The sequence below is a fragment of the Canis lupus genome, chromosome 19 (assembly GCF_011100685.1).
Source record: "Canis lupus familiaris isolate Mischka breed German Shepherd chromosome 19, alternate assembly UU_Cfam_GSD_1.0, whole genome shotgun sequence".
In the NCBI taxonomy this organism is placed as follows: Eukaryota; Metazoa; Chordata; class Mammalia; order Carnivora; family Canidae; genus Canis; species Canis lupus.
Window position 1 is genome coordinate 3,058,208 of NC_049240.1, and position 1,151,666 is coordinate 4,209,873.

General features: G+C 43.2%; 11 protein-coding genes, 12 long non-coding RNA genes, 1 other non-coding gene and 1 pseudogene across 44 annotated transcripts; 12 read left to right on the plus strand and 13 right to left on the minus strand.

Annotated features, from left to right (window-relative positions):
- The first annotated feature begins 253 nt into the window (after positions 1 to 253).
- On the plus strand, positions 254 to 52,043 carry MGAT4D (MGAT4 family member D). Of its 4 annotated transcripts, XM_038564581.1 has the most exons (13): positions 254 to 347; positions 12,855 to 13,013; positions 15,354 to 15,491; positions 21,104 to 21,237; positions 23,959 to 24,005; positions 30,446 to 30,559; positions 32,281 to 32,356; positions 33,889 to 34,003; positions 36,562 to 36,692; positions 41,683 to 41,790; positions 43,058 to 43,225; positions 49,053 to 49,168; positions 51,690 to 52,043. In XM_038564581.1, exons 1-11 carry the CDS (start codon positions 254 to 256, stop codon positions 43,070 to 43,072), a joined length of 1,131 nt encoding a protein of 376 aa, XP_038420509.1. In that variant the 3' UTR covers positions 43,073 to 43,225; positions 49,053 to 49,168; positions 51,690 to 52,043. The 4 variants fall into 4 exon arrangements, with proteins under 4 accessions (XP_038420509.1, XP_038420508.1, XP_038420510.1 ...); XM_038564580.1 differs by lacking the exon at positions 49,053 to 49,168; XM_038564582.1 differs by lacking the exons at positions 254 to 347; positions 49,053 to 49,168 and adding an exon at positions 714 to 869.
- Positions 41,526 to 58,715, minus strand: LOC119864430. Of its 2 annotated transcripts, none has more exons than XR_005373869.1 (4): positions 58,646 to 58,715; positions 57,469 to 57,600; positions 52,874 to 52,955; positions 41,526 to 41,767 (listed from the first exon to the last, which is right to left on the minus strand). It is a non-coding gene; the product is annotated as an uncharacterized LOC119864430 (long non-coding RNA). The 2 variants fall into 2 exon arrangements; XR_005373868.1 differs by lacking the exon at positions 58,646 to 58,715 and adding an exon at positions 57,837 to 57,964.
- A 16,527-nt stretch (positions 58,716 to 75,242) lies between these two features.
- Positions 75,243 to 106,502, plus strand: CLGN (calmegin). Its single transcript, NM_001313774.1, has 14 exons — positions 75,243 to 75,400; positions 77,499 to 77,572; positions 78,238 to 78,296; positions 82,172 to 82,313; positions 86,409 to 86,490; positions 88,017 to 88,209; positions 91,231 to 91,420; positions 98,230 to 98,343; positions 98,515 to 98,665; positions 100,688 to 100,903; positions 102,109 to 102,234; positions 102,459 to 102,618; positions 103,626 to 103,726; positions 105,956 to 106,502. The coding sequence occupies exons 1-14, from the start codon at positions 75,257 to 75,259 to the stop codon at positions 106,034 to 106,036; spliced, it is 1,833 nt and encodes a 610-aa protein (NP_001300703.1). The 5' UTR covers positions 75,243 to 75,256; the 3' UTR covers positions 106,037 to 106,502.
- A 5,799-nt stretch (positions 106,503 to 112,301) lies between these two features.
- SCOC (short coiled-coil protein) lies at positions 112,302 to 154,669 on the minus strand. Of its 7 annotated transcripts, none has more exons than XM_038564586.1 (4): positions 154,582 to 154,669; positions 115,981 to 116,052; positions 115,557 to 115,637; positions 112,302 to 113,906 (listed from the first exon to the last, which is right to left on the minus strand). In XM_038564586.1, the coding sequence occupies exons 1-4, from the start codon at positions 154,649 to 154,651 to the stop codon at positions 113,764 to 113,766; spliced, it is 366 nt and encodes a 121-aa protein (XP_038420514.1). In that variant the 5' UTR covers positions 154,652 to 154,669; the 3' UTR covers positions 112,302 to 113,763. The 7 variants fall into 7 exon arrangements, with proteins under 7 accessions (XP_038420514.1, XP_038420513.1, XP_038420515.1 ...); XM_038564585.1 differs by having other exon boundaries at positions 115,557 to 115,640; XM_038564587.1 differs by lacking the exon at positions 154,582 to 154,669 and adding an exon at positions 122,087 to 122,239 and having other exon boundaries at positions 115,557 to 115,640.
- On the plus strand, positions 122,265 to 315,542 carry MAML3. The gene is made up of 31 exons (XR_005373867.1): positions 122,265 to 122,513; positions 123,480 to 123,536; positions 131,199 to 131,239; positions 160,422 to 160,503; positions 183,250 to 184,540; positions 189,298 to 189,482; positions 190,355 to 190,468; positions 192,404 to 192,566; positions 198,820 to 198,919; positions 199,876 to 200,318; positions 203,697 to 203,783; positions 204,285 to 204,422; positions 205,518 to 205,584; positions 206,056 to 206,194; positions 211,385 to 211,545; positions 212,345 to 212,491; positions 213,294 to 214,674; positions 219,686 to 219,773; positions 220,051 to 220,163; positions 224,507 to 224,647; positions 245,771 to 245,856; positions 250,190 to 250,265; positions 252,332 to 252,357; positions 253,717 to 254,001; positions 255,729 to 255,838; positions 300,942 to 301,004; positions 306,957 to 307,054; positions 312,524 to 312,654; positions 312,790 to 314,137; positions 314,702 to 314,724; positions 314,957 to 315,542. It is a non-coding gene; the product is annotated as a mastermind like transcriptional coactivator 3 (transcript).
- LOC111091089 lies at positions 213,248 to 219,172 on the minus strand. Of its 2 annotated transcripts, XR_005373876.1 has the most exons (3): positions 218,711 to 219,172; positions 217,644 to 217,743; positions 213,248 to 213,949 (listed from the first exon to the last, which is right to left on the minus strand). It is a non-coding gene; the product is annotated as an uncharacterized LOC111091089 (long non-coding RNA). The 2 variants fall into 2 exon arrangements; XR_005373875.1 differs by having other exon boundaries at positions 213,248 to 217,743.
- A 261-nt stretch (positions 315,543 to 315,803) lies between the features above and the next one.
- On the minus strand, positions 315,804 to 319,798 carry LOC119864429. Of its 2 annotated transcripts, none has more exons than XR_005373866.1 (2): positions 317,372 to 317,505; positions 315,804 to 316,323 (listed from the first exon to the last, which is right to left on the minus strand). XR_005373866.1 is itself a non-coding variant. In XM_038564584.1 (2 exons), exons 1-2 carry the CDS (start codon positions 319,495 to 319,497, stop codon positions 316,047 to 316,049), a joined length of 657 nt encoding a protein of 218 aa, XP_038420512.1. In that variant the 5' UTR covers positions 319,498 to 319,798; the 3' UTR covers positions 315,804 to 316,046. The 2 variants fall into 2 exon arrangements, 1 of the variants encoding a protein (XP_038420512.1); XM_038564584.1 differs by lacking the exon at positions 317,372 to 317,505 and adding an exon at positions 319,118 to 319,798.
- LOC119863905 (mastermind like transcriptional coactivator 3) lies at positions 315,838 to 723,632 on the plus strand. The gene is made up of 5 exons (XM_038564579.1): positions 315,838 to 317,251; positions 551,493 to 552,992; positions 712,383 to 712,688; positions 716,394 to 716,478; positions 720,521 to 723,632. The coding sequence occupies exons 1-5, from the start codon at positions 316,781 to 316,783 to the stop codon at positions 721,507 to 721,509; spliced, it is 3,351 nt and encodes a 1,116-aa protein (XP_038420507.1). The 5' UTR covers positions 315,838 to 316,780; the 3' UTR covers positions 721,510 to 723,632.
- LOC102154967 lies at positions 482,776 to 508,449 on the minus strand. Its single transcript, XR_005373870.1, has 3 exons — positions 508,239 to 508,449; positions 505,094 to 505,173; positions 482,776 to 483,168 (listed from the first exon to the last, which is right to left on the minus strand). It is a non-coding gene; the product is annotated as an uncharacterized LOC102154967 (long non-coding RNA).
- On the minus strand, positions 513,267 to 523,226 carry LOC111091091. The gene is made up of 3 exons (XR_005373878.1): positions 522,997 to 523,226; positions 520,456 to 521,063; positions 513,267 to 519,773 (listed from the first exon to the last, which is right to left on the minus strand). It is a non-coding gene; the product is annotated as an uncharacterized LOC111091091 (long non-coding RNA).
- On the plus strand, positions 524,813 to 526,714 carry LOC119864432. The gene is made up of 3 exons (XR_005373879.1): positions 524,813 to 524,919; positions 525,996 to 526,130; positions 526,269 to 526,714. It is a non-coding gene; the product is annotated as an uncharacterized LOC119864432 (long non-coding RNA).
- On the minus strand, positions 620,132 to 624,940 carry LOC111091090. The gene is made up of 3 exons (XR_005373877.1): positions 623,989 to 624,940; positions 621,163 to 621,293; positions 620,132 to 620,726 (listed from the first exon to the last, which is right to left on the minus strand). It is a non-coding gene; the product is annotated as an uncharacterized LOC111091090 (long non-coding RNA).
- Positions 700,201 to 706,104, minus strand: LOC111091087. 3 transcript variants are annotated; one of them, XR_005373873.1, is made up of 4 exons: positions 703,107 to 706,104; positions 702,397 to 702,476; positions 701,537 to 701,646; positions 700,201 to 701,328 (listed from the first exon to the last, which is right to left on the minus strand). It is a non-coding gene; the product is annotated as an uncharacterized LOC111091087 (long non-coding RNA). The 3 variants fall into 3 exon arrangements; XR_005373872.1 differs by having other exon boundaries at positions 701,537 to 702,476; XR_005373871.1 differs by having other exon boundaries at positions 701,537 to 706,104.
- On the minus strand, positions 711,030 to 727,301 carry LOC111091088. Its single transcript, XR_005373874.1, has 3 exons — positions 726,792 to 727,301; positions 715,142 to 715,354; positions 711,030 to 713,029 (listed from the first exon to the last, which is right to left on the minus strand). It is a non-coding gene; the product is annotated as an uncharacterized LOC111091088 (long non-coding RNA).
- Positions 727,302 to 735,051: 7,750 nt separating this feature from the next.
- MGST2 (microsomal glutathione S-transferase 2) lies at positions 735,052 to 756,061 on the minus strand. 2 transcript variants are annotated; one of them, XM_038564508.1, is made up of 5 exons: positions 755,921 to 756,061; positions 751,250 to 751,349; positions 738,601 to 738,671; positions 735,837 to 735,918; positions 735,052 to 735,388 (listed from the first exon to the last, which is right to left on the minus strand). In XM_038564508.1, exons 1-5 carry the CDS (start codon positions 755,976 to 755,978, stop codon positions 735,259 to 735,261), a joined length of 441 nt encoding a protein of 146 aa, XP_038420436.1. In that variant the 5' UTR covers positions 755,979 to 756,061; the 3' UTR covers positions 735,052 to 735,258. The 2 variants fall into 2 exon arrangements, with proteins under 2 accessions (XP_038420436.1, XP_038420437.1); XM_038564509.1 differs by lacking the exon at positions 755,921 to 756,061 and adding an exon at positions 754,901 to 755,019.
- Positions 756,062 to 848,955: 92,894 nt separating this feature from the next.
- On the plus strand, positions 848,956 to 899,272 carry SETD7 (SET domain containing 7, histone lysine methyltransferase). Its single transcript, XM_038564594.1, has 8 exons — positions 848,956 to 849,113; positions 857,322 to 857,451; positions 871,594 to 871,795; positions 875,766 to 875,955; positions 882,461 to 882,542; positions 885,185 to 885,302; positions 889,198 to 889,355; positions 893,686 to 899,272. The coding sequence occupies exons 1-8, from the start codon at positions 849,074 to 849,076 to the stop codon at positions 893,864 to 893,866; spliced, it is 1,101 nt and encodes a 366-aa protein (XP_038420522.1). The 5' UTR covers positions 848,956 to 849,073; the 3' UTR covers positions 893,867 to 899,272.
- Positions 899,273 to 912,446: 13,174 nt separating this feature from the next.
- LOC119877274 lies at positions 912,447 to 918,354 on the plus strand. The gene is made up of 3 exons (XR_005373880.1): positions 912,447 to 912,953; positions 913,104 to 913,178; positions 917,547 to 918,354. It is a non-coding gene; the product is annotated as an uncharacterized LOC119877274 (long non-coding RNA).
- A 9,365-nt stretch (positions 918,355 to 927,719) lies between these two features.
- On the minus strand, positions 927,720 to 944,371 carry RAB33B (RAB33B, member RAS oncogene family). The gene is made up of 2 exons (XM_038564595.1): positions 944,063 to 944,371; positions 927,720 to 930,503 (listed from the first exon to the last, which is right to left on the minus strand). Exons 1-2 carry the CDS (start codon positions 944,297 to 944,299, stop codon positions 930,063 to 930,065), a joined length of 678 nt encoding a protein of 225 aa, XP_038420523.1. The 5' UTR covers positions 944,300 to 944,371; the 3' UTR covers positions 927,720 to 930,062.
- A 665-nt stretch (positions 944,372 to 945,036) lies between these two features.
- On the plus strand, positions 945,037 to 978,864 carry LOC111091093. Its single transcript, XR_005373884.1, has 3 exons — positions 945,037 to 945,421; positions 978,295 to 978,408; positions 978,531 to 978,864. It is a non-coding gene; the product is annotated as an uncharacterized LOC111091093 (long non-coding RNA).
- NAA15 (N-alpha-acetyltransferase 15, NatA auxiliary subunit) lies at positions 978,168 to 1,062,034 on the minus strand. Of its 4 annotated transcripts, none has more exons than XM_038564598.1 (20): positions 1,061,704 to 1,062,034; positions 1,030,721 to 1,030,805; positions 1,028,332 to 1,028,436; positions 1,024,733 to 1,024,890; positions 1,023,604 to 1,023,738; positions 1,022,275 to 1,022,428; positions 1,018,185 to 1,018,304; positions 1,016,760 to 1,016,855; positions 1,016,503 to 1,016,609; positions 1,014,134 to 1,014,206; positions 1,011,360 to 1,011,529; positions 1,009,232 to 1,009,384; positions 1,008,570 to 1,008,698; positions 1,007,241 to 1,007,454; positions 998,622 to 998,815; positions 994,051 to 994,159; positions 991,088 to 991,186; positions 985,044 to 985,187; positions 983,634 to 983,731; positions 978,168 to 981,695 (listed from the first exon to the last, which is right to left on the minus strand). In XM_038564598.1, the coding sequence occupies exons 1-20, from the start codon at positions 1,061,755 to 1,061,757 to the stop codon at positions 981,495 to 981,497; spliced, it is 2,598 nt and encodes an 865-aa protein (XP_038420526.1). In that variant the 5' UTR covers positions 1,061,758 to 1,062,034; the 3' UTR covers positions 978,168 to 981,494. The 4 variants fall into 4 exon arrangements, 3 of the variants coding, with proteins under 3 accessions (XP_038420526.1, XP_038420525.1, XP_038420527.1); XM_038564597.1 differs by having other exon boundaries at positions 985,044 to 985,190; XM_038564599.1 differs by lacking the exon at positions 1,061,704 to 1,062,034 and adding an exon at positions 1,037,013 to 1,037,164 and having other exon boundaries at positions 985,044 to 985,190.
- LOC102155242 lies at positions 1,060,909 to 1,068,056 on the plus strand. 2 transcript variants are annotated; one of them, XR_005373883.1, is made up of 3 exons: positions 1,060,909 to 1,061,108; positions 1,064,726 to 1,064,831; positions 1,065,977 to 1,068,056. It is a non-coding gene; the product is annotated as an uncharacterized LOC102155242 (long non-coding RNA). The 2 variants fall into 2 exon arrangements; XR_005373882.1 differs by lacking the exon at positions 1,060,909 to 1,061,108 and adding an exon at positions 1,062,217 to 1,062,539 and having other exon boundaries at positions 1,065,977 to 1,068,055.
- Positions 1,068,057 to 1,068,338: 282 nt separating this feature from the next.
- NDUFC1 (NADH:ubiquinone oxidoreductase subunit C1) lies at positions 1,068,339 to 1,073,379 on the plus strand. The gene is made up of 4 exons (XM_038564600.1): positions 1,068,339 to 1,068,468; positions 1,068,830 to 1,068,933; positions 1,071,277 to 1,071,356; positions 1,073,046 to 1,073,379. The coding sequence occupies exons 1-3, from the start codon at positions 1,068,384 to 1,068,386 to the stop codon at positions 1,071,334 to 1,071,336; spliced, it is 249 nt and encodes an 82-aa protein (XP_038420528.1). The 5' UTR covers positions 1,068,339 to 1,068,383; the 3' UTR covers positions 1,071,337 to 1,071,356; positions 1,073,046 to 1,073,379.
- Positions 1,073,380 to 1,082,715: 9,336 nt separating this feature from the next.
- On the plus strand, positions 1,082,716 to 1,094,511 carry MGARP (mitochondria localized glutamic acid rich protein). 2 transcript variants are annotated; one of them, XM_038564601.1, is made up of 4 exons: positions 1,082,716 to 1,082,845; positions 1,086,833 to 1,086,936; positions 1,091,351 to 1,091,444; positions 1,093,701 to 1,094,511. In XM_038564601.1, the coding sequence occupies exons 1-4, from the start codon at positions 1,082,764 to 1,082,766 to the stop codon at positions 1,094,102 to 1,094,104; spliced, it is 684 nt and encodes a 227-aa protein (XP_038420529.1). In that variant the 5' UTR covers positions 1,082,716 to 1,082,763; the 3' UTR covers positions 1,094,105 to 1,094,511. The 2 variants fall into 2 exon arrangements, with proteins under 2 accessions (XP_038420529.1, XP_038420530.1); XM_038564602.1 differs by lacking the exon at positions 1,082,716 to 1,082,845 and adding an exon at positions 1,083,032 to 1,083,055.
- A 7,913-nt stretch (positions 1,094,512 to 1,102,424) lies between these two features.
- Positions 1,102,425 to 1,102,554, minus strand: LOC119864526 (annotated as a pseudogene).
- A 4,216-nt stretch (positions 1,102,555 to 1,106,770) lies between these two features.
- LOC119864433 lies at positions 1,106,771 to 1,116,852 on the plus strand. The gene is made up of 3 exons (XR_005373885.1): positions 1,106,771 to 1,107,608; positions 1,109,107 to 1,109,285; positions 1,115,020 to 1,116,852. It is a non-coding gene; the product is annotated as an uncharacterized LOC119864433 (long non-coding RNA).
- Positions 1,116,853 to 1,151,666: the final 34,814 nt, after the last annotated feature.

Here is a 1,151,666-nt window from a genome sequence, read left to right on the forward strand (position 1 = left end):
GCGCGCGTGCAGGGGCGCAGGGGGCGGGGTGCGGGGGGCGCGTGTAGGGGCACAGGGGTCGGGGCGCGCGTGCGGGGGCGCAGGGGGCGGGGTGCGGGGGCGCGTGTAGGGGCACAGGGGTCGGGGCGCGCGTGCGGGGGCGCGGGGGCGCGGGGGCGCAGGCGCGGCGCGCGCTGGTGGCGGGCTGCCTGCTGGGGGCGCTGGGGGTCGCGTGGGGTCGCGGCGCTGGGGGCTGCGCGCAGCAGGCGACTGCATGAGGCCCAAGCGCGGGAACGTGCTGGTCGCGCTGGCCGCCGTCATGCTCTTCAGCTTCTCCTGCTTCTGCATCTCCAGGCTGACCCAGACCAGTAAGCCGCGGGACGCCCCCCCCTCCCCCGGCCGCCTCCCGGGGCTCCGGGCAGGGGCGCAGGGGCGGGGGCCGGCGCCGTCGCCCGCGCTCGTGGAGGGGCCAGAGGCAGCGCCCACGCCGTGGCCCGGCGGGCGGTTGGGCCGTAACGGGCGCCCCAGGAGCTCGCCCCCCCCACCCCGGGGCTGTGCCGCGCGGGGCCCCCGGAGCGCGTGCCGGGCCGTCGCCTGCCGTCGTTTGCAGCCACGTGACGGTCCGGCCCGAGCTCGGCTGGCGAGGCCGGGCCCCCTCCGTGCCCCACGGGCGTACCGAGCCGTGGCAGGGCCCCGCCTGGCCCCCGCGTGGCCCCCGCGTGGCTTGGGCGCGGCCCGCACGGCCGAGCTGGGGGCGCGTTGGCGCAGCGCGTGGGGCCGCGACCCGCTCCCCTGGAGCACCCCAGGCCTGACTTCCCTGTGTTCTGAGGGTTCCCGGTTTAGCAGAGAAAAGTAGAGCTTGCCGGGGACGTTTGAACTTTAGAGAAACCGTGAGTAAGCTTTTAGGGTAAAGGTGGCACAAAGATGTATTTATATTACAACATGTGTTGTCTCTCAAATTCAAATTTAACTAGATTTCCTTTTTTTTTTTTTTTTTTTGCTTCCAGCTCTACTTTCCCAACCTCAGCTGTAACGTTTTAGGGTCCAAGTACTTGGATTTTGAATTTGAGCTCAGGAATCCCATAAGTCTATTAAGCCACGGCCTTTTGAGATTGCCACTAGGCTGTTTTAGGCCACATTTTCATTCTAATTAAACACATATATGACCCAGGGTTCAACAAAGCAACCTTGGTGGTAGTGTCAAGGATCAAGTTTGGAAGTGGCTTTCGTCCTCTTAATTAATACTAAATTTTGTCTTGCATACATAATATCGACATTCTACTCCGTTTGTTTCAAAGGTTTGGGAATGCATATTGACTTATCTGATTTGTACTATTGATATCTGATCATTTAATACACTTTTCCTCTTCTTCGTTTTCCATAAGGAACATTATCCCAATGCGTTTTTATGTATTTTAGGACCGTGAACAATTAGCACTTTTATAACAAAAAATAAATCGTTACTTGTAATTAGAAAGTAAAGTATAAACTCCCTCTTAGAGTAATTTTGGAAGGCAGTTTCCATTGGTAACCTTAGAAGGCATTTTAATATAGCTAATATTTGTTACATGTTATAAACTGTGAACTTTGTATTATGACCCAGAGAAAGAAGTTTAGTCCCTCAAGGCACTTCTATTCCCATCATTCATATGTTAAGATTCAGAATATGAGCTACTATTTTTGAAAATGCACCACTCTTAGAAGAGCAGATGAAACAGGTTTCTCGTGTTTTATGTTTATGTTTCTGTGTAACCTAGCTCTAAAACAGTTACAAAATCAGTCCTAGTACAAAACCAATCCTGAGATGTTCTTATGTCAACAAAAGAAAACAGACTTTATTTAGTTTTGGAAGCAGCAATTTTTTTTTTTTTTTTTTGGAAGCAGCAATTTTTATAAGACACCAAAGATAATCCCAATGGTTTTTAAAATTTAATCCACAGTTGTAATTCTTATCGATGAAACTTGGGAATATTCATTATAAAGATAGCCAGGGAGTGCCTGGGTGGCTCTGTTGGTTAAATGTCCAGCTCTTGATCTCAGGTCGGGTTTGATTTCAGGGTAGTGGGTTCAAGCCACACACTGGGCTCTATGCTGGGCATGGAGTCTACTTATATATATAAAAAAAAAAGTTGGTCACAACCTAGTGCTTTATTCTTTCCCCTTTTAAGTTTTTATGTGCATATAACCTTTTGTTTGTTTCTCTATGCTCATAGTATTAACAATTCATTAATTTGCTCAATAAATATGTAAACTCCATGAAGAGAAGAATTTTTTTTTCTGTCTTTACCTGTTTTGTTCACTGCTGTGTACCCAGCATCAGGAAAAATGCCTGGTGTATAATAGGTATGTTAAGTATTTGATGAATGGTTGAATAAATGAGTGAATTAATGAATTCAACAAATACTTCCTCATGTTGTAGGAACTAGGCAACAAAATATTTTTTTTTGTACAAAATATTTTTAAGCTCCCACTTTCAAGGAGTTTATATTCTCATTAAGGGAAGAAAACAACAAACAGGAATGATACTGCTCTATGATGTCAGATATTGACAGGGGAGAGAAAGTGCTGTTTTAGATAGGGTGGTTAAGGAAAGTCATATTAATGCTTATTCCTGAGTGAATGAAGTAGGGGAGACTGTTGTGTGGATATGTGGGGGAAGAGTTTTCCAGGCAATGAGAAAAGCAGGTGCAAAGGGCCTATAGTGTGATCAGCTTGATATGTCTGAGAAACAGCTAAGGCTCTAACGTGAGCAAGAAGTGTAGACGGTAAGATTATGGAGACCATAGTGAGAACTATGACTTTTATTCTGAGTAATAGGAAGCCATATACATGGAAACATGGTCAACACCACTAATCATCAGGGAACCACAAATCAAAACCCAAGGAGATATCACCTCATTACCTCTTAGAATGGCTATTTTTATTTCATTTTTTTAAAAAGATTTTATTTATTTATTCATGAGAAACACAGAGAGAGAGAGGCAGAGACACAGGCAGAGGGAGAAGCAGGCCCCATGCAGGGAGCCCAACGTGGGACTTGATCCTGGGTCTCCAGGATCAGGCCCTGGGCTGATGGCGGCACTAAACTGCTGAGCCACCCGGGCTGCCCTAGAATGGCTATTTTTTTTTTTAAGATTTTATTTATTCATTCATAGAGACACAGAGAGAGAGAAGCGCAGAGACACAGAGGGAGAAGCAGGCTCCACTCAGGAAGCCCGACGTGGGACCCCATCCCGGGTCTCCAGGATCACACCCCAGGCTGCAGGCGGCGCCAAACCGCTGAGCCACCCAGGCTGCCCTAGAATGGCTATTTTTAAAAAGAGAAGAAATAAGGGAGTGTTGGTGAGGATGTGGAGAAAAAAATCCTTCACACTTGGTGGGCATGTAAATTGGTGCAGCCACTGGAAAACAGCATGGAGATTCCTCAAAAAATTAAAGATGCTACTGCTCATCTAACCCAGCAATTCCATTTTTGGGCATTTATATAAGAAAATGAAAACACTAGCTTGAAAAGGTATCTGTACTCCCATGTTTATTGCAGCATTATTTGTGATAGCCAAGCTACAGAAGCAACCTAAGAGTTCTTCAATGGATGAATGGATAAAGAAGTTATATATATTCTATTATCATGAACTATTATTCTTTCAATAGCAGGTGTAGCTCTGAGTCAGCAGAGTCCAGGATGCAAGTGTGAGCCATTCTAGACAATAATGGAAATGTCTTGTGGAATTTAAAACATAGCTACAAAAAAATTAAAAAAATAAAAAATATAACAAAAAACATATCTACAACAACAACGTATAACAATTATAAGATAAAATAAAAGAGGGGTAAATGTAGTTAAATGGTACTAAACTTGTAGCACTGTTGAAAAGTGAGAATGTGAGAATTTGTATTAGACTGTAATAAGTCAAGGTTCACACTGAAATCTCTAATCTATTAAAATGATAGTAAAATAATGCATAACAATATCACTCATTATAGTTAATGCTTCAAAAAGAAGAATTTTGGCTGGATATAAAAACAAAACCAAACTTGATGATATTTACAAGAGATACATTTAAATTTTAAAGATAGAGAAATGGGCAGGGTGATCCTGCAGACCCGGGATCGGGTCCCGTGTTGGGCTTCCTGCATGGAGCCTGCTTCTCCCTCTGCCTGTGTCTCTGCCTCTCTCTCTTTCCATGTCTCTCATGAATAAATAAATAAAATCTTAAAAAAAAATAAAGATAGAGAAATGTTCGAAGATGGATGAAGAAGTATATACCAGCAACCTGAACCAAAAAGGAAGTTGGTAGGGCTATATTAATATCAGCAAAATAGACTCCAAGGCCAAGTGCAACATAAATGCTGAGTAAACAGGGAGGAACTTTATTAGCAATCAAAGAAATGCAAATAGCATCTCATACCATTCAGATTTTTTTAATTTAAGAGATAAGACATTTGGTAAGGATATGGAAGTGCAGGAATTTGCACACACTCCTCTTGCCAGTGGGGAGTAGATGCTCAATCATTTTCATTATGTGATGTGCATTTCCTGTGTCCTAGCAATTCTCCTGCAAGTCAAGACTGAAACGGGTATGCAGCCTTACCCGGTGGTTCATGGCCAGTTCCTCTTGTCACCGATCAATACCCCATGCCATGTAGATTGTTCACTATTTAAAATAACATCCCTATCACCAGATATATCCAAGGCAAACTCTTGAACGTATTGACCTGGAAGATTCTTGGTAGCACTTTTATAGTTGTTCATCAAAACAGTAGAAGAGCTAAATGTGTTGTTCAGTGGAACAATTAACAGGAGTGGAAATGAATGGCCTAGAGTTGACTTACCCGTATGGAAGGGTTGCCAAAATGTAAGTTAAGCAAAAGAAGCAAGTACAGAAGAATACATACAAGTATTACTTTATTTATTAATAGCTAGAAACAAATGTGAGTCAGCTTGCACAAGTGGTAAAACTTGAGAGAAAAGCAATGGATGATTAATACAAAATTCAGACTTCTGCTTACCTGAGAGTGAGGAGGAAGGGGAACATGATCTTGGAAGGAAATAGATGGAATATTTAAGACTAAGGTAGTAGTGGGTACATGGATGTTCGTACTTGTTATCGTCTTTCAAACTAGCTTATATATGCTTTGCGATGTCTGAAATATTTCATCATAAAACCTAATGAGGGACCACTCAAAGGGCGTTCAGAGGGCATGGTTCGTAGTGTGATTTGATTATTGCAGAGCATGCGTGGAGTGGAGAAATCCAAAATATATTTCACCTTGTTAGCTTCATCAATCACCTCCCCAAATAGTGGTTCTTTGGAACAAATGGGTACAAATAAATGAAGAATAAATTTGAAGTGGTCTGCCAATACTTCATGCCGTTCATTCCTCTTTCTTTTTACACCCCCCCCCCACCCCCCAGTAAATACTTGCTTTCCCCTGAGTACACCAAAGCATTTCAAACTTACACATTTATGTTATTGTCTTAGTTTGAAATGCCCTTCGCTATATGGCAACATTCTGTACACTCTTCAAGTTCTCAAATATTCCCTCTTCTCTGAAACGTTTCCTCCCTTCCCCACCCCTCCGTCACTCCTCAGTCCTTACTAGTTAAGCATCTCTGCCTCTCTTTGCCTGTGGCACTTGAGGATAACTCCATTTTCACAATTACATTAATTGGTTGTTTAAATACATGCTCCTTTCTCCATCTGTCGTCAGGTAACTTAGAGCAGGAACCTGACTTTATCCGTGTTTGTTTACCTGTCACGTAGCTCAGGGAATAACACACGCTAAGTTTCAAATAGCAGAAAGCACCCTGGGATGCTTCTCATTGCTGGAGAGGCTTAGTGAATAAAATAGGGTGGAAGAGTCTGGTCATGGCCATGTCGGACAGGATCTTGTATACTAAGGCAAGGAGTTTGGACTTAATTCAGTGAGCATTCAGGGAACCATTTAAAGTCTTTGAGCAAAAAAATAAAAAATAAAAAAAAAATCTTTGAGCAGTGTTTCCAGAAGATTAATTGTGGGTTGGAGGTGAGAGACTAATTAAGAGGCAGTTATAATAGTGCAGCTAGAGGCAGTAATGACCTGAACTAGGGTAAAGCCAATGACGAGAGAGATAAAACAATTAAAGAGATCTATAACAGTGCTTAACATGTATACCAATCACCTGTGAATCTTATTAGAGTAGGTCTGGGGTAAGGCCTGAGATACTGTATTTCTGTCCTTCTCCCCTCCCCCCCCCTTTTTTTTTGAGGGAGAGAAAGAGATAAAGCACATGGGCAACCAAGCAAGCAAGTGGGGGGAGGAGCAGAGGGGGGGAGAGAGAGAATCTCAAGCAGGCGCTATGCTCAGTGTGGAACCCAACAAGGGGCTGGATCTCAACCCTCGATCATGATGACCTGAGTTGAAATCAAGAGTCGACACTTAACAGATTAAGCCACTCAGGCATCCCAAGAGATGCTACATTTCTGACGGACTCAGCTGGTGCCAAGAACCTGCTGTCCCCTATCTAGGTGACTGTCCAGTGCTGAAATATACTTAGTACAACAGAGAAAATGAATTTTAAATTTTCTTTTATTTTGACTGATTTAAAGACTGAAGCAGTGCAAAATATTTCTCCACTAAGCAAAATTTTATTGTTTTGGTAAGACTGCATTTCACTGTTACTATTAAAATTGAGCATGTGAATTAAGATGTATAAAATATACACAAGACTTAGCAGACATAGTACAAAAATAATGTAAACTATTCCCTTAGTTATTTTCTATGTTGGTTACATGTTAAGCCATTTCAGATATATTGAATTACATTAAATACATTCTTTACAATTACTTTGCCTTTTTTACCTTTTTGAAATGTGGCTACTAGAAAATTTAAAATTACGAATGTGCCTTACATTTTATTTCTGCTGGATAGTAGTGCCTTGGACTCTTGCTGTGAGAAGTAAAGCGACACTTAGGACCTCACTTGACCCCTTTCTTATGGGCAGAAGTTACATTGGCCCATCACACACATGGACTGGTATTTGTTTTCACAATTTCACCACAGTTAACTCAAAACAACAAATTATTGTTTATTTCAAATCTTTGCAACATAGTTTTATAACATTTCACCCTCATGAAATACCTGAGTGAATATGCAAGTGATGTAAATATCTTAAATAGAATATTATTGAATAGAATCATTAAGTAAAAATATATAAAAAGCAGATCTAAGACTAGGGAATATATCCTTTAAGTTTTTTGCATGGTTGTTTCTGCAAATACTACTTCCTCTAGAGAAAACTCTTTTCATGTTACCAAATTGATCCCTCAGGAACTGACTTAACACTGTGGAAACTTAGATGTGTTACATCAGCCGTGATTTATCAGCTTCAAATACAGGATTCAATTTGCAGGAGAATATTACCCTAGGAGCCCCAATAACATAGGGCTGGCTATACTGGTTAAGCTGTGTCTGCTTCTAAAGTTTGTCCACATCTTCAAATAGTTAGCTATTTTATAAATCTCCGAGATTTATCTGGGATCATTGCAGTTCTTTTGATTAAAGCACAATTCAGTTTAAAAATCACTTGGAACCCTAGGTGACTCAGTCAGTTAAGCATCTGACTCTTGGTTTCAGCTCAGGTCATGGTCTCGGGGTCATGAGATTGAAACAAGCATCCAGCTCTGTGCTGGATGTGGAGCCTGCTTGGAATTCTCTCTCTGCCTCTTAAAAAAAGAAAAAAAAAAAAAAAAAAGGTGTACCCATGTCCTGTCTCTAAGCCCTGTCCTCCAGCTTTCTCCTGAACCCTCTCCAGCTAGGCTTTCACTTCACTGCTCCACGGACCCACTGTCATCAAGGCCACCGGGGACTGCATGTTGCCATCTCACGTCCACACCCTGCCCTCATCCTCCTTGTCCTCTTCAACAGCCCTTGAGAGTTGATGCCTTTCATCTCCTGGATCCATTTTTCTCACTTGGTTTCCAGGACTTGACACACGGGTCTGAGTTTCCTCCTGCCTCACCGGCTAATTCGTCTTAGCTTTGTTACTGACTTCCTCTCACTTGTTCAACTTAGAACATGGGGTGCCCCAGGATTTAGCCCTTGGGCCTGGTCTCTCCTCTACTCATCCTCATTCTGCTAGTGATCTGCATCTAAACACAGACAGGTCTCTCCGAATGTCTATGGCCAGGCCAGGCCCATCCTCCTGCCGGACTCACACATGGGGCTGCCTGCCTACTGAGATGTGTGTTAAGCATCTCAAATTTAATATGTCTCAAACTCTACTTCTAACATTCACACCAAAACTTGTTTCCTTCATCTTCTCCACCTTAGTAAATGGTTATTCCTTTCTTCTAGTTGCTCACATTGTCTCTTTTGCCTACATTCATTGTCAGCAAATCCTATCCTCTTTATCTTCAAACTATATCCAGAATTAAACGATGCCTCACCACTTATGCCACCAACAATCTTTTCTAAGCCACAGACATCTGCTTCCTGATCCCCGACTTAGTTTCCCCAACTCTGTTTTTCACACAGCAGATAGAAAGATCCTGTTCTGATAAGTCGGATTATGTGACTGCGCTTATGGACTTCACTGGCTCCCCACTTTGCTTAAAGTAAAAGCTCAAGTCCTTACAAAGGGGGCTTTGTAATTTCATCACCTACTACTCCTCCTGTCACTCATTTTGCTTCAGCTACACTGGTCTCCATGCTGTTTCTGGAGATAATGGGCACGCTCCTGTCTCCGGGCTTTTGCACGTGCTCTTTTCTCTACATCAGGTTACCTGCAGCATTCCTTCTTTCGCTTTTCGCGATTCTTCTGATCGCCCTGTTTACAGTTAAAACCTCCCTGCACCATCAACACTCTGTATCCTTTTTTCCCTATTGTATTTTCTTGTACTTACCATCTTCTATTAAAACGTATAATTCAGTTATTTATTTATTTATTTATTTATTTTTTTCCATCCAGTAGGAGGTACATTCCAAGGGGGCCAGGAGTTCCTTCTGTTTTGTGCATTGTCATATCCCCAGAACATGTAGCAGTATTAAGTTTAATAAATAATTGTTGAATGAGGGAATGAATTGAGTGGCCAGGCAACTGTTCTGGCTAGGGAGATGTAGAGCTCCTGAGAAGAGCACCCCTTTTCAAAGAAAAACTCGGGCTTTGCTTGGAATTGTAAATAAATTCTGAATACTCCTTCATAGCATTTCGGGAACAAACCAAAAATTGCCTTTATTCTTGACATCCCCTTGTCTATGAAGAACAAATGGTTGGTGATCTCTCTGCTATGGCCATGTCTTTCCATCTGCAGAGAATATGCAAAATTCCTAGTATTGCACTGTGAGGGAGGTGATGACCAACACAAATTGCCAACCGGTACATTGATAGGTCCTGGAGACCAACCTGTTGTTGCTTTAGCTGGACTGATTCTAGGGCCCAAATTAGGAGGCCTTCACGAGGCTGCTGAGAAGAAATTAGTTCAAAGTAGCAAGTTCCTCCATCTTTTCCTTACAGAGTGATTTATATGTATAGATTACACTGTGGCTTGGATGTAGCAGTGCCTTTTCACTCTTGTCTGGCCTTTCCCTGGAGGTGGATTGAGAGAGGAAACCATATATCTTGTGCCACCACCCACTCACTAGTGAAGACCACAGATGCAGAGTCTTGGGTTCTGCTGGCTGTATCCTAACAAGCTGAGGACTTGTGTATGGATGGTGCACAACACTCACTGCGAGAGAGGGCGGGGATCCTTTATAATTATGGAATTCTCTGTAATGATTAGCCAGCCAGTTGGGTCTTTCTCTAAAGCTCCACTGCCCTGTTTCAGCAAGCCCAACTCCATTAAAACCCAAATCTACTTGTTTGTGTGTGTACCCCATTAATGGGAGCCCCCATTGGCAGGACACTCCATATAATACGAAATTGTTGCATTCGAGACAGTCAGTGACACATATCTGGAGATGGAGGGTGTTATGACAGACCCTAGAGATGGAGGGAGGCCACCAAGGGAGGAGCGGAGCAGTGGAACTCCCTCCAACCCAAGGGGGGGAGCCAGAACGTCTTGTTAGAGGGCAGTAAAGCAGCAGGTTTACTTTACTCTGTTGTAGCTTGGGATGGATGATCCATTGAGGCTTGGCAGAAAAATATTAGGATATTACAGTTTATTAGTTGCTTTCTATCTTCAGTAAGGTAGCTCAGGGAAGACACAAGTTTTGTTCCAAGCTGGCTTATCTGAAAGGTGAATGGAACCAGCAAGATGGGTGGGTGTACAGCGCTGTCCAGAGGGGCCAAGTCTGCCCATGGCCAGGGATTCAAGACCCCTGGGAACCAGACACTTAGGCACCCTGCTGGATCTCAAACGCTGAACCCTCTGCTGGAGGCTAAGGCTGGCGTGAGCCAAGGCAGGGAGGAAGGACACAGCAGGAGATGAGACTGGGACAGTTTTTATCCCTACATTTTCTTGCTCCATTTTATAAGTGAATCTCACTTTTGCTCTCAAATCTGTAGCACCAGCCCTATCTCTCCCTCGAACTTCAGAGTCCTATAGCCACATGTTTGCCACATATTGAGATGCCTAATAAGCAACAGCACTGCTCCTTTTCCTGTTTTCCCGGTTCAGACGGAAGAAATCTCTAGTCGTGTAGAAACCTAGCAGGGATCCTAGTCTCCTCTCTCTCAGTCAGTTCAAAGTCTTCCCAATAAAAGCTCTTAGATATTGTTCACATTATCTCCTATTTCCTAATCCTTTCTGCCCTGCTTTATTCTTTTATCATCTGTCACAGGAAACTACTATCACTACAGGTTCCTAACTGGTGGTTTCTCTGACTTTGGTTTGGCCTTCCTGAATGTTCTATATGGCCACCAGAAGGATCTTTCTAAAACACATGTTGCGCCTCATAGTCTTGAGCTGTGTTTCTCAATTGAAATGCTTCTTCCCATGACAGCCAGTGATGCTATTCCAAATATATAAAATCACCTGGAAAAAAACTGGGAGGAGGGCAGGAGATGATTCTGTTATCTTATATCAAATACATTTTAGCTAGGCTAATTGTGGTGATCATTTCGCAGTATAGACAAATATCAAAGGCATTACGTGGCACCCCTGAAACTAATGTTCTACATCAACTGTACCTCAATTAGAAAATAAGTAAATGAAAATCAATTAACCAAAAACCAAAATGAAACAAATATGTACTGTAGAATGGGGCTACAAAATCTGCAAACATTGTAAAGAAACTTCACAGAAATTTCATGACTGTGGAGGGCTATTTCAAGTTATGCCTCCACCCATATCCCTTTTATTCAAATATACCGTCTTTAGGTTTTTTTTTTTTTTTTAGAAGAAAGCTCTAAGAAACACAGGTGTACTAGGGTCATGTTCCACCTCTTTATCATAGCTTATCAAAAAGATCAGCAGAGAGTGAAATAATTGGAGAAGGACAAACATTATATGGTCTCATTCATTTGGGGAATATAAAAAATAGTGACAGGGAATAAAGGGGAAAGGAGAAAAAATGAGTGGGAAATATCAGAAAGGGAGACAACACGAGAGACTCCTAACTCTGGAAAACAAACTAGGGGTGGGGGAAGGGGAGGTGGGCAAGTGGTGGGGGTGACTGGGTGACAGTCACTGAGGGGGGCACTTGATAGGATGAGCACTGGGTGTTATTCTATATGTTGGCAAATTTAACACCAATACAAAAATAAATTTATATATATAAAAAAAAAGATCAGCAGAACCAGGTTCCTCTTTTAACCTCTGAATTTCTCCGTGTTGTCCCTGAAATACTGCATAGCCTCTAGGTGTGTAGTGACCATGTTTTTGAATGCCTCCTTGCTTTCCCAGCAGTGCTCCAAATAGAACCCCTGCCCTTGCTTCCCTGGACTGCCCGACCCCCACTCCCTGCAGGGTCTCCTCAGGCAGCCTGGCCTCCAGATCCTCCTCTGACTTCCTGCCCTGATCCTCGCCCAGGGGATCCCCTCTTGGGGGGACCCAGTGCCCTACGTGCATTGAAACTGTCTCTAGAAGCCAGGGCTTGAAATGCTGCTTTATTGTACCTGTATTTCCTTCATGGGGAAATCTTTCCTTTCGTTCTCCGAGAAGGACCATCTTCATTGCTAAATGAATAAAAAGTAGCCCACTGATAAATAATATTTATCAGACATTTGTCAAAGCATTTTTTTTATGTGGTCTGCCATGTGGCTTACGTGCATTATCATATCATTTCTTCCCAACTCGGGCAAGGATTTCTGTATATCCATTTATACATGAAGGAACAGAGGCTAATGAATTTTAAATAGCTTGTCCAAAGTCACACAAACACGAAGTGGTGAAACTGGGTTTCAGTTATACATGATTTAACACCAGATCCGCTGTAACTTTTAAAAAGGATATCCTGTAATTTATTTAGCCTATTTCCACCATCCAGCATTTAGGTTGTTTCTGATTTTCTTACAATGATAAATAATGCTGCCTGTGTTAGACATCCCGAGAGCCAAATCTGTGTATATATTTCTGGTTATTTTCTTCAGATCAATTCTTAAAAGTGAATTTTGGGGTTCCATTGATTTTTTTCCCTCTAATTAGGAATCTTATATGTGCACAAAATGGAAATTTGGAAAATAGAAAAAGCACAAAGTAATAAAGCAAAAACCATTTAGAATAATGCCGCCTTCCAGAGAGTACGATATTAACAGCTCACTCTTTCTCTAGACTCTTTTGTGTGTCATACATTTATATTTATATATAAGCCATGTACGTGTATATGCACATATATAGTTCTATGTGTAGCTACATTGAAGCATAGATTTTACTTTTTTTGTTGTATATTATAGAAAATTGTGTGATACTCTTGCTACATAATAAATATATACACGTATGTTTTCTTTGCAGGTAATCAATTAATTAATTGTAGAAACCATATTTTGGAGTTTAAGGAAAAAATGCTACTTTTAAAAAACAAGACTGAAAGAAATCGCCAAGAGCTGATCAAAGCCTTGAGTAAAATAAAGTACGAAATGACACAGAGAAAAAATACGTCAGTAAACTTAGGTTTGTGTTGCTTTTGTTTTTATGTGTGTTGGTTTGTTTGTTGGTTTTGTGCTTTGTGTTTGGGAATTTAGATTTTGCACTTTCTGATTTTAGGACACTTCTTCCCAACAAATATAACTAAATTAGTACTTGTTCTTTTATCGTGAGAGATACAAACATCAGGTAAGAGATAACACTAATAAACTTCCTCTCCTCTGTAGCTCGGAAATGGTCTTCCTATGTTTCCTGTATGAATTGCACCACCATCGTGACCCATCCCATAGATGCAGCCAGAACCCTGTGGGTCACCCTGACTCCCCCTCCCTCCTCTTGCATAGTTCCATTTCAGCCAATAAGAATCCTGTTGATTCTCGATCTGTGTATCTCACAAATCTGTCCACGTTTTCCCATCACCGTCTCTGCTACTCTAGTCAGGCAGCCTTCATTCTTCATCTGAATCACTGCTAACATACTTCTCTGTTTTCTCTCTCTTTCTCCAGACTTGTCCTCCCCTATCTGGTTCCACCGTAGCCAAAGCGAAGCCTCACTGTCCTGTGCATCATCCTGCAGTGGCTCCTGTTTCTCTAGCATAGCAAGTCCTATCTCTGTCGCCCCTTTTGTAGTCATGTAGTCCTCACTCTTAATCCCTTGCAACCACCAATCGGTTCTCTGTTCTTACAGTTTTCCCTTTCCCAGATGCCATACAGATGGAATCATATGGTGTGTAAAGCTTGGAGACTGATTCTTTCACTTAGCAAAGATTCATCGAAGTTGTTATGTGACCAATTTTTTTGTTGTCTTTCTATTACTGAGTAACATTTCATTGTATGGGTGTACAGTGGATAGTTTATCCTTTTACGAATTGAAGGACATTTTTTTTTGGCAATTACAAGTACATGTTGCTATAAACATTCATGTACAGGTTTTTTGTATGAAGAGAATTTTCATATATATGTATATATATCTTGAATACATATTGGATGGATATGTGATTTGGAAATGTTTTCTCCCAGTCTGTGGCTAGTCTTTTCATTCCCCTTATGGTGTCCCTCAGAAAGCAAACATTTTTAATTGTGAAGTCTAGTTTATCAATTTTTCTTTCTATACATTGTGTTTTTGGTGTTATCTTTAAGAGCACTCTAGGTTCCATGGGTTCATGAAGATTTTATGTGTTTGTTTTTAATTTTATAGTTTTAGGTTTTACATTTGAGTCTATGAAACGTTCTTTTTTTTTTTAATTTTTTTTAAGATTTTATTTATTTATTCATGAGAAACACAGAGATGTGAGAAAGAGAGACAGACACAGGCAGAGGGAGAAGCAGGCTCCATGCAGGGAGCCCGATGTGGGACTTGATCCTGGGACTCCAGGATCACGCCCTGGGCCGAAGGCAGGGGCCAAACCGCTAAGCCATCCAGGGATCCCCGAGTCTATGAAACGTTTGAGTTGATTTTTTTAAAAAAGATTTTATTTATTTATTCATGAGAGACACAGAGAGAGTCAGAGACACAGGCAGAAGGAGAAGCAGGTTCCATGCAGGGAGCCCAATGTGGGACTCGATCCTGGGTCTCCAGGATCACACCCTGGGCCAAAAACAGGTGCTAAACCATTGAGCCACTCCGGCTGCACTTTTTTTTTTTTTTTTTTTTTTTATGAGTTGATTTTTATAAACGGTGTGAAGTACAGGTCAAGATTCAATCTTTCTCAAGTGAGTGGCCAAGTATTCTAGTACCATTTCTCAAAAAAGCTGTCCTTTCTGCATTGAATTGCCTTTGCACCTTTTCCAAAAATCAATTAACAGTAGCTGTGTGGCTATATTTATGGATTCTCTGTTCTGTTCCATTGGTCTGTGTATCTTTTTTAAATGTAATACCACACTGACCACACTGTCTGGATTGTTGTGTTATGTATTATGAATTAAATAAATGGGGTGTGAGTCTTCTAATTTTGTTCTTTTTCAAAATTGTAGAGGTATATTCAAATGAATGGTACACGTGGAGTTATTAAATGTTGAGCTACGTAACAAAGTTGTTAGAGATACAAACTTTAGTGTGCTATTAATCAAAAGAGCAGAGCAGATCATTTATACTGTGTTTCAGTATACTTCATTTGGAACTGACAGTTCTATTAGTCTCTGGTTAGGTAGCTCCTAGTGCTAGACTTAACTATGATGTTTTAAATAAGTATGAATAAGATCTGAGCTATATTTTGTAGCAGTATGATTTTAGTAATTCACATTTAGTTGTATTTCTATTATATATTGAATACTAAACCTGTTCATCTCATTGTGAAACATTGTGCCAAAGAGAGAAAAATCCCTATGGCCATGAACTTAGAAACACTATTTTTTTTCTCTCTTTTAGTTGAGAAGAAAGTGAATACATTGGGTAAGAATGAAACCGTGTCTGATACGTTTGAAATCCTAAAGTTCTTTTTTCCTCATCTAAGGAAAGTAGGCAGGATTTATCCTGATGTAATCTTTGGCAAAAAGAGAACAGGCGGTAAGCAAACTTAGAATTAGAAAATCAAATATAGATATTTTGATCTTTGAGGACATGCTTTTAAGTTGTGTCGTTTGTTTTTTAATAAATTTATTTTTTATTGGTGTTCAATTTGCCAACATATAGCATAACACCCAGTGCTCATCCCATCAAGTGCCCCCCTCAGTGCCCGTCACCAAGTCACCCCCACCCCCCACCCTCCTCCCCTTCCGCCACCCCTAGTTCGTTTCCCAGAGTCAGGAGTCTCTCACGTTCTGTCTCCCTTTCTGATATTTCCCACTCATTTTTTTCTCCTTTCCCCCTTATTCCCTGTCACTATTTTTTATATTCCCCAAGTGAATGAGACCATATAATGTTTGTTCTTCTCCGATTGACTTATTTCACTCAGCATCATGCCCTCCAGTTCCATCCACGTCGAAGCAAATGGTGGGTGTTTGTCATTTCTAATGGCTGAATAATATTCTACTGTATACATAAACCACATTTGTTTGTTTAAGTAGGCTCCATGCCCAGCGTGGGGCTCTAACTCACAATCCTGAGATCAAAAGTTGAATGCTCCACCAACTGAGCCCTCCAGGCGCCCCTTAAGTTTTTTTGAACGTTTCTCTAATTATTATTATGCATGATTTTAGGCTTTAAAATGTAACCCATTAATATAATACTCTGATATATAGATCTCCAGCCTCTGTGGCATTAATTTTTGGACTGCCAGAAATCAGTACTGACCTGACAGGAAAAAAATAGTTCAATAAATATTTAGAGACTTAAATTCGAATTCAATTTTAATACAGATGTTTTGAAAAGAAGTCATTTTAAGTCACATATGCATTTGGCTTATATTAAGCATCTGCTGAGTACCTGGCAACTCTTGTCTCCTTGGTTTTGATAAACTCATTTTTACCCGGTTGTCTTCTTATTTCCTCATCTTTCTGGGGACCAAGGTCAGCAAAAGCTTTACAGAAGAGGTGATTTTGAGCTAATCCTTAAATAATGAATTTGACTCCAGCAGGTATGAAAGAAGAGACAAAGCATTTAAGTTAGAAACAGGGATATTAGGGAAGTCTCAGAATGCTTGCCATTCTCACAAGCCTTATTTATTCTAATGCGTGAGTCACTCTAGGCCAGTGGCAGCAAACTACAGCCCCCAAGCCAAATCTGCTCTTTTACAATAAGATTTTGTTGAACTCTAGTCAGTGCTCATTGTTACTTCTCTGTGACTGTTCCCACACCACAGCAGAGCTGAGTAGTTGCAGCAGAGACTGTATGGCCCAAAAGACAAAAATGTTTACTATCTGGTCCTTTACAGAAAAGTCTTACTGACCTCTGACTGATGTAGGTAGTTCCTTGAGAATAAGGAGTGTTGTTCCATAGCACGTGCCTCTGCCAAGCCCACTGTGTTGGGACAGGGGTGCCATGTGGCATTGTTTAACATCTGAATTCTCACTGTGTTCTGTATACTGAGTTACTGTGTTTTCTTTTTTTAAATGTTTTCTTTCATTGTCTCATTTGACCCTCACAACACAATACAGCAGGACCTTCAATTATCTCTATTTTATGCCTAAGAAAATTGAGGTTTAGAGATACCAGGGTACATCTTGAGATCACACTAGGGACTTTAACTGTGTCAGATTCCCTCTTCAGAGTATTTTGAATGTGGCACGTGTATGTACGTAGACATGCATATGTGTGTGAATGTATGAGAAAGTGTGTGCTACACAAAGGTTATAGGGAACAGGAGGAGGCGATGAAAGACATAGGGGGAAAAAAACCCAGTACATAGAAACTATAAAATACTAGATACTAAGAATAAGCATAGCCTTAAGTAAACATCAGCAAAGATAAGCAGAAGCCCATGTCAGAAAGGATGGAGGGAGAGGTGTTTATAATTGGGAAGAACAGAACTCTTTGTATGGGGGTTTGGGGTGTTGAGGTAACCTAGTTAGCAGAACTGTGTTAAATCCTGAATAATTTTCTAATTCCCCAACTATTTCTTGATTTCCAACCATGCTGTATATATTGATCCTCCTTTTGAGGCCCCTTTGGTGGATTTTCATAGGTTCTTGGGAGGACCAGCTTGCATATAAACCTTCATTACCAAAGGCCATTTAAATGGAGATTCTTTTTCTTAGTAACTAAAAGACCATAAGACATAAAACACTTGTAAAAGCACTGAAGCCTGTAGCAAGGCCTCCTGGGGAAGCTGTCATCAGGCTTCTTTATTTTAGATTCTGAGTATATCTCAATTTCTTCTCTCTACCCTCTTGTAACTTCTTTTTGAGCTTTCATTTCTTCCCCAGTGTATTGAAATAGACTTGTAAATTGACTACGGTTAATCCGTTCTTCATACCCTCCTCAGAGCTTGTACTAAAATGTGTAACGTCATGCTCAACTCTTGCTTAAAATCCTTTAGAAGATCCTCAGTGCATATAGGATGAAGTTAGCTCCTTAACATGGAGTGTGCACAGTAGATTTTATCTTTCAAATCTCAATTTTTGCCATTTCCTCTCCATTTCAGCAACCCTAGAACCCTTACAATCCCTATGAATAAGCCAAGCAATAGCACATGCGTTCAATGAACACACCACCTCCTATCAACCACGATTAACTTGTCATGTAAGTCCCTTACTCAATAGGACTTTTCAGCTCAGTTGGCAACTTCTTTGTGCAGTCCTCCATGTCCTCAAGTAACCAGCTTCTCTCAGGTCCTAGGCCTTGGGGAAGAGCAATGGATAAGCCGTGGCCTTCATCCTCCTACAGACACGTGAGAAAGCAGTTACAGTGTAAAGTGACCAGTGCTGTGACAAGGGAAATACGAGGTGGAACAAGTAATCCATACTTGCAGAATTAGGGAAGACTTTCTGGACGAAGTGCTGTTCACCTGAGTCAACCTTCATGACTTAGGTGAACAGAATTGGAATAGACTAAGTAGGGAAAAAAGCGGGTGATGGATAGTGGAAAAAAGTAGAGGATGTTCATCCAGGTAGAGGAAAAGAAATAGGAAAGGTCTAACAGCAAGAGGACCCAGGCAAAAAGTGTGGCATGTGTGCACAATTGGGGCTAGAAGTTATTAGCAGTATAACATGGGGCAGAGGCCAAATAATAAAGGGACTTGGCCATTCGCTTATTCACCCCAAATTTATTCCAATTATTATGTTTTCTAATAACATTTTTTTTTATTAGATGATAAATGCTATGTGGATGAACTAAGAGTATACAGCTGGTCCACCCAACCTAGTTTAGAAAGAATGAATAATAGAATTAGCACAAAGAAGCTGAAAAAGAGCGTTCCAGGCAGAGAAGGGATGATGTGTGCAAAGGCCTAGAGATGAGAGAGTCCTGTTTGGTCAATCTGAGAAGCTGAAAGATACTAAGTAAGACTGACTTAGAGAGAGAATAATTGAAACAAAATGTAGGTCGGGACTAGGTCATTAAAAGCCTTGTAAATGTTTGTAAACAGCATTTCTTACCCTAAGGCATTGGAAGTCACTTCAGGAATTGCATTTTATTTATTTTTAAAAAATATTTTATTTATTTATTCCTGAAAGAGAGAGAGGGAGGCAGAGACACAGGCAGAGGGAGCAGCAGGCTCCATGCAGGGAGCCTGATGTGAGACTCGATCCCAGGTCTCCAGGATCACACCCTGGGCTGAAGGCGGCGCTAAACCACTGAGCCACCCGGGCTGCCCTAGGAATTGCATTTTAGAGTGGATCCCAAAGTTTGAAACTTGATTCCTGCCTCACGCTATCCATAAAAATCAATTCCAGGTGGACTGTAGATCTAAATATAAAAGGCAAACAATGGGATCCTTGGGTGGCGCAGGGGTTTGGCGCCTGCCTTTGGCCTGGGGCGCGATCCTGGAGACCCGGGATCGAATTCCACATCGGGCTCCCAGTGCATGGAGCCTGCTTCTCCCTCTGCTTGTGTCTCTGCCTCTCTCTCTCTCTCTCTGTGTGACTATCATAAAAAATAAAATAAAATAAAATAAAATAAAATAAAATAAAATAAATAAAAGGCAAACAATAAAGCATCCAGACACTATTCAAGAGAATGTCGTTATGACCTGAAGATACAGATTTCTCAACAGGAATCAAAACACTAATTTTATGTAAAGGAGGAGATGGATAAATTGTACTCTATTGAAATTAAGAATTTCTTGGGGTGCCTCGGTGGCTCAGTCAGTTAAGCCTCTGCCTTCAGTTCAGGTTAGGAGTTCAGGGTCCTGGGATTGAGTCCTGCATTGGGCTCCTTGCTCAGTGGGGAGCTTGCTTCTCCCTCTCCTGCTTCCCCTTCCCCCTGCTTGTGCTGTGTCTCTATCAAATAAATAAAATCTTTTAAACAAATTAAGAATTTTTTAAAAATGATTTTATTTATTTATTTGAGAGTGAGCAAGAGAGAGAAAGAGCACAAGCAGGGGTGAGGGGTAGAGGGAGAAGCAGACTCCCCCACTAAGCAGAGAGCCCCATGTGGGGCTCCATCCCAACCCAGAGATCATGATCTGAGCCGGAGGCAGGTGCTTAACCGACTGAGCCACCCAGGTACCCTGACAAAGAATTTCTGTTCATCAAGAGGTAAACATTGAAAAGGGAACCCAGAGTGGGAGATATTTGTAAGACACGTAACTAACAAAGCGTTCGTATTCAGAATCTATAAAGAGCATTAATAAATAAGAAAAATCCAGACAACTCAATAAACAGGTAAGAGCTTAAACAAGGATTTCACAAAAGAATGTCCAAAGACCAATAAACATATGAAAATATGTTCGAACTCAATAGTAATCAGGGAAATAACTAATTCTTACTGTTCTCACTGAAGTTCAATAGTTTTTTGTTACATTTAAATGCTTCTCAGTCTTGTATACCAGAGCCCTGATTGTTTTGACAAATTTTTGCTACTTTTATTATTGCTTTTTTAGGGAGAAGAATTTCTGAGTTCCCTACTTAGCCATTCTAGAAGTTCTTATGCCCATCTTGAAGGTGGGGAAATTGAGGCTGGAGAGGCTGTGTATCTTGCCCAAGTTCATACATCCAGGATTGGTGTTGAGTTTGGGCAAACTTTACTGATATAATCTTAGTATCTATATAGGATGACATGAGATCTGTTCTCCCATTGTTCCAGTCAATATTGAGCAATGAAAATAACTTAGGATCATGGATTCATTCCATCAAATCACTTGGAAATTACTTCATGCATTTTTTTTCACAGATGAAAATATATGATAGTATTTTCTGTTTTGAGCTCCAGCATCTCCTTAGGAACAGAAGTAGAGAATCTGCCAATGTGTGACATTTTGTACCCAAGTTAAGTAAAAGCTAAAATAAATGGAGAGTGGTTAGTTTTATTTTTCACTACACTGAAACCCTCCAACATGAGAACATCCTGGAGTCTACTGAATGCATTTACTAACAGTCCACTACAAATTGGAATTTGCTCAAGCAGAAAATGAACTTAGTGATAAAAATTAATAGTAGTTGGGTACTTTTTATAATATAGTTTCAGACACTCTTTATGACCAAAGAATTAACCCAAACATAGTAATAAGCATAGATATTAATGATGAATTATATTTTTTCTCTGTGGCTTGAAATGATGATTCCATGCTCCTATGTCTGCAGTCTCTTTTGCACTGGGTATTTCCACTGTTAACAGAGGGAATCAAAGTTACCTGAGTCAAACACTGAATTCTGTTGTCTCCAGGATGTCTCCTTCAGAAGAGAAGGACTCTGTGGTGATTGTCTCTGTCGCAGATGTACGTATGAAAAATAAGTGGCTCTCCTCATGCCCAACCTGTGGTCTCCAAATACCCTTCCTTGATGGTAATCACTGTATCGTTTTGGATTTTTTTCCTTAAATTTAAAAAAGCAATTCATAGATGCCTTTTTTGGATAGCAGACAATGTATTCAGTACTAATTTGGCACCACTGAGAAGGAATTAAATACATCAGTCTAAAAAGAAAATATAGTGGTTCCATGTGGAGAAATAAGATTATGTTGTTAAATATATTACCAGGAGCCCTGCATACTATATGATACAGAACTTATATTTACAAACAGAACATTAAAATTAAAATTGAAACTGGAGTAATAAAACTTGCCAGCCCAATAAAAGGTAAGTATATGAACCGAGATAATTTATATTAACTTAAGTAACAATAACCGTCATGAATATTGAGGAACTCCTTTCTATGTGTGAAGGATTGTAGACAATTTTTATATACATTATTTGTGGCTCACATTACATCCTTGTAAAGTAGGTGTAGCTATCCTGATTTTACAGGTGAAGAAACTGGAGCTTATAGAAAGTAAGTTGCCCAGTAATTAATACATCAGATTCAAATCTATGTCTAATGGCACTCAAATTTTCTATCTTCTAACGCCATGTGAAAGCTTATATAAAGCACTGTATAAATATTAAAATCATAAAGCCTTTTGGAGAAGGAGTTTGGCAACTTGTATTAGATTTAAAATGTGTATATCCTTTATATCAGAAACCTCAATTCTGGGAAGTTATCCTAGGGAGATAATCAGGCAAGAATTCCAAAATAATAAAAAATTGACGGAATGTACGGTAGTTGAGAACACTTACACTGGATCTGGATTGCCAAGGTTCAAATGCCTTGGCTGGTTCAAAAGTCATTTTTTGGCTTGTGAACTTGAACAAGTTCCATAATTTTTCTATGCTTCACTTTTTTTCTTTGCAAAACAGTGATAATAATATCATCTATGTCATAGGGTTGTTTTGTTAATTAAATTAGCTATTTAAAGTATTTAGAATGAAGTAATTATTTCAAGGATTTTCAGTGCACTGTGCTTTTTAAAAGCATAATATTGGAAACCACCAAAAATGTGTATCAATAAGAAGCTGATTAAATCCTTATGTCTACATTGCAGTAATCTGCAGTGCAATTGTAACCATGGAAAAGAGAATGAATAGCTATGTATATTTACTGACATAAAATTATATCCATATCATATTGTTGAGTGGGAAAACATTGCAGAACATCACATCTAACATAATATTATCTACGTAAAATGTGATAGAAGGAAGGAGGTAAAAAATATACAGAGAAAATATATAAAGAAAAAAGAAAATGAGCAAATCTTGGAATAATGGTCTCCAAAATATAAATAATGGTTATCTCTGGATTGAAGGGATCTTTATTGTCCTTTCTATATTCTTTTCTCTATTTGAATTTTCTATAATAAACATGTCTTTGGATGCAGAAAAAACTCAAAAAACAAAAACAAGCAATAGAATAATTAAGAGGAAAATATAAATAAAAGATTAATCTAATAAATAAATTAAACATTCTGTCCAAGTTTAATTTCTTAATATTGAAAGCGTATACATAATCTCCAAATGTTTTGTCACATTTCTGTACATTAAATATTACAATCTTTATTTCTTTGCTGCTGACACAGTGCACATGTACCTAAAATGTTTAGGCGAGTAATAAAATATTAAGGACAAATGTTAAAATGGAATGTATAATGCTTACGAAGTGTAACTTTAGTATTAGGTTTAAAATACAAAATATTTCAGTGTAACAAATAGCTGGTGATTCAATTGATGGCTGTCTCAAAAACCTTAGGTACTGTCATAGAGTTATCTGCATACATCATGATAGATATTTTAAAATAATCTGACTATATACTTTTAGAGTACTCAGATTTGACAATAGAACTGTCATTATTCAAAAATTTTCAGAATTTTGTATTAGGAATGCTTGGGGCCCTGAGGCAATGTTGTGTGAAGGCTATCAATTTTGTAAAAAAAAAAAAATCTGAGAATGTACTATCAAAAGCTATTTACATAGGAATCTTTTCATCTGATATAGCACAGAATTTGATAAAGAGTAGGCACACAAGGTTTGCTGATTGAAGAAAATTTGGGAAATAGGCTGAGTAATACTGTCTGGAAAGCTGGTATAATTTTGAGTACTTTTATTATACTATCATAAAATGAAGACATTTTCAAAAAGAGCAGTTCTTAGACAAAACTGTTTTAGATACATAGGTTTTTGCATGCTAATTTTTATTTTATTTTAAAGATTTTATTTTTTTATTCATGATAGACACAGAGAGAGAGAGACATAGGCAAAGGGAGAAGCAGGCTCCCTGTGGGGAGCCCAATGTGGGACTAGATCCCAGGACCCCAGGATCATGCCCTGAGCCAAAAGCAGATGCTCAACGGTTGAGCCACAGAGGCACCCTGCATGCTAATTTTTAAGTGTTAAATAATGTATAGTGATACTTTGTACTGTGACAAAGGAAGAATGAAATCTTTTCAGTACTGAAGTCAGATCTTTTAGACACATGGATATTTTAAATTCTTTTATAGAGGGTGAAAAAATAAAAAATTAGGACACGATAACATTCCATATATAAACTAGATTTACGTGTAGCAACCATACAGTAGCGAAACTATTAAGCATGCTTTATTTCAGTGAAATACTTTTCTCATTTTTAGAGAAATGAAGATTATTTAAAATATGTTGTGGACATGATTACAAAAAGGTAAGTACTGTCTGATAAGTTTAAAAATAGCTCTTCTTTCATTTTTCTATTTTTTTTCTGCCCAGTTACATTACTTTATTAGTGATCATATCCATTTTGATGAGTGTAGCTGTATAGAAAGAACTACTGAGATCTGCAGGTAGTTCTAAGCTGTAATCAACTATAGCTTATGATTTTTCCCCAATTTTGCAGGTCGTCTGCTTAATAAAATCCACCTTTTTCATGTTATTATCATTGTATCTATTCTCCATGAAATCCACTTCCTCTGACAGAAGCCTGCTAGATTATTTTTAAAGCATTTTTGTGTACCTTACTGTATGAAGTGACGTTCTCCACTTCTGTTTACAATCTCCTGCTGGATGTAACCCTGGAGATGCAAGCACATGATGATGAACCAACATTGTTAGTTATCAAGCAAGATGCTGTGGAATGGACCCAGCCTTTCAGATCTTTATGTTCCAGTGGGTAATACACTTGGTAAAAACCAATCACAACAGGGACGCTGGTGTTTTGTATTGGTATAGGGAGGGCAGTGGAAAACACGTAGAGGAGGAAGCATTTCACTCTGCCTGCAAGATAAGAAGAAGGTAATAATTGAGCTGAGTGTGAAGGTGTAAGAGGATACTCTTAAAGCAGATAAAAGGAGAAAGGGAATGCTTGGCAAATAGGATTGCTTGAGAAGGCAGAAAGGCCTAAAAGGAGCATGCTAGATTTATGGAAAAAGAAGTATATCCTGGAGTGTGGATATTTGAGATTAAGGAAGGAGTATGAGTAGGAGTTAATTAAGACAGGCTGGCATAAGGTCATGAAGAGCCTTCGGGAATATGCTAAGGATCATGCACTTGATGCTACAGACCTGGGTTGCAAGCATGGCCTTCAAGCTGAATCTGGCCAACAGACCAGACCATTTGGCTTCACTAGCAAAGTGTTTTGTTTCCTTACCAAACAGCTCAAGGGGAGGAGGCAAAGTTATTTTAGTCAAAAGAATTCCAGCTAATAACTGTAGAAAGAAATGTATCAGAAAATCACCGTTTTGAAACAGTTGGTTCAGGCAGGTCATTAAGTGACTTGTGGCTGGAGAACTTTAGGAGGAAGGCCTACCTGCCAGCATCCAAACAGGAAAACCCCTTGGTAGTTGAGATGGAGGGAATTCAAAGGATTGGTCAAAAAAAGTGTTTACAGGGGTTGAGAGAACAAAAGAGAAGAAAGGAAATGGGAGAAGCCTAAAGGGAGATGGCTTACAGCTCAAGGTCTGACGGTGGCTGCGCCCTGCTGCTGTGCTACCCACGGGGGGCTCTGTCGCAGGGCCACCCCCGTGGACTCCACTCCTGGGGGGCCTTCACCGAGCCCCAAGGTAGGAAGAACAGCCTCTCTTGCGCCCCTCCGCAGGTGGAACCCAGCAGGATCCAGCTAGCGAGGGCCCGGGGTTGGCGTGCAGACCCCCTGCCGCTGCGATACCGGCAGAGCACAAGTGTGAGACCAAGCTGAGAGCAGGCAGGCAAGCCCGAGGGGGGCTCAGGTGCCCCCAGCTCAACCCCAGGTCAGCCTCAGTGTCCCTGGATGCCAGACAGACGTTTGGGTCTTCTGATGTGTAGCCAGCGAAATACACTGAAATCACAGCGGGGCATTATTGCCCACCACCCTCCAATATACAATGTAACACAACACAAGACAGAACAGGCTTTTTAAAATGTTTGTGAGTTTCAGAGGTAGAATTCAGTGATTCATCTGTTGCATGTAACACCCAGTGCTCATCAGATCAAGAGCCCTCCCTGGTGCTGGTCACCCAGGGACCCCATCCCCTAGCAACATCCCTTCCAGCAACCTTAGAGTTGTGGTTCCTAGAGTTAGGCTCTCATGGTTTGCCTCCCTCTCTGTTTCTTCTTCTTTTTCCTTCCCTTACCCCATATTCATCTGTTTTGGTTTTTTTTTTAAGATTTTTTGTTTCCTCATGAAAGAACCAGAGAGAGAGGCAGAGACACAGGCAGAGGGAGAAGCAGGCTCCCTGTGGAAAGCCAGATGGAGGACTCGATCCCAGGACCCCGGGGTCACGCCCTGGGCCAAAGGCAGATGCTCAACTGCTGAGCTACCCAGGCATTACCCCCGCCCCCAACCTTTTTAAAAAAGATTTTATCTTTTTGTTTCTTAAATTCCACATATGAGTGAAATCATATGTTCAAGACTGAATGACCTTTAATCTAAAGTCCAGTTTAGAGTGTACACAGTGATTAGAGGAAGCAGTCTGTAGTAACCACTAGGATTCAGGACACTGTAGAATACAGTTGATCCAGTTCTTTTCAAAAAGATAGTTGAGGGGAAAAAAAAAAAAGAAAAGCTGAAATAACTGGTCTGGAAAATAAATTTTAAAAAGAACCCAGAGATAACAGTTTATAATAAGAGGATCTTATGTGGTTACTTATTTGAACACCATCCCCCACCCCACCTTTACCCATTCACCTGTTAGATACTTTTTAGGGTACTGAGGATATTTGAATATCAGCTGAATATTATGTGATATTAAATAGCTATTCTTAGTCTTATAAGGTGTGATAATGGCATGTAGTTGTGTAAATAAATGTCCTTTTTGATTTGACACTGAAGAATTAAAGGGTGAGAAATGATACCTAGGATTTGTTTTAAAATACTTCAACACCAAAAAGGGGGCTGTATGGATGAAACAAACATAGTAAAAATGAATGGTTGAAATCAGGTGATTTGGGATTCATCGTAGTCCCACTTTTCAGTGTGTGTGAGGTAATTTTCAAAATAAAAATTTAAAGAATTGAATTAGACTGTTCTCAACAACCTCGACTGATGGGGAGAGGTGTTAAATCAGAGCAGCCTAAGGGTGTTTGGGGAGGTCTGGAAATGGGAGCACCAGGAGTGTTTTTTTTTTTTTATTTTTTATTTATTGATGATAGTCACACAGAGAGAGAGAGAGGCAGAGACACAGACAGAGAAGCAGGCTCCATGCACCGGGAGCCCGAAATGGGTTCCAGGTCTCCAGATCGCGCCCTGGGCCAAAGGCAGGCGCCAAACCGCTGCGCCACCCAGGGATCCCCAGGAGTGGTTTTATATGTGCCCTCATCCCCCGGGGAGGAAGCTGATGGACAAGGTCTAGGGGGAGTTGGATGCAAGATACACATGGAAGGATTTAGACAGGACTAAGCTAAGATAAAGGGGGTAAAGATAAGAACAGGTGAAGGAGCAGAAAAACATGATTAGTCTGAGAAAGAGGGTGAAATGAAAGCATTCCCTCCTTAAAGGTTTTTTTTTTCCTCTGTGAAAGAAAGCTGATGTGCTGAGAATGAGGATTTTATTAGCAGTGAACTTGAACTTGAGAGTGGTGGTGAAGCCTGAGAGGAGTAGATGATGTTATGGAAGGAGATAGAACTGGGCAAGATCAACTAAAACATCCTTGTCTGTCCGTTTTACCCAAAAAAGTTTCCCCAGGAAAAAAAGTTGCCTCATACTTGAATCCTTAAAGTGTTCTCATATTCCAAGACTCCTTCTCTTGGTTGCTTTATTCTGCATAATAGACCACTGTTTGGAGAAGACACATTAGCCTGAAATGACTTAAGTCTATGCTGGTTTGGTGTCCTTATAAGGGAGTCTTAACAACCGGTTACAAAGCAGGCAGAGGTTTATAAACAATTCCTGGAGATATGTTTGCATACTTGCAAATTTTTTGAAGATGACTTTCAAAAAGTATTATCGTATGTGGTTACTTGTGAGGACCACAGTAAAAATACTTCTTGATGTAGATAGATACTTGTGTTTTCTATGAAATGTGCAAAGACAATGTCACTAAGAATTTTAGTTAGACTTGATGATCATATGTTAGATGATTCAAAAAGAGATTCTCATGGTGATAAGAATGTTAATGTTAACGCAGGATAAAGAGTTGGAATAAAATTGTTTTATTTTTTTGTGAGAATAGAGTAAAACTAATTTTTAAATAGATATTATAGAATACGCAATTTAAATGAGATTGTTAATATAGATTCATAACTTTTCATTTATATACCTAAATTTTATATATTTAATTTAGCCAAGACCCTTTTTCTAGGTCTTCTCATTGGGGTTAAGAGAGATTGCTCTGTATTTTATTGATCCTACATTTGAGGCTATATAGTAATTGTCAAAGGACCAACTAAGGTTATGTATGACCTTATATGAAGTTGTATATAACTGTGTACTTTATATAATATGATAAAGCTGTAAAGTTTCCACATTTTTATAACTATAAGGTAAAATCATTTATAATGGCAACGATGTACAGTTTATACTATTTCTCTAGTCATTGGCAACTAACAGGCCTGGTATCATTGTCTCAATGACTTTTGATGCTATCCATAACCTAACAAGCTAGAAAAGATTTGAAGAATCCTAGAAAGGTGTCACCACACAGAATTTCAAAAGTCTTGCTTAAGACAGACTAAATAAAGCTGAGCCTGGGATCTTCCTCTTTATCTATAATGGGAGATTATACCATCAAGATAGAAATTACTTGTAACTTGACTTTTGTTGCTTTGGGACTTTGTATGAAATTTTCTAGAGGACAAAATTTACTTAGAAGCATCTGCAATCCAAACTTTCTGATGATTGTATATACCGCAACTTAATGTTATTTTTGCTTGTCTCTGCTATTCTGAGTTGCTGTATGAAGTTATGCAATTTCATTTTTTAAAATGTAGATATTATGTTACTAACCCCAAATCAACTAGAATTCCTCAGTCTTTTCTTCCATACCAACATTTTCTGCTCCTCAAGGAACATACTAAAATGAGCTTTTGGAAAACTTTCCACTTGATATACCATAAAATATGAGGAGCCAATAAGACTTTCATGCTCCCCATGTACACTTCCCCCCTAAATAAATAAACAAACAAACAAACAAACAAATAACCAGGAAATCTTCCACTGGTGCATAGAGCCTGAGAAGAATAGAACAATTCTTTTTCTGCAAGGGTAGTAGTGCTATTCCAGTTTTACAGATGAAGAACCTGAAGGTCAGAGAAGGTAAATGACTTGCTTAAAGTTTGTCAGTGAAGTAAGCAAAGTTGGTAGAGACCCTTTTCTGGGTCTAAACCCTACCTGCTCTCTAGCGGGTAGCTACTGCTTCCCCAGGCTCATGACACATCCAAATGATGAAACATTTGGAAATCATTTAAAAAGCAAATGAAAGGAGCATAATTGTCCACATTCCAATGGCACAGGGAGGCAACACAGCCGCATGTTCTCCTGTCTGTAGGTGACCTAACAACAGAGTCACAGGGATTGGGCACCAACAGACTTTGAAAGGAACAGTGAGACGATGATATGCATTTGTCATTTATGTAGTGATTTGTGAGCTGAAGAGCCCGAAGCAAGTTTGTACTGTATGGGCTTGTTAACGGTTAATACAGTAGGATGAGCCAAATTCGAACAGTGTGGTTGAGGGAGACATGTCATTTAACTAAGACATGGTAACTGGGGTTCCCATAGTGGAATTGCGCAAAGTGGGGGCTGCCTATTTTGCACGTAATTGAGATTGTGCATATAAAACTCCCATCTTGCGTTTTCACTATTAGCACAGAACAAACATTTTCTTGAGGTTTTAACATTTTAATAAATATTCTAATGCCTAAGTTTTAATCCCATTTAAAGTCATAATATCTATCTCCAAAGGAAAACCGTTTAAAATGCTCTACTTGGTATGCCCCATCCTTTACCTCGATGGCACAAGATGTATATTACAGCTTTTGTGAACAATATTTTGTGCATTTTAATGATGTCCTAGTTGGTCTATAAATATTAACTTTTAAAAATAAAGATTCAAAAAGCATACATAATCATCCAGTGAATTTTGGACAAGAGTCGCACTGAATCCTTGCTTGCTATGAGGAGTCTATAGCTTCAGCAAACACAATACTAGTCAGTAGGACTCTTACTACTCTAAACAATGCACTTTATTTTCATTTTTTTAAAAGATTTTAGTTCATTCATGAGAGACAGAGAGGCAGAGACATGGGCTTTGAGAGAGGCAGGCTCCCTGTGGGGGGGCCCAATGCACCTCAACCACTGAGCCACCCAGGCATCCCAAAACTATGCACTTTGAAAAATCATCTAATGTTTTATGCTAATTCATTAGTTCCATTATTTTGAATCTTTTAGAGTACCTATCTAATTGTAAACTTGCAAAAAATTAAATGCCTGTAATTTTTATGAGACTAAATTTATATTGTATATTTTAACTTTTTGTTATGTTGCTCACTAATTTATAAAAGAAATACTTTAGCTAAAAAGTATTAGTTTCATAATGTGGATATCGTGTATCAACGTGAGAAAATTCAAATAAAAATATTATGTGGACAGGCATGAGGACATTCTTTTGAAGTATTTGCTATTTTGGTAAATCAAAAATTGAGTTGCAAGCTTCCATTTACTTCTGTTTACAGATTCAAAAGGCAACTTAAGTCTGGATCCTTAGAAGTCATTTCAATACCTGCCTTTTTTTATCCAAACATATTACCTCTCACACAGTCAACTGAGGACTCGGGAAAATTAGAGAGGTATGACATATTGCCTTAAATAACCTCATCCATTGTAATGTTGGAACCAGCCTCTAATAGATCCCATTTCAAACACAGCCAGCTCCTACTAGCTTGCAAGAGCTGACTGTGCGCATTACTTCCCAATCTGCATTCAGCGACATCAAGTTGGTAGCATGAAATCAGCCCTGGTAGGAGCATTTACACCATGGAAATGGGCAAAAGCTAAAAATCGTGGCTCACCCCCACCCCATTATGGGAAGAATGAGTTGTTAAACATTTATCAACAGCACACCATTGATTATCTATGTTCACGTTTTCAGCCAATAATTAACAAGGGCATAAGGATGGGAGAAAGAAAGCGTGGGGTTATAAATTATTACATGTACATTCTAGTTACAACTTTTTTTCTGTTTGCTGGTAATGCTAGACAGGTAATGTAGCCTTTGTATTCTTAGCTTCCTCACCTTTCCAGTGTGCATGATAAAATCTACTTTATACATTTGGAAAAGTCATTGTAAGAATAAAATATGATCGTGTTTATGAAAGAATTTTGAAGAATTAAAGGTCTATACGTGTATATAGGATCACTCTTGTTTGATTATAAATGTATCATAAGAAATGTAATAGTTTGGTTTCTCAGAACTTTAAATAGAGTAAAAGGAATGTCAAAATTAAGAAAAAAATCCGATCCCAGGAAACTTGTGAGCTTTTGTTTTGTTTTACAATAATAAATGGCATGTCAGAGTTTGGACATCTCTTAAGGGTTTTGTTTTTGCTTTGAATTAAGTAGTCGGTTCTTAGATCGCAGGGAGACATTCTAGATCCTGTTTTTTCTTTCTGCTCTTTCTGTCTCTATCATATAGAGACATCTCATCATTTCTGTCTCTATCATAATTTCTTCTTTTGTAAAAAATCTCTGCCTCATCCTTCTCATCCGCATTCCTCTGCCTTCGACTTAGTTCAGGCCATTCATGATCTATTTTCCCTAAACCTCGCCTAATCTGGCCTCTCTTCTAATTCATTCTCCGTAGGGTAACCAAGAAGAATCCCTTCTCATAGGAAATCAGGTCCAACTTTCTTCATGATCTGGTCTTTATACCCACCTTACCATCGTCAGATTTTTCCATCCACTCCTGGTGCTCTGGATCTAAGGTGGCACATGCTCCCACACATTTCATGCCTTTGCAATTCCAGTCCTCTCACTGAATGCCCGGCTTCCTGAGCCACCCGCCCCATCTTATTTTACATCATCATTGCCAGTGTCTCTATATAGCAGTTCTTTCATTGTTCTGATTTTATAATTTTTCTGTCTTTTCATACTGGATTATGAAACCCAGAAGGGCAGACCTGCATCGTGTCTTGCTCTTTGTATCTTCGGGAACTGGGCTAATACTTAGCTTAGTAATAGATTAGAATAATTTAGTTTCTTCTTTCTTTTATTTGAACAAGACCTAAGATTAGAAAGAGTATTAACTTTACTACACAGATCAAAATTTAACTGACCAAAATGTAAAATAAATAGATTGTGCTTATCCTAGTTTAGTGATGGCAGATATGGTACACTGGGTAAAGATGGGAAACACTGTAATATAACTTCTGAGCATAACATATTCAATTTTACTTACTGTAGATAGTACTCTATATTAGTAAAGGGTAAAAAATTGATTACTGAAATGTGCTTATAAATAAGAATTACATAATAATGACAAATATTAACAGATTTTATTACTTATCTTTAGTTGGCGCATCAAACAAGTACTGGATTTTTGTTTTTTGATGTTGTATGCCCAACCCAAGGCTATGTATTATTTACAGGTAAGACCATGGTGTGTGTGTGTGTGTGTGTGTGTGTGTGTGTGTGTGTGTGTGATTTAAAGTGGAGGTATGTTCTCCTTCCCTTTTGGTTCCTTCCTTCCTCATTATATTCCTCCTCCTTACTTTTTATTCAGAAAATAGAAAATAATCGCTATATCAAAGTTCCAAAAAAAAGTTTAAGGTTGATTTTTTTAAAAAAAGATTTTGTTTATTCACTTGACACACAGAGAGAGAGAGAGAGCGCGCACAAGCAGGGGAGCTGGAGAGGGAGAAGCAGACTCCCCGCTGAGCAGGGAGCCCAACATGGGGCTTGGTCCCAGGCCCCCGGGATCATGACCTGAGCTGCAGGCAGATGCTTAACCGACTGAGCCACCTGGGCGTCCCAGAGTTGATTTTATACAAGTCTTCTTGCTGGGTTTACTATTAACAGAGGAGATTATAGTTACCTGAAGCAAACTGAAAAGAAATTCTCAAATTAGAAAAAATAGAAATTGTACTTCCTACATTTCTCTTCCCACAGACTTATTACATTAAGTAGACCTATTTGAACACATCTTAGATGTCAGTGTGTCTGCCTACCTTGGCTCGCATTGTATGTTCTTCCCAGTTCTACAGTGCCTCACTGTATTTCTGAAATAAATCAATTATATATCACTGGTACTCCCTGAATTGTGGCACTGTTAAACAATAGGGTTATGTTTCCCAGCAGTGAGTCTGTGCCTTACTGCATGTGACAATGTGCAGTTGTAAGAGGAGTTTGTAAGATACCATTGGAGAAGAGAGAATGTTACAAAGTCCTGAAGCAGGATTCTCTCTTTTACTGGCAGAAAAAAGAAATCCCTTTTGATTCCTAGCTAGCGGAATGTAACAGAAACACGAGATCCAGCCAGTGTGTTCTTCCCAATTTGAAAAAGCGTCAATTCTTTTTTGTGCTTAGAGACTTTCACGTTTTTGTGAGTCGTTTAGGATGGCCTCTTAGTGCATAGATTACACATAACATATATGAAATTAAAAAAGAAAATTCTAATTTCCCCTTTCCCCTCTCTTATTATGGAGAACTATTTTTAGGCTTGCCTGCACCATCATTCTACAGAACTAGTTGTGGATGACAATGCCAATTCCCCCTTTGTCATCTCTATGCCAGCCACATTTCCTGGCAAGAGGACATGGCACCTGTCATCTCAAACATAAACCTGCGTGGCCTTAAATTAGAAACTGCAGTATTTGTAAGGATGAAAATGGATTCAAATAACTTTTTTTCAGTGAGGAGTTAGATTGAAAAAAAACAAAGGAGTTAGATTGAGTGTTCCATATTAGTGTTTAGGAAACAAACATCATCTCTGGTCTTAGAACCTGAAAGTGAAAACCAATTAACAGTAAATACCCTGAGTGACTTGAACTAAAAATAAAATTAACCTCATAAAAAGATTTTCTTCAATGTATCCTATTGAAAGTATTTTCAATTCTCAAGCTAATACAACTTATTCAATGGAAGTATCAAAGGTACTAATGACCTTTTGGGTTTTTTCCAGCTAGAAGATGATATCATAGCTAAAAAGATGTACTTTACGAAAATCACAGATTTTGTGCATAATGGTACTTCAAATAATTGGTTTTATATTGAGTTTTCAATTCTTGGATTCATAGGTAAGCAACATATCTATTTTTTAGCACACGATAATCTTAAAATAACTTACCAGTTTGTTACTAAATGAAAAGGAATAACATGATTTCTATAAAAGATAATACTAATTTAATAATAAGATCAAATTCAAGTATCTGAATTTCAGAAAATGTATTTTTAAACCAATTTTTCCTAGATGGGAAATATAAATGAGCAGGTTGACATATATGTTATAAAAACATAAGAAAGCTACCACTTGCTAAATGCTCGCTGGGAGTCTGGTGCAATGTGTTATTAGCTCAGTGATGAAGGTGTATTTATTTTATATGGAAAAATATTCTGTTTAAAGAATTGAAGTTATAGAGAAAGGAATTCTAACTTAGAACTACCCTACTCTAAATTTCCTATAATTTCCAGTATGCCAAAGCTGACACACTTAGAAAAGTATAAAAATATATGAGTCAGACCCACCATGGAAAAGTTTCTAAAATTGTGCCCATGATGTGATTTTTTAAAAATGTCTTCTATAGACTTTCTTTTTTTCTTCCTTCCAGCCTTTCCACCCTTCCTTCTATACTTGTCCTTTTATTTGAATCCTGAGGCAGCAGGCTGAATGACCATACTTATTTCACGGTGCATGTCAACTCTTGCTTCATGTGGAAGCCCTCTCTTATTTTATCCTTTTGTTTTATGCCCAGTCCATACTCCCACTTCCTCCTGCCCCTCAATAGGTTTGCACTCTACTATGTTCAAAGAATACACAGAAATATGCATGTATCTGTGTCACATACTTGGTGTTTATCATGTTTGTAACTTTAAAGTTTACATAAACGGTGATGTGATAAGCCTATTCATACCCCTTATGCTTCTGTCCTCAAAACTAGATTTTAAAACTGCCAACATGTCGACTTATGTCCTTTTAGTTTATTGTTTCTTACTGCTGTTGCTTAAGTCCTACGTAATAATCCATTTGATTTATCCATGATCAGAGCGGTTGACCTTGATTGTTTCCAACTCTTTGCTGTCACAAAGAAATGAAGGGACATGTATATCCTGGAAGCAGGATCACTGAGGGTGAATATAGCAGTGTCTCTACATGGTGCCAGATTGCTTTGCAGATTGTACAATTTATACTCCCTTGAGCAGCGTCTGAGTTCCTTCTTTTCCTTTTGCTTGACAACATTTGCATTTGATGCTATCCATGACTTTTTTTTTTTTTTTTTTTTTTTTTTTTTGGCCACTGGGAGTAATGTAAAGCATTTCTCTGAATGCTAGGGAAATCTGTTATTCATATACTTACTTGACATCTTCTTTTCCATACTTTCTGTCAAGTGTTGTAGAATCCAATTTTAAGACTCCAGAGGTTTTCCTTAGCCTTGCTTTAAATAAGAAGAGAAATTGTAGCTAAAGTAATACCTGATAAGCTTGAAGAGGAAGTCATTTTGTTGATACGTTACTTTGTGAACTATAAATTCCTTTTTCTCTTTCTTAACAAAGTCAGGTAGTAAAAGGATAGAGGATATTCATGTTCTGATCACAAGACCACATTGACAGGTGAAGTCTTACTAGAGCTTAGGTTTACAAGGGCTTTGTGTTTTGTGGTTATAATAATAACCATTTTTTTTCACTCAATATTACCAAAACTATGAGTTTGCTAAACACAATTTTATAACAGACTGATAGCAGATGAGGAAAACACAAATACTGAATCATCTGTTTCCATCATTAAATCACTTGTTTTGGTCACTACATAAATGGGTGCCAAAAAGTTAGAATACAGCCATATATTTGATTACATAACCCATACAGACTCAGCCCCTGGTGGATAAAATGAAACATGCTTACTTCATACTATCGTGTTTATTAAATGATTAGACGTATTTTATACTATTTACTTTAAACTGACCATTTACCTTACTCTTAGACCTTCAACTTCATTTAAATTAATTTTAAAATTAAAGATGCAGTATGTTAGGAAAAAAGCAACTGGGCCTAATGAAATATATTACTTTAAAATATAGCAAATCCTTAAGAATCACAAATATAAAACAAAACTCACATAAAATGATGCTCAAATATTGAAATAATACTGTATTTTAATCAAAATTAAGTACTAAACATAAAAAATCTGGTAGATTGATAAAGTTCTACTAAAGTCAAGTTATAAATCAGTTTATGCAAAATTAAGTAAAAGATTATACCTCCTATGCTTTTCATCCTATTTATATATCTTTTTTATTACAATGTATTTATCTTTCATGTGACTTGGAAAATTGATCTCATTGGTCATGAGAAAGTTGATTTCCTGAGAGTAGTCACTATCCTAAACCTGCCTTACCTTTTCTTGCCCAGAAGTGGTAATCCTTAATACTTAGGCAGATATAGTATTTTGTTTCATTATCCTTCAACTTCACTAGTACTTTAAGCCTTATTTATTTTGAAGGAATATGATGTATTTAATTTTTAATGATTTTTTTGGTCCTTGCTCATGTTAATAGAATGAACAACTATAAGTGTTATTTTATGATATGTAGTGTAAACACTCAAGAGTTATTTGGATTTGTTTACTTTTTCTCCATAGGAAAGCTGTTTAAATCTGAGGACTTAACTGACTTTGTACGTTTTTTTTTAATGTTCTACAAAGATAAACCCATAGATTTGCTCTTGGGGGACATTTTTCAGGTAAAGATGTGTGACCCAGGAGAAACTCCTGTGAGTATTTCTTTACTTTGTAAATGTAATTCCCTAAAATTTGTTTACCTCACTAATCCTCCCTATACCTCACTAATACCTCACTAATCCTGATGAGTGCATTAATGTTTTTAACTTCTGGTATCCAGAATTTTTACAGAAACTTATACTTACTAAATGAAGTAATGAGAGGCCATAAGTTAGTGAAAAGCAGAAAAAGGGGGACAAAACAAATAATAAAATGATGGATATAAATCTAAATATGCCACTATTTACATCAAATATAAATGACCAAAATATACCAATTAAGAGCTATTTCATCAGAATGGATTAAAAAACACTATGCAGTTACTTGCTGTCTATACTCAGTTCAAATATAATAATATTCATAAGGAAAGGTGAAGGTTAAAAGGAAAAGGTGAAAAAAGAAAAACTATGAAGACACTAATCAAAGAAAATCTGTAGTAGCTAAATTAATATCAAGTAGACTTTGGTGCAAAAAAATAAAAAATTTGACCAGGGATCAAGAAAGATACTATATACTGATAAAAGGGTCGAATCATCAGAAACATATAACAATCCTGAAAGTGTATGCATCTAACGACAAAGCCTCAAAATACATGAAGCAAAAGGTGACAGAACTAAAGAGAGAAATAGATTAGTCTACAATTATACTTGGAAACTTCAACACTCCTCTCTCAGTAAGCAACAGAACTGGTGAGTAGAAAACCAGCAAAGAAATAAAAGAATTGAACAACACCATTTACCATTTGGATTTAATTTCTGTTTTAAAAACACTATGTCCAACCACAGTAGAAAACACATTATTTTGAAATACACATAGAACATTCACCAAAATAGACATATCTTGTATCATAAAACAGAGCTTAACACATTTAAGATGAAATCACACACACACAAAAATGAAACTAAAATCTGACAGACAACAATGAAGTAAAATTAAGAAACTAACAAGCACTTGTAATTTAAATGGTATACTCCTGATAAGCCATGAGTAAAAAAGGAAGTCTCTAAAGGAAATTAGAAAATACTTTGAATTGAATGAAATGATAATACAACCTATCAAAATTTGTGGGATGCAGCCAAAGCACTGCTTATGGAGAAATTTATCCTAGAAGAAATCATTATCTTAGAAGAAAAGAAAGATCTCACATAAATAATCTCAGCTTCCACCTTAAGTCACTAGAAAAAGAAGACCCAAATAAACCCAAATCAAGCAGAAGAAAGGGAATAATAGCTATGAAAGCAGAAAGAAAGAAAATTGAGAACATAAAAGCAGTAGAGAAAATTAATGAAGCCAAACTCTGGTTCTTTGAAAAGAGCAAGAAAACTGATAAATTTCTAAGAGTGACAAAGAAAACCCCAAAACATAAATCATCAATATTAAAATTAAGAGAGAATGTCATGACACTTAGGTATGTGTGTGTGTGTGTATGTGTGTGTAAATATAACAAAATATATAGGTTATCTGTATGCTGAAATCTTAAAAATGCTGATGAGAGAAATAGACATACCATGATCGTGATTGTAAATAGTAAGTAGACAAATGCTTCCTAAAATGATCTATTGATTTAGCATAATTCCAATCAAAATCCCAGCAAGATTTGCTATGGTAGATACAGACAAGCTAATTCTAAAATTTTTAAGAAAGGGCAAAGGAACTATTTTAGCTAAAATGATTTGAAAAAGAAGAAAAAAAGTTGGAGGCATCACACTATTCAATTTCAAATCTTATGATAAAGCTACAGTAAGCAGGACACACATTTATACGTAAGGAAGTAAACAAATAGACCCATGGAACAAAACAGTTCAGAAATAGGTCCACAAAATATGGCCAATTGATATTTGACAAAGGAGCATATGCAATTCAATGGAGAAAGAATAGTCTTCTCAACAAATGTGTATTGGGGGAGCTGAGTGTGTGAGTGTGTGTATATGTATATATACTCACCCATATATATCTATATATATCTCTATATGATATATACTATACATCCATATATATCTCTATACATATATATCTATATGATCTTAACGTAAACATCACAGTTGATACGAACATTTCAAAACAGATAATCTGTCTAAATATAAAACATAAACTATAAAACTTTTAGAAGAAAGTGTGGAAAAACATCTTCAGGATCCAGGACCAGGAGAAGAGTTTTTAGACATGACACTAAAATCATGATCCATTTTTTTAAATTGCTAAATTGGATTTCATCCAAATTAAAATCTTTTGTACTATAAATTTTACTGTTAGAGTAAAAGACACCACAGACTAGGAGGAAATATTTGTAAATTCCATATAAACAAGGATTTGTATTCAGAATATATATAAAACTCAAAATTTAACAACAGGAAAACAACCCAATTAAAAAGTAGGCACAAGACTTCAATAGACACTACACCAAGGTATTTTCTTCTTTACTGCAATAAGTAATGAACTCAGCTTTTCTTTATCAACAGGTTATTTGAGGGATTTGGGGAAGCCAGAATTTGATAATACCATCTCATTGGTACTTCCTACTACTAGCTTAGCAAATGTAAGCATATTTCCTAAATTTTAATTCCTCAACTAATTTTATCTGACTTTAGTTTCAGATTAACTCTAGATTATTTAGTTTACAGTTTTAAAAACAATCGTTTAATATAATATTTTACTACATGTTAGTACTGAATAGAAATGCATTTAAGTAAGTAAGTAAATGCATTTAAGTAAGTCTGCTATTTAAAAAATAAAACAAAAAGAAAAAAAAAAAATAAAAAATAAAAAATAAAACAAAAAGGCAACCTACTGAATGGGAGAAGATATTTACAAATAATATACCTCTGATAAGGGGTTAATATCCTAAATATATGAAGAATTTATACAACTCAACACTAAAAAAGCAAGCCAATGAAAAAATGGTCAGATAACCTGAATAGACGTTTTTCCAAAGAAGCCATTTGGATGGCCAACAGATACATGAAAAGATGCTCAACATGAGTCATCATCAGAAAATGCAAAGCAGAACCGTAATGAAATAGTACTTCACACTGGTCAGAATGGCCAAAATAAAAAAATCACAGGAAATAACAAGTATTGGCAAGGGTGTGGAGAACAAGGAACCCTCGGGCACTGTTGGTGGGAATGCAAACTGGTGCAACTACTGTGGAATATAATATGGAGGTTCCTTAAAAAATTAAAAATGGAATTACCATATGATCCAGTAATTCCACACTGGATATTTACCCAAAGAAAATGAAATACTAATTGGAAAAGGTATACGTACCCCACGTTTTTATAGTGTTATTTACAATAGCCAAATTATGGAAGCAGCCCAAGAGTCCATTAATAGATGAATGGATAAAGAAGATGTGGTGTGTAAACACAACGGAATATCATTCAGCCACAAAAAAGAATGAAATATGCGCATTTGCAACAACATGGATGGAGCTAGAGAGTATAATGCTAAGTGAAAAAAATCAGAGAAAGACACATACAATATGATTTCACTCATAGGCCCAATCTAAGAAACAAAACAAATGAGCAAAGGAAAAAAAAAAAGACAAACCAAGAAATAGACTCTTTCTTTGTGGGGGAGGCCAGAGGGCAAGGGAGACTCTTAAGCAGGCTCCACACCTACTGCAGAGCCTGACATCACAACCTGAGATCATGCCCTGAGCTGAAATCAAGAGTGAGACACTTAACCGGTTGAGCCATCCAGCTGCCCCAAGAAATAGACTCAACGATAGAGAACAAAGCAGAGGTTACCAAAAGGATGTGGGTGGGGGAGTGGGTGAAATAGGGGAGGAGAATGAAGAATACACTTTTCATGATGAGCACTGGGTAACGTACAGAATTGATGAATCACCACATTGTACACCTGAAACTTATGTAACTCTGCATGTTAACCATACTGGAATAAAAATTAGAGAATATGGGATGCCTGGGTGGCCCAGTCAGGGAAGCGTCTGACTCTTGATTCTGGCTCAGGTCATGATCTCAGGGTCGTGAGATCCAGCCCCTCATCTGGGTCTGTGCTCAGCAGGGAGTCAGTTTAAGATTATGTCTCTTCAAAAAAAAAAAAATTATATCTCTTCCTTGCCTTCCACCCCTCCCCCTGGGGTGCTTGCTCTCTCTCTCTCTCTCTCAAATAAATGAATCTTTTAAAAATTATTGAGTATATAAATTTGAGATGCATTTTTATGAACTTTCTACATATACAGTATACAAAATCATTCTCAACACTCATAGTAGTTTCAGATATTTGCTTCAATAGGATTGCTGTCACAGGTCATCTTTCTTATTTTTATTTTTAATTTTTATTTATTTTTATTTTTTATTAAAGATTTTATTTATTCATTTATTCATGAGAGGCACACAGAGAGAGAGCCAGGGAAACAAGCAGGCTCCTCTCAGGGAGCCTGATGCAGGACTTGATCCCAGGACCCTGGGATCATGTCCTAAGACCAAGGCAAATGCTCAACCTCTGAGCCCCCCAGGTGTCCCTTATTTTTATTTTTAATGAGATTAATCAAATATTTTTCCATAAAGTATAATATTGGTTCTTTGTTTTAATCATATGTTTTTTTCCTACTTAAGAAGAAACTCAGGAGGGTGTACCTCAATGTAGCAATTAATGACTATAGAAAGAGAAAGAACAATGTAGTCTGAAAGAAATGGATAAAAAATACAAAAGATTTCATCTATGTCATTGAAATAAAAAGAAGGGAACAGAAAATGATAGCTGGTACAACAGTAGAAAATACATGCTTTAACTGAAACCTTTTTGTATCTCAACTTGTATTTTATTATACTTATGAAGAAAAAGCTAAAAAATAAAAATAAAATTTAAAAAGCTAAGAAAGTTTTATTTAATTTTTAAATATTAAAACAGAATTCTGACATAAAACAATATAACCCAAAATTCTGCCATCCATATATGCAATAAAAAGGGAGTATATTTGGCTTATTACGGAAGATTGTTGTTTCTCTTATTTTTCCCAGGAAAAATGTGCAGAACGAAATAAGCACATTCGTATTCGATATAAACCTTCTCTTTTCCAGCATGTGGGTATACAGTCATCATTCCCTGGAAGAGAACAATATTCCAAAGTAAGATTTTGAAATGTAACTTGAGTAATATACAATGTCTCATGAACTTGTAAAGTAGTGTTTAGAAAAGGGATGAAAATACGAGACTGTAAAATATGGTTGTTTAAACATAATTCATCTTATGGTAACTATATGTTGTGAAGAGCCATCATCTTTTCGAGACCCAAGTGATCTGTCATGGAGAGAAAAATCCAGCCTACGTAAACTTCTTTGCCTTACTGTTACAGCTGTATGATTCAAGTAATGACTACAAATGTGTTTTAAAAATCATGATAGAATTCACTATTTTAGTTTAATATTTAGAGTTATAGAGGAATATTTCTAAATAAAATGCCCCTGTTGTAGAATTTAAGTGTATCAGCATTCTTTTTTTTCAGATCACTATTTGCCATGTCAAGAAAAATTCGGTATTGTTTGATTTTTAATCATTCTTTAATTTTCCATCATTTTTGGAAGCAATGTTATTTGTAATTGACTTAGCCTCTTGGTACGGTAGAAAAAGCAGAGACTTTAGAGTCAAAACAACTAGTTTTTAGTTATGGTAAGAGCGGTTTAAATTAGGTGAGCCTTAAGATGTTTCCTACCTTTGAAAGAGTCTCCCTTTTTAGTTTCTTCATACAAAAAAACAGATGATTGCCTTACTCTTTTGTCAGTTGAAATGAGAGACACTTACATACACGTACTCCCATCATTTCATTCATTATTTATGACCTGCCCTCTTTCCACCTTTTCTACTCCTTATCTCTGTGTATTTGTTGTACTGCACTTCTTGGAACACTGCCTGAAAAATAGCATGAATTCAGTAAATTTAGCTATTAGCAATTAGGCAAAGTGAAATTCTAGATTAAAAGTGTTCATTAAGCAAAACAAGTGCCAGGAATAATGAAAATTTAACTGTTATGAATCTTGATGCAGAAAATAACACCATGAAAATACATAAAACATAGTCGCAGGTGATGCAGAAAGAAATTGATCAATACCATTCTATTTGTTGGTGCTATTATAGTGGGACTCTTTTCTTCCATTATACTATTTGCTGAATAAGGTATTTTAACCTTACCTTTGTAAATTCACAACCTACTAAGTAGAAAATTTAATCACTCATATTTCATATTATAATATAGCCTTTTCCCTTTTTATACCTCACCCAATGTAAAATAGAAATAAATAACAATTTAATGACATGTCAAAGGTAGTTGTACATTTTAAAAATTTATATTATTTTGTTACAATTATTTAATTATATTATTTTTAAAATTTCTTACAGGATATTTATTATTAGGAGTCTTATAATTCAAACACCTTCTTTCAAAATGATCGGCATCATTCTTTGGAAACAATGGCATAATAAGGATTAGTCTTAGTTCTCAATTTTCTTCATAGTGGATAAGAGACTTTATCATATACAAAAATTTAAACCTTTGACAATATAGTGGTAAGTATAAAAATTGATATATAGTAAATTATCAGATACTCGTTAGTTTTATTTTATATATTTTGTGTCTTTTAAAAGTCTATACAGATAACTTTTTGATATACTAATATTTTGTCTTAGAAGAGTGAATAAGTGTTTTTTCCTTTTTTATCTTATACTTGTAGACATACAATGAATTTGGAGACAATACATCTGAGTTGGAAGCCTCATTCTTTCTTTCTTTTTTTTAGATTTTATTTATTTATTTGAGAGACCGAGAGCATGAGCAAGGGGAGGGGGAGGAGGAAAGGTAGAGGTAGAAGCAGACTCTCTGCTGAGCAGGGAGCCCAATGTGGGACTCGATCCCAGGACCCCAGGATCATGATCTAAGCCAAAGGCAGACACTTAACCCACTGAGCCACCCAGGTGCCCCTGAAGCCTCATTTTTATCAATAGATGCAACAATATGGATGAATCTCTAAAATTACTTTATGCTAAATGAAAAAAGCCATGATGCCAAAGACTATATACTATACGATTCAATTTGTATGGAGTGTTAGAAAAGCCAGATCCTGATACCTCATTTATGATTTTAATTTGCATTTCTTTAATGACCAATGATGTTGAGCATATTTTCATATGCTAGGTGCTAGTTGTGTGTGTATCTATATATATAAAATATAGATCCTTATGAAATATGGATTTAATGAAATGTATGTATATATTTTGTGAAATGTCTTAAGTATTGGTCCATTTAAAAAATTGGGTTGTTCACCTGTTTGTTTTTTTGAATTGTTATAGTTCCATATAGTCTGACCACAAGTCTCAGTTTATGGCTTGCTTTTTCACTTTCTTAATAATGCCTTTTAATGAACAAAAGATTTTAACTTTGATAGAGTGCACTCCACCCAAGCCTTCACTCTGTCCATATAGTTATGTGACTGGTTTGCTCAGTATTCAATAATGTTATAATGAGAGTATAAATGCTGTTTACACTTAAGCTACAAAGTATGTTCTATTCTTCTTTTATTATACGACTTTTTTTAGTTTTAAATCAGCTTTTTTTTATGTACTTACCACTAATTCACCCTCAGATTCCCTGTGAATTATCCAAATCTGTTCTCGGTGTATTCAAACATTTTAAAAACCGTGGATGAATGCTGAATATTTTTCAAATGCTTATCTGCATTTCCTAATGCCGCTTCCTAATCTTGAAAAATATTTCTCCTGCAACCGGACAGTTCTAGCAGATATTTTAGGAACCAGGGGGTTGATTTTCCCATTTTCTGTATCCCAAATCTGCAACATACTTGGTCTACTTATTTGTTTTAGTAAACCACACCCCTCAGTAATTTCTTGAGAAAGATCATATGGGAGGTAAATTCTTGGAGAACTAAAACATCTTAAAATGACTGCAATCTATCAGACTTAATCATTAGGGTGGCTAGGCAAAGAATTCTGAATTCTGATTTTTGAAGGTATTCACGAGTGTAACCAGTGAAAAGTAGTGAAAGCCATTCTGATTCCTGTTTCTTGGTATAGGACCCATTTCCCCCTCCGTCAGCCTTTAAAATTTTTATCGTATTTAGAATTCTACAATTTCATGATGGTATGTGTCTATTTTTATCAATTGTTCTTAATATTTGGTAGGGCTTTTTAATCTGAAAACTCATGTTTCAATTCTGGAAAATACAAATTACTTTGCTGATACATTTTCTGCTCTATTTTCTATGTTATTTTTAAGGAACTCCAAAATGGGGGGGGGGGAGGCAGTTTTCATTGATTGGTTGGTTTTTGTCTTTACTATTATAGCTTTAATGTCTAAGGACCCCTTTTGTGCTCCTACTGTTATCATCCCCTTTTATAACACTTGGTTCTTGTTTTATGTTTGAAATGGTTCCACTTAACCCTCTCAGGATTTTAATAGTTGGTTTGTTTTTTTTTAAGATTTTTAAAAAATTTCTTCTTCCTGCAGTTTCTATTTCCTCTGAGTTCTCTTGTTGTTGGTCACTGTTGCTAAGGGCTTCATCATGTATGTAGTGGTCAGAGATTGTTCAGGTGGAGAAAGCGGGTTGGAGCCTCCGAGCACATGGCTGAACCTGCGCGTTCCACTGTAGGGCAGGAGTGGCTCAGCTCTTTCCCTAAGGAATTAGCCGGGTTAGTGCCTGGGTCTTGCTGCATGGGCCAGTCAGATTGCTGGAGAGTCTGGGAGCCAGGTGGGCAAAGATAGCTGGGCCTTTCAGTATTCACTTTGTCAGTATTTACTTATGTGTCCCGTTGTTGTTTTAAAGATTTGTGTGTTTGTTTGTTTATGGGGCGGGGGGGGCGGGTGGGCTGAGGCAGAGGGAGATCGAGAACTTCAAGCAGACTCCCTGCCAAGTGCAGAGCCCAACGAGGGGAGGGGGGCCAGATCTCACGTCTTGAAATCCTGACTCTGAGGTCACGACCTGAGCCTAAGTCAAGAGTCAGAGGCTTAATGGGCTGAGCCACCTGGGTGCCCCTATTTGGCCTACTTAGCATTCTTGTCCCTCCCCTGGTTTGAGTCTAGATACCACATGTTTGCCTTTTCTGAGAATTACCCTTCAACAGTGAAGGAAAGCTAATCACTTGGCTCCATGGGGTGGGAGAGGATCTTTAGAGCTTTACCCACTGCCAAGACTTGGAGCCATCCTCATGGTTTGCCCCCTTCCCCTCGTTTGTAGCTGTGGGGGGCTTTCTGCGCTGCAGACTGTGCTCCCTGCTTCCCAGCAGCTTCAGACAGCGCCCTCAGACCTCCGACTGGTCCATTGTCTGCTCTCCCGTTCCAGCTGTAAGATCTTGGGTCTTTAACCTGCCCTTATGGCCAAGTCATTTCTAGAAAGTAAAGAGTTGTGTCTGATCCGCCGTCCTTATGGGGCCTGCTGCTGTTTCCTTCCCGAGCTTTTACTTTCCAGCCCGTTTGCTTTTTAACCTACAAAAACAAATTTTAATTACCAGGACTTTCCGTTGATTCTTTTGATGCACACAGTAGCCTTGCTACCTTTCGGAGAAAGTTCCTTATGCCCAGGCATTAGTCCCCAGGGCCTGTGTCATCCCCCATTGGAACTGCTCCCCGAACCCGTCGTTGCCGTCCTCCTCACTCCCTGCTTCCCGGGGCGAACCTGGGGCGCCCCCCCTCAGAATGCCCTTCCCCACCAAGGGCCCGTGTCGGTTACATCAGCAGGGACACCCCGGCAGAGCTGCAAGAGGCGCCCGAGAGGGCGCAGGCCCCGCTGTGGGCAGGAGGCCGGGCTCAGCACTGGCGCTCCCCTGGCTCGCAGGGTCCTGGAAATGGCCCACGGCCCTGCTGAAGGCTTCCAGAGGTGGCCTCCTGACCTCTGACCCCCCCCCCCCCCCAGCAGTTGGGTTCGAGCCGCAGGCAGTGCATTTCTTTATTCAGACTCAAACCTCAGGGGCCGTGGGCCTCCTCGCCTGACCTCTGGCCTCTACTGTCCACGGTTTCCTGTGGCCTTCCTCCAGGACCTGGGGGTGTGGGGCCATCTGCTGCTCACGGTGTACAGAAGCTCCTCTTCCGAGTGGGGGCGACCCCAGTCTTGAGGGGTATCGACTCCATCTCCACCAAGGCTCCAGCACCTCTGGCTTTGGGTCAGTCCTGAGGGCCGGGCCCACCGCCTCCCCAGCTGGCTCTCCTGTGTTTCTGGAACTTGAATTCTTCCCCTGCTAATCAAGTTGCATCTGCTTTCCATCTAACGCTCCCTGTGCATGGTTTATGTGCATGGAAGGGTGTTCGTGCAGGGTTACCTTCTGACGCTTCAGCAGGAAAAGAGGCACAGAACACAGTCAGGAGCGTGCGTTATCTATACACATACCACTCCGCGGACACGTGGGTGCATTTCCATAAAGATGACCTGTGTTCTGTGCGTTTCAATTAGACCTGCATCAGGCTAAAAGGTTTTTTCTTTTTTCTTTTCTTTCTTTCTTTTTTTTTTTAATGGGACTGAGATCAGCAAAAGTTTGAAGAAGGTAGCTCGGCTGGCCAATTTCCCAGGAGCCTTTATCCGTCATGCTCTCAGCCCCCTGTCTTTCTCTTCTACTAGCTCCTTTCAGGACGTCTCCCTTCTTTCCTGCAAGAACAAGAAGACTGCCAGCACCTCGTGGTTTCCCTCCCATGGTAGGGATTGGAGACGCCTTTAGCACCCTGCGCTGCAACCACGTGGCTTTATCAAAAACAACTTCAGGGGCAGCCCCGGTGGTGCAGCAGTTTAGCGCCGCCTGCAGCCCGGGGTGTGATCCTGGAGACCCAGGATCGAGTCCCACATCGGGCCCTGCATGGAGCCTGCTTCTCCCTCTGCCTGTGTCTCTGCCTCTCTCTTCGCTCTCTCAGAATGAATAAATAAATCTTTTTTTAAAAAAAGAAAAAAAAAACAACTTCAGGGAACCAAGGAACCGTCCGTTTGCTAAGTTTGCTAAGACTGTTAGATATTTAAAATTGGATGTTTCCAAACTGATGAAAGAGCTGCAGAATGGATTACTACCCCTTTCATTTTCCAAAGGGTGTATTTCAAAATGGAATAGAATTCAACCGTACAAGCTTTTTAGCCTTGTATGTATTCTTCAAGCAATATGCACATACCTGGCGAAGAATCAATAAAAAGAGGTGCTCACAGTAAGAGGAAGCAACCGCCTGCACTTCCCCAGCCTTGTCTCACTCGCCAGAGGCAATGGCACTTCATCATTTCTGGTTTGCATGCCCCTGGTAGTTTCCTTCATATTGCTACGTAATATGCTTCTGCTGCTAATTTTTATTTATCTGCATGATTTTTCCTGCAGTATAGATGGGTATTTAGCTCAGATGCTTACTCATTTTATTATGTCTTAGTCAGTTTGGGCTGCTATGACAAAAAAGAACACAGACCAGGTGGCTGTTTAGGAAAGAAATTTATTTCTCACAGTTTTAGACGTTGGAAGTCCAAGATCAGGGTGCCAGCGTGGGGCTTTGGGTGAGAGCCCACTCCCTGGTTTGTAGACTGTTGTCTCCTGACTACATCCTCACACGGCCAGGAGTAGACAAATCTCTAGTCTCTTTATCCCCCTATAAAGGCATTAAACTCATTCACGAACGTTCCACCCTCGGGACCTAATTATCTCCCAAAGGCCCCATTTCCAAATACACTGAGGATTTAAGACTTCAACGTATGACTTTGAGGAAGGAGACACAAATAGCCGATAGCATATCATGACTATTTTGCTCCTTTCTTTTGTAACTACTCTTTTCTGAAAGAATAATCAAATCTTAAATTTATGGAATTGATCTTCTATATGTCATAGCTCTTATCTACTGTCACCTGTTTTTCTACGTACTAGGTGGGTTCCTTGACTAACTTTCCTCACAAATGTTTCATTTTTATTGTTCCTTTTTTCCTACCCTGTACTCATTTTGCGGATACAATTTTCCTAAAATCTCAAGAGTATTAATTAGATCTTCTCGTGAAACATTTTTAAAGTTCTCTTCTGTATTTTGAATGAGCTGGGTTTTTCCTGTGACCAGATCACTCTGCTTGTCTATTTTGATCCGTCTCTGTCAGGTTGTACGCTTTCGTCAAATATTCAGCGAGTCTCGGTTGTCTGGTGACAATGAGTAATTTATTTCCTCTCCTTCCTCTTTCCTCCCCTGACACTGCATTTGTCTTCATATTCCTTCATAAAATTGAAAGGAATGAGATTTCCTGAGAGTCTTTGGTACATGGGTAGGATGTGTTGGCCTACACACTTTGCTTTAGAGTATGCGGGGGCCTGGGTTGTGATTGTTTTGTGTTTTTTTTTTGTTTTTTTTTTTTTGCTGTTGTTTTGTTTTGTTTTGTTTTCCCAGTGATTTGAGAGAAGGGGCAACAACATAACCAAAATGCAGAGAGCTTTGTTCTGGGGCATTAGTTCCCACACTGCCTGCGGTGGCTCCATCCAGGTGGCACATTCGGCTTTCCTCAGGTAAGGCTATGTGTGTGAGTGGCCCAGGGCTTGAAGGCCTTCCTGTGGGGTGCTCCTGACACAGACCCCCTTCCTTCTCCAGGGTCAGCCCTAGTTTGGCTCCTGTCTTTCATCAAACTTGCCACCTCCATTCCAGCCCTGTCCCCGGTGCTGAGGTCACAGATTCCTCGGCTCTGCTGTCAGTCCCCACTTTTCCATCAGATTTATGTCTTTTGTTTATTTGATTAAACGTCTCCTCAGCTGAGAGCCCCCTCCATGCTTTACGTAGTCTGGAGTTACATCTTTCCTTTCCTGTGCATTTATGATCATTTCAGTGGGGCCTAGCTGTCCACCACCTAGAACCAGTTTAGATATGACATTTCAACTTTTTTCAACTTTTCATTTTATTAAGTAAAATAAAATCTACACTCATGACCCCAGCAAGATAAATGTCACTCTCCTTTCTTTTTTTATTTATTTATGATAGTCACACACAGAGAGAGAGGGGCAGAGACATAGGCAGAGGGAGAAACAGGCTCCATGCACCAGGAGCCCGACGTGGGATTTGATCCCGGGTCTCCAGGATCGTGCCCTGGGCCAAAGGCAGGCGCCAAACCGCTGCGCCACCCAGGGATCCCTCACTCTCCCTTCTTTAACCCGGTCCAACATAGCAGCATGAGTATTGCTACACTTTCCTAAATTAAGTCTTTAAAATATTTTTTATGTAAAATTTGTGCCTTTTTTAAATAAATTTTTTATTGGTGTTCAATTTACCAACATATAGAATAACACCCAGTGCTCATCCCGTCAAGTGCCCCCCTCAGTGCCCGCCACCCAGTCACCCCCCCCCCCCCCCGCCCACCTCCCTTTCCACCACCCCTTGTTCGTTTCCCAGAGTTAGGAGTCTTTCATGTTCTATCTCCCTTTCTGAAATTTGTGCCTTAAACAGTTTATGCTACTCATAAAACTTTTTAAAACATAAGATAAATTTTCTAGAGCTCATTATGGAGAAAAATAGTTTGGTTTATTTCTATTCATCTAGCTTGTAGGTCAAAATGATAATAAATGAAAAATTTGTCTTAGTGATAAATTAGTTGAGTTTTAAGTTTTTAAAAATTTTGACTATTTCATAAGTTTAAGTGTTCTTTTATCATCTCATGTTCTATACCTATAATGAACATAAAATAAATTTCTTTTAGAAACAAATACTTCTGTACAAATAACTTCTGAAAACTCAAATAAGATACTTAAAACTCAAATAAGATAGTTACATTTTGTGGAACCTGGGTGGCTCAGTCAGTTAAATGTCCGACTCTTGGCTTCGGCTCAGGTCATGATCTCAGGGTCGTGGGATCCCCCCCGCCCCCACATCGGGCTCCTCACTCAGTGCAGAATCAGTTTGGGATTCCCTCTCCCTCTGCCCCTCCTCCTGCTCTCTCTTTCTCTTTCTCTAAAATAAATAAATCTTTTTTTAAAAAAAGATACTTTAAAGTTTTTCTGTTGATAAGCAAGAAAATAGTATGTTTCTATAAATTTGCTACTGCTTCATTCTACATGAAAAGTTAACTTTTGTTTTACTGCAGTTACTGGGCAACAGGGCAAAATGTTTCTGTGTGCTGGAAGTAGGGTTACCAGGTAAAATACAGGATACCCACTCAACCTTGAATTTAAACACAGACTTTTTTTTTTTTTTTTTTGTATGTATGACCCATTTGTTTTATTGCTGTTGCAAAATCTGGTAAGCCTACTGGAGGTGATGAAGTAGATGAATATTTCCCATCAAAATGCTTTAACTGAATTATTTGAGTTTATGCGTTTGACTTTCATTAAAGAATGATGTACGGCATATTTGCATTTCCTTCAAAACTGTTATTTCAAGTTTTATGTTTCTTTTCTATGTAAAGGTATATGTGACAGCTTTCTCTTAGAAGTTGGAGCTAGAAAAAAAAATGTTCTTTCCCAAAGAATTGTCATAATTCCTTTTGCCTATTGTGGGTATTTTTGTTCCCTTTGACTGACAAGAAATTCAAAACTAATTTCATATGAAATGTAGTACACAGATTATCTTTTATTCACAGCAAAATTTCTCCAGTTCTAATTTTATAATAAGTCTCTGATTTTCTTTCATATGTTAGTGTTAAAAGATTATGTTTTTACTTTGTTATCCTAAATATTTTCAATATTTATTTAATTTAAAATTTAAAAAATAAAAGTAAAGTGAATGTTTAAAAATATCCATACCTTATTTATAACAGTTAGTTGGCTTTAATGATAATCCAACAATATAGATTTTCCAGGTATCCCAGTGATGGAAGTCCAGTTTCAATAATTTTAACACCATGACTGTATTAAAACTGATATTGTCTAATACATCTTAAGAATCAAATCTTTTGCCAATGTAAAATTATCTTCTCTATAAGGGAAAAGTGTGGTCAAAAGGACATAGTAAGGAAAGAATATTGTCAAAAATGTTCATGAAAATAATTACATCCTTGTGAATTAGTTATTTCTAGATGTTACAGATTTCTTGTTTTTATTTCAGAAAATATGAAGAATAATAAGTGTAACAAGAAAAAAACTCTGTAATACCTTGAAACCTCAGATAACCTTACTTGCTCATGGCATCTTTCAGAAATTATAATAATGAAAATGCATAATTGTATAGAAGAGGAGAAAATAGAACTACTAGGCTTGGAAGTATTAAACTACCTCTTATGTCAAGAAAAATTAGAATGTTTATTTATGATGTTTGTACCACTACTATTACAATTTAATTTAAAAATAGTAAAGGCAAGTAAGTTTTTGAAAATTAAGAAATGTATTTTGTTAAAAAAAAAAAAAGAAATGTATTTTGTTGACTTGGATAGTGATGCTACCACATAATCTCAATAAATAACTACAAGTTTAGAAACTTGCCATTGTCATGAACAGGTTCTGTGTCAATTAGTATAGGTTCTTATCCATTTTGTTAGGATATCTGAAGAAATAGAAGGCACAATTTAAGCAAGCCTGAGTCTGGCAGTGCCACAGTATCTTCTTGTCTTTTAAATAAATGCATTTGAAACTAAAAACTTACCCCTAAGTGCCATTTGAGCTGATTACCAACCTCTTGATATTTAAATATTCTGATAGCATTCAGTTCTAAAGATTTTATAATTTCTCGTATTATTACCTTCTTAGCTCATGGGTTATTTGGGAGTGTGTTCTCTTTTTTTTTTTTTTTTTCAAATATATTGGGTTTTGCCATCTTTTACTATTGATTTCTCAATTATACTATTGTTAGCGAATTTTATCTGTGCGATAAGATTTGAGAATTGTTATGAATTCTTAGGTTTCATATGAATCTGAAAAGAATGTATAGTCTCTGTACACTCCCTTTAAAATATGTTGCATTCATTTGTTTTTTTAATAAGTGTTTTATGCCTTTAAAATGTCTTCTTAAAATATTCCTATTTAGTGGGTAAAGGATTCTCTTATATCAGGCTTTTTAATTTACTTCTTCAAGTTTTTAAAATTCTTACTAATTTTTGTCTGCTTGCTTGATCTGTTAGTTTCTTATAGGAGTCTATTACCCATTGTCCATTCTTCTTGTTACTCTATTGAATTTTACTTTATTTATTTTGTGAAATAAGAGATTTTTTCTTCTGATTCCTCAATAAAATATGAAAATTGTACTTTATACTGCTGTATTATCTATCCTTGAGGGCCAAAACTTTACATACTTACCTTCGTCTGAACTGCATTACATACCAACATACAAGAAGAATATGAAAGCTGAACTGTTCAAATGTGTCCATCTCATTCTGCCCTTTTAGAAGAGAAGCAGCAATATGTCAAGTATATTTCAGTAAAGCGGCTGGTGGGGGACATCACGTTACATGTATGTTACAAAAATTTTTAATTTGACTTAAATTTTGGGCCAAAGTACCCTGAGAGTAGCAGACGATAGAAGGAAAGAGAGAGAGAGAGAGAGAGAGAAAGAGAGAGAGAGGTTGAAGAGCGACCTTAAAGATTCAACCCAATAGCTGCGTCCTTAATGAAATAATTCCAGGACAGAGAGTTGGATGGTCAGCACAAAGCATTTCCAGAAAACGTTCATAGTGCAGCCAGGACAGATGCCCCCAGTTTCCATCCCCATCCCTGCTACCCAAATGCTGACATTTGTTTCACTCACCACCCATGGTGTCTGGTCTGAGGTGTATGAGGAAGGGGCAGTTTGGAGAACCCCTGACACCCATCTGGGATATAGCACAGCAAAAATGCTTATTGCTTGGTTTGGGCATTTGTTTATAGCATTCATGGTGATTTTGCTGTTTCAAATCACTTTCCTGGGAATCCCTGGGTGGCTCAGTGGTTTAGCGCCTGCCTTTGATGCAGGGCCTGATCCTGGAGTCCCGGGATCGAGTCCCACGTTGGGCTCCCTGCATGGAGCCTGCTTCTCCCTCTGCCTGTGTCTCTGCCTCTATCTCTCTCTGTCTCTCATGAATAAATAAATAATAAAAATCTTTAAAAAAATCACTTTCCTTTGAGCATATACACAAAGGCATGTGATGTATTTATGCCCCTGGCTCAATATAGCAGATGAGTTTGGAGAAATCATATTCAGACAAGATTCTAATGAAAAAAAAATTTTCCGTTGAACACTGTGTTTGAAGTAAATAGAAGCTCTGCAAACTTTGGAGACATGATAGGTGAAATTCTCTCAGGTATTGAGATAAGCTACCAACAACTGCACCATCAAAGTATAAATAGAAACATGGTGATATTACTGATGTTAGTAGTAATAGCAAATGTGACAACACTCTTGGTTGGAAGAGCAAATTAACCTTGTATATTTTTATATGGACCTTCCACTCTGTGGCAGGTTCACAGCCCATTGTGAACAAAGAATGGGAGCTAAATCTGGGCAGGCATTTTTCCCATCAAAACCATCATCTGACTTTTTCCCCCCTTTCTTTACCTTTCCCCCCAATTACATTTTTAGATGCTATGTTATTTTTTTTTAAAGATTTATTTATTTATTTATGATAGAGAGAGAGAGAGGCAGAGACACAGGAGGAGGGAGAAGCAGGCTCCATGCCGGGAGCCTGACGTGGGACTCGATCCCGGGACTCCAGGATCAAGCCCTGGGCCAAAGGCAGGTGCTAAATCGCTGAGCCACCCAGGGATCCCCAATGCTATGTTATTAATAGCCAGTCATAGACAATGAATCCCCATTGACAGTATACGTCAATATACTGTCAGTATACAAACTTCCAATGAGGAAGTTTATGTAAGGGGTTTTTGTTTTGCTGATACTAGTTTTCTTTCTAAAAGTCCAGGTAAGGGGCAGCCCAGGTGGCTCAGCGATTTAGTGCCGCCTTCAGCCCGGGGCCTGATCCTGGAGACCCGGGATTGAGTCCCACGTCAGGTTGCCTGCATGGAGCCTGCTTCTGCCTCTGCCTGTGTCTCTGCCTCTCTCTGTGTGTGTCTCTCGTGAATAAATAAATCTTTAAAAAAAAAATAAAAGTCCAGGTAAAATGAGGATTTCTTGGGAGAATTTAGTTTACCGAAATTGATGTGAATAGAGACAAAGTATAAATCAATGAATTTTCATAGAAGAAATAGAACTAATTATGGAGACATAGGGACAAAGAGACAGCAGGTACAGATGATTGCACAAGGGAACCTAACTGAACTTTGAGAAATCGGAGAGTCCCAATGTTTTAAAATTGTTTCAGGAGTGCAAGAATCTGGGTAGGATTCTTGGTAATAGGCTTAAGGAGAAAAATCGTATGATTACAGATGCTGAAAGGGCCTTTGAAAAATGCAACACCTATTTTTAACTATTTTCTATAAGAATATTAAAGGGGCGCCTGGGTGGCTCAGCAGTTGAGTGTCTGCCTTTGGCCCAGGGAGTGATCCCAGGGTCCCGGATTGAGGCCCACATCAGGCCTTGCAGGGATAGAGTCCCACATCGGGTTCTTTGCAGGGAGCCTGCTTCTCCCTCGGCCTGTGTCTCTGCCTCTCTCTCTGTGTGTCTCTCATGAGTGAATAAATAAAATCTTTTAAAAAATATTAAAATTGCAATGAATGGATGCTTTCTCAACACAAAATTATGGGCCAGATGAAATTCACATATGAAAAATATATGTACTAAAAATTCTTTATATGAAATTAGATTCTCATTGGTTGTCCTATATTTTAACTTGCTAAGTATGACAATGATAGACACAGTGCATGTACCTCAATCCTAAAAATGTCTTTTTATTTAACGGGGAAACGCAAGGCATTTTTACTAGCCTTTCTAGGCTATTATTAGCATTTCTACTAATAGGGCAAATGATCCCCACTATCTCTAGGACTGTTAGGTTGTTCTGGCAATGTTAGCCAAAACAACTGTAGGCACAAGAGTTGGAAAATAAAAAGTAAAGTTCTATTTAAAGATAGCATGATACTCTAAGTGGAAAAAATCATGGGACTTAATCACAAATCTAAATAATTCAGCAAGATATCAGAATATAAATTTAACATCCAGAAATGAATAAGTTCTTAAAAGTGATCATAAACCCTTAGAATATGTGATGAATGAGAAAACCTCTAATAGCAGTGAAAAACATATTTAGGAATAAACCTAAGAAAAAATGTACAAAAGCAGGAGACTTTTAGAAGTGATAGTCCATCTTTTGATTGTGGAAGTGGTTTCAGAAGTGTGTACACTTGTCAAAACTCATCAGATTGTAAACTTTAAATGAATGATGTTTACTGTATGTAAATCTCAGTGATCTGGAGATAAACGTGCAAAACTATACAAAGAAAGCTATAAAACACTCCTAAAGTTCCAAGAGACTCAAGCAATTTCTTTCTTCTTGGATAGGACATCTCATCAAAATGTTCTTTTTAAGTTGACTTACAATTTTATTGTGATCCTGATAAATATGCCAACAATCTGAAACTTGGCATATTGATGTTAAAGTTCATATGGGAAAAAAAAAACATTCAGAAATGTCTAGAAAAGCTCTGAAGGAAGAGCCAGAAGGGAATCTAGGGGAACCAGATGCTAAAATATTTTTCAAAGCCTCTATTATTAAAACAGTGTGGTACTTTGTACTAGCACTTGAGTAGACAAATCAATGAAATAGAATAGAAAGTCCAGAAATAGGCTCAACCACATATGGTTATTTAGTAAATGATAAAAGCAGTATCTTAAATCAGTGGGCAAAGAGATGCTCTGATAAATGACATTGGGACAACTGGATGGACATTTGGAGAAATACAAGATTCACGTGCTCTACGAAAATAAACTTCAAGTGAATCAGAAATAAATTTATACAAGCATTAAAAGAAAATATGGGTGAATCTCTCTACAACCTGGGAGTTGGAAAAGGTATTTTAACTATGACTCAAAATCTGGATGCAATAAAAAGGAAGAACTTGCCCTTATATATAAAAATGTATCCAGCCTCACAAGTAAAAACTAAAACTACAATGAGATATCAAAAACTGCCCCATCATCAGGTTGACAAAAATTCAAAACCTAGCCAGTGGATTCCGTTTGGGTGAAGTTATATAGCAACAGACATTCTCATATACTGTCAATGGGGATACAAAATGATAGGACTCCTATGGAGGGGATTTGGTGGTATGTGAGGCAACTACATAGCATTTAAAACCACAGTGAGGGGGGCCTAGGTGGCTCTGCGGGTTGAGCAACAGACTTTTTTTTTTTTTAATTTCTTTTTATTGGAGTTCAATTTACCAAAATATAGCATAACACCCAGACTCTTGATTTCAGCTTAGGTCCTGATCTCAGGGTCTTAAGATCCAGCTCTGCCTGGGGCTCTGCACTCAGCGGGGAGTCTGCCTGAGACTCTCTCTCTCTCTCTCTCTCTCCCCCTTCCCCTGTTCACATTGTCTCTCTCTCAAATAGATAAATCTTTAAAAATAAAAATAAAACTACAGTGAGACATCAGCAGGGAGTCGGCCTGAGACTGTCTCTCTCTCTCCCCCTTCCCCTGCTTGCATTGTCTCTCAAATAGATAAATCTTTAAAAATAAAAATAAAACTACAGTGAGGCATCATCGATTGACCTCTGGAAAGACCTAGACTGACCTGGTACCAAGCAATGGTGAAAATGTAGCAGAACTGGAGCTCTCCTACGTTACTGGTGGGAGCATAAAAACAGCCACTTTGGAAAACAGCTCAGCACCTTCTCAGAGTCCAACCCATGCCTACCATATACATCGCAGCCATTCAAATCCAGTCAAGATTTACTATCAAAGATTGGTGAAAGCTACATGGTAAACTGGATGGGGGCAAAGAAGCTTGTGATTCAATCTCACCTCTATGCTATACTTTTATGTTCGGTGTGTGGTTTGTTAAAAGTACAGGCTCCGAGAGGGACACACCTGGATTCGAACCCTGTTTGTCAATCCAAGGCTCGAGCAAATGAGGATCTTCATTCAGTTCCTTGCCTGGGGGGTTGTGACGGTTAAACGAAATAATGAATGTCAAGCCCCTGGAGTACGGTGAGCACAATAAATGTCACCGATTCTTATTAAGAGCATTTCGGAAAGGAGAATGCATTTGTTATGCTGACACTTAATCCGTATTTATCACCCCCCCCTTCCAATGGGAAGGCTCCCTGCGGAGCGCAGGGACCTGGCATCCCTGGACATCCAGGGCTCTAGGGAAGGCCTGGGGTACTAACTGGACGCTGTTGGGGGGGGGGTCTGTAAAGCTCCATCCCCTTGGGAGCCCGGGGTCGGGCGACAGGTGCTCCTCGGGGGGCAAAGCCTGGGGTCCTGAGGGCCCGCCCCCTGCCAGGGGGCCCGCGCCTGCCGCCGTTTGCCCGGGGGGGGGGGGGGGCGGGGGCGGGGCGGGAGGAGCGGCCCCGCGGCGGTTGGGCCCCCGCTGCAGGTGCACCCCGCGCGCCTCCCGCCGCCGCTCCCCGCCTGGGCCGCACGCGCATGCGCGGTTGGCAGTCGCTGCTGGGCGGCCGCCGGCGGGATTGGCCTGGGGCGAGCGGGACCGGGTGGCAGCGCCTCGGACATCGGAGCTGCCGCTGCCGAACACGGGCCCGCAACACAGGTGCGTGGGGCCGGGGCCGCCTCCCCGCCGCCCCCTGCGCTCGTGCCGGGGTGCCGAGTCGGGAGTCCGGGCGGGGGCTCCGGGCCGCTCCCCTGGCCTCGGCGACCGCGGGGCCCCGCAGGGGGAGTCAGGCTCCGGGATGGAGGCGCCCGGGCGCGGGGCTTGGCGGCTCTCCGCGGGGGGGAAGCCCGCGCCGGGCGGCCGAGCTGGTGCCGCGCTGGGTCCCGCGTCCACCTGCCGCGTCCACCTGCCGCGTCCACCCGCCGCGTCCACCTGCCCCGTCCACCTGCCGCGTCCACCCGCCGCGTCCACCTGCCCCGTCCACCTGCTGCGTTCACCTAAGGCGTCCACCTGCCGCGCGCACCTGCCCCGTCCACCTTCCCCGTCCACCCGCCGCGTGCACCTGCCCCGTCCACCTGCCCCATCTACCTGCCGCTTCCACATGCGGCGTCCGCCTGCCCCGTCCACCTGCCGCGCGCACCTGCCCCGTCCACCTAAGGCGTCCACCTGCCGCGTGCACCTGCCGCGTCCACATGCGGCGTCCACCTGCCCCGTCCACCTGCCGCATGCACCTGCCGCGCGCACCTGCCCCGTCCACCTAAGGCGTCCACCTGCCGCGTGCACCTGCCGCGTCCACATGCGGCGTCCACCTGCCCCGTCCACCTGCCGCGTGCACCTGCCGCGTCCACCTGCGGCGCCGCGCCGACCGCCGTTACCCCAGCGGTTACCATTTCAGCCCCGTTCCAAGCTCGAGCCCCGGGGCGCGCTCCCGAGGGGTGTAGGGCCGGCCGGGGCGTGCGAGGGCGCCGCTCCCTCCACGCGCCACTTTGCACAAAAATGTGAGCAAGCCCCCAAAGGCTCCGGGCACGCAGTCCGCGCCTCCGTAAGGGCGGAGAGCCCCCAGGGAGGAGGGAGCGGGAGCGCTGGGTGGAGTCCAGCCGCGCCCTAATTACTCAGCTCATTATCGCCTAAAGCCTGTTTACCATCAATCGGACACTTTAGCCGATTTTATTTATAGCCTCGCCCAAGCAACCGGGAGGCATTTGCTTGAGATTTTTATTTATTTATTTATTTATTTATTTATTTATTTATTTATTTATTTATTTATTTATTTAACTTGCTTAAGATTTTAAAAGCGAGTGGCAACAAAGTTCAGAAGGGGGAGAGAGAAAAGTGGCCCTAGGAAAATGTCTCAGATTAGAAAAAGAATTGTTTTGAAACTTTTTGATGCATGAAAGCCATCAAAACCCTGATCTGGCCTTAAGATTTTGCTTGCTTTAAAATTTTTTACCTTACTCTAGGCCATTTAAGTCACTGCAGGTAGCCTTCCTTTGGTAACTGCAAAGTGGCCTATTTTCACTGTACAGTTTCGCCCTCACATCTAGTTGGTTTGATCTTCCATTTATTTAGACCAATCCCCAAAGCCTTAGAACAAGATCATCTAGATTATCTAGTTGGTAAAGTTAATTACTGTGTATGAGTGACCTAAGTATGTTGATGGATCTCCAGAAATTGAGCAGCGTTCTAAGTTAGCCTTACTGCTTTCCAGTGCCTAGTAAGTTTTAGTGCTCTTAATTCGAAAACTAGAATTGTCCATTTTCATGGAGTTTTAAATCCCCTATTTTAACCCTTTCACTTGGCAAATGAAGAACAAAACAAGCCCGAGGCAGTTTTAACCTCCTGCCTTTTTAATATTAGAGCTAGGAGCTTGGTGTGATGGTGCCAAGGTCAGTGTACTTTCTGTTGTATCATTCTGTAGTTGAGTTCCTCCTGAAGCTGCAGGACAACGAAAACTCTAAAAATTATGCTTTTCAAAGACATCTTTTGAAGCATGCCAGTGTTGGATGAGTCCTCCTCAGTCAGCCTCTGAGACTGAACAGTAGAAAGGCATCACAGTTAGAAGACATAGTGTACAGAAAAGTATTCATGTATTAACGTAGGTGAGTGTGGCAGAGGGTGAAAGGAATGAATCTTACAAGGACGGAATTTATCCTGAGAACTACAGAGAAGTATTGCCTTTAGCTCAGGTTGTGATCTCACGGTCCTCCATCCCACGATGGAGCCCAACAGAGCCTGCTTCTCCCTCATCCTCTGCCCTCCCACCTGCTCATGCTCTCTCTCTCTCTCTCTTACTTTCAAATAAATGAATAAAATCTTAAAAAAAAAATAAGAAAACATGCTAGGGAGAAGGTGGAAGATAGATTTAGAGATTGGCAAGACTGAAAGTCAAGAGGCAAAGCGAGAGTTTGCTAATCCACTCCAGAAAGGATAGGTTCCTAAGTAAGGCTGTGGCTTGGGGATAGAACAAGACATTTAAGAGATACTCAAATGCGTTTGGCTACCAGTGACACAGGGGATCAGTGAGAAACAATCATCTTAAGATAATGGCAAAGTAACTGAACTGATTTGGGTGACTGGAGGTAGTTAATGGAGTAAGAGCATTCAGAAGATAGAGAAGCAGGGTTGGGCAGAAAGACTGTGTTCAGATTAGCAGAATTTTGGGACAACCTTGAAGATATATAGTGATTTGAGTGAAATCAGTGAAAGGAGTGACTTTTGAGCTGCGGATAAGATCTGGGAGTCCCTGGCTAGCTTTTATAGGTAGAAGCCAAGAGTATATGTAGTGTAAGAAAAGGGCCTGGGGCCAGAACCCGAAGGAATAGCAACATTTAGAGAATATTGGAGAGAAAGTGCCTGTGAACAAGGCAGAGAAAAGGAAAAGAATCAAGAATCAGGAATGACAAGAAAACCAGAGGAGGAGATGGTTCCAGGAAGCAGGCTGTCCGGAGGGGCAGTAGGCAATAGAGTTGAAAAATGTTATTGCGCTTACCAACAAAGACTTGGTGTGTAGCAACAGTTTCAAAGAAGCTGTAATCAAGGAACTTGGGAAAGATAAAAGTATTCATTGCCATTGCTGCCATAACTAGTTACCACAAACGTAGCATCTTAAAGCAATATGAATTTTCCCACAGTAATTTTCCCACAGAATTTTCCTGTAGGTAGAAGTCTGAGCCAGGTTTCACTGAGCTAGCATCAAGGTATTGGTCAGCGAGCTACCTATCATTCCTTCCTAGAAGCTCTGGGGGAAAGTCTGGCTCATTCAGTTGGTGGCAGATTTCACTTTCTTGTAGTTGTAGAACTGAGGTTCCTGTTTCCTTGCTGACTGTTGTCAGCTGAGGGTTGTTTTCAGCCTCTGGAGCCACTCACCTTCCTTGGCCCATGGCTCCCTTCCTCCATCTTCAAAGTCCCTCTGGCGGGTGGAGTCCTTCTCACTCTTCAGATCTCTTCTACCCGTCTCTCCCGACTTCCTCTTCTACTTTTAAGGGCCCATGTAACTGGGCCCATCTGGATAATCCAGGAGACTCCCCCTATTTTAGAGTCAGCTAATCACCAACCTAAATTCCATCCTGAAAGCCCTTTATGCTATGTGAGCTAACATTCACAACACCCAAGGATTAGGGTGTGAACATCTTTGGGGGGGGTCATTATTCTATCTACTGTAGGAAATTAGAAGTATTAACAGTTAATGAAAACATTCTAGCTTTTGTTAAGGAGAGGAGATAGCTAGAAACATTTATATTGTCTAGTATGTGATAATTTTTGTTCCAATAGTAAGCCATTTATCTTAAATATCCTGAAATTTATGTAAGCAATTTATAAAATTTTATTTTATTATTATTTGTTTATTTATTTATTTATTTATTTATTTATTTATTTATTTATTCATGAGAGACACACACAGAGAGAGAGAGAGAGAGGCAGAGACACAGAGGAGAAGCAGGCTCCATGCAGGGATCCCAACGTGGGACTCGATCCTGGATCTCCAGGATCAGGCCCTGGGCTGAAGGCAGTGCTAGACTGCTGAGCCACATGGGCTGCCCGCAATCTATAAAATTTTAAAGGATCATAGTAATGTAAGGAATTAGCATGAAGTTGTTGGCTTTTATATTTTTATATAGCCTTGAACTGCTTTAAAGTCTTTGCTAGAAAGATTTTAAAAGCCATTTTTAAAAAAGATTTCATTTATTCATGAGAGACACAGAGAGAGAGGCAGAGACACAGGCAGAGGGAGAAGCAGGCTCCATGCAAGGAGCCCGATGTGGGCCAAACACAGAGACTCAACCACTGAGCCACACAGGCACCCCAATTTTAAAAGCCATTTAAACTAAATATAAGTGCATCAATCATAGTTTGGATACATATAAAAATATGGCTTTTCAAATATAAAAGCTACAGAAAATGGACTGTATGTCTGAAGGATGGAATATAAAATATTTAATCTTATATTTTATAGATCTAGAACTTTAATCCTTTTTGGCAAGGATTAAATTAGTAAGCAGTCTAACCCTAGAGCCCAATAAAGGGAATGTATCATGTGAAACTAGACTCAACTTTGAGTCTTGTCCCTTCTACTTAGTAGTATTCTGTGTTCTTGAGTAAGAAAACACTTTCTTAGCATAAGCGAGTGAAGCATAATACCTCCACCAAAGAGGGCTGCAGAGATTGGAATTAACGCGTTTGAAAAATACTGTGTTCTCACAACAGCACGTGCTCTCTCCTACCACTCTTCCCCCTTCAGTTCCTTCCTCATATGCTGCTTCCTTTGTCCTTGGCTTAGGGAAATCACTCCTTTATCTTTAATAAAATTAAAATATTTTAAGATGATTTTATTTATTTATTTATTTATTTATTTATTTATTTATTTATTTATTTAGAGAGTGCATGCGAGCAGGGGGAGGGGAAAAGGGAGAGGGAGATTCTTTTTTTAAGTTTCTTTTATTTATTTATTGTATATTTTTTATTGGAGTTCAATTTGCCAACATATAGCATAACACCCAGTGCTCATCCCATCAAGTGCCCCCCTCAGTGCCCGTCACCCAGTCACCCCCACTGCCTGCCCACCTCCCCTTCCACCACCCCTAGTTGGGTTTCCCAGAGTCCTAGTTGGTTTCCCAGAGTCAGGAGTCTCTCATGTGCTGTCTCCCTCTCTGATATTTCCCACTCATTTTCTCTCCTTTCCCCTTTATTCCCTTTCACTATTTTTTATATTCCTCAAATGAATGAGACCATATAATGTTTGTCCTTCTCAGATTGACTTATTTCACTCAGCGTAATACGGAGAGGGAGATTCTTAAGCAGACTCCCCACTGGACATGGAGGCCCCCCTGCCCCCCGCTTGATCTCACAATCCTGAGATTATGACCTGAGCCGAAATCAGGGAGCCCGGTGCTTACCCACCTGGGCCACCCAGGCTCCCCTGCATCACACTTTAACTTTCTTTTTTTTTTTTTTTTTTAATTTATGATAGTCACAGAGAGAGAGAGAGAGAGAGAGGCAGAGACACAGGCAGAGGGAGAAGCAGGCTCCATGCACCTGCAGCCCGATGTGGGATTCGATCCCGGGTCTCCAGGATCGCGCCCTGGGCCAAAGGCAGGCGCCAAACCGCGGCGCCACCCAGGGATCCCCACACTTCAACTTTCTTAAGGAGGATTCCTCTGACCTCTCCCCCTACCATGTAAATTCAGTTCCTCAACTACCAATTCTTAGAACTTACTTCCTTTTATATCACTTACTGTGGTTTACATGTAATACCTGGGTTCTTTGTTCAATGTCTGCTTTCCATCCTAGACCATAAGCTCTTTGAGATCGAGGACTATGTGTGTTTTGCTAATGACTGTAAATTCAGTGTCTGACATAATTCCGGACACATAACTGGCAATCAGAAATATTTGTTAAATGAATTTGTGAATGATGAATGTTATTATATACTGGCTGACCTCCCCTGAATTTCTGGACACATCAGCCATCGCAACATTAATAAAACTCTGGTGCAGCTCATTCTGAAGGATGCTGGTTTCTTTTGTGGAAAATAGCTGCATTTCACATGGAGTCTTGTAGCATCTTTGGAAGAAGGCCGCCTTCTGAGAGGCCAGTTTCCTGCCTCTCCATCTCATCTGTGATCCTTCAGAGATCCATGTAGCACATGGAGAATTCCAAGAATGCTCTCTAATTTTGGTGAGAATTTGTCCCATTTTATTTTTGTGATATGGTAACACAAAATCTTTTAATATGATTTTTCTGTTTATTATCTTTTCTAGTAAATTATAAATTGGGTTGTTAGAATGAAGTCTGTCTGTAGCAAGATTCTGAAATAACTCATAGTAAGAGATGCCTCTTCTTAGATATAGAGTAGAATTTAAAAATATGATTAATTAATTAAAAAATAAAAATATGATTAATTTTCCCATATTAAATTAGATAATAAAATGCAAACTTTTGGATCAGTATCTCTTTCCTCTATAGAAATGCTTTAATTGTGTTAGTTTTACCAGTGTTCTAACAAACTTTAAAGGGCCAGTGTTAGAAATATTTATATAACAACTATTTTTCTCTCTTGACAATAGTTACAGACATCTATTACATAAGGATTTAGCCCATAAATTTTTCTAGCAGTTAATTCTAAAAAAGGATTTTTCTCTTTGCGGATCTTGTAGACTTTTGTAGACAATGAAAACTCCCTCATTTTATTTCTGGCTTTCCTCTAATTTCATGGAAACCCTTTTGCTAAATTTATTGCTGCAGTACTGCCTCGACAACAAAGTCATTCTAGTCGGTTGCTTAGTAACATCTATTTCCCTCCCCTACCTGACCTTTTTTCCCTCTCAGGCATTCATTCATTCATTCATTCATTCATTCATTCATTCATTCATTCTGTAAACGTGTATCTGTTCCTATTCATCATGTGCTGGCACTCTTGGATAGTGTGAATATAGAAATGAGAAGGAGTTCCAGTCCTCAGCAGGCTTATATTTTTGTCTGTTTTGTGTCTTACATGATGCCTCAAGCTATATTTTGGAAGTGTGCCAAGGTAGTGTAAATCCTAAATACATAAGAAAGTATATCATTATAATGTTCACATAAACATTATTTTGAAAATGACCTTAGTATATAACTCAAATGATATTTTTATATCCAGGATTTCAGCTCTGTTTCTTCCAGTTATCTCAGAACTTTAGTAGTTTGTCACTTATTAGGATCAGATCCAGGCTTCTTGGAATGTTTTATAGTACTGCACTGTCTGAACTGCCAGAAAGTTGTATTTTCTATTATTTCTATCTCTTGCATTTCTATTATTCTATTGTATTTTCTATTATTTCTGCTGGTATGGTTCTTTTTCTACTTTTCGCTATATTGCTTGAGGTGTTTTCATTGTTTCTAGGTTTTTCTGATTAAAAAAAAAACCCAGTATTAGTCAAAAGTATGTATTAGTTAAGATAATGCTCAAATAGAAAATAAAAATATCCTGGAGACCTAAGATAATTTCTGGTTGCTGCCATTCTGGAAGAGTGGGTGGTTCTGGTAGTTAATTGTGTGTATCAACCTGACTGAACCACAAGGTGCCCAGATACTTAGACATTTTTCTGGGTGTGTACGTGAGGGTGTTTTGGGATGAGATTAGCATTTGACTGATAGGCTGAGTAAAGCAGACTGCCCTCCCTAGTGTGGGTAGCCTTCATCCAACAGCTGAAAGCCTGAATTGAACACAAAGGCTGACCCTCCAGCAAGGAAGAGGGATTCCTCCTGCCTGGCTGGAGGAGCTGGGATTTCTGTCTTTTTCCATCTTGGGACTCAGAGCTGAAGCATTGGCTGTGTTTGGGTTTTGTGTCTGCTGGCTTTCAGACTGGAACCTAAACCATTGGCTTCCCTGGCTCTCAGGCCTTCAGACTACACCTACGTCATTGGCTTTTCTGGGTCTCACCTAACTCCAAGGAAAATATAGTCCAGTCACATTTGCTGGAAAAAGAGAAGAAAGCTTGGTGATCACAGCCAGTAATCTCTCTCTCACACTTGACAACAACTATTAGGTTTTCTGTGATTGTCTTTTCTTCTAGTGCTCCAGCTACCTTTGATGTAGAAGTGAGCATTACTTCAATACCAGTAAATGAGCTGCACTTTATAATTTGTGACTGTGGGCTCACAGTGGAGATTGAATAGGGCTTTTAGGTGATGCTGGTGAAAACTCTTGGAGGTTCAACAGGCTGCTTGGTCTTGGTTTCAAATATTAGCAAGAGTAGTATCTCATACTTAGCCAGAGTCACTTATGCTTTAATCTGTTATTGCATCAGACCAGAAGGAGTACAGAGAACATACACGAGCTCAAAGACACAGAAAAATGGATGTGCTTCTCTAGTGCCTCCCTTCTTCCTCAGGAAGGTGCAAATGATGTTTGGTGATTTCAGCTATCTGTATGGAGTAAGGAATGCAGGGGAAGCTTAGAATCCTGGACCTGCTAGCTTTTCTATGTTTGTAAACAGGGAAAGGGGTAGCATTAGCATTAAATGCTGTACCTTATACTATATAAACAATTGCTTGCTGCACTAAACTTGGGTAACTTAGGACAACCATTAAAATCAATAAGGACACAGAAGACTTGAACAACACTATATACCAATTGGACCTAATAGACCTACATAGAACAATCCATCTATCAACAAGGAAAAATTAATACCAGTCGATTGAAATAAATATTAATATCAGTCTTCCTCCCAACTCTTCCAAAAAAACTGAAGAGGAAGGAATACTTTCAAACTCATTCTATGAGGGCAGTATTACCCATATCTCAAAGCCTGGCAAACACTGCAGGAAAAGTACAGACCAATATCCCTGATGAATATTGATTCAAATACATTACTTTTTTTAGTGCATATGGAATATTTTGTAGGATAAACCATGTTAGGCCCAAAACCAAATCTTTTTTTTTTTTAAGATTTTATTTTTATTTTTTTATTCTGGAGAGGCACAGAGAGAGAGGCAGAGACATAGGCAAAGAGAGAAGCAGGCTCCATGCAGGGAGCCCAATGTGGGACTCGATCCGGGACCCCAGGATCATGCTCTGGGCTGAAGGCAAACACTTAACTGCTGAGCCACCCAGGCATCCCGCAAACCCAAATCTTAATAAACTGAAATTTTACATAGTATTTTTTCCAATAATAATGTAATGAAATGAGACATCAGTAGCAGAAGGAAAACGGGAAAATCCATAAACATGTGGAAATTAAACACTCTTAAGTAACCAAAAGGCAAAAAAAAAAAAAAAAAAAAAGGAAATCATAAGGAAATTGGAAAATATCTTGAGGTAAATGAAAACAGAAATCCAACATCCCAAAACTTATGGGATACAGTGAAAATTTTCTTAATAGGGAAACGTTTGGCTGTTGATGTTTACAATAAAAAAAATCTCAAATTTACAACTTAAATTTACACCTTAAGGAACTAGAAAAACTAAAGCTAGCAGAAGGAAGAAAATAATAATGATTAGATGAGAGATAAACGGAATAGAGAGTAGATAAACAATAGATAAAATCATTGAAACATAGAGTTTTTTGAAAAAATCAACAAAATTAACCTTTAGCTACGTTGAATAAGAAAAGAAAGAAGACTCAACTAAAATCAGAAGTGAAAGACTGGACATTTCACCTAATTCTATAGATGTATAAAAGACTGTAAGAGAATACTCTGAACAATTATATGCCAACAACTGGATAATCTAGATGAAATAGATGAATTCCTAGAAGATACAATTTATTAAGACTAAATCATGATGAAACAGAAAATCTGAACAGGCCTATATATAGTAAGGAGATTGACTCAGTAATCAAAAACCTGCCAAGTAAAAGCCCAGGAGCATATAGCTTGACTAGTAAAGTCTATCAAACATTGAAAGAAAAATTAATACCAATCCTCCTCTAATTCTTTTGAATAATTAAAGAGGAAGAAAAACTTCCAAACTTATTCTGTAAGGGTAGTGTTATCCTGATATCAAAGCCAGACAAAGAAACTACAAGAAAACTATGGACCAATATCCCTGATGAATATTGGTGCAAAAATCCTTTTTTTTTTTTTTTTATTTATGATAGTCACAGAGAGAGAGAGAGAGGCAGAGACACAGGCAGAGGGAGAAGCAGGCTCCATGCACCGGGAGCCCATGTGGGATCCGATCTTGGGTCTCCAGGATCGCGCCCTGGGTCAAAGGCAGGCGCCAAATTGCTGTGCCACCCAGGGATCCCTGGTGCAAAAATCCTTAACAAAATACTAGCAAATAGAATTCTGCAGCACATTAAAAAGATTATACACCAGAGCATGTAGGTGCTTCAGTCGGTTAAGCATCTAACTCTTAATTTCGGCTCAGGTCATGATCTCAGGGTTGTGAGATTGAGCCCTGCGTTGGGCTCCATGCTCAGTGGGGAGTCTGCTTGAGCTTTTCTCTCTACCTCTCCTCTGCCTTCCCCTCTACTTGCATGTTCTCTCACTCTCTTTCTAAAATAAATAAATCTTTAAAAAAATAAATAAATCTTAAAAAATAAAAATAAAAATAAAAAATAAAATAAATAAATCTTTTAAAAAAGATTGTATGCCATGAACAAGTGGGAGTTATGATAAAAGACATTTGACAGGGATCCCTGGGTGGCGCAGCGGTTTGGCGCCTGCCTTTGGCCCAGGGCGCGATCCTGGAGACCCGGGATCGAATCCCACGTCGGGCTCCCAGTGCATGGAGCCTGCTTCTCCCTCTGCCTGTGTCTCTGCCTCTCTCTCTCTCACTGTGTGCCTATCATAAAAAAAAAAAAAAAAGACATTTGACAAACTATGAACATAAAGAAACTACCTCAACATAATAAAGGCTGTACGTGAAAAGCCGACAACTAATACCATACTCAATGGTGAAAGACCAAAAACTTTTCCTCTAAGAACTAGAACAAAGTAAGTATGCTTGTTTTTATCACTTCTATTCAACATAGTATTGGAAGTCCTAGCAGGAGCAATTAGGCAAAAAAAAAAAAAAAAAAAAAAAGAAAATTTAAAAGGAAGAAATTTATTCATAGATAACATGATCTTCTATGTAAAAAAAAAAAAAAAAAAAAAAACCCTAAAGACTCTACCAAAAAACATGTTAGAACTAATAAAGGAATGATGGTTTCCAGGGGCTTGAGGGAGGGAGAATGAGAAAGCTGTGGTTTAATGATACAGAGTTTTAGTTTTACAAGATGGAAAGAGTTCTGGAGGTTGGTTGTACAACAGTGTAAATGTACTTAGCACTACTGAATTGAATGGTTAAAATTGGTTTAAGTGGTAACTTTTGTGTATTTTACCACAATTAAAAAATGTCTTTAACTGCATAATTTATTTACTTGTGTTTTGTAGTATTATCTCACTGTCAGCCCTCTCAAAGCTCCAGTGCAGGCCTGGACATATTTTGCCCCTTCCTTTAAGAAACGATATGTCACAAACCTCACAAGCTTGTTTGGAGCTTGATGACGTATTGGTACCATAGCGTGATGATGTTCAAGTGAGACTGTGACCTTTGTGGCTTAATTCTTAGTTGTCAGCTGGTGCATCACTGAACAGTAAATAGAGCACTCAAGAATTAAGCAGAAACTAAAAAAAAAAAAAAAGAAAGAATTAAGCAGAAACTATTAGGTCTGCTTTTCTTTTTTAAAAGGAATAAATAGCCTCAGTTACCTTGAAGTACATCATTTTTAAATGGAGACTATTATCTGTAGAACCATATTGCCTGCAGGATGGTTTGTGACCAATAGGAATTTATTTTTAACTATTTCACTTCTGTAAGGTAATATGGTCATTTCTGGGTAAATATCTTAATAGCTTAATACTAATAATCTAAATTTGAGAAATTTAGATTATTTTAGATTATAGATTACAATTATTAATTGTAATTAGATTACAATTATTTAATTATTGTAATTAGATTACAATAATCTAAATTTGAAAATTTAGATTAAATTGAAGTAAATTTAGAGGTTCAAAAGTATATGCTGTTACCATATTTGTAATTTCTTTCCATTGCTTTATCAAAATCATTTAATAATGCAGTGGGATAAGATTAAAATAAGAGGTAGCATGGTATGTTGATGTACATTCTAGATTCTGTCTTCCAACCCATGTGACTTTGACCAAGTTTTAAATCTGTTTTAGTGTCTAGGTTGGAAGTAATAATGCCTATCCTATTCGTGTCCTGGGCCGCAGAGATCAATTTAGCTCATTCTTTTATGCAAATGCATGATCATAGTCATAGAACTTTAGAGACAAGACAGACTTTTAAGATGAAAGGTTTTCTAGACTTTTTTTTTTCCTGAAGCTTTGTCAACTATTTATTCCTGAAGGAAAGTTAGGAAGAATTGTAATACAGAAAATAGAATGGGGTTGCTCTGGCTGAAGAATAGGATTCCAGAGACAGCACTGTGTGCTTCATTTCCCTTTAACTTTCCCAGCAGCTCAATACACCAGAACAAAGCACTTAGAATATATTTTTCCAACAAATTAATTATTAAGAAGGTAAAGTGTGTGTTCATTTTGAAGGGGAAGATATGGATCACAGTGATATTAATGGTCATTATTGCTGCTATTATGCACTTCTGTTTTACTTAAATGTTACTGATAGCGAGTCAAGCAAAACACTTTATTACATTATGGAAATAGTGGGACTCTTTTAAAACTTGAGAACCAAAGCTTTTAGAATCATTAACAATTCATAAACAATTTGCATATGCACTTATTCCTGTGCCAATAAGTAAAAATATTTAAATAAACCTAACTATGGTTATTGAGTCAAAAAGATCTCCTTAAATTTACTTTCTACCTCGGAGCACCTGGTAGGCTCAGTGGTTGAACATCTGCCTTTGGCTCAGGTCATGATCCCGGGATCGGGGGATCGAGTCCCACGTCGGGCTCCCTGCAGGGAGCCTGCTTCTCCCTCTGCCTGTGTCTCTGCTTCTCTCTGTGTGCCTCTCATGAATAAATAAAATTTCTTAAAAAATTATTTCCTATGTCAGTTACACCTCTTACTTATGATTCAGGAAACTCAAACTCTTCTAGCACATAACAGCATACATCATTTTTTATGTTGTCCATAAAGAGGGTTGTATTAATATACTTTTTAATATAGAATATTCTTATTATGGGTAATTGGTGTTTTATTTATTTATGAGAGACACAGAGAGAAGCAGAGACACAGGCAGAAGGAGAAGCATGCTCCTTGCAGGGAGCCGGATATGGGACTCGATCCCCGGACCAGGATCACACCCTGAGCTGAAGGCAGACGTTCAACCGCTGAGCCACTCAGGCATCCGAAAACATGCGTTTTTCAAAGTAAATTTTAGTGTTACATAGTCAGTGTTCCGTAGAAGAAATCAAGGCTAACTGGCCCACATATTCACATAAACTTTTGATCTCATTAGGGAGGGTTCTAATCGCAGATCAATGGAAACAGGAACTGGTTCTTTGAAAAGACAACAAAATTGATAAACCTCTAGCAAGATTTGTTTAAAAAAGAGAGAGAGAGAGAGAGAGAGAGAGAGAGGACCCAAATAAACAAAATTACCAACGAAAGAGGAAAGATAACAACTGACATCACAGAAATATAAACAATTAAGAGTATTATGAAAACCTATACAGTTTTTTGTCCAACAAATTGGACAACTTAGAAGAAATGGATAAATTCCTAGATATGTGTAACCTACCAAAACTAAAGCAGGAAGAAATAAAAAATATGAACAGACCAATCACCAGCAATGAAATGGAATCAGTAAAAGAAACTCTCAACAAACCCAAGTTATAGGCCCAGATGGCTTCACAGATAAATTCTGCTGAACACTGAAAAAAGAGTTAATACGTATTCTTTTCAAATTACTTCAAAAAATACAACAGTAAGGAAAACTTCCAAATTCATTCTATGAGGCCAGTATCCTGATGCCAAAACCAGATAAAAACATCACCAAAAAAGAAAACTACAGGCCAATATCTCATGAATATAGATGTAAAAATCCTCAGCAAAATATTAGCAAACTGAATCCAACAATATATTTAAAAAATCATATACTGCAATTGAATGGGGTTTATTCCCAGATTGCAAGCTTTAATAATCATAAAACAATCAACATGATACATCACATCAATAAGAGAAAGTATTGAAACAATATGATCGTTTCAGTATATGTGGAAAAAACATCTGAAGAAGCACAACATCCATTCATGGTAAAAAAAAAAAATGGTCTAGAGGGAATATATCTCAAAACAATCAAAGCCTTATATGAAAACCCCCTGCTGACACAATACTCAATGATGAAAAATTGAGAGCTTCCCCCTAAGGTCAGGAACAAGACCAGGATATCCACTCTCACCACTTTTATTCCAACATACTACTGGACGTTCTAGCCACAGCAATTAGATGACATAAAGAAATAAAAGTCATCCAAATTGGTAAGGAAGAAGTAAAATTAACTATTTGCAGATGACATGATATTATATATAGAAAACTCTATAAAGACTCCACCAAAAAACTACTAGAATTGATAAATGAATTCAGTAAAGTTGCAGGACACAAAATCAATGTATAGAAATCTGCTGCATTCATATATGCTAATAATGAAGCAGCAGAAAGTGAAACTAAGGATACCATGCCATTTACAATTGTACCCAAAACAATAGAATATCTATGAATAAATGTAACCAAAGAGGTGAAAGGCCTGTACTTTGAAAACTGTAAAACACTGATGAAAGAAATTCAAGACAACACTAGGGAACAGAAAGACATTTCCATGCTCATGGATTAGAAGAAAAAATGTTGTTAAAATGTCTATTTCACCCAAAGCAATCTACACATTTATGCAATCCTTACTGAAATACCAACAACAGTTTTCACAGAACTAGAACAAACAGTCCTAAAATTTGTATGGAATCACAAAGGACCTTGAATAGCCAAAGCAATCTTAAAAGAGAAAAACAAAACTGGAGGCATCACAATTCCAGACTTCAAGTTATATTACAAAGTAGTAGTAATTAAAACAGTATGGTACTGGCATAGGAATAGACACATAGATAATGAAACAGAATAGAAAACTCAGAAATAAACCCACAATTCTATGGTCAATTAATCCTCGATGAAGGAGGAATGAATATACAATGAAAAAGTGTTTTCAACAAATGGTGTTGGAGAAACTAGACTGCTACATGCAAAAGAATGAAATTGGACCACCTTTCTTTCACCACATGCATAAATAAACTCAAAATGGATTAAAGACCTAAATGTGCAACCTGAAGCCATAAAAATTCTTGAAGAGAGCACAGACAGTAATCTGACACTGGCCACAGCAACGCTTTTCTAAGTATGTGTCCGAGGCAAGGGAAATAAAAGCAAAAATAAGATATTGGGATGACATAAAAATAAAACATTTCTCCATAGTGAAGGAAACAATCAACAAAACTAAGTGAAAACCTATGGAATGAGAGAAGATATTTGCAAATGGCAAACTGATAAAGGGTTAGTATCCAAAATATATGAAGAACTGATACAACTCAACACCCAAAAACCAAATAGTCCATTAAAAATGGGGAAAAGATTTGAACAGACATTTCTCCAAAGAAGACATACAGATGGCCAACAAATATGAAAAGATACTATCACTCATCATCAGGGAAATGCAAATCAAAATTGCAATGAGATATCACCTCACACCTGTCAGAATGGCTAAAATCAAAATACAAACACAAATGTTGATAAGGATGTGGAGAAAAAATAACCTTCTTGCACTGTTGGTGGGAATGCAAATTGATGCAGCCGTTGTAGAAAACAGTATGGGAGTTCCTCAAAAAATTAAAATAGAACTACCCTATAATCTAGGAATTGCACTACTGGGTATTTACCCCCAAAATACAAAACCACTGATTCAAGGGGTATATGTACCCCTATGTTTGTTGCAGCATTATTTATAATAGTCAAACCAAGGAAACAGCCCAAGTGTCCATTGATGGATGAATGGATATAGTTGTGGAGTTGTGGTGTACGTAGACAATGGAGTATTTCTCAGCCATAACAAAGGAACAAAAATTTTGCCATTTGCAACAACACAGAACTAGGGAGTATTATGCTGAGCAAAATAAATCAGAGAAACACAAATACCATGAGATCTCACTCATATGTGGAATTTTAAGAAACAAAGGGAAAAAAAAAGAGACCAAGAAGCAGATTCTTAACTTGAATTTTAACATGTTAGTGGAAATAGAGCAAAACATAATTATACAAATCATATATTTCTGCCAAGGGGCAGCCAAATTATATTTGGTTTCTACTCAAGTAATACTATAATGGGGAAAAGACATTTTGCAGTATTTAAATGGGGAAAGTTTGATTATTGAGTCTTCAAAGTATTATGTTAAATGTAAAAGAACATTATTTAATACAGTCAACCTGATAAGTCTCATATTTATTTGTTTTTTTTTGTTTTGTTTGTTTTTTTTTTTAAGCTGGGATTTGATTCAGGAAAAGACTGTCACATTAAATTGTGATAAAATTATTTTTCTTTAGTTTTTTTGTGCTTATATGTAATATACTTTGGTTTAATAATTATGAAACTCTATGTTTGTTTATATATATTTAAGCAAGATTGTAATAAAAAATAAACATTTGAGAATCATGATGCTCATTTCTTTTTTTTAAAGGGTCCACATATTATTTGAGTTTGATAATCACTGTTGATATCTTTAGGTGTTATGTGGCTCTTGTTTTTTTTAAGGATTTTATTTATGTATTTATTTATGTATTTATTTATTTATTTATTTATTTATTTATTTATTTATTTATGAAAGAGACCATGCACAGGGGCAGAGGGAGAGGGAGAGGGACAAGCAGACTCCTTGCTGGGCAGAGTGGTATGTGGGGCTGGATCTCATGACCTGAGCCCAAACCAAGAGTCAACCACCTAACTGACTGAGCCACCCAGGTGCCCCTTGGCTCTTTGTTTTTAGAGGCAGGTAGGTAGCTCTAGAATCTGTGTCCTGTGGGATTTGAAGTTTGTATTTTTATTTGTTCAAGGTATAATTTAAATAATTTTGTTAATGAGTCATTTTAAAGGCCATCCTGGAATAGAGGAGGTATTAAAGAGAAAGTATTTCTTTGTTAAGTGTACATACATATTTTTCACAACTTTTATTTTCACTGATAAATTTTTAACTTCACAGGTAATCAGTATGCATTTCCAAAGCTTTTGGCTATGTCTGGGACTTCTGTTCATCTCAGTTAATGCAGAATTTATGGATGATGATGTTGAGATGGAAGATTTTGATGAAAATTCAGAAGAGATTGATGTTAATGAAGGTGAACTCCCCTCAGAGGTATGGTTACTGAGAAATGAGTTGTAAGTTCTTTCTTTTCAGGATACCGAGGACAGTGACCTCTTAAGATTCATTTCAGTTCTAATAGTATTCATTTTCTAAACAAATAGAAAAACACTGTTTTGTTTTGTTTTGTTTTGTTTTGTTTTGGCTAGTTCTTGCTGTGTTTTATTTATTTTATTTTTTTATTTTTTATTTTTTTCCTGCTGTGTTTTAGAGTGCCCATGTATTACAGAAATGTATGCATTGCACCTAGCACAGTTTTATTGCTAAGTAAATATGGGGAAGGTTTTTACTGTAATAATAGGAATTTGTCCTTGCCTGAAGAGGACTGAAGACTTGTGTCTAAGAGAAAGGTTTTCAACCTTATTTCTGACACTGCTAGTCTTCTTCAGATAGAAGATCATATAATTTACAGTTCTTCCTAGAAGTAAAGTTAAGTAGGTTTTCTTACTCCTCTAAGGAAAGGAAATGTCAACTAGGAGGAGGAATCAGAAAGGGAGGTGATCATGCAGGGGGCCTATAATAAGGCTCATCTGTGTTTCTGGTTCAGCGTCGTTAAGATGTGTTTTGAGGCGGTGACTAATGGGAGTCTGAAAAACCTTGCAGAGATTTTTGTACATCCTGACAATCCAGAAGAACTTTTACATCGAGGAGTCGTCCTAGGTAATCTGGGGACAATCAGGAAGTTTTTCAGAAATCTTTTTGAGGGTAAGGACGCCAGTGGCCGCTTAAGGGGCCGAGGGCCATAGCCTTGAGCTGGTACAGACTTCTTGGCCTCACTTACCATGAGAGCTTTTTATTTGCAGATGAAAGGTGTTGTTTAGCTGTTTAAGGTCAATATTCTGCTTCTTGTTAAATTTTGAACTCCGTAAGGGCGTTTCTTTTAAAGACCCAGCTATGCCATCTAGAGAGAGTAAGGAATCAAAGCCCTGATGATGGACTTAGGTACAGTCCCTGCAAGGGTCTCTGGAGGTTAATACTTCAAAGGAGTTAGGAGATACCTACCACTCTAACTGCATTTGGTGACATTTGAGAAAAAAAACGATGGGACGTGGAACCTTGACCTTGTCAGTAATTACATACAATTATGTTTGATTATTGATGTCTACCCCCCCTTAGACAAGAAATGTACTATCAGGTTAGGGTAGGGGTAGTGAATAAAAAAAGCACTTCATCCTTTTCCCTAAAGGCTGAGAAAAGAAATCTCATAGTCACACAGATTGAATCACAGAGATTGATTCAGAAAGGACCCAACTTGATCTGTTACTTTAGGCAGAATTTATTCATTCATCATCAATTCAAATTATCTTTTGATAATTTGTCAAATAATCTTTATAGTCTTTTAAATTGTTTTGGTGGTATGTTCTTTATGGCATAGTGGTTAAGTGTATGAGCTTTGAAGCCAGACAGCTGGAGTCCCATCATGTCCTGTAACCATTTAACTGCACAACAGTTGATATAATATGCGTGCAATGATAGTATTTTGCTCTCAGAAGTCTTATGAGGATTAAAAGAACCACCGTATCACTAGCACCAATTTAATTACCACCATCATAACACTTATAGGGCACTTGAAACTGTGCTTTGCAGATCTTTCTCTATTGAATCTTTTTCTTTTCTGGGTTCCTCATCTCTCAAAAGGTATCCTGCTCCTCTAACCTGTAACAGTAAAATGTAACAGCTAATCTTAAACCAGTCTATATGCTTGGCTAAGTTTTTCATCTTATATGTGTTGGATCATGGTATTTCCTGTTTCTAATGATTTATATTTCCAAAGATTGTCACCTGTTAGGACCCTTTCAAGGCGATGTCAGCTGTGTCATGAGGCCTCCTCTGGTAGAATTTTTTCCCATCCCTCCTGTATTAGAAGGAATCAGTGTATTCTCTGTTTGCGCTTACAGTTTTTTTTTCTGTCATCGTATCCTGATATTCTCCTGTATGTTAGTGCAAAAGGATATGAAGTTTTGAGGCCATGTCATTTTTTATCTATTTACCTATATGTGCATTACAAACTAGGTTCTTAACTAGTGAGATTATTTAATGAAAATATTTGCGAAGATGATTAACTTTAGATTTTAAAAACTCTATTTTCTAGATTAATTATAAGACACCTCAGCCTATGGGAGAAGTATATTTTACAGAAACTTTTGATAGTGGAAGGTTGGCTGGGTGAGTATTCATTCAATTCTCTTGATTTGTTTTCTTTGATTTAATTAGCTTTTTTGAAGTTTTTGGCTATGGGCCTATGAAAATTGCCTCTTCTACAGAACTATAAAAAATGTTAAAGTACTTTATTTGACAGTGTAAACCAGTACCTTAACACATTTTTGTTGTTGAGAGAAATGTTTAACTTGAAGTCATTTATATAAAGAAAATAATACAAATGAATTATGAGAATAGTAAAAATTTATGACATTTCTTCATTCCTAAAGACAGATATTATGAATCTGATTTCAAATGACATTCAAATTACTGTTCCATTCTAAATATTGGTAAAAAAAATAAATGTTACTATTTATTGATTATTATTTACCAGACACTGCCCCAAGGGGATAGGTAAATACTATCTTTATCTTCATTTTACAGGTGAGGAAACTGAGGCTTAATATATCTTAAATATGATCATACAACTAGTAGATTGTGGATTCCAAACATGATTTAACTGTAGCCTTGCAAGATTCTGTATGGGCATCTTTGTGCAGCCTCTAAGCATTTATTTTTTAATGAGAAGTGACTATTGGGTAGTCTTTTGTTATATTTCCAATATTCATTGTGTCTATAAATTGCTGGTTTTATTTTTAATGATACATATTTGCTTCCATCTTTATTTACAGGTGGGTCTTATCAAAAGCAAAGAAAGATGATACAGATGCAGAGATTTCCATATATGATGGTAAAATATTTATTTAAACTTTCGAGAAAACCAGTACGAGTCCAGAGTTTGCTAGCTTTTGAGATTATATTTCTCTTCAATATATGTAGTCCGGGGCCCCATTTTGCTTCACAGCAGAATGTTCAGTCCTTTGTCTCCTTTCTGATATTTCTGGAAGTCTCTGGGCGATCCATGCTTAAGCCACCATCGGGTTTCCTAACTCGGAAGAATTGAATTTTCATTCCACTGCAGTTAGTCACTACATGTCCAGCAGCAGTATTTCTTTCCCTGGCTCCCGCTGTTCTCTGTTGTTTCATCTCAAGCATGGGCACACTTATATCAAGTTGTAACTGAGGGCAAGATTGTCCTAGCCAGAGCAGAATAGAGGGTAATTTATGAGAGCTACAAGAAATGTGGCTGCTCCTGGAGCTCGGATCTCAGGGCCTTACATCCACTACTATTAGGTCTCTGCTAGGGTTATCTTGAGGGTTAACCATAGAAAGAAAGGTCCTGTATGCAAGAGTCATCTTTTCTTCCCCAAGAGGACTTTTTGGAGTATGAAGGAAGAATTTCTTTCTCTTTGTAGTCTAAAATCAGCCTCCTCCTTGGTTGTATCCTAAAGCAAGATCAGCTTCTTCTCAAGGTGCCTGATCATGGGAATTCCCACTCTCAGAGGACCTCATGCCAATAAGGATGTGACCTCACACGCAGACGCCAACTGGCTGTTACATGAGAACAATAACAAGAACAGTACATGAGATAATAGCATGTGTAGGATGTCACCTATTGACTTCCTTTTCATAGTTTATTTTAGTGTGAGATGAAGATTGTACCTGCATGTCTCCCTTTGCAGTGTTCTCCATCCCAGCACTTCCTTTGGGTTTGTATGTGCTTATATTCTCCATAAAGAGCCCTACCATACACGGATCAAGCAATATTGCATTTAGTCTAAATCCATTTAGAGAAAAGAATAATTTTACTCAAAGAAGCAGGATGTCTGCAGAGATGGAATGCAACCTAAAATATACCCACGGAAATGCACATTATTAAACAGAATGTTTGGCTTAAAACATCTGTGTTTAGGGATGCCGGGAATGGCTCAGTCAGAAGAGAATGCGACCCTTGATCTCAGGGTTGTGCATTCGAGTCCCACACTGGGTGTAGAGGTAACTGAAGCAAAACAAAACAAAACAAAATATTTGAGTAGATATCTGTTTCACATTTGTATTTTAGAAGAATCCATTGAGTTTCCTAAAATTAAGCTGTGGTCTATCTTACAAGTGAGTTTAAATATCTATTTCTTGCTGGACAAAAGTGGCTTTTAATGTTTAAATGAGTTTTTTCTCCAGTTCAAAATTAAAAATTGAACAAGCAAGCAAAAAATCAAACTTATCATCCAGATTTGGTCTATAGTCTCATTAAACAAATATCCATGAAAATAATTTTCTCACAAGTTAGATTTAGTGTAGTTTCTGAATGGCTTTTGTCAATGTCTTGAAAGCAACTTCAGAAAATATGGAATCTGTTAAAGTTTTAGATCCTGAAAATGGTATTTTGGGTATTTATAGTAGTAGCATTGTTTACAAAGTGGTAGGTTGAGGTTAATAATATTAGATTCTTTTGCAGGAGTATTATTCATGGTAGTTAATGGCAGCTTCTTCAGGTGCCACCTGAATAAAGCTCATTCTGAACTTTTCAGGAGAAAGCACACCTATGAAACATGAAACATGCTGGGATATAGAGTTTGCATTTGGAATAAACTCACATTTTCCAGATTGAGTTATTAATAAGGGTATAAATATTGAATAAATACCAGTTATTTAAGTAACCAATTTTCAGGATGTAAAACCATGTGAAATCCTTTTAAAATTGTTATTTTCACCAGAATTGGGATTCCTGGGTGGCTTAGTTGGTTAAGCATCTGACTTGGTTTCTGCTAAGGTCATAATCTCAGGGTCATGGGATGGCTGTGCACTCAGCATGGTGTCTGCTTGGGATTCTCTCTCTCCCTCTGCCCCTTCCCCCACCGACACGCTCTCTTTCTCTCTCTCTCTCTCTTTCTTTTAAAATAAATAAATAAATAAATGAAATCTTAAAAAATTTTTTCTATTTGTACTAGAACTTCTATTCACTGATTGCCTAGAATTTGGCTATGTGATCATTTAATAGAAAGTTATTGATTATTTGGAATTGGGGAAAACCTCTTGTCATTGAGCAATAATTTCCCTGTCACAAGTTTTCTAAAAGTGCTAGATGGTGCCTTTTGCATAGCTGATAAATATATGTGTATAATTGCAAGAAAAAAAGACAAGATAGTTTTAAAAATTCTTTAAATATTCTGAAGATCCTGAAGATAAAGTTATTATTTCCTAAAAGAATACCTTTTGTTTTGCTGAAACCACAGGTTAGTAGTGATAATACAATTTATTATCAATGTGAGAGAAAAAATATCAAATGAACTCAACTTTCTTAGAGAAGTATAGTATAACCAAATTAGGGAGAGAAAAAGGAATAGAAACCTATGAACTTTTAAAAATGCATTTTATAAAGCCCAATAAATTCTGCACAGTGATAGACCAAAAAATACTTTCTGGCTCAGGACTGTTGAGGTTCTTACACTGTTGGTTTTTTGTTTTGTTTTTAGGACGGAAAAAAAGTAATATAAAGAGCAGTAGTGATTCATAAGTGCCTGTCAATATTTGAAGTTGGTATAATACTGGAAAATAGCTAGTTTTTGCTAATTTGATTGTCCTTGGAAAAGGCAATACCTATAATTCTCAAAACTAGAATATTTTATACAAATTAATATGATTTGGTTATTTTCTGTTCTAAAAAAGGAAAAGTCCAACACACAACTTTTGGGCTACAGGCAGCCCGTTGAACTTTACAAGATTTGTAGCCCATTATCTAATTTCAGGAGCTTTCTGATTTAAAACATGGAAAATCCCAGCCCAGAGAGGAGCTAACCAAACTTTACCATATTACAGCTACGTGCTTATCCAGTGCTTGCTACTTTCTTGGCCACAAGTTCTGAGGGCTAATTGGCCTAGCCTGAGAAGAGTGACCTTAACTGGTGTTCATTAGGCATACGGTTTTCAAAATGCCCAGAATAACTTTTTTAAATTTATTTTTTATTATTTTAAGTTTTGTTTAAAATAAATTTTAACATAGAGGCTCAGACTTAACATACATAGGGGCATAGACTTAACATAGGGGCTCAGACTTAACAACCTTAAGATCAAGAGTCACATGCTCTTTCAGCTGAGCCACCCAGGTACCCCTAAATCCCTACAGTAACTTTGGCAAAGTAAGAAAAGTAGCTGATGAGTACCATATATTTCAAAATAAATCACTTGTTGCAAACTGTTTTATTTTGTGTTAAGGATGCTCTTTATCTTATCTGTAATTTAAAAATATCTCATTCTGTTTTATTTTAAAGATTTTATTTATTTGTTCACGAGAGACACAGAGAGGCAGAGACCCAGGCAGAGGGAGAAGCACCCTCCATGCAGGGAGCCCCATGCAGGACTCAATCCCGGGACCCCCGGGGTCACGCCCTGAGCCAAAGGCAGATGCTCAACCACTGAGCCACCCAGGGTCCCCTAAAATATCTCATTTTAAAAATACAGTGTTGATACATCCATGCGACAGACCACGTTTTGTAATTTCATGGTTTGAAAAGGCAGAGAAATATAGTCCAATTTTAGTTAAGAAAATGGAACCACTCTGATAGGAGCCAAAAAGAGCAGACATGCATACAGTTGCAGATATTATTTCTTGTTTTAAAACTTTATTTTTCCCAAATTAGCCTTCATGAAAAAATTGGTCACTGCTGGTCAGTAATTTGTAGGGCAGTGTTTTGAGTTTTAGTTTAATTGCTTTGCTTTATATTTTAGGAAGATGGGAAATAGAAGAATTGAAAGAAAACCGAGTGCCTGGTGACAGAGGGCTGGTACTGAAATCTAGAGCAAAGCATCATGCAATAGCTGCTGTATTAGCAAAACCCTTCATTTTTGCTGACAAACCCTTGATCGTTCAGTAAGTTGTATTGTGTTTTTCAGTACTTTTTCTGAAATTTGTATTAGTTTTATATATTTTGGCTTCTGATTATAGCTATGATGGTTATAAAATGGGCATAAAAATCCAGATTTCGATTTCAATTTCACTTACCTAAATATACAATGCGTGTATACACCTAGATCCTCTGAGGATTTGAGGGAACAGCAGGTTAATTTAAAAATTATGTAATATATACTGTTATATAAAAAATTCTGCCACCATAGGCTGCATAATACAACAATCACTGTTTTTATTTTAACTCTTTTCTTAAAACTACTTGCTCTGCAGATATTAACTTCAGTAAATTCAGACTAGAACCGGAAATGTTACTGTTAAACCAGTTATAAGATTCAGAGGAAACAAATTTCTCTTAGAAAGAATACGTATATGTAGATCAGTATCTTCCAAGCATAGAGCCCTTTTATTTTTTTACTTTTTAAAATTTAAATTCAATTTAATTAACACGTAGTGTATTATTAGTTTCAGAGGTAATTTAGAGATTCGAAGTCGCATAGAACACCCGGTGCTCATCCTATCAGAGGGCACACGTTTTCAGAGACAGTCCTTCTCTCCCCTCCCCCACAACGTGACATAAACTGGCTTTATGATGATGTTGCTTATATGTGTACTGTCATAAAATCAGGTATAAATTCCTCAAGATTCACCTATATAAAATGGGTATAAAACAAAATAAATCTATACAAATCGAATTACAAAGCTGATAAAATTCATATTAAAAACAAAGAAAAGAAAACACATAAATGTTATTTTCTCCCTTATGTTAGAAGATTTGGCTGTCCAAAGTTAAGTACAACACAAAAAAATATCATTACCCATAAAGTATATCACTCTAGAACCCCTTCTTTTTTGTTGTTAATATGTTAAACATGTTCCTGCATAGTATAACTAGAATGCCATTTTGTATTTTAGAATTTTTTGGAAATATGGCATTTGGTATAATTGGCTTAATTTTTCTGTTGTGTTGTTTGGCTTTAGTTGCACTCTCATGTCCATAAATCTAAAATTTTAAATGTCAAAAATTATATGACTATTATTTTAACAAAAATATTTTTATAGGTACTTACTGGAACTAATATTTGAGCTTGATATTATTTGTCATTATTCAGGGTTTGGTTTTTCTTTTTTCTTGGAAGTTTGAAAGTAATCTTATTCTTTTGAAACTTAGTTGAATATAAGATCACTTTCTATTTTGACTGTGGCTTAAATGAAAGGGTAAAGAAGAGTAATAGCATAATATTTTGAGTGAAATGAATCACATTTAGTACTTGTGAAATTACTGAGTAATTGTGAAATTATATCTTGAAAAAAAGAAGAGGATGGCCAAGAAAAATTGAATGGCAGTCTTTGATATGCTTAAAAAATAACTCAAAGAAGGAGAGTGAATGTCTTAATGTTGATAAAATGAAATGGGATAAATAGATTTTAAATTAATAAAAATACTATGAATTCATAATATAACTTTGCTCTAAAGCTGCTTTTCTCAAATGGTGTATGTGTTAATATGCATTATGGGATCACGTAAGTTTCAGAAATGAAGAGTGTCCTATCTGCAGGTCTAGGGAAGCGTATTTGCTTGCGCTTTAAAGAGTTGGAGAAGTTCTGCGTGCAAAAACCTGTTTCTGACTTCAGTACTGTGTTTTCCAGACGTATCTGACCACAGAACTTTCCCCCTAACCATAATTACTGCCTCCTAGGACAGTATGGGGAATGATGCTCTGACTCAAAATAAGAGTGCCACATCCTCTTACACGTCCTCCTTTTCCCTGTGACTAATAACACACATTTCACTGATCTCTAATCTGTGAATCATTTATACTGGGCACAAGTTAATGATTTGAAAACTCTGAAAGTTTGCAGTGTTAAGAAATAGACACAATAATTGGATCTAGGCATATTACAACCACAAAGCTATGTTTATATTTAGAGACACAGTTTACAAAATTATCTTTTTCAGTTCTTAACGTTTTCACAGAACACTTTGTCCTTAGATCACCTATAATAAAACTATCTTTTTATTTTATTTTACCTAAAATAATTAACATTTACTGTTAATTGCCCCTATGCACCATTTCTTTTACTTTATAGTCTTTTTTTTTTAAAGATTATATTTATTTATTCATGAGAGACACAGAGAGAGAAGCAGAGACACAGGCGGAGGGAGAAGCAGGCTCCATGCAGGGAGCCCGATGCTGGACTGATCCCAGGACCCCGGGGTCACGCCCTGGGCCTAAGGCAGGTGCTAAACCGCTGAGCCCCCCAAGGGTCCCACTTTATAGTCTCTAAGAACATGTTCCATGAGAAAAAAAATTCTTTGTCGCTGCCTAGAATAAAAATAGTGACAAGGCTTTGAGGAAAACAAACTGTCCTTTATTTAAAAAGTAGAGAAGAACAAACCCTTTCTTCTGATCATAATAGCAGCTAACATTTTGGGCATCCATCCAGCGCCACGTGTGGCATTATCATTTAAGCATCACAATCTTTTGAGGTCCTCAAGCTGGAGTAACTTGCCCTACCCTAGGTGTTGCTAGAGTAAGTGGCGGAATTAAGAATAAACCTCAGGTCTCTGGCTCCACAGTACATGCTTGTAATCACCGCTTGTAGGCTTCTTGAGAAGCAGAGGAGAAAGTGGGGGAAAAGATCACCCCATAATCTGGCAATGCAGACAATCACTTAAAATTTTACCGTATTTCCTTTGTTCTTTTCAGTGCAAAATATATACACTAATTAGGTTCAAACTGTCAAGAGTTCTGTATGCTATTTTTTGTTTGTTTATTTTTACTTTTGTATCACTGAAGTTTTTTAGAGACATTTTTAACTGCAGCCCTTCCTTAAAATTAGCACTGGTTCCCTGTGCTCCGGGTATTATGCTGAGTGAAGTAAGTCAGTCGGAGAGGGACAAACATTATATGTTCTCATTCATTTGGGGAATATAAATAATAGTGAAAGGGAAAATAAGGGAAGGGAGAAGAAATGTGTGGGAAATATCAGAAAGGGAGACAGAACGTAAAGACTGCTAACTCTGGGAAACGAACTAGGGGTGGTAGAAGGGGAGGAGGGCGGGGGGTGGGAGTGAATGGGTGACGGGCACTGGGGGTTATTCTGTATGTTAGTAAATTGAACACCAATAAAAAAAAATAAATTAATAAAAAAAAATAAAAAATAAATAAAATTTATTCTTACAAAAAAAAAAAAATTAGCACTGTTTCCTGTTGCTTCTCTGGTTTTCATTTCTTTCTTTTAATTCACCAAACCAAGTAAACAACCATTTTGGTTCTTACTGGTTTTCACCCTGAGGGCTCTTTCATTGATTATTTCACATGTAATTCATCAGTTTACCAAAAATTTCTCCCAGATACTGCTTCCAATATCTACTGCCTAAACAAGACTATTTCCTTTAAAAACACAAAACAACAAAAAAATCTTTTGCTGAAAATCACAGCGTTGTAAATCCATGAAAAGGCTCTCACATCAGCTTACTCTTTCAGTTGTTTTTCTGTATTTCCTGACTGCTAAGGTCTGAAAATAGTCCAGGTTATTGATTGAGATCATGAAATTTATTTGCTGGAGGTACTTAATTAAATGTACAAGTTATTTAATATGGTTTAGATGTAGTTGAACTAAAATACAAATTAGTGAACTGGATGTATCTATCAGAAATTTCTTAGAAATCTGTTACTATAGCTATGGTCCTCATCATTTTTGTTTTTTTTTTTATAAAGAAATATGCATAGTGTATACTTTATCTAAATTTGAAATTTCCTATTATATTTTTAAAGTATCTTATTCTTAATTCAGCAGTTTTGATGGAAAAAATATTTCAATGAGTTGGTTGGCTTTTCTATAGTTGATGGCAATCATTCTATTTTTAATATTTTAAGGATGTGCATAGAAAAACATTTCAGCTTATTCCCTACATGTTGTTAGATATGCTTTGTGAGAGCTTTCTGGTAATGTAAAAACATTTATGTTAAATGAATTGAGAGTAATACATAGATTTTGAAGAGCAATTAGCAATTATTTATCAGCAGTATGATTCTTTTTCCCTTCATTTAGATATGAAGTAAATTTTCAAGATGGTATTGATTGTGGAGGTGCATACATTAAACTCCTAGCAGACACTGATGGTTTGAATCTGGTATGATATTTTAATGTTTAAGAAAACCTTATTAAAGTTAATATTTTTAAGGAGTAATTAAGAAAACTGAAATTTCTGTTATCAACTGAAATAAAAAAGAACCTTAAAAATCTTTAACCAGGGTGACTTTGTATAACTTTAAGAGTGTGCCTTTAAGTTTCATTCGTAGCTATGTTACTTGATGGCATTGGTTTTGTTTTGTTTTTTTTTTGTTTTTTTGTTTTTTATGGCATTGGTTTTATAATCTTTAGCAACATAATAAAATTTGCCCTATAATACAGTAAAAAAATACCATGGTGCTTATAAATGTCATTGAGAGATCAGTTAGTTATTATTATTATTATTATTATTATTATTATTATATTTATTTTTTTTTACAAATTAAGAATCAAAAGTTTGGCTCAGATAAGTAAAATAACAGAGCAAAGCAGTAAAATGAAATGGCCAAAGAACCTAATAAAAAAGGTGGGCCGGTTCAGGAGTTGGCAGTCCACAAAAAAATAACCGGGTTAGAAATGTTTTCATAATGAAGCAAGTGTATTGGGTTGGAGACATTTCTTGTCGCATTCTTCTGCAGGGCGGGGGGCTGTGTCGGGGCTTCTGCGTAACAGAATAAGGAAAATGGAACACCGGTGACATATTTGTCAGAATGCAGGGCCATGGCTAGGCTGTAAAAACATGGATTAGAGAATCCATGTTACTATTATTAAAATTAGTTAAAGGGGAGGCCAGTGAATGTTGCAGTGTAGGTTGAAGCTCTTGTTTTGGGCACTGTCAGGGGACTATGACTCAAAGGTATAATGGCATAATAAATGCTCAGCATTTTTCTAAGCATTTTATCTGATTAACTCAGTTAATCCTCAGAGAAACCTTATAAGGTAGGTACAACTATTACTTCCATATATGAGAAGTAATGGGAACAGGACAACAAAAGCTAAGAAAGTTACTCAGGGCCACATACAACTGGCTAAGTGGCAGGGGTAGGATTTGAACCCCAGTATCTGACAACATATCCTATGCTTTTAACTAATAGACCAGGCCAAATAAAGAGAAACTACTAGTAGTAAAACAGGGAGCGTGTCTCTGTGTCTGTTTTTGTGTCTGAATCTCTCTTCACTCTGTGCTCAGGAAGGTCGTTTCCTGGTGTTTTCTTGAAAAACAGTAATGGGTAATTATTGTAGTCTTAAGGTCATAAGTATGCTTTCCTCTATGCTTAATTTTCTTAACAAAATATTAATAGTACAGAGTTACATAAAGTAATTAAAGCTTATTATGATGTTGCTAGGGTGGTTTCAGCTTCTCCTACATTTTCAGGAAGGAAGGAGCATGTGTATTTTTAAAAAAAATCTGTTTTTGAAGTAAAAATGGTCTTTTCTCTACATCCTTTATTGTCATTTGTGTCAAATAATGCTTTGGTGGATTAGCATTTAATACATTTTTATGACCTCTACTCAATTGGATACAATAGGAAGATTCATTAAATTCTCTAATTCTGGACTAATCCCAACACTCATCTCTCTTTTAAGGAAAACTTTTATGATAAAACATCCTATACCATTATGTTTGGACCAGATAAATGTGGAGAAGATTATAAACTTCATTTCATCTTCAGACACAAACATCCTAAAACTGGAGTTTTTGAAGAGAAACATGCCAAACCTCCAGATGTAGACCTTAAAAAGTTCTTTACAGACAGGAAGACTCATCTTTATACCCTTGGTATATCCTTTTAATTAATTCATTAACTCAAAAATATTTACTGACTACTGACATTTTCATGGCAGGTGCTTTGGGAGAAACCAACATGGATCCTACCCTTAAGGAGCTTCTCTTTTCAAGATAATTATAATGCTTATAGTGTAGGTAGAAAGTAAAGTGCCGTATGAGAGGTGCAGATGAGGTGAGAGTTCAAAAGCAATGTTACTTCCAGTTTGGAGACTCGGAGAAAACTTAGTAAAGGAGATTATATATGAATTAGTCCTAAAGTGTGGATAGAACATGGAAAATAAGAGAAGAAAAGGATGTTTCAGGTGCTGTGACACTAGTGGTGCCGTAAGAACAGGAAACTGGAAAATAAGGTGAAAGAGGAAGGTCCTCGATGCCAAGTGAAGAAGCTTAGACTTTATAGACCGTTGTGATTACGGTTCAGTCCTACCTCATGGTTGTTGTGGCACAGATATTTAAACTTTGAAAGAGAAAGCATTGAGCAACGATTATGTCCCCATACCCAGCTTTACTTTAGGAAATAGGAGTTTCCATAGACATTAAGGGGAAGGAACATTACAAGGGCTTGTTTCTCCTCTTACCAAGTGCGTATGGTTGTGGAACTTTGATGTTTCCATGATTGTTTAAAATCCTAGCACGTCGGAACCTGACTAGACAACTCTATCCAGGACTAAGGTATTTTATTTATTTATTTATTTATTTATTTATTTATTTATTTATTTATTTATTTATTTATTTATTTTTTGGTATTTTAGTTTCCTTTCCAAAGACTACAGTTGTAGAAACATTCATAACATTCATGTCATCTGCCAAGGCAATGACCAATTTTATTTTTAATGTCAGCATTGATACCCAAGAGCTTTTTTTTTTTTTTTTTTTTTTTTTTTGAAATTAGAAAACAGGAACTGGATGTTTTGGGCCACATAAGCTGTAGAAGTAATGAGAAATTGTAACTAGAACAGAAGAAATGAATCTCATTAGACTTTGTACAAACTTGGTGAAAAGCAACTTGGTGTAATATATCAAAGGCCGTAAGTTTATGTGTTTAGAAACCACAATTCCGTTTTCAGGAATTTATCCACAGAAAATAACCCAGAAGAAACAAAATGCACTATGTGTGAAAATATACTGCAAATTTAAAGCAGCTCGAATCCTACAGTGGGAATTTTACGTACGAGAATAATAACTGGAAGTATTTAGCAACAGGGGAAAATGTTTATAATTTTAAAATGTTAAAAGAAAATGAGATTCAAAGTGGAGGTACATCATCATAGTGGCCATTAGGCAATTTATACAAACAGAAAGACCAGGAAAAAAAAGGATTAATTGTCATTAGTTACCTGACACATAGCACGTACTTAGTTTAGAGTCATCATGTGAGGTGAGAAGTTTCTATTTTACCTTAACTTAGGGTAAGTAACTTGCTCTAAGAAGTAAAAGTAACTGGTAAGACTGGACTTGAAATTCAAATCTGACTCTTAAACATTTTTTTCTTACTACTTTACACAAAAACTTTGTTGTATTAGGATTATGGAATGACTTTTGAAACAATTTTCCATATTACTATTATGTTTTTATAACATCATTTTGTAGTTGTTTTAAGAACCTTACGGAGTACCTTTAAGGGCTTTATACTCCAATGCCTTTCATTGCAAATTCATGTAAAATATTTAATAACAGTTTTAGACAAAGATGGCTTTTTCACATATGAATACTTGTCAGATGCTTTTTTGTTTTAAGTAATTTTTTAAGAATTTCAGTTGCAGAATCTATTCACATTCTTTTCAAGATTTTTCTTGCGAAATGCCTTTTTTTGAATTAGGAAAAATCTAATACTTTTTTACATTTGAGATCTTACTCTTAGCTCTGCTTAAACCTTGACTTTTTCCTTTGTGTATAGTATAGTTTTATACTCTCGGCTATAATAGAAGAGGAAATATTGAAGGAAAAAGGGAAGGGAGAGAACATTGAGTGTGTTTGTGTCATTTGCGTTTGAGTATAAATTGCAGTATTAATTCCGAGATAAGTAATTTGGGGTTGTAACTAAAACCTCTGGAAATTGGTCTTGCCTCACAACTATTCCTTCAGGAAGCGGTAGCCCACTTACTAATTAAGTTAGGATGGCCCTGACATTCATTGACAGCTCCACTGCCTTAGTTTACTGAAAGGAAATCCTAGGTATCTGTTTTCATCTACCATCCTTTCCAAAGACACAGAGTTTATTAGTGACCCCATCTCCCAAATTTACAGGAAGAGGAGAGACCTTTTATTTTGTCATTACAATAGAAAAGGGGGTTCTTTATGAAACTTTTGGCTTGAGTACTTTTAGAGAGTTAGAACTCACCTCCGAACAAACGTGAGTGTGAGCTTGAATATTTTCAGTCAGCCTTAAGATACACTACAGTGTATGAATCATTGAATTTGAAGTGTCAATGAACTTTAAAACTTTCTAGGAAATGGTAGTAATGTATCAATGTGAATTTTCTGATTTTGGTAACTAGATTGGCGTTACGTAGGAAAATGTCCTCGTATGTAGAAAATATACATTAAAGCATTCCAGGATGATGTATATGAGGTCAGTAACTTACTCTCAAGTGGTTCTTGAAAAAAGCTCCTTACAGTGCACTTGGTGACTTTTGAAGTTTGAGATGGTTTCAAAAAAGTTATTTTGAAATGCTGAAGAAGATTGGGTTGCATTCTGTAATTACACAAAAGTGAAGTTGACTGGTTGTGTGAGTGCCAAACTGACTTAGCTATTGGCTATTCTTTACTTGAGAAGTAATGGAGGATTTTATTAAATTATTATTACTTAAGACAAAATTTTATCTTTGGTTTTAGAAAACATTATACCTGGTGATCTCAGGATGTTTTGATTGAATATATTGTAATTCCTCTATTTCTGGTTGAGAAAAATATTTACCCATGGAATTTAGGGTAATTTTATTATTTAGAAGATGGTCTTGAAAATGTCAGTCATTCTGATAAGTGTAATAATATATTTAAATTGGTCTTTAGTGATGAATCCAGATGACACATTTGAAGTACTAATTGATCAAGTAGTTGTAAACCAAGGAAGCCTCCTAGAAGATGTGGTTCCTCCTATCAATCCTCCCAAAGAAATTGAAGACCCCAGTGATAAAAAGCCTGATGAATGGGATGAAAGAGCAAAAATCCCTGATCCTTCTGCTGTCAAACCAGAAGACTGGTAAGCGAAGAATTCAGTAGCAAAGCATTAGCTGGTGTAATTCAGTAATGAGATACTGCATATAAGCGAAGTTTACAACCAGTGAAGCATACTCTTTTAAACATCAAAATTATATATTTTGACTATTTGGGGTGAAGTATTTTTCTACGATCGATTTTGTTGGGGCATCTGGGTGGCTCAGTTGGTTAAACATCTGCCCGACTCTAGATTTCGGCTCAGGTCATGATCTCAGGGTTGAGATCAATCTCAGGGTCGTTGGGCTCTGCACTGGGCATGGAGCCTGCTAAAGACTCTCTCTCTCCCTCTACCCTTATACACCAGCCCCCCCAAAAAAACAAAATAGCTTTTGTATATCCTTACCTTTTAATGATCTTAATTTTCATTTTAATTAATATTTTAATTTTGTTGTCTTTTTCAATATTTTTTATGTTTCTAATGCTGAGGATAGGGAGGATTCCGTGAATCTACAATACCAACACTTTAATTTTAATTCCTAGTTTGATCTTTATCATGTATTCTGTATGAAATATATAGTCTTTTCAGTTAATGATTACTGGCCTTAAAATAGCCATATGTTCAAGATCGTGTACAACTATATAGGACTCACTCATACTAGATTGTGTAGCTGAGTATTTGTGTTGTTTTCATTCTACAGGAATAGGAGTTTTTTTTTTTCCTTAAATGTACTCAGTTCCTGAGTTCCCATAGCTTTGAGCTCAGATGGCAAGAGATACCATTTTTGTTCACCCTGGCTCATCCTAACTCACTCAGTTCCTAGGGGTCGGGAAACTGGGAGTGGCTAGCTGACTGGTTCTGGCTCAGGCTCTCTCCTGAGGTTGGACTCAGGCATTCATCTGAAGGTTTGACTCTAGCTGCTGGAGGATCCGCTTCACTTTTTAGCTGGCTTATGTGGCTGTTGTCACGAAGTTTCAGTGCCTCGCCAGGTGGCCTCTCCTTCTGGTTCCCCCGAAGGGAGAGAGAAAGTGCAACCACAGAAATTATAATGTCTTTTATAACCTATCTCTGAAGTGACCTGTCCTCACTTGAGCACCTCAGCTGATTCTGTTTGTCACATTTCGGACTAACCTGCCTGGTACATTTGGGAGGGGACTACACAAAGGTATAGATAGTAAGTATGATCTTATTTTTTATTATTTTAGAGGGGAAAGGGGCAGAGGGAGAGGGGGAAAGAGAATCTTAAGCAGGATCCACGCTCCATCTCACAAGCCTGAAGTCATGACCTGAGCCAGAATCAAGAGTTGGACATTTAACTGAGCCACCCAGGTGCCCCACTCACTGTGATTTTAAAAAGTTCTGTTCTTAGTTTAATGAGTTTTGTGTTTTTTTTCCATAATTGGGTGTTGGATTTATAAAGTGCTTTTGTATAGCTGTTGAGATGACCATGTGGGTTTTCTCTTTTATTTTTTTAGTATAGTGTATTATGGTGATTGATTTTCAATATTAGGCTAACGTTGCAGCAGTCCTCGTTGTCAGCAAATATTGACCTTTTTATATTTCCTGGATTCTAATTGCATGTCAGATTTATCAAAATATAATTTTCATGTAGGTTAATTCATTTATTTTAGATATACAGTTCCATGTGTATTGACAGACATGGACAGTGATGTAACTACTACCACAATTGTGATATGGAATATTTCCATCACCCCCAAAAGGTCCCTTGTATTTGTAATCAGTTCCTTCCACCCTTATCTCCTGTAACCAATGATCTGATTTCTGTCTTTTAGAGCTTTGCCTTTTCCAGAATATCCTATAAAATGGAATCATATGGTATATAGCTTTTGTTTCTGGTTTCTTTCACTTAGAATAATACTTTTTGAAATTCATCCATAGTTTTGCTTATATCAGTAGTTAGTTTTGTTTTAGGGATTTGTAGAGATTGCAGAGATTTATTTGTAGAGATTTATTTTATTTGTTCAGTCACACATTGATGGAAATTTTGGTTGTTTCCAGTTTGGGGCAATTATGAATAAAGCTGTTATAAATGTGGACAGGGCTTTGTGTGAACATAATTTTTCCTTTTTCTTGGGTAAATACCTAGGAGCTGAGACTGTAGTCCTCTAAAAGCTTAACTAGGAATGGAACCACTTTCAGTCCACTCAAGCAGGTTTTGGCAAGGTTCTGTTTCTCAAGGGACTGAATTGTCATTGTTGGACTGAGAGCCTCAATTCCTTGCTGGATGTTAGCCAGAGTCCTCCCTTGGTTCCTTGCCAATCTAGGTCTCTCCATAGAGTAGCTCACAATATGATAGGCTCCCTTCAAGGAAGCAAAACCGAGTGAAGAGAGGGTGCAGAGAAGATGAAAGTCACAATCCATACTGGGTTAACAGTGTCCTCCAAAAATCCGTATCTACCCAGAACTTATGATTATGACTTTATTTGGAATTAGGGTCTTTGCAGATGTAATCAAGTTAAGATGAGGTCATACTGAATTAGGATGGGCCCTAAATCCAATATGGTTGGTGTTGTTAGAAGAAGAGGGAAATTTGGACAGGTACACACAGGGAGACCACCGTGTGACAACTAAGGCAGAAATTAAAGTGATGCATCAACAAGCCAGGGAATGCCAAGTGTTGCCAGCAGACACTAGGAGCTAAGGAGGAGCAAAGAAGGTTCCTCCCTGAGAGCCTTCAGGGAGAACATGGTCCTATCAAAAATCTGGATTTTGGACTTCTAGTCTCCAGAGTTCTCAGATAATAAACCTCTGTCATTTTCAGGCTGCAGTTTGTAGTACTTTGTTACAGCAGCCTCAGGACACTAATATTTGGTCTTTTATTACTTAATCTTGGAGGTAACATCCCATCGGTAATTTCTGTTCATCAGTAGCGAGTTCTTAGATCCAACCCACACTCCAGGAGAGGAACACACATGGGCATGAGGACTGGGAGGCAGGGATCGTTGGAAACTATTCCAGAAGCCCCCTGCCTCAGTCCTGGCCCATACCCATTCCTGATTGCAGCCTGTCCAAGAGCCTGAGCAGAGGACCCAGTAAGGGAGGTACCCAGAATCAGACACTTCAGTAATAAACATTATTTTTAAGCCCCTAAATTTTGGGGTTATATAGCAATAGGCAATTGGTGCAGGTATGTCCTCTCACTCTGAGGATTGTTCTAATTTTCTTAATAGAGAACAAAGTTTTAAATTTTTATGAAGTTCACTTTGTCAAGATTTGTCTTTGGTGATTCATGACTTTAGTGTCTTACCTAGGAAATCTTTGCCCAAATGAGTGTTACAGAGATTCGTGCTTTTTTTTCTAGACAAATAATTTGGAGTAAAACTCTGTTCTAGGTTAATTGTATGTAGTGTGAGATCTAAATCAAGATCAATTTTTTAAAAAATATGGATGTCTAATTGTTTCAACACCTCTTGTCATCATTAATATCTGTAATGATCTATACTGATGACTCCTCTTTCATTTCTAGTATGGTAATTTGTGTTTTTTTCTTGATGTGTCTAACTAGAGATTTATCAATTTTATTCATTTTTTGAAGAATTGGCTTTTGTCTTAGTTTTTCCCCTCTATTGACTTTTTAAATACTTGTTTTTTTCTTCTTACTTTGAAGCAAATAACTGCTTCTTTTTTTTTTAGCCTTATTAAATTAGAAAATCTCTTTCAGTAGAAGTAGCTATAAACTTTCTCTAAACACTGCTTTAACTATGTTTCACAAATGTATGTCACCTACAAGAACATTCAGGTCATACTGTTTTCTAATTTCACTAGTGATTTTTTTTCTTTGATTCATGTGTTTTTAAATGTGTTGCTTTGGTGGCAATTATTTATGGATTCCCCAGAAGTTTAATTACTTTGATTTTCATTTTGACTCCCAATTTTTAATTCTATTGTCAGAAAGTTTACAAATGTCAACTATGTCATGTGGTTGATATATTTATAGGTTTTCAGTCTGTTCCCTTACTGAGAGAAGAATATTAAAATCTTTAACTATGATGGTAGATTTGTCTATATCTTTTGAATTCTGTTAGTTTTTGCTTCATGTATTTTGAAGGTCTGTTACTCCATCTTTTTGCAGTATTTCATGTGAGGAACTAAACACTTTATTATTATAGAATAATATCCTTCTTTATAAACTCTTGTAATATTTTGTCTTGATGTCTGTTTTAGTCTCATACTAAGTCAACAGTCCTGCTTTCTTTTAAATCATGTTTCCATTGAATATTATTTTCCATTGTTTACCTGTAAGCTATATATACCTTTATTTTTAAACTGATTTGCTAGTAGGCAACCTATATGTGGAGCTTGTCTTTTAAGTGGAGTGTTTTAAACCATCTACATTTAATGTAATTATTAATATGGTTGGATATAAATTATGCTTATTTTCTTTTCTTACTACTTGTTTTCTGTTTGTCCCATATATTCTGTGGTCCTTTATAAGGTATTTTTTTCCCTAAATTCTTTTAGATTGAGTTATTTTGTTTTCTTTTATTTTAGTCTCCTATTTTTTCTTTTCTCTTGGCATATTACCTTTTCCTCTGTGGTTTACTGTTTTAGTGTTGCTGTAAGTTTTATGATATTCATCTTTAACTTATTTCAGTCTACTGTCATCATACCACTTTACATCTAAGTTAATCTTATAAGGGCCTTATATTTTCCTCTTTCATGCTGCTATCATACACTTACTTCTATCTATACTATGAAGGCCACATATATTTATTTTGCAGTCAGTGTCTTTTGATCAGACAATTATTAGGGGAAAAGTTCTTTTATTTACCCTCATAGTTATCATTTCTGGTACTCTTCTGTAGATACACATTTTCATCTGTTATTATTTTCCTTCTGCCTAGTAAACTTCCCAACATATTGTGACATATGTCTGCTGTCATTGAATCCTCTCAACTTTTAATTATCTGAAACTTTATTTTACCTTAATTTTGGAAGGCTGTTTTTACTATTGAATTGCAGGTTGATAGTTATTTTATTTTTTAATTTATTCATGAGAGACACAGAGAGAGAGAGGCAGAGACACAGGCAGAGGGAGAAGCAGGCTCCAAGCAGGGAGCTCCATGTGGGACTCCATCCCAGTCTCCAGGATCACACCCTGGGCTGAAGGCGGAGCTAAACCGCTGAGCCACCCAGGCTGCCCCATAGTTATTTTAAAACCATAATTTCTTGCGTTGTCTTGAGGAAGCTTGAATTGTTTCTGATAAGTCAGTTGTTATTCTCATCCTTTTTCTCCTTTACCTAATATGTAATTTTTTCCTGTTTGGTTTTAAGATTTATTATTACTGATTTTCAACAGTTTGGTTTTGTGTATATGTGTTTGCTTTGGTTTACTTTGCTTCTGAGCTTTTTGGCATATAGCTGTATAGTTTGTATCAAATTTGGGTAATATTTGGCCATTATTTCTTTAAATATTTATATGTGTCTCCCCTTTCTTTGGAACATCATGTAAAATGTATGTTTACATTTACATGATGTCACAGGTTACTGAGGATCTATTCATTTTTAAAAAGATTTTATTTGTTGGGGGGGCAGGAGCAGGATGAGGAGGGGCAGAGGGAAAGCAGACTTCCTGCTGAGCAGGGAGCCTGATGAGAGGCTCAAGGCTAAGTCCCAGGACTCTGGGATCATGACCTGAGCCAAAAGCAGACTTTAACTGATTGAGCCACCCACACACCCCTGTTCATTTTTTAAACCAATTTTTTTTCTCTCTGCTTCATTTTGGAAAATGTCTACTCCTATTTCAAATTCTTACTTGTTTGTAAACATTGGGGTTACTACGTACTCAGAAATAAGAGTGTTGCTTCTGGATAACCAAAAGTGTTTACTTGTTAACTCTCTTGTAGATAAAGAGAGATTCTGATTAGTGATAAAAATGTCTTTGCCTTCAAGCAAATAGTATAATAGGGAAACAACCTTTATAAGGTAGGAAGAACAGTATAGTTTTTTAAAAAACTAATAAAAAGTCACTTATTAATGCATAACTTTCATGAATTCACTTTCAGAAAAGGGTAGGACTACAATCCTTCATGTGGATTGTCTTACATTGCTTCATATTTGTTTACCCATAAAAAGTAAGGCTGAGAAAGAAGATTGCCCTTAAATAAGAGAAATGGGTTATGATAACCTTTTTCCAATTGGTGATACCTGTTAGAATTTGTTTTATAAACTGCTAAAAGAAATGTTCCCTTAAAATTTTAAACTCTAATAGTTACTCTGAACCCTGACAGACTTAAGATAACATTGATATCAGGCAAGTACAAGTCTTTAGTTACAGGGAGTTGATTATTTGAGTTTATCTTACTTAGGTTTGTTTGAAAAATCATACTGTAACCTCTTGTTTAAAATTTTTACTTTTCTATAAAGATGAAAATTATCATTAGGAGTTCTATTCAGTACTTAATATGATTATTTTTATATATTTTAGAATTTGTTTTCTAAGTGTTTTTAAATGAAAATACTAAATTACGGGACACCTGGGTGACTCAGTGGTTGAGTGTCTGCCTTTGTCTGAGGTTGTGATCCTGCAGTCCTAGGATCAAGTTCCACATCAGACTCCCCACGAGGAGTCTGCTTCTCCCTATGCCTGTGTCTCTGCTTCTCTCTCTGTGTGTCTCTCATGAATAAATAAATAAAAAAATTTAAAACAAATTATAAAAAATAAAAAGTGACAAGTTAGCAGAAGATTTTGGCGAATGAGAGATGGGGGAAGTAGCAGGCACAAAAGACAGAAGGGTAGGAAATACCGGTTGAATATCTTCTGAATTTTGTAACATATGTATTTTTAAACTTTTTGAATAATTAATACTTGGCACAAAATACTCTATTTCCAGGGATGAAAGTGAACCTGCCCAAATAGAAGATTTAAGTGTTGTTAAACCTGATGGCTGGCTTGATGATGAACCAAAATTTATTCCAGATCCAAATGCTGAAAAACCTGATGACTGGTAAATATTCTTCATCTTCAAATGTCAATTTCTTTCTTGCTTTGTGCTACTAGTTCATGTGACTTACAGGAGAGACTTGAAGCTACTATACTTGAGGTCACTATAAATGCATAGATACACATTTTCGTCTGTAAAGCTTTTATGTTGAATTTTTTCCCCTACTTTCCTAAGGAATGAAGACATGGATGGAGAATGGGAGGCACCTCGTATTTCTAATCCAGCATGTCGAATTGGGTGTGGTGAGTGGTCACCTCCCATGATAGATAATCCCAAATACAAAGGAGTATGGAGACCTCCAATGATAGATAATCCTAACTACCAGGTAATAACCACTTCTTCCAATTCCACAGTCAAGTTTAAAATGCTGTGATATTTCTATTCTGTATCTAGTTGTTATTAATGTCATGTTGGGAGACGCCTGGGTGGCACAGTCGGTTAAGCCTTTGGCTAAGTTGTGATTCCAGGGTCCTGGGATTGGCTCCAGCTTCCTGTTCAGTGGGTTGTCTGCTTTTCCCTATCACTCCGTCAATACCCCGCTTGTCCTCTCTCTTAAATAAATAAATAAATAAATAAATAAATAAATAAATAAATAAATAAAATATTTTTAAAAATAATGTTAACTTTTAGAAATTTGATTTGTAATAGTATGCATTAACTATTTAAGAAGTCAAAGAAAATAGACTCCAACTAATTTATATTTAAAAAGTAAAGTATTCTTGGGGCACCTGGCTGGCTCAGTCCATAGAGTATGTGACTTTTGATTTCTGCCTCATGAGTGCAGGCCCCATGGTGGGCATAGAATTTACTTTTAAAAAATTTTTAAGTATTCTTTATGTGATTTTCTGGGGGAATAATATTAAGAACTAAAGATCAGTGACTTCATACTATATTTTTCCCTGGTAACTGATGATCACTCTTATTCTATTTTAGAATTAGACATAAGAAATGAGTTCTGATCAGAAGACCTCATGTTGTACATTTTAGTAATTAATGCCTGTATTTAATTAATATGCTCCTTACTTTCTGGTGCTGTTAAACTATAGATTTTTTAAAATATGAATTAGATATCTTTTGATTGTACCTAGATTTTTGGGTAGAAATATCCATGTTGTCCATTTAACCCTGTAGTTTTATTTAATTACTCATTGATATTTTCTAATATTTATTATATGGATGCAGTGACATATTCCAATTTGTTTACTGTTTTTTTTTTCATAGCATTTATCACATAATATTTATTTTGGTAACTTCTTTGTTGAATCTCTGCCTCCCTCATTGCTTTAGATTTAATAATAGAGGGTCCATGTCTTTCTTGACTGTGCCATTCTGTCCCTAGCATCTGGCACTGTGCCTGGCACAGAATAGATACATATGATGGCGGAGTGAATGAGTAATCATATTGTTGAATTTTTTTGATTTGGTTAAGTTTAATCATTTAAAATCTAGTGGAACTTTTATGTTGAGGTTTTTTTTTTTTTCTGAGGCTCAACCATGTCTGATCATTGATGCCCATGGTGAGTATATGATAAGAGGAGTGGCTTCACATCTGCCTCCGGCTCAGGTCAGGATCCTGGAGGTCTGCGATAGAGTCTCACATCCACCTGCTTTCCTGCTCAATGAGAAGTCTGCTTCTCCCTCTCCCTCTGCCCCTACCCCTGCTTGTGCTCTCTCTCAAACAAATAATTTTTTTAAAGGTACTTTATAAAAAAATTAAAATAAGTGTCTTCATATTTACCATACCGTGATCTCTCTGATTTGGGCAATTTTAATGACTTCTTGCCTTGGATAACTTCACTAAACGTAAAAAAAACTTATCTAAAAATAGTATCAGTTACTAGTGAAATTTAATTACCCAAGTTTCTGTGTGTTGTGTGTTGGATTTTCACTTTGCCTTTTTTTGCAGTTTCAGGTCAGTTTTATTCATAGGGAACATTGTGTACAGAATGAGAAGAAACAAATATTTATTTCCAATAAGTTGCTAATGAATTCTTGTCAGCTAATGTTTTCTTTTTTCTCCAATTAGTACTGCTGATTTCATTCAACAGTATTTTTTTCTTTTTAGGAGAGAGAGTGTGCATGCTGGGGTGGGGGAGGGGGGAGAGAGGCAGGGGAGGGGCAGAGAGAGAGGGAGAGAGAGAACCCCAAACAGGCTCCACATCCAGCTTGGATCCTGACATGGGGCTGATCTCACAACCCTGCAACCGTTAGCTGAGCTGAAATCAAGAGTTGGACACTTCACTGACTGGGCCACCCAGGTGTCCCATCAACAGCAATGGCTTCTTGAATAGCATTTATAATGAGATTATTTTATTTGAAAATGTCTTTAAATTATGTTTTCTTCTAGGGAATCTGGAGTCCTCGAAAAATCCCGAATCCAGATTATTTTGAAGATGATCATCCATTTCTTCTGACTTCTTTCCGTGCTCTTGGTTTAGAGCTTTGGTCTATGACCTCTAATATTTACTTTGATAATTTTATTATCTGCTCGGAAAAGGAAACAGCAGATCGCTGGGCTGCAGATGGGTGGGGAGTGAAGATACTGGTAGCAAATGCTAACGAGGTACAGTATTTATCATAGAGTAGTCACAGGACTTGGTCCTGATTATAGGTTATACAAATGACCCTTTAAAGGTAAATGAATATGTAGTCATTACTACATGTACTTAAATAAATTTGTCGGTAAAATATTTAGCCTTATTATGATGCAAGTTCATCATGAACTATATACATATGTGTATGTCTTCATTAAATTATGATAGCATAATGGGATTTAATTGCCTACTTGCTGTTTATAAGGATACTACTTAATATCCTGATCACCTTGTCAATTCAAGGCCGAAGTGTAATAGTAATCTAAATAGTATTCTTTATGAATTTTAACTACTTTTCACTTAGAGGAGTACAGAGAATTTTAAAATTTATTATTATTATGTTCAGTGCTTTTTTACTCAAATCTTAACACTATTTACAAATATTTCAACACAATGCACCTTGGAGAATATATCTTTAAAACCAATTACCATAAGAAAAAATACCTTACATTTGGTATCTTTGGACAAACGCCATCAATAGAGTAGGTAAAGAGGTTTTCATATGGAAACTTTTTAAATTAAAACATTTAATCATTTTAGATTTTAAGAGAAAAAGTTTCCTCACTGAAGGTTGCGTGTGAAATTTGTTAATGAAAAGGAAAACACCATAATTCCCAGGTTGATCTTATTAATAAGTTCTTTAAAAGTACAGAATGAATTATCAGAGCATTGTATACATCTAAATGAAGGAGTAGTTCTATCCTTAAGCTTACTAAAAAATAAAATTATAATTCTTGCTGGTAGGTTAGTGATTTCTACCTATGTAGTAACTTATCTTCTACTACAAAATCTCAAACAGTGATACATACTAATAGAGTTTAAACTGTACAGTATGTTGGGACGCCTGGGTGGCTCCGCAGTTGGGCTGAGGGCGTGATCCTGAAGTACCAGATGGAGTCCTGGGATTGAGTCCGCATTGCGCTCCCCATGGGGAGCTGCTTCTCCCTCTACCCGTGTCTCTGCCTCTCTCTCTGTTTCTCATGAATAAATAAATAAAATCTTTAAAAAAGAAATAAACTGTACAGAGTATAAGATGGGAAAATATTTTTAGCCTACAAGTTCATCACTCCTTAATAAACACCTGTGTAAACTAAGTTGGCTTTTTTACAGGCTGTATTTCCTAGTGAATGTTTATAAAATCTGAATTTTATTTTTATGCTTATTTCTTCTATAGCCTGGTATATTTAAACAGTTAATGGCAGCTGCTGAAGAGCGCCCATGGCTTTGGCTCATTTATTTTGTGACAGCAGGGCTTCCAATAGCATTAATTGCTTCATTTTGTTGGCCAAGAAAAGTCAAGGTAAAGAAATGGAATTTTCTTCAATATAAAATAAATGTCATAGTGTTTAGGAGTTCTGTTGAGCAAGTGATCCTTTAAAGCAATAAGCTAAATGTCCTCTAGGTTTTTACTGCTGAGTCACTGTATTTGATACCAGTTGTTGAAAAAAAAAAAAAAAAAACCAAACCCTTTTAAAAAATAAAGCTTTGCTTTTACTAAAAATAGCTTATGTTAAACTACCACAGAAAAAATATGAAGATTCAGAGTATAAAAAGACTGACATATGCAAGCCACAAACAAAGGGAGCACTAGAGCAAGAAGTGAAGGAAAAGAAAGCTGCCCTGGAGAAACCAGTAGACTTGGAAGAAGAAAAAAAGCAAAGTGATGGTGAAACTGTTGAAAAAGGTAGGATAATGATAGTTATAATGGGGACAAAGGTAGGATAGTGTAATAGTGAGTTATAATGGGGACCCTTGTTCATGAAAAGAGCAGAGTATTTGGTAAACAGTAGCCATTACACTTGCTTATTGTCAAATATATACCATCTGAATCCCCATGAATCCGTGACTTCGGCAAGGAGGCGTGAGTAATGCCCCCCGCCTGGGTGTTGTACCCTGAGCAGCCATCCTGCTTACAGTTCTTGTTTTCTAGGAAGAGTTTTAAGAGCAAGTATGAGTCCCATGTGTTGTAGCTGTTTGCCCGGACTTTTCTTGCCGCCAAGAATGTAGGTGAGATGGGAAGTACAGACAGCACAGCCTCTAGGAGAAGAATAGGTTTAAGGCAGGTTAATTGTGGCCATAAAATCAACACCAAGTCCTTTAGTGACTGTTTATTCATCAGTTTATCTTATCAAATGAATAATTTAATGGCTCAAAAGAACTGCTAATCATATGTCTCCTTCCCACCTTATACTAAACTCCTAAACATGTTAGAACTGAAGAAGTGAGGTTTTTGGTGGGTCTTGCACTCATCTAGGTAGAAGTAAAACTGTTGATGTTTGCCAGGTGTCCCAAGCCAAGCTCCAGATTGAGTCCTTACAACTGAAATTATGTTTTAAGCACTGTTTTTAACTTCATAGTTGATGAAACAGTTGACTTAAAAATCATACTCTGAAAAAAAATCTGGACATATGTTTGTGTCCATATATATGCACATACATACATACATGCTTTTTGCATTACATGTAGACTGAATACTTAATAATTTCTTAAACTTGTCTCTTCCCTCAAACATAATGATTCATTTACAAAATGTTATAAAATAATACTTGCAATTAATTTTTTAGAAATTTCTAGTGATAGAAATTGCTTTTAAATATTGGAATTTAAATAAATCTTCCTTATCCTATATATACTTCTCAGTAGCAAAATTTTAATGCAAGTCTTTGCCTGTAACAAAAATCTGTATTCTAGAAGAGGAAGCTGAACCTGAGGAAAAGAGTGAAGAAGAAATTGAAATCATAGAAGGACAAGAAGAAGGTAATAAATCAAATAAGTCTGGATCAGAGGATGAGGTAAGCAGCTCTTTAACAGAAAATACGCTAGATTTTATGTACAATTATCCATGAAAATTTATTTTTTTTTTCATGAAAAATTATTTTAATCAAAACAGTTTGGTTATAGAGAATTTTTTTCAAGGCCATACAGTGCAAGTATTGGCCATATTTCTCCCAAGTTTTCGTAGGATCCTCCATATTGTTTTTAAAATGCATCCATAAAGAAGGCGAGGGCAGCCCGGGTGGCTCAATGGTTTAGCGCTGCCTTCAGCCCAGGGCCTGATCCTGGAGACCCGGGATCGAGTCCGGCGTCAGGCTCCCTGCATGGAGCCTGCTTCTCCCTCTGCCTGTGTCTCTAGCCTCTCTTTCTCTGTGTCTCATAAATAAATGAAATCTTTAAAAAAAAGAAAAAAGGCAAGAAAATACTGTAATTTTTATCATCTTAATACCTAATGGGAAACAGCATAAAGTAAGCCAGGGGTTTACAAAATACAGAGAGCTGCATCTGTAAAAAATTATGACTGTATCATAAAAATACTCTCTTGAAAATTATAATAAACAGACCACTTGAATATTTAAAAGGTAATTCTGTTTATTATAAGATGATTTTCTCTATACCTATTATAAAAACATTCTCATGGTCTGAATAATTCATTGTCACATTTTGTAATATTTCATTCATTGGGTAGTTGATTACTATCTGCCTGATCTGGTGTTTTTTTTTTTTTTTTCTCAAATCTTTAATAAACTAGTTTTCCCATTAACTTAATATGTCTACGCCTTCCTGCATCCTGATATATGATAGAACTTTCCACAGTGCCCGTTTTTTAGTCTGTTATTACAGAATCAGAAACCATCCAGGATGTGTTTCAGACCCAGAGCTTTCTCCTTTTGCACAGGAGAAACCTATCAAAGGCCCGTTCTATCTGCTAACCGTCAGGGGCTACATCACCCCACCGCGGTCACCATCCTCGTCACCCTTCTTACTCAGTGCTAGGTTAGGGTAAGAGCACAGTTTTGCCTGTGCTCCTGTACGTGATGACATAATTTTTTTGTTTTATCTGTTTGAAGAAATCTCTCAAATTTTTATTGTTGTTGTTTGTTTTCTAAAGCTTATTCAGTATATGTACTTGGTTACTGGTCTTAATTGCTTTGTGAGTTTTTAAAGGGGTTTTGGGGGAACATTAGTCTGAATGTCCATAGTAGAGGAAGCTGAGTGAAGATGATTTCCAGGACAGAGTTGTTTTTTTTTTTTTTTTTTTTTTTTTTTTTTATGACAGTCACAGAGAGAGAGAGAGAGAGGCAGAGACATAGGCAGAGGGAGAAGCAGGCTCCATGCACCGGGAGCCTGACGTGGGATTTGATCCCGGGTCTCCAGGATCGCGCCCTGGGCCAAAGGCAGGCGCCAAACCGCTGCGCCACCCAGGGATCCCTGGGACAGAGTTTTTAAACAGTCATTGTTTCACCTGTCACTCTTAATAATAATACTTGCAGTTTTGATACTGATTGATATTGATTGCAATTTTGAAAACTTGCAGTATTCATTTGAATATGTAGCTATATTTTGCTTCACAAAATATTTTGTGTACCTTTAAAAACATCTTAATTCTTTGTCTTTTAATCTTCTTATATGTTAGGGAGTTAAATAAGCCAACTTTTGTATAGTATGACCTTGAAAAATAATAAAAACTATCTGTAAAATACCATACAATACCTTCATTATTTCATTTTGTTACACAAGTTTAACTTATGTACGAGTGCTTATTGGATAAGGAAAGAAAAAACCCAAACTAAAAACGTGATGTTTCCTTTCCCCTCTCCTAATTTTTTCAAAGTACCATGTGCCAGAAGTTCTGAAAAAGTCTCTGCAAATCTAGCTCAGCAGTTCATTACTTATAGAACTATCACGATGAAGTTAGTGTTTAAGATCCCACAGTGAAAAGATCATCTAGCCCTGAATTAACCAGATTAAATTCTAAATGATAAAATCATGAATTCAGTTGTTAGTAGTATTCCCTGTCAGGGACATATTTGATAAGCAGAGTTATTCTGAAAATGTAATCATGCCAAAAGGTGAGCAAAATAAAACACACTAATTTATGTATAACACTTTTGATCAGCTTCATGCATTAAAGACCACATGTATGGTAGCATTTGTTAGAACTTGTATTTTAGAGGATAAGAAATCTGTTATTTACTATTTATCCATTGTATGAAAACAAGTATTTGCACAATTCTTTCTTCTAGATGAAGGAAGCGGATGAGAGCACAGGATCTGGAGATGGGCCAGTGAAGTCAGTGCGCAAAAGAAGAGTACGAAAGGAATAAACTATATTCAAGTATTTTTAATTCCTGAGCGAGATATTTGGCATTCTAAAATCAGTGTGCCAGAGCTGAACTTGAGTCAGTCTGCACATGTTTCTAATATCTAGCAATGTTATTCTTTCAGACACTTATTTTAGTCTTTCTTTTCAGGAAAAAAAAAACTTTCAAGTTACCTGGTCTTTGGATTTAGAGTAAAAAAGAGGGGCATGTTACGTATCAGATTTAAGAGACTAATACCATTAGAAGTTACCAAGTTTTAATAGTTGGAGAAAGTTTTGGTTTGTACAGAGAAAAATAATATGCAGCAGCTTTGCTGCTGTTGGAAAATCAGTTATTGGAATTTCCCCTTAAACAGCTATACAACAATATTACTGGTAGTTCTATAATAAAAATGAGAGTGTGTTCTGTTGTACAGAGCTAACTGCAATAAAGTTTCTGTATGGTTGTTTGATTCTATCAACAATTGAAAGAGTTGTATGTGTCCCCATTTGCTTAGTTGTGTCAAATTATAGTTATGACCTATTGTTCACTTAAATTATAGATTTCTTTAAAGAGGTGCTTTGTTGACAAGTCAGCAAAACAGAAATGTCTACGTGTCATTCATAGAATCACTGGTTAATAGTGCAGCATATTTTACATTTTAATTCAAAGATAATAGGTTCATCACAATATAATGGTGTACAGATACTTTTTAAGCTTTTATAATTGCTTTATGCCAGAAAGGCTTACCCTACACTCAGAAGATTGCTTATGCATACGTTGTTCCTGAAAGTAAAATTTAGATATTTTTTCTTCTTTAAGTTATACCCTCTTAATAGGTAAAGTATCGAGGGGGAAGCTTTAAATTATTTTCTCTTTCCTGGTCATTAAGAGATTCTAATAGCTAAGCCATCAATCATCATGCTTTGTATTTTTTATCTTGCTTTTTCCCTGACAAATTCAAATCTATTCTTAGCTTCAAAGCTGCCTCTCAGGTAGATAGTAGATATTTCTCCTCTTTTTTAAAGTAGTTACCAGAAATCACAGAACTACATTATAATGGAGTTGTGTCATTCCATTTAAAATATTTTAAGAACTTTTTATATTTGGGTAACAGGCTAGACCCTTTGGAAGGGGATCTGAATCTTTGAGACCATGGAACTACTTTGATACTATCTAGGGAACTTTACACCAACTACTGGGTAATATTTTGGATTTCTTTGTGTGCATATACCCTCCATCCTTGGGCAGGCTCCAGCTCCGTTCCCATACAGCCTGCTGCCTAGCAGTACAGTTAGAGCCTATGTATAAGGAAAATGAGTCTCGCGCTTCTCTTTTTACTTAAGTTAAACCAAACCGCCAGTAATACTATTCTCTCCTTATTTCAGAGAGTGAATTGAAAATAAGTGCTTTATTCTCATTGTTGTGTACCGACTTTCATAAATTGGTGGTGGAAAATCTTAATAGTTAGCCATATTTTATGTTTATTTAATACTAACTGAACTTTACACATCTTGCAAAGGCTCCCTTTCTTGCTTTGTATTTGGAACATCCAAATGAGCTAGGCATATTGAGTGATTCTAGAGGAGACTGTTTCTGAAGGTAAACTACTTCAAGAGATAAATCCTTAATTTTATGGAAACCTTTTTGCTTGACAAGTGTCTTGTATGTGAACATTTTTTTCCTATAGATTTATTAAAGGTTTTTTTCTTTCTTGGTTGCAGATTCATTTTACTTTTAGTGTTTGGTTAAACTCCATGAGCCTGCAGTGGTAAAATCTGAGCAACCTGTTTTGCCAGCGCACTGCTACTTCCTGTGGATGGAGCCTCTGTGGATGTATCACGGCTGATAGGTTTAACCAAAACGTAAACTTTTATTTATATAAGTACATATGCTAGATCCATGTAGTAGACAAAGCACAGTCTTCTTAATAACAAGATGGCTTTTTCCTTTTACCACCCTATTCTGTTTAAAATGACTTAATTTTTATCCTTTTCTCTAATAAAGGAGAAATATAAATGTATTTTGCTTTTCTTTATTTTAGTTGGCCTTTTTAGGGGCTTTTTAACTTGACCAGGCTAATGTAGCTTCCGTTTTCTTCAATATCTTTTTAAGATAGGCTTGCTTCCATTCCTCGTTTCTCTAGGAATACCCATATTACTAGAATTAGTAGCCTTTTTGAAGTGTCAGGCCATGTTTTTGAGATACAGGATGGAACTGCTTAGACCTCATAATTAACCACTAGCAGTGAGTTTATTGTATCTTAGAAATTTAGAACATTAATCCAAAAAATAGTTTTGTATTCGACAAAACCTATTCAGAATAGTTAAGACATAAATATATTACACTTTAGGCGTGTACAGTTTTTCATTCTCTTTGATCATGACTACATATTGACGTGGCAGGAATTAGGGATGCATATCACATAGCTACTATCCGGTAACTACTTCAGTCTCTGATGTAAATGAGTGATAACATTTCTACTTAAGTTTTAACAATCTCATCCTAAGTTTTAGCTCTCATGCATTCCCATATATGATGTCCGTGAAGAGTTTTGGAAATAAAATCTTTAATCTGGCATGTCAGAGGACGTAGGCTGATGAGAGGAAATGTATCTTAGAGTGCAGTTGGAGTTTTTCTCTGGAAATCCAAATGCATGCAAGAGTAATGGTAGTTTTAGAGAAGGTGGGCAAACGGATTATTGGATCTTTTAACCCCTAGCGTAGTATTTTACCACATAGTTGGATTTTGTTAATGAACACAATTTTACATTCTTTGTAAAATTTGGGAATATTCTCAAGTTTTAATAACGTAAACACTTGGTAAGCCATCTATAAATAATATATAAAACCTAAAACGAGGTAAATACATTATACCAGTGTTTCTACTGCATTACTTTACTTTTGTCCTCACTCCTCACATCCATCTCCATTATAAGGGAAATTAGATCCATCTCCATTATAAGGGAAATTAGATCCTAAGGCCAACAACATAAGTTCTTGTTATGGTAAATTTGTGTTTCAACACCTTGAAATCTCTGATTTAAGAGAAATAAACTGTAGTTGTTTTGCAGACAGAGTAGCTAAGAGGCTGTAAAGTCATTCTTTCTACCAATTCTTAAATTTGAATGTAATCACATTTTCTGTTCTTTCGTGATTTACAAATGGTCTTAACTGAAGTCATCTCTTGGTCTTAGCTGGTAATTGATTATTTCAGTGCTGGAGAAGTGTCTACGGACAACCACTAGAGGGTGTTAACTCCAGACAGGGAGAAACTTCCTGGGCAAAGTGAAGAAAGATTTTACTTTCTTCAGAATTAAGATGGTTTTGTTGACCACAAAGTTAGTTTTGAATTCTGTTTTCTATTCTATCGTCTCGTTTTTCTTTTGGAAAAAGGGCAAGATCAAAGGGAAGAGTGACGGACAGGAATAGAAATGTGACATTATCAACTGGTAGGGGTTACATGCTTAGATGATTTTGGTTATTTTTCTGCACAAATTTTTGTTGCAAAAATCAAAAAGTCTGTGAAAAGTTGCAGGGTTTTCATGTTTGACACCAAAATTCATTTGGCAGCCAAACCTGACCTCTCTGCCGGGCCTTTATCGTACCTAGTATTAAATTCATATATTTGCTACGGAAATGTTAATGTATTTGATTATAGGTGCTTCTCCAAATCTTGTTCGTAATACTTTGTGTAATCTGAAAAATTCTAAATTTTGAAACATCTGGTCCCAAGAACTCCAGATGAGGGATTATGATCTATAGTTAACTTGCTATAAATAAAGTCCAAAGGGTACATAAAGAGGACAAATTCTGGATGGAATGCTATTGAGGGGAGTCCTACTGGGGAAGAGGTGGTTTAGGAGAGAAGTGTGCTGGTTTTCCTGCCAGTCATCATTCCACCAGCATTTAGTGCTACAAGTATTAAAGAAAAAATTGATCCTGACCCTTGTTAAACAGTGAGGAAGACTTATTCTACTACAGGAGGTGCCCAAGACCGTTGCAAGAGGGCAGAGGTACTTGGATCAACTCCAAAGACAGCAAAGACAACTGGGGATTTAAAGTCAGTTAGCAAAATCCAGGGAGAGGAAAATTACTAAGAGGAGGAGACATCAAGGGTAAAGGGATGCTTGCTAAACTGTTTTCACCCTGGCAAACCAGGGTGATCAGATGCTGAGAGTGAGGGGCGGGGGTGGGGGTTATTTCTAAAGTGACTTAGCAGCGTTCTTTCGAAAACTGGCATAGGCCAGAGAGAGGGCCTATGATGAGGTCCAGGCTAAAAGGCTCAGAAGAGCCTGGTTGAAGTTTGGTCTCGGAGAGAGTCTATGTCAGATGCAGTCCCTGTGCATACAGCTTACCCTCTATATTTCTTTTCTTCTTGCCCCTTCTTTTTGGTAAGATTTTATTCATTCATTCATGAGAGGCGGAGACACAGGCAGAGGGCAAAGCAGGCTGCCTGCGGGGAGCCCCACGTGGGACTCGATCCCGGGACCCGGGGTCAGTCCCTGAACCTAAGGCAGACACTCAACTGCTGAGCCACCGAGGCACCCCACTGTCTATATTCCTAATACAGAAATTGATAGCCTGAAGTGAGATGAAGGAAAACAAAATGTATATATAGCACGGGTTTACCATTCACATGACAAGCAGGTGGGACTTGTATTTCAGGTCACATTTTGTCACCCACTGAGTTGATAGCTCTATGGGTAGCAGTTGGAAAAGTCAGAATGAAATGAATTGCCTGGTCCTTGATGTTTTTAGCAAGACATAACATGAAAGAAGTGGGCAGTCTCCCAAGCAGAGAGGAATAGAGAAACATCAGCTATTAGGAACTCCAAAGGATGAGAAGAGCCAAGTGCTTTTGTACCCTGAATAATAATAATAAAAAAAGTCTGATTGTCTTCTTTTTGAAGTGTGGGAGGCTGAGAGGGAAGCCCAGAAAGTCCTCTTTGCCCCTCATTAAGCCAAAGGGATCCACCCCCTGCAGTGATGAGCTGGGTGTAGCGTTCCCAGTGCAGTCTTCCTTTCAGTTGGTCTCAAGGTAGCCTCCACTGAAGAGAGGCAGGGTTCTGGGACAAGGAAAGCACACTTGGAGAATTTGGTCTAGAAAAGTGCTCTGCTCGATTGTGATTCCTAACAAGTGGAACTAGAAACATAGAGAACTTTTGAGGGAATTTTACTGCTCAAGAAATGTGAGCTTGGCCCTAAAACAATGGGCACCAAGCTCATGCCAGCAATAAGTGCACTGTTTCCACAACTCCCATACAAGGCACACTCCCAGCCCCTACTTCAGACAGAGCCGTGGAGAGAAGTGGTAAGAGTAACTTTGCAGAGTGGAAGCCACTGAGGGTAACAAGGGAGTCCCTTGCCAGGGAGCAGAATCAGGGTCTGATCAAGGTACTTGTAGCTTCACCTTCGGGGACAGACTCTACTCAGGGTTTCCCAGCAATATCCTACAGTTGATTTGAATCCTTGAATCAATACATGTTTCCCTTTATTCCATTTTCCAAGTTAAGAGTTTTTATTTGGGGTTCCTGTCCTCACCACCTCATTATAAATGGGCAGAGGAGAGGGTGAGACCAAATAACTTGCACATCAGTTTAGAAGTTGTCAGACTATTAGAAGCCACATCTATAACTGATGGACCTTGTCGGAGATCCTGGATTTTGAGTTGAATCACTAACTGGTTAAGAAGGGGTTGAGTATGTTGTGTGTGGGGGAAGGTTGTGCACAGAAGCTCATTAGCTCATTTGGCTTCCAGCCAAAGACTCTAGATGTGACTAAGTCTCTGTACCATTGGAATGTAAGAAGAACCTATGTACCATTTCCGGGGGGCCTGACCCTTACAACTTTGTATGTGTCCCATGCAGTTTCTCTGAAAATGAGAGATCAGAGTGCTTTGGAGGCCATGGTTGAAGATGGCAGGGCTATCCTCAGCTCATGTCCCTGAATCATTATGGGGAATAAAGCCTGCTAGTTTGCAATGCTTAACCTCAGACCCGTTAGTTCGGAGAGAAACTTATTATTAGTGTATCTCTTGTTACAGGAGCTTAGCCTAATCTAAAAATTACAACCACCTTTCCCCTGGCAATCTTGGATATTTTTCTGAATTTTTATTTTAAAATTTATGTAAAATACCCCATAACATTTGTTTAATAAGAATATTTCCCTACACATACAGTAACTGGTATTTAAATAAGATATGCTACTTCCCCTGTGGCTTTGAACCACCCCAGATACACCACTACACCATTATACATGCCGCAGTTACTGTATTAACACACACACAATCTCTGAAACAGCTTTTTATTAAACAGCAAAGCAAAATTGCAACACAATTTTAAATGTTTGTAAATTAGGTCACAAAGGGATGCAAAATATTTGCAGTATAACTATTATATTCCTACAGCTAAAGTCATTCATTGAATCTTACACCAATACAAACATATTATTCCATGATTAAAAGTAGCCCAAATCTAACAACCAAAACTATATTAGTGGACGTCTTTACCTAGTTAATATTTTAACATTATTTCCGATACTAATTTCTTACCAAATGGAATCTACAAACTAAATTCTTACAAACTGTCAAAGGGTGACTAAAACTCTGCAAACCAAGCAGTTAGGTTTACAGAAAATTCTGGGATAAGTAGTGAGATTAAAATACTGAGAAAATATCAATTAGTATACATGTAAAACTCCATTTTATTATTCATGATTCTGATACCAAAACACTCTTCTAAAGGGATTTTGCAAAAGTTGATCTGCTGGGTGCTACAAATAAATGTTAAGACTAAACTCTGTAACTGTTCTCTTCTACATGTGGTTGACATAAGGTTATTCACATTTAATCTACCTTCGTGTGTGTGTGTGTGTGTGTGTGTGTGTGTGTGTATCACCCAAAATATCTAGTCTGTGCCAGAGATCACACAAATCTGGAGTAAAAACATTTGGAGTTGGTTACTACTGTTTGCCAAGTATCTTCCCATCCTATTAATGTTTTTCTCAAAATACTCTATTCCAAACGTATAACCAGAGCTCATTTTTTCAGATACCAAGTGGGGTTATTTTGTGCAAAAGTTAAGTTTTTAACCAAACCTTCCCAATTTGATAATTCAGTTGCAAAGAAAAGTCTTCATACTTATAGCCTCTGTTTTCAACTGATGAAAGAAAAATCAACAATCCTATCTATTACTATGACAAACCCTAACTGAGAAAGTATCTTATTTTAGTTAAGTTTCAACAATTCAAGCTCAGGTTACTCTCACAGATGATTAACTATTACCTTTACAAATGTGAAACCAATTTTTTCCTTAGAGGAAGGGAAATGAGAAGGAAGAAGCAAATGGAGAAGAGGCACAACATGGTGGGCAGGGTACATAAAGCTGTGCGTTCAGTACATGATTTTGGTCACTTTTCACAACACGGTGGTTCTTGTATCTCTTATGCTTATAATAAAAGATAGTGCTAAACCTATAAATCAAATTTGATAAAACATTCATTTTCAAGTTTCATAAATATATGCATTTCTAATTATAAAGTCTCTACAATACATTTGCACATTTTCATAGACTAACATATTATACACAAACTCATGGAAGTCTTCTGTTATGCTCTTAATTTTGCCTATATCTGACATCTTCATAAATATTCAATTAAGCCACAAACAAAAGTACTATAACTTTTTAAATCCAAGTTTTAAAGAAAAAAAGATCAGCAGCAATTCCATGAAATAGAAGGGATGTCAATCCCTTACTTTCTTTTGCTTTTTGTGTCAGTTGTTTGAAAAACACTAGAAGCGGACATGAGGTTTTCTATATATTGTCCAAGAACTTGGTTTTCTGATTTTAGCTTCAGATTTTCTTCCTTAACCGCATCTACTCTTGCGGAGAGGTCTGTATTTAAAAACAAAAAAAGCCCATTATCAATAAAATGATGGCAATGACTTCATATTATAAAATAAAGATTCATTCTTAAAAGAAAAAAATCTTTAAATTTTGTTTTTAAATTCATGCAACTTTAGAAATTAAGGCAAACAAAGTAAACAGTGCAAATCAATGACTAAAATTCTTAAAAAGAGATTTCACATTAGGCTAAATGTTATTCTTGGTAAATAGCATCTATGTTGAGTAATTTCTTAAAATTGTGATTTCTATACAGACTTGGTTTTTAAAATGTGAATTTTGATTCACATCTTATCAACATAGAAATAAAACTGCATCTTTGTTAGAAATGCTTTAGAAAATGTGGTAGGCAAACATACAACTCGAATTATACACTGGATATAGAAAGTTTCCAAGCAATTGAACATTTTGTATTTTTACATTAGCAAGAAATTCAAAAGACACAGCTCTTAATGATCAAGTAAAACATTACCTCCATTCATTCACTGAACAGCTAAGTACTGCGTACCCTCTAGGAGCCAGGCACGGTTCTAGAGGCAATAGTAACAAAAGCCCTTGCCCTCACAGAGCTTACATTCTAATGTACATGTAGGCACGGTGCATCTAGGGGGCACCAACCAAGTAGGGGTCAGGAGAAAAAAAGGATAAAAATCAGAGGAAGCAAAAGGGAAGTTGCTCTATTATACAGTATAGTCAGCAATAGCTATAGCTATTTTGGTAAAGGAACTGACCAGAAATCTAAAGGAAGTGAGGGAATGAGCCACATAGAATGCAAACACCTAAGGGAAAGACATTCAGAGAACAGCAACCACTAAGACCCTGAGTAGAAGCTTGCTGAAAGAATAGTAAGGAGATCCGTGTCTGAGGTAGGATGTATGAGGCAGAGAGTGTGACATGACTGACTCTGAAAGACTTCCAGAGAGTAACCTGGCTTTTATTAACTGTGAAATGGGAAGCCAGTGAAATGACATGATCTGCTCACTCTGCTATTAAAGGAAAAAAACCCCACAACCTCTTAATTTTATTAAAATTCCGATGTTTCAGTGGTAGTATTTTGTGCAAGACATTTAGGAAATGAAAAAACTCATATCAATTCACTTTTAATCTCTGAAGCTAACATACTCCTTTAAAGTATAAACTTTAGTATAAGCTTTATTTTTTTTTAAAGATTTTATTTATTCATGAGGGACACAGAGAGAGAGGCAGAGACATAGGCAGAGGGAGAAGCAGGTCCATGCAGGGAGCCCAATATGGGACTCGATCCCAGACCCTGCTATCACACCCTGAACTGAAGGCAGGACGCTCAACCGCTGAGCCACCCAGGCGTGCCAGTATAAGCTTTATTAAAGTGGACTCAGTAATAACACAGTGCAGGGGCTTAAGAGAGACTCTCATGTAATAAATAGCATTACATTAAACCCAGAGGATGCATAAGAACTCTATTTGACTTTCTTATTGAAGCACATCTGTTCTTTACAATCATTAGCCAAAGCTGCAGGCAGGAGGGAAAAGAAACTATTGATATAGACCTGAAGTTTTATACTTTTAAAAACTGGGGGCACACTAACAAAATTTAGCAAAATAAATGCTTACCATTTCAGCTAATTAGATATTCAAGAAAACTACAAAATGGAAACTAACCTTCAAGTGTGTGTTGCAGTTCCAACACTTGGTTAATAAGTCGTGTTTTTTCCTCCAGTTCCACCTGATTTTCAGCATCAACTGCTGTAATACAAAGGTTCAGATTTACTATTAACATTAGGTACCATTTGTGTCCTGTAGCACTTAAAGATATGCAAAATATTTTGCATTCATTATCTTACTTGACTTAAGAGCCCAACAAAGGAAAAAGTTAGATGCCCACAAGGCAGATAAGGACACCAAGGTGGAAGATAAGTTGTTTTGCCATTACCAATCCTTTCTAGAACTAGTTAAGATATAAATAAGTATATTAGTCAAATTCAAGCTTTCTAAATATTGCTTCTCTGTTCTTTCCATTGCTTAATTAAGCCAAAAGCATCCGCAAAACCAGGAATACACAAAAAAAGGAAAATAAAGAACATACCATCCATGTCGGCATTCATCATCTCGGGTAACAAGCTTTTGGGCCTTGGATACAAAATCCTTGATGAATGGTCTGCAATAAGACAGAGTTAGAAAGACACATATACAGCAATAAAATATCACTGTACATTTATTAAAAGTTTTAAATGGAAATAATGATCAATGCTAGCAAAGTTATGGAACAAATAAAATATTAGACACAAATTTTAAATATGTATCTTCTCTGAAAGCAGTATAGTAACAAACTAGATTCATAAAAACATTTAAATATTTTTTACTAAGCAATTTTGCTCTTGGAAATTTAGCCTAAGGAAAATCACAAAGAAGGAAAAAAATTAGATACATAAAATCTTCAACTTTATTTACAACCCACTAAATTGGAAACAACATGGACTGTCCAGAGTCTGGTTAATTACCGTAGTTTCTATTCAAGTGGCTACTAAAAATAATTAGGATGACTATAATAACATGGAAGAATGTTTACAAAATTGTGTATTCACTGAGGTAAATTATGTAAAGTACACATAAATACAAATAAAGAACAACAAAATTAAAACAGCTCTTATGTTAAGGATGATGACAGGGATGAAGACCAGTCTCTTTAAAAATATTTTTCATAAAAAAAAAAAATATTTTTCATTATTAAAGTTTTACTTTACATATACTATTTAATACTTTTTAATTGATAAAGTTCAAGAGAAAAATACTAGTTATCTGAAACACTAATATGGGATAAATGAAAAATACCAACTTGTTTCCTAGTTATGGTTACAACAGATTAATTGGGATGTGAATAAGAATATCAATATGAACATTTTATTGTTTCTATAAAAGATTCCAAAATATTGGGGCACCTGGTTGGCTAACTTGGTAAATGTCCAACTCTTGATTTTGGCAGAGGTCATGATCTCAGGGTGGTGAGATCGAGCCTGATGTCAGGCTCCACACTTAGCACAGAGTCTGGTTAAGACTCTCTCTACCTCTCCTTCTCCCTCTCCCCCCTCACCTATAGGTACAATCTCTCAAAAAAAAAAAAAAGTTTCCAAAATATTAAAGCATAAAATTCCTGTGAAACACATTCTGCTCTATAGCTAACATTCATTTCATAGTCAGTGTGCTCAACATTTTATTTAAGTAAACCAGACAGATTTGGTAAAGCAATCTAATCTACTCACTGAAGCAATTTAGACCTGTTAATATTGTTACTTTCTACAAATTACTTACGGAGTACCTACTATACCAAGGCATTCTTACGCTTCTATATGCTAACTGGCAGAACCCAGACATACTGAACAAGGATACCTACATTCTAGAACTCGAATCACAAGAGTTATCAGTGTACTGAATATTCTCTCACAGTTAATAAAACTGACACTTCAGACACTGGCATGAACATGGAGATAAAATGCTTAGTGTACGAATGTACAAACTCTTTGAAATAAGAGATCACTTGTTTGTCTAAAGAAGCAAGACATTAAACATCCTTTACATGGCATTATTAAAGAACTAGCTACAAATGGTATAAAATTGACAATGTTTAATACATCTACTCTGAGTCTTCTAGAATCTATTTATCTAGCACTAGAGCCGCTCTTCCTCACACTGTTTTCACATGGTTTTAATTCTCAGCTTCTTTGTACTTCAGAGAAAGTTTATATGTATATTACATATTGTGTATATATTACATATGTATAATGCAGATGTAATATATATAATGTGTACATATTGTATCACATATATGTGTGAACTTTCTCTGAAGTACAAAAAACCTGAGAAAACCACGTGAAAAAGATGTAATACCGGGCTCCCTGCATGGAGCCTGCTTCTCCCTCTGCCTGTGTCTCTGCCTCTCTCTGTCTCTCATGAATAAATAAATAAAATCTTTAAAAAATATATAACTACATATATATTACATATTGTATGTTATAAACATATATTAATACGTAATATATATTAGTATATCTACAAACCCAAGTAGACTGATTACTAAAGACCTTTTCAAAAATTCTTCATATTATTCAACTTACTATATTTGGAGATCACAGTCAAAAATTATCCCTCTCCATTCAATCAACAACATATCTCTTTATAATTGAAGAGGAAGAGTGTTAGCAGTGAAAACTTTATTTGGCACTTGCCAGAGAAAAGAGCACTTTTCCTTTTTTTTATAATAAATTTATTTTTTATTGGTGTTCAATTTGCCAACATACAGAATAACACCCAGTGCTCATCCCGTCAAGTGCCCCCCTCAGTGCCCGTCACCCAGTCACCCCCACCCCCCGCCCTCCTCCCCTTCCACCACCCCTAGTTCATTTCCCAGAGTTAGGAGTCTTTATGCTCTGTCTCCCTTTCTGATATTTCCCACACATTTCTTCTCCCTTCCCTTATATTCCCTTTCACTATTATTTATATTCCCCAAATGAATGAGAACATATAATGTTTGTCCTTCTCCAATTGACTTACTTCACAAAGCATAATACCCTCCAGTTCCATCCACGTTGAAGCAAATGGTGGGTATTTTATCATTTCTAATGGCTGAGGAATATTCCATTGTATACATAAAGCACTTTTCCTACCAACCACTGACCTGGCTAACACAGGTCTGGGATGGATGACATAGGCAACAGCCAAAAACAAAAGCGATCTTAGGAGGACTCAGCAACAGTAGTCTGCAGCTTGGCTATTTCGCCTGCTAAATAATGTACAAAAAGTGCTTCAAATTTCTAATATTTAGTGCTTTTAAGAATACAAGCTAAAACAAAATTTTCACAACAGCTGAAAAAAGCTATACACAAGCCAAAGCAATCGTACGATCAAAGCAACTGACTTTGAAATCAGGTTTAGTATACGGATGTGGTGTACTCTTTTGCCTATGTTTCAGTCTAACACTGAAACCCAAAAGTCTTCTACAAAAGCAAAGTGTTCCAAATTGATCAGTGTAATAATGAAGCCAGTTTCTGAAATTTGGCCACGTGTAACCCAAACCATAGAAAATCTTTGTATGGTTTATCAATAGTCTGATTTCATCTGAAAAAGTGAAAGAAAAAAAGGCTGAAAAATGGAGAAGGGGCTTATTAGAGGGAAAATGAAGCTTAAAAATATACACACTGAAGACGGGGGGTGGAAACAAGGGCACAAAAGCCTGGCTGGCACAAGAACAGTGCTATAGGATACACAACACAACCCAAGAGAATACTATTCACATCAAAGCCTGTGTAAGATTGCACCCTAAGGATTGTACAGTGCACAATCTGCCCAACACTATGTGGCTACCCTGTGCAAAGGGTATTTCATGACTCTCTAATAAAGCAGACAAGAGCATAGCCAGCTGCTTCTGTACAACAACAAAAAGATGAGTAGCAATTTTCTCTTATTCTGATACGATTAAACAGGCTGGCCTCAAAATGCTATTCTTGTCTATATTCAAGGTCTTCCAGGAAATTTAGACTAATAAACTGATTTATGTATATATAAGATCAGAAGGTTCATTGAGCTCTTTATATCAAAGTATTTTAGCCACAGATTTTATTTTCTTTTAAAATAAGATCAATCCTCAAACCTCACAATGCCTACATTCGTACAGTACTATGTCATAATATGCACTTAATACCAGATGGAGTTTTTCAGGTATAAAACCTTTTTTTCAGTCTATAGTTGCTATTGTATCAATCCAATTTCATGTGAAATTTGCTTTCAAGAGTTCACTTTTTGGGTCCCTGAGTGGCTCAGTCAGTTAAGTGTCCGACTCTTGATCTCAGGGGCTTGACTTGGAGCTCAGCATGGAGCCTACTTAATTAAAATAATGAGCTCATTTTCAATTCCTTCTGTTCCTGGACATAAATGCAAAGCCGATGTGAAAAGAAAATCCAGACCAAAGTCTCTCAAGTGTGAGAACATTGAGTGTGGGATATTAAGGCTGATCTCTTTATCCTAAAGCTGTAAATGGATATGGCCATCGCTCTGTCAATTCTGACCTAAGCCTAGGTAGGATCTCAAACCTTCCTCAAAAATCACAGTAAGTCTTGGGGCCTATCTTCATCTAGCCTTGGTCAGTAGAAGAAAATCTAGAATTATTCTGATAATTTAAGTCCAGAACACAAAAGGTATGGAGAGAACAAGGGTTAGGAAGTGTGAAAAACATCAGGATGGACCCATTTTCCATGCTAACACACCTGTGACCAAAGACTACTGTTTTATCAAAATAAATCTTTACCAGCAGCCCGTATAGCTCACCGGTTTAGCACCGCCTTCAGCCCAGGGCGTGATCCTGGAGACCCGAGATCAAGTCCCATGTCGGGCTCCCTGCATGGAGCCTGCTTCTCCCTCTGCCTGTGTCTCTGCCTCTCTCTCTCTCCTCTGTTTCTCATGAATAAATAAATAAAATCTTTTTAAAAAATAAAATAAACCTTTACCTTCCCTTCTAGTACCCTGAATAGTACCACTGTTAAGAAGCAGGTTCAAAACACAATAATTAAGGACTAAATGTATATTACCTGGATTTAAATCCTAGCTCTGCTGTTTATAAGCTCTGGAACCCTGAGCAAGGTTAACACCTCGGCCTCAGTTTACTCATCTGTAAAATGAGGGTAAGAGTATGTACCTCATAATTTCGTTGCAAGAATTCAATGAGCTGATCTATAGAACGTGCTTGCAATGGTACCTCATGCGTAGAAGGTATTCAATAACGTTAGCTAGTATCTTCTCTACCTTTTGGCTCTAACTCAGGCCACAAAAATCATCTGATCTAGCTGCCCACCTTACAAATAAACAAACTGAGGCCCAAGATCGCAATGGCTTACCCAAAGTCACAGAAGTAGTCACCGGCCAGGCCAGGACTACCCAGGCTAGTTTTCCCACCGCACCACCACACCTAAGATTTTGAGACTGTTTCCTGACATCCATCCAACCTCAACCAACCAACTTTTCTGCATCTAAAACTGATTTTCACGTCACCCACTTACTGGTGAACGAGTAAGGCGACTAAAATAATGTCATTGTTCATTAATATGCTAAATGCTTCACGATACTACTAACTCATCAAATCAGCAGAAGGGCACTGTAATTTATATTTGTGGATACCGCCCCTCAGAGGGGCTATGCACCTGCCTTAGGCTTCACAGCCAATGGTCTCTACCAAGATGCTGCAGGCAGGTCTAACCATGAAGTCTGTGAAGTCCCTGGTTTTTGGTGGTGGTGGTGGTTTTTTTTTTTTTTTTTTTCTCCGTTGTATGATGCAAATGCAGCCCTCATCTAAAAATCGCCAAATTATTTTTTCCCGCCATCTTTGACGTTAAATTCCCTTGATGTTTCACTAAGCGACTTGAAAGTGAATTTCGTCCCATTCACAGCTGCAGCAACTTCCGACGTGGGTGTGTCCGTGCAGGCCTGTTCAAGTTCTCAATTACTGTGGTTGCATGAATCCAGTTTCATGGCCTGGGGCCAGTGAGGACTGGAACAGGGGGGAGGCCAGATCCCCAGAGCACGGCGAGGATCGTGGTGGGTTCAACCCCCGAGGACGGGCACAGCCCTGGGCGCTGTGGGGGCCAGGCCCACGCTGCTGGGACCGCGGCGCAGCAGGTCCCTAACATGCTTACGTCATAGGAGTGGAATGGATACATTGTATAACTGAAGTCCAGCCTTTCGGAGACGCAGCCTCTTGTCTCCTTTTCCAACCGTTAACTCCCCAAAACTTGCTGGGCGGGACCCTTGGGGGAAGCCCCGGTGGAACCTAAGCTGGGGGCTCCGTCCAGTCCCCACCCCCGCCCCGGGGCGCCCGCTCCTCCCACCTGCCCGGCTCCCGGCAGAGCAGCCACCGACATCCCGCCCAGACCCCCCTCCGCAGGCCCGGTGCAGCGCGGGAGGAGGCGGGAGAAGGCGCGGAAGGCCCGCCTCGGGGACGCGGGCAGCCCCTCCCCGAAGGCACCCCCGGCCCAGAATGGGAGGATGGGGAGGCGGCTGCGCAGGGGGCTGCAGGGAGGCAGGCCTCAGCATCCCCCATGCCCAGGCCCTCGGCCGCTGCTCCCGGGTCCCCCGTGCGCCGGGCCGCGTCCAGCCCACCCCGCCCTCCACGCCCTCGCGCTTCCACTCGCCCGGGGCCAGGCGCTCACCTGCCGTCGGATGAGCCGCGAGCGGGAGGGAACCTGGAGGACCGCTCAGGCCCGGACGCCTGGACCAACTGGCGCCGGCAGCTCCGCCCCCCTGAGCCTACGGAGCATGCGCCGAGACCGGAGCCCCGCCCCGTCCCTCCCCGTCCCGCCCCGTCGCCCACCAATCCCCACTCGAGAAGGCACGCCTGCGCACTAGCGGCACGACGCCCCAATCGTCCTTTGTCAAAGCCCAAGGATCCGCCTCCCGCCCTAACAAAAGGACGTGGGCGTCCAATCAGGAGGGACGCTGCTGTGGGCGGGGCCGGGGGAGCGGCAGCCAATGACAGTGCAGGAGCGCAGCTGGGCGTGAGAGAGCCGGTCCCGTGGGAGCCGCGAGACGCGGGTTAGAGACCCAGCGCGGAGAGCTCTGGCCGCTGTCCGGAGGGAGGTTGGTAAAACCGAGCGCTGAGGGGGAGGGGACTCATGCGAATTGAAGAAAAGGGCACTTGCGGACACAGTAAAGAGAGCTGGTACAGGACCGTGCTACCTCAATTCTAAAAGCACATTTTTTCCCTATTTTTTAACTTCCCAAATCGCAAAGTCCCTAAGTACACCCCCTAGTGCATTGTTGCCCTTCACCTCCTTTCCAAACGATTATTATTAGGTCCATAATGCAGTTGACCATTTTTTAAAAAAGATTTTATTTATTTATTCATGAGACACAGAGAGAGAGAGGCAGAGACACAGGCGGAGGGAGAAGCAGGCTCCCTGCAGGGAGCCCGACGCGGGATTCGATTCCAGGACCCCGGGGTCACGCCCTGGGCTGAAGGCGGTGCTAAACCGCTGAGCCCCCCGGGCCGCCCTAATAATGCTTTAGGATTGAGAAAATATCCTAACAGGACTTCGGTGTGTAGCTCTTTCGCCCACCTTATCTCATTTTGATTCTCACGGCTGCCCACGTAACGGGAACGGAAGCTTAGGAATTATGTCGGGCTCAAGGCCGTAAACGCCGCGTGAGATGCTGCGGCCAGGCTTTGGGATGTCATGCAATCCGGCTTGATGGTGTTCATTGATGCCTAGCACTTGACAGGAAGCAGCCTCCTGCTTGTGTTTTATATTTGTCGAGTGCAGGATAGTAATACTGTATCATTTTGGCTTCAGCACGTTCTCCTGAGTTGTGGACAAGAGCCTGTGTCTCCCTGTTTCTTGATTTTTCACTTCTGGTTCCATTTGGTGACCTACTGCCTTAATCCATAATATATATCCTTAATCCAATATATCCTTAATTCAATATATATATATCCTTAATCCAATGCATATTAATATATATTATATATATTAATATATTATTATATATATTATTAAATATATCTTCAATCCTATGTATATATATATTCCTTCTCTTTTTTTTTAGTTCAACTTTGTTTTACTAAGAATGAGAATGCATCTAGATATTTTTGCTTCACATCTGGTAAAGTACAATTCCACTTAAGCTTATTTTCCTCTTTTTCAACTACTTATTAACAAAGTCAACCATAAAGCAATTCTCGTTAAAAAGAGCTGTAAGTGTGTCAGGGCTTTTCAGAACACAAAGGTTTGTTCCAGAAAACTGGAATATTTATAGTAATGAACCTAACTGCTGATCTCATATAAAAACACAGCAGCAAACCCAAATGATGGAACAGCTGCTGGAGCAGATTCACTAAGTGACGGAGGACAAGTCACTGTGGGGCTTTCTAATGGAGTTGTGGTAGCTGGTTTTTACACTAATGATGTGAATCTGCTCAAACTTTGTTATTCCTTCAAAAGCGTCCACCTGTCACCACTCCGATGTCTGCAAGAATTAGTGTGGAAGAGAATGCTACTGTTACTGAATCTTCCATTCAGTATTTGAGAACTAGACTTTTGGCGGGAACTCTGACACGTAACTTGAGAAACTATACTAGAATGCAATACAGGACCTAAATAAACGGAAAATTAAAAAGAAAGGTCCGGTGTCTATCCAGTAGTGTCAGAAAGGGAAACTAGAGAGAATGGCTGTGAGCTGTTCTCGAAGAATAATAACTGATAGTTTTTCAGGATTGTGGAATATTTGAACGCTCAGATTCAAGATGCACTTATTCTTGAGCAGGTTTAAAGAGTTCCTGATCAAACTGTAGAGTACCAAAGACTAAGAACTATTAAAAGGGACTTCTTTTGTCGTTGTTGCTAGAGAAGGCTTTTTAAAAAGTAGAATAAAATATATATAACGTAAAACATTTACCATCTTAACTATTTTAAAGTGTACGGTTCAATATATTTGCGTTGCCATGCAACCAATCTCCATGACACTTTTCATCTTGCAAAACTGAGACTCTATACCCATTAAAAAACAGCTCCTCATTTATCTCTCTCCCCAGGACCTGGCAACTGCCATTCTTTCTGTTTCTACAGATATGATTACATTAGGTACCATATGTATGTGGAATTTCCTACAGTATTTATCTTTTGGTGACTGACTTCACTTAGTGTGACATCCTGAAGGTAATTCACACTGCAGCATGTGTCTGAATTTCCTTCCTCCCTTTTTTTTAAAAAAAGATTTTATTTATTTATTGATGAGAGAGACAGAGAGAGAGAGAGAGAGAGAGAGGCAGAGACCCAGGCAGAGGGAGAAGCAGGCTCCATGCAGGGAACCCGATGCGAGACCCGATCCCACGACCCCAGGGTCACACCCTGGGCTGAAGGCGGTGCTAAACCGCTGAGCCACCCAGGCTGCCCATTTCCTTCTTTTTTAAGGCTGAATAACATTCCATTGTATGTATATATCACATTCATCTGTCGGTGGACACTTGGGTTGCTTCCGACTTTTAGCTATTGTGAATGCTACTGTGAACATGAGCTGTGCAAATAGCTCTTTGAGACCCTGTCTTCAATTCTTTTGGGTATATATCCAGAAGCAGAATTACTGGATCTTATGGTGACTTCTATTTTAAAAGCAACTTTTTAAAATGTGGTAATGACACAAGAAGAAACAAAAATAATTCAGAGAATACCTGTACCTAGAAGTTGGTATGCAATAAGGGTGTCTGATAAGAAATAAGTGTTGGTCAGCCATCAGAAATGACAAATACCCACCATTTGCTTCAACATGGATGGAACTGCAGGGTATTATGCTGAGTGAAATGAGTCAATCGGAGAAGGACAAACATTATATGTTCTCATTCATTTGGGGAATATAAATAATAGTGAAAGGGAATATAAGGGAAGGGAGAAGAAATGGGTAGGAAATATCAGAAAGGGAGACAGAACATAAAGACTTCTAACTCTGGGAAATGAACTAGGGGTGGTGGAAGGGGAGGAGGGTCGGGGGTGGGGGTGGATGGGTGACGGGCACTGAGGGGGCCACTTGACGGGATGAGCACTGAGTGTTATTCTGTATGTTGGCAAGTTGAACACCAATAAAAATTAATTATTTAAAAAAAAGAAATAAGTGTTGGCGAGATTGTGGGGAAGAACTATTCATGACCATTGAAACTATAAATGGTACAATAACTTTGTTGTTGCTGTGGGAAAGAAACAGAGAGGGAGAGAGAGAATCCCAAGCAGACTCCATGCCTAGTGCTGAGCCCAGCATGGGGCTTGATCCCACAACCTTCAGTACATGACCTGAGTTGAAATCAAGAGTCAGGCCTTAACCAACTGAGCCACCCAGGTGCCCTGGTACAATAACTTTGTTAATTGGCTATAGACAAGACAAATTAGGGGCATCTGGGTGGCTTAGTGGTTGAGCATTCGCCTTTGGCTCAGGTCGTGACCCCGGAGTCCTGGGATCGAGTCCCACATTGGGGTCCCTACAGGGAACCTGCATCTCCCTCTCCCTGTGTGTCTGCCTTTCTTTCTGTGTCTCTCATGAATAAATAAATAAAATCTTAAAAAAAAGAAAAAGACAAATTATGGTGGTTCTAGTTAGACTATCCATATAAAAAATGAAATTGGATTCTGACCCCCACCACAAATAAAACTCAATTCCAAATGAAGTAAATGTGGAACAAAAACCCTCTAAACTTTTAGAAAACAGATGTATTTATGACATAATCATAAGGGAGAAGTTGTTAAACCAGACAAAAGAGTATCATTTGTTATCCAAAAAGATTAAATTGATTGTTTTATAAACAGAAGAGATATAAGTTTTCTTTCTTTTAAATTTTTTAATTTATTTATGATAGTCACAGAGAGAGAGAGAGAGAGAGAGGCAGAGACATAGGCAGAGGGAGAAGCAGACTCCATGCACCGGGAGCCCGATGTGGGATTCGATCTTGGGTCTCCAGGATCGTGCCCTGGGCCAAAGGCAGGCGCCAAACTGCTGCGCCACCCAGGGATCCCAGATATAAGTTTTCTAAACAGAAGGGAAGACAATTTTAATCAAGTGAAAAACCACAGACTGGGAGAATATAGTTAAGCTCTGAAAATATAAAGAATTCTGACAGTTTAAATAAAACCTTATTCATATAACACAAATAAGCAACTCACAGAAGACGAGTATTGAATAACCAGAAAGATTTTTTTAAATGTGTACTTCACTAGTAATCAGGGAAATTCATATTAAAACCAGATAATGGCATCAGTTTATTTAAAAAGATTCAAAATCCAAATAGTGCTATAAAGTAGTACTGAAGCAAAAACTGATAACTGAAATAAGAAACCTCAGGGAGCCTGCTTCTCCCTCTGCCTATGTCTCTGCCTCTCTCTGTGTGTCTCTCATGAATAAATAAATAAAATCTTTAAAAAAAAATAAAAGAGACTAGCCCACAGTGCATTTGGAAAGTTCATCACTCCTTTCTCTGTATATTTGTAAAATAAATATACAGAAAATTATTAAGGATACAGACCTCAGGTCCCAAGCTTGGCTTGCACATTAGAATCACCTGGGAATCCTTAAGACTTCTAAATAACAGGCCAAACCCCAAACTCATTAAATCACAATCTCTAGGGGTGGAATACAGGCATTAATATTTTTGGAAGATACAAAGATGATTTCAACAGAGTGCAGGCAAATTTGGGAACTGTTGATATAGAAGATTCTATCAACCAATATGACCTAATTGACATTTATAGAAAATTCCACCCAATACTTAGAACATACCTTTTTTCAAATGTACATGGAATATTCAAGAAAATGGATCATATTCTCTGTCATGAAACAAACCTCAACAAATTTAAAATGGTGAAATCATAGAAAATATTTTCTCTGCCCACAAGGGAATTAAATTAGAAATTAATAACAAAGATATTTGTAAAATATTGGGAAATTAAGTAATTATTTAAATTCTATACAAACTCAAGAAAATAAAATAGGAAAGAACACATTCCAACTCATTTTATAAGAATACTGTTACTTTGATTCCAAAACCAGACAAAGACATTAAAAGATATGAAACTGAACATAGACACAAAAGTCCTTTAGGAAGTCAAATCCAACAATTGCTCCGAGACAAGAGCCTGGCTTCATGAGTTTCATTTTTCTCACAGATTATGGCCTAAAGCTGATTCTAAAATTCATATGGAAAAACAAATGATCCAGAATAACACTTTTGAACAGAACCACAAAGTTAGAGGACTTATACTCCCTTATTTCAAGTCTTATTATAAAGCTAAGGCAATAAAATAAATGGAATATTGTTATAGACACAAAGATAAATGAAACAATAGAATCTGGGAATAAACCCACACCTAATATGGTCAATTGATTTTCACAATGGTACCAAGGTATTTTCATGAGAAAGGATATATTTTTTTTTCAATAAATGGTCCTGGAACAATTGCCTATCAGTATGGAGAAAGACTGAACCTCAACCCCTACCTTATGGCATACCCAAAAATGTTCATTCAAATTGGATCATAAACTGAAACATAAAAGCTAGAATTCTAGAAAATAGCCAAAGGAAAAAAATCTTCATCCCTTTGGTGTTGGCAACATTTTTTGAGAAAGGTCACAAAAAAAAAAAGCCTATAAAAAATAATTAATTGAACTTTATAAAAATTAAAAATTAAAAAACAACAAACACATAGGATCTTTGAAAGGCACCATTGAGAAAATGAAAAGACAATTTATACACTGGGAAAAATAGTCATAATATGTTATCTAAAAAAGGACTTGGATTTAGAATATTTAAGAACTCTTTCAGTAATAAAAAAAGTATTCAAATAAAATAATGGAATGCTAGTTGGCAGTAAAAAGTAACAAACTACCAATATGAATGAATCTAAAGTATATTCTGACTGAAGATAGACAGAAAATGTACAGACTTTATGATTTTATTTATATAAAATTCTAGAGCAGACAAAACTTATCTATTGTGATAGTCGGATCATTGGTTGCTTGGGGTTGAGGACAGAGAGTTGACTACAGAGGGGCGTGAGGGTACTACCTTCTGTTGTAGTGGAAATGTTCTATAATATTTTTATTGGTAAGGTGGTTACACAGTATATACAACTGTCAAAAGTAATTTTCTGTAACTTAAATTGTTTGTATTTGATTCTATATTATTTTTCCTCAGTGAAACTTAATTTTTTTTAATGAGAAGACTACCATGATTTCTTTAGAGTTTGAAGTATGCTAAATATGATACATGAGTTATTTTACTCAGTCCTCAAACAATCCAGTGATGCAGGTATTGTCAATCCCATTTTGCAGATAGGGAAATTACGGCTCAGAGTGTCTTGTCCAATGTCATACAGCTGATGATAGGTTGAATCCAAACCTACGTTTTTTATCTGTAAACTATGTATCATAAAACCTACTTTATTGAATTGTTATTAGGATCACTAGAATTAAGTAAAAATAAAGCACTGCAAAGACTTTCCAAATTGAAGTGATTTTGAAACCATGTTCCAAAGACGGTGTAGGTTAGAACTTGCAGCCTCTACTTAACCAACTCAAATTCCCACAAAACAAAAATATTAACATTCTCCATAGGACTTAAACCAGACCCAGGGTCTCATAATGTAATGATTATGATTGGATCCACAATTATTCAGCTCATGAAGAACCATGAAAATCTCAATTCACATGAGTTTCACAATCAACAGATGCCAATACTAAGATGGCACAAATGTTGGAACTATCCAGAAAAGATTTTAAGCAGCTTTTAAAAGATACTTGAATGAGCAATCATTAAAAATCCTGAAACAGGGATCCCTGGGTGGCGCAGCGGTTTGGTGCCTGCCTTTGGCCCGGGGCGCTATCCTGGAGACCTGGGATCGAATCCCACGTCGGGCTCCCGGTGCATGGAGCCTGCTTCTCCCTCTGCCTATGTCTCTGCCTCTCTCTCTCTCTCTCTGTGACTATCATAAATAAATAAAAAAAAATTTTAAAAAATCCTGAAACAGAAGTTATAATTAAGAGTATAAGCAACATAATAGAAGGTACAAATAAGAACCAGATGGAAACTTTATAACTGAAAAATAAGGTAACTGAACTGTAAAACTGCAAGGATCAGTGGTAGGGTGAAGATGAAAGAGGAGAGAGTTGGTGAACTTGAGGAAACCTCAGTAGAAATTAACAGGGAGAAATGATGGGAACAACCAACCAACCAACCAACGAACCTCAGGAATGAGAGACAACAAAAGAGATGCCTTTTTGTGTCACCGGAGGCCCAAAAGGAAAGGAGAGTATGGCTCTGAAAAATACTTGAAAAAAAATGATTTTCCAAATTTCACAAAAGACAATTTTACAAGGGGAGGGCGTGGTGAGGAAAATGTCTCAAAGACTCTGGGGGGTGGGGTATAATGAAAAAGACTGTTGAGCAACACTGATCTAGAGCACCAACATCACTAACATCACAGAGAGAACCTACTAAACAGCATTTATTTCCTAATGGAAGAAGAATGTACCACCGCCTATGAAATAGTCTTGCCAACTACAAAACAAAACAAAACAAAACAAAACAAAAATTGCAACCTGACCTGATCAAGCCCATAAAGTAGCAATTTAACCAGAAATAGAGAGGGCAGAGAGATGTTAAATCTACCACCTGGACAAAGTTAGCAAAATGTGGCTATGGAAAACAAAAACAATAAAAAACAACAACAACAAATTACACTGGAGGAAAAAGAATGGAAAGAAATCTGTAGATAAGACACTTAAAATACATATTTTTAAAAACAGACAAAAAAAACCTGTCGTTTATTTTGGATGCTAAAGCCATTTAAAAGATGCATGAAAAGTACTGCCATTAACTAGAATGTAATTATTTTAGAGTATTCATAACCTTTTTTAAAGATTCTGCAGCCAAACTTATATCTTGTAGGATAATTTAGGCTTTAAAGGAAGGCTTTACACAAACTATTTCAAGAAATGTAACATACCAAAGATAACCATAAAGTTAGAGAGCAACATATCAGAGAATGTTCCAAGTTTGATCGGACAGTGTTGCTGATAATGAAGATCTGCCCTTAAATATAGAAAAAGAAAATCCTTGAAATAACAAAAATGTGACCAAAAAGAACAGTACACCCAAGTGGGTATAAAAAGGGAGTTGAAATTTTAGCAAAATAGGATGTGAACATTCATGAAGTTATACATTTATTTTTATACGGTGTTCCATATTTGCATTATATTCTTCAATTAAAAAACTGTTTAAAAATAGCAATAAAAATTCCCTTCTTCTGAATGAGGCAAACATACACATACAAACAGAAACTACTTAAATTGCACAGAAATATTTGATTATAAATGAATGTTATCTGGGATATGCATATATTAATATTATAAACCATCTAAATGAAATTAAAATACTCCTCATAGAGAATGGAGAACTCCAAAGTGAACACTATTGTTGCAAGGCAATGTATTATGTGAGGAAGAAATGATAAATAGTAGAGAACTTCAAGATCATTTTGATGTTCCAGACTGACATAGTCTCATCATGAACATGAAACTTCTAACTTGTCTTAAGTAATTAGAGAGTTCTAAACATGCTGTGGGTATTTTAAAGTGAAATATGCTAAATGGAGGCATTTTGATAACTTTCAAGTGTAACCAGGTGTGTTCCCTGATACTTTAAGCTCATTAATTTGCAAAATGTGTTTCATCTCATTCCTAAATAAGAACTCACATTTTCCTTTTTACTTATTTTTTTTCCCTTGAAAGGTTATTGAATTCATTGGAGAATGAATGCTGTCCTAAATTTGGTGAGTAGAGAATACACTGTACTTATTGAAAATTGTTTGCAAAACTAGACTTAATAGTATACCATACTGGGGCACCTAGGTGGCTCATGGATCAGGTCATGATCTCAGGGTCATGGGATCCAGCGCCACATCAGGCTCTGTGTTCAGTGCAGAGTCTGCTTGTCCCTTTGCCTCTGCTCCTCTTCTCTCCCTCTGTCTCTCTCAAATAAATAAAATCTTTTTTAGGAGAACCTGGGTGACTCAGTGGCCGAGCGTCTGCCTTTGGCTTAGGTGGTGATCCCGGGGTCCTGGTATCAAATTCCACATTAGGCTCCCATAGGGGAGCCTTCTCCCTGCCTCTCCTTCTACCTATGTCTCTGCCTCTCTCTCTCTCTCTCTCTCTCTCTCTCTCTGTGTCTCTCATGAATAAATAAAATCTTTAAAAAAAATAGTATACCATACTGCTATTTGGTCAATTACCTTGTTCATGTAATTTTCTCAAGCTTGTAACTTCTTGATAATAACCAATAGTTGGCCTTTTTGATCAGTTATTTTCATTCATTGGTTTAATAGAGAAAAAGTAAGAAATTACCAGTGTTATTTTTATAGAGTTTTTCAAATGAGAATTCAGAAGGACTTCAAGGTCTTCATGGAATCAAGCTTTCAACTTTATGGCAAAAGTGAAAGTAATTGGGAATGATTATACAGTCTTGATGCTTATTTTTCTCTTCACAAAGTAATGTTTAATTATTTTCCTAAAGATGGGTGCTTATATCTCTGGCTGTACAAGATTAGCTTTTAAAAATTGTTACATACTTTATTGTAATTGAAAAATATGAATAATACAACCAACCCTCAACTTGCAGATGTCATTGCCTAGAACGAAGCCAAGTTAAAAAATGATGTTAATTATGGGGTGTCTGGGGTGGCTCAATCAGCTAAGGCCATGATCTCAGCTAAGGCCGTGATCTCAGCTCAGGCCTTGATCTCAGCGTTGTGAATACAAGTCCTTTATTGGGCTCCACGCTGGGTGTGGAGCCTACTTAAAAATAAATTAAGAAAAAAAGATGTCATTTGAGTGGTTAATTTAATGTGGCAAAAAAGTGTGATGCAAATGACTGGCTTGGAAAACCTGATCTACCAGCATTACAACAAGCATTGGCTTGAAGAAGAAGAAGCCTGGGTTCCAGCTCTGGCTCAACCTATATTCATCTGTTCAGTTCTTCATATATTAACCAGTTGAAAAGTTTATTTCAGTGTTCATTATGAGCTAGATACTATAGAATATCCAAATATTTGAAATTGACTGTGGGTGATGAGTCACTTTACTATAGACTCAAATGAGGGATTGTAAGAAAGTTCCTTCTGCTTCTCTAATACCACATAAAATACCACTGAATTTATCAAGTAACGATAAAGTGAGCGATAACAGACAGTGCCCATATTTAAGAGTCAATCTGTGATGGTTTGATTGTGTCTGACCATTGAGCCCTTAGTAACAAGCCTGCCATAAGTTCTGAAAGCTTTCTCCAGTGATTTATTTTGGGGTCACTCCATTCCAGCTTCTATGATTTTCGGTTTCTGTGGTTCTCTGTACAGAAATCTACCATTATCAATCATTTCGGCTGGTCGCATGTTCCACTAAATCTTTATGAAACAATCTGCTTTAAAATCAACACTAACCATTGGGCTCTGGGAACACAAAGGGGATTCTGTTTAATAGGACACAGTGCTTCTTTGAAGGGCACAGGAGTCAGGATAATAGTGAAAGTGATGTTTTGTATAAGAATGCAAGTGAGTTGCTAGCAATGCTCTAAAATGCCAGAGTGCTGATGGATTTTCTCCCAATATACAAGCATAATCCTCCTCGTTTTTTTGTTCTTCTAGTAACTGCTTACACTAAAAATAACCAACTTGGGAGAGCTCCTCTGTCAGGCTTTAGGATTTTACATTACTTATCAGGTAACAAGTTAGCTTGTTATGTACTGGTGAATGCTGGAAGGAGGAAGGAGATGCCTGGTCAGAGTCCAAGGACTCTATTATGCATAGCTCCCCAGCAGCATGAGCTTCATGCCAATGTGCTTCTGTTCTCTATGTCCCCAAGTCCTGCAGTAGAGAGGCTGAGGGCCCAGATAGGTGCTTGCACGCGCAGTGGGTTACGGCAGGGGGAGGAATGCTGAGCTCAGGAATCTATCACTTTGCAGCTAGTGGAAGCAAGCTTGCTCTTTAACCAGGGAGAGGCATGACCTCAACCCTTAACGTTGCTTCTGCAGGGGCACCCGGGTGGCTCAGTGGTGGAGCATCTGCCTTCAGCTCAGGGCGTGATCCCGGGGTTCTGGGATCGTGTCCCACATCCACTCCCCGTAGGGAGCTGCTTCTCCCTCTGCCTGTGTCTCTGCCTCTCTCTGTGTGTCTCTCATGAATAAATAAATAAAATCTCTAAAAGAAAAAAAACAGTTGCTCTCTACAAACACACTCCAAGAAATGGTCTAGGTAAAGACCTTGTGCTCTTGACATACCAGCATGTATTGTCACTCAGGGCTCATTATGGACTGCTTCTCCCCCCAAGACTTCTAACTTGAATAATCTTTAGTTCTGTGACAAACTCCCCATTTTTCTTCCTCCTTCCTTATACAATTACTTCAGGGAAATACTACAAAATGTCTCATAAAGTGATAGTGGGATGTCCATAAGTCAAAATAGAAGAGAACTACAGTAGCCGGGATGGAAGAAGCACCAGTAGGAAAGTCAGTGGCACAATTACAGGAGTGTTTTTAAGATAAATCAAGTCGTGTTTTATAGTTATTTTAGAGTCCTACCCTTCTTTTTCACTGTTTCACCACACTTTGCAACAGTCAGAAGGAAGGATTTGAAAATAATGCTTAAAATGAATAATTTTCAGAATAGTAATATTAATCACAGCAAAAGCAGATAAAAGTGTCCTTGGTTTGAAGCAGAGACATGTCCAGGCTCCTCTTTTCTTCTTTTCTAGTGAAGGCAGAAAACAGGAGCAAGCCTTGCTGCTAAGGGTTGACGGTTTTGCTTGTGTCCCTGCTCAGAAGCAGCTTCTGTGTCTGGTCTAAAGTCTGGTGACAACTAATTTAAATCAGTTCAGAACCCCCTAAAACTGTGTAAGAAACAGGTCCTCCAATTATGGAAAGAGCCCAGAATGCCCTGTGACTCATCCTTGATGATAGAATTGTGGGTTTTAGTTTCTCTATATACGACAGGAAGTGAATTATAAGAAAATATGTAGATTTCCTTTTGGGAGAAAACTGATATGGCCATCAGAGGTGTTCTGGAGTTCATCCCTCTAACAGAAGTGCCCTTCAGAGGTGCTCTCTCTGGATCTTTATGTTTCAAAGCATTAATTTCACTTAGAGCATTGTTTCTCCCATCCAAAGAGTTTTCTGTTGAAATGAATTTTAGTATTTTTGTCTAACAAGCATCACCAGCCACAACCCAACTCAGCATTTTAGCATTTCTTGCAAGTATCTCTGTGGTTCAGTTTTGGATTTGATGTAAAAGGTGTATAATCTACTCCAAGCATCACCTCATAAAAGCCACTGACTCTTCTTGTGCCACAAGTGGCCATCCACAGGAATGGGAATTATAGTGCTTCTCCTAAAGGTCTGTTGGAAAGATGAAGTTAAAATAGCTGAGGGAAATTTGCCCGGCATCGTGGTCTATAAGAACTAATTGTATCCAAAACCTCCGATATCCAATTCCTTAAATTCCTTGAGGGCACCAGTTGATCCAACCGATTGTGACCTCATCACAACATATGCCTCTGACAACTGTCAGGAGATATTCAGAATAAACCTAAAGACACCAGGAATGTCATTTGGTCGCCATCCATAGGGAACCGCTAGTGTCCTGATTGCCTGTATTTGCTTGGAGATGGTACATTAGTGACCTCTAGTGGCAAAATTGATTCAAGATAAGTTTCTACTTCAACAGAAAATTTTACTTCGTTATCTAGAAAACCCAAAAGCCTCCACCCCAAGATTGCTAGAACTCATACAGCAATTTGGCAGCATGGCAGGATACAAAATCAATGCCCAGAAATCAGTGGCATTTCTATACACTAACAATGAGACTGAAGAAAGAGAAATTAAGGAGTCAATCCCATTTACAATTGCACCCAAAAGCATAAGATACCTAGGAATAAACCTAACCAAAGAGGTAAAGGATCTATACCCTCAAAACTATAGAACACTTCTGAAAGAAATTGAGGAAGACACAAAGAGATGGAAAAATATTCCATGCTCATGGATTGGCAGAATTAATATTGTGAAAATGTCAATGTTACCCAGGGCAATGTACATGTTAAATGCAATCCCTATCAAAATACCATGGACTTTCTTCGGAGAGTTAGAACAAATTATTTTAAGGTTTGTGTGGAATCAGGAAAGACCCCGAATAGCCAGGAGAATTTTAAAAAAGAAAACCATATCTGGGGGCATCACAATGCAAGATTTCAGGTTGTACTACAAAGCTGTGGTCATCAAGACAGTGTGGTCCTGGCACAAAAACAGACACATAGATCAATGGAACAGAATAGAGAACCCAGAAGTGGACCCTCAACTCTATGGTCAACTAATATTCGATAAAGGAGGAAAGACTATCCACTGGAAGAAAGACAGTCTCTTCAATAAATGGTGCTGGGAAAATTGGACATCCACATGAAGAAGAATGAAACTAGATTACTTATCAATCCTGTTTTCCCTTCATTTAGTAACATTTTCTACTTGTAAAATAACCTTAATTCTGCACAGTGATTTGTATCTATTCATACCCAAATATTACTTTTGCATTTCATAGAATCACAGAACTTTTGAGCTGTAAGAATTCTCAAAGGGATGTATTGGTTTTATTTCACCATGTGCCAAAAATGAATCCCAGGGAAATGAAGTGACTTGCCTGAAGTCTTACCGCAGAGGTGGGACTAAAAGTCTGATCAGTCTAAGGATCTTTTCAAACTTTAGAAAACGCAACCCCCCCCCCCCCATTCTGACATCTGACCTCAGGAACATGAGAGACTCCCATGGGAGAACTACCCAGCTAGGCCCTTCTGAATCTCTGAAACATAAAAATGGTGAGCAAAATAAAGTGAATGTTGCTTTACAACACTAAGTTTTTGGGTATGTTACACAGCAGTGATAATCAGAACACAGAGTTTATTTAGGAATTTTTTCGGGTCCTATAAAAAATACCAGTTGAACAAGGCAAAGTGACATGTGCTTCTCAAATACTCATGGAATCACAGTTGATCTATTAGCAGGCAGTAATAACAGCCATAAGAAATCAAAGAACTCTTGGTCTAAATGAATATTCTAATTGATGGAAATTTAAGTTCTCCTCCCTTCATTAGACTTCAGATTTTAAATATGTAAATTTTGAAAATATGGACCAAAAGGAGGACATGTGTTCCGTATCCTATAAAAATCTATGAAGTCCTATGAAAATAAGTCATTGTCAATTGAAAAGTATATTTTGAGCTCCTAATGTTAATCACTTAAGAGAATATAGAAGTCTCTCAAAGAGTTTATTATCTATTTGTTAAGATACATAGAACCCACGTTAGATAGAAGCAGTGTAAAATAGGATGGTACTAAGCATGATAGAATTTTTTTTAAAGATTTATTTATTTATTCATGATAGACACATTGAGAGAGAGGTGGAGACACAGGCAGAGGGAGAAGCAGGCTTCATGCAGGGAGCCCGACGTGGGACTCGATCCCGGGACTCCAGGATCGCACCCTGGGCCAAAGGCAGGCGCTAAACTGTTGAGCCACCCAGGGATCCCCAGCATGATAGAATTTTGAAGAGAAGAGAGAGCTGTTGGGCTGGGTTAGGAACACATAGGACAGGGATCCCTGGGTGGCGCAGCGGTTTGGCGCCTGCCTTTGGCCCAGGGCGCGATCCTGGAGACCCCGGATCGAATCCCACATCAGGCTCCCGGTGCATGGAGCCTGCTTCTCCCTCTGCCTATGTCTCTGCCTCTCTCTCTCTCTCTCTATGTGACTATCATAAATAAATAAAATAAAAAAAAATAAAGATTTAAAAAAAAAAAAAAGGAACAAATAGGATATGTTGGGGGCATATGAAGACATTTTTTGGCTGGTATATCTTTTATTCTTCCAACTGTAAATTTCCTGAAAGTTAGTGCTTTTGCCTTAATTTCTACCTGCCCCATAATGGGGATCCAGTATAACATATCAAATTAATGGTTGAATGATATGTGCTTAGAAATAGTGGGAAATAAGGTGGATATCAAGAGTTTGAACCAACGAGAAGTAATAGATGAAAGAGTAAATGAGGAATGAGGGGCACCTGGGTGGTTCAGTAGGTTAAGTAGCTGCCTTTGGCTCAGATCAGAGTCCTGATCGGGCTCCCTGCTCAGCGGGGAGCCTGCTTCTCCCTCTCTTCCCTGTTCTGCTCCTGCTCTCTTACAGTCTCTGTCGCTCTTTCTCTTTCTCAAATAAATAAAAATATTTCAAAAAAAGAAATAGTGAATGAATGATTCAGCTGAAGAGGGTATGGAAAGCCAAGCAGGAATTTGATAAAATAGATTCCTAAGGTGGTAAGTGACATGCTTTCTAGAAAGATTTGTATAGATGTAGTAGGCAGGAGGGATTTGGTAGGGAGAGACCTTAGCAGGAAGAGTACATAATAACCATAATAGCAAACATTTATTGACGTCTACCTATTTGTAAGGTGCTGAATTGAGCACTGAAAAGAACTCATTCAATCCTCACCATAATCCTGTGAGATGGATACTACGATTCTGTTTATTTTGCACATGAGCAAACTAAGATGCTGACATCCTAGATGCTAAGTCATCTGACTGTATTAGACTGTTGTAGTAATTCAGGGTGAGAGGTAGAGGCAGTAGAAATGGAGAAGAGGAAACATTACCAAAAACCATTTTAAAAAAAGTAAAAGCAGGGGGGACCCCTGGGTGGCTCAGCGGTTTGGCGCCTGCCTTTGGCCCAGGGCGCGATCCTTGATCCCGGGATCAAGTCCCACGTCGGGCTTCCTGCATGGAGCCTGCTTCTCCCTCTGCCTGTGTCTCTGCCTCTCTCTCTCTATGTCTATCATGAATAAATAGATAAAATCTTAAAAAAAATAAAATAAAAGCAGGATGTGTTAACGATTAAATCAACAAATAATGGTGAGGGAAGGGTCAAAGAGGACTATGGTTTTTAGCCTCGGGTTCTAGAAAAATGATAGTACTTTATTGCAACTCTACCCTGTGGATGGGTTAGCCTCCAGTGCCTCCAGTGCGTTTTAACCTAAGGTTCTGAGAGAGAATTAAGCCCTCCTAAGTTACCCACTGTAGGAAATAAATGGTCTCCTTGCATCTAGAGAGGTACTAGTTATATGCCATCCTTGGGAGTGTTGAAAAAGTAGTCACAAATCCTTTTCTGTGTTCCATGGTTCATTTCCCGGTTAAGAAAGGCTGTAATTATTTAGCAGAATATTTTTTGGAAAACTGTGAAACATTCACTTAGCCTATTCACTCTTGTCCTTCGCTGGTCTAGTAGATAACCTCAAAACTGTGTAACTTTGACCAGGAAAGTACTCTTCCAAAGTTCTACCTTTATTAAGTAATTTCCTAGCTCTGAGCTCTCAGACCATTTATGCCCCCAGCTGATTGAATTTAATTGTTTTGCTTTTCTGTTTGTTTTCTCTGTAAAGAACTTTCTTGGAAAGATTTTTCTCTTCCATCAGTAACTTTATCTTCATAAAATGATGACTCCAGAATCTCGACCTTGTTGGTTGGTCACACTGTACCACTATGTAGACAGCCCAGAGCTTACAGGGCTCTGCAGGTCTTGCCTGAAGTGCTGAGTGCTTTCCCTCTCTGCACCCCCACCACGTCTTGGGGTTGGTACCCCTTCCTCTGCCTTGTAATCTGCTGAGGTTGGGAAGGGTTTACCTCATAATGACATTTCACTGGGGAGTCCTGGGCATTGACCAGAACATCTGCAAACTCCTTTAGAGGTCATTCACCAACCTGATGGAGCAAGATTTCTATAGCCTCCCAACCACAAGTCATTCAGCTTCCATATCTTTAGTTTTTTAAAGATTTTACTTTTAAGTAATCTCCACACCCAGTGTGGGGCTTGAACTCACAACCCTGCAACTGTATGCTCTACCGACTAAGCCAAACAGGTGTCCCTATATCTTTAAATATTTTAACTTAATGGAATTTTCTGAAGGAGATTGTTAGGACTGAGGTGGTGACAGAAAAAGAAAAATAACTGTTCTTTCAGGTAGAACTATAAAGAATGTGGGTGGATTTTAGCTAATTACAATACAAAGTTCGTATTTTAAGCTTATTTTTTGCATATTGGGAGTGAGAATTTTGAGTGCTTCAAAAATAATTTACTTAGGAATATTAATTTAAGGGAATTTCCATGATATATCACACATATTTTTTTACTATATTTCTAAATAGATTTTCTTTTTATAAAAAACCATATAAGAACATTGTACCATCTAGTGTCATCTATAATAATAGATCACATTCATTCAGCTTTTGCTAGGTGCCACACACTTTCACAAGAACCATCTTATGTAGTTCTTACAAAATGTTTTATGAGATACACACTTGCTGTCTCAATGCTCTGGATGAAGAAGCCAAAGTTAGAGAGCTTGAAGAATTTGCCCCGAGTTGCCACTGCTAGCTGAGCCAGGATTTGATTCCAGAGACTTCAACTGCAGAGTTTGGGGACTAATCCTTACTCAGTGCTGCCTAAAGAAAAGGCATTTTCACTCCACACAAGACTAACAAGAGAAAACAAACAAACCTTAGTGGCAGTGTTTGCCTACGAGCAGTTAAAGACTTAGCAGCAATGATTATTAACTATTGCAAATTATAAGTGCTTACGCCTAAATTTACCTGAGCCACAGACTTCCTTTCCTTGTACTTAAAGTAATAAAACTAAAACTTTTCAAAAAGAATTATTCAACTCAGATTAGGGAAGTGTTGTGTCATCTCCAAACCCTTAAGCCAACAACCAATAGGGAGTGTAGTCAATGTCAGAATGAGAGGAACAAAACGTGCAAAGGTCAGCTCATGAGATCAAGATGGAAAATAAAAGGAGGACCTAGCACCTCTTGGGAGAAAAAGAAGATGGGATGGAGGATAGAACAAGATGTGGAAGGAAGAAACGAGGCCACAGAGCACAATCAAGAAAGGATAAAAAGCAAGGTAAAGACAAAGAACAGAGTGGATAAGAAAAATTGTGGAGGGAATGAGGAAAAAGGAAAAAAAAGAGAAGATATGTGGTATAATGAATTTAAGATGCTACTATGGGGGTGCCTGGGTGACTTAGTTGACTAGGCGTCGGCCTTTGGCTCGGGTCATAATCCTGGTGTCCTGTCTGCCCCAGATCCCCTGCTCAGCGGGGTGTCTGCTTCTCCTTTTCCCTCTGAACCTCCCCTCTGCTCAGGCTCTCAATCTTTCTTTCTTTCTCTCTCTCTCTCTAATGAATAAATTAAAAAATTATTTTTTAGAAAAAGAGGCTACTACAAATTGATTTTTAGTACTGTTGAAAATGAGACCAAATGTGAGGAAGTGTTTTTCTTAAAACAAATGTAGGAAGAAGATTATGAAAAGTAGTGTAATGAAATGACAAAGACAGCTAGCTTTGGTCTGTATCTCTTTGTGACACTTTGTAAGGATGTTATATCTGATACGTAGAAGTTAAAACCATAATCCTAACCCGAGTCCTGAATTTGAGATCCATATGAAATACCAGTATTTGGTTTATAATGATCCCATCTCCTGAGAGAAATAAAGGTTCACTTAAAGAAGTTAAGACTGACACCTTTGGGGATCCCAGACACATGATAATAGGAACAAGTGCTGTCTATACCCAGTGGCCATTCACTTCAGCAAGAGTGCAGCTTGAAGCTCAAACCAGATGCACTGAAGTTACAGCCCAAATTGAGTGCCTGGTACATCATAGGCTCTATTGAGTATTTGTTAAATGGATGAATAAATAAAGGAGTATTCAGTTTTTGCTTGCTGGCCATCCTTCCCTGTCTCTCTTTTCATATACTAAGAATTATAACCCACTCAATAAATTAGGACATTGAGTCTATTTTCATATAAATAATTAAATACTTTGATGTGAAAGGAAATACTTCATAGTCTCAACATACAGAGAAGCAATAAAGTGAATATAAGTGAGAATTTTAATAGCCCAGGGTGGTAGGAATAGAATATATGTGTACTTGGCTTAAATACTACATATAGGGACGCCTGGGTGGCTGGGCGGTTGAGCGTCTGCCTTCAGTTCAGGGCGTGATCCCGGGGTTCCAGGCTCTTTGTGGGGGAGTCTGCTTTTCCCTCTGCCTGTGTCTCTGCCTCTCTCTCTGTGTCTCTCATGAATACATACATCCATACATACATACACACATACACACATACTACATATAAGAGATTTCAAAATACTATGTAGCTCTTCTTCTTTTCCTTCTCTAAGCATATACTGAGGATTGTAACCCATGTAGTAAATTAGGAAACCATGAGTTTACTTTGATATAAATAGATGACGGATGGATGGATGGATGGATGGATGGATGGATGGATGGATAGATAGATAGATAGTTTGATATGAAATGGGATATTTTCATAGTCTCAAAATATCTCACCCCAAAATACTAATTGATTACTAACAGACAAAGGAGTAAGATACCACCATAATGAAAGGATCAAAGTTAACCTCACTTATAAAAGTGTGAAATTATGTACCACCTGATAGGATGCAGTGAGAAGGACACAGCATCACTTCTGCAATATTCTTGCCAAACTTACTGATCTCGAGGAATATTTTACAAAATAACTGCCCTAATCTTTAAAAATATCGAGGTCATGAGAGTCAAGTAAAGGTTGAGGTTGTTCCAGACCGAAGGAGACTAACGCGACATGATGACTAAATGCAATTCATGATTCTGTCCTGGATACTTTTGCTGTAACGGATGTTATCAAGGCAACTGGTGACACAGATTCTCTTTGAAGATTGGGTGGCAGTAATGTACAAATGTCATTTTCCTGTTTTTGTTCTCTGTGTTGTGATTATGAAGGAGAGAGCTTCTGTTCATAAGAAGCACACGCTAAGGCATCCAAGGGTGGCCGAGCACTGGGTTGGCAAACTGACTCTCAAATAAGTTAGGAGAAAAGAATCCATTTTAGGGTACTTGCAAATTTTCTGTAGTTGAGATTGTTTCAATATAGAAAATCAAAATAAGATATGACTGTGCTGAAGGGTGGCATTTATAATTTATATCTTATCTCCCCTGCTCTTATGTACCTGTGTGTGTCGTATGCCCTGTGTGGCCTCTTAAGTTTGCCACTCTGCATATTTTTTTTCTAAGACAGCTTTCTGTGCACATCACTAAAAATGCAAAAGTCAGTTAGTGATGTTTTGATAGATGCCCCTAATCCTAGCATTGGTAACTTCACATGCCTCTCAAGATGAGCACTCAATGTTAGGATTAATATCTTACTTCCATACACTAGGAAAACTCTTCAAGATAATCTTATTGTTAAAGAAGAAATTATTGCATAAATATAACATGAAAATGTAACAATAACCTATAATCCCTTCTCGCTAATAAATACACTTTTCTGAGTTCTCTTCCCATTCTAGTCTATATACATAAATTACCTTTACATGGCGGTAATCACAACACAGATAAAATTTTATATTCTCCCTTTCTTGTCTACACATACTCCAATATTGTCAGAGAGCCTCTGGGGCTCTTCTTGCCCTCTGATTCTATGATTACATTTTTGAAACACTGACCTCATAATATAACTAGGGGACCACATTTCATTATTCAATAGCTGCAGCATGGGCACCTTATTGCTTCCACCTAGGTCAGTATGATGTGGTTATGCTCTCTATCTAGTAACTTCTATCCAGATAGATAATGTTGTCATTTGACAAAGGCTTTGAAGTCCCTGAAACCTGGGCTGGAATGCCAGCTCTGCTTTGTACAAGTTATTAACCCTTTCTGAGCCCCACTTTTCAATTTGAAAAGTAGGGATAATATTGATCGCATGGTATTTTTGAGGATTGAATGAGATAACGAATGTGGAGTTCTTGGCATAGTACCTGGTACGTATTCAGCTCTTAATAGATATTTGTTATCATTGTTGATCTAGGAAATACATGACTAGTTCGTAAAATGTGGGCTTACTTCAGGTATTTAATTTTGTAACTCTCTGAGTTTTAGGGAATGGTGGGTTATTTTTTAGATGGTACCAAGTATCCCAAGAGCTAACTAGGATTTCTTAAGTAACCAACTAATTTTCTAAGCATCACCAGAATTGAGAACCTATAGAAAAACTAGAGTGACAGCTGATTAATCCTCTTTCTCTGACACCTGCTTTGGTTTTACTGTATCCACCCTCCCCCCCAAAAAAGAAGTTAAATAAATAAAACAGAACCCTTAAAAGATGTAATTGTTGGAACATGACAGAAATATTACATATGCAGTTTGCTTATGAAAAGTGATCAGTTAGCTATGGATTTGCCTAATTCTTTCACAGTCAAATGATTACAGACTGTGGAAAAAGGATAATGTCCCAACTTACAAAATGGGCCAATAAAGGAGCTACTATTTATGTTAATACACAGTCTGCAAAAAACTATTCTTTGAGAAATCCCTTGAAATAGAAGCTTTCCCTGGGCACTTCTGTGCTTGGGGGTCACAGTATGTAACAGAGAAACCTTGGTTGAGAAATCTAGTGTTTAGGGGCCAACAGTCACTGCGAAGTGTGACTGAGTCTCTCAAATAATACATCAATTACATTTTATTTACAGAAATTCTGTTTTTTTAAACCATTTTAGAGCAGAAAGGACAGGATTCCGCTGTGTAAGTTGAGGAACACTATAATAGCACATAGCTGAAGCTGTTTAAAATTCTAAAATTAAAAAAAAGATAAACTATTGAAAAATCTTCTGAATATTTTTATAAACGAAGCTTTCTAAAGAGTTATCATGACCTTAGAAAAGCCCACTAACCTCTCCATTAAGAAGGAAAATGAAAGCAGAATTTCACATGGACGAACAAATAATAGCAGTCTTTTGTCCACGGGGAAAAGATAGTAAAGATTCTCAGGAGGGATAAAAAAAGAAGACTGTGTTTTAAAATGCAAGCTTTTTCAAACAGCTTTTACTAACATCATGCTACCAGCCATGGGAGAACCACGCATGTGCACAGCCAAGTACTCTGAGCCAAAGTCATTAAGCTGACAATGACATGTGTGTGTGGAGAAACAAGGGAACAATGATTAAATGGGGAAGAAAGCCAGCGAGGGCTGAAAAGAAGCGGTTGTTGGCCACGTGCAACCCAGGAAGGCTGGTGGAGGGAAGACCCAGGTCACTGGGAGAGAAAGAAAGCACGGGGAGGCTCACTGTTCTCTTGAACCATTCATGTGGGCTGCCACTGAGTCCCTTCCCTCCCCAATGTCGGGGATTGAAAATGAATGCTGATGTCTGTCTGTGCAAGCAAAAACGTCTTTCTAGAACAATTTTCACAGTAACTCCGGTTCTGTGACGGACGTACATGTTATTTCCAGTAGGGTCCACTTATCGCTTTTGGATTATTGAAAATTTTTATTCCTAGGGTGGAGGAGTTCAATGGAAGCTGATTCATATGGTTTGTCCTAGTTTTTTAGAGTTATCCTCCCTCTCTATACACTTCATATCTCTTTGAGCATTCAAAGAATTGCTTGAGGAAACTCCAAGGGTCTTTGAGGCAACCAGGCCATGACCCTCAAATTCTGAACAAGGCAGGCAGGCAGGAGACCTGTGAGAAGAAGTATGTCCAAAGCTGATCCAACCCAACTGGAGCCTTGGTGAAAGAAAGGTCCCAGTGTTGGAAAACAGCTACCTAGCCCCCTTCTCCGTGGGAGAAAGACCAGGGAAAAGTCAGCATCTCACTGGATCATGAGCTCAGGTAAATACAATTCACTACTGATTTTTTTTTTTTAGATCACCTGCAGATTTGTCTTTAGAAAGAAAATTAGCACAATTATGAAGGATTTCTTGCCTTTTTTTTTTTTGATGTTAATCTAACGAAGAAGAAAAAAACACATTGCTGATGCAAAGCAACTGATGGGTGGTTTTGTCTTTTAAAGGAAGAGTCAAAATATTAATACTTATCCTTTGATGAGAAAATGAGAGAACGCTCAAGATTCCTGAAAACATTTAGATACTGTCCTAACACTCTATTTCTTAAGCTTGTTTATTAAAACTAGTTTTTGCATTATGCTAGATAATTTATTTCAGTTAAGTGGGTTTCCTCTGATTGAAGATTTTTCACGGACAGAGCACTTACAATTTCTAGCAATACATTAGTGACCCCAGAGCCATGCCACTCTCAGAAGCTACTGAGAAGCAGAGTTAATCTCCTTTTTTTTTTCATCGAATCTCTTATACTAAGTCTCTAAGGCATTTTGCTGGGCCAGAGGAGGTATTCCTAATGCCACCGTCCATATTATCTTCAGCTTACAGGAACAGATATTTCGCTCAATCAGTGTCATTATCTATACTTATATGGATCCCACATGCCAATTAAGATTTGCTGAAACTTTCTGCCATTGCTGGTGCAGCAAATACACTTGTTCAATTCTTTTACAAAATCATTTCCACCGTGCTAGAGATGATCTTTTATTTTTTTGACATCCCTAAAGATGTCTGAATAATCTTTTCAATTAATATTCATGGCCTGACTTATTGGAGAGGGTAAGCAGAGATGACGTAGGGAAAGCTTCCCTCTTCCTGACCGGCACACATGCAGACCCTTGCCACATCCTTGTGTACTTATTCAATGATTTCTCTACTCCTGGACTCTCATCCACACACTATCCTTCCAAGAGGTCCAGTGTAACTGGCAAAGCCATCACCATCAGCACAGCAGACACTCAGGAGCCTGGTGCTAGCTGCAAACACCAGCTCCATTCACCATCAGAAAAGAAAGGCCGGCTCCCTTTTCATGGACAGCACTCCTGCTATGGCTCAGTGTGTCTCCCAGCTGGATAGCCACAAGTCTGTTTCCTTCTTTAGCTGTATTATAATGGAGGGTGAGATGAAAAGGAATACAGGCCCTTGATACCTTTTACTTGGAGTGCTAACTAATGCAGGGCCTCGTGTCTGATCTTCTGCTTGGCTGAGGGGATGGCAGATGGCCTTGTGAAAGCTTTTCAAACCCAGGCTGCTTTCAGCCGGGCATGAGGAGGGTATTGTTACATTTTCCATATAGTGGTAGGAAGCAGCACCGAATAAAAGCACACAACAATTGTGCCACTTCTCTGGGAGGCTTATTACAACCTTACAATGAGGGCTAATTGGCTGATGCCAAAAGCAGACGCAGAAGCAGCTTTGAATATTATTCAGGAGAGGTTTTGGAGAGCAGAGTCAGGAAGGAGGCCGAAGCATCACGGAGAGCAGTGACGGGAAGAACAGTGGAGGGAAGACACGAGGGCCAGGACGAAGAGGAAACAGAGGAGCTGTATTATTTTTATCAGGAAAAAACCCCTCATGCTCCTGTTTACAGTTCATTCACATCCACCTCCTCCCTCTTCCATAAGCCTCCTTATCAGGAGGATGTCAACAGGCAGTCCTGGCTCACAGAGCAGCGTCCACAGGATGCTGCTGTTACCATGACAACCGATGTGGCCAAATCTTGGAGCCTTTAAAGAAACTTTTGTGTGGCTCCTTGAAGGGGGCAGAGGACGAACTAAAATGTACTGTGCACTTACTGTGGGCCGGGCTAGTTCAAGAAGCTTCCTTTATTCTTTAATCTTCAAAACGATTCTGAGACATATTCTTACGATCACTTTGAACTGAGGAAACTGAGGCTCAGGGATGTTAAATAACTTGCTTAGAGTCTCACAGATTCAGATCCAGGCATTTCTGACCCCAAAGTTCTAGCCCTTCCCACTATACCACCCTGAGCTAATTCTTCAAGCAGCCAGGTCCTGTCTTCTACCCGGCAGGTCATATAGTAGGTGCTCAAGAAATGGCTTTTTGAAAGCACCACTAAACTGATCCATGAAGGAAGATAAGAAATAAGCTGTAAAAAGTATAAATAACTTCGGAGAGCTGACCCTAGGAGATGATTTTCAGCTAGGGACTGGCCTGCCTAACTGGCCCTCACCCCAGTATACACACAGACTCAGAATTCTTTGGCAAAAATGTATTGTCTATTTTATTTTATTTTTAAAAAATATTTTATTTATTCATGAAAGACACAGAGAGAGAGGCAGAGACACAGGTAGGGGGAGAAGCAGGCTCCATGCAGGGAGCCCGATGTGGGACTCGATCCTGGGACTCCAGGATCACGCCCTGGGCCGAAGGCAGGTGCCAAACCACTGAGCCACCCAGGGATTCCCGTATTGTCTATTTTATACCAGACACTGTGAGGTTCTGGAAGCACAGACATTTAAAAACCCAGGCTGTGTTGTGTAGCAGCTCACATTCTATTGGAGAGGACACATATACATGAAGTACAATATGCTGTGGAAAAATATCGGTAGAGATAAGCTTGGGGTTCTCAAGAAGGAGAAAGGAAACCTAACTCAGCCTGGGAAGGCCAAAGAAGGCTTCCTGGAAGAGGCAATGCCTCAGCGGGTTCTTAAAGGATGAATAGGAATTAGCTAGGCAAAGAGAGGATGAGTGATATTATTCCAGGCAAAGAGAACAGCATAAACAAAGTCCAGGGGCATGAAATAGAGTGTGAGTGGCACATGATTTCCTACTGAGCCCAAACCACGTGACAGGAAATGGTACTGAAGAGAAAGCTAGAGCCAAGCAGAGGGAAACTTTAAATGCCATGCTAAGAGTCTTGGACTTCGTCCAGCAGGGGATGCAACACATTGATTGTTCTCTGCAGGGAGAGGGAGTGATATGGTCAATGTGGAGGATTGATTTGAAGGGATAAGAATTGAAATAGGAAGAACAGTTGGGAGGTTGATGCTGTGGTTTATGTGGGAGATAATGAAGGCATTGTTGAGGGAAGTGGTGGCAGGGATAGAGAAAGAAAGCCAGATTTATTTGAGAAACAGTTTCAAGGTCAAGTGATTGACTGGATTGTGAGCAATGAGAATGGAATGATGACATATGAATTTCCAGCTTAAGGAACTAGGTGGATAATGGGACCATTCATTAAAATTGTGAATCAGAAATGGGAGCAGATTTAGGGGTCAGGGTAGGCAAAGATAAGTTCCTTTGACACGTGGAACATATCTAGTTGCCTAGCAAGCAGTTGGATTATGAAACAAACTCAGAAGAGAGCTAAAGACAATTAATATAAGGAATAAAGATTCAAGACCAGATGTCTGAAAATAGTTTTACTGTGGTCACATCTGTCCTGCAGAAGTGTTTTGTTTGGACCTCTGTGATATCGTTTCTAAAATTAGAATTAGGTAAAAACCATGGAAAAATAAGGAAATTGCACACACACAAATCTTTATGTCTGATGTCTCTTGACAATTCTGCTTCTTTGCATTCTTTTTCTTTCATGGCAACAGTCAGCTAGAAGTGGGAAACAGCTCTGCATTCTGGGCAGGCCATGTGCTCTCCAGGGAGCCTGAGCCTTCACCTGCCTGGACTCCTGGCCCTGAGGCTCAGCACTGGTTACCATTTTCCCAGCACAATTGTTCTGTTGTCTTTCTTACAGTAGAGTTAAGAGCAAAGTAAACTTTTCTTCTTCTTTTATCTCAATCAAAAGTAATAAATGAAATCTAGTCTAAGACGACTATGTGTTTCAAGATAAATAGTGATAAGGAATGAAGAATATTCTTATATGTTTGATATGCAAAGAAAGCATGTCTTTCTTGAAAGAATTACAGTTGAGATACCATTATGAAACAAATTTTATTATGAACAGTATCTGCTTTATTTAGAAGATGCATGATGACTTTCCATTTGTTTACATCCTTAATTTCTTTCATCAGCGTTTTGTAGTTGTCAGCAGTTAAAATGTCCATACTACCCAAAGTAATCCACAGATTCAGTGCAATCCCTATCAAGATTCCAAAGGCATTTTTTACAAAGATAGAAAAAAATAATTCTAAAATTTTTATGAAACCACGAAAGACCCCACATAGCCAAAACAGTCTTAGAGAAAATAAAAAGAATGAAGCTAGAGGCATGGTACTTCCTGATTTCAGTGTAGTAAAAATGTATTACAAAGTTATAGTAATTAAAACAGTATGGTACTTGCACAAAGACAGACATATAAACCAATGGAACAGAATAGAGAGCCCAGAAATAAAGCCATGCATATATTGCCCTCTGATCTTTAACAGGGGTGCCAGGAATATACAACGGAGAAAAAAGATAGTCTTTTCAATAAATGATGTTGGGAAAACTAAACTTCAACATGTAAAAGAATAAAATTTAACCCTTACATTACACCATTTGCTATGGTGTATCAACTCAAAATGGATTGAAGACTTAAATGTAAGACCAGAAGCTGTAAAACTTATAGAAGAAGGTATAGGGAAGAAGCTTCATGATATAGATTGTGGCAGTAATTTTATGGATATGGCACCAAAAGCACAGACAGCAAAAGCAAAAAATAGACAAATAAGACTACATCAAACTAAAAACCTCCTGCACAGTAAACAATAGAATAAAAAGGCAGCCTACAGAATGGGAGAAGATATTGGCCAATTATAGATCTGATAAAGAGTGAACTTCCAAAATATATAAGGAATTCCCACACTCAATAACCAAACCCAATAATAACCCAATGAAAAATGGGCAAAGGACTTGAACAGACATTTCATCAAAAAAGATGTAGAGATGGCCAACAGATGTGTAAAAAGATGCTCAATGTGACTAATCATCAGGGGAATGCAAATCAAAACTGTAATGATTGGACAGCTATCATTGAAAAAAAAAGACAAGTGTTGGTGGGGATGTGAAGAAATTGGTACCCTTTTACTCTATTGGTGGGAAAGTAAAATTGTACAGCTGCTGTGGAAAACAGTATGGAGTTTCCTCAAAAAGTTAAAAATAGGTGCAACTGTCTGCCTCAGTAAAGCACGCAGCTCTTGATCTCAGGGTCTATGCCCACTGGGCATAGAGATTACTTTTAAAAAGTTAAAAACAAAAATACCATATGATCCAGCCACTGTACTTCTGGATATTTATCCAAAAGAATTGAAATCAGGACCTTGAAAAGATATGAGCACTCTCACATTCATTGCTGCATTATTCACAAGAGTCAAGATGTGGAAACAGCTTAAATGTGCATCAGCAGATGAATGGATAAACAGAAAATGTGTATATATATGCAGTGGAATATTATTCAGCCTTTAAAAAGAAAGAAATCCCACAATATGCCAGAGCATGAATGAACCATGTGGACGTTATACTAAGTGAAATAAGCCAGTCCTTCTGTGACTGAAATACTGTATGATTCCATTTATATGAGGCATCTAAGACTCATAGAAGCAAAGAATAGAATGGTGGTTGCAGGGGTGTCTGGGGAGAAGGGAGAAGGAGCAGCTGCTAATCAGCGGGTTTAGAATGTCAGTTATGTAAGATGAGTAAGTCTAGAGATCTGATGTATAATGTTGTGCCCATAGTTAACAATACTGTATTGTGCACTTATAAATCTGTTAAGAAGGTGTATTTCATATTTAGTGTTCTTACCACATTAAAAGAAAAAAAAGATGCACAATGAGAAAGCCAATAAACTGAAAAAAGAATTGAAATTTCAATAGCTTTTTAAAGAAATTGAAATAAATGATGATATACCATGAATCATTGCCTGGCCCTAAAGGCGTTTGAATTTGCAACCTGTATTGTATTGTCACTGGTATATGGCCTAGATGGGAGGATGGAACTAGGAGGCATGGATGAGATCATCCAGGGAATGTGTCTAGAGAGAGAAGAAAACTAGGTCAAGGACAGAAGTTTGGGGAAACACTTGAGGAAACAGATTCCCAAAGGAGCCTGATTAAGGATGAGAGAGGTTGAAGGGGAACCTGAGAAGTGTAATAGCATCAAATCCAGGGGAGCCGAAACATGAGAAGGAAGGAAGCAAGGGAGGGAGGGTGGGAGGAAGGAAGGAAGGAAGGGAGGGAGAGACTATCAAGTGTCTCTGTTCTGTGTTGTATGCCTCCAACCCGGAAGGGAGGCCCGCCCAGCTACAGACAGTACAGCTTAGACCAGACATCCCCAAGCTACCTTGGTTCACAATACCCTTGAGTATAAGTGGTTTTTTTTTTTTTTCACAGTGCTCCAAGGCCAAGAGAAATACCAAACAAGTTCCATGTATTAAGTATTTAGGTCCAAACATGTTAAGTATTTATGTCCTTAAAACTTAATAACCGTTTGAAAAAATACTATACCTAAAAGAAATTTTTAATCTATTTTTTTTATGTCATTCTTAACCACAATGACTCACTTATGGGATGTATGCCTCTGTTGGGCACTGTAAAACTTCACCAACCTTCTCAAACTGACACTCTCATTAACTGATCTACATTGATTTTTATACAGAACTTGCTTTTTATCACAGCAACTACAGTAAACCCGGCATGGAAAGAGAGGTCATTGGAAAAAATGTAGCTCTAGCTCATGTGAAATTGTGAACAGTCTCTAGCGGGCCATGCTCACAATGTCTGCTAGAGGTTGGTGTGCCCCATAGAACCCCCTATAGGTTTGCTGTGGTGCCCTGAGACACCTTGGCACAGAGTCTGGGAACTATGGGGTTAGACAATAGGAGCTGGTCTAGAATCCTGTCATTTATAACTGTGTTTCTATGGAGTCGTTTGGTCTGAAATCCATGTGACTAACCTACAAATGAATTTATGGAGTCTTGACTGGTTTCTGATTTGAGTAACTGCTACCCGCTAGTTGTCAGAGCTTTATACTAACTTGGGAAGTAGGATTACCTAAATAAATCCAAAGTTCAGTGCCTTCAGTGCTCTCCCCAAACCAGCCTTTCCCCAGAGTTTGCAAATATATTCTTCTCCTTTCTCTTGCCTTCCTCTGATTAGAAAAGAAACAGGGGAAAGGGGTGGGGAGGGAGTGAAAGGAGACAGTGACTGTCTAAAGCGGCCAAGGTGGGACTCAGCACCAGGGCACCTGAGACCTGACTATATACTCAAAGACCCTGCATGAGAAGCTCCGTTATCTAGCAGCTAGCAGCTCCATTCAAATAGCACATGAGGCTAGCCAGCGTGCACCTTGGGCAAGTCACCTAGCCTCTCTGGGCCTCTTTATGTGTGTGTGTGTGTGTGTGTGTGTGTGTGTGTGTGTGTGTGTGTGTGGCCTGTAGCAATACAAATATCATAATATATATTGAAAGAAGACTGAGAAATTGGATTAAACTTTTCCTAATATAAGCAATACCCTTCTAATGCTTTGCTCCTGTACAGACTCCATGATTTGAATGATGTCTGCTAAACCAGGTGCATTTATTTCAGAATAATTTGTTTCCCTGTTTTTATTTATCAAAGACCAAGGAACCCCTTATTAACAAAAGCAAACCACAGGGTTACCGCATCAAATTGATAAAATTATCTCCAGAAGCCAAAAACAACGCGGTGCTTCAGTGCATTTTTGTCACAAGCATATGAACAATTTGTATTTGACATCTTGAAACCGTGAAGCAGCACAGATGAGCACTCATGGCTCAGCCCACCGCCGGGTACCATGCTGGACCATCCCACCCCTTAAGGCCCTTTGCCCTCCACGATGCGGCCTCCTCTAACCAAGGAGGGGGGGGCAGCAAGAGGGAGCAAGGAGACACTGGCCCTGCCCTCCTGCGGCCACCATTCATGGCCAGCCTGGTGGTCCTGCTTACCCTGCCCCAGGGCGCTCAGGCTCAGCAGGCAACTCCCCAGGGTCCCTCTCCAAACCTTTGCCAGCAGAGGAGGGACACTTCAACCCCCGCCCCCCTTGCCCTCATCTGCCTTTGTCTGCGCTGCCAGCATGGGGGTGGCCGAAGCTGAGACCTGGAAGGCCCGAGGGCTGGATGAAAGAACCGTTTCACAAAGTCTCATTTCCCTGCCACAGCCCCGTCCCTGCTTTCAGGCCCAGCCCACGCTACCATCTAGAAAGAATCGTGGATTGCAGTGATTTTAGAGCAGGCAAGCACTCTGTATGAACTGCACCCACCCACAGCATATACGGCTCCCCACGCATAGCCTTCTCACTCATCGTGCCTTCTAGAAGCTAAGAGACAGGTTTCCCTTGGTCTTTGTTTCCTTCCCTGCCTTCTGCAGCCTGTCATTTGCTCCAACACCCCGGCGGGAGCATGTTAAGGCCAGCGGTGTCCCGTTTCTTCAACAGCCCGCGTACCTTGTACCTTGCCTCTCCTCATAAAGGCTGAAAATGCTCCTCTTTGATTTCCAAAGCCCCCAGCATGTTTATGCGGTGCCAGGAGGGGAAGCTTAGCTCTGGCTGGCTGGCTGGCGGTTTGTGCTAATTGTCTGGCTGCACTTTAGAAAGAGGCTTTTTGAATCTGAGCATTTAGGGAGAAAGTGGAGAAGCGTGGCTGTATGAAAGAGCAATTGATGTTAAATATTCATGCTCTGCTCTCTGTTAATCAAAATCAGTAACCCCCATTGCTTAGCTTCTGTCTTGCTGGCTTCTTACTATGATTGTGCTAAAGAAACTTGGATACAAAACAATGCCAACAACACACACACACACACACACACATACACACACCCCAAGATGTGGGTGCTTATGGGTTTGAAGTGTTTCCAGTTAACATTGTGCAACTCAGCATTGTCTGATTTCTCTGGGATGTTGAATGAGCCATAGTTATCCCTTCCATCAGCATTTTAGAACCACTATCCTCCCCTTTTTTGCTTCTCTCGTGTTGAATTCACCAAACTTTGCCCTTGCTTAAAATCAAGGCATTTTTTGGAAATAATTCTTAAAGTCAATCACAGTAAATCCTAGTTTATTTTTCGGAGATGATCAAATTATTTTACAAAATAGAGAAGAAATTGACTGTAATTCAACAAAAAATGGTGATAACATAGGTTGTTTTGGTTAACAACTTTAAGGTTATATTTCCTGGGCTTTTAGGAAATAAACATTTTATATTTTTGCTTGCTGATTTATTTCAAAAGAAGATGTAATACAACCACAGAAACTTTCCAAATAATCACTTAACTTAAAAGGAAAAGAAAAATAGCTCTTAAAGAAAAATTTTTTGTTTTATTTTGGTAGCTATATTTTTTTAAGTTTTCGATAATGAGCGTGTTTTAGCATTATAATAAAAATAATAAGTTATATGTTTTTTAAAAACTGAGCAGTAGCTGGATTTTATGTTTCAGAATTCATCAAGCTCTTCCTTACCTATGTCATCTGTAAGAGGAATGCTGGTGAATGTGTTGTCCTCCTCTTCCTCTTTGCTGGACCCGTCCATCTTGTTCACTTTTCTGGCCTGTTAGAAAAATGAGGACAGGGGAAACGACTGTTCTCCATGTGATCGCCCGTGTTAAATCATTAATAAGTGAGCGTCCACGCTCATTTTTTTATCTGATCCTTGCACTGGCCCCTTTCTTCCTGCTTTCCACCTGAGAGGTTCTTACCTGAACAGTGCAGTCCTAACCCGGAAATAGAGACCCAAGTTAAAGAGTTATAATCCTTTACCTGGAGCTGTTGAGCTAGCGTTACTGCTGTACCCTGGCCAAAAGCCAAACCTTACCTTCAGTCCAGTGACAGTTTGCTTGAGCTGAATTGCCCAGGAACATTGCCCAAAAGGCGCTAGAATGAGGCTGGGGGAAGAGATTAAATTTTATGTGGTTAGCATATTTTTGGGACACCAACCATAAATTTGTCAAGGATTTTGGTCGGTGACCTAGCAGCAGGACTCGGTCACAGAGCCTCAGTTTCCTGTCCTATATGATGACAAATCTTTTATAAGAATTAAGAGTGAGTAACATTCACTTGATAAACGTCAACCACAGTAATGATCACAAATCATCAGACGTATGCGAGGAAGTAAAATTCTCTATGTAGTGAGCTCATCAGTGCCCTCTCATATTACTGTGTTTGTACCTGACCCTATGAAGGCTTATTAAAATGATAGATCTCCTTTCTCTATCCTGGAGGAATCCAAGGGAGAGGATGGTAGCCTTGCCAGCCCTTAGGCCGATAGCCCTTTGTTAGAGGAGGAAGCATTCTTTTATAACTATTTTTCTTGGTCATCTCATCCATAGTCAGATATGTAGACAAACCCAAAACTATCTTAGAATGTCATGTCATCGCTCTTTCGGGTGGGGGGAGGGGAATAAATCAGCAAGTTTGATGAAGAATTTTAAGCAGATATCAAAATTGACTTACTACATAATAAGTTCTACCTTAAGTGCTTTGATACATAGGATTTTTTTTTTATTCACCTGAGTTCATTGTTACTATATCAAGCAAAATGGATGTGAGCTGTTGGAAATCCTGAATGTTAAAAATTAAATTCGCTAGAATAGAATTCCCTCTAATTTTCTAATGACAGTCTATAAATATTGAGTGCCTGTTCTATACAAGCTAGGGACTTTGGAGGGTTCAAAGTAACGGATGGTTATTGCTGTTAATAGGCTTATAAAAGAGCTCAAAGGCAAGAGTTCTGGAGGTTTATAAAAGGGAAAGAGTATGTCTGGCTAGCAGATCTTGAAAGGCTAGAGGCAGTGACATTTGAGATGCATGATCAATGACAAGTGGAATCCAATAGGCAAAAATGGCCACTGGTAAGCACTTTCTCAGTGAAGGAACATGGACAAAGACTCAGAGATGGGAAAAAAGTAAGCACATATGGGAACCAAGAGTGGAGGATGTACATAGCTAAGGCATAGGAGATAAGGATGAATATGGGGTAAGGCCATATCTAAGAGAGCGTTGAATGCCAGACTGTGTCCAGTCCTCTAAGAATTGGACACTTACATGGGATTAAAAGGGTGAGAAAAAATAGAGAAAGAGCAAAGGAAAGGCTGGGAGAGCCATCAGACAATGATGCAAGACTAACCCAGTGAGGAGAAACCAGGAGGGAAGGCCTAGCTTATCTTTCACGTTAAGGAAGTGTCAACAAGGTTGTCAAAGAATACTATAGTCAAAGCTGATCATAAGGGCAGTCCTGTGTCTCCTAGGACATTCCTGCAAGCACTTGCTCTTAACCTCTATATTAACTACTCCTAATAAAATTATTAGGCAGAGGATGGAAGAGAAGAATTAATTAACCTGGTAAAAGAATTTAGAAATCAAAGGGCACATTTGATTAAATTGCATATTTGGGTTTTATTTTATTTTATTTTATTGGGTTTTATTTTTATTATTCATGGCCAATTGTGCATTTTGCTAGAATTAGCCTATGTTCTTTGCCTTCTTTCGGATTATCTTTTTTTTTTTTTTTAAAAAAGGTCATTTGTTATGAAATATCTATCCTAATGGACAGGGGAATGAAAAGAGATAAAACTCAAGTCCATCAGCATTGCTACTATCTCCATAGTCTTTGGGCAATAGTTATGATGGAATGTTCACTTTTAACTGGAGTGCAGAATTACCTATGGGTTGGGCGCACCTGAGTGGCTCAGGGCACGATCCTGGAGTCTCAGGATCAAGTCTCACTTCAGGCTCCCGGCATGGAGCCTGCTTCTCCCTCTGTGTCTCTGCCTCTCTCTCTCTTTGTGTCTCTCATGAATAAATAAAATCTTTTTTAAAAAAAGAATTATCTATGGCCTGAAATTATCAATAGTGAATATTTCCCCCTATGTTTTCTCCTAATAGTTTTATTGTTTTGGCTCTCATATTTAAGTCATTGAACCATTTTCAGTATCATTTTTCTATGTGGAGTAAGGTAGGGATGCAGCTTCACTTCTTTGTATTTGGATATTTAGTTATCCCAACACCATTTGTTGAAGAGAACATTTTTTCCCTCATTGGATGGTTTTGGGATCTTTGTCAAAAATCAATTGGTTAAAAAAAAAAATCAATCGGTCATAGATGTTTGGGGTTAGTGTTGGAATCTCAGTTCTGTTCCATTGGTTTATATGTCTATCCTTATGTCAGTACTGCACTGCTTTGATTACTGTGGCTTTGTGGTAAGCTTTGAAATCAGGAAGTATGAGTACTCCAACTTTGTTTTTAAATAATGTTTTGACTATTTGGGGTCCCTTGAAATTTCAGATGAATTTGAAGATTGACATGGATCTGGCAATGTATTCCTGGATTTGACAGCAAAAACATGAGCAACGAATTAAAAATAACTTGGACTTCATAAAAATGTAAATAGTATGTACATCAAAGGACATTATCAGAATGTGGGAAGGCTATCTACAGAATGGGATAAAATACTTACAAATTGCATATTTGATAAGACTTCAATTTCTAGAATATATAAAGAACTCTTATGATTCAACAACAAAAAGAAAACCTAATTTTTAAAATGAGTGAAGAACATGAACAGATATTTCTCCAAAGAAGATATGTAAATAGCAAATAAACACATGAAAATATGTTAAATTTTATTGGTCATTAAGAAAATGCAAATCAAAACCACAGTGAGAGGGCAGCCCCGGTGGCACAGCGGTTTGGCGCCGCCTGCAGCCTAGGGCATGATCCTGGAGACCCGGGATCGAGTCCCACATCGGGCTCCCTGCATGGAGCCTGCTTCTCCCTCTGCCTGTGTCTCTGCCTCTCTCTCTCTCTGTGTCTCTATGAATAAATAAATTTTAAAAAATCTTTTTTTAAAAAAACCACAGTGAGATACCACCTCACACCTACTAGGATGGCATTAATAAAAACAACAATAACAAAACTGGAACCTAATGGCAAGGATATGGAGAAATAAGAACTTTCATTCATTGCTGGTGGGAATGTACAATGATGCAGCCACAGTGGAAAATATCTTGGCAATTCCTCAAAAAACTAAACATAGAATTATCATATAACCCAGAGATTCCACTCCTGTGGTATATACCCAAAAGTTATAAAAAATATATGTCCACACAGAAAGTTATATATATGAATGCTTATAGTAGCATTATACATAGAAGCCAAAAGGTGGAAACAACCCAAATGTCTGTCAGTGGATGAATGGATAAACATATTGTGATATACAAATACAATGAGATATTATTAATCAAAAAGCAGGATCACAGTGCTAATACATGCTATGACTGAAATGAATCTTGAAAACATGTTAAGTAAAAGAAGCTAGACACAAAGAGTAATATATTTATATGATTCCTTTTATGTGATATATTCAGAATAGGAAAGTCTATAGAGGCAGAAAACGTGGGATGGGGGAAGGAGGAAATGTGGAGTGATTATTTAATGAGTATGGGTATTTTGGGGATGTCTGGGTGGCTCAGTGGTTAAGTGTCTGCCTTTGAGTATGGGTATTTTTCTGGGATGATGAAAAGTTTGAAACTAGAGAGAGGTGGTGCTTGAACCATATTGGGAACACATTAAATGCTGCTGAACTGTATACTTTATAATGGTTAATTGCTTATTATATGAATCTTGCCTCAATTTAAAAAAAGAAAGATTGAGAAAACTCAATTAGGAAAAAAATTATCCATGGTTTGTCCATCTATAATGTGAATGAGAGAACTGAGTTAAGTACCCCAAATCATAACATACTTTACAATTTCAAATTCAACAGAAGACTAGTCTACAATCTATCATAGAATTAATAGGGTTAGAATAAACCTTGTATCCTATCTACCACATCTCACAAAATTGATAAGGCTAGAAAAGTTAAGGGCACAAATCTTTATTATAATAGCCTACCCTAAAACAGGATTCAAAAGATAAACACTAAAGCAAATATGGGTATGGGACAAATCATCTTCTCTCATTTTTTTAAGTGGGGAGTGTGAGATATAAATGCATGTGTGTATGCACATTAATGGGTTTGGGGGGTAACAGAGCTGAAGAAAGTATAAAATGAAGAGAATTCATTAATCAGGATTCTCACTGCCTTTGTCATAATCTCAAAATATCAATATCAATAACGAAGCACATCAGAAGCTAGTACCTACTACTGGCTTTCTCAGAGCTTTTTAAAAGCAATAGCTCGGGAAACATCTCTCTGGGCCCTGAGTACCAATTATGCCATCTGAAGTATATGTAATCAGAGTCCTGGAGAGAAACTGGCATCTTTAAAGAAGGTGCTAAGCATTCCTTTGCTGTATAAAAGGTTCTCTTTCTTTAGGAGTAATTTCACATGAGACTATTTGGATATTTTTGACAAATTAGTGCAAATTGGATTAATTCAGCCCATTAGCTACAAAGGGGTTTGTGAGGCAGAATTTTATTTTCATTATATATAGTTGATAATAATAGCTAGTATTTATTGAGCGATTATACTCAGTGACAGTCTAAGAGTTTTACCAGGAGGCATCTCATTATTCCTCACAACAACCCTATAAGGAAGCGGAAACGTGTGGACAAGATCATTTGCCCAAGACCCACAGTCAGGAAGTAGCTGAGCCAGGATTCATACTCGGGGAGTCCAGGTCTAAAGCCCATTCCAACCACACTGGTGCGTGGCCTTTAAAATGCATAAGCATTAAAATATCCTATCTGATTCATACTGTATTTTTACCTCTACATGTTCATTTCAAAGATAAAGATCAAACACTAAAATACATAAGAAAGGAAATATTAGGAGATTTTAGATTTGTGTTTTTCTTTAGGCTACTATAAATCAGACTAGCTATTAGTGTGGGCCTTTTTTTTTTTTTAATAGAAGCTTTTCGTTAATTATACCCTGTTTTAAATGAGTTTGTCTTTTGGCTTTCACAAGTATATTTAAAATATATGTCATTTAGATCAGATATTCAATTTCAAACATACTTGAATATGCTAACAGCTCACATCAAGAAATTTTTACATATAACAACTGGTTTTGGCGGTTGAGTGATAAATAGAAACAATTCCTGACTTCACTGATGGATATTCCCTCAGAAAACATCAGCCTGGATTCTTCAGCATCTGCAATAATGTACCATGACATTCATAATACATGCATTTTAGGTGAGCGTATAACATGTATGCAAATCCTGATTACATAGAATTTGATGGCACGTGGTTAAAAGAAACAAACGTGTAATAAATATAATGCTTTGTGATTCAACACAAGGCCAAAAAGGGTCAAGTAATGTTAGTTAACAGCTTCTGTTTTGCCCAATTGCCTTTAGACGATCTACTCATGCAGCATAAAGATGGCAGATTTCACTCCAATATTCATCAAACGTTATGTGGACTCGTTGTACTTCAAGGGTAAATACTGCATCTCTTTAAATGCCTTTGGTGATGCCCAATCCTGCTTGGGCAACCCAGGAAAATTTAAGGAAATTTTAACACATTTTATTTTATATATTGTATGTAACTTTCAGTCAGAATAAAAACTGCCTAGATTTATTCAACATTCATTCAATAAATATTTATTTTTTATTTATTTATTTATTTATTTTGAAGATTTTATTTATTTATTCATTCATGAGACACACACAGAGAGGCAGAGACATAGGCAGAAGGAGAAGCAGGCTCCATATAGGGGGCCGGATGTGGGACTCGATCCCAGGACCCCAGGATCATACCCTGAGCCAAAGGCAGGTGCTCAACCACTGAGCCACCGAGGCACCCTCAACAAATATTTATTGAACACTTACTATGTGCTAAGCATTTTCCTAGGCACTGGCAGATATAGCAATGAATGAAACAAAATACTTTCTATCATAGAGCTTATATTCTTGGTGGGAAGACAGTGATCAAACACACACACATATACATATACAAATGTATATACTGCTTGTATGTACAAATACATATACCCAGACACATATCCATACAATGAAGAGAGGTGTTAGGAAGTGCTAGGAAAGAAAATAATGCAAGGTAAGGGAGATAGAGAATGATAGGAGTGTGGTATTATTTAATATAGTGTGTTAGAGAAGACCTATCTGTTAAGATGATATTTGAGCAGATACTAGAGTTGAGGGAACATCTGAAGGAAGAGCATTCCTGACAGACCAGCAAGTACCAAGACCTGGAGATGGAAGCAGGTTTGACATATTCAAAGAAGGTGCACAAAGCACAGTGAGGCTTGAGCAATAACCAAAAATACAGCAGGGGGCTATCCATGTAGAGCTTTGGGATCTGTGACCCAAGGTTCATTGACCATGTACAGTCTTCAAGTTTCTTGGGTTTCACTCTCTGAAGTGAGACACATTATGACCTAGAGGAGACACGATCTCTCTTAGGTTCACTTAGAATCACTCTGATCATAGTAAAGAATGTTGGGGAGGGGAAGAAGGGCAGAACCAGGGAAGTGAATTAGAAGACTGTTGTGATAATCCAGGCCAAGAGGTGGTGCTGATTTAGACCTGAGCAATAGCTGTGGAGGTGGTAATAAAGTAGTCCAGTGTTGGACATATTTCAAACTGGGAACCAACAGCATTTGCTGGTGTGAGGAGTGAGAGAAAGAGATGAACCAAGAATCACTCCAAGGTTTTTGGCATAAGCAACCAAAAAAGCAAAAAAGGAGGTATCATTTGTTCAGGAAGAAAGACTGTGAGAGAAGCACATAGTAAGGGGAGAAAATTAAGGGTTTGCTTTGGGGCATGTCAATTCAAGATGCCTTTAAACATCCAGATAGAGATGTTGAGTAGGCAACTGAATAGGAGTGTGAAGTTCAGGGCAGAGGCTGGGGTGATAGAACTTGGGAGTTGTTCATGATGAATGGTGTGTAACACTGTAGGCCAGGTAAGATCACTTAGGCAGTGGTGTAGACAGAGCAGAGGAAAGAATGATTCGTGAATGTCAACCCTTAGAAATCAGGAATATGAGGAGTAATCCATGCAGGGGCTGAGAAAGAACAGCCAGCGTGGAAGGAGGAGAAGCTGAAGAGCTATGTCCTGGAAGCCAAATGAGAGATTGTTCTCTAAGAATAGAGTGATCAACAGAGTTAAGAGCTGTTGTCAGGTCAAATAAGCTAAGTCAGGAATGATCGCATATAAGATGTTTAACGGAATGCCTGGTTTCAGTTTCCTCCTACAAAAATTTTCAACCAACGAGAAAAATTCATGGCTACAAAAATAAGAAGATGAGGAGAGATCAGGAAATGGAAATTATAAAGAAAAAGACAAATTGGAAAATATGAGCAAGACCTGTCCAGCAGGGCAGGTTGCAGCCAAGGAGAACAGGATGGAAAATGTTCATTTCCATAGCCCAGTAGTGAATCCAGAATTCCTTTATAGCAAGAACTCAAGGTCAGCATTTGATTGGAAGGGGGCAGTTGCCACTTGTCTTGGAACTGCATTTTACATGATATTAGGAAAACATCATTGTCCTTATCAAAGCATCATCTAGGGCCACCATTGCCCAGACCTGAGACTGCAAATGTGCCCATGTACCTGTCCCAGTACAGAGCTGTCTGGTAGGGTGTGTGGGCCCTGAAATCTATCCCATGCTCTGCTGGAAAAACCATGCCCTGGACCTCACAGGTCTAATTTGCATATATGCTAATGATAGCCCAACATCAATGCAATGGAAACTGCTTTTTCATCTCCAAGAGGCGCAAACTATAAATTCCTGTATTAAGAAGAAAAATTGTCAAAACTCATTTCTCATTTCTGAAGATTCTTCATAATCCATAACGTGTTTTTCAAAGATGAGCTATCCTGACACTCACACACCCTTATCCTTAATAGGCATTTATTAACGTTAATGCCTCCAAAGTTAATTGCCTCTTATTATTAGATGTCTACATCTGAGGAGAGAAATAAAGCCATGAATGAAATCCAACTTCAGTAAAATTTCACATGCTTTCCTAGGAACTAAGAAATTCATACTTGCATGTATTGAAACTCTGCAGTCCTTGTCTGAAAAGCTTGATTGGTGGTTTGCTAAGGTCAGTATGTTATTATTCCGGCTGTGCTGGCTCCCTCTGGTGGATAGATGACATGAACATTAATTTTGGGTGCTTGTAACAAAAAGCTCCGGTGTATTGAAGCCCTGAGGGCTTGTCTATTCAAAGTGAGTTCTAGGAGATTTCCCATGATTATATGCTGTGTATACACAGGATGCCTTTGGGAGCAGTAGGTTCCGAGGTACCAAGGGAAGGACACTCAGGGTAGCAGTGGTGATCTTGTAAACAAGTATCAGGTGGGATTGCTACCGATGGGCTTTTTAAAAGTTTGTTTTAAGGCATAACATATATATATATATATGTAGTAAAGTTGCAAATTAGAAAATTACAGATATGTAATATACATCCAACATCGAGACCAAAACATTTCTAGCACCTTACGATAAGGTTTTTAAAAAATTGGTTTGCTTCTGTAGCATTCAGGTCTATTTTGCAGCAGAGGAAACAAACTCTAGGTGCAGATTCTGACAGTAGCCTACCCAAAGGCACTTTGAGGAATAATTTGTTAAATGCATCGAGATGAAAATATGTTGGGTACAGAGTTGACTCTGAAGTAGCACACAGATCTTAGTACCCTCCACCCCAAAGCGGAAGTTGTTCATCTCTGTCCTTTAGCTTGGTTGCCATCTCTTTGCTCTCTCTCACGAATGATTTTCCCATTCGATTCTCCGTCTTCAGTTCAAACACCTTAATGGAATGTTGTATGGTCAGACCTGTGGATACAGAGAAGACGAAGCTGTGGTCTCTGTCCTCCAAGAACTCATAGAATGGGAGGAAATGGGTGATGCCAATCCAGTGTGTTACGTGTGACAGTAATACTAGCTGACGTTTATGGAGTACGTCCGGATATCAAGCTTTTCTCTCAAGACATTACCTACATCTCATTTGAACCTCGTCACTATTACCATTACTTTACTGATGAAGTGATGAAAGCACAGAGAGGCTGGTGATTTGCCCAAGGACGACATAGCTGGTATGTGTGGCTGCCAGGACGTGGTGCCATCACCTACATGTGCATCCGTTTCCCTGCTGCTGTTTCTCAAGCGTGGTGTTGGAGGCACACGAGGGAAGGAAGGGAGCAGGGAAATCTTTGAGTGTCCTGTCTGTTGGGCTCTCCAACCAGGAGTCACGCAAAGCACTACAGGAAAATATGCCAATCATTGTCCCCCTCTGACACAGCCCTCATCCAGCCCCCAGCTCCCTATCTTACAGACTTGAGCAAAAACTGGCTGCATCATTGTAAAAATTCAAAGGCATGTTTACTTTTCATATGAAATACATCAAAAATTACTCCAGTGCACACGTGGCTATCCATTGTTATGACATGAATTTCTCCAAATCACAGGTAATCAGAACCAGGTGTCAGACAATTTTTGTAGATTTCTATTTAAATTGACGCGCTATGTTATTGAGTTATCACCATCTACGAGTGATTTTTTTTTCAGTCTTGAAAGCACAGTAGAAAGCATTATTGGAAAAAAAAAAGAAAGAAAGAAAAAGAAAAAAAAAAGCATTATTGTAACCTTAGGGAATTCCAAATAGTTCAAAACAGATCAGTGTAGTGGTGCAAGAGTTTGAAATCCCACCTGAAGGTGGTGTTTGCATCTTCCTCCTGTCAGAATTTTCTAAAGCAGATAAAGACTTCTTACAAAGATAGCTGAGCCTCTCCCCTCCCCCCATAATCGCCAACACAGTCTTTTCTCCTCAAACACAGACAGATTATGTCCATCTGCATCACTGTGATGTCTTCACACTTAGGCTCCTCAGACAACAAGGACCAAGTGTAACTTACATGGAATTTTATTTATCACAGACTAGGTACATATGGGAATAGAATCATTATAACAGGGTCTAGTAGCAGTTATCGTTGTGTTAACATGGGAAGTGGGTCCCAATCTCTTTTAGGCTATCTTATATGACATTAAAGTATTCTATAAAAAATGAGGTTTGTGTAACTGAAGAGAAAATAGTGGAGGAACATTGAGTAGTCTCTACAGTCGTCCAGCCTGCGCACCTCAAAAGACCCAACCACATTGTGGGCAGTGATTGGGTTTCGCCAATTTGCTGTTACTAGATTGAGCTTTATTGGGGTTACAGTTTGCTGTTACAGTTTCATAGCTGCCTAAGAACCATAAGCATAAAAATCACATATTTGGATGTTTATACATATTCTTAAAACAAGTGATAAAAGATGTCAACAGTATGAGTGGACAACCGATGAGAAATTTTTCTTTTAAAAGGGGGGTCTTGTATATTCTCCGTGTGAGAAATACTGTACTGTAACCCTAAGGCCTACAGAGGGAGACAAACACAGGCCTTGCTCTTTGGAGTTTACATTAACACAGCATTCCTCACAGTGGACGAGAGTGAAAAGGTCATACAGCAACTTTTTTTGAAGTCATGATACTACATTTATTGGTGTTTGGTTTTGTTTGTTGTGTTTTTTTTTTAACTCTCTGACACTCTTTAAAAGTTGCTATTCAGCAAATAGGGTTTTTTTTTTTTCTGTATTTTTTTTCTGTATTTCCTATTGGGATCTCCCTGACATCTTGGTTGATTTTTTTTCAATGTTATGCAGTAAAATTCATTTTTTTGTAGCGCACAGTTTTATGGGGTTTGACAAATGTATCTGTCACCCCAATACCGTATAGAGCATTTCACCACTATAAAAATTACTTGGTGTGGCCCCCTTGTAGAAGATCTCTCCCTATTCCCCCAACCTCTGGCAACCACTGACCTGTTTTCTATCCCTGCAGATGTGCCTTTTCCAAAATTTTATAAAGATACAGTCATATCAGATGTAGCCTTTGGGGTCTGATTTCTTTCACCTACAGAATTCATTTAAGATTCAAACATGTTATTGTGTGTGAATCAATGGCTCATTCATTTTTATTGCTGAGTAATAATCCATTGTATGGATATCAAGTTAATTTACCCATTGCCCTGTTGAAGTATATCTTGGTTGTTTCCAGTTTGGGATGACTATGAATGAAGTTGTGATCAATATTCCAATGTGTTTCAACTCATTTGGAATTGAAATATCTAGTAGTAGAATTTCCGGGTCATGTTGGAAGTATATACTTACCTTGATGAAAAATAACCAAACTGTCTTCCAATATGGTTGTACTGTTGTTTTCCATTCTCACCTGCAATGAATGAGTGTTCCTGTTGTTCTACCTCTTTACCAGAATTTGGTACTGTCAGGGTTTTTTCACTTTAACAAATCTAATAAAGGGACACCTGGGTGGCTCAGCGGTTGAGCATTTGCCTTTGGCTCAGGGCGTAATCCTGTAGTCCTAGGATCGAGTTCCACATCGAGTCCCACATCGAGTCCCACATCGGGCTCCCTGCATGGAGCCTGCTTCTCCCTCTGTGTCTCTGCTTCTCTCTGTGTCTCTCAGGAATAAATGAATGAAATCTTAAAAAAAAAAAATTCTAATAAGTTTGCAGCGCTATCACAACATGGTTTTCATTTACATTTTCTTGGTAACAAATGATGTTGAGCATCTCTCATTTTCCATTAATATCTTCTTGGTGAAATATGTGCTCATCTCTTTTGCTATTTAAAAAATGGGTTGTTTGTTTTCCTATTGTTGAGTTTTAAGATGTTATCAATTCTGTATACAAGTTTTTGTCAGATATGTGATTCGTAAATATTTTTTTCCCAGAATGTGCCTTTGGCAGAGCCAAGATTTCAGTTTCAATAAAGTCCAATTCATCAGTTTTTTGTTTTGTAGATTGTGCTTTTAGAATTGTATCTAAAAACTCATTGCCAAACTCCAGGTCATTCAAACTTTGTGCCAGGTTTTCTTTTAGACATTTACAGTTTTACATTCAGGTATATGATCTATCTTTAGTTAAATTTTCTTCAAGATGTGAAATATACGTAGAGGGTTTTTGTTTGTTTTATTCTGTTTTGTTTTTTATATGTATGTCCAGTTGTTTCAGCATCAGTTGTTGAAAGGATTCTCGAATGTCCATTGCATTGCCCTGACACTTTTGTGCAAAATCAGTCGTCTGTATTTCTCTGGGTCCATGTGTGATTTCTCTATTGTGTTCCATTGTTCTATGCATGAATCCATTAGTCAATACAATACTCTCTTGACTATTAGAGCTTTATAGTAAGTCTTAAAATCCCATAGTGTGAGTCCTCCCACTTTTTCAGAGTTGTTTTGGCTATTCTAAGCCCTTTGCCTTTCCATCTAAATTATAGAATTGGTTTGTCATTATCTATAAACAACCTACTGGGACTTTTATTGAGTTTGCATTGAATCTGTAAGATCAACTTGGGGAGAAATGACCTCTTAATAATGTTGATGCTTCCAAACCCCGAACACCGTATATTTCTCAATATATTTTCTTTAATATATTTCATCAGTATAGTTTTTAGCATCCTTTCTACATCTTTTGTTAAGTGCATACTTAGGTACTTAACTTTTTTGTTACAATTGTATTGATCTCGTTTCTTAATATCACATTCTAATTATTCATTGCCAGAAGATAGGAATATGATTGACTTTTGTGTATTGACCTTTTAAAACTTACTCGTTTCAGGAGTGTTTTTTAGATCTTGGGAATTATCTACATTGACAACCATCTTGTCTTCAAATAAAGGCAATCTTATCTTTTTCCTTTCAAATCCATATGCCTTTTATTTCTTTTTCTTAGCTTATTTCACTGGCTATAACTTCCAGTATGATGTTGAATAAGTAGAGTGAGAATGGATTCCTTGTCTTATTCCTAAACTAGGAGGAAAAGCATTCAATATTTTACCCTTAAGTATAGTGTTGGCTGAAGGTTTTTAATAGATTTCCTATATAAGTTTAAGAAAGTTCCTTTCTATTCTTAATTTGTTGAGTTTTTTCATGCATGGATATTAAATTTTGTTTTTGCTTCTACTGAATAGAGATAGATAGATGATGATAGATAGATAGATAGATAGATAGATAGATAGATAGATAGATGGATGATAGGTAGTTAGATAGATATGGTTGTTAACATGGTAAATTATATTGATTTTTTTTTAAATTTGAACCAACCTTGTATCTTTGTAATTATTGTATTCCTAGGGTCTGGGATAAATCTCAATGGGTCATGTATTATCTTTTTTATATATATCACGAGATTCAGTTTGCTAATTTGTTGAAATTTTTTGACTTTATATTTGTGATCTATCTTGGTTTATAGTTTTCTTGCAATATACACTCTGGTTTGGGTCTTAAACTAATGCTGACTTCATAAAATGAACTGGGAAATATTCCTTTCTCTTCTGTATTCTGAAAGATATGGTGTATAATTGTCATCATTTCTTTCTTACGTGTTTTATAGAATTCACTAGTGAAATCATTTGGGTTTTCTTTTTGGAAGTTTTAAACTACAAATTCAATTTCTTTAATAGATGTGGGACTACTTGGTTTAAGTATTTATTCTTGAGTGAATCTTGGGCCTTGCAAGGAATTGGTCCATCTTACCTAAGCTGATGAATTTATGAACATGGACTTGTTTGTAGTATTCCCTTATATATTTTAATACCTATGCGATCAGTTCATTCCTGATACTGGTAAATTGTGTCTTTCTCTTTTTGAGGGGAAACTGGACCAGAGGCTTACTGATTTTATGACTTTATCAGAGAATCAGCTTTTGGTTTTCTGTGTTCAATTTCATTGTTCTCTGGTCTATATTATTTTCTTATTCCCTTTTTTCATCTGCTTGCTTTAGACTTAATTTCGCTTCCTTTAATGTCTTAAGATGGGAGAATACATTGCTGAGTTCAGGTCTTTCTATTGCTCTTTTCTAGTATAAGCATTTAAATATAAATTTCCACTTAAAAATGCTTTAATTGCATCCTACAAATTTTTAATATATATTTTTTTCTTTTATTTCAAAATACTTTAAATTTCCCTAAAGGCTTAATCTTTGACTCATGCATTATTTAGACATGTATTGCTTAATTTCCAAATATTTGGATATTTACCAGATATCTTGATATTATTATCTATTATTATCAATTCCATAAGGTTTGAGATTATACTTCATATTTTTCATTTTTTTAAATTGTGAAAGTTTTTTTATGGCTAAGAATATTCTCTGTGCACTTGAGAAGAATTTGTATTTTGCTGCTGATTTAGTGCTCTATAAATGTCAAGTGGGACAAGTTAGTTGATGGCGTTGCTCTGCTGATTTTCTTTCTACTGATTTTCTGCCTACTTCTATCAATTTTTGAGAGGTGTTGAAGTCTCCATCTAAAATTGTAGATCTGTCTATTTCATTTAAGGTCTGCCTATTTTTGCCTCATGTGTTTTGAAGTTTGTTGTTGGGTGCATACACATTCAAGATTATTATATTTTCTTGGATAATTGACTTCTTTTTCTTTTTTTTATTTATTTTTATTTATTTTTTATTTTTTTTAAATTTTTTTTTTTTTTTTTTATTTATGATAGTCACAGATTGAGAGAGAGAGGCAGAGACACAGGCAGAGGGAGAAGCAGGCTCCATGCACCGGGAGCCTGATGTGGGATTTGATCCTAGGTCTCCAGGATCGCGCCCTGGGCCAAAGGCAGGCGCCAAACCGCTGCGCCACCCAGGGATCCCTGACTTCTTTTTCATAATGTAATATCATCTTTTATCTCTGATAATATTCCTTGTTGTGTAGTCTGCTTTGTCTAAAATTAATGCAAATACTTTGTTAGTGTTTGTGTGATGTATCTTTCTCCATCCTTTTATTTTTAAACTAAATAAGCCTTTTTATTTAAAGTGGTCTCTCATAGACTGCATAAAGTTGAATCCAGGTGTTTTTTTTTTTTAAATTTAATTCTGATCATTTCTGTCTTTTTAACTTGTGTGTTTAGACTGTTCACATTAAAGATGATTATTGATATGATTGGATTAAAATCTGCCATCTTACTGGCAGTTTTTTTGTTTCACTTGTTATTTATTTCTTTTTATCTTCTCTGTCTTCTCTGGATTTAATTCAACCTTTAAAAACTTTTTTAATGGTTGCCCTAGGCTATATAATAAAATTTTACAAAATCTGAATCCATCTTCAAATAATACTGTCTTGATACCCATGTAGTTCAAAAACTCTAAGTTTATTTCCAGTTCTTCTCTCCCTCTCACGTGCCATTGTTCTCATAATTTTACTTTTACATATGCTATAAATATACAACTTGTTAATACTATTGCTTTAAATAGTTATTTGTTAGAGCACTTAAAATAAGACAAAAATGATTTTGTAAGCCCTTCATGTATTCCATTTCTGATACTCTTTATTTCTTGGTGCAGATCTAATATTTTGATGTATGTCATTTTTTCCTACCTTGAAGAATGGCTTTCAATATTTCTGATAAGGTGGGTCTGCTGCTTATCGGTAGGTCCTTACATTTTTGTTTCTCTCACAAAGCCTTTATTGATGTCTAGTATAGAAATATACTTTAGGACATTTCTCCTGAATGTAGAATTCTGAATTGACATTTTTTTCCTCCTTCATCACATTGAAGATATCATTCTATTTTATAGTTTTTTACAAGAAGTCTGCTGTAATTCTTATCTTTATTCCTCTATAGGTAATGTCTTTTTCCTTCTGGCTTCTGTCGAGATTTTCTTTGTCTTTTAATATGTCTTAGAGTTTTTGTTTGGTTATTTTATTTGTTTTGTTTTCATATTTTTCTGGGGGATCTCTAAACCTCTTGGATCTGAGGTCTGGTGTTTGCTACTAATTTAGAAAATTCTCAGCCATTATTTCTTGAATATTTTTTACGTCCATTCTCTCTTTTTCTTCCTTCAAGATTCTAAATTATGTATATGTTAGACTGTCTGATATTGTCCCATACCTCTGAAACCTTGGTCTATTTTCCAAGTTTTTTCTCCTTGTGTTTCAGTTTGGGTACATTTTATTGATGTATATTCAACTTCATTGATTCTTTCCTTGACTATGTCAAGTCTACTAATGAGCCTCTCAAAGATAATCTTCATCTCTGTTACTGTGTTTTTGATTTCTAGCTTTGCATTTGATTTTTTTTACCATTTCTATCTCTTTACTAAAATTATCTGTGCATCTTATTTACTTTTCCCATTAGAATCTTTAACATATGAATCATAGTAATCTTAAATTCCTTGTCTGATAAATTCAACATATGTCTGATTCTGGTTCTGTTGATTGCCTTATCTTTCCATACTATGTTTTTTCCTGCCCTTTTGTATGCTGTGTACTTTTTTTTTGTTGAAAGGTGAACATACAGTATATGACAATAGATACTAAAACAACATTTTTTATGCTCAGAGAGGAGCAAGATTTTCCTTTTGCTAGGCCTTTGCTATGAGAGTTTGGGATATTCATTTAGGCTGATTCTCAGAGAAGGTCTGTACCTTGTAGCTGTCTCAGCTATGTTACACACTGCAACTCTTACTAGCATGGTGGTAGTGGATGAGGAAGTGTTGACCTCTTTTGTTCTCATGAAGCCTTGGTCTTAGACAGACACTGGAAACCTGGGTCTCAGGTGTTCCTGCCCCTTCTCCAGCTGTAGTGCTGGCCTAGTAATTATTCTTGCCCCTCCCCCAGTGAAGAAACTTCTTTCCCCTCCTATTCTCCTCTTCTAGCTAGAGTCAGTTTCTACCGATACTCTCACAGTCTATACCATGATCCTCTTCCTGCTGCAGATTAAGGGTTTTGGGGCGAGAACATAAAGATGTATCAGGGTGATACTTGGGCAGTGGACAACGGCTGCTGTTCTCCTTCCCCAGCTGGCACCTTACAGGACATTTTCTTAGGATTTTCCCTGTGAGCACCTGGTGTTCCCAGAGGAAAAATCTGCAGGAGGGCATTAAGCATCCTATGTCTGCAGCCCCCTGGGGCTTCGCACTCTCATGCTAGCCCACACTTGGCCTTTAGCAATTCTTTAAACATTTCTAGTTTAATCTTCTTATCAGCTTTTATGGGATTCGACAGCATCTGTCTCAAGTAAGCAAATGCTTGAATCCTGTTTCTTCCTGTAAGCCTTTTTCTTTTTCTCCATTTTAAGTTAGTTATTTGCCTGCAATATTCGTTCTCTTAGGTATAAGAAAAGTTGTTAATTTGAAGCTTATTCGGTTTTTTCTTCTTATTGTAAGGGTAGGAACAATGCTTTTGTTCAGCTCTTAAATCTCTGACTCTAACCACAACCGTTAGTCATGTTTTAATTTAACATTCTAGGGGTGCCTGGCTGGCTCAGTCAGTAGACCAACTCTGGATCTCAGGGTTGTGAGTTCGAGTTCTATGTTGGGTACAGAGATCACTTAAAAATAAAATTTAAAAAAATTTTAAAAATTGAATTTAGAATTCTAAAAACTAAAAGAGGAAGGAAAACTTGCAAAATAGTTCTATGAGGCCAGTATCACTGATTCCAAAACCAGATAAAGACACCACACACAAAAAAGAGAGAACTACAGGCCAATTATCTCTCATGAATATAAATGCAAAAATCCTCAACAAAATATTAGCACAATCAAACCCAAAGATACATTAAAAAAATACACCACATTTAAGTGGGATTTATTCTCAGGATGTAGGGGTTTTTCAATATTCACAAAACAGTCAGCATGATATGTCACATCAATAAGAGAAAGAATAAAAACCATATGATCCTTTCAATAGATGCAGACAAGTACAACATCCATTCATGATAAAACCCTCTGCAAAGTAGGTCTTCAGGGAACATATCTCAAATATAATAAAGGCCTTATATGAAAAACCCATAGCCAACACAGTACTCGATGGTAGAAAAACTAAGAGCTTTCCTGCTAAGGCCAGGAACAAAATAAGATGTCCACTCTCACCAATTTTTATTCCACATAGTATTAGAAGTCCTAGCCATAGCAATTGGGCAACATAAAGAAATAAAAGGCACCCAAATCGGTAAAACTCTCACTATTTGCAGATGACATAATATTATATATTGAAAACCCTAAAGACTCCACAAAAAACTCCTAGAACTGATAAATGAATTTAGTGAAGTTGGAGGACACAAAATCAGAGTATGGCAATCTGTTGCATTCCTATATGCTAATAATGAAGCAGCAGAAAGTAAAATTAAGAAAATAATCCCATTTACAATTGCACCAAAGACAATAAATATCTAGGAATAAACTTAACCAAAAAGGTGAAAAACCTGTACTTCGAAAACTATAAAACACTGATGAAAGAAATTCAAGACAACACAAGGGAACAGAAAGACATTTCCATGCTCATGGATTGGAAGAACAAATGTTGTTAAAATGTCTATACAGACTTAATGCAATTCCTATCAAATACCAATAGCATTTTTTACAGAACCAGAAAAAAATAATCCTAAAATTTATATGAAATCACAAAGGACCTTGACTAGCCAAAGCAATCTTGAAAAAGAAAAACAAAACTGGAGGTATCACAATTCCACACTTCACATTATATTACAAAGCGGTCATAATTAAAGCAGTATGGTATTGGTCTAAAAATAGATACATAAATCAATGGAATAGAATAGAAAACCCAGATACAAACCCACAGTTTTATGGTCAATTAATCCTCAACAAACGAGGAATGAATTTACAATGCAAAAAAGACAGTCTCTAACAAATAGTGTTGGGAAAACTGGACAGCCACATGAGAAGAATGAAACTGGACCACCTTTCTTTTACCATACACAAAAATAAACTCAGAATGGATTAAAGACCTAAATGTGTGACCTGAAACCATAAAAATCCTTGAAGAGGACTCAGGCAGTAATCTGTCTGACATTGGCCATGGCAACACTTTTCTAGATATGTCTCCTGAGGCAAAGGAAACAAAAGCAAAAACAAACTTTTGGGACTACATCAAAATAAAAAGTGAAGGAAACTTTTCTGCTCAGTGAAGGAAATAATCAACAAAACTAAAAGGAAACCTACTGAATGGGAGAAGATATTTATTTGCAAATGGCATCCAAAATATATAAAGAACTGATATAACTCAACCCCCACAAAACAAATAGTCCAAATTAAAAATGGGAAGACATGAACAGACATTTCTCCAAAGAAGACATACAGATTTCAACAAACACATGAAAAGATGCTCAGTATCACTCATCATCAAGGAAATGCAAATCAAAAATACCATGATATATTAGCTCACACTTGTCAGAATGGCTAAAAAAAAAAAAAAAAAAAAAAAAAAAACCACAAACAAGTGTTGACAAGTCTGTGGAGAAAAAGAAACCCTCTTGCACTGTTGGTAGGAATGCAAACTGGTACAGCCATTATGGAAAACAATATGAAGCTTCCTCAAAAAATTAAAAATAGAACTACCCTATGATCCAGTTAACCACACTACTGGATATTTACCCAAAAATACAAAAACCCTAATTCAAGGGATAGCTGTATCCCTATGTTTATTGCAGCATTATTTACAATAGCCAAAATATAGAAGCAATCCACATCCATCGATAGATGAATGGGTAAAGAAGATGTGTTATATACATGGAATATTATTCAGCCACAAAGAAGAATGATATCTTGCCATTTGTAATGACATGGTTGGAGCTAGAGAGTATTCTGCTAAGTGAAATAAGTCAAAGAAAGACAAATACTGTATGATATCACTCATATGTGAAATTTAAGAAACAAAACAAACAAGCAAAGGGAAAAAGAGAAGAAGAGACAAACCAAAAAACAGATTCTTAATTATAGAGAACAAACTGATGGTTACCAGAGGAGAGAGGGTTACGGGAATGGGTGAAATAGGTGATGGGGATTAAGAACTACACTTATGATGAAAAATAAATTTAAATGTCATCAGCATTAACTTGATTTTAAAAGTTTTAGAGGAGGGGAACCTGGGTGGCTCAGTGGTTGAGCGTCTTCCTTTGGCTCAGGTTGCGATCCCGGAGCCCCGGGATAGAATCCCATATCGGGCTCCTTGCATGGAGCCTGCTTCTCCCGTCTCTGCCTCTCTCTACCTCTCTCTGTATCTCTCATAAATAAGTAAATAAAATCTTAATTAATACATAAATAAAAAGAAAAGTTTTGGAAGATTTTTATAACCTAAAGACATCTTTCTGGGAATATTTGGAAACTAGAACTGGGAATCACCAGTGAAGAGAGTATAAAAATGTGATGGAATATTTTGGGTTGCTTAGTTGCATCTCTATATATTTTTTCTTTTTTTCTGTATGTTTCTATTACTCAAACTTGGAGCTCAAATGCCTCAAGGTTGGGAGATTGGTGGTAGTAGTGGGGGGAGTCATGTGGTGGGATAGAAAGGAGAAGTAACTTCCAAGGATTTATGGGTTTTGTTACCAGAGTCCTGAGCCTGTAGTAGAATTTAGAAGGTTTGCAGGGAAAGAAGAGCATTAAGGTTTATAAGAAGCAAAGAGGATTAACAAAAGGACAGATTAGAGAGTAGTTCCTGACTAGGACTGGAGATCAAGGAACATCTGGAATAGAACTGGAACAGGAGCTACAGGAACCTGTGGAGGAAGAGCTACCTAGGCAGACAAGTCCCCTCAACTACCTCACAAAAGATTCCCCTGTCTTAGGTGTGACTTGGAAGCATAGAGTGGCACCAGTCCTGAAAAGCCCTTAGGACCAAAAACAATGGAAATCTTAGTGGAAACTTGTGGGACAGATGACAAATACCAGAGTTCTCTACCTCCATCCATAACTTCATACAGCAGAATATGCTAGACACCCTACATGATCTTGAGGGAAGGGGGTGGACTCAGTAATCATAGAGATTATATTTTCGCACAAGTTTGGGGAGATTGGAGTTCAAAGTCAATATAGTACACTTCTAGAAAATAGAGATTTAATATTGTTTGCACATCTTAATTTGTAGACTGAGAATCATGCCTGCTATTAAAGGATTCAGTTCCCAGGGAACTGGTTACCATTCTGTTTTGTTGAAAATGTTTTGGATTCTAGTAACTAAAGATTTGTTTTCCACTCAGGTGCATCTGAGGGCTTCAAAGTGCCTCCAATTCTGATGATTCCTTCTAGGGTGAGGTGGGGTAGGGTGTAGAGCCTGCCCAGAAAGCCACTTTGAATAAATCCCCCAGGTGTTCTGACAACCACTCCTCCCCCACAGTAGCTCCCCTTGCCTAGCACTTGGCTGAGAATCCCTGTTTTCCTCTCCTGGTTTTTGTGCATTTTGTTTTCAATTAAGACACTGAAACAAAGGCACAATTTGACTCTTTTAAGTGGGAGATATGTTCCTAGAAAGGTTCACATAAAAGCAAACCTGTTTCTGGGAAAACACAGAGTGCTATATGCATAAATTGAAATGGTTGCCGTTATTTGCATTACAAACAACTAAAGAATATTTGTTGGAGAGGAGGTGGGGGGGGTTGGGGGTAATTGGGTGTTGGGCATTAAGGAGGGCACTTGATGTGATAAGCACCAAGGAGTGTTAGATGCAACCGATGAATCACTAAATTCTACCCCTGAGACTAATAATACACTATATGTTAACTGAATTTAAATAATAAATAATTTTTAAGGAATATTTGTGACTCTGTAGCCAGGAGAGAAAAAAAAAATCCGTGGATTTCCTCCTCGGGAAGTGGCTATTGACTTGGGAAACTGTCCTCCTTCTGACCCTGCCTCCTACCGAGGTTGTAAGAGGGATTCTATGAAACACAAATAGGCATCTGCATGAAAATGTCCCCAAAGTGAACAATTGAGACAGTTACCGCAGTTCTCTCTGTTTCGTTCTTTGGACTGAGGAGCTGGTGCTGGTGTATGGATGAGAGGTCCTTGACATCACCACAGCAGAGACAGGTGTTCCTAGCTGGTGCTCCTGCCGGTGAGACCACGGCTCGCTGGGCCTGAGCGTTGAGGGGATAGTGCATTTTGTCTGACGTTTTCCAGAGCTGCTGTCAGATGCCCTTGTGGAGAAACACAATTAAGAGACCTGATGGTGGGACTCATTTTCTTAGTTTGGGCAATGTTTCACCACCACAAAAGGCTCCCAGTAGCCTGGTATCTTGAAGCTGCTGCACATGTGGTGCCTGTTTCTGATGTCTAATACAATCATGTTACCGCACTTCGGCTCTCCCCTGGTGGGGAGAAAGGCCTGAGACCAGGAATCTCTTGGAAGCTGAAGCAAAAAGCAAGAAGCAGGTAAAGTAGAAACTTCTAAAAATCTAGGTTAAAGTGTTCAAAGAGCATGCAGACAGAAGGTTATCCCTTGTGATTTATCAGTGGAGCACAGAAAATCAGCGAAATTTTACCAGCCAGTGTGGGTGTCACTGTAGACACACTGAGAGGGCCTGTTTGCTGCCCAAGAGGCTGGGTGTGGGCTACTACTTAGACCTGCTAATGAGAGACATTACTGGAAACTGAAGATGTCCAGAGACAGGATGAAATACATTTTTTAAAGATTTTATTTATTTATTCATGAGAGACACAGAAACACAGGCAGAGACACAGGCAGAGGGAGAAGCAGGCTCCATGCAGGGAGCCCGACGCGGGACTCGATCCGGGGACCCGGGGATCACGCTCTGAGCCAAAGGCAGACACTCCACCGCTGAGCCCCCTGGGCGTCCCAGGATGAAATATTTTTGAGAGTTTGTTCCTATTACAGCACATTGGCTAGAGGCTCAAGCTCTGGAAGTGACACTGAGTTTGAATCCCAGTTTTGCCACTTCCTCGTTATGTGACCTCCGGTTAGTTGTGAAGATACACAAAGGCCTACTGTGAGGATCAGATTAGGTAATGGAGTGCAGAACCTGGGGAGGCACGCAGTGAATGTCAGATATTGTTAACCAGGCTCTCCCCCTTCTAAAATATTGAAGCTACAGCCTACTACTCTGTACCATTACTCAAAGGTCACTTCCCCCTAGAAAAGGAATGTCTGTTGACATCCAGGGGAAGATTTGCATTTTTATTATTTCACTCACTGAGAAGAGAGACTGTCACATCCTTTAGGTGATCCTTGGGGTCCAAGAACCAGGTAATTTACACAGGAGTCCCAGCCTACTACAGGGACACCGACTTGCCAGCTAACGCTCCGATTCTTGATAGCAAGTATGATCCAGTGTTTGATTCTCTTGGGTTCAAGGGACTCAGACTTACTTGGTGGTAGGGGGTTATTGTGAGAATAGACGGGATAGCAAAAAAAATGGCAAGGAACCAACTCAGCAGCCATATAACCATGCCTCCTGGAGAACTGGAGGGACATTCATGGATACAGAGTCGCAGGTCCCAGTGGCCCTTCTGGCCCTGGTCATCTCATTGTCTTCTGAGACCAACTTCTGATTGCTCCTGACCCTGGCGACTCCATCGAGGTTCCCTGTCAACTTCTACACTTGTTGCTCTTGCTTCCCTGTCCCCTTGAGATTCATACACAGGAGAGAATCGGCCCGGGATATTTTGTTATCCTCTGATATATAGGTCTTCTATTATGGGGCTGAGTTCTCACTCATGGAAAGCACTAGAATCCCAAAAATACATATAGAATGGGACCCAATTCTTTCATGAAAGGATGACTTACTGCTTTTTCCTTGGCTTTACTTTATAAATTAGTAAGAGTCTTAAATTTAATGGTCGCATCTCCCAGGATACTAGCTTAGGCACTTGGACCTGAGAAGCCTATTTCTTAGGTGCAGATGGAAGATTTGCAATAAAACAGATGAATTTTCTGTTCTTACTCTCCACATTAGCTCATATGCTAAGTTTAAAATCCACATTTCCAGTTTGGTAACTTTTTGCTTGCAGGGGAAACTTCAGGTTAGTGACTATTTATTTGTTCAAGTAGAAATGCAATAATTTATGACAAATACATTGAATGACATGAGGATCTCCTGGCATGAAGAGATGGAGGAAGGACTCATCGGGAGGTACTCTAAGGAGACTGTCACCTGGGCATGCCAGCTGGAAGGGAGGAATAGAACCTAAATTTATTACATCACCTTTACTTAGTTAATATAACATGTCATCTCAGTTTTACAGAGAATCCATATGAAGGCTGATACAACATCCAAATGAATTTCTTTCTTGGTAGTTCTATAGGTTGCAAAATGTCTAGATGGTATAATGACCAGTACCTTGAATTAAAAAAGTCATCAGCAAAAAACCATTCAGCTCAGGGATGCCTGCCTGGGTGGCTCAGTGGTTGAGCGTCTGCCTTCGTCTCAGGGCTCAGGATGTGATCCCGGGGTTCTGAGATTGAGTCCCACATTGGGCTCCCCATAGCGAGCTGCTTCTCTCTATGTCTCTCCCTCTCTCTGTGTCTCTCATGAATAAATAAATAAAATCTTTAAGAAAATTCAGCTCTGTGGTAATAACAACTACAAGTTTATGGGATCAAACAACAAAAATCCCTAGATTTAAGGACAATTTTACTCCAAACTACTAGTTAAATATATAATTATGTAATCACGTATGTAAATCTGGGTCTCCTTTTACTTTCAGTGCCCCTAGTTCAAACATAAATGGTATTTTTAGTTCCTGTTTTTCCTTTTTACCAAGCTTGATCAGTGGACGAGAAAGTCTTATCAATCATCTACTTGTTGGAAAGCATGGAGCTTTGAACCACATAGCTCATTTCAAAATTAGAAATGCCCCCACTTAGGGGCCCATGTCAAGACTTTCAGGAGGCAGTTGTCACTACATCTTAGGTCTGACATGTGTCTGGATAAAAGCAGCTAAGAAATGTTCCTTGAGATGCTCTGGGTGGGGAAAGTGATAAAAATGGTATTTCTGTTTTTCAGCAAGCAAATTCCCATTTGTATTTGCTAGAAAGCGATATACCTGTTTCTCACTAAAATATTCATTCTAAAATATTTATAAAACGATTATTTTAAAAGCAAAGCACTTTTTTTTTTCATTGACACATTCTAAAGATGCATCCTGATGGGATATTTTTGGTGATAGAAAAATATTTTATTACTACTACTGCTGATCACTAACATTTATTGAGGGCTTATTACTTGCCAGGCATTATTCTAAGATCATTACACAATTCTCTCATTCCCACAATGATAAGAGATATTGTTCTAATTTCCCAGACAAGGAATCTTTTCTTAGGAAAAAAAGAGTTTACTAGCCCACAGTCTTATGGTTGAGGTGCAGAAAGGATAAATTCAAGTTGCGATCCTGAGCCAACCACTCAAGCCTAGCAACTGTGTTGCTACCAACACAGGTCCAGGTTCACCGGAAGGAGAGGGGAGTTTCATAGGCTGTAAGTTGGATCATGGAGCATGTCTTCATCCTCACCCCTGATATCATCCTAGGAACTTACCTGGGATGGTCCTAGCATTCCACTTGGCTTTAGACTCACTCATGGTGAATGATTGGGAAATGTTAATTGCATGATATAGATTAACTCATTATAAGGGAATGAGTTAATGTGCTCCCTCCCTAGGGGTATGTATGAAATAGGCAGTTGAATATTAGTTTAATTGAATTGAATGCAGATATTATGGTTTCACAAGTGCTACTGAGAAACAATGGCAGAAATCAGACAAATGAAGATTTTAAGAATATGTTTTATGAAAGATAGATCTGGATCGAAGAGTAGAACTTCATTGTGGTCACAGTCGGACTCCTCAGTCCGACTCTGAGGGCTAGCTCTGTAGAACATAGATGTAGAGCAAAAGAGCTGCATCTACTGTGTCCCTCCATTGGAACAAAGTGAGAGCTAGGTCTTTAGAGCTGGCCTTAGGAGCAAGTGAGCTCTGACCCCTTCCTGACTGCCATGCATGGGGCAGGAAGTAAGCAAAAACTCCCATCCTCTGACAAGGAAATCCAAAAAAAGAAAGAGAAAGAAAAGGCTGAGTTTCTTGCTCGTCCTTCTGACTTCACCAAGCAGGTAAGGTACTACTTGGCCCTCAGGGGAGAGTAAACAGGGTGAGAGAGGGGTTGTGGCCACTTCCCAACACTTTCAAAGGGGTGAAAATTCCCATCATTTGGTCCATGGCCAGATTCCTAGAAGGAAGAAGAAGGAAGGATTCCCTCAAATGGCAGAAATTATGTTGAATGCTCTGAGCATGCTGGTTGCTGCTTTGGCAGTGAGTTCCTATTCAGGTAAAACAGGAACACAGGTCTATTGCACATAGAGTGAAGGTTCCTGAATGGTTTATTGTTCTCTGGGATTGATTTAAGGTTTGACCATAACCTCATGAAATAGGAGCTATGAATCCAGCTGGCAGCAGTTAGGTAGCTGGGAATGCACCCACCATGGCATCCTAAAATCATTTCTGTCAAGGGGAAAAGCTGGCTATTTTCCATGTCTGAGAAGCAGCAGAAGCCTATTTAAAATAAGGATGCATCATATTGAGGGAGTCTTTGATTAATACTATATTATTTGCAGAACTTTAGGAATTCAATAATGGAGGAACCCAACCAAGAACAACTCGTTGCACATCAATTTGACTTGATATTTCATGTAGCAAGGATGAACGTATAAGAATTTATAGCCATTCCTCTCCTCATGTTTTAAGGACAATTATTGTCTTAGTAGCTCAGTTCATGTGCCTCTGGTGTGCTAGTCAGGAAAGCGGGTAGAAAGTAGAATTGGGAGAAAGTGAAAAGAAATAACTTGATCCACGTAGAAAAAGTCATAGAACCACCTAAGAGAGGAAAGAAAACATTCAAGATCCAAGAAGGATTGCAAGAGAGGGGGAAGGAGGGAGTGACAGGAGAGGCAGCTTGGGCTAGAGATTTTACAAGAGAGGAAGAGAGAAATTTGAGTAGCTTCTCTGACCTGTGAGATTTGGGGGAGAACAGAATGGAGAAGGTGACTTGCAGCAAGTTTTCAATAGGCACTTCTGAGTAACTCTCTCTTATATCAAAAAAGGCTTTGATAAAGATCTTTGTCTTTCTTCAAGATTTTAAAGATTGGATATATTTTTCTCTTGGAAAGATCTTTGTATTTCTTCAAGATTTTAAAGATTGGTTATATTTTTCTCTTGGTATTATGAGGCAACAGACTTTAAGGAATGGCAAAGAAGCCCAGATTTATTTAGATCTGTTTTTTTTTTTAAATATTTTATTTATTTACTTGAGAGAGCGAGCGAGCACATGTGTGCATGGGGGAAGGACAGAGGGGGAGGGAGAGGGAGAGCAAAAGACTCTCAAGCAGATTCCATGCTGAGCATGGAGCCTGATGTGGGACTCAATCCTGAGATCATGACCTAAACCAAAACCAAGAATCGGAGGCTTAACCAACTATACCACCCATAAGACTCTGGATTTTTCCATTTGGATATTTCTAGACTGAGTCATCCTGTGGACACTGGTGCTGAGATTGTTCACAAAGTGTAAAGTGGTAATTGTTGAAAAGATGTGCCTAGGAGGTGGCCAGACTACACAGTAGAACGTGACAATGGCTCAAGCACAGAGTGGTGACAGGGATATATTAGCAGGTGGCCCTTGGCATAAGCCAGAGATCTGACCTACAATGACCTTTCTAGTTACTCTTCACCAACACGCTTCTCAACACCTGTCAATGGGCTTCCTTGGACAAAACTTGTGGATGGTCTTCAGCATATCATCTTTGGGTCTTCTATTTTGAATGATGTTTGCTGGAGAATGGCCTGCAGGTGAGTTGAGGCTCCAGCTGCTGGGTAGAGGGTCATAGAAAGTCACTGCACTGGCATCCAGAAGTGCTGCACTTCAGGGTCAGCCTTAGTGCTGGATGACTCTACTTGCTTGGCTTCAGTTTCCTTCTCTATGAGACAACAGTCTTAGGTGGACAATATCAGTGATCCCTTTCAGCTATAACATTTCATGATAACTTTCCAGGTCCTTATTCCTTACTGCAGCTGTTAGTACCAATTTTTCCTGCCCCAGAGGCCTGACCAGCTCCCCTTCCCCAGCCAGGTATTCATTCTGCTCACATTGTACCTCTCCCAATCAGACCTAACTGGGAGTGAGCAAGGACAGCAGGGCCACGGCTGGAGCACAAAGGCTGTATGCTCTTGTACTGTAAGCTCTCAACCTGCTGGAGGAGGGAGAGGGTGTCTCCTCAGTGACCCAGGCACTCTGGGGAATCACAACCCCTACTTGCACACACATGATTGAGACAGTAGAGCCTGTCTCTGGGGCTCAGACAGCTTGCATAGCAGGAGGAGGCAGCTTTGGTTTTTTTTTTTTTTTTTTCTTTACAGATGCTTCTCAGAGCCAGTAAAACAGCAACTGGATAAATATAGGAAGATGACGCACCAACTCTGAGTGGATGTGCACGCATGAGCATGCATGCACAAACAAGCCTACAAGCTGTGGACTACCACGTGGCCCTCAGCCTCCAGGAATTGACATTCAGGCTCCCAGAGCCAGAAACTCTGAACGGAATGTGACGTCATCAAAGAAGCCTGGCAGGAGGATGAGATGAGGCCACGAGCACAGTCATCCCCTTGGCTCCTTGGAGCATTCTCAGCAGTCGCCCTCAGTCGTCCCTGGCTATATATAGCCCTGCTTACTGCTGTGCACATGGCATCTTTCTCAATGAAATACCAGAAGTCCTTCCAGACTCCGTGAAAGCATCAGCTAAGTGGCATTTGAAAGTTTTTGAAAATGAGTGGGGGAAACAGAGTAGGTGTTTTGCTCATTGTGAAAGGCAAACGCTGATTTGGAAGGTTTCGAGGTAGGGAACATGGGCCAAACCCAGTACAGCCAGTTTTTAATTACCAGCACAATTAGCAGCCTGGCTTAACAACAAGCCTATTTTGTCGAGCTCTGTTTAAGAATCAGCGAATTGCAGCAATAGTACCAAACAGATGAACAATGCAGTGATCATATCCCACTCTTGAAAATCGGTGTGCTGCCTATACAGTCCTGGGTTGCCACCAACAAGCATCTGACTCCCTCTTCCTGGCCCTGACTAAGTTGGCATAGGGCAGGGATCATGTCTTATGAGGCCATCTGCCCTGTGGTTGATCAATCCATATTAAGTGAATTCTACTAAATGAATGTGATGTACATCAACATTAACTTCTGGGGATAAAACAAAACAGAGTCTGTCTTCATATCATCCCTAGTTGTGACCATTATTTGAAATTTGGACTCTTTAATGTAAAAGCACATGATCCCTAAAGGTTAATCAGAAGCATCTCCTTGGGGACAGGATTTCTACGGGAGACCCAGTGTCTAAGAGCCTCCATTGGGCCTTGGAATGCTTTTGTGTGAGCCCCCTTGGTAAAACTTGTATATACTTTAATCTTTTAATCAAATCAGGCCAAAGAGACTCAGACAAGTCAAGAATGCTCCTCTGAGGCCTCTGAGGAACAACAGAGTCCCAGAAATGACATCAGCAGACCTTTGTAAGGAACCAGAGACTGGAGGGTTCTAGGCCTTAAGACTTCGCCTGTGGAATTGAGTCAGAGGAGCAGAAACCATAGTCTTCAATCAGTTTCTGCTCAGCTTTCACTGAGCCTGCAGCCCTCTCATTGGAGCAGACAGGTATTGGCTGATTCTTGTCCAAAGCTAACCAGGGCGGTCATGGTGGAACGAAGCTCAGGCTCCGAGAGACCTCAGCAACTTCCCAGCTAAGCTACGATTCTGATTTCAGCTCTTCTACTATAGGTCGGGTGGTGGACCAAGTAGTGTTAATTGCAGTCTCTAATAAGATTTTGTCCCTAAATACTGCCTCACTGGATGCTTAATTCCACCAGTTTAAGTCCATTTGCGTGTGAGAGGCATTGCTTCCCTGTGAGAGTCATCTGCAAATACTGTACTGATCATCAAGGGGATACCTGTTGTTCCCTACCCTTCCACTACTGATATCAACAAGTATCCAAATTGTATTTTCTAGGTTTCCTTACCAACTGGCTTCCACTTAGGTTAGGCCCAAGGGAGGTCTTAGCAGGAAGTCAGAGGGCGGGGGGGGGAGAAGTGGAACTCCCACCCCTCTCTCAGCCTCAGGTGGTATCTTTCCTGTCTGCGTTTCCTCTGTGCTCCCAGCTCCTACCAGGCAGCTCGACCATGGCTCCGTGTCCTCCAGGCTCTTCTCCCTTGGTTTCTGCAGCTCTAGCTGTTACTAATCGTGGCCTCACCAGCTCCTGTTAGCTCTTCACTTCTTCCAACCTATTTGTGGCTAGTTCCCCTATCGATTCCCTTTCATGAACTACCTGACTTGGGCTCTGGTTTTCTTGTCTTGACTCTGACTAATTCAGAGGGTAAATGTATAAACATATTATAAATAAGCTTAATTATCTTTTTTCCTACAAGACCTACAGTAGCTGGGAAGTCCTAGACAGCTCAAAACAGAAGGGCTCAAAGGGAAAAAGGGTGAAAAAATTTCCCCAGGTCTTGTCTACCCTACCAAGGGCCACTCCGACTCTAGTGTCGTGTGGGAAAACCACAACCTAGCAGCCTCCTTCCGCCATCCTGACTCGTTACTCTCAGATTTTACACCACGGATTCTCTGCCCTAGCTGAGATCTGTTGGTTGGCATCCACGATTCGTGAGCTCCCAACCTCACACTTTTGCACATCCATCCTCCTCTGCTAGAAGTACCTCTCTCTTCCTCGCTTCTCTGTCTATATGGCTCTTCTTCCTTTGCAACCCTGCCTAAAGCCTGAGGCCTGAGCACTTGGTTACTGTGACGGTCCTTCCACAAGTTATAGATGCACTCTGAGCTCTAATGCTCTTGCACTCTTTTGTTTTTGTCAGAAATCTTATAGTTTTAATTACACACGTTTTCCTATTTGACTGATAGAATTTTCCAGTCTATGCAGTTACAAGACCATGTCTACTGTTTCTTCTGCTGCCTGTTTCTACGCCTCCCTCAGCCTCGCCAGTCCCTGGCAATTATAACATTTAGCATTGCTCTGGTGTGTTCAACAAATATTGATGTGCTGCCTAAACAAATTCCCTCAGCTAGGAAGATAGCCTTATATCTATTTGTCAGGACAGCATGCTTTTTTGCTTTTTGTGGGTGCAGTGCTGGTCTTGGAAAACTTCAGATCTGTTCTCTCTTTGACAGACCATCCCCAGTAGAATCCAGTCTCCAGGCACGAGGTTTGCTCAGTCATTATTTTTATTTCTCCCTGGGCCTTGCGTGTTTAAACTACATTTGCAATGCAGTTGTTCCCCGCCCCCCCTCCCCACCCAGCCCAAACTCCTGAAGGGAATTCTTGCTGATGGCATCTGTGGCAGAGACGAGCTCATGCCTGAAGGGATAAATTATTTATGGTGAATGGTGCCCTAATGGATTGCGTGATCGATAATGCTTATAATAGTACAGCAGTAGACAAATCACAGAAAGGCTAGAACACGCATCTACATCATTCTGAGAAGATGGGGCCCACTAGACAGCAAGAAGCAAACAGGGGTGCTCATGACATCAACCTCAAGCAGTTCTGGATAAGGAGCAAAGTGCAGCTTTTTTTTTTTTTTTTTTAAAGGGACAGATGAGCTTATAATCATATACTCATGGGGCTCAGTATACCGAAATGCTCCACCAGGATCCACTCACCAGAGACTGGCCTTACTTCTCTAATCTAGGAAAGAGTCTCCCCAGATTTCTAAAAAGCTGAATTTCTCCGTGTCTTGGTATATGGCCTGCCTGCAAGTAACGAAGACATTAGTATCTGTTGCTGAGTGTTAATTGCTTTGCTGTAGGGCTTAGCTCCAGTTCCTAAGCAACATCCAATATCTCAACAGGCCTCTTTGTGCAGACATGATCCCAAGTTTAAACTTTCTCAGGACTGCTCTTTTTGCCTGCTGGAACGCTCTACTGGGATCTCCAACTGCAATTTCAAACTCAACATGTCCAGAACCAGTGGCATTATCTCTCCTTTACCTCCTACCTGCTGCCTCAGCCCTTAGCACACACCCACCACAACCACCCCCCAAATCCCTGTCTTTTCTCTTTATCTACTGACATCCTATCAGTGGCACCAGCATCTTGTGGCTCCCCATGCCATACTCTTCCCTTTCAAGGGCCAGCTCAACCACCACTCCTTTCTTGAGGCCTCCTCTCAAATCTGAATCCTCCTGGTACTTGGGTTTCTCCCATAGCACCCATCGCTTTCTAGCTGATTTTTTATGAATATATATGTGTACAAACATCATCTCTCAAACTAGTGTGAGCCCCTTTAGAGTATGGACAATACCTTAATCATCTTTGAATGTCCTAGAGACTAGCACTATGATAGACTCATAGTTACAGTTTGTTGGATAAATGATTGAAGAACAGAGGTGTCTGTGGCTCAGTCAGTTAAGCTCTGCCTTCGGCTCAGGTCATATGAATCTGGCTGAGCAGGGAGCCTGCTTCTTCCTCTCCCTCTGCGGCTCCCCCTGCTTGTGCTTGCTCGCTTTCTCTGTCAAGTAAATAAATAAAATCTTTTAAAAAATTAGATTGAAGAACAGATTGACAAGCAGGCCTTGGTAGTGACACAGGCAATGCTTGCTTTCTTTATTGCCTGTACTCCTAAAGTGTACAACAGTGGGAAGGGATTAAGTCACATCAGGGGAATTCTAGGCAAAAGGTCTCCAGACTCTATTTCAGTAGACAGCTCATTTCTTCTTTCCTGGATTCTAGAAGGCATTTCAGAAAGACAGTAAACAATTTTCCACAGCTCCAGTTGACCTCAGGAACTCAGGAGACAATACTGCAGAAAGAAGACAGGAACCTAGGCTCTTCTGGGCTAGTTTGGGTGTGAAGAAGCGACATCAGGTATTTCTAAGCCTCCAGAAGTCTCCAAAGGAGAGACATGTATCAGAATTTAAACCAGAAGCAATGAAAAGGGTTGAAGGTCACCACAGTTAGTGGCTTCTCTAGTCACTCATGTGCTCTAATAATAAAGCAGGACCACAGGGCCTGAGGTTTCACTTCCAACATTCACATAGCCTTTGTCTCATTTTTTTTAATTCATAGGGGTGTCTTGGTAGACACAGTATAGAGGGATCAGAAAGACAAAATTGTTTTTATATAAAATTATATGAGTTACTATCCAGTAGGACATTAACTAGATGGTGCAATCCACGGTGCAAATCCTAGGTGTAACTCTCAAGATAAAACCTCTGTATAATCTCAAAAGAAGGCTTACCCTTCAAACTCTCGGAGAGGGGCAGTAATGGGTTTGCAGGCAGTTTTCCAGTCTAGGTTTCAGTACACACATCTCATTGAGTTCCAACATGTGTGGTAAAATCTCTTCTTGTTACGAGGTGCTGTAAGGCTCAATTCTTGCAGTGAGAACTTTAATTTTGTATTTTCTCACTTGGGTGCAATTAAGTTTTCAAACATAAAATTGAGCTAATGTCATCTTTGAGCATTTCATTTAGTCTTTTTTTTCTTATAAAGGAAACTACCCTTGAATATATTTGGCTGTGTGATTGCACAGTCAAATAAGGACGTATTTAAATATTCAACTGGGTAACTGCATCTACAGTCTACCTGCAGTACTAGCTCCCAGTGCTATATGTGGATAGGAACACCTACCTTCATAACGTCTCTTGATGTTCACTTTGGTTTCTTGTGAATGACATAAGCATTACTTAGCTGATTTATTTCCCCTTCTAATCTTAGCAAATCACCTGATTTTCATTGAGGACGATATCCATTCTGGAGATACTGTTCAGGATGACTTCAGGACTAGAAATAGTATCTGGCTTATTTTTAGTGCATTTTACCTAAGGCCTTTACATATGAATGGGAAAATGAAAACACTTGGATAGTCAACCAACTTTACGCAGTCTTACATTGGTTCAGTGCCCATGCCAGAATTCAAATTTATAATTCCTGATTATTCTCTTAATTCCTCCAATTATTTAAAAACAATCTCAAAGCACTGTATTTCCTCAATACCTTTCAGCAACAAGATTCTTCTTTCCTGTGTGATTTATCTCCTGGTCCATAGTACTGTTCAACAATAAATCATTGATGAGGGCATGAAAAAATGGGGAAAAAAAAAGAAATGACAAAGACTTCCTTGACCTTCTGTGGTCAGGACATGCGATGACCTTATCTCAGAGTTTTATAATCTGAAAAAACTTAGCTGATCCAAACAATTGCTTTAGAAATCAAAAGCTTATTTCGTGTACATCTTGCAATTAGGCTTTTTTTGGAAACACAGATCCTCGAGAGAAAAATGATTATGTGGTTCCATGGCAGGTTGACAGTATATGAGAAAACATGTACCTATATTACCAGAGCTCCACTATAACTGTTTGTAACCTCACAACTGAGACCCAGGATCTCATTTGATTTTCAGAGCTGGACAGAATAGGGCAAAGATCTTTCCAGAAGAAAATTCTGAGGATCCTGACCTCACTCCGACAGGAAACGGTGTTGGTGACAGAGTTCTGGGAGGTACTCAGAATGAATCTCTCTGGAGCCAACATCCAGCACAACTGCCGTCTCTGAGGAAAGCTATGATTATGAGCTTGACCTGCTCTGGTAAATAAAAGGGTTATGAGATTGTATGTAGCAGTGAAGAGTTGGTTGGATTGAATATTTTTGAAGCCTATCAGTATAGAAATGTCAGAGGGAAGATACTCTCAAATTTCATATAATCCAACCCTGCTGACTTTGTGGAGATGAAGATGGATTATTAAGGAGAGAATCCTAAGCAGACTCCCTGCCCAGTGTAGAGCTGGACGTGACCTGATCCCACAATCCTGACGTCAGGACTTGAGCCGAAACCAGGAGTTAGAAGCTCAACCAACTGAGCTACCCAGGTGCCCTGAAGATGGATTATCTTTTAGCTGAAAGGCCCTAGGAAGGAGATTTTAATACCTTATGTTTTAGAACCTACTAGAAGGAAAAAGGAAAGAACAACAGAGTTCTGTGTACTATACATTCTTTATCAGATACAGTAATCCTCCTCACCTAGGACTTCATTCTCCATCCGCAGTTCCTCTATTGGGTGATGATGGCCCTTCTCCCTGGACCATAACCTAAATATCCTTACTGTTTTTTTGGTAAGGTTGGCTAAGATGTCCTTTCCTCAGGCCCCAGTTTTTTTGTGGTGTGTGTAATGTAAGAAGATGGCTGCCTAAACCAACCGGCTCCTCAAGCTTGATCCATTGATAAAAATGTCACTGCCATTAAGGAGGTGCCAGCCCTCTGTTCTGAGGTGGTGGCTTGTTCCAGAAGAAGGCTGCCTTACCTATATACATGATGCATTTGAGGGCAGGAAGTGAAGAATATCTCATTTGAAAATACCAAGTTAATCCATTTCCTTAAAGCCACTTAGACACTAAAAAGCAAAAGCACAATTCCCAGGAGCACTGTTGGCATTTTTCTGCCTCAGAATGATTCCCTTTCAGTCAACAGGCGAATACTTTATAGGGCCCAGGCTTGGCTAACAGCACAGGAGAGACCAAAACCTCTTCCATCAGAGCCCTCCTGGCACGCAGACAGTCCTCCACCCAGGCTCCGAGGTAGGTCTTAATTCTTTCCCCACCCCCCATGCCCAGCATAGCTACCAGGCTTTCTCTTCAGTGCCATGCTGAGCCTCTGCCAACATCCAGTGACGAGGCTGACATTGATTAGTGCTGATTATCCATGTGCTGTGCTTTCTGAGCTGGGGCAGGGTGCTGCCAAGCACCTGGAAGAAAAGCCCACTTCTGACTGCTATTGCCTCTACTTCCTGAAGAAACCTGTACAGTGGCAGCGAGTGTGCAGATGCAGGCTCTAATGTGCCTACCCACTGTCTCAAGGAAGGCGGGTGGAGATGAGGAAGCCAGAGCAGGAGGAAGGGAGGGAGGGAGGTCAGATAGAACTATCATGCCTCTCTGACACTCCAGCTCTCTTTGTATATGAAACAGTTCTGGCTCTTTTTTTTTTTTTTTTTCTTTTAAACAGTTCTGGCTCTTGGCTAACAAGGCTTTTAGTCCCAGGGAGCATTTTGCAGGCACAGAGTTTTGCTCACAAATATGGCGGAGAAGCTATGATGGGCTCACCAACCCCATTGCCTTTTTCTCCTGGATCCACAGCTCGATGACATTTCCCATCCTTCTGCAATTAAATGGAACCTAATGTGTGTGATGAGTTCCAGCCAGTGAAAAATAAGAGGAAGTAACATGTAGTACCTCCAAGGCAGGCCAATAAAGACCTCCTGCACAATCCTGCATGCCCCCTCGTGCCCATTAGTGGGCTCAGTGTCACCCAGGATAAGTTTGGGAGCTGTGCATAAAGGCAGAGGTTAGGTCCCCACATGACTCTGGGGAACAATGGACTGTGGAGTGAAAAGTCACCTTCACTGTGCTAAGGTCTGGAGACCTAGAAATTGTTGTTACAGCAGCTGGCTATACTTACCCTGGCTAATAAGATCATCTTCCACACCAGCCCTAAAAATGAGTGGCTGCTGCTCTAAATTTTTTATAATAGAAATAAAGTCTCCCAACTAAGAGATCTTAAAGAAGGCAAATGACGTTGTAATTCTAAGCGTGGTCTTAGTCTTAGTCTTTAGTCTTAGAATTCATTTGTATCCAATACCACTCAGGGTAAGTAAATTCTATGGTAACACTTTGATATTTCTAATTGAATCACAGATTTAAGCTATAGGAATATTTGTTGATATAGAGTCTGGTCAATACTCTATTTAGCTTCTAACTTTAAGAAATTCCCCCTGGCATCTGAGGCATTCCTTGAAAGGGAAAAATGAGAAAAGAAAAAAAAAAAAAAAAAAAAAAAGGAAAAGTGTGGGGGCAATTATGAACTGACTTCTTTTTTCCCATAAATTCATGTGACTTCTGAGTCCATATTTAACATTACATTTATGTGTATAAGTTTTTTTGCTGGCAAAGCCTATGCTTTATAATACTGTATATCTCTCATAGGGGCTAGCACAGTATTTTACAATTTGGTGAATATTTTAAAATAAAATCAGTCTGTCCTCCTTTTTCTTGCATTCCTTGGACTTTCCCTGTCTTTAGTCATTTTGCATGTTTGGCCTCAAGAAAAAGATACCAGTGGAAATTAGAGAAAAATAACTGATTAACTATGGAGAGGAAGAAGTTAGGAAAAAGCCCCAAGGACTAGAGGCTGGTAGGTCCCTGAGAAACATTCATTTGCCCCCTTTCCAGGGTTCAGCCTGGTGCAGGACTGGGGAGGAAGGACAGATGCCGTCTTTCCCCACTTTGGTTCGTTTTGCCTCAAGAAGGAAGGGACCTGCATTCCAGGTTCCCAGCTAGAGCCTAGGAACAGCATGACCCCACAAAATAATGCTGTTCTCATGCCCCAACAAGGTGTGGGACACTGGTAGGATTATGTTACTGGTAAAAAAAAAAAAAAATGGGGAACGATTTTGCACAGCCTCTTGGAGATTTCTGATTTTTTTTTTTTTTTTTTTTTTTTTTTGTATGGCAACACAGTGAACACCCATATGCCCAAGAGGTCCTGCAAGTAGCCAAGAGAGAGCTGGATGTGAAAGAGTCTCATGGTCAGGCACAAGGGATGAGTCAGCAGCCACCTGGTGAACCAGTAACTGAAGAGCAGATGGCAAGGTGGACACCTCGGGGGAGGCCAGCATGGATGGTGAGTGATCCTGAGGACCAGATGTCCCCTCCAATACGTGGCACTGTGGAAGTCTCCAAAATTTAGATGCAATCCAGGGGAAAGTGGAAGGGGAAAAGCCAGATTAATTGAAATTAAATTCCTGCAGCCCCAGAGGAATGGAGGCTTGAAAAGAAAAGAAAAAGGGAAACAAAACATGTTTCTGACACATGTAAATATGTGCAAGGAAATTGATACCTATTACACATGTGAACCAAGAAACAGGTTTCTACTGACTTTCAAGGAGAGGCAAACAGATATAACTAGTGTTGTGATTTCAGAAACAATGACAGCCTCATTTTCTCCCTTCTGTGCTTGATTGTGAATTTCCACCATTATAATGTTTGTCCCCCCTTGGATTTAGAAATGTCCTCTTAAAACACACATGCTATTGAGAGATGTTCACCTCACTAGTCGTTTAGCCCTTAATGTGCATCAGTTGATCCTCTGTTTTTCTGGCAGCAGAGCACAAGCAAGGACTGTTGCCTAGATAAGAGAAGGAGGGAGAAGGGGGGTGAGGGATGGATGGAGAGGAAGGAGCAGGGCTGTGGGAGGGCAGGAGAGAATGAGTGGATCAAGGGGCAAAATGTGCAAAAAAAAAAAAAAAAAGAGAGTGATACTTCGGAATACAAACTCCGCCTACCTCATAGTGTTGGAGAGGAGCAGCCCTAAGGATAGAGCTACCTGTGTGCTCCTGCAGACCTCCCTGCTCCTCCCGCTGGCTGCCCTGCCCGGGGAGGAGTGGCACGTTCTGGGTTCATCTCTGTCGCCATGTGGGCAGTGGCAGCAGATACTCAGAGCAGCGCTCCTGGAGCCACCAGGCCTCATTCCCTCTGCGTAGCCCCCAGAACCTCACGCACGAGTGAATCCACGAAGCCTGACAGTACACCTGCAAGACGGGGCCTATTAAATCAATTAAGCATTGATAAATACGGTTTCGGTAGAGAGATGGTGCTCCTCGCAGGTAGGAAATAGGTTTCCGGAAAGTGCCAGGGCCTGTGAAATAATGCCTTTCTCTCGAGGAGTTAAATCAGCCTTTTGTGTGATGAGGCTGCAGCAGGGACAGAGCATATAAAACAGGTGTTTGCTGTGACAGGAATCTGAAAAGTTAAGCCAGGGGAGAAACAGGTAAATACAAGCCAATGTAAGGCCTAAATCCCCCAGCAAGGCCAGTGACAGGGAGAGTCACTCGGTGCCTCAGAAAGATACTGTCAAGAAGGAAGAAAACAACGCCCGGTCCTTTGTGTACAAGGATAGTGAATTATTCGTTGTTTTCTCCCCTCATCATGACCTTGTGATATTGAGCAGCCTCCCTTCAGACAATCAGCGTCGACATCAGCTACATGCTTGGATCAATAGACATTTCATAGGATGTTGAGAAACTGTGTTCTCAGAGGCAAAGCAGGCATCCTGAGTACCTTGTCAGCCTGCCGTGTCACCTGCTTTGCTGAGAGATTAGGATGTGGAAATGGGTCAGCGTCCTTCAGTGGCATCGGCGGAGAGAGGCTTTTCAGGGATGAGCCGGTCTGCGGGTTATTTTCCACTAACCCAGGCACGTGGCCATTCATTAAATCTGGAAATAAATCATGCACAGGGCCCCGGGGGAACTGTATTTGTTTTGCATGGTTCTAATTCAGCACATCCAGCTAGAAGAGAAGAGCCACTCCACCCTTCCCAGTTCTGAGAAAATAAATTGTGGCTGATTTTCAGCCTTTCTGCCTTGAGAGATTGCCCATTGCTGGTTTGGGATTCCCGAACAGCGTTTCTCAAAAAGAACATGCTCATTAAACCCATTTTGGATTGGATCCTGGGGAATATTGATGCCGGTGGGGGCTGTGAAGAGCCCCCCGTAATGAGCGTGCCACAGTAGGATGGGGGTTCACACCTAGGCAGGTGGAGCTCCCGTGCCGGGGTTTGTACCACATGCCCAGAGTGGTGAGTCTGAAATGTGCATTGTCTAAGAATCACCCAGGAAATTTGTTTTAATACATATTCCTGGGCTCAGATCCCAGAGATACTGGTTAAACAGGTCTGTGCTGGAGACCCAGGAATCCACATCTTTGTAAGCTCTTCAGGTGCTTTTCCTTGTAGGTGGTCTTGTGACCACACTTTGCACCAAGCCCAGCCAGCAGGCAGCGCAACGTGGAGGCCTGAGCAGTGTCGCCTCTCATCTTGGGTTCAACTTTCTCTCCCTGCTGTTAGTGCTGACTCTCAGCCCTTGGCCTTAGGATCCTTCCTGCCTGGATTTATTCTGCTACTCTATTGCCAGATCCCACTTGGCCAGCCCAACCCTGACCACTGACTCCTTCTGGAGAGCATGAGTCTGTGTGGCTTCAACCCCAGTGTGGCAGCGTGTGGCAGATGTCATGTTCACATGGGGTGGTGGTGATAGAGCTTCAGTGATTTTTTTTTTCATGGTCCCAGCCACTAAGGTCACTTTTTCCTACTATTTTATTCCTTACCTGCCAGTCAGAGGTACCAGATATAGGCTCCTACAAACTCCCACTCAGTGGAAACCTAAAGGGGAGGGATCCCCATCATTATATTATAAGCATTTTCTTCAAGGAAGGAAATATACTACTAAAATCTCCCAATTATCTGCACTAATGAAGAAAACCATAGCACAGATAATCCAATTATTTTTTACTTTGAAATTAATCGCATGGTTTCTTGACAGCGATATGCTTCCTAACTGTGCCTTGTTTTTACTGGTGTATGGCTGATATTTCCTAAGCCATATGCCAGCTGATTGCGTGGTGAGATGGGACTGTGTGGGATGGCTGGGGGAAGTTAGTATTAAATTTGATTTCAGATTTATTATCATAACTGCATTTGTGCACATTGTGCAAGCTCTCAAGACACAGGGCCCAGACATTTGGACACCGAAAACCTTGGACAGCAAATAATTGTAAGAGCCAGAACATGGCCCGCTAGCTAGCTGTGTCCAGATCAGCAGAAAAGGAAGCAAATGTGATACCAGAGTTGGTATGGATGGCACCACCATTTCTGTACATCTATAGGACAGCACTGTTGACATTTCAGGTCATGGGGTTTGGCCTGGGATGACTTTGTATGGTGCCTTCCAACCTTGAAATTCCATGAAACTAGAACTGCAAACCCAGTGCTCAGAGGTGGGTCTAGTGATGAGGGTGACCCCTAACATAATCTCCACCAGCCCGAGAAACAACACAGCCACTAAAATTTCCTGCTGTCAGAATTTGGACTCATTTCCTCCAAGTTTTTCAACAGGAGAATTCAGTCAGTTGGTCAGCCAATTATCGTGTACCCAGATGAACTCTCCAGGGCCCAGGGCCCTTCTTGGAAATGGGCTGGGTAATTAGGTAATTAGATGGAGAATTGCATTCACGCAAGCAGGGAACTTTTATGCTCATGCACACACCAAAGCAATATTAGCTTGTGAATCACTTAGTTTTCATGTTGGCATCAAGTGCTTCCATAGCAGGTAAGGTGAGAACTGCTTGGGCAGGTTACCGCCCCCTCCTTAGTACCTTTCCTTGGACGCCACCTTATTCTCCTATTTATTAATGGAGAGAATCACTGGAAGTTGGAGTGAGGTGGGCATTCCAAGTGGTGTGACCTTGCCTAATACACACGTGCAGTATGTCTGAGACTGCCTCCCTCACCCTTACGTGGTGTTTTGGAAGCCATGGTAGTTACCACACCTGCCAGCGTGCGTTGTAGATTCCAGTTACAGGTGCCTCTGTTTTAAGTATTTTGGACCCTAAAGAGTCTTTAACTTCATCCCAGCTTGACCAAAGGAGTAGAAAGTTATGATTGAATGGGGAAAGCTAAGTTAGGAGCTGGTTCCCAGGAACCCTCACCCTACTTGCATGGATAGCTTCTCCTTACTTTTTGAAGAGTGCCCAGAGGCTGTCTGTGCTTTGCTCTCCTCTTGGTAGCCATCCCCATCAAGCCCACAGGAGGATGGTTATCCCATAATGGCGGCCATGAAGGCACATCATTCAGTTCTGCCGTGGAAGCCCTAGCTGATTGACGGCCTCTAGCTCCTGCACCTTGGGATCCACTGGATTTCTAGGCTGCTCCCAATCGATGACAGAGAATAATGGGGTTACTAAACCAGTCCATTCCTCCTAAATGCAGAATTGTCTAATGAGCAACCCTGGCTCAGGACCTTCCCATTGACCTGGCCAAGATTAACTTAGAACCCCTACTGGGGTCAATAGCTCTTCCTATTCAGCTCTTCCTTCCCTGTCTTCTTTCATGGATGTCAGAACTGCATTGAGTCTAAAGACTCTTCTTGCTTACTGTTCCCCTTTTATTCTTTATAATTGTTTACTCCAACAAGTCCGTTCCATATCTGATCCTATGTGGGTGTCCGCTGCTTGAAAGACAGAGGAGACACCAGGAGTGGTCTGAGTAAGCTGTTGTTAAGATGGGTTTTGCAACTGAGTTGCTTGCAATGTGGCTGACCAGGAGGGCCTCCTCCTGGGTGGTGGTATGTGGGACATAGATACTCCCTGGCAGAAGGTGGCAACTCAGTTATTGAAGATTTCATGTGTGGTTGCCTGGGAAGACGACATCCTGTCTTCCCAGGATCTTCCCATCTCCTGGTGAAGGAGAATGCCCTTGCCTGTGCAATGATTAAGATATTTGAAAGATATGTGGGGGAACGTGGCCTACACGGACGGTAGAATTTACTGGTTGCTACTAAGTTGTACCTGCGGCCTCCAGGGGAATAATAAGAAACCGAGTACAGTTAAATACAGATAAAAGCTAAGTGTGGTAGCCACAGGGCTTTATTGGTAGTTTATAAAGAAGCTTTCTTTCATCTCATGCGGTGGAAGAGCAGACACAATTGAGGAGCAAATACAGAATCTGATTTAGGATTGCAAAGCCTCAGTGATGTGTAAATGCTCAGCTCAGACAGATCTGTTGTAGGATGAAGGCTCTGGTCGGGAAAGCATGAGATCTTAAAAACTGAGACAGGGACATCTTGGTGGATATTCCTAAGAATTTGATTCCTCAGGTCCCTCCTAATGCTCAGTGCTGCCAGAGTAAAAGCTAGTATTTTTGTAATTCAGAAAGATACAGAGGCTTCTTTTCTCGGCAAGGAATTAGGTGTGCCCCCCCACCCCCCAGGAACTCTTCCATCTTTTATTCTGGCTACTACACCAGAAACAAAGATTAAATTTCAGCATAATTCAGCTGAGGATATATTGGTTTTGATAAGGAAAGATAGATACCGTATCTCAAAGAGCTGTGAGGTTTAGCTAGCATGAACCAGCAGGAGCCAGAGGAGTACCCCTGGAATTGAGACTTTGAGCATGCTTGTTCAAAATGGTTGAATGTAAGATTGGGGGCAAAAGGATGGTTAGCTAATGAGGGTGCTGATTGATACCACCAATCAGAAGACAGCATGAATGGAGGAGCAGTGGCAGAGTGCACTCCAATGAAAAGTTGTCACCATTTGCTTTATTTCCTGGACCTGTGAAGATTTTCAGATCTCGATCCCATTGACTAAAAAAGTGGCCATATCACCAGGCCCGAACACCATGGCAAGTATATATCATGAGGATTCCCCTAGTTCTTTCCAAAAGGGACCTACATACACTGTAGAAAGGAAAATACTCAAATATTTTGAGGCTATCAGATACAGGTCTGGGTTGACATTGATGCCTGGAGACCTGAAGTGTTATCCCAGTCCTCTGTTAGAGTTAGAGCTCACAGGGCCAAGAAATAAAGTAAGTCCAGGCTAAAGCTTGACTTTTAGCCAGGGTGTCCTCTGGGTAGTCTGTGGATCCAACCAATATCCCTGAGTAACACTGAATACACTTGGCTTTTGCTGTAACTTGCACATTGGATCCTTGGCATACTGGGGATGAGCAATCCCAGAGGGGAAGGCCAAATGGAAGCCTCTGAAATTGCCCTCAGTCCTTACCCAAATCTCCAACTAAGATGGTAAATCAAAAGCAATATCATTTTCTAGGAGTGGAGATTTGTGCCCTTTAAAGACTTAAAGCATATAGGGTGGTAGTCCCCAACATATCTGTGTTGAATTTGGGTCCTTGAGAATGGTTATTGTCTATTGTGAACTTGGCCAAGTAGTAATCCTGATAAAGCTGCTGCGCCACAGGATTTCATTGATAGAGCAGACTAACATAGTTCAGGTATATGGTACATACCCTCTGATTTGGTGACTAAGAAACAACTTTGTTCTCAGGCGTTTTTTACTCCCCCCTCTGTCACAACACAGTCCCTGGAGCTCTGGACCATGCAACCTGGACATTCTGCAGAACATTACATTGATCTATTATACTGATGACATCATGCTGATCAGGCAAGATAAGCAAGAGGTTGGTATATACTGACGGCCTTGGGGAGAAGATGCATACATTGAGATATATGTAGAATCAGGGAGCTGCTACTGCAGTGAAGTCTCTAGGGGTCTAGGATATCCCCGCTAAAGTAAAAGACAAATGTCTTGCATCCTTATTCCAGAAAAAGAAAGCCTAGCACCTGATAGCTCTCTTTGGCCTCTAAAATAGCACATTCCAACTTGGGGATACTGTTCCAGTTCATATATCAGATGACACAGAGGACTGCCAGTTTTCAGTGGAGCCTTGAGTGGAAATGGGTTCTAAAGAAGTTCCAGGCTTCCCTGCCATGTGGGCCATATGATCCAACAGACCCTATGGTGTTGAAAGTGTTAATGTACTTTCAAAAGATATAGTATGGAATCTATGGCAAATCCCATTGTGAAAACAAAAATGCAGGTCTCTGGGATTCTAGAAGAAGGCCATGTTACCTACAGCAAAATTGTATGTCTTTTGGGAAAGCTCCTGGCATAATTTGGGGCATGTTTCTGATGGAAAGCTAGAATTAACCCATGGAGTATCACATGACTATGCCAGGTTCTCCATTGTGATCTGGGTTCTGTTGGAACTGCCAAGTCGTGAAGTCAGATAGGCTTAGAAATAATCTGTTGTAAGATGGAAATGGGTGGAACCAGAAGCATAAGGAAGTTGCATGAGTAGGAAGCCCACGTCCCTTTGTCACCCACCAGGGTTTCACTGGTGCCTATCCCAAGCTCTCACGTGTCGCCAAAGGAGTGTTCCATATGAGCAGTTAGAGGAGGAGAGAGAAAGTCCAATCTTGTTTAGGATGGGTCACCTTGTCAAGAACAGGTTATCCTGCCATAGTTGTATTGCAGCTGGCAGAAGGTGTAAAGTCAGAGACCAAGAACTTTACTACTGAGCACAATAACAGTAGCAAGGGTATCAGTGTTTGGGGTTGTTTGTTTGTTTTGCAGTAGTTTCCCGAGTTCCAATTCCTATAAAGTGAAGTAAAGAACGCCAAGTGACACCTGCACATGTAGTAGGTTGCATTATAGAAGAGAAACTTTGAACTTACAAAACCCAAATCTTCTATGATGGACTATAAGCATGACTGCTTTTCGTTCTGGAGGAAGACACTCTCTCTGTTTTCCAAGGCCATCTACTATGTAAGCATCCTGGAAAAGATGATCTGAAAAAAAGGAAGTCAGTGCCTCTCCTTGCAAACATGCAGAAATAAGAGTCCCATGGAGAATTGTCTCTTGCATGGCTCAATATGGGATGCGAGCCAGAAATGAACAGCGACTATATTTTACAGCCATATTCGGGGGAGTAACCTTGAAATACAGTGGAGGAGAAAAAGCTTCCCAATGGGGAGAGAAATGAACATTGCCCCAGATCATCCATTTTGTGACCTGAGGTGAGAATATACAGCTGACCTATGAACAATGCAGGGATCAGGGGCCCTGAACCCTAGTGCATTTGAAAATCCCATGTAACTTTTGACTCCCCCTCGACACAATTACTAATAGCCTATTATTGATCAGAAGCTTTAGCAATAACACACAGTTGATTAATACGTTTTATATCTTGTATTATATACTGTATCATTACAATAAAGTCAGCTAGAGAAAAGATGTTATTAAGTAAATCATAAGGAAGAGTCCTGTACCGTATCAAAAAAAATATCCACCTACAAGTAGACCTGCACAGTCCAAACTAGTGTTGTTCAAGGGTCGACTGTACAGAGACTCCTGGGGTAGCCAGAGCCTGGGAGTGAAAGAACTGGAAGATTGGTGAGCAGTCTTTGGGTAGAGGCATGTGGATGGACATAGGGTGTGGAGCATTAAGTGTCAAGATTGTTGTATCGCACTTTAATACACACTAAAAAAGCACTGTCACAGAAGAGGTACTGAATAACCAAGTAGACAGTATGACTCGGCCAGGTGGCGTTACGCATTCTTTGTCATCGGCTGTTGCGGAACTGGCATGATGGCCACAATCAAGGAGTGGCCACGAGGACAGAGACGGAGACCATGGATGGACACAGCAGTACTGGCTTCCATTTAATGAGGCTGGCCTAGATACTGCCTTTGGAATGCCCAGCATGTCGGCAACGAAGATCAATATTGAGGCCATGACGTGGCCCTCCTCAAGGAGCCCAGTGGGCCATTTGGTAGCCAGTCTCTACATTGGGAAGGATTTTTGAAGGATCTCCCATCTTTGAAGGATTAGCGGCTCCACTTCACAGGGATAGATACCATTCTCAACAGGAGTTTGTCTTTCCTGCCCACAGAGCCTCAGTCAGCACACCATCCAGGGGCTTGCAGCATGTTTCATCCACAGTCCCAGAATCCCTAACAACGTAGCATCCAACAGAAGACTCACTTCATGGTGGAGAAAATAAGGGAGTGGACCCATGGGATCCCTCACTGTGTCACATCCCTCATCATCCAGAGTCTGCCGGTCCCAGTCACTTACTGCCTCAGTTATGCGGCCTGTCCCTGCCAATCTGAGCTCTGTGGGTTTAGTATCCTGGTCCCCAGGGAGGCACATTCTTGCAAGGGGACACAGCGAGGTACATCCTGTATGTACTTGCTATGTGTGTTTATGGAATGTGTGAAAGGTAACGGCGTGTGTTATGTGTGTGTGGTGTATGGTCAGGTGTGTGGCATGTGTGTGTATGTGTGGTATGTGTATGCAGAGGGGGGCTTGTATGTGAGTATCATGTGTGCTATGTGTAGGTGGATGTGTGTATATGTACACATGTGGTATGTGTTATGCTTAAGTACTATATGGGTGGTATGGATGGTGCATGTGTGTCCATGTCTGTGATATGGACATGTGTGATGTGTGTGGGCGGATTTCTCTGCGTGTGTGGTGTGCATTTAAGGCATATATATATGTTGTGTATATGTAATATGTGGGTATATGTGTACTGCGTGGGAATGTGTTTTTATGTGTGTGGGGTGGGTACATCCATGTGTTATGTGTGGGGTGTTTGGTGTGTGCATGTATGTACATGTGTGCTGTGAGTGTGGTGTGTATTGTGGTATGTGGTATATGTGTGTTTGCATGTTGTACATGTCTATATGCATATAGTGTTGCATAATTATGGGAGTAGCATGTGTATGGACATGAGGTGTATGTGATATAGTGTGGGGGGGTGTAGGTGATTTGTGCACATGCATATAGCCTATGTGTATAGTACGTGTACAAATACGTGCTGTGTGTGGTATATGTGCTTGAGTATAGTGTGGGTTGGTGTGTATGTATGTAAGTGATGTAGATGGATATGTGTATATGTGCCATGTGTGTTATGTGTAGTATGTGTGTGTGTTTGGTATATGTGTATACATGTGTGTAATGTGTGGCACGTGGTATGTGCAAGTGTGTGCAATAAGTGGTGTGTGTATGTGTCTGCAACCTGTATGTGGTCGGTACACGTGTGATGTGTGTATACGTACGTGGTATAGGCAAAGCGTATGTGTGTCGGGTATGTGTGCATGTGTGAGGTATGCATCTGTACACACACATTTAGTGCATGCAAGCCCGTGAGATGCATGGTGTGTGTGTGGTCTGCATATGTGTGCGTGTGTGTAGAGTGCCCGTGTGGTGTGTGGCCCTCCACGTGGGCGGTAAGCCCTTTGCAGGAGTAGCTAGCGCCTCCTCCCCCCGCTTCCAGAGGCCCTACCCGTCACTCGGCCAGGTCTCGAGAGCATCACTGGCTGATGAGAGGCCGTTTCCCCAGGAGCTCGGGCCTGCGACTCCCGCCGTCGTCGTCCTTAACAACCGGGCCCCAGCCACCGCCCCCCGCGTGCCTCACAGCGCCCAGCGCAGGGCTGCGAACTAACCAACCGTGATATTGGCCGTCATGCTCGTGTGCTCAACGCGCCCGTGAGCGTGTGCTAGGAGGGGGCGGGCGCACCACTGCACGCGCACCCGATGTGGGCTCCGCACGGCGCTGCGTTCTTACCGGGCAGGCTGGCTCATTAGCGGGAAACGGTCTATAATTCCATGTTACATCGCCTTTTGGCTCCGTTTTGTCTTTGCAGACCCAGATCTCATCCATCGGAAGCTGCATATGGCTCATTAGGACAGAGTGCGGGAGGGGCGACAGCAGGGCCCTCAGGCCGGATGCCCTCGGCCCATCCTTCCCTCTGTCTCTTTTTCAGCCTTTCCAGTGTTTTCCTTTCTTGCTTTAGGCTTCTCCCACCCGCTCAGTGAAAACCGGGCACCTGTAATAACAACCACTTAGCAAGTGCCCGCTCCGTGCCAGGGACAGTTGCACGATCCTCGTGACGGCCCAGAAGAGCATCCTCACCACGTGGATAAGGATGCTAATTCCCAGTCCTTAGATCTGGGAATCTAATTCCCAGATGCGGAAACTGAGTCTTCCCTACCCAGCCTTCACTACGGGGGACACGCTGCCTTCCCCTCTGAAGTTCGGAAATGTGGAAAAGCCTCACTTCCATATGATTTCTCTTGTTATCTCCCTAAGCCAAACCACACATATTGAAATCTAGGGACACCCACAAAGTGCCCTGGCTCTTGGCAGCCCTGAGCAAGAAGGCAATGACCAAGAGCTCCCTTCCTGCGGGCTCCGGGCCTAGCGCGTCTTGCCCTCTGCCGATCCCCTACAGCGGTAAGCCGTGCCCTGCATCTGATAAGGACGTTGTTTCCATTTAGTTCAGTTCAGTCACCCGGGGCTTTCAGAGAGCTAGCTGTGACGGGTGTGCTCTGCCACGGTGCCCCTCCCATCATCTAAATTGGCTCTTCTCTCCTTTGGCTCCTTAAGAAAAACCCGTTCCTGGTGGCAAGGATGCGTCTGCTGCAGGGACGTAGGAGATGGATCTAGCACAGCATCTATGAACACAGCTCTGGGGTACGACCGCCGAGGTTCCAATCCCATGTGCACCCTATATAAACGTTGAGATGTGCCAGTTCGCTTCGATTCTAGAAGCCTCAGTTTCCCCGTGGTTGGAGGAAAATAATGAGCGCAGAGCTTGCGACACGACGTCTATGTAGCACACAGTGAAAGTTCAAGATGTTAACTGTTATCATTAGTCTTCGGTTGGAATGAATAGAAGGCTCTGTTAAATTTGCATGATTGTATTTTTACACTGAGCCATTAATGATGCATCCATTTAGTTTTCTACTCTGAAAGAACATAGATTTGATTAATTACAACAAGAATTTAAAGTATTTCCATTATTCAGAAATAACCTACAGGGTCTAAGCTTGTCCCTTCCTTCCTTCCTTCTTTCCCAGTTGTTTCTTTTCTTTTCTTTTCTTTTCTTTTTTTAAGACAGAGAGAGAGAGAGACAGACAGGTAAATAACAATTACATAGTCAGATTCACTGGCTCTTCTTCTCCTTGGTAACAGCCTGAGGCTTAACCTTGATTAAGCAACATCGCATCCGATCCAAGTTCTCTCCACCTTCCACCCAGCCTCTGCTCCCCCTGGGGGACCAAACCTGCCCGGGACCCTCCACTCCTGCTTAGCCTCAGGATATTGCCAAGGGTAAGCGTCATTAAAATTTTCTTTTAAAAATCAAACAGTTGTCTACCTCCTTGAAGTTGGGCTGTTTTTGTCTATTTTGCGGGGACAGTTCTGCCGCTTAGAAAATGCATGACCGTGTTAAGTTGTCCCGAAATGCATTTTAGGAGAAGGGTCCTGAAGCCAGACCATGCCCGTGATTTCCCAGCCCAGTGGCCCCGAGATGCTTTCCGCGTGCCCTTCCAACGAGCACAAGTACAGCAAAATCTCTTGATAAAACAAAATCGGAGTAATAGGTGGAGTTTTTTTGGTGCTTCCTGTGACTCAAAGCAAACCTATTTCTAGATTGTAAAGTATGAAAAGAGAGATCAGATTGATATTGAGGAAAATCGAACGTTGGTAAATGAGTTGCTTTCATGTGGTCTCTCAGATTCTCTGTCTCACTGTCTGTCCATCTCACGCACACACGCACACACACCCTTTAAAGGGTAACTGTTTCCTGCACATCATACTTATGTTAATCTCAATTCAACGTAGTGGCACCGAAGGCATTAGGGGGCAGTCATTCTCACTCACAAAGCTTCAGATTCCACTAAATTATTAAAGCTGGACGTAGACTTCTAATTCTGTGCCCAGACCTCCTCACTAACAGAGTGATCTCCTTGTGATGGGGGAGGATATGTTCGATGCTAAATTTCCTGCGAATTTTCAAGACAGCGTTGAGTCTTGAGAACTCTGAGTTACGGGCATCCTGTGTGTGTTGGTATACCTTTCTTTGATTAAAAATGGGATAAATCAATGAGAGAGTCCTTTTACCCAAGGCCACGTTCCTTTCACACGAAGGTCATGGATGCACTAATTGGATGAAATATAAATCGTGTTTCTTTCCACATTCAGTTTTAGATCCTGACCTGTTTTGTGTCAAGAAATCACAGGCAGCCCATCCTGTGCCATCAAGGTTGGCTCGATTCACAGATGATTTCCTTAAATCATAGAATGATATTAAATGCAATTCCAAAATAAAGAATAGAAAGTTCAAAGGCACATTTTTTAAAAAGCTTATAGTGCTGTAGAAAAGGCAATGGGAACCTTGACTCCATTTGCTTCCCTGTTTCATAGAGATTTTGAGGGCAGCGGAAAAATACAGCTCCTACTGATAACACCTGTCATGTCCTCCCTGGGAAAGGTAATGTGGAAGAAATTCCCTCATTTTGATCATTTAAGCCGTTGGCTTCTCCTTGCTTTAGGATTCTTTGGTCTCGTTTCTAATTTCTATTAAGCTTAGAAATTTGGGCTTTCACTAAACGGGCAGATCCCATTTATATTTTTCCTGTTAAGTATTGATTTTGAAGGTTTTGAAGAAAACCATCCCAGGATAGATCTCATTCAAAATGTACATTTCTAAACTTAAAAATAAAACGGGCATACTCACAGGGCAAGGAAACACACACACCTGCTTCCTGAACACTGGGTGCGGTCTGGTAGGCACGAACAGGTGTCGGCTTCTTCTGTCTGCAGCCTCCCATCTCCCAAAACGCAGGTGCCCCCAAATAGGGTTACCAGGTCAAACATAGGATGCCCGATTAAATGTGAATTTTAGATAATTTTTAAGGATAAGTGTAATCTCAAATATTGCTTATACTTTTTCACTTACCAGCTGGTGACCCTACCCCAAAAGGCTTTATAAACAGATGCATCACTGTGGTCCTGGGGCATCACAGCCTGACAGACTGATCATCCCACAGACTCAAGAGTGGAGTCATTAAATCACCCTCTCATTTTACAGGTGATCAGAGGTCAGTGAGGTAAAAACCATTCTCTAAGAACTTAGAGCTACTTGCCTCTGTCTCCTTGGGCAGTGCCACTCTCTCAAGGGAGCATGCCTCTCTCCACCAACCCTTGAGAGGTTGGACTCTGACTGTAGGCGTAGCACATGGGCAGGTGAACCCCATCCCTCCATGCTTCTGTCTACTAAAGCAGTAGAGACACGGCACAAGTCAATTCTCTCACCTCCCAGAGAGGTAGGGAGGCAGGGCAGGAAAGGCGAATTATAAGGAACAAAGCACAGATTAACATCTCAATAAATTATCCTACCACTTAGGTTTCACATGTCCATCAGGTTTTTTTTTTCTTTTTTTTTTTTTTAATTTATTTATGATAGGTCACACAGAGAGAGAGAGAGAGGAGAGAGGCAGAGACACAGGCAGAGAGAGAAGCAGGCTCCATGCACCGGGAGCCCCATGTGGGATTCGATCCCGGGTCTCCAGGATCGCGCCCTGGGCCAAAGGCAGGCGCCAAACCGCTGCACCACCCAGGGATCCCACCATCAGGTTTTCTTAAAGTGAGGGCACACTCATGTTAGTAATCTGTGATGCCTGTGGTTGGTTATGGATTCTTCCCCTGGAGACCTTTCCACATCAGATAGAAAACCATTTGTCTTTGTTAGGCAATGTTGCAGCTCTACCTAGAGACCCAGAGGGGGATGAGTTTAAATGACTCCCCCAGAACTCTTCTGAACCTTGGAATCTATGAAAATTTAAACAACTAATATTATAGTGTTCAAACCGAAGACCAGAATGAATGCAAAAGTAGTTCGGTGTTATGATAGAGCTTCAGTATTACTCGAGGCTTTACAGAATCAAGGAAAATCCCCGTAAAGGCCATGGGAATGCCCTGGTTGCTTTCCTGCAGCATCATAAGGAGGGCACAGTGCATTGGGTTGATGATGATTAAGGATGCTATTTATATGTATATAGGACACTCAATTTCCTTACCATTTGCAAGGGATACATTTTAGAGAGCTCTCAAGACAAGAAAACGCGCTGTTCACCATAGAACAAGGATGACGATGTTGGAGATGAGACCCGCAGTTTCTCAGAGACTTTCCAGTTGCCCAAGGGGCTTGACCTCCAATCTGCCCATTTCCCGTTTGTCGTGCTCTTCCCTAAGTAAGCTGATTGGGGGAGCCGGGAGTGGGTTCAAGTGAAGCTTCTCACAGTCCCTTGGCTCTAAGTTGGAGACATGGGGAAGGCCATCTGGTCCTCAGCCCTAGCTGACTGGACAAAGGGCTGATGAGGCAAAGGCAAGTTCTCTGTGACCCAGGGTGACAAAGATGGGCTAAAAAGCAGGAGACAGGGCATCTGGGGGGCTCGGGGATTGAGCACCTGCCTTCGGCCCAGGGTATGACCCCGGATCCCGGGATCAAGTTCCACGTCAGGCTCCCTGCATGGAGCCCACTTCTCCCTCTGCCTGTGTCTCTGCCTCTCTCTGTGTGTCTCTCATGAATAAATAAATAAAATCTTAAAAATTTAAAAAGCAGGAGATACAGCACTGCCTATAGAAGCTTCCATATAACTCAAATAACCAACACTTGAAGCCGTGAATATTGTAGTTGAAATTGTTTCACAAATTTGGGGGCAGCAAAAGGCTACAGAGCTTAACCTACTTTAACCTGTTCACTTAACCCATGAAGAAATGAGAAACTCATTATCAGAAATATTTTTTCGTTCTTTATTGTTAGGGGAAAACCCTTCTTGCCCATAGGTAAGGAAGGAGAATCATTAGCCTAACACTCCTGGCTGCCCCCTCCCTCCTTTTACTTTGCCCCAGGAAGAAAGAGGGATTTAATGCAATCAGACTTTGGAAGGAGAAGCTGGTTAAGTGCCAGAGAGCCTCTTCCTCCTCTCTTTCTTGGGAACAAGTTGTCTCCTGGAAGCCTGTTCTGCTCTCCTCCTTCAGGGAAGGCACTTCCTTGTAGGGAGGGAACAAGATGGTCTGCTTAGGTACAGGGCTGTTGAGTGAGTTTGTTTAGCTCTGGTGTTCAACATTCTCAAATCTGACCTCAGTAAGGGCTGCTGGGATGTCTTTCCCGGGGACGTGCACTCTGAAGGAATAAGAGGATTTAACTAAGTGGAGAGTGGAAGAGACAGGATGTTCTTGGTAGAGACAACATGTGCAAAGGCCCTGTGGTCGGAGGAAACATGGCAGTTGTACTGGATGAAGGCCTTACTGAAGTACAGAGAGATGGGGAAAGACTAGTGCATGAAAGATGGAAAGGACATGGGGCCAAACTCCACAGGGTCTTCAGGACCATGTTAAGGATCTTGGTCTTCCACCTCAAAGTACTTCATACCCAAGTAAGGATTTAAGAATGAGGACGGGGGCAGAAGGAGGATGACATGATCATATATGCAAATGAACATTGATTCTGTCTGTATTGCGAAGAACAGATGGTGTGGGTGTGTGGAGTGCATACAGGAGAGAAATCACTTGCCTGGTTGCCCAGGCAAGAAACGATGACCATGAGGACCAGAGTTAGGTCAGGGAGTGAAGATGGTTTTTACTTGAAAGTCAATTTTCCTGGCATAAAAGGGAATCACACCCTTAGCTAGCCAGAGTTCACATAGACATTTCAAAAGAAGCAAAAATAAAACCATAGAATTATATAAATCATGTCCGTTGTGTGTCGAAGTTCAAAATCCACTATTGCAAAAGTTTGCTTTTGCTAAATGTTTTGTCACTTTCGACAAAAACAAAAAGGTGGGTTTTTTTTTTTAATTTTTTAAATTTGTTTTACCTTTTCCCTCTCCTTAGCCAGCAAATCTTTAATCATGTAAGTTACATCCAGGATAATTCTCATCTGACTGTTTCCGTAGAAACAAGCATGTGTCCTCTGTGGCGTTGGTTGTATTTAAGTGGCTAATACAGAAATCCATGGCCATCACAGTCTCTGGTTATGTCTCTACTGTTTTGTTTTGTTTCAGGCTTTGTTTTTATTCTGCTTTTCTACTAAAATGGGAAAATAATAATCTCTTTGTCTAAAAACATCCCTTCGTAAATATTCTTCAAAAGCTCATAAGCTACTTGGAGTGAAACTATTTCCCTCCTTTTTCCACCAAAAGCACAAAGATAAGTTATTCCTTGATGAAATTATTGACTATACATCCCACATGACTTCCTTCAATAGCAAGTAAATATTCCCTCAATAACCATGGATGTGGAATGGAATAAATATGGAACGGTGTGGAGAATATGAAAATTCGTAGAGATTTAATAAAAGATTTCCGAGAGGATCTAAGGAGGCTGGTCTTAGACAATCGGGACTGGTGGACTCCCAGCAGTGCCCCTGCTGCACTCTAGGGGGGTGTGGCCTCCGCCGGAATGTGCCCGGCTCACCTGATTCTTGCTTAGCCAAAAAGTCATAGACTCGAATCTCTGTTGAGCCCTGTCTCTTTATGCTCTCACTCTTTTAAAGATTTTTTTTTTAAATATTCACATGAGAGGGAGAGCACACACACACACACACACACACACACACACACACACACAAGCAGGGGGAGAGGCAGAGGGAGAGGGAGAAGCAGACGCCCCGGCTGAGCGCTGAGCAAGGAGCCCAGTGAGGCTCTGGGTCCTAGGACTTCTGGATCATGACCTGAGCGGACGGCAGACACTTAACCATCTGAGCCACCCGGGTGCCCCTCTTTTTGCTTTCAACAGAGAACCCCCACTCTCAGAAATGAAATTTCCCAGTTTACCTTAAAAATCTTACTCATTTGGGGCATGTGGGTGGTTCAGTCCCTAAAGCGGCTGCCTTCAACTCATGATCCCAGATCCGGGGATGGAGTCTCTCATCAGGCTCCCTGTTTGATGGGCAGGCAGCCTGCTTCTTCTCCACTGCTTGTGCTCTCTTGTGCTCCTGCTCTCTCTCTCTTCTGTCTTTCAATATTCTTTTTTTTTTTTTTTAAAGATTTTATTTATTCATGAGAGACACATGCAGGGAGGGAGCCTGCTGTGGGACTTGATCCCGGGACTCCAGGATCAAGCCCTGGGCAGAAGGCAGGGGCTAAACCGCTGAACCACCCAGGGATTCCCTCTTCTGTCTTTCAAATAAATAAAGACTTTAATGGGCAGCCTGGGTGGCTCAGTGGTTAAGCGTCTGCCTTCAGCCCAGGGTGTCCTGGAGACCCGGAATCGAGTCCTCTGTTAGGCTCCCTGCATGGAGCCTGCTTCTCCCTCTGCCTATGTCTCTGCCTCTCTCTCTCTCTCTCTCTCTCTCTCTGTCTCTCATGAAGAAATAAATAAAATCTTTAAAAATAAATAAAGTCTTTAAAAAAATAAAATCATACTCATTTTGAGTGGGAGAATAACAATACAGTAGAGAAATAACAATACATTTAAATGTTAAATTCTGAAGAGCCTGAATTTTATTTTATTTTTTATTTTTATTTAAATTCTAGTTCGTTAACATCTAGTGCAAGATTGGTTTCAGGAACAGAATTCTGTGATAAAATTCCATGATTCATCACTTACATACAACACCCAGTGCTCATCACAACGGGTGCCCTCCTCAATCCCTATCACCCATTGAACCCATCCTCCCCGCGACCTCGTCCCATCAACCCTCGGTTTGTTCTCTATCATTGAGTCTCCTGTAGTCTGTTTCCCTAAAGCCTGAATTTTAGACTTAATCTTCAGGAAACTTTTTTAAAAGTCACTTTCAAATATACAGAAATTCAAGTGGAGTTTGCAAAAGTGGTCCTCAAAAGACTTCAACCAGGAGAGAGAATAATTACTAGCATTTATGTTGTTGGTATGTGTGTGACTCTAACTGGACTGCCCAACTGTCCTGGTTTGCTCGGGGTGCAAGAGGGATTCCCAGACATGGAACTTTTTGTTTTAAAACCAGGACAGTTAGGGGGAAACTGAGATAAGTTGTCCACCCTCCCTAATAGATAGGGTTCATTAATTTTCTGAAGTTTAAGCATCAATCAATCACTGGGTATTCACTGAATGCTTACATCTGCCCAGTACTCTCCCCACTGGGCACGGTGAGATCAGAAGGAACAGGAGTCAGGAGGTCCTTCCCTTCCCTGAAGTTCTGTGGCCCCTTCATTGCTTCCTAGGAGTTTATTGATTTTATTTATTTATTTATTTATTTATTTATTTATTTATTTATTTATATTTATTTATTTATTTTTGCTTCCTAGGAGTTTATGATGTCATTTTCCTAAAACACTCAATGACTGCTTCCTAAACAGAACTTGTCAGGCACTATGGTTGGCACTTGGGGTGCCCAGATGAATGAGAAGCTGAGTCCGGTGTCAAGGAGCTAACTCTTTTGCGGAGAAGACAGATAAAATACAACTTGGTGAGTGCTGTGTATTATAGGGCTCTGGCAAACTCCTGATCACATACCACATAGCAGGACACAGCTCACTCCAGCTGCAGATGTGCCCAGACAACAGTGGTTGCATGTGCTGCGTGTGGTATGCAAATAGCTTCTAGACTCTAGGTAATAGATGCTATAATTGTTCAGAGGAGAGAAAGATTCTCTTGACAGAGTGATCATTCCTATGTGTATAGAGGAAGACCTTACTGAAAAGATAGGATTTAAGGCAACCTTGAGAAAATTTTAATATAGGTGAGTAAAGACAGAAGGGGCTCTTGCACAGACCCATCGTACTAGTATGTTATGAACCAAAGTTTGTGGTTTATCTAGTTCTGTACACTTGAGGTGCAAAAACTACACCACCACCACCACCACCACCACCAAAAGATTAATAGGCAGAGATGATAATACAGAGGTGGAAATTTAGACTAGAGTCAAGAAAGTTTAATTAACACGTGGTGTCAGATGGACTTAACCAAAGAATCTCACAAAGAAGATAAGGTTGAGAAAACAGGATAAGGTCAGGTGCTAAAGGTTTGTAAATTGCTGAGAAGTTTGGAATTCCTTCTATAGACACTGGGGAGCCAGGGAAGGCTTCTGGGAAGGGAAGCGCTATGGTGAAAGTTTTATTTTAAGAAGCTTAGCCTGGCAAAAGTGATCACCCAGGCCTTCCACAAATTAGAAAAGATTCGGAGTTCCTGATTAAAAACCAAGGGAGTCTTAGCATGTGTGGGAAGGAATATCAAATAAAGTTTTCCCTTTTCATTGCAAAATGCAGCTGTTGGCTGGAGGGAGGGAGAAGCTCTTGGCATCTCCCTAAGGGTCGGAAAGGTGATGCACCTGCAGAAGGAGAAACTGGGGTCTCCCCTACGGAGAGATTCATGGCGGCCACGAACAAACCTTTCCACACACTAAGAGCCATCTGGTAAGTGGGGGAGGCTGTCTACAAAGAGGGAGCCAGGGGACAAAATCTTCCAGTTGCACATTAAAGACCACCAGGAAAATGGTTACTCCTTTATGTATCTGGACAGGATTAAACTAGAGAGAGAAAGCTTCTGTGTCATCCCACATCATAGGCCCTTTCAAATTCCTTTCTCATAGTCTATTTCCATCTCTTAATTTTACCTGCACAAAATATAATCATGCCTGCTTGTAATTACTTATGCATACATGAATACTAGTAAGTTAAACTTGTTCATCTATTTACATAGACAGTGTGATGCATAGTAGCTTAGGAATTGCTTCTTTTCCCTGTGATTTTAAATGTGCAACGAGTTTCTTTCTAAAACACATATTTGCAGATGTCACTTTAAACACTATTTTCTGAGATTATATTTTCCATAGAAAACAGATGTCTGCAATTATCCCTTTTTTGACCTCTGAGACTTATCAAAGTCAAATAGGTAATCATCCAATCAGACGGGCTATCATTATCAGAAGAAAAGTAATTATAATCTGAATATGTTTGAACATGATTATTATAAGCTTTAAACTGTTACACTTTTGATTGGGGCAGAATTGGAAGACATTATCACTTCATAATTCAAATGATGTAACTTCACTTGTTTTTGTCATTTAGAATCTGGAGAGCTAAATTTATTTAACAATATAATTCTTTAAACATGAACAAATTATGCAATAATCTCTTTAAAACCATGAGAATGCTTCTCAAAATCTTGACAGTAAAATTAGGGGATTTTTTTTTTTTTTTTTTTTTTTTTAACTAGAGCAAATCAGAGCTCGGCACTGAGCCCATCAGAGTGGGAAGCTTGAGGCAGACAGTGTTCTTTTGACAGACATTTTGTGATCTGCTTGGTTCTGTTAAAGAGACCTGCTCCCTTTCTGCCCGCCTCTGGAGGCCCACCCATTGTTGGGCCCAAGTTAAAGGAGATCTCGGCCAAATACAGACATTGATTAGTGAGACAAGAAAGGAGAAAAGGTATACAAGGAAAAAAAATTTTTCCCAAGAAGGTATGTAAGTAGAAGGAGCGAATTAAAGTCAAAATCTGAACTGAGAATTTTGAAAAGTACTTAAGGACTTGGGCCGGAGGTGGGGTGGGGGTAGGGGGCATTGAAGACCTAATGTTTGCTACATCTGGAGCAAGACCGCTTTTCCCATTGAAAATAATTTTATAAAAATCTGGCAACACAGTCCTTGTGTCCAGACACTTGATTAGGTGTTTGCTTAACTTGCTGGGATGCCCTGATTTTTCTCCTCCACCGTTTCCAAGGTCTGTGCTTTCCAGCCGGTGCACCGGCCTTAGGAAGGAGGCGTGACGGCAGGGCGCCTGGGCTGTTCCTGGGGCCTGAGTCCACAGTGAGTTGGTAGATGTGTGTGAGCGAGGAGACGCAGAGCCCTGTCAGAGAATTCTTGTGGCCCAGCCTGCGGGTTAGAAATAGTCACAGACAGGAGCCTTTGGAGGATTTGAAAGGCACTTAATGGTTATTTTGTCATGACCACACCATTTCTTAGGATGCCTATTTAAGAGCAGCCATTCAACTCATAATTCTAGTTCAGCAGAGCAAGACCAGAGGGTTTTGCTTCTCCCCAAACACCGCAGAACTTTGGTAAAAATCAAGTCAGGACCTCATATCGTTCCAACCTCCTTATTAAAAGTACCCCTTTCTTGTTATTTCTTCTTGACGTCTGCCCTTCCCCTACCTCTAGCATGTGTATGTGTCCACTCATTCATTCCAGAAAGACTCACTGAGTCCCTAACGTGGGCCAAGCACTCTGGATATGGCAATGAGCAAAATAGGCAAATATCTCGGCCCAGCTGGAGCTTGCATTCTGGCTAAATTCTTGCTAAGGCCTTCTGCGGAAATGTCAATTGGAAACGAAGGTATTGATGGAGTTGTCAAGGACTGAGGGTAGCATTCCCTTTGTCACCCAGGGAATCAGTACCCCTGGGGGGTGGCCCCAGCAATGGTGTGCACTATGACACTCGCCCGGCGGCGTGAGAGCGATGACGGAGGGCACCCCTGCCTCCAGGGAGGGACCTTGATCTTTGCAGGTTCCTCTTGGGATTTCACCACCTGGACAGGTGCCCATTCGTTCTGTACCTCTCCACCGCCCGGCTGGACAGAAGTCTCCTCTGCTCTGCCCGGGTGAGCTCCCTACTTTGTTCGTCCCTCAACAGCAGAGATCCTGTTTTATTAATGTGACTAATGATCTGTCGTCCAGCACAGTGCCTGGCGCAGCATCAGCTCTCAGAAACCTCTAAGTAAATGAATGGCGGTCCGCTCCCCTTCCCAAGGCCTTTGACGCTCGTTTAGTCTCAGTGGAAAGGGCTTTCTTTGTGCAGTCCCTGTTGGTCACCCATTCCCAGCCCAGCTGAAGATTTTGCAACATGTCAAAGTAGAAATTTCCAGCTTGATTCTTACTCTAAATTTCATGGAGCCCAGGCATTGGAATTATGGCACTGCTTTTCAATGGGGATTTTTTTGTGTGTGTCGATATTTAGTTCATCATGTTGAATATTTTGTGCTTCCGTGCACTGCTTCTGATGGATTTAGCTTATTAAAGTGGGTGGCATCCAGCTGCAGCCCCCTTTTCTTCTTTTTCCTTCTAATCTACTTTCAAGTAACCAAAGCAGCCTATTAACACTTGGTGTTTTCATCAGACCTTGCACACTCCTAGGAGCCTTTGAGCCTGTGATCACATCATTTCCCATCTTTTCAGAATATTCTTTCTCCACAGTTTTGCCTAGCTTCGTTTTCTCCAACTTTCAAGACCCTCCAGCAAGCATAATGGTACTAGCAGTCTGAATGACATATTTTCTACAAAGCCTTTTTGACCGCTATAGGCCATCTCTTCTCCTCATTGCTTCGTGTAATTATTTCATGTAGAAATTTTTCAACATCCTCCTCTGCTGTGTCAGGTATCTTTTTATATAGTTATAGATGCTCACACGTGTGCTCAACCAGCTAGATGAACAGCAGTATAGCACACAGGTAACAGCACGGTTGGAGGGGTACATAGACCTAAGTTTCAACATGGGTCCTCCCCTTGGGGAAGAGATGACTTATGACAGGTTACCTCTGTGCACTTCGGCTTTGCTATCTATAAAATAGGGCAACTGTGCCTGCCTGTATCAAGCACTCCTTCGTATGCTGATGCCTTGACATCGGGGGCCTTGCTGACTTCCAGGAGACTGCCCCCTCTCAGGGCTAGTCAATTCCTAGAGTTGGCAAGGGACTAGCCTGCAAGCATCCTTCTCATGTGTGAGCCAACCAATCCAAAGCCCGTACCCCTAACCACCTCTTTTATTGGGGTCTCATATTCTGACCATTAGCCCATGCCCTAATCTCCCCAGAGCAACTAGGAACAGTCCTTTGGCCCCAGAGCCCACTAAAATGATCCAAACCAGCTAGTCCTATCCCCACTTACCATGCCTCACCTTTTCCTTTGCACAGAAGCCAAAATAAAGGCTCTTAACCTCTATTTCCCCTGCTCCCTCTGCCTCCTTACTGACCCTGGTACTCTGCTTTGTGGCCTCCCCATGATGTAGCACACCACCTCCTGTTTCTAGGGAACTCTGAATAAAAACTTCTTTCTTTGTGACAGCCATTTCCATGTCTACCTGTCTTACCATACCCATTCAAAATCAATTCTGGGTCTATTTTCAAACACTACCTCATAGGGTTAAAGTCATGGTTCTCATGTGGAGGCGATTTCTGACTCCCAGAGGACATATGGCAGTGTCTAGTGACATTTTTAGTTATCACAACTGGGGAGAGAGGCGTTACTGGCCTTAGTGGGTAGGGGCCTGGATGCTGTCAAACATCAAACATCCTACAATGCACAGGTCAACCACAGCAAGAATTCTCTTGCCCCAAACGTCAGTCCTGGCAAGAGTGAGAAACCCAGGGTTCGGTGAGGATTCAATGAGGTCAAGTAAGTCAAGTGTGTACTTCAGGTGACTCTCAGACTGTCACGTGCCCTGGAATCACCTGGCGGGTTTACTAAACTACCTATTGCTGGGCCCACTCCCAGAGTTTCTGGTTCAATAAGTCTGGGGTAGGACCTGAGGATTTACATTTCTAAGCAATTCCAAGATGATGCGGACACTGATCTTTCAGTACCGACTTTGAGAATTATTAGCCTAATTCATAGCAATCACTCGATAAATGATATCCCATAATTATTATTTTATCAGATCCTGTAGGTCAGAAACAGGCGCCTGTGCTTCATATCCTGCACATCACTGGGGCTTGCACCAGGCAGTCATTAAAGATGCTGATGACTGTTTGACACCGAAGCACTACTAAGTGGCAAACAGTACTTACTAAGATACATCTGGGACTAGATTAGAAACTTGTCTAGGTAGGAGTATATTCTAGTTAGCTATTGCTGCAAAACAAGTTGCCCCCAAATTTAGTGCCTTTGAATAACAACCATTTTGTTATATTTCATGATTTTGTGAGTCAGGAATTTGCACAGGGCTCAGCAGGTTGGCCTGTTACATGAGACATTGATTGAAGCTCCTCGAAGAGGTACTGGCCAAGAGGTCAATGTATGCACGCATCTGACACCTTGCTGGCGTGGCTTGAAGGGGGGGTCCCCGCTGGGACTGCCAACTAGAGATTCATGTTTTTAAACTGCCCTGTGATATTTGGTTGCAGCCCTGTTTCTAGTGAAGGGAGTAGAAGACATAAGCAAATGACCCTAGGACTTCATGATTGTACTCTGTTGTTCTCTGAACTTTGGATGTTACGCCCTCTCTCCAAATACATCACTGCAAGCCAGGCAGCTTCCCAACTACTGTCTTCATCTTATGACTGCAAGTTGGAATAAGTATCCATATACCTGTCAGAATTGCCTAGTGCAGTAAAACCCACAATGAAATGCCCTTCCCTGTTGCAGGTTCATTACACAGCATGAAAAATCATATCCCCCAAGGACACAGTCCCACATGGCCTTTCTCTCTCCCACTGCAGTCCACGGTGGCCCATGATGCACGGATGCTCTGTCCTCATCCCCAGCATGGTGACCGGGTCCTGTACAACCAGAGCCAAACGTAACACTTCCATCCTCTGAATGATGCCTTCTGTCGTGTCTCCAGGGCTATACTTACCTCCTCTGAGGTCCTGGGCTCTCTGACCGGCTCAGCGTGTCAGCAGGAGCTCAATGATGACCTCAGCAGCAGCCAAGCAGTATTCTGGTTGCCTTATTCTCTGTGATTATCCAAAAGGGAAAACAAAAAAAGTCATTTAAAAATGCAGCTTGTGCTCTTCCAGTACAACAAAGGATCTCCTGGAAATCTTTTCTTTTTTAAATGACATTATAATGTATGCTTTGTTTTGTTTTCATCACTTTTATCATCATTTCTTAGCAGAGGCCCAAGTGACTTGGCTGGGGTAAGAGGGGGAAATTATAATGATTCATTTGTATACATTTGTCCTAGTGGGAATTTGATGTGGTGGAAATATTATCAGAATATTAAATTAGAGGCACTCAACATTATTCTCTGTTCTGTCTGAAACCAGACTCAAGATACAAACAGATGAGGCCCAAGGATGCCATGGTAATTCAGTAATTCATGAGCCTCCATCAGAGCACCTTGGTTCTTTCTAAACGGAGTTGACTTAAGTTTTCTCCCGCTGCTGGTATCCTTGGTGCGGTGAAGTTTTTAGCTAGCCCCTCTTCCTCACTCAATTCCTCTCTTAAAGTCCCTCCTAAAGGCAACAGCTGATGTGGTTCTGGAGAGGCAGGCACACACCTAGCTGTCCTGAACACCAGGTGCTTGCCAACAAATCTCTTCCAGCAAGGTGTTCCCCAGCTGGTTCTTAGCAGCTCTCAACCCGAATCAGAGCTGACCAGCTCCTGAGACCAGTGTAGGAGTCAGGATCCAACTAGAAAACAGGAACCACTGGGGAATTTGAAACAGAAGGGCTTTGATGTGGGGATTGATTACACGAGGATGGGAGAGCCTAGAGGCCAGCTGGGGGGCAGCGAGGAATCCAGAGACTGGACGCTGGCATTGCCACAAGGCAGAGGGAAGAGGGGAGGGAGTTCGGAGCTCAGGGCATTGTCACGGGCTAGAGGCTGGCACCGTAGTGGACCAGAGATGCTGAGCAGCTGCAAAGAGGAAGGGGAAGACATTCCTGTCTCTCTCTCTCCTTCTCCTCACCCTCCACTCACCTGTCAGTGCTTCCCATCCTCCAGTCTTGGAAAAGCAACAGGCAGAGGTCAGGCCTTTTGATTCAGAACAGGGTAAGGAAAGACCAAGAAATAGACCCAAGAGAAACGGCCAGGAAAACGTGCCCTGCAGTAACCCTGTGAAACTATTTCCACTCGGCTCTATGTGGTGTCTCCAGCACCCTGCACCATCCATCCTCCAGCCAAGGTCACTGTCAGCTGCTTGAAGGTCCCAGCCACTGATATCTATTCTGACTGTGTTGATGCAACCTTGTCCAGGAACAAAGAGCCTTTCTCAGCAAGTCCCCAATCTGGTCGGGTCTCTACTTTCGGTCGGCGGCTCCTCCAGCCTCCCTGGTCCCCGAGGGCTTCTTCTCCTTGCTTACATGTTTGCTGTCTCCTAGCTCACTCTTGTTCCCACTGACTCTTGAGCATCTTTGCCAATTTGATTGTGTCAAAGATCCATTTTTGTAAACTGATCCCTAGGTCCAGTGAGTGTGGTCTGGTTTGGTGTCAAATAATCCTCTTGTTCACTATAGAAATATATATTATTATTATTATTTCTCTCCTTCAGCAGAAGGTGGCATTTTGCTCTCATGATGGACCCAATTCAAGGGAAAAGGGGGTTAGATTTCACTTGTTTGCAGAAGAGCTTGTGGGATGGGAGGTATTTTTGTGGCCAACCTTGGAAATACAACGAGCCCTAGGCAGAGACTTAGTAGATCTCCTCAATCCTAATTAATAGTTTTTCTCAAAGATTTCCTCCCTCCTTCCGACTCTTCCTCCCTCCCTCCCTTTTTATTTTCTTATTATACCTAGAGACGGGAAAAGTTAATCTTTGGGAAATAGTCCATCTCTGCATAGAGCTTGATCACAGAATACACTTTGAAATATTTATAATGGCTCTTTATTTTTTCCTGATTTCAATAGACTAGACTCAAACTCCCTCACCACTAACATATCCTAATATATTAATAGAAAGAAAAGTTATCAGGACCCACTCTCAGAAGACTGACTCCACTTGCCATCTTCCCCATGGCTGTCTGGCCACACAACCGTTTTCAAGGTACGATTAGCGCATTCTCCACCATAGAGTTCTCCTGCAGGTGCTCCTCTTTCTCTTTGCCCATGTCAGGGAGTACACAGATCCACTCCCTCCCCTATGACACGCCTTCCAGTGATCAAGTCAGAGATAGCACCTCTGAATTGGTTTGATTAGGCCTACTCAGCAGGATCTGGGACTGTGGACCAGGTGGGGAGATAGCGCTTGACAAATCAAGAGGCACCATAGTGGAAGGGGGTCCTCCAGTCCTTCCTGCTGGCCAAACTTGCTCTTTCCACAGGGAAGGGGGACAGAAAGCCCAGGAAGAGGACTTCTGGAGTGATCCAGCTCCCAGAGTGAGAAAGTAGAGAAAAGTTACATGTGGAGAAGAAAAGATGGCCTTTCCTCTTGAAGGTATGCATTCTACAGAAACTTGACAGATGAGCCCATACTAATCATGAAGGCAAGAAGACAGCACGGGTCGGCAATGCTCCCAACTGTTCTGACCACCAAACAAGCATCAAGTACCTAGCTGAGAGAGGACAGGGGTAATTTAGACCAAGTGGAATGCCCTCTATTTGGGTTCTGATTTCCTTGTCTCTGGGAAGTACAACAGTTGTGCTGAGCTTGGCTCTCCAGACCTGCAGGTTTCAAACCTATCAGAGCTAGCACCTCTTTATTATAACTACTGGTTTATAATTCCCCCTTTAATATCCGGAAGAAAATAACGTAACTCTTCACACTTCAAAAAGATAGCAATACCGATAGAAGAGCACAACGCTATAATATAAGAAGGGGCATTTCAGTGGGTGAACGCTCAGCCACCGTGCGCTATGGCTTTGGAAGCTGCAATCAAGTTATGAGGCCTCACTGATGTGGAGAGATCCCAGCAGCGGAATAATTACAAAGGCAGCCCATACAGGTGGCTGTTTCTCCATCCGCGATGGGGTTTTTCTGAGACGATGAACAGCTCTTGACATTTCTCTGAACAAAGCAGAGTGTAATCATCTTGATTTATATGGTTGTATAAAATTCAGTGTGTGCTAAAACAATGCAAAAAGACCTCGTGTAAATTTAAAAAAACAAGTGAAGTTCTAAGTTCCCATACTGTGAGTCAGGTTTTTCATATATGAAACTACCCTGTAGAATGCTCAAAAGTCACGTGGGATGCAAGAAAATGTTATTGTTGTTGGCCTCTGCCTGCTAAATGGCAGTAGTCCCTCCTACCTTGTAACAGCTCCCCAAAGCCCCCCCAGATTTCCAAAATGCCCTCGAGAGCATTGAAAATCATGCTCTGAAGTGTTAATCAGCGAGCCTTGTGAGTGTGTCCTAAAGTCTAGGAAGGGTCCTAAGAAGCTTATATGTAAGACGTTTTTGGCTCAATTATTTCCTTATCACGCTCGAGGAAACTGAGGCTCCGAGAGGCTACCTAACTTCCCAAGGTCACAGAACAAGGGTGCCCATGGGGGTGGAGGCTCCACTGAAGCCATCCCGGCCCGCATGAGCCATTAGCACCCTCTCTCTTGATTTGCGTCTTCATCTGTGAGACTTGTTTTTCCAACCTGCTTCCTACTGACAGGTCTAGGCTCTGACAACATGAGAAAGGCCTCCGGACGGGCAGAGAAAGCTGTTTGCCCCCCTCCCCCCGCCCTGTTTGTCTCCCCGAGGGGCCCTCCGCGGCCCTTGGCAGTGCAGTGGGAGCTCAGGCCTCCCTTCCCCCCCAGATCCTTCCTGATCTTGCTTTTCATCTGCGGGTCGCTGACCTATTTCATCCATTCTTGGGCTATGATAGCTAAACCAAGCAAAAGAGGCATAATTTACTGCCTTCCCTCTGCTTTTCCAATTATCCCATTTGAGCCTCACTAATTTTCTCTTCACCTCTCCTCACCTCACGGAGCTCTTCCGTTTGCTCTATCAGACCACTGGGTACAGTGATGATAACCTGCTTTTACTCCCAGAGTCACCTCAAACAAAGGCCCGCTTGGCCGAGTGGGGTGTTTCCGAAGCGAGGAGCTCCCCTCTCACCCAGCTGCTCAGCGTGTGGCTCGGGAGTTCCTGAGAGCACATCCAGAGTGCAGAGTGCCCTGCTCAGCGCCAACCACACCCCCCTCCAGCGCCCCAGCTCGGCCCTGGCACATTCTGGCTGGCTTCCGGGAGCTCGGACACCCGCTCTGCAACACTGATGCTCCTAAATTCAGTTGTGGAAGACGAGGGGTCATTTTCCGCAGGGGAACCTGATGTCGAGAAAGTAAACTTGAGTGTCAAGGTCTTTGAAGATCTACTGGTTACTCTGGCAAGGATCCCCGCCAGGACCTCCTCTGAGGACAGCATCCAGCTGCATGGGATCTTCTGAACCCACACATTCAAAGAGGATTATGCACATGGCATTAATTTGCATGTGCCTCTAACAGTGACTTGAAGGGAGTTCTCAAATCAACGCTTAGGTGTTGTTCCCTACTGGCTTTCCCCCCACTTTCCCCTGCTCCTATCACTTGGCTACCTCTGCTACCCAACACTCCTTATCGGAAATAAAGAGAGAGGAGGCTATAAAAAGACAAGAAAGGAGATAAAACCAAAAGCAAAGCCCATGAGGACTGTGGGGCAGATTTTTGGAGATCACAGTTTTAACCCAAAGGCCAAAGATAAGGGGTCTGCGACATCTAGCGTTTGGGACCCTGAGAATAAACCCAGCCTTCTAAAAAGCACATAATCCCAGTCACATCACAGTCAGAATACATGATAGTTTTTTCCTCAGTCATTAAGACATATCGGTGCCATGAGAAAGAGATCTTGTTCTCTTCTTTACTCCATGTTTCCTTCCTTCCAATTTCTCCTGAGTAAAATAAGCACAAAAGTATTCGTCTGATACTAAAACATCTCCCCCTCACAGACTTCGTGGAGAAATTGGCCAGGCTGCATGAAAATATTTTAGGCTCATCCCCCGAGAAAAGCAAGGATTAAAAACCAAATGTATTTTATTAGTTATATGAGTAAATACAATATTTTAACTCACCTTTTAGATTTTACAAGTTCAGCTTCTCAGTGATTACCATGCTGTGTAATAAGAAAATATGGTATGTCTGACACATATCTCTGATGTTTCAATTCCCCTTTTCCTGCCTGCAATACTCTTGGCAATAAAGCCCAGTCTTGTAGTTCCATATGCCGCTAATGCGTCTTGCCTCTACCTCTCTCCGTGCACCGGGCACACGTTTTCTAACCAGCCACTGGCTGTCTTCTCCAGGAGGCCCCTACACACCTCCAGGCTGACACCTACAGACCTGGACTTGCCTCTCCTAGGCATGACCCACTCACTCCCCATCCCTCCCATTCTCCCCGTTTTCTCAATCCCAATCCTGCCGGAAGGAACCCCCATGGTATATGTACTTATATTTGACTTTGCGGCACAGTATTTCTGCACACAATGTGTCTCTATACTAGAGGTGAGTTTTTCAGAGTAGGACCTGTGCTTGATTCATCTTTATATTCCTTACATCACTTAGCAAGTGCCTTACATGTTGGAATACTCACTAAATATTCATTTCCTGAACGGAATGAACACTCAGCCTTTAGTGCTGGTGGCAGGGAAATCAAAGGGCCCCAAATGAATGGAGAAGAACTATAACACTCTTATGGCAAAGTCTAGGGCAGGGAGAAGGAGGAACAATGTCCTTTCCAAATGTCTTACAGAGTGCTAGTCATCCTAAATGTTTAATAAGGCATGGTTGATTGAATGACTAATAATGCTCATCCCCTTTGGAAAGTAGTTGGAGTGGTGGGGTGACAGCATTTTCTTTTCATTTGCCCTAGAGGCACAAAGTCAGGAGCAGGGGAGGGGACATATTATATATACTTTCTGGCTAGTGTCATGCACAGTGGACCCCAAGTGCCTGCCCCTGCTGAACTGCCACAGACACATATAATGTCTCCCAACTTCAGATGAAAGGTGGTAGGTCAGCGCCATCCCTACCACAGTGGTTCATTTTCCTACTCACTACGCTACGAGCTTCCTCAGAACGAGGATCCACCTTCTTTATTACTTAATTCATCCATCTTTAGAATATGATGCCTGGCACATTGGTGCTCAATAAATATGTGTGGAACAGCAAATGTTTCTTGGAGCTTAATATTCATGAGGTTAACAATACTCCTAGAAGGACGCTCAGTTATTAAGAAAAACTATTAATCAGTTGTTTTGTAAGGTTTGCGGAAAATGGTCCGGGAATTAACAGGCCTAAACTATTTTTCTTTAAATATTAAATCAGAGTAGTCTCCTTCTTTCCCAGTGTGTTCTCCAGACCACTGGATCAGAATGATCAGATCCATGTGCCCCCCACTCCCAAATGACTAAATGTTATTTTGGGGGGTAAGCATGGGAAGCTAAATTTTAAACATGCACTGTAGGAGTTTAGGCAAACTAAACCTGCAGAGCACTGGCCTAGCATGACAGGTTCAAGAACTGTCTGTCACAGGGAGAGGCAGTGTAGCTCGGAAACTTGACTATGGAACGGAGCCAAGGCTTTCCGTCTCTGGGGTCTTGAAGCATAGGACAGATCTGTTTCTGTCTCAGATGGCATAGAGCCAGGAAATTGGGCAGGATGGCCTCACAAGATTCATTCTGGTTATGTACGTAATCCTTTGAAAAGCACATCCTCTGTCATCCCCTCAAATTCGACATGCGCGTGAACAAAACTCTGGACGTGTCCTTTCTGTGCTGGTAGATGAACACAGCTTGACTCATTTGCTTTCCTTTTCAGTTGTTCGCTCTTCTATGCAGTAAATCCAACATTCTAGAATGCCTGCATAATGCAAGACGTGGGCAAGATACTTCTGAAGAAACTTGGACTACAAATCAACCGTGTGTGAGGAATTCCACTACCGGGGACCTGCTAGGGGAGGTAAGCACATGACAACTAGGGAACAATTCAAAACATGACAAGGAAAGTCAAGAGAAGGTGTTTGATGCCTACGTGGAATTAATCATGCAAGCAGCATCTCAGGATGTTCTGAGGAGAGCGATCGTTTCGAGCTGGGGGTCCATTTGAGCCTCCTTTCTAAGACAGGGGAAGATTTGGAAAAGCAGGAAGGAAAAGGAAAGGTGTGTCCAGGAATGATTGTGGCACGGGCACATTTTAGATGAGGAGGTTGTGGAGGTTAATCGAGAAAGGTGGGGAGTGGATGAGCAAGTTGGAGACCTGTTTGGGGGTGGGGGGCAGTTCTAATGCCATAGCAAGAGAATTTGAGACATTGTCCTGTAGGGCAGTTGGAGGATTGGGAGTCAGTGGAGTTTGGGGAAAGTGGTGTTTTAACAAGATTAATCAGGTGGCAGTTTTAGGATGATGTTTAAAGAGAAAAGAGGTGAAGTAGATAGAGCCGTCTGAATGTGATTATAATGGACCAGACATGAGGTTAAGAGGACTTTGACCAGGGTTCGAGTAGGAATGAAAAGAAAGAAACAAGAGTGAGAGATATTGTGAAGTAAAGAAAGGAGGAAAGAACTCAGAACCAATGGGAAATGGGGTTTCAAGGGAGAAAGAGAAATCAAAATAGAGCATCCATTTTCATCTTGTAAGTATTGATCCCTGGTCGGCTGTATGCAACCTTTTGGAGAAAAAGGTGTTTCCTCGTGTCTGAACCTTGCCAGTGCATTTTTCCATTGACTTACATCAGCTTCAGCATAAGCCAGTCTGCGCATTTCCAGGCATTTCCCTATTGCATTCTAATGTAATAATGTAATTCAGAGACGTGTCCAGTCCCACTTGTTGAGGACAAACAGAGTCTGGCAAAAACCAGGCCATTGTATCAGTTGTCAGCCATGTCTTGGCACATCTACCCTTCAGTGCAGGTACTCTGGGTCAGATGTAAGGAAGTCACTAGCGAAGCACTATAGGTCGATGATGGAGAGACACCTAGACGGTAGCTAGCTAGCTTACTAGGAGGATTGTGATTAGGAAGAAATGGTCAGTCCATATGATCCATCGTTTCCAAAAACCAAACCTAAAGTATAGTTTCCACACTGGGCTTGCTTCCTAAGAGGAAAATACAAGCTCTTCTTGAGGCTAGCTGAATTACTCAGAAAGAGAAGAGAAAGCAGACCCCGAAACTCTGGTGAGAGAGCCGTGCTCCAACTCAGACATCATCGAAAGGCCGCTTCCGCTTCTACAGTGAATGAATGTCTGACCGAGTTTGAAAATAAGGAACTTGGACTAATGAGCTCAGCTGAGAGCATGGTTGGCATGACATTGGCCTTGTGTTCCAGAGAGAAGAGTCAGTGCCTCAGTTAGGGATGACAGCCTGAGTAGATGGATCGTCTTGTTCGGGGAGATGCAGAAAACATCCTAACTGAACCCTCAGTCAAAAATTAGGTGTGTGATGGAGAAGGGATGGAGGTGTCTCCTGGATGGTTGGCAACAGAAGCTGGCGTCAGGGAGAACCACAGAAGGCTGCAGAAACTGATCGATGAGGATGTACTTCTGGAAAGGTAGAAAGAGCATGTCCCCCAGATCACCTCCAACAGACCCCTGTGTGGTGGGGGGGAGTGGCAGGCTGACAGGGGAGCAGCGTGACCACCTCTGTGAGGGAGAAGCAGCAGTCGGTAGTAGAGAGGAGAGGCCGACTGGCTGAGGACCTCATTCCTGCCTGGGATTCAAGTTTCTATGAGCTGGTGGCCAATTCTGCCTGGGGAACGTTTCCGGCCTGGGAAAGCAGAAGCTGAACTGGGAAGTCATGACGCCATAGCCAGAGGTACAAGATGGCAATGCTACATGGATTCTTCTGGAAGCTCTAGGGTCTTGCAGGGCAGAAGGCTGTCACGTGGTGACAGGATAGAAATGCTAACGATGAGGATGCTGGCAAATGCTTACCAAGGGCTTATTATGTGCCGGCCACTGTGCAAGCTCTTTACACATTCTGTTGCTTTAAATCCTCATAATGAACTTAAGAGGCATGATTATTAGCCCCAAATGAGGAGCCTGAGGCTCAGAGAGGTTAAGTGACTTGTTTATATGGATAGCCCAGGTTCCTCACCACTGCCAGATACCTCAGATGACTCTCCGCCCCCCACCCCCCATCCCTCTATTATTTTTTTGGTCTGGAAATGACATTCAGGGAAGAACAGAGGCACACAGTATCAGACTCTCCGGCAGGTTACAGGCCTCTCCTGTAAGTGTTTACACTCCCCAACAGAGGCCTCGAACAAAGCCGACGCTCAGCGGAGTGAAAATCTTGTCTTCCAGACAACATCTCGATGCAGGCAAAGGGGAAAAAAAAAACATTTGCTAAGCTTTAGATGTAGCCGTTGTCCCCATCAAGAGGCAAGAGCATCTCCGTAATGATGAAAAGCACTATAATTTTAACCTTGTTATTGGACTAAGCACAATTTACGCTAGCGATGGAAGAAAAAGAAAAGATTTATGAGATGTAAGATAGAAAGATAAACTCTTGTCCCTTAGCGGCTATTAGAAACATTGCCAAAATACCATAAATGTGTGAAAGATGACATGATTATTTTTGCATTTCCACTGGGCATTTCCTACATTGCAAGAATTTACAGGGACAGAAGTCCCCAGTACAGATGGTAGAGCTGGAGGGGAAGGGAGGCCGAGCGAGCAGCCACATGCCCAGCTCCTCCTCCTCCGAGGCCCCAGTGGCCAAGGCCCAGTCGGGGACGGCTGTTTCATCGGGACGCGGCATCAGATGCTGGTCCTCCACAAGATCTGGAGCTCGGGAGAGCAGCTGGGGCAGTGAGGGAGGCGCCGGGAGAGGAGAGCGAGCTGATGTTCATCAGCCTGCCCCACAAAGCACATAAACAGAAGCTTCCAAGAAGTTAGGGCCACCAGCCTGGCCCCAAGGAGCCACGGAAGGTTTCTTTTTAAAAGAGAAAGGAAATAGTCACCGGAATGTGGTTTAATTGAAACCAGCTTGAAATTGGTCTTGCAGCTGGCCAGCCTGGACCGGTTGTCCTCGAAGGGGCATCATGGACACTCACATCCGAAGGCCTGGTCACAGCAAGGGAGTCATGACCTCGGCTGCCGGGTCAGGTCCAAGGTGCGGACTGTGTAGGGCCTGGGGTTAAATCAGGTAACGGGTCCAGCTGCCAGCCTCGTGAGCAGGAGATAAATTTGGACATCGACCTCTGGAGAAACTTCTAGCAGGCTTGGTTTTAGGAAGATAGGGCGCCAACTATGGGCAAAATTGGGGTTTCAAGATTTGCTCATCTTGAGCGGCATCAATCATTTCTTCAGTCCGGGGCTGGAATAGAGAAGCCAGTGGACCGCTTTAGGGTTCCACTTTCCACAAACTGGGTGTCCTTTCAATCAGTCCCTACCTCTCCGATACAGACGGTAAGAGAAGGAGTTACAGAACACCCGCAAACCGCCTGAGGTGCCCCAAAGAGAGATGCCACGTGCATGGGTGACACAGTCTTGTGAATACTTGTGCATCTAGTGATGTGCAGGCCTTTCACGGGCAGAAATGAGGGCCACGTGCCAGGAGTACTGGCTTGAGTCATGGTGACTTCTGTACCTAGCCGAGGGAGTACTTGGGTTGCTGTATTCCATATTTAAATTTAGGCTGCAAATGGAAAAACAGTTTTTACAACTCTAAATGCACTTTCTACTACACAGAATGGTGACTGGAGCAAAAGCAAAAATAGCTGCTCACACCATGCTCTGAGAAATTCTAAATCTGAAAATGATCATTTTTATTTGCATGCTACCAAATAAGGACATGGGGGAAGCAGTGAGTCACCAACGTTCTAGCACTTACCAGATTCCAGCATGCCGCGAGGGTATTCTTTAAAATGAGAGCTGGACAGTCTAAAATTTACATGAAGCTTTACCCCAGATGCGTAACCGCTGAGTCCTGAAAAATGGGCCGGATCACAACTTTGCCAAACAGTGATGCTAAGTGCTCCGATGACTTCAGTACTTTCAAAACCTCGGATATATGGGAATAACACTTCACATCTGAAGGGTACCTTAGACTTTTAAAGTATTTTCACCTACATCATCTCATTTGATCACATTTGAGTCTCACAAAGTCCTCAAGGCAAGGTGTTTGTAAGTGTGTGGTTGTCATATTAAAATATCATTGAACCAGTGGGGCTTTTTGTAGAGCCAGGATGAATCACAGCGGGTAAGGAAAAAAGGAACAAACAAATGAAGACTAGGGGATTTGGAGATCTAAGCTCCCTGTTAACATTTCACGAGGCCCCTGTATAAACCCGAGTTCTTAAAGTGCCAAAACCCAGCAGAAAGGTTTAGGAATTGCTTGCAAGCCGAGTGTGTTGTCTTCTTCCTCTGTGCTTTTTATAAGACAGTTTAAAGAGAGTTAGGGAATCTTCTGGCCCTTTGTTTTGAAACTTCCTCTGCTTGTTGTCTACTTGTCTGCAGACTGTGAGATTGGTCTATTTGCTTTAAACAGACTGAACAACCTTTAAAATAAGCAGACTTCTGTGACGGGCTGCCTTATTTTGGATGTGCAAAGATGTTTACTGAGCTTCTCATCTCAGACTTGATTCTTCTCTCATTGTGACACAGTTAAGGGTTTAACGGGGAGCACCGTCTGTTGTAGCATGTTTTAGAAGGTGGAAAAAGAAAAAATGTCTCTGTTCTACAGCGTGATCAGCTATCTGCATCTCTCCAAGGATTTTTTTCATGAACCTCAGAAGGAAATCTGTATTATTCAGGTTCCCAGGGGCAAACCACTCTTGCCAAGAGACCACTGAGCAGTTTTCAAAGACAGAAAGCACTTCTTGTGTTCCCAGGAACCAGGTTAGCCCTGGGGACTCAAGGACAGAGACCCAGGAAGAGCATTTTCTGGAGAGTTTTGGATAATTACAATAGGTTTTACATACGGACTTACATCAAAATAGTGAAATAAATAAATTGAAAATGATATCCGCATTGACCCCCCCCCCCCCCCGCCCTGCTTCATTGCACAGAGAGACAGGGGTAAAGAGGGGGAGTGAAAGAGACTGCCACCAAGCAGGAATGCTTCTGTCCATCCCCCCACCACCCCCCAGGCTTATCACCCACCTTGGTGCAACACAGCTCACTGTGTATGGGCTTCTCCTGCGGAAAGGAGGCCATGAGGGTGAGCAAGCCAGGGGGTGCTGGGCATCAAGGACATGCAGCGGCAGGTCACAATAGAAACCAGGGTTCAGGATAGAAAGGTTCTGGTGCTGCTTCCACCTCAGATTATTTGTGAGACTTTGGTCCAGGCATTCTCTCTCACTCATCTGTAAAACCAGAGGTTGGACCGAGTGTCCCCAAGCTTCCTAAAAGCTCCTAAAAATTGGGATCATCTTGGTAAGGACCGTGTACTGAGGTTGGGAGGCAAAGCATAGTCTTCCCTGTTGGCTGTAAAAGAATAGAGCTGGGAGGTGCTGTGAAAATCCTCCGCAAGGAAGCCTTGTGATGGGTGGGAAAGCCGTAAGGAAGGTAGGGTTGTGTGCAGTGTGTGCCCTGGGGGGGTCTGCGGGCGGCGGAGGGGACCCAGGCCTCAAGCAGCAGGTCGGGCCGGGGCCTGGGGCTGTGCCCTCTCCCCTCGACCCGCTCCCGCTCCTGCTCCGCATGCTCCTGTGGCACCTTGCGCGCACAATTAAATGTCAGCCCCAGAAAACACTTCCCTTGGCTTTGTTGTTCCAGAACGGGCTTCTTTTGTCCTCAATATAATGGATATGCAGAAACAATGATAGAACAGAGATTTTTTTTTTCCAAAGCGATGACAAACACACTGCCGCTTCCTCCCTCCCTCCTTCCTCCTTATCCCCACCCCCCAAAATAAATCATTGTTCCAAAAAAAAAAAAATTCCATTGTCTATTGTCCGCGGAGATGAAGCTCTGCCGAGGACCGGCTCCGGGGGTTCGCCCGGCCCTGAGCGGCCGGCAGGGGGCGCACGAAGGCAGCGCAGACGGGTTGCGCGGGCTCCAGGGGCGGGGCGGGCCGGGCCGGGCCGATCGGGGGCGGGGGGGAGGGGAGGAGCGGGGGTCCCGCCGCCCCCGCCCCCCCCGGCCCGGGCTAATTGCTGATGCTCCTCTGGGACTCGGGGCGGGGAGGGGCGGGGAGGGGCGGGCGGCGCGGGCGGGGAGCGAGGGGGGAATCCGGTTCCAAAGACACAAAGACTACGGGGGCTCGCGGCCCGGAGCAGCCCCCCCGGCCCTGGCTCCCGCCCCCGGCCCTGGCTCCCGCCCTCGGGGCGGACCCACCCCTGCGAGGAACTCGGGCCCTGGGCGCGGAGCCCCCGCGCCGCTGTCGCTCGCTGAAGCACCCAGCTCGGTGCCCCCCACCCCGGCCTCGGAGCCCCAGCAACCCCCCGCCCCTCCCCGACCTCGGAGCCCCCCCGCGCCCCCACCCCGACCTCGGAGCCCCGGCCTCGGAACCCCAGCATCCCCCTCCCGGCCTCAGAGCCCAGCCGCCCCCCCACCTCTGGCCTCGGAGCCCCAGCACCCCCCATCCCCTACCCCCCCTGCCTCGGAGCCCGGCACCCCCTCCTCGGAGTTCCAGCACCCCTTCCCCCCTCGGAGTCCCAGCACCCCCTCCCCCCCTCGGAACCCCAGCACCCCCTCCCCGGCCTCGGAGCCCCAGCACCCCCATACCCCCTCGGAGCCCCAGCACCCGCCCCCCCCGAGCCCCAGCACCGCCCCCCCCCCTTGGAGCCCTCCACCTGCAGCCCCCCCCCCCCCCCCCGCGGCCGCCTTTGCCTGGGGGAGCACCCTGGGGGCCTGGGGGCGGGAGGCTCCAGTGGCCCAGGCCCTCCCACGAGGAGCCTGTTTGGTGCTGGGCCTCGAGGCCACGATGGCCCCAGAGGCGCTGGGCCCTGGGCTGGGAGCGGGAGCGGGAGCGTGGAGCCTGGGCTCCGGGGCCTGCGGTGCTCCCCAGCCCTCCTGTCCTAGCCCCGCTGCCTGCCGCAGGAATACTTACCTCACAGGAATGCTGTGAGGTTTACAAGTGGTGCTTAGCTTGGGGGGGCCGGTTCGGCAACTATTACTATGAACGGCCTGAGCCTCCCTGGAGGGGGGGTGCACACTCTAACCCCTGAGTGGGACCCGCATCCCTGCTGCCCCGACTGGAGAAGGGCTGGAGGAGAGGGGGAAGCTCCAGCCACCCCCCACCCAAGGCCGTGGCCGTGGGCCTCGGCCCCAGCCTCCTCCTGGCCGGGCTGGGCTGTGGCCACTTGCCAGGGTCCTGGCCTTCCTCTCCCTGGACATGCCCTGGGCTTGGGGAGGGGGACTCACCCAGGTGAGAATCCTGGACCCTCACCTGCCAGCTGGGAAACTGGGCAGGTCATTTAGGGTCCCTGAGATTGTTTGCTCTTCTCTAAAACGGTGGTCTGATTGCGACCTCCCGGGGTTCCTGGGAAGACTGACGGAGGTGAGGTGCACACACCGCCTAGCGGGGCTGATCTCTTCAGTGAATTCAGAATTTCCCATCTTACAGTTGGAAGCTAGGTTAGATCGTCCTGCAGAAGATCATGGAGGTTCACTGGAATTTGCACGGCCAGCCACCGAAGGAGCCCGGCAACGGCCAACAGTTAGCTTCTCTACTCCCACCTGAGTCAGCAAGGCTTGTTTCCCCTCCAGACAAAGAGCAGAAATCCAGTGAGGGCGCGTCCTCCCCAGAGCCTCACAGGTATCATTCAGACACTTAAATAGGCCTGTGACCTTCTGGGGCCAGCAGACGCCCATTTGGGAGCAACACTCCAGCTGGAAGGTTCTCTAGAGGAGGGTCTTGCTTTAGGGTTGCATTCTAGGCCGTGGTGTGTGCCTGGCTAACCGGTGTCTTGGTGACTCATTAGCACTGCCCACACGTGCGCGGCTACCAAGGCAGAGCGCGGCAGCCAGGGTGTGGCGCGGAGCCACCACCTGCCTAAGGCAGGCAGGAGGTCAGGAGCTGTTGACCCTGCTCTGAAAGGACGCTCGGGCATCCCCACGAGCGTCGGATTCGTGGAGCTCCTGGGGGAAGCTCAGGCAATGCGTGGACCGATTCCTTAGGGCAGTGGCAGGGCCAATAAGCAGCTGTGGGCACCAGCTTCCAAAATGGCCCCCGAGCCTTGCCTCCTGGTTATCATGTCCTGGTGTCATCTCCTCCCATATTAAACAGGGCTGACTTGTGCAACCCAAGTGAATGTTACAAAATGACAGTGTGTGACTTCCAAGGCTAGCACAGAAAGCACATTGTGACTTCTACTTTGCTCTCTCTTGTATCACGCACTGTGGGGAAGGCTGGCCTCTGTGTGCTGACAATACTCAAGCAGCTCTATGGGGGCCCCACACACCAAGGAGCCCGCTTCCTGCCATCAGCCGGCAGCAGCTTGGCAGCCGTGGAAGGGCATCATCCTGCATGAAGTGGATCCTCGAACCCCAGTCAAGCCTTCAGATGACTGCAGCTCTGGCTACCATCTTGGCCACATGAGAGACCCTGAACCAAAACCACACAGTCAAGCTATCCCTGAATTCCTGACTCAGGAAAACAGTGTGAGATAAACAAACAAGACTGTTTAGGCTTACGCAAAGGGCAGAGGTGCTGTAGGAGGTGTATCAGTGGTGACTAATTTAGCAACATTCCAGAGAACCATTGGGTTTCCAGAGGCTACAGTGGGGGGTACAGTGAGGCTCCCGCCCCCCCTCACTTCTGCGAGTATAGTTCCGTATACATGTCGGAGTCTAAAAGCCCCTCACTGACCTCATCTGAAGGCCCTGCCTCCAGAGCATGTGGGGGAAAAGCTCAAGCTCGAGTCTCCTAGCAGGACTGAGTTAATAGCAGCCCCAACCTTCGTTTTTGAAAGGGGTTGTGGGTAGGACATTCCCTCCCCTGCCCGCACCTCCTTCCCCCAGCCGGGTCTGGCACTTGGCCCAGGTATAAAATTGCCAGCGCTGTCACTGCTCTTTGGTCTGATTATGAGTGTGTCTGTTCTGATGCGCTGGTTGCAGCGTGTTGTGGGGGAAATGTGGGCACAGAAAAGGAAGCTGGGGCAGATCTCTGGGGCATCCTGTTGTAAGCCTGTAGGTGTGGGGGGGGGGCAGGTTACCATGTCCCGAAGGGCGTGGAAGTGGGCTACTTCATGGATCGGCTATGGAAGTTACGGTGCTCAGCTCATTTTGCTCCTTCCTGAAGTCCCCCTGGCCATTTCCAGACAGAAACGTGTGGCGGAGGCCATGCCCCTGAGAGTGGCCGGGTCACTCCTGGGCAGCAACTTGGTCCAGCACTCATGGTCCAGGAATGTCCTGTTTAATGGAAGTGGAGTGATTAAAAATGATAATCCTATGAAATACTCTTGAGGTGACCAAGTGCGACTTGAAATCCTGTTCTTTCATGAAATATCTGCCAATGAGTATAGTTAACTCATGATTTTGTTAAGTCTGAGCAAATCTAAAATCTCCGACGGGCGTCTCTTCCACTCAGTGTTCTGGGGCTGTTCTGCACAAACCCTTCTGCTCCCTAGATCTAGGGCCCTCACAGAGTTGGCTGGTCAGGAAACCTCCACCTCTCGCAAACCATCCAGATCCTCTAAAAATCCATTCCTTATTTTTGATGTGATTCTAAGTTTCAGTTTTTTATTTTTTTCAGAAAGTTTTATTTCTGCTATATTTTTAGATTCAAAAGTATTTATTTAAGGTGAACAAATGATACGGCATACACGACTGCTTGGAACTGCTTTTAATTGAGAACAAAAAAGGAATACCTAGGACAAGAATATGCAATTACCACACTTATTGTTTCCAGTGAATTTTTGTCAAGTTTGTTTATCTTATTGTTAATGTGATGATACAGCAATCCTTGGAAAAAGAATAACATTTGCGTTAAAGAACAAATCTAGATAAAAATGGAAAACAGAGCTAGCCACAACCCACAAGGCCTTCTTTGGGAAGAACTCTTCAAGAAAAACCATCTCATGCTTCATAGGAGAATATGGTGCTGTCATTCTTCCCTTTATAGTGCCAGAGTGTTCCTGAACAAAGGCCTCAAGGCATTATCAACTCGTCATCTATTTTTTGATGTGATTTCTATTTTCAGGGCCCTGCTTTCCTCCCTCTTTGTTCCTGATGCATCTGGTCACTGGTGCCTTCTACTTTGGTCCTATCATATTTAATGTGACCCGCCCCCATGAGTCAGATGGGCAGGGACATTGTCCACCCACGGGACCAGAGGAAGCCCTCAAGGATCCACCCACTCCGGTCAGACGAGCTGGAGGTATGTGGAGTCTGAAGGCTGATAAGGTTGTTCCAAGTGAACTGGACAGGAACCGGTGGGCTCTCAGTATCATCCAGGCTCTCAGTATCATCCTGGGTATTGTTTTAACAAACAACCAAAACAGAACACAACACTATTTTTTTTTCTTTTGCTGGGCTTTCTGATGGTATGGTACACAAGTCCCAGTGTGTAACCTAATCAAAAATAGCAATTATGTAGTGCTTAGAAATTTACATAGCTCAACCAATCTTACAGGGTAAGGAAAAGAAGAAACTGAGGGTATTTATGTCTCACTGACAAATGATAGAGTGTCTCTAAGCAGGTCTGCTAGCTCAAAAAATTCTGCGGCTTAGATTCTAGAAATAATTTTAATCTGCTTTTAATATTTATTCATTCAGTCACACATTTGCTTAAATGTGTAACAATTGCTTAAATGTCTATTATACACTAAGCCCAGGTATATGTTAATGAATACAACAGACCTGGATTTCTCCTTAGAGTCTACCAAGCAGTCAACCCACAGACAATGCTAGGTACACTCACAACTGCGTACGTTCTGGGGGAAAATTTAGATGGACTCAAAGATGGAGAATAACATGGTGTGCCTGCACAGATGAAGGATTAATAATGACTTTTCTGAGAAGAAAACACTTAAATCAACATCTGAACAATAAATTGTACCACACACTCACTCTAGCCATGTGCTGCTATTCCAGGAAAACACACACACACACACACACACACACACACACACACACAGTGTGGGCAAAGACCCTGAGAAGAAAAAAGTCTGATGTGTTTAAAGAGTAGAGCATTCTGGATATAGAAATTTGCAGACTAGAGAACATGCTAAATCATAGCCTGTCAGGTTTTGATTGGGTAATTTAGTCTGGCCACCGGACCAGTTTCTAAATCCCCTTCACAATACTCCCTCTAAATAGCCAATCACCTCATGCTTTTGAGTCTCTCCACAAGAGAGAATGTACTATGTCTTGGAGTAGCCATGCCAGTTTAGGTTAAAAATATGAATTTGTTCCAACTAGGAAGCTGGAACTGGAATCATGAATTGTAGTCACGGGCCTGCACCTGAGGAAATTTTCAAGTTGAAGTGCAAGAAGCTACTTAGATAGCTCTATTTACCTTTCTTTATTATGTGGAGTGCCAAGGACATACAGCAGGATTTCAAGTTCATCGTTCTTTTCTAGAAGAAAAAAAATATGAGAATAATAAGACCGCACTTGTGAACTCCCCACACTTTTCTATTGTAGCAAAATTCATGTCAGTATCTTAGCAAACCAACGATTGCACAATAAAGTCAGTTGTACCCTTGAAAGACAGCTGTGTGTTTGGGCTGTAGTGGTGAGGTGGGAGTGACTTTCCTGTGGTGTTTGTGGTACATCATGTAGAGGAAGTGCACGTATCCACCAATTTTACAAAAGTCTTTGATAATGTGAGTTGACTTACACGTGGCCTGTTATTGATCTGACTACAGAAACTCAATGGGATTCCATAAATATATGGAAGATCTATTTGAAGATATTCCCCACCGCCAGTCTACACCACTAATAGTTTGAGCCCGGGTGGAGTGTTTGTTCAAGGGTACATCAAGAAACCTAAGTTTCAAGGTCTTAGGGAGGTACTTCCAACTTGACAACTCACAGGCTACTCCCTCTGAAAGCCATTTATGAAGTGATATGGTGGCCGCTGAGGTACCCCCCTTGAAACCATCTTCAGAGGATTTTGGACCATATCGCAGAATTATAATACTGCTAAGAGTGTGAAAAGTCAACAAGCTGACCAAGATTAAATGCTAACTCATGCAATGAAGCCCCGTTGGTAGTCACAAGAATTTCACCCATAAAAGAGAAAACCTCCATTGGATATTGCTTCTCAGATGGCAGTAATGCTCTAAAAGTATCAAAGAAATAGAAAAATAAGCCAAAAAAAAATTTCAAGCTATCTTAATGAGGCTGGGCAGGTGGAGTACGGTGTCCATGTAGCACTTAGTTCTAGACCAGACTAAAAGACATCTACAGACAAGTGCCACAAATATCACGGCCAGCTTCTTGAGCCAGCTCCTGAGGGTTGCCTACTAGACCTGCTTCATATTAAAGGATAAGAGGTTCACCAAAGTGCCTGAAATGCAACCACCTCACCAGGATTGAAGGTGTCTTTCCTGGGCCAACCGAATGTCAAAAAAGGAATGTCAACAGCATGCTCTTGGTGAGTTGAGGTGGGACCCCTCCAAGGAGGCCAAAGGACTCCTTTCAAAATCTGCTCAAGCATGACTTTCGTGATGACTTCTAGTGATGATGGCTTGGCCAAGAAAGCAACAGACCTTGCTGTCCAACTCTAAGGTGAAATGGAGCTGAATCTTCCAAGCAGAGGCATCTGACAGCTGGCTGCAGGAGAGAGGCCATCTAGAAAGAGCAACTGGCCCTGCAAACAGAGATTGGAATTGCAAGCCGTAGGTTAGTCCCGGCCTTTTATGTATGTTACTTATGAGAACAATGCCTGGCACATAGTAGTAGGTGCTCAATAAATGTCAGCTGTATGATCAGTCTATAAGGCTCACCATAGGAAACTGGAGTTCATGTTCCAGCTTGACATTAACTGGTCTATGTTCTAATTCTGCCAGTTACTACTGAGCATGAAGGGCAAATGATTAAGAATGTTTAGTACCAGTTCTTTCCTGTCTCAGATGCAAATGATAGTACTTCATGGATTTTCTGGAGATTAATAAAATAGGCATAAAACACCAACTATCATGCCTCGTATACTGTTGGCGCTCAATGAATTGTAGTTATTATTATTTATTAGTCCCTGATGGCCTAGGGTCTAGCAGAGCTGTCCGATAGAAGTTTCCCATATCATAGCCACTAGGCACTTGTGGCTATTCAGCACTTGGAAGGGTGGCCAGTGCAACTGCAGAACGAAATTTTTGACTCAATTTAATTTTTTTAAAGATTTTATTTATTTGAGAGAGAGCAACAAAGATAGTGACAGAGGTATGGAGAGAGAACACAAGCAGGGAGGAAAGGGAGAAGCAGGCTCCCTGAGGAGCAGTGAGGCCGATGCAGGCTCGATTCCAGAACCCTGGGATCAGGACCTGAACCAAAAGCCCACTGAGCCACTCAGGTGCCCCTAATTTCACTCAATCTTAATTATACTATCTAGTTATGGCTTGGGGCTAATGTGTTGAACAGTGCAGACTGCGTTGTTCCGGCCTCACTCTGTCCTCTCCACATCCTGTCTGTGTTCACGTCATGTCCACTTGTTGCCCGTGAGTATCTCTGCCAGGGGTTGGACAGGAGCGAAGCGAGGATGTAGAATGCGATTTTGGCAGGTCGGTCTGGTGGCCCGAGAGAAAGAAGAAAAGCCAGTGACTCTGTGGGGACTGTTTCATTCTTAGCTCTGCCTCCTGTTCTTGGGCAAGTCACGTAAGCTCGCCTCGTGAAGGAGAGCTTTGAGGAGAGCTTTGATACTGATGGGATTCAAAGGTCCCACCCTTCACATGATCACAAAGGGAGAACATAAGAAAGGCTACACAGTCTTAGATGACTTTTTAGGTACTATGGCTTGCACTCAGCTCTAGTAGGTATCCCGTAACTTACAGGTACCGTATGTAAGTGTTGGTATACAAACTAATATATGTGAGTAGACCGAGGTGAAAAAGACATCGAGGCCAGGAAAAGAGAAATTGACCTCAGGACAAAGAAAAAGGGCTTAATGAAAAAGAACAAGTGTCCTGTGGGAGCAGAGTGCTCCCACCCCGTCCCTATGCAGATGTGTGGCCTTGCGAAGGTGCAGGTGGGGAGAGTTGGACTGGTGAAGACTTTGCATAATAAACCCATTATATGGCTACAAAGTGGAAAGGAAATTCCGTCAAACGGATCTCCTAGAATCTGCCCTGCGTAGAAAGAGCACAGGACAAGGAGCCTAGAGGCCCATGTTGCTTCTCTGGACCTGTGGCTAACCTGCTGGGTGACCCGTCCTTAATTTGGCTAACTTCTCGGGGCCACAATTTAATCAGTGTGCAGTGAATTCATTAGGTTCCCTATAAACTTGGAAAATCTGTGATTATGCTTAGAGCCCTAGAAATTTTAAACATGCTTTTCTTTGCCAGGAGCCAAAAGACTGGGCAATTAACAGCAGCTGAACCAAGTAACAACCCCCGCTACACACACACACACGTACACATGTATTTTTTCATCTGCTGAAGGGCGAGGCCATGCCCCATTGGATATGACCCTTCCGTCCCTGTCTGAAGCAACTTATGAACCATGGTCATGAGATCCCCTTAGTTATAAGCATAATTCTGATTGATTAGCCTTGACAATACCCAAAGTGCTTTCTAGACGTTTAAAGAGAGAGAGCAAAGTAATTCCTTGGACTGTCAGGGCCGTGGTGATGGGATGTGTGTGTGTGTGTGTGTGTGTGTGTGAAGGCAAAGTGAGAAACCTTACCATCTGCTTCTATAAATGGTGAAATAGAGTATACGCCATTGGCATTTGGGACGAGCTGGTTATTAGTAGGAGAAAACTAGTGGCAAAAGAAAACCATCCAGGGTAACTGAATTTATTCATCTATTTGACTTGAAGTCATCTTTTCTCCACCATTTTTACAGTCTCAAAGTCCACGACTTGTTTTGAAACTCAGCCCCTCCTCCCCTGCGTCTCCCAAGGCTGCTTGCTCGGTGATAAATAGCTCCCTGTGCCCTCTGGGCTCTCTCCCCCGTTCCTGCTCACATTCCTCTGTCTCCGTGTCCTTTCTTTCCAGAGAGTAGGGTGGGAATCTCTACTCAACAGTGCCCTTGTCTGGACCCTGTACCCCACCCCAGGAAGGAGTGGTTTTAGAGAACGCTTGGGGAGTGATTCCTGTAGACACACACGCACACACACACACACACACACACGCGCACACACACACACACACACACCTTTTTCAGACCAGAAGTCCCCTGGAGGCAGTTCTGGCTGCACTTTGAACCTTAATAACTTCAGGATGAAAGTGAAGAGGCCGTAAGGCAGGCCAAGTCCACTCTCCATATTAAGTCCTGCTGCTTCTCCACTTTGCCGAGTCCTTTGGCACCCAGGTTGGTGACAATAGACATGCCAACAATCTTCCCTGTGGTTTCTCCTTCCTGGTGGCAGCCTGTCCCACTGACCTCCCTGGTCAGGAGAGGATCCTGCTTTGTTGGGGCCCTTACAACTACATTTATGGCTCTTTTATTAGGTTGGCAGGTGCTTTCAGTGAGGGTGTAAAGAAGCAGCTCGATTTGCATGTAGTTCAATACAGGAAACAAGGAAGTGGAAAAACATATCCACCACAGTCTTTTTCTGCTAAAAGGTTGCAAAATTCTTCAGGCACCATTGAGAGGAAGGCTCCTTCCTGCTTCAAGCCTGGATTTCTGGTACATTAAGGCTTAGCGGGGTTTTCTAGATCATGGAAACTTCTGTTGGTAGGGAAAGGGGCCTAGAGAAAAAGTTTAAATAACATGCCCAAAAGATCACACATTGCAAAGCTAGTTAGAAAAGCCCCAGGACTAAAGACTGGATGAACCAATTTCCCCAGATTTCACCTCTCTTTCTCATTCTCTCTCTGTCTCTCTCCCTCTCCCCCTTGATCATCTTCAAAAGGGACCTTTTTTGGTGGGACTAGGGAAAAAAAAAACAGTTAATCTCTGAAAGACACAAAGAAGATTGGCAACCAGTTTTCAAGCTTCCCTTTTTTTCCTTCAAGATATTCAGTATTCTGACTTTGCCCAGGAAATAGAGAAGAAAAAAAAAAGAGAGAGAGAGAGAGAGAATCGGGTATCTTTAAAAACAAAACAAAGCAAATAAAGAATAGTGCTTTTGAAAGAAAAGTGTGTGTGTGTGTGTGTGTGTGTGTGTGTGTGTGTGTGTGTAGGACCAGGGCCATATATCTTTTGGGAGAAAGCTAAATAAAAATGTAAGTGGCCTTCCCATTAAGTGGAACATATAGATGGACACCTTCTTAGCCTATTCCAGTCCTTAAAAACCTTAACAGTGACAGCGGGGGCGGGGGGGGTGCAGATAGTTCACTCCACTGGAGGCCTTGGGTCTCTGCTTTGCCCTATATTCTTTGAGACCATCCCATTTCCTCTGGGCTTCTCTTGGCTCTCCCCCAGCCCTTGCCAAGTCGGCTCTCTTCCATTATTAGTCATTCTAATAAACACTTCTAATAAACACAAACCCTATAAACCAATCCAGGATGCTACTTTTGGCTCTCACGCTGCCTTTAGAAAAGACCGATCCTTGCATTAACTTCGTCATCTGTCCTGGAGAAACCCAGCTGCGATCTCTAACATACTCTGTTGCAAGCTGCAATATAATGGACATATTTAGTGTACATTCTCTTGTTAAATGGAATCTGCATTCCTAAGTGAACTAAAAATGCTTAATTATTAATAAGTCCCCCAGGGATTGGTGACATTTGGGATGATTTTATCATGCTGTAGATATTTAACAACATAATATGTATGGTGGTGTCTAATCCAACCCTTTCATTTAAAAGAACATTCCCTTCCAATTCGTTTCCACTCATGTGCCATGTAGATTGTTAGTCCCTGACCATCCAGCCCCAGGTGGAGGAAGAGGAAAGCTCCTGAGGAGTAAGATGGGATTGGAGCTGGGGTTTCAGTGCAGGGAGGGCCAGGAAGAGGCAGCAAAGAGCTGGAATTGGCGTGGGGTGGAACTGTAAACCAGCTGTTTTCCTTCAGGTGGAGGCAAGGGCTGCAAGAGACAAAAGTTTCTGGAAAGATCATAGGAGTAGGTGATCACAGGAGTAGGCGATCACAGGAGTAGGTGCCAGGCTTCCAATTCTGCACCAGTTTGCTGTGCAACTCTGAGCAAATCACTTAACAGCTCAGAAATGGAGTTTTTTTCGTTTATCTGAAAGGGATCATTACGCATTCCTTAAGCACCCGGCTGAATTGCATGCACAACGTAGGAAACAACTCCCAACAGTTAAAACACTTTACATGGGATCCCTGGGTGGCGCAGTGGTTTGGCACCTGCCTTTGGCCCAGGGCGTGATCCTGGAGACCCAGGATCGAATCCCATGTTGGGCTCCCGGTGCATGGAGCCTGCTTCTCCCTCTGCCTATATCTCTGCCCCCCTCTCTCTCTCTCTCTCACTATCATAAATAAGTAAAAATTAAAAAAAAAAACACTTTACAAGGAATATATTCAAAGATGGGGAAGAAGGAAATAGCATTTCCATACCAAGCACTCTCTATGTCCTGGGAGTTGTGCTTTCATAAACATGAAGTCACTTAGTCTTAGCAAAAAAAAAAAGAAAAAAAGAAAAACCCAGTTCTGAGATTGGCATGATCTCTTCATCGCAGCAGAGGAAACTGGGGAGGAGAGCTTTTACCTCAAGCTCTTCCCTGCAAAGCTAGTGGGTGGCCGAGCCAGGCTGAATGAAACCCTGAAAGAGTAAAGGTAAGTGTTGGAGTAGGCAATATGTAAAAAGAAACTGGGTCCCAATGTTAAGTCTCAAATAAAAATGTTCCTCCAAAAATAAAATAAATAAGTAAATAAAATAAAATAATAAAATAAAATAAAATAAAATAAAACAAAACAAAATAAAATAAAAATGTTCCGTCACCCCGAGCAGTTGGTGGACCGATCCGCGATGATCCGCGTTATCACGACACGTGAACGTTAACGTGCAATTTTCACATTTTGTCACCAGTCCAGGGTACGTTCCGGGGGCCCTGTGCTAGGGCTGGAGGTCCCGACGTGTGACGGCCGGGCTGACGGGCGGCAAGGAGCTTCCCGGGCGTCGCTCGCCTGTTCCTTGCCCGTCACCGTGACAGCCGCGTCTGCTGGGGTTTCCGTCCCCCGCCCTCCTGCTCGGGGCTCGGGGCTCGGGGCTCGGGGCTCGGGGCTCTGCCCGGGGCGGCCGAGGGCCGCTCGCACACGGACGCTTGCGCGCTGCCCGCCGACCGGGGAGCCGGTTAGCCGGGCGGGCCTGGGAGTGAAGTGCTCGACGGCCGTTTCCGCGAGAGCCGAGAGCCGCGGTGGAGCCGGTTTGGGCGAGGAGCCCGGGGCCAGAGCGTCGCCTGCTCCCTCGGCGACCTTGGCTCACCGCCTTGTGCTTCGGCTGCTCCATGTGTTGGTGGAGAGGGTCGACGCGCTGCCTTCCTCTCAGGGTCACGCGTCCTTGGGAAGCGCCGGGTCGCCGCAAGGGGCCCGGGACACTCCTGCTTCCCTTCATGGGGTAAAGCCCCAGCCCGGGGTCTAAACGTCACAGGAAAGATTTTTTTTTTTTTAATGAAAAGATGATCCTAGGCCCTGAGAAGCGACATTTCCTTCCTGGCACGGTGGTCCGCGAAGGCCCCTCCCGGGCCGGGCCTGGGTTTTCACTGAAGTAGGTGTGAGCACGCGCGGCCGCCGCTTCCGCCGCTTCCGCCGCTTCCGCCGCGTCACTCTCCCCCGCGAAACGCGTTTCCACGCTGAGGAGAAACCCGAGAAGCGGCCTTGGGGTGCCGGGTCCACGCGGGGTGGGGCAGCCGCGGAAACGCCCGGCGGCCCGCGGTCACCCAGGGCTGCGCTCTGCCCGTGTCGGTCGCCCTCGTGTCTCTCCGTCCCCGCGGGCAACGGCCGAGGGCGCCACCCGCAGCCTCCGGGAGCCGGGCCCCTCCGGCCATTCTCGGCCCACGCCCTCGGACGTCCGCCTGCTCCTGCTCCGTCGGCTTCTTCGTCGCTGGCGGCCCCGCAAGGCCGCGGGGCCCGCGTCACGGGGTCCCGGGAGCTGCCCGCGCCGGGCGGGCGGGCGGAGGCCCCAACGCCGAGGCCCCGACGCCGCCACCTGCTGCTCGGCCGCGTCGCCCGGAGCGGGAGGGACGGAGGGAGGCCCAGGGTCGGGGAGCAGCGGCCACCACCCCACGGGCCCACGCGAGCAGGCGGGCCGCGCCGAGGACGCCCGGCGACGAGAGCCCCGCGGACCGCGAGGCGGGGACACGAGGAGCGGCCCTGGGGCCGCGGCCGGCGGGACTGCTCGCCCCCCGCCTCCGCGCGCCGCGCCGGCCGAAGCCTCAGGCCTCCCCGGGTGGGCCTGCCGGGCGCGGCCCCTTTGCCGCCGCCATAGGGGCCCGCGGCCTACCTGCCACGCGGCGCCGGGCCTACCTCACCTGAGGCGGCTCCGGGCTCCCCCCCCCGAGGCGGCACCGGGCCTCCCCGCAGGCAGCGCCGGGCCTTCTCCCCCCCACCCCCCCGCAGCGCCGGGCCTGCCCCCCTGAGGCGGCGCCAGCCCCCCCCGCCCCCGGGCTGGGCCCAGCACCTGCACCCGCCCCCTGCGGGACCCCGGCGCAGCAGTAGGCCGGCAGGGCGGGGGCGGCCGCAGGTGCCCAGGTGCACAGGTGCACAGGCGGCGGCTTCCTGCCGGGCACAGACACCGGGGCTGCGGCGCAGGACGGGGCGGCGGGCCTCTGGGAGCCTCGAGGCCGACAAGGGCTGCCCCGCCTCCTTCCAAGGCCGTGGGCGCTTCCTTCCAGGGCCGGGGGTCCCGGACCTCGGGGGTCCTCGTCCGCAGCGCCCAGCCCGCAGCCGCCGGTCCTTAGGCGCCGCCGCGGCCCAGGGAGGCCCGAGGCCCAGGGAGGGCCCGAGGGAACAATGGAGCCCGGAGCCGCGGCCGCCGAGGGGGAGCGGGCCAGGGGCCGGGGGAGGCGGAGTCAAGGGCCGCGGCGGCCGGTGGGCATGGAGGGCGGGGCCTGCGCCCCGGGGTGCCCTGCCCTCCGCGCGCTCCGCCCGCACCCCTACCTGCACCTGCTGCACAGCGCGGGGAGCAGCGCCGGCCGCCACCTGCCCTCGCCGCCCACCTGCCCTCGCGGCCCACCTGCCCTCGCAGCCCACCTACCCTCGGTGCGCCCCACCCGCGCCCCTACCTGCACCTGCTGCACAGCGCGGGGAGCAGCGCCGGCTGCCACCCGCCCTCGCCGCCCACCTGCCCTCTGCCGCAGCCCGGCCGCAGCTGGCCACGGGGTGGGATGAGAGAGTCCACGCCGGAAAAGGCCCATCTGCCTTGACCACAAAGTCCTTCAGCAGCCGCCGAGCCTTTCGGTGCCGCCCTGATGCTGCTCCAGGTGGGAAAGCAAAAAAAAAAAAAAAAAAAAAAGAGCCAACCTTGCAGGATGAATTGTGGCTTAATTAACAAGTTCTTTTTTCCTGTTTTGGAGAAAAACGTATTAATGTCTAGTCTTTCATCCTTTCCGGCGCGTCTTCAGTGTTTTCTAATTAGAACGTGGCGAGAAGACGATCGCGGAGGAAGGGGCTGGAACGGGCTTCCCCAGGACTCAGGCCAGCAGGGGCCTTCTCCACCCACGCACACAAGGCCGTCCTGCCCCCCCCCCCCCCAGGGAGGCCACCTGCGTCACCCATGTGGCTTGGAGTTCCCAGCAAAAGTTTCCGGATCCCCAGTTTTTACCACCCCAGGGCACAAGGTCAAGGCCCCAAATCAGACAAGGGGACAGGCCTGAAGTTCCCGTGGCCTCTCGAGGCCTCCTCTCTGCTGTTGCACCAGCTGCTGATTTATGTCACTCTGAAAGGGCGAGTGTCCTCCCTGGTATTGGGCAGCCTTGACGTGTAAAAGTGACAGCCACGCACAATGACACTTATCGGCTTGGGCTGGCAAATGAGGAGGCAATGCCATTACCTTTCCCCCTTGTCCGTTGCCGACCACAGATTACTTGAAATGTCATCCATCAGTAGGCGGGAGCCAGGAAGTGCCAGCCTGTGTGCGGGCCGGCAGCCGTGTTGCCTAATGATTAATGAAGATAAATGATGACACTATCGTTTTCAGGTCTGATTGCTAGGATCTCCTTATTACCTGGGTGGAGCCATTACGTCGACAGGTCGAAAGGATTTTTTTTCCCCAGGAGGATGCAGGTAGGCAATGGTTTGTCTTCCCACTCTCCTCCTTCCTCCACCCGAAGTCCTAGAGTTCCCACTCATGCACATAACATGCAGCGTTTGTTCCTAGAACTACATTGTTCAATACAAATATAGACACTTACCCTTTAGAACACTTAAAATTGATGAAAATCAAAACTGAAAATTCAGCTCTTCAGTCATTCTGGAATTATCTCAAGTGCTCAGCAGCCACGTGTAGCTAGGGGCCCCCACGTTGGATGGCACAGAATTACGAACGTTTCCATCACTGCAGACGCTTCTATCAGACACCTGGTCCTTCTCCTCGACAGCATCTACTTGCTCTCGTATCCCAGGACTTCTGTTCCTTTCAGGATCCTCTACTGATAATTTTTATAAAACATGAAACTTTTTTTTTCTTTAGCCACAACTTAAATCAAGCGATCTGCTTCCTTTCGGCTCCTTAGGGAGAGCTCCCCGGCCACCTGGCTGGTAAGAACTTATAGTTAGTTGAACAGGGTGCGGCATCAGAGACGTTGAAAGGACAGCAGCCCGCCGGATTAGTTTCAGGCAGTCTGACCCTAACCTATTCCTTTAGATAATTTGCCTAGACAGCTCTGTTTTGGGCAAGACTTTATTTTAAGCAATCTCTACACCTAACGTGGGGCTTGAACTCACAAGCCTGAGATCAGGAGTGGCAGGTCCCACCCACTGAGCCAGCCAGGCACCCCCCTCCCCCCAGACAGTTCTTAATCAGAGCCAGGGGAACTACTATGACACTAAGTAGTGAGTCAAGAAAGATACCAGGGCATCTCCATAAAAATTTGCACGATAAATAGAGAGTAATAGGTCCTTTAGAACTACAGGGTACACTACACTCCGAATTCCCGCAGTGAGGCTTTGAAGTTGGGCAGAGATGCGCAGAGCAATGAAGCACTTTGATGCTGCGGGAAGCACCTTCAAAGCTTCCAGGGGGAGAGATTACAACAACTACCTGTAACCAATTGTTCAGGTCCTTTGTGTGTGTGTGTTGGTGGGGGCAGGGACTGGACCACACAAAAATTAAATAAATAAACCAAAAGCCACACTGCAAGCACTGTCGCCAAGCTAACTATGGTCAAAGAAAAACAAAGAACAGGGTTTTAAACACTTTTGCTGGAAAACAAGGCATCGTACTAAAACTTTTATTCATTTATTTATTTTATGTTCCAGTTTAAGATAAAACCTTGCTGGCAGGTGGTACATATTTTCAATGTATGACATTTATCATTTCATGTTCCTTTTTATAAAATTTCCAAATCTGCCTTATTCTCATCTTTCCTAGGAATCAGATCCACTGTGTATCTTATTAATAAGTCAGACAACGTGAATACAAACTTTATCCAGAGCGTCTCACAATTTAATTTACGGTGAAAGCATCCAGAGTTCAAGCTCTGTGACCACGTTATTATTCACAAATTCTTATGAACTTACATTCCGCCCTATTGTGGAGAGGGTATCGATGGGCAGCGGAGCATTCCTGGGAGGAGGTAAACAGGATATTACCAAAGTGGCTTTCCTGGTCCAGGCTGCCTTCCCATCAGGCAGCTGTTATGTGTTATAGCCACAAACCTCCACTCTCAACTGGCCCGATTTTCCCATTTTTCAAGGAGAAAGGGTGAGCTTGGCCTTGTTTGAAAGTGAAAGCTAAAACAGGGAAAGAAGTAGGAAAAGACAAGACTGGTCAAATCCAGCTTGAATGGGGCACCCGGGTGGCTCAGTGGTTGAGCGTCTCCCTGCAGCTCAGGGCGTGACCCCAGGGTCCTGGGATCGAGTCCCACGTGGGGCTCCCTGCAGGGAGCCTGCTTCTCCCTCGGCCTGTGTCTCCATCTCTCTCTCTCTCTCTGTGTCTCATGAATAGGTAAATAAAAAATCTTTAAAAAAGAAATCCAGTGTGGAAAGTTTCCAAGGTCGGAGTCAGAAACCATTTGGGGTAAGAGACCCTAGCCCTTCCCTTTCTGGCACTCTGGGGTAGGAAGTTGGGGTGCGGCTGGAAAAATGCCTTGTTGAATGCTCCCGGTGGAGCATTTCCCAAAATCATGCGGGCCAGTCTCCTAATCAGGGAGGTGAGAGGGTCCGACGGGAGGGACCAGCCTGCAAACCAGCAAAACCTGGTCCCTTTTCGGCCTTTTTCCCCACTCCTGGGGCTGCAGACTGTGTCTTTGGGGGAAGCAGCCCTGGCCCCAAGCAGGACCTTGGTCAGTCAGTAGACCTCCCGGACAGCCGAAGGCCCTGGAACCTCTGGCTGCAGCCATCAGTCCTCTTAGACCAGACGGGTCCGGCCTGTGTCATCGGGGAGTGGGGCAGGGGGAGCGGGGCCCACCACCGCTTGGGTCAGAGAGCAGGCGAGAGGGGGCCACATGGCACCCCGATCCTCAACGAATGAATTCCCTGGAAACGACGCTCCTTCATAATGAAGCTGGCTGTTCTCTTTTTCTTTAAGTCTTCATAAATCATAGGCAGCAGTGTTGGCATGAGTCATATGGCTCGACAGCAAAGCTCCTGCTAAGCCCCGCAGCTGCATGGGACAAAAATACCTCAGTGAATAGAGTGTGTTTGTCCTGCACGGTTTATGGCATAAATAAGAAATCAGCAAAGATGTAGGGGTTCCCCAGCCTCTCATTTTGGAGTCTCATCACCCCTGGCTGCCTCCTCTGCCCCTGCAGCTGCCTTGGGTCAACCCAGCTCCCCACCTCCTTGTCTTTGCGAGGGCAGACCAAGTGTGGGGCCGGCATTTTCAGATCCTGATGGTCCTATTCATTGATAAGGGGCACTCAGAGTCGAGGCGGAGCCTCAACCAGGTAAATGTGCTTGGTCTTTGTTTTAAGATTTTATTTATTTATTCCTGAGAGCCACATAGAGAGAGAGGCAGAGACACAGGCAGAGGGAGAAGCAGGCTCCACACGGGGAGCCCGACGGAGGACTCGATCCCGGGACCCCAGGGGTCACGCCCTGGGCTGAAGGCAGATGCTCAACCACTGAGTCACCCAGGCATCCCCATGTGCTTGGTCTTTGAATTCTAATGGGATAATGAAGGACCCTCCCTTTTATAGAAGGCCTTGCAGATAGATGGGGCAATAATGTGGAACAAGTGAAATCATGGACGTGTGACTCCAACCCTGAGCTTGCCCTCGGTGGGTCTGGGGGCTCTTGAGGGGGTTGGAGGTACCATCTCTTTTCTCCAGATATTCTGTGTCCTTGCAGGAACCTGCCCAAGGGGGCTCTGCTCCAGCTCCTCGAGGCTGATCCTGAGGCTGCTGGGGTGGCCCAGTTAGGCTGAGTCCATGCCACTGGGCAGGCTTCTCCTGCAAATCTTGTCCCCCACCTCTATACCTCCACACAGATGAGTCCTCGGAGTCCCACCCCCTCGTACTCCTCTCTCCCTGGCTTAGAACTTCCATAATCTTGTTTTCTGGCAGCCTACTCAATATCATTTTGGTTAATATTTAGTAATTTCATACCATACCCACTTCTTCTGTGTCCTCTTTGGATGGGTCCTTATGACTTCTGTGTTACTTCTTCATCAGATAATGAAATTTCCGACCCTAAAATGTGCTGGGGGGATGCATTTGCCTCATTAATGGAGGTATTCCCGTGTATGTGGGTCATTTCATGTCTGTTAGGTGGTGTGTCTCATTTACCTTCAGATTAGGGTATCGTTTAATATGTATTTAGGGCTTTGGTTTTAAGAGATGTATTTTTTTAATTAAATACATATTTTGAGTCCTGACATCTGACATGTTTTGCTTATATGTAAAATGTATATATAATTTGCCTAAGTTCAGTGAAGTATAAAATACACTAATGAATGATAGTAAATCATTTTGCCCAGATAAACTTCTATTTATTTGTGGCTAGACTAGAAGCAAGCTGAGACTTTTCCAACATTCCAAATACGATTGCTTTTGGATTTGCTTCCCCAAATACACAGGATAAGTTCCTGTCTGATTTAGTGATGCTTTAGAACAAGTTTCTAGCCACACTTCTGCTCTGAGGCTTTAGGTGTGGAGAAACAAGAAAAGTAGGACACAAGACATTTTCAGCAATCATTTCTCTTTGAACTATCTGTTGACTCCCCTTCCTGATGTGGAGAGAGAGAATGGACGCCAATGTCAGAGCGAACTAGATTTGAATCTATTAGTCTATGACCTGAACAAGTTGCTTATCCCTCCCAAACCTCACTTTTCTCATCTTTAAAAAGTGCGTGATAACACATATTTCCTGGGTTGGTTGTAAAATGAAATTGCTTAGCCCAGTATCTATCTACGGTGGTATTTAATGAATGTCTACTCTTTTCCTACTTCTCTCTTAGATGCTAGTATCAGATATGCCATATTTAGAAGATAATATGAGGAAGTATTTTAGTCTTGTCTCCATCATCATGTAAGGTAAGTAAGCCAAATTATCAATTAGAATGTGGCATCTAGAAAGTTCTATTGGTCTCATATTATGGATGTCAAATCCTCAGCCACTACTCCAAGGCTCTTTTGATCGGCAAATGGTCGTATGCAATTAGTCCTACGAGAAAATTGGCAATGAAAGTCCCAGGCTGTAGGCTGGGGGAGGACCATGAGAGGTGTGCACCTGCCTCCACTACCAGTTCCGTACTCTGGAGGCCACAGAGTGTTGTCTGCACCCAACCCACACATCCACCAAATTTCTGCTAAAGAACCAATGGTAAAGATTCATTCCTTTTGTTTGACAGCTTTTCGGTGAAAAACACACAACTTAGGCTAGGCTTTTTTTAAAGAATGATAATTTATGGGTCTGCAAGTTTTTAAACTTGCAAGTTTAAAAAGGTGACACTGATTTCAAATACATCTGGAGGACATGTTCACCCACCAAACCAGGCTCTGTGGGTGGGCCAGACAATCATTTCTTTTGTTAGACTTGAGTCACCAGCAGCCTACCCCTGGAACAAAGGGTAGAGCCAGTCCTGCCTGCACTACCTCGACAGAGAGGAAGTTTGGGGAGCTCTGCCACAATAAAAAGATTGTTTTCTGGGCACATAAATACAGTAGATGTTGCCTACAAGAGACTATCATGGGAGTTTAACATATGAGTTCAGGTTGTCAGCCGGTGTGTCAGTGAGGGTCTAGTTAGGAGACAGAAACCATAGGCTGGCTGTGCAAGTGTTGGGGCAAACTCAGTAGTGGATTCCCTCACTGCTGTGGGAAAGAACTGCTTCTGCTGAGTGAAGAAGTGGGCCTGCAGGGGTGGTGCTCTTGGCATTGACAGCAGCCAATCAAGCCAATAAAGAGCAAAGGCAAAGGAGTTAGTCCCTTCTACTCCAGCCTTGAAGGCTCCCTGTGGTGCTCTTGATTTTCAGAGCCTAACATGGAGCTGCTTGAAAAGGAAAAGTGTAGGTTATGGAGTCCCAGCTCCAGCATCAGAAAGCCAAAAATTTGAGGGTGGATGTGGAGCTGAGAGACAATGACTTCCTACCTGGGTGGTGATCACACTTCATCATGCATTGTTTGCTTCCTTGAAGGTTAGTGGACAGAAAGTGTATTAAGCCGTGGAATTTTGGAAGTTTGGATGGCATTGAATAAAGCAGAGAGTTGAATCATAATTCTACTCTACCTTCAAAGTTCCTTATTTCTCGGGCAGAGCAGACCTGAGATCAGGGAGGCTATACTAGGTGTGATCACAAAATAAAGGGGTGGCATTTCATCAACTTGAGTTATTCCTTCCAGTGTCCGCTGTACAAGTAGGTCAAGCTTTTTCTTTTCTACTGTGGCTCTAGGTAGTCAATGTCTTGATAATTACTGAGCCGTGTTGATCAAAGTGCAGCTGAAAATTTCCCAATGACTAAGCATAAACAACCTTGCCAGGGGAAGGAACCAGTGTGTTTACACAAAATGTTTGTCTTTCCTAAGATAAGGTTCTTCTCTTGGTCAAATGTCTCAATAACTCTGTCACTTGGAATTAGCTCTTGAAACCCTGAAGTTTCAGGCAAATTGAATTTCTCTGTAGTTATTCTTCCCATATTAGTAGGACCATTTTGGTCATACCAGGTTGTGTGTGTGTGTTTAATAAGGCCGGGTGGAAAGCACATATTCTGTGTAAGCAATAAAAGCCAGAACATCAAGTACAATTCGCTGAACTTTAGTAGAACAGTTATTAAGCAACAACTTTGCTCTAACAAATTGTGAAGTCTCAACTTTTCAAAGAAAAAGAAGACAAGCTCTCCAGCACTACTAACCCATGATTCCATTTTTGTCTTATTGTTAGCAAAAGGCTGCCATCGGAACTAATTTTATGTCTGTTAATAAGTGAGTAATAAATAACAATTGTTCCAAATATGAGTAAACTTTCAGGGAAAAATTATAGATATGGAAATCTGTCATCATAAGTGACTTTGAGCATGATGAAAATGATAAAAAAAAATACTCTAATTTATTTCACCTGAGTGTTTTATAGTTTTCAAGATGTTTCCACATCTATCTTCCAGCTGAGTCCTCCCAGGAACTGTGTGAGGTAGGTAAGATTTACCCATCAACTTTTCAGATTAAATAAAAAACAAAAACAAGTGAGGCTCAGAGAGGCTCAGGCAGCTTGCTCAAGCTGTAAATGGGGTGGGGGGTCGCTGAGGTTAGAAACCAGGTTGTCTGAGTTCCTCCGTGGCCCCCTTTTCACTGCTGCTGCTCTAGCGAATTCTGTGGTCAGCTTCCATAAAATGTATGCAATTAAAACTCATTGTTGCCACTTGCTAGCTTCCTACACGTACAATGTAGTCACATCTATGTTTTTAGATGCTTCCTCTGAAGTGTGACCTACAGGTAGTTGGGAAGCAAGGTTTGGAATTTGCGAAGGAGGAGGAGGAAGAAGAGGAAGAGAAGGAGAGGAGGAGGAAGGAGGAGAAGGAGAAGAGGAAGAAGGGGAAGAGGAACAAGGAGAAGAAGGGGAAGAAGGAAAAGAGGAGGAAGGAGAAGAAGGGGAAGAGGAAGAAGAAGAAGAAGAAGAAAAAGAAGGAGAAGAAGGAGAAGAAGGAGAAGAAGGGGAAGAGGGAGAGGGAGAAGAAGGGGAAGAGGGAGAAGGAGAAGGAGAAGAGGAGGAAGGAGAAGAAGGGGAAGAAGGGGGAGAGGAAGAAGAAGAAGAAGAAGAAGACGACGAAGGAGAAGAAGGGGAAGAGGAGGAAGAGGAGGAAGGAGGAGAGAGGGAAGAGGAGTAAGGAGAAGAGAGGGAAGAGGAGGAAGGAAGAGAAGGGGAAGAGGATGAAGGAGAAGAAGGGGAAGAGGTAGTCCTCAGAGAGGAAGAGAGGAAGGAAAGAGGGAAAGGTGAAGGAAGAAGGGGAAGAGGAAGAAGGAGAAGGGGAAGAGGAAGAAGGAGAAGAAGAGAAGGGGAAGAAGATAAAGGAGAAGAGAGGAAAGAGTATGAAGGAGGAGAAGGGGAAGAGGAGGAAGGAGAAGGAGAAGGGGAAGAGGAAGAAGGAGAAGAAGAGAAGGGGAAGAGGATAAAGGAGAAGAGGGGGAAGAGGAAGGAGGAAGGAGGAGAAGGGGAAGAGGATGAAGGAGAAGAAGAGGATGAAGGGGGAAGAGGAAGAAGGGGAAGAGGAAGAAGGAGAAGAAGAGAAGGGGAAGAGGATAAAGGAGAAGAGGGGGAAGAGGATGAAGGAGAAGAAGGGGAAGAGGAGGAAGGAGAAGAAGGGGAAGAGGAAGAAGGAGAAGAAGAGAAGGGGAAGAGGATAAAGGAGAAGAGGGGGAAGAGGAGGAAGAAGGAGAGGGGGAAGAGGAGGAAGGCCGGCGACATTTATTGGTCCTTCCTACTCCCCAATGCCCCTTCCTCGAAGCCCCGACAACTATCCTGAGCGTCTATTTCTTTCCCCTCCTCCTACAGGTCGGTGAGGGAGGCCCGTTGGCTTTCCCGAGTCCCTGAGCCAATGAACTCCAGGGCCGAGGGTCCATCGACCGAGGTCCACGGAGCTGCGGCCCAGGGCGGGGAGGCTAGGGGAGGCCGGGGGAGGCCCGGAGCCTCAGGCCCCACAGCCGGCGATCCTGGCCAGGACCCCCTTCTCGTGCTTCCTCTGCCAACGAAGAACGACGGTGTCTAGACCGCCTTGGTGGCCCGACCCTCCGCTTCGCCTCCTCGTCAGCCGAGCCCTGGGGACAGACCCTTGGTCAGGTAAGTGGCCCTTCCCTTTCCTTTAGCACCTAGAATGGGAGATGGCACGCAAATTCCCATCACTACCTAATTAACTAGGGTGGATAACATTTTTCATATTACAGGCCTGAAGGCAGAAACCAAAATTCAGTTCTGGCGCAGATTGATAGTGTTATTTTGAAATGCTCATGCACACTACAGCATATTTCCCAGCAAATAGGTTGGTTGTTCCCACTAGCTTTGTGTCATCTTCAAAACAAACCAGAGGCATTAATCCATATTATGGACTTGGAACTTTCTTTTTTCTGCTGAAAGCCTAACTTATTTTCAAATTATAAAACTTAAAAGTGCCTGAAACCACAAAACGTTTTTTTTTTTTTTTTGGCACTCATAACTGAAAAAGAGCTGAAATTTTCCCCCCAAGATTTTTATAAAGAATTTGCTCTTAGACTGATGCTTGTTAACTGGAGTTCTTTTTTTTTTTTTTCTCCTGACCAACTTTTAATTTCCTGAGAATTGAGGCTTATGCTAGAGCATACGAGGAGGCACTAACAAATCCTAATCTGGGATAATGAGCTCGAGGGGTAAATGAGTACATGGCTACTACCAGAAGGTAATAATGTCCACTGAATTTTTTTTTCCTTCCCAATTAAGTATAGATGAGATTATCTGAACAGGGAGCAGTATTCCTTTAGTAATTGTGCTAGACTAGCAGTCTAAATTTATTTTACTTAATATTCTTTTTAATAACAATGTCTATTAAAGACATCTGTTGAACGTCCATAATGCTTATTTCATGGATAGACAGCATAAGAGCGTGCTTTAAGAATTCTGTTTTCAGTTTAATGTTATGGGCTGTTAAGGAGAAGGTTTATGTGTGTAACATTATGAGTTGGAATTTGACCCAAATTGAAATCAGGCCCAAGAATTTACTTATCCATAATATTATGAAGGGCTTTTTAAAACATTAAAAAGTTTAACTAAACAAGAATATTAGTATAATTTTATGTTTTACCTGCAGTTCTCAAGGCCATTCAAAACACTTCCTAATCACCAGATTTCAAATTCATGTTAGCGTCTCTTTCTCGTACTACAAGGCTCTTAAAAATCAGTGATTTTATTACATCAGGTCAGTATTTTAACTGCGAGAGAAAGAGATATATATTTGGCGAGTGGTTTGACTGTGGATGAAAAAAGAAAAAAAATTCCCATATGTCATGCATCCTTTGTTAGGATCTTAGGTGCCAGCTGAGCCGTGGGGATGGTGGTGGAATGGCGAGGCACCGGGGTTTCAGCCCAGGCTTGGCCTGGACGGAAGCCACCATACTAGTGCCATTGCCAAGTAGAAATGAATCACCCTACCCATTGGCTAGGCTTAGCATCCCTGTAATTTCATTTTAAAACCTCAATGATCAAGATTAAAAGAAAGCAATAAAACATATCACATTTTTACTCGTGCAGTTTGAAGAGCCCCCCATGCTCCATGTCTGTAGCCTTGACACTTCTTTTGGCATTGCTATTAGTGACACAAGGAGTAATTCACCACTGTCAGGGAATTTGGCTGTTTCATCACCTACACGAGAGACCTGCATAACTCCGTGGTGATTGCTGTCCAAATGAATTATGTGGCTCCTTCATGTACTTTTTGATTGAACAGTGATAACTCAGATAATACATTATCCCGTGCCCCTCTCTGAGAGGAACCTGCCTTTTTTTTTTCTTTTCTTTTTTTTTTTTTTTTTTAACAGAGCAGTGAAAGAAGACTTCATAGAGGCATTTAAAGTGACATCACCATGCCAATCCCAACTTACTACAACCGGCGAGAAGCAACTGCTAGACCAGATTAAATACGACGAAGGTAAATCTTGGTGACAACTCTTTCAGCTGTTTAAAGCTGGTGCTAATCGTTCATTGAGCTCCTGGAAAAGAGCAGATGAAGCAATGCCCAAAGTGTAGCCAATAAAATTTATTTTATAATCTCATATTCATACCTGCCAGGGGGGATCCTTTGGCTTTGGCATTTATCTACCCATCCGTCCATCCATCCATCCATTCATTATTCATTCATTCAACACATATTACTGCATGCTCACTAGATGCTCACTAACTAGACGCTAGTGATTCAGCAGTAAGCCAAACAGATGTGGCATTGCTTTCCTAGGGTTTACAGTCTGTTGAAAAGACATAAATTAAGTATTTACAAGTGTGATGAATATTAGGAAGAAGACATGCAGGATACTCTGGAAGCTTGTCACAGGAGAACCTAACTCAGTCAGAAAGACTTCCTAAAAGAAATGATGGTTTAGCTGAGCCCAAAGGATGAGAGACTGGAGAGGGAGCCCCTTGGGCAGAGGAACAGCAGGTGCCAAGCCCCACAGATAGGCAGCAGGTGCTGGGCACAGGTGAGAACCTGAGACCTCCGTAATGGGCAGAGCGTAGGTGAGGAGAGGGACACTGGTACAAGATGAGGCTTATTGATGGCCCCAGATGAGCCATAAACAAGTTAGGAGGGAAAAAAAAAGTTATATCAATAAGATTTTATTATAGTATGATTCTAGAAGCATGGCGAATCTTTTAAAATTGTTTTATTATGTATATAGTATATACCGAATGTGTGTATATATATATAATATATATATACTATAGATACTGTATGTGTGTATATACATATATGCTGATCTATATTGTTTAAATAACTATATTCTTATTAAACTATTGCTATTTAAATTAAGTTTAGCGGCGCCTGGGTGGCTCAGTTAGTTAAGCCTTCAAAATCTTGATTTTGGCTCAGGTCATGATCTTCCGGTCCTGGGATCAATCCCAGGATTGGGCTCTGGACTTAGCAGGGAGTCTGCTGGAGAGTCTCTCTCCCTCTCCCTCTACCCCTCCTCACCCCTGCTCACTTGTGCGTGCACTCTCTCTCTCTCAAATAAATAAATCTTAAAAAAATAAAATAAGTTTAAATATTTTTAAAAATATCTTATTTATTTGAAAGAGAGAATGTAAGTGGGGTGGGGGGTGGATGAGGGGCAGAGAGTGAGGGAGAAGCAGACTCCCTGCTGAGCAGGGAGCCTGATGCGGGGCTCAATCCCAAGACCCTGGGATCATGACCTGAGTTGAAGGCAGACACTCAACTGACTGAGCTGCTCAGGCACCCCAATAAACTAAGTTTAAAAGAAAATAATAAAATGCTCATGCTTGCACCCACCATCCCACTTAAGGAATATATCTCTGTACCTTTTAAGATACCCTTTATACCCTCCCCAACATATTACCACTCCTACACTTTTATTTCTAATTTTACTACAGAAGTACATATCACTAGGCAGTTATTGGTGTGCATGTATCCCTGAATTTTATATAGATGGAATTGTATTCTGTGTACTTTTTTGAGACTTTCTTTTTTGCACAAAACATACTGAGATTCACCTATGTTGATGTGCAAACATTTATTTTTTCTGGCAGCGAAATAGATCTCAACTTCTAGCTAAACTTCAGTTCAACAAATTTTGAAAATCTAGAGGCAACTCTCAAGTTCCTCTTTATTCACTTGTATCTCTGACCTTCCTCACTTATCTTTATACTAAGTCCCAGTGGAGCAGATAGCAAACAAAAAAATTGCCAATACCTGTTATTTGCAAAAGGCTTTGTATCGATGGCATACAAACCATTGAATTGACTCCTCAAATTTCCAGTTTGACAAGTGAGAGAGCCGAGGTCTAGAGACATTAGGTGACTCTCGGAGGAGTCCCTTTGTGTGACAGAGGCACAAAATGCTGTGTTTTCCTCTCTGCTCCGCATCATCAAGTTTTGGGCCATGGGACGTGAGGCCAAGAGGGGACTAAAGGCTTCAATGATTTGAAAACTTTGTGAACAGCTTTCCTGTCATTTCACCATCTCACTTTACCCTCTGGGTGTAAGCACAAAGACAAACACATTCCGGTTTAATCCCCAGGTCTGCAAGTTACCCTTGCTTCTGGCCTTCTACAGCTTGAGAGGGAAGCGGCGCCACAAGCTGCCCCATCATCCCTGTGGAATGATGCCCTCCTCTCCGTGACTTGGTGGCACAGGGGTGTTGGGAGTCGATGAAACTGCCGCACGAGCCTGGCACTCTAAAGCCTTCAGAATACTTTTTCACAATCTTTATTGTCATTTCTTTCTCAAAACGCAGCGGCCTTGGGTCTGCAGTGAACCTGGACTTGGCAGGAGTTAAACCACTATTTAGGAAGGCAAGGCTGTCAGGAGCAAAGTCCTCATTGGAACAAAGATCTTCTTATTCCAATCCCATCTGCTTCTCTGTCCTAGCATGCTCTGTCTACACCGGAGAGTATTTTCATGCATGGCCTTGTCTGAGATTAGGTTCAGATTGTTTCTGAGGTCCAGAATCGAAGCGGCCCCCCAGCGCATCTATGACCAGAAACAATTTGCAGTGCCTTCTTCTGTGCAGACGGTGAACTTCCCAGGCTAGGTCTGCAGCTCCTGGGCTGGGTTACACCTGTACAAAGTCTTAGGGGCCTCAGAGGTGATGCGAAACATCGAGTACCGGGGTCCTGCTTGCACCCTAACTTCCAAATCTCACTCTTCTGCCCGTTTCTTATATTTTGAAAAAATTTTATCTATAAAACAAACCACTTTAAAAAATGTACAGGCCTTATGGCCTTATCTTACATAAATGAATGCCCTCTGAGGCTTTACCCCGCAAGAGCTCATGGACCTCTATCCTTCCTCCCAGGATTGTTAACGTGTCTGCAGCACAGGCCCTGGGATCCACAGCAGTCCCTTGGCGTTTGAAGAGTTTAGATCCACTGTTTGAAGTACTCCAGAGAGACCCTGGAACCCTTGACTTATACTGATTTGTAGTGTAGCTGAGACAAATTTGATTAAAGTGAGCTGCGAGGTTGAAGAGGGGACACCCAGATACTTGAGTTGCTGAATGAACCTTGCTAACGGCTCGTGGTCTGAACCTTGGAGCAGTTTCACTCACCCCCCATCTCTATTCTCAACATAATTATGGGAGCTGTTATATACTAAAGTGGTATTTACTGATTTGGGAGTTTACAAAAGTCTTGGGTATCCTTCTCGGATAGCAGGTCTGCACTAGCCATCCACAACATTCTCTGAATGGAAAACATAGGGTACAGTATGTGTATCATGTAGATAGAACTACCATGAGATATGGACTACTCAGATGAAGTTGTCTTTACTTGATATGATTAGAAGAGTGGTTCCCACCTAGGGTTAATGTTTGCTTCTTGGGGACTTTGGACAAGACCTAGCGACATTTTTGGTTGTTCACTGGCTAGAAGAGGTGTATGGGGTGGGCCTCTACTGGGCAGAGGCCAGACGTGCTGCTAATCATCCTACAACACTGAGGCAGCTCTCAACAACAAATAATCATCCAGTACAAAATGTCAACAGTGCCAAGGTTGAGAAACCCAGAATTAGAGTGAGATTTTCTCTGTTGTTTCCAAATGTTATGGCATTTTCATAATATGTATATTATTACATAGTGTCACTGCGTTTAGGTTTTTTTTTTTTTTTTTCCTTCTAGTAAGGTTTGTCATCCTAAAAGCAAGTTGTGTCATCCTTACTTTCTGGAGAATTTCTTTTATGATTTAAGTCATGTCCTCAGCTTTCATCAAGGACCGAGCAACCAAAAGCATATGCAAACCCTCTGCATTTTCAGTACATCTACTGTTGAGGACAGAGTTCACGATGCTACTTAATTCATCTTATTTAAAACTGTTTCCAAAATAAATTTTTCTTAGGTGTCAAGGCCAGAAACCAGTCATCTTTCTTGGTGAACTGTTATCTTTTACTTTTTTGGCAATAAGTACAGTATATTTCTCCACTTAGCTGTTAATTTAACTTGGTGCTGAGTTTTCTCCTTCCATCGTCCTCCTCTGCTCACCCTCTTTCTTTTCAACGTTCCTGTCTTCTTATGTCTTGTTCATTTTTCTATCTGAACTTAAGATGGTACCTTTTTTTAAAAAAAGATTTGTTATTTGAGCGAGAGAACGCGCATGTATGAGTGGGGGGAGGGGCAGAGGGAGCGAGGTGGGGAGGGGCGGGGGGAGCAGGAAGGAGGGAGAGAGCATCTCAAGCAGACTGGGCACAGAGCCTGACCTGGAGCTCGATCACTTGACTCTGAGATCATGATCTGAGCGGCAACCAAGAGCCAGACGCTCAACAGACTGAGCCATCCAAGCGCCCCTTAGATTTTGAATTAACTAGCTTAAAAATGTCCCTTCCTCTTTTCTCCATTTCCTTCTTTCCTATTAATTCTTTGTCCCCCCGCCCCTGACCCCAGTCCTTTTCTTAATGGTTTCTATTCCATATCTTATCTCTTTCACAATTTTAAATGTAGCTAATTTCTTGCCTCCTTCAGATTGTTGCATGATCTCATGTCCCTATTTAGATGCTTCTGCTGACTCTCTTTTCTCACAGTGGATCGTTGCTTAGTGTGATTTGTCGTTTTTGTATGTGAGTTTATGCAGCGGAGATTGTTGTTTGCTTTTTGTTGTTGGAATCCCATGCATCTTTCTTAGTTGAGGGATAAGTATTTATATAATATTTTTGAAAGTAGTTAGTAAGTTAAAAATACACATATATGCTATATTTCATGGTAAAAATTAATATAATAGAGATATGAAAAATTGTTTGAATTTCATTACATCATCATGTAACTAGAAACGGGATGAACTTGCTGTCATATAGCTGGGTGTTATTAAATACGAGCATGTCGGGGATCCCCGGGTGGCTCAGCAGTTTAACGCCTGCCTTCAGCCCAGGGCCTGATCCTGGAGTCCCGGGTTCAAGTCCTGCATTGGGCTCCCTGCATGGAGCCTGCTTCTCCCTCTGCCTGTGTCTGTGCCTCTATCTCTCTCTCTCTCTGTGTCTCTCATGAGTGAATAAATAAAAAATCTTAAAAAATAAAAATAAATAAATACAAACATGTTGGATGCTACAACTAAAGATGAGTCTATGACTTTTTAAAAAGTCCTGTCCTGGAAGTAGCCTCCATTCACTGGTCTTCATATCCCTGTGGCAAGTCTTCCCAATGGCCACACCTGAATGCAAAAGAAGCTATAGTTTTTGGCTAGGCAGCTGCTTCTTTGCTTTGAGGGAAGGATGGGTTTCAGGGCTTAGCTAGCCTTCCCTGCCACAGTGGGCCTGTGTGAAGGCCGTTCTCCTGTGTCCTCTTGCCTTATCTCCTCATGATGGAGCCTCTAATGTGCCATGGTATCTCCCCATCACAGCCCTCAGCCCACGTTCAGTGCTTCTCTAAAGATGGCATTGGGGCTTGGGAGAAAGACCTGCACGCCGCAGTGCAGGCGATCCTGGTAACCGTGGATCATCAGTACCTAAGGGGCGTCTGGCTAGAGTAGGTGCTCATGGATACTGGTGAATAAAGATGAATGATTAAATACCCACATATGTCTCTCTATCCCTTTTCCCACCTAAGAAAAAATAGAGTATCTTTCTGCTCCTCTCACCTGCTTCTAGCCTTTGTATCTCCTTGGATACCACAGACACTACCTCCAATGATCTCCCCTTCATCATTCCATCCTACTGTGCTCTCATTTCCATTGCATTCCACTCCTCCTGTCTCCTCCTCTGGAGCAACCCTTGGTCAGTTTGCTACGCTCATCAGCGTCCCTATGCTGTTCCTTTCATGGGTGCCTCCTTTATTTCACCTTAATGATACTTAATAAATTATCAATAACTATATTACAGAACCACCTGCAAATGTCAGGTGATTGATTTAGGTTGAATCTCAAGAAGTCTTCAGTGGAAAAAACTGTATTTGACTCCTCCCATCACTGGATGATCCTTCTGCCTGACAGGACAGAGCAGGTCGAGCCAGGCAACTTGGAGGGGTAACACGCTTCCAGCTCTCCAGCTCCCCAAGGCAGCTCACTTGCATTCCATGCGCTATCTCCTGCCACTATCCCGGCCTCTGACCTCTGTATGCAGCCCGCCTGCTACAGAGCAGGGGCTAGCCATTTCTAAAAGTCTCTTCTTGTTTCTTCTGGTTCTATAAAACCCCTCTTAGCACAGCCCACCCCCCTATTATAAGAACTAAGGCCAGGTGGCTGCTAGCTGCCCTGTGTTCTGACATCTCCAGAGTACATTATATAGGACCCACAAATCCAATTCCAACTACTTGAAGCAAAAAGGAAAATTTTGGGGAAGAGTACTTGGAACCCCTTGATAGCCAAGCAAGAAATCCCAGCAGAAATATGTATCTATAGGGTATCTATCTCTCCTCCTTATTTCCATTGGCATATCTGTGACATTTCCACCATGCTGCAAACCGAAGTCCAGTGCTCCCTGGTCCACTGCTCCTGCTTTATCCTCGTGAGCTCATCTAAACCTAATTAATAACTTCCAAAGGTCCCACTTCCAAATACCATGCTACTGGGGATTAAGTCCTCAGCATATGAATTGGGTAGGGACACAAACATTCACAAATATCCATTACATTTGGGCAGCTGGGTGGCTCAGTTGGTTAAGCCTCCCGCTCTTGATTTCAGCTCAGGTCATGATCTCAGGATTGTAAGATCGAGCCCTGCATTGGGTTCCACACTGGGTACGAAGCCTGCTTGGGATTCTCTCCCTCTTCCTTTTTCCCTCCCCCACTCTCTCTCTTTCAAATAAATAAATAAAATATTTTTTAAAATCATTGACAACCATGAGAATGCATCCCGCAGTTAAATAACTGCAGAGAGCATGAGTGACCAAAAGTTCCAGCTGCTGCCCTTCTGGAACCACCATTAAGCTTGCACCAAGACCAAAGCTGTGGGCCCCCAACTCATAACTGAGCATGACAGGGTACTACTGAAGGCCCACTCTTTCTAGAAGCAGGATTCCTCCAATAGATGACTTTGGTTCAAAGATTCCCCATGGGCCTGGCTAAGACTTTCCCTGAACTTGCTGCAGTTCCAGGCTCCTCCTACCCAACAACCCTTCTTTTCTTTGTCCTCCCTATCACAGATGTCAAACCTGCAACTGGTGGCTCTCCTCACTCCCTCTTGCTCCCTCTGCCTTTATCCTCCACAGGCAATTCCCCCAATAAATCTCTTGCATGTTTAATCCCATCTAGGCTTCCATTTCTCAGCAGACATAAACCAAAACATTCCATAAACTATGTAGGATGCTGGATGCTGGGATGGAGAGTCATGTGGTGGTGATGATGGGGTGATGGTGACCACATAAGACAGTCGGAAGATGCATCGGTGAGATTGATCCTGAACTCCAAGAAGTGACTGTGGGGTTGGGGTGTTAAGTTAGGGAAAGGTGAGAACCATGCAGGGAGCCAATGGGACGGCATTCTGACATGGGGAAACCAGAAAGGCCCGAGGGCATGGGTGAGGGAAAATGGGAAGAACAAGACTGAGAGATCCACAAAGATCAGCTCCTGTGGGGTTTTGTCGAGCACCTGGAAAGGATGGTCAACTAGACACAAGGACAAAGCAATCTCACGCACACAAACAACACAGTGATGCAGAGCTTACAATTGGAGTGGCAGCTCCTTCCGGTGCTAATTTATTCGCTCATCCATCCATTGGTCCATTCGTCTTGAAGTTTTGGTTTTCCAAAACAGAGAACTGCCTTCCTTCCATTCATATCAGGCGCTTAAAGCAAACATTTGTTTATAGAGAATTATGAAATTCTAGGGTCTGGATGAGATCAGATTGTCTGCTCGGATGAGATCAGATTGTCAAGCGTTATCACACCAACCAAACTCAAAAGAGGTGGATATCTACACCAAAATATAGATATAAAGGCCAAAGTATTGGTTAACCAGAGTATTCTTGCTCCATAGCAGAGTCTACCCCAGGGAGTTAAAATTTAATCCCAAGGTTGTTTTTCTCAACATTCATCTCCTAGCAGATGAAGGCTGTCTCATTTCCCCTAATAGCCTCTTCCCCAGGTTCCACGCAGATCATACCCACACTTCCGTTAACATGTTCTTCCTTCGGACGGAGCGCAATGCAGTTGATTACATTAAAGCTCTCCTGGTGATCATCTCATTACCATCATGCTTCCCTGAGCTTACCCTTCAGGTTATTGTGAACGAATCTGAGGTGTTCCTTTAACTTTCCAATCGCCCGTTTATTGTGAAAATTACTATAAATAATAACAATTAGTAGTAGCAAATAATAATGATTATAGATGTCTTATAATTCTTGTTTATTATTAGCTAAGCCCTCTAGATAAATTATTTCATTAAAGGCTCAAAACTACTCTGGGAAGGAGACATTATGACCCTCATCTTACAGAAAAGGGAGATAAGTAATTTGTTATTGCAACTTCCAAGCCCATCCTTGATCTCTTCCATTCTGTTATTTCTGTGCCCTTTTCCTTTTTTAAACAAGTTTAATTCCAGTATAATTAACATACAGTGTTATATTAGTTTCAGGCGTACAAAATAGTGATTCTACAAGTCTATGCATTATTCAGTGCTCACCAGGATAAGCGTACTCTCAGGGCCCTTCGCCTGCTTCACCCATCCTCCACCGGCCTCCCTTCTGCTAACTACCAGTTTGTTCTCTATAGTTAAGAGTCTGGTTTTTGGTTTGTCTATTTTTCTCTCTGTTCGTTTGTTTCTTAAATTCCACATAGGAGTCCAATCATATGGTATTTGTCTTCCCTGACTGACTTATTTCGTTGAGCATAAGACTCTCTAGCTCCATCCATGTTGTTGCAAATGGCAAGCTCTCATTCTTTTTATGGCTGAATAAGATTCCGATGTACTCCATCTTCCTGATCCGTTCATTCATCTACCAATGGGCACTTGGGTTGCTTTCACAATTTGGCTATTGTAAATAAGGCTACAATAAACATAGGGGTGCATGTATATTTTTTGAAGTCCTGTTTTCATTTTCTTTGGGTAAATACCTAGTAGTGGAATTACTGGATCCTATGGTAATTCTATTTTTAGTTCTGCGCCCTTCTCTTTCTCCTTTTCTCCCTTGCCCTCTTTTTCCTCTGTAATTTATTAAAAATTATACATGCAACATATAGAAATGTTTTTTGACCTACAGAAGGGAATAAAGTGAAAAGTAACAATTCCCTTCTCATCCATTCTCACTTCCTAACCCCAGTTCTGGCACACCCAGTTTCCTATTGAAAATAAATAACTCATTGAGGTTTTTTTTTTTTTTAAATAAATCCCACCATATTCTACACATACACACACACACACTTTTAAATTTGTGTACCTATCCTCAAAAAAAAAAAAAAACCCAGCAACTATACTATGCATAGCTGAGTGTCTTGAACATTGTCCCATGTAACCCTTTGCTGATGTATTTCATTCTTTTAAGTTGATTCATCTAGACACCACTCTGTGCCACTGATCTGTCTATTGGGGTCCCAGAATCAAAAGTATTTTTTTTAGTTACTAAAGATGCATTGTAATATGATAGAATTATTCTTCCCCTTCATTTTTAGAATTTTCTTGATGATTGTCACTTCTTTTCTTTCAAAATGATTTCATACACTTTTCACTTTGCAAGTTCAAAACAGTAACAGGATGGAAGAAGAAAGCCTACTTATCTTTTGATGGTATTGTATTAAGATGGTAGATGAATTTGGGAATGGTTCACTTATTTTTAGAGAGAAAGCAAGCATGTGCTCAAATAGGGGGTGGGGGAGGAAGGGCAGAGGGAGAGGCAGAGAGAGAATCCTAAGAAGCCTCCACACCCAGCACAGAGCCCCACAGGGGGCTCGACCTCACAACCCTGAGATCCTGACCTGAGCAGAAATCTCTGAGTTGGACACGTAACCAGCTGAGCCACCCAGGCACTCCACGGATAATTCACACCTTTGTACTATTTAGTCTTGCTATCCTAAAACAAAACGTGCACAGTTTAGCCAGGAAAACATTTTTAAAAACCAGTAATGCAGTGTACTAAGTGTTAACATAACACATGTGCAGGGTAGTACGGGTGTGTGGAGAAGCAGAGAAGATGCACCTGACCCAGCTTTGTGGCTGATTTCTGGATTCAAATCCATGCCCCGTGATGAGCTTGGTCTTCTGGAGCTACCTGCATGTGCTTAATTTACCTTCCTCCTGCCTGTTGAAGGAAACGTTCAGGTCTCTTAAGACTTCTCTCAAATAAACATCACTGATTTCATAAATAACAATTTTCCAGACTTCGCATCCCTTCCCTTTTTCTCGTAGACGTCAACCTCCTAAATTGTGGTGCCCAGGTTTAATGCAGTAGACCCTTGCCATGTGGGGAGTTGTATTTGCAGTCTAGAATTTATTTGAAGTTCTGTGACATGCTTTTCTTGAGGCACAAATTGGAATCACACAGGCTTCGGGGGAGGAGTATATTCATTTATCATCCATGCATTCATTCAACAAATACTTAGTTGACGTTTGTGCAGGAATAATCCCTGAGAGAGTGGAGCTGGTTTGCAGTCCTCTGCCCATGAGCCCAGCCCTGCGGCTCTCTCCTGGGAAGCGTGCACGCCTCTCATGGGGGAATCGGGCGAGGACTCTAAGTGAGGGGCACCGCGACACGAGTGTCCTGTTTTGCACCCCACACTTCTTTTTCTTTTTCATAGTTCTGTTGAGTTATAACTGAGGTGCAGTACCCTACACATTTTTAATTGTATGGTCTTTTTTTAGAGTTTACTTATTTATTTATTCATGAGAGACACACAGAGAGAGAGGCAGGGACACAGGCAGAGGGAGAAACAGGCTCCCTGGAGGGAGCCGATGCGGGCTTCGAACCCTGGACCCAGGGGTCACGCCCTGAGCTGGAGGCCGACGCTCAACCGCTGACCCACCTGAATTAGGCGCCCCTTAATTGTCTAATTCGATTAGCTTTCACATATGTATAAATCCACTAAATCTTCACAATCAAAATAATGAACGTATCCATCATTCCCAAAAGCTTCCTCGTGCCCCTTGGTGGTCCCCTCTCCCCATCTCACCCTCCAGCTCATCCCCAGGCAACCCCCAATCTGCTGTCACTAAGCCCTTTTGGGTTAGTGTGTGGCTTCCAGAATTTTACACACATGCAGTCAAATGTACTCACTCATTGTCTTGTGTCTGGCCTTTTGCATTTGGCATAATTATTTTGGGATTCATTCGTGTTACTGTGCGCATCACCAGTTAGCTCTCTACTGCTGAATAGGGCTCCACGGTGTAGCTAGAGCGCGTTTCCTTTGTCCTTCATCTGTTGATGGCCATGTGGCTTGATGCCCAGTACAGCTCCTGTGAACAGTCGAGTGTGACTCTTAGTGTGGGCACACCGTTCATTCCTATCGAGCAAGAATCTAGGAGGGGAAGGGGCGAGTCCTATGATGCGTATATGTTCACCCTTTTAAGAAACTGCCAAATTGTTTTCATTTTACAGCACCAGCACCAGTGAGGATGGCAGTGGTTCCTTTCTTTTAAATGCTCTTAACAGTTGAGCCAGTACTTTTAGACTCTTCCATGCACACATGTAATTTTTATTGAGATATGATTGACATATACCATTACATTAGTTTTTCGTGTACAACATAATGATGCAGTATTTATATAAATTTCAAAATGATCCCCACAATAAGTCCAGTTAGCATTTATTACCACACATATCACATATTTTTGTTCCTGTGATGAGATCTTTTAAGATCTACTCTCCCAGCAGCTTTCAAATATAATACGGTATTAACTACAGGCAGCACACTGTACATTATCCCCATGACTTATCTATTTTATAAATATTTTTGGGAGCTTGTACCTTTTGACAGTTTTCACCCATTTTGCTCACCACCCCCTGCTTCTAGCAACCACCAATCTATTGTCTGTATCTGTATATTTAGTTTTTTGTTTTTTATTTATTTTTATATTCCACATACAAGAGAAATGATAGAGTATTTGTCTCTGTCTGATTTATCTCACTTAGCATACCACCTTACAGGGCCATTCGTGCTGCAAATGGCAAGGTATTCTTTTACAGTGATTCTTTTTTTTTTTGTTTTTTAAAGATTTTATTTATTTATTCATGAGAGACACAGAGAGGCAGAGACACAGGCAGAGGGAGAAGCAGGCTTGATGCAGGGAGCCCGACATGAGACTCGATCCCAGGGTCCCCGGGGTCAGGATCTGAGCCAAAGGCAGATGCTCAACCACTGAGCCACCCAGGTGTCCCTACAATGATTCTTTATCAACAGTTATTCTTTATTACCTCAAACACTTCATATCATCAGTCTTTTTAATTTTAGCCATTCTAGTGCATGTGTATTGAGTAACTTAATATATTTTTAATATGCATTTCACCCAAAGTAACGATAGTGAGTTTATTTGCCATCCCTCAATCTTTTTTGAAAAATATCCATTCAAATCTTTGCCCTCTTTTTATTGGGTTGCTTTTCTTTTTATTATGAGTTGTAAAGTTCTTTTACATATTCCAAATACAAGTCCTTTCTTGGATATATGCCTTGCAAATATTTTCTCCAAGTCTGTGGCTTGCTCTTTAATTTTCATAACAAGTTTTATTTATTTATTTTTTTAATTCTTTTTTCATAACAAGTTTTAAATTTCAGTGAAGCCTAACTTGTTTGTTTTTATCTTTTATACTTTGTACATTTTCTGTCCTATTTAATCAATACCTCACTAATCCAACTAAGATTTTCTCCTATTTGGTCTAGAGAGTCTATGGTTTTAGCTCTTATGCCTGTGTCCATCACCCATTTTAAGTTAATTGTTGGATATGGTGTGAGGAAATGGTTCAATTCCTTCCTTCCCTCCCCAAGTGTTTCTTCTTTTCTTTTCCTTTCTTTCTCCCTTCCTTTCTCTTTCTCTTTCTCTTTCTCTTTCTCTTTTCTTTCTTTCTTTCTTTCCTTTCTTTCTTTCTTTCTTTCTTTCTTTCTTTCTTTCTTTCTTTCTTTCTCTTTCTTTCTTTCTTTTCGTCTTTCTTTCTTTCATCTTTTTTCTTTCTCCTTCTTTCCTATTTTTTTCTTCACGTATGGTTATCCAATTGTTCCATCACCATTTGTTGAAAAAGTTGCCTTTCTCTATTAAATTGCCTCGCACACTTGTCAAAACTCAAATGCCCATTGTGTGTTTATTTCTGACCTATATACTTTTTAATACTTATACCACAGTATTTTAATTATGAGAGCTTTACAATGACACTTAAAATGATACAGCCTAAGTCCTTCAAATTTGTTATTTTTCAAAATTGTTTTGATTATTCTAGGTCTTTTGCATTTTTGGATCAGTTTCAGAACCAGGTTGCCAATTTATATATATATTTTTGAAAGCTTGCTGGGATTTAACTTAGATTGCATTAAATTTAGATTATTTGGGGGTAATATCTGTCTTAATAATACTGAATCTTTCAATCCATGCACATAGTATGTTTCTCCTTTCATTAAGTCTTTAATTTCTTTCAGCAATATTTTATAGTTTTCGGAGTACAGGTCTTGCACACCTATTGCCAAATTTCTTTCAGTGTGTCCTATTTTTACACTCTTGTAAATGATACCATTTTCCAAACTTCCAATTGTTTGTTGCTAGTACCTATGAAAATGCAATTGATTTTTAAATCAATATTGTATCTTAAAACCTTGCTAAGAGTTTAAAAATTATTTCTTTTTTAAAGATTTTATTTAAGTTCAAGTTAGTTAACATATAGTGTATTATTCGTTTCAGCGATAGAATTTAGTGATTCATCCCTTGCATAAAACACCCAGTGCTCATCACAGCAAGTGTCCTCTGTAATGCCCATCACCCAATTACCCTATCCACCCACCTCCTCTTCCCCAAGCAACCCTCAGTTTGTTCCCTATACTTTAGAGTCTCTTATGGTTTTCCCCACTCTCTGTTTTTATCTTATTTTATTTTTCCCTCCCTTCCCCATGTTCATCTGTTTTGTTTCTTAAATTTCACATGAGTGAAATCATATGGTTTTTAATTATTTCTAAGGATTTTCCACATAGATAATCAGGTTGTAGGCAAATAAAGATAGTTTTACTTCTTCCTACCCAATCTGCCTATTTCACTGGTTAGTACTTCCAACACAATCCTGAGTAGAAGGGGTAAGAGCAGACATTGTTGTCTTATTCCTGATCCTGGAGGAAAGCAATCCATTTTTCACCGTAAAACGTGAATTTACCTGTAGGTTCTTTGTAAATGCCTCTTATCAGATTGAAAATATTTGCTGGAAAAAAAAAGAAAAAATTTGCTGAGAATTTTTTTTAGAAATGAATTCTGTCAAATGTTTTTATGAATCTATAGAGGTGAACGTATGGTCTTGTTTGAAGTCTTTCTTTCCTTCTTTCTTTCCTCCTGTCAACGTGGTGAATTACATTAATTTTTGTATGTTAAAGCAACCTTGCATTCCTAGGATAGACTCCACTTGTCTATGATGTATTACCCTGTTCTATGTATTACTGGATTCAGTTTGCTAAAAATTTTATTTGGAATTTCAGAGTCTGTTTTCATGTGGGGTGTTTGTGTATGGTTTTCCTTTACTATAATATATTTGTCTGTTTTGATATCAAGGTAACACTGGAATCAAAAAATGAGTCGAGAACTCCATTTTCTGGAGAAAATTGTGTTTAGTATTAATTCTTCTTTAAATATTTGGTAGATTCACCAATGAAATTACCTAAGCCTGGAGGGTGTGTGTGTGTGTGTGTGTGTGTGTGTGTGTGTGAGAGAGAGAGAGAGAGAGAGAGAGATAGAGAGAGAGAAGGCTTTAAACTGTCCATTCAATTTCTCTAGTCTAATGTTAATTTTACCCCCAATACCCTTTGAGTATCTATCTGATGCCTCATGTGCTGAGGTTTCCCCACTCTAGGTGTTGGGAGCATGAAATATTCCCAGACTGTGTGATTCCCCACAAATTGCTACCTCTGCCCTCTGAGAGGTCCTTCTAGTCTCAGGTTATTTCTCACTCACATGCACCAATTGGCATTTAGCTGATGACTTCTGGGACTCTCTCTCTCTCTCTCTCTCTCTCTCTCTCTCTCCCTCTCTCTGTGAAGCTCTCTTCTTTCTGATGCACTGACCCCTAAATGTAAGTTACTTGACCTCCTTCATATCTCCCAACTCTATCTTCTCAATTTAGGGAGATGGCCAGCCTTTGCCTGGGTTCCCCCTCCCTGTCCTGCAGCCTGCAAATTCTGTCCGGGCAGTACACCAGGAAACCATAGAGGTCAGCTGTTTGTTTCCTTCTCTCAGTGATCACTTTCCTGTGCCGCTTGTTGTCCAATGTCCAGAAAAATTAGTTTTACACATTTTTGTTCAGAGCTTTTGTTATTTGAAGTGGGAAGATAAATCTGGTTTTTGGTTAATTCATCCTGGCCAGAAGCATCAATCCCTTATGTATTTCTATTAGTATAGAATAAGATTACTTTGGCCCCCTTTTAAAAGTCAAGTTCTTACTGAGCTTGCCATCTATCACAACCCATAGGTTTTTCATTTCTAACATTCAAATTTGTAGAAAGTAAGCCCTTTCTGATCATATACAATTGACTGATGAACTTAAAGTCAGCTCTCACATTTACTCTGTTAAATTTCTTCACATTGGGTCAGCCCTGGTGGCCCAGAGGTTTAGTGCTGCCTGTAGCCTGGGGTGTGATCCTGGAGACCTGGGATCAGGTCCCATGTCAGGCTCCCTGCATGGAGCCTGCTTTTCCCTCTGCCTGTGTCTCTGTCTCTCTCTCTCTCTCTGTCTCTCTCTCTCTCTCTCTCTGTGTCTCCCATGAATAAATAAATAAAATCTTTAAAAAAATAAATTTCTTCACATTGATTTTGGTCCTTAGGTCTTCCTGAATCTTGTGTCTACCATCCATTCTACTGTCTTTCTCATTATGAAATGAATATTTATCAGTACCAATTATGTGCCTGGCATTATTTTAGTTGATACAGAGGATACAGACACAGTTCTTATTCTCATGGAATGGACAGTTTTGCAGTGGGAGGAATACACAATAAACAGATAAAAACAGATACACAACTTAATTATTCCAAGTAGTGGTACATGCTATAAAGAACTGAATGCTCTAGGCACAGAATAACCAGGGTAGGGGGCTGGCTGCCTTAGCTTAGGTTTTCTGGGAAATTCTTTGCTATGGGTCCTTGTTTGCAAACAATAAAAGACAACTCTGCTTAACTTAAGCAGAGAATACATTTTGGGCAAGAATCTCAGGTAGCTAATAGCATTGATACATAGGCTGCAGACCTCAGCTTCAACAGGACCTACAGCAGGTAAAACACAACCAAGATAAAATCACATAGCAGTCGGCACACTAGCCCCACAATAGCCACCCCGCCAGTGTCCAGAGCACTGTCACTGGACAACCATCACTGTGGTGAACGCCACCAACCTTAGCTACTGCCAGCATTCTCCTGGACTCTCCATGACATCAGAGCTGCTGTGAAAACTACAACCGCCCCTGCCCCCAGGCATCACCATTGTCTTGAGATTTGAAACCCAGAGTGGAGAACAAACTAGTTGCATTTGAGTCATGTGCCCTCATCTTCGTTTCCACAGGCAGGGAAAGAATATCTGACCCTCAGGAACTTCCATGGTGGGAGCCAGGAACCTTCAGTTGCTGAGTAGGTAACAGACAATATCTCTACAGCTTCTTTGAAAAAGTGACACTTGAAGCAGTATCTAAATAATGAGAAAAGGCAGACATATGAAGTTCTGAAGAAGATAGGGGTGCCTGGGTGGCTCAATGAGTTAAGCATCTGACTCTTGATTTCAACTCAGGTCATGATTTCAGGGTTGTGAGATACGGCTCCGTGCTCAGTGGGGAGTCTGCTGGACATCCTGCTCTGCCCCTATCTCTTATATAGTAAATAAACAAAACTTTAAAAGGAAAAGATCTGAAGAAAACACATTTTAGACCAAGAGAACAGCAGGAATAAAGACTAAATGGGGTAAACTTGGTGTTTGTGAGGGATATAAAATCTCTGGATGGCTGGAGCATAGTAGACAGGGGAAAAGAAACAGCAGACAAGATCCAAGTGGTATCAGAGGCCTGCCATGTCCGATCTTAAAGATTATGGAAAGAAATTTGCATAGTATTTTTATTCCATGAGGCAACCATTGGAGGATTGAAGGGTTATAGGCAAGAAAGTGATATGACCCTTGTTTGTGGTATCCACTTAAAATTTAGAAATATATACATATATATTTTTTTATTTAGATTGAAAAAATTTTATAGCAACCTTAAAGAATTTTAGGAAAAATAATTATTGATACTCTTTTCATTTCTGCCTATTCTCTTCAAATGTTGCCCAGATGCATATCTAGTTTTATATATCTGCTCATTGTACCTATATGTTTACATTGTATTCTTTTTACTGAATATTATATACTACACATTGTCCAACTCTAGGGATAATGCAGCATCGCGAATTTGTCTTCACAAACATCCTTTAGGTTGAACATTAGGAAGGAGATTACAGCGTCACAAGATAGAAAATTTTATTTAAAATGCAATACGTATTGTCACTGAGGTTTCTGAAAGAGTTGCATTGATTTATAACGCTACTGAAGTCCACAGGTATATTAGTTCCACCAGTTATATAACTGCTGAATTTGCAGCCGTAATATTATCCAGGCTGTTCTCATTTTCATTTCTTCGATAACGAGTGCCACCCAAGCTCAGCGAGGCCACAGGAAAGCAGTGGGTGGGGCAGGAGGAAGAAGTGAGAGAGGAGGCATCGTTTCTCTGGCCCAGCCTCCACCTCTAGGGTTGTGAAATCACAGCCTGACCTACACTCTGTCCCTTCCCTGGGATTCCTGGCGTGTCTTGCCGGTGGTATCTCCTTTGCTGTGGTTCCCACTGGTGGTGGCTTCAGGGTCGGCTCCGTGCCTCAGTGCATGGGTCTTCGTGCCCTCCTCCCCCTCTAGATGGCCCATATGTCCTCGCCGTCTGGACGTAGGTGGCTGTTCCCTGCCTCCCTGCTTCTAGTGCTAAGTTACTGAAATGAGGGAATTGCCACCGTCCCCACAGCTACCATGTTTGCTGCAAATCTCCATTTTCTTACAGAGATTCAGTCATTCACTCATGTAACAACTAATTATTGATAGTGTATCAGTCAAAATCTCAGCAGTAAACAGGTGGCATCTTCAAACTGGGTAACTGAGAAGAGTTTGATAAAAGGAGTATTTGCAAATATGGGCAGGAGTTCAGGAAGCCAAGAAGGGCAAGAAATAGATCCTGCTGCCACCTAAAGGGTCAAGAGGAGAGAGTGGTTACAGAAAGCTTGATGGAAAGGAGCTGTGCCTGGAGAGGGATGAAGGCAATCTCTAGCAAACCAGCAAGGAGGACATCGGGGAAATATGTGCCCCAGTTTCAGCCTCCTCCTTCCCCCTGGCCATAGCCTCCATTGGTTGAATCTGATCAGAGGCCATAAAGCAAAAGAGCCTCTTTAATGGAGTCAGGAGTTGGAGGACACAGCGGCAGCATCATTGCTCATGGAGATAAAACTCCTGGGATGAATGTCCTGAACTTCCGATGACAACTGACATACACAGGAATACAGGCCATGCTAGGGTTGGCCTGGGTGTCTTCAAGCAAACGAGGGCACTGAGGCTGCCAGTGTTTGGAGGGGATGGAGGGAGGAGTGATGGCCTTGTCCGGAGTGGGCCAAGTTCTTGTGCCATCCCTTAACTCTTTGCAATGAGATGTCTGGAGAGGGGCAGTGTTTTCCTGAACACAAGAGATCCGAGGGCTACTTAGACTCACGGCACTGTGTCCCCTCACCCCATGGCCTCCCACCACCCACTCACTGTCTCTCCATCAAGAACGCGCGTGCCACTTATTGGATAACTAGCCAAGTACTGACTGGTTCAGGGTGCTAGGAATACGGGGATGCATGTATGATTCTTTCCCCCAGGAGGCTTCCAATCAGATGTAGGAAGATCTGGCTATACGGAAGCACATAATTAGAACTCAAAGTAACAAGCACGGCGAGAGAAATACACGGAGGACACTATGGGGGCAGGCGGGATGTCAGGGACTGCACCCTGGGGAGGGATCATGTCTCCTATTGTCAGGGATTCTCTGCTGAGTGCCTACTGGTGAACATGATACTCCGAGATCCTCTGGAGGCCCCCGCTGCTCTGCAAAGTGTGAACTTCCAGCCTGTGGATGCGCCTTTAAATGCATTGGGTGTTTCTCTTTTGATGAATTACTGCTTCTATTCAGATTTTTTCTTATAAATTTAAATCCAGCTTTTTAGGTATTATAGATATTATTCTGTTATATTTGATGCAAATCTTTTTCACAGCCTGATTTTTTCCCCCTTTAACGCGGGTGATGTTGTTTTGCATCGTATGGGTATTTTTAAAGTTTACTTATTCAAACCTGTCATTTGCCAGTCGTTCTGTTTAGACTGTTTATGTTTCCTTATAGCTGAGAACATGATCATTCCTCTGCAGATCTATAAACATTTTATTCTATTTTCTACCAGACTTTCATATAATTCTGAATTATTTAACACTTCCAATCTACTTGAGAATGGTTTTGCATGTCCTTTAACATATGGGCAAGAAATTAATTTTCATCTCAAATGTTTTAATGTTTTCTATATTATCATTCAACTTACTGATAAAGCTTTAGGGAAGTCCAGAGCCAAGTCTGCCACCGAAATCATTAGAAGTGCCCTTTGGGACTTACACTAATCCATTAATCAATACCCTTGATGATTCTCCTGTAAATCAGCCACTCAGTATGTGTATTTTGCGCAGTAATCGTTTTATTCCTGCCATAGATGATAAGTTTCATGAAGGCAGAGATCACTCACACCATCTCCACCACCTAACAAAATACCTTACACATTGTTTACTTGGCACCATGAACATTTGTGGAATGAATAAGTTTTTTAAAAGAGAAAGAATCAAATCCACCCACTGGTTTCATATTCACCTTCCTATAAGTCCACAAGGAAACCATGAAAGGCTATCTGACTTCTATCATTTCCTGGACACACTAATCTTATCAAAAGAGAAAATTAGGTTAGGCTCAATGTATCCCTAGTGGATGCACTCTGACTTGCGCGGCCCTCTTGTCTGAGTGCACATGAAACATTTGCTTAAAAATCCTTTCTAGAACCTTGTCTAAAATCATCAGCAAGCCTTTAGATTTCCAGAATCCATTCTCACCTTGCCCTCACCCCTTTTTGAGCATGAGAACAGGGATCATGTCTTACTTGGCTTGGTTTCCTTTTGGCTGAGCAGCATTCTGAAAAATAAAAAGTAGTTGCTTGGTGAGTGTTTCATAAACGAATGAATGAAAAATAATGGGTTATTATCCACTAAAATCTCTTGGACAGCTTAAATGAAATTATTCAAATAAACATGTAATGTTGGGTAATGCACACCAACAAATCAGCTCTGTTCTGTGCTTCTTCTGGATGTAATGTAGAGGCAGCTTTGAAAGTGCTTACTGCCTTAGATGCGATTCACAGAGAAGCAAAAAAAAAAAAAAAAAAAAAAAAAAAAAGAGCTAGTCCCTGAAGGGAGTTCTGGGAAAAGTGCTTCCTGGTCAATGTGGCAATCTTCAAGTTTAGGTCCTTTGAGCAAGATGTGACCCAGGCTGGGTAATGTTTGCAGAGATATGGCTTCACTTCCAATTTGCCATTGTTTTAAGGACTTCTTGTTTTATTTCTTTGCCAATAAAAAAAAAAGAAAGAAAGAAAGCAAAGTCGTGTGTGTCACAGCTTCTTCTCAGGTCTGACCCCTGGGACAAGAGTCCAAGTTGAATCACTAGTCTTTGGGTGTGCAGCTAAGAATATTTTTTAAACAAAATGGAATGTATTAGTAAATCGTCTGCCTTTAATCTTTAACTTAATTATTAAAGTTATTGTCCATGGATGGTGTTTAGTACCATTTGTCATAAAGCAGAATCAAGCTAATGTTACCGAAGGTCATGCAGGAAGTCCTCCAGGTTAACAAAGCATCAATATTAAATTGGAATGAGTACATCTGTACTGGAGAGTCTGACCAGCAAGTGCCAGATCTAAGGAGAGGAGTGACTGCAAGGCCAAGGCTGTTCTGTAACGATGTGCGCTAACCAAGGTGACCAGTCCCCTCAGTGGGCCCGGAGACTCACTGGCCCAGGTGAAGAGACATGGGCACTCAGAGCAACCCTTCCACTCTGCAGATGACCAGCAGCAGGGGCCACGAGAGGGTCCTGCTTGCTCACTGGCTCTCTCCAAACCTCCCGTAGGGCCGCTACAAAAACAGGGGGCCACGGGCTGTAGTTTGCTGCCAGAGATGCCCTACACTCTCCACCTTTTTGAAGACTGTTTCTTGATCCTCTTCTGGCTGACACCTGGCTCTCCCTGAGGCCATGTCAGGTGGGCTGGTGGGTATTTACTCCTTATGCTACAGAGCCAGAGATGGAACAGGTGTTCTCCATGTTCCACTTTGTTGCTTGGAGCCTGTGCTCCCTCTAAAAAACAGTCCACTTTGAACCTCACTCATCACTTAGTTCCAGCTCTCCACCTCCCCTCGCTCCTTGAAGATCTTAGCAGCCAATTCACGGTCAGGGTCTTCAAGGTAAGTCCAGTTATTACTCATGTGATTTCAATAACCAGATATTCTTTCCAGTATCCTGGCCTTTTGGCTCCTTCATCTCCTTTCTCCAATGGTTTCGTCCTCCCTTCGATCTCTGCTACTCACTTCTATAGTCATACCTTTGACACTGTCATTATTAATAATTGCAGTGCACCCAAATTAATTTCAGACGTCTTACTTTCTTACCCCCACCTATTAGCTTTTGAGGTTTTTTTTCCCCTTCTGGTATCCCAACACAATCTTTTTTTTTTTTTTATCACCAGGACTTTAATTGTATTAAAGTTGCTTTTATCACCTTTCGCTTTTCCACTGCCTTGATGTCCTCTTTCCCTCCCTTCTCCATCCTGTTAAAATTTGAGGGCATATCTTTAAAATCATCCATTTGCATATATACTTGACTCCCCTGCCCTTCTCTCCCTTGTCCTGGCTTGACTAAACCAAAACTCTAGTTAAATTTCAAGTCTGCCTACTGGTTGCTTGGACCCTCATAGCATGGCCAGACTAACGCCCAAACATTCTGACTGATTTCACTTTAAACTCATTGTCAATCGCCTCAAGTGGGCCTTGAGATTGCCTGATACACATCCTGGTTCCCTCACTTTATGTTCTTAGGCAGCCAGTTCATGTCTTCTATCTGTTTAAACCTCCAGCATCTCCTCTCCCATCTTTGCCCTCGGCTGATAGTGTTCCTATGTCACTGAGAAAATAGAAGTGATTCTCCCAACACTATGTCCAGCCATCACCTGCCCGTGCCCATATAGTCTGCCTTCGGATCCCATCCTCTTTGACCTACCCAAGGACATTTACTCAGCATTGTCCCGTTTTTCCTTGAGCACCATCAATTGTCCCCTCTCTACTGGATAATTCTCATTAGCGTACAAGCATGTTGTTATTTTCACATTTCAAACAAACAAACCAACAAACTTCTCTCAGACTCCACTGTATCCCATTTACCTCTTTCCCTTGACAGCAAAACTTAAGAATCGGCTATTTTGCACTGTATGCAGTTTCTCTTCTCCCATTCTCCCTTAAGCTCACGCCAGTCAGGCTTTCCTTACCACCACTGCACCAAAGCTGCCCTTATCAAGTCACCAATGACTCCACACTACTCAGGTCCAAGGGGCAGTGCTTGGTCCTCATCTAATTGGTCTATCAGCATCTTTTCTATCTATGTGTGCCTGGAGAGTCCACAGGACACCACGTGTCTGAAGTATGGAATGGGGTTCTGATTTTATGAAATTAAATTCGTGGAATATGAACAAACCCATATATAAGAATGTGTCGTGTAGCTACTCACCCATCTGCCTTCCCTGAGTTAACGATGATTTATGACAGAGCAGTAGTAAGGAATGTTAATTGGCTTCGTTTTAGTATACTTGGATTTCTTGCCAGGACTGTGAATTGATAGGGGGAAAGCTTTAAGGAACACTGAAATTGTTGTTTTCCAACGGAAACAGCTCTTCCATTCTTCCGTCTCTTCCAGTATTGAGAACCACAGGATAGTGTTAGACTTAGAGTGTTCTTACAGAACAACCATCCAACTTTTCATTTGATAGAGAAAGTCCAGAAAGGCTAAATGACCTTCCCCAGAGTCTCACAGGCAATTAGCGACCCATTTGAAATGAAACTTCCCTCCAGTTCAATAACATTTCTATCACACTTGCTGCCTATCTGCTTCCTACAGTTCTCTCAATGTCCACATTTTGTAGTGATACTGTCCATTCACCTTCTAAGGAATCCTTTTATTTTCCTGGGCTGTGCAGGGTCTTTAAGTCTGGCATCCTTTCCAACACACTTGCAGCTGATAGGTTTTCTAACAGTTCTTTCAATGTGTCTGCTCCGTACTGATACATTTCATTCACTGTGCAGGAGTCCTATTGTGCTCCTGGATGGTTTGGGATCTTTGGTCCCATCAACGAACATACTTCATTTGTTGGGGCTAAATCTGACAGTGGCTTTGATTTGTTGCTTTGCCCTCAAGTTGTAAGAGAGATATGTTTGGCACAATCCCAGAGTGCATTCCAGGGCCAAATAGAACTCAGAGATGTTCTGGATTGTGCAACCATTCCTAACATAAAATCCTAGACTGGCTGCTTGTCCAGCCCCTCCTCAAATGCACTTTCAGTGCTCCTGATTCCTCACCGTAGGGAGCCCTCTGGCCTCTGAGCAACTTGACTTTGTGACGGGCTCCTGAGCTGGCTGAGTTGTTTTGCAACTAAGTTGTTTTTGTCTTTATGTGTACAGTCCGGAAGATGGAAGGAGAAGGGAGACCGTTCCCCTCCCCAAACACACAATAACAGACCTTTTAGGACATCAAGAGGCAAGGACACCTCAGTGAGATAAGCTAGTTCAAAAGAAACCTTGCTGAGCACTATTACCAAACCCAAAGGAGGACTGTGTCCATGTAAGGAGGGCTCTGAATAGCAGCCATAGAGACAACTAACACTTACCTTGTGCCAAATACTATTCTAGACTCTTTATATGTTTTACATTATATGAATTACATTTTATCGTCATAACTCTATAAATTAGGTACCCCTGTGTCTGGGATACCTGAGGCACACAGAGATTAGGTAGCTGCCAAGTTCACACAGCTAATACAATGGTAGGACAAGATCTGAACCGGGCCCTGCCTCCCTTAACCACTCTATATGCTGGCTTTCTGGAAGCCACAAATAGGAGAACTAGTGTCCACGCTTGGCAGAGCTGGATGAGGACCTGGGGACAAACTGTTTCCCTCTGACCCTACTGGCCAGGCCATCCCTTCAGTGAAGAAGACATCCTCAAGACATCTCAATGAAGGAGCAGTTCTTAACAACATCCATTTTTCTGAATCTCCATCTTTAAATGAACTTTAAGAATATAATGTGGCATCTCACGCAGCTCCTCCTACAAAGGGGGAATGCCCAGGAACCGTGGGCACTCTAGCTTTTCGCTCAGACTCTGCAGGTTTTGGTTCCCGTGCATGTGACAGCTCCTCTGAATTCACCCTGTGGACGCTGACAGATCAGATGCAAGGCTCAGAGCCAGAGGCCCCGATGTAGCGAGAACCATCCTGGGCAGATCCAGGCGCTGATCTCTCTGGAAGCTGCAGACATCTTGGCATCACAAGCCTTTTCCTTTGAAGCTTCAACTGTTCTATCTGCCTTGTTAGATTGGTGGCTTCTTGGTGGAAACTACCATGCTTTAGACGTCTTGATAATCTCAAGACGCTGGAATGTCATTGCCCTGCCCACATCCTTGGGACGTTTGAGTGTTCTTCGGCCAGCTTCCAGCTGTCAGGACTGCATCTCTGTGCTGAGCCGCCCCCCCTCCCCCAAGAATAGCAGAAGACACAGGGCAGGCTGGAAGTGCCTGGTAATGAATCTACGCCCCTCCCAGGCATCTTCCACCAATGAGTCTTGGGAATAGGTGTATAAATATCCCAATGTTCTCCTCCCTCAGCGGGGATAAGGCGGAGGTCCCACATCACACCATTTTCCTGCAGGATTAAGTCTCAGTCACCCACACTGGTGTCAGGCCTAATGACACACCCTTGTTGGCTGCTTCCCAGTCCCTATCTCACTTCCTCTGGAGCATCCCAGGTCCTGGAATCTGTGTTTCAGGTTCTGCTGTGGTGGAAACCCAAAATAAGATGAGGGGCAAAGGCACTAATGGTTACAAGAATGCCCCTCGTGGCCGGCATCATGCTAGGATTGTCGTAGGTGCGACCCTATTCACTGCTCTCCGCAGCCCTGGGATGCAGGAGCTCTTTCGTGGATGCGAAACCTGCAGTGTTCACAGTCACGGAGCTGCACAGTGTGCCAGCCAGACACAGAACACACACCATTCTTTTAGGCCCCATGGCCATCCTGTTTCCATCCGACCCTGTGGCTCAGTCCAGGAATAAAGACTCGGAAAGGTGTGAAATCCGTATGTTGATATTTCTGGAATAGCCTCTGATGATTTGCCGTCTATTACCTATTCCGTGGCTATATCAGCAACAAGAAAACAGGCAGCAACGTAAGCAAGTGTTTTCAAAATACCCTTTTCTCCCCTGTTGTGTCTCCTCATGGAGACTGAGATGCGCCAGAACGACGCTGGGGCAGGCCTGACGCAGTAAGAGGCTGGCCTGTGACACTCTTCACCCACCAGCTGAAGACACAGACACAGAGGCAAGAAGGGAAGGAAGCAGCTGAGGTGTAAAGACCAGCGCCCACACCCACATACCTGGCTCCGTTCCCACAAAAGTGTTTCAAAGCTGTGATGTAGACATAGCCTGAGAACTCCACATGGAAAGACTGCTCAGTGAAGGTTCGGGGTCTTCTCGTGTTTGGCAAATAAGTGGCCAGATTTCTATTTTTTTGTAGCTTCCCAGGGAAACTAGGAAACTATGCACACACACACACACCCAGTACCTCTTCTGGGGCAGTCCACCGGCCTTTACTGCACATACATAGACTATCAACTTGGTAACACGTTCTTGTTCTGAAAAAGTTGAGTCTAACAACAGAATTTACCAACCTAATTCTTCAGTCAAACGAACCGCCCCCGCTCTCCACTGTCATGCTTCCCCCGGATCTCAGCACGCAGTGACCCCCTTGATCACGCAAGGACAGGACATTGCCGGTTCTGCGAACTCCCTAGTGATAATTTAGTAAGCGCCTGGCTTCTAGACAGGCCTCGACTCTGAAAGTAAGACAAGTGGGGTTGAACGGGGGCCTCCATCCAGATCACCTATGAAGACCCTCCCTCTTGATATGATGAGATAGATTGTCTGTTAGGGAGTAATTGTCCTATAGCCACTATTGATTAAACGCTGAGAAACATGCTTAGGTTGCATTTGCTGTCAGCCCAACTAGTGATGGCTCATGTCTTCCTATAAATTCTTCTTTTCCAGCTGGGCTTTTTTGTGGTTTAGTATTAAAATAGACACTTCCTAATTAGACAGATCTCTGTCATGAGGATCAATCTGAGAACTTCTGTGGTATTTTCATATTAGATATCTCTTCACAAATCAGCCCTGTGCTCTCCAGCTTTTCTAAATCATAACTCATTGAATAGCTCCTTAAGCAGGCAACAGCCACATAACTAGTAATTAGTGTCCTGTCAGCTGATATCAGCAGCATTAGTTTTTTGCTGCTGACATCAGCAAGTCCATCATATATTTAAAGCTATAGCTACTCATAATTGTGACGAATCCATTCGAAATACCCAATTAATAAGAAGATTTTTTTTAAAGAAATCCATGTTTGGATGAAAGTATATAAAACAAATTAAAATAAGAATTATAAGCCAGATTTCAGCACGAAAACAAGTCTGTAAGAGCCCACAGTCCTAGACAGTCTTCCAGGCTCTGGCACAGACATCTATCATAAATCCACAAACAAGTCAGCTCCTTTCTGATTAGAGGATGGAGTTGTTTGGTCAAGGTTATAGAGAACATCTGTTTTAATGACAGAAGTCAGTAGAAGAGCAGCACTTTGAGCCCCTCCATATTTTTTTTATTCGCTGATTGCTCAGTAAAGAGTGATCTTTTTTTCAAATGTTTTTTTTTTATTAAAACTAAGGCAAAATAGTGATTTTTTTCAAAAATTTTTTTATTAAAACTAAGGCAAAATAAGTAGTTGACTCTCATTCTGAAGGAAGAGAAATACCAAGGGAAGGAAGCTTGCATGCATTTGAAAAACTCAAAAACTGAAATTTCATAATATTAACATTATCTCAACAATAGCTGTATGTATAGATTTCAAAGGAGTTACAAATTAACATGCCCCAAATACAGACTGGGAAAGATAGAATCGTTCTGAAAAATTAAATATGAAGAAAAATACCTATTTTGTTTAAAGGCTATTTTATGCCTAGGAAAGAATCCAGGATATAATGATTTTCTTTAAGAAACATACGTCTGTTATTTAACTTCTTCTATTCCCCCAAAATACTATCAAAGTGACATCTATTTTTAGACTTTGTTCTGAGGATTTGCACCAAATTGATGATTGCTACACCTGCAAAGCCTTACCTATCAAATTGAGTTAGCATGAACCAGATCGCAATTGCAACTAAACTTATCAACCTCCAGGAAACTCAGCCTGCTGCCACCAAAATACAAGAGCTAAGATTTAATAAAAGAATCCTGAACAGGTAACATTTTTCTATCTCCCCAATTTAAGGCAGTGTTTGTTCATCATATAGAAATGGCAAATATGCATGTTGGAAATTCAGAAAACAAATAGTCCAGGAAGCATTTTATGCATCATTTAAAATTATATTTAAACAGTTCCCAGGCTGTAAATTAAAGAAAGGAGAAATTATGTGCCTAAGCTTTCATAAATGTCATATACCAAATTCATAGAAATTAATAAATACAAATCAAATACAATTTATCTTTTTTTTTCATTAAATAAAACAGTAATTCACTAAGTCCAAATGAGAGTTACAGACACTAACACATTATCAGAGGGACAACGACACTGTATTACTAGAAATGTTAGTAACACATTAGATGTGCTGCTCAAATGAACAGGAATAAATTAGAAATAGCATGTCTATTTTATGTCATGTTGATCATTTTTCTTCCTTGTTTAATCCACCCCTTTTTTCTTATAGTTTAACCCTTCTCCTGGGGCAACGAGTGCTACCCATTCATGTCACAAACCAGCTCAGGACTATGCTATGGCTACGAAACCTGGGGCAATGGATAATAGGAATATTTACATTCTTGGGCAAGATCGAGGAATAAAATAGTGATCCTTTGCTAGCCTTTTTTTGTTTGTTGACCTGTACAGACTTCTAACCCTGCTGACAGTTTTGAAAAGAGAGTCTGGCCAAGGGGGGGCAGTCTATAATGGTCTTTGTAATGACCTGCGGCGGACTGTTCCCGGGGACCTCTATGCAGTCCATGGGCTAGCACCAACCGGGGGCACAGTGACATGAGGTGCTGGGATGACGAAGGCCCAGAGGTGTATAGGCTATTTCTTTGTTAAAGATCACCGTTTTTTTTCAGGTCATTAAATTTATGTTTGTTATAATTTAGAAAATACAGAAATAGATTTAAATGTAAAAAATCACTGATCATTAACCACTCAGAAATAACCACTGTTAAATTTTGGCGTGTTTCCTCCTAGTCTTTAAAATACGTGTATGACAAAATTTGAAGGATATCTTATATCCTGCTTTTATTTGTGCGCATGTTTCATCTTGTTTGGCATTCCTCAAACACGTCCTTTTTACTGGCTACTCAGTATTTTATGTACTGTTACACAGAATATGCGTGTGACTCAGTATTATATGTACGGTTTTCTATCGAGTGATCCCCTATTGTTGGACATCTAGGTTGTTTCCAATTCTTTAACACTCTACATGCTGCTATAACAAAAACAGCCTTGCTTGTATGTTCTTGTGTGTATCTTCGATTATTTCCTCAGGATAACTCCCTATTAGGGGAATGCTATTGTTACATATTGCCAAATCACTTTTCGAAAAATGTTATAATGATTCACATGGCTAACATCAGAGATTTAGGGTAAAATTTATTTACAGCTTTGCTGGCACTCAGTATTATACACTGAAAAAAAAAAAGAAAATTTAAATAAAATTGGTATTTCTGGGGATACCTGGGTGGCTCACATGGTTAAGCATCTGCCTTCAGGTCAGGTCATGATTTCCAAGTCCTGAGAACAAGCCCCACACTGGGCTCCCTGCTCAGCACGGAGTCTGCTTCTCCTCCCTCTGCTTCTTCCCCTGCTTATGCTCTCTCTGTCTCTGTCTCTGTCAAATGTATAAATTAAAAATCTTTAAAAAATAAATAAATAAAATAAAACTGAGTTTTCTTCTTCATTTTAATTTGCAGTTCCATAGTAGATGAATTCTGAAGCATTATTTCAATAGTTTTATCGTATTTATAGAAATGCACATGATGATTAAGAGAGAAAAATTGCAGATATCTACCTAGATATAACCATAGACAATCATTTAAAATTCTTTAACATTTCTGATATATATATATAAACATTATATACATATGAAATTATAACCTTTTTCATTCAACAAAATATTTAGTCCTCATCCCATGTCATATAAATATAAAACATTTTATATATTTGCATAGTAGTTCATTTTATACTACATTTATTTAACTAGTTCCCTATTCAGGGCATTTGGGCAATTTTGAAAAAACTGAGTCTTCTATTTTTTTCTTGATTTTAAAATATCTTAAAATTTAAATATTTAAAATAAAATATTCAAGCATCCAGGAAAGTACAAAGAATAGTATAATGAACACTTCTATGTCTAGCACTGAGTTTTAACAAATCCCAACATTTTATTTTTTACCAACATTCTCCTAAATGAAAAGCAAAACACCAACCTTTTCTTAAATGAAATAAAACAATATAAATATGGTTAAAGCTTCCTGTATACCCTTTTCCAATCATATCACTTTTATTCCTTCCCTGAAGAAAAATTGTTGTATGGTATTCCCAATGAATGGTTTTAAAATGGATTATATCCGTTATTACATGGTGTACAACAGAAACAACATATAGCCTCCTTTTTGTTGTTGTTGTTCTTAAACTTTTAAATAAATATTATTGTACTCTATATATTCTCTAGCTTACTTTTTTCAGCATTCTGTTTTTTTAATCTTTATCCACATTGAAACATGGAGCTTTAGGTCATTAATTTTCATAGCTGCACAGTATTTCACTACATGACTGTATTTGACAATTTATACAGTTGCTCTTATATATTGAAGGTTATTTAGGTGTTTTCCAATATTTTTCTACTACAAATAATGCAGCAATAAATTTCTTATACATTACTCCTTGTGTAAGAGTTCTTTCTGTTAAAGAATATTTCCTAGAAATGGAATTACTGGATGGTAAAATATAAGCATCTTAACTTTGCTATTCACATTGTCCGCCCAGGTTGTTTTTGTACCCCTGACAGTAGCACAGGAGAGTCTCTGTTAGAGTCAGACTTCTTATTCTTTCCAATTCAATAGGTACAAAATGGTATCTCATTTTTATTTTCACAATCCTGATTTTTAGTAAGGTTGAACATCTTCTTATATACTTAATGATCATTCAGTTTTCTTCTGAAAATTGCCCAGTTTTATCTTTTGCCCATTTGTCCATTGGATTGCTTATCTTACTAATTCTTCATAAATTTAATACATGGCAAATATCTTCTAGTCAATAGTTTGTCTTTTTTACATCTGTTGGGGTTTTGTTGTTATTGTTGTGTGATTATTCTTGCTCTTGCTGTTAAATTTTATAATTTTTTATTTTTAAAAATATTTTATTTATTTATTTGAGAGAGAGAGAGAGAAAGAGCACAAGCAGGGGGGAGTGGCAGACAGAGATGGAGAGAAGCAGATTCCCCACTGAGCAGGGAGCCCAATGTGCTGGGGGGCTGGATCCCAGGACCCCAGGATCATGACCTGAGCTGAAGACAGACACTTAACTGATGGAACCACCCAGGCACCCATTGATGTTAGATTTTAAAATTAAGATGTCATCACATAGATCAATATTTCTTAATGGTTTGGGACCTTATGTCTTATCTAACAAATCCTTCCCTACATTGATTTGTTAAAATAAAACTTTATATCTTTAAAAATTTTGCTTTTCATGTCTAACACTGCAATTCATCAGAATTTTGTGTGTATGTGGTGTGAGGTAGGAGGCATTTCTTTCTCATACAAATTACGTTCGCATGACTTATCAAATAATGACATTGATTTGTGATGCAACCTTTTTTCCACAGTCCAATCTCTGGGTGCTTATATTTTGTTTCATCAGTTTGTCTCTCCTTGCCCTGAAGTTACCCTATCTTAAATATACCTTTCTGATATTAAGTCAGAATTCTCCCCTTTTGTTGTTTAAAATTTTATTTTGGCTCATTTTTGCCCTCTACTTTCTCAAATAAATTTTAGGATTATCTTGTCAAGTTCTGTGAAAAACTCTACTGTAGTTTTCATTAGAGCTGTATTTACTTTTTAGGTGAATTTGGAAGAAATTGACTTACTATATTGTCTTCTTATCCACGATCTTAGAATTTCACTGTTTTTTTCATGTCTTCTTTCATGTTCTTCAACATGAAATTTACAATTTTGTAAATTGTAAATCCAAATTGTCTTCTACACCTTTGTTATGCTTATTCTAAGTACTTACAGTTTTTATCAATCTTATAAGTGATCTTGTTTATCATACTTTCAAACTGATTATTACGTACAGCAATGCTGTAGAGCTGTATTTTCATCTCATATCTAATGTATTCGGCATAGGCCAGATTCCTTTTTTAGGTTGAATTTTTATATTGTCTGGATACTTTTTACACTTCTTTTCATAGGCATTCATGGAGTTTACCTATGAAGACACTTCTGTCTCTTCCTTTCCAGTTCTTATTCCTCTAATCATTATTGCCATCTTATTGACTGTTAAGCAGTAGGATAATACCAGATACCTTATACATTTTTTTTCCTTAAAGTTCTAAAACTGCATAGTTAAGAAAAGGATTTCTATTGTTTTTTATATTTGGCACCCATTATGAGGTTTATTAAACCTTTCGTTTAACACATTTTTATTCAGATCTTACTCTGTGCCAGGAAGTTTTCTAAGTGATGGGAATAGAGTGGTAAATATGACGAAGTTTTCCATGGAGCTTATAAGATAGATAGATGATAGATAGATAGATAGATAGATAGATAGATAGATAGATAGATATTTATCTGCACATGTGTACACACATTTTTTCAGGGATTGATACATAATTTAAAGAAAAGTAGAGTGGTCGGGAAACGCTATTTTAGAGAGTGCATTCAGAGAAGCCCTATCTGGGAAATTAGCATGAAGGCAGAGAACTGGATAAGCCAGGTAGGTTACATGTTGCAGGTTCTGAGATAGAAATCAGTACGCAGATCATGTATTAGGAAGTGCCCTTGGCACCAAAACCTGTGGGAGTGAGACAAAGTGAGGAAGAGTGGGTAGAGAGAGAAGTTGAATTGCAGTGCAGATCTAACAACAGCCTTGTCCATTTTGATAGGGAGCTGGAGGGTTGCAAAAACCCCATTCAGGGGCTGGAATAAGTGGGAGTAGGAAGACTTGGCCTTTGTACCCTTGCAAGGCTCAGGCATTAGATATGGCTTTCCCAGGAAATAGCATGACCACGAACAAGGTGGTTTCTTTGGGTAAGGCTAAAGAGGGCATCCACTGCAGGCTGTTCACTGAGATTCTAGACGGTGAGATAATAAAACCCTTTAAAGGGATCTAGTTGAGCATCACAGGTCATGCGAAGGGCTGGAAGAAAGGCAGTCTACACAGGGGGCAATACAAGAAATGCTAAATAGGCATGAGCCTAGTATGTCCAAGAAGCAGATGAAGAGCAATGCGACTAGAAGGACGCAAACAGGAAGAGCAGTAGGAGCTAGGTCACTGAGGCAGAATTGTCAGGCCACATAGGTGATGGCAAGAAGTTTGGAATTTATTCTGAGTACTTATAGAAGACTCAGGGGAGTCATAAGAAGGGACGTGATTTGAATTAAATTAAATTTCAGGAAGTTCTTTCTGGCTGCTGTTAGCAGAATTGACTGTAGGGCAACAAGAATGGAAGCTGAGCGATTATGCTGCTTGGCCTGTGTTGGTCGCTGTGAAGGTGGTGAGAATTGGTTGGATTAAAGATATGTTTGAAGATAAAACCAACAAGATTTAATGATGGGTTGGACGTGAGGTGGAGGAAAGACAGCAGTTAAAGATGACCGTACATATCTGGCCTGAGCAACTGGTGAAACGGTGTTGCCTTTGCAGAGTAAGAAAGGTTCTAACTAGGAAAAGTTTGAATGTTGGTGGGGGAAGAAGGGAAACCAAGAGCTCTGCTTTGGACAAGTTAGGTTTGAGATAGTTATTTTACATTCAGTGAAGATGTCAATGCAGGGAGGGGTTGGAGCTGGATATGCCTTTGGATGTTATCAGTGCACGTGTAGTGTTTAAGGTCACTCAGGATGGCAAGTATAAAGAGAGGAGGGAAAACAAAGAGGATGGAAGGCTGAACTCCAGGGAACTTAAACATTTACATATCAGAAAGATATGGCGGCACCAACAAATAAGATTGACAGTGGATGACCGCTGATCTAGGTGGAAAAACCGGAGGAGTATAGTCATAGTGGCCAAAAGAAGAAACTATTGCAAGAAAGAAAGAGAGACCCTCGGTGTCAAAAGCTGCTAAGAGACTAAAATAACCAATTTCCATTAAATTTGGCAGTGAAGTGGTGAAAGTCTTCACCATGGTCTGATTTAGTTGGGTTGAGGATAAAATATTAGGTGAAGAAGTGGAAGCAGTGAGTCTAGAAATAAGATTTAAGGAATTCCCTTCTATTAATAATTTTTGAAAGTTTTTTAAAACCTTAAAATTTTATTTTATCCCAACATATATTTTTGCATTTGTTGAGAATGATTTTTCTCTTACAATCTGACGATGCTGATAAGCCTTTACTTATTGTATGATGTTGAAACATCCTTGCATGATGGGAAAACTCCATTTAATTATAATGTATCATTTATATAGATACATACAGATAAGTATGTTGAATTCATTTTCTTAGGAATTTCCTATCATGTTCATAAAAAAGATATGATTGTTTTATGATTTTCCTTTCCTTATGCTATCCTTCTCTAGCTTTAGTTTCAAAGTAACACTTGCTTCATAAAATAAATGGGGTAACTTTTCCATCTTTAAGCTATCTAACTTACATAATACTAGGATATCTGCTTAATTCTTATAAAACTTTCTGTGTCCAGGGTCTTTGGAGATTAGGAGGTTAGGAGGGTATAGAAAATATTTGACTTGCAGACCTCATTGTTTTAATGGTTACTGGTTTACTGTTATTTTGTTTTTTTGTTTTTTTTTCTAGAGTTAATTTTAGGAGGTCAGTCTTTTCTTATTTGCTCTCAGATCTTTTCTTTGCTTTCCTGCTGCAAACTACATTTCTGAGAGTTCCTATCCAATTAGCTAGTTTGGGTCAATATTAAGCATTGGCAGAAGACTGGTGGGTAGGAGGAAGGGAGAAGCCTACCCATTTTGCCTGTCTCCTCTTGGTCTCAAGTGGTGGCTGTCTCTTCTGGAGCTCAAGCTTCCATGGTCTGTTCCCTTTCAGCCCCTGCCACAAATCCAGCTCCCATCACTGACCTCATTCATACAGTGCATTAGTGCCAGTTTCCCCCTTGATCCCTCCAGCCCTAGTGGTGGTAACAGTTTCCTGATAGTACTAATCTTAGGGTTGTCTCACCACCTGATGTTTCACTTTGAAGTTCTCCTATTGTAACAAATCTCCTGTATTAAATTCTCTCATCAGACTACCTGGAGAGGCTTTGCTTTCATGACGTGGACCATGATTGACCTGGATAGTTTATATTTTTCTGAAAAATCGTGTACTTCATTTGGGTTTTCCAGATTATTGACATACATATGAAAAATCATTGGTTTAATATTTAAGATACTAAGAATCTCTACCCCATCCATAGTTATGTCCTCTTTTTCATTCCCAATATTGTTTATTTGTGCCCCCCTCTCCCCCGCCATCTCTCCCTATCTCTCTCTCATTCTGTCCCTCTGTCACGTGTGCACACATACACACTTACTCAAGTCTTGCTAAAGAGCAGACTGCCCCAGAAAATATATCCAAATGGAGGAGGGCACTATACTGTGTATACTGAATTAATGTACAAAAATTATCACTGGAAAGATGAGAAATAAAATAACATTGGTTGTTTTTCAGAGGGAAATTGGATGGTTGTTTAAAAGACATGAAAAGAAAGCTTTTAATTAAAAACATAGCAGTTCATACATTTTGAATTTTGAACCATGTGAATGATCCCCCAATTCAAAGAATTAGATTTAAATAGTTTAAAAGAGCAGATTTTGGGTTTTCTTGCTTTCTCTTATTTCTTTATTTTCTATTTTGTTAATTTCAGCTTTATTATTATTATTTCCTACCTTTCACTCTATCCAGGTTTATGCTTGTTATTCTGGCTCAATTATTTTCAGTGTTCTTATCTTCTTAATAACTGAATTTAAGGCTAAATTTATCTTTAAGTACCATTTTAGCCTATCTCAGTTTTTGACAGGTGGCAATTTCATAGTGTTTATTTCTAAATATTTTATTATTTCCACTATGATTTCCTACATAATCATTGGATATTTAAATGTATCTTTAATATTCCAAACATATGTGCTTTTCAGATTTTCCTTTTCCTGTTTGTTTCTAATTTAAATGTACCATGACCAGAGACTGTGGTCTAGATGGCAACTTTACTTTAAAACTTATAACCTCAGGCAGCCCCAGTGGCTTAGCAGTTTAGCGCTGCCTTCAGCCCAGGGTGTGATCCTGGAGACCCGGGATCGAGTCCCACGTCAGGCTCCCAGCATGGAGCCTGCTTCTCTCTCTCTGTATCTCAAATAAATAAATAAATAAATAAATAAATAAATAAATAAATAAACTTATAACTTCGCTTGTACAGTTCATTTTGTACAAGTTCCACCAGTGCTTGATTAAAGTGTACTTTCTATTACTTGGATGTGGGATGTGTGTGTGTGCACCCATATTAGCTCAAACTTGGTAACTCTATTGTTCAAAATTTTATTTCCTTGTAATTTTCTTCTGATTAATTAGTTTTGATATAAGTATGTTAGAATACACACCATATTTTGCAAAATTGCCTTTATAATTATCAGTCTTTCTTTGCTGATGTCAAGATTATGTTGTTATTTGCAGAGAAGTTGATGAAAATTATGTATTCTTGGTGGATTGGTACTTATGTAGTATATCATTTTTATCATTATTAATGCTTATATTCTAGTTTTTCTAATATTAAAAAAAATCTCTAACATCTGGTGTGTATGTGTGTATTTACCTGGCATATCTAGTTCTATTCTTTGTTTTCAAATTTTCAGAATCTTTTTAAGCTTTGTATTTTGAACCAAGCACAGAACTTAACTTTTTAAAAATACAATATGTTGAATGAAAGAAATAAAAAAAGTCTATTTTCAGATAACATGATTGTATAGCTAGAAAATCCAAAGGAATCTATTTACCACCACCACCACCACCAACAACAACAACAACAAAACCTCCTCATAAGTGAGTTCAGCAAGTAAAAGGACATAAGATCAACATGCCCATATCAATTGCATTTCTATATATTAACAGCAAACCAGTAGAAATTGAATTTTTTAAAAACAGAATACTATCTACAAATGTTCCAAAGAATATAAATATTTAAGTATAAATCCAATAAAAATGTATAGAATCTGTGTGATAAAAATACAAAAAGATGATCTGAATAAATGAAGAGATATACTGTGTTCATGGATTGAAAGGCTCAACACAATACAGATGTCAATTTTGCCAAGTTTAAAGTGATTCCTATAAGAATACCCGCAAAATTTTTTGTAGACATAATTAAGATTACCTAAAACTTCTGTGAAATAAAAAAGGAACTAGAATAGCTAAAACAATTCTGGGGAGTGGAAAAAAGAAGAAAGTAGGAGTAATTAGCTTACCCAATTTCAAGACTTATATGGCTACAGTAATCAAACCTGTATGTGATGAGTGGAGGGATAGACACGTAGATCCATGAGACAGAATAGAGAAACCTTAAAGAAATCCACAAAAATAGACTCAACTTATTGTTGAAAAAGGTGCAAAAACTTGAATCTATAAAGGGAGAAGCTGTTAATTTGGACTTCATCAAAATTAAAAACTTTTGCACTGGGAAGGGCTCTTAAGAGGATGAAAAGACAAATTCCAACCTGGAGAAAATATTTGCAAAACATATATCTGACAAATGACTTGTATCTAGAAAATATAAAGAATTCTAAGTAGAACAGTAAATAAACAAATAATAAAATTAGGAAATGGGCCAAAGACATGCCCACACACTTCACCAAACAGAACATATAGATGGCAAGTAAGCACATAAAATGATAGGCAACTTCATTATTCCTTAGGGAAATGTACATTAAAATGACAAGATATCACTACATACCTACCTGAATGGATTAAATTAAAAATAATGACAACATAAAATGCTGCAAGAATGCAGAGAAACTGGATCGCTCATACATTGCTTGTAGGAATGTTAAATAGTACATCCACTCAGGAAAATTGTTTGGCATTTAAAAAAATTGAACATGTACTTATCATATGATTTAGCGACTTGAATGAATGGAAACTTATGTTCATACAGAAACTTGTACATGAATGTTAATAGCAGTGTTATTCATAATTGCCCCAAATTGGAGACTATCCAATTGTCCTTCAAAGACTGAATGGATAAATTGTGGTATATCTATGCCAAGGAAGAATACTCACCAAGAAAAGGAAAGAAATTTTGACAAACATAATAACCTGGATGAAACCCAAGAGAATAACGATGGATAAGAAAAAAAATGTTCCATACTGAATGATTCCATTTATACAACACTGTTGAAACAACAAAATTAAAGAGATAGAGAAAAGATTAGTGGTTGCCAGGGGTTAGGGATGGGTGGGAGAGGAAGTGGGTGTGGCTTTAAAGGGGTAGCAGGAGGGAGCCCTAGATAATGAAACAGTTTTCCATGTTGATTGTGGTGGTAGCTGCAGCTCTCAATGTGCAGGCAATTTTTCCGGAAATCTTTTGCACTTTGTAATCAAAAAAGCAAAATAATGACAACCTGAAAACGGAGAATGTTGTTACTACTACAAAGTACATTTTCCACACAAGATGCAGAAATCTGTGTTCTTGGAGTTAATCATCACATGGAATCTAAGGTTCTCATCAATGAGAATTACATTTTAATTTCATATTCATACAGCACATGGACAATTAAAGTTATTCTTTCTAGCTCAGTGTGTTAAATACCGGATGCCATCTGCATTAATATATTAAAAAATTCATTCAACTTTGAAGAAGTACGTAGACATTTGGCCTTTTAACAACAAGATTTCATATACTGTTGTTTAGAAAATCATTCTGGAAAGCAATCCTATCTAAAAATTTAGGTGAAAGAAAGTTTAAAGACTGCTACAAGTTTTCCCTTTGACATAGTCTAGAGTACAATTAGGAAAAGCTCTATTCTAAAATAATTGCTCTCTAATTAAAGAAACAGTTGGAAAGGATTTCTTACTTTAAGTCCTTTCCTGAAATATAAGTTTTTATAAATATCCATCTGTCAGGTTTTAATTTCCCTTATCATTATGGTTATGTAAACACAAGTCTCAATTTTAAATATGGGTTTTTAAATTAGAAATGCAAGATACATCCCTTGAATGTTCTCAATGTATCATTGACTAAAATAATACTAATCTGTAGGAGGCAGATAGGAAACTTGGATAATAAGTTTTCTTGGCTAATTTTTAAAAATACAGTAGATTGGTAAGTTCCTTTGGTATGCAAATTTCATTTCACAATCATTTATTATGATTAGTGATATATTTGAATATGTCTTTACTACTGTCTTTTTGTTTCTTTTTACCATTCTTTTCCTTATCATAATTTTCCTTCTTTTCTTGCTTTCTGCTGAGTTGATAAATGCCTTTATTCCATTTTTAATTTTCTTTGCTGATCCTGAAGCTGTAAATTACCATTCTATCCTTGTAGTTACCCTTATATTTTTAACCTATGTAACTATAAGTTTTTATAGAAAGTTTTAAATTATTATTTATTACCATTCTCCTAAACACATTGAGAGTCTTAGCATGATTTAGACATAGAACTCTTGATATTATTATTATATAGAGTTTTAGTTTTTTCTTTTTTTAATCACAAAAGGTTTATTATTATAGTCAATGGTTAATTAAAACATACCCACTTATTTTCTCAACTTCTTTGCTTATTATTATTTCTTTCTCCAATGTCTCCCTAGCCTGCCTGATTCAAATCCTGATTCTTACTAGCTATAGGATTTTAATCTTTCTGTATCTCAGTTTCCTCATTGTGAAATGAGCTTTTAAAATATATATCTACCTCATAGGGTTATTGTGAGGATTAAAAGTAGCTGGTGTATGAAAAGTGTTAGCTATTGTTATAATATTATTATTAGGCTCATTTCTTTATTTTCAAGTTAATTCTGCAGTGGGTCTATGAGGCATAAACTTTCTATGAGTGAAGTATCTATTTTGTCATTCTTTTGCATGATAGATTAGGTCCAGTGTGAGAATTTAGCTAGATAGGAAATTATTTTCCTTTGATGATTTGAATCGTTATTTCATCTATCAATGCTGATAAGGAGATTGCTGCCTGCCTAATTATCCTTTTTTATAGGTAACATGTCTTTTTTCTCTGGTAGCTTTTAGGATTGTCCTATTTGCCCTTGATGTTTTACAGGTTCGCTACAATGTGAACCATTTATTTTTCTTTATGTTGCTTAGAATTTGTTGTGAACTTTTAGTTCAAGGATAGGTGTTCAATTGTGGAAAATTCTCAACCATTGCCTCTCCAAATATTGTTTCTCTGTCTTTCTCTTTCATCTGTTTTTTCCCTGGAACTCCTATAGATTTATTTTGGAGACTCTCCATCTATTATTCATGACTCAACTTCTCTTTCATAGTTTTTGTCTTCTTATGCTGCATTTGGTGTGAATTCCCCAGCACTATTTCCAATTCTATCCTTGGTTGACTTCAGTCTTGACTTTATCCCATCTATTAAGATTTTTAATTTTAAAGGATGTATATTTTTCTAAAATTTCTAATCAGTTCTTTTTCATATCTTCTTATACTTAAGGATGTTCATTTTTAATTGATTCCTATAGCTACTCAACTATGTAAGTATCCAGTCATGTGTGGAGGTAAGGAAAATTCAGGACTGTGGCCAGTTAAATATTCAAGAGGGTAATGTCTTACATTTATTCTACCTTATTTAGTTATAATTTTCATAAGTTGAGTGCCTATTTTATGTAAAAATAATTCATTTGCAGTGATGAAGATTTTTTAAAATGTCTTATCTTCTGTTTAGCACCCTACTTCATCAAGCTCAGGGAATCAACCATCTATCTGCATCAAATATAGTCACACTGCAACACACATTCCAAGAAAAATCACACTGAGGTAACAGACATGCAAAAATATAGTCACTTATTCCTTCTCAGGCAGTGCAACAGATCCAGGTTAATTTGCTTGGCTCATGGAGGACGGTAATTAAGAACTCAATGGAGATTACAGAGTCCAAGATAGCAGAAGAGTAGGAGCACTTAGTTTTGTCTGGTCCCAGGAATTTAGCCTAGATAGTTATCAAATCATTCTGAACACCTGCGAACTCAACCGGAGATCTAAGAAAAGAATAGCTGCCACTCTACAAATAGAAAAGCGATGACTTTCTGTAGGAATGATAAGACAGAAAAATTCACCTCAAAAAAGAGAACAAGAGGCAGTGCTTGTTGCCATTATATCCTAATCAGTATGGATATAAGTAAGATATCAGAACTAGAGTTCAGAATAACAATTATAAAGATACTAGCTGGGCTTGAAAAAAGCATAAAAGACACTAGAAAATCCCTTTCTGGAGAAATAAAAGAACTAAAGTCTAATCAAATAAAAATAAAAAAGACTATGAATAAGATGCAATAAAAATGGAGGCTCTAACTGCTGGATAAATGAAGCAGAAGAGAGAATTAGTGATATAGAAGACAAAATGATGGAGAATAAAGAAGCTGAGAAAAAGAGATAAACAACTAGATTATAGATATAAACTATAATCTAGATATAAACTAGATTATAAACTAGATTATGAGGGGAGAATTCAAGAAAGAAGTGTTATTATAAAGTGAAACAGTATTAGAATAGTTGAGATCCTAGAAGAAGAGGAAGAAGAGAGAGAAGGGCAGGAGGTACACTGCCCTCTACACTCTAGCAGAGAATTTCCCTAATCTGGGGAAGGAAGCAGGCAATGAAGTCCAAGAGGCACAGAATACACATTCTTCTCGAGTCCACATGGAACATTCTCTGGAATAGATCACATACTGGGTCCCAAATAAGGTCTCAACCAGTACCAAAAGATTGGGATCACTCCCTGCATATTTTTAGACCACAATGCTTTGAAGCTGGAATTCAATCATAAGAGGAAATTTGGAAGGAACTCAAACACTTGGAGGCTAAAGAGCATCCTACTAAAGAATGAATGGGTCAACCAGGAAATTAAAGAAGAATTAAAAAAATTTCATGGAAACAAATGAAAATGAAAATACAACTGTTCAAAACTTTTGGGATGCAGCAAAGGTGGTCCTAACAGGAACGTATACAAGCCTTTCTCAAGAAACAAGAAAGTTCTCAAATATACAACTTAACCTTACACCTAAAGGAGCTAGGGAAAGAACAGCAAATAAAGCCTAAATCCAGCAGGAGAAGAGAATTAATAAAGACTAAAGTAGAAACCAATGAAATAGAAACCCAAAGAACAGTAGAACAGATCAATGAAACTAGGAGCTGGTTCTTTGAAAGAATTAATAAGATTGATAAACCCCTGGCCAGACTTATCAAAACAAAAAGAGAGAGGACCCAAATAAATAAAATCATAAATGAAAGACAAGAGATCGCAACCGACACTGAAGAAACACAATTATAAGAACATATTATGAGCAACTATATGCAACAAATTAGATGATCTGGAAGAAACGGGTGCATTCCTAGAGACGTATAAACTACCAAAACTGAAACAGAAAACCTGAACAGACCCATAACCAGCAAGGAAATTGAAGAATTAATACTTATTCTTCTGAAGCTCTTTCAAAAAATAAAAGTGGAAGGAAAGCTTCCAAAACTAATTCTATGAGGTCAGCATTACCTTGATCCCAAAACTAAAGACCCCACCAAAGAGGAGAATTACAGACCAATATCCCTAATGAACATGGATGCAAAAATTCTCACCAAGATACTAGCCAATAGGATACAACAGTACATTAAAAGGATTATTCACCACGACCAAGTGGGATTTATTCCTGGGCTGCAAGGGTGGTTCAACATCTGCAACTCAATCAACATGATATACTACATGAATAAAAAGACAAGAATTATATGATCCTCCCAATAGATACAGAAAAAGCACTTGACAAAGTACAGCATCCTTTCTTTTTTTTTTAATTTTTATTTATTTATGATAGTCACAGAGAGAGAGAGAGGCAGAGACACAGGCAGAGGGAGAAGCAGGCTCCATGCACCGGGAGCCCGACGTGGGATTCGATCCCGGGTCTCCAGGATCGCGCCCTGGGCCAAAGGCAGGCGCTAAACCGCTGCGCCACCCAGGGCATCCTTTCTTGATTAAAATTTTTCACAGTGTAGGGATAGAGGGAACATATCTCAATATCATAAAAGCCATCTATAAAAAGCCCACAGCGAATATCATTGTCAATGGGGAAAAACAGCTTTTCCCCTAAGGTCAAGAACATGACAGGGGCATCCACGCTCAACCACTGTTGTTCAACGTAGTACTAGAAGTCGTAGCCTCAGCAGTCAGACAATAAAAAGAAATAAAAGGCATCTGAATTGGCAAAGAAGTAAAATCTCACTCTTCACAGATGACATGATACTCTTTGTGGAAAACTCAAAAGACTCCACCCCGAAATTGCTAGAACTCATACAGGAATTCGGCGATGTGGCAGGATATAAAATCAATACACAGAAATCAGTTGCATTTCTATACACAAAAATAGACTCAAAATGGATGAAAAACCTACATGTGAGACAGGAATCCATCAAAATCCTAGAGAAGAACACAGGCAGCAACCTCTGTGACCATGGCCACAGCAACTTTTGCATGATCTGTCTCCAAAGGCAAGGGAAACAAAGGCAAAAATTAACTTTTGAGACTTATCAAAATAAAAAGCTTTTAGACAGCAAAGCAAACAGTCGATAAAAGCAAAATACAGCCTACAGAATGGGAGAAGACACTTGCAATAATCTTTTCAGATAAAGGGCTGGTATCCAAAACCTATAAAAAACTTATCAAACTCAACACTCCCCCCCAAAAAAAAAAAATCCAATCAAGAAATGAGCAGAAGACATGAACAGACATTTCTCCAAAGACATACATATGGCCAACAGACACATGAAAAAATACTCAACATCACTCAGCATCAGGGAAATGCAAATCAAAACCACAATGAGATATCACCTCACACCTGTCAGAATGGCTAAAATTAATGTCAGGAAATGACAGATGTTGGCGAGGATGCAGAGAAAGAGGAACCCTCTCAACACTGTTGGTGAGAATGCACGCTGGTGCGGCCACTCTGGAAAATAGTACAGAGGTTCCTCAAGAAGTTGAAAATAGAGCTGCCCTACCAGCGACCAATTGTACTACAAGGGATTTACCCCAAAAATACAAATGTAGTGACCTGAAGGGGCACCTGCACCCCAATGTTTATAACAGCAATGTCCACAATAGCCAAATTATGGAAAGAGCCCAGTTGTCCATCGACAGATGAATGGATAAAGAAGATGTGGTACATGTATACAATAGAATACTACTCAGCCATGAAAAAAAATGGCTTGCCATTTGCAACAATGTGGATGGAACTAGAGGGTATTATGTAAAGTGAAATAAGTCAATCAGAGAAGGACAATTATCATATGGTCTCATTCATATGTGGTATTTAAGAAATAAAACAGGATTATAGGGGAAGAAGAAAAAATAAAACAAGATGGAATTAGAAAGGAAGAGAAACCATTAAGAGACTCTTAATCATAGGAAACAAAACAGCGTGTTGGGGAGGAAGGGGGTTGCAGGATTGGGTAACTGGGTAACAGAGTCATTAAGGAGGGCACATGATGTAATGAGCATGGGGTGTTATACAAGACTGACGAATCACTGACCTCTACCTCTGAAACTAATAATACACTGTATGTTAATTATTAGAATTTAAATTAAAAAATTTAAAAATAAATTTAAAAAATATATATACATATGAGATTACAGTAAAAAATGGTAAGACTTTTATTTTTTAAAGATTTTATTTATTTATTCATGAGAGACACACAGAGAGAGGCAGAGACACAAGCAGAGGGAGAAGCAGGCTCCCTGTGGGGAGTCCCATGTGGGACTTGATCCTGGGACCCTGGTATCATACCCTGAGCCAAAGGCAGATGCGCAACCACTAAGCCACCAGGGTGCCCCAAGATAAGACTTTTAAATTAAGTAATGACATTAATAATCCTACTTTATGAAAATGGGTTATGTGATAGATGTTATATCAACTAAAAAATGTTTACATTTTTAAAGTAAATGAATTTGAGGGCTCTTTTATTTAAAAGTTTACTAGAGAAAATATGTCTATTTATTCAAAATTCTATGAATAAATGATTCATTGCAATATTAAAAAGAAACAGAAAAGAGCTCAATGGATTCAGAATACTACTGGCTTAGCCACAGCTCTAACAAGCTGTCTCCAACCTCCCTTCAGAAAACACCTCAGACTCATTCTTCTGTGCAAGGAGCCCGACTTGCAGAGTCCAAAGGAATGCTGGTAAGCATTTTCCTCACCAGGAGGATGTTAGCACCAGAACATTTACTCAGTGATCCCTTTCAATCTGCAAAATATATAGCCAATTGTCCTGGAGGAGCTCTTTTGTTTTCAAAGGGTGAAATGGTTTTAAGCTAGGACATTTTGTTAATTCTGTTTCATTGGGAGCTCAGACTCAATGTGTCCCTTTTATCTCAAAGGCTCCCAAAGTCCTCAAAAAGTTATGTGCCAGGCGATAACTTGTCATCTGAAGACCGGCCCCCTCTGAAGTGCGGGTCTGAATTGAGTCTCAAATCTAATATTGATTGTAACTCAAAAGCACCATGGGATTGGTTAGAGTCACTGCACAACCAACAAAGAAAGCCTTAGTTTCCAACTTTTTGTACACGGGATTAGGTCTATCAGCACTTGCACATTCAATAGGTTTTATTTTTTATTTATTTTTTCTTTTTTTTTCAATAGGTTTTAAATGCTCAATATTATTCACACATTTCTCAAGAAAATGTATGCAGCTATTATATATCTTTATGCTTGAAAATGTATGAATTTTATTCCTGTAGCCCTTATTACTGTCTTATTGTCTGCGGATTACAACTTGAAATGCAAGAGCCCCTGTGCTCCTCTGTTCCTTAATAGGTCCCTGTGTCCTCACGTTCGGTTCCATGGACCACGGGGGGATAGATTTCTTGATTAGCTTTATTTATGGGCAAGTGTAGAATCTTAGAGTTGGAGATGATATAGACAATACCTTTCTTTTTTAAAAAAAAAATTATTTATTTATTTATTTATTTATTTATTTATTTATTTGAGGCAGCACGAGCAGCGGCAAAGGCAGAGGGAGAAGGGGAGAGATAATCCTCAAGCCGACTCCCCACTGAGTGTGGAGCCCAACTGGGGGCTTGATTGCAGGACACTGAGATAATGACCTGCGCTGAAATCCAGAGTCAGATATGCAACCAGCTAAGCCACCCAGGTGCCCCGGATAATTGTTTTCTGATACAGATAGGTAAACACCAAAATACCAATGAAGTCAAGATCAAACAGTTCATTAGTGTCAGGCCTAGGATTAGAATTTATGGTTTTAAGTTCCTGGTCTAATGTCCACGAAAGCAGAAGAGCCTGTAAATAAATATGAATATTTAGTCCATTCAGAAACCACCTGAGATATCCCTTATACTTTGTAATGAGTTTTTTAGTAGTATAAGAATTGTTACTTCTGACATGTTATAAGCAAAATCAACAATCTCATGGAACCATTATGAGGTACTTAAGAACTTGGTTTTGAGGGCTCTGCAAAGTAAAGGAAGATAGCCAAAGGAGCTCTCTGCAAATGGGCAGTTTTCCCAGATAACCCCAGAAGGAGAAAAGAATGAATGAATTAATGAATCAGAGTTCTTTTAATAGTCACATTATGATGTCTAACTGTGAGTGTAAGGCCCTATGACTTCATCACAAAATTTAGCATTCTGGTTGAAAATGTGGACTGAACGTGCACGCTTTTAAGACACTAAAATTTGAACAACATCTTGTCACTAACGAGAAACTGAGTCTAGTGGGAAAACTTAGGGAAACTTTAAATTCATCGTACATACAAAACCTTTTTAAAATCACAAGGATTTTACAGGTCCACTCTCACCATCACAGGTAGCATATTTCCGAATGCTTGGGGTGTATCGGGTAACCTCATTTTATCCCTCAAATAAACTAATTGTGCGGTAGATCTGATTATCAACATTGCCTCCATTTTATAGACAAACAGATTTAGACAAGTTATGTAACTTGCTGGGGATCATGTAACCAGGAGCAGCAGGGCTGGGATTTGTACCCAAGTCTGACTATACAGCTTAGCTCCAAGTCACTACGATATGTAAGCTCCACTTGATTCCAAATGGGGACGAAGGCTCATGAAAGGAGGTATTTCTATATGTCCAGTGCCCAGAACTGTGCCTGACACCTAATGGTGCTTGTAAATATTTGTTGAATACACACGTGAAGAAGTTTACAAGGGTAAAAAGGACTGTGTGCCTCTTCAAATGGGCTGGTGATGCTCCTACCAACTTAACCATGTATGTGTAACCCGAAAAAGGTTTTCAAGCAAGCCTTTGCTGTTACCTTGTTAGTTTCTACCAAATTGCTTCAAAGCTGCCACAGTGTGAACTGCAGGGGAGTCCCCTGAGCTTTTCACTGTGTGTTTACTCTCTGCTGTGCTGTTTCGCTGTGAACTGGTGACATACTATATGGTGGGAAACATTTTTTTTTTTTTATCCTTGAAGAATACATTTAGGGGATAGTCTTTTTCATCCTTGCTTGCTTCTTCAGTGTCTCTTAATGCATTTGCAGGAAGTATGTTCTGAAGGGGAGACCCTGGCAGTTGAGTGTGGTCTCTGGAGCCTGGCCTGGGCCAGAATCCAGGTTCCACACCTTATCAGCACGTGACTTTAGTAAAGTCATTCCTGCCTCACTTTCTCATTCAGAAAATGCTCTGAGCCCCCGAGGACTGTTGTGAGAACTAAAGGAGTTAATTTATGTAAGAAGCATGGCATAGCGCCCGATATATAGTATGTGACCAATAACTGTTAACCGTAACCACATCGAAAGTATTTTGTTTCGTTCAATGTATAGAAAGAAATTTAATTAATCAGCAAACAGGTATTGAGTCGCCCTTGCATGCCAGCCTCTGCTCCATGTGCAGAGGATACCAAAGTAAGGCAGCCGTCTGCTTTCATGGGCTTCATGTTCTAGGAGGAGTCTCAGAGGATAAAATAAGATGCACTGTACATTGGCTGGTGAAACATGCCTCAAAGAAGAGTAAGAGGACGTAGGGAGGTGGAGAAGATTATTTCATACGAGGCGGCAGAGAAGGTCTGAGGGACACACTGGATAGCTAGGAAGAGTATTTCAACAGAGTGAAGTCCTGAAGAAGAAGAAGGAAGAAAGAAAGAAAAAGAAAGAGAAAAAATAGGCAAGGAGGCAAGGAAGCAGTGACCTGGGGGTGGCCGATGACAGAGCCAGTAAGGCAGCAGGGGCAGCCAGGTTGTGCAGAGGCCCCGAGGAGGACAGCAGACTTTACCCTGAATCAGATGGGAACCGTTAGTGGGTTTTGAGCAGAGGCTGGACGTGATCTGACCTGTTGGGAAGGGGCACCATCGTGGCTTCTGTGCAGACAGTCGACTTTAAAGAGGCAGGGCCGGAAGCAGGAAGACCGGGAAGGATGCAACGGCATTGGGCCAGATGAGAGATGATGGAAGTTTAGGCCACGATGGTATAGGAGGCACGATAAGCAGCAGTCAGGTTCAGGTTCTGGGTGTGTTGGAAAGGCAGCGCTGACATGGTTTACCTTGAATGGACCTTCAGTGTGAAAGAAAGGAGAGTCAAGGATGACCCCAAGGTTCTTCTTCTTGACGTACTAGTAAACTCATTTAACCATTTTTTTCTTTTACAGGGAAAGGAAGAATGTATTTGTCAGGGAACTCCAGAGAAACAGAATCAATAGGATGTATATAAACATAGAGAAAGAAATCTGTTATGAGGAGTTGGCTCACATGATTATGAGGCTGATAAGCCTCAGGATCCGCAGGGCAAATTGGCCAACTGTGGGCTCAGAAGAGCTGATGATGTAGTTTCAGTCCCAAGGCCAGCAGCTCAGGACCCGGGAAGGGCTAATGTATTTCAATTCAAATGTGAAGGCAGGGAAAGAAATCCAATGTTCTGGCATGAAGGCAGGAGGGATTCTCTCTTACTTATAGGGGGCCCAGCCTTTTTGTCCTATTCGGGTCTTTAGCTGATTGGATGAGGTCCACCCACCTTGAGGACCATAATCTGCTTTTCTGTCTATTGATTTAAATGTTAATGGCATCCAGATGGATGCACCTGGGTGGCTCAGTGGGTTAAGCCTCTACCTTCAGCTCAGGTCATGATCGCAGGGTCCTGGGACAGAGTCCTGCATTGTGCTCCCTGCTTAGTGGGGAATCTACTTCTCCCCCTCCCTCTGCCCCTCAACCCCTGCCCCTGTGCATGCTCTCTTCTCTCTCAAATAAATAAAATCATTTTAAAATGTTAATTGTATCCAAAAACACTCTCAAAGAAACACTTCGAGTGATATTTAGTCAAATATCCGGACACCCCATGGCCCAGTCAAGTTGACATACAAAATTAACCACTCTAGAGGAGGAGCAGATTTGTAGAGGAGAACAGGAGTTTTGCTTTGAACGTGGTAAGTTAGAAATAGTCAGTGGACCTCAAAAAGAGAGATATGGGTCAACAATTGGGTATAGAGACCAGTGTCCTTGAGATACTGTATTTTTCTTTTCCCTTGTACATCCCATACATAATCCTGATATGAAATTTCTTGTGTTAACATCGACTTTGACTCTGTCCTAGTTATTAAGATTAAACTGCTAATTTACTGACCCAGCTATACGAGAAAACTTATTCCTTAACATATAATGGCTTCTTAGTTTTTTGAAACTTCACCTTTCCTGGTTCATCCTTCTGGATGCTCTCTTCTCATCTGTCCACCTGGAAAATACCTTTTTGAAGATTCATGAGATGGTATAACCTTCTCCCTGAATCTTCCTGAATTGTTTAGGCAAAGTTTAAACAATAGATGCTCCCATTCACACTTCTCTTCAGATTCTCCCTCCTTTCCTTTCTTCCTTTCTCAATTTTTCTTTTTTGTAGAAAATAGAAAGTTTTCTTTTTCTCTCTCTAGTATATACATTTACAATTAAAGCAATAAAGAAAATAAATGATGGGAAAAAAGCATGTAAAATCCCGGGGTAATAATGTTTAGGTTTCAGAGTTTGCTAGATTTGCTTACCCCAAATTACATACTTTTTAAAAATAAGAATGTTTTTGTAACTTGTTTCATAACCTGCTTTTTATAATCAACAATATGTCATGACCATCTTTTAATGTCAATCAATTAGCTACGTATGACTCATTTTAACAGTTGCTTATTTGAGTGTATGGATATAATATACTTAATTTATCGCATCTCCCAATGAGAGTTTCAGTTGTTTTCACTTATTTTTATCTAGAATAAATAATGCAATGATTCATATGTAGCTTTACATGAGCCTTTTTCATGATTGCATATATCTCATTATTTGGATATAATATTATTTATTCAACCGGCCCTAACTGATGGATGTGTCGATCACACCACACAGACACACACACACAGTTGAGAGAATGGAAGGAAGGAGGGAAGGAAAGAAGGAAAATGTAGGAGAAGGGAGAATTATTGGCTCACATAATTGGAAGTTCCAGGGTATCCTGGCTCTAGACCCAACTGGATCCAGGACAGAAATGGTGCCATGAGAACTATGTCCATTTCTTGGCTCTGCTTTCTTCTCAGTTGGCTTTATTTTCAGACTGTGTCCCTATTATATCAAAGCTGGCCCCAGGCAGCTCCAAGTTTATATTGTCCTTGACTTCCAAGATCTCTGAAGGAGAAACTGTTCCTTTTCTGGTAATTCCAGCAAAATTCCCAGAGAAAGCTTTAACTGGACCAGCCTTGGTCACATGACCATCTTTGAATCACTGTTATCAAGAGGAAGGTGACCTGGGTGACCAACCTGCCCCTGGAGCCAGGAGAAGAGTTTGGTCTCCCCTTCCCTCTGCAAACTTCATGGGCTGAGAATGTAGGTAGGAGGGTTTGGAAGAGGTATAGGTGTTCTGTTACCAGATGACACAGGTATGGTAATCGAGAAGGCCAAAACAACAATGCAATACTTCGGGTGGATTAACAGAGTTAAAAAAAAAATAGTGCTTTTTGTGGAGAAAAAAAGTTTTTAATGACTATAAGTCTATATAACATCAACCTGCAAAATGTCCATGGTTGGAACTTTATTTTAACCAACAGATGCCACACTGTTTCTATTTTAAGGTTGGGTAGACTCCTGCCCCTTGCCAATCAGCCTTGTCTTCTTGTCTTTTTGCAACATCTGTCAGTTACTCATCCATGGATGGTGAGCGGAATTGGATCAGTGAACTTCCACTGTCCCCGGCAGACATTACTTCATCCAGGTCTGTTCCTTATGGCAGCTGAGGTATTACAGACTTTTTTTTTTTTTACTTATCCCATGCTGAAGATTTTCTTTAACAGAGAGTTGGCAGGAGGGGACACAGAGGCAATGAAGGGCATTGTAGCCAAAGCTGAGATCTTTGTTTTGAATCTCATGGGAGATTATTAGGTAACTAATACACTGATCCCCAAGTTGTCACATTTTGCATTTGATTATTTTCTGGTCTCACCAAAGGCCTGCATATAATCTGAGGCAAGACTATTCCAAAGCATATGAATGACCTGGGTAGGTTAATCATTTGGAGCCTTTGAAATCACTTTATTTGGCATTTAGGAGAAACAGAGTTAGCAGAAAAGCTTCCATCACCAGTAGCTGTCTCCCCTCCACTGTCCAAAACTTGCATGACGCCCCACTCAGTAGGACAAAAACCTGGTGACACCAAGACACACCCTTGTTAGCACGCAGATTATCAACTGTCTACCTTTGCATGACTCTGGGGTCTCGTAAACTCCACCCCACCACTATTCCAGGCCGATAATCCTAGTGTTCCTTCTGAGCATGCATAACACTACCCAGTTGGAGTTCTAGAAAAACAGTTTTCTCCATCTCGTTGCAAACTTAGTTGGGGCCGTTCTTAAACCTGCCCGGCTGGGAGGAATGTATAGAAATTTGATGAAGCTGACATTTAGCAAGTGGATCATTAAACTTTGGAGCCAAAGTTAACTGATTCTGAGCCAACGTGACCTGGGGTTTAGTGACACTGAGAAGAGAATGAAATGATAGTATGTATGGATTAGAGGGTGTGGGTTGGCTGGGGGAGGGAGGGAGAGTTTGCCAGCAAAAATAAGATGAAACACAGAACTATTTTCAAATTCTTTTTAGCTGTGGAACCCTTTATTCAAAGGAAATTTTACTCCAAGTTGGAAAGGAAGGCAGTTGGGTTAAAGAGTGGCCAAGACCCAATCATTCCTCCCCCAACCATACAGCAGCAGCCCCTGAGGCCCTCTGGGGAATTCTCAGGGCTCAACATGGCTTAAAAACTGCTGACCTGAACTGTCTACTAGAGTAACAGTGAAGAATGTAGTTTGCTCAGAGACAAACTGATGCTGCCTAGGCTCTGTTCCAATGTTAAAAAGGGAGCACGGCTGAGGAACAGACAAGATGAAGCCATTAAACAGGTAGCTTTGTGCAATTTTCCATCAGACAATGAAAGTGAGGCTTTGTGTTCTTCAACTCTTCTACCTTATTGTCGCCTACCATTTGGATGGCATGGAGAGGATGGGAAACTTCTCCTTAATACCAGGTGTAACTCCAACTAAGCCTAGGTTAACAGTTTTTTCCAGTCCCCTTCTCACTAGTTTTGTTTTAACTGTGACAAATCTTTTCCTAACCCTCCCTCAAGCTCCGGTCAATCAAGAGCTGACGATACTCCTCTCATGTCAGCCTGTTGTGTGATTTACATTTCCTGTAGCTCCCTTGGAGAGGAAAATGTTTCTGTTCAAATATGCATCCCTTGCACCTATCACAGGACTTGCCAATAGTCAATAAATATTTGCTGAATGGATGACAAGAGTAGAGACAGGGCTACAAGCCCCATAGAACAGCAAGAAAACGACTCAAGGGGCTTCTGGACAGGGGCGTAAGACAGGGGCTTGAGGGCTGATTTGAATACAAGTTATATAAACTCTTTAAGACTTCATTTTCTCAATCATAAAATTGGAGTCTTCACCATAATATGGTGAAGTTACATTGTACTCAGGCACGAGGTGCAATTATCTTAAGACATTATCCATGAAGTAAAATAAGTATACATGATTTGGTACAGCCCTCTACTGACTCTCAGCTACTCTAAAATAGTTCCCTTCACTGTTTCTTTTTTTAGTGCAGATGAAGTAGCTGTCACACATACACACACACACACACACACACACACACACACAATGAGAGCATATAGTTGAATTCCTGTTAAAGGCACATTTTGGCCAACTCTGGTTTACATACCTTCTAGAGTTGCTGAGATTAGGCTGGTGAACGTATGAAAAAAGCCTGGCCTAGTCCCTGACACACAGCCATGGGTGTAGGATTAATGTGAGCCCTTTCCCCTGGCACCCTGACAGCAGGGTGCAGTGAGAGGATCTGTGAGAGGCTGGATCGACTCTCATCTGCCTTCCGCCCCTGAGCTTCTTCAAGCCGATTTATAAACTACCTCAAACCCCAAAGAAACAGCATCTTGAAAAATAGATCACATCATACTTTGATTTTCTTATATTGCATCCAAATGGTTCTTACAAAACGGCAGCACAGTATTTCTCTCCTCTGGGACAATAATTCAGGACTGGTCACGACTCCCTTTCCAATTTTGTAACTTTGGTGAATTGTGAATTGTTTGCTCTTTCCCAAACACTCACTCCTCAAACACTGCTACGGAGCTCTGTCCTAGCCAGGCTCTGGGCTAGGGCCAAAGACCAACAGAACACAAGTGAGAGGTAAACAAGTAAAGGGACAGTTATTAGTACAATGTGCTCAGGTAAGTGCCAAGATGGGGCAACGGTCACAATTTGCAGAACACCGAGGGACTGGCTAACCTAGAACGGGGGCTGAGGAAGCAAGGGGGAAAGACAGCTTTCTGGAAGAAAGGCTCCTGAGCTGAGTCCCTCCTCAACTACAACAACATGCCTCTGCTAAAGTGAGATCTAGGTAAAACACAGTAATTTTAGTCTCATAGAAAGGACCTTAGGAACCTATTTCCATGTCATGCTCCTTCAATAACCTGTGCTCTGGGGTCAGAAGGTCTGGGTTTGAATTCAGACTCTGCTACCTTTAATCTGTGGGGATTAGTTTGGGGAAAGTTAAGTTCTCTGTGCTTCAGTTTCTTCACTAATGAAGTGGGGAAAATAATCGAACCTGAAAGAGAGCCGGGTTTCTTTTCCTTTTTCTTAAAGATTTTATTCATTTATTTGACAGAGAGAGAGAGAGCAGATGTGGGGAGTGGCAGGCAGAGGGGAGAGAGAAGGAGGCTCCCCACTGAGCAGAGAGCCTGGCATGGGGCTTGATCCCAGTATCCTGGGATCATGATCTGAGCCAAAGGCAGGTACCTAACCGACTGAGCCACCCATGGGCTCCAAGAGCCAGTTTTCAATAAATGCTGACCATTAAAATTATATCCTATGCTCTTGCTGATCACCAACAAATGCTTACAAGAAAGTACAATTATTCAGCTCTTTATTTGTTAAATAATTGTTTCTAAAGTTAATAGCTTTTCTGCTGATAAGCCTTCAATAAATAAAAGATTTTTATCAACATTTCCCCTAATTTCAAAAGTCTTCAATATCTTACATGGAAGCCAGACCTTGTTCAAGATGGATGCCTTATATAAAATTATTTAGCACTGAGAGTAGAGGTAGATGTGCAACGCAATGAAAGGGTCTTAAAAATTTTGTCTGCTTGTCTGAACAAGCAGATGTGGACTGATGGTTTTTTTTTTCTTATTCCTGATATTAACATGAATGTCTGTCTTTAATAGGTATAAAATCTGACCTAAGTTAATAATTATAAATGTAGGACTTTTTTAAAAAAAGATTTTATTTATTTATTCATGAGAGACACAGAGAGAGAGGGAGAGGCAGAGACACAGACAGAGAAGGACTTTATTCAAGAATACTTTGTGAACTAGTAATTCTCTAGTAGAGACAAGCTAATCATGGCAGTGGTTCTCAAGAAGAGGAAGGGTAGAAAAGGTGTGCAGAGGTAGTTAAGTCTATTATGTGGTTGATTACTCCCAGAGGCATGTTCTCTCTCCTAATAACCATAAAACTATTATATACATATATATATTAAAATACATGAATAAGAAAATAAACCCTATTAATTCATATTCCTCTCAAAAGTTGTGACATGGTCTAGAGATTAGTAAACACTTTCTTTCTTAATACAAAGTGAGAATGAATAATGTACAAGGTCTTGCTAGAAATATCTAAATACCTAAGGAAACGTACTTTGACACACCCCTAGCCCATGGGGTATGTCTCCTATATACAATTGGTTTAGTAGGTAGAAGGAGCTTATTAAAATAACTCCAAGAGGCCAGTAATTGTTGGACTAGACAAAGCACGTGCTTCAAAAGTAATGAAACTCTATATCTTTTAAGCTATTACATAATTAAGATTTTCAGTTAAATACAGCTGACCTTTCCCCCTAATAAGGAGGTTTATTATATGGAGATAGATATTTTTTTTTTTTTTGGAGATAGATATTAATATAGCACACTTGAAGTGCTAATGCTGAGAAAGGCTGGTCAAATCCACCCTCCTGGGATTTGTGCCTTTGTCTTGCTACTTCCTGACTGCTCCAAGGTCAGAGCGCAACACAGGGGGTAACACTGGGGAAAGGCCTTGAGCCCTGGGTGCTAGGGATGGGGCAGAGCAGATGGTAAAGGGAGTGCATCTTTGTCAGAGGCTGCCTGCCCAGGCAATCTTTGTGAACTTAAGTGGATTTGGAACTGTCTTCGATTTTTGCTCTCTCCTACTCGGAGCTTTCTCCAATATGTTTCATTTTGTGGCCTATAACAGGATTTGGGCATTACTAGGTTAAACACAGCTGAACATGTTTTGCTGCAAGATTTCTTGCGGCCTTCAGTGTGGTCATGAATCTTCGACAGAGACAGTACCATCTCCTAAACTTACTCGGCTCAGGAGCCTTTCTGGTGAAACATTTTATAGAACCAGTTTCTTCAGAAACACAGAAAATGCTATATGAACACATCTGTTGCATTGCCAAAGTAAAAAGCGTGAATCAGCTTTAATCCTTTCAATGGGAGCATTGTTGCAGGGATATCATCTACACTTCTGGATGGCCTTGCACAACCTGGATCCCGCTGCCCTCCCCAGCCTCAGCCTCGTTTCTCAGCACATCCTCCCACCCCCACACTCCTGTGAATGAACCACTGGAGGATTTGCTGGAACAGCCTTGCTCTAGCTGTCTCCTAGCTCCTCACTGCATACTGCACCCACCAACCTTTGCGCGGCTTTCTCCTGCCGGGTGTTTGGAGTGAGTTCTGGGGAAGCCTTTTTAGAGCCCCATGTATGCACTTGAAGTCTCCTTGATGTGTTCTCATACCCGCTTCATATTAGTTCTACCACTGCATCTACTGCTCTGAGTCTAGTTGGTCATCACTGAGGTTGGGGTTGGGCTCTCGAGTGCTGTGCTGTATTAACAGCGCTTAACACAGGCTCTTGGCACACAGAAGGCCAAAGCTGTATTTGTGAAATTGTGAAATATGATAGCTCTTGCTAGATGGTTGATGGCACACTCACTGCTGCTAGTAACTCAGGACCACCAGGGCCCACTCCGTGGGTAAAGGTTTGCTTACCTTTAGATGCGCAGCAGAGTACTCTTATGGTGTAGTGATAAAGAGTCCTATGATCCACATAAATAGGGAAGCAGAAGTGGCACCTAAGCTGGAGTTTCTACCCAATGACCTCTTTTTTGACACAGGAACACTGGGTCCTATCAGATGGACACAGAAGGATGATGCATCGTTGGCCTAAAGAAAAGGGAATCTGGTTCAACTCCTTAGAACTGCCAACTTTGGCTCAGAGCCAGAGCCTCAGGACAACTTGGTACAGGTACTTATTCATTACGTTCTTTTTTTTTTTTTTTTTGGCCTTCGAAGAGATATCATCAAAGTCTGGGGAGGCAGCCACATAATTTCTTTCTTTCTCATTACTGCTATGGCATCTCAGATTTCTTTGCTATTCTAGACCAACAGCACTGATGATGTGTCCATAGCTCCCATCTAGAAGTTTTTCTACATAGCAGGCTGAAAGAAAAGATAAAGGTGGTTCTGCTATCGGAGAGTATGGTAGGGAAAAGGAGCTAATATGGCTTCCCCAGGACTTGGACTTCTCTAGGACTTTCATGGAGTTCTTTGGGATGGTGACCAACAAGGCTGGCAGCCTCGTGGGAGTATATCACGAGAGTCTAGAAGTAGCCAGTATGAAAGCTTCTGTCTCTTCTAAGGTCACTGGAGCAGATTAAGATCTCTAATTCAGCATGACTTGACTCTGTTGCTCAAGATGCAAGTCTCATTCACTTCCTGCTTCTTTCTTCTAATCAGCCAGCACAATTAGGATGGGGTTTCTGACCTCAAATATGTCACAGTTCCACTGCACAGGTCAGTTTTCTTAAAGACTCTTCCCCTGTTTCCCAGTACACAACTTGACAGTCCTTTCTGTCCCTACATTTTGGTCTTGGCGCTTGTGGCTGCCATTCCCACCATCCTGATGAGATGAAAGGCGGGTGCCTCTGTGTGTGTGTGTGCACACGCACGTGAACATACACCCATGAGGAGTCGGCCTTTCTTTTTTGTATGGTCCACTCATGCACCAAAGTAGCAAACTATGCTGTAGTTGTGCAAGAATAGCTCCATTTGTCATTGGGGAACTCTAGGGTAAAGCCACAAAATGTGCTCCTCCACCTGTTGGCCCTCAAAGGGAAGGATGCAAATTCTTGTGTATTTTTGGTTTCCCTTCATGATAGGAGAGGTAAAGAGCCGGACAGGAATGCATTTTGCTGCTATGTTGTCCTCTTTTTTTTTTTTTTTTTTTTTTTTCAGAATTGCCAAATTCTCAATAAAAAATTAAATTCTGAGCCACAGGAAAGAGCTAGCTTTAGAACTCAGGTTTCAAAACTGAAGACCCAGTACTCAAGACCCTGTAAATCAAACTATAGTCTTTTATGGTTGATGCACATGCTTGGAGGGAGAAGGAATAAGAATTAAAGCATAGTGAAGAGAGATTAGCGTGAATGCAGAGTCATAGCTTCCTCTCTGCAGTGAAGCCATGTGTTTCCTGAATTAATAGAGATATTATTTAGTTAACATGTGAAGAAGACAAAGACTACTTTGTGATGTCTTTTTCTTACAATTTTCTGTGTTTTTAGAATCTGAATTGATTTCTCGCTATAGAATTAATTCAGTAAAATTTTGTAACAGACTTCAAGGAGGGGCAGTTACGACACAGAAAGTTGCACGTTAACTAAGTAGTCTTCTGAAATAGTACAGCAGCGTCAATGAAAGAGACTCTCTCACGTTGGTTTCACTACTTAAAGGTAATCTCACAGCACATTAATCAATATCTTGCTGCCCGCTTTACCATATAATCCAGGGATATTAAAGATATAGTTTACCATATAGGCCTGATTAATTGAAGAAAAATATAGCTTCTTATTGCTGACATTATGAGGTTAGAAATAGCATCCTATGCTAATCTGCAATGCCAAGAAATGAAGATGGTTTAAATCAGATCTCATGACTAATGCATGAGATCCAAAGTTCTTTTATTCCTGGCTATTTTAGAAAACTGGGGTGTATTTTTACCCTAAAAACTAATTCTATAAGATTTACTGAGATAATACAAAATGCCTTATTATTAATAGCCCACAATCAAGATTTTGTACTACCCTTGATCACAGAAATGCTGTTTCTCCATTTAAAATTTTTTTTTAATTATGTGTATACGATTAGGTAAGTCCAGGTTCAAGGATATTATATTTGATCCTTAGTTTTGTTTTGTTTTTAATATTCAGTAACTGGAAAGATAAAGGAAAGTTGAGATTGCTTTCTATGGTAGTTATTCAATTTTAATTGTACTTACTGTGCTTTCATTTACGCAGAAAGAAATATATCTAGCAATAAGGTAAGCCTGTTATTTTTGCTTGTTTTTGTTTTGGTCATGACAAACTGTGAAATGCTGTGTTTTTCCTATAGTTCTAGTCCATGAAATCTGCAATCTTTCCACTTGATTTACGAAGGACCCTTAATTACTGCTGTCATTAGCACCTAGCGTTCAAAACAGTCTGTTAAAATGTACTGTAAGTCTCACCTCCAAGTCCCTGCTTGCTTTATCTTAATTTTTTTTTCCTTTCCAGGGCTAAGTAAAACAATAATTGCCTCAATGACAACAATCATGAACAGCGAACCGCATCACAAACCCCCAAGTTGTCTGGGGTTGCCTGTTTCTTTTTGTTCAGAATCAGGCACTGGTGTGTTCAGACCGGCTCGGGGAGGAGGGGTGGTGTGTGTGTGTGTGTGTGTGTGTGTGTGTGTTGGGGTGGGGGGGAGTTTGAACAAGTGTCCATACGCAGGAGCCCTCCGGCTGGCTGGCGAAGGACTCTAACTACCTTGGACTCCAGTCGCTCTGTGTCTGCCCTTGTGTTGCCACTCGGGGTAGGGACGACACGCAGCTGCTGCGAGGCCCCGCTGCTGCCGCCGCTGCTGCCGCCTGGCCGTGCACGGTTCTACGAGGAGGATGCACGAAGGAGGTCCAACAGCAGCTCGGGCTTTTGCAGGGCTTTGCAGGGCTTTGCAGGGTACCTCGCTCGCAACGAGGAACCCCAGGCGGGCGCGTTCACGAGGCCATCCGCGCACACACGCGTGCACACACACACACACACACAGGTCAAAAGTTGATCCTCCCCCCCCCCGCTCCATCCCCCCGCCTGCTCGGAATCTCTTCTCTCTCTCTCTCTCTCTCTCTCTCTCTCTCTCTCTCTCTCTCTCTCTCTCGGGGCTCCGGCAGCTCTGCTTCCCGTCCGAGGAGCCGCGCGGCCGGCGGGGGGCGTGGAGGGGCGGGGAGGGCGAGGCGGGGCGCGGAGGGCGGGGGCCTGCCCGGTGCGCCGCGCGCCCGCTCCCGCCGCGGAGAGAGTCCGGGCCGGGTTTTGCGCCGCGTCCCCGGGCTCGTCTCCCGGCCTCCAGCCGCCGCCGCCGCTGCCGTGTTTACTGAGCTCGCGCGTCCTGATATCACTCCGCTGGCATGGAGGAGGAGGAGGAGGTGGAGGAGCGCGAGGAGGAGGAGGAGGCGGCGGCGGCGGCGGCGAGCCGTGGATCATTGTGATGGTGGCGGCGGCGGCGGCGGCGGCAGCGGCAGCCCGGCCGGGCGTCAGGGGCTGCTCTCCGCGCGGCGTCTTGCAGGGGAGCTCAGCGATGGACGCGTGCAGTCGCCCGGGGCCGTCCCTGTGTTTACGCGCCCCAGCCCGAGGACTCGGGATCTAGGTTCCTGCGAAATGCAACTGAGCAGCCAAAGTACTTTGAGAACACGGGGCGGCATAAACACCAAAACTTTTTTGTGGAAGGAAAATGCAATAAGCAAGCTTGCCGCGGTCCGAGGCGGGGTGGAGTGAGTGCGTGTCGCGCGTGTCCGCACCGGAGGCATATGCTTGTGTGTGTGTCCATGGGGTGCATTTTGTCGGCACGTAGGGAGAAAAAGGCTTGCCAGCCACCGGAAACCTCCTGGAACCTATTAGAAAATAATGGATTATAAAAAGAAAGCAGGAGACGAGCGGATCTCCCCTTGAGTTGCAACCCGATTTTTGCTGCCGGCTCAGTTTGTTGCGATTCTTTTTGTTGATAGGTGTCTGATGGTATTCTGATAACACCCCCTTCTCTCCCTCCTTTTTTTTCTTTTCCCCCTCGAGCTTTACAGTTTAAAAAAAAAAAGGAAACAACAACAACAACAACAAAAAAACCCACCCCCCTCAAATCTTTTCTCTCCACCCCCCCCCCGCCATCCCCGCTCTTTTTTTTTTTTTTTTTTTTCCTCCCCGTCGGGATTGCTGTTTCCATCCATGTGCTTGCGTCTCCCCCGCGTTCCACTTAAACTATTTTAATTCTTGGACCCAAGGAGGAGGCTGATAGGGGGGTGGATTTAAAAAAAAAAAAAAAGTTCTTCCAAAATAGTGTGCCCGGGGAGCAGGATGGGGGATTTCGCAGCCCCCGCCGCTGCCGCGAATGGCAGTAGTATTTGCATCAACAGTAGCCTGAGCGGCGGCCTCGGCGGGGCCGGGATCGGCGTGAATAATACTCCCAATAGTACTCCCGCCGCTCCGAGCAGCAACCACCCCGCGGCCGGCGGCGGCTCCGGGGGCCCCGGCGGTCCCGGCGGCGGCTCGGCGGCCGTGCCCAAGCACAGCACCGTGGTGGAGCGGCTCCGCCAGCGCATCGAGGGCTGCCGGCGGCACCACGTCAACTGCGAGAACAGGTACCAGCAGGCTCAGGTGGAGCAGCTGGAGCTGGAGCGCCGGGACACCGTGAGCCTGTACCAGCGGACCCTGGAGCAGAGGGCCAAGAAGTCGGGCGCCGGCGCGGGCAAGCAGCCGCTCCAGAGCAAACCCCAGCAAGATGCGGAGGCGGCCTCGGCGGAGCAGAGGAACCACACGCTGATCATGGTGAGGGCGCACCGGGCGCGCGGGGGGCGCGGAGCTCCGCACGGGGCAGCGGCGGGGGGCTGCACGGGGCTGCGCGGGGACACCCAACTTTCCCGGGCGGGGAGCCGCGGTCGCCGCTACCTGTCCGTGTGTCGGGGTTGTCAGACTCGGGGACCAGGGGGCGACAGGGCGCGAGCCGGTCACGACCGCGAGGGGCGGAGGGAGTCCGGAGGAGCGGCGGCCGAGGCGCAGGAAAAGTTTCCCCCCACCCCACCCCCCCTTTCCCTTTCTTAGACGCCGATTTGCGGGCGAGCGAACCCGGAGTTGGAAGCTCGCTCCTCCTCTCCCGCCGGCGCTCCCCACCCCGCGCCGCCTCGCCTCGCCTTCCCAGACCCGTCCCCCTTCGCCCACCCCTCGGGGCCGCCGCGCCAGGTCGGGGCCGCGGGGGGAGCGCAGGCCCCGCGCGCCCCCCGCGGGCTGGGAAAGTCTGGGAGTTTTGTGAATGAACTTTGCAGTGGGTGAGACGCGCGCGCAGGGGCGGGGGCGCGCGGGGGGCGCGGGGGTCCGGGGCGCGCCCGGCAGGTGGAGCGGCCTGGGCCGGCCCCGCGCCCCCGCCCACTCGGCAGGCCGGACCCCGCGCCCAGGGCAGTGGAAGGCGGCCGGCCGCCGAAAGCGGCTTAAATGGCTGGGTGGGTGGGTGCGCGGCGGAGGCGCAGCCAATGGCCTCGGCGCTCGGGGAGGAAGGGGCAGTTCCCCTCGCAGCCCGGGGAGGGAGGGGGGAGGGGGACGATCCTTTCTCTTATCTCCGCTCGCCGCGTCTCCGGCTTTGGGGGCGGGGGGCGCAGTGCGCGGCCTCCCCCACCGCGGGCTCGGGCTGCCCGGGCGCAGCGCTGCTCCGTCCCCAGCGCGCCCCCCGCCCCCCAGCGGCGCGCAGCCCGGCCCGGGGTCCTCGGCGTTCGCCGGGCGCTCGGTGACAAAGAGCCGGCGGAGGAGGAGGGGGAGGAGGGACGGGGAGGAGGGACGGGGAGGAGGGGAGGCCGCGGCGCTCGCCCGCCCCCACCCCGCCCACCCCGCCCACCCCGCACGTGAAGAGGAACAATTTGTTTATCTTGGGCTCTGAGCGTCCTCGCCTCCTCGCGGTCCCGCCGGCGGCACCTTCCCTCCGCCCCCCGCCCTCCCGGGCGCGCGGCCGCAGGGGTGGGGGGAGCGGGCGGCGCTTTGTCCGCGGGCGGCGCGGCGGTGGCCCGGGGGGCGCCCGGCTGGGGGGGGCGGAGGCGCTGCGCCCCGGGGCCCTGCCCCCCACCCCCGCGCGCCCCCCGATCCCGCCCCGAGCGCGAAGCACAGGCGGGCTCCGGCGGAGGAAGGCGGGCGAGGCGGGGAGGGGGGTCCCGGCGCACGGACCCCGCGTCGCCCCGGCGTGGGGGGGCCGGCCCTGCTCCCGCGCCCCCTCCCCGGCTCCCGCCCCCGGGGGGTTCGCTCGACGACCCCGGGGCCGCGGCGGGATCGTGCCCGCGCGCTCCCCGCCCTGTGCCCGTGCGCCCTGGCCGCGCGCGCTGCGTCAAAACAGGCGGCCCTGCTCCTCCCGCCCCTCCTCTTCCTCCTCCTCCTCCTCCTCTTCTCCGCCAGGCTCCACACCTCCGGGCCGCGCAGTGTCCCCCGACCTCCGGGGTGCAGCCCCGCGGCCCGTGTGCCCCCGCCGGCCCGGCCCGGCCAGGTCGGAACAAAAGCCGGGGCCCTTCCCTGGAGCGCGGGCGCCTGCGGCCGGGGGCGCGGCCGCAAAGTTTTCGCGCCCCGCGTGGGTGACCTCGGGGCGCCCCGCGGGCTCGGGAGGGGGCGGGGCGGGGGCCGCCCCCCGCAGGTGGAGGGCGCTGGGGAGCCTGACGTTACCTGGACGCAGGTAGCCCGCCGGGCCAGAGCGCCCCTCTGCAGAGGCGCAGGCCGCGCTGGCCTAAGTGGAGGCGCCCCAGGCTGTGGCTCCGAGTGGGTCCCGGCCCAGCAAGTGAACAGCACACTTGGAGAACGATTGCCTGAAAAATAGCAATTTTGTGACAATGAGTTAGCGCACTGATTACGCCGATGGAAGGCCAGGCCAGGTACGGAGCGGGAGCGCGTTCCAGCTTCCACTTGTGTTTCGCGCGCACACACACCTCCCGTTGCCGTCGGTGGGAACTACGGGTGACGGGTGTGATGAAAATAAACGGACTTCGCCCTAAAGCCAAGAGTTGCACGGGAATTCTGCGTGCCACAAACAGGGAAGAAGATCGCATCGTTCTCCACAAGCTATTTTTCCCTTAAAAATAAGTACTTGAAATATTCACGTTGGTTCCTGAAACGAGAGGGCCTTCCTTCACTTAGCCCGTGTAGGAGATCACATCTTGGAAGCAGGAGTTAGTTGCAAAGATAACGTGGACCTTGTTTCCTTGCATTGGCTGCTGGGTCATGGTTGGGGCACAGAACAACTCCATTGGGTTGTAGGATTGGGCTATCTGGGAATCCCTAAAGAAAAGCAATAATCAGGCAGAGCCACACAATAATGGTGACGATAAAAATAAAGACGAATAGGATTCTTTTCTGTTTTATGGCTATTGTTTACCTTCTTGGGGCCAGTGTGTCCAAAGTACTAAATATTGATTCGTCCTTTTTCTGTCTGGTTTGGGTTAAGAAGGCGGTCTAATCAGTTCTGTGCGCCTTTGGATTCCTTTTCTTTTCTTTTTTCTTTTCTTTTCTTTTCTTTTCTTTTCTTTTCTTTTCTTTTCTTTTCTAAGATTTTATTTATTTATTCATGATAGAGAGAGAGAGAGAGGCAGAGACACAGGCAGAGGGAGAAACAGGCTCCATGCCAGGAGCCTGACGCAGGACTCGATCCCAGGACTCCAGGATCATGTCCTGGGCCAAAGGCAAGCGCTAAACCGCTGAGCCGCCCAGGGATCCCCTGAATTTCTTTTCTTACCTAATTTACAAGCATAGGCACGAATGACAGCAAACAAGCAAACAAGAAGTAGGGCGGGTGAAGTAAAATAGAAATCTTCCCTGGTTCTAGGCTGCTGGAAGAAGCCTGGGTTCTGTGTGGATTCCTAGTGGCCCTCTTAAGAGAGCCGGGAGCTTAAAAAGGCCCGGGTTTGAAGCTGTAGTACCTCCCCTGAAAAAAGGTACTTTCTGGACATGTAGTGGGTCAGATGACCCTTTACCCACCCCCTACCCCCAACAGACTTGCACTTTGTTCACCAAGAAGAGATTGCCTCTCAAAGAACTGTTGGTGAGAACTCTTGATTTCACCTCTTAGACAGTCTCAGTTGAAGGGGTGTCTTTTCCTAAAATATTTTTTATTACTTGTGGCAACGAGAGGCATTGTTCATTCTCAGCACGCGGAACTGGAGGCCTGGCTGAAATGCTAAGGTAAACTCCAGCGGACAACGTCGTTTTCAAGGCAAGCTTAGGTGGACTTGACAGAGGCACGCCAGGAAGCGGGGCATTGAGGTCTTCAGAACCTCAAGATGGTGGCCGCCTGGTTTGACCTGGTTCAGGCCTGCGTTTTCGTGACCTTTTCACTCTCTCAGCGCCATCCTGACTTGCAGAGTGTGCCTAACTTACACAGAGTTTACAGACTGCATGAATCTGTGTGGTTCTTGCTCTCAAGAGTTTTATCACGTAAAAATTCAATTGATAATAAACTTATTAATTACTTGAGTATTGGAGAGAACAGCAAGCTGGCCAAAATTTTCTCATCCATTCCTGGAACAGATCCAGGGAATGTCAACATACCAGTTCAGGGCTAACCCTCCTTATAAATGAATCTGGTTTCCCATTTCTTATCCTGTTGAAGGTAAATTACTGGCTCTGTATCCAGGTTTTTTGGCAGGCTTATAATGTCAAACCATTTCTAAATCTTTCGTAGGAGCCTTTTCATTGGCTTGCCTTGTTCTAGTGCTATCCTGGGCGATAGGATTGACAGTTGCTTCTTGAAAAAGCCTTCCATAGCCTGCACAGGGTATGCCTTAGGTTCGTGAAAAACTTTCTGGAATTTCATTTCTCTGTGCTTTACAAGTGTTGTCTTCTAATTCTTAAAAAGCGTTTCTTTTAAAAGCTCCAATACATGTTTAATTATTTATGTTCTTCGGTGGTGGTGCATTTTATTTAGTACTGAGCAGCTAGAGATCAGAAAAGTAGAAGCACATTTAGCTAATCATTAATCATAATCTACAAAATGCTCTTCAGGCTGAGTTCCTTCCCAGGGAAAGCTTGAGTTTTCAGGCAGGTAGTATATTCGATACTTTCCATCCCGACTCTTTAGAATTATAAGGGCAAGTTTTTAGAATCTTTGTAGGTTTGGGCTACCTGATACGAGGAAAGCAAACAGTCCAGGTGTATATAGTCTACAGACATTTTTATAAGAAGAGAGGTGAGAATCTTAAACATTAAAAGCGAGGTATATAGAGTTATTTTATAAATATCTGAGACCAGTGGCCACCTGTTAATTAAAGAGGTTTCCTACATTGGCAAATTGAACTCCAATAAAAAAAAAAAAATTAAAGAAATTAGAGGTTTCCTGACCTTGCTCTTCCATTGGTTGAGATTGGGCGGAGGGGTCGCCCTCTTTCTCATAGGAGTGCTGGCTGCCACACCAGGAATCTAGTATAATAAATCATTTTGCACATCACATAGTAGTTCTCGGACAGATTTAAGTACTTACGGGTTACTTAATGCCGTGGAATTTTATTTGTGATTCACGTTCTGTGTTTGTTAATTAACAGTCCTATGTTCCGAAGCTTAGGCTGGCTAAATTCCATCATCTTTTCCACATGACTCATCATAGACAACTGTGAAATCAATCGAACATCAAAACTCATAAAGAGGAAACTGTTTAAAACTCGGTCCCACGATTTTTATAATATCTGCCTTTTAACTCTCCCCAATAGCTTTGCGCTTTTTCACTCTTATTAATCGGAGGCTGTTTATTCAGTTTTCAGGCCCTGTAGCTGCTTGCTCTGTTTTTCCTTTCCCTCCTGCTGCCGACCTTTTGGTCTTCTCACTGACCTTTAGCACCTTTGCCAAAGAGTGGGAAGAAGCAATAAGAAGAGAAATTTAATTTCAGGGCTTCCTCCTCCCATAACTAATGAAACTATTGGGGAAGATGCCAGTTATTTTGGATTCATTGTGGATATGATATTGTATACAATTTACTTGTCATTGGCACAGATAATGGAGGATACGCTGAATTTTAAATTTTTCATTCATTCATTCATTCATTCAACGGTATCGCTGCATAGTCCATAGTGCTTCGTACAAGTCCAAATGCTAAATCACACTCTTGCTTCCAAGACCGAGTATATTCTCTGTAGGGTTTTCAGTATTATTCTAGCTAGGTTTAAAGGGATACCCAGTTTTTATTTGTTTTTTTTTTTTTAATCAGCATTAGGCTTGATGCCAGTGATTCTCAACAGCTTCAGGCTGCGTTATGTCCCCTTCTCATGATATTTTATTTTATTTTATTTTTTTCTCATGATATTTTAAATAAAATAATATGCCTTACTTTCCTTTTGTTTCAAACTAAGTTGGCATTGGTTTCTGCTTTGTTTTTGTTTTTTAACAAAGCCGATTTACAGATGACTGCTCCAAAGTTGTAGGATCCCCTAAATTAACTTTCATTAAAAATACAGCATGCTTTTCAGACAGACACATTCCAGAAATTCATTATTCATGTTTGTGAGTTGGAAATGTAGCTCCTGGAAAATCAGCTATCATTGAGAACTGATTAATTCTCCTAACTTCAAAACAAAACAAAAAACTTTTGTTTAAACCTAGGAAAATCTAAAGAACTAAACAAATAAGGTTGGATAAAATTACTCAGAGGATGGAGTTGTGAGCCAGCTGTATAGTAAATACTTAAAGATCATAGAGTTTCATTCAATGGATCAGAGAAGGGGCACCCCCCCCCTCCTTGAGTCTACCTGGCTGTTCCATCTGTTAGACAATTGAGGAGCTTTTGAGTTGTGGATAAGCAGCTCCTTTTGGGAAAGAAGCGCAGCGTTCCCTTAGGGCCACATACACACGTGCATGAAGAAAGGAAATTACTCCTATGGTTCGGGGTTTTTTTAAGGCAAGCTGTGCATACTATTCTTGGGGGAATTTAATAAAAATCTCCAAAGGCTTGCGGTACTTCCTCTGACAAAAGGAAAGTGATTCCTTAAGGAGTAGTTTAGACACTTCTTTTTAATTATATTGGACCTCCCATTGGTTGGAATGACCTTTCTGGGAAAGTAGAATCTTTTAAAATACAAATAACTAACATTCATCCTCCTTAGCAATGAATGGCTTAACCACTGTAGAAAACGGAAGTGAGATATTTAATTTTTTTGAGTAACCACCTCCAGAATTTCCTTTACCGTTCCTTAAGTCTCCATCCTGTTGGGTAGCCCCTGGTTGTGTCAGGTGTCATGTTGTGGACTCTGCAGCCCTCAGCTGTGTAATCATGTACTTGGACCTGTGAAGACGCTATTAGGATACATTACTGCACATCTCTTCTCCCCTCTCACAATATCTTTCATCACCTCCAGAAAACTCATGTCTGGGCAGAGGCTCCTTTCCCTTCAAAGGAAAAGGCTGAAGTGCTGTGAGTCTGTTTGTGCAGATTCAGCCTGGGTTGTAACCCTGACTCAAAAGGATTGCCTGGCTCTAAAAGACAAGCTCTGCTAGTGCCCTTTATTCTCACAGTGGTTGGTTATTTTTCTTTCTTTGATTGTTTGTTAGATGCTGAAAGCAGCTCAGTGATTGAGAGTGAATCTAAAGGGACTGGTACCCAGGAGAGGGCTTTAAGGAACTTGTATTAAGGTAGGAGAGGCAAAAGGGGATGGAGATTTTGGAGGCCTCATCTGGAATGGATGGCAAGCGGGAGAAACAAGAGAAATGATCGTTTTGCTCATTTGTGGCAAACGGTGTCCTGGCGTCTTGGGAGCTTACAGAGGTAAAGTGTGCTTTTAGTCTCAACCTTCAGACCTTATGAAAACTCAAATACATGTTTTGCGGGAGTTGATGGCAGTAGTGTTTGTATATGGAAAAAAATCATATTCCTAGAATATTTTCATGCTTTCTGAATTATTGCTACTGCCATTGGATGGATTTATTACTCTAGGATTCCTTAAAATCAGTGATTTTCAATCGGTGGAGATTTTGCTCCCATCCGCCCCCCGGGAACATTTGGCGATGTCGGGAGACATTTTTGGTCGTCACAACGGGAGGGATGCTACTCCTGTTCCAGTGGGCAGAAGCCAGGAGTAAGGCTAAAAGCTTACGGTGTGTCCGTAGTGCCTGTTCCAGGTTGTCAGTGTTGCTGCTGTTGAGAAACCCTGCTTTAATAAGGAGCTCCCCCAGGATGGGGAAAACACACAATGTGGCTGTGCCCACAGCTTTTCAAAACCACTCTTGCTACTGAAGGAGCAGAGAAAGGAGGAGGTGTAGCCCAGGGTACCCTGGAAGGAGGTAAAGGGCCTCTGTGCCGCATATCCGCTCTGGGCACGTGGCCATCTGCCTTTTCACTTGGTCTGTCCGTCTGTCTGCTGCTGTCTCCTTGCCTCGCAGAAGGTCAACAGTAATCCCTTGTTTTTACCTCACCGAGTGACTGTTAGGCCTAAATGAATGAATATATATATATATATATATATATATATATATATATATTACTCATATATACTCATATATATATGAGTCCCAGAAACTCTGGGACACTACACAAATGCTAGGCCTATTTTTATGAATTATTGGCCTATCACTTAATTGGTTGCCTCCTGCCCAAGTGCAGACTTAAAGTTGATTGGCTGGAGGCTTCTTTCACTCACAAATAAGCCAACTTCGGACGACTAGGTTTTGAGCAACTGCTGCATATTGGACCTGATTTCTAGGCACTGGGCATATCCTGGTGAAAGGGGCATCCTTGTTCTCACTGGACGCACCCTGCAGGGCATGCGTTCACGGTTCAGACTAGCTGTATGAAATGGTTTTGCAGTTTTATGAGAGCATGTTGATGGAAGTAATTAATAAACTAACATTTCGGAAAATCCTAGAGTGCTAAATGCTTTGTATCTTCTTGCAAGCTTTCTGTAGCTATGGTTTTCTTGCATTGTTTTCTATTAATTTATTTCATTATTTTTCAAATGAAATCTCTTTGTGTAGGGAGTGGGTTCATTGGTGTGGTGGAGAGTAAGAGTAAGGTTATTAAAAATGAGGCAGATGATCATCTTTCCCCCTCCCTTTTTTTAACTAGGTGACACTTGTAGCACCACGATCACGGCTTGACATCAAGCTTTTAGAGGAAATTAGACAAAGAAGGGAACATTTAGAAAGAAGCAGGCAGGAAGGTGCAAGGACTTGAAACCATATCATACAAAAAACAGTTGGAAGACCTGGAGGTGTTTAGTCTGACTTAGAGGGTATGATTGCTTTCTTAAAATATTTGAAGGGCTGTCAAGTGAAGAAAGGATTAGATGTGCTCTTTATGGCCTCAAGGGGATAAAGTTAGGATCAGTGGTTGGCGGTTATTAGGAGCCAGGTTTGGTTTAATACTTAAAAAAACAATTATATGAAAATTAAACCTGTTCACAGATGAGATGGGCTGTCTTGATGAGTAAAAATGCTCCAGCAAAAGTTGTTCAGTTGGTTAAGTGTTGGAGAAGGGGTTATGACATCTTTTTTTTTTTTAAGATTTATTTACTTGAGAGAGAGAAAGAAGAGGGAGAGCATGGTGGGGAGGGGCAGAGGGGGAGGCAGAGAGAGAATCTTAAGCAGATGCCACACTGAGCGTGGAGCCTGACATGGGGCTGGATCTCATGACCCTGAGATCATGGCCTGAGCTGAAATCAAGAGTTGGGCACTTAACTGACCTTGCCACCCAGACACCCAATGACATCTGGTTTTTTTTTTTTTTTTTTTTTTTTTTAAGATTTTATTTATTTGTTTGACAGAGAGAGCGCAAGCCCACGGAGGCAGAGCATCAGGCAGAGGGAGAGGGAGAAGCAGGCTTCCCAGTGATCAGGGAACCTGACATGGGGATCGATCCCAGGACCCTGGGATCATGACCTGAGCCAAAGGCAGACGCTTAACTTACTGAACCACCCAGGCACCTCCTTAAATTATGACACTTGTAAACAATATAGAAATAAAATACTAGTTAGTGAGGACAGAGATTTTGTGTCTTTATTCATCTTCATGTCATCGTGACTAGAAAAAGCCCTACCTGCACACAGGAGGACCTCAAAATATTTGTCGAATGAATTGCTAAATGCAGGTAGTTTAAGAAGGGGCTTGATTCTTCTCCTCCATGTTACCCGCCCCCCAGAAGTTACTATGGTTCATAATATCTCTCTCCAGACCTTCTATTCCTCACATATATACTATATATTGTACATCATCACATGTTAGCTTTTTCCTACATAAATGGAATCGTACATATGGTTCTGAGATTCACTCTTTCCATATGATATATTTTGGAGATCTGTCCAAGTCATGACATACAGATACTCAATTGATTCTTTTTAACTGTTATATAGCATTCCATAATATAAATGTTCCATCATTTAGTAAACGATCCTCTATCGATGGACATTGTTGTCATTTCTTCTGCCAATTAAACGTTACAGCAATGAACATCCTTATTCATGTATTCCTTGTACATATGTGAGCATTTCTGTAGCACAGATTTGGATTTCTTTCTATATATGTAATATGTATAAACAGAAAAGATTGACCAAAAAAAATCTCTTAATCTAATATGGTTTAATATAGCACCTGAATCTTATTATAACCCATTTTAGAGCAAATGATAATTGTGTTTCCTTAAAAATACAGCTTCAAAAAAAAAAAAAAAACCATAACAGTGTCAACTCTAGTCACTGGTGTTGGTCTTTGCAGTCTAGGGTGAACACTGTTAGTTTTTAGAGGTTGTGTATCTGGCGACACAGCTTACAGGAATGACTTTCCTTCTTTTCATCTGGTCCTCAAGAGGAAGTTCGTAGGAGTCTGGTTAATCGGTACCTGCTCACGCTGTGAAAGTGGGAAATTCACTTTCTTGAACAAGATTATAGTTCTTTTTACCTTTCCTGAGCTTTGTGTTTCACAGACCTGTGTGGCTTTGTTTGTAAAATGTGTGTCAGTTGGTGATAGAGTGGCTGGGGTGGCAGTGGGTGCAAGTTTGAGTGGTCGTAAAAACCTCAGGCCTGTGAGTTGCCACTTCCCACAGGTTAAATTACCCTGACTAATCCAGTCATCTGTGTAACATGGTAATAACAACCTGCTGACCTGGCCAACTGTAGAAAATGCATCAAAATGGACTTGCCTCGACAGTCACCTTATAGCATTTGTTTAGACAGTGAGCAGTCCTATCCGTTTTCATTATACGTGTGTGCTGAAATGGTCTGAAGACTGCCCTTCATGGCGTTCTTGGTCATTTTGATTTACCTCTGGCATAGCGGCCGCCCTATGCCGAGATGCTCATAACTATGGTCTGTGTTTCTACGTAGCTGGAATGGTTGGGCTCCAGATTCTGTGCTCTCGGCGACATCACCCGGCCTTCACCTGCCTGATGTGTTCCTTCTTGAAGAGGTTGTGTGAGCAGCTGGGATTTAGAAATAACCATGCTCTGCCAAGGAACAGTCCTCACTTACTTGACTTTCCTGTGGGTTATAGGATCAGTGTGAGCAGGAGCCAAAATGAAGATACGTGGTCTCCCATGGAGCGCTGGTCCTTGCCTGGCCCCGCTATCTTATAATAGGGTCCTCACTTTGCTGTGTCTTGGCCTCATCTGCCTCTGGCCTCCTTTCCCCATCTTTTTTTTTTTTTTTTTTTTTATCACCACCTCATGTTTCACCTTTGTCACAGTGGCAGTAGGGCCTGAAGTCTGTGCAGGATGTAGGTGGCAATTATTCGAACCACAGAAATAAACCCAGGGGAGGAATGTAAGTTGACTGGGCACCTAAACTCTGTAGGTCATTCTCTACCAAGTGATTCTGATAAACTAGGCATTGTTTCAAGTTATGACGTACGTGTTGATTAGCAGCAACCATTTTCTGCCATTTAGCCGAGCCACCTAGCATCTTCACGAGAACCCCCCACGCCCCCACACACACATCCACACAAAACCCGTGGCCAGCTAAGGTAATGCATCCGTGTGCTCGGTGCAGACTTTAGGGAAGGGGGCTTCGGCCTAAGACAGCTAGACAGCTTCTGTTTCAACAGCTTAAATCACTAGAGTTGGTCATGTTTGTAAACTAAGAATCTTTCTTTTTTTTTTTTTTTTTAATGATAGATTTATTATCTCATTTGTGGGTCACATCTGGGCACTGGCTGGTCGGGTCCTCTGGTCAGGATTTCATCAGGCCGAAATCAAGGTGTTGGCTGGGCTACAGTGAGCCCACCTGAGGCCTGTGTTGTTCCTTGGTTGTTCACAGGATTCAGTTTCTTGTGAAACATCCTACAACGGATGGAGGTCCTCAGCACCAAGAAGCCATCAGTACCAAGAAGGCTATCCACTGTCCCTACCACGTGGTCTTCTCCCCAACGGTCTGCTTGTTTAAGAGCAAATGAAAAATGTCCTGGAAGCCAGACAACGTGATTTGTATGAAATGCTCCAAAATCAAAATATTGGCAACTCTACAGTTGCCCAAAAGACCAAACACCAAGTGCAGTAGGCAAAATTCTAAGGTGGTCCCTAAGATTACCACATCTGATATATATGCTCCATATAATGCCTGCCCGACCTTGAGAGTGTGCTGTGAATGAATGAATGAGTGAATGTGATTGGGTGTCACTCCCCTCATTGAGTTACATGACATGAAGGTGAAGAGATTTTGCAGATGTAATGGAGGTCTTGAAGCTCCTAATTTTCGAACCGAGCCGACCAATATGACAAACTTACGAGTTCCTTACTGTTGCCGCTCTGGTCATACGATGAAATTTCAACCTTTGACTTTCGCTGCCGACAGTCAAGCCTAGTTTTGCTAATCGTCTGTCCCCCTGAAGAGTGTCATCATGCATTTTTTTGTGTGTGTTTGCTTCTGAATGCTCCTGAATGTTTCCTTCATTTCTGGCAGTAGAATGTTTTCTTTCAGGGATGACTTTCACCTGTGCACAAGGTGAACAACAACTGCCTTGCATTTTCCATAAAGTAGAACCTGTACCTCTGTATTGATTGCAGACAGGTAAATGGTTGCATGTTTTGAATATTTGTTATTTCATAGCCATCTGATTCTATTATTAGATAAAACCTGTTTTCCAAAGGCCATTGAGATCACAGCTATGTTGTAATAAACTTCTAATTTCTTTCTTTTTTTTTTAAACTTCTAATTTCTAATTCCTTTGGAAAGCATTTTCTTATTTCCGGTTGAAAGAGTCCAGAGATGATTTGTAATAGGAAAGAAACGACTGCAATTCAGTCTTACCTTATTGTAGAGTTGTTGTTGTGTGTGTGTGTGTGTGTGTGTGTGTTTAAACATATCTTACAGAAAATATTTCAGGCCTTTTGAGCTTTATTTGTTTTTTAAAGAGAGTTCAGCAACTGTGGATATAAAATCGTAAATAGGAGTGTCAGGGGTCAGCATTCACATATTAATGCAGAGAAATGTGACATATCAGAGCCCCACAAACTCTTCTGGATGCTAAGGAAAAGGAAAAGAGCTAAAACTCTTGTAATAGTTTATTCTTGGGTTTTAGCTTCAGAATGGCTAAGTGGTAATGATGCCAGAGTTCCCAGCGGGGGTAAAACATACATTCCCTTTGCCCGTTCCCATCGTCCATCCGCCAGGGCTCCCATTGTCCCAGTTGTAATCCACTGTGGTATTTCAGTCCCTCCTCTCTCCCCTCCTGTCCAGCCCCTAGAAAAGTGTGTGGCTGCAGCTGAGGGATGCCTTTGCAAAGCTCGCAGGTGCTGTTTATCTTTAATCACTGAAGGTATTTCCTCACAGTGGAGTGTGGACCTTAGCACCTCGTGGATTGCAACATGCCCTCCCCGCTGCCACTCACATCCTGGGGAGGTTCTCTGATGTTTGGTAAACAGAGGTGGTTTATAGAGAGAAGCAACTTTCTCAGTTGAGATGTTGTTGTGGCTAAACGGTTGAGAGCGTATCTTGCAGTTTAAGAATTCCTAAAGGGTTTGCAGCTGCTATGGGATTTTTAAAAAAACACGTTCATTTTCTTCAGTGAAGTATGGAAACAATGATTTTTAGATTTGGGTTTCGTGCTGCCAAGTTCTCGGGACCTGTTGAAGGAATATCTGAGCAAACTCGTGTGTTGTGGCTGTAAATAACCATACTCAGTGCGGTTGGCAGGTTGTCCGAGTTAGAGTGGAATGCACCTGGAGCCCAGGATGAACTAGGGATGTGCGTAGTGGCAACGTCGAGGGTGACAAAGTAGGATAAACTGGTACTTTGAGGATGGGGGAGCTGTCTGGCACTTAGGCTGTTGAGGTTCAGACGGGCTGTTGCTTTTTCAGTGTTCAGTCCTGGGTGAAAAGGATTGATAGGAGTCATTCAGGAGCCTTTTATTTAAGTTGTGGTCTCAGATTGGAATGGGAACACTCAGAAAGGCGCAGCAGTAGTTCCGAGTAAGGGCGCTCAGTGTGCTTGTGAGTAGTGTGTCCTGTGTTTTTTATTCCCTTCTCCGAGGCACAGGTTGTCTGTACTCCTGGTTTGGTAGACTTTGTGTTTATATGTGGTCTGGAATGTCAAGGAACCGCAAACCTGAGAATTTTGCTTCCCTCTTTACCCTAAAGTGAGGGTGTAGGGGTTTCTGGTGTTAGCTCGGGAGGTGGGGACAACCCTGTGTGGGAGAGGCCAGGAGGACTGCCCGGCTTTGGTATCTCCATCTGCACTTCCCAATGCCATTCTCATTACTTTATTAACAAAGACTGGATACTTCGAATAATTATTTACATCTGTCTTTTCCTTCACAGTGTAATGCACACTTCACTTGTTTTCTTCAACTTTTCATAATGTATGTGTTTATGATACACTGAAGAGCCATAAATTCGAGGAGAGAGGTAATTAGCTTTGACAGACTTAACGAAAATGAGACTGTTACGAAGAAGCAGCAAGAGGGTTGCTTCAGAAAAGGATTCCATTTCTGGGTTTAAGGGAAATTATCCAGGTCAGAAATTCTGCAGTGTTAAAATTCATAGCCATTTGGGTGGCACAGGTTATAGGAGGAAGTGGGTGATTTTGTGATCCCTAAAAAATTTCAATATTTTTCATAATTTAAACATCTTTTTTTTGATTCTTAAAAGAGTTTTTAAATGGAGATATTCAAGACATTGTGTAATAGAACGGGAGGCGGAAACAGCTCAGCCACGCGTGTTAAGATTTCACGTGGCTTGCACGCCCTTTTCCTTCAGTCTCTTGGCGTGAGTGTGGATTGTTATTGAGGAGCCTTTGTTTAATAGCTATCTTACCTTAGAGGATAGTTTTCCTTTCACTTTGGTGGCGCATGTATTCAGGGAAGCCTTCAAGAAACATGGCTCATTTAGCATTAACTTGACTTCGTGGTCCATCCTGCCCCTCCCAATTTGGGGATCCTTTGTGAAGGGGACAATTAAATTGTCTCAACATCTATAAGGAAGAAGATTAACCCTGGGTTAGGTTAAGTTATTCCTAGTATTGTACATTATTTCCTATTTTGTGGATTCAAAAGAAAACTTGAAGACAGAGTGTGATCATGAGAGTAACACAGAAGGGGAGGAGGGGAAAATTCCTGTCCTTGGAGGCAAGCGAGTCTCCGATACTGCCATTATGTCAGTGGCTCTTCCTCCCTAGGCCAGGTCAGGCTCTCATCTCATCCGTAAGGGAGGCCATGACGAGCCGGGGGGGGGGGGGGGGGGGGGGCAGGGGTAAGAGGATCTATCTTGAACGCTCTTCGCTATGCTGCCCTAATGCTCCTAAGAAAGAAGGGGCTTTTTAGGGGGATGTCCACTGAGCCAGAAAAGGCTTAGACGGTTCCCTGTCAAGTCTACAGTAGGAGTTCTGTTTGGTTACTGTCAGCTCTCAGCAGCGGGGTCTCTAAGCATTGACTAGAGTCTTGCTTGATGGAGGGCTCCAAGGGAAAGAATGGGGAGAGCCGAAAGGTCTGGATTTCCCCATAAATTGAACCCAGTGTCACTGGGAATCGCGGTGAGGAGTTCCTTTAAAATGTCCAGCTTTTCTGCTCTCCTCACTCAGGAGCTGTTCCTGCTTCCCCCACCCCCTCCATTCCTATGTCTTTTGTTCCATGAATAAATATTATGTGGTTTGGTGCTCATTACTCTTTGATATGAAAAAAGGCAATTCATTAGGTTGAAGGAGGAGGGGGAGGGAGACACCATTTTTCACCCAGTGCATCAAGCGCAGTTACACTGATTTGAATTCCCAGAAAAGTAATAAAACAGTGAAAATAATGATAAAACAGCTCATGGGCTGACAGCTGTGCAGCACCCGGGAACACTGAAGACAGGCCCCAGTGTTGCAGCAGGACAATATTGTGGAGCATATGGTGCCATTGCAAGCCAGTTGTTGAACTCGGTGGCCGCCTTTTGTTCGGGGGACTCTCCCAGCATTGGGTCTGTGGTCGCTCTTCAGAAACTTCTAGTCTCATTGGCAGGAGGGCCCTTGGCACCATGCCAGCCTTGCCGTACGGCGGCTGACTCAGGCCATGCGGAAAAGCTCGTGCTTGGAGAGCATTCACGCCTCCTTACTTTGGTCACTAATCAAATCATTTGTTCAGCGAGGATAAATTAGGATCTTTTTCCATAGCGGCCCAGTGGCTACATTGCGAAAGGAAAATTTTCTACAGGAATGCCAATTAATTATTAGGTGCGTTAATTCACTGGCGCTCAGTTCTTCGTGGGAGAGTGAGCAGTGTTGTGTTTTGTTTTGGGGCTTTTCAGATGCACTTTGCCCAGGACCCCTTCATTCTTCAGGCTAGAATCGCAGAGGCCTGGGAGTCTGTTATGGGGCCAGTGGTACTGCGAGGAGGGAGAGAGAGTACCCGTCTATCTAGTTTTTACAAGACAGTGCTAAAATAGGCCCTTTGCTTAGCATGGGTCTATTTTTTAAATGTGTGAAGCTGGCATGTGTGTGCGCATAAAAAGACTAATTAACTCCACTTTCCTCTGGAGGGGTCTCCTCGGCTGCCCTGTTCATGCGCTCCACGTTGGCCGGAGTGGCGCCATCATCTTCAATCCTTTATGACTTCAGCCTCTGTGTAGTCATGGTCATCCATCCTGGTTCCCTTGCTCTTGACTCGGAGGTGTAGGGAAAGATCCAGAAGGGCTCTACAGTCCTGGGAGGGTGGTTCCTGCAAACATAGCAGAAGGCGATCCTCAGAGAGAATCACACTCCATGAGGAAGGGCTGTAGCCTGTGCTATTGTGCTCCGTGCATGAGAATATTTTTATTTCAGGAGCTAAAAGGAGGAAACCGATGGTGTTGATACTCTGATTGAAGAGCACCAAATGTCACTATATTCTTGGTCTCTGCGGGACCTTTTCTTTTTTTGCAGGCCGCACTTAGGTAGTATTCCGACGTTGGGATGAGTAGATTTCTTTTTCTCACGAGCAAATGTCATTACAAGGCCAAATCTCCTGGAAAAAACATACATATGTATGTATATGTATATTTATTTCTGTGATGTTCCACTAATCACTAATCAGAGATTATATTTCAACACTGGTGCTCTGCTGGGGGAACTGATATTTTTTCAGGCCTTAGTTTTACATCTTGATCACAGGCCTTGAAAAAAATGTTTAAGTGGAGGGAAATAGAAGTGCCACGAGTCTGCTTTAAGTGGATGATATGTGCTTGCTGTAGCATTCAGGGGTTGGGAAAGTTTCTGCATGTGCCCTGGATCCGATTCGGTGCATCCAGAGGAACGATTAGGGTCCCGTTCTCTGTTTTACTCGCCCGGCTGGTTGTAGGAGCGACTTCACTGTTGACCAGGCTTTCAACCTTCCCTTGACCGCGTGTTTACACAAATCAGTCAGGGGAGAAGTATTTCTGTTTTTACTTTCCTGAGTTAGAGGAGCAATATTTACCTTCCCTCCCTTTAAGAAATGGAAGCAAAAAGATAATGACTGAAAAAGATCTACATTTGACGCTTTTGTAGCCTTGCCCTGAGCACTAGGGACCAACTACAATCACTCCTGGAGGTTTTACTACAACTGTCACAACCTGCCCTGAGGGAAAGTAGGTACAGAGAGCAGAAGGAATGGTTGAGAATCAGAAAGAGGGCTAGGAGGGAAAGTTGGAGAAAGGGAAAGGTGAGGGGAAGAAATCAGACATTTCTGGGTGTTAAGGATAGGTGAAAGTTTGCATAGATGAAGTATCCTTATTTCTATTAAATTTGTAAATATCTTTATAGCTGTTTTATTGTTGCATGGTAATATTAGATGTTCTAATCATGCCGCATGTTTATGGGATAAGTGGAGCTATAGTGAGACCCAACTCACTTGGTAAGACACCAGAAAAGTAGGCGGCACAGCACAAGCAGGACCAGGCTGCTGCGTATGTTCCATCTTTGGTGAAGCTTTTTCAGTTGGATGAAAATCCAGCTGTGTTGTTTTGCAAACTATTAGGAAATACGATCTTCAGGGGTTACGGGGACAGTTCAATTAAAAAAAAAAACTTGCCCCCTAATGTGATTTGTATTATAATTATTTAATACCTAAAGGACTCTTGTAATTGAATTTTAGGGTGCTTCATTTATATTCTAGCTGGCAAGAGTTAGAAATACTATCACTTTGTGGTCCTCTAATCGCTGTCCCAAACATCCACAAAATGCCCTGTGATTCAATTATAAGTATCTTCTGGGGACCGTGTAATTATATACTGTCTAGTTATCATTATGAAGCACCAGGGGACGAAGAGCCAATCAGGTGGCTTCCGTGGCTGGTGGTTCATAACCTTGCAGATGATGGCACAAAGTGCTTTGGGTAACCACACCAGCTTTATAAGGGGGTCCTGATCAAGTTTTAGGGGCAGAAAAGGGTTACATGCTAATTTTTAAGTTACACAAGTAGGGGTTTGAAGTCAACGCTTATTGATAGAATCATCTTGAACAACTGACTGATGTATTTTTTTTTTCTTTTTCTGACTGATGTATTGAGAGTAAATGACACATGGCAGCCTTGAGATGGAGACCAGAGGCCCCACACCTTAGAGTAGAAGAAGGGAGGAGGGTGCTCCTGTGTGTGTGAAGTCATGCCCTAGTAAAAATAAAATCAAATAAAGAATAACACAAGACAATATGCCACCTCTAGGAAATAATTACTGGATGTGGATACCCAGTAATCTTTGAATTAAAGAATGGAGAATAAATGTTTTCACGGATGCTTGTGCAAGATCAGGAGCCTTTCTCCTGCTCCTCCCAGGGACACCACAGAGCATTTACTTGCAGACTTTGCCTTCTTCCAGAACTCTTTAAAGTGGTCGCCAACTCTCAACAGCAATTGCTTCTGAGTAGTGTTCAAACAACCCTGACACGAGTCCCTTGGTATATCATTATCTAGTCTCATATTTAACCTTTTTCTAATAGCCTCCCCAAAGTCCAGAGTTTTCAGCAAGCGCCAGAGGAAGTTATAAAAGGTGTTTTTCCCCCCTCTTGGCTGCGCAGCTGTGAGAAGCATAGTTATCTGGACATCGTCTTTATTTTATTTTTTTCTTTTTTTGTCCTACGAGAGACCAGGTAGATGTGGAAAGTAAAGTGACTTGTTGTTGAGATAGGCCAAACTTTGTGGCAAGTGTCAATACATCAGTGAGAACTTCTCTTTTCTCAGTTTTTCCTGAGGCTTGTGCCTGATTAACTCTATTCTTCGAGGAAAGGGGGGCAAGGGAGTACACGCGTTCATAGAGTGTGTGCCCCTCCTCCGGTTCTCTGTTCTGGGCCTGGTACTAGTGAAGCACATGTGCCGGGGAGAGATCAGCTGCAGGATGCAGAGCTGCGGGCAGGCCTGAGAAGAGGGATGATGGTTTTACCTGTCTCAGCCCCACCTTGGCACCTCCTCACGGTGAGCAAGCACGTTTGCTCAGCTGCTGTGCGGCCTCGGGACCACTGTGCCTGTAGAGGCGTGTTACTGTCTTAGTCCGAGAAGCAGATGGAAGAGATGGCATCTCTGATGGCTTGACATGGAAATCGGAGGCCATGCATGTGAATTTAGGAGAGTGGGGAACACCCACAAGGTTTCCCTCCGACAGGAAGCCAGACACCCGTGACCCAAAGAGCCTTGGCCTCCACTGGTTCGCAGCCTGTGGCCTGGTGTTGGGGCAGTGAGCTGCTGTGGGTGCTCTGGCCCTCCTGTCACTGCTAGTGGAGGCGGGTGACATGGGCCAAGGAGACGGGAGCTGGAAGGAAGAAGAAGGGAACGAATGAAGTGAATCAAGGTATGGACCACTGGGCGATATTTGGATGTGGACTCTTCACTACTTACAGTTGATTTTTAAAGAGTGAGAGGAAGGGTTTGTCCACTTTTCTCGGAGATGGCTTGTGGCAATTTCATTCTGACTTTCCCTCCTGTCATGTTACCTACTGAGGCATCTTTGTGGTTCTGCTCCAATTCTGAGCAGCCTTCTTCACGCCAAACCTACCTACCTTTCTTTCTTCCTCTCCTCTCCTCTCCTCTCCTCTCCTCTCCTCTCCTCTCCTCTCCTCTCCTCAGGACGACGATCAGCTCACTCAGAGAAGGAGCCCTCAGGCCGACTTCCTCTCGGCTTATTGTTTTCGTTCTTTTTGTCGTGGTTCGGGGCGTTCCTTCTTTGCTTTCCTTTCTCTTTTCTTTTTTTTCTCTTTTCTCTCTTCTCTTCTCTTCTCTTCTCTTCTCTTCTCTTCTCTTCTCTTCTCTTCTCTTCTCTTTTCTTTTCTTTTCTTTTCTTTTCTTTTCTTTTTTCTTTTCTTTCTTTCCTGTTTTCCACACCAAATCTTTCTTAAGCAGAAGCGGGTTCTGTGACATAAGTGAGGCCACCCCTTGAGGGATCTGCTTCCTCTAATCCCTGACTTAGGGAATCCTATTCTTCCCCCCCATGGAGGCTCCACCTGGTGCTCTCTGGGCGTGGTGCACAAGTCAGTACTCCAGCCTCTGGCTCCGGTGCAGGCCCTGGTTGTCTTCTGGCCTATTCTGTGGGTCTCCCAGGCTAAATCAATGCCACACCAGTAACTTTCTCTGGATGACTGTATAATCTGTGTTCGCAGATGGACATTCTGATTATCAATATGACAAACGCACTCTCAGTCATTTCTGTCTTTGGTTCTCATCCTCACGATTGGGATGCAGTTTGGTCTAATTATTATTATTATTTTTAAAAATTCTATTTATTTATTTATGAGACAGAGAGAGAGAGAGAGGCAGAGACACAGACACAGGCAGAGGGAAAAGCAGGCTCCATGCAGGGAGCCCGATGTGGGACTCGATCCCGGGTCCCCGGGGTCACACCCTGAGCTGAAGGCAGACACTCAACCACTGAGCCACCCAGGGCCCCCTCAGGGCTAGCGTCTTAAATGTGGCTAGAAAAACCAACTTTTTTTCTGGTTGGTTGGAGCCACTTTTGTCTTTGAGTTGGCATGCCTCCATCTGCTATCCAATAGTGAAACCAAGGCAATGCTTTATATACCTTTTCTTATGATTTGTAAGTAAAACCCTTCCTTCGATAAGGCCAGATAGTATCCCAGGGATTTTAATCAGTTTTTAAAAATCATACAAACTTCAGTTTATAGGGCCTTTGTAACAGGTATGTGTAGGTGACCCTCAAGACTATTTTTTAGAGTCTCAATTTCCTACTAGTAGACTCGCTGAACATAATACTACACCACTTGTAGTTGATTTTCTTTTTCAGAAATATGTGCTTGGTTATATAAAATTGTGAGAATGAGTAACGGGCCAGTTTATAGGACTCATAATCTATGTGCAAATGATATGGACATAGTTTGTAAATATAGATATTGTTTTTTCAGTTCTAAGAATGGTTAGCTTTATAGTAGGCTTACTGGCACATTTTCTAAGTAAAGAATTTCATAAGTTGGAATGCTGGGATTATCTCATTAAAGCAGGATAAATAACAAGAAACTTTTCAGATGTAGTACACTAGCTAGCATGTTCTTGTGTATGTAGCAATTTTTTTTCTGTCCCCTGTGTCCACCCTCTTTGGGCAAGCATATTTTCTCTCCCGTTCTCTCTGAGTGGTTTTGACAAGCATATGGAATGACAGAAGAAGGCCTCAGAATCCAGTCAACTTCAGATTATTTTGCTAACAACTTATGTTCTTTTATGACTCCGAGGTGAAAGATAAAAACCACTCCAATCAAATTAAAGGACTAGGGAACTGAACTTGGTGGCATTTAATGTTCACTTTTGGCCTGGGGACTACATAGGGGATTCAACTGCTCTGATGCCCCGATGCTCTTCTTGTCCTGGGCCACGGTTAAAGCAAACCCGACCCCAAAACAACAAAAACAACTTACCTGGTTGGCTCTATGTTTGCAGATAAAAGATTTTTTTTCTAAGTTAACTTTTTTGCATCTCTCCCTGTGTCTGTGCCTTAGCTGATGCCTACTTGGACTGCTTGTTGGTGTTGTGGCCGCCTCTATAGATGCATTAGGATGGTAACACATGTTAGGATGCTTGCACTGTGAAAGACCACTCAGGTTTTGGCTCTTTTAGTTGCTGTGCTGATTGGCCCCCAGCCTGAAAACTCTTGTTCTCCTTTCCTTTCTATTTGTTTCCGCTCTTCCACAGACAAAACTCAGCCTGTCTTTCCAGGGGGCTAGGGGCAATTAGTAAGAAGCATAAACCTACCCTTTCTTTTGCCTCCACCTTTTGAAAAATGTATACTGCAGTCACAATCAGTTTTACCTGAATTTGATGAAAAATAGTTTTCTTATTCAGAGAAAGAAGGCGTGGGTCAGAGTTGGGGTGTATGTGTTTAGAAATTTGGTTGAATTTGTTTTTACCTCAGAATAGGACAGTGTGCTTCTAAGCTGTTCATTTATATGGCATCTTTATGGCTTTCAGAATTTGCCATGGCCTGGAAGGGGGGGCTCCTGTGATCCTACTGATATAAAAAGTAGTAACAGCTCACATTTCCTGAGTGCCAGACACTGTTTTAACTGCTTTATGTGTTATCAGCTCTTTCAGTTTCCATAACCATCCTAGGAGGCTGTTAAAATTATTGTTTCCATTTAAAAGACGAGGCTACTGAGTCCCAGAGAGGTCAGATCACATGCCAAGGTTAATGAGTGTAGAACAGGGATTCAAATCCAGACAATATTGCTCCAGAGTATGTGTGACTAACTACTGTGTCTAATTGCTTCTCAGGCTTGGTCCTGGATTTAGGGCTTTGGAAGACTGTTTACCTGTGTTGGTGGAGCATGGTTGGAGCATGGTTGATGGGAGATCTTAAAGATCCACACCCAGATGCTGCTTCTTACCATTTTTTTCCCTTGACTGGCTCTCACCACTCTGCCCTGCCCTTAAGGACAGGGTGACATTTCTGGGTTGCTGGGGGCCAACTCTGAGTTGCCTGGATCCTGCATGTGGCCTGATGGCCATGGTTGTTCCAAAATGTACTGTCTACTTCCTTCAATTTGTTCCTCCCTCAGTTTGCCAGAGTCAAAACCTTTTGAAAGCTTTGGGCACAGATCTCGAGGACCAGTGCAAGCTGCCTTTGGAGCTGTGCATGGTGAGAGCCCACGTGTATGAGCCCTTTTTTGAACAGCACAGAGAAAGCTTCCCAAGAGTGCCAGGTCCTCAAGGTTGGGAGGAGGCCTCTGTTCTGTAGATCCAGTTGCCTGAGGTGAGCGGACATTACCTAACAGAAACCAACTAGTGGTCAGAGTCGGACGCTCCATAAAGGTTGGAATTTGGTCTCGTTCTCTGCTGTCTTCCGAGCCTGAAATAGTGCTTTGTATATTGTAGGTGCTCAATATATATCTGTGGGTTCAATTTGAGAGCCAAGTGTGGCTGTCCCTTGGCACAAATTTTCCTCTGCAAGTTCCATACTTCCCCTTATGTGAACCCCAGAGTCCTCTCATCCATGAATTTATCTAAATCCTTCTGGAACCTGCAAATGTTTTTGGCTTCTGCACCTCCTGCGGTGATGTGTTCTCTATTTTTATGAAGAAGTGATCTTGCCCCTTCTTATGTGTCGTAAAGCCCCCTTCATAAACAAAGGCGGGAGGAGAAGTTTGGAGCAGACCAGAGGGGAGTATGGAGAAATGAGGGAGCAGAAGAAAGGGCACACAAGAGAAGGGGCCCACCGAGGAGGAGAGGAGCTGTCAGTCTGATCCCTTAGGTCTTGGTGTGCTGGCGATGCTGTCTATGAGGCAGTGGCATTGGTTCTGTAATTTCGTGAGGTAATTTAGGAAGTCTTTATTTGGTGGGAGCAGTGGCTCAAAGGTTTGATGACACAGTGGGTTCTTTTGACCTTTCACTCATGGTCAGCTCTTGATACACGCATACAATTTTAGGAACTAAGTGAAATATGTATGGAGTGTTGGCTTGTATTCTGGTGAATGGTGTCCTTAATATTAAATCTCTGTGCCTTTAGTAAAGTTATTTGATATCTGGGCCTCTGTTTCCTTATCTGTAAAGCAGAGGTAATGGTAGTTATATTCTCATAGTGCTAATGTGAGAACTGAGAGGTCTAATTTGTGTAGAAGTCTGAGAGAAAGTCTGCATACACGATAAGCATTCTATAAATATCAGCTGTTATTATTAGCACATCACCAAGATGCCCACTATTGTGCCTTGTGATGGCAGGCTTAGCAGGTAGCCTACGTGTTTTATCCAAAAACAAAAAACAAAAAACAAAAAAACCCCCAACAAAACCAATAGTGCACACTCTAAGTGTGCAGTTGCTGTTGTAAGGAGATGTTGAGCTTGTGCTGGCTCTCTTGTACTTCTTGTATGGAAAACATTTGACATGTGTGAACCCCGTTGCAGTGACTTTCAATGTGAGTCCGGATTCCTTCAATACTTTCTACTGATGCCATTCATTTTGGACTTGCCATATGTTGTCTTCCATTATTTATCATTGACCATTCACATGGCACCTTAACGAGCCAGATGCTGGGCTAAACACTGAAGTGACAACTGTAACTGGACCACCACACCTGCCTTGGAGGAGCCTGAAAAAAGTTTGGGTGGATGAAAGATGGAAGTGGGGAACATGGGGCACAAGTGGGGAATTATGAGTTGTTTAGTGTTGAAACAGAAGGATCAGGGCAGAAAGTGGTGGGGGCAAGAGGCTGGTAAGATGGGCAGGTATTAGGAGTTGTGGACCTCATATGCCACGCTCAAGAGCTTAAACCCTATGATATAAGTGAAGAAAAGCCATCAAAGGGTTGTAAAATAAGGAAGTAATGTGGTCTGTAGACTTTAGGTGAAACACTCTGTTGGCCATATGAAAGATGGATTTGGGACAAGGATTGGAGGCAGGGAGGTCAGGTAGGAGATTGCTGAATACTCCAGCAAGAGATATTGAAGAGCTTGAAGTAAGTGGTCGGTACAGATGGAGATATGAGATCATTTTCAAAAAATGGAAGCAATTCATTGAGTAGACGGGGATGATTAAGAGAAATCAGAGATAACTTCCAGGTTTCTGGCTTGGGTGGTGGCTTCATTATCCAATATAAGAAATGTCTGAGGTTCTGGAGGGAAGGTGATCAGTTCATCTTTTGGACATGAACAGTTTAATAGGATTATGGCCCATCCTGAAAGGATGTCCAAAAATTATTTGCATATATAGACCTAGAATTTAGCTCAGGGGTCCTGAGTTGTAGGTATAGACATTGAAACTTCAGAGTTGGATGAAGTTGGTGAAAGGTATATAGCATGAAAAGAGAACAAAGGCAAGAGCTTCAGAAGACAATACTCAGTGTATTTTTGGCATGGGGAGAGCCTTAAGAGGAGTTGAAGAAGGAATAGTCCAATTGGTGAGGAATACCAGGAGAGTGGAATATTAAAGATTTAAGAGAGAGTAGCCAGTAGTGTCACATGCAGCAAGGTAGGGAGCAGACAGTGCCCTGGGATTTGGTCCCTGGAAGCTCCTGGCTTTTTGTCAAAGTAGTTGCAGTGGGAGGGTGTGCATAGAGGTGGTGAATGAGAAGTGTGGAGAGGAGAGGCTGGCTTGACTGGAAAAAACAGCATTCATAGAGAGGTAGGGAGGTGGCTAGGAGGAGGTCTCACATTCAAGAAAAGGGGCTCTTACAAGTAGTTTGATAAGCTTCTTGGAGGTAGAGATGTGAGTATTTGTGATTATGTAGTTGTTTTTACAATTCCTATTACAGTCTACTACTGTGATTATTATTTTTGAAGAGGGTCCATTACATTAAATTACGGTGTTGCCTCTTTAAGATTTGTACATTCTTCTCTACATGGGAGTGATATGGTCAGTTGGTTTTCCTTATATATATGTGTGTGATATAATATGGATTCTTGGAAAAGGAGAAGAGGAGAGGAATAAGGCCACGTGATCACCAATACATTTTTCGTGGTGAATTCTTTATTGTTTCTAAATATATACATTTTAATAGCCCTTACTTTTTAAAATACATGATCTTTTTATTGGGTATTTATCAGTTAAATATATTAATATTAATTTCTGTTCTAATAGGAGTCAGAGTGTTTTTTAATAGAATCTGTACGGACTGAATGAACATCAAAACCTCAGGATATTGAAAAATAAGCTTAAGTTGGGCTTCATTAAAAAACTGAAGTCATTGCCCAGTTTCTTTAATGAAAGAACATTAGAGAATAGTTAATTTCTATAAATTATTTCTTTTGGAGGAATCTGCGTCTTGTTCCTTACAGACTCTGATTTTTTTACATTGGATATAGGGCATCTGTTGAGTGGGTATCCACCTGGTAAGACTTGCTTTGGTGGGAGTTTCAGATGCTGGACCCATTACTCTGTTCAGCATCCCAGTCATGGAACTCAGGATGCCCAAGGCTCTGCTGCTGTACCACGTGCTTTCCTGGGGTAGGGACAAGGCATAAGCTGTCCCCGGAAGGACTGAAACAGGGTCAAGTTAAGACTCATCAGAGTTGGAAATAGGCTTGGTAGCCATGTAAGTCCAAACACTAAATCCACCTTCCCTGGTGGTTCTGCCTGGGCTTCTGTGTTGTGATAGCTTTTGGCTTCTGTTCTTTCATCTCGAAGGGATAACCTGTGTAGGATCCCTAGGCTCTTGAGAGAGCCTTTGTAATGATTTCTACCTCTTTCCAAATTAAGAGAGACTTGGAATGTTGGAGTGTTTTTCCCTCCTAGAGACTGTCCCACCAGACCCAGTGATTGTGGTCGAAGGAGGGCATCCCTGCAGGAGAGGCAGTGTGCTGCACCTGTGTGGCCAACATGGTTTGGTCTCGGTGCCTTCAGGGGCTAATCAAGAAGGTAGTGTCATGGGAATTTTGTCAGAGTAGCTATCATTTTTTCGCTCTCCATTCATGGGTGTCAAGATGCTGACACACAACACGGCAAGTAGGCACAGCAGTGGATGAAGACCCGGTGTTCAGGAAGCCTCAAGGAAACTCTGGATAAAAAAGGCAGATTGCAGGATTGTTAAAAACCTCAGAGGAGAGGGTCAAGGTAGAGCTTGCTGGAAGGAAAAGCATTTTGCCTACTCAAGTTGGAAGTTTGAAAAGAGTGAAAACCAGTTAAGTGGTCATTTGTAAGTGCTTGAAAGTTTTCGAGGCTAATCTGGCTTGGTGTTCCCCCCAAAAAAACTGGAGTAAAATGTAGGGAATAGCATTTCAAATCTTACTCACTTTGTGGTTCGTAGTAAAAAGTGACACAATGAGCTGTTTTTTTTTTTTTTTTTTTGTCTTGAGGCTGAATGAAAAAGACCACTTGCTCTACCCCAGAAACCTCACAAAGATTCTTTTTCCTGTCCTTCTCCCCTACTTTTTAAAAAATTTGTGAGTTCTCTCTCACCTCTCCATTTTCATTTCGTAAAAGAAATCAACCGTCTTTTAAAGATGTTGCCCCAGAAAATTAAATTTAAAAAATGTTTTAAAAGATTTTATTTATTTATTCATGAGGCAGAGAGAGAGAGAGAGAGAGAAAGAGAGACAGAGGGAGAAGCAGGTTCCCCGCAGGGAGCCTGATGCAGGACTCGATCCCGGGACCCTGGGGTCATGCCCTGAGCCGAAGGCAGATGCTCAACCACTAAGCCGCCTGGGTGCCCCGAATTAAATTTTTTTTTGACTCTTTAAATGCTTCATCTCATTCAGATCTAATGGTGGGGAGTAATGGAGGACATCAAGCATGATTCTTCTGGTGAGGTGTGCTGTACTGTGCTTTTTTTCTGTCACCGGAAAGGGGATTCTTCTGAATGGATCAGACTTAGGAGCCAGAACACAGTCAACCTAATAAAAGTTACAGTTGAGAACAAGAGAGGGGGGTGGTGATACATGAAAATACATTTAATAAGTTCACCTACCTGGACATCTTAGAATGATCAAGTTCTCCACTTTAAAAAAACATCTAGTGTAAGTAACATATACTGTTATATTAGTTTCAGGTGTACAATATAGTGATTCACCAATTCCATATAGTACTCTGTGCTCATCAAGATAAGCATATTCTTAATCACCTTCACCTACTTCACCCATCACCCCCCTCCCCCAACTCCCCTTTGGTAACCATCTGTTCTCCATAGTTAAGAGTTTGTTTTATGGTTTGTCTCATTCTTTTTACTTTGTACATTTGTTTTTTTCTTAAATTCCACGTACGAATGAAATCATATGGTATTTGTATTTCTCTGGCTTATTTCACTTAGCATTATACCCTCTAGATCCCTTCTCCATCCATGTTGTTGCAAATGGCAAGATGTCATTCTTTTTTATGGCTGAATAATGTTCCATTGTATATATATCACAGTTCTTTATCCATTCATCTATTGATGGAGACTTGGGCTGCTTCCAAAGTTTTGCTATTATAAATAATTCTGCTATGAACATTGGGGTGCATATATGCCTTCAAATTAGTGTTTTTGTATTCTTTGGGTAGATACTCAGTAATATGATTGCTGGATCATAGGGTACTTCTTAATTGTTTGAGGAACCTCCATACTGTCTTCTATAGTGTCTTCCAGAACCACTTTGCATTCTCACCAACAGTAATTTCTCATCTATTTAAAACAATTTTTAAAATGCATCTTAGTAAAAAAATTACTCGTAACTCCACTATTCAGAGGGGACATGTTATGGAACTGAGGTATAACTTTTCATATCTTATTTTATTCTCTGTGTGTAGACATATATGTACCCTTACTCTTTCCAAATCTCCAATCCCTTATAATTAATTTCATAGTTTATTTTGTATGCATATTTGTAAGCCAGATTAAACCCTTTTCGGGGACAAGATGGGACTAAATAAATATGGAGTCACAATGTATGTGGTATAAAAGTAAATACGATCCAAATTGTGCTGCTTCTTTTCTAATTGTAGCTATCTCTTTAAAAAAGCCGTAGAGTTTTCTTGACCTGGGAAAAAGTTTGAAATGCACAAAATTCTATTTCTGTCTTATTATGATATCACGAACATATTGGTTTAGTAGAGAATGAGAAGAATGGAGGATGAGATAGTAAGAAAAGTATTTCAGGAAAGCTCAGATCTTATCAGTAGGATCAAAACTCTAAGTACTTGAAGTACTTGCAGATATTTACTTAATATTTAGTTAAATATTGCTGTGCTTTATTCTAGAAATGGTGATACTTTTCAGCTTTACAAAATGGCTTTACTAAATGGATTGAAGGTTGATTATTCCTGTCATTGGAGTGCTTTTCTTTAGATTAGATAAGTAGTTTGCCTCAGTACCCTTCAAATAAATAATAATAAATAATAATAATAAATATCTCTAGTATATTTTCAATTTTCTTTAGGTGTTTAAAACTTGACCCAGATGACACTTTGAGGGAACAAAGTCAATTAATTAATTAAAGTCTCTCTGTAAAACTTCTTTTTTTTTTTTGCTTTACCAGATTGGGTTTCTGTGAACACAAATAAATCAGTGGTTAATGTATAAAAATAGAGCCTTTCCCCTCACCCGACACCTCTTTTTTCCTTTCAATAAAGTGGTCTACTTATGATCGCTAGCCAAAGAATATTTCTAATTGATTTCAGGAGGACATTGGAACTTATTTACTATTGAAATCAAGGCAAAAACATGTTATGTTGTAAAGTGGACCAGATTTCTAAAGCTTCAGAGTTTGAGTTTGACAATAAGGAGTCTTTAGCATTTGAAATTTTACCTGGGCCATGGTGAGTCCCAGTGAAACATTAATATTTGAACCTCGTTGGCCCAACTAGAGGCAGACAAATCTCCCTGCTTCAGAGACCACTGTGTAAATAAAACAAACAAAAGAAGCCAAGAAATTGAGTCTGAGCTCCTCATAGTTTATGAGTCCAAATGAAAATGACTTTTCCTTTTGATGTTTCTCTCTACAGCATATCCAGAGGCAGAATTTTCCATAAAACTGCTCTTCTGTAAACTTAGAAAAAAGCAGACTATATTAAAAGCTTAATATTAAGTCTGCCTCTTAGTCTGGGTGCAGCATTTTTAGCCCAAAAGATTTGCTTTGATACCGGAAGTACATTTTCCCTAAAACCAATGTATTTTTTTTTTTTTAAGTAATAGTTCAAGCTCACCACGATGTTATCCATTCCTAAGGAAGCTGTTGAGTTGCAAAATGAATGTTACTATGATTCTTTAGCTCTGGGAACAAGAGGTGAGGACACCTTTTCTGTTGGTAATTTTAAAAGAACAGGTAATAACATAATTCATATGTTTCTCCATGAGAAAAAAAAAGATTAAGGAGAAATAGTAGATTTTGGCTGTGACCAGGCTTTATAGGGGAACAGATTAATTCTAATGGACCAACTATTTCTCAAATTAGAACTTTGGGGAAAGAATTATATGCAACAAAATGCAAAAGATTAATGTGGAAGCAGGATGCCTAAGGATTGGGTACTCTTAAATATTAATCTACATTAGATACTTTTACAGTTTCCTGTTATCGATAAGGAAATAGAGAAACAAGAAGGATATCAGTTTAACCAAAGGTTTCATTAATTTTCCTTTGGTTAATAACTACTTTTATAAGACATCATCTAGCTTGGATGTGCAGCTTTCTATATAAGGTATGGGTAGTAACCTGTAATTTAGTACTCCTCGTTACTCATTAGGAGAGGCACTCAGATTCAGAAGGTAGGCGTCACACTTTGGTTAGCTTTTAACCCCAGGAGACAGACTTGATTGTGATTGGAAGTCTCTTTTCAAGCCCATGGTAATTATTAATTTGCTTCTCCAGAAGAGCTAGTAGTAGTTGACGAAACGGAGAGATTTAGAGATATTTGACCACAGAGCAGTGCCTGTCTACAAATGCGTAAATATTGTACATCCGAAAGTGTTTCTTCAGAGGGTACTATTGAAAAATTCTGCAATGGTTGTATTTAGGTTTACTTAGTGAACCACCAGTTCATACCTATAACTGGATTGTGAAGTTTGAGAAAGGTGAAAAAAATATATCTCAGGAGGTATCAAAGTAGTTGAATTAAATGGGTCTCTATCTAATATAAGTCTTAATTGCTGAATCTAGGTTCCCCTCATGTCATCTGAAATGCAAACTTTTTTTTTTTTAATTTAAGTAATCTCTACTCCCATCATAGGTCTTGCACTCATGACCCTGAGATCAAGAGTCACGTGCCAGCCAGGTGCCTCTCGTATCACCTGAAATGAGTAGACAGACGGTTATAGTGCCATCTCTAGCGTATGTTCTAAACTTGTTGATTGCAGTAACATCTTTTAAAATAGTCTCTAAAACACGTTATGTAGTGGAAAACTAAGTAGGTTTTCCTATCAAGTGAGACTGGAGCTGAGGACAAGATCTTGAGGTTGATTTTATCAGGTTGAATTTTGGAAACACCCTTGTACCACGCCTACCTTCTGCCTTGAATTCTGTGGGAAGATGCTGTCATAGACGTTGAGTTTTAGAATGTATATTGAAACTGCCTTTAACTGCAGCTGCTGCTAACTACCATTCCTCTAGCTGACAAGCCTACGTTGATTTCCAAATTCCTTCCCCCAAAATAATTTGGTTGGTTTGGATGACTACATTTAGAATGTGGGAGCCTGTGTCCTTCCCCTGTGGGCCATCAGCGGCCTTGGCAGGAGGGAGTGAATCCAGTCAATCTGAATCACTTGATCAGAAGTGGCTCTTGTGTATGTTATTTTTGCAGCTGAAGAGAGTTCTTTCTTCCCCTGCTATAGCTTGTTCAATTCCAGCGGGCTATAAGGTAAATATTGACCAGAGGAATGAATCAGAACTGTCCAAGATATTTTCAATGTTATACACTTGTATTTTATTAGGAACTCATTTTCAAAAAAAAAAAAAAAAGGAATTCATTTTCACACTGGAATGTAGATGCTCCACAATGATAGTCAAGGTTAATGGTTCCATTACCAGATCCTTGTATATATTATTAATTACTGTTATTATTCAGACACTATAATAAGCATTTTCCACTTATTAACTCATTTAATCTTCAAAACAACCAATGGAGAAGCAGTATTTACAGGTGAAGAAACTGAGGCACAGAAGGGCTAAGTGACATGGTCAAGGTCATACAACTAGTAAGTGATAGAGCTGTGGTTTGAACTCAGGAAGTCTAGTTCCAGAGTCTGTGCTCATGACTATTAGCTCTTAAAAAACTGAACACAGTTTTTTCTTTTTTTCCACAGGAAAAACCCTAAAATATTTTGTCTTGTGGGTTGTAGCTGATTATCAGAGAGAAAGTACTTTGTGCCAAAGGTCTCTCTGTAGTATCTGAAGAAGCGCCTGTTGTAGATGCCATGATTCTCATTTTAGAACATTCTAAAAAGTGAATTTAGTGTGTTCTTTAAGGGCTTTATTTCTTTTGTGTATTTGCACATATTATTAGGTATGGTTATCTGTGAGAAGCCTTAAAAACATGTACATAGAAGCTACCGTGAGAATTACTAGGTAAAATTATTTTTAATCTGAACTGTTGACCTCTGATATTGTCTGATGTACTTAGGGAACCTGTTTGGCTCCTTTGATAATCTCAGGCTTTTGTAACTTTATTAAGGATATAGCTATAATTTAGAAACTTCTAATTTGTATTTTAATGAAACCTGGGAAGGTGGCATCAGATGAGACCAGTTTCTCTATTCTCTACTTATGATCTTGATGTATTTTATGGTTTTTTAAAGAAACTGTTTTACAAAGGATTTCTGATTTGGAATATCTTGCTTTGTTACTGATGGATTATTTGAATATTTTCTTAAGGAAATAAGTATTCTCTAAACTTTTTAAGTTCTATATTTAGGATATGCTTAAAAACATAAAATTGCTTTCAAATTTCACTTTCTTTTCAGAGATTAGATTTTTATGTAGTCAGCAGCCTTAGGTAAAAGTGTAAATTTAGAAATTTTCTCTATTAGAAGTATCTTTTAAAAGTCTTATTTGAGAGAGAATAATGAGTGTTTAAGAAAACATGAGGGAACTATTTAGATCAACATAATTAGGAACCCCAAATATTTGTTTATTTTGTTTAATTTGTTTTTTTAAATAGGCTCTATGCCCAGTGTGGGGCTTGAACTAACAACCTCAGGATCAGGAGTCACATGCTTTAGCAACTGAGCCAGCCAGGCACCCCATGCTTTTAGGTTATAGTAAATAAGATATAAAACAATAGCCTTCCTCATAATTAGGATTTTCTTGTATTAAGACCCTAAAAATCACCACAAATCACATCAAGGATAAAAGAGGAGACAAATCTGCATTTTGAGAACAAAAAGGAGAACTTTTTTTATTCTGCTGAGGAAGAGGAAAGACAAAGTCTGGAACCAGGCATGTTCTGCAAGCTAGAGATCCTGCTGAGTTGAGGTGCCTCGGTTATTAGTCAGAGCACCCAGAACCCACATTGCAGAAGGTGATTTCAGGAGCTGTCTCTCTGTCGGTGGGTAAAGTGCCTTATGCTTTTCAAAAGTCTCGTCTGGGAGGGGAGATGTAAATCCAAAGTGCTAATTCTTTGTCATCAATATCAATCCCATGATACTCTTTTTTTTTTTTTTTTTTTACAAGATAAGCGTTACTGATTCCATTTGGTTGACTTCCTTCAAACCTGCGGCAGTTTCAGTTGGTGAAACATGATTCACTTCCTGCCCCGTAGGGTATAAACCAGCTCTAATGGTTTAGTCTGGAAGTGGCCACAGCCATCGAGGGTAGAGGGAATGACAACTTGTGAAGCAGTGGGGTTGGCACCTGGGGTTAAAGCATCAGTTTCTAGGCAGACTTAGGGAATTGAATCCTGAAGGCATCCAAGGGGCAGTTGACTCCACATGTGTTTTCTTTTGTGTTTGTTGGTCTCCCTGTCTTTGTACTTAAGCAGAGTAGACACCCTCTTGATTTCTGACGACTGGCAATTGTCCTGAACATGCAAGAGTAACGTGTGTGTATGTGTGTGTGTGTAGTGTGTGTGTGTGTGTGTGTGTGTGTGTGTCTTCCCCAAGAGACCACATGAACAGCACTTAAGGGCCAGTTATGAGGAAGGAGCTCCATGAATCTTAAAGTACAAAAGGGCTGTCTCTGGAGACCCTGGATATAGAAGGGAGTTGTTTGAAACACATGAAAAAAATTAAAAATTCATAATATAGAATATAGTATGACTTGATTAATTTGATCTCAGATGTCCAGAATTTGTGGTAATTGCAATTTGGCTTTTAACTTTATTTTATTTTATTTATTTTTTTTAAATAGTTATTTATTTATTTATGATAGTCACAGAGAGAGAGAGAGAGGCAGAGACACAGGCAGAGGGAGAAGCAGGCTCCATGCACCAAGAGCCCGACGTGGGATTCGATCCCGGGTCCCCAGGATCGCGCCCTGGGCCAAAGGCAGGCGCCAAACCGCTGTGCCACCCAGGGATCCCGGCTTTTAACTTTATATGAAAGAGGTCAGTAAACAAATCACAGGGTAAGTAAAACAAGAGTAGGGAAGGATATTTAACCTTTTAAATAAACTGGGGATGCCTGGGTGGCTCAGCCGGTTAAACATGGGACTCTTGATTTCAGTTCAGATCATGATCTTGGGGTTCTGGCATGGAGTCCTGTGTGGGGCTCCGCTCTCAGCTGGGAGTCTGCTGAAGATTCTCTCCCTCTGCTGTCCCACCTCCCCCATTTCGTGTGCCCATATGCACTTTCTTTAAAATAGATGAATAAATCTTTAAAACTGAACTAAAACTGCATTTATTTTTTTTGAATAGGGGACAATAAAATAGTTGCAAATAAAATCTTAAAAGGACATATATTTAGCAAATATTTGTTGTTTGTACAGTTGTACTTATTTGGAAATAATTCCTACTCTTAAGTCTACTTTTCACTTGTCCGTGTCACTTTACATTCAATTAGTGTGAATTAGTAGATATTTTCTATATTTAGATTGACATCTGAATTTCCTGTGATTTTGTGGGGGAAACCCTAACTTTAAGAAGGATGATTTTTGTATTATAAAAGAAGAATTTTAATTTCTTAAAGTCTCCACGATGTTATTCATTTAATGGCAAGATTTCCCCAAACAAATGTTTGGTTATTTGTATTCAGTTTTTCAGAAACATTTCAGTTGCATAAATTGAATGCACTTTGTGCTTTTTATGTATCAGTTTCCAGTTTCGAATCAAGGACTATACAGTATATGTCCAGGATCATCAAGAAATGAACTCATGCAACTGTCCTTAAGTCTTGCTGTTGTTCTTGCTTCTGAATATCGCTGCAGAGCTGTGGTCCCTTGAAGGAGACCCTGGTGTTGGTCTTTGGTGCTCATTGACTTGTGTTATGTAAACATTTATGGATTCATGTGCAGGCCCAAGTAAAAATTATACGGTATTTTGTAGCTTTGCACACTTCACTTGTTTATGGATTGTTTATTGAGGGCATTTCTTTTCTAGTCATAGTTTTATTTTAAAAGTGAAAATTTAGAGTGAAAGCATTTGTGTTAATTAAGAGTGAACACTTGAGTTTCAGGGAAAGGAAAAAGTTGTACTTTAAGACTTAAAAATAAAATGTATTGTTATGAGCTATGAATAACTCTAAAGTAGTGCTAACTCATGTGGAAATCTTTGTAGAATAAAATCCTTGGGTAGAAAGGTAAATGGACTGAAAACAAATTATTTTACATATCTTTATAGGACAAATGTTTAACAAAATTTCAGCAGCATAATTAATACGCTGCAATGAAATGAGACGTCATGAGTCTTGTCCTGTGGAATGTTATGGCTCCATAGGACATAAGTTTAGGGAGTTTTTGTTTAAATAGGACAGTTTGTTTATGGGTTATATAAAGTAACAGTTTAGTTTCACTGTTAAAAATCTAGTGCAAAAAAAATTGAGATAACTGGAAATTTTAACACTAACTGAATTATTTGATATTAAGGAATTATCATTAAATCTTTTTTAGGGCAGCCCTGGTGGCGCAGCGGTTTAGCGCCGCCTGCAGCCCAGGGCGTGATCCGGAGACCCTGGATTGAGTCCCACATCAGGCTCTCTGCATGGAGCCTGCTTCTCCCTCTGCCTGTGTCTCTGCACCCCGCCCCCCCCCCCCCGCATCTCTATGAATAAATAAATAAAATCTTAAAAAAAAATAAATATTGTTTAGATGTGATGTGGTGTTATGGTTATGTTTTTTTGTTTGTTTTTTAAAGGCAGTTTGTTCAAACTGCCTAACATTCTAAAAGAATGTTTAGAGGTACATTCTGAAGAACTTACAGATGTGATATGGTGACTGGGATTTGCTTTGATATCATATGGAAAGGGAATTGGGTATCTTAGTCCATCTGGGCTGCTATGACAGATTATCACAGCCTAGTGGCTTATAAACAGACATTTATTGCTCACAGGTCTGGAGGCTGGCAGTCTGAGAACAGGGTGCCAGGATGGTCGAATGAGAGGCCTCTTCTGGGTCACGGACTTCTTCTTGTAGCCTCACATGGCAGGAAAGGCTAAGGATCTCTCTGGGACCTCTTTGATAAGGCACTAACCCGCATTCATCTTAAGCAGCTCCCGAAGGCACTATCCACTAATGCCATCACCTTTGGGGATTAGATTTCGATGTGAATTTGGGGGTGGGGGCACAAATATTCAGACCCTAATATTGAGTATGAAGTATGGTGAAGCAGGAAATTATAGCCTTGGATTAAAGTTGGGCAACGGGGATTCATTATATTATTTGGAGTATGTCAGTATGTTTGAAATTTTCAATAGTTTTAAAAAAAGGAAAAAGACACACATATATATACAGAACACTTATACCATAGAAATACACTGATATTTCATCAAAGATAGTCAAGTGAGGGTTTCAAGGAAAAGAGGGGCCTAAAAATATCAGTGGTTTGATTACATTGTAATTATATATAGATATATACAGCTACCTGCGTGATTTTAAAACCGAATAGTGGTGTAGTTTTATTTTAACTAAGATAAGCCTCCTCTTAGGTGAAAGGAAAAGGAGCACTTGGAGTTTGGGCAGCAGTCTTCAACAAATATATGTTCAAAGCCCCTCTGGGCCAGGTACTGTAGAAGTTGCTGGAAATTCAAAGACCGTGGATATAGGCATCGTACTAATGTAGCCGGTGAGATTTCTACACGTCATTCCTCGGAATAATGTGATACGGGCTCTAATACACTTATAAGAAACTGTTACAGGAACAGAGGGTGGAATGATTTCGTTATGTTTTGTAGGGCATGGGGAGAAGGTTAGGAACATGTAAGGGAAGACCATGTAGGTCCAAGGGAAGGCCTTTGACCTAGGCCTTGGAGGATGAGTAGGGAGGGCTTTTCTAAGGCAGAGAAGGTGGGAAAGCCATCGCAGGCATAGGAAGCAACCGGATCAATAGCACGAAGATGGGAAAACGGGTCCAGCCAATGGCAATAGGTTTAGTGAATGTGAAAAACATGTGTAAAATGGGGGTGGATGCAGTGGAGGGCGAGGCTGATACAAGACCATAAAAATCAGATCCAAAAATGTGAGTCCTTCCCCTTCCCCCAAGCCTGGAGAGCAGCATGACTCGTTAGCCTGAATCTTAAACTCCATCTGTGACTTTGATTTGAGGGGTTCTAGGTATCCTAGCCGCATTGTCACTTCACTTGGGCAGATGGACTGGCATTTGTGTGCAGATGGAGTTTGCTAACAGACGGCCAACAAGACTCTCCATCCTCTGCCAGACAGGTTGCTCCCATGCTTTACAGGAATTCTGGTTGCTTTCTTGCTTGATGTTGAGGGATAACGGGTGGGATTGGAAGCCCATCTTGTAAGTAAGTCTTCAATACTATTTCCTGGAGTCTCTGATTCTCTCAGACCAGTGGAGGGCTGTCGGGCTGACCTCACTGAAGAATTATTTCCCTAATGTTAGACCTTAGGGTCCATGTCAGGAAGCTGGCATTGCTTTGGTGCAGAGGTGGATTTTTACCAGGAAGCCAGTGAAGCTTCTCTCACTTACCCAAGTGAAGGTCACTTGCACAGCCCTTTACAGAATTTTTTTTTTTTCCTTTACAGAATTTTGAGAGGGCTCCACCCGCCCCCAGATTTTCATAGAGTCATGCTTTATTTTATATTAGTAATTTTATTTTTAAAGAATTAAATGTCATGAGCTTCAGGCCCCCACAGAACCCGAAACTGCCCTGAGCATCTTATAGAAAGTTCTTTGTTTTAGTTTTTCTCTCTGGAAAGAACAGATAACAATATTCTCTCCCTCACAGATCAGTCACAGATTACTAAGCAATTCTATGTAAAATGGGCCCAGAAGCTATTTTCTGAGAAAGTGAAATGTGATAAATAATTTGGTACCAACAAAGGTATCCTTCCCTGCCTCCTTGAGGCTCCCTGAGTAGACTCAGCTAGTCCTGCAAAGAATCTTTGTTGTCTGACTCTGCCCTGAGCAGACTGGCTGGCATGTTATCCCTTGTCTCCATCATCCTGCAGTATTGCTTTGGAACTCTGATCTCCGTGTTCTCACTTTTCTCACCTGAAGCTGCCCCATGGCTTTCATAGCCCGACTGTGTATGACCCGTGCAAAGTCAGTTCTGATGTCCGTGCAAATGAGCACATGACAAAGGTGCACTAGGCCACTTTCTCCACGTTGACCAGAGGTGTCTCCATTTGATGTTGAACAGACTGATGCTTCTTTTAACTTATTTATATCATGGTCTTGGAAACCATCAGGTCAACATTTTACCTTTAAATGTGTAGAGGCTGACTTGGAGAAACAGCTGCTTCCTGAGATGGGATAGGAAAAGAACAGCATGGTCAGCATCTTGTTGAGCCAAAAGGTAGGTGGAATGGTCAAAGAATTGTAAGGACTGAGGAGCCTGCTTGATGGGCTCCTACTGGTCATATTGGGAGAGTCTGGTGGTCAAAATAAACCTAGTAATGGATTATAACCAATATAGTAAAATAAATGACCCATACATAAATAAATAAATGGGGGTGGGAAGGAAGCAAAAGCTCTAACTTAGAAGGCCCACTAATAAATATGAAAGGAACAATGGAATTACAAAATCATCACTATATACTAAGTGTGGTATGTGATATTTTTATGAGGAATAGGATATATCAATAGTCTTGAAGTATCTCTCCACAAGTTACTTATTAATTACAAAGGCAATGTAGTAACTTTATCTTAGAGAAATCCAGGGGATTTCATTTTAACCAAATAATCCTAGTTAATATTGACAATATAGAGACAAACCAACAGCAGTGCCTCTTGATAGGATGCGGGCAGGACACAGAATTATTTCTGTGTTATCCTGAAAAAGAATTCCTCGAATCTATCGTGAGGAAGCATGAGACAAACTGAGCATCATTCTATAAGGGACTGTGCCCATAATCTTCAAAAACGTCAAGATCAAGAAGACAAAGAATTGCTAAGGAGGGCAAGGCGAGGCCTGGGACTTCAGAAATGGACAAGTTGAAGGTTGGGGGGAGAGCAAATACTTCACTCTTTGTGTTGATTGTGGAAGCTTCTGTTTTTTTCTCATGAGAAGGTTTCTGGGTTCTTCAAGTGAGGCGGGGATAGTAGAGAAGATCTTTTTAAATGAAGATTACAGCAGACACTACAGAAGACTCTTACAAGCTGGATCTCCAACCACAGCGGGGGCATCACAGATAGGAAATTTGCTGATAGCAACTTGAATTTTCCAGCTCTGTTCTATCAAGACCTTTATATTTATCTAGCCCTTACTATCTGCATGATGTTTTTCAAGTTCCACTGAAGGGGAGGGGGACAAAGCAGGACGATTAGATGAAATCCACAAACGTTCACGTGAAAACATTTCATCTGTGTGTTACAAGAGGACAAAATCGATTGGGATGTTCTGGTCATGGGTTGGCCATTTTGACTAGAGATTACTCAACATCCATCAACATCCATGTGTTTAGATTTATATCTCTGGTGCCCTATAGAGTGATGCAAACTATGCCTCGACCTCAGTGTCATCTCCTACTTCTTTTTGTGGCCTGCTCTGAGGATGCAAATGAACAGTGAACCGAAGGGTAGTCAAGAGAAAGATAGAAAGCTCTGTGCACCAACCACCAAATAATTAAAGGGGTTGTGTTAGGACGTTGGCTAATCAGGCTTTCCATGTTTGTTGTATAAGGTACATAATATACGCTGTAGGTAATGCTAGTTCATAACTGTAATGTTGTGACAGCTGGGTAAATGTTTTATGGCTGTGGCTTTTTAGGGTTTAGCCTAAACAAAACATTTCAGGCTCATTCTGACAGGCATACACATAAAATCTAAGAATTAATTTTTTATACTTAAAATTACATAACTTATGTCCTTTTCTGGATTGGTATTTATCCCATCCTAGGAAATTCCTCATTTTCTCTTAATAGGACTATTATATGTGAACCATGGAGGTAGGTACCACTTCATGTAGCCTTCTTGGTAGTTGATGAGTGGGTGGTGGGTGCGATTTTATTTCTGTGAAAATGACTGAAGGTTAGAAAGGTGGAGCAGTCTTACCAAGAGTTGAGCTGCCTGCATGTGAAGGGTGGGCTTCTCTGCCCTTCTGTCTGGTTTTGCTGTTGGTGGTTTGCTTTTCAAGTCCATATGACTTTAGGCTTTGCCTTTGCATTTAATTACTCTTTTCTGTAAGTACGTTTCTCCACGAGGCTCCGCAGAAGTATCTGCTGGCCAGAGTTCACTTGCATAGTATATGAATGAGACTTTTCTCAAAGGAAGTGTCATGCCCACCCCCAAGAATATGCAGTCCTGAATCCAAACCGCAGTCAGTCAAGCATCCATTTTTGTCTTTGGAATGTGGAGGGGGAGGTTGGAGAGTGCTGGGATACACGACTGGAGAAGAGTCCACGTGGCGGGTCTCTGCCTCCTTCTGCCCCCCACCCTTGGGAGCTTGGTGCTGTCGAGTGGCATGTCGCTGTGACTGCTGCGGAGTACAGGAGGGGGCTCCTGATACTCGGGCAGGGGCTGTGGTGCCAGTAACGACCTGCTTGAGAATAGGCTGAAACTGGGAAATTTGACTAATTTTCCTTACCCAAATTAGAACAAAATCTTAAAGACGATAATCAGTGAACTGGAGCCGTTTGCGTTGTATCCCTCCTGTTGGCTGGAGCGTTCCTTGGCTGCAAAGGGACAGTTCACGCGCAGTCAGCTACATTTATACCAGTCACAGCCTCCTCTTTCTCCCACCCACCCCGCCTCTTTCCACTTAAGGTTTCTTTTAGTTTTTTGCAAAGCAGCCATGTGAGAGGAATAAAATAATTTTGAAGAGCATTATATGGTGGGAATTTTGACAATGAGTGGAAGATGGTAATTACTCTCTTCCATTAGACTCAGTGGCTTTGGACAGATAAGCTGTATTGAAACGTGTGACCAGGGCATGGGATCATGGATTGTCTTTCACTGTTGTCATGGCGACAGTGATGCAGGTGGCCTATAACTGCCGGGCTGTCAGATCTTATACATCAAACTGGTGCTAAGTGAAAATATGTTAGAGGCATTGGGGAAAAAATTGCCAGCAGTGTTTATAGGATCAGCTGGAGAAAAGCTAGCCTAGTTGAAGAAAAGATTTCCATTAAAAGCCCTAGGTGATTCTGAAGAAGTCGGAGTTTTTACTTTTTATTAATAAGATGAAAGTGGACTATTAAAAGGGAAAAAAATGATTTCTGGATGTTGCACTGCTGTCTGCGTACACATAATTAACATGGTGCCTTTCTGCTTCCCCCTTGAGCTAATGTGATAATATAGTGGCTTCCGAAGAGGCCACGAGACACCGCGAGGCCTGGGAGCTTTGCTTGGGGCCTAGGGAACCAGCTCTGTACACTGCCAGGGGTTTGCGTCCTTCTTTTTCCAGAGAGTGCTACTGAATTTTGGGTAGTAAGAAGTGGTAAGAAATCATCATGGATCTCTAACATAGCACTTTAAGTATTCCGTAGGGAATGGAGTTATACCCAGTTATGCATATTGGACTAAGCGTGTTTGGGTGTCGGAGGATCTCTTCAAATCTGGAGAGGTTCCTCTTTGTCAACAGCAGTTACCGCACTTCCCTTTTCCTCTTTTCTTTTTCTCTCCTCTTTCCTCATCGTCTTCCGTCTCTCCTTAAAAATGTATGCATGCCTTGCACTGGAACCCTCAAATGCTAAGCAGGGAGTCTGATGTGTGTTTGTGTGGTGTAGGGGTATAAGTGTGCTGCCTGTGTCAAGAAGTTGCAGCTAGCATTATCGTTGTCTTTAGTCCTACGATCTTGGTAGGTAGAAAGAAGAAAAATCACGTATGTTTCCATTTCCATGTTATATTTGAGGAAAAGGAGGTACCATGAAATTTAAAAAGAAGTGTCCCTGGGCAGGAGAACCTGTGTCTGGGTGAGTGAAGCAGCACGGATGAGGCAGTGGGTGGTTCCTGGTAGGCCTCTGTGTCAGGTGCACGGCCCCAGCTTCTGACGGTTTACTTGGGATATTGTCTTTGGCATGTTCTTCAGTATTGAAGTCTTGAGTTAGTAAGAGTAGGTGAAATGAGCTTTATATACCGTTGGTATGTAATGATCAGCTACAGTATTATGGACTCTGTTTCATCTACACAGATGTGTTGGGAATGTCCTAACCGGCAGGTGTATTTCCTTGTACTGGTATTCCCAAGGAGGCAGCTCTGTGGGGGCACCTGGCTGGCGTAGTCCGCAAGGCATAAAACTCCTTATTTTTTAAGCCCTTATTTATTTATTCATGAGAGACAGAGAGAGAGAGGCCCAGGCAGAGGGAGAAGCAGGCTCCATGCAGGGAGCCTGATGTATTACTCGATCCAGGGACCCCGGGGTCACGCCCTAGGCCAAAGGCAGATGCTCAGCCACTGAGCCACCCAGGTGCCCCCATAGAGCATACAACTCTTGATCTGGGTTTGACTCTTGATCTGGTGAGTTTGAGACCCACTCTGGGTGTAGAGTTTACTTTAAAAAGAAAAACCTGAAAACCCCCAAAGCAAAAAGAAGTAGCTCTAATGGTTGTTGGGCACCTAGTATGTACGAGGTAATGAGATTATTTAATCCTCACATCAATATTGAAAAATAGATGTCATTATTATTTTACAGATAAGCACACTGACAGAAACCAAGATTCAAATGTCTGGCTCCAGACTCTAGGTATCTTTTTTTTTTTTTCCCCCACGATGTGGTTTCAGGAGACGTACAAGACCACCTTGGCCTTCAAGGAGCTCACAGTTTCATCGGAGACCCAGGGAAGCATTTTAATAATTACAATACAATTTGTTAAGTGCTGTAATAGACATGTGCATCAGGGAGTACAGTGTGGGTGCAGGGGGCATCCAGCTCCCAAGAGGAGCTCATGATGGAGCTGGTTATTAAGGGATGAATAGATCATTTGAAGGTAGATGAAGGGGAAAGGGAATTCCAGGTTGAGGGAATGATCTGAGTAAAGGCACAAAAGAGTGAGACGGTGGCACATTCTGCAATGGCAGGCACATGCGCAGTAGGTTGAGTTAGCTGAGGGACGGGATGAAGGAAAGGTGCACAAAGTGATTCTCTAGAGTCCAGTCAGCAAGGAGAGCCAAGTATATCTTTTGTTATGTATATGATTCACTGTTCAAAGATTGTGGTGAATGGTTGTTGCCTTTTAAGTTCTTATAAGCTAGAGGTTGTTGACTTGCATGATAGTTCCCTCTGGATTTTGTTCTATTTTGTTTAATTTGTATTTTTCTCTCAGTGCCTTGTCTCTTCTCAGGGTATAGTTGCACCCACTCTGCCATTGTCTTTTCCTTTATCGTTCTGGTGGAAGGCTCTCTTCTTTACCTAAGAAAGCATTTTCCAATCCATAGTCTGTGAGGCTCTAAATAAAAGAAGATATTCGGCAGAACAGGCCAAGAATCTGGTCACCCATCAGTCCCGGAAAAATAATTTGAATAATTCAGATGAAGAAGATTTGTACCTTTTCTAAAAGACTTAGTGGTGATGGTTCTCCAGCTCTTAAGCCCCAAGTTGCTGATTGAAAACTAGACTCAGCTTTAGTCTCTGTGCTAACTGCTGACCAATATATTTTCATCACGTAGTTTATACACATAATGGAGATTTTAGTGCTCCACTCAGTAGTGTTCACAAATTCCTGCATTTTGTTTTCTTGTTTGCATAGACATCCACCTTTTTAATAAACTCCTTGTTTAATAGATTTCTATTTATTTATTATTTATTTATTTATTTATTTATTTATTTATTTATTTTTTTAAATTAAAAAAAATTTGTTTAATAGATTTCATTCTAGAAATTCATTGCAGGATTTTTGCTAAGCCTTGTTTATTTTAGATTAAAAAAAAAGAATCATTCTCAAGCTGTGATTATTTGTCAGTGCTTTACAGATGGCCCAGCTGATTACAATACCAATATTATTAAGAAGAGTTAAGCGTTAAGACCGTAACAAGTGATGAAATGGAGTGCTGATGTGCATCAGTCCCCGGGCCACACTACAATAGTTTGTTAGTATAAGATTTCAAATCCTGCTACTTTACAGGTATTTGGAAATACTGATTTTTGTTTTGTTTTATTGTGGACAAAGAAGCCAGAGTCCGAGGTCCCAGTTGTATAAGGAAGATTGTTCTTGACTTCCACAGCTTACTCATCTGTGGATGCATGCATGCACACATCAATGCATACTTCTGTTGGATCGGTATGTCTAAGACTAGTGCATGTTGCAATTTAACACGTATATTATGGAAGGAAATGTACTCTGGAGAGCTGTAAATCCATTGACCAAAACTAGGCCTTATGACAGTAAGGAGCAATTGGAAGAAAAAGAATATTTCTATGCCAGGACTGAATAGAAGAATTAGTTGGGAATGTCTAATCAAAGAGAAAGATTTCTGAAAACAACAGGAAATGGAAAATTAATTTGAGCCTCCTCTTCTCCAATCTTGCTACAGGTCTCAGGAGGGTTTCTGTTTTTTTCTAAGAAAAGTCAGTTTTTACAAAGAAATATCCTGAAATAAAGATGACAAGTGTTTTCTTCATTTGAGGATGACTGTCCCTAGTGGTATAGCATAATGCAGAGTGATGGGATTATTAGTAAGAACTCTTAAAAGTAGGATTGGGAGCACTGAGGTAGAAAAAAATGCTAGCTCATTTAAAGTCTTTTTTGAATTTGGAAAACTATAGCCACTTCATACTCAGTTATATTTTTAAGGACAGAAATGTTCTTCTGCTAAAAAAAAAAAAAAAAAAAAAAAAAAAAGAAAGAAATGTTCTCCTGCTTATTTCATTAGGTGCTTACCTATTAGGAGCTCAGGATTTTGGCATCAATGTACCAGTATCTCCATCACTTACTGTGTTGATGTGTCCTGGATGTGTTGACCAGACTGAAAGAGGGGGTCATTTTTTCCCCCTCCATGTTTCCCACAAGCAACTTCTCAGAGTTATATGCTCACTTATTAATTTGTCAATTAAGCTTTTTAAACAGGCAGCTATTATATTTTATCAATACTAGCCTTTGTAAATAAGAAAAATGGATATGATCTAACTTGGAAATACCCTGCGGGGAATAATCCTGTTTTGTCAGACAGGCGCACGGCTGACCAGTTGAGCTTTTTTATGTTTCATTCCTAGTATTCATCCACAAGGTAGTAGGAGGCTCTATAGGGGCCTTGACGCTTACGTGCACTTAGTTGAGTTCTGAAAAAGCAGAGCAGGAGATGTAGACTTGATGAGAATTTGAAATGCAATGTGAGGCTAAGGCCATGATAACGCAGTCATATATGAAACCTCTAGATCCACCACTGGTTACATCTAGTATCATGATTATTTTGATTACCATTTTAAAGGGCTTTTTCTCAAGTTACAAATGAAATACTTCATCCAGAAATGTGAATTTGCAGAAAAGGATTTTATTTTACGCGTTGTGTTTTTGTGTGTGCGATAGGACACAAAAAAGGCCTAAGGAAGTTACATGCTGGTGGTGGTGGCTTTGCAGATAGTGGAGGGTTTTATGCAGTCCTGGAGCTTCAGGGCAAGGATCCTGGAACATGTTCCTGCTTAGGAGGCGATCTTGGTAGAAATATCAGAGTTATCTTTTACTCCTTACATAAGCAGTCTGGATCCTCTATACCGACTCAGTTTAGAGAGAAAGTCTTAAAAAAAAAAAAAAGGCTTTGTATTAATATCTAGAATGGACAGATACACATGAAAATATATATGTAATCTTAAATCCCTGGGTTGGTTAAAAAAAGAGAAAGTTTTATTTATTTATTTATTTATTTATTTATTTATAAATATTTTATTTATTCATTCATGAGAGATACACAGAGAGAGAGGCAGAGACACAGGCAGAGGGAGAAGCAGGCTCCATGCAGGGAGCCCGACATGGGACCCCATCCTGGGACCCCAGGATCACACCCTGTGGCCGAAGCCACACCCTGGTGGCTAAGCTGCTGAGCCACCCAGGGTTCCCCCCAAAAAGAAAATTTTATAAAGATGCCTTATTTTTCTTATTTAAGTTTCTGTATTATTGGGTTTTAGTACCAAATGAGTATCTCTGTTCAAGACCAGAGGTTACTGACGTGATGTGTGCAACAGTACTTACTGTCCCTTTATTGGGAGAAAAAGAGTAGAGAAATATTATTGTTTGAGTCATTTCCTGACCAGTAGGATGGGCGCCGACCTGTGAAGCAGAATTTGGTTTCTGCTGTGGTCAAACTGAGAGTGAGATTTTCATGTGAATGATGTAGTGGCCAGCAGCACTGAGGATGAGCAGAATTCTTACTTCATCAGCCATGGCTGAGGGTTAGCGAGTAAGTCTTGACCATCCTATAGCTCCAGGTGAGCGATGCTGCGAGGACAGGTAATGGGCAACCCAGATTTTATGTCCTTCCAAATTACATCAGTCCTGCTCTGTCTCGTATTTGTTACAGAATGACTCACATAGAAAACCATTTTGATTTTCCATATATTTTTAAAACAATACTTCAGCATGTCTTAATGCTTTGTATAAAGTTGTACCTCCAAGATGCTGGTCTAATTTTGTATGAAATCAGAATTTCAGATGAAAGGCTAATGCGCAAAGAACCTCAGCTCTCCCTCAGAACCAAAACAAACACATACATAAACAGCAACAATAAAAGAGTTCCAATTAAGATTTTTCAGAACACAAATACCCATTTAAATGCACCTAACAATTCTCTGCTAGCAGCCACTTTAAATTATTGTTCTTTTTAAAAGGAAAATCCAATATAGTTGAAAGCTTGTGCTTTATAAATATAAGATGCTTCCTTGCATTATCTGAGAGAAAAAGAAAAGCTTGTATTGCTTTTTTGGATTTAACATTTTTAGCTAATCAGTAAATCTTTATTAATTGCATTTATGAACTGTATAGCACTGCAAGAGGGGCCTTGAAATTTTTTGGTTGCAAAATGTGATAAAAAAATTAAGTCATATATTATTTTGTAATTTTGCAAAAAGCATGTCACAGGGTTGTGCCCTGCCAATAGCTTCTAGTAGAGCAAGCACTGGTCCCTAAGACCATCCTCACCATTTGAGAGGATGGCGGAGTTGCCTGCTGTTACAACAAAGCCGGCATCATGGGGGTGGGGAGAGGACTCTGGCCATGGAAGAGTAATTTGGGTGTGAGCTACATTTCCTGCCTTTTTAAAAGTCAGTTTTCCTGGATTTTGTACTTTTTGCATTTCAGCTTCCCTTTTGTCCTTTATGTCCATACTCTGGCTTTTGTTCCCTTAACTTTGTGCAACGGGTAATTACACAAGGCCGTTTTCTGTGGACACAGAATGCAGTGGAGGTGGAATGGTGAAGCACCACAGACAGCAATTGGGTGGATCATATAAGAAGTAACAGGGAGTAACAGGGAGTCAGGATGCACACCCTGGCTCCACCACTGACGAGGTCTGTGTTTTGGGGGAGATGTTATGGACTGAACTATATCCTCCCAAATTCATAAGTTGAAGCCCTAACTCCCAACATGGCTGTATTTGGAGATCGCACTTTTAGGAAGATAATTAAGGTTAAATGAGGCTTAAGGGTCAGACCCCCAATCCAGTGTAACTGGTGTCCCTATAAGAAGACAAAGAGTCATCAGGAAAGTCTGTGCAGAGAAAAGGCAACATGAGGACACAGTGAGAAGGTGGCCGTGTGCAAGCACAGTAAAGAGGCCTTTGGAGAAACTGGACCTGCCGACACCTTGATTTTTGACTTCCAGTCTCCAGAACTGTGAGAAATAAATTTTTGTTGTTTAAACCACCCAGTTTGTGGTATTTTGTTATGACAAACAATATTTGTTTTATATATATATATATGTATATATATATATATATCCTAGACATATATAGGAAAGTTACAGAATCGCTCCAGGACTGTCCACTTCCCCACCTAAATGTAAGTTGGAATCAGAAGTCTTTGCTGTATCATAGGGTTGTTGTATGAGAAATGACATAACGCAATCAGCATAGGACCTCAGTAGATGCCATTTCATATATGGGAGAATTGATACCTAGAAGAATCGGCTGGTGCCTGGTTTTCCTTTTTTCTTTCCTTTTTTTCTTTTTGAGATTTTATGTATGTATTTATTTATTTTAGAGAGCGAGCAAGCGAGTGAGTGAGCTTGAGCAGGGGGAGGGGCAATGGGAGAGGGAGAGACTCTCAAGCAGATTCCACTCTCAGCACAAGCTGGGAGTGGAGCTCAGTCTCACAACTGTGAGATGATGACCTGAATTGAAATCAAGAGTCCGGGGGATCCCTGGGTGGCTCAGCGGTTTGGCGCCTGCCTTTGGCCCAGGGCGCTATCCTGGAGTCCCGGGATCGAGTCCTGCGTCAGGCTCTGGGCATGGAGCCTGCTTCTCCCTCCTCCTGTGTCTCTGCCTCTCTCTGTCTCTCTCTCTCTATGTCTATCATAAATAAATAAATCTTTAAAAAAAAATCGAAGCTCAACCAACTAAGCCATCCAGGTGCCCCCAGACTAGTGCTTGTTTTCCAATAGCCCATGCTTTTTGCTGAGTACTGAGCATCACAAAAGACAACACAAACCATTACACATGTAAGTTTTGAGTATCCCACCACATTTTGCCTGGCTGATGTTTTGTAGAAGACAAAACAAAAAAAAAAAAAAAAAAAAAAAAGCATAGGTAATTTTTTTTCTAGTTCCAACACCTCTTATATCTCCTTCAAGAGTTGAGGAGTGCCTGTGTGGCACAGGTGACTAAGCATCCGCCTCTTGGTTTCAGCTCAGGTTGTGATCTCAGGGTTGTGAGATCAAGTCCCAAGTGGGCTTCATGCTCAGTGTGGAGTCTGCTTGAGATTCTTTCTCCCTCTTTCTGCTCCTCCTGCTTGAGTTCTCTCTAAAATAAATAAATACATCTTAAAAAAAAAAAAAAGTTAGTTGAATTCATCATACATTTTAGTGTTGTTTTGTTTGCTCCATCTTAAAGACAATGAAAGGGGAATCTGATAAGTTTAAACAAATGCTCAACTGACCCAGTACATGGAGTTGCATATACTAAATCAGGCTGTTTTATACTAGAATCACATATATCTGCAAAACAGTGAAATTACCTTGAGTTTCCCTAGCATTGTTTGTCTGAGGAACTGAAGATATTTTCAGTCTAAAACCTCACTTCTAACTTACCCTGCTCTACGAGGTATCAGATATGATCTATGATTCTTCTCACTTGATAGCTAGACAGATGAAGGCACAAAGATTTTCTCGTCATATGTACAAGAGGTGTGGGGGGTAGAAGACTGGAATGGAGTCTCTTGGCTTCGGGTACAGTGTTCAACCAGCTTGTGTTTTGTGTTATCTGTTAGCTACATCTGTCCAAATATTAGTGACAAGTTTGTTTTTTTCCTAAATGGAAAGAAGAGAATTTAGGTTCTGTGCCTGCAGGTCTTCTAATACAATGCTCCTTACTAAACTGGCATTCAATAAATCAAATAAATAGTATTGAGCACCTGCTATGGGCCAGACCTTGTGGAATAAAAGTATAGTACAAGACATGGGAACTGCCCTCAGGTTCTGATCATCTAGTTGAGATGAGAGACCCACCAGGCTCTAGGACAGTTGGGGTTGTGGCACATATGTATAATGTGTAATGCACGTTTCTTTAAGATAAGTTCAGTTTCCCCTAACTATTCTGTTACAAATAAGTATTTCCCTCTCTTAATAAAGCATTCTATTGGGGATCCCTGGGTGGCGCAGCGGTTTGGCGCCTGCCTTTGGCCCAGGGCGCGATCCTGGAGACCCGGGATCGAATCCCACATCGGGCTCCCGGTGCATGGAGCCTGCTTCTCCCTCTGCCTACTATGTCTCTGCCTCTCTCTCTCTCTCTCTCTCTCTCTCTCTCTCGCTGTGACTATCATAAATAAATAAAAATTGAAAAAAAAAAATAAAGCATTCTATTAAGTAGGCTAGGATGCTGAGCCAAAAGTGCCTAAGATAGTGATCTGGGTACCTATAGCTGCTAGCAAAGCACATCAAAACTTGGTGGCTTAAAACAACCACTGTTTACTTATTTCTGTGATTTTGTTGATCGTGATTTCAAGCGGGGCTTTGCTAGGTGATTCTTCTATTCTATAGCATTAACTCTCCTCACTCAGTGGTATTCACTCAATGGTTGGTATGGCTCGAAGGGGCCAATATGGCTTCACTCACCTGCCTGGCATCTTGGCAAGGATGCTTGGAAGGCTGATCTCTCCTGGGTCCTTCTGCCTTTCCATATAGACCCAGGGCCCCTCCATGAGATATCTCCACTAAGGTAATCAGATTTCTTATAGGGAGGGTGCTCAAGGTTCCAAGAGACCAAGGCCAAAGCTGTTATTCATATTAAACGCTAGACTTGGAAATGGCATAATGTTACTCTGTTGTTCAAAAATGGTTATAGGCAGCTCATATTCAAGAGGAAGGAAATAGACTCCCCTTTCAGTGGAAGAAGGATCAAAGGATTTAGAGCCATCTTTAATCCACCACAGATGGCATACACCTCTGTGGGTTGCTGAGTATTTTTTTTTTAATTTGAATACACCCCAGGCTTCATTTCCAGTGCACTTTAGTTTTCTCTTATCAGAATTTGAAGTATCTCGGAATATCTTGCCCCATTTTTACCTTTTGGTTCTGTTCTTCTTCATGTAAAGAATAATAAAACTTGAAAATCAAAAATGGATAAAATTTGGCTTCTATCATGGAGGAACTGACAATCCAGTGGAGAAGGACTGGGATGGATACGGATAACTGAGAACACAAAGCTTAAGTAATAAAATTGAGCAAGGTATCAGTGGATCATGAATGGAACACTGAGTCAGCTGGAGACGCTGGGGAGAGTTTTAAGGGGAAGTGGCATTTGAGCTGAGCCTTGAGGAGGACAGTGGTCTCTACAGATGGGAGGGGGAGGAGTGGGGATGGCATCCTGGAGGAGGTGCAGAGAGAGTCAATGCACCAGAGCAGATGGTGTGCTCTGCAAACAATGCTGGGAGCCTGGAACATGGGGGCTGCGGTTGTTCAGGGGTCAGAGGTGGGGTGGTCATAGGAGGCACGGCTGAACAGATGGGTTGGGGACGTGTGGACTTTGCTCTGAATGCAGATTTGTTCAGAATGTAATTGCCATAGAAGGATTTGTGGCGGAGGAGTGCCACGATCAAATTTCCCATTCTGACTGCTGTTTCTAATAGCAGGTTTGGATGGATGGGGGGAATTGCAGATGAGAGGCCAAGAAGCCAGCGAGAGGACGGCTGTTGAGGAGAGCAGTCACTGGGCAATAGAATGGAAGGAAGGAAAAGGTGTTGAGAGTGATGCGTTGGGGGGGGGGGGAGGCACAACACCTTTTTCTGACGTACTCTGTTTATATCCTTTATGTGACTTCTTTCTCTCCAAAATCCACTTTGCAGATGAGGTCACTAAGGCTCAGAGATATTTAAGGACCTCCTTGACATTGGATAGCTAGAAGTGAGTAGGATTTGAGATTCAAAGCCAAGTGTGTTTGGCTACAAAGCATGTATGACTTTCCACAAAAACCTCATTGCCTCACTTGTTGAAAATAACTACTGATTTCTTACTTGTGAGACTAGGTGGATGGTTGTGCCAGTAACAAAAATAGACAACACAGCATCTTGCTTAGGCTTTTAAAAATGTTTGCTCCCGGATTGTATATATGTATTTAAGTATGAGTGTGTGTATTAGGCACATTCCTCCAACTTGCATATAGTTTTCAAACAATTAGCATTTTCAGCTACTTTATCAATTCTGTCTACTTAAATGTCAGAGATAGGAAAGTGAAAGACACAATTCATGTCAGTTTATCAGATCTTGACTCTATTTTTTATGCGTAAATAATTCTTGGCTTAATAACCAGGTTTATTGCACAGTAGATCTTGTAAACAGAGACTCTATTGTGCCACATGTGGAACAGACCAAGACATTGGGGAGGGCTGAGAAGGAAAAGTAAAAATGAGTCAGAGAGTAACAGAAACAATGTAGCACTTCATCTGGGAACTTCCTCTCTGTAGCCCTGCACTCCCCACCTAACCTCCCCAAACAAAATTAAATCACCTTTCTCATTTTAAGAGCAAAAGGCAAGAGGGACAACAACCTATGTCTCCTGAGTTCTGTTTCGGCCCAAATCCCGAAGGCCAGGGTCTGGGGTGCTGCAGCTGTCTGCATTTGGTTCCTCAGGTGAACAGCAGGAGCCACCCAGCAGCCACATTGCCTTTGTGCCCAGGAGCTCAGGACTCATGGGTGCGGGCGAACTCTCACTTGAAAATGCAGTTCTTGATGCAGATCACAGTGAGATTTGAAAATCATGGCCCTTGGAAGATTGGCACTATGCCCGCTTTGTTTCATTTTCTTGGGTTTTGCAGAGCCCTTGACAGGTCCTGGGGCAGACATGTAAAAGATGAGAAGAGGGTTCTTGCTTCTCCTTTTTTGTTGCTGAGCCTCCATGGCTAGCGCAGCGCCTGCTTGTAGTAGGTGCTCAGTAAGTATTTACTGAAAGAGTGATCGCCTTAACACCGTGTGCCAGGTTCTGCTCGGGGCTTTACATCTGATGTCTCATTTAATCTTCACAAAACCATGAAACCTGGCCCCCCATGAAACAGATAAAGACATCAGTGCCTAGAGAAGTTCAGTAACTTGCCCCAAGACAAGTCCCTTGGAAGTGATGGAGCTGGAATTCAAACCTGGATCTGTGTAGCTCTGAAACCTTTGCCCTTTTGAGTCTCACTGCACTATCACACTCTTCATCAGTTAAATCAACACCTTTCACGTATGCAAAACCGAATCTGTCCCAGTGTGAGAATGTGAGAACTCCCTGGACCAAGCACATAATAAGTACTTAGGAAATGTTGGATAAATGAGTAACTAGCATTTATTTCTTTCCAGTCTACTACTTTGTTGTTAATTATTGTGGGGAAACTATGAAAGACTCGAAGGTTTTCAAGACAAGTTTCATAACCGAGGTGGGTTGACAAAATGTCAGACAAGTCGGTGACAGCCGCCTCGTGCTCCTCCTCCTGTGCCAGCTCGGAAACACTTGGTAGGAACACAACATTGGGAAGATGGTAGTAATTTCTTCCATCCTGCCGAACGCCTTCACTTCCCTCTTGACACCAGGAAGGGCAGAAACAGTGAGCCAGGACATGCAGTCAAGAGATTTCCGGTTTTTCAGGAATGGTCAGATAAGTGGCCAAACCTTAGCTTCTTTCCCATCATTCTTTTGACTTCTCTCTTTGATATTGTTCACAGGATTAGCCAATTTCTTTCTTCTGTCCCCCCCCCCACCCTCTCTTTCCCCCTCGGTACGTTCCTTCTTGCAATAACCTGTTTCTAAAAGAGTCTCTCCTTTAATATTTCCTGATCCAATGGCCTTTTCTTTGAATCCTATTTTTGATGCCTATTTCTTGTGAAAAACAACCAGATATCTGTCATCCTGCCCTTCTCTGAATCTGCCTGGGTTGTACCTGCCCAACCACCAAGGAAGTGGGGACCACGTGACTGGCATGCAGTAAACAGAACCCAGTAGTCTTGGCCTTTCCCCTCGTCTAGGCTGCTCCTGTGCCCTGAGGATCAGAGAAAAGATGGGGAAAGGCAGTGGGAGAGAGAAAGGGAGGGAGACATACAAGAGGGAGGGCCTTCGAGACTGAAGGGAAATTGCTTAGGAAGTGGAAGCTGCCTTCAAATAGATTCCTCTCCAGGCACCTGGGGGGCTCAGTGCTTGAGTGTCTGCCTTGGGCCCAGGGCGTGATCCTGGAGACCTGGGATCAAGTCCCGCATCCTGGGGATCCCCACAGGAAGCCTGCTTCTCCCTCTGCCTGTGTCTCTGCCTCTCTCTGTCTCTCTCATGAATAAATAAATAAAATCTGTAGAAAGAAAGAAAGAAAGAAAGAAAGAAAGAAAGAAAGAAAGAAAGAAAGAAAGAGAAAGAAAGAAAGAAAGAAAGAAAGAAAGAATGAATGAATGAATGAATGAATGAATTTAGAAAGAAAAAGAAAGAAATGGATTCCTCCCTTGTGCTCTTGACCGGAATTTGAAGCGTAGTCCGTTAGTGTTTTGCATGGATGGGAAGGGCTATGACATGCTGTATTTGGTAGCGTTTGGCAGAAGGGTTTCCTGTTTCACTGTGTTTTAAAGTCAAGCTGCATATACAAATGAATTCTCCAGGGGGTTGGGTTGTTTGAGGTGGTCCACCCGTGGTGGGTAAGGCCTGTGACGTGCTTACTTCCCCGCTCTACAGTGGATGAAGTTAAGCAGTGGCTCATTTGTCAGGTTAGCTCAGCAGCAACGTTTCCAGATTAAACACAACCTACCCCAGCAAGTGCTAACACTTCACAAAAACCAAAACCAAACGCCCAAACGCTTTGATGGAAATCATTCTTGAAATGGTCTCCACTTCCTTTTCTCTGCAAGTGGAGACTGTTGGACCGAATTCAGCCTCCCTTTGCTATCTCGGTCATCAGCAGGAGGGTAAATACCTCTCTTGTGCGATGTATCATTATGGTCTATTAACATGTGTGGAAGTCATTGTCCTTAAACCTGACGCGTCTCTAGACTGCCAGACTGGTGTGTACTTCGTGTCCTTTTTTGACTTTGTCTCCCCCTTTGCACTGCACCCCCCGCGTTGGTCCCCGGGAGCATCTTGCCACCTCACCTCGCCTCCTATCTTACATCTGACTTGCTGTGACCCGGGAATGAGATGGCACAGATCCTGGGAAGTGGCATCCAGGGGGGAATAGATAGGACCCGCATGCACAGCAGGTGACCCCTAAAGAGTGATCTCTTTAAGCCCTGGTGTGTGCCCATGCTGATCTGTTGGCCTCTAGAAGTGCCTTTGACTGTATTCCGGTTAGTTAAGGTTTCAAGACCAGTGAGCTGTCACTCGGTGACTCATCGTATACTGTTTTAAGCAACTACAGAGCCTCAGAGAATAAAAGGATGTCTAATCATCTCGTTTCCTGTCACGGTTGACGTCACTGTCCTCGTCATCATTGTCCGCTCCATCACATTATTAAGTACCCAGAGTCCATAAGTTGCCAGACAAAATATATTACGTAGACACGGTCCTTGGTGTCTAGGAGTCTGTCTTCTTTAAATAGATAACACCAAGATGGATCTAATTCCGACTCAAGTATTGATCGTGCTGTGGTAATGGATGGCATTAGCCCAGAATCCTGCGGCGCCCAAGGCAGCGTGCGGGCCGAGGCCTAGCGTGGGGCAGGGAGGCCGCGTGCCTAACGGGCCGAGGCCACGAGGAGAAGCGCCGTGCGGCGCCCAGGCTGGCCTGCGGAACTGGGTGCAGCGGTAGGACCCGGGGGGCCCAGGTTGCCTCGTGTGTGGGTGGAGGGAACGCTTGGCCCACACTGCTGCAGCGTGGGCATCCTGGCCGGGAGTCCGGTTGGGGGTATTCGGGAGGGTGGCTGGCCAAGAGGGAGGTTCGGGCGAAACGAAGGCCCTGGATGTACCTCTGGATTCTGGGGCTGGACTTGAGGAATATATGTGACGTCAGATTCAGAAAGCTTGCAGCTGGGACCCCCTGGGGGCTCAGCGGTTGAGCGTCTGCCTTGGGCCCAGGGCGTGATCCTGGAGACCCGGGTTCGAGTCCCGTGTCGAGTCCCCTGCAGGGAGCCTGCTTCTCCCTCTGCCTGTTGTCTCTGCCTCTCTCTCTGTGTGTCTCATGGATAAATAAATAAAATCTTAAAAAAAAAAAAAATGAGAGCTTGCAGCTGGATGCAGGGGAGGAGGAGAGACAGTGAAGCATGGCCCCCAGCCCCAAGCACAGGTGCAGTCATGAACGGAAGGGTCACCCTGCGAGGAAGGCAACGGGGACGCAGCTTTGGCCCGTGTGCAGAGATGCCCAAGGGCGGCCTGATCCGGGCCGAGCTCTCCCTGTGATCTTGGGGACTCACAGCTGCTCGGGGAGAGCTGGGGAGAGCAGCCGGTGGCTGGGAGCAGGCAAGGGGAGAGCCAAGGTCCTTGCCACTCAGTCAGAATGTACCGACCACAGTGATGGGAGGTGGGCTGCGCTGCAACCGCAGGGGACTTGTGACCTCGATGGAGGAAGGTGGGGCTCCTGCCGGGCCGGGCGGCTCTTAGGGCCGTGGGGGCAGCAGCAGGGCCTGTGTCCTGTGGGCTCGGGTCCGCCCTGCCGGTTGGCCTGGGCCTGAGCCTGGGTGGCAGGCTTCCAGGCCCTGCTGGGCGCTCGCGGGGCGGGGCCCGAGATGAGGAACTCGTTTCTCCATAAAGTGACTTTTGGCTTTGAGACAAAGGAAAAAAAAGAACAGTTTATTGCACGCTTCGTGATGGAGAGAGAAGCTACTGATCAGCTGAGAGAGAGAGAGAGAGAGAGAGAGAGAGAGAGGAAAGAGGGAAGGTGGGAGGGGGCTGATGAACAGTCTGTTCAGCTTGAAACAGCATTTTAAAAAACACAAAGAGCCGAACAGAGGCAAAAGTGACATTTGTGAAGGTCCTGAGTGGAGAAGTTCGCGCCTCCCCCCCCCCCCCCCCCCCCAGCCGCCGCAGGAGCCCTGGCCTCCCGGAGCCTTCCTCCCGCCTCGGAGGCTGAGAGGAGCGAGGGAGGAGCACCCGGTCCAGGTGGAGGGAGGAGCACCCAGTCCAGGTGGAGGGTGCTCCTGCTAGAAGGCCCGCAGCGGCCCGGTGCCCCGGCGGAATGGTGCCCGTCCTCCCGGAGCCCCTTGCTCCCAGGCCCTGGCCCCTGGCCCAGGTTAGGGGTCCTGTTTTAGACTCAGAGACTAGGGTGTGTGGGTCCAGCTAGAACAGGGCTCCCCCGGCTTGAGTGGCAGAGGATGGGGGGTCGGGGGGCCTGCGGCCACCTGCAGGCTGGGCAGGACGCCTCGCTGCTGGTCCGCGGGGAGGGGATATGCGACGAGCCAGGCACCGCTCCCACCCAGCCGGCTGGCCGCCGCTCGCTGCCTCCCTGTGCTGTCAACCGTGGGGCCCCCAGCCCGGTCATCAAGGTCTGTCCCCGAGCCTCTCGTCCTTTCCTCCTTTCTTCCCATACCCCGGGTTTAGAGCTGCGCCTCTGTCCCTAAAGCAGAGCAAGCGCGTGCCTAAGGATGTCTCAGGCCAGGTTAACACATCTCAGCTCTGAGGCCTCCTCTGCCAACAGGAGAGATTTAAACCTTCAGGGCTGAAAGCCTCAGTGCAGCGGATGAGAGGTAGAGATCGGGTCCGGGAAGGCCAGGTGCACAAAATATCTGAAAAGGTGAGGCCTTCCTTCCTTTTGTGCTTAGGACCCACTGGGCAGCCAGAAACGACCTCTTCTCAAAAACCACAATTTGGACACGTGACCTGGCAAAAAGCTTTTTTTGTTTCTTGTTTGGTTTTTTTCTTCTGATCCAGTTATAAAAAATTCCCAACTGGTTGTGCCTTTAAGGAAACTTTTTTTAACAAAAGTAAAATCTCGTCGCGAGGTGCAAACTTCTCACAAATGGATGGTATCGGACGATAGGATACGAGCACAGTTTAGGTCATGCAACTCAGGATAGTCTAGGAAAAATCACACGTTTCCCTACGCTCCGGGGGCCGAGGTGTAGATGGATCAAGCCCTGCTGCAATCGGAGGGCGCGAAAGAGCAGCGATTCGAGGTCCTGCTGTCTTTGCATCTGGAGGCCGCGCCTGCCTTGATTTCACAATAACATATTGCAGTAATCCTGCCACTTCCCCTCCTTGTCTCGTCTGCTGTCACGCTCAGCAGCTAGAATTTCTATTGCTTTCATATTGCCGTCATTATTATTGACTTAGGGCTTGTAAGAGTCAGACAGTCCTCCTTTCAGGTGCCTCCGTGTAGACCCAGGCTCAGAACAAAGCCGGAGCGAGGTGGGCCGGGAGCCTTGGGGCCCTGTGAGCAGAGGAGGGCCTGCCTCCCGATGCCTCTGCAGCCCCCCAACAGCCGGCGGGGAGTGTGGGTCTTTCCACCCCTCCCTGGGAGCCGGGGTGCTTGCCTCGTCCGGGTTTCCTGTCCCGCCCTCGACGGCGGCCCCTGACGGCCCAGATTGAAACGCAAATGACAGCGGTAATTGGCTGAGAGATAAACCCGAGGAACAGGAGCAGTGCGGCGGCGGCAGGGAGTTAAGTGGCTAAGTGACAATTACTGCTCTGCAGCCTCCGGGATCACGAGCACCGGGCCGTTTGTTCTTGGGTTTTAAAGGAGCAATAACACATTAATTGGAGGAGGGCCTCTAGGTTAACTCGCCTCACCCGGCTTCCCATCTGATTCTCTTTGAGGAGTGGGAGTAGGTGGCCGGCCCAACTGCTTTGTTGACTGCCTCTCCCCAGCCCCTTCCCCTTCCTCCGCTTGGATCCGAATTTTGGAGATTGATGTTCTTCCTCCTGTGAAACTGATAGTTGATCGAGTCTGAGGGTTTTGTAAAAAGCTCCCTTGCAGGAGGGAGGGACGTGTGAAGCCTCAGTCTCCATCCTGGTGTCTAGAGGCAGGGAAAAGAGACCCCTTACGCCCACTCCCAGGTTGCCAGCTTGCCCTCCAGGAGGTCCATGAACCCTCTGATTTTTTTTTTTTAAGTTTTATTCTAAAAAAAATCAGCTGGATACAGTGTCGAGCACTAGAGATGGTCCCTGCCCGAGTTGGAGCTGATGGTCTGGTTTGAAGAGAAAGACAGGAAAGTAGATGAAACTATGGCCTGCTGTGTCACCTGCTGAAGGTCCATGTCCTTAATAAAAGAAGCCTGGGGTCCCGTGGAAGGTGAGGGGGTGGGAGAAAGGGCAAGTTGTGATCTAGGGCCGGCTGGGCCAAGCCTGCCCTGCTTTCTCCCAAAGGCCATTTGAACCCCGATCTGGTCATCAGCAACCCTTGAGATGATTAGCTTGGACTTGATGGGCTAGGCCAACTAAACACACCCTCGATTGAGAGCCCTTTCTTTATTTTTTATTTTTTTATTGGAGTTCAGTTTGCCAACATATAGCATAACACCCAGTACTCATCCTGCCAAGTGCCCCCTCAGTGCCCGCCACCCAGTCACCTCCACCCCCTGCCCACCTCCCCTTCCACCACCCCTCGTTCGTTTCCCAGAGTTAGGGGTCTCTCATGTGCTGTCTCCCTCACTGATATTTTCACTTATTTTCTCTCCTTTTCCCTTTATTCCCTCTCACTAATTTTTATATTCCCCAAATGAATGAGACCATATAATGTGTGTCGTTTTCTGATTGACTTATTTCACTCAGCATCATACCCTCCAGGTCCCTCCACGTGAGAGCCCTTGCTTAGCGCAGTCGGCCTTCCTACTGCATTCAAAGGGCTCAGGACCTAAATGCCTTTCAAGTACTGTCTAATGGGCTCATTGGTTTTGTTTGGTTGGTCTCCTTCAGCCTGGGCAGCTTGGTCACTCTTTACTAAGCATCCCCTCTGCTTGAAAGGCTTCTAACAGAACCCTCGCCTCCTCGGGCAGAGAACCTGGTCACTTCAAGACATAGGCATTTGTTTGCTTTTGGGACACGTTTCTGCCCAGTGGCTCAAACCTACGTAAAGCAGCAATGTGCCAAAAAGAAAAAGGTAGAGCCTTGGTAGTGGCAGGCAGGAGAAGGTGAGTCCTTCTCTTGCCTGGCGTTGGGAGGCTGTAGGAAACCTCAGCTAGGGCCAGCTTTGCTGCAGGCCCTAACGGTGGGCGAGGAAGGTCCCGCGGTGCCTGGCTGTGAAATGTCATCCATGTGGGGCTTCTGGCTATGCACGCTGCATGAACTCACCAGGCGAAGGGGAAGATGCTGGCTTGTCTAACTAGAAAGGCCTTTCTGTCCAACTGCTGAGGAAAGCCAAGATAAGAATTTGTGGAATCACAGGTAGTAGCTATAGACTCTCCAAAAGATTGAATAAATGGTTCCTTTAAATAAATTTTTTCCACACAGGACTTTACTATGACACTTAATAAGGCTGTATATAAGCACTTAGAACAGTGCCTGGAACACAGTAAGTGCTAATTAAATGTCCTTTGTCGTTGTCACTGCTGCGTTGTTATTATTCACGTTCCATACTGTTCATGTCTTTAGTATGAATCACAAGACTAATAACAACATTCTAACATTCCATAAACACCATGCAGGGCCTGGGCAGCCCCAGAAACATTCCCACTTGGGTTCATTTTACTTTTTCATTGTTAGATGTACCATGCTGGAAAATGAGCTACGTGGAAAGGATTCTGTAGAATGTCTATCTAGAGATCCCAAACAACCATAACACCACAAAAACAAGCAGCAAATTATTTGGATACAAACTTGGTTCATCAATCTGCAAATTATTTGGATACCAACTTGGTTCATCAATCTTGGAACAAAATGGTGAGAGCAGATTCAGAGGTCGGTATTAGCTTCTTGGGGGAAGGAGCTATTATGTGCAGCTATTATGTCAGCAAAAATTGCCCTGGATTTGGAGAAATATGTTTCTTTAATGCTTTAAATAATTTGATTCATATATAGCAAAATCTACTCTTTTTTGCTATACCGTCCTGTGGATTTTGGCAAATGCAGTCCTATAACCACCACCACAATCAAGATGCAGAACAATTCTGTTACTCCACCTTTATTTTATTTTATTTTTTTAATAATACATTTATTTTTTTATTGGTGTTCAATTTGCCAACATACAGAGTAACACCCAGTGCTCATCCTGTCAAGTTTACTCCACCTTTAAAGAAAACTTCCTCATGCTGTCTCTTTGTGGGCAATCCCTCCTTCTGCCTTTAATTCCTAGCAACCACTGATCTGCTCTCCATCCCTACAGTTTTGCCTTTTCCAGAATGTCATGCGAATATCATCCTGGAGTATGTAGCTTTTGAATCTGACTTCTTCGCTTAGCATAATGCAGTTGAGACTCATTCATGCTGTTGCATGTATCAGTAACAAGCTTATTTTTTAACTCCTAAATCATTGAATTCTAGAACTGGATGGAATCTTAGAGATCAGAGCCAAACATTCATTTCCCAGGTGAAGAAACAGAGAACCCTTAGGGTGAAGTGACTTGCCCAAGGTCATGAAACTAATTAAAGAAGGAACATGAACTTGGAATTCCCAGCTATTTGTCCGGCACCATCTGCTCAATCACACTGGGATTAAAAAGAACGTGTAGCCGATTATCAAGGGGGAGCTCTGTTCTTCTTATTTTTGGTCAAAATTTGATCAAGCAAACTGAGCCTTACTTAAGATGGTAATTTTTGAAGGAGTGCAATTTTTAGAAGGTCTCTAAACACACTTCTTCCAGTGGCACATCTGTAAGTTTGCTAGCATCGATTATAGATGTGATTCGATTATGGAGCTTAACCCGAAGGCTTATTGTTTATTTGGTGTTTATAATAAGCCTTTTTTGATACCTAATTTATAGGAGTCTTCTGAAAATTACTGCCTTCCTTTTAGTTGATGTTTTAAGTATCCATATTTTTTTAGGTGGCTTATTCCAGAGCACACAGGTTGTAGATCCGGATTGGGAATCAAGAACTACTGATTGCTGGGGGCACCGAGGTGGATCAGTCAATGAAGTTTCTGACTCTAGAGCTCAGGATTGTGAGTTTGAGCCCTCCACTGGGCTCTACACCCCAAACAAAAACTACGGATTACTTAGTTTATTTCTCTAAAAATTATTTTTAGAACCTCTGCCTTGTGGAAAGCCGTGAACTCTAGGAGATATAATTAAGGCATTGTTTTTAAGAAGTTTACATGTGAATGGGTACTATCAAAAGGGATGTAAAGGGCTCTAATTCAGATTAGTTCCTGAGTACACTTATGATCCTGCTCAGCGCTGTGAAGATAGAGGTTGATAATGCAAAGTTTCTTTCCCCGAGTAGTTTATAAATACCAAAGAGAGGTACAAATAGAGTGCCATTGGAAATGCAGGGTTTTGTTTTGGTTGTGAACCAGTTGGAATATGATTTAGAGGTGCATAAAACACCCAGGATTTTGTGCACAGGAAGGACAGAGTCACAGCTGTGCTGATAGCAAGTTTATCTGGTGGCACCACATAGATAGATGGCAGAGCAGAGACTGAAAGCTGGAAAATGAGTTTGCTGGGAAATGCATTAGTCTGGGTAGAAATGAGGAAAACACAAAGTATGGGACGGTAGGAATGGAAAGGCAAGGTGTTTGAGAGGTAGAACTAGCTGGGTGGGAGACGAAGCATTCAAAGAAGATTATGAGATCGTGTCCTGGGTGATGGGGGCGGGCAGCTGTGTCATGATGGAGAAATTGGGGTTTGTCTGGAAGAAGAGGGGTGGGTGGTAAGTGGATGATGGAGAATGTAGTGAAGGAGGAGGGAAAGGGCTTTCTCCCCTTTGCCTGGTCAATTTTGTGCGAACAGTTTTGCAAATGCGTGAACCTGTTAATAGGTATTTATGATGGTTACTCATTTCCAGAAGGCTAAAGAATTACCACTTTCTTTGAGTAGAGAAGTCTTGTTTTTGTCCTAAAGAGTTGACAGTGTTGATAGTTATGACCAAACAGTGATTTTGACCCCTTTTCCCACCTATGGTATGATTCTTAAAATGGTGAAAGTTTTAACTCTTCTTAACTATTGCAAGGTTCTTCTCTGGATATAGGGTACCCTCTGCAGAAATATCAGCGAAGTGTAGGCGAACATGTTTTCCCACACTGGGATCAACCTGGGTTTGAAACTTCTATTTACTTTGTTTCCAGTCTTCAAGGCACATAACTTCACCCTAAAGTTGTCTTAATATAAGCTTAAAAAAAGGCGGTGTGAGTAGTGAAGGAGACAGTTAACACAGGATGGGATACAGACCTTAAATTATCATTCTGAAAAGTGCAAACCCTAGTTAGGAGTTAAATAAACCTATATTAAGACCATTTTAAGGTGAAGTTGTGTGCCTAGAAGACTGGAAACAAAGTAAATAGAAGTTTCAAACCCAGCCTTGATCACTGTGTGGGAAAACATGTTCACCTACACTTTGCTGGTAACTCCTATATCCAGAGAAAAATCTAGTGACAATTAAGATGAGCTAAAACTTTACTTTTTCTAGTCTTTAAGACCATAGAAAACCCCAAATAATGTAAAAAATGATGTTTCCTGTGGCAGCATTCTTTTCAACAGTTAAGAACCCAAAACAGTACAAATCCCCCAAAATAACAGAATGTCAAGGCAAATATTGCTTAATGGGATATTTTCTTTGGGTTTACACTGGGATGTCTTGACAGGAATGCATATTTAAAGTGATACTCAGTGGCAAGATGTACAAGATAGCAGGGACCCTCTGCTTATAGCTAGAGAACATGACTTCAGTAAAAGAACTTAGAGTCACACACAAAAAATGCAAGTTCGTAATACAGGGAAGAGATTAGTTGAAGGGTTTTTGTGTGTGTGTGTGTGTGTGTGTTTTCCTTCTTTTTGCTAATTGAGTCAAATGGAGGCACAATGAAAAACAGAAAGAAAATTTCTGGAGAAGTAATGTACTATTTATTAGTGTGCCACGCCCCTCCTTCTCCTCTTTATGTGGTTCAGACCCAATTTATTTTTACCATATATTCAGGAGGCAGAGTAGTATTGATGAATTAACGGTATCTGTGAGAGTCTGGAGGCTGATATTTTAGTTCTGTTTTGCACACTAATAAGATTTGAAGCCAATATCCTGGTCCTCTCTGTTCTTCCATTAATGCTGAGAAGGTCATCGAAAGAAAACAGGTAGAAGCACCTGAAGCATTCTGACAACTGGGTAGTGCACTGCTTAACTCTACTGTGAGACAAAAGAAAATTGAGGAAATCGATACCAGAGCTGAACTGGCGAGAGTTTGAGTCTGAAAATGTGTATTTACTAGAGTGGAATTAGAGAAAGTAAAGTTGCAGTGAACACCAAAGGGAGAGGGTCTTCTAGCCACACTTGGACATCCAGGGGACAGGGTCTTCTAGCCACACTTGGACACCAAGGGGAAAGGGTCTTCTAGCCACACTTGCACACCCAGGGACAGGGTCTTCTAGCCACACTTGCACACCCAGGGGACAGGGTCTTCTAGCCACACTTGCACACCCAAGGGACAGGGTCTTCTAGCCACACTTGGACACCAAGGGGAAAGGGTCTTCTAGCCACACTTGCACACCCAGGGGACAGGGTCTTCTAGCCACACTTGCACACCCAGGGGACAGGGTCTTCTAGCCACACTTGCACACCCAGGGGACAGGGTCTTCTAGACATACTTGGACACCAAGGGGAAATGGTCTTCTAGCCAGACTTGGACACCCAGGGGACAGAGTCTTCTAGCCACACTTGGACACCAAGGGGTCTTCTAGCCAGACTTGGACACCCAGGGGACAGGGTCTTCCAGCCACGCTTGTGAGGCAGAGCCTGTGGGGCGGATGGCAGAGGCCCCATGCAGACCAGCTACTCCAAGCTTAGGGGACCTTTGGACACATGACCAAAGCTCCTAATGTGTTATGCATATACGCAGAGATGCTCTCAAATTGGAAAACAAACACACATGGAGGGCCTTTAAGGGCCGCTACTTAGATTCAGAAAAGATTTGTGCTACAGCCAAGAAAAGAAGGCATTCTGGTGAAATAGAAAGTTTACACGAATCTCGTTAGAGCCAGAATTCCCTTTAGTAAACTGTGGCCAGTAGTAGTTAAAGGAGAAAGCCTAAGTCTGGATGGGCGAAAATGTTAGAGACCAAAGAAGCAATCTGTGGGACAGGTGGCCACAGATACAAGCCAGTACAAAGGGTGGTTTTCAGTTCCTCTGGAGGTAGGAGTCTCGGGGAACCTGTGACCCTAAACGAAGGAAGGCATCAGCTTTACCCAACAGGTAGGACTTCGGGTATCTCTGAACAGCATGCGGTACCTCAGTCTTTATTTTGAATCTGTGTCATAAATGAAAATGGCAAGGTCCACGTGGGTTCAGCATGCACTTGTGTGAGGGACAAGAAAGGAAATCAGAAGTATTTTCAGAATTCGCAGTTTCGTACAGTGTGTCGCCTGCCTTGGCCAAGCAGCTCCAAAAGCACGACTTTTCTAAGTGGCTTGCGTACAGGCACCGAGAACAGGAGTCAGGAAGAAGTGGAAGGAACCAGTGCAGGGACCTGTCTGGTTTTCGTTTTTTCTGAGAGAGTCAGGGGCAAAGTGGAGAACCCTTTTGCTTAGTGATTGAGGTCTGGTCGCTGTTGTGTGTGCACAGTGTGGCTCAGGTGACCCGGGCAGGGATCGAACCAAGCCGCGGCCTCCTGAGTTTCAGAAGGGTGGCCTCGGGCCTGGGCTCTGTCCCCTGGGAAACTGATCCAAACTAGGGGTGTCCTTCGAAGTCACCAGCTGCTCCACTTGGACTCGCCCCGGGGCTGCAAAGCAAGATGAGTGACTGGTCTCCCATATTTAACTACCCATTACCTGTTTGGTAAGGGCCTGGGAAGGAATAAGCAAAGAAAACACAAAAACACGTGAGACAACAGCGGGTTAGACCTTTTGGCTTCTCCATGCTGTGGCTGGCGTGTCAGCAAATCCTTGATTTTGTGAACTTGTTCACCGCCTGCCAGCAGCTTCGTTATGGTCCTGGGAGCAGAAACCAAGATGCAGAAAGCCTTCGAGAGCACTTCACGAGGAGCATTTGCAAATGATCACCCAGCTACTGAGCCGCAGCAGCAAGGACAGTCACCCGACCCTAAACTGTGTGAACTAGGTTTTTTTTTAAAAAAAAGTATTTTCTAAAGTTCCTCTTGGACTAGATGGATGCTGGTTGTAAGAAAAAAAAAACCTGTAGCATTTTAAGTATTACACCTTTGTACTTTTCCCATCGAATGCTAAAACGTTGAGCACAAATGTGTTTAGGCCACGGTTTAGTCCTCAAAGTAGGTTAAAGGGTTCTCTTTCTCTGGAAAACTCAGCTTTGTTTATGGGGTCCAAAAATAGTTGCTAAAACTTCCTCTCTCTCTCTCTCTCTCTCTCTCTCTCTCTCTTTGTTTATGAATCTTTTTCATTTTGGAGGTCAGGAAATAAATACTGGCTAAAGGTCATGCTTCATGGTAACTTGTGAAAACTGAAATACTAGGAATGAAGTGTTGACGGGGAAATCTGAGACATGTTCAGGTACGGGAAGGTGTAGAATTTAGGAAGGAATAAACTTTAACATGGTTGATCTGTTAGTAAAAATGTAAACTGAAAGAAACCACATCGTAATGGCCTTTGAGGAGTCTGATCTTTGGAAATGGAGAGTGCCAGCACCACGCAGCGTTCATTACCCGTGTTTACGTGTGCTCACGGTGCTCACGGGGTGGCAAATCATGCACAATAGTTGAGAAAAATTTTGTAAATCAGTAAGACATTTAAATTATTATTAACAAGACATATGGACGTGGCTTTAACGTTGCATATGCTGCTGAAGGGTAAACATCTGAGTCGTCATTGACCTTTGCTTGCCTAGTAATTTATATTTTTCAGTAAGAGTTTGGTAAAGTTTGTCTTAAGTGCATATTATAGGATCAGAGTCATTCTTTCATTCATTCATGATTGATTGATTGATTGATGAAGTGCTGAATGATGTTGACATATCATAGATTTTAAAACTTCTAGAAATGACCAGAATCAGGGAGATGGGTTTGGACATTCTCTGCCGGCAGGAAGGTTAACAGTGAGTTGCACCTGGTACTCCTAGCACTGAGTTCACTATCAGCAGGTTGTTTTTTATTTTTAAGTATAGGGTGTTTCTTTTGCCACTGGGCTGCTTTGAAGCCCGCAGGAGCCAGCGTGTGGGAGAGAACTCAGGCCTGGTGGAGGAGTGGGGTGGGCCAAATGCCTACTAACAGCCTGGGAGAGGTGGGGGATGGCAAGTTGATTTGAAAACAAAACAGAAACCCCCAACCCGTGCACTGACAAAACATCGTTTGGCTATGTTAAAACAAGGAAAACTTTGGGGAACCTTCTGGTAAAACGGAATGCTGTAAAACTAAAGAATACCTGGAGTTTCTAGAGAGGTGGATGGCAGCCTGGTGGCATAACTTTTGCAGACAGACGTACTTATTCCACAAAGCAAACGGTTCAGGGAAGTGTCAAGTGTCAGGTCCGAGAAGTCCAAATGACATTGATGCAAACAAGGGGCATATTCATCTGTCTTCCTTCCTGTTCTCGTGACTACTGAAGATTCTGTATTAGACACACGTCACCCCCTAAATCTGGCCCAGAGCAGGAAGGATAAAGGTATGTTGAAACAGCATGCAGTGCGAGCGCTCATGGATTTCCACGTGGCTTCCTGAGCCTTAGTTATAGGGATGAAAGTAGTAGAGGGTATTTTCTTCCCATACTTGAGAAGAACGGGCAATTGGGGGGAAAAACAGAAATGCTTTACCTGCTTATGAAAAGCTAAGACTTCTTTCTGAAGGTCGGCTGGGATGTAGCAGAAAGAGAGAAGACCTGAGTTTTTTATTTTCAGTTTTCTAGATAGGTTGTTTTGGAAAATCACTTAACAATCCTGAGCTTTGGTTTCTTCCATAAGATAGGGATAGCCATTTCTGCCCTTCTCCCTCCTAGATTTGTAGTGAATACAAGATGAAAATATTGTTCATAGAGCGCATGGTAAGCCCACTCTACACCTGTAAGATGACTGTGATTAGAAACAGGATAGTCACATGCCCTGTGTTACTAGTGTTGTTGGCTCGCCTCCCCTTTTCGGGGACTACCTGCTAGACAGAGCCTCAGGAGTATGACTCATAAACAAAACTGCCCCCCGCCCGCCCCACTGTCTGTAGGAGGCGAGCCCCCTTGAGGCCCAGGAGTCTTAGTCTGGTCTCCAGCCTCAGGGTGCACTTGTAACAGTTTTCACAAGATGCAAGCTTGGTTTCTTTTTATTTTCTTTAAGATTTTATTTTTTTTAAGGCCTCTCTACACCCAACATGGGGCTTGAACTCACAACCCCCAAGATCAAGAGTCACACACTTCTACCGACTGAGCCAGCCAGGTGCCCACCCCTCTGCTTCTTTAAAAAAAAAAAAAAAAAAAAAAAGAGAGAGAGAGAGATTCCCTAAGTGGGTTCATTGTGTTCTGGGGAAAGCCTGGTGGGTACTTTGGTGACCACCTCGTCTGAAGCTTCATCTGCTGATGTCCCTGAGGTGGACTGGGCCTATGAGGCCGAGGTCGTGGGCCGTGGACCCCCAAGGCCTCCGGGTGCAGGCTCGTGAGGCCGGGGTGCGCCAGGGAAGGCAGGGGGCCTGGGAGGCAAGGAGAAAAGGGCCATCGCTCGCATTCTGTTGGGGCTCTAGGCCCTCGTTCCTTGTCCCTAGCCGCGTGCCCCCTCTGTTTGCTGTGTCTCTGGCTTGTTTTAAGGCAGACCAGGCCTGAAGGATGAAAGGGAAGAGTTCCACTTTGAGAACATATGGGGATGACCAAACCCGCCCCCCTCAAGCCCCCGGGCCCGATACACTGGCACTGGCGTCGCCAACAGCGGTGTGGGATAAACCCTTCTTTCCTGGAACCCTTTTGACTGGGAGGGAGGCACAAGGGGGGAACACAGCGGGAATCCTTTCCAGCTGCTTCCTTCTCTTGCTCCCATCCACTCAGCGGATCTCGTTGCCTGCTCCTGTGGGAGGGAGGCCGAGACCCAGCGTGTGTTTTATGGGGAGGCTGATTAGCTCGGGTCCCGGTTTTGTGGTCGTTGGTGGTGCTGCGGATCCCACTTTATGTTTACTGCCCCTTGACAGTTCTTAAAAGGAGCCTTCAAAGCAGAAAGTCCTATTCTGAAGTCAGGTTTCTGGGCAGTAAAGTTGACAGGGTTTAGCATCGAGAAAGTAAACCTAATAGAACAAGGAGGCAGGATGAACAGCTCGAGCTCCACTCGACAAAGGGCTTGGATGGGAAATGCGTGCTTTCTGCAGATCCAGGCGCAGGCCTTTCTGCAGGTCTAGGCGCAGGCCTTTACTCTGCACGTGCTCCAGGGGTCTAGAGCGTGACATCTGTGTCCCACCTTCCCATGCGATGACCCCGGCGTCTGTAGTGGCAGCGAAATATTAAAGCCATTAAATGAAATCAGGTCAGTGAGATTCCAGTGTTTGTGTACTAATGGGATTTCAAAAATCGAGTCACTGTCGCCTTGTTTTCGCCTCCCCATGTAGTCTCCCAATATGAATGCCCCTCCCTTCTGCAGCCACCCAACGGCTGCATATTTAGCGGAATTTGCATTTTACATATTGAACTTGAAGCTGACTTGCTTAACATGTAACCGGGGCAGTAGCTAAAAAGTTTTATTTCAGTAAACTCTTAGCGATGGTAAATATAAATGACGAGACCGTTGCCTTGTGATCTCCGGGCCTGTGGTTTCTCAGTGAGATGACTGGGAGTCCGTGAGGCTTTTGCTGGGGGGGACTGCGGGAGTTGCCGCAGACGTAGGTTTGCATTCGTGCTCATGTACGAACGTCCATGTAGGTTTTCATTCTCTTGGTGCATTTGATGTTATGACAGAGTCATTTTTTTTATATCCACACCTCTTCATAAACAGAATTCCGGGGGCAAAAAAAATTCTAGGGAGAAGTCTAAATCATTTTTAGAAGATAGAAGGGATATTTGCCGTAACCACAGATCGGAAAACAAAAACTGAGAGTAGAGAGCGTAAGGCGACCCGTGTATTGCAGGGGACTCCTTTAGATGAAGACGTTGGGAGAAAAGCAGCCACCTAGCCGCTCGCAGGTGTCGCATTTAACGATATACAGATATTTGGCTGCGCTTGGTATTTAACACTGGACTTCCCGACTCCCCTTCGAAGACCGTGCAGGACTAGCGTTCACATCCGAGCACACAGGGAGGTGATGCGGACTTTTGCCTGGTAGGGACTGGGTCGACAGGTGGAAGCAGGTATGGGGTCCTGAGCGGAACCGACGCTGGGGGCTCGGGCGGCCGACCCCGGGAGCCGCCCTTACCCGGTGCTGCGCCCAGCCAGGCTTCTGCACGGGGAGAAACAAATCGAAGGTAAAAACCGAACAACAGAAAATGTGCACGTCGTCTTTTGACCCTGTGCGGAGCGCTTACGCCCTGCCCTTTGCGATTTTAGTTTTTTCAGCAGTGCTCTCACACCGCCTGCGGCCAAAGGGCCAGTTTCCTCCTGTCCTTCTGCTTCCAGCCCACGGTGCACTGATCCATTTACAAAATACAGTAAAAATAAATAATTAGAGGAATGATCACCTGCTTGGATGTTCCTTCAATCGCGACTTGCTGTAAAGGCTTCTAGCTGCGCCCTCTCCAAGCCCGTATTTATCCGGTGGGTATAGAACACTGTCAGCCTGGGGATGAGCACGGGGCTCAGGAACTGTACTTGGAGTAACACTGTCTTCCAGCGCATGCTGACCCATGACCTGTGTTCTGTCTGCGATGGTTACAGGAGGAAAAGAGCTAAAGAAAAGATATCTCAGCTGTTTGTCATTTCTGCAAGCATTTCTGTGCTAGCTCCTTCTAGCTCCTTCATTAGCTGTTGCCTTCCATTCTTTATGTTATGTACCTTCAGGTTAATTACACGTCTTAACTTCCCGTTTCCTGCAGATTAACCTTTACTTCAAAAATGTAAGTGATTATATGCACTTCTTTTCTCCAAAATTAACTACCACACACTGTGGTATCCTTTGTTTTGGGAGTAGCATATTGGTTTTTTTTTTTTTCTTCTTAAATACATTTGAAATAAATCCAAACACCTGTCTTGCATTTTGTAAACATGTATTTTGGAGCGCATTATGGCTTCCGTGATGCCATACGTTTTATAGGTCAGTCTGAGACATTTATATAACAATTAAGAAAATGAATATTCTGCTAACTTCCTTTCTCTGACTTTGAATGCCTATAAACACGGCAGTCAATGGGAAGGAGGTCTTGGGATGGGTAATGCAGACTTCACTCTTCAGTCTGGAGGCACCTAGGAAATACCAACTACCCTCTCATAGAAGGGGAGAGGGGCAGGTGGTGGGGGTGACTGGGTGATGGGCACTGAGGGGGGCACTTGACGGGATGAGCACTGGGTGTTATTCTGTATGTTGGCAAATTGAACACCAATTAAAAAATAAATTTATTATTAAAAAAAAGATCGCTAACCCTTGACTAAACAGTTTTTAGGGACTCAGAGGAAACTTTCTTTTGAAGGTGGGGGTTGTTTACTCTTGAGTTTCCCAATAAAAAGAGTAAAAATAGATATATAGACCTACTCTTTGCTTCTTATATTTCCCGCCCTCACTCATGAATTACGTTCCCCCAATCCTTCCTTTCTTAAAGGCAGTTGACCATCATGCTTAAGAGGTTGCCTTCTTTTTTGGAAAGTGAGGCAGAGGTTTCCTTGACAGTGGTGAGCCCCAGAAAAGAGAGAGCACTGAGCACTTGATTTTGGTCTTGTCTGGGTTTCATGGTGAAGACCCGGGATCCTGATTCAGAATCTCTCAGGAGATTCAGAAGCCAGAGCTTCCATATCTGGATGAGCATATCCTTGGGGTTTTTCATATGTCATTGTGGACATAGTTCAGTAACGTAGCACCCACCCAGACCTTCGCTTTCTCTCTCCTGCCTATCTTTCCTCCTTTGACAATGGTCACTAGGACCTGGGGGTAGAAATCCTCCCTCTGTCTCATCTCCTTTCCTTCCTAGTCCTCTGAATAGGCCCTGATGAATTTGTGCTGAGCTAGGAGCTCCCCTTCCCTTAGAGCCTAGCACAAAGCAGTTCCTGTCATCCTGGCAGTGGACACCAGAGACAAAGCTTAATTTATTTGACTCTGTAGCTGTCTTTTCATTTTTATGTCCTTCTTGTCTATTCTTGGTCTAGTCCTCCTTTCTTTGAGTCTTTAGTTGTCCATCTTTTAAATTTCCTCTAAAGGCACAAATAGCTCATCAAGTCCAGGCAGGCTTCAGGATTGGAGTGCAGAGTCTTCTAAAAGCAAAGTGCAGAGTGGCCACCCTGATCACCACGGCGTGGCTGGTGTTACATTAACAGTGCTGAGCTCTTATAGCCTTGCTCAAAGCCTTGTGTGGGAAGCAGCAAAGTGTAATAAAAGATGGTAATGATTAAAAGAGTCTTTTTTTTCTGTAGGGTTCTACTATTTCTACACTAAGGTACGGGTCATAACGCTCATGCTTATTAGCATGTTGATAAAATTGGATTGATTGGTGTGGGAGTGGGTGATATTTTTGTTAAAAACCCAAATGTTTTCTTTCTGTGTTTTGGTTCTAGAGCCGATTGCTATGACACCTTCTTGTCCTTTGCCTATATTCTTTATGTTGTTTTCAGGCTTCTTGGAAGAAGGAGAAGGGAGGCAGGGAAGAAGGGGCAAACTTAACTTCTAGGAAAGATGGTTGGTTATAACACTGATTTCCAGAAGTATTTGGAGACAGAGGACTTGACTTTATTTTTAACTCTGCTTTGCTCAGAAGGAGATAGAAGCTATTTAGATAAATAATGCTAGTCTACTTCTGTGTCCTCTGTGCAAAGATTTGATATACATTATCCCTAGTAAAGAACATAGCAATGATAACGTAGCTATTATCATCAGCCCCACTTTGAGGATGAGTAAACAAAGGCTTGGAGTGGTTTAATGACTTGCCTGGTATCACAGAGCTTTGTGAGAGTTGGAATTTGAATTCAAATCTGTTTGACCTCAAAGCCTAGTAGTATATCAAGAAGAGGCAATACGATGGATAAAAGCATTGGCCTCTCCACTAGTTTGACACTTCAGGGCTGCCTTTGACATGGGGCTGCCAGATTCTGTTGGGTGAGGAAGGAACAGCCCTGTATAGTTGGCCCTTGAACAATGCAGGGGTTAGGGGCACTGACCCTCATGCAGTCTAAAATCCGCATAAAACTTTTGACTCCCCAGAACTTAACTGCTAGTAGCCTACCGTCGACCAGAAGCCTTACTGATAACATAAACAGTTGGTTAACACTTATTTTGTATGTTATTTATATTGCATACTTATTCTTACAATAAAGTAAGCTAGAGAAAAGAAAATGCCATTAAGAAAATCATAAGGAAGAGAAAATATGTTTACAGTGCTGTATTTATCTAAAAAAATCTGCATATAAGTGGACCCATGTTGTTTTAAGGGTGAGCTGTGCTTCCTTTTGTGGCACTGCTGACTGAGCAGGCTGATGTGGATTAGGAGCATTGGTATTATAACATGAATCGAGAAGATTTCTGTTCTAGACGTGGGGAGAGGAAGAGAAGATTCTTAAGGGTGTTTCCAATGAAAGAGCTTGCAGAAATTGCTGAGGTGAAGAATGCATCCCCTGTGTTTGTACATGAGCAGGCGCTGTGCCCCAGTCACGGAGTAGCAGCTTGTGGCAGCCCGTCCTCTGGAGGAACACACTCTGCCGGGGATGGCTAGAAGGGCTAGGAGGATGCAGGAGGGCTTCAGGAGAAGATGATGCCCGTGTAGAGGCCACAAGTGAAACAGGCCAGTTGCTAGCTCAGGGTACATGGCAAAGAAAAGGAGCTTTTGGGAAGGATAGAAACAACCTCAACAAAGTTAGATGAATCCAAGGGCACCAGGAGAAGGAGGCCAGAGGGGAAGGCAGGCTTTCCAAGGGCCCGGAGCCGGAGACCTTAAAGAGACAGCTGCAGAGTCAGTACAAAATGACTGGAGACATCTTCAGTCTGAGCACAAATATCCCATTCGTCTCATTTTCCTGTGTACCCCTCATCCTGAGGTCTCCCTTAGTTAAGATACGTTAGCTTTATTTCTGTTGCTTGTTTTATAAAAGCGATAGGCATAGATTTTCATTTGAAGATATAAGATTTAAATGTTAATACCTTTTTTTAGATTGCACAAAAATATCTAAAGCAGAATTCTCAGCCACCATAATATCTCATTTGAGATATTCGCAGTCCTTGGGGGGCGGGGATATAGAGGGGATATTCCTAGAAAGAATAAATAAGTAACTTGGATACTGTGTTTTAGAGTGTGTAAAGTGTATATGCATGTATTATATGTTCTTCATAACACCCTGGGAGGAAAATTAGTTGGTGAATTTATTAATTGACTAACGTTTCGGTTTTGATGTCACGAGCACAAGAGACTTGGATTTCAGCTTGTTTTTTTTCCCCCTATGTACCTATATTTTACTTTTTTTCTTAATTTTTCAGTAAAGTTAATTTTGGAAAAGTCCATACCTGTTCTGGCCAGGATTCAGAGGAGCCCTTCATATTGAAGTGGTTAGGAGCCCTGACACTGGAAGGGGACATCCCCACTTCCTGCCGCTGTCACCTGCTAGCGGTATGACTTTGGGCCAGGTACTTAGCCTGCCTCAGCCTCAGTTTTCCTGTCTGTAAATTGACAGAAACATCTGCCTCACGGAGATATTCTGAGCACTAAATGAGGGGACAGGCCTAAAGCATTGAACATAGTGCCAAGCCTAGAGTTAGTACTCAGTGTGGTAAAGGATCGTTGTTGTTCCTACTGGTTCTTGCCCCCTGGAGGTCAGTTAAAGATTCTCTGCCTGAAGTGATTTCTAAGAACCCAGGAGAGCTGCAGATGGAAGCTGGAGAGCAGCTGGGGATGCACAGTGAGCCTCTCCTTTATGGTACATGTCCTCCTTTTTCTGATAGCTTTGCTCCCCGCTCCGAAGCTGGCCTCCTGTTTGGCTCTGGTGACCCTGGTTCCTACTTAACCTCTAAGGCTTCTCATTAATTTCTTCTTCAGAGCTCTCCAATCAAAGTACTGCAATGAGTTGTTGGCAAAAACATGTTTTGAAGACTTTTTCCAGCTTCAGAAGCTGTGTTGATTGATGTATACTCATACATACCCCCTTCCTCCAGAGTGGAGGCTGGGGATCCCCATACCTCAAGTTCTTGTGTATTCTTGTGGGTTCCCAGCATAGCATCTCAAACCCAGTAGGTGCTCAGTGCTGGGTGGAAAGAAGGACCCAAGGGGCCAAGAAACTCATCTGTCAGTACCAGGATCCCTCCGATGGAAGTTCATAAGAGATGGAGTTGAAAGGTAGATATCAATTGGTATAGAAATCTAGACAGTGTCAGATTCTGGTCCTTCCATCAGGTTTACTAGGGCCTGTTGTCATCCTCCTGCCCTCCCCACGCCCCACCCGAACACACACATACACTTTCTGTGACACAGGTGGAATGGTGATTTCAATGTAGAGAAATTTTACCCTTGGAAACTCTGTTATCAAGATGAACACATCAGACCCCCTGTTTTTACATCTTCTGTGTGAAGCTGGAAGAGGTGCCAAAGAAGTGACAATCTCAAGCAGCCTATCCTCTTCCATGTTTTTAAAATTTTCTATCTACTTATGTCTAGAGAAGAAGAGGTTATAGGCAACTATGGGGACCTCTAAATGGTTTTCTTCACTATTAATACTATCGAGGGAACTTGTGGACTAGAAGCCGGAAGTGTCTGGGTGACAAACCAATGTTGAGGTGTTCGTGGTTGCTGTTTGGATCACAACAGGCTGTCTGTTCTTTCCCTTCCTCCCCCACTTCCACTGCATGGCCTCATATCTCAGACATGAACACATTCTTCAAATATCGCATTCTGGAACATTCTTGCACCCCACACCAAGCCTGCCCAAGGGACTTTTGGATAATGAATGAGACCTTTCTTAACTAATGATATTCTTAACCATCTGTCCGGCTGGTCACTGAGAACATAAGGCAGATGCTCTTTTTTTTTTTTTTTTATCTTAGCCCTTGTAAAATTATAAACGTAAAGATTTTCTCTTTATTAAATCTGAAAGAGGAGGTCTGCTAATACATTTCATTGGGTTTTTGTTTGTTTTCTTTTAGAGTAAGAGAATGTGAGGCTGTGGGTCTAATTGATTTTTTAAAGTCATGGGCTAGTGTATATGTGTTTATTTTCTGCGTTTGGATTTCTCAATGTTGAAAAAGTAGGTGTCTTTATCCCCCCCTTTTTAAAAAAACATTTAAAGCTAACAGAAACAATGGGAACTTACAAGGCAGAGGTGGAGGGGTCTCACTTCAGTGTAAAAGCTGTAAAATTAGAAAGCTGGGCAAGTGTTTGCTCCTGTATGGTTTTGTTGAGCTACAGGAATGCATCTCGAGGAAAAGGTTGGCAGAGTTCAGTGGATGGAACAAGTTCAGGGCAGCCTTGCAGCTTGCATAGATGGTATTTCTGGGGTGGGGGGTTGGGTGTGCATGTGCGCCCGTGTTCCAGTTCACACACTTGTGTCCTCTGTGGCAGCTCTCTGAGACAGCTGTTGAGAAACCTTCCCCACAGTGACAAGACATGGAATGAATCCCCAAGAACTGAAAGACAAAGGAGGCTACAGAAGAGGAGACCTAACCAGGTGGTCTTGGAAGCTGGAATCTGGGATGGAAAGATGCCACGTTCCTACTTGCATGGCACACTGTAATCTGCTGTGGGAAGGTTGGCAGTTCTCATAAAAACCTGGGCAGGGTTGAAGGATGCTGGCCAGGCCAGATACTGCTGTACGGGTATTAGCATGGAAGAGGTTCCCCTTTAGAGAAGGAAGGGGCCTTCTACTTACTAATGATTTTTAAGAGACGTCTACCTTGACCAAACGCAGAGGGGAAAAAAAATCATCTGTGTGTGTATAAGGCTCAATCATGTTCAAATAAAGAAAACAATAAACTAAAGCCCGAAGAAGTTGCCTGGGGTAGGCGCCCTCCCCTCTTGAGCGGCTCATTTGAAGGCCTTTGCCCCCTCTGTGTTGATGTTTTAAAACTTGCTCATTGTCACATACGTGTCATTTTTCCTTCAAGGACTTATTTCTCAGGATTCTAATTTGGGTTTTGCTAAGCAAAGGCCAATTTCATTTTGGTTCTTTGAGTGTCAGCTGCAGATCTGTGGAGCAGTTTGTTTGCTTGTTTTTGTGGGTTCTGACTTCAGTTTTGATGCTTGCCTTTTTCCCCCTCCTCGAGAGTGTGTTCTACTTTATTTGGATTATCTTCATCAGTGAACTGAAAAAAGTAAGCTTACTTTCAAAAGGGAGAAACATTTTCATAATGGAAAAACAAGATTATAATAGGCTGAAATAAGATTGTCTATAGACCTCGAAGTCAAAATACTTAGGTTAAAATATTTAGAGGATTCTTTTCCCAGGCATTTATTTTAATATAAAATTATGCAACTCCTTTAATAAATACTTCTGAAATCTTTGCTCGGTGCCAAATACTGAAGTAGATACCAGAAATGCAATGGTGAATGAGTCAGACATTGTCCTATCCTCACAGAACTCTATAGCCTGCCTCATTTTTAGCTTAATATTAAAAAAAAAAAATCCAATGTGACCCATCTCTGTAGCATGATATAACTATAAATTCTGTTCTATAGGCCCTCTACTATAAATGCCAACCCTGCTCATTCTTTGATAGCATCAGGCCTCTAGGCATACCATATGGGTTTTGTTTCTCAGTCTTACCTTCCTCTGTGGAAGAAAGAGGCAGTCATCCTATTGTAGAACCTTGTTAAAGGAAAAAGACTTCACATTTTACCTTCTCCTAGTTGCAGGAATCAAGGTGAAAATATTTTTCTTGTGTATGTTTTAAACTGATCAAGTCATGTATTGATTATATGATTATTCAAGCATCTTACACAGCCTGGTTTTTTGTAGTTACCCAGAGTTGGGCATTTCCATTGTTCTTTTATGTGTTTTTCAGAATATAAACAAGGAATTAGGAAGTTTTGAAAGTCTGATGTGTCAAATTGTGAAATGTTTGGTTATAGTGGGAAGGTAGAGAGGTGGATGGAAACTGGACAGAATGAGTGTTAGTGGGCTATAATTATATTAATAACTAACACTGAGTGCTTCTCATAAACTATGGAATGGTCTAAGAGTTTTAAAATAGTAATAATGTTATAAAAGCAATACGTATTTACTTAGTGCCAACTCCATGTCTGACCCTGTTCTTAGCCAGGTACAGGTATTTACACATTTAATTTTCACAAGAACAATATGAAAGACGTGGTAATATTTGTGCTTGTTTGAAAAATGGGAGAACAGATTTTAGGAGGGTGAAATAATGTGTTCTAAGATCCAATTTGTAAATGATAAGATCAGGATTCAAGTCCATATTTTTCTCACTCGAAAGCTGATAGAGGAAGCTCTTAATAAGAGAACTCTTTCTCTTTACTGAACAATGCTTATTTTCATTCCCTTACAAATTTAAGAACTGGTCCAGTTAGTCTGAAAAGTGCCTACTCATAGACTCTTGGTTAAGCGTTCACATCCACCCCGTATTTTCGGTCACTCCTTTGTGAGTTCATTAGAGGCCATGCCATGCTCTTCCCTCTGAGAAAAGTATTCATGATATACCTTCCAAACATTTATTGAACACCTACTATATACAAAGCATGTGCGCGCTCATGTTTATGGGCACAAACTACCTGCCAGGAATGATAGAGAATGTAAAGATTGAGAAATCCATTGTGACGGTTGTAAAACACGATGCCAAAACTTTTTGACACTCTTCCTGTTGAAAGATGAGGTCTGTATCTCCCTACATTTGGGTGAGCTTTGGACTGCTTGGACCAGCAGAATGATGGAGCTGATGCTTCATGACTTCCAAGGTTTCCCAGGCTGGGTCAGAAAAGGCCATGGTAACTGTCACCTGGTCTTCCTGGTTGGTACCCATGCTCTGAGGGACGTCAGCTACAATGAAGGAATTTTAGCCTCTCTGACATACTGGAGAGGCCACAAGTAGGCTCTCTGGTTGGTAGCTCCAGTGGACTGCCCATCCAACAGCCACTGTCAGTTGCCTGCCATGCAGATGAACCGTACTGGGAGGCCAGTCCAATAGAGCCTTCTAATGATGCAGCACCCACAGACTTATGCGTGTAACCATAAGAAACCCTAAGGGGGCCCTTCCCAAATTCCTGACTCACTAAAACAAAATGGTGTTTTAAGCCATTGGATTTTGGGGATAGCGATTAAAACTATAAGAATCACTTATACATACAAAATTTTAAAAATTTTCAAGCTTTGAAATCAGATATTCTGTGGTTTAATGACTTATTAATTTTATTTTAAAGGACCTTATACCTTAATATATTGCAGTATTAACAGTGGTCACTTAATTAAGAAATGACTAGTTTTGTTTTGAGAGGAGTAGTGATTTCTATAGTATTTACTGTAATTATTGTATGTTCTTTACTCCTCAATTTATCCTTCCTTTTCTGTTCACCAAAAGCAGATAAAATAAGATTAAGACTGATATTTATGTATTACCTGAAGTGTAAATTTTAAATGTTTGAAAAATTTTAAATACAGGAAATAAATTCAGTCCTATTATATTTATTTTCACAAATAGAATTAGCTGTCTAATTTTGGCAGAACAGTAGAGACACTGCAGAAAACCATGCTGTGTAAGAATTGAATACTATCAACCCCCCCCCCAAGTTATTTTTATATTCTGGGGCATTATAGCTTATATAGAAATTGTTTGCAAGTTTTATTGTACATACCATTATGCTGTTTCCTTCCCCTGACTTTGTGGCTGTCCCAACAGGTCTCTGAGAATCTGTGTGACAGATTTGCAAACTCTTGGCCATTTTGATAATTGGGTTTAAGACATGTCCTTGAGCAATAGAGGAAATTGAACCCTTTCTGAAAGCCTTGGATTTTTTTTCCCTCTGCTCCTTCTCTTCTTTTTCCTTGTTATTTTTCTTATTCTCTGTCTTTCTGATGCACATACGTACCCTATAAAGTCTTATCCTGAATGATCCACTGGGATTGTAATATTTAGTGATTTCCTTGATTTCCTGAGTCACTTTCCCTGCTTCTAGAAAGCCTTGATATTGGAGTAAAAGCATGCCAAAATGTATCACTCAGGAATTCCTATGTGAATATTGTTGCTGAGGTTGCTCATACAAGTGATCAAGCCCTAACCCATTTACATAAGTGTGGAAGTCTTGGAGATTTAAAAAAAAAAAAAAAGCCTGTATGGTATAAAAATCTCTTTCTTCTGTGTCTGAATAAGTGGCACAAAAAGATTTGTGGTTCACCTCTCAACACTGATCTAAAGGTATTAGGTTCAAATTGGTACTAATCAAGACTTAAATTGGAGGGGATCTCCCAGAAAGGAAGTGGCAGCTAGGAGGATGGGACAGTCTGGGGCGGTCCTGGTACTGTCGGAGAAGCATTTGGCCATGCTAGCCCAGGTCAGGCTGTACTTGCTGCAGCAGCTCCTACACAGGTCCAGTGTTACACATACTCCCTGTCCCCGGTGACCCTAGTGGAAACACACCTGGGATTCATTTAACACTTAAATTTATTATTTTCTAATCACTCAGCTGTAAATACCCAAACCTCACATTAGTCATTTTCAGCAATGTGATTTTTTTTTCCTGCTCTATTTGCATGAATATACTTGTATGCTGAAGTCAGGTGGTACTCCTTCCTTTTAGATTAATTCCCAGGGCACATCCATGCACGTACACGTCAGATGGGCCAAGCCACTGATCTCTGTGGTTGAGAGAAAGAATTTTGTAAGTATCAGACTTCCTATGATACTTCCTTGAACCCCTGTCCAAGATAGCAGGCACATCTCTCTGCCGGCTATCTGTGACACGTTAGGAGCTGGCCTTTACTGCATGTCTTCTCTGCAGTGAAGGCACTGTGTTGGCCACCTCATAATTTATTTACTCCTGACAGCACCTTCAAAGGTAGTATACTCACTTTTACTGTTAGAAAATCAAGGCCCAGAGTAGTCACCAGTTCTATCCAGTTGCTAAATTGTGATTCAAACTTCAGTCTGTTGGCTGCTCACGTCCATGTTCTTCATAACATACCCGTCTTGAAAAGCCAGGGTCTAATCTGAGATGTTTCATACGTCTGATATACTTATTTTCGCCCCTCTTTTTTTGGTCTGCATGAGACACATGGGTGTGCCCTTGAAACCTTTGTGTAAGTCACCCGTTGCTGGTGGTGTGCACTAGGAGACCGGGCTGTCTAAGCTCTTGCACAGGAAGAAGAATTGGAGTAAATCCTTTTGTAAAGTTGGGGTGTCATTCATTGATTAGGCGGGTACCTCTTCATGCCAGGAACTGAGCTGTGATATGCTTCCTTAGGGGGCTTGCTGCCTAACAGAGGTGCCGGGAATGTGGAAGCAAAGGAACTGGGCAGAGGAAAGCCCATTTTATGATGAGAATAATTTCACACAGAGCCAGTTGATCTATAGCTTTGAATTTTCACATGTCATATTACTTTTTAAAGACGGAGTAAAATTTACAGCTCCTGTATAGGCTAGGAGAGACTCTTAAGGCAGGGCTCTGCCAAAGGTTTCGAAAATCTTAATATGGATGAGTCAGGGCCCAAATTTCTCACAGTAAACTATGTTGGCTTTGCAAGGCTGTTGATTTGTGAAGGTCAGCAGATCCTATCTGGACTGACTTTAATCCAGAAGGTCATGGAGATGGTAAAGCCAAGAGACATTGAAGTTACAGCTCTGTAGGTGAAAGGTTGCTCCTGATTTCCAAAGGCAGAACGAATCGGCTGCATTTTATGAGAAATAGCACCATCAGTTGAGCCAACTTATATGTGCTGTAATTATATTTCTTTTCCTTTTGCTTCAGGAAAATAAAAAGTAGCAATGTGTATCAGAAAAAAAAAAAAAGAAAAAGAAAGATGGAATTCTATCTTGATGGAATTTTACAAAGGAAAGTCAAAGCAAACCATAATTCCAAACACAACTGAGTATTTAATGTCAACTTAATTCGTACGTTCCCTTCCATATATGTACCTATCACAAAAATGGCTTTTGAATTTTGCCAGCAAACCCTCTATAAAAACAGCAAGTCTTTACTTCTGCTTCTCTATGAGGTCTTGGCATTTAGTGGTGGAGACGCTTTCATGGGTAGGAGTTTTTACACTGTAAGAAGCTTTACGTGTCAGCGAAAGATAAAGATAACCGCAATCCAGACAGACGTGGTTGTTGGAAAATTTTGGTGTCTCTGTGATTTACACATTTGGTGATTTGAGGGAAAGAAATGTAAGAGATAGGAGGTTCGTAGTCATTGGAACCTTCCAGCAATTTGAAGAGTCTTGAGAAAAATCTTCTGGTAATTAGAAGAGAGCTGCAAGGGATAAAACCTAATTTAATTTTAGGGCACAGCTGTTCTGGTTTTTTTTTTTTTTTTTTTTTTGGTAAGGTGAGGAGAGATGAGGGTCATGAGAGAGAGGAGGTGATTGTTCTTGTGATAGAAGGAAGGTGTGTGTTCGCTGAGCCGATCAGTATTTAATACTGTGGACACCGGCTTCCAGAGAGGATTAGGCCACAGCAGAGTCAGAAAGGCTCTGGTCTTGTACCCTACTGACCTGCAGGAATCAGAGATGGCTTCTGCCTTCTGCCCTCTCCGGACAAATCAGCCAGGCCAACTAGTGCTTCAAGTGTGGAAAGGGAAAAAGCCACCTCTAGCCCAAAAATAAACAATAGAAACATTTACAGTTCAGGAGGCATCCATGATAAAGCACTTTTTATGCCACTAATTCGGTAAACTTTGGATAAGATTATTTTGTCTTATATAATGTTTTCCTCCTCAAAACATAAAAAGGCTCATAATGTGCTTCTTATATTTATTTCCTCTGGCATGAGCATTCTATCAGATTGCTAAGATATCTCACTTAGGAGACAATTAGATATTTCCCCCTTAATTCAGTGACTTTATGAAGTACCCATAGGATGCATATATTTTTTTTTGTCCTAAAACACCTCCCCAAAAATCAGACTCTTCAAAGAATCAAACCAAAGGGGATTTTTTGAAATTTAGAAAACAGGGCACCTGGGTGGCTCCATCGGTTCAGCGTCTGCCTTCGGCTCAGGTCATGATCGTGGGGTTTTGGGGTGGAGTCCCATGTGGGGCTCTCTGCTCATGGGGGAGTCTGCTTCTCCCTCTCCTTCCACTTGCCACTCCCCCTGCTTGCCTCCCCCTGTCTTTCTCTCTGTCAAAGAAAGAAAGAAAGAATCTTAAAGAAATTTAGAAAACAGAGACCCATTTATGCAATTAAATACAGATTATAATCAAGGTGTTGAAATGTGAAGTTTGCTTCTGATTTTCTCCAGAAGAAAAGGAATTTTTCCAGCAGCTCCAGGGATGGAGAAGAGGGAGCATAAGGTCTGCCTTAATACTTCATGACACATGTTCTTAAATAATCTCTTTTCAATATGCCTAATGTGTTTTATTCCACCAGTACCCACCCATAGCATCTGTTTGTATATTGAATATTGTAGAGAGCGCAGAACATCGTATCCTAGTGCTACTGTGTGTCTAGCAAAATCCTAGGCTATAAGAAAGAGAGCTTGAAATCTCTTTCTTTTCCTTTTTTTAAAAAGCAAGCAAGCAAATACACAAAATAAGTAAAGAGGACATTTTAATAGGTAGTATCCTAGATGGCCAGTAATTGTCAGTTTGTAGTATCTTAGCCACGTGCCAGCAGATTCTAACCTCGTGATATTTACAAATAGGTGTGCTTTAACCAAACTTAAATAATAACTGTACGGACCCCAAAGTAGAGCATAAAAGGGAATGTGGATCCTTCTGGGAAATAAAGAAATCCCTTAAGGCCGTCCAAAATGTGGATTAGCTTCAGACAAGAGGCAGAGAAAGTGCTGAGGGCATCCCACAGTGAGCACGTGGGAGGAAGTGGGGGGAACTTCCATGGACACTGGCGGTTTTGACTTTCCAGATAGGATGGCATGACTTGAGTCATTTGTCTTCGTCCATCCTCTTGGGAAGGAGGAATATTGACCATTTATTACAATTCTGTCCAATTCTTTAGATTGACTGTCTCTCTCCTCCTCTCCCCCAAGCTCAGAGTGCATACCTGGCTGCCTCTTTTTGGTAACAAAAGAAAAAGGGAGGGGTACCCGGGTGGCTCAGTTGGTTAAGCGTCTGCCTTTGGCTCAGGTCATGATTCTTGGGGTCCTGGGATTGAGATCCTGGGATCCTGGTATCAAGCCCCAGGTCGGGCCCCCTGCTCAGCAGGAAGCCTGCCTCTCCTTCTCCATCTCCATCTGCCCTTCCTCCTACTCATGTTCTCATTCTCTCTCTCTCAAATAAATAAGTAAAATCCTAGGAAAAAAAAAAAGGCAAAGGAAGGCTCTGGAATCTAGCTAACCTGAGCTCTGACTATGCTTCTTACTAGACCTGTGATCTCAGGCAGTTCCTCAATGGCTCCTTTGTGCCTCTAGAACGAGGATAATACCTACTTCACGTTGTGAGGTTCTAAGTAAATAATGCATTTACAACCTTTAGCACAGTGTCTGGCACATAGCAAACGTTTAATGAATGTTATTACATTATGTTAAAAATATTAAGACGAACGTTGCAGTGACTCACTTGTAAACCATAGAAACATTTCATCTACTGGGATTCAGCAACTGCTGCTACTCTTCAGGAATAAAAAACAAGTAAATATTGTACAATGAAGGAAGTAAGCAGAAAAACCTCTGAATAGCCAACAGATACTGAAGATCTATGTTCTCGAACTATGCCCTTTGCTCATAGGGGCACTTCTCCAGTTTTTATGCAGTCCTTTACTCACTCGAATCTATGTAGTTGTGTTTTACATACAATTTTTAACAACTGTGACAACTGATTTCTAAGCCTACAGTGGATTAGATACAGCAGATGAGAAGGGAGAGGGTCGAGTGGAGGCATACAGGGTGGGCAGAAGTAAGTAATGACTCAACTGCAGACAGAAGGCCAACCAAACCCATGGAAAGCAGACAGCAAGCTCTAAGAGCACAGAAATTCAGAGCCATTTAGTGGATGACACTGGTTCATAAACCTTAGCCCGCATCAGACTCATTTAGAAAGCTTGTTAAAACACAGATCGCTTGGCCTCCCCCCAAGAGTGTCTGGGTCAGTAGGTCTGGGGTGGGTTCTGGGTATTTGCAGTTCCAGCAAGTTCCCAGGTGATGCTTCCTGCTGCTGCTGCTGCTGCTGCTGCTGCTGGTCCTGGGGCTACACGGTGTAGAGATAATACAATGTCAGCTGGTATAGAGATCAAGAAGAAAGTTGCGTTTTGTGCCCTTCTTCTCTGTATAAGAAGGCAGGAGGGCCGGTGCTTCATTCTAGAAAGATAATACTTTCAAAGTAATTAATTAAAAATAACTTTTTCGATTGTAAAGAGGGACCTTTGAACGATTCGGAAGAGATAGCCGTTCACAGTGGTGCGTTGCCTGAGGCTCTGGGTAGCCGGGCCTGCGGGGGTGCCGGGGATCTGCTCCCACTTGGCGATACCATTTATGACTCTTCAGAGGTAGGATTTGTGTTTGTGTGATCGCTGTGCTTCCTCTTCCTTTTCTTAGTGACTTTCTAGACAAAAAGACTTCCACAAACAGATGTTTTTTCTGCCACACCAACTGTTTGATTCAACTTAGCTCTCATAAATAGTTGAGTTTGTTTCAGTAACAATGTCAAAACACTGGGCTCCGTGGCAGTTGCGTATACAGACACCATATTGTCATTCCCTTCTCAGTTCCCTTTGCCAGTTAGGGGTAATTTCTGCCAGCACCAAATAAAGTCTAAGTGACAAGTCATTGGACGAAGGTGACCGTTTGTGGAAAGGCGACAAGCCTTCCTCACGAAGGCCATTTCCATTCTGATCATCAGATTTTTAGATTTTGTTCACTAAATAAGAGGAAGATATATCTAGACTGGCAAAAATTACTATTGGCCAATGTTGTATTTTAGTAACTGGGTGTAAACTTGGTCTTGTTGCTTGGCTTGAGTGGACATATTGGAACTCTTGCATCATGGTGAACTTTGATCATTGTTTGGATTACAGAAATCCTTCAGAATCCTCTCGTACCAAACCTTCTAAGAACAGCATTTTGTTTCTTGCTAATCTTAGAGGTGCTAAAGCGCTGTCTTCCTCCTGTATCGGAGGCAGTATGTTTTTTAACTAGAGAGGGATGCAGTCTTCCATATCATAGTTAGGGGATTGCTTTCATTAGGCAGATCTCGCTCTATGATAAATATCCTTGGTGCATTGAACTGTTTAACTTACGCAGGGAAGGTGGGTTTCTTTCTTTCTTTTTTTTTTTTTTTTCCAGTCCAATTCTGATAAAAAGTGATGACTGTTCCCAGAGTGTTTAATGATAAAATGAAATATGGCTCCAGGGTTTGGTGCTGGTGGCTGAGGGGGAATAGGAACAAAAAAGGGAGATGAGTAGAGAGCTTTGAAAAGCCACCTCTGCGCGTGAGTACAGCGTAGAAATCCACATCGGATGTGCATACCTTATGGTCACTACAGACGATATGAAACTGGAGCCGTGTATTCCTTGATAACTTGGAATAAAAACAAAAATTTCTGGGACCCCAGTTGCTCATTCTCTCTCTGCCTGTTGAGCTGAGTAGATTATTCTCCGCTGATGTCATTGAATTTCAACTAGAACCTGGGCCCTGTGGCTGAAATCCAGTGGCTTGTGTAGTTGGATTTCTATTTACATGTGGTCATGCCGATCATTGCAGTAACACTGTAATTAGGAATAGGTCAGACCTTTTACTTCTGTGTGAATAATACAAAATATTCAGTACCTGTATTTAAATAGATTCTAGAATATTTAAGAACATCGCATATCATTTATACCAGTGATATTTTAGGTAGGCAATGGCTATTCAAACGCTGTTTTATAACATTAATGTAGGCTCTGACACACTCTGTAGGAGAAATCTATAAAATTAAGCAAGACTTTAATTTTCCTTTTACTTTAGTGTCTGACTTTAAAATAGCTTTCTGTGCATTTATTGTGACGGCTCATGTTAGCACTGATCTAATGGCCTGTTCAAAGAAATCTTTATAATGTTTTTTTAAGACCTCTGTTATTGAGCTGTATTGGGGCAGAGTATTGGGGTTAAATTAAGAGAAGTTACCCCATCTTGGTTCCTAGTTTTTATTTTGATTTCAGGCTTGTGCAAATGATGTCTGTGACTTCCAATGGCTTAACTGTCCCTTTTCTTTGATGCCCTTGCAAATCACAGCTGGACTTTTCCAGATCTTTATTAGTACAAATAAAAATTGATACTTCTCCGTGTATCACATCATATATAAAAAAATTAAAGGTCTAAACATAGTAACTTTTGTTCGACGAAAACGTTTTTGCCTATGTTTCATGCCTCTAACATTCCTATTTGAAAAAGATGCATATTTGATTTTTCCACTGCAGTGCTATAGAAACCCTGGCAATTTGCGTAAAATGAACAGATCCTTTTATTTTTTTCCTATCTCTTAACCTGATCTTTAACTCTTACAGACACATTTCAAGTCACCAAGGTCAGTTTTCACCCCAGCCTCCTTCATGAGGCTCCTTGGACTCCCTTCAGTGAGAAATATACTAATACAGACTTCTAAGACTTGGCTGGTATCAGACTGTCTTCTGGTTCAGACCTGGTTGTCCCTTTATTGAACCCTCATTCATTTTTTTGTGCATGTATTTTTTTATGTTTTTTTTTCATAATAAGGATTTATTTTATTTCCTTAATAATCAGGTAATGAGACTGTCAGTATTTCTGGTCAACTTTGACCTAAATCCCCAGTCAGCCAATACTCCTGAGCACATTCCTTAGAAACTGTGTTATCAGATTTTTAAAGTGTTTCCATCCGTAAGTATGCTCTACAGTAGGGGAAGTGGCTTCCTTCATGGAAAGGGACCTCCTCTGCCCAACACCCCCGTCATTCCTTGAGGAGATGCTTACTGAATTCCTACCTTATTCCTAATGACTCTGCTTATTGAATATCTACTATGTTCCTGTCAATGTGCTAGGGATATAACAGTGAATAAGAAAGATGTTTTTCTTTCCTTCATCACGCTTAAAGTCACCTGATGACTTTTGATGATATAATCATATCAATTTCCTTGTAGTGTACAACTATTTTTAGACAAATTGAAAAAATGAAAATAAACCTCAGGTAGAAATAACGAGAGTTATTCTGGAAAGCACGGAACTTTGATTTTGTGCTACAAGTAGAATTTCTAGGCAATAAGTGAAATCCCAATGAAAAGAAAGGTCCTTCACCTGAATCACGGCGTCATTTAGCATGCACAGAAAAACAGATGATACAACCAGCATTTTACATACAAGATGCAGCCTTCTCAGGAGAAAATATATCCCAGACTCTTCTTTGATTTCTCTTGTACCTATTTTTTTTTCCTTTTTCTTCCATTTCTCATTTCTAACTGAGCTTGGATTTTGTTTTTACTAGGTCAATAACATGAAGATCCATGTTTAGACCCATAGGATTAATTCAGAAGAACAAGTAATTTATATGAAAACATTCATGTTAGTGCTTTTTAAAACAACAACGAAAATATTGTAAAATAAACAAAACATTCAATAATAGGGGAATAGAGAAACAAAAATAATAGGAATACCAGAAAGCTATACCATGATAATTGGGCGCTGTGCTGAAATATGGAAACACGGAATACCTGAGGTTGGTAGAACACAAATACCATGCATGTACAGAGGAACAATAGTGCCGTATATATCATAAAATCTTCCGTTTCATTGTGTCTATCAATCCAGTCATTGACCAAAATCAAGTAGGAATAATGAAAGAATTACATCAAATATTAGGTTCTTTTTATTACCAAAGTAACTTACAGTAGCAATTTAAAAAATATTGTAAACTTGAAGTTTATTTCCACCCAAAACAAATGAAGTGTTGAAAACAAAATTCAATCTTACTTTTTAGAAGAATCCGACTTTCTTTCCTTTCTGTACATTATATGTTGATAATTAACTTTAAAAGGGTATGGCACCTAATTTCTCCAATGAATAAAAGAAAACCTCTCCAGAAATCCACATCCTGGTTTTTTTTAAAAAAAACAAAACAAAACAAAACAAAACAAACAAACAAACAAAAAACACTTTTTTTTTTTTTAAAGAGAAAATTAGAGTAAGTCTGTGTTTGATTGGAGGTCAGGCTTCCATCAGTCTCAACCATCTGGAACCTGGAAGTGAGTTTAAAAAATAAATAAACATTACAAATAAAAAGCTCTGAGAGAGGTGGGTTGGGGGAAAACCCTTTACAGGGCATGGAGCCACCCTGAGGCCTCCAGCAGGCCAATCGTGTGTAAAATAAGAGAGCAGACTTGAAGCGGTGTGAAAGCAAGCAGTTCAGAGAGCAGAGAGTAGGGAAAAAAAAGAAATCTAAACAGCCACCTGGAAAGCCTGGCCATTGGGGTCCTTTCATGCAGGGTCGAAGAGCGAGCGTACTGAGTTCCACATCCCCACCCCCCATGGAACTGCATAGCGGCCTCTTGGACTGATCACATGTATGATGATGGCTGTAATGAATAATGAAGCACCAAAAAAATGGGTTTTTCTATATAAGAATATATGAGTGTAAGTATGTAATGTCTTAGAGAAAGATTTCCATAAAGTTGCTTTTATTTCAATGACCAAAACTTCCATTTTTGGGTTTAACTGTGCTATGTAGACTACTCTCTTTAGACTCTGAAAGCCGGATAAAGTGTTACCTTGGCCAGTGTTCTTAAGGGAACGTTCTTTTGCTGAGCACGAGGATTTTTCCTTAAATTTCTTCTGTTTTACTGGCACCAAATTGACTGATTTTGTCCTTTCCTATCATTTCAGGAAACAAGCTTCTGGCAAATAGTACCTGGAGTCTGCATCAGTCTTTGGGGGCAGATTTTATTTTTCAGATTCTTAAGATACAGTTTTTATTAAGTGTGTGTGTGTGTTTAAGAGAAGAACTTTTTAGTTTAATTTTACTTACGAATGAAGCAAAGTTCTCCCCGTCTTACTCTCTGATAGAGAGAATAGTGAATAGTTTCCGCAGGCATAAAAGCAGTAAGGCCTCTGACGTGGAGAAGGCGAGTCACCATGGTATTTTACCATGTTACAGCTCGGTAGTTAAGAGTGCCCTGGATTTAGACCCGGACTGCTTGGGTTGCTAAGTGCTGGCTCTGTTAGTTACTAGCCTTAGGATGCTGGGTCAGGTACTTAACCTCTCCCATTCTCAGTCTCTATGTCCAAAAAGTGGGCCGTATGATATAGGACTGTTGGGATCATCCATTTAAACTGCTCACTTGATGGGATGAGCACTGGGTGTCATACTATATGTTGGCAAATCTAATTCCAATTAAAAAAAAATATACAAAAAGTAAATAAATAAATAAAGTGCTCACCCTAACCAGCACACAGCACTGGAAAACTAGCAGCTATTATTATCACTCACTGATTTGCTTTTCTGGCCAGAAGACTTAAAACATGACTGAATCTTTCTTTTTTAAAAGCTTTTATTTATTTATTCATGGGAGACACAAAAGAAAGAGGCAGAGACACAGGCAGGGGGAGAAGCAGGCTCAGTCCCAGGACCCCGGGGGTGCGACCTGGGCCAAAGGCAGATGCTCCACCACTGAGCCACCCGGGCGTCCCAACTGAATCTTTTAATGACTCAAGAGAAGTATGAAGGGAAAACTAATGTTAGCTCAAGGTGAACTGCGTGCCAGGCCCCAACTTAGGTGCTTTTTAGAACTTTAAGGTCATGACACCCTTTGAAACTACTGGGGAAACTGAAGTACTGAGCGGTGTTCCTGACTGTGAACACCGTGTGACTCACCCACTGGAAGGTATTGTGTGCCAGGGAACCGTGTGGCACTAGAGGCTGTGGACACTCATGCGGGAGGCTCACTGGTTCACTATGAACTGTCAGGTAGCTTCCTGGTGACCCTTTCACTGTCAAGTGTCTACTGCTCGCGTCCTTAGGCCTAATGCCACATGGTCTTGTTGCTGCGGCCGATTCTCATTTCTCTCTTTCTCTTCTTTCCATGGACTTCTCTTGCTTGTCTGTCACCTAGCTATCCATCTCTAGGCTTCTGAAGAAAAACGGTAGATCTTCAGGATGCCTGGGTGGCTCAGCGGTTGAGTGTCCGCCTTGGGCTCAGTTCATGATCCCAGGATCCTGGCATCGAGTCCCCCATTGGGCTTCCTGCATGGAGCCTGCTTCTCCCTCTGCCTGTGTCTCTGCCTCTCTCTCTGGGTCTCTCATGAATAAATAAATAAAATCTTAAAAAAAAAAAAAAAAAGAAAAACAATAGATCTTCAATAGACCCGGAAAGCCAGTGTATTTCTTTCCTTTTTTTTTTTCTTTTAAACGAACTGACCCTACTTTAGGTGACCAGTGTCAGTCCTTGGGTTTGAGGCTGGCTGTTTTGCTCACCTGGTGATGCCCTTGGTCCTTAGAGCCCAGCCAGGGGTGGATGTTCAGTAGGGACTTGGCCCAAGAACTCAAAGTGTGTATTTTTGGAACTTTGGCTTTTTTCAGTCATGTTTATATGCGGCTGAGTGCTCAGTGGCTATATTCTTACATCCAGAGAGGTGATGGGATATGTGTTTCTAAGCTCCTTTTGAATCTGTGGTTTTCCCAGAATTCTGAAGGATCTAGAAAGCTAGATTCAGGACAAGCAAAATATAGGTGTGGCATGCCTTACATGTTTTCATTCAGATGGCTGATTAGTAACAGCAACCCAGTAACTTCTTAAAAAAGAATAAGCTGACAAATAAACAAGAACAATAAGAGAAGTGTCCCCAAAGAACTTTCTAAATAAGGGGCAAAAAATTCTCTCTGCTCTGGGATCTTTTTTTCGGGTTAGCATTGGTAGTTCATCGAATATACTAAGCCTGCTTAAAACAAGCCAGTTAATACCATCTTAATACATCCATGGAACTGTGGCAAATGTCAGAGAAATGGAATTTTTGATGATCTGAGTTGTGAACTTGTCACCTTAATTTTAACAAATAAATGAGATATTTAGGGTAGGACTGCAGTGTCAATAAGAATAACAAATTCTTGAGTGAGAAGGGGCTTTAGAGGTTATGTGGTCTGGTGTAAATAATACAGGAATTCCTTCCACAGAATCCCTGACAGATGGTCACACTTGTGTTTTGAATACTTTTTAGTGTCAGGAAATGTGTTATTTCAAGAGGCAGCATATATCATTGGTGGACAGCTCTAAAGGTTAAAAAATAATATTGTCATACCTTAAGACAACATTTCTATCTTTCCAACTTTCATCTATTGATCCCAGAATATTTGTTAAATATTCTGCAGTTGCATTTTAGCAGAGGTGACCAAAATGCTGTCAAGTGTTTATTGAACACCTAAGTGGAAATTCCTTCACTGTTTGGTGCTGTGAGGATGCCGAGGGCTCTGGGGTGGTCCCTGCCTGTGGGGAGCTCACGGGCTAATAACAAGACGAGATAAATCTACATCCCTGACGAGGGATGATCAGAGGACTAAGGTTTTCCCCATATTGTCATAGGTGTGGAAGTGTTAAAGGAGAAAGTTAGGCATGGAAAATAAGCCTTGAAATAGGAGGAGGGCTTTGCCAAGCAGCAAAGGTATGAAAACAGGAGAGGGGCATGGGGTTTTAGGCAAATAATGAAGAGACCACCATCCCAAAAGACACAGATGATAGTAAGTAAAATTAAGTTAAATAAAAGAATATGGGGAAACTTGGAAGCTCTGAGGAAATCCTTATTTTAATTAATCGATCAACCAATTATGCCTTCCATTACTGTTTTTTAGATCATGAATGTAATACCTGCCTGTAATAAAAATACAAACAATACAGAAATATTTTAAAAAGTGAAAAAAAAAAAAAGATCTTTGCATTTCTCACCCCATTCCCTAAACCTACCCATAGTTTTAACCACTTGATGCATATATATATTCTAGGAATTGCCAAATTATGTATGGCTCATGAGTCAAAACAGGCCCACCACCTGCTTTTGTATAGTCCACATGCATGTGGAAATTTGTTTTCTCTATTATTATGTAAATATCTCTCAAAGAACCTCAGTTTTGCTTTTTGGCCCCCAAAACCTAACATAATTGCTAAATGTCTCTTTACAGAAAAGATTTGCTAGTCTTTGTATATTCATTAATTTTTTTTTTTAAGATTTCTTCTTTTGAGTGAGAGAGAAAGGGAGAGAGCGCACACACACACACACACACACGTAGGGGGAAGGACAGAGGGATAGGGAGGCGGGGACAATCTCAAGCAGACTCCCCGCTGAGCATAGAGTCCAACCATGACAACATGGGGTTCAACCTCTCAACCCTGAAATCATGACTTGAACCAAAACCAAGAGTCAGATGTCTGACTAGGCCATGCAGGCGCCCCCATTCAAAAAAAATTCAATAGGTATACACACAGATACATGTTTGTGGTGTTCTGTTTTATTTATAAAAGTGGAATTTTCTGAGCCATGTTATGACAAAAATCTTTAGATCTGGAACAGTTAAATAACTTCAAGCCACTGTGGGTTTTAAGGGTAACCAGTGTTTCAGAGCCAGATGTCCCAGAGGTGAAAACCAAGGATCAGGGAATGTGGCCCCTGTAGTGATACAGATGTAAATGACGTGCTCCAGGCCTGGATTACCTGAATTCAGATGGGAGTGGGAGCCAGATGTGACATTCCAAGAAGAATATAGTTCAAGGGGCAGGTTGAGTTACTGAGGACAAGGCAGGAAAGAGTCAAAGGAGCCTCACACTCACACTTCCAGGTCCATGCCGCGGGAGGCATGAAGAATGTTGGCAAGGACCATTTGGAAAGGCAAGTGTTGGACTTTGAAATTTGAAGGGGTCTGTCCTTCTCTCACCAGAAGCACCAGTCGTTGGTGCCAGTAATTCATATTACTGTCTGAAGAATGCCTGACTCCGTACCGTTCATTTGCATCTTGCATGATTGGTTTAATAAAATACACCTCTCACATTTTGAACAAGGAGCGTTCTATTGGCCTGTTTTCAGCTATATTCAATTAATACATGGTGTCCGTGAGGTTAACGCTGGGTATTTGAGCTTTTTGTTTAAATAGTGTCTGCAAAAGGAATGAGTCATGGAGACAAATTTAGCACCATTTACCTTCCCTATTAGAGGAAAATAGTTGTAGGTTAAAAATATTTGGTGTGAAGGAGCCTCTTATTATATAGAAATATGTGGGATTTTTCAGAGACATTTGAGGATGCCATTTCTGTCACCCTTACTCTACTGAACAGATTTCGACACACGAGGCTGCGTGATTCATGATGTAGTCACAGAGCTTTACCTTGCATGCACAGTATAGATCGTGTTCAGGTGTGTTCTGCTAGTGTGAAATTCTGTGAAAAAGAATAAAAGTTTCACTGTTGTCTATTAATTAGACCACATAACTGGACACCCCATAGTAGCTCCACCTTGTGGATTGTGTCTCGGTGGTAGGCCAACGCAGCTACTTTTCTGAGTATCCTCTCACTTAAAACTCATTTTAGTGTCAAAACGCTAGGCAGGGAGGTAGTGATCGGTGGGTCAACTTAGCTTCTCAGTGGACTTATGTTTGCAGCATCTCTGGATTTTTCATAGGTTTACTCAAGCCTCGCACTTAACCGATTTTTTTCCCCTTCACCCATTTTGTGAAAGCCCCCAATAAATGAGATCGCCAAATCAGAAAACTTGAAGAAGAATGTGCATAGAGTGAGACAGTAGCACAAATTAACACACAAGGATGAGGCATCCATAAGAGGTATAAAGCAGACCTCACTGTGATTCAGACAGTTGTCTAGACCACTGGCCCAGCGGCAAGGCCATGGGTGTTACGTCGGGAAGCCCGGTTCTTCTCTCAGCACCTCCCCTGGCTTGCTCTGTGACATTGGGTGAACTGCAGACCACTTCTGTTTCCCAGTTAGGAAATGAGAATGTCACAATTTACCATTCAGCTCTTCCAAGTAGAATGTTTGGGAATAAAAAGCAAAATATTTGCAAAGTACTCTGAGCAGCCTCAAAGAAAAATGATATTTTAATTTTCAGCATTGCTAGAGTTCTGTCCAATGTGTACCTATCTTGGTAAAGACTCATTAGATATTCTTTGCCAAAAACGAATCAGGCTATACTTTTATAATCATGCTGACTCCCTACTCATGGCAACTTCAGTATGGTTTTAAACTGATTTTTGCCTGTTTTGGGGGGAAATCATGGATTCTGTTAGCGACATTGTTTGTTGTCCTTACTAGAGAAAAGAATCATAGGCTTAATTTTTGTCATTATCATGTGTAGACATTTTTGCTGTGCTTTCAGAAAAGCATAACTTTGACTTTCACAACTAAATGGATTTTTTTTTTCTCAATGGGACAGAATTTCTGGGATCTGACAATGAACAGAATAAAAGAAGTCTGGATTAGTTAGCATGCTATCGTAGGAGCTGTGGAAGTGGAGTCTCTAAATACCTCTGTTATACGAGTGCTCCACGGTCATGTTTTTCTCTCTAGTGGGGAAATTTAGTTGGTATTGGTGAAAGTTTCACCTTTCCCAGGATAATTTAATCAGGTATCAAAGAGGATTGTTAACGAGGCAATTTCAGCTTAATAGTGATTCTGAAGGAGGTGCGGGCCCTTCCCAAACACTGTTTTCCCTCGCTCTTGTGTAGAATCACTACTAGAGGGAATCTCTTGGTACATGGGAGTGTGTTGGATCTCCTGGGGCCTCGGTCCTTGGGCCATTAGGAGGTCCTGAGTTACAGGTTCCGACTCCAGACAAGGTGGGAAGGGCTGAGAGTTTCCTCCTTCCGGTGTTAGCCCAGAGTCGTGAGAAACGTGTTCAGTGGAGCCCACGTCAGTGGAGCAGATGGCTGCTTTCGAGAACCTAGTAGGTGATACCAGGTTGTACAGCTGTGGCCCGAGCAGTAGGTGTCACTGTAGTCAGTGGCTTTCTGGCTCAGAGCTGAAGGGGTTAATTGGGTCTGGTTTATTTGGGCTGATGGAGGTCCATCTGTGCCCTCTGGGGTGTTTGTCTTTGTCTCTAGGTCCCTGGTTGCTCCAAAGAGAGGCCCCAGTCCGTACTTAAAGCCACCATTTTCTCTAAAAGGGGAGGAAAGATTCCCATCAATGCTCTAGAGTCTCAGCTAGGCTGTTTGGTGTTATGGGGTGGGTTGGGGTGGGGTGGATAAACAGGTGAGATAAGCCTTCTTTCTAAAGTTTGGTGGGGTGCCTAGGGCAAGAAGAGAAAGGAAAATTCTATTAAGAGAAATGAAAGAATATGGAATAGCAGACTATATTTCCTTGTTGTTGTTGGCCTTGAGCCCTGTTACAGTCAGGCAGTGTGAGCTTTCAGAACTTCTGTCAGCATCCTTCTCAGAAATTCCCCTTTTACCACAAAGGAAGCAAAGGGGAAAACAACAACAACAACAACAAAAAACCAACTCCTCCTAGCAGAGATGTACTTCTCTCTTGCCACTTGCCACTCCGGAAAGTCCATTTTCAAACGCCAGAATGGAATTTAGGATTTAGAAACAGCTGCTGTGTTGACTAATTAAAAAAAAAATCTGGTGATGACATAGCCAATTGCATTTTCAAGTGCGCCCCATTTTACTTTTTTTCCTTTCTAGTCGCACCCTGGTGTGAAAACCAAATGAAACCCGGTGATCACGGTAGAGTTTCAGATTCGGCTCGCCTCTTTTTTTTTGCCTATAGAGCCCATGTCTTTGCCCACCGTCACCCATGCAGCACAGAGAAGTGTGTCCTTAACAAATACAGGAAGGCATCTCATATGTGCGCGCGTGTGTGTGTGTGTGTGTGTGTGTGTGTGTGTGTGTAATGTATGCTCTCTATACAGAATTCATACACAGATAAATCCAATGAGAATCACTGCTGCCCAGTGTCCCCCCCATGGCCTGGTCAAGCCTTGCTCGGGATGGTGCAGCACGCGGCTGCCCCCCCTGCACCTGCACCCGCACCCCCGGAGCCAGGTGGCCTCCCCATCCCGCTGTTGCTAAGTGAGGGCCCGCGCTGCTGGCAGCTGGACCAATCACATCATCCTGGCCCCGCCGCCCCCTGGACCTGGGTCCCCCCTCCCCGGCCCTCCCACCTTCTCTCTCCCAACAGGAAGGGGAGGCGGTGCAGAGCTGGAAGGTTGGAGAGGGAAGACAGAGAATGGGGATGGGGGAGGTGAATCCTAGCAGGCCTTGGCTCACGTGAGCTAAATGCCATCCTTCTTTGTGAGGAGGAGGGAGGCGGCCTGCGTCCCGGCAGGGGCAGTGGGCTTCCCTCTGCCCCCAAGGCCCTGTGTTGTCAGAGCTCAAACTCTGGGCAGGCCCTGTGACCTGCAAATCTGCCTCGCTTCCCTCTCTCTCGCCCTCCCTCTTCCTCCCTTGACAGAGCTAGGAATTTTTTAAGCCCCACAGCTTTGCAGATCTTGGCACCCCGTCTGCACTCTTCCTCTTCACCTCTCCTGTGTTCTTTCTGCCTCCTGGTAGTCCCGCACTCCAGCATGCATTTCCTTGAATGTGAAAATTGGCAGGAGGGGGCTCAGGTATCATCCTTTGGAGGAAGTCGTCAGCGGGAATAGTTATAAAGGCAATTAAAAAAAAACAAAACAAAACAGAAAAACCCAACCCAGACCCCTATTAAGGTTGTCACAGTCTTTGGCAAGGTCTGTGCAAACACAAAGTGAAATGAAAGGCTGTTCTTAACTGGATAACTGCCAGTGTAGACAGCCAGTGGTATAGTTGAGATTATATGGAGGAAATGACCTTTCTCCTATAATTACCTGGATATTTTGGGCAACATCAGACCCAAGTCACCTGGGTAATTATGGCTTTGTAGATCTGACCTTAGAACAAAACAGATTCCAGTTAAGTTTTCCGTGGAAGATGTTTGCTATCTTTGGTGATAAAGGTAGGGAAGGCGTCCACTGTTTGTGCAACTACGTGAAGCCCAGTTAAAAGGAGACTCTCTTCAGTTCTGTGGCCAGTACGTTCCCAGCACGTTCCCCCTGACGTTTGGGGGATGGCCTTTTTATTTGGCTGCTCCTGTGCCTTTTGGAAAAATAACCTGCGTTTACTTCTCAGTCAAGGGTGCTGTGGTTTCCTGTGCTCTATTCCTGGGTTTGCCCGGGTTTCGGTGGGATTTCAAAGGACCATGTTCATGGTTAAACTGTCCATTTCCCTCACGAGATTTTCCTTTCATACTTGAAATACTATCCCGCTGCGTGGCCAGAAATCCCATGCACTCACTCCGTATCACCCAGAACAGTGATCCTTAGTCTCCCACTCCATCTGCTTTTTCTAGACGTTATACTAATTTTCGGCATGTTTTTTGAAGCAAAACTAAAATGTTTTCATAAAGGGAAGCAAATGGGAACAGATTAACCGAAAGGGAATTACCAGTGGAAAACCTCAGCAGGTGCTGAGGGACTCCTACTCTCTCCTGTTGGTGTCAGGAGCCCACCTTTTCGTCAGCATCCTGAAGGTAAGCCATGCCACCAGTTCTCGTTCATGCCACTTGGAAGGGAGACTGGGAAAGAGCCTCCAGACCTCATTTCTTTTCCTTTCAGGGTCTTCCAGGTTAAACCACAACTCTGTGCAGGTAGCCAGACGCTCCGTCCTGAGCGATGCCCTCAGTCCGCCACGCCCCTTGCTGGCAGCGCGTTGTGATGGGGGGGTCATGACAAGCTAAAGTGACCTCCTCCACGATCCCTTCACTGCCCACCTGCTTAGTGTTCGGCCTCGCACTGAGGATTTTGAGCTGAAATGCAGAACATGAGGAGTGTGTTCCCACAGCCCTCTCCGCTCTACTAACTAGGTGTCCAGATACAGGTGTGATACCTGAGCTACGGAAGTGCACCAGCACCAGCTCTACCTGGTTGTCTCCTAGTTGATGATTCTCTTCCTTCCAACCCCTGTTTCCCACCCACCTCCACTGCCCTGAATTCCTCTCTCAGCCATCCGTGCACAGAGCCCTGGAAGCCCCTCACAACCTACCCCACCTTTACGCTTGTCTGACGATCATTCTGGACATTGACTCATGGCCTCCCTGCCTTGGATACCTCACAGGTGCCCCGTGGTCTCTCCTCTTTGATTATGCTCACGCCAGGCCTCTCTCCGGGACTATGGCTCCTGCCCTCTGTCTCTTCCTGTGGAGGCTGGGGCCTCGCAAGCCCCATCCGCATTTGCTCAGTGAAACTTTTCTCAGTTCCCACTCAGACCTCCCCTACTGGTCCTCTGAAGCACCCTGGCCCATCTCTTCCTGCCTTTCTTTTGAAACTCTTCATGTTCTGCTCAGAGCTGGACTTGTAGCTGGCACAGGAGCTTGGGAGAGATGGCCCTTCTCCTGGGTCCCCCAGAAAGTTTCCTGCAAAACCATTTTAAGTAAATATATAAATAAATACAGACTGCATTTGCTGTGCAAATCCAGCTTCAGGACAGCCTCCCAAGGGCAGTTTACGACTCCATTGCTACCCCTAAATTCCTCCCTTACAGATTTTCTACATCCTCTCTACTTTATTCTAAGCAATCAGGGTCGGAGCTGTGTCTTCCTCATCTTATTTCTCAGAGTTTCTAATGTAAGTGCCTTGCACCCAACAGGCCCTGAAAAATAGCTATTGAATTGTCACATAAGGAAGCCAGGAAATCTTAAAGATTGTGTCTGTGACTCCCTAGGTTTTCAAACTACATAGAGAAGAATGGAATTTTATGTGAATATTTTAAATTAGATCACAAAACCAAGTTAAATTCTGTTGTACTTATCAGCAGAGGGTAGGTGATGATACAGTGACCAACAACCTCCCAAATCTTAGTGGTTCAAAACAATAAAGCTTTATTTTTTTTTAATTTTTAATTTTTTTCAAAACAACAAAGCTTTAATTCTTGCTCATGTTTACTGTGAGTTGAGAGGGAGAGGAGGGACCCTGCTTATCATCATCACTGACCAAGGTAGGCACCATCTCACACCAATGGTTGTGCCAAAGGAAGGCGCTCCAGAGGGTCTAACATGAGCAGTTTAATGTTCCAGCCCAGAACTGGTACCTGGCATTCGGCTCTCAATTTATTCATCGGGACTGGCCATGTGATCTCATCCAACCACATAAGGCCCAGGAAGTGTCATTCTGCTGCATGTCTGCAAGCTAGAAATATTTGGAGAGCTGCATAAAATAACTCCCACATTTTATTATTGAACACTCACAGGTTTTTAGAGGAAGTTTATATTTAATATTGAACTTGGAACAAGCGTGGAGAATATTCACACAACTCCTCTTTTTTTTGCTTACAGTATTCTTTCCCTTACCCACCAAGACAGATTGCTTTGCTTAACTCCAGAAGACTTGGCCACAGCAGTTAAGGGAGAAGCAATTCTGTTGTCTCTAAGTATAAAATGGAGAACTTGCCCATTGTTTATACCTCTTCAACTGTTCTTACCAGCCCTTCAGAGACTCTTATGATGGGCAAATTATACTCTAGGCACATATTCAAGGAGTACCCCTGGTTCACTTTGAGAGTTGCCTCAGTCAGGATCATAGAAAATTAGTATAAGGTTTTATGAGCTCATTCTACGAAATTAGAGAATGTACAAATATTACAACATAGCTGCATTTCCTATGAAGAGTTGGAAACAACTTGAACGTCCAACAATAGGGGATTAGCCAGGTTAGTTATGGTATATGTAGAATAGGGGGTACTCGTGGCCATTAAAATTCTATTTCAGAAGAATATTTAATGAGATTGAAAAAAACGTCCACAATATATTGATCGCAAAGTCTTAAAAAAGCAGGCAGTAGAACATAACAAAGAGCCCATTTTGCTTTTAAAAATGCATTATGACTGGAAGGAAAAATAATATGTGGATGTGAACAGAGCTTATCTCTTTGTGATAATATTATGAATGGTTCTTGTGCTCTAGCTCTTGAGTTTTTTTTTTTTTAACTAAGCAGGGATCACTTTTGTTTGTTTTTTGGGGGATCACTTTTGTTGCGCATAAGGGGATATGTAAATATGTGTGGCCTTTGTGTGTTAATTTTAGGTACTGTAGGTGGTGTTACTTCCTCTAGGTGAGTAGTTTGGAGGGAGGTGGCTCTTGTACATGGTGGAATGAGGCTTGGTGCCAAGACAGAGGTTCAGAAACAGCGTTCCCATGGATCAGCAGACAGTTTGACGTCAGTTCACACTCGTCCAGGCGAAGTCATTTTACCATTTCTTGCCCTTTCTTCTGCCAAGGTGCTGTACAGATCTTCCGTGCCATTCTGACTTGACATTTCCACAGCTGCTGCAGATCCACTAAGCAGGGGCACGACACTGGCACTTTCAGGCCACTGGTCGCACACTGGTCTGTAAAGAGATGCTAAATTTGCTGAGATTCGTGAAAAACTGGCACGTATTTATTTTGGGATGCTGCAGAGTCTCGTGAAATAGGGGCCCATTCTGTAAGAACCTGTAACGCTCATTCATCTTGCGTTGTGTACCGAGCTATAATGCTACAGCTGTCATCCTCTTTCAATGAACGATTGTCATATTGTCAATCCACAATAATACAGAACAATTTTCATTCCCCATGTTGAAGTATCGCCATTGTAATATAATTCAGTTCCTATTAACGATGCTTTGATGACAATTCCTTTCCACTCCACCCTTCTGGCCCTCCCTCTTTCCTTTTCTTAACCGGAGGGAAATGTATTTTGACAATATCTCCAGAGTTAACAGTTTTCTGCTTTTAAAACATTTTGGGCCTATAGCCCTCATTGAAACTGCAGAGAACACACCAGTCTATTTTCTTCTTACTTGCAGAACTATCTTGGGATTAGGTAGCGGCTTACCCAGAAGAACTCAAAGTATTTTTACCCATTTGTCTTATTTATTCTTACAACATCCCCACGGAAAAGGAACATGTATTATTACTCCCTCTCTCCAAGGAGCATAATTAGAACTCAACTCCTTTCACTTTAGGTTTTACAATCTGTTCGGTGGAAAAGGCTGCTGATTTTTCGGAGTAGTACCAGTGATGGGAGGGGCTGTTTACACGGAGGAATTCAACTAGCTTAATGAATTTATAGTCACTGATTTGCCCCTAGAGGGGCCGTTGGTTCTACCTATGAGTCTTCACCGATCTTCAAGGTACTTTCCTGTCGCAATAGACTATTTTAAACTGATTGAGAGTGTTGTCTTTGTTAGAGTTTTCCCAAGAGCTAAATCTAGGTGGGCACAGTTGGTATGATTAAAACACTGTGCATACTGGCACAGCCTGTTCCAGGTACGGTGCTGCAGTTTGAAAATGAGAAATTAATTGCAGTTGTTGGACGTTTTCACTTATCTCCGTTTTGAATTCTCCGCTTAGCCCAAGATACTTGCCTCAAAATAGGTGGCAGGATGTAGGGAGATAGAGTTCGGGGAAGGGAGGAAGTTGGATGTCAGAAACCACCAGAAATTTTTGTAAGGTCACGAATACTCCCGATGACTGGAAAATGTTAAGAGCATTGCTTTCCTGGGGCCTGTTCCTCAGCATTCTTATGAACCGAAAAGCAAGGCTTTTGACCCAGCACATGTCTTGAATACAGGGAGCCGGTGGAAACTGGGTGAGGAGAAGAATTGCACCCAGGGTCCGAGAGTTTGAGCAGAGGCTTAGGTAAATGAGTCCAGATTTGACGTGACTGCCTGCCGTCCTGCTTCTTCCATAATGAAGGCTTGAGAAATAGAGAGAGAAGAGGCGTGAGAAGCGGAGGGGAGGGGGAAATACATGCGTCAAGTGTGCGCTTCGTGCTCAGGCTGTCGGGGTTGGGGGTAGGCCGCTGTGCTTCCTGGACCGGGCCTGAGTTTGAATAGTTTATCCCTTTGTCCTCATGGGTAGACCTGTTTTGTCAGATTTGGGTCCCTCGAAAGGAGAAAAAATGAGTGGGAAATATCAGAAAGGGAGACAGAACATGAGAGACCCCTAACTCTGGGAAACGAACTAGGGGAGGGCGGGGGGTGGGGGTGACTGGGTGACGGGCACTGAGGGGGGCACTTGACGGGATGAGCACTGGGTGTTATTTTATATGTTGGCAAATTGAACACCAATAAAAAATAAATTAAAAAAAAAATGATTTGGGTCCCTCCCTGCTCCTGAAACACCTTAGGGCTGCGAAGTTCGAGACTGTTCCTCAGCGGCTGGGAACCGGAAGTGGAGACCCTGCCACCAACCGAAACTTCGAGCTCTGTGCAAGGTCTGTGCCCGGCTTGGAATGCTGCCAGGACAGCAGGATGGAGGTCTGTCCTCTGGCAGGAAGCACCCGGGGGCCCACAGGAAGCTCTGCAGTCTCTCCTGGCCTGCAGCCCTGCCTTGGCCCACGGTCCCTGTGACACTGGGTCAGACCAGGAGATGTGAAACTTAGGTTTGATTTCCTCCCTTTTATTTATTTTATTAAGATTTTATTTATTTATTCACAAGAGACAGAGAGAGAGAGAGAGAGGCAGAGACCCAGGCTCCATGCAGGGAGCCAGATGGGGGACTCGATCCTGGGACTCCAGGATCACGCCCTGGGCAGAAAGGCAGGTGCTCAACCGCTGAGCCACCCAGGGATCCCAATTTTCCCCCTTTTAAAAGGGAGGCACTGGGGGCACCTCGGTGGCTCAGTCCTTTAAGCATCTGCCTTCGGCTGAGGTCATGATCTCAGGGTCCTGGGATCAAGCCCCACGTCAGGTTTCCTGTTCTGTGGAAAGTCTGCTTCTCCCCCTGCCCCTAACCCCCACTCATGCTCGCTCGCCCCCCCCCCGAAATAAATAAATAAAATCTTAAAAAAGATAAAAGGAGGCAGTGGATCGGGGTGAGGGTGGTGGGGGGAGGCATGGGCTGCCGAGCCAAGGTTCGCTTAGAAGGCAGTTAGTGATACCCACAGGCTCCCCCGCAGCCACCTTTAAAGCCACAAGCTAGAAACAGCCAGTGTGGCTTTTGCATTCATCTGTTTATTGACTCCCTCAGTAACGAAACGGTTAACAGCACTGGGTCTCGAGTCTGACAGCTGGGTTTGAATCCCAGCTCTGCCATTTCCTGGCTGATTTGGGCACACTCCTTTCTTCTTATTGGCCAAATATGGGTATTAGTCTTTGCTATCTTCCAGGAGCTTTGTGAGGGTTAAATGAGCTAATATGTGCTCTGAACACCACCTTCCACCTGATAAGACCTTAGTAGAGTTCACCTGATTTGTTCATTTATCTCGAACGAGCGATGGCTACCCCCCCACCCCCCCATGCAGCCTCACTGAGGTCTCCTCTAGTTAGAGATCTCTAGCCACATAGTCAAGCTCTCAGGATGATGGAATTGCAATGCTGCTGTTAAGTCCTAGAGGAATGGTTTTTTTCTTTGTATTTATCATGGTCTGAATCTTTAAAAAAATATTGTCATCTTGCACAGAGCTAGAGGGCTAGAGGTGAGATCACTGTTCTGATTGGGGGTGGGAGTGCTTAGTTCCATTTCCTCAGTTTTGCATAGTTGTCATCTCTTCTCTTCCATCTTGTCATCTCTTCTCTTCCATCTCTCTCTCTCTCTTTTTTTTTTTTAATAAAGGTTTATTTATTCATGAGAGACACACAGAGAGAGGCAGAGACACAGGCCGAGGGAGAAGCAGGCTCCCTGCAGGGAGCCCGATGTGGGACTCGATCCCAGGACCCTGGGATCACGCGCTGGGCCGAAGGCAGATGCTCAACCGCTGAGCCACCCATGTCCCCTCCTCCATCTCTTTCATTCTCTGTCTTCTTGGGCTGGTTGGTTGTCGGTCTGCCTCTGCCCTACTCCATGGACCTGCGCCAGCCAAGGTGTATCCACCCAGTGGCATGTCTATAACCACTGTCATTCATAGTCAGTGCTTCAAGACTCACTCTTAAAATAGTATAATTTGCCCCTCTAAAATTAGGGTACTTCAGTATGCACTTGTATTGAAATGCTTGCATATTATCGGACAGAACTCCTGCCTAAAGAAAATAATGTCTTATTTTAAATGTCAGGAATATAGAAGTTTAAAACTTACTCACAGTGTGTCATATGACACAATGATTCCGCGATTTCTTCCATGAAGGTTTCATAGAAGGCATTTCAGAGACAAGCGGAGTGGATCATACACTTGCTAAATAGTAATTGTAGTTCTGTTCTCTCAGGGACTTGAGTTGAATTAAATGTATTAGCTCAGATTGTCATAACGTCTCCGGGATAGAAGGAGAGTAATATTTTATGTTTATGTAATAGTTGAAAAAGACTATTATTATGCATAATATATATATTTGAATACTATTTAAATCAGTGAAGGGTTCATTCCTGACACTGATTCCCATACTCTGGCAAGATGAGGTCAGTATGAAAGACATAAATATGGCAATTACTCTGTGTGTAATTTAGCATTTGCATTTTTCACAAAATTATGATGTCCTTTTGTGAAGCACTTTACCCTGTGGGTTGTTGATTTTTTTTTTTTTGAGGGGGTGTGCTTTGAAGTTTCTAATTTCTGTTGAACAAAACGTTAGATGTAATGCGGCCCACAAGGATTGGAGGAAGGAGGGATTGGGGGATACCAACCATATTGCCCTTGTATTGGGGAGAGAGAGCAGGATCAAATATGGATGTTCAGGTGGGAGGCCCCTCATGCTCTACCTAGAGTAATTCCATTTGTGAATTCTGTGCGGTGGTTGAAAACACACAAGACGAGTACCTGGCCCTCGGGAGTTGAGCAAGTTTTGGAGTGTATCTCCGAAGTTCAGGATGTATTTCTTTGTTTCTCTTTGTCTCCTACCCAGTGTCAGTTCACTCATTCAGGTGATGAGAGATGCCCTCAACACTATGATGGGATAGAAATGAAAGTGAAAAAGCATTCCTACCTTCAAAAATCTTACAAAGTCACCCCTCTGCCCCTCCTCCTCCCCAGCCCTCTCTCTCTCCCTCTCTCCTTCCTCCATTTTTCTAAGGCCAGATGTACACACTATAGGAAGGAAAGGTGCCAGAAGCCAGGCAGTGTCCCTCCTTTTGTCCTGGGCCTTTCCTGTCCAACACCCTCAGTTCCCAAGTGCATTCTAGTCTTAAGTGAGCTGTCTACCTATGTCTTCATGCGTCCATTTCTTCATTCACTTGTTTAGCTTCTGGGAGTGTCTGTATATGTGTGTTGTTTGCCCCTCTGCTCCAGCAGCGGCAGAAGACTTGGCCTTTGCTCTCATTTTTTTTGTTGTTGTTGCTGGAAGGAGACGGGTTGGGGGATGACGTGACGATGGTGGTGTTGATAGTATAGTATATCAGCACTAGAAAAGCAGGGTAGCTTTTGTTGCTTGGTTTGTGTCACACTGGGATGATCCACTGAGGTGACCCTCTTGCCAAATATCTGCCAGACCTTGCCTTCGAGAAGCACTACTGGGGGAGTAGGAAGTCCAGACACGGAATGAGTAGGGGAGTCACGTAAGTAAACAAGGCAGTGGCACAGTATGACCCGTGCGGTGTGAGGGCTGGGCCTAAAGCACCATGAGGGCAATGGGAGGAACAGATGAGGGAAGCCTCTGGAAGAGGTAAAGTCGCCTCTGGGGTCAGGGCCTGGCAACTCAGCAGAATGGCCATGTTTCTGACCAAATTGCATTGAGCCCTAAGACCACTCATGTGCATGAAAGTAACGATCACTCTGCAGAGTCATGTGGAATGTGGCCCCTTGGCAGGTGGGCTGCAAGAGGGAGTGGGCACACGGATTTGTACCAGAATGTGGCCAGGTGGCTCTCTTCGGGAGCGTTCCAGCAGACAGGTAGGATGTTATGACATCATCACCCAAAACTTCAGTGATACTTTCACAGGGAACTGTCTCTACCACACTAGCCTCACCTTGGCTCTCCCTTTAGAGTTTACTCTTCTCTGAGCTATTGCCTCAGACCTCATCCTCGTGAAGGTTATAGAGTTTTGCTTCCTTTCCCCTAATTTACCTCAGCATCGTTCCTCCACATATAGAAGTAGCCCTGTCATTGGCATTGCCAGCCCGAGAGCACCTTCCCAGGTAACAGCAGAGCTTGCAGTATCTGTGCTTTGTGTTTTACGTAGACTGACTCTTTTAATCCTCGTAACAGCCCTGCAAGGTAGATGTGTTATGACTCCCATTTTACAGATGGAGAAACGAGGGCAGTGCTTGTGCAAGGCCATACATACATCTAGTAAATGAGGTGGAGCTGGCATTATGGGCCCAGACAGTCTGGCTTAGATGTCACTGCCCTAGATGCATATGAAGTCCTTCCTCCAGGTAACATACACAGTTGTGCAAGCCCTAGGAAGCCAGGGAAGTGAAACGAGAGATCCTTGCTTTCAGTGGAGATAAAAGACATAGAAAAATCTCACAAGCCACCTAGGGGTCTCTCCATAGTGGTGCGTTGCCTTTCGTTTGTCTTCCACAGCCGTAAAATTTTTATTTATTTTATTTAGAGAGGTGTACCCTTGCCGGCCAGCCATGTGACTTTGGAGAAGTCATTTCGTTCCCTGCCTCATCTATAAACCGAGGGAGTTGGATCGGATTATCTCGATCCTCAAGATCCCTTCCAGCTCTGACATTGCTTGGTTCTGTATGTTTGGGAGTACTTTTGCAGAGTGCACTTGGTGGCCTTAAAAACATCGAGCACTTCCAAGTGCATTTCTCTCTGCTTCTCTTCTTCACCCATGTAGAATTTCTGAAGCATCCTGTGATCTTTATTAATCACACAGAGACTGTCATCTTCTCAGACTCCAGTGGAATGGCTAAGGTGCCCTCTGCAGAAGATATCGTGGCTAATGTTCTCATTACTGACTAATTGGCTAAAGAGACTTCTCTCACATTGCATTTAGCCTGATTGATAGTTTTCTATCACCTGATGGGTGGAATGGACAGCCAAGCCAATTATCGCGCCAAAGAGAGCCCCATACAGCAGAGCGGTGCAGCCTGAGACAAAAGGCCCTCATAGATTATGTCCAGGCAGGGTGCCTGCTGAGAGTTTGTTACACGAAATCATTTTCTGAAAAGTACAGTTTGACACGCCTTGGAGTACGCGGATCCTAGGTCACCCCTGAGCTCAGTGGGCCTTGTCTTATTGAAGGCAGATGTGTGCCCGGTTACGTTTCAGACATGGGTGGCCTGGCTTGCTAGTTTGCTGTGTGACTAACAGCACTTAGCTTTGTGCTGGGTGAAGCTAAGCATGTGCTTGCTCACGACCGAAGCTGCAGGCCTCCCATGGGTCCTGTCGCACCGAGACACACTCGACTTCGATGCAGTCCTGTAGGCATAGGGCGTTCCTCAGATTCCTTTTTGTATTCATTTTCTTTTTTGTGTTGCTTAGGCTGTTTAGAGGAGGAAATAATACTCAGGTCACTTGCTTAGTCCTTTAAATCGACTCCATTTCTTTTTAGCTAATGCATTAATTTATTGAAATCTGTTTAAAGTGCAAACTCCAGTTTTAGAGCAGAAAGATCATAATGTGTCAGAGATTCACATTAAAACCTTAGTCAAGGAACTTCTTCATCACGTCTAGTACCCCCCCCCTTTTTTTTTTAATAAAAGCAGATGGTCAAAAGTCATTTATAGTGCTTCTCTGTAAACAGCCTTGATTTTTGAGATTTTTCTGGGAAAGAAAAATCAGGCCTCCTAGTACTTGACTTACCCGGTAACCGACTGAATTGTGTCACACAATCAGCAGCAGAGCAAGAGATGCCAGGGGAATAATACAGTGTCTCCTACTTCAGTTGTCCCTCCTGTTGGCCACAGTGATGTCAGCTTATGCTCGGGGTCCTTGTGAATGACAAGGCACGTGACAAGGAGCTTTGACAATATCAGTGTGATGTCTATTCTTGTGTTCGAAGAAAGTCTCAGTTCTTGGTGGAAGGTGGGGCTGAGGAGCCCAGGGGAATGGCTGTAATCACGGCATGTACTGTGTCTTGCTTCTCAGCAATGCCATCTTCCAGGTCCTGTCTTTGCTTTTTTTTTTTTTTTTTAATTTTTAAAGATTTATTTATTTATTTTGAGAGAGAGAGGGAAAGAGAGAAAAAACAGGGGGAGGAATAGAGGGAGAGGCAGAGAGGATCCTTAAGTAGACTTCCCGGTGAGCACAGAGCCTGACCTGGGGCTTAATATCCAGGACCCTGAAATCATGACCTGAGCTGAAACCAAGAGGTAGACACCTAACCAACTGAGCCACCCAGGTGCCCCCTTTGATTTTCTTTTTTCAAAACACTTTATGGAGGTGTGATTGACACAGTAAAAGCTGCATATATTTAATGTATGCACCTCCGCAAGTTTAGAGGTGAGAACGCACCCGTGAGACCGTTACCACGATGAAGGCCGTAAACTTACCTGTCACCTGCAAAAGTTTCCTCCCCTCCTTTGCTTTATTTTAGAAGAAGATTTTTAAAATCTTCTCTTTCCTGGGGTGGGGGCACCAAGGTGGCTCAGTTGGTTGAGTGTCTGACTCTTGCTTTTGGCTCAAGTCATGAACTTGAGGTTGTGAGGTGGAGCCCTGCATGGGGTCTGCATTCAGCCCCTGCCGTTTGAGATTCTTCGTCTCTCTCTCTGTGCCCCTCTCCTGCTCATGCTCTCCCTTTCTCTCTCTCAAATAAGTAAATAAATAAAATCTTTAAAAGTCTTCTTTTTTTCTTTCTATGGTAAGAGCACTTAACATGAGATCTCCCCCCTTGGCAAATGTATGCAAGTGTATGATCCTTAGTCACAGGCCCCGTGTTGCACAGGTGATCCCTGGAACTCCTCCGTCTCATGTACTGAACTCTGTTCCCTTTGGCCCACCGCTCTCCATCTCTCCCTCCCCACTTCCAGACATCTCCTAAGATCCACACCAAGACTTTGAGTCTGGGGATCCCCCCTAGGGCACCAACAGCGAGGAACAGAATGAAAGGAAGCGTGATGATTTTGGTAAACTAAGAGCTTGTGGGTGAAACACTCTTGTGTGACTGTGAGATAGAGATGGGTGGGAAGAAAGGACGTTTCATGTGGGGGAGGCACAGAGGGGCTGGAGCACCCCAGCTGTGCTCCAGGTGGACGTGGGAAGCTGCTCCTTCTCATCATCGCTGTTCCTTCTGCTCCCGGGGACCTTGCTGGCGCCGGGCCTGGAGTTGCAGGCGCACCGTGCAGTGTGCCCCGAGCCATCAAAGGGGTCGAGGCAAAGGTGCCGGCTGGCTCAGCACCCGACTTGAAAGGGTCATTGTGTGGCGCAGCAGTGCCAGGGCCGTTTCAGGAGGGGCAGGGCTGAAGTCACTGTAGCTCTTTCATCCTCTGTGTAGTTCTCCCCGACAAGGAAGATGTGGCAGGTAAATACTTGTGTTCCTGCGTGTTGGGTGCCCGAGGTCTCTCCCTGCCTCTCTCTCTCTCCCCAGCCTGCTGCAGATGACCCCAGGAGAGCAGTCAAAGGCGGGCTGCGACGTGGGCAGTTGGTGGATTATGCCCTTGCCTCCTCTTAGCACGCACACCATGTCAGCATGGGCCGCAAACTGCACTAGAAAAACACAGGCACTTGTTATTTAATGAAAACCTTGGCCGGCAGGGTAGTAAGGCCGGTGAACGGCAGAAATACCATGAGCAGAATAAGGCTGTAGTGCAGGGACAAGCCATTTAGAAAAAGAACATGTCCCGATCCTTACTTCCCTCTGCCGCCCGTTGCCTTCTGTAGATCTGCTTTGTGTCTGGGTTGAGTTCATCTCAATCTGTCCTCGACTCTGCTGTGCTACCGTGAACTCCATAATAAGAAATACAGCAGGATAAAACCAACAAAAAGGTACACGGTGTGTTCTGGAAGGGATTAAACTCCAGCCCTACCCCTCAACCTTCATGGAGCAATTTGGTGTTAAACTTCATTGTTCTATTAGCATTTTAATAGAAAGACTTCCATGTAGTCCCTAGAGGTAAAGACATGTTTTTGTCTCTTAAAAGCTATATTTTCTTAAGTGATGATTCCAGTAATTATACTGTTGGATGAAACCAGGGAAATGCTGGGTCCCATGTTCAAACAGTGGATCTGAAAAGGACTATTGATGATTTCACTCGTTTGGAAACATGACATTACATCTTTCAGGATTTGATTCATATTGTTGATGATCTTTGACTCCTATTGTTGGACGACTAAATGCGTTTTTGACCTGTGTATGGTAATTGGTTTCCAGTGGGGCTTGTGAACCTTACTCTGCTGCCTCTACCCATGGCTGAGCCCTACCAATGCTCTATTCGATTTGGTTATATATCATTAACTGGAATTTATTGGAATTAGACAATTAGGGAGCCAAATACAATCAAATGATAGAATTGCCTTCTTTATTACCCTCCCCTCCAAATCTAAAGCACAAGTTTGTTCGGTTACTGCACAGCTGAATTCCTAGATATGTGAACATTGAACAGGAAAACCTCAACAAGCTATTAAGGGTCTAAAGTTTTTGGGAATCTACTCCATTTCTGTCCACAAGTCAAACCGCAACTGAATTATCACACATCGGATGTTCATTTATAAGGAATTAACCTCCAGGTTGAGACTAGAGATCAGTTTGTATTCAGCTGGTCTCTTCCCGGGGGGCTGCTTGGTAAGCAGCTGGAGCCCTGGCCAAGGACATGGAAATTGTGGGTTCCTACTCAGGGAACCATATAAAGCTTATAGTTGTCATTATTATTATTACCGGTCCGCACTTTGAAAAGAGCTGTATGTAATGATGACTAGGAGACCTGTTGCAAGATGCTTTCTCCTGAAAAAACAGTTTATGTTTAGGCTTTATATTTTCAAAGGCAGGTGAATAATTTAATATGCCTTGCAAAGATTTTTAAATAACAGCTGAGGAGGCACCTGGCTGGCTCAGTGGGTAGAGCATGCAACTCTTGATCTCTGGGTGATGAATTTGAGCACCCCCTCCACGCCCCCATTGGGTGTAGAGATTATTTTTCAAAAAAGAGGAATTGAAAAAAAAATAAATTCTCAAACTGTTGCTTAATACAGGCAGACATCATTTCATTTTACACCCAGTGCCTTGCCAACATTTGAACAGTTACATAGTTCTTACACGTAAATTATTTAATCCTCCTGACAGCTCTGTGTGACGGGTACTATTTTTATGCCCATTTTTATGCCACTATTTTATGTACCGGGAAACTCAGATCTGGAGAAATTGGTTAAGTGACTTGTCCAAGGTCACAGAGTTGGTAAGCATCAGAGCTGGTTTAAATGCAGATGCTCTGATTCCAGACAGTGTTCTTAGCCACTGTGCTGTGCTGCTTCCTGTGGCATCTGGCGGCACAAAATAGACACCCAGTGAGGATTCAGTGACAGGTGATCATATGTTATTAGAGACTCAAGTGCCTTTCAGGCTGGGCCAGTCAGCTTTTCCTTCTGACCCTTGCTTCTCAGGATTTTACCACTCCAAACCAGGAAAGCCTTTCTTCATGCTGTCTTCCAATTTTCGCTTTTATTAAATTCATTCATTCAGTTACTTGTCTGTTTGTTTGGCAGCAGTTCTTTTGACACTCTGCTGAAAACTAATAATGCAAAGTTTGGAAAACAAAGCAAAGTATATACGGCCCTTGTGCCCGTGGGGTCCACAATCAAATAGGGGAGAGTCATTATGGTCTTTTATTGAAAGGAGCTATAATAAAAGCATGAGCAGAAGAGAGTGTAACAAACTCTGTGGACCACCAGGAGAAGGCTTCATGGGGCAGGTGATGTTTGGGCTGGACTTTAAAATGTGTAGGACTTTACAGGGGGAGAAATAAGGAAGAACAGATGGAATGGCATGTGCTAAGGCAAGGAACCAGAAAATGGAGATAAATTCAGTATGTCAGTGAGAACTGAAGCCAGAGGTTTAGGTGAGATTATGAAGGGCTCTATGTACTGTGGGTTTCAGCTTTATCCTATAGGTGAAATGTCCCATGAGCATTAGGCCCTGGATACCTTTATGTATACCCCCGTACCTACCTACCTGGTAGGCCCTTGCCCATGCTCTGGTTCTTCATGCTTTATCTCTTTTTCAAGGCTTGAATCCTTCCTTCTCTGCAAAGCCTTTCCTCTCAACTCATTCTGCATGAGCTACTCCCTTTTTCAGATTCCTATATTGTGCATTTAGAAATTAATGACTGCCTCTTATTCATGGTCTTATGTCTTTGCTATAGGCCAATGATAGTTAGGAAGGCCAAGAAAACACTCTTGAGGTTTGTTTCTGCATCTCTCTCAGTGCATGCAGGTCATAGGCTGTGTTCAATAAGTATTTTTAGGTCTATTGATTATGTGAAATCCATATGGGAAGAAGAGGGTCAGCTGGATCCTTATTCTTCTTTAGTTTTTTGGAAATTCGCACACCAACCAATACTCTGAACATCTGTTTACTGTTACAAGCTGGTGGCCTTTTCCAGAAAACACGATTTCTCTCTTTCTATAACCTTTGACCAAAAAATAAATAAATAAATAAAAATCAACCAGAGTATGAGAGCCAAAGGGATTTTGGAGGGTAAACAGCCAGTTCCATTTCCTCATTCTTTACAAACAATAAGATTTTTTTTCCAATGGCAGAAATGACATAAATTCATTTTAATAAATCTTGGTATGTATCTAGAAGTGCAAAGAAAGAAGAATAAAATTTGATCATATTCCTAGATCTCTAGTAATTTTTCTTAGAATAAATCTTTAGAAGGGACAGTGACATGTTGAAGAGGGTTCCCATGTTAAAAATCTTTTATAACATATTGCCAAATGCCCTTCAGAAAGATTGTGCTAGTTCACTAATTTGTAGCAGCAATTAGTAGACGCAATTTGTAGATGCATGTATGCATCTAGGACTCTTCTTTTTATTTAATGTGCAATAGAAATTATTTTCAGATAGCTAACAGTTTTGATAGTCAGCCTTTGAGCCTGCTTAGGCTTGGTGAAGAACTGAACAGAAAAGTGAGATGGTATTAAATATGTGGTTTAAGTGTATAACTAATTAACAATTTCAGGTTCATTGAAAACAGGGTAATTTCAAGTTTGAGATTTTCATTTAGATTAAAATCACTCTTTATCCAATGCTAGAGTTTCAACAGATTCTAAGACCTGGTCATTCTGCTGCAAAAATAGGCCAGAGTGGCCACTTTCCATGCTGCCTGAATTTTAGCATCAACTCTGATAAAAGCCCACTGGACCCCTTTAATACTATTGGGTTGGGCTAAATTATGTCTAGAACCCTTTCCCATTCTATGCTCCTAGAACTGTTGATCTAAATGGATCTGGATACAACTAGAACTATGGGAATACCATTTGTTGGGTAGCGGATCTGAGGCTGAGTGAATCTGAGGATCCGAAGTTCCACTTTTTCTTTGGACCATTTTGATTTATTTAGTACTCATTCCCTATGGAAGGCACTGGGCCAGTCAGCCAGGGCAGAGGCTGCAAAGTTAGTTTCAATTGCTGGTACAGTTGCTTCCAGTAGGGCTTGGAAGTGAGAAATCCGAGAAGGCGGGGAGTGGCCCTGTGTGAGAATTTGAGCATAGTTCAGAGGGTGGAGAGATCATACTCAGTTGGGAGAGAAGGGACATCTTTGTGAAAGAAGAAATTTTTCAGATGGCATCTTGGCAAGTAAAGATGGTGGAAGGAAGTTTCTGACTAAACTAATCTTGTCATTTCCAAAATATCATGAAGACTAACCCTATGAAAGTTTAAAATTCATGGATATAAGTTTCCATGCCGCTGCTACAAGATTATTATAAAATTTAGGTTAAATTCCACTTTAACAATGTCATTCATTGAAAATCTTTGTCGAACCAATATTGCAAAGCCTTTGCTGATGGATAACTTATTTGAATCAAAATTTAATATAACAAAATTTCAGTGACGGAATTGTGACGGGCTCATAGGGTTTGTTGTCTATCCTCTAATAATTTTGTAGTCCCCTCACGAAAAGTCACAAACTTCCTCAGAGTTTGAACCAGTGTGAAACTTTTTGTTCTCTGTGGTAGTCTATAAGCAAAAAAAAAAAAAAAAAAAAAAAAAAAAGAAAGAAAGAAAGAAAGAAAGAAAGAAAAAATTACTTAGTTCATTTTTAAATATTTATTCTTTCTATAATAATATTATATACACAAAATCTCGGCTTTGACCCTCAGAGGAGAGCTGAAGGTCCAGTGTTCTAATGATTTCGTATGGACACACACTGGCTATATTTGAGGAATAAATATTTAAATCACAGAATGAGTAAGCATTGGAAGAATAATGGAGAAGTTTTGTTGTTAATCTACTTGTGCTCCAGTTTGTTTTAAATGTCCCATTTTTAAAGATGTCCCAGCATACTAAGGGTAGCCAGAGTGGTCCCAACGAGTGACAGGGTCAATGGCTAGCGTCACTTGGTGCAGAAGCACAGCATCTCCAGACTCCGCAGCTGTTTCTCGTTGGATCTCAATCTCTGCCGTCGCTGCCTATCATGAGATAACCAGAACCTGAGTTTTTCAGATGGTCTTATGAGGATGCTGTGTTACCAACCTGTGTCATTTTCGAGTTTCTCATGATCAAAGGCAGGAGCCTCCATCTCTGCCTAATGCCGCAATGCCTAGAGAGGTAATAATGATGATGATTTCTATCATCCCTGGGGGTTCCTTGAAGGTATCTCCTCTGTTATGAGGCTTGCCCAGTGGCAGGGGGTGACCTCAGGGCCCCCTCCCCAAAGCACTTAGCTGGCAGCAGCTGGAAGCTTGCATTTGTGCCCCAGCGCCCTGTGGGCCAGGCTGGAGAGCCCTGGGGGCAGGAAGGCGAAGTCAAGTGCCTGAGGGCTGAAGGGAAAAGAGGAGGGAAGGTGATCTATGGTTTTTAGGAAGTACAGAAGCAAAAAGGATGGAAAATGTAAAAATAGAAAGCATGAGCAGAGAAGGCAATAGGGGTTTGTGGATGGCAAGAGGATGGCGTGCCTTGGAAGAGGCCGGGTCAAGCCTGGCCTTTGTTTCTGTTTAGCCAGTTAGTGAAACCTGATTTTGTCTCCCTGTGGCATTTGTCTTCACCCTGAAGAGGGTCTTTCTCCTGGTATGTGTTTGGACAGTTTAGGGCTAGCTGCTTGCCAAAGCTGGTATTTGTCGTCCAGTGTCTTATGCGTGGTAGTTTATCAACACATGGTTGTAATTTTAAAATAATTTAATCCTCTATCTCCAACGAAGCTGCCACTGAGTTACTGTTGTGTGATCCGTGTGACATTTAAAGACGAAGAGGGCACTTATCCTAAAAAAGGAAGAGGAGGGGTGGAATGAACCTCAGACAGGATCTATGCCGAAACTGAAGGAGAAGGAAAGAACTATAGGGGAAAGAAGTTGGCACCATATGGACACAGATACCAGGACGGGCAAAGGGAAAAATGTGGTGGGAAATAACTTCCCTGTATTCATTTCTCCCCACTTGAAGAAATGTTGTATCCACTCCTGAGTGAAAAAGTGTGACTACGTGAGTAGCTCTTCCTTAGACAGAAGGGGGAAAAACCAAATTGTTTTGTCAAACCAAGCTAAGAGTCCTCTTTCCACAATAACCTTAGTTAAAAATATAAGTTTGGGGGGGCACTTGGTTGGCTCAGTGGGTAGAGCACGAGACCCTTGATCTTAGGGTTGTGAGTCACTGGGGGTAGAGTTTACTTAAAAAATACATATATAGGTCTGGGATCAAAAAATTTAGATTGGTTTATTTGGTATGAATTTTAAAGAACATAATAAATTGACATCTTTACTTATTTCAGATTTGAAAGAAAAATGCAAACATTTGCTAAGCTGATAGAAAAAAATGGCATTTATGTAATAATTATGGGTGTCTTATTTCAGGCTTTTTAAAAGAAGCACATAATTGAAATGATAGATGTAATATTTGCAAATTGTATTACACTTAGTAATGTAGTAATATGCCGTTTTTTCTCTAGTTTGTGGCTTCTTTATTGGACTCTGTAAAATGAATCTTTCTTAAAATTTTCACTATTTTAAGAAATGTATTTCTGGGGACGTCTGGGTGGCCCCGTCAGTTAAGCTTCTGCAGGGTCCTGGGATCCAGCCTTAGGTTGGGTTCATTACTCAGCAGGGAGTCTGCTTCTCCCTCTCCCTCTGCCCCTACCCCCCCCACACACACACACACTTGTGCACTCTCTCCTTCTCTCTCTCACAAATAAATAAAATCTTTAAAAATAAAGTATTTCTGTGTTACAATAAAGAGTGAAAACTAGTTGGTAATTAATCTAGCCTAACAATTAACAAATTCAGAAACCGCACAAATAAAAAAGGGATAAAAAGAGAAAGAGTGAATGTTTCAACGTATCTTCCAAAGATAAGCATGGATGTTACCTGGAAACAAAAGACAAGTTAGTGTTCCTCTTAGTTAGTGGTCTTTGAGGCATAATTGATAAGTGAGAGAAGCAATTAGTTGTCCTGACTGCAATGCCAGTATCAAAGAGAGGAACCATTGCTAGAAGTGACCAAGTGTGCTATTTCGAAGTGGGAAATTCAAAATAGGGATCATCTCCCTTTTCCCCGGGTTAAGTAGCCTTCATCCTGTACTGTGCTGAGCAGGGTTGGGTTTTACTGAGAAGGCGGCATCTGTCCCATGGGGGCAAGAGCTGGGGTATCAGAGCAGTCTCTGACCAGTTAGCTGGGTCCTGTGGTTTTGCAGCACTTTTCACCTTGTAAAATTGAGCAGGTGCTTCACTCAGGTCAGTGGTCTCACCACAAAGGCCAGACATTATTGGAAAAACCAGAAGCAATATCCGAGTGACAGTCACAACCGTGCAAAAATAGGAAAGAAAAAAAGAAAAGAAACCTGAGAATAAATGAAGTCTGTCTGTAGGACTCCCACAAGAGAACATGAATCATCAAAGAGGTTCCAGAGTTACAACCAAGAAGTATTTATGGTGATCAGTGGTGCAGAGGGTAATAATACAAACATAATAAAGAAGAGAAAGGAAGGCATACCAGAGATAAAGGAGGCCTCACATTAAATGAATTGGGAGATAAGCTTAATGATTATGCTCAAATGACTGAGCTATTGATGGCAAAATGGCTGAGCTTCTGAACTGCTTTTTAAAACTGGCCTTTAAGAAGATAAATAAGGATAATTAAACAGTAATGAAGACCTGTTTCATTAAAAAAGAAGAAGAAGAAGAAAACAAATAAATAGGCAAGGTCTTGGGTGATGTGTTAACCAGTGTTAATGGAAGTAGTAATGAATTCATCAAAATATGGATGCTCTCCTTTGGAAACCATGAAGAATAGTGAGAGAGAGAGAGAGAGATTGGGGGAGAGAGAGGAAGAGAGAGAAAAAGAAAGAATGAATTCTAAATTGTGCAGAGCATTGCTAGCAGAGATATCACAGATAATCAAAGCACAGCTTCATCCTAATATCTTATTTTAGCTACTTTTCCCCATATTTAGCCAGAAACCTATTTATCCTAGCTACCAGTAAGACTCCTTTCTCTCTTCCTCCCATCTATGATCCAGTGTTGCTAATGTATAGTAAAAATAATGGTTTAAGAGAGCATTGTCCTATATATTTCACAGAACAAGAGCTCCTGAGTGATTAATTTTGAAATAGAACTAGTTTTAAGCCTGTTCCAAGCACAATAGTAAGTATTCCATAGGTAGTTGTTGAATAAATAAATGAACTAGGAAACTGTATTACTAGCATAGAGAACATTTGAGCAGTAAATATATGAACATCTAGGGGATATTAGCGCCATAAGCCACAAACAACATAGATTTATAAAGCTCTTTATGTTAGACCAACTTAATTGATTTTTTTTTTAAAAATCTGAAAACAAATGGACAGAAGAGTGCACTAGATGTATTATTATTTCTAAATACATCCAGACACTAATGGAAGAATTGATACCAGGTTTCATGAAATCTAGTTCAGAAAATGAATTCAAATTGACTTGAATATGTCAAATTGATTGAAAATTGCCCGAAGGACTAAAAGTGTAATGATAAATGGCAATGTATTGAGTCTAGAAGAGGATGGGAATCTGTGTTCAGCACAGGTCTTACTTAACATCTTCATTAATTATCTAGGAAAGGATGTAAACAGCACATTCATTAAACTTGTAGAAGCGAAATAGATACGTGTTTTTAAGCCCTGGGTGGGGCAGAGGACAATATAAAGGGAACTAACCCGCTCAAGGACAAAACGATGTTAATAATTTGATTAAAGTCAGCGAACATGCTGACAGTGTTTACTCTCTGCAGAGCACAGTCCCAGGCACCGTATGGAATTAAAGAGGACAGAGAGAGACTCAGCAGATGCGGACAAGTAACTGTACCACGAGGGAGGATGAGGGAGGTGCTGCATTAAAGGGTCTGCGGTGGAAGCTGGCGGCGGGCAAAGCAGTGATGAAATTCTAAATAGAACAGTCAGGACTGCAAATTCATGTTGTGACAGGGTAAGAAAAACAACGGGAGCAAGAAACATTTAGGGGAAGTGCCTGGGGTTCCATCAAGGATAACACCACATGCAACCGAGAAGCAAGAATGTCACAGAGTGACATTTTTCTTCAAGCAAACAGTATGAGCCACAGATGATGGAGTCAGGACACCGGGCTTATCTAGTGCAAACTCACCTCTCAGTGGGACCTTTTGAAAATTATTCTTTTTGGGGCGCCTGGGTGGCTCAGTCAGTTAAGCGTCTGCCTATGGCTCAGGTCATGATCCCCGTGACTTGGGATTGAGCACCCCCCCCACCCCCCGCCTCAGGCTCCCTGCTTCTCCCTCTCCTTGTACCCCTCCCCCTACTTGTGCTCCCTTTCTCTCTCTGTCTGTGTCAAATAAAATCTTAAAAAAATAATAAAATAATATAACTCTTTTCTTTCTTGTTTTAAGGTAAACTGCTAGATACCTTTCTTAGCTTTTTATTACATTCTAATGATTAGTCCTATGAAAATAGACAAATTATGTAGAAAGTGTTGCAGGAAAAGACATTCATTAGAGTGGTATTTATAATGCTGAATCAATGGCAACACCCTGATGTCCAGTAGTTGGGGAAAGTTGAAGTAGAATTTATTGTCTCCAGTTGCTGGGCTATTCTCCATCCATCAATGGGTGTTGATGAAGAATTAGAACAGTATTCTAACTCTGGGAAACCAACTAGGGGTGGTGGAAGGGGAGGAGGGTGGGGGGTGGGGGTGACTGGGTGGGAGGCACTGAGGTGGGCACTTGACGCGATGAGCACTGGGTGTTATTCTGTATGTTGGCAAATTGAACACCAATAAAAAATAAATTTATTATTAAAAAAAACAACAGCAACCCCCCCCCAAAAAAAGAATTAGAACAGTATTTTAATGGTAGGTGAGAAAAGTTGGATGCAGAATTTACCATAGAACATGATACAAGGGAAAAACCTAGTGTATGTTTAGAAACAAAGCGTATCAGTGGTTGTCTTTGGGGGAAGAGGATGCTAGAAAATGTAGTATTTGTTGAGTCTGATCAACTAATTTGTTCAGTGTTTATTCTTGTCTCTAAAGGTTTTTATTTGCATTTTAATATGTTTTGATGAGCCTCTAGTAAGGTACTTGGGGAAGGTATAATGATTTAGCTATGTGGTCATTTTCCTTGAAAAAAAAAACTTATTTCCTAATTATTGAGGGATATTAGCTGTCCTGAAGATGGATGTATATTAAGTATAACTGGAAAACCAAATGGAAATTTGGCTTTTGGTCTTATAATAAAGGTCTTTTATCCAATAAAAGACAAGGATGTGCTTTTTATAACCATGTGATGAAGGAGGAGCTGACTACACACTCACATACACACACACACACACACACACACGCACAACCTCTCAATAATCAAATAAGTTACTTCCAAGAACTGTGAACCAATTTGTGGGTGAGATTATAAACACCAAGTGCAAAAGGTGAACATTGATACCAGCCCCATTTTACGTAGTACTTTTCAAACAGTGGTTGAGAGTGCTGGGTGAGAAGCACACTTCTAAAGCAAGATGAAGCAGAAATAGCAAACTAGAGCTGACAGGCTGGTCCTCTACAATCTCCCTGAAACACCTGGCTGTGGTGCTTTCCTTCCTGTCTTTGTCTGTTCCACCTTTGCCTGTGCTCCTCCCTTTAATTGTAAATTTTTTTTTTCTCCTGGCCTCAGTCTCAGGAGAGCTAACCTCCATACCCAGGTGTGTACCTGGCTATTTCTAGAGTAGATTTTTTTTAAAAACTATTTTACCTATCATCTATCTCTTTTCACCAGGAAACATCCTTCATACTCTTTATCAATGTATTTTATCTGGAAAATTGCAAAACACATGCAGAAGCAGAGAGAACAGTATAGTCATTCATCTTTCATGTCTGTTACTCAGAAAGTTCTACAGTTATCAAGTATTTGCCACACTTCAGCCTCCCGCCCCCCGCCGGTCTTTTTGATCAAAGTAAAAATCCCAGACATCATCTCTATGCATCTCTAAAAATTAGGGGAGATTTCTCTTATAACTATGGTGCTGTTATCAGACCTGACAAAATTAAAAGTAACACCTTGGTATCATGTAATAACCAGTTCATAATCAAATGTCCTCAGCTATCCCCCCAAAAAAGACCTTTTGCAAGCTGGTCTGTGTCACTCAGGATTGAGACAAAGTCCATGTGTTACATGTCTCCTGCATTCTCCCCTGCTTCCTGCCCTCCCCCACCCCCACCGTAATACATTGAAAAACATGCTTTTAATGACTTAGAGAAATAGCCATAGAGTACTCCTAGGAAGGAATCGGAATAGCAAGGCTGAAGACAGTTACCTTAGCCCATTTTAATTTCCATGAGAACTTTTTTCAGAATTATTTCAGATGGTTCTCTCACTTTTCTTATTAAGTATTTAGGAAAGAGATTTTCCAGCCTCTTAGGCAAGCCATTGTCACATCACTGAACTCCTGTATCTAAGCCCTATCCTTCCTGATATGTCAGGCTTTTCCCTCTGACTTCAGTAGAACCAAGAGGTCAGAGATTCCTTTGTCTTTAGTTATATCATGGAGTTTATGGAACTCCACAGTGTGACCCTCAACAATTGATACGTTTTTATGGCAGTGGTTCTGTTGTTTTACAAATTTAAGCAAGAAGTAGGATGGCACAGTGACTAAGGTAGTGATTAAAGTTGGATTCCAGTCTCAACCCTGCCACTTAGTAGTAGTGGATGACCTTGGCAAGTCACTCATTTCCACATCTCCAAGATTGGGATCATAATAGTACCTATCTGATAGGGTTGTTGTTCAGACTAATGCACACATACACACATTGCTCAGAATCACGTCTGTCACCCACTAGGCACTTACACAACATCACTGTTATATCACTAACGTGTCCTCGCTATAAAAACAGGAAAATAAAGTCAACCTCAACTTGTAGACAAATAACCCTTAGTTTTCTTTAGACCGTTTTAAAGGAGAAAATCAAAGTAAAGGTAAAAGGTAAAATAAAAGTAAAAAAAATAGAAGTAAAAGGTAAAAAATTTTGTGAAACTGTTTATACAGTTTATAAGTTATGTTTTTCGGTATTAAGAACAATCTTCTGGATTGTGATAATTTTTCCAAAAAGAAAGTTGAAATGTCAGGATTAACAACATTTCAAGTGAAATCAGCTGAGAATGTAGCCAAAGAATGTAGGCCTAAAGAATCAGTTATAAGAGTTTGCTTCATTTCTCTGTTTTGGGTGAATAATGTTTATTAAACTTGCATATTTAAATGAAAAAGCACAAGAAACTATTTTAAACGCCATGCTTGAATGCCAGCAAATGTTTCGAAGAACAAATGTAAGCTTGTTTTAACAATTCCCTACAAATTCCCTCCCTCCACTTAAAACCCCCAAGACAGCCTTTGCAATATTAGCGCTCAGCCTGGGCATAAAGGACTGAATGTCAAGGGTGTAAAAGAGCCCATTGTCTAAGCTGCTCCTGGGTGATGTGAGGCGCTTCTGAGGTGTGGGCTCAGCAGGAGGGAGCTAGCAGGGCCCCAGCGCATCCACAGAACCCAGCTTCCATGCTTTTGGCCATGGCTGTTTCAGCAGAGGAGTTGAAGACGCTCTCGGAGCCCGGTGGCTAGAAGCCTCCCTCCAGGTAGCCCAGGTCAGGTGGTCCAGCTCCCTAAAGAGACTGAAGTGCTGGGAAGTTCAGTGATTTCCTGAAGTCACACAGGAAGGAAGGATGGGAATTTGGTTTTTCCTCCTCCTGGACCAGAGTCCTGACCTTCATTATACACAGAGATGTTAATAGGAGTTAAGTGGATTGTGTGGCCACAAGGCTTGGGAAACACTGGGTTACATATGTTAAACAGGTGTCTTTCCAGAAAGACTTCAGAGAGCCTTCAGTATCTTAAAAGGGGGATTATCATGCAGCATTTCTCAGATTTATTTGACCATGGAATCTCCTTTTTTTCATTGAATATGCTTTGGGTAAAAACTACCATGTGCAGTCCTTTACCTAAATAGAGCACATGAGACAAGAACTGAGGGAGAAAGTAATAGGATAAGCTCATAATATTTATAATAGTCCTCTTGACCTGTATTTGAACTAGGGTTATACATTCTTCTATTGAGTTGGTAATGGCAGATGGAGACAGGGAGGGAAAGGTAAAAATTGATTAAACGACTTATTTAGTGAGCAGAGCCAAAAAGAGATGGGCACATTTTATTATCTATTCTCAATTCCTTGAATTGTAGAAAGAACGGATGAATTTCTCTTCTGACTGTGCCTCTTGTCCCATTGCTTCCTCCTTGGCCTACACAGATTTTGCTATTTCGAGAACCAAGTTAATCCATTGTTCTTTGCTAGGCATCTTATTGATCTTCTATGTTATTAATATTCACTTTTGGCTGCCAGATTAGCTCTAATGAACCATTTACATTTATTTTTAGCACACTTAGAAAGTTGGGATGTATTATCCAGATTGCGCTCTGCTGTGCAGGATTTGTATCTACCAGGAATTTGAAGTGTCTCCTTTTCCTGTTCTCCCCCACTTTAACGTTACCCTGAATGGGGAAAAAAAAAAAGACAGTCTCGAATTTATAAACAGCCTGTTCCAGTAGTTTTTTTGGGAACTCAGAATTTATCTTCCCATAAAAAAGCAACGTTCCTAGGGCTAGCCCGCTAAAAAATAATTTTGTCTGTAGTGATTAAAAAAACTGCACATTTTCAATAAAAAGGCAGTTTTATTTGAAACATTCTAAAACATATTTACCCACTTTTTAAACAGATGCTCCTCTCTCCTGCTCAGACTCACTTGCTGGATCAGAACTTAGTTTGGGTCCCTCGGGGCTATGGAGGCAGTCCAGCGTTGTCAGCTCAAGGGCTCTGAGCCAGGCGGCTGGGACCAGCACGCCATCTCTGTCACTCTGTGCCCTGGCGAGCCAGGTAACTTTGCAGTGACCTAGTTTCCACATCTCTAAGACAAGAACAGTACCTACCTAGCTCATAAGGTACCCGGCACCTAGGAAGGTGCGGAGTGTTGACCGCCATTATGGTGATGGCCTTGACCATGGAGGGGGTCTGATAGGAACTGTAGAGCTGCGGACAGAGCTCAAGTCAGATCACTTTATCGGGGTCGGTGGCCCCAGGAAGTAGGTGGGGGGAGTGGTCTTAGGAAAGATAAGCTGGCTGAAGAAGAGCAAGAAGGAAGAAAGGAAGACTCCCAATACAGTTGTGATCTGGCCTAGGATTAATGAAAGAGGAATCCGAGAGGGAAGGGGAATTGTGGAGTCCTTAAAAAGAAAAGAGAGAGAAAAAAATGGAGGTGAGAAAGGTGTATAAATATCAGCTTTGAGACCAAGTCTAATTCCTTAGCGACTTTGAACCTCCGCTTTCTCATTTTATAAGCTGAGAATAATAATCTTAACCTTGCAGGGTCGAACAAAGATTAGAATCATGTGCCCGGAATGCCTGGCACATATTAGGCCCTCAGTAAATGGTGGCCGTTGTTGTGACGCAGAGGTTGTATCGCCAAAGTCCTTCCAGGAAATCACTCTTGTTTTTTCCATCCCTAGTGGATTTCTTTTCCTTAAGTCATCCATGCTCATCTTTGAGAAGTAGAACATTAAAAATATTTAAGAAATTAAAAGAAAAATAGCGAAGTGGCTGTCCCTCACATAGCTGCGAATGAAGCGGTTAAATTGAGCTTCTAAGGTTGCAGGTGTTAACTCCAAAGCCCTTCCTCTTAACAACACGCAGATTTGTAAATCCCAATGGAAATAGCATTGTTGCTTTATCCTTTGTTGTTGTTGTTGTTGTTGCTTTATTCTTATACACAGAAAAAGACAGCCCTCTGTTCTCCTCTCGTGGCCTGGCTTGGTCTCCATGGAACGGCCTGAGCGCTTTAGGAACAGAAAGGCGACCTGGGGCTTCGCTGCTTGGGCATCGGGTCTTGGCCAGGAAGCGTGTACGTGGCCCCGGTTTGTTTCTCTGGCAGTTCCCTGCACCTACCTGAGGACGCAATGTGGCCTGTTACCCGCCTCATGCCCAGATGCAGGTAAATTTAGGAGAGGGAGCCAACTCTCACAGAAAAGCTGACTCTGGTGAAGGATGCCCCCCCCCCCCCGACGCCCCACCACGTGAATGTTTTATTTGTATTTGTTGTCTTCTGCGTGGCGTTTGGCCCTCTTGTCTGTGAGCCTTGCGATCTCGCCGTCCAACAAGCAGTATCTGATCGGAGTTTTAATAAAACACTTCACCCTTCCTGGTGCTCAAGCAAATATTGTCAGCTGCCTTCCATCCCCTCATAAACAGGCTGCTGCCCACCTTGCCTTAGCTGCTTCACACAGGAAACCAAGCCTGCAAATCCTAAACAAAGAGAGTTCAATGCCAGGGCTTACTTCTCGTCTCTTTATTCTGTAAAATATTTATATGCTGTGTCCTTACACTCTGTTTGAAGCCACTGTAAACAAACCCGGAAATGTGTGCTTGATAGAGGCCCCATGTCGGCAAACACCTGAACTGACCAAACGCACGCAGGATTTCGTGGCGCAGTATTTTCTGCGTTTCTGAACACTCTATTTTAAAAACCGCGACTGTTTTCTTCTGTCCTTTCTTCTACCCTTCATCTCCAAGTCCTCTCCCCACCCCAGCCTAGAGAAAGACAAGGCCCCTGTTTGCACTAGGGCATTTACACAGGCATGTCTTTTCTGGAAAAATATGGCAGCAGCCGAGATAGCACAGGCCTTGTTAATACTTAACACTGAATAAACAGGGCAGGTAATGACCATTGTTAATGCTTCCAAATGCAGTACAGCAACACAGTTGACAAAGGTCAGGAGGGAAGAAAAAAAGACACAAAACCAGCCCTGCTCTTTGCAGGGGGAAGAACCTTCCGAAATGAGACGTGACAAATCGAGGGGTAGGCACGCATCTTGGGTCTCCACAGCCTCTGTCCCTGGGAGTACTGCCCACGTCTCTCAGAACTGGTGTTTAAAGATTTGCAGACTGAATCCTGAGAAAGATGGAAACTTAGCGACAGACTTTAGTACCAGGAAGTCCTCACTTTAAAAATATCCTTGCCTTTAATATTTTTCCAGGAAAACGAAGCAGTCAAATTAAGCTACTTAAAAATTGTTATTTTAAATGGTGCTCTCTCATGCCAGCTTCATTCCCCACACTCTTCGCCACTCACTGCACACTGAAGCTGCAGGATAGCTCTTTCCCCGGACCTTACGGTGTCTGCGGAGAAGGACTTGGGTACTTGCTTGCAAGAGTAGCTTGCAGGAGACAGGAGACACCTGTTAGATTAGGTGGCGGAGTTTTCTAGAAAAGTACTTAAGCTTCTAGATTATATGGTAGTAGAAAGAGAAAGCTCTAGAATAGATTTGGGGTATCTCCAGGGAACCTCTTTTTTTTTTTAAAGTAAGCTCCATGCTGGGCATGGAGCCCAACTCAAGGCTTGAACTTAGAACCCCAGAATCAAGACCTGAGCTGAGATCACAAGTGGGATGCTTAACCAACTGAACCACCCAGGTGACCCTCCAGGGAACTTCTTCATGCTGTTGGCCATCTGGGTGAGCAAGGGGTTCCCTGTCTTCCTATGTCAGAATTTAAGAATCTATTTGTTTGTTCATTCGTATTCATTCTTTCATCATTCCCAGGTATTTATTGAGCATCTGCTATGGATCAGGGCATGTTCTCAATCCTGGGGATAAAACAGTAAACAAATATTTCCCCTGCCTCAAAGAGCTCCAGGTCTAGTGAGGAAGGCAGATAAGTAAAGAGATAATTACTGTATGGTGAAATAATTATAGGACACATAAGGTTTGCTTCACTCAGCCTTCTGGGGATCTGAGGAGATTTCACACACACAAAAAAAGTGTCTTCAAAGACTGAAGATTTAGTAGGATATAGTCAAGTACTGAGCGGGGACATTTTCCAGACTGAGGAAACAGCAAATCCCTGGAAAAGGTAGGGAACTGAAAGTGGTTCAGCGTGGCTGGAGGTAGATTTCAAGGGTACCTTAACAGATAAGTCAATAGAAAACAATTGGAACCCAAATTGGTCAGGAGTTTGAGAAACAAACTTTGAAAGAGGAAAAAAATAATCACTCTCTGATTACTCATTTTTCGTGTATTAGCAATTTGTGTTGAGAGGTTGTAGGAGATTTTATCTATCTTTTAAGTACCTTTAAAATTTTTTTTTTTAATTTCTGGTTTATTGTCAGTTATTACTACTCTGTGTTAATTACAATCATGGCAAATTGAGAAAACAGATGCCCAACATTGGGGGATTAGTTACATAAATTGTAGTAAGCGGAAACTGATAGTGTTAAAAAATGCTATGTACAATATGGAGAAAGACTATACAAACCATGTAGCTATGTGGAGCTGTTCATTTTTCAACCTATTTTTTAAGTCATTAAAACATGAATAGCAGAGACCATTTCTAATTCACCTTCCTGCCTCCCTCAGCACCAAGTAGTACCTGGTAATAGACTGTCAGCAGTGTTTGTGGATGCATTAATGAATGAATGAATGGGGAAGACTAAGCACGGCCACAGAGACTACTGGGCTTTCCCTTTCACAAAGAAATTAACTGCCGAAAAGTCATCCCAAGACATTGGACAAAAATATTTTAAATAAAAATGATACTTAAAATTACGATTTCAGGGCCAAATAACTATCTAGTGCTTTTTTTCTGTTCCTTTCCATTTAGTGAACTTATATTATATTGAGATAAACAAGGTTATTTCTTCATTTAGAACATTTACTCTATCATTGCTACAAAAATATCCTAGTATACATTTGTTCCGCGAGAAAACGTGTGTATATTTGTTTTCAGTATTCACACATACATTTTCTACTTTAATAAGGTCGTGTGAAGGGGTTTTGTATTTATTTATTCATTTACTCATTCATTCATGGGAGACACAGAGAGAGGCAGAGATACAGGCAGAAGGAGAAGCAGGCTTCCTGCGGGGAGCCCGATGTGGGACTCGATCCCAGGGCCCCAGGATCACGACCTGGGCCCTAGGCAGACGCTTAACCACTGAGCCACCCAGGTGCCCCCGGGTTTTAATTTTTTATGGTATGTATCTTAACCATTTGCTCAATACATATATCAGCAAAAGCTGCTACATAGGTGAATGGGATACCTGGCAGATTGAATTAGAATCAAAGTAAGTTCTCAAATTAAAATTTTAGATTACTTGAACTTGGGATATCTACACCAGCAATTGTCTATCGATGGCCTCTCAGCCTTGATAGAAAATTAGCCAACTTTAACTAGTACTAAATTTCATTTTTTTATTTAAACTTTTTATTTTGGGGGTAATTGTCGATTTACATGCAACTGTAAGACATTATACAGAGAGATCCCATGTATCTTTAGCCTCATTTTCCCCAATGATAACATCCCAAATATTTATAGTACAATATCACAACCTGGATATTGATGTTGATACAGTGAAAATACAGAACATTTAAAAACCAGAATTCCTCACAGTTGCCATTTTGTAGCTACATGTACCCCCCTCTCCGATCTTTCTTAACCCTAGCAACTACTAATCTGCTCCTCGTTTCTATAATTGTCCTTCCAAGAATAGCATATAAATGGAATCACTCATTATGTTACCTTTTGAGCCTTTTTTTTCTTAATTCAGCATAATTCTCTGGAGATTTATCCAAGTTATTGCATGTATCAAGAGCTCATTCCTTTTTAGTGCTGAGTAGTATTCCATGAATATGAATGTACCAAAGATCGTTTAAACCATATAATCAGTGAAGGAAGAGTTAATTCCAGATTATGAATAAGTCTACTGTGAATAATCACGTACAGGTTTTTCTGTGGACGTAACTCATTTTTCTGGGATAAATGCTCAAGAGTACAATTGCTAAATAGTATGGTAGTTGCGCGTTTTGTGCTTTAAGAAACTGCCAAAATGTTTTCCACAGTCACTGTAGTTATCTTTCCTCCACAAAATTGCTTTTGCGTCTTTATAAAAAACCTTTTGAACATTCTTAATTTGTGTGAATCTATTTCTGGGTTTCTGTATTCTGTTCCATTGATTTGGTGACTATCTCTTCACCAGTACATAGTACTGATGCCTTGTAGCTTATAGTAAATCTCAAAGTCCGGCAGACTGATTCTTTCCACTTTGTTCTTCCTTCTATTGTTTATTCTTCAACAAAATTTTTTGTTATTCTCATCTCTTTACAATTTCCTTCTAGATTTTAGACTATCCTTGTCTTCATATGCAAAAAATATTTCTGTGATTTTGATAAGAATTGCATTAAACTTGTATATCAATTTGAGGAAATTGACATTTTTACTATTTTGAGTGTTTCAATCCATGAATTCTGTGTGCCTCCCCATCTATTTAGAACTTCAGTGATTTTATTCATCATGTTTTTTAGTTTTCAGCATATTAAGTCCTATACAGTTTTATTAGATTTACACCTATTTCATTTTTTAGGGATTATAAATGGCATTATACTTTTAATTTTGGTGCCCACATTTATTGCTAGTATATAGAAATATGGTTGTATTTTTGTATGTTAATCTTGTGTCTTTCTACCTTGCTGGACTCACTAGCTCTAGGAGGGTTTATTTGGCAGATTTCTTGGGATTTTCTGCATAGACAGTCATGTCATCTGCAAATAGGAACAGATCCTTGCTCATGTGTATACTTTTTGTTTCCCTTTCCTGCCTTATTGCCCTGGCTAGCACTTCTTATCCTTTGTGGAATAGGTATGAGAACAAACATACTTGCCTTGTTCCTGATCTTAGGAGGAAAGCTTTAGGTCTTTCTCATCATCAAATATGAGGTTTTTTAATATGTTCTTTATCAATTGGAAGTTTCCCTCTATTGCTAAAAATGAAGGATTTAAAAGAGTAAAGAGGTTTGAATATTATAAATCTTATAGGTCATTGTTGTTTAACTTAAGATACTATTATGGAGCTTATCTTCTTGCTAATTAGGTATATCCTCAGGACTTGGGCAAAACCACAACCTAGAGTGTTAGATGTTCTTTTTATTGCCATTTATAAGAGATTTTAAGTTTTATTTCTTCTTGCTTTTTGTACTTGACTTTGATTCCTTTCTATTTTTTTAAAATGCTTCAATAGGCAATACCTTCATAAGTGGTCATCATAAGCCTTTTAATTTACTCTTTAAGACAATATATGTTTATAATGTGTATAGAAAAACTTCCAAAAGCTATCTGAAAATTACTTTCATTTGCAGTTCCAAATCTTTATTTTATTTGTACTTGCTGACTTTTCACTCAGAAAAGTTTTAGGATATGCAGCTTTATTTTTTCTATAAAATTAAATATTACCAGATATATTCACTAAGATGCCTTTTTCTTCAAGGCAGGCTGTGAACATAGAACACCTATATCTTCAATTATGGGAAAGAGCAACAACTCTGTTGTAACCCACCATGTCACTCAACAGTATAAAATTTTTTATTACATATTCTTCTGTATCATTGTCTAGACCCTAAGCACCATGAGGGTAGGCATCATTTCTTTCTCATTTATCTTGTACAAATGAGGCACTCAACAAATACTTGTTTAATGACTGTATAATTTCTGATGGCTGTGCAGTATTCCATTGCTTGGATACACCATCAGTTATTTAAGCAGTTCCTTTTTGTTGGACATTTAGGCTGTTCCCAGTTTTTACAATGATAGACATGTAGCTAAATCTTGGTGCTCCCCTCCTGCTTTGATGAGGCATCTCATTTAAAATTCAGTTATGTCTGCATTAGACTTTGGACATCCTTATTTTTTTTCATCCTTTACAGTGCTTTGTCATTTTAATTACTCTATTCTCTGGTTGTTTGGTTGGCTATTTATGTCAAGCTGCTTAACAAATGAGCATATGGCATTACTTTACTGTTCTACTACAGTGATAAGAAGTTGAAACTATGTTAGATGGTGAGCTCTCTAGAGCAACTGAAACAAGTTGACCAGGAAAAGTTTAAAAGCTGTGACTAAAATTTATGAGGCTAATTTAGCAGAAGATCATGGAAAGTTGGTTTCAAATTGTGTAATTTCTGTAATGCTGCTCCTGCAGCACATGGGAAGGAAACCTGTTCATACCCTGACATGTTTTCAGAACAGTTGAAGCTGTAGTGGGACCTATACAGGACCTCTATCAAAAGAGGCAAGTAGTCTCAGCATCATGGTTAACATACATTTACTGACTATCTGTGATGGTCAGGAAAAGGTCTCTTTTGGGGATTGTCAGGGGGCACATAAATATCAGAAATATGGTGCTTGCCATCAAATGACTTACACCAGGGCTGAAGCCCTGTGACGTTATGGTTAAAGCTTAGGCTCCAGAATTAGATATCTGGATTTAAACCGTGTTCCTTCCTGGATGTGTGACTTCAAACAAGTTACTTCAATAAGCCTTAGTTTATTCATCTGTAAAATGGAAATAAAGATAATATCTAAGGTTATTTTGAAAAATAAATGGAAAGAAGTCACATAGAAGATTCTTAGAACAGTGCTTGGCATGAGGTAGGTGTACATTTTTTAAAAAAAGAAAAATGGCACAAAAAAATAGTATGGTTTGGTGTCAGAAATACAGAATTTCAGAGGACAGAGAGATTAGTTTCAGCTAGTGAGATTAAGGACAATGTCCCAGAAAAAAAGTGGAGTCTTATAGGAGTTGTAGGTGGCTGATAGAAGAAGTAAGGAAAGTATCACAGAGGAAGGAACAGCGTGTGCACAGCGGAAGGATGGCAAGGTGTGGTCATGGGGCTATCGGCAGACCAGATGGCAAGAGTGAAGACAGACTGAGATGCGTAGGTACCCCTGGCAAGATCTCAGCATTTGGCTCCTTGAGTATTTGTTGAACATTTTCTAGTGGAGAGTAAGGGAAAATTATTTCCTGGTAATAAAATCAGTCTATCTTCCTTCATGTTTCTTTGTGTTCAATATAAAGATGTCTATTACATGCTCTGAATATAACATGACATTTTAACTTATTTGGGCTTGTCTTTCATTTTACAGTTTTTTTTTATCACTCATAATTGGATACAGTTAGTTATACTCACCATGGATAGAAGTAATTTATGTGGATACAGTCACATGGTCTCTTTGCCCAGGGCATTGTTTGCCTTGATGGGAGTGGGTCTGGTTTACATTTCACGAATAAGGAGTTTGAGAGTAGACACCTGAGTTAACTGGCCCTGTATTTCTACTCCATCAGCGATGTTTTGATGCCCTCTATGGGATGGTGCCAGGGCAGCTGTCTCACTGGGTATTTACATAATTGGACAATGAAGATGAAGAAGAGGGGTAGAAGTTAGAGCTTGGAAGGTAGCTGAGAGCCAGATCCTAGGGAACTTGATTTACTGGTTAAAAAGGATAATGGATTTTACTTGTTAGGCAGAGTGGTCTCTTGGAAGGCTGCTAAATAAGTGACAAGATGGAATTTGGGAACATTTATTTGGTGGTGAAGTACGTGAGAGGACAAAGGTGGGAAGCTCACTTGGTGGAAACTTCCTAAGTTCCAGCTACGGATGAGTACAGCAGTGGAAGGAGACACGCCAAGTAAGAAGGAGGGACTAGAGGGCTGATCATCTGCGAGGAGTCTCGGAAGAGAGAGTGAACCAAGACACCCGAGAGCTTCAACACATTGACCTTCTGGGTATGTCTGTCCCCACAGCCTTACCCCTCACACTTTATGTCTCTTGGCAAATACGGCATGATAAGTTGTCGTGCGTTATGGGAACTAAAGCTTAGCCTTCAGAAGCAAACTAAACAGTGCTTATTCTTTTATCTCTTTTTCCTCATTGAATTAGCTCCAAAGTGAACATTTTTTGGTTGCCAAACTTGCAAGGATTATCTGTTTTTAAAAACCTTCCATAAAATTTGTTTGGTTGACGAGCTATTAAATAGTAGGTAAGCACTTAAAACATCTGAAGACCTTTCTTTGAGATATTACTTCTCTAATATGTGTAAAAATTAATTTAGACTTACAAATTCAGAATTTTTGATACTTTAGACAAGAAGAAATTTTTAGTATAATTCTCCATGAAAAAGGTCTTCCTCCTTTTTCTCTCTCTTTTCTAGAGGTGAACTATTTATGGTAGATTGAATAAGAGACTAAATTATATACAGCACTTTGGGGAAGTGATTAATATCCTAAATAAAGCATCTCTTTCCATATAAACAGAAACTTGCCAGTCGGCAATTAGACAGAGAGGTTAGATATATATGGCCACACCTTAAGCACTAATAAAAATGATTAGGCTCATAAGCTCACTTGAGCCAAATATGCCTCCCCCCTCAAAAAAACAAAACAAAAAGAACCTTGTTGGAGAAAAAGTAATGAATAATCTTTCTCTGCTTTGTAAAGTCATCAAAGTAGACCGTTTAAGGCCTATATGTCTCTTATTTATTATTTAATAGGATCATTTGATTTCGTTCGTTTCCCTTGTTTCAAATTAAGAAATGGCTTTATGTTTTTTTATCAAGTGTGCCCCCTTTCAAATATTTTGACACTTGTCTTGTTTCAACTGATCTTTAGAAGATTTTTTTTTCTAACATGAGTAGATCTTCTGAAACTGTGGTAGTTCTGTGAACATACTCAAGAAGATGCATTCAAGTAGATACCTTAAGGATTTACGTTTGGCAGCACTTATATTTTATTGATTTAGTTCTAGTTAATAATGTGCGTGAAAGCAAACAGCATTTCTTTAAAGAAAAATTCTTAGTTCTAATTTTTAAATCATCCAGACTGATCTTCCCCCTACAAGGAGAATGAATTAAAGAGCAAATAGAACCAAACTAGCAAATAAGTATAAATCATATATTCACTTTGAATGAATGCTAACATTTAAAAACACACCTACCATATGCCACAAACACAGATGTGTGTGTGTGTGTTTGTGTGTACTTCTCTTTGGTACAAATTTCCAATCACCCCAGTCAAAATACCTGATGTGAATTTGTTCCTTCCGCTGAATACCAGATAGTTTAGAATTAGGTGAAATGAATCTCTTTCAGAGAGGTCTGTTTTCAGAGTTTAGAACTAACTTCTAAACAGGGCCTTCATATTTGTAAGCTGACATTAATGATATTTTTTTCACTCTATTCAAAATGGTGTAGTCTGTGCTACCTGTCTACAAGTGAGGATAAAACTACCTTTTGCACCAGGAAACAAAATTTTCAGAATGCGGAAGAACCCAATAGAAGCAGTACCTATTTTCACACTGTCTTAGTTTAAAAGTTTCTCTGGATCCCCAAAAGTTCATTAATTTCCTATACCATCCAGTCATTTGCTCCAAGAGCGGCCTTCAGATACACAGATGATAGTATTATACCAAGACACATTTTCCTCTCAAAAGGAGTTTAGCTTAAACTGATAAAATTCCTGTGATTCTAGATATGTTTCCAGGTACTCCGTACATATTTGCCAAATGAAATAAATGAGTAGCTTTTGTGCCTGGATTACTGAGAATAGTTTCCTTGGCTTCAGGAGAACTTAGTGAAGCGATGTCTGAAATTTATTATTATTATTATAATACATGTTACAGTTGAGTAAGAGGATTGACTAATGTAAAGATTCTTAAACACTGGTCAGCATGGTTGATTGAGGACAAACAAACAGACAAACAAAAACCCACAAAAAAACCTTGATAGGAAAAGATCTCTTGCTAACCAGAACAAGAGACGAAGGAGAAGGCTAGGAGCACGCATTCTACGTTGGCATGGACCAGGGGAAGTGGTCAGGAACAGCAGCGTGTGTGATGGGAGGGGTGGGGGTTAGTCTGTTTGAAGGGGAAAAGTAAGATCCCTCACCCTGCTGCAGGAGGCCTGGGAGGGCCTGGGGGCTGTTGGTTCCTGACTTTGACCTTTCTCTGTGTCTCCTGGCAATTCCCCGTTAGTAAACCAAGATTCTGGTGACTGGAATGTGCGTGACGTGTTAACAACAAGCACAGGGTGAGGCGTTGTCTCCACATTGGCTGTTGTCACACTTGAGCAGATATAGGTGCCTGTGTCTGTACAGTGGTGCCCATACAGACTATATTTTGGGTATTTGTCGTGGCATTACAGTAAGAACTCAAGCTCCCAGGAGTAAGTACCATCAAGTCAGTTTGAAAGGCATTAGGGTTTTAAGGAAAGATGACCATTTTAGATTTTCAGAGGGCTCAATATTAAGCCAGATTTGCAGATTATAATTTATGAACCGTTTCACTGTCCCTTTCCTGGCACATCAATCAGTGAAGAGTTTGGGCCATGGGGAAACGTACAGGTGGATGGATCTACATCCCTCTGAAGGCTCACAGGTTGAGGGCTGACAAAAATGTCTGTTCTACGGCAAAGAGTCGATGGAGTAGCATGCTGGTGTGTGTGCACACGTGCGTGTGTATAAAGGTTATTTACAGATATAGATTCATCTCTTTTTTCCATTCTCATAAATTTTATTTGTTTATTAGAGTGAGACACATTGAGATTATCTGGAAGATGAACTATGTATATTCAGTATCTGAAAATCAATATAAAGGCAGGCTTTTAACTTGTGAGGGGAAAAAAAAAAAAAGAACAAGATTTGCCATTTGCCTTTTCATCTCTTATCTGCCCGTAGTTTCTCTCTGTAGTACTTTCAGGGACCAGTGTTCGAAGGGAATGATAGGTGGTAAACTGTGTTCCTAATAAACCTCCGTTAGTTGAAAAAATGTTTGGTCAGAAAATGTGTAGCCTTCCCCATGCGATGTGATTCTAAAAGGTCAGCAACCTGTAAACACCGTGCAAAAGCATTTAAAAAATATTCGAACTCTGGGACTAACCTAGAATAAATATCACAGATGTGAACCTTAGACATTTGGGATTTTTCTTCTCTGCAATCTCAATGGACTTAACACCCAACAATGCCATTTCTTACTGATGAAAAATTCTCTTTGACAGTAGGGCCAAGTAAATGACCGTGAGTTACATACAGGATTAGTGTGACCTAAAGGGCTATGTCCCTAAAAAAGGCAGGCTTTCCCGAAGATTTTAGTTGAAGAGCAGAGAAGCAGTTTGGAGGGATAAAAGCCAGTGGTTTCTCCAGGAGGGTATGGAAAGAGGCATAGGGTCAAGAATAAGACTAGTATTTTTCCCCAACTTTCTCCATTAGCTGTTGATAGAAGAGTGTGACCAGCCTAGTCTTTTTTTTTTTTTTTTTTTTTTTATTCATGGGAGACATAGGGAGAGAGAGGCAGACACAGGCAGAGGGAGAAGCAGGCCCCACGCAGGGAGCCCGATGTGAGATTCGATCCCGGGCCCCCAGGATCATGTCCTGGACCGAAGGTGGTGCTAAACCACTGAGCCCCCCGGGCTGCCCACCACCCTGGTCTTCTAAGGCTGTTCCGGGCCTGTGGCTTTGAAATATAACCTGATCATCCCTCCCTTCCTTTTGTTCCAAACAGCTGAATATAAAATGGGTGAGAAGGGCAGAAGCAACAGATACAAGAACCGTGTGTGTGTGTGTGTGTGTGTGTGTGTGTGTGTGTGTGTGTTTTAAAGATTTTTTTTTTTGTTATTTAAGTATAGTTGGTACACACTGATATCTTAGTTTCAGGTGCACAGCATAGCGATTCGACAGTTCTACACATTACGCAACGCTCCCCATGGTAAGTGCAGTCACCATCTGTCACCCTATAAACAAGAACCCTCTTTCAATTGTTATTTCTCTTTCCTCTTTCTTTCTAGATCCCTGGGGCTCCCGCTGCCCCACCTCCCCCTCCCCCCAAATGTAATGAAATACAGAAACATTTCCTAGTCTCCCTCTGCCTCATTTTCCACACCCTTGTTATTTTAGCTACCAGGAATTCACATTAAGAAGAATCCCAGGAAGTGAAAGCTGCAATGATTATGATTTCTGAGAAGGACCGGCCCAGTTTGCTTTTGAAATTTTCTGCTCTTGAAATGAGTATAGATAATTTTCCTTAAGTCGGTGATAGATTTTTAGCTATCACCCTTTATGAAATATCCTCTTTTTTTTCCTAATCTCTCTTAAATCTCACTTTTCTGTCTACAGAGATTAGTAGTCCCTTCAGTGGAAATGTATGAACAAAGCTATTTAAGCAAAATGCAGATAAGAGATCTGTATGCTCTCTTTGTGTATCATCTGCCCCAGCAATGTATAAGGCAGTCTGTAGGATATGGGGCCTTCAGAGATTCCTTTCCAAATTCTTAGCCACCTCTGTCTCATTTTATCCCTGCCTTTTATTTCTCAGGTCCAACCAAGGTCATATTCACATGTGAACAGTACCTACCTCAGCGTGTTGTTGAGATGATTAAATGAGTTAATATACGCAAAGCACTCAGAATTGTGCCTGGCACGGGGTTAATAAATAAACTCCGTGTATTGGCTATTATTATTGCTACCTGCTCGGTTGTGTTAATTTGATAGAACGTAGAATATGGATTTCAGTGTATGGTTGGATGTGGAGTTAGCCTGGAAATTGTTGGCCCATCCAGGCTCAATAGAACTACTTCAGTTAAATGAGGAAGGAAACCTGCTGACTACCTTTTTTTTCCCCTACTTTGTCCAGGGATCTCGAAATGGCCCCTAATTTTTTCTTGTTTACTGCAATACTGACCTGGAGAGAGGAGGGCTCTATGTCCCTGTCTTCCCCACTCCCCTTCTCACTATTGATACCTTAGAACTCAGGACAAGACGGAAGCGGATTTTTTTTTTTTTTTTGGCACACCATTTGTTCTGATGAGTAAGAGTCTGCTTACTTTACAAAGTCTACTTACATTTGGAAAACCCTTGCATGCCACATGGTCTTAAGTGGGAGCCTCTAAGCGGCAGCTAAGTAAACAACCCCTAAAATTCAAGGTTGGAAGACCAAATAACGACTGTTTACCCACCTGGTGCTTTAAAACTGACCTGTGTTTCCCACAAGATGTCTTGAGGTTGGAATAGGTCAGAGCAGTAACGTCTTTAACGCTGTTGGGTGAGATGGTTTGAGAGAGATCAGATTTTTTTTTTATAAATTTATTTTTTATTGGTGTTCAATTTCACTGGGCGAATGACAAGACTTTAACTCCCTCTTGCAGTGTATTTAAAAAAAAAATTAAATGGCAAATGCATTTTACTGCTGGGCGTTTGGCTCACGTGTGCTAATATTAAAATTTTTCCCCCAACACCCCTGAAACAGGAGCCGCCCTCCCTGTGCATGTGCAGGGCGCTCCTCAACAAAATTCACCTCCGGTTGTTCGGTTTTCTTGTCCTCATCTCCTTTGGGGAGAAGGGAGGGTGGGTGGAGATCAGTCTTCCCAGCCAGCTCTGCATTTTTCCAGTTAGAAAAGTTTCATTTTAATTCGTTGTCTGATGGTATTGAAATCGGTTTTTTTCCCCAGTCTGTTGTTACTTAAAGGAGCGGACCTCGTTCCATCATCATCTGTTACCTGGGGTGTCCTTTAGTGGTGCTTCGATGTGAACAGATCGTGGTTTTTAGGGGATCTGGTCATGCGGTGAGCATGTCTCCAGCATCCTAGTGCGGCTCTTCGGCAGCTGCACTGTTACTTTTTCTCTTTTCCATGTTTTGGTTTTAGATCTCACTTCTGAGATCTCCACCCCCCCCCCCCCCCAACGGGTTCTAGGTTAAGGAAGATTGTACACATACTACTTGTGACATCCCCAATTCCTTTCTGTCAAGGATGACTGGGAATCACTGGGGAGTTACCCCGCTCTAGATCTTTTGTGGGAAAGAGGAGGGTGAAGCCCCGAGGACTCTGCCCCTGTGCCTTGTCCTACCACTCAGGCTCAACGCGACCCGGGGTGGCCGAGCCTTCGGGTTCATTTTCCAACTGAAGAAGCCCCCCCTCGCCCCCAACCCCACCACCTGGGCCATCAGTACTTTCCGACCTGTGTCTTCGTGCACCAGCACAGATTTGAGCTACTTTGCTGAACTTCTTTTGTCCTAATTATTTATTTCACCGGAAATTCTAAACTCTTCCAGAAGCCAACAGTCAGTGTTGGTTCTTTCCGTAGTTGAAAATACAGCTGTATCTGGGGGATGTGTCAACAGAGATGTGTTAGTTCTTATCTTAAAGAAAAAGAAAAGAAAAGAAAAGAAAAGAAAAGGAGAGAAAAGCCTAATTAAAACGGTAGGAATCCTTTTAGCCAGGAAGTGAGTGTAGCCTGTGAGGAGCGGCCTGCGCGGCCTGTGTCCCCTGCGCAGCCTGGTCCCCGGGCCCCTGCTCTCCCTCCCGCCCACCCGCCCCGTTCTCGGTCTGGGGGGCTCGGCCTCACAGCCTCTGCGCACCCCGTTTTCCTTCCTTCTCTCTTCCACCCCCTGCCCCACACCTCCCAGGCTCCTTCCTCCCCTGCAGGTTTTAGGATTCAAGTGATCCAAGAACATTTGGGAGGAGGGGGACACCTGGGTGGCTCAGGGGTTGAGCATCTGCCTTCGGCCCAGGTCATGACCCCAGGTCCTGGGATCGAGTCCCGCATCGGGCTCCCTGCATGGAGCCTGCTTCTCCCTCTGCCTGTGTCTCTGCCTCTCTCTCTCTCTGTGTCTCTCATGAATAAATAAATAAAATCTTAAAAAAAAAATAGAACATTTGGGGGAAGTAAATGCTCAAGAGGTCAGGTTTCTGATGAGCTTCAGAGAAGTGAGGGGACAAGACCGGATGCCCTGGATCTTGACAGGTGGCCGTGTGGCTCTGGGAGGGGAGAAGGGTGCGGGCTGCGGAGCTCTGAGACCTCCCTCCGTTGACACAAAGACTCTCCTTGGGGAGCATGAGGCACCTCGCCGGTGCAAATCCTAGAGCTGGGACAGCCGTCCCCCAAGGAACGCTCCCGCACTGCTGTGCCTCGGGAAGTGGAGCTCGGGGTGCTTCTGGGTGTTTCCTCACAGGGCCAGTCTAGGGCTTGCCTCTGGGGCTCTTTCGGGGCTCGCTCTGCTAGCTCAGGTCCCTCTTAGAGATGCCACAGGCAAACTGTTGTTAGCCTCACTTTAAACTGGGGAGCGACAGGGCAGCCCAGGTGGCTCAGTGGTTTAGTGCCGCCTTCAGCCCAGGTTGTGACCCCGGGGTCCCGGGATCGAGTCCCACTTCAGGCTCCCTGCATGGAGCCTGCTTCTCCCTCTGCCTGTGTCTCTGCCTTTCTCTCTCTCACTCTTTGTCTCTCATGAATGAATGAATGAATAAATGAATAAATAAATAAATAAATAAATAAATAAATAAATAAATAAATCTTTAAAAAAAATAAAAAATAAAATGGGGAGCGACAAAGGCCACGGCCCCATGTTACGGTGCAGCCAAGCCAGCGATCTAGGCTCTGTCTTCTCCACGGCCCTCCCAAGCTCCTTGAGGTGAATCCTCGTGGCCTTGCAGACCTCAGGTCCCTGGCCCAGCCATCCCAGGCTTCCTGCCCTGCCCCCCAGTGCCCATCCCTACCCTCTCAGCACCATGTGGCGCTTTTTCTCCTTTATACCCGGGTGCGTCTTGTATTTCCCTTTCACTAGGTCCTTCCCTCTCAGGGTGTCTAAAACCCTAGGAGCTCCATCTAGAATTTTCCCCTAGGCAGTCCAGACCTAACCCATGTTCCCAAGGAGGCAGTGCCAATGTTATTGCCAAATGTACCCTGGTGTAGCGTGGCAGGGTAGAAACGGAGCAGGCCTGGGGGCAGGAAGTCGGTCCTGGTGCCAGCCCCAGCAGAAAGTTACTGACCCCTGTGGACTCCCATGCGAGTTTCCTTCCAATTCTAGAATCCCAAATGTTCAGTGAAGTTTGTAAAGAGGAATTTTGAGAAAGAGTGGTTCAGTTGAAGCATCAACCCAGTCAAATTGTGTTATTAAAGGGTCAGGCTCCTGGACACCCAGGTCTGTAGCCCAGCCTTGGAGCTGGGTGCTGGGACTCTGCTCTGCCCTCCGGCTGCCTCTCTGGGAGCTGGGAGCGGCTCCAGCCAGTGCTGCCTACGCTTGCCCAAGGGGGACCACAGGGAGTTCTGGGGGACACGAGATGCTCTGTAATTGGGAGATGAATTCTAATGCACACAAGTTTCTTTTTTGGCAAGTTGGCTTGAGTATACCTAATAAACAAATCAAGGGATACTTATAAGTATGTTCATGTTATTTGGATATTCCGTGTTGTGTGAATTTTATCCTGTCTACACCAGAGTGTAAGCTCCTTAAGGACAACAGTGTGGTGGCAAGTGTTAGGGCTGCGTTGCCACTCAATAGGTCATTAATGATGACAACAAGTCTTGGGTCTTCTGATTTTTTTGTATTGTGTTTAGAACCTATAGTCTGGTGGAATTTGAAGTCGTTATTGTCTTCTGAATATTTATGAACGTGTCATGAAAATAAATTCGATAGGAAATTGACTGGTCTTACTCTTTCCCAATGTGACTTATTAAAAGTCATGATTTGTGTTTTCTGCTTCTACTGCTATGTAAGTTTTCCCACTTCAGGCCTCAACTGGAATAATTCTTCAGATTTTAAGCTTATTCCAAATGTAATTTTAAGTTAAACAGAACAGATTTCAGGTAGAGAAGAAACAAGAGAGTTCATTTGAATGAGTTTCATCTTTCCATGTTGCTGTGAGAAAGCCACGGTAGTCCAGATGTGGATCTAGTTTTGTTTTGTTTTGTTTTTTAAAGATTTATTTCTTTATTTATGACAGAGAGAGAGAGAGAGAGAGAAGCAGAGACACAAGCAGAGGGAGAAGCAGGCTCCACGCAGGGAGCCCGACGCGGTACTCGATCCCGGGTCTCCAGGATCCCGCCCTGGGCCAAAGGCAGGTGCTAAACTGCTGAGCCACCCAGGAATCCCCTGTTTTGTTTTGTTTTTTTTTTTAAAAAAGAAAGCCTCCTAGTATAGACTGACAATATCTGTTAAGTCACAGATACAATTAAATAGTGATAGACTTTTGTAAGGCAAGCATAACTTTCATTATCCAAGTAAGTTATGGCATATGGGGAAAGACTCATTGTGATTGTCAGAGTCACATGATCATTGTGATTTTCCCAGTCATAAACTGGGAAACATTGTTGGGTTGGTCAACATACAAAATAAAACCCCCGATGCATTAAGGTGTGCGTGTGTACTGATGTGCAGACAGGTGAGAGTATTCATCTGGGTTTCTCTTTTTTCCACTTGTAATTTTGACCCATTTCTTACATAAAGTGATGATGACTCAGGAGGGAGTCCGCTCAATTTTTAGACACAGCTCTCTACCAACATCAGTGACTTTGACTTGTCGCTTTGCTACTCTGGAACTCCGAGGCCTCTTGGGTGCATCTTTTGAGCTCCTGGCTTTCCTCTCCCTGGAAATATAATACCTGCTCCCCTACCTTCCTTCAATGTGTATTATAACAGTTAGCAGGGTGTAGGGGATAACATCGCCCATGAGAAAGCAATCTGGAACCTTCAGAGTGGTTTCATTATCGAGAAGAGCTTGGAAAATGTGTTTTAACATGGTAAGAACTGATGGTGGCTAAAACTGCAACTGCTCATGGAGAAAATTGGAGTGGTATGTTGCAAATTTAACACACATCTCTTTCCTTCTGGGCTGAAACAGCAAATCAATTTGTGTTTTGTTAGTTTTTTTGAGATTTGGGTTTCTGATCATACTTGCATTGCATTTGAGGGAAAAGATGGCCATATCTTTTAATTCTTTGTTCTTTTTTCCACTGAGGGCACTGGTAACACAGCTGGATCAGAGAACGGGTCTCTGCCCTCCTCCACACCATCGGTCTGTTCTAGGAAAAAAAAACTTTCAAGGAGAAGGGAGGCCGGGGTAGAGCTTTGGGTAACTGGCCATAGAGTTTGGTTTTGATGTAAATAGAAGGAGACTGGGATATGGGATTAGGGGACAAGCCTTCTGGTCTACTTTTCTAGTTCTACCAATTTGTTACATGATCTCAGGCAAATATGTTTATGTTCCTTTAAGGGGCTGGTATTGAGTTTAACTTTACCAGCTGTGGTGAGTTTTAGTTGATGTTGGCAAAGCTCTTTTTATTCCCAGGTTGAATCATGCCATAGGAAGTGCTGTGTGTTTTTTTTTTCCCCCTTCAGAGCTAGGTGGATAGAGGTTACGGATCTCCTACTGCTTTGCAGCCTTTTTTTATCTTGTAATTTCAGACATACAGCAATAAGAAGCCATTGAAAGTAATGAACAGTCTTTATTGAGGTGAATGAAGATGACCATGAACAGTTTTAATATATTAATCAAATGATATTGCTGTTTAACATTAACAACATCTCAATCAGATACTTGCTTGAGATTAACTGGAAAACCCACTGTGACTTTCAAGAGGAAAATCATGTGAAAAAGTAAAATGCAGCTATGATTGGATGTTTTTAGAGGAGGTTGGTTTTTTTTTTTTTTTTTAAGGATCTTTAATTATATCCTCTCTATGGCATTTGGTATAGATGGTTGGTGAAACATAGTGGATAAAAATATCATAAAAATGGAATTAAATAAGCACATTTTCCCTCCCAGTATAGGTGGTGATCCACATCTATGAATCAAAGGTCATTTACTGATTTCCTGCTGTATTTCCAGAACTGGGCCTCCAAGTCATTTGACTTAAATCTTTATTACTTGTGTTTTGTTCCACGGTTTCAAGTTGCGCCTTATTCACTTGAAAAGATAAACGTTTTATCAGACCTACAAAGAACTGTATAGCATTTGACACTACAAAAAGTCATATTGGATGGGATATAAATAATCTGGAGTGCCAAGTTTCTGTGTAGTATCCACAGCATTTAAAAATAAATCTTGGGGCGGGACTTCTGGCTATGGCCAAGTAAGGAGGTCAACAGACCCTCTCTTTAAAAAAAGCAAATATAAAGTTGGACAAAATGAACAAAAACAATCATTTCAGTGCTCTGGAAATTGAATAAAGGCATGAAACAATCTGAGAAATGTTTATACTAGAAAATCTGTTGAACTTCTGTTAAGAATAGTGGGAGTTGGTGGAATTTTTGCCCAGGGCTGCACCCATTCCTTGCTCAGCTCTGTTGTCATGGAGATTTGGGGGGTAAGGAGACCACAGTTCCTAAGGACTGGCCGTTGCTGTTGCTGCTGCTGAGAACTCACTTGATTTGGAACAGTGGGCAGCGCTTAACCCCAGTGGTGGTGTGGGTGGGCATAATGATCTGGGTGGCAGGTGATTGGAGAGGCCAGTGGCTCTTTTACTCTGAGGTTGCGGGCGTAGTCTCATCTAGAAGCATACTTCTAGATGAGACTGCACGGGCAGCAGTCAAGAGAGGGCCCAAACCATCTACACACAAGTGGCCAATCCTGATGCTGTGTCACATGCGTAGAGGAAACGTGAAAGGGCCCAGTGGAGAGCAGAAGCTGAGACCCACTGGAAAGTGCCCTGAACTTTGACTAGGTTCCTCTACCCACAAGCAGATCCATCGTCTGAGAAGGGAAGTTTCACTGGCTCAAGGTTTTTGATCACAAGTTTCAGTCAAATCACTGACCTGCCATTTAGCTGTGCAGACAAGGGGTGACCACTAGAAAACCAGGTTTAAAAATAAAAATGAGAATTAGTAAACAAAACTGAGAAGAGTCATCAGTGACCTCACACTGCAGGGGACATAGATTTCACAGAATTAATGCAGGCAAATTACTTAACAGCTAAAGAAATGAGCAGAAATGGAAACAACCACCACCTTGAGGGGGAACATCTTACAACCCAGAATTACTATAATCTATCCATCTTTAATGTCCATTTTAAACAAAATATTATGGGATATGCAAAGAAAGAAGAGCATGACCCATACTCAGGAATGAAAGCATTGGTAGAAACTAAGTGCCCCATTAGGGTAAGATTGCTTTAACATCTGAAAATTCATTAGTATACCACATTAAAAGACAAAAACCCTACATTTTTATCTCAATGGCTGCTGAAAAAGCATTTGACAAAATCCACCGTCCATCCATGATAAGAACTCTTAGCAAGCTAGGTATAGCAGAGAGCTTCTTCCACCTGATAAAGGGCATCAGCAAAAACCCTACAGCTGGCATCATGCATAATGGCGAAAGATTAGATGTTTTCCCACCCAGCTAGGGAATAAGGCAAGGATGTTTGCTCCTGCCACTTCTATTCAATGTTATACCAGAAGTGCCAGAAGGCAAAAGTAAAATAAAAACATCAAGAATGAGAAAGTTTATTTGCAGATGACTTTATCGTGTATGTAGAAAATCCTAAGGAATCCACACACACACACACAGAATTAGAACTAATAAATGAGTTCAACGGGGTGGCAGGGCATGAGATTAATATACAAAAACATTCCATTTCTGTTATAAGCAATAAACAATCTGAAAATTAAATTAAGTAATACTATTCCCACTCATATCCAAAAAAAAAAGTCTTAGAAATAAAGTTATTAGAGGTGTAAGACTTGCACATTGAAAATTATCAAATATGGTCAAAAGAAGTTAAAGATCATAATAAATGGAGAAACATTCCAGTTCATTATTGGAAAACTAAGTATTGTCAAGATGGCAGTTCTCCCCAGATTGATCTCTAAATTCAGCGCAATCCCAATGTGATAATCCCAGCTGGACTTTTTTTTTGTAGAAATTGGCAAGCTTGGCCCTCAGATTTACAGGGAAATACAATGGGCCTGTAATAGCTAAAACAGTTTTGAAAAAGGTGAACAGGGCACCTGGGTGGCTCAGTCAGTGAAGCATCTGCCTTGGGCTTAGGTCATGATCCCAGGGTCCTGGGTTCTAGTTCCACATTGCCCCCCACCCCGCTCACTGGGGAGTCTGCTTCTCCCTCTACCCCTCCCCCCTGCTTGTGACCTCTCTCTCTCATGTTCTTTCTCTCTCTCTCTCAAATAAATAAATAAATAAAATCTACATATAAAAAAAGAAAAAGGCGAACAGATAGTATCCAGGTAGTATTTTAAAATGTACTTTAGGGCAGCCCTAGTGGCTCAGTGGTTTAGTGTCACCATCGGGCCAGGGCATGATCCTGGGGACCCGGGATCGAATCCCACATCGTGCTCTCTGTGTGGAGCCTGCTTCTCCCTCTGCCTCTCTCTCTCTCTGTCTCTCATGAATAAATAAATACAATCTTTAAAATTTTTTTTAAATAAAATAAAATGTACTTTAAAGTCAGTATTCAAGAAGATAAGCTGTTGGCCCAAGGATAGGCACATGAAATAGAACTGAAAATCCAGACATAAACCCTCACATTTTAAACCTCCAATAATAATTATTTTCAAGGGACAAGATTTATGTTGTTAATATTATCTTAGTATTATATTTTAAGTAAGTATTCTTACCGTAGTTAAACTTTTTAGCATGTGTGACTCAAAAGCATTCGATTTTTTTTTCACTATATATGGTTTTTAGGTCCGTCAAAGTAATACAATATTAAGATTGCTTTGTAGTGATAGTTACTCATGTAAGTATAGCGGTTGTAGTCAACAGTGCTTCAGACTCTCAAAAGTGAGAAAAAGTAGGGAGGGAGCAGTGGTGTTAAGGGCAGGGGCTAGATAAACAAAATTGTGAAAACGCCAGGCTCCCAGTTAACAGCATTAACATGTTCGCACATTCCCTGGTCTTCCACGGTTCTCTAAGGGCCGGGGCATAGCTGCTGTCTTTCTGAGAAAAAGAAAAAAGCACCTGGGTAGAAAGACAACCAGAGGACATCTCCTTTTTAGCAGGAGGAAGCTTATCACGAATCTCTTGGTGATGCTGGAGGGATAAGGGGCCGGGCTGAATTTCTGGGTTCCACCTGTGAGGGTCCGTGACTCACAGACATGCAGTAACATCCCAGACTGGACAGAGTGCAGCTGAAAAGTTACACACTTTCAGGGACAAGTTCAACAAGATTGTTGTCCAGGTTTGCATAATAGAGATACCGTCATATGGAGAAAGAGTGGGGAGCTGAAGCCATCACAAGTATTGTCCTTAAATTTGAGCTCGGGGGGAGCTGATGGCTCTGATTTCCTGGCATTGTCATTGGGAAGGGCCTCCAGAGGCCTCATTATTTCATTAATTCTCACAGTGCCCTTGTGGTATGGGGAAGGTGGCACATATTATTAGGAACGATCTGGATAATGGGACATGAATGAATCCATTCAGGATGTCCTTTTCCTGGAGAGCTGCACCTCTCGTGGTTCTGGGAGATTTGTGTCATTAGCCAAGATTTTGCTTCCATCTGGTCTGGAGCCCTACTCTGGGTTGTGCTCTTAGGTGGACAGAGTTCGTACATCTCTGGGAAGGGGCCACTGTGCCAACCGAGGCAGTTGGTGGTTGGGCACACCCATCAGGAGCAGCTGCCTGGGAGAGGCCAGGCTGAGGTGGAAGCGTGGGCCTCCCACGCCAGGCGGACCTCACCATGTGGCATCCAGAAGTGTCGCTCCATTTCACGGGGGTGAGACAAGGACACATTTATCCCGCGTCCCCATCTGAGGTTGTGTCCTGTTAGCCGGGAGCTGCTTGTTAGGTAGGAGTTTCTAACTCGATTTTATGGAGTTAAATCCACATACAACAAATGGAACGATTTGAAGCATGGCGTTCGAGCTTTGACAGATGCCTGCAGTCGTGTGAGCGCCACTGCACGCGAGAGGCAGACGTTTGCACCACTCTAAGATGTCGTCTCCCCTGCCCTTCCCTGTGCCTGTGCTGTGTAAGTTCAAGCCAGGACAAGTAGAGAACTGAAGTGACTTGTAAACAACAGTCTAACGGAAGCCTGTCATGGACCCGGTGTCTTCTGCTCGTCTCCAGCAGGGAATTTACACTTGTCTCAGAAAACGCTTAAAACACAGCAAAAACTAAACCTCAAGAACTCAGAGTGGGACAGCTCTTCTGAGGCTCCCCGGGCCCTAGCCCTTCGATCCGTTACCGTTACTGTTATAGCAGAGGGTCCGTCAAAGTAGAAATTGTGGGACGGCCCGCTGTTGCCCTGGAGCCCGGCACTGAACAAACGGGCGGTAGCAGAGAGGGCACCAGCAGCCCAGAGAGGGTCTCAGGGGACTTGGCCAACTTCCGCCCCCTGCTTCCTCCTGAGAGCCGCCGTAGGACAAACGAAGATGACTACAAAGGAAGGAGATAGGATGCCCAACCCCTAGAGGAGGTGGAACTGACTTAGATTTGGACATGCTAGAACCAGAGGCAGACGCATTTCTTTTTCAACTTCCTCACAGACACCACAAAGAACAGCACTGTGGGCGAGGGCGTTCTGGGCCTCCAGGGATGACGCGTGGCGTTCCCACCACAGGACACAAAGACAGCGAGTGACATCATAGCAACGGGACTCTATGGCGACTGGTGGTATTCAGAAGCAATCGGTTGGCTGGCTTTCTGCTTTACCGCAGCTTCTGTTTGGTCATTTTCTTTGAGGCTGTTTGCTCACAAGAAACTGCTGACCAGGAGACTTCAAATTATGCCAAAATATTTGTAAACAGTCATCCCCCTGGGGGGGGGGGGGGAGAGGGAGAGAGAGACAGAGACAGAGAGGGAGAATATTGCTTATTTTAAAAGAAACCTTAATGTAGGGCAGGTGAGAGGCTAATTTATCCATTTATCTTTTTAACGTGAAGGGAAAGAAGGCCGCTTTCCCCTGGATCTAAAGGCTTCACAGTGGCTACCTCACATATCACTTCTCACACAGCCTTAAGCCTTTTCAAACTGGCAGGTCGGCAGCCCTCAGGTTGATAGTGCAGAAGTGCTAAGTGCGTTTGATTGGTATCATTACTGGGCTCCAGTAATTGATTACTGTCCATGGTGAAATATGCAGGGCAAGCACGCAGCCAATAGCAATCACTTAATCCATCATGGCTGTTTGTTCCTCATCTCCAGAGACCTATCAGCCACATGCTATCCGACCCCACCAGGCAAATTGCTGATGGCTGCTTTGTGTGTACAGTTTACTGTGTGTTTACTGCATTTCCTGTGTTAACCCAAACCACTAGCTTCAGTGAGCAGAGAAACACAGGGGAGGTTCTTGCTTCGCAATGTCAAATCCACTCTCTGGTTAACCTCTCTGGCCCTCTCCTCTTGGAGATTCGTGATTCATTGGCATTGGGTTTTGTTGCTTTAAAAAAAAAAGTCTAACGGTGTAGTGGTTGTATTAGGAATATTAATTGTAAGACTTGAGATAGGTTGATTGGAATAAGATCCTGGAGGGTTGTTTGTAATGCAGATTTTTTAGAAACAAGAAGTGGGAGAATAATGAATAACAACCAGAACTAATCAGTTGTGTGCGTGTGTGTGTGTGTGTGTGTGTGTTTAATCCACTGATAATGACTAAAAGTAGTTATAAAAAGAAATAGAAATTCAGTGGATACACCTTTTTCTCCGCTTCCTTCCAAGATGTTTTCTCCTTGGATCTTGGCAAATATGCCTGTCCCCGAAGTGCAGTAAGGAACTCAGACTCAGCGCAAGGAGACACAACAGAAGGAGAAGGAGGTCAATGGAGAAAAATAAACAAATGACTCTTACATGTCACCCTGATGACAAGTGATAATACTGTCTGTGACCAAAATCAGTAAAAGCAGTTTGTACCTAGCCATCTATAGGGGAAAACTGAGAGCCGTGGATGGTGGAAAGTACGTGTCGGTCTGCCACTCGGCTCATCCCAATATTGCTTTCAGTGGAGCCGGAAGAAACAACATGATGGCTGCTAATAAGCCCACCAGTAAACTTGGGAACCCAGCAGGAATGAGACTGAGAAGAGTATGCAGAGGTAGCGTGTTAGCACAAAAAGATCTGCTCTACTTGCATGGCTAGTCTTTAAGAGCTCATATTCCAAAATTTATGGATAGAAATTGTTGTAAGGATCTCAGTGGAAACGTTGTTGCCTCTTTTGGTGTTTTTTTGTTTGTTCCTTGAATATTCTTTGGCATCTGTAGCACGCAGTGGAATTCTAGCTAATTCTCCACAAGCCAGGGCAAATATGGGCATGTGTGTCCTGCCCCTAAATGAGGCTTTCAGTGAGCACCTATCTATACATGGTGATTTCTAGAAAGTACAGAATTGTAATCCTTCTACATGTGCACTCTTCATTTGGGGCCTCTTAGCAAAATGACATAGACAGCTGGCTTAAGTGATTCCCAAGTTAATTGAGCATGTTTCACTGTTGATCACAATCCATTTTAGCTCAAATAAATACTTTAAGTACATCTAAAAGAACTGACCTTTTATTGTGTGCAATGAGACTTAAACTGTGACAAAGTATTGGCTCATCCTTCTCTGCCTGTTGCCCAACATGTGATGTATTCTATGATTTAAGGATCTAAGAGATGTGATCTTTTCTTCTCCAGAGCTCTGCCCCGTGGTAAGATTTCCCTTCTTTGGAGTCTGGCGTTACAGTCCTCTTCTCACACTTGAGTCACATACCTTGAGAACTAAAATAGCAATCAGTAAGTTCAGCTCTATTGCTGGAAACTTCTAGACCTAGCCTGTACTGTGCTAATACCTGTCACTCTTCTGTACTTATTTACCACTCAGCAATATTGAACACTGTTGGCCATCACCCCTTTCTAAAAACATTGGTGTTCCTGCTGCTGAAAAGGCTATATACTGTATGATTCTATTTTTATGACCTTCTGTAAAAGGCAAAACTATAGAAATAAACAGAACAGTGATTGCCAGGTATTTGAGGGGAAAGGAAGGTTGAATAGGTGAAGCACAGGGGAATTTTTAGGATGGTGAAACTATTCTATAGGATACTATAATGACGAGTACATTTCACTGCGTTTGTCAAAATGGATTGAACTTTACATCACAAAGAGTGAACCTTACTGTATACAAATTTTTAAAAGGATATGTTTAGGGAGTCCGAAGACACTAAATAGAATGCAGATTTTGACAGAAGAATCTATTACAAATATACGAAGTAGCCTCATTGAAGAAAGTAGAGGATATAGGTGCTGACCGAAGTAGCTTTAGAATTGAGTAGGTCCCTGCAAAACTCATGGTAAAGGGGGTTTTACAGAAGCACTGTTCTCTGATTGATAGTTTTTTCCTATGCAGGTGCAGATTAACCATCCTGAAACAACTATAGCGGGTACTGAAATTGAACAACTAAGTAGATGGATAGTGGATTGTGGGTGGCAGGTTTCTTACTGTTAAGTGGGATGTTACAGCGAAGCAGGGAGAGAAGGCTAGAGTGATCCCTAAGGTAATAGGCCAGCATTGGAGACATTAGTATGACCTGGTGGTTAATTTAGCATAGTTTACTTATTTATCAAATAGAAATATTTATAAATATGGGTACACATTTACTGTTTACAGGTATATTCCTTTGCTCAGTCAGTTGAGAGGGCCTAGAAATGACATCCCAGGAACAAGAAACACTTCTACTACCCAGATCGTGATTTCTCCTATGTTCTCTAGTAAAAAGAACCTGGGCTTCTTGAAGAGGTGGCTGGAGCAGAAAGTGTAGAAGATGAGCCTAGAGAATCCTGTAATGGCAAGAAGTAAGGAAGTGTTCAACCCCCCCGCTCCCCCCCCCCCAAACACACACACTAATGGGAGTATGCCAAAGGGACACAGGAGCCAAGTGAAGGAGCTCTCAGTGGCCAACGCTGAAACAGTCTGAGTAACAAAATAAATAAAGTAGCATTGGATTATAACCCAAAGTATAAATAGACATCCATGAGTCCATACTGATATAAATAAATTTATTGAATAAATAAATAAATGGAGAGAAAGACAAATCTCCCACACAGAAGAATTTCAAATAATTTATGTAGATTGCTCTGCCATCAAAGAGACGGAGCATAATTTCTAATTCCTAAATGTGCTCACAGAGTCACAGAGTCAAAAATATGGGAAGGAGGAAAAAAAGTAACTTTACAGTGAGGAAATCTGGCAAACACTGTCTTAGATGATCAAGTTCATATCAACAGTGGTAAATCCTGCTGATATCATGTACCTTTGATATGATTGATGAGAACGGCACTCTGTAGGCTTTCTCCCCAAAACCCGTAACCCAGTATAGCCATGAGAACACCATCAGACAAATGCCAAGTGAGAGGTGTTCTGTAAACTGGTTAGTCCTACCCAAACAGCTGACTAGTTCCTCTCCAAACTGGTTTTCAAAAACAGGGAAAGTCTGAGAAGCTATCACAGCCGGAGGAGCCTAAGGAGATGTAATGACTAAAGTGTGATATCCTGGATGGGATCTTGGAACAGAAAAATGACATTAGATAAAACACAAGAAAATCTAAATAAAATGCTAATTCTAGTCAATGATAATGTGCCAGTATCGGGTGTGATAGATGTACCATACTGATAGGTTAATGACAGAGGACATGAGTGTAGGATGCGTGGGAACCCTCTGTACTACCTTTGCAGCTTTTCTGTAAATTTAAAACTCTTTATTATGGACTTAATTGTCCCCCTCCTCCCTTCCCCAGAATTCATGAAGTGTTGAAGTCCCAATCCCCAGTTCCTCCAGAATATAACCAGATTTGGAGATAGGGTCATTGAAGGTCATTAAGTTAATGTGAGGCCATTAGGGTAGGGCCCTAATCCAATATGACTAGTGTTCTTATAAGAAAGGGAAGAGTCACCAGGGATACACATGCACAAAGGAACAACCCTAAGAAAAGACAGTAGCCATCTGCAAGCCAAGGAGAGAAGCTTCAGAAGAACCCAGCCCTTGATCACACTGATCTTAGACTTCAGACCTGTGATAAATTACATTTCTCTTGTTTAAGCCACTCGGTCCATGGTATTTTGTTCCAGAAGCCCTAGCAAATGAATACACTATTCAAAAATGAAAGGTTATTTAAAACAGCAACACTGGCCCTTTTTTTTTTTTTTTTTTTTTTTTTTTTCTGTTACCGACCTGGGACCATGGCCTGGGTTTCTTCTTGTCATTCAGATCTCAGCTTAAGATCACCCACAGAGCAGGAAACTTCTCTGACTATACATACCATTCTTTCTTCATGACATTACCCTATTTTACTTTGCTCCAAGGGGGCTTCCCAGCAACGGCTGTTTTCTCATCTGTTTATGTATTTATTGCCTGTCTTCCTGCAACAGATACGGGTTATTTGAGAGGAGGAACCTCAGCTGCTTGGTTCACTGCTGGGCCCCAGAACCTGTATAAGGACCAGGGCTGGCTACATAGTAGGTACTTAGTAATTATTTGTTGACTGGCTAATGAATCCCCCCAGAGTCTGGGGAGTCTTGATTTGGATTCCTTATTAGACGAAAGGCACCTCTACAAATCTTCCTAAATTACTGGGATCTAGGGGGTGGGTAGACTTGTGGCCCAAGGTGTTTGGGTTTTGGTATGTATTCCTGTCAGGAGAATGAAGTAGCCTGAGTCTCAACCAGGAATGGAGGCTGGCCAGAGAGGCCCTCACCATGCCTCAGAGACTAGCCCAAAATCAAGTCCAAAGAAAGCTATGCTGACAACCAAAGAAGTGTGGGAGGGTGGGGCACAGGGAGAGGAAGTCTTTAAGGGAGCAGCAGTGGAGTGCAACATCTTATTCTGAGGGCAGACACGGTCTTTATTATCTGTGGGTATAGAGGCTGTAAGGCCAAAAAGGCCTTTAAGACGAGGTGAGGGATCCAGATAAAGAGGCTAGTAGGAACTAGGGCTACTAGTAGAGAGAGGTAGCTAACGGTCGGGGCTGGGCTCAGGCTCTAGAAGAAACTGAATGGTTGGGGAAATATTTGCCCTAAGTACTATCACAGGCCAGCCAAGCAGATAGTAGGATGGCCCAGGGGAACTACAGGTTGATGCCCAGTCAGGTGGCAAGACTCTGTTTATTCCCACCTAGACCCTACATGGGACAGCAGGATAGTTTCAGACCCCTCAGACTTACTAACGGTTGCTCCACAAAACCAGGAATCCATCTGTGGGCACCTCAGAGGGCAGGGTTGATGAGCCCTGCTCCTAGGCACAAAATGTGAGAAGGCCTGTTCAAGTGAACATGATGAAAAAGATCTGAGGACGGAGCTGTGAGCCAGGCATGGCTAGGCTTGTCTACTTCATGTTGAAGAAAGACGTAACTTAGACCAAAATGTCTTAAAATTTGATTTACTGGCTCTTTGGTGGCCTGAAGTCATTCTAGTCCTTGGTTCCTTCACCTTTAGAATGGAAGTGAAAACACCTACCTTCTGGGGGTGTTAAAAGGTTTAGAGATAATGTAGGAATTACATCTAACACAAGGTCGGACACATACAAGACACTTAATAAACAGTGGCTGGTAGGGTTCACTAATACCACCCAGGACCGTTTGTTGCTTCTGTTCTTCTTGGTTTCTCTAAGAGCAACTAGTCATAAAGCCCTTTGAAAATGAAAGGGGGATGTACACTCGTTTCAGTGCCATCTGGAAATGGAGAAGTGACAGATCTGCTTCCTGTTCTACAGCCGGTTCTGCGGGGAAAGGACAGGTGGTGGCCGCTGGAGAGGGGCAGGCTGACTGGCAAGGTCTCTGGGAGGGATGTCATCCGTGGGAGGGCCGAAGGAGCCCCCACGAGCAGGTTGGGAATGGAGAGCTAGAAAGAGACCCCAGGTTCTTTGACAACCCACCAGGGCCTAGACTGGAGACCCTGGGGAGAGAGGAAGTCGCAAATGCCCAGTGCAGTTGTGTGCCTTCTTCTTTCTTATGATGTGGTTGGTGCTGGGAAGTCATGGGAAGCATCTGGAGGATGTGGGGAAGGTACAACTGCCCCTTAACTGGGAGGAGAAAGAGCAGAGAGGCCATCCTATGCCACTTGTTTTTAAAGCATCTCTAGATCTTCATTTTTTGGTAGGACTTTCTCGGGGAATCGGCCTCCGAGATGTACCTGCCACCTGTTGAGACTGTTCTTTTGTCTGTTAACAGGGCCCCCTTGGGAGGGCCTGGCTGATGCTGGCTGGGCCTCAGGAGAGGTCTGCAGCCAGAGTTGGCACCGGATCGTCGCCTGTTCGGGTAGCTCGCCACTCCCAAGGGTAGAGAGCACGGCATGCCATGCATCGCCTTATTAGCTTAATGTCTTTGAGGTTGAAATCAGGAGGTGGACTTTAATCCAAGGATTTCTTTGTGACCTTCTTGGGCTCTGTTTTCCACATCTGTTTCTGATTGAAGCAGAAGGAGCACAGACTTGAGGGACGGAGTGAGTTCTAGTCCCAGCTGTAAAACTAACCAGTTGTGGGGCTGGAAGCAAGTGCCCTGACCTCCCTCTGCATCACCCCCACCCCACTCTTCCACCCACACTGGTAAGATGAGAGTGTTTGTCATAATAACCGCTAAGGTCTCTGTTAGCTTTGGTGTTCCCTGATTCTGTGATTATGAATTTCCCTGAATTTCTGGGCAGAAACAGAAGAAAACATAGAACATCCTTTTAATGCTTATCTGGAGATTAATCTAAATGTTCCTAATTAGCGTTACCAATAGGGACAGAATGTTCCAAAGCACGGTCTAACTGCATTTTTAAGCAATGAAAGTTGCAGGTTTTGACTTTTCTATTTAGCCTCTGTGAAGGACACACTTAGACTAAAGAGGTTATTACTTTATCATAATCTGGTGATCTCTGAGTTAATATAGGGCAAGGTTTTTCATCCTCAGCACGGTGACATTTGGGATCAGATCATTTTTTTGTTGTGTGACTGTCCTGTGTATTTGCAGGATGTTTAGCAGCATCCCTGGACTCTATTAGATACATGTACCATCCCCCTCCTCAGCTGTGACAACTAAAATGTTTCTAGACATTGCCAAATGTGCTCTGGGGGGCCAGAATCACCCCCAGTTGACAACCACTGACTTCGGGCTGATTTAGGGTATGCATTTGAAAGGGAGAAAAACAAATATAGAATCAAACTTAATTATGCAAATGCCTCTGGGAAAAAATACTGAATTTCTAAAGAGATAATAGTAAAATTTGAGTTAGTGTAGGACTCTCATAAAGCTCATCTCCTACATACACACCATCCTCATATGCCTTTTCAGCTGCGCTTGAGGTATCGTTAAATGAGAAAGAGAGCCATCGACCTACCTTTCTTTCTCCTAAAGGTATCACATATGATTGCAAATAATATTGGATGATAATGTTAACATATCACGTTTTAATAATTTCCTAAGAAACACAGGAATCAGATATTAGCTTCACATATATAGTGTTTTCTCACGATGACTCTAGTCAAGTCTTAACATCTGCAGAGACCGGTAAAAGCTATGCCACACACCCTTTTTCTTTTTCTTTTTCCATTTTCAATATGTTTAATTACACCAAGGCTGATGTTAGAAAGATGTATTGTCATCTGCACTGATTGCTGTTTGCGGGAAGAAAACATAATGAAGTGAAGAAAAACGAAGAAACAAAACAAAGCAGAAGAACAGGACCTGTCTTTCCTGTATTCTATTTTGTGTCCCTAGGAGCTGATAGCGAACCGGTTGTGAAATGTGTGTGAGGTTTTGCCCTGCCATTCAGGCTGAAGTTGCCTTAAAAGGAAAACATGGCATGCTGTACGTTTTCCACTTCCTTCTTTTTTAGTTTCCTTTCAGCCACTCTCAGAAATGTAAGCAGGAAGAAAATTGCAATCAATTATGTTTGGAAACAACTGAAGTTAAATCTGACTAGTATTTGTTTATAAAACTATGCATTATTTTATTTTCAGTACATTTCCAGTTCCTCTTTTGCCCTTGAACATTCTCCTAACCCCCATGGTGAATATTTTTCCTTTAGACCCATGCCTGGATATTGAATTTGTTTAACAGTCCCTCTGGTTGTTACTCCATTGTGTGGTCTCTCCCTTCCCATGGCCCTTCTTGAGTTCAGGCTGTCATGACCTCGCGCTCTGATTGTAGTGACCTCTAGGCTCTCTTGCTTATAGTTCAACCCGTGGGATAATTGGCCTCACACCTTTGTATCATATTCATGCATTCATTCACTAGGGTCTTGTTTTAGGCCAGACATTGTTCTAGACTCTCTAGACTCCGGAACAGTAACATGAAAGAAACAGACATAAATCCTTGCCCTCGTGGAGTTTACATTCTCCTTGGGGTAGGGTGAAGGGGCCGCAGATGGAGACACATTGTACAAAATAAATGGTCTAGTATGGTAGAAACTGGTAGGTGTCATGGAAAAAATAAAGCAGGGCAGGGAAACAGGGAGAGGTGTGTGTGCGCACACGCACGTGAGACAGAAAGTGAGTCTGTGTGTCTAGTGCGTTGCGATTTAAAATCTGGTGATAGGAAAGACTTACCTGAGAAAATGACTTTCCAGTAGATACATGAAGAGGTAGCCAAACATAGGTTCCTCCTGGGGGAAGGGGAAGGGCATTCCCCGCAGAGGAGAAGCAGGTGTAGAAGCTTGAAGCGTGTCCGGTGTTTGAGGAAAGGTCTGAGAAGGCTGGTGGAGGGAAGTAGTGATAAGTAAGGGGCAAGTCAACGTGAGTGAGGAGGAATGAATGGTGCAGGGCCTCGGGGAACATCGCAAAGGCTTTGGCCTTGATCTAGGAGAGATGGGATGTTGCTGCATGGTTCTGCAAAGTACAGTGTGATTCGACCTACAGGTTACTAGGATCCTGTCATCAAGTCATCATTTCCCCTACTTAACCCCACTACTTGACAGCATGCACTCCCATTATCTCCAGAGTCAGACACAAACTCCTCATCCTCCCTGCCCCTCTTCAAGAACTTTTCCACTCACCCTGCAAAAGCCCTCTGCATGCTCAGGAAAGGGTCACCCCCACCCCTTCAAATCTTATTCATCCTACAAGGCCAAACTGAAGTTTCTGTTTTCTAGAAAACCTTTATCACCCCAAAATTGATCTCTCTTGGCTCTGACTTGCTGTATAGATTACTTGTAGTGTGCTTTGGACTCCATGGCCCACTGTCTCATAGGTATCATACCAAAGGCCTAGGGACTTGGAGACCTGAAGAGGCCTCAGCATCATCGATTCTGACTCCTTTGTTTTACAAGTGAGGAAACTGAGGCTTAGCAAAGGTTAGGACATTGTTCAAGTTCACTTAGCTAGTTGTTTAATGTGAAAATAGCTTTTGTAATGACATGACCAGTTCTTTAAGGGATGATACTGTGCCTTCTACTTCTCCAAACTCCCTTATAATGCCAGTTAACATAGCACCTAGGTAACAGATGCTTATTGAGTTCAATTTAATATAAAAGGAAGTATTTTTTTTTTTTGGTTTGTTTTTAAAGGAACACCATCGAACCTTAATTCATTAATCATATTTTAAATTCACAGATAATCTGAATCGGAAAGCACGTAAAACACTTGTGTGAGATTTGGCTTTGGATTTAGGGATTTGCTTGTGCATGTATGTGGTTAGGTGGAAGAATAAAAAATGTTGCCTTTCTTGGAGGTTTTGTTCTTATGAGATGATAGAAGAGAATCCTGTCATCTCTACATGATACATCTATTTTTAATGCTTCAATAAGTTTTATTGAAGCATTTTGGATTAAAAACAATTTTTTTTTTTACCATTCTTTGTCCAAAAAGGAAAAACAATCATGGCTGAGTCTTGTCCTCTGAGCTGTTCCTTTGGGGAACTATTAGTTTTGATTACAGATGTGAACTTACGATGTTCACAGATGTTGATGGCCTACCAGAACTATTTGAGGAGACCTAATTCATCTTTTGACCCAGAGATATCCTCCTCAAGCATAGGGTTTACTTGAAAATAGCTCCATGTAGGGGTGATGCTAGGTCCTTGTTCCAGTATTAAGTAGGCAATGAAACAAAGTGCTTGCCAAGAGGCTGTCACGCAGAATGTAGACTTGTTACACTTCACCTTTAAAATGCAGACCCACCCAGACATATCAATAATGATTTTACAGTGTTTTAATCTTTGCCCATAGATTCAGCAGTGTTTTGAGTTTGGCCTGTGTATCACCGAAACAGCTGATTGATGTATGGAGAGTGAATTCAGTTTTCCATTGCTTGTGGTGCACGGCAGCAAAAGCAAAGCTCCTAAGGTTTGAAAAAAACCCATGGAGAAGTCCTGCTGCCTTTGGGGAACTCTTTTAACATCCTGTATTAGTGACCCATAGTCCAACTTTATGAGTAGGTCAGTTAACTTAGCTGACCATGCCATGATTATAGTTACACTAAGAAGAAGGATGAAGTATCCAAATGAACCAAGTAGCTTGATTTATGGCCACACACTGAACTCTAACTAGCCACCTAACAGATGAGTATCAGTGGTTACAAATCCAAGATAAGATGTAAATGGCCCAGTGAATTCATGAGAAATACGGTCTTCCTGAAAGAGAATCCAGATAGTATATTTAAATAAAAGATAAAATGAAATATCTAGTACTTTTGCACATATTCTAGGGAAGGTGTTTTCTGTTGTATTTTGTTGTAGGTTTATGTATATATGTATCTAGTTCTCTAAGTACTATAAATGACCGTTGTTCCTGTAGAGTTGTTAAAAGCTTCGTACATTTATTTTCACACTTAAGATATGGGCAGCTCCTCTGTGGAAATTTTCTTCAGTTCATACTTGTTTTCAGTTTTTAAAACTGAGATATTTACATAAAATATAATTCATTAATTTTCAGTGTACACTTACGTAAGTTTAGATAAATATATATCTATATAACTACCATCACAATTATGATGTAGAACGTTTTCATCTTCCCAAAAAGTTCCCTCATTTTAACACATTTCTGACTATTACTTTTACTTAATAGCAACTGTTTTGAAGGATTTGACTCCTGTAGGAATTGAAAAAGCACAAAAGCCAAGTCCAATGGTTAAGGTGGATCCCATGGAGTGATATGACTTCAGGTCAAAAAGAAGATGTGACTGTAAGATTGTGGCATCTGTTTTCTGATGAGGGTTGTTAACGGATTCTGACAGCCGTTTCAAAGTTGAGCTCTAAAATCATTTTGAGTGATGGATTGGATATATTTTTGTGACAGATTTTGTATTCTCCATATTTTGCATTGTCCTTCAGTATGGCTACTACTATAAAGGGCAACACTTATTGGTTCCTTTCTAGGCCCGTGGTATTGCAGATTTAACATTTTGTGTATTTAAATGAACCCAAAAGGTCTGAAATAAGAAGTTTGTAGTTTTGCCAACACATAAGTTTGAATCTTGACTTTACAAGCTGGATGGGTTACAAGAGTAAGTGGGTTCACTAGTGAGTGAGCCAAGCCTGCTGCAAATCATCTCAGTTGCAAAGAACCATTATAAAGGTTTCTTCCAAGTCTGAATGGGGTAATTTTCATAGTGTGATAGAAACATGGTGTCTGTGTGAGAAATGGCTCTTCAAGGAAAGTTAAGTGCTAGTATTGGAAATAGAAGTAAAGAGGGCTAAGAAAATAATTTTTCTTTACTGGAAAAAAAAATGGAAATGTTGAGAAAATTAAAGAGTGGTTAGGTCAAGGCCATAAATGACTTTGCCATATGGAAATTAAAAAGTTTTAAAATAGTTTCAGAGAACAATCAGGTTAATGCAAAAAATAACTCCTTATGAGAGAAGTCATCAGAGGTTGAAGAGATCCCTTACATTTTTGGTCCTATCTATGTTGCTATAAAGTACAAGACAAATTACATACTAGTATATTTCTGAATTTGGGGATTCGTGAATGTTGAGAGTTTATTCTGTAAGTTTTGTTATTTAGATACTAGCATCATTAAATATGGTTATACCTGATGTGTGTACAAGAATATGGGGGAGGTTGACATTTGAAATAGAATCTGTTGGGCTAGAGATGAAGAGAATCCTTTGGATACTTCAGTAGTTTAGTTTACAATCACCAGATTGGTGTTTGATTGAGAGGCCCCGTAGGCTGGTGGTGAGTCCTCGCTGCAGTGCCATTTAGGTAGCTCAGAAGGTGCGATGGGAAGTGTTGGTAGCAAGGGTAGATCGTTCAAAGGGGTGGGAGCTGGTGGCTGTACTTTTTGAAAACTAGAGGGGAGGGGTGTCTGGGTGGCTCAGTGGTTGAGCATCTGCCTTCGGTTCAGGTCATGATCCCGGGGTCCTGGGATCGAGTCCCACACCAGGCTCCCTGCATGGACCTGCTTCTCCCTCTGCCTGTATCTCTGCCTTGCTCTGTGTGTCTCTCATGAATAAATAAATAAAATCTTAAAAGAAAAAACAAAACTAGAGGGGGAAACTGGGATATGAAGAGATTGCAAAATTAATTCCAAAGTCCTTAGAACATAGATATATATTCTACAGTGCCCTTGGCATAGTATGACAGTTTGTAGTTAACGGTATAAACCTGAAATGTAGATTCTTGTTTGCTTATCTGCGGTCATGGGAAATTCCACGCTTGTATCTGGGAACTGGAAATAATCGAGTAGAATAATTCAGATACTTGGCTGCCCACTATGTGCTAGGCCCTGTTCTAGGCCTCTGCAAATACAATGAAAAGGCATAGGCCCTGCTCATAAGGCACTTCTAATAGTGAGGAGACAGACATGAAAGAGAACCATGAGAATTCTGTGGAAGTTGCCATAATGAGGACACGTACCAGGCACAGTTAGAACCCAGGGGAACAAGCCCCTAAGTCGGCCTCAAGGTACTTAGGCTTATGTATTCTATGATTGATCTTGTTCCCTCGTTTGGAGAAAGAAGTGACTTTCCTCATCATCTGTCATTGAAACTACTTGGGCATCCTCCCAACCTCCCTTCTGCTTACTCATCTCTTGATTCTCTGGTCCATTCTTAAAACCATGGCTCTGTTTTCTTCTTGAAACCCTAAATGGGCACAGTACACCCAGAGTCGCTGCCATGATATGCAGAGCCTCTGTCTACTTTCCTCCCACCTCCCACCACATCCATCCACAAACTGTGCCTCAGCACCCTTGCCTACTCTCTTGCCTTTGTGTTCTGCTGGCATTTCCTACCTCCAGCTCTTGCTCATGTTCTTCTTTCTTGCTCAGCTTCTCCTCTACCAATCAGCATCCAACCCATTCAGAGCCCAACTCCAATGCTACATTGTCTATGAAGTCTGCTCTTGATTCTCCCAGTTTGATTAGATTATTGATTCTTTGCATTTCCACAACATCCATTTGCAGACAACTTCTACGGAACTGGTTGCATTCTGCTTTGATTATGGTTAGTGTTTATAATTCTGTCTTTTTCACTCTATTATAAATCCTCAGCAGACAGGGACTCTTTGACCTCATAACTCATGTTGAAAAAATAAAATCTGCATCAAATGTTGTTGGCTATTGCCCAAGGTCAGATGTTAGTGGCAGACCAGGCCTAAAAACCTGGTTCTTCTTATCTATATCAAGATTTTAGGAACTTCAAGACATTATCTAGCATGTATCCACTCCATCGGTTGCTTCACTTCACAAAAACTTCTTTGTCTGTGGTGCAGAATTGCCAGTTTTGTCATGGCTCCCAGCATTCGTGGTGGCAGCCAGGTGGAGGAGGTGGTTGGGATGAATGTGTTTATGTGGAGCACGATTTCCTTGTCCACAATAGGCTATATGAATATTTGAAGGGGAGTCTGGAAGCTGTTTCCTATGAGGGAAGTTAAGTTGAAATGCAAGAAGTGAAGATTAAGGAATATTAACATAAAATCTGTATTGTGAATTCTTTTATATAAGTATGTTGCCATTGTAGGGAAAAGTGGTGTCAGGGAGCTTTTCAAATGTCTACATTTTAATACCCAAATGAAAAGTTTGTTGTAAATTATGAAATGTGGAAAATTTTCATGCTTATAAAGGCCCTTGATAAAAGAATGTGCTGAAAGGAGATACTGTGTGTGTGTGTGTGTGTGTGTTCATTTATTCAAGTGTAATTTTCTGATGCAAAAATATGGGAAGCAGAAAGGAGTATGGGTGAAGTGAGAAGTGACTGGCTCAGTCTGTTATTTTAAATCAATCTCTGTCTCCTGTTTATCTATCTAACTAACCTATATTGCGAGGACTGCATGGAAGTCTCTGGTCAGCCAGCACTGACCGTATGCAGTGGAGTGATCTGGAAAGAGGAGGGGGTTGCAGATCATCTTCCTCTTACACTGCATGCTCTTTCCTCTGCAGGTCAGGCCCCATTGTTATCTTGACCATGCCGCAGGCTCTAGGAGCATTCATTTGAGTTCTCCCATTTACCAGCTGGCTGACACTGCTCCATCCACCTTCCTTATCACCCTGGCTTGGGCCACCCAGCACCATTTACCTGTTTTCTCTTGCCCTTGCTTGTGTATGCTGTCTGGCTTATAGTCACTTGTCTGAGTGCTTCTAGGCAGTTTTGGGACTGCATGCTGGTTGGCTTGCTTTCCTGCAAGGGGAAGATGCTAGTGGGATGAAGAGATCAACAGCCTCCTCATTCTCCATTCTCCACTCTTCAATGGAGGGGATTTGCCTCCTATAGTCCCTACAACCACTAAAGTACATGCAAACAAAGGCATTTAATTAAAGACTTGCTTGAAAAAGTTCTTACTGAGAGGTAGTAATTGAGAGCAGGCCTCTGTGGTGGCCTTCCAGCCCCTCCACATCTCAAGTTGGTAACTACTTGACCAGTATGTGCCTTAGTGTCCTCATCTGTAAAATGGGGGTAGTAAAACCTACAGAATTTGTGTAGATTAGGTAAGTTAACTTGGATATAGCACTTAGAAGAGTGCTTGGCCCATAAATGATATATAAATATAGATATTCATATTAATATTAAGCCATTGTTAAGTGTAAGAATGGTTTTGCCTGCTGCTCAGGGATTTAGCTTACGGTACTTGGGATGGACGTCTCGGATGAGCACTGGGTGTTATTCTATATGTTGGCAAATTGAACACCAATAAAAAATAAATTTATAAAAAAAAAGGGATGGACGTCTTAAGAGAGATTAATAGCCTCAGGAGAAACTGAGGCAGTGTGATAAAGCTGCCAGCTAAAGGTAGTCAGATGGAGTCCATTGTGTTAAGTGACTTAAGATGCATATAAGCCCAGTATGGGCCTCTGTCCACCCTCTGAGTATTCTCAAGGAAGGATAGACAGCCTAAATGTGACTAAAATCAGATGGAGCCTGGGGTGTGCATCTGTTGGGATGTCTGCTGGAAAATTTGAATGAAAGTATAGCAAGAAAACAGTAAGAAGAGAGATCTGAATGCAGTACAGGGCTGGCCAAGAGGCAGGCAGGCAGTCTCCTCTGCCCTTTGCCCAGGTGTTTAAAAAACCATCTCCAAACCTGTGCCAACCAGAATCCAGTCCTGCAGACACTGTGATTTTTGCAGGTTGCTTGCATCTGAGTTTTGCTAAGAGCTTTTGGTTTTAGGTGCCCTCAAGAACTCTTTAGGCCTGGCGGGGAGAGCCTCTCTCATTGCCTTCTTCAAACAGCCTCAGGATGGCAGCTTTCATTGGGAAAACTGCTGCCGAGAGAGAATAGCCGTGTGTGTGTGTGTGTGTGTGTGTGTGTGTGTGTGTGTGTCCCTTAAAAGGAAAACCAAGTTGATATTTTTCATGTTATTTTTAAAAAGGAATGTACTCTAGGCTGCAGAGAAATAGAGTAAGATTGTATTTAAATGCCAGCTTGCTTCTCAATCCCTCTTCCTTCTTGTGTTTCCCAAATGCTACCAACAGGAAGTGCACAAATGCAGGGACAGAGAAGTGACCTCAGGGCAAGAACTGTAAATGTGGCTGGGGTGGCTGCCTTCTTTGAACACCTGTGTGTCCCTCCTTTCACCACCTTCTAATATCTCCTTTGCTTCTTACCCAGCAGTAAGGAATCCCAAAAGATCTGTGAAGATTCCTTAAGAGCATTCTTTTCCGTGGCTGCTGGTTCTTCTGATAGAGAATAGGAGAATGTCTCTGTGTGTGTTTTGTTCTTAATTTATGCATAATTACGTTTATTCCCAATTGTTAAAAATGGCATGAATGCTTGTTTGTTTACTAGAATGTACCTATGCCCCTGGCTATTTCGGTGATGTTGGTGTCTATGTCTGTATTTGTCTGTCCCTCAAATAGATCCTTATTTTGCGTGTCTCCTTTTAAATACCTTCCTGGAGCAGGGCTAGTGTACTTGACTCGTGGGAAGTCAAGAGTTCTCTGCCACAGTCCTTCAAGAGGATCTGGTATTGTGAATACTTTTTCTTTCATGATGAGTATTTCTGTCGCTGTTCGAGCCTCTTGGCCAGTCTACTGGTTGATGTCAAAAATCTGTTAAAAAAAAAAAAAAAAAAAGCTAGACTACAATTTAGTGGTCATAATGTCACTAGTTTGACTCTGTTAGAAACTGATCACGAGCCAGAGTCTCTGGTTATTTTGAAGATCAGCTGGCAGTCATCAGGCCCTGGTAAGACCTATCCAGGATAGTAAAAGGCTTTCCTGTGGCTAACAGATCCATCCACAGGAGTGGTAAGCCCATCCCATTAATAATCCTGTCAAACTAGAGATGAACCTAGTGAATTTAAATGCATCTTAGGAGAAGCAGAGGCAGGGACATACTCCGCCTGTTTTGCCTTGATGAGCTGACTTCCACCATTTTTCTAACATGAAAAATCCTTGCATGTTTCTAGTTCCTAACATCTGGTGATTGGTAGGGGGTCTACTGCACCGTGTTCTGCATGTGTTATAACCTAATGTGCTCATCATAAATGGGGTGCTCAGGAAAAAAGAATTTTAAAAGTTCAAAAAATAGGAAGACTTTAAAGCCCACATGTATATATATTTTTGAAGAGTTGATAGATACACACAGTACGCAATTCAAAAGATACAAAGGTAAACCTGATGGTAGCAAAGCAGGAAGACTTGATTGGAAGCATTTTTTTTTCTTGGTTTGTTTCAAGCAGTATTTTTTTTATGTCAACCGCTCTGCCAAAATCATTTGTGTTCAAGGTGGTGGGCGAATGGTAGTGGCTTTTGGTTTGCTTGGTTTGGGCTTTTGCTGATGGAAAAAGACACGAGTATAGTCACGATGCAAATGTTTTTCTTCAAGTTAATTACATTCCTCGGCCAGATATTTTTCACCAGTGCCTTCCTCCCGTCCATCCTGGGAACTGTAGCCTCGTTTGTGTTTGCCTCCGTGTAAGAACCTCACTAAGCAGGTGTGCTGTGGGCAAAAATATGGAAAACACAGTTAAATAATCTCAGGTAGGTTAGAAGTACAATGAAGGAATGATATGTTACAAAGAGTTGGATACATTTAATGTGCAGAAAAATGCTCCTATGTTATGAGTTTTTGTTAAACATGTAGTTTTCTCATTCTGGTATACTTTTTGATAGAAAATGGGGTTTGGGGATACTTGGGTGGCTTAAGAGTCTGCCTTCGGCTCAGGTCGAGATCCCCAGGTGCTGGGATTGAGCCCCGCATCAGGCTCCCTGCTCAGCAGGGAGCCTGCTTCTCCCCCCACTCCTCCCCCTTATTCATGCTATGTCTCTCTCTCAAATGAATAAGTCCTTAAAAAAGAAAAAGAAAAAAATTTAATGTGAAGGAGATTGTTTCTGATATAGGAGAGGAAATAAAGATACTAAGCTACCGTTATTCTCAGAGGTAGTTGTAGGGGACAGTGAAAACCACAGTGATTTCAGCCTCTTCTGCAGACCCATAAGGCCACAGAGGCTGACTGAGAGCTGTGCCTTACAGTTCATGGAAGGAAGAGCTTGGAATGAGCCAGAAACAAAAATGGAAGAGTTCAACTCTCAAGGTCATATTGAAGAATTCTGAACTCTCAGCATGTTTGTGTCATTAAAATCCAAATGGGCTTACTTTATAAGATTATACCGATTGTGAGGTTATCGTTAAAGAAAAACACTAGCAGGGAATTATTTTTGGCTTATAAAGACAAGGGCTTATGGACTTCTCTTCAATAGCAAAATGAGAACATTTTAAGAGACAAGCTATCTTAAAGTCATAGAATTCGTTTACCCCTCCTCTGTTACTGCAATTTAATTTTGAAAAAAGGTGTTTTATATCTTTGGGGTCATTTGCTATTATATGCCAGAGTTGATTCGTATAGGTTTGTGTGATTATGCATATTTTTTCCAAATTCTTTGTTCAGTAAAGTCAGGTTGATACTTGAAATCAGCCATAGTGGGAGTACTCACACCATCAAAATTGGCAAAAGTTATATACCAGGGCTTTTCTTCCTGTAGAGCTGGTTGTTAAGTATTTACCTGCACACCGCTGGATATAAAACCTACTTGAATTGCATTATTTAAGATATGAGAGAAATCTAAAATAAGCAGAAGACCCACTAGAATTCAAAAACTGTATTAAAGGGGTTAAAAAAAAACCCCAACTAGTAGAGGAGAACTAGAAATGTGGCATTTGTGGCATTTACCAAAATACTTTCCACAACTTGTAAGAAATATGTTTTTTAGTTATTCAAAGTGGCTAATGTTTGATCTGACCATTTTAGATGGTGTAAAATGAATCCTGTCTTTGTCAAGTGAATATTAACCGTTTGGCAGGAAGGTCCTTCGTCTTGCAACAGTCACCCCTGTGGAACAAAGCTAAGATCCAGCTCCTAAAATGATAAAGTACTTTTAGGGAGGCTCTCAGAGTTGCATGGCATTTTCCCTTCACCTCCAAATATTACTAGTTCTAGTAGCTAATAATTTATAGATACAGAATTTGAGATATGAAGAGACATAGTCAAAATAATGAACAAAAAATCAGATCCCTGTTTCTTTTCTTTTTCATTGAACCTTATTCCTCCCTATCATGGCTCAGGCACTTTGAACAAGAATAAAGAGCTACTTCTATTATTGGGATTCTCTGAGCTAATGGACAATTTGACCAATGATATAATGCCATTCTACCAATGTCCTTTTAAAGTTTGGACGTAGGGATTATGGACCAAGGAAAATAGAAGATGTCTATTTTTGTTGGCCACTGCTTCATGCAGACATCTTGTTGTCATCCATATAGACAAGATACTGTGGTTCTGCTTTGGACCGGCTGTGGTCGCTCACTCAGTTACTATTTCTTTTTTTTTTTTCTTTAAAGATTTTATTTATTTATTCATGACAGACACAGAGAGAGAGGCAGAGATACAGGCAGAGGGAGAAGCAGGCTCCATGCAGGGAGCCCGACGGGGGACTCGATCCTGGGTCACCATGATCACACCCTGGGCTGAAGGCAGTGCTAAACCGCTGAGCCACCAGGGATTCCCCCAGTTACTGTTTCTTACACTCTTGCTACTCAAATTATGGTCCATAGACCAGCAGCTTTGGTATCAACTAGGAGCTTGCTACTAACACAGAATCTTGGGGGGTCATTCTAGACCTACGAAATCAGAATGTGGTGTTTCTCAAGACCCCAGACAATTTATATGAACATTAAAGTTTGAGAAACACTGCCTTCCCCATTTGCCAAACTGCAATTGCAGCCTGTCTGAAGAAGAGCTCTCCCTTCCAGGGATATTGAAAGAAATATTAGGCTTGAGACACACAGAAACAAACTAGAAGTTTGTGTAGATGTTGGAAGAATCAGTTTTATTCATGATTCTTTTCTTTCCCTTTACCTGGCTCCAGTCTCCATTATGAGCTTACATTGCGGAGGTTTAAACAAAAAAGAAGAAGAAGAAGAAGAAAGAAAGAAAAAGAAAAAGGGGCAGCACTGGAGTATCCTCAGTGTAGTAGGAGAATAAACCTGGAATCTCCAAAGGGAACCATGTTTTTAACTCTGTTTCTAAAGCTTGTTGTTACATGGTAAGCTGCTCAAGTTCAAGTCTTACATTAAATAGCGTTTCTTTTTCTCATTCCTTTCTTCTTCCCTCTTTCTTGCTTTTTGTAGATTAAACTTTTTATATTACAGCAGTTTCACATTTATAGAGAGTTGCAAAGAGAGCACTGCGTTCCCATGTACCTCATACCCATTCCTCTTGATTTTTGACCAGAGTTGTATTTCTGCTTCTAGATTGGCAGAGCTTCCTGGCTAAGGAAGCAAAGTTACAGCACCTAACACAAATAGTATTTGATTAAGGCTAATTACAGTGCTGTCACATAAAAAGGGGAGAAAAGAAAGCTGGCTTTTTCAACCAGCAATGAAATAACCTGCTCTCTATCTACTCACTTAATAGCTTTAATTGCCAGAACATACTCAAGATCTGGTGAATTTGTTTGAACATATCAGCAGGGGCCAAATATTTCAATGAGATCAAGTTGTGTAACTAGTTGTGCTCCGAGTCGAGCTAAAATCACTCTGACAAAGTGAGTTTTGTGATCTAAAAGGAAACACCTGTCAGGAGAGGCCCACTGCCATGATGATTTAGTTTATTAGCACTCTAGACTAAGAAAGTCATGGGATTAACATGGCCATGTTAGATGAGCCATAACACTCTAAATCCATCTGGCTTCTTAGTTTGCTGATGAATTAGGGATGCATTTACACTTCACTTAGAGACCCATTCTACTTCCTATTTTTTGAGAATTCTTTCCCAAAGAAGGACCTAATGAAAGTGGGCACTTCCTTTAACACGAAGACCATGACCATTCTTCCACTTTTTATGATCTTCCACATTCTGGCTTTTCAGAATGTAGAACCAGAAATTAAGGCACGTAGAAGACGAGCTACTTCCAAGAAGCCAGGCTAGGAAGTGAATCTGACTAACAAATGATTGTGGGAAAGGGGGCTGAAATGTATCCACTGTGGGACATTGCAGGAACAATTGCATCCGACGTGTTCCTCCCCCGTTCAGATACTTGGCACCTGCTTCAGGATAATCTAATGGAGGGTTGTCTGTTGATGGTTGAACATGTATACCTTTGAGCTTTCTGAAAACAGATGTTCCACTGAAAATAACCCTTCTTGTGGTATAGTAAGAGTAATACCTTCCCTATTTAGTAATCACAGGATTTCTTAGAAGAATTCAAACTCTTTACAAACATAGTACCCAGTCAAAACAGTCACAAAAGAAAGTAAGTGTAGGTGGTGTTTTCTTAACTTTTAAAAGCAGAGCAGTGAAATTGCAGAGGTAAGAAGTAAATACACCTTAGTACCCTAGTCACTTTCCCCAGAGACCACCTCTGAGGGAAGGTGGTCACTGTTCACCGGCAGGGCAATCAAGAAGTGACAGTTTCTTAACCGGAATTTAAATAAAAACCTCAAAAAAAAAAAAAACAACAACAACAAAACAGGTGACAGTTTGTTACCCTGCAACCTCAAATCTGTCACTGGCCTGGAATTGGTGACTTAGGCATACCCCAAGGAGGCTCCATGCATGGAACTACCCTCCACGTTAGTCCTGGGCAAGTTTGTGGATTGAGCGACAGGGATTTGAGCAAAAGGACTTGGATGGGGGAAGATACTCCCCAGTTCCTCTTCCTTCTTTCCCAGCCAAGATGATCCCAATTTGTTTACCTCCAGAATTTCCTTGCAGGCTCCTGCAGACTGTGGCTCCTATGAAGCTGAAGAACTAAAAAAGCTCTGTGCTGCTGATTTTCAGGGGGACAAAAAGCTTAGCATGTCAGGAGGACCATAGCAAGGAACAGAAGTCTGGGGATTTTGCTTTTTAGTTCCTACTGTTATATATTTCTTTTCATTTTCCTTTGCCTCATGTACTAACTCTTTGAGGCTTAAGAGGCCCAAAGTGAAGCTTGTCCTAATTTTAAACTTGCCTCTGTGGCTGCCCTGTAATTTTCATTCCGCAGCCTAAATTGGGACGTGTCTCCGTAGGTTGGGCTCAGAATATCTCTTTCTGTGAAGCTTTACTAAACTACAGTTGGTATAGCAGAGGAGCTTCAGCATAAAAATCCAGGATTCCGTCTTTGTTAGAAGACCACCATGGGAAGAGCTTTGTCCGATTTTAGAAGGTAGTGAGGGAGAAGGGCAAATGCAACCATTGGCTGCAGCCAATCATCTCTTAACACAGATGCATTTCAGCAGATGTACACAGGAAAATATGTTTGTATTTTTTTTTTAAGATTCTATTTACTTGTTTTAGAGAGGGAGGGAGAGAGAAAAAGAGAATGTGTGCAGGGGGAGGGGCAGGTGGAGAGGGAGAGGCAGAGAATCTTAAGCAGACCTGTGCCAAGTGCAGACTCTAGCTCATGGCTCAGTTTCATGACCGGAGGTCATGACCTGAGCCAAAAATGAGAGTCAGACACTCAACTGACTGAGCCACCCATATATTCCTATATAGTCCCTATATTCTTTCTTTGACACATAAAATTTGAGAAATTTTTGCTGAGATTATCTATCTCAGATTTTTCTCCATGTGTATACCTCCAAGAATCAAGCTATGCTTTTTTTTTTTTACCATGAAGATCATATAACTTCCTCATTTTATGTAACCCCTACTCTGTATCTTCCTGCCCCCATTTAGGCTGCTTGAAATGACCTAAGACTGCCGTGCTTTCTTTTCCTCTGAATTTCTAGGACAAACAGGAACTTGGATCTCTATGGTTCTCTCCAACTATGTGATACTATGGTTTTCCATTTTCTCTGTTTCTACTACATGCTGGGCATGGGGTAGGATATATAATGTCCTAATGAATCGTTTTTCAATTAATTCTTTTCCATTATAATGCCCTAAGAGTAAGAATTCTCTCATCATTTTAATCATGGGTAGTTTCTAATGGCCTTAGAAACTTGTACTTCCATTAGAATGATGGAATATTTATACTTGTCCTACATGAATCTGCCCCACAAATAGAAGATAGATTTATATTTAGCTAGGAGCATGGAAGAAATCAACAATCATGATCCTAGATCGTTCTTTCTTCAAAAACAGTTGATGTTGGGCAGCCCCAGTGGCACAGTGGTTTAGTGCTGCCTGCAGCCCAGGGCGTGATCCTGGAGACCTGGGATCGAGTCCCACATCAGGCTCCTGCATGGAGCCTGCTTCTCCCTCCTCCTGTGTCTCTGCCCCTCTCTCTCTCTCTGTCTAAAATAAATAAATAAATAAATAAATAAATAAATAAATAAATAAATAATAAATAAATAAATAAATCTTTAAAAAAAAAACAGTTGATGTTTTTTCCAGATTAGTCCATTATAGGTAACTCGTTCATCTCCTTCAGGACTCGAGTGCCTCACACACTTCAGTACTCGCCAATAGCTAAGGCAAAAAGGCTCACATGTTTATGAAAATCACTGCTGGCCGCTTCATCTTTTAATTCCATGAGTACACCTGAAACCTAACTTTGATAGGTGCCTTCCTTTCTGCCATAGAGTAGTACCCGATATGAAGCAGATACGTCTTGAATCCTGTAAAAGGTATTTCAGGGACTTAAGTGCTGTGGAGGCCTCAGAATAAGGATTTCAGAACAAGAAGCTCCATAGCCTGAATCCCCATGAGTGTAGTCTCAATCAACATTTAGGAAACGCCCATCCTCTGGGCCTTTGATCTATGGGCTACCTAGGTTGTCCAGGCAGATGTCAAAAACTATGGAGGCTTTGAGATTATACCCTATATACAAGTTGTTCACCTATTTACAAGCTGTCCAGTTAGCTGCCTTTCTTCATATAGGAGATTTTATTAAAAAGCTTTAGTTCTGCTGGAGAAGACATATCAGTGAAACTTAACGTTGTTGGTGAACTGCGGTGCTTATACTGTGGTGCCCAAAAGACCAAGTTCTTCGTTCATTCCCCACATAGACTCGTTAGCTCCACCTGAACAAAAAAAATCGTCTAAAAACTGCGAATTCCAGCTTTCATCCTGGATAGCCATCTTACAAAAGTGTGCCACCAGTCCCAAGAGAAATCAACAGAGAATGATGGGTTTGCTGGCACGAATCCAACCCTACTGCAGGAAAAACAATGCAGGCACAGCTCTACAAAGTAATTAGTATCATTGTCATGTATGTGAAGGACAATAGAGTATTATCCTCATTGTGGTCCTGATACTAGTAGTTTTCCAGAGCCCTGGAGAGATAGGTACTTTAGACACATTGAAAAAATGCAGGGGGATCTCTGGTGGCTGCAGAAGTAGCACAGTTCAAGAGCTGGGTGTGAAGATACACATTGACCTGACTGGTTTCTGCAGCAGGTGACTGTCTTGCATGCCCCGACCTTTGCCAGATGTGATTCCGCTCCTCCTCCTTTATGCCACTTCTTCCGTGAAGCGTCCTCCAGTCCTCTCCCTGCCAGAAGAAGTCCGTTCTTCCTCTGGGTGGGGTTGGCACTCTTAGGCAGTGTAATTCTCTGCTTTCCATCATCGCTTTATGTGTATACTTTGTCTCGTCCTTCCTACTAGACTGTAAAGTCCTTGAGAGTAGAAACTGCCACGTCCATGTACATTGTCTTCAGCAGATGGGTCGCACACAATAAATATGTGTTGAAGGAATAAATGAGTGTACAATAACAGAACACAGACATAGGGAAAGCATTTCTAGAATATCAGTGCTAGTCCCATGTGTAAGCTTTCTTGACAGAAAGGGGTCCACGCACAAAGCTCCCAACAGGTGGAGCAGTCAAAAATCCAAAAAAGGAGGAAAGAGGTAAATGAAGACAATAGATGAAGAGTAATCATGTTACTTGACTTCCTCCACTGTGTCCGGTTCTGCTCCTAGAATCTTTTCGCACTGTTTTTGTTACCAGGGATGGGTATTGTTTGTGGAATTCACTCAGGAAAACTTAGTAATTTTCCAACATAGTTAATATTCAGATATGAAAAATCTCTTACAGTTTAAATGGTGAATAGATGCTAATTTATACATATATACTTATGCTCAGAATGCCTAATTAATGATCTTCCGTGTCAGTCACGGGTATGTTAATGAGCTTCTTTTTGCTCCGGTGTCATAATTACATTGCGCCTCTCTGGCTTAAGGTTGGGAGAACATTTTAGCTGAGGATTAGCAAATGATGCAAAATAACAACAACAGAACAACTAACAATTATTCAGTGATTCAGAAGTTTAGGAAATGTGGAAGTATGTGATCATAACAATTTAGCATGAGAAGATGTAAAGACAGCCCAAAACCAATTGGCTACTTTCATAGTAGCTCTCCATTTGCTGAACTTTAAAAAGGTTTGCTTCATGGGCAAGGCCTGAGTTTCTTTGGTGCAAACACTGCATTCACCACCTTTCTTACTAGGGACGAAAAGGCTCTGTGAGGAGGGGAAATCTATTGCCAGGAGTTAGCCTGTATTTGTAGGTCTTAGAACCCAGGAGTACCAGCTTCTGCCCACCTTCTGTACTCTTTCTTTCTCCTACCTTCTTAATGTTTTTGGCTCCCTCCCCAGACTCTGGTTTTCCAGCCATAAATCGTCCCACTTCAGTCCGGAAGCAGGTAGGATTTGGCTTCTGATTTGGTACTTGTGGGCTGGGTGAATTTGGGCCAGTTAATTAACCTCTCTGGGCTCCTGTTTCTTTACTGTAAATGAAGTAAGAATCCCAAACATATTAGAATAGACGTGATGGTAAAGTGAGTTAATGTGTCTGAAGCCCGTTGCCAGGCATGTCGCAGGCCATGACTGCATCCATTTCCCTTCCCTGCTTGTGTTCCTCATGAATGCAGTGGTTAAGGCCACAGCATCTGGAACTGGATGGTCTGGATTTGACTCCTGGTCCTGCCATATTCCAGTCGTGCACCCTAGTGACTGCGCCCTGCTGTGCCTCGGTCTCTGGATCTCTAAAATGTCAGCACCTGGCATTTAGTAAGTGAGGTTATCCTGCGGCCTCAGCAGCTGGGGGGGAATGGCCCTCTGCAAATCCATCTGGGGAGCTGTGTCATCTGCACTGAGGGTCAGGGACGGCAGGGGACACCGATCCTTGCCCTGCTTCTAGATCTTCTCTGTGTGCAGGCCATCTCTTCCGTTTCTCCTTTCCTCTGTAGAGAAATCCGACTTCTCTGGGAGAGTAACACAGACTAGATTGGCACCATCCCTTCTGAATGTGCACCACTCTCCCTGTTTCTTTGTGCAGGGGTGGAGTCTAGAATGCCCAATCTCTCTGTTCCTCCCTGCCCCCCCCCCCCCCCCCCCCCCCGTGACAGGCTGTGGGAGGAAATAAAGGGCTTTGTGCCAAGCCTTTCATTTGGGGCCTCTATTTTTTCCTTTATTTTTATGCCAGAGGCAAATAGTTGAGTTTGCTCGCTGGATGTGAGGCTTCTGAAACCATTCAGCTAGCCCTGACATTTTTAAGATAACGAATTATTCTCCAAGTGGTATCAGAATTGGACTCCTCGTGATCCTGATCTATCACCGGCGTGTATTGCTTGGCTTTTTAAGAATGATGAAGCAGTGAATTCTAATAACTGACCCCCAAATAAGCAGTCACATTTAGCTCCTTTAGTTCTCCAGATAAATCCACAGCAACTGTGCTGCTGACACTTTACATCTATGGTTGTATTTACAGATTTCCAAATCCTTTTGGAAAAACTCACTTGATCCCACGCATCCCTGAATGGTAGACATGTCAGAAATTATTATTCCCCCTTTGCAGTCAAAACGAACAACAGCAGCAGCAGCAGCAACAGAAACGGAAGCCCAGAAAAATTAGATGACTTGCCTACTAATTATCCAGATAGGAAGTCTGGTGTCTTGACTGGAGCTCAGAGATTTTTAAACCAGTAGTTTTGATTAATTGGGAAAGGTAAGATTATGCTGCAGTAATGCATTGCCCCCCACCCCACCCCTTGGTTCCACTGGCTTTAACACAACGAACGTTCCTGCCGCATTTCCAACTCCTGTCAGTGGGAGAAGGCTAGAGAGAGGCTTTGTTCCACCCGGTCACTCAGGGATCCAGGCTGACAAGGCCCCGCCATCTGACAACGCTGATGCTTAGTTGTGTGACTTTGCTGCAGAAGGAAAAAGTGGGAAAATTCACACCTACTCTTTCTCTGCTCTTAGCCCTTGGCCAGACTAGTTGCATGGTCCTAAACTAACTACGTGGGAGCTTGGGCAGTCCCCCATACACCCAAACAGGGATGAGACCCAGCTCTCGTGAGCCCCAGAGATCTCTGTTGTGGGCTTCAAGGTGGTGCATTTAAAGGCACTATGCAGCGCATGGGGCCCATGTGGAATTAAGCATACCTCATCATAAATATTGTAACCTGGGCATTTCATTTGTTTGAGAAGGATGAAAAAAGATAAAAGGAATTTAAGTAGCACCTTATGTGTGAGGTGGTTGCCAAAAAGGAAAAAGAAACAATTTGTTATCATACTAGGTCATGTCGACTTTTTCTTTTTTTTAATTTCAGCTTTATTGATGTACAATTGACAAATAAGATTGTAAGATGTTTACTGTACATTGCAGTGGCTTATTACATGTATACATTGTGAAAAAGGATTTCCCCCATCTAGTTAATTAACCCATCCATCATTTAATATTTGTCTTTTTTTCTCTTTCCCTTTATTTTTCTTTATTTCCTTCCTTCCTTCCTTCCTTCCTTCCTTCCTTCCTTCCTTCCTTCCTTATGGTGATACACTTTGCTTTTTTGGGGCCTGATCTTTTAAAAATTAGACTGATCTCTAAAAGATGAACAGAAAATTTATGGTTTAAATTTACTAATTCTCTTCCTCCTCTCCCCAATCTGTCTTGCAGATAAACTTGTAAATTTTTAAAAAGAAATCTTCAAGTTATTCCTTGGAAAATATCGAGATTTACTCTTAACGATCAAGTCATTCTAAACAACTTTTATTAGTCACTCAGGGTATTTCTCAGCAAATAAGCATTTATGCAGTTTGCCCTCTCTCTCTGTTTGGATCATTGGGGTAGAGAAAAATTGTAATCAAGGGACATGAGCCAGTTTGTATCTGAGTTACATTGAGGGTGTAAGTGTGGAGTGTGGGTGTAATCTTTTCGTACCAAAGATTTTAGAATATTCAATGATAAGGATGGGACCTGTGAGCTGAACAGAAAATAAAATGGTACAGGACCAGCTAGACTGCTTGAGACACTTCTCATACACAGTGAATCTCTTGCGTCCACCCCTGTTCCAGAAAGTACCCACCCCATACAACAAGTTGCTGCCCAGATATCTCTTCTCCAGCCAATGGACTCACCTGCATGGCTTCCCTGTGGCTCCAGCCCTGCTCTGTGCATTCTGGAAACAGCCCTTCTTATCATGGGTGGAGGACCAGCCCTAAGTGAGCTCCCTGAAAAACACCTAGCTGCACAGCAGAAATTCTTACAAAGGCTTCCCATGGAAACACTGACACGTTTTTCCACTCCTCTTATAAAATGAAGTCTTTTTGATAAAGCATATTTTAAAACCTGAAATAGCAATGCCAAATACACATGCTAACAGTGATTATAATAATTGGCGCTTGTGTATATAATGTCATCCTGTAGGGAGCCCTGCCATTCTCACCGGCATCCCCTTAGTCGCAGCAGACACGTTGGAGTTTCATAGGTCATACATTTCATTATCTGTAGTCCAGGGACATAAAATATGGAAGTGAAGCAACTTACCCAAGGTGGCACATAGGACACACGGACAGCTGGGAATAAGGTTTCCCAAGTGTGCCTGGGCAGAGAAGGCAACTAACACTTAATGATATGGTTTCCTAGCTTCACCCCAGAATTACTGAATCAGAATTTTCAGGAAAGAGGCCCAGGAATCCTTTTTACCCGGCACTGTGAGTAACTTGTAATGTGCAGTTAGTAATAACCCGACCTAGCAGAAGGGACAACTCCTCTCTGATTCCAGCCTCCTGTCACCACTGGAAGAAAAGAAGAGTCTCTAAGAGGATGAAAAAGTTCACTCCAAGAATTCAGGTGCGCTGTGGGAATAGCAGCTACTTCTACCCATCCCTGGAGTTTTCAAGAAAAGTATAGTTTTATGTATTTTTAAATGTCAACACTTTGTACCACTGGTTTTTGAAAAAGGCCCTGGGGACTAATAGTATGTCTGTAAGCATTCTCCAGGTGGTCTGAAAACTGGATTCTTTCAGAATGGGTGTTTTTTTAAGTGTAACTCTTGACTGGGTAATAAATGTACAAGGCACAAGAATTCAAAAGGTTAAAACCAGTCTATGATGAAAGGTAAATCTCCTTCCCGTCCTTTCTTCCTGTCTCCCATTTTCCTTGCCTAAAGGTGGCCACTGTTAAACATTTTCTTATGTTTCCTTCCAGTCACATCCCAGGCATATATAAGGATATATGTAGGTGTGTATATTGTATATATTGGAAAGATGTTTCTTTCCCTTAACCTAGGTAGTGCCCATACCACGGTCTGCATCTCTACCGTGTTCACCATCTGTGCCATTGTGTCTAATTAAACTGATACTTTTCCTCTGATGTCACTTAGTGATTTTGTGCAGTTACAGTAACTTTCATGATATAGAAACATTGAAATCTCCAGTAGCTTACCAGTAAGTTTATTGCTTGGGACGCCTGCGTGGCTCAGCGGTTGAGCGTCTGCCTTCAGCCCAGGGCATGACCTGGGGTCCTGGGATCGAGCCCTTCATCAGGCTCCCTGCATGGAGCCTGCTTCTCTCTCTGCCCGTGTCGCTGCTTATCTCTCACTGTGTGTCTCTCATGAATAAATAAATAAAATCTTAAAAAAAAAGTTTATTGCTCCGTCATGCAACAGTTCAACAAAGGCATTTATTTGCTGGACGAGCAAGTAGCTCCTCCCGTTTTGAAGTTCCCCCAAGGTCTTAGGACCTTTGGCATCCAGCTGGTGGATGGGAAAAGAGAAAGGCTAGGTGATTGTTGGACCTCTTTCTGTTTTTTTTATGGATTGCTGGACCTTTTCCTGAGTTTTTTTAATGGATCAGCCCTGGAAATGACACACATTGTTTCTGCCCACATTCTTTTGGCAAGAACTAAGTCCTATATTCCCATCTAGATGCAAGGAGAGTTGGGACATGTAGTCCTGGACTGGGCATCTGCTTACCAGAATCAGATTGACATAGGTGAAGGGGTGCACACATCTCGGGTGGATAGCTAACCGTTCTGCAATAGTTTTATCTGCAGATGTGCCTGATTTTCTTGCAGGGGATTTTTTCCTCCTCTTGATATGTGGAAGTACCGTGGGCAATTTGGTATGGATTTTTGTGCTGTAGATGTGGCCTATAAGAGTTTGAGGACCATGACTTTACACAGAAGGCCAAAGATCCATTTCAGCTTTTGTCCCTGCTAATGGGGGAGCCCAGGTGCCAGGACTGCTCCATCACATGTCTGTGGACTGGGAGACCCACTATCCAGCTGATTGCTTCATTTATTTGAGCTCCTCAGACTACATAACTTCCCAATTATCTAACCCAGGTAGAGCCAAGAATAGAGGGATTCCAGTATCCCCAAATCCCAGCCTGCCTATAAAACATTAAAGTGATAATAGTCCTTTTCAAGCTTTAATTTAATTCTCTCTCTCTCTCTCTCTTTCATGCTAGACTTGCTACCTAGCAATTTTCTGGCACTCTTTTTGCTTACAAAACTTTCCTTTGCTCCCAGAGAAAAAAAAATGCACAAAAACAAATCAGCAGCATAAAGAACTTTTGTCAGTGAAGTGTTGGAGAGGGAGAGGTTCACAAAGCCGCTGGGAACACAGCAGCCTGACCCTGTCCTCCCCTCGTCCCCTCTTCTCCGAACAGCCCATAGCAGGGAGGGAGACCTAATGTAGGGGACGGGCCTCTCCCTCCTCCACAGCTCTGCACGGGTCAGCCCCAGTGTGGAAACCCGGGGATGAAGCTGGGTAGACCAGGAGAGAGCAAGAGGAGGAGAGCTGCTCTCATCCCTCCCCTCTGGCCTCCATGGGCCGGCCGGTGCCTCCTTGGCTGACCTGGGGGAAGCAAGGAGGAGAGAGGCCTAGCATTGCCTTGGCCTTGGCATCGCCGCATCTGTTTTCTCTTTCTGGCTGGTTTGCAGGGACTCTGTGGTCACCAATCTCCATGTCAGCACATTCAAAATTGCTGACTGTAAACACTGACAGCAGTATGCCCGCTACTGAAGAAGCCACAAGGAAAACAGCTCTGGGCAACGCTGGATTTTCTTGGTGTGACATCCTCCGAGCTCCCGGCACAGGCTCTTTACAAAGGACAGGCGTTTGCGGTTTGGGTGGGATGGGGAGGAAGAACGGAGAGGGGAAGAAGGAGGCTCCGCTTGTTGAGATCTTTTCTTAAAAGGAAATAAAATTGGTTTTCTACCGGGACCTTTCTTTGGGAGCTGGAACAGGAGAGGAATTCGAATAGCTAAGATGGGAGGGTTGCGGCAAGCAAAACTGGATTATAGCAACCAAACCCACATGCAGATAAAAGTTGGGAGCCACTACGGCAACCAGGTAGTAGTTCTCCAAGATCTTGGGAGGAGAGGCTTACAGATTGCCTCTTCAGGTCCCCTAGGCTGGCCCGGAGTGGCATGGAAAGCCGGTGGTCCCATGCCCAGAGGACAGGGCCTGGCCGGACTCAGAGCTGGGCGGCAGCAGGCCCCTGGGGCCCTGTTGGGGAGCTTCCACAGACAAGCATGTGTGCTTCGTAGCTTGTCAAACCACAACCATTCACAGAGGGCGTGTGGGCTAGAGTCTACCACAGTTGAATTAGAGAGAGTGTGTCACCCACTTCCAGAAAGTTTGCTGTCTGTGGGCTAGGACATAAAGTAGCCAACTTCATCTTTCCTTTTAAGAACTACAGTGGGGGACAGCCCAGGTGGCTCAGTGGTTTAGCACCGCCTTCAGCCCCCGGTGTGATCCTGGAGACCCGGGATCGAGTCCCGCATCGGGCTCCCTGCATGGAGCCTGCTTCTCCCTCTGCCTCTCTCTCTCTCTCTCTCTCTCTGTCTCTCATGAATAAATAAATAAAATCTTAAAAAAAAAAAAGAACTACAGTGGGAAATTAGGATTGAGGCTGGACTTGTTTATAATTCATTGCTCTCCTGAGAGCCTTCTATGTTAAAGGTGATGGACGTGGGCCCTGCAGCGTATTAGGTAGTTCTTCAGAGAAAAAGACCCAATAGGAGGTGTGTGGGTGTGTCTGTAAATCTATAAATAGATAGATAGATAACACATATATATATATATATATATAACTGGTATATGGACTCATGGCATATATGTATCTTGTTCCCATTGTGGTATATATGAGATAAATATACATATAAATGACATATGTGAGAATATATGAGATATATAGGTCTATATTTCATATATATAATCTCCATATATGTGTGTATATTTATATATGTATACACATATATATACACACACATATATATATAGAGAGAAAAAAGTTTATTTTAAGAAATAAACTACTATAAAATTCTGTATATTAAATATATTAAGAAATATTAAGAAATATATATAATATATACACATATATACATATCTATATCTATATACACACACATATAAATATATGTGTGTATATTATATATAGGTGTATATATATAGAGAGAGAGAGAGAAAGAGAGAGAGAGAGAGAGAGAAGTTTATTTTAAGAAATTGGCTCACATAGTTATCGAGGCGGGCAAGTCCAAAATCTATAGAGCGGGCCAGGAGGCTGGAAATTCAGGTATGAGTTGATGCTGTGGTCTTAAGTCCAAACTCTGGAGATGGGAAACTGAGGCAGGGTTTCCATGTTGCAGTCTTGAGGCAGAATTGCTTTTTTGAGGAAACCTCAGTCTTTACTCTTAAGGTGTTGAAATGATTAGATGAGAGCCACTCACATTAAGGAGGGTGACCTGCTTTACTCAAGGTCTGTTGATTTAAATGTTAATCACGCCTTGAAAAAATAACCTCCACAACAACATCTAGATGGGTGTTTGCCCAAACAGATGGGCACCGTAGCCCTTTGCCCAAACAGCTGGGCACCATAGCCCAGCCAAGCGGACACATAAAAGTAGCCATCGCATGGGGAATTTGTACATTGAAAGAGGAACATTCTATTCAGATGCCCATAGGTCAAATGTTATGAAAGTTATGTTATAAACCAAGCAGTTTCCATGACATGTTGGCTGGTTTGCTTGTGTCAGATATTCTTGGCATAACCTCTGATCTAAGAGGTTCATTGGAAATGGTGCTCTTTACCTGATGTCAGAAGAATAGTACATGGGCTAGCATGGAGCACGGAGAGAGCAGGACTTCAATTCCTGATACTGCCTTGTGATAAGGGGCTGGGAGTAATTAATTTCTACCACTAGTTCTGTGTTTTGAGAAACAGGTCAGTAAGGCCCAGAGGCTGCATAGCCAGAGGGGAGAGCTTGAACCCTGGGATGAAACTGCCTGGATTCAGATCCCAGTTCTGGCATGATTGCACGTAGTGAAACTCTCTGTGCCTCAGTATCCACCCGTGTACAAAGGGGGTGATGGTGATAGTTCCTACCTCCCGGGGGCTCCTGCTGCCATGAGGATTAAATGCATTAATGTATGCGTCTACACAGAGTGCCACGTAGGTGTCTGTGGTTATGCTTACTTCCTGGGACTATGAAGACAAAAAGTGTGAATAGAGAATTGAGATCGTTGCAGAGAAGTTTTTAGAGATAGATATACGTTGAAATCTGACTCTGAAGTAGTCCACGTACGAGACTCCTTTATGAAGTATTGTCCTTTAGGGAATTCTGCTCATAATCCTCTTAGATGAATTGAAACCAAGATGGAGCCTCCATGTATCAGATTCTGTGCTGTAGTTGATAGTGTCACAGAGAACTTTCAGCATATTAATAATGAGCTAATACACCTATGAATGTTAAATGTCTCGGAAGCGGTTTCCTGATGAGCAAATAGCAGATGTGGCAGTGGCCATGGTCTAATTGCCGGAGAGGCAGTTAAATTTAGTTTTTATACCTTTTCTAAGCAGTTATTTCAAAGCTGAAATATTTCCCCCAAAGGCCTGTCAATTGTTCCTAACAGTCAAATGAAGTGTAGGGGTAGAGTAGAGGGCGTATTTGGGAATGTCCTTCCTACATCTAATTTATCTTTGTAAATTGCCAGGGGTTTCTACATCAGTTTTGGGTTTTTTTTGGTATATGTTGTGTTTGACGTTTTCAGAGTAGAGCAGTAGCTTTTATTGTCCTAAAAATTCTAAATAAGAAATCAGATTATCTTTTATTGAGATCTTCTACGTGCCAAGCACCATATTAAATGCTTTACATGTTATCACATCATGTGTAATCTTTACTCCAAAGAAGTAGGTACCACTATGATCCCTCTCTTCCATTTGAAGAAACTGAGAGGTGAACTTGCCCCAGGTTCGTGGCAGGCGCTGTGTTTCCAGGTAGCAGGAGTACGGAAGCCCAGACGTACACCACTACCTTCTAATGGCCTTTAAGTCTCACACATTAAAATCAGCCCGACCTTCTCTTCTGCTAGATGTTTTGCAAAGTGTGGGTTGAACTGCCCTCAGGTCTGTAGTTCTTTTATTAAATAATACTGAGCCCAGTCTGACACGTTAAGAAGTTATTTGCGTGCCAGTATAGTGGCTGTTTCACTGAGCAGGACTTGCCCCAGGTCCACGATGGCTGCTTGTGTGTGTAGGGTCTCCGCCATGGCCAAGTTTCTTAACCTCTGAAGGAGGTTTGGGAATGGCCCTCGTAGAACACTGAGGCCTAGGAATTGGGTTAGGGATTGCGCCTCACATCCGTGTGGCAACAGGACCTCACTACTTTGAGAACAAGAAGAAAAATGCCATTGAACAGCCATGTAGAGCCATAGGAAGGACAAACCTGGGAGAACACTCACCAGAGATGTTAGGAACATCTCTACTCCTGGGGGCCCCTGGGGGCTCAGTGGTTGAGCATCTGCCTTTGGCTCAGGTCATGGTCCCGGGGTCCCAGGATCGAGTCCCATGTTGAGCCCCCCACAGGGAGCCTGCTTTTCTCTCTGCCTGTGTCTCTGCCTCTTTCTCTCTCTCCCATGAATAAATAAATAAAATATTTTTAAAAAAAGAATATCTCCACTCCCAACAAAAAGCAGTATGGTTTTCATGTCCACTGTACCTGTGTTTTCAGAAAGTGATTCGTTAATGCAAAGCTGACACTGATGTATCAATAACTGAAGTTAAACAACCACAGTCAGAGAGGTTGCAATGCGGAGAGCCCTCCTCTATATTTAGAATAAAACTTCATGTTTTTACTGCCAGGATGTAAGCTTAATTATAGCATGTAGCAAACTTTGCTTTTGTAAAGGGTGTGTGTGTGTGCATGTGCGTGCATGCGTGCATGCATGTGTGTGTGTGTGTAGCTTACTTTGGCTGGAAAAATGCAGGTGTTACTTTTGTTTTCCTTTTGAAGCATCAGTAGGAGTTGATGGAGGGTAACTAAGAAGTACAGTATTTCTTGACCCTCTGTGAGCTGATAAGCTCCTTGAAGGCAGGGATCATGTTTTATTCATCCCCTTTAGCTCTTATCATACTACTTGATATTTATTTACTTGAATAAAACCAGGGATGTCAGTTGGGCCTATTTAGAAGGTTTTCATTTTGGTTACTTAAGTAATGCACTGATTACTCTACTAGTAATAAGTTTTATCCAGCGTGGAAATTTATCCTAAAAAAAAAAAAAATCTGCAGCGTTCATCATATTATCCCCAGAATTCACCGTTACATGTTGGAGATAGTTATTTCTCGACTATTCCAGGGGTTACCTTGTGTGTTTGTACATACCTGTGTGTTTAGCATTGAAAAAATTATTGCATCGCGATTATTCACATTGTCAGGCTCATTACACAGACCGAGAAGTACTTGATTCCAGCTGTGGGTCCTGCATATCAACCATGAGCATTTGCTCAAACCCACAGTCCCTGAGTTTGAAAGAATCAGCGTGGACGGTGTGTCGAGTAATTAATAAACTCTGCTTCACCTTTTAAAAACCACCTTTAAAGAATCTGATGCATATGGTATCTTGAGCTTCTGACTATAAGAGTTGACCACACCTTGCACATAGTGAGTTTTCATATTAGGTGTATTGAATGATTAATTCAAAAGAAATGGAGATAGAAATAAGATGAAACCACTTACGAGCTCCCATTGTGGGGGTACACTGTTCACGGGGTTTATTGATATTTTCTCTTCTGAGTCTACCATCATACCATTTGGGGAAACTGAACATTTTCTCATTAGAAAGTGTCTGGTGCTAAAATAGAATGTAGTTAATCAGGACGGAGGAGATGTGCAGTGCATACGCTTATTAAGGAGCGATCCGCTGGCTCCTTATTACTGCTATTAGTTCCCAGGCAACACCTTCCACTTTTTTTGTTTGTTTCATATGGAGGCTTATTAAAAACCACAGCCTGAATAGATGCATTGGTACGATGCGTGTGGGTAGGTAGATGAAGCTGCGCTGGCCAAATCATGCTCTTGGAGGAGTTAATACATTGCAACAATTCCAATAAAATTTTGATTTTGCTTTTATTAATCTGGGGGGCAAAGAAGCCTCCGACAAACATCTATCAAGTATCTACCTAGGATCAGGCTGTCGAAACTCAGTGGAACGAAGTTGGTGACGCTTAGTTTAAAGTTAACATGATGAGTTGGTGACATTTAAATATCTCCATGCAATTAAAACTTTTGACTTTAAATTAAATGTGAAATACCGTCGTGAAATACGCTGTCTTGTCTGTGCTTTGGTTTTCGTATAGGATAACTGTTTGCCTGTTAAAAAAGAGGAATTGGCACCCAGCCACCATCAATCCGTAATACCAAGTATGGAACTTCAGAGCTTAAGAATACATCTTTAAAAAGTGTTTCCTAACAAGGTTTTAGATGAAGTCACATCCGTGTATTGTGGGAGTCATTTAAACATCTGAATTCATCAGAAGCAGGTAAAATGGTAATGCACATAATCTGCAGGGATAGGAAGAGTTCTCTGCTTCAGAATAATTCAGTTTTAATCTAGAAACTAAAGTTTAATAGGCAGGGAAGTGGACCTCACATCAGAACTTCCTGAAGATTGTCTTCATCACTGCCAAGGGCTTGCTTGGGGTGGAGGATCCTCTTTTTTTTTTTTAAGATTTTGCCCTTTGGGGACACCTGGGCTCAGTGGTTGAGCATCTGCCTTCGGCTCAGGGTGTGGTCCCGGGGTCCTGGGATCGAGTCCCACGTCGGGCTCCCCGCAGGGAGCCTGTTTCTCCCTCTGCCTGTGTCTCTGCCTCTCTCTGTGTCTCTCATGAATAAATAAATAAAATCTTTAAAAAGAAAATAAATAAAATAAAATAAAATAAAATTTTTGTCTTTGGGCCTGCAACCTAACCCTGTAGTACCATGTTGTATTAGCAACAGATTGTGGACAATCAACAGAAAGTTATCTATTTAGCATATAAAATCTGCTCTTATAAGAAACTCTCCATTGTACATATTCTAAGTAAATAAATGGCATGCGTTTAGTGTAGGTATTGATGCACATCCACTCTTGGTCCTGGCTCCTTGTGTGTGGTGTTAGCCAAAATGATAGTCCCCGTAATCACTTGGATCCCAGAACTGGTCATTCCCTAGAATTGCCAGAGTGCTCAGCAGGCAGGCTTCTCTCCTTGTGCCCTAGACCGTCCTCTGTGCCCATCCCCCTCCCGCCCCAGGGCTTCAGTTACATGGCATCCTATTCTTCTCTAATGTTCGGTTTGTTTCTTCTCTACTTCTTTTCTCTGTTTTCAAAGCATGGGCATTTTACTTTTCGAGCCCCTAGCGATCTGTGACCTCTCTTGGGATCCTGTCTCTAGGCCCCATCAATTGTGAGACCCCTTTTGTCTTCCTGTCCATCGTGCCTGGCTCCTCCAAAATCTTCTTTTGCCTCCATGTGCTAGAAAGGTTATAAACTTTTCCTTCTTAACAGAGGAAGCTTTCTGCTCTTTAATGTTATGTGAATGGAGGGAATGAGATGCTATTCCAAACAACCCTGTGTTTTAAGTTTTTCATTTTGGGTGAATCATTTTATTTAAGGGAAACATTCTTTTTTATTTTTGTCAATGCCCCATTTCACAGGTAGAAATAAAATAAATCTTGATTTTGTATATTTTGCTTAAAAATTCTATGTGTTTTGTTGAAGAAACAGATCAAAATACAAACACGTTTATACAAACATCTTACTTTGCAAAAAGTCAGTAATATTGATTGTTTTGAGTTATGATGGTTGTTATTCAAATACAGCAGAGTAAAACCTGATGCCCAAATCAACCTGTCAGACTGGAAATGCTTTGTCCCTCTGTGACTTCACAGACACCTGCTCTATCTAGCTTTGAGGAACAAAATAGCCAAATCATAATTCAGGGTGCAAATGTAACTGCCCCAACGTGTGTTTCTATGTAGTTTACATGTATTGTTTGTTATCTCTTTTACATGGGAAAACTAGAAACCTGAGTTGTCTGTAATTAATATTAGGAATATATACAACAGGGGCATACCTTGGAGGGAAAAGAAACGAAATTGTATCTTCTTGAAGTTTGATTTAAATCATCTTTCTGATGAGTGATTTAAGTCAGATCCAAGCTAAGACAAAGGGGACTCAGGGGCCTCATGCCGTGGTCATAAAATCGTGGCTCTCAGGTGTGATATTCTGGTATGATTCTTCTGGCCAGCTTCATGTCCACATTAATCACAGAGATCATACTTCAGTCTGCATATATGGTGGATCGGGCCACAGCATGTTTGTAGAAGGGCAAATAGCAAGTGGGAAGTGGGAAGTGGACTTCTGAATCTCTTAGCCTGGCTATGAAAGCATGTAGTGGAATCCTCTGGGTTGTATTCTGATGCCGTACCCCTTTATTTTGGGGTTGGAGGATTTCTAATGTGAAGTAAGAGAGGATCGTGTAGTCCATTCAGTTGTGTGGTCATATTGAACTTATAAAGACCGTATGAGGCCCACGGGCCCAGTGGCTGATCATTCCTCTACGTGCTGCCCCTAGTGAGGGTTGGCATGTGTCAGTGCTCCAAGCATACACACATGTACACAACATACGCTTATGCCCCTAGGTGTACATATGCACGTGTGAGTACACATGCCTTGGTTGATGTCTGACTGTTATTATTTCTGCCTCCAGAATCCTCCCCTGATTCTGAAAAAAAAGATTCCAATACCACACCACCCCCCACACCACAAATTAATATTGTTCCGGTTTTCTGCACCAGGCATAGACTATAGCGTGACAGATGGGGAGGAAACTTTTTTTACAGTCATAGTACAAGCACTGATGAAAATCTTAGACCTAATTCATTGACCTACCTCTGGGTGTTGACGGCTTTGTTTCAGAGAAACTTACTCACGGTGATACACTCATGAATCTATGGGTCATTTTGCAGAATCTGCATAACATGGTAGGAAAACCAAAGATTAAACGCATATAACAACGTAGGCTAGAAAATGTTATACCCTGGAAAGAATTTTCGAAGATGGTATAAATATAATTTATTACCAAGTTCTGGAATCTGGGCAGCATATGTTGCCAATAATGTACAACTAAATCTAGAAATAGAAAACAAAATAAAAAAGCCAGCATGTCTTTATGAAAACTAAGAGAGTGTTATGTCATCATAATGAAACCCTAGACCCAATCTACATAGTAGGGGTACAGAGCTTCTTAATTTATGATTGTAATTGAACTAACACAAATATGACATACAACCCACTCATCAGCATCATTCATGATCTATATTTAACATAGATTAAGGGCAACGTCATTAATAACGAAGTCTGAGGATCGAGCCCACTCCTGAGTTCTACAAGTAAAGCTTAATGAACAGCAGCAGTTCCCTGCATCCTATCTCTGTGCTGCTGGGACATGGCATAAATGGAGTTGGAACTGTTCTGTGCTCTTAAAGTGAAGGGTGACATGTGCCAGGCATTGCATCATGTTGTGCATGTGAGGAGAGGTAAATAATAGCATCTGTCTGAAGGAATTCAGAATCCAGTGTGCTGGGGAGAGGAGAAGTGGGTCTCTGAGGAAGGAGCCCGGTTTTGAAGATGAGCCTCAGCGTTCATTCTCAAGGCAGCTAACACAGATTTCAGGAAACACCTTGCTTCCTTTCTCAGCCTGCCTTCTCTGTACCAGCTGATTTGCCTATATTGTTGTCACAATCGTCTTCACAGAATTGAGGGTTACTGTCCCTTTCTGCCCACAGAGGAGACCAAGGCTCAGAGTGCTTAAGTACCTTGCCTGAGGTCACATAGTCAGGAAGTCAGGGAGTACAGATTCCAGTCATCCTTTGCTCTAGTGCCCTAGTAAATCTGTAGACATTGCTGCAGACTGAATTTTTTTGTCTTTCGAAATTCGTAGGTTGAAACCTAACTCCCAAGGTGATGGCATTAGGAGGTAGGGCCTTTGGAAGGCGATTATATCATGAGGGTAGACCCTCACGGGTGGAATTCGTGCCCTTATAAACATGGCTGAGAATGTCGCCTTGCCCCTTCCATCACGTAAGGATATAAAGAGAAGTCTGCAACCTGGAGGAGGGCCCTGACCTGACCGTGCTGGCTCCCCGATCTTGGACTTCCAGCCTCCAAGCCTATGACAAATACATTTCTTTTGTTTATGAGCTGCCCACTCTCTAGCTGCCCAAGCGAACTAAGACACATATTGTGCCAGTATGGCGTAGGATGGATAGGATAAACGTGGATTAAATAAGCCTGCCAAAACACAAGTGACGGCAGTTTCTGGCAAGTTAAATGAAACAACCACGAGGGGGACAGGGGAGGGGGAAAGAAGGGAAGGTGTAAGGGATGCACCTACAGAACAATTTGAAAAATGCAGAAAAGCCATGCAGATTGGAAAATTGGAGCACTGGCACATGTAGAGGTACATTCAAAATCATTTCAACAAATAATTATCGGGAGCCTGTTTTGTGGAAGGCTCTACACTGGTGCCTCGTTCAGATGTATGGGAGGTACCACTGCCCTCAAGGAATGTATAATTGAATGGAGAAAAAAGACATAGAACAATGTTTTAAGAGTTCTCAGTAGAGATATTAATAAAGTACTATGGAAGCACAAGAGAGAAGAAAGCAAATTATAGCTGAGAGATTCAGGGAAGGATTTGTGGAGTATGAGGCTGTAGAGCTGGGCTGGGAGGGATAGACAAAGCTTTGGTGAAGGGTAACGGGGCTGGGGTGCGGATAAGAACGTGGGACAGGGCATTCCAGCACTGAGGTCAGTAGGCGCAGAGGTACATGATGGGAATACCAAGGGGTGCCTAGAAGACAGGGTCAAAAGGGGCAAGCCAGACTGAACCATCTTTTGGAGATCCCAGACCGTTATGCCAAGAAGTTTGGACTAGGCCGCAAGGAGCCATGATTTCTGAGCAACTCCATGATGTCTGGAGTTGTGGTTTAGGGTAATAATTCTGATGCCTGTGTCAAGAATGAAGAGAAATGAGAACACGTACAAGGCTTTCACAGTCATGGTTTACATAAGAGGTGGCGAGACCTTAACGAGTCTGTGGCAGCGAGAAAGGAAGAAACACACACAAGAGACGGTCACTGGAGAGGTGGCCTCAGAAAAGATGTGGAGAATGAAGAGTAACAAGGAGTGAGTGATGTGGCCATGGTCTTCGTGAGTGAAGGCGTCATGTGTTCCAGGAGGTAGAGGAAGCAAGGCTGTGTGGAGACCACAGACTTTCAGCTCGGTCTTCCCAGGACGCAGAGGGGGCAACAGTATTGGTGACACACAACTTGAGTCATAGATACATCGAGGTTTTGGAAGACTGCTAGTGGCATTATGTCCGGCAAGGACAATAGATGTGCCACATATTATATTAATTGGGTTGGTGTATATCCAGAGATGCTTGCACACTGGGGAGGCGTAATACCATCGGCCGTACATTAATCTCGTTATTTTAATGAGAATCCACGTCATACATCTCTTTCAATATGTAAGCATGTAAAATACATCTTTCGCTTGCGTATCTTTAAAGCACCTTTGTCAAAGAAAAGATGGCCTCTGTTGATTTGAATTATCCATTTTTGTTTTAATTTTGGGTTTTATCTTGATCCCTTGTGGAGCCCTTGAGGCAAAATGAAAGTGTGCCAGCATCGCAGAATGTGTCAGGCTTCCAAAGTGTTTCACCCCTCTCCTAACTGCCACCACCGCCACCGCTCCGCTCCCACGGTCCCATCGTGTCTCACCACCCAGGCACTACTGCAGCATGTGATGTGCTACTGGGTGTTAGGCTATATGTTGGCAAATTGAACTCCAATAAAAATTTAAAAAAATGTAATATGCTAGTGTAATGCAGGTGTGTGCATTAGGACGTCATTATATTTTCTGGCTATCCGGTCGGGAGCGGCCTGAGTAAGTGTAAGACGCCGAGCTAACGGGATCATAGACCCCGGGTTCTGGCCATAGCTTGCCTCAACTGCTTCAACTTGCCTCTGACCTTGAGCAAATCGTTCCGTAGCTCTGGAGTGTAGCTTCCTTTTCCTTCCTTTCTTCCTCACCTGTTCAGATAAAGTTGGACTAGGTGGTCACTAGGGTGTCCCCACCTAGAAGATCCCCCGTGCTCTGGGATACCCAGGACTTAGTCTTCCTGCCCCATCTATCCCAAGCGCAGCCAGTGACTATGGGCAGTACAAAAGGTTTGCAATCAGAGTTCTAGAATATGTCATTGTCTGTGTTCTAACACCTCTCGGTCTTGGAGACCACAGCATGGCCCTGGTCACAGCATGACCAGACTCTGTGGGGATGTAAGTGTGTAGACACGGGCACAGGAGGCAGGGGACACCAGGGAGCACGTGTGTCCTATCAGAGAAGCGCTGTTGCCCAGCAGACACTCAGTGACCCCGTGCTCATCCCTCGGGCCTCGGAATCCAGGGCGACATCGGGGTGAAGTCGCTGCATCCTGATCTGTCTGGTTTGTGAAATGTTGACGCCTGGGGGGAGGCGTGGGGTCAGAGAAGGTGTGGCCCGGCTCGGTGAGGCAGTTCTGGATCCAGATGCGGAAAGCCTGCATGTGCGCCCAGAAGCAAAGGGAAGAGGGAGACGCGTAAGGAAGAGTCGGAGAAGGTAGAGGCGTCACTGACACGAGGTCGGGTTCTGCTATTGTTGCCTTTGAGGTTAAGTGATAAAGATGTCCCTTGAGGGGTGCGTGGGGGGCTCAGTCAGACAGGTGTCTGCCTTCGGCTCAGGTCGTGACCCCGTGACCCCGGGCCCTGGACGGGGCCTCGCTTGGGCTCCCTGCTTCTCCCTCTCCCCCCCTGTGCTCTCTCTCTCTCTCTAATAAATAAAGTCATTTTTTTGAAAGTCCCTTGATACAGTATTGTCTAGACCAGACTTTTGTCATTAACCCTCAGTTCTCTTTAAATTGTCACTGACGTGAATCCTGTCGTGTTTTGTTGTCGTGGGTTAAATCTCTGAATGAGGTTAAGAATGAAATTCTTAGTTCCAGGAAACCAGAGTGCAATAATTGCATTTCCACAAGGGACAAAATTTGATGAAATTATGCAGATTTAATTGAGTACTGGAAGAAAAGTATGCCTATGAAACTTCTGATTTTTGAGTGTATCTTTTAGAAAATTTTACGTGGTAAGAAGCACAAGTTGATGGATAGCACTGCAGCCTCTTTCTCCCTTTCTTTCCTGTTTTCTGTGTTTAGAAATAAAAAACAAACCAGTGTTTTCCAACACCTGGTAGAAACTTGACCCTCCTTTGCTTTCATAAAATAACAGAACAGACTCCTGGCTCCTGAGTCCAGCCTCTTGGCTCCCGCGAGTGAGAGGAGTTTCTCCTGTTTTGGGTTCAATAGGACTTCTTTCAGGGGGCCACTTTTTAAAAGCGATTCGAGTGGCAATGATAGGAAGTGGGGCTGCCTACAGAGAGGAGGAGCTGGAAGCAAGCAGGCATCTTGGAAAATTTCTAAGTCGCTCTTTGAAAATAACCAGGGAAAAAAACAAAAACGAAACAACAACCTAAGAAAGCTGAAAGACATTTTGCGAATGAGTTTTAGATGAAGGAAGCACCGTTTGTCCTAAGAAGGCAATGAGCCCAACATGGGATGTGATGGATTCATGATCTTACCAAGGAAGAGAAGGAGGGCAGAGAGTGGAGGGCCTATTAGCAAGAGAGCGCACACATCACATTTTCCTGCTGGACTGGAAGCTTCCTGAGTATTGTTTGCTGAATATACGTTTATTGCTTAAATCTATTCCACGTATGTTATTTATTTATAACTTTAAAGATAATTTAACATGTAAAATCTCCTCTGCCGAAATGTGGGTTTTAATTTCCAAGCATCATTTATTGCGCTTACGGCTGATGGATTGTTATGAGTCAGAACTAATAAACTTGTGAGGAGTAATAGAATATTGGTCTGGAAAAAGAGGAAGTATGGGCCTGGTGGCCGGACTGGACTGCACGTGCCGGAGCGCGGGGTTGCAGGAGGGGCTGCGGGCCCCCCGTCTTGCCGAGGGGGACGTGGCTGCTGGCAGCAGTGCCTCGGCCGGGACATCGCGGGGCTGGCCAAGCGGGCCCTCCATTGGCACCCCTCGCTCCCCGGCGGGATGTGGGGAGCCCGGCCTTGCCGCGACCACCCGCGCCCCGTGCAGCACGCGGGGACTGCGGGGCCTCGGGCAGCCGAGGAGCCTGTGGAGTCAGGGGCGCTGGGACGGGGGCTGGAAGCAGCAGCGGGCCCAAGGGTCCCGGGCGCAGGGGGAGCGGGCTTGAGCGCAGCTTGGTTTTTCCACCCCCCCCCACCAAGCCCCAAGCGAGGTTCCTGGGCCCCCCAGGCTTTTAAGTCAGGGGTGGAGACGGCTTTGGGGTCCTCTGTGTCTCCTGCTAGGCCAGATGCCCGGCGCTTGCTCCCCTTCCCCAGAGGTGCCGGGGACACACAGTGACCTCGGGGGCACAGTGGCCCCGGGGACACACAGTGACCTCGGGGACACAGTGACCTCGCGGATACACAGTGACCTCGGGGACACAGTGACCTCGGGGGCACAGTGACCTCGGGGACGCACAGTGACCTCGGGGGCACAGTGACCTCGGGGACGCACAGTGACCTCGGGGGCGCACAGTGACCCCCAGGGCCAGACTGCAGCCTCTCAAGGCCACACCTCCATCTGCTTGCGCTGTGTCCATTTATATATATATCTTCCTCTTTTTTCTTCCCTCCTGCCCTCCCTTCCTCCTTCTTCCCTCCTCCTTCCTTCCTTCCTTCCTCCCTCCCTCCTTCTTCCTTCCTTTCATCCTCCCTCCCTCCCTCTCTTCCTCCTTCCTTCCTTCCTCCTTCCTTCCTTCCATCCGTCCATCCTTCCCCCCTTCCTGTCAACTTCCCTGTCCACATCTCTGTCTCCTAGTAATTTCTTTGGAACTCCACTTTCCCTCATGGCTTGTCCCCCCCGCCCCCCCCCCCCCCGCCTTCCCTTCTGTGTCACTTGTTACCTTGCAGGCTCTGCTGTCCCCTCTAACTGCGTGTGCTTCTCTGTTGCCACCGCACTTCCCAGAGTCAGAGGCTGAGAGAGCAAGCTCTGTCCTACAGACACCACAGGCTTAGCCTGGATCGGGTGCTCATTCTGGTTCAGGCAGCTCTGAACAGAGGGATATGGCCTCACGTACAAAACCGGTGGCACTTGGTCATTTCCATCTCCAAATGGAGATTCGGAAGGTCAGCAGTGCAGGTGACAGAGTTTGAAACCACATTAGTACCAGTAGTTTGTCGGTCATGCAAACATGACCCACCTTTGAAGGGACTTTTGGTAACATTTTTCTGGAAATTAAGGTTTAATGGACTGTACTTACTTGGAATTTGACTTAAGTTTTTGGGTCATTTCTTTGGCCTAACAAATACTTGGTTCAAAAATTGTGTCTGTAAAAAGAAAAAAATATAGTGTCTGTTGGGGGGATCCCTGGGTGGCTCAGCGGTTTAGCGCCGCCTTCCACCCAGGGCATGATCCTGGAGTCCTGGGATCGAGTCCCACGTCAGGCTTCCTGCATGGGGCCTGCTTCTCCCTCTGCCTGTGTCTCTGCCTCTCTCCTCTCTTTCTCTTGGTGTCTCTCATGAATAAATAAGTAAAATCTTTAAAAAAAGTGTCTGTTAGCATTGCAATAAATGATTTGTAAGGGGGGGATTTAAAACTCTTAATAAGCCATTTTTAACTCCCAGCAAGCACGTTAGAAACACTCATTTACACATAAACCATCAATATGCTACTTACAAATAAGCCTTTTTCTGTTTACTGAAGCACCTGACTCCAAGTCCCTGTTAACTAAGCAACTTTATTAACTTTAGCTTGAGGTATTGCATAATCCTGAGACCCATGAAACTTAACTTTTCAAGTATTTTATATTTATTCTTCCCATGTGCTGACATTTCTTCATTTCCAGCCAGTCTGAATAGAGGGAAATAGCAAAATATTCCAAGATACCAAAAAATATCAAGGTTAACAAAAACATCTGAACAAGTAAAGAGCTAATGTGTAAGTGATGAGAGGCTGAGCACAGGGACAGGTGGCGTAGGAGAAATCTCTCTACCTTCCCCCTTGATTTTGCTATGAACCTTAAACTACGCTTAAAAAAATATAGTTTTAACAATTAAAAAAAAAAAAAAAACCAAAAAATCAGAGCATAGGAGAAAGTCAGTGACCTGATGTAAGAAATGAGAACTGAGGGGCAGCTGGGTGGCTCAATCAATTAAGTGTCTGACTTACCCTCAGGTCATGATCTCAGGGTCCTGGGATCGAGTCCTGAGGTCAAGCCCTGCGAGTCAGGCTCCCTGCTCAGCGGGAAGTCTGCTTCTCTGGCTTCCTCTGCCCTTCCTCCATTCTCATTCTCTCTCTCTGCCCCCCTCTCTCCCCCTCTCTCCACCCCCTCAAATAAATAAATAAAATCTTTTTTTTTAAAGAGAGCTGAATACCTTTTATTTACCTTATATTTGGTTGAAGAAAGGCAGTCAGAAACACCAAAGTATTATGCAAATCACAAAATTTAATTCTAAAGCACTTCTTTTTTTTTTTTTTTTTTTTTTAATGTCACACACACAGAGAGAGAGAGGCAGAGACATAGGCAGAGGGAGAAGCAGGCTCCATGCACCGGGAGCCCGACGTGAGATTCGATCCTGGGTCTCCAGGATTGCGCCCTGGGCCAAAGGCAGGCGCCAAACCGCTGCGCCACCCAGGGGTCCCTAATTCTAAAGCACTTCTTAAAAGTCCTTTTCACTCTCTAAAAGCAGTTCCAGAAAAGGGGATGAGTGGAGGCTACACAGGTGGAGTATTGACACTGGGAAGAGGTTTAGGCGAGAGGGAGATACGGGTGCCTGCCCTGATGAAGAGAACGCATTCCAGGGACCTACATGACTGGTAAAGACCTCAGCGTGGTAGAAAACAACTAGAAGAACTGTGGGGGCATGTTCCAGAACATCAGGCATCATGTTGTAACATAAAAACGTAATTAAATATCATTTAAAATAACAAAACACGAAGTGGAAAACACTTTAATATCTCTTCTGCAGTTCTGGGCGGTACAAGGTAAGGAGAAAAGTGCAAGGAAGCCCCATCATGTTCCAATCGAGTTGTAGTGTGTTGGTGAATTTTAGCTGCAAGAGCAATAGGCTTGCCTAGACTGCCATGCCTCTCATCCAGTGAGCATTGATGGATCAATGAGGTAGTCGGGGAACAGGAACCTGGATGATGGAAGGATCAATGAGGTAGTCAGGGAACAGGAACCTGGATGCAAGACAGCTGGGCCTTGGGGCCCCTGAAACTTGGGGGTAGGTTTAGTGCTCTGCTGTCACAGTCTTGAGATTCTTAATAATTTTTGATCAAGGGGCCCTGCATTTTCATTTTGCCTGGGCCCTACAAATTGTCTAGTCAGTGGAGGTGGAGTTTCCATCACAGCGTCTTGGGACACATGAATCATAATCTAAGTCATTCTTGGAGGGAGGAAACACAGATTCCACCCTCCTTCCAACTCTTCTACCCCACATCTTTCTTAGAGAACTAAAGATGTGACGGTAGCTGCGCTTCTCATCACTCAATTCATACAACCTACAACTGGCCAAGGCTTGAAATTTCTATAGCGGTGACAAAACCTTCAGTTTCATAATTAGAAACAAATAAGCCAAACAAACAACAAAACACACCCTCATGGAATCAGTTGGTACCATGATAACCTAAATAACCAACATACTAAAATATGGTTAATAAATAGTAGAAAGATCTACTGTCACATTACTTCTCCATTAGACATAGAAAAAAAGACTTAGGGACTCCTGGGGGGCTCAGTGGTTGGGCATCTGCCTTCGGCTCAGGGCATGATCCCGAGGTCCCGGGATCAAGTCCCGCGTCGGGCTCCCTGCATGGGGCCTGCTTCTCCCTCTGCCTGTGTCTCTGCCTCTCTCTGTTTCTCTTGAGTATATAAATAAAAATCTTAAAAAAAGAAAAAGAGACTTGGAAAGGGTACCTGAAAGGACCTAGAAGAGGGGAAGTGGCCAAGGAGGGGAGGAGGCTATTGTAAGGTAAGAACGGGGACAGCTACTATGATGACATGACAATGTGACATGTGTCTTCACTGCCTCATGGTTTTTGCCTTTAACCTCTTCTTTGCTGCTGTATTTTGAGTGCTTATTATTGACCCTTGAGTCCTGCCAACCCTGCTTGCCTTAATTGATAAAGATGTTTTTTTAAGACAGCAATTTTGTAATAAGAGAACTGATTTCCTACAGGAATGACTGTTCAATATCTTCAGAGCTGCTGAGCTCTTCATCTCGTACCCTCGGCCCCCCTTTGTGCTAGTGAAGGTCCAATGCACAGTCTTCCTGAACACTTTTGTGAGTTCAGTGTGGAAATCTGTGTCCACACAGTTCTACCTGGAAACAAGTTCTGGTGGTGGACAACGCTTATGGTCATAGAGCGTTTCTAGGGATAGAAAATGTGGACCTCTCCTTCACTGTGGCTCTTCTGACTCCACTGAAGAAGAATAGCTGGCCACCCACTAAGATGATCTATATTTCCTTAGGAAGAATTTTGAGTAGGTTCATTCCAAGAGAGTCTTGAAGGTAGGAGGGACACCTTGTCTAAGACAGGCTTGAAGTGCCTTCACCTGCACAATCAGGGGAAAGGAGGAGTAGGTGGTCGTGGATGCTGAGCCATCCCCACAAGGTCACCCTGCTGAGACGAAGCTGGGCATCCATGCCAGAGTTCCTTAGAGCCAGTGGGTCTCACTTCCAAACTTTTGCACAATCCAAAGAAAAATTGGATTTGCTCTCTTTCCCTCCTCTTCTGTCCTTTCTGTTGCCCTATGGCGTGGTTGACTAGCCTCTTGCAAAACAAATGAACAAATTTAGCTCTTACTGCCTTAGAAAGAAGGTAATTAACAGGGCCTGGCATAACGACCGTTGACGCGTAGTTGCTTCTCGAGCCTGAAAGCCAAATACCCTCCAGCAAGCCCAGCCTACGCCTATACGTTATGTGCTAACTAATAAATGCAGTCATGATTGTGTAGATACTAGTACATTTGAGTTTAAGCTGTTCCTGAGATACACTATCACATCTGAATAGTGATACAACATTAATAGAGTAGCTGTGATGGTTTCATTCTGACTTCAGTGTTCCAAAACTCCCTGGTGACTGAAGTTATATGGCTCTGTTTTAATAGCCTTCGAGTCATAATGGATAAAATGTGGGCAGCTTCTAGTTTAGAGAGTGTTAACTATCAGACTTCAAAGAAAACACTGCTTTGTGGTGATTATCAATGCCAATGGCTAACCAGCACCATGGGTTAATTAAATGTCATTGTCATTTAGAAATTTCACTCTGATTTTTAATACAGTTTTCTACTCTATTGGAGATATAGCATTGCTGCTAAAAAGTAACAGCATTGTTTGATTAAAAGTTTGATTTCTCTCTTCTTTTCTGTCCACTCTAAAATAGCATAAAAATGGTCACAAGGGAAGTGATTTATCTCAACCCGGCATTTTGGGGGCTGTTGGACACATTCCCACCACCTTGCTTACTAGTTTCTGTTTTTAATATACTTCCTTGTAATGCTGGAGTTACCTTAGACTTCTTGCTCTTCTCATATAATCTATTGTCAAGTGTGGCCAACTGCTCATGGTAGTTCCTCAGGTATATCCCCTCTTCTCCATACCTGTTGTCCTTGCCCAAATTCAGTCACCCTCAGATTGTCAGATCTCTATCAATAGCTTCCAAACTGATCTCCTCCAAAGACCATTCCTGTCCCTCAGATCCCCCCTCCATTGTGAGTCCACTGTGTCACTCCTATCAGGTTTCTTCTTGCTTCCAAACTCTCAGGAGCTCTCTATCGCCCACGGAACGGAGAGCCCAGATTCTTCTGCAGCCAGAATGGAGCTCTGTGATCCAGCTCCGCCCACCATGCTGACTCCTAGGCCTTCTTCTCTACCCAGACACCCTGTCACCTTCCTGTGCCTTGCTGTGTGTGGCTCCCACTTCATGCTTTGGTTCAAGCTGCTCCCTTTTCTGAACTGCCTTCCCCTAATCCTTACAGATTCCATCCTACTCATCCTTAAAGATCCACAGCTGCTTCAGAAAGCCTTTCCTTATTCCTTCAATAGAGGTACATTTCTCCTTCCTCCATATGCTGAGAGCAACTTATTTGTTTCTCTTAACACTCCTTACTTTCTGTATCATTTTAATATATTTCCTGATAGCCCATAAACTGCCTGAAAGGAAGGTCTAAGAGTCATCCTTCTTCCACCAAAAGCGTGTTGTAGAGAGGGCCTTAAACACAGAACATGCCCATTAATATTGGCCAAATTAATAAATCCATTTCCAGTCTAATCAATTAATGACTTTGGAGCTGATGATTAAACATAACTATCTTCCAAGTTAAAAGAAAGCTATTATGGGCATTGCACTGATGAAGAAAAAAGTTATCAGTAAGCAAAGAGGAAGGAAAACATGAACCCCGTGGTGTTGGATTAGAATCAGAGTAGCAGGATAAACTACTGTCATCGACATATTTCAATAGGTAGATAGATAAATAGGTTAGTACATCCTTCAGTCTGCCGAGATGCAATAAGCTCACCGTAGCATCCATGTCCTGCTCCTAAATACCATTCCCCAATAAAAAGCAACCAACTCTCCTTGGAAAAGCAGTTGATTCCAGGGCTCAGGTGGGGAAAACACAAAATGAGTCTATCTTACGTTCCATTTTATAGTGCCAATAAATAAGGACATTCTCCAAAAGTCAACGTAAGTGTGTTCCCAGTGACCAAAGCTGGAACAATTTGGACAATTTGGGTGGCAAAACGAAGAATGATAGTACTGAATTTTAACCCATAGATTAAATTAACATCCAGGGGTTTGAACAGATTAAAAAAACAAATAGAGGAGAAGGGGCAGCTTTTCCTTAAGTAGAATTCCAAAAAGTAAATGTTGAAGGTACATGGGATATAAAATCGCCATTAGGCAGGCACCGCAGTAATAATTGTTTCAGTCAAAATCCACAGATGGATGCTAAAATTAGTGAGCAAAGTCTGAGTAGAAACAGGATTTGCATAGTCTCAGCATATTTCCCCCAAGATACGTATTTACTACAAAGGGAAAGATAGTAACTTCACTGTGGAGAAAGGAACAGACACCAGCTTCACCAGGTGATCAAGGGAAGAAGCATCACTGGTAATAAGACATGTTGACATCACAAACCCTTGCTGTGATGCGCTGAGAGGGACGCAACATCGGTTTTGTAGTCTTCTTGCTAAAAAATGCATAATTTCACTCCAGCCATGAAGAAACACGAGACAAAGCCCAACCGAGGAATATTCGACAAAACCACGGTTCAGTACTCTTCAAAAGTATCAAGGCAACAAAAGGCAAAGAAAGATCGAGAAACAGTTACAAACTGGAAAAGGCTACGAAAAAAGAGAACTAAATGTGCTATGGGATCCTCTCAGGATTCTGAAACAAAAAGGATATTAATGGAAAGGATGGTGAAATTCTAATAGTCTCTAGCTTAATTAATAATAGTGTGTGACTGTTAATATCCCGTTCTTGATAAGTGCATTATGGTCACGGAAGATGTTAACAGCAAGGAAAGCAGCATAAAGGTCGCAAGAAGGGCTTTGTGCTATTTTTGCAACTTCTCTGTAGGTAAAAAATAGTTCAGAATTAAAAAAAAAAAAAGTTAAGGGAGGCCATTAGTAATTAACATTATAAGCATTTCTTTAACCAAAGAGGATCCAAAATGCCTTAAAAGAAAGTCAAGCAGTCAAATAATATCCTTTGTATTCTTTCCACACACCATTTCTTGCCCTGTCTTCCATCTCTTGTTTCCACGTGTTTCTAGATAGATGGGCCGAACCGCCTGTACAAAAGCGATCTCCTTTGGGTCAGAAAATACAGAACGTACGTGCGCCTTCTCTATGTGTGGATATTTGGTTTTTTGAGCTGACCAAGGCTCTGTCCAGAATTCTTCTGAGAACATGATGCAGGCAGAAGCATTTCCTCCTTTTCCTGGACCTTCCCAGGAAGGTCCTGGATCATCTGAATCGCCCCAGGAAGGTCTTTGAGCAGGACCAGAGGCAGCCCTCCTGGCATCTGTGCTTTCTCCCTCCTATTTCCTCTTGCACTGTGACTTGGCAAAGCGCTCAGGATTTCCAATCCTGAGATGACTAGACTGTTAGAATATTCATTTCTTTTTCCCTCTACACATTCTCCTTTTCCAGTGAACCAGATGACATCCTCAGTCAACATACTTTTAAAAAATTTTAGTTTTGGAAATATTCAAACACACAGAAAAATAAAGAGAGGATGATACACTCTTTGTCAGCTTGTTCTTAACCAAACAGATCCTCTTCCAGGAGTCATCAGTGATCCCTGTTCTGCATGGTGACGATGAAGGTGACAACACTGGCCCCAGTTCCTAGACTTCTTTCTTATTTATCTTTATGCCCTTGTTTTGGGGACCGTATCCTATTTCTTGGCCACTTTGTTTTATCCACAATAGGAGCAACTGCTCCAGCTCAGGGACTCACAGAACATTCCCTCTCCCACCGCTTCGTATGATGCAGATTGAGATCATTTCTGGGGTGGCTCGTGAAAGAGGGACCTCTTTAAACGTTTTTGCGTAGGGGCTCAAGTTTACTTGATGCTAATCTCAAAATCATTTTTGGCTCGAAAAGTGTCGTTCTCCTAACAGAAGCTGAAATCGTGCTTTTCTGGTTAGACCTCCGTGTTACCAAACACTGAAGGCAGAAAGTTCACACAAAAGAGTTCGTCCAGGTGTTCATCTGGCTTTTTCCATCGTCAGTAACTCAGGTTAGGGAATCTCAGGTTTTATTGCTAGCAAAGCACTCTAACAGTTTTTGTTGTCAGAAAATGATGGCTAAATGGATACTGAAATGAGGTGAATGAGATACTCATTTCCTGAGGGGAAGAAAGATTTTTCCGTCTGTATCCAAGAAGGATAGCGAAGTGTGAAGCCGCACCTCTTTGAGAGAAGTTGTAGTAGGGAGTGAGGCTCGCCAGTCGGGGAAAGTGCTAAGAGTACCTGATTCAGGAGTCACCAAACCATTTTACAGTGGGATAGGGTTCTTATTTCATGGTGGCAAAGGTGGAATGCCATTTTTTGGTCCAGGCTAACAGAATTCAAGATGTTTACGTGGAGGGATTTTTCATGTGTTACAAATATAAAAAAGAGTAAAAGTTTTCATGCAACGAAATAATGAAAGGTAAAGATACCAGAGATGGTTCTTTATACGTTCAGTTAAAATAGCCTCTTCATGTACCTGCAAAGAAGCAATCAAAAGAAGAGGAATACCTTTATGTACACCTGTGATTGTCTCTACCTCGATCATCTCAGATGTGCCATTAACAAAATATTCTCTTTGACCACACATCTCCGTCTTCAGAATAGAATTTCTTTCTGTGATTTTATTTCAATGCAGCCGCTACCTCTGGATTAGAATGACATTATAGGAGCACAAGGATTTTGTGAGTTTCTGTGCCTGGGGAGAGAATAAAGATAGTAGGTTGAAGAAATTTGGGGTCATCCCTCTCTCTCCCTCTTTTTGTTTTATTCTATGGTGATATTTCAAACAGTAAGAAAAAAAATTAAAATGTGCTGTTGCTGCTGTGTGGAGATGGGAGAGAGTTCATGCTTTGTTGAGAAACACATCTAGCATTCCTACAGATGCCAGACTGGACGTACAAGGTGATATCTCAAAACAGGGCCATAAATTAGTGTCATTAATGTATTGGTCTATCATCTTTTGCAAGGTTCTCTTTTATCCTGATAAAGGTAGGTGATAATCAAATACCCTTTTATTTTTTCCCAGACCAAAAAGCCAAACAACAGACCTACAACCAATGGCAGGGTCAGTACCGTGTGGCCCTACGAGTTATCGAAAACATTATCTACCTTCTAATAAACTGGGGAAACATCCAATATTGTTAGAAAGCTTTTCACAGATACACAGATATCTAAAGTGGAACGCCTCGTTCCCCAGTGTGCAGGGCAAGTGAGGCATGTATTATAATTTTCAAGAGGGGCTTACTGTTGTTCACTTGCCCATATTTTCCAGGCCTGACGTAATGAGGCCTTTCCATGAATGTTAAGTCAGGAGACCAAAGAGAACACAAGAACCCAGGATACTTTTCGTGGCTTATGTAAATTCAGGAATGCTTTACCTGACATGGACAGCCATGGGCATCGAAGGTCACTGCTCTCTACACGTTGCCATGACTATTCCAGTTGGTGACACGGGGAGGTGCAGTACATGCCTCCCTGCAGGGCAAGACCCGGCCAGCCATGCTGCTCGCCTGGTGGAGCCTCCGTGTGCACATGCCCCAGCGCCTGGAGCCTGGGATGCGGGAGCCAGACTCGCTCAAGGTGGGTGCAGTGGAGCACGGGGCCCGGTCAGAGACTGTGTGCTGGTCTAGAGGCCCAGGACCATGGTTATAGACTGAACACTTCTCGGTGTGTTAATTATCCTTCTGGAGCCTTTGAAGCCCCTCTCCGCCTTGGGGTGGAGGAATTGCAGACGGCCTTAGCCCTCTGGTCCCTGTCTCTTCTGAAGGGACAGCTTTAGCCTTCTGCCCGTTAGAGAGGAGCTACTGCCGCCTGATGCTGACGGCAGCGTCCGGCTCTATGTGGGCTGCCTCCCTTGTGCCAGGAAACTTCGGGAACAGACGGGGCTCTGGCAAGATGCCTGGGAAGTGGATGGTGCCCCCATGAGCGTGGTGTGTGGCGTTACTCCGTGTTGCCAGATGCTTCCATTGCTGCTTTCCCACTCTTCCTGTGGAGAGAAGGGCCATCGCAGGGCAGGCTTTTTGGTGAAAAACAGGGAAAAGTAAAAAGAAACCTAAGCCCCATATCTCTTTATGTCCACAGAACTTAAAAATGGAGGAGAGTATTCACTCTTCCAAAACTTTTGTTTCTTGGGTGAGAAATAAATTTAAATCTTGTGTCTAATTCCCCTGATTTTTCAGACTTAGCTAAGGCAGCAAACCGATCCATCGCAGTATCGACGGGTATCATTAGCCTGAGGTTAGGGACCCTCTGCTCTCTCTGAAGCGGGCCTGCCTTCTTCTCTCTGCCAGTACATTATCCCTCTATCATTTTTGCTCTCCCTGTATTGCCTTTGATATGGTAATGATCTTGCACAAGAAAAGCCATTTTTTTATATGAGTGCTTAAGGAATTAAAGGTGAGTGAGAGGTGGAGGGTGTTAAGAAGGATGGCAGTTTGTCATTAAAAAATAAATAAGTATACCCCTCGGAATAAAAAAGAAAGAACGAAAAAGGGAGCCGAAGTGGGAGGACAGGCAGGTGTCTCAGCGCAAAGGCAGGAGACGGTGTTACTAACAGGCTGGCTTAAAGCCCTCTTAACAATGTGCGGTTGCTCTCCCCAGCTCATCATTGATTTCCCTCTGCCCTCCACAGACCTGGCTGCAGTTAAGCCTTGTGTCCTCCACGTGATGCTGAGCCGAATCAGATTTTCCTTTTAGTTGTTCGATCAAATTTTCCTTCCTCGAGCTTAGAAGGCACACTTGGGACCATATAGTAATTGCCTCCCCACACTGAACTGCTGATACCTTTATTGGATTGGGATAGGGTTTCAGAGGACTGTGTTTAACATGCAGTGAGCCGCAGCAATGCAAACAGCTCCAGTGTTTAAACAAGCATCCATTAGGCCAGGAAACAAGGCGGTGCCAGCCCATTTGGTGCTCTCTAGTGCTGGCAGCTTGAGGTGAGCAGGGCAGCCCGGGCGCCCGGGTGGGAGAGGGCAGGTGCGAAGGGAAGTGGAGGCATTGTAGTGTCAGAGAAGGAGCAGGTTCTCTTTAGATTTGCAGACAAGGGAGTGCGGGGGGGAGGGGGAGAGAAATGTTGTGGCTAGGGACATGTGCAAAGCTCATTAATATCTCATTATGTTAGAATTGCAATCTCCCTGCAGATCGGCGTTAACATTTGCGGTGCCAGAGGAAGGGAAAGCAGCACCCCCCACTCCCACCCCACCTCTCCCCAGCCCCGCCGCCACTTTTTTTTTTCTTTTCTTTTCTTTTTTTTTTTTTTGCAAGCCCCAGCAAGCTCCAGACGCTTGTTTTGCACCGAGGGAATGGTGGTGTTGAATTTGTGAGAGAAGGCTGTGAGAAAACCCCAAAGGAGCAATAGTGAACCGTGCGTAGAGTGAAGTGAGACTGTAGTTTGTAAATAAGAAAGTGACCAGCTTTCCAGTGTGGCAGCAAGTGGGGGGATGTGGGGGGCAGCTGACCAGAAGTCAGGAGAGGGAAACGGTGAGTCCGGAGTTTGAGCTGTCCCAGAGCCTGGATGTGAGGGTCAGGTCAGTACAGGAGGGGCTCCAGAGTCAGACCCAGGCCTGCCCCAGAGCCTGCTGAGGGCAACATCAAATGGACAGGAGAGTAGGGACCAATGAGAAGCAGTAAGAATAGGGCAAGGTGCAGCCAGGAAGATACGGGAGGACTCTCACCCAGCAAGGTGCAGCCAGGGAGATATGGGAGGACTCTCACCCGTTCCCATCCACCCAGGTTGGGTGATGGAGCAAAACGAAGGCTACAAAACAGATAGAGAGAAGGTCATGTTCAGGGGCCTCACTTTCATCAGAGCAAACCTGGCTGGTCCCAAACTCATCCAGGCTTTACCCCAAGGATTAAATCCTGCTACGCCACAGCTCTGTAGCCAGACCCCAGCCCGGTCCCCACACGTCACTTACCCCCAGCAGTAATCCCAGGGAATTCCAGCAGTGAGACTGTGGCCTCGTGGGAGGAAAAGTTGGAACCATGTTCCGTAGAAGTTACAGCTTCGCAGACACTTCATCCTGCTCTGTTAAAGGATCAGATGTTTCTCTCTGCCCTGAACAAATATGTACCCTCCATCCATTAATGACAGGTGGGTGGTGACCACTTCAGCAAACAGTTACATAGCAGGATGTACCAAAACACAGCGCTGTGTGGATTTTGTATTATGGAGGCACCTTAAAGTGATTCGGGTCCAAGTCCTCTGAGAATACCCCATTTCCTTCTATTCGTTTTCAGGAGTTTTTATTGCTTTATTAGAGCTCTCTTACTGTGAAGGTCTGGCAAGTTCCATTTTCTAGCACAAGTGGACACAGATGTGCACACATAGACCACAGAGATGTCACCCATGTGGACACTCCACCAGCATCCTGAGAGCAAGGAGTAAATGGAGGACCCTGTATACTTGATTCATGTCATATAAGGTGACAGGCCCAGTTTTCAGGTATGGCTTGTGGAGACCCTTATGGTCACACTGTGTTCTGTAGAAAATATGGATTATTCATTGACTTACAGAAAGAAAGGCAAAAAAAGAAAAAAAGGTAATGTCATTAATCTGGTTGTGTTCCTTTTCAAAACAAAACAAAACTAGAGCCACATTGGCCATTAGTTTCTTACGTACAACCGTGCTCGTAATGAACATTTAAAAATAAATGTATTTGATCATCACAACCAAGTTTATTTAGGTCAGAAAAACAGTTATGGCATACAAATACTGCTGAGAAACAAATCTAACAAAGCTTTTTGCAGTGTGGCCTCTACAGAAAAAAAAATAGTAAAATTCAGGCTTCTGTGTATTAAAATCTATTATTCTTTCGACCGTGCAGCTTTGACAAATCAAGCAGGAGTCACAAGAACAAAGCCAGGAGATAGTTCAATTGCTATAATTTCATAGCCGAACGTAAGAAAAACCTACCTTATATTGTTTACATGACTTTCCCAAGCTTGATCCCATTAACAAAACAAGAAATGAAGAACCAGTTGTTAGGAACTGCGGACTAGGCTTCTAGAGTTCACTTTTGTGCGTGACCACGGCAGGTTCCTCTTGTGGGATGTTCCTCGACATCCTGCCTGTTTTCCCACGGGCTGCCTCATGCCCTCCCCCCACCCGACCCAGACTTACACTTTTGAGGCTGTCGCATCCTGACATCTGAACCCTCCCATCTTAAGTCCCTTTGCGTTCATTTCTAGGAAAGAGAGGATGGGAGTTTAGTTTCATCCCAACTTTCTACATAACACAAAAAAGTATGACATCCAAATTGCCCATTTGACGGGAGGAGAGTGATGCAGCAGAATTACAGTTCAAAGTAAAATGGGATTTAACTTTCAGTTGAAAAGAAAAAGTGAATTCCTTGCTCCTTTCAGGCTTTTGCTATGAATCAAACTTTAAAGTGAAATATCAGAAAATCAAGGATGCGATGGGACTTAGATCTTTCATTCCCTCTTCCATCCCCCTTCTTCAATGAAGACCATATCTAAATCATCCCAGATGGCTGTTCTATTTTTAAAGAGCTCCAGAAAAGGAGTTTGTACCACCTCCTCAGTCACCCATTCCAGCATCTCTTGTTCCTCGGCGCCAGGATATTTTTTTTCTAAAAGCCTTCAGGGATGGGGGGGGGGGGGCCACCAGATCCCAGATTTAGGGAGCTGTGCTATTCTCTCTAGGATTTCACCCCCACGGTGTGTGTGGAAGGGCACTCTGAGGCATGGCTAATATCTTTTTCTTGTCAGTGAAGAAGATTGTTTTCTCACATCTTTGGCTTTCAGTGATGTTTGTGAGCTTCTTGGGAGTCAATCCAAAATTCTCTTGAGAGCCTGCTGTGTGCACAGCCCTGTCCTAGGTAAGAGGATGAGGCTTCGAGCAAACACCGTCATGCTTCCACTCTGACGACACCCGTCACACACAACCGCCGAGCTCACCATCGGTGCCGGACAGACTTGTTCGTGCAGTCGCTCACTCAGTTATCCTTTCACTCCAGAAATACTTACTGAGCACCAACCACGAGCTAGTCCCTGTGCTAATCTCTGGACACAGAAGGTTAATGAACAACTCAGACTAGGCCCGTACCTTCCGTGGACCTATACTCAAAGCAGGGAGAAGCCCGTACCAAGTCAAAAACAGGAAGCCAGGTGATTATGAATTGTAATAAGCAGCGTGAGGAAAATGCAACAGAGTGACATAACAGGGCGTAAGTGGGGAGGTGCGTCCGAGACATGACCACGCACAGGCTTCATAAGGAGAGAGTTGAGCTGAATCATGAGGGATGGTGGGGCACTGGGAGGAGAGGCCCAGAGGCTGCAGCCGCAGGGGAGTGGGGAGCAGGGGGAGCTGGCAGTGTTGAACATGTGGAAGGAGGGGGGCATGAGATGAGCTTGAAGACCCCAGGTCATCTAGTGCCCTGTAAGCCACAATTTCGAGTTTAAGAGAAAGACATACCCTGATTAATGTTTTCAAGTGATTACTCTAGGTGCTCACGGAGAATGGACTGGATGGGAAGCAAGGTTTAACGGTTAGGGGGGTAAGAGGAGGCCTGGCTGGCTCACATTGGAGGAGCGTGAAAGTCTCGATCTCGGGAGTCATGAGTTCGAGTCCCCTGTTGGGTGTAGAGATTACTTAAAAATAAACAAATAGACAAGTAGGAGCATAGTGCAGGAGCCCAGGGAGAGATGACAGGGCAGTGAATTCGGGTGGGGGCAGTGGCGGGGACTCTGAGGAAAGAGGAGACAAATGGAGATGCAGAGGCAACATTTCATACACGGACATGCCCCATTTTAAGAAAACAAATACATAAAAATCAAAAGTGAAAAAGAAGAGTGGTGATTCCTCCTTATAAAGTGATTCTATTATATGAAGCAAGGGAACATGTGTTTGGATCTTTGACCATAAATTTTAATAAGAGGTATAAAATCTTAATAGATCATGGAATGAGAAGGAATCGTAGAGGTCATTTTCTCCTGCCTTCCACCCAATAAAGAATCCTCTTTGCAAATCCCTGAACATGGAGCCTTGGGATGAAGACTCAAGGGACAGGAAGTTCATTAGCCTCACGAGGTAGCCCTTTCTCTTTTGAATCTTTCTAATTGTTTTTTAAAAGTTCCTCCTTATATGGAGGCTGAATTCTCTCCCGCCGTAACTTCCAGCTCTCCATGTCGGGCTACATAGGTTAATCCTAATCCTTTTCCTGTACAGCAGGTGGCAACCACTTAAAGAGGAGCTGTGGCGTTCCTACCGCCCTGCTCTCACTTTCTCCAGCAACACATCCTCTGCTCCTGTATCTGCTTCTCACGGCCCAGGGTTTCTAGGGCCTCCTCGGCCCCAGTCGTGCCCTCTTGCCATCCTATTGCCTGATGCAAGTGAGGACTCCGGAGTCGAGCCCGGCCTGCCAGGTGCCATCAGGGTGGAGTATACGTATGCCTTCCTGGATCTGTACAACATACATTCGTTAATGCAACCTCAAATTGCATTCGAATTGCAAGACCACGTGGCTCTGAGCTTCAGGGAAATCGAAGCTGCTTGTTAAGGCGGGTTCCACTCAATCTTACTTGTTGCTGCTAACTGGTGGGAGAATGCTTCTTAGGATTTTGGAGGATCGTGGACCTCACGGAGAACGTGATCAAAGCTTTAGGCCTGGGATCCCTGGGTGGCGCAGCGGTTTGGCGCCTGCCTTTGACCCAGGGCGCGATCCTGGAGACCCGGGATCGAATCCCACGTCAGGCTCCCGGTGCATGGAGCCTGCTTCTCTCTCTGCCTGTGTCTCTGCCTCTCTCTCTCTGTGTCTATCATGAATAAATAAATAAAATCTTAAAAAAAAACAAAAAAAAAAAAACAAAAAAAACAAAGCTTTAGGCCTTCTCTTCTGAAAAAAAGACACCTACAAAATTCTGCACACAACCCCTGGGGGTTCTCAGAGATCCTAAAATACTTCTCATGTAATTTCCAAGCTTAAAAGTCCGTCAGTATCCGTATCGCAGAAACCTGGTTCTGTCATCTGAAATTGTGTATTTGCATGGCTTCTGTATTGGATGACAGGGTTATTTATATAGAGGGATGGAGCACACCCCCCTGAAAATCCCTACAGGTTACCATGTTACAGTGGAATTACTACAGGGTGAGGAAAGTCGCAAAGACGTGAAGTGGAGCTGTTGAATATATTGCCTATGTTACGTCGTTTAGTCCTTATAATCATCTTCTGAACTCGGCAATATTAGCCCAATCTTAAGAGGACAGCGAAATTGAAGTGAAGAGTACTAACAAGGAAAAATAAACCGTGAGCCACAAAGAATTAGGAGGACCCAGGTGAAAGCAGCGCTAGCATGCTGTGAGTTTGTCAAGCACTAGCGATGAACCATGGTTGGCCCTCTGTACTCTGAAGAGCTGAGACCGTGTTGACCCAGAGCATAACATTTCAGAAGCTTTTGTGCAGGCTTGGGGGGCGGGTTTCCTGGGGAGTATGTGCTTCTGCTGGTGCCATTGGAGTGATGGCCCTGGAAAGCGGTTGGCCAAGCGATTGGTCACTCCCACCATCACCTACGCTGGTGTCTTCAGCATCAGGCTAGGCCTAGGGGAGTGGCCAGCATCTATTTCTATCTGAGCAACTCAGGGGCAAAACCGCTCTGAGAACATCCCCCAAAGCTCTAGTGCCTGTGGGAAGTCCACTTCGAGATAGTCCGTCCTCATGTGTCAGCCCACCACTGAGGGGAGAGAGTTCTGAGGATGCCTCCCCTCTTCCTATCTCACTTCAGAGGAGTTTGGAAATGAGAAACACGTTCCATTCACAAGTGGAGAGGTGTGGAACGGAAAAGCGCAGGCTTTGGAATTCAAATCTCAGCTCCCTCACACTAGCTGTGTGACCTTGGGCAATTTATTTAAATCTTCCTGAGCCCCAGTTTCCTCATTTGTACAAATGGTGTTTATTACCTTGCAGGGTTGAGGGGGGAAGTAAGGGAAGCATCTCAGATTTGCCTGGCATGTAATGGATGCACAACGAATGGATGCTCTTTGCTGATAACTTCGAGGAGAGCCTCAACTGGCGGGGCTGGTCCGGGTAACAGTCCCTGATCTGGTTCCGCATTACTTTCAGACTTACCTTGGTTTGGACTTGGATCCCTGAGCCATTCTAGAAGAATTCGTGTCCCCATTCCCACCCACCATCGTCATCAAAATTTTGCTTATGATGAGGAGGTCGAAGTGTGTCCAGCATGAACCCATCCTCCATGTGAGGCACCTTGTCACACTGGGGTTCAAATAACCACCCCTCAGGGCTGCTTGGTCGCCAGCTTCACGAGAGGTGCTGGATATTATTGGACGTTGGGCCCTCAGGGCTGCTTGGTCGCCAGCTTCACGAGGGGTGCTGGATATTATTGGACGTTGGGCTCACACACACACACACACACACACACACACACACACACACCCCTGAGATGAAGCCCTGTGGGAATTTAGCAATTAGCAGAAAAGAACTTGGTGGTAGTTTACATGGGCATTTCTGGGAGAATCCTTGGTTCAGCAGTGGCAAAAGCAGACCTAAATACTGGGTAGGGCCAGTACTGCTTCTACAGAGTCTAGGACACTCTGTCTGCAAGTGAAGTTTTGAAACTGAGCTGGGGCCAGCTAACCTCCTCATTCTGTGAGTCATTGGATGTAGACTAGACTTGGTCATCTCCCCTTGCTAATAAGGAAACTGGCTTAATTAACTGAAGGAAATTAACTCGGATAATTTTGCAGCATGGATCTGTTTCCAGAGAGGGGCTGAATGCTTTTCCTTCCTGTGAGCTGACACTCGTACAGCCGTTAACTCCAGAGGCTGTGTTAGCATGCTGTTTTTGCCAAATGACAAGCGTAGTATTTTCTTGATCAAACTCTCAAGCCTCCCCTTGCTCCTCCAACATCTGAGAATGGAGTAATAAGCCATCCAGAATGATTTTGCGACTTGGGAGTCATTTGCATGTCTTTGTGATATGAGAGTCAAATGCCGATATTCAGTAAATAGAAGCCTCCCAATTGACTTAAGGTAATTGAATGATTTGAGATTTATTGTGTATATACTTTTCTCGTCAGCCACTGATTCTAAGCAGGCATAAAATCACATCGGAAAACCTGAGTTTCAGTATTCCAGTTGGTTCATCGGAGTTAAAAACCAAACTATGTAGAAATCGGGTTATCAATTTGAGACGCGGATCCCTTTGTCTATGAAGCTCAAAGTCTCCAGTAGAGCTGAGGGTAATGTTTTTTCCTCATATGATACTCTGGGGCAATTCTGAAAAGAACAAGGAGAGAAAGATGCTTTTGACTCTATCCCAATATGTTTCATCTTCCTTTTTAACTACTTTTTATGCTATAAATAATTTTCTTTCCCAGTTAGGTTTGAATTTCTATAATTTAGTTCCAGATGTTTGTTGTGGTTTGGTCTGGTAGTCTGCTTAGGCATTTTGCTGTGTTCTTTTCTTTCCCTGCCCTTAGTTTAAAGGAGGTCTAAGCTCACAGTGTAGCTATATTTCTGGAGAGACCTGCCACCTTTACAGGATTTACTGTGGTCATTTTCTTTTTTTTTTCTCCCCACAATATGGTTCTTTGTGAATTAAAATCAAGGTTCCTAGGGCTGGAGGTAGGAGTAGGGCATGGGAAGCCTAGCCATATTATAATGAATAATAATAATAGCTGTCTCCCTCTGTTGTGAGCTCTCCCAGGCAGACTGTGTCTTATTCATCTCTGCATCCTCAGCTTCTTACACAGGGCCTGGTGCATAAATGATGCTCAGTGAGTGTGTGTTGAATGAATGAACTAATTTTTGCAATTCTCTTTATAATTTATAAAGATACACCACATAGCAACATGGGGTGATTGTTTTCAAGACCTCAAGAAAACCATTTCCTCCCTCATTTCATTATGATTGTGAAATTGCTTTGGAATTTTGGAACAATGACACTTTTGCTGTATGCCTTTCATGAAAAGCCAAAGTTTAAAAAAAAATTTTTTTTTTTTTAATTCGAGGAGCTGTGGAAAGGAGGATGGGAAGGAGTCTGTTAACTGGATATGTTTCTTGTAAAGAAATTTAAAATGTAGTTATCTCTGGATTTTTTTGTTGTTGTTACAACCACAGTTTATGGCTCTTTTCTTCCACTTTCATTAGGATGTAGGTGAATTTTAACAAAAGCAAGAGCCGTGTTTTAAAGGGAGAAGAGCAAGTAGGCAGCAAGGGAAAGACTTTGTTTTTACAACTTGTGTTTTGACTTGGCAAATGCTCAAGGTTATTCTGCTTAACCAAATAATCCACGCTGCTTCCACTGTGCACCAACCAGACTCTTCTGTTGAGACCTTGTGAAGGATTTTGACCTTGACCCTGCTCTGCAGCCAGTGGCAGTGGTGACCCCTCCCACCTCCCTGGCTCCCACAGCCAGTACACCTCCAGCTCTGGGAGAGACTCACCCAGGAGTTCCTAACCAGGTTGGTTGTTTAAGAAAAATCTTAAATGGCCTGATCGGCTGGCACTCATCACCTCAAAGCTGTTTCCCTAAAGCTCAAATGTAAAAGCAGGAAAATCATTGTATTACTCTTTTCCCCAAATCCTTAACTAGCACAGAAGATAAAGGCCAAAATCAGCAAAAAGTAGACAAACTGAGACATTTAAAAAATGAGAAAAGTCTTTGATTTTTTACAGGTAGAGCAGAGCTATACTCAAGACTTATAACCCAGAAAAAAAATTTAGACGCCACATGCAGATGAAATAAAATCCAGAAGAACTTCCAAGTAATGACAGTGCTTCTAGCCTGAGATACTGAGATTTCTTTCCCATTTGGTTCTTAGAAGCGTACCGTTTCGTGTGTTTATAGGCATGCTCCATTTGTTCCTGTGAAAGACAGAAAGAAAGAGAATCTTTTAGTTAAGGACCGGGATTCAAAATATATATTACGTTGACTTATCACCTGTCTTATCACAGTGTGTCAGAAAGCACAGTGTTCATAGGCGGGATGCACAGTAATTTGGAAATACTCATTTTGGCCCTGGCGTGGGGTGACCTTGGCCTGTTGCAGATTCATACTCTGCAGCTGTATGAGTTCCTAGGACTGCCACAGCACAGTTCTACCAACGAGGTGGCTTAAAACAACAGAAATTGATGGTGTCACAGTCCTGGAAGTCTGAAGTCAAGGTGTCAGCAGAGCCATGCTCCCTCCAATTCTGCGTGGGATCCTTCATTGCCTCTTCCTAGCTTCTCTCATTGCCAGCATTCTTTAGCATTCCTTGGCTTATAGCTAGTGGCGCCAATTTCTGCTCCTGCCATCACATGGTGTTCTCTCTGTGTGTCTCCATGCCTTCACACGGCCGTATTTTTATAAGAATCATAACACTCAACATTGATGTAGGAGTCCGGTCTACTCCAGTGTGATTTCGTCTTAACTAATGACACCTGTGGTGACTCTTTCTGAATGAAGTCACTTTCTGAGATACTGGGGATAGGACTTCAACATACCTTTTTTTGGTGGGGAGGGTGGGACACACAATTCAATCCCATAACATACGTCTACACTCTATGTATATACTTCTGCTTCAGAGCCCTCAAAAAGATTTCCTGTTCTCTTGTGCTGGACCAACTCTACAAAACCTTCCTTGGCTTCCTTTTCAAGCCCTGGGTTTTTTCTCCTCAGCAGTGTTCTTTCTTGGGCGCGAGGTCCTTGCATCAACATAAGTGAGAAAATTGAAACTTTTAGAGCTAAACTGCCTTGTCCGTCCCCCCCACACACACACACACGTGCAATTGCATTTCAAAATACCTGTTCTCCACATTTGTCTTTATATCATTCTTTCGATGGCTCTGATCCATTCTTCATGGTCTCAAAAACAAATATCTCGATAGGAATGTAAAATGGTGCAGCCACCACGTGAAACAACATGGAAGTTCCTCAAAAAACTAAAACTAGAAAGACCATATAATCCTGCAATTCTGCTTCAGGATATATGTACCTAAAGGATTTGAAAGCAAGGCCTTGAGATATTTGGAAACCCATGTTCATAGTAGTACAATTTATGCACAAAAGGTGGAAGCAATTGAAATGTCCATAGATGGACGAATGGTATATGCACATAATGGAATAGTATTCAGCCTTATAAAGAAAAGAAATTCTGACACATGCTACAACGTAGATTAACCTTGTGGGTGTTACACCAAATGAAATACTCCAGTCACAAAAAGACAAATACTGTGTGATTCCACTTAAATGAGTTATCTAGAGTAGTTCAGTTCATAGAGACAGAGGGGCACCTGGGTGGCTCAGTTGGTTAAGCATCCAAGTCTTGGTTTCAGCTCCGGTCACGATCTTGGAGTTGTGAGATGAAACCGTACATCGGGCTCCATGCTCAGTGAGGAGTCAGCTTGGGATTCTCTCTCTCTCTCTCTCTTCTCCCCTTGCCCCTCCCCTCCATGTGCATGTGCACATTCTCTCCCTCTCTCTCTCTCTCTCCCTCTCTCTCTCTCTCAAATACAAATAAATAAATAAATAAATAAATAAAATCTTTAAATTCATAGAGGCAGAAAGTGCACTGCTGGTTGCCAGGGCCTGAGGGAAGGAGGGAATAGAGAGTTATTGTTTAATGGGCATAGAGTTTCAGTTTTGCAAGATGAAAAGGGTTATGGAGATGGGTGGTGGAAATGGTTGCACAACCCTATGGATATACTTAATAACGCTACATTGTACACTTTACAGTTAAGATGGTAAACTTTATGTTATGGGTATTTTACCACAGTTAGTCCTCTCCATCACAATTTTTCCTTTGTCTCTGTTTCCTTGGGGCCAACCTCTCCTGCTCTCTGATTTCTCTTCAAGTTCAAACACACTCAAGACTTCCTTTTCCTGAAAAAAAACCTTTACTTCACCTCCCGACATACCAGCCATGATGCCTTTTACCCTCTTGTTTTTCCAAACAAGATTTCTTAGACTGAAGAGTCACACTCAGCATCTCCATTCCTCACGATTGGCTTTTCTTACTGACTCAAAACCTGGCATTCATTTATCGCATCATTCTAGAACTTTGCTGTCCAATGGAATAGCCACTCATTGAACGTAGCTATTTTAGACTTAATTAAAACTAATGAAATGTAAAAGTCAGTACCTCAGTACACTAGGCACATTTCAGGCACTCAAGAGCCCCACGCGGCTAAATGCTAATCTATCAGTGTAGATACAGAACCTTTCCATCATCTCGGTAGGTTCTGTTGGACAGGCACCACTGTTCTTCAACAAGGACCCGCAAACTCATGAGACTCACCTTGAGAGCTTGTTAAAATACAGAATTCCGGCTCCAGGATCAGAGTTTCTGATTCAGGAAGTCTGGGGAACTGGCCAAGCATTTGCATTTCAGTGAGTTTCCAGATGATATTGATGCTGCTGGATATCCTAGCAGAACCCTCTCTTAGGTTCCCTGTGAATGACTCTGATACTAATCTAATGGTCTCTTAGTTATCATTTCAAACTGCAAATGAAGTTACAAATCTTTTTTTTTTTTGTGGGGCACCTGGGTGACTCAGCTGTTGGGCATCTGCGTTCAGCTCAGGGCATGATCCTGGGGTCCTGTGATGGAGGCCTGCACTGGGCTCCCCATAGGGAACCTGCTTCTCCCTCTGCTTATGTCTCTGCTTCTCTCTCTGCTGTGTGTCTCTCATGAATAAATACATAAAATCTTTATAAAAAAATCTTTTTTGTCCTACTTTCCTAATGATATTTTATTTTGACCTCTTTGTCTCTTTGCTGACTTCTCTCATCCAGTTAACAGGGCCCATCTCCAACTCTGTGCACACTTCTTAGGGAAGTTTCGCACCTGTGTTGTTTAAGTCACCACATATGTATGGTTGGATGGCTTTCAAATAAATGTTGCTTTATTTCTAAGGCCCTATCTACAGATTTGTGGGATAACTGTATTTGAATATAACTCTGGAATACTGTGATGTTAAAAACAAAACTGCTGTGTCTCTACCCTCTCTGGCCAATGAGCTTATGCTTCCCAGATGTCTGATAATTGTTGCCATGCATTTCTTTAAGTGATGTTAAGACACTTGCATGAAAAGCTCCATAGAAGTGTCAAATATTATGTGTACCTGTTCATTAAATATTCATGCAGTTAGAGAAGTCACCACTATAGTATGCTGAGTAATTTCCTTAATGCCTTTCCTCCTGGTGACCAACTGTTTTATAGTCTTAATCGGCTTAATCCTTTCCATGAGGTATAGTAGGGGTCACACATGAATATGCCCATTCTCAAATTAGGGACTGAGGTGCAGAAAAGTTTAAAAGAGTGACCAAAGTCACAAAGCTTGTTATACTTGTGCCAAGGAACTTTCCCTCCTGTGCATGACTCCAATGCTAAGCTCCAACGCTCTTGTAAAGCCCCCAACTCCCATGCAAAGCTCCCACTATTAGAGAACACTAAGCTTCTGGATTTAAACATAAAAAGAAATTGCTAAATGTGATTCAACGCATACTTCGCATAATGCATTTCTGTGACACTTCATAGTAATGAGATAATTACCATGGGTACAGTATTAGAGTATACATATTCTGATAAGTTACAGCTGTAAGAAATCAGTAATGGCCATTAATCATTCCATGTTCATTCTTTACAAATCTCAGGCAAGAAGCTAAGCCTCAGAGTTCCAACAAACCTAAGACAAATTTTATAGTCATCATTTCTGCCATTTAGATGAAGAGTTTATGAATACAATAGACTCTCCCTAATTTAAACTAATTTGGGCAAACAGCTGCCTGAATTGAGAAAAATCTAAACTGAAGTGTGGTGGTAAATATATACTACATGCGTATATTTAAAAGTAACAACTGCAATTCAAACTAGACTATCAAACTGCTAGTAAATAAACATCCTTGGGGAGCTACTTTAATTAATATATGAGAAGAGTTCATAATGTATGTATCAACTGTTTATTTAAATTTGAGTCTCTTGAGTGCTTGAGTCCTTGAGACCCATTTCTACCTTTAAGTAGGTTAAGCAGGCCTACTCTTCCCCATATAATCTTTTTTTATACCTATTTTTTTTAATAGTAAGCTCTGTTTTTTTGTACATAAGAATACATATCAGGTTGGCCCTTAGCCAAGTTGCAGCTGAAGGCAAAATTATCAGGAACTGAATTAATCAGGTTTTACTACATAATGCGTAGAAACAGCAGGAGACACAAACTTTTTCATTCTTTCAAATTAGGAATTAGTTACACATTTTAGAAAAGAACCACAAGGTTGAGAAGAACCCTAAAATGTCAGTTGGTTCACCTTCCAAATGTATCCCAATTAACTAGAGAGTTAAATTCCTGGCTGCTAGATTTATAAGCAATTTGTAGAGATGATTTTGTCCAGGCAAAAACAGAGGTACAAATCTTCAGCTCACTTCCACAGAACACACGGCTTAGTCATGAGAGAAGTGATTTCAGAACCCAGGGCCCTTGACTCGAAGCTAAGATTAGGCCCGTACCCGCCTGCCTCTTCAAAGTGAAATAGTGGATACCCAGAAAAGGTGGAGAGCTCCTACCTGTAGCCTGGTCCGGCACATTCAGGCTTTTCATGTAATTTAAAGCCAATGTATTCAGACTCATTCATGGTGGAGGTGGAGAAGAGCCACACACTGTTCTAGAAGTTAACCAAACTGTGCTCACCAGAGTAGGAACATGGCTGTTGTCTATGTCTGACAGGTGTTACACATGATGGGAGCATTTTCCACTAGACGCTTAGGAGCAGAATGAAAATGTGCAACAGGTTGTGAATTTCTGTGAAAGCAGAGGTCTCGGGCATCATTCACATCCTCTGTCCCCAGCTCAGCACCTGACACCAAGCTGACCATTTGAAAAGACAAAAAAAAAATCCTTTTAAATGAACCATGTGTTTACACGCTTTTGTTTTGTTTTGAAGATCACAGTGATGAGAATTTAAGTGTATTTTTTTTTTTCAAATTGACTAAAGCCAAGAAACCTGTGCAGAAGAATTTAATGAATTCTAGCTCTCAGACTTCAAATGAGGCTCTTAGTTCCTTGGTACCTACACGTCAAGTTCAGCTGCCCATCTGAATCAACGGTGCCTTCCAGGGTGATTTTTCAAAGTGAGTCACAGATTTGAATCCAGAGTCCAAATAAAGACCCTGTTAGAGCTGGAACAAGCTGTGGAGACCGGGCAGGCGGCCCTCTGGTCCTATAACTGAGGAAACGGGGGTCCGGGGAGGTTAAGTAACTGTTGCCTGCTCACGTAATTAAGTTTGTTTAGTTGCTGTGCTTTAGTGAGATCTGGAAAGCGCCACATGCGTATTTTTGCTTTGCAAGTTCCTGACATTTTCTGTTGTGTACACTTGGGGTATTTTTAAATACTGATAAGCATGTGAGTGCAGACCTCATCTAGTTCAATCTGGCAGGGTGGGCCGTCTTCAGTGGAATCTATTCCATTGCCTTGCTTGATGCCTTTACGTTCAGCTCTTTTTGATTTGTGGTGTTCGATTGGACAAAAGGTAACAAAATAGTCATTGCAGTAGAAATCTCCTTTTTTTTTTTTTTTTTTTCCAGCCAGGTAACTTCAAAAATATCCCTAAAGTCATCATTTGTTGTCAAAATTTTTTTTTTTTTACTTCACAACTGAGACCAAGGTGAACAAAATTCTGTCCCAGGGGAGTTTTAGAGAGCTGTAACCATGCAAAAGTAGGCACTTAGAGAAAATATTATGCAAACCTAACTGTAGCATTAGAATGGGAACTGCGTAAATAATATCTGGTTGGCTAGGTAAGAACGATAAAACCATGGAAATCCATACTTTGACTCTACACTGATACAGTGCATTGACAGTGCACCACAAATTGAACCCAAAGTTGACAAACTCTGAACCTGTTTTTTGTTTGTTTGTTTAGTTTTTTTGTTTTGTTTTGTTTTGTTTTAACTCTGAACCTGTTACAGGCAAAGTGATTTATCGCAGGTGGCGGAGGGCTGGCCCAGGGAGGCCTGGCTCCCAGTCCTTTCTCTCCCTCTGATTTACTGGGTGGCCCTAGTTTCTCTGCGCCTCGACCATCCTTGTCGGAGACCCTGAGGTTGGGTGGGTGATCTGTGTAAAGTAACACTTACTAAGCCGCCGGGAATGGTCATTATTCAGAATCTCCTCAATAACGCACGTTTCTTCTTGCCCGCACTGAAGCTCTGCTTAGAGCCCTCCCTGCCTACACTCGTGGCCCATCGTTAAAGGGTAAATGTGAAGTTATTTTGAAATGGGGACGAAAATTGGGAGACAGGGACACCCGGGTGGCTCAGCGGTTGAGCATCTGCCTTGGGCCCAGGGCGTGATCCTGGGGTCCCGGGATCGAGTCCCGCGTTGGGCTCCTTGCATGGAGCCTGCTTCTCCCTCTGCCTGTGCCTCTGCCTTTCTCTGTGTCTCTCATGAATAAATAAATGAAATCTTTTAAAAATAAATAAAAATAAATAAAAAATAAATTAAATTGGGAGACACTTTTTAAAAAATATGTTGTTACACTCTGGACCAAATAGCTATTATCGAACAACTTGCCTCAAGACCAGGTCTGTGTTGTATTAGTTTTATGAATTAAGGATGCATTTAGCCATTTGCTTGGTCAGCTGTACGGGAATGATATTGAGTTGTGCCTCCCCCCCCCAGCTCCCCAAATTCGCATGCTGGAGCCCTAGCCCCCCAGGACTTAGAATGTGGCTGTATTTGGAGATTGGGCCTTTTAAGAGGTGATGAAGTTAAAATGAGGCCATAAGGGTGGGCCTCATTTTAACCTGACCCGTGTCTCTACACGAAGGGAAAAGTCGGACACACAAAAAGACACGAGGGATGCCCATGCACAGAGGAGAAGCCATATGAGGGCCCAGTGGTGTGGTGGCCGAGAAGAATGACGTCTGCAGAAACCAGACCCGTGCACACACCTTGACTGGGGACCTCCAGCCTCCAGACCTGTGAGGAAATCAGGTTCGACGCCCCAGCTGTGGTATGCTATTAGGGCAGGCCTGGCAAACAAACCACTGCAGGTATTTTCCCTTTTGCAACCAATTTCTCTCACTGTGAGGTCTGAAGGTAGCCTGACAAGGGACTATTTTTTATTCTGGTGTCTCCCAAAGCCTTCTGGAGAAAGCCCAGACTTCATAATATGGCAGGCAAGCCCTTCCAAATCTGGTCGGCTCTTACTGCCCCAGCCTCGTGTCTCGGCTCTTCCCCTGTGCCCCGGCTCACGCCAGACACAACCCTCTGAGGTTTCACTCGGAAGCCGTCATCCTCCTCTGGCTTCCCACCTCGTGATGACTCCAGAGCCTCAGTTTCCACTTCAGTCCCTCTGCGAGGTGCCCCTCCTTTGGGCTTCCATGGCAGTGGGGCCCACGACAAATGATCTTGTCCTTGCTTTTCTGCTTTTCTCGCTCCCTCACCCTGAAAGCTCCTGAGGTCAGACACCCAGGCTGGTTCCCTCGTGGGTCCCAGGGCTTGATCTGGAACCTGACACACATGAGGTGCTCCAAGGCATGAACAAATCTGAGAGAGAGACAATAGTTACTGGGTGCCCAACCTACGTAAGACACAGAAAGGACAGAGATGGGTCTAAACCAGATTATTCGTTGTATGGGCTTGTTGGGGCTCCCCTAACAGAGCAGCACACACACTGGGTGGCCGAAACAATAGAAATGTGTTTCCTCACCGGGTCTGGAAGCTGGAAGCCCAAGATCAAGCTGTCGGCAGGGTTGGTGGCCTCTCTCCTTGGCTCCTGGAAGGCTGGTGTGTTTGTGTGTCTTCACATGGTCTTCCCTATGTATCTTTGTCCCAATTTCTCCTTCTTATAAGGACACAAGTCAGATTCGGTTAGGGACCACCCTAATGAACTCATGTTAACCTAATTACCCCAAGTTTTTTTTTTTTAAGATTTTATTTATTCATGATAGACATAGAGAGAGAGAGAGGAAGAGAGGCAGAGACACAGGCAGAGGGAGAAGCAGGCTCCATGCAGGGAGCCCCATGCGGGACTTGATCCTGGGACTCCAGGATCATGCCCTGGGCCAAAGGCAGGCGCTAAACTGCTGAGCTAAACTGGATCCCCTACCCCCAGTTTTAAAAGGATTTATTTATTTATTCTAGAGGTGGGGAGGGGAAGTGGAGAGGGAGAGAATCGTCAAGCAGACTCCCCGCTGAGCATGGAACCTGACACAGGGCTCCATCCCACGACCCTGAGACCCCGAGATCATCACCTGAGTGGAATCAAGAGTCAGACACTCAACCGACTGAGCCACCCAGGTGCCCCTAGCTTAGTTACCTCCTTAAAGACCCTGTCTCCAGATACAGTCATATTCTGAAGTGTGGTGGGGTTAGGGCTTCAACAGACGAGTGTGGGGAGGGCACAATTCAGCTTATAGCATTAGTCATGAGCACTGGTTTAATGGATGTTTGCCACTTGGGGTATCCCTGGGGTGAATGTAGACTACTACCTTGCTGACACCTTTAGAGAGCTGTCTGCCATAGAGGTTCGATAATAAGTGTACATTTTCATCAAGAAAGAGGCATTTTGGGGCAGCCCGGGTGGCTCAGCGGTTTAGCACCTGCCTTCAGCCCAGGGCGTGATCCTGGAGACCCGGGACCGAGTCCCATGTCGGGCTCCTGGCATGGAGCCTGCTTCTCCCTCTGCCTGTGTCTCTGCCTCTCTCTCTCTCTCTCTCTCTCTCTCTCTCTCTCCTCTGTCTCTCATAAATAAAATCTAAAAAAAAGAAAAAAGAAAGGGATATTTTGGAGTTGACTGTTGTTTTCAGGGCTTGGAGTGGGTGATTGGAAGTATTGGGAAATCCACCCCCCCCCCAAGAATAGAGTGAAATGCAGGGGACTAAAGTAATAAGACCACTTCAGAATCTGACGGTGCTGGCCCACGTTGCCGACCTCACCGAAAGTCCCCATTCCAAAACGGCTGGTACTTGGTTAACCCCAGGAAACTTGGTCACATGTCCAGTTCCTACCCAAGAGCTGAAAGCATAGGGACTGAAGGTTTTTCTCTGGCATCTTCACTGTTCACTGACTTTCAGGACTGGGAGGACTCCGTGAGACACGACCAGGTCTTGTCTTTGGGCTTCAGATTGGACAGAGAGGCTTTACGCTCCTGCTCCTTAAAGGGCTAAGAAAAGCGCCCCCACCCCCCCGCCCGGCCCCCGGGTCGGCCTTGGTCACTCCCTGTCCATAATTGAAATTGCTGCCCGCAGAAGTCAGAGTGAGGTTGTAGGGAAGAGGCTGTGTAAGTGACTCTGACTGTTGCTATAACAACAGTACCTTGGTCTAATTTCTTTTGAAAAATGAATTTCAGCTGGTGGGATGAAGCCAAGCAGCTTCTCCCCACAGATGAAAGCCCTGCCGACAGCCCCCAGAGCCCAGCTGTTTCTGGATGGAGCGCACGGTGCTGTGCAGCCGCCCGGTCGGAGATTTTCCGAGCCAGTTAAGTCCCTCATGCCTCTGTTTACCGGACGTGCGAATGGGCTTGTGTGCACGCGGACGTCTTTGCCCACGGGTGACTCATCCCGGAAAAGAAAAATTCACAAGTTCGTGCCTCGTCTCCCGTTTGTGAACAAAGTTTCTCAAAAGGCACGTCGATCGTGGTGCCCCCCTAGCTGGCAAATGGAGGCCGGGTCCCTTGGCTCTCGGCTCCGGAGTGGCACCCTGCCAGGGCGTGCGGGCTGGGAGGGACAGTAGCCCGGTGGCTCACTTACTGGTCCCGGGGGGCAGGGGGGGTGTGCAGGCGCTGAGAGGTTGCGATGGCTCTTGGGGGGTGGGTGGCCCTCGGCCGGTCTTTGTGCAAACTGCACGTCACAAGGGAGAGCAGCCTGTGACCCCTTTGAGGGAACCCAGAGGCTTTGTGTAGACGAGGAAGCCTCATGTGCTGTTGTCTCCCCGGGGGAGCTCACCCGGCCGTCGGCGCGGGCCTGGGCGCGGTGGCCCGCTGTGTCCCCTGAGCTCGGGCAGGCCCAGTGCCGGGGAGGGCGTCCCCTGGAAGGGGCCCAGCGCTAAAATGAGCATCTCTTGTTGAAAAGCAGGGACCTTTGGAGTAAACGGTGATAAAAAAGTCACCTGGATTGGTCCCCAGGGGCGAGGCGAGAAGTGGCTGCCCCAGGAGCGCTGCTTGGCCTCCCTCCTCCCAGAGGCGGCAGGGGAAGCCGCGGTCCTCGCCTGCGCTCCGGGCTGCGCTCCTGCTGCCAACAGGGACAGAAGGTCTGAGCTTCCTTCTGCCCCTCCCCCCGTGGCTTCTGCTCAGCTTGCACCCCAGCCTCCTTGGGGCATTGCTGCGCTGCCCTAAGGCAAAGCCCCAAAGGAGCTGCCGGCGCTGATGCGGGACCCGCCGCTGCCAACCAGGAAGCTGCCGCCGGGGTGCCCACGCATGTCCCCCGCCCCCCCAGCCCCCAGGCCTGCGGCTCTCCCTGCATCGCAGACGCCTGCTAACTGGGCAGGGCCGGCTCTGTCCTTGAGGAGCACATCCTCCTTAGGGCCGCACGCCCCGGGGGATAGAGCCCTCGGCCAGCCTCCCCGGCAAGGGGTGCTGGGGTCTAACCAGGCCAGGGGCATCGGACACAGGTGGGGATACCGGATGCTGTGCGCCCTGGGACCCATCACTGTCGCCTCTGAGCCCCAGCCCCATGGGTCCTGGCCCTGCCGCCCCATCGGGGTGCTATGTGTAGGGCGCTTGGCTTACTGCCCGCTGCAGGGTAGGCCTGCACCAGTTAGGATACCAGGTGGCACGGTGGCTCGGGTCTTGAAATGTTTTGTAAGCAGTGAATCGCCCTCTCTGGTAAAAACTCAGGAGTTTAGAGCTTCCCACTGAAAACTGCGTGAGGAGATGCGAAGATCCTAGAACCTTGGCACTTGCAGAGGGAACAGTCCCGGTTTTTAACGAGTAGTCAGTGATCGTTGAAGCACCAACCTGAACTGCGTACATGAAGCTTGTGAAAAACATTATGACTTCAGATATAAAGAGTTCACGGGATTCGCGTGACTGGTGATGAAAATATAATTTATTCGTTCAGTCGAGAGTCTGGGGCAGCCCGGGTGGCTCAGCGGTTTAGCACCGCCTTCAGCCCAGGGCGTGATCCTGGAGACCCAGGATCAAGTCCCACATCGGGCTCCCTGCAGGGTGCCTGCTTCTCCCTTGGCCTGTGTCTCCACCTCTCTCTATCTCTGTGTGTCTCTCATGAATAGATAAATAAAATCTTTTTTAAAAAAATTGAGAGACAGCCAAGCGTCTGTATGAAGAACATTTATGTATTTGCAAGTGTGGAGATTTGAGGTCTTAGGACTTAGTGTTTCTCAGTGTCGAGGGCCTGACTGCCACCGCGGCTGAAGCTTCACGATCCGCTCTCGGTGTGTTGTTGTGCATTCAGTTGGTGCTCATCACACGTTTAAGAGTAACTAAAGGATGGGGCACCTGGTGGCCCATCAGTTAAGCATCTGCCTTTGGCTCAGGTCGTGATCCCGGGGCCCTGGGATGAGCCTGCCTCTCCCTCCCCCTTGCCCCTCCCTCACTGATGCACAAGCGCGTGGGCTCTCTCTCTTTCAAATAAATAAATAAAATCTTTTTTTAAAAAAAGGAATAAAAATTAAAAGCATACATAAAAATCCAACCTCCCCCACCCCCCCACACACACACATTTTAGAGGCCTTTAAAGAGTACCTTGCTCTGGCACCTCACAGCTGGAACTGCGTAAGCATCTGTGTTTCAAACACTGGAAAGAGGTACAATCACTCTTGTGTACACCTGAGACGACTTGGAAATAGAGTTTTAAATCTGACTCATAGGAGAAAGGAAAAAAGATCATGGTCTTTTCTAAAAATAACCTCAAAGTCCCCCAGAATGTTCTGAATGGCCCTGTTCCCTTGAGCTGGGGGCTGAGCAGTGCCCCAGCATTGGGCTTCTGTGACCAAGGTTACAGCTTCCCACCAGGAGGGTGAGGCCCCTCGTAGGAGGATCCTGTTCCTTCTGGGAATTTTGGAACGGGGATTTCTAACTGCCCATGGCTGACATTCCTTCCAGAGACCCAATGTCTCCCACTGATGGAATCCAGAGAAGCCGTGTCTTAGGATGGTCACAAGTAGAGGCTTTAACTCTTGGCTCTCAGGAAAATAGCTGTGTGTGTGTGTGTATTTTTTGTAGGACTTATGTAGTAAAATTGCTCTTTCTGTAAAATAATGTTAGGAGCATAAAAGGCTGACAAGGAAGACTTTAGGAGCTGTGATAAGATTTCTCTTTTTTTTGTGGTGCTCTGCCCTTCACATAGATCTCCTTAAAAAAAAAAAAAAAAAAAAGTACTCCACTTTGGTCACTGTATGTCTGACACGTGTTTACTCTCGGGTGTGATCTTTGTTCTTAGGACTGAGTTCACCCCTCAGCACCTGGCATATGGGGACACAGCATGCCCTCGGTTCATTTGAATGAGCGTGAACGTGCATATATAATGGAGGGAGAAAATGGGCTAGGATGTTCCTTTGCTCAGAGACACCTAAAACGTAAGAAAAAATAAGCATTTTCTTGAAAAGTCTTGTAGAAATCCAGCAGGCTTCTGCAGAATTCAAGGTTTTCTGAGGTTTGAAATAAAACAATCTAGAGCCTCATTTCTTAGTCCTGTTTGTGAACCGTCTCAGAGTATCACCAGTCAACTTAGGAACATTTTATAAGGACAGTGGGTTTCTGTGTGTATGTGTATTAAAAAAAAAAAATCACACCAACAACTTCACCATGTCAGAACTCCAATGGAATTCTTATTCTCTACCAGAATTCCTAAAAAACTAGGGATCCTGGACCAATGACCTCAGAGGAATCAAGTTTTGTTGGGTTTCTTTAAATACCTGTGCCTCCAACCTGTGTCCCTGTCTGGATCCCACTTTGAGGTACTAACTCAGAAACTGTGGAAATGGGACAAAGAAATCTGCCTTTTGACTGCTCTCCAGGTGACTTCACAGTTGGATGATGAATGGTCTAGAAAATTGAACCTCTACATAAACCTCAAAAGATCCTTTTCCAAAGGTGCCTAAATCTGGAAGACAGTTTTGGAAGTGTTTTTGTGCACCGTTCGTACTCTAATAATTAAAATACCTAACACATGAGTATTCTGGGTCACTCTTCAAATACATTAGATAAGCAAATCAGATTATCCATATGTTCATAAGCTTATTTATCTGCTGGTAGAATGAGAAGACAATAACCGTAGGAAAACTGATACAGTGAATCATCTTCTGGTTTGATCAGAGCAGATTAAAATGACCAAGATGTCCCCTTTGGGCCTCTAAGTTAGAGCATCTGCAAACTGAAATTCCAGTTCATCTTCAGGTCCTGGGAAATGGTTATATCTCCACTGAGGGGAAGTTCACTCACACTTTTGGTTGGTTAGTGAAAACCACTTAAAGCCTTTGTATGAAAATTCAAAATTCAGCGAGGAAAACGTCCAGCATTTTGAGCTGACACACCTGTCAAAACATCGGACCTTGGTAATGGCACATGAAGTCTCCGGGTTTCAGTTTCAGTTTGCCTTTGCACGATTCTCTTCCTGTGCTCTCTGGTCGTTCTCTACATAGATTCCCGGAATCCTTAAGAGTCCTCAGAATTATTGAGGAAGGGACAGTTCCCAAGCCACTTCCAGCATCTTAAAATAACCAAAATAAATTGGGACATTGACTCAATGGTCATGAAAACGCTAGGCAGGCCAACATCTTCAAGTGTGTACTTTGGGGGACAATTTCATACACAGGGCGTGGTCACTGGAGAGATCGCCTTAGCCGTCAGTCATTCGTACAGTCCCACGAAGACACAGGAAGGCGGTCATAGTATGATGCGTATGAGAAGGCCATGGGAGCACAGGGAGGCCCACTGGGATCAGGACTGTAGAGAAGGTAATGTCTGAACTGAACGGAGAAGGCCAAATCGAATTGGTCAGGCGAAGAAGTTGCGTAAGAGTGCACGCAACCTACACAGAGGCTCTGAGAGACAGGATGAGCACCTGTGTCCCAGGACCTGCAAATCATCACGTGTAACCAAAGGTTTAGAGTTGATGGGTGTCGACAGGGAAGTGAAAGGGAAGAAGGTTAGAGGTGATGGCTGAGACAGGAGACGTGAGTAAGCAGCGGTGAAGGCCGAGTAGCAGAGGGCCTCTGTGCTGCATTTAGGGGGCGCTGAAGACAGAAGGACTGCAGGTGAGGAATGGGCACGACCAGGTTCACACTTCACAAAGAAAATCGCAGGCCCAGGGCAGAGACGGGGCTTGGAGGGGAGCGAGCCAGACTGGGGCAGATTCGTTCAGGAGCTGCTGCAGAAATCACGAGGAGGGGAGGGTTGATCTGAACGGATGCAGTGACATTGGGGGTGGAAGATGAAAATAAAATCCGTAGATGATAAGAACAGATAGTTCTTGAGGTTTAATTGGGTGTGGGTGGCGGGGAGAGGATGGCATCAGGGATGGTTCCTGAAAACAGTCTGAGAGAACGTTCTGACGATCAGCATCAGAGTCCGGTGCCAGGGACCAAGGCACAGCCTGGCTTGCCCCCTCCCCCCCGGGTGACGGTGTGGGGGGCTCCACAGTCACACCTGAGTCTAAATTTGAACCTGGGCGGAGCCCCCTCCTCCTCCCGCCGCCCCAGCTCTGTCATTTTGTAATCTTGTTTAATCTCACTATGCCTGAAGTGCCTTCTCCGTAAGATGGTTATAATAAAGCCTACTTTTGACGATCCTTGGGCATAGGAGACAAGGAATGTGATGGCTTACACCGATGGCTTTCATCTTAAAGGCTTCATTATTAATGGGATCATCTTCTTTATTCCCAGACTCCGTGGCCCTGCCCAATTTCACGCGAAATTAGGGACAAGGCAATATGAGGTGTCTTTTTTTTCTTTTTTCTTTTTTTTAACTCACTAACACTGCTAAAGGTCGAAAGGTCTTACTCTTGGATCTGCTGGCCCTGGGGGCCCCGACCGAAGCCCCTCCGTGTCAGCAGAGGCCTGGCAGTCTTAGCTATGTTCCTCGTCCCCGTTATGGGTGTCATCTACCCCCCTCCCTTTCCACCTGCTCCAAAACACTGACCCTTTCCCCATAGAACCGTAAGACCAGCCCGTGACCTGCCCCCAAATGTTTTATATGAGGGTAAAATATGATCCTGTGTGAAAGTGCTTCCTAACCCTGAAGGCAAAGCTTTTTTCCTATTACTGGTGCGAGTGGCCTGTCAACCCTCCCAAGCCATCCTCTCTCTACCTCTCAATTTCTGTCCCTCAGTTCCACTCTCTCCCTATGCCATCCTCCCTTTCTGTCTGTCTGTCTGTCTCTCTCTCACTCTCTCTCTCTCTCACACACACACATGCACACCACAGCCTCACGGAAACACATGCTGTCAAGCCACACTGTAGATGAGAGAGTCGTGCTCAAGCCATTCTGGAGGAGGAATTGTTTCCTTCAGAGTACTTGACACACGACAGTGGCCCATATTGTCATAGGCGTTGGATGAACAGCTTCCTTCAGCTCCTGGCACCAAGGCTTCCCTTAATGGGAGAAAACATTTACACGTAATAATAGTAATACAGGAACAAGGAAGCTGATGCTCAGTCAAGAGTTTCTGTGATTTCTTCTACAAGGGCACAAATCCTACTGAGCAGCTTCCAGCTTTGTAAAGCAGAAGGGCCAGGGGCCCCCCTAAGATGAAGCCATTTGGGATGAGATTCTTACCCGAGTCCTTGGGTGGCAGGGGCTCACAAGGATGCCCTATATTCCATCAGCCACCCTCCTGCTCATTGAGCAGAGCGCCTGCAAGTTCCTCAGCCTTCTCGACCTTACAGTTTCTATCTCTTCCTGCCTTTTCTCCTCTGTCTCCCAAGAGGGAATAAGAGAGTTAGACTCACCGACTGCCTTCCCGTATAGCAAAAGGTGGTGAGCCAGACAGTAGGGATGCTAAGATTGCTCTATTTTGGACACAACTAAACGTAAAACCACAGCATGGCATATTCAATGATGTCTTCCTTATATTCCCAAATGCTGCCTGTCAAGGTACTGGTTAAAGGGGCCATGGGTGGAGATCGAGGCCCTCTAGGAAAAGGCCCTCAGGTCACATGCTGAAAATGCGTTTGGTTTGAACTTCAACCATCCAATACCATTCTACGATCTAGGACACGAATACATTAGCACTTGGACTTGGGCTCGAATTGCAAATTTGATTGCTGTTGTTCACATTAAAAAAGCCACACCAGATGCTTGGAAAACATGAAAATTTCGCCAGCTAGGGAACAGAAATATTATCACTCTACCTATTCATAGTTTGGAGATCCAGAAAGTAATCTATCTCACTTGCAGTTGTGACTGTCGGTATCGCTGAATGTTAAAGATAATAATAGCTAAGGCTTTGTGTGGGTGCTTCCTGGGTACCAGGCATGAAGCTAAGTGTTTTCCATATTACTGCATTCCAGCTCGTTCCCACAGTAACTCTACGAGCTAGATACTACGAACCCATTTTGTGGATAAGGAAACCAAAACCTAGGGGAAGTTAAATAAGTTTTCCAGGATTGATCCGTTCATTCAACAGATAATTATCGACTATCCACTGTGGGCTACTGGGAACCCAGTAGTGAACAAAACAGAAAAAAACCCTCCCCTCATGGGACTCATTTTCTAATGGAGGAGATGATCGCTGATATTTATTCAGTACCAGACAACATTTATATGTATTAACTGTAGGTGGGGGTGGGGGTGGGGGTGAGCTAGAGTCATAGGCTTGAAGCCAGGCATTGTAACTACAGAGCCAGGGCCCCCGTTTCCGTATTACTGCCCAGGACTGCCTCACCCTGGTAGTCCCCCCCCCGCCCAGCTGGGCAGAGGTGAAACGTGGAGGTTCCCAGCCAGACCTGTCCTTCAGCGTGGTCTCAGCCACCATTGTTTTACAGAGAAACAGACCATTTATCTTTCATTCCCCATCCTGCCTCATCCATTTCATGGCCTAGAACAGAGTCATGGACCTGAACTTTTACAAATAAAGTCAGGTTGGTTTTTATGACATTTTTATTATTTTAACATTGCTTCGGGGGGTGCCAAGGGCCCCATGTCTTCTCTTCTTTAGGCCTTGGAACTGTCATATTTGAACTTGCTGCTGTGCGTTGGAGCTCCGTTCGAATATCTGCCATACTTATGTTCAGAACCATGGTTTCCTGGTCTGTTAAATAAATAACATAATTTTTTAGCAGTTTCTATCTAATGTGGATGGAACCAGTACCCTCTTTGAAGTCAGATTCCAGTGCTTCCCAGTTAGGCCCTGTTTTCAGCAACCTGGAGCTTCCACCAAGTGACTGCAGACTATGTTTGGTGTTGTGATTAAAAATACAAGATTTAGGGGGATCCCTGGGTGGCCCAGCGGTTTAGCGCCTGCCTTTGGGTCCGGGTGTGATCCTGGAGCCCCGGGATTGAGTCCTGCATCGGGCTCCCTGCAGGGACCCTGCTTCTCGCTCTGCCTGTGTCTCTGCCGCTCTCTGTATGTCTCATGCATAAATAAATAAAATCTTTATAAAAATAAAAATCTTAAAAATAAAATAATAAAAATACAAGATTTAGGAACAAAGTTAGACTGGATTTTTACTCGAGGACCTTTTGTGTTTACTTTTGAAATGGAATCCTCTACTTAGGAGAGAATAGCAATCAAGTGGCACTGCTGAGAATCTCCCTCAGCATCCGCAGATTGGTTTGATTATACCCAGTGCTCCTCTGGAGCCTTGGCAGCCCCACGTGTGAGTGCTGAGGAATGAGGTCAGAGGGAACTCACCTGTCTTCCCTGGCTTCCACAATACACTGCCCCTCTGACAAGAACAGGCGATGCCCAAGTGGAGGGCCACGCTGCCTCTTCCCCGCTCCCCATGTCATCCTGCCTTTTGCCTTCTGTTCTGTAAAGTTACTGAAACTCCTCATAACCTGCCTTCGTCTTCCTTTGGTCATTCAGCAGGCACTGTCTCAGAACCTACCCTATGGCACGCTATCTCACCAGACCCCCATGCACTCGCCCTTTCTGGCAGGAAAGAAGGGGGCAGACAGGTGAATTAGGTTTACAGGTAATAAATCCATAGAGTTAGCAAGAGTTTTCTTAACTGGACTTCTCAAATAAGTCCAGTTAAGTGGACACAACCCTTAACTGGTATATTTCCCATTACCAGAAACCTCAGTGCCTGGGTCATACGGAAGCCAAAGTGGCAAAAATTTCCACAGAACAGGGAAGCAAAGGCCCCACAACCCGTGGACTCCTGCTGCATGAGGTCCCCACCCGGGAGGTCTAGCTCTGCTTTGACCTGCAGCTTTTGGAACAAAAGAGTCCCCTTTAGGGGCCTCAGGGATCTGTTCAAAAGGCCGGGGCTGCAGATGGATGACGCTGCGCCTGGACTGAGGAGCATCACACGGCTTCATCCACCACAGGCCATGCGCACCGGGGCCCTCTGTTTGATTGCACGCCAAATTGCTAGCAATCTATGCAAACAAGATCTTTCCTATAAATAAGCCAAACCCATGGCACACACACACACGAAAAGGGGTATTCCTTATGGTCAATGGGGCTCCCTCCTGTTCTCGTGCTCTCCAGCTCTGATTAAAACTCACCTCTTTCAGCTCCTGTGAATCACACAATAGAATTAATCATTCAGTTTGCCCTTATTTATTAACTCCTGCTATGAACCTGAACAGTAGGTGCAGCCCCACAGATACACAGTAAGCAAATCAGAGTACCTACCTTCTTGGAACACACGAAACAGCCACTCAGGCAATCACCTCGAAGTATGGTAGGAGCTCTAATGAGGAAGTAGAGGTTGCTTGGAACCTCTATTCCAGGATATCCGACGCAGTATATAGGTGGGTCAAACAAAGTACCTAATGTAGTTGAGGTGGGGAAGCAATGTAAGATTTCCTAGAGGAAGTGACTACAATCTGCAAGATAGGTAGCTATTAACCTGAGGAAGGGGAGGAGGGAAGGAAGAAGTCTGTCCCTAGAAAACAAAGCAACGTGTACAGTGCTCTGGAGGTGGAAGGAACCTTGGCACATCTAAGAAACTGAAAGACTTTCAAGAGAGTTGATAGAAAATGTTTGGCAGGAGACGGGGAGGTGATGCTAAACAGAGAAGCAAGAAGATGAACCTGGAATGATGAGCAGAAACTAGGTGAAGTAGGCTCAGATTGGATTTTAAACTAAAGGCAACGGAAATCATTGCAGAGTTATAAACAGGAAAGGCAATACATTTCTCGAAAGCGGTGGCAGTATAGAGAATAGATTGGATGGATGAATGGAGGCAAGCCAGAGAGACCAGTTAGAAGATTATTGCAATCAGTCAGCAAGAGAAAATGGTATCCTGGCCTCGGAGTGGGTGTATCAGCGAGATATTTAAGATGTGCAATCCACAGGACTCGGTGGTTGGTGATGTGAGACATTTTGAGAAGAATGCTCAGGTTTCCAGTTGGGGCAAGTGAGTAGATATTGAGTAGGGAACAGGGTAGATACCGAGAAAGGGCGCATGGGGGAGGATCATGTTTGAGACATTGTTGAGTTTTAGATGCCTATGAAACATCCAGAAAGAAGACGCTGGAGTTGGTGTAACTCTGCAGAGAAGACTGGACTGGGTACACTGTTAACAGGGTTGTCTGCCTAGAGAAGGTGGTTGAAGCTGTTGTAGTGGATGAAACCACGTAGGTGAGCACGCAGAGTGGGCAGGAGCAAACACTTACGCATTGTTTAGGAGAAAGAACGAAGAATACGTAGGATACTGAGAAAGAGCAGATGGAGAGAAAGAAGGAAATCCGGGAAAATGTGATGGCAAGGAGAGCAATGAAAGCAGGCTTGTTGAGCAGAGCGGGCTGCCGCCTCACGAGGTGCGGGGTGGTCAAGTAAATAAGAGCCGAAAGCAAGCTGTGGGTTATGCTAACCATGAATCTTCATGTCTGTGCTATTCAGTAAATGTGTTAAATTCCATATTCTTAAAGGGTTTTTAGTGTTTTTTTTAAAAATATTGTTGATTTAATTCCTTGATGTCTTCAGTTAAGACGTGAGAAAAAGCTGAGATAGGTATTAACATCTTTCTCAAGTATAACACATTTTGGGCCAAGTCTCACATTTTGCATTTCTTTGAAAAATAATAGTAGAGGATTCCTTGCTGTAGGAGAAGTACTGCCTTTAACTGTCTCTTTTTCTTTTGTTCCCCGCACTCCAATCTATGTTGTTCTCTACCTCTTAGCCTTATGAGCTCTTCTTTTGGATACAACCTTTTCCCACAGGATTTGAAGCCTGGCCACTTTTGAGATTCGATGTAGAACTTCTTTGCCGCGTGTTATAAAGCATTTCTAAGTTCGTTCACAGCAATTGCACGTCACCTTGCCCAAAGAGTAAACGATAGCTTGGAAATCTCCTCACCCTCTTTCCTGTTGCTTTTCCAGCTCCAGGAGACTGTGAAAAGGAAGTTGGAAGGAGCTCGATCACCGCTGAATGGAGACCAGCAGAATGGTGCTTGCGACGGGAGTTTTTCTCCAACTAGCAAGAGAATACGCAAGGACATTCCTACAGGAATGGAAACCATCAACATGCCACTGCCTTCAGCTTCTCCTCTTCACCAACTTGACCTGAAGCCCTCGTTGCCCTTGCAGAATAGTGGAACTCACACTCCTGGGCTTCTGGAAGATCTGAGTAAGAATGGTAGGCTTCCAGAGATCAAACTCCCTGTCAATGGTTGCAGTGACCTGGAGGACAGCTTCACCATCCTGCAGAGCAAGGAGCTCAAACAAGAACCTCTAGACGACCCTACTTGCATAGACACATCAGAAACATCTCTTTCGAATCAGAACAAGCTGTTCTCGGACATCAACCTGAACGATCAGGAGTGGCAAGAATTAATAGATGAGTTGGCCAACACGGTCCCCGAAGATGACATACAGGACCTGTTCAACGAAGACTTTGAAGAGAAGAAGGAGCCCGAATTCTCACAGCCGGCGACGGAGACCCCCCTCTCCCAGGAAAGTGCCAGTGTGAAGAGCGACCCTTCTCACTCTCCTTTTGCACACGTCTCCATGGGATCCCCCCAGGCCAGGCCTTCCTCTTCTGGCCCTCCCTTTTCTACCGTCTCCACGGCCACTAGTTTACCTTCGGTTGCCAGCACTCCCGCAGCTCCGAACCCCGCCAGCTCACCAGCAAACTGTGCCGTCCAGTCCCCTCAGACTCCGAACCAAGGCCACACACCTGGCCAGGCTCCACCTCGGCCTGGAAACGGCTATCTCCTTAATCCCGCAGCGGTGACCGTGGCCGGTTCTGCGTCGGGCCCAGTGGCCGTGGCCGGCTCCGACATGTCCCCAGCGGAGCAGCTCAAGCAGATGGCTGCACAGCAGCAGCAAAGGGCCAAACTCATGCAACAGAAGCAGCAGCAGCAGCAGCAGCAGCACTCGAACCAGACTTCCAGTTGGTCTCCCTTAGGGCCCCCGTCCAGCCCCTACGGAGCAGCTTTTGCTGCGGAAAAACCAAATAGCCCAATGATGTACCCCCAAGCCTTTAACAACCAAAACCCCATAGTGCCTCCCATGGCAAACAACCTGCAGAAGACGACAATGAATAACTACCTCCCTCAGAACCACATGAATATGATCAATCAGCAGCCAAATAACTTGGGTACAAACTCCTTAAACAAGCAGCACAATATTCTCACTTACGGCAACACTAAGCCTCTGACCCATTTTAACGCAGACTTGAGTCAGAGGATGACCCCCCCGATGGCCAACCCCAACAAGAACCCGTTGATGCCCTACATCCAGCCGCCACCGCCGCAGCCACCGCCGCTGCAGGCCCCCAGGGCGCACCTGAGCGAGGAGCAGAAGCGCATGCTTCTCCTGAAGCAGAAGGCCGCGATGCCCCAGCCCATGGCCTACGCCGCGCTCCCGTCCCACGGTCAGGTAAGGGTGGGGGTGAGCCGCACCCCAGCTGGGGTTGGGGGGCGCTCGGGCGGCGGCTCCCATTACCTGCTGAACCTTCCTGTCCATCCTTGGGATGGTCGCCAGGTTTAGGTTTTGGATTGTCCCCCCGCTTCTTCTAAGGGGTGGGGAAGATTGACCATAGGCCTTCCTGTGTTCGAATGCCTGGGAATCCGACTTCTTTGCTTCCTGCCAGCAGAGAAGGAACCAGAAATTCGGTCAAGTCTGTGCCCCCAGAGAGGCAGGACGCAGAGGTTGCAGGGCAAAACATGCTTCCCCTTCTGTGGCTTCTCTCCCAGGTCACAGTCCTGCACTCGGGGTGGTAGCAAGGCCGAGCATTTCCAGAGTGTTTCGGGAGGCCCTGTTTGACCCCCCGCCCTGGATAACCCCCCTCGGACTGAATTGTGAATGATGGAGATGTGGAGTCTTGATGTTTAAGTGGGAGAGTTTTCTGTAGATTCGGAGGGAAGTGGAGGGTAGATTTCGGTAGGACCATTCAGTGTTCAAACATTGGTCGCCAAGCCCACGCAATTAGAAGCTGTTTCACCCTCATGACTTGGGAGTGCAGTCGAACCTCCCGAAGCATTCAGCTCTAACTCAGGGGAAGTTGATGGTGACTATATCTTAGTGCTGGATCTAAATAAATTCTCCTCTTTCCCACTGCCTTCCTTCACGACCTCCTGGTTTAGGGTTGTAGGGCTGTCCCCGATCTGTGGTAAACATGAGTGGCAGCCGGGTGGGGAGTGAATCCTCTTTGACAAGCGTTCACTCCCCTCATCCTGACCAGCAAGTAGCCAAAGCTCCCTTAACACCTCATCTCCCTGGGAGGAGTGGGGAAATGCGCTGTTCTACTGACTTCTCCAACCTGGGTGAGCTCACTGGAGCCACCATATCACCACCAACTGCTACACTGTGCCTCAGGCCTCTCAGGATTCTGACATTTGTGTCGTAGTTGGGGATTTTGTGGAAAATTCTTTGCATTAAGGCCTCTCCTGTGCAAGCAGGTTCTAACTAGCACTTGGATATGTGTCCACGATTGGAAGCAGTAGAAGGGCTGGGAAGTAGTGCAGGCAGGTCTTGCACCACGAGGGGCCTTTGGCGTCTCCCTGTATGGGCGCCCCTCCCCACCCTCACCCTCCCAAAGCTTGATGGAGGCTGCGGAGCGGGAGGTGGTGCCAGCCTGCAGAGACAGGCCTGAGCTCTATGGCTTGATTCTTGGCCTTCACAGCCTCCCAACCCCAAAACCCCACAGTGGTTTCTTGTTTGCACATGCCGGCCAGCTCCGGAGAAATCCTGTCTGGAGAAATAAAAATATAGCTTGGTTTACACCAGCTGTAATCAGTAGCTGGTAGAAAAACATCATTGAAATGTGAGCTTTTACGTTTTATCTTGGTTTCTTTTCTTTTTTTCTTTTTTTCTTTTTTTTTTAAAGCACTGTTGGAAAATGCAACATTTTATACACTTCAGTCTTGAGTTCTGAAGGAGGCAAAAATACAGGCAACACACAGGGATGTTTGTTGTAGGCCAGACGAGTCAGGGGTTTATGAGATCACAAGCTGTCAGAATGGTCTGTTGTTAATCCTAATACAAATTGTGCTTCTACGTTGGCTGTTTTTACGTGAGCGACAGTAGAGTGTTTTCTCCGAGCCAGACCAAAGATGATTAATTCCAACTCACAGGCTCTGTAGACATGTGGGTGCAATGTGAACCCATCCTCACCTCCCCCCCTCACCCTCACTAAATGTCTTTTGAAATCTGCTAACTTGGGACAAAGTTCTTGTCTTTGCTGGAACATGAATTTTAAAGGTACTCATTTCAGATCCTTATGCTTGCCTAACTATGAGTAACCGAAGCCTTGAGCTGCAGAGGTCATGTTTTGAAAGGACTCAGTCAAGTGTAGAAACAAAAGTGATGGTTTTCTGGATTAAATCTGTGGGCTCCTCCTCTTTCCTTCCATCTCACGAGGTACTTTCACAGTGGACGGAGTCGCCTTTTTGAGGCCTTATTAGAATAATCACTTCTTAACCTCAAAAAGAACCGTCAAGCAAAAAGCACACTTTTTAATGAAATATTAACTCACCACTGTTTGAAACGAGCTTCAAAATACATATATAAACATGTGAATATCTTTCTGCAAACAAACCATTTATTTCATGCTTTTATCTGATTGTGGAGCAGTATTTACACAGCTCTCAGAATATTTAATTACACTATATGCGAGTACATTGCACAAATATGAGCTCAAATTACAGACAAGATATAAAATATAATTATATATAGGTGCAGTTCAAATTTGTTTTCTGCTGTTGCTAGTGAAAATTCACTTTACTCTTTGCTGGCCACAAGGATCACGATGAGCACTTAGTTTTACTGAAGAACTGGAATACCAAAGCCAGTAATACTGAAACATTTACTCCAAGATAATTATCTTAATATGGATGTTTACTTATTTGGGATCTTTGCAGAAAATGCCATTTCTCTCAGAAGATGCCATTTCTCACGTATACTTGGATATTTTTTTAAAGAGTGAATCACAAACCAGGCGAAAAAAGCTTATTTCAAAATTTCCAATATGTTTTATCAAATGATGCCACAACTCAGAATTTACATGTTATTCCTCAGACTTAGAATACTGGACAAAGATTTATGTACAAAGATTATGCCCATGGTTTAGTTTACAATAATGAAAAATGGGGACCAAAATAAATATTTTGGAAAAATCAACAAGGTACACGAAAATGATGATATTAATGAATGATTAATCACATGGAAATGCTCGTAAGATGATCGAAATAATCAGATCATGCATTAGCTTGTATGTTATAGTCCAGATTGTGTTTTTTAATATGTGTAGAAAAATATTGAGTAACTAGAACATTAGGAGTAGTGGTATTTTGGGTTGGTAAAATTTTGATTATTGTTTTCCTTTTTATGCTTTACTGAATTTTCTAAATTTTCTATACTGTATGTATGTTAATTCTACCTTCAGGAAAAATACTTTTTCAGCAAAGGAAAGCCCCTGTTTAAAAAAAAAAAGGTTTATGCTTCACTAATTCTTTTTTTAAAAAATCCTTATTTATCCACTTTGCCAGTTGGATGGACGTGAACTGTTATTTCTATTCATTTACGTATGTTGTAAATTCCCCCCTGCTTCAGGAGATAGTTCTAAAACCCACACCTCTCACTCACTCTCTTCCTTTCTTTCTCCACATCCTCTTTAATTCCCATCAAATTTCAGCTAAGACAGGTGACAGGAACTATCAATAAATTTTCCGCCAATATTTCCACCAATAACCCAGAGAAAGTGTTTAGAATCTTCTCTGGGTCATGTTCTTGTATTATTTCTTTGATCATTTCTTTCCTTTTTCTTTTCTTTCTTGTCTTTCTTTTTTTTTCCTCCTTTTTTTTTTTTTTTTTTTTTACTCTCTGGAACTTCATCATGTATTGGACCGTCTGGATTGCTTTTTAATTTTTAAAGTATCTATTTCTGGGTTGAAATAACCAGAACTTACTTTGGTCATGTCTATTATCTTTTCCTAATCTCGTTTCTCAAAGACAGGATCTCTTTGTGTCTCTCTCTCTGTTTCTCTCTTTCTCTTTCCCTCTGTCTCTGTCTCTCTATTTTTGCTATTTTTTCATAGTATCTAACACTGTGTCTCCAACGTAACAATGTTTAATAATCGTTAAACACGGCAATTATCAAAGTTCAAGCCAAAAATATGTTTACTTGATTATCAGCTCCAGTGGAGAGAGCATTAGCAAAAATAACACCGAGCTGTTTTTGAGATCAAATAGAAGAACCGGAAAGACAGGTCTAAAAAGAATCCTTTGATAGGAGGTGGTTATCTTGAACCAATAGAACAACAATGAGATTGCTGGGACAGCAAACTCAGTCTCTGTGTCTGACAAACAAAAAAATAATGGAGCAACTATGAAAGAAGTAAACCAAAAGCAAATGGCTGTCTGCGGGTCAAGGAAGGTTACAGGGATACCCAAAGCCTAAAAATAATTCCTACATGGAATAGTGGAAAGTGAATAATTTCCAAAACGTGATGTTAATTTTTAGGATTACTGTCATAGGATTAGCTAAATCATAGGCTACTGTGCTACTTTATTCTTTACATATGTGTTTGCTATGTGTGGCTGTTTGCATCACAATGAGAACACGTATGCTCATATTTTATCAAGTATTTTCCTCTTCCAGTTTTATTTTTCTAAAATGTGTTGGGTACCATGTGAGGTATATTATTATGAGCTTTTCATAAAATAAAATCCCCACAAAAAGAACAGAGCTCCAGTATTCACAGCCATCTTGGAAATCTCTTTGAAGATGCATTTTTCTTAACTTTAAAAACCTGGAGCTCCTTTGTTTAGTTTCCTTAAAGTATATTGTTTATCTCATTCAAATAATACACGACATAGTTTCCAAAATTAAATCAGACTGCAAGGCTTTTGAGGAGAGTCCTCTGCTTCATCCCCTCCATTCTGAAGTTGTTTTCTCTTATTTTATCTCCATCAACTGCTGTTCCTCAGTTTTTCAGTCATTCCATTCTGTTGAAGATGAGGATTTAACCTGCTTATACTACTGCTTCACAAACAGACATAACCCCACACACACGGTCTCTTTATTCCTCCTCTGAACTCTCAGTATAACTGGATATATCACAAATTATGATTCTGAAGTATTCCATATTTACGTGAGTGATTTTTGCATAACACACCACAATTCCATTATGTAGTATACTATGGTTATATTTCCTTTCTTGCACAACTTTTTGTTTTCCTTGGAATTAATAATAGCCTCTTTTTTTAAATTGGTGTTGTCCTTACACCTACCTACCTTCAATCCATCCTCAAACTTGTCTGACTCTGTAAAACTCGAGATATGGTCAAACATCAAATAATCTATTTTTCTTATTTTTTTCTTTCCTATTTTTCTCTCCTCCTTTTCTCTCACTTCTTCCTCTTTCTCTTCCTTGATCTTTTTTACTTTCTTTCCTTCAGTGTCTCTCCTGAGGGTTTATACCCTCTTGCTCCAGTTTTATCTACAGTTTTCTTGGTCTGTTTCTTAACTGAAGTACTGCAACTGCTCCTCACTATTATTCTTGGAGTGTTTCACCCCGCTCCATGTCACATTACCTGTTTTCTTAATCCCTCCACCTCTTTCTTGGCTTAGTCCCTCAAGTTGCTAGAGCACATCCTCAGTGCTTCTTAAGAAAGGGTGCTCAAGAGAGTTTTGATGGAAGCTACTTTTGAAAAGAACTTTACATTTCATTGACAATTAGCCAGATGTAGAATTATAGTTAAGAAATATTCAGTCAGAATTACAAAGACATTTCTTCAAGATCCTATGGCTTTCATACTATTGAAAAATCTAGTGAAATTTGGATCCTCCTTCTATGTGTGTGACTTGTTTTGTTCTTTTTTTTTTCACTCTGAGAGCTTTTCAGATCTTCTCTATAATCCTGAAATTTAATAACAGTATGCCTTAATGTAGCCATTTTTCATTCACTGTGTTCTGGTATTATGAATTTTTTCTTTAAAAATCTGGAAAAATGTCCTTAGGATATGTTCTTGTATTATTTCTTTGATTATTTCTCACTTCCTTTTTCTCTATTTTTAACTTTCTGGAACTTTTACTCATCATATATTGGGCTTCCTGGATTGCTCTCTAATTTTCAAATCTTTTCAATGTTCCGTATCTTTGTCCTTTTGTTCTGTGTTCTGTAAGATTTCCTTAACTTTATACTCCAACTCTAAAATTAAATATTTCAGTTTATTCATCACATTTCAAATTTCCATAAGTTCTTTCTTGTTCTCTGATTTACCCTTTTTGATCTAAGGATATTATCATTGAAATTAAATTCATTAAATTAAGTAAGTTTTCTCATGCTCTCTGCTTTGTCTCTGTTTCTCCCAAGCACCTTTTACCCATATGCTCATTTGATTTTTCATTCTTTCATGTTAGAAGCTGTTCTCAAAAGTCTAATTATTTTAAGAATGAGATACAATATAGCTAATTAGTTAGTTACTTTGTGTGCTTAGACGGGGCTTGTCTTGTCGTATGTGGGGCTTTGCTATAGAGGGATTGGGCCAAGACCCAACCATTTTACTGGGTGTTTGTAGGATATCCCCCACCCCCCCCCCCCACCCCCCGCCTCCATGGTTAATCAGAAAAGATTCCTTCAGTCTCAATACTGAAAGTTGTAAATCTGGAGGCTGGCTTTTTGGAGCTGAGCGGAGGAAGGGTGTTGGTAGGTGGTTGTGATTGTGATTGTGATGGTCTCACTAAATGCTATGTAGACTTTCATTCAATCACCCTGTTCCTGTATAGCTCCTCGATTCACCCTCAGCTATGACTGGGATCCAGGATTCCAAAGACTTGTGGCTTAATCACTCTGTGAAGTAGTACAGCTTCCTTCTTCTAGTCTGGGGGACTGTATCTAGTCCACTTCTTAATTAAACAGGACTTTAACCAATTTTCCTTTTGTGCACCCCACCTCCCACCCTGACATTTAGAGGTCCTTCTAATTTCTGAGAATTTATAGCATTCTTTGGCTTGAATCATCTTGCTTTATTTTTGGCTTCCCCTACTGCAAGCTTAGATTTAGCTTTTCTAAGCTGCTAATTGTTTACCACTCAGCCATCTGATTTTCATCTTCCAAAATTTTGTTGATACCTCCAATTGCTACTGCTATCTCCCATCCTCTTTGTTCTTCAACGTTTAATCGTTTTTATCCCTTTATTTTCATTGTAATGGGGCACTGGAGGAAACCAAGATAAATGGGGGTGTTCAGCCTACCAGAGACTCCTTTAGTGACTTTCAACATTTTTCTATCTGAATATAGAATATTGTGTAATATTAAAATTTATGTTTTTTAGCGAATTTCACATTATCGCTTCTAACAGTTTGGGCTTTCATAGGACTGATTTCATAAAACCTAAAGTGCTCCCTTGCTATAAAATTTACGTATGTCAAATACATGTGTTCAAAAGGACAGCAGTGTCCACATGATCATCGTCCCTCTTTAAAATAAGATCCTATGATTATAGCCGTTGAATAGTTTTTAGAATCTTGAAAATATTGACTTACCTCAAAGGACTATAAAAACAATTTAGGTTCCATGACCCTGACAAAGCCAATAGTATCTGGCCACTTAGATGCAAGGTAAAATATTGACAGAACACTCATCACTGACTGAATTCAGGGCCTCCCAGCTGAGGGGAAAGCAGTGGACAGACGTGCTACAAAAATCCAGGTAATAAACGAAATGTTCATATTGATGGGTATAATAAGTCATTTCCATACACACGCTGGCATATTTTAAAAATCCTGATTGATATTTCTGTCAAAGTATTAGAAATATGAGGCTAAGGGTAAACAGCAGAAAAGGAAAAGTTTTAGGAATTTGTTTTATGATACATTTGTGCAAGAAAGAGATTTCAATTAGCGCCCTATGAGAATACCTTTTAAAGGTTTCATGGGTCAAGAATATTCTTGCGTAATTAGAGAGCTTACACCCCAACAGCCAGTGGTTCTAAAGCTTTTGTGGGTCTAAGAATCACCTGGGGCAGTTATTCAAGATGCAGATAATCAGATTCTACTGCCAAATGCTGGAGTCAGTAGGTCTGGGATGGGGCCTGGGAGTGTGCATTTTAATAAGGCCACCACTGCTACTGTTAGAAAACAGTATGGAGAAATTGTACATAAGATAACTCTGAATCTGCAGTTAAAGCAACCTATGCTTATTTCATGCTCCACATTTGTATGTGCTTAAATATGGCAGTTATTGTCTGTGGAACTATAAATGTTGTAGGGTCTCAAACTTGTATTGTTTCAGGTAAGATGGAAAAATTTAGGTTTACTCTGCAGTTAATGGATTTTTCTTAGGATAGAGTGAAATTTTTTAAGAGATCAAATCCTGTGGACTCTAGCTGTGTTTTGTAAATCATAGAATTTTTGTTGCTGTTGGCTTTCTTAATAGGACAAAGCAATCCATCCTCTTTTCCACCCCCACCTGCGTTTCCACCAGGGTGAAGCGTGGAATTTCCCTGGTCTCTCCAAGAGATGGTTGGCTGTCCATTTCTCTGCTTCAGGACCAGCTGAGGGCATGGCCTCGTGTATGCTGCCCTGCTTTCCTCAGTTATCTATAGGGAGAGAGACTGCCACAGAATGGAAGTGCATGCATTAAAGGAAGCACACTTAGGCTTACTTAGGGCCTCTTTTGGGACATCCCCTTAGGGCAAGACTGCTTGTAGACACAACAGTGTCTGCAACAGACTGCTTGCAGACACAACAGCCCCATCTCTGCTGTTCCGTATTCTGACGCTGTTATATCAAGGATAGGATTCAGGCACCTTTCCCTGGTGTTCCTGAGCTTTGAGGAGGTGTTGGAAGCCTAAGTTCATTCTACTTCCTGGGTTTGAGATTCCCTTCCTTTCAAGGTCATTCACTGCACCCAAAGCTCCTGCCCAGTGCCTCCCAATAGATATCCAGTGCGTTTACACATAAGCGAGTGGGTCTAGCTTTGTTTTTACCCTAGCAGGAGTCTATCAGCCGAAGGGTCTGTCACAAGTGTGGAAAATTGTGAAACTTGACCAAGCGTACTTCTCCCTGTGTATATTCACCTCTAAAATTCCAAATGCTGTGGACTAAAAAGAGATACTAGAGTAATAGCATCTACAGTGTCCTACAATGTGCATTCTGGTCAAGGATAAGGAGACACAAAGGTCAGTCAAACCAGGCAGCCAGTGGTCAAGTACCACCTTCCTGATTTCTACATTAGGGACTACGGGCAGAGAGGAGGCAGCGGTCAGTACAGCCTGGAGAAGAAAGAGCAGCTTCCACAGAGATAAGCTTTAAGACCAAGAATGACTGGGAGTTAGATCGGATGGTGAGGGGGTAGAAAGGTGTTCTGGTTCCAGCAAAGGGTTGTTCCTTAGGTGGGCAATGCAGACGATGACCAGGCTGGAGAGAGAGGTTCATGTTGGGGAACAGTGAGGTGAAATGCAGGGAAGAGCAGTTAGGGGACTTTCTACTATTTCGAGTTTGAGTCAGTAAGAATCTCTATCTGGATGTGTCTTTTACAATTTAAAGGAAAACAGGCACAGCAGCAGTTAAAGGAAAGAAATAACAGAACTTGGTGATCGACTATATTGTAAGAGGAAAGGGAAATGAGTCAAATATTTATCTATTTACTTATTTATCTTAAAGATTTTATTTATTTGAGAGAGAGAGAGAGAAAGAGCATGTGCATGCACATGGGCAAACGAGGGGGGAGGAAGGAGGGAGAAGCAGACTCCCCACGGCACAGGGGGCCAGAGGTGGGACCTGATCCCAGGACCCTGAGATCATGACCTGAGCCGAAGGCAGACATTTAATAAACCGAGCCACCCAGGCACCCCATGAATCAAATACTTACGATCATAAGATTAAACATTGGGATGGTGTAATCGTTTCTGAAAGAGGACGAGCAGGTCATGTATAAATCTAAATATCATCTTATTTTGTATTTAAAAGTAAGTCCAACACTTGTTATTGTTTACCTTCTTCTGATTCATATTTCTCATTTGTTGAGGTACTTGATCCAACTCAGCAAAAGGTGTGAAGCAAGCTTGTAGCAATTTTTTAAAAGTTTGTGTTAAATTGATCCTCAAATAGCTACTCCTGTTTTAGAGTTGGGTTTTTTGGTTTTGCACGTTTTGTTGTTCGATAAATTCATATTATTATGAAAATGTTTGTTTTTGTTTTTTTATTTAGAGTAGTAACATACTATCATATATTCCTTTTGCTTAATATTTCTATATTAAGGATTTACTTGGTCACATCTTATCTATTAAAGAGAGCCCCCGCTAAAGAGAGTCACTATGCAAGAGGAGCAGGGTTCCAAGTTTTTTTTTTTTAATTTTTTTAAAATTTTATTTATTTATTTATTTATTTATTTATTTATTTATTTATTTATGATAGTCACACACAGAGAGAGAGAGGCAGAGACACAGGCAGAGGGAGAAGTAGGCTCCATGCACCGGGAGCCCGACGTGGGATTCGATTCCGGGTCTCCAGGATCGCGCCCTGGGCCAAAGGCAGGCGCCAAACCGCTGCGCTACCCAGGGATCCTGGGTTCCAAGTTTTAAAACATATTATGTCATCCTTCATTAACTATCTGTAGCAACTCTCAGCTTTTCTAGAGGTTATAAAACTCTTTGGGAAAAAAATTGCTATTTTTCCTATACAGATGTTATATTATATCTTGGTTCCTGAGCAAGTTTCTATGGAATTAATCTTTTTTATGACACCAAATGGCTTGCATCTGACCCAATGCATAAAGAATCAAAATACCTTTCATGTTAGCTAGATTTCCAATACACTGTCATGATTAGTTAATATGATTCATGAGATTACGCAGGTTACCTATACGTTTTTATTTACTAAACAGTAAATATTGACCCCAAATAGTATCAAAACTGATAACTCCCATTTATTAACATTGTGATTTCCTAGAAGAGGTTTATAAACATACTTGCATCCTCTAATTGCTTTTGCATCTGAAATGTTTGAAATTTTATTTGAGCTGCTTTTGTGCACCAGACTCTAGGCAGTTCATACAAAGGACATTAATGGGCTTATTAAGCCAAGGACTACTTTTGGTGCCAAACCGAAGATCTGCAGTGGTGCAAGGAAAATGAGGGTAGAAAGCGGTACATCTCAGGCCATCACTAGTTTTACTGGTGCCTTGGTACGAATTAAGGAAAAGGCACCCCCTCTGAGCAGATGGACTGCAGCCACAGCCTCGCGGGTGTCCCAAGTGTGATGGCCACCTCCTCCCTGCACCCTTGGCTACACACCGCTGCATTATCCACACGCTGTACACCCATAGGGAGGGGCTCTGGGTGCACCTGCTCATTCCCTAAAAGCTGCTAGGTGCAGAGTGGAGAGTCAGCTCCTCAGGTCGGTACAGTGAGAACATGAGTTACATGTGCCACACGGTGCTCTGATGTGCCCGTGATGTGGCCAGTCAGTGTCCGGAGCATTACACTGTCGGCTGAAGAGTGACTGAAGGTTCTGGAAACTGAAGGTTCTGGATAGCGGTTGATGTCTGCATTAGAACAGCCTGCATGACGGACAGTGCTGATTTCAGCATCACCTATTAGTAAGACTTTTGTTAATGTGACAGAAAAGCTCAGAGCAAAGACCTGGAAAATCATTAGGCCTTTGCGCTCCTCTCAGAGCAGCAAATCTAGAGTAGCACAGACCTAACAGAAATATGATGCAAACCACAAATCCAAGCCATGGAATTTAGAAATTTTCTCTCTCTGTGTGTCTCTCATGAATAAATGAATAAAAATCTTAAAAAAAAAAAATTTCCATTGGCCACATTAGAAAACGCAAAAAGCAGGTGAAATTAATTCTAATATGTTTTTGTTTAACCCAATATATTAAAATGTTATGATGTCAACATGTAATCAATATAAAAATTATTAATGAGATAGTTTACGTTCTTTTTTTTTTCATACCAAGTCTTTGGAATCCAATGTGTCCTTTATAGTTAACAGCACAGCTCAGTTTGGAGCGGTCATGCTTCAGGCGCTCAGTGGCCGCATGTGGCTAGTGAGTGGCCACTGCGCTGGACAGGGCAGGTCTAAGAGCAACAGAAAAATCTACTGTGTTCAGGAGGGCAATCAGGACCGGAGGTGAAGCAAAGTGAAAATATATTTTTTGCTGTTTTGAAACCTCTGACTGTCTACATCATCTTTTAAAAGTTACATAATCCTCACCAGGACAGAACGGATGAGGGCTTCCTGGTGCCCTCCACTGGCTAGGGAGGCCCTTCACGGTGGCGCTGAGCCCGCTCCTCTGGACAACCTACACACAGCAGGTTTTGTGCCCTAGTCATTAGGATTTACCTGATCTGTGTGGCCTGCCGCCTTCAGATACTTTCACAGCCATTTGTGTGTCCTGCGGCTGCTGATCAGGAGCAGCCCTGATGCATCCATATCCTATCATCAACATGGAACATTTGTGAGCAGCGCTGGAGCCATATAAACATCCCGTGGCGGGGTCAGGAGCACCTGACCCCCTATTAACATGTCAATGAGAGTGGCTGGTGCTCTGGGCTTGTTTTCTAGGGCTTTGATGAGCTTCATTAATTATGTAGAGAAAAAAAAAAAAGGTGTGCAGCTGGAGAAGAACCCACTTAGCTCCACGTGAGCACAAATAATTGGACAGTTGGCAGAGTGTTAAATTGGTGGTCTAGTGAGAGCAACTCGTGAATAAACACAATTCCCCAAAACAGCACAAAGCAGGCCCAGTCCTTCCATTTGCAGGACTCTCTCCCACCACTCCCGCCTTCTGGACTGAAGAACTGTCTGGGTATGAGCTACCGTGAGGTGGGGAGATGGCAAGGGCTGACTCTGAAGCTCAGACAAATATCCAGATCCTAACTTCACCACTTCCTTACCTGTACAACCCTGGGCAAGTTACCACCCTCTTTGAGCTTTCGGTGTCTCATCTAGAAAACAGGGATGATAATAATAGGATTATTATGACAATTTTGTGTCTTAAATGATGTAAAGCATTTAGAATAGTATTAGACCCACCCATAGTGGGGTTTTTATTATTATTATTTAAAAGATTAGTTGTGGGATGCCTGGGTGCCTCAGAGGTTGAGCATCTGCCTTTGGCTCAGGTCGTGATCCCAGGATTCTGGGATCGAGTCCTGTATCAGGCTCCCCATGGGGAGCCTGCTTCTCCATATGTCTCTGCCTCTCTCTATGTGTGTCTCTCATGAATAAATAAATCATTTTTTAAGAAATAAAAAAAGACATTAGTTGTATCTTATGCTGTTCATACCTTTTTAATCTCTAGGAGAATATAACTCCAGTTTTCCTCTAAACGAGCTTTAGTCATTCACCCATTCACACATTCAACAGATATTTTTTTAAGATTTATCTATTTATTTTAGAGAGAGCATGTGCGAGAGTACAAGCAGGGAGAGGGCCAGAGGGAGAGAATTTCAAGCAGACTCTCTTCTGATTGCAGATGAGACTTGGGGCTCAATCTCATGACCCCGAGATCATGACCTGAGCCAAAACCAAGAATTGGACACTGAAGCTCCACCAACTGAGCCACCCAGGTGCCCCTCAACAGACATTTATTATGTGTCTAAGATGTCTAGGCATTGGGTAAACAAGGAGAGAAAGAGCCTGGGAGAAACACGGTATCGTATATGTGAAATTATATAGAGAGGAGCTGCAAACAAAGTAGTAGAAGTGTTTAATGTTCTCTTTACATGCCAACAGTTAGCAAGTTTTCAATGCTCATAAAAAGAATTTTCTTTCATTCCTGGCTATTCCAAGATTGTTCCTCCTGCATTTACCTCTGTTTAAAATAAAACTTACTTATTTGCCATGCTTTATTTTTTTTAAAGAGTTTATTTATTTATTCATGAGACAGACACAGAGAGAGAGAGAGAGAGAGAGGCAGAGACACAGTCAGAGGGAGAAGCAGGCTCCATGCAGGGAGCCCGATGTGGGACTCAATCCCAGGTCTCCAGGATCACATCCTGGGCTGAAGGCAGCGCTAAACCGCTGAGCCACCTGGCTCAGCCATACTTTAATATACAGTATGAAAATGCCACCTTTTTTTGTTTGTTTGTGTTAAATGAGATTAAACAAAAAAAATAAAACATCTCAACAGAAAATCTAGCCACCCCTTACCCTCTAGGTTTCCTAGACTCTATGAGGCCTTTCAGTGTCCACAGTATTTTTTGGAACCTCATTATATGAGAAAAATCATTTGTCTGTGTCAAAATCAGAAGCCAAAAAGGAAGGCAGGATTTAGGTTAACTGAACACTTAACAACATCTAAACTTTTCATGTATTAGGAGCAGGTAAACAAGTATTCCCAAGATAATGAAAAACTATTATTACTTTCAATTTGTTCCTCTCTTGGCGGTCTTTAGATTAAAACAGGCATTTTAGTAAACTTTTAAAACTTAACTCCAAGTATTTGTTCTTCTAATCCATGAGCCATGGAATGTTTTTCCATTTCTCTGTGTCCTCTTTAGTTTCTTTCATCAGTGTTTTATAATTTTCAGAGTACTGATCTTTTACCTCTTTGATTAGGTTTATTCCTAGATATCATATGGGTTTTGGTGAAATTGTAAAGGGTATCGATTCCTTGATTTCTCTTTCTGTTTCTTCATCATTGGTGTATAGAAATGCAACAGATTTCTGTGTGTTGATTTTATATCCTGCAACCTCACTGAACTCATGTGTCAGTTCTAGCACATTTTTAATGGAGTTCTTCAGGTTTTCTTTTTTTTTTAATTTCACATTTTTAAAAAAGATTTATTTATTTAAAAACAGATTTATTTATTTGAGAGAGAGAGTACATGAGTACGCAGAGGGGGAGAGGGAGAGGGCCATGGGGCTTGTTCTAGGACCCTATGATCATGACCTGAGCCAAAGTCAAGGTACTTAACTGGCTGAGCCACCCAGGTGCCCCTCAGGTTTTCTAAATAAAGTACGTCATCTGCAAATAGTAAAAGTTTGACTTCTTCTTGCTGCTTTCGATGCATTTTATTTTCTTGTGTTGTCTGATTGCTGAGGCCAGGACTTCCAGTACGATGTTAAATAACAGTGGTGAGAACGGACATCCCTGACGTGTTCCTGACCACAAAGGGAAAGTTCCCCGTTTTTCCCCATTGAGGATGATATTAGCTGTTGGTTTTTCATATATGGTCTTTATGATGCTGAAGTGTGTTCCCTCTAAGCTTGCTTCATTGAGGGTTTTATCATGAATGGCTGTTATACTGTGTCAAATGCTTTTGAAAGGATCGTATTCTGATGAGCACTGGGTATTGTACGAAAGCCTTGAATCACTGAATGCTACACCTGAAACTAATATTAGACTGTATGTTAACCAACTGGAATTAAAATGAAACTTAAAAAAAAAAAAAAAACTCTAAAATGAACCAGAGTTCTGTTGGAAAATTTGCTGTATTAGTAACCTATTGCTATGTAACAAATTACACACTTAGCAGCTCAAAATGCCATTTATTTTCCACGTGGGTCTGAGGAAATCCAGGGGCAGCTCAGCTGGGTGCTCTGGGTCAGGGTCCCTCATGAGGCTGCCATCAGGTTGTCAGCCGGGGCTGCAGTCATCTGAAGGCTCGACTGGGGCTAGAAGGCCTGCTGCCCGCGTTGGGGTGGGGGGGCTTCCTCACCTGGCTGCTGACGGGAGGCCTCCGTCCCCACCATGTGGATCTCTCCATGGGGCCCCTCAAGCGTTTTCATCACATGGCAGTGGCTTCCCCAGAATGAGTGAGTCGAGCAAGTACAAGGAAGAAGCCACAGCGCCTTTTAGGATGTGGTGCTGAAGCCACATACATTCATGTCTTCGTCATTCTGTTTATTTGGAGCAAACCATTTAGTCCACTCGTGCTCCAGGGGAGGAGAATTAGTCCTGCCCTCTGAAGGGAGTGCCAAGAATTTGTGGACCTATCTGTGAAATCTAAGTCCCACGCGAGGCTTTCGACTTTTCATAAAGCACTTAAGTGGTCTTGGCACAGAGAAGCTTGGGATGGGAAGAATCGGGTGGCAGAGAAGAGCAGACCCCCGTGGGGGTACGTGGATGAGGGAGGTGTGCCCGCTTCAGAGAGGGGGCTAGTGTGGGGGCAGAGGGAAGGAAGTCACAGATCCCAAGCACGCCGGAAATTGGCTGCTTCTTGCTTTGCAGCCTCAGACCGGATTATCCAAACTACGCCTCGTGGCAGAGAACCAGGGTTGAGCTCTGCAGTCACATGTGGAGAAGTCTTTGCTTTTGTTTAAGTAGGAAAAAACATTTTAGAGAACCTAGCATCTGAGCTGCTCTCTTGTCCACACCAGACCCAACACTGTTAGTTATGTGAGTTGGTGTCTTTTTTTTTTTCAATATTTTATGTATTTATTCCTGAGAGATACAGAGAGAGAGAGGCAGAGACACAGGCAGAGGGAGAAGCAGGCTCCATGCAGGGAGGTCCACATGGGCCTCGATCCCGGGACCCCGGGGTCACGCCCTGGGCTGAAGGCAGATGCATAACTGCTGAGCCACCCAGGCAGCCTCCATGCTATCTCTCTCTCTTTTTTTTTTTTTTTAAGATTTTATTGATTTATCTATGAGAGACCCAGAGAGAGAGAGGCAGAGACACAGGCAGAGGGAAAAGCAGGCTCCATGTGAGGAGCCCCATGCGGGGAGCCCCATGCAGGCCTCAATCCCCAGACCCCGGGATCACGCCCTGGGCCGAGGGCAGACATGCCGCCGCTGAGCCCCTCAGGAGCCCCAGTTATGTGAGTTCTCACCTCTGCTTTAGGAATCCTCTGCCTCACCTTTGCACTTGAAGGCACTTCCTGCCTCAATCCTGTTTCTTCTCCGGTTCTGCGTGTGTTGCCCCTGCGCAGTATTTCCCCCGAGAGCCAGCCTTGCGTGCTGGGTGCCATGATCCCCCGAGTTCTCAGCACCTCCTCCAGTCCCCTTGGCCTCCCTCGTACCACCCCGGGAGCGCTGTTCTTCCCTTCCGATTATTGAAGGTGTGGGGGCCCGAGCCTTGGGGCCCACGCTACCCCCTTAGTCACCTCTCTGCACATCTGTATTATTCACAGCAAGATGCATGCGTGCAAATCCTTTCAGTCCTTCAGGCTTTTCTTTCTGTTTCCCCTTCAGATGCGAATCACCTAGCAACATTTATTGAGGACCCGTTGCAGCAAGCTACATGCCCATTACTGTGAGCCTCACAAAAGGATGTAAAAGGCCTGGTCCCTGCCCTTAAGAAGTTTATCCTCTAGTAAAAGCTGGATCTAAAATAATTTTTAAATAATAACAGCATACAGGTTCCTATTTATAGCTGTTAGGGTGATACATTGTCCAGGTTACAACAATCCCATTCTTTTGTACACCTTCTAATTGAAAAAACTGGCTGTCTTTTGGATTCAGTAAATGCATGCACCTTGATGAGAAATCCTGCTACAAGAAAATCATTTTGTGAGACTGACTTCCTGGTATCATAAACACATTTCATCCACTGCAGTGAAAATTCAACTGTGTTTTTGAAATCAAAATAAATAAGTAAAGCATTAGTTAATAATCTAAAACAGACACACCTTATTAATATAATAAATAATTAGCTACTGCTGGTAACCAAGCAAGGCACAAGCAGAAGGATAATTTATTAACATTCTAGTTTTTCTTCTTTTTTAAAAGACATCAGCCCTGTGCTTTGATTTACTTTACTTTTAATGGACTGTTGTTCAGAAAGGGGAGTAAGGGAATTGTGAGCTGTGAAGAGTTGATAAGGAATGAGAAGTGCAAGCTGAGGAGGAGCAGCGGACAAGGCCTTGGGAGGAGAACTGAAGGCAGTGAGGAAGCCCCTCGGAGCTCGTTATTAAGATCTAACCTGTGATACAAGAAGCGATGGGTAGTCATTGTAGCTTTCTGAAAAGAGGAGAGTACTATCTTGATCAAAGTGATTGGCAGGAGAGAGGCTAGGAAACCTGGAACAAAATAATTAGGACCCGACTGCTGTGACCGGGGAAGTAGAGCCAAAGAAAGAGTCAGAGGAGGGTGGAAGTGACCATGGGCATGATTCAGGGCATGTAAGGAAAAGGGGAGTCAAATTTAACTTCCAAACTTCCAGCCTGAAAAACTGACTGTAACCGGGATGCCTGGGTGGCTCAGTCGGTTAAGCATCTGACTCTTGATCTCAGCTCAGGTCTTGATCTCAGGGTCCTGAGTTCAAGCCCTCTATTGGGCTTCATGCTGGGTGTGGAGCCTACTTAAAAAAAAAAAAAAAAAAAAAAAAAGAACAACAACAACAAAAAAAAACCCGCAACTGAATATAGCCATCATTATTGGTAAAGGGAGAGTCAACCAAATGGGACAGTCATAGCACTGCTCGGCTTAATTGTCAGTCGGACAGTCAATTAAAACCGTCTTTCAGTGGAGAAATAAAACACTAAAGCAGTAGGTTTCTGGTTAATCCATGTCCAGATGGTGGTTGAAAACATGAGTTGATGAACCAGTTCTTGAGGGAAGTTGTACATAAGAAAAAATATATAGTGTCTAGCACTAGGTCTGGAGATTGCTAGAATTAATGACTGGGAAAAATGACAAGCATGCAAGAAATGCTTGCGTGATGTGTGTGTATATTGTGTGAGTATATACATGCATGTGTATTTGTGCATATGCACACATTTATGTACTCAAAATGCACACGTTTCTGTATTCAAAAAATATCTGAAAACCCATTCATTGTAGTGTTAGCCCTAGTTAGTTCTAACTGCCAGAATTATCAGGAATACTTCTTTTCCCCTCTTTCTTTTTTTTTCCTTCTCTGCATTTAATTTTAATTTTTCCAGTTGAACATGTATGCTTTATGTAAGTTTCCTCATAGGGAGAAATCATGTTTATTTATTTATTTATTTATTTATTTATTTATTTATTTATTAGAAATCATGTTTAAATTCTCAGTGAAATGGAAGGGATAGGAATAGTTGTTTAGGGTCAGAATGAGAGCGAACCCAGATATAATACCATCTCAAGATGAGAGAACTGAGGACACTATAGTTACGTGATTTATTGCTAGGCTTTTAAAGTAAGAGTATGAATTTTCTAAAGCTGGGGCTTAAAAATATAAATGCCAAGGAGAAGGAGTTGTTCTTATCTTCTAGATGGTGGATTGATCCAAAGCAGTGGTTCGCTACTCGGGATGGTTGGTTCCCCCATGCCCCATTGGATATTTGGCACTGTCTAGACATTTTTGGTTGTTCACAACTGAGGTAAGGGAAGGGCTACCACTGGCATCTAGGGAGTAGAGGCCAGACATGCTGCAAAAATCCTGCAATGCACAGGACAGCCCCCACAACAAAGATTCTCCAGTGCAAAATGTCAATGTTACTGAGGTTGAGAAACTCTGTCCTAAGGAAGGGGCCTATGGTGGCTACCGTCCGTGGAATCCTTTGTGTGCCCAAATCGGCGCTAAGCACTTGACACGAGCCATTTCATATCATCTTCAAACGATCTTGAAACTCAAGCATATAAAGTTTAAGTAGTCTGTTCGAGGTCACAGAGTAAGTACTGGAAATAGGAACCAGAGCAAGTCTGTTTGAATCCAAACCTGAGCTCTTAAACTTTATGCAGTTTTGCCTCAGCGTGGAGACTCACAGAGTGAAATGGGAACCAGAAGGCCATCTGAAGGTCACATCGGACACTCTGGTCTGCATTTTCTACCCCCGCCAAGGCAGTGGCTTCAGAATCACTTTTATTCTCCTAGAATACAATAACCAGCAAAGCAAATTCCATCCCTTGTCTGTTTCTTCCCTTTCACCCTTCCTTCCACACCCATCTTCTAGATAGGTGTTTATTTTTTTGTGCGAGTATTATATGCTTTTTGTTGGAATTTGGAGCAGGGGTGGGGTATTTGGTTAGCTGTGCAAATGGGAGCCGATATCTTTCTGGTCTGTAGGCCTTTTGGTCATGGAGAAGCAATCCCAAAATGTATGAGAATTGTCATACTTCATATAGTGTCATCTTTATATAGTGTCGTCACCCCACGTTCTTCTTATCCAGCTTTCTGGGTCTCTTCACCTTTATCACTGGATAAAGAATTCTTGTCTCCAGCATTCTAGAGTTACCTCAAACTCTCTGTCATTTCCACTGAAGGACAACTGCATATTAAAAGCAAAAAATTTTACTGCTTTTAGAGAGCTGACTTCCTTGGGTCCTTGAAAACATAGATCAACCATAATTCGGGGGATCTAATTGGCTTGCTTGTCAGCTGGGAGGGAAGAATCGAGTTCCCCACCATTGTGTACCCTCGTATATCTCTGCTCTGCTGCCACCATTCACTCCTAATTTTCTGATTGAAAATTAGGATTTTTAAAAAATTTTGTCTTACATGGACTAAATCACTATGGAAGCAAGAATTGGAAAGTACCACTCAATCTGTCTTCCCCTTGCCATGTCTCTCACACCAACATGGGATTGAAATAATTAGCTCTGACATTGCTGTGTACGGAAAGACCGTAGCACGTTGCAGAGTGCCCCACCCATTTCTGTGGCTCTCCCTGGATCCCACAAGATTATTTCAACTCCTAAAATGTGACTGGTGATAAAGGAAGAAAGGAAATTTGGATAAACCTATATACAGAAAAAGACTTATTTTAGAATTCCTTTCCTGTGAGCTTCTATTGTCAGAATTTTCTTTTTAATACCAGCGTCATCACTCGTGGAGAAGAGAATTTATTTGCAGCCTTTATCCTGTTTTGATTTTTAGAGAGAAATTTTACAAATTAATTATTTCTTTAGACATGAAGTTACAAAAGCAAAATACAACCCTTGTCTAGTGAATACCATGTTTCAAGCGTTGTTCTATGCATACATGTCCTCATTTAATCTTTGCAAAGTTTGTCATAAAAGGTATTATTTTTCCTCCATTTATGTGTGAGAAGACTGAGGCTTAGCAAAATCAAGTGGTTTTTCTCTGAGGGCACAGAGCTAGTAAATGGGAGAGTGGAGATGGGGACTCAGATCTCTTTGTATTCAGGGCCCAGGCTTTGCTTTACTTTTGTGTAAAACTGCCTTCCAGGTTATATATTAAAGCAGGGTTTCAACATGATTTTATTTCGAAGCGCTAATGGCACTGGCACTTATTAGTACTGTCATAGTATCAAGCCGAGTAGTTAAATGGAGTGAATTCATAATATCAGATGAATGTTGAATGGTTTTTTGGCCAACCTTCCGTAGGTACCCCATAGTAACAGAATGGTCTCTGAGTTCCTGCTAAAATTGCAGGTAGGCCTCCTTGAGGATTGAGGGGGGAGTATTACAGCTGCCCACTGAGCGCACAGTCACTGTGTTTCTGAAAAGCTCTAAATGCAGTCATGTGTCAGACACATTCTCCAGAATTTTGGTTAAAAGTACGTTATACACACACACACATGTGCACACACACAGAGATGTGTTCCCATTTCCCACAGCGCCTAACACAGCCCTAGGTTCAAATGCTTGAGGGATTGCACTCATCTCTAGAAAATATAAAGGAGAAGAATTGAATTCCAAAAGAATTCGGGTATACTGAAATTAGGAACCAATCCACAGATTTTTGTATGGGTCCTGGGGTAGCCAGGGTGTCTACCAAGGGCAGTGGAAGGCTCCAAGGAACAGTGGGCTCAAGAAGTGGACAGACCTTGGGACGCCTGGGTGGTTCAGTGGTTGAGCATCTGCCTTCGGCTGAGGGCGTGATCCTGGGGCTCTGGGATTGAGTCCCACATCGGGCTCCTCATGCGGAGCCTGCTTCTCCCTCTGCCTATGTCTCTGCCTCTCTCTCTGTGGCTCTCAGGAATAGATAAAATCATAAAAAAAAAACAAAGAAAGAAAGAAAGAAAGAAAAGGAAGAAGAAGAAGTAGATGGACCTTGGTTCGAATACTGGCCCCTTCACTTACCAGCTGGGGAGTCCTTTGCAAGTTATCACTTATACTTGAACGTCATACGTATTTCTCAACTTCAGATTTTCTATCGGTGAAGTGGGGATAATAATATACTCAGAGTTAACTTATTTACTCTTATGATTATCAGTATTACTATTTTAGGTAGGGCACCAGAGAAGGAGAGAGACAAACAAGTTCTGTGAAAAGCTTCCTAATTTGGAATCAGACAGATCCTGGTTCAAATCTCACATTTAATGTTTAATGACTGTGCCTGAGGCAAGTCTCTACAGTGTCTTCATCTGCAAAATGAGATGATAATGCTGCCTTGCAGGAAAGATTAAATATGGTGAAAGTCAAGGGATTGGTACATAGCAGATGCTCAACAAATGTTAACTCTGGTTATTATTTTCTATCTGCCGAAGCAGGTGAATGATTTTCCTACAAGCTTAGACAACTTCCTTAGTACCTTCTAGGCCCATGGGCTTTAACATTTTTTTTTCTTTTTTTAAGTATCACATCCCTTTGAGAATACAATGAAAGCTACAGCAATATCACTAAAAAATACACATTCCCCAAACAAATTTGAATGCAATTGTAGAGGATTCACACACACTCGTGTCCTAGGATGAGATTTCCTGGTTTAGGCCCAAGAGGGTAAAAAAAAAAAAAAAAAAAAAAAAAAAATATATATATATATATATATATATATATATATATATATATATATAACAATCCACATGGAATGATTACCCAATTTGTTAAAGGACTTATCATATTATTCCCATTGCAACTCTCCCAGTATCATTCAAATAGGATTCCGTTTACAAAACTCGCTTTATTCAGAACATTTCAAGAACACATTTATTTCATTAACAGAGGCAGGCCTCTTTCAACAAAACATATTTATCAAATGTCCATTATGTGCCTAATAAGGTGGTGGGTGTGATGGGGAACAAAAGAAGCTTAACATGTGGTCCCTGCCCTCAGCGTTTTCTGTCTAATTGGAGAGGCAAGTGAACAAGGCAGCATTAGATGTATTAGTGCTATATGCTGATATAATCAAGTACTAAATTGTGTATGCTCGTGTGGGTGGGCGCACAAGCCTCACATATCATTCTCTGACCTTGAATTGTACACAAATCATTAGCGACCAACTGGAATTGCCGACTGCTCCCCCCACCCCCTCACCCCCCCCACCCCTCGTCTTTGCTCGGCCGACTTCCGGCACAGCCTCCTCCTCTCTGTCTGAAACACACTTTAGAAAAGAAGAGTGAAATAATGCAGTCAGGAGAAAAGAGGTCACCTGTCGGTCTGTGGTACCCCTGCCAGCGGCCTCCCTCCGAGGTGGGCTCTGACCCAGGAGCACCCACGCTCCGAGGAAACCTCTGTGTGGGACACAGGACAGCTCCTGGTCCCTGTTCACAGATGAACTGCTGGGCCTTCTGTGCTGAATCTGCAGAGGGAGAGGAGCGGTGTGAGAAGGGCGGGCCACTAGGAAGGGGGTTCAGGAGCCCCGAGGTCTCTGATTTTGCTCGACATTCACACCAGAATGGCAGGGGAATTTAGCAGAGGAGATCTGCAGGCACATTGCTGGATGAGGAGAAACAGGCCTGCCCTTCACATTTATGGACTCAAGGCAAGACTACAAATGCAGGCCTACATACCATATGTTTCACATTTGTTATACATCAAACTAACTATTAAGGGAAATATCTTCGGTGTTCTGACCTTGACGAGCAGAACTTCCTAGCAACTGGAAAGGCTGGGTTTGAATGTAGAATTGTTGTCTCTCGGGGATTCGGAGGCATGGCTTTCCTGGACCACCCGGTTCTCTTTCTAGCCCTGGCTCTGTGCTATACCGCAGGGCGCTCCTACACTTATAGGACCCTCCAGCCTGCACCTCCGTCGTCCGGTCTCACACCCATTAGCCACTCTGTAGGCCTCGGGTCACACAGGTGAGCGTTCACCTTTTAGAGGAGGAATAGCCTGAGGGAGCAGAACTGAGGCCCTCTGAGTAGGGAATTTGGGTTCCAGGCATCCAGAACACAGTCTAAAAGGGGGAGCTGCACTCTCACCTTGGGCCTGCAGACTACTTGCCCTGGAAGGGAAGGACGTGGCAGGAAGGGGCTGATTGACCATCTAGAGCTGGGGCAGGGGCAGGGACCCTCAGTGCATGCCCCTATGGGCATAATTGCAGAGAAGAAGGAAGGCTTAGGGGAGAGTTTATGGCAAGGTCACTAAGACTGCTCAGTTCCTGGGGAAGGTTGGGTGGGAGGCTAGTTGGGTATAAGTTGAGAAAAGCCAAACAGAATGGAAGTGAGGTTGATGAAGAGAGAAGGCCAGACCTGGACCACCTCTACAAAGGTAGACTTAATTTATTATGGCGTTTAGTTAGAGAATGAAAAAACTGCTTTTATGGAAGCCAAAGGGCTCTATGATTCAGCGGCAATAGATGTGAAAGGCAAAAAATAATGGTTTCAGAGCTAAAAGCAGAGACTGAGAATGATTTCTCCCCAAGGTCACCTGGCTCCATCTTGTTTCTGCACCTTGTCCCATCTGCCTGCTATAATGCTGGCCTTTGGGCCCATTCAGGAGGAAACATTTTACCCCATATCATATCCCCCAGAAGAGAATAAGATTGAAGGTTAATTTTGATTCTTCAAGGAGAAGGAAGTAACTTTTTAGAGTATTGAGTATTGAGAAATAATTTGTGTAAAATATTGAATATCAATGTTGACTATTTAACTAAATAGAGGAGAGTTGCTATGTTTGAAATTGTACTATTTGGAGAATTAAAGAGGAAAAGATACTTGAAGTTCCACACAAATATGCTCTGTAGAATGGGAGAAAATTCTAATATCACAACATTGGAATTTATCTCCATTTCACAACTTTTTCTGTTTTATAAATACAATATTTGGGGCTCCTGAGTCAATTAAGCATCTGACTCTTGATTTTGGATTGGGTTGTGAGATGGAGCCCTGCTTCAGGCCCTGGGCTGGGTGTGGAACCTGCTTGGGATTCTCTCCCTCCCTCTCCCTGTGCCCTACCCCATAAATAAATGAATAAAGAATGGAATGAATGAATGAATGAATGAATGATTTAGAAGGGAGGAAAATGAGTAACAAGTTAAGCTTTATAGAAAAGAAAAATCCAGGTACAACTCTGTATTACTATGGTTCTGAAAGTCTTTTTATTTGTACTTAGCTTTATCCCTGATCAGGTTAGTAGGCAGAGAATTTGAGGTTCCTTGAGAGTCCTTTGGCCCCACCTAGCATTGTCCCTTGGCTCCTGAACATGTTAATGGCAGTCCTAGGACAGGAGTAAGTGAATGTAGTTGGTTTCTAGTATTCGGGAATTTATCATTCAAGATTTTTATTTACACAAGTAAAGCCAAAGATCCATGGTAAGAGTAATTCATACTTATACTGGGGTATGAATTTGAGGCTAGTACAAGAGGCAAGCACAGCATTCTGTGAATGGCCCGGAGTGGCCCAAGTGTGTACCTTTCCACCTTGCTTCCCTGCCTGCCCTCTACCTCACAGTAGCACCTTTGAAATGGAAATCTGCTCTTTTTCATCACTGCTCTTCAGATTTTACTAATTTTGTTCAGTTTATGTCTGCCACTAGTACAGTCATTGACACTGATAGTGGGAAATTATTTTTGTGACTGATATTATTTTAAAGGCTTTTATTTTTTTTTAAGATTTATTTATTTATTCATGATAGAGACAGAGAGAGAGAGAGAGGCAGAGACACAGGAGGAGGGAGAAGCAGGCTCCATGCCGGGAGCCCGACGCGGGACTCAATCCTGGGACTCCAGGATCGCACCCTGGGCCAAAGGCAGGCGCCAAAGCACTGAGCCACCCAGGGATCCTATTTTAAAGGCTTTTAGAATACCTTTGGTTCTGTATTTGTCAGATTGCTATGGATCTGAAGGTGTGACCTAAAGAAATACTTAGTTATGATTTGTTGCATTTCCTGGGGATGCTTGTGTGCTCTTATAGTATTGGCAGATATGGATTTAAGAATGTTTTTGGATACCTTCCCCCAAATGTCAAGGGTTTGTGGTATAAGAAAAATGTTTGCTCTGATGTTATCACAGAAGGTACAGAGATTAGGAAGTAAACACAAATATGGTATACCAGTTGTAATTTGTTGCATTTGTAGAACATTTTATATCTTTTCCATCTAGCAGTGTTACTGTGCACATTTCGTAGATGAGAAAAAGGCACAGAAAGGGTGTGTCATGTTCCAAAAAACTCACTGCACACAAATGAACAAACCAGGGCTAGTGACATAATAATAAATCAATATGGGGATCCCTGGGTGGCGCAGCGGTTTGGCTCCTGCCTTTGGCCCAGGGCGTGATCCTGGAGACCCGGGATCAAATCCCACATCGGGCTCCCGGTGCACGGAGCCTGCTTCTCCCTCTGCCTATGTCTCTGCCTCTCTCTCTCTCTCTCTCTCTGTGTGACTATCATAAATAAATTTTAAAAATTTAAAAAAAATTTAAAAAAAATAAATAAAAATAAATCAATATGGTTTTTTTAAAGATTTTTTTTTATTTATTCCTGAGAGACACAGAGAGAGAGAGAGAGAGAGGCAGAGACACAGGCAGAGGGAGAAGCAGGCTCCATGCAGGGAGCCCGATGTGGGACTCGATCCCGGGACCCCGGGGTCATGCCCTGAGCCGAAGGCAGACGCTCAACTGCTGAGCCACCCAGGTGTCCCAATCAATATGTTTTTAATACTTGAGTGTTAGACATTATGTTAAGCATTTTACAAATATCAATTCCTACTTTGCAGCAACCCTGCAATGAAGGTATTGCTATTATTATTTGCATTTTGTAGAAGAAAAAACTGAAACTCAGAGTATTTCAACAGTTTAAGGAGGGTCATGTAGCTAGCAACTGGACCCAGGGTTCAAAGTCAAGTTCTTACTGCTCCAAAACCCAAGTTTTTCCATCCCACGTTGCAGCCTAGACTTAAACCTGCGTCCTATTCTAGTCCCATGTCCCTCTCACATCTGACATATAGGTATTCATTGACTCGCTCATTCGCTCATTTGTTGATTCATTCATGAATGACAGTCATTGAGTTCTGGGGGATTGTGAAGAGAGGTATCTGCTCTCCTCTAGCACATGTCTGGGGTAACCACTGGGTAGACAGCCAGATTGCCCGGTAGCTTGAGTGGCCAGTGCAAAAGCATAAGTGGTCCGGACAGAGAAAATCAAAGGTAACTTGAGTGGAATATCTAAGGATATAGAAATGTGTCAAAGAGAGGAAAAACTCTAGGACAGGGAACTGGGCGTTCAAAGCTGCAGTGGGGTTTGGAGCAGAGGAGGCAGTGGCTGGAGAGATGGGAATCAGCATGTGAGGGGGGCTGGCACCTTTTCAAAACTCGTTTCTCCATCAGAGTAACCTGGAATCCTGTAAAAGTTCCAAAATCAGGTCAAGTCCCAGACCGATGAACTCACAACCTCTAGGGGATGGGATCCGGTCATCAGTACTTCTCACAGTTTCTCAGGTGATTCCAATGTGCAGGTGAGTTTGGTAACCACTGGTCAAACCAGCTGGTAAGGACTTAATCCTGAAGCATAACCGACAGAGGCTTCTGGAAAAGGAGGGACCCGATCCTACTGGTTCCTGGAAGAAATAACTGCACCGGGCAGGTAGTGTCTGGAGCCACCAGCAGGAAGGGGGGAGAAGTGGCTGTGCAGGAGGCTAACAGCGAGCGGGCTGCAGGAGGAGCCTGCCCTGTGGAGTTCAAGACCTTGATTCAAAGTCAAGATCCACCTTGACCAACGGTACATTTCAGGCTGTTAGCTAAACTTCTGTGGGTTCAATTCTGTAATGTAGAATTTATAAAATCTATCTTGCTTGATTGTTGCAGAACTTGTAAGAGAAAGAAAGAAAGAAGGAAAGAAGGAAAGAAAGAAAAGAAAGAAAGAAAGAAAGAAAGAAAGAAAGAAAGAAAGAAAGAAAGAAAGAAAGAAAGAAAGAAAGAAAAGAGGTACACCTGGATGGCTCAGTGGTTGAGCATCTGCCTTGGGCCCAGGCCGTGACCCTGGGGTCCCAGAATTGAGTCCCACATTAGGCTCCCTGCAGGGAGCCTGCTTCTCCCTCTGCCTGTGTCTCTGCCTCTCTCTGTGTGTCTCTCATGAATAAATAAAATCTTGAAAAAAAAAAAAGATAGATTGAGAGAGAGCACCTTGCAGATTGTGTGGCATCGGAAAGGCATGCATATATTTTGGTGCCCTTATCACAGCAGCATAATGATGCTGAGGATATTTTGTGGTAGATGGGTTGGAGTTTCAGATGGTGGGACAAGGTTGGAAGGGAAGGGAAAAAGTAGTAGGAGGAACCGCGACATACCTAAGGTCTCTAGCATGGAAGTAGATAAAATCATACGATGGGAACATACACAGGGGAGAAAGAATGAGCCAAGGATAAGCCTTTGGGATCACCAATAGTTAAGAATTAGGCAGGTAAAGAGGAAACAGCGAAGGAAGAGGGATGAGAAAGAAGTATCTGGGAGTCTAGGAGGATGAGGACGGCCGGGCAGGAGTGATGTCTGAGGTCTGAGAGTGGCCACCGGGCACCACCACGGAGAGGTCAATAGGTCAAGGGCTAGAGAGCGAGACGGGAATTGTGTGATGGTCCTAGGTCTGCCGGGGAAAAGGAGGGTTTCATTTTTTTTTTATTTTAGATAATTTATATGATATATGTAGCACATAACATATGGATATATAGACATATACGTGTGTATGTTTATTTACATGTGGGTGTGTATCTGTAGGTATGTTCAAAAGGATAAGTTGAGTGCCCTGTGTGTGTCATCTGTGCACACAGCTTAACTTGGAGCCAGAGCTCAGAAGACCGACAAAGTTATAACCGACCCAGATCCCTGACTGGGTAAGTGCCGCCCGATGGTGGTCAAAGTGAACAAATAAGCCTGGCTGTCCTCAACAAACTAAAGGCAGCGGTTCTATCACAGTTTTCTTTATTTTGCGGCTGAATAAAAGTTGAATTGATCAGGACAAAAAGAAAAATATGAGAAAGAGAAGATTAAAAGGGCAGTGTGTTAACAGCATTAGGCTCAGCCAGGATCCACTCCTGCAACTCGTGTCCTTGTTTCCGTGAGATGCATGGCACAAGAGATGCCCCTTTGGGAACATTCTGGAATATACCTATTAGAAGCCCCTCTCCTGAATGCTTTTCAGAGAGTCCAGGCAACTGTCTATGGAAGTGTTCTTCGCAAGCAGAGTGAGGAACCCGACATGAGTCTGTTCCAGGTGCTGGTAGGAAACTACTGCCTCCTCCCCTCCCAGGAGCAGGGCTTCTGCTCTGCACCTTCCAGAACCTGGGGCCTGACTCCCGTGGGCCGGGCCTTCCACTCTGTAGCCTGAGCATGAGTGTCTCTGGCAAGTCAAGTGGGTGTGGGTTTGGAAATGTCCCCTAAGACCTCCCTTTTAGACCTTAAGAAAGATGAGTGCCTCCCCCCGCGGCTCCCGGGAGGCAGCGCTAGTGGCCGAGAACCTGCAAGCGGACCTTGAACTCAGGGCTGGCCGCTGCGCTCCAGGCTCCTGGCGCTGCTTTGCTCTGGAGGCCACGGGGCCGTGGCCACCCTGGCCAGTGACTGATGAGCAGACTCGTCGGGGTGACCAGGGCCCCTCTGACAGCTGGCCCAGGGCCTCCCCAAGCTGGGAGCAGACTCCTCCCAGTGACTTCCCCTGCTCACCCCCTCTTCGCTTGGGGTCACACTTGCCCTGTGTTCTGACGACCCTCCCAGCCTCTCCACCTCTCTCCCCGTTTTTGTTCATCTTTTTTTTTTTTTCTAAAACAAACAAACAAGCAAACAACTTTGCACATTTAATCCCGTCTTGGTTCGGTGTCTTGACCTGACGCACGCTGTAGTGAAGAGAATGAATACTAAGTTGCTGGATTCAACTTTTCGTGCCCTGCCAATTACAAGCAAAGTGATTCACCTCTCTCTGTCTCATTTTACTTATCTATAAATTGGGAGTAGTTTTAATATATTTCTCTCAAAATTGTTGTGACTATTACATTAGATAATGCTTGTAAAATAATCAGCAGCGTTCCTGACGCACACTAAGTACTCCTAGTGTGTTATTATTTTGGAAGTTAACACTGCTTCCAGTGTCCTTTATACCAAGACATTGCAGATAAAACATAGAAGCTCCGATAACATTGGTGTCAGAGGACAAGATGACCTTCAGGGTAAAATCAGAGATTTTTTTCCTGTGAGTGGTTATCTGGTGATGTGACCTACCGTGTTAACAGATCCATGGCGAGCAGAGATGGATGGGGCTTCCAAGAACCCGGGCTGCCCGCGGATACCGTGGTGTTATGCGTAGAGAGCTGGTGCAGTAATCATGGATCATGGCATCCTCAGCCATGAAGGATAGTCCACAAACTCCTTCTCTCGTTTCGGGACACCAGTCTTGTCACGGTGGACAGATACTTCTCATCATGACCTGCTTCTGATCCAGGAATGATAAGTTCGGTCTTAAATGTGGTTCATTTCCTAAAGTTCTCTGGTGGATTCCCCAGTCTCCAGAGCATCATATCCTGGATGTGTTCACCACTGTTCCGGATGTGCGGAAAGCATAGACTCGCGTACGCCAGCAGAGAGGCTGGGATAATGATGGAACAGTCGGGAGTGGAGAAACCTGTTTACAGACTACGGGCAGTGCATGTGCCACCCCCCCCTCCCCCCGTGCCCAACTCAGGGCTTCGTGTTTCAGAACACAGTGCTGCTCTCAGTGATTGTTATTGGGCGTTAGATGGCTGTGTGGGATGCAAAGAAACAGGGGACAAGCATTCAAAGATCTTATAGTGAATTCATTTTTTAAATCAAGTCTCATAATTTGACTCCATGGAATCATTTCCATTGGCATTGGGAGAAAAAAAAAAAAAAAAAATCCCAGAGTCATGAGGAGGCCCAGCCATAGTTCTGTTGTCCTGGCCAGAATTTTATGAATGACCCAGATAAAGTCATCCAGGGCACAGTTTATCAAGCTGGACAGGAGCTGGGGCTGAGAGGAAAAAGAATACAATACCCTGAAGGAGAGATGGGAGATCTAAACATAAAAAAAGTCTTCACAGTTTGGAATGTTGGGCAGCACCTACCAAGGTACAGGCCATCCTTGCCAGTTGCGGTGTGACTTGGAACGGGCTACTTGGCCCTCTGCGTCTCTGGGCCCCTAGGTGTAAAACAGGAACGTCGTCAGCCCCTGCACACAGGCTGGTGCTCGGCCTTCCAGTCTTTGCGTGTGAAGCGTTGACAGGCCTTCACAGCGTAGATGCTCCATAAGTGTAGCCAATCCTCCTTGGGCCCTGCGGCTCGCTGGCGGGGGTACACGGTGCCCCGGAAAAGGTGAGCGTGGTCCACTGCGCTCGCTGCTTGTCAGGCCACGCTGTGTGGCCTACGTCTGGCAAATGCCACACTCCAAGAGGTAGAGAAAGTGGATTCGGTTCGGAGAAAGGTGGCCGCCATGGGGAGGAAGCTTAAAACCACGTGATGATGAAGGGTTAAAAGAACGGAGTGTGTTAGCCTGCCACGGAGAAGACTTGGGTCGTGCGTAGGAGCATTTTCGGACATCTGGAAGGTTCTCATATTGTAGGAGGTTTAGATTTATCCTCTACCCTGGGGGGGCCAAAGGGGATATTTCAGAAAGACGAATTTTGGCTCAATCTAAGGAAGAAATCGCTGATAGTCAGAGCTGCTGTAAGAGGGTGGCAACCACTTCTAGAGGAAATGAGGTCCTCGGCGCTAGAGGGGACTGTAGGCCACATGGCCACTGGTACGCTGGTAGGTGGACTCAGTCCCTTTAATGTCCAATCTCTGAAATTCTGTGCTTAGTCAAGACAACAAGCAAGAAAACTTATTATCAATAGGTTTAGTTATCATACACCAAAGGAGAAGATGGAAGAACATCAGACCAGGACCTGGTTAATGGCGGGCTTCCTATCAGGGTCACTAGGGAGTAGGGTGGAGGTAATGGGGTGGGGGTCCCTGTCATGTTCTAGAGCAAATGCTGCCTCGCTGTCCATCCTTCTGTCTTCACTGGGCCTATGTGAGTCCAGTCGCTCAAAACAGACCTCCTGCTTGACGGGATGCATACGGCCAAAGAGTGGCTCAACAGACGTGGCTTATCTTTCTTTATCTCCTTGAAACCTCTCTCTGCCTCAGCTGCAGTAAACCCCGTGCAGAGGTTAAACCTACTACTCCCTACTCCTCTTTCTTTTCTGGTGTTTAATGTCACTGATATTTGTGCTTCCTGTTTGCCTTGGGGTCTATTTGTTGTTTAAAAATTACAAGACTTCATTATGCCTATGCTAATTAATTATCAACATCCAAGTTGTGTTTTCGTGACTTTTCCTTATTTGGATTTTCCTTCACTTCTTCGCTACTAGAATTTAAAACTGGGGACCACGTAGATACTCATAGACCGTCTCGCCTCCCCTTTGCGTATTTATATCTATTGTCGCCTTGAGCATCTGTTAATACTACAAAATAGCACATAGATACGGTTTATTAGTTGCAGTCTCCGGAGAGTTCCAAATCATATTCTTCAATAACAGCGAAGGTTATGATTGTTGATTTACTCTTCTTTTGGAGGGTGGGATGGGGCCCTGGAAGTCTCCGGTAGGCTCCACAGAATCAAGAAGTTTCGAGGTGAAAGACTGCTGCTTCTCTTAAAGGTTGTGTGTAGGTTAGCTCCGACTCCAGTGCTTTGTGGTCTCATGGGACTTGGGCTAGAGGCTTTACCCCAACCTTTAACTGCATGCATATAACCCATCAGGACGAAGCCTTTGATTCGCCTTTGGACTCCGAGCACTACGTCCTCATCCCCTCCTTGGTGTCTTCCCATCCAGAGAGCTGTGTAGGCCGAGAGCGAGAATTAGGCTCAACCACTGCCGTGTCCACCCAGATGCCCTAAATCGCAAGTCCTTGTGCCTGCAGGGATCCTCCTGGTCCGATCTGAACTTGATCTCATAAACGATAAGAGCTATACTCATCTTCTTGCTGGAGAATATACGGGGACTACATTAGAAGGCCCCATTTCTACCGCATGCGCTCCACGTGGTACCTGTTCCCTGTGTGTTTTTCTCTCCAGTCAGTCGATACGTGCTGACTACCCCCACGTACCTCACGGTGTGCTGGGTAAGGACAGGGGAGGTAAAAGCAGGACATTGCCATTGCCCTCGAGGAGCATCTAGTCCAGACACACTACAGCACCATATGTGTGAGTCGGCATCTGGTCGACGCTGGTGCCTCTGGAGGCCCGAGGGTCCGATGGGGAACCAGTCAGCGTGAGGTCGATTACTCTGGAAAAAGCGAGGCCTAGACAGTCTTAAAGGGTGAGGAAGAGTTTTCCAGAGCCAACATTTGGAACGATTTGTATAAGGAATTTTTATAAGGAAGCATGTAGGGGTTTCCTCATAATGAGTTGATTTTGTTTTTCTGTAAACTCATTACATTTTTTTGCTGCCATGTGGAAATTAAAACATAGAAGGAAAGGCTTTGTAATACAGTCTCCACAGACCTGCACTCGGCTTATGCTCTCCAAATGATATCAAACCTTTGATGCTCATGATAAAAAATGAGATAATGTGTATAAAAGCACTTCGTAAAGTAGAGGGAGCCACACGAATGTAAGGTTTGAGAATATTTCACTCCTTATAAATTCCATGGTGATTTTAAACCTGAAAAGCTAAAAACCCTATAGAAATATGAGGCAAAGAATACTATGCAATGCATGTAGATAGGCCACGAGGATGATAAATTTAGAACATGTGTTGAAAAACAGGGGAAAAAGTAGAGGGGGGCCTTTTGAAAATTACTTTGACTGTAAAACATCTCTGAAGCCATTATGTGGGCCAACTTCTTTTCTCTAATGTATACATTGATAAACTTTGTATTCTGATGGTGGTTCATCTCTTTGCATGAAATGCTTTTTTATCTTGCAGTAGCTCCATTCCCCCAGACCTCCCAAAGTGTCAGACCCCAAGATTTATTATCCACCAGCAGGTAGCGCAGGATGAAGTTCATATTCAAGTACAGTGAGAACAAGATTGCTTACCATATGACACCTGCTCCAGCTACACCCCATTCATCCTCTGGTGGGTTATCTGGAACCCTAAGACGTCCCCACATATCCAACTCTAGTGGTAAGGGACAGAGCCCTAGACACGGAGCCACCACCAGGACCAAGTCCCCTGATTTAGGATTGGAGGTAGATGGTTAGTAGATTCAATAAGCTTGAGATTTCCTTTTCTCCTGGGTGAGAGCACGTACATGATTTAGGAAATAGAGAGAGGAGGTGGAGGGATGGCGATTGAGATTGGTCAACAAGCTGTGAGAGTCTAAGGCTCGGATTCCACAACTTGGCTGGGGCCGTCAACAGAGTGGAACATTCTCCAGTGGAATTTATCTGACAGCTACCATACTATTAGAGAGAGAGGCCTAGATGACCAACATACCCACGCTCCCTTCCACAGCAATGGGCGGGCCTTGCTGCCTAAACAGCATTCAGCTTTGATAAATAATCTTAAGCCTAGTGGGGGGAGCACCCTGAGGACAGAGATCTCCTGGATTAGGCACCATGGTTTTGCTCTCTGCTGTTGCCACCGAGCCCCAACCAGCAGTGAGTGGATCATCTGCATCCAGGGGTTATCCACGAAAATATTCCCCACCATCAATATAAAACATTGAGAAACGGTTTTGTGTATTGCCCTGACATTACGCATCATTGATTCTGTAGACCTAGAAGGGCCCTCAAAGCTCATCCAGTCCGTTCAACAGATGGCCATCCCAGAGACACATCGGGCATCAAAATTCACACAGGGTGTGGAGGAAAATGTAATAGTGGCAGGATGATCAGATATGTCATCCATAGTTTGCCATTCACCCCAGCCTTGTGGGTTTGATCGAGGCACCCTCCCTCTCTGGCCCTTGATTTTCTCCGTGTTGGAACCGAGGAAGCTGAATTAGTAGCAGGAACAACTGCCATTTCTTGAACATTTAACTCTGTGCCAGTCACTGAGATGAAAGCTCTGTAGACACCAGATTTTAATTCTCAAACACCCTGTGAGGTGATTTTTCTCACATCCTCTGACTTTCTAACTGGGGTGCCTAGACCTGGGCAAGGGAATGATCACTGAGGTGTTTTTGTCTTTTTGTTTTTTGTTTTTGGAAGAAATAAAAATGTTTATTAATGGTTCCCTGGATGTGCCTGTATTGAGTCAGTTCTCATCCAAATAATTTAACTGTTTTCATTATGGGCTTTTATTACATCAGTTAGTTGGGATACTGTATTGCAAACCATTTAGTCTTAGGAACAAAAGAGTACATATTAACATGTATCAATCTCAACAAATTTGCTATAGATGTACTCAAACACCTAAGGACAGCAGCCATCAGTTAAAGCACTAGGTTGTGAACAGAAATGCCAGCACAGATACCTTTGGTGATTTGCTAATGGCAGGTGATTTTATCTGTTCAATAAGATTTTGGTGTAAAGTCCATTTAGATCTATAGAAGTATTTAAATAATATAGTGCAAACTTGCGAAATGAAATTCCTTTAAAGAGAATGATGGACAGACCACCTCTGTAACATTGGTCTAGGGTTAATTTAGTACTTAGTTAATTAAATCCCCATAGATGAAGCACAAAAATGGCCTCACAGAAAATTCTAGTGCATGGAGGTGTTGTTGTAAAATTCCAGTTTATAGAGAACAGTGATCAGATACCACTGGAAGCTAAAGATTCTTAGTCCTCTTGGTACTCTATGCAACTAACTTGATTTCAAACTTGGGATCTTTTTTTTTTTTTTCCACTGAGGTGGTGTATCAGGTTCGCTGCTTACCTCGGCACAGAGGTGATCAGAGACCATTTGCCTCCTGCAGAGCCTTTTGTGTGTTATCACCCAGCCTCGAAAACCCTGCCCCCCTAGGGACCTCCAGGCCCAGGCCATAATCCTCAAAGCATCCTTCCGGCTTTGCCCCCTGGTGGCATCCAGCAAATGCACCTGCAGCTCCCCCCCCACCCCAGCCCCCACAACCCAACCCCATTCCTCTTTCACTTTGTTTGCCTTGAGAATATAAGGACTAACTATTCTGTAGCCAGAAAATCTGAGCATCCTTGGCAATGCTCGTTGGTTGGGTTTGCCATCTTCAAAGGGGCCACACACTATTACAATGAAGAAAGAAACAGCTTTTTTGATGCCACTCGAAACTGGTGGAAGTTTAAGTAGACTGGAAGCCTGTCCTTAGTCTGTGTCTACATGGAAGTGGGAATGAGAAGGCATGCGCCCCCCGAAACGCAGAGGTGCCAGGTCTGACTGCACCTTTGTGAGGGGGTTGCTCCTGTTTCTGGTCATTTAGTTGTCTTGGTCTTTCCGTGTCGTCAATTCTTCATCTGTAACACAAGAGGACAGTAGTAACATGTACTGTGCGCTCCCACTTACAGATCGTTTTCACATACTTTACTTCCTTTAAGCCTTCCCTGAGAGGACAACTATTTTATCCGTGGGCAGACTGAGGCCCATAGAGAGGTGTGTGACTTAGCCAAGAGCACCCGACTGATAAAGGGCAGAGCCAGGAGACAAACCTGACGTGCTCCTTCCATTTCACAATAGCTGAGTCTAATGATAAGGCGTACAATACACCTTGACCAGGATATTTCTTACATACTTTGGCAAGTGCAGAGTTCCTAGAATGGATTACTAGGCATTAATGGCAACCCGGAAATAGGCAGGTTACCATACAACTAAAAATGCACAGTCCTCTGAACCTTCATGAACACTGGGAATAAAATTAAGCTGTTGGCGATAGGTTTCACCCATTTTGGGACCCGTGGTGCTTCCTGTATCTTTTACGTTTTACTCTGCAACCATGGCATGAGCCCAAGTCGATTTGCAGAGTTGATATAAAAAAACTTATGAAACTCACCCCTGCAAATTGTCATGCCCGGCCAAGTTTTCATCAAGCTTTGGTCAATAATGTGGTGACGATATCCTGATCAAATGATTTTTAGCAAAACACAACAGGTGTTCTGAAAGATGTTTTCAATAATTCCAAAATGTGTACTTCCCTCGAGCCTGAGTCCCCCAAGTGGTGAACCTCTGAGTCTGTATTATTCTATGTGGTCAAGACAGTCAGTGACCTAGCTGGGAGAAGCGGGGTGAAGATCGCTAGGTCACCCATCTAAGAGATTCCAGTTAGCAACCCCAAGGTAATCAGGGTCTTAGAACCTCTCTCTTTGTCTGAAAAGAGACTGAGTACAGACTTCGGAGGGCAGCTTTCACTTCCCTGGTTCCGATCACTGACCCCTCAGCTCTTCACGCAAGAAGTCTCTAAGCTGGGTTTCATGCCGAGGAGCCTTTGGCCTTCCCTGAGTGATCAGCCTTCACAAGTGGCCACTGTGGTCATGTGAGAACATTTACCTACAAACTGAAATGATCACACTCGGCAAACGGAGCCGTGCTTTCCTATTTCATTTGCAGGATCAAGGGAAGTCCTGAAGGCATGTGCACAAAATCCACTTTCTGCATAAGAATCTGAGCCAATGTGCTCCCCCACCCTGTTTCACTTCTTTATGTTGGCCCCATGTTGCCAGGCACGGACACGGACACTCTGTTTGGAAAATGGAAATAATGAACTATTTATATATTGGTTGTCCGTATCTGAGAAGAGAAACAGCCTGAAGACATTCTATATTCTAAAACAGTTTCGTTGCTCTTTCTTGCTCTTTTTCTTCCTTTTCTTCCTTACTTCCCTCCAAGGTCCAGCATTTACAGCCTTGGGCACTGGCAATATAAATTGGATTTTCAACGTGAAAGGAAGCTAGCCTTCCTTTGAGTCTTCAAAAATTCCGGTAGAAGAAGAAGGTAGTCCAGGTGACATATTAAGTCTGTGATGCATAGGAGGCATTAGGCCATAGATACACAGCACCCCCAAAAGAAGCTGGTTTGTCCTAACTCTGATGTATCTGAGAAGAGGATGGACTTCAGTTCCTAGTTCTTGTCAGTTCTAGGTGCCCCAGTGGGGAGTCTGCAGGGTTATACGACCATGGCTACCTTCAGAAACAAGACACCCAAAAGATCTGATCTGGGTTGCTTGCCTATTGAAAAAAAAAAAAAAAAAAAAAAAAGACACCCAAAGGGGCAGTGTTTGAAAGAAAAGTATAATTAGAGAAAGTTCTGGAACCCAAATCACCAACAGAATGAAAGTTTAAAAATCCAAAGATATTCCATCTAAAACTACCACAATTTAAAAAAATAAAAATAAAAATAAAAATACCACAATTTCCCACTTTTCTGGAAAGGGGCTTTTTAAATATGGGTAATCTTCTAAGGTTGACCATATTCTATATTTTGGAGGAATGCACTCTCTTTTCTCTCTTTCATCTTGCAGGTAGTTCTGTTTTAACATAGGTGTATGGGTACAGCGAAAGCTTTGTTCTCTCAACAGTCCTTTTGGAAGCAAAGGAAGCATATGAGGTTGAGGTTTGTCCCCAGTGCTCGATGTTGACAACACAATCTCACTTATCTTGTTGGCCCATGGGAAACCTCAAACAATTCCATCTAATTTATCATCCAAACCAGGACTCTTTTGAGGGCAAAAGAGGGCACTAACCAAACGGATCACCAGGACAACCACTGTAAGCCAGAAATGTCCTGGTCAGGTCAGGAGGTATGGTCATTTCAAGTACGCACAATGAGATTACCTGGATGAACAGATTGCTAAGGCAGTAATAATAACTCAAAACCATCTTTTAGGATTTTGTTTTGCCATTGTTTAAATGTTTACTTCTTTTTTACATGGAATTCATAAATTGCTATTTGTTCATTTTTAAATCCCAATACAAGCTACAGAGCAACTGGCTACAAATGACAACAGAATCTAGAAGAAGGGGAAAAAAGCCACTGAAAATAAATAAAATTGGGTTTTAGGCAAGTGACAGTTTTAAGCAAACTAAAAAGATGGTCTACAATGCCAGTAGGTTCTGCTCGTCTGTAAATCTCACCTAAGTCATGCAACACGTGGTTTTGTATATAGGGTAAATGCCCATATGTAATTGTGTTTCCAGTAACCATACTAAGCCATATTTTCTTATAAGATAGTTTTCTGTATAACTTCTCTAAATACCAAATATTATTTTAAAGATTAACAATTATAGAAAAATAGCTTTTAAGAATTTTATGTAAAATTTCGAGGAAAGGAACCGAACCACAGATGAACTGTAAAGGGATACTTTGATGGGATCGAGCAAACATAACAAGTGAAAAGCTGAGCAGTTACATTACAGTGGCTCCCGTTTAGTTACCTAGGCTGTACTTGGCTGTACTTGGGGACTTTCTTGCTACCGAGCGCGCTATTGTTATGAGGCACATGATTTTCAGGCTCAAATTTTTAAACTATTTATTCCAGTGAGGCTCCTTTTGCCGTCATCATTTCCCAATCCCTGCTGTTTCTCCTTCTGAGCAAACTCACGATCTAACCTCTTAACTGGGGAGAGCCAAACCTGGTTGTATAGTTTAACCCATTTATCAGCCATGAGGTCAGACCCTGTCTTATTTTTTTTCCCCATGTTTCTTATAGACACAGAATCTGGGCCCTCCTTTCAGTGGATTTGCTCTAATCCTTTTTCTATAGGAAGTTTCTAGGGACCAATCAGAACCAAGCAGTTAATACAGTTTTTCTTTTAACCACTTAGTCTCTGGTCTGGAGAAGTAATAGGATCCTGTTACAGATGACCTGAGTGTTCACACACACGGAGCAGTTCACGTATATCTGGTTTTGTTCTCTATGATGCCTATGCTTGTTGATTATTTCTTCCCTTTTCCTGTGGCCAGGGTAGTCATATCTACTATGAAATGTATGTCTGTTTGAAAAAGGATGACATGGGGATTCCTGGGTGGCTCAGCGGTTGAGCACCCACCCCTGGCTCAAGGCATGATCCTGCGGTCTCAGGATCAAGTCCCACATCAGGCTCCCTGCCTGGAGCCTGCTTCTCCCTCTACCTACATCTCTGCCTCTATCTCTCTCTCTGTGTCTTTCACGAATAAATAAATAAATAAAATCTTAAAAAAAAAAAGGATTACATGAATGCAATAGGCAGTGTGACTTAATAATGTCTAAATACGCCAGGAAGAACATTTTCAGAAAAGGACAGTTAAAAGGGAACAGGAGAGAGAGGAAAGAAGCAAGAAAGGAATAGGAGCTCATCCTAGTAGATCAAAACGGAGGGCATTTTTCAGTCCAGCTAATTTCTGTCCGTGGTTTATAATCTCAGCCACAAGTGATGGCCAAAGAATATATTTGGTGTCATTCCATTGCATGAAGCATGTATGTTCCTTTTCTGATTGCTATATCCGTTGAATTTCCTCTAAAAAATTAACTTGCCTTTTCTCTAGTCTTAGCGAAGAAACGCATCTTACTCTCCACTTACCTTATAGCTAAAACCCAGGCATAACTTTCTTTCTTCTCCTCTTTTGTGTTCACCTGTATAAGCTAGAGGTGCATGTTTCTCAATGAAGAATTTTCTTTTATTGGTCAAAATTGTATGACAGTTACTTTGCTTCGCATGGGATTTCTAGGTCAGCTTTTATTTACAGAAACAATGTGTGTTTATTGTAGAAAATGTCTTTGAAAACACAGAGAAGCAAAAATAAGAAAATTTAAATCGCTGAAAATCACACCACCCCAGAATAACCGCTATCAAAATCGCTGGTGTGTTCAGTGAGGTTTTTTTTAAATGATTAAAGGGTCGTTTTTGAGGGAAAGAGTCTGCCCATTTCCACATTGTGTATTTGTAGACGCATATATCTCACGCATTAATGCTGCTCAATCTATATGATAGAATAATTTTTTTTAATGACTGGAATATTTAACCAGAAAATATCTGACATATGCAGCTTCTGCTCAGCTTTAACGGTGCCCTGGTGAGAAGCAGCCGTCGATGCTGTCATTTCTGTGCACACACACAGACATCCATCCATCATGAATATTTAAAATTCAATCATTAGGTGCAGCAGCGGCGGTGGCGGCATATTTGTTGCAACTGATCAGCCACTAATGGTTTAAAAACTTAGAAATTGGGGGCTGCTTTTGTCAATTGAAGAGGATTATTCCAAGCCACTGAAGCTCCTTGTCAGAATGGAAAAGTGTATTAAAAGAGATGGGATTGCATACCCCAGGGTCGCTTACCATATATGATTTACTAAAGCACACATGCTTAAAAGAAACCGATCAAGTGGATGAGCTTGGAGATCCTAAAATAGCCTCTTGCCCAAATCAAACATAGCACTGGAGCAAACAAACAAACAAAGTAGCCCCAGTTCTGGGTCTTCCCGAGTCCCACGCAGACAGGGATTTCTGCTGGCAAGGGTGCCGGGCTTTGTGGGTCGGGCCTGGCCCTCCAGTCATTCATTCATTCCCCCCGAACATTTCCTTTAAAAAAAAAAAAAAACATTTTATTTATTTATTAATGAGAGAGAGAGACAGGCAGAGGGAGAAGCAGGCCCCATGCAGGGAGCCCGACGTGGGACTCGATCCCGGGTCTCCAGGATCAGGCCCTGGGCCCAAGGCAGGTGCTAAACTGCTGAGCCCCCCGAGCTGCCCAAATGTTCTCTTTCGAGCCAGATGGTCACAAGCGTGTGTTCTGTGCCACAGTGACCGGGGGAAGTGTGTGGCCTGTCGTTGCCGGGAGTGTGGAGAGGAGCAGCCAGGCGCGGCTGGGAAGTAGGTGCGAAGATCCGTGCAGGTGCTTCAGTGCAGGTGCTTCACCTGAACAGGTGGCCAGCGTGGTCATCCCCAGCTGTCTGCATTAGGTGCAAAAGGCTTCATCCCAGGGCCCAGGAAAGCAGCTTACCTAACGCTTCCTGTGACCCCAACTGTCCGAAGCCCTGGAGAGAACAGGACAGTGTTGAGTCCACGTGGAAAGCACAGTTGAACGGGCGTCCTTGTCCCTATGATCCTTGCAGGAACCGCTTTGAAGCTACTTTGGAGGTTTGCTCAGCAGAGGGGATCAGCGAGCCATCAGGGTCCCTCCACTCCGCCCTCGTCCCCCGACCTTCCCCACTTGCCTGGACCGATAACGACCTATAGTGACCGGGGAGAAAGAACACTCTGTCCTTTTAAATGTTCTGATCTAAAAAAAAATAAAATACAAAAAATAAATAAATAAATGTTCTGATCGTACACAGCCTGAATGGTGAAGGGAGGATGTGGGGAAGGGGCGGGACGAGGGACGCAGAGAGATGGAAGTCGGGGAATGTGGACCCATTTGCAAGTCAGTTAGAGCTCAGCTCCATTCCTCCATCTCTGGCCTGCCTAGACGCGGAAAATCCTGAGTGTGAACTGTGAAAATCTCATTGAATGGTGGGAGAAAAGCAGACCCATCCAGTCTTATTATACAGTTTTGGGTCCCTCCCGCCCCCACTGCCAAATCCCCACTGCCATTCTGCTGTCAAAGGGCTCAGACATGGACCAGTAGCTGCATGGGAAAGCCACACAGTTTTCCTCCAAAATAGCAAAATGAATCATCTTGATTTTTTTTTTTTTTTAAATTACGGGATGTCCTGATAAAGCCACCCAATCAGTATTTTTAAGTATAGAGGACGAGCAAGACTGGAGCTTACTTACATGGAGCTGTGTTTCAAGGACTGCAGCTATAGGGAAAAGCCCTGTCTGCCACCACAAGTCGTGAACTAATGACTATTTTTAAATATATCTTTTAATACAAAATAATATTTAAAATATTAATAGATCACTTATTTCTTAAACTCTTTCTCTAATAGGCCAAAAAATGCTTAGTTTGGTGACAAAATCTGGCTAGTAAAATAAAAATAAGGTTCAATGCTAGCTCGTTATAACCTATAATCTAGTCGACAGGGCTCCTGGCCATCTGCAGAAAGAGAAATTAAGGCACAAGATGATCTATGGAATATTGCATAAAGTCAGCCACAAAACTGGGGAGAAAACATTCCGGATCCTGATTTTTTTTTTTTTTTTTTTTTTGTCACTGTCAAGTTGTCACAAATAACTATAAGAAAGTCTGCTCGAGGCATTTCAAACTCTGAATTCTCTGTTTATATGGATGTTGGAATTTCTTCTGGCTCCTAAAACTATCTTCTAGACTAATGGGTTAAAGATCAAAATCACCCTGATAAACCTTACTCTGACTCAAGATTTGCTTAACCAACTGTAATTTTACTACAGCGCAGATTCAATCTGTTGAGCAAATAAAAATCATTTTGAAAATGACCTACCTATGTATTTATTCAGTTTGTATTTCAGAATTATCGTAGTATCAGGCATAGGAGACGGTGCTGCCAATGAAACGATTATAGACCACTTACCATAGCTTTATAAATGAGGCTACAAAAGAGAAAAGAAGAATCACACCACAAATGCTTTAGTTCAGTTAAGCATCTGTTTAAAATCCAAAAACACCGAGATGAGGAAAATTGCATTCAAAGCAGTTTCCTGCTTTGTCTTGGTCCCAAGTCCGTCTAATTCCGGATGGCACTTAGTGTGTGGGATCTTAACTACAGCCATGAAGAGAGTTTAGGCATTAATGGAAGCTTTCTGGCATCTCTCTGTCCAGAAATGAAGTTGTCATACAGCAAAATAGGATTTCCTTGCACTTAATTTTTCTGACTTTCATTCCTGCCTGAGTGTCTCTGCCAAGTTGACCTGATTTGGACACCCTGACCTCGGATGAAGACACTCTTTTCTGCTTTCATTCTTAATTTATGTCTTTTCCCATTTCTGTGTTGGTGCACCCTCCATGTACTCTGTCCAGTGAGGCCACACGTCTAATTCCTTCCCCTCATCTTCCGCCCCTTATTTCTCCCCTTCCATCTTCCTTCTTTGTCCTGTTACACAGTGATGTTGCTAATTCCCCACACATTTACTCTCTTCTTGATATTTGCCCTCAGATTGTGATTCTGGGAGCCATGAGGCTTGAATAACCATTTAACTGAGCGGCCAACACCCATTATTGCTTCTTAAAAAAAAAAAAAAAAAGTCCCCTCCAGGAGAAAAGGCATATTCACAACGTTACAAAGAAGGGTAAAGGATATGGGCCAGAATTGGATTAAACCAATGACAGGCTTCTACTCAGACGTCCCACCTTCGAGCAGGGGCTTTCTGCGCCTCTGCTCACCGAGACCCCAGTCTGTCTGCTGTGCAGTCTTCCCATCCAACCTCATGTCATGCCCCTGTGGAAGGCCTGCACATCTGGGTTGTCGCCCCATACACCCTCTGTCCCACCCGCACTGTCAGTGCCAACCCCTCGGGGGCCTGAAAAGAAGGGCAGTTGGCTGTGGTTGATGGGGAGGGGAGGGTCTAGGATGGAGAAACAGAGATCGTACAAGGCTCTAGGTAGACGATTAAGAGCAGAACACGCTGCTCTGACAACCTCGTTGTCACGACCGCTTCCAAATGTGTTGGCAGTGATTCTGAAGCCTGTAGGGGAAGGTTCGGGTCTTAAGAAATGGAAAAGTTCACCAGAGATCTACTCTTCGCGAAGGACCATGCCCGGCTTGGCATTGTCAATCCCCATTTCATATGTGTGCCTAATGAACAAGATAAAGACACCAGAATGCCACCAACATCTAAACGGTGGCATCTAATTGATTTTAATCTTAGTTCAACAGTGTGACCAGAAGGATGTTTCAATTACTGCCACCATATGGGACACCAAGTGTCTGATTAGTAGGGATGTTCCCGTTCTTCATTCTTTCAAGCCACTACTCATTATCCCGTAAGTCATTGTCTCCTTCGATGAAATTGTACCCCCACGGACTCAAATAGTACGCATAGATACTTGAACGCGCTTAACTTACAGCCAGAGTGTGGCAACACTTTTGGAACAAGCTGGTTCCACGTACACGGATGCTCCTGGTAGTGCAGCAGCTGCAGACTTCCACTCTCACCTCACCTCACATATTAGTTGTGAATTTGATAAATGCCATCCTGAAGAGCAATTGATTTATTAATTAGCTGATTCAGAATGTTCTTAGGACTCATTTGGGATATGGAGTCATTATAATTTAAAAATGTCAGTGCAGTGCAATAGAAGACGAAAATGGCACCTCCCAGGGGCCCTGTGGGCAGAGCTTTCTCCTTCTCCGGGTGGGCTCTTTCGCCGAGGCCGTCATGCGGCCCACAGGAGGTGGCCGCGTCAGGCCTTTGAGGGAGGTCTCGGGAAATGAGGGGAAGTGCCCACCATCAAGCAGCTGGGATCCGGACTAGGATGGACCACACCGAGCGGGATAGTTTTGGCCATTAAACTCGGGATCGTGGCCATTTCAGTAGAAACTACGAACAAACGAAGGTCCCTTACTAGTAACTTCTAGAAAAACACCAACTGTATGTAACGACCTAGATCTATGAGCAGCCAATTCATAAATTTCTCTCGGACATTCAATGGGATGAGCTAAAGAAAGTAAAACCACGGGCTAGGTAGAAATCATCGTGAGTGTCAGCTATAAAGGGGTCCTTGGTTTTGTTTTTTGTGTTTCGTTTTGGTTTTTGTCTTTTGCTGCGATCTACGGTGCGCCAAGGAGTTGGGTTGAGGGAAATAAGGTCATTGTCAGAGCCCCAGTATGAAATGGCTACACACAGGGCTTTGGGGAAGAACGGAGGCCACCAGTTATCATTGAGGTCCTGCCTTTTCTTTAGAGGAAGAGGTGGAAGTGTCTGCAAGGAACAACAGGAGGCGGACTGTTGACTGCAGGGGAGCCTCCCTGGTGGCCTGGGACCCCGACAGCCTGACAGCTTCCTGAGAGCTCCAGCAGCCTGAGAAAGGCCCTCCAGTAACTCCCCAAATCAGGTCACCTGGCTCCTTGCACAGACTCGGTGCTCAACATGGCATTGGTGGCTTGGGGGGGACCGAGCAGGGACTTTAAAGTCAGATGGATGGAGATGTGACTCCAGTCCTAGGGGTGTGATTCTGATTCTGAGCAGTTGATCCATTTCCATAAGCCTCACTTTCCTCAGTGTGTGTGTCTGGGTGCGTGTGTGGAGCGTGTATGTGTGCGTGCGCCCCTGGGTAGGCATGTCTAGAAATCCTACCTCCTATGAGTGTGGAAATCGTTAAACTAGATAATGCGTGTGAGAATGACTGGTACACAGTAGGTGCTCGGTAAATGGAGTTTCTCTTCCTTTTTCCAGATAAGCCATATGGTTACCTCTTCTATACTCTGGTTTCCTTGTATGTGAATGAGGAATAATAACGTTGACTAATATTTATTTGCTGAAAATGCTACTGCTAAAAAGCAAGTGCTTGGGATGCTTGGGCAGCTCAGTGGTTGAGCGCCTGCCTTTGGCCCGGGCCGTGACCCCAAGGTCCCGGGATCGAGTCCCACATTGCCCCCCCCCCGCAGGGAGCCTGCTTCTCCCTCTGCCTGTGTCTCTCATGAATACATAAACAAAATCTTAAAAATAAAACAAAATAAAGAGCAAGCAGCTTAGCCTCATTAGAACAATCCTCCCTTCTTTTCAACCGCCCTTCCCCGTCTGCCCTGTCAGACCTCTCCGCTCTCTTCCAGTGAGGACTCCAGCTCAGGGTCCAGTCCCGGCGCCCAGGAGAGCGGAGTCCGTGCGGGCTGAGAGTGCACCCCCAGAGCCGCGGCTGAGGCCCTCGTCCTCCCAGGGGAGGCCTTGCCTGCAGCCCCCCCCCCCCAGCCTGCAGTAAACTGGGGACCTTTTATTGATCTTAAGTGCCTCTGGCTCCACTGTGATACCAGGAAGAATGGAGGTGGCTGGCCCTAGACTAGGCCCTAGACTAGATCCTGGACAAATAAATGTTTGTCAGAGCCCTCTCCTGACACGGGCTGTCTCAAGCCCAGGTGGCCTTGTGGGGGGTCATTAGTTCTCTTTATTGGTGGGAACATCAGGAGGCTCTGAGCCGCTTACCAGTGGACACCTGCAAAAAGATCCTGCTAATGCAGCCGTTGCTCACCTTTGCATCATGCTAATGGGCGGCCCACAAGAAATTGGACTTCCTCTCACTGGCACCGAGCAACACCTCTCAAACAAAGCATTGTTTCTTCTCACTGTTGATAAGTGTGACTTGTGGAGGCCGGCGATAGGATGCTCATTTTTATCTGCTAAGTGCACAGCGCTTGTAAAAAACCAGCAGTGGCCTTGTTACCACTTGACATGACACTAGGTTTAGCTGTTTACATTGACACGCTGCTGCACCCTTTTAGAGCTGCAGCCGGGGTCAGACTCATTAGAGGAGTACGAGGCGGCGTCGGCGGCGGTGGGATTCCCTCCCTCCGCTCCTCTGTGGGAAGCAGCCAGGCAAGGAGCTGGCCTCCAGGAATGGGTGGCTTGGAATTCTCTCCTTTGTTATGATGATTTGAGAACCCCTGTTTATTCTTTGAGGGTGCTGGAGAAGATGAGAGGGAAGGAGAGGTCTGGAAATAGCCTTCACCCCAGTGAGGGAGGACAGGAATGTGGGGACCTGCTGCGTGTTGCTCTTCTCTCTGCTAACTGTACTGCTCTTTGTTGCCCAGGAGGGCTGCGGGGAGGGGTGAAGTGCACGCACGCCTCTTGCCGCAGCAAACGAGGCTGAAAAGAGGAAGTCAACTGAGTGGAACTCTAGACTTAGTCTTTTGTTTCCTTCTTTTTTCTCCTTTTTCTTTTTCTTTCTTTTTTTTTTTTTGTTGTTGTTATTGTTCACGAGTATTACCTTGACGCATTTGGTGACTAGATTGAGTGATTGAGTTCACGTCTTTTGGGTCTCGTCTTGTTATCCCTCTGAACATTTGAGACCATGGAGGGTTTTATTCCGGAATCCTTGGTTCACTTGCAGTCACTGTGACCGGACCAGTTGCTGACAACCCAGAACAGCTGGAGTGCTCATGGAATCAAGAGTTGGAGCCCAGGTGGTCACTCTGGCTACGCAGGACTCTCCAGCCAGGAAAGCGCGAGCAGGAGAACGCAAAGGGCAAACAGAGCAAGCACCTTCCATAAATCCAGGGACCTAAGGCAGCACCCCGCATCGCTAACCTATCTCATGCCCTGCCCTGGCGTCTTTGTTTGGCTACAGAAGCTCCCTCCACCTCTACGTTTCCATGAGGATATAAGGATAATTAATGCACTTCCTTGGGTTAAACAACACATAGGGGTTTGTTTATTTTTTATGGAGATATAATTGACCTACAATATCACACTAGTCTCAGGTGTACAATATCTGCATACGGCATGAAATGGTCGTCCGGGTGAGTCTGCGTACCATCCATCATGGTACATAGTTACCAACGGAAAAGTCTTCTTCTTGTCATGAAGACTTTTAAGACCCACTCTCTTAGCAACTTTCAAATACTGCGGTACAGTGTGATCAGCTACAGTCACCGTGCTGTTCGTCACAGGCCCCAGAGTTACATAGTTTACACTCACTTTACAAAGCAACTGCCACATTACTCTGCCCTTGCCCTTGGAGACTGGTTCATTTCATTTGTCTAGAATATTCCTTGCTGGGTCGTCTAGCTGCCGCTGTTAACACTGCACAGTGGGTTCTTCTGAGTGATTCTCGTTAGGTCACGCCAGGAGATGTTTGGGCATTTTCCTGAAGCACGTCATATGACATAGGCGTGCCGCTGAATGGCAAGCTCTGAGAAGTGCCATCTGGATCCGTTAGGACGTCCTCTGTCCAAGCATTATGGTACCCAGCGTGCAAGTCCCTTGTCAGCCCATCCCAGAGTCCAGCAGCTCTGGTGAATAGTTCATCTCATGAACTGTGCTTACACCTTTTTTTCCTATATTCCCGGGATCGAACCATTAAGGCAGGATATCGGGGGCCAGGAGCCGTGGCACCGTTTAGTGGCGGAGTGTGGTGTACATGTCGTTGTCCTCTCCATCAGGGTCTCTTCCAGGTCACTGCTGAGAACTTCCATGCACCGGAGGAGGGACGTGCGTAGTGGCCTAAGTACTTGTACACACAGGATGCTTGCCTATCTTTGGGGCACCTGTGACGTCTTCCCATTCACCTGAATTTACACAGATAAGTCACACGCTCTTCTGGGGGACTCAGTACTGGGTCAGAGAGGCCGAGGGGTTGGTTCTGGACACTTGTCTCCACCACTTGCCACCACCAGCAGCCTCCGCCCTCCTCCCCCGGCCCCTTCCCAGCGGCTCCCCTTCCTAGCCACCATCTCCTTGTCTCTTTGCAGGTCATTTATAATCAGCAGTCATGGCGTACAGGCCTCATTAGTGATATAGCCATTCCTTCAGTGCTTCAGAAATAATCATTTAGAAAAAAATGCACGGTTTCCTTCCCTTGAGAGCCCATGAGTGATGAATTTATTTCGGTTTGGCTGGCTTGGCTGTCTTGCTCAGCCTTATTTCCATATTTATTTCAACAAACAATGTAGGGTGGGAACGAGAAAACACATGCTGGGTGTACACACTCGCTGCATATCTGCTCCCAAATGCAATTCCTCTTGAGGGAGATATAGAAGGAATGCCAACAGAAGTGCCCTCCATTTAAAAAAAAAAAAAATAGAAGAGATCTTTGGGCTAGGGGTGCTGTGTAGCAGAAGATGAGCTAGTTCCTGATCGTTCGTATTTGAAAAATTGTGGGTATCACGCCAAAAGCAATTGATTCCTAACTCCCATTCTGGTAAAGAAGGTGTCTCAAGAGGGCGTCAGCTCTTGACTCCCTTGCTCTGGTAGGATCTGATTTGTGTGTCGGTGGACAGCAGTGAACTTTCTGTGCCAACTGAGACTCAGATACTTCTGTCTGATTGTCTTCGAGCTGACCTGGTTCCCTGTAAGGAGGGGGAGGGCCGTGTGTGGGGATCGCAGGCTGCTCTGACAAGGAACGATGCCAGCAGGTTCTTGATTGCAAATGGTGTCCTCAAGCCAGACTTGCAGATGTGCAAGCCACCTGGCTTCCAGAAATCTGCTGTCTGAAAAGACGTTTCAGCTTTATTGAGAATTCGGCTAAGGCTTGGCACTTAGCTGGCCTGGTTTTTTAAAGTGAGTGTTTTCAAGTGACTTCAGCCACAGGTCAGAAGACCTTGGAAATTTATTTAGAGCTGTGTCACTGACACCGTATCAACTGGCTCCGCAAGCCACATCTCCCTCGTTAACCTCACTGTTATAAGCCACGGCAGCAAGGTGCATACCACATCTTGATTCTAGGGGGATGCTTTGAAAGTGGCAATTAGTGTTTAATAATAATAATAATAATAATGGTTTTTCTGTCATAGGGGGGAAGGAACTAGAATGGACAAAACAGTATCTTGTCCTAAATATAACACTATTTTTCCTATAGAAAATTTAGACAATACATCCATTTTACAAGAGAAAAATGGAAAAAGCAAATGAGTAGAAGAACCAAAAATAAAACCTTTTATTCAAGGACCTGAGCAGCAACACTTCCGGAATTTCCTTTTCTCGGAAATGTGTTTTACTAAGCTTAGGATTCCTTTTTCTAAGAAAGACATCTTACATTTCCCAAACTAGTTCAATGGACCAAGCAGGGGTGCTCAGAGGTGAAGAAAAAGAAAGATTGAACAATATCTAATGGGTACTGTCCTCTGCAAAATTAGGATCAAAATGATACTAGACAGGAAGGAAGGAGGGACTCCCTAGTGAAGGTAAATATCTGTGGGGTAGAGAAATACCACTGAAATGCATCATTTGGGGAGGAACAGCCCCAAAAAAAGAAAGTTAAAAATCTAGTGCCTGGTTGAAAATTAATAATAGATTCACATGCATGCTAACACTGCTATCAGGAGTAGCCTTGGAGGGGCTCCTGGGTGGCTCAGTCAGGTAAGCATTTGCCTTCGGCTCGGGCCACGATCCCGGGGTCCTGGACTGAGGCCACATCAGGCTCGCTGCTCAGCATGGAGTCTGCGTCTCTCCCTTTATCTGACCCTCCCCCACTCATGCACATGTGCACATTCTCTCTCTCTCTCTCTCTCTCTCTCTCTCAAATAAATAAATAAAATCTTAAAAAAAAAAAAAAAAAAAGAGTGGTCTTAGAGCCAAACAGAGGAAGACGTGTTACAGGGAGTATGAACAAAGCAGCCTCTGGCACCTCCATCCCCCCAGTAATGATGAGCCACACAAATGTACCACAAACCCAGCCTTGGCCTCACCAGACCATCCCCTTACTCGGAATAGAACCTAAAATGGACGAGTCTTTCCATCAGCTTATCTTCCATCCTTTTCGTCTAATGCAGACAGGACGGCATGGTTTTTGTTCAGCTGAAGCAGTTTTCATTTTCCTCACAATTAATAGCATCATAAGATAATTGCACGTGCAATGTGGGAGAAAGCTCTTCTATCCTGTCTCAGAGCCGAACTGTGCTCTTGTGGGAAAAGGGAGTGCGGTCGGGGTAGGGTAGGGGTTCGTAACTCTTGAGCAAATTAAAGGTTTATAATTCCCTCCCTCCCTCTTGGAGAAATAGTTGAATCGTAATAAAAACAGTATTGTTTTGTAGGTTAGAGTAATGAACTATTCCACTGAGAATAAAGTTGGTCCAAGCTCTCCAGCATTCCTTGGCTTTTGGAGAAATGCACAGGTGTCAGGCAAGCCGAGAGGGGCCCCTTGCCATCCTATCAAAGGAGGGCTCTAACACTTTGCTAACCCCTGGGGGTTGCTTGCTGGCACCGTGGTCGTCTATTTTTAATTGGTAATCTGACCACCCCTAACCATGGCATCAAGACAGCAGAAGTGGATAATTGTATAAAGTTGATTATCACTGTTGTTTTGAATTAGAAAGAGTTCTCGTAACAGTCCTCCGAGGGTGTCTCCCGTGGCCAGCCTGACTCCTGGTTGTGTGCGTCTTACACCGTGTGGGTCTGGGATTTTATTGTATTGATAACGTTTCTCCCAACTGCCCTTTCTAGCTTTGTTTCTTTTACTGATAAGCCAGCAGATGGTAAGAGTGTAGAGCAGACCAACCGATCGAGTGGCCGAAATGTGGACGTTTGTCTGGTCTACATGACCCCTTGCCTGCCCCATCTGTAGGTATCGGTTTATTTATGTATCTGTTCTTTGGGTGCGTTTTCTAATGTGGTTTATCTATAGAAACTGCTGTTTACGGAGACAGAACAGTGAGTCCTGACGTCTTCTTCCGGGCATGTCAGGCCCAGAACACCGAGGGCCACACGGTCCACCACGTCTCCTGGCTTCCTTGCTAACGTCCTGTGTAATGACCTGCCTCTGTCGCAGGCCCCCTAGAGCACCCTCTGCTGCAGCCCCGGATCGCCTTGTCTGGGGCTTCCTTACCTTCGAGGGCAAGCAGAAAAAACGTGTTCCTGAGTATCAGCTCCCTGAATTAAAAGGTATTCTCTTTTGCATTATACAGGTGGAATTCTTCACATAATTTTGTATTTAGGTTTGCTTCTTTTGAGCCACAGTGTCTTGCTTCTTCGTGGAAATAATATTTGACTCTTCTGTTGCATGAAGGAAATGAAGGGCCTCTTTGGAAAAGTTCTATTAAACCTGGGTGAGAAGCAGTAGGGTGTCATAGAAATGAGATTTGGGTTCAAGTCAAGGAGCTGACAGTGCCCAGTTATTCATTTTGTCTCAGTGGCTATGGGTCATTGAGTAGCATGGGGACGATCCTCACTGGTAAAATGGAGAGGCCGAATTAGATCATTTCTAGGGTCCTTTCAGTCTTTTTCTTTTTTTTAAGATTGTATTTATTTATTCATGAGAGACGCAGAGAGAGAGGCAGAGGGAGAAGCAGGCTCCTTGTGAGGAGCCTGATGCAGGACTCGATCTCAGGACCCCAGGATCTCGACCTGAGCCAAAGGCAGATGCTCAACCACTGAGCCCCCCAGGCGTCCCTCCTTTCACTCTTAAAACTACTTTCCCGGTCCGTGAACGTGTAGCGGTACCTCGGGCGTCCGTATGTTGTTCCCAGTGCTGGGTGGACCTCCAAACACCTTACAAGCTACATCATAGCTTTCTGCTTCCTAGAAACCCCCCGGCTCAGACTCTGGAAGGAAGAGGGCAAAGACCAAAATACAATCAGTCTTAGGATGCCTCCAGGAATAAATGAAGGCTAACCTGTGAATCTTTAGTCAGTCCGCAGCATTCACTGGACACTTCGCATTCGTAGTGTGGCATCGGGCTCCCTGAGGCCTAAGCTGGAACTCGCTCACCACCACACAGGACAGAACTACAAACACGCTGGCAGCCAGGAGGCCCTGTGGCCCCACTAGCCCTGGGAGCCTGCTCAGGGCTGGGGTGGGAGGGCCAGCCCTCTCCCCCAGGCCCTGCTCCTCGCAAAGACGTTTCGTTAAACTTCAGTTAACTTTAGTTTAAACCAAGTTACCATATCCCAGAACACACATCAGAGGACGGGCCATCCCCTGAACCTCGTTCCCCTCCCTACAGGTGGGATTTTTGCCAGAATGGTGTGCTTCTTCGCCCAACTGGAAATGTATTGGTAGGATGTGAGTAAAAGCCCAGGATGCCTTTAAGATCACTTTTTCCCCTGTGAACTGAACAATATTAACTTCTTGGAGTAAAATCAGGGCTATTTCATGTTTCACACCCTCTCTTCTAACTGTGCCTGATTCCCCTCCAGTGTCGCCCAAAGAGGGATGGTCACCCTTTGAGGATCTGTGCAGTCAGTCCAGAGTCGTTAAAATGACTTTGACTCAAAATCAGTAAAATTCCCAGAATGATTACATGCAGTGCTTCATAGTCAACCCCCTGTGCTTTGGCCCACCGTCGCTCCACACTAACCCAACTAATGATACTGGGCGTATGGAGGGGAGGTGTATTTTATAGTTCTGCTGCTCTCCATGAAGCCAGCAGCCTCAGCTTCCTTCATTCTGGAACTTGTTGAGGGAAGAAGCTCAGGCCGCGCCCAGGACCCACTGAACAGGGATCTGCACTTTGCCACAGGCCCCGGGGGCGCCGTGCACCCTCAAGCTTGAGAAGCACTGTTTTCCAGAGGCACTGGCTGGTCGCCGGGATCCCAGGCCTCACAGAGGGGTGGCAGCCTGGGTGTCCAAGGGCAGGAAGGGGCTGCGTGTAGTGGTGGCAGCTGGGAGAAGCTCTGGGCAAACCCTCCCATCCAGAGGGATCTGTCCAGAGGGATCCATCCAGAGGGATCTGTCCAGAGGGATCCGTCCAGAGAGATCCAGCCAGAGGGATCCAGCCAGAGGGATCCATCCAGAGAGATCCCATCCAGAGGGATCCATCCAGAGGGATCTGCCCAGAGGGATCTGTCCAGAGAGATCCATCCAGAGAGATCCAGCCAGAGGGATCCAGCCAGAGGGATCCAGCCAGAGGGATCCTCAGAAGACAGTGCTGTCCCAAGCAGACACAAGATCAGCGTTGAACCACACTAGAAACCCCTGGATCCCAGGAGCTTAAGGCAGATTCTGCTGGAGGGTATGAGTCCCGGTCAAGAGAGCGGCTGCGTGGGAACCAGGCTGTTTCCTGTTAGAGCCCTGGCGACTCTAGTCTAACCTCAAGCCGACAAGGGGCCGGCCGGGCCCTGGCTGCCGCTTCTGCTTCCCTGTGGCCGGCACCAAGCTGCGTGAACCATTTCGCATTTCTTGGGATGCAGTTTAATGTGGACCAAGAGCCAGGGCAGCACCTTTCTCTCCTAAAAACCCCTTGCCCCTGCCCCAGGATCTAGATCAATGGGAGCCGCTTCCTCTAAGGCAGCGCCCCGCCCACCAGGGGCCGAGCCCTTTGCTTTCCTGCCCCCCATCCGCAGCGCACCCGGGCCTCCCCAGCTGCCTCTTCCTGCAAGGACACCACCCTCCACCCCCCCCCCCCCGCCCCAGGGATCGGAGCGAATGGGAGGGTCGGTTTGTCCCCAAGCCACCAGCTTGGGGTCGTGATGATGGAGAACCGCGAGCCACCAACCCCCCCGGCTCCGGGATCTTTGAAAAGGAAGGAAAAGCAACAGCTGGGAGGACCCGTTGTCTCCCCTTAAGCTTAGGGCCCCTGAGCCCCAAGTGGGAGGCCCGCTCCTCCGCCGCTTCTCCGCCCGAGGGCCCGCAGCCTTGGTGCTCGCCTTTCCCTCCGGTCTTGCCTCCTTCCCCTCGGCCCCACTCCTCTGCTCTCCCACTCCCCGAATGGAGCATGTACAGATTTTACGGTTCACTGGAGAATAAGTGGCTGTCATTTCACAGACGGGCCAGGATGTAATTAGCCACAATGCATCGGAGTAATGGAACAGATGTCTCTTTGTAAACGGAGTTGGCTGCGGAGCCCCGCGTGTGTGTGACCTGCCCACTGCTCTGGGCGCTGCCCCCCCCGCCCCCCCCCCCGTGCTTTCTCATCTTCCCCTGGCCCTTCCCGGGTCCCCCAGCCACAGGCCGGGCTAACTTGCGTGTTTGTGTCTTGACTGTTTTTGCATTTCCCTCGGTGCTGCCGGGGCTCACTGTGCCGCTGCAAGGCCGCCGGTGACACGCGAAGAGCGGGGACGGACCTGCGTGTATTGATGCAGGCATCGCCGCAGAGAAGGTGATACCCCTCTTATGAGATAATTGGCAGTTTCAAGTTGCACTTATTACCGGATGATAATACACCAGCAAAATCATAAATTACTGTTATGCTCTCTGGCCTGTTGTTGTTTCTCTTAACTGGAAAGAAAGGAGATGTGTTTCTCTCCTTCCAAGGTTATTATTAAAATTTTAGAGGAAGAGCCCACGCTGGTCCCAGAAGGATGACACACACAAATGCTCAAACTTGCCGCCCAGAACCTTTAAGATCATTTGTTTGTACTGATTATGTGGTCACGTGGGCCTCTGCTTTTCTACACGTTCCATTTGATTATGAAGGTCTTCCCTCCTAAGGAAAAATATTTTTAAGTAACAAGGTTTGTACATCCTTACTTCTGAGGCTATAGTCTTAGGAAGAAGATGACAAGCAGAATTGCTGCTGTATTTACTGTAGCTCGGGTGGGACTCAGAGGAGAGGTACAGACAGTAGCTACATCCCAAGTCCTGCCTCAAGCCTCCCACACATTTAGAGGAAAACAAAGCTGACTCACAGGGGTGGGGAGTCAACCTGGAATGGTACTGGTCTTTGTTCCTTGCCTTACCATGTTCAGTTTGAATGATTCTTTTTTTTCTGGCCACATGCTCCGAATCTTGGCTTTAGCCACACACAGAAAACAATCCCATGTCTGCGTGTAAAGTTATGTTCCAGTGGGTATGTGTATTTTGTACCTTTGTCAGGCAAGAAGTACTCCCTGGCTCTCACTTTGTCACCGGAATCAAGAAGGCCCCCATCCTCTGGGTCGGTGACGGAAGGTGTGGTTGTGTGTCGTGCCTTTATCAATAAGCGGGGGGGGGGGGGGGGGGACAGTGTGTTTATCAAGTGGGAGAACCTCGTTCTGGAGGCTCTAGGAGGGATCTCGGGGTTGAGTTTGGGCCTTGGGACCAGTGAATCTTAAAATGTTTAGTTAATCTAGATCTTTCATCTTAAGATTTCATGTGTTGTTTTGCCCAAAACAGGGCCAGAGACTTTCATTTGAGCTTTTAAGAGTCATTAAAAATTTAAAACAGCAGTCTAAAGTTAATTTTTACCCTGAGGATTTTATAATAAATAATAGGTGGAAATAGATCTCTGGTGTATAAAATTGATACTTCTACTGGTTTAGCAACAAGTAATTGGAAACCTCCTCATCATGACCTCATTGACTGTCCCCTGCTTATGAAAGTTGAAACCTCTCCTATTCTGTGAGGGATTTTGTTGATCATTATTGTGTCATGAGTACAAATCTGAAAAAGAAAATTCTCAAAAATAAAAAAAGAAAATTCTTTTGTTCTTGTTTGTTTGTTTTGCTCATCTTCTTAGAGCCTAGAAACCAGAATGTGGAATACCAGATACACTCTAAGTGTTCTACCAATATCTCTTTTATTGTTTTGGTGTCATAGTTCAAAGGAATCCTTTGTATCCTCAAAGTACATCATAAGCTCCGCTGTTACCATAACTATTTTTGAGTGATTTCTGCCTCCTAACTAATGCCAAATTTGGATCAGTTCCCAATTTCATAAGAGGTCAGTAATTGTCCAGGGGATCACATTGAGTGCCTTCTTAAGGAAAGGAGAGATGATAGAGTTAAGTCTTATTTTTTGACTCTTCTCAGAAACCACAATGTGCAAAATAGTTGATGATTATTTTAACATGAACTGGGTTTTCAGAGATATAAATTATATGGGATCACTGGTGAGTTTGAGATTACAGACCTCTGATAGAGCCAGGATGTATTGACAATTTTATGGGATCTGTGGGTAGAAAGGACTGTCAAGGTCACGCAGCTCAACCTCTTGCCAAGAGCAAGAATCTCCTCCAAAATTCTTTTTCAGGATGACTATCAAGTCCTTGCTTGTCATTCATTTTCATTTCTGGGGTATGGAATAATTTGAAAGTCCTTCCTTGCATTCAGCTGAAATCAGTCTCTGCATAAACCTCCAGCTTGTTCTGATGTTGTGACACAGACTAACCTACTCCTTTCATATGCAGCCTTTAGAGAACTAACAAAAGCTTTCCTATTTCTCTACCTTCTCTTTCCTAGATCCTCCCAGATTTGGCCATTCCCAGATCCTTCCATCATTCCTTGTATTAACATGTCTATCTGACCCTTTGATACAAAGGTTGTCCTCTCTTAGATACACTCATAGTAACTGATATATTTTTAAAAATAAGATTCCTAAAAATAATAATAATAAGATTCCTAGATCTTCATATAAGATCCCAAATGTCATCTGACCAGTGCAGAGTTTAGTAAAAATTATCACAACTTGCCGGCAGCTTAGAAGTGCCTGCATCAATTAAAAACCTCAAATCTTTTAATATGAACCACATGTAGACAAGACATTCTCAGTGCGGGACAATAGCAGTTATATTTGTGAATCTGTGTATTCAAATATTAATACTCATCTTTCCTGGCCTGCTAAGATTTATTTTTTTTCTTGTAATTGTCATTCTTCCTTCTTACTACGCCAAGTATACAAATCACTCATATCCATGGAGAGCAAAATTCCTCCAGGGGTTGTCCATCACGACACAATAGAATCCAGCCCCCTTGATATGTCATCCAACTTCATCATCTGCCCTCTGTCAACCTTCACAGCCTCATCTCCTTTCCCTCCCTCATGCATCTTCTGGGACCTGCCACAGCAGTTCCTCAAATACAGCTGTTCTTCTTGTCTTCATACAGGCTATTTCTCTACTTGGAAGGCTTTGGCCACACTTTCTCTGACTCATAAACTTCCGTTTGCCCTTTAAGGCTTAATGCAAGCACCACTTTGTAGGTGGGTGGGGTTGGGAGGTAAGAGGAGAAGGAATTGGAGAAAGGTGATCAAAAGGTAAAACTTCCAGTTATAAGATAAGTGCTAGAGACATCAGCAATCAAAATATATTCTTTTCTTTTAAAGAAAAGAGAATTGCATCTTCTGCAAAGCCCTGCCTGGTCCAGTGTCAACCTTCATCTCCTTGAAGCACCTACTCCACACTATCACGGCAACATGTAGCATTTACTCTGTGGCATCTAACTGGCTGTTCCTTTGTTTGGCCTCCCTAGACTTTCAACTCCGTGATGGTCAGGTTTCTGTGACATTTCACCATCTAGAATGGTGCTTGGTATCTAGTAAGATTGTATGTGTGTATGAGAGCTCTACAGGTCTGCTGGTACACTTAACTCTCTTCGTTCAAAAGGATAGTGAGAGCAGTTATATCAAATGCTTTGCTCAAGTCAAGACACCCTGACCTGTTAGCGTAATAATACCATTGCAGCGGTGGTTTGTTGGGTTGTTTTTCCGCCCTTTTTAAAAAGCTTGGGAAGATCCTGGTGTCCTAGTGTCAGAGCTTTCTGAGCCTGCTGAACATCTACTTCACTGACTGCTACAAATACCATTATGACTCTGTCCTAAACCATATTCTAATTGTTTTTTCTAAATGTTAATGGGCTTATGATTAACTACAATTGCATATAGGAACCCCCATTGAGGAATAATTATAGGTGCTTATTCACTGACTTTTTAAATCCCTACTATGTGCAGATATGTCAGACAAATAACATCCCGACAGGACTATAATGACTGAATATAATCAGCAAGACGATGCTGGCTTCAATTACATGCTCACTTTTTCAAGAGTTGACATACCACCGCTGTATTTATCATCAATTAAATTTCCCTATATTAGTTACTCGCAGTAATTTTTAAGGCAATCACCTCAGCTCAAATTGCCATAGCAAACCACATAATCTCACCAAATAGAATTATTATCAGCAGTCATCATCCTCATCAATTCTTTATTAAAGACTCATTTCTCAAACCATTTTAAATTGTGGCTTGGAGTAAGTCATTTACAACCACATTTTGGAAGTAGGCACATTATATTTCCATTTCATAAATATGTTTTATTAGTAATGAGTAGTATAGTGTTAGATTACTATTAGTATTCTCGGCATAGGTTGGAAAATGCTTAATTAACAAAGATACTGGATTGGAAAAAAATGACTCTGGGCATATTTCTTCTTGACCAAATTATTGTCTATTTTTTCCCCCCTCCGGTCGGTGGTAATTTTTAATTGCATGCGCCTATCTCAGAGAGGGTGTTTCCAAGGCGCTGTGTGCAGAAGCAGAACCCCAGCGAAAGCAAACTTTCTGGAAAGAATTCCCTGTTAGTGTGTCAGGATCTCCAAGTAACTTCAGTCCAGTGTCTTGGTAGCAACTATCAGCTTTCAGTCTTTGTGGAAGAAGGGCAATGCTGAAAATCTCTCTTTCTCTTTCTCTCTTGGCAAATCATAGAGCAGTTAGATTGCTGTTGTGGTTATGGTGACCTAAAACTGGTATTTGAAATCCAGAGCCATTTTTCCTGTCACCCTCAAGTGCCTTTAATTCTGAGGACGTGTAGCCCCCCTGTTTTCCACGCTCTGATTCAGCCTCACGTTGTAAAAGAGCAGTGAGCACCCAGGCTTCCGGGTGCCAGGGAAGCCACGGGGACGTTGCTCTCCAGACCCAGGTGTGCAGAGGCTGCATGCACCTTGGGCACAGACAAGGCTGCTGTCGCCGCAACCTCTCCTTCACTGTCGTGTTCAACTAGAGCTTCTGGTTTACTATCTTTTTGTCCTCCGCTCTCGTTGGGATTCTTTTCGCAGTTTTCCTTTTATTTCATTTACCAGCTGCCTTTAGCTTCCTTTTATTATCTTATAGGAGATGCGTTCTTTCTGTTATTTTCCATTATTATTTTTCCAAAGGACGAGGCTCCCTTTGTGAAGATATAATATGTCCCTACAATGGTCACATACGCGCTCTCTGAAGAAACCAACCGGTGGCTGCAGTCGTGGGCGCTTCGCTAAGCACAAAAGAGCAGGAGGTTGTGCTTCAGCCTAAATACTGGAGTTGGGGCTGGCCTAAGCCTGAAGTGCTCTGGCTCCCTAACAGCAGGCGGTTAGGTTACTCGGGGAGCCTGCACTCAGGCTGTTCTTACGCAGGTAGTTGTCTGAGCGAACAGGAAGGGCAGTGGAAATATGTGCAGACGTGGGACTTCTCCTCCGCGATTGATTAGCACAATTGTGTCCTAATTGCTGACAACACCCGTTCTCTCCGTACTTAACGTTGTGTTCAGCTGTCTTTCTCAGGGTCCCTAGTTACAGGATTCGTGTCCATAAAAGCTTCTAATGTGGCCCTTCTGTTCCCCCAGCAGGGGCATGATCCCCAAGTTAATAAAAAGGTGAGCCCACTTAGGAACTTAGCATTAAAAGGCAAGGTCAAACTATGAGGGGAAGGTGACCCTCCTGGACATCCCTTGGGGTGCAAACAAGTGAGCCCGCCGCCATCTGCAGTCAGGTCCTCGGTGAGCTGTGCCTCCGATGACGAGGAAGGAGGCCCGGAGCAGGATGCTGAAGTGGCAGCAGGATGCTGAAGTGGGACCAGAGACCAGGGATGGCCGCTCAAGAACAACAAAGAAACCAATGACAGGCTCCTCTGGGATGGGAAGGAAATGGGCCCCTTTCTTTGACTCAGAGACCTGCCTGGCCCAGTGAAGAGAGCAGACCGGCAGATCCAGGGGTCCAGGGCACAAGCCCCCTTCCCCCCGCCAGAGTTCCCTGTGGAAAAGCTGAAGGGAGGGTGGGGGGGGGGCAGGTTACACCTGAGGATTGATGTTAGGCCTAGAAGCTGTAATGACCTTATCACAGCAATCATTCTAGAACACCCTTCTCTCCCCTCTTCTCCCTTCACATCTGACTGGTTACCTATTGTTCCTCACTGCCAGTGCTTGTTGGAAGAGCTCTGCTGCATCTGCAGGTATAAAAGAATGTGCAACTTTTCCTCCCCTTGAAGTCATTGTCTATATTTAGGTCAGTGATGTGATGAGAGGTGTTGATATGTTTTGTACCTTGCGCTGAAAATTGCCTCTCTGCTCCGGATCTGGGGGCCCGAGGGGCCCCCGATGGCACTGCCTCCCGAGCCTCCCAGCCCAGGCCGCAGGGTGGGATCTGTCTCCTGCCCCACCCCCGGCCCCCACACCCCCCCAGCCCGGCCTCCCCTCCGTGAGGGTGCCTCACAGAAGGATGAGGGGCAAAGTCGGGAAGTTGCTTTACCCTTTACCTAGAGCCCTGGCCCAGCTCTGCACTGTCCAGGAGAAAACGTGGCCCTTCTAGGTCCTGCCCACGAAGGCCCCAGCCTTCCTGGCGGGCAGGTGTTCAGTCGGGGGAGACAAAGGACATTGCCTCCTTCAGGGCACCAGGAGGCAAGCTAGGAGCCACCCCACCCCAACAGCGCGTCCCTGTCCTCTTCTCATTCTAAAAAAAAGACATTCTGGTCACCCCCCGCCCATTCATACCTCTTTTTTATTTTTTTTAATGGTTGCAATTTTATTATTTATTTTTTAAAGATTTTATTTATTTATTCATGAGAGACACAGAGAGAGAGAGAGAGAGGTAGAGACGCAGGCAGAGGGAGAAGCAGGCTCCACGCAGGGAGCCCGATGTGGGACTTGATCCTGGGACCCCAGGTGGTGCTAAACCACTGAGCCCCCCAGGCCACCCCATACCTCTTTTTTAAAGGGAAGGGGGAGCTTGCACTGAATGGCTCATAATTCTGGTCCAAATTCCTCCCGTCTAGATGGGCTTCATGAATTTGAGAAGCCGACACCAAAGGGAGGAGTGGGGGGGGGGGTGCAGGAGGGGCTGCCCAGAGGCTGCCCTGAGGTTGTAGAAGGTGAACTGCTAAGGATGTTGAAGACGCCGGGTCCCTCTGGAAAACCAGGGTCCTCTTTCACTTATTCTGATTGTGCTGCAAGAACTGAAAAGTCGGGACCCGGTTGGAAGGAGTGGGGACCGCACGCTGGGGGGCAGGGGGTAAGGAGAGGGACGCACCCCCGGAGAAGGAGGCATCGGCTGCGCCAGCTCCACAGCTGCAGTGGCCTTGGCTGCGACAAGGTCTCGGTGACCATCCTGCCCAAGAGCTGGAAACTAATGGGGAAGTAGGTTCACCTGTGAGGTCATTTATCCAGCACTCTTGCCCGCTACTTAGGAACTAGTGAAATCAGTGTACATTGGCGACATGAATATTTTGATCAACATCTGTGACCCTTGGATTCAAACCAAGTAGGATGCAAACCTCAGAACTTCTGGCATTTCGGATGCACTGATCTCTGCCAGCCCCTTGCCCTCTTCTAATGGGATAGAAGCTGATGATGTGAGACACCGCGTGCACCATCTGCCCAAGACGTCCCAGTTGATGCCACTCATCCTGGTTTGTGCAAAAAATTCTCTATTTGCCCTAATTCCACCGCTCAGCAACTGGAAGGACCTGAGAGATCCCAGCCTCAGTATTCTTTTATTTTTGCTCTCTGTTCCCTTGCATACTTTCAAGGCCCTTCTTAAACATGTACTGAAAAGAAACGCAGGAGGCATTCTGAGGACAGGAAGCCACTTAAGCAAGGATCTTCTCTCATTTTAGTTAGTGGCGCTATGACCGATGTGTACATTTAACAAAACCCATGAATCAAAACCCAGATCAAAATCGTACACTTGCTTGTATCGCTCCTGAAATAAATACCGAGGTGGGTGTGGGGTGTCAGTGGGCATCATTAGTTAAGTGAAAACAACCCAGGCTACTGCCCCCCAGAGTTTCTGCTTCAGTAAATATTTTACTTCCTCCTCAATTTTACCAAGTGACAGTGATTGTTGGGCAGCGTCAGAGCTAACTGCTCTGTGGATGCCAAGAGGCTTTGGGCCTGAGGGCCCAGGAGGTGGGGGTAAGTATTTCAAATAGATAAATAGGTCTTGGCCTGTGGCCTTATCCGTTGCTTAACTATAATCTAAATTAGGATGGCTAACGAGCATGCATTTATTATTGTTTTTTTATTAATTATTTTTATTTATTTATGATAGTCACACAGAGAGAGAGAGAGAGGCAGAGACACAGGCAGAGGGAGAAGCAGGCTCCACGCACCGGGAGCCCGACGTGGGACTTGATCCCGGGTCTCCAGGATTGCGCCCTGGGCCAAAGGCAGGCGCCAAACCGCTGTGCCACCCAGGGATCCCGAGCATGCATTTATTAAACAAATATTTAATGAGCATCTGTTGTGCGCCAACCACTTTTGGTCTAAATGTCTAAAATGTCCGTGTACAAAAAGACTAATGGTGCCTGCCCTCGTGCAGCTCGCATTCTGCTCTAGCAGACTGCTAAGCAGGACATAGAAGTGTAAATTATATCGTGTGTTAGTTGTAAATGCTATGGGAAAAAAAAAGAAAAGAAAAAGTAGAGCAGGGAGGAGGAGGTGTTAAAAGATAAACTGAGGCATATTTTAAAAATGTTTTAAGAGTTTATTTGAGCGAAAGTCAATTCAAATGGGGCAGCACCAAACCAGAAATGGGTAGGAGCGCTCCACAGTCAGAAACTACAGGGAAAGATGCATAGGGAACAGAGAAAAGGCAGAGGCAGAGCAAGGAAATTATTTGATGGGCTATAACTTACCTGCCTTGGGCAGCCCAGGTGGCTCAGCGGTTTAGCGCTGCCTTCAACCCAGAGCCAGATCCTAGAGACCCGGGATCAAGTCCCGCATCGGGCTCCCTGTGTGGAGCCTGCTTCTCCCTCTGCCTGGGTCTCTGTCTGTATCTCTCATGAATAAATAAATAAAATCTTAAAAAAAAAAAAAAAAAAAAACTTACTTGCCTTACTTGGAAAAGCCCAGTTGGCCATTTATGATTGTTTGTCCTTAGGTTTTGATTTCTCCAGGAGGCACTTAGAGACTTAGGTTTTGGTTTGCTTACTTGGGCTGCCAAGGTATTAGAACCACCTCAGTCTCTTGGCCTCCTTGTTTGATGAACTCAACAGAAGGTAGAGTGAAGGTCCTGGGCAGTGGGTTTATGAGCTGTTGATGCCCTACATCCTACTCCTGTGCTACTGCCTCCCACCTGAGCGGAGCCTGCACACAAACCCCAAGGACAGGGAAGGTCAGCACTCATGCACACAGCCAAGAGAGGTATGACACAGGTGCCAGTGGCCACCATCCCTTGCCTTTGTCCCACCACTGCCATGGCCGGTGGTGCTCTGCGTGTGTGTCTGTGAAAGAGGGCAAGGGTGGAAGGCGGCCGAAGGATGGTTAAGGTCCTCCGTGGGGGCAGAGGGCTAGCCTCGGCTGTACCAGTTCAGTCCTGAGCTTTTCAGCAGTGGTTCATCATGTCACCTGCGGTGTGAAACTTAACCTGTTCCCCGTGCTGGTCATAATCATGGAATCGCGAGGTACAGGTGTTAAAATGTGACTGACCTGGATGATGAGGAATCACTTAGTGATGTTCTCAGAAGGAGTTAGGCAGCATTATGAATTTCTTAACACCCAGGGACATCCCAGACACAAAACTACAAAATATCCAAGTTTCCCCCTACGTTTAGTCCATTTTATTCATTTTAAAACTCTGTGGTTTTTTTTTTTGTTTTGTTTTGTTTTTTTTTTTTGTTTTTTTTTTTTGTTTTTGTTTTTTTTTTTTTTGTCCCTGCCTGCATGTGTTCTACACCTGCAGCTAAACAGGAAGGATCGAGGCACAGATCTGTACACCCACGCCCCTGCCTGATTTTCGAGCACTTTGGGGAGAGAGAGTAGGCAACCATTTCTTCTGTTCCTCAGAGTCAGGGCTGTGCTTCCTGCATCGCTCTGAAGATGATGGCATCAAGTTGGTTGAAAAGCGAAGCAGATAAGAGTTCTGATTATTCTTTCCCACTCCTTACTTGGAACTGGAATTAGGATTTGTAGCTTCCTGCCTGGTTCGGGTTTAGATGTGGAGCGGATCACTGAAGTGGGCCCGTAACTCACCCCCCTCCCCTTGCAGGCAGCCATCCTACCGAGGCCCTGATGTCTGTGTGCACTTCTGCAGCTGCTTCCTTTTTGTTTGTGGTCAGCAAAAGGAAGGAATGGATTCTAAGGGAGCCCACTTTCCGATGGAGCAGATGCTGTGCTCTAAGTGTGGAGAACCTTTCCCCGGGCCGAAAAGCCCTGCCCATAGGTCTAGGACCAATAAGGGCACTCCTGAGACTCGAAAGCATGACGCCTGATTCTTCCTTCCACATACCTGTTACCCAAAGAAGCGAAGTGGGGCTGGTAAGAGGCCTGAGGCCCAGGACGCACACTAGAAAGTCAGCACCAGGGCGCCTGGGTGGCTCAGTCGCTTAAGTGTCTTGACTCTCAATTTCAGCTCAGGTCATGATCTCAGGGTGGTGGGATTGAGCCCTGCATCAGGCTCCACACTCAACATGGGATCTGCTTGTTTCTCTTGCTCTGCTCTTCCTTCTGCTCAGATATTCTCTCTCTCTCTCTCAAAGAATAAATAAAATCTTAAAAAAATAATAAAATAAAGGAAAAAAAGAAAGAAAATCGGCACCAAGTACAGAGTGGGAGGCGCTAGTCTCCTGGAGCCCTTGCCTCTGAGACCGCTACTGCCTTGTTTGCCACCATAATGGTGATGATGATGATAATGATGATCTTGACTCTCAACTGCCTTACCAACACAGAGGGCTAAGAAAGCTGTGTGAAGTTTAGAAACTTCTGGTCCCAATTAGATGGCTTATTTCCGGTTTCATTTAATCTCCAAATATTAAAGTTCCATAGACAATGGTGAACTTGGAATTAATAATTTTTTTAAAAAAATAAGTACTTCCCGGAAGCGTACACTTGGGACTGTGATAAGTGTTTTATCCCACTTCATCCTCACACATCCTTCAAATTTAGGCCGTATTATCTGATGTAGGAAAAGACGTTAGTGTTTGCAGCCAATGGCCAAGAAAGAATTCTTGAGATGTCTTTGAAGCAAAAAGGTAGTTTTATTAAAGCACGGGGACAGGACCCATGGGCAGAAAGAACTGCACCAGGATCATGAGGAATGGCCCATTATATACTTTCGAGTTGAGAGGGGGTCAGGGATTGCAGAAGTCTCCAAGGAATTTTGGAAGCAAGGTTTCCAGGACCTTGAGGGGGCCAGCTATTGTTGGGAAAGAGTCATTTTTTGCTGTCTAATAAAACCTGAGTCATGAAACCCCTCAGACGTATATCGATGGGTCATATGCTTGGGGTTGACTGCCAACACATATCTTGGGGGTAGAGATAAAGGAAGTTGCCAAAGGAATTTTTATATGTTAAAGTAGACTCGCAGGATCCTGGGGGTTGGGCTAAGATTGCCTTCTGCCCTTTGCAAAGTATTAACATCGAGAGAGTTGAGTCCCTAGAGAGAGGTCACTCTGCCTGTTTCAAGGACTTGTCAATGGGCTGTAGATAGTAAGGAGATTTAATAATTTCTCTTCTGCCTTGGTTTCCCACATCCTTATCCACATTCCACAGAGGAGAAAAATGAGCCTGACCCAAAGTTACCCAGCTACCAGGGTACAGAGTCAGGCTTTGAACTCAGAAATGGCACATTCTAACAGCCAGGTCAGGTTCCCCGACTCCTTGCTCTCAGCCTCTGCTGTTGCTCTGGGTGATGGGTGGCGGAAAGACAGGCCTTGCAGCAGGACCTCGAGCTTCCTGAGATTAGCTTGTTGCCTAATACATGTGTTTCACAACCTTTGCAATTGATAGTTCATCTAATTAACTTAAAGTGAAGCTCAGTGATCAGCTCCATTCAGGCAAACAAAATAATCCATTCTGATAATGATAACAATAGATTTACTTTGATAACAGAAATTGCTGCTTCCAGTCAATTTGATAATGGGTTTTCTCATAGAAACCTTCAAGCAGTGTCACCAAACATTTCACACATGGGAAATAGGCATAGAACAATTTAGCAGTCTGTGTGGAGAAGTCCCCAAAGGTACTCCTGTCCCCTGGCCCAGCGACTATGCTTAAGGAAATTTATCTTACGAACACGATCAGAAATGAGATGAAGGAAAAAAATTGTAAATATATGTAATTTTGCATTATTATAACAGTGTTATTTAGTGGTAAAAAAATTTACAAAAAATAACTATATATTTCATAAAATCCACTAAGAACAAGAGTATTCTTTTAAAAAAATAAAAAATAAAAATTCAACAGAAAAAAAAATAACTATATGACCAAGAGTAGAGGACTAGTTAAATTATGGTACACTCAACTGAAGGAATATTTCAAAGATATTGAAGTATTTTTTTTTTTTTCTATTGAAGTATTTTAGAAGAGTGCTTAAGAACATGGGGAATGTCCATGATATAAGTGAAAATATGCAGAACATAAAACATATGAAGCCAGTGTTTTAAGGAGACCGAGAATATAAACAATTTGAGAGTGGATTTTTGATTTAGTGAAATGGAGAATAAGGTTCTGTTGGGTTGGGTTTTTTGTTTTTTTTTCCATCACTGAAACCAGAGTAGAACTTTTCAGAATAACCTAGAGAAAATTGTAATAATGGAAGAGATACTTTCTCTCATCAGCCCAAGTTCCAGTGAAATGAGTGGTAGGATAGCTCAGCATCAGTCTTGAAATGACTTCATGCTTCTCTTCAATTTCCTTCTTTTCTTTAAAACACATGTAACGCATAGTCACAGTCTAATACAAGCCGATATTTTTTGCAGTTTCATGTTCCTTCAGAAGCAGTCTCTTTCAAAGAGCAGCAGAGGTCTCTGTGCCACTTGTGTAACAGCCACTTCATTGCCAGGATCTTCAAATAAGTTGGTCAAGGGGCTGACAGACATTTTCCTGAATGGAAAAATGCCATGTCGGAGATTTGCACTGCTGACCTGAATGCACGCGTCATATCTGCCACCCTCTCTCGTGGCAGCCCTGTGGATGGAAACAAGGTCATTTCTTCATTATACTAGAGGTGAATGAGAGGGAGAAAGTTAGGGTATTGGAGTGCTGAGCACAGCACCATTGCCCAAATGAGAAAGTCCAAGTCATCAAAATACTGTCTTACCAGAGGATTTGGAGCAGAAGAAAATGAGCAGATTGCTCAACATGTAGGAAAACAGCTGAAAATGAGGACTGTGTGTGTTCCCTGATTTTGACATAAAGTATAAAAGGTGAACATGCAGAATCGGTTTAAGAAGCTCTTCAAACCTCAGTAGGATTGGAGTGGAGAAAAATCTGAGTCAAGAATGTGTAAGAAAGCCACCTAATTCTATCTAGCTACTCATTCTAATCGCACTTTCCTAATAAATCATATCCCTGAGAACACTTGGGTGCTTAGAAATAGTCATGACTACTTGTGACCACTTACTTGTTGGCAGTGTAGCCCAAGTGGAAGAAATTGCCCTAAAAGATGTGGAAGCAAATGGAGGGCTAGGCTTGCAAACCCAGCCAGCCAGTCAGATGACTGTGGACATCATGCCTGTCTTCCCCAAGCCAAACCTGAGAAAAAAATGACAAGATAAAATATTGAACAGTTTCATATAGAGGATACAGTTGGAACCGTGTTACCTCCATTTTACCTATAGAGCAAAATGCTAACTTCTCAGCATTACATTCAAAATTATATATGATCTGACCCCAAATACCTTCCCAGCTTCCTCTCCCTCTCACTACGTCCCTCATCTCTGCAGGCACACTGTTCTTTTCTCTTTCCTCTAAGTGAGCCATGCACTTCAGGGAGTCAGAGCCTCAGCCAATTATGTTCCTGAGGCCTGGAATGGCCTGAAACACTCTGCTTCTCTGCTCATCAAGATCACACTCTACTTTCCAGGTCGAACCGGACACCACCTCACTCAGAAATGATCTTGACCTTCCTTGCCTTTCCTGTAGGTTTTTATAGGTGCCCTCATAATGTTTATTTCACTCTGCCTTACACTCTAGTTGGTTATTTATGTTTCTCTCCCCCCTTAAGATTGTTAACCAATCTGGAAATGCCTCCCATGCCAAGCCAAATGACTGCATGCAGTAGTCACTTAATGCATGTTTGCTGAATTCATTAAAATACAAGATAGTATATAAATACTAAGGTGTTTGATAGAGATCACATGTGCAACTGTGTTTTCCTGACCAAAAAAAAATTTCTGTGCTGTCTTGGGGCAGAGTATTTTAAATGAGACTAGTCCTAAAAGACCCAGATTACGAAGACTACTGTAATACCAACCCATAATGATAGCTAACATTTTTGAGTATTTGCTACATTCTAGGCATTGCACTAAATTATTTCCACATAATATCCCTTTTGATCATCCCAACGACCTTATGAGGTGTAAGTACTATTATTATATCTGTATTTTAGCAATAGGAAGCCAAGACTTGGAGGAGCCTCTTCACCAGGAAACCTGAGAGCCGCTGCAGAGCTTCTCTCTTTCTCACCTTGGAGGCGGCCCTCGTTGCTGGTGGTGGCCAGCATTCGTGCAGGACAGCCGGGTACCTGCTTATTTCTGTCACAAGGAAGTGGGCCTCGCAATGGGCGCTAGTATCTTTTGTAAACCATTTCTCTGGTTCTGACACATTTTCACCAATTATCCCTGGTCTTTAACAGTATTTGGTGATTTTCTTATTCCAGGGAAGCTTTAGAATATATCAACTTCTTGTAAATAAAATAGTCATACATAGGAAGCATATTAGGGTTCTCTAGAGAAAAGAACCGATAAGATATATATATATATACCATACATACCAGAGGAGATTTATTATAGGAATTGGCTCACATGATTACAGAGGCCAAGAAGTCCCACAGTCTGCTTGCTCTCTGCAGGCTGGAGAACCAGGAAAGCTGGTGGTATATAATTCAGTCCGAACCTGAAGGCCTGAGAATCGAGGGACGGGTGATCTAAGTCTCAGTCCGAGTCCAAGGCCTGAGAACCAGGAGTGCCAAAGTCCACAAGCAGGAGACGTGGACGTACCAGCTCAAGCAAAGAGCAAATTGGCCTTAACTGCACCTTTTCATTCTGTTCAGGCCCTCAGTGGACTGGATGATGCCCACCTGACTTGACGAGAGGGATCTTCTTTACTCGGTCTGCTGTATTTTCAAATGTTCATCTCTTCTAGAAACACCCTCATAGACACACCCAGAAATAATGTTTTACCACCTATCTGGGCATCACGAAGCTCTGTCCACTTGACACATAAAATTAACCTTCAAAAGAAGGAACAGCGCTATGCCTTCCGTTAACTAGAGCAAACATTATATAAGGGATTAGTCCACATTTAGCGAATGTTTATTGAGCACACACTATGGGCCAGGTAGAAGCTGGGGACAGAATGCTGAACAAAACAGAGATGGTCCTCAACCTCACGCATAGGGGTCTAACACAGAGACAGACCTTAGTGAAATAATCACACAGATACATAATTACAGGATGAGGGCCAGTGCTGGGAAGGGAATGTATAGATGGCCCTGAGCACGTATAGGCTAGCAAGGGTGGAAGACTAGTCAGGGAAGACTTCTCAGAGATCTAGAAAAGCAAAAGAAGGTCGCTAGGGTGGCGATTCTCAAAGTGTAGTTCCAGGACCAGCAGCATCAGCATCACCTGGAAGCTTGCTTATTAGAATTGCAATTAATTAGGCACCCCAGACCCACTGAATCAAAGGCCGAGCGATTGGGGTTTAACCACCCGTGCAGGTAATTGTGATGGACTCTGAAGTTTGAGAACCACTGCACCAGCAGACCGGGCACCCAGCGTGGAGCATCCCAGCTAGAAGAAATAGTGTCGTGAGCCCCCAAGGCTGGGAGAGAGATGGCAAGCTTGCCAGGAGAGCAAGTGGAATCGCCAGAAGGCTCCACCCTAGTGGGGTGGCTGGAGGCTGGGAGATACACCTGGGTCAGATCGCATCAGGGTCCGGGGGAAAGATTCTCCCCACTGTCCTAAAAGCCATGGGAAGCCACTGAAGAGTTTCAAGTAGGCGTGCAGTATGATCACATGTCCATTTTGAAGACGTCCCCCTGACCACAACGTAGAGCTGAGTAGACTTCAGTCCTCTAGTTTGAAAACTGCCAGGATAGAGTGGGAGGCTACTGGAACAAAGCGAAGTGAGTGGGGTGGAGACACCCTGGGGAGGTGACAGTGAAAGGGCTTTGACCGTATTTCAAACTTGGGATCGAGGGAGAAAGATGCATCAGGGCGGAGCCTACCTTTCTGGGCTGCGAAAACTTGATTGGCGGCGGTGGTTCCAGTCCCTGAGATACAGAGTGTAGAGATCACGTATTTCACTTGGATTGTACTGAATTTGAGAAACCTTTGAGATAGGAAGTAGACCTTCATCGAAACTGGATGGATGAAAGCCAGGGAGAAGAACAATTCCTGTGGTAACTGCATGAGCCAAAGCTTGGAGATGGAGATGAGTTTTTTGATGTTTGCTTGCCCATTTTATTGTTTTATTTATGGATTCATTCATCGATCCATTCATTCACTCTGCCCATTGCACCCTTACCCTCCGAAGAACTTGGAAACATTACAAGGACAGAGGAAGATTAGTGGTAGGCGGGTTGGGACTGGCTGTGGCGGATCTTGAATTCCAAGCCGGCAACTTTGGATAACCACGGAAGGCAGGCCGCGTATGTTCGGGCAGGATGGGCCTAGCGGTGTGTGATACGCAGGCAAGAAACTAGAGGGAGAAGGACCATCACGCGGTAACTGAAGATGCCCGCAGGCTACCCCATGGTCCTATAAGGTTGTAAGTGTAACCCAAGGTTGCCATGAGGGGTTGACAGTCAGATCCACGTACATTCATTCATTATCTTCCGCACACAAGGCTACAGATTTTTGACCTATTTAGATTTGGGACTAGGAAAAGATAAACTCTGAGAGTAGGAAACTAGGTCTTTTTCCTGTTTCAGTTTCTCATAACCCAGCAGAGGGAAAGTATCTTAATGGAAGCTAATGTTAATTATTAGAAGTGAAAGACGCACACACAGTAGGCACCCCAGAAGATCTATGGCCTCGAACTGGATTGACGTCATCGGGGTAGTGAGAGAAGATGCAGCTCAGGGCAGGACTCCTCCAGGAGAGAGGGGAGAGGGATGGGGGCCTTTGCATGAGAATTAGGACCTGGGTGACCCCCATCTGTTCCTCCTTTCCTCCCTCCCTCCCCCACCGCTGCCATGGCGACAAGTCTGGAATCACAGTAAGCCTTATACCCCAGAGAAAACAATGCTCTGTTTGAACGGTGCAAGTTGGCCTCCGCGGCTGGGGTGTGCAGGCCCCATCCCCCACGTCCAGGGCATTCTTACAAAAGGCAGCTTTTACCAGAGGGTCAGTGGCACCACCGCTCATCGATTTGAGCCCATTTCATCCCTCAGCCCTTTCTACTTGTTTTCTACTTGTTTGTTTTTGAACCCACACCACCGTCTCAGTGCTGTTGGTCTTGTCTTGGCGTGACGTTCCCAAGGTGGCCTTCTGCATCCCCTCTGCTCAGCCCCCCCCCCCCCCCCCCAGGAGCGTGCTGCTTTCTTTCTTGTGTCTTCTTGTCACTGCTGTTGACTCACCAGGCTGGGGCTGCTGGAGCTAAACTGAATTAGCAACAATGCAATCAACATCTCTATTTTTATCCTTTCTTCCCCCCCCCCCCCCGCCCCCCACCCTCTCTCCCCTCCTGAGTGACTCACCATTTCTGGGTCTCAGAGCTTGGCAGTCTTAAAAGAATTATATTGGGGCTGAGGTGACTATATGCACAGATGTGATATTTCTACCATTGGATACAATGAGTATTTTCCCTTTTTTTTTCCCAGTGGCACAAAGGTTCAAACATTGTAAGTATTATTTATTATGCTCATCGTCATCCTTATTGTTGCTGTGTTACTGCTCCAACTGCTGTTTATCTCCTGAGGTCTGAGATGAATTGTAGGCAAGGAAGGAAGTCCTGACCTGATTTCTGAAACTCATCTTCAGAGAAAACTTCAGTTTTGAACGGAAACTTCTAACCTTATCCCAGTTGAATTCTGGAATCCACATAAAGCATATACCAAACAGAATACTACCTGTAAAAAAAATTTTTTAAAAATGTGCCATTGATGCAAAATATCTTTTCTTACCTAGGCCTCCGGGTGCTGATAATTATATTAATTGTGTACTTTACAGAGATAGATTTAAATTAAGAGCCTGGGGTTTTGGAATCCCCCTCTGCCACTTACCACCCATAATCTTGGGCTAGTTACTTTATTTCTTTAGGTCTTTATTTCCCCTTCTCTAAGATAGAGACTTTTACCTCTCAGCCGTACATCATAGTATGCATCTTGTAGAACTGTTTTGAGAATTACTTAAGTTAATATTTATAACATGCTTAAAATAGTGTCTAGCACAGGGCCGCCCGGGTGGCTCAGCGGTTTAGCACCTCCCTTCGGCCCAGGCCGTGACCCCGGGGGTCCCAGGATGGAGACCCACGTCGGGCTCCCCGCAGGGAGCCTGCTTCTCCCTCCGCCCATGTCTCTGCCTCTCTCTTTCTGGGTCTCTCATGAGTAAATAAATAAAATCTTAAAAAAAAATAGTGTCTAGCACATAATAAGCTCTCAATAAATATTGGCTGTGATTATTCAACAGGTCTTATTGTCTGTTCTGAGAGAAATGATTCAGTCCTCAAATGAATTTTATTTTAATAAGTACAGTGCACCTCGGGATGTTATCATCTCTTGTTTCTTTTTTTTTCCCCCTTAAAGATTTTACTTATCTATTCATGAGAGACCCAGAGAGAGAGAGGCAGACACACGGTCAGAGGGAGAAGCAAGCTCCATGCGGGGAGGCCAACGGGGGACTCAATCCCGGGACCCGGGGTCAGGCCCTGAGCCCAAGGCAGATGCTCAGCTGCTGAGCCCCCCAGGTGTCCCGTCTTCCCCTTGTTTCTGAATGTACAAGCCATCCATTTAATGGACACCTGAGTGAACACTAAGTTATAGAACGGACCTCTTTGTCTTTTGTTCAAAAGTAGAGCTTTCTCGCTTTCCAGTCTGTCTTTCACATAGCCAGAATTTGAGTCTCCTTTCATCAGAGTTAGTTTTGACTCTCATGTAATTTTATTTCTTCTTCTTCTCTTCCTGCTTCTCATATTTTACATGCAGTGACTTTTCCTTGACTTATCTAATGCTACCTTATTAGATGGTAAACCTTTTTTTTTTTGAATAGGTAGCATTTTTAAAAATATTTTATTTGAGAAAGAGAGAAAGAGAGAGAGCACGCATGAGCAGGAGAGGGGCAGAGAGAGAGGGAGAAGCAGACTCCCCACTGAGCAGGGAGCCTGATTGGGGCGGGGGGGGGGGGGGGGGGCTCCATCCTGGGACCTTGGGATCGTGACCTGAGCTGCAGGCAATTGCTTAACCAACTGAGCCACCCAGGCACCCCAGCCTAACAATATTTTAGCTGTTTCTTCTGCTACGAACCTCTGTATTTTTAATAACATGTTTTTCCAGTTATCTCTTGATTATCATATTTTAGATGTATTACCTGTTGACTGTTACCTGTTGACTCCTTACCACAGAAAATATGGATTCAGCTCACTTACCCCTTCTACCTCTCAGACATGCTTCTTCTCCTTGTTCCCAAATATTTGTTGTATCACAACTCTTGGTGAAATCCGTACTCTGTGTGTGTGTGTGTGTGTGTGTGTGTGTGTGTGTGTGTGTGTAGTAGGGCAGATGAATGTTCACAGCTGAGCCAGATGGTGGGCTTTGACTACATTTATATCTTGCACATCATTTGCTTTTCCTGAGGTTATTGGCTGTATTGCTTTGTTCGCTTGCTTAGTCCTTGAAGTTCCTGTTCTTCAGCCATTCACAGAATCTTCCTCAGCAGTACAAATCTCCTCTCAGTACCTTTGCAAACAAAGGTCACCAGTCCATTTCTTCATGGACTTATTCCCCCAGAGTTCCCCATCTTTCTGCTCCCACCCAGGTTGGTGCTACAACGGCTGCAGAGCTGGTTTCCTGAGCCTTCTCTCCGCCTGGTTCCTCTGTCAGGTCCCCTGTTCACGGAAGCCACGTCTTCTTCTCCAGCTTCATTAATCCTCATTTTAGTGGAATGTAGCCTCTGACAACTGCCTGAGAACTCCCGAATTGACATGACAGGTAGATGTCTGAGGTCTCACCTGTATGGAAATAGCTTTGTTCTTCCCTCATATCTGACCGAATATAGCATCCGTAGGCCATGAATACCTCTCAGGAGGAATTTTGAGCACTTAATGCATTTTCTTCTGGCTTCCCAAGGGTTGCGGCCCAAATGCCCATTGTTGTTTTAATTCCCACCCTTTGGAAACTTGGAGGATCTTTTGAAATTCTTGGCTTTCTGAAGTTTCGCAGTGATGTATCACAGTATGGTCTGTTTTGTAATCCTTGTTCAGGGAATTTTCTAGGCCTTTTCAATATGGAAGTTCATATTGAACTTCAGTTGTGCAAAATTTTCTTATGTGATTTCTTTGATGATATCCTCTACTCTGTTTTCTGTCTTTCTGGAATTCATGTTATTTGGTTGCTGTACCTTCTGAACTGATCCCCCATTTTTTGTATCTTTTTCTCTTCTAGTTTCCATCTTTTTGATGTTTGTTCTGCTTTCCTAAGGATTTCTTGATATTACCTTCCCAGCCTTTAGTTTATTATTTCTACTACCATATTTTTAATTTATAAAAGTTTTGTTTTTGCTTTTATGGTCCTGTTCATAATTTATAGGTTCAGTTAATTTTCTTTCTGGTACTAATGATTTTTTTAAAGCATTCTCCTGTTGCCTTTATTTTCTGTTTTCTATTTGTTTGTTTGGATTCTGCATTTTGTGTTAAAGGCTTTCGTCATACCTATGCATTCAATGTTAAGAGGAAGATAGCAGTGTAACTGGGAGTCCTATGTTTATATGTGAGGACTTCCAAGTGGTGGTGATTGGCCTGGAACCCAGCCATGGGGCATCCAAAATCTATTAGTCATTATCATAGACTGGTTAATTTCCCTAGGGAGGACCCTACTGATCTTCTGTTTAGGAGATACAAGCTAAGTGGAGGAAGGGTTTGGAATGGAGTAGGGTTATCTCACCACTGACTTGTAGATTTCCACTTAATTCCCCTGTTTCCAGTATAGCATGCCGCTGTCAGCTGTGCCTTGTGGCCATATGCCAAGTCCCTCTGCTTCCACTTATTGAAAGGAAACCTTTTCTGGGTAGAGAAAGTACAGTGGTATAGCCACGCACAGAAGGGTCTCAGTGTCAACCCTTCTTAAACAGACCTTTAACCAACACCCCTGGTTTTTAGCCCCATCTTCACCCTATCATAAGAGGTATCTGGTGCCTCCAATAGTGTTTGCCACACAAAGTATACAGCCCTGAGCTTTTTAAGGTTCTTAACATACATTGTCTTCCTTCTCTTTGGCTTTTCCAACATTGAAAGTTCAGATTTCAGCTTTTCCTGCTAGGCTAAATTAGTTACCACTCATTCATCAGCTTTCCAGTTTCCAAAATTATGTTGACATCTCATATCTGCTTTTGGCTTCTTTCCTATCCTCTTTATGTAGAGCCTTGTGTTTTCTTTAAAAAAAATCTCTCTTTCTCTCTCTCTCTTTCTTTTTTTTTTTTTTTTTTTTTTTTTGTCATTTTTGTGGAAGGTAAGTAAGGTAGAAAAGGAGAGGAGATAAACATGTATTCAATCTGCCATGCTGAACTGCAATTTGCGAACCAACCCTTTGTTTCTAAAAGATACACTGTTTTTCTCTGCATCAAAATAAAACTGTCTGGGTTACCAGGCAAGCCCCTCATCTTGGAATATTTCCACTTGGGGCTGCCGCAGTGATGTGGCTCTGCATCAGAATACCCCTAACGAATGCAGTGTGATCTAGAGCTATCCCAAGTGATATAAGTCAGATTCTTCTGGCTTCCCAGTAAGTAGCCTAAAACTCATGGAAGATAAGAACCAATCAGTTCCGTAGATCCTGGACTAAGATCTGGCCCCAAACTCCAGAAAAGCCCAAGGAACTAGAACTATCTAAGCTATGAGTCTCAGTATGAGCCACAGAAATTATGCCATACTCATCCCTTAGTCTAAGGCTTTTCTAGACTGTTGGCGCTCTGAAACACAGTATATCATGATCCAGTAGTAGATTAAATGTCGTGTTATGACCAAGGTCCTTGGGTATATTTGAATTAGGTTTCAATTTCAGCCCTACCCCTTAATAGAATGTTGGTTGTCTATGTAAAAGAGGCATTAGACAATAAAAAATATATTTCCTTTTTTTCATGTAATAAACCAGAATAGGCAAGTCAGAAGAAATGCAACTGATCTTTGATGTCAGATACTTCTCTGTTTTTCCTTCATCTGTTTCTCTTATCCTCATATTTATTGTCTTCTCAAGGTCCTAAGATAGAATCTCTACCACTTGCCTAACATCTGCACTTCAGGTTCCAGGAAAAAGAAAAAAGGGACAAGGAGAGGGGGCAGGGCCAATCACAGATTCCCAGTATACTTTACATTCATCTCATTGGCCAGCACTGCATTCCATGGCCACCTCTAGACTGGGAATCTCCCCTCCAGTACAACAATCAGGATTCTAATGAAGAAAGAAAGAGGAGTATTCATTCACTAGACAGCTAATAGTGCCTGCCACACTAGGTGTACTTCCTTGAGCAAGTTATTTAGTCTCACTTAGCATCAGTAACCTTATTTGCACAGTCAGAATAAAAACACTTACCTGATGGAGTCACAATGCAAAATAAAGGAGAAAATGTGTATAAGGCATATAGCACCATAGCAAACACATAACATGCCCTCCATACGTGTGGCTTCCTTCGCTGTGATCCCTAACATCGGTCTGCTTCTGAGCATGCCACAGTGTCAGAAAGTGCTATGAAGACCACAGATGTATGTTACTTGATAAAAAATTAAGTTTGTTTTGAGCATTATACAACACCTAATGGCAGAGCATTAGTAAAAATGAGATTTGGGAATCACAAGTCAAAAAATGTACTGGATGTAAGAATGTCTGAATATAAGACACAGAGCATATGACTATAAAGATGATTTTACAGTCCATGTATTTTATTATAATCCTTAAACTTCCTTTATATTTCTTGCCTTTATAGCTATCCCACCCATCAACCTCTTTTGACCACACTCTTCCCTTGATCTCTTGAGAGCTCCTTTAATTTGTATTTATTATTATTTATCTACAAAGCTTTATTATGCAGTCACTAGACCATCATTTTGTGTGTGTGTGTATGTGTGTGTGTGTGTTTCTTTAATCAACCCCAGTGACTGACTGCCCCTTTGCTCCCTCCACACAAAGCAAAGCTGTGTGAAGCCCTTATAAACGGGGTTGGGTCAGGGAGGTGGGGAAGCTAATGTGAGGGGAGGGTTGTGGCCAGCCAAGCCACAACTGAGGATTTATGAAAATTGCAATGGTCTATTAGAGTTGGGGCGTCAGAGGGTGAGAACACATATGGTTTCTGTGTTTTTATGTCCATGGAATTTTCCTGTCTGTATATACGATGGAGTGCTTTGTGCCCTGCCTTGTTTCACGCCCCATGCCCTGTGACCTAACATGTGCCAGTGCACACGGTCTAACAGGGGACAGGGACCAGGGTCACATTTAATAACCTAAACTGGAAGGCACCTCCGTTTTCCTGTCCCCAGCGAAGTGAGCACCAGTGACAGAGGGAAGAGGTGTGGTGGTGTGGCTGTTTCTGTACAGCGAAAAAAGAAACCCTATTCCAATCTCGCACGAGCCATGCTGCCTTCTAAAATCAGCATCCAGGAACACATCTTCTTAAGATAAATACAGAAGGGAAAAGAAAGAAACCTCTCCCATTTACAAATGTTTTCTTTCCTTCGTGGCCCTTCTCTAGCTGGTCTCTGCCTACATTGAGTTCTGGCTCTCTGTGGAGAAACCCAATGCCACAGTCTAAAGGAGAAGCTCTTTCACGGAAAAAACAAAAGGCAGCTGTCACTTTAATCCCAAACTCCCTGATAACATTCCAGCAGAGTTCCTTTTTCTGGAGATGAAATAAGAACCCTGGCAGGCCCTCTTGACTGGCCACATAAATCATTTGTAGTAATTGCTCTGAGAGAGGAGTGCCTCTCGGGCTCTGCAGTTGGGGGGGGGGGGATCACACACCGACATATCCTCCCTCTCTCTCTCTCTCTCTACCCCTCTCTCTCTCCCTCCCTCTATCTCAGACACACACGCGCCATCGCCTCTAGCTTGTCCCACACGTGTGCACCCACATGGACACCCCCGCTTCTCAGGAGTCGCTCACACTGGGGTGGGCTCAGTGAGCCATATTAAAAAAAAAAAAAAAGAGCATGGCAGAGAATAATGAATAGTCAGTTTTATGTTTCCTTCTCTTTGAGCTGGAGCCAATTTAAATTCTTCTGGAGTAGAGTTTGGGAGGGGTTATTGGGAGGGTTGACAGGAAAAGTGGGAGGGAGAGAACACAAAGGTAAGAGGGGGATGGTTATGATTTGGCTTTGTTAGGCTGCTCCATCGCTGTGCATTCTATGATGTGTCACCTGCTTCCTCCTTTTTGCCTTTTCTGGTGAGAACTGAGATGTGGTCATAAAAATCCCCCACACTGTGATCTGGGAGCTGCTGCTGAGGCTTGGCAGTTCACTAAGGACCGAACTCTCAAAAGCCACAAAGCTATAATATCCCTTCCCCTCTGTGGCCAATAAAGATGGTGATAATCAAATAACGGCTTAGAAGTGGTGTGGCGCCTGCAGCGGTTGGCCACAGGCCCGTGATATACACCCTTCTCTTGTACCCTGATGTATGTTCATTGAAAACGCTGAGGCCACCAGGATAGGGGTGGTGGGGGCTTCTGTAGGCACACATAGCTGTTTGAAGAATGAATGGATGGGTGAATGAATACATGAATGGATAGATGGATGAATGAATGATGGATGAGTAGAGTTCAGTGTTGTGTTACGAGCACCGGTCGAAAAGCCAGGAAAATTACAGAGCCTCTGTGACAGATGAATGCCTTGTTCCTCTCCGCACACCCTAAGTTCTAACTATCCTCAGGACTATGGCCATGGGCAGAGAAGAGGAAGCGAGGGGAAGAAAAGCTAGACAGGAGTGGAAAAGTGGGCATTTCCCAGTGCCACCAGTTAGTGCACCAACTAGCCCTGGCTGTGAGTCAGAGCTAGAATTCAGTCATTTGTTTTGTTTGCTAAGAAAAAAAATATCAAACTTGGAAGGTGCCGTTGATGTGCTCTATACCTGTATGCACAGAGCCCATTTCACCTTTGTCAAACTAATAGTAAAATCAACCTTCTTTATTTATTTTGCAATTTATTTGGCACCGACTGTCTAACTTCGAAAGGAGAGCGAAGTGGTGGCGAAGAGCTACACTCCAGACGTGATACTAGATGCGTTCTACTCAAGTCCCCTCTGCCACAGAGGTGCAGGTGTTGGGGGTACATATGTGCTCATTTGAAGTATCCGGTAGAGTCTGAGCTCAGCCCATCCTGGGTTGGATCTTTCTCTTACCTGTGTCACCCATAATTCTAGAAGTAATTAATCCTTCCTCTTTTGGCTACCAACCCAGTCATTGCATTATCAGCATGTGTTTGAACATGGGACCAAAGATGGAGCCTTGAAACAGTACATGTATTTTAAGATTTCAAGGATCTAGGCTTCTACAGATATGGGTTAGTACATTTTTGCTTTAATTCAGAAGGTCTGTTTAGGTTGCAGTTCTAAATTCAGTCACACACACACACACAATGATAATAGCTTATATTTCTATGATAGTTTACAGTTTGCAAAGCAGCTTTCCATATGGCAGGTCTTGTCAGTTGCTATTTTTAAATTGAAGAAACCAAAGCTTAGAGAGAGTTAAGTGATTTATTTAGGGTCATAGAGAAAACAGAAACAGGTATGGAAGCCAGGTGATGAAGCATCTAGTTTCAATGCCATTGAGCATATATTATCTCTTCTATATTATCGTGGTGAATTTTAGCAAGTTACTTTTTACATTATATTATAATGCAAAAAAAATGCTTATCTCAGAAGTGTCTTAAAAATAAACACATGATATGTTTTTTAAATCATGCATAATCGTGCCATCCAAGATGATCTCTTCAATATCATTTGAAGTGATTCATTCTAGTCATTTCTATGCATGTAAGACTAATATAAGGCATTGATATAGACAGCATTAAATCATGCAGCATTTGGTTTTGTGTCTTACTTTTTTCACTTATCATTTTATTGAGAATTTTTTCTTTGTCATTAAACATTGTCTATAAAACATGATTTTTAATTCCTGCATAATTTCCCCGGTAGGACTATACTATAAATTATTTAAAATTTAATCTATCCCCGATTGTTGAACATTTTAGTTGTTTACCTTTTTTTGTTTATGAACATCCTTGTAAACAAATCTTCAGTGGAATTTCTGATTACTGTTATAGAATAGGTTCACAGAAGAGGGATTTCTGGGTGAGAAGTTATTAACAATTCTTTAGATCTTGACATGGGTTGTATAATTGGTTTTCAGAAAGATTTTATCAATTTACACCCACCATTTGGGTGAGCTGTCTCTCCATACCCTTCCCAGATTTAAAAATTAGGAACTTAGATTTTTTTTCTTAAAGATTTTATTTATTAGGGAGAGAAAGTGAGAGACAGCATCCTGCAAGCAGGAATAGGGGCAAAGGGGCAGAGGGAGAGAGGGGGGGGGGAAGGGAGAGAATCTCCAGCAGACTCTGTGATTCCTCCCAGATCTCATGACCTTGAGATCACCACCTAAGCTAAGAGTGGGTCACTCAAACTGAGTGAGCCATTCAGGTGCCTCTGAACTTAAAACTTTTTTTGACAATATAATAATAAAAAATATGTATTTCACTATTTTAATTTGTATTGTATGATCATTAGTGTGATTGAACATCTTTGTTAAGTAGTATTGGCTAAAAAAAAAAAAAGAAGAGTTCTTGGCTAAGGGGTGCCTGGGTGGCTCAGTCTAAGCACCCCACTGCATTTAGGTTCAGGTTGCGATCTGGGGTAGTGGGATCAGTTGGGAAGTCTGCTTGAGATTCTTTCCCTCTCCCCTCTCCTTTCTGCCCTCTTCCCCCTTGTGCACACCCACTCTTTCTCTCAAATAAATAAATAAATCTTTTAAAAAAAGAAATTATTGGCTCAATTGTATTTTTCATTCCTAAACTATCTTCTATTCATGCCTGTTCCCCATTTTCAGAATGGGATATTTCTTTTTAAAGATTTACATATTAAATTTTGCAATTTTTGCATATATTTCATCCCAGTTTTTAATCTGCCTCTTAATTTTTAAGGCTTTTTTGTGTGCCATTTTAACATTTTTATGTAATGAAAACTATTAACCTCTTTTTTTATGACTTCCAGTTATTCTATACTAGGAAGGACTTTATGTAAAAATCATTAAATATTGACTTTTAAATGTTTTTGGAGTTCATTTTTTTACAGTTAATTATATGCTTTTCAGAAAATGTATTTTGGTATAGTAGTGGGGGCAGATCTATCTTCAAACTTTTCTCTCAACTCTTGTCAATGTATAATTCTTCCTTTCTATTTTTAACATACAACAAATTCTTAAGATGTCTTTTTAGACTATCATTTCTCTTCCATTGACCCATCAATTCTTACGTCAATAGCACAATTTTAAATTACTCTGGCTTTATAGTAAGTTTTAATGGTTCACGTTTGCTTGTCTTTAGCTGCGTTAGCTCTTCCTCCCGGTTTATTTTTCCAGAATGACTATAAAAACATTTCATTAAATTCATAAATTAATCCCTCTGGAATGTTGATTCGAATTACCCTAAATCTATAGAATAATTCACGAAAAATTGATTCTTTACAGTATATAGTCTTTCCATTCAGGAATATGAAATTTATCTCCATTCATTCAAGTTTTCTTTTATGATTCTCTAATTTTCTTCATATAGTTCCTATTCATTTCTTATTAAGGTTATTTCTGGGTAACTCAAGTGTTTAATTATTTCTGTTTCTGAAATCATCACAAAGTGGCATTTTTAAAAGGAGGGTCTTGATTAGCTAAATTGAGGTCAGACTATGAGAAAACCCAACAGAACCTGACAAGCTAGAAGTCATTAGTAATTAAATAATTTTCATCTGAAAATTAATTGGATTAAATTAACCCATTTTAAGGTATTATTTCACAGACAAGAAATGTCCAACTGCTATTTGTATATTATCACCAGTGACTAACCCTAATAATATACCACTCTTGACTAAGTGAGAAATAAATGAACTTCATGCCTGTAATAAATTCATTTTTGAACACATTGCTATTTGTTTTAACTAAATGGCAATGTTTTAGATACATTATTCCCTACTTCGAAGTCACACTTTTCTCCTGAGTCCTGTCTCAGGCTTTACCTCTGTGAAACTTTCTTTTTTTAAGATTTTATTTACTTACTTGAGAGAGAGAGTAAGAGAGAGAAAAAGAGCATGAGCACAGAGGGAGAGGGAGAAGCAGACTCCCCACTGAGCAGGGAGCTCCACGATGAGAGGCTCCATCCCAGGACCCTGAGACCAAAGGCAGACACTTAACAAACTGAGCCACTCGCGCGTCCAAAACTTTTCTTCTGATTTCTAAAAGGATACATTTTTCCAATATAAAAGTGGCTGTTTTGGGGCATCCCCGGTGGCTCAGCGATTTAGCGCTGCCTTCGGTCCGGGACATGATCCTGGAGACCCGGGATCGAGTCCCACATCAGGCTCCCTGCATGGAGCCTGCTTCTCCCTCTGCCTGTGTCCCTGCCTCTGTGTGTGTGTGTGTCTCTCATGAATAAATAAATAAAATATTTTTTAAAATCAATCAATTAATTAATTAATTAAAGTGGCTGTTTTAGCATGGTAATACTTAAATTTACACATGCAAATGAGACTATATGCATATATAAACTAATATGTTTACAGAAAGGGAATGTATTATAGGATTTTAGAGCATAAACAGACCTTAAGAAGCAGCTGGCCAAAGTCATCTAGTCTTTTTTTTTTTACAGTAATCTCTGTACCCAACGTGGGGCTCAAACTCATGACGCCAAGATCAAGAGTCCCATGCTCTACGAACTGAACAGCCAAATACCCCCAGAGTTATCTAGTCTTACTGGGATCCAGGAATGCCCTGAAGTTGTTAGTGAGATTGCATTTGTGTGTGTGTTTTCATCTGTGTATTTTTCTTTGGGGAGAGTCTGTGGGCGAATTTTACGTGCTTGCCAACCGTTAAGACCCTTAAAAAAAGTTGAGAATGACTGGGCTACTCTAAGCCTATCATTGATCAGGTGAGATTTAAAAAAGAGAACGGGGCAACTTGTTGAGGAGATACGCCCTTGGGCATAGAGCCCTTCTGAGGCAGGGCCAGGGCAGGAAGTTGGGCCTCCTGACCTTCAGCTTTTCCGTGACACCTTTCTGCGCACACGTATGAAGAGTCTCTCATCTCCCTGTATACCCAACGTGCCTGCGTCCTGTGAACTGGGTGTGTTGGAACTAGTGTGGAATTTGGAGCCAAGGCCCCAGATTGAGATTTGGCTCTGGACTCACTAGTTGTATGACCCTGTACAAGCTGTTCAACTCTGGCCTCAGTTTCCTCTTCTATGAAATGGAGTTGCAGGAGTAAGACCTATCTCCTAGAGTTTTAAAGAAGATATAATTAAACGCTGTGTATATGCACATGTATATGTAAGTATATGTAGGTATGTATGTATGTGTACCTCAGTTCTTTATAAACTGTCGAGTGCTGGGGAGTGTTAGTCCTTATTTTTATCATGGCTCCAGGGGACTTGCAGGAGTACAGTGGAGGTCTATGTGGTAGCATTAGCAGCATGCCACTGCCACCTTGCATCCACCAAACATCCCAGCCCACAGCAGGACCAGCCCTCTGTGCCAGCTGCCCTCTCCACTGCTCCGATAGCAGACGTGGTCATTACCGAGCACGTCTCCCAAACAACCGCTGGGAGAAATGCTCTTTATGATGACATGCCTCGGAAAAAGAACACATAACTCTGAGAACTTCATAACAGGGGTCCTGGTTTTTGTTTTGTTTTGCTTTATTAAATCTTTACTTTTTCCAAAATATGGGAAGCTATACCATTTGAAAGATTATAGTAAACTTGGGTTTAAAAAAAAAAAAGTTGGGCAGCCCCGGTGGCTCAGTGGTTTGGCACCGCCTTCCTCCCAGGGTGTGATCCTGGAGACCCAGGCTCGAGTCCCACGTCAGGCTCCCTGCATGGAGCCTGCTTCTCCCTCTGCCTGTCTCTGTGTGTGTGTGTGTGTGTCTAATAAATAAATAAATAAATCTTGAAAAAATAAATAAAAAATATAGATTAAAAAAATAGATAGATAGATAGATAGATAGATAGATAGATAGATAGATAGATAGATAAAAGTTTTTTTAAAAAATATCTGGCAGCATTGCATTTTCAATTGGTCCAGAAACTTTACCCGTTGATGTTAGTCATCCTGGAAGAACCACTAATCTGGGTATTTGGGAGGGAACATGTGATGAAGAACAGTGTCTGTATGATTTTTAAACACCGTAACGTAGGTTCATTTCACACTCTTTACTGCAGACTACAATTAAGCATAACGTATTTTTTTGTCATTTAGGTAATAATACTTATATGGAAACGTGCTACTCAGTTCCTAAAGCAGTTTTACAACATCATATTTAATGTGCAAATATACACTTTATTTAATCTTTTCAGCATTTCTATTAAGAAGAAATGATTACCCTCATTTTTGAAATGAAGGAAAGGAGTGGCCAGAGGCCCACACTTAACCATCAGCACAGCCAGGGCTTGACCTGTCTCCTCTGATAACTATACCTGGAGGACTCTGGTCCTGTAACAAACGATTAGACTCCATTTGATTTTTTTTCCCAATTTGATTTTTTAAGAGAATATAATGATTGTGTATTTCTTTTGCAATTTGTATTATTCCAGTGTACTGGATGGAGGGCAATGTGGAGAATGAATAAACAAAAGGAAAAGCAAGAAGCCAAAGCTAAGGCAATGAAAAGAAGGATGGCATAGCAGAAGGCAAAAAGAAGTGACTTGTTCATGGGAAAGCAGTGAACAAACTCAACAGAAACCTCTGGATAGGAGAGATGAGGAACCAAGGAGAGAGGGAAGGGGACACAGTGACAGACACCTAGCCAGCTGTGCCAGGCACTCACAGGAGAGGTGCACTTTAGAAGGTGCATATTAGGGCAGCCTGGGTGGCTCTGCAGTTGAGCGCCTGCCTTCTGCCCAGGGTGTGATCCTGGGGTCCCGGGATCTAGTCCCACGTAGGGCTCCTTGCATGGAGCCTGCTTCTCCCTCCTCCTGTGTCTCTGCCTCTCTCTCTCTCTTTGTGTCTCTCATGAATAAATAAATAAAACCTTAAAAAAAAAAGGTGTATATTAATTTCCACTAGGAGGTCCACTAGTCAGCTTCAAGACCAACCAGCTCATTCCAAATGTCCCCAGTTGCGGCACACTTCCTTCTCTTCGTCCTGCACTCTCCCTACCCCATCCAGGACCAGTGGGATCCCAGTGGAGAGCTCCCCCTGACTGGTAACTAGGATTTGGAAGTGGTCTGATGCTAACCTGAGCCCTAGGATCGAAACTCTCTAGCCAAAGAGAATGTTGGCGTTTAGAAATAACCAGACCACGGCCCCCTGGAGCACACACCCAACCTCATCCTGAAGGGGCTGGGCTGTCTCTCTGGCCACCTTCTGTCCAGGTCTCTTGGGCATCCAGGGAGCCTAGACCTGCTGCCACCCGCTCTGTCCTTGGCAGGTAACTCTTGATAAGACTGTACTCCTGTTTAACATCTTTTCTTCTCACTGAATGACTTTCCCACCTTAGTTACTTGCTCTGCTCCTGATGCTAAGCCACCATTGCTGCCTGGAATTTCCAAAGAAGCAGACATGAGCAGACATGCACGCCCACGTGTGTACACATACATACCCTATTTCTGCTCCCTCACATTTGGGCCTCCCTTGGATGCTGACTTCAGTCTAAAATTATCCTCAGTTTTGCCATCTTCACCAGGACGTACCTGTTACAGCCTTCCTTTTGGTGGGAAACAAAGTCCTGGGCTTCTTTCTTTCTTTTTTTAAGAAAATCCTTTATTTATTTATTCATGAGAGAGGCAGAGACACAGGCAGAGGGAGAAGCAGGCTCCCTGCAGGGACCCGATGTGGGACTCGATTTCAGGACCCCGGGAAGGCAGATGCTCAACCAGGTGCCCCCCAAGTCCTGGGTTTCTGAGCCCACGGTGGATGCTCCTCCTGTCTCCCTCCCCTGCCCCTACTCCTGCCTCAGGACTTCATCACCCACAACAGCAGAATGGCCCGACCCTCCCCTGTGGCGAGTTACCTCATCTTGGGGGTAGGGGTGCCAGATTTAGAAAGCAAACAACAGGAAGCCCAGTTAAATTTTAATTTCAGATAAACAACAACAGTGTTTTAATATGTATGTAAATATAACTTGTCTGTCTAAAATTCAGATTTACTGAGTGTCCTATATTTTTCTGGCAACTCTCCTTGGGAGCCGTGCCTCGCCTGGGACCACTCAACGCCCTCCGAGGAAGAGGTCTGCTCATGATCACAGCCCGTGTTAAAGGACACTTTTGCCGTTGCAACCATCCTATCCCACAGTAGGCTTTTAGAAACCTGGTTATTTCTAAGAACTAAGCAGATTCCAACTTGATCCATCAGCCAAGCCCAGGCACATCTGAAGCCCAGATTCCCGAAAAATCTCCTTACCTGGATACAGCTCTCTACAAGTATCAAAATGTCATTTTATTTTATTTTTATTTTATTTCTCTCTGCCAGGATTTCCTCCAGCTTTCCAAATGAGGGCCAGAAACATTGCAGATAACTCAAACAATTTGCCAGCCCTGTCTCTCCTCAACAGGATTACTGGTTGCAAAATAAATGAAATCAGTGTTGTTTACAACTCATCATCCGAAATTATTATTCATTTTGGGCAAATGGCTGTTTGTAAAACTAGTCTGCCGTATTTTGAGTCATTATCTTTCATTCCTTTCAAAAATTAAAGCTGACTTTGAGTTTTCGGATGAAAACAAATCAGAGGCCTTTCTGATGCTCTCTGTTTTGTCTTGTGTGTGCAGCCTTCCAGGGAAAAAGGCCTTCCTTGTTGTGAAGGTCCAACTGGCAACTGCAACTGTGCAGCGCTCTCAGTCTTCTCCTCTTTAAAATCCCTCTCTGATACGTAGAACTTTTAAAACAGAGACTTTATCTTTTTTTGTGAGTTATGTATTTCGCTCTATTTTTCATCTCTGTGTATTCTCATCATCCAGTTAATTGCCAGGTACACAGGTATTCAAGACAGCCCCACACCCAGGAGTCTGTATCCTAGAAAGGCAACATCTTTATAAATTTGCTTTGCTGAGACCACACACATAGGCTTCTATGCGACTCTCTGCCTTCTCAAGGAAGATGGGACAAGTAAGTAATCATTAAACAAATCTAGACATAGAAATGGCCTTCTTCCAGTTCTAACTACTCCTAAATCATGGCACTCATCAACCTTCACAGGAAAACATTTAAGAATATTTACTTTGGGTGGTGCGTGTTAACATTGGGGAAAAAAAGAAAAAGTGTATGATGTTGAAGTTCTGAAAAAAATAACCTGGCTCCTCTTTCTGAAACAAAAATAATTTTTTAACGTTTTTTTAAAAAGATTTTATTTATTTATCCACGAGAGACCCAGAGAGAGAAGCAGAGACACAGGCAGAGGGAGAAGCAGGCTCCATGCGGGGAGCCCGATGCAGGACTCGATCCCGGGATCCCGGGATCCCGGGGTCATGCCCTGGGCCCAAAGCAGATGCTCAACCACTGAGCACCCCCAGATGCCCCTGAAATGAAAATAATTTTTGCCATCGACTTAATACTGTAATAATACACTTATATATCCTGTTGTATGATGGAAGAATGGACACAGTCTTTCATAGTACAATTATGTTTCATATAAAAAAGTACCTTTTTTGATATTATAAATATTTGGTATCATATTCCTTTTTTTCTCCTATTTCCTTTATTTCTTCTGAAACTGGAGAGGGTAAATATTAAAGTGCATTTGCTTCTGTTTAAATATGAGTCACAGGGCTTACTGGGAGCACTCCCTCTGAAAAAATAATTGTAAAGTACCACAATTGAAATCAGCTGTAGCCGTGCTTTGTCCTCTCTCGCAGCAGGGCACCGCTCCCTTCCAAAGCCCAGTCTTTAATTTCTACAGGACAGAAGACACATATCACTTGAACCTGGGAGAAAAAAAAAATGGTACTCGAGCCCCTTCCTCGCCTTCCACGTCCCAGCCCCATCCTGCTTCTGGTTTACCAGCTTCGTTTCTGATTTTCCTCACATGACCCTGAGAATGCCCTGTCTTATGAGGACAGAAAGAGTGTAGCTAAGTGCCTTTTGGGGACTTTCGAGGTTTCTCCCCACTGCCCCATGGTTTATATTAACCATCTATTTTTCCTTGACACACACACACACATGTGCACATGTGCACACTTTTGTCTAGTTATTTTCTGAGTTTAGTTGCCTCAACCTTGACAGTGGAACAGCCACCTTTATCATTAGACCATTTGTAGCATTAGGTTGATATATGGTGTCGGGATGTTTTCCTTTGCAAGAATCACTTGAAGGACTGTTGATCCCACACCGAAATGGTTATAACTCATGGAAGTGATTCGCGTTCGAAGTGGGTCGTTTAGTTCTGGGTAGTAGTTTAGACACAAAAAGGTTGTGTTCATCACCTACTCACCTCCTGCTTTTCGGTGTTCTCAGTCCCCAGTCTATGAACCTAGGGTGAGGTGGGGTTACAGCAAGGCTGGCTAGGGTTGGAATGCTCTTATTAACCATAGTACAGAGAAGAAAGCTCTGGAAAGAAATTCAAAACCTTACCCGTTAAGCTTAGGCTTCTTTAACTGCCTAAACGAATTACGTGTAGACCAACAGATTCGGCTGCTCTTAATCTGCCCAGTTCAGATGAAGAGATAAACCTGTGAGGTATTTAAAATTAAAAAGTTTAATGGAGGAAGGTCACAAATGGTCCTGGGAGAGGATCAGGATTTAAAAGGAACAGCTTATACATCCTGTTAAATGAGATAACCTCCCCTACTCTAAAGCACAATACCAAAAGTAGTTTTGTTATTTTCTTTAATTTTGGAGGTGAGGCCCTGTACTACATTTAGGAATGGACAGAATGTGAGTCTCTGAGAGCTTCTACTTTCCACACTTGGAGGAAGCGTATTTCTATGGGATTGGCCCTCATCTGTCTTACCTCGTAGACTATGAGCCCTGTGATACTTATATCAGGGACGTTCCCGGGGTCGATCACATCAGGAAAGCACATTGTGACCAGTGATTGGGGGGCTTGACCATATAAAATCAAGGCAGATAACAGCTCTGGCTTTTGGGTTTTCCTTTCTGATCTACTTTACAGTAAGTAAGATGCAGTCTACAAAAGGCAAGGAAATTGGGGGGGGGGGGGTTAACTTATATTTCACACCTGGCATTCATACTTTGGAGAGATTCAAAAGAAAATTTAAAAACTGAACCCTTTTAAAAATTCATGACAACTTGAACTAATTTGTGAAGAAAGTAGCGCTGGTATCCCCATCTTAAAGATAGATGCAAAGGCTCCGGGAAATGGATAACGACTTTTCATGTGACAGAACCGAGGAAAATTCTAAAGCTACGTCCCAGGTTTCGTTGGGCCAACTGCCTTTCAATACTGACAAATGCAATACAGTTAAATGAGAAGAGTTCTTGAAGGTGGCTCATCAGCTGTCTAGCCTTGCACCCCTTCCCGTTGAGTGCTGCCCAACAGCTTCGACATGGAGCTGTGTTCAGATTTAGCATTGCCTACGACTATGCATAGAATGTCAAAATGAAAGGCAATGTGAGGGGGCACCTGGGTGGCTCAGTTAAGCACCTGCCTTCAGCTCAGGTCATGATCCCAGGGTCCTGGGATCGAACCCTACATTGGGCTCCTTGCTCAGTGAAGAGCCTGCTTCTCTCTCTCCCTCTGCCTCCGCTCGCCTTACTTGTGCTCCTTTTCTCTGTCAAATAAATAAGTAAAATAAGAAAGAAAGAAAGAAAGAAAGAAAGAAAGAAAGAAAGAAAGAAAGAAAGAAAAGAAAGAAAAAGAAAGAAAGAAAGAAAGAAAGAAAGAAAGAAAGAAAGAAAGAAAGAAAGAAAGACAGACACTGAGGGTCTTGAGTTGGATTGGGTTGAACCATATTAAGTTGCTGACATTCAACTGTTTTTGATCTACAAAAATGGCTATTTCATACGACTCACCCAAAGGCGTATCACTGATTTTAAACCCTTGGCACTAAGTCTCAGAAAGAGTAAATTATTTTGTTCTTATTTCATTATGAAAAAATTTAAGCAAGTGTTACAAAACTACTTCAGTAGACTCCCATATACATATTACCCGATTTCAACTATCAGGATATCGCCGCAGTTCCTTGACCGATCCCTCCCACTTTATTTTTTTAAACCTAAAGTGTTTTAAAGCAAGTTCTAGACCTCAGGTCACTTCACCCCTCCATTGTATATATGTATATATACATATATGTATTCAAGTCAAAAATATGGATATTTTCTTACGTAAACACAATGTTGCTATCACACATCGGTTACTAGTAATTGTTTAGTCTATATTAACATGGCCTCAAAATGTCCTTTATGATTGGTTTTATGGTTGGTCATGATCCAAACAGAGTTCATCTATTGCATGTAGGTATTACATCTTTAAGTCTCTTTTTTGGAGGGGAAGTATATTTATTTCATTCATTCCTTTTTTTCCCCCTCTTGCTGAAGTATTTTTTTTAAAAGATTAAAAGATTTATTTATTTATTCATGAGAGACACAGAGAGAGAGGCAGAGACACAGGCAGAGGGAGAAGCAGGCTCCCTGTGGGGAGCCCGACGCAGGACTCGATCCCGGGACTCCAAGATCACGCCCTGGGCCGAAGGCAGGCTCTAAACTGCTCAGCCACCTGGGGGGGGCCAGTATTTTTATTTTATTTATTTATAAGTAGGCTCCACACCCAGCATGGAGGTCAAAGCGGGGCTTGAACTTAGCACCGCAAAATCAAGACCTGAGCTGAAGTCAAGAGTCAGACACTTAACCAACTGAGCCACCCCTGCACCCCACCTTTTGCTGAAGTATTTTTAAAGCAAACCCCAGCTACATCTGAATGTGATCTCTGCCTCTCTCTGAGGTCACCGACTGGCCAGCAATCCTTCGCTGCTGAGAATGGGAGGATTTCCACCAAGATGTGGTGTTTGGACTAAATCTGGAGCAGTATAGCACCTCACCTCTTTTTTATTACATGCCCTTGACTTGTTCAACTGGGTCAGTTGTCCATGTCATATTGTAGGTTTATCTAGTCAGTGCCACCTGATGTTGTTGGATTATAAGTGATCCTAACCTTGGCCCCTGCTCCCCTGACCCCAAAACCAGTGCCCTACACCATATCCCACTGCGTGAACCTACTGACTTGTTCATGGCCTCAGATGTCCAGGTTTAACCAGATTCTATATATATATATATATAAAATGTTTTTCACAGCTTTCAAATAACCCTAACTTTAAGTAGGAAGTAAACTATAAAACTGTGACATTAAAATAAATAAATAAATAAATAAATAAATAAATAAATAAATAAATAAATAAAATAAAACTGTGACATTTCACATGATATATATATTTATTATTATATATATTATTTATATATATATATAAAATCCTCTTCTATTATAAAAACAAGCTGAAACAGTTTCTTTTTTTTTTTTTTTTTTTTTTATTTATTCATGATAGTCACACGGAAAGAGAGAGAGAGGCAGAGACACAGGCAGAGGGAGAAGCAGGCTCCAAGCACCGGGAGCCCGATGTGGGATTCGATCCCGAGTCTCCAGGATCACGCCCTGGGCCAAAGGCAGGCGCCAAACCGCTGCGCCACCCAGGGATCCCTGAAACAGTTTCAATAAGCAGTCACTTAATGAAGCACTGCTCTGTGCCAGGCACTCTGACATAATCACTTTTAGGCATCTCAGCAGTCCTGTGGATTATCAGACCCATTTTACAGATGAAGAAATTGAGTTAGGGGACACTGGATAATCTACCTAGGGTTCTCTGAGTCCATGTCCAGCGCTCAAGGGTAAAATAAGATCCAGGAAACCACTGAGTCTTTGAGCTAATCGCTGTTCATTCGTTCACGCTTGCTATCTCCCAGGCATGATGCTTGGCTTTGGTGAATATCCCTTCTCTTTTTGATTTGTGGTGACTTTAAGGCCAATATCTCCTGTAGCCTTTTTACAATTGCTACTGTAGAAGGAGAGAAGTAGCCTCTGCTTTATGGCTCATTATCTAATATTAGGTGTTTACCACAGCTTCTGGAAGGGTGAGCAAAACCATGGCCAGTCCAAATCCATGTTGGTTGGTTGTTTTTTTAGCACAGTCCTATAACTTGATTTTCCATTATAATGGACTGATTCTTTTGAAGGACCTATGGAGTTCATGGCCACAGAAAACTCCGATAGGGTTCTCCTGCCTGGAGGACTTTTAACTGCCACTGCAAAGGCTGGGAAGAGGGTAGCGTCTCTTAAAATCCATGTAGGATCTTTGTACCAGCTGGGCTTCATTTCAAAATCTACCGCTGTCATTACAAAATAGCTGTTTTCTCTTTAATCTGTGTGCCACATTGCAGCAATTTTCATCAAAAATATATTAAGCCCCTGCTGTAAATTGGCCCCACACACCCTTGTCAGACACATGAAGCATAAAATATCTTCTTTTTTTCAAAGTTTTTTCTCCCTCTAAAACCCGAGCCGATATCAGCAGTTCCTAAAACCTCATAATAGTCCATCATGTCTGTAAGCCAAGGATTATAATGCGTAACGAATCTGATTCAGTGTCAGAGATGGATCCTATCCTTTGTTTATTAAAAAAAAAATTACAGAAAAGGCGTTCTAGAACAAAACAATAAAGCCCCCACGTTTCCATGTCTGATGAGCTCTCCCCTCAGACTGCCTGCCCAAGAGAAACTAGTTTTCCAACCTCAGAGAAGAGGTTTCCACGTGCTACTTAAAACTTACCCGGCCGGGTGCCAGCGTTGTGATACACCTGGGCCGAAGTCACGGTTGTACCTAACCTGGGGTTAGGGGGGTGGATGTACGAAGCTGGGAGTACCTGCCGGGGGGAGACAGAGTGTTTGGGTTTGTGGGTGCATTTCTATGCACGTACACATGTGGGAACACACCTGGGGACCACCCTGTCTTAGAGTAATTTAGGATCCTCCAGAAGGGTGTTACATGCCAACAGCAAGGCTGCAGCGTGTTGTTAGTGGGGTCAGCTTGAAACCTCATTTAACACTGTTGCAAAGAAGACCGAAGCTCATTCCCAGCTCGCAGCTTTCAGGACACTACATCTCTGCGGTAGGGAGGTTTGTCAACCTGCCGCCAGGAACCTCTCTGTGTTACAGAGAAAGGAATGGAGTCCGTTCCCTCTAGAAGATGTGACTATTTCCGCCACGCCACTTCTTCAGTTTCTTGTGAAGGGGAACACAAGCACTGGGGTGCCTTAAACATTCCCCAGAAGCTCCTACGACAAAATAGCTTTGACAATTTAACAGGAAATTGCCTCTGATTTTTTAAGCCATTCTAATTTCACCCTTAACACTCACTAAAATGCATTCAAAAACATTTCATGTATGATGTGCATGACACATAAAGCATGACCCGTTCAATCGAATTCAAATGTTGTTGACATCCTTATACTTTTGTTTTTAAGAAACAATAGCCAGAGTGTGCATCTTAAGGGGCTTCCAGATTTATTTGCTTGTTCTCTCCTCCAGTAAAATGTCTGTGAAAGTCAACATTATGTGCGAGCTGTCGTCGGGTTGGCCCCTTTCTTTTTTTGTTTTGTTAGTATCATTAATGAAATTCCAAGTTAGACAGTTTTTCAGGCTTTCCTGAATCTCAGGATGGGTTACTGACATACCTGACAGGTATGATGCAAATCTTCCCTCCCTTCGCCTGTGCCTTCTCGCCCCAGTCAGCGGCTGCCCTCTCTGCGCCCTGGGGAAGACCTTGCAGCATCACCGCCGTCTCAGTCACTCTGTCGGAGAGATGACTCTATTGGTGAGCCAGAATAATTTTTTTTTCCCTCAAAAACTTCAGCTATTTGGGAGCTTCTAGGTGTCACTGCCACCGATTCCTACCTTCCTTCAGAAAAGAAGCCTTCGGGGCAGGCCACCTCTTGGCACCTGACCCCACTCCATTAGGCAGCGTGAATATGGAATGATGTTGGCCGCTGAGGAGCAAGGACCGTTGGCAGTGCCGGCAGCAGGAACCGAATACAGATGTGCTCCTCCAGCGTGGAATGCACCTGCCCCTCCAGCTGCATTTTGCCACAAACCTGGGAGCAGAGAGGCTAGCAGTTTTCCAATAGGAGGTCAGTTTGAAAGCTAGAAGAGAGTTTTTCAGACCACGTGGAAGCCAAAATTGGAGGCCGGCTTCCTAAGTCCTAGAGGTTCACATTATAGAGCCAAGGGACTGTCTGGGTGGAGATGGTGGGGGTTCAAAATAACAGCATCCCTAAGGCCTTGTGAGTAGACATAGAGGCAGAGCAAGGGACAGTGGGAGGGTGTGTATGGCCCCCCAGGGGCATTCAGGGCATCGTCAGCTTGCGTGGGAGGACACCCGGAGCCCCGTTGGGTGCGTACATTGATTTTGCCGATCCCACCATCCCACTAGGTGACTGGCCTCCCTCCTCACCATTCTACATGTGTCCCTCCTGGGGCACAAGCCGGAGAGAGGGAGAGCCTTCCCAGGTACAGCATCAGTTTTTGGCCAAAGGATATGTGATGGCTTTGTCTGTTTCCTGGAATTCTAAGGAAATAGGGATTCTAGGTGCTCCTGAGAGTAACTGGAATACTGAACATGAATATTCTAAATTTTCAAAATACACGTTGCATTAAAATGAAGTAAATATGATGTAATCTTTCTTTAATGATGACTTATAAGTCACTTCGGGATCATAACAGGGCCGGGGGTCACAGGCACCAACGTGGGCTAGCCATGTAGTGCACTGTTCCTTAGGTCAACAAGTGCTCCCTGACATGGAGCTTTGGTTAATGTTAAATGTGGGTAGACAAGATGTACAGCGCTCTTCATCTCGTCCTTTCCCTTCTGATCAGGGAAGTGATGTATTCTCAGTGCACAACTGTAGTAATATTCTTCTGGGGCTGTGCCTCACCGGTAGACACTAGGGAGGAACATTCAAACACTCACTTGTAGTGGCTTGCTAATAACAAGTGAACAAATTATAGGCGAATGTTTGTAGTACCCTCCAGAGCTGGAGATCTGCATTTCTGTGCTCCGATAGTATGTACATTGGGTTCTTCGGTAGAAAGCAGTAAAAAATCAACTCAGATGAATTTTAGCAAAATTATATATATATGTTATATATAATGTATTAATCATAATCATATAATAATACAATATAATTATTATATATAACATATTTAATATAACAATTATATATAATTGGGTTTTATAAATATTCATATGCGTGTGTCTACGTGTATGTGTAAAAAAGCTAGTAAGGTAGCCCACAGATTCCAGAGTGCTGGAGATAGATCCATGCCTGGAAAAGCATGGAAATGAGAGCAACTCCAAGGCTCTTTAATAGGAAGTACGATTTACAGAGAGGGTAACAAAACATGAGAGACTCCTAACTCTGGGAAACGAGCAAGGGGTGGTGGAAGGGGAGGAGGGTGGGGGTGGGGGTGACTGGGTGACGAGCACTGAGTGGGGCACTTGACGGGATGAGCACTGGGGGTTACACTATATGTTGGCAAATCAAACTTCAATTAAAAAAATATACAAAAAAAAAGGAAGTATGATTTAGATTTTCAGGAAGTCACCACTAGGTTGAGTCCACTCCAAGGGTTCCCCATTCTTGGATTCATCTGCTTGAGACTCAGAGACGTGGGCAAAAGTGTCCACTTGGCCAGTGGACCATATGCAAACACCTTGGTGGGAGGAGACCTTGATTCCTTGCCTGGTAAATCCACAAAGTCAGTGGCGGCTCCCCAAGAGGAATCTGTGAGCTGAGGGGGTCCCACAGCCATGTTGAGGCTTCAGGTTCCTGGTCTGATATGAAGAAGTTGGGTTGGTGCTTTTTCCATGAATCTGTAACTCTTCCGTTTAGGCCAGAGAAGCTGAAGGGAGAGGTGACTCGAGTACTCAGCACAACAGGTACCTGTTATATAAATAAATGCGTATCCTTCCGTTCCTTAAGTAAGACTGGATTCTACTGGTGAAGTAGTGCCCACTCATCCTTATTAAGATTTTTAAAGAAATTCAGTTCTACCCAAGGTACAATTCGATCGTCCAATGCAATATTAATAGTGTCTAAGAATCATGTAACAGAAAAAGAAGGGCTTCCGGCATTGTCTGGCACTGAGGACATTGCATGAGTCTTATTTGTGTCAGAGTAACGTAAAGCACACGACATTTTTAATGCTGTTTATCTGAAAATACAGACTGGAACAGTAGTAGCTGTGTGATCTTGGTTAACCCACATAACCTCTGTGAGATAGTATTATTGTAGAATGCTTGTAATTCAGGGCATATTAATTTAGGAGGAATGTAAATAAATCAATGTCAGACAAAATTTCTTTTTTAAATTTTTTAGACCTGAATTGGCACTGAGGTATCAGCTTAAATCTTCGTTCCAAAACCATCTATACTGTTTTTTTTTTTTAAGATTTTATTTACTTATTCATGAGAGATACAGAGAGAGGTGCAGAGACACAGGCAGAGAGAGAACCAGGCTCCATGCAGGGAGCCCGATGCGGGACCCGATCCCAGGGCCCTGGGATCACGCCCTGAACCAAAGGCAGATGCTCAGCCACTGAGTCACCCGGGCGCCCCATCTATACTGTTTTAAATACACTCTCTGTAAAGATACCATTTGCTTGCTTTTAAGGGAGGAACTGAGGTCGATGATGTCTCAGGTCTCTTTAAGATTTAATACCCCTGAGCCTGAGTATCAGCCCTCCGTATGTGACAGTGATGAGGTTTTCCTTCTGCTCTCTCCACATCTCCATGAGCAGAATTGCATGCTTGGCCCCTGTCGTCATGCCTGAGACTTCACAAGTGCTCAATAAATGACTGTTTTGAATTCATTTGTTCAAAGCAGCAAAAACTTATGTAGCAGTGTCTGAATTAATGCCTCTCCAGCCCATAACATGCATTGGCCCAAATGCTCACAAGCCCGGAGTTCAGAGATTCCAGGGTATCGGGCACTCCCTAGCGGACGGAGCCTCCAAAATTGCTGTGTCCATCTGTCTCCAGCCGCTGCTCTGGGAAGGAACACCTTCTCCTATGACAGTGCCAGGGAGCTGACTCTTAACAATAGCTTGTGTCGGCGAGGAAATGATACAGAACATGTGGCTGGAACACAATGGACTAGAAACACTGCAAAATGTGCTCAAGACTGTAATAATATTGATTTTGGAATAATGTGCCTTATGGCCAAACAGCTCGATGGTTAACTTTCAAGGGCGGGGGGGGGGTGGGCGGCATTTCTCTGTATTATGAGGACAGCTGCCTTGACTCGCATCTTGAAATTAAGAGCATTAAAAGACAAATACACTGGAGGAAATACTTATAGATATTATAAAACTTCTTTTTATTATATTTCAGAGGAAACATACAACATATAAGTCACTGACGTCATCTGTTTGGATAAAGGGTCCTTTATTTTCCTCAAGGACAATGGATAAGAATATATTTTATAAACTTTAAAGGTTTGTGTAACAATAAGGTTCCATTATAAAATTTTAAAAATTTTTAAACGCCTGGGTGGCTTAGCAGTTGGGCGCCTGCCTTCAGCCCAGGGCGTGATCCTGGTGTCCCGGGATCGAGTCCCGCATCAGGTTCCCTGCATGGAGCCTGCTTCTCTCTCTGCCTGTGTCTCTGCCTCTCTCTGTGTGTCTTTCATGAATAAATGAATAAAATTTTTTAAAAATTAAAAAAAATAAAAAATAAGAATTCAGTACATATTAAGAGTTAAAAAGATATTTAAGCAAAATTCTTATCTGAATTTTCTTTAAGTTTGATTTAATGTCATGATATCAGATTAGTTTTCTATTCAAAAATTTTGTTAATATGGCCTTTATACATGATATAACACCCCTGCAGAACTCTCAAAACAAAAAAATAGAAGGGGCACCATAAAAGTGTTCAAGTTTCCCCATGTTGCTATGGGAACTTAGTCAAAAGCTGGTTGGTTATAGAGATTTTAATATGAGATTACTCAAATACAGCATTATTCACGATCCCCAAAAGATGGTAACAGCCTCAAATGTCTATCAACAGATTAGGGATCCCTGGGTGGTGCAGCGGTTTAGCGCCTGCCTTTGGCCCAGGGCGCGATCCTGGAGACCCAGGATCGAATCCCACGTCGGGCTCCCGGTGCATGGAGCCTGCTTCTCCCTCTGCCTGTGTCTCTGCCTCTCTCTCTCTCTCTCTGTGACTATCATAAATAAATAAAAATTTAAAAAAAAAAAAACAGATTAGTGGATAGTCAAAATATGTCATATGCATAAAATGGAATACTATTCGGTCTTTAAAAAGAATGAAATTCTTATACATGCTGCCACATAGGATGAAAACCTTATGCTCCATAAGCCAGACACAAAAGGACAAATATTGTACGATTCTATTTATATGAGGGACCTAGAATAGGCGAATTCATGAAACAAAAGGTAGAACGGTGGTTACCAAAGACAGAGAGGAGTTACTGTTTAATGGGTAGAGAGTTTCTTGGACATGATGAAAAGGCTCTGGAGACAGTAGTGGTGATGGTTCACCATTGTGAATGTAGTACTTTGTGCTACTTTGCTGTACATTTAAATATGGTTAAAGTAATACATTTTGTTATGTATATTTTTCACAATTTTAAAAAAAAAGTGGTTTTTACCTCACAGGGAGAAAAAAAAGAGGGGGTGGGAAGTAATACATCCTTAGGGCTTTCTTTATCATTAGTGGTTTGTTTGATTGGTATTCCTTGAGTACTTACTGTAGGGTGGGTCTCCTACTAATCTTTGTATAATTCTTAACACACCCTAAGAAGTTAGTATTTTCAGTGCCCTGATGCTACATTTGATAAACCTGAGATTTACAGAATTCACCTAACTCTGCTGAGATCACCCAGGCACAAACAGTGGAGCGAGGATCCACACCAAGCCCTACAGAGTCAATGGCCTAGAGCCTCTCTAACACCCCAAGCTGTTTCCATAAGGAAGTTACCTTCCTTCTTGAAAGTTCCAGCTTTCAGCATCCACGGCACTTCTCTTCCTCTTCCTGCTGCTTGTTCTAGATCTTTGTCATTGACCCGTCTTCCACACTCTACCTTTTCCACAACACTGTAAACAAAATGGTAAGTTCACCAGAGGTCCACCTGCCTTTCCTTTTCTTGCCACACTTCACTTTCTCCTTCATCCACTGACGTGCATGTTCAGTCTTCGCCTCGGAACCAATGACTTCAAGGTTTACTTCTGTCCCCCGACACCCCAGCTCATTCGGACACGGATGTTATCTCTTTCTACTGGTCACTGTGGTGGAGGCAAGTAATCATACAGGCGGGTTGAGTGGCCCCTTGGCCCCTCAGTGCTCCCTGCCTGTTTCTAGCATCCTCAGGGAGTTGTCGGTGGAGCAGGCTTGAATAATTAGTTTTCCACTTGAGCTTCCAAACAAGATTTGAATGCCCCATGTTCAGGACCTGCATTCCCACGGTCAGCTAGCTTTCTGAGGCCCTTACTGCTGGCACCCCGAACTCTCCATATTTAAAATCTAGTTAGTAGCATCATAAGTGTGTCTCAGTTGCAAACAGTCAGCTTCAACCCCCATATTCAGATCCTTCCATGCCTTCTGCATTGCCTGCCTCCTTTTGGAACTCACCAAGGTTGCCCTAGTTGAGCTTGGGAAATATCTTTGGAGTAACTTCCTCCTAGTTGTTCTCTATGATCTCCAAAATTTTCTCTATTCCAAGACTCTTGTTTTTGTTTTTGTTTTTTTTTAAGATGATCATCTATCACATTTTTCAGTCAGAAACTTTGATGGCTCCCCAGGACTTAGAGACTAACATGAAGATTTTTGACGTAACATTCCAAGCCCGGCAGACTCGGGTTCTCAGCCCCCTTCTGGACCTTAGCCTGGCTGCCCCTTCTCATCCTCCGCGTTTGGTCATGGTGGACCACCAGTCATTCCCACACACAGACTAGATTTCCCTGCTCTCTGCCTCTCTTACCTCGTGGCGCTTCCTCGGTCTAGACTGTTTCTCCCTCTGCCCACCCTGGCCCTGAGATGCTACCCTTCTTCAAGGCTCAGTGCAAGCACCCTTTGTGAAGCTTTCCCTGGTCTGGGCCACCTCGTCCTGCCCCCTCATCAATTATAACCCTCCCAGTGTTCCTGCAGCACACCAGAAGTTCCTCTCTTATGATGTTTGATGTATTCCATCTTATGTTACTTTCATCTATGTGACTGAAGATCTTTTAAGGGGAAAAAAAAAGAAAGGTCACAGCATTCTGTCTCCCCTGTGGCACTTAATCATGACTTTCACATAGTAGGTAATCATACATAGTAGGTAATCAAAAGACAAAATAAACTAGACTGTATTTATTTTTTTAAGACTTTATTGCTTTATTCATGAGATACACAGAAAGAGAGGCAGAGACACAGGCAGAGGGAGAAGCAGGCTCCATGCAGGGAGCCCGATGGGGAACTCGACCCCGGGACCTCGGGGTCAGACCCTGAGCTGAAGGCAGATGCTCAACTGCTGAGCCACCCAGGCATCCCTAAACTGGACTGTATTTAAAGTCATTGTACTTGATGCCCTGTGAGGCCACTCTCTAGCATTCAAATGTATTGTTTATATGAAAAAACCAAAGCCGAGTCTTTCTGTACCAATGAAAATTAAATCCTGCTGGAAATAACAGAGGTTCCCCACCTCTAGCTTCACCTCTCTACCCATGCCATAGTGGTGTAAGCAGCTTGGTTTTGTTTTTTTCTCATAAAGGAGCTCCAGGAGTATGCAACCCAGGGCCAATCTGGTGAGCTCCACAAAGTTATTGAGAACTCGGGCTTTTTCCAGCTCTCTACTCAGCCATCCTTAAGTTGTGACCCTCATGGTCTATAATGGCTTCTAGAGCACTGGCCGTCACATCAAGAGTTCCAGGCAGAACTTCCAGGAACAGAAGAAAGCATGGTCTCTTTAAAGGAAATTCCCAAAAGGAGCTACCCAAACTTTCGGTGACTTCTCACAGGCCACCCCTATCTACAACAGAAGCTGAAGGTGATAGGGGTGGGCCCAACTAAAAATGGGAAAAATTGATACCGGATAGGCAACTAAAATAGCCTCGGCCACATTCTTTTTTCCCCCCAACTTTACTGTAATCAACAGAGAACGTGGTAAGTTTAAGGTACACAACTCGTGGATCTGATACATTCACGTATCACAGAAGGATCAGCGCCACGGCATTAGCGAACGCCTCCATCCTGTCACATAATTACGCTTTCTTTTTTTTCTGGTGAGAACATTTAAGATCCACTGTCTTAGCAACCTTCGGGTTAGTAAAGTATGACTGCCTGTAATCACCGCGCTGTTCCATAGATGCACAAAGCTTGTCAGTCTTGTAACTGGAGGTGTGTTGCTTTTGACCGACATCTCCGTTTCCTCCGCCCCGGCGCACCCCCAGCCCCTGGTAGCCACCACTCTACTCTGCTTCTCTGAGCTCCGCGTCCTTAGATTCCACCTATAAGCCATGTCATGAGTATTTGTCGTCCTCTGTCTGACTTATTTCATGTATCCTAATGCCCTGCAGTTTGAGCCAGGTTGTTGCAAACAGCAGGATTTCCTTCTCTCTCTGGCGGAACAATATTCCATTGTGTATATATATACACACTGCATCTTTTGTACCCATTCATTCCCTGACGGACACCTGGGTTGTTTCCACACGGCCACATTCCTAATGGTAATTTTTAAATTGGGAGGATTTCATTCTGTTAGGTCCCAGATCCCTTCTCCTGGCCCTGTAGGGGGAAGGATCAGGGACAGTGAGGGGCAAAGAACCGGGGCCGGGATGCAACAGATTTATCTTCCTCTTGCTGTTTGAGAAGAGAAACCGGGAAATGCCCACAGAAAAGCATCTACTGAGCTAACCAATCCTACTTTCTATTGAATTGAAAGAAGAAAAGCCACCGTGATAGGAAGAGGCGGGGAGGGACAGGAGTGTGGCAGGAGCTTGGCAGGCTCCCGGCTGCCACCGCGGTCTCCAAGGAAGCCAGAACAGAGGGTGGCTCCACAGGAAAATTAGCTAGGATTCCTATCTGAGCTCTCGGTGTAATATCCAGATGAAACGGGAAACATCTTAGGGTGGCTGGTTCTCAGTATAGGAATGAAGGTCCTTTCTGAGGTTGAGTTGGACTTCGGTGCCTTATCGGGGTCTTCTACGTACCGCTTAGCATAGAATCTTAACCAAATAGCTCTTCATTGCACACCGTTGAAAACCCCACTGATTTCCAAAAGTGTGAAGAGAGTAGAGGGCAGAAGCTGTAAAGCAGAGAGTTAAGTAGGAAGCTCTGAATTGGCACGGTTAATAAAAAATTAAGGATTGTTACGAGACACTTCAGGCAAAGCTAAGCAAACTAGGGGATTGGGTAGTGTGAAAGACAGATGAAACTTAATTTGGTTAAGTGCAAAATAATGCGCTTTGGGAAAAATAACCTAAACTTCTCATAATCTCTGATAGGCTCCGAACTCCTAGGAAAAAAAATTTAAGAGTCATGGCTGATAACTTGGGGAAAATATCTGTCTGGTACGCAGTAGCAATTTAAAAAGCCGATAGGCTGCTTGGGGGTTAAAAGAAAAAAATAATACAGAAACTTTAAGATAACATAGAAAACATTAGTGCTATTCTGTGTCCAGTGTTGGTTGTCATAGGAGATTTCAAATCCCAGAAAAGGGACTTGAAAATAGTTTTTAAAAAGTTGCGAGACTTGGGATTTATGGAAGCTTTTACTGACTTAGAAAATGGCATTTGGGAAGAAAGAAGAAGAGGTGTAATAGAGAGAGCAGGAATAACAACTGAGAAAGGGATACTTTCCGCCTGGATCCGGGGTCCCCAGATATGAAGACGCCGACACTGGGTGAAGTCAACAAAAAAGAGTATTAAAAGAGCTGTAGGGTGATCTTCAACCAGTGTTCCTTCAAGTTGTGGATTTCCCCGTTCCAGGAGCGGAGGACTCGTGTTTGATTAAGGGGCACAGAATTACATTAACATTCGTGCTTGTTCAGCTGAGAGTGAGGAAGTGGAGTGTGAGGAAGTCCCCTGCGGGACACTAGGCCTCGTCAGTGTGCAAAGCGGGCAAGGCCTAGTGGGCGCCCCGGCAGCCGCGAGGGAAAGCCCAGGCCCACCGAGCCACGGGCCACGGGCGTGCCTCTCTCACTAGGCCTGTGTCCCTTGTTTCCCTCCGGCCCCACTCGTGGTTTGGCACTTGCCACAACAACAACCAGTGGGGGCGCTTCCTGACGGCAGTGGTGTCCCTGGACCAACGAGGGGCAGGCTAGAGACCCATACCACTGCCCTGGGACCAGTATATCACGCTCTTTGTCCAGTGGAGACTGTACTACCATTTGACCCCACTGGGACACCCCCCCCCGAACACTTGGCCCCGGGTCATCCAGTGTCCGGTACAAGTAGCCGCTGCGGACGCCAGCCACCGGCGACAAGGACACACACGTCTGCTGCCCGAGGACACCCGAGGACGCCCGGAGGACTGACTGGTTGGCTCCACCAATAACGCAGAGATTCATCTGAAGGGCCACCTAGGCCCTTCACAGCATCGTCTCAGTGCAGGGGGTCAGTTTTGCCTTAAAGCCGGGAGGCCGGCGAGCAAGCACGCCTTTCCAGGTGCTTTGCCGACGGAAGGACAAGCTGACTTGCCCCTGGTCCTGTGAAATTAGCACCTGGGCTGAGAACGAGGGGCCCCCCTTCTCCAGGTGCGTCAGCTAACGTGGTGCTGGAGATCCCCCGAACACTGTGACAGTCCCCTTGCCCCACACCTGGAAGCAGCAGGGCTGCTAGGCCAAGGCCCCAAGCCCGAGGTCAGGGTGTTGGCAGGATTCGTTTCTTCTGAAAGCCTCTCTTGGGCTTGTAGATTGGCCATCTTCTTCTGGGGTCTTCACAAAGTCTTCCCTGGGAGCCCCCGTGCTCCCCTCCTCTTCCTGTAAGGACACCAGTCACACTGGGCCCGGCTCTCCCCAGTGATCTCCTTCCATCTTAGTCACCTCTTCAGAGACGCCAGCTCCAAATGCAGTCGCCACATGTGACGGAGGGGGGACAGCATGCAGCCCGGAACACCCCCGTTTGACCACCATGACTCCAAGACACCGGCTTTAGTGACTCTCCCTAAGAGTTAGGTGGCAACTCCTACACTTAGGGCCGAAATCCAGGGCCCTTTCTCGCATATGTGAGAAGCTTGCAGACCACACGTTGCCTCCTGCTTCATTCGTCAAAGATCTTTCTTAAAACAGAGCAGTTCCCAGTGGCATCTAAATTCAGGAGATCTATTTGTTTTATCACAGGAAAAGAAAAAAAAAAAAAAAGAGTGAGATATGCGAATGAGGGGACAGATCCGTCCACAGACCGCTTCGGGCCTGGGTAGCCATCCTGTCCTTGCTGGGTGATGTCTTCCCAAACAATTTTACAGGCGACACCAGCCGAGCAACAGCCCGGCAACCACATGCAACCTGTTCTTGTCAGTGGGGATCACCGCATCCCATACAAAAATAAAAGGCTGCGTTCACTGCCCGATTCAGGCATCAGGAACATTCTGATCCCAGAGCAGGCGTTGGTAACCATTTTATTCCTCCTCACAGCCTTTCCAGGGGAATTAGGAATATAGCTCTGCTGTCAGTTTTATTTTCTTTCTGCCCAGAGCCTTACTAAAACGAACTCTGCTGTTTAATATTTTAAACGTGTAAATAGCAAAACTCCATGCCCTTGATATCAGGATCCAGCAATGCTTGGAAAGACTCAGAAGCTGAGGGGCCGGCTGTTCAGACAGCGCGGCAGGCCGGCTGTTGGTTAGGAATCCAGGTACGGGCCTGGTGTTCAAGCTAGCCTCCTAAATCTTCCTCTGGTGGCAACAAAGAAAGGAAGCAGGAGAGCCCACTCAGTCCCTAATTTGGGAAGACCCCACTGATCGTGGAGAAAGGGGGCGGTGCTACGTGGCCAAGGCATAGCCCAAAGTAAAGGCCTTCGGGAGCTGGACACCCTTCAGGCTTCGTTGGTCTTTCAGAAGAAATGGAGAAAATACCACATAGGGGGATAAAATAGAGGTGGGAATTTTAAAAAGCAATGCAAATGTGGTTTCCTTTTAAGGCAAGGAAAGAGATCCTTGAGAAGGGAGACACGCGCGCACACACACGCGATGCAAGGGCACACACTCACACGCCAAAACATCCGTGTCCATGCCAGAGTGGCCTAAGGGCACAGAGCAACATTCTTAGCAAGTGGAGGTAAGTCACAGGAGAAGGAGGAGAGGGAAGGGGCGCAAAGGGGGCCCCAGAGCCTCCTAGGTAGGAGCCCCCTTCCCTGTGCGCGCTCGCCCTGTGTCCTGTCCCTCCCCGGGAGCGTTTGGAACGCCGCTGGAGATGCAGGACGGTTTTAGAAACAGGAAGTTGGAAGTGTTCTGCTTAAAATACTTCAGGCTGTGTGTGTGAGAGAAAGAGCGGGTCTGTGTGTCGCTCAGAGGAGCGCTGTGTGGACGCGCCCAGCCAGGCCGGTGGGCGGCCGGGCAGGCCTCGGGAGGCCGGGCCTCCCTGCCTCCTCGGCCCCACAGAGGCGCGCTTGTTTGCATAGCCCTTCGCTGGATCCCAGAACCAAGGGGCTTTTCTCTTCTGCTTCTCTCGCCTCAGGAGCCCTGGGGGGTGAACACATGCACGTTAGCAGGGGCGGCGGCTGGAAGGGGCCTCCGGGGGTCGGTCTGCGTGCAGTGGTGTTCGGCAGCCCGGGCTGTCACACTGCGTAATTTGAAGATGAATGTGCATCGGGTCAGGTGGCCGGTCACTGAGTGGCGGGGTCCCGGCCTGTAGGGTCACCTGTCTGCGCGGTCGGAGCGGGGTGACCAGCCGTCCCCCCAACCTGTGACGCGATGCACCTGCTCTTGGCCCTGCCCCGGGCCACTTGGTCAGGCCGATGCCCAGAGACGTGGGAACGAGAGGGAGGCTGCAGCTGGAGAGGGGGCTGTGGACCCCAGCAGGCCCCCCGCCCCGGGCCGCCAAAGCCGTAGCAAAGGGACCGTGCAGCTCGATGGCACCTGCAGGGACCGCCCGCCCGCCGTCCCCGCTGTGGCCACTGAGGGTCACAGCCCGGAGCCGCCTTCGCATGAGTGACGTGGAGACGCCACTTCTGTCTCTGAACGTTTGACAGCGATTAGGACCTGACTCGGGGGCAGGACATCGCAGAACGTGGGAACACGGGGGAAATGAGGTTAGAGGGGAGCAATGGGCCACCCCAGGCGCGGCCCCGTTGTCACCAGCCTGTGCCCCCGCGAGTCCCAGCACAACAGGGCTTATAGGGCCCTGTACTTAGAGACGCTGTGGGGGCCTTTTTTTTTTTTCTTTTCTAAATTCAAAATGCCTGACGGAGCCGCAGCTAAATGCCAAGCCCTGGGGAAGGATCCGCGTTTGCTGGAGGTTTTCTGCGTTGCTCCTTCCTAAGGTTCCCAGACTCTGAAAATAGGCAGCCTACAGCCAAATTTGGAGCACAGGAAAGAGCAGCAGATAAAACTGTAAGGCCCGACTTTGGCTGCTGCAAATCCCCATCTGAAAGATGAAGGGGGAGACACTCCTAGAGGAGGAGCCGGTCCCGAACGGAGCCCCGGGCGTGTCCAGAAGCCCACGGCCACACAGGGGACAGCAGGGACCCTCCCTCCGCGCCCCCATTCACAGTGAAGCGGCACCCACCGACCACGACCACGACGACGACGACAACGCTGCTGGTTCCAGGCCACCAGCTCCGCAGTGAAAGAGCACAGCCTACAGGTGCTCCCGGCCCCATTTCCCCGTTCAGTGCAGGGGCAAGGGAGACCCACCTCCACCTGCACCTCAAGTGCTGGGGTCCCAGCCCTCCCCACCGCCATCCAGGGACGGCTTTCCTGCAGAGGTGTGTGATCCGACGCTCTTGTCTCTGCATCCTTGTGAACCGTCAGTCTCACTGCACCAGGTTGGCCCAAAAAACAGTTAAATTGTTCAAAAGAGGTTTTGGCTGGGTTTTGGGGTTTTTTTTGTTGTTGTTGTTTTGTTTTTGTTTTTTTTTTTACAACTGATTGGGCGACTCATCATGATTTATGAGTTAGGCATACAGAACTCACCATAATTCTTGAGTCTCATCATTTGCTCTCTCCTGCCACTTCCCACCAAGTTGCCTCAATGCTCGTGTTAATGTGGTGCCATTCCCCATGGGACCCGACACCCCCCTTTGGCTTCTGTTGGACCAAACAGATCATTGTGTGTATTTTCTAATCAAGGGATATAAATGGGGTGTTTGCACATATGGTAAATGCTGTGAGGGGATTTTGTCATCCCTAACATCTTCTGCTATTCATTTTACTCAATCGCCTTGACCTTGGGATGCCAGATATTTTCTCAAGTGTTTGAGAGGAAGCAGCATCACCATGAATGGAGTACCTGGCTTCGAAACCAGTGCCCGTGTACCCCAGCCGTGAAATGAGCTTGGCTTGTGTTCAGTGTGCTGGAAGTAAAACCACACTCCGCTGCCCTGTGGGAGGCATGCGTCTTTTTACGGGCTTTCTGCCTCCCTTTGCCCACCTATGAAATTAGAATAAGAGCTAATCTTGCCTAATGCAGGAGAACAAATGAGGCCAGTGCAGAGAAAATAGCCATAATGGGTACGCAGCGCAGATTATTTGTATGAGAATGCTTCGAGATCATTGGAAGAAAGTTCTTAACCGGAAATTCAGTGTACTAGTAGAATTGGGATTTTGAGGTTTGCCAAACTTCAATACTATGAAGTTTGACAAATTTAAACACCACACCTCAACTTTTCAAACTATGACTCCCCAGTTTGGGATCAGTTTTTAGATATGGAGAGCTCTCCCGTTCACTCTTCTCTCCCGGAAGTTCATCAACTGAGTTGTACAGATAAATTCTGATCCAAAGAGGGAAGGGTGGGTTATATTGCCTCATGGTTTGGAATGTTTCCAGATTTGCAACTTAAATTTTCAGGGATGGAGTAGAGCACATTTGAGGGTACTGAATTAAGAACTTAGGAATTCATAATATCCAATGCAAGCAACGTCTAGATACCAACGTATTTTAGGTAAGAAGCTGGTAGAACCAGTTGCAGTGTCTGAGCAGAGAGTATTGGGCTTGGAAATTATGATTTCAACAACTGTCCTGTGAGCAACAGTGAATTAGCAAAGCCTCTGTAATTCTTTGTCATCAGAGATGGAAGACCCGCATAGCCACATAGAGAATAAAAAAGCGGTTTTGTCAAGGATCACTCAAGAGTAACAATGAAAAGGTAGCAGATACAGAGTAAAGCATCCCACATGCTTTTTGTGGTTTGGTAAAATCGACATTTGCAGTTTATGCTCCTATTTTTTTTATTATTTTTTTAATTTTATTTATTTAGTTAGTTAGTTTATGCTCCTATTAAACAAAAATTGAGGCTAGTTCAGAGTCTGTCTTTGGTGTAAGGTTCCTTGAACTGAGTCCTGAATCACAGATTTGTGGCACCTGCTTTCCAGATAGATGCACAGCATCCAGAGAATTCTCAAATCCTATAACAGACTCAGTTCTCATCTTCACCACAAAGGTAGCCATGATCTCAGAATCTGCAAATAGAGAAGGAAGGGCTGGGATGCCTGGGTGGCTCAGCTGTTGAGCGTCTGCCTTTGGCTCAGGACGTGATCTTGGAGGCCCGGGACCGAGTCCCACATCGGGCTCCCTGCAGGAAGCCTGCTTCTCCCTCTGCCTGTGTCTCTGCCTCTCTCTCTGTCTCTCATGAATAAATAAATAAAATCTTTTTTAAAAGAGAGTGAGAGAGAGAGAGAGAGAGAAGGAAGAGCTTCTTGGCACCATTGAACTTTTTTAGGATCAGGGCTATCCAACAGAATTTTCTGGGATGCGAGAGATGTTTGGTGCCTACATGGTCCCATGCCACACATAGCCACTAGCCACATGTGGCTATGAGCACTTGAAAACTGACTAGTGCAACTTTTGTGTAATTTAATTTAAATTAAACTACCGGTACAGAACTGTACAGCATGGCTCTCAGTTTTCACACACTTCTTAAGGAGCCTGGAAGTCCAAAACGGCAGCACCTCACTAGCCTAGAGGCACAAAGACAGCAGAGTGCTCGAGTTGACAGCAGCACTTACACACACAACATATGGCTTGTGCCCTACAAAATAAACTAAGACTGCTCTGTGACAGAGCAGAGGAAAAGTCTTTCCCTGTCGGCCTCCCCTCCTCTGCTCGTTCTAATTGCAGAGTGGAGAAGGGGCCTATGTAGTCAAGCCTGGTTATTGTCAAGCTCAATTTGCCATGACTTTTATTTTCCAATAAGCAATCTGGCCAGCTGTGGCTGAAAATGAAATCACCAAAGCGGACAGTCCCTCACCCCTCCTCCAATTATTGATTTATAAAGAATCCAGTCCGTGTTGTGTCATCGTGTCGTATGGTCATATGTATCCCTGGCAAATCTCAGGACACAGATATAATGTAAGAAGTACTTCTTGAAATGGAGAGCAGTTTTAACGTGTATTTCTAAATTTGAGGAGATTTTTACTGGCCTTTCTCAAACATTTTAGAGACGATGTTAAATGTCGAAAATCAGGATTCTGGCCTTAAAAAGCATAATCAAAACTGTGGCCACTTGGGGGGCTCCTGGAGAGGGAGGTCATAAATTATTTTTTAAATGAAGTTTCTACATTTATTTTAATTATATGCCATATCTATCGGCCAACTGATGATGACACTTTGGGATTTTGAACTGAAGGGCAACAAAGCCTACCAAAAACCTGCTAGAGTTATGTATTCTATGAGGTTTATGAGTCAATCGGTCATTAACATTTATAGAGTCCGCAGCCAAAGACAGCCCTCAGCTTTGGGGGGATATTAAGAGCAAAAATAAAATAGAAGCCATTGGCCTTGGTTTTAAAAACTGGCTGAGGTGATGGTAAGTTGCTGCCTGCAAGGCCTACAGAAATCTTGCAGTCACGCCTTCCTGTCCCTCCTTCGTCCACTTCTGAATCAGAGTAGTGTGAGTGACAGTAGATTTAAGATCACTCACAACATTTCTTTCAGGACCTTAACATCACAGGGCCTTACAATGTTATGGAGGTAGAGCTACGGGTTAACTTTCAGGAAGCGTAAGGGAGAAGTTCAGACTCCGCTCAGATGAGAGTCTTGTGACTCTGTATGAAGAAGAAAAATAGAAATGTCAATTCATCCTAAAGAGTGATCCAACATAATGGATTTTGACTGAGTTAGTAGATCTTCTACCTCTGTCCTTTTCTCCATCCACTGTGACTGCCCTCTGAGACCCAAGGTCAGTGCTCTTTCTCATGCTCAGGGCAACTTCCTGAACATTCCCTAATCCTAATAAGGATGATGCCCCCACTGAGCGTAACTCTTCACTGGGACCTCAGTGGACAATGCAAGGCCTCCCCGCGCCGCCTCCCCGCCCCCCGCCTTCCTCACTACAAAAGTACCCAGCCCTGTGCCTCTCTGACCAAGAGATCACCTAGTCTATTCACAAAAGCGTCTTTTTCTCATTGCTGGCTATCTTGAGATAGCAAGTAACAGCCTGCTTTTATAGTCAATGCTTTCTTTATTCAACCAATATTTATTGCATCACCTCAGTGTGTCAGGTACCTGTTGAAGGCTCAAAAATACCATCGTGAACAAGATAGATAAAGTTTCCACGCTCAGAGTGTACATTTTTAGTGGCTGGAAAAAGTCTGCAGAGGTGAACTTAAGCCTAGACCAGAATGACAAAAAGGAGCCAGCAAGTCAAGAGTGGGGGCAAGAGTGTTCCAGGCAGAGGGAGCAGCTGGCACAAAGATGCAACAAAAATGGCTTGTTCAGGAACAGCTAGAAAGTTGGTGTGGCTAACATGGACAGCAGGGAGACCTCTCTGCTGGGGTGGATGAGGACAGCGGGCAGGAACCAGATGATGCAGGACTACGAAGGCCATTGTAGAGTATGAGTTTTTATTCTAAGCATGATGGGAAGTCTTTGGATAGGGTGGAGCAGGGGAATAACATGGTCTGATTTATGCTCTAAAAACAGCCATATGGAGAATGGATTAAAGGAGGATACAAGGATCCTCCTGGCTTGGGTCCAAGCAGCAATGATGATGCTTTGCACTGGGAAGGTGACAGTGGAGATTGAAAATCAGTAGTCAAACCCAGAAGGAACGCTGGCAAGATCTACTGGAGGACTGTATCGGGGGTGGATAGGGAAAGGAAAGAAATGTAAATGATTCCTAGGCTTTTTACTTGGCCAGGCTAAATGTTGGTATTGTTCACTGAAAGAGGGAAGACTTCAGGAGTGTCAGGAATTGGGGGGCAATGGGAGGGGAGAGGGGCCAGGTACGGGGAAGAATGAGAAAAGAAATTCTATCTTGGATACACTAAATCCAAGATCCTTATTAGCCTGTATCTTTCTGTAAGCTCTTGCTTCTAGCCAATGAAAGCTCTCCAGCTTCTTCTTTAAGCCTGTGCCTTCCCACCAGCCTCCCCTGGCATGTGGAGGAGAGTTGATCAGTGCCCCTCCCAAATCCCTCCTGTATTTGAATGCAATCACTGTCACCCCTTAACCTTTTTTCTCCAGGATAAACAACACAGGTCCTTTCATCCTGCTTCAGAGGACCATTTTTCTATCCCTTTAATCGTGGCCCTTGCTGGCCTCTGGGTCCTCACGGGTTTCCTACGTGTCGTTTTGTAAATGCTAGGGCCAAAGTAGGACACAGAAGTCCAGTACCCGCCTTCCCTTTGTGTCTCTCTCTCTCTTTCGGCCATCCCAGGATGATCATCCCTTTCTTCTGTGAATGTCCCCACTTGGATCCCGGGTCCACCTGTGATCTCTGTCCCTTGACCTCTGTCTGTGCCCGGGCTTTGCCATCCAGTGACTGTGCCTTTTGTTTGGGAGTGTCAGTGCTCCACTTTGCAAGCAGATCTGCTTTGGGCATATTTCCACCGTGTTTTTGTAGGTGGAAACCAGTTCAGGGAAAGAAAGACTTGCTCTCCTTGAGAGCCCGGGCCGAAGTGGCCAGTAGCCCCACTGCAACGCTGTACTTCTTCCTGCAGTTGCCAGCAGCTTCGTGATGCCTCCCCTTTCTATGGGGCGTGCATCCCCAGAGTGCTCTCTAATCGTTATCATCCAATCTGCAGAGTCACTGCCTTAACCCTCTCCAGAAAGGTTCAAAAGAGAAACAAGAGCAGATAGGGGATGTGGGGGTTTTCTAGAGCCCGGTGTCAAGACAGCAGCCCCTTTGGGTTCTATCGGACCTCCGATATATCTGTTTAGACATTCGGCGTGTTATTTCTTGCTAGACAATTGCAACACTTCTGCCGCAAAACACAGCAAAAAATCATATTCCACTAGAGCAAAACACCAGAAATTAACTGCAATTGATATCAAAGCACTGTTGGTTTACAAAATAATCCCTTTTTTCAACCTACATGAATCGGAAAATTGTTTATGTGGAGGCATTTATCATTTACCTTGGGCTAATACATTCAGATTTGGCATGCTCTTTGGTGGAAAATATTTGTGTAAGTGAGATTATGATTTCCCATAAGTTAAATGGCAGAGGTAGAAGCAGAGCTTATCGTGTTGGGTTCGGCTCGGCCCTTGTTTCCCCGCGATGGGGGAAGGTGCAGAGGCTTCGAGCAGCTGCAAGTGGCCCCTTCAGCATGAAAGGAAACTGAGAGATTTTCCCCAGCAGTCGCAACTGGAAGAGCCTTCAGGTAATAGGCTTTCGAGGGAACCCTGTACAGTGGGAAAAATAGGATGTCAAAGGATGGCCACTGTGCCTTTCCCACAGCCAACAGAGGGTAACAACTGTTTGACTTGATGTACGGGGAAGATGTAAACAATAACAAAGAAACCAAACAAAGGGTGTGTTGGAGAATAAAATGCAAACCTGAAATCAAACTGAATGATTCTCTCCCCGGAACCACTTCGGTCAGCGGCCAACTGTCCCTTCTCGTGCTTTCCAGTCTCCCAACCGGTGGTTTAACCTGGGAGACTGTAAACTCCAGTTTCATTCCTCAGCCTTAATTTAGCTAGACAGAGCTTTGAAATGGCCACTAAATTACCTTTTGGTGAAATCAAATCTTCCCCACTAGCCTCCAGCGGAGAGGAATCCTAGGCCGCGGCGGCCTAATGCACCCCAGCAGCCCCGCTGGTGTCCGGCGGAGAGGGGGCCGCTATTAGCCGCTTGCTCACATCCTTTGTCCCCTGCAGTTTATCCTGTAGGGGGTTGCTCTGCGCAGTCTTTCCTCTTCCGACTGCCTGCCTAGCAGGAGGTTGCTTAGGGCAATAAAATGTTTATTACCTGTTTATTGTGTGAGTAACTGCAGTCTAGGAGGAGAAAATATTTCCCAGTTTACCTGGGGCAATGAAAATAGGATTAAGAGTTCTGAGCGCTGGGGAAGGGGCAGCATAAGACCCAGAGAATCCTCGTGCGTGCAGCCCAGAGAAGCCCGGCTACCCTGCATCATCCTTTCATTCTAATCCTGCTGGCTGCTGCTCGGCTTCTAAGACCCGTGTAATTCCCCGTTACCGGACTTGGGGACTGCTGGTGCTGTGAAAGCAAGTGTTCCCCAAAAGAGAGTCTGACTCGTATCCCAGGTGGACCTCTCAAACTGCTCAAAAAGCCAGGTCATCAACCTGATTAACGTGTACACGCATGTTTATTTCTCCTTCCTCCGGAGTAAATTACAAACAGCTTCATTTCCACCAATTCCGGGTGTGAAGATTCCATAAAAATATCGTGTAACCATTCGGGCCGTCCTATTGCTGCCGTTTGCACCCAATTTAGTTATCACGGTTGGACGATTCATGTCTGAGATTCAAAAATCACTAGCATGACTCTTCAGTTAGTTCTTAAATGTGATTCTCCTCTCGCTGTCCTCTCCTCGTCCGCACTTTTTGGTCCCTCCGTAGGAGTCCTCCTGTCTTGATCATTCGTGGAGCAGCACAGACTTTAAATTATTTTTTTATTTTTTACTTATTTTTGTAAAATTGTTTCCGTGCGTCACTAGACTATATACTTAAAGATCCCTGAATCTAAAAGACCAGGGTCCCCTAGAGTGCTGTCACTCACAGCAGTGGCCTACAGAAGCAAGCCCTAATTCCTTTTGGAGTCTATTATGGTCTCTCCGTTCCTCCCTTCATCCGTTGTTGATTCACTCATTCCTTCATCCTCTTGACAACTACAGATCGAATTCCTATTATGTGCCAACCACAGTGCAAGGCTGGCCAGGTGTGGCTTGCTTCAAATCTTAACCATTTGTCTTAGATTCCAGAACTTGAAAACTGTTCTCAGAAGTGCAGAGTTAGAAATAATTCATAAATGTGACTTCATTGTGGTTCTGCTGTTTGTCATTTTTCATCAGACTGGACATTTTTCTCGGTCATCTTCACCGAGAGCCTATGTCACGTCTGAGGTCCAGAGCTGTCGAGGTGCTTGTGTACCATCCACACAGCATGACTCGAAGTATGGGCAAACTTGGCATGCATTTTATCCATATGATGCATGCAGATGGTCTTACCAAATAATTCAGGCTCCACCAGTTCGCTTCTTACTTTATCTGAATTGTTTTTATTGATTGGGGGAGCTTCGGGATCTCCTTTCTGTTTCATTTTGCACAGGCCCATCTTCTGTTCCCATTAAATCTGAGCCTTTCAGGAAATATAGTAACTGCTAGGCCAAGCCCTCACCACCATCTACACTGGCACTTTTTTTCCATGGTAGCAATGATCCATATACATGCATATATACAAATATATTCTTAACCAACTAACAGTAAACTGTAGGGCAATGGAAAAGAGCTGCTTCGACCAGCACATGCAGGCATTTATCTCCTTGAGATCTGTGATTCCTTTGGTCCTTTGATGACATCCTTCTTTGGGGTGGAGGAACCTGAAGAACTGGGGAAGATTTCAGGTCTGTGATCTAATGAACATCAAGTCAAAGAATGAGAAGACTCAACGGTATCTTAGTCCCATCAGATATGGGGACGCTTGGGATGTGGAGACTATTCTCGAGATTACAGACTCTTGACTTTTATCTGTTTGTCATCATGAGTACCTGGTTAGCCAGGAAGTTCCAGAGCTGGCATTAAAGCTAAGAAGCCCCAAGTCCCTTGTTGGTTCTATCCCCAGCTTCTGAACTTCCGTTTTATAGACTGGCTTTCTTGATTCTTTTACAAACTACCAATAAAATTTCTGAGTAGATGCTTAGACTTAAAAAAAAAAAAAAAGTAGTACTTGACATATTGAAGCTGATTTTGTTACAATATTATCATAGGATCATGGAGCTGGAGGAAATGTAAAATTAGTTCAGGGTTGGGACCCTGGACTGTTACTTGAATCCTTTCTACAGTCTCCCTGCTAAGAGGTTTTCCAATCTCTGCTTGAACACCTCCAGCAATGGAAAGTTCACTAACCCATTCCATTTTAGATGGCTTATCCTTTTAGGTCTTGCTATAATACATGCTATAATACATGTAAAAATTAATAGGAGGCCAGTAATGATAAGGTAACTTCTTCAAAATGTCCATGAACAAGGTGAGCAAGAACTATACCTAAAGGACTATTATATCTCTTTTTTTTTTCCTGCTTTAAAAAGTAGGGGGAAGTTACAGACTTAGCAGTGACTCGTAAACTTCAATGTGCAAAAGAATCACCCAGCGAGCTTGTTCAAAATAAAGATTCTCAAGCCCACCCCGTAGAGCCACGTCTGGGATGAGCCCCTAGGAATCTGTGTCTTCGAAGCACCTACAGCTGATTCTGGTGCAAGGGGTCTCTCTGGACCACCTAGTGAAGAAACTCTGGTCTAGGCTGGAAAATTTACATGCTCTATTTTCTCAACCAGAAAATTATTTCCAACAGCTAAACTCTGGAGGCGTAGTATGTAGATAACTAGTGAATTTTGCCCATTTTTGACATTGTTTGGTCCCAACTATACGATATATAGGAAATAATGATTTTAGTGAATCTTCTTTTCAGTTTTTGCTGATGTCGCTCATCAGCAAATGCCTATGGGATCTTTTTCCTCTTCCAGGGAAGGAAAGGTCTTCTTCACCACCTGACATTCTATTTATGTATTTAGTCTTAAAATGACCACATGATGAGATAGGTAGGAAAGACACTGCAGAGGGTCCCTTCATGTTGTGAAAGCTCTTTATATATATATATATGAGGCTCAACCTTAGAAGAGTGCTGAGAAATGGCTTGGATTTTTGGACCTCATAGCGTGTGGTTGGTCTATACAATGACTGCCCCAAACATTCCCCAAATAGAGCCTCTTCAAAAGAGAGGGGCTGCGACCCCTCTGTTGGTTAGATATGCTGCATAATACATCACTGTCATTTTATAAACCAAAGCTGTAACTTTGGGTGAAGAATTCATGAATGGAGAAAAATTGGAAGAGATTCAGTGTGCTGTAGAGAGCTCTCTGGAAGGAAGGTGTGCTGTGGATCCTTCATGGGGGCAGGGTCTTTAGATGAGGAGGCCTTGCCACCTGGCCTTCTGGGGAATTTTCTAAAGCACATTGCCACATCCAGTCCCAGCCTCCGGGCAGCCTTCCCAACATGGTTTCTCTCCTTCATTCTCTCCTCTCACCCTTTCCGCTGGGCCTGTGTTGCTTTACAAATGTATACTGCAGCCATTGCCTTTCAAGAGATACATTCTCTTATGTCATTCACTTTATTGTGTAGCATTTTATCAGGGGCAGAAGATCTTAAGGGCCTTTGGAGTTCACCTTTGGGCTGAGGGCTATTGAGCTAATCCTGAAAAGAAGCCAGCAGTTGACTGGCTTCGTTCCAGGGAAGGATCCAAAAAAGGAGGGTTGAATGTTTTATTTTTAGGAGCAAAAAACAACTTTCCAACTGAGTGCCTGCCTCGCCCTCTGACATCAGGATCCCGTTCTGTCCTGCTGCAACCCAACCACTGCCAATCTCGCTTCCTCCTCCCTATCTAGCAGCTCCCTTAGGAGCCTGGGAGGAGCTCGTTGCCAAGGACACAAACAGCATAGTCCTTGTGTGGTTCTTTTTTTGTTTTGGGTTGTGTGGGTTTTTTTTTTTTTAAGTTTATTTATTTATTTGAGAGAGAGAGAGTGAGTGAGAAGGAGAGACCTTACGAGCAGGGTGAGGGGCATAGGGAGAAGCAGAGTCCCCGCTGAGCAGGGAGCCCCTTTGTGGGGCCCGATCCTAGGACTCCAGGATCACGACCTGAGCTGAAGGCAGACACTTAACTGACTGAGCCTCCCAGGTGCCCCAGCATAGTCCTTTTGAAAGAAAAGGTGTAAGTTAAGTTCTGAAGTGGGGACTTCTCTTTTCCTTCCCCCTCCCTGTGCCATCCATGGGATAATAACTATTGGACTCCAAAGAGCTTCCTCCCTAAGCCCACGTAAGCCAGCAGTGTCCAAGGATTTTTTCCAACACCATTATTTGCTTTATTCGTATTCAGAGGTAGAGAAAATGCTTCTCAGGATGTCTCAGAATCCTCCTAAGGGAGGAAAGGAGCCTTGATATGAAAGTTCTTCAGAATCACTCATATTCTATTGCTGGTTGATAAGCATCATATGTAGATGTAGATTTTCCTGGTGATTATATTAAGTCTCGCGGTCTCCTGTAAGATATGCCACTCAAAACGGTTTTCCTGGAAAGGCTCTTTAGGGAAGAGAATGTCACTGTTGTGCCGATAGCCTTCTCTGTGGGGTACAGCAAAGAAACTGACGGGAGAGCACACTTCATCAAAGCAGCATTTTTTATGTTCGGTGTCCCCGAGATGTGTCCTCAGGAGAGCGTGTTTTGACTTTCCTCGTCTGCTACTACATGAGGATTCAGGGACCTCGCAGCCCCTCTGAGTGGGAGGGAGCATCTGCCCTCCCGTGGGACACGGGCACACACCATGCAACTCTCTAGTCTTACCTGCTCCCGGCTACCGGCTGAGTCCTTGGAACCCCAGGGTCCTTTACCAACCTGGGGCTTCCCCAGGCTTTTGCTGACGATAGGGCCTCTGCTTCTGCCAAGACTTAGAATTCCTTCAGTGAATTCACCAGGAGATGAGCTTAGGAAAGAAACTGCACTGTTCCTACCAATGCAGCCACAGCCAGGACTGGGCTCCTGTCCCTCTGCGAAGAGTCGTGCATACTTTGTGTCAATGCTGATTGACACCAAGTGAATTTAAGCAGTCTTGTCCTCTATTACTTCCTGGGAGGAAAGGTCCAGGGTGGGGGGACAGGCTGTTGGTCCCACTGTAAGCAGGTTGTTGACGAATGAATGTCCAGCTCTTGGTCCAAGAGAGCCATGATCACGCTCAGACCTTGACTTCCGTCCACTGAAGCCCCATATATCTGCTGGGACCATGTCACACGGCAGAGAACTGGTTTCTACCTTGGCCCACCCAAGCCACCTTCTCTCCATCATTGCGTTACTGAAGACCAGCACCGGAGTTCACGCTGATCTTGCTTTATTTCATAAACATTGGTAGAACAGCTTAAGGATCTGGTGTTACTTGTCTACATTGTGGTTGGTGCATAAGGAAGTACCCACACATATAAACTAAACTAGGTGTTTGTACTTCACTGGCAGAGCCATCACTGCTATATGGTTAAGGCCGGATGAATCTGAGCAATAATGAATATTACCATGTGAAAATTACAAAGCAACTTGTTTTCTAAGAATCAAAAATGCTTTTCAGATATGTTGATCTTTTAGTAAAACCTGGATTTGGGCAGTTTTAAGTATGCACTTAAAACTGCATAAGACTATCAAAATTATCTTTGACATGGTCCTTGATGCAAAACCTGTTAAAATGCTTCGGACCCCAGTGCTTCAGGGAGAATGGCATAGGCATATTTGAATGAAGGATAGAGAGAAATGGAACTTTCTATGAATGGACATAATTCAAGTGGTGGCCTATATGAAGACTATCTGCTGTCATTAAAAAAAAAAAAAAGTAGCTAAATTTAAGTCAAGCAACAAATGTTCATTTCTCATTCAAGACCTAATAGTCTGATGTGGGGTTCTCGGTCATCAGGGGCTTTTCTTCAGTTGGCGATGCAGGAACACAGGCTTGTTCCCCCATTGGCCTCTGCCATCTTTCGCTTCCCAGAGTCCTCAGTATCCCATTAGCAAGCAGAAGGAAGGAAATGATGGGAAAGTCACCCCCTTTCTTAAGCAACTCTGGCTAAAAGGACACCTTTCACTTTCTGCTTACATCCCCCTGGTAAGAACTAGTTATTAGGCCCCCTCTAGACACAAGAGGTTCTGGAAACTGCGGTCTCTGCTAGGGAGCCCCTTCAGTCACAACCCTCCACTGTGGAAAGATGAGCACTGTATTTCGGGGGCAGTTAGTTGTTTCTGCCATACGGATTTCGTTACTTGTTTATTAATTGTCTGGTACACAGGACAGCATCTGAGTTTGCAGAGGATACTCACTTAGTGAAAAGTCAAATTCACTTAACATAAATTACAGATCTGCTACTACTACAGCTGAGAAGGAGACAAGTAATACATGAAACTCAGTATGGAGGAACGTAAAGCAGGGCATCTAGGGAAAATGACCCAAACTAGTTGGTACTAAAGGTATGAGAATATGCCACAGTATCAAATTCCATGCAGAAAGTGAATAGTGGGAGTCATTATACACCATTCTCTGAAGACATGCATTGGTGGCTAATACAGCCCCCCCAAAAAATTTTTTTTCACCAAAATAGCAGACACTGTCTGATAAAGAATTACAAATATAAAAAAATAATCCTATTCAGAATTTTGACATACCCTCATCTAGAATATTATATGCCATTTTGGCCACTGCATCTCAGGAAATAACAAACCAGAAGTAAAGCTTCAAGTAGGCGCCAAGTGATCCAAAGTGGTGGTTCCTAACCTTTTTGGAGTCATAGACTCCTTTGAGGCTCTCTCTTCTCTTTTACCTCAAAGAAATACATGGATATGCACGCACAATTTTGCATGCAATTTCGTGCACACCTGTGGCTAACTGGGGGTCGTCCAGACCAAAGTTCAGAACCTTTGATTTTAAAAACGCCATGTGAGAATAAACTTTAAAAAAGTCTGGATTCTTTTGTCTGAATACATAAAGACTGAGAAAAGCTATGTATAATAAAAAAAAATTTTTTTAAGTCACCCAGTATGTGATTAGTACAGACATGGGCACGGTCACCATATCTTTATGTAGTAAAGACAAAATCAGGAGGACCACCCTGAAGCTTGAAAGAGGCAAATTCAAAAAAGAAAACAAAAATAGCATTACTGATTTACATGGCTGGTTTCATAAGCTTATGGAATTTTATCAACTTCAGATGTGGTAAGGCCCGAACTATAAGTAGTTTTTAGACTTTAAACGAATTTCATGGATGATAGCTCTATGACGAGAGAGATGTGAGAGACAATGCAAGGGTTTGCTCTGTGGCCCTAACCCACCTGTCGACACAGACAGCCCCCAATATGTCCCTTGGTGCCACCCAAAGAGATTCAGTGCTGAGCTGAATGGAGAGATGGTGGGACTGACCCAGAGTGGAGTTAGTGTAGAATGTTCGCCCTTACCACCTGGAAAGCTGCTACATCCCTGATGTCTTGTTGTGTCTACTTGTTTCCTTAGGAGGCAAAGAGATAGAAATTCATTTACGAAAGTGACCAAATGGTATGATAATGAAATGGCCCATGATATGGTGATGCATATCCTTGTTACATGTGCCCAAGACATTTTTGGGACGGGAGGGGAACATGTATCATAACCTCAATTTTCCATGTGTGTCTATTGAAATACGGAGAGTAAATAACTAGCCCATGCTCAAAGCAAGGCCTCCTGAGGTTCACCAGGTGCCCACGGCCACGGGTGGTGATGGAGTCAGTGTGCAGAGAAGCTGTGCCACAGCCAGCCACACGCCCCTCCTCCCTTCTGCTCTTCTGCTGGCTGCCCTGAAGCTGGCACTTTCACCTCACCTTGTCTTCATTACCTCCTTGTCAAATGGAGTGAATGATTTTTGAAATCATGCTAGAGGAAGTGGTGAGCTTGGAGCACCTGGAGAAAAACTAGGGGCTCTGAGCAGTTGCCCATTCTGTTGTTGTATCCCTGAAAAAAAAAAAAAACAGCTAGGTGGTGGCGACTGCCTTAGGTGCCAAACCTTGTTTTGTAATGGTCTATGGTTGTTTATTTGAGGAACCGCAAGTTATTAAGATTTCCCCTCACTGCCGCTCTCTTGGCACCGACTACTTTTTTTTTTTTAAGTTTTTGTTTATTTTAGTAATCCCTGCACCCAACACGGGGCTCGAACTCACAACCCTGAGGTGAAGAGTCACTCACTCTTCCAACTGAGTCTGCCAGGCGCCCTGGCACCTACTCCTTTTTTTTTTTTTTAAAATATGTATGTATTTATTTGAGAGAGAGAAAGCACACATGCACCCAAGAAGTGGTGGGGAGAGGGAGACGGGGAATCTCAAGCAGACTCCACGCTGAGCTCGGAGCCCAACACGGGGCTCCATCACAGGACCCTGAGATCATGACCTGAGCTGAGATCAAGAGCCAGTCACTCAGCCAACTGAGCCACCCAGGTGCCTTGGCACCTACTGCTTTAAACAAACAAAACCAGAATACTACGCACAAAGCAAGTTGACTGCTGAGTGCCTTAAAACAACCAGTGATAATCACTTTGGGGGAAGAGAAATGGGAGAAAAAAAAAAAAAGATGAACTAAAGAGAAATACACAAAGCCTTGCCCAATGTTCAGCACATAGTAAGCAAGCCATAAATATTTAATTCTTTGTTGTTCGGAAAGTAGACTTCTAACTATGGGTTTTCCAAATAAAAAAGCTATGATATGATCCCCAACTTTTATCTCACTGTCTTTGCCATTTACTGCATTCTCCAGAAAATACCTTGAAAGGAAAGAGGCCACCTTTAAAATAGTTTAGAGGCTGAAAATATAATTATTACATTGAAACACTTTAGCCTATGTGGCATTTCTTTAACTTTGCACTTTCAAGCCCAGTGAAATAAAAACCAGGGTAACTGGGTGCCATTTTATAAAATGTTAAAAACTCCAGTTACAGTTCCTTTCCTTTCTTATTTTAAAGACTATTTAACAACATTATAGACAGTGTGAGAAAAAGGCAAGGGAAACATTCATAATCCCTCCGTCCTAACACAACAAGTAATTTCATTTTTTTAAATATTCCCTTCCGGATTTAGACAAATATGCATGTATATTTTTGTCCACATGCATCACAGTCACCATCACGGTGAACACACAATTTTTTTCCATCAGCTTTGGATGTAACAAGTGAGACAAATGAGAGGGAAAAGAGAAGAACCAAAGAAAATAAGTAATGGCCAGTTAAATGATGGGCAACCAGCAGCCCTTAGGGGGGCTGCCTAAGAGAAGGTGGGCCTCTCTCGACCTCCCAATCAGAGCTAAACCAGCCAGGGGGACCAGTCCCGGGGCAGACACCTAGCAACCCCTCATGTGGAGGTGAGGCCCTGCCTCCCACCCCCGGCTTCTCAGGGTCTCCAGGGCCCACCCTGCTTTGTGGGCCACCCAGAGGAGGAGCAGCCCCGAGGCAGGGCCTAGCCAGGCCGTGACCACAGTGAGCCACGCGGAGATGGAAACCCAGCAGATCTGCTGCAGTCCCTGCTGCTCGGAGCTGGGACACCTTGCTGTCACCTGCTCGGGGCGGCACCGTCCCACACGAGAGTTCACGGCCTGGTGGCATGTTCACAGCCACGTGGGGACATTGCTGATCCCTGCCCGGCCTTCCGGTGGAGTGCTCAGCAGCACCGGCCACGACGTCTCCCATCCGCCTCCAAGCTGTACGGACCCCCAAAGGCTCTCGCGCTCATTGTGTCCCCACGAGGACCTTGGAGGTCAGCAGAGTGATCTCGATGAGCTCCGCATCCCATGGAAGGGCGATCGAGACTTGGAAAGACGAGGCAGTGTCCCACCCGGTCCCAGGATGGACGTGGACTTGATCTCGGAGGCACTGGCCATTCTGGAGAGGGCAGTGGGCCACTCTGTCGGGCAGCACACAGCCGCACACGCACCCTTGGCCATGCTCAGGCAGCGGCTTTCCCAAGCATGTGACGCAAGTAAGTAGGGACCATTCCCATCCGGCAGCGCTGAGCAGGGCGTGGGGTGGCTGATGAGAGAGTCTAGCAAAATGATGTTAAAAAAAGGGGTGGTCCCTGGGTGGCTCAGCGGTTTAGCGCCTGCCTTCAGCCCAGGCCGTGACCCTGGAGACCCAGGATCAAGTCCCACGTCGGGCTCCCTGCATGGAGCCTGCTTCTCCCTCTGCCTGGGTCTCTGCCTCTCTCTGTGTGTCTCATGAATAAATAAAATCTCAAAAAAAAAAAAAAAAAGTTCTTCAACCAAGATGGAAGGGTTGGGGGCCATCAGGACCGCTTGTCAGCAAGACCCCGAGGCCCGTATGCAGTGCCTATTTGGTGCTACCATTGCTACCTCACGTTATGAAAAACCAATGTATTGATTACTTGCTGCTCCAGGTACCAGCTTAGGAGAGCTATTTCTGAGAAGTGGCAAAGGTAGGAGATTGCTTCCCCCGTGTTGGCGTGGTTCCCCACACACTTTCTGGACTCCCCGAGCCCACCCTCGCTCCGCTCACTCATTTCTTTGCAGGTTTAGGAAAGGAGCACATCAGTTCAGTATTATTTTAGCAACAGAGGCCTCCGCTTTGGCTATTTTTAGCCTGTCAGGTGTACTCTGCCCGCCATGAACTTGGATATTCCAGTGTTTAATGCAGCGGCCTCTGTCGTTTGCAAGGGAGCCTGTCCCGGCCCCCTGACCACCCTGGCTCCACTTTTACAGCTGCTCATAAATTTCTGAACACGCAGCGATATCTTTAGCTGTGACTCCAGATACTTCCTGTTGAGCTGCAAGATGCAATCCTGCAAGCACACTGAGGCTAAATATACCTTCTCAGTCCAGCACTCAGCCAAATAAACAGGGGCAGCATCAACAGGACTTTTTTAATCCAATGCTGCACAGGGTTTTTTTGTTTTTTGTTTTTTGTTTTTTTCCCGTTAGATTAATTAAGCAATTTTGTTTGTTTAGGCAATTGAAGTGATTTCACCTTCCCCTGAGCTTTGAACACCTAAGCTTCATTTTCTGTCCTGATTCGGGGTCTGACCAGAAGCCCCGGTAGAGACCTATACCAGGGATGTTTGAAGACCGTGAGTCTCGGAGCCTTGTCCTTGTTTTAAAGATTTTTTTAAAGATTTTATTTATTTATTCATGATAGACATACAGAGAGAGAGAGAGGCAGAGACACAGGCAGAGGGAGAAGCAGGCTCCGTGCAGGGAGCCCGACGCGGGACTCGATCCCAGGACCCCAGGATCACACCCTGGGCCGAAGGCAGGCACTAAACTGCTGAACCACCCAGGGATCCCCGGAGCCCTGTCCTTGTACGCGGGTGAACAGATGGCCCCACAGCAGCTGACTCAGGGCAGCACCTCACTCGCTCTCACAGAATCCAGACTCTTCTTCCAACTTCGCCTAGGGCCCTAGTCGCTCAGGGGAGGAGAGGTTCCAGGATTTTTTTTAAGGAACATATCATTTGAGGACTTGACAAAGGAAAAGAATGTCGAATTTTTTCAGACCTAGTAGGAGGGTCGTGATAGGGGAAACTTCCTCTCTGAAGTTCTGGTCCACAAGGGATGCATTGACCTTTTTAATAGATGCTAAAAGCCTAAATTGTTGTTCCCGCATAAGTCCAAGAACTTAATCTTCAACTAATTACTTGATCTTGAATTACTGACCCTTTAGAACCAGTAGTGTACACTGAATGCCACTGGTCCCTTCCCTATAACCAAGATTAGCCAATCCCAGGCCATCCGTTGGCCAGTATGCTGAGAAGCCACAGAAAGCAGCGTGAGGAAGCCTGACATTTGCCCTTGGACCACCAAATCTGCACCTCCTCCCCACTCCTGCCCTCTGTAGGGAGGCTATGGAAAAGTGCCCCGTCTCACCTCACCAGATCCAACGTGCTTCAGAAGGTCATTGGGGTCAGTGGAGTCTACAGCGTCCTATCCATTCCCACCACTTTTCTACTTGCTTCTTATCCAGGGTTCATGCCGGGGGCACAGGTTTTGGCCATTAGTCTAGCGATGGAGCCTGTCTGACGCTTGCACGCACTCTCTGGAAGACCTGCAAAGATGAGCCTGAGGAGGCCCATTGAGGAAACCAGTCTGTCAGTGCTCTCCCCGCACGTCACTGTGTGGTTTATGATGCTGAATATTCCTGTAACTCTCTGTACTTTGAGGATTTCTTGTTGGGCTGTTACTGCTTGGCCAACAACCATTACTCATCAAAATTTATTAAGCAGAGGCAGCAACAAAAACAAAGGTACTGAACAGTGGGCTTGCAAAACCAAACAAGACAGAGAGCAAGAAGTGCAAACGAATAGCAACAGCCACAGTTCCCCCTCACTAGAGCTTCCTGAGGCCCGGCGCTGCTGTCAGCAGCATGCCTGCAGTCACTTGGAGAGACCTCCCAACAAGCCGGTGAGCTTGCATCCTCTCTCTAGGCCATCTTTCTTTCCGTGGAAACGTACAGTATTTATTGGGACCCCCCATGTGCTTTATTGGGCACCCCCCCCATGTGCTAAGAACTGGGTGAGGCCCTGGGGAGGCAGCAATGACCAAGGTCGCCAGAGTTCCTGCCCTCACGGAGCGGAGCACACATATGGTAATGAAACCAACTATTGGGATCCCTGGGTGGCGCAGCGGTTTGGCGCCTGCCTTTGGCCCAGGGCGCGATCCTGGAGACCCGGGATCGAATCCCACATCGGGTCCCCGGTGCATGGAGCCTGCTTCTCCCTCTGCCTGTGTCTCTGCCTCTCTCTCTCTCTCTCTGTGACTATCATGAATAAATAAATAAAAATTAAAAAAAAAAAAAACAAAAAACAACTATTGCACAAAAACTTCATAGAGAGCAGGGGTCAGTTGAGACTCTGCAGCTTGAGCGAGAGGTCTTTGTAGTAGGAGTGTGTGCATGTGGCGTGCGAGCCCTTAGAAACCCGGGTGGGACTCTGGATTCTCACCCCTCCCAGCCTCGGGAGCCCAACTTCCTCCAATCCCATGCTCTACGCTTTGCAGTCCAGCCACCCATGAGGTTGGCCCCGGGGCTCTTTCTTACCTCCATTCCTTTGCTCATGTTGTCCCTGCTGCCTCTAAAGCTTCCCTTGACCAATTTCTATACCATTTCTAGAATCTGCTCCCCAGGAAAACTCTCCCCAGCCCTCCGTGCCCCCATGAGGCTGTGTTGGTTGAACCTCCTTGGTGCGTCCAGGGCCCGTGGTGCTGATCCCTGATTGCACTTGGCCTCAAGGCTCTGGTGCGGGTGTGCTTTCCTGCCAACCGACCTGGGTGCTCCCTGGGCTCAGGCCAGATCCATCTTTGCTGCCCCTGTCAAATGGCACAGGTGCTGACAGGCTGCTAGCGGTGGCAGCTTGCGGGCTGAGTGTGCACCTCCGCCCTAGTGGAAAGGGCTGGAATCGGAGACTGTCTAGTTTACCTAATAGTAGTCCATGGGGAAAAGGGACCTGGCGGGTGGGGCCGTGGAGGCTGGTACTGCTGGAGTACAGAAGGGTGCAGGGTGCTCCCCCCACCTGCAGACTCCTTTGAGCGCTTGCAGTGACCGAGAACTTGCTGCTTCATCAGGCAATCTGTTCCTCTGTCATTCTGTTGAAAAGTTCTCCCTTTTGCTAAGCAAACTCTGCTGAAGACTTGTGGAGATGCGTCCCCTAGAGCAAGAGAATAATGTGACCCTCTCTTCCCTGCAATAACCCTTCAGGTATCCAACGAGTGCCCTCCTGACCCATGTAGACTCATTTTTTTCTTACCAAATAATTCTAGTATCTTCTGCGATGTCTCACTATCATGTCACACAACTGGATGCCTTCAAGCCTCTTGAGGGCACTTGCAAAGCATGGCATCCTGAGCCGACACAGTATTCCAGGTGGCTTCTTACCGGTATGGGTCATGACACTACAATTTCTTTCTTGCACCTACAGTGTAAGTTCAAATTCACTTGTTTTACGGCCTCGTCACTTGGTCGGTTCCTGCCGCTCTTGTGGGCAGTGAAATTCCTTCGCGTTCTGCGTGCAACGAGCTCCTATGAGGCCACATTTAACGACAGCCACTCCCAGGTATTGAGCGTGTCCTGGGCCCATGAGCCAGGCACCGTGCCAGTCACTGCACCCGCATCCGCTCCTTAATTCTCTCATCTACACTGAGGCTGAGCGAGGTCAAGTGATTTGCCCACAGTGCTGGGATGTGAACCCAGCAGACTGCCTGACTCCAAAGCCCCCGTTCTGGTTAACCCACTGCCTCACCTCCCATTCTGTACTTGCACGGCTGATTTTTTTTACCTAAATTCTAGACTTTTCTGTTGAGTTTGATCTGAGTTTCTACTACTCAACTTGCAGCATCTCAGCAACTCCGCAGGCAGAGTTTTTAGCTCACCTTTCCTGGTTCATACCATCTTCTCGGCTGCCTGCATCCAAATCAACAACCGTGCGATGACTCGCCAGCGGAGTTCTCCTCGCAGGTGGATACAGTAGCACCCAGACTTTCCAACAGCTTCTAGGCAACCTTCCTTTAAATTCTTCTCACCTCTTTCCATTTTGTCCGAAAGCCATCCTGACAGAGTTTGTTAGGTACTGTGTTGGCTTGAGACGTGTCAAATGTGCAGCACTCCTCCCCTCTAGCAGCTAACAACGCCAGGGAGTACTATGGAAGGTGGCCTCTTTGTTTTATATAGATATTCTCACAAATTCTATGTTTAATCTTTCATCCTAAAGTTTTGCCGGAAATCAATATCATGTTCACCTCTCTTTACCCCCCGTGTGAAAGTGAGCTATTGCCTTGGCTCTAGTCTTCATTATTCATTCCAATCTTCCATTATTCATTCCTTCATTCTCAATATCAACCATGTTTTCACAACACAGATGCAAAAAAAAAAAATTGTATCTTAAATACTTTTCCTTTTCTCCAAACGTTAAAATAATGCATAGTACTTCTTATGAAAATATGGGAAGTACAAATATAGGTAAAGAAAACACCCCGGGGCACCTGGGTGGCTCCACGGTGGAGCATCTGCCTTCAGCTCAGGGCGTGACCCTGGGGTCCTGGGATGGAGTCCCACGTCGGGCTCCCTGAAGGTAGCCTGCTTCTCCCTCTGCCTGTGTCTCTGTGTCTCAAATAAATAAATAAATAAATAAATAAATAAAATCTGGGCAGCCCCGGTGGCGCAGCGGTTTAGCGCCGCCTGCAGCCCAGGGCGTGATCCTGGAGACCCTGGATCGAGTCCCACATCAGGCTCTCTGCATGGAGCCTGCTTCTCCCTCTGCCTGTGTCTCTGCTACTCTCTCTCTCTCTGCATCTCTATGAATGAATAAATAAATAAAATCTTAAAAAAAAAAGAAAACTATAATTAAAAATAAATAAATAAATAAATAAAATCTTAAAAAAAAAGGCACCCCCCCCCAAATGTCCAGTAATCCTAGAAAAAGCCTCTGACATCCGCTAATTCTTTTTATAATCTAGAAGGCAGTTTGCCCAGGTGCTTACATGATTTATGGTCAAAATCTAGGGCTACTTTCCCATACCTAGCGCAGGAGCTACAGCCTAATAGCAGCTAGAAGATTAGTAGGAGAGTGGTGCTAGTTCAAGGGGACAAGGAAGATGGGGCGCCCAGGGTGAGAGTGGGATGGCCTGTGGGATGGCGGGAGCCAGGGTCTCCCCATCGCGTGGGCCCTGAAGCATCTGTTGGGGGGGGGGAGCCAGGTCCGTTCTGCGGATAATGTGCCCCTCAGCATGCCGATGCAGCACACAGTGGGCCCCCAATCCTCTTGAGGTTGTTTCCCCAGGAGAATCACCGGGCTGCTGTTCTGCTGTAGTTTTCCTTTTGCTGTCAAAACTGCTGTGCTCCATACTCTCCAGCCTGAGAGTTTCATCTGGACACATTTCTCTCTTCCCCTCAAACGTCAGCTTGCACATCAGGGATTAGAAGAGGAATCATATGGGCGAGAAGGTTCCCTCTGGGTGACTGTGATATGTTGGACATCTGTCTCCCAGTGCATTATGTTCAGTTTAGAACCAATCTCTCAATCAATCACTCAGATTTTTCACAGATGGGTGGATGGACAAACATCTAACAAAATGTCTCGTAGATTCTCATCAAGAGAAGTTCAGGTGCAGGCTGCCCAGAGGTCTCTTCCAGCTCAGTGATTCTTTGAATCTGTGATTGATATTTCAGAAATGGGGATATCACTTGGTATATTTGTCAGGGGCTGGTGATCCTCGTGAAACTTGAGTACAGTCTGGGGAAAGCCTTGAGGAAGATACGAATCCCACGGAGGTGCTTGCAGAAGAGACAAGCTAGGCATCAGATGGCATGGGTAAAAAACATGGAAAAGCCTTTCTGGGAAAGTTGTCAATGGAAAATAAGAGGGGAAGGAATCTGGGAGGACCAGAAGTGTTTGATAACAGACAAAACCTAATCCTGCAGTTGAACATGGCAGGAAAGGAAACAAGAAAATTGCAATAACCATTATGTCAGGAACTGTACCCCGTAAGGCAACAGCAGGTCATACAGGTAGAGGTTTCAGACACAGATCAAATTACACGTCTGGTCTCCAATAAACAGTTGGGCTCACATCCATCTCTCTGGCCACCTCTGCATGCACAAATAACAATCCGTTGCAGTAACCACACCTTAGAGTATCATCCAAAAAAACTTTAAAAGGTATATTCAGATGCTATAGTGCCTACGCCCTTCTTTCATTTAGCAATGTATGCACAGCCCGACAGCCTGCACCTGCCAAGTAGGAGGACACACCTTCTCTTACGTGGGGGCTGGGGACAGTGACTTAGATAGGAACCTCAGGAAAAGCAGATGGCTCGCTCTCTCTCAAGACAAAAAAAAAAAAAAGAATCTGTGGAACGGTCAGGTAGGAATTTAGGAAAGTTATTGGAAACAGTGAATCACAGGCCTACTTGTCACTCAGTCATTCATTAAATCCCCCCCCCCCCCAAGTGACAAGTGAGTAGGGACGTGTGGGTGGCTCGGTGATTGAGCATCTACTTTGGGCCCAGGGCGTGATCCTGGAGACCCGGGATCGAGTCCCACATCAGGCTCCCTGCATGGAGCCTGCTTCTCCCTCCGCCTGTGTCTCTGCCTCTCTCTCTCTCTCTCTCTCATAAATAAATAAATAAATAAATAAATAAATAAATAAATAAATAAAATCTTAAAAAAAAAAAAAAAGGCAAGTGAGTACCAAAATGAAGGTTGGCAAGGGACTTGCAGCATAACAGAGAGAGACTGGTGAGCACATGGTTGCAATGCAGGCAATTAGGAGGCCAGTGGAGGAAAAGCAGAGGGTGCTCTGGGTGTTCAGAGGGGAAGCGAGCAGCTGAGCTGTTGACAGAGAACATGTCCTGCGTGTGATGTTAGAGTTCAGGGTTTAAGGATGACTAGAAGGAGTTAGCCAGGTGAAGGATGAAGAGCGGTGGGGGCAGAGGCAGAGGCAACAGTGGAGAGCCAGACGCATTCGGCCAAATAAAAGTGATTTGCTAGAACGAGAGTCAGCCTGGGGCTCAGGTGGGGGCGGTCCCCAGACGGGGCTGGAGAGCTAGGGCGCGAAGGGTGCCCTGCTGGGGAATGTGACTCTTACCCTGCACAGAGCTGCGGGGAGCAGAACTGAGGAGCACAAGTATCATGAGAAAGGTCAGTCTCATGACTGGGTGGCGGGAGTGTGTATGGCAGGGCGACCCGAAAGGAAAGTGAAAAACAGGGAGAGAGACCAGCAGGTGATCCAGGAGAAGTGACGACCTGGACCAAGGGAAATGGCAGCCAGGAGGAGGTTACGGAGGTAAACCTACCAGAGTCTCTACTGGGTTAGGCATGAAGACTGAGAAGGGTAAAGGACGAGGCTAGGCCTCGTGAGCCGGCCAGGCCAAGCCAGATGGCAGCACCATTGAGAGGCATGAGTTGGAGGCCGGATTGAAGAGGAAAGGACACGTGGGGTAACTGGTTTCATTCTGGTTCCACTGTGAGTCCCGCCTGCTGTGAATTTGCATTTACCTTCAAGCTGCTGATGGTAGGAGCTGACCTGGCACAAGATTTAGTCCCACCTTCCTATCAGGCCCTGGGAAGCCAGAGAGCCTACTACCCCTGGAACGACCCTAAAGGAGAAGGGCAGGGGGTTTTCACTTCATAAAACCTGGATGTTTCCTTAAGGAATGACTCTTTACGTTGGTTCTCAGGGCTACAGTGTGCTGATACTCCTAGGAACAACTGGTCACGGACCCCGGTGCGGGGCAAAAAGTTGCAGGCGGGGCAGGGCGAGAGCAACGTGCCATCAGCAAAAAGCCATCTGTGCTGGTAGGAACCTAACCCAGCTTAACACAACCAAAGCACCAAGACACGTGCAAGTCGTTTCCAGAAATACTGTATTGCCAGCTTGAATGTATACACTGGCTTCTCCAGGGCAGCGTCCCTGTGGGGTTGAGGTCAGCTGGTACACGTCAGGGTCCTTTGAAGGTCCAGGCTGGGAGTCCTTGGCTCCCAGGTGTAGTTGGCGAGATATTCTAGGACGCCGTAGGGTACAAGCTTCCTAGGGCCTTTCTTTTCTCTCCAGCCATATGTGATTCAATTTTCGTTTCTATGTCTTGGCGGGCATAGTAAAAATCTTCTCAAAACTAGAGGTCCATTTCCTTTAACACCATGGTAGACTTTAAAAGAGTAACCCCGGGCACCTGGGTGGCCCAGTCAGTTGAGCATCTGCCTTTGGCTTAGGTCATGATGCCAGGGTCCTGGGATCGAGCCTCGTGTCAGGCTCCCTCCCTGCTCAGCGGGGAGCCTGCTTCTCCCTCTGCCTCTGCTGCTCCCCCTGCTTGTGCTCTCTCTCTATCTCTGTTAAATGAATAAATGAAATCTTAAAAAAAAATAAAAATAAAGCATACTACAGGACTAATAAATTGGGATTAGGAGATTCAAAGTAGCATTCTGCAGACAACCTACAGTGCTGCAGGGCTCTGCACAAAGTTGCTTTTTTCTTCTCCTCTGTGCCGCTCTCCTAATGAATCATGGAGGCGAACAAACAACTTTTGAGGTGACTTTCCATTTCTCATTCTCACACTTACTTCTCCTCTCCCCAGACTGCTGCGGGGTTCTAGCAGGAGTTCTCCCAAGCTAGAAATTTGGCTTCAAACTTGGAAAACATGTTCTCCACCAGGTTTGGACCCTATGGAATCCGTTAAATAAATTACATCGGAAATCACAGAGTTAGGGTTTTTTGGGTTTGTTTGTCTCTGCTCAGACTATTGCCACATCGCGACGCACCACCTAAATTTGAGACAACCAGAAATCTCAGTAGAGCTTCCTAGGTTCCAGCAGGTTCATCAGCAGGACCACCCACTGTCTCTGCGCTTCATGCATCGAGGATGTTCATCTAATACTGACTTGCAAAAGCTCGCTCTGTCTCTCTCTCTCTTTTTTTTGCTATCATAATAAACCATATATGGGAACCCAAAAAAGTCATTTGAAACTCTGAATCAAATCAATTGCAATAGTGACACAGCCGTAGACTCTAACTTGATTGGTTGCCCCCATCGCTGGCATAGTTCTCTGCAGTGCAAGATGCTCAGTAGCGTGAGGTCTGCGCCAAATAACAAGAGCCGGCTTTCTCCAACGTCGGTCTGGGCACTTTTCATTCCCAGAGCCTACAGGTGTTATCCTGGCTTAAGGCTGTTGAAATATGGAACAGCAAACCAGCTGTCATTCATAAGAATTGGTGCTGGCCAGCTGGCCAAGCCAACTACAGGAATAAAGACATGCCTTTTCACTCTGATACACGGGGGCCTTGCCTCTGAGCAGACAGCTGAAGAATCTCAGGTGACAGCCCCCAGGAGTAGTGTTTGTGGCATTCAGGCATTCACTACCCTGAAGAAGCAGGGCTGGAGACATCTGTTGTCAGCATGCTGATGAGGAAAAGCAAAGACTGACCATGCCTTTTCGCAGGGCTTTGGGTAGAGGAAGAGAAACGGAGAGAAAAGCTTGGGGGACTACATGCCATAAATTGATCCTATTTGTAGCTTCTTCCGTTGTGTTCATTAGGAAAGGAACACCCGGAATCACAATGGCACTGGAGCAATTGGTCATTTCAAAAAATTGAATCCAAAGTGTAATACGGTGACCCTTGTGTATTCCCGATGTAAGTGTAAATAGGTTTAAGTCTTTCCAGAGGGCAATTTGGGAATATGTTCCAAAACAGGAGCCTTAAAAACACTCAGGCTCTTTGACACAGAACTCCGACTTCTAGGAAGTTATTCAAAGGAAATAATCAAAGACATGCACAGAGGACCACTCATTTCGGCATGACTTACAATGGGAAAAAATTGAAAACGGTTTAAATGTCCAACAGTAGACAATTGGTTAAATAAATACCACATCCCTAGAATGGAATAATAGGATCCTTATTGTGGCTGAGTACCTTGGAAGGAGTAACCAATTGATTCCTATTCTGTGGTAATGATTACCAGTGATTTTGTTTTCCTGTGTTGTATTTGTTGCTTCAACTTTCCGTAGTGGATAAATGTATAATCAAAAAGAAAAACAACTTTAAGGAAATATAAGAGCATGTTTACATTTCTGAATTTAAAAGCCACCCGTACTTCACCACCCTCACACCATTTTGTTCTGCATATTTGTATTTTTTACATTATACACTAGTTTAAGTTTTAACACGGTCATCGTCGTAAGGCACATGCGATTTTATATTCTGCTTTTCAGCTAACATTAGAGCTCCATCTTATACATAATCTATAATTTCACATTCACAACTTTATAACATTGCAACAGATTAATGTCCAACACACAGTAGGTAATATCAAGTCTGCCTTGGGTGAAGAGGGTTTTCATGAACTCCCACCCCTTGCCCCCACCCCAGCCCCTGAACGGAATTAATCATCCACTCATCCCTGTCTTGCTCGCTGCACACATAACTCTTTGTTTCCTTGTTTGTCCCCATTCTGACGCAGGAGTTACCTGCGGGCAGGCCAATCCTGTGTATCTCCTGGGCAGGCCGACGCCTGGCACATGCATAACATTTGCTCAGTAAAGGTACACCCATGAGCAGAAAGAGAGGTGAACCAACAGACAGACGGAAGAAGAGAGCAGGGCTAGGATTTGATGATTTAATATCCATTTGGCTTGAGTAGCCTTGCAAACTTATTAATTTCAGCCTCAGTGAAGTGCGAAGGTGAGGAGCATAAAAGGTAACACATTTGTTTTCCCCTGGAGTCATTTTGTGAAACCATATTTTATATTCCCAGCAACTTTTAGACCCTGACTTCTCAAGGCCTGTTTTTAATAGCTCTGTTACCAGCTTCTAAAACACATCTTTGGCTCTTTGGTCCGGACTTTTCCCGCTTCACGTGCATCACGTTCCTTTCCAAATTCGGATCAATGTCCATAAGGGTTAAGATGCTCCTAGCAAAACTAATTAAAGAAACTAAAAAGAGGGGCACCTGGGTGATTCAGCGATTGAGCGTCTTCCTTAGGCTCAGGTCGTGACCCCGGGGTCCTGGGATCGGGCTCCCTGCATGGAGCCTGCTTCTCCCTCTGCTGTGTCTCTGCCTCTCTCTCTCTCTCTCTCTCTCTCTCTCTCTGTGTCTCTCATGAATAAATACGTAAAACTTTAAAAAAAAAAACTAAAAATAAAAGAACAGAATAAGAATGGCTGCTTAATGGGTACGGAGTTTCTGGGTGGGATGATGTAAAAGTTCTAGAAAGAGATAATGTGGTGGTTGCAGCATGAATGTACTGAAAGCCACTGAATTGTGTACATTTAAGGGTGGTAAAAATCATAAATGTTATGTATATTTTGCCACAAGAAAAAAGAAAAAGGAGGGAAGGAAGGAGGGAAAGAGAAATGAAAGGAAAATAGAAATGGAGTCGGGTGGCGCCCACTCTTTCTATAAATCTGGTTTTTATTAGCTGAGCCCTTTCCTGAACAAGATTCAAGACTGCAGTAAGTCTTTTTGAAGACAGGAAGAATAAATTCCTCAGGTTTGTATTGTATCCTATTATCTTGACCTAGCAGATAGGTCCAAAAAAAATCGCCCGGCTGCAGAAACTTTGCCTCCTGTCTTCTTTCTTCCTCTCAGCTCTTCCCATTGTCACCACAAGGAAGCGACTGATGACCAGGAGCATTAGCAGCCTGAAGAACTACCGTTATAAATGTAGAGGGTCAATTTTTTTTTCCTTAAAATTATTGCCTGCCCCTAGCTTTTTTTTCTTCCAGAATCAATCTAAAATCCTTTTGGTGGTAATCCTGTGTTTATTCGAGTGGCCGTGTTACTTCTTATCTATACACATGCTCTCTTAGAAGAAATATGTGCAAGGCTACGTGGTAAAGATTTTTTTTTTAACTATCATTTAGAAAAATACAAAAGGTTTTGCATCAAGTCTTGCTCTGAATGAAGCCAGGAGAGGGAAGCCCCAGCTTCCAGGGCTTCTGGTAGCAGCCCCCCCTTCGTCCAGCCGTCCTCTCTTGGTTCCCATAGAAGAGGGCAAGGACAGGTTGTCATCACTCACCCGTTTTCTGATGTGAGGCTGTGAGCACCAAGAGAGCCAGGCCAGGTCCAGGGTAGATACGCCATGTAGGCAAGAGGACTATCACCCTGGTCGTGCCAGCTATCCAAGTGCCTAGGCCCCAGCCTGGGTCCATGTAGCCAACAAGCCAAAATACCATATCTCACTGATCCCAACATGCAGACATTTACATGTCTGAAATCATGATGGAACTTAGAGCCAATGGCTCTCTAGAGTTTAGCGGAAGCTTCTTTTCTTTCTTTCGAGAGGTATATAACACATGTCTTCAAATTTATGAATCTTACACTTGATGCAATACGACATAGAGAGAGAACCTTGAGGTCAACATCTGCAACATTTTGTAAAGAAATCCTTGCAACCCCTACCTGCAGGGAAAGTTAGAATTTGAATCCCTGCGTCACACGTGAGGGAGAAGACAAGTCTAGTTGAGAGGCAAGCTGACGATGATGAGCTTCAGACTTCTGCTGCTGGGCCTGGACCACAGTAGTGATAAATGCGGCCCAGGCCTCCTTACGCATGGGGCTCCGTGGAGGTCTCTGCTTGAATGTGTACCTTTCTTTATCAAAGGGGCTGTTACAACCTTGCAAGCAGACATTGCAAGAAAGAAGAATGGTTCCTTTGTGGATGAGAGGTCAAAGATGCCATTGGAACGCTGTGACTTGCCGTGGGCCGAATTGTGACCTGGGCTGGGTTTATATCCGTGTCCTCTCCTTCCCTCCCACAAGGCGTAAGGTCCACCAGGCCTGCACATCCTGTATGCCACCACTTGGAACCTAAGCGCTCTCTGGGGTTAGGGACTGTGTGGGCTCCAGCCACCCTCAGCAATATGTTAAGTGTCATAGTGATGTCCTAGAAAACCGAAGCCCAAATGTGAATACGTTCTACTGGGACAGAGACATGGGAGAGAGTTTCTAAGAGGCATTTTGTTATCTGGGAAATCATACCTATGGGTGACCACCCACCCCACCTGCGCTTGAGATCCATCTTACAATAAGATCCTGCTTACTCTGCGTGTCCGAACCAGAGTTGGAGCCTGAAGGCTGGGGGCTGGTTTCCAGGCCTGAAAGTCTTGAACCCGGGGAAAGGAGCGATCGGACCGACAGACACCATTTGCCGGCTGTCCCAAACCGGCGAGGAGGCCCCATCCTACTCCCCACAGATGGATGACCCTTTTCAACTGGGGCTGAAATCAGGAATGTGAAAGCCCAACAAAAACCTTTCTTCCCAAACTTCCTCCCACCCCTAGGAGAGAGGGAGGGGGCAAGTGTGGCCAGTAACTAAGCTTGAGGATGGGAAATGCCAGGTGACAAGGTATCACTGACTTTTGAAATTCGAGACATAGTGACCTTAGACCATTTCTAGGTAAAATATAAAACGAGGTTGACTGAACCTAAGGCGAGCCTGACTGGCTCTTGCAATGTGTTTTTTCTCAGCTGCCCAGGGTAGGCTCCTGCACTGAGGTCACACAGCAGCATCCGTGCAGGAGTGAATGCCACCGGGTCAGGTTTCATCACGTGACGTGATATGGTTTAGATCCAGCGCCATCGGTAACTCTCAGATTCAAAGAGGATTTAAGGCTTAGTATCTCCAAGGAACAAAGGGGAAGAAAACCCAAAACCGCCCCAAAAGGCATCTCTAGAGTCCGTCTGGTTTGCATTTAGTGCAGAGACAGCAAATGCCTGACAGTTTGCAGAAGGAGGACCAGGGACCCAAAGGCCCCTCCTTCTTTCTGAACAATTGACTTTATTGGAGATGGAGAGTGACCCACAGGACAGCATCTGTCCTGAGTTTCTAAAGCGTCTAATGCCACCTAGGAAGGGGCTGAGAGGTTGTCACCCTCCTTCTCCTTTGCTGGGTGGCTATGGGAGGCACCGAGGGAATCTTTTTTTTTTCTTAAGATTTTATTTATTTATGCATGAGAGACAGAGAAAGAGGCAGAGACACAGGCAGAGGGAGAAGCAGGCTCCCTGCGGGGACTGGATCTGGGACTCGATCCCGGGACCCCGGGGTCGCGCCCTGGGCCGAAGGCAGGTGCTCAAGCCCTGAGCCTCCCCGGGTGCCCCTTCACTTAGCATTGGAATATCATGCGGACCATGAACAACCTTATCGTGGGAGACTGGAATTCTCACAGATGAATCCCAAAGCAGTCCGCCACCCAGAGTTACTTGTGTCGTTCACGGCTGCGTTTGGCATCCTATTGGCACTTCAGGGTACAATCAAATTCACTGTCACTCTGGTGACATGAATAATCCATCCATATTAATGAAATGATAGCTGTTCCCTTGCCGTCTCTTTTCCTTTTCTCAAGCTGACTTCAAATACAGTGAATCCCACTCCGGAATCGCAGGTGGGGATTTTCCTCCTCACCTCCGCCGGGGGCTGGGGGCCGGGGGCAAAGATAATGGCAGGATGGTCATGCAGAATAACTGTAAAATAATTACTGTGCTGCTCCGAACTCTGTATTATTCATCCGGGTAGCCGGAGCTCCCGTTCAGTAGCACACTTGAGTGGCAACCTCACCAATTAGCGCGGCTGCCGCAGGTCTGTGAATTGCATGTGAAAACGGAATTTGTCCAGAAGTGCTCATGCAAATTGTGCAACACGAATGTGGACTCCGTGTCACGTCCTTTCACGTGCTCTGACAGACTCATGTCTTCCCAGATTTCTCTGATCGGTGGCCCCCCTCTGACAGTGAGGGAGCTCACACGCCAGAGGAAACGGCTCCTGTTGCTCTGGGGGCTGCGTCTGTGGTGAGGTTTACGAGCTGTTCCTGTGGCTGCGTCTTGCCTCAAAAAAACAATCAGATCTTCACTCAGATATGCAAGAAAACAGATTAGGAAGGAAATATATGCAAATGTCTATGTGGATGCCTCAAAAGCTAGAACTTGGCCCCTTGGTGCTTAAGTAGCCATTTCTCATAGGGAAAACTTTTTTAGTGCTTTAGCATGAATGTATGATTGATGTCTTAAAAATCTGCACTACTGCAAAAAAAAAAAAAAAAAAAAAAAAAAAAGACCCTGAAAAGCAAAAGGGTTAGGACAAAATAATGAACTTCACCATTATTTTGAAGACTCAGGGTATATATTATATTTATAAACGTAGTAACCGTATGTTCATAAGCTAGCTTTTGTTCTTCCTCAATGTGAAGAAATTCCCAATCTTCCCTGGAAGAAAATACTTCTTCCACTGGAGCTCTGCTTAGAACAGGGGGACTGTTCTTTGCTGAGAGTTTGGGGGCCTGGGTGGGGAAGAGGCGCTCCGAGGCCTCGAGCAGCAGCGGGTCATGCCCCCAGTCTGCTGGCCACGGATGCGGGATCAGACATGGGGTGCGCACCAAGGAGGCCCCAAGAGGAGCCCTCCTCTGAGGCCAGCCCAGCAAAGCCGGGATGAAGTTAGCAGGCTTTGAGAACGGCTGCTGCAGAAGAGCTGGGCGGCTTGACACCCTCCTTCTTTCCCCTGCCCTTCCTCCAGCTGACATCTCAGGTGCGGGCCCCTGAAGTTGCTCAACTTTCCAAAGCTGCATTCAGACTGAAGGAAAAATAGGAAATTTCCCTCCAAAAGCACCTTTGTTCTTTCCCGCCCATCATCTAGACAGCAGAGAGTGGCGCTTTGGAGAAGGTCTCCAGGCCAAACCCCATCCTACTCTGGGGATGGGGATGGAGGCACCTGCCAGCCGGGGTCTGTTCTGGGACTTTCCTCCAGCTGGTGCTTCTGTAGCGGCATCACCGCCCCCTCGGTTCCAACCATGTCCATTTATGTACTGGACATAATGTCATCCCCTCTGTCCCTTCCCGTCTGCTCTTGCTGTTGGGTCCCAGATACCCTTGTTGTTGTTGCTAAGATTTTATTTAGTCATGAGAGACACAGAGACACAGGCAGAGGCTGATGTGGGACTCAATCCCAAGACCCTGGGATTGTGCGGTGAGCCGAAGGCAGACGCTCAGCCCCTGAGCCCCCCGGGGTGCCGGCTCCAGGGGTTTGGGCCTGACTTGCATCCCTTGCAGGAGTTTCCAGCTCCTCCTCCTGGTGTCCCAGTCCCGCCTTGGCACCGTCCTGAGGAGTGGGCCTCTTTCTTTGGGGCCTGCAAGAGGAGCGCAAGAAACGTCAGGTCACATTCCAGGCCGAGCCCTGGAAATTGGAAGCTAGAATGTGTCTCTTCTGGCGGCCTCAGCACCACAGGCCTCATTCCCGAGGACGGGCCTGGCCGCCGCCGGCTGCAATCATAGGGAGGAAGCCTCCTCGGGGGCCGCTCGGTGCCCACAGGCCTCGCCTTGCGTGTGCCCCGCTGCTCTTGGCGCCTGGCACTGATCACATCATAGCTGCAAGGGATAAACACCACGCGGGATTTCTCAAAGCCCCTGACCCCCGAAATGTGGATGCAAACACTTGAAGGAAAATCCCCGGGGATCCCTGGGTGGCTCAGCGGTTTGGCGCCTGCCTTTGGCCCAGGGCGCGATCCTGGAGTCCCGGGATCAAGTCCCGCGTCAGGCTCCCAGTGCATGGAGCCTGCTTCTCCCTCTGCCTGTGTCTCTGCCTCTCTCTCTCTCTCTCTCTCTCTCTCTCTCTCTCTCTCTGTGTATCTATTATAAATAAATAAATAAATCTTTAAAAAAAAAGAAAAAAGAAAATCCCCTGTCCAGGCAGAAAAGCAGTTGCCCCCTGCTCTGTGTCCTCTCCCCTTCTTCCCCGCAAAACTCCCAAATGACATCTGCTCTGTCTCAACGGCGCGCAAGTGTGGGTTAGCTTTTAAGGGTTTAAGGGGATTTCTTTTCCTGAACCCACAAACTTCCTTGAGATTGCCAGGAGCCTAGGAAATGTGTCACTTGAGCCGCAGTTTCCCGGAACACCGGAGGGCAGGGCCTTGCTCTCTTCTTAGGCCTTTGCTTCCCCACCAGGACGCAGGCGAAACGGCTGAGGGGCGAGGGGTGCACAGTAGCCGGGAGACACCCCACCCCCCACCCCCGCTGCTGGCCCAGGATTCCTTTAGAGGAGCCGAGGCCAGGACCCTCCGAGGCCAGCAGAGCAGACGCCGGGCCCCACTCGCCCCCACTCCCCCTCGGCCTCTGATTACCTCTGCTTGGGCAGAGGAGGGAAGCAATCTGCCTCCCTTCTACTTGCTTCATAAAAGAAAACATAATCATAGTTTGACACATTACTTTTGGTGGATGCACAGAAAGAATGTCCTAGATTAGAAAGGGAGAGAGGAGTTGGGGGTGGGGCGGCGAGAGGAAAACAAATTGGCTGCCTGCAGAGGTCCAGTGTCAGACGTCAGAGGCATCTTGTTCCCTCAGACGCTGCGGGAAAGACCATGGCAACGAGGGGCCCAGAAAGCGAGAGAGACAGATGGGGAGGCTTGCAGCCCCTCCCTCAGATTAGAGACAGAACAAATAGGTGAAGCAATCCATTTTCCAGAGCCGGTGGTGGGAGCCCTGGGCACCGCGGACCGGCGCTCCTCGGCCTTGTCTCAATAGGGGCACGAAGGTTTCCAAAGAGAAGATTTTTATCATGCGTTTGGAGAAGACACCTGGTTTCCCAGTTGCCCATAAAAAGCGTGCTTTCCCCTGGAAGCTCCAAATGCACCCTCAGTCATGAGTCTTCAGTGACCTACCCGGTTTTGCAGAGATAAACTGTTTTGTTAGAGATTATCATTATTTTTTTAAGATTTTATTTATTTATTCACGAGAGACACAGAGAGAGAGAGGCAGAGACCCTGGCAGAGGGAGAAGCAGGCTCCCTTCGGGGAGCCCGATGAGGGACTCTATCCCAGGACCCTAGGGTCATGCCCTGGGCCGAAGGCAGGTGCTAAACCACTGAGCCACCCAGGCTGCCCAGTTAGAGATATTTTGTTTTTTTTTTTTAATTTATGATAGAGAGAGAGAGACAGAGGCAGAGACACAGGCAGAGGGAGAAGCAGGCTCCACGCCAGGAGCCCGACGCAGAACTCGATCCCGGGACCCCAGGATCGCGCCCTGGGCCAAAGGCAGGCGCCAAACTGCTGAGCCACCCAGGGATCCCAGAGATGATTTTTTTTTTTAAACACATTTTTTTTTAATTTATTTATGATAGTCACAGAGAGAGAGAGAGAGAGAGGCAGAGACACAGGCAGAGGGAGAAGCAGGCTCCATGCACTGGGAGCCCGATGTGGGATTCGATCCCGGGTCTCCAGGATCGCGCCCTGGGCCAAAGGCAGGCGCCAAACCACTGCACCACCCAGGGATCCCCCAGAGATGATTTTTATTATCATCTCCAGTTTAGGTTTTCAAGGTGGGTGTTACAAATGCAACATTAACCATCTTAGGAAACTACATCACACGAACAAGATTTAGCATTGAGACCCAGGGTGATTTTCTGACTGCTTTAAAAAATCCACCATAGAATGTAAACCCAGCAACTCAGCCTAGGAAACACCAGGTGTCACATTTGTTATGAGGTCTACTTGTCACATCTAAGCCCTTTCAACTGGGGACCATCTCGCAGTCATTGTTCCTCGTCAGGCCTTGAAAAGCATTAAGTAAAAACACGGAGCAGTTAGTAGAAAGTTGAGAGAACACGTGAAGGAAGCACACAAATGAGGTTTCTTCCTCTCAAAGTACTTGTGGTCCCATTTCCTGCTACTGTCTGGCATCTCCTCCTCGGCCCCCGAATATGCTTTTAGGGCTCAGAAAGTGTTCGAGGCACATGCCCACTGTCCTACTCTCGGTGAAAAGCCAGGTGGTGTACTGTACTCACATTTAAATAAATTCAGTTGTGAAAGAGGAGGGAGGACCAAGAAAACTGGAATCCCTCATACCTGATTTTTTTTTAAGATTTTACTTTAAAAAATAAATTAAAAAATAAAGATTTTATTTATTTATTCATGAGAGACCCAGAGAGAGAGGCAGAGACACAGGCAGAGGGAGAAGCAGGCTCCATGTAGGGAGCCCGACGCAGGACTCGATCCCAGGACCCCGGAGTCACACCCTGGGCCAAAGGCAGACGCTCCACCACTGAGCCCCTCCCCAGTTGTCCCTCACGCTCCATTTTTAGGTGGGGATCACATTCTCGGGCCAGATTTTCAGTAGCCACGTGAGGGCAGGGTGAGAACCAGTGGACCGGGGCTGGGGGGGGACCCCGGACACTGCACGTGGTGAAGAGCGTGGGCTCCTCTTCTTACCCAGACACACCCTGCAGGTGGCTTGGCGCATCCCTCCTCAGTTCCCACGGTCGGTAGCCCGGTCTCGGCCACCTCGCCTTCACCTCCCGGGCTGCCTCTCAGCCCTGCCCACTGCTCTTCCCCTTCTGATCCGGCCCCGTTCTGATCCCTGCTTTACCTGACACCAGCTTAATCTTATGGAAGTAACGCTCTGATCACTGTATTCCCTCCGCGAGACTGCTGTGGTCCCGTCTGTTGGTCGGGGCACGTGACTACATGCAGGCCTGTCCGTGGTCAGACCACGCAGTGCAGCTTTCCTCCCACACCCCAGTGCACACCTCAGCATGGGGCCTGAGCACCGTCCCCTCCCTCCTGCGAGTGGCTGCTCCTTCCTTCTTTGCTCACTCAAATCCAAACCTGCTTCCATCGAGGCTTCTGGTCAAGTGTGCCCATGTCCATGAAGCTCTTCCGAAGCAGAACCAGAGAATTTTAGGGCAGGTGGGAGCCTTCAAGATCACAGGTGTCATCATTTTATAAGGGAGGATACTAAAGCTCAGAGATGTTTGGGGACTTGCCCCAGGGCAACCAGTCTCTGGAACCCATGTGTCCCCCATTCCACCCCCTTTCTGCCATGTAACTGTGACCATCCCAGGTCTGGCCCAGCTGGCTTTATGGAAATCCTGTGGAACCACAGCACATGCCACAGGCTCACCTTTGATGAGCTGGGATCATTTTCCAGCTTTCCTATGAAGGGAGACCTTGTCTCTCCACTGGGATTGTGGTGTCCCACGGGACGAGGCCACAGTGGCCCTTCTCTTAGATTCCTGCCATCGTGCTGGGGTGCCATAGGCCCTTGGGAATTCCCAGGGTAATCAAAGCATTTTTTAAAGGGGGATGTGATGTCTGAAATGAAAAAAGACCTCAGTGGCAAAGTATATGTAATGTACTAGTGCTCAGATCTCAGGTGCATGGTTTGTGGTGTGCACTTATTTTAGGGTGATGGATGCATTTTGGCCACGGAGCAGTAGTCCTTACCATGCAGAAAGCCAAAGCAAACTGGCAAGCACAATCCATACCCAGGCCTCTCCATATTCTATTATGCAAGTCAGTTGTTACTTGTCTGCTTTGTTTTATTTGTTTGCCTGGGTTTTATTTGGGGCCAAGTGTTCTCTAAGAAAAACTCAAGTCGGAGATGCCATCAAGGATGCACAGCACTGTACAGCTTCCAGGGGCAGGCGTGAGGCTTCACGTCCTTGGACCAGGGCCCTGAACTTAGGGGGCTTAGCAGCCTCGGCAAGTACATTTCACTCACCTAGGTACTGTTTCTTACCAGAGTCCTTCAGCAAAAAAGTGAGTCCAGAGTATTCCGGGCCTTTCTAGGTTCCCACCTGGGATGTGTGTGCATCTGCCTGCGGGATATATTTGGACTCTGTCCCCAAGAAGCCTCTGGGGAGGTACTGAGAGTGGGTGGGACCCGCAGAAGCCCCAGATATTTCCATGGCAATGGTGGCTGGGCTCCGAGGCGCAGGGTGGCCCCTCCGTGTTGTGAGATAGACCTCCACACCCCGTACATAGGCCTCGACTCCCGGGGCGGGGGGGGCGGGGGGAAGCTTGTGTTTACTAACTAATGAGGGCTCAGGGACTCCTCCTTTCCTTGGAAATGCTCTACGACTACCCCTGAAAAGGAATGAAAGATAGATAGGCCCTGTCACCCTTTTTTACATGCTCCTAAATATGAATTAAGAGGTAATATTCACTGGGCCTTATATAGAAAGTAATCCTCAGTAAAAAAGTAAGTCCTCAAAAACCTAAGGTAAATAAAGAAGGGACTCTCTCCTGCACTGGCTTCTCCTGGGTGTCACGTCATGGGAACCTGAGATAGACCCACAGCTCAGCCTAGGGGGTCATCATCCCCACCTCCACACTCCGCAGCAGGCTTCCAGCCATTCCTATTTATCCTCAGCTTCCAGAAAGGGTTTGGTTGACTTGGTTGGGATTTTCATCGTGGCCGATTGAGAAGCTGTCTATTCTTAATGATGGGGGGAGGCTACAGAGGAGAAGCAGCCCAAAGGAGAAGGTCATCGGTTGGCTCAAGGTTGGAGATAACAAATCTGCATATTAGGAAATGGCCCAACGGTAAGGAAGACCAGAAATGCGAAGATCCTTCTGAGGCTGATCAGGCCCCTGAGCAGCAGGTTGGCTCCCCATATTCACCGTATCCACCTCCCACATTAATCACCTGACCCTCCCCGTCCTGATTTTGACCTCCTGCGAGCATCAACCAGGAGGGAAGTGGCAGCTGGGAAAGCTCTTGGAGGAGGCGCTGCTTCGGGGGCGAGGGGTTTGTGTGCAGAGATCACGTGCGTGTTGTAGCGTTGCTCACCCGGCCCTGGGAAGACAGAGGAGGGGAAGGTTCGGTCAGCTAGCTAGAGGAAGAATTAGCCCAGGAAACTGTAGGGAAAGTGGAGAGGGGCTGGGCACTGGAGGTGATCTATGACAAGGAGGTCAGACTCGGCCTTAGCTTCTGATAGCGAGGGATGGGAGAGCGGGAGCCATCCCAGAGGGTGAAGCAGAAATGCTGATGCTTTCAGAGGGGATAAGTGGCAAACGATTACGGGCACATACCCCCATCCTAGAAGGCCTGTGCGCTGTTGTCGACATGAGTGGGTTTATTCCTCACTAAAATGGAAGTTTCACAGAAGCTTCGCCATCACGCGAGGGCCTGATTCCACAGTTAGCTATCGGCTGAGTTTTTCTCCTGTGCAAGACGATATTTTCCTTGATAAGGCTGAGGAGCTGGTCTCGTTATTAAGAACAGAATATGAGCCAAAAATATCAGCCCTCCTTAAAGTTTCGAATTTTCTCATCATTTATTAATATTGGTGCTAAGAAGAGCAAACATTTGTGAGCACTTGCTGTATGCCGGGTGCTGTGGAGTCATGCTACCTGACTGAAGTCCTGATAACATTGGGTGAAAAGTTTAAGATCTGTAGAGGATGGTTCCTAATTGCTTTCAGATTCCATGAACCAGGATACTACAGGTGGGAGGTGGGAGTCAGGAGCTGTGCTGCCCGCGGCGCGGGTGCAACGGCGGAGAATCCCTGGAGCCCATGTTTCTTCTCAGACTCTTTTTATCCCAGTTTGTCCCCAACTCTGCTCAAGGTTAACAAGAGACCCTGGCCACTTCTACTTCTTTGAGTCACCAGGTGTATTTACGAGACGAAGAAATGTCAATAGGGTCCCAAAAAAACATGATGTTTTTATTTTTAAAGATAGCATGGTGCTATTACACCATTCACGAGATAAGCATGGGACTGATAAAGAGTAGTAATTCATAATAGACTTAGAGCCACGTGATCTGGTATTTTAAGGGTACAACTTAAGACCATAAAATAGGGACCCCTGGGTGGCTCAGCGGTTGAGCGTCTGCCTTCGGCTCGGGGTGTGACCCTGGGGTCCTGGGATCGAGCCCCGCATCGGGCTCCCTGCACGGAACCTGCTTCTCCCTCTGCCTGTGTCTCTGCCCCCCGCCCTCTGCGTTTCTCATGAATAAATAAATCTTTAAAAAAAACAACAACATAAAATAGAAGGTATCTTTCAGATCTGTCAGGGTTTCTCAGTGACCCTCCCTAAAACCCCGTGTGCAGAATGTATCTAACAATCTAAACCCGACCACCACTGAGGACGTAAGGTCCAGGGCCTCCCTGCCGCCCAGAAGCCCTCCCTGGCCCTGTGGGAGCCCCTCTTCTAGACTTGCTTCCTCTGAGAACCTGGTTCTCAGCCAAAATCTCTAAATAAGTGATGCACCAACCCAGATTTCGACATGCTGCTCCTTCTTTCCTACTTTCTCATGCCCTCCCCGGAGTCCTGGCCTCCTCCAGTGCCACGACGGCTGGCCTGGCTTCGGCCCTCCGGAGTGCGGCGAGGCCAGCCCCCCCCCCCCGTCGGGGCCTCGGGGTGCTCACACCTGGCTTGCCCGCACACAGGCTCAGCAGTCTGAAAACCTGCCGAACAGGCTGACCGGACAGACCAGACCCTCCCCCTGGCAGCGTCTCCTGGTGCCAGGGGAGCCCGAGCGCCCGAGAACCAAGGGCCGAGCGCACACAGCTTTGTAGAAGTGGCTCTTCGCAGGCAGCCAGCCCCCCTCCAAGGCGGCCCAGCGGACGGGGAGGGCGCCCGCCTCTGTTCACAGCTCGCCCTCACGCTCGGAGCCTTCCTTCCCTTCCTCCCGTCTTGTAGTGCTTGCAGCAGAGAGCTCCATTTGGCAGCGCGGTAGTGCTCTTGTCTATAAATGGAAACGTTGGCCTGTCTCCCAGTATAACACAAGATAGGCCTCTGCATCAGTTATGCAATCTTCGCTGTGATGACTTCATCAGAAAGTGGGGGAGGCAATAAAAGAGAAAGGTACAGTTTGGGGGAACAGTAGCTCAAGAGAAAAACTCTTCACAGCAGCCCCGCTGAAGACAGCTGAGGTTCCTTCCTCCCCCTCTCTATTTTTAAATCCAGGCAGGAAAGGCAGGCAGCAAACATTGGGTAAATAAATAAATAAATAAATAAACAAACAAACAAACAAACCCTCATTCCTGGAGCAGCTGTCAAACCACTTGCAGCCCATGTGTCCTTCGGGCCACTGGGATGGGAGCAGATGCCGCGCGGGCCTCTGGGGCTGGGGTCTTCTCGCAGCCCTGTGGAGAAGACAACCTGTGAGGGCAAATGATGGTGGCTTTCCACTCATCTCTCGAGTTCAAGATAGGGCTGGCCCTGGAGAAAAGCCACAGAGAGCAGGGGCGTGCAGCACAGACAGGCTGTTCCCGGTAAATTGGAGCATTCTTGGACCGTGGTCAGTGCCCAGGAGGGCCTTCTGTGGGATGTGGGAGCTCTCTGTGGAAGCCATGAAAAGCTGGCCCAGCTGCTGAGCCTGTAGCTAAACCCAGTTTGTTCATGTTCATGCTATGTCCGGGTCTTGAAAGGAGAGCTGCTGCTCCTTAAGGATGTCTATGCACATGCCACAGCATAAGGTGGGCTCAGGTGGAAATGGCCCCGATCCCAGACACGGCCAGGGCCTCCCTTGAACTCACTACATCCCATCCACGTCCGTCCAGATGAAGTACGCTTAATGGGATGGGGCGCGGGGGGGCTCCTAGTTTAATGAATCCTCTAAATGTTTACCATAGAAGCTGTTTTTAATTTTTGCTACTCTGAGCCCTTCAAGCTAACCATTCAGATCAATCTTTGTACAAAGCTGTGACTCCTTCCATGAGATGAAGCCTTAGAAATGGAACTTCAGGGTATGATGTATTCAATCTTTGATCTCTCTGGGCCTCTACCCTGGAAGCCATTCCCCTCCTGTCTGCCTGGGCCGCTCGGAGCCCTCACCTCTGATAAGCCTTCCATCCCCTCCCCAGGTGGGGTCAGGTGCTTTCAGCACGAGGTACCTGTGCTCTTGTGCCTGCTTGCGGAAGGCCCAGGGACCTGCCTTGTGCTTCCTTCTCTGCCTAGAAATGCCACCAGATGCCTAGAAATGAGGGGAAGCCTCAGTCTTCATCACAACTCTGGAATCCTTGAAAACAACAGGCCCCCTTTTCTTGTCCTTTTGTTTCTCCTTTTTTCTCTTTTTGGACAATTCAAAGACTTGGTTTTTTAGAGCATGTTTTAAAAAGTAATATTTACTCAAGGTAACATTTTCCTAACAGAAAACCTGACAGGGTATAAAAATAAAAATCACTTATAATTCTTGTCTAACACAATTATTGTGTGAGTACTGTTCTAGAAACTGCTTTTTTGCCCCTCCTCTTCACTATACATTGTAAGCCTTTCTCTGTGTGATTAGGCAGTCTAAGACGGCATGATTGTTATTGGCTGCCTAGTATTCATGGTATGGATGTACCATAATTTATTTAATCAAGCTCCTATTGTTGCACACTAATGAACTTTTAACCAATTTAGAGTTGCTTTGCTGGTAGGATTAATCACAACAAAGGGATCAAAAGGACTCTATAATTTACATCAAAGGCAGAGGAAAAGCATAACTCTCAAAGTTGTGTTTCCACTGGAGGGACCTATGGTGACTGCGTTCAAAGCACTGGTAAGGACAAATGGTATTTTTGTTGTTCTTACCCCCCAAGTAAGACCTTGAAAGCCTGACCTTCCTGTGGTCGGTGCATCCAGTCTTGGCGCTGGACCGCCAACTTTAACCCTTTCTTTCGTCGTCACTGGAGGCTCCTTTCCTGTAGCTGGGAGAAGCCGTCCACTGTAGGGCCATCTTTTTTCCCCCTCTCTTCTCGGGTCATACAGGATACTGGGTCAGGCTAGGATTCATCACGGCCAATGCTGTAGGCAGTTCTGCTCAGCAAACATTTACTCTGCTGCAACTGTGGACCTCGCTCCCTGCTGGATGCTAGAAGACTCCTACAGAACCTCAGGGCCTGGCAGATATATTCCCGTAAGGCTGTCACTTGACCCCAAAACTAACTTGGATGCATTTGGAAGGCTGAAACTTCCTACTCTCTTGTGTCACTTAGAAACAGTGCTACTGTCCTGTATGGAACATAACCATGACCATGGAAAGCAGATTATTGTCGACAGAGGAAAAAGTTGGGGGAAATACAAAAACACATCAAAATATTAACATGGTTGCCTCTGAGCGTTTAAAAATAAATATTGCGCTTTTTTTTTTTTTTGGTTCTTTCTACTTTTATGCACTGTTTCAAATATTTCCCAGGATCAGGGGGAGAATCAGCAACACATGTATTTTTTCAATAGTTAAATGCTGGGGGGGGGGGGAAGGGGGGGGCGGGGACTCCATTCTGCTCATTGAGAACCTGGGAAGAACATCTCAGTCCTCATCGCTTTAGAGCTAAGCTAGAAACAGAAACCCAGCTCTTTTGTCACCCTGACTTTGTAGGGCTGCATGATCAAGAGGTTAAAACAGTAACAGTAATAATAACAAGCTGTTGGTTGTGCAGTCAGGAGTGCCAGCCTCCGGGCCTGTGCTGGAACTGTGTTCCTACCCAGGCCTGGTGGGTTCCTCCAACGTAAACTGTTCCTTCAAGGTTGAACCAAAAACTTTGCTGAACCCATTTAGCAGGCTTACCGCTGGGCCTCAAGTTACTGCCAGTTCAGTGATAAACGGCCTCAAAACTATATTGGTAAACAGCCTCAAAACTCTATATTGGTAAACGGCCTCAAAACTCTATCGTCCTGGGGACACAACCATCAGAGATCATAAAACAAACCTTTTTATCCAATCGTCTTCAATAATCTGCAGAAACGGGGGAGGGTTTACGTGGGGTGGGCCCCGTTGGGGCTCTGCAGTGAGTTTATTGTAAGCCACTCTCCAGACCCACAGTGAAAAATTGTTCTGGACAAGGACAAAGAGAGTCTGTAAAAGAAGCCACCATCCTGAGACCAAGTTTCTGCCCTGACACTTGATCGACTTCAAAGAGAATTCTAAGGTTTTATTTCATTTTGTTTCTTCCTTCCACTTATGGTTGGATGGTCTAATCTTATGCCCTTTCTTTAAATGTCAAAGTTGATACCACAAAGGCATCCTAATTTTGGGCATCAGGCAACATATAAAAAAATGATGCATATTTTCGTGCTCTTTCAGCTTCGTCCTTTGATCCCTGTAGAGATTCTACCTTTTAATTCTATGCCCATTCCTCTCCCCCCACCCCCCGCCCCCTTCCCACTTCTCTTTACTCCACAGTCCTCTTGGGTGGTCTGCTCAATTTAGACCAGATGCATGTTATGGTCAATGGAAAAGTGAGAATCCCAGAGACACCACCACCAGCTGTGGGTCGTCAGACAAGTTCCTTAACCTCTCAGAGACTTGGGGTTTTTTTAATCAACAAAATGTGTTTAATTATGCAGGTGAAAGCATCCAGTAGCTGCTCTGCAAATGCAGCTTGTCTTCTTCCATTGTTGCTTCTGGTCTTTTCCGCGTTTGAAGAACCTTTTCCCACAGAGGGAACTCTCCTCAAATGACAGCTTTCCATAGTTGTATCTTGTATCAGACCAGGAGATGGGTAGTTCGGTGATGTTTATGCTTCCTTTCCTAGCAAGGGACTTTCGGGGGCCTCACCTCTTCCTCCCTCTTGGCTGCTGCTCTGCCCCCACGGCAGACTTGCATGAGTACTACCGACCTTCCAGGAAGAATCATGGCCATGGGCTCCTTTCAGAATGCTTGGGTTTGCACTGCCTGAGCAGCCCTCTGAAAACTGAAGAATTTTGTTCCCAATGCTGAAGAATTTGCAATAAAAACCTAAGCAACTCAGCAGTCTGACTTGCTTTTTGAAAGTGCAAGATTTGCAGTCTAAATCAGGGCCCAGAGAACTCAGATGCCCCAGGTTGCCGTCAGCGCCCATAATAAATTAGGACGACTATTTGCCCCAGTGATTCTCAAACCGTGGGCCATCATAATTACCTGGAGGGCACTTAAACCACTTCTAGAAGTTCTGATTCACTAGGCCCTGAATTCTCAGGTGGAGCCTGCGAACTGATAGTTCTCACAAGCTCCCAGGTGATGCTAAGGCTGCTGATTCTGGAACCCCACTTTCAGAACTTCTGATTGAACTTAGCCCATTATGGTTCCCAAACTGCCCAAACTGGCAGTGGGGGAGGTGTTGGCATCTTCTTAATAACCATTTTCTTTCTGTAACTCTTTCACCTCCAAAGTTTCCACTGGTCAAGGGAAGAGTCTTAAGAATCCGATTTTCATGTGACGAGGTGGGGACCCAAACCGAGAGGTCAGATGGCTTCCCAGATCCTCAGCCAGTTCTGGGCCTCGGGGTGTCAGAGCCAGAGGCCTCCATCAGGCTGCAATGGGTGTGGGGTTCACCCCCTGCTGCCCTCTGACATAAAACCGCTGAGCTCTTTCCCAGCAAGTGGGATGTTCCGCGTGAAACGTTAGCTTCCACCTTTGAAAAGACTTCCTTCTTCTGACGCTTAAGTACCTTTGCAGGAGAAAGCCTCCGGATGCTGGTGATTGGTTGGACATAGGAGCCTCTTGGTGTATAGAATGTAGGCAAACTTCCTTTTGGGCTGGAGGGGCTGATTTTTTTTTTTTTTTTTTAATAACTTGATCCAGGTCAGTGTACGTGAAAGGCATAGACTGGTTTCCTGGGACATCCATTGTACTATTTTGACTTTCTCCTACATGAACAACCCTCCTGTCTCCTCGCCTGCCCTCCGCACCCATTTGCTGCCCGGCCGGGCATGCACGCCCTGGGCGGGGGGGGGGGGGGGGGGGGGGCGGAAGTGGTTAGGGACCCGGGAGCGCGCCCTGCGAGGACCCCCGCGCCCCGGGGCACCCGCCCGCGCCCGCCTGGCCTCCTCGGTGTCTTTGTTAGAGACGCCAGCGCCGAGAGGCATCTTCGGGCCTGCCGCCCCTCTCCCGACTTCCTAGAGCCCCCTAAGGACTTGTAAGCATATAGGATAGAGTCAAGAGGCTAAATTACGCCCCAGGGGACTTTTTAAGTAAAATCCTAAATTTCATTTAGGCCGCTCGTAGGCCCGGCGATTGCAAAGACTCGGAGCCGAGGCCGCCCTCCCGCGCGGGCTTTGTGCAGCCTGGGCTGGGGGGGGGGGGGGGGGCTGCAGGTGGAGGCCCTCGCCCCCGCCCTCCCCTCCCGCCCCCGGGCCTCCCCCTCCCCCACCTGCACTCTCCCTCCCCTCGGGCTGCGAGAAAAGTCGGTAATAAGAAACCAGTTCGGTGTCAGTCGGAGGAGGGGGGGATCACCCCAGAGATGCACGGCAGTGGAGAGAGAGCTCATTTTGTGTAAAGAGGGCCCCGAGTCACCAGGGAATTCCTGGATTGTCTCAGGCTGTCGTGTGTGATGTCCATCACGCCGTGCGAACGCCATCTGCTCGGTATTATGCTCTCAGTTGCCAGGCTACCTGCTGTACGCAGTAACACTTGACTGCCTGGCTCGGCTGCGCAGCGCCGCCCAGACCGGGGGGGGGGGGGGGGGGGGGTCCTGATTAAGCCATCGGGGGGGGGGGGGGCGGGGCCGCGCCGCGGGACAGTCGGGCAGACACCACCCTCTGCTGGGCCAGCGGGGGAACCGCAGCTGCCGCGCCGGCTCGGCCCGGCGCCCTGCAGCCCGCGCTCCCCTGGCGGGGCACCCGGATCTGCAGGCTTGGGGCCCCCGGAGCCCCCGCACCTGCACCCGGGCCCGCAGCCTTGGAGCCCCCGCACCCCCGCCCCGCACCCCGATCTGCAAGCTTGGGGCCCCCGGAGCCCCCGCACCTGCACCCGGGCCCGCAGCCTTGGAGCCCCGCACCCCCGCCCCGCACCCCGATCTGCAAGCTTGGGGCCCCCGGAGCCCCCGCACCTGCACCCGGGCCCGCAGCCTTGGAGCCCCGCACCCCCGCCCCGCACAGCGATCTGCAAGCTTGGGGCCCCCGGAGTCCCCGCACCTGCACCCCGGCCCGCAGCCTTGGGGCGCCCGGAGCCCCCGCACCCCCGCCCCGCACCCCGATCTGCAGGCTTGGGGTCCCCGGAGCCCGCGCACCTGCACCCCAGCCTGCAGACTTGGGGCCCCCGGAGCCCCCGCACCTGCACCCCGGCCTGCAGCCTTGGGGCCCCCGGAGCCCCCGCACCCCTGCCCCACACCCTGATCTGCAGGCTTGGGGCCCCCGGAGCCCGCGCACCCCCGCCCCGCACCCCGACCCTGAAGCCTTGAGCCCTCCCAGAGCCCCCGCACCCCCGCCCCGCACCCCAACCCAGCAGGCTTGGGGCCTCCCAGAGCCCCCGCACCCCCGCCCCACAGCCTTGGGGCCCTCGGAGCCTCAGCACCCCCGCCCCGCACCCCGACCCTGCAGCCTTGGCGCCCCCAGAGTCCCTGCACCCCCGCCCCCCACCCCGACCCCGCAGCCTTGGGGCCCCCGGAGCCCCCGCCCCCTTGGCCCGCAGCCTTGGGCCCCCGAAGCCCCCGCACCCCCGCCCCGCACCCCGGCCCGCAGCCTTGGGCCCCCGGAGCCCCCACACCCCCACCTCGCACCCCGGCCCACAGCCTTGGGCCCCCAGAACCCCCGCACCTCCACCCCGACCCCGCAGCCTTGGGGCCCCCAGAGCCCCGGCACCCCTGCATCGGCACCCCAGCCCCGGAGCCTTGGGCCCCCCCGGAGCCCCTGCACCCCCGCCCCGCACCCGACCCCGCAGCCTTGGCGCCCCCAGAACCCCCGCACCTCCGCCCCCCACCCCGACCCCGCAGCCTTGGAGCCCCCACACCCCGGCCCACAGCCTGGGGGCCCCAGAGCCCCCGCACCCCCGCCTCGCACCCCGGACCGCAGCCTTGGACCCCGGAACCCCCGAACCCCCGCCCCCACCCCGACCCCGCAGCTTTGGGGCCCCCGGAGCCCCCGCACCCCCGCCCCGCACCCGACCCCGCAGCCTTGGCGCCCCCGGAGCCCCCGCACCTCCGCCCCCCACCCCGACCCCGCAGCCTTGGAGCCCCCACACCCCGGCCCACAGCCTGGGGGCCCCAGAGCCCCCGCACCCCCGCCTCGCACCCCGGACCGCAGCCTTGGACCCCGGAACCCCCGAACCCCCGCCCCCACCCCGACCCCGCAGCTTTGGGGCCCCCGGAGCCCCCGCACCCCCGCCCCGCACCCGACCCCGCAGCCTTGGCGCCCCCGGAGCCCCCGCACCTCCGCCCCCCACCCCGACCCCGCAGCCTTGGAGCCCCCACACCCCGGCCCACAGCCTGGGGGCCCCAGAGCCCCCGCACCCCCGCCTCGCACCCCGGACCGCAGCCTTGGACCCCGGAACCCCCGAACCCCCGCCCCCCACCCCGACCCCGCAGCTTTGGGGCCCCCGGAGCCCCCGCACCCCCGCCCCGCACCCGGACCCCGCAGCCTTGGGCCCTCCCGGAGCCCCCGCACCTCGCCCCACTTTCCGACCCCGCAACCTCGAGGCCTCCCGCCCCCCCCCTCCCCGGGTCACCACCAGCAGCCCCGGCCCCGTCACCCCAGCACCCCGCTTGCTCTTGAAAACACTTAGGAGAAATACAGCCTCGCTACGCGCAGATTTATAAATAAACAGCTGGCTGCTCTCGGGAGATATTTTTACCACAGCTGTTTTTTGAAGTAGAAAACTGCCTCTTTGGAGGAGGTGGGGCATTTTTGGCTTTTTACATTATTCTTTAACTTTTTTTATTATTATTTTTTTTTACACCTCCTGCCTCTCTCCAGCCCTTAGAAAATTGCTAAGATCTCTTCCCTGGAGAAGAAGCTATGTGAAATGGGTCTGTGGGTTTTAACCCTCGCCCCCCTTTTACTGGAGAGTGAGAAGGTTTGGGGAGTTAGGAGGATGGGTGGGGCCAGTAGGATTTGGGGTGGGGGGAGGCTACTGAGTTAAGATTCTTGGTAGATGCAAGGGAGGTGGTTGGGCAGGGGGCGGGCTGGAGAAGGAGCCAGTAATTAAAACTAAAAATACTGCATCATTTGGCTTCCAGGCATTACATTTCTCTGACGAAAGCCCAGCCTGGTTTTCTCTAATTGCACGCGCAGTGTGTGTCCTCCTTAGAAACAAGAGCGGCGGCTTGAAATCCTGAAATGCGACGGGCCATTGCTCATTAAGCCCTGGTAGACTGGAGGTTAAAAGCTGCCATGTAATATGAAACAGCTAATGGCCTGAGCCAGCCCCATTTGTAAGGCGAGTCACTTGCTGCGTGCTTCACACTTTGGAATACACACTTGAGGCCGGGGCTCCGGGTGTCACTCACCCGCTGCTGAGTGCAGCAGAGCTTGTTGGGCAAGTTCTAGAGGCGCATCAACCTAGATTCACAAATGTTTCATATGGAAGACAAGCCTTTAAACCGTCCATGGCCCTCCTGCCCCTGGGTCTCCAGGTCTTCCGCAAGAAACCCAAAGGCAAAACCTTTGGGAGGGAACCGTTTGGAGAAATGCATGATCCTGGGAAGTAATAACCTAACTGTCTCTTTGGGACATTTTTCCCCCATTGGGGGAAAAGACAGGGCCCAAAAGTGGTTGGATGTATCTACCTCACTACCTCACTTGCCTCTCCCTTTCTTTCCTGGGTGGAGAAAAGGCTAGGAAAGCAACGCGGCCCTACTTACCCCTTCTAGGCATGAGCCCCATCTACCCGGGGCTGCTCACACAGGACAAGAATATCCCAAAGTGCCCAAAGAGAAACAGGGCCAGCCGGGGCCCGCCCAGACTAGCCCTCTCATAAAATGAGCTGAAGCAAACTTTATCTTCCCTTGGGTCTCTCTCTCTTTTTTTTTTTTTTTTTCCTAACTCTTCCTTATCAAAACTGGAAAATATAAAATACACTGAAATATGTGGTTCAGAGGGGACGGTAGAGGGGAACCTGTAGTCTGTATTTTTGCTGAGAGGTTAACTATTTATACTTCACTGCGAATTTGTTTGTTAAAGTGTTAAGTCAAATTAGCCATTTGTTTCTAAGGGTGGCAAGAAGCAGCTTTATCGCATTAGGAGGAGGGCCAGGGAAATGGGCAACAAGTATTGGGGGGGAAACGGAAGACTCTGAGATATCTTGATGCCTTTGGGGATCAGGCCTAAAGGAAACTTTGTGGTAGCATTAAGGTCTCTGGCAATTTTTTTTTTTTTTTTTTTTTTTTTTTTTTTTTAGTATAAGTTCTTTTTCACATAAAGACTTCACAGCTCTCTACCTAATAATTGTCTACTGAGAAAATACCCAAAGACAAAAAGGGTTTTGCAATGACACTTACATTTGAAAAATAGAACACTGTGCACTTATGGGAGGTGGACTATATATTTAGCTAACAAGCAAGTCTTGGGTGGACACTTGGTGCCACGGCCCCACAGTCCGAGACGGGCCTGGGCTGGTGGAAGGGATACTAAATTTAGACTCAAGCTCAGCGTTCCAATTCTGCTCTTTCCGATTCTTCCATTTGCTAAGTGTGACCTGGGCTCCTGCACTAACTATGCAGGACTTCTTGGCCTCTCGTTCCCAGGGGAGGAGGGATAGTGGTTTGTTGTTTGTTTGGTTTCATTTGTGTCGGTGGAGAGAGGGAAGTAGAGCAGCTGGAGATGTAGTTGAGGTATCTGGCACCTGGAAAGAAAAGTAGGAGGGGCTGAGCACCACACAACAGGGGAAGGTATACAAGTCCAGGCTGTGCGGAATCAGATCCGGGGCTGTTGTCTAGGAGAGCCAGAGGTCACGCTCAACAGTATGTTTTTGAGAGGACAGGGCCAGCATGCTTGACTATATGTGAATCAAAAAGGTAGCAAAGCAGAAGTAGGAAAAATATTAAAATCTAGCTTAACTGGATACAAAAATATTTAAATAACTATAGAACTATTCATACTCATTTCTTACTATTTTGGCCTCATGATGGTACCTGTACTATGACCGGTAAGTTCTTGCATGTGTGCCCACTTAATTTGTGCTCATCTCAGACATGAGATCCGCTGTGTTCCGATTAATCACTGGCAACTCGAATCAAAGGGGACGTTTCTGCGGGATATTCACACAATACTTGCCATTACCGGGTGTGCTTGGTAGATGAACAAGAAAGGAACTATCTAGAAGCCGAATCGTATGGTCATCTACCAACGCTTCCCATCAGGCTTTTTTTTCCTTAGTCTACCCTGGCTGGCTGTTATAGGCTTCCCCTCTGAGCACGCTCTCCAGGTAGTCACTTAGTCTGTGAGTAGTTCTCTGCCACTTTACTTCCTACTCCTTAAGAACCAATCCTTACAAATTCCCGTCGTTTGATGGAGACAGTTGTAAAATCAGAAGACCCCCATCAACCCCCACATTATAAATTGTCCCAGACATAGGAGGCTCAGTTCTATTTTTAAAGTTGTCGGGAGACTATATAGCTTTGTTCAATAACACACATTTCCAGTTTTCACTGTCAACAACTCCCACTAGCAGGAATTTTTTTTTTTTTTTTTTTTTTTTTACGTATAGCAAAGCTCTCAAATGTTGCAATCAATTAGAATTCCATGGAATAGTAGATCTAATGATTAAAAAATTCCAGAATTATTCTGTGAATGTCTCTCCACTTAGCTAGAAGAAGTCCATTTAGGCCAGGGAGGCAGGAAAGGCTAAGAGGTAAGGCCAGGCTCTCTCGTTCCAGACTTGAGGTGAGCCCACCCTGGGGTCTTGGTCTCTCTCCTTTGGAGGAGTGCAGACTGTTAGCTGGTTGCCCAGTCTTTGTCCCTTAATCAAACAGGCTGGACTTGCTCTCAGATTTCCTGGAGCCATCCTCTTTTACTGTCCTCCTGCGGGCCTCCAGTTCCGCTATGGCAAGGCCAGATTTGAGGATCACTGGATTGTTTTTGTGGAATGGAGTGTGTGCCTCCTGGAACCTCTCAGGTCCACAAGCCAAGACCTCTGCCCCATGCTTCCTTTCATGAAAAGGGTATGAAATCTGTGCCTTCTCTCGTCTTGCTGTCCTCCCAGGAGCAGCACCCAGTTGGACTTCCCCGGACCACAGGCTCCATGCAGTCCTCGGTGCCCCCGGGCTCGGGTGGCATGGTCTCCGGAGCCAGTCCTGCGGGTCCTGGCTTCCTCAGCACCCAGCCCCAGGCTGCCATCATGAAGCAGATGCTCATTGACCAGCGGGCCCAGTTGATGGAGCAGCAGAAGCAACAGTTCCTGCGGGAGCAAAGGCAGCAGCAGCAGCAGCAGCAACAGCAGCAGCAGCAACAGCAGCAACAGCAACAGCAGCAGCAGCAGCAACAGCAGCAGCAGATTCTGGCCGAGCAGGTAACACGATTCATTTATTCATCAAGCATTTATTCAGTGCCTGGTGTCTGCGGGAGAGTTCCAGTTCATGTCCTTTGTCAAAATAGTCACAGTCCAGCATTTCCCACAATCACAGAAGACCCTGCAGAAGGTAGACCTTTCAATTACTTAGGCTTTTTCTTAGAGTGAATGAGTTTGTTCTTAAAAGACAGGCCTTGGCCATCAAGCGAAGGCCCATTTGCCAGAGACATTTCTTCGATTCAAGCCCGACTCCTTTTCTTCTGGTTTCTGGTGCAGGGGTCTGCGCCCATCAGTATGGGGGCTGGGAGGCTGCCTCACATTCTTCATAGACGCTAATATTTCTAGCACGAAGAGAAAAAGAAAATAACTCAGAGAACTTTGCTTCTTGAAGGAAAATGTCAGAAGGAGGGATCGAGGAGAATTCTACAGAATTGGTCATGAACAATGGGACAGGAACAATAGAAGAATAATAGGGCTCACAGAACTACCTGGAAACCTGAACTCAGGGTCACGGAAAGGGTGCAAACTTAAGAAGATTCCCAACAGCTTTAAAACAGCTCAAGAAATCTTTGAGTTAAAGGAAGGCCTAACACAAATAAAGCCTTACCTTCGGCATCTTTGTCCACCCTTGCCATATAATTCCTCCAGCTTTGGAAGAAAGCCTTCCCTGAGAGCTGCTTCTGTAGGTCTGTGTGTTTTGTTTTTCAAGATGGCCATGCCTGGTTCCCTAGCATCCCGGGGAAGGCCTGAGGCCTTCCACAGGAGATGGCTCGCTGGCTCCCGTGGGGTCTGCACAGGGCAGCTCTCTCTGATGACAGGAGGTGGGTGTGAGGTCGTCATATGAGGCTGAGAGCCCAACAGAGCTCTGCGTGCCAGTTCCCCTCCCAGAACATTCCTAATACAATCCGAATTTTGGAAATTTATCAATACATAAAATACAACACATATGCTACGTACACGTATATACACACAGTATGTGCCCGTATCTGTGTCTCCATCTGCACATGGGATAGTTCGTGGGACGCAGACCCGCCAAGGCCCCTACCAAGAGCTGCAGTTCAGAGCAACACCACCAGTCATCCCCCAAGGAGAAAAATCCTACTGCTGAGCCCGGTTCCCGTATGTTCCCTTCTTGACTTTTGTTCCTGAGCAGCTGTGTAATTATCTCCCCTCTACCAAGGTCGGTCAGCCGCCTGGCAGCTCCTGTACAAACAAACCTCTCACCCTCTCACCCTGCATAAGGTGTGTGACAAGGCACCGGGCTCACATGTCTCAGGCAGTGACAAATGGACACTGGGCTTTGGACGGCCTCTCCTCCGCCAATCCAGTGAGGGTCGGGCACGTCTGATGCTCTGAGCCGTGGCCTGTGCCGTGGGTGCCATGACCCAGGGGCAGGTAGGGGACGGGGTAGCCAGGCCAGCTGGGGGGGGGGGGGGGGAACTCCGCGAGGGCAGCCAAACCTCAGGGAGCAGGGCGCCCCTCTGAACCAGGATGCAGAGAGGCACAGGGCTCCTTGGAAAAGATCGGGAAGCGGGTGCCATCCCCAGCAGGTTGTGGGCACCAAGCAATGAGGAGGGACTGAGGGCAGAGCAGTGTAACTCAGGACGTGCCCCATCCTTTGCTCGTGTAGGGTTTTGGAAGAACCTCTGACCCTCCCTCCTCATGGGCCAGGTGAGGTTCGATCAGTCCCCAGCCTTTGTCCTGGGACCAGGGTAAGGATCACGTGGACTAAGGCATGCAAGATTCTTGGGCGACCGTGCGCAGGTGTGGGGGGACCTGTCCCGTGCCCCCGGGGTCCCAGAGTGTGCCATGAGGGCTGCGGCCATGAGGCCGGTGGGACAGGGCCGAAGGGAGGCTGGGAGGCTGCGGGGAGGCAGGTGCTCGGCCCGTCTGCCCGGGCGCGCAGTTGATGGGGCGCTGTCGCGGGGCCTGCAAGTGCTGAGCCATCAGCCTTTGGTCTTGAGGACGCTGTTGCCACACGGATGCCACGCTGACTTCCTTGGCGCTGCGCCAGCGGCCCCGGTGTCCTACTAACCTGCCTGCGGAGCCCAGCGACTAGAGAGCCTGGGGCTTCCTGAACGCCGGGTGAGGGGCGAAGCGGGGGACTGGGGGCTCTGAACCGGTTCTGGTGGACTTCGGAACCACGGCAGAGCGCGTGCAAAGCACGTGTGACTTAAGTGTTTTGATCCCTCATTCTCAAAGAGCACGGAGCATGTCACCCCTCGTGCATTCACGAAGGTTCCACGGAACCTAGGATTTTAGACCCAGAAGAGGTGTTGGTGATCGTGAAGGCTTTTGTATTTTACCCGTGAGGAAACTGAGGCCAGGGCGCTCGTGCGATTTCTCGGAGCTAGGGAGGCACGGCCCAGGACTGGAACCGGAGCCCTGACCCCCACCCCGGGCCACCCCGAGGCTGCTGCTTCCAGTGGGCGGTGGGACGCTTAGATGCTCACCTAATACGACAAGTCAGGCTGAGGAGAGGCCCCTGGAGGGCTCGGTTCACTGTCCCTTGCCGCCCAGGAGACTGGCGTGCTTCCTCATCTACACTTTATCCACACAATTAATCAATTTCCACAGTTTGTGCAAAACGCCACGGCAGGCACCGCAGGATGGGGTGAGCGGGGCAGAGGCCTTTCTTTTCTTCGGTTGCCAGAGAGCCGGCTGGCCTTGTGGAGAGAAAGGAAAGGGGAAAAGAAAGAGAAAGAAGATTACAGAGCTGCCCGGAAACAAAAACAAGAGGAAAAAATAGAACTAAACACATGCGTTAGGTGCGAAGTGCTCCAGGGGGGTTATGTGTATGATAAAGACCTTGCTGCGTGGTCTTTAGCAGCCCGGGCGGATGGCAGGTGCCCTGCGACTGTTCCGCGGGGGCTGGAGGGGGTGACGACAGGCCCCTTCCCCTGCCTTTTCCACGTCGCTCGGGGTTCCTCCCCTGTCCCCACGCGGTGTAGGGGGAATCACAGCAGCTGCGAGGAAGCCCCGTGCACGACAGAGAGAGACGAGGTCGCCAGCCTCCTGCCGCTGGCACCCGCCGAGTCCCCCGCGGTTTCCCCAGGGCACGAGGTGTGTTGTACTTGCCCAGGCGTATTTGACAGGCAGCGTGGCCTCGTGGGAATAAGACGAGCCTTTATTTTTATATATATAGCCTCTGAGAAGCCCATCTTCCTATGCTGGAAGCATCTATGTAGGTCATTAGAAATGAGTGGCTTGTCCCCTGAGCTGAGTGGCACAGAGCTAGGAGGCGCATGCAGGCTGCTGTTGGAGAGTCAGGCCGAGACCCCCCCCCCCCGCGGTCCCCGCCCCCCGCGAGCAGCAGGTGTGCCAGGTGCTCCCCAAGGGACCCGCATGGCAGTGACCGCGAGCGGAGCGCAGAAGGCCACCCAGTGCACCCAGCACCCCCGTGGGGCAGACCCGGCCAGTGTGCGTGGAGTGGGAGGGCGGGCTGGGGGCCTCCGGGATGGGTCCAGACTCCGAAGGGGCATCCGGGGCTTGGGCCCAGCCCGCGGGCTGGAGCCAGGTGCTGGTCACGGGGAACGCGTTCCTCTTGTGAAAACCGGTCCACCTCGTGCTGTGTGCACCTGCCCGGACGAACCTCACGCCTCTGCGCAGCGCTTCGGGCCTTAACACGGCCTTCCTCAATGCTGCCACGATGTTTCATTGTCTCTCCCCGTGTCACCTCCCTGCCCTCGCTGTCTGTCGTTCCAGCAGCTGCAGCAGACACACCTGCCCCGCCAGCACCTCCAGCAGCAGCGGAGCCCGTACCCAGTGCAGCAGGTCAATCAGTTCCAAGGTGAGGCTGCCCACCCCTTGCATTGTATACCCCCTGGCTGTGAAGTGTACATGCCTGTGTCGCCAGTGGCATCGCCCTCTGGGCGGGGTTTGTGTTCGGGTCATATTAAAAATACTTAAAGGAAAAAATAATAATAAAAATAAAAATACTTAAAGGCAGAGGGTCTCCATCAGTCAGAAGATGCACCTTGGGAGCCCCCTCCTGTGCCATGCATTCCCCGTTCTGGCGGCTGGGTCACACACAGGCCCCGGTGGGCCTCACGGGGGGTCAGAGTGGCTGCAGGGGGCTAGGCTGGGGCAGCCGTTCTTGACCAAACCTACGGAGGTCTTTCCGTAGTTTGATAGGCAGTAAGGACATACTGGCCCCCGGTTGGTTCAAGATCTGCTCTCGGGGAGCGTGGGAGGAACAGCCCTGTGTCACACCTCTCCTGTGAAATGTGACTTTTCTTTTTTTTTTTTTTTTTTTTTTTTTTTTTGAGATGTGACTTTTCTAAGAGAAATATTGGGGATGGGTTGGGGTTGGTTGCATTTTTTTTTCTTTTTTTTTTTTAACCTCGTTTGCTTTCTTTTTTTTTTTTATTTTATTTTATTTATTCATGAGAGGCACAGAGAGAGAGAGAGGCAGAGGGAGAAGCAGGCTCCATGCAGGGGGCCCCAAGCGGGACTTGATCCCGGGACCCTAGGATCACTTCCTGGGCTGAAGGCAGACGCTCAACCACTAAGCCACCCAGGCATCCCAAACCAATGATTTCTATTAAGAACTAATTAAAAAAATGAAATCCTCTAAACCCAGCATAGCATCCCTTGACTTTTCTAGGTTCATAACTCATTCATTATCTTTTGGAATAAAGGGACCCACCGAAATTTAATACTTCTTCTGTATTTCGAATTATTCTGTATGCTTTGGGTCCAGTTTAAAAGTTCTACTCTGAACTTTTCTAAAATCCCACCCCCTAAGTAATCAACCTAGAAATTTAGCTGTACTTAATATAAGCAGCCGGTGACATTGTAGGGTCCCTGAGCTGATTTTTATACACTTTTTTCTTTTCTTTTCTTTTTTTTTTTTTTTACTCCCTTCCCTATTTTATTTTACTAACACCTTAGATATCATAATGTTATGTATCTGGGAAAATAGCAAATTGGTAGATAAGAAGTATTGTCCTTGGAGAGTTCTGTTAGGAATAACTTGCATGAGAACCTCCACGCATTCTCACCACTACACATTTCAAAGGTTTAATGACTATCTTTCTCTTATTGAGTTTTATGCCTCTGGGCAATGTTACATGCCTATGGAGAAATGCTTATTTTTCACAAATACAGGCTTCCTGTGAGTGAAAAAGGAAAACAGACCCTTTTAAGAAAAAATTGCACATGATCTCTATTTGAATATGGAGGATTTTCTTTGACATTGTTACGTTAACCAGTGGACAAGAAAATTAATTTGAGTACAGTGTCCCACAATAATACCTGTTTTGGCTAAAAATAAAAGAAGAAAAAATTAGTCTATTATTTAACATATATAGTAATCAGATAAAGACAAGGTAGTTCTCTGGGCACATTTGCATTTTTTTCTCTATATATTTTTAAAAGCATAAAACTAGATGAATAAAAGTGTTTTGCTTTCTCCTTGGGATAAAAATAAGATGCTGATTGCTGGTTTTAGAGATTCTTTTTTTTTTTTTTTTTTTTTTTTAAGATTTTACTTCTTTATTCACGAGAGACACAGAGAGAGAGGCAGAGACACAGGCAAAGGGAGAAGCAGGCTCCATGCAGGGACCCTGATGCAGGACCTGATTCCAGGACCCAGGGTCATGACCTGAGCCAAAGGCTCCACCACTGAGCCACCCAGGCGTCCCTTGATTGCTGGTTTTAAAATGCCCCCTTTTAAAAAAAATAAAATAAAATAAAATGCCCCCTTTTGTTTTTCTTAAGAGTTCCACCTAGATAAGACAGTCATCGTATATAAAAATAGAGGTTGGCTTGGATTAAGGCTTCAATACCTCTTAAAAGGCATTGCAGCATTTCTGTCCTCTGAAGAGAGGCACCTATATCCCACTCACCAAAGTAGCCCAGACCATCTCCAGTCCCTCAACATAGCGTTTATAAACATACAAGAAAAATGTCCAAAATATGAAAGTCTTTTTGTTTCCAGCAGCTCATCAGCCTGTTTATGTAATTTGGGTCTAGCCAATCAGTCTCTGAGTCAGCAATATTTTCTCCTTAAATTTTTTTTATAAACAACTCAATAACCCATTTCACCACAGTTGATCAGATTGGCCATGCAGTCAATACAGATTTAGTCGTTAAGGTCACAAAACTTCGTAACAAGATTACAAATTGCAATATAGACTTCCATCCAGTGTTTAACAGGAACTTTTGATTTTTTTTTTAAATCACTTAGATATAATGAAGCTTAAAACAGAAAACTGAAACATTTCTAGAGCTCTCCCCCCAGCCCTTCCAGCTTTGCCCACAGAAACCATTTCATTTCTCAATGCAGCATGATATTGATCTCAAGCCACAAAAACTTAAGTTATAATGAAAATTCCCATAATTTTCTTTCTTAAAGAAAGAAAGAAAATATGGAGACATATGTGCTGCCCAAAAATCAATAACCCCATCAGGAAGATAGAAACACACTTACTGCCCAGGTGCCAGGCTTAACAAGCTTACACTGTTCTCATCTGGTTTCTCAACCCAGTTCCAGGTAGTATCGCATTTGCTTATAATATCGATTGGCTCCCATGCTGCATCTTTTTTAAGTGTCCAAAAAAAAAAAAAACTATTTTTCTTTGTCTCATAGACTTAATCATTAGCAGGGACACAGGAAAAAAAACTCATTTTTGTGCACCTCCTAGCCCTTTACAACATTGACCAGAGTTCTGAGGGTGACATTTCTATTCTCTTGGCTGGAGAATCTGGAAATTTCCTAGGACCATGTAAAGAGGGACTCACTGTAATGCCTAATTAGAGTTAAAGGAGTTGGCATTCATACTCTGGCCAACTTTTAAACATCATTAAAACCATGTTAGCCATCTGCTAAGAGAAATAGTGCCTATTTGAAGGAGTTGAGTGGACTTGACTGCAGAAATGCAGAAAGTCGGGGCACCTGGGTGGCTCAGTGAAGCATCTGCCTTCAGCTCAGGTCATGATCTCGGGGTCCTGGGATCGAGCCCCACGTCGAGCTCCTTGTCCTGCGGGGAGCCTGCTTCTCCCTCTGTCCCTGCCTCCCTTTCTTTCTCTGTCTCTCATGAATAAATAAATAAAACCTTAATAAAAAAAAAAAAAGAAATGGATAAAGTTCACTGCTGAGGAACAAGAAACAGGATGATTTCTTTTTCTAGCTCAGGAAGCTGGCCAGTTTGCACAGACAGGTTATGATTCAGAGAATCTGGAGCATGTGGAAATCTATAGAGTGGATCCAAAAAATGTCCCATCTGTCGAAACAGCTTCATAACAGAAGCGGTGGCCTTTAACCTCTCGAATCCTGCTCGAGTCTGAAGGGAAATTAGTGTAATGCTCTTTATTGATAGTATTCTCTACTGAACCATGTTCCGCTTCACAAAGAGAAGACACAAAGTGGTCAGCCGTTTCTTCTTAATCTAGCCCAGGAGGTGAATTCCCTCTCACCTCCAAGAATAATGGGATCTGATTGGTTGAGGAGGGCATCATAGCAAGATGAGTGAGAAACAATTTGCTTTTCAGATGTGAACAATAATAGCAGAGTATATCAAGCCAACTACAAAAGCGTGGGTCCTGTACATCTCTATTTTCGCGTGTCTGTTTATAGGAGTTAGCAGTGGTTACCTCTGGGTGGGGGGTTTCAGGTAACTTCAGTTTTCATCTCTGTACTTTTCGATAGTTTCTGAATTTTTTTTTACGATCACCGTATGTTATAGAAGAATGACTGTTGCTTACTAAGGACTTATCATCAGAGTAGACCCTTTCACGTGGAAGTGTTTGTCATGCCTGAAGACGATCCCAACAACACGTAAGTTGTTGATGGCGAGGAGTGAACGGGTATGTCTTACTCTCCCCTGTAGGTTCTCCCCAGGATATAGCAGCCGTGAGAAGCCAGGCAGCCCTCCAGAGCATTCGAACGTCACGGTTGATGGCACAGAACGCAGGCATGATGGGCATGGGGCCCTCGCAGAACCCGGGGACCATGGGCACGGCCCCAGCCCAGTCGGAGATGGGACTGGCCCCTTACAGCAATCCGCCTACCAGCCAGCCGGGAATGTACAACATGAGCACAGGAATGACCCAAATGTTGCAGCACCCAAACCAAAGTGGCATGGGCATCGCACACAGCCAAGCCCAGGGGACAAGGCCGCCCGCCTCCGGGCCAGGGGTGGGCATGGTGAGTGGTTTTGGGCAGAGCATGCTGGTGAACTCGGCCATGGCCCAGCAGCACCCGCAGATGAAGGGGCCGGTGAGCCAGGCCCTGCAGAGGCCCCAGGGCCCGCCCCGGCTGCAGGGCATCCTAGGGACCGTCCAGCAGGGGACGCAGGGCTGGCAGCAGAGGAGCTTGCAGGGGGTGCCCGGGAGGACTAGTGGGGACCTGGGCTCCTTCAACAACGGCGCCGGCTACCCGCTGCAGGCTGGCCAGCCGCGGCTGAGCAAGCAGCACTTCCCGCAGGCGCTGGGCCCCGTGGTGGACGCGGCCGCGGGCGCCCCCAGGCCCCTCGCCCCGGCGGCCGCGGGTCGGCAGGTGATGCCCGCGCTCCCGGGGCAGCAGGGCGGCGGCCAGGCCAGGCCGATGCTCCTGTCCGGCCTGGGCCAGGGGGTGCCCGGGCTGCCGCCGTTCGGCCCGCCCCCGGCGCCGCAGCAGGTGCCCAGCGGCGGCTTCGGCCCGGGCCAGGCCTACGAGCGGAACCCCCCGCAGGACGGGCCCTACGGCTTCGGCGGCGACGCGGCCGCGGCTCCGTTCCCCGGGCTCCCCGACGGCGCGGACCTCGTGGACTCCATCATCAAGGCGGGGCCGGGGGACGAGTGGATGCAGGAGCTCGACGAGCTGTTCGGGAACCCCTAGCCGGGGAGCCCCAGGAGCCCGCGCGTGACAGGGAAACAGGCTGTCGAGCCGGCCCCGGTTTTGTTTCGTCGACCCCGTAAACTGAGCAGAACTGCAGCCGGCCGACCGGGAGAGCGCCGGGTGCCCCGCCGGGCCCGGGCCTGCTCCCCCCGCTCCCCGCGGCCATCGGGCCAACCGCGCCGCGCCGGGCCGCACGGAGGGAGACGCGGTGGAGGCAGGTGCGGCAGGTGCGGCAGGAGGGGCAGGAGGCCAACCCTCCCGGAGCTGCCCAGCCCCAGATAGAGGCAGATGGGGTAGGTGGGGCAGGTGGGGCAGGCGGCCGGCCCTCCGGGAGCTGCTCAGCCCCAGGTGGAGGCAGGTGAGGCAGGTGGGGCAGGAGGCCGGCCCTCCGGGAGCCGAGGCCGCCGGTCAGGGTCAGGCGCCAGGACTCACTGTATGGGGGCGTCAGCCGAGGCCGGGGACAGGTCCCGGGAGGCCTGGCTGCTGCCCGGTGCTGGCCCTCAGGAGCCCCTCACACGGACCCGGGGGGGGGGTGCGCCCCAGAGCGGGGTGCCGTGTCCCGCAGGTGCACCGAGGCCATCCCGCCTCCCCCACAGCACTGCCCCGGCGCTTCGGGCCTCCGCCCCATCCTGCCCCGGCTGGTCCACGTAGACGCTGGCAGATAAAGCTTTTGCGTTGGGGGGCCTGGAACAGAACGGATGCGGGAACTTCGATGAGGCCTGGGATGCGAAGGCGGCACTGGAGTCGGTCCCCCGACGGTGGCTGGGGGGCAGCTCTCCGGCCCGGCAGGCAGGCCGGCCCTCTGAGCTCCCCGGTGAGCTGCTGTGAGCCCCCGTGAGGCCCGCCCAGGGGCGCCCACGCTGGCCCCCCGTGGAAGCAGCCCAGGGGCGATGCTGGGAAGCTGGCCTCGCCGGAAAGCCCAACCCAGAACACTGGGGGACAAGGAACTGCTAAGTCACTTGCTCCACCTGACACGTCTGGACAATAAACAGGAGGAAGACACGGCTCCTTCCACGGGGGCAAAGTCCTCCGCTCCAAGAGCCCGTACAGGTGTCCTCTCTGGGACTCTCTCCCGTCCCCCGGCAAGGTCTGTGCGAGGCTTGGGCAGCCTGGGCTCCGGAGCCCGAGGCCCTTGCAGCCTCTGCAGGCCTTGTGGCCTCATCCTCGTCTAGAGAACTGGGGGGGCCAGTGCTCGGCCCCCACCACATGCTCGCTCCCTGCGTGTCCCAAAGCCTGGCTCCCTCTGGGGCCCACTCAAGGGGGGCTGAGGCGGGGGCTCCGTGGAAGGCGGGGTGCACACACTGCCACTGGCTTTGCTCGCACGTCGAGGTGGTGGATGCACCAAGCCAGGGCGGGCTGGAGGACAGAGGAGGCCCAGACCTGGGCTGTGCTCCTCCTGGGAACAGGTGGTGGCAGCTGACCACGACCTCCTCGCCTGGGAGGGACACCCCGCCATGGAAAGTCTCGAGTAGAAACAGATAAAAACCAAAAAAACAAACAAACGAAGTAAACGAGCAAGACGGAAAACCATTACCTTTATCTGAAAGGTACAGGAAACATAGAAGCAATGATGAGAAACTGGAGGTGGCTGAGGGGGTGCGGGGGGCTCCATTACCTTTTAATAGCTTCCTCCAAATGCTTAGTACTGGGACCAACTCAATAGAGAGGTAGACTTTCATAAGGTTGTTTTGTTTTGTTTTTGTTTTTGTTTTTACTACGGTGCTGATGTATATGTAATGTCTAAAAAAAAAAGTTATTTGTAAATAAGTTTTTACAATACTGCAGATATCACTGGGTCTACTATCTGTAAAAAATATACATATAAATATATATATACTGTTTGTTTAAAATAGAGTATTTTTATTTCATTCCTTAACTCATCATCACAGCAGTGGTATATTGCACTTCAGATGACATCTAATGACTAATTTGTACTGTATGACCTATGGCAACTTGCTCCATTTTATTCAGATTTTTCTAGTTTTCTGTTTTTACTTTGTACATTGAGCATTGCTTATTTCCTTTTAAGAAATGTACAGAACTCTGAAATGTAGAAATGAAGTGATGTTGACATACCACTTTTAAAGAAAAGAAAACAAATAAAAGATCATTATCTGAATCAACCCAAAGCATAGTTTATTTTAGGATTGTCACTGGATCTCCCACCTAAATTCAACAGATATACAATGCCTGGGTTTTAGTTGATTAACTGCAGTTCTTGTCTCAAAATTCTTGATATCATTAAACCTTTATTTAACAGTGGAGATCAATCATTTCCAGTCACTTTAATTCAACCACATAACTAAAACTTTCAAACTTTGCAACCCGAGGGATGTAGCAAAGGGAAGAAAAAAGTTAGCGTTGAAAGGAACCTACTGAAGTCCCTCCCATTTGTAGATTCGTGCTGAAACAACTCAGTTTTTTTTTTTTTTAAGATTTTATTTATTTACTCATGAGAGACACACACAGAGAGAGGCAGAGACACAGGCAGAGGGAGAAGCAGGCTCCATGCAGGGAGCCCGACGTGGGACTCGATCCCAGAACTCCAGGATCACACCCTGGGCCGAAGGCAGGCGCTAAACCGCTGAGCCACCCAGGGATCCCCACAATTCAGTTTTCAACTGGTTCATTCAGAGGATTTAGAAAATTGATGATAAAATTTTCATTAAAAAAAAAGGGCTGCCTGGGTGGCTCAGTGGTTGAGCATCTGCCTTGGACTCAGGGTGTGATCCCGGGTCCAGGGATCAAGTCCCGCATTGGGCTCCCCACAGGGAGCCTGCTTCTCCCTCTATGTCTCTGCCTCTGTCTCTCATGAATAAATAAAAATCTTTAAAAATAAATAAATGGAAGAAAGAAGGAAGAAACCTCAAGGAATATATGGAAGGGAAAGTAACACAGGGGCCTTGCCCCACTATAGTGGACACCGCCTGTGCACGCACCCACGCACATACCCCATGGACACCTCATTTCCACCAGCCCTGGCCGCATCTCTCTCCGAAGGACCGCCCTGGGCCCGGGCCTGGCTTTGCCTGCACCATCTACAGGTTATTGGGGATGGTAAGAAGTGTACATTTCTCCAGATCCACGGGAGTCAGTGACCCACTAGTGCTAGAGTGTGAGGACGGGGTCAGGTAGCCTGGATGAGCTCCAAGGTAGGATGTAGGTTCTAGAGCCCCGCTGTGGGATCGGGCAAAGGCTGGGACTTCGCCTCTAGTTGCCCCTTACCTGGCTTCTCGCCCTTCCCCACTCTGTTCTGATTACCCTCCTGGGGGCCCTCCGTTGGTGAATCACACACATGTGACTCCACCCCTCCCCTTCTAGGAGACTTGACCTAAGACTTCCCATCAAACTGGAAAAAGCATAGTCAAACGACACGATTCAAAACCATCTGGGTTAAGCAGCAAAATAGGCCACAAGCACGGAATAAAATCATCATCAAAAACAGACCCAAAACAGGGATCCCTGAGTGGCTCAGTGGTTTAACACCTGCCTTCAGCCTGGGCGTGATCCTGGAGACCCGGGATCGAGTCCCATGTCGGGCTCCCTGCATGGAGCCTGCTTCTCCCTCTGCCTGGGTCTCTGCCTCCCTCTCAATCTCTCTCTCTCTCTCTCTGTGCGTCTCTCATGAATAAATAAATAAGATCTTAAAAAGAAAAGAAAAAAAAAAAAACAGACCCAAAACAAAGGTGAGTTTTAATGCGTACCAACCAAGACGAAGACTGCAGTGGACGAAGAGGCCGGCCCTCCCCCCAGGGGCCTGGGGTTCAGGGCTGGAGGGAACAGTGGGACGCCAGGCTCTGTGCCAATGAGGCTCAGCACTCCTGCAGGTAACAGGAGGTTGAAGGATGAACGGATTCGGGCGGTAGGGGCAGGAGGGTGGGAAGGCTGATAAACAGAAGAGTGCAGTACTTAGTCTAGTCCCGAGTAACTAAAACCACACGTTTTCATTCACACGAAAGTGTGTTGTGCACTGGACGAACGGCAGCCCCTTCTCCTTCGGAACGACTCCTAGTAAGTAATCTTAGGGACCTATTTACAATCCGCAAATCCCAGTGCGGTAAGTGTGTGAAGGGGGAAGAAGCAGAAAGTAGACATCTACCCAGGAAGCCACGAAGCATCTGTCCCAGTGAGAAAGATGTATTTTAGTGCTGAAAGTTAAGGAGTGCCCAGAAGCATCAGGTGAGCTCTCTCACCTGAGGAGCCTGTGACCATTCTTTTCAAGGAAAATTGGAGACAAAGAGCAAAAAACAAATGACCTGGTATTTTTCCGTATTAACAAATACGGCACCCACCACCAACCCTGTAAAGGGGGAGGGGAAGTGCCTGGGAAGGGAATAGGGCTACTTGTTTGTATGCCCGGCCCTGTATCATTTTATTTTTTTGTTTTTTTCCCCCTCTTCTCTCTTCAGTTTTGTCCTCTGGTCTCTTTTTAAGTTCCAAGGACATCTGACTCCCACTCTGGTGTCTCCTGGGTAAGCTACCACAACCTATCTGATTTCATGCAACAGGTGGAGGCAATTATGGCAGCATCCACACAAGTGGGGCCCAAGTGACCCCGCCATGCCCCGGACAGCTGCTAGGCCACCGCTCATGCTGCGGCCCCATCAGTCCCACAGATCCCAAAGCAAGCATGTAGTGCTCAATTTAAAAAAAAAAAAAAAACTTCAGAGCTGAAACCAAAAATCTGATTTTAGGTTTTAACTTCTTAGAAATGATCTTTAAACTTTTCATTATGAACATTCTATTGGACAGAAAAGTAGACAGTACGATGAATAACCACACACCTGCCTCAGTTTAGAAACTAATACTTTGCCATATGTGCTTTACATACATACTTTGCAGAACCATTTCAAATAAGTTATACCCGTTCAGCTACTTCACCCCTCAACCCCTCAACAAGCAGCTCCCAAGAATTAGGACATTCTCTTCCTTAGCTACAAGATCGTTATCACACCTCACACAATTAACATTAATTCCCTAATATCATCTAATTCTCACTTTATATTCAGATTGTCCCAATTGTCTCCCAAATGTCTTCCACAGCTGGGTTTGTTGTTGTTGTTGTTGTTGTTGTTGTTTGTTTTTTTTCCAACCAGGATTTGATCAAGGATCTCATATTGCCATTTGGTTTTTATGCCTCTTAAGACTCTTTTTAATATAGAATAGTTCCCCATCCCTTTTTTCATAACATTTTCTTGAGACAACCTGATTTCTAAAAATAAACCCCATGAACTCATTAATATACAAAACATATATATATAACTCTCAGATCGGAAACTCACATCTCTCAGGCCAGTGTGTTTCCTCCTTGTAGCCAAATTTATAGGAATTAAAATAATCAAGAGGTTGCCTTGGTGACAATAGAATTAGAACAAAGGAAATAAATTTTATGATTCAGATGTCTACGGATACAAAGCTCTGATATCCTAGTGCACCCATCTTTTTCCACAAGTTTTCAGCTAAATTCTGTGTGTGTGAACTTGTAGTTTACCCTTTTATTTTTTTAAGATTTTATTTATTTGAGAGAAGAGCATAAGCAGGGGGAGTGTCTGAGGGAGAAGGAGAAGCAGACTCCAGGCTGAGGACCTGGTCAGGACCCCAAGGGTCATGACCTGAGTGGAAGGTAGACGCTTGACCTTGACCCCCTGAGACACCCAGGTGCCCTTGTAGTTTACCTTTTTAAATAGCTCCAATTCAGATGCAAAATAGAAATTGTTTATAGATCTTAAAGTGTAGGATTGGGGCAGTTGTGTTTTGCCCCCATTTCCTATGGATATGATTATGCAGTAATTGTTCTTTTTTTTTTTTTTTTTTTTTTTTTTTCTATTTTTTTTTTTTTTTATTGGTGTTCAATTTACTAACATACAGAATAACACCCAGTGCCCGTCACCCATTCACTCCCACCCCCCGCCCTCCTCCCCTTCTACCACCCCTAGTTCGTTTCCCAGAGTTAGCAGTCTTTATGTTCTGTCTCCCTTTCTGATATTTCCCACACATTTTTTCTCCCTTCCCTTATTTTCCCTTTCACTATTATTTATATTCCCCAAATGAATGAGAACATATAATGTTTGTCCTTCTCCGACTGACTTACTTCACTCAGCATAATACCCTCCAGTTCCATCCACGTTGAAGCAAATGGTGGGTATTTGTCATTTCTAATAGCTGAGTAATATTCCATTGTATACATAAACCACATCTTCTTTATCCATTCATCTTTCGTTGGACACCGAGGCTCCTTCCACAGTTTGGCTATCGTGGCCATTGCTGCTAGAAACATCGGGGTGCAGGTGTCCCGGCGTTTCATTGCATTTGTATCTTTGGGGTAAATCCCCAACAGTGCAATTGCTGGGTCGTAGGGCAGGTATATTTTTAACTGTTTGAGGAACCTCCACACAGTTTTCCACAGTGGCTGCACCAGTTCACATTCCCACCAACAGTGTAAGAGGGTTCCCTTTTCTCCGCATCCTCTCCAACATTTGTTGTTTCCTGCCTTGTTAATTTTTCCCATTCTCACTGGTGTGAGGTGGTATCTCATTGTGGTTTTGATTTGTATTTCCCTGATGGCAAGTGATGCAGAGCATTTTCTCATGTGCATGTTGGCCATGTCTATGTCTTCTTCTGTGAGATTTCTGTTCATGTCTTTTGCCCATTTCATGATTGGATTGTTTGTTTCTTTGGTGTTGAGTTTAAGAAGTTCTTTATAGATCTTGGAAACTAGCCCTTTATCTGATATGTCATTTGCAAATATCTTCTCCCATTCTGTAGGTTGTCTTTGAGTTTTGTTGACTGTATCCTTTGCTGTGCAAAAGCTTCTTATCTTGATAAAGTCCCAATAGTTCATTTTTGCTTTTGTTTCTTTTGCCTTCGTGGATGTATCTTGCAAGAAGTTACTATGGCCGAGTTCAAAAAGGGTGTTGCCTGTGTTCTTCTCTAGGATTTTGATGGAATCTTGTCTCACATTTAGATCTTTCATCCATTTTGAGTTTATCTTTGTGTATGGTGAAAGAGAGTGGTCTAGTTTCATTCTTCTGCATGTGGATGTCCAATTTTCCCAGCACCATTTATTGAAGAGACTGTCTTTCTTCCAATGGATAGTCTTTCCTCCTTTATCGAATATTAGTTGCCCATAAAGTTCAGGGTCCACTTCTGGATTCTCTATTCTGTTCCACTGATCTATGCGTCTGTTTTTGTGCCAGTACCACACTGTCTTGATGACCACAGCTTTGTAGTACAACCTGAAATCTGGCATTGTGATGCCCCCAGATATGGTTTTCTTTTTTAAAATTCCCCTGGCTATTCGGGGTCTTTTCTGATTCCACACAAATCTTAAAATAATTTGTTCTAACTCTCTGAAGAAAGTCCATGGTATTTTGATAGGGATTGCATTAAACGTGTATATTGCCCTGGGTAACATTGACATTTTCACAATATTAATTCTGCCAATCCATGAGCATGGAATATTTTTCCATCTCTTTGTGTCTTCCTCAATTTCTTTCAGAAGTGTTCTGTAGTTTTGAGGGTATAGATCCTTTACATCTTTGGTGAGGTTTATTCCTAGGTATCTTATGCTTTTGGGTGCAATTGTAAATGGGATTGACTCCTTAATTTCTCTTTCTTCAGTCTCATTGTTAGTGTATAGAAATGCCACTGACTTCTGGGCATTGATTTTGTATCCTGCCACGCTACCGAATTGCTGTATGAGTTCTAGCAATCTTGGGGTGGAGACTTTTGGGTTTTCTATGTAGAGTATCATGTCATCGGCGAAGAGGGAGAGTTTGACTTCTTCTTTGCCAATTTGAATGCCTTTAATGTCTTTTTGTTGTCTGATTGCTGAGGCTAGGACTTCCAGTACTATGTTGAATAGCAGTGGTGAGAGTGGACATCCCTGTCTTGTTCCTGATCTTAGGGGAAAGGCTCCCAGTGCTTCCCCATTGAGAATGATATTTGCTGTGGGCTTTTCATAGATGGCTTTTAAGATGTCGAGGAATGTTCCCTCTATCCCTACACTCTGAAGAGTTTTGATCAGGAATGGATGCTGTATTTTGTCAAATGCTTTCTCTGCATCCAATGAGAGGATCATATGGTTCTTGGTTTTTCTCTTGCTGATATGATGAATCACATTGATTGTTTTACGGGTGTTGAACCAGCCTTGTGTCCCAGGGATAAATCCTACTTGGTCATGGTGAATAATTTTCTTAATGTACTGTTGGATCCTATTGGCCAGTATCTTGTTGAGAATTTTTGCATCCATGTTCATCAGGGATATTGGTCTGTAATTCTCCTTTTTGGCGGGGTCTTTGTCTGGCTTTGGAATTAAGGTGATGCTGGCTTCATAGAACGAATTTGGAAGTACTCCATCTCTTTCTATCTTTCCAAACAGCTTTAGGAGAATAGGTATGATTTCTTCTTTAAACGTTTGATAAAATTCTCCTGGGAAGCCATCTGGCCCTGGACTCTTGTGTCTTGGGAGGTTTTTGATGACTGCTTCAATTTCCTCCCTGGTTATTGGCCTGTTCAGGTTTTCTATTTCTTCCTGTTCCAGTTTTGGTAGTTTGTGGCTTTCCAGGAATGCGTCCATTTCTTCTAGATTGCCTAATTTATTGGCGTATAGCTGTTCATAATATGTTTTTAAAATCGTTTGTATTTCCTTGGTGTTGGTAGTGATCTCTCCTTTCTCATTCATGATTTTATTAATTTGAGTCTTCTCTCTCTTCTTTTTAATAAGGCTGGCTAATGGTTTATCTATCTTATTAATTCTTTCAAAGAACCAACTCCTGGTTCTGTTGATCTGTTCCACAGTTCTTCTGGTCTCGATTTCGTTGAGTTCTGCTCGAATCTTTATTAGCTCCCTTCTTCTCTTGGGTGTAGGATCTATTTGCTGTTTTTTCTCTAGCTCCTTTATGTGTAAGGTTAGCTTTTGTATTTGAGTTCTTTCCAGTTTTTGAATGGATGCTTGTATTGCGATGTATTTCCCCCTTAGGACTGCTTTTGCTGCATCCCAAAGATTTTGAACGGTTGTATCTTCATTCTCATTAGTTTCCATGAATCTTTTTAATTCTTCCTTAATTTCCTGGTTGACCCTTTTATCTTTTAGCAGGATGGTCCTTAACCTCCATGTGTTTGAGGTCCTTCCAAACTTCTTGTTGTGATTTAGTTCTAATTTCAAGGCATTATGGTCCGAGAATATGCAGGGGACAATCCCAATCTTTTGGTATCGGTTCAGACCCGATTTGTGACCCAATATGTGGTCTATTCTGGAGAAAGTTCCATGTGCGCTTGAGAAGAATGTGTATTCAGTTGAGTTTGGATGTAAAGTTCTGTAGATATCTGTGAAATCCATCTGGTCCAGTGTATCATTTAAAGCTCTCGTTTCTTTGGAGATGTTTTGCTTAGAAGACCTATCAAGTATAGAAAGAGCTAGATTGAAGTCACCAAGTATAAGTGTATTATTATCTAAGTATTTCTTCACTTTGGTTAATAATTGATTTATATATTTGGCAGCTCCCACATTCGGAGCATATATATTGAGGATTGTTAAGTCCTCTTGTTGAATAGATCCTTTAAGTATGATATAGTGTCCCTCTTCATCTCTCACTACAGTCTTTGGGGTAAATTTTAGTTTATCTGATATAAGGATGGCTACCCCTGCTTTCTTTTGAGGACCATTCGAATGGTAAATGGTTCTCCAACCTTTTATTTTCAGGCTGTAGGTGTCCTTCTGTCTAAAATGAGTCTCTTGTAGACAGCAAATAGATGGGTCCTGCTTTTTTATCCAGTCTGAAACCCTGCGCCTTTTGATGGGGTCATTAAGCCCGTTCACATTCAGAGTTACTATTGAGAGATATGAGTTTAGTGTCATCATGATATCTATTCAGTCTTTGTTTTTGTGGACTGTTCCACTGAACTTCTTCTTAAAGGGGAATTTTAAGAGGCCCCCTTAAAATTTCTTGCAGAGCTGGTTTGGAGGTCACATATTCTTTTAGTTGCTGCCTGTCTTGGAAGCTCTTTATCTCTCCTTCCATTTTGAATGAGAGCCTTGCTGGATAAAGTATTCTTGGTTGCATGTTCTTTTCATTTAGGACCCTGAATATATCCTGCCAGCCCTTTCTGGCCTGCCAGGTCTCTGTGGAGAGGTCTGCTGTTACCCTAATACTCCTCCCCATAAAAGTCAGGGATTTCTTGTCTCTTGCTGCTTTAAGGATCTTCTCCTTATCTTTGGAATTTGCAAGCTTCACAATTAAATGTCGAGGTGTTGAACGGTTTTTATTGATTTTAGGGGGGGATCTCTCTATTTCCTGGATCTGAATGCCTGTTTCCCTTCCCAGATTAGGAAAGTTTTCAGCTAGAATTTGTTCAAATACATATTCTGGCCCTCTGTCCCTTTCGGCGCCCTCGGGAACCCCAATTAAACGTAGGTTTTTCTTCCTCAGGCTGTCGTTTATTTCCCTTAATCTATCTTCATGGTCTTTTAATTGTTTGTCTCTTTTTTCCTCAGTTTCCCTCTTTGCTGTCAACTTGTCTTCTAGGTCACTCACTCGTTCTTCCACCTCGTTAACCCTCGTCGTTAGGACTTCTAGTTTGGATTGCATCTCATTCAATTGGTTTTTAATTTCTGCCTGATTAGCTCTAAATTCTGCAGTCATGAAGTCTCTTGAGTCCTTTATACTTTTTTCTAGAGCCACCAGTAGCTGTATAATAGTGCTTCTGAATTGGCTTTCTGACATTGAATTGTAATCCAGATTTTGTAACTCTGTGGGAGAGAGGACTGTTTCTGATTCTTTCTTTTGAGGTGAGGTTTTCCTTCTAGTCATTTTGCTCAGTGCAGAGTGGCCAAAAGCAAGTTGTATTGGGAATAAGAGAAAAAGAGAGGAGAGAAAGAAGGAAAGAAAAGAGAAAGAGAAAAAAAAAGGGAAGAAAAAGAAAAAAAAAACGAAAAAAAAAAAAAAAAAGAAAAAGAGAAAGAAAAAGAAAGGAGAAAAAAAGGGGGTGGGGGAAGGAAACAAATCAAAAAGCAAAACAAAACAAAAACAAAAACAAAAACAAAAACAAAAACAAACAAACAAAAAAAGAACCACCGGGGAGTATCTTCTGATTCTGTGTTCTTTAAGTCCCTTGGCTTCTCCTGGAAGTTGTCCGTCTAGCTGATCTTCTGGGGGAGGGGCCTGTTGTGCTGATTTTCAGGTGTTAGCAGTTGGGGGAGCTGCTGTGCCCCTGCCTGGTGCAGGGCTCGGTGGGGGTTGTTTACCCCGTGAGGCCGCAGGAGGAACAGCCCCAGTGGCGGGGCAGCTCTGGAAACCTGGATTCAGCTCCGGCAGGAACTCCGTCTGCAGGGCCTGGAGGCTCCGGGGCGGGGCCGCTGATGTGCTCAGCTGGGGCAGGAGCGTCCTTGCTGTCCTGGGCCCTCCCGGCCTCTGCCTGTCCCGGGGGAGGCGGGATCCTGGGCTGTGTCCCGGCGCCCTGTGCTCGGGGCCTGCGCTGGTGGATTCGCGCTCCCGGGCCGCGCAGCCCCCTCCGCGGAGCCGCCGCCCGAGCCCCTCCGAGCTGCTCCTGGAACCGCGCAGCCCCCTCCGCACGGAGCGTCTTCCTCTGCCCGAGCCCCTCCGAGCTGCTCCCGGGGCCGCGCAGCCCCCTCCGCGGAGCCGCCGCCCGAGCCCCTTCAGCTGCTCCGGGTCCCGCCGGGTCCCGCCGTGCGCGCTGCAGCCCTTAGGGAGCTCGGCGCACTCTCCTGGGTGCGCAGTTGCTGTTACTGTCCCCGGGAGCCCGAGGGCATCCCCGCCCTCCTGGGTCCTGCTCCAACTCCCCGCGAGCCCCTTTCCCCCGGGAAGGTCGGTGCAGCTCCTGCGTCTCCGGGACGGGGCTCTCCTGTCCTGGGGACACTCGCCCCGGCCTCAGCCCGGCTCCTCGCGGGGCCCCTCCCCCTTGGAGGCCTTTGTTCCTTTATTTCTTTTTCCCCGTCTTCCTACCTTGATAGATGCGCGAACTCTTCTCACTGTAGCATTCCAGCTGGTCTCTCTTTGAATCTCAGGCCGAATTCATAGATTTTCAGGATAATTTGAAGGTTTTCTAGGTAGTTTGGTGGAGACAGGTGATTTGGAGACCCTACTCCTCCGCCATCTTGCTCCTCCCCGCAGTAATTGTTCTTGAGGGTCAAACATTTGCACTCTTTCTTCCTTGTCTTCCACGTGTAAAACAATTAAAGTGTCAAGTCACCAGAACTGATCAGAATACTAAAAAGTAAAAAGGACCATAGAAACACAGCATTTGGGGCACCTGGGTGCTCAGTGGTTGAGCATCTGCCTTTGGCTCAGGTTGTGCTCCCAGGTATTGGGATCGAGTCCCACATCGGGCTCCCTGCATGGAGCCTGCTTCTCCCTCTGCCTGTGTCTCTGCCTCTCTCTCTCTCTCTGTCTCTCATGAATAAATAAATAAAATCTTAAGAAAAGAAAGAAAGAAAGAGACACAGCATTTTAGAGTGAGCAACAACCCCATTTTGCCCAGGGAAAGCAGAGGCAGAGAGCCAGAGTGCTGCAGCAGCATGGCCTGCAAGTGCTAGAAGAGGAACAGTGTGGTCTGGCTCTGGTCTTCACTTCTTCACTACACCCCCCCCCCCCCCCCCGCCCCATTGATGAGGTGCCTTATGCCAGGCAAACAGCCAGTGAATGGGGGGAACCTGATATCCCCATTCCCAGATCACGATGTTCTCAGGGCATTTGGAATATTTAGTACTGCTCTTTGGGAGTCAAGGGCTTGTCCTATCTTCCCCCCTATTCTGGAGACACTAGTTTTTAAATGCCTTTATTTCATTTTCTGTTATTCATCGTCTTTAAAACTTCCTCTGTAGCCACACAAAAAAAGAAAAGTCCCAATAGACAGCGTCTTGAAGATGCCTGCAACAGCCTCAAGGCTGTCCACTTGCTGTAGAAGAATTGACAGAGAGCCCTTTTCCTGACGTTAAAATGTGTCCTATGTGCTCATAATTCCCAATTTCCTAAAGTCCCTGAAGACTGTGAGGTGAACTCATTCCCACTTTACAGATGAGGAAAGTAAAGAAGGGTCATTTGCACCGTGCCACACAGTGACTGCATCTCTGTGTCACAACAGCTGCGGGCCCCAAGTCCCATGTGACACAGGACAGCTAGCATCCTCGCTATCACTGCACACAGTCTCTGGATGGTTCCTTAAAAATGATAGGCCTTAAAAAAAATAAAAAAAAAAAGATAGGCCTCTTTTTTTTTTTTTTCTTTTCGTTTTTTCTTTATCAAGAACATTCCGCAACCAGATTCATTTTGTGCTATTAGTCAATGGCTCTTCTCTGGCTACTCCACACATCTGCCTGACTTCCCCCACACGCAGCCATCTGTTGCTTTCCTACCACCAATAAAGTGAGCTTGGCTCCTTATTAGCATCCGTCAGGGGAGAAGTGGTCTTAGGGGCAGGTGACCATGGTGGTCCCACAGGAAGCCCAGCTCATGGTCGGGCTGTTTATTCCCCACCTAAGCAATCATGACTTCAGCATGCACTTCAAAAGCCAGGGCTCTGCACTTCCACTGAGGGTACGGCTCGATCCCCTCATAGCCGACTTTAATTCTTAAGCAGGAAATGTCTTCTCTACAGGGTATGTTCCTACAAAGCCATTTCAAGGAAAACAAAGTAAAGATTTTTCTTTTTAAAAATTTATCAAGTGACCCCATATAACCTTCAGAGTGGAAATAGCTTCTGCAAGCCTTTGGGCAAAGGAGGGGGGGAACATTAGAAGTGTCTCAGTTTCTTGATGACATTGAGGTCCAGGTATTCATCCAGAAAGCTGTTTGCAATCCCCAAGGCTCCCAGGACTGTCAGCAAGGCCAGACACCCCAGACTCAGCCGGAAACCGGTGATCCTGCAGGACAGACATGTGGCAGAGAGTTGATAACTAGCTGCAGGGATGAAGGGAGGTGTCCTGAGGTAGGCTGGACCTCTATGCTTTTGCCATTTGGAAATCTTGATTCATCACATAAATTGAAGAGGATGCCTAGCCACAGAGGTTAGTTGGCTCCTTTGAACATTCAAAGGATGATCAAGACTGGGCAGGATTATTTGCTTTGCAACTTTTTGGAGATAGTGCACAATTCTTGCAAGAATTTAAAGTATGGCGGCCACGAGCGCACATCCAGGGCATAGTTTGCACTTGAGGCTCCCATCTCACACCTGGCTGTGCATGGCACACAGGTCACTCGTGCCATCGCAGCCTTCGGAGCAGTCACTATCCTCAGGAACACGCACACACCTAAGTCAGACTCCATCCTGCTACTCTTTGCCTAAACACCCAATTTGTAGGTTCTCCTTACCTTTTCTTAGCTGCTTCTGAATATCCCCAGAAATACTGGTGACGGGCGTATATGTACACCAGACCGAGACAAGTAGCAAAAACTAGAGAGAAAATAGAGAAGACACGGAATATGATGGCGGGCTCTCAAAATGCATGAAAACAGAAAATGCTTGCAGAACATGCACGTGTCCTGAATACCCAAACAGCTCCAACAATTCAATCGTGAAAAGAAAATAACTTAATTCTTTTAATGCGCAAAATATTTGAATAGATAATTAATGCAGGAAGATGAGCAAGGGACCCATAAGCACACGAGAATTTTTTCAACATTATTTAACTGCAGTCAGTATCGGCAAACTGCATCTTAAGACCACGATGGGATGACACCGCTGCATACTCCCTGGAATGGCTATAACTTAAACAGACCAACAACATAAAATTTTGGCCCATACATTATTAGGGGGAATGAAAAATAGTACAGCCACTCGGGGAAAAGTTCTGGTAGTTTCTGATGGAGCTAAGCATACTTTTGACCCAGCAATCCCATGCCTACCTATTTACCCAAAAGAAATGAAAGCACGTGTCCATAACAAGACTTGTACAGAATGTCCATTGCAGCTTTATTCATAATGGGAAAAATGGAAAGAGCCCGGAAACCTACCAACAGGAGAGTGGATGACCAAACTGAGATAATCATCCTACAGAACAGCGCTCGGCAATGAAAAGACATGGGCACTTGCAACAACATGGTGAGTCTCAACATCTTGCTGAGTGAATACGGCGTTGCCCAAGAGTACATACTGTATGATTCCAACTATGTAAAGTTCTAGAATGGGCAAAACTAAACTATGATGAAAAAGACCAGAATAGTGTTTGCCTCTGAAGATGTCTGGCAAGCAGGGGCATAAGAAGACTTTCTAGGGGCATCTGGGTGGCTCAGTCGGTTAAGCATACAGCTCTTGGTTTCGGCTCAGGCCATGATCTCAAGGTCACAAGGTCGAGCCCCATATTGAACTCCACATTCAGCACGTCTAATGACTTATCTCTTTCCCTCTGCTCCTTCCCCTCTTTGCTTGCTCTCACTCCCCCAAATAAATAAATATAGAAAAAAAAACTTAAAAAAACAAAACCCCTTTCTGAGATCCTGAGCAGGGTGCACGTTTGAAACACCCCATCTAATGGCTTAACTCCCACGAAGCCAATGAGACCTCTTCAGGCCAATTAACAGGCAACTTAATTTTTCATGGGAAAGAATGGAAAATTATGACAAAAAAAATCCTTTTCTGATGGTTGGGGCCGCCTTATTCAGCCCACCACAGTGAAATCCAGAGGGTCAAATAGCAGACCTGGAGCCCCATCCTCAAAGGCACTTTTCTGATTAGCTGTTAAAGGCCACCTCACCTGACAAGGAACAACTGCCTCTGTTCATGCCCTCAGGGAACAAAAACATGAGCTGGACTAGAGTTAGGCAGTCTCTCTCTGAAGGACATTTTATCTGAGATCCTTCAGTTGACAGTAAAAATTACACGAAGACAAGGATGGGGCTGCCTTTGAAAGCAGCAGGACTGGGGTTTATTGAAATCGTAGCTGGTTAGTCGTCAGAGGTGAGGTAAGTTATCAGAAAGCAAGAGAGACTGAATTTGTCCAACTAGGGTAGCTGAGGCTGCTCCGCCCCCCTGTTGAAGAAGGGGGGACGCCTTCCGCTCACCAAGGATATTCCCAGCCAAACAGAAGGTAGAGGCCTACAGAGTTGCAAACTCAAGAGAAGGTGCGTGTGTTATTGGGAAGATGCTTACAGACTCTGCCTGTACTTGAGAGCCAATTTTCTCCTACACTCAAGAAAGTTAAGGTGGACAAATGACTTACCCCGTGATTTAGTTTCCTCCCCTGTAAAGTACGCACTAATTATAGAACCTACCTCATAAGAAGGTTTTTAGTCCTTATATACCCGATATGGTGGAGAGGTTCAAAAATCTATAACATGACCTGGCACATAGTGAATGCTCAATAAATAACAGCTATGATAATTAGAGTGAATTGCTGCAGATAAACTAGAACGAAGGGATCAGATTTGAAGACAGAGCTCATGTCATTTCTATCCAGGAAGGCCCAGCATACAGTTTGTTCCAAGTTTTTGTTGTTTTTTTTGTTTTGTTTTTTGTTTGATTACTGAATTAAATTGAAGTGAAGCCAAAGTTAGCTTACCTGCAGAGCAGTACTCTTTGATGCACACAAACATAGATTTTTTTTTTTTTTAAGATTTTATTCATTCATTCATGAAAGGCAGAGAAAGAGTGAGGCAGAGACACAGGCAGAGGGAGAAGCAGGCTCCACGCCGGGAGCCCGACGCAGGACTCGATCCCGGGACCCTGGGATCACGACTTGAGCCAAAGGCAGTTGCTTAACCGCTTAGCCACCCAGGCACCCATGGATAATTTCATTTAAAACAATTTCTGGGATCAGTACATGTATGGCTGCACATCTGTTCTTTCAGGGTTCTAAGAACCACAGTCATTATTAGAACAGAGTGGACCGTATTTTTAAATTATCTTGATTGGGCAGCCTGGGTGGCTCAGTGGTTTAGCACTGCCTTCAGCCCAGAGCCTGATCCTGGAGACCCAGGATCAAGTCCTGCATCAGGTCCCTGCATGGAGCCTGCTTCTCCCTCTGCCTGTCTCTCTCTCTCTCTCTCTCTCTCTCTCTCTCTCTCTCTCTCTCTCTGTGTGTGTGCATCTCATGAATAAATAAATAAAATCTTTAAAAAATAAAAATAAATAAATTACCTTGATTGAAATACCATCCAGCCATCCACAATGTAACCAGAAATATGGGGTAAAACTCCACACAGTTTTGTCTGCAGGAAAAAATAAAGACACGGGTTATTTTATGAGAAAACTATACACCAAAGTAGTATGCTTTCATCTGGAGGCAAATGCCCAACCTCTTCTTATAAAAATAATATAAGAATTACATAAAAACTTAGTGTGTTTTCATGTCAAAGGAGTCTTCCAAGATAAGACTCAAAAATTGTTTCAACCTTAGATCAGGGCCAAGAATCACTCTCCTCCACGTGAGCCACCAGTGGTGCTAGGAATGAATTCTAGCCCTTTTCCAAAACACAGATCTTGAGATGGCCTTGATTCTAACCCTAAAATGCATTGCATATCTTCTCTAAAGAACCCAGAAAGGAACACGGTTTATATTAATAGGCTTTCTTCCCCAAAATTCTTACATATTCATTGCCTTCCACTTGAGTTCCTCAGCGGTTAAAAAAAAAAAAAAATGGTTTTAGGTAATTCCCCTAAAATCTCCAGAAGTAAACGAGTATTTTTTCATTCCCGTTTTATGGAGGAAAAAACTAAGTCCTGAGAGCACAAGCTGAGTGATGCCTTGCAGAGAAAGGTACTAGGTCCCCACCAGATTCCAAAGCTCTGTCCTAACAGCAAGTCAAATTGCCTCTATTCATAGAAGACTTGGACGGAAAATTTGATTCTATTTTAAGCAAAATGGAATCGTTCTCTGGGAACTGTAATTCATCTGCACCTAGCAAAGGGAAAAAAGACGAATTATATTCATCCCTCCCATGCTACGCCCCTAAGTGGTCTTGGTTAGGTTGGCTGTGCTCCTTGCTGACAATATTACAACCGGAAAGAACCTTAATGTAACTTGTAATGAGGTCTCGAGTTGATCCTGGTGGAAGCCGCATAGTGCATAGAATCAGAAATGATTCCACATTCTTCCTTAAAGCTTGATTACTTAAGGTTATGAGGCAGTTGGCCCAGAAATAGTTATACTGGTTCTTGAAGAGCTATATCTTCTAACCGAGGTCACCATGAGTGGCTTTCTTTTCTTAATTAAAAAATTTAAAAATAAAATAATAATAATAATAATAATAATAAATAATAAAAATAAAAATTTAAAAAGTTGTTCTGTTTTGCTTTTTGCCACCACGATGGCGACACAGGTAGGCTCCTGAACTTCCTCCTCCCACGGAGACACTGATTCTACAACCACACGCAGAGCAGTTCCCTCCGAAAGAAATCCCAAACCAGCTGAGTGACTCCTACAGTTTAGGCAAGGAGAAAACCACCACACTGAACGTCACTCCCTCTCCCCCTGGCACAGCATCACACCGTCAGGCAGGAGTCCTCAACTTCCAGCTTCTCCCTGAGGACCACGCATAGCACTCCAGCTCTTAAGATTTCCAGTTGAGGGCTGGGCCCCTGAGAACCTAGCTCCCAAAGCTAATGGGGCTTGCATCCACAGGATTTGGGGGAGGACTCTAGTAGGACAGCTGCACATTCCCTCCCTTGAAATGCTAGCCGGAAGGGGCTGTTTCCAGGTGCATAATCAGTGGGGCCCCAGGAAGGAAGGGGGGGTGCTGAGGTCCTGGGTGTGAGCAGAGGTGGTTAGAAGCCATTGAGATTCAGGCAAGGGTGTGAACGTCACTGCGTTTGTGCTCCCTGAGGGCAGAGCCTGGAATATTGGGGCAGTTCGGTTCCCAAGAAATGAGTCCGTTTGTCCCCTCGAAGCAGCTAGCCATCGTTGGCCTCACCCTGACCTCAGGTTGTAGCTTTGCTTGTTATACTTTTCTCCTGGCCCCACTTTTGCTGACCTAGGCCCTCCGAAATGAGGTTTTGTCCACTTAACATCATCTCTCGGAGACTGGGCATACTCCTCCGATGGCCAGCCCGGGGCCAGCTGTCCTCAGATGGTCTTCTCCTGGTTGCCTGCTGAGAATACCACGATTGCTTGGCCTTGAAATACCTCGCATCCCATTCTACAGGTTCCTTACAGCCTCTTCACCCCCTCTGGTCTTTCTGCAGCCACAGCTAAATGGTCCATGCCTGGAGGTGCCCCAGGACTGTTCACAGCGAGTGAACGTTGTTTAACTCAGGGGACCAGGCTCTGAAGATCTGTTCTTTAACAGTCCTCTCAACGACTAATTACATCAATGAGAAAACTACAATGAAAATAATTTCTGGTCTCTTTTGGACACGGAGGCAGATACAGCCTGTCCTCGTACTATAGGCGATCCTCGGGAAAAGTCTCCAAATGCAACAGGAAACAGCTGGCAGTGGCTGTGCCCATTTCCTTCGTGTGGGAAGAGAGTGTAGAGCTGCTTACGACCCCTTTCCTGCATGTCCACACTGCGGTTAGAGACCTCTTTGCTCAGTAATCCTGTGCTCTTTTTTTTTTTCCTGTGCTCTTTTGATATTGAAGTTTCCCATAAAATGATTAGGGAGCAGCTTTTCCTTTGCTATATAGGCAGATGTCACGACGTGGCTCGAATTCTACCCAGGGGCAAATAACAGAATCTGCTAGAAAGACAGTCAGGGGACCAATCACCCTGGACTGAGCAGGATTTCAGAACATGGGACTCTTTCAGTTTTATAACCAGGACAGTCCCAGATAACTTGTCTTGGTCTGCCTGGAGCTGAGGGCTTCCTGGCACATGGAACTTTGAGTACTAAGACCAGGAAAGCCCAGGGCCAACTGGAAAGAGCCGGTCACCATAAAGGATGACCTAAAGGAGCCTAAGGAGATGGAGTAGTTAAAGCTGCTGAAACGTCTCATGGGTCATCCCCAGTTCCAAGGGAGCCCGGCGGTGGGGCCTCAGCAATGTCCCCCTCGGGCCCGAGGGCTGGCAGGAGTGAGGGCAGTCCCGAACTAAGTACCAACTGATCCTGTCTTCCTCATTAACTATGCTGCTAAGTTCACCTCATTTTGGAAAAAAGGATCAAGTTTTGGCCTGACAGCCAAATTTAGCAGCTCCTAAACCACTAGTCTCCAAATGTGTATAGTTCTGATGGTTGCATAACCTCATTAAGAACAACAACAACAAACAACAACAACAGCAACACACGTCCTATTGTGCGTAGCCGAAGCGGCTAGCTGACCACAAAGATGGTGTGAAGTTGGCGCTGTGGGGTAGCGGCCCAGCCAGGGACTAGATTCCCGGCCTCCCAGGATTCGGGTGGGGCTACTTCTTGCCAATGGAAAGAGAAAGTAAATCCTGTCGCTTCTGAGACCAATGATTAAGGAGCTGGTGTGCCAAGGTCCCTCCTCCCCACCCCACACATACATTGGTTGAGGGGAGAGAGCTCCGAGGACATGGATGGGGACAGACCCCTTAGATGGACGGAGCATAGGCCTCTACATGGCCACATGGAAGGCCACTCAAGCAGGAACACCCATGAGGGACCCTGTGTGAACAGGGTGTAACCTTGCATTGTGTTAAACCACTGGGAACATGGGGTTGATTCATTAGCGCCACTAATACAAACTGGAAGAGAATATCATATACATCGTAAAACACACACAAAATAGAAATTAAAGGAAGAGATTTTAAGAGCAAATATAAAAAGAAGCTCCAAAATCTCCTCACCCTCCCAGCAGATTCCTCAGCGCACCCTCAGCATGCACACGTCACTTGGGACACCTCTGACCTCAAACACTTCTGAATTACTCTGCTCTTTGGTGGAGTTCTAATAAACACACAACAGGAAACTGTGTATAGCAATCCTGTTCAGAGAAAAATCTGAACCAGGTACCAGATGGAAAAACCCGATTAGCTAGAGTGAATTTTGAATGGTATAACATGTTTAAAAAATAAAAACAAAAAAATAAAAATAAAAAAGTAAAAACAGACAAGGTGAGCTAAAGGCTTCTTAGGAGGTTTTCCTCTCTCAAGTTTTCGTTTGCTCCTTGGTGGCTCGTTGGGAAGCAGGGGGCTGCACACCGCCCTGAGTAGCTTGCTCTATTAACAGATGACCCCGCCTCAGTCTGCTGGCTTTTAACCCTGGAGAGTCTTTTCAATTATTTACACTGGCTGAGGGTCAGAGCAACAGGTTAATATGTTCAGAAAAGGCTCGGGGATGAAAGCCGTGGAAGTTAATCTTTCTATATAGATTTGTAACTATCTAAATTGCTCCTTGTCAAGTGACCCTTGTGTGGGAACACCAGAGAGCAGTTGCCTGTGATGTCAGGAGGGCAGGAGTCAAACCCCCAATTCAGGGATGCTGCTGATAAGCAACGGGATGAGCAGATAAGGGAGGGAGGCTTGCACCTCATCCACGTTGCTGCCGCTTCTCAGCCCCCCACCACCTGAGACTTGCCCAGCTCGTGTAACAGAGCTATTTGGTGGTGGCATGACTGACTGTGGGTGGCCCTCAAAATTCGTATGTTGAAGGACACCTGAGTGGCTCAGTGGTTGAGCATCTGGCTTCAGCTCAGGGCATGATCCCAGAGTCCCAGGATTGGGTCACATCGGGCTCCCCTCGAGGAGCCTGCTTCTCCCTCTCTCTGCCTCTCTCTGGGTGTCTCTCATGAATAAATAAATAAAAATCTTTTTTAAAAAATTTTCATAAGTTGAAGGCCTAACCTCCAGTATGGCTGTATGTGGAGTGAGAAAGCAATTACAGTAAAAGAGGTCAGAAGGGTGGGACTCTGATCTAATGGGATTGGTGTCCCTATAAGAAGAGACACCAGAGAGTTCTTTGACACCCACCAGCTTCACCCTGCCCACCCCCCTTCTCTGTCCTGGCGTGCACACGCCAAGGAAAGGACAAGTGAGGACGTACCAAGAAGGCGGCCATCTGCAAGCCAAAAGAAGAGAGCCCTCATCAGAAATCCAAGCAGCCAGAACCTTGATCTCAGATCAAGATCGTGATCTTCCAGCCTCCAGAAGTGTGAGCAAACAAATGTCAGTTGTTTAAGCCACTCAGTCTGTGGTGTTTTGTTACAGCAGCTGAGCTGACCGATACAGATGGTTTGTGCAGGAGGATGCTACAGTTTGAAGAGCTCATCATTCAGAGTCATTCTCTCTCCTCAGGGACCTCCAGCCCTTTCTAACTCAGTGGGTAAGTACATCTTAGGCTTTCAGCTGATTTTAAGATGGGTGCACTTGTCAGAAAAATGGGAATATGTCCACTCTATTTTATTTAACTTATTTGTACTTACTACAGAAATAGGTGACCCATATCACTTATAAGCTCAGTGTTGCAGAATTCCTGAATTGTGAATTTTCCCTTCTCCATAGTTTTTAGACATACATTAGAGCCACTAGTTTTAACCTCTAAATTTCAGGATTTGAATTCAAAATGACTATAAAAAGTAAGTGAAATAGCAAAAAAAATTAATAAGAATAATAATAATACAGCTATCATTGAAGCTGAAGAAGAGGGTACTATTTCTCAAGAGTACTCAGATTCATGATGATTGGGCTTACTTGTGACAGGCTGATTCTGGAACAGGAACTGAATAATTCAATATTAAGCAAATAGGGGTGCTCAAAGAACTAAGTAAGAGGAAATTCTTCATTCTTACCCAGCGCTAACAAAACCATCGTTGGGACACTACACATATTTCTAGGCTTCAGGTTTAGAAATAATATGAAAAATCTTAGTCTAAAGAGAACCACCAAGATTTTTTAATGGGGGGGGGGGGGGAGCTGAAGAATTATTACTACCTAGCCTCAAAATACAGAAGATGAAAGGTACTTAATAATGGTCCCCAACTGTATAAAAGAGTGGGGTCATTAGCAGCTATTCTTCTCTTCTGGTGAGAACAGAATCAGAGGGAATATACTTAAATTGCAACAAGATCAAGGTAGTACTTGGATCTACTTTTTAGATTTATAAAAGCCTTCAATCTAAAGGAATCAAGGTACCCAAATTAGACTAGATAGAAATTTCTAAGCTTAGCAATAACATGAAGGAATGGCCCTTGTTGAAACTACACCTACTTTGTTCACAAGTTTAAATTGTATTCTGGCAAAAGACTGCAAAACTCTAGAGAGTCCTCTCTCAGGCCCTCCCTATAGGAAGAGAAGAGGACCTGAATGAGGAAGAGGCCCTGGGCTGGTAACATGGGTAAAGTGGGTGCCATAATAATCACCTTGGCTTGGCAAATGAATATCCAACCTGAGGTGAGCTTGAGACAGGAAATAGGTACTTCCGTGGTGGTCAGAGGGACCTAGGAAGTGATTGGTAGATGTCGGTTCCCACTTAGAGATAGGATCAGTCCCAACACCACGCTTCTTGGCCATACTTAGGGCAAAGCAGTGGGGGGAAAAAAGAGTAGGGAAAAGACAGCATTCTGATATAGCCAAGGTCATAAGACCTTCAAGGGAAGCTGAAGGACTCAATGCTTTGGTCTAGGAGAGTCAGGAAAAAAAGTCATTTCCTCTCAGGGACTTGCAGAGTTCAACAGAGCCTACCCTTGAAGACAAGAATAGCCGAGTAGGCTTTGGAATGACCCGGGTATCCCAGGGGATGCTGCCTCAACTGCCTCTGGTAAGGTTAAAATAGCTTCACTAGCAATGAATTCAATCTGAATTGGCCTAATTTACCTAAACCGTATAGCCCAAGGCAAAGATCTGGGCTAGTGCTATGGAACATCTAAGAAGGAATTCAGGGAAGTGAGTAGGACCATCCCCACTCACCCTTCAGAGAGAACCCAGGACAATTACTAAACTACCGTGCCCTGGAAGATGTTTTGTGACTCCTCACTCCCTCTGCCTTGCTTATTGGCCATTATTTTTTGATCCCTCTCTCTTCTACCATTATTAATCAAACACAACAAACAAAACACTTCTAACAAGGATATTAGGTTTGTATACATTTTTTTTAAAAACAGCAACTTAAGAGAAATATTTCAAATCGGTGTTCAGCTGTATACGAGAAGGGAGAGGGGCACCTCGGTGGCTCATTTAAGGTTGAGTGTCTGACTCTTGGTTTCAGCTCAGGTCTTGATCTCAGGATCGTGAGATCGAGCCCCACAACAGTCTCCGCTCTCAGCATGGAGTCTGCTTGGGATTCTTTCCCCCTCCCTCCTCTTCTCCCTCTGCTATTCCTCCCCTCCAACCCCTCCTCCCCGTACTCAATCTCTCTCAAATGAATAAATAAATAAATCTTTTTTAAAAAGAGACGGAGAAGGAAGACAGCAATAACTTGAAAGAAATCAAATTTGTGGAAAGTATAAGAACAAACCAGAAGCGGCCCAAGGATTGCATGGGCTGGAAGCCCAACCCTCCCCAATGGAAAGTTCTCAGATGACGGAAGATAAGGTGGGAAGATGTGGAATTTCCTCCTGTGATGATTTTTATAAATAGTACAGCATCTCCCAGACTTCCAGCATTAATATATCAGTGTCAAAATTTTAGAGTCTCCATATAGCATCTTACTATTTTTCTATAAATCAGTTATATTATTTTTTACTTAAATTAGGGAGAATGAAATTTTATGAGTAGAAAAAGAATATCGCTTTCTAAATAAAGGATAAGTATAAATCCCATGAGAACAAAATTTGCCAAGTTCTCATGAGATGCTGCTGATTGCTGAAGGCTCGGCGCATGAGACCCTCCCTCTGTCAAACAGGAGAATGGATGTTCAAGAGGTGTTGAGAACACATCACGAGGACTCCCTGCTAAATGTGACTGATTGAACCCATGTTTATTTCTTCTTCCTCCTGGAGCCTCACTAAAATGCCAGGAAAGGGGAAAAAGTAGATATAAAGTCATCAAGAACAAAGAGAGTGGGAGCAGACATGGCAGGGGAAGAGAGGTATCAGCAAATTTCTGAAGAAGGACAGCACTCACTCTCTAGACAATAGAGAACCCAAGACAGAGAATCTCAGGGGAGTCCAGGAGCAATGGAGGGTAGGGATAAAATTCTGTGCTGAAACCTGAGCTAACCCACATACTGTATAGTAGAAGAACCTTCCTTCCCTCACCCACCACACTGTCTGGTTTCTAGAAGTGAGACCTAGTATACCCACCCATCCTCCTCCCTCACCCCATACTTGCCTGCCCCCACAGAGGGCTTACGGGGTTTCCTTAGAGAAACCAAATGGTCCCAGAAAGATAACCTACAGATACTGGCATTTGGGGGTCTCCGAAAGAAAGCTGCTGCTGATCAATCACCCTCTCGGGAAGCTGCCCACTCAGTAAGCCCCACCCATGCACACAGAGCTTCCAATTCATTTGCTGATGCTCTTTATTAAATTTGCACAGACAGCCAATCAAGAACCACCTGACATTTGAGTAAAGCTTCTAAGATCTCCTTTGCACAGATCTCTTTGCTGGACCCTTATCTTCTTGACTTCTAAGGCTGGTTCAGTCTTTGCCCCTCTTCTCTCCTTTACCCACACCCACTCCCTTAAAGAGTTCTTTAAAAAAAATTTTTTTTTTTAATATTTTGTCCACTCTCATGGTTCTAAATTATCTTCGTGTGCCAATGACTCTTGAATTTATGTTTCCAGCTTAGATCTCTCTGCTGAAATGCAGATTCATATGTCCACCTGCCTGGGTCTCTCCACTCAGATGCATAAACAATGTACTGCGTAGTTTACAAGGAAAGAGGAAATGATCTGAGTAGCTGGTGAACGACCATGCTTACAGCCCCTCCTTAGCTGTAGCATAAGTCACGTCTCAGACACATGTCACACGGAACCTCCTGGTCTTCCCCCCCAAACTGCTTCTCCTGTTGCCCCCTCTCTCTCTGTTGTCTCTTGGGATGCTCGGGCCAAAACCCTGAGGTCGTTCTTGATGCTTCTCACACTCCATATTTATTGTGTCAGGAAATTTGCTTGGCTCTACTCTCCAAACATATCCAGAATCTGACCATTTCTCACCACCTGCCTGGTTCAAGGTAGCCTCCTAACCCGAATTCTCTGCTTCGACTAATGCCTCCATATAGACTGTTCTCATCAAAGCAGACCAAATGATCCTTTTAGAACATAGGATCGTGTATTCCTCTGCTCAAAACCTTATAATGCCTTTCTGTTTGGCTCACAGAAAAGCCAAAGTCCTTACAACAGCCTTTTAAGGCCTTACGTGACCCATCCATTACCTTTCTGACTTTACCTCCCGCCACTTCCTGTCAGCTCCTTTCAGCCACGCTGACCTCTTTGCTAACCCACCAGGCACATTCCCACTTGGGGTCTTTGCAATAATTATTCCTTTCACCTCAAGAGTGTTTACTCTGCATGTTTGCATGGCTAACTCTACCTGCTTCAAGCCTTTGCTCAAGTGTCACCTTCTCAGTGGCATCTACACTGACCACCCTAAATAGTAACCTGCCCCAACTTACCCCCCAGTAACCCACCCCAAAAAGCTCCTTACAATGTTCTCCTTTTTCTTTTATTCCTTAACACTTACCACCTCTCTCATAATATAGTATTTTCTTAGGATGTTATCTATTTACTTTCTATCTTCTATACCTAATATTTCTATAAGGTAAACTTCAAGAGGGCAAGGATCTTTGTCTAATTTTTCACTGATATATCCCAAACTGCTGGAAGAGCACTGGCTATACAGAGGTGCTCAATAAATATTTAATGGGCAAATAATAAATAAAAATGAAAGACAAAAGCTAAAACAGACAAATCAGAAGGAACTTGGAAAAAACAGAAATGATACAAGAAGGCAAAAAATATATTATCATTAAAATCCTCAAATATAAGAGAATAAACTGCATCCATAAAACAGAAAAGGAATAATTTGATAGCAGCAATAACTAAAGAGCAACCAAAGAATAAAAATTAATTCTTAGAAGTTAAAATTGGTGTCTGAATTTTTTTAAAGATTAGTAAACAGAAGTTCAAGAAATTTCCCAGAAAGAACAACAGTCCAAGAAGATGAAAAACCAAAGATAAAAGAAAACTAGATGACCAATTTGGGGGTCAATATACAACTAATATAGGTTTTAAGAATAAAGGAACAGAGAAAACAGAGAAGAGGTAATTCAGGGAAAAGGATTATTTTTTAAAAGTTCTAGAACAGAAAGACATGAGTTGTCAGGCTATAAAAAAGCCTTATCTAAGGTTCAGCATAGTGAAGACAGATGCCTCTAAACAAGCACAGCACCATACCATCTTTGGACATTGGGGTGAGGGGAAGATCCTAAAGCTTCCACAGTTTCCAAAGAATCAGGAATTAGAATGGCATTGAACATCATGACCATATCAATGAAAACTAGAAAATAACAAAAGAATATTTCCAAAAATCTGAGGGTAAGGATTTTTAACGTAGAAATACATGTCTAACCAAGCCTACAATCAGCTGTGAGGCAGAATAAAAGCATATATAGAAATTTAAAGTCTCAAAATTGACCAACTATTTACCCCCTCTCAGGAAACTTCTGCAGGGTATGTTCCACCAACATGAGAGAAAAATCAATATATAGGAAATAGGAAATACAGGAAAACAGGCAATCCAAATCAGGAAAATATTAAAGAATAAATTCCTAGGATGATGAGAAGTCCCAAAATGACAGCATATAGCAGATTTAAAAAGCATCCTCCAGGGGATCCCTGGGTGGCGCAGCTGTTTGGCGCCTGCCTTTGGCCCAGGGCGCGGTCCTGGAGACCCGGGATCGAATCCCACGTCGGGCTCTCGGTGCATGGAGCCTGTTTCTCCCTCTGCCTGTGTCCCTGCCTCTCTCTCTCTCTGTGACTGTCATAAATAAATAAAAATGTTTAAAAAAAAAAAAAAAGCATCCTCCAGATTGGAGCAGAAAGATGGAGGATTCAAGCAGAGATTATCCAAGACAAAAACCAATGGTATTACTAGATTAATGTATTTGAATGTATTAAGAGAAGATTTTCAGTCCTGTTAAAGATTTGAGGATGAAACTAAGCAAACAAATAAACAAAAAGGCAATCATTAACCCCAGGTAAAACAAAAAATTCACAGGAAGATGAAATCATAGTATACTATCTGACTCAGCTTTGAACATTACTTAATTAATAACAATAATATAAGCATTGGTTATTGGTTTAACTCAACAAAGTGATGTAACTATACTGGAAGGTGGAGGTAAGGAAAAGAGGAAGTGCAGAGACTTCAAATTCTTTATTCCATAAAAGGAAGCTAATCAATAATGTCTAAAATTTGTGAATTAATAAATAGCAGTGAAATCATAATGGTTAGAAACATGGAAGTAAATACCAAAAGTAGTAGTCAGAAGGGTGCCAGTGATTGTCTCTGGAGATGGATTGGCAGTAAGGAGAGTTATTTGTTGCTTTCGAGCTTGTAATCTCACTTTACTTTCAGACCATATACATATGTTACGCTAATAAAAATAAATACTGGAGTGTGGAACATACTGGCACCAAACCAATGCCTTCCACTCGACATAATCATAAAGATTCAAAGACAATTAAAGTGGAAATGAGTTTCTCACCACATCGTCCGATGTTACTGATAATCATATCCTGGGCATAAAGTTTCAATCAAGTAAGAGATCAAGCTCTGGAGATGTGCTGTACAACACGACCTCTACAAACAATAATGTTTTATACATTTCAATTTTTTAAGAGGGTATATCTCCTATTACATGTTCTTACCTCAATAAAATTTTGTTGCAAAAATCATCTTTATGCACCTCTTAAAATTCTCCCTTCTATACCAGTGTATTCATCCCACACTTTCAAGCCTACAGAATAGTCTATGTGATTCTTGTGGAAGCAGAGAGATGGACAAGAGGACAACGCTGCAGCTCAAGGATCATGACTTGCCCCAAACGACTCAAGATGTAATAAAAAGCTGAAGAATCTAATTATCATGAAAGAAATCAAAATCCACAGTTTAAAATTTTTTCCACAAAGAAAACATCAGTACAGATCATTTTACAGACAAATTCTAACAATTTTAAAGGAACACACTCTCCCAATCTTATTAAAATTCTCTCAGAAAATAATTCTCTAACTCATTCAATGAGACTAGTAAAATCTTGATATCAGAGTGAGACAAAAATCATATAAGAAAGGAAAATTATAGGCCCACGTCACTCATAGATGAAAAATCCCAAAGTATTAACAAAAGAACTGAGTGACACATAAATGGTGACACATGTAATGTTTCTAAAAGCACTTATTTGGGGGATGAAATACAAAGGGAGCCCTAGCATCTGCAGCAGCCAAATTCATGGTGTTTATGGTGGAACATTCTGTGTGGATCTGAAAAGACAAGATGATCAAAATCACTATACATATGTGTGAAATGGAAAACTTTCTCATTCTTACAGGTTGGAGATTTTAGGAAATGGTTCATGGACAGAGGATAACACTGACCCATCTCTGTTTCAAGTGGAAAGGAAAAATAAAGATGGAAAATTGATGTCATAGCTAATCCGGCTGGAGGCTATTGAACTCTCAGCGTACAGTTAACCAAACTGCCATGCTTAGACGTGGATAGCAGTCTTTCTTAAGATCCCAGCCTTTTCTGTAAACGTACCCTCTAAATTCAAAATATAGGTTGGTAGAGACTCCATGTGCTAGCTACTTCAAGCTTCAAGCATCATGACGAGGGGCTTGGCTGTGAAGGGTGGTTTGTTATAATGGGATACATTCTCTGCGCGTCTTTCCCGATCAGAGTTCTCTATACGTGGGAGGCCTGGATCCCTCAAGGGTGGGGGAAGCATTACTTACTGTGCACGGAACATCCTCTCAAACTCTGGTGACCCAGAAACGGCCGGGGGCGTTACTTTGTATTTTAATCTTGCCTTTCCTACATGTAAAGCAAAATAACCTGCAAGTATAGAGGGATTAACAATTAGAATGTGGCATTAGAATGTGGCACATCACTATTCATTAGGAAAACACAAATTTATTTTTTTTAAGATTTTATTCATTTATTCATAGACAGAGAGAGAGAGGCAGAGGGAGAAGCAGGCTCCACACAGGGAGCCTGACATGGGACTCAATCTCGGGTCTCCAGGATCAAACTGCAGCCAAACTGCTGCGCCACCAGTTGCCCAGGAAAACACAAATTTAAACCACAATTAGATACCATTACATACCTAGTAAAACGTTTAAGATTAAAAAGACAGGGATCCCTGGGTGGCTCAGCGGTTTGGCGCCTGCCTTTGGCCCAGGGCGCGATCCTGGAGACCCAGGATCGAATCCCACATTGGGCTCCCGGTGCATGGAGCTTGCTTCTCCCTCTGCCTGTGTCTCTGCCTCTCTCTCTCTCTCTCTCTCTCTCTCTCTGTGACTATCATAAATAAATAAAAATTTTAAAAAATTTTAAAAAAAGACGAATCATATCAACTAAAAAAGAGAAATAAGGCTATAATGGCAGCCAGAATTCTCATGCACTCTGGTGGAATGTAAGATGGTACAATCACTTTAGGAAACCACCTAGAAAGGATTTTTTAGTTAGATATATGTAGACCATATAGCCAGTCACTCCAATCCTAGTTATCTCTCCAAGAGAAATTAAATCATGTGTCCACACAAAAATGTGTGCACAAACATACACAGCAGCTTTATTCATAACAACCAAAAATCAGGAACACCTCTGCAATGGTTAATTTTATTGTGTCAACTAAGCTAGGCCACGGCGCCCAACTGTCTGGTCAAACACCAGTCTAGATGTTTCTGTGAAAATATTTTTTGGATGTGATTAACATTTATATCAGCAGACTCTGAGTAAAAAGCAGATTACCCTCCCTGGTGTGGGTGGGCCTCATCCAATCAGTTGAAGGCCTGAAGAGAAAAGACTGCGGTTCCCCCAAAGAGAATGGAAGTCGGCCTCCACCCTGCCTTCAGGCTCAATGCTGCAACACCGGCTCTTGCTAGACTGGCCAGCCTTCCAGCCCAGCCTGTAAATTTTCAGAGTTGCTAGCCCCCACAACGACATGAACCAATTTTTTAGACAAATGCCTGTGTGTGTGTGTGTGTGTGTGTGTGTGTGAGTGTGTGTCTATCGTATTGGTTCTGCTTCTCTGGAGAACCCTAACACCAATGGGTTAGGGTGGATCAACCAGTTAATGGATAAACATATCATAGTATTGCAACATATCCATCCAATAGAATACTATTAGAGCATATAAAGGAATGAACTGTTGACGCAGGAAACAACCTGCGTGACCCTCAAGCCTATTACATCGAGCAAAAGCAGCAAGATCAGGAGAGACTAGTGCTGGGTAGTTTCACTTATACAAACGTCTCAAAAATGAATCCACAGCGACATAAAGCGGACCCGCGGCTCCCTAGAGATGACAAGAGCAAGGAGGGACGGTCACAAGAAAACTTTAGGGGATGATGTCTCCCCGTCGGACTCAGTTTCCCTACTCTAAAACGACTATGACTTTGTTCTCCGTCATTGGTCTGTTGCACAGACCTCCCGAGCCCAGTGCCGGAGTCCCTCGCATCTGATGACCAGGCCTGGAAAACCTCATTGCATTTCAGACCCACGCTTGCCTCCTCGGTCAGGTGTTCTCACCTCCTGTCCTTATCACCCCCCTTTTTTTCTTACCCCATAATTAGCTCTGGGGTCTATTATTTCCCTTCGGATGATTTCTTCCCGTTTCAGTTCCTTACCAGTTGTCTCCACATTATTCTGGTCTCCCTTATTCCAGTACCTCCAGATCCGCTTCCTACTTGCTAATGTCTCAGAACCAGTTTCCCACTGGGCGTGATGCATTTCCTCCGGAGGGATCTCCCGGGTCAGGGGCCACAGACACACCGTGTCCACCACTGGGACCCCGTGATGAGGGTGCAAGGGCTGCTTTACCTTCCCCGGAGAGCCTCTGTTTCCTTTCCCGCCTTCACAGTCACCTAGAAACCACTTGACCATATTCGCCTTTTGCTTGGCCTGTCTTTCCCCTTTCCTTCACTTGTCCAGAGGGGCATGTGTGGGCCGGGGCGAGTGACCCAAGGCCCCCCGCCCCCCATGCCCCCAAGTCCCCCCCCTCCCCGGCCACAGCTCAGCTCCTGCACCGGGTGGGGGGGGCACCGCTCAGGGTGGCGGCAGCTTCTGTCCATGCAGGAGCAGCCAAGGGTGGGGACTGACCATGCAGGGCACCAACCCCAGGCCAGGCCCCTGGGGGGCATCCTCACCCAGTGTCCTGCCTAACCCTGTCTGAGGGGAACATCAAAGGCCAGGGCCACCCGGCTGCTTAGTGGCCGAACTGGACAGATACGAGATACAGGTCACAACCCGACCTGCCCCTACGTGGTTCGCGGTGGCCCCTCCACAGACCCCAGGCATCTGCCGAAGCAGTCGACTCTGGTCCTCAGTGTCAACGAGTTATGCCACTTATGTCTCCTCTCTCTCGCTCTCTCTCTCTCTGTCTCCTCCCCCCACCCCAATCAGTAAATGTTCCATGCCTACCGCTGTTAAAAAGGAGACAACAGGCCCCAAACGGAGTCATTGGGGCTAGCCCGATGTCACCAAAGCGAGACTAAATACCTCACTTAATTACCATTCCCCCCTACCCCCCAGGGGAGTCTCAGGGCCACCAATCTGCATCCACCTGCTTGGCGCTAGAGAGCCCACCTCCCCGATACCCCCCTGCAGCCCCTGCCAGCAGGTGGCCTTTGCACAAGCAGCCGCCTTCCCAGGCAGCTTCCTGCCCTGCCCGCTTCTCACTGCACAAGTCCTACATTTCGCTGGGCTCTCAGGGCTCCTTTCTATGCGCTTCATGGGACGCTGCACAAAGCTGGGAAGATCTTTAAAATGGGCTCAGCTGGGGACGCCCGGTGTGGGGGGGCTCAGCGGTGGAGCATCTGCCTTGGGCTCAGGGTGTGACCCTGGGGTCCTGGGATCAAGCCCCGCATCAGCTCCCCTGCATGGAGCCTGCTTCTCCCTCTGCCTGTCTCTCTCTCTCTCTCTCTCTCTCTCTCAGGAATAAATAAAATCTTTTAAAAATAATAAGATCAAATGGACTCAGTTGAATCACCCATGGCAGGGCAGGCTGGATCTCCTCTCGTCTCCACCCACCCCTGCCCACCCCCACCTGACCCCTGGCCAGTCCCCACTGTCCCCTGCACCCCCACAGCAAGCAGAGGCATGCAAACTGCTCCTGCGCTCCCTGGGGCACAGGAGGGCCACAGCTGTGAGACCCTGGGTCAGCATCGGGGTGCTGGAGACCTGAGTGCTGCTTTGGTGGGCGGCAAACACCCTGCTCCAGTCTAGAAAAGGCTGGGAGTGCAACCACTGAACGTGTGTCTTCGCACAGTACAGTGTTCTCGTAGATTCACAGCACTGCTTAGGCCAGGCACCGATGGTGCGCACAGGCCTGGGCCTCCCCCACCCCCCGCAGGCAGGCATGGGTGGCTCCGAGGCTTGCTCACCGGTGGCCAGGCCGTTTGCCCCATCTAGCGTGTTAAGGTGACATCATGGATAAGGTGAGGAGCACTGGGCAAGTGTGCCCCCGTGGAGCCAACGCCCTTGACACAGCCAGCACCGGACATGCCAACCCCCCAGGGGGAGGTGCTTTCAAACTTGGGATTGGTCGCCCAACCTGAAGCTCCAGTTTCCGCAGACGTTTTTAAACCTGCTGATCGTGCCTGCCCGAGCCGGTTTCCTTAAGAAGCATTCACTGAAAGATCAGGGTTCACGGAATCACAAGCACCGTCCAGGCAGGTGCAAGGTCCCTTGGAACACTCCCACTTCGTACTTCCAGCCCGCTCCCCTCAGCTTAGCCAGTGCATTTCTTTCTTTTAAAAAAAACAAGATTTTACTAATTTATTCACGAGAGACACAGACAGAGAGGCAGAGACACAGGCAGAGGGAGAGGCAGGCTCCCTGCAGGGAGCCGGATGTGAGACTCATCCGGGGACTCCAGGATCAGGCCCTGGGCCGAAGGCAGGTGCTAAACCGCTGAGCCACCCGGGCCACCGGTAGTGGTATTTTTAACCTTTTTTTTTTTTTTAAGATTTTATTTATTTATGCAAGAGAGACACAGAGAGGGGCAGAGACCCAGGCAGAGCGAGAAGCAGGCCCGATGCAGGGAGCCCGGGCAGGACTGGATCCGGGACCTCGGGGTCACGCCCTGGGCCCGAGGCAGCCCCTGAGTCCCCCCCGCCCCCCCGCCCGGGCTAGTGCATTTGTAAGGCTGGTTTGCACTGGGGGCCTGGGTTGTGCCACAGACAGGGCAGCGTCCCTGCGCCCTGGGGGCCTCCGGCCTCCCCTCTGAGGGAAGCGCTCCCTGGAATGTACCAGAGCCGAGTCCCCAGAGCGGGAGGCGCCGCGGAGCCGGGCTCCAGGCGGGGGAACTCACAGGCCAGACCCCCCCCCGCACGCGCGGGCACACGCGGACACACACGCGGGCACACGCGGACACACACACGCGCGCGCGCACCGGCCCCTACTTTGTTGGCAGGCGGACAGGACCGAGGCGGCAGCCAGCAGGACCGAGCGCGCCGGCATCCTGCACCGACGTCCTGGCTCCGGGAGGGAGGGCGGGCCGCGGGCGCTCCCCCGGCGGGCGGCCTTCCTCCTCAGCCGCAGCCCCAGGCGGGCGGGGCGGGCCCAGGGCCCCGGGGAGCCCCGAGCAGCCGGCGTCCGCCGCGACCTTTGCTCTGGAGCGGGAGTCCCGGGGCGGGTGGCCCCGGGGCTGCCCGTCCGGATCCGCATCTGGCCGAGCCCCGCGCCCCGAGCCCGGACCACCCCCCGCCCCGAGCCCCGAGTCCCCACAAACCCCGAGCCCCCCCGAGCCCCCCAAGCCCCGGGCCTCCCAAACCCCGAGTACCCCCGCGCCCCGAGCCCCCCCAACCCGAGGCCCCCGCGCCCCGAGCTCCCCCGAGCCCCCACCCCCCCAAACCCCGAGTCCCCGTGAGCCCTGAGCCCCCCGAGCCCCCAAGCCCTGGGCCTCCCCAAACCCCGAGTCCCCCCGTGCCCCGAGACCCCCCGAGACCCCCAAACCCCGAGGCCCCCGCGCCCCGAGCCCCCCTGAGCCCCCCAAACCCTGAGTCCCCCTGAGCCCCGAGCCCCCCCAAACCCCGAGTCCCTCCGAACCCCGAGCCCCCCCTTCCGAGCTCCCCCGAGACCCCCCTCCCGAGCCCCCCCCCCGAGCCCCCCGCGCCCCGAGCGCCCCCACGCCCTGAGCCCCCGAGCCCCGGGTTCCCCCGCGCCCCGAGCCCCCCGAGCCCCCCCTTGCCCCGAGGCCCCGAGCCTGCTGGAAGCCCCCGTGGGGCGCGGGCAGGTTACCGCGGAGCAGCAGCGCTCGCAGGCCGCCTCCTCCAGCCGCCTCACCTCCATCCCGCCCGTCCCCCCTCTGGGCCCTCGAGCCTCTCGCCCGACTGCGGGGCCTCGCGGATCCTGTGGCCGTTTCTCGTGGGAAAAGAGTTGGGAGCGTTTACTTAATCCCCAGAGGCTTAATGCTGGGTTAGCTGGGTTCTAACCTCATTCTCCAGGAGCAGGGGGATTTGAACCCGGGCCCAGCAGATTCCCATTGTGCTCTACCGGCGAATCATGCTGTCTCACTGTCACCTTGACTCTCCCATAGGCGTGACCATAAATTAAAAAATAATAATAAATAAACCGAAACCTATGTTTTGAGAAGGAAGAGGGCCCTTGGGGGAAGAAATGGAGCAATGCTTTTTTTAAGGATTTTATTTACTCATGAGAGAGGGAGAAGCCAAGACTTAGGCAAGAGGGAGAAGCAGGCTCCCTACAGGAACCCGATGCGGGACTCGATCCCAGGGCCCCAGGCTCACGGCCTGAGCCGAAGGCAAACGCTCAACCACTGAGCCACCCCAGGTCCCCAAAGAGCAATATTTTAAGTTGATGTTTATAGGAAACACAGCACAACAGTCATCGGGCGGTCAGAGGAATGCCCCACGCCACCGGGTAGGGTGCGGGTCCCTCCGTGGCTGGGGGCTCCTCTATGGAACCCGTTTATCACAGCCCCTGCCCTCTGTCAACATGACCCTTCTGCTCCTTAAAGCTGCAGCTTCCTGCAGAACAACCTGGGGCTCTTTCCCCATCACACACACCCCGCCCCGCTTTTTTTTTTTTTTCAGGTTCATCTCTGTTTATTGTTTTCAAAACAAAACTAAAAATCACCACTCAAAATGTTTGAGTGCTCAGCTCCACCACAGTTAAAGGCTTTATGTAATTTGCAGCCAGAGCATCATGGACTGGTGGTCACCAACGAGAGCTTCTGGTATGGCCCGGACAGGGCCTGGGGCCTGGGACAGCCGCTCGGCCCCGGGAGCCCCAGCTCGGTCCTCTGCACGCGCCATCCAGGGGCACCCACAGAGGACAAGGACAGCTCAGCCCCCACCGGGCTTGCCAGTTGCCCATGCCGCACCTCCCTCCCCCACCAGAGGAGGCTTAGAGAGAGAGCCCCAGGGCCAGGAGAAGGCCTGTGGGCTTCAGCCTCACCCAGGTCTGCACCTGGACACCCTCCCCTGGCCCTTGGTGATGCCACAACCCTGACCAGGATTCTGAGCCTCCCGGTGGATAAGCCGCTAATAAGGGCTGAAGGGACACCTGAGTGCTCCAGGGTCTGGTCTGCGGAGTCAGTTAACATGTCTCAGGCACGTCAAACAGCGCGCATAGCATCCAAAAAGGTGTTCTGTGCTTGTTGAATCAACACACAAAGGGGCTTTATGCAACAGGCCAGGGCCAGGCCACCCCCCAGATGAGCCACTCTGGTGAGAAGATCATTTGGAATCAAAAAGCCATCAAATCCAGCAGATTTCAGGAAAAGCTCCTTACCAACCCCCTACAGCTAATTCAGATGGAGAAGCTGCTCCAGGTGTAGAGAACGACAGTGTGCTGTGACCCAGGTACGGTGCTGTGTGGTCAGAGCCCCCTAGGGCCCAGCAAACATTTGTTTACCAAACATTTACACTTTCTCATCTTCCCCCATGCCCATTCCCTCCCTGTCAAGTCCCACACCTCTCCCCCCTCTTCTCCTTAGTTCAGAATGACATGTCTACGTTATTTTGCCTGTCTTTGGAATTTCCACTTCTATGTGGATGTCCCTTAGGCGCACCCCAAAATCTGATCTTCTCCTGTTAACCTACCTAGTGTGTCAGTTTGATTCTTAGTCCGGCGGGGAAGACCCTTGAGGGGACAGAAAACTCTTGCTCCCCATCAGCATCTGGAAAAGTACTTGGAATACAAGGTACCTAGTGTTAAAAGATTTATTTTAAAGGTAAAAATCATGCCTCTCAGACACATAGAAAATGAAAACATATCAAAGGTTTTATCGAATTCATTGATGAGGGTAACCGGGATGACCTTTTAACCAGTTGGAAGGAAAATTTAAAAAAATAAAAAAATTTTTAAAGCCCATACAGGGTGACGGGCACTGAGGGGGGCACTTGATGGTATGAGCACTGGGTGTTATGCTATATGTTGGCAAATTGAACTAAAATAAAATAAAATAAAATAATAAAATAAAATAAAAAATAGCCCATACACACAGGGAACTGTTAAAACCAAAACTCAGCGGAGTGCATTTGAAAGACTTCATTTACCTTATTCAGCCCCTCCTGCATCAGGCCGCATCCCACCCCGCAGACAGCAAGGGGCTCCCAGAGGCTGCACCAAATGAAAGACTATTACAGGCAGAAGGCAATGGAACAAGGAAGCCACATGAGTGCAAAGGTAAATTGGTGACTGCAAGGTGACCTGCCTCCAGGGCACGGCAGGGGTCTCACCAGGTAGGTTGCCACACCACCGCTGATCCGGTGATTCCTCATGGACTGGTTTAAGATCCCATTTCTCAGAGAGCTGAAACAGTGATTTTATTTTATTTTATTTTATTTTATTTTATTTTATTTTATTTTATTATTTTTTTTTGTTAACGAAACAGTGATTAAGTCAAGTCTCGCTGCGTTGACGCGGGACTTAGCCTAAGTGACTATTTGGGGCCGGCAGGCCTGTCATTAGCAGTCGGGAATAAGGAATGGGGAAATTAATTTACAAACAGTTGCAAACCAGGTCTGCTCATGACGCCCTGTCGGCCTCTTTAGCTTCCCTCTGCCTTTGTTTGTTTGGAAATCACTGAAGAGGACGATTATGTAAGAAGGCAGATCCTAGAAGTTCAGGACGCACCAAACTTTCCCCTGCAGTCCCTGGCAGGGACTCTAACCGGCAAGCCATGGGCCCTGAACTCCTCTTGGCTGTGTCCTAAAATAACCTCCTCAAATGACAGGCCTGGAAGGAGAGGTCTGGGCTGGGCCTGTGGGCAAGCAGGGGCTCTCAAACAAAGCAAGAGAATTGCTTCAAGAAAGAGAAACAGCAGAAGGAAGAGGGGAGCAGGGAATGGGGCCCCCAGGCGATGGCCGCAAGTCTTAAGTGTTCATAGCTCCTGTTTTGGGAAACTCGGGGCCAGGCCATCTGCACTAGGGAACTAGTTTGGAAGGAAACCCCAACAATTCCAGAATGACCTTCTTTGGCTCCCACTGGTTTGCCTTCTTCCCACTTCCCAGACAAATCTTGACAATCCCTACTCACTTTTCCAAGCCCAGTCGTACCCAGTCTCCAAACCCAGATCCTAAAAGATGCTGATGTGATGAAAAAAAAACAAAGTGCCCAAGTGCTTTGAAACCTCGTGCATTCGTGGGTAAGCTGCTTCGATCGATCTCGAAAGTTGGTATAGCTTCTGCCTCTAGGAAGGCACAGGACAATGGAGCTTTGAATCATGAACTGCTCATCACCTCCTGTGGGGATAAAACTCCCAGATGATCCTGTGGTTGAAATATTGCCACAGCAATAACAGAACCTAGCAAAAATTTGAGTTTCTCTGTACATTTTACCTGGATGGACTGAAGATGAGAAACATTGTCCCTGTGTGCAGTACACATAGATCCTTCTGGTACACATCCCATTGCTTACGCTTTTATAAGGAAAGGGGTCGGGGCAGGAGAAACAGCATATTGGTAACTATAATAAAGTGGTTTTGAGAATATTTATATAATATACACTACCTATACAAACTCAAAAGAATCTATAAGGATTTCTGCAAATTTACCTTGTTAATCAGTGTTTGTTACTAAAATGACACTCTGGGGGACACCTGGGGGCTCAGTGGTTGAGCGTCTGCCTTGGGCCCAGGGTGTGACCCCGGGGGTCCTGGGATCGAGTCCCGCATTGGGCTCCCTGCATGGACCCTGCTTCTCCCTCTGCCTGTGTCTCTGCCTCTCTCTGTGTGTCTCTCATGGATAAATAAATAAAAATCATTAAAAAAAAAAAAAAAGACACTCTGGGTAAGGCAAAACAGGGAGACCAGAGTTTGGCAACATAAAAGCCACCCTGAGCCATGTGGAAGAGCCGTTTTCATGAAATGCTAACTCTAACGATTTCCATGTAATTTTGGTAATAGATGGGAAGAAATGATATATTTAACTATAGACATGTTCCCTCTCTCGGACCAGTCGCATCCCCCCAATCACTCCCTGGCCTTGCCGCCCCGTCCTCTCCCCAGCCCTCATTAATTGACCGAAGGACACGCAGAAAGCGCTCGCCCTCCCCCAGGGCGGCCAGAAATAATCAGGACGATTAAAATACCAACAGCCACGATACTCTCAACTGAAAAAGAGACCATGGAAGTTTCTCCACGCGCCCAGGGTTGATGGCATTAGCTTACTGGAAGTCCCGACCAGTTGAAGGCTGCTGTGACGACACAGCGAGCGTTTAAACCAAACTCAGATACACCAAATCAGAAGTCCTGCCCCAACCTACGTGGCGTGACAAGTGAGAAGGGCAGCGACCCTTCAGGATCCGTCCTCCCCTTTTAGGAACTAGAGCGCTCTGCTGGGCCGTCCTGGGTGTAGACAAAGGAGCTTCAGGAGGCCAAGGCATGTTTCCCATCGAGGAGACCTTTGTCCTGGGATCAACCGGGTACAGGGAGGGTTACGGTCGGGTTACACCAAACTTCAGACACAAGCTGCCTGTCACCCAGTGCCAGGGATGCCCCCTCCGGGCTCAAAGACGCGGACAAAAGAAGAGTGGAGGGACGCCTGGATGGCTCAATGGTTGAGCATCTGCCTTGGGCTCCAGTCGTGATCCAGGGGTCCCGGGACTGAGTCCCATATTGGGTTCCCCGCAGGGAGCCTGCTTCTCCCTCTGCCTGTGTCTCTGGATCTCTCCCTGTGTCTCTCATGAATAAATGGAATCTTTAAAAAATTAAAAATTAAAAATTGCAACAAAGAAGAGTGGAAAAGAAAGGAAAATAAAGATCAGTTCCCGGTGTAGTACAGCGAAAAGAGTGCAACAGCCCAGAACCTGGCACGTGGCAGGCCGCCCACAGCCCTCTCCGCCACAGCCCCCACGCCCTCCCGCCCCGGGTGGCCGCAGAAGAGACACCATCTATTTGTCGAGAAGCCACTTTACAAAGCAACGGATGATCGCAGAAGGCTGCAGGGGTGGCCAAGCCTGCGAGGGTTTCCCAGAAGAATGGAAGCGGAGTGCTTGGATCACTTCAAAATGCTTTTGACAGTAATAGAAGGTCTCAGCCCAAGTTGTCCTAAGTTTACGTAAGGCTTAGGAGGGGATAAAGCAAAGCAGAACCTAGAGACCGGCGAGGAGAATGAGAAATCCTCATCCCCGACAACTCCCAGCACGCGCAGCCCGCCACACACACGCACACACGTACGCACGCCCACACTCGTATAGACCCACACACACTGGAAACACCCGTGCGCGCCTTCCAAACACGCGACCACACGCTCATGCATGCCAGGGCACGCTCACGTGTGCTACGCTCGTGTCCTGAAAGGGGGATCTGTAAGCGGAATGTCTACACCTCAGAGCACATATTCTCATGGCAATGATGTAAGCGCTGGCCGCGTCTCCAGGTTGCCCAACATTAAACAAAACTTTAGCCCCGAAGTGAGAGACCATATTGCGTATCGGTGATTGAACGACAAAAGGGACACTACTCATTTGCCTCTTTCTTTTAATCATTACTCACTTTTTTTTAACGGAATCAAGCCGTTGACATGACCCCTACCCTGCCCCGTGGGGAGAAGCCAGGCTCCCTGTGGGCTGTGCGAGAGCTGGATTCATGAACTTGCTGGACCCAGAGCAGCACGAGCACGAGGCAGATAAGCGCTGAGCCCGGAGGGCCGAGGCACGCCAGATGGGCCCAGGGCTGCTGAGAGGGCCTTGGCCTGCCACGGGCCTCGGATGTCCACCCCTGGCTCCCAATTCCCCCAACAGAAGGGAGAACCTGAGCACCGGGCCAGGCCCTGTGCAGAACCGTCTCGACGAATCTGCATAATCAAACGACAAAGTACATATTTTATTCCCATTTTTCTGATGGGAGAAACGAACTCAGAGCTTGCTGACTTGCTCGAGATCAGTACACTCCAGTCCCACCGACCCCAAAGCCTTGTTCTCAGCCTTGCCTGTGCACTGGAATCTAGTGGCCATTAAAAATACTTATGCTTAAAAAAAAAAAAAAATACTCATGCTTGCTCTCTCCACTCACAGCAATACAGATTTAACTGGTCTCAGGCTCAGCCCAGGCGCCTCACCACTTTGAAGGTCCCCCCAGGTGACTCCAATGTCTGACCAAAGTGGAGAACCACCAGGCAGGCACTGTTTCTTAGAGGAGTCCTCACCACCTGCTACCGACACCTAACACCCCAAGTGATAGACACGTGTAGAGTTCCAGGCTTCCTCTGGGATCCACTGGGAAGCACCTGATCCGGGTGGCTTGGCACACCTGGCCTCACATGACATCACTCCTGTGAGGTGGCAAATTATTCTCACTTTACAGGTAAGGAACCAGATGCAGGAGTCTTTGGGGGCTTGCCCAATGGCTCCACCCCCCTGCTCCCCAAAGAGGAAAGATCACACACCCTCTTGGGTGGGGTCGGGGGAATAAACCAGCTGGTGTAAGCCGACGTGGGCGTCAGTGGAGCCCAGGAAGGGGTATGGAAGTTTCTGCGGTAGCAGGAAGGAGGGGGTGGGGCTGGAGGAACCCAGAGGGCTTTGCAGGGGGGTGGGCAGCCCAGGGGGGATGCTGGGGGCCAGACAGGGATTTCCAGAGGAGCGATTCCTGGGGTGCCTGGAGGGAGGCAGGAGGAGAAGACAGACAGAGGAGGGAAATCGAGGCTGAGCTGGGGGCAAAGGGGTGCTCTGAGGTACCGGCAGAGAGAAGTCTGGCTGCGGCCTGTGTCTCAGCTAATTGCACCTTGGGGCTCCCAGCACTAGCCGCTAACTGGCTTCGGAGTGCAGCTAGACCAGTGGTTCTCACATTGGAATCACCAAGGGCAGGCACCCGGGGGGCTCAGCAGTGGAGCATCTGCCTTGGGCTCAGGGCGTGACCCTGTGGTCCCAGGATCGAGTCCCGCATGCACTCCCCGCAGGGAGCCTGCTTCTCCCTCTGCCTGTGTCTCCGCCTCTCTCTCTGTGACTTTCATGAATAAATGAATAAAATCTTTAAAAAAAATAAAACAGTAAAACTATTTTTAAAAAAAGAAACTGAAAAGACAACCCTAGAATAAGGAAAAAGTTGTGAAAATTATATATCTGGTAAAGGCCTTCTATTTAGAATACAAGAATAATTCTTACAACTCAATAACTGGGACGCCCGGGTGGCTCAGTGGTTGAGGGTCTCCCTTCGGCTCAGGGCATGACCCTGGGGTCCCGGGATCCAGTCCCACATCCACTCCCCGCAGGAAGCCTGCTTCTCCCTCTGCCTGTGTCTCCGCCTGTCTCTCTGTGTCTCACAAATAAAAAATAAAATCTTTAAAAACAACAACAGGGATCCCTGGGTGGCGCAGCAGTTTGGCGCCTGCCTTTGGCCCAGGGCGCGATCCTGGAGACCCGGGATCGAATCCCACGTCGGGCTCCCGGTGCATGGAGCCTGCTTCTCCTTCTGCCTATGTCTCTGCCTCTCTCTCTCTCTCTCTGTGTGACTATCATAAATAAATAAAAAAAATAAAAAAATAAATTAAAAATAAAAAAATAAAAAATAAAAACAACAACAGACCAGTCTACCAGCCCCACGCAGGAAAGCCTGGGGCAACACCCTAACGCTTGAAGGCCTGCTCCTGTTTTCTTCTGCTTCGTAGAAAGAGGATAAAGAATTTCAAAGGTCGGTTGCCTGGTTTCCTTTTTTTCTTTCTTTTCTTTCTTTGTGTCTATCCCTCCTGCTTTCCCTTGGATTGTGTTTGGCTCTCGCCTTTGTTTCTGGGGCGTTGTCAGCAAAACATCCTCAGAACGTGGGTCTCTGGCAGGTCCCAGGCAAACCTATCCAGGACCAAATTCCAGACAACACGGCCTGCCCTTCCACGCTCCCCCCTGACCGCCCCCCACCAGGAGCCCACTTCCCATTCTCTTCTCAAAGGACGCATGTACTCATCATCTCGGTTCACCCCTAATTTGCAACTGGAAGCTTAATTTGCAACTGGAAGCTTCTGAACAGCTGCACGTCCAGAGCTGCGAGGAGCTGTGGCTTAAACGTGGTCCTTTTTCATCCAGAGAAGCTGTATTTAGTCAAACCACGAGGGGGAGTAAATCCCAGGATTCCGCACCTTTGGAGGAAGCTGGAGCTTGGGGACCAGGTAGGCTCTGGGGTGCAGTTCCTTCCTCCTCCAGCTTTCCAGGCCGGGGCGGGGGTGGGCGGGGGGGGGGGGGGCGGGGGGGAGTGTCCCAAGAATGCGCATCTGCAGACCAGAAAAGTCAGTTAACAAAAACTGTTTGCCAAAGTCATTTCTAGACAATGCCCTAAAAAACGTTTTGCAGGTTTTCAGACATCGACGTATTGACCATTTCCAGCAAGAATGCTCCAGCGCCCTGGAGCCTCACACGGGGCACAAAACCCACAAGCGCTTACATGTAAAAAATACCAGGACTTAGCCCTGATCCATTCAAAACCGAACACGAGGGATCCCTGGGTGGCGCAGCGGTTTGGCGCCTGCCTTCGGCCCAGGGCGAGATCCTGGAGACCCGGGATCGAGTCCCACGTCGGGCTCCCTGTGCATGGAGCCTGCTTCTCCCTCTGCCTGTGTCTCTGCCTCTCTCTCTCTCTCTCTCTCTCTGTGTGTGTGTGTGTGTGTGTGTGACTATCATAAATAAATAAAAATTAAAAAAAAAAACGAATATGATCTGAACACGGTTTGTGCCCCCAAAGACTTAGGACCCAGCACAGGACACTTGACACTTGGCATCCCTGTTGGGAAACCATCCGAGGTCGGTAGTCAGGGGTGACAGGTGAGAAAAGACGAATGAAGTCCCCTTTGGTGGATGCGACCACACCCAGAGGGGTTGGGGGAGATCCAAAGAATCAAATACAACATCTGGGACCTTGACTTGATCCTTCAATGCACCTGTGGCCTCCAGAGCAGTTCGGAACGATTCGGGAGCCCAACGTAATGCTTGCAGAAACCCGCTGCAGGGGAGCGGGTCAGAACGCTGTGCAGACTCTGGAGAGATTCTCAGGACCAGGGAGACAGTTTAATTTGGTAAAACGTCAGAGGATGGAGCCTTCAGCCACACCCGGAGCGAGGGCCCGGCTCTGGAGGGGCAGAGAAAAATCTAAAGCAAGGAAGGAATCTGAAGATAGTCCCAAGAATGCATGTAAGTAGTATTCACTCTCCATTCATTCATTCATTCATTCATTCAATATCAAATGCACCAAGCACCTCTCACCTGCCAAGCTCTGTGCTAAGCAAGGGGAACGGCAGCCCTGCTCTCGTGGAGTTGACAAAGGAGTGAGGACAAGTATTAACAAGGCTTCGCAAAGCTAATTAATTGTGATGAGAACTACGAGAAGTCCCAGATGCCAGTTGGGGCGTAACCTAGCCCGGGGGCCCAGAAGAGCCATCAGCAAGTGACGTGTTAGCTGAGAACTGATAATAAAATGTCAGCTGGGTGACTATGTGCAGGTGTGTGTTTGGGGGCGGAGAGATAGGAGCAAAGGGTATGTCCCAGGCGGAGGAACAGCAGCAAAAAGGCCTGAAGAGGACAAGGCCTCCCCATGGCTAAGAATCCTAGAAGTGCAGGGTGGCCGTTGCATGGAGACCTAGGAGAAGGTAGGGCCAGCCCACACACGGCCACCTTAAGTATGCTTATTTTATTTTATTTTATTTTATTTTATTTTTTATTTTATTAAAAGATTTTATTTATTTATTTATTTTAAGATTTTATTTATTTGTTCCTGAGAGGCACAGAGAGAGAGGCAGAGACACAGGCAGAGGGAGGAGCAGGCTCCCTGCAGGGATCCCCATATGGGACTCGATCCTAGGACCCCCGGGTCATGACCTGAGCTAGAGGCAGACCCTCAACCACTGAGCCACTCAGGTGTCCCAAGGATGCTTATTTTAGACCAGAGGCTCTCAACTTAAATGATTTTGCACCCCACCACCTCCCAACCCTGGGGACATCCGACAACGTCTGAAGGCATTTTTACTCATTACACCTGGAGAGTGCGGTGTTACTGGTAACGAGCACATAGAGGTCGGGATGCTATTGAACATCTGACGTTGCACAGGACAGGCCCCCACAGCAAAGAACGATCCCACTCAAAATGTCAACGGTGCTGAGGCTGGAAGCCCTGCTGCGTAATGAGGATGTGGAGCCACTAAAGCGTTGGAAGCGGGCAGATTGGGGATCCCTGGGTGGCTCAGCGGTTTAGTGCCTGCCATTGGCCCAGGGCGCGATCCTGGAGTCCTGGGATCGGGTCCCGCGTCGGGCTCCCTGCATGGAGCCTGCTTCTCCCTCTGCCTGTGTCTCTGCCTCTCTCTCTCTATGTCTATCATAAAATAAATAAATAAATATTTTTTAAAAAAAAGGAAGCGGGCAGATTTTGCAACGAGACTTGTTTCAGAAAGATCGTTCCGACTTCAGTGCGGACGGATGGGAGAGAACCACTAGTGTAGACATCGAGGGCCTGTTAGGAAGGTGTATGGCGGTCTACACGAGAGAAGATGGCACTTGACCCAAGGGAATGTCAGTGTGGGGGGAGAAAAGTGAGTGGACAGGAAAGATATTTGAAAGCACAGATCAGAGGCACGAGGGTGGCTCAGCGGGTTAGCGCCGCCTTCAGCTCAGGGTGTGACCCTGGGGTCCCGGGGTCGAGTCCCATATGGGGCTCCCCGCAGGGAGCCTGCTTCTCCCTCTGCCTGGGTCTCTGGGTCTCTGCCTCCTCTGTCTCTCTCATGAATCAGTCAATCTTTAGAAGCGCAGCTCGGATTTGGTGACAGGTGTGGAGGGCGGCTTAGCCCGTGTCTCTCGGGCACAGAGACTTGAACGCCGACGCTTTATCTGGACGGTTCACTACAGGGCGGCAAGGGGGAGGCCGGGGTGTCCCAGCTGGGCCCCTGCTTCGGGTGGGTCGCGCCGAGACACGCGGCCACCCCCCGGGGATGCGTGTGAGGACGAGTCCTCTGAAGGGCGGAAGGAAGGCCACGTCTTCCGGCGCGGCTCCCCTCGGCCATGTTCGCCCTGCGGCAGTTGCACGCCTACTCCAGACTCCTTGATGATCCTCTCTTCGCGCGGGGGCCACGTCCCCTCCTGCGGGCCTGGCCGCTGCGCGTGTGGCCCCGAGAGCCGGCGGGCGGGGCGGGGAGACTTCTCAGACGGCCGCGGCCAGGCCTTGCCCCTCGGGTGCCTGCGCTCAGGGCCCTGGGCAGCGGGTCAGAGGTCAGCTCCCCGCGGCCTTGCCCCTCGGGTGCCTGCACTTGGGGCCCTGGGCAGCCAGGTCAGAGGTCAGCTCCCTGTGGCCTTGCTCCCCGGGTGCCTGCACTCAGGGTCCTGGGCAGCGGGTCAGAGGTCAGCTCCCTGTGGCCTTGCTCCCCGGGTGCCTGCACTCAGGGTCCTGGGCAGCGGGTCAGAGGTCAGCTCTCCGCGGTCTTGCCCCTCGGGTGCCTGCGCTCAGGGCCCTGGGCCGCGGGTCAGAGGTCAGCTCCCTGTGGCCTTGCTCCCCGGGTGCCTGCACTTGGGGACCTGGGCAGCGGGTCAGAGGTCAGCTCTCCGCGGCCTTGCCCCTCAGGTGCCTGCGCTCAGGGCCCTGGACAACAGGTCAGAGGTCAGCTCCCCGTGGCCTTGCCCCTCGGGTGCCTACGCTCAGGGCCCTGGGCAGCGGGCCAGAGGTCAGCTCCCCGCGGCCTTGCCCCCCAGGTGCCTGCACTCAGAGCCCTGGGCCGCAGGTCAGAGGTCAGCTACCAGCTGCCGCACTGGGTGAAGGCCTGGTCCCAGGCCCCCACTCAAGGCCGTGCCGGCAGCGCCACCCAGGGGCCCAGCAGCAGCTGTGCATGAGGCCGATGGCAGGTGGGCCTAGGGCACGATCAGGGCAGCACTCACCTTCCACCGCCGGCTGCCCTGGGCAGACATCCGTCAGCCCTACGGCGGCCCTATTGACCCAAGTCACCCATGACCTTACTCACACAGTTGTTCCAAACCCCCAGCTTTGAGGTGGGTTATCACACCTGAGCACTCACCTGAACAGCGTCCTCACAGGCTAGTGGCCCTGCCTACCAGCACATGTCACTTGCCCCTTTGACAGCACCAGATGCTGCACAGTGTGTCACGTCAGACAGGACCCAGGGACACCAGGGGGACGGCCAGGGTTCCCAGGGGACCCATTACAGACACCCCACGGGGAGCCAGGGTGGCAGGTGCAGGGGAGATGAGGTCAGGCACTCTGGCCTGGCCGCTGCATATGCCTAATAGAAGGGAAGGGGAAGGGGAAGCGGGAACTCAGGATTTCCGAGTTTCTGGTTTCTGGACTGGAGCAACCAGGTAGATTAACGGAGAGAGGACTTAGCTCCAAGGAGGGGGCTCGGTATGAAGTGTCTGTGGGGCCACTGTCGAGGGCAAGAGGACGGAGCCCAGGTCACCAGAGTGCTCAAGGTCTTCTTTCCTCTGTCATGAGTATTTTCCAGGTCTTAGGGTGGGACTCTTGCCCGGCTAAGTCTCGTATTCCAAGAACAGCGTGTTAGAGAAGACAAAGGCAGGCCCAGGAAAGCGCGTGACGTGTGCAGGAGCTGCCACATGCAGAAACATGCCCTATGCCCAGTGAGATGGAGGAGGGACACCATCAGGGCTTTCTTTAATGTGTGGGGAAAATATTTCAGTTATTTTCAAACACGCTGGAATCCCTTTTCTACATGCACCTGTCCTCTATCTCCTCCCTCTCACCTTTAACCCAATTTGAACCTGTTCTACGCCTGCATAGCGTTAGTCTGGTTTGCATTATTTAGATAATTGGTGCCTATGACTCCTGCACTTGCCAATGTTGCTTTAGTTCAGGGACTCATAATATTCTCCGGCCTGGAGGAGATCTCAAAAAGTAATAACGTAAAACAATTATCCATGCCCATCACCTGTGCCCGGTTGTCAGAAGGCGGGGCCCTCTTCTAAAAATGAGAAGTCACGGTCAGCTCTGAGACACTAGCTCTGATCCCTTCCAGGGCAGGGTCTGGGGAGGGGGATCCCCCAGTCGCAGCCGGGACTCCCATGACCCACTTGCTCCTGTTCTCCCAACATGCAGATGCAGGTTTTTCCAGGCCCCCGACCCCACCGCTAAAACCAAGAGAGCAGGGCCCCAGCAGTAATAACATTTCTTTACAAAGTCCCGTTCGGTCGTGGTGGGAGTGGGGGAGAGAGGAATGCAAGGGAGCCTGAAGAAGGGAAGCTGGGGTGAAGCGTGTCCGGAGGCACCACATTCCTGCGCTGTTCCTGGGACTTGTACCCGTGAATCCTCACGAAATCCTCCTGGGATTAGTGACCCATATACATTTTGGGTTTTTTTTATGCATATTTTTTTAAATGAAGCAGCTCAGGCTCAAAGAAATGAATTAACCTGCCCGAGACTGTGCAGCTCATCAGATGCGGAGCCGGAGTCCGCTTCTGGCTGCAGCCCAGTGCGGCATGCTGCGGGGTCCCCTCCTTCCCAAGGCCGTGTCCCCCACCTTGGGCCACTTCAGGGAGCGGAAGGCCTGCACGCCCAGGAGCCACCGGAGGGCGCAGCGAGCGGCGGGACTGCACACGCAGGCCGCAGGCCGACGGGGACAACAGCTGCCAGGAGAGGTGTCACAACAGACCTGGATTAAGGGGAGCAAAGCCTCGTGCTTGGCCCCGGCCCCCCGGATCCTGGGTTGGCTCCCCGCTGACTGTCCGGGAGTGTGCCTCCTGCTTCCTTCCTGTCCTGCTGCTAACCCTCAGCCCGGGTTCCATTCTCCCTCCACCCTGACCCTGGGGCCCTGCTCCCACCCACGTGAGGGCCGCGGAGCTGGGGTGCAGCCAGGGCCTTAGCCCCTCCGCTAGGCAGCAGGTGTCCATCCCCCAGATGCGTCCCCTCCAGCGCACCCACGCTGACCCCAGGGGCCCGGCCGAGTCTGCTCCCGCTGCCGTAACAAAGCACCCCAGATGGGGTGGCTTGCACGACAGAAACTTCTTTCCTCTCGGTTCTGGAGGCTGGGAGTCCAGGGTGATCAGGGTGTTGGCAGGTTCCTTTTCTTCTGAGGTCTCTCCCCTTGGCTTGCAGGTAGCCGTCTTCTCAGGTGCCCCCCTTGGGCGCATCCCCGGCGTCTCTGTGCCGGTCCTAACCTCCTTTTCTTCGAAGGGCGCCAGCCAGACTGGATTAGGGCCCTCCTTCAAGCCTCCCTTGAACTTGGTTACCTCCTGGAAAGCCCCATCTCCAAATACAGCCACGTTCTAGGGTGCTGGGGGCTTCGGGCTTCGATATAGAATGGGAGGAGCACACAATTCGCCCCATCACTGATTTTTTAAAATCCCAGGCAAAGGGCAAAATTTTTCGTTTGATTTTGGCCCCAAGAAATGAGAGGAAATGTCCTAAGTCACAATATTCACTTCGTGAACTTCAGTGATTATCTGACGTTAAGGCTAAAAATGGCCAAAACAATCCAAGTAGCTGCAAAATGATCGGTGCCAGGCAGTCACATGGTAGCCCTGCTGGATCAACGTGCCCTGGTGTCTCTAACTGATGAACTAACTGGAGTAACCCCCGGACCCCCACCATCTGCTTCTCTATGAAAAGTCCTGTTTCCCTTCATGTCTCTCTGTTGATGGCCTTCCGATGCCGAGCACTCCCGGAGGTCACAGAACTCCCCCACTCGCTAGACTTTCCGGGAGACAGTCTGTGGAAGGCCACCTGGATGTCCCTGCCATACCCTGGGTGGCTCTACAGGTGATGAGACTGTCCCCAGGTTGAGAGTTCAAGCCACAGGGGTCTTTTCAACCCGGGGGTGCCCCAGGCCAGGCTACATGGTGCCTCATTTAGAAGAAAGTCCTAGAGAAATCCCAAAGAAGTCGTCCCTTCCCAGAGGGAAAGCTATGGAGGGGAGACGAGAGAAATGCCCAATTGGAGAATAAAGACAGCAGCTCCTGGGACACCTGAGGGGCTCAGCGGTTGAGCACCTGCCTTTGGCCCAGGGTGTGACCTGGGGTCCCCGGACGAGTCCCACATCAGGGCTCCCCGCAGGGAGCCTGCTTCTCCCTCTGCCTGTGTCTCTGCCTCTCTCTGTGTCTCTCATGAATGAATAAACAAAATCTTTAAGAGAGAAAAAAAAGAAGGTGGCAGCTGCTGTGTGACAGTGGCCAGCGGGGCCTGCGCTTGGAGGTCCTAGGTTCCCTAAGCTGGGGAGTGATCGTGTGCTCATTTTAGCCACTGTGAGTCTCCAGCCCCTGTTTTTTCCCAGAATGCCCTGCTGTCCCCTCAGAGGGCAAACCAGCGCAAGTTAACGACCCAAGCGATGCCCAGCCCACTCCCTATTCGGCCCTTGCAAGGACAGCCTGCCCTCCTCAAGACGCAAGATGTCCCGTCACTGTCAGGCCCGATGGTGCAGGCACCACGGCTGAGTCCAGCCTCACCGTCAGCGTCGTGCTGTTGTCAGACACGTGGCATGCAGGGAAGGTGAGTCAGTATCCAGAATAGGTGTCTATTTTAATGAGAACAAAGCGTGCCCCTTCCATTATGAAAGCATCTTTTGTTTTGTTGTTGTTTTCGGGGTTGTTTTTTGTTTTGTTTTGTTTTGTTTTAGATTTTATTTATCTATTAGAGAGAGAGCAAGACTGGGTAACGAACAAGGGGTGGTAGAAAGGGAGGTGGGCGGGGGGTAGGGGTGACTGGGTGACGGGCACTGAGGGGGGCACTTGATGGGATGAGCACAGGGTGTTATTCTATATTCTATATGTTGGCAAATTGAACAGCAATAAAAAATAAATTAAAAAAAAGAGAGAGAGAACAAGAGCTCACAAGCATGGGGAGCAATAGACAGAGGGAAGGGGAGAAGCAGGCTCCCCACTGAGCAGGGAGCCCAACACGGAGTCCCCTCCTGGGACCCCGGGATCGTGACCTGAGTCAAAGGCCGACGCCGAACCGACTGAGCCACCTGGGGCGCCCCTGAAAGTATCTTTTGTAATCGGCCTGCTACAGAGCACCTGGGTGATTATTTGGGAGACGGTGACATTCTCTAGGAAAGCTCTACTTCCCAACCCTACAACATTAGCCTAGACATTTAGCTTCCAAAGAAGGAGCGCTTCCACCGGTGGACTCCGCAATGGTCTCGTTAAAACCGGAAGTTGAGGTTGCCATCTGGCCACGTTGGGTTCCTCACGCTGGTGAATCAACGCAATCCCGCCGGTTGGGTTGTGTCCTGGCTGAGGTGGTCAGGCTTGAATCTCACCTGGGCTGCAGGTGCTTCCCTCGAGTGTCTCGTAGTACGCGCAGGCCTTGGATGGAAGTCCACGGGAAATGACATTATCACAACTGCTAATGGCCCAGAGCCTTAAGGAATGAAGACAGAGAATCATGTCGAGTCAAATTTGCTCTGGGCAAAGGAAATATGAAGGGAGGAAGGGAGGAAGGTGGTCATAAAGACCAGCTAAGACCATACGATCCGTAGTAGAGACAAGAATGGAAGAATGGTAATTCATAGTTACGAGCGTTTCTCTCTCGTTTTGATATGAAGTTGTGTCTAGAGTAACTAGGTTTTTCTTTTCCCCTCTTCTGTTCACCTGCCATCTAGCATCAATGTGTTCATGAGTTGTAACCCTCTATCTCACAGAGACAGTGTGACTCTGTGAGAAGACATATAATTATCACCCAAAGAAGGAAAAAGGGACTCTGGGTCATCTTTTGGAGAAAGAGTGTTTTGGGTTGTATGGGAGACAGTTACACAGTGAGGGAGGGAAGCATTATTCTGCTGCTTTATTAATTTAGAATTACATCTAAGTATCATTGAAAGGAGACTACAGAGTCCATCTTGACATGCACCTGATGGGTTTGTATAGTGTCAGTTTAGTTCAGCTAGAAATATCCTCCTTCTGAGAAGTGCTGGGTTCATCGGGGCCACCAGGGCGAGAGGCGGACGTGACCCAGTCCATCCTCGTGGGTCCAGCCCATCCTGCGAGGGCCTAGTATGTCCTTGCTTCCTCCTCCCTTCACGTCTTTCCTTCCCAACTGCCTGCCCTACTGACTTCGGGCCCCGGCACCAGAAGCCACAGCCAGGCTGCGTAGCCAGCTCCCACCCCACACGAGGTCTAGTCCTATAAAGTCCCTATGTATGTAGGTGACTTTTGTGTCCTTTTAAAATTCCTATGTTGAAATCTTAACCCCTAATGTGTTGGTATTAGAGGATGGGACTTCGGGGAGGAGATTAGGGATTGAGGGTAAAGCCTCATAAATAGGATTAATACTCTTGTGAGAGAGATCCCGTGAGCTCCCTCACTCCTTCTGCCACGTGAGGAAATAGTGAAGAGACGGTCATCTACGAACCAGGAATGAGGCCTTGCCACATAGCAAGTCTGCTGACACCTCGGTTTTGGATTTCTCTGCTAAAGAACAGTGAGAAATAGGGACACCTAGGTGGCTCCACAGTTGAGCATCTGCCTTCGGCCCAGGGCATGACCCCGGGGTCCTGGGATCGAGTCCCACATCGGGCTCCCTGCATGGAGCCCGCTTCTCCCTCTGCCTGTGTCTCTGCCTCTCTCTCTCTGTGTCTCTTATGAATAAATAAGTAAAATCTTAAAATAAAAAAAAAAGAACTGTGAGAAATAAATGTCTGTTGTTTATAAGCTACCCAGGCCTGGTATTCCAGGAAAGCAGCCTAAACTAAAACACAAATGTACGTGTGTGTGTGTGCACGTGTGTGTTTCTGCTTCTCAGGTTGAACCCTGACCCACACGGACTGAAAGGACAAGAGGAGCCAGAGTAGCGAAAGGGAAGGACTGTGGTTCCCCAGCTCTCTCCTCACCCTCTCCCTGCTCTGCTCCGTGTTCCCAGGCCTCCAGCCTGCCTTGGCTAGTGGGGACCCTAATGAGAGCTGAGAGGGCCGAGGCAGACAAAGCCAGGGAACCTCTCCGTCTTGTTCTGCGTGCACCCTCTCTGGCCCCAATCTGCATCTCTGTCTCCGGCTCCCTCCCACCAGGCTCGCCGTTGTTCCACCCATCACCCAATGACTTTGGTCCTGGGCTCTGACGATGCTGTCCCCCTCTTTGTCTCCAACCTAAACAAGCTTCATGCCTCCCCCGCCCATTTGACTTCTCTGTCCATCCATCCCTTAGGGGACCAGTTGTCTCTATTGGGTTCCCACCATGTTGGGTATTCAATCAGCTTGTTTGCCTGATTGGCCCCAGTCTGATACTGCCCACTGGAAGTTCAAGTTTATGAATTGAAAGTGAAAACAATCGGGACGATGTGTGACTCTTCCCGGTGGCTTTCAGTTTTTCTTTGGGTGCAGGCACAGACTAGGCAGAGAGTTGGGTTTAACTGGGGCTGGACCTTCGCCAGGGAAGTTTGAGGAGAGGGGAAGGAACCAATGGTGACATCAAGGATGGCCCTTGGCGGGGTGGGGAGATTGGTGAGGTCACGGAGGGTGAATGGCAATGCAAGGATGGGAAAGTCGGCGGGTTAAAAATGAGAATCCCTGTGTGTTTGATTGTTTTTAGAGCAAAGGTACCGCAGGAAGTGAGCAGAAGGGACACGTAAGGGTAGTCGTCGAGTAGGATGCTTGAAGCCAGAACCTTGGAAGAGAGGCAGCAATTGCTACCGGTGAGATCTACCTATGAACGTGGGAGTGAGAGGCTGAGACAGACCAGGGGATGAGAGCCAAGGAAGGGAGAGGAAGGGACGGTGAGCCCATGGTGTTGAACGGAGAATCTACACGGGTACTGGAAGGTCAGTACCCAGCTTATGGGTGCTAAAGGGTCGGAGTCTCTCACCTCTTGCATGAGCCTTGGAGAATCGGGATCCTCAGCTTTTTTTGGGGGTACTGGAAGGTCAGTACCCAGCTTATGGGTGCTAAAGGGTCGGAGTCTCTCACCTCTTGCATGAGCCTTGGAGAATCGGGATCCTCAGCTTTATTGCACTTTGCAGCTACTGCGTGTTCTTACAGATTGAAGGGTTGCGGCCACCCCATTCGGAGCAAGTCCGTGGGCACCGTTTCTCCAACAGCATTTGCTCCCTTCGTGTCTCTGTGTCGCATTTTGGTGACGCTCACAATATTTCAAGCGTTTTCATTATTGTTATAATATCTGTCACAGCGGTCTGTGGTCAGTGATGATGTCTTGCCGCACGCTCAGATGATGGTTGGCATTTTTAGCAATAAGGTACATACGTTTTTTTAGACATAATGTCACTGCACACTTGATCATCCTCAGTACAGTGTATAAACATAACTTTTATATGCGCTGGGAAACCAAACCATCCATTTGACTCGCTTTATCATGACATTCCCTTTATTGGGGTGGCCTGGAAACCAACCCATGACATCTCTGAGGTGTGCCTCTATTTGCAGATAAAGGAGGAGACCCACAGAAGAGCGTAAGTCTAGAAATGATTAAAACTGTACCTTCCTTAATAGCAAGGGCCATCTTCCCCCTTGGGTTCCAACTCGGCCAGTTTTGTTCAGGTCGTCTTTCTACACAGAGACTCTTCTCTACCTTTCCTCCTCTCCAAGTTATCTGGCCCCCAGAGCCCTCCTGCCCTCCTGGGTGCAAGCCTCCAGGACAATGCTGTGGAGCTCATGTGACTGAACACCCACGCAGTGGTGCAATTTTTCCACAACCCTCCGCACACGGGGATCCCACCACGTACTTCCAAAAGGCCTTTTGAAGTACTTTTCTTTTCTTTTTTTTGAGAGAGCGCACACAGGGGAAGGGGCAGAGGGAGAGAATCTTGAGCAGACTTCATGCTAAACGCAGAGCCCGACGCCCGGCTCAGTCTCATGACCCTGATCGTAACCTGAGCTGTAGCTAAGAGGCTGTTGCTCAGCTGACTGAGCCACCCAGGAGCCCCTCAAAGTATTTTTCTTTTTCTTTTAAGGATTTTATTGGGGATCCCTGAGTGGCTCAGTGGTTTAGTGCCTGCCTTCAGCCCAGGGCCTGATCCTGGGGACCGGGGATCGAGTCCTGCGTCGGGCTCCCTGCATGGAGCCTGCGTCTCCCTCTGCCTGTGTCTCTGCCTCTCTCTCTCTTTCTCTTTCTGTCTCTCATGAATAAATAAATAAATAAATAATCTTTTTTTAAAAAAAGGATTTATTTACTTATTTATTTATTCAGAGAGAAAGCGTGAGCTGAGGGAGGGGCCAAAGGAGAGGGAGAGACAGAAGCTCAAGCAGACTCCCTGCTGAGTGCAGAGCCTGATGCAGGGCTCGGGGCTCCATCTCATGACCCTGAGATCATGACCTGAGCCGAAATTAAGAGTCAGATGCTTAACCGACTGAGTCACCCGGGCGCCCCTCAAGATATTTTTCTAAAGAAAAGAACCATCAGTCTGTAAGAGGAATTCTACTCCTTTCCAAAAATGCACAGTTGCAATAGCCACGGCATCATTCTAATAAAACAACGCTATCATGTTCCTACTACCCAAGATAAAATGACACCATGTGGGCGACAGTGTTTAAAAGCTGAATAGCACTTTTTTTTTTAATTTTATTTATTCATGATAGACAAAGAGAGAGAGAGAGGCAGAGAGAGAAGCAGGCTCCATGCAGGGAACCCGACGCGGGACTCGATCCTGGGACTCCAGGATCGCACCCTGGGCCAAAGGCAGGCACTAAACCGCTGAGCCACCCAGGGATCCCCTGAATAGCACTTTTCTAATTCAAATGGAAGAGGAGAGAAATTTCGTGTACAGTCCCACAGCCCAGTAAGGAGATGATCCAAGAACTGAAGATCTGTCTGTCTGCAGGGCTCTAGTTAGGTCAAGGTGGGGAGGTTGGGTTATGGCTAAATGCTATGGCCAGTTGAATGCATGCTTGGATGAACAAAGTGTGTATAGGTGTATATGAATCTGTGATTTATAATAAGAAATATGCATTTGGTGCTTGTCCCTAGTTTCCGGCACAGAGCTCCTAAAGCCCTTGGAATTTCCAAGGTGATTAGAGCAATGGGATCATCTTCTGTTATAATATTTGGTCTTTTTGGCCTTGGTTCCTGAAGTGGCTCCAGAGCTGTGAAGGGGAAAAGAGTGTCTTATTATTTATAACAAACCTTTTTCAACTTCACCCGAGTTTATGTGAATGAGATGACTTTTAGAAAGCCCATGAGGATGGGGGCTGGTTGCCAGGAGAACCAACCCCATGATTAGAAGGTTAGAACTCACACACACACACACACACACACACACACACACACACCCCACTCCAGGGAGGAAAGAGCCTGGAGTTTGAATCGATCACCAATGGCCAGTGATACAATCAATCGTCCCTACCTAATGGAGCCTCCATACAAACCTAAAAGGACAGGGTTGAGAGCTCCTAGGTTGGTGAACACATGGAGGCGTGGGGAGGGTGGCTCCCTGAGAGGGCTTGTGGAAGGTCCTCGCCCCTTCTCAAATGCCTCGCCCCGTGCATCTCTTGCATCTGGCAGTTCCTGAGTTATATCCTTTGATAAGAAACTGCGAAGCTAGTAAACAAACCGTTTCCCTGAGTTCTGTGAGTTCTGCTCTGGAAAATCAATCAAACGGGAAGGGTGATCGTTGGAACCTCCGCTGTATAGCCGCTAGGTCAGAGGCACAGGTGACAACCTGGACTGGCAACTGCCCTGCACTTCCTGTGTGGTCTGACATGATCCCCTAGTAGGGTCAGAACTGAATTAAATGATAGGACCTCCAGGCAGTGCTGTGCAATTGGTCGGTGTGGGAATAAACCCGCAGAGCTGGTGTGAGAAGTGGAGTCCGAGTGGCTGTGAGAGCAGAGAAACACTCGCAGTGCGATGCGGACAGATGTTCAGCAGGCAGTTTTGAGCCCTCTCAGTATAAAACATTTCGGAATTGTGGAGGGAGCCAGGCCAGGTGGGGAATGAATGGGAATGGGAACGTGGATACAGGTATGCCTCTCCTTTTCTAGAAGCTGAACGCGAAGAGAAAGTCCGCATCCCAGCCCACGCGCAGCCCTGTCCCTCGGTGTCTGCAGCCCGGGCCCCACGTGCTCGTCACGCCATCAGGGGCCCCTAACGAAGGACACCTTTCCAGCACCCAGCCCTCCGTCCCCATAGGCCTAGGGGCATGCCAGCCACAGCCTCCCTGAGTGGAGCTTATAGGAGAGCTTTAGGGAGAGAAAAAAAAAGGACAGACCTGCAAATGCGGGAAGAAGAGGAAAGAGTTGTGTTATGGGGAGAACGGTGCCCCCAAATCCCACTTGTTGAAGCCTCACCCTCATTGTGACTGTATTTGGAGACAGAAGGAGGGAGGTAGGATTGGATGAGTCACAAGGATAGGGCCCTGATCCACTAAGACGGGGGTCCTATGAGGAGGAAGAGGGACACCTGAGTGGCTCAGTGGTTGAGTGTCTCAGGTCGTGATGCTGTGACCCCAGGGTCCTGAGATCGAGTCCCACGTGGGGTTCCCCATAGGGAGCCTGCTTCTCCCTCCACCTATGTCGCCCCTCTCTCTGTGTCTCTCATGAATTAATAAAGTCTTCAGGAAAATAAATAAATAAAAAAGAGGAGGAAGAGACACAGGAGTGCACACGCCTGGAGAGGCCACGGGAGGCCTGTCCACAAGCCAGGGAGAAAGGCGTCACCAGAACCCAACCCTGCCACCTTCTTGATCTTGGACTTCCAGCCTCAAGAAGGGTGAGAATGTCATTTGCATTAAGTCACCCAGCCTGTGGTACCTCATTATGGCAGCCCAAGCGGACTCCTGCAGAAAAATGACAACAACGACAATAATAATAATGAATAAACAAGCACTTTTTTAAGTAAAAAATAATAATAATAACAATAATAATAATAAAATGGGAAGGTGAGTCTAGGATACCAAACCTGGATCTTCTTTCACTAGGTGTCATAGGTCTGGCTGTGGTTGGCATAAGTTGGGGGCAAGGGAGAAGGAGAGAAACGTGACCCACAGATTGTCGCCCAGCAGGACACTGGCTTCCGGGGCCAGCCTGCCTGCCTCCCCCTCCCCTTGCTTGGGGTCCCCGGGGTCCCTGCATTCCTGGCTCTGGCCCTCAGACTGAGCCAAATGCTGGGCCTCACACAAAGGCAGCTGTGGGGTTGGGGGTTCTCTGCCTTGGTCTCCGGTCACTGTGTCGTGTTCTCAGAGGTCCGCTGGGTTTTTAAATCTCCCAGTTTAGACGACAGCTCCACAGTGGGAGTTGCAGATGGTTTTTTTCCTCCTTCTGATTTATGCCAGGGTGCAAAGCGGCTTGGGCCGGCCCTGGTGCTGGGGACCAGTGTGGAGTCTAAGGAGAGCCACCCGCCACAGGCCTGGCCGAGCCGCAGCCCCGGGGAGGGGACGCAGGTTCCGGGGCTGCAGCGGCCTGTGCACCCTGCGCCAGCCTGTGATAGAGCCCCCCCGGGTGCATTGCTCACAAACTCATCCCCCCTTCCTAACCTTAGGGGGACAACTGCATTAATTAGTTAAACAGTTGAGCTGCTCAAAGGCCCCTTTTCAGCCGCAGGGCTCACGTGTCAGCCTCTCGGTGGGCAGGGGGCCACCACCCAGGGCGGAGCAGAGGGGTGCAGGGGCGCAGGTTCCCCAGGCCAGTTGCCAGCCTGCTTTGCAATGCAAATGCTTACAAGAGCCTCCCGACTTGCTCCTTAGAATTAGAGGGAATAAAGACAATTTGGGGGGATATGGTTTGGTTGGGTTTGGTTCCAGCTTTCTCCTCTCATGGCTGAAACCAGTTGCTCCAGGTCATCCTTGGGCTTAGGTGTGTTCAGAGTTCATAGCCTAAGGAAAACGTCTTTGTATTCCGCAGGTTGAACAGTGTAAAATGCGAACCATTGTTTTAAATGTACTTAAAATAGTGTCTTTTAAACGGGTCTCTTAAAACTGTTAGCCCCGGGAAAGTTATTTTGATGCCCATAATTCCAGGCTCCGTGGGCTTCCATTCATCAGTCGGGCAGCTTAGTCCCAGAGACCCACAGGAGCCGGGGGTCCGGCCACGTGCCTGCCAAGCACACAGTGAGCACTCGCTAAATAATTTCTTTATGTACATGCAGTTGCGTTCATCTCTTATCTGGGACTAAACTGTTGGTTTGGCCGTTTGTAAATCTTTTACACAAATGAGCATTTTCCCTGCATGTGTTGCATTGTTAGCAAGGCAAACAAACAAACAAAAATGTTACCATGTCCTGGATGATGTTCTTTTCTAGTTAATTTAGGTTTTTTTTTTAAAGATTTATTTATTTATTTATTAGAGACAGAGAGAGAGAGAGAGAGAGACACCCAGGCAGAGGGAGAAGCAGGCTCCATGCAGGGAGCCTGACGTGGGACTCGATCCCGGGTCTCCAAGATCATACCCTGGGCCGAAGGCGGCGCTAAACCACTGAGCCACCCGGGCTGCCCAATTTAGGGGTTTTTAAATTAGATTAATACATACTAATACTTATAATATGGCCAAGATGGCCAATCTTGTGATAGTTCTTGTGGCAGCAGTTCTCAAACTCCTAAGCGTGATGAAGGACGCACCCCTCTTTTGGATCTGGAGCTCAGGAACATTTTTACGGAGGAAATCAAAGGTGGTAAGAGGCAGCAGCAGGGTGGACAAAAGGAGTGCCGGGTCAGTCCGTGCGTTCTCCTCCACACGCGTGGACACACGCACTGCCTGGGACCCAGCCGTGACTTTCAAAGCCCGAGGTCTAAGGAAACACTAAGAAAAGGATCCAAGATAAAGTGATAACAGTGGACCTTTTCAGAACTTTTAGATTTGCTAACTCACCATTTGGTTGGTCCAGAAGCAACTTACAGACCGGGTAGGCCGCGGCAGACGCTGGGCCTCAGGTGAGCGCCTCTGGAGCATCAGCCGGGGGCCCTGGCAGCCTCGGTGCTCCGCTGGGCAGCAGGCAGCTTAGCTGAGCGAAGGTGCTCGAGGGCGCGTGGGTTGGGGAGCTGGGCCCGAGGGGCTGCTCAGCCTCCCCGGCCAAGGCCCCTGGTGCACCAACCGAGGCCCCATGCCAGGCCTCTTGGCTGCACTTCGGGGAACAGCTGCCACCTTGCCATTCCAAGACAAAGCAGCCTCCCTCGCCCCCAAGCCAGAAGGCAGGCGATCTGAAAGGCCCCCAGCAAAGCCAGCTGTCCTCTGCAACCCAGAGTCCGGCCCCATCGGCGCTGCTCTTCGGCAAACCCTTAGAGACAAGCAAGCAAGTGCAGCCCAAGCCGCCCTCCCTCTCTGGGTGTCCCCGTCTGCTTTCCCAGGAGAGAAACGAACCCAGCAGAACCGAGACGGACGAGGCTTTGTGCAGGCGGGTTTCTCCATCTCACCCCACTCTGCCCTCCGCCCGCCTCCCTCCTATCCAGCACCCGGAGGAAGTGTCTTGGAATAGGATGAAAGGCCTCTGTCTGTCACCTCCAACACGGCTCTGTGGGATGTGGTCACGAGCTGGGGGTAAGATGCAAAGAGAAGCAGGAGAATTCAGGGGAGAACTCAATTCCAAGAGGGGACGACTTTCCCTCGTTGTGCCAAGCGTCTTGCTTGCCCCCTCCCCCACCCCCTGACCAAAACAGCCTTCCCATTCCCATCAGCTTTTCTGAAAACTCCAGACAGGCTCCTTTCTTAGAGCATTTTCATTAGAAAACTTGTAAATTCTTTCTCTGCCCCCTCTGAGGTGTACATAAATCCTCTTTAAGGCCTCTTGCCAATTTTACGACCTAGGAATGTCTTTCTCTATGACCTAGGGACCATCTCTTTGAAATGTAATCATCAAAGGAGATAATTCGCCCATCTCCAGTCTCTGTGGGAGGCCAGGAGGCTAACTTCAGCAGGACCTCTGGCTCCAAGTTGTAAAACTCCCTCCAGTCATAAAATAAGAGACGTTGATTAGCAAACACAAAGGGACAGTGACCCCCCACACACACCCTTCTCCCACCAATGTTCTCTAGTATTTTGCTGCTAGCTCACCCCAGTCTTCAAAAACCCTCCCTCCTCTGCTTCAGGGCAATTGAGTTCAGACTGAGTTGTTCTGACCTCACTCCTTTTTGCTATAGTCTTGCATAAAGTTTTCCTCACCCGTTTAACTCCGTTTAACTCTGTCTGGTGCGATCTTTGCCTTGCCATCCCCTCTTCACCCTCCAAAAGCCGTATCAGCCCACTGTTGCAGTGGCTCTCAATCTTTTGGGTGTTTTTGAATCACCTGGAGGGCTTGTTAGGACACAATTTCTTTCTTTCTTTCTTTTTTAATTTAATTTAATTTATTGATTTATTGATTTATTGATTTATTCATGGGAGACACAGAGAGAGAGGCAGAGACGCAGGCAGAGGGAGAAGCAGGCTCCATGCAGGGAGCCTGACGTGGGACTCGATCCCCAGACACCAGGATCACAGGCGCCCAACCGCTGAGCCACCCAGGGATCCCCCGGACATAATTTCTGAAGCAGGAGCCCTGGGGTGGGGTTTGATACATTTCTAGCAAGTCTCCAGAGAAGACATGGCTGGTCCAGAGACCATACCTCGGCCTGTGTTTTGCAGACTCCTAAGCTTCTGAAGGCCCCTGGAGTTAACGGAGGCTCCAGGACACTTCTCGTAATGAGGTCATTTCTGGAAATGATGGAGATGCATTCTTCCCCACAATCTTCTTCCTCTCTCCCTTTTATTTTTTAAATTTAATTTTTAAAAGATTTTATGTATTTTTCATGAGAGACACAGAGAGAGGCGGAGACACAGGCAGAGGGAGAAGCAAGCTCCCCGACAGGGAGCCTGATGCCAGACTTGATCCCAGGATCACAACTTGAGAGGCAGACGCTCACCCACTGAGTCACGCAGGTGCCCCCTCTCTCCCTTTTAAATACTCTGCCTCCTTTATTCTCTGGCCCCTCCTTCCAATCCCAGGTCACAGCGGTTCTCTTCCAATAAACCTTTCACTCCACCGCCTCCCCAACATATTAGCTTGCTGCTCCTTAGAGTTGCCCTTAATCTTTCCATCTTCAAGGCTGTAGTTGTTTTTGTTTGTTTTTAGCCACCAATCCTTCTTGGAATCCCCTTGGCACTCTGCTTCCCTGGGGATGGGGAGGGGGCTTCTCTCATATTCCCTGGTTACCTAGCAACTTGTCTCCTTGCAGACAAGTCACCGCCCCTGCAGAGATGCTGGCTAATGTGCACACAACAAAGGGAAAGTGACACCACCACTCCAGTTCCCCCCTTGGAAGGCCTCCCAGTTCATTAGCACTGTGATAAGTGGCTTGCTATGGGCAGGCCCTCCCCTGCCACCCCTCCCACCTCCGGATTAAGCCAGCCACACTGCTCCTCCTGGGGATCTTGGAGAGATGGCAGCTTGTCAAGCTCCTGAGACACTGGGTATGTACTAGAAATTTCAGATTAATCCCTAATTACATCCAGCCCATCACCTTTGTAATAGAAGCCATGATAGTCTTTTCCTTGTCATATTCTAGTCAGTGGGGCCATGTGGAGAGCTGTATCCATATTCATGTGTGTGTTTTCTATTTTGCTATTCCATCCTCTCATTACACTTCAAAATGAAGGGCTCTTCTTTTCTCCTGCAAAACCTTTATGAAAGCGCTGTTTGTTCAACACCTTTCAAGCTCCCCTCACCCCTACCGTCCTTTGTTCCTTCTCTACACATTCATGAATTAATTGCTCTGGGCTCCAAGTTGGTAACTGACTTTCCTTTATCACAGAAGACATGGATGCCCTCACGTGGCACTTGCATGGTGGCAAGGTGGTCAATCCTGGACCAACCGAGGAAAGGGAGGTTTCTCAACCCATTCTCTATAATCCTGAAAGGGACAATAGAATAGGAAAGAAGGAAAGGAGAGCGATAGAAAAAGGAAGAAATGAATTCCACTCTTAAAAAAGGCATTCATGGCAGTAATACTTGGAAGAGAGAATAGTGATAAATTGCCCAGATGCCCAATAGGCAAATGAACAAGCAATCAGTACACACAACAGAAGATCATTAGATTGACTTTATAAATGATTGGTCATTTATATAGACCGCAGCAATCATAGAGATAAATATATATTATATGTTTAGTATACATGATACATGCAACATCTAAATACATGTGACATTTATTTATATATACAGTAATTCAGGAGAAAGGATTGCAAGAGAGTTTGAATACACTGGCTCAAAATGCATGCAAAATTTATGTGACTGTTCAGAAAAATTAGACTATGTGAGAAGATATGAATAGCATTGAGCTGCACTGTCAATATGGTTGCTCTAGCCACATGGAGCTATCAATAGTACTAGAAATATGGCTAGTCTGAATTGAGATGTGTCATGAGTATAGAACCAGAGTCAAAGACTTAGTATGAAAAAATACATAAAGTATTTCATTGATTTTTATGTGATGATATGTTGAAATGTTTATATTTTATATATTGCATTAAATAAAATATATGATTAAAATTAATTCCACTTGGCTTTTTTTTTTTTACTTTTTTAATGTGGTTACCAGAGAATTTTAAATTACATATGTAGCTTGCATTATATTCCTTTTTTTTTTTTTTAAGATTTTATTTACTTATTCATGAGAGACCCGGAGAGAGAGGCAGAGACACAGGCAGAGGGAGAAGTAGGTTCCCCATAGGGAGCCTGATGTGGGACTTGATTCCAGGATCCTGGGATCATGTCCTGAGCCAAAGGCAGATGCTCAACTGCTGAGCCACCCAGGTGCCCTGCTTGCATTATATTTCTGTTGGACAGTGCTAGTTTATAGTTTAATGTTTATTAGGTCCTTTTTTTTCCTATAAACTTTTTAAACTTATTATTCTTATTATTATATTTATAAGACCTATGAGTTATGGAATATGGAGTGATTTTAAAGCAATATTCCCACAAAGACCAGTCTCGGGGTGGTGTTCTGGGTCCTGTAATAGACTGTAAACAAATTGTGGAAATTGTGGCTTCCCTAGGAAGATGGAGAAAGGTGAGATGTGGAGAAAGGGAAAGAAAGCATGGAGAGGGAAAGATGAAGACCACAAACTTCAGAAGCGATAGGATCACTGAGAAAACTAAATGTATGGCCTGGCAAGAAGAGTAGATATCCTCCTTCTAAGATGTCATTTGTCACTCTTCCTTCCCAGACCAACTCTTCCCCACCGGCCTGTCAGCTTGATCTCTCAGACTTGAGAAATGTCCTTCTATTAATTGTCTGCAGAGAAAGAGCACATTCATTAAACTATGAGTCAATGCTGTATCACAGTGTGGAATTTATTATTTTGATCATTTATGTGTTTGACTTCATTGTTAGAATTCTTCCCTTCGGGACTGTTTGCTGACCACAGATTTTAATGGGGGTGGAGGGGGGTAGTGTGGCGAGCAGAGCAGTACAGGTGCTGAGAGTGGGGACAGAGACATGGTAGTGCCACAGGGTATAGGGACACAGCAGAGCAATGAGATGAACTCACCTACGATAACCAACGTTTAGCTACCAGTAGTCACGGGTGTGTGTCCAGGATGTTATACTTAAGCCAGAAGAATATCAGCATAAGTTCTCAGAAGCCATTTGGGAGAAGAGGACATAAAGGACCTAAGCAGAGTCTTCATTTCAGAGACTCTTCAGACTTAAGAGAGAATAGTCCTTGTATTCAGGTCTGATCCTGCAGGTGGCTGCCTTGTAGGCCACTCTTATTACAATGGAAAAATGCCCCCTAAATTGACCAGTGGTCACAGGAGCCCATTACACTTGGAAGAACTGTTTTTTCAAGAGGAAAAAAATCATGATACAACACATTCTTTCTTAAAAAAGAAATTGTTATTCAACTACTGTGTCCCATTTGTACAATGAACCTTAATTGAACTCCTACCAGGTGCCATGCATCCCTACTATGCAGATTATTGTGTAGTTGAGACCCTAGACCCTGTGAAGGCTGCTTGGGTTCAAATCTTGGCTCTATTACTTCCTATCTGGATGACCTTGAACAAATGACCTAATCTCGCTGAGCCTTTTTCTTCATCTGTAGAGGAGAGTAATAATATAGTGTTGCTGTGACAATTCAATAAGTGAATACATACCAAATACTTAATACATGACAAACACTAGCCAGAGTAGATGATATATGTGTATTTGCTATTACATGCTACCCAGTGTGTGACAGGGATACAAAGATAGCACAACGCAATCTTTGCCCTCAAGGAGACCCATTCGGTGGACTTTCACGTGTATCACTTAATTTAACTTTCACAACCAGCCCATGAGTTAGCATTATTAATCTGAGGCTGAAGTAGCTTAAATTACCTGCCTGGGGTCACACAAATAATAAATAAGGGGTGTCACTTAAAGCTAGTTATTCTGACCCTGGGTGCATTGCTCTTTGCTCGATAGGAATGCTGCCTTGCTAGTCTTCCAGAAGCCAAGTCTTAGCTCAGTATATGAAGCAGAAGGCTCTACTCCCACAGCATTACAGAGATCTTTTCTTTGCTGCAGTATCAGTCAGGGTGTCTGGAAAGCAAGTAACAGCAAGTCCTAACTGAATTTGGTTTCCACATTTAAAAAAATTAATCATCCCACATTTTTTAAGGTCTCAGTGTAGGTTTCTTTGGGCTTTGATGGTTTAATGATACAGTGGAGGACCCAGATTCACATCCTCGCTGCTCTCAATGTGTTGGCTTTGTGCCAGCATCACAACATAACTACTGCTCTTCCAGGCATCCTAGACACACGCAACAGCCTCCAAAACGGGAGAAGACACCTTCTCCAGGAAATGTCCCAAGCTCTGCATATGGTCCAGAAGCCCACCCTTAAAGCAGCCACTGACAAGGAAAATGGGATTATCCGGATTGGCTCAAGGAAATCCTCATTTACCCCTGGATGGAAACTAAAGTGACCAACACAGAGCATGTGAGGTACCTTCACATGAAGGAGTGTGGACAACAACCACAAACTCAGAGCTCCTGCTGTTATTACTAAGGCAGTCAACAGTGTCTACTACAAGAGACATCAAGTAATATTTATCATCACCAAATAGCATTTATCAACGTTAGTAGAGTTCTCATCTCAATTTAGAAAAATCCAAAATCAAAGTAGACTATAGATAAGGTAAATGGGGATGTCTATCACAGTAATGACAGTTTTACAGTTTTTCCCAAACTCTTTTTATTTTGAGAGCTCGGTTGGAGTTATCAAAACATCCAAGTTGTCCCAATCAGTTCAAAACTTTTAAAAACATTATTTATGAATGTTTCTCTTTGGGACGTGGCTTTTTTTTTTAACAATGAAAAAGGGCAGAAGTAGTAAAATATGCTAAGAGATGTGTAATAACCAAAGAGAAATGTTATCCTTCCTAAGAGACAGGGTTTTATGGGATTCCTGATTCTTTTTTGTATCTGATTGTTGAGGTCTTGACAGCTTTTCAATTGAGGAATACAGTCATGTCTGTTAAACTAATTGTAGCTGTTCACTCCACTATATAATTTTACAACATTTCAGCTTCAAATAGAATAGCTTCAATAAACATAAAGCCGACTGACACATCCCAGATTTCTGCAGTTTATTTTACACCAAGAAATTACATTTAGAGATTTCCAGACACATGCTATAAATGAAAATCCAACAGGAAGTTTCTTTCACTTCCTCTAGATCTGACCTACATTTCAAAAATATATGAGTGGGCTATAACCAGGAATGTCTTCTCTTGCTGCCATTATTCACACTGCATTTTCTGAAGTTGTTTTTTTTTTTTTTTTTTTTTTTTTCCCCTCGGTGACTTTAATGGCCATTGAGGGAACTGTAGACATTGGGAGTCTTTATACAGCCCTAAGTGAAATGGCGAGTGTTATCAATAGGGTGGCTGAATGGTACGGCTCTGGGCTACCTGCATCGATCAGATGAACCAGAAATGTCAAATCTCTGTGCTCTTAGCATGGAATAGATAAAAACCATGGCTTTTACATCTATATAACCTCAGATATTTTTAGTATGAGCAGCCATTTGGTGGCTATATCTTCTCCAGATCATACACCACCCACTCATCTACTTTAAAAGAGTGGCGTGGTGATGCTTTAGATCCAATATGTGTAACATTGCTTTTTAGAGAATGGTGCTATATAAATTTAAGACCTAGTTAAAAATGAGCTGAGGCCCATAACACGCCAACTTACACATATTTGATTGTACTCTAGGCCGCAGTATGAACACACCTCCTCTACCTGCCGTCTTAAGAGCTCTGGAACTCAGAACACAAGTCTGGTGTTGTCCCTCGACAGATGTGTGTGACTTTGTGTCTGGCAAACTATGTGCTTCATAGAGGCTTTTCTCCATTTCGGAGCAACTTGTGCAAGGTGGGCAGATAAGATGCTTATACCAGAGCCACTGCTCCCTCTGCATTGTAGGCAAAATGCCAGGAGACGGGGAGGAAAGGGGCAAAGCACGGGTAAGTAATGCATGTATTAATTCAGTTTGAAGTTCTGAAGTTGAGCAACAATGTGCAGAATGAGAAAGTGGTAGGAACTTCAGTCTTTGGCAAAATTTAAAACTCAAATGCAGGGATGCTTGGGTGGCTCAGTGGCTGAGCATCTGCCTTCGGCCCAGGGCGTGATCCCAGGGTCCTGGGATCGAGTTCCACATCGGGTTCTCCTCCCTCTGCCTGTATCTCTGCCTCTCTCTCTCTCTCTCTCTCATGAATAAATAAATAAAATCTTTAAAAATAATGATAAAATAAAACTCAAATGCATCCAGGGGCACTTGATAGGATGAACACTGGGTGTTATTCTATATGTTGGCAAATTGAACACCAATAAAAAATAAATTTACAAAAAAAAATTAAAAAATAAAATAAATAAAATAAATTTTAAAAAATAAAATAAAATAATGATGAAGTCAGAAAACCCAGGAAAAAAAAAAATGCATCCAGGGGTCAGATACGTCATATAAATTGTCAAGTGGCTAAACTAAAACAATAAGAAATGATAAGGGCTGGGGTAAATAGGAGACTATATATAATCTCTGCTTATGGGCATTCATATTTTAAAAGTTAAAAACATTTTTTTGAAAAACCTGACTATCCAGATGAAAACGTAGCCTCTAGTTATTCCGCATGATCTTACCTAGAAGAACCGCTAGGAAAATGGTTACTTTGTTGTGTTGTTTTTTAAGACATTGAGTGCATCTGCTTTGGGTGCTTCTGCTTACAAGTCGGCTAGCCAGACTCCACTTCAGATAAAGTACAAAGCATCGCATGTGCGGAAACTCGTACTTGGCCTTGGGTTAAATAAGACCCCGTATGTGTCTCTTCTCCCACAGTGCTCATCACATAACAGCTACGACAATAAGAACAGTAATCACTAATACTCACATGGTCTTTACTATGTAAGAACAAGCAGATAAATGCCCAGAAACATACAGTCTTCCAAGACTGAATCATGAAGAAATAGAAAATCTGAACAGACCGCTTGCTCGTAAGAAGTCTGACCAGGAATCAAAAAACACCCAATAAACAAAAGTCTAGGACCAAATGGCTTCGCTGGTGAGTTTGACCAAACATTCAAAGAAGATTCAATCAATCCCTATCCTCCTCAAATTCCTCCAGAAAAATTGAAGAGAAGGGAATGCTTCCAAACTCCTTTTACGAGGCCAGTGTTACCCTGGAACCAAAAACCAGATAAGGACACATAGAGAAAGAAGAAAAAGGAGGAGGAAGAGGAGAAGGAGGAGGAAGAAAAGGGAGAGAAGGAAGGAAGGAAGGAAGGAAGGAAGGAAGGAAGGAAGGAAGGAAGGAAGGAAGGAAGGAAGGAAGGAAGGCAAATAAGCAAGCAAAGGCCAATATCCCTCAAGAACATAGAATCAGGGGGGCACCGAGTGGCTTAGTTCATTAGGTGAGGACTCGACTTCAGCTCAGGTCATGGTCTCAGGGTGGTGAGACCCCCCCTCCCCCCCCCCACCTCCCTGTCTCCAGCCCTGTGTGGGGCCCTGCTCTCAGCGGGGAGTCTCTCCTCTCCCTCTGCCCCTCCCCCTGCTCCTACTCTCTCTCTAAAATAATACAAAATCTTAAAAACAAAACAAAACCAACCAACCAGATTCAGGCTGTTCTCTTGCACAGCACCTAGAGCTGAAGATGGACCCAGTGCCCCCACCACCCCACCCTTCTCCCACGGCCACCACACCCTGTTCTGCAACGTCAGAGGCCACAACAACCACGTGGCCAAGGGGCTGACTCCCCCCTGCCCCAGATGTACGAGAAACTGAGCCCCAAGAGCAGGCCCAGCGCCTTCCCGTCAGGGTGGCAGGTACAGCATGCTCAAGGTGCACAGCATGGGTGGAGCAGCAGCAGCTCCAGGACGAGCCCTTCCTCCTCCACAAGCACGTGTTGCCCCTGTTGGTGGCCTCAGCATCTGGCACGATGACAGTAAGACCTCTCTGGTGGGGATCCACTGGAAGGACCACCTGTGGGTCACCTCCATGCAGAAAGGGGGCAACGTGACCGTGTCCACTCACTCGCAATGGCCTCGCCCAGATTCTTCAGGCCCAATAATTACAGATTCACGTGGAACCCTCACCTGGGCTACATCCTCACCTGCCCATCCAACCTGGGCACCAGGCTGCGGGCAGGTGTGCACATCCAACTGCCCCACCTGGGCCAGCCTGAGAAATTCCCCGAGGTCCTCAAGTGGCTGCGGCTTCAGAAAAGAGGCTTGGGCTGCGTGGCCACGGCTGCTGTGGTGGGGTCTTCACTGTCCTCACCACCTGCGGCCAGACCACCCCGGCTGGGAGGGTCGGTGTGAAGCTGCTCGCGTAGTTGCGGCACAGCCCGAGCAGAGCCAGGCCGCGGCCGCCTCGTGCCCACCTCGTGCCCGCCCCACGTGAGTACCTGCTCACACCTCCCTCGTCGCCAGCCCTGCAGTTTCCTAAGTTGCTCCCAGGCAGTGCCGCCTGACACCTCTGATGTGTGCCACCTGCCAGCCGGACCTAGCCTCACCGCAGAGACCTCTGTCGCCCTTGGTAGAGTTTATTTTTGTGATGGCTGAGATGTTGTTGACACTGAAATAAACGAGGGTTCGGGCCTGCTTAAAACAAAACAACAAAACATAGCTTCGAAAACCCTCAACAAAAGTTAGTGAACCGAATTCAACAATACATAAGGGATCATACACCTTGATCCAGTGGGATTTATTCCAGGGGTGCTAGGATTGTTCAACATCTGTACATCAGTCCACATAATCACCACATTTCAAAAACGGATAAAATTCAGGCAGCCTGGGTGGCTCAGCGGTTTAGCACCAACTTCAGCCCATAGTGTGATCCCAAGGTCCTGGGATCGAGTCCCACGTCAGGCTCCCCGCATGGAGCCTGTTTCTCCCTCTGCCTGTGTTTCTGCCTCTCTCTCTCTCTCTGCGTGTCTCTCATGAACAAATACATAAAATCTTTTAAAAAATAAAAATAAAAAAGGATAAAAACAATTTGATCACAATTAAAAACAATTTGATCACAATTAATAAATGCACAAAAAGCATTGGACAAAACTCAACATTGACAGTAACTCAACATTGAGATAAAAACTCTCAACAAAGTGGATATAGACCAGCAGAGCTATCCGTTCAGCCCAGGCCTAATTTAACACTGGACTACTGCCATTTTTTGCTTATGTATTTTAAAATTTTATGTAAGTGTAACATATGTACACGAAGATACACAAATCATAGTAGTCAGCTTCAGACACAGCCAGGTCCTGAGATGGAGCATTATCAACACCCAGGAGCCCTTCATGTCCCTTTCAGCCTCTGCCTCCTCAGGTACAACCATGACCCTGACTGGCTTCTAACCATGATAGGCTGTTTTGCCTATTTCTGAACTTGCATAAAAAATAGAATCATGGGGCTCCTGCGTGGCTCAGTGGTTGGGCGTCTGCCTTGGGCCCAGGGCGTGAACCCAGGGTCCTGGGATCGAGTCCCTCATCGGGCCCCCCACAGGGAGCCTGCTTCTCCCTCTGCCTGTGTCTCTGCCTCTCTCTGTGTGTCTCTCATGAGTAAATAAATAAAAAATAATAGAATCAAAAATAGAAATAGAAAAATAGAAAAAATAGAATCACACAGCGCATATTCCTTTATGTCATTTTTGTTACTCAACCTTATGTTTGGGAGAGCCATATAGTTTGTTGACTTTTGCATTCATTGTTGTGAAGTATTCTGTTGCTTAAACATGCAGGATTTACACATCGCTTCTACTAATCGGGGCCTTTGGGTGGCCTGGTTCGTGACCACATGTATAGTGTTGCTGTGAACATTCTAGCCCTCCCCAGATCATATTCTAAATTTTTGATGCAGGACTGCCCATCATTGCTCTGATCCACTTTATCAGGAAGATGGTTCACTCCCAAGATTCACAACAGTTTTGGAGTTATGATACTGTATTTTTACTTCATTAGGCACATACTTCCTCCCAAAATGATGTATGGCATAGATTTTTAGAAATTAATTAATCTGGGATGTCTGGGCAGCTCAGTCAGATAAGTAGCTGACTCTTGATTTCAGCTCAGGTCATGATCTCAGACCTGAGATCTAAGATCAAGCCCCATATAGGGGATGCACTCAGTGGGGAGTCTGCATAAGGATTCTCTCTCCTTCTCCCTCTGCCCCTGCCCCCATTCACACATGCTTGTGCTCTCTATCTCTCTCAAATAATTAAATCTTTAAAAAAAATAAATAAATAAAATTAGCCTAGTTTAAGGGCAAAAAAAAAAGTCTCAACCAATGTGAAATATACATCAACATAATAAAAGCCATATGTGGCACGTCCACAGCTAGCATCCATACTTAATAGCATAAAGCTGAAAGCTCTTTCCCTAAGATCAAGAACAAGACAAGGTTGCCCACTTTCACCAATTTTATTCAACACAGTATTGGAAATTCTAGCCTGAAAAAAATTTAAATAAATAAATAAATAGGAAATTCTAGCCTGACAAATTAGATATGAGAAATAAAATCATCCCAGTTGGAAAGGAAGAAGTAATACTATCACTATTCACAGACAACATGATTTTATATAGAGAAAATCTTAAAGACTCCACCAAAAACGCTGCTAGAATAACAGTTCTAGTAACACTAAAGTAACATATAAAAATCTGTAGTGTTTTTATATGCTATCAATGAACTGTCAGAAAAATTAAGAAAATGATCCCTTTTACAAGTACATTAAAAAGAATAAAATTCCTGGAAATTTAACCAAGGAGGTGAAAGCCCTGTATCCTGAAAACTATAAAAAACTACACTGATGAAAAAAACTGAAGAAAGCACAAATAAATGGAAAGATATTCCCTGCTCATGGATTAAAAGAATCAGTATTGTTTAAAACGTCCACACTACCAAAACAATCTACAGATTCAATGCAATCTCTATTAAAGTTCCAATGACATTTTTCACAGAAATAGAATAAGCAATCCTAAAATTTATATGGAACCACAAAAAAATCCCAAATAGCTTAAGCAACCCCAAGAAAAAAAGAGCAAAGCTGGAGGCATCATGCTCCCTGATCTCAAACTTTTGAATATAAACCTATAGTAATCAAAACAGCATGATATTGGCATAAAATAGACACACAGATCAATGAACAGAATATAGAACCCAGAAATAAACCCATGTATATATGGTCAATTGAATCACAACAAAGGAAGCAAGAATAGACCATGAGGGAAGGATAATCTCTTTAATAAATGGTTCTGGGAAAATTGGACAACCACATGCAAAAGAATGAAACTGGATCACTTTCTTACACCATATACAAAAATAAACTAAAAATGAATTAAAGACCTGAATGTAAGACCAGAAACCATAAAACTTCTAGAAGAAAAGAGTAAGTGGTAAGTTCCCTGACATTGGTCTTAGCAATATCTTTTGAATCTGACTCCAGAAACAAGGGCAACAGAAGCAAAAATAAACAAATGGGACTACATCAAATTAAGAAGCTTCTACAGGGCAGCCTGGGTGACTCAGCGGTTTAGTGTCGCCTTTGGCCAGGGCCTGATTCTGGCTCCCTGCATGGAGCCTGCTTCTCCCTCTGCCTGTGTCTCTGCCTGTCTGTCTGTCTGTCTCTCTCTCTCTCTCCCTGTTTCTCATGAATAAATAAATAAAATCTTTAAAAAAAAAGGCTTCTACACAATAAAGAAAACCAACAAATTGAAAAAGCAACCTACTGAATGGAAGAAGATACTTACAAACCATACAACCAATGAGAGGTTAATGTCTAAAACATATAAAGAACTCATATAACCCATAACAAAAAAACAATCCAATCAAAAAATGGAAATGGGGCACCTGGGTGGCTCAGTCAGTTAAGCGTGTGTTTTTGACTCAGGTCATGATCCCAGAGTCCTGGGATCCCAGGGTTCTGGGATCCAGAAGCCTGCTTCTCCCCTTGCCCCTCCCTTGCTCATTCTCTCTCTCTGTCTCTCTCTCTCTCTCTCTCTCAAATAAATAAAATATTTTAAAAAATGGGCAGAGGATCCAAATAGACATGTTTACAAAGAAGACATATTAGATGGCCAACTGGCACATGAAAAGATGGTCTATATCACTAATCATCAAGGAAGTGCAAATCAAAGTCACAATGAGGTGTAAGTCACCTTATACCTATCAGAGTGGCTATTATCAAAAAGACAAAAAATAAGATGTCTTATGACATCTTGTCATCTTGTTTGTGAGGATATGGAGAAAAGGGAACACTTGTGCACTGTTAGTGACCATGTAAATTGGTGCAATCACTGTGGAAAACGGTATAGAGGTTTTTCAAAAAATTCAAAATAGAACTATCATATGATTCAGCAATTCCACTTCTGAGTTATTTATCTGAAAAACAAAACAAAACACTATTTTGAAAAATACACGCGTCCCTATGTTCATTTCAGCATCGTTTACAATAACCAAGATGTGGAAACAACCTAAATGTTCATACATGAATGAATGGCTAAAGGAAATATGGCATATACATGCAATGGAATACTATTCGATTATAAAAAAGAATGAAATTTTGCCATTTGCAACAACACAGACCGACCTCAAGAGTGTTATGCTAAGTGAAATAAGCCAGACAGAAAAAGACAAATACCGTACGATTTCATTTTTACCTGGAATCTGAAAAGCAGAACAGATGAACAAACAAAACATACAGATACAGAGAAGAGATCGACGGTTTGCCAGTGGGGAGGAGGGTTGGTGGGTGGGTGAACTAAGTGAAGGAGATTAAGAGGCACAAACTTCCAGTTATAGAATAAATAAGTCATGGACTGGGATGTAGGGCACGGGGACTGGAGTCAATAATATTGTATTGCAAATTCGCAAGTTGCTAAGAAAATAAATCTTAAAAGTTCTCATCATAAGAAAACAAATGTAACTTTGTGTGGTTATAGATTGTAAATACACTTACGATGGTGATTGTTTCACAGTGAATACAAATGTCAAAGCATTATGCTGTACACTCACACTAATATAATGTTGTATCTCAATTACACTTAAATTTTTTAAAGATGAGTGAATTAGTGTCACCCTTTTCAAGCACAGATTCCTCTTTCACAATCATCTTAGTAAAAAGCAATTAGTACACATACAGTGTGAAAGTTCAACAAACATTTTGTCCCCAAAACACAGGCTTACATTTTACTTTCCTCTACTCAAAATACCACGCAGTATATCTAAGGCCGTGGAATAAAAAGAACTTCTTTTCTTTTCTTTTTTCCTTTCTTTTTAAATTCCTTTCCTTTTTTAAACTTTTTTCCTTTTCTTCTTCCTTTCTCCTTGTCTCCTTTAATTCAACAAATAAGTACTGAGCATCACCAAGAAGGACAATCACCCCCTGGCCTCACGGAGTTTACAATCCTCTCAAGGGTTGAAACACACTGGATGCTCAGCCCAGACATTTACTTCGAGGCCACTTTAGTTCCTTTCTCTTTTTTTTTTTTTTTTGGGGGGGGGGGGACAACTGACATATCAAAAATATTTCCCTCAAGCAGTTCAATGAATATTTTATGTCAAGCCACCAAGCATCTAAAGTGAGAACAAAACACACCAAAAAAAGCCTCAAAACTTCTCAGGTATTATCACGCTGATTTCACTGGAAGATATTTGCATAACAGCCAAGGCCAGCGAGCAAACTATTTGGCTTTATTTTCCGGTAGCTTCTCCTCTGGTTCTCTAGGTCACTTATGTTTATCTTGCCCCTGAATTTCATAGACGTCCTTCGGATTGAGTCGACACATGTATGTAGATCAGATATGGGAGGAGGAGGACTATCCGTTTTCATCTAATGTCCAAATAATTGAGACCAAGCGTGTATCATTGGTTTCCAGTACGTTGGTATCTCAGTTTGAGTCCTCTGCACACTGAACATTCGGAGGAGGCTACAGATGGTGCTATAAATTCAATGTCACCCTATAGATTGGAGGTGGCAGATATTAGACGGGCTCAAATTTCACTGAGAAATATTTACAAGTATAGAAAAAGGGGAATTGGATAGGATTCCAAAGAACTCCCCCTCCTCCTTCAATCTGCACTCAAACACCACCTCCTCAGGGAAACCTATCCACATACACCCACTCCCAGTCCCCATTACCCTTGCTCTATTGCCTTTTTTTTGTATAATACTTACCACCTTCCAACATCCTTTATGATTGACTCATTTAATATGCTTAAGATGTCAATTGTTGGTTGTTTTATTTTCTTGGCCCCCCCACTCCATCCCCCACTGTAAGGTAAACCTCTAAAAGAACAGAGGGTTTATCCGTTTTGCTTATCGATGTACACGAAGCCCAACAAATAAATATCTAATGATTGATTGATTAATTGGTTAAATAAATTAAAGGGAAAATGCATCTATTGATTATCATAATCCCTAATGCAAAGTATGGACTTTGGAATCAAACTGCTTGCGTTTAACTCCCAGCAATTCTACTTACAAGCTAGTACCTTAAGCAATATCCATTTTCCCCTTCTTTCTAGCTGTTAGAACCTCAATTTTTAAACAGGTAGTAACATGCCTCGTTAAAAATATTCATTTCTGTGATCCCTGGGTGGCTCAGCGGTTTAGAGCTTGCCTTCGGCCCAGGGCATGGCCCCAGAGTCCTGGGATCAAGTCCCGCATGGGGCTCCCTGTATGGAGCCTGCTTCTCCCTCTGCCTGTGTCTCTGCCTCTCTCTCTGGGTCTCTCATGAATAAATAAATAAAATCTTTTGAAAAAAAAATTCATTTCTCCCTTGCAACTAGAGATGACCTTGTAATTCATTGTAATCAATGAGATTATTATTTTTTTAATAAATTTTTATTTATTTATGATAGTCTCACAGAGAGAGAGAGAAGGGCAGAGACACAGGCAGAGGGAGAAGCAGGCTCCATGCACCGGGAGCCCAACGTGGGATTCAATCCCGGGTCTCCAGGATCGCGCCCTGGGCCAAAGGCAGGCGCCAAACTGCTGTGCCACCCAGGGATCCTGCAATCAATGAGATTAAAGCAGAAATCTCTGCTGAATGGAGTTTCTAGAAATACCACTGTTTTCACAGTTTAAAAAAAAAAAACCTCACCTAGTTCATCCTCATTGCCCTTCACTCCTTTCCTCTATTTCCCTCATGGAACACCGATGTAGTCATGGAGGTGGACAGCCATTCAGTAAAGATGAGCATCAAATCTAATGATGGTAGAGTGGGAATCTGGAAGGGTCCTGGGTCCTTGGCAACATTCATGAGCATCTATCCCCTGACTGACAACCTCCAAACTGTTTGTTACATCAGAAAAATGAGCCATGATAGGGCTAACCACTGAGGTCAGTATTTTTACATTCAAAGATAACCCTAGTGGGTACAACATCCTATAATGTATATCAAGGCTCTAGCAACAGGGTCTCTATCTGTATGCTTTTCCTCCACTCTGCTCTAACAAGAGTGGGTCTGCTCCATGTACAGGGCAAAAGATAGATGGAACACAGGTCTTTTTCATGTATTCAATGTCAGCTTCCTTTCATGGTAAAAATACTCAACAAACTAGAAATGGAAGGGAACTTCCTCAGCCTAATAAGACATCTGTGAAAAACCCACAGCTAACAACATACTTAGAGGTAAAAAGCTGAATGCTTTCCCTCCAAGATCAGGAATAAGACAAGAATGTCTGTTCTCATATTTTATTTGACTTGTACTGTAGGTTCTAGCCAGGACAACTAGGTAAGTAAGTGAAATAAAAGTTGGAAAAGAAGAAATAGAACTATCTCTCTTTGCAGATGACATAATCTTACATACAGTAAATCTTAAATAATCCACCCCAAAAAACTATTAGAGCTAGTAAGTGGGATGCCTGGGTGCCTCAGCTGTTGAGCATCTGCTTTATCCTCAGGTCATGATCCCTGGGTCCTGGGATGGAGTCCCACCTGGGTCTCCCTGCATGGAGCCTGCTTCTCCTTCTGCCTGTGTCTCTGCCTCTTTCTCTGTGTGTCTCTCACTAATAAATAAATAAAATATTAAAAAAAAAAAAGAGCTAGTGATTTTGGCAAAGTTGCAAGAAACAATGTCAATATACAAAAATCAACTGTATTTCTGTATACCAGCAATGAACAACCCAAAAGTAAAATTAAGAAGACAATTCCATTTACAATCGTATTTAAAAAATAAAATATTGAGGAGTAAATTTTACAAAAGAAATGCAAGATCTGCAAACTATAGGCGTCACTGAAAAAATTAAAGAAGACCTAAATGAGTGGAGAAACTTCCTGAGATCATGGCTTGGAAGATAATGTCATTAAAATGGCAACACTCCCCAAATTATCTTCAGACTTAATGCAATCCTTGTCAGGATCTGGGTTGCCTTCTTTTTTTTTTTTTTTTTTTTTTTCCGGAATTGAATGGACAAGCTGATCTCATAATCATAATTCATATGGGAATGCATGAGACCCAGAATAATCAAAGTAATCTTGAAAACTAAGAATGAAGTTAGAGGATTCATACTTGTCAATTTAAGAACTTATTATAGAGCAACAATAATCACGATTGTGGTTCTTGCAGAAGGAAAGACATCTAGATCAATGGAATATAATTGGGTCCAGGTTTAAACTCAAAGGCTAATAGCAACCCTGTAGCCGGAAAATTCTGGTGAGGACGTGCCACGGGATGGGATGGCACATCTAAGAGTCAATTCCAAAGTAAAATGAACATCTGCCTGTCTTAACAGCGGTCACTTTTCTGCTTCCAGGCTAACAGAAGGCCGGGCTTCAAATTATAGTCCTTTCAACCACGACAAAGAGATGATTACAAACAAAATTAGAATACTTTGTAAAAAATTTATTCTAGTCAGTCCCAAATCCCAAATCCCTTGGGATTTTCATGGAGCAAAAAAGTGAAAAAGTATATTCTCGCAGGGACAAAGATTTCCCACACCTCATCTCATAGTTTTGTCATTAAATATATATCTATGCTTCTTCGCTTTTTTCCCCTTACTTCTAGTACTTCTCTGTCTCACTTATTCCTATCCCTTCACAGCACTCTTTATTCTCTCCATGCCTGTCCCTGCCTTTCCAAATCCTCACTGAAAATCTTTTTCTCTCTCTCTTGCTCTCTCATACACATGTGCACACACATACCTGCACACACGCATGCACACAGAAACACATGTGCACACACACACACAGCCATTAGTCCTGCATTCGTATCACAGTAGGAAACAGGTCATTAATAGCACGGATTTTGGATTTAGACTGATCTAACTTTGAATTCAAGTTCTGCTTTTCACTTGCTTGTGCCCATCAGGCATGTAACCAAGTTCTGGACTTGTGTCCTTGTCCATAAGATGAGGATAATAAAAACAGCTCCCTTATGGATTCTGTGATGTTTAAATTAGGTGTAATAAGATATTTAGCCCAGAGCCTGGCACATTGTCAATTCTCACTTAATGGGACTGCTTCCCCGTGCTAGCCACTCGAGGCACTTGGAAAAATAATCTCATCCTGGACTAATTTTCTTCCGCTAAAGATCAGAGAAAGGGAGACCCCGGCTTGTCCCTGGGATAGCAAAAATTATATCAGCAAAAGAATATAAATTCCTAAAAGCCAAAAAAAATTATATATATATATATATATATAAATTCCTTGTTACAGTAGAAATTTTCCTGAATGTGACCTCTCCAGTGCTCAAGCAGTGACCTGACTTCAGACATGCTTAATAGATATGGGGTTCTATCAAAGCTCTTCCTTTTTAAAGGGGGGATTTTTAGGCTACAATATAAACTCATTAAGGGGTATACACTGTGAAAGAGATAAAAGAAGTAGGATTTGGCTTGGGGAAAAAAAAGTCAGGGTGTGTGAAATTAGTAGCCGTCTTCAATAAGGCTTGTTAAAGCTATGATGAGTCCAGTGGTCAGCTCTGTTCCATCTCCACTGAGACAGAAATGAACAGTGAGGCTTAACTGTGGCATTTAAAGTAGAGATTTAGCCAACTCTGGATTAAACACACTTGGAATAAAAGAAACCGATAATACAAACTAGTTTATAATGGAAAGCACTGTTTGGCTTCGAACTGAAGCCACTTATCATTGCCACTTTTTAAAGAAATGAATGTCTTTATGAAAACAACCCTTGACTGTTCCGTAGATTATTTTTTTTCCTGCCGCCTTCATTTATTGCATAACTTGCTGGATAAGTCGGTGGATAATTTTTGGTAATTGTTTAGTTAAGACATTTTAATTAGCTTTTAACTCAGTTTGAGAAAACCTAGCCCATCTTTATTTTTTATTTTATTTTTTTATAATAAATTTATTTTTTATTGGTGTTCAATTTGTCAACATACAGAATAACACCCAGTGCTCATCCCGTCAAGTGCCCCCCTCAGTGCCCGTCACCCATTCACCCCCACCCCCCACCCTCCTCCCCTTCCACCACCCCTAGTTCCTTTCCCAGAGTCAGGAGTCTTTGTATTCTGTCTCCCTTTCTGATATTTCCTACCCATTTCTTCTCCCTTCCCTTCTATTCCCTTTCACTATTATTTATATTCCCCAAATGAATGAGAACATATGATGTTTGTCCTTCTCTGACTGACTTACTTCACTCAGCATCATACCCTCCAGTTCCATCCACGTCGAAGCAAATGGTGGGTATTTGTCGTTTCTAATGGCTGAGGAATATTCCATTGTATACATAAACCACATCTTTATCCATTCATCTTTCGATGGACACCGAGGCTCCTTCCACAGTTTGGCTATTGTGGACATTGCTCCTAGCCCATCTTTAGACTGGATTGTAGACTTCCATCAGCCAGAGGGATACTTGTCCCTAGTCCAGCCTCCTGCAACCTCCTCCTTCCATTTACCTTTAAGCCACACAGGCTTCTGTCTTCGGGTAAAGATCTTGGCTCATTTGAGCTCTTTATCTCCACCCCAAAAGCCATCAGACTTTTAGGTGACCTCAGGATCCATGTTGATGACCAGAGCTCCTCATTTCATAAACACACCCTGACCTTGTCCCACCAGCCGCTCTGAAATCATACACAGAACCGTCACTTGGTACTCTTCCAACTGGCTTACTCAACCACCTTCCAGATGACATCTCTTTGACATCGACAGCCCCGCCTTGTTTCTTGAGTCAACTCTCTCCTGATCTCCAGGGTGGCTGCTTCTAATCCCACCTGGGGATCCCCACACACACACACCCTGACCACCTAGGCAGAAATGCCATGAGAGAACCTTGATAACATCTGCTACCAGCTCTTCAGCCCCCGCCTTTGTCCACCTTCCCCCTTCCCCCTGGTTACAGCGTTCAAGGGTACCTTCACCATCCTACCCTCCTGAGCTCTGGACCGCTCCTCAACCACTTCCGGGGGACAGATTTGCTCCTCTTTTTATCTTCAGTTTCTCCCTTTCTGTAGATTCTTCCCATTAGTATTTAAATGTGTTCATTTTCTCTCATCTTAAAAAATAAGATAAAAATCTCCCTCAGTTCCCACTTCCAACCTGTCTCCTGCCTCTCCATGAGAGACCTATTTTCTCTATCCACTCCCCCACCCATCCCGCTCCAGCTGGTCTCTGGCTCTGTGGCCACCAAAATGGCTTTCCCCAGGGCCACCCACTGGACAGGTTAAAGCTTTCTTTTGTTTTTAGATATTTCATTTATTTATTCCTGAGAGACACAGAGAGAGAGGCAGAGACACAGGCAGAGGGAGAAGCAGGCTCCCTGCAGGGACCCCGATGTGGGACTCGATCCCGGGACCCTGGGATCATGATGTGAGCCAAAGGCAGTTGCCCAACCACTGGGTCACCCAGGTGCCCTAGAACTGGTCTTTTTAAAAGAAGATGAAAAGATACCAGAGTCTCTCTCTTCTCTCTCTGCAAGGAAAGACTTTGTAAGGACATAACAAGAAAGCAGCCATCCGCAAGCCAGGAAGAGAGGGCTCTTTAGAATCCAACCCACCAGCACCTTGATCTTTGGACTTACAGCATAATGAAAGATGAGAAAATAAATTTCTGTTATTTAAGCTGCCCAATCTGAGGAATTTTGTTGTTTTGGCCCAAGCAGATGAATGTAAGGCCCACCTAGTTCATCCAAAATAATCTCCTTTTAAGATTCTTAGCCTAGTAACATTGTTCGCCATATAAGGTAATACTTGCAGGTTTTGGGTATTAGGACAATGGCCAGACTTTAGATAGTAAAAGATGCCTTGAGAGTAACTGAGCTCATCTAGGAAGAATTTGGAGAGTGAGAAGAGAAAAGAACCTAGAGCAAAGACCTAGGAGAAAATACAGAACAAAATGCATCCTTCGAGGGTGAAGGGGTCTAAAAAGGAGACTGGGATGGTGAGGAGACACAGAAAATCTGAGACGAAGAGAGCGCTGGCATCAGAGAAAGTGAGAAAGCAGGGCCTAGTCCCCATGTTACCTGGAGGCCAAGAAAGACACAAACCAAAGAGCGTTTGCTGCAGAAAGCTTTAACTTGGGCGCACCTGGGAGGCTCAGTGGTTGAGCGTCTTCCTTTGGCCCAGGGTGTGACCCAAGGCCCTGGAATCAAGTCCCACGTCCGGCTCCCTGCATGGAGCCTGCTTCTCCCTCTGCCTGTGTCTCTGCCTCTCTCTCTGTGTGTCTCTCAGAAATAAATAAATAAATAAATAAATAAATAAATAAATAAATAAATCTATCTTAAAAAAAAAAACAGTTCTATTGAATCAAAGCCCCATCCTTATAACCTTAATTAGCTAAAAGCTCTACCTCTAATACGGTTAGAGTTTCCATGTGGATTTGAGCAGGGGGAGGGCAGGTGACACACGATTCAATCCATAACATGCCCCAAATGCAATCAAATGTGTCTTTACCACGTAGACGCACAAGGAGAAGACACACAGAGAGGAGGAGGAGGTAACGTGACCACAGAGGCGGACACTGGGGCGATACAGCCACAAACCAAGGAATGCCTGGAGTCACCAGATGAGGGCGGGACAAGGAACAGATTCCTCAGGGAGAATGGCCCAGCCGACACCGTGTTTCAACTTCTGGCTTCCAGAACTGTGAGGGAATAACTGTGCTGTTCTAAGCCACCCAGTTGTGATTATCTGTTACAGAAGCCACAGACAGCCAATACACATCCGTGACTCCATGGCTGAGGTTAGGCCCCTGCTGCCCTTCCCATACTCCATATCATATCCCATAGTGGGGTTTGTTTGAAGCCAGTCTTCCCCTGCAGACAGCAAAGTCAGGAGGGTGGGGACTTTGCCTTTCTTACGTGCCACTGCTTCCCCAGGCCCTGGTGCGTAATAGGTGCTCAATAAATATCTATGAGCTGGATGAACAAATGATGTTCTTGGCCAGGAGAGTGTTAAATAGTAGACTGGGCTAAAAAAAAAAAAAAAAAAAAAAAAAACAAGCTAGAGAAGTTATTCCTTTTTTTTTTTTAAAGACACATTTATTCAGCGTCATGATCAGACTATTGCATTTAGCAATCAACAGCATGGGTGCAAAAAAAAAAAAAAAAAAAAAAAACCTCTACATTAAAACCCTTTGTTGGAATGCTTTACACTTTCCACAGAACTGAAACTAAAATAACCTGCTATACAATTAGTCACAAATGCAGTCCTCGAGTTTTTTGCCCATACCCATGAGTATTGTCAAAGACACGTCTTCCTTGTAGCAGCGAGGCCCTGCCACCACTGTGCTCGGCTGAGTTTGCAAATCTGCTGTAACCTGTAGCTTCCCTGTCACTTCTCTGGCACTTCTCTCCTGCTAAGCTCTGTTTCCTGGCAGCAATGAAAACCTTCCGCCACTGCCATAGCTGCTGCTGCTGCTGCTGGGACCACCACGGCCACCTTGGTTTCGTGGTTTGGCAAAGTTCTGGCCTCCACCACTATAGGGGCCAGAGCTTCTGCCTCCAAAATTTCCTCTTTTCATGGGTCCAAAATATGAGGATTGATTGTTGTAATTGCCAAAATCGTTATAGCTCCCGCCACCTCCAAAGTTGCTTCCACTACCACCACCATAGCCGCCTCCGCCTGCTCTGCTGTTACAGCTGCCATAGCTGCCACTCCCGCCATAGCCACTGCCCTGGTGTCCATAACCCTGTTCACCACTTCCACAGCCCCTGCTTCCTCCAGAGTGACCAGGGTCGCCGCCTCCATAACCACCGTCCTTACCAAATCCGTTCTAGCCATCCCCACTGCCACCGTATCCACCACCACCTCGACTGCCACTGAAGCCACCTCAACCACTGAAGTGCCCTCCACCCCCAAAGTTGTCATTCCCACCAAAACCACCTCCATGACCACCACCAAAGTTTCCAGAACCGCTTCGGCCTCTCTGGCTGGATGAAGCACTAGCCATCTCTTGCTTCGATAGGGCTTTCCTTCCTTCACAGCCGTGGCCATTCACAGTCCCGTGTTTTTGAATGACAGTCTTGTCTACAGAGTCATGGTCATCAAATGTCCCAGAAGCAAAACCTCTCTCGTTGCCACTGCCTCGGTCGGTCATGATCTCCATCACTTCAATTTTCCTGTATGGCTCAAAACAATCTCTTCCATGATGTTCCTCGGTGTCCCTTGACACAATTAGGGAAGGTCTCCTCTGAAGGCCATGACCTCCCAGGGCTTCCTCGGCCCTGACGCTGGGACCGGGGCCTGCAGTCTTCTTAGCAACTTGAGCTTTGGTGCCCTCTGGTGCCAGAAATGAATCATCTCTTGTTCTAAATATGTCCGGATTGACACAAAATCTAGTTACCCGCTGCTCTGCAGGATTTTCTCATTATGGAGAAATTGAATTTCATCTTCACAGTTAAAAGGAATCTACTGGAATTGTGTATTTAACGACAACATTTTTTAAAAAGTCACAAAGAGCGTCTAACCTCCAAAGCCTTTGCAAGTGTCCTCTTGAGTGTTTTGAACACTGGGATTTTCTTGTGAAATGCAAAATTTCAGGTTCTGTCTGCTACAACATTTTCTCCTCAAATAGCCACGGTTTTTATGGTCCAATTAAATTAGCATTTGGAAAGCCTAGTGTTTTATAAGCAACTGCTTACACTCCCTAAGACATAGAGCCCCCCAAATCCCTTAAACCTTCTTTGTGAGAGAAAATAAGTTTGGTTTTTTGTTTTTTGTTTTTTTTTAACAAACCACACACAGAAAGATTGGGGTATGTGCCGTTTATAAATAAGAAGTTATGGGTCTGGCTGCCTGTCTGCAAAACAGACTGGCTTTATCTCCTGAGCTTATGAAATGCCAACAGCTACACTGTCTCCCAGTGAGCCGCAATGTCACTGTTGCACATGGCAACTGCGTGTACGAGGATGCGTAGCTTCATGTCAAAGATGCGTCCTCCAACGTGTATTCTAAGATGATTGGAGAGGAGGGAGCAAGTGGATTTTCTCATCAATTACATAATCATTTTAGTGATAATTTGCCATCATTTCTGATTGATCTTCAAAAGATCACATCGACCTAATAACATTTTAGTCTGAAGCTTTTCTGACCCTATCCATTTAGGCAAACAAGCGCTCATCTGCACCAGGGAAGCGCTGTTTACAGGCACTCAATACTGGTTTCTTCTCTAAGTTAAAGAATCCTTTTGTGGGATCCCTGGGTGGCGCAGAGGTTTAGCGCCTGCCTTTGGCCCAGGGCCTGATCCTGGAGACCCGGGATCGAATCCCACGTCAGGCTCCCGGTGCATGGAGCCTGCTTGTGTCTCTGCCTCTCTCTCACTGTGTGCCTATCATAAATTAAAAAAAAAAAAAAAAAGAATCCTTTTGTAATGTAAACAAGCCCACTCTGACTTTGCTTTGTATATTCATAGTTTCACTCTCCTATTTTCTCAAAGCTCTATACATCTGTATTTACCCACAAGACACGACATGCGTCTTTCATCTGTCGGAGGGCCAGAATTAAGCTTCATGCTCTCTGGAAGATGCAACTGTTTGCAAGATGATTCCTCAGTTGGTGAGATCTTACAGTTTGTTTTTTCTATAGAGAAATAAGTTAAAAATATATATATATGAATGGGGAAGAGAGGTGAGGTGACTCCTACATACAGCTCAACAGCAAAACAACTAATAATATGATTTTTTTTTAATTTTTAAAATTTATTTTAGAGAGAGATAGAGAGAGAGCTGGGGTGGGGAGGGGGAGAGGAACAGTCAGAGAGGGAGAAAGAATTCCAAGCAGACGCTGCTGCTGAGCCTGAAGCGGGACTGGACCTCACAACCCAAGATCATGACCTGAGCTGAAAGCAAGAGTCAGATGCTCAACCGAATGAGCCACCCAGGCCTCCACAATAACTTGATTTAAAAATAAGCTAAAGGCACACCTGGATGGCTCAGGGTTTGAGCGCCTGCCTCCAGCTCAGGTCATGATCCCAGGGTCCTGGGATCGAGTCTCGCATCAGGCTCCCCGCAGGAAGCCTGCTTCTCCCTCTGCCTGTGTCTGTGCCTCTCTCTCTCTCTGTGTCTTTCATGAATGAATAAATAAAATCTTTTTTAAAATAACAAATAAAAATAAAAACGAGCTAAAGATTTCAATAGACATTTCCCCAAAGAAAACATACTGTACCCAGGCATACATAAACGATGTTCAGCATCACGAATCATCAAGGAAGGGTATTATTCTATATGTTGGCAAATTGAACACCAATAAAAAAAAATGTATAAAAAAAAACAAATCATCAAGGAAATGCACATCAATACCAAATGAGATATCACCACATACCTATTAGGATGGCAATCATCAAAAACCAAAGGCCAATGTTGGCAAGGATATAGAGAAATTGGAACCCCTGTGTATGGTGCAGCTGCTGTGGAAAACAGTATGGAAGTTGATTTTTATTCTTTTTTAAAAAAAAGATTTTATTCTTTTTTAAAAAAAAGATTTTATTCTTTTTTAAGATTTTATTTTACTGCATAATTCCACTTACATGAGGTATCAAAAAAAATAAAGTCACACTCATAGAAGCAGAGAATAGAATGGTGGTTCCCATTCTAGGGAAAAATGGGGAGTTACTAAACAATGTACATAACATTTCAGTTCTGCAAGATGAATAAATTCTAGAGATCCCGTGTACAACAGTGTCCCTGTAGATAGCAGTACCGTGTTGTACACTTAAAATTCTGTTAGAAGGATCCCATATTAAGTGTTCTTACACACATACATAAAGTTAAGAAAACTGAATGAGTCAGTTGAGAAGCACTTATACAGTATCAGACACATAGGAAATATATACATGTATTTTTTTCTAATTATTATTGGATGGCCTTCTCTGCACCTCAGCGCCAGCAATAAGGATTGCTCCTCTTTGCCCAATTTCCCCCCTTCTGCCTAAGCCAGAGGGTCACTTCTTCCAGGAGAGAAGTTCACTGTGAGAATCCTTGAATCCTGCTTGGACAGACTGCCTGCCATCTGAGTTAATTCTTGGTTTATAGAGATGGTTTCATGAAATGACGAGTTGACTTGCACTCACTGAAATGAGGACAAAGCCCCCATTTGGATCATGTGGGCACGAGTGTGTGAGTACTAGAGAGGATGCTGTGGCAGGGAAAGGGCTCTCTCCAGCCTGCAGACCTGCCCAGTTCCCCCTACCATCCCAGCAGTGCGCCCAGCAAAGCTAGTTGACATCTTGGGAAACAGAACTTATGGGAAACCCTGTGATCTGTGATTTTCGACATCACGACCTCACCCTGGAGTCAAGTTGGGTGACTTGTCCTAAGCTGGACAGGCAGTGAATGTGGTGAGGGTATCGAATCACTCCAGGGGAGCCCAAGTGGAATAATAGGTGCTACTGGAAAGCACAGCTTTTCAACTCTAAAAGGAATATAATTCTGACACATGTCACAATGTGGATGAAACTTGAGGAAGTAATGCTAAGTGAAATACTCCAGCCCCAAATAAACAAATACTATATGATTCCACTCACAGGAGGTACATGCAATAGTCAAAATCATAAAGACAGAGAGTGTGGTTTCAGCTCAGGTCGTGATCTCAGGGTCATGCAATCAAGCCCCACGCAGAGCCCCACATCCAGCTCTGCGCTCAACTCAGAGTCTGCTTGAGGTTCTCACTCCCTCTGCCTCTTCTGCTCGTTCTTTCTCTCTCTGTCTCTCTGTCTCTCAAATAAATGAATAAATCTTCTTTTAAAAAGCGGTTAGGATGGTAATTGGGGTATTTTACTACCATTAAACATTTTAAATAAAATTCAAAAATAAATATATAAATACATCTTGTGATGGCATAGAACTATCTCCCTTTTCTTGGTCTCCAGAAGATGAATGGGAATGTAAGGTAGCCAGGATGTGCCATCCCGTCGCATTTATTCCTATAGACCACTGCCTGAAGGCTTTCCGATTTTCAATTATTCACTAAACAAATATTCACTGAGTATAACTATGTACCAGGACTTGTTCTGGAGGCTGGAGTTACTGCAGTGAACAGAAAAGTTCCAGCAAATTCCCTCTCCATAAGGATTTCACCTTCCAGCAGGTGAAGAAAAACAATAAACAAACAAGTAAGATCTATGGTATTTAGATGGCAATAAGAGCTATGGAGAAGAAGAATGGAACTCGTATAAGGGTTGTAGTTTTCGATAGAGCTGCCAGAGGGGACCCCTCTGAGAGGGAGATGTGTAAGACTTGCATGAAATAAGGGAATTAACTACGTAGGTAACTGGAGGGAGAGGGTTTCAGACAAAAGAATAAGTGAGTGCAAAGGCCCTGAGGTAGAAATATGACTTATTTGGACAAGGAAGAGCAAAAGGGACCATGGTGGCTGGATCAGAGGGGGCGGGGGAGTAGTCTAAGATGAAATTACAGACATCAGAGGCCAACCCAGACCATGAAGGCCATGGCAGCCCATTTTTAGTAAGGCTTTGGCTCTGACTCTGAGAGCAGCCAGAGGAGTGACATGTTCTGACCTCTATGTTGAAAGGATCACTGCTGGGGTTCAAAGTCAGAGCCAGGGAGATGAGTGGGATTGCGGTGTTCCAGGCAAGACATGCTGAGAGCTCAAGCCAGGTGGATGGCAGTGAAGGTGGTAAGAAGTTGTCAGATTCTGGGTAGATTTCTAAAATAGAATGTTTTGTGTGCCAGTCTCAGCCTACCAATAACCAAGGTCGTGGTTGGACCAGCCCTTGTGGTTCTTATCATGATTATAAGACATCCTTTAGCAATAGCCATTAGGAAACCTTAAAAAAAAAATAATAAAGGTCTATTACATACACTGGAGATTATCCAGCACACTTGGAGCCACATGGCAAGGTCACCGGTAGAGAGGGGGCGCCAGCTCGAGGTTCTGTTTTTATTGAGGTGAGGGTGGGGACCTAGGGTTTCACCAAGCTCGTTCTTCATGGGTGAATTTAAAACTTAAGAGCGGGAATTTAAACGTGGGAAGAGCCAACACAAGTGGTCCAAATGGTCAGTTATTAAAATCAACGGAGACCTCTGGAACAAAGGAGCCTCGATGTGGGCAGATGGCCGGGCTCTTTACCTAGTCTGTGGCTGGCGGTGTGTTTTCATGTGTTTTTGAGATAGCCATCTGGAAGTGACGCCTCTAGGAGGTGGAGGCCTCAGTCATCAAAGCTTAAGTCAGGCACTTGTATCATAGGAGGGAAGGAGGGAAGGAGGGGAGGAGGGAAGGAAGGATAAAGGAAGGAAGGAAGGAAGGAAGGAAGGAAGGAAGGAAGGAAGGAAGGAAGGAAGGAAGGAAGGAAGGAAGGAGAGTGGGAGGGAAGTAGAGAGGGAGAGAGGGAGGGAGAGAAGAAAAGAAAGGAAAGGAAAGGAAAGGAAAGGAAAGGAAAGGAAAGGAAAGGAAAGGAAAGGAAAGGAAAGGAAAGGAAAGGAAAGGAAAGGAAAGGAAAGGAAAGGAAAGGAAAAATTCCACTGTCATGGTTCACAAGATTTGCTATGAGACTGGACATGAGTTTCGAGAGAAAGAGAAAGGTTCAAGAGAACCACGTTGGTTCCTGGGCTGCTGTCACACAGCACCACCAAACTGGACGCTTAAAGCAACAGAAATGTCTTCTCTCACATTTCTGGAAGCCAGAAGTCTGAGACAAAGCAGTTGGCAGGGCCGCCTTCTCTCCAGAAGCTCCAGGGGATATTCTGTTCCTCGCCTCTTTCAGCTTCTGGGGGGGGGGGGGGTCCGGCCATTCCTCAGCTTGTGGCCCAATGACTCAGGTCCCTTCCCCCACCCCCACATGGCCTTCGCCTCTGTCATCCCTTCTTTTGTCTCTCGTAAGGACACTTGTCATTGGAGTTAGGGCTCACTCAGTTATTCAGTATGATCTCATCTCAAGATCCTCAACTTAATGACATCTGCAAAGACCTTTATCTTGAATAAGGTCACATTCACAGGTACGGGGGTTAGGACGTGGGTGTACCTTCTTGGGAGCCGCCATTCTTCAACTCACTGCAGTGACTCTAAGTTATTTCAGCAACTGCAAGGATGAACTCTCCATCAACTAAGATGGATCTTGTGAACCTTGACAATGGATTTTTTCCTTTCCTTCCCTTTCCTTCCCTTCCCTTCCCTTTCCTTTCCTTTCCTTTTTTCTTTTCTTCTCTCTCTCCTTCCCTCCCTCTCTACTTCCCTCCCTCTCTCCTTCCTTCCTTCCTTCCTTCCTTCCTTCCTTCCTTCCTTCCTTCCTTCCCTTAATGTGGATTAAACAGATTTGAGAGAAGAGTCCAGGATCTCAGGGTCAGACGAGTCAGCCTCAAGATGCCCATTTAACATTTGGTGGAGATGTCGAGCAGGCTGGGAGAAGAAGCCTGGTGCTCAGGGCAACGTACAGGTTGTACAGAGGTACCGGGATGCGGGCAGCTTTGGAAGCCAATGAGACCCATGACGTCAACCAGGGGAGGAGTGCAGAGAGGAGAGGGAAGCGTCCCGGCATCCAGAGGGCCCAGCTGAGCGACTCGAAGGAGCAGCCAAGGAGGTGAGAGGAGAAACAGGAAAGGGTGAGGGCCTAGAAGCCAAGGGAAGAATTTACTCCAAGGGGTGGGAGTGATCAGATCCTTACTCCAGCTGTGGCATCACACTTGCACACTCTCAGACCCGGCCTTCCAGGTACAAGTTGAAATTTCCTCTGTGGTTTCCTGTGATAAGACTTCACAATGTTCACGTAACTCCTCTTTCATGATGTGGGAAAGCCAAGTGGCGTCTACGTGAAATCATCTCAAATACCCTAAAGTTACCTCATGATGACGTGTATTTTCAAAGTGTTGTTTTATTGTGTTCATCAGCAAAGACTTTTTGGGTTAGGTCAGTGTTTAGAGGACTTGACTCTGAAAGAAAGGCCCTCGACTCATCCCCACACAGGGTCAGAAGACACCCCAAGACTGAGTCCGAAGCTTTTAAGCATTCTAGGTTCCTGAGGTAAAGGCCTTGGTGTCTTCAAGAGCACTGGTGGCTGTGTGAGGAAAACCCCTCAGAGAAACTGCTTTACGAGGCTCTATTGCTAGAGAAGAGCGCAGCCACTTCAGGAACTAATGCAACAATTAGTGAGGAACCCTCTAAATTCCACAGGCTTGACTGCAGGTCTGTCCCACGCTGCCACGCATCTGGCCAAATCCATCAATGCAGTTAAACATCGGAAACAGGTTGTGTGCCATCCAGTGGCGGAAAGCAGCGTGAGGTGATTAGAGTTTCCACCAAATGGGCTTCTGGAAGATGCAGACTAAACTTGAACAGCTTTTGGATTTTTAGTGAGTGATAATGGATGGGTAATGGTTAGAGAGGCGAGTGCTAAATCCTAAAGAATACATCTTGTGGAAACTGTTTTTGTGTCTCTGTGGCCAGAAGGTATCTCAGGTTTCACTAGCTCATGACCACGAATGGGATTTCATATATATCAATATCTAAGTCTCCATGATTCACAGCCTCCATCAGCTTGACATCAAGAGTCTCCGCACTCGAGTGTATCTGGGGGTCTCCAGGGTGTGTACTTATAGTGTCCTTAACCTTGCAAGCTGGGCTGAGAGGGGACCTCAGAGAAGACCCCAGAGAAGCTCCTCCAAGCTGGTGGCTCCTCCGCTCACCCAGAGCCTCTGCTCTACCTGGACACCTGTGGGGCTGGGGTGGCTCCAAAACCCCAAATGGGAGAGAAGCCTCTGGTCTCTGGTGAAGTAAGAGACTTCTGAGGGGTGCCTGGGGAGCTTAGTTGGTTGGGCATCCAACTCTTAATTTTGGTTCTGGCCATGATCTCAGGGTGGTGATATCAAGCCCCGCATCAGGCTCCACACTCAGCAGGGAGTCTGCTTCTCTCTCTCAAATAAATAAATAAATAAATAAATAAATAAATAAATAAATAAATAAATCTTTAATAATAATAATAATAATAATAATAATAAAAAGAACATTCCGTGCTTACACTCGGATCATTGACAACACAAGGCCTCTTGAGCCTCAGAGTGCCACAAGCCTGAGTCACCAGCCCTTCCAATCCAGGCACAAAGCCCTCTTCTCCCCTGGGCGTGAAGTCAGCGCTGCGTGTGTGGGAGGCAGTTCTGAAAACACCCTTTATAGTGGAGTCTCCTCACTGTCAGCCTGTTCCCATTCTCCCCGGGGGGCTCCTGACCCCTCGGGGTGTCAGTACATGGTCTCCCTTATCCAGGGTTGCAGTCACCCACCCATGGAGCAGCCCAGAAACAAAAGATCCTCCTTCCCAAGTATCATCAAGATGGCAGCAGGGGCCTAACGCTAGGCCATCCACCTCGCTGCATGTGCTCCCAGAGGCCCCTGTCGTCACACATCACCACAGAAGGAGGGGAGAGTACAGTACACTAAGCCATTCTGGGGGAGCAACCACATTCGCATAACTTTTACTTCAGCATCTTGTTGCCATTGTTCCACTTAATTACCGCCATTAATTCCTTACTGTGCCTAACTTACAAACTAAGCTTGGTCATGGACAGGTGTGGAGCAGGAGGAAGAAATCTCATCCCCTCAAAGGTCCTTCTAGCTTGACCAGGAACCAAATTGCCAGGAGACAGATTAACAGGGGAAAATCGAATTTAATAGTGTGCGTACAGGGAATCCACACAGACGTGGAAGTTCCAAAGACACTCAGGCAAAACGAGGTATATTCATCATTCTGAACCTGGGCGAAGGGGGTCTGGGCCTTGAGAGGGAAGGAATGCGCTTCACGGGGTGAGAAGAAGAGCAGATGTTGGGTAATTAGATGCTTGCGCTGCCATGCAGATGGGTCACTCAGGTGAGATTTATCTCCATTAATGACCTTTACTCTGGGAAAGACCCCCAATTTAGATTTTTTTGTGTGGTTACGGGACGGATAAAAGTTTCTCTTGAGCCCACAGTGTCTCAAGTGCAGAGAATTCAAAATAATCCACAAGCCAAAGTGGCACATTCGGGGGTGGGGGGACTTGTCCTGAACCCCCTCGTATGCATAGGAAAAAGCATCGCATATACAGGGGCCAGTACCAGGGTGGTTTCAGGCAGCTACTGTGGTCCTGGAATGCGTCCTCTGCGGAGGTCGGAGGAGGACTCTCATTGCCAATAGACTGATACAAGAAGAGGCTCTCACCTAAGTTTACTTTCCAGAACCATCTGGATGTCCCCTCTGTCTCCAACTGAAACACTTCCCCAGAAAGGTTTTTTTAAAAAAAGATTTTATTTATTTATTCATGAGAGACACAGAAAGAGAGAAAGGCAGAGACACAGGCAGAGGGAGAAGCAGGCCCCCTGGGCTGAAGGTCTCTAGGATCAACCACTGAGCCACCCAGGCATCCTAGATTTTTTTTTTTTTTTTTTTTTTTTTTAAGATTGGAAATGTACTATCTTCTAAAATGATAGCCCGGTAGGCTGTTTGCAATTCCAGCAAAAGACAGAACCCAGAGGGAAAATAAGAGCAGTGGTTAGAGCCCTTCGGAAGAGAGATCCACGCCGCGGCTCCTCTACAGCCTCCATACCCTTCTACCCGAGAGAGAACCCTCGGCGTGTCTTGCCCGCAGAGGAGCTGGAGGCCAGAGGAATTATTTCAGCCTCGGCCCAGCCTCCCAGCACCCAAGTAAAGAGAGAGCCTCCTGAAGTGGAGACCACATATTTTCTCCACCCCAGTCCTCTCAGATTCGCATGTTGGGTTATCTTGTAGAGAGAAAAGGTTGCAGCACTCTGGAGCTTCTCAACAATGGCTCCAATGTACTCTAGTAGCATCAGTAAGAAGATTCTTAATTTCTAGGAGTGTGTGCTACGTGCTAGCCGCTATGCTGAGCATCAAATACACATTCTTATATATCATATATATTCTTACATAAAGAAGAACTCCTGTTTATGTAAGAATATATGTTTATGTATTTAGGAATATACATGCTCTCATTTCTCTTATTTTTGTATGTATATAAATGTATGCATTCTTAAATCCATACACCTAGCTTATGACGTGGATTTAGGGTCTCAGTCTTACGGAAAAAACCTAGTGAAGCTCAGAAAGTCATTAACAAGGCCACACGGCTAATAAGTGCTGAATCCAGGAGCCCAGCCCACTGTAATTCCAAAGCTTCGGCCTTGAACCACAATGCCGTGTTAGCTTTTAACATTCAGATATAAAAATACCACCCCAAACTCTCTCTGAAAACATAAAAGCCCTTCACAAAACACAATGTCGTTGATGGTTCCTTTGGACATCAGTGCTGTAAACTTGGTCTGTGTCCCAGAAAGACTGGTGTACTTGCGAGAAAGGGAACACACGCTGGGCCAGCTCCTCCTGAGCGCTGTGCTGCTGAGAAGCCTGGCCCCACGAAGATGCTGGGGGTGGAGCTCTGGGAGAGTGGGTTTGAGGGGGGCTCTTGCCAGGAGTCTGGGGGACCAGTGTCACTTGATTTGGGGGCTGTGTGTCCTCAGTAAAGCAATGGCACCTCTCAGGATTTCCTCAACCCCACACCCGCAAGGTCTGGACAAAGGTGGCAGGTGTGGTCAGATGCCCCTCCACCAGCCTCCACCAGCCTCCACCTGCCTCCAACAGCCTCCAACAGCCTCCACCTGCCTCCACCGGCCTCCACCAGCCTCTACCTGCCTCCAACAGCCTCCACCAGCCTCCACCAGCCTCCACCTGCCTCCACCTGCCTCCAACAGCCTCCAACAGCCTCCACCGGCCTCCACCAGCCTCCACCTGCCTCCACCTGCCTCCACCTGCCTCCACATGCCTCCACCAGCTTCCACCTGCCTCCACCTGCCTCTACCAGCCTCCACCGGCCTCCACCTGCCTCCACCAGCCCCAAGGGAATCCTCAGGAGGACTGGATCAGCCTACTTAAAAGAAGCAGCAAGTTCCCGGGAAAGATTTTAAATCACCAAAAGATGCTACCTTTATCTCAGAAACCAGGGACTTTTGTATGCCAGGCCATCGCTCTGGTTTTGTTCACCACCCAGTAATTTCTCTAAAGATGAGCTCAGAAATGGAAAATAAAGGCCATCATTAAAAGTTTTATTACAGTACATGCCCAGCGGCTGTTTTCCAACAGCATCCCCGCGAAATCTTATTCTTTACATTTTTTTCATCATCAAAAGATTGGAACCACTTGATGGGTTAAGTGAAATTTCACTTTTGCATTACGTTGCTTTATAACTGCCAAGAAAATGAGGTCTTCCTCTGAACTCTCGTCATCCAAAAGAAACATCAAATTCAAGTCTGGAGAAAAGAAATTGTGACAATTTCCTCCTTTTCTTCAACATCATTATCTAAGACTTAAAAAAAATATATATCCGTTATTAACCTTCAAGGAACGAGGCGGGTCATGAAACCTGAGATGGCAGGTGAACTGTAAATGGAAGCTTCGCTATGAAACGCACCGACGGAGCCAATTCCTTTGCCCCCCATTCCAGAGGGCACCGAATAGAAGAGCTAGTGTCACCGCTTCATTACCCCTGTCCCTCATGCATATTGCATGATGAATTAATGTAGTGATGCAAAGTCCGAAGCAACCTTACAGGGGCTGGCACGAGGCCCAGAGCCGCCCCCCCAAGGGGCATGGTTGTGTCAACTCCAATCTCCCGCCACGTGGTGTTCTCTCACTCTCCTGCCGGAACCTAATGGTATCAGAGGCATGGACCCTGGAAAAGGAAGTGACGGGACAGGCATCTGTGCTGCAAATAATACTTAGGAGAACCAAGCAACTGGAAAGACGGCCCTCCCCTCGGGGAATGGGCAGCCAATGGGCGATTGCTCTGATGACGTCATGCCTTTCTCCCTGGCCAGGCCTTGGCTAAATAGAAACAAAGATAATGATAATGTGCTCCAGGAGTTGGTGAATTCCTTCTGCCTGAACAACTCCTGGCATTTTGCAGACATCTCATTGATCTCAGGAGGTGGGCATGCTTTCTGCTTAGGGAATGGCAAGGATTTCAAACGTGGCACCAGGCTAGAGCCCAAAGCGACAGATGGCCCTCAGCTGCCTCAGAGTGGCCGCATGCATCCCTCTGTCCCCGGTCTCCCTGGGTTGGGTGGTCTGCAGTGTTTTCCAACACCATCCAGCAATCCTCCATTTCTCGGTGGACACCGACTGGGTGTTTTATAAATTTAAGCCGGTTATGACACTACCTGCAACAAACGGCCTCAGATCACACAGGTCAAGGGCTAAAACCCCACAGGCCCCATGTCAGACGCCCACCGCAAGCCCAACTTGTGTTCTGAGCAACTGGCCCTAAGTCCCCACGACCCCTTCTCGAGTCTGATTGATTTGCTAGCGGTTCCTAGAACTCTGAGAAACATTTACTTACCTTTGCCAGTTTATTATTACGGATATTATAGGGGACACAGATGAGGAACCAAAAGAAGACGCACGTAGGGCACGGTCCAGAAGGGCTTCCTGCACAGGGGCTTCTGTCCCCGTGGAGCCGGGGTGTACCACCTCCCCAGCTTGGGGATGCTTTCGCCAACCCAGAAGCTCATTAGACCTCCTCGCTCAGAGAACTTAATTGGCAGCCCCCCACCCCCTTTCCCAGAGGCCAGCTTGTGGGGTTGAACGTGCCAACCTTCCCATCACTTGGTCTTTCTGGTGACCAGATGCATCCTGAGGCTATCCAGAGGCCCCACCTAAGTCACCTATCAGGGTAAAGTCCCAGGTGTCCTCTAAAGGGGCTCCTTATGGATACCACCTGACCCTCCTATCACCCAGGGAATTCCAAAGGCATAAGGAGCCCTGTGTCAGGAACCAGGGACAAAGACCAAATACATTTCCTATTATACCCCAGACGGGCATCCCCCACACTCCTCAGTGTTGGTGGGCAGGGACCACCCCAGCTGAGAGAGGACGGTAACCCCCAGGGTGAAGACTGCAGGGTGCAGCCCTACATCTAGTTTCACCACCTCCAGTGTCTCCCACCTAATCTATGGGCCACACTCATTCCGATAAAGCGTATCTCTGACCATATCTCTTCCTGCTCAAAATAAAGTCCTGGCACCATCACGATCTTGTCTTTCCAGATTTACCTGCGACCACTCTGCCCACACTCAGGCTCCATCCCCGCCCTCCCCTCACTCACACCTGTGCTGCCCCTCCCCTGAGCTGTTGCATAGCATCTTCTCTGCAGGTCACACTCTTCTTTCTGCGAATGTCCCAATCCTTCCCCGCTTCCTGCGAAACCAGCCTCAATGCTTGTCCCAGTCTGCTAGTCCTTCCTCGGGAGAAAACTCTTCTTTCATTTAAAGACAGAAAGAGGGGCCCCCGGGTGGCTCCGTGGTTGAGCATCTGCCTTGGGTTCAGGGCATGATCCCGGAGTCCCTGGATCGAGTCCCACATGGGGATCCCCACGAGGAGCCTGTCTCTCCCTCTGCCTGTGTCTCTGCCTCTCTTTCTGTGTCTCTCATGAATATGTAAATAAAATCTTTAAAAATAAATAAATAAATAAATAAATAAATAAATAAATAAATAAAATAGAAAGAGGTGCAGGCTTTGGGGTGGTGGTCCTCAAACATTTTTGCCTGAGGACCTCAATAATTTTTTGTAAGACCCTGTGTCCCCTCACATATGTTACTTTGACATAAAGAGCTATTCATTATATGTTTAAGTAACTGCAATGACAGTCATTTCCGATGCAGCGGTTCTCAAACGTGGGCCTGCATCAGAATCACCTGGAGCGCTGAGTCTCTGACTCTGTGGGTCTGGGGGCAGGCCTGGGAATCCGTAATGTTCTCAGGTGATCCTAACGCTGCTGGCTCAGGAACCACACTATGAGAACTGCTATCCTGGCATATTGTAAATATTGACATTTCAAAATAAAACTGTCATATCGCTCTTTTTAGTGCATCCAGTGGGATCTAAATATCACAGCAATTTGAGACCCACCATCAACCACTTTAAAAAATACAAGAATAAGCTCTTCCTGACAATTGGAAATATTATACTGTTCCTTTTCCTCCTTGCACTTTCATTCCATTCCATTTCCTCCTTTGGATTCTGTGCTAATGCAATATATTTTTTCTTCAAATTATTTTATTGATCATACATCACTGCCATAAATATGTGTATAGAAATTGGAATTGAAATTAATTTCAATTTCCTATGACTATTAGGCCTCTGAGTGTTTGAAATGTTTACTTTAGATTGAGTTAGAATCACAATTATAAGAAGTATACAGTTGAACAAAACAACATATATATATTTACTAAAGATGAAATGTAAAATTGTATTGGAAATGTATCTCTTAATTAGGTGGGATTGCTTTTTTTACAATTAATTTTTATATTTTTTCATTAATATTCCTTATTGGTAGAAGGATACAAGCTTCTATATGAATTCTATTTCTTTTCTTTCCTTCTTTCTTTTATATTTATTTATTTATTTATTTATTTATTTATTTATTTATTTACTTTAGAGTAAGAGAGAGCAGAGGCTGTGTGACAAAGAGAGAGGGGGAGACAGAAAGAATCCCAAGCAGGCTCTACATCCAGGGTGGAACCTAATGTGGAACCCAATGCAGAGCCCAACATGGAACCCAATGCAAAACCCAATGCAGGACTCCTTCCTAAGACCTCTGAAATCACAACCTAAGCTGAAATCAAGACTCAGTTGCTTAACCGACTGAGTCACCCAGGTGCCCCGTTTTTATTTATATTTTCCCCCCTATTTCCATTTTTTAAAGACACATGCACCAGGACACCTGGATGGTTCAGTTGATTAAGAGTCTGACTCTTGATTTCAGTTCAGGTCTCCATTTCAGGGTCATGAGTTTAAGGCCCAAGTTAGGCTTGGTGTTGGGCTCAAAAAATAAAAATAAAAAGTAAAATAAAAAAATAAAGACACATGCATCAGAGAATATTGCTGACGTGAATTAGTAGGTGAAAACAATGAATTTCACAACTTCAATCTTACTTCATTCTCTGAATGCCTTCCAGGTTATAGACTAACAATCATATAGTGATCTAACATCTAAAGTATGATCTACTTTATGATCTACCAGCTAAAAATTTAATTAGGTTCTCCTTCAATACAGTTGAAAGCAATGAATTAGAAAACATGTGGTTTGCAAAAGGGTTTGCGAGCCAAATATTTTCAGGATCGACACCATTATTTCCAATGGTACTTTGCTGCACTGCAGGTTTTATCTGTTTGCTGGGTTGGGGGGTTTTGTTTGGAGGGGATTGCTGTTTTAATTACTAGGACAGAGGTTGGCAAACTAAGGCTGGCTGATGATGGCCAAATCCTTTCCAGACTGCTTTTGAACAGACCTCGAGCCAATAAAGGTTTTTCCATTTTTAAAAGATTGTAACACACACACACACACACACACACATATACACACAAGAACATACAAACACAGCATGTGGCCCACAAATTCTTAAATATTTACTACCTAGCTCCTCTCAGGGAAAGATTTCCAACTCCTGATCTAGGACAAAACAGCCTGGAAGGTGCACATACAACTTCGTTTGTTAAGTGAAAGGATGATCTTTGTGAAGGGTCTGCCTCGATCCTGGGTTCTCAGGATGATCAATTTTAGAAGAGACACGTATGAAAGATTAGAATCTGGAAAACGATTCCACATCTATTGCTGCATGACAGACCCTTCCAAACTTAATTGCTTGAAACAATAACAATCGTGCACTTTGCCCACAAATCTGCACCTTGTGCCGAAGGGCTCAGAAGGGAAAGCTCAGCGCTCGACTCGGTTCCTTGTGGCATCAGCGGGAATGGCTCGACTAAGGGGTGGAGAATGTGTTTCTGAAAGGACTTCTTTACATGGACATCAGGTGTTGATGGCTGTCAACCGGGAGCTCGGTCAGGGGGGCTGTCAGAAGCTTTGAGGTCCTGTGCAGAAAGGGCTTAATGCAGCGAGCCAGACAGCTCTCCTTACTCAGGTCTACTTATAAGGCTGGCTTTCGACTGGTATTTGAGAATTCATATTTGGGGAGAGTTCCCACCGCCCTGTTTCCTGGCGCTTAAAACTATTTGTACACACACTATGGTTTATACTGAACGCCCGCTCTCCTTCTGAGGGTCTGAAATCTTAGCCCATGCTAGGCAGAGGAAGCTATGTGATGAGCCCCCAATAAAAACCCTGGGCGCCGCAGACAACACTTAACCTGGGTTGTCATGGCTCATTGCTGGAGGAATTAAGTACGACCTGTGTGACTCTATTTTGGATGCTTGCGCCTTGCTTCCTCCAGACTTCACCCCACGCACCTTTTACTTTTCCAGATTTCGCATTGTATCCTTTTCCTATAATAAATCTTAGCCATGATCCAGCTATAACACTGAGTCCTGTGATACCTCATGTGAATCATCAAACCTGGGGGTGGACTTGGGGCCCCCAACACGGTTCCTTTCTTTGTGGGTCTCTCCTTGGGATTTCTCACAGCCTGGTGGCTGGATTCTAAAAGCCAGCATCGTGAGAGAGCAGATAGACCTGGCCTCAGACGTCATGCGGCTTCACTCCTGCCAACTCTGTAAGTTGAGATATTCACAAAGGCCTACCCCCCGTTTAAGGAGGAAGAGGCCTAGACTCCTTGTTCTTGTTGGGGTGTGCAAGATCCCAGAAGAGCATGTGGGTGGGGAAATAGTGCTTAACCTATTTTTGGAAAACAAAACTGACCACACCCTTACAGCCATCTTCACCCACATACCCTTTGAGATATCTTGGAATACCTCTGGGTTCGGTTCCCTAATTGGAGACTGTTGGTACAACAAATAGAACATTGGCTTTTGAGTCAGAAAGACTGGGTTTGAATCCTGGCTCTGTCACTTCCTGCCACTGTGATCTGGGGAGGGCTGTCGCTTGCTGTCTCTAAAATTCAATGATCTCTATTATAATATCCATGTCAAAGTTGTTCGGAAAATCACGCAAAATTGTTTCTGCCAACCACGGGACTCAACTCAGTGTAGATAAATGTCCTTCTCCAGTTGCCCTCCTCCTAACATTCTATCTCTATCTCTACTGCGCCACTTTGAACTTTGAACTTTGTTCTGTAGTTGTTTGCATACAAACTAACCTCCCCCATACAGCATAACCTCCTTAAGGGCATCAGCGGGGGTCTTTCCTCTTCACTCCCCCCAGCTGCTGCTCCGTCCCCCAACACACACACACGTACACACATAGCTCCTAACCCAGTACCTAAACATGGCAGTCATTTAGCAGATCTATGAGGAGTGTTAATTTATGAACATTTTTCCACTGAGCTCAATTCAGCGTGATCACAAGGATTACTCAATAACAAGCTTATCGATTAGCTCGTTGCCACAAGTCCACACACCAGTTACCACCTTGAGTTGCACCAAGCGGAATGCTCGAGATGTGTGCTTCGTGTGAGCCTGTGGTCATAGGCATGCACACCACAGACGCACTTCTTCAGGGTGTCATGGGAGAAAGCCTTGTGGTCCAGAGCGGGGTTCATGATTAAAAGAAAACAGAGTGAGTCTGTACCCCCTTTGGCCTAGTGAAGAGTGTATACCTCATGGTAAAGCACTGGCTTTGGAGTCAGATGGTACTTCTCTCATCACCTGCCTTTTCTTCTCTTAAATTGAGGTAAAATAGACCTAACATAAAACTTACCATCTTAACCATTTTTAGGTGTGCAGGTTAGTGGTGCACTACGGACACTTAGTGCACAGTTTAGGGGTGAAGGACACTCACGGTGCTGTGCAACCATTGCTGCCATCCATCACCTGAACCCCCTCCATCTTGCACAACTCCATGCCCATTACCAGCTCCCCATTCTCACTTGCCCCAGGCAATCACTCATCCACTTTCTGTGTCTACGAATTTTACCACCCGAGGTACCTCCCACAAGTAGAATCACATAGTATTTCCTTTTGGGACCGGCTTATTTCGCTTAATATACTATTCTCAAGGTTCATCCGTGTTGCAGCATGTGTTGGAGTTTCTTTCTTTTTTAAGGCTTAATAATACTAAATTATTCCAGTATTTTTATTGCAATATTCCATTGTATATACACATATACGTATGCACGTAGATTTGGTTAGTCTGTTTACCCATTGATGGACACTAGGGATCCATCACCTTTTAGCTACTGAGTAATGCTGCAATGAATAAGGATATACCAGCCTTCTGACACCTGCCGTTTCACCTAAATAGTCTTTTCTCCCCTGTTCTAGCCTATCTGTAATTCTCTTAATTTCCGATATCAAATCCTCCAACTTCTCAAGCAGAGCAAGGACACAAAGTTCACTCCACTAAAATTGAGATATACAGATAAAATGTACATACTTTGCTTTGTCTGTCATTTTGACCTTCGTTAGCTTTAAAACTGTGGGTGTGTCAGGAAAAAGATAACTTAGGTCCTTGGGTTTAAGTTTGTTTTGACCTGATCATTTATGTGTCCTTAGGATTCTATCTTTTCAGATAAAAATGCTCACCCCTCAGGGCTGAGTGTACGTCTGTGGTAACACAGGTGTTCTACGTCCTCCGTGGAGCATTTGTTCGTTTCATGAGCACATTTGTCAAAAGTCAAACTATGCACTTAAAATCTGTGGTTTTATTGCATGGAAATAATATCTCAGTAAAGTTAATTATGAAAACTTAGAATCTCACTCTTTCAGATAGCCTTTCCCTCCCATTGTTTCTTTCCTATAATGGCTCCAGGGTATATGAGGGAAGAGAACTTTGGTGTCCCTGGTTTGTTCTGGGACACAGAGTCCAGCCAGTTCTCCAACAAAAGAGGAATATAAGATATGATAAGACAAGGAAATGGGTGGAATCTGCATTTGCCTCCCCAAGAAGGGAAAGATTGGGGTTTTTTTAGCTTGGTAAAAACCAAGTAGTGAAATTTGGTAGTACCTGCCAGGGTTGTCCCAGTGAAGCTATGGTCCAGAACTCTTTCTTTGTGGTCATTCATTCCCTTACTGACAGACATCTTCACCTGCACCGTAGTAGGATAACCAGCCAGGTTAGAGCCTGGGTTGGCATCTTGCTGATGTGTTTGATTAGCACATGTGTTTGGCTGTCCCCATGGTCCTGGGTGGAGGATGTGACCCTGCTGTGTGTACTTGTACTCTAGGTACTTGCTGATCACAATCTGCTGGACTCTAAACAATCCTCCTCTTTCTCCTCGTGCCACTGGCCTCAAATGCTGAAACTGGCAACTGCTGGTTCAGTGCAGGAATGAGGCTGGGGTGGGGTGGGGTGGGGTGAGGGACTCCTCGCTTATCGACTCAGCCTCGTCTCAGTTCTTGCTGCAAAATCCTGGGCTTCCTGCAAATCCATGTGGCCAGCTGGTCTACCCCAAGCCCTGCTGTGGGGCCATGCACCCAGTGCTCACAAGGGCCCCATGATGGGACCACCAACTCTCAGTTCAACTTCCGCACCATGTAAGAGCTGAGGGCAGCTCCAGAAAGCAAATCTCAGGGCCTCTCTTTTCCTGATCAGACTGCTCAGACTTTCTAAGGTTATGCCAAAGACTGGATGGGACAGAAATCGTGTACCAAGAGAGCAATGTTCATTAATAATTTCCAAGCATGCACACTTGTTAAAGGTTCTGAGGGTTGGGACTCCTGGGTGGCTCAGCAGTTGAGCGTCTGCCTTCAGCTCAGGGCGTGATCCTGGGGTCCTGGGATTGAGTCCTGCATCGGGGTCCCTGCAGGGAGCCTGCTTCTCCCTCTGCCTGTATCTCTGCCTCTCTCACTCTCTGTGTCTCTCTTGAATAAATAAATTAAAAGTTTTTTTTTTTTTAAAAAGCCTCTAAGGTTTTAGAATCAGTTCCTTGTGACCCAGAGTCCAGTTATGAAGCTTTGAGAGTGTACTAATTTACTCATTCCTTAAACATTTATTGAGCACTTTCTACAACCCGGTACTGTGTTGGTGCCAGATGTACAAAGCTTAGCAAAACTGACTCAGGCCTCATGGACCTTACACAAGAGGAAAAAAAATCTAGCAATCACACAACCACAAACAAGTAACCACACCCTCTGTGAAGCTCCGGGAAGAGTCCAAGGTGCTATTTCCTCAAGAATACAAACTCCACAAGAGTTTTGTGTGGTTTGTTCCCTACCTAGAAGGCAGCCAGGCACAGATTAGATGCAAAATAACTATTTATTGAATGAATGAAAGCTTTGAGATTACTTCTGAGGAGTTAGAGTGAATTGCCTGAGGAGATGCTATTTTGGCTGATATTAAAGATAAGAAACTCAATTTCTTAGCTCAAATTCTACTGAATGAATTTATATTAACCGAACCCTCCAGAGACTAATTTACACACCAGGATATACTTATTATCTTTGTAGCAGGAGATACATCTGATCTAATATTTCCCTAGGAAGTGTCCCAAAAATTTTTCAAGGGGAACTATCTTTGGTATTACTAAAATTCTGTTGAGTTGAGCAGTATTTATGCTTTCAGGGAGCCAAATTAATTATCTGAAAGCTAATACAGAAGAACTTGGGATCAGTAAAATGGAAACTACATCGATTTAAAGGACATTCATACGAGTCATTCACACAACTTACGCAAAACTACTTTCCTACCACAGACATTGCTGTGCAGACCATAGATCCCCCCTCTCTTGGTAGAATGACAGTTAATCATGTTATTGGAATCATTCCTTTCCCTAGACTCCAAGCTAGAAACCACGCTTACATGAAATTTCAGGGTCCTATTATTTTGCCTTTGGTTGTCCATGAACCTATCTTCATCAAGGCAGTTATCTTCTCGACTTTGTGCCAATTTTACTTTCTTCCTAATTCCCAGGATCCTTTTATTTTATTTTTTTTTTAAGATTTTATTTATTTATTCATGAAAGACACAGAGAGAGAGGCAGAGTGAGGAGAAGCAGGCTCTATGCAGGGAGCCCGATGAGGGACTCGATCCTGGGAATCTGGTATCAGTCCCTGAGCCAAAGGCAGACACTCAACTGCTGAGCCACCCAGGATGTCCCCCCAGGATCCTTTTAAATTGGGAGTCTTTGAAGGCATCTCGTATGCCTCTTACAGGAAGACCTCTATGCACCCACATGCTCTCCCTGGGTGATACATCCATTTCCATATGGATATGCTTGTGTTTCAGTGTGACTGTCCAAACGTTTGCATTTAGGTGCATGGATTTGCAGTGGGGCAGCAAAGTCTTGTGCTTTACCTCACAAGCACCATGTGAACATTCACCTCACTGTTGAGGCACATCACCCACCTGTGGATGCACACATGTACCTGTCTGGGTGTTGGAAGGGCGTACGTGTATATACTGCTGCGGCTTGTTGCGGGGCACTCTGAGGACGGCTCAGGGCTGCTGGTGGCCCAGAAGGGACGGTCTGTTTCAACCAGATGAAGGTTGAGTCAAGGGAGAACCTAGAAGGCTGGGCCCTCCTTGGAGCCCAGAGAATCGTCATTTGCTGAGCCATGGATAAAAGCAGGGAATGAGTTAATGTGAAGGCTGGCAGATCTCAGAAGAGTATTTTGCTCACAAAAACTGAAAATAGCATGTGGAAGTAGGACATTTGAGCCTTATGGAAAAGCATTAAAGGATACTTTGTAACAAAATGCCACTCAGAAGGTAGGGGGTCTCTACAGTCCATGTGGGCCTGAGGCACTGTGGATCCAAAGGGTCATTTTTAGCTCCTGAAAGATAATAAAGTTAATTTCTTTAAAATGAAGATTTTTTTCCCCATCTGCCTTTATAAAACAGATGTTCCTAGCCAGAGCCTTCCATATCGACAGTACGTATTTCCTTCAAGCAGCAATGCCGTGGAACAAACACCCTAGCCTCCAATAATTTTCCTAGAAGATTTGAGAAATAAGGGCCAAGAGAGAGCAGCGAGGAAAGAGAAGCGGCGCCATCTTGAATGCGCGGGCCTTAGGTCCTCTGAGGTCAAAGTACTGGGCTCGCTGAACCCACACCTCTGGCCCTGCCCCTCTCCTCCCCTCTGACGCCTGGCTTTGCAGTCTCATGAGTGCTAAGTGTATCTGGAATTAAACATGTCATCTGGAAAAAAAACTACATTTTCATCACCACGTATTAGTTGCTCCCGAGGCACAGTCATATTATATCAGAGCTGCTGCTCATCCATGTGGTGCTTTGGGACAAGTTAGAAAAGGTGTCCCTTACACTTTTCTCTATTAAAAATTTGTCATAACATACTAATTTTGTTTGACTAAGCCCCTCTAGTGCCATCTGCAGGAAAACTGTCCATGACGTCTAAGATGTGAACAGTGCACAGGCCCTAAAACCAAAGGATGTGGATTCAAACTCTGGCCCTAAAACCAAAGCATGTGGTTTCAAACTCTGGCCCTAAAACCAAAGCATGTGGATTCAAACTCTGGCCCTAAAACCAAAGGATGTGGATTCAAACTCTGCCTCTGCCTCTTCCAGCCGTGTGACCTTGGACACATTGCTTCACTTTTCTGAGCACTACATTTTCCCCATTTGTAAAATGGGGACGATATACCTAACTACCAAGCTTGTTGTGGGGATTAAACAAGACTTAGCACTTAGCGGTACATTCATCAAATAGTATGTGTTGTGCAAAAAGGATGGGAACATGTATTAACAGCACACATGGTGTGAATTAAAAGTAGGATTTATGGGGGGAAAAACTTACAGGCATAGAAGTAATGAGTATGGATGAGACTCTGAGATCCCATGATTCTCCCAAAGAAGAGTGCAGGACTCAGCAGAGGAGGAGACACACCCTGGAGAGGAAATCTGTGCCTTTAGTGCTCCACACACATTTGGGGAAAGAAGCAAAGGAACATCTGGATAACTCGGTAGTAATGGAGCTTCCTGAGCAGTGAAACAGCCTTGTTAGAAAGGAGAGGCTCCAGGGCTCAGCCTCTGGCATCAGCCTCGTCCTCCCTTAGCTACTCCAGCCAGCTGAGCTGGCTTCTTACTACAAAAGAGAAGGAAAGGAGCCTCCAGGGCCATGTGATTTTTCTTTCCTCTGAGAGTGTCACACAAGAAAACAGAGCAAGGGTTGAACTCAGCTTTTCCAGTCTCTCCCTCAACTAACGAGTCAGCCTAGAAACCATTACACCACGTTAATTGAAACGAGGTCCAACTGTCTTAGGGTCATACATGGAAAAGGACATTAGAGATCATGTAATTCAATCCTACATTTGTGGACAAAAGTGAGACTCACGGCTCTTGGTTTATTTGGTTACCAGTAAGAAGTGCCAGAGTCAGGACTCAAGATCTTCAAATTCCAAATTACATTTCCTCTTAAATTGCAATGAAGTGCATTTTAACCTCATTTAGCACGCTAGTTACAGAGATCCTATTAAATATAAGGGACCAAAGAAAAGACAGTCATTTCCAGAGTGAACCAAGAGAGCAAGGAGACCCAAAGATGATTGATTAATTTTGTTCAGGGCGCCTGGGTGGTTCAGTTGGTTAAGCATCTGCCTTCTGCTTAGGTCACGATCCCAGGATCCTGGGATCGAGTCCCAGGTCTGGCTCCTTGCTCTTCTCTCTCTCTCTCTCTCTCTCTGCTTCCCTCTCTCTGTCTGTCTCTCCTGAATAAATAAATAAAACCTTTTTTAAAAATTTTGTTCAACACCTTTGACTTCCATAAATAAGAGAGAAAAACCTCTATAATTTAACAAATAATGATCCTGGGAAAACTACTGAAAATACTCCTTAAAATCTATGAGATGTAGTCCAAGATTTGTTCGGAGGAAACGTTATCTTAAAACCTTCTTGGTTTAAGAGGAATGCATGTTAAGGAAGTGACTATTCAAGAAGATAAAATAAGCTAAAGAATAATTTCGAGAATCTAAGGAAAGTAGAAGGAAGGAATTAAAAATAAAAGCAGAGTATCATGAAGTTGAAAACAAAATCACTGGAACTGTGAGGAGAAAATGCTCCATGTGTCTCTTGCATTTCTGCACATCTCGGCAGCAGACGGACCAGCTGCTTTTGTTCTGGACGATCGCTTCAGGGAGGTCTGTGTAGCAAACAGCTTTGAAAAATAGAGAGTGCCTCTCCCCAGAACCAAGGGCAAATTCTCCCGTCCATTATAAAAAATTCAAGTTCCCTAAGCCTGGGATTCAGATTCCTCTCCTGAAACGCAACACGTTATGTGGGCAGGTGTGCGGGGTCCTCATGGCATCCACCTGCGGGAAGTGGCACAAATGCGGATGCTCTGGCTCACCTGGGCCAGGGGGGGCTCATGTGTTCTGCAAGCAGACGAACCACCCAGCTTGCAACTGGATTAAAATCTCAAACCCTCTGCAGGTCTTCATTTTGACAAAGAAATCCAGAGCTGGTTCATTGACAACCAACAAAAATAGCAACAATAACAGATCATCTATTCAGTTAGCCTAATCAAGAAAAAAGGGGAAAATACAAATAAACTTAGGAATTCGAAGTGAATATAAGAAACTATAATTCTTTTTTTAAAAACTTGTATTTATATATTTGAGGTATAACTGACATTATGTCGGTTTCATTACACTGGAATCATTAGGTACAACATCATGATTCAGTATTTGTATATACGAAACTATCATTCTTATAAAAGAATCATTTATACAAGTATGTGCTAATATTTTGAGGATGGATAATTTTTGAGGAAAACACAAAATATCAAAATTCACTCCAAAATCAGCAGAAAACCTAAACAGGCCAATCTCGTGGAATAAATCAAAGGCCAAAGCCAAGGTCTGGATCTGCTCAGCAGCTGAGCCACCTCCTTCCAGGGCTTGCCTGCTTGCTTTTCCCTGGCCTTGACCAAGGATGGACGGTCCCATTAGCCCACAGGGCCTACGTTTGGCTCCACTTGAACTTGAAGGTAGAGAGGTCAAATCTGCCAGCTTTGACTCCAAACATTACGAGGTGATAATATGACCAAGTAGATTGCATCTTTCCACTAGAAAAAGGAGATGAAAAATAATTTCTTATTAAATAGTATGCACACATACTTCTCAGGAACCCTATCCTTTCAATTTAATGCAGCCCTCTTTTATCTATGAAATAACACTTTCGCTCTAGAAATTGATTTGACAGAGACAGCAACATCACCAACAAGTGCCCGTCGGTGCCTTGCTTCGGTTCAACCCACGGCCACGGAGGATAGCCCTTCCCTGTAGACGCCCCCCATCGTAACAGAGCAGGGGCTCCCCAACCAGCTGCACCAGCATCACCTGAAAACTTGCCAGCAATTGCCCCACTAAAGCAGAAACTCTGGGGGCTAAGCCAGCTACCCACATTTTAACAAGCCCCTCCAGGGGTTTCTGATGCCCAACCAGGTTTGAAAAGTATCGTGATAGACTTCATTCATGTCATAGAATTTAGCATCTCTCCCAGCCCACTTCCTGTTGGTTGCATCAAAACTACTCAGAAGGAAAAAATTCCATTGCTTTGCAGCCCCCCTCTCGCTATAAATAGTGAACACTTGCTCACCAGCAGCTGGAGTTCCGGCCCATTCTTGCTGGAGCGCTCCAGGCTCCAGAAGACACAGCTGCTGCCGAATACCAATAGCCGAAAGGACAAGGATATTCCTACGTGCTGAGGGGGAAACGTGACCCATCTTCTGGGCCTTGTTCAGTAAAGTCATAACCTGGTTTTGCAGTAGAAGAACAGGAAAGCAAGAGTTGCTACGCTTTTTCTGTTTTTAATGAGGAAGGTCAAGGGGGAAATAAGTCATAGCTACAGCCCCTAATCCTCACTAAATGTGGGGGTTATTTTTTTTTAAGATTTTATTTATTTATTCATGAGAGACCCAGAGAGAGAGGCAGAGACAGAGGCAGAAGGAGAAGCAGGCTCCCTGCGGGGAACCCAATCCCAGGACCCCCTGGGATCATGCCCTGAGCCTGAGCCAAGGCAGATGCTCAACCGCTGAGCCACCCAGGTGTCCCTAAATGTGGGATTTAAAGGAACAGCAAGATCTAACACCTAAGCAACGGAACTGGAAGGACCAGAAATGGGAATCCTTTCCTTATTCCTGTTACTAATTCAGGATATGACCTTGGAAACATTATTTAAGCTTTTCATTGGTCGGTATTCCCGTGCGTGAAATAGGAGAGGTGATAACTCCTCCTTCTTTCATCACAAAACGGTGAGTGGATCCATTATAAGATCACGAAAAGAAGTCTTAAAAGAGCCACAGGCAGAGCTGGTCCTAGGATATCACAGTCTCTACCCTATTCTCTCAAACTCAGGGAGATACTGGATAGTGTGTTGAAGGCCCCTCCAGCTCCTCCACATGCATAACCTGAGCTGCCAACCCAGAACCCATCCCACTGTCAAGGCCAAGTGGGCCCATTCAGGCGTTGGCTCGTCCCTCTGACTTGGAGAGTGATGGGGCAGGCGGACTATGCCTTCTCATGATTCTCTCATCCCCTGGCCACCCTGATCAAATGTTTCTTTTTTTTTATATAAATTTATTTTTACTGGTGTTCAATTTGCCAACATATAGAATAACACCCAGTGCTATCCCATCCAGTGTCCCACTCAGGGCCTGTCAAACCCAGTGTAGTGGTGAATGCCTAACAAAAGAAAGGTGCCTGTGGAGAAAGGAGGCAGGATTATTTTTTCATCAAAAGGCATAGACTGCATTCCCTGGCACCTCCTGGGCAATCTCTCCCATCCGCCCTCTTGCACGAACCCTTCCAGGAGGTCTGTAGTCTGCCCACATTTCCTTCCACTGCGAGCTCCTTAAGAACTGTATCCTAGCTTTGCTATTCCTTTGAACATTCTGGGGGCTCGATGTGGGTTTGTTGGGTGAAGGATAAAAGAAGAGTGAGTGGATTCGTTCTCCCCCTTTGCGAGAGTCCCTGACACACATCCTCCCCCACTCTCGCTAACGGTGGGTTCCCGCATTATGCCCCCTGTGGACTGCCTGGGCCAGTGCTTCTTGATGAGATGTAGGATTTCATCTCGATGACGGTTCCTCCTTGTTGCTCAGACCACCTTCTTTTACATAGTAAAAGGAAGCTCACGGAGACGAAATGACCCGAATCTGCACTTTCTCCAGAACTTCATTGTTAATGTGTCAAGGGATTGGTTAATAATCGCTGTATCAAAGGACTTAGCAAACTTCAGAAGCTAAGAAGGGATTTGGGATATAAATAACATCTGGACACTGTCTTTGAGAAACAAAGAGCGCGCCCACACAATTCGGCACTTACCCCGGCGTCAATACAACTAACACAACTCCAGCTAATTCAGCCACAATCACAGAGGGCGGAAGATAAAGCTTTGGAAAATAGGGTGACGGAGTGTGGCTGCCACACACCTGCCCGAGTCCCTCCCAGGGTGATGGACTGCCCCTCTCAAAGCTCCAGGGGAGAGGGAATGTTCCCTCGCCGTCTCTTAATGTGTAAGCAATACAATCGAGACTTCTGCTGCCATTCCTGACCTAGGGCTTACTTGTTCTGACCACTTTGCAAGGGAGGCCTTGGGTTTTGTCCATCTTAGAGATGAAAAGGCTGGGGCTTGGAGGGGAGCATCCCCTCAAGGTGGACCAGTCTCAATCAGGGGAGGAATTCACAGCTTAGGAGTAAGTCCACCCGGCAGGCTGGGCCTGGGCAGACGTCTGAGATGCACAGGGTTGTCCTGTCTTTGCCGTGTCTCCTTCCTCTGCCCCTACGTGCTCTGCTTGCTTGCAGAGATGGACTCCTGAGCCTCACGGCTGCCCCCAAAACCAGTGTCTGGGGTTCACCCTCTCCAGCCTGGCACCAGGTCCTCCTCACCAGCCACTAGCTTCTTCTGACCCCCCAAACACAATTGGCTTCTCCCACACTCATCTCATTCGAGCAAAGAAAAGGGTTTCTATTCTAGGTCCACTGATGGCCTACCAGCAAGGTGGAAACAGTGCCTCCTCCTCTGCCAGCAGAGTGAGGCCACTTTCAAGTCACCCCACTTATTCCGGTAGTGTGGGCTGCAGATCCACGGTCATAAAGCTTGAATCGGAACCTGGGTCTGCTTGACTTCAACACCACGTTCTTAGCTCTTAGCTCATCCTGAGTCTCATTGAAAGCAGTGTCTTAAGGTAGGGAGCCAAATAATGCCCCATGGGGCGGGGCGGGGGGGGGGGGAGGCTCCTCCTCCTCTTCAGGATCCCAAGCCCTCGCCTCTGCCTCTGCGAAAAGATGATTTCCTGCCACTTTTCCCTCCAGACTGCCTCTCCCTCCTTAAATTCCTCTACCTTTCATGGGCGGTTTCTGATGGAAAGGTGTTGATGGCTCTTTATAACCATCCTTTTCGTTCTTTTGAAAAAAAAAAAATGGGAAAACAAACAAGCTTATATTTTAAAATGCGGAAGCATGATTCAGCGAAGTGGAAAATTGTGTCAGAACAAAGAACAAAAAAGACAGAGCCCTTAGAAGGACACATGCCAAACCTGTGCGGCCCATTGCAAAGCTATTTTATACCTCGAAAGGCTCTCTGGAACCACTGCAGGCAGCAAGGGGATCTTTGTTCTCTCCTTGCAAATCCCACCAGTCTTAAAGTCCTGGCACCACGCTAGAAAAAAGGTGGAGCTGAGGAACCGCCCTTAACTGGGCATCAGTCAACTACTTCACAGCCGACCAACCTTGGTAGTCAAGCAGCCTCTTTGGGCCTCAGCAACTTCCAGATGCTGGTGCCAGGTTAACTGCAACCAAATCACCTAGAGAGCTTTTGACAAATTCAGCTCTATCCTGCGACTCTGATTGAAGATCTCACAGATGAAGCCCAAGAACCAGTATTTTTTTACAGTTCCCCAGGTGACCTTTACCTACAGCCAGATTTGGAAACCACTGAACTGGGTGATATCTAAGGGCGTGTCCAACTAACTCTGAGGGTGGCCTGATAGTGGCAATTTGCAACATGCTCTTGCCAGAGTCCTGCAGGAAAGAATGCCTCCTTTTTTACACAGCAGGTTCCTTGCTTTCAGGTTTATCGACAAACAGAACCAACCGAAGCATTTCTGTTTTTATATCTCAACATTCTTGCTTAGCAAAGTCTCTAGGACGACAACATCTTGCAGGGAAGACACTTTAGAGAGCTAATTGTAAGACACTCGTTATTTTGGAGAATGTTTGAAAGAAAGAACTATCGCAGGCCACCCGGGTGGCTCAGTCGGTGGAGCATCTGCCTTCGGCTCAGGTCATGATCCCGGAGTCCTGGGATCGAGTCCTGCAGAGGTCACGGTGCCCAGCGGGGAGTCTGCTTCTTCCTCCCTCTGCTCATGCTCTCTCTCTGTCTCTCTCAAATAATAAATAAAATCTAAGAAAAAAAGAAAGAAAGAAAGAAAGAAAGAAAGAAAGAAAGAAAGAAAGAAAGAAAGAAAGAAAGAAAGAAAAGGAAAGAACTATCGCTGTAAGGAGTTGCATTGTGTCCTCTACAAAAAAAAGGACATGTTGAAGTCCGAATTTCAGTACCTCAGAACTTGTCCTCATTTGGAAATAGGATCTCTGCAGAGGTAATCAAGTTAAAATGAGGTCACTCGTGTGGGCCCTAATCCAATATGACTGGGGTTGTATAAAAAGGGGAAATTTAAGCAGAGAGAAAGACACGCGTGGAGAAGATGCCATGTGACGGGCGAGATGCATCTATAAGCCAAGGAACACCAGAGATGGCCAACAAACCCCAGGCCCTCGGAGGAGCCGAGGAAGGCAGCAAGGGGATCTTTGTTCTCTCCTTGCAAATCCCACCAGTCCTTAAGGTAGGGACTCCCTACATGTTGCAGAGGGAGCATGGGCCCTGCTCACACCTGGGTCTTGGACTTCCAGCCTCTAGGACAGTGAGACAATACATTTCTGTTGTTTTAAGCCACTCAGTTTGTGGTGCTCCGTTACGGCAACCCTAGGACACAGATACAATTACCAGCCTAGATTTTAAAATAACGACAACAATGACCATCCCTGGTTGCAGGGTTTTACATGCGTGATCTCATTTAACCCTATCCATAACCCAACAAACTGGGTTTATCATCCCCACTTTCATTTTACTGTCACCCCCATTTCAGAAAAGAGGCAGGCCTGGCTAAGTAAGATTAAGAAATTTGCTAAAAATCAGACAGCTTAAAAGCGGTGGCACTAAAAAAATAAATTAATTAAATTAAAATAATTAAAAAAATAAAAATTAAAAATTAGGGGAAAAAAGCAGTGGCACTTAGAATTGGTCTAGGCCATCGGCCCCTAAAGCCCTCTGTGTTACATTGCTGCTGACACTATGGAGTAAGCTCCATGGAAGAACCACACCTAGAAGAGAAATCTAAGCTATTCCTAGAAACCCGCCGAGGCCAGTATTTATGGCCTCCTCGCATTATTTTGCTTAAAGTGAAATTGCAGATGGGATGGAAAAGGTAAATACCAAAACACAACACTAAGTAAAATGTAAAAGGGCTTTAAATGGAGTCTTCTGAGATTGTCCAGACCCTGCTTCTAGCTCTTCATATAAATTAATCAATAACTGAGTCTGCATATTTTATAAAGATGATCAAAACCACAATGTAGGAAGCACAACTGTTTCCATTTTACAGGCGATGACCCTGAGCACTGCAGAGCGAGAAGGCGTTTGCCCGAGGACGTGGCTGCACCAGATCCAGGACCCGAGCCTGGGTAGTGTAACCTCCTCACTCTTAGTCTTGTGTGCTCTGTCTGTGTTGGACGCAAACGTGTCCGTGATGTGTTCCACGTGTATCATGTGGTTTTTCCAATGAGATTTTTTTTTCCCCCTGAATTTACCCAGTTGGATATATAAACTATTAGGGCTGTCGAGGAAAGAGTCAAACATCTATAATATTTAAGATATTAATTTGCGGGCCACCCAGGTGGCTCAGTCGGTTAAGCGTCTGCCTTAGGCTCAGGTTATGACCTCAGAGTCCCAGGATGGAGCCCCACATGGGGCCCCCAGCAAAGCAGGGAGTTTGCTTCTCCCCCTCCCGCTCCCCCCCACACACCTCCCATGCGTTCTCTCTCTCTCTCAGATGAATAAATAAAACCTTTTAAAAGATAAATTAATCTGGTGGCACCTATATTTAAATTACACATTATGTAAGAAATATTGCTATTTGCAATCTCATTTCAAGAAACAGTTTTGTTCAAGCCCTTCACAAGCATCTTCAACACGAGTGGCTTCATCATCACGGGAGCCCTTTTTGGAATCACCTAACAACAATTTCCCAGGGCACGTTCTTCTCCTGCTTAAGCACTTGAAATTCCCTACAGGACACGGTAGTTGGAAATGTTCCCTCCTTTTGTATTTGCCCTCTAAACAGTCTCATCCCCGCTGCACGTATAACTATTTACCACTGTTGCTTTTGAAATGATCTTTAAGAATTCATTTATAATGATATCCCGCACAGCATAGCACAGTAACCGTGAGGTCCTCTTGCAAGGAATAATAACTGATCAGCCATGGGTTAAATTTCTTTGCCTCTTTTATCAGTTTTACCTGGAGGGGGACCTGGGTGGCTCAGTGGTTGAGCATCAGCCTTTGGCTCAGGTCCTGATCCCTGGGCCTGGGGACCGAGTCCCACATGGGGCTCCCTGCAGGGAGCCTGCTTCTCCCTTTGCCTGTGTCTCTGCCTCTCTCTAGGTCTCTCATGAGTAAATAAATAAAAATCTTTAAAAAAAATAATTTTTTTGGAGCACTAAGCCAAAAAAAAAAAAGATTTTTTTTTTTTTTTTAAACTGGGAGATCCTCTCTACAAGCTTCCAAAATTAGGGTTGATTGGAGTTGTTTCAGGTTAGTGGGTCTTTCCCAAACAACATACTTTCTTACTCCAATGACACGAGGAATTTTAGAATGCCCTTATGAGGAGACTCCCCTCCCCTGGATCGTGAGGCCTCAATTCTCAATTTTAGGGGTTTAAAGTTTTGGCTTCAAGGTAGTGGTGAGAAGATCAGACACGGGGAGGCAAAGCCTGAAGTTACCCAGTGAATCTCACTGATTTTCAACAATGAAACCAAAACTGAACCTCTGATTTTTTTAAGTTGCGTTATCCTGTTTGTGCTCGGCCAAGTCCAGCAAGAACTCCCCCAAGGGAGCTCACGGGTCACTGATTATCACATACTCAGGCTTTAGGGAGGATTTCTCCCACGTGGAGTGCAGCCACTCGGATGCCACGGGTGGACGCCCCAGCCCGCCTGCCTTCGGCTGCTGCAGATCTACTGGAATGTTCCTTGGGGCCACGCAGGCCTGTGCACAGCCTCAGCCCACCAGACATGCGCTGCCCGGCCTCCACTCTGCTCCCGAAGCTTCCACGCCCCGGCCAGAGCCTCATCCTCCTTTCCTTTAAGCTGCCTTTCCTCCAGCGCCAGTATTCAAGATAAACATTTAAATTGCACTTCGCGGGGATCCCTGGGTGGCGCAGCGCTTTGGCGCCTGCCTTTGGCCCAGGGCGCGATCCTGGAGACCCGGGATCGAATCCCACATCGGGCTCCCGGTGCATGGAGCCTGCTTCTCCCTCTGCCGGTGTCTCTGCCTCTCTCTCTCTCTCTCTTTCTGTGACTATCATAAATAAATAAAAAATTAAAAAAAAAAATAAATTGCACTTCGCATTCATTTTCCTCATTTTGTTTCCTAGAATTTCAACCGATTTTTTTCTAGTGAGCAATGTGGGTTAAATGGGCTTTTGTGGGCCAGTCCGGGAACATTGTTTCCAGTGAAAAATGCATTCTGTGTTGGAGACAAACAACATGCACAAAGAAATGTTGGGAACACGACCTCTTTGTAGAGGGAGGACCGCCTGTCCAGCCTCATGTATCAGAGTTAAAGCATACAAGCATTCTTTTTTTCAAATCTGGGCAGCCTTTTTTTTTTTAAAGTTTCAATCTGGGATAGAAAGCTGTGAATCTGGCCACATGTGGGGGGCCCTGAGAAACAGGCCGTTATGATTCTATCATCCTCTTTCTAACTGCGAGAGAGGTGTAGAAATAATAAGAAATAATACGACACGATTGCCTTCCTGCTCTTTAGGAAAATGCCGGCCTTCTAAGAGGGAGGTGGTGGGAGGTGGTGGTTAAATTGTCCATCCATTTGACAATGATCATCTACTTAATTAAATCTTCCAACAACCCTGTATTGAGCACCTATGACATGCTAGACACTCCAGTGCAAGGCGCTCCAGTGAAAACTCTGACAAAACACACAGGTTTATAGGGGAAACTGACACTAGGTAACAGAATAAACCGAATAAACAACATGTAAAGTAGCAACAAATGCTTTGATGAAAATTAAGCAAGGGGAGATGCTGGGAGGAGGAGAGGGGGGGATATTGAACAGGAGACGTGTGCCTGGGGAGTAACTTTTGGTTGGATGGTCTGGGAAGGCCTCCCGAAGGGACTTTTACACTGAGACCAAAACCCAGCTATGAACAGATAGAGGGAAAAGAATTCCACCAAAGGGAACAGGGAGTGCAAAGGCCCTGGGGTCAGATAAAACTGGATTTTATTCCATGAATAAAGGTCAGTGTGGCTGCAGTACAGCCACTGAGAAGGCAGCAGGGTAATGTGAGAGGTGGTTGCAGGGGTGGTGAGAAGTCAAATCCTACAGGGCCTTGTGGCCAGGGTGGGCTGGTTAGATCTGGTCCTGAGGGCAAGGGCGGCACCAGAGGCTGTAAGCAGGGCAACAGCCTCCGCGACCTGACTTGAAAGGCCAGTCTCCTACTCGGTGAGAAGGCAAGAGTAGAAGCAGAAGCTTTAACTAATATCAAGACAGTAGGGATGGTGGTGGCCATCAGCTCCCATGCACCTAACCCTGTGCCTGGAACTCTTTACAGCACTTCCACCTGCAATGTGTTGATTGGTCCTCACAACTGCTCTATCCCGTGGAAATTAACTGAATTTCCATATTACATGTAGAAAAAATAAAACCTAGAAAAATAAAGAAGCTTGCTTCTGGCTGGTAGGATTAAAAACACACACACACACACAAAAAAACCCTCCTTTCCTAATTATATAAGTTAATAATAATCTTTTTTTTTAAGATTTTATTTATTTATTCATGAGAGACACACACACAGAGAGAGAGGCAGAGACACAGGCAGAGGGAGAAGCAGTTTCCATGCAGGGAACCTGATACGGGACCCGATCCCGGGACCCCAGGATCACGCCCTGGGCTGAAGGCAAGTGCTAAACTGCTGAGCCACCCAGGGATTCCAATAATAGTTATTATAAAAAACTTCCTCAAATAAGCAAAAAATTAACTCACTTGAGGTCCCATCACTCTGCGAGAACTACTGTTAACATTTTGGTCTCTGCATTTCCAGATGTTGTGCTACCAAATACATTATCTACTATTCTCTAAAGCATATGACTGCTTACTTACATGTGACATAATTCGTGCATTACAGGGTTTTTATGTTTTTATTATTGATTTTAGAAATACCGTCCACAAATCCATCTTGAATGAAACTATGAAAAAAACATGGAACCATAATACAGAGTAAGTGATGGCTTAAAATTATAGAGTAAGACTGGATTTTTTTTAATATAAGGAAGTTCTCCGAAAAGCATTTTTCTGTCCTCCTCTGTGCTGACAGTTGAAAAATCACCGGGCGGACACAAATTCCTCCCAAGATTGCCTTACCCGGCCACCTGCTCAGGTGGGTTGGTCTGGGAGGGTCAAAGGCAGAGCAGGCCTCCTGGCAACGAGCCTGCCACACCTCAGACAGGCCCAGCACCCAGCACCCAGCACCCAGCACCCAGCACCCAGCACCGTGCTTAGCACCCTGAGGCCTGATGCAGCAGCAGCAGCAAACCTAACCTCTGCCCTCCACTCCGGCCACCGAAGCCAGAAGAACAAAGTGAACAAGTTGGGCCGCAGTCGTATGAGTGAGGGTCATCTCCAATAAGGGAGGGTCCCTTGAGACACCTCCGTAAGAGCGTATTTCCAGAGATAAATTGCTCTGCCTGCCGAGGTTAGACACGCAGATGCCCCCGCACATCCAGCCTGAAGACACCATGGAATTGACGTGAAGCTTCTCCCCAAACCTTGCCTCTACTCCACCGTCCTCTAGAATTGTTTCTCCGCCACTGTCCTGTTATTTCTCTTCCCTCTCTGTGTGCGTTTCCACGGTGTGGACAGTCATGTCTCAGTCCCGCTCCCTCTAGTTATGTGACAAGCAATTCAGACTCTGACCCTCAGGCTTTCTCATCTATCATTGGAGATAGTACTTGGCAAGATCATGTTCAGGATTAGATGAAATCATAAGGATCAAGCTCCTGGGATACAGTAGACCATCCCTACACGCTAGTTCCTTCTCGTTTCTCTCCTGCCCTCCACGCCCACCCTCAGAAGGATCTCGTACTCCTCGCTGAGATGTGTGGTATGGTTGAAGGCCCAGTGGAGCCTGGATCTGAGCCCCAACTGGTCATGTTTTTGTTGTGGGGATCCTGGGCAAGTCTTTGACCCATCATGGTCTTGGAGATGATCATCAGATACAGACAAGATCACAGACACCAAATTACCTTTTGTTCAAGATAAAGCTCTCCAAAAACTAGGAGACAATGGTAATAAGAGAAACAGCCCTTGGAGGAAAATGAACCAATAAATACGATAAATCCACTGGGGCCCCTGGGTAGCTCAGTCAGTTAGGCATCTGCCTTTGGCTCAGGTCATGATCCTGGAGTCCTAGGATGGATCCCCACATCAGGCTCCCTGCTCAGGGGGAGTCTGCTTCTCCCTCTCCCCTCCTCCTGCTCCCTCTCTGTCTGTCAGTTTCTCTCTCTCTCACTCACTGTCTCTGTCTCTCTCAAATAAATAAATAAAATCTTTAAAAAAAGATAAATCCACTATATAATCCAAAATCTTTCAATAAGCATTTTCAGTGAGACTATTCTGAAATAGGAAAGTTCATTGCAAAATACCCAAATCTTACATGGAATTGGCGGAAGGGAAAAGAAAACGGACTTGCCCCCCTCTTGTGTATGACCAAGAATGAACCCAGCCTGCTTCAGTTCACAACCCCAATGGGTAGCGGATCACGGGGGAAGCCAGTTCGGAGAGGGGAAGCTAGTTTGGAGGCGGTGCCCTGACCTTCCCCACTGAACAAGCAGGCTGCCGGCTCTGATGGGGAAGCCGCGCTCAGCCCAGGCTTGAGGCTTCGACCAGATGCCAGGTTGGGAAGAGATGCCCAGGCTGCTCAACTAGGATTGGTCTCTGTGCGGGCGAAGCAAGGCCTGCCCCGGGGCTCTTCTGTGTCATCTTCTATCTTGAGCACAGGGGCTTTTGAGCTGGGCTCTTTAAATTTGGCTGAAAGGTATTCCAAAAAGTTGACCACAGCATCTTTTCCTGGGAATTGATCTACAGACTCAGCAAACAGGATCAATGGGACCTTAAATGACCCGAAAGGACACCCTGCATTCAAAAAGACTGGTGTCCAGCAAAGTGCATTCAGACAAGGGGCGGCTTAGCATCAGGCTCCTCAGGGTATGGGCTGCTTACGGGCCAAAGGGGTCATTTCAATGCCAGGGATTCCCAAACACTTCATCAGCTTGTCCTGGTTTGTGACTTGCATTAACAGGGACACTTGAATATTTTCATTTCCGGATAACAAGTTCAAAATCGTTGAACCCGGATAATTGAGTTCAAAATTGGACAATGAGGCGTACGCTTTGCTCTCCAACTGTGTTCCAGCACATCGTAGCTGCCCCCTCGAGGGGAAACTGCCCAGCCTCAGTCATCACAGCCGAAAGCCAGCCTCTCTGTGTCTGCAAGGAGGGGACCTCTCCCTTGGCTGGATACCCAAGAAACCCTGGGGCCCCTCTATCACAGCCCAGAATGTATGGATCTTAATAATAAGCCGGATCCCTTTATCCACAGCGCAGGGTACCCTAAGGCAGGTCAGGCTGCTCTTGGTGGCCCACGTAAGCAAAAATATGGTGCTTCTCTTAGAATTGGGAACCACGTTGCCCTCAGAAAGTTAGGCTGGCAGAATCTGCATACACAGGGGATTGGACTGGAATTCAGAGGGAGTAAACCAAGACAGGAACTAAATTTGTGACTGAAGAATTTGGCGATACCCCAAATCCCCATCAAAGTGACTTGACTGTGATATGGGGAAGGTAGAAATAGAATGTGATTATGACTTTAAAACTGTAAATCTGCCTAGCAGGCTGTACAGGATGCCGTGCAGAGAAACCGGTTTGAGGAGACAAGAGCAAGCGGAAAAGAAGCCCCAAGTCCCAGAGGCTGGCAGGGCCACCTAGGCAAGGATGAGTGGGGTCGGTGGGCAGCCTCGCCATTTCAGGACGTTGTGTCAGGAGCATTTCTCTTGAGGAACCACACAACTAACCTCATTCATTCTAACTTTAGGCTAACTAAGCAAACACTTGGGTGGAATTTGTCTTAAGTATATTTATCTACAGAGGAAGACTGTGCTTGCAGTGACAACGTGAATATTCTGGTCTGTTGGTCGTAATTTGGGTGTATACATCAGCCCCTGAGGTCTGATTAATGTGAATCCATTTGAGGAAGGGCAAGATCAGGGCCTCGATGGATGTGGTGACATCCATGGAACATAAGTCAGCTGGAAATACCCTTTTATTCACTCGGTCTACAGTAATGTCAAGAGAGCATGCAATGTACCCACCCCTGCCACGGTAGCATTTGCATCTGAATGATGGCAGGACCTAAAAATCTTAATTGCAGCCAAGTAAAATAATTTTTAAAGCAATCATATAAAATAGTACTTAGGAAAAACACATTTGGCTGTGACGGTAATTGTGTTTTTCAAATTTCAGCATCCCATTGATTTTTTAAAGCAGGCGCCTCTTTGAAAATTGTTTCCCAATTTTCATATTTTTTTTCCTCCAAATAATATCACTCAGCAGCTTCACCAGACCCAAGCCCGACACGGATTTTTCATATCCTACCACCGCAAGAACCAAGAGCACCAAGCACAAGGCAGAGGAAGAGCACTTGCCCAGAGTGGACCCAAATAGGGAGATCTGGGCTGCGTCTTCCCTTCCCCCTTGCCCCAGAAGATCTAAATTTAGTTTACTGGATCTACTGCAATGACATTAACATGTTGCAAGAACAAGAATCGAGAGAGAGAGAGAGAGAGAGAGAGAGAGAGAGAGAGAGAGAGAGAGAGAAAGGGAAAAAAAAAAGACGCTTAATGTGATGCGAGGTATTTTAATGCCATGGCAACTACGATGTCTTCCCTATTATTCGATCCACTTCCTCGGGTCAGGTAACTCTGTGCTCTCCTGCACTTCCTGTTGCCGTAACCAAATTAGGTCACCCTGAATTCGGGAGTCCTCTTCATGACTGCAGGCAGGTCTATTTCCAGCAGAATGAATCTTCTCCATCCCTCCCTTTGCTCCCCGAACCTTTACTTGGTGCCCCGGATGTACCTGGTGGCCCTCCGCTGCACACCCCGTGCTGTAAATGCTTCCTTTTCCTGCACATCTCCTCCCCCACACCCTCTCCCAGCTCCTCTCCCCACCCCTCCCTCCAGCTTCTGCAGTTGTCACTAACACAGCCACTTGATTAGTGACTCAGTAATTCAGGATCCAAGCACCTTGATGCTCCTGAAAGGCCCATGCCTCTCTTCCTAGAATAAGATAAAGCTCTCTCTCTCTCTCTCTCTCTCTCTCTCTCTCTCTCTCTCTCTCTCCCTACCCCGCAGATCCCAGTCCCATTAAGTTGAGATGACTTGGGTCTTAACCATTCCATTTGTTAGAGTTGCCCTGGCTTCTTCCCTTTCCCCTTTTCTGTGCATGTCCCTGGGGCTCTTCGTGCTCTATTTCACTCTTCCCAGGAAAAGAATTTTTAGAGCCCACTTACAGATGGAAAAACTAAGGTCCAGAAAGCTTAACTGCCCCGTCGCAGGGCTAGCTCTTGAAGGATACAAAACAAATGGGGTGGAAATTCAATCACGTTGGTGGACTTGGTGGGAAAAAGTCTTGTTAAGGGGTTAGCAGTGCCAAGATGAGACTTGATGATTATTTAAGAGTTCCTTCGCCCCTTCTGCTCTCACCTCCCTGTTGGCAGTATAAGCAAAGAGCCAGGATACCAGCCCAGGTTCCAGCAGGACACCTGAGACATTCCTGCCTGCCAGGATTTTGGAGGCTCAGAAGACCAGCTGGGCCCCTCCAGACCTACCAGCAGGGCAGGATGAGAGATCAGTCACCCTGCAGTCACCAGCCAGGGGTCCCTTGCCAGCACTAGTGAATCCTGCACGAGCGCCACATCCAATTCATTTAGTGCACAGCGATGAACCGACAGGACTGTCGCCCCTACCTGGAGGAAGGTGCACAAAATACACGACGCCTAGAAAAATATCTTTATTGCCAGAGTTCTATGAGTCTTATAAGGAAGCACCAGCCTTCTCTAGGGAATGACAGGGACAGTAAAATGAATAAGATAACTGAGTATGGTGACTGCTTGCCGCAGCGGAAGAGGGACTTACGTTTCCCAGGCTGAGACTGGTGAGAAGGGTATATCCTTGGATGCAAAGGAAGCAAGATCTAGTGGTTTAGCAAAGTCCCGTGTCTGTGGGAGCACGGAAGCTCCCCCACCCCGGCCCGGCCACCGTCGGGGATCCCGTGCAGCCCCCTCCTCCTGGTGGGGCCCGCCGCGGTGCTCCTGGATCTGCTGAGTTAGGAGCTGGGCCGCAGTGCTGCAGCCGCTGCACATGCTGATTAAGAGCTTTATTGATTTTCTAGCCCGTGACCACATTGGTGGGGACAGAGTACGACAGAGGAGAATGGCGGGGAGCCAAGTGCAAAAAGGGTTTATGAAATGAGCTCTCAATGAAGGAAACTGTGGGAAAGAATGCGATGGAAGCAGATTTGAGGCCAGTAGATGTGGGAAAGTAGAACAACTCAAAATCGCTCTTCAGACTTGAGCTAAAACAAAGCACTTTGCCAAAACACAGGAAGACGATCCAGTCTGTGAGACTCAGTGCTGTTTATATAAAACAAAATATTCCTCTCTGCAAAATCATCACGGACAATGCTTAACCTTCCCTCTGTACCAGGCACTGTGTTGGGCTCTGAAGCTACAAAAAAAAAAAAAAAAAAAGCAGCAGTCTAGAGAAGACAATCAAAAACATACAGAGACTGATTTGTAAAAATGTAAATGTGTCTTAAGGGAACCACAAAAGCAATTTTGCCTAAACTTTGGGGCCAGAGCCAACAGGGATGAATGGTAGGGGAAGGGGCCTGGGGCTGTGTCCCATCTGCTGCCTGCTTCACGTGCAAATCCGAGGAAGGTTCTCAGGAAGCTTTCACTCCCTACTGCCCATTCTGATCAGAAGACCCTGCTGCTCCCCTCGCCACGCCCCAACCCTTGTAGGCCAGAGGAGGCCCACTTCAGCGATGGGGGCCATGTGCGGGGTTCCTTCAAAGTAGCAGGTGGAAAGTGAGCACTCGACAGCTTGGGTGAGCAGTACAGGCGGGGACCAACCTCACAGCCCCAGGGAAACTGGACATCCTCCTCTGAACCTAAAGTTAGGGACAGGACACTTGTGACATGATTCCTCCCGAGGCCCACATACCCGCCCGCCATAGACTTAAGGTCTGTGGTTCCCCCCGGGGGTTGTGATGGGCGATTTCTTCCAACTACTTTTCTCCAGCTTTAGCTCTCTTCAAGTAAAGGAATAAATTGTTTCTGCTTCCTTTAGTTTTCAGCATCTTTTTCTGCCCCCTGGCAAACTGGAAACTGGGGAAGAAGATGCGTAGCTGGTGTGTTTTTGTGCACCAATATAATATGAAAGGGGGGAGATGATATGTTTAAAAAAGACAAAACACAAGAAAAAAATATAACTCAAAACCAGTGAGTGACCAAGTTCAGTACCTGATACTTTAAAAAAAAAAAAAAAAAGAACAGAAATAAAATCCTCTTTCTGTGGTTCATGTTTGAAAATGATGTAACCCTAAGCGGCTCTTTCATCTTCCACTGCAGGAACACCTTCTCGACGTAGCATTAAGGCTTAGGTATCTACACTGCAGGACTTTAAGGAGGTTAAACTTGAGCCAGAAGACTTCAGAAACGTGTATTCTAAGCCAGGGGAACTCAGAGTAATCTAGCGTCAGCAGTGGGGGGGTAGGGGGTGGGGTGGGGACAGTTTTGCTTGGGGTGGTGGTGGACCTCAGAAGGGTCAAGCCGAGGCTGGCAGACCTCTGAGCGGTCTAGACTACACTGGAGGGACCTCACACCTGTAGAGCCTGAGTAGGAGGGACTCAAAGCCGCCTAGCCTAAGCCAAGGGACCTCCGAGGGGTTTGGCCTAAGCTGGGGATCTCAGACTGGTCTAGCCTAGGCCTGAGCAGCCTTATACCGGACTAGCCTAAGCCTCTAATCTCCTGCAGCCCGAACTCAGGCTGGCAAGGGGGGGCCTCCCAGGGCCCCTCTGCAGGTCAGCAGCACGAGGACCCCCAAGTGTCCCTAACTCCTGGTCCAGGGCCCTTCCCTCTGTTTGTAAAACAGCCCAAAGGGATTGAAATTCCCGGCCAGTGCATGGGACAAGTGTCCCTAACATTGTTCTCTTTTCCGCCAAGGGAAAACTGAATTGAAGAAGAAACTCACAATACTCCATAAAAAATATTTAGCATTTTAAGCACCAAGCCAAAAACAAGGCGTGGTCGCCGGGGTGCTGGAAGTACTCCGAAATCCCCAAAGTCTCGCTGGTTGTTCTGAAAACAAAATGGAACGACTTTCTTTGCTCGCTCCTGCCCCCTCCTCCCGTGCAGTAGCTGTTCTTGGCAGATGCCCATGGCAGCACCCTGTAATTCCACGGTACATTGTGTGCATTTGCATCCATTTAACCAGCTATTTACAGCCGCCCTTTACCGCCACCTGTAAGAGGCACTGCCACAAGGACTCCAAGTGGCTGGGCCGAGCTGGGCGCCCCGAGATTTTCTGCACTTGAAGAGCCCGCGTCTATGCAGCGCCCTGGCACTTGGAGGAACAAGGGGACCGCCGGGGCATCACAGGTGGGGGGGGTGGTGCCGGCCGGAGGGTGCCTCCCGGGGACCCCCGCTGCTGGCTCCTCTGCCATTAGGGCACCGCGGCCACGAGGCACCTGCCGGGCCTTCCAAGCGGCTTCTCCTGCCTGGTAACGGGCCCGCTGCCATTTGGATTTGCTGAGTTTCTGCATCACCCGAGCCGCCTGACAGTCCCGAGGAGGGTGGGAGCCCCGGCCCGGCGGAACCCGGCTGGAGGTCCCCCCACCCCACCCCCGCCCCGCCCCCTCGCGTCCGGGAGACCTGCTCAGGGATGCGATGCGGCGACGCAGGGACACCTGGGCACCTGCGTGCCGCCCCCGTGCAGCTCCGGGTGGCAAACGGGGTGGAGCGGGGCGGGAGGACGTCGAGGCCGGGTCGGGGCCGCTGCCCTGCTTATCCGAGGCCGACCCGAGGCGGGGCGGGGGGCGGGGCGCCGCGGGCTTCCAAGCTGCCCCCGCACAGCTGGAGGTCGGGGTCCTGGGTCCCCCCCCCCGAGGACGGTCACCCGGGGGTCCCCCGAGATGCCCCCGCACAGCTGGAGGTCGGGGGTCCTGGGCCCCCCCTGAGGACGGCCACCCGGGGGTCCCCTGAGCTGCCCCCGCACAGCTGGAGGTCGGGGATCTGGGTCCCCCCCCCCCCCGTCGCTGCGGTCCCCGGGTCCCTGAGCTGCCCCCGCACAGCTGGAGGTCGGGGTCCTGGGTCCCCCCCCCCCCGAGGACGGTCACCCGGGGGTCCCCCAGAGGCCTCCGCACAGCTGGAGGTCGGGGTCCTGGGTCTCCTCCCGAGGACGGTCACCTGGGGGTCCTCTGAGCTGCCCCCGCACAGCTGGAGGTCGGGGTCCTGGGTCCCTCCCCCCCCCCGGGTCACGGCGGTCCCGGGTCCCCCAGAGGCCCCCGCACAGCTGGAGGTCGGGGTCCTGGGTCCCCCTCCCCCCCCCCCCGGTCACGGCGGTCCCCGCGGTCCCGGCCCCCCGAGGCGCGCTCGAGCGCAGCCCCCAGCAGAAGCGAAGGGAGGGCGGGGGTCGGGCGGGGGTCGGGCGGGCCCGGGAGCCGCAGTCCGGGGAAGGGCCGGGGAGGGCCGGGGAGGGCCGGGGAGCCGTCAGTCAGCGGCGGGGGGCGCGCTCCGGCTCGGGCTGGGGCTGGGGCTGGGGCTGGGGCTGGGGCTCGGGCTCGGGCTGCGGCTGGGGTGATGTCAGCGGCCGGCGGCTCCCTAACAAAGAGGGCGCCTCGCCGGGAAAGTGGCGGCGGCGGCGGCGGCGGCGGCCCCGGGGCCTCGGGGGCTGGGCCGGGGGGGGGTGGCGCTGCCGCAGCGGCTTCGGGCCGAGCGCCTGCCAGGGCTGTAGGGGGAGGCAGCGCGCCCGCCCGACCGCCCCTCCTCTTCCTCCTCCTCCTCCTCCTCCTCCCCCGAAGTCGCCGGGCTCAGCCCCAGCGCTCGCTCCGCCGCCGGCAGCACCGGCTCGGACGGGAGGCGGCGCGCGGCCCGGAGCTGGGCACGGCCCGCAGGCGCCATGGACAGCGACGACGAGATGGTGGAGGAGGCGGTGGAAGGTACGCGAGGCCCCGGCCCCGGCCCCGGCCCCGGGCAGCCGCCGGGAGCGCGCACCGCCGGGCGAGGCGCAGGCCGGGCTCGGGGCCCCGGGGCGGGGAGGGGGGCAGGGGGGGAGGGGGGACACGGCCGCCGCGGCCCGGGCCCCTGCGTGCGCCCTCGGGCTGGCGAACCTGCCCGCGCCCCGTGCGCGGCCTCCCCGGGGTCGGGGCAGGTGGCGCCGCGCAGGAGCATCCCCGCCCCCCTCCCCGCAGCTTGGGCGGCCCGAGCCCTCGGCTTCCGCCCGCCGCCGCGACCTGCGGTGACCGCGGCCGCCCCGGGGCGCGCCTCCCTCCGGGCGGCCCCCGGCGCAGCGCTCGGGCCGAGCCGGGCACGTGGCAGCCGCGCTCCCCGGGGCGCCGGGCCCCCTGCAGGCGGCGGGGCGCGCCCCCATGCCCGGGCCTGCACGCGCCCCCGCCCCCGCCGCCGCCCCCGCCCCCGCCGCGCGGTGCAGGCCCGACCCAGGCCGCCCGGTGACACTTAACTTTCCGGATCCCCCGCCGCGGGGCCGCCCTTTCCGCCCCTTCCCCTCCGGCGCCCCTCCCCCGACGCTCCTCGCCACTTTGTTTTGCTGACTTTCTCCACCTCTTTTTTTTTCCCCCTCTCCCCCTGCTAGTTCCAAAAAGCGAGGTGGGGACGTTATACAATGTAGCTGTTTGTAGCAGCTTTTGCAGCAGCGAGCCCTGGGAAACCCTCGCCATAGCGCGTCCCCCTCCCTGATCCCCACCCCCACCCCCACCCCAGACGGGCAGCGGCGCCCCGGGATCCCGGGATGTTTTACACCCAAGCGACCAAGCAGATAAGGTGAAGCTTTGGGTGCAATCTGGCCTCTCATTCGTGTGCCCGAGTTGTGCCAGAGGGCCCAGGACAATAAAGTGGCAGCGCTGTACTACGAACGCATAAGGGCACCGAGTCGTCCTGCCTTGGGAGAAGAAATCGATTTTTATGGTTTCACAAAGCATGATTGACCCCTTCTGCGGTGATCTCGAGGTCTTACGGTGAGATTAAGTATGATAATTATGATTCCGAGTTCTCTGAAAGATGCCCATCCTGATGTAACTGCTATAACTTATTTCTTTACCCGGCTTCAGACAGTTGTTGTTTTATTTTCACAATGTTGTGAATTCACAAAACTCTCCAGGAGTTAAAGCCGACCTTGGGGGTTTATGGAGACATTGACGGAGAGGGTCTGTTGGAAGCCTTGGTTTGATTGAAATGATTGACCTGTTGTTCTTTCATGTTATGAAGAGGTCAGTGAAAAATGTAAAATGTCCTCTTTTCAAATTCTTAGAGCCTGTTCTCAGAGTTTACTTTTATTTGTAAAAAATTCAGTGCAAGCCCTTGATCACGGGCGGCGCTCCCCAGGTTAGACCACAGTTCTTTTTTGAAGCTGTTGAGAAATACAAGGCCCAAGTTGTCCACGGCCCCCAGATTCCTTGCAGAACGTGAATAGGCAGCTGGAGACCTGCATCTGCTGTTGTCGAGGTCGTCCGCTGGGTAGTTCTTTACACAAACAAGGAGGCATCTGCTCGGTAGGACGAGCCGTGTATACTATCGTCCCAAATCAGAATATGCTTGCGAGTGAGAGGGGTCATTGCTAGTACTGCTGCTGGAACAACTAGGTTAAGCCTCAAGTGTTTGGGACAATCCAGGACACTTGTCACTCGGTTGTACCTGACAGTAAACAATTAGTGTAGCGCAGAATCTGTAGAGTCCTTACAAGCATCCAAGGCCCAAACTCCGTGCCTGGAGCGTGTGTGTGCACACGAGGTAAAGTGTACCAGTGGGCTTTTCTCCAACCAGTGTGGGCCTTTGTAGTGTCATCTGTGGCAGTCTTTACTTATCACCTCCCAAGTGCCTGGGAGGCTGGTAAAAGGCTAGTGTGAACATCTTGGTGTTGAAGGGTCCCCTGCCTCTCTCCGTAAACAGAGCCTCTGGCCTCCGCAGTTCAACTGTCTTCGCTGTTGTTACCATCGCTGCTCTAGTTGTGTAGTTCTTGTGTTCAGGCTCTACGCCCAATGCTTCACACACACACACATTATCCACTCAGTCTTATGAGACAGGGCACTGCTATTGGCCTGATTTTACAGAGGAGGAAACTGAGGCACAGAAGAGTTAAGAATGAACTCAGGGACACTCCTCGAGGTAGGAGACAGGCTTAGCCCTCCAGAACCTCGCTCCACCCTACCTGTCTCTCTACATTTTTCCTATTTTTTTTATTTTTATTTTTTTATTTTTATTTTTTGAAAGATTTATGTATTTATTTATTCATGATAGACATAGAGAGAGAGAGAGAGGCAGAGACATAGGCAAAGGGAGAGAAGCAGGCTCCACGCCAGGAGCCCAATGCAGGACTCAATCCTGGGGCTCCAGGATCGGCCCTGGGCCAAAGGCGGGCGCTAAACCACTGAGCCACCCAGAGATTCCCATATTTTTTTTATTTTTAATGAGTCAGTCAAATAGACAAAGTCCTTGGTAACTGAGTTTGGAAGCAACGGTTCAGTATGATGTCACTCTGTATCACTCCAGAGCTCGGTTCTGACAGAGTTCAGTGACTGACTTTCAGAGGAATGTATTTGGGGAAAGAGAATCCAACTTGCAGCCTCTCCAACAGACACCCTTTTTCCTCTTTTTCTTCCTCCTTAACAATTTACCCTGGAGAAGAAGTTGGACTCTGCAGGTCTAGAGCTTCAGTGCTGGTTCTGTGTCAGGGTAGAACTGTGGCCTGGGTGAGGTTCTCGCCTCTGAGCCATGGATCCCGAGGGGAGGTGGGCGGTGGAGGGAGGATCTGTTTACTCCCGCTGGCTGGGCCCGGAAGACAGCAGGCCCCAGGCCTCAGAGGGCCCGAGAAAGCCACCTGAGATCCTGCTGTGGCTTCTTAAAATCTCTCCCAGGCTTATTGGTTCGGTAGGAAGTGGTGTTTATTGCTAGATTTATTTCTTTGACTACCCATAGATAACAAAGATGAATACAGTGTGGCCCCTAATATAATTTTAAATAAGTGTATCATATCCAAACAGTTGAACTGTGCCGGGTGAGAGGAAGTAAAAAATTATTTCTAGCCTGGGGAAATAGATGGGGGCAGATTTCCCAGAAGAGGTGGTGCGGAGTTGATTCTAGTTGAGAGGGGACCTCGGGGAGTGACCAGGTTGGCACCCGGTAGTTAGGGAGGCGCATCTGGTTGCTAGTCCTTTGGCTCTGCGGTAACAGGGCCTAGGAGAAAAGTGGACGATAAGACAGGGCAAGAGCCTGTGTCACTGGCTGAAAAAGAGGATTGTGTGCTGAAAGCGATGGAAGGCCACAGCAGCCCTGTAGAGCTGGAAATGACAGGATCAGAGCTCTGCTCTGGGAGGATGAACCAGCAATGGTGAGCAGGAGAAGGGATCACCTAGAAGGTTCTTTGAAGGAATCCAGATCCGTGGTTAAGCGGGCAGGACAAAACGGAAAGGCTTGGAAAAACAGCAGCCACTGAGGAAGAATACTCAAAGAGAGGAAGTATCAGAATTTCCAGAACAAAAGGAGCCAGAACGAAAACAAGCAAATCAGTGTTCCGCTACCCCAACCTCCTCAAAATATTAAAAATAATTTTAGGGCAGCCTGGGTGGCTCAGCGGTTTAGCACCACCTTTGGCTCAGGACATGATCCTGGAGGCCTGGGATCGAGTCCCATGTCGGGCTCCCTGCGTGGGGCCTGCTTCTCCCTCTGCCTGTGTCTCTGCCTCTCTCTCTCTCTCTCTCTCTCTCTCTCTCTTTCTGTGTGTGTGTGTCTCATGAATAAATAAATAAATAAAATCTTTAAAAAAATATTTTTTTAAGTCCCCCTAATATCTTATCCTGCCCATCTCTAATAAGGCTGGCTGGTGCTCTGCACTTAGGACAAATAGGTGCTAAGTGCACTGATAGCACCCCTCCCCATGCCCACGCGGTCAAATTCTGACCCTCACAACTAATAGTTGAGCTCTGACAAAGAACTACCCTCAAAAATCAAATTATGTTTTTAACCACCAGTGTAAGTGCATCATCATGAGGGCATGTTCCTTGCACTGAAGAGAGTAAGTTTGCCTTTTGTTAGTAGTACTTTTTTTGTTGTTGTTGTTAGTAGTACTTTTTAAAAGCAGTTCTATTCTACAGAATCAACAAGGCATGTGAAAGGGTCTCTTGTTGTGAAGGAAACACACTACACACACACACATGCACACACGTGCACGCACACGTGCACACACGCCCTACTCTCAGATCTCCTGTAGGTAAGCCTGAGGCCATAACTCTTGTTGTGAAGGAAACACGCTACACACATACGCACACACACACACACACGTGCATGTGCACACACACGCCCTACTCTCAGATCTCCTGTGGGTAAGCCTGAGGCCGTAAGCAGCCAGGTGTCTGACCCAGAGGGAGGGAGTTTCCTTTGCTGAGATGTACCATCACCGCACAGAATACAGGCCTGGCTCTCATCAGGTCAGGAAAAAAGCTCAGAGGTAACTGGATTGGGAAATGTTAACTTTCTGTCTGTTCAGTAGATAATGATCCTTAGCACAAAGTGAAAAAGTAAAGCTATGAGACTGTTACCTTTTTTTCTCTAATCTCTGTAGATACTTAAAATCATGTTGTGGACAGATCGATGGCACATGAGCTGGGACAGCATTGTCAACACAGAACAGTCATTCAAGTGAATTTTCCTGTTGTTTGAGTCTGGTGTTCAACCTCTGTTGAGGGGGAACTGGCCCTGACGGCTGTTGGCTGACTTGGAGCATTTTACAGAGTGACCTCAATCAGAGCGAGGAGGACTAGGGTTTCTTTTTGAGTTAGGTAACGCTTGGAAGGGATAGGAATTTGCACCCACGACATGCTATTGAAGTTCCTGGTGGTTGTTTGTTTTTGTTTTGGTTTTGGTTTTGTTTTTTTTTTAGAACTATCTTAACTCCAAAGGCTTCTCCTACTTCTCCTCCTGGGTCCCCAAGATGCCTGCCTCTTGGGCAATACCTGCTTCCACCAGCAGCAGGGAAGAAAGGGCATGCTGCTAGCTTGCCCTTATCTGGAGAGAACAAGATGGAAAGAATTGGGGCAGGGGCTTTTGATATTCATTAGCACATTCAGAGTGGTTAATGTGTTTCTTGAGTGCACAGCATGGGCTTCCTCAGATGAGGAAATAAGCTTGGAATGTGGGACATTGTTGTGAGGTCTAGTTGAGATCACAGGAAAGGACGTCAGCAGTGCCAGATGCCTAGTAGGTATGCACACTTTTTTCTTCTCTCTGTAGCAGCATCCCTCTCCATTAAGTGACTAATCCTGCCCAGACAACTATTCCATGATGCTATTATCCAAATGGTGTTTGAACAAGAGCTGTACCAGACTTGCTCTAGAAGCACGTGAATGTTGAAAGGAGACGTGAGCGCATAACAACCCAGTCTCTTCTCTTCCCTGTGTTTCTTTCTCTTGAAAGTCTCTTTGTTGTTGTTATTGTTTGGGTTGTGTTAGACACAAAGCTCCACTGCTTAGGAAAACCACTCTGGGCTGTCAGAGATTCAGGGTGGAATTCTCGAAGGATCACAGCCTTGAATTTCCAGCTCCTTTTTAATTGATCCCATTAATTGATAACATCGTCCTCCTTTTGGAAAGAGGAGAGGAGAACAGAATCACGAAGCCACCAGGAGGGTCCTGCTGCAGACTGAGGGAGGGAGAGGGAAGCAGCACAGGCCCACATCTTTCCGAACACTCGGTGTGGCCCAAGACATGGCTCACATTCTCTATTCCTCTCTCATCGAGAGACCCAGAAGGGGATGAGACGCCTCTTCATGGCCTGTTGAAAGACACATTGACACAAGCATCCTTCATGGAATGGGATTGATGTTTTTGCTTTTATCTCCATTGGGATTAGGGCTGTCCCTCAAATGCTTTTAGCATGTTACAAGACACTTTAGATTTTACTCTAATTTTCCACCGATGGGGATGCACCTGTGAGGCTTTATTCTGAAATAGGACAGGACTGTGGTGAATGAGGGAAGGTGGAAATCAGTCTTTACACTGGATTCCCCCACACACACCCCGTCCCCTTAGTGCTCATGTTTATCATAATCGTTCTCTTTATCTAAAGTAGAACAACAAATTGCATCAAACATTAACTTTTTAAAGTCTGAAATGTGTGAACTGCTTTCTGTGGGGAAAACGTTTTCAACTAATTAGTAAACACTTCGATGTAAGGCTAACATGATTATTCTGATAGTTATACCTAAATCATAATAAATAAGATACTAAATTCATAAAAATGTTAATCCCAACATTTCATAAGAGAAAGCTTTTAGCTCTACACGGAGTGTTTTTTTATTAAAAGAAAAAAGTGTAATTTATTTCAATGAGAGAAATGTCGTCAGTACATAGTTAGAAAATAATTGTCCAAATTATTTCATATGACTTGAGTATCACTGAATATGTCATGTATAGTTAGTTTTTGAGGAAGAAGAAAGCAATTATGGCCTAGTTGCTTTCTAACCATTAATTTCCTGCCCTTTGTAGAAATAATTTGTGTTAAGAGGAAAGGAGCCATATCGATTGTGATTTATTTGTCGTGTTTTGTTGTAATATTCTAGGTAATTCATTCTATACAGAGTCAGATGTAGCAGTAAGACAGTGTATTTGTTCATTGTTATTTTATGTTTGTGTAATCAATAACACAAATTAAGAGCTTTTTTAGTTCTTCATAACGCTTACTTAACCTCGTCTAAGGGATGACTTTTCTTTTTTTATCCTGTTAGAAGGAGTCATTTTAGGAGACTAAAGCGTTCATTGTGGTGATATGGCTTGTGTTCTCTTTTATGTCTGTGAGCCATCTGGAAGTCCCATAAGTGTTAATGTCCCTGCATTGCACACCGTGTTTAATGCTTTCCTACCTTTTTCATCCATGACCCAGGTTGTTAACCCAAGGAAAAAGCCAGGAGATTAACTACTGCCTTCATTCTCACCCACCTCCATAAAATTAGCTCACCGGAATAATTGGGGAGACACCAACGGGGTGACGTCTGGGTTTTGTGAAATATGTAGATCATGACAAAAGCCTAGATGTTGACTGTAAATATAAATAGTGGAATATACCAGTCTGTGACCCAGGAAGGACCAGCAAGTTAAGGCTCACAGTGTAATAAGAGCTGCGGATGTTCAAAATCACTGTTTAGACGGCCCTGCGGATACTGCTAGCTGCGTTTAAAGCATCACCCCTCTGAACATCGTGGTACAGGGTATACGACAAGGTTATCACTAAACACTCAAAGCTGAAAGGCACTAAAGGAAAGCAGTAGGTTCAAGGTTAAGCTCTAGTTCAGGCTTAGAGGGACTCTGAGTTCATGTGTTAGTACAACCAGGTGTATAAACACTATGGCAGTTTCAGAGATGTGGCTGTGTCCCTTGTTCTTTGAGTGTAACAAACAGCAAGCAGTAAGGGTTTTCTTTTTCTTTTCTTTTTTTTTTTTTTAAAGATTTTTACTTATTTATTCATGAGAGACAGACACAGAGAGAGAGAGGCAGAGACACAGGCAGAGGGAGAAGCAGGCTCCATGCAGGGAGCCTGACGCGGGACTCGATCCCAGGACCCCCGGGTCACGGCCTGGGCCGGAGGCAGGTGCTCAACCTCTGAGCCACCCAGGGGCCCCGCAGTAAGGGTTGTCAAAGGTCGCCCAGCTAGTGGTCCCCCACATGCTCCTGTGGATGAGATGTACGGTCGTGTTGTACTTCCTACCATTAGAAAACTTAGTGCAAAGACCGCGTACCTTACAGGAGATGATCGAAGGCGCCACCCGAGTCACATTGCAGTAAGCAGGAGAGTTTGAGGGCATTAACTTCAGATTTGAGCACTGCTATGTTGGGAAGTTCTTGGTAAGTTGAAGCATGCAGGTGGCATTACCCGGAGGCCCTGGTAGGCCCTGGGAAACGGCAAGCTTATTTTTGGCTCCTCGTCTACAGCGTGCTCTCGTCCGTCTGCCGTGGCCCCCATCTGTTCACAAAGTGTGCACAGCAGACACATTGATCCTGCTGATGCAGGCGGAGAACGGGGGGCAGTCACCCTCCCCCGAGGCAGGGAGGGGGCCTGTGGCTGCCCGGGGATCTTGCTGGAAGGATCGGGGCCGGGAGTGCATTGAAGATGCTGAGGTGTGCCTTCTGCTTCCCTTTCTCCAGGGCACCTGGATGATGATGGATTGCCACACGGGTTCTGCACGGTCACCTACTCCTCCACGGACAGATTCGAGGGGAGCTTTGTTCACGGAGAGAAAAATGGACGGGGCAAGTTCTTCTTCTTTGACGGCAGGTAGCACTCACAGTTTTGTCTTGTCCTGTCTTGTTTGGGGCAGGACCAGCTCACTTTACTTGCAGGGATGATGCCAATGAAAGGATTTAGGTGGAGGTTTTGATACAACTTCTAGAAAAGGCAGAAGCAACCCCAGCAGGTCTGCACTGCTTGGGGGCCTAAGGAAGCCGCCCGCGCTGCTGTGGGGAAGCCATCCTGAGGCTTGGGCCCCCTGGGCTGCCCTTGACCCCACTGCTGGGTCGTGCCGCCTTCAGGGAGCTCCCATCACGCGTGGGCTGGTGGCTCGGCTCACCCAGCCTGGTGGCCAGTCTCACCTGCTGGCTCAGGGGATGAGTCTCCATGAGGTCACTGCACAGGGCCCAATTTGGACAGTGCGGGTAGTGATGATTTCCCCCTTTCTTTCAAGTCTCCGTTCAGTCCCTCTCCCTGCCCGATGTCCCCTCCTGGTTCCTTCATACCCTGAAGGACCAGGGGGCCACCTCGTGGGTTCTGCGGCTTCACCATTTTCCCAGCTTGTTCCCTGTCCTCGAGAGATGGACAAGAAAACGGTCAGCAGGGCTCTTGAAAGCCGCATCATCCCGGTTCCAGCAGTGAGGCCGAGGCGCCTTGCAGGTGGGGAGTGACTGTAGAAGGGACTCTCTCTTGCAGAAATAGGTGGGCCTGTCCTGGTGCAGCTTTCCAACCAGGACTCTTAAGCTGTGTCAGCTTCAGAAACAGAGAGCCACCGGCGGCGGATTTATTTCTCTAGATTTAGAGGAATTCGGAGCCCTGGGAGGCCTGCTTCCTCTCTGCCCGCCTCCCTGGGGAATATGGAAATGCAGTTGGCTGAAGCAGGTTCTAGGATTCTGCAGGGTTCAGCTCTGCTTCTGAGCTCTGGGTGTTGGTGAGAAGCCAAAGCTTCCTCAATCACGGAATTCCTTTGGGAAAAAGAATGTCTAAGCTGACAGTTCAAGGGGGATCCAGGAGCGGGCCTGGGCCCCGGAATAGATGGGTCATTCTATAGAATCATCATTCTGTAAATGAAGTGGGTTGTTTTCAAAGTTTTTAACAGTCCTTTAGGATCTCCATTATCTGATAAAAGAGGAAGAAAGCGCTACTAACCCACCATAGAACTTGTATAAAAGTTCATTTTCGTTATTAATCCCTACCTTCTCTCTCCCATTTGCTCCACCTCCACACTGCATCTCTTACTAGCAGAGCTTTGCATACAACCTATACATTTTTTTAAAAGACTTCATTTTTTTTAAGTACTCTCTATACCCACCACGAGGCTCAAACTCACAACCCTGAAATTAGGAGTCACACGCTCCACCGACTGAGCCAGCCAGCTGCCCCACAAACTGCACATCTTAAATGGACAGATACTTCCCTGCACTGCCTTTCCTTTGCCCTGCTGTGGATATTTGGTTGACACCTGAGTCCCACACAGGACTCTTTCAAGATTTGGTATCAGTGCTTTCTTTTCTCAAGATTTTTTTTTTAAGATTTATTTATTTATTTGAAAGAGAGATTGAGGAAGGGAGAGAGAGCACAAGCAGGGGGAGTGGCAGAGGGAGAGGGAGAAGCTGGCTCCCCCGCTGAGCATCAGGGCGCCCGATGGGGGACTCGATCCCGGCACCCTGGGATCCTGACCTGAGCCAAAGGCAGATGCCCAACTGACTGAGCCACCCACATGCCCCTACTCTCTCATGATCCCTTTAACCTGTCCAGAGGGAAACTTTCCCTGCCTCATTTTCAGAGCAGTTTATTTATACCTTTTTTCTGGAAAGTGTTCCTTCTTACCTCATGCTGCAGTTATTCTTTTATTCACTCAACAAATGTACACTTATGTAAATATCTTATTTCCCCAATAGGACAGAGGTTTCCTTGAAGATCGACTCTGTTTCGTCTGTTAGGCTTCCTGGCACTTTCCCTTAATTTGATACTTAAAAAAAAAAAAATGTCTAGCTAAGTGAGTGTGAGAGCTGAGAAAAGGTGGCGTTCATCCAGAACACCCATTCCACTCCCACCACACACACACACACACACACACACTCATGCTTTAAATCTGGTAGTTTGATGATCATACCCTGTGATTGATTGACTCTGGAGAAACAGTCCAGCAGGTTGGGTTGATTTTATTTTTTATTTTTTTATTTTTTTTAATTTATTTATTTTTAGGTGGGGTTGATTTTTATGTTGGGTTCCCAGACCTGACACACAGTGTTGAAGGGCCAAACTGATCTCGTGCACCAGTGTGGTACGAATGGGCTGTGTTAGCCCCAGGATACTGATCCTGTTGGCCCTGGGGGAGCTGAGTGGGGCCTGACGCTTCCCGAGCCACTACCCAGTCAGGGCAGTCACTTCTGGCTGCAAGTAGCTTTCTCCATTTCCCCCTGCAGCCATGTGCATATGCGTCTCGACGCAAAGAGCTGAAGCACCAGGTCAGGTTGAAACATGAGGCCAGTGACCATCAGTGGAATAGAAATACATTCGTTGGGTTTTTTTGTTTTCTTTTTGAGGCACTAATTCACTAGTTTTCACATGTACCACTCAAACATCTGTAGAGACTTAGGTCAGATAGTAGAATCAAACAGTGATAGTATCAGAAGGGACCCCAAGAGGTGATCTTTGTTAACCTCCTTCAGATAGACTGGGGCTAAGACTCTGAGGAGAGAGTCAGTACCCCTGCTCTTATGACATGTGATGTAGTGGTATGGTGATGGGTTCTCAAAAGGTCACTGTCACCTATTTTCTTTTTCTTTTTTAATTTTTTAAAAGATTTTATTTATTTATCCATGAGAAACACAGAGAGAGAGAGGCAGAGACATGGGCAGAGGGAGAAGCAGGCTCCCTGAAGGGAGCCCGATGTGGGACTCGATCCCAGGACACCTGGGTCATGACCTGAGCCAAAGGCAGATGCTTAACTGCCGTGCTACCCAGGCGCCCCTCACCTATTTTCTTAAGCCCAAATACTGATAATATTATGAGACATCTGCTGAAAGGATGTGCCATCAACATTAGTGAGATAATCTTATGACTGACAAAAGGCCATACTAGGTCTTTTTAAGGAGGGTGCAGGATGTGATCATGAGAAGTCAGCTCTTTCTCCATGGAACAGTACTTTAATTTACATTTGTCTATTAATTTTCCCTGTTACTGCTCCCCATTTTTAGGGTCTGATGTTTTGAGTAAAACAAAGTGGGTCCCTATGCTTTCATTGCCAGTCAGGAGGGTTTAGTCTGCAAAAATCCCCCCCTCCAAAAGGCTGAAATCAAGATCTTAAAATAACAGATGAGGAAACAAAAAGTTTCTGTTAGAGTTTTTAAAAGCTGTCCAAACCTGTAATGCTGGCTTATGTTCCCATCAAAGGGTTTGTTTGGAATGGCCAGAACTTGTTCTGATAATTGCAAAGTGTAGGATAGAAAATCTGTCCCGGTGCATTCTAATCTTATATGACACCTGCCACTGGGTGTGAGATTTTTGTAACCCACTTTACTGAGGTACAATTCACATACAAAAAACCCTACACACTTAATATACGCAACTTGATTAATTTGGAGGTAAGCATATACTCGTGAAACCATTACCACAATCTGTGCCATAAGCTGGGTATATTAATTTTTGAGAGGGTTTTAAACATATACATTTATATCAGGGAAATTCTAGAGTCACATAGCATATGATAATCCTGAATAAGAATTTTAAATATTGAGATCATCAGGAAAAAATGGCCCTGGTAAATTGTTTAACCAAGTTCCTAGACAGAAGCAGACTATTTTTAAATCGCACATGTAGCAAAATACTTGGTAGGATAATAAACTTTAAGAACTACACTAATGTAAAATGTGAACATGCTTCCCCCTTTTTTATACCGCTACCACCTACATCACCAAGGTGACCACCGTTGGCAGAGAATTTAAGCATCTTAATTAAACATATTCAAGGTAAAATAAGGAAACAGCTCTCTATTTCTAAATCAGTTTAAATAGCCAAAATGAATATGGTACATTACTATTATCTCAGCCTCAGAATGCTTGCTAGTTTTGAGATCTTCATCAACAGTTGACCTCTCCTTTATTAATATGTTGAAATATAGAACAGAAAAATTTATTAAAACCAGCTTATCAGAACCTAGATTCTGATAGATTATTTACCAGATAATTTATCTCACAACCTAGGAATGAATGGGAAAACTGACCTTATTTTTTTAATTGTCTTTTCAAGCAGTTACTGTTTTTCCATTCTCAGCCCCCTTTGTAAAGAAATGAGGAAAATGTCCTAAGCCTAAGATTAGGTCATTGGGGCTTAACATCTGCTCTGGTCCTGAGATGAAAGCATTGATACAGGGAGGAGAAAGGGATCTGGAGGCTTGGCTGCTGTGGCTCTGGAGTCTGTCTGGCACCACTGGACCCGCTGGAGTACTGGGAAGGTTGGGGCTGGGGAATACATATTATGAGAATATTTAGTATGCAGAGTATTTTGATGTACACACCTCTAATTTTTATACTAATCCCCAATTCTGGGTGTTCATTTTAATGTACTTTTTCCTTAATTGTCCTCATTTCAACCAAGATTTATGGATGTAAAGGCAACTTTATAGAACTTCTTGAAATTTTACAATGGTAACAAGAGAGAGGCATTTCAATGCAGCTTGGCTATGGGCTGGGTAATATTAGGGAACTGTGTGAGTTTTAGCCTGACTGTGAGATAAAGGTGAGTTCATTCATTTAAGGTTTTTTGAATCATTATTACTGATGCTTCCCCTTGATGTGCCAATTAGATTTCAAAGTATTATTTACTACTCCTGGTGTTGATTTTCTACACTGATGTATCTAGTTAGGGCTTTTCTAACATATCATTGGCCAAATTAATCTAAGCAAGGCTGACCATTTGATGAGTCACTGAGAAAGGCTGACATTTCCCAGGCCACAGGCCCATGCACGATTTCTTGCGTTTGGGTTTTTCTTTCTTTTTTTTTTTTAAGATTTTATTTGTTTATTTGACAAAGAAAGAGAGAGCACACAAGCAGGGGGAGCAGCAGGCAGAGGGAGAGGGAGAAGCAGACTCCCTAGAGAGCAGAGAGCCCAACTGGGGCCTCGATCCCAGGACCTGATTATCACGACCTGAGCCAAAGGCAGATGCCCAACCAACTGAGCCACCCAGGTGCCCCATTGTATTTGGTTTTTTGAAAGTACTTGGTCACAGTTCAGGGAAACTGGAGTCGGAATGGACTTCTGAAGTCATGTATTCCAGCCTCCCACACAAGGCAAAAGTCCTTTCTATGTTCCCAGTAGTCATCCAGCTTCTGCTGGAACCAGGCCCAACAAAGATATTTGTCTGTATTCTAACAAACTGTTCTGATTAAGACAAAAATTTTTGTGACTTACACAAAGGAAAAGGAGTGGGGGGGGAAATGGATAACTTTGAACACCTGTCATTTGTTCAGTGCTGGACAGGTTCCCTTCTCCGTTCACAAGAAGTGAAATAGGCTGTAGCGTCCTATTTTACGAATGAAGAAACTAAGGCACAGAGTGGTTAAATAACTTGCCCAAGGTCACCTACTCCATCGCCTCGGGGCCTAGAGCTGAGATTCGAGGGAAGGTGAGCTCAATTCCAGAGCCCTCCTCTTCTCACTGCACCTGCCACTCCCCTCTAACAAGACCAAGGAAATAGCTCTGACTCTGGCTTGCTTGAAGTTTACTTGAAGTCACTCATTAGCTAGAATTATGAACAGTTCAAAGGAGTCTGGGGTGAATTAATTTACTTTCTTTGTAGGAGTTTGAACAACTTTGGTAGGAGCTTGGCAAACATGGAAAGTCAACCTGAAGACTCAAGTCAGAAGAGCTCTGATCTAGTGAACTTGTTTCCTCATCTGTAAAGTGGGGATAATTAGACTGACTTCTCCAAGTTGTTGTGAAGATCGAATGAGAAAACCTGTAAAGACCTTGCAGAGTAGAGGGTACCTAGGCGGCACATATGGGGAAACATGGATTTTTTTTTCTATAGCTCTGTATCTACATTTTTTCCAGCTTTGTTGCGATATCGACATATGATATGTGTAAGTGTAAGGTATACGACATGATGATTTGATACATTTATATAGTGAAATGATGACCATGATAAGGTTAGTTAACACCTCCGTGCTCTAACATAATTACCTTTTTTAAATGGTGATAAGATCTACTCTCAACAACTTTTAAGTACACGATATGGTATTGTTAATTATAGTCATCAGGCTGTACGTGAGATCCTCAGAACTTATTCATCTTACAGCTTGTAGTTTGTCTGCTTTGAAGAACACCTCTTCAGCCCCCAGCCCCCAGCCACCACCATTCTACTCTGTTTCTATGAGTTAGGCTTCTCTAGATTCCACATACAAAGGAGGACATAACAATTTTTGTCTTTGTCTGACTTATTTCACATAGCATCATGCCTTCAAGATCAAGGATGGATTATTATTATTATTTCTCCCTTGCTGTTATTATTCGTTGATAACAATGGCTAGCAGCTTTTCTTAGGTTTATTTATTTATTTATTTATTTATTTATTTATTTATTTATTTAAAGTTTAGACAAGGAGAGAGAGGGAAAAGGAGAGAGAGAGGGAGAGAGAGGCAGAGGGAAAGAGAGCCCCCGGCAGACTCCCCACTGAGCACAGAGCCCAACAAGGGGCTCCATCTCACAACCCAGAGATCATGACCTGAGCTGAAATCAAGAGTCAGATGCTGAACGGGCTGAGCCACCCAGGCGCCCCTTAGAATTTCTTTTTAGAGAGAAAAACTGAATTTCACTAATTGCTCCTCAAAAATTTTACTGTCATCTTGAGCCTTTATAATAATCAGATCCTACAGACTCACAGATCTCCTAAAGGATAAAAAAAAACCTCTAAAGATAGACAAGACACTGTATTACATGGAAGCATGATAGTGCTTCATTCAGCTCGCTTATCACACCTTGCAAGAAGGTGAAGTTTCTCTCAGATAAAGCCTGAGCAGATGGTTTGGGTTTGTTGTGGATGTTCTTCTTCTTTATGGTTCCTTAGTTTTCAGTATTTAAAGAGATAATATTGGATACAATACTATATGTCAGTTGCATCTCAGTTTTTTAAAAAGATAATATATATTGTCATATAAAATAATGGCTCAAACGATGTTTTAATATTAAGAGTCACACTTTAATGTGGTTAGAAATGGCAGAATTAAGAATTAATTGGTAGAATTAAAATTCATTTAAAATTTCCCTCTTGGTTCTTCTATTACAACAGCTGACAAAAGGAAGGGAACACAGTAGGGGAAGGGAGCAGAGTTCATTCCTCATGAGGCAGAAAGCCTGAAACATTCTAGGCCCCAGAGTACCGAGGAAAAGCCAAAGCTGTCAAATCTCCTAAGAGGACTTTGGTGTATTCAGATATTAAAGAGAATCTTAAAATGATGTTACAGTAATGTTTGAGTAAAATTGAGATTCATCAGTTTAGGTAAATAATTACAAAAATTCCCCATTTCTTTTTAAGTTAGATTTCCTAATTTAATTTATTACTGGAATTTTAACTACAAGAGCTTTGATAAAACAGGTAACAATAGTCTGTATGTATATGTACAGAAAGAATTTTAATTAAAATTTATGTTTTAATTTTCTCTACATTTTCTGGTTACTTGACTCAGATGCTGGTGCCAGAAAAATCTAACAGTCGAAAGATCATTTTTGAAGTTTCTTAACATACTAAAGAACCTGCCAAGATGTTGAAAGAGACTTCAGGAAATACCAGTCAAGAGGACTGTATATAGAATGATCCCATTTTTATTAAAACAGCAACAACAGAGGTGGGAAAGTGCATGATACATAAATGGGGAAAAAAGCTTTAAGTGGTATATGCTAAACTGAACAAGAGGAGTGGGAATTTCTACTTGGTTTGGTTTTTGTTTGTTTTAACAACCAATACATGTTACTTTTTTCACTTAAAGAAGCACATTTATTCCATCCTTGTGCCACACAATGGGTCATTTCATAAGTTATTCCAGACCAAGGAATCTTTCTTGCCTTTTTTTTTTTTTTTTAAGTAGATTTAAAGCAGTTTTGGTAAATTTCTTTGACTATTCTGGTATCTCCTAACTATTCCCCTGATGCTTTTTTAAGCCCAGTTTCTCAGTAGAAAGCTATCATACCCATGAGTACTCATGCATAATCATAGCTTTTACTTAGGGGAGCAATCACTATGTCCCAGAAAAAAGAAAGTACTCCCTGCACTTGAGTAACATTGTTACCGTTGTTATGTTCCCTCTCAGTCTTCTCTTCTCAAAGCAAACCAGCCCAGTTTTCATTTCGGTTCTTTCATTTAGGAAGTGTCACTTGAAGTATGTTAGGGGAGAGATGCATGGATGGATAATGCCTAATTTGTTCCAACAAAGAGCTTACAATCGGGGCACCTGGGTGGCTCAGTGGTTGAGTGGCTGCCTTTGGCCCAGGGCATGATCCCGGAGTCCCAGGATCGAGTCCTATGTGGGGCTCCCTGCAGGGGATCTGCTTCTCCCTCTACCTAGGTCTCTGCCTCTCTCTGTGTGTCTCTCATGAATAAATAAAATAAAATCTTTAAAAAGGGGGGGGGCTTACAGTCTAGTTAGTGAAATAGGACATATAAATTGACCATCAGTAAAGACATGGAAAGTCCTGTGATGGGTCATGATGAGGCTAAGATGAGAAATATGGACTGGTTGCGGAGGTCAGGGCAGACTCTGGGGACAGCACAGCTCCACACCGGGGGGGTGGTCAGGAAGGTTGGGTAGGCTCCAGTCAAGCCAGTAAGAGCAGACTTCCTCCAAAATGTACCTCTAAATCTGATTTCAGCAAGGATTAGAAAGCTACTTGCATGCAGCTACTTCTCAAATAATATCACATGTTAACAATGTAGTGGTCACAAAACAGCGCCTTTATGTCAGTTTCTTTTTTGAATAGAAAAATGCCAGGGGCTTGAGAATATTCATTATTATCACAAGGTTATTTTGTTTTGAATTTGAAAAAAAAGAAATAAAATGTGATCTCAGGGATTTAAAACATTTGGTTACATACATTTTAAAGGAAAAAACAAGAATCACATAGTGTGGGAGCTAAAATATAAAGAGGTGTGCCCTGAGGGGCCAGTGAATAAATTCATGTGAGCAGGGGATTCTAGAACAGGAGCTCCCCCCAGCAGGGGGCTCTAGAAGGGGAGCCCTGCGAGCAGGGGGTTCTAGATCAGGAGCCCTGGAGCAGGGGGCTCTAGAAGGGGAGCCCATGCGACCAGGGGGCTCTAGAAGGGGAGCCCAGTGAGCAGGGGGCTCTAGAAGGGGAGCCCAGTGAGCAGGGGGCTCTAGAAGGGGAGCCCATGTGAGCAGGGGGCTCTAGAAGGGGAGCCCATGTGAGCAGGGGGCTCTAGATCGGGAGCCCCGCCCAAGCAGGGGGTTCTAGAAGGGGAGCCCCGTGAGCAGGGGCCTCTAGAAGGGGAGCCCAGTGAGCATGGGCCTCTAGAAGGGGAGCCCCGCGAGCAGGGGGCTCTAGAAGGGGAGCCCAGTGAGCAGGCGGCTCTAGAAGGGGAGCCCATGTGAGCAGGGGCCTCTAGAAGGGGAGCCCATGTGAGCAGGGGGCTCTGGAAGGGGAGCCCATGTGAGCAGGGGGCTCTGGAAGGGGAGCCCAGTGAGCAGGGGGCTCTAGAAGGGGAGCCCATGTGAGCAGGGGGCTCTGGAAGGGGAGCCCAGTGAGCAGGGGGTTATAGAAGGGGAGCCCCGCGAGCAGGGGGTTCTAGAAGGGGAGCCTAGTGAGCAGGGGCCTCTAGAAGGGGAGCCCCGCGAGCAGGGGGTTGTAGAAGGGGAGCCCCGCGAACAGGGGGTTATAGAAGGGGAGCCCCGCGAGCAGGGGGTTGTAGAAGGGGAGCCCCGCGAGCAGGGGGTTGTAGAAGGGGAGCCCCGCGAGCAGGGGGTTGTAGAAGGGGAGCCCCGCGAGCAGGGGCCTCTAGAAGGGGAGCCCCGCGAGCAGGGGGTTCTAGAAGGGGAGCCCCGCGAGCAGGGGGTTCTAGAAGGGGAGCCCCGCGAGCAGGGGGTTGTAGAAGGGGAGCCCCGCGAGCAGGGGCCTCTAGAAGGGGAGCCCCGCGAGCAGGGGGTTCTAGAAGGGGAGCCCCGCGAGCAGGGGGTTCTAGAAGGGGAGCCTCGCGAGCAGGGGGTTGTAGAAGGGGAGCCCCGCGAGCAGGGGGTTCTAGAAGGGGAGCCCCGCGAGCAGGGGCCTCTAGAAGGGGGGCCCCGCGAGCAGGGGGTTCTAGAAGGGGAGCCCCGCGAGCAGGGGGTTCTAGAAGGGGAGCCCCGCGAGCAGGGGCCTCTAGAAGGGGAGCCCCGCGAGCAGGGGGTTCTAGAAGGGGAGCCTAGTGAGCAGGGGCCTCTAGAAGGGGAGCCCCGCGAGCAGGGGGTTGTAGAAGGGGAGCCCCGCGAGCAGGGGGTTGTAGAAGGGGAGCCCCGCGAGCAGGGGGTTGTAGAAGGGGAGCCCCGCGAGCAGGGGCCTCTAGAAGGGGAGCCCCGCGAGCAGGGGGTTCTAGAAGGGGAGCCCCGCGAGCAGGGGGTTCTAGAAGGGGAGCCCCGCGAGCAGGGGCCTCTAGAAGGGGAGCCCCGCGAGCAGGGGGTTCTAGAAGGGGAGCCCCGCGAGCAGGGGCCTCTAGAAGGGGAGCCCCGCGAGCAGGGGGTTCTAGAAGGGGAGCCTAGTGAGCAGGGGCCTCTAGAAGGGGAGCCCCGCGAGCAGGGGGTTGTAGAAGGGGAGCCCCGCGAACAGGGGGTTATAGAAGGGGAGCCCCGCGAGCAGGGGGTTGTAGAAGGGGAGCCCCGCGAGCAGGGGGTTGTAGAAGGGGAGCCCCGCGAGCAGGGGGTTGTAGAAGGGGAGCCCCGCGAGCAGGGGGTTGTAGAAGGGGAGCCCCGCGAGCAGGGGCCTCTAGAAGGGGAGCCCTGCGAGCAGGGGGTTCTAGAAGGGGAGCCCCGCGAGCAGGGGGTTCTAGAAGGGGAGCCCCGCGAGCAGGGGGTTGTAGAAGGGGAGCCCCGCGAGCAGGGGCCTCTAGAAGGGGAGCCCCGCGAGCAGGGGGTTCTAGAAGGGGAGCCCCGCGAGCAGGGGGTTGTAGAAGGGGAGCCCCGCGAGCAGGGGGTTCTAGAAGGGGAGCCCCGTGAGCAGGGGCCTCTAGAAGGGGAGCCCCGCGAGCAGGGGGTTCTAGAAGGGGAGCCCCGCGAGCAGGGGGTTCTAGAAGGGGAGCCCCGCGAGCAGGGGCCTCTAGAAGGGGAGCCCATGTGAGCAGGGGGCTCTGGAAGGCGAGCCCCGCGACAGGGGCCTCTAGGAGGGGAGCCCCAGTAGGCCTGTAGCAGGGGCGTCCTCAGACCTGTCCCGCGCAGGTGAGGTGGTCGGGGTGGGGCGGTCAGTGCAGGCGGAGCCGCGGCCGAGGACGAGCGTGGGTTGCGGGGCGGCGCCGCGGGAGGGAAGCCCGAAGGGCGTCCGCACCCTGAGCACCCTGACAGCCGGAGCAGCTTGTCCGCCTTCCTTGGCGACGCGGGGCTTCCGAGCCTGCCCTTTGCGCTGCCCCGAGGACCCCCCGCCCCCCATCGCAGGTCCCGTGGCTGCACCAGGGCTCCCCGGGCCGAAGCCCAGGTGGGGGGGGGGGGGGGCGCCGAGCCGTTGCCTGCAGCAGCCTCTAGAGGCTGCACTTGTGCACCTTGGTCACCTGGGCTAGGAGGGAAGCCGCCCTTTGTCCGTACTGGTCTGCGTCGGCCGGGACGACGGGACAGACTGCCCTGGGGGGCTGTGCGCAGTCCAGGGGGACCAGTAAGGTCCAGGGCACCCACTTAAAATGGCATCTCAGGGGATCCCCCGGTGGCCCAGCGGTTGGGCACCTGCCACTGGCCCAGGGCGCGACCCCGGGGTCCCGGGATCGAGTCCTGCATCGGGCTCCCTGCAGGGAGCCTGCTTCTCCCTCTGCCTGGGTGTCTGCCTCTCTCTCTCTCCATGTGTCCAATGAATGAATGAATGAATGAATGAATGAACTTTTTAAAAATGGCATCTCAGATAAGCAACGATAAGTATTTTAGATTGTGTGCCACTCAATATTAGGGCCGTATTTATACTAAAAAACAACCTGTGGTTTATCTGCACCTGGACCCTGACCTGAGCCTGGCCCTCCCACGGGGAAGACAGGGGAGCACATGGCCATTTGCACCACTGCACCGTTCGGTCGGTTGATTAACTGTCCTTCCTCAAGGTCGTTATTTTTTATTTTATTTTTATTTTTATTTTTATTTTTATTTTGTGGCCATGCAGGGAGTCCAGTGGCCCTGGAACCGCATGAATTCCAACCTGGCTGATAGAGAATTTGGGTTGTTGGTGCAAGGGCTGTGCTAAGGTGCACTTTGTCCTCTTCATGGATTTACTCAGCCTGTTGATCATCAGTAGTGCAAACAAACCCAAAAGCGAGCTACTCCTCTCCCCGGGGGCGCCCCACAGTGTAATTAGGTGCGATCAGAGGCCACCACCGTTGTGGAGGTTGTGCTTCTCATTTAATAATCACTGATCATTCTGTCTTCTGTAAGTGAGACTGGACTTGCCAGGCACAGCCTGGTGCAGCCCCCGAGGCCCCATGGCCTCCGTCTCCCTCGGTGCACGGTGTGTACCCGCCAGCAACCCCCCCATGCCCCCTCGGGCTCCCCTCTGGTGCTGGCTCCTCAGAGGGCGCCCAGCAACTGCTTGTGGGCGCAGTTCATGATAACCCAGGGAATGCTCTCTGCAGATGTTAAAATAGACTCTTTGTTGCTGAACATTTTAAATTTTAAAAATTATTTGAGGGACACCTGGGTGGCTCAGCGGTTGAGCATCTGCCTTAGGCCCAGGACGTGATCCCGGGATTCCGGGATCAAGTCCCGCATGGGGCTCCCTGCAGGGAGCCTGCTTTTCCCTCTGCCTGTGTCTCAGCCTCTGTGTGTGTGTGTGTGTGTGTGTGTGTGTGTGTGTGTCTCTCTCAAGAATAGATACATTTAAAAAAAACTTAAAAACATTATTTGAGCTGCTCTTTCCCTTATTCCAAACTGTAGTGCACAGAGGGAATTTGGGGGTAAAGATCATTTCATTGGACAGTGGTCCTTGAGAAACCAATACTGAAAACATATTGAAATTCCCAGAGTGTTTTAGGAGGAGGGAGAGAGAGCAGGGCGGCGGGGGGCAGGTTCTTGTGAATTCACCACGAGCAGCACCCCGTGAGCTTTCTTCTGTTGAGCGGAGGGGTCTCCACGCTATCAGGCCACTGGCCATGTTAGCAAGGGTCAGCCTGCAGTCCCCATACTTGCCCCCATTTACCACGATCATGTACATACACACATATGCACACACACATGCACACATGCATGGACCTAACTAAATCCCCATATATCAGGGCCCCCTGGGTGGCTCAGTGGTTGAGCATTTGCCGTCAGCCCAGGTTGTGATCCCAAGGGTCCCAGGATCGAGTCTCGCATCGGGCTCCCTGCAGGGCCTACTTCTCCCTCTGCCTGTGTCTCTGCCTCTCTCTGTGTGTCTCTCATGAATAAATAAATAAAATCTTTTTTAAATATCCCCATATATCATCCAAAGAAATGGAAGGGACTCTCTTGGCTGGATATCAATTATAGTTGTCCTCCATAAGTAATACATTCATGCCTTAAATAAATATGTAGACATTTACATTCTGAACCAGTTTTGTATTATTAGAGACCACTGTATACAAGCCATCTGAAATTGAAAACCCAATAAAGTCTGGACTTTATTCTCTTGAGAGAATAAAGCGTGAGTGGTCTCTGTGCAGTGAGCAGGGCCCGGGGTTGGTTGGCATCTTTGCGCTAAAAACATAATCAGATGAGGCTTGTGCTCAGTTTCCACCTGTGGCTTTGTTCCTCTCTCTTTCTGCTGGCAGACACAAAGGATTGGTGGGACCTGGGAAGTTAAGAATGAGCTCTCCCTCTGTCCCCAATCCTACCCATATCTCGGGAGTGTTTTTCCTAGCGAGCTAGAGGATTCAGGAGATGCACTGAATACGGGTCAGCATCGAAACAGAGCTGGGCATGCAGTTCCTTGCATGTGATCCTTTCTTCTAAGAGTGGACTCACAGTCTGACTGTTCCCTTTTGTTCTCCCTTCTCTCACAGCACCCTGGAGGGGTATTATGTGGACGACGCCCTGCAGGGCCAGGGAGTGTACACTTATGAGGACGGGGGCGTTCTCCAGGGCACATATGTAGACGGAGAGTTGAACGGGCCCGCCCAGGAGTATGACACGGATGGGAGATTGATCTTCAAGGGGCAATACAAGGATAACATTCGGCATGGAGTCTGCTGGATATACTACCCAGTAAGCCTGGTGACTGTTCGTCTTGCTGGAATGTAACGTGTCTTAACCAATTTTTCAACTCCTCGCAATAAGGAGTGAAATGTGTTCTCTATGTTAGAAAATGTGAAGCTGTGACACCTGAGAGTCACAGGAGCTGGAGCCACTGGCTCACGAGGTGTGCCCCTCGCTGTTACCTCTACGCACTCAGATGGTTGAGCCTCACAGCTACTGCTCATTCCTCTTCAAGGTTGTTTTGGAAAGGAACAAGAAGTCCTGATTCAAGCAAATTGGGACAAAATTGCTTTATTGTGCCACTAATAAAGACAAAAAACATACGCCTTTCAAAAATATTCTTTTAGTATATAGGGTTGCCATTCATTTGGTTCTGGTTCTCATGCAGGAGAACTGATCCAGCGGTCTCCCATCTTCTGGGACTTACCGCACTGTCACTACTTGGTTTTACAGCCCACCTCCCCACTTTATAAGCGATTTATGGCTTATGTCGCTTAAATTAAGATGATAAAAATGAACTTGCCTTTGAGTATTCGATAACATCTTCCAATATTTCTGGAGTTCACTAGAGCAAAATGATGTGCAAAACCCACTGGGTTGGGAATTAATGCTCTAGTTGTTGTTTGCATTTCAAATATCCCATCTGTCATTAGTGAATTTCCAGAAAATGTCTCAGGAAATAGACCTTAGAAAATATTTTGCCCAAGATTTTATTTTTGACCAGGGCACCTAGCTGGTTGAGTCCCTAGAGCATGCAACTCTTGATGTTGGGGTCATGAGTTCGAGCCCTGTGTTGGACATAGTAGCTCTTACTTGAAAAATAAAACCAAAAAACTAAAACTAATAATAGTAATGTTTTATTTTGTCCAAAGCTTAAGGCAAGATATGATACAATTTTTCTTACTCTGAACCCTATCTTCTTATGAGTAAGAAAATGTTAATAAAAACAAATGATCTAAAAACAAAACAAAACAAAATGATCTATTACATGTGTAACAAGAAAAGTAGCCCCAGCTAAATCTCCTTATTCTTGTTCTTTAAAAAGAAGTTATAAAAAAATAAAATAAAAAATAAAATAAAATAAAATTTAAAAAAGTTATACTCTAGGAACAGGGCTTAAGGAAAGAATACTGGAAAACATTTTTAAAATAATTACCAAAACAATTACATATGTTCTTGGTAGGCTCTGCAGTAGGTCAGAAGTCCCTTTGGTTACCTGTCAGGTGAGCAGGAGAGGGATGGGTGGAGGCACATAGCAGCTTAGGAAGATTGAGACTTCCGTTGCCTCGTGAGTAGGCCAGTTGAGCATCCTGCGCCCTGGCCCTGGGGATCCGCTGATACAGTGAATCATGAAGTCAGAGAAAGTGGAGCCCTCTGCGGGAGACTGGGTATAGGAAAGAGGCAACATAGGGACGGCCGGATCCTCCTGTTACCTGTCCTCTTGCCTGTGACTGTGACCAGTTAGCATCTCTACAAGACACCAAAGATGCGCCAAGGTAAACAGATCCGCATCACTCAGTGTAGTAGCGTCTTGAAACCTGAATTGTACACCCACGTTTTAGCATTTGGTGCTAATTATTACCTTACTAAATACCAAGAGAAGACTCTGCCTTATAAAAGAAGCACCGGGGAGTTTTACGCTTTCAAAAATAACTTGGGAGAAGGTGTGCTGTATATAGGGTATCTGTTGGCAGTCGAGGGGGCTAATCGCATCCTCTAATTCTCTCTGGATTGGGAATCAGCTAAAACCTGTGTCGGTAGGTGTCAGAGGCCAAAATGTGGGTTTCACTATGGCAGTGTTGGACTGGAGATGTGATGTGGACCTCACGTCACAGTGGGCCTCTGTTCCTTGCCCCTCTGAACGAAACCCCTGGGCCAGCTGCAGCTGGAGATCTTGCCCAGGGAGCATCCCCAAGGACAGGGCAGGGATGGAGATGGGAAGAGTCGCAGCCTGCAGGCACCGACTGCTCCCAGGACAGCATGAGTGAAAATATAGCAGGACCCCTGGGAGCCGCAGGGGTTAACCCCCACCCGCTAAAGAGATGGGTGTCAGTGGGTGTCAGAGCCTGCCTTCTGACTAATCAAGTGAGTGATTCCTTCTCCCATGAAGAGGAGCCAGCGAGCAGAGGCGGGAAGGCAGCAGCTTCCTCCCCGACACTCCCTGACACAGCAGACAAGGACGGGTTTGTGACATAGAGTCAAAGCAGGAACAAAGGGAGGAGAAAGAATGACTCGCCCTCCGGTATTCATCAGCTTGCTCTCAGGACAGCTTATTTCTTTCAAAATTTTATCTTGGAACAGTGATGCCGTTTTCAGTTTGAAATGTCTACCTCCTTTTGGAAATCAAAGCAGGATCTCCGCTTTATCGTCCTAGACAAATAAATTCACTGCCTCCCTGACCAAAAGTTTAAAGTATTTAAGAGGGAAAAAAATGTGAGAGACCAGAAAGAGAAGAATTCTGTACAAATAACTAGTAACGTTGGCTGACATTAGTTACAGCAGGTTAGAAGCACAAATGCTAAAAAAAAAAAAAAAAAGGAAGCACAAATGCTCTAACACCCTTCAACTCTCATCACCCCTGAAAGCCTAAAGGCAGATCTTGCAAGAAAGTATCATTCACGTTTATGCTCGCTTATTAAGAATTAACTCTGGGAGGAGAAAGAGCCATAATATAGCTCTAATGCACTTTCTGTCCGTTAAAAATGTTGCCAAGTATTTTTCTTTCTATGAAAGTGCTGTGGTTCATTTTTAAATTTATGACCTGTTTTCTCCAAAGGGCAGTTAGACTATGGTGAGCTGTAGAAATCAGGTACCTGATGTTATTTATTCCTGCTGTCTCTCAGTGAGCAGCATTTGGGATCGCTCAGAAATCACCCTACACCGCCGACTTTGAGTGGCTGTTTCTAGAACTTTGAGTTGGAGAAATAACCAAGCTTTTAGAGGATGTCATGGCTTTACTGTTGTTATATTGAACCCACAAAGGTCTCAGATTTTCAGTTATACTGTGAAGACCTTCTGCATGGGGGGGGAGGAGGAAATATCGCTTACACCCTAGATTCAATGTTTTTAAATCATTTATTAGATTATTTTTTGGTATCCCCATTCAATTCAAAAAGTATTTGTGGTTCACCTATCATGTCCCTAGCACTTACCAGGATACAGAATTATACATGGCCTCCACCCTAAAGTATTTAATGACTCTTAGGAATGAAGGCAAGTGACAGTTAAACAGGAAGCACAGCTGGCTCCTCTCCTGGAAGGCCGCAGAAAGGAGCAGTAAATAAACAAAGGGGGAAGAAAGAGGTGATGGGGAAGGGATGGAATTTAGTTGATTTTTTTATTTTATTTTTTTACTATTCCTTATAGTGCCATAAAAAGTGACAGTGTAGGATTCTCAGAAAGGCAGTGTCCAGAAGTCCTTTGGCTTATCTTTTAGGAAATGCAGACAACTCTCTTTATTCATGTACACTAAAATTAATTCTTAAATACATTTGAAGTGAAGATTTTCTTAATCGACCAGAAATCCAAAATCCAACATGGAGAGGTGAGATGGTACGAATAGTCGGTAAAACGGTCTTGCCACAGATCCTCATAGCATTTGATATTGGCCCCAAAATAACACTTAGTTACATTCCCTTTAAGTGTTTGTAACTGATACTACAAATACAACCCATTTCCTTCTTAGATAACACACCAAAATAGTGTCAGTAGCTTGTAAGGATTATGAAGTGCAGCTCAGTCTCTGACTCCCTGGATCAGACTTCTGTGCTTCTATGTGTAGCTTCTAGCAGTTTACTTGTACAGGCCTGGATGGGGAGGTACGCATCACATTTTTCTCACCCACGTGAAAGCTCTGGGTTCTTAAACTGTTGCATTAGGGCCACCAATGATGGGAGTGCACAAGAAAAATTCCTTGAAGTCGTGTCCTATAGATAAATACTACATATAATATTTTCTGGCTTTTGGTTTCTCCCATCAGGATGGAGGCAGCCTTGTGGGAGAAGTAAATGAAGATGGGGAGATGACTGGAGAGAAGATCGCCTATGTGTATCCCGATGAGAGGACTGCACTTTATGGAAAATTCATTGACGGAGAGATGATAGAGGGAAAACTGGCTACCCTAATGTCCACCGAAGAAGGAAGGCCTCACTTTGAGCTGATGCCTGGAAGTAAGTTGGAGCTGCTTCAGATGGTTGCTCTGATTCCAAAGCAGGTTGTTAGGCATGGTTAAGAGAAATTAATTTCTTTGTCTAGTTCACTTTAATCGTGGATTAATCAGCTTTGCTGCATAACAGACACCTCCACACCTCAAATACGGGTCTGCTGACGAGCTGTACTCCAGCTGGTATAGGCTGGGCTGGGCTGGGCTGGGCTGGGCATGGCTGGACTGAATGCGTCTTATCATTTTACGTCTAACACGTTTTAATTCTGGGACCCAGTCTGAAGGGACTTTGGTGACCTGAGTCAAGATTTTCCCAAGTGGGTCACAGAAAGCCAGGGCATGAGCAGATGCTGTGTTGCTTCTGAAAGCTTAGCTTGTTGACTCAATGTCACTTTTGCCCACTTTTTAAACATATAACACCCAGTGCTCACTCCATCAAGTGCCTCCTCAGTGCCCGTCATCCAGTCACCCCATCCCCCCAGCCCCTCCCCTTTTGCAACCTTTTGTTTGTTTGCCAGAGTTAGGAGTGTCTCATGGTTTGTCTTCCTCTCTAATTTTTCCCCACTCAGTTTCCCCTCCTTCTCTTATGGTCCCTTTCACTATTTCTCATATTCCCCGTATGAGTGAAACCATATGATGATTGTCCTTCTTCGATTGACTTACTTCACTTAGCATAATACCCTCCAGCTCCATCCACATTGAAGCAAATGGTGGGTATTCATCCTTTCTGATGGCTGAGGAATATTCCATTGTGTATATAGACCACATCTTCTTAATCCATACATCTGTCGATGGACACCGAGGCTCCTCCCACAGTGTGGCTATTGTGGACATTGCTGCTATAAACATTGGGGTGCAAGTGTCCTGCCGTTTGACTACATCTTTATCCTTGAGGTAAATCCCCAGCAGGGCAATTGCTGGGACGTAGGGCAGGTCTATTTTTAACTACTTAGGGAACCTCCAAACTATTTTCCAGAGTGGCTGCACCAGCCTGCATTCCCACCAGCAGTGGGAGAGGGTTCCCCTTGCTCCACATCCTCTCCAACATTTGTTGTTTCCTGTCTTGTTAACCTTGGCCATTCTTACCAGTGTAAACTGGTATCTCATCGTGGTTTTGATTTGTATTTCCCTGGTGGCCAGTGATGCGGAGCATTGTCTTATGTGCTTGTTGGCCATGCGTATGTTTTCTCTGGAGAAATGTCTGTTCATGTCTTTTGCCCATTTCATGACTAGGGATTATTGTTTCTTGGGTGTTGAGGTTGATAAGTTCTTTATAGAGCTTAGATACCAGCCCTTTATCTGATATGTCATTTGCAAATATTTTCTCCCATTCTGTAGGTTGTCTTTTAGTTTTGTTGACTGCTCCTTTGCTGTGCAGAAGCTTTTTATCTTGACTAAGTCCCAATAGTTCATTTTTTTTAAAGATTTTATTTATTTATTTATTTATGAGAGACAGAGAGAGAGAGGCAGAAACACAGGGAGAGGGAGAAGCAGGCTCCATGCAGGGAGCCCAATGCGGGACTCGATCCCGGGTCTCCAGGCGCTAAGCCACTGAGCCACCCAGGGATCCCCTCAATAGTTCATTATTGCTTTTGTATCCCTTGCCTTCATAGATGTTTCTCACAAGAGGTTGCTGTGGCCGAGTTCAAAAAGGGTGTTGCCCGTGTTCTCCCACAGGATTTTGATGGATTCTTGTCCCACACTTAGATCTTCCATCCATTTTGAGTTTATCTCTGTGTATGGTGTGAGAGAATGGTCCAGTTTCATTCTTCTTTTGCCTGCTTTTCATCGGTCAAAGCAGGTCACGCAGCCAAGCCAAATATCAGTGAGATGGGGAAGTAGATACCATGTGTTTCAGTAGCAGATGCTAAAAAGTCACATGATGAAGGCATAGCTATGTAATTCTAATACAGGGAAGAAGTGAAGAAATGGCAGCAGTAATCCAATGAATTTCAAAAGGTTAGGTCTCAGAAAAAAACTGAAGTACAGTTTAATGATACTAAAGGATCAAATTAGGTCGATCTCCAGGTTGATACAAATTGTAAAGTTGATTCGGTCTGAGCTCTGATTGGGACAGATAAGTGCGTGTTGGCATCCCCTGCCGTCTTCAGAGCCCAGCATCCTCACGGGGCACATACTGGATACACGAGTGAGCCCAGTGGAATCCACGTTAGAAAAAAATCCTGTTTCCTTTAGGAAGTACAGTATTGCATACTAAACATTTTTTTCTGAGTAGAGAATTATTTATTATAGAAAGTCTGGAAAAAAAAAACACAAGGGAAAAACCAAGATTTTGTGTTTTGGGTGGCACAGCAAAAGAAAGCTGTTTGAATTGGTCTGATTCCTTGAAAGCAAAATATGCATCTATGTGCACTCTAAGTTAGGTTATACAGAGAAAAAAAAAGTAGATAAGACAGTAGTAGATAAGTCTATGCATGAATAGTCCTAAATAATATTTTGCTATTTGTGATCTGAAGGAGAATCTCCAGAGGAGAATGTCCAAAAATAGGAAATCTAGCATTTATACTTAGGTCCAACTTGGTTGTTTTAAATGTCTCAGTTTTTGTTTTTTTAAGTTAAAAATTGAGGCAGCCTAAATGCAACGTGGGATTCTGGATCGGATCCTGGAACGGAAAGGAGGCATTAGTGGAAAAGCTGGTGACATATGAATAGTCTGAAGTTTAGTTAATAGTAACGTAGCTATGTTGGCTTCTTAATTTTGACAAACACACCAGGTAACAGAAGAAGTTAACATCACAAGAAACCATGAGGTTTCTTGGTTTTCTTCCCTTGAGTATTGCGGTGCTCTGTTCCATCTTTGCAACTTTTCTATAAATTTAATATCATCCCAAAATGAAATTTTGGGGGTTTTTTAATTGAAATTAGTAATCTTTGCACTTCAAATTCTAATATCTGTGCTCTTCGCATACGTCCTGAAAGGAGACGGCCCTACAATGTTTAGAAGGGAGGGGACCCGGGCCAGAGGAGGATGCCAACTGGTGATGCCAATTTTAAAACTTCAGAAGCAGTGTGTTTTAGTGCAAGATCCGTGACCTTGAGCGTCCCCTGATTTGTGATCCAGCTTCAACATCCACCATAGTGGTCTTGGGCAAGTTATTTATCCCTTCGGAACCTGTTTCTTCATTCAAAGAGACAGAGACTGGCACCTAGTACACAGCACCGTGACCACAGTTACTGTTGGGCCGCCTGGGTGGTGAGTTGGGTAAGCGGCTGCCTTCGGCTCAGGCCGCGATCCCAGGGCCCTGGGGTGGAGCTGCCCGACGGGCTCCCTGCCCGGGAATCTGCTTCTCCCTCTCCCCTGCCACTTGGCCTGCTGGTGCGCTCGCTCGCTTGCTCTCTACCAGATAAATAAATAAAATCTAAGAAAGAAAACATAAAGAAAGAAGACAAGAAGAAAGAACGAAACAGAAATAAAAAAGAAAAAAACGAAAAAAATCCAGAAGAACGAAGAAAAAATCATTTCCTTCCGTCCTGTCTTCTTCCTTCCTCCGGCTACCTCACTCCCATCCCACCCTCCCCCTCCCTCCCTCCCCCCCTCCCTCCCTCCCTCCTCCCTCCCTCCCTCCTCCCCCTCCCCCTCCTCCCCTACCTCCTCCCCCCCCCTCCCTCCCCCCCCTACCCCCTACAGCCCTCAAGAAGAAAGTCACTGTTATCTTTACATCCTTCTTGGTGTGAGTAAGCAGCAGATTTGGGGAAGCGAGGGGGGTAATTCTCAAAGGGTTCGTTTGCTTAGAACTCCAGGTTGTAACCAGCAAGCACCCTGGTCACCGTAGCTTAGGGCTGCAGACAAGGTGGGGGGAGGCGCAGAATTCCTGCTAAGGTGCTGGGATGCCTTCTAGCTTCAGCACATGTTGAACGGTTTGGGTTTCCCCAGGCTCAGGAGGCCTAGCTGCTTGGGGTGCCTGGGTGCTTCTGGGGGCCCCCGTCACCGTGAGCTGGGACGGGGGGGGGGGGGGGGTGCGGCCCGGGCCTTCGGGTGTCATGCCTCCATGTGGTCCAGGCTGGGGACAGGGAGGAAAACCGTCATGCACACATGGCACCCAGAGTCCTCCCAGCCTGCCCCCCGCCGACCTCTCCCACCACCCCCTTTCTCCTTATGCTTCTGGAACCGCAGGCCGCTCTGCTTCCCCGCTCGCTGCAGGCCGATCTCCTCGCCAGGGCTCAGGCTGGCTTGCTTCCTGCCTCCTCTCTCCACCTGTCCACGAGGAGCTCCTTCCTGCGGTCATTCCTGTCCCGTCCTTAAGGCTCGGCTGGTCCCTTAGAGCTAACGTCCGTCAAGGGAATGAACGAGCGCTGGGCCAAGGGCTTGTATGCGTCCCCGAGGAGAGGAGGAGCAGTGAGCGTGGGCCCCGTTTGCCCAGGACGCAGGCCAGCGTGGGAGGAACAGGAGGCCCGTGTGTGCTGGAGGAGGTGGCCTCGGCCCCTGAAAGCGGCTTCCCCTGGCCGCCCCCGCCCCGTGCCTGCAGCAGCACTGGCAGCTGGCGCTGGGGGCTTCGTGATGGAAGGGTTAGGCCGGGGCGGGCGGGGGGGGGGGGGGTGTCACAGATTTTCTGCACAACAGAGCATGTACTTCACAGAAAAGTTTGGTTTGAAAGTGTGGGTTGCTTCTTCCTTAAACTGACCTCCTTGGGTGTTTGTGCGTTGGGCCACTACCTGTTTGCTCTCAGGTGCACCCGTCGCCCTCCTCCCGCCGTGCTTTTGTGGCGGGGGCTGCTGCGTCTTGCAGGCTGCATGGCCCAGGCTCCCGTCTACGTTTGGCCACAGGGAGGCCCCAGCCAGGGGCACGACAAGGGAAGGAGTCGGAGCTGCCTCTGTGTGTCCAGCAGCGTCTCCAGCAGTGGCCTCTGTCCTGATGGCATCTCCCGCCACGAAGTACCCCCCAGCACCCCAGCTTCCATGGGGCGAGCCCAGCTCTAGAGCCCCAGGCACCCCCCACCGCCCGCTCTGTCCCTCTGGCTGAGGGTTATATGGCTTCCAACCCTTGCCAGGCTCTGGGCTCCTCCCGGGCCCCTTGGGCCTCTCAGTTCTTCATGTTCTAGAAAACCAGTTTCCTGAGCGAGATTCTCTTTCAAATACACAAACGGTCTGTTTCCCAGCAGACTGATTTGGATTGCTTTTTCACTTTTAGTTTGACACATCCATTTGGGTTTTGTGACTATATCTAACAAACGCCAGAAGGAGGACCTCGTAACCACGGAGGAGCTGCTTAATGGGATTATCTGTGGTGCCTTGGTGCCTGAAAGAATTTGCAGGAGTAAAGCCCTTTGATTCTAAAATATGTTTCTTGGGGCAGCCCGGGTGGCTCAGGGGTTTAGCGCTGCCTTCAGCCCGGGGTGTGATCCTGGAGACCCGGGATCAAGTCCCACGTCGGGCTCCCTGCATGGAGCCTGCTTCTCCTTCTGCCTGTGTCTCTGCCTCTCTCTCTCTCTGTGTCTTTCATGAATAAATAAATAAAATATTTTAAAAAATAAAATAAAATATCTTTCTTTACTTATTAGGCGTTGGAGCACCCGACGTCGTCACTGCGCCCTGGGAGGATTCTCAGGGGCTAATCCTTTGCAGAGAACCAGTGTGAATTCTAGAGCGGTTGTATACTTTAGTGGGTAGAATGAATTACTAATTGGCTTCTGAACCACCTTGATAGAAATAAGAAGACTTTGTTTTTGCTTTATCAAAAGCAGTTCTGTTCCTAATTCTGGTGAGGCGAGTGTTTATTTTTAGCGAAGGGGACAACTGCCAGGGCTGGATGGCTGGAGTCTATGGACTGCTTCTAGTAGGAAGGAAACCACAAGAGAATTTTATTTTTTTTTTATTTTTTTGAAGATTTTCAAGTTTATTTATTCATGAGAGACACAGAGAGAAAGAAACGCAGAGACACAGGAAGAGGGAGAAGCAGGCTCCATGCAGGGAGCCCGATGTGGGACTCGATCCCGGGTCTCCAGGATCATGCCCTGGGCTGAAGGCGGCATTAAACTGCTGAGTACCCCCCACCCCACCCTGCCGCCTGCCCACGAGAACATTTTTTTTCACTTCAATTTTTTATTTTTATTTTTATTTTTTTTACATTTTTTTTACAAGAACATTTTATTTATTTTTTTTAATTTTTATTTTTTTTACAAGAACATTTTAAAACCATCCTCCAACCCGGTCTGACCAGAGAGCTCTCAAAATTTCATGACAAAGCATGTTCTTGATTAAAAACTGTAATCACACGAGCATTTTGTAAACCGTTTGAATAAAGAAAACTCAAAAGCAAAAATGGGATTTTTGAGGCATAGGTCTGATGGCTGCTCATGAAGACCTAAAAATAAAACTCAAAGGCAAATCTAACAACCATTCGTTTGTATTGAAGAATTTATTCTAGTTGGTGTAACCTGAGTGGCATTTTTCATCACCTAAACTCCTTCTGTGCCAGGAGTAGAAAGAGATGCTGTGAAAGCCCTTCCCTAACTGTAATCTCTAGACTGAGATTTGTTCCGTTTGCTTTTCAGGCTCCGTGTACCACTTTGATAAATCGACTTCATCTTGCATTTCTACCAGTGTTCTTCTTCCGGACCCATATGAGTCAGAGAGGTAATTTTTTTTTCCTTGTGGTTTGAATGGCATTGTTATGGGAAGTCAAATAGCCCGAATGGTGGAAACTAATTCTCCTCTGTGGCTCTCTGAGCAGAAAAAAAAATGTTCATATATCCTGATGAAGAGTGTTTTTATGCTTATTTAGAATCTGTCCCGGTGAGAGTTTCTCCCACCTGTAAAGCACAGAGCAGCCAGGTGTCCGTCCCAGAAGGAAACGTCTACATCTAAAGCGCCGTCGGGCCAGGCAGCCACTAGGCCCTGCCCAGATGTCCCCTTTCTTGGGGGCCCTGGTGCAGCTGAAGCTACAGCCACATGCTGGCCTCTAGGGGAGCACCTCGAATGTTACTCCGTAAGGCTCTAGCCTGGGCAGGAACCAGGATGCCTCCCTCACCAGCCCAGCTGAGGGGGTCTGGACCACAGCCTTTAGTCACTAAGGGAGAACAGGTGTGAACGAAAGACGGTAAGAAGCCTGAAAACATTCCAGCTCACAAGTGACAGGCTTCTGATTCTATGAGCTGGCTCCCCAAGTGCCCAGGCCCGTTCCATTTCCTCTTCTCCGGACTCCAGGCCTCCCTCCTTGGTCGTTGGTATGACTTTCCCTGGTACCCTCCTCCCCTAGCAACTGGCCTGTTCGTGCGGAAGAGTGCCACCTGCAGTTGGTTTTCTCTCTGCCTCGCTCTTTGTAAGCATGGATCACAAAGGAGGACTTCCACCTGGGAATCCCTGGGTGGCTCAGTGGTTTAGCACCTGCCTTTAGCCCAGGGCATGATCCTGGAGTCCCCGGATCGAGTCCCACGTTGGGCTCCCTGCGTGGAGCCTGCTTCTCTCTCTCTCTCTGTCTTTCATGAATATATAAAATAAAAAGAAGGACTTCCTTCACTTTTTCTTCTGTTTCCACCTGAAAAATAGGCCTCTTCCCTGGTTGAACTGACAGGACGCACACCACAGCATCCCAATGAATGCATGCCCTCTTTCCGGATACAAAGCTCTGCTCCATTTACAGAGGGAAGCACAGTAGCACGATTTTCACATTTATCAGTCTTTTTTGCTACTGTTGTTGTGATGATGCTGTACAATGGGACCCTCAAAACTAGCGGTGGTTTAGGGGCACCCGGGTGGCTCAGCGGTTGAGCATCTGCCTTAAGCTCAGGGCGTGATCTGGGTCCTGGGATCGAGTCCCGCATCAGGCTCCCCACAGGGAGCCTGCTTCTCCCTCTGCCTGTGCCTCTGCCTCTCTCCCTGTGTCTCTCATGAGTAAATAAATAAAATCTTTAAAAATAAACAAATAAAAATAAAATAGGCATAGGATCCATGTAATAAAAACTAAGGATGCCCAGTTCCACCAGAGTCATTACATCTTAGTGCCCAAAGAACTGAAATAGTTGTTGAAGGGGCATGTGCTGGCCTAGTAAATCCAGTTCAGTGATCATGGAGTGCTGTTTTCTTGTAAACCAGGGATTGGCAAACTTTTTCTGTAAAGAGCCACATTGTAAATATTTCAGGCTCTGTGGGTCTCTACTGCAACTGCTCAGCTCTACTTCTGCAAGCCAAAGCAGCCATAGACACTAAATAAATAGGTGTGGCTGTGTTCCATAAATCTCTATTTACAAAAATGTGCAGCTGCCAGATTTGGCCCAGGGGCCATAGTTGGTAGACCCGTTATAAACTCTTTTGTTGGGAAGTGCTTACTGGATATGTCTTACTGTTTGTCACTCTTTAATGTGAAAGATTCATCTTCGGGCTTAATTAAAACGGTCCTCCCCTCCTATTTGGCATTGACAGACTCGGGTACAGCTTTAATTATCTTGGAAATGTTTTACTTGTCCAGGAAGACAGTGAAACTACTCATTAACTGAAAACATAATTTAAAAAAATATAAAACCTTATATCAAACACTGAGTTGCTTTATGAATACAGTGAAACCACGACCCCCTCCCTGGCCCCATGCAGTTGACAATCCACATTTAACTTTTGATTCCCCAAAAACATAACTTCTAAGAGCCTCCTGTTGACTGGAAGCCTCACCGATCACATAAACAGTTGATTAACACACATTTTGTATGTGATTCGTTTTATACACTGTATTCTTACAATAAAGTCAGCAAGACAAAAGAAAATGTTAAGAAAGTCATGGGGGGAGGGGGTGCCTGTCTGGCTCAGCCAATAGAGCGCGCAACTCTTGATCTTGAGGTTGTGAGTTGGAGACCCGCGTTGGGTGGAGAGATTACTTAAAAATAAAACCTAAAAAAAATAAAATAAAATAAAATAATAAAATTAAATTAAATCAAATTAAAATAAAACCTTAAAAAAAGAGAGAGAAAAGAAAGTCATAAGACAATGACATTTGAAAAATTGCATCTAAATGGACCCGCACAGTTCACACCCATGCTGTTCTATATAATAATCCCCATATTAGCGAGCAGATTTTAAACACCACTCTGAAAAGATACGTGAGTACTAATTCTTCCATTTTCAGTGCCAAATATTGTGATTTAACTTTTCTTCCTTCTTTCCTTCCTCGTGGGATTCCTATGAACTGATGCTTTGTGTTCAGTCGCCTTACTGGTATTCTGGTGGTTGATGTAAAGAGTGACGGATCAAACCAAAAGAACCATTATTTGACTCTTTTTTCTATTTAGGGTTTATGTTGCTGAATCTCTCATTTCCAGTGCTGGAGAAGGACTGTTTTCAAAGGTAGCGGTGGGACCTAATACTGTTATGTCTTTTTATAACGGAGTCCGAATCACACACCAAGAGGTGAGTGGGGTGGAGGTGGAAAATGGATTGGTTAAAGGGCTCGGTTTCAAACACTCTTCATTTTCCTGTTAGCCCCTTTACTTTCATATTCACTAGAAGTATGAAGAATAAAGTCTTTTTTTGTAACATTGATGGGATAATGTCTTATCGCAGTCTTTGCTGTAGCAAAAATACCATACACTGGGTGGCTTAGTTGGTTAAGCATCTGCCTTGGGCTCAGGTCATGATCCCGGGGTCCTGGGATCGAGTCCTGCATTGGGAAGCCCTGCTCTGCAAGGAATCTGCGTCTCCCCCTCCTCTGCCCCTCCCCACCCCCATTTGTGTTCTGTCTCTCTCTCTCAAATAAATATATAAAATCTTAAAAATACACTGGGTGACGTATAAGCAACAGAAATTTATTTCTCACAGTTCTGGAGGCTGGAAGTTCAAGATCAGTGTATCAGCAGAATTGGTATCTGGTCAGAAACCGCTTCCCGGTTCATAAAGGGCTCTCTTCTCATTGCAGCCTCACGTGGCCGGAGGAACAGGGGAACTCTCTGGGGTCTCTTTTAGGTTTCACAGCTATCTTATAGAGAATGGGAGGCACCCGTCAACGAGACAGCAATTGCTTTGTACTGTCTACACCCAGTGTCTGAAAAAAATGGAGATCCAACTGGACTCTGTCAGTAATTAATTTATGACCTTGCACAGGGTGCTTCCTAAGAAGGCCTCCTACTTCTGTTTGTGCAAAAGTCCTACAGTAGCCTACATCCAGCCAGGAAGGCTTCTATTGCCAAAAAAAAAAAGCTAAAAATAAAAAGCTAAGAATCATCACCTCTTGCCTTTAAAATACAATCTTTGTTATGTTTTCCAGAATTCATAGGTGTTTTTTGTTTTCGCTTCTTCGCGTCACAATTACCTTCCTGACACGTCCGCTTGAGGACAAGAAGGCCGCCGCTTGAGCCTGGCTTGTAGTCTCCATCTGGGCTCACTTGCATTATGCGTATGGGACCTGGGCGTGTTGCTCATATCCCTCAGTCAGGTCCCCCCCTTTTCACTTACTGCAAAGGGATGCTAAGGGGGAAATGCCGTGAAACAATGCAGTTTTTGCCCCTTCAGGGGCATCGTACAGACAGAGATGGCTTGGCACCCAAACTCAGTACCCCCTGGTGACTGCCAGGCCTCGGGTTGGCCACCTGGCAGTCCGGTTCAGCGTATGCAAGGTGGCTCAGACTATTGCCACGCAGTCTATTAATTCTAATATTTTACAGAAGACAAAACAGAAGCCCAGAACGGGTGAGCCACTTGTCCAAGGTCACAAATACAGGAACTAGCAGCGTACAAGCAGGATTCCAAGTAGCAGAATCGGGCTCGGGGTGAAACTCCTGCTGTGCTGTGCTGTGGACGTGAATGAGGCACCGTCTTTGCCCTCATGGCATTTAGATCTCATTGGGGAGGGACGCCTGGGTGGTGCAGTCAGCCGGACTCCTGTTTGGTGCAGGTCCTGATCTCAGGGTTGTGGGATCGAGCCCTGCATCAGGCTCAGTAGGGAGTCTGCTGGAGACCCTCTCTCTCCTTCTCCCTTTGCCTCTCCCCACCCCCGCTCTCTAACGTAATAAATAAATCTTTAGATCCTGTAAGGATATAATAAAAACACACAGCTAACGGCAACATAAGGTAGATGGCACCAAGTGCCAAACATCAGTATCCTATGACAGGCCTGGGATATTAAGACCCAAGAAGATTTTTTTTCACTCCCACCCCTGCTGTATCCCTTGCACCTAGAACAGTGCCTGGAGTATGATAGGCACTCAGCAAATATTTGTTGAATGAATATCAGATACAAGTAAGAGCATCGTTTTCATTTAGGGACAGGAGAGGCAGCTTACCTCTGGGAGTCAACAGTTCTATATAAAAGTGTGATCCGAAAAAAAAATAATAATAATAATAAAATAAATAAATTTTAAAAATAAATAAATAAATAAAAATAAAAGTGTGATCTGAAAAAAATAATAAAATAAATAAATAATAGTAAATAAAAATAGTAAATAAATGAATGAATGAATGAATGAATGAATAAATAAATAAATAAATAAATAAATAAATAAAAATAAAAGTGTGATCCGAGGGGCACCCAGGTGGCTCAGTCGGGTAAGCACCCGGCTCTTGGTTCCAGCTGAGGTCGGGATCTTAGGGTCGTGGGATTGAGGACCCAGTGGGACTCTGTGCTCAGTGCAGGGTTGGCCCGTCCCTCTCCCTCTGCTCTTCCCTCTGCGCTCTCTCTCTCTCTAAAATAATAAATACAATCTTTAAAGAAATTGTTTTTAATGTAATCCTGCTTGCTCCAAAAAACTGCTCTGCTGACATCACCAGATCCTGGGGTGTGGGCTGGAGTGGGCAAGTGGTTTGGAGAAGGGAAGCCTGTTAGCGCACTGCAGAGTCCCATTGTAGCCAAGAAAGCGCAGTGGTAACTGGTGACGCTGTGGCCTGGTTCCCGTTGATGTTCTTATTTTTGTTTTTCTGTTGCCTCGTCTTCTTCACAAAGGGAGGGGGGTCAAAGGGATTTGGGGGTTGATCTGAGGAGCAGCTACAACCACAGGAGGCAGGAGCACCCCACAGGCTCCCCTGATGCCGGGCAGCGCTTGGATGGGGCAGCAAGAGAGGGGATGACAGCCCTGGCACAGGGGCCACCATCCAGAGCAAGAGGGGGGCAGGGAGCTCCCAGGAAAGAGAGGGCGCTTGTGCATCTGAGGGGACCATCCTACAGTGAGGAGTCTCTGGCCCAGAGTGCTCCAAAGGACAGAGGCAGCCTGGGGCCTTTCTGGCTCTGGGCTGTATCTAACCTGCTAGCAGATGTGCCGTCAGGTGTCCCGGGGAAAGCAGGCCCTAAGTGGCTGACACTCTGCTTGCTTTGGACTATTTTATTTTTTTTTATTACTTTTTTTTCAAAGATTGTATTTATTTATTCATGAGACTCACAGAGAGAGGCAGAGACACAGGCAGAGGGAGAAGCAGGCTCCATGCAGGGAGCCTGACATGGGACTCGATCCCGGGACCCCAGGGTCACGCCTTGAACCAAAGGCAGATGCTCAACCGCTGAACCTTCTGGGCATTCCTGTTTGGACTATTTAAAAAAACAATCAGGGGATCCCTGGGTGGCTCAGCGGTTTAGCGCCTGCCTTCGGCCCAAGGCGCAGTCCTGGAGTCCCGGGATCGAGTCCCACGTCAGGCTCCCGGCATGGAGCCTGCTTCTCCCTCCTCCTGTGTCTCTGCCTCTCTCTCTGTCTCTCTATGTCTATCATAAAATAAATAAATAAATAAAGGGATCCCTGGGTAGCGCAGTGGTTTAGCGCCTGCCTTTGGCCCAGGGCGCGATCCTGGAGACCCGGGATCGAATCCCACGTTGGGCTCCCGGTACATGGAGCCTGCTTCTCCCTCTGCCTATGTCTCTGCCTCTCTCTGTGTGTGACTATCATAAATAAATAAATAAATAAATAAATAAATAAATAAATAAGTAAATAAAACTTTAAAAAGAAGACTAATAGTTAAAAAAAATAAAAATAAAAAAATAAAAAAACAGACGTGTAAACATTTGAGTTTGGTGTTGGAGGGCTTTCGAGGTGACAGGCCTTAGCCTGAAGAAAGAAACAACCTAGGGCTACCTGGTTATATTTTCGTGTGTCTTTGTAAGAGACTCTAAGTCCTTCATTTCATGTGAGGGGAGCTGAACTCCGTACCTAACACGTGGAGCTGGCTGGTGCTCCCCCACCTGGCTCTCACCATCGACGGCCAGAGGGCTGCCGTGGGTTTTTTTCATGTACGTGAAATGGAAGGATAAATGAGTTCGTACTGCTGGTGTTCTCTGAGGTGTGGGGAGAAGGGCCCCCTCTCATGTTTGCTTTCTCGTGTTCTGCAGGTTGACAACAGGGACTGGGCCCTTAATGGAAACACCCTCTCCCTCGATGAAGAAACGGTCATTGATGTGCCTGAGCCCTACAACCACGTGTCCAAGTACTGTGCCTCCTTGGGACACAAGGCAAATCACTCCTTCACTCCTAACTGCATCTACGACATGTGAGTATGACACCGAGCTGCCCAGGCCGGACCTGGGCCCCAACCGCCCGGGCCCTGCGACTGGGGAGGGCATGTCAAAGCTGTGATCCAGCACCCAGGATGGCCACTCGCTCCGAGTCCCCGAGGCTCCTCTCCCCGGGGGCTTCACAGTTATGACCTGAGACTCAAGAATCCCAACAGCCCCTTCTCTGGCCTTGGTAGGCTCACAGGTGCCAAAGGGCTTAGAAGAGTAGAAATGCTGTGGAAATAGGACCCTTTGTGGTTGCTGTGTCGTTGGTGCTTTTTTTGTCCTGGTCTCTGGAAAATGAAGGGTGGTGTTATTTGAAATATTAGAAAAACTAAAATTATTCTGCATGAGGGAGAAGAGTGAAGTGTTTTACGTGAAAGGAAGGAAGAAAATAAGATGCTAACCTAGAGCATGAGGTCTTGGTGTTGGAAAAGACCGATAAAATCAAGAGTCCCCATTACTCAACAATAAAGAGGAAAGAAATACTGTCCCATGCAACAGCGAGGACGAGCCTTGAAAACGTTACGCTGAGCGCAAGGCACCAACCGCCTAAGACCCCACGGTGTATGATCCCGTTGATAGGACTTGCCCGTCACCGTGGGATTCACAGAGACAGGGTACAGATCTGTGGTTTCCCCAGGGAAATGGGGCTGATGGCCAACAAGAATGGGGTTTCTTTTGAGGGTGGCGCAGTCTGCTAAAAACTAGGCAGTGGTGATGGTTGCCCACCTGAACCCCCCTGAACTGTCCACTTCCAGTGAGTGAATCCCAGGGTATATGAATCACATCTCGACAATGCGGTCATTTTAAAAAGTCCAGTAGTCCTACCTCCTAGAGTATGAGCCTCCCCTTCCAACTGCTCGCTGATCCCAAACTTGTTGTAAACCTCCATTGATGGGGAGCTTCCTGTTGTGCACGAAGGCAGCTATCGGGACAAACTGAAATAGATATCATGAAATTAGCTTTCGGGCTCTGATGGTTAAAGTGTTCTTTCCGTGGAGGGAGCCCAATGGCTTTCTCCGTAACGCCCCTAACATCCTGTGCCCCCGTTATTTCCCTACGCACTCTGCCAATCTGTCTTCAACACAGTGGCCCCACAAATATTTTAGGAGTTTTCATATATGTCCCCTGGATGGTCTCCTCCCAAAGTCCAGGATCTGTTCTTGAAGGGTACGGTTTGCATGCCTCGTCCCGTCGTCACCGATCCCCTTAGCTCAGCCCGAAAATGCCAGGCACCCCCAGGTGGCTGCGTGCAACCTTTTCTGCTTGGTTGCAGCCTGCCGTCCCTCCGTCTGTCGCTCGTTAACAGAAGCAGGATCAGATCGCGCACGGTGAATCTGTAGGAAAATGACCAGGCTGTGCATGTCCCTTCTCGCGTCCCTGAGACGCCTTGGAGATTGTTCGGGCAGTGAGTTGCTCTCCTCGGCAGCCGGCAGCAAGGACTGAAGCTACGACCTCTGTTTAAAGGGCAGGTCGAGATGGCAAAGGACATGTGTCGTGCCAAACGAGACCGACACTGGTCCTAACTCCAAGGCCTTCGTGGCCACCGTGAATTAGGCCAGAGCATCGTTCCAGGCTGCACGCAGCTGACCAACCACCCTTTATTTTATTTTAAGATTTTATTTATTTATTCATGAGAGGCAGAGAGAGAGAGACAGACGGAGACACAGGCAGAGGGAGAAGCAGGCTCCGTGCAGGGAGCCCGACGGGGGACTCGATCCCAAGTCTCCAGGATCACGCCCTGGGCCGAAGGCAGGTGCTGAGCCCCCTGAGCCTCCCGGGGATCCCCATTACCAACTACCCTTTAAAGCGGTGCTAACAGTGACAAACCTACTTAGACTACTCTTTTCAGCCAGATTAGTTCTATGATTTCATTGCAAGGATCTGTTTTTTTCTCACCAAAGAGAAGGGCGCACAAGGAGACGAGGGAGGGGAGCCGTCTGTGCAAAACCAAGTCCCTGCACCCCTCAGGGTTATTTCCTTCCAGCCCAATGCGAACAGTTAGTTATTGGGGAAAAATAGGAAGACTACCCTGAAAATACAGTAAAATGTAAAATTCAGATACCAAGTCATGGCATTCTTTTGCTTGGACCGTCATTGGTGTGATCATGCGCACTTGGACATCAGCCCAGCGATGTCCCCATAGAAGCTGCCGCCCGGCGCAAAATGCCGAGTGGGCGAGCAGACAGGGACTGCCGCCCCAGGTGTGACTGGACACGCGGACCTCGCAGCCACGGCGGCCAGGTGTTCCTAGTGGCCGTGCCCTAGGGCCACCGGGGAGAATGAGCACCTGAGATTGGGTTGTTTCTTTGCAGTCTGTCCTTTTTCTACTCTGAAGATAATGACGATAAGCAGGAAGCTGCCCGTAAAAGAGGATTATACCAGAAGCACAAGCAGGCTTCTACGGAATTTCGTCAGTATACGAGAAGATTAGCTACAGCTCCATTCAGGGGGATTATCTTTTAATGCAGTATTTTAATTTAGAGGGATCCCTGGGTGGCCCAGCGATTCAGCGCCTGCCTTCGGCCCAGGGCGTGACCCCGGGGTCCTGGGATCGAGTCCCACATTAGGCCCCCTGCATGGAGCCTGCTTCTCCCTCTGCCTGTGTCCCTGCCTCTCTCTCTCTCTGCGTCTCTCGTGGATAAATAAATAAAATCTTTTTTTAAATGTTTTTAATTTAGAGACAAAGAGTTGTGTTTTGTTTTGTTTTTTTAAGATTTTATTGATTCACGAGAGGCACAGAGAGAGGAAGAGGGAAAAGCTGGTTCCCTGCAAGGAACAGGACTCGATCCCAGGACCCCGGGATCACAGCGCGAGCCAAAGGTGGAGGCTCAACCACTGAGCCGCCCAGGCGCCCCCCAGAATTGTGATTTTTAATTAGGAATTCCCGAATCCCTGATTCGCGGATGTGTGTGATGGAGCAGCACAGCGTGAGGAGTCTGTGCGCATGCCCGCTCGCACGCACATGTGCACGCGTGGCCACTAGGAGAAACTGAGTCCTGGCTTCGTGCCAGGCACCGTGTGAGGTGCTTCACCTGTGGGGCCCTGTCTCTCCCAGTGACACCTCTTCCACGACTGGGATTGCTCGGATTGTCGTGAACCTGCAGGTGAGGAAAGTGGGATTCGGGGAGACGGAAGTGAGCCTTCCCAGACGGGGCGGTCATAGTGCGTGGATCCGGGGTTCACACCAGAGTCTCTGATCCCAAGTCACGTGTCCTTTCCAGGCAAGATGACACCCAAGTGAGGTGGACACAGACGCCCCCTGGGGTGCGGGCAAGCTTGTTTGGTCCTTTGTCCTTAAGCCACAGACACGCTCCTCCCCCACCACCAACAGTAGGAACCAGCCATGTACTCACTGTCACGGCCCATGTGCCGATCTAACTCAGGGCCTGGAAACTTCTCCTGCAGCGTCTCAATGTCCTTTGCTCAAAATGTGACTTTATAAATGAATGAGATTGACTTGATCAGATGCATATAGAGATAAAGCGAATTTCTTTCTGGCCATGCCTTACACGGGCCCGTTTGGGGGTTCAGAAGCTGGCAGGTGAGCTAAAGCCATTGTTCCTCATTTATCTGCTATTCTCCGGGCAGGGGTTGTAGGGGGGAGCCAGGCCGGGAGCCTCTGGCGGAGGAACAGGCCTAGCGCCAGCCCTGCCTCGGGTTCCAGGGTGCTGTGGCTGCTCCCTTCGCAAGGTGCTTCACAGGGAAATATTTAAAAAGCAGGTTGGCAGAGAGGTTAGGTCTAGGCTTCGCTCCTGGAAAGGAATCTTCATCTACTTTTATGCCAGAGGATGATAAATGCTTCCTCTGTGGGTATAGGGCAGAGCACAGAGTTCTTTGCTTTTGAAAATCCAGGGGGCTCTTCCTTCAACCTCCCAAAGCGCCCTGGTGAAGCCGTGCCCACAGGTGCAGCCCGGTGACCCGACGCTGCGGGCCAGAGGAGCTGGAGTGTGGACCGGCTCCGCTGGATCCAGTCGCTCACGAGGCATAGGTTTCTGTTGTTGCCCGTGCCCGTGGGATCCTAAATACAGAGTGCCCTGTATGGTCAACGAGGCAGGGGGCACAGTGCGTATGAATCACCCACAGGTGCTGAAGGGCAGGCCCCAAGCCAGCAGGTGTGGGGGGGGCCGACCTGCGCCTCGATGGGCAGCGCCCAGGTGGAGCTGGTGCTGGCCCCCCTGCAGGCCGCCCTGGATGTGGTGGACGGTGGCGCCCCGGGAAGGGCTCCCGGTGATCCCTCCCCCTCCCCTCCCCCCCCCACCCCCGGGCTTTGCCTCTAAGCTCCCTGAGACCCTGCAGTGACCGTGCGCTCTCCATGTCTAGGTTTGTGCACCCTCGTTTCGGGCCCATCAAGTGCATCCGCACACTCCGAGCCGTGGAGGCGGACGAGGAGCTCACGGTTGCCTACGGCTATGACCACAGCCCCCCGGGGAAGAGCGGGCCTGAAGCCCCCGAGTGGTACCAGGTGGAGCTGAAGGCCTTCCAGGCCACCCAGCAGAAGTGAAAGGCTCCGCCCTGGGCTTTGGAGACCCCGACTAGAAACTCGGATCTATGCACTACGTTTTCCGACAACGGGACAACCAGGGACTGCTCGTGCTGTGACATCACATCCTCTCACTCTGCGTTAGCAACGACTTTCTCTCGCATACTAACTAGGTTTGACTGTATTACTCATGCCAGATTTAAAATTAGCTAGCCTCGCAGCAGCGTCCTACCGAGAGGTATTGTCGAACACTTGACACAGACGGCGTGATGTTCTTGGGTGGTTCAAGTCTAAATCTGTACCACGCTCAGATGCCAAATGATTAGACTGAAAAAAAAAAAAAGGGAAAGGGGGCTTTTCGGTCATTTTTTAGCCGTGGTTTTTCCACGGTGTTCTTTCCCTACGGTCGACGTAAAGTGTGTTTTCACACTTTCGTACGCGCCGTACGGAGGGTAGAGAATTACTACATTTTTATTCTCTAAATGTAGTATAATTCGCCTTTTAACCTTTGATCTGTATCTTGCAATAGAATGGCTTCGTTTTTTTTTTTTCCCCCAGCGAACAGAACCCCACTTTTCAACCCATTTCACCCCTCGGTCCCATTCTCTTAGATCTGTCTTTTACAAGAGAAGAAAAACTTCCAAATGGATTTCGTGTCCGTGCCAGTGTGTAGGTCTCTCTGGCTCTTTCTATGATCATTGTTTCATTATTATGTCCTAATATAAAGAACTGGCTCATAGGGCCGGGGTATTATTATAGAACTATTATTCTCGCATGTAAACAAAGATACCTTTGCTTTAAGATGTGAGAAGAGATGAATTTACTTTGCGTGCATTAAGTTATGGGAGAGTTGTAATATATACTTTTAAGAAAGGAGAGAAGGAAATTAGTATTTCTAAGCAGTAACCGTGGCAATTTTGCAATATCTTCAATTAGTGCTAGTAATTTCTTCTCCTCGGGTACACACTAAATGTACATAACCTAGAGCAGTCTGGCTTGTGGCGCAGTGCATTGAATTCAAAAGTCAAATCGCAAACTAGGATTCTAACGCAGAATTGAAAAGTTGGGGTTGGGGGGGTTAATCGCTACTGTTAGGAGAGACATACCGATCACTAGGTGCAAACCAAACCTTACCGCTGCCAACTCTTCATTATTGTAATCTCAAAGCACTAACCTGCTTCAAGGCCTCGTGAATTAAGAGCAACACCTGTGTAGTTTGCAAGCAACGGTGTCAATAGCATTTCAGCCCTTTTGCAAGCCATGTGTAATCACAACTGCAAAAATCAGGAGAAAACCCGTTTTTTTAGTTTAGCTAGTTAGGTGTGTGACGTATCTGGGATTGCTCTGAACGGAGTCTGAGAGTCTGGGGCTTCTGTAAGCGCCCTCCCCACGTGCCGTGGCCATGTCTTCTTCCGATGCCTTGACAAGGCCGCCGGGAGCTGTGGACAGAGCCAGTTGCTCCCACCCGCAGCTGCCAGGGGTGGCACCTGTCGCCCGAGCCACTTGGGTCTTGAAAGCGAGAGCCTCCCAAGCCGCGGCCGCCGGGGAGCTCTGGCCAAGCGGGGATCGCTTGCTGGGAGCGAGACCAGTAAGGAAACGGGCAGGCAGGAAGTTTGCTGGTTCTGGGCAGGTACACGTCGATCTTCGGAAGACTTTAACCAAAGTGCTTGATCCGGGGCTGCCCCGCTCAGGTGGCCCCTGGGCCCACAGGGCCGCCCTGGAGACCGGGACGGTCTTCCCTCCTTTGCAGGCCCAGGCTTCCCGGAGCCCCTGTCTTCAGCAGCGACCGCCGCACAAGGCCAGGCCAAGGGGTGCAGCCGGGGGGCGGGGGGAGCCCATGGTTCCCACGTGGGGAGTTGTCAGGGCTGCAGGGGGCACCGGGCGGGGTGTGCGATGGCCGCGCAGCAGGACAGGAGGGCCTCATTCTGGAGAGAGAGACGGTCCGTGAACTGTGACGGCGGCCCGGCGGGGCTCGGCTGCTGGCGGGGCTTCCGGTCAAGCGCGTCCCAAGGCGAGCGGCTGAGCGTCTTCAGGAGCAGGACGGCTTCCGGTGGCCCCAGGCCCTTGGCTCGTGAGGCCGGGGCAGGTGGCGCTGCCCCAGCGGCGGGGATGTTCCTGCCGAGGCTGCGGTGGGGGGTGACTTCCGTCCCGGGGGGTCGCTCTGATCACCCCACTCGGATGGAATCCATCCGCCTTTCCTTCTTGTCTTTCTTTGGCTACAAGGGATCTAAGAGTTGTAGGTAGGAGTGAACCAGCCGGTGCGTCTGCAGGTTAGACGGTGAAGGACGGCTCTCGGTCTGAACCCCAGCAGTGTGTGTGACCTTCAGACAAGTCAGAGGAGACAGCCCCCCTGCCCCCGCCTCTCTGTTTGTGCCTTCTGGGCTTTTCTTTCTCCCGCCCCATCTCTCTGTCCTCTCCCTCTGGGGGTGACAATGCTGACGTCGTGATGCCCTCCGCCCCCTCCGTCCCTGGCCTGTGTGGCTCTCCTCCCCATGTGGACTCGTGCCTCCACCCTGTGTCCCCCCTCACACACTCCCGGGTGGAAGGCCTTGTCACAGACAGGACCCCGGGGTGGGGAGGGGGGACCCCGAGAGTCCCCGCATCCCGCAGGTAGGTCAGGACATCGAGGGGCCCGTGAGGTATCGTGGCGAGGAGGGAAGGGCCTTGTTCACCCTCGCCCGGCAGGGAAGGCCTCGGGGTGTCTCATGTGACAGCAGCTTTACGTGGTGGCGGAAGGGAAGGGGTCACGAGCCTGGTGACCTGAGCAAGGGCCCTGTGGTAGGGAGTGGAGAGGGAATGGCTGCCCAGGCCAGCCCTGCGAGCCTCGATCTTTCCTGAGCAGCTGCCCTGCGACAACACGTTAGCTCGAGTTAGGGTCGGGAAGGGGAAGTCCTCCATGGGAGCGTGTCCCCATAGGGACCCTCGGGTGGCTTCTGGGCAGCGAGGGGGAGAGGCCCGCGTTCCTGCCGCAGAGCAGGACGTGGGGAGGCCTGACGTGAAGAGGCCAAGGCGGGGGCCTGAGGTGCGCGGTGGCTGTTCTTCCTTTAACCTTCCTCCTGGTCGCCCTAAGAAATGAGGCCGGAAATTCGTTTTTCAAGACCTCTTTGAACCCCATGGGGCGGGGGGGTGCTTGTGTTAAATGTACCTGCCCCCCGGGGGTTCTTCACACTTGAAAAAACCAATTTCCTGGTCACCCACAACCTAGAAGGGCCAACGCGGGGGCCGGTGTAACCACTGATGACATGGAACCATTAAAATGGCAGGAAGTGTGAGCAGTGAATTCAAGGGTTGGCTTCTCCGTGAGACAGTACGTGGCACTTTAGAAACTTTCCTTTAATACGTAAAATTTTAAGTCACTCACTGCAAAGTGCATTTAAGATCTTCCAAGAAGGTAGATGTTTCCGTTTCGCCTTGTTTTGAAAACCGTTGCCTCAAGTTTGTGTCTTACGAGTAGTGGTTTAGAACCCAGGCCTCTTTTTTCTTTAAAAAAAAAAAAGAAAAAAAAAAAAAACAAGCAAAACTATGTTGCAAGACTGATCGTTGTGACGTTTCTTTGCCACAGATCAAAGGTTCGCAAAATAATCTTGAATTTACATCTACTTGAGGTCCCTTGACTCGGTGGTTTTCTCTTTGACCTTTCCCTTCTGGAATTCGGAGCCTTGGTGTCACTTTTTTTTTTTTTTTAATTTTAAAGATACTAAATTCTACTAGTTTTGTTTTGCCAAATGTGTGCATACATATTCAAAGCAATGAAACGATTTCAAGCCATACAAATACCACAGGGACGGAAACCCTTTTCACAAATTTTAATGTGTTTGTATGTAAATAGATGTTTGTATGAAATATTTTCATGGTAGAATGAATATATTTAAATGAAGTTGAATTATTCCAGTGCTATTTAAACAAATTAACGAAATTTTTGGTGAGAACTCTCTGAGTCTATTGAGATATACAATGCAAGATCAATTGTGATTTTTAAAAATCAAAAAGCCTACACATGACTCTGACTCACGGCAACTTCCGTGCGTTGTTGCACCTGACCCGGAGAGAGCTGGTAGGCTTCCCCAGTGCCTCAAGCCGCTTCCTGGTGTAAGTTAGGTGCTCGTGGAGGTGTGTCCACCTTTACGTGACATCACTCCGGCCTCCGAGGGCCCGCGAGTGAATCAGAGGCATTAGAGACACTGGTGCAGTTATCCAGAGCACAATTTCTTTGCAGGGCAGCAGAATCAGAAGCCAGATGTGGCCGCGTGAACCCGGAGCTGGGTCTGCAGGCCGCCCTCCACCGCCACCCTACTGCCTAGCCACACGTGTCAGGGAGGCTGCCCTCAGTGGAGTTGGGGTTCAGACCCCGGGGTGGAACTTCACGGTCTTGCCAGCAGGCCCTGCCTCCTGACCTCCGCCTCACCCAGAGGAAGGGGGACGGCGCAGCTGGCAAGGGGCCCATTTCTCAGCACAGTCCATTTCCTGTCTCAGCTCTGGGAGACTATGCACCGAAGCACCAAACTTCCAACCAGAGAGAGACGTCCTCGGATAACGCAGATCCTTGCTTCCTCTGTCTGTGACTTTACACACTGTTGTTAGAAGTCGTTTTAATATCAAGACCAATCACATCTCTGGGACATACCTCCCAACTCTCCTGACTCTTACGTTACTAGAACACTCCTCTATAATGGTATGCAACTTGACTGGGTTGTTTTGGGGCTTTTTGGTTTTTTTTGGGTTTTTTTTTTTTTTTGGTTTGATTTGGTTTGGTTTTTTTTTTTTCCCCTCTGCTTTGGTCCTGGATATAATGAAATGATAAATAATGACAAATTTTCACTGTGTATACTAGCAATATGTACACACATGCCAATGTATCTTAACATAGCGACTCGGTTACATTTTGGGTTACTATTAATTAACCTCAGTTCTTGTCTTGGGAAACCACAGGGATGTGTAATGCCTGCTTATCATTGAGGAAATTAGGTTCGTGGTCTGAGCTCCCTCCTTCAAAAGGTTTCCTCCTGGGTTTTCTATGTTCTCTTTTTATCCTGAAATGCATTTATTAGGTTGTGAGGTATGTTTAAGGATTGGAACCTAGGGGTGTGCTTTCAGCATTTATTGCAACCAAAAGTTAACCCCATCACAGTTAACAAAAGATTGGTCTTTCGTGGAATCTGAACTAAATCTATGAGCCTTATTCAATATCTATGATTCTATGATTTTTTTAAATTATGGGAAATTAATGAAAGATGTTTACATGAATAATGTTTGCCCTTACTGTGTTATGAATGAGTTTTTTGTAGTGTGTCTGGGTGCATGTGCAAGAAAGTAGGAAAAATGTTTCTGAAACAAAACTTGACAAATATTTGTAATGAAAAGTAAATTTAAAGATTGCTATAATTGCGCTATAGAAACAATGCAAGTATTAAACAAAATATACAATCATCTGTCGTTGTCTTCCTTTGGTCATTTAGGGCAGAAAGGCAGTGACTTTCTTTTTCTTTTTTTTTAGATTTTTTTTTTTTAAAGGTTTATCCATCTAAGAGAATGAGCGGGGCCGGGATGGGGGGGAGGGCAGGGGGGGAGGGAGAAGCAAACTCCCCCTGAGTGAGGAGCCTGGCTCAGGGGCTCCATCCCAGGACCCTGAGATCATAATCTGAGCAAAGGCGTCTAGACACTTAGCCAGCTTAGCCACCCGGGCGCCCCATTATGACATGTTTACCTATATGTTTAAATTACTAAGCAAGCTTTACATTTTGAGTTGTTTTAAAATGTTATTAGCTATTTACCATTTTCAAAGCAGGAGAAGAGAGGAGGTGTGAGGAGGGGAGGGGTCTGGGATGGCTGGGAGCTTTATATTTATTTAGCATGACTCCACATATACTTGTGAATCCAAAAGAATTATCAACATCAGCCCAAAGGGTCTAGTGGATTACATAAATGTTAAGGGTATTGAATGTAAGTGAAGTGACCGGGGAAATAGCTGAAGGATGGGAAGCTTCAGCTCATGGTTTAAAGAAGATAATGGGAATTTTATTAAACGTGGTAGATTTTGGCAATCTTAGGACAGCTTTGAGCTGAGGACACCGGGACTCCTTTATTCCTCCCCAGATCACAGCTGACGTTCCCAAACTCACCCCTACCACGTTCCCAGATATGTAAAAATGGTACTTTGCGACCAGCCGCACCCCGTGCCCAGGGACCCAGAGTGGGGGATCCCAGGAAGCCAGGAGTTGCTAAGGGAGGCACATTTGGGCATCAAGCAGGGGAAGCATCCGTGGGACCTCCTGCTTTACCCTCCCTCCCTCCCTCCCTCCCTCCCTCCCTCAGTCTTTGATTTTTTTTTTAATTTTTATTTATTTATGATAGTCACAGAGAGAGAGAGAGAGGCAGAGACACAGGCAGAGGGAGAAGCAGGCTCCATGCACCGGGAGCCTGACGTGGGAATCGATCCCGGGTCTCCAGGATCGCGCCCTGGGCCAAAGGCAGGCGCCAAACCGCTGCGCCACCCAGGGATCCCTCAGTCTTTGATTTTATCACACTTCCTTCCATCCAAGGAAGGAAAGGGAAGCAAGGAAGATGACTAAATCCAAACTGACGCTGGATCGGCTTCATCACTTGGATGGGGACACATCCGTATGTGGATCTTTAAGGCAGAGTCTTACCTACCGACACACAATATTAGTATTCTTGCTCCCTGAGGGAGATAGAGGGGGGTGAGATTAAAATTTTAATGCAAATGGGGTAAGCCTGAGAAGCTACAGTCTCAAAAGCAAAGCATCTGGCAACTTTTCAGACCTCAAAACTGGTGTGGAGTCAAGGGGGGTAGGATAAGCTAAGGTGAGGAAGATTGAGACCAAATTATTTTATTTTTAAAGATTTTATTTATTCATGAGAGACGCACACAGAGAGGCAGAGACACAGGCAGAGGGAGAAGAGGGACCAGATACAGGACTCGATCCCAGGACCCCGGGATCATGCCCTGAGCCCAAGGGAGATGCTCAACCACTGAGCCACCCCGGTGCCCCAAGACCGAATTATTTTAGTCTCAGGAATCGTCGCACATATGCCTCTCACTAAATCTCTGTCTTTAGGTTTTAATGTTCCAGACTGTTCCACTTCCTGGTTCATAATAAACTCGAAATTATTTCAGTGGCCATCTCCAGAGTTGGAGAAGTCATCCAGAAGGATTTTATGCTGTGCTCAACATTTTTTTCACGATTCTATTTAGAGAATCGTGGGGAAAAAAAAGAAGCACAAGAGGGAGGAGCTTCGGAGGCAGAGGGAGAAGCCGGCTCCAGGACTCCATCCTGGGACCCCGGGATCATGGCCTGAGCCGAAGCCATACACTAAATGACTGAGGCACCCAGCTGCCCCTGTGCCCGACGTCTGACTTCAGCTCAGCATCCAACTGCTGTGCGGTGGTTCAATAAGGAAGCTCTGCCCCAAAGCTATTTTAGAAAACAAGTATTGCCTTTGCCATAAAAGGATAGTGCTAACTCTGCAGCAATGTATTGGTGGTGGATATTTTTCTTAACATTTTGTTGCTTTGTTGAAAACCTAAAGCCATGGTTTTGACATCAGAGCTTGCTTCTTATCGTGTACATGGAAAAAGATGAAAAAAAATAGAAAAAGATGAATGGATTTCTCTAGCTGACCACTAGGTCTTTACTTCAAGGTAGCAGAATGCTTCCAGCTTCAGGCCACGAAAACCCAACTCAGTAGGGCCTAAGCACTAAAGATTCATCAGCTCACATAATAAGACCCCCACAGAATGGGACACTGGATGGCCCTGGAGCTGTTGAGGCAGCAGCCCCGCCAGGTCCTTCCATCTCTGGCTCTGCGGTCAGGCTCGCCCCCAGGGGCCGGCCCCCCTCACACTCATAGCATGGCTGCTGCAGTCCGGGACATCACACCCACCATCCGGTGCATGGAGAGAGGGGTCTCCTCTCTACCACTGAGGAAATCTAAGCAAATCACTGGCAAGGGCTGTGGGGTGCCATGACTCTCTGAGGGAGGCACAGGGCTGTGTGGAGAAGCGTGGGTGGCCGGAACCACGCTGGGGTTTTCCCAGCAAGAAGAAAGGAGAAATGACAGTTGGGCTGACCCCCCACAGCATGTGCCTCATCTGCAACCCAGGGTTTTATTTCCTTCAGAAAAGAAAGGAGGTTCGACTCTTTAAATAAATAAGTGGATTTTTTAAAAATTAATTCACATCCATTTAGAGAATTCTCAAGTGGTGGGAGTGGGAGGGTTTCTACGAAGATTCATTTGGGTAGAGTTCACAAGGCGGGTTTAGATATTTAGATGATTTCTTAACCGCCGGGTAATACAGGTGCTGCTATTATCCCATTTTACAGAAGGGGAAACTGAGGCACAGAGATGTTAAGTGACTTTAGTCTTTTTTTTTAAGATTTTATTTATTTAAAAAAAAGATTTCATTTATTTATTCATGAGAGACACAGAGAGACAGAGGGGCAGAGGGAAAAGCAGTTTCCATGCAGGGAGCCCGACGGGGACTCGATCCCAGGACTCCAGGATCAGGCCCTGGGCAGAAGGCAGATGCTAAACCGCTGAGCCACCCGGGGATCCCCAAGTGACTTTAGTCTTAATTGAGTGATAGTCATGGAAGGCGTCCTCCCTTCCCTTGATCATTTGCTTGGCCAACCAGTCCGCCACGGTCCCCTCCTCCGAGCCAGTCGGTGGGACATCCAGACCTGCTTCCCACCTTTTTCTGCCCAGCCAGGACTCCCACTCCCGCCTGCCTGGATTTCAGTTGCAGCTTCTCCATCCCGGCTCGTTCCGCACCTCCACCCCATGAAGGCCCATCGGTGGCCAGGCTTCACCTTCCTGCCTGGCCTTGGTGGGACCTGGGGGGCGGGGGGTTGGGGCATGTGCTAGAAGGCTCTACAGTCAGACCGGTCTTTTGCTTTGTACTTTTGGTTTTTCCTATTTTCCCCCATCCCTTCCCCTCTCCCTTCTGGCAACGACTAGTTTGTTCCCTGTATTTGTGAGTCTGTTTCCATTTTGCTTGTTTGTGTTGGGCATGTGTGTGTGTGGTCTGGCTTGATTTTTTAGATTCTATACGTAAGTGAAATCATACGGTATTTGTCTCTCTCTGCCTGACTTAGGTCCCTTCACCTAATACCCCCGGGGCCATCCCCGTTGTCACACGTGGCGGGACTCCACTCTTGGTCATGGCCGAGTAGTGTCCCACTGTGTCCGCATCCCTCCTCTCCGTCGTCCATTCAGCAACCTGTGAACACGTAGGGGTTTCCGCATCCTGGCTCTGGCAAACGATGCTGGAATGAGCAGGGGGGTGCATACGTCTTTTCTTTTCTTTTTTTTTTTTTTTCATGTGTCTTTTCAAATTAGCGTTTTGGTTTTCTTCAGATAAATACTCAGAAGTGGAATTGCTAGATCACTTGGTAATTCCAGTGCAATCCTTTGAGGAATTTCCGTACCGCATTCCACGGCGGCTGCGGCCTTGACCTTCGCACAGGGCCCAAGGGTTTTCTTTTCTCCGCATCCTTGACCACGGTTGGTTTTTTCTCATCTTTTCTGAGACAAGCCCTCCTGGTAGGTGTGAGGCGATGGCTCATTGTGGTTTTGATTTGTATTTCCCCGCTGCTTGGTGATGCTGAGCATGTTTTCCTGTGTCTGTTGGCCATCTGGGTGTCTTCTTTGGAGGAATGTCTATTTAGGTCTTCTGCCCATTTTTTTTTATTGGAATGTTTGCTTTTCAGTCGGAGTGGTTTTATCGGCTTTGCCACAGGTGACGTTGGGTTTCCAGTCGCACTCTAGCAAACGTGGATAAAACCACCTGCACAGGGTTGCTTTGGAACTGAAAAGACGGAGTGATGCATGCTATGCTCCCTCCCTGTTCCCTCCTCCACCGCAGACACCTGCACCTCCCTCTTTTGTTTTTTAAAGATTATTTATTTATTTATTTATTTAATTATTCATGAGAGACACAGAGAGAGGCAGAGACACAGGCAGAGGGAGAAGCAGGCTCCATGCAGGGAGCCCGACGTGGGACTCGATCCCAGGACTCTAGGGTCACGCCCTCGGCCGAAGGCAGACACCAAACTGCTGAGCCACCGGGGGATCCCATGCACCTCCCTCTTTTGAAGTACGGGGCTCTCTTCCCTTAGGGACCTGTGCATGTCCTCCTCCCAGATAGCAGCCTGGCTCCCTCCCTCCCTCAAGCCTTCACTGAAAGAGGCCTTCCCTGGCCACCCACCTGCAACCCCCTGTTCCCCCCGAGACTCCCCAAAGCAGTTTACCATCCTTTCTCTTCTCTGCATCCCACTGTCCCCATCCTACCATGTAACACGGTCGTCGGTGATGCCGTGGGCTCCAGGTGGCGTGGGTGTCACCTGCTTCATTCGCTGGTGGGTCTTCACCAGCTGTGGAGCAAGCCCACAGGAAACTGAGCGAACAGGGCCCGGGAGACAGTAGATCGCAGTGGTGAACAGAACCTTGGCAATCACCCGACTCCGTCGTGCCCTGTGTGACATAACTCCTCTGTGCCTCAGTTTCTTTATTCGTAAATTCGTAAATCTTACGAGTTTTGTAAAAAAAAAAAAAAAAGATTGTGTTTGACCCGCGGGGGCCCTACTGCTTTGGAAGCTTCCAGGCACAGCCGAGGCCCTGCCCGGGAAGCTCAGCTGACTCTTCAGGACCTGCCCTCTCAGGCCCCCTTGTCTAGACTGCACATTCCCGCTCCCTTCTCAGTGACAGGCTTTCGGGGAGCAGCAAGGGCATCCGACCCGATGCATACAACCAGGCTCCCAAGATTGGAAGTAACAATGACTGGGCTAGGGTGTCTTTATTTTAAGGCTCATGCTCTGTTTGCTCAGCTGTTCAACATTGGTTTCTTAAGCTTTGCCATCGAAGGGTCATGATTCCAGGACATGAACAGCTCGGCCGTGAACAATAACAAGTCCCTGCCCGTGGAGCCTCCGTGTGTGGGGACCCTGGGCAGGGAAGGGCCATCTGTGCAGGAAGTGCTGCTGCAGGACAGGGGAGGGGGAAGGAGTCTGGAAAGAGGGGTGCAGGGGCCAGATGGGGCAAGAGAGATCGGGGAGGCCTCGCCAAGGAAGGCAGAGCACAAACCAGAGGGCCTGGGGGAAGTTTCCAGGCACCGGGGGTGCTGCAAGGAGCCAAGGCCTGAGGTGGGAATTTGAGTGGAGTGTCCAAGGGCAGCCAGGAGGCCAGGGTGGATGGCAAGGGCAGGATGGGGTGCACAGCTTGACGCAAGAGCAGGAACCCAGATCCCTGGGGCCTCAAAGCCACATGAAGGACTTTGTGGATTAACCTGGAGTGTGATGGGAAATCGCTAGATGCCCTGAAAGACTTTTTGCTGTTTTTAGAAACAAACCAGCTTTGTGTAACTTAGTTTCCTACAGATTCCAGAAACACTTCAGATCGTCATTGTTGTTAGTCCATCCACTGGAGTACCCTGGGCAGAGAGCGGTTAGACCTGCTACAAGAGGACTCTATGGCTCTGGCCGCTAACAGGTGGGGAACAGACTGCAGCGAGTGTGGGGCCAGGTGACAGCAGGAAGAACTAGATGACGGTGGAGGGGAACAGAAGGGACGGGATGAGGGATTGAGTCTCAGACATCCCATAAGGCCAAAGACAACAGGACTTGTAGAGACAAGACATGGGGTTGTCTTCCAAGGTATATTTTATTATTATTTGGGTACAGTGAGGCCGGCACGTCAGGAGACAAGCGCCACTGAAAGATGGTTGGGAGGCTTGGGTGGCCCAGTGGTCAGGGCGTGACCCCGGGGTCTTGGGATCGAGTCCCCCGTCGGGCTCCCTGCAGGGAGCCTGCTTCTCCCTCTGCCTGGGTCTCTCTCTCTCTCTCTGTGTCTCGTGAATAAATAAAATGTTTTAAAAAGAAGAGAAAAGGGATCCCTGGGTGGCTCAATGGTTTAGCCTTTGTCTTTGGCCCAGGGTGTGATCCTGGAGTCCCGGGATCGAGTCCCACTTTGGGCTCCCTGCATGGGGCCTGCTTCTCCCTCTGCCTGTGTCTCTGCCTGTCTTTCTCTGTGTCTCTCATGAATAAATAAATAAAATCTTAAAATTAAATTAAATTAAATTAAATTAAAAATAAAAAGAAGAGAAAAGAAAGACAGTTGGTTACTCACAGCTCCCAAGGGAGCAGGAGGGCACCCCGTGGCGCAGGCGCTGCTGGGGAGACCCCACAGCGGGAAGGATCACTGCCAGGCCCAAGGGAGCAGGGAAGACGGTGGACAGGGACCTCTATCATGATTTGGGGGGAAGGAACAGGCCAGGCAGGGTGAGCAGCCCTGGGACTGACTACTTTGGGTAATTTCAGCAGCTCGGGAGGGCAGGAGGGGCGCCTTCAGCTGCCCCGGGGGACAGCAGCCTGCCGGGCAAGAGCCTGCAAGGGCCGTGGACGAAGAAGCTGGTTGCTGCGCATTAGGAGGCATGAGCCGTTTGCTGTCTCCAGGAGTTGTAGCCCAGGTGGCCAAAGCCTCACGTGTCCAATGACAGGACAGAATGACATGCTGACACACTGGGAGGTTAGGAGTCGAGGCCAACGCTGAATTTTGGTGTAAACAACTGCAAGGATGGGGTGACCACTTGCAGACTACCTTCTGTCTCTGTCTCCACCCCAAGCCACATGCCCTCTCCCCGGTTTTCACCTCTAGGCCCCAAACCACCCAGTCATTCTGCATGGCAGCTCCCTCTTGTGGTAAGGGCCTGGTAGCCTTCCCGCCTGAAGGGCTGAACGCCAGGCTTCAGCACTAGGGGGGCACTTGATGGGATGAGCACCGGATGTTAGGCTATATGTTGGCAAATTGAACTCCAATAAAAATAATAATAATAATAAAAAGGACGGTTTAATACGTTTCAGAGACCACATAACCCCTGTGCGGATGTCTAGCCCCAGCAGCGGGTTGGACTCGACTGACCAAGTGAAGACACCACGTCCAGGGCTTTCTCAGTTTCTGCATAAGCCCAGGTGTCAAAAGAGCCAATAAAACGTTTGAAGCCTGCAGTAAACTAAGTTGAACAGAACTTGTTTATTTTTTAAAAACAAAAGCATTTTGTGTCGTGTAGCTCTTTAAAATCTCTATCTGGCTAGAGCACAGTTTTCTGTAAAATGTGGGTTATAAACTCATTAGTCCTGAATTAATCTAACCTTGTACTTCCCTGGCCCATCACTTCTTTCTCTCTCTTTTTCTTTTTCTTCCTTCCTTCCTTTCTTCCTTCCTTCCTCTTTCTTTTTTCCTTTCTTCCTTCCTTCCTTTCTTTCTTTTTTCCTTCCTTCCTTCCTTCCTTTTTTTATGAGTCAACCATGAGTTGTGAGAGAGTCATGGATCACCAGGGGACAGAGGTCACCTTCTAGTGAACCATACGCACAAACCATGCAGAACCAAATGAAAATATTTAAGACTCTTTCACCAATGAGCAGCTTCCTGAGCTTCCTCTGATCTCTAGACTCTAGGTCATAGCTGGGGCAGAGGAATATATTTTCTCCAAAACAAGAGAATCTTAAGCAGCTTAAAATAAAAAATGGAGTCATAGCCAATTTTACATTTTATTTTTTTTTAATTTTTATTTATTTATGATAGTCACATAGAGAGAGAGAGAGGCAGAGACATATGCAGAGGGAGAAGCAGGCTCCATGCACCGGGAGCCCGACGTGGGATTCGATCCCGGGTCTCCAGGATCGCACCCTGGGCCAAAGGCAGGCGCTAAACCGCTGCGCCACCCAGGGATCCCAATTTTACATTTTAAAATGTATATGCTTGGGCAGCCCAGGTGGCTCAGCAGTTTAGCACCGCCTTCAGCCCAGGGCCTGATCCTAGAGACCCGGGATCGAGTCCTGCATCGGGCTCCCTGCATGGAGCCTGCTTCTCCCTCTGCCTGGGTCTCTGCCTCTCTCTCTCTCTCAATATGTCCCTCATGAATAAATAAATAAAATCTTTAAAAATAAATAAATAAATAAATAAAATAAATAAATAAATAAATAAATAAATAAATAAATAAATAAAATAAAAAATATATGTGTATATTTATATACCACATGAAGGGATATGCAGTGGGGGGTGTCCGTCCATACCTACCAAAATTGGTTCCTAGAAGGAAAATAATGTATCCCAGTTGAATGGAGATATCAGAGAAATTTCTCAAAATTTCTTTACACAGTAGAGCTAGTCAAAATTGAGCCCTTGGCCCATGGGTGTGCGTGTCCTGGAATACTGCTCATGCTGGGAAGACTCCCAGCCCCCAAGGCCATGGGGAGCGCAGCCGGAAATCTGGAAGCCAGTGACTTCTGAGCAGCCAACAGCTCTTTCAAAGTTCATGCCCTGTGTTCTGCAGAAGCTCCCGGACGCTTCCACGGTGGGACGTGAACATTCCAGCCTCGGAGCCTCTGACCCGTGAGCCGTCAGCCAGAGAGAGCGCAGGGAGAAGCATTAGAAAATGCGGCTGCTTCTCTAAAAGTCCCTTTTTCACTTTTTCAGCACTTTGGGCTCAAAATCCTCCGTACTTTAACGCCTCCTCCAGGAACTCAAAACTGGCTCTTTGGGAGCCGTTTTGAGATCCGAGCAGAGAAATCTACAGTCCCCGGGGAAAGACAAAAGTGGCTGTCAAACCTGCAGGCCTGGTGTCCATAAACTCTCTTAAGAAACACTCAGGATTTGGGAATTTACTTCCGAGTCCAATACAAGAGGCAGAGAAAGTGGGTGGGGTGGAGACAAAACCACACTGACCTGGTGTGAATAACGATTAAACCTGGGCGATGGGTACGTGACGAGGGGGGCGGCCGTTCTTCTATACGGTGGATTTTGCTAGGATCCTGAATCTCCACAATAAAAAGATAAAGGAAAAAAGAAATTTTAAAAAGTGAAAGTTAGGGCAGCCTCGTTGGCTCAGCGGTTTAGTGCCTGCCTTTGGCCCGAGGCGTGATCCTGGAGTCCCGGGATCGAGTCCCACATCGGGCTCCCTGCATGGAGCCTGCTTCTCCCTCTGCCTGTGTCTGTGCTTCTCTCTCTCTCTCTCTCTGTCTCTCATGAATAAATAAATAAAATCTTAATAAAAAAGTGAAAGTGACCATAAATATATCAGAAAAGTGTCCCGGGGGCAAACCTTACCCATCCTAATTCTGTCCAGGTAATTGCCTTCCTTGAATTTCCTGGTCCCACTGGCGACATAATGCGTGCTACGAATGGGTCTATCAGAGAACGTCAAACATTACGTGTCTATAAGTGAAATCTCCCCTTGGTCCGATTCCTTACACACCAAAGCAATCCTCTGAGTGTCAGTCTGCCTTCAGGGAGATAATGCTCTGATCACGCTAGCAGGAATCCCCGACCCATGTGACATTCTTCATATTTTTCATTCGTTGTGACTAATCTAGGATTCCAGTTGTCCATTGGTTGTCTAATTAGTTATCCATTAGTTATGTCACTTAATTTTCACAATGGAAAACATGGGGTTGTGTCATTACTTGGAAAAGATCACCATCCCAACCGGTTATAAAGGGCGCAAAATGCACAAAACAACGCATGACACACGGTGCTTCCGTGGCTCAGTCTGAAGCATCTGCCTTCGACTCAGGTCATGACTCTGGGGTCCTGGGATCGAGCCCTGCATCAGGCTCCCTGCTCTGGGGGGAGCCTGCCTCTCCCTCTTCCTCTGCCTCTCCACCTGCTTGAGCTCCCTCTCTCTCTCTCTCTCTCTCTCTGCCAAATAAATAAAATCTTTTTTTAAAAAAGATTACTTGAAAGACACTGTTCCTTAATCTGAAAAAAATGTACCTGTGTTAAATACTCATTGCACGTAATCTGTAATGCCACATTCTGGCTACAAAACCACGTGAAGATATATATTTTTATTTATTTATAGTTTTATATAGTTATAGTTACAGGCCATTGTTTTTCTAAGTATAATTTCATGGACACTCCCCATCTCATCACAAAAAATCATAGTTTACCACTTAAGATAATATTACTAGTAAATCCCCCCCAGGCAGGCAGGTGTAAACACATGTTGCCATAATCCACTGAAAGGGGATGTACCGTAAGGGCGCTGCTGGGCCTGTTTGATGTCCAGTGTCAGTTCACGTATTAAATATCGTCAGTGCTAAACCTCTGGGTCTGTATCATCTATCTGCACACAAACACAAGGTCTACCCGTCCTTCCCACACTCCAGTGGACTGTCTCCCACACCCCCCGGGGTGTCTCTACATTCTCCTGTTCACCGGAACAGTATTTCCTATTATAACACAAGACAGTACTTTTTATTTTATCTTTTCTTTAAGAAAAAATATTTTATTTATTCATAAGAGACACAGAGAGAGAGAGGCAGAGACACAGGCAGAGGGAGAAGCAGGGACCCCGACGTGGGACTTGATCCCGGGTCTCCAGGGTCAGGCCCTGGACTGAAGGCGGCCCTAAACTGCTGAGCCACCCGGGCTGCCCTATCTTTTCATTTTTAAAAGGCTTCTTCCCATCCCAAAGCCTGATCCGGTCACCCGGCACCCCCACCCCCCGGACCCATTCATCCAGGATAATTACCCAGGTACCCTGGACATTGAACACAGTGTTGGAAGAATTGTTCACCTGCAGACACAGCAGGTCATGATCCTGGGGTCCTGGGATCGAGCCCTGCACCAGGCTCCCTGCTCGGTGGGGAGCCTGCTTCTCCCTCTGCTCCTCCCCCTGCTTGTGCTCCCTCTCTCTCTCTCTGCCAAATAAATAAATAAAATCTTTTAAAAAAAGATTACATGACACTATTCCTTAATCTGAAAAAAATGTACCTGTGTTAAATACTCATTGCACGTAATCTGTAATGTGCACCTGCAGACGCAGCAGGACCTGTGTGACCAGGGTCAGCCTTTTGCAGAGCCCAGGAAAATGAAAGGCAGTGAGAGGAGCACACTGAACGTGAGGTCAAAAGCCCAGGACTCCAGCCCTATGAGCTCTGGGTGCTTTCACACCACTGCCCCTATAAACGAGCCCCATAGAAACCTCTCCGCCGCCAGAGCAGCCTGTCCGAGGCCCAGTGGCCAACGAAGGCCCTTTGCAGACCATTGTTCCCATCGCCTTCCTGTGCCTGAAACAGTCCCCTTTCGAGGCTCTCTTGCAGCGAGGGCTGACCGCCTGACCCATGAGGTGTCGGGGGAGCCGGGGGCCCCCGAGCGAGCCTCTGGGAAAGCCATGCTCCACGGCCTGCTGCCTTCATCTCTTACTCTCCCCGCCCCCACTTTTCACACCACAGCCCAGTGATCTTTTATTTATTTTTTTAAATTTTATTTATTTATTCATGATAGACATAGAGAGAGAGAGAGGCAGAGAGAGAAGCAGGCTCCATGCAGGCAGCCCGATGCAGGACTCGATCCTGGGACTCCAGGATCACGCCCTGGGCTGCAGGAGGCGCTAAACCGCTGAGCCACCCAGGGATCCCCCCCAGTGATGTTTTAAAATAGTAAAGCAGATCATGCCTTGGCCCTGCTGAAACCCTTCATTGACTTTTCACTGCAGTCAGACTAAAATACAAACTATCTGCAGTGGCCTGCGTCCCCTCCCCACCAGTGTCATTTAGTCCTTTCTCCCAGTCTCCGGCTCCAACCAGACCTTCTGTTCCTTGGACTTGCCAAGCGATCTCCTGGCACCGGGCCTTTGCACCTGCTGATCCTCGTGCCCAGCGATCTCCTGCTCGTTCCAGGGCTTGCTCTCTCTCTCATCCGTCAGCGCCCAGCTCCTACGGTGCGTGTTGGAAATGCCTTCCCCAGCCATCCCACCTCAGGAGTCCTGCCCTTTACCCTCTAGCCCGTCACCCTCTTGGGTCCCTTAGTCCAGCCCACGGCTGCTTTGTGCATTTCTTTACTTGTCTGGTGCTTGTCGTCTATCGCTCAAATACAAGCATCCCTGAGACGCCGCCTTTTCCAGCTGTGTGGACTGCTGGATCCTTAGCCCCTTGCATGGGGCCCGAGACCGATGGGGCACTCATTCGATATGTGCCCAGCAAGCAAACGGGTCTCCCCTGTGGCTTTCTGTGTGACCAGGGTCAGCCTTTTGCAGAGCCCAGGAAAATGAAAGGCAGTGAGAGGAGCACACTGAACGTATTCAGTGTGCTGAATACGTATAAAAATATTTTTTTATTTCTTTGATTTTTTATTAAGTAAACTTTTTTACTGAAAGAAAACCATACTTACAGGAAAGTACACAGATCCTAAGTGTATAGTTTGATGAATTTTCACAAAGTAAACATACCCACTAACTAGGATCCAGATTCCAAAACAATATTTCATGCACCCCAGAAACCACTTCTAGTTACGACCCCCCAAGGTTATCACTATGCTATGGATTCATTTGGCCTGGAGTTGCACTTCACATAAATGGAACCATACAGTACGTGCCCTTCCAACTCGACTTCTTTCCCTCAACACAATGTTGGTGAGACTCATCAGAACATTAGTGGTCAGACCTGACCTCTTCTCGTCACTGCCTAATAGCTCCTGTTTGGGTGCAGCGCTGCTCGATGTGTTCTCACGTTCATGAACAGCTGAGTCGTATCCAGTCTGGGCTCTTACAAATACTACTGCTACATCTTCTGGTGAACACTGGTACTAATCTTCACTGGGGTGGGCCCAGGGATGGAATTAATGGGGTCTTGAATATGTTTATGATCCATGCAGTTGATTTTTTTAAAAGATTTTATTTATTCATCAGAGACACCAAGAGAGAAGCAGAGACATAGACAGGACTCGATCCCAGAACCCCAGGAATGCGACCTGAGCCAAAGTCCAGCCCCTATTTATTAACTTCCTCATCAAAGGAAATGAGAGGCTCATCAGCAAGAGTTTGCAGTAGGAGTAACAGGTGGTTAACACGCGACATGCAGGATGCTGAGATGACGTCCAGGAAGCGGTAAGCAGGGGAGCCAACCTGGTAGCAAAACGAGACACAACACAACAAAAGTAAGGGAGCGATTGTGATCGGCTTGGGAGCGACAGGCTGTGGGCAGCACCTTGTGGCCCTCAGCAGCCCCTGATTATCTGGATCGCCCCGGCTATGGACACCGGAGGGAGCCTTGAGAGAAGACCTCTGGGCGTGAAGGTGGCCCAGTGAGTCAAGGTCAAATGCTTGCCTCCCCGCCCCCCCTCCAATTCAGCATCACCTGCTAGGGGAGGGGGCCCTACTGTCCATTGAAAGTCCCATTGCTCTTTACCTCCTCCCCTCCCAGGCTCCTCTGTTCACATCAACTGCTCTGATTCATCTCCACAGCCTTCCTTATATCGGATGGATTTCAACCCGAGGAGACGGCGGCAAGGCTACGGGAAGAAAGCAGAACTTGCAAAGGTAGGCAAACCTTGCTCAATCCCTTTCCAGCAATGCTATTTTTAAAGATTTTTAATTAATTTATTTATTTTGAAAGAGGGAGAACGAGAGAGAAGGGGAGGGGCAGAGGGACTCCATCCCAATACCCCAGGATCATGACCTGGGCCGAAGGCAGACGCCTAACTGACTGATCCAGCCAGGGGCCCCTCCCACAATACTATTTTAGAAAAGTTTCCTTAATTTCTCTAAGAGCAGCATTAATACTTCATAAGGGTTACTGTAAAGACTCCGTGACGTGATATATGAAGCACCTGGGCCAGTAGAGAAGCGAGTAATAAAGTTATAACTTTGGAACAAGCAGGGTGGACTTGGAGGGGATTTAATGAGGGAAACGTGGATGTGTGTGATCTTGTGGTTTATGAGAAATGGGTATTGGTCTTTGCCCACAGTTCCTGGCTCAAGCCCCCCCAAACCCTTGGAATTTCCTAAGTAATAAGAGCAAAGGGAGTATCTTTTGCTATAAAATCTGATCTTTCGCCCTTAGTTCTTCAAGCAGCTTCAGAGCAATAAAGATGAAGGGGGGGGGGCTTGGTATTAATAACAGCCCCTTTTAATCACCCTTCCTTAAGTTAATGAGTTACTTTTGGAAAGTGCCTTAGGTAACCTAAGGATAGAGGCTGGCTGCCCACAGGACCAACCAGGTGATTAGAGCCTTGAAACTCTCAGCCCCATCCCCAGACCTCTAAGGAAGTCACAGGGGCTAGGGACCCAGTTCCATCACCAATAATCAATGATTTAATCAATTATGTGATGATTTATTGAAGCCCTCGTAGAAATCCCTGACTTAGGGGTTTGGAGAGATTCAAGTTTGGTGAATGAGAACATGATGTATCCACATGCCTGGAGGGTGGCCCACCCTAATCTTCACAGGGACAGAAGCCCCTGTGTTCAGGACTCTACTGGACCTCGTTCTGTGTATCTCTTTATGCAGCTGTTCCCTCAAACCCTTTAATATCCTATGGTAATAAATTAGTAATCAAGTGAGTAAAGTGGTTTTCCTGAGTTCTGGGAGTTGCTCTAGCAAATTAATTAAACCCGAGGAGGGGTTGGTGGGAACCCCAAGTTACAGTCCATGACAACCAGGACTTGGGATAGTCTTGTGGGGGTGAGTCCTAAACCTGTGGGATCTGACCCCATCTCCAGGCAGATAGTGTCAGAAGTGAGTTAAACTCGCAGGGACACTATTGCGGCACCAGGCTGGGTCTGGTCAAGAGCGCGTGACTCTTGATCTCAGGGTTGTGGATTCGAGCCCCATGTTGGGTGTATTAAAAAAATAAAATCTGAAAATAAAATAAAATAATAAAAATAAAAAAATAATAAGTAATAAAAATTTAAAAATAAAATAAAATAAAATCTGGGATCCCTGGATGGCTCAACGGTTGAGCACCTGCCTTCGGCCCAGGGCATGATCCTGGAGACCCAGGATCGAGTCCCGCATCAGGCTCCCTGCAGGAGCCTGCTTCTTCCTCTGCCTGTGTCTCTGCATCTCTGTGTGTCTCTCATGAATAAATGAGTACAATCTTTAAAAATAAATAAATAAAAATCTTTAAAAATGGGGAGGGGGCTTGAGAACACCCAGTCAGTGTCTGCTGAGAATTGGTGGTGTTCAGAAACACGTCAGAAAAAAATAAACAAAAAATAAAATAAATTAAAAAAAACATGTCAGAAAAGGTACCTATGAAAAATCTACGGCAGACCTCATATTTACCAGTGAAATTTCAAGAGCATGCTCTTTAATTTTTTTCTTTTTCTAGTTTCTTTTAATAATTTTATAAAAGGCCAGTAAGCAGCTACAGACACAAGTGAAAAGTAGATCACTAAAAAAAAAAAAAAAAAAAAAAGAGATGAGGAACAGCAAAGACACATCCTTCCCTCCGCAATAAATACAGAGCTCTACTAGTGTTCCCCACCCACATCCCATGGGGGCCCTAGCTTCGCGTGTGCTCAGGGGTGCTCTCCATTGTTGCACGGGGGGTCCAGACAGCACTCGGGTGTGATGACGTCAAATTGAGTGTGTACACGCATTGCTGAGACCATTGCTGAGATCAAGGTCTGCAGTTTGGGCCCTACACTAGAGCGGGGCTCGGTCACTCTTAACCTCTTCCAGGCTGTGCTGGATCCCAGAGCCGAAGGAGACGGCAAACCCAATCCACATCCAGACCCCGAATCGGGTCCAGGTGCCAGTGCCATCTGCATCATAAGGTCAACCTTCACAGAGATGCTCATTAGAGGGAGGAGAGGCGAAGCAGGTACCTTAAAGTGCAGGGGAGTGGAACTCCGGGGCTGTCTCCTGGTGACCTCAGTGATCCCAGTAACGGGCATCAGGAGCAGCACAACCACTGCAGTCCACACTGGGTCTCCAGAAACCAGTGGAACGGGCCACTGGGCCACACCAGGCAAAGATGAGTCAGCAGCAGAGCAACCCATGAGGACAGGCAGAGACAGCTTGACCGGAGAGCGGAGTAGGGATGCAGCTGAGTGGACCCCCGTAGGGTCAGCCTCTCTACCCCAGCCATCCTCTCCTCCTGCAGCTGCACCCCATCCCCCTCACTCCTCAGCTCAGGCTGACACCTGAGGATGAGAACACCAATAGCCACCAGGGACTAGGCAAGTAGGGTCCCAGTCGACCCGAGGCCCACAAGATCGGCGAGTCCAAAGAGGAGTGCCCTGAACGCTGCAGTAATGCGGAGACCACGGTGGCCCGATGGGGCGTGTGTACCCGTGTGCACGCTGGCAAGGACACAGAAGAGGAGGCCATGTGCTGCCATCGCCTGGGTCACCGAGGCGTGGGGAACATAGAGCCTGAGAGGCTGCTAGAAAGAGCACAGAGGGATCCCGACTGCAGGCCCGGGCCACGCCGGCTGCACCCATAAGGCAGGGGAGGAGGCTCCAGCCGGGGCGGAAGGCCCGAGCTCACCCTGTGACGCAGCTGAGGTCAGCCTTCACAGAGATGCTCATTAGAGGAGGAGAGGCCAGGCAGGTACCTTTTTTTTAAAGATTTATTTATTTATTTATTTATTTATTTATTTATTTATTTATTTATGATAGACACAGAGAGAGAAGCAGAGAAACAGGCAGAGGGAGGAGCAGGCTCCATGCAGGGAGCCCAGTGTGGGACTCGATCCCGGGTCCCCAGGATCGCGCCCTGGGCTGAAGGCAGGAGCCAAACTGCTGAGCCACCCAGGGATCCCCAAGCAGATCCCTTAAAGTGCAGAGGAGTGGAACTCCGGGGCTGTCTCCAGGTGACCCCAGTGATCCCAGTAACGGGCATCAGGAGCAGCACAACCGCTGCGGAGACATGCGGAACCACGACGGGGGGGCTCGGGCACCAGACCCCGCGTGGCACAGTCCAGCCAACGCAGAAGCTAGAGCGGCCACCACGAAGCAGATCACGGCGGACGGTCCTGCTTTATCTCTGGCCGCCTCAGCAGCCAGGACACACACACCTGCACCCCGTGTGCTGCCCACACCCAGGGCCACACCCAGGGCGAGTGCCAGCCAGGCTTGGCTCCAGCGCACGTCTGCGTGCCAGCTTCTGGCCAAATCTGCGAAGCGCCTGCCGCAGCACTCTAGCTGCAATTGAAGTGGATTCAAGGATCGGGAGCTGTTGCAAGCCCAGGGAGAGGAGAGTCTCAGGGCTGGGTGAGTCAAACCGAGCTGGGTTGGGGGTATGGACTTCGGTTGCTCAGGCTTCAAAGCTGCAGCTTCGAGCATTCTCTTTAAGATCAGGAACAAGATGCATGTGTCAGCTCCTCCTCTCCTATTGAACATCATGGTGAGGGACACCTGGGTGGCTCAGCGGTTGAGCGCCTACCTTTGGCTCAAGGTGTGATCCTGGATTCCCAGGTTCAACTCCCACATCAGGCTCCTTGTCTGCCTGTGTCTCTGCCTCTCTCTCTCTCATGAATAAATAAATAAAATATTTTTAAAAAATATCATGGTGAACATCCTGACCGGTGCAACAAAACCAGATAAAGGTAAAAACTGCATAGGAATTAGAAATACAAAAAAAAAAAAAAAAAAAGTTTGATTCTTGTTTGCAGGTGATTGATAACTTATGTAGAATACTGACAATAATCTACAAATAAATTATTAAAATTAATAAATACGGATGCTTGGGTAGCTCAGCGGTTGGGCATCTGCCTTCAGCTCAGGTCATGATCCTGGGATCCAGGATCGAGTCCCACATCAGGCTCCCTGCATGGAGCCTGCTCCTCCCTCTGCCTGTTTCTCTGCCTCTCTCTCTCTCTCTCTCTCATGAATAAATAAATACATCTTTTTTTAAAAATTAATAAAATAAAATTAATAAATATTTCACTTGGTTCCTAGGTAAAACCAATATGCAAAATCAATATACAAAAATCAAGGATCTTTCTATACACTAGCAACAAGAAGTCAGACAATAAAGATTTGTGAAGATATCTTTAAAAAAGAACTAAAAGAAAGTTCTTAAAAATAAATCAAGTCTCTTAAGAAGAAAATCAGAAAACTTTATTCAAAGACATTAAAGAGAGCCTAAATAAATGGATAGATTTACCATATTCCTGGGTGGGAAGACTCAACATCGTTGATACGTCCATTCCTCTACACTGATTGCTAACTTCAGAGCTTTTTTTTTTTTTTTTTTTTTTCAACTTCAGAGCATTTTAACAGATGAAAATCCCAACAGGATTTCTCATAGAATTTCACAAGTCAAATCTGAAACTTAGACAGAAAAACAAAGGTTCAAGAAAAAACAAGACTCTGGCAAGGTGAGAGACTTTTCCTGTTAAATATCAAGATAGAAAGCTCTTGGTATAAATATCAAGATATAAACTGAAGGATGTATAGTATCAATCTGGAAACAGACAAACCAATGGAATAAAATAGCCCAGAAACACAAATGCATAAATGGTGTCTTTATTGATAGAGTGGTTACTACAGACCAGTAGGAAAGGGTGGGCTACTTAATAAATGGTGCCCAAACAAGGTATTCATATGAAAAAAAAAATACAAATTTGAGTCCTTACCTCATATTATATACGACTCAATTCCAGGTAAATTAAGGACTTCAATATGAAAAACACAGTCATAAAGCATTTAGAATAACATAAATGGAATATCTCTTTTTACTTAAAGGATAAGGAAAAAATTTAAATCAGACACAAAAACACACTGAAATAAAATGATTGATAAATTAGCTATACTAAAACGAAGAATGCCTGTTCTTAGAAAAACACCCTAAGAATGAAAAGACAATCCATAAGGTGAGAAGAGATATATGCTTCACGGGCAGCCCGGGTGGCGCAGCGGTTTAGTGCCGCCTTCTGCCCAGGGCCTGATCCTGGAGTCCCGGGATCGAGTCCCACGTCGGGCTCCCTGCGTGGAGCCTGCTTCTCCCTCTGCCTGGGTCTCTGCTTCTCTCTCTCTCTCATGAATAAACAAATAAAATCTTTAAAAAAAAAATGTACGCACGGTACTGGTTTTCTGAAAACTTTTTAAAATGATTAGCTACAAGGTAACCATTTCATTTGTAATCCGTTTCTCAGCGAGCACGGTACGTGATCCTTTTACAGGGAACTAACCTGGGGCCTGGGTGACGCGGTCCCTTAAGCTCAGGGTCTTGAGATCAAGCCCCGCCTTGGGCTTCACGCTCAGTGGGGCGTCATGCTTGGGCTTCTCTTCCTTCCCTGGCCCCTCTCTCTCAAATAAAAATAAATATTATCAAAAAATAAATAAAATAAAGGCAAATGATCTTTTTATTCTAAAGATTTTATTTATTCATGAGAGACACAGAGGGAAATAATCTAATCTACTAAGTGTCCTTAAGTATGATCACCATTTATGTGAATATTAACATGTGTCAATCAATAATGTCAGCATAATTTTTAGTTTGTAGAATTTAATTGTTTCTCAATTTTGTTTCATTTTTATGTTTTGAGGTCAACCCTTTCTTTTTTCAGGTGTCAAAAATGCTCATGGGTTTTCAGGAAGCTCCTTGGTCCTGGGGATGTGCGGAAGCTGCCTAGAGGACTCAGGGAGCCTTCTGGAGGCTGGGGCCGGAGAGGGTGACTCAGTGGGCAGCCTCCGCAATAGAAAGGGACTGAGGCCCAGAACCTCCTCCTCCCTGTTCCAAACGCCGGGCTGAGGGGAGAAGTCCTCCTCAGAGAGGAGGAAAGGGTGAGGAGAAAAGCTGCTTCCAAGAGACATGGGTTTCCCGCCCGTCAGCTCTGGGGGACGGAACCTTCCAGAAGCAGCCAGAGGCAATGTGAGCAAGCCTCCGCGCTGGTCACAAACTCCAGACCGGAGCCCGCGGTTTGGAAGAGTTGGGTGGCTTCTTGACCCTTTGGGTGTCTCCTGTGGAGGCTGAAATGGAGGCTCTCAGAGTTCAGTTCATGAGGCCCAAGCAGATTCTGGTCGTGGGCAACTTGGGAGCAAGGGGAGCCAGGGGACGGAATGGAGAGAAGCGTACCCCAGGCGACCGCAGAATGGGGTCCCCCTGAGGCGCCTCAGGTCTCATTAGGGAGGTCAGTCTCATAATAACCGTTTTTAGGCTTGCGAGGGGCAGGTCTCATTGACCCTGCTTTGCAGCTAGGGAAACTGAGGCTGAGCAGTGTAAGGCGGCTGGTGGGAGTCTTGCCACGGCTCAAGCTGGCGGAGCTGGGCCTTGCTTGCCATCAGGATACAGGACAGGAAAGTGGGGACTTCAGTACTTTCATTATCGTCTTTAAATTAAGAAATGCTGCTTTGGGGTGGCTCAGCGGCTGGGCGTGTGCCTTCGGCCCAGGCCGTGACCCTGGGGTCCCGGGATCGAGTCCCACGTCAGGTCCCCGCAGGGAGCCCGCTTCTCCTCGGCCTGTGTCTCTCCCTCTCTCTGCGTCTCTCCTGAATAAATAAATAAAATCTTTAAAAAAAGAAAGAAAGAAATGCTTTGTTTTGTTAAGCTTAGCAAAGGAGTTAAACTCAGAGTGGCTTCATTTTTACTTTCATGCAACCAAACTCCCAGGAGACACGCGTCCTCTGTGAGTGTAACCGAGGGTCACTCCGAAGGTCACTCCGAAGGTCACTCCCGCAGGCCGGGGACCAACTGCTCCCTTGCACGAGGCCGTGACTCGACCATCACGTCCTGAAGCCCTTCCAGCCAAACTGTTAGGGAATCCAGAGCAATCCCTCCGGGCGAGGAGTGATCGCAAAGGGCAGGAGGCTGGGGGGCAGGAGGCCAAGGACAGTCAACCCGAGACCCCGCCTGCGATGCTGTGGGGACCGTCGCAGGTGATCAAGGCCGCCTCAGGCCCACCCCATGGAGCGGGTGCCTGGCCTGCCCTGGGGGAGACCTGGCACACCTGCACTGGCCATCGCCACCTGCACAGGTACCCCGCAGAACAGTAAGAGTCCGCACAATAAAGGATGAGACAAAACACAGATCATCTTTAAATAATTATTTTATTGCTCTTCACTTAGTCCTAAAAAAGCCTTTTTATTCACCCTGTCACACACCCACAAAGGCCTGTTTTGCTAATAATAATAAATAGGCTTTAGTTTGAAGACCTTGATTTAAGGCTTTGTGACAAAGCAAGGCGAAGGTCTCTCTCCTTTTTTTTTTTTTTTTAAGATTTATTTATTTAGGGCAGCCCTAAATAAATAAATTTAGGGCTGTTGAGTCAGGTCGTGACCCCTGGGATCGAGTCCCACGTCGGGTTCCCTGCATGGAGCCTGCTTCTCCCTCTGCCTGTGTCTCTGCCTCTCTCTCTCTCTGGGTCTCATGAATAATATATGAAATCTTTAAAAATAAATAAATAAATAATTCTCACTTGGTTTCTTATAATACTTTTACGGTTCTTTTTTTTTCCACAGCTTTGTTCCATTTGAAATTTATTTCAGTGAAAGATACGACATAGGAACACAAATTTTTCTTTTTAGATGACACTTACTTGGCCTAACACTCGGTTTTGAATAATCTGTCCTTTCCCCCTTGAACATGAGGTGCCGACTTGATCATTTCCTAAATTCTGTATGTTTTTGGACCTCTTTCTGGATTTTTCTCTGCTGTTCCATTAATCTACCTATTCATGAGCCATTTGTTTTAATAATTATAGCTTATTGTTTTAATGTCTGATAGGATCAGTTCTGGTTTTACTCTCTTTTCCCAAAGTTTTTATGGTTCTTGCTTATTTTTCCACTAGAACTTCAAAACTGGTTTAAGATCTAAAGCCTAGAACAACAACAGCAAAATCCTGTTAGTGTTTTTATTAAATCCCTGTTCAACACTGAGGTTAAAGAGAATCGCTGTCTTTATGCTCTGAGGCTTCCTGTTCAAGATCATGGCGAGTCTTCCCATTAGCTCCACTGTTCTTTTGGGTCCCTCTGGAGCTTTTAGGGTTTTTGTTTTTTCATATAGATATTCCTTATTTCCTGGAGAGGTTTATTTTTAATTATTTATCTATTTTGTTGCCCTTTTATTTATTTTTATTATTTTTGTTGTTGTTGTTGCCCTTTTAAATTTATGTTTTTGGAATTTTTAAGTATTCTGAGAATGCGTCTCAGGACTCTCCACATTTGGTCAAGGTGGAGGAATTGAACCCAGATACTCCCCAGTCTTAAATAGTTAGGAAAGGACTTGCAATCCTAGAAAGAAGGTAAGAGAAATCAGTTTGGGATGGCCATATATGCCCCCAATGAGTCCTAGCGTCCCCTACAGCTTGGTGTGGCCGCATGCCACAGTTGTGGTCAAAGAGAGGCAGACGCCTGCCCGCCATTCTCAGGTAAGCTTTGCTTTCCCGGAAGGAGGACTCTCCTTTCTGTTTGCTTCCTTCTTTGTTCCACGTGGCGGGTGAAAGGGAGGCTGGAGTTGGTCTAGGGGTCTGTTCACTACAGAGAAAAGGGGTCTGGAGAGTGGCATCCCAAAGCCACCACAGCTCATGACTTCCGGTGAGAAAAATAACCCCTATTCTGGAGAGGCTTCGGTTACACGTAGCTTAACCCAACCCCAGCTGGAAGGACACTTTATTTTTTTGTTTTTAAAGATTTTATGTATTTATTCATGAGAGACACAGAGAGAGGCAGAGACCCAGGCAGAGGGACAAGCGGGCTCCATGCAAGGAGGCGACGGGACCCCGGGGTCACGGCCTGGGCCAAAGGTAGACGCTCAACCGCTGACCCCCCGCTCAGGCGCCCCTGGAAGGACACTTGAAGCGAAAGGGTGAAGGAGACTTGGGGACACTGGGATTAGGGCTTGTGGAGAAAGCCCGGGAGCCGCGCCTTCGTAGACGGCGAGCCTACGTGGCGGCCACCGGCTGTCCCGCTCGCTAGCCCTCCGTGGGGGGCACTTGCTGGGGAAGTCTCGCCATTGCTCTGCTGCCCTCCAAGCCGCGGAAAAATACCCTTTTAGGCACTTCGTGGACAATGTGTGAGGCCCGCAGCTGCTCCCCAGCAGCGCCCCGGGAGGAGCGGGGCGGACCAAGGGCCCCGGGCCTGGCAGGCGGCCCAGCGGGCCCAGCAGCGTGTCTGTCTGGTTGGGCCCAGCACTGTTTGGGGGCAACTGATGCCTCATGGAAGTTATGCCAAGAAAGCATGTCTGGCTTCGGATTGTTCAGCTCTGTCCGTGGACCCGACTACCCTGGGTAGGACGGTCCACCATCGGGCGCAAGGCAGCTGCGTGGAGGTTGGCGGGGATCGCAGCCCATGGGGACGTGGCTTGTGCACACGCGGGGGCTGGTGGGGGCCTGCGGGGCGCTTGCGAGCCCCGGGCTGGCGGGAGGCCCAGGGCTGCCCACAGGCCTCGGCGCCCCCAAGGAGGGCCCCTCTCTGTGGCCCCCCAGCCCGGAGGCTGCCTGCTGTGTAGACGGAGCCCAAGCCACAGGGACATCCCAATACGATGGATTGGAACATTCTAAGCTCTGCAAGGGGAGAGCATGAGGGCAGGACGAGAGGCCTTGTCTGGGGCCTAGTCTGGGGCTTAGTCTGGGGCCTAGTCTGGTCCAGCCACAGCATCTCCCGGGCAGCAAGGCCGCCTGCGTGTCCTGGGGGGCGCCCTGGTGCCCAGGCCCCTCGGAGGCACGACCCACGGTGAGCGCACATCTTCCCCAAGCTGCTGATTGAGTCAGTTCCACGAACTGGTCACGCACACGGGAGATCACTGAGTGGGCCCGGGAGCTGCTTCCACGCTGCACTCCCGCCTGCCTGCCTGCTGAGCACACATTCATTGGTTGATTGATTGATTTTTATTATTATTTTTAAAGATTTTATTTATTTATTCATGAAAGACACAGAGAGAGAGAGAGAGAGACAGAGACCCAGGCAGAGGGAAAAGCAGGTCCCTGCAGGGAGCCCGCTGTGGGACTCGATCCCAGGACCTGAGTCAAAGGCAGATGCTCAACACTGAGCCACCCAGGGGCCCTATTTTTAACTCTTTGAGACCCCTCCATGCTGTTTTCCAGAGTGACAGCCCCAAGTTTGCACGTGTACCAACCGTGTAGTATACGTTTTTAAGTTTTGAAAATTCTGGGAACTTAATCATATAGGTCATGTGTATCACAGTCCTGAAAGGAGGCACTCCCGGAGCCTCTGTCCTTCCTCTTTTTTTTTTTTTTCTGGCTGAACAGCCTATCCCTTTAGGATCTCATCTTCAGGAAACAACTCCCCAGACTATTTTCCAGGGCCTCGACTGCCCCTGGATTCCTTGAGGTACCAGTGGCACACCCAATAGACACGGCCAAACCCAAACTCCTAAACCTCCTCCCTAAGCTTGTCCTCCTGTGTTTCCTGCAAACTTCCAAGTTCTGAGGCTCCCTTTTCTCCCCTCTCCCACACCTAGCATCCCACGCGGGTCTGTTGCTTGGACGGCCTTTGACCCCTTGCATTTGATGGAATCCCAGGTGTCCTAACGGTGAAACCTCTCGGTGCCTCCATGTCCTCTCGTCTTTATAAGGGGCTGCCAATAACAAAACGGTCGTTGTGGGAGTTACGGGAGTCGGTAAGGCGTGATGCCTGTTGCTGCACAGCAATCTTCAGGACCTCGAGATGAAAGTGCCCCTGATTATCTCTTATTGTTGCGGTGGTTCAGGAATGCGGGCCTTGCTCTGCCCAGCAGTTCTGGGGTGGGTCTCCCTAAAGGCTGAGCACCGCTGATGCTCCCCTGGCGTCTGTCTCCCTGGTTTCCCTGCATGGTGGCCTCAAGGCAGCCAGACTTCTTATAGGGTGGCCGGAGATGCCCAGAGCCAGTGGCCCAGGACAGGCCTGGGGTGTGTAACTGAGCTCCCAAGTCCTGCTCTACTTGTGCAGAGGAGCAATCACGAAACCCTATGTGGGTTTAAGAGAAGGAGGTATAAACTCTGTGCGTGGAGGCCGTGAAAAACTCATGGGCTTGGGGCACCCGGGTGGCTCAGCGGTTGAGCATCTGCCTTCAGCTCAGGGCGTGACCCCAGAGTCCCGGGATCGAGTCCCACATCAAGATCCCTGCGGGGAGCCTGCTTCTCCCTCTACCTGGGTCTCTGCCTCTCTCTTTCTTTCATGAAGAAATAAATAAAAAAGGAAAAAAAGAAAAGCAAAACCTATGGGCTTTTTAAAAAACATCATAATAAGTGACCATAAAAATGTTTTTTGCCATTTGGATGATCCAGTGTGTCTCTCATGGCCCAGTAATTAAAAGACTTCCTCAGGGAAATCCCTGGGTGGTTCAGTGGCTGAGCGCCTGTCTTCAGCCCGGGGCCTGATCCTGGAGACACGGGATTGAGTGTGTCTCTCATGAATAGATAAATCTTTTTTTAAAAGCACACACACTAGAAAAAAGATTCACCAAAGAAGGTGAACTTCTCCAATATATGAAGTATTCCTACAAATCAGTAAAAAGGACAAAGGAAACAGACAATTCAACAGAAAAGAAAATACAAATGATCATTAAAAAGATGCTTAACCCTATTCACAGTTGAGAGAAAGGCAATTTTTCACCCAGTGATTTGCAGAGATCAAAAACTTCGGTGACAGCCTGCATCGGGGAGTCTAGAAACACTTTCCACTGCCAGTGCGACGTCTGGGGAGGGCAGTTGGAAACCCCACTCGCAAATGCAGACTTCATCCAGCAATGTCACTTCCAGGAATTTGCCCTTCAGACGTATTCACACATTTACAAAATGATTTCTGTAAAAGGTTATTCATCTCAATATTGTAATAGTAGAGGACTGGAAACAACCCAAATGTCCACCAGCAGAGGGAAATCTAAATTACGATCAACTTAAAGGAATTCCATGAGGCCTAAGAGAGAAATGATGCTTACGTGTCCTAAGATGTCCTCATCCTCAGGTATTTTGTTGCTATGCCCAGAAACCACAAATTCGTGATCATGACTCTTTGTGGTGGAAGAGCCAGAGCTGAGCGGAGTGGGGAGGAGACTTCATCGTTACTCATCTGTACATGGCCCAAACATTGAACCATGTGAATATACTTCCTATACAAAAGTCTAATTTTTAAAAAGCCCTATTGTCATATTTTACAGATAAACAGAGCTCTCAAAGGATTGAGGAGCCAAGAGAAGTAATGAAATTAAATGCCTTTGTATACTCTGTTATTTCTATGGAATGAAGAACAATATGAAAATCCACCTTTTGTTTTAGTACTAAAAGAACGCTCCAAGACTTCAAGAAAAATAGACAAAATCTTCCATAACTATTTAAAAGTATAAATATCTAATAGCATTAGAGCACAAAACTCAAATAATTTTAAGTGAGAAATTTCACAGGACTCAAATGTCTGAAAAACAAATACGGAAATGACAGATTACGGGAATCGAACTTTTGGTACATGCAAATTAAAGGAATCCAATAATCCAAAAAATAAGACTTGAAAACATTCCTTTTAAAAACATCTAGTTACGTACATGAGTGCAGTGCGTAGCCCTAGGGGAGAACCATACTAACTGCTTCAGGAAATTAAATTTCTGAGCTTGACCTAATCAACTTGTATTTAATTAGTCTCTGTCTCCTCGGGATTTTCACCCTGGCAGGTCTCCAATCCATGTTCTCCCGCCAGCGTCCCAGCAAAGACTTTCTTTAGGCTCGGACGCTGCCGTGCCTGGCCACCAGGCCTCCATTCCCCCGCGCCCTTCCTAGCACCACTGGAATTTCTAGCATAAACCCGACGGTCCCAGTCACCACCTTGCTTCAACACTCTCATTAGTTACCCAAAGCTCAAAGGCTTTCACGTGGCTACTCTTTTCTCCCTTCTCTTCAAAATTCCTTTGCCCCCAAATGTGGAAATTGCCTATTTGATCTTTTTTATTCTTATTTTTTAAGCTATTGATTGGTCTTGGGCTGGGCATCTGACTTTAGCCAGGCCAAAAATAGTCCACCCCAGATATTTTAACTTGGGATTGACAATCAGTTCATCTCTCTGAACGTCGGCAGCATACAAAAGTTCAGACGCAGGCAGTGGCCACATTTTCTGCCATCTGAACCAGAAAAGGGGAGAAAAATCCAGTTGTAAGAGAGAAAGAATGAGGATGTGCAGAGAAGCTTAAGCCCAGAGTTAGGAAACTGGGTACCCAATCCCAGCATTTCTTAGAGTCCAGCTGCATCCTTGTCCCGGAGTCCAATAGGATGAGTCAGACTCCTCCCGATAAATCCTCCCCTAATGGGAGCTACACCACACCCTAGGTTGACAGCCTCATTTCCTGTTGTTCTGACCAGCTCTTCATTGCCCTGCACTCGCTACCCTGCATCAAAGTCAAAACATGGCTCCATGCTGTGTGCTCACTGTCCTAAGTATGATTACATTTACCATATTATATTGTAGAATTCCCAGGTGTTTACACAGTATTTTGCAAGTTCTTCAAGGACATCGTCTTAATCATTTATGTCGCTCACTGCCCAACACAACTGGAAAACACATAGCAGATACTTGACAACCGTTGGACAAATCAGGTTATTCCAATCAATTAACTCTTGCCACAAAGGCTCTAGCAAATTTGCCCTCAGAAGACCTGACCAACTTATTATCTTAATAGCTGATACGAAAGCAGTCTTTCATGAATAATATGATTTTGTGTTTGAGCAGGAGAGTAACTGACATGTGAAATAAATGCACTGGGTAAAGCAGTATTGACTTCAGAGGCCCAAGTGCCAACCCACACTTTTCCTAAAGGGCCTGAATCAGTAAAGGTGAATGTAGAAATTACAATCTTATACCTACAACAGAATTCCTTCTTTTTTGTCATACAATTTATAATTATTCATTTCGTTTTGCCTTTTCTAAGTCTGGGGATGTCAACAATTCTTATAGTATTCGTTGGCCCTGAAGTACTCTTCAACAAGCTGATTACTTAGCCATACAAATGAAAAAAAATCTACCCTTATCAGCTAATTTTAGTATTTAGGGTTTTTTTCTGAAAAGTTCTTTAACCCTAAATGTGTTTCCAAATAGATTTGTTTGTTTCTAATGTATTATATATACTTTACCTGGAAGCCAGAGGGGAAAAGAGATTTTTTCGTTTTGCTCTGTAATCATCCTAATAATCAAACAAAGGGAATGAAATACAATTTCTTTATGGCAAAGCTGGTTTATTGAACTTCGTAAGGGAAATGTTACAGTGACACTATTCCACAACGAAATTATTTAACTTCAGATTTCATGAAGAAATATATTAGCAATATACTGTCAATAAAGCATCATCATTAATAGCTAACTACATATAGATTCTGGATTAACTTCCTTCAGTTGTTCTCAAATTAAGACTTTTCCAAAACATATCTGATGTTTTCAATTAAATGTCACAGCTAAAATAAATTCACACAGGAGTTACAAAACATGTGACTTGTGCTTTAAAAATTTATAATTATTTGTTTGATAGCCACCATTCTGTAAGTGATTTCTCAACAATGAAGTGTTTTATAAATATTTTGGAAAATATCTAAAACCTCTATCCCCATTCAACTGATAAGTATGCTCTTTTAAAAAATAAAAACATATGTAGAAAAAATTAAGAGAGTAAATCATTACAAATGAGATACAAATATTTTAAAATTAATAAATATTAAAGTGAAAAAATAAGTTCTTTTACAGAACTGTAAAGGATACCTGTATTAAGTTCTTACAAAAAGAAATAAAGTTAAATTATTTTTTTAATCATTATTAACAGCACTTAAAAACATAAATGCACTGGGAAAGTTTGTAAACTTTCTTCTCACACTTTAGAAAATGTTTTAAAAGCAATAAACGGATTCCCTTCTTTAAAAAACTGTTACACTCACCACAATTAGCACAGTTGTCATTGTTTTTTACTATAAAAATAGTTACAAATCAACAATTTAAATTAAAACCATTTTAGCATAAGAAAAATGGATTAATCTCCCTAAACACAGATAAAGCCAACTTGTTTTTCCTTAGGCTCTAATATTTAAAACTGAATAATTATTTCTTTCAGTTAGTTCATTTAATAGCATTATCTTGTTTTTATAATTATTCAGTTAGGATCACCATAATGATTAAATAAAAATCTTAAACTAGATTACATATTTGAATTCTCACATTCTGAAAATATTGTTAAGTATAATCATCTTTTGGCTTATTTACCTCTAAAATTATCAAGGACAGCAATCTATCAGAATTAGTGAATGTGTGCACTTCAGTTAAGGTTCATGGCTTACATTCCATTCGTGTAATAGCTTTGTATACAAGCTTACTATTTTCTATGTGCAAAGTCTTAAAATCAAAATAAATTTTTGGGGTAAGAAACTTCTTGTACTATTCTTTACATCACTAAGAGAGACAACGTATTTCTCAATATCTTATTTATTTTTCATACCAAGGAGGAATAGCTTGTTGGGACCATAAAATTTAAAGATTTTAAAAACTGGTATGCTACAACACGATACTATTACAGAAATATATGTAGACTCCTAGCAATCAGAGGTGTGCCTTCAGAGCTACAATCCAAATAGAAGTTGATTTGTTAACTCAACCTTCCAGTCATTGAATTGACTGACCGTGGCGGGGAGAGCAAGAGATACTATGCCAGACCCACAGTTTGAGATTACAGAAGCTAAGAATAGGTCTCCTTTTGTAGCCAGGAATCACATTTATCTATTCTCCCCCCAAATTACAACTCCTCCAATGCTTTCAATTTGTTTTTTACTAAAGATACCAAAATATAAAGCACCTTATTATGTCACTTCATTTAAAGTCAGACTTATTTTTGCATATTTTAATAGAATTTAGTAAGAAAACAAATTTTTTCTAACAATAACAATGACTTCTGTAGATCTGACTGATAAATCAATTAGAAATATCAAGCACGTGGAATCACTGGAAGTCATTCTTTATACACTGAGAACCAGAAAACATTCTATGCCTTCTCCTCCCACTGAAACTAAAAATCATCTTGGCTCTAACATGTACCAATAATAATGCAATTAAATACATCAATAATACGAAGAAAGAACTTTAGGGAGAGGCAAATACCAGTTTTGTCCTATTGAGAATGCTTCCCATTCAAAGGACATACCTAGTAGGTATGTCCTATACCCTTTTATTTCTTTTCTATCCCTGGAACACAGGAATGAACAGTGATTTACTCCTAAAATACCATCATGCTCTCATTTGAAGCCTCCTTCACTGGGCTCTCAACGGGAAGATGTTCTGATTCATCCTACCTTTGCTTCATTTTCAACCTCACGTGAAAACCAACTTTTGCCCTGTGTTGTCATAATGACAAACTTAATTAAGTAGATACAAAATACAAAAATTAGCATGACAATGATAAACAGTATAATGTCAGGATGATCCATTATATTTGAGATTAAATCTTATGACTTATCACTGTCATACTTCAAAAGTATTTCTCTAGTCAAAATTAGATAGTATAATAAAGACTGTTACTTAGCACCAGCATGTCATTGCAGGCTTTGGTTCAGGCTTCAGAATAATTCCGTTATCAGGGGGTTGACTAAGCATTAATGGTTTGTGGCTCTTAAGTTTATGAGCCAAGGTCATAAATATAGCTTCCACATGGTCATTATCATTGGGGTTTTTCGCAGAGGTTTCAAACAAAGGCATACTGTGTGTGTCAGCAAATTTTTGTGCCAAGTCTGTAGGTACTTGAATGGCACTTCTCAAGTCACATTTATTTCCAACGAGAATCCGTGGTATGTCACTGGCTAGCAAATGCTGTTTGCATTCTTCTATCCAAGATGGCAGGCTATGAAAACTAGCCATGTTGGTCATATCGTACACGAAGACAACAGCATGTACATTTCTGTAATAGTGCTGGACCATGCTCTTTCTAAATCGTTCTTGTCCTGCTGTGTCCCACAACTGGATCTGAAAATGGAAAAAAAAAAAAAAGAGAAAACTGAAAATTTCATTCCAATTATACTTATGAGATTTTTGATCAACTCTGCATGGTCTTTAGTAATTCTTAAATTACACTTTGATCCTTCTATAGTGCCTTTTCAGTGTAATTTGTGGGACCCAAACTTCATGATACTAGTTACTTCATAATTAATGCAAGTGTCAGAACAAATATTTCAATTCAGCACTTAAATTTTAGTAAGTCAAATTTGTTTGGGTGAAATTATACCTCAAAAACAGATTTTAGGGCAGCCTGGATGGCTCAGCAGTTTAGCACCTCCAGGGATGGAGTCCCATATCAGGCTCCCTGCATGGAGCCTGCTTCTCCCTCTGCCTATGTCTCTGCCTCTCATGAATAAATAAATAAAATCTTTAAAATCTAAAAAAAAAACAAAAACAAAAAAACAAAAAAAAAATCTGACATTTTTATTTAATATTTTAAAATCATTTTTTTAAAGATTTTATTTATTTATTTATTAATGAGAGACAGGGAGAGGCAAAGACACAGGCAGAAGGCAGAGTGAGAGCCCGATGTGGGACCCAATCCCGGGACTCTGGGATCACCCCTGAGCAGAAGGCAGACACTCAACTGCTGAGCCACCAGGCGTTCCTGAATGTCAGATTTTAACAAACATATTAAGCATCTAATTCCTGTAAATCTGGTTACTATATGCCCTTCTCCACCTTCCACTAGACTAACTTAAAATAGTAGACGTAGGACAGATGCTATGAGTCATTAGGTTTATTAGTCCTCAAACCAATATATACAGACCTTCTATGAAATCCCCCTTGAAAATCTTAAAAGGCTAGAAAATCATTTATTTAACCTAAACATGTCTACCAACAAGACTAGTCCAGTATCTCCTAGTTGAAATACAGGGGGCGGGGTGGGGAGGATTGAGGAAAATAATATCTAAAGCTAAGTATAAGTTATGTGTCATGATTCTCTGAATTACCCTTTTGTTTGCTTCCTAAAAAAGTTAACTGATGGGGGTGGAAAAGACTAGAGGTAGATCTGATTAGATACCTTTTTTTTTTTTTTTTAATTTTTATTTATTTATGATAGTCACACAGAGAGAAAGAGAGAGGCAGAGACACAGGCAGAGGGAGAAGCAGGCTCCATGCACTGGGAGCCCAACGTGGGATTCGATCCTGGGTCTCCAGGATCGCGCCCTGGGCCAAAGGCAGGCGCTAAACCACTGCGCCACCCAGGGATCCCTGATTAGATACCTTTTGATAAAAGACTTGTACTATCTACAAGGAAGCCTCAACTGGTGATTTTTCAGAGTGACACAGAGTAGAAGGAAATGTAGATGGCCCACAAAGTAGGATATAATAGAGTGCTCAGAATATGGCAGCACATGGTTAAGTCCTCAATGAAGATGTAATAATGAATAAATACATTTTAAAAATGTGATTAGAGATGAAAATATTGATCACAAATCTCTTCCATGGTACCTTAATTAAAAAAAAAAAATGTTTTAAAATAATCTCTACAGCCAGTGTGTGGCTTGCACTCACAACCCCAAGATCAAGAGTTGCGTGCTCTTCTACCTTGGATTTAATCAGCTCTGAGCGGTTTTTTTGGTAGTTCCTTTTAAGACCAAGTTTCTCCATTTTCTTAACATTCTCCCTTTCTTTCTAATTAACATAAACCAAATTTTGCTCCAGGTGGAAATATAAAATACTATATAAACCTGATCTCTCAGGCTCCCCTGGAACTAAGGGAGGCCAAATGACAGTTCTAGCCAATAATTTGCAGACAGTCTTTCAGGGGGTTTTCCGGGAAAACTATGGATATGTGATTTTTAAAAGACAGAGCATTTGGCAGGCGCCTTTTGCACCTCTCTCACTGCACCCTTTCTGCCTGGAATGGGATATAATGACTGGGAGTTCAGCAACTATCTGCAGAGCATGAAGAAGAAAGAGACACAGAATAGCAGAAGTCTACATAAACCTTGAATCTTGCTGCCTCGGGTCTCCTTAGAACATGAGAAAAATAACAGCTTACCCTGGTTAAATCATTATAGTTGAATCTCTTAGATGTAGCTGCATGGCATCCTAAAATTACTTACCATGCATACTGTTTAAACCTTTACCCCTTACACTCACATGTACTCACTAAATCACAAGGTTTTGCCTCAATGCCTTCCTAGAAACCATGTCACAAAATAAATTATCATAAAATGCCCACCGTGTGATGTAGGCAACATAAATGGCAGACAGGCTGTAAAGACTCCATATCATATATATCAGAGGTAGAAGCAAACAGTTGTCAGCAAAGCAAACTAAGTACTAACATCTAAGACTATCTAAATCAACAAGTATTTACTTAATGCCTACTACATGCCAGAGATGACTGTTACACCTCTAGGCCTTAGCTTCTTCAACAGTGAAAGTAAAATTTAGTTTCAGACCCTCTAAAATAAGCACTCATAGACTAGCTGCAATGAGTGTGCAAAGAGCTACTGAAGTGCTTAAAATACTTTAAAAATACAACTTTCCTTTAAAAACATAAAACTTTCTTACCCCAACTAACAGATTAAGAATACTCAACATACAATTAAAAATGCTTCTGTAGATATCAAAGCATACTACACAAAGCTACAATAATCACACCGTGTGCTACTGGAATAAGATTAGATGTATAGATCAACAGAACAAAACTCACAGTCCAGAAATAACCCCATACAGCTACGGCAAACTGATTTTCAACAAGAGTACTAACACAATTCAGTAAGGGAAAGAATAGTTATTTTAACAAATGGTTCTGGGATAACACACAAAAAATTAGGTTGGACCTCCTACCTCACACCATATATAGAAACTTATTCAAAATGGACAACAAATCTAAAGAGCTGAAACTATAAAATTCTTAGAAGAAAACATAGGGATAAGTATTTGTGACCACACTGGGTTAGACAATGGTTTCTAAGATATGATATTTAAAACACAAGTAATCGGGGGATCCCTGGGTGGCTGAGCAGTTTAGTGCCTGCCTTTGGCTCAGGGTGTGATCCTGGAGTCCCGGGATCGAGTCCTGTGTCAGGCTCCCTGCATGGAGCCTGCTTCTCCTCTGTCGGTGTCTCTGCTTCTCTCTCTCTGTGTCTCTCATGAATAAATAAATCTTAAAACAAAAAAACAAAAAACACGCGGATCCCTGGGTGGCTCAGTGGTTTGGCGCCTGCCTTTGGTCCAGGGTGCAATCCTGGAGTCCCGGGATCAAGTCCCACATCGGGCTCCCTGCATGGAGCCTGCTTCTCCCTGTGCCTGTGTCTCTGCCTCTCTCTCTCTGTCTCTCTCATTAATAAATAAATAAAATCTTAAAAAAATAAAACACAAGCAATCAAAGAAAAAATAGACAAATTGGACTTCATCAAAATTAAAAATGTGTGTTTCAAAGAATATTATCAAGAAAGTGAAAAGATGACTCACAGAATAGGAGAAAATACCTGCAAATAATATCTGGTAGGGGTATACCATCCAGAATATTTAAGACCTCTTATAACTCAATAATAAAAGGACATATGAACCAATTAAAAAATTGGTAAAGAATATGAATAGACATTTCTCCACAGAAAATATACAAATAGTCAATAAGCACGTGGAAAGAGGCTCAACATCATTAGCCATCAAGGAAATGCAAATCAAAAACAAAACAAAAACAAAAACAAAAAAACCAAATACCACTTTATACTCACACTAGCAAGGCCTAAATTAAAAAAAAAAAAAAATGGATGGACGATAAGAAGGGTTGGTGGAGAAAATCTGGAACCCTCATACATTGCTGGTGGGGATGCAAGATAGTACAGCCACTTCAGAAAACAGTTTGTCAATTCCTCAAAAAGTTAATCAGACTATGACTTCCCACAAAAAGGAATAAAGTACAGATACGTGCTACCACAAAGATGAACCTCCAAAATGCACTGCATGAAAGAGGCCAGACACACATTCTATGGTTCCATTTACATAAAGTATCCAAAACAGAGAAATCTATAGAGATGGAACATGAGAGGTTTCACTTTGGAGTGATGGAAGTATTTTGAAACTAGATAAAGGCGTGGTTATACAACATTATGAATACTAAATGGAATTGTTTACTTCAAAATAATTTTATGGGATCCCTGGGTGGCTCAGTGGTTAAGCATCTCCTTTCGGCCCAGGTCATGATCCTGAAGTCCTAGGATCGAGTTCCGCATCGGGCTCCCTGCATGGAGCCTGCTTCTCCCTCTGCCTGTGTCTCTGCCTCTCTCTCTGTGTCTCTCACGAATAAATAAATCTTTAAAAAAAAATAAAATAAAACAAAATAATTTTGTGTTAATTGAATTTCACTTCATAAATTATTTTTAAAAAACATAAAATGGATTTGCTGTATGACCCAGTAATTCCACTCCCAGGTATGTACCAGAGAGAACTGAAAAGACATATTCACACAAAAACTGGTACACAAATGTTCCTAGCAGGAGTATTCGTAATAGCTAAAAGGTAGAAACGACCCAACTATCCATCAACTGATGAAGGAATAAGCAAAATGTATGTCCATATAATGGAGTATGATGCAGCCATAAAAAGGAATGAAGTACTGATACGTGCTACAACATGGATGAATCTAGAAAATATTATCTTAAGTGACAGAAGCCAGACACCACAGGCCACATATTGTTAAGATTCCAAAAAAAAAAAAAAAGATTCCATGTGTATATGAAATACCCAGTATAGGCAAATCCAAAAGCAGACTGGTGAGTGCCAGGGTTGAGGGAAGGGGAGGAATGGGGAGTGACTGTTAAAATGGGTTTGGGGTTTCTTACTGGAGTTCTGGAATCAGATAATGATGACAGTAAATATACTAAACCTTGCAAATATACTAAAAACCAATAAATTGTATATTTTAAAAGAGTATATCTGATGGCCTGTGAATTATATCTCAGTTTTTTAGAGTGACAAAACAAAACAAAACAAAACAAAACAAAAAAACCCACTCCAAACTGTATCTTTAACATTTAGAAAGATATTTGGGAAATATTTTAGATGACCTATATAAAAGCTAGCCAAAGAAACTGGAGCTGATCTCTTCTCTTTTCTCTTTTAAGAACATTCCTCTATAGCTCAGGTATTCATTCAAAAACCATTTCATCAATGAAAAATGATTTATGATGTTTTAAGCAAAGAATATTTATAAGTTAAAAATAGATAAATGATAAGTACCCCCCCCCCCAAAAAAAAATGAAAAGTACCCAAGGAAATAATACGAAAACATTAATCACGGTTGTCTTTAAGGTAATTTCTCTGCTTATTTCTACTTTTCTGTTTTCTGTAACAAGCAACCACTTCTTCTATAAAAACAAACTAAACTTAAAAAAATAATAATTACACAGAATTTAGACCTGCCTCAAAGAGCTGCAAAAGTCCTCCATAAAAGTGGTGATGATGAGACTGCTTATCCCTAAGAAAACTGTTGGTTTGTTTTAGGATGAGACGGACTCAACAATACTTGGCTTTCCATCAGTCCTGTTCAGAACTATGCATTCTACTATATCAAGACTTCCCGGAAACAAGAGGTATGAAATAGTAACTCTTCACAGTTTACCAAAAACCTATACAAGTAAATACTAAGTTAATGAGGCATTCACAAAGGATTATTTAAGAAGAAGCTTCAGGTGCCTGAGTGGCTCAGTCAGTTAAGCGTTTGCCTTCAGCTTAGGTCCTGGGATCAAGTCCTGCACGGGGCTCCCCATTCAGGGGCGAGTGTGTTTCTCCCTCTCCCTCTGCCCCTGCTCTGTTGCTCACTCGCTCAGTCTCTCAAATAAATAAAATCATTAAAAAGTAAAGACAAAGAAACTTCAAAATTTCACTCAGAAAATTGCTGAAACAACGAAGGCTCAGCAAGGGGGCTAGGGAAGGAGCAGAGAGACTCAGCAAAGAAAGGACAGGACAAGTGATAAAAACAGCACCAGCCTTAAAAGACAAGAGAAAATTCTGACCAAAAGAGAGACAGATAGGGAGATACTAAGGGGACAACGGTACCCCGTGATAGCATAGAAAAGTCCTGAAGTTAGCTTTAAGTAGAATGATACATACGTGTTTAAAAAAGGGGAATAACACTCTGGAACCTAAGGAAGTGACATGCCTTTGTTTGGTTAAATGAGGAAGTATTTTCAGAGCAATTTTTCCCAATTTAATAATGTTTAGTGGAAAATGGTTAATGCATGCTCCCACAGATATTACCCCCATTTTAAACATTATAAGGACAACATAAAATATACCTCAATATTATTTCACAAATCTCTACTTTAAATTCCAATATGAAGTTCCAACAAAAACAGCAACCTAGTTATTTGCTAAATCCCAACAGTAGATTCTTATTGTTGGTATAATAAGCTCTTTTAGATTTATTAAAAAAAAAAAAGATTTTATTTATTTATTCATGAGAGACACAGAGAGAGAGGCAGAGACATAGGCAGAGGGAGACGCAGGCTCCATGCAGGGAGCCTGAACATGAGACTCAATCCCAGGTCTCCAGGATCAGGCCCTGGGCTGAAGACGGCACGCAACTGCAGACCTACCCGGGCTGCCCTTTTAGTAGTTTTATTACCAAAATGAGGAAGTGATCTGGCCAAACTAAATACTATTTTTGCTTGACTCAAAATGATAAAGGTATTAACCCAAATGATCTTCCTTCTTTGACCACCTATCAAATTTCCATTAGTTTCTCTTATCACCTCAATACTGGATGTCCAGAGGAGCCTACCAGTGGATCTCTGTTTCCATACATTCCATATGGATCCCCCGAGTACTACATAGTTTAGAGACTGAGCTAGATACTCAAAGAAGTCTATGGCATTACTAGACATGGATCCTGCTCTGAATAAGACTGAATAGGATGATAAAAGAGATAGAGACACCTACATAATACTGTGAGGAAAGAGATCATGTAAAGACTCAGGTAAGGTGCTAAAGGGAGTCCACAGAAGGAAGAAACAGGATGGAGAAGGAGAGGGGCAGCCCGGGTGGCTCAGCAGGTGAGCGCCGCCTTCAGCCCAGGGTGTGATCCTTCAGCCCAGGGTGTGATCTGGGAGACCCGGGATGGGGATTGGAGTCCCACATCAGGCCCCCTACATGGAGCCTGCTTCTCCCTCTGCCTGTGTCTCTGCCTCTCTCTCTGTGTCTCTCATGAATAAAGAAAATCTTTAAAAAAAAAAGAGAGAGAGAGAGAGAGAGAGAGAAGGAGGGATCAAATATTTTTGATAGACGCACTGAGTTTAATAAGGAAGAATGACATGTGGTGAAATATGAGCAGAGGGGATATTCCAGGCCCAGTAGGGCATGCAAGGGAAACCACAGGGATCAGCAAATAAGCAGCTGGACTATAGGTACTTGAAGGAAATTAATGGGGAAAAAAAAGTTTGAAAAGCAGTATGGAGCAAGATGAAGGAAGTCCTACATTCATTTTAAAAGTTGGAATTTTGGGAATCCCTGGGTGGCTCAGTGGTTTAGCACCTGCCTTGGGCCCAGGGCGTGACGCTGGAGTCCCGGGATCGAGTCCCACATTGGGTTCCCTTCATGGAGCCTGCTTCTCCCTCTGCCTGTCTCTCTGCCTCTCTCTCTCTGTCTCTCATGAATAAGTAAATAAAATCTTCAAAAAATAAATTAATTAATTAAAGTTGGAATTTTACAATAGAATGGAGAACTACCCAGGGCATCTGAGGCAGGGCACAGAGATCTCCCTAAAGTGCAACACTAATCTGGCATTTGGGCAACAATGTACCAAAAAAGGTCATTGCCAACTGGGGATGAGAGAGGAGTTGGGTTGCTGTAACAGTTCATAGGGAGGTAAAAAAAGACCTGAACCAGGACTTTGAAGAAAGGATGGATGAGAGAATCATGCACATAGAGAACCAACTGGATGTAGGGATAAAAGAGAGGGACGAGGCCTTGAGGATAAAGAGGACACCATGATGCCAACCTAGGTGATGGTGATGTGGGGAGAAACAGGAGAAGCAGATATGCCAGGGAAGATGAACTCACTTTAGACATTCAAGGCAAAGGAGGGATTATCCAAATAGCCATGTCTAGAAGACAGTGGGAAATGCAGAGTGACTTGAGGAGGGGAGTGGGCTAAACAAAGATTTGGAAGTTACCTTCATGGATTGACAACTGTCATCAAGAGACTACCAAAGGAGAGACTGTAGACAGAAAACCAGGTCAAGGGGCAGTCTGAATCTCACTCTAGATTCATTCTCAATCGCTGCCATATTTATCTTCCTAAAACACTTGGTTTTGTTTTTGTTTTTTGTTTTTTTTTTAAGATTTATTTATTTATTCAGAGAGAGTGAGAGAGAGGCAGAGACACAGGCAGAGAGAGAAGCAGACTCCATGCAGGAAGCCTGACATGGGATTCGATCCCGGGACTCCAGGATCACACCCCGGGCTTCAGGCGGCGCTAAACTGCTGCACCACCGGGGCTGCCCAACACTTGGGTTTTTTACCATGCATACAAAATGAAACCTAGACCCTCTAGCTTTGTTTTTCAAACTCTTCACAAATGTTGCTACCAACACCTTCACCTTCTTCCCGCTTGCTACCTTTCCACAGGAACCTCTGATCCTGCTGGAGCATCCTGCTGATGGTCCTCTTCAGAAAAGCCCTCCGTCTATGAAACCTCGCCTAGCACTCCAAACACATGATTCCTCCACCCACAACCAAACAGTAACCTGGCACTCATTCAGTGCCTGGTTTTGCTGGTCATCTTTTTTTAGGTATATAAACCTTACCCCAATCCAGGACAGCAATTCATCTATGCGCTCTATCAGGGTCAGCAAACTTTTTCTGTAAAGTGTAAGAATAGTGAATATCTTAAGACTTTGTGGGCCTACCAGTCTTGGTCACAACTATTCAACTCCCGTTGCAGCACAAACGCAAGCACAGAATGTAAAGTCATGGGGCATGACTGTGTTTCAAAACTTCATTTATAAACGCTAAAATCTGAATTTCACATAACTTTCACCTGTCATGAAATCATATTCTTATGATTTTTCCCAAACCATTTTAAAAAGTGAAAGTCATTTTTAGCTTGCAGGCCATTAAAAAAAAAAAAAAAAAACTGGCAGCAGGCCATGATTGGCCCTCAAGCATAGTTTGCTTAACCCCCTATGATGTTATCAAAATTCTTTGTGACTGACAAAAAATGTCATCTTTCCTGCAACTACTCCTTAAATATTTGTTTTACCAATGTGGGGACAGGTCCTGATTACGTTCCTTTAGTTAATATTAACATCTTGTATTTAACATGGCAAAATACCTCTATGATTGATAAGCAAGCCATCCCAATGTTCAAATAGAAACTGCTGGCCCCTGATGAGAAGACAGATTAAATGCAACATGAGGCTGTCATCATGCTGTTGGTGTCTGCCATTGTCATATGCTTGTATAAAAGGAATACAGCGAGTTATCCTGGGGATACACATACAAAGAAGGAGCATAAGGATTAGGGTTGAGAGTCTTAATTTAAAAATCAAATGTGTTTTTATTTAAAGAATCCAGTCTATAATTTTATTCAACTTCCAAAACTCTGCAAATAAGATTTTCCTTTTTCATCCATATATATATGGTACTTAGACGAACAAATCTAGACTTCATTACATTTTATAGAACGTTTTCACTGATTCTGAAAGGGTAGTGCCCTAAGACATGCTCTCTGAAAAACTTCCAGCCCACAATTAAAAGCATTTAACATATGACTCCTGGGTGGCTCGGTCCATTGTGTCCAACTCTTGATTTTGTCTCAGGTCGTGATCTTGGGGTACTGGGATGGAGCCCCAAGTTACACTCCCTGCTCAGCAGGGAGTCTACTTGAGATTCTCTCCCTCTGCCCAACCCCCACCACGTGTGCACATGTGCATGCATTCTCTCTAAAATAAATAATCTTTAAAAAAAAAAAAAATCGGAAAGCCCGGGTGGCTCAGTCAGTTAAGCAACTGTCTTTGGCTCAGGTCATGATCCCAGGGCCCTGGCATTGGTCATACTGGGCTCCCTCTGCCCCCTACTCATGCTCTCTCTCACTCTCTCAAATAAATAAATGTAATCTTAAAAAAAAACTTAACACAGTATCTCAGCTTTACCAAACAAATAATATTTTTTTTGGTCTAGAATGTCATTTTATTCATAAAGTAACATAAAACTTTCCAGTCTTCACTTTAAGATGAAAAATGAAGACATGTCATTTCAGATAAGGCTAAAAATTTTCCAGAAAGAAAGTATGTATGAATGTTGCAGCAGCACTTAAGATGTATCACAGGTTAACAAAGAAAAAGCAGAAGTAGCACATGAAATAAACTATATTCACTTCAGTTTTTTAAAGACACTAGAAAATAGTTTGCTTTTTTAAAAAGATTTTATTTATTTGAGAGAGAGAGAGAAAGAGCATGAGTGGGGGAGGGGGCCGAAGGAGAAGCAGATTCCCCACTGAGCAGGGAGCCTGACTGGAGGTGGGGGCGGGGGAGCAATCCCAGGACCCGGAGATCACGACCTGAACCAAAGGCAGCCCCTTAACTGAGCCACCCAGCACCCCTAAAAATATTTTTTTTTTAAGATGTTATTTATTTATTCATGAGAGACACAGAGAGAGACAGGCAGAGGGAGAAGTAGGCTCCATGCAGGGAGCCCGACATGGGACTTGATCCCAGAATCCCGGGATCACGACCTGAGCCAAAGGCCAACACTCAACCACTGAGCCACCCACATGCCCCAGTTTTTTTTTTTTTTAATCTCAAAATATTTCTGTAAGAGTCTTTTCAACCACAATAAAAATCTTTCAAGTCTTAAAAGCTGGAGGTACAAGTCAATGGCTAACCCTTAAGAAGAAAAAAACTCAGCATCCAGGTCTCCATCAACCAAACAGGTTAAGCTAAAGCTCAAGAGGAATAATCCCAGAAAAAAATATTTTCTCCTTACTCCTCTCAACCAGAATAAACTCTATGCTTCCAGATTGATCATATTTATGGTTCTGGTTTACTTATCACTGCCAACACTTACCCCAGTAGTTAAGTATTCAACTTAGATACTGGACATGTTTTATATTTTTTCAATGAAAACATCTCATTGGGGATCCCTGGATGGCTCAGTGGTTCAGCGCCTGTCTTCGGCCCAGGGCATGGTCCTGGAGTCCCGGGATCGAGTCCCACGTCAGAGCTCCCTGCATGGAGCCTGCTTCTCCCTCTGCCTGTGTCTCTGCCTCTCTCTCTGTTTCTCATGAATAAATAAAATCTTAAAAAAAAAAAAATCTCATAAATTTGCAACTCCTCCCGTTTCATTTCCCCCTACTTACATCTTTAAAATCATGCTTTTAGGGGAGTTTCTCTCACCCTCAGTTGTCTAAACCCTACTGTGCCTCTACTTCACACTCTGGTGCACAGGCACAGAAATGATGGTGCCAAAGACAAACAAGGATGTTAATCCACCAAGGAAGAAGAATCTTTTTAAGATTACCAATTATGAACCAGGTGCTTCATGTATGTTGGTGTGTAATCCTCTCATCTAATCTCATCTCATCTTATATGGTGTTATCCCAATTTTTCAGAAAAGTAGTCTCTGAAAGATTAAAGAGCCTGCCTAAGGACCAGAGTAACCAAACACCCCAGTTCACCTACGACTGAGGGGTTCCTGGGATGTGGGACTTCCGGGTTTAAAACTGAGACAGTCTTGGGCAAAACTGGTCACCCACCTAGGGACACATCGCCCATATCCTCACCCTTTCATCGGTTCAGATTCAAGCTAAATCTGCTGGACTCCGGAGCTCACGCCCTTCCTCCCGGGTCTCCTGCCTTCCCCACACTAACTTCCTTCTCAAACCCCAGAAGCCTCATTATGTGCTTCACACCCTCAGGATTCTGGGCCTCCCCTAATTCTAATGAAAAAGATTCCGGGGGAAAAAAAAAATAGATTCCGTTCTCTTCTTATTCTGTCTTTTCTGTTGTAATATACACAGATCTTTCTTAACTTCCTGATACAGTGTTCCCAAAGCACCATCACACTGGCAGCCTGGATGGAATAATAAAAAAATTAAAACATAAAAGGCAAAAGGGCCGGCCTGTAGAACTAGATGAACATCCTAATATAAAGCAAAAAAGTAGGGGCGCCTGAAGGGCTCAGTAGTTGAGCACCTGCCTTTGGCTCAGGTCGATCCCGGAATCCAGTCCCACATCAGGCTCCTGCATGGAGTCTCCTTCTCCCTCTGCCTGTGTCTCTGCCTCTCTTTGTGCGTCTCTCATGAATAAATACTTAAAATCTCTAAAATCCACAAAGCAGACAGTAAACGCGGTATAAGGAGGCAGGGCGTTTCCTGGGGTCTGTATGTCCCGGGGACGTGGAGTCAGCGAGGGCCGCGGGCCAGCGGGGTCCGGAGGGAAGAGGCGCGTCTGAGGTTCACACGGGCGGAGGTGCCGGCCCGTCACCGTCCTCATTCCCGCCCTCGGAACTCTGGCCTGGCCTGGGGCCTGGGGCCGCCTACCTCCTCCTCCAGGACCCGAGCCCCAGGGAAGAATTAGGGACCGGGAGGCGGAGGCGCTAAGACGACGCTTTCTGGAGAACCGAGCAGGAACTACCACGGATACAGTAGTTCCGCCCGAAGATAGATTTTTCTGGACAATTCCGTGTCCTACAGAAACGTGAACACCTGCACGCAGGGCGCACCTAACTGCTTCCTCGAAGGCCGCAGGACCCGGCGGCCTAACCAGCGACCGGCCGTCTCTTACACGTTTCCCGCCTGAGGACCTCCAGGCTCCTCCTTCGGCCTTGGTTCGCGGCCTCCCGACGGCGGAGACGCTGCCAGCGAGCGCGGACCCGGCCACCGGCTACCGCGCCCGCAGCCGCCGCGCCCTTCCCAAGCTACAAGCGGCATTTAAGAAATAAATAGGATAAAAGTCGCCCGAATAAACCGCGGGTCCGGGGAGTTTGCAGGGCTCGCCTTGCACGGCCGCCCCGCGCAGATCCTTCCAATCTGCACCCGCAGCCTCCACCTGGGCTTCAGGGAACACGGGCGAGGCGCCACCGCGGGCAGCCCCACACCCGCCCACCTTGATGCGCCCCCCGTGCGGCGGGGACCCGGACCCCGGGCACGCCCCCGCGCCCACCTTGACCCGGACCCCGGGCATTCCTCCCCCCCCGCCCGCCCACCTTGATGCGCCCCCCGCGGCTCACCTTGACCGGGCCCCCGGGCACGCCCCCGCCCACCTTGACCAGGCTCCCAGGCATCACCCCCCACCCCCCCACCTCGACCCGGCAGCCCCCCCCGCTCACCTTGACCCGGCCCCCGGGCATCACCCCCCCCGCCCACCTTGACCCGGCAGCCCCGCCGCCCCACCTTGACCCGGCCCCCCGGCAGCCCCCCGCCCCCCCCCACCTTGACCCGGCAGCCCCCCACTCCGCCCACCTTGACCCGGCCCACGGGCATCCCCCCGCCCCCCCCCACCTTGACCCGGCAGCCCCCCGCACCTTGACCCGGCCCCCCGGCAGCCCCCCCCGCCCCCGCTCACCTTGATGCGCTCCCCGTCGATCTCCACGGCTCGTTCTCGGAAATCCACCCCGATAGTAGCCTCCGTGCGGTCGGGGAAACGGCCGGCGCAGAAGCGGTAGGTCAGGCACGTCTTGCCCACGTTGGAGTCGCCGATCACGATGATCTTGAAGATGCGGGAGCGAGCCGGCGGCAGGAACCCCGCGGCCCCCGACACCGCGCCGCTGGACGACAAGCTCGCCTCCAGGGACGACTCCATCTCCGAGGCGGTTCCCGGGACCCGCCCCGACCCGAGGCGGCGGAGGAGCGGACACGCGCACACGCCCCGATGACGCCACCGCCAGGCGCGCGCCCTGCCAGCCCGCCCGCCCCGCCCCGCTGCGCTGCGACACGGCGGCCGGGCCCCGCCCCCTCAGCGGCAGCGCGCCTGCGCAACGCCCGGCCCCGCCCCCTCAGCGGCAGTGCGCCTGCGCACCGCCCGGTCCCGTCCCTCAGCGGCAGCGCGCCTGCGCCCCGCCCCTCAGCGGCAGCGCGCGTGCGCCCCGCCCCGCCCCGCCCCGCGCGGCTGTAGCGCCCAGCGGCTTCGCCGCGATGCTCCTTGCGCCCGCCCCCGGCCCCGCCCCGCCCCCGCCGCCCGGGGCTGCCTGGAAGGGCGCGGGCGCTGCTGGGGCTGGACGGCGGGTGCACAGGGCCGGCCCGGCCTAGCCACGTCCGCGGGTCCCGCCCCCGCCGGAGGAGGCCGCGCAGTCGCTCTGGGGGCGCGGAGGGGAAGAGGGACCGCCCGCAGTCTCTCGCGAGAGTGCCGATGAGCGGGCGGGGGCGGGGCCGCAGGAGGCTCGGGGGCGGGGCTTAGGGCGGGGGCGGGGCCGCAGGAGGCTCGGGGGCGGGGCTTAGGGTGGGGCGGGGCCTCAAGAGGCGGGGCGGGCTGCGGGGCTGCGCTCGGCCTCCGGGCCCCTGGACGGCGACGCTACGCCGCTGGAGGCGAGCGTCGGGCCCGGCGGACTCGGGCAGCCCCAGGGCTCGGGCTCGGCCGGCGCTTGCTTGTCGGGGAGCAGGTGCGGGCTGGAGGCCGCCTCCCGCCTCGGCCACGGGAGGGACCCAGGTGCCCGGGGTTCGTCCGGCCGCAGCCGCACGTGACACCTGGGCCACTTAGGGCCGTTGAACCAGGTGGTTACCGGGCGGCCTCCCTGCAGAAAATAAAACCCATCGTGCGCCTTGGCCGGGCGACCGGGCCTAGCCGGTCGGGGTGGATAAGACTGCGTTTCTTCTGTCTGAGCCCGTGTTGATGCTGCTGGTGAAGTCAAGGGCTAGGAAACGAGAACGTGGCCGGCGTTTAAGTGAGGGGAGATGAGCTGCGGAGATGCGGTGCTTATTCCAATAGGTAAAATGCAGATGGAGTCCGTCGGGGGGCACGTGGGTGGCTCAGTTGGTTAAGTGTCTGCCTTTGGCCCAGGCCATGGACTCAGGATCCAGCCCCATGCTTCTCTCTCTCCCTCTGCCGCCCCCCTTGCTTGTCTGCTCGCTGTCAAATAAAATCCTTTAGGGCCTCCTGGGGGGGCTCAGCGGTTGAGCGTCTGCCTTCAGCCCAGGCCGTAACCCAGGGGTCACGGGATCGAGTCCCGCATCGGGCTCCCTGCATGGAGCCTGCGTCTGCCTCTGTCTGGGTCTCTGCCTCTCTGTGTGTGTGTGTCTCATGAATAAATAAAATCTTTGAAAAATGAGTGAATGAAATCTTTTTTAAAAAATGAAAATGTTAAAAAAAAAAATGTAGTCAGAGGAAATTAGCTGTAGAACCCGAGGGTGCCCAGAATTAACAGGAATTTGTGATAGCCTTAATATACAGCTTCTGTTGTGGTACAAAAACATACAGTCACTAATATACCAAGTGATGTTAATCAGGAAAAAAAGTTTACTCACCTGGTTGAATGTGTGTGACAATTACATTGATTGGGTATCCTGTTAGAGAAACTAGAACACTGTGTGTCTGTGAGGTCGTTTCTATGAAGTCTGACCGTCCCAGGTACTATTAGAGGGCCTTGGAGTGTGTTCCTCTAGTTAACTCTGCCTATCCCATTCAAAGGAGAGAAGCTGAAGACTTAGAACAAAAACCAGTTGAAGAATTCAAAGCTCTGCATAATCAAGTAATTGGAAAGGATGAGTGGGGGAAAAAAAAAAAGATTCGACATCTTTCTATCCTAAGAGCCTTGCTCTTTTGTATTCTAGCTTTTTCAGTTTTGCTCTTACTAAACTATCAGAAATTCATTTTCTTGTGTTTATCCAAATCCTGTTCATGAAACTTTTCTTGATTACTTCAGAATGTACTTCGCTTTATCCTAAAACTAATAACATTTTGGGGGTATTGCTTATTTGGCCTTTGGATACTATTACCTTCACTGTTTAAGTTTCATAATGATGTGTTGTCTCCTACCAGCCAGATTGTCAGCTCTTGACTACTGATGGAAAGCTCATTGTTTTTCAGCAAACGAATAAATTAATGAAATGAGAAATTTCTCTAAAGTGTGTCAGTTTGAACCCTTTACTAATTATACACATTTCAGCACAATTTAAATAGAAGAAATACTTTAGACACTTGACACTGTTATGCAGAGTTTTGTATTTTCAGCTTGCAGTTTGAGAGACTGTGTGTGACCAACATATATGCCACTCTTCTTAACTGAATAATCCCAGAACCTCCGGGTTGGGTATTTGGAAATTCTACTGTTGGGAAGAATGGATGGATCACGCAACCCTATTTTCTGAGAATTCATTTTGTCCTTGGAATTCTTCACTACTTGCTGTCACTACCACTTGACCTCAAAGTATAAGCATGTAACTTTTTCTTAATACTTTGCAACATAGCTGAGAAGAGACTAAATTTGAATTTTTAGCAACATAACTTAAACTGGAACATTAGAAATGGTTTAGGGTACGTATTTAGATTTATAGATTTATAATTTATTTAGAGTATTTGGATATATATTTTAAGATACTTTAGGATTTTATTTGTTTATTCATGAGAGAGAGAGGCAGAGACACAGACACAGGCAGAGGGAGAAGCAGGCTCCACGCAGGGAGCCCAATGTGGGATTCAATCCCGGATCCCCAGGATTAGGCCCTGGGCCAAAGGCAGTGCTAAACCGCTGAGCCACCTGGGCTGCCCTAAAATACTTTTCTAATAGGAAAAATGAAAAGGGAGTTAACTCAGAGTCAAAGGGACTTTTTTTTAAACTAAGCTCTACATCCAGTGTGAGGCTTGAACTCATGACCCAGAGATCGAGTCACATGCTCTACTGACTGAGCCAGCCAGGCGCCCTCAAAGAGACTTTTTTTTTAAGATTTTATCTTTTTATTTGAGAGAGCAGAGAAAGGAGGAGGGACAGAAGGAGAGGAAGAAGCCGACTCCCAAATGAGCAGGGAGCCCAACACCAGGCTCGATCCCAGGACCCTAGGATCATGAGCTGAAGGCAAAGTTTAACGAAACGTTTATCCAGGCACCCTGGGGAATTTCAAATATAAGAGAATATTATGTATAATTCCATGTGTTCATAAAAATATCTTATTGAGCACCTACCACATGAAAAACAGGCACTATATGAGTTGCTAACGATAATGTGGTTAACAAAAAGACCCAGTTTATGGAATTTGTTTAACAGAATACTAGAGATAAAGGGGGTTGGTACCTCTAACTCCTGCATTGTTCAAGCTTCCACTATATATCTTATATGTGTTGTAGTATGATATTACTTGAAGGTAAACTGTAAGTTAAAGATTCATATGGTAAAACTTAGAACAACAGGTACAATAATAAAACACAGAAGTATAGCTAAGCAGCCAACAGAGAAACTAAAATGGAATACTACAAACTAGTTCAAAAGAAGACAATGAAAAATAAACAAAATGTAGACAACCAATAGAAAACAATTTATCAAAAATTAAATTAATTGTAAATGGTCTAAACATGCAATTAAAAGGAAGACATAGGGATCCCTGGGTGGCGCAGCGGTTTGGCGCCTGCCTTTGGCCCAGGGCGCGATCCTGGAGACCCCGGATCGAATCCCACATCGGGCTCCCTGCATGGAGCCTGCTTCTCCCTCTGCCTATGTCTCTGCCTCTCTCTCTCTCTGTGACTATCATGAATAAATAAATAAAATCTTTAAAAAAAAAAAAAAAGGAAGACATACCTCTCTAAATAAAAAAGCAAGGCCTAATTATGTACTACTGCTTACAAAAAAAAAAAAAGGCATCAACAACCTAAAGCCACAGGTAAGTTCTAAGTAAAATGATGGAAAAATATAAGTAAATAGAATAAAGCTGGAATATCTACTAATGTCAAAGTAGACTTTAGGGAAAGGAATTTGGCCTATCTTCAGGACAAGAGATAAAAGGGGACATTTCATAATATAAAAAGGTCAATTCATCAAGAAGATGTAGCAACAAAACTTAAAATTACATGAAGTAAAAACTGACAGAAGAGAAATAGACAAACCCAAAATTAGAGCAGGGATTTCAATATTTCCTTCTTGGTATTTGATAAATACGTAGATTTTTAAAATCTGTAATGATAAAGAAGACTTTAACTATATTATCAACCAATCTGACCTAATTGATAGAGAAAATTACATGAAACAGTAGGAGAATACACATTTATTTCAGAATGCACATGGAACATTCACCAAGATAGACCATAAACTAGAAGATTTCTTTTAATTCTCAATAAATTTAAAAATAACTGACAATTATATCAGTCAAGGTCCAGTTAGGAAATAGAAACCACATAGTAGTTTAGCCATGTAATTTTTTTAAAGATTTTATTTATTCATGAGAGACAGGCAGGGACACAGGCAGAGGGAGAAACGGGCTCCATGCGGGGAGCCCAACGTGGGACTCCATCCCGGGTCTCCAGGATCACGCCCTGGGCTGAAGGTGGCGCCAAACCACTGAGTCCCGGGGGCTGCCCACCATGTAATGTTTAATATAAACAGGTATTAACTGTGATGGGCTCGAGGTAACAAGGGATTAACTAGTAGAAAGTAAAGAGAACTTTAAATATTATAGGGACATGAGAAGTAGTTATAGAGATAGACTCCCCAAAGCACATCCCCCACACATCCTCCCCCAGCTCCAGGCTGAGATCTAGACCTTGTTACAGAGGGCAAGGCCCTGGCTTAATGACTGGTAAAGATTTTGCTGGGACACTGTGCCAGTGAAACATGATGGCAATCCACCCTTTGGAACTTGCTGAAAGTCCACCCTCTAGGGTACCACAGAAAGTTGTTCATCAGGTGGTGAACATACCTAATGAATGGTATCTCACAGAAGCCATTCTCAAGCAAGAACTGGAAAGTTATTTCTAGCATCTTCTATTGATACAGCTTAGCACTGTGCCAGTTGGCAAAGGGAAAATATATATATATTTTTTAGATTTTATTTATTTATTCATGAGAGACACACAGAGAGAGAGGCAGAGGCACAGGGAGAGGGAGAAGCAGGCTCCATGCAGGGAGCCCGACATGGGACTCGATCCCGGGTCTCCAGGATCAGGCCCTGGGCTGAAGGCGGTGCTAAACCGCTGAGCCACCTGGGCTGCCCAGGAAAAATATTAAAGAGCTTAGTTCCAGGGCACCTGGGTGGCTCAGTGGTTGAGCGTCTGCCTTCGGCTCAGGTCATGACCCCAGGGTCCTGGGATTGAGTCCTGCATTGGGCTCCCTGTAGGGAGCCTGCTTCTCCCTCTGCCTGTGTCTCTGCCTCTCTCTCTGTGTGTCTCTCATGAATAAATAAATAAAATCTTTTTTAAAAAAAAAAGCTTAGTTCCAGTTTGGGGGCAAGCAATGAATCTAGGAGATAGAACAATTCTTAATAAAAGCTTAGAAGAGAAAAATGTGTTATTATCTCTACAGATGCTAAAAAGATGATATAAAATTTAACATCCATGTCTAATTTAAAAATCCTTGGTAAATTAGAAATAGAAGGATACTAATAAAGAATATCAAACATTTTCTTCCAAATGCATGGCTGGTAAGTTTCTTTGAGGAATCCTGCTGCCAAAGAGCTATAATCTACATGAGACATGCTCTATGTGGCATCCTTGGTCCCCAAGAGACTGAGGAAGTCCTAAGGAAGCCCCACTACCATCAGATACACACAAACCCTTGGCCCAGGCTGATCAGCAAGCAGATAGGAGGACACGTGTCTACAGCAGCTGCAATCCAGACACAGAGCCCTGGACTAGCTGCCAGGTGGAAAAGCCATACATAGGATTTCCTCACCCTCCCATAAAGACCTGAATTAATCTGAAGTCTGTGTTGCTCCCTGGCTATAAGCAAAAACAGAAGCAAAACCTCTCTGGAGGAAAACATCCCCAATGTAGGTCAAGAAGTCTTTCAAAATTAAGGTCAAGCAAGGAGCTCACAAAGAATTCCAAGCACCAAGAAGCCAAACTATTATGAGTATCTGTAGGAATAACGTTCAGTGGATATATAACTCCAAGGGCCATAGATAGTGGAATTGACAGATATAGAATATGTTCCAAATGTTTCAAAAAGTACAAGATATAATCACAAAGATGAGCAAGAGACTACCAAGAATGAACAGGTAGATTGGGAGGCAGGTAGGAGTGGAGAGACTTTCTACATGTGAAAAATACAATTATTGGAATGAAAAAATTCAGTGGAAACATGAAAGAATAAATTAGATACAGATGAAGAGAGAATTAATAAATGGAGAAGATATACCTGAAGAAATTATCTAGAATATACTATAGAGAGACAAAGAACTAAAAATATGGAAGAGCTATTAAAAGATGGAGGCTGGGGGGTGCCTAGGGGACACAGTCGGTTGAGTCCCATTTGGTTTTGGCTCAGATCATGATCTCGGTCTCAAGATGGACCCCCACATCGGGCTCCATGCTCAGTGCAGAGTCTACTTAGGACTCTCTCTCCCTCTGCCCCTACCTCCCACTCTCGCTTGCTTGCTCTCTTAAACAAATAATCTTAAAAAAAAAAAAGATGGAGGTTGGGATAAGAGAGTCACATAACTAACTGGAATCAAAAGAGGACAAAAGAAAAGAGAAGCAGTATTTTTCCTCAACATTTTGTAAAACTTCAAACATACAGAAAAGTGGAAAAAATTTTACAGCAAACATTCATACCCACCACCAAGATCCTAGATTTAACATTTTATTTCATATGCTATATCATTTATGCATTCTCCTACCCATCCATCAATGCATTATGTTTTTTGATGCATTTCAGAGTAAGTTGCAGGCATCACCCTAAAGATGTTTACCATTAACTAGTGTCCAATATTGTTTTATAGGATTTTTACCCCCAGGTAAAATTTATGTACAATAAAATGCACAAACTTAAATGCACCATTCACTGAGCTTTTCCAAATGCACATACTAATGTAACACAAACTCCTATCAAAAAATACAGCATATGGGGCACCTGGGTGTGTCTCAGTCAGTTAAGCATTCGACTCTTGATCTCAGCTCAGGTCTTGATCATTGGTCATTGGTCATTGGGCTCCATGTTGAGTATGGAGCCTACTTAGGAATAATATATATATTTATATCCAACACCCTAGAAAGTTCCCTTGTGTCCTTGTCAGTCAAACCCTGTCCCCTACCTCCCACTGGTAACCACTGCTAAAATAAGAGGCAATATTTAAAGAAATAGTACCATGACTATTGCAATAATGATGAAAAACATGTACCTGGAGGCTGGAGAATCACAACATAACCAAAACAGGATAAATAAAAAGAACTGCATAATAGCACACTGTAAAGAAATTGAAGAACTCACAAGAGAAGATCTTAAAAGCAGCCAGAGAGAAAGGACTGATCACTTGCAAAAAACAGCAATTAAAACCACAATGGATTTCTCATCAGCATCAATGGAAATCAGAAGTTAATGGAATAATATATTTCAAGTGCTGAAGGAAAAGAATGATCAACTAAATTCTGTACCTATCCAAACTATCTTTCAAGAACAAAATTGGAATGGAAACATTTAAAGGTAAGTGAGAACTGAGTTTACCCCAGAGGCCTGCATTAAAGGAATTTTCTCTCTTTTTTTAAAGATTTTGTTTATTTGAGAAATCAGTACACTGGCCCAGGCACTGAGGCAAAACATCACCTTCAGAAAAGCCTGACTGCTACAGGAGGAAACAGACATTTTAACAAAACTATAAGGGGCACGTGGGTGGCACAGTGGTTGAGAGTCTGGTCGTGATCTTAGGGTCCTGAGATTAAGCCCTGCATTGGGCTCTGTATTCAGTGGGGACTCTGCTTAAGACTCTCTCACCCCCTCTCTCTGTCCCTCCCCATTGCGCTCTCTCTGTAAAATAAATAAATAAATCTTTACATAATAATATAATAACATATATATAATAATTTTATGTTTATATATAATATAATAATATATACATATATATGTTATATATAATTTAATATATATAATAATTTTATAATTTATATATAATATAATAATTGAAAGAAGAAAAATAAAGCAAGAAGTGAGAGCATGACTGGAAGAGGTGGCTGTTTTATGTGGGTGGTAAGGGAAGACTTCTTTGAGGAACTGCTACTTACGCAGAGGCGCAAAGAAATAGGTGAGATAGCAAGTGATGCATATACATGGATGGGGGAATGGTTTTTCAGGCAAAGGGAAAAGCAACTGCAAAGACCCTAACACAAAAACAAGGTTCAAGGAATGCAAATAGATGTATCTAAAATTTTGAAACCTACTTAGGGTCAATATATTTTTTTCCATTTCAAGTGAAATGTAGAAACCTTACCATCATAATAGTTGTTGTATGTTATATAATTGTTATAGTTGTCATCAGTTACATCTACATGAGTTGAAAACTCCATGAGACAATGTTGTGATTTTTGCTTTCAACGTCAAACATATTTTAAAGAACTTAAGAGGAGAATGGGCTACTATATTTATGCCAACATTTATCATTTCTGGTGCTCTTCCTTGCATTCCTGATGTTTCAAGTTTCTTTCCAGTGTACTTCTTGTCTGTCTGAAGAATTTCCTGTAGCAATTCTTTTAGGACAGGTCTGCTGGCAATGAATTCTTTTAGTTTTCTTCATCTGAGAATGCCATTATTTCACTGGATATACTATTTCCGGAAGATATTTTCACTGGATATACTATTATATGTCAACCATTCTTTTTTTTTAAAGATTTTATTTATTTATTCATGAGAGACTTAGAGAGGCAGAGACATAGGCGGGGAACCTGATGCAGCACTTGATCCCAGGACCCCAGGATCACAACCTGAGCCAAAGGCAGACGCTCAGCTACTGAACACCCATGCGCCCCTCAACCATTATTTTCTTTCAGCACTTTAAAAATGTTGTGCCACTTTCTGCTGGACTACATAATTCCTGATAAGAAATCTGCAATCAAACTATTACCCTGCTGATAATACATTGTACTTCTCTGGCTGCTTTCAAGACTGTCTTTATTTTTCAGCATTTCAATTATGATGTGTTTGGACAGAGAATTTCTTCATGTTCATCTTGTTTAGGCCTTGTTGAACTTCTTGAATCTATATTTATGTCTTTGGCCAAATCCAAGATTTTTCATCAATTATTTACTCAGATTTATTTTCAGCACTTTTTGTTATTGTACCACAGGTCCCTCAGATTCTATTCACTGTTAAGCCAGTATTTTTTTTTCTGTTGTTCAGATTGGATAATGTCTATTGATTTGCAAGTTCACTGACTCTTGTTTCTGTCCTCTCCACAATGCTCCTGAGATTATCTCATTAAGTTTGTAAAATTTGGCTGCTATAGTTTTGTTTTTTGGGTTTATTTTTTACTATTATAGTTTTTTTTTAATTTGTATTTATTTATGATAGTCACAGAGAGAGAGAGAGAGGCAGAGACACAGGCAGAGGGAGAAGCAGGCTCCATGCACCGGGAGCCCAACGTGGGATTCGATCCCGGGTCTCCAGGATCGCGCCCTGGGCCAAAGGCAGGCGCCAAACCACTGCGCCACCCAGGGATCCCCGACTACTATAGTTTTCAATGCTAAAATAACCATTTGGTTTTCATTATATTTTTCATTTCTTTGCTGATTCTTTACTCCTTGGTTTCAAAATTGTTTTTGATTGCTTGTAAGATAATTTTTTTAAGATTTTATTAATTTGAGAGAGGGAGGGAGGGAGGGCAGAGGGACAAGACAACTCCCCACTCAATGCAGAGCCCAATGTAGGCCTTGATGCAGGGCTCCATCCCAGGACTCTGAGATCATGACCTGAGCTAAAGTCAGACACTTAACCGACTGAGCCATCCAGGCTTCCTGTTCATAAGAGAATTTTTTGTGGGCAGCCCCAGTGGCTGAGCGGTTTAGCGCTGCCTTCAGCCTAGAGCATGATCCTGGAGACCTGGGATCAAGTCCCATGTCGGGCTCCCTGCATGGAGCCTGTTTCTCCCTCTGCCTGTGTCTCTGCCTCCCTCTCTCTCTCTCTCTCTCTGTGTCTCTCATGAATGAATAAATAAATAAAATTTATTTAAAAAAAAAAAAAAAAGAGAGAATTTTTTGTAATTGTCAAGAACTTTGAAGGGACTAAGATCTTACCTTACTTGCAAATTAATAAGTTAGGCCACTATAGCTTCAAGGACAGTGGCAGAAGACATGAGTCTCCTGGGTCAGAAACAAAGAACCATCTATTACCTACTCCAGTAGCAGGAAGCAAAGTATCTGCATTTATGCCAATTTCCTAAAGAGTCCCAGTTTCCACAGAGTGATGCCATGAGGACAAGGTGACACCTGTACATGAAGTGAGTTGTACTATAAAAGAGGAACTCTTTGGGAAACCCCAACCTGTAATAAGGGGCTAGCAAGCATATCCAACTGTGCCCTGGAGAGAGCCATAATCTCTCTTTATCCTGGACAGCAAACAAATCTACTCTTATTCTCAGAGGAAGCATTTCTATTTTCCAAGGATGTTGGCTCTACAAGAATCCCTGAAAAGACAGTCCACAAAAAAGCTGTTAATGCCTTTGCCCAAAAGACATGTGGAAATGCAAGAGATCAATGGAGAAATATCTCCCAACAAATAACTGCTTTAAGGCCTTTCTCAGATAATTCCATCATCTCTGTTCTCTCGATGTTGGCATCTTTTTTTTCCCATGTAAATTGAAATTTTTCTGGTTCTTAGTGTGCTTAATAATTGTGGATCGTATTCTTGACATTTCGAATATTGTTTTGAGGCTCTAGGTCTTGTTTAAATTCTAGTGAGAGTGCTGATGTTTTTGTTCCAGCAGGCAATCAACCTGGGTAGGTTTAGAGTAGCCTCCTGTGGGTGGGAAAGGGCATAGTAATACAAATATCTACCAAAAAACCCCCAATGTTTATTACATTCCAGGATAATAAACCAACAGATGCCTTTCTCCTCTCCTCTAGAGGAAATTTACCTGCATTTCAAGATAATGAGTAATCTCTCCTGAGGGGTGAGGAATGATCCAGTAACCAGCAGCCTTGATAAAAGCTTAGAGACTCCTAAATTCAGATTATTCTATGATGCAACCCACTGCACATAAATCCGGCCCTCATCCTGTCACCTGTGGGAATTGGGGCATGAGGAACTGACACACGATATTGCTGTAAATGTTATTCGCTATGAATAACCAATCTTCTAAGGTCCTGGCCCAGGAGTTTGATGTCCTCTGTCAGTATATGTGTATAAAACCATGGCAGGTCAACCTGCTAGCTCCCAAGAAGGATCCGCCCTCAGACACTTCCCCTTCTGTCTTAACAGTGGCAGGATGTAGAAGTTGAAGTAGTCAGAGGCCAGCTTGTGTAGGGCCAAAGGTCAGGTACTGGATGGATTGCTGATGTCAGGAATAACGACAAGAGTAATAGTGGTGGAAAGAACAGAACATCACATGTGAACTCTTCTGTGATAAGAGCAAAAGAACTGCCAGGACAGTGGATGACTATCACAAGAAGGGAGAATGGATAATATAGCAGAATGGTATGTACCTAAGGGAACTATGATTTTGGAAGGAAGAGAAAAAAGGTGTGGAATTGGCAGTAGGGAGCAAGCAAGCCACCTACCTCATCTCCAGGCCCTTTGTTTAGTGGAATAAAGGATTAAAAAACAAAAATGAAAAGCCACAACTCAAGAGTAGAGCAGAGAAAGCCATGTTTTCAGGAGATGGCTAGGTTTTTGGTAGAGTACGAAGATAAAGGGAATGTTTAGAAAAATTGTTTAAAAAATAAAATTTTTTAAATTGTTAAAAATATAGGGAATTTGATCTCAGCACAATGGAAGAATCTAGTAGATTAAAAGAAATGGAAATAAAATCAGGAAAAAAAAATAAAAGAAATGGGAAATCAAGATAGATTAGAGCAAGGCATTTTGGGTTAAGAATCTGTATATGGGGGCACCTGGGTGGCTCAGTGGTTAAGTGTCTGCCTTTGGCCCAGGGCATGATCCTGGGGTTCTGGGATCGAGTCCCACATCGGGCTCCCTGTGTGGAGCCTGCTTCTCCCTCTGCGTGTGTCTCTGCCTCTCTCTCTGTGTATCTCATCAATAAATGGGTAAAATCTTAAAAAAAAAAAAAAAAAGAGAGAGAGAGAGAGAGAGAGAGAGGCAGAGACACACGCAGAGGGAGAAGCAGGCTCCCCGTGGTGAGGGAGAGCCCAATGTGGGACTCAGTTCCAGGGCCCCAGGATCATGCCCTGAGCCAAAGGCAGACACTTAACCACTGAACCACCCAGGCGTCCCAATAAATAAAATCTTTAAAAAAAAAAAAAAAGAATTTGTGGGATCCCTGGGTGGCGCAGCGGTTTGGCGCCTGCCTTTGGCCCAGGGCGCGATCCTGGAGACCCAGGATCGAATCCCACGTCGGGCTCCCGGTGCATGGAGCCTGCTTCTCCTTCTGCCTATGTCTCTGCCTCTCTCTCTCTCTCTCTCTCTCTCTCTCTCTCTCTCTGTGACTATCATAAATAAATAAAAATTAAAAAAAAAAAAGAATTTGTATATGGACTTGACCTATAAAAAGAGGCAAATAGGCATAGGAGATATGATGTGGTTATCTTTTTTTTTTTTTTTTAAAGATTTCTTTATTTGAAAGAGAGAGAATGAGAGAGAGCGAGCACGCACATGAGCAGGGGGAGGGGCAGAGGGAGAAGCAGGCTCTCCACTGAGCAGAAAGCCCAATGCAGGGCTCCATCCCAGGACCCTGGGATCATGACCTGAGCCAAAGGCAGACACTTAACCGACTGAGCCACCCAGGTACTCCTGATGTGGTTATTTCTAATTCTTTTATTTATTTATTTATTTATTTATTTATTTATTTATTTATTTATTTATTTTTAAAAATTTTATTTATTTATTCATGAGAGAGAGGGGGTAGGGGCAGAGACACAGGTAGAGGGAGAAGCAGGCTGCTTGCAGGGAGCTGATGTGGGACTTGATCCCAGGACACCCCAGGATCAGGCCCTGGGCTGAAGGTGGCCTAAACTGCTGAGCCACCCGGGCTTCCCTTTAATTCTTTTTTTTTAAAGGAAAGTCTGATTATAGCTTGTTGAGATTGTTATTTAAGCAATTTGTGGCCTGTAATTAGTCTCTTGGGATTGTTCTCTTAGGCAGTTTATATCGGTAAAGTAGGAACATACTGTGATCCGTTGGGGGAGAGGGGAGCAGACCTACCAGGAGCATAATGAACTCCGTGCCTCTAAAATCTGGTTGGGATTTTGGCTGAAACATTTCTGAAGGCATCATGTAAATCCGGGAACACTGGGAACCCTGGAGCCTCCCTCTATAGACTAAATCTTGGTGTTGCTGATGGACAATCTTCCAGGGATATGGAAATCCTGCTGTGGGTGAGAAAGGGTGTAATGATATAAATATCTACCCGAAAAACCTAAGGAAAGCAACATCATTTTAAGTCTTTTCTCTGACTTGAACTTCTCAGACAGGGCTTTTTTGAACACATTATCTGAAATAGTATTTTTCATGGTCACTTTCCACCCCTTTCTATGCTTTCCCCAACTTCTTAGCATTTATCACCCTGTCATATATTTATTTGTATAATATTTCCTCTCAGTAGAGTATAAAGATCTTAAGAATAGATTTTTTTACTGCTTATTTCTAGGACCCAGAATAGTGGCTGGCACATTGTAAACACTCAATAAACATTTATAGAGGGCAGCCCGGGTGGCTCAGCGGTTCAGCGCCGCCTTCGGCCCGAGATGTGATCCTAGAGACCCGGGATCAAGTCCCTGCTTCTCTCTCTGCCTGTGTCTCTGCCTCTCTCTGTGTATCTCTCATGAAAAGAAAAAAATATATATAGAATGAGGGAATGGATAAATTGAAGAATATTAGAACAATTAAATGAATTCAGTAATGAGGCCAATTACAAAATCACAAATCCTCAAATAGCATTTCTCTATATAGCAAAAGCCATTTGAAAAAATATAGAAAAAGATATTTATTAATAACAAAAAATATAAGATATCCAGAAGTAAACTAAATGGAGACTAAGTAACATTCAAATTTTACTGACAGAAGAATTAAATACATAAAGAGTCACACATGTTGCTGAATGGAAAAGCATATTGGTAAGGACTCAAATTTGACCCAAGTTAATCTATAAATTTGACACAGTATCAGTCAAAACCCCAACTAAAGTTTTAGGGGAAATGGAAAGTCAAAACTTGACAAAAAGATTTTAAGTTTCACCAGGAAGAAAAGTGAATTCTGTTGAATTACTGTAGAATAGGGAATTAAATTCCGAAGAAAGGTACTAATAGGGACCTTGCTCTATCAGACACAAACACATTGGAAATGACAAACTGTATCAAAAGCTTAAAAAAAAAAAAAAAAGTGTAGGGCAGCCCGGGTGGCTCAGCGGTTTAGCACCGCCTTCAGTCCAGGATGTGATCCTGGAGATCCAGGATCAAGTCCCACATCGGGCTCCCTGCATGGTGCCTGCTTCTCCCTCTGCCTCTGTGTGTCTTTCATGAATAAATAGATGAAATATTTTTTAAAAAAGTGTATATCCTTTAGCCCAAATACTTCACTTCTAGGAATGTTTCCCAAGGGGCTTCTGGGTGGCTCAGTCGGTTCAACATCTGCCTTCTGCTCAGGGCATGATCCCGGGTCCCAACACTGAGCCCCACATCAGGCTCCCTGCTCAGCGGGGAGTCTGCTTCTCCCTCTGCCCCTCACCCCAGTTCATGCTCTGTCTCTCAAACAAATAAATAAAATCTTTAAAGAGAAAGAAAATCTTTCCTGAGAAATTGATAATACGGCAAAGTTGTTTGTTAAAGCAATTCCTATAATCCCAAAACACAGAATTTGTGTTTCACAAGTAGAGGATGGTTCAAACAAATCATGGCTTTAACAAATACTTGTGGGGGATCTCTGGGGGGCTCAGCGGTTGAGCACCTGCCTTCGGCCCAGGGCCTGATCCTGGAGACCCGAGATGGAGTCCCACGTCGGGAGACCCGAGATGGAGTCCCACGTCGGGCTCCCTGCATGGAGCATGCTTCTCCCTCTGCCTGTGTCTCTGCCTCCCTCTCTCTCTGTGTGTGTCTCTCGTGAATAAATAAATAAAATCTTAAAACACACATACACACACACACACACACACACACACACTAAAACCTGTATAATACCATGGAGCCTTCAAGAATTACATAGTGTAGAACTACATTAATTGGGGATATTCACATATATTTCTATGTCAAAGAAAAAGCTGACTATAAAACACTATATCTAATAGTATCCTCATTTATGTAAAATTTTAGAATAATAAATTTATATATAAAGGTGCAGAAATTACCTGGATGGAAGGTTATGCATCAAATGTTAACAGCTTCTTTGAAATAAGAATTAAGGACGATTAAATAGTTGTTTGTTTTCTGAATTTGTATATTGAAAAATTAGTGAAGTTTTCCCCAAAATGGGATGGCAGTTAAACTCGTCACTGTTGCCATCTAGTGGCAACCACAGAGATTTCTTTTCTTTTTTTTTTTTTTTTTTTTTTTTGAGATTTCTTTTCTATTTAGAAACATGGCACACAACATATAAAAGTTATAAAGAAATCTGCAGTATCCCCCAGTTCTATCCATTTTACAACTTAAAAGGGAGGAAATAAAAGCAAACATTTTAAGCCACTTGTCTGAAGTCACACTGTTGGTGAAACTTATTAACAGTAGCAAACATTTGTTGAGAGGCGCCTGGGTGACTCAGTTAAGCGTCTGCCTTTGGCTCAGGCCGTGATCCCAGGGTCCTGGGATAGGGTCTTGAAATCGAGTCCCCCCTTCTTCCCCTGCCCCCTGCTCGTGCTCTCTTTCTCTCACACTCTCTCAAATAAAATCTTTTAAAAAAAATTTTGTTGAGTGATTTTTCTAATGACTTTATATGGATTATCTCATGTTATTCTCATAGGTACTTATGAGGGAGATCCTATTTTCATTCTCATTTATCCCCACTTAACATATGAGGATCCTGAGGCTCAGAAAGTGAGTTGCACAATCCGGGCAGAGCCAGGCATTCTGAGGCCCACCTCCCTCTCCTCAACCTCCTCTATGGTGCCATCTTACTATACCCCAGTGCCTCTTCCTTCAGTGCTTTTGGTGACAACTCTTTGCATATCCCCAGTGTCCTGTTCCTCATAGTTAAAAAGAAAGTATAAACATTTACTGAGAGGAATAGTAGGAAACAAAATAACTTTACCCATAGTACCTTGTAATAATCTTGTCCAGATAGAAACAGACCCATCTTGAATTTTTCCAGGGTCCAGATAGTAGAGACTCTTCTTTTTTAAATTTTTATTTTATTTTATTTAATATTTATTTATTTTATTATTATTTTTTTAATTTATTTTTATTTTTAGTAGAGACTCTTTTGTCAAGAGATTTGGGACTATGGTAGGCTTACGAGCACTCCCTCGTTCCAGTTTGGTCCATGCTATGCTCTCTGCTTCAGTTTTTGATTACTAGAGCTTAGAGTAACATCACTACTAGGTAAACTTATTCATGAACTTTCCTCCTTTCTCTTTTACCTCTTGCCCAAATTCTCAGGGAAAATAGTCTCCACTCTTCATCTATCTTTGTGCTCATGAACCAAACGGCATAAGTGCTAATAAGTGTAAAAAGTTGTACTATAGATAAATCTTTTTTTCTTTTAAGTTTTGATTTATTTGACAGAGAACACAAGGAGGGGGAGCCTCAGGCAGAGGGAAAGGGAGAAGCAGGCTCCTTGCTGAGCAAGGAGCCCAACACAGGGGCTTGATCCCAGGGTCCCAGGATCGTGACCTGAGCCGAAGGCAGATGCTTAACTGACTGAGCCACCCAGGTGCCCACGGTAAATCTTTTAGAAGTGAAATTGAAAGTGTGTAATAACTAGTGCCATTTACCCTCTAAAGCCCTGTGAAAACCCAAAAAAATATTTCAGAATTGCTCCCAAAATAAATATATGCCTTTGAATTATCATCTCATTAAAGCTGCTTTTTCTTGCTTGAAAATGAATTAAAATTTAAAATTTGTACAAGAATTGTAAAACTGTTTTATTTTTCTGCTTTATATTTTTAGAGGACAGTGTGTGAAAAGCCCTTAGGTGTCAGACAGTCTTGAGTGAAAATTCACATATCAGCTGTCACACATTAACTATGATTGAAGTTAAAAAAAATTTTAAAGGATTTTGTTTATTTATTCATGAGAGACAGAGAGAAGCAGAGAACACAGGCAGAGGGAGAAGCAGACTCCTTGCGGGGAGCCCGATGTGGGGTTCGATCTCTGGACCCGGGATCACACCCTGAGCCGAAGGCAGACGCTCAGAAGCTCAGCCGCTGAGCCACCCTGGCGCCCCAATTTGAAAAAAATTATTAAATTTTAATTTTAAAATCCTTACCTCTAAAATTAAGGATCATAACGTCACCAAAGGTGATAGAGAGGAATAAAGGAGATGACATAAAGAACTAGGGCATGTGAGCATCTACCAGATACACATTTTCTTCCCCTCTCTCCGCATTATGCACTAATCCACATGTTCTTCGCACATCTGGGCTAGGCTTTACTTGAAGGAATCCTTTATATCCTAGCCAATGCTCTGTTGGAGGGGTTTGTGAATCTTTTTTTTTTTTTTTAATTCCTTTTTTCAATCTATCAGTGAGTCCTGTGGGCTTCACTTTGAGCATTGATCCCAAATTCAACGATTTCTTATCCCCCAATAACTACCACCCTGCTCCAAGCCATCTTCATCTCTCACCTGAATGGGGCACCAACTTCCTAACTGGACTACCTGCCGCCATTCTTGTCGCCACCATCTACTTTGCACCTGCAGATAAGGTTATTTTTTCAAAAACCCATCATGTCACTCCTCTGCTCAAAGTCTTACAAGAGACCTTCATCATTCTTAGACTGAAAATGTAAAGTCCTTGGCCCGGGCCCCCAGACCTCGGTGATGCGTCCCTACCTAGCATCCTGGTACCTCTCCGACCTTCCCGGGCTCCAGCTGCACCCTTGCTGGTCTATGCTGGTGCCAAGCACACTCCTCCCTTGGGGCCCTCATATCTGTTGTTCCCTCCACTTGGAATGCTCCTCCTCCATCTACGGAGCCCCCCTTTCTCATTTCTCACCTCAGAGAGGCTGGACCTAGGCACCCTACTAGTAAACAGCCCTCCCAAGCTTGCGCTTCTCGTTCCTTTTTCTTCACCGCATTTCCCGTACCTTGGCACCGTGAGACACATGCACATATAAATGTTTACTGTCTTCCCACCTGAAAAGTAAGTTCTAAGAAGGTGAAGATTTAAATTTTGTTCTTTGTATCGCTAGCATCTAGAACGATTGGTACGTGTCAGGCATTAAAAAAATATTTGTTGAATGAATGTCTGAAAAAACCTTTAACGTCCTGCCATCAAATGAGGGCTCCTAGAGCTTTTCTTTCCCCTCTTCCTCCCTTTAAGTATAAGAGATTTTTTTTTTTTTCCTGTCTGAAGGCAGACGCTCAACCACTGAGCCACCCAGATGCCCCTTTCAGGCTTTTCAAAGCCGAACTTTTTGGAATATTCTTTACCGTCTTTGCATTGCCTCACCTCTCATTCTATTCTCCCAAAGTCCTTATAAGCAGTTTACTCCTGCTTTGGTAGTTTTCTTCCCGGAGCTTTTCTGAGACCTGCTCCTCTTACTGTTTTTCTCCTACTTCCCTGACTGCTACTCTTCTTATCCTTCCCTCAAATTCTGTGTATTTCAGGTTCTGATCTGGGTTTTTCTCATTCTACACATTCTCCCTTTGGCAATCTTCCCCATGTCCACAGCTTCAATTACCGCCCAAATCTGCATGCTCCCCCTACTGGGCTCACAATTTACATGACCTAGGGTTTCCTTGATCCCCACTTGGATTTCCACAAGTGCCTCAAAATAAAGATGTCATCTTGGTTCTGCAAACTTATTTCTCCTCCATTGTTATTTCAGTGAAGGGACCATCACCCTCAACCAGGTGTTCCGTGGATTTTATTCTTGACTTCTCCTTCTCCTTTAACTTCCCCTATTTCCAGTCCAACCCATCATCACGTTCCATTCATTCTACTATATTGGATCAAATTGTGCCCCCTTCCCCCAACAAAGATGTCCAAGTTCTAACCCCCTGCTACCTGCGAATGTGACCTTATTTGCAAATAGAATCTTTGCAGATGTGATTAAGTTAAGGATGTGGTTAAGGATCTCAAGATGAGATCATATGACTGGTATCCTTATATGAGAAAGAGGAGGAAGGAGAGGCAGAAATGAGACCCCAAAACAGGGGGAAGGCCCGGTGCAGGCCCCTGGGAAGATGCAAGGAGCTACCGGAGTCATGTTAACACAAGCCAAAGACCACCAAGGACTGCCAGCCCTACCAACACCTTGATTTCAACTTCTGGCCTCCAAAATTGTAAAAGAACAAACTTCTGTTTTTACCACCAAGTTTGTTATGTAATATATTTACATTTGAATATCTCTTGAAATCCATCCATGTTTCTCCATCTTCACTGGCCCTATCTAATTCAAGCCACAATTACAATCTTCTGCTAGTCTCAGCCTGTCATTCTCAAATGCAGGACATTTACCCCACTATTTACCATCTGTGAGTGGTTTACCCATGAACTCCTGCATGAAGTCTAAATGCCTGGGGTCATGGTTTACAGGACTTACATTTTGGCTTCTGCTTATTTGCGTGCCCTTATTTCTCATCTTTTTATGCTCATCCTTGGTTTTATGCTCTAGGCACAGTCAAAATTTCTGATATTTATGGGACCATTTGTTCCCACACAGCTAAATCTCATGACAACCCTATAAGACAAGAACAAGCTTCTTTCAATGTCTCAGTCTTTTTTCTCTTGTTCTGAGACTTGGCATATACTGTCCTCCACCAAAAATAATCTTACTTCATCTTCCCTTGCTCTTTGCCCCCTCTGCCCTCTGCTCACCTGGCTACCTCACACTTAAACTTTAGGTCTCAGCTTATTCAGCATTCCATGAAGCATTCCTAGATCTTCTTAAATCTGGGTTATGTGTCACACCCCAATTACCCAAATTGCCATTACACCCTGCATTTCCCCTATCATAAAAATATAATTGTCTTGGGGATCCACGGGTGGCTCAGCGGTTTGGTGCCTGCCTTTGGCTCAGGGCGTGATCCTGGAGTCCCGGGATCAAGTCCAGCATTGGGCTTCCTGCATGGAGCCTGCTTCTCCCTCTGCCTGTGTCTCTGTCTCTTGTGAATGAATAAATAAAAAATCTTAATATATATATATAATTGTCTTATATTTTTTCTTAGTTCATTTGGGCTACTCTAACAAAGCATCACAGACTGGGTGGGTTTAGACACAACATTTCTAACAGTTCTGGAGGCTGGAAGTCTGATACCAGGATGCCAGGGGTGGGTGAGGACCCTCCTGTGCGTTGCAGACTTCTCAGTGTAACCTCCCATGGTGGAAAGAGAAGGCAAACTCTCTGAGGCTTGTTTTGTAAGAGCACTAATCCCATTCAGACTCTCCTGAGTCTTAACCTCCCAAAAACCTCCTTTCCAAATTCCATCACCTTGGGGATTAGGATTTCAACACCCACTTTCGTGGTACTTTCAGACCATTGCAACTGGCCTGTATCTCACACTATTTTATGCTTCCTGTGGATTGAGGCTGTACCTATCACTTACCATTGTAACCCCATCCCTAGAATCAAGTACTGTGCCTGGAACACGAGATGCTCAATCAATATATGTTAAGTAAATGAAAGAAACTTGAAAAGGTTGTGAGGAGCATTATGTCTCTAACATCAACTAGGGTAGAAACACATGTATCCTCCACTGATCCCTTCCTCAGAATTAATGCTTCCTAGGCCTTTGCTCTGGCCAGTTCTCAAAGATCATTTCATAGGCATTCCCTGAGACCTACAAGGCCAGTTAGTCCTCACTTCCCTATTATATTCAGTACTTCCCCAATACAAGGCTCTCCAGGTGGCCACCCTCTCCCATTCTGCTTTGCAATCCTCCCAAACCCTTCCTCTTTTTGCTTTTTCCTGTGTCCTCTGGAAATCCTGCCTATTCAGAACAAACTCACCTGTATTCTCAACCTTGTAATGAAATACTCCTTTTACCTCCTGGCTTTAAACAGAAAACTGTGGGATGCCTGGGTGGCTCAGCAGTTGAGCGTCTGCTTTCGGCTCAGGGCGTGATTCTGGATCCCATAATTGAGTCCCGCATCAGGTTCCCCGCAGGGAGCCTGCTTCTCCCTCTGCCTGTGTCTCTGCCTCTGTGTGTGTATATCATGAATAAACAAAATCTTAAAAAAAAAAAAATCCAGAAAACTGCTCTCCCTTGAGAAGACTACACCTCTTCTACTGCCACCTTGGTGGTCCTACTGGATTGATTATTCTCTCAGAACCCCAATATGTAACTCATCTGGTCCATGAGGTTGGAATTCAGTTTTGACCATTTCCAAGTATTGGCTATTACATAATAGAAGAATGAAGAGCTGTCTATAAGGATTTGAAAACAGCGGTAAAGATGTTTATTTTGGAAAGATCCTATAACCATGAATTGTTTTAAAAATTTCACTGAACCTAAACAATAACCTCTGAGTTTCTCTCACAACTACCAAATTAAAAGTGAAAAATAAAACAAGTGGTGCCTATGGCTTGGAGACTACAGAAACGCCATATAAGCTGCTGATACTGCTCCTCAGCAAACCTATTTCCTCTAGGCTGCAGGGTCCATGGCCCATGATGTAGTTACTACAAGCAAGCATGGAGGCTTCATCAATTATGTGTCTGGCCTAGAGATGTACTTACATATTGATTTAATTTTTTTTAAGATTTTTAAAAATTTTTTATTCATGATATATATATATATACATATATATATATATATATGTATATATATATATATAGAGAGAGAGAGAGAGAGAGACAGGGGCAGAGACACAGGAGGAGGGAGAAGCAGGCTCCATGCCGGGAGCCCAATGGGGGACTCAATCCCAGGACTCCAGGATTGCGCCCTGGGCCAAAGGCAGGTGCTAAACCACGGAGCCACCCAGGGATCCCCTTGATTTAATTTCTAATGGTCCATGATATGCTTGACCCTTGTAGCAAATTCTAAAAAGCACTAGATTTTTCTTTTATAATAAATTTATCTAAATTCTAACCTGTTACATGAAGACTTTACGGCTGTTAGGTTCCAGCAAGAAGCTCCTATAGTCCAAAATGCAAATTGTAATGACTGGTGATCTTTTTCGAGCACTTTCTGATCTCTCATTCTGGCTCACTGAGCCATCTTCTGACCTATGACTTGTTTAAACTGGATTAGTCACCCTGTATGATGACCTTTTCATGTGGTAAGTTAATACATTTAAGCTGGCAGTCTAATTTATTAAGATGTTTGTGTGAGCTAGTTTCCCCAAGCTTTAGTACCCATAAACTTTTAAGACAGACTTCCTGAACCTGTACTTAGCTGCATATCAGGCCCAACTCTGTTGTCTAAGATAATATAGTATTACCTGACGCAATCCAAATGGCAAAAAAAGAAAGTTCAAATGGCCCTGTTTCCTCCTGTCTTGCTGGCTGACTCTTCTGCTGGCCCTCAAAAGTCCCAAATCACCTGGGGTGTGGAGCCAGAGTAGTTCAGAACCAAATCTAGGGTTAGGTGTAGAGCTCAGAAGATTGGAATATCCTGTTGGCGGTGTAGAGACCTGCCCAGAGGCCTGAGTTGAGGGTTAAAATTGGGGTGAGGCTCTAGCTTAGGGTTGGTATCCAGGGGAGCACTGAACGTGGGGCTTGGCTCCAGGGTTTGTTTGGATTTCTCTGGCTGGGGCTGTCTGCCATGCTTCCAAATGGCAGGTTTCTTGTTTTCTTAGCCGTCTTCGGGTGTCACCCCATTGTCCTCCATCCTTCTGGATTCAGGACTAGGTTTGGGGACTGGACTTAGCAAGAACCAAACCTATGGTTAGGGTTAGGTTTAGAAAGGCCACGGGGCTTGGAAGGTCCTATCTGCCGGCAGTTAAGAGGCCTGCTTGGAGCCCTGAGTTGAGGACTAGAGTTTAGGGTGAGGCTCAACCTTAGGGTTGGTGTTCAGAGGGGGTCTGAACCGTGGGCTTGTGTCAGGATATCTTTTTTTTTTAAAGTTTTTTTTTAATTTTTTAATTTATTTATTTATGATAGAGAGAGAGAGAGAGAGAGAGGCAGAGACACAGGCAGAGGGAGAAGCAGGCTCCATGCACCGGGAGCCCGATGTGGGATTCGATCCCGGGTCTCCAGGATTGCGCCCTGGTCCAAAGGCAGGCGCCAAACCGCTGAGCCACCCAGGGATCCCCTGTGTCAGGATATCTTTTGGGTATCTCCTGTTCTAGCTCTTTTCAGGTACTCCAAAAGGCACCATTTCTGCCTCTTTTGCCTGCTGTCTTCAGGTGTTGCTCAGATGTGCCGTATCTTTTGGGATTTTTTTTTTTTTTAAATTAAGTCATTTATTTTCACAATATACTTGAAGGGGCTTAAGGGTGTATATTATTTATTTTTTAAATTTTTTTTTATTTATTTATGATAGGCACACAGTGAGAGAGAGAGAGAGGCAGAGACACAGGCAGAGGGAGAAGCAGGCTCCATGCACCGGGAGCCCAACGTGGGATTCGATCCCGGGTCTCCAGGATCGCGCCCTGAGCCAAAGGCAGGCGCCAAACCGCTGCGCCACCCAGGGATCCCCTCTTTTGGGATTCTGAGTTAGGATCTGTGGCTGGGTGGGTTCAGAACCCAACCTAAGGTTAGGGTGAGAGCCCAGGAGCTTGGAGGGTCCTAGCTGCCTGTAGTGTAGAGGCCTGCCCAGAGGGCGGAGTTGAGAGCACACATTGGGATGAGGTTTAGGATTGGTGTTCAGGAGGGTGATGAATGTTGCTTGGCTCAGGGGGTTGTTTGGATTTCTCCTGCTCCTGCTATCTGCGAGGCTTCCAAATAGCGTGGGTCCCTCCACTGTCCCATATCCTTTGGGATTTAGAGCCAGGTTTGGGGGCTGGATCAGGTCAGAACCAAACCTAGGGTTAAGTTTAGGGCCCAGAACCCTGAAGGTCCTATCTGCCAGCAGTTAAGAGGTTTGCCTGGAGCCCTGAGTTGAGAGCTAAAGTTAGAGTGAGGCTCAAGCTTAGGGTTGGTGTTTAGTGGGGCGCTGAACCAGGGCTCGTGTCAGGATTTCTCGTGCTCTAGTTATTTTCTGGTTAGGGTTAGGGCTAGGATAGAGTTAGAATGGAATATCCTATTTAAAAAATCATAACAGGGGATTCCTGGGTGGCTCAGCAGTTTAGCGCCTGCCTTTGGCCCAGGGCGTGATCCTGGAGTCGGGGGATCGAGTCCCACATCAGGCTCCCTGCATGGAGCCTGCTTCTCTCTCTGCCTGTGTCTCTGCGTCTCTCTCTCTCTCTGTCTCTCTCATGAATAAATAAATAAAATATTTAAAAAATAAAATAAAATAAAAAATCATAACAATGTCAAGTCATATGGAAACACAGTTTTTTGGTAACTCATAGGCTGATTGTGATGATTTTCCACCCTGTGTAATCAAATTAAGGGCGTATATGATAATAATACATAATACATTTCCAGGATAGCTAAAACTCATTCATTTAATAAACATTCAGTGAGCATTTCCTTTGAAGGCTTTATGTTCAGGGAAGTAAAGGATATAAGAAGGTAAAATACATGGTGTCAGTTGTCAACCCAGTTAAGTAGCAAAGATCTCTATAAATAAAAATGCCACATAAGTCAAGAAATACAAATTTGAGAGCAGCCCCAGTGGCCCAGCGGTTTGGCACCGCCTTGGGCCCGGGGCGTGATCCTGAAGATCTGGGATTGAGTCCCACATCGGGCTCCCTGCATGGAGCCTGCTTCTCCCTCTGTCTGTGTCTTTGCCTCTCTGTCTGTCATGAATAAATAAATATTAAAAAAAATACAAATTTGAGCTGTCACAAACATCAGATGTTCCCACGTGAGTTGTAGGACCATAGCTGAATTCCCAGGAAAGGAGCATCACTGTGGCTTAAAATGGCTAGGGATGCTTCACAGCGTGAAAAGTACTTTGGGCTTTGGAAAGGAATGGGAATTGCCAAGCTTTCTTGCTAAAGCATTATAATTAGAAACCAATAAAATAGGGTGTATCTGTACTTACCTTACACCCACACTATAATATTATACTTTAGGTCAAAGAGCGAGTCCTCGAGTAAAATCAGGGAAAACATTACCATCACTGGAAACGATTATAAACACAAATTCTAATGTTAGATTTTGCTATTAGGAAGTCCTTCATCCTTAGTAAAATTAGTTTCCACAGAGTAGTGGGAATTGGATCCAAGGAACAAGCTGAACAAATGGGAGTTGAGGACGTAGACTTCAAGAGAATGTTACTCTTCCAGAATTCTTTGGAGGTAAGATGGAAAGGAGATGGAGGGCAGAAACCAGATGGAAAGAACGGGTAAAAAGAGGGGTCATGATATTTGAGAGATCTGAGCATGATTGTAATTTGAATGAAAAGGAACTTGTAGAAAGAGGGAAAATTTATGAAACCAGGGCCCAAAGGAGACAGAAAAGGTGGGCCTTGAAAAAAATATCGTTTCTCAGAAACTAAGGGAGTAAGGGAATGGTTATAAATAACTTTATTAAAAAAATAAAAATAAATAAATAACTTTATTGCTCTGAAGTTGAGGCTTCTTGCTATATGGCCTCAATTATTTTGTGAGGTAGGAGGGAATTAAAAAGGGGGCTTAAAGAGAATGGAGACAGTTTGAAATATACCACTGACTATAGACAAAGCTATCTATCAATGGTGGTGTTAACTACCAAACTGAGTTTGGAAATCATGAAAGTATAGCTTTATGATTGTTCCCAGTATCTTAGCTGAAAGGCTTATAGGGCCAGGCCTATGATGAGACTGATCCAGAATTGTGAGTCGGATGACAGATAGAGGAGAAAGACAAGGATGCAGGAAATTGATGGCAGGTCATTGATGCCACGCAGAATATAGCACTGTTCTAGAAACACCAGAGAGATACCAGGAAAGGAAAATATGGCACGGTACTGAAAGCACTGGTGAGAGATTGGGTCATGTAACCAATTAAAAGATCAAGGCCAGATATGGAAGGAAGTGGGGTCAAGAATCAACTGGAAGAAAAGGCAGTATTATAGGAATAGAGCTCTGGGGTGAGATTCTGGATCAGGATTATTGGGGGTAATATGGATGGGAGAGGAAGGGTATTGAAATCACTCCGAACGACTGTATAACGAAGTAGAGAAGATGGTCAAGAGAATGAGTTGAAATGGCCTTGGAACTGTGATACTTAGGTATTTGACAGAGCATCCACATGAATGTTGAAATCTCCTAGAAAATGATAAAACAGAGGGATCCCTGGGTGGCGCAGCGGTTTAGCGCCTGCCTTTGGCCCAGGGCGCGATCCTGGAGACCCGGGATCGAATCCCACGTCGGGCTCCCGGTGCATGGAGCCTGCTTCTCCCTCTGCCTGTGTCTCTGCCTCTCTCTCTCTCTGTGTGTGTGTGACTATCATAAATAAATAAAAATTAAAAAAATAAAATCTTAAAAAAAAAAAAGAAAATGATAAAACAGAGATTTGAAGGGTTAACATGATCCAGATACAAAGACAAGAAAGCCTCGCAATCTCTGATAATCAGTCCATCTATACCATACAGCTTTTTGCCACTTTACTAATGGCATCTTATCCACTGGAGTGGTTTCTTTTTCAGGACACTGTATTTCACTTGAGGGATACAGGGATGGCAGTTCTAATTCCTGGAATTGGTAAATGATCTCAAACATGTATCTTCACCATCTTAAAGGTACACTTCCTCACTGCAAAAGGAAATCCAAAAGCCAGCACAACAGGGGCTTATGAAAAAAAAAAAAAAGTAAGTTTGAAACATAAAGCACTGTCAGCATGATGTCATATGTATATCAAAAGGGATAAACAAATACTGTATAAAATGCATAGTTTAGAAATACTCATATTTCATTCCAACAATTCTTTCTTCTAAGGGAGTTCTAAATAGCATAAGGCTTTTAACTTCATTAATAGCTCTCTGGGTAGAACAGTAGGATCCAGGAACACACCATACATAGTCTAGTTTGCCTTGAAACAAAAAACCTGGGTTTAAGTTCCTGCTCTAACATCTACAAGTCTGTAACCTGAACTCCTAAGTCAGCACTTGCACTACTACTAGCTGGGTGCCCTTTAGCATGTCACTTAACATCTCTGAGACATGAATCTTCATCTCTAAAGAAGGGATAATAGCTACATAGGAGTAATCACAAAGGGTAATTAATATTTTAGATATTATTGGATCCACTTTTCCACCTGAAAAATTATGTCACATATCCTGGTGATCTTCCCTTCATTTTTTCATTCTTGGTAAATCAGAAAAACGCCATTTTTAGATTTTTAAGGAATCCCTACACCCAATGTGAGGCTCGAACTCACAGCCCCAAGATCAAGAGTTGCATGCTCCACTGAATGAGCTGGCCAGGCACCCCTGTAAACCTTTACTTTAAATGAATATATCCATAAACCACACAGGATTTACATTAATACATGAAATACGTCATTTAACTTGTTTTTTTTTTAATCACCACAGTTTTGGAAAGTAATTCTTGATCCACTTAATGCTGGCTTATTCATTTTAATTGTACAGCATTCCATTAAATGAATATAGCACACCTTATCCATTCTTATGTCACAGAGACTTTATTTCCAAATTTCATTATTATAAACAATGCTGTGACGAACATTCTTGCATGTCCCTCTGGCAAATAGGTAGGATGTTTACAGGGTATTTATATATATATGTGTGTGTGTGTGTGTGTGTGTGTGTGTATCCTAGTGGAATTGCTGGTTCATAGGGGTATGCACGTTTAATTTTAGTAAATGAATATTGCCAAATTACCCTCATACCAATTAATACTCCCAAAGACGGTACCTGAGAGTTCCTATGTTGTTTTTCAACATCCTTGCCAATATTTGATATTCAGACTTCTAAAATGTTACCAGCTCAACTGACAAGAATTATAATACTTTGATTTTGACCCTGTTGTTCCTAATCATTGAAAAACTTAAAAAAAAAAAAAAAAACCTTTCTGACTCACCAACATTATAATTGTCTAACTTTTTAACTATTATTTCTTGGTCTCTTTTGCTAGCTTCTCTTCCCCTAGCCACTTCCCTTGGCAAGTGCAAGTCATCTTTGTTTATTCGCTTTTGAGCAGTCTTATCCAGGCTATACTACTCACAACTAATTCTTCAAAATCTACAAGTCACCTCTCTCCTAAATTTCAGACCCATATGCCCAGTGGCCTAATCTTATGGGATTTACATGTCCTATAAACACCTAAAATTCATTCTGAAAAGACTCTGCTTTTCCCAATTTCTTCTCCCAACTCTGTTTAATGATACTGTCGTCAAAGTATTTCACGCCCAAACCTGGATGTCATTAACTTTTACTTCTCCATGCACTATCCTCTCCCCTCCAACAAGTCAGCTAATCTAGGTCCTACCTTCTTAACATCTCTAGTATCTTGCTCTCCTCCCTATACTTACTGTGTTTGTCCTCACCACTTTTTCCCAGAGGTTATATCGATCAGAAGCAAGCACTTTGGAGATAAACCCACCTGGGGTTAAATGCAGATTTTTATCACTTATAAACTGTGCCACCATGAGCAAATTATGATCCTCAAGTTTTCTGTTAAATGGAAACGATATCTACGTTGTATGGACTCTTCAAGGATTAAATAAACTATCAAATGGAAAGTGCTCACTACATTGCCTGGCACACAGGAAGAGCTCAGTGGTAGCTCTTCATTAGCTCAACTTGAGTCTTGTGATTAGTTTCAGTGCCTCCAATCTTGCTCCCCACCCTCACAATCACATTGCTAGCAAAATTCTCTCACCTTTCTCTACTTCTTCATAGCTATCCTGTCTACACATAACCAAACCCAGTCTTAGTAAGTCATCTAACAACTTTAATCTGAGCCCCAGCCTCATTTCCTAGATCCTCTTCTCAGTACTTTACATAGTCCCTGAATACATATTTCATGTACCTGTGCCTTTACATACATACTGTCTAGGACACTGGTCTCTTATCTCTCCAAGCTCTAGTGAACATTCTGTTTAGCATTTCCTAGTTTATCCAAAAATAAATGAATACCATCTCTAGGCATTTATAAATTACTGCTGCACTCATTTCTTGATTTGTCTGTCTCGTTTACTAGCCTGTAAAAAATGTGGAAGCAAGGACTATGTCATCTATTCCTAATATGAAACAACAGTCCCTGGGGTGCAGTAGGTACTCATTAATTACTGGATGGATAAAAGGGAGGGTATTAGGACTGGCCTAATTCCACATCTTCTAAGTAACTTTAAACTGTAGCATCAAGCAATCTGTCGTTTGCTAACATGAGTAAAGTTTCCATGAATGTCAAAATGATCATGGAGGATGGAGGTATTACAGGTTGTTTTCTCTGATGTGAGAAAAAGCAAAACAATGTAAAGTTCTCACAAGTGTAAAGTAAAATACTAGGGAAAAAATTAAAAATTGAGCTATTAATATCTAGAAAATTATAAACTATTTCCTGAATATGCTGGCCCAATGTACCGCAGTCAACAAATAAGGATAACCAAGTCAAATACTTACAAATAGAAAGAACAGGGGTACCTGGGTGGCTCAGTTGGTTCACCTGAATTCAGCTCAAGTCAAGATCCTGGAGTCCTGGGATAGAGTCCCAAGGCGGGCTCCCTGCTCGGCGAAGAGTCTGCCTCTCCCTCTGCTCTTCGCACCCACCCACCCAGCAACCTCGTCTTCTCTCTCAAATAAATAAATAAAAATCCTTAAAAACCAAAACAAAAAAGAAAAGAAAATCTTTTTTGCAAATATTTGTATTTATAATGAATGCTTACTATGTGCCGGGCCTTGTGGTAATCACTTTCTATACAGTATATACATTACTTAATCCTTCCAACAACTATGAACTAGAAATTATCTTGCCTAAGGCACCTGAGCCAGGCGTTAAACCTAATTCTATCTGATCTAAAAGCTTATGCATCAAGTACATCACACTATTGTACCAAGCCACAAAGTTGGCATTTAATCACAAGGTTCAGATAAAAGTAACTAACATATAAGGCTAGATAGACTTCTATGTGAAGAGATAAGGCAATTTAGACTTTCCAAGTTTGCAAAAGTGAGGGAAGATCATCCAACTCTATGAACTCAAAAATGGCAAAGAGCAGTATCAAAACCAGACTCATTTATTAAATCCTTCAACCAGCCAAGAACAAGCTAGACAGAATTGAGGATTGTCTATAAAACAATTCCTATTAAAGAAAAACACTAGATTGGATAGATTTGGGATACCAACCCAGAATGTTATTTCAACAGATCTCACAACGCAGGTTTTAGTTTGATATAAGATTGTGTATTATGTAAATCTCCTTTCCAGGTTATACATGAAGAGGCCAACATTTAGCTTTGAATGCTGTCTGTCCAAGAATCATGGCTCCTTTCACATCTGAGATTTGTAACAATAATCCATTTATGTAAAATGTAGTCCTTTAGGGAGAAAAAACATGTATTTGATTGAGGGTTAGGTATGTATGGATTTGCAGCACTCATTCTTTTAAAAGTCGGACTCCATGCTTTGCTTTGGTACTCATCCACTCAAAAACTCAAGCATCTATCTATCCATGGCAATTTTTAAAAAAGATTTTATTTATTCATTTATTTGTTCAGACACACACACAGAGAGGGGCAGAGACACAGGCAGAGGGAGAAGCAGGCTCCATGCAGGGAGCCCAACGTGGGACTCGATCCCAGGACCCAGGATCACACCCCGGGCTGAAGGCAGCACTAAATCACTGAGCCACCCGGGCTGCCCATATCCATGGCAATTTTATTTTAAAAGTTGCTTTAATGGAGACAAGTTACTATGACATCCAACAAAACTATGAAGTGATTTTTTTTTACCCTTTGAATACCAGCATCTCATGTAGTATAGTAGCAGCAGAACTTACGTAGAGAAAGGCATGGACTTTCAAAGTTCAAACATAAGTTCTTCCCCTTAATGTAAGATAGGGGAAAGTTAATCTTTTTGTACTTACAGTTATCTGCTTCTTTTAATCTAAGGAAAAAACTCAATACTATAAAGCATTTTTAAAATTCATCAAGGACAGTGGGCCTCAACTTTGGATGCACCTTAAAATCACTGGGGATTGAGGGGAGCGGAGATAATGACCCATGCCCAGGCCTGACTCCAAATCATTCTCTCAGTAGGTAGGCCCAGGCATTGAGGGTTTTTTGTTTCTTAAACAGGTCCCCTGGAATTCTAATAAACAAACAGTGTTAAGTTTATGACTTGAAAGGATTCAGTTGCCTATCCTAAGCAAAGACCAACTGTGGACCACAGCTGCTGGTTGTGATGAACACTAGCTGTAGGTCATGTGTCTAGAAATAACCACTGCAGACTCTACCCTGGTGTCTCCTTGCTTGTAATCACTTAAAGTAGAGATAATAGGCTAGAAAAAACAGAGCTTTCTAGGGAGGTGGTTGGTGTGTGTGCTACCCATCCCCTCAAACTGAAAGATGAAAAGCAACTAATGAATGACAGAGAATGACAGTCTCTGTGGTATTCCACTAGATGTGATGTTACCTGGGTGGCTGGTTGCTAAAGACATGAATGATGAGTAGATTCACTGCCAACTTATGCGACAATGAACAGGAAACTGAAAAAGTTAGAGGATGGTCCTCCAGTCATCTGCTTCCTACAACGCCAGTCACAATCATTCCATTGACAAACTATAGGGAAAAAACAAAAATTAGATGTGAGAAATGTATTCAACATAAGTAAAATATAATGGACCTGTGGTACTTTGAGGAAATTCTTCAAGACCAACAAAGAGTCAAAAGATGAACAATAATACTCTAAATCAGATCTAAGCAAACTATGCTAACAGTAAACAATGCTGAGTACATGTTCTCAATACTTCTATTACTGTTATTAATGCATAATTTTTTATTAAGTTAATGAAGGGAAGAATTAGTATTTTGTATTCCATAGTTCAAACTTAAGCATTTGGGAGATGTTATTTACTTCTTTAAATGGTTCCTTTTTCATTTTTAAAGATATCAATCAGCAGTCTAACTACTTGAAAATAGTTTGAAAGATGAAAAGTGGAGCTAGGGCAGCCCCGGTGGCGCAGCGGTTTAGTGCCGCCTGCAGCCCAGGGCGTGATCCTGGAGACCCAGGATCGAGTCCCACGTCAGGCTCTCTGCGTGGAGACTGCTTCTCCCTCTGCCTGTGTCTCTGCCTCTCTTTCTCTCCCTGCATCTCTATGAATAAATAAAATGTTAAAAAAAAAAAAAAGTGGAGCTAATTTAAGTATTCATAAGTAATGAAGAAACACCAGTGTTTTGGAACAACACTTTAGAAAACCCAGCACCTATCTCAACTGTGATGAAACATCAAGCACTAGGCAATGGACCTGATACACTTGCAGATAAAAGTAAACGAGTGGCAGATTCATAAGAGCTCGTTACGAAACTACAGTAGACTAGAAAGATAACAGAAAGGTGTGGATAAAGGCTTCTTGTTAAGACAATGCACAAGTAACTAGATATAGAAAGCAAATGTAATTATCAGCTGAAAGCAAGCCATGGGGCCCAAATCCTATTCCCCAAATCTCTTTGCTCTTCTGTTTCTAAATGAGATACTTTGTACTTATTGAGACCAAGTTGATTTAGCAACACCAGAATCTTTATGTATCACCAGAAAATTTTCATCACATTCAAGATCACTTTTTCAATTAAAAATTGTACCACTTGTGTGAATACAGAGGTTAAAATAGGCACAAGGCCTAATATAAAAAAAGGTTAAGAACTCCATTACAGTCTTCCTTAGATTGCCATGTATCAACTTTACTTTTGCTACAAGCCACCTTGAAATAAAGTCTATATTGTTTTTGGCACCTAGAACTCAATAGAAAGCATTCAAACATTAAGATTGCAAGCTTGTGTACCATTGGCAATTTATAAAAGTTCTAACTTAAACAGTACCATTTTTTTCTTCTGGTTACTATCAGAAGATGGTGTCATTTCAAAGGCAACTGGAGGGACCCCTGGGTGGCGCAGCGGTTTGGCGCCTGCCTTTGGCCCAGGGTGCGATCCTGGAGACCTGGGATCGAATCCCACGTCGGGCTCCCGGTGCATGGAGCCTGCTTCTCCCTCTGTCTCTCTCTGTGTGTGACTATCATAAATTAAAAAAAAAAAAAAAAAAAAGGTTCAAAGGCAACTGGATTAACTGAGGCTGGAAACCCTGAAGACCCACTTTCTACCACACACTGCTCCCTATCCTGCCCATCTTTGTATTGTAAAAGGGGTAGGTCTTTTTTTTTTTTTTTTTTAAAGAGTAGGTCTTGATGGAGGTAGCAGTGTTAATTAAGCTGTACAACATACAGTATGTAACCAATACTCTTCTGCTTCACTGAAATGAGCATTTTCTCCAAAACCTCCTGCATACTATCAAAACTTAATATCCACCCTGTAGATTGCATACTAAAAGGTGAAAGTGCAATTCAATAAAGAACAATGATCTTTTCCAAAAATGTTTTATTGCTACAAGTAGTGATATTTCTAGTCATCAAAATCGGAACACAACTTAAGATTTCGGCTCCCTATGGGGCAATACAGCCATTTCATGTGACTTTGTTTTAATTTAGGTTTGGCAGTGGATTCAACAAAGTTTAGATAGTAGCTGAATGGAATCAAGAAACCTTGCCTGTAACTTAAAGTGGAGCAGGAGCTAGAACAGGAGACTGCCTACCATCTGACAGGTCAGTCTTTCTTTGAACTCTCAAGAATTATTTAAAAATTTAAGGCTAGTAATTACTCAGACAAGTATACAGGTATCTTATAAGAAAATTTAATACTTCACTTTTTACCTTTTCCCAAACAGATGCTACACATGGCAACTGGAATATTCCTAAAAAATTGTGCAGGAGAGAGACTTCCCTGAATTTATCACCACCTACCTGAAACTAAACCACACTCTTCTGGCCTCTTCTTACAATCACAGCTTTCATTTCGTAGCTCTAACAGCAACACACCATGGGGTACAAACATCACTGGAAAACAAGGTCCTGATAAAACCCACAGAAAAGCTGTTCACTAATATTGGGACTACTTTTAGCCATGCTATTATAGATCACGCTTTATTTTTGTGCATAATAAATACAGAAAAATGTTGAAAATGCATGACTCAACTATCTAATTAAAGCTGAGTAAACTAACCTAGTCAGATTTTAATTTTTAAATGAGAAATGACAAGAGTAGTAAATATAAAGAAAAACAAAAATAACTTTACTTTCCTATGTTAATACAGGTCAAGGGACCCTTTCTTCTGAAAAGGGTTGATAACACCAGTTCTCAGCAATAAACATAAGGCACTTGTTTAGAATACAACATCACTGCATTTCCCCCCCCCCCCCCCCCACTTGTTTTTCTAACCCTGTTTTCCCCCACAGTATCATTTGGAATTAATAGAGTGAATGAGGCAAATGTGAGATGATCCAGTTGATACTACTCAGAGCAAGACAGTACAGTACAATGTTTTAGGGGTGCTGTCTGGACATAAAATGAACCCATTCAAGGTCCTCTGACACCAGACAATGTATCCACTATCAAGTAAACCTGAAAGAAAATAAAATATTTATTCAATAGTTCCAGTAAAATTGGGTCAGAGTACAATATACACGTTAGGAATTTATCTCCTCACGGGTGGCATCCGCATCAAGAGTTCTGAATATTTATGAATTTTCATTCTAAGACAATCTACATCATTTGAACATCAAGACAAATATATGAATTTCATTTCAATATACAGTAGAGTTTGAACATAATTCACACACACTCCCCCTATTATATGGCTGGTGCCTCCTCCCAACACCTCAGCAGTGGCAGAGGTAGCACTAGTGTTCTTTCCCAACAATGAGAACTTCAGTTGCCACTCATAGGAGAAGTTGAAAAAGTTTTTTTGTTTGTTTTTTTTTGCCATCTGTTAAGATGTTCCTGAGACAGGGCCAGTTAAGAAAACATGACAAAGCACTGGAGTTCAGTTTGTACTTCTCTTTACATCACTAAATCGTTAGACTGGGACGCAGAATGCAGGTCACGTACTATGAAAAGTTGAGTTTAGCACAACTGATCAATCAGTAGAAGGATAAGGTCTCCTGAAAATTCCCTTTAGAATGTATTTCCTATAAACTAAAAGTACCACAAAAGGTCAATTATATATACAATTGACTAATTTACTTAATTTACTCAGATCTTGCAAATGCAATGAGAATACTGAGCATGAGGCCAGTTCTCAGTAGCTAGGTTTAACATTTTAAGGCTCATATTATCTCCATCAAAATTGCAGTTTTCAGTTTTCCTTAAAAATTATGAGTTAGGAACTACATTCATAGTACCTGCCACCATCCTAGCCCTCAATGAAATCTTAATGCAGGAGGAGCAGGACACCTTCACCTGCATTATGGAGTTCCCCTGACATCGGCACTCAGCCCATTCTCAATGCTCCCATCTGAACTAGTTTATAGCACATTACATTGCCTCTGGCTTGCACCTCTGTTTCCACCTGTGTATTTTCACAGAAGCCCAACACAGATTAGTTGAAATATTCACACAACTGTTTTTCAAAACAATTTATTGCATCATATTTGGTACCTTATGTTTGACAACAAAAAGGAAATTACATCTGTAACTGCAGGAAAAAGAAGCTGGTCTGTTATTGAAAAAAAAACCTTGGGCCCTTTAAAAATTACAAAGTCTTGGGCTTGCCTGAAACAACTGAGCAAGAAATATATTCTTAGAAATGTAGGGCTTCAAGTATTACAAACCTGTGACACTGTGGAAAAATTCCAGAGGTATCTAAACTGCAGCACTTTTTTTTCTGCATAACGTGAACAAGGCCTGCTGAGGTTTTTAACTATTAGTCTCTTGATCAGTCATAGAATGGTAGTCAGGAGTTCTGCTCTTTAACTTCAAGCCATGGTAGATTTTCTTTTTTTCACTCTTGGGTGAAAAAATTCATGCGTGCTAATTAGTTGGTGCCACATCACAGTGCATTTGGTTCTTGCATTACAGTTTTAACAAGTTTGGCCAAAACAATGCTGAAAGGTTTGCATTGCTATTTTAGTTCTTCAAGTTTTAGTTAAAATTGAGATTGTTCCAACTGGTTCCTTCAGTTAAAAACTGTGGTACAAGAACACCAAACTGATCATGTACAGTGAATTTTGGAAACACAACAAGCGTATTGAACACCCTCTAGGTTTCTTATAATTCTGCTTGGTATCTATATGTCCCAGCTCTACAACATCAAGCATCTGTTGTAGGTTTCTCTGTAAATAGTGATTCACATTGCATACTTCCTATGGTCAGAATCAACCCCGTAACAAAATCAGTCAGATGCTAAAGCCCCAACAACTCTTTGTGCTCAGTGAAAGAATCCAGTGCTAAAACAGCGTTTATGCTGTCTGAGATATAGTAAAATCTCACAAGACAAATTTTAAAGTAATATTTCTGCCACACACCTGCTTTGTTAGCTGTAACAGCCTCCAGATTTTATATAAATTAGTTAAAAAACATGGGTGGGTAGGTAGGAATAGAATAAGGTATCTTTTTTTAATCCCTCAATTTTAGCAGCTTTTAATTTTTTAAGAAACTGAACCTATATCCTGTAATATGTTAGATATTTTATATATACTTTTTCAGCAGGATAAAAAACGTAAAACACTATTTGAAGGCAAGAACATTTACTCTTCTCATTCTGTGTAAGTTAGAGCAATGCAGCAGGTGCGTGACAAAAATATTATACACTAGATATGGTCCAAAGTCATTCCATTTGCTTGTTTAATGATGTTCAAATTTCATTGGCCAGTTCTTCAGTTTCTGCAGAACTATCTCCATTAACTGTGATCTTCATATCCTCTTCATATCCAGGAGGCATGAAAGCCAAAGCATAAGGGAAAAGCTTATGACAATTTGCTCTATAAACTTCAGCAGCTTCTTTACAGTCTCCTAGGCTACCATCACACAAGGCTTCTAATACCTCCATACATGTCTAAAGAAAGAGAAAAGGTCATGTTATAACTTGTCCAAAAAGAAGTTTTTACTATGAATTCATTAGACATTTCATTATCCACAGATTTTCTAAACAAAAGGCATAGGTACCTATCTAAGATACACAAAAGCATTTTACTTCCACATATACATTCCACAAGAATTACTTTCTTCGGATTTGCAGGGTTAATACAAAAGGATGAGTTATAATATAAACAGGGCCAGGACAAATGTTGGGCAAACAAGGTGTGTAGGGTGCTACATTTAAAGACACATTCAGGGCAGCCCTGGTGGCGCAGCGGTTTAGTGCCGCCTGCAGCCCAGGGTGTGATCCTGGAGACCCGGGATTGAGTCCCATGTCGGGCTCCCTGCATGGAGCCTGTTTCTCCCTCTGCCTGGGTCTCTGCCTCTCTCTCTGTGTGTCTCTCATGAATAAATAAATAAAATCTTAAAAAAAAGTAAAGACACATTCACTCTCAGCAAGTGCTTGACCCCAGGCAGCAACCCTGCCTCAGCCCAGGCTGGCCCTGGGTATAAATGTCAAAATCTCCAAGGTAGTGTCAGTTACTTAAATCTTTTATAGTTTTCTTTTTTAGAGCTTAGAGACAGTTGGCAATATCAAACATTGCTTTTCATCCTTGTATTCAAATTGAAGGTTTTTGTCTACTAAGTGGAAAAGGAGGTCTCCTTATATGCAAGAAAAAAATCTGTTAGTGCAAATTGATTAACTGTTTCAACCAAACCCCTTTGTGGATCTTTTTATATTTTACAGTGATTCATTTTGACTTGCATTTCTCATGTTTTCTTCCTTCATCTTCTCACTTGGAAAATATTATACAGTTGCAGTATATAGTACTCAACAAATTTTGCCAGTCTAGAAATGTTTTAATCTAAATGATGTATTAATTGACAATCAACAAGTCCAATGTTTCTTGAAGATATTTCCTTCATTTGCTACTAAAGGAATATATCAGATGCTTTTTTTATATGGCCAATTATTACAGGAAATAGCGCTATGCCCTTTGTTTTTAGTCTAAACTAGAATACCTATATTGCAAGACACCTATTTTTCTTTTACTCTATTTAATCTCATGTTACAAGTTACAAAATGAGTGCTCTAATTTGATTCCTAGTACATACATGTTCAATATGTCAGAATCTTCAGAGGGGGAACCTGGGTGGTACATAGTTAAGCAATTAACTCCTGGTTTCAGCTGAGGAAGTGATCTCAGAATGGTGATAAAATGCTCTATGAGCAACTCAGCACAAGTCTGCTTAAGATTCTCTTCTCCCTCTGCCCCTCTCCACCCATCCTGCATATGCACATGCACACACTCACAGTACATAAATAAATCCTCAAAAAAAAAAAAATTCCTCACTGAAACCACTGCTTGCTCAGAAATGCACTGATATGGGGGCACCTTGGTGGCTCAGTCCTGATTTCAGCTCTGTTCACGATCTCAGGGTGGGGAGATGGAGCAGCAAGCCGTGAGGAGTCTGCTTGGGACTCTCCCTCTGCCACTTGTGCATGCACGCACACATGCCCTCTCACTCTCGCTAAAATAATTATCTTTTAAAAATGCACAGATATGAATGAAGTGAAATTTAAAATTAACTATGGAATATATATATTATTTTACTAAAATATATTTCTAGAAAAAAAATATTTTAAGTAACAGATGTGGAACTAGTTCTTGAATGGCAAATAGCCTGCTATGTATGTGTGTGTACACACAGTCCTAAATAAACTTAAGGTAAGGTAAGGTTAGGTTCTGATGTGGACTCATAACAGTTTGGAAATAGTATGCATAAATAACAAAAAAACAATTATTTAGTGAAAATTATTCTCTTTGTGAAGAGAAACAAAGTAGTCAGGTACTCCTTAATAGAGATTATGAAAAAAAAAAAAAAAAGAGGGTGATTATCAAAAACTCTTTACCTGGAGGTTTCTGTTAGTGAGGGATTCATCAAGTGTTGTTGCCAACTCTATAGCTCGCTTCTGACTAGAAGGATCTAAATAATATACCATTTTGGCAGCTAAATGAAAATAAAAAAGACAATTTATTTCAAAGTAAAACCAGCATCTGTTCTTCTATCCATTCAAACATAAGATGGAACATACATGTGCACATAGAGTGTGGTACTTAATTAGAAAAATGGGAATAGCCATTTGAAGCATTGTTTAAAAAAAAAAAAAAAATCCTTGGTGTGTCTGGGTGGCTCAGTTGGTTAAGTGTCTGTCTTCGACCCAGGTCATGATCCTGGGGTCCTGGATTGAGCCCTCCATGTTGGGCTTCTTGCTCAGTAGGGAGCCTGCTTCTTCCTCTTCTTCTGTTGTTCCCCCTGCTTGTGCCCTCTCTCTCTCTCAAATAAATAAAATCTTAAAAAAAAGAAAATCCTGAGATGACAGACCAAAAATAGCCTAACTAGAATTAAGGTAAAAAAAAAAAAAAAAAAAAAAAAAAAAACTATGAAGAAATACAAATATTCTAGTAATAGTTGTCTTTGTGTTCTGGGACCTTGGATAGTTGTCTTCTTTCTAAAGTTAACCATAGCGGTACACCTGGGTGGCTCAGTGGTTGAGCAATTGTCTGCATTTAGCTCAGGGTACGATCAAGTCCCACATGCTTCTCCCTCTGCCTATGTCTCTGCCTCTCTCTCTGTGTCTCTCATGAATAAATAAATAAAATCTCTGAAATAAAATGAACATAATTTGGGGCTATGTGTAGGGATGGGGGGGGTATGGTTGTAGATACCGAACCCTGGTGGTATGACCAAAAAGCTGAAATCAGAATTCTACCAAGGCATACAAAAGCTGCTGGGCTTCTTAGCCAGGTATTCTAAAAGCATCCTACTAAAAAAAAACACTACCCAAATGGTCCCATCAAGTTGACTTTGGACTGCTACCACAGATGCCTGCCTATGAAACAGTTTCAGGTGTTTTGCATTATATAGTCCAAAGCATGAGAAATCTTATGTAAGTATGAGAAATAGAAGATGATGGTCATATCTAAGTGAATTTTAAGAGCATGTTGAAGGGATAAAGAAAAGAAAAAAAAAAGAAACCTCCTCCCTCCTTCATTATATAGCTAAATGCAGTATACCTGCTTTGTTGTAAAGCCTGTACTGAACCAGGAGAAACTACTGACCTTAATTTTGAGTAATAATTTTGTCTAAAAAATTGAAACATTTATAGGAAGTATATTTAAGCTGCCTGTTTTCCTAAGACTGAAACATGAGATAATCACAATGCCTCTTCCATGTGAAAAATGTGTAATCTCTCACTGATCCATTAAGGTAAAAACTGAAATTGTTTTAGAAGGCTAAGATAAAAAGAAAAAGTGATTACCTGATAATCTGTGTGGCAATGAATCAGAATTCCTTTTCAGAAAAGTTTCATTAAAATTCTTTGGATTCGTTGCTCCAAAAAGACGATTCATTTCTTGTTTTAATACTGTTCTAACTGTATCAGGTAAATCTTTACTTTCACACACTGCTGAACAAATTAAAAAGAAACTTAATTAGCAGTTAGATACTCTGATATTGTTTGCAGAAGTTAAAAAATAATCTACTTAAGGAGTCCAGTGAAACAAAGCAATTATATGTAAATACTAGATGAACCTACTTATAATTCAACACTTAAAGAGCTTAGTATATAAAGGTAAAGAATGTGTGTCAGCAGAACAATCATTTTCTAATGGCATTCAAAGGCATTTCACTGATAAATGATTCCTTTCCAGAAAAAAAAAAAAAACCAGAAAGCAAGATACATAATGAAACATATAGTTCTGTAGCTTCCTAAGGTCCTGGGAACTGCCCCCTTCAACTTTAAATCAAGTCTGTAAAACAGGGGCTTAGATGACACCTACCTGATAAAAAATGTCACAGCATATGCAGTGCTGAAGACAAAAGAATTTTCCTTACCTTCTCTGGCTTCTGTACCCAAGTAAGGTATTACAAAATTTATCAATTTTAAAAGAAAACAATATTGACTTCATTGACCTATATTCGCAGGGGCTATGCAAACTGAGTTATCACTATATAATAAACTCCAAAGGACCACTGTAGTATTTTCCTTTAATGAATACACACTAGTATCACATTCCCAGGCAATGGGATTTTGAGACGGAAAGGCTGACCCCCGCAACCTCAGTGACTGAATATTAGTATGCTTCTTTTCATTATTACTTTGGTATAGAGACAGAGTCTGAAGCTTTGAGCCAGAGAGACCTGGGTATGGATCTAGGCTTGGACAAGTCAGAACCTCTCTGAACTTACTTCCTCATCTGTAAAATTGAGAAGATCCCTAACCTAAAAGGTTAACAGTAAGGAAAACTTATATATGAAAGAGCTAATTATATAATAGCTAAATATATAATTCAATAAATTGTAGTTCTTATTTTTGTCATAGATTGAAAACATATTTTCCTTATGGTTAGCAACTACGGTGGTCGCTTTCAAACATACTGATGAATATGTATCCTATATACATAATTTATTATGTGAAGCAAAACTTGCACAGAACACTAACCCTAATTTTGTGCTACACATCCAAATATTTTCTACTCTATTCTATTTCTGCTTTAGATTTTCAAATGGTAGTGATGACTCACTAAACTGCCTTCATTATCTCACTAATGGATCACTACCTTAAGTTTAAAAAACACTGAACTCTTGAGTAGTAAACATCTGTATGAAACATTCTATACATAATTAATACCTGAATAATTGATTGATACGCCCTTTGTTGGTTAAATAACATTTCTTCTATCAGTCTATAGAATTTGGTGGTTCAATTAAATGAGTTTTTTTTTTTTTTCAATTCAATGAGTTATTAAAGAATTTAGCTTAACCTCCATTATGGCTGTACTTTCAACTTGGTTTTGGCAATTTATCAGTATTTGTTTTTCAGGGGAAGCAGGAGCACAGAGAGAACTTACAGAAAAGTTGGTAAAATAGATTACAGCCAATTACAATGAATATTATGTCAAAAAATCACAGGTTTTCCATAAAATGTTATTTCCATGGGCCTTGTTGGTTTGTATGAAGTGCTTTTTAGACACTATATGCAGGTGGGAAAATAACTGCATAGTCACATTATAGTTGCTTATAGGTGGAAGCTAAGCTTTTCATGTTTTCTATTACCCTCCTTAGATTAAAACAATCTTCCCAGAAAAATCAAAACTGCTTTAAAAAAAAAAGCCCACAGAATTAAAAACATACATATATAACATAGACACACACATACTTGGGATGTATAAAGAGAAAATATAAATATCCCAACTTCCATTAATAGCTATTTCCAAAAACATCTCCTCACTAAGTCACAAAATGTTTGAGGCTGACTCTACTTCCCTACATTATGTAGATTGGACCTGGAATTTCCAGGAAGAAAAAAAAAAAAAAAATCTACGGCAGTAAACTTAGAATGCTGTATGGAATTCTACATAATGCAATTTTACCTATATCTTTAAGGAAAGAAGCAACCTCAAATGTCACAGATTTGTTAGATAGGCTTTTATTGCTTAAGACTAGTGGGTAGGGGGTAAGAGGAGGAATCAATCTAAAAATCCTTTGAAAAAAAATAAAATAAAAAAAATAAAAATCCTTTGAAAGTGATTAAAACTAGCAAAAACTTATTGAGGTCTCAGAAAATAAAATATACCAGACTAATTATCTTCTTTGCTATCTTCTGATACAATAATTAAGTCTTGTGAATCAAGGAAAAGTAATACTTGATTGAGGGAAGGGAAAAAAAATCTTTTTTATGAGGCTTTTTGATTTGAGTCTTTTGATATCTTAAAATTAAAAATAATGTTTGGGGGACACCTGGGTGGCTCAGCAGTTAGTTGAGCATCTGCCTTCAGCTCAGGGCATGATCCTGGGTCCAGGATCAAGTCCCACATTGGGCTCCCCATCAAGGAGCCTGCTTCTCCCTCTGCCTATGTCTCTGACTCTGTCTCTCATTAAAAAATAAATAAATAAATGAATGAATGAATGAATGAATGAATGAATGAAATGTTTGGTTAATGCTATTAGCTTTTAAGGAGATTGAATTAATTTGGTAATCATCAACGGTCAAAAGCAACATTGAAAAGGGGGCTGATTTTTAATCAAAAGAGTTACCCTGAGTTCCTAGAGTAGCTGGCATTTTTTATTTTTATTTATTTATTTTATTTTTTATTTTTTATTTTTTTAGCTGGCATTTTTTAAATAATTTGGGTAGAGGGACGCCTGGGCGGCTCAGCGGTTAAGCATCTGTCTTCAGCCAAGGGCGTGATCTTGGAATCCCCCGATCGAGTCCCGTGTTGGGCTCTCTGCATGAAGCCTGCTTCTCCCTCTGCCTGTCTCTGCCTCTGTGTGTGTGTGTCTCTCATTATAAATAAATAAATAAATAAATAAATAAATAAATAAATAAATAAATATTTTTTTAAATTTAAAAGTCATAATTTGGAAAAAAATAAAAGTCATAATTTGGGTAGAAAATGCTCATATTTTGTGTGAGATAAAGACTACTCACTACTGGGTTACAGCACAATGTATTAAGTGATTACCACTCAAAATGGCAAAATAGGTAGATGAGAGTATTAATGCAGTTTTTAGGAGAGAAATGCATAAATACAAAAGAAAAAGAACCTGCAGATAAATGAGTTTGTACAAATGAGAGAGGAAAAGACATAAAATTTATTGTAGAACAACGTGACCAAACAGTGATTTTTAAAAGCATGTAAGGGAATAATAAAACAACTGAATACCTAAGCTCCTACCCTTTACTTAGCACTGAGGAGAAATGTAGTTTAAATTGCTCTAAGTCCTAAAACTTAAAAAAAAAAAAAAAAAAAAGTGAAAAACTTGAAAAGGGTACATACCAAATCATCCTCATAATTAAAAAGAGGAGAAGCTGATCTATATATAGTAATACTAATTACACTGGTAGCATAACAACATTCTCATTTGGAGGTTACTTGTAACCAGCTAAAATGAGTATTTACTTAGAGAAGTTTCTACAATAAAATAGGCACTGAAACATCTTTTTCCCCCATACTTAACTAATATATTAAAGGAATCCTGGGACACCTGGGTGGCTCAGCAGTTGGGCACCTGCCTTCAGCTCAGGGTATGATTCTGGAGTCCTGGGATCGAGTCCCACATTGGGCTCCCTGCATGGAGCCTGCTTCTCTCTCTGCCTATGTCTCTGCTTCTCTCTGTGTCTCTCATGAATAAATAAATAAAATCTTAAAATAAAGTAAAATAAAAAATAAAATTAATCCTGTGGGGTATAATCAAAGATGCTCCTAGTCTATGTCTCTATAGTTTCACAAATATTTTTATACAGTACACACCTGTTCTTAACAAAGGTAATAAGCTGTCTACTCAACTTCTTGAAGGCTTTTTAAAAAGAGTGCATCTTTATCACTCCAAATTATCACTGCTTTAACTGCCTAAATTTAGTCAAAATAAGAATTACTTTGTAACTCTCTTCCTGAGGATGCTGTCAGTTAAACACGTGGAACAATGGCATAGCTTATGGGGACACTAAATAATTCTACTTTTACATCAGGATCACGTAGCATTTGTTCTTCTGAAGTCCATGAGCATTTTAATTCCTGAAACAACTGTTCCAAGAAAACAGTCCTATGTTCATTAATCCACAATTACTGTAAGCAAATATATTTAGATAAGCCACTTTTAATTTCTATTTCAAAGTGAAATCTCTAAATCCATAATTATATTTATTATTTTACTGCCTTTTAGGAAAGAGTTGATTATACAAAATAAAGTGTGTGTATTAATTTTAAAAATAGATTAAATGCACTCCATCCTAACTAAGACTGGATTTTTTTAAAGATTTTATTTATTTATTCATGAGATACACACACACACACACAGAGGCAGAGACACAGGCAGAGGGAGAAGCAGATTCCATGCAGGGAGCCCGACATGGGACTAGATCCCAGGACTACAGGATGACGCCCCAGGCCAAAGGTAGGCGCTAAACCGCCGAGCCACCCAGGGATCCCCCCAAGAATGGATTTAAAACCATTACCTCTGGCCTTCATTTTCTGACTCATGTTTTTTTTTTTTTTTAGATTTATTTATTTATTTATGATAGCCAGAGAGAGAGAGAGAGAGAGAGAGAGGCAAAGACACAGGAGGAGGGAGAAGCAGGCTCCATGCCAGGAGCCCGATGTGGGACTTGATCCCGGGACTCCAGGATCGCACCCTGGGCCAAAGGCAGGCGCTAAATCGCTGAGCCACCCAGGGATCCCCTGTGACTTATGATTAAAAAAAAAAAATTTTAATACAGTAAGAGACTGAAAGAAAATTTTTTAAATTTTCTCTACATAAAGCAATTCTTTATGCTTTATGGGTGGTTATGCTATTTATTACTTCCAGAATTTAAGAAACTGAAAAACATCTCTATGATTCAGTGTCTTTAACAAGAATCATTTTTTTTTGACCAAGCATAAATATACATAAGATTTTACTTTTTCTTAGAAGTCAAAACAATGTTCTTAATCAGAATAATTTAGCATTTTTCAAAAGACTGATTTGGATGCCTGTTTTAATCTCATTATTTAGATATGTATGGATTCATATGTGGATGGGTATTTAGCAATACAATAGGTAATTTAACAGTATTTGCAGATTGTTCTATTAAGGATTCAATTTTCCCTCTCCAATCAACTTAAAACTCAAAACACTACTACCACTTCACTACAGGAGTACTTTACTCTAAATTTAAAGTTCTTGTAGTAGAAATAAAGAACAATATTCAGATCTGAGCTCTCATTCCTGCTTCATTACTAATTATCTGTGTTACCTTGAATAAGTCATTTAATCTTTTAAGGTCCCAGATTTCTCAACTATAAAATGAAAAATAATTAGCATGAAATTCCACCTTTTAGACTCTTAAAATTCTGTAGTTCTACTTCACATTAAAAGTAATGATAATGGATCTTACTATGAAAATATTTGAAAAGTACAGTAATTGCCTTAAAGGAACAATGGCATAGCTTTTATATCTTTAAACATATATTTAGTAACAAAAATTTTAGCTAGTCAATTTCAAAGATTTTTCCATTTTGGAACAATTTACTAAAAAGCTTTACATAATAAGTATGATTTGAAATTTCAACTTACATGTAACTTTTTAGGAACAGAAAGAAAGGTGATTCTCAAGTATTTGAACTAAACAATTCTATATCAAAATTTCTAGCCTTAAAATAAAGAACTTCATCACAAAGAAACGAACCTTGCTTTTCCCCTTAGCTAATTTAATACAAAACAGTTTTAAAACGATTGAGTTTATGACAAACTTATATAGATCACTTATACAGTCACTATCAACTTCTGTAATCAAATACTTAAGTAATGTAAAACAAAACATACCAGTACTAAAGAGTCGAATCATACACTCATGAAGCCAGGGATGACTAGAATCAATAGCAAATGCCCTCTTTACTGATTGTAGCATCAAAAGAAACTTTTCTATAAAAAGAAAAAGTAAGATATATTTTGATCATTTGATAAAATAAGCTGCCTCCTTTGGAGAACTAAGACCTTACAAATAGAGAAACTAATTTAGAGTCAATCACATCTGAACTGCAACATGAGTGAAGCAATTATGAAGTACAAAAAATTTATATAGCATTCAACAGTATTTGAACTAATGCCATATAAACAAAATTTGAAGCCATTTTATTTCTTAACCTCCTTTAACCAAAATAAAGGGATTTCCCACACTACTTATAAAACTTCCTTGTTTATACTTGAAACTAGCTTCTTTCTTGGGTTTTGTGACATGTGAAAATAGCTTCCCTCCTACTTGACCGTCTTTTCCTAATCAATTCATGGATCCTCTTCCTCCTTGAAAGGTCAGTGTTCACCAAGATTGTTTTCAGTGATTTCTAATATCTTTCTATACCATCCCCACAACTGTACCCCCATGTTTCCCAAGCCTCAGTAATATTTCCACCCACTGAATGGAAATTTCACCTGAGTACTCACTGTACTTTCAAGTCCCATCTATAAACACCTCTTTGTTAAGACTTCCCTAATTTGGTAGCATTCTCCAAATAACAAAATTCAAAGCTCCAGACTCCTCTGATTTCTTTTTCCTTTAATCTTTTTCCAAAACTCAGAAAGCTGAAAATACTGCCATACTTTGTTACTACCCACTTCACACTACTACAGTGAATTCCAAATAGAACACAATCAAGAAGCCAATTGAAAGCAATTTAGATTGCCCTTCTCTACTTTAAACAGAACAGCTTTTTTATATATCAGGATTCCATTTTAAGAATATCTACTGTATGGGGATGCCTGGGTGACTCAGTCGGTTAATTGTCTGACTCTTGATTTCAGCTTAGATCATCATCTCAGGGTTGTGAGATCAAGCCCTGCATCGTGCTCTGTGCTGGGCATGGAACCTGCTTGAGATTCTCTCTTTCCCACTGTCCCCCTACTCCCACATTGCTTGCATATGAAAGAAAGAAGAGAGAGAAAGAAAAAGAAAAAGAAAAAAAAGAAAAGAAAAGAGAAAAAAGAAAAAAAAAGGAAAGAAAGAAAGAGAAAGGGAAGGGGAGCTGTATTAACTGTTGTTCTTTTTTCTTTTTTTTAAAAGATTTTTTTTATTCATGAGAGACACACAGAGAGAGAGGCAGAGACATACACAGAAGGAGAAGCAGGCTCCTCACAGGGAGCCCAATGTGGGATTCAATCCCAGGACCCTGGAATCACGGCCTGAGCCAAAGGCAGACGCTCAACCACTGAGCCACCCAGGCATCCCTTAACTGTTCTTTAAAAGAAAAGTTTCTAAAAAGAAAAGAAAAGAAAAGAAAAGTTTCTGGAACACCTGGCTGACTCAGCAGTTGAGTGTTTGCCTTGGGCTCAGAAGGTGATCCCAGAGTTCCCAGATCGAGGCCCACATCGGGCTCCCTGCGAGGACTGTGCTTCTCCCTCTGCCTGTTGTCTCTGCCTCTCTCGGTCTCTCATGAATAAATAAATAAAATCTTTAATAAAAAAAAAATAAAGTGGAACCTCAACCATGAAAGAAAGAAAGAAAAGTAAAAAAAGAAAGAAAGAAAGAGAGAGAAAGAAAAGAAAAGGAAAGTAGGTAGGTTTCTAAATTACTGGGTTATTATTAAACTTATTTTCCAAATCATAACACAATCATTTTTGGAAAACAGAAATGTCACAGAAAACACTGTAATCACTCAAATCCATCAAGAGCCCATCTGTTATTTTTTTATCTATTTCCCCTTGGACCTTTTCCTATCTTATATACCCATGTAAGTATCTTAATAAAAATTAAAATCAAACTATGGTTTCATGTCCTTTTTTCAAGCAATGCTATATACCAACTTTCCCCCAACATTATTATTAATTACTTTGGATAAACATGATTCTTTAAAGTTTTATTTATTTATTCCTAAGAGACACAGAAAGAGAGGCAGAGACACAGGCAGAGAGAGAAGCAGGTTCCATGCAGGGAGCCTGATGTGGGACTCGACCCCAGGACCCCAGGATCATGACCTGAGCCTGCAGGCAGACCCTCAACCACTGAGCCACCCTGGCGTCCCTGGATAAACATGATTTTTTAATGGATATTCTATAGAGGTACCACTTCATTCAATCGCCTTCAAAACAGTTACTCTGCTTGGAGCAACACCCTTCTATCAGATCTTACTAACCAATTTCTCTTCCCTTAGGCACGCATCACCTTAATGGTACACTGTTGTGTTTTTTTTTTTTTTTTTTCAATGAACCACTTAGATTACAGCAATTTAATACCACAAAGGCTCAGTATCTATATGTAGTCTAGGCATTCTAAGTAAGACAACCAAGACCCTCCATTTATCTTTGATCTGACTGAGGCAATACAGACAACCTCTACATTATTCATGCACACTTTAGTTTTCTTAATGAATCCTCTTCCTTTCTATGTATCTTTTCTTTTAGAAATGTGATCCATCTTTCAAGATACACCTCAAGCACCACACTTTCTAACAACAGTTAATAATAACCAACATTTATTCAATGCTCATTTTGTATCAGGCACTAATCTAAGCTCTATGTCACTAACTAATTTCATTCACACAGGCACGTGGTAACTACTATATTTGATCTTCATCCGAGTTATGTGTGTATATCTACTATTGATTTTAACAGTCCTAGAAGAGATAATAGTATCATTTTACCTCTCCACAACATCTTGTACATATAGCACACATTTCTGTGAGAAGCTGCACTGGGGAAAAAAATCCTAGTGGTGAAACTACTGGATTAGGGTGACTATATCTAAGAAATACAGTGATCAATTTTATCAGGGCCACTATACCCTAATTGCCTACCTTTCCTAAAGTAAATCTCAAAGGCAAAAAGATGCGTTTCTATCTTGTTCTTCACCAAGTTCTTCAACGGTGTTAAAAATTTAATAGCTTCTTCCAATGGAGTTTCAACCTAACAAAAATAAAAGATATTATACAAATGGAAGCAAGAGGAGGGGAGGGAGTAGGGGGTGAAGGATGTGATCTTATTCTGTTATAAACAGTTCACTTTCTGGGTTGGTTGCTGTAGTTTTTTTTTGTTTTGTTTTAATTTTTTTGGTGAAAAACACTTACCCATTACCCAGAAATACATCATATTTTAACCTCCCATAATCTAAAGGAAGAGAATTTTGAACTCTAGAACTCTTCACTGGTCTTTACCCAAAGAGACTACATGATCTCTGGATAGAAACTATCCAACAAGTAAAGACAAAGATAAAACAGAACCAGGGAAACAAAGACAGTGAGATGAACAGGTAAGAGAGCCAAGGGGTGAGGTGGGGGTGATGGGGGGAGGACAGAGGAAAGATGTTAAATACGATGAAGAGGGGTTAAGAAGGAGAAGTAGGGAATATTACAGAATCAGTTAACATTCTTTTTAAATTCAAAGTGAAGCACAATCAAGCTATTAAGAAAAAAAGCAGTACAATATTCACTATCTTGCTTTGTTCAAAATTATATTCTATAGAATCCATTATTTATTCCAATGCCATACTAATGGTGAGATGGCGTTTGATAAGATTTATGTTTATCGAACTCTGTTTCTACCACCCTTTATTAATGACATAAGATGTCATATTAATTACATACTTGTAATATATCCTGAGCAGGTATACGTTTAGTACATAATTATGCTACTGTTACACTCCTAGACGGAGTATTTAGACAAAATTCTTCTCTGTAGACAGAGATGGGGACCACCACATTTATCAGAAACGCATTGAACATCTGTGCCTGTATTGGCCTTGTCTCATCACAGAAGCAGTAACAATTTATCCTTGATGGAATTTGGATTTGCCATACCTGTCCAACATGCCTCTGCTAATACAGTAATTGTGGCTTCACCAACAGATTCTGTCCAAGGAAATTTTTTCACAGCATTAAAAAAAAAAAAAAAAACTTAAGCAAAAAAGTGATGTCTAGGATATTTACCTTACACTAATATGTAAGGCCGTTGGCATTATTCTGAAGGACACAGGCTCTGAACAAGAAATCAATATATGGCATTGTCATTCTAATAGCTGTAGATACCAAAAGACAGATGGGAGAGGGGCCCTCCTAAGTATACCTTTCTCAGACATTTGTAAATATTTTGTTTCTGTGTCCTAAGATTTTGATTCTTTTTTTTTTCTCAAGATTTTGATTCTATGTCCTACTGAGTTGGAATTTGTAGTGGACAGGGGAGAAATTTCTACCAGGGAAAGGTAAAGAACTGGAAACTGGAAACTGGAAACTAAAATTGCAATGGAGCTGTATCAATCTTGATACATGAACTTCAGAGCATTGACTGAACCGAAGATCATTGTAATGACCAGGGTAAGTTACTACCAGAGAGATATGGCTGCTGTCACAGAATGGAAACAAGAAGTACAGGGAAGCAGAGTCAATACAAACATTATACTTACTGAAATCAAGTATTTAAACTTGGAAAAAGAAATGAGAAATTCTGCTTTCAATTCTAATAAATGAGAACATATGCCTCCACAAGAAATCTGGATATGCTGTCTCCACATGTTTCTGTGTGCCTCGCATAGGTAAGATTTTCGTTAGGCTAAATCTGAGTATTTAAACATATATATAACCACAAGCTAAATACTTTCTACATATACACATAATGAAGTTGAGGGTTAAAAGTGTATCAACAGGGATGAGTTCTAAAATCAATGCTTAAGATCAAGAAAAAAAGAGTATCATAAAAACTACCCTTGAAAAATCCCTAAAGTTGTAAAGACAGATGTATAAAAATGAGTATTTACCAGTATTTGCATGGAAACTATATTAAGTACCAAAATGATAATCATTATAGCAAAACGTTCCTGCTGGGAGAGGCATACAGGAACTGACATAGTCTAACCTACTGGGAGTCATACTTCCTCCATCTTATACTCAGTTGGGGTCCTGTGTTCACTGAGTGGAGTACTATATGAAATTGCCAGAATTATGCATACTCATCTCTGTCTCTCAGAACAAAATTACAACCAGTAATGAAGATTTGAATTTACTTAAATTTAAAGAGATGTAGAATGGGGCTGTACTGTGTGGATGAGCAATATAAGAGATCTGCAAAGAGCAGTTTTGATCATATGTAACTTTTAAATTTATAAACTAATAATGTGCAGTCTAATCTGCATTACATATGTTGTATAGGAATACATCTCCCTATACTCCCAGCATAGCAACAAAAAGTTTTACAACTATTCAACACTATACAGACAGAATACTAAGGACGCACTGATAAGGAGGAACTATGTGTGCACAGAAGGAAATAATCCAGCTGAGATGAATACTACCTGGAGGCAAGGAGAAGCATAGGATGGATGGTACAAGAGGGAAATCATAGATACCAATTACTGCTTCATGGTAAGTTTGGAGAAATAAAGACTTCAGGTTTATGATCAGTTAACTGAATATTAAACTCGCTAAACTAAACCTCTTCCTATTTTCCTTTTTTAACTGGAATTACTGCTAACTTAATAGTGCTTTTATATTATATATATAAAATCCTGAACTGGTGACACTAAATATACCACTTATAACATGAAGAATGATAAAATACAGAATCACAAAACATCACAATCTGGAAACTGTAAATCCAGACTTGGCAGGCAGCTCTTAATATACCCTACAATGCCATACCTTATTATGATGGCTTGGTGTAATCAAGCACTGCCACTATACTGGAGATACAAGTGTGGACACTATATTAGAAGTGGGCATGCTGGTGGCAGTTTTCCTAGGAAGAGAAGTGTGCTATGTGCATAACAGGTAAGAATAGTATATATTTAAGAATAATATATATTTAACAGCAGCCTATGAAAGTCCATCCCTTCCACTGGGCTCTTTCCAAATAAAGAGCATTTCTGTAGGCATTATTTTCTTCTGAGACTCTACAAACCTCTAGCTATAAATATCTAGACTATAACTTGACATCTGGCCCAAAAGCAGCCATGATAAGCTGGACACAAGGAAAATCCAACAGTCTATAAGGAGGCCTGGTATAAGAATTCTGCTCTGTGGGTAAGTACCTCTATTAGAGGGTGACTAAACAATCCAAATAGATCCTCTCTTTAAGAAGTATAATGGAAGATATGTAAGATTACAAAGAAAAAAAGTCATTAAGAAAAGTCATGGGCTATAAAGAAAGCATGCAGACAGAATGATGGTGGCAGTCAGTGACAGTGGTAAAAGTGGTAGTAATAAAAAAAGCTGAAGCTTAAAGATGGAAGGCCCTTAAAGTTTATATTATACCTGAATAACTCTGCAATTCTCCATGAGGTCAATTTTCTGTGCTTCCTCACTATTCTGTATATTCCTTCAATAAACTCCCAACAATAAAAAGGTAGTATCCTTGTTTGTAGAAGTTATACAATTGTTTGTGAAAAGATGTCAATATATCCTTTGAAATCCAAGCTAGATTTCTCTATGGTTCTTTTTTTTTCCCCCTACGGTTCTTAAATAGCAATACTGCTAAGAGCTATTACTATCCACCTGCTCTATGTTAAAACTATTTTCCAACTCTACTTATTAGGTATTATAATTTTTCCTAGTTATAAGGTGGTTGATTTTGATTTTTTAGTTACTACTCGGGCTAATACTGAACTCTAGGGCAATGTGCTTACTCTATTTACTGCTTTAACATGATATATTATGCAATTATTTTCACACGGAGAAGCTGACACCAAGAGCCAGAAGAAAAGTGCATAAGGGTATGTTACTAATCAAAATATTCATGTGACAATGAATACTTTGGTTTCAGCTTAATGGTTAAAAATGGCAGATATGATTTTGATTTAGGGGAAAATATATAGGGACTTTAAGGAAATTAGGTTCAAATGGCAAAGTCCAATAAATAAACTGACAAATGAGTGAGAGATATACATATACACTCACTTTTTAATAAGTTCTATTTGGCCTAGATATAAAAAGTTGCATGTTGCCACTTACAACAGATAGCTACATTCTTTGCACATATAGTTCCTTTAATCCTAACACCCCTGACTAGTGGAGATTTTTTTTCCTAGTCCCATTTTATACATGAGACAACCATCAGAGAGGTTAGACAAAGTGTCCAAGACACAAAGTAAAGTGTAAGTGCCAATATGCAGACCCAGATCAGAATGACTCAAAAGCCTAAACTTTCCACTATACCATATTACACTACTTTGGATCCGGAGCAACATTCCAAGGTTTTGTTTTTGTTTTTTAATATTCCAAGTTTTAAATGTGAAATATGATACGGGAAAAAAGAAAGAAAATAGACAAAAAATTAAAATGATTCTTCGTTCTAAAATCTATAATCAAATTGAATAAGCATAAAATGACAACAGCTGGTCATGAAATTTCACTCAATTGTGCTAAACACTATTATTAAGTACCTTGGCCAGTTTCTCAGGGATAAGTTCTTCTTTTGGACCTCCGATTTCTTCATCATCATCATCCTTTTTCTTTTTCTGATTTCTCTGCTGCTTTTCTTTTTCTGCATTTTTTTTCTCTTCTTCTATCTGGGCTTTCTTTTGAGCTCTTCTTTGTTTATTTCGTAGCTTCTTTAGCTCTTTGTCAGACATGTTTGCTGTAGGCAACATGTGTTAATTAATTAAAACCACATTAATCAGGTTAGTAATGATAAATCACTAACTTAATATTTCCATTAAAACTCTCATAAAAAATATTACATGTTACGCATGTTCATGTTCCTATGTGTACCTAGACATTTAATGGTTCCACATATGATAGAGAACACTCTGATCTCTTCAAAAAAATTTTTTGAAAACAGATGGAGACCTGGTGCCGCAACCATAGCAAAGCATAAAAGTATACAAGTTCCTCCAGCAATATTATACTTGAAATTCTAGAAATGTAACATGCTGTTTCATATTTCTATGGCTGTAGACTCTGTTCTTTCTTAGTTATGCCTCTTTAAACTCATCAATTATTCATTCTCTACTTGGTGCTGCCACTACAACATATATTTTGCTTGTCACAATACTTTTTGTTTATACATGTTCTCCTTTCAGACAGTGAATTCCTTGGTGGAAGAGACTCAGTTTTACTCCTAAATCTTTGTATTCTCAGTGCCTACTGGTATACAGAAAATATTCAAATATTTGTTATAGAATAATAAATAACTATATGGTAAATTAAAGGTCTGACATTGAAAATTAACAGCTCTTGTGGTATAAATCATGGAATGTCTCAAAACAAAGACTGAAAATCACTAGCACGCAATAATAAAGTGAAAAACCTATATTGTTTAGTTTTCAAGCAATAAATCTGAAAGTTACATGTGCAACTGGTATTTATTTAGATAATACTTATTGATACTAAGAAATGAAAAAGGTCATTCTAAAATATACCACGGTGTTAATTTTCAAATATGCCCATAAACTCTTTCCTTCAAAAGGTAGAGCCTATTTCCCCTTCCCTTAATTGTGGGCTATATTTAACCCACTTCCAACGAATGGAATATACTAGAAATCAAAGCACATGACATCCAAGATCAGAACATAAAAGTATGGTAGATTCCTCCTTGCTTTCTCCTGGACCACCACTTAGAAGAAACCAGCCTCATGCTGTGAAGATACACAAATAACCTTATGGAAAGACCCATGTGGCCAAAAAAAAGGCCCCCGGCCATGAGAGTAAGCCATCTTGGAAGCAGATTCTCCAACTCCAACAATTCAGACGCTCTGGCTGCCGTCTTGACTTCAATCTCCTGAGAGACTCTACATCTTTCAAAATCATATAGCAAAGCTAAGTGGCTTCTGAGTTCTTGGCCCATAGTAACTCTGAGGTAATACATTTTTGTTATTTAAAGCTATGTGTAAGCAATCTGTTATACAGCAATAGATAACCAAGGCAGATTTTGGTACCTGGAAGTGGAGTGCTGCTGCAATAAAAATCTAAAATGTAGGACTGACTTTGGTTCTAGAGCATGGCAAATGGTAGAAAGATTTGGAAAAAAGGATTAATGAAAGCTCAAAGGATCTCAGACTATTTAATAGAATCTAGATTTTGAAGAGGCTGCAAATGAAACATGTGATAGTCATATAGAGACAGAAAGTTTAATAATATGCATTTAATAATATTATAAAATGTATCAAATGAACTGGGTGATCTAGCTTTGAGGGATTCAGGCCGAAAAAAAGGGGGTAGTTAAGGTAGCACCTGATTCCTCTTGCAGCTTACAATAAAAACGCAAGAGAAAGAAACAAATGGAACAAGAATTCCATTCTCAAAATTCTCAGTTCTCAAAATTCTCAGCCTCTTCAGAAGGGCTGCTGAGCAAAGATCAAATTCAGAGAACTGCCAAAAAAATATGTCAACAAGAAAACAGAGTTTGGCTTTAAATTTTTTAAGACTCAGAACTCAGAAAAGATGGTGCCTCAGTTATTAGTCACCCAAAGGTTCTCTTCTCTTAAAAATTTTAAGAGTGTGATTCACAGATTCTTTCAAACAGAGCTTCTAAGAAACTCAAGCACGTTGTCCTTTCAGCAAAAGCTCTACGTAACAAAGATATTTGCGCATGTAGCTTCCAATAAGATTTACAAAAGATCCATAAAGGTTTTAAGAGAACTCTATGGGCAGAAACAGCAATAGTTTAGTCCAAACGGACTGTCCATTTAGATTAAAAGGAACAGAGATAATATAAAAGACACCCCTAGAAAGGAGTAAAAATGAGTGGGAAATATCAGGGAGGGAGACAGAACATGAGAGACTCCAAACTCTGGGAAACGAACTAGGGGTGGTAGAAGGGGGGGGCTGGGCGGGGGGGGGGAGGGGGTGACTGGGTGACAGCCACTGAGGGGGGCACTTGATGAGCACTGGGTGTTATCCTATATGTTGGCAAATTGAACACCAATAAAAAATAAATTTATAAAAATATTTTAAAGACACCCCTAAATTTTGGAAGCAGACTGAAAAACTACTCAGATGCAAAAAATGCTAACTTTTTAAAAAATAACTTAAGTAATCTCTACACCCAACATGGGGCTTGAACCCACAACCCCTATAACAAGAGTTGCAAGCTCTTCCAATTGAGCTGGCCAGGTGCCACACAAATGCTAACTTTTAAGAACAAGGAAATATGATGCAAAAGGTAGAACCAAGGACCCAGGGATAAGACCCAGGAACCATTAGAGAATTAATCCTACATTGTGAGTCCTAATCAACAAACAACTGCTATCCTAAACCTAACTAGACTTGAGAACTGACATGAATCCTGTGTACCTCCCATTTCCCCCTCACCACTCCCCTTTTGAACAAGAATATTGACAATGGTACTCTATTCCTCTGCAATCAATTTATATTGGACATGTACTTACGCACAGAACTATACTTGAAGAGCTATACTAGCTATACTAAAGAACCATACTCAAGACCTCATCAGCACTAGAACCTCATTTAAATATAACATTCTGGACTCTGAGCTAATGCTGTAATGGAATGAGACTTTTGAAGGCCTTGGAAGGGGCAAGTGTATTTTGCATGTAAGAATAATGTAAATAATTTTGTGTCCAGAATACAGAACTTGGCAGTTAAAAATATGTCTACAAATTGTTTGATTCTTCTCTCAAATATAGGTTATACTTGGTGACTCACTTCTACAAAGACAGAACATGAAGGTAGTGATGGAGTGTTATGTCAAGAGAACAGAACTTTGGAAGCGTGTGGCTTCTTCCTTGCTTTCATGGCTAGCTACTATAGTCTTGAGGAACTGAAGAAACACTATAGAGAAACTAATGAATTAAAGCCACCTTTACAAAAGCCATGTGAGTGAGCCATCTGGGAAATGGATCTTCTAGCCCTAGTTAAGCTTTCAGATGATTACAGCCTCACCCAACATCTTTTTTCTTTTTTTGAGAGTTTGAAAGTGAGAGAATGAGCGCGTGCACTCACGTGCGCACGCGCACACACACACACACACACACAAAGGGGAGAGAGAGAAGTAGGCTCTCCGCTGAGCAGGGAGCCCAATGTGGGGCTCCATCTCAGGAGCCTGGTATCATGACCCGAGCCAAAGGCAGAAGCTTAACCAACTGAGCTACCCAGGCACGCCAGCCAACACCTTTACAACTTTATTAAAGACCCTGAGCTGGAACAACCTAGATGCTTCTAAATTCCTAAACTATAGAAATAGTTAAACTGCTAAATTTAGGGAAATTTATTATGTGTCTATTGATAATAGATAACAACCATCAAAAACAAATACACACCTGCTTCTCTCTCTTCCTAGTAAAAAAGCCCTTGCTACTAAAATAGAAAATTTCAAACAAGGACCAAAAATTACATTCTGGAAATACAAGACATTTATAAATGAATAACCACAAAAATTATAGCCTTTTAAGGACTTGTAAAATAACTGTTACCACTTATATCCTTACTACACACTAGATACCATGCACACATTTTATTTAATATCTTCAATAATCTCATGGGTTACAGTATAGTGTTATTTAACATATGAGAAAACTGAGGTTTTCAGAGGAAAAATATTAACTCAAGAGTAATAATAAAAGGGAGGACAAGGATTTAAATCCACCTAACTCTGATTCCATAGTCTAGGCTCTTTCTTTCCACTATGTTATACCATGAGTCAACAATCTTTTTCTATAATGGGCCAAATACTAAATATTTTCAGTTTTGTAAGCCATGGGTCTCTGGTGCTAACTAAACTCAGCTACTACAGCATAAAATTAGCCATAACAATACATAAACAAATGGGCTCAGTTATGTCCCAGTAAAACTTTATTCATCAAATCAAACTGCAGTACAGATCTGGTCCACTTGCTATTTTGTAACTCTATTTTATATTATCTGCTACTGCCTTGAAAGGACTCACCTAGTTCATAACAATAGAGTTGCCATACAAAAATAGAGAAAGGAATAACCACATTAGATATTAACACAGAAATTAAGAGTTTGAATTTTGTTTCACTTAATGTAACACGAGTTACACCTGGATAAGCACTGTCTCAACTTTACCAGAATTACCTATTATCTGTGTGAATATAATAGAGACTCCAAATTTTTGCTTCAGAGAATTCTACTATGCTAGAATGTTGCACTATCTTAAAAAAACAAAAAACAAAAAACAAAAAACTGGGCAGCCCCGGTGGCGCAGCGGTTTAGTGCCACCTGCAGCCATGATCCTGGAAGACCCTGGATCTAGTCCCATGTCAGGCTCTCTGCATGGTGCCTGCTTCTCCCTCTGCCTGTGTCTCTGCCCACCCCCGTGTGTCTCTATGAATAAATAAAGTCTTTAAAAAAAAAACTATGTATATGTATGTGTGTGCATTCATATATGTGTATACATAGACAGTAACATCTAAACCTAGACTATACAGCGAAATCAACATTCACATAAGAAGGCAAAATTTAAAAAATCTGGTCACATAAAGACTTTTAAAGTTTACTGAAAAGATAAAAACAGGAGCAAAAAATAACTTCTCAACCAAAGGATAACTACCAGATATTTACTACAAATAGTAAGCTTTATGGTGGACCATTAGAAACATTATGTTTAAAGATAAAAAAGGCAGCAATCATGCTACTGTTCCCATTAATTAGCAATTTTAGCAACCCATATCAATGCAGTAAGGCATGGAAAAGAGAGGTATACAAAAACTACTAATGTTTACAGATTAATGTTAACAGCTTACATAGAAAAAATTTTTAAAATCAACTGAAAAAACTACTAAACCTAGAATCAGAGTTCAACAGATACCAACTTGACAAAAACTATTAATATACATTTAGAATACCGAAATGGGAAAAAAAAAGACATGTAGAGTTTTGGTTGTAAACTCACCAAAGTTATATGACAATTACACTAAAACATAAATAGAAGATACAGTGCATTCTAGCATGCAAAGATTCAAGATTATTTAAGATATCCCCACCCCAAATGGTAATCTGGATCTTAAATCATTTCAAATTAAAAATTCCAAAAGAAAGTTTCTGACAGACAAGCTAATTCTATAGTTCAAATATAAAAGCAAGTTCATACAGAAGAAAATTCTTTTTTTTTTAAGATTTTATTTATTTATTCATGAGAGACACAGAGGGGGAGAGAGAGAGACAGAGAGTGGGTCAGAGACACAGGCAGAGGGAGAAGCAGGCTCCATGCAGGGAGCCTGATGTGGGACTCGATCCTGGGTCTCCAGGATCAGGCCCTGGGCTGAAAGCAGCGCTAAACTGCTGGGTCACCCGGGCTGCCTCAGAAGAAAATTCTAAAGACAGTTATAAAGAGAGACAAAGAGATCATAAGAACATAAACCTGTATACTGATGTCAATAACCACAGTATTAATGTCTTTTTTTTTTAAAAGATTTTATTTATTCATAGAGATGCAGAGAGAGAGAGAGAGAGAGGCAGAGACACAGGCAGAGGGAGAAGCAGGCTCCATGCAGAGAGCCTGACATGGGACTCGATCCAGGGTCTCCAGGATCACGCCAGGCGGCGCTAAACTGCTGTGCCACAGGGGCTGCCCAGTATTAATGTCTTTACAGTAAGTTCTGATGTTAGAACCAGATACCATACCCACAACCCACTACATTGTATTTCACAGTTTAGTTCATGATAAAGGTGGCATTTTTTTAAAAAAGATTTTATTTTTAGGTAATCTCTATACCCAATATGGGGCTCAAACTCACAATACCAAGATCAAGAGTCACATCTTCCACAGACTGAGCCAACCAGTCACCCTTCGAGGTGGTATTTTAAATTAGTGGGGAATATGACAACCTATCAACAAATACTGCTGAGGAATCAGCAGCCTATTTAAGGGTAATAAGCTGCCTTCTACTTCACATCTTTATATAAACAATTAACTCCAGATGAAGAGTGCCTGCGGGGTCGTCGGGTGAGTGTCTGATTCTTGGTTTCGGCTGGGGTCATGATCTTAGAGTTGTGAGATTGAGCCCTATATCAAGCTCCACACTCAGACCAGAGCCCGCCTGGGACTTTCTCTCCCTCTGCCCCACCTCCAAGATGGGCGTGTTCTCTCTCTCCTTTATAAATAAAGACATACATACATACATTCTTTAAAAAGTCTAGGAATTATAAATCAGTTATTTTCCTCAAAATAACAAAAACATAAAGGATGGATAATTTTCTACATTAGCAATAAAGTAAAAGATAAGCTCAATATAGTGTGTGTGGCAATAAAAACTGACAAACATTTTAAGGAAGACAATTTTGACACTATTTCAAATTCTCATACTCTTTAACCCAGTAATTTCCACTTCTTATGATCCACGGTAAGTAAACAAGTGTAAAATGTTATACAAGGACATTTACTATAGTATTGCAATGGTGGTGGTGGGGGGGGACCCACATAGGTTCCTACATAGCTTTTAAAACAACTGATAAGGGCAGCCCAGGTGGCTCAGCGGTTGAGTATCTGCCTTCAGTCCAGGGCCTGATCCTGGAGACCCAGGATCGAGTCGCACATCAGGCTCCCTGCATGGAGCCTGCTTCTCCTTCTGCCTGTGTCTCTGCCTGTGCGTGTGTGTGTGTGTGTGTGTGTGTGTGTGTCCCGTGAGTAAATAAATAAAATCTTAAAATATATATATATTTTTAAAAATATATATATTAAAAAAATAAAAATAAAAATAATAAAATAAAAAAACTAATGATTGTAAGAAGTTATGTCCAGACGTGGAGCAAAACTATGAAAAAACAAGTCTAAGTTGCAGAATACTGGAGATAATATCACTAATTTATAGGGCTAAAAAAATAAAAAATATCACTAATTTATAGGGCTAAAAAAATAAAACAAATGAAAACCAAACAACTTCAAAGAACTTCCCTAAAATGTGTGTGGAGTTTACGTACACATAAAACTGGAATATGTAATTGTGTACAAAGGACACTGAACCTTTTATAGGGATAACCCTTGAAAGAAGATTATCTATGGGTGGGAGAATAGTGAAAGGGGATTTTTACAATTGCTAGTGTACTTCTGAATTAATTTTGTACAATTAGAGTTCAAATATACACATGTACATAATTTGTATACAAATGTACATAAATTGTACATTATTTGTATAATTTGAAGAGGTGAAAGGCAGGAGGAATGGAGTGAACAAAAAGATAAAAGAAGCCAGAGGATCACAGCTCTCAGTGTTAAATTGTTTTGTAGATTCTTACTGGCATTTTCTCTCTAGTTGAAGAGGCAACCACAGGTAGAGGATCAAGTAAAATCTATACAGGGGTTTCAATGTGTGATTTTAAATTTTAATAAAAATTAACAAAAGAATCCAAAGGTCTTTATCAGGAAGGATACAGAAAACAACCAACCATAACTTCAGAAGAGGAATAAGCTCAGGACTGAGTATGTTACTGTTACACTTTTTTCTGCCCCACCTCATGTTACATTTTTGCCATGAATAGCTCACAAAATATTTAGGAGTATAATTAATTTATATCCTTCTACATGCCTGATCATTTTTATTCTGAGATCCTTTTCCAAATAATTATCTAAGGATGTCTATCTGGCATCATGGTATAAAAACAGCACTTTAGAAACTGGCCAAATGATAAATCACTTAGCAATTTTACTAGTTTAATTCCAAGCTGGCTTTTAATGTTCAAGCGACACTGACCTTTCACTAAATTATAAATATTACAAAGAAGAATAACTAGATACACTGACAACCAATAATAAAGTAGAGTGCCGACACTAATGATACAGTTAGCAATTTATAGTACTGTGTAAACCAGATGTTAAATGTTAAACTCATGGAATTCAACTTCCTAAAAAGCTAACAATCAGTTACAAATTAAATTCTTACTTAACTTTTGAAAGCATAAACAGTATTTTTCTTTTATTGCTTAGAGAAATCCACAAAATGTCCATCACCATTTTCTAAGCATGTATTAAACATCTTCCCATAAGGTGCTTACTAAAAAGCTCAAGAAAAATCTGTTACCCAAAAATACAAATACACATATATACACCATAGCAAACAAAAAGAAATCTTTGGATATTATACCTGTATCAGCTTCATGTTCTTTATTCTCATCTGTAAGGGGGTTGTCATGAAGCTTCAAATAGATCTCTATAGCAATTCGTGCTGCTTTGAAGTAAAATGGATGCTGTCGAAGTACATCTTCTAGTTTTAATAAGTCCACATATGATCTAAGGGTAATCTTCCTCATACAGTAAGTATGAAAGTCAAACTGGTCATCAGTGATTTCTATAAAATGCTAACAAAATTATCTTTTTTATTATACTGAAGTATAACAATGTCAAAGAAAACTACAGAAATCAAAGTCTTGGAATTACTTGTTTCCTACACATTAAAAATTAGTAAAGTAAAAAAACATTAAAAATTACAATCACCCAGTATCAATATTTTGCAAATAAGCAAATACAATTGGCTATTCCTTAGCACAGTATATTCACCGAGGACTGAATTATTTGGTGAATGAAAAAGAAACACATGATTTTTAAACATATATATTTATTCCTTCCTTAATCATACTTAAATAAAGCTAGCATAACAAATCAAAACATAATTTATTAGTATACATGATACAGTACATTTACACATTAAAATTCAGTTTTTATATTCAGAATGACATGCAAATACTGTATGTAGTATTTGGTAATTTTTCTGAAAATATAAATCTTAGTCCTACACAATGTTATGTGGGAGAGAAATAATTAGCATGTAAGTCAAGCAACCAGAACCTAACACACTTTAACTAAGCTCTGGGGTTCTCGACTTGATAAGAGAACAGCATAACAGCATGAATATATAAATTATCTTTATCTGTGAAAAACACAGAAAAGGAAAGCCAACCACTAGTGACAGAAATGAATCAAAAGAGGACTTAAGATGAAAGTATCAGGAAAAAAAAAAATAAAAAAAAAAGAAAGTATCAGAAAATGAGGAATTACATAGGCTACAGAAATACTGTAATAAAGGATTCAAACCTTGTAGTTTATGATTATCAAGGGTATATTGCATCACCAATCAACCCCATACCACACAGCTTTCTAGGGTAACTTAATGAGCTTTGTATTACTGAAGATGCAACAACAATTTGAAAGAAACATTCAAAAGTCAATAAAAACATAGCCAAGATACAAACTTTCCATCAAGTTTTTTACATGAATTCTTGCTGAAAAGCAGACAATGGGCAAGTCTGCTGAAAATGTAGTCTATAACATTTCTATCAAAAAACTGAAAAAAATGTGAGCACTAATATTTAGAAGTTACTTACTGTGAATTATAAAGAAAGGAAAAGACAGTAATTGTCCAAAACCTTCAACATATAACAATAAAATGAGAAACTCATACATATATGGTACTTACTCTCTCAATCTCATGACATTTCTTAAGTGCTTCACCAAATTTATTCATTGCCTTATAAGCCTGGGCACATTCTGTCTGGAACCACATGCACTGCATTTCATTCAAATTCTCTACCGCTGATGTTCCTTCCTATATGAAAATTACATACATTCAAGACCATTTCTTATCAAATAAACCATTTTACCATAGAATTTAAAAAGGAAAATATGGTCAATCGATTCGAATTCTTTCAAAATCAATTTCTATCTCTTTAACTATTTTTAGAGTGAGAGAGAAATGCTATTATGTGTAAGAAATTAGAATTATATTTCTAATCACTAAAAAAAGTTCCTTTGTAAATAATCAAAAGATCTATATAACTGGGGTTGGAGAGTAACATAAGAAATAGAACTAGCACACAGCATGTAGTAAATTAACATTAGTTCCCCCTTAAAAAAATTCATATAAACATACATTGATATAAATCAGTTTAAAAACCCATCATACAAACTACTAAAAATAAAATTATGTTTTATACTGATACTGATTTCAGTTTCTTCCTGATAAGGCAATTTAATTAAAATCCCATTTTGATACTAAAATTGCTAGAAACAAATTCTGAAAAAACAAGCAATGTATACAAGTATAAACTGTTTATTTGTAAGATTACGAGCTGTACAAACCCTTGTAAATTTCGAGCACATTTCTTCAGCCTCTTTTATCAGATTGGCTTTTAGCATGTACTTTGCACACTTGGAATTGATAAATCTGTCTGCTGTGTCCAAGGCCTGCGCTTCATCCATCCACCTTGCAGCTTCTCTAATATTACCAGCATGCTTATAGAAAAGCAAAATAAACCAGTCAGTATGCTAATTTTACTATGCAGGTAATTAGTTACCTATTGATAAATACCTAAAACACAAATGGAAAAAAAGGTATTCTTCTGACTGATCTTAAGACCCTAATCAATGTAGATGCATATATTTTAATACTTTTCTGGGCATGTAGAACATAGGCTGACAGTAAAGAACTGTTTTAATAATACTGTTTACTGTTAGACTTCACTGCTTGTATCAGTGTCTGGCACATATGAATACTCAAAAACAATGGCTGAATTCAAGAATAAATGATAAGCAAAATCTTTAAGTCAGAATAACAAAGTTCATAGAATGCATCATGTCTGAGCATAAGAGAAATTCTGTCAACATAAAAGAACACTCATCTAAAAAAATTATTCAACATCGAAAAAAAAATTTTTTTTTTAAAAAGGGCAAAAGTATGGCCAAATTTCTACCCTAAAGGAACCACGGAAACATTACTCCTTATTACTGGACATTCCACAAGGCTCTAATAATGTAAATATTCTAATTTACATTATTGGTCCATTTTGTCAAAGCCACAAAACTATGAGCACAACCTGGCTTTTTAAAGTGCTTTTAAAACAACACTTAATTTCATTATTTTTTGGTAAATAAATTTTTTTTAAAGATCTTATTTATTTATTCATGAGAGACACAGAGACACAGGCAGAGGGAGAAGCAGGCTCCATGCAGGGAGCCCGATGTGGGACTCGATCCTGGGACCGCAGAATCAACCCCTGAGCTGAAGGCAGATGCTCAACCGCTGAGCCACCCAGGCATCCCTTTTTTGGTAAATAAATTTTAAGTTCACAATCTCTTCCCTAAGAGCTTTTATTACTGGGATCCCTGGGTGGCGCAGCAGTTTAGCGCCTGCCTTTGGCCCAGGGCGCGATCCTGGAGACCCGGGATTGAATCCCACGTCGGGCTCCCGGTGCATGGAGCCTGCTTCTCCCTCTGCCCGTGTCTCTCTCTCTCTCTCTCTCTCTCTCTCGCTCTCTCTCTGTGACTATCATAAATAAATAATAAAATTTTTTAAAAAGGAGCTTTTATTACTAACTTTTATTTGTATTAAGAAAGAGAAGAGCCAACTTTAAGATCATGCTAAAACATATAATTGAAGATTCTCAAGTAACAGCAACAAGTTAAGAAGACGGCAGCCTGGGTGGCTCAGCGGTTTAGCGCCGCCTTCAGCCTAGGGCGTGATCCTGGAAACCCAGGATCAAGTCCCACGTCAGGCTCCCTGCATGGAGCCTGCTTCTCCCTCTGCCCATGCCTCTGCCTCTCTCGCTCTCTCCCTCTCCCTCTCTTTCATGAATAAATAAAATCTTTTAAAAAGTTAAGAAGACAAGAACAATAATATAATCTTCAGTTTCATTTCATTAAAATTACCAGATACTGATCATGATCATACTCAAATGCTAAGAGAAACAAACCTGTCACAGTAAATTAAATACTTCTGAGTATCTATACTCTTACTACTTAAAACCAAGAAAATAACCAGACGTGTGTATGTGTGAATGTGGGCGCCTGGGTGGCTCAGTTGGTTAAGTGTCTGCCTTTGAGTCAGGTCACGATCCCAGTGTCCTGGGATTGAGCCCCACATCGGCCTCCCTGCTCAGCAGAGAGCCTGCTTCTCCCTCTCCTGCCCACCCCGCTTGTGCATGCGTGTTCTCAGTCAAATTAATTAATTAATATATCTTTCTTTTAAAAGAATATATAATATGAACAACAAAATATCTGAATAATCATATGCATGTATATCTGTATGTGTATGTAGAGATATGAGTAAATTATCATGACCATGACAAATCTAAAAATAAACAGACTGAGAAATGTTCTACACTTATTCCAAGTTTTCCGAGCCATCAAATATATCATTTTTGTTACAAAATTATAGAAAACAGTTTTTAAAAGACTCATTACCTTATTAAAAAGGGGGGGAATATTTTACCTTATAGATTTTAGCTTTCACAAGAAAGAGTTCTATCAATGTAGGTGTACTTTCAATAGCGGTATTTATGTATTCCAGAGCGATGGATGGCTGACCAATTTTGTCATAATGCTGTGCCAAGTAGTATTGGACCCAAAGTAATGTGGTTGGTGGTTCCTCTTTTCCATCATCTTTAAAAAGTGGGAGAGGTGGGTGGGAGAGGAAATAAGCCAAGATTAGTCATTACATATATGATGAGAGTACCCACCTCCAAATGGCTTTATCTTTATTAATAAGGAAAAGCAGTTTGAACTATTTATTTATGTATCTAGTTATAAAACCATCCTTAAATTTATAAGATCTTTGGAAGGGATCATGCTGTCTGTTCTGTATCATTACAACCTCTAACACAATGCCTTGAATTTAGTAAGAACTTTATATATATAATAAATATGGCAGATAAATGAGATCAAAGATATTAAAAATTACCTAAAAAAAGAAACTGAAAGGAGTGGGGGTAGACAAGTTGTGCTAGTACTATGAAAGTGTAATGATCAGGATGTTATTTATGAGGGGCGAAAAAGGTATCAAAAATATTGATTTTCCATTAATGTGAAATTAAAAAAAAAAAAATGGCCTGACTGCTTAATTGGGTTTCTAGCTAATGTACTAAACTATACATAAATATACTTGTAATGTGGTTGAGTTTGGGGTGATTATAATATTAATATATTTTAATATTATGCTGATGTGCAACGATGCATAATTTAGGTCAAATAAAAACTATACCCCAAAAATGACAGAAGTAAAAATGCTTACTCTACATTTTAGTTAATTTTTTATACACTCACAAGAAAATGTGTAAGTTAAATATACAACCCACACATTATAAAATAGTTTTTAATACCAATATCTAAAATCTAAGAACTGTCATTTGCTTTCAAAGAAAGCAATGGATTGCTTATTTTTATCCTAGTAAAAGTAGGATGGCTCAGTGGACAAACAATAGGAGTGGAACTCACCAACTCCCGATCTGATAGATCTGCAACTAAAGTGCTGCATATTCTTGGGCATGTCATTGAACCTCTTCCACATTTGTAAAATATGTAGGAAAATGCTGATAATCAAAGGAACATCATGATGATTAACCAATGAAACCATGGTAACGCCTTCTAAAAAGTATTATTAAAATTAATCTGAGACCTAGAAACAATGATCAACCCAATAGCAATGAGCATCCCAGGTCCCATACTGGGCTTTCCCACTAAGAACCAGGGCTCCTTTGGAAAAACAAGTGATTCCAGGTCTGCTATGGGCAGTGTACCAGATGAACTGGAATATCTGGTCATACCAAACTGCAAAAAAGCTACGTGAAGGCTGGAACCATTTGAAACTGCAATGATTTAAAACATCAAGTATGTTTAAACCCATGAATTTATAATACCTTTAAAATGTGCTCTGGCATCTTTGAAGGATGCTACTAAATGAATTCATTATTTTGAAAACTGATAAAGAACAACAACAAAAAGTATGAGATACAGGGGAAAGCAGCAGCATTTATCTTGCTTTTCCTATATAAACCAAAATACTGGATAAACAGGTAACAGATGAAGGGAAATTTCTCAAGATAATAAAGATGAATGACAGATTATCACTAGCTTATAATTCCTGACAGTTGCTAACATACAAACACTAAGTGCCTCCTGGTGTAAGAACATACTACATCACACCCATGAAATAAACCTTTTTCACCCTCTGTATTTAAAAAGAAACAAACAAAAAAAAAAGTGAATCTCATTAAGCCTCTACCTAGACCTGTCCATTAGAAGCTTCTACAAGGATGGAAGCATTCTGTATTTGCCCTGGCCATTATGGTAGTAGGCACTGGCTTTACACAGCTATTGAGCAGCACCTGAAATGTGGCTACTGCAACTGAAGAACTGAATTATTAATTTTACTTAATTTAAAAATTTTAATAATCACATTTGGCTAACAGTTATTATACTAGACAGCACAGCTCTACAGCCAACTACCAATTTGTAACAACTCAGAGAATAGAAGAACATGTTAAGCAACACCATGCAAGTCCATTCAGCAAAATCTAGACTGTAGAAAACTTAAGAAAAAAAAATTCAAAATTTTAAGCAAATAAATTGCAGGAAATAGAGCAAATAGAACACCTATAGATTTTTTATAAGAGAGTTGAGATATATCAAACTCAAGAGTATAGATTTCATATGGGTCCTCACTCAAACAAACTTGAAAACCAAAGAGGGGGAAAAAATGACATTTCTAAGATAACTAGAAATGTAAGTAAGCATGGATTTTTCTTTGACAATAAGAAAGCATTAATGTTCAAGTGTGGTGATGATATTATGGTTATGATCGTTAGAATACTAAAATAGTCATGGATAAAACGATGCGATGTTTGGGACTTGCTTCAGAATAACATGGGAACAGAGGGAAGTAGGTAAGAATATCAATGAAATATGTTTTCCCACGAGTTAAAAATTATTGAAGTTGGAGGGTACGTAAATGATGGAGGATCACTGTATGATTGGATCTACTGTTTAAGATGTTTTAAATTCTACACTTTTTGTCAAGAAGACAATATGATTCTCTTCTTGGCCAAATATTCTCACACAATGTGCAAATTAATGCATCTCCATCCTTAAAAAGTTTAAATATACTAGGCTTACTGTCTAAATTATGAACAATAATGACCTTCTGATTAAGAATTCCATAATATATTAAAATTTTCAAGATGTTTTTAAACATAAAACGTGAGCACTTACCATTAGGGTTAAATAACCGGCAGCTTTTTAAAGACGTTTCATAACCTACTACTAATTCTTCTATGATTGCCACCTAGAGTACAAACACACAAGCACATTTTGATAAAAAATATATACATGCAGTTACTACTCTTGTACAAAAACATGTTATTTACTATTAGCTAAATCAATATTCACACACGCACACACGTGCACACATGCACACACCCTTTTATAAACCTCTTAACCTATGGATAAAAACTTTAAAACAAGTAAACCATACATTTTTGAAGGGGTTATTTTTTTTAAGGTATTAATAAGATAAACTTTTAGGGCGCTTGGATGGCTCAGTTGGTTAAGCATTCGACTTCTGATTTTGGCTCAAGTCATGATATCAGGGTCCTAGGATCAAGCCCCGTATCAGGCTCCATGCTCAGAGGCAAGTCTGCCTGTCCCTCTCCCTTTATCCTCCTCCTACTCATATCTGCTCGCTCTCTCTAAATAAATAAATAAATATATAAATATTTATTTTAAAAAATATATATATATATATAAACTAAAAACTTAGTGGCAACTCCTTCCCTGCTAGAAAATAGTGCATCAAGCTGAGCTAGAAATCAGGAAAAGGTTGGATTAAAAGAGGTAATATTGTGGATGACATTTATCTTGGTTCACTTTTATCTCAATTCACATAAGTAACACCCACAATTAACATCTGTCCTTCAGGAATCAAATTCAAAACTATGTGAAAAGAGAAATTCCAAGTATACAAAAGCATCAACTCTCAATTTTAGAGTCCAAGGGAATGCATTAGTGAACTGGAACATAGAAGAGTGGGTGGATTTCTGAAATCCAGGATAACGAGTGGATGTCCAGGTTCTGGTTTCTCCTGAGTCATGACTATACCACTTGCTCCTGGCTTTGTAAGAGATCTGTGAATACTTTTAATTTATTAATTCCCTTCTTCACTTAATCCATCTATAATGGATTTCTGTTACTATAGAAGCTCTCCTAAATGACCTCAACTTAACCGACAACAGATTAACACCAGCTCTCTCCATTACCTCAGAAAATTGTGAGGACTGAATGGTCACAGCTAGGTTATTCTGGTGCGCTTCTCTTCTGCTCCCACAAGTTGAGCTACATGTTTACTAAGAGTTTTGTTTTCCCAAACCTGTTTGAATCAGTTGCATTTATTATCATCATTACAGAATTTCATTATGCAAACTTATGAAATAAGAACAAAAGAAAAAACTGAAGTTGAATACTATGGAAAGACTCAAGGCTAAATTAGATACTTCTAATCAATTTAGGTTTCAATGATATGGAAAGACTCAATGATATGGAAAGACTCAAAGCTAAATTAGATACTTCAAATCATTTTTGGTTTCAATGATACAACCATAAAGGGGAAAATCGTAATATATATTGCTTCTACAATCAAGACTGTTTCATAAGCATCAAGTTCCCATGCTACTGAAACTGAAAACAGAATACATTTTATGAATGTGATTTATGTAATTTAAAAAAGTGAAAGTCATCAATGAAGCCCATATTTCGGGCCTCTCAACCAAAGACTGGAAAATAAGCACACATTCTGTGCTTCAGTGTTTAATTACATTAAAGTGTTTACCATGCTTAATTTGTCCCATCTTTCTGATCCTTCACTGTAACTGATTTCTTTTTATCCAACCAACATGTCTTGGTGTCACTGTACTTGCAAGCAAAATAATCTGAATTAAGATTAAAACACCGTCTTAACAAGCAATTTGAATATCATTAACAGCTAAAGAGTCAAGTTAACTAGCTTACTGGGACACCAAATTCTGCTGGCAGAATTTTTTTCTACCAAATAAAAAAGGAGAACGATTACTGAGCTAAACTTTAGTTTAAAAATCACTTCTGGGATGTCTGGTGGCTCAGCAGTTGAGTGCCTGCCTTTAGCCCAGGGTGTGGTCCCGGAGTCCTGGGATCTAGTCCCACATCGGGCTCCCTGCATGGAGCCTGTTTCTCCCTCTGCCTGTGTCTCTCCCTCTCTCTGTCTCTCATGAAAAAATAAAAAATCTTAAAAAAAAAAAAAAAATTACTTCTTTTACCACGGACAAGGATTAGAAAAAATTTTGAAGAAATAACTACCTCACCAACTTTTTATACCAAACTGACTCAAAGTAAATAACAGAAATAGAAGAGAAAATAAGCAAATAAGTTACTTGACTAAAAACAGAAAAAGATGAAAAAAGTAAAAGGCACAGAACCTAAAATTTAGACTGCAAACAAGGAAAACATACCAGATTCACAAAATGTGTACTATGTGCACAGATAATCAAGAATCAACTATTCCAAATGCAGAGCAAAGAAAACAGAGGAAAACAAATGGTATTTTGCTTTACCTTTTCTTTATCTTTGTATAATGACCGCAAAGTATTGAAGACTGGTGGACAACCTTTGCTGAAATTCATCCTTAGAAACTTATCCAAACATTCTTTAAACTTCTCACCTTGGAAGAAAAAAATTCTGTTGATTTGCATGTACCTAGACAACTCTAAAATGTATACTTTAATATTAATATGCACACTCATATATCTAAGACCAAGGAAACAAACTGTAAATCCTAACATCATTTTCATTTCTTTGCAATTACTCTCACCAGATAAAAAGTTTAATGGCAATCTTCTTGGAACCAGTCCCCTGGGATATTTAGTCCAGGCCTCCTCATAAATTTTTAGTCGTTCTAACATATTAGCTGCAAACAAAGAAAAATTTTATATATATAACTTGATGTGTTTTCTAGCAAATTACAAATTTCTCAAAGTATATATAAATTCTTATTAAGCAGAAAAATTGAAGGTGAAAAGAAAATTTATAATCTAACCACCTAAATATACCAAAAATCATTTTAGAATATTTTCTAATATTTTCATATTTTAAATGCCTATAGCCATCTAAAATACATAATTTTCTTTATACTTTCTGCTTTACGTATCTTTCAGAATGTGAGGATTCCACGTTAGTTCTGAGAAAGGCTTGGTTATTATCTTTCCATAGATTCTACTACTCTCTTCAGCCTATCCTTTATTTTGGAGCTTTTGGATCTAATCTCCCAATCTTCTATTTCTCCGCATTTCTTTTTTTTTTTTCTCCGTATTTCTTTTATATTTTCTTTTACTTTCAGTTGGAGCTCTCCTCTGTTCAATCTTCCAGTTCACTAATTTTTCCTCAGCTGTGGCCTCTCTTCCAATCAATCTATTAAAATTTTTATGCCAAGAGGTAGGCTTTTCATCTCCTAGATTCCTAATTGGTATTTTCTCATAATCTTTCATATTTTATGGCTGCAATTCCATTTTTTCATCCTAGATTACTCCATTTATTCCCATTTGCTGGCGTAATAATTACCATTCCTGTGTTGGTGTTCCAGAGTAATACAATATTCTTTATTACAAGGTTTCTCTTGCATATATCAATGTATCAGTAATGGTTCACTATCAGTCTTGAGAGAAAGAGAGCGAGCCTCAAATCAGATCATCTTGGCTAAAGGCCCTATCTGTAGGCGACATGTTTCTGGGTCTCTACTCACAAGTGGGTCCCATTCATTGGGGCATGGGCGTTGTGAGGAAAGACCCAAGTTCATTTGATGAAAATTTAGTTCCTCTTCCCACATAGAAAACAGTGGTGCTCTTTCAGCTTGGCTACATTCACATGCCATTGGCAGACCATGCTGCTGTGACCACAGAAGTTAAACTTGCTTCTTTCCTTTAGGGAGATGTCTCAGTAAGGAGACAATTCTGTCAGTAGGAATTTCCCTTTTAATTTTTTGATGCTGCCATGACATTTGTGAATTTTTCAAAGTTGTTTCTGAAATTCTTTTTTTCAACTATTCCTATAATGTGTAGAAGAGATATTTCAGAAAATGATCAATCTGCCATATTAAACGGAAGTTTTGCAACTGTACTTTTGTATTCAGATTTTGCACCAGTTCTTAACCACTTTTTTCTAGTTATGTTTTTCAATGAGTTAACAAATACTTATCAACAAAAGGAGCAATTAAAACTTAAAAAGTTTTAAACAATACTACCTGGTTTGAGTGCCTTTTCCAGGCCCTTATAATAGGCCCAGTTTTCAGGATTTCTCTCTTGTAATCCTCTATAGACATCAGCTGCATCTTCCAAACGACCTAACTGCAACAGAAGTTCCCCTAATGAAAAAAAATTAAATTAACTAAATATATTTTGATTATAACTTTAACTAATTTCCTTAAACTTTCTCTTAAAACCTCCTCAATGTTGGGAAATGGATTTGGTATCCTCCTAAGTTCCCAATACCCTTCAACAAGACTACCATGTTATTTTTTTGTTTCTTTTTTAGAAGTTCATATGTAGAAATGCTGTCCTCTGCACATCCTCAATTTATTCAGATATTTGTCTAACTCCAGATTATTTCCCCAAATTCACCAGTCACCAACCCATTTACTACTTAATTATTCCTGACATAAGACAATTTCACATTGACCCAATCCAACACTCTAACCTTATGATCCCCAAATCACTTATATATCAGGATTCTTCTATAGCAGCCCACCATCATGGCCACGTTCAAAACCTACTTTCTCGCTCTTCCAACTACCAAATAGGGCACCTACCTTGTTTTAAGCTTAACTGTCTTGTCTAGCTTGTTCTTATCTCACTAATCCTAGCCTTTAATCTTCGAGAAAAACCATTCCCTTTTCTTCAGGCCCTGACATAACTCATACACACATCAGTGGTTTTCCCTGGGTTGCAGAGCCAACTTCAACCCTAAATGACATTAGCAGCCCCAAATATCAAAATCAGTCTCAAAACCTAAAGCTCTCTTATTTACCAATTTTAGGACCTGGATCATCCCAAATGTTTGCTTGCTGCACACCTTCTCACAAAAGGAAGCAGCAAGTCAACAAATGAACAGACAGAGGCCATCAGTTTCACTAGAAATCTATGAGCTCCAAAATCAAAAAAGCATCAAACACTGCTTAGGTACACTTTGGGCTTCCATCCACCAAAGGTATTATTTTCAAACCATGACTTCGCCCTTGCACCCTCTGCTCTCATCAGACAATAAAAATGAACACTGGGTGTTCACTGTGTGCCAGTTACTTTTAAACGTTTCACATGCATTAAATAATCCAATTCTCAAAACTCTTTGATAGGTTACTAGCATTCTCATCATTTTAAGGCAGAGAGAACTTAAAAGTAAACTTGCTGAGGGTCTTTCAGATAATTAATTGTCAGAATCAGGATTTGAGTCCAAGTAATTCTTTGCCTAAAAAAGCATAGTCTTAATGTCTGTATCACTGGTTCTCAGCCGAGGGCACTTTTGCCACCCAGGGAACATTTGGCAGCATCAGGAGACGTTTTTTGGTTATCACAGTAAGGGATAGGGTGATGCTACTGGTATTTTGATAGGTAGAAGCTAGGGATCTAGCTTAGAATGTTCTTAGAATGTATCTTAACATTCTGCAAGATACAAGAGACTTCCATCCCCAATGTCTCGGTCCCAAAACAATACCAATGTTGAAAAACCTGGTCTATACCAACCAAAAGCCTACTTCAGTAAGAACAAAAAAAAACAACTTTTCTCCCCTACACTACACCCATCCGACATCTTTTCTTTGTAGAAAGAACTGGTGCTTTAAGAATTAACAGTGAAACTTTCTGCTTAACTCTGCCTACTCACCCACTCCAGAAGTTCCCAAATTATTCAGACCACGAACAATGCCTTTATTGCTGAAGTTCCAAAGATGAATGTTCTACTCTCTGTTCCTTTCTATTCTCTTTATAGACCCTGTCCCCAATCACCTGACTCACTGCAAGTATTCAATGCCTACTTTTTGGAAGCTGCTTCCTACTTCACTGAGAAACTGGAGCAATGAGAAGAGAGCTCCCACATATCTACTATGTCTATATACCTACTTGTCTATATATCCTACCCTCTCTTATTCCTGTGAACTACTCATGTTGTTATCTAAAGCTAATCTTTCAACTTATCCTCTAGATCATATCCTTTCTGCTGTATCAAATATTCTCTCTCTGCTGGATCATTCTCCAGTGAGCATAAGCACAAACTGTCAAAAACCTTTTTTTTTAAGATTTTATTTATTTATTCATGAGAGACTCAGAGAGAGAGGCAGAGACACAGGCAGAGGGAGAAGCAGGCTCCCTGTGGGGAGCCCCATGTGGGACTCGATTCCAAGACTCCGGGGATCACGCCCTGAGCCGATGGCAGACGCCCAACCGCTGAACCACCCAAGCATCCCAAACCTTTTATTCCATTTCATCTAGCAACACCCCACTTATGTTTCCCTAGACAATACAACTCCTTTTAATGAGTCATCTATGCATGCTATCTTTAATTCTTTGACTTCCAAAGTCATTTAATTCTACTTGATTTGATTGAGTTTTTGCCACCCTCCTTCCAAATGTTCAGAAAATGCTTTTTATTAAGGTCACCAATGACTTCCAAATATCCACTGATCAATTCTGAGTCCTCATCTAATTTGATCTATCATTCTCGCTAATAGAGTTAACAAAAGGATCAAATGAGATAATGTACGTAAGGGTATTTTGAAAACTATCATGTATTTTGATAAAGAAACAACGGTCCAAGTCTTATGCCTAGTCATATAGCCAATTATAGTAGCCAATGAAGGAATCCAAACTAGTTTTTTCCAATCCTGTGATCTTTCCATAAAGTCAGAAATCCATTTCCTTTATAACTAATAGACGGCTAGGGATGATCAACTCAAATGAAAGTTGGCTTCTCTGGATCTATAGTTTACAAATGAGCTCCAGCAGCGGTAGAGACATCTTTTTTTTTTTTTTTTTTTTTTTTTGCCAGTACCATTATCCTCTGCTGATAGCTCATGTGGCTAATAATGGTTATATCTACTATGCACCCAAGTATCGCACTTTTTTAGTGTTCAATTTCAACAGGAGCCAAAGGAATTTGAAGCCAACAAATATCAGTTCCCTGGACCACCCGGGGCAGAGTGACATTTCAGATAGTAATCCTTAGGAAAGTACTTCTAATTTCCGTTACTTCTTTCATTTTCCATAATCATTCACTCAACTTTTAAAACTCTAAAGCTCCTGGGCAGTCCCGGTGGCTCAGCGGTTTAGCGCCACCTTTGGCCCAGGGTGTGATCCTGGAGACCCGGGATCGGGTCCCACGTCGGGCTCCCTGCATGGAGCCTGCTTCTCCCTCTGCCTGTGTCTCTGCCTCTCTCTAATAAATAAATAAAATCTTTAAAAAATAAAACTCTTAAGACTCCTTTTTCTTAGCCCTCTAATAAATGGTAGCACTGAAGTTTTGTTTTGTTTTGTTTTTACTGAAGATCTTTATTTAGGAATTTACCTCTCATCACAATCCACACACATAAAGCCATATCTCTGGTTTCAATTCATATTCTTTTTATGTCCAGAAAGACATTCAGATAAACTAGAAAGACCTCATGATTGCCCCCTATATCCCTTAGAAAAGAATGAATTTATGAATAAATATTACTGTTAATAACATATTCAGTTTTGCTAATAAGCTGTTCCTAAGAAATTTATTCCTGTCATATAACAATTACCTCATGTGCTTTGAACACTAATATTTTCAAGCCAAAACATTTTATTTATTTGTTTATTTTTTTAAAACATTTTATTTTAAAAAAATATTTAAAAAAAAAATATTTTATTGAATCCCTTCACTTAATGGTTTTATGTTTGCAATTATTCTTTCCTATATCAATATCCTGTTTAAATGTGTATTTTCCAACATTAGAAACTATGCAAAGTGTACGTGAGCAAGAAAGATTTTTCCATCACCAAAAAGCTGAATTATATGCAATTATCAGCAGCAACTAGATTTTTTAGCCTTGCTCTTTGTCATAATTAAATACTAGAATAAATGATATCCCTTTAAAAAAAACACCCTTCGTGGTGCCTGCATGGCTCAGTAAATTAAGCTTCTACCTTCCGCTCAGGTCAGGATCTCAGGGTCCTGGGATCAGCCCCTTGTTGGGCTCCCTGCTCAGCAGGGAGTCTGTTTCTCCCACTGCCCCTCCCTTCACTTGTGCCCACCCTCTCCCTCCCTCTCAAACAAATAAATAAAATCTTTAAAATAAATAAATAAAAATCTAAAAATACCTTTGGTTTCTTCTACAGCAAGTTTATCACAAATTTGCTTTTCATAGGTACAAAGATGTTCCAGGGCTTCTCTATAGAGACCTGCTTCCCGAAGAACTTGGTTCTGATATAAAAGGAGTTCGCTATATTCATAATCCACTTTATCAGGGGATGTCTATATATGGATATAAGGAATACTAACAGTAAGTTTGTTTTATATTAGAAAACTATTTATACACTCAAAATACATACAAGAAGTCAAAGGATAATGACTGATAAAATTCATTTTCTAAAAATTCTTAAGTGTCTAGAAAACAACTGATAATGACGATATTAACTTATAACCCATTGAATAAAGAATAAAGAATCCCTAGCTCCTTACATATAATAAGAGATGAGAAAGGAAAGCTCTTAACAGTAAAATGTCAAATAATAAATCTAGAAAAAATAAGAGTTACAGAATCACCACTTTGCAACTATCATAAAACAGCTGATTCAGCAAGAATCACTATCAGTGAATGTTAAAACCAGTGGAAAGTTTTATGAAGAACAGGCTATTCATAAGATCTCAAACTGTTTACTAATTATAAACAAGAAAAAAATAGTAATTTTTTAGTCAAGAAACCTAGCAGACACCACCTTAACCATGTAATTAAATGGAACAAACAGATCTTATGAGTTTCTCAATGTAATGAACTGAGAGGGGCTAAACATAACTCTGTAGTTTCCTGCCAAAAATACGTTAACTATATATCTAATAATGAGGAAACATCAAACAAATCCAAATTGATGAACATTCTACAAAAGTACTTGCTGTACTTTTCAAAAATTTCAATGTCATGAAATACAAAGAAAGCCTTCAAAATTTCCAGGTTAAATTCGACTAGAGAAATGATAACCAAGTGCAAGGTATGATTCTAGTAACAGGGGAAAAAAAAACTCTTAGGACTAATACATTTTGAATATGGGCTGTAGATTAAATAAAACAGTCTATCAATGTTAAATTTCCTAATTTTTGATAAGCCTATGTTGTATTGTATATAGAGTTATTCCTAGGAAATATCCCACTGACAGATTTGGGAGTAAAAGATCATGGTGTCTGCATTACATTCAAATGTTTCAGGAAAAAAAATTAAAAAGATAAGTAGATAAAAGAGATTGTAAAGTAAATGTGTCATATATTAACAATCAGTTAATGTGACTCAAGTCCTATAGAGATCTTTGTATTATTCTTTTCTCGAAGTTTGAAATTATTTCAAAATAAAAAGTTAGCAAGTCTACATATACTTCTTTTGTACCATTATACTTAGAATTAGACCCAGTTTACAAGGTCTGACTTCTGGCTATTACCTGTTGTGTTTTCCTAAATTCTTCTAAAATCTTTGCTGCCATTTCATAATCTTCTAATAAGTGGTAAGCAATAGCATAACCAATCCATGACGCTCTCTGTGCAGGGCGAAGCTGAAGTAATTGATATCTCGTTTCCTTTAAGGGGGGGGAAAAAACCACTTTTTCTTAGGTTTACAGTGAATGAAAGCAAATGCTCCTAAAAAAAGAGCATTTATTAATTTACTCAACAATGCTGAGCAATCTGCAACACAATACTGGGAATAATTAATAGAAAATAGCTTCAGGCATCCCATATTCATAGGAACAAAACAGTATTTGTTAAGAAGTACATCGAAGACTCCAAGATAATCTTATAACTCTTTTAAAAGTTAAGACCAGATATGCTTTATTACTTCTGAACTATTTTTTTTTTAAGGAGACAGGATAGAAAAGATAGTACAGAAGAAAAACTTTTTTAAAAATATAGGGCCCAACTACAAGTTAAGATCTATAGAAAACAACTGAGCAGGTACTACACGTACTATATAGACCCAATTAAAGGGTTAAAATATAGGCACAAAGACAGAATGGTCTCAATGGAGGTAAAAAGAAGAAACAAATCTGCTTTCCAGGAAAATGTGAGAACTAAGAGTTGTATTTACTTGTTAAATGCATACAAAGTCACTGTCTATTTGAGGAACATCAATGTTAATTTTGACTGAATTAACTCCATTCTACACAGTAATCCAATTCAGCCTCAGAGTAAGATAATTTATTTTAAAAATCTGATTAGTCCAGTAATAACATATACACAAACACTACTGGGGGGATATGAGTAAGATTCATTAAATTCTGTTTAAGAGGGATCCCTGGGTGGCGCAGCGGTTTGGTGCCTGCCTTTGGCCTAGGGCACGATCCTGGAGACCCAGGATCGATTCCCACGTCGGGCTCCCGGTGCATGGAGCCTGCTTCTCTTTACCTGTGTCTCTGCCTCATTTTCTCTCTCTGTGACTATCATAAATAAATAAAAATTAAAAAAAAAAAATTCTGTTTAAGAACAGAAAATTTTGTTTTCAGGAAGTACTCAAAAGTTTTAAATATTTTAACACTACTTTCCCCTTAGAATAAAAAAATTCACTATTTTACTTACCCTGTAACCCTCAAGATCTCTCATTTGAATCTGTAGTAAAGAAAGGTCCCTTAAGATTTGAAGATTGTCTTTATCCCATTTTAACGCATTCCTATAACACTTTATGGCTTCATCATATTTCTTGTCTGACCTCTGGAGAAGGCCATAAACATGCCAACCTAAAGGATTTAGTTAAGGACACAACCTACAAGTCAAGAAATAATATTCCAAAAATATTCCTCAAGAAACTCAGAAAACTATAGCTAATTATAAAATTATAAGCTTAATTTTAAAAAAGGAGAGAATATAAAGATAGTTTAACAGTAGATGGAAAATAGCACAGCTTTCTGAGCCAGAGAAAATAAGGTCTCACCTGTCTTATTAGCTGTGACCCTGAGTAAGCTTGTTGTTTCCTTAATTAAAAAATGTAAATATTAAGTCTATACAGCACAGTTTCACAACTAAATGGAAAAGATCAACACAAAATGAATGCTCACTAAATGCTAGGAATTATCTATCTATTTATTTATTGAGAGAGAGCACCCATGCACCCACACATGAATGAGTATAAGGGGGGTGGGGAGAGAATCCCAAGCAGGCTTCATATCACAGGTCTCCATCTCAGGACTCTGAGATCATGACCTTGAGCTGAAATCAAGAGTCGGATGCTTGGGGATCCCTGGGTGGCTCAGCGGTTTGGCACCTGCCTTTGGCCCAGGGCGCAATCCTGGAGTCCCGGGATCGAGTCCCACGTCGGGTTCCCAGGATGAAGCCTGCTTCTCCCGCCTCCTGTGTCTCTGCTGCCTCTCTCTCTATGTCTATCATAAATAAATAAATCTTTAAAAAAAAAAAAAAAAAAAAAAGAGTCGGATGCTTAACCGACTGAGCCACCCAGTTGCACCTGGAATTAAACTTTATTTCTAAAAGAAAAAAGAGGGAATGAGTAGATTCATGACATATAGTTATTTTACATCATGTATATTTTTTTTAGCTAATAAGATCCTTAGTGTTGAATACATAGTGCAGAACAAAGCTTCTAAAAGTCAACACATGGAAGACAGAAATTACATATAAAAATTCACTTAGCAAATGATTATTAAAATATTTTAATAGCCAGAAAAAAGGTGACCAAAATGGACTGTTTTCTGCATTCAAAAAAATTTGAGTCTGGTAAGGACACAGATAAGTAAACTATAGTAGGTTGTAAAAAATGCTATAAAGGGGGGAAAATATGTAAATAGCCCCACTCCCCTAATACAAGTCCTTTACACTTTCGATCTTGATTACTGCAGTCACCCATCTTCCACCTTCAGTGTCTCTGCTTTTATTCTTTCCAGAATAACTTAAAAAAAAAAAAAAAAAAAAAAAAAACACTAAAATCAGAAGCAAAGAATTCACTTCCCTTTCCAGAAACTTGTGTGTTTCTCAGTTCAGATTAGAACTTTTCAATCCACCAAATTTTATGCCAGGGATCCTCAAGAGTCAGTTAAATACAAAATGTCCAGAATGGCACATATAACCAAAAATACATATTTAATATCATAAATTTCATTTGCAAAATCCTTGCTTTCATATCATAAGTGACAAAGTAAAGCATAACATGTTTTCAAAAGCCTAAGACACTCTACCCTTCGTAATCTGGCCCCCATTACTTATTTCAGGACTTGATCACCACTCTTGAGCACTGCAACAATCTTTTAACTAAACATCTCCTAAAAATCTATACCTATGGAGTTTAACATTGCTGAAATTTAAAAGAAACATATGTCCATCAAGAGGAACATAAATAAATCATAAGTAAATGCATATAGAACATTACACAATCATTTAAAATGATGAAAAGATATCTACAACAGTCTTAATAATTAGTCCTTTGATTACCCTATGGTTTCTGCTTATTCCCAGTCACTTCTGCTTTACTGGATTAATGATAATATCTGAACAAGCTGTAAAGCTTTATGTAATACTCAAACATGGTTCTGTATATGCTGCTAGTAAGTATAACTTCCTTTCACCAGACTGCAAATTCTTTGATAGCAAAATCCCTAACTTTTCTTCATCTGTAGTATGCCAGAGGCCTGGTAAATGCTTGAAATTTTGCTAGGTGTCTCAGCACTTAAAATTTTTTCAGTTCACAAAAATAGTTAAGAAATATTTATCTAAAAATTGTTTGGAGACACCTGGGTGGCTCAGAGGTTGAACATCTGCCTTTAGGTCAGGGGCATGATCCCAGAATCCCAGGATCGAGTCCCATACTGGGCTCCCTACATGGAACCTGCTTCTCCCTCTGCCTGTGTCTCTGCCTGTGTGTGTGTGTGTGTGTGTGTGTGTGTGTGTGTGTGTCTCATGAATAAATCTTAAAAAAAAAAATTGAAAAAAAATTGTTTAAAAAAGAGCAACCCACAATTTTTTCTCTAGCTTCCTCAGACATTTGTACTTGCTCCTAACTTCACACTTCTCTTAAAATTTATCTAGTATAGTACTCTCAGCATTATCAGAGACTCTGTTAAGCATCTAATATACCTCATCATTAAATCCTCACACCACCACAATGAGGTGGGTATGGTTCTCTTCATCTTATACATGAGGAAACTAAGCCCTAAGATCAAACAAAGAAGCAGAGACGAAATTCAAACCTAAGGAAACATACTCCAAAGCCCATGCTCTTCATCAATATACTATTTGCCTATTATTCTTTACTGTGTATTTTTTCTGAATTTTTAACGATGATAAAATCTGCAGGGTACTTCTTTATTTGTAAACGTGGGAAGAACTTTCATAAATATAGTACACCCCTGCCATGGGGGATAGGTTTCAAGAATCTCAATAACTGGGACACCTGAGTGGTTCAGTGGTTGAGCATCTGCCTTCGGTTCAGGGCATGATCCCAGGATTGAGTCCCACATAGGAATTCCTGCAGGGAGCCTACTTCTCCCTCTGCCTATGTCTCTGCCTCTCTCTCTGTGTCTCTCACGAATAAATAAAATCTTAAAAAAAAAAAAAGACTCAATAACTGCCTGAAACCGTGGACAGTACTGAAGCCTATATATAACTGTTTTTTCCTATTCACACATACCTACAATAAAGTTTAATTTACAAATCAGGCATAAAAGAGACTAAAATCAATAACTAATAACAAAATAGAACTATAATAATCACTATAATAAAAGTTATGTGAACACGGTGTCTTTCTCTTAAATATTTTATTATGCCATACTCACCCTTTTTCTTGTAATGAGAGATGATAAATGCTTATGTGACGAGATGAAGTGAGAAATGACACAGGCATTGTGATATAGTGAAATATCACTACTGATCTGACAATGCATCAGAAGGATCATATGCTTCCAGACCACAGCTGACCTTAGGTAACTGAAAGTGCAGAAAGCAAACTGCAGAGAAGGTAGGACTATGGTGTTTTAAAAGGCAAGTCCAATTTATCTGAATAGAAGTAATGTTAAACAGGGTAGGTACATAAAAATGTTCCATGAAGAGAGCTGTTAATCAATTTAAAAAAGAAATCATCTCCTGTAGAGTTATATAGTAAGAGGAATCTAACACTTCCGACTCCCAAACTGTTGTCTTAGCTTAAGACATTCCAATCCAATCAAAAAGGATACACACATGACTCTTCAAGTCATTTCTCAAACCTCTACGAACCAATTCATAAGCTTCTTCCTTTTTCCCCAAACAGTTCAATGTTAATCCTTTCATAGCCAGGGTTTCTATTTAAAGAGAGAGAGAGAGAAGAAAGGAAGAAAAAAGAAAGTAATTAAACATTAAAAATAATTTAAGTAATCATAATCTCAGAAACAAATGTTGCATTATCCTAAGAATTTAAACCTTCGAGAAGATAATTTGGAAAACTTTCAAATTTCTACAGAATTAAAATATTTTAAAATTTGACAAAGGAAGCAAACACACACTTCTATAGTCTAGGCATCCTCAGATTTTTCTTTCTAAATAAAAAGATACAAATGTGCATGAATATCTGGTAATTCATGTGCTAGCAAGATACAATGACTATTACTATTCTTCAAGAGAATTCCATGGGGTCACCTCATATAATCAATCCCTGTTTTAAAGTATAGAAAACTTAACCTTAAAACAGACTTTTTTTCTGTGAACCCAAGTTACATTAAGATTAAAATCACTGTTCAATGATTGAACCATACACATATAAATTGTCTAACATTTCTGATTTTCATAAATGTTTAAATGATTCTTTGGGATTACTACCAAATACACAAGAAAGAAAATGTCAGGTACCTGTTATTCATAATCAAAAGATTAACAGAGTTCAGGAAAATACTAAGTTCTCAGAAAAGGAAAAGAAAAAATATTTCTAATTTTTATAATCTGCATGTTATAAAGCATATAGCAATAAAAAATATTCATTATGATTTCTTAATTTTAGGACTAAAATTTAAGCTTATAGAAAAATTAATTAGGAATAAAAGGTAAAGATTAAAGAAAAGTATTACTCTGAGGAGGAGTCATCATTTGTTTAAAAAAAAAAAAAAAAAAAAAAAAAAAACCGGGCAGCCAGGGTGGCTCAGCGTTTTGGCACCACCTTTGGCCCAAGGACTGAGTCTCTGCATGGAGCCTGCTTCTCCCTCTGCCTATGTCTCTGCCTCTCTCTCTTTCTCATGAATAAATAAACAAAATCTAAAAAAAGAAAAAGAAAGATTTAAAAAAAATACAAAGAAATAGGAAAGAGAGGGAAAAAATCATATATAAATCATTATAAATCACATACAACTTTAAAGGAAAAGGAAGCAAACAAAATATATTTGGCAAATAGCCAAATTAGAACAGTACCATATAAAATAGTTCTTTGTTGTTAAATAGGTAAAATCTATTTGTAGAAGTTTTACCAAACATCTTAAAGTGCCTTAATTAATGAAACTCTGGATTGCCAGTGAGTCTAAGACAAACCATCACTTTATCTACTGTTAAAATACTTTCAATTAAATTATGGCTCTTCATACAACATACCATCCACCTAACAAAAAAATACTTAACAAGAAAAAATAAATAAATTAGGTAGTTTTATTTCTGCTTTCCACCTCCAAATAATTTTATTATAGTGAAAAGTACACAGGAGTAGAGGGCACCGAAAGAGAACTATTGCTCTCTCCCTCTTCTTCAATACTTTAGAAATTATCAAATTACTGAAGAGCCCTGTTTCCTAATTGTACAAGTCAGACTTGTGAAAGCTTAGCTTTCCTTATGTCTTCACAAGTTTAGCTACTCTCCTCTTTTCCTACAAATATCTCACTGTCCAATATTCTATCCTCACACAGGCAAAAGCGATGTAAGTTTTCAGAACTTTACAATATACAAATAATATCTTAAACATGACCATCTTGAAAAACTAAGATATAATGTTGAATAAAAAGATGCTGGCTCGGGATCCCTGGGTGGCGCAGCAGTTTGGTGCCTGCCTTTGGCCCAGGGCGCGATCCTGGGAACTCGGGATCGAGTCCCACGTTGGGCTCCCGGTGCATGGAGCCTGCTCCTCCCTCTGCCTTATGTCTCTGCCTCTCTCTCTCTCTCTGTGTGACTATCATAAATAAATAAAAATTAAAAAAAAAAAAAAAGATGCTGGCTCAAAAGCTAAGGACCAAACAGGCACTTTCTGAATAAGCTTACTTTAAGAAATCAAAATCTTTCCAGCTCAACGAACGTTCTAAAACAAATTTTTCTAAATCTTAAATGAGTTTACTTATTAAACTTAAGCGTATCTGTCCCTACTAATTTCCCCTGCCTTTCTTATAGCACTAATCTTCAAAACAGGAATAACCCAGAAATCAAGTAGAATATGTTGGGTTTCTTGACATTGAATTCAAACTGCACCTTATATATTAAACACCTTCAAACAATAGTCAAAGGTCAGTCCATTCTCTCTAAAAAATAGTTAAGGCAGCTGAGAGTTATAGAACCCAAATATGTAAAGCCAGACAAGTTAGCAGAGCCTTATTTACTAAAACTACCAAGTATACCTACCTCCATGCTCTGCAAACTTGGGATTGGAGAGGATTTGTTTACAGAATTTCAACCCATTTCGATACTGTTTATGTTCATAACATCTCTGTCAAAACAAAAATGAAAAATCTGTGTTCAGCAAGAAATGCAAAACCATTTTCAATTTAACCCTAAAATTCTGATTGCTAAATACAACAGAATGATCAAATGTTATTTCCATATTCTCCTAAATCCCACTAAAATTCCAGTTAAAAAAAAATAGAGAAGATTCAAATACAAAAAGTAAACACAAGACAAAGAGAATATAAATTAGGAAAAATAAATCATCAGCTCACTCCAAAAATGCCCAACAAGTATTACAGAATATGAAAGCTGAAAGAAAATAAAGGTATGAAAACTGTATTTTAAAATAGTATTTCCTTCTTACTGAAGAAAGGAGGAGAGATGAACCAGTGCATGCAAAACAATGAAGAAGGAAAAAAAGACCTATATCATGGTACATCATAATGAAATTTCAAAACCTTGAAAATAAAGGAAAGGTCCTTAACTTCCAGAGGGGGGAAAAAAAGTCACATAAAAAGGATCTGTAATTAGAATGGCACTGAACTTTTATTTCAAAGTAATAATAGAATACTGCTGAAAACCAGAAAACATCTATAAACAGCTTTCAAAATTCAAAGTAAAATCAAGTTTTGACCTAGAATTCTACACCCAGCCAAATTATCAATCAAGTATATGAAAATGACACTTAAAGGCTCCTCAGAAAGCTAAAATTTTATCTCTATGCACTCTTCCTTAAGAAGCCATTAAAAAGGAATCAAAATAAACAAAAAAGGACAACATGGCAGTTGGTAAATAAATCTAATGCAGAAAAAAGAACTACAGAACAAACACTCCAAAGTAAAAAAAAGAAGCCAAAGGCCACCATGCAAAACCTATTGGCCAAAATAGGAACCAAAAGGCCTCCCAGTAAGGCCAAAAATGGAACCAAAATACTTCATAATATGGAAATTATTATTTGTAAGCACATGACATTAATTCAGACACATTTGGGGAAAATGAGCAATAAGTCTACAGAAAACCAGACAACTGAATAAATGAGACAAATTATTATCTCTAAGAGAAATAAAGGGGATCCCTGGGTGGCGGGGGATCCCTGGGTGGCGCAGCGGTTTGGCGCCTGCCTTTGGCCCAGGGCGCGATCCTGGAGACCCGGATCGAGTCCCACGTCGGGCTCCCGGTGCATGGAGCCTGCTTCTCTCTCTGCCTATGTCTCTGCCTCTCTCTCTCTCTCTATCATAAATAAATTAAAAAAAAAAAAAAAAAAAAAGAGAAATAAAGGCTTGTATGAGAGAAAGTATGGTCTTCACGTAATATTTAGCTTAACAGTGAACAATACATAGATAATTATAAAAACATAAATATTCAGTGCTGGTTTATCAAAATATTGTGATACAATATGACAAAGTAATAAGGAAAAGGAAAGTGGACAAATCTGTGAATGATGAAGTTCTAAGTCCTTTTATATAACGTCAATATTCAGTGCTGGTTTATCAAAATATTGTGATACAATATGACAAGGTAATAAGGAAAAGCAAAGTGGACATATCTGTGAATGATGAAGTTCTAAGTCCTTCTTTTCTAACTCAACGAATTGTCTAAAAGTCACGTACCAAGAAATGGTGGTATATTATTAAGCAACAAGATAAATACCAAAGAAAATGGCTAAGAGGGTGCTTGATTTTGAAGAGGGAAGGTGAGGGGTAAAGGGGTAGGAAAGAAGAGGACCTATTTTTTCTTTATAAATATTTCAGTGCTATTTGACTTTCAGGTATCAATATGTAGTTTCACTAATAATAGTAATTAAAAAAATTTTTTTTAAAGTAGGCTCCTGCCAATGCAGGGCTTGAACTCACCACACTGTGATCAAGAACTGAGCTGAAATCAAGAGTCAGATGCTTACCCAACTGAACCACCCAGGGGCCTCAATAAAAATGATCTTTTAAACCATTCTATTTGTTATAGAAAAAAGCCTATATCTAAGAGATATGATAGTCTATGCCAGCAGATTAATCTATTCACTGTCATAAATTTAAGTAAATTTTATTCACAACTTTTCAAACAGTATCTTCAAAATTTGAGAGACTTAATGCAAATAATGACAAAATCATAGCAGAAAAAAATTGTGTAGAAACAATGAAAATGTAAAATTTTACATTTGGCATCAAAGAAATCAACTGCTTAAACTGAATGCTAGAGCCAACTATAGAACTGTTCTATAACAAACTATGTACTCACCATCTCTATTTTACTGTTTCTCATCTCTAACTTAATATATCCAAAACACAACTGAATTTTTCCCGCAGAATCTGTTCCACCAATTCATCATCTCAGTAGATGCTTTCCCCTCAACTCACCCAACTAGATGTGAAGCAAACAAACAAAAACCCACCCCCACATACACGTACACATAAAACCCTATTTATCATTGGTGCTTTCTTTCACTCATACTTCTATCCTCTAGTATGTACCATTAGTCCCAATTTCTCTGAAATAGCTTCCTAATTCCTTGCTTCCCCCTTCCCCAACACATATACAGTCAACTATACACTTAACAGGCAGAGTGATCTGGGGAATAAGGAAGGGAAAGCACAAGCAACAACTTAGGGCTATCACTAATCATATGCAGTCAAAGAAACATAACTAAGTAATTAAACTTAGTGTTCCTATTTACTCAGCAAAAATCATTTTTTTTCTTATAATAATAATTATGTACAGCTATGATGTAAACACTAGTTAAAAGGGACACTCTTGATGTGTCAATTTTTCCAGGAACTATATACGTACAAAGAATAGTTTAAGGGTATTGTTCTTAAAATCCTCAATTAGCTTTCTGAAAATTTATTTTTTTAATTTAAAAAAAAATTTTATCTAAGTATGCTTCATGCCCAGTGTGGAACCCAACATGGGGCTTGCGATCAAGACCTGATCAAGAGTCAAATGCTTAACTGACTGAGCCACCCAGGTGCCCCTCTGAAAATTTATTTCGGTAAAAATACAGTAAAGGAACTTCCACTTTTGGCTGTGACAGAGTAAGTGAGGCTAAACTTGACCTTCCACTTACTGTAAACAACAAAACTGGACAAAATATATGAAATAACCATTATCAGACATTGGACAATTGGCAGCACCGGATTGTGAACCATGGGAGAGGTAATGACAGGCTTAGAAATGCCCCTACTTATAGATCACAGCACGGGGAGAAGAATCCCAAGCAGAGCATAACAGTCCACAAAGAGTTGAAGAGACAAAAGACTGAACGAAGTTCAATAACGCCAACCAGATGGTAAAACAAATGCTGATGGAATTATTCAGAGAAATTTAAAAATCTGCAGGGGAACCAAATGCACTGGATGCTGAAAACTGTTGAGTGCTAAGTCTTAAATATGCAGAGGGAAACTTCATGAGGCCAAAGAATGACTAGGGAGCAGTAAGTTCAAGAATTTTCAGGGCTCACATGGTACTGAGAATTCCAAGTAGCCAGAATGGAGTCTTCAATCAACACCTGCAGAATTCAGTAAATACTATAAAAAGATCTACCCAGCAGAAGACAAAAACTAGCCCTAGAGTAAGTATACTCTAGACCCTCCCCTAAACAAAGGCCTAGACATGTATACAAGTCACTTCCTATTTCACTCCTATTAATAAAGTCCAACACTCTTTGAAGACAGTTAAGTTCAATACAAAAATGTAAAATTCATAATACCCAATATCTAATAAAATATTTTCAGATAAGCTAAGAAGCAAGAAAACAAGACCCATAACCAGAAGAATTAAGAGAATGATGAAATTATGTGGTCAAGATAACAAGACAACTACATGCTCAAGAGTTTAAAGAAAATATAAACATGTGAGAAGAGAACAGAATATACAGAAAAAGAACTTGCATTCTTTTTTCTTGAACAGTGCTTCTGGAGATGAAAAATATAATATATATAATGAAAATATCAGATTAAAAGTATTATGCCACTGCAGAAGAAAAAAAATCAGTGACATGGAAGACATAGCAATAGAAACTACCCAAGCTGAAATATAGAGAAAAAAGATAGAAAAAATAAATTAGTAGAGTCCCCATGCATCTGTTGCTAAAAATTAAGTACTAAGGTTTAAATATGTAGGATGTAACATCATGAGGTCAAACAATGACCCTTCTTTACAAAAGGAAAATAAATTCTAAGAGCATCACAAATCTAAATGAAAAAAGTAAAACCATAAAAATACCACCCCCCAAAAAAAAAAACCCATTTTAAAATAATTTCATTATGTGTTGGGTCGACAAGCGCCTTAATCCCTTAAACAGGAAAGTTTAAAAAAGGCAAGCCAGAGAAGACGTATATAATACTCAACAAAGATCCTTTATCTAGAATATATAAAGAACTCTTCTGAGTCAGTATCAAAAAGATAGATAGCTCATTAAAAAACTCAGCAAGGGTGGGCAGCCCTGGGGTGTGATCCTGGATACCCGGGATCGAGTCCCATGTTGGGCTCCCTGCATGGAGCCTGCTTCTCCCTCTGCCTGTGTCTCTGCCTCTATGAATAAATAAATTTTAAAAAATAATAATAAAATTCTTCTTAAAAAAAAAAAAAAAAACTCAGCAAGGGTCTTGAAGAAATGCACCCAAAAGAGGTTATCCTAACAGCTAATAAATACATTAAAGGTGCTTAATTACATCAAAATAAACAGAAATAAAAACATTTCCCAAAAGACAGGAAAAAATATGAACATTTATTAATAGCTGAGATTACAAAAACATACATGAAAGCAACAAAAAAGAATACCTAAATTAATAACCTACCTGACCTAATAGTAGTAAGTCAGCAAAAGCATAATAGTCTCTTTTACTTCGGATTAAAAACTGCTTTTATACCTAAGGCTCGAATTTATCAAAGCCAATACAACAAATATGGTACAAGAGGAGTCTACGTCTTCTCTGCTAAAATAAAGAAATATATAAAGTGTGACCACTGTGTCATAATCTTAGATCATATTTGTAGGTAATTTTTATATACTAGTAACATTATGAATGGAAAAAATTACTTCAAGGAATTAGTCAAACAGTGAAGAGCGATGGAACCAAATAGCTGATTTTTTAAACAATGACTTCAGATAACAAAACTAGTGATGGGGTGCATGGGGGTTCTGTCAGCAGAGTGTCTGCCTTCGGCTCAGGTCATGATCCCTGTGTCCTGGGATCAAAACCCACATGAAGGCTGAGCAGGGAGCCTTCTCCCTTTCCCGCTGCCTGCCGATCCCCCTCCCTATGTTCTGTGTCAAATAAATAATAAAATATTAAAAACAAACAGAAACAACCTAGTTATGTAGTCTTAAGTACTTTTTGAGTATCAGAGAGTCTTTAAATCTTGGACATAACTTGTCAGGAAAAGACATGTAAAACAGTACTAACAGCTAATGCTTACTGAGCATTTACTGTATGCCAGGTACAGTGCTAAATGCTCTACAGAGAAAACCCATTTAATCTCACAATGATATGAAATACGTACTCCTTTTATATTCATTTTATTTATTTATTTTTATTAATCAGCCAAGAAGAATGAAATTTTATACTCATTTATTTTTTTTAATTTCCCAACTAATTTTTAAAAATATTTTATTTATTTATTCATGAGAGACACACAGAGGGGCCGAGACACAGGCAGAGGGAGAAGAAGCAGGCTCCATGCAGGGAGCCGATGTGGGACCTGATCCCTGGACCCCAGGATCACGCCCTGGGCCAGAGGCAGGCTCCAAACCGCTAAGCCACCCAGGGATCCCCTTTATACTCATTTTAGACGAGATATCTGAGGTCCAGGGACATTATATTATTTGGCTAAAGTCACACAGCTAAGTGATGGAAAAAAAAGATTTAAGCCCAGACTATCCGGATTCAGAGCCATTACACCTAGTCATTTTAACTATCTTTCTACTAAAGTTCAGTAGTGTACAATAGAAAAAAAAAACATTAGGATAAAAGAGAAAAGAATTTTTCAAAAAGAAAACTTATAAAAAAAAAAAGAAAGAAAGAAAACTTCTAACACCAGTAATATAAAGCCACTGTAGAAAGCAGACAGGCAGCAGAGAGAAAGAGAAAAAATTAAGCTAGATCTCATTACAGAGGCAATTGTTATTAACATTCTGATTTTTAAACAAGGTTTTAATCCAAAAACTACAGAAGAGTCTACTGTCTTATAGTATAAATGTGAACCTGTATAAATAATTCATAACAAGCATATAAAATAATATTTATATTCTTACTTGACATGCACAATGTGACTTTATTTTGTACAGTTGAACTTAAAATACTCAGGATTCCAGTTGTTTTTTCTCTTGGTCTTATTGGAAATACCTTACATTGTTTACAGCACCACATTTTTCAAAGGGATTTCACACTAACATCTCATTTAATCTTCATGATACTCCTGTAAACAGCATAAAAGGTTCAATCCTTATTGTACAAGATTAAGAAAACAAGCAATTTACCTAGTTAGTAGCAAAATTGAGGCTACATTCGCAGCCCTCCAAGGCCCAGATGAGAGCTCCTTCCATCATATACAGAAGTTTTATTAAATTTTATTAACAGAAATGTTATTAGAGGGTTTAGTTTGTGGGAGGGCGCCTAGGTAGTTCAGTCAATTAAGTGTTTGACTCTTGATTTCAGCTCAGGTCATGATTTTAGGGTCCTGAGATGGAGACCCACATTGGGCTCTGTGCTAGGTGTGGAGTCTACTTAAGATTCCCTCTCTTTCTCCATCCCCACACACCAGTGGCACGCTCTCTTTAAAAAGAAAAAAAAAGGCCTACAGTTTTGGGGTGTCTGGCTGGCTCCATTAATAGAGCATGCAACTCTCTCAATCTCAGGTTTTTGAGTTTAAGTGGCATATGTTGGGCATGGAGCCTACAGAAAAATTAATAAAAACATAAAAGCCTATAGTATTTTAACAGATCTTCTAATCAAATTTAAACATTTATCTTACCTTGTTTATATTTTATTTTTTTAAAGATTTATTTAGACAGAGAGAGTTGTATGATGGGAAGGAGAGGCAGACGAAGAGACAAACTCAAGCTGACTCCCGTCTGAGTGCAGGGCCCAACCTGGGACCTGATCTCAGGACCCTAAGATCATGACATAAGCTAAAAGCAACAGACTGTGCTACCCTAAATGGGCAATAAAAATGACAAAAGCAAAGTGAGAAAAATGAATACACACAGAATAATTAACTGGATAATTCCCCCAAATAACGGAGTTTACCAAATAAAAATTAAAAACCAAACTCCACTTTCTTTAAATGTGTAATACTATATACTACCCTAGCTTTTCATTTTATCACATTTCAGACCAGCAACTAATTAAGTTTCAATTCCTAATGATTGTGTTCTCAATTAATGAAATCTGGCAGTCTTCCATATTAAAATGATATTCAATGTTATTAAATTATCTGTTAATGTGACCTGCAGAAATAATTCAGAATGGCATACTCCTCCAAAAAACTGCTAAGAATTCATTTCTTCATACTCAAGAATCAGTGTGTACTTAAGGAAATGATCCCTTAAGAGAAGGATCTCTTTTCTCCTAAAGCACTACTTCTACAACAGGTCACTCATTACAAATGAGTGAGTAGTATTCTAATTTAATAGAAAATAGTAACTAGAAATATCCAACTTAGTTTGTACCAAAGAATTTCCTTAAAATTTCTGCTCTTGCCCTAAGAGAAACTCTAGTGGCAAACTCTTTTAACAAGAAAAATAGGGGGATGCCTGAGTGGCTCAGCAGTTAAAGCATCTGCCTTTGGCTCAAGGCAGGATCCTAGAGTCCCACGATCGAGTCCCACATCGGGCTCCCTGCATGGAGACTGCTTCTCTCTTCTCTGCCTCTCTCTGTGTGTCTCTCATGAATAAATAAATAAAACCTTAAAAAAAAAAAAAGAAAAATAGGAAATAGTATATCATATTTCATTCAACAATTTTCCCCCAAATATATAAGACCAGCTCTATGTATAATTCAGCTTGAACACACAATTTTTAAAATGGTATCTTACAAAGCAGCCTTAAAATATAAGTGGATATGAGGTCCTTTCTTGAACCACTCAAAAAAGAATAGATGTACAAAGTGAAAAAAAGATTTGCTTATTTTTCAAAATCCCACATAACACTATCACTAAAGTTAATTCTATAGAATTATAAAGAAGGAAGGTATCATGATAAGATTTTTATTTTTTTTTATAATAAGATTTTTAATGCCTTAACCAACTCCATAGGCTGAAAGTAAGTTTTTAGGGAACTGACTTTTACTTAGAAAAAGAAAAATACAAAACACTATATATAGTATACTTTGAGGAAAAAGTTTCATATTCAATTCATTTAAAATAGGTTTTATAAAACAACATGGTAGGCAGAGATAGTAAGTTCGGTACAGTGGAACCATCCAACTAAATAAAAATTCAAGTCTACAGGGGCACCTGGGTGGCTCAGTCAGTTGAGTATCCAACTCTTGATCTCAGCTCAGGTCTTGATCTCAAGGTCATGAGTTCAAGCCCACCATGAGTTCAAGCCCAGCCCAGCATCCTACTTAATTCTACAATCTTATCTCTAAAACTCCTATATTTGGGAGTTCTTGAAATTTCAGAACTATAAGGGTTTCCAGTTTCCCTTGGTATGGAATGAATGCCACAGTGCTCTATTCTCTTGCCTATAAAATGGATATATGTTAAATCAAAATTAGACATAATATTTCCAAAAATACTAGAACATTGTAGACCATTACCTTCTATTAGGAGTTAAATTTTATAACATTAACACTATGCTCTAGAAAAAGTAAAGCATGGGGTGCCTGGGTGGCACAGTTGATTAATCCTCTGACTCTGGTTTTGGCTCAGCTGGTGGTCTCAGGGTTGTAGGATAGAGCCCCACATTGGGCTCCACGCTGAGCATGGAGTTGGCTTGAGATTCTCTCTCCTTCTCCCTCTGCCTCTCCCAATTGTGCTTGTTCTCTCTCTAAAAATAAATAAATAAATCTTTAAAAACAAAAAAGGAAACAGTAGAGCAAAATAGGATATAATTAGAATAAATTGTTCTAATAGATAAAAAACCCCATGTGCTAACTGATGGTACCATACACTGATATTCCTGCTTCCAAATGTATAAGAGTAAGTAACACAAATAATAACTCCTGGGGAAAAAAAAAAGAAAAATATGAAACTTCTGCCAAGCATAAAACTAGTAAGTAAATATGAAATAATTATTTTCAGATGTTGGATGAGAGCCAATACAAGACTGTGATCTCAGAAGGGAATCAAGGTAAATCCCAAGAAAATCCTTTTCTCTGCCTAAGGGCATTTTCCAGACTGTAGAATGGGGGGAGGGGGGCGTGGTGCAAACAGAACATGGCAGTCTCAGTGATCTAAACAAATAATCTGAATTAGAAAGTGCTACAGTAACTAGAATTTATGGGGCAGAGTACCAGAAAGTCTATGCAGGGTCTACAAAGGGCTAGATCTCACAACCCTGAGATCATGACTTGGGCCAAAATTAAGAGCTGAATGCTTAACTGACTGAGCCACTCAGGCCCCCTGAATTTTTTGTCAAATATTAAACTGAGTGGGTTCATTGAAAGATTCTACTAAAGGTAGGCAAAGACAACTACCAACCACATGAGTGGAACAACTATTACTGCTCATACAAAGATGGGAGGAGACATCTTAGTTCCTAATATCCAGCTAGAAACTTCATTAAATACTCCAAGATTTAGTAGAGACTTAAAAAGTCTGCATTTTAGGAATAAGGCTAAGCTAGATCCACTTTTATTAAAGCCTTAAAACAAGCCCTGGAGACTAGCTGATGCAGAAGCAAATTAATGGTCTATCAAAACAAAACTCTACTAAGAAAGACAATAGGACCCAGACATTTAATATCCTAGTGTCTGCAATATTCAATACTATGAAAAAACAAAAATTATTAGAAAGGTGAAAAAGCAGAAACTGCGACCCATGACCTATAGGGAAAACAAAATCAACAGAAATGCAAAAATGATGATGATGGAAGTAGCAAAGATTTTAAAAGTTAACTACTAGGTAATATAAAAGGACTGAAAGGAAAACATGGGCCCAATCAGAAAAACAGAAAATCTCAATAGAAAAATGGAAACTTGTTGGCAAGCGCTAGGGGAGGCACCTAGCTGGCCTCAGCTGTTAGAGCATTAAGACTCAATCTTAGGGGAAAAAAAAAAAAAAAGACTCAATCTTAAGGTTGTGAGTTCAAGCTCCATTCTGGGGAGAGTTCACTTAAAAAAAGAAAAGAGGGGTACCTGGCTGGCTCCGTCTGTGAAACCTGAGACTTTTGATCTTCCACTTCTGGGTTCAAGTCCACGTTGGGTATAGATATTACTTAAAAATAAAATCTTTATAAAAGCATACATATATACTTAAAAAAAAAAAAGTAAAAACTTTAAAAAGGGGGGGGGAGCACTATAGGACACCTGAGTGGCTCAGTCGGTTCAGCGTCTGCCTTCAGTTCAGGTCACAATCCCAGGGGCCTGGGTCCTGAGTGGGGCTCCCTACTCAGCAGGGAGTCTGCTTCTCTGCCTCCCTCTGCCCTTCCCCTTGCTCACACTCTCTTTCTCTCTCAAATAAATAAAACCTTGGGATGTCTGGGTGGCTTAGGGGTTAAGCATCTGCTTTCAGCTCAGGGTATGATCCTGGATTCCCAGAATCAAGTCCCATACTGGACTCCCGGCATGGAGCCTGCTTCTCCCTCTGTCTGTGTCTCTGCCTCTCTCTCTCTGTCTCTCATGAATAAATAAAATCTTTTAAAAATGGACCCTGTAGAATAAAAAAATACCAAAAAAGGAAAAGTTAATATAGCCTTAAAATATTAGACACTGCAGTGAATTTGAAGCCAGTATAGTGAATGTAAAACCACTAAGAGAACTTAAAGTGACTTCAGTGAAAGTGAAAACATGTAACTAAAATTATCCAAAATGGGAGCTCAAAGGGGAAAATGAAGGGGGAAGGAAGGAGAGAAAAGAGAGAAACTCAATGACCTGTGGGACAATATCAAGTAGTCTAACCGTATAACATATACTGTAACAGGACTATTAAAAGATAAAAAGATTAAAATGGGATAAATATTAAAAAACTGCAAAATTGATGAAAACTCTAAATCCACAGATCAAAGAATCTCAACAAACCACAAGCAGGAGAAATTGAAAAAAGATGGGAGGGGAACAGGTACACATCACAATCCAATGCTGAAAAGTAACAAAAGAGAAAATTATAAAACTAGTTAGAAAAAAGCTTATTATTATAAAAGATCTCCAATTATCTCAGCTTCTACCTTAAAAAAATTAGAAAAACAAGAGCAAATTAAACTCCAAGTAAGCAGAAAGGAAACAAAAAAGGTTAAGAGCATAATCAATGAAAGAGAAAAAAGAAAAACTGAGGAAATCACTGAAACTAAAAGCTAGTTCTTGGAGATCAATGAATATGATAAGCTCTAGCCAGACAAAGGCATAATCACAAAAGTGCATAGTATAGTGAAGGAAGCTAGAACCCCAGCTTTCTAGCCAGAGGATGAAAAAAGACAACTCAGGGAAACAAAGTATCAAGAATTTCACAGAGAAAGAGAAACTGGAGAAGGCAACCCCATAAAGTCATTTATGAACTCCATGTTTCACCTCTAAACTGTGCATGCATAGATCTGATCCTATTGATGACACCAAAGACTGGGAACTGAACTAACAGATACACTGTCCAGGACTCAGACTAGGTACTATGTGACACATCAGCACGATTTTAAAACTGACTACAAAGATTTTAAAAACTGTACTGCCATTAGAACCACAGCCAAAGAGTTGAGATTTGCAGTTTGAATCTAACCAGATTTGCTAAAACAAAACTAACATTCTCCATAGGCTCTCAACAAGACCCAGAGTCTGGTAAGCTAATATTCAAATTGTCCAAGATAAAATCCAAAATTATATGGCATGTGAAGAGAGAGGAAAAATCTCAACTTGCAAGAAAAAGACAATTTACAGATACCAATGTGGAGATAAGAGAGATTTATTTAAAAATAACAGAGGAAGCAATTACTGAACACTTTGCAACACTTTTTTTTTTTTAGGAGGATAAAAAAACTCATCATATGAGCTTAATACCAGAATGAAGACAACAGGAAAGAATCAATGTACTGCTAGATCAATAAGTAAAATTTATCCAATATGAAGAACAGAGAGAGAAGAGATTTTTTAATAACGAACACAGCCTTGGGCACCTGTGGCAGAGAAATCCCAGAAGGGGATCCTTTTGATGGCCCAGCATAGGTCATCAGCACCATGCTGAGGCACCATGGTACTATGAGATCACAGCAGATTAAACTGATATTAAGAAACAGAACTTTTGTCATAATACTGAAAATTGTTCCACTGTTCTTCCTAGAAAAATGATTTCTAATTTGACTAATAAGATTACGAAGGAGGTTGGGCGCCTGGGTGACTCAGTTGGTTAAGTGTCTGACTCTATTTCCGCTGGGTTATGATCGCAGGGTTGTGGGATCCAAACCCTCCAGTGGGCTCCACGCTGGAGGCAGAACCTGCCTGGGACTCGGTCTTTCCCTCTGCATCCTCCCACTTGCATGCTCTCTCAAGCACACACAGATAAATAAACATATGCACACAAATATATACACAAAATAAAATAAAATGAATGTGAAAACAGTTAAGGAATCTCCAAAATAGGTGGCTGTTTGTATAAATAGAATAGCTGGGGGCACCTGGGTGGCCCAGGCAGTTGGGCAACTGACTCTTGGTTTTGGATTGGGTCATGGTCTCACGGGGCATGGGATCGAGCCCCCACATGGGGCTCCGTGCTCAGTGAGGAGCTGGCCTGAAGACTCTCCCTCTGTCCCTCCCTCCGTTTGTCCACTCGCATAAGTGCTCTCTGAAATAAATCTTTAAAAGGTAAACAAAAATAAATACATAGAATAGAATAGCTGGACAAGCTCTGAAAAGCCCAGAAAAACTACACAAGTTTATCTACTGCAGAAAGAAACTTCATCATCCTTTTCCAAATCCTTGTTACAGGGAAAAAAGTTCCTCAGAAGTGGGAACTATCACAGGACAAATACAGAAACTAGGCAAAAACTGTACATAAAATTTAGATTTGGCATTAAGATTGCTTGATTTTCTGTAGTATTATATCTATCTTTCCATTGCTTTCCTTCAACTAATGCAAAAACATTTAATTCTTTGAAACTGATTAAAAGGAACACAGCTTCAAACCAACCTAAATGATAAAAGCCAAATTTGGCTTTAAAAGTCAATCATGTTGAAATGATGCTCGGTATTTCTTCAAAATAATCCAGGCGGGAGAGGTCACAGATGAAAAAGAATGAACCAGGGACCCCTGAGTGGCTCAGTGGTTGAGCGCCTGCCTTCAGCCCAGGTCGTGTTCCTGAAGTCCAGGGATCGAGTCCCACATTGGGCTCCCTGCATGGAGCCTGCTTCTCTCTCTGCCTGTCTCTGCCTCTCTCTCTCTGTGTCTCTCATGAATAAATAAAATCTTTTAAAAAAGAAAAAGAATGAACCAAAAGTTGGTAGCTGTCGAAATTAGGAGATAGGTTCATTATTTTATTTCCATTTGTTTGAAATTTTTCACAATTAAAAAGTTAAAAAGAAAACGAGTCTTGGGTATGCCAAAAGCAAAACAAGGAGCATTTCTTCACTCTCCATCCAGGAGCTTGACTGGCACTTAGTGCCAGTGTACTGGAGCTACTTTAGTGGTTCTACTACTGTAGAGCAGAAAGGTATGGAGAGGACACAAAAAGCCTTAGGAGTCAGAGGTTAGAGCTGTAGCCATTTAACATTTCAGTTCATCAATATTAAATAAAAGTTAAAACTCTTCAGGAGCACCTGGATGGCTCAGTCAGTTATGCATCTGACTCTTGATTTCAGCTCAGGTCACGATATCAGGGTTCTAAGATCGAGCCCCAAGTTGGGCTCACGCTAAACGTACAGCCTGCTTAAAATTCCCTCTCTTTTCCTCTCCCTTTGCCCCTCCCCGCTCTCTCTTCTAGAAAAAAAAAAATTAAAATTCATTAAAGCTCCTCAGTCACACTACCCATTACCTCAGGTGTTGAACAGCCACATGTGAACAGTGGCTAATGTCCTAGAAACTCAGATATAGAATGCTTCCATCATTACAAAAAATTCTATTGGACAACAATGGTCTGGAGTTCAAATCTTAGCAACCACTTAATAAACAGCTTTGTATCAATGGCCTAACAGCAGCCTCAACTGTATCAACAAACGTGCAGGGTTGTGAGAAGTGAATGCAAACATATATAAAGAACATGAATAAGCACTCAATAAAAATGTTTAAATAGGGGCACCTAGGTGGCTCAATCAGTGGAGCACGTGACTCTTGAGCTGGGGGTTGTGAGTTCAAGCCCCACGACGAGGGTATAGTTTACTTACAAAAAAAAAATTCTTAAGTTTTAATAAAGCACTATGATATCAGTTACAGCTTACAATATTTAGATTTGACCCAGCCTGACCAAATGCAGGAAATATGAAATCAGAAACTAAATTAAACTATACAATTAAGGGGAACAAAGGGTCTGAGATGATGGAAATGTTCTACATCTTGAATGGGGTATATGCAATTCTTTTTTTTTTTTTTAATATTTTATTTATTTATTCATGAGACACCCAGGGAGAGGCAGAGACACAGGCAGAGGGAGAAGCAGGCTACCCCCATGGAGCCCGATGCGGGACTTGATCCCGGATCCTGGTATCACAACAGGGGCCAAAAGCAGACACCCAACCTCTGAGCCACCCAGGCATCCTGGGGTATATGCAATTCTCAAAATGAATAGAACACTACCTTCAAGACAACTAATAAAACAGTCTACTCAACACCTGTGCATTTAACTGTAAGTTATACTTTAATTTTTGAGAATTTTTTTTTTTTTTTAAAGAAAACACAGAGGGGTGCCTGTGTGGCACAGTTAAGCATCTAACTCTTGGTTTTGGCTCAGGTCATGATCTTAGAGTCAGGAGATCAAGTCCCAAGTTGGGCTCCGTGCTCAGTAGTCTCCTCTCCCTCTGTGCTTTCCTGTTGCACTCTCTCTAAAATAAATCTCTAGGGCACCTGGGTGGCTCAGTTGTTGAGCATCTGCCTTTGGCTTAGGTTGTGATTCCAGGGTCCTGGGATCGAGTCCCACATCGGGCTCCTGTGGGGAGCCTGCTTCTCCCTCTACCTGTGTCTCTGCCTCTCTCTGTGTGTCTCGTGAATAAATAAAATCTTTAAAAATAAATAAATAAATATTTAAAAAACAAAAGATCCTCCCTTTCTTAATATTACTGTAGTTGGAACTCCCACTTGCAGACATTATGTTGTCCTTTTCATATCAGATAATTTCTGACAAACTACAACCGTGAAAACAAATCCCATGGATGACTTTTCTCCTCCTAGTTTTACGCTATTTTTTACAACGTTTCTCTTCTACAATAAAAAAGCAAAACGAAGATCCACTGAGATAAGACGGAAGACTAACCAAGTCAAGGCTACTTTATAGTTTCCAGTTGGAGGAGACCTTCAATGTCGCAAAAGAGGTCACAGAGCTCCTGTCTGCTGCCAGCTCACTCTTTATTAAATCATTTTCATATATACTGAGCCAAAGTTTATCTCACTCTAACTTCTGCTTACTGATTTTAGCTTGGTAAGAGTTCAGTTTTCTCTTTCAAGCTTACCATCTTTGTTCTTTAACTGTTCCTCATATGAAAGTTTTAAGTCCTTCAACAATCTGGGCTTCTCTCTGAGGCTGATACAGTATTGTTTCCATACTTGTACATTTTTTCAAAACTAGTAAAATCTCCACACACACACACAAAGAGGATAATTTAAGTGAGGTTGCTAAATTTTGTTTTTTCTACATATTTTTTTTTAAAAAATCTGTCATTAATATTTGACAAAATCAAAGGCATGTCAGTCCTTTAAAAGGAACAAACAGGGGCACTTGGGTGGCTCAGCGGTTGAGCCTGCTTCTTTTCCTCTGCCTCTCTGTCTCTCATGAATAAATAAAATCTTAAAAAAAATAAAATAAAAACAAACAAAAGGAACAAATACACAATCTCAGAATAAAAGAAAGATCTGTGGGAATTTTACACCAATATTCTTGTAGCATATCAGCCTGAGGGAGTCCTTGGTCTACAACTAAATTTTGGACCCAAAAGTTAAAATTAGATATGGTCTTACTAGCAGCAGAATTCAATCACCATCTGCTTTCTGGATACTACGCCACTGTTAATGCACTGTAAAATGTGTTTTATCTTACTTTTTTTCAGCATTAAGCTATGTCACCTGAGAAAGAAGTTAAAGATTTCAATAGAATCCTGCTAAAGAAATGCTATAAGCTATGAAATCTAATGCTAGGAATAGGACACAATTCAGTAAAAATCAAAGTATCTATAGAAGTTTGATAGTTAAAAAAAAAACAAACTTGTTCCTGTTATATATATATAATCCGAACAGTAATTTAAAAAACCACCATTACTGTCAAGCATAGCACCTAAAACTAAAAATAAATTCTTTATAGGATAATGACTGCCCCCTAACTTCTAAACACTCCACAACTCCTCATCAAAATCATACAGACCAAGAAAGAAAGCAAACAAAATCACACAAAACCAGCATTATTAAGAAGATGTGACAGCTAGGGAAGCCTGGGTGGCTCAGTGGTTGAGAGTCTGTCTTTGGATCAGGTCAGGTCCCGGGATCGAGTCCCGCGTCGGGCTCCGTGCAGAGAGCCTGCTTCTCCCTCTGCCTTTGTCTCTGCCTCTCTCTCTCTCTCTCTCTCTCTCATGAATAGTCTTTAAAAAAAAAAAAAAGACAGCTAAAAATTCCAGCTTATATGTATGTGCATAAATACCCAAGATCAGACACCTCAATGGGAACTGTCCAAAAGAGCAATACAACAGGGTTGAAGTGGTGACTGAATACATGTAATATTAATATTAATATTAACTAGGATTCACCCTCATCCTGAAAGGCCCCATCCTGAAAGGAAGACCTCCTGAGAGACATGATGGATGAGCAATGGCCACTAGAGTCACGAAGAGGAGGCTTAAAAAGTCTGTGAAGACCATCTCTTCAACAAATGGTGTTGGGAAAACTGGACAGTAAAATGCACAGGAATGAAACTGGACCACTTTCTTACATCATACACAAAAACTCAAAACAGATGAAAGACCTAAATGTGAGACATGAAACCATAAAACAAACAAACAAACAAAAAAAAAACGAGAAGAGAACACAGGCAGTAATTTCTCTGACATCAGCAGTAGCAACTTCTAAATATGTCTTCTGAGGCAAGGGAAACCAAAGCAGAAACAAACTATTTGGACTACAATCAAAATAAAAAGCTTCTGCACATTGATAGAATCAATCAACAAAACAGCAAGGCAATCTACTGAACGAGAAGATATTTACAAATGACATACCAAAAAAGGGTTAGTATCCAAAAGATATGAAGAACTTACAAACCCCAACACCCAAAACACAAATAATCCAATTAAGAAATCGGCAGAAAACATGAAAAGACACTTTTCCAAAGAAGACAGGGATCCCTGGGTGGCGCAGCGGTTTGGCGCCTGCCTTTGGCCCAGGGCGCGATCCTGGAGACCCGGGATCGAATCCATTATCAGGCTCCCGGTGCATGGAGCCTGCTTCTCCCTCTGCCTGTGTCTCTGCCTCTCTCTCTCTCTCTGTGACTATCATAAGTAAATAAAAAAAAAAAAAAAAAAAAAATTTAAAAAAAAAAAAAAAAAGAAGACAAACAGATGGCCAACAGACACAAAAGATGCTGGACATCACTTACCATCAGAGAAGTGCAAATCAAAACTACAAGGAGATATTGTCACCTTACACAGGTCCAAATGGCTAAAATCAACAACGTAAGAAACAACAGGTATTGGCAAGGATGTGGACAAAAGGGCAACCCTTTTGCACCTAGGGTGGGAACGCACAGTGGTATAGCCACTATAGGAAATAATATGGAGCGTCCTTGAAAAGTTAAAAAAAATAAAGGTGCCTGACTGGCTCAGTTGGTAGAGTGTGCAACTCTTGATCTCAAGGTTGTGGATTCAAGCCCCAAGTTGGAATTGCTTAAAAAAGAGATTACTTAAAACTAGAATCTTTAAAAAACAAACAAAAAAAAGTTAAAAATAGAACTACCCCACAATCCAGCAATCACACTACTAGGCATTTACCCAAAGAATACAAAAACACTATTTCAAAGGGACACATACACCCCAATGTTTATAGCAGCATTATCAACAATAGCTAAATAATGGAAAGAAGCCAAATGTCCACTGACTGATTAATGAATAGAGATGTGGTATATATATACAATAGGATATTACTTAGCCATAAAAAAGAATGAAATCTTGCACGTGCAACAACATGGATGGAACTAGTATGTAAGTGAATAAGTGAAATAAGTCAGAGAAAGACAAATATCACGTGATTTCACTCATGTGGAATTTAAGAAACAAATAAGTAAAGGGGAAAAGAGACACAAACCAAGAATCAGACTCTTTAACTACAAAAAACAAACTGATGGGGACGCCTGGGTGGCTCAGCAGTTGGGGGGCTGCCTTCAGCCCAGGTCGTGATCCCGGGATCCGAGATCGAGTCCCACATCGGGCTCCCTGCGAGGAGCCTGCTTCTCCCTCTGCCTGCATCTCGGCCTGCGTTTGTGTCTCTGCCACTCTCAGTCAGTGTCTCTCATGAATAAATAAATAAGTCTTAAAAAAAAAAAACCTGATGGTCACCACAGAGGAGGTGGGCAGGGGGATGAGAGAAATAGGTGATAGAGATTAAGGAGTGTACTTGTGATGAGCACCAAGCTCATGTATGTATGGAAGTGTGGAATCACTATATTGCACACCTGAAACTAATATTACACAGTACGTTAACTAACTGGAATTTAAACAAAAACTGGGGGAAAAAATCAAAGGTAGTGGTTTTACAAAGCATAGCCTTCAAGGAGAAGGAGCACCTTCACACTTGAAGGCCTCACAGAGAAGTCACTGAAGATGAAGACTACTAAAATGATGACAGAACAATTGGAAAGAGGTGGAAGAGACACATTTATTTAAAAAATGATTCACTGTAGCAAAAGAGGGTGCTCTCTTGAACTAAGAAGTCGAGGAAGCCACACAAACCCCAACCTAAAGATAAAACGGTCTATACTGTTGATCTAGTAAAATCCATCATAACCTGAACAAAAAAAAGAACCTAGCATCTATACCAAGTTACTTATATGGAAAAAGTAAAAAAACCTTGTGGCAGATTAAAACACACCCGAAAAAGCCTAGCGATAAAAAAAAGGGGAAACATGTAATACAACTCCATCACAAATTAATTAATGCTGTATGGCTTACAGTGAGGTATGTCAGTTACTCCTTAATAACTGGAAAAAATAATTATATACCAAATAAACACATAAAAGAAGACTTCAGATGTTCAAAATTTTAAATGGACAAACAATAATAAAATATAAAACAGGTACTGAACTAAAGAAACAAAGGACAACTCCATCTCAGAAACGAAAACAAAACTTCGAGATCTATGATCCTAAGAGATAGAAAATAGGAATGCTTCTCAAATAAATGAAAAAAAGATGAAAATTAACAAAGGAAAAGGAAACGACAGAGATAGGAAAAGGAGATCCAACGGGCAAAGATCATTGAATAAAATAGAACTGATAAGCGATAATTCTTTTTTTTTTTTTTAAAGATTTTATTTATTTATGAGGGACAGAGAGAGAGACAGAGACAGAGACACAGGCAGAGGGAGAAGCAGGCTCCATGCAGGGAGCCCGACATGGGACTCGATCCCGGGTCTCCAGGATCACACCCTGGGCTGAAGGCGGCGCTAAACCGCTGGGCCACCCGGGCTGCCCATAAGCGATAATTCTTGAATTTAAAACAAACTTCACTCTACCACCTGAAACCACGTGATGTAGCAGGGAAAATTTATCCAGAACAGTCGACACAGAGACATAATCCTGGTAAAATGATTCAATTCTACAGATAAAGGAAAACCCCTCAGATCTCCAAAAAGAAAGACCAAATCATTCACAGAGAAAACCACAGTGGCATCAGCAACAAACAAGCAAGACAATAGGATAAACAGCAAGACATTTTCAAAAAAATTAAGATATGCAACAAATATTTTACATTCAGCCAAACTGTCCTTCAAATATCAAAGCTACAGAAAAAGTCTAACCACGTAAGATTTCCACAAGCATGGCTGAGGAATCTCTAGTACACAATGAGGTTCATCCAACCAACAGATGATTGGGGAAACTTCAGCTAAGGCACCTAAGTGGCTCAGTTAAGGGTCCACCTTGGGTCCATGGGCTCCCTGCTCAGCAGGGAGTTTGCTTCTCCCTCTGCTTCTCCCCCTGCTCATGCTCTCTCACTCTCTCTCTCTCTCTCAAATAAATAAATAAAATCTTAAAAAAAAAAAGGGGGGGGATCCCTGGGTGGCTCAGTGGTTTAGTGCCTGCCTTCAGCCCAGGGCGTGATCCTGGAGTCCTGGGATAGGGTCCTGCATCAGGCTCCCTGCAGGGAGCCTGCTTCTCCCTCAGCCAAGTGTCTCTGCCTCTCTCTGGGTCTCTCATGAATAAGTAAAATCTTAAAAAAAAAAAAAAAAAAAAAAAAAAAAAACTTCAGGTAAAGGTCTGCTTGTGAATATAAACTAAATTTCGTTATAGAACTAAATCTAAAACAAAGATATTGATGAGGGTGAAAGAAGAGTATATAAAATGACATACTCTCACCAGTAAAATAATTTTTTAATTACTTAAAGATTTTTATTTATTCATGAGAGACTTGAGCGGGGGGGAGGGGGCAGCAGAGGCAGAGAAAGACAGGCAGGCTCCCTGTGGAGCAGGGTGGCCGACGGGAGGACTTGATCCCAGGACCCTGGGATCATGACCTGAGCCGAACGTAGACACTTAACTGAGCCACTCAGGCACCCTAAAAATAACTCTAAAATGTCAAAGAAAAAGAGACATGGAAAAAGAAGTAAAGCAGAAGAAGCTCATCCATTGCCTCACACATAAGAAAATGAGACTGAATGGATTTAATTTACAGCTAACAAATCAAATAGCAAAAGCCTAAATAAGAAAAAAAAAAAAAAAGATGACTAAGGGAACTTTTCAAAGGTTAAAATACAAAGATAACTGACTAGAACAAAAATATAAACCTTCCTAAATACAGAAAAATACACAAAACAAAAAAATCAAATGGAATATAAGACACTTAACATAAAACAAAATGAGATCAATGAAAAAACTGAAGTTCTTAATAGACTACACCTACAACAAAACAAGTACTAATTCACATGCTTTATCATTTGCCAGGCACTTTTATACATAGCTCACTACCTGACCAGTAAAGTGTGTCAGAAAAATACTGTTTTATCTCTGTTTTTACTCAGATTTGCAAACTGAGTCTTTTTTTTTTTAAGATTTTATTTGTTTATTCATGATAGAGAGAGGCAGAGACACAGGCAGAGAGAGAAGCAGGCTCCATGCCAGGAGCCCGACGCGGGACTCAATCCCAGAACTCCAGGATTGCACCCTGGGCCAAAGGCAGATGCTCAACCACTGAGCCACCCAGGTATCCCCCAAACTGAGTCTTAAAGAGAGTAAGGGATAAAAAACAAAGCAGAACCAGGATTCAAACCCACCATCTTTCTATTGTTCTTTCCACACCAGGCTCACTCCACTGAACATCAAAATTGTTTCAAAACACCACCTGAAGAAATGTGTAATATTTTGTTTTTAAAATACTGTCTTCCCACACACACAAAAAAAAATCTTTAGGATGAATTGGCCAGTAACTTTTGATAGTCTGGAACAAAGCTTCTCTTTAAGAAGGAAAACACTAAAATAAATGAATGAATGAATGAATGAATGAATGAATAAATAAATAAATAAAAGGAAGGAAAACACTGAAATAAGTTTAAGTCTTCTTAGTGGCTGTGGCAACTAAGATGGCAAAGAATGTGATACTATCGCGGGTTCTAAACCCAAGAAGTTCAAGCTTAGGAAATAATCACATGCCAGAATGAAGGAAGAGTTACCCAGACCACTCCATCACTAAGTAAGATAATGTACAGTCAGTTCTGCTATAATGCTTGCTTGGAAAACACATTTGTTCCAACATGACTGACATATTAAGAAATATTCTGAACACACTAATTTTCAAATTTCATAATTGTGGAATTTTGTCCACGTAAGTACTAGGTTTGAATAAATAAATTGAATAAATAAATTGAAAAAATAAAGAAAACTGCATTCAGCTGCAACAAGCCACATAGGCATGTAAAGAATAGACATACGTCTAGCAGCTACATCACATCAGTTCTGGCTGTGTTATGAGCCACACCCATCCGTATCTGGTGTTACAACTTTCCCTCAGATTTTAGATAACTTTCCATCCATTACTTCAAAATAATTCACAAACTGCAACCCTTCTGACACTCACTTCCACAAACAAACTTCTGGTCTTTTCCAAAGTAAAGTGCAGTATTTATTCTATAGTATTTATTTATTTGTTAACCATTTAACATATGTAAAAATAGTGCTATCACTTTAATTCGGTTCTTACCTTTGCTTTTTTTCACTAGTGAAATTTCTGAGTGTTGTGCCTAACCCCATTTTTCCCATAAGCCCTGTGGTTTTAACTGCATAATTTTGCATAGTATAGTGACTTTTAGGAACTCATTTGTCCCGATACAGCACAAGTGACTGTATATAAAGCAATCAGAAATCTACTCTTAACAATAATGTAAGTACTGGCTATACTTATTACACTTTCCTTAAAGGAAAGATGGAAGATTTACATCAGCTAATGTGTAAGAAGAGCTTAGCATAAAATCTGGCTCAAAATAGATATTCAATAAATGCCAGTTGACTTCATTTTCCTTCTTCTTAAAGATTCTGACTCAATTCCAAAGCAATGAGAATCAAGGATGATCCTGTAATCTCCAATGAGATCTCTCTGAAAAATAAAAAGAGTACCAGACTAAGTAGAAGCCATTATTAAAAGAAGAAAAAAAATTTTTTTAACTGGAACAACCATGTGTGGAAGTAAACAACCAACCTTAAGGGTTTTTTCCCCTAGGTCTATACTTTTAAAAGCAAACTTTCATTTCTCCTTTTATATACAAGATATGTAGACAGAACAACTCTTACAGGTAACACACAGGATTATTTAAATAATCTCCTACATAATGAAATGAAATGGAATCTTTAAGATTAAAAATATCACTGGGTAGAGGGGCCTGGCTGACTCAGTGGGTAGAGCATACAACCCTTGATCTTGGGGTCATGGGTTCAAGCCCCATGTTGGGCGAAGGGCTTAGTTAAAAAAGAAAAAGGAAAAAAATAATTGGCTTAGAATAAGATTATAATTTGCCCAGTAGGCTATGACAGAAATTTCAAATTATCTCAACTGAAAATGTGTTCCTGTTATACTAACCAAAGAAAATTTCAGTGGAATAGAGCATCAGGCAACAAAAATACTAACCACTCCATCATTTATTTCTATACTACAATTTTATTTTACTTTTAAATAGCCAAAAAGATTGCTTTTATTAAATTAAAATTTTGATGAATTATTTTAATTCCAAATTATGTAGTCAACAACAGAATTCCTATCTTACTTAAGGGGGAAAAGCCATATGCAACAAGTTAAACTAGTTTTTGAAAAGTTATAACTTCAACACAAGTTTGTACAGCATGCATTATAAAACAGCTTACGTATTAGGTATAGAGCTGATATTCCAGGGAAATTCTCAAAAGTCAAGAATACAATCAAAGCGTAAAATTCCCTCCTTTCCAAACCCTAATACTTCTATTAGGAACCATCACTCTTTTTAAACCTCTTCACTTGCTCTTCTTACCATCAACATTGGCAACTGACATGCTCTTCAAAACTACTTTTCAATAAGAATCTTAAGTTTTTCTCTCTTCAACAGGACTACAACCTATAAATAGCAAAGTTGTATTTAGATGTGGAAACTGATGGCTGGCCAGGCTCACTGATTAATTATGCGGCTTGCTCTGCACACCAGCTTCCCAGCATACCTTTCCAAATCCAAAAATTCACATTGAGCTTTACATTTTCTGTAAAACACTCACAAAGCAACTCTAATCTACAAAATTTTCCCTTCCCCTTTTATAATAGCATATGCACTGGTCCTCACCCCCAAACTTGTGTTAGAATCAGTTGCAGAGCTTTATGAAACTATAAATGACTGAGCCTTACTATCTGATTCAGCAGGCTCCTAACAACAAACATCCTCATTTAATTCAGATGCCATTTTTTTCCTCCAGTACTAAAACAACCAAAACAGAAACAATAAAATTTCCTCTTATTATGCTTCTGCGACTGGAGAAAGGCCATGTAAACAAGCTAATACTATGATTCATCTGTAAATGAAACTTCTAAGGTCTTACCGGGTAATACAGGTTCTGCCTGCCATCCTACCATTACCTCATGTAACAATGTACTCCATCTCCAATGCCAAGGCCCAGTAACTCCCTTTTTCAAAAACCTTTATGTAAGAACGTAATCCAAAAGAGCTTTCTCTCTCGTCACTGTTTTAACACTCATTCTATGCAACCAATACTTATTCAGTGTCTGTTACGGTACACGATTTCAACCAATGGGGGTACAGTAACAGAAAGAAGGCCCTATCATCATAAAACCTACATTTTAGTTATAGAAGACAAGTGATAAGTTACTTGCTCATATAAGTCATATGGCAATACAGTGTTATAGAGAAAAAAAAAAGTAAAGAAAATAAGATTGAGCTGAGGAGGGCTTCTGGTTGAGGCAGGCCTCTATAAAACATTCAGAGAACATCTGAACAGAATTCTAAGAGAAGAAATGTGCCATGCAGGTATGTGGGGGAGAAAATTCTGAACAGTTCTTTGCATATGATCCCTTATATAACCCAGCTTTTTATGTCCAAAAACACTTTTATGAACAAGAAGATATATTTGAATCAATGCTCTGTGTGAACTGCATTGTCAAAAGCACAAATATTAAAGGAAATAATGCATGCTAAACAAAGAGTCCTTCAGCTAAAGCAGGTTGGCCAGTAGTTCTCCAATCCTCCAGCCATATAGGGCACCATGCCTGCCTCTGTGGAAACTCTTTTAACCAGTGCTTCAAAGTAATACTTGGGATAGCAATTCTATTATCATCAGAAAACTTAGTTTGTGTAATCCCCAATAATGACCCAAGACTGCACACCTTTAAAACGCCCACAGTACTGAACATTAAATTCAATTCCCTATTAAACTTTTTGCATGCTTTTCTGAACATACAGTGTTGCCTACAACTATTAAAAACTAAACTGTGATCAATCTTTTTTTTAAAACCAGAGTACTCTATTCTCCAAATAATCTGTACAAAGAAGTACTTTAACCTGCTCTCAACCCAAAAGAATCACTTTTGAAACATTTCAGGTTTCTAACACAATAAACCACTTAAATATACGCTTTGGGGGTGCCTGGGTGCCACAGTCAGTTAAGCCACTGACTCCTGATTTCAGCTCAGGTCATGATCTCAGAATGAGATTGAGTCCCACATCTGGCTCTATGAGGGCATGGAGTCTGCTTCTCCCTCTGCCTGTGTCTCTGACTCTGTGTGTGTGTGTGTGTCTCATTAATAAATAAATAAAATCTTTAAAAATAATAATAAATAAATATCAAAATTACACACTTTGCCAATTTAAATAAAAATATGTCTTTGTTCATTCATACTACATCCCATTCCAGAAAGGATTTAGGGCAGAAATAAAAAGGAAAACAAAACTGTGAATTCACCACATTATCAAACATTTTCTCCTAAAATTTTTACAGACTTAAAAAAAAAAAAGTATTTGGTGTATTTTACAATATAGTATATTTACATTAGAGCAAAATTTCTAGGACTAGCAAAATTCTAGCAAATTCCAAAGGACGCTTTCAGGGAAAAAATGTAGTCTAGCTTAAACATTTGATTGCCTACAGTGTGCAAAATAAAAGGACTTCATAGCAGGTAAAACTTTGTTTCCATTTCTTTGTTACATTCTGAACACATGTAGGGCAGCCAAAAGCATATTAAAACCAGTTTCAAGGTTACTGTCCACATTCAGTTGCAAAACTAGAATTGTCACATAGAAATTTAAGTCAAGGGCACTTCCACATGCATACGGAAAATTTACTTGACAATCAATTCCTAATCTTAATTTCACCTGCAACTAAATCCAACCTAAGTATCATCCAACTGTAGAAAGAGCACTTTTTTCCAAACGCAATACACTGCATGAAATAATTTGCCTATGGGATGCCTGGGTGGCTCAGTGGTTGAGCATCTCCCTTTGGCTCAGGGCATGATCCTAGGGTCTGGGATCCAGTACTGCATCAGGGTCCTTGTGGGGGAGTATGCTTCTCCCTCTGCCTATGTCTCTGCCTCTCTGTGTCTTTCATGAATAAATAAAATATTGAAAGAAAGAAAAGGAGAGAAAAAAAGAAAAGACACGAAGAATGAATCTGCCTACAATGTGCAGGTACCTACCATACATCTAGCCACCTACAAACCTACAATTATCACAATACTTTTACCTAACTCCCTCTCCATAGGACACCTCCCCACCCCCGCCCCCACGAAATAGACAAACACTAGGCAGGTATGATACAAATGCCCTGAGCTAACAAACAAATTGATTCTTGAATCTAAACACTAAGCTTTTAAGCTTAATCTCAGTCTGTTTCCTTAATAAAAATGTCCCTACCTTGAGAAGGCTTTTTTTTTTTTTTTTTGAGAAGTTTTAAGAATAAAGAAGGATCCACAAAGTGCACTGTCCAAAAAGGTAACCATATACCACATGTGGCTATTTGAATTTAAACTTAATTTAAAAATTTAATTCCTCAATTGCACTAGCCATATTTCAGGTGTACAACAGCCACATGTGACTAATAGCTATCATATTGGACAGAGCAGATACAGGACATTTCCATCACTACAGAAAGATCTATTGTGCATGCGGTACAAATGCTAAGTTTTCAGCAAATCACAAAAATTATCACCTTGCCATACTAACTTCTCTTACCACTTTTCTAGAAAAGATAATTTCTGTCCTCTAGATTTTTAACTAACAACATAAATCATTCAGGCAAAAGTCCAAAAATAGACTAATATTTTAAATACTCCCAACTTAGGCTTTTAGCCCTCACATTAATACCTTAGGAAAAGAAGAGCAGTGGCAGCAATAGTCATCAAGCCGGTAACACTGGAGTGTAAAGCATTAGGGTATATCCAACTTGTCCAAGTGGGCTAACATCTAAAAAGGTGTGAATCTCATTCCACCTCAGCAACTCATTCTCCCCACCCTTAACCTAGATCCCAAAAAAGTCGTGTAAAAATCTGTTTATTCCCTCAAACTATTTAAGTAAACAAACCATCAAGAGTAGGCAAAGTCACCATTTTCTAATGAGTTCGTTTTCCAAACTGTTGAAATAGTGTATAATTACAACAAAAAGCCCACAAAAACACCACTTCTGGTAAACACACATAACTGTTCTTTAAACTAAAACCCATACAGAATAGATATACCATATTAAATTCATCCCCTGCCCTTTCTCTAGACAGATTATAGACAAGATACATTTTGTAGGCATTTTGACCAATTTACAATTCTTTAGTCAGAAAACAGGTAATACATGAAAAAAAGGGCCCAATTTGCAACAAACTGAGTTTTAGGTATCACCTAAACTAAAACAAGCCAAGTGATTCCACTACACAAACTTTTTGAGTTTCCTTTGAAAAATTAAGGCAAACACATAAAATTACTTTGTAATTGGGATCCCTGGGTGGCGCAGCGGTTTGGCGCCTGCCTTTGGCCCAGGGCGCGATCCTGGAGACCCGGGATTGAATCCCACGTCGGGTTCCCGGTGCATGGAGCCTGCTTCTCCCTCTGCCTGTGTCTCTGCCTCTCTCTCTCTCTCTCTGTATGACTATCATAAATAAATTTTTAAAAATTTTTTAAAAAATTACTTTGTAATTGAGGTTTTAAATATTTAAAATACAAACTACATTTCCTAAAGGAACCTACTACAAACAAGTATGGTACAACTAACAAAGTAGTAGCCAAAAGATGAATACTAGTGGAATGATTTAACAGTTACCAACCTAACACCTGGTTACAGGCATTAAGATATGCCCAACTTTTCAGAGGGGATGGGGCTTAAATCAAAAGAGCTAACCTACCATAAAAACTGAGAAAGCAGAAGCAACTGTGAAAAAGCAAATACTAAGTATGCTTTTGGTTAGGAATGCTTTCTTCATTCCTAATATAATAAGAACATTACACCCCCTTTTCTTTAGCAATTTTTGCATTTCTTTTGCATATACCTTATCATAGTAACTCTTTTAGCACTTTGATTCTAGCAATGAACTTAAAAGTTCTGCCGCACTATCACAACCAGAAAAAAAAATAATACGTAAAATGCTTAATCAAAAAATGCTTTCTATGAAGAGCTGAACTGTGGTACATCCATATCACAGTATTCTACTCAACAATAAAAAGGCACAAACTAGTATTGATACAGCCAACAACTCAGATAAATCTCAAAGGAATTATATTGCATTAAAACAAGATCAAAAATTAAAAAAAAAAAAAAGAAACCAAGGCCAATCCTAAAAGTTATATAGTGTATGATTCTTCTCAGTAAACATTCTTGAAATGACAAGACTATAAAAATACAGAACATAACGGTAGTGGCTGCCATAGTTTGGGGGTAGAGGCTAGAAGGGAGGTGGGAGCATGTGGTTCTAAAAGGGCAACAGAAAGATCCTTGTGCTGAAGGAACCATTCTGTATACAGACTGTAGTGGTGGTTATGTAATTACACTTGTGATAACACTGCATGGAACTCTATACACACAAATTAGTACAAGTAAACTGGAGAAATTAAATAAGATTGGTAGAGTATATCAAAATGTTACAATAATGAACTACAGTTTAGCAAGACATTATTAGCACTGGGGAAACTGGGTAAAGGGTACAAGGGATCTCTGTATTATTCTTTAAAACTACATGTAAATCTACAGTTATCTCCAAATAAAAAGTTTGGTTTTTCAAAAACTGCTACTCTAACAATTGGGATAATTTTAATATCAACTGGATACTCCATAGGGAGTAACCATTAACAGTATTATAGCTCTACAGGACAACTTCCTTGTTCTCAGAAAATGCTTGCTGGAGCATTTATGGATGGGATTCTATGTCTGCAAGTTACTCTTATGTGCACGGAAAGGGAGAGAAAGCAAATCTGGCAAAATGTTACATACTAAATTTAGCTGAAGGGTTTGGGAGTGCTCCTTGTACCCTTCTCTCAACTTTTCTGCTTGAATATTTTTTCCACAAAAAAAAAAAAAAAAAAAAAAAACTGTTAAGGAGTAAGATTTAAGACAAATTTTCATCCTAAAACTACATTACAGTCAAACTTCCACACCAATCAGCCTTTTAAAACATTTAAAATAAATTGTGTTAAAACTATGTCATAGTCCCATCTACACTCGTTATTCTTAAACCAAAAATAGCTATAAGGATTTTGAGGTAAAAGAGCTATGCGATACTGGATGTGACTTTCTGGTAAATCTTTCAACATAAATGGACTCAATCCGTAAGGCACGTTGGATATCTTTGTAAAATCAAAGTTAGTTCAAGATGGATCAGTCCTTCCATTTCCAGAAGACGGGATGCCCAAAACTGTTCTACTTTTCAAACAAAGTGAAGCTAATTAACAATCACGACGGAAAACAGCCAACACGCTCATTCATGCACACACCCTCTAAATCTGAAGAGTCTTTTTTTAAGTCTGGCAAACAGCTCGTTCTTTGCACAAAGAAACGTGTGCACCGACGGGCAACCCACACGCTAAAAATGGCAAACCAAACATGGGCCACAATGTATTAACTTCTAGCGCCAGGGCCGCGAGACAGTTCACAACGTAAACAATGCCTCCAAACATCACTGCAATTGATAGTATCCGAGGGAGAGAGAGAGAGAGAGAGGGGAGGGGGGAACAAAAAAAAAAAAAAAAGAAAGAAAAGGGCAGCAAACCGCACACAGAGGAAATATGTAGGGGAAACAAGGGAGTGTGAGCTACAGTCCAGAGGATCCGTCTCCGAAGTTCTCAGGCTGCTCGATTTTCTGCATCGGCGTTCATACCCTTTGTGGTCTTTAAAAGAAAATCCGTGTCCGCAACGTCTCCAACCGAAAACTCGGTAAACTTTTTTACGCTTCCACCCGGGCCGCCCCGGGCCGGGGGAGCGGGGAGCGGGGTGCGGGGTGGGGCGGTTTCCCGCTCGGGAGACCGAGGAATCACCGTCCGTGCCCTGCTCCGTGCAGGCAGGAGGCAGCGAGCGCGGGGAGGCCGAGGCTCTGCAGCGTCCGGCCGGGGCGGGCGGGGACAGGTGAGCATCCATCCCGCGCGGAGGACGCACGGGCAATGAATGAGCGGCGCCGCACCCGCACCACCTGTTCCCGCCCGGGGGCCGCGCCCGCCCGCCCTCCGCGGCCCCCGCCCGCCGGGCCTGCCCTCCCTTCCCTCGCGGCGGAGGGACGCCCGCCGCCGCCGCCGCCCGCGAGCCCGAGCCCGAGCCCGAGCCCGAGCCCGAGCGCGGGGTAGGGGCCTACTCCGGATCCCCGGCCTCCGCGGCGCGCACGCGGACGCGCACCCGGGCGGCGGCGGGGAGGCCGGGGGGCTTGGGCCGCCGGCCCGGGGCACGGAGGCGGGGTCCCGGCGGCGCCGAGGGGAGGGGTGACAGGCCCGGGCGCCGGCCGAGCCCTCCCGGTGCCGGCCCGCCGTCGCCCGCTCACCAAGATCCGCTTGAAGAGCGCGTTCTCCTTGGGCGGGAGGCTCACGGCCGGCATCGTTCCGGCTCCTCCCGCTGCTCCCGCCGCCGCCCGGCTCGGTCAGTCTGTGTCCGGCCGCCGCCGCCGCCGGCCCCTGGCTGCTTCAGCCTTGACTCGCCCCGACCCACCGCCGCCTCCGGGCCTCGAGTGTCACCGCGCCGCGCAGCCCCGACACCCCCTTCCCCTCCTCGTCTGTTTTTTCCTTTCTCACTTAACGCTGCCGCCGCCTCCCCCCCCCACGGGTCTCCGTCGGCGGTTCACGTGGTAACTGAACAGACCGACAGAGGCAGCCAAAATGGCGGACGCGGAGGGCTTTCCCACCCGGGTCACGCCTCCTAGCGCGCAGGCGCGATGACCCCCTTTCCCCACCTCCGCTGTCCTAGAGCTTGCTGGGAAGCCCGGAGGCCGGGGGGTGGGCGGAGCCGGCTAGGGCAGCGGCAGGCCCCGCCCACTCCCGCCGGGCCTGCGCTGCGGCGGCTCTGCGCAGGCGCGGCGGGCGCTTCGCGAGCGGCGGTTCCCGCCGCCTTCCCAGGCGGACTTTGTCCTCGGAACTGCCGAAGCGGCCTCTCCCCGCTTGGGCGGGCTCCCCGGGTCCGCACGAACGTGCTTGGAGCCTGCAGTGCCGAAGCGAGGGGGTTCCAGAAGCCCTGCGTCTGATCAAGGGCCTGATCAAGCATCTGAGGCGGAAGGAAGGAGGATGCAGGCATCCCCCCGGGGCTCAGGGCTGGGGGGCGGGGGGGAGGCTTGTTCTCGGGCTTCAGGGAGTCCGAAAACCGCGCTGACTTCGTTCATTACTTAAGGTGAGCCTGGCAGGAGAGCCAGGTCCTCAGCGGCCGTGTTTGCACTGCCGCGGAAGCATCGGGAATTAAAGTGCATTTTATTCCATCGCTGAGTCCGTACCACGGAGAGGCCAGGGCTGATTGGGTCCCCTTGGGGGGGGGGGAGCGGGTGGAGACCTCGGGGACGGGGAATCCCCGGGGCTGTCTGAAAGCTAGCGGGTGTGCTGAACTCCCCATCCCCGGGAACCCGCAGGTCTTAAAAACCCAAGGATCCGGCAAGGATACTCAGAACTGCTGCAGTAGGCAGCCCGTGGTGGGACTTGATCCCGGGACCCCTGGACCACGACCTGAGCCAAAGGCAGACGCTCAACCACTGAGCCACCCAGGCGTCCCAATATACTTGATTATTTTCGATGATCTCTCTCCAGATGCTGAATTCCATCCGTCAGTAGCATCCTCTGCGTCATGAGTTACACTGTACATGCAGTAGCTTTGTTCTTTTGAATGCATTTACCCAGATAGTTTCCCCTTTCAGCTTGCTCTTCTTTAACCCTCCCCGGAAGGTGTCAGAGATGTTTCCCAGTGTGAAAATCTGGGACTAATGCTTGGGTTTTCTAGCTATCTCAAATGCCCTCTTCTTTTGCCTGGATCATAAATGAGGTTTTAGGTTTTATCAATCAAATCCTGCAGTTCGAGCAGCCTCGGGTGGCTCAGGGGTTTAGCGCCTGCCTTCGGCTCAGGTCATGACCCCGGGGTCCCGGGGATCGAGTCCCACATCAGGTTCCCTGCATGGAGCCTGCTTCTCCCTCTGCTTGTGTCTCTGCCTCTCTGTGTCTCTAGTGAATAAAAATCTTTAAAAAAAAAAAAAATCCTGCAGTTCTCCAAATTCTGTTATCTTCTTTCAAAAGTTTCATTGAAATAAAGTATCTACAGGAAATCATGTTTGGGTTTTGGAATGTGGCCATTTTTTTAACCCTAACTTTTTTTAAAATTTTTTAATTCATTCATGAAAGACACAGACGGAGAGGCAGAGACACAGGCAGAGGGTCGAAGCAGACTCCATGCAGGAAGCTCGATTAAGGACTTGATCCCGGGACTCCTGGATCACACCCTGAGCCAAAGGCAGATGCTCAACCGCTGAGCCACGTAGGCGTCCCAAGATTTTCACTTATTCATGTGAGACAGAGAGAGAGAGAGAGAGAGGCAGACACATAGGCAGAGGGAGAAGCAGGCTCAATGCAGGGAACCCGACATGGGACTCCATCCTGGGACTGGATCCCGGACTCTAGGATCACACCCTGGGCCAAAGGCAGGTGCTAAACGCTGAGCCACCTAGGCGTCCTAAGCTTAACCTTAACTTTTTTAAAATATAACTAAGAACAGGGATGCCTGGGAGGCTCAGCGGTTGAGCATCTGCTTTCATCTTTGGGTGTGATCCCGGGGTTCTGGGATTGAGTCCTACATCAGGCTCCCTACGTGGAGCCTGCTTGTCCCTCTGCCTGTGTCTCTGCCTCTGTCTCTGTCTCTCATAAGCAAATGAAAAAAATCATATATATATATAACTAAGAACAAACAATTCACAAAAACAGTTGTCGTTCAGTGATAACCTTTGAACTTCACTGCCCCCAAGAGGTCTTTCTTTTAACCATCTAAACTATTAAGAAGTAAGAAATTATCTACCTTGTGATAATTTTAGTTTCGCTACTAACTTTGGTTTTCAAATCTCTGGTTTCATATCCACTATTCACCCCTTTCAGGGAAGAAAATTTCTGATCTTTGAAACAAATAGTATTCCCCACAAAAGGCTGAGCACCTAATAGTCAAGCCAAAAATATAGTTTGGTAAATGTTACCCTTTTTATGGTGGATAACAAATTTTTAAGACTCAAAATTTCACAAAGTTTGCATCAACATATATGGTCATTTCCTAGTTAAAATGCACCCCTAGGGGCAGCCAAGGTGGCTTAGCGGCTTAGCGCTGCCTTCAGTCCAGGGCGTCATTCTGGAGACCTGGTATCGAGTCCCATGTCAGGCTTCCTGCATGGAGCTTGTTTCTCCTTCTGCCTGTGTCCCTGCCTCTCTCTTTCTCTGTCTTTCATGAATTAAAAAAATCTAAAAAAAAAAAAAAAATGCACCCATAGATAACAGTTGGACCATACAATCAGTGACTTGCTAACCTGAATGCGATAATAAAATATGTTCTCATAGATCCGAGTGTTCGACAGAGATTCCATTTAACACATATGCTGTGAATGACAGCTGTGCAGGAAGTTAATATGTCCAAGGCTGGATGATGACAATGAGGATGATGATGGTTAGTACATTCATCTTACCCTAAGTATTTGCATATCACTATTGTCAAAATGCCTCTTCACAAAAATAATAATAATAATAAATAATTTACCTTCAAACTTTAGTTCTCCGAAAAGGATATGTGGAGTGAAAATTCTCCCTCTCCATATATGTAAGATGTTCTCTATTGACATTTTTATGCCCTAATTCTTAAGTATTTAAATTTTATAGAAATACAGCATAAGTCCATATATTTGTCACTCAGATTTAACAAATGTTTAACATTTTGTGATTGCTTCTGATTTAAGATTTTGTTTATCTGAGAGAGAGTGAGAACACAAGTGGGGAAGTGCAGAAGGAGAGGGAGAAGCAGACTCCCTCCCCACTGAGCAGAGAGCCTGATGTGGGGCTCCATCCCTGGGACTCCAGGATCATGACCTGAGCTGAAGGCAGATGCTTAACAGACTGAACCACTCAGGCACCCCTGCTTCTAACTGATTTTTTTTTTTAAAGATTTTATTTGTCCATGAGAGACACAGAGAGGGAGAGGCAGAGACACAGACAGAGGAAGAAGCAGGCTCCATGCAGGGAGCCTGACGTGGGACTCAATCCTGGGTCTCCAGGATCATGCCTGGGCTGAAGGCACCACTTAACCGCTGAGCCACCCAGGGTGCCCCCTTCTGACTTTTAAATAAAAATTCGCAAATAAACTGGGGTTCCTGGGTGGCTCAGTCTGTCAAGCATCTGCCTTCTGCCTGGGTCATCATCTCAGAGTCCAGCCCTACGAGAATCTCCCTGCTCAGCAGAGAGGCTGCTTCTCTCTCTCTCCCTCTGCTACTTCCTACCACTCACTCTTTCTCTGTCTCTCTCTCTCAAATAAGTAAATAAAATCTTTAAAAAAAAATAGGTGTGCGGATATATCAGATATACCCTCTCCAGATCCTAAATTTGATACATGAAATTCTCTTGCATCATAAATCAATAAATGTAAGTGTAGTGATTTTTTTTTTTTGATCTTCTATTTTATACTCTTTCAACTCTTGCTCTTCTCTCACTCTTCCTAGAAATGAGAAGTCAATTGAGTAAGATGTTGCCCAATGGAAAAAATCTGGGACTAGAACTGTAGTTTTCTAGCTGCTAACTCAAATCCTTTCCCCTTTTGCCTAGGTCATAAAGGTTTTAGCATTCAAACTCTGGAAATGCTTAAGTGCATGTAATGTAGCAACTTCTACCAAAATATCTGTGGCTATGAGCTCCTGGCCGGAATTGCTTCATCAGGATTCTTCTCAAGATGGAGTTTCACCTACAGCTGCCTCCTCCCAAGTGTAGGGTTCCATCAGCTCTAACACGCGGAGAGGAATGCACTTGTATTTCATCACTTTCCCAAAATATACACAAGTAAAAGGATACAGGAACCAAAAGAACAAACCAGCTTTTTCCAACAGCAGTACTGAACTTGGTAATTTGCTTCCTGGCTCTGTATGCTCTGACTAAACACGGCTTCTGTTTCGACTTGTTAAGATACTAGCAAAAGCTGTGTCAGGACAAGCTTCCAAGGGATGATGTAGAAAGAATATTCAACTGTCAGGTTGCTGAGCGGACAAGAAGTTGAGAACCAACAACTGACTCAGCATGTTAGTTGGGTGGTTTGCTTACTTGAGCATGAGGCCAGGAAGCTCAAACCAGGTTACAAACTATAATGTGACTCACAGTTAGCAATCTAGTTAGCCATTCAGTTGCACGTAAAAATGAACAAGAAAGCATTGTACGATGATTTTATTCATTGGTCAATAATTATTATTTTTTACCAGTAATATTGCTAAAGAAAACAGAGAGATGGGCATCTGGCTAGGTCAATCAGTTGAACATGAGACTCTTGGACATAGAGTGGTGAGTTCAAGCCCCATGTTGGGCACAGAGCTTACTTAAAAAGGAAGAAAGAAAAACAAAATTAAAAAAATATATATAGAAGGAAAAGAGATTTGCTAATATTCATTGTGCTTTTATTTTTTCGTATTTTAAAGATTGTGTTTATTTTTTCATGAGAGACATAGAGAGAGAGGCAGAGACACAAGCAGGCTCTATGCAGGGAGTCTGATGTGGGACTTGATCCTGGGTCTCCAGGATCAAAAGCCTCGCAGCTTTTGATTTTTAGGCAAATTACTTACTGTCTCTATGCCTCAGTATTACAGCTGTAACATAAAACCTATCCTATGTGGTCCTTGGGGAGCTTAGAAAGTATCTGGTAGTCGTAAACAATTTGATTTTGCCCACCGAAGACATTGTACTGTTGATAGGCTTTATCTTTCATAATTGAGCCAGATTTTGTGCAGTCACTTCTCAATCCAATCTGATATCTAAAGGCCATGAAAAATACGTATATATGTAAAAGAAATAATTTAACACTATAATCCTTTAAACTTAATGCCACTTAGCATCATTTTAAAAGCACAAGGAAGGGCAGCCCAGGTGGCTCAGCGGTTTAGCACCTGCCTTCAGCCCAGGGCGTGACCCCCGAGGTCCTGGGATGGAGTCCTGCATCGAGCTCCCCGCAGGGAGCCTGCTTCTCCCTCTCTCTCTCTCTCTCTGTCTCTCATGAATGAATAAATAAAATCCTTAAAAAAAAAAAATAAACTCGCCTCTTGGAACCTTGTTCTCTACAGCTCGGGGCCTCGGGACTGGGGGAGGCTGCCAGGTGGGCTACTGAGGATCAGCAGAGCTGGGCTCAGAAGACCCCAATCTGAACCCCACCTCCCCTGGCTGTGGGATCCTAAGCCTGAGCAGGTCAGGGCACTTCCGAAATACGAAGAATTCTCTTTTCCTCGCAGCCTCGGGAAGCTTCGCTAGGATAGTGCGTGTGAACAGGCTTCCGGAACTGAGGTCTTTCCAAATAGACGGTATGTCCCCTTGCACGAGCCAGTTGCCTTCTTGGAGCTTTATCTGTAACCTGAGGATAGTAAGGCCTGTCAAGCGGTCGTTATGAAGGTGAAAGGAAATGATGCACAGAAACCAGTAGGATGCATAACACACAGCGTTTGGAACACAGAATTAAAAGTCCTAGTTGTTGCTCGACGCTTCTTTTTCAGTTTTCTGGCTCATGTTGCAAGATTTTCCTAAATCTGGGCAGCCGGGGGGCGGGGGGCTCAGCGGTTTAGCTCCGCCTTCAGCCCAGGGCGTGACCCTGGAGACTCGGGATCGAGTCCCACATCGGGCTCCCTGCAGGGAGTCTGCCTCTCCCTCTCTCTGTGTCTCTCATAAATAAATAAAATAAATAAATAAATAAATAAATAAATAAATAAATAAATAAATAAAATATTTAAAAAATAAAGATTTTAGTAGATCTGCTGAGTATCCCTGGGGCAGGAGCCTGAAACGGAGCAGCAAAGTGGATAAATGACCCCTCCACCCCCCTGACCCCCGCCTCGTTCCACCACCGCCTCCCGAGGCCCATTCCACCGACCAGGCGAGGCCGCCCCGCCCGCGAGCTCCCGCCGCGCTCCGCCAGGGGGCGCACGGCCGCCCCGCCCCGCCCCGAGGCCCGGCCCCCGAAGGAGGCGGAGCCTCGCCCGGCAAGATGGCGCCGCCCGTGCTGTGCCGCCCGGCCTCCCGGCTCCTGGCTCCGGCCCGGCTCCTGGCTCCGGCCCGGCTCCCGAGCGCCCGTGAGTGCTCCTGGCGGCGCAGGCTGCCCCGGCCTGCCCGTCTGCCGCCCCCGGGGCGGGCCCAGCCGGCGGGGGCGCGGGGTCGGGGCCGCGGGTCGCAGCGCCGACTCTAGGCTCGCCGTCGCCCGCCGCCGCCCTCTCTCGGTCCCTGCGAACGGCCTTGGGGCTCCCGAGAGCCGGCGGAGCCCAGTGCCCGGGCGCGGAGGGCGGCGCGGAGGACGGGGGCGGCGGGCCCGCAGCTGCGAGCCCGCTTCCGCCCGGGGGTGGGGGCGGGGCGGCAGGCGAGGCCCACTTCCGCCGGGGGGCGGGGCGGGAGGGTTAGAGACGCTAAGGCACCTGCGCGTCCGCTCTCCGCCTGCAGCTCGGGCGCGGTGGAAGTTCTACGTTCGGGAGCCGCCGCGGGACCGCCCGGACTGGCCGAAGGTCGGGCTGACCTTGGGCACCGCCGTCGCCCTGTGGATCCACGTGAGTTGGCGCCCCCGTGGTGCGCGGGCCCCGCTCGTGGGGGGGCGCGGGGGCGCGCGGGGCCGGGCCCCGGCCCCCACCCAGCCGCGCGTTCGCGGAAGTGCTCAGCGCGTGCGACCTCACAGCGGAACCCCAAGGACCAGCCCAAGGAAGGGAGATTGCAGTTGCCTCGGAGTTAGGCCGGTCGTTGTTAACTGGCATGACGATCCGTTTAGGACGGACGGCAGTTTCAGGAGGGATTGTCCTTTACTGGCTAATGAGGATGGAGGCTGCCCTTGGGTTCATTCATTCATTCATTCATTCATCCTGAGAGAGACAGACAGGCAGGGACCCAGGCAGGAGAAGCAGGCCCCATGCAGGGAGCCCCACGTGGGACTCTAACCCGGGACCCCGGGGTCACGCCCTGGGCCGAAGGCAGACGCCCAACCGCTGAGCCACCCGGGCCTCCCTGCCGTTGGGTTTTACGAAGACTTTTTTTTCCAGATGCTATACGGACACATCATCAATGGACAAGCAATACAAATTAAGCCCCACTAGACTCCCAAAACACAAGCTTTTAATCAACGTTTGGGTAAATGCACTGTTGGAAATCGTACTCTGTGTGTAGCAGGTTTTTATTTTCTCTTTACAGTATTACAAATGCTTTATTTTTTTAAAGATTTAATTTATTTATTCATGAGAGACAGAGAGAGAGAGAGAGACACGCACACAGGCCGAGGGAGAAGCAGGCCCCATGCAGGGAGCCTGATGCAGGACTCAACCCGGGACCCCGGGGTCACACCCTGGGCCACACCCTGGGCCGAGGGCGGCGCTAAACCGCTAAGCCGCCTGGGCCGCCCTCCAAGTGCTTTACATATAAAAATTCACTTAATCTTTTTCAACAACACTGTGTAATAGGTACTGTTATCACTGACTTTTTATAGATAAAGAAAACACTTGGAGGGGAATCCCTGGGTGACTCAGCGGTTAGCGCCTGCGTTTGACCCAGTGTGTGACCCCGGGGTCCCGGGGTCCCGGGATCAAGTCCCAAATCGGGCTCCCTACACGGAGCCTGCTTCTCCCTCTGCCTGTCTCTCATGAATAAGTAAATATTTTATTTAAAAAACAAAAAAAGAAAACACTTGGAGAAATTAGTTGGCTAAACCCGATTCTCCCTGACTTCAGAATTACACTGTAGACCACCGTGAAATACTGCCTCTCTGTAGACACCTTTTTTTGAAGTTAACTCAAAGTCTGTGTGCTATGTTAGTATTTAAGATTTGTTTGTTTTTATCTCATGGGTTTGGGGCTTTCTTTACTGCCTCCCACCTCCAATGCTTAGATCTCTTGTTTTGAATTTTCTTATTAAAATGGCTTGTTGATAATGGGAAGGAGTAAGAGATGGTGAACGTGGTTTACAACATAACAATAGTAACTAATCCTTTCAAAAATAATATTTGTGGGACGCCCAGGTGGCTCAGTGGTTGAGTGTCTGCCGTGGGTTCAGGGCATGACCCCAGGGTCTTGGGATCGAGGTCCGAATGGGGCTCCGTGGGGAGCCTGCTTCTCCCTCTGCCTGTGTCTCTGCCTCTCTGTCTTTCATGAGTAAATAATAAAATCTTTAAAAAAATTTTTTTAGTCTTAAAAAAATATTTGTTATAATGAAGTTTTAATTTAAAGCTTTCCCCAAAAAGCTTGATTGCTGCCGAGAACTCTGAGTGTAATTTGGATCTTTGCAGCAAATGTCACCCTTGTGTATCGACCATTGTTTTGGTTGCAGATTCTGTCAGACGGTGGTTCTAAGAAAGTTTCTATGTCCCGAGACATTGAATTAACACACAGACAATTGGGGATGGGGATGGTGACTCACAGTGTCCGGCATCTAAGGTTAGAGATGTAACACAGCAACCAACATGGGCCTCATTTAATGACTCCGTTCTGGTTGGTTGTGTTGGTTTAACTCCTCTGTAGTAACTTACTCTATTACGTTAATTACCTGCTAAATGAAATAAATTATTTGACAGAAGTTGAATTTAAACTCATAAAGGGGACACCTTGGGGGGCTCACGGCATGATCCTGGGACCGAGTCCCACATCGGGCTTCCTGCATGGAGCCTGCTTCTCCCTCTGCCTGTGTCTCTGTCTCTCTGTGTGTCTCTCATGAATAAATAAATAAAATCTTTTAAAAATAAATAAATAAAAATAAACTCCTAAAGGCTATCTTCTCCTCAAATTTAGTATGTTAGATTAAAATGAACTAGTATATACCATTCATAGTTTTTGGACTTGCATCTCTTAGCCTTTTATTTTTAACTAGAATAATTTATATATATATTTCTAATTCTAATTGTTATCTACTTCTAGCTAATCAAAAAACATAATGAAGATGTTTTAGAGTATAAAAGAAGAAATGGGTTGGAATAAACCATTGAAATACTAATATAGTAAGTATGCAATTTTATAGGATTAATAAATTATGCAAGTTAATTTGACCTCTTTTTAAATAATGTATTTTGGTTGATTTTTTTATTGGGTTTATATATATTTTTGTTACATCTTTTAAGTAATTTCTAAACTTAATGTGAGGCTCAAACTCACAACCCTGACATCAAGTATTGCATGCAACTCCAACTGAGCCAGCCAGGTGCCCCTACTGAGTTTATACTTTTAGCACTGATATTCCTGTCTGTGACAAATTTTTGAATTTTAATACCTTAGCTGAAGCATCTCTCAGCATAAATATTTTTAGCATCATTTTCAATCATGCTTTGTTTATGTTCAAAGAAAGTTGTGTTTAAGAATGAAATCAAAATCGTATCATTTTTGTAAACCTAATATACTGTGCACAATGACTTCATAACATTGAAGACAAGTTACCATTATTCATGTATTTCTTAATATCTGTTTGTTAAATGTGACACCTGAGTAAATTTCATGAGACCAGAAATCCTATTTTATTAATCATATTGTACTCAGCAAATTGCCCAGTGCTTGGGCCTGCTGGTAATTTAATATTTGTAGAACAGGTGAATGTATGAGGGCAATAGATTGGGAAATCTTTTACCATATGACCATTTCATTATGATTGTTACAACTAACACCCAGTTGGACAGTTCCTAGTAAAATCTAGCTGTGAACAAGGTACTCTTCTCTGCATGCTCAGTGATTTAAAAGAAGGAATGAGGGACACCTGGATGGCTCAGCGGTTGAGCGTCTGCCTTTAGCTCAGGGCATCATCCTGGAGTCCTGGGATCCAGTCCCTCATCAGGCTCCCTGCATGGAGCCTGCTTCTCCCTCTGCTCCTCTCTCTGTGTCTCTCATGGATAAATAAATAAAACCTTAAAAAAAAAAAAAAAAGAAAAGAAGGAATGAGTTTACTTTATATGTCTACATATATGTAAATGCATAGTTTATTTCTGAAAATCCTTTTAAAGAAATTTTACATTAATCTTTTTGCAAAATGAAAAATCACATACATCTCAGCTTTAATAAGAATTAGATTGATTCAAGTAGGTAACTTGGGGGCACCTGGGTTGCTCAGTCAGTTAAGCATCTGCCTTTGGCTCAGGTCATGATCCCAGGTTCTAGGATCTGATCATGACAGCATCGCGCTCTGCTCAGCAAGGAATCTGCTTCTCCTTCTCCCCTCTGCCTGCTGCTCCCCCTGCTTGTGCTCTCTTTCTCTCTCTCTGTCAAATAAATAAATAAAATCTTTTAAAAAATAAAGTAGGTAAGTTATAATCTGCTTGATAATAGTAATCACTAGCATACACTTTTTTTTTTTTTTTTTTTTTAATACGTAACAACTCAAGCTCGGCTCTCTAGGGTTTGATTATCCAAATTTTTTCACTTCTCTTTTCCTATTAATATCACCTTGCTATCCCTACTACAGTCAGCCAATCAATCGATAAAAATGAAGTCGATATTTAAATCAGGATGATTTTGCTACTCTCTTAATAGGTCACATAAAAATTTTTTGCTAAAACTTAACACAATTAAGGGTTGATACTTTTTGTGGATTTACTTTCTAGACTTTACCAGATACTCTGAGGTAAATTATTCAGAATGGTTTCAGTTTAATATTATTTCTGCTGGTTAATGATACAGTTTTAATTTTTTTCTCTTCATTATAGGTATGCTCCATGTTGTGATTATACTAGTTCCTTTGGATTCAGCAACCTGTTAAGTTGTAAACATGAGAGAAAAAGTTATATGTGAATATGTGAATGTATGCCAAATCAGCATTTGTGTTTTGCATCTTTAAATGAAAAAATAAAAATACTAATGTATTCAGATTATGCATATTTTAACTATGTAGAAAATGTCAGTTCTAAAGTACATAACTTGAAGTATTCTGATGGAGAAAGTACCATCTGATAATGGGGTCGGTGGTAATAAGGGTACGTTGGTAAAAAAAAAACTTGTTAAGGAGATAAATTAAAAATCGCTGCTAAAAAAAAAAAAAATCGCTGCTGAAGGATTTACTCCGTATACCAACTTTTCATTTCTAATCCAAATATTGTTGAGTGTGTTAAGGTGATAAAACTACATTATTTTTCAAAATACTTAAGAACCCAAATACTGTTTTCTTTGAGAGAAGCCATTCCGGTAAGTCAGAAAGGTGAATCACTTACTCTTATTACTAGAGTGTTCATACTTCCTTGAATTTCAATGATTGTCATTTGTATGGCTTTTGTACTCACCAGTTATGGCACCAATTTGTTTTTTCTTTTTGTAATATGATTTAGCAAATGTCTATGAAAGGGGGGAAGAGGAAAGAGGGTTAATAGGTACAAAATAAAATACACTTCATTTATCCCTCATCAAAATCCTTTCTTGTGGGGACGCCTGGGTGGCTCAGCCGTTGAGCGTCTTCCTTCAGCTCAGGGCGTGATCCTGGGGTCCAGGGATCGAGTCCCGCATCGGGCTCCCTGCATGGAGCCTGCTTCTCCCTCTGCCTGTGCCTCTCTCTCTCGGTCTCTCATGAATACATAAATAAAATCTTAAAAAAAAAAAAAACTTCCTTTCTTGGAGGGAGGGAGGGAACCTTTCTTGTGTGTCAGTTAAGATTTATTTATATGCTGCTTCATTCATTTGTGACTTAAATGCTTAGGGTACCGTACATTTGAAAATTCATTATTAAGGTCTCCATTCTGATGTTAAGTGGAAAGACTTACTGTATTATAATTGGTTTTGTCTGTGTTTGGGGCTGTGGCCAACACTTACTCTGGGAGATTCATGGCCTAATATCCTTGGAAGTCACTTCCGAACATAAATTGAGTTTAATATTATTTTTAGATTAATTATATGATGCAAGTTCAGTGAAAGACCAGATATAATAGTTACTATAAACTTTTGTTAACTTGGAGCCCTAGCTGATAGACCTAGACAGGACCTTGGGGTTTCAGGTTACAGGTTCAGGACCTTGGGGTTACATAGACCAATGTCATATTTATGCAAATGCAAAAACCAGAGACGAAGAGTGATTTGAACAGCACTGTGGTACATGTGATAGATTCCGAAGATGCCCATTGCCTACTCCTTGGAATCTGTATATGTTAGATTAAATGGAAAAAATGAATTAAGATTACAGATGGAATTAAGTTTGCTAATCACTAAATTTGACACTTGAAGGGGGAGATTATCCTGGATTATTCATTTGGGCCCAATGAAGTCACAAGGGTCCTTGTAAGTGGAAGGGGAGACACAAGAGGGTGTCAGTAATGTGCTGTGAAAAAGACACAGCTGGCCGTTTCTAGCTTTGAAGGTGGAAGGGGGCCAAGAGCCGAGGAATGGCAAAGTCAAATTCTCCCCTGGAGCCTCTAGAAAGGAACACGGTCCTACGGACACCTTGATTTTAGTCCAGTAAGAACTGTGTTGGCTTTCTCACCTAAAACAAACAAACAAAAAAACCCTGTAAGATAATAAGTTTGTGTTGTTTTAAAACACTGTTGTGGTAGCAGTAGGGGACTAGCAGCACCACATGGTAATAGAAAACAAGCAGTCCAGGTATCAACTCCCAAATCAAACTGTTCCACTAAAAGAAACCCTGAGAAATTCACCTCCCAAAAGGGAATTGAAAACTCCAAGACACTTGAAATTCCAGAAACTGATAACCTTAGTTGGAAATAAAATATAAACAATATCCATTCTATGTCAGGCTTTGCAAACCTAGCTGCCTACCCGGTGTGGACCTCGATCTTGACTCTGCCTGTGTGACTCCAGGGGGAGCCATTCCTCGTGACCAGGCTGTCCAAAAGAACTTTCCTATTACTGATGGACGCGTCCTGTCTGCTCTCCAGTATAGTAGCCACTAGTTCCGTGTGGCTGTTGAGCATTTGGAATATGATTAATGGGACTGAATTTTGAATATTTCATTTTCATTAACTTAAATGGCCACATGAGGCTGGCAGCCGCTTTACTGCATAGCACGGATGTAGATCACTAACCTAGAGCCCTGCACACAGCGGCACTAGTAGAAATGCCTCCTAAGTTAAATACTGAAACCTCACTCCGACTGGGTTAAGCCAAAAAAGAGTTCCGAGGATACAGACCCCAAGGATAGGAATGCGCCTGGGCCCAGTAATAATGAGTCTGGAACTCCAATGTTATCAAGACTTGCTCTTGGCCCTGCTGTTTTCTTTGTACAATTCTCTAACCCGATCCACACTGTAAGAGGCCACAGTCTCATAGGTCCTAGCTTTACATCTTAGTTGAAGAACGTAGCTGGACGGAACAATATTCATTCTGATTCTGAATTCCCAAGAGGAACTGTGGTCACATTATGGTTTCTTTAGTGATAATATAAGAGAGTTTCCATTAAAGAGAAGATGCAGACAAAATCCTTTAATTACAGTCAAGTTTTTGTTTTTATCAGATCAAAATCGGGCACCTGGGTTGCTCGTTGGTCAAGCAGCTGCCTTCAGCTCAGGTCAGGATCCTGGGGTCCTAGAATCCTGTGATGGAACCCCAGGTTGGGCTCCCTGCTCAGCCAGGAGTTGGCTTCTCCCTTTCCCTGTGCCCCTGCCTGCCTCCCTCCCTCCTCTCCCTACCTCTCCCTTCCCACCCCCTCATCCTCTTTCACTCTCCCAAATAAAGTCTTTTTTAGACAATCAGGTAGAGCTTTTTTCATATTTAGTAGCTGTGAGGTGGTCATTTATTTAGTCATTCATTCATTTTAAGCTCTGGACCCAATGTGGGGCTTGAACTCACAACTCTGAGATCAAGAGTTGCATGCTTTTCTAACTGAGCCAGCCAAGTGTCCCTAAATTATTTTCTTAAGTTGCCATGGAAAAAATAAGCTATATAAACTCAGTTGCAAGTATAAGAAGTAATAGGTTGAATTGTGTCCCCCCCCCCCAAAAAAAAAGATAACGTCATAGTCCTAACCCTCAGTATCTCAGAATGTGACCTTACTTGGTAATAGGGTAACCGCAGATGTGATTAGTTAGGATGGGCTCATACAGGCATGGAGTGGATCCTTAATCCAGTATGATTGGCATATTTAGGAGAAGGGACAGACACATGGACACACCGAGAAGACGGCCGTGTAATGATAGAGGCAGAGATTGGAGTGATGCAGCTACAAGCCAAGGATTATTACAAACTCTGAAGCTGGAAAAAGCAAGGAAGGATTCTCCACTACAGCTTTCAGAGCAGGCGTGGCCCTGCTGACATCTTGATTTCGAGCTTTGAGGGCCCCAAACTGTGAGAATCTCTTCCTGCTGTCCTGAGCCATCCAAATTTGTAGTAACATGCTATGATACCTTAGGAAAATTATACAGAAGTACTAGGGCATCTCATGTTTATTTTGCCAAAGAAGAGTAGGTGGAGAGTGTACTGAGTCACCTCCAAGAATAATTTAAGCATTTACCACCTTTGATGACCTTTCTCCGTCATTGTATCTAAATATTTTGGCCCATCAAAAGGATTTATCAGGGCTTTCTTCATTGCCAATTTGTCTTCCTAGGTACTCCTGTAGGTGTATCTATGTTGATCTATATAAAGTACACTTTATATTGATCTGTTGAAAGTACAGGTGATAGCCTAAGAATTTAATGTTAAGAAAAACAAAGCTGTGGGGGGCCTGGGTGGCTCAACCAGTTAAATGACCAACTCTTGATTTCAGCTCAGGTCATGATCTCAAGTCCTGGGATTGAGCCCCTCATCTGCTTCTCCCTCTCCCTCTGCTCCCTGGCCCCCACTCCCACACGTGTGTGTTCTCTCTCTCTCTCTCTCTCTCAAATAAGTAAATCAATAGAATCTTTAAAAAAAAAGAAAGAAAAACAAAGCTTTTTCTAACTTTTGATGGAGTCCAGGAAATCACTCCGTCTTTGAAAATTCCTTTTAGTTTATAGCATTTAAGCCTTGAGTAAGTATGATTAATATTACCAATACAGGCCCCTTACAATATGTATTCAAGGCTAATATCTTCTTTGTCAACGATCACAATTAGGTAGAGTCCATCTTAGGTAAGCTGAATCATCTCTGACCCTTGATTCTTGTTTTCCCAACCAGACCACGAAAAATGTCAAGGATGTGCTCAAGGGCAGTATTATCAACAACATGGCCAACAGCTGGGAAACCATTGCCTGAGTTTCTCAGTCCTCTATCCAAAAGACCTATGTTAAAATTCTTTTGTGTTTGGGAGAAACAGCTTACCACAGAGTGAATTTGACAACCCATGGGCATGTCCTCTCTTAGGAAATATTTCATCAAGATACGAAGATTTTGCCATCAAAATGGAAAGCCACATATTCTGCAGGAGCAGTAAAGTAGGTAGAAAAGTCCCCTTCAATCCAAGAGGCACTGAGGTTGGGGTGCCTGGCTGGCTCAGTCACTGGAGCACAAGGCTCTTGATTTCAGGGTTGTGAGGTCGAGCCCCACGTTGGGCACAGAGCTTACTTGAAAAACAAAACAAGGGATCCCTGTGTGGCGCAGCGGTTTAGCGCCTGCCTTTGGCCCAGGGCGCGATCCTGGAGACCCAGGATCAAATCCCACGTCAGGCTCCCGGTGTATGGAGCCTGCTTCTCCCTCTGCCTGTGTCTCTGCCTCTCTCTCTCTCACTGTGTGCCTATCATAAAAAAAAAAAAAAAAAAAAAAAAAAAAAAAAAAAAAAAAAAAAAAAACAAACAAGAGGCATTAAGCTTTTAACTAAGATGGATAGGACCTGGAGAGTGGCACTATTTATCTCACAATTCTGGCCTCTCTCAGCTGGCAAGGCCTCACCCAGCATAGAGGACGTGATAGACACCCCACTAGATCTTACCATATGATAAGAGAGTGGAATACAATGGGTCCTGTCGTGTGTGCCTTGAAAAGCAGCAGAGGGATGCCTGGGTGGCTCAGAGGTTGAATGTCTGCCTTCAGCCCAGGGCGTGATCCTGGAGACCAGGGATTGAGTCCCACATGAGTCCCTGCATGGAGTCTGCTTCTCCGTCTGCCTGTGTCTCTGCCTCTCTCTCTCTCTCTGTCTCTCTCTCTGTCTCTCATGAATAAATAAAATCTTAAAAAAAAGGAAGGAAGGAAGGAAGGAAGGAAGGAAGGAAGGAAGGAAGGAAGGAAGGAAGGAAGGAAAATAAAAAAGAAGAAAAGAAAGAAAGAAAGAAGAAAGAAAGAAAGAAAGAAAGAAAGAAAGAAAGAAAGAAAGAAAGAACCCCTCCCGCATCCCTCCCTCCTCCCCCGAATTCCTGCCGCCTTCCTCCCGCCCTCCCCAAGAAACGACCCCGCACCGCCCCTCCCCCCCCGACCGCCCTACCAAGACCCTCCTGAAAAGAAAAGAAAAGCAGAATATGGTAAAAGGAGCTTTGGGCTCCAGCTTGGGCTGGTAGCCAGAATCTAGCAATGCCTCCTCCAACTAGGTGAGCATGTTTCATACTTAATGTGCCTTAGGGCTCACATGAACCCTATGAATAAAGGAATTATCCACATTTTACTCAGACCAGTAAAACAGACTGGGTATCTGGCTCCAAAACTCACACTTCCAACCACACTAGTATACTACCTCAGTGTTTCTCATGAGTGATGATAAAGGGATAAGCAACATTACCCAATATCCCTTGGGATCGTCAAGAGGATGGAGTACAGAAATAAATGAGGCAATACTTTGGGAAAAGCTTTTAAAGTCCTATACATGTGTGTCATTCTTGCATCATTTAAACCAATCGGTTTGCATTGTTAAAACTAGTTTGGTTTTAGGGGTCCCTGGGGGGGGAGCTCAGTTGGTTAAGCATGTGCCTTCAGCTCAGGTCATGATCTCAGGGGCCTGGGATCCAGCCCCTCATTGGGCTCTCTGCTCAGTGGCAGTGGCAATTCTGCTTTTCCCCCATCCTTTGCCTCTGTGATCTTTCTCACTCTCACTCACCTCAAATAAGTAAATAAAATATTTTTTAAAAACCTAGTTTGGTTTTAACCAAAGGCCTTAGATTACATTTATTATTAATATCCGATCGGAGATTTCTTTGTGATCATTGGCCCCACTGACGGTGGGCTTGGTAGCAAAGGTGGTTCTCCGCCTCATATACCTGCAACTATAACATCTCTGTGATGGCAGAAATCTTGTCTTGTTCCTTGGAGAGTGCCTTGGAACGGTGCCTACCGTAATAATACTCGGCAAGGATTTGTGAGATAAATTATGACCAATCTCCAGCGTCTAGCATGGTCTGTAGCATCTTGTGAGCATTTTGACACACATTTAGAGTCTGACCGATGGGGTGACTACTATGCAACCTAGAGGTGATCCAGAACACCTCAGACTATACCAGAAAGAGAATACAATTGCACTCTGAACAGGAGCCTAGAACAGTGTCCCCAGAGCCACCATCATTTACAAATATTTACTCAGAAAAAAAAAATCCTTCTTTTTTTTTTTGTTGTCTTTTTGCTTTTTAGAATCTGTTTATTTTCCATCAACCTTATTTCCATTTTGTTTGCCTCTGTAGAAGAGCAGCTTAAGGCCCCTCCACGGTTGTTCCTACGCACTCAGCGGCCTGAGCAGCAGGAGCTGCAGACCAGTCGTTGGGGGGTGGGGGGACGGGCTGAATAGGTGCACAGGGCCCCAGGCCGCCTGCAGACCATCTGCGACTTCAGGCTGGGTCGCAGTGACTCAGGGACTGGAGCCATCCACTCACCCTGAACTTCCTCCTTGGTCACAGCCTGGTCAGCAGCTCTTCCTTTTCCATCTCCCCAGTATCTCTGCAGAAGCAGACATCAGGCATGACTTCCCACGGGTGCTCAGGGTACACGGTGCCACACACATGCAGGATCTCCCGGGCCAGCACCTCACTGCGTGAGCTCCCTTGGTTGCAGGGATGGCAATGCCCACGCAGGGGAGGGTCTGTGTTAGAGCCACGGGAGGCAGGCTAAGGTGAGGCCTGGGGGTCAGCCCTGGGATCAGTCACCGCCAGAAGCCTTGGCTCTCAGAAGGCGGCCTGGATCAGCTTAGCGAAAGTTCCAGGAGCAGAGAGGCCAGCAATCGGAGTGGCTCCTGCGGCAGCAGCAAATTCCGGATTTCTGGATGATGCGACACATCAGCTGGGGTTTCAATGGCAACAACGGCACCAGCTGCCAGCAGAAGCTTCTCCCGGGTTCTCTTCAGATTTAGGAGGTAGATACCATCACTTTGCCCTGTGTACTGTTCCATTTGGAAGTCAAGGTCGGTACCACCGAAGTGGGTTCCTGCTGCAGGAAGTTGAGGGCCTCCAACTCCATCATTTGCAGAACATCAAGGGCCCCAGACATTGTGAAAGTTTCCCCTGTCATATGGCAAAATGTATATGGCAAAACAACGCCATATGGACCCTTCCCTGGGTAGCAAGGAAAGGCAGAAAAAAAAAAAAAAACATTTTAGGGGAGCTTCTGACACAATAATAGTATAACGCACGCATTAATTCATTTAATGCATTTATTGCCTTTGACTACTTCTCCCTGGCAACCAAGTAAAAATTCATCGCCAAGTATACCAGGGAATGAATGAGCCATAGTGGAAGGCAGATTTGGTTTGATTTGTCCGTTGGTCCTACCAGCTAGCAGTTCACTAAACATCCCACACCCCACGGAGATAGCTAATCTCTAGTTGCCAACGGATGTGTGCCTGATGCTGCTCAACTTAGTAAATGCACTAACCTGCATTCTGCTACTATCAGGACTATCTCCTTGGTGGAGGCCTAGCCCCTTCTCACACTGTTTGGAAACCAAAATTTGATCTCTCGTTACCTACAGATTACCTAATTGCTTTTTTTTTTTTTTTTTTTAAGATTTTACTTATTTATTCATGAGAGACACACAGAGAGAGGCAGAGACACAGGCAGAGGGAGAAGCAGGCTCCATGCAGGGAGCCCGATGTGGGACTCGATCCTGAGTCTCCAGGATCAGGCCCTGGACTGAAGGTGGGGCTAAACCGCTGAACCACCCGGCTGCCCACCTAACTGCTCTTATTTAAATGTTTCATCACTAGGGATAGCTAGCTACTCTGAGTATCAAAAAAACAGTTCTGATCATTGACTTTGTATTCTTCCAGTGAGAGTATGTCAGAGTACCCAGCGTTGGGTGCAGAAGTAGAACCTCTAAGGAGTGTTTATTCACACAGCAAAATGTGCAAATGTGCCTGTAACATGCCAAGAGAACTTGACACTAGAAGAACTATGATCACATCTTTTATTTTTTAATTCATGGTCATCAGCTCCTGGACATTCCTTCCTACCACCAAGCCATTTGCTAAAGGCGAGAATGTTGAAATGAGAATTAAAAGAGATAATAAAGGTGCAAGTGCTTTATAAACTATCAAGTTCCAAACACACAGGAGGGATTATTATAGGAGGAAACATGCCTTCCAAAAATGAATCATTTAGAAATACTGTAAGGGGCAGCCCTGGTGACTCAGCGGTTTAGTGCGGCCTTCAGCCCAGGTTGTGATCCTGGGGTCCCGGGATTGAGTCCGACGTCCTGCTCCCTGCATGGAGCCTGCTTCTCCCTCTGCCTGAGTCTCTGCCTCTCTCTCTCTCTCTCTATGTCTCTCATGATTAAATAAATAAAGTCTTTAAAAAAAAAATACCATAAGCATCAATTATTGGTTTCCATGCTCGAATCATGACAAATTCTTGTAGCCACAACGAAGCAATAAATTGAAATCTGAGGTTAGAAACTAGTAATTCAGCATTTTTTGTCCGTGTGGAGATCCTAAATTTCACAACCGGTGGAGGTATCTACAGCATTTTAGAAGTTTATAGTTAAAAGTCTTCGTAACGGTGAATTGCCTAGAGATCCAAGTATTCCTGGGGCTTTGAATACTCCGAAACTTCCCGCTACCCTTTCCACCTCTAGGAAGGCTAAGGGCTGGGTAACTTAATGGGTTAAGGAGGTGGCTCAGTGGTTGAGCGTCTGCCTCCGGCTCAGGTCGTGACCCCGGGGTCCCGGCCGGGATCGAGTCCCCGCGGGGACTCTGCGTCTCCCTCTGCCTGGGCCTCTGCCTCTCTGTGTCTCAGGCATAAATAAATAAAATCTTAAAAAAAAAAAAAAAAAAAACCTCTCTCTCTAGGTCTATCATAAATAAATAAATATTTAAAAAATATAATAAAAAAACCCCAAACAAACAAAAAACGGGGTCAGGATTTCACCCGGCTGGTAAACCGCGTCTATGTCACGCGAATCGCGGAGCACTTCCAGCGGGCCGCCCCGCCCCCGCCCCCATCCCCGCCCCCACCCCCGCCCCCGGGCCGCGCGGGGCTGGGCCGCGGCGGGCGCTCCTCCCCGGGGCGGGGCTCCCCGGCTCCCGGCTCCCGGCTCCCCGCTCCCCGCTCCCCGGGCGCAGCCGCACGCGGCCCCGAGTGTGCGGCGCGGCGGGCGCGGGGCGCGATGTACCTCCGCAGGGCGGTCTCCCGGACGCTGGCGCTGCCCCTCAGGGCGCCCCCCGGGCCCGCGCCGCTGCGCAAGGACGGTGAGTGTCGCGCGGGCCTGGGGCCTGCCGAGCGCGGCCGGGGCTGCGGAAGGGGGCACCGAGCCCCCGGGGTGGGGGTGGGGGGACGGAGGGAGGCGAGTCCGGGGGCGACGCCCCGAAGGTCGGGAAGACCTCGGAAGTAGGGAGCCTTTCCCGCGCCCTTCGGAATCCCGGCCGGGCTTCCCGGGTCCGAATCCTGACCTGGGGCAAGTGAGTTAACCTCAGTTTCCTCATCTCTGAGATGGGGACAGCAGTGGGGTGAGTCGGAAGGAGTCACTATGCGGTTAAAGCGCTTAGAAGGGCGCCTGGCTGACGGCTGCGTAGCTGAGCACCTCTATGAGGTTAGGGACCAGGGCGCTGCAGCTGCCCGAGGGCGGAGCGCGGAGGGCGGCGGGGGCCACGCATCGCGGCCAGGAGGGCGAGGGGCCCCGCGGGCCGCACAGACGTTAGGGACCAGGGCGCTGCAGCTGCCCGAGGGCGGCGGGGGACGCGCATGGCGGCCAGGAGGGCGAGGGGCCCCGCGGCCCCGCAGACGTCGGGTAAATGCCCCCGAGCGAGTACAGCCGAGGCTCGCCCAGGGCTCGGGCAGCCGGGACTCCACGGGCCTTCGAAGCCCCTTCCCTGGGGCTGCCCGGGAACCGGGAGCGGTCCCCCGTTCCAGCGGCTGGGCCCCGCCGTCCCCGGACCTGCCACCCCTCCATCTGGGGCTGCCAGGGAAGACGGGGTGCGCAGAGGTGTCCTAAAGGGGCGGCCGCGGGGCGAGCTGAGGCTTCCTAACTGAACCTCGAGGAGCAGGGCGGCGCCGGCTCTAGCGCCTGGAGCGCGGTGCGGCCCGCGGGGTGCGAGCGCGCGTGTCCCCCCCCCCGCCCCCCCCCGCCCGCGGCTCTAGCCTGGAGCCCCGCGGCCTCCGCCCCGCACCCCCGGACGCCTCCTGGGAAGGGCGCGCTCCCAGAGCGTGCATCCGAGCCGAGAGAGACAGAGACAGAGACAGAGAGACAGGGACAGAGAGAGAGACAGAGACAGATAGAGACAGAGACAGAGAGAGACAGAGAGAGAAACAGAGACAGAGAGACAAAGACAGAGAGAGACACAGAGAGACAGAGACAGAGAGAGAAACACTCCTGAAGAAATATGTATGGACCCTTTTTTTTAGAGAGAGAGAGAGAGAACACTCCTGCAGGAAATTCTGTGGACCTTTTTTTCCCTTTTCTTTTCACATTCATTAGGCCTGTGGCGGTGATGCTGGTGGTGGGACGGAAGGAAGGTCTGTCCCGCTAGCTTTATTTTTCTCTTAAAACACCGGGAATAAGTTGCCTGGCAGGTAACAGAAGAAGGCATCTTCGTTTCCTCTGATCTTTGCGCGCAGAGACAGAGGCAGTTTTTTCGCAGACGAAACAGGGAGAAGCGGTTGGTGCCGGACCGAGGCAGGTGACGGTGGTGACTGGGGGGGTGGGGTGCGGAGAGAGGAGAGCCCGCCCCGACCGCCTGCACCGCCCCCCGACCTGGGGACCGGCCTGCACCCCCCCACCTGACCCGACCGCGGCCTGGGGACCCGCCTGCACCCCCTGCCCCGTCCCCGCCCCGACCGAGGCCTGGGGACCCGCCTGCACCTCCCCCCCCCCCGACCTGGGGACCGGCCTGCACCCCCCCACCTGACCCGACCGCGGCCTGGGGACCCGCCTGCACTCCCACACCCACCCTCGTCCGGCGCAAACACACACACACACCCCTTTTGTAACGACGGTTTCAGAGGATTTCTTTCCCAACTTGGGATAAGGGGAAAGTAGGTTAAAAGTCCTAAATCGGAGGGTAGCAATTCGGGCTGTGGCAGCACTGATCTGTCCCTAATTCTCGTCTGATTGTTTTTTCCTCGTAGCCCTGATTTATGTAAGTAGTTTAAGAACCATTATTTACTGCAAACCCGGCTTCAGTCAGGAACGTTCATTGACCATTTTCCTGGTACTTTCTCTGTTGATGAGAAATAAAACTTTCAGTTTTATCGAAGAGCAAGATGTTAGCTGTGCCTGGTCAAATTGTGTTTTCTGTGTTTTGCTTTTAAAAATATGACTTTTTAATGAGTAAAGAATTTGGGTTTGTAATCGATCATTTGGGAGGGATGCAAAAAGGCAAAATAGAAGTCACCTGTAATCCTAAGTGAAAACCACCATCTACGTTCTAGTGTATATAATGCTCCAGACCTTTTTTCCTCTTGCATTTTATTCTTATGCACTTGGCTTCCACAAAGTGAGATAGCCCTGTATAGATTATTCTGCTATAGCTTTGCATTTAATATATTGTAAATATTTTCTCATGTAAGTAAATATTCTTCTGCAAAATTTCAAATATCTAGTTCACATTGTATGGATATGCTCAAATTAAACTAATTAATCTTTATTTTTCATTTCATTGCTCTTTTAAATAACAGACATAAGTGTATTTGTGTTTGTCTTTACCTAAATCTCTAATGAGTTATTTATTGCTTCCTACTTAAAATAATCTTTTTGGTATCTATGGCTGGTTGACAAGTATGGAAGCTACATATTCCCTATTTAATAACAAATGTATTTTTAAACGAACAAAAGCCCCCCCCCACACACACACACAAGTCAAAGCCATTACCTCTTATGCTGTCTTCTTTGGGTACATTTGTGGGGGAAAATATTTTTTTGCAAGAGACGGTCATTTGTATCCAAACTAAAAACACAAGAAATCTCTCTAGTATTGCTACTATAAAGGTTTGTGATCAGTGCAAATGTCTTAATATTTGCCGTGTGCAAATCACAACTTCTTACTAATCCTCACACCCATACTCTGTGTCAGGCCACGTCCGATTTCTTTGCACTTTCCCAGTCACAGCTCTCCTACTCTTGCATATACTGTGCCTTCTGCCTCCAGTGCAATTTCTCTTGCCTTATTTATCTGACAATCTCCTCTACTGTTCCTTCAAAACCCAGGTCACGTCTCTTCAATTGTGACAGGTACCTTGAGCCAACTAGCTGAGATTTTTCACTGAATTTCCATGCTGTTGTTGCAACTTCTACTTACTTCTGTTCCTGCATTCGTCCTACTGCATTGCAGTTATTTGTCTACAATTATTTGTCTGTAGCCTACTTGAGGCTAGGGACCTAGTATGTCTTGTTCACAGTTATATCCTTAATGATTCTAACCATGCCAAACACACAGGAGGTGCTCGGCTGTATTTAATGAATGAACAAATATATAAATGCCTCTACTTTTTAATCTTTAAAATAAAGAATTTGAGCTGTATGAACTTTCAGTTATTTCTAGCTCTGAGTTTATCATAAAAATTTCACTTCCAGGGCATATGGTATAGGTAAGGTTTATATATTTAAACATAATAATATAGCACTCTTATCTATTTCTATTGTACAGGATTGTACTTCTATTTCAAACATGACCTTGTAACATTTGTCTTAAGCTTATATCTACCTGTCTTTAGAGGCTTTTGTTAGAAAAAATAAGATTTCTGCCTATTTGTATGTACATTTATATATGATGAATTTGTATTATAGATTTATAGAAATGTGTTGGATTTCAACATGTTTTATTTAACATGTAAGTTTTAAGTACAAATATATTTAATTCACTTTTTGGAAAAATAATCGTTTCCATTGAATCCTGTGGTGGAGTACATACAGCAAGTGGATTTCTTTTGCATCTTGTTTGACTATTAAAATTGTTCAGTGCTTTTGTCATTTCTCCTTACCTACGCCTGCACTCCTTCCAAGAAAAGCATGATGCTAAGCATGAAGGTGACAGGTTTCATGACCACTTGTCAAATTAGATTGGGAAAATGTCAAATGGAATTATTACCCTACCTTGTAATACTGTATTCCCTTAAGCCAAAAGCACTTGATGTTAATAGATTCTAGGTTCACTGATGGGGAAAAGTTTTTTAAGATATAATTATTTTAAATAGTTTTGCTTAAGTGGTGGAGCTAACTGCGTTTCAACTTGTTTTCCTAGCATCTCTTCGCTGGATGACGTCTAACAAATTGCCTGGACCATCTGGATCAAATATGATCTATTATCTCGTTGTAGGTGTCACAGTCAGTGCTGGTGGATATTATGTAAGTGTTTAAATAACCATAATGTTCAGGAATTCATATATTTTACAACCTATGGTAAAACTCAAAGCATTGCTAAAGTCAGGACATGGGATTAATTAAATATATGAGATTATGGAGATTTTTTTAAAGTATAAATCAACATTTCTTATGCATCATACACTGCCAAGTATGGGTGACTTTCAGTAAAAATGGTGTTATTATAGGGATGCCCAGGTGGCTCAGCGGCTGAGCGTCTGCCTTTGGCTCAGGGTGTGATCTTGGAGTCCTGGGATCGAGTCCTGCACGGGGCTTTCTGCATGGAGCCTGCTTCTCCCTCTGCCTGTGTCTCTGCCTCTCTTTCTCTGTGTCTCTCATGAATAAATAAATACAATCTTTAAAAAAAAAAAAGATGTTATTCTAAATACTAATAACACTAGTTGACGTTTGAGTATCCATCTATCAAATGACAGACTTATGGCTCATTTAATAATTACACCAATTTTATTAGGTAGATACTATTATTAACATTTAACAAGAACTATTTGGAAAGATTAACTTAAATTAATAGACTACTTTTTTCTAGAGCATTTTACGTTTGCAGAAAAATGAGCAGAAAGTACAGAGTTTTCATACCTCCTCTCAGCACTCCCTCCATTAACAATCTTGTATCAGTGTGGTACATTTGTTACAACTGATGAATCGATATTTATACATTATTATTAACTAAAGTCTATAGTGTACATTAGTCTTGGTATTGTACATTCTATGGGTCTGGACAAATGTATAATGATATATCCATTATAGTATTATACAGAATAGTTTCACTGCCCTAAAAATTCTGTGTTATATCTATTCATTCTTTCCTCCCTGAATCTTTTTATTGTCTTCATAGTTTTTATTAATTTTACATATCTTTATATACCTTCATTATTTTACAAAGGTAATATTCATACATTTTTTTAAAATTCAAAATAGACATGGAAAATTAAAAGTGTTTTCTTCCCTGGTCCCTTTACCCACTCCTCCCAGGTAATCACTGTAAAACAAAGCTTTTGGGATCCCTGGGTGGCTCAGTGTTTTAGCGCCTGCCTTCAGGCCAGGGCGTGATCCTGGGGTCCCGGGATCGAATCCTATATCGGGCTCCCTGCATGGAGCCTGCTTCTCCCTCCGCCTGTGTCTCTACCTCTCTCTCTATGTCTCTCATGAATAGATAAATAAAATCTTAAAAAAAAAGCTTTTGATGACATAATTTTGAACTTAAAATGATGGAATATTTGCGCACTAAATAAGATGAGTCTATTGAATCATTCATCATTTTGTCATAAACTTTTTTTTTTTAAGATTTTTTAAATTTATTCATGAGAGCCACAAAGAGAGAGGCAGAGATGCAAGCAGAGGGAGAGGCAGGCTCCCCACAGGTACCCTGATGCGGGACTCGATCCCAGGACACTGGGGTCATACCCTGAGCCGAAGGCAGGCATTCAACCACTGAGCCACCCAGTGGCCCCTCATCTATCAGCTTTCACTCATACCTAGATTTGTTTCTTCTACCATCTTTCAACGGCTTAATGTTGAATTCACTGCCCAGGGCTACTATTGTTGGATGTAGGCCATTGAAGAAACAGAGTGGACTAGGCCTTGTGATTATATGGGAAGCTGGAAGATGGAATTTCATCTGGAACTAACTGTACCCATAATTATGTTTATTAGTGCCAGACATGAACGGCTCCAGTCCATGAATTCTTTCTTTCTCCATCGTAAACTGGAAGGTTGTAAACTGACTGAGCTTTTGAGTCCTTTCTAGCCTTGTTCTCTCACAGTGGAAGTGGAGGTTGGACAAGGTGATAGTCTCCAAGTCCCTTTCCACTTCTAGGAATATGTAGGTTTACTCTTGAATGGTGGAAGCTTTAATTCCTAAGAATCTTAGGCTTTTGTCAGCAGGAAATACAGAATACGAGGCACTTGAAAACCTGTATTCGAGTCCCCTTCCTTGTCCTATACTAAAATAAGTGCTGTCCTAGATTTATCTGAATTGAATCCACAGATGCTCACTAGCCAGTTTTTCATTTCCAAGTAAAATCTTTTACTATGAGGACATCCTAGAATCTGGGAGAGGCACAGGTCGTGTCAATTTTTGAGGGTCTGAGCTATTTGTGGGATATTTTAAATACTAACGTTTCATAAATAATATAATAAAGTAATATCATTATCATTATATTATATATTATATATTATTATTATTATATTATAATAAAATAATATAATATAAATAATATCATTTGGAAATAAATTTCAGAGTCTAGATTGGAGGCCGTCCAAAGGCCTCTTCCGGCAGGCCTTCTTTCCACCCTGCATTTGACCATGTTAGATTTGGAAAAGGTAGGTTCTCTTGGCCACGGGGGTATGAATCAGTCTAATACCATCATCTCTTTGATTCTGTCTAAACTAGTCTTTCTTCTCACCTTGTGTTTTAGCCCCTTGAACAACAACAAAAAGGTAACATTCCTTGGGATGTCATTCATTGTTGGGCTGGCGATTTCAGGACTGTGAACCCCTACACAGGCTCAGCTCTGTGTACTGAGGATGGAGGGTGCTAAGTCAGCAGAGTGGCTTTATAAGCTACGAGGAGCTCCCACCCGACTAGAAGAGTAGTCCCTGCTCTTACTCAGAAACCATGACCATCACTCCTGCTGATCCTGTTTGCTCTGCCTGTTTCAAACCCCAATGGTTCACATCAGAATTCACCAAACCCTGTGGGATTTGATAGGGCCACTTCCATTTCACTTCCACCCTTGAGGTTATAGATTTTCCATTTCCACAGTCTAATTTTAACATGCTATCAAATGGTTTGTGATTTGCAAAGCACAATTTTTATTTATTTTTATTTTTTAAAAGATTTTATTTATTTATTTATTTATTTATTTATTTATTTATTTATTCATTTATTATTTATGAGAGACACAGAGAGAGAGAGAGGCAGAGACACAGGCAGAGGGAGAAGCAGGCTCCATGCAGGGAGCCCGATGTGGGACTCGATCCTGGGTCTCCAGGATCACGCCCTGGGCTGAAGGCGGCGCTAAACCTCTGAGCCACCCGGACTGCCCACAAAGCATAATTTTTAATAGATGCTTGGTCTTTCATTATGAGAAATTTTGAGAATACTATATACAAATATACAGATTCTGAAAATCTGTCATCCTACTACCGAGTGATAAATCACTACCATCCTTTCTTTAAAGCTGAGATAATACAAACAATATTATCTGACTAGTGGGATTTTCATTTTTGAAATATCATTGGCTAATATGAGTACAGGCCAGAGACGACTACTTGAATATGAAATGAAAGGATGCCTGCACGTTGGATCTATGCTTCAGATGGTGTTATTCCCAGTTCTGTTTCTGAAAATAACCATGGTCAGGTCATAGTGCTGCTTTTAAGGAATAACACTAGCTTACATAAGGAGTCTTCATGAGGGTCTACAAATAAGCTATTTTGGAAGATTTTTTTCATACTTTTTATTGTGGGATGATCGAGTTTCACATGCAGTGATAAGAGCTCATACCAAGAGGATCTCATATCATCTTTGCCTCATTTCCCCCGGTGATTAACGTTCCTGAAAGCTCCAATACAATATCACACCAGGAAATGGACGTGGATAAAAATCCATTGTCCTTATTCAGATTTTACCACTTTTACATGCACATTGTGTGTATATGTGTGTGTATTTAGTTCTGGGCAAGTCTGTCACATGGAGATTCGTGTATTCACCACCACTGTGAAGATACAGGCTCCCTCATTTAGCCCTTTATAATTGCCCTCAGTCTCTTTTTGCCCCTCCCCTCCCTTCTTCCTGGCCCTCACCACTAATCCGTTCTCTAGTTCTATCACTTTCCACTGCAAGAATGCTACATAAATGGAATCATAAAGTACATAACCTTTTGAGACTGGCTTTTTCCCCTCAGCATACTTCCTTGGAGACTCATCCAAATTGTTATACCTGTATTGACAGCTCATTGCTTTCTAATCCTGAATACTGTTCCATGTTATGCGTGTACCAGTTTATTTAACCATTCACCTGCTGTTGGACACCCAGACAGATTCCTGCTTTTGGCTATTACAAATAAACAATCATGAACACTTGTATATGGGTTTTTGTGTGCACATCAGGCCCCATTTCTTGGGGATAAATGCCAAAATGTCTCTGCTCTCTCTCTCTCTCTCTCTCTCTCTCTGTCTCTTATGAATAAGTAAATAAAGTCTTAAAAAAAATAAAAATAAAGTGTTCTGCTTCATAGTGAACGTTTCCAAAGGGGAAGCAGAAGAGTAGAGAGTGCGCATTGGGTTTCTCTTCTTTGAATCGTAGATACCTTTGAATTTGGCCTGATGAATCCTTGAACTCCAGAAATAACCTTAAGCACACATTTGTTTTCAGACTTATAAGATGGTCACATCAGAGCACGCCAAACCCACGGAACATATAACAAATTTGAAAGAAAAAAACAAAGCAGAGTTACATCCACCGCAAGGTAAAGTGAATTTATTATTTTTTTCCCTTGAGGCACTGACTTCCATCACCCTAGCCTAGCAATGGAATACTATTGGTTTTTGGCTTCTTTACCAACTTAATAGAATGGCTCTGGGCGGGAGTTCATTGAGAAAGGGAAAGCCCGACCAAAACCTAAAGAATATTGTTATGTTTTGGATGAGTGCATCAGATAAATGAGACGTTTTACTTTTGTACTGCTGACCAGTGACTTTGAATTCTTTGTGTGGTAATGTTCCTTTTCCCCTACTCAGACTTCCATTCATGCAGGCATAATTTTAGTATCTGTCTCTCTCAGCAGCTTCACCTTTCATTTCCCTCATTTTTTTTTTTTTTGAATCACAAAACTAATTTTCGTTTCAGTTTTGGGTGCCTACCCAAAGTACACTTGACATTAGGACAGTCAATCATGTCTTTTAAGTCCCTCAGGTGATCTGATTGATAAAATAGCAACTACTGGAACAGAAACTTTATATTTTCACTCTAATGTGTATTTTTTGCCTTAAACTGCTGCTTTAAATACTTTTTCTTCCAGGCAGCCCGGGTGGCTCAGCAGTTTAGCGCTGCCTTGGGTCCAGGACATGATCCTGGAGTCCCGGGATTGAGTCTCACATCGGGCTCCCTGCGTGGAGCCTGCTTCTCCCTCTGCCTGTGTCTCTGCCTCTCTCTCTCTCTGTCTGTGTCTCTCATAAATAAATAAATAAAATTTTTATAAATAAATACTTTTTTCCATCTCAATTATAATACCATTATTATTAATGAATATGATCACTCTTTAGGGACAGATAATAGCTACTTATGAGAGGCGCCTGGATGGCTCAGCAGTTGAGCATCTGCCTTTGGCTCAGGTTGTGACCCTAGGGTCCTGGGATCGAGTCCCACATAGGGCTCCCCACAGGGAGCCTGCTTCTCCCTCTGCCTGTGTCTCTGCCTCTCTCTGTGTGTCTCTCTTTTTTCTCCTCTGTGTGTCTCTCATGAATAAATAAAATCCTTTAAAGAAAAGCTACTTATGAGCCAGTTTTAGCCTTTTAGTCATGACAACAGTAAGAAATGGAATATCATCAATAAATACCACTGAAGGGGCAGCCCCGGTGGCGCAGCGGTTTGGCGCCGCCTGCAGCCTGGGGTGTGATCCTGGAGACCTGGGATCAAGTCCCACATCGGGCTCCCGGCATGGAGCCTGCTTCTCCCTCTCCCTCTGCCTGTGTCTCTGCCTCTCTCTGTGTATCTATGAATAAATGAATAAAATCTTAAAAAAAATTGATTTACTAAAAAAAAAAAAAAAACCCACCACTGAATACAATTATGAGAAGGCTGATTGTAATGATAATGAAATAACAGCATTTCCATAGCACTTCTTTGTTACTGGGGTGGGGAGGAACCGAAGGGAGAAAGAATCCCAAGCAGACTCCCTGCTGAGAGCGAAACCCCACAGGGGCTGGATCTCCAGATCCTGAAATCATGACCTGAGTCAAACTCAAGAGTCGGGTGTTTAACCTACTAAGTGACCCAGGCGCCCTGCACTTTTGGTTTTAAACCAAAATGATAAAAAATGTATGATAAATCGTACACATTATTTTAATCAACCCTCACAGTAGCTCTGTGAGGTAGATATTATCAATATCCTCATTTTACAGATGATAAAACTGAGGTTGAGACAGGATTGTCTTCACATTCCTTATATTAAAATAAATAATATTTATTAAAAAAATTTTTTAAGGTTTATCAGGTTCAAAGTGTTTATGAAAAAGCAGGTCCCCATTTTCCCTCCCAGAGGCAGGCAATAATACCAGCTTCTCCGTAGCCTCCTGGAGAGAGTCTTTGCAAATAAAAACCACCTGGGTGGGGATCCCTGGGTGGCTCAGTGGTTTGGCACCTGCCTTTGGCCCAGGGCGCGGTCCTGGAGTCCCGGGATCGAGTCCCGTGTCGGGCTCCCAGCATGGAGCCTGCTTCTCCCTCCTCCTGTGTCTCTGCCTCTCTCTCTCTATGGCTATCATGAATAAATAAATAGATAAATCTTAAAAAAAAAAAAACCACCTGGGTATATCTTCCCTCCTTTTGCCCTAGCACATATGGTGCCGTACAATACACATTGCTCCTTTTTTCACATAAGAGGCCACCTTGAAGACCATGTCCTATCAGTACATATAGATTTGTCTCATTTTTAACACTGACTGTGCAGAGTTCCCCCGTATTCCCGTGCTGTTTAACACTTTGTTTAATGGACTAAATCTTAAAGGTGAAAAAGAGAACGTTTTGGGAGCTGAGAAAGCAGGTTCTGAAGTCCATGCAGTATCGTTAGTGGAAGTTCCGGAGGTGGACGCAGAAGACAGTCCGGATGCTGCAGGTGCAGCCCCAGAGGCCTCGGCCTGTGCAGGTGACACGGAGGCCACTGCGCTTGGGGCCGAGGGTACAAAGGCAGCGCTGGGCCCCGGCCCTGAAATGCCCCCTGAGGGTCACAGTGCAGCTTCGGATGAAGCTGTTGCCAGAAGTCACGATAAAGGGACAGCAGAGGGGGAAAGCTTTGGTGGAAATGCTGAACTAGAAGAAGAGAATCCTCCGGTTGAATCAGAAGCCTGTGCAGGGGATGATTTACAGGAGGAAGCCCGCGGTGGTGCTGACGCGGCCCCGGCCCAAGGCTGATCCCAGGCTGATTGACACCTCAGCAGAAAAATGCCAGAGAGGGTCTGATGGGTGCTTTTGTAGTTTCAGTAACCGTAGCTTCAAAACAGGCTGCTTTTCTAGAACGCTTTAATGTGCCTTGAAGATTTTTGGTGTCTACTGACAGATTTCAGGATTGAGAGACTTGAGATTTTGCACATCTGAATAGTTTCCTACTGAGATCATATTCGGAGATCAGAATATGCCGTTGGGGTAAAGAGCTTAAGGAATTCCATCTTTGCATTTGAGTTTTATGTTACAGGAATCGAGCTATCCATATAATCTGCATTCACTTTAATTTTGCTATTCCTGTACCTTACTTCAATGTATGTTAACTAGATTCTCGAGTTTTGATTTGAACTCATTTAAATAAAATTGGAAAATCTTTAGTGCCTGTTTTTATTTGCTAATATTTATATGTATAAATAGTCTATAATATTAAAGATTATGTATAATATAATAAAATGTTATATTATGAATTGTAGATTACCGTACACACATATAGCTTCACATGAACAATCAAAGAAAACATATAATCTACAGAGAACCTTAATGGATGTCTTATGAAAGAAATATATTCATTAAAAACATAGGATGGGGGCAACCCTGGTGGCGCAGCGGTTTGGCGCCGCCTGCAGCCTGGGGCATGATCCTGGAGACACTGGATCGAGCCCCACGTCAGGCTCCCTGCATGGAGCCTGCCTCTCCCTCTGCCTGTGTCTCTGCCTCTCATTCTCTCTCTGTGTCTCTATAAATAAATAAATAAAATCTTAAAAAAAAAACAAAACAAAACAGGATGATGTGAAAAAAAATCTACAGAGAACTCTGCATATAGCAATATACATACCTGTTCTCCCGTCTGTATTACATGGGAGGCTGTGCCAACATTTTTCATTTCAGTTCAAATAATGTTTACTGAGGATTTATACTTTGTGCCAGGAATCATTCTTTCGTTCACATATTCAACAAATCCTAAGTGAGCACCTGTAATGGACTAGGCACTGTTTTAAGTGCTGAGGTTAAAAAAAAAAAGACAAAAATTCCTACCCTTCGCAGCTTATATTCTAGAAAATGATCAAATAATAAATAAGATACATAAGAAAATTATATAGTATGGTAGATACTGGTAGGTATTTTATTTTTATTTTTTATTTTATTTCTTTTTATTTTTTTTTTATTTTTTTTTTATTTTTTTTTTTTATTTATGATAGTCTCACAGAGAGAGAGAGAGGCAGAGACACAGGCAGAGGGAGAAGCAGGCTCCATGCACCGGGAGCCCGACGTGGGATTCGATCCCGGGTCTCCAGGATCGCGCCCTGGGCCAAAGGCAGGCGCCAAACCGCTGCACCACCCAGGGATCCCGGTATTTTATTTTTAAAGATTTTTCAAATTTATTTATGAGAGACACACAGAGAGGAAGAGAGGCAGAGACACAGGCAGAGAGAGAAGCAGGCTCCATGCAGGGAGCCTGATGTGGGACTCAATCCTGGATCTCCAGGATCACACCCTGAGCTGAAGGCAGCGAGCCACCCAGGCTGCCCCTGATAGGTATTTTAAAAGAAAAGCAGTGAAAGGGAAGGGGTTTATAAGTGTTGGTTGGGAGTGGAAGTTGTCATTTTAGATGGCATGGCCCGAGACAGCCTCACTAAGAAGCTGTCTAGTGAGTAAACACATGAAGGGTGTACAGGGACCTAGTGGTGAAGACATGAGGGGATAGAGGAAAAAGAGACATTCCAGATGAGGGAACCGAGAAGTGCAAAGGATCTGAAGCATGAACATGCTAGAGAATTTGAGGAATTGCAAGGTGGCCAAGTGGCTAAAGTGGAGTGAAAAGGAGGGAGAGTAGTTGGAGATGATTTCAGAAAGAGTGCAAAGTTATACAGGGATGGGCGGTATCCTGCAGGGTCTTGTAGGATTTGGGCTGTTACTTGGGGCAAGTTGGGGTGTTGTAGTGGATGCTGCTGATGCTTTGCTTAGATCCCCTTACCTGGACCAGTATTTACTCCCAGCCTCTGGGAGAGGTACGCACACACACATACACACACACACACACCCTGCCCTAGCCCCAGGCTGCTCAAAACCAATAACTGACTGCCATACTGGTCCAAAAAAGGCAGGGCCAACTCTGTGAGACAACTCATGCTCGAGGGCTCAGCTTGAAGCTGGTTTCCAATCTAGATTACATCTTTGCTTCGCTTTCCTCTCCTGTCCTATCTTGCTTTCCTCTCTACTATTCTCCCAACAGCACCTCTTCCATAGATCTCTTGCCCCCAGATTCCTGCTGTTTCAAGCTCTGTTTCTAGGGATCTCCACCTAAGATAATTGGCACTAGATGTGGTCCTAGGATGCAGACACTAAGAGTAGGATTCTGGAATTGCGTCACTCTCCAGCTAGATGGTAACAAGGACCTCATCACTACTGGTAGATGGAAGATTGCTAGTTCCTGGTGTTCTGTAGCAATGTGATCGCTGAGATTTTCACCCGTGGTAAACTAGGTTGGAATATATAGACATACCTCAGAGGTATTGCAGGATTGGTTCTGGAGCGCTGCGATAAAGCGGGTATTGCAATAAAGTAAGTTAAAGGGATGTTTTGGTTTCTCAGTGCATATAAAAGTTATATTTAGGGGCACCCAGGAGGCTCAGTCGGTTAAGCATCCGATTCTTGGTTTCAGCTCAGGTACTGATCTCAGGGTCATGAGATCGAGCTGGCTTAGTTGGTAGAGTGTGTGACTCTTGACCTTGGAATCGTGAGTTCAAGCCCCATGTCGGGTGGCAGCAATAGACTTGCTCCATGCAGGGAGGCCAATAAACCTTCTCTTTGTAAAAAATGTAATATCCATGAAGCACAACTAAAAGAAGTATGTCTTTAAGTCGAAGGTGATCTACTACTATTGGCTTGATGCCTATGGAATTTGAGAAGTACAAAGAAGCAGTAACTTTAAGGACTGGATCATTACAGAACAATGTTTAACTCCAAAATTAGGATGGTACCTTGGGTTTGTTTTGAATTTGTCTTAGTGTCAACTCTGTATTAGACTCACAAGTCCAAGGCCTATGGCACAATTAAGGGATGCTGTTTTATTTTATTTAAAGATTATTTATTTGTTTGTTTATTTATTTATTTATTTATGTATTTATTTATTTATTTATTTATTTATTTATTTATTTATTTATTCATGAGACACAGGGAGAGAGGAAGAGGCAGAGAGACACAGGCAGAGGGAGAAGCAGGCTCCATGCAGGGAGCCCGATGTGGGACTCGATCCCAGGTCTCCAGGATCACGCCCTGGGCCGAAGGCGGTACTAAACTGTTGAGCCACCCGGGCTGCCCTTTTTTTAAAGAAGGGGATGCTGTTTTACCAAATAGTCTGTAAGATGAGGCGGAAACACTACCCAGTACCACACTTATGACTTCAACATACACACAAAAATACATTCTTTTCCACTGTTTTGCTTAGGATGGTTTCTGCTGCAAATAACAGAAATAAACTCAAAATGGGTTAAATGACAAAGACAGTTATTATCTAACTAGGTATCCAGAGGTTGAGCTGCTCCAAGGTTGGTTTATCCTGTGGCTCAGTCATCAAGAATCAGGTTGTTTGTCTTATTCTGCTCTACTATCAAGAATGTCTTGGCTTTGTCCTTGGTAGGCTTTCTTCATAATCACAGGATGAATCACCACAATTCTAAGTATTTTATTCAGACACAATAATGTCCACCAGAAGTCTTTCAAAAAGAATTTCCTCATCTTAAGAAAATAGTTTAAATGCATTTTTTTCTTTTTAATATTTTATTGTGGAAAATTTCAAACAAAAGTAGTGAGGACAGTATAAGGGAATCTTCATGTGCCCTACATCCCAATCACCAATTATCAACTCTTGGCAAATACTATATTTTTAGTCCCACCCACTTATCTTCCACCACCTGGAATGTAAAATAATAATATGTATGTAAAATAATAATATGATAGCAATAATAATTCCTTCTATTACTAATTATCTAGTCGGTGATCCAATTTCTTCAACTGCCTCAAAGGGTTTTCCCTCCTTCAGTTTGTTCTTTGAATTAGAACCCAATTAAAGTCCACAAATTGAAGTTGGTCAGTATATACTTATGTTCTTTTTTTTTTTTAAGATTTTATTTATTTATTTATTTATTTACTTACTTACTTACTTATTTTAGAGACAGAAAGAGCTGACCTGGGATAATGAGGATTAGAGGAGAAGGGAGGAGGGGGGAAAGAATCTACAGCAGACTCCACATCGAGCTTGGGGTCTGTCATGGGGCTTAATCCCATGACCCTGGGATCATGACATGACCTGAAATCAAGAGTCCAATGCTTAACTAACTGAGCCACCCAGGCTCCCCTCCAAGAGGTCCCCGCCAAGATCCTTGTTAGTTCTTTAGTTGTCTATTTTTTTTAGAAACTCTTTATGTACTAGAGATAACACACTTTTTTCTGATATAAATATTTTCCATGTTTGTTGTTCATCTTCTTACTATACTTATGGTGTTTTTGTAGCACGAGAGATTTTTTTGAATTTTTACATAATTAAACTGATCAATCTTTTCCACATTGTGAATTTTGAGCCATTAGTTAGTGTGGTAGACTGGGGAAAAAAACAGTCACATATTCTTTCCACGTACACTCCCGTGAAGTGTACCTTTATATCTCTTCCCATCAAGAGATAGAGACTCTTGGGCACTTGGGTGGCTCAGTTGGTTAAGTATCTGCCTTCAGCTCAGTTCATAATCCCAGGTCCTAGGATCGAGTCCCACATTGGGTTTCCTGCTTAGCTGGAAGTCTGTATCTCTATCTCCCTTTGCCCCCCCACACTCATGCTCTCTCTCTCTTTTTCTCTCAAACAAATAAATAAAAATACTCTTAAAAAGAGAGAAAGAGAGATGGAGACTATTGTTCCATCTTGGATTTGAGCTTCCATTGTACTTTGCTTTGATGGAATGCTGTGGAAGTGACTTTGTGAGAGTTCTCACTTTCTTGGAACCTGGAGACCAGGATGTGGGCTCCATGAATGAGAGACCTTATGGAGAGAGAGGCCCCATCTATAGCTAGCACTAACCCCACATATGTGAGTGAGGCCTCTTAGACCCTCCAGCTCCAGCGTCCTTGCCAGATGACTGCAACTGAGTGATCCCGGGCAAGACCAGAGAAGAACCATTCAGCTGAACATAGACCAAATTGCTGATCCACAACATTACGAGTAAATAAGAGGGTTGTATACTAAGCAAGGAAGGTGAGGGAGTGTAAGCAGCAATATGTAGTGAACATAACTAGGAAATAAAATGTAACTTTGAATTTGGTGCAGACTAGCTTTTGTATTGTCACCTGTCAACATTCCTCAACAGGGATGAAGAAAGAATGAGTTGTACTCTGCAGATCCAGAATTTGGCCAATTTTTGCCTTTTCTGAAAAAAATTTCTAGTACTAAATGCCACACATGACTGCATACAGAAGGATTTTTTTCCTTTTAAAATCCAGTGTTTATTTAGAGATCATGTTACTATCTCTAAAGCAGCAGCTTTTAAGTCCAAAGCAACCTATATTTCACTAACCTTTTCTAGACTTTAACAAGAAATGTAATGAAAGTTTAACAGTATTTCATAAACAGCATTTTTATTATTAGACATTGGCTGATTTTTTTAAAATTAAAAATATATATCTTTAAAAAGTCAAAATGGGATATAGTGTGGGGCTTAGAATATGAAATCAGTTACAAAAGATTAAAAATGGCAGCAGAATCAGATAACCAAGTTCTGTTTGATGAAGACAGGGAGATAAAGGAGGACTAAATTTATAAAAACACAATATATGTTTTAATCAGTGACATGCCCCTGAAATTTAAACAGTTACTTTCACTATTGAAAGAAATGTATGGGTCAGTCTTGAATAATGTGAACTAACTCCTCTGTCCATTTTTTTTAAATGTGAATTTTCCAATGCAGTGTATTCCACAGCCAGCTTTTGAGTCAAAGCTGAATTCAGGGAAGATTAGTTTCTGAATGTGTTAGTAATTTCTGTGCCAAGTATTTGTCCTGTCAGATAACATCTGTTGACCAGAAGCAACACTGTCCATTACAATAAGGCACATTATATAATGTTGGTCCTCTGTTAAAAACCTCTCTAAAGAAATTTCTAGAAAAAGATTTATTTATTTTATTTAACTTTTGGGGCAATAATGGGAAGAATTTGACCAGTTAAGTATTATTATTTTAATTTTTCACATAGATATATAATTTTAAATAGCCGTTGCCTAAAATAATAATTAATGTAAGAACTTATTTTCTGAGACTATTTCTTATGGATAGTGATTTCTGGGGAGGAAGAAGAGACTGAAGACAAAATTAGCTTTTTCCTTTACTGGATGAGAACATTGTGGACATTATTACTCCTATTCAAGATTAGAATCCCTTTTCACATATAAGAAATGCTTTCCTTCAGAATTAGGGAAAGAATGTTCCTTTGGAGTGGAAGATTCGTGGACTGTGGTTATATCTATTATGTCTCAAGCAGAAACCACATAGAATGACCAATTAAACTGATTTTTTAAAATATTTTATTTGAGAGAGAGAGATCAAGAGAAAGAGAGAGTGTGTGTGCAAATGCACGTATGAGCTGGAGGAGGGGCAGAGAGACAGGGACAAGCTGACTCCACCCTGAGCATGGAGCAGAGCCCTATCGGGGCTATCCATGGCCCTGAGATCATGACCTGCCCCAAAGTCAGATGCTTAACCAACAGAGCCACCCAGGGACCTCTAAACTGATTTTTTAAATTCATCTTTCGAGCAGCATCTGGGTGGCTCAGTCAGTTGGGCACCCAACTCTTGGTTTGTGCTCAGGTCATGATCTCAGGGCGATGAGATCGAGTCCCAAATGGGGCGCTGTGCTGAGTGTGAAGCCTGCTTAAGATGATCTCCCTCTTCCTCTTTCTCTGCCCCCACCCCCGGCTTGTACACACTTTCTTTCTATCTTTAAAAAAAAAAAAGAAAAAAAATAAATAAAAAATAAAAAAAAATAAAAAAAGAAAGAAAATTCATTTTTTGATTAAGTGATAATTGAATTAATCATGCAGTGATTTTATTCTATTAATAGGATATTTATTAAACAAATTTTACAAAGACTTAACCCAGTTATTTTACTCATATAAAACCTTCTTTTTTCTTTTAAATATTTTATTTATTTGAGAGAGAGAGTGCAAGAAAGCATAAGCAGGGAGAGCAGCAGAGGGAGAGGGAGAAGCAACTCCTCACTGAGCAGAGGGCCGATGTTCAGCCAACTGAGCTGAACTGAGCCAGGCACCCCATATAAAATTTTCAATAAGGAAAATGTAACATTCTTCAAAAGAAGTCAAATGGTAGAGAATATTCTGGAACTAAGCTCTTTTGCATTTACTACCATCACACCTCTCACTCCCCCTGGTCCTCTCTATCCCCATACAGGCTGCAAAATGTTACCTTAGCTCAGTTCCTCACCTGTGGCTGCTTGGCGAGGCTCCCTACCATTCCATTGACAGAGTTAGCCTTCGAAAAACATACGTTGAACACGTTGCCTCCCAGTTTAAAGCTTTTCACTAGCCCACCAATATCCAGTTGAGGACATTTAAATTTGTCACCATTCTACAGTCAAAATTCTTACTCTATAGTGTGACACAAAGCACACCTGTTCAACCTCTCTCCATTTTTATTTTGTCCTTGCTCCTATTTTCCTGCAACCTCCAGCCACTTTTCCTTACCCAGGATCCAAAAGGCCTAAACGATGAAACAGTGTCATTACTTGAACTTGTCATCCTCTGTTATACCTCAAAGATGGGTGCATGTAGTTTCCTCCACCCGGGAAGACACTCCCAACTCTCAACTGGCTCCACTGCTTTCTGGTTACTCAGCTCAAGCACCATCTGCTTCGCAACACCCTTCCTCACTGGGCTGTGCTGAACCTTTCACACCTTCCTTTGTGTCATTCTGTACCTTCTCTATCATTGCTTCCATTTTCTGTTTTTTAATTGCTTATTTCTATTTTAGAGTCTCCATATAGAATGGGAGTTGCCCGAGAACACCATATTAGGGGCCTCAATAAATATTTGTTGAATGAAATTATGAGGTTCAGAGACTAATGACCTGGTGGAGAGAATTGACCTCTACCAACTGCTGATATTTGGCCATTTTGATCTACAAAACCAGCAATTCCCTTCTCTTTTTAAATTCACTTAGTTACTTGAGAGAGAGGAGAGCAGGGGGAGAGGCAGAGGGAGTGGGGGAAAGCAGACTCCTTGCTAAGTGTGGACCCCGAGGCAGGGCTTGATTCCACGACCCTGAGATCACGATTTGAGCCAAAATCAAGAGTTCGATTCCAATTAGCAATAATCAGGCCTCGGATAAACCTCACTGGCAACGAGCCTGCCACTGTGCAAAGCAAAGAGCCCAATTCCAAACGAGCCACCCAAGTGCCCCCTAAAACAGCAATTTCATAAATACGTTCCATGAGGTAAATCTTGAGAAAAATTCAGATGGTTAGTTTCACTAAAATATTTACAGCTTCTAAGGTAAATACGAATTTTGTCAGATTGTGTAGAAACCCAAACAAAGATAGTCTCAAATGCAAATGTCATTTCTTTACATAAAGAAATCAGCCTATATATTTCTTCTCAAAGTACAAAGCCCATTCGTTATTCTAATGGAATTTTCATTTCATTTGTATTTTTTCCCCCAAAGCCTTACATTCATAGATATCTTGCAGAGGTTTCTACGTAGACCATTTCCCATCATATCTTTGTTAATAGTCCAGAGAGAATGAGCATAGGGGTTTGGTTCAACGGTGCTCTGGGAAGCCTTTTCAGCTTCAGGACAAGCATCACCACATTAATCAATTTACATGAGAACTGTGGCTGCAGGCAGATTCCAGTGCAATTCATGTGCCACCTCACATTATTTTAGCTTCACTGTTCCTGAAGAGATTGTTTCCCAAGTATTTAGATATGACTCTTCTTGACAATGACTGGCTTCCTCCTAAGCTGAAAGCTGAACAGAAATATCCAGAAGTATCTTCGCATTATTCCTTAAAAATCATTCAAAAATCAAATCAATATAATGAAATTGACATTGAATTGTCTTGCAGACATTTCTTGTGCAATGATAACACACTTAAAACAATTTACCCGTGAATATAGCAGTAATGAAGCAGTGTTCCCAGTACCACCTTAACTCTTTTTTCCCCTATTGGCTATTTTGGTTACAGTAATATTTTCTGCTTCTCTCTAAAAGTCAATTTCCTGTTTCCTCCTAACCCAGGATTAATTGGAAGCAGAATTTCTCATATTCTTGTCAGTGCGCACAGTTGGCCATCATCCGGACTGTGTGGAATGTCATCATGTGGATGAGTCCAATTCCCATTGTTTGTGACCTTACATAAATATATGGCTAAAAATATATGTTTAAAACATGGAGAATATTGAGTGTCTGGGAACTTATTCTACTAGACATAAAGAGCTGTAAAGCTATAAGAATTAAGATGGTGAGGTGAATGGATAAACAAATAGCCAATGGAAAAGAATAGGGAGCTGAGAAACAAGCCTATGCATAGATGGAAAGGAGAATTATGATTGATTAGAAACCAGTGAGGGGGGCCTGGCTGGCTCAGCTGGTGGAGCATGCAACTCTTGATCTCGGGGTTGTGAGTTTGAGCCCCACATAGGGTGTGGAGATTACTTTAAAAAAATCTTTTTAAAAAATTGTATTTATTTATTCATGAGATACACAGAGAGGCAGAGACACAGGCAGAGGGAGAAGCAGGCTCCCTGCGGGATCCCAGGATCATGCCCTGAGCCAAAGGCAGATGCTCAACCATTGAGCCACCCAGATGCCCACTTTAAAAAAAAAAAAAACTTAAAAAAAAATAAAAAGAAATCAGTGAGGCAATAATGAACTCTTTAGTAAGTGGTGCAAGGATTATTGGGTATCCAAATGGAAAAATAAAACAAAATTAACCCATTACATTATAATACACAATCAAAAAATTGCAATAACAAATTTGAAGTGAAAAGAAAAAATTTAACATTTTTGGAAGAAAATATTTCTTTAACTTTAGAACAGGGAAGGATACCTCAGACACAAAATTGCAAAACAGGATAAAAAGACTGATTAATTTGGGGTTCCTGGCTGGCTCAGTTGGTAAAAGCATGTGACTCTTATTGGAGAAGGACAAACATTATATGTTCTCATTCATTTGGGGAATATAAATAATAGTGAAAGGGAATAAAAGGGAAGGGAGAAGAAATGGGTAGGAAATATCAGAAAGGGAGACAGAATACAAAGACTCCTAACTCTGGGAAACGAACTAGGGGTGGTGGAAGGGGAGGAGGGCAGGGGGTGGGGGTGACTGGGTGGCGGGCACTGAGGGGGGCACTTGATGGGATGAGCACTGGGTGTTATTCTGTATGTTGGCAAATTGAACACCAATAAAAAAAAATTATTATTAAAAAAGAAAAACATGTGACTCTTGATCTCATGGTCATGAATTCAGGCCCCACGTTGGTCCCAACATGAATTCAGGCCCCACACTACTTTTTTTTTTTTTTTAAGATTTTATTTATTTATTCATAAGAGACACAGAGAGAGAGAGAGGGTCAGAGACACAGGCAAAGGAAGAAGCAAGCTCCATGCAATGAGCCTGATGTGGGACTCGATCCCGGGACTCCAGGATCACACCCTAGGCTGAAGGCAGGCGCTAAACTGCTGAGCCACCCAGGGATCCCCCCACACTACTTTTAAAAAAAAATCTAAAAAAATCTGAAAATTAACAAAAAGAAAATGAAAAAATAATTTATGATTTGTTGATACAATTTTATCCTGGAAAACTGAGATTCTGTATGGATATTAAAATTAATCTGTTTGAGTCACTTATTTACTATTCTAGGAAAACAACTTATTTATAAAGAGGGCTATTCCTATATTGTATGTATATATATGTATATAGGTAGATATATTAATAAGAAAAACTTATTTAACATTATCAGTCAGGTGATAGTTGGTTAAATATGACAAAATCATTGAACAAAATCAGCCTCCTATGCAAACATATTTTATAATTCAAAGTGAACAAACTTTAGGTCTCTACACCTCATATTTTAACCAACGCAAGTACCTATTAAAATAAAACTTTAAATGTTACAGAAAAGGTGGTTTTTGGGTTGGTATTTTTTTCTTGCCATTTTCAGTAAACAAACTTAGAAAAGCCATTTTCTATTGTCAGGACAGAAAAAGATACATGATTTCTTTGAATTTTTGGTAACTGATATGCAAATATAATATTCACCCTTATATTTCTTTCTAAATAAAAGATAATTGTGCTTGAAGTTCTCAAAATCACTTGTTTCAATAGCTTATTCATATTTTCCATTAAGTGCTATTGAAATTTAGGACCTAGGGGCACCTGGGCAGCTCTGTTGGCAAAGTGTTGGAGTTTTGATTTTGGCAAAAGTCACGATCTGGGAGTTCTGAGATTGAGCCCCAAATCAGGGTCCACTTCAGGTTTCGCACTGCTTGGGAAGCCTGCTTGGGATTCTCTCTCTCTTTCTCTCTCTCTGTGCCCCCTTGCCCGCATGCATTCACTTTTTCTCTTTCTCTCTCTCTCTCTCTAAATAAATAAATACTCTTAAAAAAAGAAATTTAGGGCCTGTTATTTCAAGTTTTCTCGTAATCAACAATGAATTTAAAAAATTGAAGGTTTATATATTTGTATTTGTATAAGCAGAAAAGCAGTGGGGGAGTCAAGAATGGGAACAGTAGGGAAGCCTAGGTGGCTCAGTGGTTGAGCGTCTGCCTCTGGCTCAAGTTGTGATCCCGGGTCCTGGGGTCAAGTCCTGCATCAGGCTCCCCGCAGGGAGCCTGCTTCTCCCTCTGCCTGTGTCTCTACCTCTCGTGTGTCATGAATAAATAAATAAAATCCAAAAAAAAAAAAAAAAAAGGAATGGGAACAGTATATAACAGTGAAAATGAAGAAAATAGAATTACTTGTATCAATATGGATAAATCTCAAAAATACGTTGAGTGGAAAATGCAAGTGGTACGTAGCATATGATACCATATACTTAAAAATAAGAAAAACATTGTTAATTATAGATACCTATGTATAAAAGTATGAATTTATGCATACACATGATGCATGTAATTTTAGAATAATGGTTAGCTCTGAGGTGGGAGGGAGAAGAGTGAAATAGGAAAAAGACATATAGGAGAATTTTATATTTTTATTGCTTGATGTCTTTAAAAAGATGGAAAGCAAAAATGGCAAAATGTTATACTTCAAAGCAAGTTAGTGGGTAGATGTGTGTATTCATCATACTTTTCGCCGTCCTTTTTTTATATGTTTGAAATATTTTGAAATCAAAATGCTGGATAAAAGTAAGAAAACCTCACTGCTTTGTGTTTAACACTGCACTTTATCCTTCTTTTCCAAAGCTAGAAGAATATTAGCTAACTGGACCTTCTGCAACAGAAAAAAAGAACATAGAGGCACTTGGGTGGCTCAGTCGGTTAAGCAACTCACTCTAGATTTTGGCTCAGGTCATGATCTCAGGGTCTTGGGGTTCAGCCCTGTGCTGAGCTTGCTGCTCAGCAGGGAGTTGGCCTGAGATTCTCTCTCTCCCTCTGCCCTACCCTCTGCTTGCACAGGCATGAGCTCTCTCTCTATCTCTCTGTCTCTCAAATAAATCAATTTTTTTTAGAAAAGGAAGAAAGGAAAAAGAATACTTGGGGCATAGAGCACTATCATGAGCTTGGAAGCCTATGTTTTATGATCCTTGAGCATCAAACTGTGTGGCCTTGAATAAATCTTACATCCTTCCTGGACCTTGGTTTCCTAACCTGTTAAATGAGAAGATTGAACTAGAATGTCCTCTAGGTTTCCTCTGAATCTAAAAAAGTTGACATCAGTGTACCTATGAGAATGGTTGGGAGAAAGACTCCTTAATGTCACAGGGGCCTGTTCTGAAGCTAAATGGCTGCCCGGAGACTGAAAACTTCTAGGCATATCCTGTCTTACAGCAGATGTGGCGTCTGAGCCAAGGACCGTGTAGTATTACAGTGTCCGTGAGTCCTACTCAAAAGTAATGTGCATTGTGGACTAAACCTCTGAGGAATTTTGACCATTTTCTGACCTTCCAGTTAATAAGTAAATAATACTGTTTCTTCCTCTGAACTTCTCACAGCTCTTCTTCCATAAACACGGTATGACCCTTCTTTATTTATCAATTTAATTGATTCTAGGTTTATTTTCTTACTGATCTTAAAATCCTTCCCTTAAATGTGTCACATCTATTGTCTTTTAGGCCTTAAAAATTCCACAACAGTCTTCTAAATAAAGTTAAAGGTGTTGACTACAGGCTTCAGCATTTTCTCCCAGAAGGCTCTGTCCTCATGGCCTTTCATTATCTACCATTTCTGTGCTGATTCACAGTCCATGATTCTACCAGGTACTTTTGTTTCCTTATTAAAAAAAAAAATCAGGGATCCCTGGGTGGCGCAGCGGTTTGGCGCCTGCCTTTGGCCCAGGGCGCGATCCTGGAGACCTGGGATCGAATCCCACATCGGGCTCCCGGTGCATGGAGCCTGCTTCTCCCTCTGCCTGTGTCTCTGCCTCTCTCTCTCTCACTGTGTGCTTATCATAAATAAAATAAAATTAAAAAAAAAAAATCATTTCCTCAGTCTCCATTTCCTTTCCCTGTCTCTTGGTCTTTTCAGAGGACATCTGTACATTTGAAAATAAATTATTTTCTCCTTTTGATCTACTTCTGTTCTTCCTTTCAATATTATCCCCATAAGAAATAAAATAAACTTGCATTAAATATTTATTATCTATCATCATATATTGCACTATGTATTTGTTGATTTATTCTTTGAATGCATTCGAGCTTAGTATGATTGTCATGATTAAAACTGGAAAACGTGTTTCTCTCTGCATCTGGCTCCCTTCTACATATTTATGTAGATGTAATTAGCACATAGAGGATGAAATCAGGCCAGGCTTATGAATGAATACCCCTTGTATTCTGGTTTGCTCTGTTTAAAGAACAAAACCCACATTCTCAACTATAGGACTTCAAGAAAATGTATGCCATTAATCAAAGAAAGGGCCACATAGGAAAAGGTTGTTGGTATAACACAAACTCATGGATACTAGTGGGAAAACATCACAAAGGTAATGCTCGATTTATGGTAGATAAAAAATATGAGAGGATATCACTGTCTGAGTCTTTGGGTTACAATCTACATAATGATACAAAATGTGTCATTAGCCTTCCTCCACGGCACACAGAATGGGGCCAAGATACATGTGCACCCCAAGTCAGTGATGGATGATTAAGGAAGTATAGTTTTATAGTTGTTATTTGCTTATAATATTTGTCCATATGGACTTCAAAAGATACAATGACCTGCAATGAAATCACATCCATTCTTTGTGAAAATTAATATAGAGAAATGTAAAACCAGGTAGAAAGAAGAGGCAAAATGATTATAGATTCATGAGTAATTTTATTAAATATAAACTCTACTAGTACTTTATTATTTTTTTAAAGATTTTATTTATTTATTCATTCATGAGAGACAGAGAGAGAGAGGCAGAGACACAAGCAGGCTCCATGCAGGGAGCCTGACACGGGACTCGATTTCGGGACCCCTGGGCCTAAGGCAGGCGCCAAACTGCTGAGCCACCCGGGAATCCCTCTATTAGTACTTTAATCCTTCCTCAAAGTTAACCACTCACTACACTGACTTCAGTTGTAATTTTAATTTTAAAGGAGCATGAATATATTTAACATAGCAAAGAAATACGATAATGAGAATTAATTCAATTAAATTAAAATTCACTACCTCTCAAAATCTTAGGATTTAGTAAAAGTCATAGAATTCTTTTCTGCCTCCAGAAAAGAGATACCCAGACTGACTGCACAAATAATTGGCATTTTCTAGAGGATGTTTCAGGTTTTCTACTGCATCCTCCACACTCAGAAGAAACCAGCTAAGCACTTCCCCAGTCACTAAAGACTTGGAAGCAGAGCTGAAGGTGACAGCCAAAGTGTTCTCCATGGCCAGAAAATGCAGACAAAAAGCTGCTTTTTCATCTCCTTTGGACTACTGGGACATAGGAGGTAAGAGTGGGTCTCAACATGTTCCCAGCTGCAAACGATAAATCGTGTCTAATTACGATGGATAGGTAGCCGAATGATAGCCACCTCCGTCCTTTGGGACACTGAGAATGAGACATTACTAGCTTCCCTCCCCCCTTTGGTAAGTTTTAATTTAAAAAAAAAAATTCCTTTCCTCTGAATGGTTTGAAAATATTTGATTTTCTGCCAAGGATTTTCTTGAAGTAATTTCCTGCTTTATTTTCAGAAATATAAAATGTGGGTTAGGGATAAAGAAAGATCTACCTGACTTTAGGACACATAATGCTTATAAAAGGCCCTGTCTAGAACATGGAAGACTTCTAACTCTGGGAAACGAAGGGGTGGTGGAAGGAGAGGAGGGCAGGGGATGGGGGTGACTGGGTCATGGGCACTGAGGGGGGCACTTAACGGGATGAGCACTGGGTGTTATTCTGTATGTTGGCAAATTGAACACCAATAAAAAATAAATTTATTATTAAAAATAAATAAATAAATGGCCCTGTCTAAAATATTCTGAGAAAAGTACATGCCATCTTTTACAAATGATTTAAAAGATTAGACTAAAAAGTAAAAAATTTGCCCCTTAATTGTATGGTAAAGCTTCCAGCTCCACTTTGAGGTTGCTTCGCCTATTAGGCCAAATATTCTATGATTCCCTTCTGGGATCTGTTACAGGTTCTGTGATTGGCCAAGTGATCAAATCCTGGTGGTTTTGCAGCTCAGCATCTGTATTTCTCTGTCAAATGGAAATTCAAGAACGACTTTTCTCATTAACCACAGATGTTGCAGATTTGAGGCTAGATTCTTATTTTTTTGTGGTCGGGGAATGGGGGGGAGGTGGGATTGAAAACTGCCATTTTGAACCTGGACAAGAAGGAAAGGGTCCAGGTTCTCCAGAGCCATCTCTGCCGGTCATTTTCTTTGCCACACAGCAAGAGCCCTTGCTGAAAATGGCAAGAAAGGTGATTATCCTCATTTTTAGATTTTTCTGAGTTTAAGGAGCAAGCAAGAGTGAGTTCTTAACGGTGCTTTTGGAGAGAAGAATCTGAAAGAAAACTCGACAGTGCTTCTTAATTTTTCCCTCTTTTAATGACCACTGAAAAGCATTGTAGCATCAAGGCTTGCTGTTGATAGAGCTCTCTAAGCAACTACTTTTATTTAGTCAAATCAATTCACTACTTTTCAAGACCCGGAATAACATTTATTAGTGGACATTTAGGTGCCTGGATAGATGGCGAAGCTTACATTCCAGGCAGAGAGAGACACAGGCAAAGTGTGCTATAAAATTGAGATGACAGTAATGTTGGAGTAGCTACGGGGGCCTATGAAAGTGGGAAGGGAACTGGGGTCACAGAGTGCTTCCGTGCTTCCGGGCAAAGACAATCACTCACCTGAGTTTTCAAGGATGGGGAGCACCGGCCAGTTGAAGAAGTGGGGACTTGGGTCAGCAGGCATTCCAGGTGAAGGGAGAAGTCGAGGTGACCATTCAGAGGCTAAGATGTTGGGGGTCTGTAGGCCATTCCCGTTGGCACCACCACTGTTCATCAGAGCGTAGGCCAGAGCAGCTGCTGAGTGACAGTCCGTGCTACGTGCAGCTCTAACATTTTGGAATATAACCAGATAATCACAGACTAGGGACATTTTCGGCCATTGCATGGCCTTTCTGGTCCTTTTGCACTGTTAACTGCTGTATTCATGCCTGAAGCATTTCCATGCTTTCACGTGAACTAATATATATATATTATATATATATATATAAAATATAGATGTTGTGTAACCAGAACAGCAGCACCTACGGGCAACTCTTCTTGCCACTAGTGAGGTGTGTTATTGGCTGCTCCGTCTCAGCTACGCCAGCTGGATTATGTTGCTTCACTTTCCCACCAGAAGAAGGTTCCCTTTCTTCGAAGGCAATAAAACATTGTGACGATTATGACATTCTTGGGAGTTTCTTGGTTCAAAAGAGACAAAACAATAAGGCGTTTTATCAGACTTTTTGAATGTAAATCTTCATTTTTCAGGATGAATAACACATACAGCTACAGCCTAACCATTACATTCTAAGTGTGATCCGCTTCAGAGAGAACATATTTTACTATCATTATTTTAAGGCATATTTCCTGACATTTTTGTCCACCTTTTCTCCTCTCCACCCCCCCAAAATCTCCTCAAACTCTAAGCTAGATTCCAACCGTGCTTGTGAACCACACAAAGGTGCCATTTCTTCTTCTTCTTCTTCTTTTTTTTTCCCCCCAAATTTACCATTTCTGTTTCAGAAACTTGGCACATAGGACACCTGGGTAGCCCATCAGTTGAGCATCTGCCTTCAGCTCAGGTCCTGATCCCAGGTCGAGTCCCACATCTGGCTCCCTGTGAGGAGCCTGCTTCTCTGTCTTTCTATGTCTCTGCCACTCTCTGAGTCTCAAATAAATAAATAAATAAATAAATAAATAAATAAATATTTAAATATTTTTTTTAAAAATTGGCACATGCTATGTGTAGAAACACGTCTGTAGTGCGCTGCAAGGTGGCTGGCTCGGGTAGGGGACCCGGCTCCAGGAGAGCACAGGCCAGCAAGGAGGGGGAGTTCAATCTGAGGGATGGCAGGGCCCCCTCCCCCTGGACTTTCTAAAAACGAGCTAGTGAAATGTCCCCCTTTTACGTGTAAATCGTGCAGGACACATGCATCACTGGCTTCCAGACCTCGCTGCCCTTGCCTGCGGCCTCCGGGGCCTGCCTGCTGCCAGGTCAGCTGTCGTGGCCTGAGGCCGTAGGAGCACCGCAGGGCAGAGGCCCGTCTGGGCCCCCTCATGGCCTCGTTCCTCTGCTCAGCTCCGACGTGCCCACTACGTGGCACTAAGACAGACAAAGCTCCTCATCCTGGAGAGGCTTGTGTTCTGAGCTGTATTCCTGTCAGCCCCGGGCCCTGTTTGCACGGCTTCTGTTCCCGTCTCCGTCACCATGGCCGGGCCTGTGTTTCTTCCAGGCCAGTGTCCCTCTCAGAAGTGGCCTTCCTGGCACAGCTCTTCCAGTTGAGCACAGGCTGATGTGTTCTTCAAGGCCTCCCAACAGCGTCTAGGTCGGGACAAGTTCCTGCCTCCACTGCACCCTGGACCCCAAGTGAGCATCTGCCTCCAGGGAGTCAGGTCTGGATCCTCAGTCCAGACTGTCCCTCTCTCTAGGAAATGTCCTAGCAAGGACCCTCCTCTCCTATCTCAACTCATAGTCCCTTTAACTGATCCCTACGTGGCTCCCCACAGCCCTCTCTGCCATGTGAACCTTCAAAGAAAGGCTCCACATCCCAACCTCGACTCTCACAAAAGTTACTTCCTACTATCCCCACATCAACTTGCAGATGCAAATAAAGATGAGAAGAGAATATCTTTTCAGCTTCACTCCATAGGGTCCAAGCTCAAAAGCCTTTGATCTAACTAAGCCCCAGGCCTTTGTTGAGCTAGAAAAATGCCCTGTTACCTATAAAATACAATAAACATTGTGCTGAAATTAACTTAAAAAAAAAAGCTATCTGAGTATTTTCTTTCTTTTTTTAAAAGATTTTACTTATTTATTCATAGAGACACAGAGAGAGAGAGAGAGAGGCAGAGACACAGGCAGAGGGAGAAGCAGGCTCCATACAGGGAACCCAATGTGGGACTTGATCCCGGGACTCCAGGACCGCACCCTGGGCCAAAGGCAGACGCTAAACCGCTGCGCCACCCAGGGATCCCAGTATTTTCTTTTTGAATTAAGCTCTTTGCAGTTTTTACTGTAAAGGGAAAATATATTCATTTTTAATTAGAAAATAAATGGATAAAAAGGAGTCATATTTTACTATGTAAAGTTCATGATCCACAATTATATATGTCATTAGATATGAAATTATAACTCCATTGCATTTCATGCATCTTAACTTCCTACCTCTTAAAAATTAGTTTTTAGATTTTTAATTATTTCCCCTCAAATCATACAGGAAGACAGAGTATATAAAACAGTTCCCAGTTTTCCCCTACAATAGCATTGTGGTTTTTTTTTTTTTTTTTTTTTAAGATTTATGTATTTATGAGAGAGAGAGAGAGAAAGCAAGTGGTGAGGAGGGGCAGAGGGAGAGGGAGAGAATCGCCACTAGCTCGGGGCTCTATCTCACAACCCGGAGATTATGAACTGACCGGAAATCAAGCTGGACACTCAACTGACTGAGCCACCCAGGCGCTGCTACCATAGCATCTCTGAGAGTTAATCACTACTAACAGTGACTCTAGACATTTCTCTGCGTATATAAACCTATATATTTTTTAAAGATTTTATTTATTTATTCATGAGAGACAGAGAGAGAGAGAGAGGCAGAGACACAGGCAGAGAGAGAAGCAGGCCCCATGCAGGGAGTCCGATGCGGGACTTGATCCCAGGACTCCAGGATCAGGCCCTGGGCTGAAGGCAGGTGCTCTGAGCCACCCAGGCTGCCCTAAACCTATATTTTTAATCTTTTTGAATCCATTGGGTTTTTTGTTGTTGTTTGATTCATTAAATATTGGCAAATTGAACACCAATAAAAAATAAATTTATAAAAAAAATTACATTTATTTTTTTCCAACAGTTTTTCAAGGAGTATTTTACATATCATATAATCACTCCTTTCAGGTGTACAATTCAATGATTTTTTTTGTACAGACATTTTACTATTTTGCATATGTGACCATCACCATATCAATTTAGAACATTTTCATCTCTCACTAAGATTCCTCATGTACATTCACTGTCACCCCCATTCCCCTGAGCCCATATCTGGGCAGCTACTAATCTACGTTAGTCTATAGGGCTTTGCCCTTCTCTGGACATTTCATTTAAATGGAATCATATACTATGTGGTCTCTTGTGTCTATTTTCTTTCACTTAGTATAAATATATATGTGTATATATATATTTATATATATTTATACTCTCTAATTTTATATGTATATATAAAACATATGTATATGTAATAGAAAAATATTTATGGATGCTTTAATGAGTCTTACCTGAAAATGATCTCCATAAGTAAAAAAAATATTAAAGATTTATATAGTGCTAATGTTAGGGAAAGAACTAATACCAATTATCAGCCATTGAGAATCCATGAAGATAACTAATTTTTTGATATTCCACTCTTCCCTCTAGTGGCCAAGATGAAAAAAGGCTATTGTGTTTGTTAGTCTAGACACATCCTAGATCCTCCAAAAACGCTCCTAAGTATTCATTCACAGCTTTTCCCACCATCATACCAGCTTCCCCAGGTGCAGGGATTTACTATTGGTGTGAAGAGTTCAAAGTGCGAAGCCAATAGCCTGAGTTCGAATCCCAACGCTTCCACTTAACTAGTTACGGGCACTGGGGGCAAGTTTCCCCTCCCCCAGCCTCCCCAAGGCCGAATTTCTTCTTCTGTAAGATGAGGATGGTAATAGTGCCTGTCTCATAGAGTTGTTGGGAGGATTAAATGACTTAAGATCATGGAACTCCTTTGAACAGTCCTGGGATATAGTAGAAGTTGAATAAATCTTCTCTGTCCCAGGTTTTCTTTTTTTTCTTTTTTTTTTTTTTTTTTTTGATGTCCCAGGTTTTCTGCTTCTGTCCTCCCAAAATAAATGCCCAAGCCAGTCCTCCCTGTGCTCTGCTGTTGGCCTCAGCTTTCTTCCCATGTAGTCCACTTTGGCAAGTTGTTTTAATCTTTTTCTTTCGGCAGCTTTCTCTTCTTTACCAGCTCATCCCACCTCCTTCTATCTCCACTACGGCCTCTAGTTCACGACACCATCGTGCCCTGATCCTGAGGGAGGCTGCCCTACTTCTCCCACCAGCTGCCCTACTTCTACTTCTCCAGCATCCTGTCATGGCTCAGCAACCAGAATTTATCTATTTGATGCTTTGTGGGAGTTGGGTGATCTGAATGCCATACGTGATGGGTGCGGAAAGCCTTTCAGAAATAGCTCCCCTGCAGCCAACTATCGATGCTCCATAGTCCTTGCCTTTCCAGGTCCAACGCCATAGCCATGGGCTTTCCAGTTCTGGGGACAGTCCTGACCCAGGCAGGCAACATATCCAGAGTTGATTTGGGGGGTGTCTGGCTGGCTCACTGTGTAGAGCATGTGACCCTTGGTCTTGGGGTCCTGAGTTCAAGCCCCACATTGGGAGTAGAGATTACTTAAAAAAAAGAAAAAAAAAGGTGGTCAATAGATGTTAAAAATAAAATAAAATAGAGCTTATTTTTATCCACAGGTGGTGTCTGGGCTTAATTTTATTATCAGCCTTACACTTCTGTCACTCTCACACTTCCAGAGTGAACTCTGGTGCCCTAGTATGTGTCCTTTAAGCAAGCAGCCCTTTTCCCAATCACTCACTATGCTTCCCTAGGACGTATGGGCCTAAACTTTTGCTGTAGTATATGCTTTAGACACCAAGATCCTCTGCCAGAAGTAGAATCTTTCCTTACTATGAATTTATTGGATTGGGATACTCAAAATATGCTTAAGTTTTGTCATTTTTTCTTTTATTTTTTCTCTTTTTTTAGAGAAAGAGAGAGAGAGGGAACACTTGAGTGGGGGAGAGGGGCAGAAGGAGGGGGAGAGAGAGAACCTTAAGCAGTGTCCGCATCCAGAGCGAGGCCGACACAGGGCTCTATCTCATGACTCTGAGATCATGACCTGAGCCAAAATCAAGAGTCAGACTCTTAACCGACTGGGCTACCCGGGTATCCTGCCATTTTTTTTTTTTTCAAGAGATTGGACTGGGCCTCCATCCCCTATAGCTTATCTGGGGTCCTGCTGGAGGCTAGATGGATCCACAACACCACCTCTCATGGTGGTCAGACTCCTGCTGACATGCCTGAGCTGCCAGATTAGAACTCCTTGGATATTGTGGGGGTGGAGATGCTTATGTCCCCCCAATTCTGACACATATGATTGACCAAGTTCCATGTAGCAGATTTTGCTTATTTTGCTACAAAAGCAAGGAATAGATCTATTCCCTCTCTTAGACCTGTCAGGCCAAAAGCACTCCTCATGATATACCGATATGGACAGGGTCTGTCCCTCTATCCCTGACCACAACAGGACTCCAGTTTTCCTAGGCTAAGTCATGAGAGTAGGGCAAGAATTTAAACGGAGGCCCACATACCATATGTCTACATATGCATGGGTTATAAATCAAGCAGAAAAACTGTTTAATAAAACCTATTTTATCCTTCTGCCTTGAAAAATATCCCTTCAGAGTGATAAAAATGAATTATGTGTAAAGCTGTTTTTTAATATAACTAAAAACAGGCAAAATCTTAAAGATGAGTGAATTTAATTTTTGCACATCTGTGTGTTCTCTTGTGAATATAAAATAAAGGCAATCATAATGCATACATTTTTGTATATTTATTTCCCTGGTGTTTGTTTCAGCAAATCACTAATTATGCCATTATAATCAAGATTTTCACAAAGCTTGTGAAAATAGTGCCTATGATCTAAAAGATTAAAAAATGAAATGTAACTACATTAAAAATATACGAAATTTGAGTGTCTCTAAAAATTATAAATTAAAGCAAAATCTAATTATTTTTTTAAAAGATTTTATTTATTTGAGAGAGAGAGAGAGACAAAGAGAACATGAGTGAAGAGAGGGGCAGAAAGAGAGGGAGAAGCAGACTCCCCACTGAACAGGGAGCCTGATGTGGGACTCGATTCCAGGGCCTGAGCATCATGACCCCAGCCGAGGGCAGATGCTTAACTGAGCCACCCAGGTGCCCCTAAATTTTAAAATTTAAATAAATAAAATCTTTAGAAAAATAAAAGTTCAATGATTTTTTAAAAGTAAAGTTTTAATCTTACTTTAAAAAATTTAATGAAGTGATGGAATATTCCTCAGCCATTAGAAATGACAAATACCCACCATTTGCTTCGACATGGATAGAAATGTCGAAGGGTATGATGCTGAGTGAAATAAGTCAATTGGAGAAGGACAAACATTATATGGTCTCATTCATTTGGGGAATATAAAAAATAGTGAAAGGGAATAAAGGGGAAAGGAGAGAAAATGAGTGGGAAATATCAGAAAGGGAGACAGAACATGAGAGACCCCTAACTCTGGGAAACGAACTAGGGGTGGTGGAAGGGGAGGAGGGTGGGGGGTGGGGGTGACTGGGTGATGGGCACTGAGGGGGGCACTTGACCGGATGAGCACTGGGTGTTATTCTGTATGTTGGCAAATTGAACACCAATAAAAAATAAATTTAAATAAAAAAATTTAATGAAGTGGTATTAAATATTTGTAGAAAAATAAAACTAAACAAAAAAAAGAGAAAAAAATTAAAATAAAACTACAGTAGTTCCCTCCTCTCCATGGGGGATAGGTTTCTTTTCTTAAATTAATTAATTAATTAATATTATTTATTTACTTACTTATTCATGAGACACACAGAGAGCCAGAGACACAGGCTCCCTGCAGGGAGTGGATGCAGGACTGGGGATCCCAGGACCCCAGAGTCACACCCTGGACCCAAGGCAGATGCTCAACCACTGAGCCCCACAGGTGCCCGCCATGGGGACTAAGTCGAGGGGGTTTTATGGGCTTGTTGGCGGGCTGTTTTAATCTGATTAACCCTCCATATGTCTGTTTTCCAATCAGGTTTTTGTCATCTCTCTTTCTCATGGGAGAGAGTGGAGGGCTCTTTCCAGGGTGGTGTGAAAACTCCTTAAGGGTGGTTTCTTAGGGCAAGAGCCCCTTGTCCCTGTCTGCTGGCCTTCGGTCTATCCTTCCTCTTGACTACAGCTCAATCCCAGGCCCCCTTGTGGTCCCTGGCTACATTAGCTCCCTGTTAGGTTCCCACCCTGCGGTAATTAATCTGGGACAGCTCGCTCTGTCCCCACCAAACCTGCTTACACGGCTCTCATCCCCATATCTCTGCCTCAGAATCCAGACACAACAATTCTCAACCCCTGCTAAATCCCAAAGAGAAGAGGAAGGAAGATCTTTCCTCCTGTGAGCCACAGCCCCTCTCTTGAAATCCTTAGCTTCCTTCTGTCCCTGAACCAACTTTTTTCTAAGCTTAGTGGCAGTGGGAACATAGTTTTCTTTCAGGGAAAAATTCATACATTCAGGGAAAACATTTTGTGTAGGTGTGAATTCTGGCCTGTGGCTCAAAAGTACAGTTTCTGAAGTCTGGGTTTTGTAGTGTTAAATAACATTATGGGCGGGAAAGCAATGAATCGTAGTTCCCAGTGAACTAGAAGAGGCCGAGCCTAGTTCTTTCCATAGCCTGTCCTTCCGCCTGAAGGGAAGATAAGGCCTGACTGTCTCTTCTGTGCTCTGCTCCCTCTGAGTTCTGCATCTCCAGGCAGCTGTTCCAAAACAACACGCAGGACTCCTCAGAAGCCTGGGAAAATCTGGTTGCCTAATACTCTGAGAAAATTTAGCAGTTAGTGAACCGTGGTCTAGTGAGGGCCTTTGCGGAGATACCGTCACAGTGGGGTCAGATGTCCTTCATCAGATATCCCTCACCTCATTATTTAGCAGATGTGTCAGTAGGGTCAGAGAAGGAGACTGAGATCTATTGTGAACGATAAAGAGGGAGGATGCGGGAGAGGGCAGAGAGAGCCCCAGGCCTAAGCAGACCCCACAAAGTCTCAGCCAACCCACACAGAACCGACTGGCCGTAGGGGGGTCCAGCTTTGGGCAGCCTGGGTCAGCGCTGGGACCCCTGCCAGGACCGCCAGCGGGCTGGGGCTGCCCAGCAAGAGGGTTGCTTAGGTGAGTAATTCCCTTGCAACTGCACAGCAAGTTCTTCCTTGACAAGAGATCCAAGCACGGAGCCTCCATGGCCTCCACAGCAGGGAGGCCTCGATTTGCCAGCTGATTTTCCATCCCCGGAAGGGGCCAAGTGAACCCTTGAAAATGTCTTGCTCCTCACTCTAGCAAGACCGTTACCCACCTATTATTCTCTTTCTCTTTTCCTCCCCCGCCCCCATCACTCCCGCCAGCACCTCCTTCCACGCCACTACTCCTTGCTAGGGCTATTCCAATAATCTCTATTGCTCTACCCCTACCTACTCCTGTGCCTTCCAGACTGCTCTTCCCACTGCAGCCAGAGTCGTTTCAAATACAAATCTAATTAAACCCTTAGTAGCTTAGCAACTCAACACTATCCTCAAGGTCCTGAGGGTCAGCCCACCTACCTCATCCCTCCAGTACACATCCTTCTTTCTATTCGGAGAGAATACGCCCCGCCTCTTTCTTTCACAAGACTTTTGTATATGCGAATCCCTCTGTCTGGGATGCTTCTTGCCTCTTTTCCATGTCAGAAATACAGCTCGATGCAGTTTGGGGTTTATTTTTTTACCTATTGTACATACTCTTGATGTCTTTTTTTTTTTAAGATTGTATTTATTTATTTGATGGAGAGATTGGCCAGGCCAATTGGGGGGTGGGAAGGGAGGGGGAGGGCAGACGGAGAGGGAGAAGCAGGCTCCCTCCCTGTTCAGCCCAAGAGTACCATGACCTGAGCTGAAGACAGATGCTTAACCGACTGAGCCACCCAGGTGCCCCTCTAGAAGTCTTTTTTAAAATTAAGCAAAATGAGGGCAAGGTTTTCGTGAAAATACAATTAAATATATAGAGAGGCTTTAAACAGACATGTAAGAGACTGAAGAAGCATGTTACCACACAAGTCACAGGTAGAAGGAGTTGACTGCATGGTTGCTTTTGCAGAAATAATATATTAATTACTTTAAATTATTTTTCAGAGGACTATAAAGAATAAATTTGCAGCCAATTATTTTTGTGGAACCATAAAAAAACTGTGTGATGTTGTCTGAAAAACAAGTAGAATACAAACTGATAAATGTAGGACTTCCATTTCTCGAAGTACAGGTGACTGGATAACCTGAAAAACTTCTTGCCAGAGAATATCTAGAAATTTTGGATGAGATATAATAAATGTTCTTTTAAGTGCATGGCTGAGCTTGTTTGCCTAAGAGTAAGAAATATCTCTAAGAGAAAAAGTGAGAGGGAGAAATGGAAGAGGGAGAGAGATGTTAACAACTGATTAAGATAAGCGGCGTGCTTACAGGTGTTCCTTGAACTACTGGGTTTTTTTTTCTTTTTTCTTTCTTTTTTTTTTTTTAAGGCTTATTTATTTATTCATGAGAGATACACAGAGAGAGGCAGACACACAGGCAGAGGGAGAAGCAGGCTTCATGCAGGGAACCTGACATGGGACTTGATCCTGGGACCCCAGGATCATGCCCTGAGCCAAAGGCAGATGCTCAACCACTGAGTCACTCAGGTGTCCCCCCTCTTTTTTTCCCCCATTTTTCTCTGTGCTTGAAATTTCTCGAGTTAAAAAAATTAAAGTAAGGCAATGACAAAAATAACAAAATAGAGCCCAAATTCTGAACACAGTATCACATGAGACAAGAGAGAGGATGAGGGGTGATCAAAATGAAAGCACGTCAAGCCCCTTGTGCTCTACAGAAGGGTAGAGAGAACTGCCTTCTACGGATGTAAATAGAGAATAAAAAAGCTGTGCATGTTTGCAATTCCTCCTACCCACGACTTCATAATCCATAACATGCTGTCTATCCCAAAGGCATCAGACATGCTCGTTTAAATACCCCTGAAAGTAGTGAAAGGAATGTACAAGGGTATTGATCTCATCATGGTTTCTTTTCTTTTTTCTTTTTGAGAAACAAAGAATCAGGGGTGCCTGGGTGGCTCAGTTGGTTAAGTGTCTGCCTTTGGCTCAGGTCAGGATCTCAGGGTCCTGGGAGTCCTGGCAGTCCTCTCTCTCTCTCTTAAATAAATAAATAAATAAATAAATAAATAAATAAACAAACAAACAAATAAATAAATAAATAAAATCTTTATTTTTTAAAAAAATTATTTATTTATTCATGACAGACAGAGAGAGAGAGAGGCAGAGACACAGGCAGAGGGAGAAGCAGGCCCCATGCAGGGAGCCCAACATGGGACTCAATCCGGAGTCTCCAAGATCACACCCCAGGCCAAAGGTGGCCCCAAATCGCTGGGCCACCGGGGCTGCCCAATAAAATCTTTTAAAAAAGAAAAGAAATAAAGAATCAGGCTTTGTTTTTGTTATAGTAGCCTCACAAGTTGGAAACGGCCTAGTTGAGAACTGGTTAAGTGAACTATGATATATATATTCAGAATAATACTATGCAATCCTGAGTAGTGATGATGTTATTCCATATTTACTGACTCAAAAAGATTTCATGCTTATGGTTGAATAAAATAAGTCACAGAATGCATGTATGAGCTTATTTACATAAAATTATTTTATACATCTGTAATTATGACATTGGGGGTCTTCATAATAAGTCTGTGGGTGAAGGGCATGTAGAGCATGCAACAATTGATCTCAGGGTTGTGGTTCAAGACCGACTTGAGTGTAGAGATTATTTATTCATTTATTTATTTTTAAAGATTTTATTTATTTATTCATGAGAGACAGGGAGAAAGAAGAGAGAGAGAGGCAGAGATACAGGCAGAGGGAGAAGCAGGCTCCCCACAAGGAGCCCGATGTGGGCTTCGATCCCAGACCCCAGGATCATGGCCTGAGCCAAAAAGGCAGGTGCTCAACCACTGAGGCACCCAGGCATCCCAGAGTGTAGAGATTATTTAAAAATAAATCTTTTTTTTTTTGTTTTGTTTTGTTTATTTATGATAGTCACACAGAGAGAGAGAGAGGCAGAGACATAGGCAGAGGGAGAAGCAGGCTCCAGGCACCGGGAGACTGACGTGGGATTCGATCCTGGGTCTCCAGGATCGCACCCTGGGCCAAAGGCAGGCGCTAAACCACTGCGCCACCCAGGGATCCCTAAAAATAAATCTTTTAACAAAAAGTCTCTAGGTGACTTTTTACTTTGTGCTTTACACTTTCCTGGGCTTGACTGTGTTAAAATGGGCATGTATTATTTAAAAAAATAATAATAAAAGCAGCAAAGCTGTTCTTAAATGTAAACAATAAAATAATTGTCAAGTATTTTGCTCTTGCATTTTCACCGGGGCTCTGTCCATCAGGAAAGAAGTCTGAGATCACTGTACCTAGGAAGGAGGAGAAGTGAGCAAAGAAGTGACCACAGCTGCACTTTCTCCTCTCTTGTAAGCCGGGGAGCTTCTGCAGCCTGAAGGAGGACTTCACTATAGAGACGTCTACTGGATTCTCACCTGGCAGGTAGGACTAGACGGCCTCCTCCTGTCTAGCAAGGAGATCCACACAGAGAAAGGGGCACCGATTCCCTGACCAATTTGAATGAAAAAAGGGCTCTGGAAGGCTCAGCTGCCGCTAGGGATTAGAGTAGCAGCTGTGATCAAATCCGCACCCCAAGGCTGTGGAACTCAGAATCAAAGAATTCTTCTCAATCCCATTGCTCAGGATGACCCCTCCCTCCACATTTTTTCAATATTTCACCTAATTCATCTACTAGAACACTTTTTGGGTTCCTTCTCAGCAGTGCATTCCCATCTTTTCTTTTTTTTTTTTAATTTATTTTTTATTGGTGTTCAATTTACTAACATACAGAATAACCCCCAGTGCCCGTCGCCCAATCACTCCCACCTCCCGCCCTCCTCCCCTTCCAACACCCCTAGTTCGTTTCCCAGAGTTAGCAGTCTTTACGTTCTGTCTCCCTTTCTGATATTTCCCACACATTTCTTCTCCCTTCCCTTATATTCCCTTTCACTATTATTTATATTCCCCAAATGAATGAGAACATATAATGTTTGTCCTTCTCCGACTGACTTACTTCACTCAGCATAATACCCTCCAGTTCCATCCACGTTGAAGCAAATGGTGGGTATCACCCCGGCCCCTCTTCCATCAGGGTTTTGGCCAAGTACATGGGTGCACGCGAAAGCTTCTTCCAAGGGATGAGCAGTGGGTGCCTCCTAGGCCCAAGGACGCATCACGATTTGCAGGGGGCATGGAGCTCACAGCAAGAAGATGAATCTGAGAGTCTGAAGCATTTATTTATTTAGAATTTTTTTAAAAAGATTTTCTTTATTTATTCATGAGAGACACAGAAAGGGAGAGGCAGAGACATAGGCAGGGGGAGAAGCAGGCTCCCTGTGGGGGGCCTGAAGGGGAGACCCTCAACTGCTGAGCCACCGAGGTGTCCGGAGTCTGAGCCATTTAATAATGAAATGTATATCCTGACCTAAGTCCTTTAGTCGAAGCTCCTATTTGTGCAACAATGAACATTCATCCAACTCTGAAGGTCCAAAAGATCCATTTTCGAAACAGGCTGGGTTTGTTAATATGAAACTTTTGGGGAGAATGCAGGGTAGGCATTTGCAAACACAGAAGGCAGGACTATAAATTCGTGCCATCTATGTTGGCATGTTGAAAGACATGGTGACCAAAGGTATTGCCAGGGACTGAGTTGTGTCTGGCCAAATGTATATTTTGACACTTTAACCCCAATGTGACTATACTTGGACTTAGGACCTTCGGAGAAGTAACTAAGGTTAAATGAGGTCGTAAGGGTGAGGCTTTAATCTGTCCCTAAGAGTGGTTTCCTTAGAAGAGGAAAAGATACCACTGTGCTCGATGGCTCTCTCTCTCTCTCTCTCTCTCTCACACAGACACACACACACACACACACACACACACACACACAGGAAAGGCCATGTGAGGATGCAGGGAGAAGGTGGCTATTTGCAAGACAGGAAGAAACTTCTTATCAGAAATCAAATTTGCTGGGCTGGTGGCTCAGTGGTTGAGCGCCACCTTCAGCCCGGGGTGTGATCCTGGAGTCCCGGGATCGAGCCCTTATTGGGCTCCCTGCATGGAGCCTGCTTCTCCCTCTGCCTGTCTCTGCCTCTCTCTGTGTCTCTCATGAATAAATAAATAAAATCTTTAAAAAAAAAAAAAAAAAGAAACCAAATTTGCTGGCACTTTCACTATGGACTTCAAATTTCCAGAATGTTCTGTTGTTTAGGCCACTCCATCTGTAGTAGTTTCTTACAGTGGCGCAAACAGACTTATATAGGTAACTATATAGCACAATACTTTAAAGTTTATTGTGCTAAAACATACATAACAAAATTTATCATTTTAACCATTTTTAGGTGTATGATTTTAACCATTTTAGGTGTACAGGGACCTATATTAGCACAAAACCTTAAAGTTTATTGTGCTAAAACAAACATAACAAAATTTGCCATTTTAACCATTTGTAGGTGTGTGATTCTTTGGCATGAAGTATATTCACAATGTTGTACAACTGTGTCCACTAAGATAAATTTATTTTTAAACAGTATGTGAGGACAGCCTGGGTGGCTCAGCGGTTTAGCGCCGCCTTTGGCCCAGGGTGTGATCCTGGAGACCTGGGATCAAATCCCACGTCGGGCTCCCTGCATGGAGCCTGCTTCTCCTTCTGCCTCTCTCTCTCTCTCTCTGTCTCTCATGAATAAATAAATAAAATCTTAAAAAAAATAAAATAGTATGTGAGTTGCATTTTCAAAAAATACACCCAATATGTTGTTTTCGACCATTAGATGCCTTTTCAGGTACGTTTAAAGCAATGGGTCCAAGTGTCAATGTGAACAAACTAAATATGCTATTTTACTTATGTTTCCAAGTCTTGTGGACACCATGCTGCAGACACTATAATGTGGACATTATATAGGCAGGCAAAGAGGTAGACGGGGTGAACGGGAATTTTGTAGTCTTGGCTCAAATCCTACTGAATATGTGACCTTGGGCACATTATTTAACTTATTATTCTACTATTGTTTGACTGTTCTTTCTGTTTTTTACAGTCTAGTGACCTCCAGAGAGATTGACTTTATTCGGGAGGCCTGGGTGGCTCAGTGGTTCAGAGTCTCCCTTTGGCTCAGGTCGTGATCCCAGGCCCTGGGATCAAGTCCCACATCGGGCTCCCTGTAGGGAGCCAGCTTCTCCCTCTGCCTGTGTCTCTGTCTCTCACGAATAAATAAATAAAATCTAAAAAAAAAAAAAAAAAAAAGATTGACTCTTTTCCCTACCCCTATAGATATGGTTTTATAAGTTATTTCAACAAACTTGCCTACATGGTATAATTCAAAGGACTGCCCATCTAGATCATCTTCCCTAATGGCCTGCTATGTGGCTTCAAATGCCTACTTGACATCACTGCTTCGTAGAGCTGGCTTCACGAGTGTGAAACCTGTGCAGATACAGAAGTCCTCACACTTAGAAGGGCCCTGTGCTTGGTTTAATATTCTGTTGCTTGCTGCTATATTGAAATTCTTAATTTTTGAATAGGAAGCCCTGCATTTTCATTTTGCATTGGGTCCCACAAATAATGTAGCAGGTTATGTGGTCCTGCTCCTTTGGGTGAAAGCATTGTCTTCAGAAAGACCTTATTTTATGAGCAAATAATTTACTCAAAAGACTTCCACATTGACACCAGTTAACACCATTTTTTCCACATTGATTAATGTGTTAATTAATTCATTAAAAACAATATCTGAAGGATCAAAACACTGACTCTATAATTTTTTTTTAAATTTTATTTATTTATTCATGAGAGACACAGAGAGAGGCAGAGGAAGAAGCAGGCTTCATGCAGGGAGCCCGATGTGGGACTCGATCCCAGGTCTCCAGGATCATGCCCTGGGCTGAATGCGGCGCCAAACCGCTGGGCCACCAGAGCTGCCCGACCCTATAATTTTTTATGTAAAGAAGCATTTTGATGGACCCTGGGTATCTCGGACAGTTATGTGTCTGCCTTCGGCTTGGGTCATGATCCCAGGGTCCTGGGTTGAGCCCTGCATCGTCTGCCTCCCTGCTCAGCAAGGAGCTGCTTCTCCCCCTCTCTCTGCTGCTCCCCCTGCTTGTGTTCTCTCACTCTCTGTCAAATAAATAAAATCTTTAAAAAAAAAAAAAGAAAAAAGGCAGCTTGAAGAGGTCTGGAGCATGAATACAGGGTACCTTGAGGGCCTTCGAGAGAGTAGGAGGGAGGGGGTAATGAAGGCATTAGACAGCAGAGGACTTGATGTATTTTTGTTGAGTGACAGTACAAATAAATGGGTGAATGAATGAATGGGTGAATGAAATGGGTGAATGAATGCTAAGGGAAAGAATGGAAGAGACATGTAACTCAAATATATATATATATATATCTCAATATATATTCTATTAGGCAATATACATTCTCTTAGGTATATACTAGGAGCCCCGTCCTAAAGAGGGAGTCTGAATGGTTGCTTCCTATCTGAGCTAGTTTCCTTGGGGTATGCAGTAAGCTGAAACTAAGCCTGCTGTCCTGGTCCTCATAGAAAACTGGCTTGAGGCCTAGAGCCCAAGGTCAAGGCAACAACAAGGCATGAGGTGTGCTAGCTGCCTCTAAGGGTGTCTGGCTAGCAGTTTGCCCCCCAGGATAACACTCTACAATAGATGGTGATAAACTGACTCAAATGAAATATCTCTTTTGGGAAGTATAAATGCTAGGTATCCCAAAAAGAGGGGAAGTCATTTTAGCTAAGATTGTCGCTGTGAATAAATGTCCTGGTTCCTCTAGTTTGCTTTACACAATCTCCTGAAGTATGGGCAGCCGGATGAGGCAATCTTGAGAGCTAACATTCTTCTGGCAACCCCCATCCTATGACTGAAGGTGATGTGTGCGTGTCCCTTTGATCTTAAACGAGCTAAGTGACTCGGAACATAATGTCATTTTGACAAAAATATTACACAGACCAGGTGAAAGTGACCCAAATGTCCATCGACTGACAAACGGATAAACGAAATGTGGTATATACACATAGTAGAATATTCAGCCTTAAAAAGGGGGGAAACCTTGTCCACAGTATCCAACAATAGATGAAACTTAAGGACACCCTGCTATGTGAAATAAGCTGGTCACAGAAAGACAAATGCTATATGATTTCACCTTTTTGGAGTATGTAAAGTAGCCAAATCCATGGAAAGGTCCCCTAACTCCCAGGAGAGAGTTCCCCCACTGAGAGAGTGAGGAATACGGTACATGCAGGTCAACATTCATTGTAGCGACCTTAAAGTTATACTGTGGTAAGAATCAACATTTCATGAGGAAGTAAATTTATCTCTTGACTGTGAGAATCATTATCTGTGAGAATTATCACTTTTTTGGACAAAGAGATATAACCAGGACACCTGGTTCCATTGGAGGCAATGTAATTTAATTGTGGTCAAGGTCAAGGACACTTTCCAAACTCAAAGCTTTGTAAAGTGATGGCTACTGTACTCTCACTTCTTGCAGTGCAGGACATGCAGTTCTGGGAGGTTGGGTCACTGGGGACAGGAGCAAAGGCAAGGGCCATGCTGGGGAAAGAATCCCGAGTGGCCATCCGTAGGGTGTCCTTCATGGAACTCCTATTTTCTATTCTATAAGTGTCTGTCCCAGATGCCCCCAAAGTGAGTATTTTCCTCCTACATGCCAGTTCCCATCTGATTAGAATGGGGAATATTATCCTGTGTCCCCCTCTGCCTCTCTAGCAGGTAAAGGGGAAGGCAATGGGACTGTCATCAAGAATGTGGCATAAATTAAAACAAACATTCACTTTTGTCAGAACAACTTAAAAAGATTTCAACATTAGTGTAATGAAACAGATAATATACCCTGTCTCACAAGAAAGCAAGCAGACTGGGTGTTGTTGATGCATAAAAGTGTGTTGATAGTCACTAAAGCAGAAACACCATGAATGCAAAAATATTAGGCATAGTTTTGGAAAAGGAAAGTGAGACAAATCTAATTTTCAGCCATATTGTTCTTAAGATCTGAAAACAAAGTCCTTTTGAGACCCTTTGCTTGTTCCCACATTTCTTAGAAGCTTCCATTTACACAATTTTCAACCTGCCTACAAACCTACTAGGTCTGCCCCAATAGTTGCAGGTTTTTTTCAGGCTGCTTGAGAACAAGGCCAATTGCCTGGATGCGCATGAAAGTTTTAGACAGAAGAGGGCACTAAATCTGAGAGTTTCAAACACCAGGCTCTACGGGGAAAGGCGGCAGGAGTTGGGGGGTGCGGGATGAGGGTGCAGGGTGGAGGCTGGGAGAGCAGAAGGCTGGAGGGACACTTGACGGAGAGGGATTCCTAATCCAACTCAACCACAACTGTAAGTCAGGAAATGAGTATTCGTGTGAGTTTTCTTTCAAGCCAGAAAGCACTTGGGATTTGGGGCAAAGCATCGGGTTTGAGATTTTGTGAGTGATGCTTTGAAGAAGAGCTTGACTTGAGAGGGTTGACTGAGGTCGACTGCACACTGAATCTAAATGCTACATGTAAATAAAGGAAATCATCGAAAAGACCCTGTCTGTGCATTCATTTTCTAAATATATGGACCAAGAAAGACTAGACTAGAATGAAACAAATAGTTTTGGTCTTACTGCCACCGAGTTCTATTAAAAAACATTTTTTTAACATGGAAATCTTGCAGTAAATACTTTAAAATCCTATTCTAGAAGGAAAAATACTATAGGTGACTGTTTTAATCCACACTGGAAAATTTCCTTTTCAAATATTGTGGGTAGATTGTCAGAGAATTTAGCTTTTCTGTTTAAAACTATGAAGCAAAACTTCCTAAAATGACGATTTTGAATAGATTTTAGGTAGTTCAAAACAAATATTTCAGTATCCCACTGTAGGAATAATGTTTTTTTTTGTATTTGAGGTTTTCCTTTTCTGGGAGAACTGCCCACACTGTTCCTCACCTCCCTTTTTCCAGGATGTGCAGACAAGGGCTAAGCTCTTCCTGCTGTCAGAAAGTCTGTGCAGAACAGCACTGTTCATCGAAAATAGAGTGCCAGCTATGTGTATGATTTTCAATGTTTTAGTATCCACATTTTTAAAGAGTAAAAAAAATGGTGAAACTAATTTTAATAGTTTAACTCAGTATATCTAAAATATTATCAACACGTTATCAATAAAAAAATTATACCTGAGCTATTTTACCTTTTGGGGGGGAGGAGGGCCTACTAAGTCTTTGAAACCTGGGGTATTTTATATTTACACCACATGTCAATTTGGACAAACTACAACAAAAGTGCTTAAAAGCCATATGTGGCTAGTGCCTACCATATTGGACAGTGCAGGTCTGGAACATACTGATTTTTGGTCATGAAAAAATACGCAACTAATCAGTTAGATAGCAAATTTAATGATGTACCTACGAGGCACTGCCTTCTATCAGTCTAATTCTATGTTTTCTTTTTCAATTGTTTTTATTGCAGCAAAATACATAAAATGCAAAATTTACCATCTTAACCATTTTTAAATGTACAGTTTACTTTAACTTTTAAAATAATTCATTAAAAAATAATAATTCATTAAAGTTACTGAAATATTGAGGGATGCCTCGCTGGCTCAGTTGGTGCAACTGGGACTTTTGATCTTGGGGTCATGAGTCCAAGTCCCACTTTGGGTGTAGAGTTTACTTAAAAATTAAATTAATTAAAAAGAGGCACCTGGGTGGCTCAGCTGTTGAGCATCTACCTTTGGCTCAGGGCGTGATCCTGGGGTCCTGGGATCAAGTCCCATGGGATCGAGTCCCACATCGGGCTCCCCACTGGGAGCCTACTTCTCCCTCTGCCTGTGTCTCTGCCTCTCTTTGTGTCTCTCATGGATAAATAAAATCTTTAAAAAATTAAATTAAAAAAAATAAAGTTACTGAAATATTGAATATCCTTTTCACTTCGAATGTTTACATATTTTTTTCCTCCTGTAGATACAAGAAGAAGAAAGGAAAGTTTCAAATGAAAGTAATGTTTTTCATTTTCAGCAAAATTATTAATTTAATTTTGAAGTGTATATTTGAGGAGTCATTTTTCCACCATCTAAGAATCTCATAGACACAAAACTCAAAAACACTATGGGAAAAGACTAGGAGAAAGGAACATGAGCTGCTTTATAGCACAAAAAAAGAAGTTAAGGAAGAAATTTGTGATTTATATTAATTTTGTAAATATTGAAATAATATTTTAGTTATACTGATGATGCTATTATGGATTTTATATATCTCTATAAATTAAGATCAACATAATGTTGCAATTTTTTTTTAACCTGACATAGTTTTCTCTATTTTTTTTCCCTTCTTAAATAAATAAATACAAATGGAACTGGAAGATTCAGAATAAAAAAAATTAACTCAAATAATCTATTTCTTTGTAAATTCCATTCTATTTTTTATTTAAACAACAGCTTTACATTCACAATTACAGAATTGTATGTGAGTGATGGAGTATTAATTCTTATTTCAAAAACTTAACTTTTGTATTTGCTTAGTTGTGTGAACTAAACTGTCATAAAACTTTTATAGTTTTATGTTTACTTACTTATGTTTACTACAGTAAGTTTTGTAGTTCATGACTACATTTTTACAGATCCATTGAACCTAGAACTCTGAAGTAAAATAAAGAATTAATTAGCGGGCTTGTTCACTGAGGATCCTAAGGCAGCTGGTCCCCACCCCCAGCTCCACTGTCTCCACCCCAGCCCTTCAGTTGGGGGCACACCTAGAAGTCAGGCTCAGTATCAGACTCTTCTCCCATGGTTGCCCCACAGCAGGGATATCTGGGCTCAATATGGTCCAGCACCACCTCAGCCGGCTTCAAATTGACCCAATGAACTTAAATCTAAATACTAAAAAGGGACAATCTAGAACCAAATAATTTACTGTACTGTTGTTCATTTGCTTGTCTTTGATGTCTTGTAAACAGGTCTTTTTTTTTTTTATTTTTTCCAAGATGTTCTTTAGGTACTGGCTGTTTCATGGATTTACTTTCTTTGTCAGTATTCATACTTGCTAATATGTTTGTTACTTCATAAAAATAAGGAAATTATAATATTTCTTATAATATTCTAAATATTCTTCTCAATAAAGGGAAGATTATCCTTCTCTCCCTTAGGAGTTTCTTTATCTTCTACTCAAATCTGCCTAAAATCCTGAGCACAATACAACAATTAAGGTGCAAATGTCTATTGTAAAAGAAATCAAGTATACGTTTCCTTGTTTAGGTCTTTCCTTCTTTCCTTTTTTTCTTTTCTTTTTTTTTTAATTAATGTTTTTTGAAGATTTTATTTATTCATTTGAGAAACAGAGAGAACACTAGGTGGAGTGAGGGGCACAGAGGGAGAGGGAGAAGCGGATTCCCCACTGAGCAGGGAGCCCGACTCAGAGCCAAAGACAGACATACCCAACAGACTGAACCACCCAGGTGCCCCTTTTGATTTATTTTTTATTTCAGCTTTTTCCCCCACTCTTACTGAGCCAGACCTAACAGGTAACATTGTGTAAGTTTAAAGCCTATAGGGTAGGAGCTCCTGGCCGGCTCAGTTGGGAGCACATATTACTCTTGATCTTGGATCTTGAGATCAAGCCCCACGTTGGGTAGAGAGCTGACTTTGAAAAAGAAAAAGGAATAAAAAAGCCATTAATAAAGTATACAGGGTAATCAGGGTAATGGTTTGATATCTGTATTCATGGCATCTCTCTTTCTTTTTCTAATCTCCATGTAATTTAAATGCCAGTGGGTTTAGTTATGTCCAAGCAGCTTCTAAAAAAATTTGGGTTCAAAATGTCATCACATGAAAACTACATCAGTTGCAACCTACTGATAAATCCGTAATTCTTCCCATTCGGCTAAGACATATAGACATGTAGAGTCCTAGTAATGCCCTCTATAAAGCCCCTTCCAAGCTTCACTGCTCTGAGGCACAAAAGACTTGCTATGCCTCTCCAGGAAGAAGGGGCCTATGTTCTGTGTATGTATTGCTTTTTCCATTTACCCTCCTTTGACTTTGAAAAGAATGTTTGTCTTATTTTTTACTTAGGGGTATCAAGGATATCCAGGTTTATTGTTTATTTGTGAGTTGTAAGGAAATGAAATGCTTCAAAATCCTGATCGTGAATTGACATGGCATGAAGATTCTGTAGGTGGGACAAGGGTGCCTGGTGGGTGTGCAAGGACATGTTTAGAATTGTATGTATGGGAAGAAGTGTACGTGTATGTCCTATTAACTTTCTAAAGTTGCGGTGGAGGTGGTGGCAGCCAAAGAAAAGAAGGATATTGAAATTTTTTTTCTCCCAACATTTTTCTATTCTTATGGAAATAGGACTCTTGTTTTTGGTAAGAATTTGCCCTTGATGCTCAGGGACACTGAAGATATGAGCCAATATCTCTAATGTTGCAAGCTGGCTTAGGGAAAAAGCCAAACTACTAAAAGCAGCAGAGAAGAAAGATGGAGAGTGAGCATCCTGAAAGTGAGTGGCTTTGTTACAATTGTCCTTGCCTGTCCGGTGGTCTGGGTACGTGAGCCAATAAGTTTATTGCTGTATTTGGCTTAGCTGGCTCAAGTCAGTTTTTGTTGTTAATCTTAGAAATACAAACTACCAGTTACTTTACTGGCAAAAATAGGTTTATTCAAGAATAAAAGAGAATTGCAATCTGGGGCAAATAAACAGCTGGCAAAACTATAGTTGAGTCTGGAGAACAAAGGAAAGATACGCTTTTTTTTAAATGGAGAAAAGGAGCAAGTTTGGAAGACCATTATATACTAAGTCCACTGGAGAAAACCGAGAGTTCGAAAAGTAATGGCTTTTCATTGGCTTAGCTGTTGGGGGGAGGGGAGCCAAATAGTATCCATGTGCAAGGTCAAGTCCATGTCTTCCTGTTGGGTCTTCAATTTACTAGAAATGATAGGATGGGAGAAGTCCCCCTACTGAAACCTCCTGATTCCATTTTAGTGAGGTTTATTTCTTTTTTTTTTCTTCTAAGTTTATTTATTTGTATTTTTTAGTAATCTCTACACCCAACATAGGGCTTGAACTCATGAATTTGAGATCAAGAGCTGCAAACTCCTCTGACTGAGACAGCCAAGCACCCATGAGGTTTCTCATTATTATTATTTTTTTAAAGATTGTATTTATATATTCATGAGAGACACAGAAAAAGAGAGAGAGACAGAGATACAGACAGAGGAGAAGCAGGCCCCATGGAGGGAGCCTGATGTGGGACTCCATCCCTGGGTCTCCAGGATCACGCCCTGGGCTGAAGGCAGGTGCCAGACCGCTGAGCCACCCAGGGATCCCCAAGGTTTCTTATTATTAATTTTCACTTTGTCATGTGCCATCAAGAGTCCTGATAATTCAATGGATAAAACTCCAAGTTCTTTCTCCTTTTATCTTTTATCTTGAAGATACAATGACAGTTTATAGCTTCTACCATTAATTCACTCTTCGCATATGCTATTTACTCCAGGGATACTACTGAAAATGATCTTTGCATTTTTCAGAAAGCTAGACATCAATTTATTTTATAATTTAAAATGGTTGCTTGGCTGGCTCAGTCAGTGGCGTGTGCGACTCTTGATCTTGAGATTGTGAGTTTGAGCCCCACATTGAGGGTAGACATTACTCTAAAAATAAAATAAATTATATTTTTATGAAAGGCGTGGATCTACTCTTTCAAATTTTTAAACTTTTCCCAAATAGTCATATACTATTACTGAGAATAAAGGCCAACTTTAAAAAAAAAAAAAGGCCAACTTTTTCCTTTTTTTTAAAGATTTATTATTTATTTATTTATTTATTTATTTATTTGAGAGAGCAAGTGTGTGTGGGCGGAGAGGCAGAGGGAGAGGGAGAGAAAGTCTTTAGCAGACTTGGTCCTGAGCCTGGAGCCAGTGTGGAGCTCAATCTCACTACCCTGAAATCATGATCCTGAGATCAGGACCTGAGCCGAAACCAAGGGTCCATCACTCAACTGACCGAATCACCCAGGCACCCCAAGGCCAACTTTATTATTTTTTTTTTCAAGCTAAAAAATAAAAATGATATTTATTTAGCTTTTTGGAAATATAAATAACACAATAGGTGACAAAAAGCAAAACAAAACAAAACAAACTCCTGACATGTTATATGATCAATCATTTCCAGGCACAACAGCATTTATTAATATAAAAAAATAAATTCAATTTCATTTTTATCTGCTTTCCTCCCAGTTTTAACTACATGGGTGTTTTGGGGAGTATTATTTTTTTTTGACCAACTTTATTCTTAAAAAATTAAATCTTCAGATAAGAAAGGATAAAATTCTTATCTCTGTCTGAGGGGTCTTAATTTCTAGACAGGATAAAGGTAGGTGCTACAATAAAGTAGAGGAATCTCTGTTTTAAAGTACTTTCCCACATTTGCTCAAAATTATTAATACAGTGAGGAAGTTCCCTTCTTATAATTTATTTCTGCTCTATTAGTGAATGTGGTCTGCTTGGTTTTGTAAGCAAAATGCTCTCTTGTGCTAAGATCCCCTAAAGCTTGCTTCCTTGGGGTTCTCTGGACCTTAGACTAAGATGGATGTTTAAAAGCATGCTCTTCACTGGTTTTGCACTGCAATTCCATACCCACCATGAACTTTGTGAGGTTGATAATTTTGCCACGGGTTTGTGGCATTGCTGAACGAATGCATCTCATAGGGCACAGCTAATTTTTTATCATCTCTATGGCTCCAACTCCACCCCCTACCCCTTAAGTGCAATCAACAAATTCCTCCCCTTATTCTCCTTTTTTGATGAATTGCTCTTCACACTTAAATCTCAGCTTCTCTGCTGGCTAAACCTGGAACTTTCCCAACAGGTAGGACTCATTCCTAAGAGAAATAATCACACCAGTTGCTAGAAGAATAAGATCTCTCCATTTGTTAAACTAAGAAAGGGGAGCCTTTGACCCCTACTTGGGTTAACAAAGCTCTATCTGGCTGACACCTCCGTCATCCCATTGATTGGAAAGGCTGTTTCGATGATGATGCTGTTTAAGAGTCTCCTTTTCACTATCTCTCCATGTGGTCCCTTTGAAAGACAGGAGCCGTGAAAGAGGAGAAAAATGTCTCTGACAATGGAGTCTTTTAACTAAGAGACTTGTAGTCCTATTAACTTTCTAAGCATTGTGTTTATTACTCTATTTGTCATCACATTTGGGGGAGGATCAGTTGGTATTATTATTTTTATTTAAAAGATACAAAAATGGGGGGCACCTGGGTGGCTCAGTTGGTTAAGAATCTGCCTTTGGCTCAGGTCATGATCCCCTGGTCCTGGGATGGAGCTCCAGGTGGGGCTCCCTACTCAGCGGACAGTCTGCTTCCCCCTCTCCCCATACCCTTCTCCCCCCAGCTTGTGCTCTCTGCCTTTCCACTCAATCACTTTCTCACAAATAAATAAATAAAATCTTAAAAAAAAAAAAAGATACAAAAAGGGAGCGTCTGTCAGGAAAGCAAGAAAATCGATCTCAGGGTCATGAGTTTGAGCCCAACACTGGATGTACTTAAAATACATAATAAAAAAATAAGAGATACAAAAACATCTAAGACACAAAAAGATTTGTACCCAGTTACAGATCTAAAATTATATATTTCTTGGTATCCTAGCTTTATTTCTAAGGTGATTTCATACCACAGATGATGAATCGCCAGCTTTCAAGATCAGTTTCTATAGCACAAATATCCTTAGTAAAACCTGGGGAAGCCAAAATCAACATTTATCCCCAAGTAATTGACAGTCCAACTCTGGTACCTGAATAACCCCTTACTCAGTAAGTTACTCAGTGCCATCTGGGGGAGTTCTTGCTGGGAAGAATTTTGCAGAAGATGGTAAAGACAGCTTAAGAGGGGAAGGAAAGTCACTCAGGTATTCATGAATAGATTTATTTCTTTAGAAAAGCTTGTAAAAATTAAGATCAATGTGATTCAGGGCTCCTGGCTGGCCCAGTCGGTAGAACATGTGACTCCTGATCTCAGGGTCGTGGGTTTGAGCCCTACATTGGGCAGAGAGATTATTTTTTTTAAGTAAATGAAATAAAATAATCTCAGTGCCCTGATGCCTTGAAATGATTTCTTTAAACAAAATAAAAAAAAATAATAAAACCAATGTAATTCAAGATCTTGGGGGGGAGGAAAACATTATCTGATTTTCAACTATTTTTTGAATGACTCACATATCCCAGGAGTCATGGCAAGGATGTAAAATTGTGAAAGGTGATGTCCCCATCCCCAGGAAACTTGCATAGGGAGGACACAGGAATAATAATGGAATAATAGTGGAATTATTTATAATTCCACTGGAATAATAATGGTGGAATATTAGTGAAATAATAATAATAATAGCCAAGGTTTACAGAGTACTTATTCTGTGAAAGTCACTGTTCTAAATGCTTCTCATTTAATCATTTACAAACATATGGGGAAACTGAGATAGACAAGTAATCCTAATTGGTGATACTGAGTACTAATGTATGCCAAGGCACTGTTCTAAGTCCTTTATTTATATTAGCTCATTTAATTTTCGTGTAAAACCCAGATGGTACATAGTATTACTTTATAGATCAATTAATCTAATCCATACAAGTTTATTAATTAGGCCCTATAATTGTTCCTTTCTGCAGATGTAAAGTAGGGTGTAAGAAAATAGGTGATTATATACTTTGGCTGAGTTACATGTCTATTAAGTGGTGGAGCCAGGAATCAAACACACTTAGTCTAGTGCCAGTCTCTACCTTAACCACTCTTCAGTACTTTCTCTACTATAAAATCCCATTTTTATGCACATTTAATTTACATGACTTCAACAATTGCATTGAGAGAATGAGAGAAAAATCAGATGGGGAGGGCGGTCACTCCTCTCACTCTCGTCGGTGGGCATGTGCTTCGGAGGGAATGGGCTATGGAAAATGAACAACTGTCCTGCTCAGATCCTGTAACACTCCTAGCGCACATCTGTCACCAAGCTGTGGGTGATTTTAGCTTTGAAGACTTGGTAGTATTTATATACGAGGGTCTTTCCATGAAGGCCACCTCATTTCATCTGGGCTGCAACAGTGATGTCTTTCAATGACGAAGCAGAGTGCCGCTGACCTAGGGAGAGCAGTAAGTTGCTCTCTAATTGGCACCTTGTAAGAAATTTCCAGGAATTTTCTAGACTATAACTTTTTTTTCCCTTGCTCACTGACTTTGAGGCCTAGTCCTTATGTAAGATGTGAGGCCGCTGTATACAATGATTCCAAACTAAGGCAAAATATAATGTCATTAGCGAATGTTGGTAGGGAACAAAAGCTACGATGAGTCAAGAGCAGGGAAAAAAATCGCATTTAGGGTAGGGCATAGGAACTTTGTTGGAAAATTAGGGAAGAGTTTTTGAAGGAGAGGATATCTGAGATACACTCTGACACGCAGAGCAAGAGAGAGAGTTCTATGTTGGGGGGAGCGTGAGCAAAAGCACGTGGTGGGAGAGCTCAGGGCCTGATGAGTGAAAGCCACTGTGGCTGTTGCCAGGACTCTATCAGGGAAAGTACTGGAAAGTAAACCTGAGATAGGCAGTGGGCCATTTTACAGAGGCCTTTGTAGGGGAGGAGAGAGTTTTCTTTTCTCCCCTTAGGGTTCCTGGCTGCGTCTGAAAAGTAAAAGGGCAAAAACTGATTAACAGGAGAAAAGCATACACATTTATTTAATTCAAGTTTTACATAACACGAGAATCTTCATACAGAATTGAAGAGCCAAATAAACAATTAGACCTATGTTCTTTTATGCTAGCTTTGATGAAGAAATGACAGTCATGTAAGAATATGATAGGTTAAGGAGTATGATGTAATTGTAATAAAGTGGGGAAACTTAGCAGGTCCCGTTTGTTAGGATTTTTCTTGGCCTTCCTTTGTCCTCAGAGATAAGGATGTTCCTTTCCTCTGGGTATAGAAAGGGCGCTTCTCACAGGAGGGTTTTATGGGACACGGGGTAGGAGGTCAGAGTGACCCTCCTGCTTCTGCCATTTTATCAAACTCCTTCAGCTTAAAATATTTAACATGCCAAAAAAATATATTTAATATGCCAAAGCGCCAAATTTTGGAGCAGTGTGTCCTGAACCACATCACTTCCAATGCCCAGTTATGGACAGATATGAGGAGTACCTTCTTTTGTCATTTAAAAATGTATTTATTTTTGAACATCTATTTTTAAATTTAGATATAAATTAAAGGACTATGAAACAAAAGTGAAAAAGATGATAGTCATACTACATAGTGAAATTCAATATCATAATTTCAGATAATACCAAAAGCAGTCATTCACAGGAAAAGGTGAATCTGCAAATAAGTAATGAATAAGCTTTGGACTATTTCATACCACAGTTGACAAAGGAGTGAAACACATTTGCAAAAGATATAAACACATGGCTGACTTGACAATAAATAGTGACATCTACAGAGATAACATAAAACTCAATCACAAATCACTGAACCTCAAATAGCAGCTATTAATGAGTGTTTTCAATTGAAAGAATATTTAAGATTACTTACTGCATAAGAAAAGTGGAATGTGCTGAAATCTTACTTGTTTATGAAGAATATGTGATGGAAGTTCCCTTAAATTGGAAACTATCTTAATAACTCTTGTGACATAATTAATAACAAGATATGAGGCAGATAGAAACTTTTCTAATTTATTAGTAATAAAAGACAAATTTTAGGGGCGCCTGGGTGGTTCAGTCGGTTAAGTGTCTGCCTTTGGCTCAAGTCATGATCTTGGGGTCCAAGGATTGAGCCCCATGTTGGGCTCCCTGCTCAGCAGGAAATCTGCCTCTCCCTCTGCCCCTTCCCCTCTGCTCAGGCTCTCTTTCTTCCTCTGCTCTCAATCTCTCAAATAAATAAATAAATAAATAAATAAATAAACTCTTTTTAAACATTTAGAAGGACAAATTTTAATATTCTCAGTTAGACAAAAAACTTTATTTTTTATTTTTTTTTATTTTTTAAATATTTTATTTATTTATTCATGAGAGACACAGAGAGAAAGAGAGGCAGAGACACAGGCAGAGGGAGAAACAGGCTCCATGCAGCGAGCCTGATGTGGGACTCGATCCCAGCACTCCAGGATCATGCCCTGGGCTGAAGGCAGGCACTTAACCGCTGAGCCACCCCAGGATCCCGACAAAAAACTTTATTATCTTTGTATTCTTTCTATAGAAAATCTTTGCAAACTCATCACATGGAGAAGCAATGAAAGAATATGTAGACAGTGAATGTAATAAAGTAAGAGGCATGTCAGGCAGTTGATTAATAAAAAATAAAATAGTAAAATAAAATAGTACATATTTCATTTTTCTGGGTTTTATAATATTTGAGATTTTTAAAAATATTTTATTTATTTATTCATGAGAGACAAATATAGAGAGAGGCAGAGACATAGGCAGAGGGAGAAGCAGGCTCCATGCAGGGAGCCCTATGTGGGACCCGATCCCAGGACCCAGGGGTCACGCCCTGGGCCAAAGGCAGAGGCTCAACTGCTGAGCCACGCACGTGTCCCCAATATATGAGATATTGACCAGCTCTTAAAAATCTGTCATTTTGCTATAACTCATACAGGAATTCAGCAAAGTAGCAAGATATAAAATCAGTGCACAGAAATCAGTTGCATTTCTATACACTAACAATGAGACAGAAGGAAGAGAAATTAAGTAGTGGATCCCATTTACAACTGCACCAAAACCCATAAGATACCTAGGAATAACCAAAGTGGCAAGGGACCTTCACTCTGAAAATAATAGAACAGTCATGAAAGAAACTGAGGAAGACACAAAGAAATGGAAAGATGTTCCATGCTCATGCATTGGAAGAAAAATATTGTTTTTTTAAAATATTTTATTTATTTATTCATAGACACAGAGAGAGGCAGAGACATAGGCAGAGGGAGAAGCAGGCTCCATGCAAGGAGCCCGAGGTGGGACTTGATCCCGGGTCTCCAGGATCACACCCCAGGCTGCAGGCGGTGCTAAACTGCTGCACCACCGGGGTTGCCGGAAGAACAAATATTGTTAAAATTTGTATGTTACCTAGAGCAATCTATACCTTCAGTGCGATCCCTATCAAAATATCATCAACATTTTTCACTGAGCTGGAACAAATAATCCTAAAATGTGTATAGAACTAGAAAAGACACGGAATAGCCAAAGGGTTGTTGAAAAAGAAAACCAAAGCCGGGGACATCTCAATTCCGGACCTCAAGCTCTATTACAAAGCTGTAATCATCAAGACAGTGTGGTCCTGGCACAAGAACAGACATATAAGTCGATGGAACAGAAGAGAGAACCCAGGAATGGACCCTCCACTCTTTGATCAACTAATCTTTAACAAAGCAGGAAAGAATATCCACTGGAAAAAAGAGTCTCTTCAACAAGTGGTGTTGGGAAAAGTGGACAGCCACATGCAGAAGAATGAACCTGGACCATTTCCTCACACCATACACAAAAGTAGACTCGAAATGGATGAAAGACCTAAATGTGAAACAGGAATCCATCAGAATCCTAGAGGAGAACACAGGCAACAACCTCTTTGACCTTGGCCACAGCAACTTGCTTCTAGAAAAGCTCCCAAAGGCAAGGGAGACAAAGGCAAAAATGAACTATTGGGACTTCATCAAGATAAAAAGTGCACAGCAAAGGAAACAGTTGACAAAGCCAAAAGACAACCACAGAATGGGAGAAGATACTACAAATATCTTATCAGATAAAGGGCTATTATCCAAAATCTATAAAGAATGTACCAAATTCAACACCTGAAGAACAAACTGTCCAATCAAGAAATGGGCAGAAAACATGAACAGACATTTCTCCAAAGAAGACATACAGATGGCCAGGAGACACATGAAAAAATGCCCAACATCTCTCAGCATCAGAGACACATTGAACACTTTTACAAATCAAAACCACAATGAGAAACCACCTCATGCCAGTCAGAATGGCTAAAATTAACAAATCAGTAAATGAGATGTTGGTGGAGATGTGGAGAAAGGGGAACCGTCTTACACTGTTGATGGGAATACAAGGTGGTATGGCCTCCCTGGAAAACCATGTGGAGGTTCCTCAAAAAGTTGAAAATAGAGCTGCCCTACGACCCAGCAATTGGACTACTAGGTATTTACCTCAAAGATACAAGTGAAGTGACCTGAAGGGGCACCTACACCCCAATGTTTATAGCGGCAGTGTCTGCAGTAGCCAAACTATGGAAAGACCCCAGATGTCCATCGACAAGAGAATGGATAAAGAAGATGTGGTACATATACACAATGGACTACTACTCAGTTATTAAAAAAAAAAGAAATCTTGCCATTTGCAACAATGTGGATAGAACTAGAGGGTATTATGCTGAGCGAAATCAAGCAAAGAAAGACAATTATCATATGACTTCACACATATGTGGAATTCAAGAAGAAAATCAGAGGGTTAAAGGGAAGAGAGGAAAAAATAAAACAAGATGAAATCAGAAGGGGAGACAAACCATAAGAAACTCTTAATCAGTGGTTGAACGTCTGCCTTTGGCTCAGGGTGTGATCCCGGGGTCCTGGGATCAAGTCCTGCAGCCAGCTCCCTATACAAGAAGCCTGCTTTTCCCTCAGCCTGTGTTTCTGCCTCTCTTTCTGTGTTTCTCATGAATAAATAAATAAAATCTTTAAAAAAAAAGAAACTCTTAATCATAGGAAATCAACGGAGGGTTGCTGGAGAGGAAGGGGTGAGGGAATGGGGTGACTGAGTGATAAACATTAAGGAGGGCATGTGATGATGTAATGAGCACTGAGTATGATATAAGCTCATGAATCACCGACTTCTACTCTGAAACCAATAATAAATTATATGTTACCTAATTGAATTTAAATAAAAAATTTTAAAAACTGTCATTTTTGGTGATTTATTTCCCATTCTAAATAAGTATGCATATTCACACCTAATTTTATATTCATAATTTTAATTTTTTTTCACAGGGGTCCTGCAGTTATATAAGCATTAGGCACTACACAAGTTGGATTCATCTCCAGCCACTGGAATGGATTGGATCCCTAAGGCTACCAGGAACCCACACACTTCTGTCTTGCTTTCTGTTGTCTGCTTCTGCTGGGGCTGAGCCACAGGCTTAGCTTTCCCTGTTCTTAGTTTTCATATGGTAGATTATGGCTCTCCCACAACTACCAACCTACATATACACAAGGTTCCAGACACATTAAGAGACTGTAGATGGCCTGTTGGTCCCAATTCCAAATTCCTAAAAGGACAAAATATGATAGGCCTAGTTTAGATGAGGTACACCTTGCTGGTTCAATCAGTCCTTTTTAGCCAAAGAGAGCAAAGTCACATGGCATAGCATGGCTATGTAGGGAAAGAACCAAGGCCTGGTTTTCAGAAAATGGGGTTAGCTCTCAAGCGAGTGGGTCAAAACCCAAAGGTACCCCCTTGGTGTTGAATTACAGGGGTCCTGAGTAAGAATGAAAGTATAGGAGAAGGATGGGAAAGCTAGAGATCTTCACAACTAATGAGATTAGAGCGGAGAATACAACAAAATGTTAACTGGGAGGCGCATCTTTTACAGCTCAGTATAGGACTGGAAGTGATAATCAAAGTGAGGGTCACAGGGAAGACTCAATTCTCAGAGTGGTGCGGGTAATCTGCTATCAATCTGGAAAATACACTTTCTTGGGTTAATTCTTGGAGGCTTTGAGTTATATTTGATTAAGCAAAGCCATATTCCTTTATAAAATTTCAAAGCTCAACTGCGAGGATATTGTTTACTTATTTATTTTTTAAATGACTTTATTTACTTATTCATGAGAGACAGAGAGAGAGAGAGGCAGAGACACAGGCAGAGGGAGAAGCAGGCTCCATGCAGGGAGCCCGACGTGGGACTTGATCCTGGGACCCCCATCACGCCCTGAGCCAAAGGCAGATGCTCAACCACTGAGCCACCCAGGTGTCCCATGAGAATATTTTTATTTTTAAATTTAATTTAAATTTTTACATTTTTTTAAATTGGAGTTCAATTTGCCAACATATAGCATAACACCCAGTGCTCATCCCATCAAGTGCCTCTCCTCAGTGCCCCCACCCCCTACCCACCTCCCTTTCCACCACCCCTTGTTCGTGTCCCAGAGTTAGGAGTCTCCTGTGAGAATATTTTTATTTTTTTAATTTATTTTATTTTTTAACTTATTTTTATTTATTTATGATAGACATAGAGAGAGAGAGAGAGAGGCAGAGACACAGGCAGAGGGAGAAGCAGGCTCCATGCCGGGAGCCCGACGCGGGACTCCATCCCGGGACTCCAGGCTCGTGCCCTGGGCCAAAGGCAGGCGCGAAACCGCTGAGCCACCCAGGGATCCCCGAGAATATTTTTAAATAAACATTTCCTCTCTTTATAGCTCACCAAGATTTTTCATACCCTACCCTCATAATAATCATTTCAGATTTATGTGAACTTTATAAGTTCTAACAATTAAAAAAAAAAACCCAAACATGAAGTCTTTTTTTAAAAAAGATGATTTATTTAAGTAATCTCTATACTCAATGTGGGGCTTGAACTCACAAGCCCAAGATCAAGAATCACATGCTCCTATCAACTGAGCCAGCCAGGTACCCAAATGTGAAATGTTTTTATCTAGCAAACTGAATGACCTTAGACCCTGGATTTACCATAACTTGTGTTCTCTTTTTTCTTGCATCATCATCATCATCATCATTATTATTATTATTTTAAGATTTTATTTATTTATTCATGATAGACACAGAGAAAGAGAGAGAGAGGCAGAGACACAGGCAGAGGGAGAAGCAGGCTCCATGCAGGGAGCCCGATGTGGGACTCGATCCTGGGTCTCCAGGATCACACCCCGGGCTGAAGGCGGCACCAAACCACTGGGCCACCGGGGCTGCCCTATTATTTTTTTTAAATCAGGTTTTATTTTTAGGTTATCTCTACACCCAGTGTGAGGCTCAAACTTAAAACCCCAAGATCAGGAGTCACATGCTCAACTGACTAAGCCGGCCCGACTCTTGCATTAGATCATTGAAATGTTTTGCTGTAATTATAGAAACAACTAGAAACAACCTGGGGTACACAAAAGACTCTTGTTGTCTTATCTTACTTTTTCATTCCTTCACCCCATTCATTTATCCCACCCCAAAAACCTGCTACTGGAAAGCAGGATCCCAGTTAATTTATTTTTGTGGGGACAGGGTTTCAGAAAGCCAATTATATGCACCATGGTCCTGTGAACTAATCATTAATCTCCTTTCAAAGTATCTAGACCATTTACAGAAGCACCTGCTGTTGTCTTTTAAAAATTTTATACTCAAAAAGACTCAGTGCTACTCATTTGGTCTGATAACCAGGATTGTATCTTACTTCAATACAAATTTGTCCCTTGTGCTTCTCAGCCCATCACCTGGGGTTCAGTATATCCAGTTCCTGCCTAATTCAACAGGTACTACAGTAGTGATTCAAGGGTTCTTGGGTGGGGGCATGGCTGGGTGGCTCAGTCGGTTGGGTGTCTGCCTTCGGTTCAAGTCATGATCCCAAGGTCCTGGGATCCGGCCCTGCATGGGGCTCCCTGCTCTGGGGAGCCTGCTTCTCCCTCTCATTTCTGCTTGTGCTCTTGCTATCTCTCTCTCTCTCTCAAATAAATAAAATCTTAAAAATAAATAAATAAAGGGCTCTGCCGGTTAATGGTAAAAAAAAATTAAAATTAAAGACTGAAATTTCTTTTTTCTTTTTAAAGATTTTTTATTTATTTATTCATAGAGACACAGAGAGAGAATGAGAGGCAGAGACACAGGCAGAGGGAGAAGCAGGCTCCATGCACGGAGCCTGACGTGGGACTTGATCCAGGGTCTCCAGGATCACGCCCTGAGCTGCAGGCAGTGCTAAACTGCTGCACCACCGGGGCTGCCCAAAGACTGAAATTTCAATAGAACAATAGAAAAAGGATTAAGTTTTCCATCATACAAATGTTGGAAAACCACCAAAATTGGCTTATAATAGGTGTAAAGCACCTTATAAAAATATACAGGGTACCCTGAGGAAAAACTGAGAAGCAAAATAATTTTGAACATGTGGGTATAGCTGGCTATAGACAAAATTGTAACGTCGATAACTGCCTACATTTGAGTTCCCAGTTTTCCTAACCAGCTTTAGCTCCTTCCTGAGATTTGCCTTGGCTCCTTAATGTCCCAACTTTCTCTCTCGGGCTCACCAGGTCCAAGCCTATCTCAATCGTCCTACCCCTGGCTTCTTGCCCCTCATCATCTTACTCCATCCCTCCCTTCCTGCTCTGCCCGACCTGGTCAGTGAGAGGGAGGCTGTTATTGCTAAACTTTCCCCACCAGGCTCAAGGGTGTCAACATTTCCTTTTTTTAAATTTTTTTAAAATTTTTATTTTTTGGGTGTCAACATTTCCATAGACCTTCCTCTTCCCCAACCTTCACCTCAGTGACCTCAAAAAGGGAGCTTGTAAAAATAAAAGCTGGATTCAAATTCCGACTCTGCTTGCCTGCATTGACAAAAGCAAGTCACTTATTTTCAGGCCTCAGTGTTCTTAACAGCACAATAATTGGGTTAGAGTAAATATATAATATTCCTGACAGATCTGAAAGACTGAAAGCTGGAGGTTGGAGACTCCAACCTTGCCTCTTCCATCTGTCAAAGTGTACTTCTTGGGGAGCCTGGGTGGCCCAGTCGGTTGGGTGCCTGCCTTCCAGCAGGGGTCCTGGGATTGGGCCTCGCACCCGGCTCCCTGCTCAGTGGACAGTCTGCTTCTCCCTTTCCCTCTGCCCCTCCTCCCAACTTGTGTTCTCTCTGTCTCAAATTAATAAAATCTTTTTTGTTTTAAAGCTTACTTCTCTAGCTTATACTGATCACAAAAGGACCTACTTTCTCCTCAGACACACTGAGTAGTAACATAATTAATCCTTGTTAACATACTAATTTTCTTTCTCCACCCAGGTAACCAACTAAAAGTACAAACTTAGTAGGTGGGCTCTGAAAATTCTCTGCTAGTAGATTATAAGACACTTTGTAGACTTGCTGAATTGTGAATTCACTTGCTTCAAATCACAGGTCAGAGGTATTGGCTTATTCATAAGGAGAGCACTGGGTAGGGAGAAGCTGGCCTGGTCTAGCCTTTAACCCTGGGAAGGACAATGCAGAAGAGGAGGAAGCTGAGCAGAATGTTGGGAGCATGGAGCCAGCCTGCTTGGGTTTCCTGCCTGGCTCCACTACTCACTTGCTGGTGGTCTTTCTCAAGACCTCGGTGTCATAATCTGCAAATGACAACGGTTACTTTCCTGATTGGGTTGCTACGATGATTAAAAAAAAAAAAAGATGAAAAGAAAGTATACATTCAATCAGCACTAGTAAGATGATGCTAAATTTCACAAGTATTTTGCTGGTATTTAGGACTCTGATCGCATATAAGGACAGACATTATCAATTACAATGCCTATCATGAACTCTTGAATATTAACTTTAACTATAGAACTATTATTATTTCCCTCTTTCCTTCACATTATAGGAGTTTCCAGTCACTCGTATAGATTCACAGTATTTTAAGGATTTATTTATTTATTTATTTATTTATTTATTTATTTATTATTTATTTTAGAGAGACAGAGAGAGAGCATGCCAGAGTGGGGTGGGGGTGGGGGTGGGGGTAGAGAGAGAGGTTGAGAATCTCCAGCAGATTCTTGCTGAGCATGCAGCTCCTGGCCAGGCTGGATGTCACAACCCTGAGATTATGACCTGAGCCAAAGTCAGAGGCCTAACTGACTGAATCACCCAGGCATCCCTAGGATCACAGTATTTTAAAACTCTCAACCCATCTTCCCATTTATCCCATTCTTTTTTCTGCCTGGTATTCACATTTTAATTATAGTTCTTCTTCTTCTTCTTTTTTTTTTTTTAAATTATGGTTCTTCTTAATCATAGTGACCCCTTCATCCTCCATATTGATTGGCTTCTTCTCCTGACCCTAATCTCTCTCTTTTTTGCATACCAGTCAGTGTCATCAGCAGATGTGGGAGGTCTATTCAGACACAATAAAGCAGACAGGAAGGACATGAAACAGGAACTGGAGTAGAGGGAATATGTTGGCAACCCGTGGACGAAGGAGTGTCTGGAGAGACGGAGATAGGGAAGGTGGCCAGAAACACTCAACCATCATCTGCAGCAGCGTCTGCTACATTAGGCAGAACAGGGACCCAAAGAGAGGTGAAATAGAGCTGCAAGGTGGCATCTAAGCCCCCAAAATTGGGGGAGTAAGACATGAGGCTGGTGTCAAAGCTGAGGAAGAGGGCAATGCTTTTTGTCCTTGATGTTTGGTGATGAACCATTAAAACACACCTGCACTTTAGAAGTACTGGTGGTTAAAGCATGAGCTCTGAAGGATCCAGTATCCAACTCTATTGTCAACTGTGTAACTGTGAATGAGTGGCTTGACCCTTCAATGTGACCTGTAAGATGGAGATACTTGTAGGTAATTCATAAGATTAAGAATACAAAGTATTTAGCACTATACTAATTGTGGTCAATATTATTGTTATTATTGTCATTATTGTCATTATTATTTCCTCTTACTAAAATATTGCCACTCACTCTGGTTAGTTGACCAGTAAGAAAAAACTGCAGAGGGGAAAGCAAATAAATCGTGGAAAAAAACAGAATGATTAGTTTGCCTTTCTAATCTTTAGAGTGATCCAGGAAATGAATGGAAAGAAAAATTTCTATTAATTCATTTTAACTTAGTAGCATGGAAGAAACAGTTACACGCCCTTGAAAACTGGTCAGCTCACAAATATGGAAATTTATTTCAGAATTTTCCCCATGGACTATATTTATCTTTGTATTTTAATTAAGTACTATGGCATTTATCCTGAATTTTATTAAGAAACCGATTTCATTCAGAAACTCTAAAGATTAATATGATCTTAAATCACTAATATCTTTACGTACATTTCATTTGGATTTTTAATTTTTATGATAAAGACAAGGAGGGCAGCCCTGGTGGCTCAGTGGTTTAGCGCCGCCTTCAGCTCAGGGTGTGATTCTGGAGACTAGGGATCGAGTCCTGTGTCCGACTCCCTGCATGGGGCCTGCTTCTCCCTCTGCCTGTGTCTCTGCCCTTCTCTCTCTCTCATGGATAAATAAATAAAATCTTTAAAAAAATAAAAACAAGGAGGCAAATCTGCTTACAAAAATTGGTTTTATCATTGAAAATATTAGAAATTATATCTAAAATATAATCTATCCTAACCCTTCAAATATTTTAACAGAGCAATAAAATGTATGCTAAAAGTAATTTGCTGATAGAATAAAATGCTTCCAACTAAAGCACTATCTTAAAGAAAAAGCTACTTTAAAAATATATCATGAACTCAAAGTATGAAATGATTTTAAGGACTTATTTTACTAGAAAACATTACATGGTAAAATCACATGTGTACTTCTTGAGGATTTAGCTTCTCTTCTATACTCAAAAGTTTGTACTTCCTTATTTTATCTGATTGCATTTGTTTTCTTTTTTATTTATTTATGATAGGCACACAGTGAGAGAGAGAGGCAGAGACACAGGCAGAGGGAGAAGCAGGCTCCATGAACCAGGAGCCCGACATGGGATTCGATCCCGGGTCTGCAGGATCACGCCCTGGGCCAAAGGCAGGCGCTAAACCGCTGCGCCACCCAGGGATCCCTATCTGATTGCATTTGATGGCACAAATTTCATCCTCAAGAATTGTTTCATTGGATTCTAGAAACATAATAGGTTCCCCACCCCCTATTATTTTGGTTTTGGCCATTCTCTGAGGAAAGCCTCTTATAACTTGTTTACTACATAATATTTAAGAGATTCTGATTCATACAAGGCAAAATGATGCCTAAAACAAAAGTGAGTCTGGAGACTGGGTTCCTTTGCAGAACCAGAGTATGGGAGAGTTAGGAATAGTAGTCATCTTTGCAGAAGCCCAGAAAGGGGTAGTGGAAGGGATGGACATAGTGGCTTCTAAATGTAGGTTAATACCAGGATATAACTGGACAATAGCACCCCGAACCACTTATTCTGTAGAGAGAAGCAAAAGAAGAGATTTTTCTGGCTGTTCTTGTAAAGTCTAGTTGTTGGTAAACCTAGGGATTTGCCCACCTGGGATGATTGGAATCCAACAGGTTTTAAGACTGTGTCAGTGGGGATCCCTGGGTGGCTCAGTGGTTTAGTGCCTGCCTTTGGCTCAGGGCGCAATCCTGGAGTCCCAGGTTCAAGTCTCACAACGGACTCCTGGCATGGAGCCTGCTTCTCCCTCTCCCTGTGTCTCTGCCTCTCTCTCTCTCTCTATGTCTATCATAAATAAATAAATCTTAAAAAAAAAAAAGACTGTGTCAGTAATTCAAAGTTCACTACTGCACAATGTCCTTGTGGTAGCCAGCTTCCAACAATCCTCACTGGCGTGTGTGTCTGTGTGTGTGTGTGTGTGTGTGTGTGTGTGTGAGAGATTCCTGAGGCTACGTCAGAAAAGGTAGCACATCATTCCCTTCTCTTGACTACTCGCTCTGGAATGTTGTAAAGGAATATAGTCTTATTTAATCAACCCTAACTCAAAGTGTCCAAGGATTATCCCAAGCAAGAGAATTTCCAGTTTGGGAGAGGAAAATGATTTACTGGCTAGCACTAGAAGAATTTAGTCTTCTGTATTCCTTATGTTGATTATCACTTCCATCCCTAAAATGGCTCTAAAAACTCCTTTTCCCATTTAACATTAAAAAAAAAAATTTTGAAAAAAAATAAAAAAAATAAAAAAGATTTTGAGAGAGAGAGAGAGAGAGAGAGAGAGTGAGAGAGGGAAAGAGACAGGATGAGAGCAAGGCCAAGCAGGGGGAGTGGCAGAGGGAGAAGTTGGCTCCCCACCAAGCAGGGAGCCCGGGTCAACTCCAGACTTGGTCCCAGGACCCTGGGATTATGACCTGAGCTGAAGGCAGACGCTTAACAACTGAGCCACCCAGGTGCTCCCCATTTAAGATTCTGGTATAAAAGCAGGAAAAACCTCGTAGTTAACCCATCATACTGAAGACAGGCTGAAATTTTAAAGACTTTCTTAGGTAAAAAAAAAATGAACAAAGGGTAATAAATGGAGAAAAGGAGTATAAAAGTGTCCTGTTTTTTTTTAAAAAAGTGTCCTGTTTAATACACATACCATTTCATTTATAGTTGGTCTACATAATTACATGTGTATGTATATAAAAGCACAGAAAAATGTCAGGAAGCTGAAATGCTAAATTATCATTCATGGTTACCTATGGAAGAGTAGAGGTGTGGAAAGACCACCATGGATGCAGGGTGAGGAGTGGAAAGGGAAATAGAAAAGGAGACCTGACTCTCTAAAACATCTGTTTTGTATTACTTGAAAATTGACGATGAGACTGTATTAATGAAGCACCTGCGTAATTACAAAATAAATTGTGTGCTATTAAAAACAGAAGAGCAACTTAAAAAAAAAAAAGATTTATCTTAGAAAGAGAGGGAGAGTATGAGGAGGGGGAGGAGCAGAGACAGACTGACTCTGCACTGAGTCCAGAGCCCAGTGAGGAGGTGCTGGACTCCGTGACCCCTGAGATCATGACCTGAACAGAAAGCAAGAGTCAGGTCCTTAATCCACTCAACCAACCGAGGAGCGGCCCAGGCACGCGGGAAGCAAGAGCAGGTGAGCGACCCCCTGCAGATCTCACCGTCTATATTCCTAAGCCAGGACCACTGAGCACATCACCCCTTTCCCACGGAGTCTGAGGTCTTAATGCTTTGCTACAAACTTCCTAGTCTGCTTCTACGAGACGTGCCTTTCCAAGACCTACTAGGAAGTTTTTAGAGCCAGAGGCATCAGTTTGGCGCCTCCAAGGCCAGTACCAAGAGAGCAGGTGGCTCCATCTCCTGTGGTTCCGGCCAGCAACGGGGACACGGATCCTGGGTAGCAGAGCGCTCCCCAATACCATTCCTTTTTTCCCCCTGCAGGCCACTGGCTGCAAGCTGGGGGTGGGGGGGGGGTGGGCTGGTTCTAGGGCCGCTTGCAGGCTCTCCTCCTTGTACCCGCAGACTGACTACCGGGCCGGTTCTTCCCACCGTGGAAGGCAGGCGTGGGGGCGAGGCAGGCGGCGGAAACACGCCGAGGCCCCTCCCGGCGGGCTCGGAAGCGCGAGCCGTCCTCCGCCCGGCCCCGGCGGCGCAGGCCCGGGGCACCGCACGGCCACCCGGCGGGGTGCAGGCGCCTGAGGCCGCTGCTTGGAACCGCAAGGCCGCGTCGCAAAGGGCACGCCGGGGAGGAGCGCGGAAGATCCGCGACCGACGAAGTGCTGCCCCGTCGTTAGCCACCTGGGACTTTCCAGGCGCCTTGCAGGTGCAGTAGGAGAGGGGTGGCCGCGGCAGGGGAGACCCGCTCCCACGGCCGGGTCGGGCTGCGTCCCCGCGGCTCCTCGGCCCGAGCGCTGCTGCGCGGGGATGCGCAGGGTCACCCCGGGCGCCCCGAGGGCGCAGCGGCCCCTGTACCCGCGGA

Coding starts and splice junctions, on each gene's coding strand:
- LOC119864429 (XM_038564584.1), bottom strand. CDS start 319,497: ATGCGATCTTCTTCCCTGTTTGTGGCACGCAGAATTCCCGTGCAACTC. Junction 316,324..319,117: donor GGCGGGCTACCTGCGTCCAG/GTAACGTCAGGC, acceptor ATTTTCTAATAG/GTTCCAGGAGGTTTCCGGTG.
- LOC119863905 (XM_038564579.1), top strand. CDS start 316,781: ATGGGGGATTTCGCAGCCCCCGCCGCTGCCGCGAATGGCAGTAGTATT. Junction 552,993..712,382: donor CGCTCCCGTCCCACGGTCAG/GTAAGGGTGGGG, acceptor CTGTCCTCCCAG/GAGCAGCACCCAGTTGGACT. Junction 712,689..716,393: donor AGCAGATTCTGGCCGAGCAG/GTAACACGATTC, acceptor CTGTCGTTCCAG/CAGCTGCAGCAGACACACCT.
- RAB33B (XM_038564595.1), bottom strand. CDS start 944,299: ATGGAGTCGTCCCTGGAGGCGAGCTTGTCGTCCAGCGGCGCGGTGTCG. Junction 930,504..944,062: donor TCGACGGGGAGCGCATCAAG/GTGAGCGGGGGC, acceptor TTCCATTTTCAG/ATCCAGTTGTGGGACACAGC.
- SCOC (XM_038564585.1), bottom strand. CDS start 154,651: ATGGACGGGTCCAGCAAAGAGGAAGAGGAGGACAACACATTCACCAGC. Junction 116,053..154,581: donor TCCTCTTACAGATGACATAG/GTAAGGAAGAGC, acceptor GTCTTATTGCAG/ACCATTCATCAAGGATTTTG. Junction 113,907..115,556: donor ACTGCAACACACACTTGAAG/GTTAGTTTCCAT, acceptor TTTTAAATACAG/ACCTCTCCGCAAGAGTAGAT.
- SETD7 (XM_038564594.1), top strand. CDS start 849,074: ATGGACAGCGACGACGAGATGGTGGAGGAGGCGGTGGAAG. Junction 871,796..875,765: donor TCTGCTGGATATACTACCCA/GTAAGCCTGGTG, acceptor TTCTCCCATCAG/GATGGAGGCAGCCTTGTGGG. Junction 875,956..882,460: donor CTTTGAGCTGATGCCTGGAA/GTAAGTTGGAGC, acceptor TTTGCTTTTCAG/GCTCCGTGTACCACTTTGAT.
- CLGN (NM_001313774.1), top strand. CDS start 75,257: ATGCATTTCCAAAGCTTTTGGCTATGTCTGGGACTTCTGTTCATCTCA. Junction 82,314..86,408: donor GACAAACCCTTGATCGTTCA/GTAAGTTGTATT, acceptor CCCTTCATTTAG/ATATGAAGTAAATTTTCAAG. Junction 86,491..88,016: donor ACACTGATGGTTTGAATCTG/GTATGATATTTT, acceptor CTCTCTTTTAAG/GAAAACTTTTATGATAAAAC.
- MGAT4D (XM_038564581.1), top strand. CDS start 254: ATGAGGCCCAAGCGCGGGAACGTGCTGGTCGCGCTGGCCGCCGTCATG. Junction 21,238..23,958: donor TGATTGTCTCTGTCGCAGAT/GTACGTATGAAA, acceptor TCTCATTTTTAG/AGAAATGAAGATTATTTAAA. Junction 24,006..30,445: donor GTGGACATGATTACAAAAAG/GTAAGTACTGTC, acceptor TTCTGTTTACAG/ATTCAAAAGGCAACTTAAGT.
- MGARP (XM_038564601.1), top strand. CDS start 1,082,764: ATGTACCTCCGCAGGGCGGTCTCCCGGACGCTGGCGCTGCCCCTCAGG. Junction 1,082,846..1,086,832: donor CGCGCCGCTGCGCAAGGACG/GTGAGTGTCGCG, acceptor TTGTTTTCCTAG/CATCTCTTCGCTGGATGACG. Junction 1,091,445..1,093,700: donor AGAGTTACATCCACCGCAAG/GTAAAGTGAATT, acceptor TAAATCTTAAAG/GTGAAAAAGAGAACGTTTTG.
- NDUFC1 (XM_038564600.1), top strand. CDS start 1,068,384: ATGGCGCCGCCCGTGCTGTGCCGCCCGGCCTCCCGGCTCCTGGCTCCG. Junction 1,068,469..1,068,829: donor GGCCCGGCTCCCGAGCGCCC/GTGAGTGCTCCT, acceptor CTCCGCCTGCAG/CTCGGGCGCGGTGGAAGTTC. Junction 1,068,934..1,071,276: donor CCGTCGCCCTGTGGATCCAC/GTGAGTTGGCGC, acceptor ATCTACTTCTAG/CTAATCAAAAAACATAATGA.
- MGST2 (XM_038564508.1), bottom strand. CDS start 755,978: ATGCCGGCGCGCTCGGTCCTGCTGGCTGCCGCCTCGGTCCTGTCCGCC. Junction 751,350..755,920: donor CCTGTCCGCCTGCCAACAAA/GTAGGGGCCGGT, acceptor CTATACTTGCAG/GTTATTTTGCTTTACATGTA. Junction 735,389..735,836: donor TCAGAAGCAGCTAAGAAAAG/GTAAGGAGAACC, acceptor TCTGTCCTGCAG/GATCACCGGTTTCCGGCTGA.
- NAA15 (XM_038564597.1), bottom strand. CDS start 1,061,757: ATGCCGGCCGTGAGCCTCCCGCCCAAGGAGAACGCGCTCTTCAAGCGG. Junction 983,732..985,043: donor ATTGCCACACAGATTATCAG/GTAATCACTTTT, acceptor ATTTTCATTTAG/CTGCCAAAATGGTATATTAT. Junction 981,696..983,633: donor TCACTAACAGAAACCTCCAG/GTAAAGAGTTTT, acceptor CTCTTTCTTTAG/ACATGTATGGAGGTATTAGA.